The 1147653-nt window shown below is 31.1% G+C and overlaps 9 protein-coding genes across 15 annotated transcripts; 5 read left to right on the top strand and 4 right to left on the bottom strand.

The window, feature by feature from the left end:
• Positions 1-176179: 176179 nt before the first annotated feature.
• LOC142228100 (uncharacterized) lies at positions 176180-623790 on the top strand. Of its 2 annotated transcripts, none has more exons than XM_075298417.1 (4): positions 176180-176272; positions 250427-251109; positions 616371-618540; positions 622196-623790. In XM_075298417.1, exons 2-4 carry the CDS (start codon positions 250645-250647, stop codon positions 623404-623406), a joined length of 3846 nt encoding a protein of 1281 aa, XP_075154532.1. In that variant the 5' UTR covers positions 176180-176272; positions 250427-250644; the 3' UTR covers positions 623407-623790. The 2 variants fall into 2 exon arrangements, with proteins under 2 accessions (XP_075154532.1, XP_075154531.1); XM_075298416.1 differs by having other exon boundaries at positions 616350-618540.
• Positions 555160-633557, bottom strand: LOC142228102 (actin-histidine N-methyltransferase-like). The gene is made up of 3 exons (XM_075298418.1): positions 632557-633557; positions 559172-559432; positions 555160-556061 (listed from the first exon to the last, which is right to left on the bottom strand). The coding sequence occupies exons 1-3, from the start codon at positions 633354-633356 to the stop codon at positions 555569-555571; spliced, it is 1554 nt and encodes a 517-aa protein (XP_075154533.1). The 5' UTR covers positions 633357-633557; the 3' UTR covers positions 555160-555568.
• On the bottom strand, positions 633539-637915 carry LOC142230789 (actin-histidine N-methyltransferase-like). Its single transcript, XM_075301417.1, has 4 exons — positions 637704-637915; positions 636932-637640; positions 634016-634058; positions 633539-633613 (listed from the first exon to the last, which is right to left on the bottom strand). The coding sequence occupies exons 2-4, from the start codon at positions 637630-637632 to the stop codon at positions 633539-633541; spliced, it is 819 nt and encodes a 272-aa protein (XP_075157532.1). The 5' UTR covers positions 637633-637640; positions 637704-637915.
• Positions 637916-641830: 3915 nt separating this feature from the next.
• LOC142229508 (uncharacterized) lies at positions 641831-643062 on the bottom strand. The gene is made up of 5 exons (XM_075300072.1): positions 642651-643062; positions 642502-642594; positions 642365-642436; positions 642094-642312; positions 641831-642029 (listed from the first exon to the last, which is right to left on the bottom strand). Exons 1-5 carry the CDS (start codon positions 642709-642711, stop codon positions 641965-641967), a joined length of 510 nt encoding a protein of 169 aa, XP_075156187.1. The 5' UTR covers positions 642712-643062; the 3' UTR covers positions 641831-641964.
• A 2986-nt stretch (positions 643063-646048) lies between these two features.
• Positions 646049-677816, top strand: Chc (clathrin heavy chain). Of its 2 annotated transcripts, none has more exons than XM_075300071.1 (8): positions 646049-646188; positions 649870-650034; positions 666978-667185; positions 667268-667603; positions 669978-673943; positions 674015-674181; positions 676430-676516; positions 676624-677816. In XM_075300071.1, the coding sequence occupies exons 2-8, from the start codon at positions 649993-649995 to the stop codon at positions 676855-676857; spliced, it is 5040 nt and encodes a 1679-aa protein (XP_075156186.1). In that variant the 5' UTR covers positions 646049-646188; positions 649870-649992; the 3' UTR covers positions 676858-677816. The 2 variants fall into 2 exon arrangements, with proteins under 2 accessions (XP_075156186.1, XP_075156185.1); XM_075300070.1 differs by lacking the exon at positions 646049-646188 and adding an exon at positions 646871-647079.
• Positions 677817-690077: 12261 nt separating this feature from the next.
• Positions 690078-700905, top strand: LOC142229148 (coiled-coil domain-containing protein 42 homolog). Its single transcript, XM_075299685.1, has 5 exons — positions 690078-690275; positions 690343-690667; positions 700083-700214; positions 700304-700591; positions 700654-700905. Exons 1-5 carry the CDS (start codon positions 690165-690167, stop codon positions 700812-700814), a joined length of 1017 nt encoding a protein of 338 aa, XP_075155800.1. The 5' UTR covers positions 690078-690164; the 3' UTR covers positions 700815-700905.
• A 6141-nt stretch (positions 700906-707046) lies between these two features.
• On the top strand, positions 707047-953269 carry flw (protein phosphatase 1 catalytic subunit flapwing). Of its 5 annotated transcripts, none has more exons than XM_075302864.1 (7): positions 707047-707134; positions 707927-708369; positions 767898-768164; positions 942974-943321; positions 943390-943733; positions 943804-943938; positions 948549-953269. In XM_075302864.1, the coding sequence occupies exons 2-7, from the start codon at positions 708318-708320 to the stop codon at positions 948660-948662; spliced, it is 1260 nt and encodes a 419-aa protein (XP_075158979.1). In that variant the 5' UTR covers positions 707047-707134; positions 707927-708317; the 3' UTR covers positions 948663-953269. The 5 variants fall into 5 exon arrangements, with proteins under 5 accessions (XP_075158979.1, XP_075158984.1, XP_075158980.1 ...); XM_075302865.1 differs by having other exon boundaries at positions 707052-707460; XM_075302868.1 differs by having other exon boundaries at positions 707072-707151.
• A 99803-nt stretch (positions 953270-1053072) lies between these two features.
• On the bottom strand, positions 1053073-1058247 carry LOC142230788 (uncharacterized). Its single transcript, XM_075301416.1, has one exon. It carries the CDS (start codon positions 1058245-1058247, stop codon positions 1053073-1053075), a length of 5175 nt encoding a protein of 1724 aa, XP_075157531.1.
• Positions 1058248-1084875: 26628 nt separating this feature from the next.
• Positions 1084876-1086528, top strand: LOC142228840 (uncharacterized). Its single transcript, XM_075299359.1, has one exon. It carries the CDS (start codon positions 1084996-1084998, stop codon positions 1086181-1086183), a length of 1188 nt encoding a protein of 395 aa, XP_075155474.1. The 5' UTR covers positions 1084876-1084995; the 3' UTR covers positions 1086184-1086528.
• The last annotated feature ends 61125 nt before the right edge of the window (positions 1086529-1147653 follow it).

Genomic DNA, 1147653 nt, shown 5'->3' with positions numbered 1-1147653 from the left:
AAATTTTCTATAGAAATAAAATTTTGGCAAAACTTTCTACAGAAATATAATTTTGACAAAATGTTCTATAGAAATAAAATTTTTGCCAAAATTTTCTATATAAATAAAAGTTTGCCAAAATTTTCTATATAAATAAAATGTTGACAACATTTTCTATAGAAATAAAATTTTGACAAAATTTTCTATAGAAATAAAATTTTGAGGAAATTTTCTATAGAAATGACAAAATTATCTGTAGAAATAAAATTTTGACAAAATTTTCTATAGAAATAGAATTTTGGCAAAATTTCCTATAGAAACAAAATTTTGTTAGAAACCGAATAAACCGATTTCTCGAAAAAATCTCCAAATTTATGGTAATTCCCAACCAAATCTCCAACTCAAACATTTCGTTCCCTTTCATGAAAAAATGTTCTCTATTTGGGGAAAATCCCCAATACTGGCAATACTGGATATACTCATAAATACTTCAATGTTGTCTTCCAATGTACCAATTGAAGAGGACTTGTCGATATAGACATGCACTTTGACATAGTCCCATAGGAAATATACTAAAGGCTTTAAATCGCTCGATTCAGGCGGCCAATGGAACGATCTGAACGTGATATAAAATGTTTAGCAAACTCGCCTCTTCATAACTCCATTGTTACGCGTGTTGGATGGTATGTGGCACCGTCATGTTATGCAAATCAAGCTCTTGTATTTTGGGAAAAAGTTGGATATCATCTCACGGTAGCGCTCAGTATTATCAGTTACGTTGCAATTCGCAACTTTCTAGAGCACTCATTTTAATAATAAATTTCAATAAGTTTCAAGCGGTGTTCCTTTGTAAGACGAAACTTCCGTCAGCTGTTGGATACTTCCATCATAATTTGGATTTTTAAACTGGCATTTGTTTGAACGTGAATAGCTTTATTAACCCTTTCAATACCGAAATAAACCTAACGTTAGAAACCTTAATTTTTCTTCTGTTTTTACTAGTACTAACAGCATATAAAACAAAAATTTTCATTTTGAGATCCTACCTCAATAACTTCAAAAGCTATATGAACTTGTTCTGAAAACTTGATTCTTGAATTGTGACCAAATGGCCCTACGAAAAGAAACGCTATTTGGCCTATAATATCTTTCAAACACAAAAAGTACCCGAAAAAGTACCAGCTAGAGTTTTCGTATAAATGTCCATTTACTAGAAACATACAGTAGAAAAAAATGTCTCAAATTTTCATATTTTTCGTTTATTGTTAAAGAAGTCTATACAAATGTATTCTAGTTCTCACTAATATGGAAAATATTTATACCTTATGTAGATTAAAGCCTCTACTTTAAAATAACAAAATACATCTAAACTAAGTGGGAAAATAGAATTTGGTGTCTTTTTCGAATGTCCTTCTAAGTGGACATCGGTAGTAAAAGGGTTAATATACCGGAAAAATATAATGACAATTCGATAAATGAGATCTATATCCTAATTTTAATTTTATAGGTCCTAGATTTAAAGCCAGGTAGGTCGCAAATAAATATCCTTATTTTAAAGAACCCGCATCTTTGGCTCGGAATCAATACCAAAATCCTTAAAGGAAGGTCAAAATTTTTGGATCCAAGTAAACTTTTTTTTTAATGTGTGGTATAAATAAATTGTAAATTGTATTTTATCTTTATATAAAAGAGGGCCACGTTCTGAGCCAACTTTTTCTAATATGTGTGCCAGTTTTTATTCCTAGTAACAAATTATGTGCCAATTTTATGATGTTTAGAGTGTTCATGTCAATTATCCTCAGAATTTACCAAATTTCTTCAAGCGTTGATATCTTTGTGGTACTTTTTTATGATTCTGCTAAATGCCATATTTTTTTCATTTTTGTGCCACCTTTTCATTGAATTTTGCCACTTTAAGATTAATTTCTTTTGTATGACAAAATCTCAAAACTTTGTCCCATATCCCATGAAAAATAAAAATGTGAACTGTGCCATACAAAAAAAATGGAGTTTACGCATCAAATACTATATTAATGAGCGATTTTCCATTCTCCAATGAGACAAATTCCAGTGGAGACAAATACCGCCTTAAAATATACACAGAAAATTTTTCTATAATGCCTTAACCCTCTCAGCTACTAATTTCAACATGTGATGCTTGATTAAACATTTCAATAAATTGTAAAGATTTTTTTCATTTTTTAATGGTTTTCCTCATTCTGCTTTTTATTTTGTTTTATTATTTATTTATTTTACCAATAACCACAAAAAACCGGAATACTTTGTGGTTTGGGATTAATTCTGTGCAAAAATACTTATCCTTGTAGTACAAAACTGTCATCATTACAATGATCATTCATTATAAAGAATTTTCATCTGCAACCAAGTAATCAATCAATAGAATGTGGTTCTTGCATTACATCTTTGTCTAATACTGGCTTAAGGAAAGTAAATTACGATTAGTAAAGATGAAACAATTTTACCACAACTCAAAGCACTTAACAGATATAAAGTTGATTTATCATTTCTTTATTATGTCTTTACAATGAAACGATAGAATTTAATGTTTCTTCTCTATTACATCCTAAGTGTATGCATTTAAAACGTGCTGGCCAAAAACGCCTCAAAGTAGGCTTTAAATTGCAGTTTTTTAAATCCTCCACCATAGGATGGGGGGTATATTAACTTTGTCATTCCGTTTGTAACACATTGAAATATTGCTCTAAGACTTCATAAAGTATATATATTCTTGGTCATGGTGAAATTCTGAGTCGATCTAAGCATGTCCGTCCGTCCGTCCGTCTGTTGAAATCACGCTAACTTCCGAACGAAACAAGCTAACGACTTGAAACTTGGCACAAGTAGTTGTTATTGATGTATGTTGGGAACCACCGTGGTGCAATGGTTAGCATGCCCGCCTTGCATACACAAGGTCGTGGGTTCGATTCCTGCTTCGACCGAACACCAAAAAGTTTTTCAGCGGTGGCTTATCCCACCTCAGTAATGCTGGTGACATTTATGAGGGTTTCAAAGCTTCTCTAAGTGGTTTCACTGCAATGTGGAACGCCGTTCGGACTCGGCTATAAAAAGGAGGTCCCTTGTCAATGAGCTTAACATGGAATCGGGCAGCACTCAGTGAGAAGTTCACCAATGTGGTATCACAATGGACTGAATAGTCTAAGTGAGCCTGATACATCGGGCTGCCACCTAACCTAACCTAACCTATTGATGTAGGTCAGATGGTATTGTAAATGGGATATATCGGACCACTTTTACGTATAGCCCCCATATAAACCGGCGCTCAGATTTGGCTTGCGGAGCCTCTTGGAGGAGCAAATTTCATCCGATCCGGTTGAAATTTGGTACATTGTGTTAATATATGGTCTCTAACAACCATGCAAAAATTTTGTTCATATCGGTCCATAATTATATATAGCCCACATATAAACCAATCCCCTGATTTGGCTTGCGGAGCCTCAAACAGAAGCAAATTTCATCCGATCCGGCTGAAATTTGGTACATGGTGTTAGTATATGGTATCTAACAAAATTGTTAGGTCTCTAACAAAAATTGATCCACATCGGTCCATAATTATATATAGCCCCCATATAAACCGATCCCCAGATTTGACCTCCGGAGCCTCATGGAAGAGCAAAATTCCCTCTATCCGGTTGAAATTTGGTACGTGGTGTTAGTATATGGTATCTAACAACCATGCAGGAATTGGTCCATATCGGTCCATAATTATATGTAGCCCTCATATAAACCTATCCCCAGATTTGATCTCCGGAGCCCCTTGGAAGAGCAAAATTCATCCGATTCGGTTAAACTTTGATACATTGCGCTAGGCCGCTAACAACCATGCCAAAATTGATCCATATCGTTCTATAGTTATATATAGCCGATCCCCAAAAATAATCTACCAAAATTTTATTTATATAGAAAATTTTGTCAAAATTTTATTATTGGACAAAATTTTGTCAAGATTTTATTTCTATTGAAAATTTTATCAAAATTTTATTTCTATAGAAAATTTTTTCAAAATTTTATTTCTATAGAAAATTTTTTCAAAATCTTATTTCTATAGAAAATTTTGTCAAAATTTTATAAATATTTTAGTTCTATAGAAAATTTTGTCAAAATTTTATTTCTATAAAAAATTTTGTCAAAATTTTATTTCTATAGAAAATTTTGTCAAAATTTTATTTCTATAGAAAATTTTGTCAAAATTTTATTTCTATAGAAAATTTTGTCAAACTGAATTATATACGTACTTAATCGGCCTGTTTTGTTTAATATATACCCCGTATTGACTAACTTACAATTGAGAAGACGGTGTTAAGAAGTTTTGAGATACCTTGCCATCGTCAAGTGTTACCGCAACCCAAGTAATTCGATTGTGGATGACAGTCTTCAGTAGAAGTTTCTACGCAATCCATGGTGGAGGGTACATAGGCTTCGGCCTGGCCGAACTTACGGCCGTGTATACTTGTTTTTTACTAAAATTGTGTTCCACCCTAGTGCATTAGCCAACTTAAATTTTGAGTCTATAGATTTTGTAAAAATCTATCAAATTCTGTCCAAATCGAGTGATATTTAAATGTATGTATTTGGGACAAACCTTTATATATAGCACCCAACACATTTGACGTATGTGATATGGTATCGAAAATTTAGATCTACAAAGTGCTGCAGGGTATAATATAGTCGGCCCCGCCGGACTTTAGACTTTCCTTATTTGTTTAGATTGGATAACCTGATTGTGCAATTGAATTTCACTTTAACGCCTCTTAAATTTCATAACTTTAAAAGCCATTAATCTCAGAAGCTATAGCAACACTTTATTTAACCGCTTGCAAATCCCAATTTACAACTTCGTTATATGAATGTTCAATAAATTTATAGGATTACATTATCGATACACAAGTGTCTGTATGTCGGTATGTTTGTGATTTTTTGTGATTGTATGTCCAACTCAAGGCATGATGTACGTGCATTTCGTTTAAAATTCAAAAAATTAAACTGACAACATTCAATGGGAATGAAATTCGAAACGAAAACATGAGAAGAATTAATATGGGAAAATTTTTTGCGACAGTTTTTATTTTTGCCATTCTGAAATGTTTTCACCATATCATAAAATACCACATAATTGTTAAAATATATTTAATACTACGCAACGATAGTGTTCAGATTTTAAACTTTGGTCTGATAGAACAAAATACCGCTTTGATGGAAAATTCAGTTAAAAACAAGTATATACGGACGAAAGTGCGGCCAGGCCGCACTTTTAATTTTTTGCTTAAATGTTTTCTACATCTCTCATGTATTTGCATTTTACTTAAGCTTCAGCCCTCGTTAGTTGGCATTCAAGCAATACGAGTATGCAAATAAAATGGAGGCCAATGTCTACCACCACTTAACATGTACTTCTAGTTTGTAAGATGCTACAGCATAAAGTACATGTCCATGCACTAAAAGAATGAAACGCCTAAAACTATGCAGTAATTATGTACATAATCATATAAGTGAATGATATGCTCAACAATTTAAAGTCCTCAGACTGGTACTACTACAGCATCATAGAATGAGAGTACGGACGCACACAATTATGGTAGTAGTGTGCAAACCTTCGATGTGATTTTTCCACCACTCACACCACTCGATGCACATGACCCATATTAATGAGAGCAAAAAAATCACATTAAAATTCTTTGTCCCTTATATGGGACAAAATGTGACGTGTTTTATTTATTTTTGTTTGTTTTTTTTTTTTTTTGAATAACTAATAATAAAAACTTTTACATTCATGAGTATATAGACTAAAAGCATCCATAGAAAATTTCGTTGAATAAATGTATAGAAATTTGGACGGTAAAGGTTTCCATTGAAATATACAATTACATAGCATGAAAAGTTATTTAATTATACTGGAAAAAACTTTTCCTAAATTATATTTTAAAAGCTGACAACGAAGGTAAGAAATAAATGAATTTGTTATAGAGTTGAGACAAATAATGACATTTTTTGTTAACTCGACCTTTTTCAAAGTGCTGCATAATGAGACAATGACTATATAATTTTCCTAAAATAAGTGAAAGGCCACCACAACACAAAGTACTGTAAATAAAATAAACTAAAATTTTTTTGAGTAGGACAAAGAGTGTCGCAGATGCTTTTGTACCTTAAAATGCATCAATTTTTGTCTTTTGTTCGCGGTTTAGAATGTGACTATGACTAGTATCAAATTAATTTGTGGTACCTTAAAAATAGAATAGACTTAGTAACAAATTAAATGGTTTCTTCCGCTACGGAAAAACAAACAGATTTAAGTAACCCATGTTGAACTGAGCGATGTAAATAATTATCACATAGTTTCTGGGACTCAAAATGGGATTGGATGTTAACATAAATGTCTTCGTGTTTTTTAGATGCTAAATAAAGTACGGTCAAAATTTGGTCAACATAAACTTGACGTATTTCTTTCAATTTTGCATTTAAAAAACCTGAACACCCCTCATATGGAAGGTGTGTGTGTGTGTAGATCGTATGGAAGGTGTGTGTAGATGTGTAATCGAAAACCGGAAGCCGCTGTGACGACAAAGAGAGTTGCCGGTAGTTTCAAGCGAAACCCTAACCTCTCTCTGCGAGATGCCGCAAATAAGCTGGGTGTATCGTCTACAACCGTGCATCGAGCCGGACTATCGACTTACAAGAAGGTAGTGACTCCAAATCGCGATGATAAACAAAATACGACGGCCAAAGCGCGATCCCGGAGGCTGTACACGACGATGCTGACGAAGTTTGACTGCGTGGTAATGGACGACGAAACCTACGTCAAAGCCGACTACAAGCAGCTTCCGGGACAGGAGTTTTATACGGCAAAAGGAAGGGGAAAGTTAGCAGATATTTTCAAGCACATAAAACTGTCAAAGTTCGCAAAGAAATATCTGGTTTGGCAAGCCATCTGTACCTGTGGCTTGAAAAGCAGCATTTTCATAGCTTCCGGGACTGTCAACCAAGAAATTTACGTGAAAGAGTGTTTGAATAAACGTCTGCTGCCTTTCCTGAAGAAACACGGTTGTTCCGTACTGTTTTGGCCGGATTTGGCATCTTGCCATTACGGTAAAAAGGCCATGGAGTGGTACGCCACCAACAACGTGCAGGTGGTTCCCAAGGACAAGAACCCTCCCAACACGCCAGAGCTCCGCCCAATTGAGAAATACTGGGCTATTGTCAAGCGGAACCTAAAGAAGACCAAAAAAACTGCTAAGGACGAGCAGCAGTTCAAGGCAAACTGGCTTTCTGCGGCGAAGAATGTGGACAAGATGGCTGTACAAAATCTGATTGCAGGTGTCAAACGTGAGGCCCAGCAATTCGGATTGGGAAAAGCGAAAGCCTAACTGAATATTTTTCCTGAATTTTATACTAATTGAACTTGAAAAAGAAATTTAATTTGATTTTTTAAATAAACGATTTCACCGATTTACACGCGTTTTCCCTTGACCAAATTTTGACCGTATCACCCTTTAACTACTATATCACGCTGTCCAAGCATTGCCATTTATGTCATATATACACCAGGGACGGAAAATGCAGTACTATAGATTTTTTTTTTTTTAGGAGCCACCGTGGTGGAATGGTCATCCCTGCCTTGTATACACAAGGTCGTGGGTTCGATTCCTGCTTCGACCGAACACCAAAAAGTTTTTCAGCGGTGGATTATCCCACCTCAGTAATGCTGGTGACATTTCTGAGGGTTTCAAAGGTTCTCTAAGTGTTTCACTGCAATGTGGAACGCCGTTCGGACTCGGCTATAAAAAGGAGGTCCCTTGTCATTGAGCTTAACATGGAATCGGGCAGCACTCAGTGATAAGAGGGAAGTGCACTCAGTGATAAGAGAGAAGTTCACAATGGTGAATAGACTAAGTGAGCCTGATACATCGGGCTACCACTTAACCTAACCTAACCTAACCATAGTACTTTTTTAAATACTTTTTTTTTTGGTCAGTACCGTAGTATCCCCGCAAATGATTTAATACCTTTTGTGTAAACATTTTTGAGCCGATATCAAATATATGGTACAATAGTTTTGACAAAATATTTTAATATTTTTAGAAAGTTTTTAACAAACTTATTTGCTATGCTCACAAATACGATTTGCTTGAATTTCAATAATGTCGAAAAAGCACGTGATTCTATATTACGCTTCCACACGAACACTATATAGATAAGAAGTGATCGATCGCGTTCTAAAATAATGCAAAACATTACAGTTACAGTCGAAACTTGAGACAAAAGTAATCTACCAACATTTGGAGAAAAATTTAACATAAATTTTTAATTTGCAAAAATAAAGAAAATTCTGTCAAAATTTTATTTCTATGGACAATTTTGTCAACAATTTATTTCTATATAAAATTTTGTTAAAATTTTATTTCTATTCAAAATTTTGTCCACATTGTATTTCCATAGAAAATTTTGTCATAATTTTTTTTTCTATAAGAAATTTTGTCAAAATTTTATTTCTATAAAAAAATTTGTCAACATTTTATTTCAATAAAAAATTTTGTCAAAATTTTATTTCTATAGAAAATTTTGTCAACAGTTTATTTCTATATAAAATGTTGTTAAAATTTTATTTCTATTCAAAATTTTATCCACATTGTATTTCCATAGAAAATTTTGTCAAAATTGTATTTCTATATAAAATGTTGTCAAAATTTTATTTCTATAAGAAATTCTGTCAAAATTTTAAGAACAAAAACCAACAATAAGAAAACAAAACGAATGAAAGAAAGAAGAAGAAGCACGCTCAAAATAAAACCCAGCAAACTTCACTCAAATCGATGATTTGATGGTGGCAAAGGAAAAGAGAGATGTTTGTACGAATTTATTTCGGCATAAGCCGGCTATCAATGTAAAACCTTTTTTCGGAAGGTTCAAGTGAGGTTTATTGTTGGGTTAAATGAACTGACTGAATTTATTCTGATAATTGGTTGATAGTTTTGCTGCAAGTAGAGGGTGCTGATGAGGAATGTGGTAATTCCGAAACGTGCGTCCATCCAACCATCTTGCAGACTATAGGGCTTTGCCCAAATAAATTTGACAAACATTCTTTTCTTCTGTTGGTTGAGCTACACTTGTAGTTTAGTCAATGTATGGTTTTAAGCTGAAATAAAAAAACAACAACAAATTTTATTTCTATAAAAAAAAATTGTCAACATTTTATTTCTATAGAAAATTTTATCAAAATTTTATTTTTATTCAAAATTTTGTCCACATTGTATTTCCATAGAAAATATTGTCAAAATTGTATTTCTATAGAAAATTTTGTCAAACTTGTATTTCTATAGAAAATTTTGTCAAAATTTTATTTCTATAAGAAATTTTGTCAAAATTTTATTTCTATAGAAAATTTCGTCAACATTTTATTTCTGTATAAAATTTTATTTCTATTCAAAATTTTGTCAAAATTTTATTTCTATAGAAAATTTTATTTCTATAAGAAATTTTGTCAAAATTTTATTTCTATAGAAAATTTCGTCAACATTTTATTTCTATATAAAATTTTGTTAAATTTTTATTTCTATTCAAAATTTTGTCAAAATTTTATTTCTATAGGAAATTTTATCAAAATTTTATTTCTATAGAAATTTTTGTCAAACATTTTATTTCTATAGAAAATTTTGTCAAAATTTTATTTCTATAGAAAATGTTGTCAAAATTTTATTTCTATAGAAAATTTGTCAAAATTTTATTTCTATAGAAAATTTTGTCAAAGTTTTATTTCTATAGAAAATTTTGTCAAAATTTTATTTCTATAGGAAATTTTGTCAAAATTTTATTTCTATAGACAATAAATAATTTTAAAATTTTATATCTTTAGAACAATTTGTCAAAACATTATTTCCATTAAAAATTTTTCTTAAAATTTAATTCTATAGAAAAATTTGTAGAAGTTTTATTATTATAGAAAATTTTGTCAAAATTTTATTTCTATACAAAATTTTGTCAACATTTTATTTCTATATAAAAACAAAATTTTATATAAAAATAAAATGAGAACAAAATGGAAATACAATTTTCTATAGCAATAAAAATTTTTCAAAACTTGTCTATAGAAATAAAATTTTGACAAAATTTTCTATAATAATAAAACTTCTACAAATTTTTCTATAGAATTAAATTTTAAGAAAAATTTTTAATGGAAATAATATTTTGACAAATTGTTCTAAAGATATAAAATTTTAAAATTATTTATTGTCTATAGAAATAAAATTTTGACAAAATTTTCTATAGAAATCTTATTTACACAAAATTTTGTTTCTATAGAAAATTTTCTATAAAAATAAAATTTTGACAAATTTTTCTATAGAAATAATTTTTTTTAATAAACTGCCTGAATTTATTCTGATAATTGGTTGATAGTTTTGCTGCAAGTAAAGGATGCTGATGAGGAATGTGGTAATTCCGAAACGTGCGTCCATCCAACCATCTTGCAGTCTATAGGGCTTTGCCCAAATAAATTTGACAAACATTCTTTTCCTCTATTGTTTAAGCTACACTTGTAGTTTAGTCAATGTATGGTTTTAAGCTGCAATAAAAAACAACAACAATTTTGACAAAATTTAGAAATAAAATTTTAAAAAGTATATAAGGCCGTAAATTCGGCGAGGCCGAATCTTATGTACCCTCCACCATGGATTGTGTAAAAACTTCTACGAAAGACTGCCATCCACCATCTAATTACTTAGGTTGTGGTATCTTAAAACTTCTTAGCATCGTTTTCTAAATTGTGAGTTAATCCATACGTGGTATATATTAGACAAAAAATTTATGTATAGGTAAGTATACAAATAATTACGAATCAATATGAACTTTTCGCATGATACGTAGAGAGTCAGAATTGAAATATGGGGGTCGCTTATATGGGGGCTATATACAATTGTGAACTTGATTTGGACCAATTTTTGTGTGATTGGGGATCGATTTATCTGAGGGCTATATATATATATATATAGCTATAGACCGATATGGACCTAGTTAGGCATGGTTGTTAACGGCCATATAATACCACCACGTACCAAATTTCCACGGAATCAGATGAATGTTGGTCTTCCAACAGGCTCCGGAGGTCAAATCTGGTGCATGGTTGTTTGATACCATATACTAACATCACGTACCAAATTTCAATCGAATCGGATGAATTTTGCTCTTCCAAGGGGCTCCGGAGGTCAAATCTGGGGATCGGTTTATATGGGGGCTATATATAATTATGGACTGATATGAACCAATTCCTGCATGGTTGTTGGATGCCATATACTAACATCACGTACAAAATTTCAACCGAATCGGATGAATTTTGCTCTTCCAAGGGGCTCCGGAGGTCAAATCTGGGGATCGGTTTATATGGGGCCTATATATAATTATGGACCGATTTCGACCAATTTTTGCATGGGGGGTTGAGGCCATTTATTAACACCATGTACCAAATTTCAACTGAATCAGATGAATTTTGGTCTTCCAAGACGCTCCGGAGGTCAAATTTGGTGATCGGTTTATATGGGGGCTATATATAATTATGGACCGATATGGACCAATTTTCGCATGGTCATTAGACACCATATCGGATCGGATAAAATTTGCTTCTCTTAGAGGCTTCGGAGTTCAAATCGGGGGATCGGTTTATATGGGGGCTATACGTAAAAGTTGCCCGATATGGCCCATTTGCAATACCATCCGACCTACATCAATAACGACTACTTATGCCAAGTTTCAAGTGGATAGCTTATTTCGTTCGGAAGTTAGCGTGATTTCAACAGACGGACGGACGGACATGCTCAGATCGACTCAGAATTTCACAACAACCCAGAATATATATACTTTATGGGGTCTTAGAGCAATATTTCGATGTGTTACACAGGGCTGTGGAGTCGGAGTCGGAGTCGGAGTCTTGGAGTCGGAGTCTGACGATTTGGCTGGAGTCGGAGTCGGAGTCGTAAAAATTTTGCTCGACTCCGACTCCGGCTAAACCAAATTTTTTAAAACACTTCACATTTTTGTAACTAAAAAAGTTTTTACGCAAATTAGTTTCCAATGCGTTATGCATTCGATCAATGTACACCACGATTGGAAATAAAAATCAACTTCCAATTACGGCTATCATTTTATGTTTCCTAGAATGTTAGACTAGCAAATGGGCTGGATCGATCCATTTTAATCCCCATATCAATTTATTTGAAATAATTCGAACAATAATTCGAATTTATTGTTTTTAATTTTATTTTAAGGCTATATACCAACACACATATGACAGAAAAAATTGTCAAAGCTGTTTTTTATAGAAAATTTTGTCACTATTGTATTTATATGGAATGTTTTGTCAAAATTTAATTTCTATAAAAAAATTATTCGAAATATTATTACTATAGAAAATTTTTTTCCTATAGAAAATTAAGTCAACATTTATTTCTATAGAAAATAAAAAATAAAACAAGTATATACAGCAGTATGTTCGTCCGGGCCAAATCATAAATACCCACCACCATGAATCAAATATACTAATTTCCTTAGAAAATTTCATGGGGGTTTGATGACAGATCAGTTTAACCAGTTCGCATCCCGAAAATAAATGCAAAGATTTTACCTATCAGATTCCGGATTTATAAGAACTATTTTTGTTTGAGTTTTAAAGGAATCATAAACATATTCTGTAAATGTGCAAGAAAATTAAGAAAAAATACCTTGATTTGAAATCTAAAATCTATAGTACACCAACTGTTTTATGATTACGAGAAGTAATATCTGGCAAATTTACATTTATGGTAAATGCACCTTCTGTACCCTCAATATCTGAAATCGGTCTATATGGAGGCCTTACCAGCGTTGCAACAACGAATTTTTATTTTGGACAAAATTTTTCCAAAATTCGTACCAGGGGACCAGTTTTCTAATTTAAATTAAAATAATTTAAAAGTTACAATTTTTCTAAAATTTTTCTTCGAAAGAAAATTTTTTCAAAATTTTATTTCTATATAAAATGTTGACCTCATTCTATTTCTATCGAAAATTTAGTCCATGTTTTATTTCTATAGAAAATTTGGTCCAAATTTTATTTCAATAGATTTCATTTTAGTCAAAATTTCAATTTAGCCAAAATTTAATATCTATAGAAAATGTAGCCAAAGTTTAATTCTATTGAAAATTTAGCCAAAATTTTATTTCTATTACATATTTAGCAGAAATTTGTACAAAATTTTTGCATAATATTGTATCCCAAAATTTTTTAAGAAGCTTATTTCTATACAAAATTTTGTTAAAATTTTATTTCTATGAAAAATTTGTTAAAATTTTATTTCTATGAAAATTTTGTTAAAATTTTATTTCTATAGAAATTTTAGTCCAAATGTTATTTCTGCAGAAAAATTCCATTTGGTCTGACCATCGGACCAACTTCAATAATTTTTTGGGTCTATTTTGGTCAATCGGACTAATGGGGCTACGCCAAAAACATGGAAGGATACGTACAGTATTCAGCACATCTATTGTAGTTCTAGAATATAGACCCCAAAACGGAGGGCCGGTTTATAAGGGGACTATATCAAAAACTGGACCGATACACAATATATTCGGCACACCTCTTAATGGTCCTAGAATACCTCCAGATTTCAAATTTCAGGCAAATTGGGTAAAAACTACGGATTGTAGAAGTCCAAGAAGTAAACTCGTAACATCGGTCTAAAAGGGGGCTATATCAAAACTTCGTCCGATAGTGACCATCTTCGGCACGCCTTGTAATGGTCCTATAATACCTCTAGATTTCCAACTTCAGACAAATTGGATAAAAACTACGGATTCTAGAAGCTCAAGAAATAAAATCGGGAGTTCTGTCTATATGGGAGCTATATTAAAACATGGTCCGATAATCACTATTTTCAGCACTTCTCCTTATAGCCCTAGAATACCTCTAGGTTTCCAATTTCTGGCAAATTGGATAAAAACTACGGTTTTTATAAGCCCAAGACCCCAAATCGGGCGATCGGTTGATATGGGAGCTATATCAAAACCTGGACCGATCTAGCTCATCTTCGACATGACAAACTTATTATACCCCTGTCACCATTCTATGGTGGTGGGTATAAAAATATTTTTATGTAGAAAATTTTGTCAAATTTTTTGTTTCTATAGAAAATTTAGCCAAAATTTTGCTTCTATAGAAAATTGTGCAAAATTTTATTTACACAAAAAATTTTCCAAAATTTCTATTAATAATTTTTTCAAATTTTTTTCCATAGAAAATTGTGCCAAAATTTTGTTACTATAGATTTTTTTTATACAAAATTTATACAACATTTTATGTCGATAGAAAATTTAGTCAACATTTTATTTTTATAGAAAATGTAGTCTAAATTTTCTTTCTATAGAAAATTTTGCAGCATTTTATTTCTTTAGAAAATTTTGCAAAATTTTATTTACTACACAAAAAATTTTCCAAAAATTTCTATTGATATTTTTTTCAAAATTTTATTTCTATAGAAAATTTTGTCAAAATTTGTTTACTATAGTCTTTTTATAGAAAATTTGGTAAAAATTTATTTATATAGAGAATTTAGTTCAAATTTTGTTTCTATAGAAAATTTTGCAAACTTTTATTTACTACACAAAAATTTTTCCAAAATTTCTATTTATATTTTTTTTCAAAATTTTATTTCTATAAAACAATTTGTCAAAATTTTATTTATGTAGCAAATTTTCTCAAATTTTTTTCTTACTGATACTCACTGCTAAGTCGAAAACTGGTAAAAGTGACTCAAATTTTGCTATATAAAAAATTATGAATGTTTCCCAAATATTGCACGAGATTTTGTAGAAGTCTGATTTCAGATTTTATCAAAATGTTGATCTAAACACAAAGTTGTGCAGAGTATGTTACAATCGGCCCGCCCGACTTTAGACTTTCTTTGCATTTTTATTTTTTGCTATAATTGTGTTACGTCCCATAACGTTAGATTTAAATTTTAGATACAGAGATTTTCTAGAAGTATATACAATTTTGTCTAAATCGATTCAGATTCAAATTCATGCATATCATGCACCCTTTATAATAATTTTCGTCCACAAATACATATACTGTCGGTATCTTCTCATATTATGATGGGTATTTATATCATTATTTTATTTATTAAACATTGCCCTAAATTTGAAATAAAGAGTTTAATTGGTATAAATGCGAAATTAAGAACTTTCTTGCACACATAAATAAATACGATACTTTATATCGATCCATATATATACCCCATATATCCCCTCAATAGAACTACAAATTAGTGGTACTAAAATGAGATTTAGTTATATTACCCGGAGTCGACTCCGGAGTCGGAGTCGGAGTCGAGCTGATGAAAAATGCTGGAGTCGGAGTCGGAGTCGGAGTCGAGCAAAATTGGCTCGACTCCACAGCCCTGGTGTTACAAACGGAATGACAAAGTTAATATACCCCCATCCTATGGTGGAGGGTATAACAAAAAATTTCAGTAGAAATCAATTTTTGACAAATTGTTCTGAACATATATAATTTTAACAAAATTGTTTATAGAAATAAAATTTGCCAAAATTTTCTGTAGTAATCACATTTAAAAAATTTTCTATAGAAACAAAATTTTGACAAAATTTTTTATAGAAATAAAAATTTTCAGAGAAATAAATTTTTGACAAAATTTTCTATAGAAATAAAATTTGTAAAAATTTTTCTATAGAAATAAAATTTTGACAAAATTTTCTATAGTAATAAAACTTTGACAAAATTTTCTATAGAATTAAATTGAAAGAAAATTTTTCAATGGAAATAAATTTTTGACAAATTGTTCTGAAGATACAAAAATTTAAAAATAATTGTCTATAGAAATAAAATTTTGACAAAATTTGCTGTAGAAATCGTATTTACACAAATTTTGTTTATATAGAAAATTTTCTATAAAAATAAAATTTTGACGAAATTTTCTATAGAAATAAAATTTTGAAATAAAATTTAGAAAAAAAATTTTAACAAAAAATTTCAATGGAAATCAATTTTTGTCAAATTGTTCTGAAGATATAAATTTTTAACAAGATTGTCTATAGATATAAAATTTGACAAAATTTTCTGTAGTAGTCACATTTAAAAAATTGTCTATAGAAACAAAAATTTGAAAAGATTTTCTATAGAAATAAAATTTTTACAAATTTTTTCTAAAGAAATAAACTTTCGACGAAATTTTCTATAAAAATAAAATTTTGACAAAATTTTATATAAAAACAAGTAAGAAAAGTCTAAAGTCGGGCGGGGCCGACTATATTATACCCTGCACCACTTTGTAGATCTAAATTTTCGATACCATACCACATCCGTCAAATGTGTTGGGGCCTATATATAAAGGTTTGTCCCAAATACATACATTTAAATATCACTCGATCTGGACAGAATTTGATAGACTTCTACAAAATCTATAGACTCAAAATTTAAGTCGGCTAATGCACTAGGGTGGAACACAATTTTAGTAAAAAAATATGGGAAACATTTAAATCTGAAGCAATTTTAAGTAAGCTTCGCAAAAGTTTATTTATGATTTATCGCTCGATATATATGTATTAGAAGCTTAGGAAAATTAGAGTCATTTTTACAAATTTTCGACTAAGCAGTGGCGCTTTAACAAGGAAAATGTTGGTATTTTGACCATTTTTATCGAAATCAGAAAAACATATATATGGGAGCTATATCTAAATCTGAACCGACTTCAATCAAATTTGGCGCTCATGACTATATTACTAATTGTACTCCTAGTGCAAAATTTCAACCAAATTGGGCCAAAACTCTGGCTTCTGGGGCTATATAAGTCCATATCGGGCGAAAAATATATATGGAAGCTATATCTAAATCTGAACCGATTTCAATCAAATTTGGCATACATGACTATACTACCAATTTTACTACTTGTGTAAAATTTCAAGCTAATCGGGATAAAACTCTGGCTTCTGGGTCCATATAAGTGCATATCGGGCGAAAGATATATATGGGAGCTATATCTAAATCTGAACCGATTTCAACCAAATTTGGCACGCATAGCTATAATGCTAAATCTACTCCCTCTGCAAAATTTCAACCAAATTGGGCCAAAACTTTGGCTTTTAGAACCATATTAGTCCATATCGGGCGAAAGATATATATGGGAGCTATATCTAAATCTGAACCGATTTTAATAAAATTTTGCACACTTGACTCTACTACTAATTGTACTCCTAGTGCAAAATTTCAACTAAATTCGGCCAAAAATCGGGCTTCTGGGGCCATATAAGTCCATATCGGGCGAAAGATATATATGGGGGCTATATGTAAATCTGAACCGATTTCAATCAAATTTTACACACTTGACTATACGACTAAGTGTTATGTTTGTACAAAATTTCAAGCAAATCGGTATTAAACTCTGGCTGCTGGGTCCATATTAGTGCATATCGGGCGAAAGATATATATGGGAGCTATATCTAAATCTGAACCGATTTCTTCCAAAATCAATAGGGTTCTATTCTGACCCAAACTAGGAACATGTGCCAAATTTGAAGGCGATTGGACTTAAATTGCGACCTAGACTTTGATCACAAAAATGTGTTCACAGACAGACGGACGGACGGACAGACGGACATGGTTATATCGACTCAGGGACCCACCCTGAGCATTATTGCCAAAGACACCATGTGTCTATCTCGTCTCCTTCTGGGTGTTACAAACATATACACTAACTTATAATACCCTGTTCCACAGTGTGGCGCAGGGTATAATAAAATGTGAACAAAGTGGAAATAAAATTTTTCAAAATTTTCTATAGAAATAAAATTTTTTACAAAATTGTCTATAGAAATAAAATTTTTGACAAAATTGTCTATACAAATAAAATTTTGACAAAATTTTCTATAGAAATAAAGTTTTGACAAAATTTTCTATAGAAATTTTAACAAAATTTTCTAGCGATGAACAATATGTTACTTTGTTCTGAATGAATTCTTTAACATTTGAAGAAATTTCACATTTTTATTTGTAATCCTTATATCTTGAGTGGTTTTCATTAACGTCAGTTCGGAGAAATTTGTTCCAAGGCGGTGAATATTTCGCAAAGGCTTAAACAAATGTCCCTTCATTTGTTTCTATTTACCTATAAGCACTAAATATAAAGAAATTTAGTTAATTTTCTTATACGAGTATTTAGACTTTTGGTCTTGTGTGATTTTTTCCGCTGTTTCTGATGGACGGCAATGGTCCATGATTTTCAATACTGAATTTCCCCTAATTCAGTATTGAAAATCAGTATAACCTATGCCCATGGGATTTTCATTGGGGGTGGTCCATGGTTGGGACTACATACGTAACCCCTTTTTGTTTGTTGCCCTCTTACAGAACTAGCGAAAGAAAGCTTTGAACATTTAGGGAATAGTTTTGGTGTTTATTTACCTAAATTTGCATTAAAAATTTGCATAAAATTAAAAAAAAAAAGATCCGATGGTTTGTGTCACACCCATAATTGTTTTATGTATCGTCCGCTTATTGGTAAAAATTATCGTTCGAAATGGGGGGGGGGGGACTTTTATAAAAGTTCCATATGATTATGAAGAGACTTTATCGATCTTAACATATCATAACATTGAATTCCAGTGTATATAATTCCAACGTATATAGACTCTTTTCCGGTCAAAAATCTCTCAGATCTCATTTTTTACATAAATTCATTTTTTACATACATTGGAGAACTAGTCATTTAACAGAAATATCCAAAAATAAAATATTTGGCCTACCATTAGACCAAAAATCAAATGTTGGTATGTGCTTTAGTTTGTGTTATAACCAAATCTGCAACTAAAGTCATTTGCTAAAATGTATAATGCTAGATTATAAAATAATCAATCATATCCTATAGCTTATATCGTTTAATAGGCACAAGTATCATTAAGAATAAGGTCATTAGTAATCATTTCCGGTTTTCTCATTCTCAGTTCTTCATATCTTAGCTCACAATGGTATTAATTGTATTTTGGAATGTACACAAATCTAGACGACTCATGTCCTTAATGAACCTAATATTTACCTTTCTTAATAGCTTATAGGACACAATAGCAAAAGAATGGAGTAGTTTCCGTTTTACTTACATACACACACACACATCTACACACTGCCCGTAGATGCAATTAGTGCTCCGATTTCATTTCGATTGGCTTCAATGTCCCTGATACATGGTGATACATATCACACTTCCCTATCTATCCTCACCTTACTAATACGCAAACACATTAAGGCATGTGTGTTGGTGTGTGTGACTTATCACATCTTAGCAATGTGCTGGCAGCCATTCACATGACTCATCTCTCATTTGATTTGCTTGCAATGTTGCGTGGAAACAAGGATTCAATTAAGATAAACTACGAAATGGCTATTTGATGACATAACTTTTAGGTGAGTTAGCAGGTATGAGAAGCACAATGTGAAAGGGGATAAAGGAGAAAAGGCAGCAATAAGTCTTTCTGTGGAGAAACTTTAATTTTGACATGTGGGAAGTGAAATGAAGACTTTAATGACATTCTCCTAGCAATGAAAATTGAGACTTTTTAATACAAAAAATTCATTGATTTTCATAAAATTTGTTAGGTTGGCATAGTGATCCATATCGGTTCAAAATTATATGTAGCTGCCATATATGGCAAACCCGGATTTGGTGTTCTGTGGCTTAGTGTTCCACATCGATCCAAAGTTGGATGCAGGTTAGTGATCCATATCGGTCCAAAATTATATGTAGCTGCCATATATGGCTAACCCGGATTTGGTGTTCTGTGGCTTAGTGTTCCACATCGATCCAAAGTTGGATGCAGCTTCCACATAGGACTAACCCAGATGTAATTTGATGTGGCTTAATGATCAATATCTGTCCAAAATTAGATGTGATTCCCATAGAGGACTACCCCAGATGAGATATCCTGTGGCTTAGTGATCAATATCGGTCTGAAATTAAATGTTGAACCCATATAGGACTACCCAAGATTTGATTTTCTGTGCCTTAGTGATCCATATCGGTCCAAAATTATATGTAGCTGCCATATATGGCAAACCCGGGTTTGGTGTTCTGTGGCTTAGTGATCCACATCGATCCAAAGTTGGATGCAGCTTCCACATAGGACTAACCCAGATGTAATTTGATGTGGCTTAATGATCAATATCTGTCCAAAATTAGATGTGATTCCCATAGAGGACTACCCCAGATGAGATATCCTGTGGCTTAGTGATCAATATCGGTCTGAAATTAAATGTTGAACCCATATAGGACTACCCAAGATTTGATTTTCTGTGACTTAGTGCTCCATATCGGTCCAAAATTATATGTAGCTGCCATATATGGCTAACCCGGATTTGGTGTTCTGTGGCTTAGTGTTCCACATCGATCCATAATTGGATGCAGCTCCCATATAGGACTAACCCAGAGTTAATTTGATGTGTCTTAATGATCAATATCTGTCCAAAATTAGATGTGGTTCCCATACAGGACTACCCCAGATCAGATAACCTGTGGCTTAGTGATCAATATCGGTCTGAAATTAAATGTAGAACCCATATAGGACTACCCAAGATTTGATTTTCTGTGACTTAGTGATCCATATCGTTCCAAAATTGATTGTACCACTCCTATATAGAACTACCCCATATTTGATTTCCTGTGGCTTAGTAATCCATATAGGTCCAAAATTCGATATAGCTTCCATATAGGATTACCTGAGATTTGATATAGATTTAGTAGATATACTAAAAATAGGGGCCAATCTAACTTTCTTTAAGTTCATGGAAATTATTACGTTTTAGATAAATATTTCCCCAATATGAGAAAGTTTTATTTACATTGCGTTAGTTAAATATACTAAAACCAAGTATATACGTCCTATAAATATAAATATATAATATATAAATCTTAGCCTATATTTCATAAAATAGTTTCTTGAACTCAAAATTAGTTTTCTTAACTTTAAGACAAATATGCTTTACTTCAAATAAGGAAGGAAGGAAATTTCAAAGATTAGTGTCCTATATTGAACGCAATGATTATGAATGTCCTTTCATTAAATTTACTCCATTTAAATGAAAATTTTGGGTTGCATAACCTTTTCAGTGTATATGTCAGTTAAAATTTAGATTTTTAAATTGGCCTTTATTTTGATGTGAATAGCTTTGTTAACATATCGTGAAACGAGAAAAAATTCTATAGATGAGATCTGTATCCTAATTTTACTTTTATTATTATTTAAAGTTTTATTTCTATAGAAAATTTTGTCAAAATTTTATTTCAATAGAAAATTTTGGCAACTTTTTTTATAGAATATTTTTATTTCTATAAGAAAATTTTGTCAAAATTTTATATCTATAGAAAATTTTGTCAAAATTTTATTTCTATAGAAAATTTTGGCAAAATTTTATTTCTATAGAAAATTTTGGCAAAATTTTATTTCTATACGAAAATTTTTCAAAATTTTATTTCTATACGAAAATTTTGGCAAAATTTTATTTCTATAGAAAATTTTGGCAAAATTTTATTTCTATAGAAATTTTTTCAAAATTTTATTTCTATTGAAAATTTTGTCAAAATTTTATATATATAGAAAAATTTGTAAAAACTTTACTTTTATAGAAAATTTTGGCAAAATTTTATTTCTATAGAAAATTTTTTCAAAATTTTATTTCTATACGAAAATTTTGTCAAAATTTTATTTCTATTGAAAATTTTGTCAAAATTTTATATCTAGAGAAAACTTTGTAAAAATTTTATTTTTATAGAAAATTTTATCAAAATTTTATTTCTATGGAAAATTTTGTCAAAATTGTTTTTCTAATTATACAATTATTCTTCGAGCTTTATGGACAGATATAGATTAAGGAACATGGTCAATAGAGCCATTGAAAAGAAAACGCCAGAAACCAATCTATACACGCCTGGACTGGTATCTGGCGTTTTCTTTTCAATGGCTCTATTGACCATGTTCCTTAATCTATATCTGTTCATAAAGCTCGAAGAATAATTGTATAATTAGATATAATGCATTTGGACGTCAATTGCCTGTTTCGGTATCAGGCTAACATGAAATATAATAAATTGTATTTCTTTAGAAATTTTGTCACAATTTGAGTTATATAGTGTTATAAAAATGCCTTTATTTTAAAGAAGATAAATAATGTTTCAAAATTTTATTTCTATAGGAAACATTGTCAAAATTTTATTTGTGTAGAAAATTTTGTAAAAATTTTCTTTCTATAGAAAATTTTGTAAAAATTTTCTTTCTATAGAAAATGTTGTCAAAATTTTATTTCTATAGAAAATTTTGTCAAAATTTTATTTCTATAGAAAATTTTGTCAAAATTTTATTTCTATAAAAAATTTTGTGAAAATTTTATTCAATAGAAAAATTTTGTCATCATTTTATTTATATAGAAAAATTTTGTCCAAATTTTTTTTTTCCAAAATTTTGTCAAATTTTAATTCTATAGAAAAATTTATCAAAATATTATTTCTATAGAAAAAATTTACAAAATTTTATTTCTATAGAAAATTTTGTCAATTTCTTTTTATAGAAAATGTTGTGAAAATTTTATGTCCATGGAAACATTTTTCCAAATTTTATTTCTATAGAAGGTTAGGTTAGGTGGCAGCTCGATGTATAAGGCTCAGTTAGATTATTCAGTCCATTGTTATACCACTTTGGTGAACTTCTCTCTTATCACTGAGTGCTGCCAGATTTCATGTTAAGCTCAATGACAAGGGACTTCCTTTTTATAGCCGAGTCCGAACGGCGTTCCACATTGCAGTCAGAGAAGCTTTGAAACCCTCAGAAATGTCACCAGCATTACTGAGGTGGGATAATCCACCGCTGAAACACTGTTTGGTGTTCGGTCGAAGCAGGAATCGAACCCACGACCTTGTGTATGCTCCCAATTATTTCTATAGAAAATTTTCTCACAATTTTATTTCTATAGAAAATTTTGTCAAAAATTCATTTCTATGGAAAATTTTGTCAAAATTTTATTTCTATAGATAATTTTGTCAAAATTTTTATTCTATAGAAAATTTTGTCAAAATTTTATTTCTATAGAAAATTTCGTCAACATTTTATTTCAATAGAAAATTTTGTCGAAATTTTATTTCTATAGAAAATTTTGTCAAAATCTTATTCAATAGGAAAAATTTGTCAAAATTTTATTTCTATAGAAAATGTTGTCAAAATTGTATTTCTATAGAAAATTGCATCAACATTTTATTTCTATAGAAAATTTTGTCAAGATTTTATTATTATAGAAAATTTCCTGAAAATGTTATTTCTATAGAAAATTTTGTCAAGATTTTATTTCTATAGAAAATGTTGTCAAAATTTTATTTCTATAGAAAATTTTGTTAAAATTTTATTTCTATTGACAATTTTATCAAAATTGTATTTCTTTAGAAAAAGTTGTAAAAGGCTCACTTAGACTATTCAGTCCATTGCGATACCACTTTGGTGAACTTCTCTCTTATCACTGTGTGCTGCCTAATTCCATGTTAAGCTCAATGACAAGGGACCTCCATTTTATAGCCGAGTCCGAACGGCGCTCCACATTGCAGTGGACCAGTTAGAGAAGCTTTGAAACCCTCAGAAATGTCACCAGCATTACTGAGGTGGGATAATCCACCGCTGAAAAACTGTTTGGTGTTCGGTCGAAGCAGGAATCGAACACACGACCTTGTGTATGCTCCCAATTATTTCTATAGAAAATTTTCTCACAATTTTATTTCTATAGAAAACTTTTTCAAAATTTTATTCTATTGGAAATTTTGTCAAAATTTTATTTCTATAGAAAATTTTGTCAAAATTTTATTTCTATAGAAAATTTTGTCATAATTTTATTTCTATAGAAAATTTTGTCGAAATTTTATTTGTATAGAAAATTTTGTCGAAATTTTATTTGTATAGAAAATTTTGTCAAAATTTTATTTCTGTGGAAAATTGCATCAATATGTTATTTCTATAGAATATTTTGTCAAGATTTTATTCTATAGAAAATTTTCTCAAACTTTTATTTCTATAGAACATTTTGTCAAGATTTTATTTCCTTAGAAAATTTTGTCACAATTTTATTTGTATAGAAAATGTTGTCAAAATTTTATTTCTGTAGAAAATTTTGTCGAAATTTTATTTCTATAGAAAATTTTATTCAATAGGAAAATTTTCTCAAAATTTTATTTCTATAGAAAATTTTGTCAAGATTTTATTTCCTTAGAAAATTTTGTCACAATTTTATTTGTATAGAAAATGTTGCCAAAATTTTATTTCTGTAGAAAATTTTGTCGAAATTTTATTTCTATAGAAAATTTTATTCAATAGGAACATTTTGTCAAAATTTTATTTCTTTAGAAAATAGTGTCAAAATTGTATTTCTATAGAAAATTTTGTCAAAATTTTATTTCTATAGAAAATATTGTCAAGATTTTATTTCTAAAGAAAATTTTGTCAAAATTTTATTTCTAAAGAAAATTTTGTCAAAATTTAATTTCGAAAGAAAATTTTGTCAAAATTTTATTTCTATAGAAAATTTTGTCAACAGTTTATTTCTATAAAAAATTTTGTCAAAATTTTATTTCTATAGAAAATTTTCTCAAAATTTTATTTCCATAGAAAATTTTGTTAAGATTTTATTTCTAAAGAAAATTTGGTCAAAATTTTATTTCTATAGAAAATTATCTCCACACTTTATTTCTATAGAAAATTTTGTTTTCTTATTTTTATAAATGCACAAAAACTCTATCACTTTGTTAATTTTCATAACTACATAGTTCATGTGTGTGTCAATTTAATTCATTTTAATTAAATATTTTACACAAAAATTCCAATAAATCTATAAATGATAACTCCATATAGAACTCAAACATTCCATTTATTTTGGTATTTCATCTTGGTTAATTCCCAAATTTATATTCTCTTCTATCATTCATCAAATGAAATCAATTCTATACAATTTGAATCGTTCATCTTCATTGCTTTATGGTAGGTAGTCGGTCAAATGAAAAATTTATTTGATTTTATGCCATCACAAAAAAAAATATTCATAGCCTTAAATAAAATCCCATGCCAGGACTTCGATTCCATTAATAGGCATGGCAATTCAATCAACTTGTCTGCTTTAGATCTATCTGTTTACCCTTGTATTGAGATTCATTTATTATACGATTCTCGTCAGCATTTATCCAGTAACTGGGTTATGGTTTCAGTTTCTAATTGCCTTTTCTCATTGGTCGTTTTGAAATTTATTCTTATTTATGTATAGATAGAGATAAAATGATAGATAAATAGATATTTGTATATGGCCATAGGCAATGTGAAATGTATACAGCCTTTGTAGTCATCATTGGTTAAAAGGATGTGCTTAATGGTTAAAGTGATCATAATGGAAATTGCAATTTGATGTTTTTACTTCTGACAAAGGATATCATTATCCTTTTAATCAAAAACTTTGATAAACCAAAAAAAAAGTAAAAATCACAATCTTCCTGTAATGTAATCAAAAAACAACTGAAGCCCATTTAAAAGTAGAAAGCCTAACAAATATTTTGGCTTTTAATTACCAACACGCAAAAAAATAATTCTTTCCTCCCAAACGAAATTTTAGACAAACAAAGTTCGTTTCTCATTTGCTTTTCGCTGTAAGGAAGTGTCTTTGGAAGAAAAGTATATACTTTTTGTGATAAACGTTTATTCTTTTCCAGGATGTAAAAACAATTTCATAAAGACTAGCTCAAAAAAAAACATTATTTTCTTGCTAATTGCATTGTCCCTCACATCTTTCTCACATCCACGAGGATTTTTAGTTCTTAACACCTTTTCCTGTAATACCAACAATGTAGAAGAAATTATACGATTTTATAAATTTTTAAATTTTTTTTACCTTTCGCCTGGACGGAGAATCGAACCGCGGACCATGCACATTGTAAGCCAACACACTAACCACTGAGCTATGTACCTGTTATGGTCATCAATAGATAAATATCCATATAAGTTATATTTATATAGCATAGCTTGCGGCGCCCACGAACCGAATAAACAAAGTTTATTTAACAGAAACAAACATTTAGTTTGGCACCGTGGAGCAGTGGTAGCTACGTCCGACTCTCATGCCAAGGGCCATGGGTTCGATCCCTGCTTCGGCCAAAGTTTTTTTTTGCTTTTGTTTTTTTTTTTACATATATTCCAGATATGTTCGGAAGATTCCGAAAAAATGTTCAACATTACATTGTAGTATATTAAATTTTGAACTGTAAACTGTGTCTTATTAAAGACCTAAAGTCGGAAAAGAACAGTGTTTGATATAAACGAAATGGACTGTGTTGTTATTTCAAAAATAACTTTTTTTATTGAAAAAATAAAAATTTTGTAACAAACGAATTTTGTTGGTAATAAAAGTTTAAAATTTTCGAAGCAATTCAAAAAACTCTAACAAAAGAAAAACGTTTTCGGTACACGTTTTCCAAACGTTTTTTTTCATTGCGTGAACTAACCATAAATCTCAGAATGCCCCATTTTTATCAGTAACCAAAGGTTGGGAATATGGTATATTCCCAACGCAGAGAAAAATACATGGTCATTCAAGTGTAATGTAGGTTGTTTAATTTTGCTGACGGAAAAGTAACAAGTTAAATTGGAATTGGACGATTTGGACACATTTTTTAGATTTCTACAAAATCTCTATACTTAAAATTTAAATCGGCTAATGCTCTGGGGCGTAGCACAATGTTATTTAAAACAAGTATATACGGCCGTAAGATCGACCAGGCCGAATCTTATATACCCTCCACCATGGATTACGTACAAAACTTCTACTAGAGACTGCCATCCACAATCGAATTACTTGGGTTGTGGTAAAACTTGCCGATAACAAGATATCTTAAAACACTTTAACATCGTCTTCTAAATTGTAAGTTAGTCTATACGGGGTATATATTCCGCAAAAAGGCTAATTAAACACCTACATAATAACAAGTATATAAGGCTGTAAGTCCGGCCAGGCCGAATCTTATGTACCCTCCACCATGGATTGCGTACACAGAAAAAAATATCACCAAAATATTTCCAATTAAAAAGTTAATTGAAGTTGAAAATTTTTTCAATTAATAAATTAATTGATACAATTAACTTTTTAATCATGAAAGAAAATTAAGTTAATTAAGTCAATGATTGAACATTTTAAAATTTTTAATTAAAAAATTAATTGATACAATTAACTTTTTAATCAAATTCGGAAGACTAATTCAGTTAAAAAAAGTGCTGATTTTTTTTTTTAATTTTTAATGAAAAATGTATTTCAACCAATCATTTCTTAATCCAAATAAAAACTTTAAGCCAATTCAGAAAGTAATTAAAAATAGTTACCTTTTTTAATTAATAAATTATTTGAGTTTTGCAATCAACATCAATTAAATTTTTAATTGAATCAATTAAAAAATTAATTGAAATTTGCTGAAAAAAATCAATTAATTTTGTAATCAAGAATTTTTTCTATGCCCAATTAAAACTGTGATTGATACTATCATTTTCGTGATAGAAGACATTTCAATTAAAAAATTAATTGGATCAATTAATTTGGTGATTGAATCAGAAAAAAAATTTTTTGTGTGTAGAAACTTCTACGAAAGACTGTCATCCACAATCGAATTACTTGGGTTGTGGTATCTTAAAACTTCTTAACATCGTTTTCTAAATTGTGAGTTAGTCCATACGTGGTATATATTAGACAAAAAAGGTATGTATAGGTAAGTCTACAAATAATTACGAATCGATATGGACTTTTGCACGGTACGTAGGGAGCCAGAATTGAAATATGGGGGTCGCTTATATGGGGGCTATATACAATTATTGGTATGGACCAATTTTTGTGTGATTGGGGATCGATTTATCTGAGGGTTATATATAACTATAGACCGATATGGATCTAGTTAGGCATGGTTGTTAACGGCCATATACTAGCACAATCACTCGGATGAAATTTGCTCCTCCAAGAGCCTCCAAAACTAAATCTCGGGATCGGTTTATATGGGGGCTATATATGATTATGGACTGTTGGCATGCACGCAGAGAAGTAATATGATCACCTCAAACATGTTTCAACAGCAACATGTTATTTTTGTATGGTGACCATGTAATATGTTTGTAACGAAAATGTTATTTTCTAGTCAATATAACCTACTTGCCGAAATCAGATACATGATTTCCGAGAAAATAACATGGCTGCGAAAACCATCCCAGCAAAAAAAGCGTCGCCAAAAAAGTAATGAAAATGTTCTTTTTGGATCTGGAAGTGGTGCAAAAGTGACGCTTGTCATAGGACGGAAGTCCTTCATTTCAACAGCCGTTGCACGGAATTTGCATCACTTCTTTAGGTGTGATCCGAATTCAATGTTTTGGATGTAAACTGAAAAATTCTGTGATATTTTGTCAAATAAATATTTTTTATAATTTTTTATAATTTTTAATGGATTCTAGCGCTTGTCGGAAACGTTTGACCTCAAATATTTTCAAAAATGCACAATTTTTTCAGATTGGATTTAGAATTTTTTTCGACAAAATTTAAATGATTTGTACCATTTTATGAAGTATATACGGCCATAAGTTCGGCCAGGCCGAATCTTATGTAACCTCCACCATGGATTGCGTAGAAACTTCTACGAAAGACTGTCATCCACAATCGAAATACTTGGGATGTGGACCACTTTTGGCATGATTGTTAAATATCATATACGATCACCACGTACCAAATTTCAAGCAGATCGGCTTCTCCAAAAGGCACCGGAGGTCAAAGCTGGGGATCGGTTTATATGGGAGCTATGTATAATTATGGGCTGATAGGAACCAATTCCTGCATGCACACAAAAATTTTTTTTTCTGATTCAATCACGAAATTAATTGATCCATTTAGTTTTTTAATTGAAATGTCTTCAATCACGAAAATGATAGTATCAATCAGAGTTTTAATTGGGCATAGAAAAAATTCTTGATTAAAAAATTAATTGATTTCATTACCAAATTTCAATTAATTTTTTAATTGATTCAATTAAAAATTTAATTGTTGTTGATTGCAAAACTCAATTAATTTATTAATTTAAAAAGGTCACTATTTTCAATTACATTTTGAATTGGCTTAGAATTTTTATATGGATTAACAATTGATTGTTTGAAAAAAAAATTTTTAATTAAAAATTTAAAAAAATGTTCATCACTTTTTTAACTGACTTAATCTTCCGAATTTGATTAAAAAGATAATTGTATCAATTAATTTTTTAATTAAAAATTTTAAAATTTTCAATCATTGACTTAATTAACTTAATGTTTCTATCATGATTAAAAAGTTAATTGTATCAATTAATTTATTAATTGAACAAATTTTCAACTTCAATTAACTTTTTAATTGGAAATATTTTGGTGATATTTTTTTCTGTGTGGTTGTTGGATAACATATACTAACATCACGTACCAAATTTCAACCGAATGGGAAGAATTTTGCTTTTACAAGGGGCTCTGGAGGTCAAATCTGGGGATCGGTTTATATGGGGCCTATATATAATTATGGACCGATTTCGACCAATTTTTGCATGGGAGTTAGAGGCCATATACTAACACCATGTACCAAATTTCAGCCGTATCGGATGAAATTTGCTTCTCTTAGAGGCCTCGCAAGCCAAATCGGGGGATCGGTTTATATGGGGGCTATATATAATTATGGACCGATGTGGACCAATTTTTGCATGGTTGTTAGAGACCATATACTAACACATTGTACCAAATTTCAGCCGGATAGGATAAAATTTGCTTCTCTTAGAGGACTCGCAAGCCAAATTAGGGGGACCGTTTATATGGGGGCTAGGTTAGGTTAGGTTAGGTTATGTGGCAGCCCGATGTATCAGGCTCACTTAGACTATTCAGTCCATTGTGATACCACAATGGTGAACTTCTCTCTTATCACTGAGTGCTGCCCGATTCCATGTTAAGCTCAATGACAAGGGACCTCCTTTTTATAGCCGAGTCCGAACGGCGTTCCACATTCCAGTGAAACCACTTAGAGAAGCTTTGAAACCCTCAGAAATGTCACCAGCATTACTGAGGTGGGATAATCCACCGCTGAAAAACTTGTTGGTGTTCGGTCGTAGCAGGAATCGAACCCACGACCTTGTGTATGCAAGGCGGGCATGCTAACCATTGCACCACGGTGGCTATATGTAAAAGTGGACCGATATGGCCCATTTGCAATACCATGCGACCTACATCAATAATAGCTTGTTTCGTTCGGAAGTTAGCGTGATTTCAAAAGACGGACGGACATACTCAGATCGACTCAGAATTTCACCACGACCCAGAATATATATACTTTATGGGGCCTTAGAGCAATATTTCGATGTGTTACAAACAGAATGACAAAGTTAATATACCCCCATCCTATGGTGGAGGGTATAAAAATCGGATGAAATTTGCGCCTCTGTCAAATCTGGGGAACGGTTTATATGAGGTCTATATATAAATATGGACCGATATGGACCAATTTCTGCATGGTTGTTAGAGACCATGTACTTATATAACGTACACAATTTTAACCGAAGCGGACGAAATTTGCTTCTCAAGAGGCTCCGTAGGTCAAATCTGGAGATCGGTTTATATGGGGGCTATATATAATTAATGACCTATATGGGCCAATTTTAGCATGAATATTAGAGACCATACACTAACACCACGTACTATCAACTGGATCGGGTGAAATTTGTTCCTCCTAGAGCCTCTGCAAGCCAAATCGAGGGATTGGTTTATATGGGTGCTATACTTAAACGTGGCCCGATATGGCCCATTTGCAATACCATACGACCTAAATACATCAATAACAACTAACATACTTTTGCCAAGTTGCAAGTCGAAAGTTTGTTTCGTTCGGAAGTTAACGTGATTTTCACAGACGGACGGACTTAGCAATATCGACTCAGAATTTCACTGCGACCCAGAATATATATACTTTATGGGGTCTTAGTTACAAAGTTAATATACCATCCCCCACCATCCTATGGTGGAGGGTATAAAAGGGCAATTTTTACAGAACGCCAAAAAATTATATAAAATTATCATGAAACCTGTTCACAGCTACTTGGTATGCTTCCTGAATTATAAGAAGACCGTGATCCATAAGATATATATCCATCTTATGGATAGACAACCACCAACCCAGGATATACTGCTTTCACAAAATATAATTGTCGGAAGGATTGTGGTCTCCACATAAAGATGATCCAGGTAGATACTGGGGATACATCCAGACACAGTGCTAAGGAAGTGTTCTGGCAGGATTGTATGTTATTCCACTGTCACTGTATAGTTTTCAAATAGAAGGACTTGTTTCTACCGCGTAGCTTATCACAAATTGCAGTGGCGTGGGCCGACGACTGTCCAATGTGACACCGATAATCTTGGGATCGAAATTGTTACACCATCTACTGTAACATTCAAGTGCCTACATATTTCTGCTGCCCAATTAGTGAATAGTGTGGCTGTAGATAGATTTTCAAATTTCTAGCAGTGAAATTACTGGTAAGACCAGCAAAATAGATGGTTAACCATTCACATATGTCATCAACAAGGGGCCATGATTGTACAGCCGTCTTCGCAATCTCTGCACCATAAGGACTCCATGGCTCCCTACGGTAAACGTAGAAGTTGAACTTTGTCAGAGATATCATCCCATCATGGAGAACTCCATGTTTTACTTCTCGAGGTCTTGCGTTCTCTAAATTCCACTTACCGCTGGCGCCCGCGCAGATAATTCAGAACCCAACATTTGGTTGTATTTGTTGCGCTATGCACACTGCGCGATGCATGTTGATGGTTGGCAATTGGAAAATTCTCCACAAGGCTCGGGAGGAGTAGTGCTTCTAGTGTCTTGTCTAATGGCGAGGAAGAGAAATCATTCTGTGCGATTCAGCCTTGCTCGTGTCTTTGCTTGGTTTTATTACTAAAATAACCCTACCCATTTTCCAAACATAATGAGTGATTCTAAGGACAAGTACTCAACTACCAACTTCTGGGCTTAGCGCCTTGGATGGTTTTGCGATGGATTGGTAGCTTCGACTGGGGTAACTTCTGTTGTGTCGATGGTTCGGAGACCACGAATGCGATGAATGAATACAATCATCCGTATATGATACTACCGCGCCGTCCTTAAGAGGTGGTGGAATAGAGGAAAAGTAGTGGGGAATCTAATTAATTCTTGGGGAACTCCCTGTTTCTTCTCTACGAGGTATTGACCGCACCGATAATTAAGAACTAATCGTCTGTTATGTTATGTACTTTACGGAATCCCTGGGGACGAATAGTGCCTCCAGTGTCTGGACTACTGACGAGAGGAGAGAAATCGGTCTGTGCGATTAACCCTTACTCGAGTCATTGCTTGGTTTCAGTAGTGTAATCACCCCACCCATTTTCCAAACATCGGGTATAATGAGTGATTCCAAGAATAAACTGAGGTCCAGTACTAGATACTTCCAAATTTGCATATTCTATATATTCCAAATTCCATCGGGGCCTAGATCTGTGGATGGTTTTGCGCAGATGATGATATTTATAACCTAGGCCTCGGGGACCACGAATGCGATGAATGAATACAATCATCCGTAGATGATACTACCGCGCCGTCCTTAAGAGGTGGTGGAATAGAGGAGAAGTAATTAATTCTTGGGAAACTCCCCGTTTCTCTCTACGAGATATTGACTTTCGGTCTCTAAATCCTACGTACGACTGGCGCCCGCACCGATAATTAAGAACTAATCGTCTGTTATGTTATGTACTTTACGGAATCCCTGTTGATGGTTGCCAGCTGGAAATTTTTCCACAAGCCTGGGGAGGAATAGTGCCTCCAGTGTCTGGGCAACTGGCGAGAGATTCACCCTTACTCGAGTCGTTGCTTGGTTTCAGTAGTGTAATCACCCTACCCATTTTCCAAACATCGGGTTTAATGAGTGATTCCAAGAACAAACTGAGATCCAATACTCAACTCCCAGTATTCCCAGATACTTTAAAATTACCATAGCAATTCCATCTAGAGATATATTTGTGGGTGGTTTTGCGCTGATGATGATATTTACAACTTAGGTTGGGGTAAATTGTGGTGTGCCGTTGCCTCGGGGACCACGAATGGGTATGACTCTCCTTTTCGCTCTATCGCTCTCGGGATTTTCAACAAACTATCGGCTGACAAAATTTTGCGCCTCTCTTCGAAGCAGTCACCATCCGGATCAGCCTCCAAGAGATCTCAGATGTCATTCGCATATGATACAATCTCAACGCTGTCAGCATGGTATGGAATAGGGAAAATATAGAGGTTCAACACACTGCCGGAGATATCACCCCACCATGGGGAACTTTCTGTTTCAACCTACGAGGAAAATTAAGAACACAAAGTGTCTCAAGTTGCTTGGCTACTGCCAAGAGAAGAGAGATCGGGCTGTACTCCCAGTATTCCCAGATGATTCCATCGGGGCCAAGCGCCCTGGATGGTTTTACGCTGTTGATAATATTGGTAACCTCGGCTGGGGAAAAACAGTTTTCCTTTTCGCTCTCTCTCTTGATTTTCAACAAAATATCGGTTGAAAAACCTCGTGCATCTCTTTGGATAAGTCACCGTCATGCGCCAAAAGTGACTATCTCATCATCCTTTGTAGCAAGGATGATGGGATTGTAATCAGAACTTACCTGTGCCTAGGTTACATTCCTTCAGGTTCTCTTACCATGTGTTCCGCTTGTGCTCTTCGACCTCGTGCATCTCTTTGGATAAGTCACCGTCATGCGCCAAAAGTGACTATCCCATCATCCTTTGCAGCAAGGATGATGGGATTGTAATCAGAACTTACCTGTGCCTAGGTTACATTCCTTCAGGTTCTCTAACAATGTGTTACGCTTCTGTTCTTTGACCATCTTACTAATCCCTAGATTCAGTTCCTTGAAAAGCATATGCTTTAAACTTCTGCATGGTATAAACATGTTCCCACTTTATGAATGTACTTAGAAAAGTCAATCAAATATCTTACACTTACACTCAACCCAAGACACACGTTTTTCTTGGGTACAAGCAATGTGTTACCATAAAAGGCCTAAAGATATGTGTCTAGCACATTTATCTTATAGCCATAAACATAAACAACTACTACCTTGTTTGCCATAAGCCAGCACTTTAGCCAGACATGCAATGAAAATTTATTCATTTCGTTTTTTATTCTCATAGATATAGTTTGACTAGTTTTCCCGCAACAAGTTGCAAGAAATATATCAATAAAGCCAAGAGTACTGGGTTTCTTTCGCGCATTAAATCAGCTTGATGAATTTATAATATAATGAAATGAAATTGAATTGAATTGAATTGAAAACCAGATTCAGAGCATTTTTATTTGATGTGATCAATTTTATGATTCTCCTCAGGGGTCAGTCACTTTAACATGACTTTATCATTGACAATCTTACGGCAGCCGGTTCTTGCACCGGATTGACCTGATCAATGTACGTGTTGTTTCGTCCGATTTTTTGTGTGGGAGAAGGTGCATCCCGGGGAGCCTTCTCCGCTTGCTTTTGGTCCGAGCCGGGATAGAGAGAAACCACTGACCATAGCACTGATCATGGTCTGTGGCTGCCGAGATAGAGCTATACAACGTATATATACCGCCAGTTGTTAACTGTGCTCCACGTTATAGCCTAAACATTGATTGGCTGTTGTGCGGGCATAACCGATTGGTGCTAGGAGACTTTAATGCCCATCATGAAGTTTGACTCCAAATTGATGACTCCAAATTTTGCACGGTGAACGAAGAGGTCCCCACCAGAATTATGGTTGATTGCAGCAGTTCGCCAGATATATCTTTAGCGTCACTTGGTCTGATAAATGACGTATCCTGGCAACCCCTCATTTCACTGTCATCTGATCACCTGCCCGTAATTGTCACCATTAACCGATCCTCCGATTTCATAACCTCTGAACGCCGGACGTTTATCAACCAATAGAAATCCAACTGAGAAGGCTTCAGAGAATACACATATCGCCGCTTCAGTGAGCTCCCGTCCCCCTCTCATGTTCATGTTGCCCAGAGGGTGTTCCGTGGCATCATCAACGCAGCAAGCGCTCGCTTCATACCAGCTGGACAAATTGCCCAAGTGGGGCCCAACTTCCCAGCAGAGGCAGCGGGACTCGCAGACGAGCTTGATGAACGCCGTCGCGCTAACTCTGCTGATTCTAGAATCAGGGAACTGAATTTAGAGGTTAGTAAGATAGTCGACGAGCTCAAGCAGAACACATCATCCTCAAACAATGTAACCTAGGTACAGGAACAGATAAGTTATGGTCAACAGTGAGAGCCCTCTCGAACCCAGTTACTAGGGATGATTTTAGTTCAGTTACCTTTGGCGACATGACAGTGACTGATCCGCAGAGGTGCGCCATATTCTTCAACCGACATGTTCGTCAAACTGTCGCGACAGTGATAGAGTGAAAAGGAGAGCCATTCGTCGCATAGGTTAGGTTAGGTGGCAGCCCGATGTATCAGCCTCACTTAGACTATTCAGTCCATTGTGATACCACATTGATGAACTTCTCTCTTATCACTGAGTGCTGCCCGATTCCATGTTAAGCTCAATGACAAGGGACCTCCTTTTTATAGCCAAGTCCGAACGGCGATCCACATTGCAGCGAAACCATTTAGAGAACATTTGAAACCCTCAGAAATGTCACCAGCATTACTGAGGTGGGAAATCCACCGCTGGTGTTCGGTCGAAGCAGGAATCGAACCCACGACCTTGTGTATGCAAGGCGGGCATGCTAACCATTGCACCACGGTGGGTCCCATTCGTCGCATACGTGGTCTCCGAACCGACTATACACTACAATTTAACACAGCCGATGTTACCGAAGTCATCAACAGCGCGAAACCATCCAAAGCCCTGGGCCCCGACGGAATCTCTTTGCTAAGCATATGGGAATACTGGGAGTTGAGTACTTAACCAGACTTCTCAATTTGTCCTTAGAATCGCTCACTATACCCGATGTCTGGAAAATGGGTAGGGTATTTCCACTACTGAAACCAGGCAAAGACTCGAGCAAGGGTGAATCGTACAGACCAATTTCCCTTCTCTCACCAGTAACCAAGACAATTGAGGCACTACTACTCCCCAGCATTGTGGAGAATTTTCCAGCTGCTAATCATCAACATAGATTCTGCAAAATACAAAGTAAGACAATGGCTTTGCATACCATTTCAACATATATAAATAGGGGACTCAATCAGCCCAAGCCTTGTCACAGGACGGTCATCGTGGCACTTGATCTATCGAAGGCATTCGATACGGTAAACCATGGCAGACATTACGAGGACATCGAGTACACGTCCCTAACGGCAGGAACTAAGCGTTGGGTGCCAGTCGAATGTGGAATTTAGGGATAGGAAATCGAGACCACGTAAAGTGAAACAGGGAGTTCCCCAGGGTGAGGTGATATCTCCGGCACTGTTTAACCTCTGCCTATCATCCATTCCACCCCTCCTGACGGTGTCGACATTGTATCATATGTAGGCGACTGTACATTCATTATTCATTATTTCACTGCGAGAAATTTGAGGATATCCCTCACCAAATCCTCAGCCACACTATTCACTTCATGGACGGCTGAAGTATGCAGGCAGTTGAATATTGGTGTCGATGGCGAAACGAGTCCGACCACAAATTACCCCGACTGTACAATCATGGTATCTGGGCCCAATTTTGATGAAATCTGCGATCGATTAAACGTCTACCTCGCTAATCTTAACAGTTATTTCACTGCGAGAAATTTGAGGATATCCCCCACCAAATCCTCACTTCATGGACGGCTGAAGTACGCAGGCGGTTCAATATTAGTGACGATGGCGAAACAATTCCGATCACAAATTACCCCAAGATTCTCGGGGTCATATACGACAGCCTTTTCAGGTCGTCTGCCCATGCGACTGGGTATCTCCACAGCACATCCCTGGATCTCCTTTATGTGGAGACAAAGATCATCCCTGTACGTAGAAAAGAGATGGTCTGTATCAAACTTTTTAAGGTTTGCGACTGTCGCAAAGTTGTAAACGTCGTAAACGTCACATACGCGTCGTAAATGTAGAAAAAGTAACAAAAGTCGCAAACTGAAAATACTTTAGTAGCGTCAGCTAGGCAGCGAATTCGATGATATCCAAGACGATGGTATGTGCGAAGAATTTTCAATTCTTAGGAATGTTCATAATTTTCGGTTTTAGTCCCCACATTTTCCCTAATGCCTTTTGCACGAGTACAGGGTAACCGTGGATTTTCTTCTCCTTTCTTAGCTTTAAGTTCATGCTGTCAAACTAAATTAAAAAATGTTCAGGAATTCTTCTATTCAAAATTTGGTTTTCTACAGTAGGTTTACGACTTTTGCGACATACGTAATATACCGTCGCAAATGTATGTCGCAAAAGTCACAGTTTGTGACAGGCCAACCCTGACGTAGACCCAACTACATGAGCAGTATCTCCTGGGTTGTTATCTCAGTAATAATCCAAACCATCATGTCATAGATACACAACCACCCAGGAATGTAAGGGTTTATATGCATCATCTAGAGCCCGAGATCCAGTGCTACAAAAGAGAGCCTCTAGATCAAGCAGTGTACCAGGCAGGACTCATAAGGATACTGGATTCATGAGGATACTGTAGTTGAAGCGGTGAAAAGCTACAAGGTTAATCCTGTTCTCGGAGTCCGACCACCACCCATAGCACCGGAGGAAAGAGACCATCCACGGCAGACTAGGGTAGTTTAGCCCAATTAAGATCAGTCAGATGCAGCCGCCTCAATTTCTATCTACCAGTGCAACCAAGGGCCACATGACACGCGTCATCTTTTCTCTTGCCCAGCTAAACCAACCCGACCACCAGATCACTCTGGACACACCCCACCATAGTCGCACAGTTCCTCGATCTGGCTACAAGCTGAAGTATCAAAGGGTAGTTTTAGCCTAATTAAGATCAAGAAGGTTCAGTCGCTTCAACTCCTATTTATCAGGGATTGATAGCAGCGTAGCGCAAGTGTGTCCAATTTGCAACCAAGGGCCACATGATACTCGTCATATTTTCTCTTGACTTACCACCAGATCAGTCTGAACACATCCCACCTTAGTCGCAGAGTTCCTCGATCTGGCAATAAGCAGAAGTACCAAAGCGTATAATATAAAATAGATAAAATCACAATAGACTGTTACAACAACAATATTGACGGGTAAGTACATGTCTTCAAAGATTCGCCAGAGGAAATTTGCACCAATTTCCCATGGGATAGTTACACAGCGAACTCTATGCTCCTCAACAAGTAAATACGCATAAACTGCCCTAAATATCTTATTGAGATGGTTGGTCACTAAACATTTCCGGCGAAACAGAAGAGTTACTGCATTCTTCATTTATTTCTCATAGTGATAGTGATACCTCTCTTCCTTAAATTGACACTTTTTTGGACAGTTTATTTTTTTCTTAATCTTCTACTAATAACTTGACATCTTAGTTTTCTTAATTCCTGTCGTCATAAGTAGTAAGCCAAGAGCCACTTAACATTTACTCTTCTAAAAAGTGTCCATCTCAATGTAAGTTAATGCAAAAAAGACTCTTTAATTTTTTTCTTATTTGTGAATAGTCCTGGCTAGAACTTTATATCTGCAACGAAATGGAACACTTAAGAGATTTACACTAATTATTTGCAATCTTCTCTGTCCATTCACAGATAAGTTTTGCAATTTTTTTGCCATGGATTTTATACAGAAGATAGTAGAGTCATGGAAGGTTTGCAATGTATTTCTGTCACAGTAATAAAATTCCAAAGTAGTTGTTTGAGAAATGCAATAGTCAGCAATAATCTAATTAATTCTTGATAAATTGCACATAATTTTATTATACAACGGTCTTGTTAAAATGGTTAAGAAGAATAAAAGAAACCTTGTTAACAATCACAAGAATCATGTCCACAGTGCCATACAGTTGAGAAGAAAAGAATTAATGCAAATTTTATGAAAAAAAAAAATTATGTTAGTCAACCATTATAATGCCACTTGAAAAAAAAAACGTCCATAATATATTCTGAATCGCAGAATTAGTTTCAAACTATGCGAATAAATTCATCTAAAAGACGAAGGAGATCCTTGCAATTCAAAAAGGAACCTTAACTTAGAAAGTCCGATCCTCTTTCACGCTTCGGTAGAATGTCAAAAAAAGTTATTGTAAATGTATGGAAAATTTTACCAAAAATCTACCAAATTTAAAAAAAAAATCTTATATTGAAATGTTTGATAAAATTTTTCTGGTTATTATGAAAAAAATGTTTTTTCTTCAAAAGAAATTTCTGTAGAATATTTTATCAAAATTTTTATTTCTATAGAAAATTTTGTTCATATTTTATTTCTATAGAAAATTTTCTTCATATTTTATTTTTATAGAAAATTTTGTCAAAAATGTATTTCTATAGAAAATTTTTTCCAAATTATATTTCTATGGAAAATTTAGTAAAATGTTTTCAAGATTTTACTTCTATAGAAAATTTTGTCAAAATTTTATTTCTATAGAATGTTTTGTCAAAAATTTTATTTCTATAGAAAATTTTGTAAAATTTTAGAAAATTTTGTCAAAAATTGTATTTATTAAATTGTTTCCAATTTTTATTTCTATAGAAAATTTTGTCATAATTTTATTTCTTTAGAAATTTTGTCAAAAATGTTATTTCTATAGAAAATTCTGTCAAAATAGGAAATGTATGAATATTTTGCAAAATCTGCCAAAACATCAAGAATTCCACTTAACTAATAAACTGTAAAAAAATCTACCATTTTTGGTAGAATTATACCAACTGTGGGAAAACTTCACCAATGTGGTATCACAATTGACTGAATAGTCTGTGCCTGATATATCGGACTGCCACCTAACCTAACCTAACTGTGGCAATCGTGGATACAAATCGCGAACCAGAAGATTTTATTTCTATAGAAAATTTTGTCAAAATTTTATGGCTGTGGAAAATTTTGCCACACGTGCAAAAATAATCTTCCAAAATTTTAAGATTTTTTTTTTTTAATAATCTTCCAAAATTTGAAGAAAATTTTATCAAAAATCTACCAACTTTAAAAAACTTATTTTGAAATGTTTTATGAATTTTTTGTGGTTAGTATGAAAAAAATGTTTTGTCTTTCTACAGAAAATTTTCTACAGAAAATTTTGTCAATATTATTTTTCTCTGGAAAATTTTTTCAAAATTTTGTTTCTGTGCAAAAATTTTTTCAAAGTTTTATTTATATAGAAATTTTTGTCAAAATTTTATTGCTAAAGAATATTTTTTAAAATTTTACTTCTATAGAGAATTTTCAACATTTTATTTCTATAGATAATTTTCTCAAAATTTTGTCATAATTTTATTTCTACAGAAAATTTTGTCAAAATTTTATTTCTATAGAAATTTTTGTCAAAATTTTATTTCTATAGAAATTTTTGTCAAAATTTTATTTCTATAGAAATTTTTGTCAAAATTTTATTTCTATAGAAAATTTTGACACACGCACAAAAAAATGTTTCCAAAATTTGAAGAAAATTTTACCAAAAATCTACCAACTTTAAAAAATTTATTTTGAAATGTTTGGTGAAATTTTTGTGGTTCGTATTAAAAAAAAATTTTTTTTCTTCAAAGGAAATTTCTAAGAAAATTTTGTCAATATTTTTTTTTAACATTTTTTTTAAAATTTTGTTTCTGTGCAAAAATTTTTTCACAATTTTATTTCTAAAGAATATTTTGTCAAAATTTCATTGCTAAAGAATATTTTGTTAAAATTTTATTTCTATTAGTAATATTTTGTTAAAATTGCATTTCTGTAGAAAAATTTGGCAAAATTTTCTTTCTATAGAAAATGTTGTCAAACTTTGTCAAAAATTTAATTGCAATCGTAAATATTGTCAAAAATGTTGTTTCTACAGAAAATTTTGTCAAAATTTAATTGCGATCGAAAATTTTGTCAAAAATTTTATTTCTACAGCAAATTTTGTCAAAATTTTATTTCTATAGAAAATTTTATATATATTTGTATACCCTCCACCATAGGATGGGGGTATTCCGTTTGTAACACATCGAAATATTGCTCTAAGACCCCATAAAGTCTATATATTCTGGGTCGTGGTGAAATTCTTAGTCGATCTGAGCATGTCCGTCCGTCCGTCTGTTGAAATCACGCTAACTTCCGAACGAAACAAGCTATCGACTTGAAACTTGACACAAGTAGTTGTTATTGATGTAGGTCGGATGGTATTGCAAATGGGCCATATCGGTCCACTTTTACGTATAGCCCCCATATAAACAGACCCCTAAATTTGGCTTGCGATTGCTCTAAGAGAAGCAAATTACATCCGATCCAGCTGAAATTTGATACATGGTGTTAGTATATGGTCTCTAGCAACTATGCAAAAATTGGTCCACATCGTTCCATAGTTACATATAGCCCCCATATAAACCGATCCCCCGATTTGGCTTGCGGAGCCTCTAAGAGAAGCAAATTTCATCCGATCCGTCTGAAATTTTGTACATGGTGTTAGTATATGGTCTCTAATGACCATGCAAAAATTGGTCAACATCGGTCCATAATTTTATATAGCCCCCATATAAACCGATCACCAGATTTGACCTCCGGAGCCTCTTGGAAGACCAAAATTCTTCTGATTCAGTTGAAATTTGGTACGTGGTGTTAATATATGGCCTCAAATATCCATGCAAAAATTGGACGAAATCGGTCAATAATTATATATAGGCCCCATATAAACCGAACCCCAGATTTGACCTCCGGAGCCCCTTGGAAGAGCAAAATCCATCCGATTCGGTTGAAATTTGGTACGTGATGTTAGCATATGGTATCCAACAACCATGCAGGAATTGATTTATATCAATCCATAATTATACATAGCCCCCATATAAACCGATCCCCAGATGTGACCTCTGGTGCCTTTTGGAGAAGCAAAATTCATCAGATCTAGTTGAAATTTGGTACATGGTGGTAGTATATCATAATATTTAACAACCATGCCAAAAGTGGTCCATATCAGTCCATAATCATATATAGCCCCCATATAAACCGATCCCGAGATTTGGTTTTGGAGCCTCTTGGAGGAGCAAATTTCATTCAAATCAGTTGAAATTTGGTACATTGTGCTAGTATATGGCCGTTAACAACCATTCCTAACGAGGTCCATATCGGTCTATTGTTATATATACCCCTCAGATAAATCGATCCCCATTCACACAAAAATTGGTCGATATCAAGTTCATAATTCTATAAGCCCGCATATAAGCGACACCCATATTTCAATTCTGGCTCTCTACGTACTGTGCAAAAATCCATGTCGATTCGTAATTATTTGTAGACTTACCTATACATAACTTTTTTGTCTAATATTACCCACGTATGGACTAACTCACAATTTAGAAAACGATGTTAAGATGTTTTAAGATACCACACCCCAAGTAATTCGATTGTGGATGACAGTCTTTCGTAGAAGTTTCTATGCAACCCATGGTGGAGGGTACATAAGATTTGGCCTGGCCGAACTTACGATTTTTTTTAAATTTATTTCTATACAAAATTTTGTTTCTATATAAAATTTTGTTCTATAGAAAATTTTATCAAAAATGTATTTCTATGGAAAATATCACTATCTGTTAATGTATAACGTGTATTCATTGTTAAATAGTGAGCTTTCAATACATCTGACTAGTTCATGCAATGCGGTCTCTGTAGAACTGTCTTTCGAGTAAGCATATTGTCGTTTTTACTTAGAGCAATCTTGAATCGATGCTAGATCTATGATAAATATCTATCAGCCTCTCCAGAGTCTTAAGAAGGAGTGAGTATTGTTCCGAAACATTCGCGGTTGGTCCGAAACATTCGCGAGTGAGAGATTTTTCCCGCTTTATCTATGAAACGACGTTTGTTTCTCTCCACTTTCTTGGAAAATATGCTATGTTGATATAGCCTTTATATATCGCCGAAAACCACGGGATAATTATGTCAGTCACTGCTTATAACTCCGCCGGAGTAATTCCATCAATTGCCCCGCGATGTTTTCATGAAACCTGGAGCGGAGGTAGTGCGTGGTGGATGGATATAATGGAAGGTACTTATCCCATGTATAAATACTTATATACATACACACAAAAAAAATGTCTTCATTCACATAAATGATATTATCAATTAAAAAATTAATTGAAAGCCAATTAAAAAATATTTTTTTAAACTCAATTAAGACTTTAATTGGAAAATTATTCGTGAAAATTTTTTCTGTGTAAGAGTCTGAGACTAATATTTCGATGCGCTACAAACAAAGTTAGTATACCCTCATCCTATGGTGGAGAATATAAAAATTCACCACAGGACAAATAGAATTTCCCCAAGTGAAAAATTACAGTTTATTAACTTTTAGAAGTTACGATAAGCTAACATATTCGAAGAAACATTCACCACTATATGAATCGAAATTTCTCCAAATGCCACACAACATTACAGTTGAAATCTTTTAGCAGAGCATGAAACTGTATTTAAGAGAATTCTGTTAGCCATGGCAAAATGTATTTTAGACATAACCAAACCACGCTATGATGGCTGGTAATTAGCATTGAGAAAGAGAGCGATGTGGAGAGAATTGCAAATGTTAAAAGAAAATATATATGCTGGTTTTCAGCGCAGTGTGCATGTTAAGGTATTTTGCACGTTTTTGGATATTGGATACAACATTGGCAGAATAAGATAATGTTTGCTCCCCAGTATGATGAGTTTAGTTGCAATAAGCCGCTTCATGGCTTAACATCTAATGACGGTAAAAAAGTTTACAAGGTGGAATTTTAAGCAACGTGTTGTGAAATGGATACGTAAATCATGGATACCTAAATACCTGACTGTTTTGGCCAAATACCTGATAGCATCTGCTTGTTTTAAGTGTTTTAAAGCTATAAAAAGGAGAGAGAGTATCTGATTTATTCTTCATTCTTTAAAGCTTCCCAATTTATCGTTTGTGTAAATTATATCAACGATTTAAGAATACGGCGTAAATTATATTGGGAAGCGAATAAGGGAGCCTAAAATAACTTCGTGCTGATTAACCCTTATATTATGTTGGGGTCATTTGATGACCAATTTGGTATTTTTCATCAGCGTATTTCTTACTGCTGGAATATAAATAAAAGTTCTTACTAGTCAGTGCATGAATTGTTGACATGTACTGAATTCTTGCTGAGTAGTAAGAACTTTTAATTATATTCCAACAGTAAGAAATACGCTGATGAAAAATGCCATATGGGTCATCAAATGACCCCAACATAATATAAGGGTTAAAAGACAATAGAAAGAGAAGTCTATGCGTTGACAACTTGTTAAGGGTTTTTACATTTCATTTGTATAGAATTTCGTTTGGGATTATATTTTCTTCGTCTATACAAAAGGGAGTAAAATTACCTATCGGTTATAAAACACAGTTAGGACAAATAAGATATTTGAAATTTTCAAAAACTATTTGGAATAAAATTTGGCAAAATCTTTTATAGAAATAAAATTTTGATAAAATTTTCTATAAAAATAATATTTTGACAAAATTTTATATAGAAATACAATTTGGATAAACTTTTCTATTAAAATAAACTTTAGACAAAATTTTCTATAGATATCAAATTTTGATTTTTTTATGTAAAAATAAAATGTTGACAAAATTTTTCTATAGAAATAAAATTTTGACAAAATTTTTCTATAGGAATAAAATTTTGACAAAATTGTCTTTAAATTTTGACAAAATTTTCTATAGAAACTAAATTTTAACAAACTTTTCTATAGAAATAAAATTATGTCAAAATTTTCTATAGAAATACCATTTTGACAAAAATTGTTATAGAAAGAAAATGTTGGCAAAATTGTCTATAAAATTTTGACAAAATTTTCTATAGAAATTAAATTTTAACAAACTTTTCTATAGAAATATAATTATGTCAAAATTTTCTATAGAAATTAAATGTTTTCAAAATTTTTTATATAAATACAATTTTGAAAAAAAAAATTATAGAAATAAAATTTCGATAAAATTTTCTATATTGTCTATAGAAATAAAATTTTGAGGAAATCTCTAAAGAAATAAAATTTTGACAAAATTTTCTACAGGAATAAAATTTAAAAAAAAAATTCTATAGAAATAAAATTTTGAAAAAATTTTCTATAGAAATCAAATGTTGACAAAATTTTCTGTAGAAATAAAATTTTTAAAAAATCTCTATAGAAATAAAATTTTCTATAGAAACAAAATTAAAAAAAAAAATCTAAAGAAATAAAATTTTGATATAATTTTCTATAGAAAAAAAATTTGGCATTTTCTATAGAAATAAAATGTTGATGAAAGTTTCTATAGCAATACAATTTTGACAAAAATTGTCTAAAGAAACAAAATTTTGACAAAATTTTCTATAAAAATAAAATATGACAAAATTTTCTATAGAAATAAAATTTTGACAAAATTTTCTATAGAAACAAAATGTTGACAAAATTTTCTATACGAATAAGATTTTGACCAAATTTTCTAAAGAAATAAATTTTTACAAAATTTTTTTACAAATAAAATTTGGACATTATTTTGTATAGAAATAAAATCTTGACAAAATTTTCTATGTTATAGAAATAAAATTTTGATAAAATTTTCTATAGAAATACGATTTTTACAAAATTTTCTATCGAAATAAAATCTTGACAAAAGTTTCTATAGAAATAAAATTTTGACACAATTTTCTATGGAAATAAAATTATGTCAAAAATTTCTATAGAAATTAAATGTTTTCAAAAATTTCTATATAAATACAATTTTGAAAAAATTTTTATAGAAATAAAATTTTGATAAAATTTTCTACTGAAATAAAAATTTGACAAAATTGTCAAGAGAAATAAAAATTTGAAAAAATCTCTAAAGAAATAAAATTTAGATAAAATTTTCTATAGAAATACGATTTTTACCAAATTTTCTATAGAAATAAAATTTTGACAAAATTTTCTATAGAAATTAAATTTTAACAAACTTTTCTATGGAAATAAAATTATGTCAAAAATTTCTATAGAAACTAAATGTTTTCAAAAATTTCTATATAAATACAATTTTGAAAAAATTTTTATAGAAATAAAATTTTGATAAAATTTTCTATAGAAATAAAAATTTGACAAAATTGTCAAGAGAAAAAAAAATTGAAAAAAAACTCTAAAGAAATAAAATTTTGACAAAATTTTCTATAGAAATAAAATCTATAGAAATAAAATTTTGGCAAAATTTTCTATAGAAATAAAATTTTGACAAAATTTTGACACAATTTTCTATGGAAATAAAATTATGTCAAAAATTTCTATAGAAATTAAATGTTTTCAAAAATTTCTACAAAAATACAATTTTGAAAAAATTTTTATAGAAATAAAATTTTGATAAAATTTTCTACTGAAATAAAAATTTGACTAAATTGTCAAGAGAAATAAAAATTTGAAAAAATCTCTAAAGAAATAAATTTTGATAAAATTTTCTATAGAAATACGATTTTTACCAAATTTTCTATAGAAATAAAATTTTGACAAAATTTTCTATAGAAATAAAATTTTGACAAAATTTTCTATAGAAATTACATTTTAACAAACTTTTCTATGGAAATAAAATTATGTCAAAAATTTCTATAGAAACTAAAAAATTTCTATATAAATACAATTTTGAAAAAATTTTTATAGAAATAAAATTTTGATAAAATTTTCTATAGAAATAAAAATTTGACAAAATTGTCAAGAGAAATAAAAATTTGAAAAAATCTCTAAAGAAATAAAATTTTGACAAAATTTTCTATAGAAATAAAATTTAAAAAAAAAAATCTATAGAAATAAAATTTTGACAAAATTTTCTATAGAAATAAAATTTTGACAAAATTTTGACACAATTTTCTATGGAAATAAAATTATGTCAAAAATTTCTATAGAAACTAAATGTTTTCAAAAATTTCTATGTAAATACAATTTTGAAAAAATTTTTATAGAAATAAAATTTTGATAAAGTTTTCTATAGAAATAAAAATTTAACAAAATTGTCAAGAGAAATAAAAATTTGAAAAAATCTCTAAAGAAATAAAATTTTGACAAAATTTTCTATAGAAATAAAATTTAAAAAAAAAACCAGTAAGGAAAGTCTAAAGTCGGGCGGGGCCGACTATATTATACCCTGCACCACTTTATAGATCTAAATTTTCGATACCATATCACATCTGTCAAATGTGTTGGGTGCTATATATAAAGGTTTGTCCCAAATACATACATTTAAATATCACTCGATTTGGACAGAATTTGATAGACTTTTACAAAATCTATAGACTCAAAATTTAAGTCGGCTAATGGAACACAATGTTAGTAAAAAAATATGGGAAACATTTAAATCTGAAGCAATCTTAAGGAAACTTCGCAAAAGTTTATTTATGATATGTATTAGAATTTTAAGAAAATTAGAGTCATTTTTTCAACTATTCGACTAAGCAATGGCGATTTTACAAGGAAAATGTTGCTATTTTGACCATTTTTGTCGAAATCAGAAAAACATATATAGGGAGCTATATCTAAATCTGAACCGATTTCAACCAAATTTGGCACGTATAGCAACAATGCTAATTCTACTCCCTGTGCAAAATGTCAACTAAATCGGAGCAAAAAATTAGCCTCTGTGGTCATATGAGTGTAAATCGGGCGAAAGCTATATATGGGAGCTATATCTAAATCTGAACCGATTTCAACCAAATTTGGCACGCATAGCTACAATGCTCATTCTACTCCCTGTGCAAAATTTCAATTAAATCGGAGTAAAAGATTGGCCTCTGTGGTCATATGAGTGTAAATCGGGCGAAAGCTATATATGGGAGCTATATCTAAACCTGAACCGATTTCCACCAAATTTGACACGCATAGCAATAATGCTAATTCTACTCCCTGTGCAAAATTTCAACTAAATCGGAGCAAAAAATTGGCCTCTGTGGACAAAGGAGTGTAAATCGGGCGAAAACTATATATGGGAGCTATATCTAAATCTGAACCAATTTGGATGATATTTTGCAAGTTTTTCGAGACTCGTAAAAATATTGGGATGTACGGAATTTGAGGAAGATCGGTTGATATACACGCCAATTATGACCAGATCGGTGAAAAATATATATGGCAGCTATATCTAAATCTGAACCGATTTTTTCCAAAATCAATAGGGATCGTCTTTGAGCCGAAACAGGATCCTATACCAAATTTTAGGACAATCGGACTAAAAACTGCGAGCTGTACTTTGCACACAAAAAATAAATCAACAGACAGACAGACAGACGGACAGACAGACAGACAGACAGACAGACAGACGGACATCGCTAAATCGACTCAGAATTTAATTCTAAGACGATCGGTATACTAAACGATGGGTCTCAGACTTTTCCTTCTTGGCGTTACATAAAAATGCACAAACTTATTATACCCTGTACCACAGTAGTGGTGAAGGGTATAAAAATCTATAGAAATAAAATTTTGACAAAATTTTCTATAGAAATAAAATTTTGACAAAATTTTCTATAGAAAATATAATCTTGATACAATTTTCTATAGAAATTTTGGCAAAATTTTCTATAGAAATAAAATTTGGACAAAGTTTTCGATGGGAATAAAATTTTTACAAAATTTTCTATAGAAATAAAATTTTAACAAAATTTCCGAAAGAAATAAAATGTTGACAAGATTTTCTATAGAATTAAGATCTTGACAAAAATTTTCTATAGAAATAAGATTTTTACAGAAATGTCTTTAGAAATAAAATGTTGACAAAAATTCTATAGTAATAAAGTTTTGCCAAAAAATTTCTATAGTAATACTATTTTGCCAAAACATTTCTATAGAAATAAAATTTTTACAAATTTTTCTGTAGCAATAAAAGTTTGACAACATTTTCTATAGCAATCAAATTTTGACAAAATTTTCTATAGAAATAAAATGTTGATGAAATTTTCTATAGAAATACAATTTTTACAAAAATTGTCTAAAAGAACAAAATTTTGACAATATTTTCTATAGAAATAAAATGTTGGCAAAATTTTCTATAGCAATAAAATTTGACAAAATTTTCTATGGAAATAAAATTTTCTATAAGAATGAAATTACAAAACAAATCTGTAGAAATAAAATTTTGACAAAATTTTCTATGGAAATACAATTTTGACAAAATTTTCTATAAAAATGAAATTTCAAAAAAAATCTGTAGAAATAAAATCTTGACGAAATTTTCTATAGAATTTATTATTTGCAAAATTCTTCATAGAAATAAAGTTGTGACCAAATATTCAATAGAAATAAAATGTCTACAAAATTTTCTATAGAAATAAAATTTTGACAAAGTTTTTATAGAAATAAAATTTTGACAAAATATTGCATAGCAATAAAATTTTGACGAAATTTTCTATAGAAATAAAATTTAGACAAATTTTTCATGGAAATAAAATTTTGAAAAAAATTTTTATAGAGATAAAATTTTGAAAATTTTTTTTTATAGAAATAAAATATTGGTAGTAAATAGTGTTTGTCACTACAATGGCACAACGGCAACCGTGCTTATGACCATATGTCCCTGATTTTCTACGAGTAGGTTTTTCATAGTCCACACAATTGATTTAAAATCCTTTAGAAATCCCTCAATATTTCTCATATAGACGACTCCTAAAACCATTCCTAGTTTTTCAATTCAATTTTCCAAATTCTAGGAAAACATTCAATTTATGATTTTCAATAATATTGAATGTCTCTTGCTTTTGTTTGTCTCATTGGTTCGATGGCAGATAGCGTTACCATTGGCAGTGTCGTATTATTTTCAAATTTATAACACATCCTTCCTCTAGGGAGTTTTGGAATGTGCAATATTCGCTCTAGCACCCACTTGTCTATTGCAGTTTGCTTTCTGTCTACTTGGTGTCCTTTTTTGCCCAGAGCGGTTTCGATGGTTTGGTCTCTGTATTTCCAATGGTTGGTTTTTATTTGATTTCCATAGGTCGTGGGGCAATATTGTACACTTGGAAATATTTGGAGGTGTATAAGTGTTGAGAGAGAGTTTTGCAATCCTACTTCGATCTCCGAAATTTCGGCAGGCAATTAGATCTTCCTTTGAAATACTGCGATCTCAGTCCCTTGTTCAATCATTGAGGTTCTTCGGAGTTCAATCATTGAGGTTCTTCAAGCATTGTGACCCTTTGGGGATACAATTCTACCACTAAGCCTTTCGGTTTCGGTCTCAATATCCTACTGACCTTACGTTTAATTTCTCGGATCTCAGACGGCAGTGCAATCATTGAGATTCTGTGGGTTCTTCGATCAATGAGGTCTCGGTCTGAAGTTCAATATCTGATAGCCTTTGGGGGGCAGTTAAGCCAATAAGCCAATTAAAGCACTGAGACGTTTTGGGAATGCAGTTCTACCTGTAAGCCTTTCATCTTGCTGCCCAATCACCTACTGAGCCTTTGACCTTCACTTCAAATCAAAGAGACCTTCTTTCAAGTACTGGGATCGCAGCCAGCAGAGTAATCATTAAGGTTTTTTGGGTTTATTCTTCGATCACTGACTTCTCAGCCTGAAGTTCAATCAGTGAGTATCTGGGTATCTACCACTCAGCCTTGCGGCTCAATCAACACAGAGCCTTTGGTTTGCACTTCAACAACAGAGACCTTCCTTTCAAGTACTGGGATCTCAGTTCTCAATCAGTAAAGTTCTTTGGGTCTGCACTTCGATCACTGAGGTCTCGGCCTGCAGTTAAATGCCTGAGAGTCATTGTACGTGTAGATCAACCAATATGGCTTTGTCCTACAATTCAAGCACTGAGATGTTTCGGGGATGCAGTTCTAGCACTGCAGTTCTAGTCTTGCGGCTCAATATCCTACTGAGCCTTTGGCTTCACTTCAATCAAAGAGACCTTACTTTCATGTACTGGGATCGCAGCCAGCAGAGAAATTATTAAGGTTCTTTGGGTTTATTCTTCGATCACTGACTTCTCAGCCTGAAGTTCAATCAGTGAGTATCTGGGTATCTACCACTCAGGCTCAATCAACACAGAGCCTTTGGTCTGCACTTCAACAACAGAGGCCTTCCTTTCAAGTACTGGGATCTCAGTCCTCAATCAGTGAAGTTCTTTGGGTCTGCATTTCGATTACTGAGTCTGCAGTTAAATGTCTGAGAGCCATTGGGATTTGTCCTACAATTCAAGCACTGAGACGTTTCGGAGATGCAGTTCTACCACTAAGCCTTTAGTTTTGCGGCTCAATATCCCACTGAGCCTTTGGCCTTCACTTCTCTCAACGAGACCTTACGTTGGGTCTGTTCTTCTGTCAATGAGGTCTCGGTCTGTAGTTCAATCACTCAGATCCTTTGGGGATCTGCCACTGAGCCTTTGGTCTGCACTTAACCACCTATCAAACACTGGGATTTCAGTCCTCAATCATTGATGTTCTTTGAGTCTGCACTTCGATCACAGAGGTCTTGGCCACAGTTCAATGACTGAGAGCCTTTGGGCATGTAGTTAAACTAAGAAGACTTTGGGCTGCATTTCAACCACTGAGTCCCTTTGGAAGTACTTTCCAGCCTACGCCCTCTAATTTAGCCAAAGAGTCTGAAGTTCAATCACAGAAGTGTTGGTCTAAAGTTGAATTAACTACTTTGGCCTGCAATTCAACAATAAGCACCTTCCGTTCACTTATTGAGATCTCAGTCCTCAATTCAATTATTGGCGATCTTTGGGTCTGAACTTCAATTACTGAATTTCTGCATTTCAACTACTGAGTACCCTTTGTAAGAGCCTTCCCGCCTACGCCCTCTAATTCAGCCAAAGAGTCTGAAGTTCAATCACAGAAGTGTTGGTCTAAAGTTGAATTAACTACTTTGGCCTGCACTTCAACAATAAGCACCTTCCGTTCACTTATTGAGATCTCAGTCCTCAATTCAATTATTGGCGATCTTTGGGTCTGAACTTCAATCACTGAATTTCTGCATTTCAACCACTCAGTCCCTGTGGAAGTGTCTTCCAGCCTACGCCCTCTAATTAAGCCAAAGAGTCTGAAGTTCAATCACAGAAGTGTTGGTCTAAAGTTCAATTAACTACTTTGTCCTGCACTTCAACAATAAGCACCTTCCGTTCACTTATTGAGATCTCAGTCCTCAATTCAATTATTGGCGATCTTTGGGTCTGAATTTCAATCACTGAATTTCTCATTCCGCAGTTCAATCACTGAAATCTTTTGAATGCAGTTAAACCTCTGAGCCATTCGGTTTGCAGTTCGTTCGACTAATGAACCGTTGGCCTGCACTTCAATCACAGAGATCTCAGTCCTCAATTCACTTATTAGCGATCTTTGGGTCTGAACTTCAATCGCTGAATTTCTGCATTTCAACCACTGAGTCCCTTTGGAAGTGCCTTCCAGCCTACGCCCTCTAATTCAGCCAAAGAGTCTGAAGTTCAATCACAGAAGTGTTGGTCTAAAGTTGAATTAACGACTTTGGTCTGCACTTCAAAAATAAGCACCTTCCGTTCACTTATTGAGATCTCAATCCTCAATTCACTTATTGGCGATCTTTGGGTCTGAATTTTAATCAAAATTTCTCAGTCACTGAGACCCTTTGGGGTGCAGTTAAACAACTGAGCCATTCGGCTTGCAGTTGAATCATCTAATGAGCCGTTGATCTGCACTTCAACCACAGAGACTTTCAGTTCAAATATTTGGGCTTCATTGACAATGAACCATAAAAATTCAAGACGATGTCACTCTATGTTCGCAAATTTCCATAATTTAAACAGACTAACCTTCCATGCGAGGCTAAATAACAATGTTTAAGGTTCGCATAATTGACTCCAGTAATAAGCCAAAAATATATTCTCTAAGTGTAAAAAGGAAGTTTTGTGTTTCAACAATGGCATTGCCTTCTCAGTTTTGGTGGTGTTATGAATGATTTATGAGTTCCGAACCATTTGTCAAGAATTGGCGAAGAAGCAAAATGGTGACATATGAAACCGGTACGACAGAGCATTTGTGTGACACTTCTATTTGTCCTTATACTCGTATGCCTTGCTTCATGCTTTGGCCCAGTGACAGAAAGAATTTAGATCGAATGTAACAACAACCTTAGATCCTTTGTGACTGACACACAATGGCAAGGGCAAATCAAAACTTAATTTGGAAGCTCAAGCTTTCCAAGTGAAATGGTAAATTAAAATTTTCCTAGCCATCTTGTGTTTTTGGTGGTTCGTCATCATGTTACTGTCACGGAAGATATGAAATATCAATGTGGATACAAGCTTAATGAAAGTTTTCAGAATGCTCCCCTTAGAGATGGGAGAAGTGCAAGTTTATTTACATTGAAAATTCTTTGCATACATGACATTTATGACAGACTCAATATGGTGGAAACCTGTGAGGATAAAGGTATACTCTAGTTGATAAAAGAATCATGGAGCCAATCGTATATAATTCCTGAATGTTTCACAGACGATATTGATTTATTTACGACCAACCACAGAGACCCACAGTTCAATTACTGAGAGCTCAGTTCAATCATCGAGGTTCCTTGGGTGTGCACACTGGCTTGCAAATCAGTGTTTGAGAGGCTCAGGTTTGAGCCTTTGTCCAGCACTTTTACCACAAAGACCTTCGGTTGAATTACTGCAGGATTGCAGTCCTCATTTCAACCATTGAGGGTGCAGTTCAATCACTGGAACACTTTGGGAGCGTAGTTCAGACCGAGTCTGCAGTTCAATCACTGAAGTTTCGACTTACAGTTAAATCAACTGCTGATCCCTTTGGTCTGCAGTACAACCACATAGGCCTTTCGTTCAAGTGCTGGGATTGCAGTCCTCAGTTCAATCATTGAGGTTCTTTTGGACTGCATTTCGATCACTGAGGATTCGGCCTGCACTTCAATTTCTGAGAGACTTTGGATCTGCAGTTCAACCAATAAGACTTTGGCCTGCAAATCAGAGATTCATTAGACCCTTTGGTGGTGCAGTTCAATCACTGGGATACTTTGGGAGCATAGTTCATCTATTAAGGCTTTGACCTGCAATTAAACACTGAGATCCTTTGGATGTGCAATTCAGTCACTGCGGCTCTTTGGTAAAGCACCTCAACCCCTGAACCTGTGGACTTTTCTCTCTTACAGGGTCTACAGTTCAATCACTGTAGTTCCGACTAATAGTTCAACCAACTCATGAGCCTTTGGCGTGAAGTTCAACCACAGAGACCTTCCGTTCAGTTACTGGAATTTCCGGCTTCAGTACAATCATATTTTGGTCTGCATTTCGATCACTGAGGACTCGACCTGCAATTCAATGTCTGAGAGCCTTGGGGCTCTGCAATTTTAGAAAAAATCTTGAACGGCGTGGTCGTTTCAAAACGATCCGTTCATGAAAGTGAATCAACACACATGTGTTGTCAAACTGAGAACATTTGGGGTCAATTTGACAACGTTAAAATGACACCATGCGTTGTCGGCAACCAGCGTTCATGGATCTGAAAACGTAATGGTTACGAATTTAAAAACAAAGTTAAAAAATATTTCCGCTACCGTGACTCGAACCTGTGTCGTCTTCACCATACGCGTTAACAGTCGCCTTAGCACATTGCACTACAGGCGGACAACGACTAAGAATTATTTTAAAAATTTTCATGGCCAAACGAATGCCGTTCATGAAATCGTGAACGCCCGTGGACGAAATCGTGAACATTCTGTTTTGATTTTTTGTCAACGTTTCCGTTTCATTTTGTCACCATGCGTTCACGATTGCGGAACGAAACGTCTAAGGATTATTTGAAGAATTTTCATGGCCAAAGAAAAACGAATGCCGTTCATGAAATCGTGAACGCCCGTGGACGAAATCGTGAACATTCCGTTTTGATTTTTTGTCAACGTTTCCGTTTCATTTTGTCACCGCAATTTTTTCTATTATTGTATAGTTCATTCAACTACTGATCCTTTGGTCTGCACCACAGAAGTTTGGGGTTCTATAACTAAAGTTTCGCAGAGACCTTCCGTTGAATTGCTGCGATTTTAGTAGTTAATTCAATCATTGAAGGTCTTTGGGTCTATACTGGGTTAATGAGGTCGCGGCCTGCCGTTCATTGACTGAGATCCTTTGGTTATGTAGTTCAAGCAATAAGACTTCGGGCTGCATTTCAAACACTGAGTCTCCTTGGATGTACAACCCTGGAGCCTTCGGACTCAAATTCGATTACAGATTTCAATCACTGCAGTTTGATCGAACGTTAAATTTACTCTGAACCTTTGGCCAGCTTTTCAACTAAAAGACCTTCCGTTCACTAGTTGGGATATCAGTCCCCTGTTTAAGTATTGGCGATCTTTAGATCTGAACTTTGATTTTTGGATTCTCAGCTTGCAGTTCAATCACTGAAACCCTTTGAGGTTGGAGTTCAACTACTGAGCCTTTTACAGCCACAGAGACCTTCCCTTAAATTACTAAGATCTCAGTCCTCAATTCAATCAACGAGGTTAGCCTGCACTTTATCCATTAAGAATTTGGTCCAGCACTTCTATCACGGAGTTCTCGATTCAATGTTTAGACCCTTGGAAATGAAGTTCAAAAACTGAGTCTTTGGATTTTAATTCAACCTCGCAGTCTGATCAATGTCTGAGAACCTTTGGGTGTGCAGTTTAATCAATAAGGTTTTGGACCGCATTTAAACCACGGAGTCCCTTTTGATATGCACTTCGATCGCTGAAGCCCTTTGGCGATGCAGTTCATGCATCGAGTCTTTGGACTTTAATTCCATCACAGAGTCTGCACTTTGATTACATTCAACGGCAGGTTTCGTACTGCCTTTAGAGCCTTTCGATGTGCAGGCTTTGGCCTGCAAGTCAAACACTGAGTCCCTTTCTATGTGCAGTTCAATCGCTGAAGCCCTTTGGCGATGCAGTTCACCCATTAAGTCTTTAATTAAGGACTTTAATTCAACAACAAAGTTCAGTTCAATCAACAACTGAGCCTTTGGCCAGAGACCTTTCGTTTAATTACTGGGATTTTAGTCCAATCATTGAGGTTCTTTGGGTCTGCATGATCAGTTTAATGTCGGAGGCCGTTTTGATACGCAGTTAAGACATTTTGGGGTCCATTTCATCCATCCTGAACCTTCGATTACTGAGGTCTCGGCCTGTCGATCAATGTCTGAGAGCCTTTGGACGTGCAGTTTAACCAATAAAGTTTTTGGCGTGCATTTCAACCACGGATTCCATTTGGATGTGCAATTCAATCGCTGAGGGTCTGTGGCGATGCAGTTCCTCCTTTGGACTTTAATTCAACCATAGAGTTAGTTCAATCAACTACTTAGATTTTAGTCAGATACCTTTCCTTAAATTTGTGGGATCTCAGTCATCAGTTCAATCATTGAGATTCTTTGGGTCTGATCACTGAGGTCTCGATCTGTAGTTTAGTATTTGCGACCGTCTTGATATGCAGTCAAACTGCTGAGAGCTTTTGGGGATACATTTCAACAACTGAGCCTTTGGACTTCGATTCAACCACAGAGATTCTGCAGTTCAATCAGTGGGGTCGTCTGTCCGAACTTCAATCACTAAGATTCTTTAAGTCTGCGCTTAGAAAATTTTGTGTGGGCTACCACTGAACCTTAGACCTGCAATTCAAGCACAGAGACCCTGCACCTCAACCACTGCAACTCTTTTCACCGAGCCAGTTAACGGCTCGTTACGCACTAAACCTGCATCTTTGGCAGCGAATCAATACCAATATGCTTAAGTGAAGGAAAACAAGTATATACGGCCGTAAGTTCGGCCAGGCCGAATCTTATGTACCCTCCACCATGGATTGCATAGAAACTTCTACTAAAGACTATCATCCACAATCGAATTACTTGGGTTGCGGTAACACTTGCCGTTGGCGGCCATATACTAGCGCAATGTACCAAATTTCAACTGAATCGGATGAATTTTGCTCCTCCAAGAGGTTCCGGAGGTCAAATCTGGGGATCGACTTATGTGGGGACTATATATAGTTACACCCAAAGAGCAGATAAACCAGTATTTACAATAAATGATTCAACCATTGTCTCCAAACAATTTTATTTGCTTTTAAAGAAAATTTTTTACCGTCAAAAGAAAACTTTGTCTAAAATTTCATTCCTCAGAAAAGAAAACTCTTTTTTCAGTATATGGACCAATAAGAACCAATTTTGCATGGTTGTTAGAGACCATGTACTAACACCAAGTACCTCCTCCAAGAGGCTCCGCAAGCCAAATCTGGGGATCGGCTTATATGGGGGCTGTATATAACTATAGACCGATATAGACCAATTATTGCATGGTTGTTAGAGACCATATACGAACACCACGTACCAAATTTTAACCGTATCGGATGAATTTTGCTCCGTAGCTTCTTTAAGGAGCTACGGAGGTCAAATCTGGGGATCGGTTGCAATACCATCCGACCTTACAATAACAAAAACTAGACTTTGACATTTATAGAAACTTTTATAAAAATTTCATTTCTATAGAACAAGTATATACAGCAGTAAGTTCGGCCGGGCCGAATCTTAAATACCCACCACCATGAACCAAATATTAGGGTTTCCTTTGAAATTTCAGGAGGGCTTGAGGACTTGAGGACACAACCCGAAGATAAATGTAAAGATTTCACCTATGAGGACTATATCAGATTCTGGATTTATAAGAACCATTTTTGTTTGAGGTTTAGAGGAATCATTAACATCTCTTGTAAGTGTGCAAGAAAATTATAAAATAACGTCTTGATTTGAAATCTTAAATCTGTAGAAGCAAAATCTGGAAATTTTACATTGAGTTTCAAGCAATTTTCATGATCAGTGCGCCTTCTACACCCTCAAGAAGTGAAGTCGGTCTATATGGAGGCATTACCAAATGGACCGATAAAAACTTAATCCGATACACGTTTTTGTGAGCCTAAAATACCAGAATATTTACAATTTCAGGCATATCAGATAAAAACTACGGTGTCTAGAAACCCAAGGAGTTAAATCGGGAGATCGTTCTTATGGGGGCTATACTAAAATATGGACCGATACTCACCATTTTCGGCACACCTCTTTGTGACCCGAAAATACCTCTAGATTTCCAATTTCAGGCAAATAGGATAAAAACTTCGGATTCTAGAAGCCCAAGAAGTAAAATTGGGGAATCGGTCTATATGGGAGCTATACCAAAATATGGATCGATACTCACCATTTTCGGCACACCTCTTTATGGTACTAAAATACCTCTAGATTTCCAATTTCAGACAAATTGGATAAAAACTACGGTTTCTATAAGCCCAAGACCCCAAATCGGGAGATCGGTCTATATGGGGGCTATACCAAAATATGGACCGATACTCACAATTTTTGGCACACATATTTGTGGTCCTACAATACCTCTAGATTTCCAATTTCAGGTAAATTGAATAAAAACTGCGGTTTCTATAAGCCCAAGAAGTAAAATCGGGAGATCGGTCTATATGGGGGCTATACCAAAATATGGACCGATACTCACAATTTTTGGCACACATATTTGTGGTCCTACAGTACCTCTAGATTTCCAATTTCAGATAAATTGAATAAAAACTGCGGTTTCTATAAGCCCAAGAAGTAAAATCGGGAGATCGGTCTATATGGGGGCTATACCAAAATATGGACCGATACTCACAATTTTTGGCACACGTATTTGTGGTCCTACAATACCTCTAGATTTCCAATTTCAGGTAAATTGAATAAAAACTGCGTTTTCTATAAGCCCCAGAAGTAAAATCGGGAGATCGGTCTATATGGGGGCTATACCAAAATATGGACCGATACTCACAATTTTTGGCACACGTCTTTGTGGTCCTACAATACCTCTAGATTTCAAATTTCAGGTAAATTGAATAAAAACTGCGGTTTCTATAAGCCCAAGAAATAAAATCGGGAGATCGGTCTATATGGGGGCTATACCAAAACGTGGACCGATACTCACCATTTTTGGCACATCTCTTTATGGTCATAAAATACCTCCAGATTTCAAATTTCAGGCAAATTGGATAAAAACTACGATTTCTATAAGCCCAAGACCCCAAATCGGGAGGTCGGTTTATATGGGGACTATATCAAAACCTGGACCGATATAGCCCATCTTCGAACTTGACCTGCCTGCAGACAAAAGACGAGCTTGTGCAAAATTTCAGCACGATTGCTTCATTATTGAAGTCTGTAGCGTGATTACAACAGACAGACAGACAGACAGACAGACAGACAGACAGACGGACAGACGGACATCGTTATATCGTCTTAGAATTTCTCCCTGATCAAGAATATATATACTTTATATAGTCGGAAATCGATATTTCGATGCGTTACAAACGGAATGACAAACTTATTATACCCCCGTCACCATTCTATGGTGGTGGGTATAATAACAAGTACTTATGCCAAGTTCTAAGTCACTAGCTTGTGTAGTTCGGAAGTTTGCGTGATTTCAACAGACGGACGGACATGCTTAGATCGACTCAGAATTTCACCACGACCAAGAATAAATATATACTTTATGGGGTCTTAGATCAATATTTCGATGTGTTACAAACGGAATGACAAAGTTAATATACCCCCATTCTATGGTGGAGGGTATAAAATCTTTGGATCCAAGTAAATGTTTATGCATATACAGTAGAGTGACCTCAACTTATATGGGACAAAAAAAAAAATGTCGGAATCTTGTTCGCCTTAACCACACAAAATGAATCCCCTTTCCAGATATTGGGATAGCCAAAATTTGAGCCCGATTAAACGACGTTAACACGTGCCGCTCGTCGCTCAAAATTTGAATAAAACGAATGTTTTGGCCAAAAAGTTGACGTATTGAGCCATAACTCGAGAACGGTAAATAATAAAAGCACGCACGATATCACAAACGATAGCTTTTTTTGTCCTTAAAAATTTATGTTATGAACAAAATTGTTGTAACTCTGAGTCAAACCGAGTTACGCCAGCCTTTAGCTTTGAAAACGCGACCTGGTGCCACTAGGAGCATTCGCCTCAACCCCACAAAACGAATCCTCTTTCCAGATATTGGGATAGCCAAAATTTGAGCCCGATTAAACGACGTTAACACGTGCCGCCAATCTTTTTGGCCAAAAAATTCGTTTTTTTTCTTCAAATTTTGAGCGACGAGTGGCACGTGTTAACGTCGTTTAATCGGGGTCAAATGTTGGCTATCCCAATATCTGGAAAGGGGATTCGTTTTGTGGGGTTAAGGCGAATGCTCCTTGTGGCACCAGGTCGCGTTTTCGAAGCTAAAGGCTGGCGTAACTCGGTTTGACTCAGCGACGAGCGGCACGTGTTAACGTCGTTTAATCGGGTTCAAATTTTGGCTATCCCATTATCTGGAAAGGGGATTCGTTTTGTGGGATTAAGGCGAACAAGATTCCGACATTTTCTTTGCCCCATATAAGATGCGGTCACTCTAATATGACAGGTTGGCTGATAAGTCCCCGGTCTAACAAAGAAAAACACATTTTTTTTTTTTGTAAAAATTCGTTTTTATTATTCAACATAGTTCCCTTCAAGAGCGATACAACGATTATAACGAACTTCCAATTTTTTGATACCATTTTGGTAGTACTCCTTCGGTTTTGCCTCAAAATAGGCCTCAGTTTCAGCGATCACCTCTTCATTGCAGCCAAATTTTTTCCCTGCGAGCATACTTTTGAGGTCTGAGAACAAGAAAAAGTCGCTGGGGGCTAAATCTGGAGAATACGGTGGGCGGGGAAGCACTACGAAGCCCAATTCATGCATTTTTGCCATCGTTCTCGATGAATTGTGGCACGGTGCGTTGTCTTGGTGGAACAACACTTTTTATACCCTCCACCATAGGATGGGGGTATATTAACTTTGTCATTCCGTTTGTAACACATCGAAATATTGCTCTAAGACCCCATAAAGTATATATATTCTGGGTCGTGGTGAAATTCTGAGTCGATCTGAGCATGTCCGTCCGTCCGTCCGTCTGTTGAAATCACGCTAACTTCCGAACGAAACAAGCTATCGACTTGAAACTTGGCACAAGTAGTTGTTATTGATGTAGGTCGAACGGACCCCCAAATTTGGTTTGCGATTGCTTCAGAGAAGCAAATTTCATCCGATCCGGCTGAAATTTAGTACATGGTGTTAGTATATGGTCCCTAACAACCATGCAAAAATTGGTCAATATCGGTCCATAATTATATATATCCGCCATATAAACCGATCCCCCGATTTGGCTTGCGGAGCCTCAAAGAGAAGCAAATTTCATCCGATCCGACTGAAATTTGGTACATGGTGCTGTTATATGTTCTCTAATGACCATGCAAAAATTGGTCCACATCGGCCCAAAATTATATATAGCCCCCATATAAACCGATCACCAAATTTCACCTCCGGAGCCTTTTGGAGGAGCAAAAGTCATCCGATCCGATTGAAATTTTGTACGTGATGTAAGTATATTGTCTCTAACAACCATGCCAAAATTGGTCCATATCGGTTCATAATTATATATAGCCCCCATATAATCCGATCCCCAGATTTGACCTCGGAGCCTCTTAGAGGAGCAAAATTCATTCGATCAGGTTGAAATTTTGTACGTAGTGTTAGTATAGGGTCTCTAACAGCCATGCAAGAATTGGTCCATATTGGTCCATATCGGTCCATAGTTATATATAGCCCCCATATAAATCGATCCCCAGATTTGTCCTCCGGAGACTCTTGGAGGAGCAAAATTTATCCGATCCGGTTGAAATTTGCAACGTGGTGTTAGTATAAGGCCGCTAATAACCATGCCAAAATTGGTCCGTATCGGTCTATAGTTATATATAGCCGATTCCCAATCACACAAAAATTGGTCCATATCGGTTCATAATCATGGTTACCACTCGAGCCAAAAATAATCTACCAAAATTTTATTTTTATAGAAAACATTGTCAAAATGTTATTTCTATAGAAAATTTTATCAAAAGTTTATTTCTATAGAAAATTTTGTCAAAATTTTATTTCTATAGAAAATTTTGTCAACATTTTATTTCTATAGAAATTTTTTTCTAAATTTTATTTCGATAAAAAATTTTTTCAAAATTTTATTTCTATAGAAAATTTTGTCAAAATTTTATTTCTATAGAAAATTTTGTCAAAATTTTATTTCTATAGAAAATTTTGTCAAAATTTTATTTCTCTAGAAAATTTTGTCAAAATTTTATTTCAATAGAAAATTTTGTCAAAATTTTATTTCAATAGAAAATTTTGTCAAAATTTTTTTTCTATAGAAAATTTTGTAAAAATTTTATTTCTATAGAAAATTTTATCAAAATTTTATTTCTATAGACATTTTTTCCAAATTTTATTTCTATAGAAAATTTTTTTCTAAATTTTACTTCTATAGAAAACGTTGTCAAAATTTTATTTTATCAGAATTTTATTTCTATAGAAACTTTAAACTTGATTATATACGTATTTAATCGACCTTTTTAGTTTAATATAAACCACGTATGGACTATGTGGTATATGTTAGGAAGTTTTAAGATACCTTGCCATCGGCAAGTGTTACCGCAACCCAAGTAATTCGATTGTGGATGACAGTCTTCAGTAGAAGTTTCTACGCAATCCATGGTGGAGGGTACATAAGCTTCGGCCTGGCCGAACTTACGGCCGGATATACTTGTTTCTTCTTCATATGGGGCCGTTTTTCCGCGATTTTGAACTTCAAACTCTCCAATAACACCATATAGTAGTCACTGTTGATGGTTTTTCCCTTCTCAAGATAATCGATACAAATTATTCCATGCGCATCCAAAAAAACAGAGGCCATTTCTTTGCCAGCGGACTTTTGAGTCTTTCCACGCTTCGGAAACGGTTCACCGGTCACTGTCCACTCAGCTGACTGTCGATTGGACTCAGGAGTGTAGCGATGGAGCCATGTTTCATCCATTGTCACATATCGACGGAAAAACTCGGGTGTATTACGAGTTAACAGCTGCAAACACCGCTCAGAATAATCAACACGTTGTTGTTTTTGGTCAAATGTGAGCTCGCGCGGCACCCATTTTGCACAGAGCTTCTGCATATCCAAATATTGATGACTGATATGACCAACACGTTTCTTTGATATCTTTTAGGTCTCTGATATCTCGATCAACTTCATTTTACGGTCATTCAAAATCATTTTGTGATTTTTTTCGTCGGGCGTCCACTGCGTTCACCGTCCTCCGTGCTCATTTCACCACGCTTGAATTTTGCATACCAATCAATTATTGTTGATTTCCCTGGGGCAGAGTCCGGAAACTCATTATCAAGCCAAGTTTTTGCTTTCACCGTATTTTTTCCCTTCAGAAAACAGTATTTTATCAAAACACGAAATTCCTTGTTTTCAATTTTTTCACAATAACAAAAGTTGCTTCACAAAAGACGCCCTGTCTCACAAACTAATTGACTTACAGACGAGAGCAATTTCTCAGAAGTGGACACTCACACTCGTCTAAATTTTTTTCATAATAAAGAGGTGCCCACTAATGAGAGATTAACTTTACTGTGATAATGCAGCAAACGTCTCACAAAAATTGCCCAGTTTTGAGAGGTGTCCTCTTCGATGAGTGTAACTATGTTGAAAAGGTAACAGACATCACTCACTTCAGATCAAATTTTGATAAAGTACTCTATATATGAAGAAATATTTTCAATTTCAGGTGAGTATTAAGTTCGAGTTTAGCCGCTAAAATCGCCATTTTTCACGATTACTTTTCTTTATAATAATCAATTTTATGGAATGCAAATTTTGTGAAAAGTTTCTTTGGGCTATTTCCTATCAAGTTATAATAAAATTTGCAACAAGGATGTGTAATTTGATGTCTTTCTTTACTCATTTGGATTTCACTTTAGCGGCTAAACTCGAACTTAGTGCTCACCTTTAGCAAAAATTCTAATTATGACATAATTAAGTATTTTTTAATACCACTACCTATTGCATTGGTAAAAGGAAGGATTCACTCCCATAAGGAATTTCCATTTCCCTTTTCATTGGACTACTATGATGTACTCATATAAATAAGCATGTATGTGTGAAATGTTATTGAGGACTCAACTTAAACATAGTATATATTATATCTAAATTGTTAAAGTTATATTTTCTCTATATTTCATGGTATGGTTTACATGTCTATTATTTTTATGATGATGTTTTTCATTTTTATCTCACACATTTTGACCACTTGTCTGTGTGGGGAAAAACCACAGCATCTTTTTTTCATTGGTCTTATTCCCAAAAAAAAAATTTTTTTCCTCGAAATTCTGGTCTACTGACTCTTAGTTTGCTCTTTTCTCTAATTTTACTATAGCTTACCATATTTGGTTGTACTGCCATAAAATTCTGATGATAATATGTGTGGCTTACTATGTTAAGGTTCGTTATAGTAGTATATAAAAATCCATGGCATTTATCTTTTTCTTTTGCCCTTTTTTGGGGGGAAAGGGCTTCCACAACATCATCATCATCATCATGGGGTAAAAATAAAATTCACTTCCATGGGTTTTATTTTACCACCAATTTAAATTTCTCTGTTTGTGTGTGTGTGTGTTTTTTAGGAAATATATATAAATTGTAAAGCCATTTTTTGTGGCCATATATTTCCATAATTTTTTCTTTCTTTATGGAAAAAAGTAGTAAGGAAACGTTGATGGTCTCTATACTTGGTCTTTATTTGTAAGGATATCTCTTTTCTCTTCTGCATATTCACACATCATATTCGAATAAACGAAACATGTTGAACACATAAATTTATGGTATAAATTTAACTATGGCCTTTTCAACATGCATTCGGTGAATATAAAGATGTCAATTTCAAAAAGTCAAGAAAAGTTAAAATTCGATTTTTTTCCATCAAGGCCTATTATTGACAACTAACCAAATTCTGAAAATTAGTTTTCAGAATATTGGAAGCTCTATTACATGACAACAATAAACCAAATGAGTTTAAGCACACCAATTTCGTCGAAAGCCAAAAATAGCTTTCAGTCATAATCTTTTAGCAATTTTAAGCACAAATGGCCACAAAGTGCTAACAAACTTCAAACACTTCAGAGATTAGTAACTTCTATTTGTAACCCACATACGATAGTGCTACTATAGACTTTTGGAAATGATAATGCAGAATTATTTGCAGAGATTTACCCTCTTACTATTGCCTAATCATCTGGCCAGCTGAGTGGTAATGGAAAGCATAGTCATGAGATGATGCTGCTTAGTGGAAAGCTAAATGGAAGCTTACAAAAACAGAAAATAAATTAAATTTTAAAAATAATTTAAGAGCTTCGCATAAACAATTGACGGCAATTAGGATTGGGAAATTATTGATGTATTAATTTTGCCAACATTTTTAGAAAAATCATTAAAAGTAGCCAAAATTATTATATCCTCAATCCATAAATTCCAAAATCCAAACTATAGAATTAATATTGGTGATTGCACCTGCGATGCATTGTGCTATGTCCGAAAATTCTAATAAAACCTGTTGTATTGGCATGTTGCTTTTTTTTTAATTTTGCGGTTTTTAAAAATACCTCTCAGCTTATGGTCCCAATATTATGTTCTTTAAGCGTAGCAAAAAAGCATTAACTGCAGCACAACAACTAAGTGCAAATAAACAGCCATAACAATAAGAATCCCAAAAATTTGGACAATCTTGGTAAACAAGATTTTGTCCAACTCATATGTTAGAGAGCAAAGACAAAACTTTAAAACAATGTTGACAAAAAAAAATATATATATTTGAACAAATTTTGAAAAAATTTTCTATAGAAATAAAATTTTGACAAAATTTTCAATAGAAATAAAATGTTGAAAAAATTTTCTATACAAATAAAATGTTGAGAAATTTTTCTTTAGAAATAAAATTTTAGCATATATTTCTATAGAAATAAAATTTTGACAAAATTTCCTATAGAAATAAAATTTTGAAAAATGTTCTATAGAAATTAGATTTTGACAAAATTTTCTATAGAAATAAAATTTTGACATACATTTTCTATATAAATAAAATTTTGAAAAATATTCTATAGAAATAAAATTTTGACAAATATTTCTATAGAAATAAAATTGTGACAAAATTTCCTATAGAAATAAATTTTTGAAAATTTTTCTATAGAAATAAAATTTTGACAAAATTTTCTTCAGAAGTAACTTCGTGAGAAAATTTACTATAGAAATAAAATTTTGACAAAATTTTCAATAGACATAAAATGTTGAGAAAATTTTCTATAGAAATAAAATTTTGGCAAATATTTCTATAGAAATAAAATTTTGGCAAATATTTCTATAGAAAAAAAATGTTGACAAAATTTCCTATAGAAATAAAATTTTGAAAAATTTTCTATAGAAATAAAATTTTAACAAAATTATCTATAGAAATAAAATTTTGACAAAATTTTCTATAGAAATAAAATGTTGAGAAAATTGTCTATAGAAATAAATTTTTGGCAAATATTTCTATAGAAATAAAATTTTGGCAAATATTTCTATAGAAAAAAAATTTTGACAAAATTTCCTATAGAAATAAAATTTTGAAAAATTTTCTATAGAAATAAAATTTTAACAAAATTATCTATAGAAGTAAAATTTTGACAAAATTTTCTATAGAAATAAAATGTTGAAAAAATTGTCTATAAAAATAAAATGTTAAGAAAATTTTCTATAGAAAAAAAATTTGGCAAATATTTCTATAGAAATAAAATTTTGACAAAATTTCCTATAGAAATAAAATTTTGAAAAATTTTCTATAGAAAAAAAAAAATGTTGACAAAATTTCCTATAGAAATAAAATTTTGACAAAATTTTCTATAGAAATTAAATTTTGACAAAATTTTCTTCAGAAATAACTTCGTGAGAAAATTTGCTATAAAAATAAAATTTTGACAAAATTTCCAATAGAAATAAAATTTCGACAGAATTTTTTGGCAAATATTTCTATAGAAATAAAATTTTAACAAAATTATCTATAGAAATAAAATTTTGACAAAATTTTCAGTAGAAATAAAATGTTGAGAAAATTTTCTATAGAAATAAAATGTTAAGAAAATTTTCTATAGAAATAAAATTTTGATAACATTTTCTATAGAAATAAAGTGGTGAGAAAATTTTCTATAGAAATAAAATGTTGAGAATATTTTCGATAGAAGTAAAATTTTGACAAAATTTTCCATAGAAGTAAAACCCAACAATAAACCACACTTGAACCCGAGGGTTCAAGTGTGGTTTATTGTTGGGTTTAATGAACTGCCTGAATTTATTCTGATAATTGGTTGATAGTTTTGCTGCAAATAGAGGATGCTGATGAGGAATGTAGTAATTCCGAAACGTGCGTCCATCTAACCATCTTGCAGTCTATAGGGCTTTTCCCAAATAAATTTGACAAACATTATTTTCCTCTGTTGGTTAAGCTACACTTGTAGTTTAGTCAATGTATGGTTTTAAGCTGCAATAAAAAACAACAACAATGCTTAAAGAACAAAACCAACAATAACAAAACAAAAAGAATGAAATAAAATTTTGACAAAGTTTTCTATAGCAATAAAATTTTGGCAAATATTTCCATAAAAATAAATTTTGAGAAAATTTTCTATAGATATAAAATTTTGGCAAATATTTCCATAGAAATAAAATTTGGACAAAATATTTTATAGATATAAAATTTCGACAAAATTTTCTGTAGAAATAAGATTTCGAAAAAAAATTTCTATAGAAATAAAATGTTGAGAATATTTTCTATAGAAGTAAAATTTTCACAAAATTTTCTATAGAAGTAAAATTCTGACAAAATTTTCTAAAAAAAGAAAATTTTGATACAATTTTCTATAGAAGTAAAATTTTGACAAAATTTCATATAGAAATAAATTGTTGTCACATTTTCATATTTTGAGAAAAATTTCTATAGAAATAAAATTTTGACAAAATTTTCTATAGAAGTAAAATTTTGACAAAATTTTCTATAGTAGTAAAATTTTTACAAAATTTTCTATAGAAGTAAAATTTTGACAAAATTTCATTTAGAACTAAAATGTTGTCACATTTTCATATAGAAATAAAATTTTGCCAAATTTTCTATAGAAATGAAATTTTGAGAAAAATTTCTATAGAAATAAAATTTTGACAAAATTTTTTTATAGAAATAAAATTTTGACAAAATTTTCTATAGAAATAAAATTTTGGCAAATATTTCCATAGAAATAAAATTTTGGCAAATATTTTCATAGAAATAAAATTTTGACAAAATTTTCTATAGAAATAAAATTTTGACAAAATTTTCTATAGAAATTAGATTTTGAAAAAATTTTCTATAGAAATTAGATTTTGAAAAAATTTTCTATAGAAATAAAATTTTTACAAAATTTTCTTCAGAAATAACTTCGTGTATATAAATAAAATTTTGAGAAATATTCTATAGAAATAAAATTTTTGCAAAATTATCTATAGCAATAATATTTTGACAAAATTTGCTCTAGAAATAAAATTTTGACAACAATTTCTATAAAATAAAATTTTGCCAAAATTTTCTATGGAAATTAATTTGTTGATAAAATGTTCTATAAAAAATAAATTTTTGAGAAAATTTTCTATAGAAATGAAGATTTCAAAATGCATTGATCATCTATGATGCGCGAATTTGAGACTGTTGTTGTACGAAGTTAATTATTGTACTCTAGTACATGTAATGATATTATGGCTCATATATATGAGAGTATCATTACTCATTATTTATTATGATGTTATGGAAAGGCAAAAATGTTGTCCAAAATGGAAGACAGCTGTTTCGGATTTCCACATCCTCATCAGCTCCCTTTACTGGATGGATGAATAAAACTTTGAAAAAATTTATATAAAAATAAAATTTTGACGACATTTTCTATAAAAATAAAATTTTAACAAAATTTCCTATAGCAAACAAGTTTGAACAAAATTATCTATAGAAATAAAATTTTGACAAAATGGTCTATAGGTATAAAATTTTGACAAAATTTTCTATAGAAAAAAAAATTTTGACAAAATGTTCTACATAAATAAAATTTTAACAAAAGTTTCTGTAGAAATAAAATTTTGATAAAATTTTCTGTAGAAATAAAATTTTGATACAATTTTCTATAGAAATGAACTTTTGACAAAATTTTTTATAACAGTAAAATTTTGCCAAAATTTTCTATTGAAAAAAAATCTCTTAATATATAATTTTGATAAAATGTTTAATAGAAATAAAATGTTGATAAAATTTTCTTTAGAAATTAAATTTTGATAAAACTTTCCACAGAAATAAAATCTTGACAAAATTTTCTACAGAAATACAATTTTGACAAAATTTTCTATAGGAATAAAATTTTGACAAAATCTTCTATAGAAATAAAATGTTGAGTAAATTTCCTTTAGAAATAACATTTCTAGAACATTTTTTATAAGGGGTGATTCTTTTGAGGTTAGGATTTTCATGAGTTAGTATTTGACAGATCACGTGGGATTTCAGACATGGTGTCAAAGAGAAAGATGCTCAGTATGCTTTGACATTTCATCATGAATAGACTTACTAACGAGCCACAACGTCGAATTTTCAGTGAATGGGCCCTAGAAAAGTTGGCAGAAAATCCGCTTTTTTATCGACAAATTTTGTTCAGCGATGAGGCTCATTTCTGGTTGAATGGCTACGTAAATAAGCAAAATTGCCGCATTTGGAGTGAAGAGCAACCAGAAGCCGTTCAAGAACTGCCCATGCATCCCGAAAAATGCACTGTTTGGTGTGGTTTGTACGCTGGTGGAATCATTGGACCGTATTTTTTCAAAGATGCTGTTGGACGCAACGTTACGGTGAATGGCGATCGCTATCGTTCGATGCTAACAAACTTTTTGTTGCCAAAAATGGAAGAACTGAACTTGGTTGACATGTGGTTTCAACAAGATGGCGCTACATGCCACACAGCTCGCGATTCTATGGCCATTTTGAGGGAAAACTTCGGAGAACAATTCATCTCAAGAAATGGACCGGTAAGTTGGCCACCAAGATCATGCGATTTGACGCCTTTAGACTATTTTTTGTGGGGCTACGTCAAGTCTAAAGTCTACAGAAATAAGCCAGCAACTACTCCAGCTTTGGAAGACAACATTTCCGAAGAAATTCGGGCTATTCCGGCCGAAATGCTCGAAAAAGTTGCCCAAAATTGGACTTTCCGAATGGACCACCTAAGACGCAGCCGCGGTCAACATTTAAATGAAATTATCTTCAAAAAGTAAATGTCATGGACCAATCTAACGTTTCAAATAAAGAACCGATGAGATTTTGCAAATTTTATGCGTTTTTTTTTAAAAAAAAGTTATCAAGCTCTTAACAAATCACCCTTTAGAAATAAAATTTTCTCTAAATATACAATTTTGATAAAATTTTTAATAGAAATAAAATGTTGACAAAAATTTTTATAGAAATAAAATTTTTGATACAATTTTCCATAGAAATAAAATATTGACAAAATTATCTATAGAAATAAAATTTTGACAAAATGATGTATAGCAATAAAATTTTGACAAAATTTCCTGTAGAAATAAAAATTTGACAATATTTTCTATAGAAATAAAATGTTGACAAAATTTTCTATAGAACTAAAACTTTAATAAATTTTCTATAGGACTAAAACTTTAACAAATTTTTCTATAGAAATAAAATTTTGACAAAATTTTCTATAGAACTAAGACTTTAATACATTTTTCTATAGAAAAAAAATTTTGACAAAATTTTCTATAGAAATAAAATTTTGACAAAATTTTCTATAGAAATAAAATTTTGACAAAATTTTCTATAGAAATAAAATTTTGACAAAATTGTTTTTTGTTTATTTTAAAGAAGTTTGTCATTAGTATTGTGTAAATGGCCTGTGTCAAAATTAAGGTTCCATAATCTTTCATATTTGGTGTTGGTTTCATATTGTAAACTTTAATGATTAATGATATCAAGAACTGCTTCTATGGCTGTCACAGCTTTTTGCTCTCTGCTTTTCATTCACAGAATCTTCTCATAGGGGAAGAAAAATAGGCTATGTCATAATTTTCATACAAAAATGGTAAACATCAGCCAACCAGCCAGCATTGCTTCTAGAATATACATCACAAAATATGATGGAAAATTTGTTAAAACGATAAAACGATGTCAGCTAACAAAATATTTTTCATTTTCTCTAAAAAAAAATTATGTATGTGGCTAATCTGCAAGTTAAAATCAGACCAAATAGGCAAAAATTTATTTAAAATTTAATTAATATGCAAATTAAAGTCTAACAAATAGCAAAATACATTGAACATAAATTTTAGTCATTTTTGGGTTTTAAAACCACAAATACGGGTTCCGCCACAACAGCATCCTCATTACCATTATCTAGAAGGGCCATTTAAAATAGGCATTTGTTGGGGCAATAGAAAGGGAAAGAAAATGAAATGAAAAACTGAACTAATTAAATGCAAGTCTGGTTAATGTCCTTGGAAGAAGATTTATTCTGTTTCGTTTGGGCCTAGATAATTGGGTTAGGTCAAGTTTAATTTATTTATGGAACTCTACAAAAGAAGAAAAGAAAAGCAAAAGATAAGGAAGAGAAAATTATAGCAGAGCCTAAATTTAAAAATAAATTCCAGTTCAATTTTCTAAAACGAAATATTTGTTTATTCACTTTACATAAATTCCCATTAAGGATAGCTCATATTTTTCGGATTTTACTACAATAGTCTTACGAAGTCCATATTGACTTTCTACTTAATCTAAAAATGTCTGTGTCAACCTCAGTCATTAATAATGCACCAAAAATCTATGTAGACCTTGACCCAGTTGTTTTTTCAATTGTATTTGAAAAATCTACAAAAATTCCCCCGAATTGATTTTTCGTTGCACAAAATCAGTCTTCAATATTGGTAAAATTTGCTAAAAGCCACCTCATGTCAATCATTTATGCGGTGGCTTTCAAATATGGATTTCTTAAGGATACCGTACATATGTGCACGATATAAAAGGATTTAGGTATTTAGACGAAATGAGCTATCATATATGATGTAGACATTTTGGATTAGTGCCAAGCAATGTGGATGAATGCACACTGGGGTGGATCGCCAGTCGAGTTTCCATAGTCTTGAGTATACACAGTCTCACATAAGTTTACATACCCTTGAGGTTTTTACCTTATAACTAAACATGTTTCTTGTTGTTGTTTATAATCCAGACTAAAAACATCTTCTTGAAAATGGACAAATACTTTGTTCAAATTAATTTACAAAATCTAAAGCATACACTGAAAAAAAAGCATACTCGGTTCCAAAGATTTTGTCTTTACTTTAAAAAATTTGGTATTGATTCCGAGCCAAAGAAGCGGAGAATACAATAAAGGATACTTTTAAGACACAATTCTCTTTTAAATTTAGGTTTTGTGTACTTGCTTCTAGGAAGCAAATTTTAATTTTTCGCTTTCTCAGCTTTTTTTCTTCATATGCTATCAAAGTCCTTTAAAAACGAGTTAACGACAACTTTATTTTCCAAATTAGGACTCGACTTCCAGTAGAAATTAGGCTATGTTTGAAGTAAAAAACTTCTTTAAAATAAAGTTTTGAAAAACATGTCCTATATTTGAACGATTTTTTGCTTTGTAGTGAAGATGCAAAAAGACAACAAATTTAAAGAATTTTTCTGAATTATTAAAGTCAAGTTGACCTTAGCCTATAAATTTTTTCTTTCATGTTAAGATACCCATTTTTAAGTCAAATCACTTAATTATAAGGACAATACGACTTCATTGAAAAGTTTATCGACTTTTGGACAAGGAAAATAACTTTATTTTAGAGAAATGCGTCTTCTATGCTAAGAACAATTTGTATTCGTGTTTTAAAGACATGAAATCTTTGACCTCACGACAATATTTTTTTCAGTGTATATATGCATATTTTATTATATTTTAATAATTAAAGAAAATACAATTTCTTAAACCGTATGTAAACTTGTGTAAGACTGTGTAGGTTAGGTTAGGTTAGGTTATGTGGCAGCCCGATGTATCAGGCTCACTTAGACTATTCAGTCCATTGTGATACCACAGTGGTGAACTTCTCTCTTATCACTGAGTGCTGCCCGATTCCATGTTAAGCTCAATGACAAGGGACCTGCTTTTTATAGCCGAGTCCGAACGGCGTTCCACATTGCAGTGAAACCACTTAGAGAAGCTTTGAAACCCTCAGAAATGTCACCAGCATTACTGAGGTGGGATAATCCACCGCTGAAAAACTTTTTGGTGTTTGGTCGTAGCAGGAATCGAACCCACGACCTTGTGTATGCAAGGCGGGCATGCTAACCATTGCACCACGGTGGCTCCCGTGTGTGTAGATCTGACACTAATGCAATAACAAATCGAAATCTAGTTTTAGAGATATTATAGACAAATATATCAAATTTCAGGTGGATTTGATTACTGTATGAAAAACTATAAAATTGAGTTCGATTTGTCCTTAAGAATATGAAAAACATTTGAATATATTTGAAATCGTTTTTAAATTGGACGATTTCTTCAAATTACTTTATTAACCTAATAAGGTTGACATTTTAACAAAACTTTTTCTTGGAATAAAATGTTGACAAAATTTTCTCTAAGAATAAAATGTTGAGAAAATTTTCTATAACATTAAAATTTTACAACATTTTCTATAGAAATAAAATCTTGACAAAAGTTTCTATAGAAATAAAATTTTGACAAAATTTTCCATAGAAATAAAATTTTGACACAATTTTCTATAAATATAAAATTTTGAAAACATTTTCTATAGAAATAAAATCTTGACAAAATTTTCTATAGAAATAAAATTTTGACAAAATTTTCCATAGAAATAAAATTTTGAAACAATATTCTATAAATATAAAATTTTGAAAACATTTTCTATAGAAATAAAATTTTGACACAATTTTCTATAAATATAAAATTTTGAAAACATTTTCTATAGAAATAAAATCTTGACAAAATTTTCCATAGGAATAAAATTTTGACAAAATTTTCTATAAATATAAAATTTAGATAAAATTTTCTATAGAAATAAAATTTTCACAAAATTTTCTACAGAAGTAAAATTTCGACAAAAGTTTCTATAGAAATAAAATGTTGACAAAATTTTCTATAGGAATAAAATTTTGACAACATTTGCTATAGGAATAAAATTTTGAAAAAATTTTCTATCGAAATGAAATCTTGACAAAATTTTCTATAGAAATAGAATTTTGAAAAGAAAAAATCTATAGTAATAAAATTTTTAGAAAATTTTCTACAGAAATAAAATTTTGACAAAATTTTCTATAGAAATACAATTTTGAGAAAATTTTCTATAGAAATAGAATTTTAAAAAAATTTTCAATAGAAGTAAAATTTCGACAAAATTTGCTATAGGAATAAAATTTTGGCAAAAGTTTCTATAGGAATAAAATTTTGGCAAAATTTTCTATAGAAATAAAATTTCGACAAAATTTTCTATAGAAATAGAATTTTGAAAAGAAAACAAGTATATACGGCCGTAAGTTCGGCCAGGCCGAAGCTTATGTACCCTCCATCATGGATTGCCTAGAAACTTCATCTAAACACTGCCATCCACAATCGAATTACTTAAGTTGCGGTAACGCTTGCCGATGGCAAGGTATCTTAAAACCTCCTCTTCTAAATTGTATGTACGTCCATACGTGGTATATATTACATCAAAAAAGATCGATCCAATACGTATATAATTCAGTTTGACAAAGTAGACGTAAAATTTTGACAAAATTTTCTACAGAAATAAAATTATAACAAAATTTTCTATAGAAATGAACCGATATGGACCAATTTTTGTGTGATTGGACCAATTTTGGTATGGTTGTTAGCGACCATATACTAACACCACGTGCCTAATTTGAACCTGATTGGATGAATTGTGCTCCTCCAAGAGGCTCCGGAGGTCAAATCTGGAGAATATTTTATATGGGGGCTATATATAATTAGGGACCGATATGGACCAATTCTGGCACGGTTGTTAAAGATCATATACTAACACCATGTTCCAAATTACAACAGGATTGGATGAAATTTGCTTCTCTTGGAGACTTCGCAAGCCAAATCTGGGGATCGGTTTATATGGGGGCTATATATAATTATGAACCGATGTGGACAAATTTTTGCATGGTTGTTAGAGACCATATACCAATACCATGTACCAAATTTCAGCCGGATCGGATGCAATTTGCCCCTCTTTGAGGCTTCGCAAGGATGAAATTTGCTTCTCTTTGAGGCTCCGCAAGCCAAATCTGGGGATCGGTTTATATGGGGGCTATATATAATTATGGACCGATGTGGACCAATTTTTGCATGATTGTTAGAGACCATATACCAACACCATGTACCATATTTCAGTCGAATCGGATGAAATATGCTTCTCTTAGAGGCTCCACAAGCCAAATTTGGGGATCGGTTTATATGGGGGCTACATATAATTAAGGACCGATATGGACCACTTTTTGCATGGTTGTTAGAGACCATATACCAACATCATGTACCAAATTTCAGCCAGATCGGATGAAATTTGCTTCTATTTTAGGCTCCGCAAGCCAAATCTGGAGATCGGTTTATACGGGGGCTATATATAATTATGGACCGATGTTTACAAATTTTTGCATGGTTGTTGGAGACCATATACCAACACCATATACCAAATTTCAGCCGGATCGGATGAAATATGCTTCTGTTAGAGGCTCCACAAGCCAAATCTGAGGGTCCCTTTATATGGGGGCTATACGTAAAAGTGGGCCGATATGGCCCATTTTCAATACCGTCCGACCTACATCGATAGCAACTACTTGTGCCAAGTTTCAAGTCGATAGCTTGTTTCGTTCGGAAGTTAGCGTGATTTCAACAGACGGACGGACGGACGGACGGACGGACGGACGGACGGACGGACGGACGGACGGACATGCTTAGATCGACTCAGAATTTCACCACGACCCAGAATATATATACTTTATGGGGTCTTAGAGCAATATTTCGATGTGTTACAAACGGAATGACAAAGTTAATATACCCCCATCCTATGATGGAGGGTATAAAAATCTATAGTAATAAAATTTTTAGAAAATTTTCTACAGAAATAAAATTTTGACAAAATTTTCTATAGAAATAAAATGTTGACAAAATTTTCTATCGAAATAAAATCTTGACAAAATTTTCTATCGAAATAAAATTTTGACAAAATCTTCTATCGAAATAAAATTTTGACAAAATTTTCCATAGAAATAAAATTTTGACACAATTTTCTATAAATATAAAATTTTGAAAACATTTTCTATAGAAATAAAATCTTGACAAAATTTTCTATAGAAATAAAATTTTCACAAAATCTTCTATAGAACTAAAATTTTGATAAAATTTTCCATAGAAATAAAATTTTGACACAATTTTCTATAATTATAAAATTTTGAAAACATTTTCTATAGAAATAAAATCTTGACAAAATTTTCCATAGAAATAAAATTTTGAGAACATGTTCTATAGAAATAAAATTTCAACAAAATTTTCTATAGGAATAAAATTTGGTCAACAATTTTGCTTCTCTAGGAATTTTCTGTAGGAATCACATTTTGTCAAATTTTTCTCTAAGAATAAAATTTTGACAAAATTACCTACAGGAATAAAATTTTGAAAAAAATTTCTACGGAAATAAAATTTTGACAAAACTTTCTATAGGAATAAAATGTTGAAAAAAAATTCTAGAGAAATAAAATTTTGGAAAAATTTTTTATATGAATAAAATTTTCGCAAAATTTTCTATAGAAATAAAACTTCGTCAAAATTTTCTATAGAACTAAAATTTCGACAAAATTTTCTATAGGAATAAAATTTTGACAAAATTTTCTATAGAAATAAAATTTTGACAAAATTTTCTATCGAAATAAAATCTTGACAAAATTTTCTATCGATATAAAATTTTGACAAAATCTTCTATCGAAATAAAATTTTGACAAAATTTTCCATAGAAATAAAATTTTGACACAATTTTCTATAAATATAAAATTTTGAAAACATTTTCTATAGAAATAAAATCTTGACAAAATTTTCTTTAGAAATAAAATTTTAACAAAATCTTCTACAGAACTAAAATTTTGACAAAATTTTCCATAGAAATAAAATTTTGACACAATTTTCTATAATTATAAAATTTTGAAAACATTTTCTATAGAAATAAAATCTTGACAAAATTTTCCATAGAAATAAAATTTTGAGAACATGTTCTATAAAAATAAAATTTCAACAAAGTTTTCTATACGAATAAAATTTTAACAACAATTTTGCTTCTCTAGGAATTTTCTGTAGGAATCACATTTTGTCAAATTTTTCTCTAAGAATAAAATTTTGACAAAATTATCTACAGGAATAAAATTTTGAAAATAAATTTCTACAGAAATAAAATTTTGACAAAACTTTCTATAGGAATAAAATGTTGAAAAAAAATTCTAGAGGAAAACAATTTTGGCAAAATTTTTTATATGAATAAAATTTTGACAAAATTTTCTATAGCCTAAATTTAAAAATGCATTTTCTGCAATGATAGGCAAAATATTTTGTAATTCACTTAAATTCACATAAATTGCCATTAAGGATAGCTTATATTTTTCAGATTTTGCTTTTCTAGGAATAAAATTTTAACAAATTTATCTACAGGGATAACATTTTGACAAAATTCTCTATAGAAAGAACATTTTGAGAAAATGTTCTATAGGAATAAAATTTATTTAAGAAAAAACTGTGGACAAAATTTTCTATAGGTAAAAAAATGTTGATAAAATTCTCTATAGGATTAAAATTTGAGAAAATTTATTGTAGGAATGAACTGTTGACAAAATTTTCCATAGGAATCAAATTTTGAAAAATTTTTCTCTAAGAATAAAATTTTGACAAAATTATCTACGGGAATAAAGTTTTGAAAATAAGTTTCTACATAAATAAAATTTTGGCAAAATTTTCTATAGGAATAAAATATTGACAAATTTTTCTCTAAGAATAAAATGTTTGCAAAATTATCAACGGCAATAAAATTTTGAAAATATATTTCTACAGGAATATAATTGTGGCAAAATTTTCTATAGGAATAAAATTTTTACAAAATTTTCTATAGAAATAAAATTTTATTTAAGAAAAAACTGTGGACAAAATTTTCTATAGGTATAAAATTAAATTTTGAGAACTTTTTCCATAGGAATAAACTGTTGACAAAATTTTCTATAGGAATCAAAATTTGAGAAATTTTTCTTAAATATAAAATTTTATTTATATCTATTGAAAAATTTTTAACAAAATTTTTCTAAAGATATAAAATTTTGACCAAACATTCTATAGGAATAAAATTTTGCCAAAATGTTATTTGAGGAAAAACTTCGGACATAATTTGTTATAGGAATCAAATTTTGACAAATTTTTCTCTAAGAATAAAAATTTGAAAAAATTATCTATAAGAATAATATTTTGATAAAAAATTTCTACAGGAATAAACTGTTTGCAAAATTTTCAATAGGAATAAAATTTGGCAAAATTTTCTATAGAAATAAAATGTTGACAAAATTTTCTATAGAAATAAACTTTTAAACAAATTTTGCACAAGAATGAAATTTTTGCAAAACTTTCCATAGGAATAAAATTTTTGCAAAATTTTCCATAGAATTAAAATTTGTAGAAAACTTTCTATAGAAATAAAATTGTGAGAAAATTTTCGATAGGATTAAAATTTCTATAAGAATAAAATTTTAACAAGATTTTCTATAGAACCCAGCAAAAACTGGGTAGGAACTAGTGATTCTTCCAGTAATACCGGTAATCAAAAACTTACTGCTTGTAGTAGTAACTGGTATTTAAAAATAATAACTTGGCTGTGTAGACCAAAAGTGATTCCATGTATAAATAACAGTAATTAAAATCATATGTTGAAGTCCGGGTTCGAATCCTGCTGAAACCCTGTATTTTATACCTTCCACCATAGGATGAGGGTATATTAAGTTTATCATTCCGTTTGTAACACATCGAAATATTGGTCGAAGACCGCATAAAGTATATATATTCTGGGTCTTGGTGAAATTCTGAGTCGATCAAAGCATGTCCGTTCGTCAGTCCGTCCGTCCGTCTGTTGAAATCACGATAATTTCCGAACGAAACAAGCTATCACCTTGAAGCTTGGCACAAGTAGTTGTTGTTGATGTAGGTCGGATGGTATTGCAAATGGGCCATATCGGCCCACTTTTACGTATAGCCCCCATATAAACGGACACCCAAATTTGGCTTGCGATTGCTCTAAGAGAAGCAAATTTCATCCGATACGGCTGAAATTTGGTACATGGTGTTGGTATATGGTCTTTAACAATCATGCAAAAATTGGTCCATATCGGTTCATAATAACATATAGCCCCATATAAACCGATCCCCCGATTTGGCTTGCGGAGCCTCTAAGAGAACCAAATTTCATCCGATCCGGCTGAAATTCGGTACATGATGTTGGCATATGTTCTCTAATGACCATGCAAAAATTGGTTCACATCGGCTCATAATTATATGTAGCCCCCATATAAACCGATCCCCAGATTTGTTCTCCGTAGCCTCTTAGAGGAGAAGAGAAGTCATCCGATCCGACTGAAATTTGGTACGTGGTGTTAGTATATTGTACTAACAACTATGCAAAAATTGGTCCATATCGGTCCATAATTACATATAGCCCCCATATAAACCGATCCCCCGATTTGGCTTGCGGAGCCTCTTAGAGGAGCAAAATTCATCCGATCCGGTTGAAATTTAGTACGTGGTGTTAGTATATGGTCTCCAACAACCAAGCAAGGATTGGTCCATATCGGCCCATAATTATATAGCCCCCATACAAATCGATCCCCAGATTTATCCTCCGGAGCCTCTTGGAGGAGCAAAATTCATTCGATCCGGTTGATATTGGAACATTGTGTTAGAATGCGGTCTCTAAAAAAGACGCAAGAATTGGTCCATATCGGTCCATTTTTATATATATAGCCCCCATATAAACCGTTCCCCAGATTTGATCTCCGGAGCCTCTTAAAGGAGAAAAATTTATCCGATCCGGTTGAAATTTGCAGTGTGGTGTTAGTATAAGGCCGCTAATAACCATGCCAAAATTGGTCCATATCGGTCTATAGTTATATATAGGCGATCCCCAATCACACAAAAATTGGTCCTTATCGGTTCATAATCATGGTTGCCACTCGAGCCAAAAATAATCTACCAAAATTTTATTTTTATAGAATACATTGTCAAAATATTATTTCTATAGAAAATTTTTTCAAAATTTTATTTCTATAGAAAATTTTGTCAAAATTTTATTTCTATAGAAAATTTTGTAAACATTTTATTTCTATAGAAAATTTTGTCAGAAATTTATTTCTATAGAAAATTTTGTCAGAATTTTATTTCTATAGAAAATTTTATCCAAATTTTATTTCTATAGAAAATTTTTTTCTAAATTTTACTTCTATAGAACATGTTGTCAAAATGTTATTTTGAAAAATTTTATTTCTATAGAAACTTTAAACTTAATTATATACGTATTTAATCGACCTTTTTAGTTTAATATGTACCACGTACGGACTATGTCGTATATATTAAGGTGTTAGGAAGTTTTAAGATACCTTGCCATCGGCAAGTGTTACCGCAACCCAAGTAATTCGGTTGTGGATGACAGTCTTCAGTAGAAGTTTCTACGCAATCCATGGTGGAGGGTACATAAGCTTACGGCCGTATATACTTGTTATGTATTTAATTTTATAAGTGAGAGTTAATCTTCCTATTTTAGAAAATCAAATTACGATTATAATTTATTCAAAAAATGAATATGAGGCAATTGTGAAAAAAATATATATTAGTCAAACTGGTAAAAACTACAAAAATGAATTTTATGTATCTCTACTTTCCATATAACATCACGTCAGATCTCTCTTGAATATATAAAAAATAAAACACCGCATTTACACATAAAGTAACATTAATTTGAATTAAATTTTTAATCTGGTGAATAATCTCCATAATAATGGCGGTAGTCTTGCATTACTAACTCTTAAATTACGACATTATATTGCAGATATGAATTCACAATGGGATATCATAATTTTTTGGTAACACGACTCCACAATAACAATAGGCATAGGCCAATATATATATATGTTCTTTTTTTGTTCGCTTTGCTGTTTGCTTACTATACTGTCATACTGCATAATGCGAATATGTGTACAAGTGACCCCTTTATCCTTGTACCAGGACCAAAAGTCTTTGGAGAGAATTCTCCGGTGTGGTGTGTTAATCAGTTAGCAACATGGGATGAGTTAATTATGTGAATAATAACCCTGGACGTTTTGTAATTCAACAGTGGCATATTTAATTTAACCTTAACATAATCTCATTGTAACAAGAGTTGATGAGTGTGGCAATCTATCCTATGAATATCTAATGAAAATATGTTAATTTGGAGAGAACCTTGCAGAGGCAAAGGTTTTGAAATATGATATCATGAAGGTTAACAATATAAATTGGATATGTGTGCAGTTATATTATCTTTGTCATTCCGTTTGTAACACATCAAAATATTAGACTCAGACGCCAAAAAGTATACATATTCTGGATTGTAATGAAATTCTGAGTTGAAGTAGCGATGTCCAACCGTAGATTAAAATCGCGCTAACTTCTGAATGAAACGATCTAGATTATCGATATAAAGGATGATACGGTCAAAATTTGGTCAATATAAACTTGACGTATTTCTTTCAATTTTGCATTTAAAAAACCTGAACACCCCTCATTTTGAAGGTGTGTGTGTGTAGAATGTTGCTCCTATTTTGATTTTGGAATTCACTCTTCAGTTGTCAAAATGCCGTCCAAGCAAGAAGAGCAGCGTATCAAAATTTTGCTCGCGCATCGCGAAAATCTGAGCTACTCGCACGCAAAGCTGGCAAAATCGCTAAAAGTTGCCAAATCAACCGTTACAAATGTAATTAAAGTGTTTGGGGAACGTTTGTCGACAGCCACACGGTTGAAAAAGACTGTTTTTCATATGTTTGGCTATAAACATTATATGTTTGGAACACAAATTTTTAAACACAATAATTTTGAGTGCAAGCATATAATGTTCATAAACTAACATAACATGTTTGGGACATATATGTTAATATGTTAGAACATATTATGTTTGGGACATAAAATGTTTGTAAATATAATATGCTTGGATGCAAACATATATTAATTTAGAAATAGCCTATAAACATATATGTGTTTAGTAGCTTGGAGCGCTATTTAACAGGGAGCGATATTGAATTAAGTTGGTGGTTGTTGCTTGTTATTACAAAATTAACATTTTATTTTTCCTTGGGCAATTGATCAGCTACTTCTTTGATCCTTACAAGCTGTGTGGTCCGCTGTTCGAATCCCCGTCCGGCAAAAGGTAAAATTAAAATAAAAAAATAAAATTGAATAATTTCTTCTACAATGTTTGTATTACAGAAAAAGTTGCTAAGAACTAAAAAATCTCGTGGAAGTGAGAAAGATGTGGGAGAATATACAATTAGGCAGAAACAAAATTTTGAGCATTCAGGTCGAAAACCTATGTTGTTAACACCTATATTACCTGTTTATTTTCATAATTCATTATGATTGTAAATATATAAATAAATAAATAAAATTTTGAGCACAATATTGTTTGGGAGAATTTTTTTAAGCATATAATATTTTTGGGTGCAAAATGCTTCCAAACATATTATATGTCCACATAATAACATATTGTTTTTTGGAAGACAACATTATTGAATTTGGATGCAAAAATACAAAATGTTTGGAACTTAGACTACCCAAACATATATTGTTTAGACCAATATGCTTTCAAACATATTATATATTGGAAGAGATCAAACATATAAATGTTTGGGCAATACCCAAAAATGTATATGCTTGAAGCAAAATATGTTTGGGAGTATATGTTACAGAAGCGATTTTTTGTGAGCGTGCAGGAAGTCTGGATCGTTGGACATCGAAAACGGGAAGCCGCTGAGACGACAAAGAGAGTTGCCGGTAGTTTCAAGCGAAAACCTAACCTCTCTCTCCGAGATGCCGCAAATAAGCTGGGTGTATCGTCTACAACCGTGCATCGAGCCAAAAAACGAGCCGGACTATCGACTTACAAGAAGGTAGTGACTCCAAATCGCGATGATAAACAAAATACGACGGCCAAAGCGCGATCCCGGAGGCTGTAGACGACGATGCTGACAAAGTTTGACTGCGTGGTAATGGACGACGAAACCTACGTCAAAGCCGACTACAAGCAGCTTGCGGGACAGGAGTTTTATACGGCAAAAGGAAGGGGAAAGGTAGCAGATATTTTCAAGAACATAAAACTGTCAAAGTTCGCAAAGAAATATCTGGTTTGGCAAGCCATCTGTACCTGTGGCTTGAAAAGCAGCATTTTCATAGCTTCCGGGACTGTCAACCAAGAAATTTACGTGAAAGAGTGTTTGAATAAACGTCTGCTGCCTTTCCTGAAGAAACACGGTTGTTCCGTACTGTTTTGGCCGGATTTGGCATCTTGCCATTGCGGTAAAAAGGCCATGGAGTGGTACGCCGCCAACAACGTGCAGGTGGTTCCCAAGGACAAGAACCCTCCCAACACGGCAGAGCTCCGCCCAATTGAGAAATACTGGGCTATTTTCAAGCGGAACCTAAAGAAGACCAAAAAACTGCTAAGGACGAGCAGCAGTTCAAGGCAAACTGGCTTTCTGCGGCGAAGAAGGTGGACAAGGTGGCTGATGGCAGGTGTCAAGCGTGAGGCCCGGCAATTCGGATTTGGAAAAGCGAAAGCCTAACTGAATATTTTTCCTCAATTTTATACTAATTAAACTTGAAAAAGAAATTTAATTTGATTTTTTAAATAAACGATTCACCGAATTACACGCGTTTTCCCTTGACCAAATTTTGACCGTATCACCCTTTAAATCTTGGCACAAGTAGTTGTTATTAATGTACGTCTGATGGTATTCTCAGCAACAAAAGGGAAGTTGTTTTAAAGGCACAACTTTAAAAGCACTTCCATAAATGGTCTTCCGAAGATGTTATTTATTTTAACTACACATGGGTAATTTTATTTATTTTGTTTGTTTCAAATAAATTAACAAGAGAGTAAGAATTAATGAAATTTTGCAAATTATTTAAATTTTGTTGCAAAAATGCTAAATCCATTTTAGAACACACTGTTAGAAAAATATGTTTTTCATATGTTCCGATATAAACAAAATGTGTTTCGGGCACGATTTTAAACCACAATATATTTAAGTGCGAACATGTAATTTTCCTAAACTAACACTAAATGTTTGGGTCATCTATGTTAATATGTTAGAATATATTATGTTTGGGGCATGAATGTTTCATAAAAATCATATGTGTGAATACAAACATATATAAATTTACAAATTTCAACTAAACATACATATGTTGTGATATTTTATTCAAAGCGACAGAGAGAGTATAGAGAGAAATAGAGATGGAAACCGGGAGAGTTGACGAAAGATATCAATATATCACAGCAAAAGAGAACAATTTCTGTGAAACCGCTTGTATGTTGTTTCGGAAAACTGTTTTATGATAAGGCCAAAAATTTGATATGTTTAAGTCTAAATATTATTTAATTTGAATAAAGAGAATATACATTCTGAACCAAGAGAATAGACATTTGAAAAACAAACAGCTTATGTGTTCGCCTTGAGAGCAGCATTTTATGTATGTGTGGACATGTGTTTTGTTTATCATTTTGGCATTATGGGCACAATTTTTTTCTTGGTTCGTTAAAAGAAATCAGGGGTCTTCATAAAAATAACGAAAGGGCACTATACTCCTTTTAGAGTTGGGACAGTAAAATGAAATAAGGAGGAAATAGTGAAAAATTACACAGCAAAATGTAAAAAACAAACTTTAGTTCCTCTTTATTAAAAAGTAGTCCACGAGGAGTTGACGGACACCATCAAATATAAAAGCGGGCATTAAGTTCGGGTTTTACAGCTAAAACAATTTAAAAAGTTTATTTTCTTTAAAATGAATTATTAAAGAAAAATAAAAGGAATTTTAGAGCGATGGTGTTAAATGCTAGTAAAAAACTGTTCACTCCTAAATAAATTTATGTTTATATTATAAAATTATGTATGTATGTTTATACTCGACTCCACGTTCTTCTTTTGTTAGTTTTTGAATTCCTTCCAAATTTTAAAAAACAGTTTTTTATTACAAGATTGTTATTTTTGCAATAAAAAATAATATTTTATCCAAAAATCAGTCAATTTCGTATATATCAAGCACTGTTACTGACTATAAATCTTTAATAACACACATTTCGAAGTTTCATTTAAAAAAAATTAATATAGTATAAATATAAATGTGTAAATTAAAAAAAAAAAAAAACAAAAAAAAATGTTCGGTCGGAGCAGGGATTGAACCCACGACCCTTTGCATGCAAGGCAGACATGCTAACCACTGCTCCACGTGGCAAACAAATGTATGTTTCTGTTAAATAATGTTATGTTTGCATGGGCTCGTGGGCGCTGCAAACTATGCTATATAAATGTAACTTAAAACGATAATTATCTACTGGTGACTATAACAGCTACGTAGCCCAGTGGATAGTGTGTTGGCTTACAAACTGTATGGTCCTCGGTTCGATTCTCCGTGCAGGCGAAAGGTAAAATTTAAAAAAATTTATAAAAGTGAATAATTTCTTCAACATTATTTGTATTACAGAAAAAGGTGCCAATAACTAAAAAATTTCGTGGAAGTGAAAATTACGAGTATGTTAGGGAATGAGCACAATCGTGTTTGGGAAAAATTCTTCCAAGCATATAATATTTTTGGCTCAAAATGCTTCCAAACATATAATATGTTCACATAAAACAAACATATTAATGTTTCGGCAGTATGCAATAATATATGTGCTTCCTGCAAAATATGTTTGGAACATATGTTAAAGAAGCGATTTTTTTTGAGGGTGCAAGTATATTGGGCCGAATGTTCGGTCAGGGCGAATCTTATGTACCCTCCGCCATCGATTGCGTAGAAACTTTTATTAAAGCCTGCCATCCACAATCGATTTATTTGGGTTGTGGTAAAACTTACCGATGACAAGGTATCTTAAGACTTTTCAACCGATACACCCTCAAAAAAAATCGCTTTTCTAACATATGTTCCAAACATATTTTGCAGGAAGCACATATATTATTGGATATTGCCGAAACATTATTATGTTTGTTTTATGTGAACATATTATATGTTTGGAAGCATTTTGAGCCAAAAATATTATATGCTTGGAAAAATTTTCTCCCCAAGAAGATTGTGTTCATTCCCTCACATAATTTCCACTTCCACGAAATTTTTAGTTCTTGGCACCTTTTCTGTAATATAAATAATGTTGAAGAAATTATTCAATTTTATAATTTTTTTTTTAAATTTTACCTTTCGCCTGGACGGAGAATCGAACCGGGAACCATGCAATTTGTAAGCCAACACACTACCACTGGGCTACGTAGCTGTTATAGTCACCAATAGTCAATTATCGTTATAAGTTACATTTATATAGCATCCCAGCAAAAAAAGCGTCGCCAGAAAAGTAGTAAAAATTTTCTTTTTGGATTCAGAAGTGGTGCAAAATTGGCGCAGAAGTGATGATTTTAACATGGGCTTGTCATAGGATGGAAGTCCCCCATTTCAACTGCCGTTGCACTGAATTTGCATCACTTCTTAAGGTGTGATGCGCATCCAGTGATTTGGATGTGAATAAAGAAATTTTGTGATATTTTGACAAATAAATAATTTTTACAATTTTTGTATGATTTTTAACGCATTATAACGCTTGTCTAGAACGTTTGACATCAAATATTTGTAAAAACTCGCAATTTTTTAGAAAGGTTTTAGCATTTTTTTCGACAAAATTTAAATAATATGCACTATTTTATTTATGTTTCTTTTTCAAATGTCCATTCTCTTGGTTCCGAATGTCTATTCTCTTTACTCCGAATACTCATTCTAATATTCAAATTAAATAATATTTAGACTTAAGCATATCAAATTTTTGGCCTTATAAAACAGTTTTCCGAAACAACATACAAGCGGTTTCACAGAAATTGCTCTCTTTTCATTCTCTCGCTGTGTTATGTTGATATCTTTCGTCAACCCTCCCGGTTTCCATCTCTATTTCATTCTCTATACTCTCTCTCTCTCTGTCGCTCTCTGAATAAAATATCACAACATATATATGTTTACTCGAAATTTGTAAATTTATATATGTTTACATTCACACATATTATTTTTATAAAACATTCATGCCCCAAACATAATATATTCTAATATATTAACATATGTGTCCCACACATTTAGTGTTTGTTTAGGAACATTACATGTTTGCACTTAAATATATTGTGTTTAAAAATTGTGCCCGAAACACATTTTGTTTATATCGGAACATATGAAAAACATATTTTTCTAACAGTGTATGGACGAATTTTTTCATGGTTGTTGGAGACCATATACTAACACCACGTACCAAATTTCAACTTGATCGGATGAATTTTGCTCCTTCAAGAGGCTCCGGACGTCATATCTGGGGATTAGCTTATATGGGGCTATATATAATTATGGACCGATATGGACCAATTTTTTCATGGTTGTTAGAGACCATATATTGACAAAACTTACCAAATTTCAACCGCATCGAATGAAATTTGCTCCTCCAATAGGCTTCGGAGTTCAAATATGGGGATCGGTTTATATGGGGGCTAAATTATTACACGTACCAAATTTCAACCGAATTGGATGAAATTTGCCTCTCTAAAGGGTTCCGCAAGACAAATTTTGTGTTCGGCATATACGTAAAAGTGGTCCGGTCTATATCGGACCACTTTTACGTATAAACCAATAGCCCAGTATTTCTCAATTGGGCGGAGCTCTGGCGTGTTGGGAGGGTTCTTGTCCTTGGGAACCACCTGCACGTTGTTGGCGGCGTACCACTCCATGGCCTTTTTACCGTAATGGCAAGATGCCAAATCCGGCCAAAACAGTACGGAACAACCGTGTTCTTCAGGAAAGGCAGCAGACGTTTATTCAAACACACTTTCGCGTAAATTTCTTGGTTGACAGTCCCGGAAGCTATGAAAATGCTGCTTTTCAAGCCACAGGTACAGATGGCTTGCCAAACCAGATATTTCTTTGCGAGCTTTGACAGTTTTATGTGCTTGAAAATATCTGCTACCTTTCCCCTTCCTTTTGCCGTATAAACCTCCTGTCCCGGAAGCTACTTGTAGTCGGCTTTGACGTAGGTTTCGTTGTCCATTACCACGCAGTCAAACTTCGTCAGCATCGTCGTGTACAGCCTCCGGGATCGCGCTTTGGCCGTCGTTTTTGTTTATCATCGCGAGCCAAATTTGGGGGTCCGTTTATATGGGGGCTGTACGTAAAAGTGGACCGATATGGATCAATTTTTGCACAGTTTTTAGAGACCATATACACAATGTACCAAATTTCAGCCTGATCGGATGAAATTTGCTTCTTTTAGTGCAATCGCAAGCCAAATTTGGGGGTCCGTTTATATGGGGGCTGTTCGTAAAAGTGGACCGATGTGGCGCATTCGCAATACCATCCGACCTACATCAATAACAACTACTTGTGCCAAGATTCAAGGCGATAGCTTGTTTCGTTCGGAAGTTAGCGTGATTTCAACAGACGGACGGACGGACGGACGGACATGCTCAGATCGACTCAGAATTTCACCACGACCCAGAATATATATACTTTATGGGGTCTTAGAGCAATATTTCGATGTGTTACAAACGGAATGACAAAGTTAATATACCCCCATCCTATTGTGGAGGGTATAAAAACAACAACAATACGAACACAACCAACTAATAGCTACAATGAGTTGGCGATACCTTTTCATGCCAAAGGATGCTGTTACTGTGAATATTCCCCGCTATTGTTACTGATGTTGACAATTGTGTCTCTTATCCTTTTGCATAGTGGATGTTGTTTCTGCCAATGTCACTGGATTTAACTGTGTAATTTTCATTATACTTTCTTTGGATGTGTGAGTTCATGTTGAATGTCGCGACAACCATCCAAGAGTTGCAATGACAAGCACGGGGTTGACTCCTCTACTTGCTTTGCGTATTATCACCTTTATCTACATCATCTTTGAAACTAAACTGAAAGTGTAAATGAGTCTGCAACGTGGCTATATAACAAAAACGACATAAATGCATCGTTGTTTCCAAAAGTGTTAAGCTGTATTATAACATAAGAGGATATATTGGCCTTTGTTGACATCAACGTTTGTGGTCTCTATTATCCTTATTTGCATGAGGTTAGACGTAGAACACAAGTAACTCAGTTTTCATACTTTGAGCATGGAAGACTTTGTGTTTGGTGGATTTAAGCATATTCAAATTTTATCAGTTTAGAAACAATATTGGCCAATGCCTTGGCTAGTTAAGACCTTTCATATACATGAGGATTGTCATTTATATTTATAGTTATTAGATATAAAAAACAAATATTAATAATCGAAAATCGCCATACTATTTTTGAAAATATTAAGATCTATATACACTCAAAAAAAAAAGTGTACTCTCCATTTCACTAAAGCCAATTTAACTTTGAAAATTTTACTACAAGTGCACCTATCAAGTGAAAAAAATACTATATGGAAAAAATTTTCTTGAATTTGTCGAAAAATATTTATTTATTTTTGTGATATCGGCGTAATGCCGGCATTTATAATACTGTTCACTGTTTTTTTCAGTGTACTTTTGCATGCGTTTGAACCGATTGTCGAAGCACTTTTACCACTCTGAATGAATTATCTTAGAATCATGCATTCTGAATGCATCAACCACCTGAAGAATCAGGCATCGAAAAACGGTTAAAAAGATGTCTCTCGGTGCTAAGTGAGGCTCAACTTTTTTGGATTCGGCTCATCTTGAAACCCCCTTACTCGTATTGCTGTTTACTTTCGGGCTCATTCTAGTAAATCCACGATTCATCACCTGTCACAATGTCCTAAACGTGTTTCAATGCACCGTGATCGTATTTTGGAGCATTTGCTTCTATCAATCCAAATGAGTCCGTTTTTGAGCGATTGACAAATAGTTTAGGATGCAACCCCAACAAATTTCTTTGACTGTCAAATGTTCATGAAATGTTGCATAAATGCTGGTTCAACTAATGCCTACGATTGTCTCCATATCACGATAGGTCACATGACGATCTTGCAATATCAGTTGGCGCACTACATCAACGGTTTCCAGAACAACAACTGATTTTAAACGACCTTAACGAAATACAACTTGGAGTTAACTACTAAATAAAATAAAATTAAAATAAAATGAAATAAAATTTTGACAACATTTTCTACAGAAATTAAATTTTGACAAAATTTTTTAAAGAAATCAAATTTTGACAGAATTTTCTATAAATATAAAATTTAGATGAAATTTTCTATAGAAATAAAATTTTGAGAAAATTTTCTATAGAAATAAAATTTTAACAAAATTTTCTATAGGAACAAAATTTTGACAACATTTTCAATAGGAATAAAATTTTGACAAAATTTTCCATCGAAATAAAATCTTAACAAAATTTTCTATAGAACTAGAATTTAAAAAAAAAAAAAATCTATAGGAATAACATTTTGACAAAATTTTCTATAGAAATAAAAATTTGACAAAATTTTCTATAGAAACAAAATTTTGACAACATTTTCTATAGAAATAAAATTTTGACAAAATGTTCTATAGAAATAAACTTTTGACTAAATTTTCTATAGAATAAAATTTTGACAAAATTTTCTATAGAAATAAAATTTTGACAAAATTTTCTATATGAATAAAATTTTAACAAAATAGAAAATAAAATTTTATAGAAATAAAATTTTGACAAAATGTTCTATTGACAAAATTTTCTATAGAAATAAAATTTTGACAAAATTTCTATAGGAATAAAATTTTGACAAAATTTTTATAGAAATAAGATAAGAAAATCTGTAGAAATAAAATTTTTACAAAATTTTCCATAGAAATAAAATTTTGACAAAATATTCTATATAAATAAAATTTTGACAAAATATTCTATATAAACAATATTTTCTATATATAAATAAGATGTTGACAAAATTTTCTATATAAATAAAATTTTGAAAAATTTTTCTTTAGGAATGAAATTTTGACAAAATTTTCTATAGAAATAAGATTTTAACAAAATTTTCAATAGATATAAAATTTTGACGTAATTTTCTATATAAATAAAATTTTAACAAAATTTTCTATAGAAATAAGATTTTAACAAAATTTTCAATAGATATAAAATTTTGACGTAATTTTCTATATAAATAAAATTTTAACAAAATTTTCTATAGAAATAAAATTTTGACAAAATTTTCTATAGAAATAAAATTTTGACAAAATTGTTTATAGAAATAAATTTTTGACAAAATTTTCTATAGAAATAACACTTTGATAAATTTTTCCATAGCAATAACATTTTGCGAATTAAGATTTTTTTGTTTGGTAACAAATTTTGACGGTTGATGAGTGTCAACCGTGGTTATACAAAATTTTCTAGAGAAACACAATTTTGACAAAATTTTCTATATAAATAAAATTTTCACAAATTGTTCTATAGAAATAAAATTTTGACAAAATGTTCTATTCTCAAAATTTCTCAAAATTTTCTATGGAAATAAAGTTTTGGCAAATTTTTCTTTAGGAATGAAATTTTGACAACATTTTCTAGAGAAATAAGATTTTAACAAAAGTTTTAATAGATAAAAAATTTTGACAACATTTCCTATAGAAATAATATTTTGACAAAATTTCTATAGAAATAAAATGTTGACAACATTTTCTATATAAGCATAATTTTGACAAAATTTCTATAGCAATAAAATAAAAAATTCTGTTGAAATAAAATTTTTATAGAAATAAACTTTTTACAAAATTTCTATAGAATTAAAAGAAAAACAAGTATATACGGCCGTCAGTTCGGCCAGGCCGAAGCTTATGTACCCTTCACCATGGATTGTGTAGAAACTTCTACTGAAGACTCTCATCCACAATCGATTATCTTAAAACTTCCTAATACCGTTATATATACCACGTAGTCCATACGTGGTATATATTAAACTTAAAATGGCCGATTAAATACGTATATAATTAAGTCTGACAACATTTTCTATAGAAATAAAATTTTGACAAAATAAAATTTTGACAACATTTTCTATAGAAGTAAAATTTGCACAAAATTTTCTATAGAAATACGATTTTAACAAAATTTTCTATAGACATAACATTTTGACAAAATTTGCTATAGAAATAAAATTTTTACTAAATTTTCAAAAGATTTAAAATTTTGACAACATTCTCTATAGAATTAAAATTTTGACAACATTTTCTACAGAAATAAAATTTTGCCAAATTTTCTATAGAAATAAAATTTGACAAAATTTCCTATAGGAATAAAATTTCGACAAATTTTGCTAGATTATTTTTGCTCGAGTGGCAAGCATGATTATGAACCGATATGGATCAATTTTTGTGTGATTGGGGATCGGCTATATATAACTATAGACCGATATGGACCAATTTTGGCATGGTAATTAGCAGCCATATATTAACACTACGTTGCAAATTTAAACCGGATCGAATGAATTTTGCTCGTCCAAGTGTCTCCGGAGTTCAAATCTGGGGATCGGTTTATATAGGGGCTATACATAATTAAGGACTGACATGGACCAATTTTTGAATGGTTCTTAGAGACTATATACTAATTTCATGTACCAAATTTCAGCCGGATCGGATGAAATTTGCTTCTTTTAGAGCAATCGCACGTCAAATTTTGGGATCCGTTTATATGGGGGCTATACGTAAAAGTGGACCGATATGGCCCATTTACAATACCATCCGACCAACATCAATAACAACTACTTGTGCCAAGTTTCAAGTCGATAGCTTGTTTCGTTCGGAAGTTAGCGTGATTTCAACAGACGGACGGACATGCTCAGATCGACTCAGAATTTCACCACGACCCAGAATATATATACTTTATGGGATCTTAGAGCAATATTTCGATGTGTTACAAACGGAATGACAAAGTTAATATACCCCCATCCTATGGTGGAGGGTATAAAATTAGAAATAAAATTTTGACAAAATTTTTCATAGAAATAAAATTTTGGCAAAATATTCTATATAAATAAAATTTTGACAATATTTTCTATATAAATAAAATTTTGACAAAATTTTCTGTATAAATAAAAATTTGAAAAAAATTTCTATGGAAATAAAGTTATGAGAATTTTTCTTTAGGAATGAAAATTTGACAAAATTTTCTATAGAAATAGAATTTAGACAAAATTTCTATAGAAATAAAATAAAAAATCTGTAGAAATAAAATGTTGACAAAATTTTTTATAGAAATAAACTTTTGACAAAATGTGCTATAGAAATAAACTTTTGACTAAATTTTCTATAGAAATAGATTTTTAGCAAAATTTTCTATAGAAATAAAATTTTGACAAAAATTTTTATAGAAATAAAATGTTGACAAAATTTTCTATAGAAGTAAAACTTTGATAAATTTTTTTATGGCAATAACATTTTGCAAATTAAGATTTTTTTTGTTTGGTACCAACTTTTGGTAAATTATTTATGGCTCGAGTTTCAACCGTGTTTATATCACGGCGAAACTTGTAACAAACTAAGTGCACAAAATGTTCACGATTTAATTCAATTTTTTTGGAAGAGATGAATCTGTAAGTTGCTGTAAATAACAAAAACGCGATCGTATGTCAAAACGTGACATGTTTGAGGTTATACGCTATAGAAAACTTTGTGAAGATTATGTTTCCGTACAAACTTTTGCCAAATTTTATTCCTTTAGAAAACTTTCTCAACATTTTATTTCAATAGAGAATTTTGTCAAAATCTTATTTCTATAGAAAATTTTGTCTACATTTGCTTTCAATAGAAAATTTTGTCAATATGTTATTTCTATAGAAAATTTGGCCAACATGGTATTTCTATAGAAAATTTTGTCATAAATTTGTACCTATAGGATATTTCGTCATAAGTTTATTTCTAGAGGAAATTTTATCAAAATTTTAATTCTATAGATAATTTTGTCGAAATTAAATTTCTGTAGAAAATTTTTTCTAATTTTAATTTCTATAGAAAATTTTTTCAAAGTTTTATTTCTATAGAAAATTTTGTCAAGATTTTTTTTCTGTAGAAAATTTTGTCATAATTTTATTTCTATAGAAAATTTTATCAAAATTTTATTTCGATAAAAGTTTTCTAAAAATTTTAGTTCTATAGAAAATTTTGTCAAAATTTTAGTTCTATAGAAAATGTTGTCAAAATTTTTAAAGAAAAGTTTGTCAATGTTTTTTTTTTTTTTCATTCGTTTTGTGTTGTTATTGTTGGTTTATTCTTCAATCATTATTGTTGTTTTTGATTTGAGCTTAAAACCATGCATTGACTAAACTACAAGTGTAACTTAACCAACAGACGACAAGAATGTTTGTCAAATTTATTTGGGCAAAGCCCATCCAAGCATCTTGCAGTCTATAGGGCTTTGCCCAAATAAATTTGACAAACATTCTTTGCCGCTGTTGGTTAAGCTACACTTGTAATTTAGTCAATGCATGATTTTAAGCTGAAATCAAAAACAACAATAAAATTTTATTTCTATAGAAAATTTTGTACAATTTTTATTTCAATACAAAATTTTGTCAAAGTTTTATTTCTATAGAAAATTTTTTCAAAATTTTATTTCTATAGAAATTTTTGTCAAAATTTTATTTCTATAGAAAATTTTTTCAAAATTTTATTTCTATAGAAAATTGAAGATCCTCCGATTTGGAAAGGACTATTTTGAAAATTGTACCAGAATTGTATAGGTTCAACTGAAATAGTTTTCAATGTCTAACTCCCCAATTTGACTGCTTCTACTACGGAGAACACTCGATTCGATATATTGGGGGAATCATTATAATATTTTTTGTGTCTTCTTCAAGTTTGGTCTCAGATCATTAGTGTTAGTCAAAAGTATCATAAGAGTAATATTTATGACTCCCCCAGCCATTCTACAGAATTCGCAGATATATATACTGTTCTCCTACTTTTGGTATTTGCAAAGATTTATTATAAAATCTGATTTTGAAATAAAATTGAAAACGATTTTGATTTAATGATGGGTTCAATCTTAGTTTCGACGGAACCCCAAAAGGTTTTTCAGGCCAGAATTATTCCCTCATAGTAATGCTGGTGACATTTCTGAGTGTCTCAAAGCTCCTCTAAGTGGTTTCACAGTAAGGTGGAGCCCTGTTCATATTAAGACTTCCTGGATATGGAATAACGGGCTGTCACTATACCTAACCTTTAAATATTTCAACTACAATTTCACACTTTCATTTGTTAAATCTCTGAAAAGTATTCTGATAGATAAATATCCTGCAAAAAAAGCGTCGCCAAAAAAGTAATGAGAATGTTCTTTTTGGATCCGGAAATGGTGCAAAATTGACGCAGAAGCGATGAATTTAACATGGGCTTGTCATAGGACGGAAGTCCTCCATTTCAACAGCCGTTGCACTGAATTTGAATCACTTCTTTAGGTGTGATCCGAATTCAATATTTTGGATGTAAATTGAAAAATTCTGTTATATTTTGTCAAATAAATAATTTTTATAACTTTTTCTAATTTTTAATGGATTCTAACGCTTGTCGGAAACGTTTGACCTCAAATATTTTCAAAAATTCACAATTTTTTCATTGTGTCATTTTATGAATTCTTACTCTGTTTCTAACCTATTTGAAACAAAAAAAGTTAAAATTACCCATTAAAAGTATGAAAAGACCAGGTTATAAAAATTGAATTAAAAGAACTTCCTGGGTAGTTAAAATAAAGATCATCATTGGGAGTGCATTTCCAGAAGATGAACTCCCAATGATGCTTTTAAAGTTGTGCCTTTGGAAGAACTTCCAAATTTTTTTGCTGGGTAATCCTGCCTTTTCATTGTGAATTTACTGTTTACGAAGATTAAACTCTGAAAAGTATATCCAGAGTTTTATTTTCATAAATAAAAATTCTTTTTAAATGCGTTCTATATTTTTCAAAACAATCTGCTTGAATGAACGACAAACTGCTTTGAATGAAAGTAGAATTTCGCATTGGAAGAGATTTTAAATTCATAGTCATGGGTTTCATTCATAAGAGGATGTACTGGAAGGTCAGTGAATAAAAGAGTGGGTTGTTTTGGTTTTCAACCAAAAGATTAAAGCGAGTTTGCATAGTCACTATGTGTCACTAAATACATTCCCACACACAGATGTGGAAAAATACAATGCATTATCAAATATTTAATTTAATGTTAATCACTCACAAATACTGACACAAACCCATAACAGAATCTTTCTCAGTCTTACTCATTTCGCAATAAACTCCGAGCACTTCTACATTGATCCAGAATCAATCCTTTTAAGTAGCTGTAGTTCGGAATGTTCGTTTATTTGTCCATCTTCAACAGCAAAATTTAAATTATAATGTTTAACAGATCTCTATGACATTTATAGAAGTTTCATAAAAAACAACAAATCCTTCCATTTCGATTGCAAACGTAACTGAGTACTTTATTGGTTGGCAATGTTGTCGCATCACTCTTGTTAACTAACCAAATTTGAATTTTCTTTTATGAAGGCATATATGTAAACGAACTTGAATTCATTTCCAAGCTCAAACAAATATAGAAAGAGCTGCAAAGAGGACCATTGTCTGTTGGCTTGGACATATATGCGGCTTTTATGCTATGTACCAACAATGGTTTTACATAACCGCGAACAAACATGGCCTACTACGTCTGGCTCGTCTGTGTGTTTGGGAATTGTTGAATGCTTGTTGTCCGTCCTCATGTGTGATTGTATTCCCCTTTCCATGACGATAATGGAGATAAAGTTTGTAATAAATAAAGAATACGATTGGAAAACAAATGAGAACATAAATGCATGAACGCTCTGTCTGGGATCTAGTATAAATGTAGGCATATACATAGAATTCTTGTTGTTTTGGTAGATTTTGGAAAATGTTCCTCTATAAATAAAAAAAAGTTCTATGGAAATAAAATTTTGACAAAATTTTCTATAGAAATAAAATTTTTACAAAATTTTCTATAGAAATAAAATTTTTACAAAATTTTCTATAGAAATAAAATTTTTACAAAATTTTCTGTAGAAATAAAATTTTAAAAAAATTTTCTACAGAAATAAAATTTGGAAACCAATTTCTATAAAAATAAAAATTGGTAAAAAAAATTCTATAGAAAACTTTGTCAAAATTTTATTTCTACAGAAAATTTTGTTAAACAATTGTAAAGGATCTGATGGAGTACTAGCTGTGGCACTATAAGTCTTTTCAACTGCGGCTTCAAAAAAAAATCTATAGAAATAAAATTTTGACAAAATTTTCAATAAAAATAAAATTTTGACAAAATTTTCTATATAAAATTTTGACAACATTTTCTATATAGATTGATAAACTTTTCAATAGAAATGGAATTTTAACAAAATTTTCTAAAGAAATAAAATTTTGGCAAAATTTTCTAAAGAAACAAAATTTTTACAAAATTTTCAATAAAAATAACATCTTGACAAAATTTTCTATAAAAATACAATTTTGACAAAATTTTCTATAGAAAAAAAATTTTGTCAAAATTCGTTAATAGAAATCAAAATTTGACAAAATTTTCTATAGAAATAAAATATTGACAACATTTTCAATAGAAATAAAATTTTGAATAAAATTTCTATAGCAAGAAAATTTTGAAAAAAATTTCTAGAGAAATACAATTTTTAAAATTTTTCTATATAAATAAAATAAAAAAAAAATTCTATAGAAATAAAATTTTGACAAAATTTTCTATAGAAATTAAATTTTGACAAAATTTTCTAAAGAAATAAAATTTTATTTGTTCTTTTGATCTCAGCTTTAAAACCATTGTGTTGACTAAATTACAAGAGTAGCTCAACCAACAGAGGAAAAGAATGTTTGTCAAATTTATTTGGGGAAAGCCCTATAGACTGCAAGATGGTTGGATGGACACACGCCTCGGAATTACCACACTCCTCATCAGCATCCTCTACTTGCAGCAAAACTATCAACCAATTGTCAGAATAAATTCAGACAATTCACTAAATCCATGGTGAACCACACTTGAACCTTCCGAAAAAATTTATTCTCATAACTGCTGCAAGTAGAGGATGCTGATGAGGAGTGTGGTAAGTCCGAGGCGTGTGTCCATCCAACCATCTTGCAGTCTATAGGGTTTTGCCCAAATAAATTTGACACATTTGACATTCTTTTCCTCTGTTGGTTGAGCTACTCTTGTAGTTTAGTCAACACAATGGTTTTAAAGCTGGGATCAAAACAACAAATATGATTGAAATATAAACCCACAATAAAAAACAAAACACGAATGAAATAAAATTTTGACAAAATTTTCTTAAAAAATAAAACTTTTACAAAATTCTCTATTAAAATAAAATTTTAAGAAAATTTTTTATAGAAGAAAATTTTCTATAGAAATAAAATTTTAAGAAAATTTTTTATAGAAATAAAATTTGAAAAATTTTCTATAGAAATACAATTTTGAAACAATTTCTATAGAAATAAAATATTGAAAAAAAAAAATTGAAAAAAATTTCTATAGAAATAACATTTTGAAAAAATTTTCGATAGAAATAAAATTTTCACAAAATTTTCTATAGAAATAAAATTTTAATAAAATTGTCTCTACAAATAAAAGTTTGAAAAAAGAGTTTTGTAGGAGAAAATTTTGAGAAAATTTTCTATAGGAATAAAATTTTGGCAAAATTTTCTAAAGAAATAAAATTTTTACAAAATTTTCTATACAAAAAAAAATTTAAACTTTTCCATAGAAATAAAACTATGACAATTTTTTCTATAGAAATAAAATTTTGACAAGATTTTCTATATAAATAAAATTTTGACAAAATTTTATTAAAAAGAAATGTTGATAAAATTGTCAATAGAAATAAAATTTTTAAAAAATTTTTTATAGAAATAAAATTTTGACAACATTTTGTGTAGAAGTAAAATTTTGAGAAAATTTTCTAAAGAAATAAAATTTCGACAAAATTTTCTATATAAATAAAATGTTAACAAAATTTTCTATGGATATAACATTTTGATAAAATTGTCTCTAAAAATAAAAGTTTGAAAAACAATTTTATAGAAATAAAATTTTGAAAAAATTTTCTATAGAAATAAAATTTTCTAAAAGAATACAATTTTGACAAAATTTTCTTTATAAATAAAATCTTAGGTTAAGTTAGGTTAGGTTATGTGGCAGCCCGATGTATCAGGCTCACTTAGACTATTCAATCCATTGTGATACCACAGTGGTGAACTTCTCTCTTATCACTGAGTGCTGCCCGATTCCATGTTAAGCTCAATGACAAGGGACCTCCTTTTTATAGCCGAGTCCGAACGGCGTTACACATTGCAGTGAAACCACTTAGAGAAGCTTTGAAACCCTCAGAAATGTCACCAGCATTACTGAAGTGGGATAATCCACCGCTGAAAAACTTTTTGGTGTTCGGTCGTAGCAGGAATCGAACCCACGACCTTGTATATGCAAGGCAGGCATGCTAACCATTGCACCACGTTGGCTCCCTAAATAAAATCTTGACAAAATTTTCTATAGAAATAAAATTTTGACAAAATTTTCTATAGAAATAAAATTTTATTGTTGTTGTTGATTTCAGCTTTAAAATCATTGCGTTGATTAAACTACAAGAGTAGCTAAACCAACAGGGGAAAAGTATGCTTGTCAAATTTATTTGGGCGAAGCCCTATAGACTGTAAGATGGTTGGATGGACGCACGTTTCGGAGTTACCACATTCCTCATCAGCATCCTCTACTTTCAGCAAAAACTATCAACGAATTATCAGAATAAATTCAGGCAGTTCATTAAACCCTACAATGAACCACACTTGAACCTTCCGAAAAAAGGTTTTGCATGATAGCCGGCTTATGCCGAAATAAATTCGTACAAACATATCTCTTTTCCTATGCCACTGTCAAATTATCGATTTGAGTGCAGCTAGCTGGCTTTGTTTTGAGCGTGCTTCCTCTTATATTCATTCATTTTGTTTATTATTGTTGGTTTTGTTCTTTAAGCATTGTTGTGGTTTTTTGATTTCAGCTTAAAACCATGCTTTGACTAAACTATAAGTGTAGCTTAACCAACAGAGGAAAAGTATGCTTGTCAAATTTTGACAAAATTTTGTATATAAATAAAATTTTGATAAAATTGTCTATAGAAATAAAATTAAAAAAAATCTATAGAAATAAAATTTTGACAAATTTTCTATAGAAATAACATTTTGATAACATTTTTTATAGACTTAAAATTAAAACAAAAAAATCCATAGAAATAACATTTTTATTAAATTTTCTGTTGAAATAAAATTTAGCATTTTTTTTTTCTTTTTGTTTGGTATATTGTTTGGTAATTTTTTTCCAAATTTTGCTATATTATTTTTGGCTCGAGTGGCAATCGTGGTTGTGAATCCAGAAGTAAGCATTTATTTTAATTCCTTTAAGTGATTTATTTTGCCAACTTAACATTAGGCCTTTAGGGCGTATGATTCATATGATTAAATTATGTACCATGGAGCGTATGATTTCTGTAGAACTAAAATTATTTTGTTGACAGGTCCAGCGATAAAGGTTAGCACAGAAGAGATTGGATACCTATATCTTCTACACTTATACCCAGTAAAACGCGTATACATAAAAACTAATGAGAATGAATTATTTCGCATTACTTCTTCAGACATGATGCTTTTTCAGTATTTCGGAATTCATTTAAAAACATAAGAAGAACTTAAAATTTTTCTTAATTTTGCGACTTTTATCTCTATATACAGACGTTTATAATTTTAGAAAATATTTTATTACAAAATCGACTTCTGCCGAGAAAAACAAATATCGTCACACTTTTCAAATATATTTTTTTTTATTTTATTTTTTTACTTAATATTTCGACATTCCCTGTTTTTCTTAACATTTTCAGATTTAGATTAAGGGTAGTCTCTAGACAAAAATCCGCTAAATTTATTGAAGAAATTCGTTTTGTGTGAGTCCGTTCAGCATTAACCTATTGGCAGAATCTCTAATTGATACTATTTTCATTATAATCCAATTTATTTGTATCTAAAGGTGGGTATTAAGTTCGACTTTAGCCGCTAAAATCGTCATTTTTTCACGATTACTTTTCTTTAATAATCCATTTTAAGGAATACAAACATCGTGAAAATTTGCTTTGAGATATTCCCCATCAAGTTATAATGAAATCTGCAACAAATATGTATAATTTTAGGACTTTTTTTACTGATTTAGTTTTCACTTTAGTGAAAATTACCGGCTAAGGGTGGGTATTAAGTTCGAGTTTAGCCGCTAAAAACGTCATTTTTTCACGATTACTTTTCTTTAATAATCCATTTTAAGGAATACAAACTTTGTGAAAATTTGCTTTGGGCTTTTCCCCATCAAGTTATAATAAAATTTGCAACAAATATGTATAAATTCATGGATTTTTCTTACTGATTTAGTTTTCACTTTAGCGATTTTAGCGGCTAAACTCGAACTTAATACTCACCTTAAACTCGAACTTAATACTCACCTTAAGTTGGAAATTCATACACATTACAAAGACATCTTCATATGATATTATACGAGTTTGAGATAAGCTAAAATGTTTTATTTTATTTTTTAAATAAATGCTGAGGTGTTTAAATGATGAGCTGGTCGTTATTGTATTTTTTTTTTGTTTCATTTTTGTTTTTTTTTTTTTTCAGAAATCTTTTGTGAAGTACGGCACAAAAACATCATCGTTGCATGGTAGTATTGTTTTCAATGTTATCCTTTAACATGTCCTTAGTTGGTGAGCTTAGACACTTGCACTATTACAAAAACATTTCCGTTTATCCGATTTATTCGTTTGCTTGATTCCAAAGAAACATAAAATCATGCTTACATTGCGTCTTTTTTTTTACAGTTGAGCCAGCTGGCTGGCTGATGTCTACTTTTGTTATTTTTCCAATAATCTTTCTGAATAGAGTAGGATTTTTTTAATTTCGAAAATTTAAGAGAAGGCGTCACTTTTTATTTGGAAAGGAATACAAAAAACAGCAAAAGAAACAAACACTTGTTTTCGATGGTGGGTAACAATCAATTGTAAAATTGGATATGACAAGCAGAGCACCAAAAAAATACCAGCTATAAAGGTAAAATGTATTTACAAGTGTTTTCCTAGTGGTGTTAAAAATAATGTAACAAATATATGGGACGTGTTTGGATTGAATAATGAAGTTGGGGTAAAAGCTTTTGAGCTCCATATACTGGACAAATGGGAATCTTTTGACTTTAAACGGATAACAAATATTCTGCATAATCGAAAAGTGAACAAAACCTTTTTAATCATACAAAGGGATAATTGTATCACAAGAAGTAGTTAAAAAGTGAATCAAATAATATTGGAAATAAGTTTTCGTTTTTTTTTTAAATGAAGGGATGTTTTAAATCTGACTCAAAGTATCCAATCTTATTTATTTATTTATTTTTATACCCTCCACCATAGAATGGGGGGTATATTAACTTTGTCATTCCGTTTGTAACACATCGAAATATTGCTCTAAGACCCCATAAAGTATATATATATTCTGGGTCGTTGTGAAATTCTGAGTCGATCTGAGCATGTCCGTCCGTCTGTTGAAATCACGCTAACTTCCGAACGAAGCAAGCTATCGACTTGAAACTTAGCACAAGTAGTTGTTAATGATGTAGGTCGGACGGTATTCCAAATGGGCCATATCGGTCTACTTTTACGTATAGCCCCCATATAAACGGACCCCCAAATTTGGCTTGCGAGGCCTCTAAGAGAAGCAAATTTCATCCGATCCGGCTGAAATTTGGTACATGGTGTTAATATATGGTATCTAACAACCATGCAAAAATTGGTCCACATCGGTCCATAATTATATATAGCCCCATATAAACCGATCCCCCGATTTGGCTTGCGAGGCCCCTAAGAGAAGCAAATTTCATCCGATCCGGCTGAAATTAAGTACATGGTGTTAGTATATGGTCTCTAACAACCATGCAAAAACTGGTCGACATCGGTCCACAATTATATATAGCCCCCATATAAACCGATCCTCCGATTTGGCTTGCGAGGCCTCTAAGAGAAGCAAATTTCATCCGATCCGGCTGAAATTTGGTACATGGTGTAAGTATATGGTCTCTAACAACCATGCAAAAATTGGTCCACATCGGTCCATAATTATATATAGCCCCCATATAAACCGATCCCCGATTTGGCTTGCGAGGCCTCTAAGAGAAGCAAATTTCATCCGATCCGGCTGAAATTTGGTACGTGATGTTAGTATATGGTCTCTAACAACCATGCAAAAATTGGTCCACATCGGTTCGTAATTATATATAGCCCCATATAAACCGATCACCAGATTTGACCTCCGGAGCCTCTTGGAAGACCAAAATTTATCTGATTCAGTTGAAATTTGGTACGTGATGTAAATATATGGCCTCAAACACCCATGCAAAAATTGGTTGATATCGGTCCATAATTATATATAGGCCCCATATAAACCGATCCCCAGATTTGACCTCCAGAGCACCTTGGAAGAGCAAAATTCTTCCCATTCGGTTGAAATTTGGTACGTGATGTTAGTATAGGGTATTCAACAACCATGCAGGATTTGGTTCCTATCAGTCCATAATAATATATAGCTCCCATATAAACCGATCCTCAGATTTGACCTCCGGTGCATTTTGGAGAAGGAAAATTCATCCGATCTGGTTGAAATTTGGTACGTGGTGGTATTATATGATATTTAACAACCATGTGAGTTGAAATTTGTGGATGACAGTCTTTCGTAGAAGTTTCTACGCAATCCATGGTGGAGGGTAGGTTAGGTTATGGTCGTATATACTTGTTTGTTTTAAATTCACTCAAAATGGAAAATTCACCCGAATGGAAGTTCCAAGAGGCCCCGAAAGCCATATCTGGGGATCAGTTTATATGTGGGCTATATGGAATCATGGATCGATTTCGACAAATGTTGGCTTTGTTGGTTAAAATAATCAAATACTAACAAACAAATTTCAACTAGATCAGATGAAATTTCACCCTCTAGGAGACTCCAGAAATCAAATCAGGTGATCGATTTATTTGGGGACTGTACCTGAAAGTATGAGCCATATCGGACATTCGGAATACCATCCGAATATAATAACTTCTTGTGCCAGGTTTTGCTTTGTTTGTTCCAATGAAAGAAAGACGGACGGACATCGCTTGATCAACTTAAAACTGATAGGTTAGGTTAGGTTAGGTTATGTGGCAGCCCTATGTATCAGGCTCACTTAGACTATTCAGTCCATTGTGATACCACAGTGGTGATCTTCTCTCTTATTACTGAGTGCTGGCCGATTCCATGTTAAGCTCAATGACAAGGGACCTCCTTTTTATAGCGGAGTACGAACGGCGTTCCACATTCCAGTGAAACCACTTAGAGAAGCTTTGAAACCCTCAGAAATGTCACCAGCATTACTGAGGTGGGATAATCCACCGCTGAAAAACTTTTTGGTGTTCGGTCGTAGCAGGAATCGAACCCACGACCTTGAGTATGCAAGGCGGGCATGCTAACCATTGCACCACGGTGGTTCCCCTTAAAACTGATACGGGAATGCCAAAGTTGAGACACCCTCATCCTAAGGTGGAGGATATAAATGCGACAAATTTTTAGGACACACAATTTTGGAAATTTGTGTCCTTCAGTCATATGTCTTTGAACTAAGGCAAATTTTCCTTAAAGTAAAGAAACACATTATTACTTTGAAGTATCCGTTGTAATTTGGATTTTTAAACCGGCACTTGTTTGTACGTGAGTAGCGCAATTAATATACCTTGAAAAGAGAATGAAAATTCGATAAATAATTTTAATTTTATTGATCTTAAATTTAAAACCACATAGGTCCCTAAAAATATCTTTATTTCAAAGAAACCACATCTTTAGCTCGGCACCAATACCAAATTCATTAAGTGAAGGTCGAAATCTTTGGATACAAGTAAACTTTTGTTTGAGTGTATACACGTAAATAAGTAAAATACACGTAAATTGGGTTCTATACTGACCCAAAAAACGTACTTGTGCAAAATTTGAAGTCGATTGAACTAAAACTGCGACCTAGACTTTGCTCACAAAAATGTTTTCACAGACAGACGGACATGACTAAATCGACTTAGGGGCCCACCCTGAGCATTTTTACCAAAGGCACCATGTGTTTATCTCGTCTCCTTGTTGGTGTTGCAAACATATAGACTTATAATACCCTGTTCCACAGTGTGGTGCAGGGTATACAAATTTTGAAGTAACGATTATAAATTATATTATTTTAATTAAAATTTAATTATTTTAAAGAATTTTGACCGTAATCTTTGTAAATTACGCATCCTAAAATTTAGGTTGCGTAATCTTTATATACATGATAATAGTTTTTTCTTTAGTGTATACTTAAATCTTATACTGATTCTATCATTCTAGTGGTTAATGCAATTCCAAATAAAAATTTATATGTATCAATTAAATTCATTGAAGCGCATCCCGGTATCCTCTATCGATTTTATTCCACTTCCGATGCAATCCTCTTGGACAAGTCTTAGAAATTACGGAATTAGGCCATTTTAAGTGAAAATGCAAGTTTAAGTTAATAAAAAAGTAAAAAAACAAGTATATATGGCCGTAAGTTCGGACAGGCCGAATCTTATGTACCCTCCACCATGGATTGCGTAGAAACTTCTCCGAAAGACTGTCATCCACAATCGAATTACTTGGGTTGTGGTATCTTAACCCTGCTACTATGTTAGAAAAAACTTACAGATTTTATGTTGGGGTCATATATGACCCACACTTAATTTTGTAAAATAAAATGAAATGTGTATCTAATTAAAAGGTTTTTTATAGTTTGTGATCATCGGAATAGGTTGTTGTTACTGGAATTTTCTGTCGTTGAGACGAACATACCGTTTATTTTGCCAGTTATGCTTTTATTGGAAGTTTTTCTTTAATGAAAAACTTTACACTTTTTTAATTTACTCGCGCCTTTTGGTTGTAAAAAAGTTGTATGTAGGTGGTAATGGGAGCTACCGTGGCGCAATGGTTAGCATGCCCGTTTTACAAAGGGTCATGGGTTCAACCCCAGTTTCGACCAAACACCAAAGTATTTTTTCAGCGGGTGGAATAATATATCTTCTGCTGGTGACATTTCTGAGTTTCAAAGCTTCTCTATGTGGTTTCACCGAAATGTGGAACCACGTGCAGATTTGGATTCATCGTCCCAAATAACTATAAAAACAATATTCAGTTCTTCATCAACAGAACCATAAAAAAAAACTAACTTATTACATACAAACATTCACCCATTAGAAAATGTAATTTTTATACGGAAATCGCGATTTATATCAATTCAGTAAATCGTGAACAATATTAAAAGTCGTGCACCGATTGTAATGGAATAAAGCTCATTTTATTCGAAATATATTAAAGTAACTATTTCTGAACCAAGACTGTGATTTTCGACCCATTTTTATTTTGTAGGAATTTTTAAAGAACAAATTTTTTTTTTTTTGTTAAAAATTTCAATTTTTTTTTTCAAAACTTGAACGATATCTCTAAAACTACTTAGAAAATTGAAAAGCAATGTAAAGACGGCTTAAAGATAATATTCTTTGGGATTTTCGGTTTGTTTTTATTTAAAATGGTGAACCGTTTTCAAATTTTTCCAATATATGTAGTGAAGTGCCTTAATTATGAAAATAACGGTATATCTCGAAAAGTCAAACTGATGGATAAAAACCAAGTGTATATTTGGATTCAGCGACCTCAAATTACTAAAATTTGCTATAAATTTCAAATCAACACAAAAAAGTTCGTGTTTGTTCCCCTGTGTAATATATGGGGTCATAAAATGACCCCAACCTGTTATGTGTATACACCAAGAATAAAAAGCCCTACGAACATAAAATTTTAACAAACCCAATTGAATTCAGCACATTTCACCAATTCATGCACTGAGTAGTAAGATCTTTTAATTATATTCCACCACAAAGAAATGGGGTAATAATAAATTCGATTTGGGTCATCAAATGACCCCAACATAATAGCAGAGTTAAATCGTTTTCTAAATTGTGAGTTAGTCCATACGTGGTATATATTAGACAAAAAACGTATTTGTAGGTAAGTCTACAAATAATTACGAATCGATATGGATTTTTGCACGGTACGTAGGGAGCCAGAATTGAAATATGGGTGTCGCTTATATGGGAGCTATATACCATTATGAACTTGATATGGACCAATTTCTGTGTGATTGGGGTCGATTTATCTGAGGGCTATATATAACTATAGACCGATATGGACCTAGTTGTTGTTAACGGCCATATACTAGCACAATGTACCAAATTTCAACTGACTCGGATGAAATTTGCTCCAAAAACCAAATCTCGGGATCGGTTTATATGGGGGCTATATATGATTATGGACTGATATGGACCACTTTTGTCATGGTTGTTAAATATCATATACTACCACCACGTACCAAATTTCAAACAGATCGGATGAATTTTGCTTCTCCAAAAAAGCTCCGGAGGACAAATCTGTTATTTATATGGGGGTTATATGGGGGCTATATATAATTATGGACTGATGAACCAATTCCTACATGATTGTTGGATACCATATACTAAAATCACGTACCAAATTTCAACCGAATCGGATGAATTTTGCTCTTCCAAGGTGCTCCGGAGGTCAAATCTGGAAATCGGTTTATATGGGGGCTATATATAATTATGGACCGATTTCGACCAACTTTTGCATGGATATTAGAGACCATATACTTACACCATTTACCAAATTTCAGCAAGATCGGATGAAATTTGCTTCTGTTAGAGGCTCCACAAGCCAAATCTGGGTATCGGTTTATATGGGGGCCATATTAACTATGGACCGATGTGGACCAATATTTTTCATGGTTGTTAGAGACCATATACCAACACCATGTACCAAATTTCAGCAAGATCGGATGAAATTTGCTTCTGTTAGGGGCTCCACAAGCCAAATCTGGGGATCGTTTTATATGGGTGCTATATATAATTATGGACCGATGTGGACCAATTTTTGCGTGGTTGTTAGAGGCCATATACCAACACTATGTACCAAATTTCAGCCGGATCGGGTGAAATATGCTTCTGTTAGAGGCTCCACAAGCCAAATCTGATGGTCCCTTTATATGGGAGCTATACGTAAAAGTGGATCGATATGGCCCATTTGCAATACCATCCGACCTACATCAATAACAAACTTGTGCCAAGTTTCAAGTCGATAGCTTGTTTCGTTCGGAAGTTAGCGTGATTTCAACTGACGGACGGACGGACGGACATGCTTAGATCGACTCAGAATTTCACCACGACCCAAAATATATATACTTTATGAGGTCTTAGAGCAATATTTCGATGTGTTACACACGGAATGACAAAGTTAATATACCCCCATCCTATGGTGGTGGGTATAAAAAATAATTAATTTTTTAGAAAAATAAGTAATAAAAAAAATTTCCGCTGGTGAGATTTGAACCAGCGTTCTCTATTTTTTATCCATAATAATAAAAAAACATCTCAGGAAGTAGTTAGAATGTCATGCCTTGATATCATATTAGGTTCATGTCACAAACATTTGAATATACGTTTTGATGCATCGTGTTCAATGGCGTTTATGGCTGAGTGTGCTAAGGCGTTCTGTTAGGGTGCCAACAGAACCAAGTTTAACCCCTGGTTGAAGCGAAGAAGTTTTTAATGTGCAAAAATTAGATAATAAGAAAATAAAAGTGTAACCAAAAATACTGATAAAAATAATAAGTGAAATTGGATTTTTTTTTTTTTTTTAATTTCGTCATCCAAATGAACTTCCAAGGAAAAACTTCTAAAGCAATGCAAAGGATTCAAAAAAAGGGATACTTCCGTCCTATGACAAGGCCATGTAAAATTCATTGGAAATGATCTAAGTTTGCACTACTTCCGGATCACAAATTGGGTATCCAAACTACTTGTTTGGAAACTCTTTTTTGCTAGGTTTCTTGCTCATTTGCTCTAGCAGCATTATTCCAAATATCGGAACAAATCTAAACATACCATTCTCGGCATATTAAATTAAGCATAATATTCTCTAATACATATGGGATTAAATAATAATTTAAATTATTAAACTATAGAAGTCATATAAACAATAATTATATGTATATTAATTGTATGACTATCCTTTATTATCCTATTTTCAATGAATGCAGATACTTCTATTTAATGAGCTTAAATTGTGGCAATTAGTTTACCATTTAAATAAAACAATGAACAAGTCAATTGAATTGAAAAATCGAAATTAATGACATCAATTGAATGGAGAATAAATTGCCTGTACAACAATGAAATGTTGTCTATAATGCGTGTGTGTGACAATTATAGTCTGTCATCAGTAAATCTAAAAGATTTATGAAATTAGTTTTACAATTATACAAAACTGAAAAGCTGACGACTATAGGTTAATAGTAAATTATTGATAATTTACAAATGGAGTATTTTTAAAAAATATATATATTCATAAAATTGAAATTTATTTATATTATCATTAGCGATTAAATTTGTAAATCATATGGTAACATTTATTGGGGATGGTTTTAATCATAAGAACTAAAATAAACTACATTGAGGTCAGCCGGGATGAAGCTTGTAATCCTTCTCTACAATTTTTATTTAATTTGTTCGCCTTCGATGTTAAAGATTTCCTCTTATTTTGTATTTACAAAATAAAATGTAAATAATAAAATATAATAATAAAATAAAATAAAATATAAATATAACTATAAATATAAATATAAATATAAATATAAATATAAATATAAATATAAATATAAATATAAATATAAATATAAATATAAATATAAATATAAATATAAATATAAATATAAATATAAATATAAATATAAATATAAATATAAATATAAATATAAATATAAATATAAATATAAATATAAATATAAATATAAATATAAATATAAATATAAATATAAATATAAATATAAATATAAATATAAATATAAATATAAATATAAATATAAATATAAATATAAATATAAATATAAATATAAATATAAATATAAATATAAATATAAATATAAATATAAATATAAATATAAATATAAATATAAATATAAATATAAATATAAATATAAATATAAATATAAATATAAATATAAATATAAATATAAATATAAATATAAATATAAATATAAATATAAATATAAATATAAATATAAATATAAATATAAATATAAATATAAATATAAATATAAATATAAATATAAATATAAATATAAATATAAATATAAATATAAATATAAATATAAATATAAATATAAATATAAATATAAATATAAATATAAATATAAATATAAATATAAATATAAATATAAATATAAATATAAATATAAATATAAATATAAATATAAATATAAATATAAATATAAATATAAATATAAATATAAATATAAATATAAATATAAATATAAATATAAATATAAATATAAATATAAATATAAATATAAATATAAATATAAATATAAATATAAATATAAATATAAATATAAATATAAATATAAATATAAATATAAATATAAATATAAATATAAATATAAATATAAATATAAATATAAATATAAATATAAATATAAATATAAATATAAATATAAATATAAATATAAATATAAATATAAATATAAATATAAATATAAATATAAATATAAATATAAATATAAATATAAATATAAATATAAATATAAATATAAATATAAATATAAATATAAATATAAATATAAATATAAATATAAATATAAATATAAATATAAATATAAATATAAATATAAATATAAATATAAATATAAATATAAATATAAATATAAATATAAATATAAATATAAATATAAATATAAATATAAATATAAATATAAATATAAATATAAATATAAATATAAATATAAATATAAATATAAATATAAATATAAATATAAATATAAATATAAATATAAATATAAATATAAATATAAATATAAATATAAATATAAATATAAATATAAATATAAATATAAATATAAATATAAATATAAATATAAATATAAATATAAATATAAATATAAATATAAATATAAATATAAATATAAATATAAATATAAATATAAATATAAATATAAATATAAATATAAATATAAATATAAATATAAATATAAATATAAATATAAATATAAATATAAATATAAATATAAATATAAATATAAATATAAATATAAATATAAATATAAATATAAATATAAATATAAATATAAATATAAATATAAATATAAATATAAATATAAATATAAATATAAATATAAATATAAATATAAATATAAATATAAATATAAATATAAATATAAATATAAATATAAATATAAATATAAATATAAATATAAATATAAATATAAATATAAATATAAATATAAATATAAATATAAATATAAATATAAATATAAATATAAATATAAATATAAATATAAATATAAATATAAATATAAATATAAATATAAATATAAATATAAATATAAATATAAATATAAATATAAATATAAATATAAATATAAATATAAATATAAATATAAATATAAATATAAATATAAATATAAATATAAATATAAATATAAATATAAATATAAATATAAATATAAATATAAATATAAATATAAATATAAATATAAATATAAATATAAATATAAATATAAATATAAATATAAATATAAATATAAATATAAATATAAATATAAATATAAATATAAATATAAATATAAATATAAATATAAATATAAATATAAATATAAATATAAATATAAATATAAATATAAATATAAATATAAATATAAATATAAATATAAATATAAATATAAATATAAATATAAATATAAATATAAATATAAATATAAATATAAATATAAATATAAATATAAATATAAATATAAATATAAATATAAATATAAATATAAATATAAATATAAATATAAATATAAATATAAATATAAATATAAATATAAATATAAATATAAATATAAATATAAATATAAATATAAATATAAATATAAATATAAATATAAATATAAATATAAATATAAATATAAATATAAATATAAATATAAATATAAATATAAATATAAATATAAATATAAATATAAATATAAATATAAATATAAATATAAATATAAATATAAATATAAATATAAATATAAATATAAATATAAATATAAATATAAATATAAATATAAATATAAATATAAATATAAATATAAATATAAATATAAATATAAATATAAATATAAATATAAATATAAATATAAATATAAATATAAATATAAATATAAATATAAATATAAATATAAATATAAATATAAATATAAATATAAATATAAATATAAATATAAATATAAATATAAATATAAATATAAATATAAATATAAATATAAATATAAATATAAATATAAATATAAATATAAATATAAATATAAATATAAATATAAATATAAATATAAATATAAATATAAATATAAATATAAATATAAATATAAATATAAATATAAATATAAATATAAATATAAATATAAATATAAATATAAATATAAATATAAATATAAATATAAATATAAATATAAATATAAATATAAATATAAATATAAATATAAATATAAATATAAATATAAATATAAATATAAATATAAATATAAATATAAATATAAATATAAATATAAATATAAATATAAATATAAATATAAATATAAATATAAATATAAATATAAATATAAATATAAATATAAATATAAATATAAATATAAATATAAATATAAATATAAATATAAATATAAATATAAATATAAATATAAATATAAATATAAATATAAATATAAATATAAATATAAATATAAATATAAATATAAATATAAATATAAATATAAATATAAATATAAATATAAATATAAATATATAAAATATATGTTTAAAATGTCAAAAAAATTCCAACACGACATGGTTTAGATAGTTACATTCCGGCATAGCACTAGCACTAAGATAACTACACTAAGGCGAATGATTGATTTACATTTTCCTACTTGATTTCATCATCTAATGTAACCTAGGGCAAATGATTGATATGCATATTCCAATTGATATGACTGTGAAGATTAATTTAATACATCTCATGAAAATATGTGCGAGTGTTTTTATTAAAATGATTTATATTTCTCATCTTATTCATCATATTGTAATTCTAAAAAAATGAATTCATTGCCTTGAATTCATTGAATTGAATTCTTCTTTTGGGGTTTCTTTTTGAAATATAAGACAGATAGAAATAAAGCCACAAGGCAAATGTTTATCTTGTATTAAATGTAAAATAATCTAAATGAATTCAAAGGAAAGTATTTCATTTCAGGATTTGTTCTTTGAAGTATGTAATTTCAAACTCATTATGGCAAATATCAAGGGTATTAATTTTTGCGGGTTTATGCCACTTGAAGGATATTATGAATTCAACTATATGCTTACGAAATCTATGGCTAAAATTAGTAATTTATTGGAAAAAAAATAATTGTGTGTTTTGAGCATGAGGAGACCTTGAAACATTATCTGTGATACTGGAGAGTTAGTCTAGGACTCTGAACCAGGTCCTTGAAACACGGACTGGGAACATATTAGGGAATTGGTTAAAGATATCCAGAATGCTGAACAAGTATATACGGCCAAGCCGAATCTTATGTTCCTCTCACCATGGATTGCATCTACTAAAGTCAGTCATCCACAAAACGTATCGATGGCTAAGTATCTTAAAACTTCTTAACATCGTCTTCTAAATTCGTAGTCCATACGTGATGTATATTAGACAAAAAAAGACAGATTAAATGCGTATATAATTCCGTTCTTGACAGGTATATATTGGGAAGTCTACAAGTAATTACGAACCGATGTGAACTTTTACGCAGTAATTAGAGAGGAGGAATTGAAATCAATTAAAAAATTAATTGATAGTCAATTAAATAATTAATTGATCCACTTAAATTCATACTATTAATTTTTGTGATTGATTTTTGTTTCAATTCAAAAAACTGTTGAATCAATTAAATTTTTATTGGAATACTTTTTACAACTCAATTAAGAATTTGATTGGACAAATTTTCGTGAAATTTTTTTCTGTGTATGAACCCGTATGGAAAAGTTTTTGTGCGTATGGGCATATGTTACAAACGGAATGACAAAGTAAATATACCCCCATCCTATGGTGTAGGGTATAAAAATCATAAAAAAACTATAAAAAATTATTTATTTGGCAAAATCATAAAAATATCATAAACAAGTATATACGGCCGTAAGTTCGGCCAGGCCGAAGCTTATGTACCCTCCACCATGGATTGCATAGAAACTTCTACTGAAGCCGATGGCAAGGTATCTTAAAACTTCCTAACACCGTAATATATACCACATAGTCTATATATGGTATATATTAAACTAAATAAGGCCGATTAAATACGTATATAATTAAGTTTAAAGTTTCTATAGAAATAAAAATTTGACAACATTTTCTATAGAAGTAAAATTTTGCAAAATTTTCTATAGAAATAAAATTTTGACAAAATTCTCTATAGAAATAAAATTTTGACAAAATTCTTTATAGAAATAAAATTTTGACAAAATTTTCTATAGAAATAACATTTTGGCAATGTTATCTATAAAAATAAAATATTGGTAGATTATTTTTGGCTCGAGTGGCAGCCATGATTATGAACCGATATAGACCAATTTTTGTGTGATTGGGTATCGGCTATATATAACTATAGACCGATATGGACCAATTTTGGCATGGTTATTAGCGGCCTTATACAAACACCACGTTGCAAATTTCAACCGGATCGGATGAATTTTGCTTCTCCAAGAGGCTCCGGAGATCAAATCTGGGGATCGATTTATATGGGGGCTATATATAATTATGGACCGATATGGACCAATTCTTGCATGGTAGTTAGAGACCATATATTAATACCACGTACCAAAATTTCAACCGGATCGGATGAAATTTGCTTCTCTTAGAGGCTCCGCAAGCCAAATCGGGGGATAGGTTTATATGGGGGCTATATATAATTATGGACCGATGTGGACCAATTTTTGCATGGTTGTTAGAGATCACATACTAACATCATGCACCAAATTTCATCCGGATCGGATGAAATGTGCTTCTCTTAGAGCAATCGCAAGCCAAATTTGGGGGTCCGTTTATATCGGGGCTATACGTAAAAGTGGACCGATATGGACCAATTTTTGCATGGTTGTTAGAGACCATATACCAACACCATGAACAAAATTTCATCCGGATCGGATGAAATTTGCTTCTCTTAGAGCAATCGCAAGCCAAATTTGGGGGTCGGTTTATATGGGGGCTATACGTAAAAGTGGACCGATATGGACCAATTTTTGCATGGTTATACGAGACCATATACTAACACCATGTATCAAATTCCAGTCGGATCGAATGAAATTTGCTTCTTTTAGAGCAATCGCAAGCCAAATTTAGGGGTCCGTTTTTATGGGGGCTATACGTAAAAGTGGACCGATATGGACCAATTTTTGCACGGTTGTTAGAGACCATATACTAACACCATGTACCAAATTTCAGCCGGATCGGATGAAATTTGCTTCTTCTAGAGCAATCGCAAGCCAAATTTGGGGGTCCGTTTATATGGGGACTATAGGTAAAAGTGAACCGATATGGCCCGTTTGCAATACCATCCGACCTACATCAATAACAACTACTTGTGTCAAGTTTCAAGTCGATAGCGTGTTTCGTTCGGAAGTTAGCGTGATTTCAACAGACGGACGGACGGACGGACGGACGGACATGCTCAGATCGACTCTGAATTATACCACGACCCAGAATATATATATACATTAGAGCAATATTTCGATGTGTTAAGAACGGAATGACAAAGTTTGTATACCCGCATCCTATGGTGGAGGGTATAAAAATTATAAAAATTATTTATTTATCAAAATATCACAAGATTTTTTAATTCACATCCAAAACACTGAATTTGAATCACACCTTATGAAGTGATGCAAGTTCATAGCAACGGCTGTTGAAATGGTGGTCATTCGTCCTATGACAAGCTCATGTTAAATTCATCGCTCCTGCGCCAATGTTGCACCACTTCCAGTTCGAAAAAGAATATTTTCCCTACTTTTTGGCGACGCTTTTTTGCTGGGGTAAAATCGGGAGATCAGCCTATATGGGGGCCAGAGAAGGAATCCGCGGAGTCGAGCCGCCGATTTCATTCGCCGCCGACCATTTTTTTCAAGTCTGATCTCGACGAAAATTTTTCCGTCAATTAATCAAAAATATCGAATTGAATCAGAAAAAAGCATTAATGTTGTCGTATTTTTGTCAAAATTTTTGAACCATCCACCCACAATTAGTCAGTTTCAAGCTGCTATAATAATTTTGCAAAAAATTAGCTCAGAAAATTTGAATAAAATTTAAATTTGAATGTAAGATTTGTTGTACAACTAATCTCATTACCATTGGGATAACTTCAAATTGATTTTATGATGGATAATTGTTCGCAGCCGAATCAACAAATTTATATCGGCTTAGCCGTCAAGCTGCCGCCGCCGTAGGCAAAAATGTAGTGTCAGCCGCCGCCGACAAAAATGGGTCGACTTCATTCTTTGATGGGGGATATACCAAAACATGGACCGATGTAGACCATTTCATGTGCACCTCTTTATGAGCCTTAAATAAAGGGTGATACGGTCAAAATTTGGTCAATATAAACTTGACGTATTTCTTTCAATTTTGCATTTAAAAAACCTGAACACCCCTCATTTTGAAGGTGTGTGTGTGTAGAATGTTGCTCCTATTTTGATTTTGGAATTCACTCTTCAGTTGTCAAAATGCCGCCCAAGCAAGAAGAGCAGCGTATCAAAATGTTGCTCGCGCATCGCGAAAATCCGAGCTACTCGCACGCAAAGCTGGCAAAATCGCTAAAAGTTGCCAAATCAACCGTTACAAATGTAATTAAAGTGTTTGGGGAACGTTTGTCGACAGCCAGGAAGTCTGGATAGGGGGGAAATCGAAAACCGGAAGCCGCTGAGACGACAAAGAGAGTTGCCGGTAGTTTCAAGCGAAACCCTAACCTCTCTCTCCGAGATGCCGCAAATAAGCTGGGTGTATCGTCTACAACCGTGCATCGAGCCAAAAAGCGAGCCGGACTATCGACTTACAAGAAGGTAGTGACTCCAAATCGCGATGATAAACAAAATACAACGGCCAAAGCGCGATCCCGGAGGCTGTACACGACGATGCTGACGAAGTTTGACTGCGTGGTAATGGACGACGAAACCTACGTCAAAGCCGACTACAAGCAGCTTCCGGGACAGGAGTTTTATACGGCAAAAGGAAGGGAAAAGGTAGCAGATATTTTCAAGCACATAAAACTGTCAAAGTTCGCAAAGAAATATCTGGTTTGGCAAGCCATCTGTACCTGTGGCTTGAAAAGCAGCATTTTCATAGCTTCCGGGACTGTCAACCAAGAAATTTACGTGAAAGAGTGTTTGAATAAACGTCTGCTGCCTTTCCTGAAGAAACACGGTTCTTGCCATTACCGTAAAAAGGCCATGGAGTGGTACGCCGCCAACAACGTGCAGGTGGTTCCCAAGGACAAGAACCCTCCCAACACGCCAGAGCTCCGTCCAATTGAGAAATACTGGGCTATTGTCAAGCGGGACCTAAAGAAGACCAAAAAACTGCTAAGGACGAGCAGCAGTTCAAGGCAAACTGGCTTTCTGCGGCGAAGAAGGTGGACAAGGTGGCTGTACAAAATCTGATGGCAGGTGTCAAGCGTGAGGCCCGGCAATTCGGATTTGGAAAAGCGAAATCGTAACTGAATATTTTTCCTGAATTTTATACTAATTGAACTTGAAAAAGAAATTTAAATAAACGATTTCACCGATTTACACGCGTTTTCCCTTGACCAGATTTTGACCGTATCACCCTTTAATTCTAGATTTTCAATTTTAGGCAAAGTGGATTAAAACTACGATATCTATAAACCCAAGACCCCAAATTGGGAGGTCGATTTATATGGGTACAATTATCTTAAAATAGGCTTGTTTTCATTTAGTACTGAATACCCTACGCCATGACGCAACTAAAAGAAAACAGAGTAATCAATTATTTCGGACATGTTCAAAAACGTGCAACATTGACATCAGCTGTTTAAAATCAATTAAATAAAAAAGTGAAATCTATAATCCTTATTTAACGGAAAAATTAAAGCTAATAGTAGGAACTTTATTCTAATTAAAACTTCTTTATTTTGAAAAAATTATCTTTAATACTGTGTAAATTACATGTCCTAAAATTAAGGCTGCATAATCTTTTATATTAGATCAATATTTTTTTATAGTGTAATCCAATTCAACCTTGTTCTAGATTTTAAACAAGAACTGTTTCTTATTTTTTTCTTTCAAAAGTTAGTAATCCTTTATTCTTTTAATATTTGACTTAAAATGTATGCCCCTCTTATACAAATTTCTTTGTAATACATAAAAACTTCTTTAACGGTTTGTAGCATACATGAAATCACCACTTCTGGGGGCTCGAGTCGATTTGCTTTTGGCACAAAAGAAAAGCAAAAGTTCTCTCTTGATCTCTTCATTATACTATCATTTGTTATACCCAGCAGCATACAGTACATGCACATGCATGCATAGCTCGTCATATGAACTTTTTGATATTTAGCATAATGCACTCACTCCCTGATACACTGGTATCAGTGATATTTGCATAAGCATTTTATTCATATTTCATGCACGTCCTTGCATGATGCTTTTGCATTATTCTCTTATTTTTGAGTTGAATGGGAGACTTAGCCCATGTCCATGTTCATTTGTATGTGGTGTGGAATGGTGTGGTGTTGCGATGGATGCTATAGTTTTGCATTCAAAACTTTTTACAAATGTTCGTTTTCTCTGATATGCAAATAAATCCTCGAAGAATGGAATGGACCACAAGAAATAGTTGGATTATTTCTTTTCGTACTCTTCTTTTATTTTATCTTTTGTGGTATGATGTATTCTTGGTTTATTTAACTTATTTACATTTATGTTTATTGATATTTGATTTTTCTACATACATATATATTGATGAGGAGGGTGGTGGTTTTACAATGTTCACGATTTTTGGGTCACTCAAACGAAACCATATAAATAAATGATTTATTCACATATCTTCAATAAATTTTATTAAGAGTCATTCATATACTCGCTCGATTAACAGCGCCTTTCCTGATTTTTTGTAAATGAGAGTCTGTTACAAAATAGAATTTTTAAGAAACATTTTGGTTTAACATTCAAGTCAACATTCTCATTCACAAGATATTTTGTGATAAGTTAATAAGATAATTCTTCTGAAAACAAGTAAAGAAAGTTTAAAGTCGGGCAGGGCCGACTATATTGTACCCTGCACCACTTTGTAGATCTAAATTTTCGATACCATATCACATCCGTCAAATGTGTTGGGGGATATATATAAAGTTTTATCCCAAATACATACATTTAAATATCACTCGATCTGGACAGAATTTGATAGACTTCTACAAAATCTATAGACTCAAAATTTAAGTCGGTTAATGCACTAGGTTGGAGCACAATGTTAGTAAAAAACAAGTAAGGAAAGTCTAAAGTCGGGCGGGGCCGACTATATTATACCCTGCGCCACTTTGTAGATCTAAATTTTCGATACCATATCACATCCGTCAAATGTGTTGGGGGCTATATATAAAAGTCCCAAATACATACATTTAAAAATCACTCGAAAAATTTCAACTAAATCGGAGCAAAAAAATTGGCCTCTGTGGCCAAATGAGTGTAAATCGGGCGAAAGCTATATATGGGAGCTATATCTAAATCTGAACCGATTTCAACCAAATTTGGCACGCATAGCTACAATGCTAATTCTACTCCCTGTGCAAAATTTCAACTAAATCGGAGTTAAAAATTGGCCTCTGTGGTCATATGAGTGTAAATCGGGCGAAAGCTATATATGGGAGATATATATAAATCTGAACCGATTTCAACCAAATTTGGCACGCATAGCTACAATGCTAATTCTACTCCCTGTGCAAAATTTCAATTAAATCGTAGCAAAAAATTGGCCTCTGTGGTCATATGAGTGTAAATCGGGCGAAAGCTATATATGGGAGCTATATCTAAATCTGAACCGATTTGGCTGATATTTTGCAAGTTTTTCGAGACTCATAAAATATTCGGATGTACGGAGTTTGAGGAAGATCGGTTGATATATACGCCAATTATGACCAGATCGGTGAAAAATATATATGGCAGCTATATCTAAATATGAACCGATTTTTCCAAAATCAATAGGGATCGTCTTTGAGCAGAAACAGGACCCTATACCAAATTTTAGGACAATCGGACTAAAACTGCGATGGTCCAAATTTTCGATAACGCTGAGGCATAATGGAAATTCTATGCCGTTAATGTGCCGAATTATATCATCCTTTAGCTCTTGAATTGTTGCAGGCTTATCGACGTACCCCTTTTCTTTCAAATAACCCCAAAGAAAAAAGTCCAACGGTGTCAAATCACATGATCTTGGCGGCCAATTGACATCGCCATTACGTGAGATAACACGGCCATTGAATTTGTTGCGCAAAAGAGCCATTGTTTCGTTAGCTGTGTGGCAAGTGGCACCGTCCTGCTGAAACCACATATCGTCCACATCCATATCCTCCAATTCGGGCCATAAAAAGTTCGTTATCATCTCACGATAGCGAACACCATTCACAGCAACTGCCTGACCGGCCTCATTTTGGAAAAAATACGACCCGATGATGCCGCCAGCCCATAAACCGCACCAAACAGTCGCTCTTTATGGGTGCATTGGTTTTTCGACAATCACTCTTGGATTCTCATTTGCCCAAATGCGGCAATTCTGTTTATTGACGAATCCACTGAGGTGACAATGTGCCTCATCACTGAAGATGATTTTCTTCGAAAATTGATCATCCACTGTTTCTATTTCTTGGAATCATTTAACACATTGCTGGATTGTGTATCTCTTCATGGTTCAAATTGAGTAAGTCTGAAATAGAGAAATGTCAAATAAAATTCGGAAAAAACTTGGCGTTTAGGTGTGGTTCATATTCAACATCGGCCCTTACAATTTAACCACCCTTTATATGGGAGATATATCTAAATCTGAACCGATTTCAACCAAATTTGGCACGCATAGCTACAATGCTAATTCTACTCCCTGTGCAAAATATCAACTGAATCGGAGTTAAAAATTGGCCTCTGTGGCCATATGAGTGTAAATCGGGCGAAAACTATATATGGGAGCTATATCTAAATCTGAACCGATTTCAACCAAATTTGGCACGTATAGCTACAATGCTAATTCTACTCCCTGTGCAAAATTTCAACTAAATCGGAGTTAAAAATTGGCCTCTGTGGTCATATGAGTGTAAATCGGGCGAAAACTATATATGGGAGCTATATCTAAATCTGAACCGATTGCAACCAAATTTGGCACGCATAGTTACAATGCTAATTCTACTCCCTGTGCAAAATTTCAATTAAATCGTTGCAAAAAATTGGCCTCTGTGGTCATATGAGTGTAAATCGGGTGAACGCTATATATGGGAGCTATATCTAAATCTGCACCGATGTCAACCAAATTTGGCACGCATAGCTACAATGCTAATTCTACTCCCTGTGCAAAATTTCAATCAAATTGGGGTAAAGCTCTGGCTTCTGGGACCGTATTAGTCCATATCGGACTAAATATATATATGGGAGCTATATCCAAATCTGAACCGATTTCAATAAAATTTGGCACTCCTAACTACACTACTAATTATACTCCTAGTGCAAAATTTCAACCACATTGGGGTAAAACTCTGGCTTCTGGGACCGTATTAGTCCATATCGGGCGAAAGATATATATGGGAGCTATATCTAAATCTGAACCGATTTCAATAACATTTTGCGCACTTGAATATAGTACTAATTGTTCTTCTTGTGCAAAATTTTAAGCAAATTAGGGTAAAACTCTGGCTTCTGAGGCCATATAAGTCCATATCGGGCGAAATATATATATGGGAGCTATATCTAAATCTGAACATATTTCTTCCAAAATCAACAGGGTTCTATTCTGAGCCAAAACACATACTTGTGCCAAATTTGAAGTCGATTGGACTAAAACTGCGACCTAGACTTTGATTACAAAAATGTGTTCACAGACAGACGGACATGGCTATATAGACTCAGGAGCCCACCCTGAGCATTTTTGCCAAAGACACCATGTGTCTATCTCGTCTCCTTCTGGGTGTTGCAAACATATGCACTAACTTATAATACCCTGTTCCACAGTGTGGCGCAGGGTATAAAAAGGCAGATTAAATACGTAGATACTAATTAAGTTTGACAAAATTTTCTATAGAAATAAAATTTGGACAACATTTTCTATAGAAAAAAAATTTTAACAAAATTTTCTATAGAAATAAAATTTTGACAAAATTTTTTATAGAAATAACATTTTGACAACATTTTCTATAGAAATAAAATTTTGACAAAATTTTTCTATAGAAATAAAATTTGGACAAAATTTTCTATAGAAATAAAATTTTGACAAAATTTTCTATAGAAATAAAATTTTGACAAAATTTTCTATAGAAATAACATTTTGACAAAATTTTCTATAGAAATAAAATTTTGACAAAATTGTCAATAGAATTAAAATTTTGACGACATTCTCTATAGAATTAAAATTTTGACAACATTTTTTGTATAGAAATAAAATTTTTGGTGGATTAATTTTGGCTCGAGTGGCAACCATGATTATGAACCGATATAGACCAATTTTTGTTTGATTGGGGATCGGCTATATATAACTGCAGACCGATATAGACCAATTTTGGCATAGTTATTAGCGGCCATATACTAAAACATAGTTGCAAATTTCAACCGGATCGGATGAGTTTTGCTACTCCAAGAGCTCCGGAGGACATATCTGGGGATCGGTTTATATGGGGGCTATAATTATGGACCGATATCGACCAATTCTTGCATGGTTGTTAGAGACCATATACTAACACCACGTACCAAATTTCAATCGAATCGGATGAATTTTGCTCCTGCAAGAGGCTCCGGAGGTCAAATCTGGGTATCGGTTTATATAGGGGCTATATATAAAGGACTGCTATGGACCATATACATATTAATACCACGTACCAAATTTCAACCGGATCGGATGAATTGTGCTCCTCTAAGAGGCTCCGTAGGTCAAATCTGGGTATCGGTTTATACGGGGGCTATATAATTATGGACCGATATGGACTAATTTCTGCACGGTTATTAGAGGCCATATACTAATACCATGTACCAAATTTCATCCGGATTGGATGAAATTTGCTGCTCTTAGAGGATCCGCAAACCAAATCTGGGGATCGTTTTATATGAGGGCTATATATTATTATGGACCGATATGGACCAATTTCTGCATGGTTGTTACAGACCAGATATCAATACCATTTACCGAATTTGAGCCGGATCGGATGAAATATGCTTCTCTTAGAGGCTCCGCAAGTCAAATCTGAGGGTCCGTTTATATAGGGGCTATACGTAAAAGTGGACCGATATGACCCATTTGCGACCTACATCAATAACAACTACTTGTGCCAAGTTTCAAGTCGATAGCTTGTTTCGTTCGGAAGTTAGCGTGATTTCAACAGATGGACGGACGGACGGACTTGCTTAGATCGACTCAGAATTTCACCACGACCTAGAATATATATACATTATGGGGTCTTAGAGCAATATTTCGAAGTGTTAAAAACGGTATGACAAAGTTAATAGGGGGTACCCCCTATCCTATGGCGGAGGGTAAAAAAATAGGAAATGGCCCAATTAGTGTGGATAGCCAAATTTTTGAAAATCGAACAATATATTTATGTAAGAGCTATATGTTAGTCTAAGTTCGATCGGCTAATACATCTAAATTTGAAATTTGAGTAACATAAGAGAATTATGGACAAATTTGGGAAAATCGAGCTGTGCATATATATAGGAGCTATATCTAAATGTGAATCAATTTGGATGATATTTTGCAGGTTTTATGATACCAGAGAAGGTTACCTTGTGCTACGTTTGAGTAAGATCAGTTAATAAATAAGGCCACTATTGTCAAAATTAATGTTATTAGGGGTAAATTTTTGAAAATTGGCGATACATATATTTGGGAGCTATATCTAAATCTGTCGCGATTTGAATGATATTTTGCAGTTTGCTGGATTTGACAGTAGATTACCGTTTGCTGAATTTGAGTAAGATCGGTAAATAAATGAGGCCACTATGGTCAAAAATAAGGTTATTAGTGGTAAATTTTTGAAAAACGGGCGATACATATATATGGGAGCTATATCTATATCTGAATCGATTTGGATGATATTTTTCAGATTTAGTTGATACCATAGAAGGTTACCTTGTGTAAGATTTTGAAAATTGATATATAAGCGTTTTATGACCAAATTTGGGAATATCGGGCGACACATATGTATGGGAGCTATAGCTATATCTGAACCGATCTCAATAACAGTTTTGCACATATTGCTGGTATTACAAAATATTATAGTAGGCCAAGTTTGAGTAAGTTCGGTTGGTAAATAAGGGTTTTATGGCCAAATTCGACAAAATCGGGCGATACATATATACGAGAGCTATATCTAAATCTGAACCGATTTCGATGAAATTTCGCAGACTTGAAAAGTGATGAAATAGATTACTTTTTGCCAAATTTGGCGACGATCTGTTTGTAGAAAAGCGCAACGTGACCCCATTTGTCGAAATCGGACGATACATATATATGGTAGTTATATCTAAATTTGATCCGATTTCTTCCAAATTCAATAGCGTTCGTCCTTGTACCCAAACAACAGTCTGTACCAAATTTAATCAAAATCGGTTAATAATTGCGACCGGAATCCTGCGAACAACACATAGATTGCACTCCTTGTGTAAAATTTAAAGCAAATCATGCTGAATTTTTTGATTCTGGAGCCATCTTAGTAGATATCGGACGAAAGATATATATGGGAACTATATCTAAAACTGAACCGATTTTTTCCAAAATCAATGGAAATTTGAAGTCGATTGGACTAAAATTACGAAAATGTGTTCACAGACAGACGGACGGACATGGCTAGATCGACTCAGGAGCTAAATTATTTTTATTTCGAAAAAATAAAAATAATTTAACTATAAACAAAACATTTTTTTGCAATAAAAATAAGTGAAATTTAGCGTTAGTGTAACTAAAGAATTTTTCCCCGTTGAAAAGTTCATCGACTTTTGCACAAGGAAAAACCTTATCTTACTTGTATCAGAGAAATTCATTTTCAATGGTAAGCAAAATTCGCATTCGTATTTGAACGACAGAAAATCTTTAGCCCTACTACATTATTTTTATCAATTCTCATATCGATTTCATTAAGAATGGCTATTGCCCCTATTTCCTAGAAAGAAAAGTCATAAACTTTTGAAAATAACTGCCTATATACAACAAAGAAACCCATAAGATTAAAGTCCCTCTTTAAAAAGAATTCACTCCATGCAGCACGTCCTGAAATTTTCACACGGAAATGCTTTTAGACCTCTATAAATATTGCATATAAATGTGACACATCATCGAAGTCCATATAAAATGTTGATGTTGCTACCATTTTCAACTCCTTGGTAATGGCAATGCGACAATAGCAACCCATATATGAAGGTATGTGTGTGACTTGGAAATGGAAATAAATGGAATCCTTCACCATTCTTTTGAATGACTGAATAAAAAGGTGCTATAAATGAAATGGAGAAGTATAGCACTGAATTAAAAGCAAATAGGTAATAGTTTGACGTAAATATCTGAAAGAAATAATAAATATATACGGCAGGTTCGAAACTTACTTTAAACCACCTCTGTGGACGAGACAAAAATAGACAATCAAAATCATCCCAATAATAAATATAGTAATATAACGTCCAAGTTTACCCTTATTTAACTGATAAAAAAAACCCAGAACATTTTTCAAGCTAACCTCACAACAGAAAGTGATGCAAAATACATTAAAATTCTGATTATTCAATTACAACTTCCGCTAGTTCATTTTATGAAGTTAAGTTAAGCTATACCCTAATGGAATTTATCCATAGATTCATAAGAAACGTAAGATAAGCACCATGGCTGGAACGCCAACATCCTGGCGAAAAGTTGAAAAAGTAAACCAAGAGTAACATTAAGGTATCAACTACTGAAAATCCACTTTAATACACTGCAATTAGTTGACTGTAGTGTATGCACTAAGTGTAGAAGGCTTGCGGTGTAAAAGGATGTTATCTATAACCGGGTTAGGAATATAAAATCATTGTATTGGAAATTGCATACCTTTAGGGTTCTGACTATGATAATTGCTTGCCACAGTTCATATATCGTAACTTGTTTTTTTGTTGAATTTGAAAACTTGTATATTGTAAACCACCACAGTAGTCTAGTTGGCATATAACTATCGACGGTTGTAATATCCAGACGTAATATAAACAACTAAAAGGTAAATGGTAGTAAAACCCAACAAACAATTGGGAACAAGATTTGTTAAGACAATATGTTAAACTATACGCAGTTGCCACAATTGGTAGAATTCTACCAACTATGGTAGAATTCTTGATGTCTTGGTAGATTTTGCGAGACAGTCCTCTCCAAAATTTTATTTCTATAGAAATAAAATTTTGACAAAACTTTCTATAGAAATAAAATTTTGACAAAACTTTCTATAGAAATAAAATTTTGAAAACATTTTTTAAAGAAATAAAATTTTGGCCAAATTTTCTATAGAAATAAAATTTTGACGAAATTTTCTATGGAAACAAAATTTTGACACAATTTTCTATAGAAATAAAATTTTAACAAAATTTTCTATAGAAATAAAATTTTGTCAAAATTTTCTATATAATTTGAAATTCCGATGAATATATTTTGAGTTGATTTGTTACTCAGGATTCAATTTGGTTTGGCTATGGTCTAACAATTGATGACTTGCATATGTAGAATTCCCCTGATTTAGGGTCAATATCAAAGGTGAATTCATTTCCCTCAAGGAATTCGCCTGATACATCTAGTTCGGACTAGCAAAATTGGCAGGATCGCCAGTTGTGGGTGCCAAGGGCCTATGTTTCCTGAGTGTCCAATGATTCGTAGGCCGTTAGGTATTTAATTGTAGCCAATATTTTAATGTTTATTCTAATCAGATTCGAGTAAATTAAATTATAACAACTAACTGACTAACAATATTTTCTATGTCTATCTGTTACAAAATAAAAATATTTGAATTTAAATTCTAAATAAGAAAACAAAGTAGCTACAATAACATTTTGACAAAATTTTCGACAGGAAAGAAAATTTTGACAAAACTATCTACAGAAATATGTAGTGAAATTATCTAAAGAAATAAAATCTTGACAAAATTATCTATAGAAATAACATTTTGACAAAATTTTCTATAGAAATAAAATTTTGACAAAATTTTCTACAGAAATAAAATTTTGACAAAATTTTCTACAGAAATACAATTTTGACAAAATTTTCTATAGAGATAAAATTTTGTCAAAATTTTCTATAGAAATAAAGTTTTGACAAAATTTTCTATAGAAATAAAGTTTTGACAAAATTTTCTATAGAAATAAAATTTTGACACAATTTTCTATAGAAATAGAATTTCGACAAAATATTCTATAGAAACAAAATTTTGAGAAAATTTTCTATAGAAATAAAATTTTGATAAAATTTTCTATAGAAATAGAGTTTTAACAAAATTTTCTACAGAAATAAAATTTTGACAAAATTTTCTATAGAAATCAAATGTTGTCAAAATTTTCTATAGAAACAAAATTTTGATAAAATTTACTATATAAATAATATTTTGACAAAATTTTCTATAGAAATAGAGTTTTAACAAAATTTTCTAGTGAAATAGAATTCTGGCAAACTTTCTAGAGAAATAAAATTTTGACAAAATTTTCTATAGAAATAGAATCTTGGCAAACTTTCTATAGAAATAAAATTTTGACAAAATTTTCTATAGAAATAAAATTTTGACAAAATTTTCTACAGAAATAAAGTTTTGACAAAATTTTCTATAGAAATAGAATTTCGATAAAATTTTCTATAGAAATAGAATTTTGACAAGTGAGTAAAGTAGAAAGTCGGGCGGGGCCGACTATATCATACCCTAAACCACCCCTACTGAATAAGTAAACATAAGCATTTGTGGGGTATCATTGGTATAGGTTTTGGAGAACATAAATGGGGGTACATGTTTATGGGTGTCTTGTCACAATCTGAGCAGAAATGTCTAATATTGGGAGCTATAGTTTAGTTTGCACCAAAAAGTTAGTATGATGCCACTAATATTGAGCCCATTATTAAAAAAGAGGAAATCGGTCCATTAGTCTGCAAATAGGGCAATATATTTATGTAAGAGCTACATGTAAGTCTAAGTACGATCAGCTAGTACATCAAAATTTGAAATTTTAATAACATATGTTAATAAATAAGAGTATTATGACCAAATATGACAAAATCGAGCGATGCATATATATGGGACCTATATCTAAATCTGAACCAATTTGTATAATATTTTGGAGGTATGAGTGATACCACAGAAGGTCACTTTGTGTAAAATTTGAGTACGATCAGTTAATAAATGAGGCCCCTATGGTCAAAAATAAGGTTTTAATGGCAAATTTTTCAAAATCGGGCGATACATATATATGGGAGCTATATCTAAATTTGAACCGATTTCGATGAAATTTTGCACATACAGTTAGTGCTATAGAAGATTATATGGTTACGATCGGTTGATAAATAAGGGGTTTACGATAGTTTAGCCAACTTTGAGTGCGATCGGTTGATAAATAAGGGTTTTACAGCCAAATTTGACCAAATTGAACGATACATATATATGGGAGCTATATCTAAATCTGAACCGATTTCGATGAAATTGCGCACATACAGTTAGAGGTATAGAAGATTATATTTAGCCCACTTTGAGCACTCTCGCTTGATAAATAAGAGTTTTACGGCCAACTTTGGCAAAATCGGGCGATACATATATATGGTAGCTATATCTAAATCTGAACCGATTTCGATTATTTTTGGCACATATTGTCAGTACCATAAAAGATTAGAGTAAGCCAAGTTTGAGTAAGATCGTTTAATAAATAAGGTTTTTATGGCCAAATTTGGAAAAATCGGGCGATACATATATATGGGAGCTATATCTAAATCTGAACCGATTTAGATGAAATTTTGCAGACTTGAAGAATGATGAAAAAGATTACTTTCTGCCAAATTTGGTGACGATCCGTTTGAACACAAACGCAACGTGACCCCATTTGTCGAAATCGGGCGATACATATATATGGGAGCTATATCTAAATTTGATCCGATTTCTTCCAAATTCAATAGCGTTCGTCCTTGTTCCCCAAAAACTCTCTGTACCAAACTTCATCAAAATCGGTTAATAATTGCGACCGGAATCCTGTGAACAACAAATACATGGACAGACGGACACCAAGCGCTAGATCGACTCAGGAGGTGATTCTGAGTCGATCGGTATATATTTTATGGGGTCTAAAATCAATATTTCTGGTAGGCACATTTTTTGGCCGATCAAACCTATTATACCCTGACCACTATGTGGTTTAGGGTATAATAAAATTTTCTATTGAAATAGAATTTTGACAAAATTTTCTACAGAAATAAAATTTTGACAAACATTTCTACAGAAATAAAATTTTGACAAAATCTACTATATAAATAATATTTTGACAAAATTTTCTATAGAAATAAAATTTTGACAAAATTTTCTATAGAAATAGAATCTTGGCAAACTTTCTATAGAAATAAAATTTTGTCAAAATTTTCTATAGAAAAAAAATTTTAACCAAATTTTCTATAGAAATAAAATTTTGACAAAATTTTCTATAGAAAATAAAATTTTGACAACATTTTCTATAGAAACAAAATGTTGACAAAATTTTCTAGAGAAATAAAATGTTGGCAAAATTTTCTATAGAAATAAAATGTTGGCAAAATTTTCTATAGAAATAAAATGTTGTCAAAATTTTCTACAGAAATAAAATTTTGACAAAATTTTCTATATAGATAAAATTTTGACAAAATTTTCTATAGAGATAAAATGTTGACAAAATTTTCTATGGAGATAAAATTTTGACAAAATTTTGTATAGAAATAAAATTTTGTCAAAATTTTCTATAGAAAAAAAATTTTAACCAAATTTTCTATAGAAATAAAATTTTGACAAAATTTTCTATAGAAAATAAAATTTTGACAACATTTTCTATAGAAATAAAATTTTGACAAAATTTTTTTTTAAATAAAATTTTGACAAAATGTTCGTTAGAAATAAAAGTTTGGCAAATTTTCAATAGAAATTAAAGTTTGACAAAATTTTCTGTGGAAATAAAATTTTGTCAAATTTTTCTATAGAAAGTAATAAATCGTTTTAAAAAAATATAAAGTAAAAATATAATACGCCATACTCATTAGGCTCGAAATTTTAGTGGATTTGAAATTCCTTTTATATGAGGCAAATGACAGTTGAAATCGTGTTAAGGTAGATTTTAGAAGTGTAATGTGAATGAGGTGTGACACCAAATTCTGCGAACTTATGTCATGTCCGGAATAATTGAATCAATTAATTATACCCTTCACCACTACTGTGGTACAGGGTATAAAAAGGTTGTGAATTTGTATGTAACGCCAAGAAATAGTAGTAGTAGTAGTCTTTTAGTATAACGATCGGCTTAGAATTAAATTCTGAGTCGATTTAGCGATGTCCGTCTGTCTGTCTGTCTGTCTGTCCGTCCGTCCGTCTGTCTGTATATGTAATTTTGTGCACAAAGTACAGCTCGCAATTTAAGTCCGATCGTCCTAAAATTTGGCAGAGGGCCGTTTCTTGGGACAGAGACAATCGCTATTCGTTTTGGGAAAAATCGGTTCAGATTTAGATATAGCTGCCATATATATTTATCCCCGATGTGGTCATAGTTAGCGTGTTTACCAACCGATTTTCTTAAAATACGGTACATCCAAATATTTTATGAATCCCGCAAATCTTGCCAAATATCAGCCAAATCGGTTCAGATTTAGATATAGCTCCCATATATATCTTTCGCCCGATATGGACTTATATGGCCCCATAAGCCAGATTTTTGGCCGAATTTGGTTGAAATTTTGCACTAGGAGTACAATTAGTAGTATAGTCAAGTGCGCAAAATTTGATTGAAATCGGTTCAGATTTAGATATAGCTTCCATATATATTTTTCGCCCGATATGGACTTATATGGCCCAGAAGCCAGAGTTTTGGCCCAATTTGGTTGAAATTTTGCACAGGGAGTATATTTAGCATTGTAGCTATGCGTGCCAAATTTGGTTGAAATCGATTCAGATTTAGATATAGCTCCCATATATATCTTTCGCCCGATATGCACTTATATGGACCCAGAAGCCAGAGTTTTATCCCGATTAGCTTGAAATTTTGCACAAGCCCCCAATATAGCCCCCAACACATTTGACGGATGTGATGTGGTATCGAAGATTTAGATCTACAAAGTGGTGCAGGGTATAATATAGTCGGCCCCGCCCGACTTTAGACTTTCCTTACTTGTTTTCTATTTGAAAAGTTTTTCTACTTCAATTGAGTTCTAAATGGAAACAATTTTAGGGATTTTTTTCTGTGTATATATAGTAAGTATTTTTTATCAGAAAGGACATATCCTAAAAACCCTGTGATTGTGGAGCAGGTGTTTTTAGTTATGGCGGTATCACATACGGCATCTTCTCTTTGAGATTCTGAAGTACCAAGCTACTCCTAGACTTCTATCTAGACTTTTCTCTCTTAATCCCTGTATCATCAATCATGTTTTTCATCCATAATTTAAACCCTGGTTCTTATCTCCAAAAAAACATCTCCATCCATTCTCTCACAACTCCTTAGGTGCCCTCATAACAATTTTCCAGTGAGTGTATTAACTCGATTATCGTTAGTTGATGGCAAATGCTTAAAGCACAATTGTTAACCAACAGACGTGAAAGTTCTACGAGTACTATATCCCCATGCCTTGAGTATGGCATTCTTGAAGTGAACTCTCTGTCATTACCCAAGTCAATGTTGCCAATTTGGTGCTTTTAGCACCAAATTTAGTGCTTTTTGATTTCTAAAAAGCACCAAATTGCCTATTTGGTGCCTTTTCAAAAAAAGCACCAACTTGGTGCTTTCTGGCATTTTCATTTAGTGCTTTTGGTGCTTTTTTTATTTTGAACAGTATTAAGTTTAATTGATACAAAAATTTTGATTAGACTTTGAAGAGCCGAAGAAACTCAAATTTGTTGCCAAATATAGAATTTGATTGTTATGAAATTGGTATTGATTAGTTTTTAATTAATATTCTTATTTAGGGTATTCTGTAGGAAAGTCGAGCGATGAGTTCGAATTTTTGAATTTGGTAAGGAAGTCATTAAAAACGTTTGTATTAAATTCACAAAAGCACGCACAACTGAAATAAGCAATAGACTCCTTCCATATATTAATATTGAAAAACATCACTAATCAAAATGAGTTGGACGAAAGCATTTAAACTGATCAAGGTGTATACTTGAATAGCGGTTCCTAATGGTGAGTATTAAGTTTGAGTTTTGCCGCTAAAGTGAAAACTATATCAGTAAAAATGGGCATCAAATTATGCATATTTGCTGCAAATTTTATTATTCCTTAAAATGATTTATTAAAGAAAAGTAGTTGTGAAAAAATGACTATTTTAGCGGCTAAACTCGATCTTAATATCCACCTTAACTTCTTAAAATTCAATTCATACAAGTTCTATAATACATCTTCGGAAGTTTTTTTTTTTTTTTTTTTTTTTTTTTTTTTTTTTTTTTAGTAGAGCATTTAATTTCGATATTGTGGTTGAAGGTGGTATGTTCGTATTTATAATATATTTTTGGTGCTTTTTGGCCTTGGGGAGTTGGCAACACTGACCCAAGTGCTTTAAGAATGTCTATGTTTGTATATGTGTCTATTTGTATAAGCTGATGTATGTAGTTGTTGGTGGTACATGTAAGCATGCTAGCACTCCCCCAGTGAGAATGACAACAATCATACAAATTTCTATGATTGTTGGTTTCGATGAGTATACATGCTCACATCACATACTAGCATATAAATAGACGTGTTGATAAGAGAGAACATATATGTATGTATGTACATGTGTATAACTGGCAAAAATTGTCGAAATGAAAATAGGTGTAAATACGGGAGACCAAATACACTCACACATTAAATTAGTGTCAACCTATAGGGAGCCCCATGGCGAGTTTGGAAACATAGACAAGTCTATTTCATGACTATTCCTTGGATATTGGAATTTTAAAGATGTCAATCTCAATGGATTTAATTCAAAATTTGTACCAAATTCATATTGTACCTCATGGAGTGTTCGTGGGAAATATGTGTGTAAGAGATAAATATTTGATGCTATTTAAATTGCCTTCACTAGGAAGCCAATACAGGAAATTCTCCCAAAAAAATTGAAGTTAACTTATTACAAAATAAACTTAAATTTGGCCTAAAATAGCCATAGATTTCATTGGATTATATTTGTGATGCATAATTAGTGGCTTTTTAATATTGAACCTTCGGGCAATGTAGATGTATAAACCAATCTTGTTATAGCCACATCTATAGTATAGTGTACTAACGCTACAGTCTTCAATTTGATTTCTAGAGGACACAGGAGCTCGGTTGCCACAGTTGGTAGAGTTTTACCAAAAATGATACATTTTGTAATATTTGGTAGAATCTTTAATGTTTTGGTAGATTTTGCAAAAAAGAGGTATTTCACAAATTTTCTATAGAAATAAAATTTTGACAAAATGTTTCGATAGAAATAAAATTTTGACAAAATTTTCGAAAGAAATAAAATTTTGACAAAAATTTTCTATAAAAATAAAATTTTGACAAAATTTTCTATAAAAATAAAATTTTGACAAAATTTTCTATAAAAATAAAATTTTGACAAAATTTTCTATAGAAATAAAATTTTGACAAAATTTTCGATAGAAATAAAATTTTGACAAAATTTTTAGAAATGAAATGTTGACAAAATTTTTCGATAGAAATAAAATTTTGACAAATTTTTCGATAGAAATAAAATGTTGATAAAATTTTCGATAGAAATAAAATGTTGATAAAATTTTCGATAGAAATACAATTTTGAATTTGACCAAAAGTGGTACCTTTTTTAATGTTTGGTAGTTTGGTAAATTAATAAATAAAATAAAATTTTCACAAAATTTTTCGATAGAATTAAAGTTTTGACCAAATTTTCGATAGAAATAAAATTTTGCCAAATTTTCGAAAGAAATAAAATTTTGACAAAATTTTCTATAGAAATAAAATTTTTAGAAAATTTTCTATAGGAATACAATTTTAACAAAATTTTCTATAGAATAAAATTTAGAATTTTACCAAAAATGGTACATTTTTTACTGTTTGGTAGATTAGTAGAATTTCTGATGTTTTGGTAGATTTTGCAACAAAGAGGTACTTCACAAATTTTCTATAGAAATAAAATTTTGACAAAATTTTTGGATAGAAATAAAATTTTGACAAAATTTTCAACAGAAATAAAATTTTGACAAAATTTTTCGATAGAAATAAAATTTTGCCAAATTTTCGAAAGAAATAACATTTTGACAAAATTTTCTATAGAAATAAAATTTTGACAAAATTTTTAGATAGAAATAAAATTTTGACAAAATTTTCGATAGAAATAAAATGTTGACAAAATTTTCGATAGAAATAAAATTTTGACAAAATTTTCGACAGAATACAATTTTGCCAAATTTTGGAAAGAAATAACATTTTGACAAAATTTTCTATGGAAATAAAATTTTAACAAAATTTTCTATAGGAATAAAATTTTGAAAAAAATTTTCTATAGGAATAAAATTTTGACAAAATTTTGTATAGAAATATTTTTTTTTTTTATTTGTAGTTTTTTTAGTAAAATTGTCTTTAAATTTTGGTAGACTATTTTTGGCTCGTGTGGCAACCGTGCATAGGTGTCGCAATTGTCATTCAATGTGCACATTTTCAAAAATTCACATTTCTTCCAGCTTGGATTTAGCATTTTTTGCGACAAAATTTAAATTTCTGTACCATTTTATGAATTCTGAATCTGTTTTTAACCAATTTGAAACAAAAACAAGTATATACGGCCGTAAGTTCGGCCAGGCCGAAGCTTATGTACCCTCCATCATGGATTGCGTAGAAACTTCATCTAAACACTGCCATCCACAATCGAATTACTTAAGTTGCGGTAACGCTTGCCGATGGCAAGATAACTTAAAACCTCCTAACAGCATCTTCTAAATTGTATGTAAGTCCATACGTGGTATATATTAAATCAAAAAAGATCGATCCAATTCGTATATAATTCAGTTTGACAAAGTAGACATAAAATTTTGACAAAATTTTCTACAGAAATAAAATTTTAACAAAATTTTCTATAGAAATAAAATTTTCACAAAATTTTCTATAGAAATAAACTTTTGACAAAATTTTCTGGCAACCATGATTATGAACCGAATAAAATTTGAACAAAATTTTCTATAGAAATAAAATTTTGATAAAATTTTCTATAGAAATAAAATTTTGACAATGATGAAAATTTTATTATGAACCGAATAAAATTTTAACAAAATTTTCTCTAGAAATAAAATTTTGACACAATTTTCTATAGAAATAAAATTTTGGTAGATTATTTTTGGCTCTAGTGGCAACCATGATTATGAACCGATATGGACCAATTTTTGTGTTATTGGACCAATTTTGGTTTGGTTGTTAGCGACCATATACTAACACCACGTGCCTAATTTGAACCGGATCGGATGAATTTTGCTCCTCCAAGAGGCTCCGGAGGTCAAATCTGGAGAATGTTTTATATGGGGGCTATATATAATTATGGACCGATATGGACCAATTCTGGCACGGTTGTTAAAGATCATATACTAACACCATGTTCCAAATTACAACCGGATTGGATGAAATTTGCTTCTCTTGGAGACTTCGCAAGCCAAATCTGGCGATCGGTTTATATGGAGGCTATATATAAATATGAACCGATGTGAACCAATTTTTGAATGGTTGTTAGAGACCATATACCAATATCATGTACCAAATTTCAGGCGGATCGGATGAAATTTGCTTCTCTTTGAGGCTCCGCAACCCAAATCTGGGGATCGGTTTTTATGGGCGCCATATATAATTATGGACCGATGTGGACCAATTTTTGCACGGTTGTTAGAGACCATATACCAATACCATGTGCCAAATTTCAGCCGGATCGGATGCAATTTGCTCCTCTTTGAGGCTTCGCAAGCCAAATCTGGAGATCGGTTTATATGGGGGCTATATATAATTATGGACCGATGTGGACCAATTTTTGCATGATTGTTAGAGACCATATACCAACACCATGTACCAAATTTCAGCCGGATCGGATGAAATATGCTTCTGTTAGAGGCTCCACAAGCTAAATCAGAGGGTCCCTCTATATGGGGGCTATACGTAAAAGTGGACCGATATGGCCCATTTTCAATACCATCCGACCTACATCGATAACAACTACTTGTGCCAAGTTTCAAGTCTATAGCTTGTTTCGTTCGGAAGTTAGCGTGATTTCAACAGACGGACGGACGGACGGGCGGACGGACATGCTTAGATCGACTCAGAATTTCACCACGACCCGGAATATATATACTTTATGGGGTCTTAGAGCAATATTTCGATGTGTTACAAACGGAATGACAAAGTTAATATACCCCCATCCTATGATGGAGGGTATAAAAAAGTTAAAATTACCCATCAAAAATATGAAAAAAACATGTTATAAAAAATTTAATGAAAAGAACTTCCTGTGTAGTTAAAATAAATAACATTATTGGAGTACATCTTCTGGAAGTGCTTTTAAAGTTGTGCCTTTGGAAGAACTTTGAAATTTTTTTGCTGGGTAGTGTTAATATGTTATATGGTCTCTAGCAACCATGCAAAAATTAGTCCGAATCGATATATAAAATTATATATAGGCCCCATATAAACCGATTTGATTTCCCACTCTTCTTGCAGGTGCAAATTTCATCCGATCCAGTTGAGATTTAGACCTCTAATAACCGTGCGAAAATTGCTACATATAAGTTCATAATTATTTATAGTCTCCTCTGTATAAACCGATCAAGAACTGAATTGTATATGTAGGTATGTAATCTGCCTCCATATGGGTTAAGGCAACCCAAGTAATTCGATTGTTTTGGTGGAGGGTATATTAATATTCGGCCTGGCCGAACTTACGGTTGTACATACTTGTTTTTAACTAAGAAATTTTGTTCGACAAATGAAAAATAAAATAATTATGTCTTATACATTTGCGTCAATTTGACAAAAACTATTTAATTATGTTATGGATTTATCTATAGGACATGGGCGTTTGTAATATTTAATCTTTTGTTAATCTACCATCCACCATCCTATAATGGAGGATATAAAAAGAACATCTGTATTTTGTTTTTAGCATTTACTCTTGCTTTAAGTTCATAATCAAAACATTTTAGAGTAATGTATTCGTCTATACAGAAGTTTGAGATAATATTCCTATAAGCGGAGAGTGATGAGTGTTAGGTGTAAAAGAGAATTTCCATATGCAAATATATTCATGATGTATGTACATATGTGTGTGAGATTGAGCTCGTCTACTTGAAAGTATGTTCAAGAGTTTTGTTTGACTATAAAAACCCATGCTCTTTCGCAATTTGTATTTTGTTGGTATTTGTTTGTATTTGTTAGTAGCTATATTGCTTTATTAAGTCAACACTTGAAGTGTGAAAGTGCTAAAATCAATAGAAACTAACACTAACACAAAAACAACAGTAATCTCATCGTTGATTTGCAAGTGTAATATAACACCAACAACAAGTACTTCCCGCTCTTCTCACAATTCCAATTGCTACATAAGTGAATAAATGAGATTTCCATAACATCGCATAGGGAACATTGAAGGTGTTGCCACTAAAGAGAGAATAAATGGCTTGTACTAAATGAAATTGGCGTGATATCATCGGAAATTGTAGATGTTGTTCAATAAAATCAATGCGAATGGTATGATTACATTGTTAGTGTTACTATCTAGTACTTTAGCCATGAATATAAACGTGTTTTGGAGTATAAAGCCAGATACACACAACGCAATATTGATAGCCCCTTATTATACTCATACCCTGGGATGGTGATTGGAGTATAATAAGTTTGCTATTCCATTGGCAATACATACAAGGGAGATACAGTGGTGCACTGATTCAATCCCTCCTTCGACCGACCACCAAAAATTTTTGTCAGCGGTAAATTATGCCCCTTCAGTTATGCTGATGACATTCCTGAGTGTTTTTCAATTTTTTACTTAAAACACAGCATAACGCCTAGCTGAAATCGAGTCTCAATTTGGAAATTTAACTTGTCTTCAACATATTTTTAAACGACTTTCATAGCACATATTTCTATAGAAAATTTTGACAAAATTTTATTTCTATAGAAAATTTTGTCAAAACTTTATTTCTACAGAAAATTTTGTCAAAAATTTTATTTCTATAGCAAATTTTCTGAAAATTTTATATCCATAGAAAATTTTGTCAAAATTTTATTTCTATAAAAAATTTTATTTCTATAAAAAAATTAGTATATGGTATCTAACAACTATAGACATTTTTTTCTAAATTTTTTTTCTATAGAAATTTTGTCAAAATTTTATTTCTATAAAAAATTTTGTCAAAATTTTATTTCTATAGAAAATTTTGTATTCAAAATTATACTTCTATAGAAATTTTTTTCTAAATTTTTTTTCTATAGAAATTTTGTCAAAATTTTATTTCTATAGAAAATTTTGTCAAAATTTTACATCTATAGAAAATTTTGTCAAAATTTTATTTCAATAGAAAATTTTGTCAAAATTTTATTTCTATAGAAAATTTTGTCAAAATTTTATTTCTATAGAACATCTTGTCAAAATTTTATTTCTATAGAAAATTTTTTATTCCAAATTATACTTCTATAGAAAATTTTGTCAAAATTTTATTTCTATAGAAAATTTTGTCAAAATTTTATTTCTATAGAAAATTTTGTCAAAATTTTATTTCAATAGAAATTTATGGCAAGATTTGATTTCAGTAGAAAATTTTGAATTCAAAATTTAATTTTTTTTTTTGAAATTTTGTATACAATATTTTATTTTTCTTTTGAAAATTTTGTCAAAATTTTATTTCAATAGAAAATTTTGTCAACATTTTGCTTCTATAGAAAATTTTAACAAAATTCTATTTCTATCAAAAATTTTGACAAAATTTTATTTCTATAAATAATTTTGTCAAAAGTTTATTTCTATAGAAAATTTTGTAAAAATTTTATTTCTATAGAAAACTCTTCTTGCAGGTGCATATTATTTAAAAATTTTATTTCTGTAGAAGATTTTGCATTCAAAATTTTATTTCTATAGAAAATTTTGTCAAAATTTTATTTCTATAGAAAATTTTGTCAACATTTTATTTCTGTAGAAAATTTTTTATTTCTATAGAAAATTTTAACAAAATTTTATTTCTACAGAAAATTTGGCCATGCTAACCATTGCACCACGGTGGCTCTTTTGACTAAACTACAAAATTTTATTATACCTTCCACCATAGGATGGGGGTATATTAACTTTGTCCTTCCGTTTGTAACACATCGAAATATTGCTCTAAGACCCCATAAAGTAAATATTAGAGGTCTGCATCGAATAACTTTTCACTACATGTATGCAATTCGCTGTCGAATACAGTACATACACTGTCTTTCTCTCAGAGCGCAAGTAGTGAAGTGAAGAGAACACTTGCTTGTCAAATACCACCAAGTACTTATCCGAAACAATATGTGTTCCGAAAAAAAGGAACAATAAAAATGTAAGTACTTGAGAAAAAGTACAACATGGATTCTCTTCACATCACGTGGTACCACAAGTATTGCTCAGTTATGTGCGAAGCAAAACTTTCCATTATTATTAATCATAGATATGTATGTATATCACATATTTCATATATTTATGTATGTCACACACTTACCTTAACGTTTGCCGTTCTTTATATCAATCCGAAAACATATATTATGGAGAGTAACTGTATTCTTGTATTTCTGAAACTGCACGTGGTACATGGAGTACTCTATGAAGTTTTGTTCTCGCAACATACTCGACGTTATCACTCTGAGTACACTTCAATAAGAGAGAAAGAGGAATATGTGTTTGTTGGTAGTGAAGACATCGGAGTAGCAACAAGAAGGTACTCGTGGCTTTTGGTGTTCATTAAAATGTGTACCAATTGTTTTGCGACTCTCTCAAATAGATGTACTCAGTTAGCAAGTACACGTGTACTCTGCATTTACAAATGGAATTGTGCAGACCTCTAGTAAATATATTCTGGGTCGTGGTGAAATTCTGAGTCGATCTGAGCATGTCCGTCCGTCCGTCTGTTGAAATCACGCTAACTTCCGAACGAAACAAGCTATCGGCTTGAAACTTGGCAAAAGTAGTTGTTATTGATGTAGAGGATGGTATTGCAAATGGGCCATATCGGTCCACTTTTACGTATAGCCCCCATATAAACGGACCCACAAATTTGGCTTGCGATTGCTCTAAGAGAAGAAATTTGGAACATGGTGTTAGTATATGGTCTCTAACAACCATGCAAAATTTGGTCCACAGCGGTCCATAATTATATATAGCCCCCATATAAACCGATCCCCCGATTTGGCTTGCGGAGCCTCTAAGAGAAGCAAATTTCATCCGATCCGGTTGAAATTTGGTACATGGTGTTGGTATATGGTCTCTAACAATCATGCAAAAATTGGTCCACATCGGTCCATAATTATATATAGCCCCCATATAAACCGATCCCCCGATTTGGCTTGCGGAGCCTCTAAGAAAAGCAAATTTCATCCGATCCGGCTGACATTTGGTACATAGTGTTGGTATATGTTCTCTAATGACCATGCAAAAATTGGTCCACATCGACCTATAATTATATATAGCTCCCATATAAGCCGATCCCCAGATTTGACCTCCGAAGTCTCTTAGAGGAGCAAAATTCATCCGATCCGGTTGAAATTTGGTACGTGGTGTTAGTATATGGTATCTAACAACCATGCAAGGATTGGTCCATATCGGTCCATAATTATATATAGCCCCATATATAAATCGATCCCCAGATTTGTCCTCCGTAGCCTCTTGGAGGAGCAAAATTCATCCGATCCGGTTGAAATTTGGACCATGACGTTAGAATGTCGTCCCTAACAAACACGCACGAATTGGTCCATATAGGTCCATAATTATATATAGCCCCCGTTCCCCAGATTTGATCTCCGGAGCCTCTTGGAGGAGCAAAATTCATTCAATCCGGTTGAAACTTGCAACGTGGTGTTATAAGGCCGCTAATAACCATGCCAAAATTGGTCCATATCGGTCTATAGTTATATATAGCCGATCCCCAATCACACAATAATTGGTCCATATCGGTTCATAATCATGGTTGACACTCGAGCCAAAAATAATCTACCAAAATTTTATTTTTATAGAAAACATTGTCAAAATGTTATTTCTATAGAAAATTTTGTCAAAATTTTGTTTCATAGAAATTTTTTCCAAATTTTATTTTTAAAGAAAATTTTGTCAAAATATTACTTCTATAAAAAATGTTGTCAAAATTTTATTTTGTCAAAATTTTATTTCTATAGAAACTTTAAACTTAATTATATACGTATTTAATCGGCCTTTTTATACCCACCACCATAGAATGGTGACGGGGGTATAATAAGTTTGTCATTCCGTTTGTAACACATCGAAATATCGATTTCCGACTATATAATGTATATATATTCTTGATCAGGGAGAAATTCTAAGACGATATAACGATGTCCGTCTGTCCGTCTGTCTGTCTGTCTGTCTGGCTGTCTGTTGTAATCACGCTACAGTCTTCAATAATGAAGCAATCGTGCTGAAATTTTGCACAAACTCGTCTTTTGTCTGCAGGCAGGTCAAGTTCGAAGATTGACTATATCGGTCCAGGTTTTGATATAGTCCCCATATAAACCGACCTCCCGATTTGGGGTCTTGGGCTTATAGAAATCGAAATTTTTATCCACTTTGTCTGAAATTTGAAATCTAGAGGTATTTTATGACCATAAAGAGGTGTGCCAAAAATGGTGAGAATCGGTCCATGTTTTGGTATAGCCCCCATATAAACCGATCTCCCGATTTTACTTCTTGGGCTTATAGAAACCGCAGTTTTTATTCAATTTACTTGAAATTGGAAATCTAGAGGTATTGTATGACCACAAATATGTGTGCCAAAAATTGTGAGTATCGGTCCATGTTTTGGTATGGTCCCCATATAAAACGACCTCCCGCTTTGGTGTCTTGGGCTTATAGAAACCGTAGTTTTTATCAAATTTTTCTGAAATTGGAAATCTAGAGGTATTTTATGACCATAAAGAGGTGTGACGAAAACGGTGAGTATCGGTCCATATTTTAGTATAGCCCCCATAAGAACGATCTCCAGATTTAACTCCCTGGGATTTCTAGAAACCGTAGTTTTTATCTGATTTGCCTGAAATTGTAAATAATGTGGTATTTTAGGCTCACAAAAACGTGTATCAGATTTAAGATTTCAAATCAAGACGTTATTTTATAATTTTCTTGCACACTTACAAGAGATGTTAATGATTCCTCTAAAACTCAAACAAAAATGGTTCTTATAAATCCAGAATCTGATAAAGTCCTCATAGGTGAAATCTTTAAATTTATCTTCGGGAAGTGTCCTCAATCCCTCCTGAAATTTCAAAGGAAACCCTAATATTTGGTTCATGGTGGTGGGTATTTAAGATTCGGCCCGGCCGAACTTACTGCTGTATATACTTGTTTAGTTTAATTATACCACGTATGGACTATGTGGAAGTTTTACGATACCGTGCTATCGTCTTCAGTAGAAGTTTCTATGCAATCCATGGTGGTACATAAGCTTCGGCCTGGCCGAACTTACGGCCCTATATACTTGTTTCTATAGATAATTTTGTCAAAGTTTTAAATCTATAGAAAATTGTATTTCTATAGAAAATTTTGTCAATATTCTTGTTTTCTGTAGAAAATTTTGTCAAAATTTGATGTCTATAGAAAATTTTGCAAAATTTTTATTTCTATAGAAAATTTTGTCAACATTGTATTTCTATAAGAAATTTTATTTCTATAAAAAATTTTATTTTGTATAAGAAATTTTATTTCTATAAGAAATTTTATTTCTATAGAAAATGTTGTCAAAATATTATTTTTATAAGAAATTTTATTTCTGTAAGAAATTTTATTTATATAGAAAATTTTGTCAAAATTTTATTTCTATAGAATTTTTTTTCAAAATTTTATTTCCATAGAAAACTTTATGAAAATTTTATTTCTATAGAAATTTTTTTCAATATTTAATTTCTATAGGCAATCTTGTCAAAATTTGATTTCTTTAAAAATTTTTGTCAAAATCTTATTTCTATATAAAATTTCGTCAAATATTTATTTCTATAAAGAATTTTTTCAAAATTTTATTTCTACATAGAAAATTTTGTCAAAAATTTATTTCTACAAAAATTGGGTACACAAATAGGTGTTTCGGATACGGCGTTTATGGGTCCATATATCGATGTAGCCCCTAAAATGGCCGAATTGATTTCTTGGACTTTTAGACACCGATTTATATTCAGGCTCACTGAAACTATTCAGACTATGTGGACATATTCCTAATATTTGAACTGATTTGTATCGAATATGGTCAACCCAAAGCCATAATTTATATTTGAAGTTACAATGGCTTCTATGAATGTATGGAAGCAACGCAAGTAAAGCCAATGTGAACTGTTTTCTTTTCGGTCCTATTTACATGGTTTGTTTTAAAACTTGTTTCAAAGGTTTTTTTTTTCTTTCTTTGTATCCATCACTTGTGACAATTTTTATATAGCCAGGAAAGACATTTATTGTCATAAAAATATTTTTTTGTGGTCACATTGATATGTAGAGAGTTACAAAACCACATTGCCTTATCCGACGATTTGTTTCGTCCAAAACTAATAATCAAAGTCATTAAAAACAGCTCCTTTTGTCATTGAAAGTGAAAAGATGAAAACACTGGCATTACAACTTCAATGTCATTAATTAATGGCACTCGAATAAGCCAATTAAATATCATTTCAAATGGACAATTGCATGGCATTCTGCAATACCAATAAAACAAGACAACAAAAAACACAATCGATAGCATTGCCAAACAATGTTGAAAAAAAACCAACAGGATATCAAAGAAAGTGAAACTTGCTTAAACTAAGGCAATGCCGAAACAAAAAATGGAGTGAAAGATATATGAACGTTAAAAATTGGTGGTCACTAGAGTCTTAATGTAGTCAACCAATGTCTGCTTTAGAAATACCAAATTTTGCTAAACAAATACCAAATGTGTTGAAATTATATACAAACACCATTCGTAATGTACCGTTTTAGTTAGTGGAAATAGATTAGTAACGTAAAGGCTTTAAAAGTTTTTTCTATGAAAACTGCAGCTAAAAGCTGGTGATTAATAATTTTTATTCATATTAGCTTTGATGTCATGATAAACATTTAAATGCAATCAGAACTGATGATAAGACATCTGTTTCGAATTTCCAAATCCTCATCATTTTTCTATGTTGGACAAATACAGAGAACTGGTGATGATGTGGAAACCCGAAATAGATTTCTTCTTGTCAGTTAAACTATATTTCTATACCCGTGGGGGTATAGATACTAACTTTGTCATTTCGTTTCTAACATATTGCCCTCAGACCCCATAAACTATACATTAGATAGGGTCACGAAAAAAAGTTGATGCGGTCACCCCCCCCAATTTTGTAGCATATTCGAAGACAATTTCAGAACACCAAAACTTTTTTTTTTGTGCAGCCTACGACCCCCCGAAATACAATTTATTGTGCTGTGTCGTCATTTGAAGTGCATGTGTTTTTGCTAGAACAACTTGAGAGCCTACTGTTTTCATCACGTTTATTGTTCTAGCAAAAACACATGCACTTTGCATAACGCAGAAAATGCCGTAGTGCAAACAACGAGTATGTATACAAAGGTACCGTTAGAAATTTACAGATAAACAGGTTTTGTGTTCTAAATGCCTTATAAATCAATTTCGTAGATATGAGTAACGATGTGCATGTGGTTTCGATCGGACATCATGACAACACAGAAAAAAACTATTTAGTGTTGTGTAGGGTGACCTATTGACTTTTTAAAATCTCTGTAACTTTTTTGTTTATGAATATAAGTAAATACTTCAAAAGCAAAAGTTTCATATTTTGTTAAGATCTTTATAATGGTTATTAGAAATAGGCGTCATAGGGGTATACGAAGCGAAATAAAAAAATTAAAAATCAAATTTGACATTGGAGTCAAAAATGACCAATTCACGAAATATAGCCCCTGATCAACCACGAACAACGATATGCGTTTCTCTTCGATCGGACTTCAAATGACGACACAGCACAATAAATTGTATTTCGGGGGGTCGTAGGGTGCACGAAAAAAAAAAGTTTTGGTGTTCTGAAATTGTCTTCGAATATGCTACAAAACTGGGGGGTGACCGCATCAATTTTTTTTCCTTTAGGCCGTGACCCTATCTACTATACATCTTCTGGGTCGTGTTGAAATTCAATGTCCATCCGTCCGTCTATTGAAGTCACGCTAACTTACGAACGAAACAATCTATCGACTTGAAACTTGCACTGAAAAAAATATTGTCGTGAGGTCAAAGATTTCATGTCTTTAAAATACGAATACAAATTTTGCTTATCATAGAAGACACATTTCTCTAAAATAAAGTTATTTTCCTTGTCCAAAAGTCGATAAACTTTTCAATGAAGTCGGATTGTCCTTATAATTAAGTGATTTGACTTAAAAATGGGTATCTTAACATGAAAGAAAAAATTTATAGGCTAAGGTCAACTTGACTTTAATAATTCAGAAAAATTCTTTAAATTTAATGAAATTGTCTTTAAATTTGTTGTCTTTTTGCATCTTGACTACAAAGCAAAAAATCGTTCAAATATAGGACATGTTTTTCAAAACTTTATTGTAAAGAAGTTTTTTACTTCACACATAGCATAATTTCTACTGGAAGTCGAGTCTAAATTTGGAAAATAAAGTTGCCGTTAACTCGTTTTTAAAGGACTTTGATAGCATATGAAGAAAAAAAGCTGAGAAAGCGAAAAATTAAAATTTGCTTCCTAGAAGCAAGTACACAAAACCTAAATTTAAAAGAGAATTGTGTCTTAAAAGTGTCCTCACTTGTATTGTCCGCTTCTTTGGCTCGGAATCAATACCAAATTTTTTAAAGTAAAGACAAAATCTTTAGAACCGAGTATGCTTTTTTTTCAGTGTGGGTATGAAAGCTGAGCTCAAGACCTTTCCAATGAGCCTAGTCTCTATACCGCACGCGGCTTAGTTTTGGCACAGTGGTCCTGTTTTGAAAATTTGACGAAAATTTTATTTTCCAAATTGCTCTTTTCACAAATACTTTTCTAATGAAGACTTTCGTGGGTATGAAAGCTGAACTAAAACCCTTTCCAATCAACCTAATCTTTATACCGCACGCGGCTTAGTTTTGGCACAATGGGCCCGTTTTAAAAATTTGTTAAAAAATTGATTTCCCAATTTGCGCTTTTCACAAATACTTTTCTAATGAAGACTTTCGTGGGTACGAAAGCTGAGCTCAAGCCCTTTCCTTAAGCAAAATACTAAAAATCCAAATTGGAATCTTAAAAAAAATTTTGGTTGTGGTGTGTGTCTCGGCTAAGTTTTTGCTGAAAATTTCAAATTCGAATTTATCTTCACACACATCATAAGATCGAATTTAGTACATTAAGACGTTTTTATACCCACCATCATAGAATGGTGATGGGGGTATAAGTTTGTCATTCCGTGTTTAACACATCGAAATATCGATTTCCGACTATATAAAGAGTATTTATATATATTCTTGATCAGGGAGACATTCTATATATATAAGCAAGTAAGCGATATAAGCATGTCCGCCTGTCCGATTTCTGTCTGTTGTAATCACGCTACAGTCTTTAATAATGGCGCTATCGTCCTGAAATTTAGCACAGATTCGTTTTTTGTTTTTATGCAGGTCAAGTTCGAAGATGAAATATATCGGTCCAAGTTTTGATATAGTCCCCATATAAAGCGATTTCCCGATTTGGGGTCTTAGGCTTATAAAAACCGTAATTTTTATCCAATTTGCAATTGAAAATCGAAAGGTATTTGAGGACCATAAAAAGGTGTGCCGAAAATGGTGCCCATCGGTCCATGTTTTGGTATAGCCCCCATATAGACCGATCTCCCGATTTTGCTTTTTGGGCTTGTAGAAACTGTATTTTCTATCCGATTTGCCTGAAATTGAAAATCTAGAGGTATTCTAGGACCATAAAGAGGTGTGTCGAAAATGGTCCGTATAGGTCCATGTTTTAGTATAGCCCCCATATCATAAAAAGGTGTGTCGAAAATGGTCCGTATCGGTCCATGTTTTGGTATAGTCGCCATTTAGACCGATCTCCCTATTTTTATACCCTCCACCAAAGGATGGGGGTATATTACCTTTGTCATTCCGTTTGTAACACATCGAAATATTGACCTAAGACCCCATAAAGTATATATATTCTGGGTCGTGGTGAAATTCTGAGTCGATCTGATCATTTCCGTCCGTCCGTCCGTCCATCCGTCTGTTGAAATCACGCTAACTTCCAAACGAAACAAGCTATCGACTTGAAACTTGGCACAAGTAGTTGTTATTGATGTAGGTCGGATGGTATTGCAAATGGGCCATATCGGTCCACTTTTACGTATAGCCCCCATATAAACGGACCACCAGATTTGGCTTGCGGAGCCTATAAGAGTAGCATATTTCATCCGATCCGGCTGAAATTTGGTACATGGTGTTAGTATATGGTCTCTAACAACTATGCACAAATTGGTCCATATCGGTCCATAATTATATATAGCCCCCATAGAAACCGATCCCCAGATTTGGTTGCGGATCCTCTAAGAGAAACAAATTTCATCCGATCCGGCTGAAAATTGGTACATGGTATTAGCATATGGTCTCTAACAACCATGCAAAAATTGGTCCACATCGGTTAATAATTATATATAGCCCCCATATAAACCGATCCCCAGATTTGACCTCCGGAGCCTCTTAGAGGAGCAAAATTCATCCGATCCGGTTGAAATTTGGTACGTGTTGTTAGTATATGGTCTCTAACAACCATGCAAGAATTGGTCAATATCGGTCCTTAATTATATATAGACCCCACATAAATCGATCCACAGATTTGTCCTCCGGAGCCTCTTGGAGGAGCAAAATTCATCCGATCCGGTTGAAATTTGAAACGTGGTTTAAGAATGTGGTCTGTAACAAACACACAAGAATTGGTCCATATCGGTCCATTATTACATATGGACCCCAGATTTGATCTCCGGAGCCTCTTGGAGGAGCAAAATTCATCCGATCCGGTTGAAATTTGGTACGTGTTGTTAGTATATGGTCTCCAACAACCATGCAAAAATTGGTCCACATCGGTTAATAATTATATATAGCCCCCATATAAACCGATCCCCAGATTTGACCTCCGGAGCCTCTTGGAGGAGCAAAATTCATCCGATCCGGTTGAAATTTGGTACGTGTTGTTAGTATATGGTCTCTAACAAACACACAAGAATTGGTCCATATCGGTCCATAATTATATATAGACCCCATATAAACCATTCCCCAGATTTGATCTCCGGAGCCTCTTGGAGGAGCAAAATTAATCCGATCCGGTTGAAATTTGCAACGTGGTGTTATTATAAGGCCGCTTATAACCATGCCAAAATTGATCCATATCGATCTATAGTTATATATAGCCTATCCCCAATCACACAAAAATTGGTCCATATCGGTTCATAATCATGGTTGCCACTCGAGCCAAAAATAATCTACCAAAATTTTATTTTTATAGAAAATTTTGTCAAAATTTTATTTCTGTAGAAAATTTTGTTAAAATTTTATTTCTATAGAAAATTTTCCTAAAATTTTATTTCTATAGAAAATTCGGCCAAAATTTTATTTCTATAGAAAATTTTCCCAAAATTTTATTTCTATAAAAAATTCGGCCAAAATTTTATTTCTATAGAAAATTTTGTCAAAATTTTACTTCTATAGAAAAAGTTGTCAAAATTTTATTTTGTCAAAATTTTATTTCCATAGAAACTTTAAACTTAATTATATACTTATTTACTCGGCCTTTTTTAGTTTAATATATACCACTTATGGACTATGTGGTATATATTACGGTGTTAGGAAGTTTTATGATACCTTGCCATCGGCTTCAGTAGAAGTTTCTACGCAATCCATGGTGGAGGGTACATAAGCTTCGGCCTGGCCGAACTTACGGCCGTATATACTTGTTTTTCTCTATTCTCTTTCCGGTTGGTTTCACTCATAGACCTTTTAATAAATAGATGATCCACAATTCTCTTTAAAAAAAAGTGTCAGTTCCAAAAATTAATTTTCTGACATTTCGTTTTAATTTTTTCGTAAAGAGTCAGTCCCAAACATTAATTTTCGTGCATTTGCTTTTGTGTTGTTCGTAAAGAGCAATGCTGCTCAAAATTAAATTTCGTATTTTCGCGATTTTGGTCACAATTTTTTGTTCAAATATGAACTTTTAATATATTAATTTATTTCTAAATCCTCTGTTGCATCATAAACGTTCTAATTTTGTGTAAAATTGGCAAACTACAAAAAGGAAAACGAAAGAGATTGTAAGCGTGCTCTTATTTTTCTTGTTTATTCTTAATCTTCGGAACTATCAAACATAATTTGACACCCATGGCTCATCTATGTATTATAAGGTCTATGGTTTCACTTTCTGAAAATATTTGTTTATTATTTCTCACTACTCGGAGAAATAATCAAACGAATCGCACTCATACAGTCCACTCATATTCTCCAGGAGTATTTTACAACAACAATATTTTTAGTCGCTTAATTTCTCTATTTGGGAATCCCCCCACACCTCTGCAATACTTCCAAATATGTTATATATTCACAACAAAAAGCATCATAATGTTGTTTCATCCAGAAAAGGAATATGGTCACCTCAAACATGTTTCTAGGGCAAAATTCCAATTTTTATGGTGACGATATAACATTTTTGTTGCAAACATGTTATTTGTGGCATGTATGTAATGTTGGGCGAGAAAATAACATTTTGCTTTTGTAACATGTTTGAGGTGATCATATACCTTGTCTGTGTGTTTCTACTAACTATGTTAAATAATCTAACATATTTTGTTTTTAGAGTGTAGTATAGTCTACAGATTTGACTTAGGTAATCTCTCGGTCATATCTGTTTTCGTTCGTTATTCAATAAATAACACATTTTATTTCACTATCCTCCTCCATTTCCATCATGGATTACAGATTAAAAAAAAAAACAAGTATATACGGCCGTAAGTTCGGCCAGGCCGAAGCTTATGTACCCTCCATCATGGATTGCGTAGAAACTTCTTCTAAACACTGCCATCCAGAATCGAATTACTTAAGTTGCGGTAACACTTGCCGATGGCAAGGTATCTTAAAACCTCCTAACACCATCTTCTAAATTGTATGTAAGTCCATACGTGGTATATATTAAATCAAACAAGATCGATTCAATACGTATATAATTCAGTTTGGCAAAGTAGACACAAAATTTTGACAAAATTTTCTACAGAAATAAAATTTTAACAAAAATTTCTATAGAAATAAAATTTTCACAAAATTTTCTATAGAAATAAAAATTTTGACAACATTTTCTATAGAAAGAAAATTTTGACAAAAATTTCTACAGAAATAAAATTTTAACAAAATTTTCTCTAGAAATAAAATTTTGACAAAATTTTCTATAGAAATAAAATTTTGGTAGATTATTTTTGGCTCTAGTGGCAACCATGATTATGAACCGATATGGACCAATTTTTGTGTGATTGGACCAATTTTGGTATGGTTGTTAGCGACCATATACTAACACCACGTTCCTAATTTGAACCGGATCGGATGAATTTTGCTCCTCCAAGAGGCTCCGGAGGTCAAATCTGGAGAACGTTTATATGGGGGCTATATATAATTATGACCCATATGGACCAATTCTGGCACGGTTGTTAAAGATCATATACTTACACCATGTTCCTAATTACAACCGGATTGGATGAAATTTGCTTCTCTTGGAGACTTCGCGAGTCAAATCTGGGGATCGGTTTATATGGGGGCTATATATAATTAAGGACCGATATGGACCAATTTTTGCATGGTTGTTAGAGACCATATACCAACATCATGTACTAAATTTCAGCCGGATCGGATGAAATTTTCTACTCTTTGAGGCTCCGCAAGCCAAATCTGGGGATCGGTTTATATGGGAGCTATATATAATTATGGACCGATGTGAACCAATTTTTGCACGGTTGTTAGAGACCATATACCAACACCATGTACCAAATTTCAGCCGGATCGGATGAAATTTGCTTCTCTTTTAGGCTCCGCAAGCCAAATCTGGGGATCGGTTTATATGGGAGCTATATATAATTATGGACCGATGTGGACCAATTTTTGCATGGTTGTTAGAGACCATATACCAACACCATATACCAAATTTCAGCCGGATCGGATGAAATATGCTTCTGTTAGAGGCTCCACAAGCCAAATCTGAGTGTCCCTTTATATGGGGGCTATACGTAAAAGTGGATCGATATGGCCCATTTTAAATACCATCCGACCTACATCGATAACAACTTTTTGTGCCAAGTTTCTAGTCTATAGTTTGTTTCGTTCGGAAGTTAGCGTATTTTCAACAGACGGACGGACGGACATGCTTAGATCGAAGCAGAATTTCACCACGACCCAGAATGTATATACTTTATGGGGTCTTAGAGCAATATTTCGATGTGTTACAAACGGAATGACAAAGTTAATATACCCCCATCCTATGATGGAGGGTATGAAAATGTATATTTCGATGCCGTTATATTAAAACCTGTCATTATTTTGATAGTCGATTTATTGTTGAATAAAAACGAAAGTTTCTGACAACTCTTTCGGAAAACTCAAAATAAATAAAGATGTCGGTATCATTCAAATGACACCACACTTTAGTGTTTGTTAAATCTTTGCATTGAAGATGTTTTAATGGCGTGGTAGAAAATTGCATAGCCATAGAGGATAATGATGATGATGACAATGATTATTAAAACTAGCAAAAGTGATACAAATCTGGTTATAAAGTCGATTTTACTACAAAACACCAAAGCGATCCTCGACAAACTCAAAAAAAAAAAAAAAAATCCAGAATTTTTTCATTTTGTTTACTCTCTGTCTACAGTTAATTGGAAATTTGTGCAAAGGCATAACAGCTTTAGCTAAAATCCAACTTCATGTGAAAATCGAAAACCTGTCGAGATATGTTTTGCCATAAAACTCGTTGCGGAAAACTGGGTGAACTATATTTAGAAGGAAAAAAAATTAACCATACAAACAAACAACAACGAAGAAAATTTATTTCCATTGCATGTCTATGACTAGCTTCATACCCAACTGGCTGGTTGGTTGGTTGACTGTTAATCTTAGCGCTTAGCTTGAAGTCATTTTTTTTATATATGGACATGGTTATGAGACAAAAATTTGTTAGTATCTGCAAAAATGTCTAACCCCCCCCCTGGATATCAACGCATATGGTGCGTTGTATGTGAAAATCATCAAAGAAAATCTAAAAACTGCTTTACATGTAAGCGAACTGCTTTACTGTTCGCATTTTCTAGTAAATAAATAAATTTGTGGAATAAGCTAAACAGGTTATTACGCAGAAGAAAGATAAGGGGAACTGTAACCTGCTATTTTCCTGTGGATCCATCAATATAGCCTCTAATCACTAATAAAAATGAAGTGTTGGTGAAAACTATGAACAGTAGCAGGTATAAACCAAATTAGCTATAAACATTAAATACGGTATTTAAAATTTTATTTGGTATTCAAAATAATGAAATAGGAGCAGCAAAAAACAGCTCTCGACGTGTTTTATAGAAAATGTGTAAAGAGAGGAGTAGAGTATGTCATATTTGACGAAGGATTGTTCAATTCAGATGCGTTTGGTCTGATAAGTAAAGCATGATTTCTTAAGAGCCATAGGAAAATTAAAAAAAAAACAAGTAAGGAAAGTCTAAAGTCGGGCGGGGCCGACTATATTATACCCTGCACCACTTAGTAGATCTAAATTTTCGATACCATATCACATCCGTCAAATGTGTTGGGGGCTATATATAAAGGTTTGTCCCAAATACATACATTTAAATATCACTCGATTTGGACAGAATTTAATAGACTTTTACAAAATCTATAGACTCAAAATTTAAGTTGGCTAATGCACTAGGGTGGAACACAAGTTTAGTAAAAAAATATGGGAAACATTTAAATCTGAAGCAATTTTAAGGAAACTTCGCAAAAGTTTATTTATGATTTATCGCTCGATATATATGTATTAGAAGTTTAGGAAAATTAGAGTCATTTTTACAACTTTTCGACTAAGTAGTGGCGATTTTACAAGGAAAATGTTGGTATTTTGACCATTTTTGTCGAAATCAGAAAAACATATATATGGGAGCTATATCTAAATCTGAACCGATTTCAACCAAATTCGGCACACATAGCTACAATGCAAAATCTACTCCCTGTGCAAAATTTCAACTAAATCGGAGTTAAAAATTAGCCTATGTGGTCATATGAGTGTAAATCGGGCGAAAGCAATATATGGCAGGTATATCTAAATCTGAACCGATCTCAACCAAATTTAGCTGTGCAAAATTTCAATTGGAGTAAAAGATTGGACACTGTGGTCATATGAGTGTAAATCGGGCGAACGATATATATGGGAGATATATCTAAATCTGAACCGATTTGAATAAAATTTGGCACACTTGACTACACTACTAAATCTACTCCTAGTGCAAAATTTCAACCAAATTAGGGTAAAACTCTGGCTTCTGAGACCGTATTAGTCAATATCGGGCGATATATATATATATATATATATATATATATATATATATATATATATATATATATATATATATATATATATATATATATATATATATATATATATATATATATACATATATATATATATATATATATATATATATATATATATATATATATATATATATATATATATATATATATATATATATATATATATATATATATATATGGGAGCTATATCTAAATATGAATCGATTTCAACCAAATTTGGCACGCATAGCTACAAAGCTAAATCTACTCCCTTTGCAAAATTTCAACCAAATTGGGCCAAAACTCTGGCTTTTAGGACCATATTAGTCCATATCGGGCGAATGATATATATGGGAGCTATATCTAAATCTGAACCGATTTCTTCCAAAATCAATAGGGTTCTATTCTGACCCAAATTAGGAACATGTGCCAAATTTGAAGGCGATTGGACTTAAATATCGACCTAAACTTTGATCACAAAAATGTGTTCACAGACAGATGGACGGACGGACGGACAGACGGACATGGTTATATCGACTCAGAGACCCACCCTGAGCATTATTGCCAAAGACACCATGTGTCTATCTCGTCTCCTTCTGGGTGTTACAAACATATGCACTAACTTATAATACCCTGTTCCACAGTGTGGCGCAGGGTATAACAAGTAAGTTCGTAATCTTATGAACCCTCCACCATGGATTGCGTAGAAACTTCTACTAAAGACGGTTATCCACAATTAAATTACTTGGGTTGCGGCCTATGGCAAGACATCTTAAAACTTCTTAACACCATCTTCTAAATTGTAAGTTAGTCCATACGGGATATAGAGTAGACAAAAGAAAGGTCGATTAAATACGTATATATTCAGTTCTTGACCGGTATACAATATAGGGAAGAAATAATTACGAACCGATATGAAATTTTGTGCTGTAATTATAGAGCCAGAATTGAAATATAGCAAATTTTTGCTCTACCAAGTAGCTCCGGAGGTCAAATCTGGGGATCGGTTTATATGAGGGCTACATATAATTATGGACCAATACCTGCATGGTTGTTAGCGGCCATATACTAACACCATGTACCAAATTTCAGCCGGATCGGATGAATTTTGCACATCCATGAGGCTCCGGAGGTCAAATCTGGGGATCGGTTTATATGGGGGCTATATATAATTATGGATCGATGTGGACCAATTTTTGCATGGTTGTTAGCGGCCATATACTAACACCATGTACCAAATTTCAGCTGGATCGGATGAAATTTACTTCTCCTAGAAGCTCCGCAAGCCAAATCAGGGGATCGGTTTATATGGGGGCTATATATAATTATGGACCGATGTGGACCAATTTTTGCATGGTTGTTAGATAGCATATACTAACACCACGTACTAAATTTCAACTGGATTTGGGGAAGTTTGCTCGTCCATGAGGCTCCGGAGGTCAAATCTTGGGATCGGTTTATATGGGGGCTATATATAATTATGAACCGATGTGGACCAATTTTGCATTGTTGTTAGAAACCATATTCTAACACCATGTACCAAATTTCAGCCGGATCGGATGAAATTTGCTTCTCTTAGAGGCTCCGCAAGCCAAATCAGGGGATCGGTTTATATGGGGCCTATATATAATTATGGACCGATATGTACCAATTTTTGCATGGTTTTTAGAGACAATTTACTAACACCACGTACCAAATTTCATCCAGATCGGATGAATTTTGCTACTCCAAGAGGCTCCGCAGGCCAAATCTAGGGATCGGTTTATATCGGAGCTATACGTAAAAATGGTCCGATATTGTCCCTTTTTACGTATAGCAATACCATACGACCTACATCAATAACAACTACTTGTGTCAAGTTTCAAGTCGATCGGTTGTTTCGTTCGGTAGATAGCGTGATTGCCACTGACGGACAGACATTCGTACGGACGGACATCGTCGGAGATCGACTCAAAATTTCACCATGACCCAGAATATGTCTTATGGGGTCTTATACCAATATTTCCATGTGTTCCAAACGGAATGACAAAGTTAATATACCCCCATCTTATGTTGGAGGGTATACAAATATTTCACAATTCTACTTTGCTTTTTATACCCTAAACCACATACGAGTAGCGTGGTTGTCACTATATGCGAATATTTTTTTATACCTTCACCACTACTGTGGCACAGGGTAAGTTTGTGCATTTGTATGTAACGCAAAGAAGAACAAGTCTGAGACCCATCGTTTAGTATACCGATCGTCTTAGAATTGAATTCTGAGGCGATTTAGCGATGCCCGTCTATCTGTCTGTCTGTTCATGTATTTTTGTGTTCAAAGTACAGGTCGCAGTTTAAGCCCGATCGTAATCAAATTTGGCATGGGGTCGCTTTTTGGGACAATCGCTATTCTGGCAAAAATCGGTTCAGATTTAGATTTAGCTGCCATATATATTTTTCCCCGATCTGGTTACAATTGGCGTGTTTATCAACCGATGTTCTTCACATTCCTTAAGTCCGAATATTTTATGAGTCTCGAAAAACTTGCAAAATATCAGCCAAATCGGTTAAGATTTAGATATAGCTCCCATATATAGCTTTCACCCGATTTAGACTCATATGACCACAGAGGCCAAAGTTTACTACAGATTTTCGTGCCATTTTGCACAGAGAGTAGAATTGACATTCTACCAATGTTTGCTAAATTTTATTGAAATCGGTTCAGATTTAGATATAGCTCCCATATATATCTTTCGTCCGATTTAGACTTATATGGCCTCAAAAGACAGAGTTTTGCCGTGATTTGCTTAAAATTTTGCACAAGGGGTACGTTTAATGGTATCGTTATATGTGCCAAATTTGGTTAAAATCAGTTCAGATTTAGATATAGCTCCCATATATATCTTTCGTCCGATTTGGACTTGTATGGCCTCAAAAGCCATGACTTGCTTCAAATTTTGCACAAGGAGTACGTTTAATAGTATCGGTAAGTGTGCCAAATTTGGTTGAAATCGGTTCAGATTTACATATATCTTTCCCATATATATCTTTCGACCGATTTACACTCATATGACAACGTGGGCCAAATTTATACTCCCACTTACAAGAAATTTTGCAGATATAGCAGAATTTTTATTCTAACTATGAATGTCAAATTTAGTCAAAATCGGTTCAGATTATATATAGCTCCCATATATGGTAGACTGTTTCATATTTTAGACCCATTTCCGAGGGTATTTTCCTCCAATTAACTGGATAGTTTCCACAGAGAATATATTTAATATACTTTTTAAATGTGTCAAGTTTAATCTAATTTGGTTCAGCTTGAAATAAAGCTTCCATATATTTGTTCTTCCGTTTTATACAAATATGGCCAATACGTATACCCACATTTTACATAAAATTCCGTGATGATTTCTCCATATGGTAGTCTTATCCTACACACTTTAATGCCAGACTTCCCACAGAACGGTCGAGTTTGAAATAAGCATCCGACTTGTCGAAATACCGCCCGACGTCTAAGTAGCAAAAATTGTAAATATTACTCAAATTTTCATATATCTTGAATACATATGTATCGTCCAATAAATCATAAATGCTCTTTTGTACAATTGCATTAAAATTGCTCTAGTTTTATATTTCCCATATTTTTATACCCTCCATCATAGGATGGGGGTATATTAACTTTGTCATTCCGTTTGTAACACATCGAAATATTGCTCTAAGACCCCATAAAGTATATACATTCTGGGTCGTGGTGAAATTCTGAGTCGATCTAAGCATGTCCGTCCGTCCGTCCATCCGTCCGTCCGTCTGTTGAAATCACGCTAACTTCGGAACGAAACAAGCTATCGACTTGAAACTTGGCACAAGTAGTTGTTATCGATGTAGGTCGGATGGTATTGAAAATGGGCCATATCGGTCCACTTTTACGTATAGCCCCCATATAAACGGACCCCCAAATTTGACTTGCGATTGCTCTAAGAGAAGCAAATTTCATCCGATCCGGCTGAAATTTGGTACATGGTGTTGGTATATGGTCTCTATCAACCATGCAAAAATTGGTCCACATCGGTCCATAATTATATATAGCCCCCATATTAACCGATCCCCAGATTTGGCTTGTGGAGCCTCTAAGAGAAGCATATTTCATCCGATCCGGCTGAAATTTGGTACATGGTGTTGGTAGATGGTCTCTAACAATCATATGAAAATTGGTCCACATCGGTCCATAATTATATATAGCCCCCATATAAACCGATCCCCAGATTTGGCTTGTGGAGCCTCCAAGAGAAGCATATTTCATCCGATCCGGCTGAAATTTGGTATATGGTGTTGGTATATGGTCTCTAACAACCACGCAAAAATTGGTCCACATCGGTCCATAATTATATATAGCCCCCATATAAACCGATCCCCATATTTGGCTTGCGGAGCCTCAAAGAGAAGCAAATTTCATCCGATCTGGTTGAAATTTGGTACATGGTGTTGGTATATGGTCTCTAACAACCACGCAAAAATTGGTCCACATCGGTCCATAATTTTATATAGCCCCCATATAAACCGATCCCCATATTTGGCTTGCGGAGCCTCAAAGATAAGCAAATTTCATCCAATCCGGCTGAAATTTGGTACATGATGTTAGTATATGGTCTCTAACAACCATGCAAAAATTGGTCCACATCGGTCCATAGTTATATATAGCCCCCATATAAGCTGATCCCCAGATTTGGATTGCGAAGTCTCCAAGAGAAGCAAATTTCATCCAATCCGGTTGTAATTTTGAACATGGTGTTAGTATATGATCTTTAACAACCGTGCCAGAATTGGTCCATATCGGTCCATAATTATATATTGCCCCCATATGAAACGTTCTCCAGATTTGACCTCCGGAGCCTCTGGGAGGAGCAAAATTCATCTGATCCGGTTCAAATTAGGAACGTGGTGTTAGTATATGGAAAATATAGAAAATTTTGTCAAAATTTTATTTCTAGAGAAAATTTTGTTAAAATTTTATTCGGTTCATAATAAAATTTTCATCATTGTCAAAATTTTATTTCTATAGAAAATTTTGTTAAAATTTTATTCGGTTCATAATCATGGTTGCCACTCGAGCCAAAAATAATTTACCAAGATTTTATTTCTATAGAATATTTTGTCAAAAGTCTATTTCTATAGAAAATTTTGTTAAAATTTTATTTCCGTAGAAATTTTTGTCAAAATTTTCTTTCTATAGAAAATGTTGTCAAAATTTTTATTTCTATAGAAAATTTTATTTCTATAGAAAATTTTGTTAAAATTTTATTTCTGTAGAAAATTTTGTCAAAATTTTATGTCTAATTTGTCAAACTGAATTATATACGTATTGGATCGATCTTTTTTGATTTAATATATACCACGTATGGACTTACATACAATTTAGAAGATGGTGTTAGGAGGTTTTAAGATACCTTGCCATCGGCAAGCCATATATACTTGTAAATTTTATAGGAAATTTTCGTTCGTATTCAAAACAATTTATCAAAACAGTTTATCGAAGGAATTTACATGGTGAAAGTAGACTAACAGTTTCTATTAACTTTTTGGTATATGGCGGTCTTGTATTAAAAATATTTCTGATAATATAATGGTGAAGCCTATGCGAACGCAAAGTTCAACACTTTAAACTTTTCACAAATTTCAGATTTTTTAATGCAAATACGTAACTTCAATTGTTTCAAGAGCATAACATGATAGCTTCCGTATACAGAAATCTTCAAGTTTCAAACAAAACCTAACAAACTTCCGTTTGTATTTTTCTTATATTTAATACTAAATTAAATTAATAAATTGTACGAACAATTATTACTAATTTCCCATGTTTTAGAATTCTCATGCCTCTAGTAGCTTTTTAATTCTCTAAAAAAACTTTAACTATTGTTTAATTTTACGCTTTATACTTTAAAAGTAGTCTGTGTTCTAACAGTTAAGTTATGTGGAAAAATCTACAAGAGCAGTTAAGTTAAAGAAATCATCAACACAATAGCAAAGAAAAAATGTTTACTCACTGGCCATGACATAAAAATGCCGGTTATTTACTTTGTTTTGCTAACAATATTCGGTTTTGTCTAACAAACCAGCTAAGCATAATATGAACCAGGCATTATTTATGAGATACTCACATTCGTGGGAGAATCACAGAGACATAAGCTCACCCACAGCATGTCAAAGAGTTTCGAATATAAAACACACATATGTCTCTCTTACCCACTCACAAACATAGGCAAGCAAAAGAAATGGAAATTGCATACTAAACTGCAAAATACCAATGCATACATGTGAATACGGCTTTTGCATAACAAATGTGTCAGTTGGTTGTGCTGATATCTAGTTCCGGTTTTGCCATTTTTGGTAAAATTGCTCATATTCAAGGAAAATGGAACGCAAAATGTATAATTAAATGTTATCGAAATACATAAAATATTGTCGTAGGTCAAGTATAGAATTACCAATTATTTTTGCTAAGAAAATTTAGTGAACCCTTTCCTTGATTTCATCCAACTAGAAGCCGGAAAATTTGAATTAAGAACTTCTATAGAAGAACTCTTACGAGTTTTTGTTTTGTTTTGTAAATTATTGAACAAGAGTGACAATGACAAAACTTTACACTACGGCAAGTATACAAAAAAACATGAAAGCCAAAACTAAGAATACAACTGATACCATAAACACCAATAATAAAATAACAGCAAGCAAACACTAGCTGTCATTGGCAAACCCTCAAAATATGTTGATAAGAAAAAAAATTACAAACAAAGTGGTCAACAACTACTCCACTGAATTGTCATTATATTTATTTAGCATTTTAGAGATTGTAAAGCACACGCATGCTCTTACTGTATTAGTGCTCTCCAGTAACTGTTATAACCATAGCAATGTGTTTAAAGAGTTAACATATCGCTATTCTGTTAACATTATAACATTGTGATGGTGTTGATTCATTACATCAGTAGATTGCAAATGAAGTTAGTTTACATGCAGTGATTGGGGCTATAGATGTTATTTTCTTGACAGTGTGAAAAAATGTTAACATCCCTACGGGAAATTGGTGTAAATATCCACTGTAGGACCTATCACTGGTACCGATGCTTCAGTTTATCGCAAGTTTTAGATATTCATTTCTTTATTCTCTTAATATTACAATGAAAATACAGTGAAACCACCAGGAAGAAAAATTTTGGTTAATTTTTTAAAAATTTTATTATTAATAGAAATGTTTAACTAAACAGTATTACGCTGACATCACGTCAATATTACAAAAATAAGTAGATATTTTTCACTGGTTAGAGAACATTTTGTAGTTTAAGGAAAAAACTTGGAGTTCAAAATTGCAAGAATGTCTTTAGTGCCAAACGAAGTTCATGATGGGCATATTTGTAGTAAAATTTACGAATTTATAGATATAATGATTTTATTGATTTATTGAATAATACCCGCACAACAAGAATACAAAATTCCTATAATTATAGTACGCAAGCGAATATCCTATCGATTTCCCGTAGGGAAATTTTAGTTCATTATACCCTGCGCCACACTGTGGAACAGGGTATTATAAGCTAGAGCATATGTTTGCAACACCCACAAGGAGACGAGATAGACACATGGTGTCTTTGCCAAAAATGCTCAGTGTGGGCTCCTGAGTCGATATAGCCATGTCCGTCTGTCCGTAAACACATTTTTGTAATCAAAGTCTAGGTCGTAGTTTTAGTCCAATCGATTTCAAATTTGGCACAAGTATGTGTTTTGGCTCAGAATAGAACCCTACTGATTTTGGAAGAAATCGGTTCAGATTTAGATATAGCTCCACATATATATATTTCGCCCGATATGGACTTATATGGCCCCAGAAGCCAGAGTTTTACCCAAATTTGCTTAAAATTTTGCACAAGAAGAACAATTAGTACTATAGTCAAGAGTGCCAAATTTTATTGAAATCGGTTCAGAGTTAGATAAAGTTCCCATATATATCGTTCGCCCGATTTACACTCATATGACCACAGAGGCCAATTTTTTGCTTCGATTTAGTTGAAATTTTGCACAGGGAGTAGAATTAGCATTGTTGCTATGCGTGCCAAATTTGGTTGAAATCGTTTCAGATTTAGATATAGCTCCCATATATATGTTTTTCTAATTTCGACAAGAATGGTCAAAATACCAACATTTTCCTTGTAAAATCGCCACTGCTTAGTCGAAAAGTTGTAAAAATGACTCTAATTTTCCTAAACTTCTAATACATACATATCGAGCGATAAATCATAAATAAACTTTTGCGATGTTTCCTTAAAATTGCTTCAGATTTAAATGTTTCCCATATTTTTTTACTAATATTGTGTTCCACCCTAGTGCATTAGCCGACTTAAATTTTGAGTCCATAGATTTTGTAGAAGTCTATCAAATTCTGTCCAGATCGAGTGATATTTAAATGTATGTATTTGGGACAAACCTTTATATATATCCCCCAACACATTTGACGGATGTGATATGGTATCAAAAATTTAGATCTACAAAGTGGTGCAGGGTATAATATAGTCGGCCCCGCCCTACTTTAGACTTTTCTTACTTGTTTTTTAGGTAAATTTTTGTCAACACCCATGTAAACCTAGACATGGGAGTTAACAAAAATATATTATTAATATTTTTGCCATAAAACTCTAAACACCCGAAAATGTATTTAGATCGAAAGATTTCCACTTTTCCATAAGGATTTTGGTATTGATTCTGCACTCATTCTATAGACAATTTTATCAAAATTTTGTTTCTGTAAAAAATAAATTTTCCAAAATTTTATTTCTATAGAAAATTTTGTCAAAATTTTATTTCAGTATAAAATTGTGTGGTAAAATTTTGTTTTTACAGAAAATTGTGTCAAAACCCAGCAAAAACTACGTAACCACATCTCATTACAATTGACATTACCAGGAGTAAAGCTGTCATTACACGTTGCATTACATTGCCGCGAGTTATAATGACTAACTTGTAATGACAAAAATAAATACTTCTCGGTAATTTTCGAATTGTTATTCTCAAATTTTTAGGCAGTTGTAGTTAATATAAGTATTCACATAATCGAGCACTTACATAAAAAATCAAAAAGAATATGTAATGTAACGGTAATTCTGAAGATTTTTCCGTTAAGAATTTTTTATCACAAATATTTCATAATAATTGTGTTTAATGACATTATCATATTATGTTTTAAATAAACATAATATGATAATAATCCAAAATGCGCTTAAACTAAATTTCAAATGCCATTTGCCTTATAAAAAAGTGACTTAAAATCCACTTTTAGGTGATTTCGAACCTTATGTGAATTGGCTATTGGATATATTATAACGTACTTCACGAATCCAACTCCCTTAAACAACCTACATTTATTTCTATTTTAAGTGTGACATTAATTTGAGTGTAATCGTATTTAGATTATTTTTTAGATTTTTTGTTTATTTATACAATATTCTATTTCTATTCAGTAGTTCTCCTATTACAGCACCACTCGCCATATTTTGATCCATTGTAATCAATATTTTCGAGATTTGGTTGCCTTAGACTATAATTGGCTATTTTGCAAGCTTTGGTGTATCTACGAATAAGTCATTACATATTAGGTGATTATATGCTTTAAATGCACTACTTATTTTATGGCCGAAAGTATGCCTGGGGAGAAGTACTTTCCTCCTAGGACATGCGTATGTAAATGTAATCCGAAACGATGCCAATTAATAAGTGGTTATTAATTTTTAAATAGGCTTACCTACAAGATTACCGGGTAATGAGAGTTTTTGCTGGGAATTTTCTTTTTACAGGAAATTTCTATAGAAAATTTTGTTAATATTTTAGTTCTATAGAAAATTTCGTCAATATTTTAATTCTATAGAAAATTTTGTCCAAATTTTATTTCCATAGAAAATTTTGTCCAAATTGTATATCTATAGAAAATTTTGTCAAAATTTTATTTCTTTAGAAAATTCCGTCAAAATTTTATTTCTATAGAAAATTTTGTCAACATTTTATTTCTATAGAAAATTTCGTCAAAATTTTACTTCTATAGAAAATTCTGTCAAAATTTTATTTCTATGGAAAATTTTGTCAAAATTTTATTTCTATAGAAAATTTTGTCAAAATTTTATGTCTATAGAAAATTTTGTCAAAATTTTATTTCTATAGAAAATTTTGCCAAGATTTTATTTCTAACAAAAATTTTGTCACAATTTCATTTTTATAGAAAATTTTGTCAACTTTTAATTTCTATAGAAAATTTTGTCAAAATTTTATGTCTATAGAAAATTTTGTCAAAATATTATGTCTACAGAAAATTTTGTCAAAATTTTTTGTCTATAGAAAATTTTGTCAAAATTTTATGTCTGTAGAAAATTTTGTCAAAATTTTATTTCTATAGAAAATTTTGTCAAAATTTTATGTCTATTTCTATAAAAAAAAATAAAAAAAATATTATTTAAAAAAAATATATTATGTTGTCAAAATTTTATTTCTATAGAAAATTTTGTCAACTTTTAATTTCTATAGAAAATTTTGTCAAAATTTTATTTCTATAGAAAATTTTGTCAAAATTTTATTTCTATAGAACATTTCTTCAAAATTTTATTTCTATAGAAAATTTTGTCAAAATTTTATTTCTATAGAAAATTTTGTCAACATTTTATTTCTATAGAAAATTTTGTCAAAATTTTATTTCTATAGAAAATTTTGTCAAAATTTTATTTCCATAGAAAATTTTGTCAAAATTTTATGTCTATAGAAAATTTTGTCAACATTTTATTTCTATAGAAAATTTCGTCAAAATTTTATTTCTATAGAAAATTTTGTCAACATTTTATTTCTATAGAAAATTTTGTCAAAATTTTATTTCTATAGAAAATTTTGTCAAAATTTTATTTCCATAGAAAATTTTGTCAAACTTTTTTTTCCATTGAAAATGTTGTCAAAATTGTATGTCTATAGAAAATATTGTCAAGATCTTATTTCTATAGAATATTTTGTCAATATCTTATTTGTACAGAAAATTTTGTGAAAATTTTATTTCTATAGAACATTTCGTCAAAATTTTATTTCTATAGAAAATTTTGTCAACATTTTACTTCTATAGAAAATTTTGTCAAAATTTTATTTCTATAGAAAATTTTGTCAAAATTTTATTTCCATAGAAAATTTTGTCAAAATTTTATTTCTATAGAACATTTTGTCAACATTTTATTTCTATAGAAAATTTTGTCAAAATTTTATTTCTATAGAAAATTTTGTCAAAATTTTATTTCCATAGAAAATTTTGTCAAAATTTTATGTCTATAGAAAATTTTGTCAACATTTTATTTCTATAGAAAATTTTGTCAACATTTTATTTCTATAGAAAATTTTGTCAAAATTTTATTTCTATAGAACATTTCGTCAACATTTTATTTCTATAGAAAATTTTGTCAAAATTTTACTTCTATAGAAAATTTTGTCAAAATTTTATTTCCATAGAAAATTTTGTCAACATTTTATTTCTATAGAAAATTTTGTCAAAATTTTATTTCTATAGAAAATTTTGTCAAAATTTTATTTCCATAGAAAATTTTGTCAAAATTTTATGTCTATAGAAAATTTTGTCAAAATTTTATGTCTATAGAAATTTTTGTCAAGATTTTATTTCTATAGAAAATGTCGTCAAAATTTTATTTCTATAAAAAATTTTGTCAAAAAAAAATTTTTTCCATAGAAAATTTTGTCAAAAATTTATTTCTATAGAAAATTTTGTCAAAAATGTATTTCTATAGAAAATTTTGTCAAAAATTTATTTCTATAAAAAATTTTGTCAAAATTTTATTTCTATAGAAAGTTTTGTCAAAATTTTATTTCTATAGAAAATTTGTGCAAAATTTTATTTCTATAGAAAATTTGTGCAAAATTTTATTTCTATAGAAAATTTGTGCAAAATTTTATTTCTATAGAAAATTTGTGCAAAATTTTATTTCTATAGAAAATTTCGTCAAAATTTTATTTCTATAGAAAATTTTGTCAAAATTTTATTTCTATAGAAAATTTTGTCAACATTTTATTTCTATAGAAAATTTTGTCAAAATTTTATTTCTATAGAAAATTTTGTCAAAATTTTATTTCCATAGAAAATTTTGTCAAAATTTTATGTCTATAGAAAATTTTGTCAACATTTTATTTCTATAGAAAATTTCGTCAAAATTTTATTTCTATAGAAAATTTTGTCAACATTTTATTTCTATAGAAAATTTTGTCAAAATTTTATTTCTATAGAAAATTTTGTCAAAATTTTATTTCCATAGAAAATTTTGTCAAACTTTTTTTTCCATTGAAAATGTTGTCAAAATTGTATGTCTATAGAAAATATTGTCAAGATCTTATTTCTATAGAATATTTTGTCAATATCTTATTTGTACAGAAAATTTTGTGAAAATTTTATTTCTATAGAACATTTCGTCAAAATTTTATTTCTATAGAAAATTTTGTCAAAATTTTATTTCTATAGAAAATTTTGTCAACATTTTATTTCTATAGAAAATTTTGTCAAAATTTTATTTCTATAGAAAATTTTGTCAAAATTTTATTTCCATAGAAAATTTTGTCAAAATTTTATTTCTATAGAACATTTTGTCAACATTTTATTTCTATAGAAAATTTTGTCAAAATTTTATTTCTATAGAAAATTTTGTCAAAATTTTATTTCCATAGAAAATTTTGTCAAACTTTTTTTTCCATTGAAAATGTTGTCAAAATTGTATGTCTATAGAAAATATTGTCAAGATCTTATTTCTATAGAATATTTTGTCAATATCTTATTTGTACAGAAAATTTTGTGAAAATTTTATTTCTATGGAAAATTTTGTCAAAATTTTATTTCTATAGAAAATTTTGTCAAAATTTTATGTCTATAGAAAATTTTGTCAAAATTTTATTTCTATAGAAAATTTTGCCAAGATTTTATTTCTAACAAAAATTTTGTCACAATTTCATTTTTATAGAAAATTTTGTCAACTTTTAATTTCTATAGAAAATTTTGTCAAAATTTTATGTCTATAGAAAATTTTGTCAAAATATTATGTCTACAGAAAATTTTGTCAAAATTTTTTGTCTATAGAAAATTTTGTCAAAATTTTATGTCTGTAGAAAATTTTGTCAAAATTTTATTTCTATAGAAAATTTTGTCAAAATTTTATGTCTATTTCTATAAAAAAAAAATAAAAAAAATATTATTTAAAAAAAATATATTATGTTGTCAAAATTTTATTTCTATAGAAAATTTTGTCAACTTTTAATTTCTATAGAAAATTTTGTCAAAATTTTATTTCTATAGAAAATTTTGTCAAAATTTTATTTCTATAGAACATTTCGTCAAAATTTTATTTCTATAGAAAATTTTGTCAAAATTTTATTTCTATAGAAAATTTTGTCAACATTTTATTTCTATAGAAAATTTTGTCAAAATTTTATTTCTATAGAAAATTTTGTCAAAATTTTATTTCCATAGAAAATTTTGGCAAAATTTTATGTCTATAGAAAATTTTGTCAACATTTTATTTCTATAGAAAATTTCGTCAAAATTTTATTTCTATAGAAAATTTTGTCAACATTTTATTTCTATAGAAAATTTTGTCAAAATTTTATTTCTATAGAAAATTTTGTCAAAATTTTATTTCCATAGAAAATTTTGTCAAACTTTTTTTTCCATTGAAAATGTTGTCAAAATTGTATGTCTATAGAAAATATTGTCAAGATCTTATTTCTATAGAATATTTTGTCAATATCTTATTTGTACAGAAAATTTTGTGAAAATTTTATTTCTATAGAACATTTCGTCAAAATTTTATTTCTATAGAAAATTTTGTCAACATTTTACTTCTATAGAAAATTTTGTCAAAATTTTATTTCTATAGAAAATTTTGTCAAAATTTTATTTCCATAGAAAATTTTGTCAAAATTTTATTTCTATAGAACATTTTGTCAACATTTTATTTCTATAGAAAATTTTGTCAAAATTTTATTTCTATAGAAAATTTTGTCAAAATTTTATTTCCATAGAAAATTTTGTCAAAATTTTATGTCTATAGAAAATTTTGTCAACATTTTATTTCTATAGAAAATTTTGTCAACATTTTATTTCTATAGAAAATTTTGTCAAAATTTTATTTCTATAGAACATTTCGTCAACATTTTATTTCTATAGAAAATTTTGTCAAAATTTTACTTCTATAGAAAATTTTGTCAAAATTTTATTTCCATAGAAAATTTTGTCAACATTTTATTTCTATAGAAAATTTTGTCAAAATTTTATTTCTATAGAAAATTTTGTCAAAATTTTATTTCCATAGAAAATTTTGTCAAAATTTTATGTCTATAGAAAATTTTGTCAAAATTTTATGTCTATAGAAATTTTTGTCAAGATTTTATTTCTATAGAAAATGTCGTCAAAATTTTATTTCTATAAAAAATTTTGTCAAAAAAAAATTTTTTCCATAGAAAATTTTGTCAAAAATTTATTTCTATAGAAAATTTTGTCAAAAATGTATTTCTATAGAAAATTTTGTCAAAAATTTATTTCTATAAAAAATTTTGTCAAAATTTTATTTCTATAGAAAGTTTTGTCAAAATTTTATTTCTATAGAAAATTTGTGCAAAATTTTATTTCTATAGAAAATTTGTGCAAAATTTTATTTCTATAGAAAATTTGTGCAAAATTTTATTTCTATAGAAAATTTGTGCAAAATTTTATTTCTATAGAAAATTTCGTCAAAATTTTATTTCTATAGAAAATTTTGTCAAAATTTTATTTCTATAGAAAATTTTGTCAACATTTTATTTCTATAGAAAATTTTGTCAAAATGTTATTTCTAAGAAAATTTTGTCAAAATTTTATTTCCATAGAAAATTTTGTCAAAATTTTATGTCTATAGAAAATTTTGTCAACATTTTATTTCTATAGAAAATTTCGTCAAAATTTTATTTCTATAGAAAATTTTGTCAACATTTTATTTCTATAGAAAATTTTGTCAAAATTTTATTTCTATAGAAAATTTTGTCAAAATTTTATTTCCATAGAAAATTTTGTCAAACTTTTTTTTCCATTGAAAATGTTGTCAAAATTGTATGTCTATAGAAAATATTGTCAAGATCTTATTTCTATAGAATATTTTGTCAATATCTTATTTGTACAGAAAATTTTGTGAAAATTTTATTTCTATAGAACATTTCGTCAAAATTTTATTTCTATAGAAAATTTTGTCAAAATTTTATTTCTATAGAAAATTTTGTCAACATTTTATTTCTATAGAAAATTTTGTCAAAATTTTATTTCTATAGAAAATTTTGTCAAAATTTTATTTCCATAGAAAATTTTGTCAAAATTTTATTTCTATAGAACATTTTGTCAACATTTTATTTCTATAGAAAATTTTGTCAAAATTTTATTTCTATAGAAAATTTTGTCAAAATTTTATTTCCATAGAAAATTTTGTCAAAATTTTATGTCTATAGAAAATTTTGTCAACATTTTATTTCTATAGAAAATTTTGTCAACATTTTATTTCTATAGAAAATTTTGTCAAAATTTTATTTCTATAGAACATTTCGTCAACATTTTATTTCTATAGAAAATTTTGTCAAAATTTTACTTCTATAGAAAATTTTGTCAAAATTTTATTTCCATAGAAAATTTTGTCAACATTTTATTTCTATAGAAAATTTTGTCAAAATTTTATTTCTATAGAAAATTTTGTCAAAATTTTATTTCCATAGAAAATTTTGTCAAAATTTTATGTCTATAGAAAATTTTGTCAAAATTTTATGTCTATAGAAATTTTTGTCAAGATTTTATTTCTATAGAAAATGTCATCAAAATTTTATTTCTATAAAAAATTTTGTCAAAAAAAAATTTTTTCCATAGAAAATTTTGTCAAAAATTTATTTCTATAGAAAATTTTGTCAAAAATGTATTTCTATAGAAAATTTTGTCAAAAATTTATTTCTATAAAAAATTTTATCAAAATTTTATTTCTATAGAAAGTTTTGTCAAAATTTTATTTCTATAGAAAATTTGTGCAAAATTTTATTTCTATAGAAAATTTGTGCAAAATTTTATTTCTATAGAAAATTTGTGCAAAATTTTATTTCTATAGAAAATTTGTGCAAAATTTTATTTCTATAGAAAATTTTGTCAATATCTTTTTTGTAAGAAAATTTTATCCAAATTGTATGTCTATGGAAAATTTTGTCAAAATTTTTTTTCTATAGAAAATTTTGTCAAAATTTAGTTCTATAGAAAATTTTGGCAAAATTTTATTTCCATATAAAAATTTTGTTGAAATTTTATTTATATAGAAAATTTTGTCAATATAGGTCTATAGAAAATTTGTGCAAAATTTTATTTCTATAAAAAATTTTGTCAACATCTCTTTTCTGTAGAAAATTTTGTGAAAATTTTACTTCTATAGAAAATGTTGTCCATATTGTATGTCTATAGAAAATTTTGTCCAAATTGTATGTCTATAGAAAATTTTGTCAAAATTTTATTTCTATAGAAAATTTGTGCAAAATTTTATTTCTATAGAAAATTTGTGCAAAATTTTATTTCTATAGAAAATTTCGTCAAAATTTTATTTCTATAGAAAATTTTGTCAAAATTTTATTTCTATAGAAAATTTTGTCAACATTTTATTTCTATAGAAAATTTTGTCAAAATGTTATTTCTATAGAAAATTTTGTCAAAATTTTATTTCCATAGAAAATTTTGTCAAAATTTTATGTCTATAGAAAATTTTGTCAACATTTTATTTCTATAGAAAATTTCGTCAAAATTTTATTTCTATAGAAAATTTTGTCAACATTTTATTTCTATAGAAAATTTTGTCAAAATTTTATTTCTATAGAAAATTTTGTCAAAATTTTATTTCCATAGAAAATTTTGTCAAACTTTTTTTTCCATTGAAAATGTTGTCAAAATTGTATGTCTATAGAAAATATTGTCAAGATCTTATTTCTATAGAATATTTTGTCAATATCTTATTTGTACAGAAAATTTTGTGAAAATTTTATTTCTATAGAACATTTCGTCAAAATTTTATTTCTATAGAAAATTTTGTCAAAATTTTATTTCTATAGAAAATTTTGTCAATATTTTATTTCTATAGAAAATTTTGTCAAAATTTTATTTCTATAGAAAATTTTGTCAAAATTTTATTTCCATAGAAAATTTTGTCAAAATTTTATTTCTATAGAACATTTTGTCAACATTTTATTTCTATAGAAAATTTTGTCAAAATTTTATTTCTATAGAAAATTTTGTCAAAATTTTATTTCCATAGAAAATTTTGTCAAAATTTTATGTCTATAGAAAATTTTGTCAACATTTTATTTCTATAGAAAATTTTGTCAACATTTTATTTCTATAGAAAATTTTGTCAAAATTTTATTTCTATAGAACATTTCGTCAACATTTTATTTCTATAGAAAATTTTGTCAAAATTTTACTTCTATAGAAAATTTTGTCAAAATTTTATTTCCATAGAAAATTTTGTCAACATTTTATTTCTATAGAAAATTTTGTCAAAATTTTATTTCTATAGAAAATTTTGTCAAAATTTTATTTCCATAGAAAATTTTGTCAAAATTTTATGTCTATAGAAAATTTTGTCAAAATTTTATGTCTATAGAAATTTTTGTCAAGATTTTATTTCTATAGAAAATGTCGTCAAAATTTTATTTCTATAAAAAATTTTGTCAAAAAAAAAATTTTTCCATAGAAAATTTTGTCAAAAATTTATTTCTATAGAAAATTTTGTCAAAAATGTATTTCTATAGAAAATTTTGTCAAAAATTTATTTCTATAAAAAATTTTATCAAAATTTTATTTCTATAGAAAGTTTTGTCAAAATTTTATTTCTATAGAAAATTTGTGCAAAATTTTATTTCTATAGAAAATTTGTGCAAAATTTTATTTCTATAGAAAATTTGTGCAAAATTTTATTTCTATAGAAAATTTTGTCAATATCTTTTTTGTAAGAAAATTTTATCCAAATTGTATGTCTATGGAAAATTTTGTCAAAATTTTTTTTCTATAGAAAATTTTGTCAAAATTTAGTTCTATAGAAAATTTTGGCAAAATTTTATTTCCATATAAAAATTTTGTTGAAATTTTATTTATATAGAAAATTTTGTCAATATAGGTCTATAGAAAATTTGTGCAAAATTTTATTTCTATAAAAAATTTTGTCAACATCTCTTTTCTGTAGAAAATTTTGTGAAAATTTTACTTCTATAGAAAATGTTGTCCAAATTGTATGTCTATAGAAAATTTTGTCCAAATTGTATGTCTATAGAAAATTTTGTCAAAATTTTATTTCTATAGAAAATTTTGTCAAAATTTTATTTCTATAGAAAATGTTGTCAAAATTTTATATCTATAGAAAATTCTGTTAAAATTTTATTTCTATATAACATTGTGTTAAAATTTTATTTGTATAGAAAATTTTGTAAAAATTTTATTTCTCTAAACGTTTTGTAAAAATTGTATTTCTCTAAAGGTTTTGTTAAAATTTTATTTCTTTAAAGTTTTGTTAAAATTTTATTTCTCTAAAAACTTTGCTAAAATTTTATTTCTATAGAAAATTTTGTTAAAATTTTATTTCTATAGAAAATTTTGTCAAAATTTTTTTCCATAGAAAATATTGTCAAAATTTTGTTTCTATAAAAAATGTTGTCAAAAGTTTTTTCCTACAAGAAATCTATATCAAAATTTTATTTCTATAGAAAATTTTGTCGGAATTTTATGCCTATAGAAAATTTTGTCAAAATTTTATTTCTATAGAAAATTTTGTCGATATTTTATTTCTATAGAAAATTTTGATAAAATTTTATTTTTACAGGAAATTGTGTCAAAATTTTCTTTTTTTTTTCAGAAAATTTTTATCAAAATTTTGGTTTTACAGGAAATGTTGTCAAAATTTTATTTCTATAGAAAATTTTGTCAATATTTTAGGTTAGGTTAGGTTATGTGGCAGCCCGATGTATCAGGCTCACATAGACTATTCAGTCCATTGTGATACCGCAGTGGTGAACTTCTCTCTTATTAGTGAGTGCTGCCCGATTCCATGTTAAGCTCAATGACAAGGGACCTCCTTTTTTATAGCCGAGTCCGAACGGCGTTCCACATTCCAATGAAACCACTTAGATAAGCTTTGAAACCCTCAGAAATGTCACCAACATTACTGAGGTGGGATAATACACCGCTGAAAAACTTTTTGGTGTTCGGTCGTAGCAGGAATAGAACCCACGACCTTATGTATGCAAGGCGGGCATGCTAACCATTGCACCACGGTGGCTCCCAATATTCAATATTTTAGTCAATATTTTAGTTCGATAGAAAATTGCGTGAATATTTTAGTTCTCTATAAAAATTTGTCAAAATTTTAGTTCTCTAGAAAAAGTTGTCAAAATGTTAGTTCTATAGAAAATTTTGTCAACATTTTATTCGTATAGAAAATTTTGTTAAAATTTTATGTTTATAGAAAATTTTATTATAATTTTATTTCTATTTCTATTTCTGAATACCAGGGATCAAAATGATTTTATAAGCTTGTAAAGAATGAAATGAACTGTCACTAGAGTAAATCTGTCAACTGTCAGACGAGCGGTTTGAAAATGATATCAACCTGAAAAGAGTTGCCATATATATCAACCACCCTGTAGACATAACCCTACTCTGTAGGCTTTGAGTGCCACTGTGAAGGATGGTATGAGTGTCCAAATTGTGAAGTAAAAATGTTTCGGTACGTTGCTATTTTGACTTCAGCTTAAAAATATACGCTGACAAAACTACAAGAGTACCTTAACCAAGAGGGGTAAAGTATGCGTGGCAAACTGATTAAGGCAAAATCCTTTATAGTGCATAAGCATCCTTTACTTGCAATCAAACTAACAACATATTATCAGAATAAATTCGGAAAATTCGTTAAACCCACCTAGAAGAAAAGTTCACAAAATTGTTTCCAATTAAAGTCCTAACTGAGTTTTAAAAAATATTCAATTAAAAATTTAATTGAATCAAATTAAATTGAAACAAAAAATCAATCACAATAGTAATAGTATTTTTTTGATTGAATCAATCAATTTTTTAATTGATACTATCAATTCGGTGATTGAAGACATTTCAATTAAAAATTAATTGGATCAATTGGATCGTGATTGAAGACAACAAATATTTTTTTTTGGGTGCACTTTGAATTACACTCAAACCTCATGAAAAAAAAGATGTATAATTCACAGTGGCTTTAGTAAACCCATATAACATCAGTTTCGAAATTCTGTTATTAAGTTATGTTTTCACTATGAAGAATTTCACCACTAAACTAAAACAAAAATCCCCAAACTGTTAACATAAATTCCCTAAAACCCCTTCACTACTTAACAGAACTAACAGAGATTTCATACAATAAAATTCGTCTCTATAGCTTTTGTGGAGTTAACAGCACTTTTAGAATCTAACATTCACCCCTCTTATGTTTATTATTTATAACAGTAACATTAGATAGTCTCTCTTACATTTACGTGACTACCTGTGCTATGCTATGGGTGAGAGAAAACATTTACTAGTCAAATGGAAAATGTTAAAAGAAAAATTTATGTTGAACTGAACAACGTTAAAGACAATGTGCATGTTATGGTATGCAATCGTTTGGTTATTTTATGCTCCTTCTGTTGTTTTGTGGGTTGGGATAGTGGGAGAGGTGTGCTGGAGGGATATATAACACCACTGAATGGATGTTGGTTATAAACAACAGTGATGAGGACAACATTAGATGCTGTATGCCATTCAACTTTTAATTTCAGTTGCAATTTGGCGCTTGAAGCGTAAATAACGGTTAAACGGTTCAAATAAATAAACGCGAGAGTGTGAGATTTTGGATATTACACAAAAACAACGTTGAAATGCATGGATGCGTAAAAAGTGAATAGAACCCAACTGACAACTTTTGGGAAATGATAATGAAAATCGAATGCAAGTGACAGTGTTAAGAAAAAGTTCTACAACAACAACAAAATAAAGTTGAATTGTTATTCGGGTTTGTAGAAGACGGCCGTCAAAGCTTAATAAGAAATTAAAGTGCTTACATTAAAACAAAAAAATAATAATTAGCAGTGATTTTTTTTTATCTCAAAGAATCTACGAAAAATTTAAAAGAAGATTAAATTCAAGTGTTTGCAGAAAATTACAAAACCAACAATGGTGTCTTCTAGTATTTCGGGTAATTGAAACCATTTCACTTTTCACAATTAGCCATGGAAATGAAATATCTTACTCGCGTTAATGGTGATGATGATGATGCCTCTTCATATCCATGGCAGCGAAAGTTTTACATGTTTGCTTCCACAAGTTTTTCTTACATTACTCAAATGAAAAGTTAACGGCGAAAAAAAAAAATGATTTAAAATGAAATCGAACTTCATGATTCACGCCAATGCCTTAAACAAATAATCTATGAAATGAAGAAAAAAAAAGTATTTTAGTGAAAGAAAAGCTAATTGAAAAGAAATTTGCCAGTTAATGCATCAATGCCTAATTGATGGAGAGAGATGGTAGCACCATGCATCATCTTCATGCACACACACACACACACTTCGCGCTCTATCTAAATGGATTATCATTGTTGTGTCTGTAAGATAAGTGGCCGGTTGATGGCATATACACGATTTATGAGATTGTTTTTGTTTTGGAAATTAAAAATGAAAATCGAAAGAAAATCAAGGAAACATGATTTCATGTTTGCTCCGTATGAAAGTGAAATTGTCAATAATGTTGTTGTTTTTATTCAGAATATGTTAAGGAAAATACATCTATGAGACATTTTCCTTACATAAGGGCCCAGCTAAAAAAGAGTTTCCAGAGATGTGATTTGGATCCCCACAGACATGCTCCAGGAATCAATCTGTGATTCGGTATATATGGGGCCTTTAAAAGTCATGGTCTGGGATACCATGGTTGCCTTTTATTTTTTCAGGATTAGAGAAAACAAAACAACTATTAATTATCCTAAATCGCTTTATTGTTTTTCAATGAAACAAATTCAAAAATCAAAAGTGGCTTAAATCCATGTTTCATCACTTGTCACGATGTCATAGACCTTAGAATATGGGGGGAGTTAATTAAGTTTGTCATTCGTTTGTAACACATCGAAATATCGGTTTCCGACTATATAAAGTATATAAATTCTTGATCAGGGAGAAATTCTAAGACGATTTAACCATGTCCGTCTGTCAATAATGAAGCAATCGTGCTGAAATTTTGTGCAAACTCGTCTTTTGTCTGCAGGCATGTCAAGTTCGAAGATGAGCTATATCGGTTCAGGCTTTCATATAGTCCCCATATAAACCGACCTCCGCATTTGGGGTCTTGGGCTTATAGAAACCGTAGTTTTTATCCAATTCGCCTGAAATTGGAAATCTTGAGGTATTTTATGACCATAGGTTAGGTGGCCGACCGATGTATCAGGCTCACTTAACTTTCTGGTGTTCGGCCGAAGCAGGAATCGAACCCACGACCTTGTTTATGCAAGGCGGGCATGCTAACCATTGCACCACGGTATAGGCTTTATATAGGCCGATCTCCCGATTTTACTTCTTGGGCTTATAGAAACCGTAGTTTTTATCCAATTTGCCTGAAATTGAAGATCTAGAGGTAAAGGGTGATTTGTTAAGACCTTGATAACTTTTTAAAAAAAAAAAAAACGCATAAAATTTGCAAAATCTCATCGGTTCTTTATTTGAAACGTTAGATTGGTCCATGACATTTACTTTTTGAAGATAATTTCATTTAAATGTTGACCGCGGCTGCGTCTTAGGTGGTCCATTCGGAAAGTCCAATTTTGGGCAACTTTTTCGAGCATTTCGGCCGGAATAGCCCGAATTTCTTCGGAAATGTTATCTTCCAAAGCTGGAATAGTTGCTGGCTTATTTCGGTAGACTATAGACTTGACGTAGCCCCACAAAATATAGTCTAAAGGCGTCAAATCGCATGATCTTGGTGGCCAACTTACCGGTCCATTTCTTGAGATGAATTGTTCTCCGAAGTTTTCCCTCAAAATGGCCATAGAATCGCGAGCTGTGTGGCATGTAGCGCCATCTTGTTGAAACCACATGTCAACCAAGTTCAGTTCTTCCATTTTTGGCAACAAAAAGTTTGTTAGCATCGAACGATAGCGACCGCCATTCACCGTAACGTTGCGTCCAACAGCATCTTTGAAAAAATACGGTCCAATGATTCCACCAGCGTACAAACCACACCAAACAGTGCATTTTTCGGGATGCATGGGCAGTTCTTGAACGGCTTCTGGTTGCTCTTCACTCCAAATGCGGCAATTTTGCTTATTTACGTAGCCATTCAACCAGAAATGAGCCTCATCGCTGAACAAAATTTGTCGATAAAAAAGCGGATTTTCTGCCACTAATTTTGGTAATAAAATTCAATGATTTGCAAGCGTTGCTCGTTAGTAAGTCTATTCATGATGAAATGTCAAAGCATACTGAGCACCTTTCTCTTTGACACCATGTCTGAAATCCCACGTGATCTGTCAAATACTAATGCATGACAATCCTAACCTCAAAAGAATCACCCTTTATTTTAAGACCGTAAAGAAGTGTGCCATAAATGGTGAGTATCGGTCCATGTTTTGGTATAGCACACATATAGACCGATCTCCCGATTTTAGTTCTTGGGCTTATAAAAATCGTAGTTTTTATCAAATTTGCCTGAAATTGGAAATCTAGAGGTATCTTAAGACTACAAAGAGATGTGCCAAAAATGATGAGTAACGGTCCATGTTTTGGTATAGCCCCTATATAGACCGAACTCCCGATTTTACTTCTTGGACTTATAAAAATCGTAGTATTTTTTCCAATTTGCTCAAATTGAAAATCTAGAGGTATTTTAGTACCATAAAAAGTGTGCCGATAATGATGACTATAGGTCCATGTGTTGATATAGCCCCCATATAGACCGATCTCCACATTTTATTTCTTGGACTCATAGAAACCGTAGTTTTATCCAATTTGTCTGAAATTGGAAATCTAGAGATATTATAGGCCAATAAAGAGGCGCGCCGAAAATGTTGAGTATCGGTCAATGTTTTAGTATAGCCCGATCTCCTGATTTTACATTTTGGTCTTATAGAAACCATAGTTTTTATCTGATTTGCCTGAAATTGTAAATATATTGGAATTTTAGAATTAAGAACAAGTATATACGGCCGTAAGTTCGGCCAGGTTGAAGCTTATGTACCCTCCACCATGGATTGCTTAGAAAGTTCTACTGAAGACTGTCATCCACAATCGAATTACTTGGGTTGCGGTAACTTTTGCCGATGACAAGGTATCTTAAAACTTCCTAATACCGTAATATATACCACGTAGTCCATACGTGATATATGTTTAACTTAAAATGGCCTATTAAATACATATATAATTAAATTTGACAAAATTTTCTATAGAAATAAAATTTTGACAACATTTTCTATAAAAGTAAAATTTGGACAAAATTTTCTATAGAAATACGATTTTAACAAAATTTTCTATAGAAATAAAATTTTTACAAAATATTCAAAAGATTTAACATTTTGACAACATTCTCTATAGAATTAAAATTTTGACAACATTTTCTATAGAAATAAAATTTTGCCAACATTTTCTATAGAAATAAAATTTGACAAAATTTTCTATAGGAATAAAATTTCGAAAAAAAATTCTATAGAAATAAAATTTTGACAAAATGTTCTATAGAAATAAAATTTTGACAAAATTTTTTATTGAAATAAAACTTTGACAAAATTTTCTATAGAAATAAAATTTTAACAAAATTTTCTATAGAAATAAAATTTTGCTAGATTATTTTTGCTCGAGTGGCAAGCATGATTATGAACCGATATTGACCAATTTTTGTGTAATTGGGGATCGGCTATATATAACTATAGACCGATATGGACCAATTTTGGCATGGTTATTAGCGGCCATATATTAACACCAAGTTGCAAATTTCAACCGGATCGGATGAAGTTTGCTCGTCCAAGTGGCTCTGGGGATCGGTTTATATAGGGGCTATATATAATTATGGACCGATATGGACCAATTTTGGCATGGTTGTTAGAGACCATATACTAACAGCACGTACCAAATTTCAATCGGATCGGATGACTTTTGCTCCTCTAAGAGGCTCCGGAGGTCAATCTGGGGATCGGTTTATATGGGGGTTATATATAATTATGGGCCGATGTGGACCAATTTTTGCGTGGTTGTTAGAGACCATATACCTACACCATTTACCAAATTTCAGCCGTATCGGATGAAATTTGCTTCTCTTAGAGGCTCCGTATGCCAAATCGGGGGATCGGTTTGTATGGGGGCTATATATAATTATGGACCGATATGGACCAATTTTTCCATGGTCATTAGAGAACATATACCAACACCATGTACCAAATTTCACCCGCATCGGATGAAATTTGCTTCTCTTAGAGGCTCCGTAAGCCAAATCTGGGGATCGGTTTATATGGGGGCTATACATAATTATGGACCGATGTGGACCAATTTTTGCAAGGTTGTTAGAGACCATATACTAACACCATGTACCAAATTTCAGGAAGATCGCATGAAATTTGCTTCTCTTTGAGGCTCGGCAAGCCAAATCTGGGGATCGGTTTATATGGGGGCTATATATAATTATGGAACGATGTGGACCAATTTTTGCGTGGTTGTTAGAGACCATATACCAACACTATGTACCAAATTTCAGCCGAATCGGAGGAAATATGCTTCTCTTAGAGGCTCCACAAGCCAAATCTGAGGGTCCCTTTATATGGGGGCTATACGCAAAAGTGGACCGATATGGCCCATTTACAATACCATCCGACCTACATCAATAACATCTACTTGTGCCAAGTTTCAAGTCGATAGCTTGTTTCGTTCGGAAGTTAGCGTGATTTCAACAGACGGACGGACGGACATGCTTAGATCGACTCAGAATTTCACCACGACCCAGAATATATATACTCTATATATATATTCTCTTAGAGGCTCCGTAAGCCAAATCTGGGGATCGGTTTATATGGGGGCTATATATAATTATGGACCGCTGTGGACCAATTTTTTGCATGGTTGTTAGAGACCATATACCAATACCATGTACCAAATTTCAGCAACATCGCATGAAATTTGCTTCTCTTTGAGGCTCCGCAAGCCAAATCTGGGGATCGGTTTATATGGGGGCTATATATAATTATGGAACGATGTGGACCAATTTTTGCGTGGTTGTTAGAGACCATATACCAACACCATGTACCAAATTTCAGCCGGATCGGATGAAATATGCTTCTCTTAGAGGCTCCACAAGCCAAATCTGAGGGTCCCTTTATATGGAGGCTATACGCAAAAGTGGACCGATATGGCCCATTTGCAATACCATTCGACCTACATCAATAACAACTACTTGTGCCAAGTTTCAAGTCGATAGCTTGTTTCGTTCGGAAGTTAGCGTGATTTCAACAGACGGACGGACGGACATGCTTAGATCGACTCAGAATTTCACCACGACCCAGAATATATATACTCTATGGGGGGTCTTACAGCAATATTTCGATGTGTTACAAACGGAATGACAAAGTTAATATACCCCCCATCCCATGGTGGAGGGTATAAAAAAGCCACCGGTTGCAGTTCTCTTGTGTTGAATAAATGTTGGAAGTATGGTAAAAGTTTTGGGAGTACAAATTTAATAAAATTGGCATTTAATTCATCAGCGCCAAATGCATTTGATTTAATAGATCGAAAGCTGTGAAACACTTCAGTTTGATTTAATTCATGGATGTCTAAGTAAAGCCTGTTTAACCCTAACAATTACAACGTTTCGCAATTCATTCCATTTGAATTTACTCACCAGAGCATTCTTAAAGCGTCGTGAAGTCTCATGGAGAAACAAATTTAATCCGATCCGGTTGTAATTTCGACCTCTACCATTACCATGCGAAAATTGTTACATATCGGTTCATAATTTGTAGACTCCTCTATATAAAACGATTAAGAACTAAAGAAGCTTATATAGGTCTATAGTCAGCCCATATACCTCGCCTAGGCTCCTTATGCGCTAACTTGCAATTTAGAAGACAATGTTAACAAGTTTTAATATACCCTGCCATCGGTATCTTATCGAGTGTTACCTCAGCCCCAGTAATTCGATTGTGGATAACTGTCTTTAGTAAAACTTTCTACGCAATCCATGGTGACGCCATGATTGGCGTCAAATATACAAATACTTTTATTCTTATATGACACTGATTAAAGTAACGATCTACGAACAAAATTTCCAGTGCAGTGTAGATGGTCTACAATACAAATGACACAAAATTGCTTATCTACCAAAAATTTCATTCTGCTCATTCCCTCTTCTTAAGAAAAAACGACAGAAAAAGAAACAAAGTGTAAAAAACCAAAAACAAAAATGTTACATTTAAGAGGCTTTAATGGATATGAGTGAGTGTGAGTGACAGGATATGCCATAAAGGATATTGGACAATTAAGATGTATTGTCTTCTTCATTTTGTGCACCCATTAATCTTCGGTGACATTTTAATCGATTCATTTTTATGGGAATTTCCAAGCGCTTGTCTCTTTTTGTGGTGGAGGGATAGTCTTATTTCGAAATGAATGTTATTTAAGAGTTGTTCATTAAAATTTAAAATGACGAAGACATTGACATCAAATAAGCTCATATTGGCAGGGTAGATATTAATAATGTTATTAAACAGAAGATAATTGTTGGTTTAATTTAAAATTTTATTAAATTGTGTAAGGTCTAATGGTGTCTTATTGCACCACCATAAGGAAAATGCAAGACATTTTCTAACGTGGTTTTCTTCGTGGAGCTGAGTGGTCGTGGGCCGGTGGCCGTCCAGGATTACCGTTTGAGATGATGATAGTATTGCGACGGCTTGTGCTCGTAAATCGGGTTTGGTGATGGTGTTGTTCCTACTGGTGTTGGAGTCGTCCTCATGCCTGTTTTGCCTTGTCATCGGTCTTCGACTTCTGCAAATAGAAGAGAGAAAGGGGGATGAACGAATCGCCTAAGCGGACGCAGATGAACTGCGTATGCGAACGATTCGCGTAAGCGGTCGAATTGCGCTAGCGGACAAACTGCGTATGCGAACGAATCGCGTATGCGGACGAACCGCGTTTGGTGGGTGCTAGTATAGCCCGGGGGAAGAGAGGATGGGAGGAAATGGTTGGTGCGAACGAATCGCATTAGGATGAATGGTGTGTTGCTGTTGGAAGTTCGACTTCGGTCGATGCCACTCGCTTTACTATTCGTCAAGCTTCGGGTTATTCATGCCAACGTCTCGAAAAACCCCAAATCTTAAGTCGACAGTAAACACAACCCAACGAGAATTCTCTACGTACACTTTATTTTCGGTTGGGTTTCAGAAATCATTTCCTCCTTGTATTGCTTGTGCCTTCCCCAATTAAAAAACAGAGATGCATAGCAAGTAGATAGGTACAGTGGTACGAAGATAAGGGTAAATATAGTATCAGTAAATAGCTAAGGTTTCACAGTCTGTCGACCTATCAGCACTTCGAAAGTCGAATTTCTTTTTCTTCGAAGGTACCTAAGACGGCGGTATTCTATTCCTATCAATAAAAAACAAGTATATACGGCCGTAAGTTCGGCCAGGCCGAATCTTATATACCCTCCACCATGGATTGCGTAGAAACTTCCACGAAAGACTGTCATCCACAATCGAATTAATTGGGTTGTGGTATCTTAACTTCTTAACATCGTTTTCTAAATTGTGAGTTAGTCCATACGTGGTAGAGAGCCAGAATTGAAATATGGGGGTCGCTAATATGGGGGCTATATACAATTATGAACTTGATATGAACCAATTTTTTGTGATTGGGCATCGATTTATCGGAGGGCTATATATAACTATAGACCGATATTGACCTAATTAGGCATGGTTGTTAACGGCCAAAAACTAGCACAATGTACCAAATTTCAACTGTCTCGGATGAAATTTGCTCCTCCAAGAGGCTCCAAAACCAAATCTAGGGATCGGTATATATGGAGGCTATATATGATTATGGACTGATATGGACCACTTTTGGCATGGCTGTGAAATATCATATACTACCACTACGTACCAAATTTCAACCAGAGCGGATGAATTTTGCTTCTCCAAAAGGCACAGGAGGTCAAATCTGGGTATCGGTTTATATGAGGGCTATATATAATTATGGGCTGATATGAACCAATTCCTGCATGGTTGTTGGATAACATATACTAACATCACGTACCAAATTTCAACCGAATCGGATGAATTTTGGTCTTCCAAGAGGCTCCGGAGGTCAAATCTGGCGATCGGTTTATATGGGGGCTATATATAATTATGGACTGATAAGGAACATTTTTTGCGTGGTCATTAAAGACCATATACTAACACCATGTACCAAATTTCACCCGCATCGGATCAAATTTGCTTCTCTTAGAGGCTCCGTATGCCAAATCGGGGGATCGGTTTGTATGGGGGCTATATATAATTATGGACCGATATGGACCAATTTTTTCATGGTCATTAGAGAACATATACCAACACCATGTACCAAATTTCAGCCGGATCGGATGAAATTTTCGTTTCTTAGAGGCTGCGCAAGCCAAATCGGGGGATCGGTTTATATGGGGGCTATATATAATTATGGACCGATGTGGACCAATTTTTGCGTGGTCATTAAAGACCATATACTAACACCATGTACCAAATTTCACCCGCATCGGATGAAATTTGCTTCTCTTAGAGGCTCCGCAAGCCAAATCGGGGGATCGTTTTATATGGGGGCTATATATAATTATGGACCGATGTGGACCAATTTTTGCATGGTTGTTAGAGACCATATACTAACACTATGTACCAAATTTCAGCCGGATCGGATGACATTTTCGTTTCTTAGAGGCTCCGCAACCCAAATCGGGGGATCGGTTTATATGGGGGCTATATATAATTATGGACCGATGTGGACCCATTTTTGCATGGTTGTTAGAGACCATATACTAACACCATGTACCAAATTTCAGCCGGATCGGATGGAATTTGGTTCTCTTAGAGGCTCCGTAAGCCAAATCGGTGGATCGGTTTATATGGGGGCTATATGTAATTATGAACCGATATGGACCAATTTTGGCATGGTTGTTAGAGACCATATACTAACACCATGTACCAAATTTCAGCCGGATCGGATGAAATTTGCTTCTCTTAGAGGCTTCGCAAGCCAAATCGAGGGATCGGTTTATATGGGGGCTATATGTAATTATGGACCGATATGGACCAATTTTTGCATGGTTGTTAGAGACCATATACTAACACCATGTACCAAATTTCAGCCGGATCGAATGAAATTTGCTTCTCTTAGGGCAATCGCAAGCCAAATTTGGGGGTCCGTTTATATGGGGGCTATACGTAAATGTGGACCGATATGGACCAATTTTTGCATGGTTGCTAGAAACCATATACTAACATCATGTACCAAATTTCAGCCGGATCGGATGAAATTTACTTCTCTTAGAGCGATAGCAAGCCAAATTTGGGGGTCCGTTTATATGGGGGCTATACGTAAATGTGGACCGATATGGCCCATTTGCAATACCATTTGACCTACATCGATAACAACTACTTGTGCCAAGTTTCAAGTCGATAGCTTGTTTCGTACTGAAGTTAGCGTGATTTCAACAGACGAACGGACGGACGGACATGCTCAGATCGACTCAGAATTTCACCACGACCCAGAATATATATATTTTATGGGGTCTTAGAGCAATATTTCGATGTGTTACAAACGGAACGACAAAGTTAATATACCCCCATCCTAGGGTGGAGGGTATAAAAATCGCTCGTTGATCGAATGATGAGCATCTTAAATTTGATTTAATTATTTGTGAAAATTTACCTACTTTTAGACCTAAAAATATACTTCCCGCTCTTGTAATTCCAGAATTCCAACAGACATAAATTCTCATTTCCTTTATGCGCTACCAAAATAAAAAAACTTCTAACAAAATTGCTTGCAATAAATTTTCATTAATAAGTTCCTTTTTTTATTGGTCACCCAGATTGAAAAATTTTCCCAGAATATAGAAATTTTGGTAAATTTTTTTCAATTTATGACTTCAATAATGTTGAATGCCATTTGGTTTCTTGGCTCCTTGGTTGCATATTTGTCTGATGGTGGTTTCTATTGCCCATACACTAACATTTCATTTTACTTCAATTCTGTTCTTTTATCTAGACTTTTGGGTGTAATAGTCATATTGCCTGGATTTGTCGTTGCAATTTGCTTTCTGTTTTCTGTTATGCGTCCTTTTTCTTGTCAGGGGTTTGTGTTTGTTTTTTTTTTTTTTTGGCCAGAGTTTCCAAATGGTTGCATTTTATTTCGGTTTGCCTAGATGTTGGTCCAATGCACTTTGAGAAAAATTGTGGTAATAAAAACAGTGGGAATTTAATTTAATAGTTAGCATTTGTTAAATTTATTAATTAAAATAAATTGAGACAGCATGCACCCAGAGAAGGAATATGATCACCTCAAACATGTTTTAAGAGCAAAATGTTATTTTTGAGTGGTGACCATGTAACATAATTTTCGCAACCATGTTATTTTCTCGGAAATCATGTATCTGATTTCGGCAAGCAGTTTATATTGGACGAGAAAACAACATTTTAGTGACGAACATGTTACATGGTCACCATACAAAAATAACATTTTGCTCTTGCAACATTTTTGAGGTGATCATATTCCTTCTCTGCGTGTGGTCACAGCTTGCGGACATCTGACAAAACATTAATCGTTTGTCATCGGTTTAGTATTGCAACGTAGAAAAAAGCGCCGAGCTGGAGGGATTTGTTTTCTAAATCGGATTATTTTAATATACGAATTTCAAGTGTGGTGGTAACATAAGACACCATGCAAAGAAATGCACAATCATCAACACAATAACAGGGCCCATGTTTTCAACTGAATTTACCAATTTGCGCAATTACCATGAGTTAGGCTCTATTAGTTAAGCGGTAAACGGGTTAATAGACTGTGACACCTCTTTGGCATGTCGAACCTTTTCTAAGCCCATAACTTCAAAATGTGTTACCGCACTCAAGAAAGAGGTTTAAGGAACGCCGAAATTCTCTTGATTATCTTACAGAAATTAGGATCAGTCGACCTAAGCACGTTGTTGGGTAAATCAAGGAATTACCTCAAATAGGGAATTCTTGACGTTGGCAGAAATGAACGATCGCCGGATTAGTTGTGAGCTTCTAAAAGTGAAAAAGCATTTGCCTCAGTTGCAAAATGCAACCTTTTGATGGGTATCATTAACAAGAGAGCTATTCTCGGTAGATGAGTTGTCAGTACTTACTGGTCACGTCCTCAGGTGGTGGGTAGGAGGAAAAGGTGGGCGATTTAGGGTATCGATCGCAGGAGCTCATTTTTCATTTTCATTTCAATAATAATCTTACCGCACACAGGGAGGGGCCTCAGTGCTGGCACCCAGAGATTGTCGATATCTGGCAATCGTGGACCTCATACAGGTGTTTAAGAGTCTAATGGTGACTTATTGCACCACCATAGGGAATTCTTGACGTTGGCAGAAATGAACGATCGCCGGATTAGTTGTGAGCTTCTACAAGTTGAGGAAAGAGTTACAAGAATAGTTTATAAAAGCGTAGGCAACTTGGCACCTGTAGTCGAAGATAATGCTACAAGAAAGCCCAGATCTATCCATTGGCGAGAGGCATGAGGCAGATGTAAAGGTCCAAAATGTCGAAATCCGGCAATCGTATATTTCATGCAGTTAAGGTAGACTTGGCTCTTGTAGTTGAGGAAATAGTTAAAAGCTCCTATAAAAGCTGGGCAACTGGAAACCTGTAGTCGAAAATAATGTTGCAACGAAGACTAGCTATGTAGTCATTGGCGTGTTGCATGAGGAAAATGAAGAGACTCAGGGGATGTTAGTTATTTTCCTCTCTCCGAAAGGAGATAGAGACTCCAATTCTGACTTGGATGTAAATGAAGGTGTCAGCAACACCACCTTTGCGATGATGTGGCAAGACGAACTTTTGAAGAAAGAGTTACAAACACAGATTCTCCAGTTGTGAGCATCTATTGTCGAAGATAATGCTACAAGAAATACTAGCTATGTGGCCATTGGGAGTAGCGTGAAGAAGATGAAGAAACTTAGGGGAGTTTGGTTCCTTTCCTTCCTCCGAATAGAGGTAGAGAACCTCATTCCGACCCTGATTTAAATGAAGGCGTCAATATCATCATCTTTGCGACCACAACTTACGACGGGATCAACAAGAAGGATGATGGGGTCAGCGATGACGTGGCACCGTGACCGATATCGGCGGCCAGTGAATAATCTATGAGTCACCAAGCGTCAATATCAGGCAATCGAAGACCTCATGTAGGTGCGGGATACTTGACACTTGAAATTGAGGAAAGAGTTACACGCTGTAGGACATCCATGTCAGGAGGCTCATTAGAGTCTCCCGTCGACCAAAGTTTTAAACAAAAAACCCAAACGAATCCTTAAAGTAAACGCTAATACTCTTACCGCACAGGAGGAGGTGTCCCAGTGCCGGTGGTCAGTGATCAATCTACGAGTCATGAATCATCAAGATTTTACAATCGTAGATTTCATAAAGGTGTGGAAGGCTTGGTACTTGTAGTTGAGGAAAGAGTTACACAGTTTCTTCAGATTTGGGCAATTTTGCACCTGTAGTCGAAGATAATACTACAAGAAAGACTGCCTATATAGCAATTAGCGGGAGGCATAAGGAAGATGAAAAGGGTAGGGGAGGTTAGTTCATTTCCGCTACCCGATAGAAGCCTTCATTTACATCCGCCTCATATGTAAATGAAGGCGTCAATGTCACCATCCTGGCGAACCCAAATTATGTCGATTACATGGCCAGACTGACCATTTGAAAGAATAGATTATCTGGTGCACAGCGAGGAAAGTTTAAATGGATAACCCAGATGATGAACGAAAAACTCTGAACGGGAAAATTTTAACTCTACACAATCTCTCATTTGCGGACCATAGGTCTATGGATTGTTTTAAAGGTGAGTTTACACTGGTTGGTGAAGTTTGGGAGGAGCCACTCTGGAGTTATTCGAGAAGAAAGACATGCTGGTTAGATCCATAGCAAATGCATGGATATCATGAGACGCTAAAATGCCGGCGACCAATGATTAATCTACGAGCCACAACCCGTCGAGATCAGGTAATCGTAGACTTCATACTTGGCACTTATAGTTGAGGAAAAACTTACAAACGCAGCATCTCTAGGTGTGGCTACGAGAAATGCTAACTATTAGCGAGATGCATGAGGAAGATACTCATGGGAGGAAAGTTCCTATCCGCTTTCCAAAAGGAGGTAGAGAAGATGGGAAGATCTCATTTGCAGGTCATAGGTCTATGGATTATTTTAAAGCTTCATTGATGAAGATTTGGAAGGAGTCATTTCGGAATTAGTGGAGAGGCTATACCTAGAGAAAATTCATGGAAACCTGCAAAACCTCCTGATCCTGAATAGACTAAAGGAATGTAACCCAGATCTCCCAACCGTTGATTAGAAGGTTGGTCTTCTAAATGGGGAGAATGGATCAAGATGACATGCGCAGGTGTTGGAAAAGTTTCCCGGTCTAAATCTTCGAAGGCAAGACGCTGCAAAGATTCAGGAACGATTTGAGCGAATCCACTTGCGTACCAGAGGTCTTTGTTTTTAAGGCGCATTGATGCTAATTGGCAACATTTGGGAAGGAGACGCTTTGGAGTTAGTCGAGATGACATGCGATGTTTATATCGAACATTCAGTCTTTCGCAAGTGTTGGAAAAGTTTCCCCATCTAAATCATCGAAGGCAAGATGCCATCTAGGATAGAAGTTTGGGAAGGAGTCGTACTTTTATCAGTCGAGAATAAGTACATACTGGCTAAACCTAGAGCACATGCATGGAAACCTGCTATACCTTCTGATCCTAATTCTTTATTAAACAGACTAAAGGAACGTAACCCAGATCTTTCAACCGCAGATTGGAAGATTCTTCATTTTGTATGAGGAGGATGGACCAAGATGACATGCGGTGTTTATACGGACCATTGAGTCTTTGCCTAATACAAATAAGTCCCAGGGCCGCGTGAGTTATGGCTTGCATGATATCCGTAGGAAGGGACACAAACGTACTAAGCCGAATGATTCCAAAACGGACAAACCTCCTACTGAGCCAGAAATCAATTTTTCCATGTGTAAAAAGGAAACCATAGTTTAATGTTACAATGCTTTCGCATTATAAATGATTTATGAATTGTGAACCATTTGTCAGGAATTGCTTAGAAAAATAAATTATGACATATGAAACCAGGAAGCAAACATTTGTGTGACCAAACCATTTGCTTTTATGTCCTTGTCCCTTTAGAGTTCGGGGTCATCACCTAATAATAATCAAAGGCAAATAGTACACCAAATTTAGGGCTCTTGTGATTGGCTATATGTAAAACGAGAGGGAATGAAAAATTGTTTAAATATGGGATCACAAAGGCAACGTTCCCAAATATATGTATGTGTACAGGGTAGTTCTCTATTTTTTGTTAAATTTTATTCTTCAAAATCAAAAATGTCGGTAACAGCATCAAATTTTACAACCAGTTTAGATTAGTTTGAAGTGACAACCTTTGACACGAATTATGGCCTTTAAAGGGCCGACAAAGTGGCTCTGCGGTATTTTGGCCCATTCTCGGCGTAGTACCGTCTTAATATAATCGACACTTTGGTGTTTATTAGTACCAACCTTAACTATTGTCCAAAGTGATCGAAGCGCAAAATTCCAACGGATTGAAGTCCGAAGATTTTGGAGACAATTGTGCGAAAGAAAAGAAGAGAAGGGCCTCCTCTTTAAGCCATTCATGGTTGTTGCGTGCTGGGAGCGATAGTGCTGAGTCCTGTTAAAATGGCCTATGGCCTAAATGCTTGTTTGCTCAGGGATTGAATATTGTCTTTATAAGGTCGATGAATACGAGGGGGAGAGACTAGAAGTGTGCACGTGACACGTGAAATTTTCGTGACTTACGAAAATTTTCGTGACTCACGCTGATGGCAACATCGTGAGTGTGCGTGATTAAGAAACCAAATGTCGTGCGTGAGTCACGAAAATAATTTCTTCCTGAGTGTGCGTGAGTAACGAAATTCGAAAAAATACGCTGACGAAAATAATCACGCCCTCGGATATAAAACGCTTACGAGTTGAATTCATTTACAATTTTAGTGACACCTGGGATGTTAAGAGCTTAAAACGCTCTCGTTTTTAATCATGCTCTTGTTTTCAGACACATCCCTAAGGTAAATTACTCATAAAATTATTCGTGAGTCACGACATTTTTCGTGAGTCACGACATTTTCGTGAGTGAATGTGCGTGAGTACAAATTTTCTTTTCGTGAGTGTGCGTGAGTAAAATATTACTCACGTGCACACCTCTAGGAGAGACCATTTCACATTATGGCGGCCTCCATTATAAGTGGAGTGCTCTAACGGCAGCAACTTGTGGTTTTCCAGCAATCACGCTTGAATGCCATCAATAATGAAGGAATAGTGCTAAAATTTGGCACATATGTTATTCTTGGATATTGAGTATCTAGGTACTTTTTATCCGATTTGTCTGCGCTTCAAAATCTAGAGGTATTTAGGTACACAGAAGATGATATGTTCCGGTTCATGTTTTGGAATAGCTCCCATATTGGCCTATTTCCCAATTTAACTACTTGGAGTTCTGGAAGCCACGGCTTTTATTCCAATTTGCCTGAAATTGAGCGTCTAGATTTATAATTTTTTATCCAATTTGTCTTAAATGCAAAATCTAGAGGTATTTCAGGTATATTAATAGGTGTGACGAATATGGTGTGAATCGGTCCATGTTTTGGTATAGCCTCCATATAGACCGATTTGAATTCTTGAGCGTCGGGACACCCCAATTTCTTATCCCATTCGCCTGGAACTCAAAATCATTTTTAAGATCCATAAAGTGGTATGACGAATATGGTGTATCTATGTGGTATGACGATCCATGTATCTATGTTTGCTTGGGAGAGTATCTGCCATACAATGCACTTCAAGTTCTATATATTTTCGATATCTGTGCTACGACGAAAAGTTTTCAAAGGGAACTATTATATTTGATTCATCGTGGTGGTCAGCGTTGCCAGATTAGGGGATTTTTCTCCAAACTGGGGATTTTTTTCTTGTGGTTTGGGATAATTTTTTCACTTTGGGGGTCTGTGGCTTTGGCTGGGGATAACGTCGTGACTTTGGGATTTTTCTGGAGATATATCCACTTTCAATCACAGTATTAAATTTGCTATAGAAAGTGTAAAAACGAAGTACATTATGGGCTCTGTTAAATTTTGCAAAATATTCCTCTCCAACTAAGTGGTAATTCAAAAATTTCCATAGAAATAAAATGTTGACAAATTTTTCTATAGAAACAATATTTTGATAACATTTGCTATAAAACTAAAATTTTGACAAAATTTTTTTATAGAAAAAAATTTGATACAATTTTCTATAGAAGTAAAATTCTGACACAAATTTTTATAGAACTAAAATGTTGACAAAATTTTTTAAAACGAATAAATTTTTGAGAAAATTTTCCATAGAAATAGAATTTGGAAAACATTTGCTATAGAAATAAAATTTTGACAAAATTTTTTATAGAAATGTGATTTGGACAACATTTGCTGCTATAGAAATAAAATTTTGACTACATTTTTTATAGAAGTAAACTTTTGACAACATTTTCTATGGAAGTAAAATTTTGACAAATATTTTATAGAAATAAAATGTTGACAAAATTTTTTAAACGAATAAAGTTTTGAGAAAATTTTCTATAGCAATAGAATTTTGACAACATTGGCTATAGAAATAACATTTTGACTACATTTTCTATAGAATTAATTTTTGACAACATTTGCTATATAAATAAAATTTTGACACAATTTTCTGTAGAAGTAAAATTTTGATAAAATTTTTCATAGAAATAAAATATTGACACAATTTTTTAAATGAATAAAATTTTGAGAAAATAATCTATAGAAATAGTATTTTGACATTTTCTATAGAAATATAATTTTGGCAACATTTGCTGCCATAGACATAAAATTTTGACAACATTTTCTATAGAAATAAAACTTTGACAACATTTTCTATAGAAATAAAACTTTGACAAAATTTTCTATAGAAATAAAATTTTGAGAAAATTTTCTATAGAAATAAAATTTTCACAAATTTTCCTATAAATAAAAGTTTGACAAAATAATTTTTGTTTGGATTTTCTCCAATTTTTGGTAGATTATTTTTTGGCTCGTATAGTATAACTTTCTGAAACAAAAAACTCCGCAATTTTTATTGCAGAATACACATCGATTGCAACAAGCGATCAGCTAACAGACTTGCTGAAGTCCTTACCCATTAAAGAATTCGATTTTTATACCCTTCAACATAGGAGGGGGTATATTAACTTTGTCATTCCGTCGAACATCGAAATATTGCTCTAAGACCCCATAAAGTATATATATTCTGGGTCGTGGTGGCATTCTGAGTCGATCTGAGCATGTCCGCCCGTCCGACCGTCTGTTGAAATCACGCTAACTTCCAAACGAAACCAGCTATCGACTTGAAACTTGGCACAAGTAGTTGTTATTGATGTAGGTCGGATGGTCGGTCGGTCATATCGGTCCACTTTTACGTATAGCCCCCATATAAACCGACCCCCAAATTTGGCTTGAGGATCCTCTAAGAGAAGCAAATTTCATCCGATCCGGCTGAAATTTGCTACATGGTGTTAGTATATGGTCTCTAATGACCGTGCAAACTTTGGTCCACATCGGTCCATAATTATATATAGTCCCCTTATAAACCGAACTTCTGATTTGGCTTGCGGAGCATCTAAGAGAACCAAATTTCATCCGATCCCCATATAAACCGACCCCCAAATTTGGCTTGCGGAGCATCTAAGAGAACCAAATTTCATCCGATCCGGTTGAAATTTGGTACATGGTGTTAGTATATAGTCTCTGACAACCATGCAAAAATTGGTTCACATCGGTCCATAATTATATATAGCCCCCATATAAATCGATCCCCAGATTTGTCCTCCGGAGCCTCTTGGAGGAGCAAAATCCATCCGATCCGGTTGAAATTTGGAACATGGTGTTAGAATGTGGTCTCTCAGAAACACGCAAGAATTGGTCCATATCGGTCCATAATTATATATAGCCCCCATAAAAACCGTTCCCCAGATCTGATCTCCGGAGCCTCTTGGTGGAGCAAAATTCATCCGATCCGGTTGAAATTTGCAACGTGGTGTTAGTGTAAGGCCGCTAATAACCATGCCAAAATTGGTCCGTATCGGTCTATAGTTATATATAGCCGATCCCCAATCACACAAAAATTGGTCCATATGTGTTCATAATCATGGTTGCCACTCGAGCCAAAAATAATCTACCAAAATTTTATTTTTATAGAAAACATTGTCAAAATGTTATTTCTATAGGAAATTTTGTAAAAATTTTATTTCTATAGAAAATTTTGTCAAAATTTTATTTCTATAGAAAATTTTATCAAAATTTTATTTCTATAGAAAATTTTGTCAAAATTGAATTTCTATAGAAAATTTTGTCAAAATTTTATTTCTATAGACAATTTTTTTCCAAATTTTATTTCTATAGAAAATTGTTTCCAAATTTTACTTCTATAGAAAATTTTGTCAAAATTTTATTTTGTCAAAATTTTATTTCTATTGAAAATTTAGACTTAATTATATACGTATTTAATCGGCCTTTTTTAGTTTAATACATACTACGTATGGACTATGTGGTATATATTACAGTGTTAGGAAGTTTTAAGATACCTTGCCATCGGCAAGTGTTACCGCAACCCAAGTAATTCGATTGTGGATGACAATCTTCAGTAGAAGTTTCTACGCAATCCATGGTGGAGGGTACATAAGCTTCGGCCTGGCCGAACTTACGGCCGTATATACTTGTTAATATTAGTTTTATTTCGGTAGTGAATGGTATAAGCTACGTTTCCCTCTGACACGTTTAGTTAAGGATATTTGGGCAAAATAAGTTATTCATATAATAATTTGATTTTTTATGGATTTTGATGGGATTTTCGATATTTTGAGGGTATTCAAAAATTAAGTTTCATTTCGCTCTGTGTCGCTCACTATATAGGAGATATGAGCAAAATAAGTTTTTCGTATCAAAATTTCGATTTTTTTCAAAAAATGCATGGAATGTTCGACATTTTTTTGGGGGTGATCACGAATTAGTATCGGAGGCTTAATATGACAAATAAGTAAATTCTTCGTATAAAGTCCATTGAAAATTTGACTTGACCACAATACTCTTCAAGTTACTTATGGTTTCTTATAATCAGCTCTGGTCGATTAAAAATATTTTCTATTCATTGGCAATATTATATCATCACTGGTATGTCAATCTTAAGTTTCCTAAAAGTTCCAGTTCCATAGATAGTACTTTTTATTGCCTTTGATTTTTAAATTCTAAGAAAAACACTTTTATTGTAAGTTCCAGTTGTTTGAAAATATTAACTGGAAATATCTTACCGAGTTTCCGTTTTCTTTCCTTTTTTTCTATAAAGTGTCATTTCAAAGGACAATTCAAAGTTATTTGATAAATGTTCATGTTTAATACAAACATCTTCTTTTTTTCATAAACAATTGTTGCTATCTGGTATCGTTAGATGCTGAGGGCAAAACGAAAAAAAAAAAACAATTTTTTTTTTTTTGGTTTTTCTTTGCCTTTTTTGTTTGTGGGTATTATTGCTTTATTGAATTTCCTTTTGGTCCTTAAGGCAAAACATTTTTTGCCAAGCTCAAAATGAATTTATTGGCCAAAGAATTGAATTTATGAAATATCTATGAATCACTTAACATGGAAAATAAAAATAATTTTATATAAAAAAAAATCTTATGGATTATCAGAAAGTGTGAAAAATATTTCAAAATATTATTTCATTTTACAGAAATTGAATATAGGTTGCAGTTTATTAAAATATCCATATACCATCAATGATATTAACACACACACGAATACATACTGGTGTTTAAAAGGATTTTCCATGTCAGTATAGAGTTAGCAGTTGTCAGTATTGCATTGAATTTCCGTTTCCGTTTTTATTAGGTTTTCATGGTTGATTACGATATGGCAATGTATGGGATATTTGATACGGCAAACGCGCTCGAACCCTTTATAAGAGAGTGTGTGTGCTTCATTGGGTGGTGGAGGGGTGGATTTGACCATATTTCCTATAGAAATGGAACTTTTTTCCATCTTTCCATAGTCCAATATTCCCAAATTTTGCTTACTCCCTTATGCTTCTGGGTTATGTATGGAGTGGTTTGTGGTTTTAATGTCATAAACTGTTGATATGAGTGGACTGGCATGTGAAGGCTGTAGAAAAAAGAGCAAACACAAAAATGTTTTGGCATTTATCTTTTAGCCATTTACGAAACTGGACATCATCGATCGGAAATAAAATCAAACTTTAGTTCAGTTTCTTTTATAAAAATCCGCTAAAGAGTTTAAAAAAAAAATAAATTTATAAATAATCTTTAGGATAAAATCTTCAAACATTTCTCTCTAATCGTTTTAACTGCTTCATTATTAAAAGAAAAATCATAACAATCATGAAACTGCTGTCGTTGGCTTCATTTTGTAATTCCTTTACTTTCTACCTGTGTACACAATATTACGTATCCGCTCGTCTGATAGCTGACAGATTTAAATCAGCGACAGTTAATATTATTGTTTACAAGCCTACAAAAGCATTTAGATCTATTGCATTCAGAAATACACTATTTGAGAATGGAAATTAAGCGTGATAATGTTATTTCTTATTATTTGGCTGTAGAACCACAAGTGACTATCGTAAGAGTCTTACATTTTTATTTTTCGTACCATTGCTTGTTTCCATGATTCTGACAGTGTTACATAGCGTCAAAAAATTGGACCAAAAACGGTAACAGACTCAAGAATATTGAACATGAACTTCGACTAAAGCCACTGAAGCTCCAAAACGTGCAAGAACTCATCGATGCATCAAAAAATAAGTTAGACTGGGAAATGATCCGGTTTACCTGCCAAAAAGGTCAGCTAAAATTGTACACCTTCGGTTGGTCACCAGATCCCAAGCGCCGCCACTTTTATTATGTGACTTTTCGTAGCGGCCGATGGTCCTCTCTGCTCGTATTCATCGACCGTGGGGTCAAAATAAATGTCGAATATTATCGGGACAACATTCTAAAGATATTTCAATAGGCTCCATCGTAATCAAGTTACAACCAAAAATGGATTAAAATTTAGGCTTCTAGCTTAATTTCTACTGCACAATGGCCACCAAAATCTCCGAATCTCAATCACGATTGCCACGGTTGGTAGACTTATAACAAAAATGGTAGTTTTTTACTGTTAGGTAGATAGGTAGAATTCTTGATGTTTTGGTAGATTTTTCCAAATATTTCTCTCTAAGAGGTACATCAATTTTCAACAAAAATACAATTTTGACAACATTTTTTATAGAAATAAAATTTTGACAAAATTTTCTATAGGAATAAACTGATAAAATTTGCAATAGAATTAAAATTTTAACAAAGTTTTCTATAGATATTAAATGTTTGAAATTTTTTTCCATAGAAATAAAATTTTGATGAAATTTTCTATAGAAATAAAATTTTTGATAAAACTTTGTATAGAAATAAAATTTTGACAAAATTTTCTATAGAAATAAAATTTTTGATAAAACTTTCTATAGAAATAAAATTTTGACAACATTTTCTATAGAAATAAAATTTTTAGAAAATTATCTACAGAAATAAAGTTTTGACAAAAATTTTTTTTTTTGAAATAAAATTTTGACAAAATTTTCTATAGAAATAAAATTTTGACAAAATTTTCTTTAAAAAAAAATTGTACAAAATATTATATAGAAATTTTCTATAAAAATAAAATTTTGAAAAGATTTTCTATAGAAATAAAATTTTGACAAAATATTCTTTAGAAATAAAATTAGACAGAAAATTTTATAGAAACAAAATTTTGACAAAATTTTCTATAGAAATAAAATTATGACAAAATTTTCTATAGAAATAAAATGTTGAAAAAGTTCTCTATACAAATAAAATTTTGACAAAATGTTCTTTAGAAATAAAATTAGACAGAAATTTTCTATAAAAATAAAATTTTGAAAAAATTTTCTATAGAAATAAAATTTTGACAAAATTTTCTATAGAAATAAAATGTTGAAAAATTTCTCTATACAAATAAAATTTTGACAAAAATTTCTATAGAAATAAAATTTTGACATATTTTTCTATAAAAGTAAAATTTTGACAAATTTTTCTATAAAAGTAAAATTTTGACAAAATATTATATAGAAATTTTTTATAGAAATAAAATTTTGAAAAAATTTTCTATAGAAATAAAATTTTGATAAAAATTTCAATAGATATAAAATTTTGACAAATTTTTATGTAGAAATAAAATTTTGACAAAATTTTCTATATAAATAAAATTTTGACAAAATGTTCTATAGAAATAAAATTAGAAAATTTTTATAGAAATACAATTTTGACAACATTTTTTATAGAAATAAAATTTTGACAAAATTTTCTATAGATATAAAATTTTGACAAAATTTTCTATAGAAATAAAATTTTGACAAAATGTTCTATAGAAGCAAAATGTTGACAAATTTTCTTTAGAAATAATATTTTGACAAAATTCTCTATAGAAATAAAATTTTGACAAAATTTTCTATAGAAATAAAATTTTGACAAAATTTTCTATAGAAATAAAAATTTGAAAATTTTTTCCATAGAAATAAAATTTTGATGAAATTTTCTATAGGAATAACATTTTGACAAAATTTTCTATAGAAATAAAATTTTTGATAAAACTTTTTATAGAAATAAAATTTTGACAACATTTTCTATAGAAATAAAATTTTTACAAAATTTTCTATAGAAATAAAATTTTTTGAAAATTATCTACAGAATTAAAATTTTAACAAAATTTCTATAGAAATAAAATTTTGAAAACATTTTGTATAGAAAAAAAACTTTTGACAAAATTTTCTATAAAAAAAAATTGACAAATTTTTCTAAAAAAGTAAAATTTTGACAAATTTTTTTATATATATTCTATAGAAATAAAATTTTGACAAAATTTTCAATATATATAAAATTTTGACAAAATTTTATGTAGAAATAAAATTTTCTATAGAAATAAAATTTTGACCAAATATTCCATAGAAATAAAATTAGACAGAAATTTTCTATAGAAATAAAATTTTGACAAAATTTTCTATAGAAATAAAATTTTGACAAAATTTTCTATATAAATAAAATTTTGAGAAAATGTTCTATAGAAATAAAATTAGAAAATTTTTATAGAAATACAATTTTGACAACATTTTTTATAGAAATAAAATTTTGACAAAATTTTCTATAGAAATAAAATTTTGACAAAATGTTCTATAGAAGTAAAATGTTGACAAATTTTCTTTAGAAATAATATTTTGACAAAATTCTCTATAGAAATAAAATTTTGACAAAATTTTCTATAGAAATAAAATTTTGACAAAATTTTCTATAGAAATAAAAATTTGAAAATTTTTTCCATAGAAATAAAATTTTGATGAAATTTTCTATAGGAATAACATTTTGACAAAATTTTCTATAGAAATAAAATTTTGACAACATTTTCTATAGAAATAAAATTTTTACAAAATTTTCTATAGAAATAAAATTTTTTGAAAATTATCTACAGAATTAAAATTTTAACAAAATTTCTATAGAAATAAAATTTTGAAAACATTTTGTATTGAAAAAAACTTTTGACAAATTTTTCTAAAAAAGTAAAATTTTGACAAATTTTTTTATATATATATTCTATAGAAATAAAATTTTGACAAAATTTTCAATAGATATAAAATTTTGAAAAAATTTTATGTAGAAATAAAATTTTCTATAGAAATAAAATTTTGACCAAATATTCCATAGAAATAAAATTAGACAGAAATTTTCTATAGAAATAAAATTTTGGCAAAATTTTCTATAGAAATAAAATTTTGAAAAAGTTTTCTATACAAATAAAATTTTGACAAAATTTCTATAGAACTAAAACTTTGACAACATTTGCTATGGAAATAAAATTTTGACAAAATATTCTATAGAAAAAAAATTTGACAAAATTTTTTATAGAAATAAAATTTTCATAATATTTGTAAAAGAAATAAAATTTTGACAAAAATTTTTATAGAAATAAAATTTTGACAAAAATTTTTATAGAAATAAAATTTTGATGGTCCTCTCTGCTCGTATTCATCGACCGTGGGGTCAAAATAAATGTCGAATATTATCGGGACAACATTCTAAAGATATTTCAATAGGCTCCATCGTAATCAAGTTACAACCAAAAATGGATTAAAATTTAGGCTTCTAGCTTAATTTCTACTGCACAATGGCCACCAAAATCTCCGAATCTCAATCACGATTGCCACGGTTGGTAGACTTATAACAAAAATGGTAGTTTTTTACTGTTAGGTAGATAGGTAGAATTCTTGATGTTTTGGTAGATTTTTCCAAATATTTCTCTCTAAGAGGTACATCAATTTTCAACAAAAATACAATTTTGACAACATTTTTTATAGAAATAAAATTTTGACAAAATTTTCTATAGGAATAAACTGATAAAATTTGCAATAGAATTAAAATTTTAACAAAGTTTTCTATAGATATTAAATGTTTGAAATTTTTTTCCATAGAAATAAAATTTTGATGAAATTTTCTATAGAAATAAAATTTTTGATAAAACTTTGTATAGAAATAAAATTTTGACAAAATTTTCTATAGAAATAAAATTTTTGATAAAACTTTCTATAGAAATAAAATTTTGACAACATTTTCTATAGAAATAAAATTTTTAGAAAATTATCTACAGAAATAAAGTTTTGACAAAAATTTTTTTTTTTGAAATAAAATTTTGACAAAATTTTCTATAGAAATAAAATTTTGACAAAATTTTCTTTAAAAAAAAATTGTACAAAATATTATATAGAAATTTTCTATAAAAATAAAATTTTGAAAAGATTTTCTATAGAAATAAAATTTTGACAAAATATTCTTTAGAAATAAAATTAGACAGAAAATTTTATAGAAACAAAATTTTGACAAAATTTTCTATAGAAATAAAATTATGACAAAATTTTCTATAGAAATAAAATGTTGAAAAAGTTCTCTATACAAATAAAATTTTGACAAAATGTTCTTTAGAAATAAAATTAGACAGAAATTTTCTATAAAAATAAAATTTTGAAAAAATTTTCTATAGAAATAAAATTTTGACAAAATTTTCTATAGAAATAAAATGTTGAAAAATTTCTCTATACAAATAAAATTTTGACAAAAATTTCTATAGAAATAAAATTTTGACAAATTTTTCTATAAAAGTAAAATTTTGACAAATTTTTCTATAAAAGTAAAATTTTGACAAAATATTATATAGAAATTTTTTATAGAAATAAAATTTTGAAAAAATTTTCTATAGAAATAAAATTTTGATAAAAATTTCAATAGATATAAAATTTTGACAAATTTTTATGTAGAAATAAAATTTTGACAAAATTTTCTATATAAATAAAATTTTGACAAAATGTTCTATAGAAATAAAATTAGAAAATTTTTATAGAAATACAATTTTGACAAAATTTTCTATAGAAATAAAATTTTGACAAAATGTTCTATAGAAGTAAAATGTTGACAAATTTTCTTTAGAAATAATATTTTGACAAAATTCTCTATAGAAATAAAATTTTGACAAAATTTTCTATAGAAATAAAATTTTGACAAAATTTTCTATAGAAATAAAAATTTGAAAATTTTTTCCATAGAAATAAAATTTTGATGAAATTTTCTATAGGAATAACATTTTGACAAAATTTTCTATAGAAATAAAATTTTTGATAAAACTTTTTATAGAAATAAAATTTTGACAACATTTTCTATAGAAATAAAATTTTTACAAAATTTTCTATAGAAATAAAATTTTTTGAAAATTATCTACAAAATTAAAATTTTAACAAAATTTCTATAGAAATAAAATTTTGAAAACATTTTGTATAGAAAAAAAACTTTTGACAAAATTTTCTATAAAAAAAAATTGACAAATTTTTCTAAAAAAGTAAAATTTTGACAAATTTTTTTATATATATTCTATAGAAATAAAATTTTGACAAAATTTTCAATATATATAAAATTTTGACAAAATTTTATGTAGAAATAAATTTTTCTATAGAAATAAAATTTTGACCAAATATTCCATAGAAATAAAATTAGACAGAAATTTTCTATAGAAATAAAATTTTGACAAAATTTTCTATAGAAATAAAATTTTGACAAAATTTTCTATATAAATAAAATTTTGACAAAATGTTCTATAGAAATAAAATTAGAAAATTTTTATAGAAATACAATTTTGACAACATTTTTTATAGAAATAAAATTTTGACAAAATTTTCTATAGAAATAAAATTTTGATAAAATGTTCTATAGAAGTAAAATGTTGACAAATTTTCTTTAGAAATAATATTTTGACAAAATTCTCTATAGAAATAAAATTTTGACAAAATTTTCTATAGAAATAAAATTTTGACAAAATTTTCTATAGAAATAAAAATTTGAAAATTTTTTCCATAGAAATAAAATTTTGATGAAATTTTCTATAGGAATAACATTTTGACAAAATTTTCTATAGAAATAAAATTTTTGATAAAACTTTTTATATAAATAAAATTTTGACAACATTTTCTATAGAAATAAAATTTTTACAAAATTTTCTATAGAAATAAAATTTTTTGAAAATTATCTACAGAATTAAAATTTTAACAAAATTTCTATAGAAATAAAATTTTGAAAACATTTTGTATTGAAAAAAACTTTTGACAAATTTTTCTAAAAAAGTAAAATTTTGACAAATTTTTTTATATATATATTCTATAGAAATAAAATTTTGACAAAATTTTCAATAGATATAAAATTTTGAAAAAATTTTATGTAGAAATAAAATTTTCTATAGAAATAAAATTTTGACCAAATATTCCATAGAAATAAAATTAGACAGAAATTTTCTATAGAAATAAAATTTTGACAAAATTTTCTATAGAAATAAAATTTTGAAAAAGTTTTCTATACAAATAAAATTTTGACAAAATTTTCTATAGAACTAAAACTTTGACAACATTTGCTATGGAAATAAAATTTTGACAAAATATTCTATAGAAAAAAAATTTGACAAAATTTTTTATAGAAATAAAATTTTCATAATATTTGTAAAAGAAATAAAATTTTGACAAAAATTTTTATAGAAATAAAATTTTGACAAAAATTTTTATAGAAATAAAATTTTGACAAAATTTTCTATAGAAATAAAATTTTGATAAAATTTTCTATGCAAATAAAATGTTGACAAAATTTTCTATAAAAACGAAATGTTGACTAAATTTTCTTTGGGAAAAGGCAAACAACTGTTGGTCAAAAATTTCGTGGGTGGGGAGCCACCGTGGTGCAATGGTTAGCATGCCCGCCTTGCATACACAAGTTCGTGGGTTCGATTCCTGCTTCGACCGAACACCAAAAAGTTTTTCAGCGGTGGATTATCCCACCTCAGAAATGCTGGTGACATTTCTGAGGGTTTCAAAACTTCTCTAAGTGGTTTCACTGCAATGTGGATCGCCGTTCGGTCTCGGCTATAAAATGGAGGTCCCTTGTCATTGAGCTTAACATGGAATCGAGCAGCACTCAGTGATAAGAGAGAAGTTCACCAATGTGGCATCACAATGGTCTCGGTCTCGGCTATAAAATGGAGGTCCCTTGTCATTGAGCTTAACATGGAATCGAGCAGCACTCAGTGATAAGAGAGAAGTTCACCAATGTGGCATCACAATGGAATGAATAGTCTAAGTGAGCCTGATACATCGGGCTACCACCTAACCTAACCTAGGGTAACGGACATTTATTTTATTTTAAAATACTCTTCCATGGACTGTCATCTCAAAAGACAATCCCAACTTTGATCATAAACGTTTGTGATAACCACAAATATCCTTTTGCAAACAATTTTGTTATATAGCATCAATATATTCTTAAACCAATAATATGCTCATTTAATATTCCTCTCGTTGTATGTGTTTTTTTTTTTTTTTGTTATTTTATTGAATTTTCTTTTTCACCTTGCGGGGCAAGGTATTTCCATGAAATTCCCAAAGCTTTTTAAAAATCTATGAATTTAATTATTATCCAAGGAATTGAATTTATGAAATATAAATGAGCCACTTAAATGTGCAATATTTTTTCACAAAACCAAAAAAAAAAATCTTTCGGAATACATAAAAATACTTATCAATTCTCTAAAGTGTCATGAATTGTGTGAAAATTATTTCAAAATATTATTTCATACCACAGAAATTTAATATAGGTCGAGGTTTAAATAAAATATTAACACACTATCAATGATATCGAACATACACCAAAACACACGGATATATTTATACATGCTAGTGTTTAAAAGAGTTGCACATGTCAATATTGTTGGCATTGCATTGAATTTCCGTTTCTGTTTTTTTTTTTTTGTTAGGTTTCCATGGTTGTATTTGATATGAGTGTATATGGGTTATTTTCAACTATGCTAACTTTAAATGCTTTATATGTAAGTGTAGTATTTACAGTGACACACATAAGTATTGGCACACCAAACAATTTTGATATAATGATATGAAACTATATTAAATTAAAAATTATTTTAATATGATTTGTAACTAAATTAAGCATCTAGATCATTTTTTATTTTAGCAAATTTTTTGTTCGTTAAATATTTAAATTTTAAAAAACTATAAAAAATCACATTTTTTGAGGAACAAAAATATTGGCACACGCAGTTCTAAATTAGTTTTTTGGTAGATTAGTACTTGTTGATAATTCCTTTTTGTGTGACAGCAGCATAAAACCTTCTAGACAATGAATGGTCTAATTTTTTTCTTTTGTATCCATATCTATATTCCTCCATTCTTCCAACAGCACAGTATTGAATACTGCGAACAACAAATATATGGTCCCACGGACGGACACCAAGGGCTAAACCGACTCAGAAGGTGGTTCTGAGTCGATCGGTATATATTTTATGGGGCTTAAAATCAAAATTTCTGTTAGGCACATTTTATCGCAGATACCCCGACCACTATGTGGTTTAGGGCGCCAGGCCAACACTTGTGTGTAGCACTGTATGTGAAATTGTGAGGTTGTTGTTAACCAAATTTCCCATTTAGCTACTATCGGCACATTTAAAGGGCATTTTTTCCTTTCTCTCAAAAGTAGATTTTTGATTGCAGTGTTTCCATTATTCCTAAAACTAATATACGGCTGAAATTTCCGCCATACCAAATCCTAGGTACCCTCCACCATAGATTACGTACAAATTTCAAGAAAACTTTACTACAAATCTACCAAATTCAAAAAATCTTATTTTGAATTTTTTTTTGAATAAAAAAAATTTTATTTCTTTAAAAAATTTTACCAACATTTTATTTCTATAGAAAAGTTTGACAAAATTTTATTTCTAAAGAAAATTTTGACAAAATTTTATTCTTAAAGAAAATGTTACTAAAATTATATTTTTATACCCTAAACCACATAGTGGTCAGGGTACAATAAGTTTGATCGGCCAAAAAATGTGCCTACCAGAAATATTGATTTTAGACCCCATAAAATATATACCGATCGACTCAGAATCACCTCCTGAGTCGATCTAGCGCTTGGTGTCCGTCCGTCCGTCCGTCTGTCCATGTATTTGTTGTTCACAGGATTCCGGTCGCAATTATTAACCGATTTTGATGAAATTTGGTAGAGGGTGTTTTTTGGGGACAAGGACGAACGCTATTGAATTTGGAAGAAATCGGATCTAATTTAGATATAGCTCCCATATATATGTATCGCCCGATTTCGACAAATGGGGTCACGTTGCGCGTTTTTTCAAACGGATCATCACCAAATTTGGCAAAAGGTAATCTTTTTCATCGCCCTTTAAGTCTGTAAAATTTTATCCAAATCGGTTCAGATTTAGATATAGCTCTCATATATATGTATCGCCCGATTTTCCCAAATTTGGCTACAAAACCTTTATTTATCAACCGATCTTACCCAAATTTGGCTAAAAGTAGTCTTCTATAGCACTAACTATATGTGCAAAAAAATCATCGAAATCGGTTCAGATTTAGATATAGCTCCCATATATATGTACCGCCCGATTTTTCTAAATTTGGTCATAAAAATCATCTAAATCGGTTCAGATTTAGATATAGCTCCCATATATATGTATAGCCCGATTTTCCCAAATTTGGCCATAGAACCCTTATTTATTAACCGATCTTACTAACAGTTGGCTAGATCCAGTCCTCTATAGTACTAACTATATGTGTAAAATTTCATCGAAATCGGTTCAAATTTAGATATAGCTCCCATATATGTATCGCCCGATTTTGAAAAATTCGCCCTTATAACCTTATGTTTGACCATACAGGCCTCATTTCTTAACTGATCTTACTCAAATCTTGCACAAGGTAACCTTTTGTGGTATTAATCAAACCCGCAAAATTTTATGCAAATTGGTTCAAATTTAGATATAGCTTCCATATATATGCATCGCTCGATTTTCTCAAATTTGGCCATAGTACTCTTATTTATTAACCAATGTTACTCAAATTTCAAATTTTGATGTACTAGCCGATCGTACTTATACGTACTTGTAGCTCTTACATAAGAATATTGCTCGATTTGTACAAATTTGTATTTTTTACCCACACTAATTTAACGATTTTCTCTTTTTTAATAATGGGATCAATATTAGTGGCATACTAACTCCGTAGGCGCAATATCAACACAGCCAGTGTTGCTAGAAGTAGGGGAAACTCCCTATATGTAGGGATTTTCTAATATTTAGCGTCTTGTAGGGACGTAGGGCCACAATATCGGACATTTTTACTCAACACAATTTGTAATAATTTTTACATTTTGGTGGCTCTAGAGGAGGAAATTAGAAGCTGGCAAACTTTATTCCTGTAGAAAATTTTGTCAACATTTTATTTCTATAGAACATTTTGTCAAAATTGTATTTCTATAGAAAATTTTTTCAAAATATTATTTCTATAAAAAAATTTCTCAAAATTTTATTTCTGTGGAATTTTTTCTCAAAATTTTATTCTATAGAAATTATTCTCAAAACTTTATTTCTAAAGAAAAATTTCTCACAAAAATTTGTTTATAGAAACTTTTTCCAATTTTGTTTTTATAGAGATTTAACAAAAAAGATTAATAATTTGGGTAGAATTCTACCAACTGTGGCAACCGTGGTGGTAATACAAATTTATATTCTAAGGTATATACGTTGCATATTCATGTTTTAAGATAATAAAGTACTTAGAACCATGTTTGTTTTGTAAAATTGTTTAAATTTAACGAAAAATATAGTAGGGAAAATTGTTTGGGAATGTATGAGAATGTAGGGAACTTTTAGTCCTTGTAGGGTAAACCGAACATTTTCCCTGGCAACATTGACTATGAGCTATAGTCAGATTGACACAAAGTACCCATAGACATGTACCCCTTAATTTTCTTAAATATGCAACTGCGATTTATCTCCCAGACCTATATGTTACCCCACAAATGCTTATGATTACTAATTCTGTAATGGTGGTAAACTACAAGAGTAGCTTAACCAACAAAGCCCTATAGACTGCAAGGTGGTTGGATGGACGCACGTTTCGAAATTACCATCCAACCAACTATCCAATCGATTATTGATTTGTTTTAATATTTATTTCCAATATTTTGGTTAGTGCCACTAATCATCTTTTTTTGTATGTTAAATTTATATGTTAAATAGTTCGTGTGCTGCTATTCGTTCTGCAAGTGTACGGTGACTTGTGTACTATGACCTCAAGCCAAACTAAATTAATAATCAAATTTTATCAAAATTGTATTTCTATAGAAAATTTTGTAAACATTTCATTTCTATAGAAAATATTGTCAAATTTTTATTTCTATAGAAAATGTTTCAAAATTTTATATCTATGAAGTATTTTGTCAAAATTTTATTTCTATCGAACATTTTGGCAAAATTTTATTCCTATAGAAAATTGTACCAAAATTTTATTTGTATAGAAAATTTTGACAAAATTTTATTTGTACAAAAAATTTTGACAAAATTTTATTTGTATAGAAAATATTGACAAAATAGAATGGAAAATTTTGACAAAATTTTATTCCTAAAGAAAATTTTGCCAAAATTTTATTTCAATAGAAAATTTTTTCAAAATTGTATTTGTATAGGAAATTTTGTCAAAATTTGACTTCTATAGAAGGCTTTGTCTAAATTTTATTTCTGTATAAATTTTGACAAAATTTTATTTCGATAGAAAATTTCGACAAAATTTTATTTCAACAGAAAATTTTGCCAAAATTTTATTTCAATAGAAAATTTTGCCAAAATTTTATTTCAATAGAAAAGTTTGCCAAAATGTTATTTCAATAGAGATTTTTTTCAAAATTGTATTTCTATAGGAAATTTTGTCAAAATATGATTTCTATAGAAAATTTTATTTCTGTACAAATTTTGTCAACATTTTATTTCTATAGAAAACTTTGTCAAAATTTTATCTCTATAGAAAATTTTGTCAAACTTTTATTTCTATAGAAACTTTGCCAAATTTAATTCTATAGAAACTTTGTCAAAATTTAATTCTATAGAAATCTTTTCTTTAGAAAACTTTGCCAAAATTTTATTTCTATAGAAAATTGTTTCAATTTTTTTTCTATAGAAGATTTTATCAAAATTATATTCCTATAGAAAATTTTGTCAAAATTGTATTCCTATAGAAAATTTAGCCAAAATGTTATCTCTATAGAAGATTTTGTCAAAATTTTATTTCAATAGAAAATTTTTTCAAAATTTTATTTTAATAGAAAATTTTGCCAAAATTTTATTTCGATAGAAAATTTTGTCAAAATTTTATTTCGATGGAGGGTTTTACTGAAATTTTATTTCTACAGAAAGTTTTGTCAATTTTATTTTTATTGTAAATTTCAACAAAATTTTATTTCCATCGAAAATTTTATTTCTATAGAAATTTTTGTCAATATTTTATTTGTTTTTTTTTACAAAATTTTATTTCTATAGTAGGTTTAGCGGAAATTTTATTTCTATAGAAGGTTTAGCGGAAATTTTATTTCTATAGGAAAAACTGTCAAAATTTTATTTATGTAAAAAATTGAAGTACCTCTTAGTTGGAGGGGAGTATTTAGCAATATCTACCAAAACATTAAGAGTTCTACAAATCTACCACACAGTCAAAAATCTAGAATTTTTGTAGAATTCTACCGACTTGGCAACCGTGGTTGTGGTACCAATTTTATGTTAGTCCCTATGGTTTTTCTATGTCTTGGCTGACCAGAGGACAGAAAAAAAAAATTCGGAAAACAAATCTGACTTTGTCCTTGATTGGGCCTATAAATAACAAAGGACTGGTATACACAAATTTGTATATGGTTATTAGAAAGCATATATTGATTTTTTTTGGGAGCCACCGTGGTGCAATGGTTAGCATGCCCGCCTTGAATACACAAGGTCGTGGTTTCGATTCCTGCTACGACCGAACACCAAAAAGTTTTTCAGTGGGGGATTATCCCACCTCAGTAATGCTGGTGACATTTCTGAGGGTTTCAAAGCTTCTCTAATTGGTTTCACTGGAATGTGGAATGCCGTTCGGACTCGGCTATAAAAAGGAGGTCCCTTGTCATTGAGCTTAACATGGAATCGGGCAGCACTCAGTGATAAGAGAGAAGTTCACCACTGTGGTATCACAATGGAATGAATAGTCTAAGTGAGCCTCATACATCGGGCTGCCACATAACCTATAGATTGCAAGGTGGTTGGATGGACGCACGTTTCGAAATTACCATCCAACCATTTATCCAATCGATTATTGATTTGATTTAATATTTATTTCCAATATTTCGGTTAGTGCCACTAACCATCTTCTGGTTTTTTGTATGTTAGTTCGGGTGCTGCTGTTCGTTCTGTGAGTACGGTGACTTGTGTACTATGACTTCAAGCCGAAATAAATTAATAATCAAATTTTATTTCTAAAGAAAATTTTCTCAAAATTGTATTACTATAAGAAATTTTGTAAACATTTCATTTCTTTAGCAAATATTGTCAAAATTTTATTTCTATAGAAACTGTTTCAAAATTGCAAATTCTGCTAAAATTTTATTTCGATAGAAAATTTTGTCAAAATTTTATTTCTATGGAAGGTTTTGCCGAAATTTTATTTCTATAGAAAATTTTGTCAATTTTACTTCTATTGCAAACCTTGACAAAATTTTGTTTCTATAGTAAATTTTGACAAAATTTCTATAGAAAATTTTGCCAATATTTTGTTTGTTTTTTTTTTACAAAATTTTATTCCTTTTGTTTGTTATTGTTGGTTTCTCTTCAATCATTATTGTTGTTTTTGATCTCAGCTTAAAACCATGCATAGACTAAACTACAAGTGTAGCTTAACCAACAGAGGAAAAGTATGCTTGTCAAATTTATTTGGACAAAGCCCTATAGACTGCAAGATGGTTGGATGTACAGCTGTTTCGGAATTACCACATTCAGCAACCTCTACTTGTAGCAAAACTATCAACAAATTATCACGCAACCCAAAGTGAACTACACTTGAACCTTCCGAAAAATTTTTTTCTTTAGAAAACTTTGCCAAAATTTTATTTCTATAGAATATTTTCTCAATTTTTTTTCTATAGAAGTTTTTATCAAAATTATATTCCTATAAAAAAGTTTGTCAAAATTTTATTTCTATAGAAATTTTTTTCAAAATTTTATTTCAATAGAAAATTTTGCCAAAATTTTATTTCAATAGAAAATTTTGCCAAAATTTTATTTCGATAGAAAATTTTATCAAAATTTTATTTCAATGGAAGATTTTGCTGAAACTTTGTTTCTATAGAAAATTTTGTCAATTTTATTTCTATTGTAAATTTCGACAAAATTTTATTTCTATCGAAATTTTTATTTCTATAGTAAATTTTGACAAAATTTTATTTCTATAGAAAATTTTGCCAAAATTTTATTTCTATAGAAAATTTTGCCAAAATTTTATTCCTATAGAAAATTTTGCCGAAATTTTATTTCTATAGAAAATTTTGCAAAAATTTTATTTCTATAGTAGGTTTAGCGGAAATTTTATTTCTATAGGAAAATTTTTCAAAATTTTATTTCTGTAAAAAATTTAAGTTCCTCTTAGTTGGAGAGGGGTACTTAGCAATATTTATCAAAACATTAAGAGTTCTACCAATTTACCACACAGTGAAAAATCTACAATTTTTGTAGAATTCTTCCAACTGTGGCCACCGTGATTGTGGTACCAATTTTATGTTAGTCCCTATGGTTTTTCTATGTCTTGGCTTACCAGAGGACAGAAAAAAATCGGAAAAAAATCAGACTTTGTCCTTGATTGGACATATAAATAACAAAGGACTGGTATATACAATTTTGTATATGGTTATTTGAAAGCATATACGAGTTATTCGGATTTAGTATTTTTCTAACGACTTTGGATGTTATTAAAGGGGATCTTCTTTAAAAACTCAAAATCATAATGGAGTGTATATGAACTGCACTTCATTTTTGTTTTATTTCACTCCTTTGGGCATGTTTTAACTTCTACTCGTTTGAGGGCTTCCCAAAAAAACTTATGGTATGGACATCTACTCTCATATATTCACATCATATTCAAATACGAGAAATATGTTGCTCACATAAATTTACACCAAAAACTGAAACTCATCTAAATCACACCAATGCACTTACACACAAACTCACACAGAAAAAAATACAATTTTTTTTTTCGAGAAGTAAAGAATAAACCTATGGCAAGACGAAAAAAATGAATATGAAGAAAGCAGTTTATGTGTCTTTATGGGCATTATTTTAATGAAGTTTTCACTAAAATCTATGACCATAGACAATGTGGAAGAGTAAATTGGATGGAGTGATATTTATGAATGGATACAAAGCAATGGAAAAGAATAAATTGCACATACATAGGAGGCTAGTTTTTTCATCGTACTGCTATCACAAAAAAAGTTTTAGAATAACAGCAGTGTCCTAGGTATTTTTCCAAAACTACAAATCCTTCCAAAAATTCTCAATTTTGAACTGAAATTCCTCAATTCGTAGGGCATAGAGATACTGGATGAATAGATTTCGAAAAATCTCCAACAAAACTTTTCAAAATTGTTGTTGTTTTTTATTTCAGCTTAAAACCATACATTGACTAAACTACAAGAGTAGCTTAACCAACAGAGGAAAAGAATGTTTGTCAAATTTATTTGGGCAAAGCCCTATAGACTGCAAGATGGTTGGATGGACGCACGTTTCGGAATTACCACATTCCTCATCAGCATCCTCTACTTGCAGCAAAACTATCAACCAATTATCAGAATAAATTCAGGCAGTTTATTAAACCCAACAAAAACCACACTTGAACCCTCCGAAAAAAGGTTTTACATTGATAGCCGGCTTATGCCGAAATAAATTCGAAAACAAACATATCTCTTTTCCTATGCCACTGTCAAATCATCGATTTGAATTCACATGGCTGGGTTTATTTTGAGCGTGCCTCCTCTTCTTTTCCATTTGTTTTGTTTTGTTATTGTTGGTTTTGTTCTTTAAGCATTGTTGTTGTTTTTTATTTCAGCTTAAAACCATACATTGACTAAACTACAAGAGTAGCTTAACCAACAGAGGAAAAGAATGTTTGTCAAATTTATTTGGGCAAAGCCCTATAGACTGCAAGATGGTTGGATGGACGCACGTTTCGGAATTACCACATTCCTCATCAGCATGCTCTACTTGCAGCAAAACTATCAACCAATTATCAGAATAAATTCAGGCAGTTTATTAAACCCAACAAAAACCACACTTGAACCCTCCGAAAAAAGGTGTTGGGTTTAATAAACTGCCTGAATTTATTCTGATAATTGGTTGATAGTTTTGCTGCAAGTAGAGGATGCTGATGAGGAATGTGGTAATTCCGAAACGTGCGTCCATCCAACCATCTTGCAGTCTATAGGGCTTTGCCCAAATAAATTTGACAAACATTCTTTTCCTCTGTTGGTTAAGCTACTCTTGTAGTTTAGTCAATGTATGGTTTTAAGCTGAAATAAAAAACAACAACAATGCTTAAAGAACAAAACCAACAATAACAAAACAAAACAAATTTTCAAAATTCTCCATCAAATACGCCAGTTCCCACTGAAGGAAAAATCCCCAATACTGGCAACTCTGTAGAAGAGTTAAATTATTAACAGTTAGTCTGTTTAAATCATCTGCATATTGAGTTTCAAGATTACTTATGTGTGTGCGTATGAGCACGGTTGCCAGATTTTTTCGAGAGAGATCCCCAAAATTTTGAAATTAGATCCCCAAAAAATCTCCAACTGAAATATATTTCCCCATGAAAAATCCCCAGAATAATCATATAATTATTGTATGTATGTAAAGTTTATTCTATGAAAAACAATCTTACAATATCGAATTCTTTATTAGGTAAGGATTTCAGCAAGTCTGTTAGCTTGTCATTTCTTGTAATCCAAACAAAAATTATTTTGTCAAAATTTTATTTATAGGAACTTTTGTCAAAATTTTATTTCTTTAGAAAATTTTATTTCTATTGCAAATGTTGTCAAAATTCTATTTCTATAGACAATTTTCTCAAGATTTTATTCGTTTAAAAAATGTTGCCAACATTTTATTTCTATAGAAAATTAAAAAAAAATCTATAGGAAATGTTGTCAAAATTTTATTCCTATAGAAAATTGTGTATAGAAAATTGTGTCAGTTTTATTGAATGTTTTGTCAAAGTTTTATTTCAATAGAAAATTTTGTCACAATTTTACTTCTATAGAAAATGTAGTCAAAATTTTATTTCTGTAGCAGCAAATGTTATCAAAATTACATTTCTATAAAAAATTTTGTCAACATTTTACTTCTATAGAAAATTGTGTCAAAATTTTATTTCTATAGCAAATATTGTCAAAATTTTATTTTTTTAGAAAATTTAAAAAAATTTTATTTTTATAGCAAATATTATCAAAATTTTATTTCAATGAAAAATTTTGTCAAAATTTTATTTATATAGAAAATTTTGTCAAAATTTTATTTATATAGAAAATTTGTGAATTACCTCTTAGTTGGAAGGCAATATTTTGCAAAATCTACCAAAACCCATAAACGTTATTGTACTTCGCTTTTACACTTTCTATAAGAGATTTAATACTGTGATTGAAAGTGGAAATATCCCCAAAAAAATCCCCAAATCACGACGTTATCCCCAGCCAAATCCCCAGATCCCCAAAGTGAAAAAATTATCCACAACCACGAGAAAAAAGCCCCAATTTGGGGGGAAATCCCCTAATCTGACAACACTGCGTATGAGTGTAAACAAACAGTGAGTATTGAGGAGTATAAAATACAAGACTCTACACAAATATGGTCAGTGGGTGAATAGCCAGCCAGTGGTGAAGACTATATAACTAGGCTCACTACATATGCAGGCATCACTTATGAGTACCTCAAGGGGAGAATTACATACTTCAATGACAAAGTAAATTTTTCTAAAATTAATAGCAAAATTGAGAACTACACCCTCAAAAAAAATCGCTTCTTTAACATATGTTCCAAACATATTTTGCAGGAAGCACATATATTATTGCATACTGCCGAAACATTAATATGTTTGTTTTATGTGAACATATTATATGTTTGGAAGCATTTTGAGCCAAAAATATTATATGCTTGGAAGAATTTTTCCCAAACACGATTGTGCTCATTCCCTAACATACTCGTAATTTTCAAAGTTTTTAGTTATTGGCACCTTTTTCTGTAATACAAATAATGTTGAAGAAATTATTCACTTTTATAAATTTTTTAAATTTTACCTTTCGCCTGCACGGAGAATCGAACCGAGGACCATACAGTTTGTAAGCCAACACACTATCCACTGGGCTACGTAGCTGTTATAGTCACCAGTAGATAATTATCGTTTTAAGTTACATTTATATAGCATAGTTTGCAGCGCCCACGAGCCCATGCAAACATAACATTATTTAACAGAAACATACATTTGTTTGCCACGTGGAGCAGTGGTTAGCATGTCTGCCTTGTATGCAAAGGGTCGTGGGTTCAATCCCTGCTCCGACCGAACATTTTTTTTTTTTAATTTACACATTTATATTTATACTATATTAATTTTTTTTAAATGAAACTTCGAAATGTGCGTTATTAAAGATTTATAGTCAGTAACAGTGCTTGATATAAACGAAATTGACTGATTTTTGGATAAAATATTATTTTTTATTGCAAAAATAACAATATTGTAATAAAAAACTGTTTTTGGACAAAACTTTAAAATTTGGAAGGAATTCAAAAACTAACAAAAGAAGAACGTGGAGTCGAGTATAAACATACATACATAATTTTATAATATAAACATACATTTATTTAGGAGTGAACAGTTTTTTACTAGCATTTAACACCATCGCTCTAAAATTCCTTTTATTTTTTTATTTAATAATTCATTTTAAAGAAAATAAACTTTTTAAATTGTTTTAGCTGTAAAACTCGAACTTAATGCCCGCTTTTATATTTGATGGTGTCCGTCAACTCCTAGTGGACTACTAAAGAGGAACTAAAGTTTGTTTTTTTACATTTTACTGTGTAATTTTTCACTATTTCCTCCTTATTTCATTTTACTGTCCCAACTCTAAAAAGTGTATAGTGCCCTTTCGCTATTTTTATGAAGACCCCTGATTTCTTTTAACGAACCAAGAAAAAAATTGTGCCCATAATGCCAAAATGATAAAAAAAAACACATGTCCACACATACATAAAATGCTGCTCTCACGGCAAAAACACATGCTGTTTTTTTTAATGTCTATTCTCTTGGTTCCGAATGTCTATTCTCTTTATTCAAATTAAATAATATTTAGACTTAAGCATATAAAATTTTTGGCCTTATCATAAAACAGTTTTCCGAAACAACATACAAGCGGTTTCACAGAAATTGTTCTCTTTTGACTCTTTTGCTGTGTTATATTGATATCTTTCGTCAACTCTCCCGGTTTCCATCTCTATTTCTCTCTATACTCTCTCTGTCGCTTTGAATAAAATATCACAAAATATGTATGTTTAGTCGAAATTTGTAAATTTATATATGTTTGTATTCACACATATGATTTTTATGAAACATTCATGCCCCAAACATAATATATTCTAACATATTAACATAGATGTCCCAAACATTTAGTGTTAGTTTAGGAACATTACATGTTCGCACTTAAATATATTGTGGTTTAAAATCGTGCCCGAAACACATTTTGTTTATATCGGAACATATGAAAAACATATTGTTCTAACAGTGTACGAATTAAAAATGAGAACTATTTTGAGAATTTATTTCGAAAAAAAAATGTTAGACTAATTAATCAATGCATTGTCCATCGCAAGCCACTATGGACATTATTCTGCTAACATATTATTCAGAACCGATATAAGGTTTTCATCGGCAGTGAAGCGTGGAAACTTCTACGAAAGACTGTCATCCACAATCGAATTATTTCGGTTGTGTTATCTTAAAACTTCTTAACATCGTTTTCTAAATTGTGAGTTAGTGCATACGTTGTATTTATTAGACAAAAAAGGTATGTATACCCAGCAAAAAAAGAGTCGCAAAAAAAGTAATGAAAATGAATTTTTTGGATCCGGAAGTGGTGCAAAATTGACGCAGAAGCGATGAATTTAACATGGGCTTGTCAAGTTCTCCATTTCTACAGCCGTTGCACTGAATTTGCATCACTTCTTTAGGTGTGCTCCAAACTCAATGTTTTGGATGTAAATTAAAAAATTCTGTGATATTTTATCAAATAAATAATTTTCATAATTTTTTATAATTTTTAATGGATTCTAACGCCTGTCGGAAACGTTTGACCTCAAATATTTCCAAAAATTCACAATTTTTTCAGATTGGATTTAGCATTTTTTTCGACAACATTTAAATGATTTCTACTATTTTATGAATTCTCAATCTGTTTTTAACATATTTGAAACAAAAAAGTTAAAATTACCCATTAATAGTATGAAAAAACCAAGTTATAAAAAAATTAATTAAAAGAACTTCCTGTGTAGTTAAAATAAAGAACATCAATGGGAGTGCATCTTCTGGAAGTGTTTTTAAAGTTGTGCCAAATTTTTTGCTGGGTAGGTAAGTCTACAAATAATTACGAATCGATATGGACGTTTGCAGGGTGCGTAGAGAGCCAGAATTGAAATATGGGGGTCGCTTATATGGGGGCTATATACAATTATGAAATTGATATGGACCAATTTTTGTGTGATTGGGGATCGATTTATCTGAGGGCTATATATAATTATAGACCGATATGGACCTAGTTAGGCATGGTTGTTAACGGCCATATACTAGCACAATGTACCAACTTTCAACTGACTCGGATGAAATTTGCTCCTCCAATTGGCTCCAAAACCAAATCTCGGGATCGGTTTATATGGGGGCTATATATTATTATGGCCTGATATGGACCACTGTTGGCATGGTTGTTAAATATTATATACTACCACCACGTACCAAATTTCAACCAGATCGGATGAATTTTGCTTCTCCAAACGGCACCGGAGGTCAAATCTGGGGAACTGTTTATACATATAATTATGGACTGATATGAACCAATTCCTGCATGGTTGGTGGATACCATATACTAACATCACATACCAAATTTCAACCGAATCGGATGAATTTTGCTCCTCCAAGGGGCTGCGGAGGTCAAATCTGGGGATCGGTTTATATGGGACCTGTATATAATTATTGACCGATTTCGACCAATTTTTGCATGGGTGTTTGAGGCCCTATATTAATACCACGTACCAAATTTCAACTGAATCAGATGAATTTTGGTCTTCCAAGAGGCTCCGGAGTTCAACTCTGGTGATCGGTTTATATGGGGGCTATATATAATTATGGACCAATTTGCATGGTCATTAAAGACCATATACTAACACCATATACCAAATTTCAGCCAGATCGGATGAAATTTGCTTCTTTTAGAGGCTCCGCAAGCCAAATCGGTGGATCGGTTTATATGGGGGCTATATGTAATTATGGACCGATGTGGACCAATTTGCATGGTCATTAAAGACCATATACTAACAGCATGTACCAAATTTCAGCCGGATCGGATGAAATTTGCTTCTCCTAGAGGCTCAACAAGCCAAATCGGGGGATCGGTTTATATGGGGGCTATACGTAAAAGTGGACCGATATGGATCATTTGCAATACCATCCGACCTACATCAATAACAACTACTTGTGCCAAGTTTCAAGTCGATAGCTTGTTTCGTTCGGAAGTTAGCGTGATTTCAACAGACGGACGGACGGACGGACATGCTCAGATCGACTCAGAATTTCACCACGACCCAGAATATATATACTTTATGGGGTCTTAGAGCAATATTTCGATGTGTTACAAACGGAATGACAAAGTTAATATACCCCCATCCTAAGGTGGAGGGTATAAAAATTGTATCCCCTCTCAGTAATAGTGGTAATATTTCTGAGCGTTTCAAAGTTTCTCAAAGTGATTTCACCGCAATGTAGAACGCCGTTTGGACTCGGCTGTAAAAACGAAGTCCCTTGTCAGTGAGCTTAACATAGAATTGGACAGCACTCAGTGATAACAAGAAGTTCACCACTGTGGAATCACAATTGACTGAAAAGTCTAAGTAAGCCTGAAATATAGGGCTACCACTATACCTAATCTAACCTCAACCTAAAGTAGTCAGCCTCTGTTGTACATAGTTTAGGGTTCTCACTAAACAGCATAATGTAACTCTGTGCTGAGTACCTGGACACTGTGGAATACTGTGGTTCATACCTTTACGGGATTCATCATTTCAAATATGATGAACTGTGGCGAGGATTTTGAGTCTCTTCGGAAGGTTGCGAGCAAATCAAGTTGATATGGGACGAAAATAACGATAGGAATTGCGAACATCTAATGGCGATGGACAGATAAGAATTAAGGCCTTTAATTGGCATTATAAGTGGGTACAATACACTGGGAAAACATAGGGTAAGAATAGGCCATAAAGATGATGATATTTGCAGATGGTGTCTGAACCCGGAAGTTACTGAATACTCGTACAACTTCCTGAACCAGTGTCCAGTATTATTCTTTGAAAGAAACAAGATACCGTTCTTCGTTTTCTCCGGGGTCTCTGGTTGGAAGTTTTAAGCAAATTTAAAGAAGATGGATAAATTGAAGTTCTTGAGCAACTTTAAAGAAGACCACCTCACGGAGATGAAGCTGAGAAATTACGGAAAACTCGTTCCACTTCATGGGCCACTGTTCAGCGTTATCCTTTGGAAGAAATAAGAAGCTGGGCTCCTATTACTTTTAGGCTCTCACCGATCTGTGGGAGTGTAGCTTAGGGAACATACTCGCCTTCATGAGATCCTCTGGTTGGAAGTTTTAAGCAAATTTAGAGAAGACGGATAAATGGAAAATCTTGAACAACTTTAGAGAAGACCACTTCCTCAAGAAGAAAATGGGAGAATTATCACAATGGACCTATAGTTATTCAGATTAAGAATTGGTGTCATCCTCTAAAACGGGAGCCACCGTGGTGCAATGGTTAGCATGCCCGCCCGAACACCAAAAAGTTTTTCAGCGGTGGATTATCCCACCTCAGTAATGCTGGTGACATTTCTGAGGGTTTCAAAGCTTCTCTAAATGGTTTCACTGCAAGGTGGAACGCCGTTCGGACTCGGCTATAAAAAGGAGGTCCCTTGTCATTGAGCTTAACATGGAATCGGGCAGCACTCAGTGATAAGAGAGAAGTTCACCACTGTGGTATCACAATGGACTGAATAGTCTAAGTGAGCCTGATACATCGCCACATAACCTAACCTAACCTAACCATCCTCTAAAACTTAACATAAACTAGTAAATGTCCTATAACCACCATGAAAAAAATTATCGGTCTATAATTAGCTAAAGTCCCCTTATAAACCGAGGAGCCTCTTGGGATAGTAAATTTCATCCGATCTGGATGAAATTTTGGTACTCGATGTTGCTATATGCCCTCTAGCATGCAAAATTGATCCCCATATACAACGATTCCCAGATTTGGTCTACAGATCCTCTTGGAGGAGTAAATTTCATCAGATCTGGTTGAAATTCTACACGTGATGTCTGTATGCTTCCTAGTAAAGGGATGTATTGGTGTCCCCTTGTGAGAAGTTTAACTGTATATTATCTTTTGCTTCCATACCAACACTGTTAGAAAAATATGTTTTTCATATGTTCCGATATAAACAAAATGTGTTTCGGGCACGATTTTAAACCACAATATATTTAAGTGCGAACATGTAATTTTCCTAAACTAACACTAAATGTTTGGGACATCTATGTTAATATGTTAGAATATATTATGTTTGGGGCATGAATGTTTCATAAAAATCATATGTGTGAATACAAACATATATAAATTTACAAATTTCAACTAAACATACATATGTTGTGATATTTTATTCAAAGCGACAGAGAGAGTATAGAGAGAAATAGAGATGGAAACCGGGAGAGTTGACGAAAGATATCAATATAACACAGCAAAAGAGTCAAAAGAGAACAATTTCTGTGAAACCGCTTGTATGTTGTTTCGGAAAACTGTTTTATGATAAGGCCAAAAATTTGATATGTTTAAGTCTAAATATTATTTAATTTGAATAAAGAGAATATACATTCTGAACCAAGAGAATAGACATTTGAAAAACAAACAGCTTATGTTTTCGCCTTGAGAGCAGCATTTTATGTATGTGTGGACATGTGTTTTGTTTATCATTTTGGCATTATTTTTTTCTTGGTTCGTTAAAAGAAATCAGGGGTCTTCATAAAAATAACGAAAGGGCACTATACTCTTTTCAGAGTTGGGACGGTAAAATGAAATAAGGAGGAAATAGTGAAAAATTACACAGTAAAATGTAAAAAAACAAAGTTTAGTTTCTCTTTATTAAAAAGTAGTCCACGAGGAGTTGACGGACACCATCAAATATAAAAGCGGGCATTAAGTTCGACTTTTACAGCTAAAACAATTTAAAAAGTTTATTTTCTTTAAAATGAATTATTAAAGAAAAATAAAAGGAATTTTAGAGCGATGTTGTTAAATGCTAGTAATAAACTGTTCACTCCTAAATAAATTAATGTTTATATTATAAAATTATGTATGTATGTTTATACTCGACTCCACGTTCTTCTTTTGATAGTTTTTGAATTCCTTCCAAATTTTAAAGTTTTGTACAAAAACAGTTTTTTATTACAAGATTGTTATTTTTGCAATAAAAAATAATATTTTATCCAAAAATCATTCAATTTCGTTTATATCAAGCACTGTTACTGACTATAAATCTTTAATAACGCACATTTCGATGTTTCATTTAAAAAAATTAATATAGTATAAATATAAATGTGTAAATAAAAAAAAAAAAAAAACAAAAAAAAATGTTCGGTCGGAGCAGGGATTGAACCCACGACCCTTTGCATGCAAGGCAGACATGCTAACCACTGCTCCACGTGGCAAACAAATGTATGTTTCTGTTAAATAATGTTATGTTTGCATGGGCTCGTGGGCGCTGCAAACTATGCTATATAAATGTAACTTAAAACGATAATTATCTACTGGTGACTATAACAGCTACGTAGCCCAGTGGATAGTGTGTTGGCTTACAAACTGTATGGTCCTCGGTTCGATTCTCCGTGCAGGCGAAAGGTAAAATTTAAAAAATTTATAAAAGTGAATAATTTCTTCAACATTATTTGTATTACAGAGAAAGGTGCCAATAACTAAAAAATTTCGTGGAAGTGAAAATTACGAGTATGTTAGGGAATGAGCACAATCGTGTTTGGGAAAAATTCTTCCAAGCATATAATATTTTTGGCTCAAAATGCTTCCAAACATATAATATGTTCACATAAAACAAACATATTAATGTTTCGGCAGTATGCAATAATATATGTGCTTCCTGCAAAATATGTTTGGAACATATGTTAAAGAAGCGATTTTTTTTGAGGGTGAACCAAACGCTTTGTTAAATTCAATTTTCCTTTGGAAAATCCAATCACCTATCGGGCTAAATTCACTTCATTTATCTTTTATTTACATATTGTTTCGCATGTTATAATGCAAACATAAAAAAATTAAAGTAATATTGCGAACAGATTTCCAACAATATACAAAACAATATGCATACCTTGTTGATACTAAATTATTATTATATTAAACAACATCATTATGGATGAAAAATAAAGATATACGAACAATATATGCAAACATGATTGTGAGTCTTAGTATGGATTATGATGATATGAAGTCTTATGAAGGAAGTTTTGTTGTGAAAAGAAACAAAAAATGAAAAATTTAATCACTTTTAAATTATGCTTGCAAGCATAACAAGAAAAATGTTCATTTTATATGATGGAAATTAGGAAAAATTACTCATGTAATATTTGATATGTTTGCATTTTGTACTAAACATAAAAATTTTTAAAATGAGTTCAAAATCCTGCAAACAGATTAGAGTTAAGTGAAATTAAATGGAAATGCGATATAAGGTAAATGGTTTGAAAAATTGCAAGACATTTTTGCTGCAATAGACTTCAATGATTGATGCTATATAATAATAAACTCACTTTTTAAATAATTAAACTATAAAACAATTAATCAAATGAACTGCAAATAAAGTCGTAATTTGAACTTTAAACAAATAAGAAATATGGTAATCTTCGTCGAGCTATATGATACCCCACACTTACTCTACCAAATTATTATTGGTATAGAATATCAATAATTCTCACAGTTTTTTGCCAAAATAATTTCAAATAATTATTACAAATATAGAAAATATTTTTGTAAAAATTCTTATATTTTTCTCAAGACCAGTGGTCTGGCTTTAAAAATTAAACTAAAAAAAATATCATATTATCATCAATGACCAACGAGTGTGGGTTATGCTAAACTAAGTCGCTTAAATTTAAAAAGCAAACATTCATCTGTTATGGCCATTGATATGGTATTTCTTTTGAATTCCCCTTTTTAGCTTTTTTTTTGTCTTTTTGCATGGGGATTCGAGAGATAGCTGGTCTTCTGGCACCCCATCAATCCAACCATCGCTGCGATGGTTCGTCTGTCCATTCACTCATTCACACACGCCACTGAAAACAAAGCGATGCAGCAGCAATTCTTTTATGTTGCACATGCAACAATGGCTAATTGCTCAGTGTTTGAAGTGTGGCATTAAGGCGGGTTTTCGTAATGGTAAATGTGCGAAATTATCCGACAGTGGGCAAGGCACTTCAAAATGTTTTCGAAATAAATGCAATATAATATTATGGGAGTATTAGAATTGGATTTTTAAAATTTTGTCAAAATTTTATTTTTATAGAAAATTTTGTCAAAATTTTATTTCTATAGAAAATTTTTCCAAATTTTATTTCTATAGAAGATTTTTCCAAATTTTACTTCAATAGATAATTATGTCAAAATTGTATTGCTATAGAAAATTTTGTCAAAAATTTATTCCTATAGAAAATTTTGTCAACATTTTATTCCTATTGAAAATTTTGTCGCTATAGAAAAGTTTGTCAAAATTTTATTTCTATAAAAATTTTTCTCAAAATTGTATTTGTGTAGAAAATTTTTGTCACAATTATATTTCTATAGAAAATTTTGTCAAAATTTTATTTCTACAGAAAATGTTGTCAAAATTTTATTTCTATAGAAAATTTTCTCAAAATTTTATTTCTATAGAACAATTTTTCAAAATTTCATTTCTATAGAAAATTTTGACAAAATTTTATTTATTTAGAAAATTTTGTCAAAATATTATTTCTATACAAAATTTTGTAAAAATTTTATTTCTATAGAAAATTTTGTCAAAATGTTATTGCTATAGAAAATTTTGTCAAAATGTTATTGCTATAGAAAATTTTGTCAAAATGTTATTGCTATAGAAAATTTTGTCAAAATTTTATTTCTATGGAAAATTTTCTCAAGATTTTATTTCTATAGAAAATTTTGTCAAAATTTTTTTCCTTTAGAAAAATTTCTCAAAATTTTATTTCTATAGAAGAATTTCTCAAAATTTTATTTCTGTAGAAAACTTTGTCAAAATTTTATTCCTTTAAAAAATTTTCTCAAAATTTTATTTCTATAGAAAATTTTGTCAAAATTTTTTTCTTTAAAAATTTTTCTCAAAATTTTATCAAGATAACATTTCTATAGAAAATTTTGTCAAAATTTTATTTCTAATTATACAATTATTTTTCGAGCTCTATGGACAGATATAGATTAAGGAACATGGTCAATAGAGCCATAGAAAAGAAAACGCCAGATACAAATCTATACATGCCTGGACTGTACATGTTTCGGTTCGGGCGAATGAACCTTTCCACAGCCTTTAGTATTTTTTTTCTACACAAAATTTTGTCAAAATTTTATTTCTATTCAAATTTTTTTCTAGAATCACTTGGCTTTTTAAAATTTTGTCATAATTTTATTTCTATAGAAAATTTTTTCAAAATATTACTTTTATAGAAAATTTTCTCAAAATTTTATTTCTATAGAAAATTTTCCCAAATTTTATTTCTATAGATAATTTTGTCAAAATTGTATTGCTATAGAAGATTTTGGTTATTCCTATTTGTTGTTGTGATCTCCGCTTTAATACCATTGTACAAAATGTTGTCAAAATCTTTCTTTAGAAAATTTTGTCAAAATTTTATTTCTTTAGAAAATTTTGTCAAAATTTTATTTCTTTAGAAAATTTTTTCAAAATATTATTTCTTTAGCAATTTTTTCAAAATTTTATTTCTTTAGAAAATTTTTGTAAGAATTTTATTTCTGTAGAAAATTTTTGTCAGAATTTCATTTCTATAGAAAATTTGTCAAGCTTTTATTTCTATAGAAAATTTTTTCAAAATTTTATTTTTATAGAAAATTTTGTCAACATTTTATTTCAATATAAAATTTTGTAAAAATTTTGTCAAAAATTTATTTCTATAGAAATTTTTGTCAAAATTTTATTTCTATAAAAAAATTTAACAAAATTTTATTTGTATAGAAAATTTTGTCAAAATTTTATTTCTATAGAAAATTTTGTAAAAATTTTTTTCCTTTAGAAAATTTTCTCAAAATTTTATTTTTATAGAAAATTTTGTCAACATTTTATTTTAATATAAAGTTTTGTGAAAATTTTGTCAAAAATTTATTTCTATAGAAAATTTTGTCAAAATTTTATTTCTATAAAAAAATTTAACAAAATTTTATTTGTATAGAAAAGTTTGTCAAAATTTTATTTCTATAGAAAAAATTGTCAAAATTTTATTTCTATAGAAAATTTTGTAAAAATTTTTTTCCTTTAGAAAATTTTCTCTAAACTTTATTTCTATAGAACAATTTCTCAAAATTTTATTTCTGTAGAAAACTTTGTCAAAATTTTATTTCTTTAAAAAATTTTCTTAAAATTTTATTTCTATAGAAAATTTTGTCAAAATTTGTTTCTTTAAAGATTTTTCTCAAAATTTTATTTCTATAGAAAAATTTGTCAAAATTATATTTCTTTAGAAAATTTTGTCAAAATATAATTTCTATAGAAAATTTTGTCAAAATTTTATTTCTATTAAATTTTTTTTCTAGAATCACTGGCTTTTTAAAATTTTGTCATAATTTTATTTCTATAGAAAATTTTTGCAAAATATTACTTTTATAGAAAATTTCCTCAAAATCTTATTTCTATAGAAAATTTTCCCAAATATTATTTCTATAGATAATTATGTCAAAATTGTATTGCTATAGAAGATTTTGTCAAAAGTTTATTCCTATTTGTTGTTTTGATCTCCGCTTTAAAACCATTGTGTTGACTAAACTACAAGAGTAGCTTAACCAACAGAGGAAAAGAATGTTTGTCAAATTTATTTGGGCAAAGCCCTATAGACTGCAAGATGGTTGGATGGACTAACGTTTCAGAATTACAACATTTCACATCAGCATCATCTACTTGCAACAGAACTATCAAGTAATTATCAGAATAAATTCAGGCAGTTAAGTAAATCCAACGTGAACCACACTTGAACCTTCCGAAAAATAAATTCATATAAATATTTCTTTTTTCCTTTGCCACCATCAAATTATCGATTTGAGTGCAGTTGGCTGGGTTTATTTTGAGCGTGCTTCCTCTTACTTCACTCGTGTTTTGTTTTTTATTGTTGGTTTGTACTTCAATCATATTTGTTGTTTTCTCATTTTTTGTTTCTCATTGTGTTGACTAAACTACAAAAGTAGCTTGGCCAACAGAAGTTTATTCCTATAGAAAATGTTGTCCAATTTTATTTCTATAAAAATTTGTGTCAATATTTAATTTTTATAGAAAATTTTCTCAAAATTTTATTTCTATAAAATTTTTTTTCAAAATTTCCTTTCTGTAGAAAATATTCTCAAAATTTTATTTCTATAGAAAATTTTCTCAACATTGTATTTGAGTAGAAAATTTTGTCAAAATTGTATTTGAGTAGAAAATTTTGTAATTTCTATACAAAATTTTGTCCAAATTGTATTTCTAAGAAAATTTTCTCAAAATTTTATTTCTATACAACATTTTCTCAAAATTTCTATAGAAAATATTCAAAATTTTATTTCTATAGAAAATTTTCTCAAAATGTTATTTCTATAGAAAATATTGCCAAAATTTTATTTCTATAGAAAATTTTCTCAAGATTTTATTTCTATAGAAAATTTTGTCAATATTTTATTTCTATTTTTGTCACAATTATATTTCTATAGAAAATTTTGTCAAAATTTTATTTCTACAGAAAATTTTGTCAAAATTTTACTTCTATAGAAAATTTTCTCAAAATTTTATTTCTATAGTACAATTTCTCAAAATTTTATTTCTATAGAAAATTTTGACAAAATTTTATTTATTTAGAAAATTTTGTCAAAATATTATTTCTATACAAAATTTTGTCAAAATTTTATTTAGATAAAAAATTTTGTAAAAATTTTATTTCTATAGAAAATTTTGTCAAAATGTTATTGCTATCGAAAATTTTGTCAAAATTTTATTTCTACGGAAAATTTTGTCAAAATTTTATTTCTATAGAAAATTTACTCAAAATTATATTTCTATAGAAAAAAATGTCAACATTTTATTTCTATATAAAATCTTCTCAAGATTTTATTTCTATAGAAAATTTTGTCAAAATTTTTTTCCTTTAGAAAATTTTCTCAAAATTTTACTTCTATAGAACCATTTCTCAAAATTTTATTTCTGTAGAAAATTTTGTCAAAATTTTATTTCTACAGAAAATTTTGTCAAAATTTTACTTCTATAGAAAATTTTCTCAAAATTTTATTTCTATAGAACAATTTCTCAAAATTTTATTTCTATAGAAAATTTTGACAAAATTTTATTTATTTAGAAATATTTGACAAAATATTATTTCTATACAAAATTGTGTCAAAATTTTATTTAGATAAAAAATTTTGTAAACATTTTATTTCTATAGAAAATTTTGTCAAAATGTTATTGCTATCGAAAATTTTGTCAAAATTTTATTTCTACGGAAAATTTTGTCAAACTTTTATTTCTATAGAAAATTTACTCAAAATTATATTTCTATAGAAAAAAATGTCAACATTTTATTTCTATATAAAATCTTCTCAAGATTTTATTTCTATAGAAAATTTTGTCAAAATTTTTTTCTTTTAGAAAATTTTCTCAAAATTTTACTTCTATAGAATAATTTCTCAAAATTTTATTTCTGTAGAAAATTTTGTCAAAATTTTTTTCTTTAGAAAATTTTCTCAAAATTTTATTTCTATAGAAAATTTGATCAAAATTTCATTTCCATAGAAAATGTTGACAAGATTTTTTTTCAATAGAAAATTTTGTCACAATTTTATTTCTATAGACAATTTTTTTAAAATTTTATTTCTATAAAAAATCTCTTTTATTTCTATAGAAAATTTTCTCAAGATTTTATTTCTATAGAACAATTTCTCAAAATTTTATTGCTATAGAAAATCTTGTCAAAATTTTATTTCTATAGAAAATTTTGTCAAAATTCTATTTCTATAGAAAATTTTGTGAATATGTTGTTGCTAAGATGTTGTCAAAATTTTAATACAACAAATTTGTCAACATTGTATTTCTGTTAAAAAAATTTTGTCAAAATTTTGTCAAACTTTTATTTCTATAGAATATTTTCTCAAAATTTTATTTCTATAGAAAATTTTCTCAAAATTTTATTTCTATAGAAAATTTTCTCAAAATTTTATTTCTATAGAAAATTTTCTCAAAAATTTCATTTCTATAGAAGGTTAGGTTAGGTGGCGGCCCGATGTATCAGGCTCACGTAGAATATTCAGTCCATTAGGATACCACATTGGTGAACTTCTCTCTTATCATTGAGTGCCGCCCGATTTCATGTTAGGCTCAATGACAAGGGGCCTACATTTTATAGCCGAGTCCGAACGGCGTTCACATTACAGTGTAACCACTTAGAGAAGCTTTGAAACCCTCAGAAATGTCACCAACATTACTGAGGTGGGATACTCCACCGCTGAAAAACTTTTTGGTGTTCGGTCGAAGCAGGAATCGAACCCACGACCTTGTGTATGCAAGTCGGGCATGCTAACCATTGCACCGCGGTGGCTCCCATTTCTATAGAAAATATTGTCAAAATTTTATTTCTATAGAAAAATTTCTCAAGATTTTATTTCTATAGAAAATTTTGTTTAAATTTTATTTCTATTTAAATATTAGTCAAAATTGTATTCCTATAGTAAATATTGTCAAAATTTTATTCCTATAGAAAATTTTGCCAAAATTTTTTTCCTATAGAAAATTTTGTCAAAATTTATTATTTATTTCCATAGAAAAATTTCGCAAATTTATTTTTCTATAGAAAATTTTGTCAACATTTTATTTCTATGTAGAATTTTCTTAAAATTGTAATTTTGTATAGAAAATTGTGGCAAAATTTTATTTCTATAGAACAATTTCTCAAAATTTTATTTCCATAGAAAATTTTGACAAAATTTTATTTCTTTAGAAAATTTTGTCAAAATTTTATTTCTTTAGAAAATTTTGTCAAAATTTTATTTCTATAGCAAGTTTTGTCAGAATGTGATAATAAATGTTATATGACATTAAGGGAATCAAAAACAGTTAAACTTAACTTTCGTTTAGAAACGATTTGCCATTCATCATAAAATGCACCTTCATTTTACTATGAAAACATAGAAGCAATTTTAATAAAAATATCAATTTTGTCCCACTGTAGTATTGCAACTACTACACAGCTAACAACAAGAGTAACAGAAAACCTAAAACGATATATGGTCCATTTATATGAAATTTGAACATGTTTTGTGAGTGATGTGCGTTCTCTTATGGCGCTCACAGAAATTGCGAAAGTGAAATTTTAAAAACGTTTTAATCGCTTCATGTTTATCTTCCTCCCAAACTGACAACAACAGCTGTCCGCCCCCCTTGTCCTTCTCCGATCGGTGATAGGAAAATGTATGCTTAATGCTCACAAAAGTGCAGCAAACAAAAGGAAATTGCACCATGGCCAATGTTTGTTGAAATATGGATGTTTGGTTTGTGTCGCTTGGCTAAAGCGAAGAGCTGCGTTTGTGTTACACGGCGTCCTGTTTTTAGCCAATGCCATTTTTCCCACATTTTTCTTTTTCCTGTCATCTTTCCCACCATCATCATTATCACCACCATCGCGAATGAATAAGACCAGAAACAGAAGCTCACTGGATAAATGTAACCGTCGAAATAGGTTTTAAATATTACATATCCATGGGATTTATGCTCATTTAAAAGTTGCACACCAAAAGCGTGTTGCCCTCAGGGAAGGACTGATGGATTTTTTGTAAAGGTAACTCCAAAAGTTGAAAGAAAGAAGAAAAAAAAAACAGAAAGTTTATAAGGATGTGGTAAATTTTTATTTCCTTTGAGATCAAAGGAAGCAAGTGAGAATAAACCATGCTATAAAGACCTAAAAGAAGTAGAAAGTCTGTAAAGTTTTCAATGGCTAGAGCTGAGGTATTCTTGTGTAAAATTAGGGATCCTTAAGATCCGAGGGATTCAGAATAATCATTGGCCGGATTTGGATCGAATTTATGCATCTTTGAGGGTTACATATTCAGTTATGAAAACAGTTAAAAGGCTTCAATCATTCTTTCGAAAGGTAAAAATATCCAAAGGCAATGGATGTAATATGACGTTAAGGGCATCCAAAACAATTGAAAACAACTTTCGTTTAGTTAAAATTTGTTTGGTATATTGTCAATAAGATATTTTGAATTTAGGCAAGTGTATCATAATCAGTGTTACTTTAAGCCACTTTAATGTGAATTTTGCTACTTATTTCAAAACGACGACACCTTTGTGACACTTTTTGTTTTGTCACTATATGCCCATTTTTTATACCCTCCACATCGAAATATTGCTCTAAGACCCCATAAAGTATATATATTCTGGGTTGTGGTGAAATTCTGAGTCGATCTGAGCATGTCCGTCCGTCTGTTGAAATCACGCTAACTTCCGAATGAAACACGCCATCGACTTGAAACTTGGCACAAGTAGTTGTTATTGATGTAGGTCGGACGGTATTGCAAATGGGCCATATCGGTCCACTTTTACCTATAGCCCCCATATAAACGGACCCCCAAATTTGGCTTGCGATCGCTCTAAGAGAAGTAAATTTCATCCGATCCGGTTGAAATTTGGTACATGTTGTTAGTATATGGTCTCTAAAAACCATGCAAAAATAGGTCCATATCGGTCCACTTTTACCTATAGCACCCATATAAACGGACCCCCAATTTTGGCTTGCGATCGCTCTAAGAGAAGCAAATTTCATCCGATCCGGCTGAAATTTGGTACATGGCATTAGTATATGGTCTCTAACAACCATGCAAAAATTGGTCCACATCGGTCCATAATTATATATAGCCCCCATATAAACCGATCCCCCGATTTGGCTTGCGGAGCCTCTAAGAGAAGCAAATTTCATCCGATCAGGCTGAAATTTGGTTCATGGTATTGGTATATGTTCTCTAATGACCATGCAAAAATTGGTCCATATCGGTCCATAATTATATATAGCGGACGGTATTGAAAATGGGCCATATCGGTCCACTTTTACGTGTAGCCCCCATATAAACGGACCCCCAAATTTGGCTTGCGATTGTCCTAAGAGAATCAAATTTCATCCGATCCGGTTGAAATTTGGTACATGTTGTTAGTATATGGTCTCTAACAACCATGCAAAAATAGGTCCATATCGGTCCACTTTTACCTATAGCCCCCATATAAACGGACCCCCAAATTTGGCTTGCGATCGCTCTAAGAGAAGCAAATTTCATCCGATCAGGCTGAAATTTGGTACATGGCATTAGTATATGGTATCTAACAACCATGCAAAAATTGGTGAATATCGGTCCATAATTATATATAGCCCCCATATAAACCGATCCCCCGATTTGGCTTGCGGAGCCTCTAAGAAACGAAAATTTCATCCGATCAGGCTGAAATTTGGTACATGGTGTTGGTATATGTTCTCTAATGACCATGCAAAAATTGGTCCATATCGGTATATAATTACTGGGAATCGATTTATATTACCATATAAATCGATTCTCAGATTTGTCCTCCGGAGCCTCTTGGAGGAGCAAAATTCATCCGATCCGGTTGAAATTTGGAACATGGTGTTAGAATGTGGTCTCTAACAAACACGCAAGAATTGGTCCATATCGGTCCATAATTATATATAGCCCCCATATAAACCGATCCCCCGATTTGATCTCCGGAGCCTCTTGGAGGAACAAAATTCATCCGATCATGTTGAAATTTGTAACGTGGTGTTAGTATAAGGCCGCTAATATCTATGCCAAAATTGGTCCATATCGGTCTATAGTTATATATAGTCGATCCCCAATCACACAAAAATTGGTCCATATCGGTTCATATTCATGGTTGCCACTCGAGCCAAAAATAATCTACCAAAATTTTTTTTTTTTTATTTATTTATTTATTTGTGTCATTTTAGTACAACAAGACATAAAATCTTATAAATGACTGTACTAAAAAAATAAAAAGAAAAAATACATGATTGTGCAACAAGTAAACAATAATCAATTAAAATTTTAAAGTTTATAAAGTATAAATAAATATGTAAGTTTTTTTAGAAAACTGAAACATTTTTGTGTCTTTGTAATATTAGAATCTTTGAACTACGAATATAATTTGTAGAGCTCATTTTTAAATGCATTAGCATTGCTTAGTATTTGTATGTAATTTGGAAGAGAGTTCCAAAGACGTGTCGTAAAGATGAAAAATTGCCGTTCAGAGGAGAGTTTCTTAAACCGTGGTAAGATCAGTTTTTTACCCCTGGTGGATCTTGCGAATTGAATGTGGTTAAAGAGATATGATGGTTCTTTGGTATTGATTATCTTGTGAAGCATGGTTAAACACTTTATTTTTAGGTAGTTTCTAAACTCAACATTAAAAATTCGATACGAGAATTCGGATATTCTATCTCTTCTTTATTTTATTTATTTTTATGGAAAACATTGCCAAAATGTTATTTCTATAGAAAATTTTGTCAAAATATTATTTCTATAGAAAATTTTGTCAAAATTTTATTTCTATAGAAAATGTTGTCAATATTTTATTTCTGTAGACAATTTTGTAAAAAATTTTATTTCTATAGAAAATTTTGTTAAAATTTTATTTCTATAGAAAATTTTGTCAAAATTTTATTTCTATAGAAAATTTTTTTCCAAATTTTACTTCTATAGAAAATGTTGTCAAAATTTTACTTCTATAGAAAATGTTGTCAAAATTTTATTTTGTCAAAATTTTATTTCTATAGAAACTTTAAACTTAATTATATACGTATTTAATCGGACTTTTTTAGTTTAATATATACTACGTATGGACTACCATATAATTTAGAAGACTGTGTTAAGAAGATACCTTGCCATTGGCAAGTGTTACCGCAACCCAAGTAATTCGATTTTGGATGACAGTCTTCAGTAGAAGTTTCTACGCAATCCATGGTGGAGGGTACATAAGCTTCGGCCTGGCCGAACTTACGGCCGTATATACTTGTTTTTACTAACATTGTGTTCCACCGCAGGGCATTAACCGAATTAAATTTTAAATCAATAGATTTTCTAAGAAGTCTTAAATATATTGTCAGCTAAGAAGCCTTAAATGTATTGTCGGTACAGATTTAAATGTATGTATATGCCCTACGGGAAATGAATCAACCACAGGACTGGTCCCTGGTGTGCATGGACCAGTCCTAGTTCTGGTCAAGACGTATGGAAGGGACTGGTCACTTTAACATGGGTTTGTCATTGACGAGGTAAATTTACACTTTAGGAGACGCCTTGGATTCGTTCCTAAGGACACGTCCTGGGTCATGTCCTCATGCACCAGTCTCGGACAAACTCTTCGAAATCTGTTTCAGTTTGGTTATCCGAATCGCAATGAAAAAGTTTTGAAAAATGTTGGACAATAGATTATTCTGGTAATTCCACTTCACTAAATGTGTAGATTCAATAAGATTTTTATATTAAGCGAGTATGGAAATCATTAGTATAACACTATTTAAAAACTGCGACAAACTGGATCACCGGTACCAGTCCTGTGATAGGTCTGTCAGTGGCAATTTCCACCAACATAAACCTTTATCTATAGCACTCAAAAAAATTTGAAGGATTTCAGATGGTATCGAAAATTTAGATCCATAAAGCGGTGCAGGGTATAATATAGTCGGCTCCGCCCGACCTTAGACTTTCCTTACTAGTTTTATTCTAAATTTCTAAATTTTGAGTTAATAGATTTTTTTATGTTTGAAGTTAAAAAAAAATTAATCCTAATTTTACTAAGTAAATTCTTGGATAAATTGATGCATTAGTGGCAAGTTTTCCATTGTTTTTAAACGACGTCTGTTGTAACACATTTTTGGTTTTATTCCACATTTTTTAGATTTGTATGCCACACTTTTTAAATAAATTTTTTTAAAATGTAAAATAAATACATTTTTATCCTGAAAACAGCTAAGATTACGAATGTTATATACGCCTTAAAATATAATCTAGATTGAGCGTCCAATACTAATTTTTAAAGCCTGAAAGTATGCTAAGAAAAATGTCCATAATTAGGTTAGGTTAGTTGGCAGCCCGATGTATCAGGCTCACTTAGACTATTCAGTCCATAGTGATACCACATTGGTGATATTTTCTCTTATCACTGAGTGCTGCCCGATTCCATGTTGAGCTCAATGACAAGGGACCTCCTTTTTATAGCCGAGTCCGAACGAAGTTCCACATTGCAGTGAAACCACTTAGAGAAGCTTTGAAACCCTCAGAAATGTCACCAGCATTACTGAGGTGGGATAATCCACCGCTGAAAAACTTTTTGGTGTTCGGTCGAAGCAGGAATCGAACCCATGACCTTGTGTATGCAAGGCGGACATGCTAACCATTGCACCACGGTGGCTCCCAATGTCCATAATTGGTAAAACGGGCTATGCAGCTGGATGCTGACTATCATGGAGTGATTTTCTACACAGGGCTTAAATACTGCCTTTAGGATATTTTCGCTATAATATTCGGCATTTATATTGACCTCATGATCGATGGATACAAGCGGGGTTCGTCCATAGGCCTTCACATCATTACCTTTGACAAGCAAACCTGATCATTACTTTTGTCCATACCATAAACTGCTCAATTTGGAATGGCTTCTCATCGGAAAAATACAGATTTGGTAACTGGCCACTTTCGTTCGAACAAAGCAACTCCTGGGATCTTTCCAGTCTAGCTTTTTTTGCGCATCGGTGAACTTTTTGGAGCTTTAGGGGCTCTAGTCCAAAGACCAAATTATGTTACCACCATTACGGTATGGATCTAACCTACACTGCAAATAATAAAATGACCTGGCTTAAATCTTAAGAAGTTAATTGAATGTCAATTAAAAATTAATTGGATCAAATAAAAAACATTAATTGATACTATTCATTTTTGTGATTGATTTTCATTTCAATTAAAAAAATTGCTGAATCAATTAAATTTTTAAATGAATATCTTTTAAAATTCAATTCAAGTTTCAATTGGAAAAATTTTCGTGAAATTTGTTTTTCTGTATATCAGCCACCCTACCTTGTATGTTCTCCCTAACACTCTTAAAAAAATTGGTCCAGATCGGCCCATAATTATATATAGACCTGGTCATCTATATTACTTTTGTTTTTAGTGCATCCATATATCCCCTAACCTCTGCTAAATTATCATCAACCATATTGCAAATACCCTTTAATTTTAAAACTCTGTTTTCAAAACTCATTTAAACATTAATCATTTGCAACTATTAAGTGTACTTCAGTTAACACACATTCTCACTAACATTCATACGGTATGTCCGCATATGAGGTACCAACTTTATTACAGTCGTATGAAGAGCAATGAGAAATTAAATGAACTTTGCGAAAAAAAAACATGTGAAATAAAAAAAACTGTATACACATAAAAAAATGTTTTATATATATCCAAAGATCTTAATTTTAATTTGAAATTTTGTATTACTAGTTTCGATCCCAAAAACGGAATTTTTCCCCTACAGACATTTTAAAAATGTAATTCTAATGTGATTCATGATTTTATTTACTTCTAATATGGCATTCTATATTTTTTTATTAAATTAATATTTTTTTCGGAATAAATATTTTAAAACTTTTTAATTGTCAGAAAAATAAAACACAAGTTTAAAATATTCATTCATAAAATTCGTAATGCAATATTTTTCAGAATTTTGTTATCTTTCTTTTTAAAGCTATCCATACCTTCTTACCAAAGTCTTTTGTGGACATTCATATTTTATTTAAAGTCCTGTAATATAAATGTCTGGCTCAAAGGACGTCATAATGACTTCTGTGTTCATTTGGGTGTTAATAAAGTATTTCTCATGTTTGCAACATGTTCCCATTTTTTTCCTATTTTCTGGAAGTTTTTTCTCTGATTCAAGAGAAAAATAAAAAACAAACAAAACTATAAAGTGCAAGAGAAAACAGAAAACTATATTTCCCTAGTTGAAGAGTTTATAAAAAAATATGTAGGCAAATATAAATGAAAGAGAACAAGTGTATATGGCCGAAAGGTTAACCGGGTCGAATTTTAAATACCCACTACCGTTCATGCGAATACGCATTCATATATACGACATATACCCTGGGTGGTTGATATGTATTGCAACCAACCACAGGTTTCCTTTATTTTTAAACAGCCCTTCTGCGTAGAAAGTGATACTAAAGACTAAAGGGTGATACGGTCAAAATTTGGTCAAGGGAAAACGCGTGTAAATCGGTGAAATTGTTTATTTAAAAAATCAAATTAAATTTCTATTTCAAGTTCAATTAGTATAAAATTCAGGAAAAATATTCAGTTAGGCTTTCGCTTTTCCAAATCCGAATTGCCGGGCCTCACGCTTGACACCAGCCATCAGATTTTGTACAGCCACCTTGTCCACCTTCTTCGCCGCAGAAAGCCAGTTTGCCTTGAACTGCTACTCGTCCTTAGCAGTTTTTTGGTCTTCTTTAGGTTCCGCTTGACAATAGCCCAGTATTTCTAAATTGGGCGGAGCTCTGGCGTGTTGGGAGGGTTCTTGTCCTTGGAAACCACCTGCACGTTGTTGGCGGCGTACCACTCCATGGCCTTTTAACGTAATGGCAAGATGCAAAATCCGGCCAAAACAGTACGGAACAACCGTGTTTCTTCAGGAAAGCCAGCAGACGTTTATTCAAACACCCTTTCACGTAAATTTCTTGGTTGACAGTCCCGAAAGCTATGAAAATGCTGCTTTTCAAGCCACAGGTACAGATGGCTTGCCAAACCAGATATTTCTTTGCGAACTTTGACAGTTTTATGTGCTTGAAACTATCTGCTACCTTTCCCCTTCCTTTTGCCGTATAAAACTCCTGTCCCGGAAGCTGCTTGTAGTCGCCTTTGACGTAGGTTTCGTCGTCCATTACCACGCAGTCAAACTTCGTCAGCATCGTCGTGTACAGCCTCCGGGATCGCGCTTTGGCCGTCGTATTTTGTTTATCATCGCGATTTGGAGTCACACCCTTCTTGTAAGTCGATAGTCCGGCTCGCTTTTGGCTCGATGCACGGTTGTAGACGATACACCCAGCATATTTGCGGCATCTCGGAGAGAGAGAGGTTAGGGTTTCGCTTGAAACTACCGGCAACTCTCTTTGTCGTCTCAGCGGCTTCCGGTTTTCGGTTTTCGATTTCCCCCCGATCCAGACTTCCTGGCTGTCGACAAACGTTCCCCAAACACTTTAATTACATTTGTAACGGTTGATTTGGTAACTTTTAGCGATTTTGCCAGCTTTGCGTGCGAGTAGCTCGGATTTTCGCGATGCGCAAGCAAAATTTTGATGCGCTGCTCTTCTTGTTTGGACGGCATTTTGACAACTGAAGAGTGAATTCCAAAATCAAAATAAGAGCAACATTCTACACATATACACCTTCAAAATGAGGGGTGTTCAGGGTTTTTAAATGCAAAATTGAAAGAAATACGTCAAGTTTATATTGACAAAATTTTGACCGTATCACCCTTTATAGTCTCTAACAACCATGAAAAAATTGGTCCACATCGGTCCATAATTATATATAGCTCCCATATAAACCGATCCCCAGATATGACCTCCGGAGCCTCATGGATGACCAAAATTCATCAGATTCGGTTGAAATTTGGTACGTTGTGTTAGTATATGGTCTCTAACAACCATGCAGGAATTGGTCCATATGGGTCCATAATTATATATAGCCCCCATATAAACCGATTCCCAGATTTGATTTGCGGACCCTCTAAGAGAAGCAAATTTCATCCGATCCGGTTGAAATTTGGAACATGGTGCTAGTATATGGTCTCTAACAACCGTGGCAGAATTGGTCCATATCGGTACATAATTATATATAGTCCTCATATAAACCGTTCTCAAGATTTAACCTCCGGAGCCTCTTCGAGGAGCAAAATTCATCCGATCCGGTTCACATTTGGAACGTGGTGTTAGTATATGGCCGCTAACAACCATACCAAAATTGGTCCATATCAGTCTATAGTTATATATAGCCGATGCCCCATCACACAAAAATTTGTCCATATCGGTTCATAATCATGGTTGCCACTGGAGCCAAAAATAATCTACCAAAATTTTATTTCTATAGAAAATTTTGTGAAAATGTTTTTTCTATAGAAAATTTTGTTAAAATTTTATTTCTATAGAAAATTTTGTGAAAATGTTTTTTCTATAGAAAATTTTGTTAAAATTTTATTTCTATAGAAAATTTTTTTTAAACTGAATTATAGACGTATGTAATCGGTCTTTTTTGATTTAATATATACCACGTATGGACTTACTTACAATTTCGAAGACGGTTTTAGGAGGTTTTAAGATACCTTGCCATCGGCAAGCGATACCCCAACTCAAGTAATTCGATTGTGGATGGAAGTGTTAAGAAGTTTCTACGCAATCCATGGTGGAGGGTACATTATTTTCGGGCTGGCCGAACTTACGGCCGTATATACTTGTTATAACTCTTTTTGATACCCACCACCATAGAATGGTGACGGGGGTATAATAAGTTTGTCATTCCGTTTGCAATACATCGATATATCGATTTCCGACTATATAAAATATATATTCTTGATCAGGGAGAAATTCTAAGACGATATAACCATGTCCGTCTGTCTGTCTGTTGTAATCACGCTACAGTATTCAATAATGAAGCGATCCTGCTGAAATTTTGCACAAACTCGTCTTTTGTCTGCAGGCAGGTCAAGTTCGAAGATGGGCTATATCGGTCCAGGTTTTGATATAGTCCCTATATAAACCGACCTCCCGATATGGGGTCTTGGGCTTATAGAAATCGTAGTTTTTATCCAATTTACCAGAAATTGGAAATCTAGAAGTATGTTATGACAATAAAGAGGTGTGCCAAAAATGGTGGGTATCGGTCCATGTTTTGGTATAGCCCCTATATAAACCCATCTCCCGATTTTACTTCGTGGGCTTATGGAAACCGTAGTTTTTATCCAATTTGCCTGAAATTGGAAATCTGAAGGTATTTTCGAACCATAAACAGGTGTGCTGGTTGTGAGTATCGGGTCATGTTTTGGTATAGCCCCCATATAACCGATCTCCCGATTTTACTTCTTGGGCTTCTACAATCCGCAGGTTTTATTCAATTTACCTGAAATTCGAAATCTAGAGGTATTTTAGAACTATAAAGAGGTGTGCCAAAAATGGTGAGCATCGGTCCATGTTTTGGTATGGTCCCCATATAAACCCACCTCCCGATTTGGGGTCTTGGTCTTATAGAAACCGTAGTTTTTATCAAATTTCCTGAAATTGGAAATCTAGAGATATTTTCGGGCCATAAAGAGGTGTGCTGAAAGCAGTAAGTATCGGTCCATATTTTAGTGTAGCCCCCATAAGAACGATCTCCCGATTTAACTCCTTGGGTTTCGAGAAGCCGTAGTTTTTGTCCGATTTGCTTGAAATTCTAAATATTATGGTATTTTAGGCTCACAAAACGAGTATCGGATTAAGTTTTTATCGGTCCTCCATATAGACCGATTTCACTTCTTGAGGGTATAGAAGGCGCACTGATCATGAAAATTGCTTGAAACTCAATGTAAAATTTCCATATTTTATTTTTCGGGAGAAAATCTACAGATTTAAGATTTCAAATCAAGACGTTATTTTATAATTTTCTTGCACACTTACAAGAGATGTTAATGATTCCTCTAAAACTCAAACACAAATGGTTCTTATAAATCAAGAATCTGATATAGTCTTCATAGGTAAAATCTTTAAATTTATCTTCTGAAAGTGTCCTGGATGAACTGCTCTGCTTGATCTGTCCTCAAACCCCCTGAAATTTCAAAGGAAACCCTAATAACGGTTACGGTAACCGTGAGGAGTGACGTTCACGGTTGCCACAGTTGGTAGAATCCTACAAAAAAATTTAAGATTTTTAACTGTTTGGTAGACTGGTAAAATTCTTGATGTTTTCGTAGATTTTTCAAAATAGTCCTCTCCTGCTAAGAGGCACTTAAATTTTCAATTAAAATGTAGAAATTTTTTTCTATAGAATTCAAATATTAACAAAATTTTCTATAGAAATAAAATTTTGAAAAAAATTTCTATAGAAATAAAATATTTACAAATTTTTTTATAGAAATAAAATTTTGAAAAAATTTTCTATAGAAATAAAATTTCTGTAGAAACAAAATGTTGACAAAATTTTGTATAGAAATAAAATCTTGAGAACATTTTCTACAGAAATAAAATTTTGAGAAAATTTTCTATAGAAATAAAAGTTTGACAAAATATTTCTATAGAAATAAAATTTTAGGAAAATTTTCTATAGAAATAAAATTTTGACAAAATTTTCTATGGAAATTAAATTGTGAGAAATTTTTCCATAGAAATAAAATTTTGACGAAATTTTCTATAGAAATAAAATTTACACAAAATTTTCTATAGAAATAAAATTTTTCTGAAAATTATGTACAGAAATAAAATTCTTCTGAAAATTATGAACAGAAATAAAGTTTTGAGAAAACTTTCTATAGAAATAAAATTTTGAGAAAAATTTCTACAGAAATAAAATATTTACATTTTTTATAGAAATAAAATTTTGATAAATGTTTCTCTTGAAGAAAAATTTTTGATATAGAAAATTTTCTATAGAAATAAAAGTTTGTTAAAATTTTCTATAGAAATAAAATTTTGACAAAAATTTTGACAAATTTTATTATAGAAAATTTTCTATGGAAATAAAATTTTGTTAACATTTTCTATAGAAATAAAATTTTGACAATTGTTATAGAAATAAATTTTTTAGAAAATGTTCTATAGAAATAAAACTTGTAGAAAATTATCTACAGAAATAAAATTTTGAGAAAATTTTCTATATAAATGAAATTTTGAGAAAACTTTCCATAGAAATAAAATTTTGAGAAAATTTTCTATAGAAATAAAATTTTGACAAAATTTTCTATAGAAATAAAATTTTGACAAAATTTTCTAGAGAAATAAAATTTTGAGAAAAATTTGCTATAGAAATAAAATTTTGACAAAATTTTCTATAGAAATAAAATTTTGAGAAAATTTTCTATAGAAATAAAATGTTGACAAAATTTTCTATAGAAATAAAATTTTGACAAAATTTTCTATAGAAATAAAATTTTGACAAAATTTTCTATAGAAATTTTTCTAAAGGAATAAAATTTTTAGAAAATTATCTACAGAAAGAATGTTTATCAAATTTATTTGGGCAAAGCCCTATAGACTGCAAGATGGTTGGATGGCAAAGGAAAAGAGAAATGTCCGTACGAATTTATTTCGGCATAAGCCGGCTATCGTTTAAATTTTTTTTCGGAAGGTTCAAGTGTGGCTTACTTTTGGGTTTAGTGAACTGCCTGAATTTATTCTGATAATTGGTTGATAGTTTTGCTGCAAGTAGAGGATGCTGATGAGGAGTGTGGTAATTCCGAAACGTGCGTCCATCCAACCATATTGTAGTCTATAGGGCTTTGCCCAAATACATTTGACAAACATTCTTTTCCTCTTTTGGTTAAGCTACACTTGTAGTTTATTTAGTCAATGAATGGTTTCTATAGAAATAAATTTTTGACAAATGTTTCTATAGAATTAATTTGAAATCCAGGGGATATTTATACACCCAAAAAATTTTCGATAATATATAATATTGCAAATACTAAAATAAACTTCTAACATGAAATATTTCTTACGAAGAAATAACTACAAAAACCCCACAATAATATTTGTTTTTTTTTTTTTTAATTTGGTAGATTTTTGGTAAGTTTTTCTTAAAATTTTGGTAATTTTTTTTTTTGTGAAACGAATGGCAACCCTGACACTGGTTGCTGTTTTCTGACCTAAAGACTTATTAGACAACACTTGTAAAACTCTCGTTTGTTTATTTACTTTGTAGTTTTTTTTTTTTTGAATAACATTTTGTTTTAACAAATAATTCTTGTATTGTATATAAACTTCATAATTGACACAAAAGTCCTCTTTTGTACTAAAAACCCCAATGCCCAAAACACCAGTGTTATACGCTCTCACAATAGTTCAGCAAATAAAGCAATGGTTTCATAAATAAATGTGACTGTTTATAACATTTGATGAATGAGGCACAAACACTTCAAATTTTCAACACTCTATAATAAACTTTTTTTTTTTCTTTTTGAAAATTACTGCATATCTCACATTTGTCTGTGTGTCGCGAAAAATATGAGAATATCTTATTTATCCCCTCTCGAAAAAATGAAATTATTTATGTTTTAAAACATTTCATAATAATAAATCCTACCATGTGATGTGGAAAGAAGCCTAGATGGCAAGGATGATAAAAAAAAACACAACACAGTCCATGAAAATATGCATGAATTCACAAAGATATTAAAATAAATTACAAAAAAATTTATCATGATATTATGCCATGACTCTCTTCCTGGATCATTTTAAGCCCGAAAAAAAGGTTTTCAATGTTTCATGAGCCTTAATTCATATTTAAGTAATCATGAATTCTGTCATTTATCCCAGGATTTTTTATGCAGGCCTCTGTATAATTGTGAATCTGTTGTGGTTGTGGTCTTTCATGTTGAAAATCCTTGTAAATTGTTCTCGTATAGCGGCGAAATGTATCGCCCTCCCTCGTTTCCTTTTCGTTTATTGTAGTTGTCGAAAAGTTTAATGAGTAACACTTAACCTGAATATGTCAATAACATTTTTTTAAGAGGAAAAGGATGTAGATGTGTCAAGGGGTTTTAGGTTATGTGTGGCAGGTTATGTGGCAATTACATTTTTAAGAGAGTAAAACCAACAGCAAGTGAGGTGAATAATGAAGACTTAGTTTAAAAAGAATGTAAATCAATATATCTAAACTTTTTATCTATTAAAGAGATGATTACATTACGCCTATGATTTTAGAAAATTACGCAAAACTAATTATAAGGTAATATCATTGAAAGGCACGTTTTAAGTTAGAAAAAGGCAGAAACAACTCTAGCTACCTGAAAGATTGTTCCACGTGAGAAGACAGTTATGATGGTGAATGTCCGATGATTATTTCTATAAAAACTTTTGTCATATTTTCTTCTATAGAATATTTGGTCAAAACTGTATTTCTTTAGAAAATTTTGCCAAAATTTTATTTCTATAAAAAAATTCTATCAAATTTTTTATTCTATAGAAAATTTCGTCAAAATAGTATTTCTATAGAAAATATTTGCAAAAGTATATTTCTAAAAAAATTGTCAAAATTTAATTTCTACAGAAAATTTTGTCAAAATTTTATTTCTCTGGAAAATTTTGTCAAAATTTTATTTCCATAGAAAATTTTGTGAAAATTTTATTTCCATAGAAAATTTTGTCAAAATTTTATTTCTTAAGAAAGTTTTGTCAAAATTTTATTGCCATAGAAAATTTTGTCAAAATTTTATTGCCATAGAAAATGTTGACAAAATTTTATTGCCATAGAAATTTTTGTCAAAATTTTATTGCCATAGATTTTTTTTTAATTTTATTGCTATAGAAAATTTTGTCAAAATTTTATTGCCATTGAAAATTTAGTCAAAATTTTATTGCCACAGAATTTTTTTTAATTTTATTTTTATAAAAAATTTTTACAAAATTTTAATTCTATCGAAAATTTTGTCAAAATTTTATTTCTATAGAAAATTTTGTTAAAATTTTATTTCTGTAGAAAATGTTGTCAAAATTTTATTTCTTTAGAACACTGTGTCACAATTTTATTTCTATTGAACACTTTGTCAATTTTTTTTGCCATAGAAATTTGTTTCAAAATTTTATTGCCACTTTGTCAAAATTTTATGTCTACAGAACACCTTGTAAAATTTTTTTTTTGCCATAGAAAATTTTTTCAAAATTTTATTGCCACAGAAAATTTAGTTAAAATTTTATAGCCATAGAAAATTTTGTCAAAATTATATTGACATAGATTTTTTTTTTAATATTATTTCTATAAAAAAAAATTTGCAAAATTTTATTTCTTTCGAAAATTTCGTCAAAAATTTATTTCTATAGAAAATTTTGTCAAAATTGTATTTCTATAGAACACTTTGTCAAAATTTTATATCTTTAGAACACTTTGTGAACATTTTTTTTCACATTAGAAAATTTGTTCAACATTTTATTGCCATAGAAAATTTTGTTAAAATTTTACTGCCATAGAAAATTTTGTCAAAATTATATTCAAAATAATATTGCCATAGAATGTTTTTTAATTTTATTTCTATAAAAAATTTTTGCAAAAATTTTATTTCTATTTCTATATAAAATTTTGTCAAAATTTTATTACCATAGAATTTGTATACCCTGCGCCACACTGTGGAACAGGGTATTATAAGTTTGTGAATATGTTTGCAACACCCGGAAAGGAGTCTTTGGCAATACTGCTCAGGGCCAGCCCCTGAGTTGATCTAGCCATGTCCGTATGTCCGTTTGTCTGTGAACACATTTTTGTAATCAAAGTCTAGGTCGCAATTTTAGACCAATCGACTTCAAATTTAGCACAAGTATGTATGTTGGGTAAAAATAGAACCCTATTGATTTTTGAAGAAATCGCTTCAGTTTGAGATATAGTTCCGGTATATATCTGAATGAAAATGCCTCCGTCTTCGTCGAGGTTGATGAATACACTCCTTTTATTTTTAATTTTTCTTTCTTACTTGCTATCTTACAAACTATTTCTTAACCTAGTCCCACACTACTTTCTCTTATCATGCCATAAAAGAACATATATCCTGGAAATCCCATACATTAAACTATAGGTAGCATAAATATCGTAACGTATACACAAAAGATAATACACACATGGAAAATCAATAAGGATGTTTGAGCTATTCACCCAATATCTACAATTCTACCTGCTATAGACATATCTGGTTCACAGTACAGATAGCACCATGTGTTTGCTTACGATCAATGATGTTTGAGAAATTCAAACAATATCTTTCTCCCGATATCTACTAATATGGCCTGATTTGCTTTAAATTTTGCACAATGAGTGCAACTAATAGTATCGTAAAGTGAAATCGGTTCAGATTTAGATATAGCTCCCATATATCTCATTCCCGAGTTTTGCCGGGATTTGCTTGAAATTTTGTACAGAAATTAACGTTCTGGAGTTGCATGCCAAATTTGATTGAAATCGGTTCAGATTTAGATATAGCTTTCATATATATGTTTTTCTGATTTCGGCAAAAAAAAGTCCAAACTACACACATTTTCCTTCCACATTAGACGAATTTGACATTCTATCGAAAATGTGGAACTACAAAGTGGTGAAGGATATAGTATAGTCGGCCCCGCCCGATTTTAGACTTCCTTACTTGTTTTTATACCCTCCATCATAGGATGGGGGTATATTAACTTTGTCATTCCGTTTGTAACACATCGAAATATTGCTCTAAGACCCCATAAAGTATATATATATTCTGGGTCGTGGTGAAATTCTGAGTTGATCGGAGCTTGTCCGTCCGTCCGTCTGTTGGCACAAGTAGTTGTTATTGATGTAGGTCGGATGGTATTGCAAATGGGTCATATCGCTCCACTTTTACGTATAGCCCCCAAATTTGGTTTGCGATTGCTCTAAGAGAAGCAAATTTCATCCGATCCGGCTGAAATTTGGTACATGGTGTTAGTATATGGTCTCTAACAACCATGCAAAAATTGGTCCATATTGGTTCACTTTTACGTATAGCCCATCCGCTCCGGCTGAAATTTGGTACATGGTGTTAGTATATGGTCTCTAACAACCATGCAAAAATTGGTCCATATCGGTCCACTTTTACGTATAGCCCATCCGCTCCGGCTGAAATTTGGTACATGGTGTTAGTATATGGTCTCTAACAACCATGCAAAAATTGGTCCATATCGGTCCACTTTTACGTATAGCCCATCCGCTCCGGCTGAAATTTGGTACATGGTGTTAGTATATGGTCTCTAACAACCATGCAAAAATTGGTCCATATCGGTCCACTTTTACGTATAGCCCCCATATAAACGGAGCCCCAAATTTAGCTTACGATTGCTCTAAGAGAAGCACATTTCATCCCATCCGGCTGAAATTTGGTACATTGTATTAGTATATTGTCTCTAACAACCATGCAAAAATTGGTCCATATCGGTCCATAATTATATATAGCCCCCATATAAACCGATCCCCAGATTTGAACTCCGGAGCCTCTTAGAGGAGCAAAATCCATCCGATCCGGTTGAAATTTGGTACGTGGTGTTAATATATGGCCGCTAATAACCATGCCAAAATTGGTCCATATCGGTCTATAGTTATATATAGCCGATCCCCAATCACACAAAAATTGGTCCATATCGGTTCGTAATCATGCTTGCCACTCGAGCAAAAATAATCTAGCAAAATTTTATTTCTATAGAAAATTTTGTCAAAATTTTATTTCTATAGAAAATTTTGTTGAAATTTTATTCCTATAGAAAATTTTGTCAAATTTTATTTCTATAGAAAATTTTGGCAAAATTTTATTTCTATAGAAAATGTTGTCAAAATTTTAAATCTTTTGAAAATTTTGTAAATATTTTATTTCTATAGAAAATTTTGTCAAAATGTTACGTCTATAGAAAATTTTGTTAAAATCGTATTTCTATAGAAAATTTTGTCCAAATTTTACTTCTTTACTTCTATAGAAAATGTTGTCAAAATGTTATTTCTATAGAAAATTTTGTCAAACTTAATTATATACGTATTAAATCGGCCATTTTAAGTTCAATATATACCACGTATGGACTACGTGATATATATTACGGTATTAGGAGGTTTTAAGATACCTTGTCATCGGCAAAAGTTACCGCAACCCAAGTAATTCGATTGTGGATGACGGTCTTGAGTAGAAGTTTCTACGCAATCCATGGTGGAGGGTACATAAGCTTCGGCCTGGCCGAACTTACGGCCGTATATACTTTTTTTTTTTAAATTTTATTTCTATAGGAAATTTGGTTAAAATTTTATTTCCATAGAAAATTTTGTCAAAATGTTTTGTTTATAGAAAATTTGATCAAAATTGCATTTTATTTTTATTTCTATAGAAAATTTACTCAAACTGTTATTTCGGCAGAAAATTTTGTTAAATTCTTATTTTTATAGTATTCTACTTCTATAGTAAATTTTGTCAAAATTTCATCTCAATAGAAAATTTTTGCAAAATTTGATTTGTAGGAAAATTTTGTCAAAATTTTAATTCTTTACAAAATTTTGTCACAATGTTATTTCTATAGAAAATTTTGTCAAAGTTTTATTTCTATAAAAAATTTTGTCAAAATTTTACTTCTATAGGAAATTTTGTCAAAATTTTATTTCCATGGAAAATTTTCTCAAAATTTAATTTCTATAGGAAATTTTTTAAAAATTTTGTTTTTATCGCAAATTTTGTCAATATTTTATTTCTACAGAAAATGTTGCCAAAATTTAATTTCTATAGAAAATTTTGCCAAAATTTTATTTCTATAGAAAATTTTTCAAAATTTTATTTCTATGGAAAATGTTTGCAAAATTTTATGTCTATAGAAAATTTACTCAAAATGTTATTTCGACAAAAACTTTTGTCAAATTCTTATATTTATAGAATAGTTTGTCAAAATTCTATTTCTATAGTAAATTTTGTAAAAATTTCATTTCTATAGAAAAATTTTATTTGTAGGAAAATTTTGCCAAATTTTAATTCTTTACAAAATTTTGTCGAAATGTTATTTCTATAGAAAATTTTGTCAAAGTTTTATTTCTATAGAAAATTTTGTCAAAATTTTACTTCTATAGGAAATTTTGTCAAAATTTTATTTCCATGGAAAATTTTCTCAAAATGTAATTTCTATAGGAAATTTTGTAAAAATTTTGTTTCTATAGAAGATGTTGTTAAAATTTTATTTCTATAGGAAACTTTGCAAAATTTTATTTCTATAGAAAATTTTGTCAACATTTTATTTCTATAGAAAATTTTGTCAAAGTTTTATTTCTAAAAAAAGATTTTGTCAAAATTTTACTTCTATAGGAAATTTTGTCAAAATTTTATTTCCATGGAAAATTTTCTCAAAATTTAATTTCTATAGGAAATTTTGTAAAAATTTTGTTTCTATAGAAAATGTTGTTAAAATTTCATTTCTATAGGAAACTTTGCAATATTTGATTTCTATAGAAAATTTTGTCAACATTTTATTTCTATAGAAAATTTTGTCAAAATTTTATTTCTTAGAGAATTTTGTCAAAATTTTATTTCTTTAGAAAATATTGAAAATTTCGTCAAAATTTTATATCTATACAAAAATGTTATCAAAATTTTATTTGTATAGAACATTTTTTAAAAATTTTATTTTTATCGCAAATTTTGTCTATATTTTATTTCTACAGAAAATGTTGCCAAAATTTAATTTCTATAGAAAATTTTGCCAAAATTTTCTCAAAATTTTATTTCTATGGAAAATGTTTGCAAAATTTTATGTCTATAGAAAATTTACTCAAAATGTTATTTCGACAAAAAATTTTGTCAAATTCTTATATTTATAGAAAATTTTTGCAAAATTTTGTTTGTAGGAAAATTTTGTCAAAAATTTATTTCTATAGTCAAATTTTACCAAAATTTTATTTCTGTAGAAAAAATTTATCAAAATTTTATTTCTATAGAAAATTTTATAAAAATTTTATTTTTATCGAAAATTTTGTCAATATTTTATTTCTACAGAAAATATTGCCAAAATTTAATTTCTATAGAAAATTTTTCAATATTTTATTTCTATGGAAAATATTTGCAAAATTTTATGTCTATAGATAAATTTGTCAAAATTCTATTTCTATCTGAAATTTTTTCAAAATTCTATTTCTATATGAAATTTTGTCAAAATTTTATTTCCATAGAAAATTTTGTCAAAATTTATTTCTATAGAAAATTTTCTAAATTTTCTAAAGAAATAAAATTTTGTGAAAATTTTATTTCTATAGAAAATTTTGTCAAAGTTTTATTTCTATAGAAAATTTTATCAAAATTTTATTTCTGTAGAAAACGTTGTCAAAATTTTAGTTCTGTAGAATATTTTGTCAAATTTTTATTTGTATAGTAAATTTTGTCAACATTTTATTTCTATAAAAAAATTTGTCAAAATTTTACTTCTATAGAAAATTTTGTCAAAATTTTATTTCTATAGAAAATAAAAATAATATGATTGAAAAGCTTCCGAGAAATCTTCAACGTATTTCAACACCACCTCTTTACAATTTGAAAATTTGCGAATCCATTAACTAAAAAGTGACCTTAATTAAACATTAAGATTGTGTATTCCATTCACAAAGTTTGATGAATCTCTATAGGTTTACCCCTAGTTTTATTCATTCAACATATTTCAAGCTCCATTTCCCCTCAAATGATAAATCAAATAACGAAGCAGACCAAAACTAAGCAAACGCCTAAAGCAATTCACTATCATCTTGCAACAATTTGCGAACAGACATGGCTAGGAATGTAATTAAACTTCGCACACTTCAACGCTTAAAGTGGCATGTTTCATACTAAAGATGAGTGCTGGTGGTGTTGCAATAGACTGACTTGGTGGAGATGATGATTTGAAGTTCTTTGCAGATGTTGCTCCTCCACCACCACCACCAGCTCTTAGTCTTCAGTTGAATTAACTTGGTACACTGGCCAAACTGAATGGCAATGAAATGCAAACTCATGGTGGTGGATGAGATGCCATCATTATCATCATCGTCATGCACAAGGAAAACTTGGTGGAAACTAAACAAACATCTCACAAAACTTTCGATTTTAATAAACATTTGCCAAACTTTGTAACTTTGCCAAAGTATTTTTCTCAATTTGATTAATTTTTTTTTTTCAGGTCAATTATGTTGTGGAAATCAATGACGGCTAAGCCCGGATACCAAAGCAGCAAGCAACAATCTAGCAAGAGCCTAAAACAAATAAACAATTAAAAGTCCATCATTATAAGTCGCATAAACGTGGCCAAAAACGGCCATAGGAGAAATCTACGAAGAGTCTTACACCAAAAAGGTAGCAGAACAATTGCCGTTGGAAACCTTCCCCCCACAGACTATAATGCAGGCTTCGAAGATTCTACGAAAACCTGTTGTCATGAAACTTTTTTGCACTATCATGGCTTACATGGAAACCTGCCTATTTATGGTCATAATCTTGAGTTCTATACCCGCCACCATCAAAGCTGTACCTCTAAGCCAACAACAACAGCAGAATTTACAACATCAGCAGCAGCAGCATCAACACCAATTGCAGTTGCAGCAGCAACATCAACAATCACCTCAGACGTACAATTACAAGCAACAGTTGCAATATCAAATGCAACAAAAGGATAAGTATGAATACCAGCAGCATGTAAAACAACAACAACAATTTTTCCAACAACAATATCAACAACAACATCCGGATTTGTTGAAACCTACTCAATATGCTCCACAGCAATATCACCACACCCAACCACCCTCAACTTCAATGGAATTATTAGCAGATCAACAACATTCCTATTTTGCAGTACGACCAACCCAGGTAAGGGGCAACAAATATGAAAACTTTCTTTACGACTTTAGCATGGAGAAAAACAGTCTGGATGAATTGAATTTTTGTATAAGGAATTGGCTGAATTGAGTTTTCTATAGGAAATACTAAATTCTACCTGGCTGAATTGAGTGTTCTATAAGAAATCCTTAATTCAACCTGGCTGAATAGAATTTTCCATAAGAAAACTTTAATTCAGCCCAGGTGAATTGAGTATTCTATAGGAAAACTTTAATTCAACACAGCTGAATTGAGTTTTCTTTAGGAAAAAATTAACTCAGCTTAGCTTAATTGAAATTTCTGTAGGAAAACCTTAATTCAGCCTAGCTGAATTGAGTTTTCTACAAGAAATCCTTAATTCTACCTGGCTGAAGTGAGTTTTCTATAGGAAACCCTTAATTCAGCCAGGCTGAATAAAGTTTTCCATAAGAAATCTTTGAGTCAGCCTTGTTGAATTGAGTTTTATACAGGAAATCATAAATTCAGCTATGCTGAACTCAGTTGTTAGAAGAAAAAAATTTACTTCATCCTATCTGGATTGAAATTTCTATCAGAAATCCTTAATACTCTGTGTTTTCTATAGGAAATCATAAATTCAGCTTGGCTAAATGGAGCCTTCTATAAGAAATCCTAAATTCAGAGAAGAAATACTAAATTCTACCTGGCTGAATTGAGTTTTCTATAGGAAAACCTTAATTCAGCCAGGCTGAATAGAGTTTCCCATAAGAAATCTTTAATTCAGCCGTGTTGAATTGAGTTTTATACAGGAAATCATAAATTCAGCTATGCTGAACTCAGTTGTTAGAAGAAAAATTTACTTCATCCTATCTGAATTGAAATTTCTATCAGAAATCTTTAATACTCTGTGTTTCTATAGGATATCCTAAATTCAGCCTGGCTGAATGGAACCTTCTATAAGAAAACTTTAATTCAGCCTAGCTGAATTCAGTTTTATATAGGAAAATTTTAATTCAGCCTGGTTGAAGTGAAAATACTAAATTCGGTCTTTCTAAATGGTGTTTTAATTCAGCCTGATTGAATTGCATTTTCATTAGGAAAACTTTAATTCAGCTTGGCTGGGGGGGGGGGGGGTTTTAATTTCCTAGGAAATCTTAAATTCAATCTGGCTATTTTAATTTGTCTATAAATGGTCCTTAGTTCAGTCCACCTGAATTGAGTTTTCCTTGAGATACCCTTAATTCATCACAGCTGCAGTGACTTTTAAATAGAAAAAGTTTAATTCAGCCTGGCGGAATTGAGTTTTCTATAGAAAAGCTTTATTTCAGCCTGGCTTAATTGACCTATTAATAGTAAATCTTTCATTCAGTCTGGCTGAATTGAGTTTTCTATAGGAAAAGTTTAATTCAGTCCAGCTGAATTGAGTATTCTATAGGAAAACTTTAATTCAGCCTGGCGAAATTGAGTTTTCTATAGAAAAGCTTTATTTCAGCCTGGCTTAATTGACTTATTAATAGTAAATCTTTCATTCAGTCTGGCTGAATTGAGTTTTCTATAGGAAAAGTTTAATTCAGTCCAGCTGAATTGAGTATTCTATAGGAAAACTTTAATTCAACACAGCTGAATTGAGATTTCTATAGAAAAACTTTAATTTAGCTTAGCTTAATTGAAATTTCTGTAGGAAAACCTTAATTCAGCCAGACTGAATTGAGTTTTCTATAAGAAAACTTTAATTCAGCTTAGTTTAATTGAAATTTCTGTAGGAAAAATTTTATTCAGCCTAGCTGAATTGAGTTTTCTATAGGAAAACTTTAATTCAGCTTAGCTGAATTGAGTTTTTTATAGGAAAACATTAATTCAGCTTAGTTTAATTGAAATTTCTGTAGGCAAACTTTAATTCAGCCTAGCTGAATTGAGTTATCTATAGGAAAACTTTAATTCAGACTGGCTAAATGTAGTTATCTATACAAAATCTTTAATTCAGTCTAGCTGAATTGAGTTTTCCACAAGAAGCTCTTAATTGAGCACAGCTGAATTGGGGTTTCAATTGGAAAAATCTACTTTTGATGATTTGAATTGAGTTTTTTTTAAGTCCTAACTCCTGCTTGGCTGACTTGAGCTTTTTATGGGAAGCCATAGACTCAGCCTGGCTAAATTGAGTAATCAATAAATATTATTTAATTCAGCCTAGCTGAATTGAGTTTTCCATAAAAGAACCTTAGCTGAATTGATTTTTCTATAATTTCTTCAGCTGACTTCGGGTGAATTTTCTATATGAAATTCAAAATTTTACCTGGCTGAATAGCTTTTTCTATAAGAAACCCTAAATGTCGCCCGGCTGAATTGAGTTTCCTTAAGCAAACCTTAAATCAGTCTGGTTGAATTCACTTCAGGCGAATTTTCTATATGAAATTCAAAATTTTACCTGGCTGAATAGCTTTTTCTATAAGAAACCCTAAATGTCGCCCGGCTGAATTGAGTTTCCTTTAGCAAACCTTAAATCAGTCTGGCTGAATTGAGTTCCGTAATGGATAGCTTTAATTCAGCCTGATCGAATTAATATTTTCTATAGGAAAAATTTAATTCAGCTGAGTTGAATTTAGCTCATATGTCAATTTATTGAATCCTTTAGCTTATACATTTAGCATGCATGGTATTTTCTCGGTTCTATGGCTTAAGTATTTTTCTTGATGGCATCTAGTGTTCATCCATTGCAGCCACATTCTCCAGTGCATAAATTCCTACACTTTGGGGCTTGTGTTTTCCCAAGATGTTATGAGCATGAGAATAGGCTTTGTCATATTTTGTGACAACATCACATAGATCCAGCCAACCAACAACATCCTATTATGGCATGACGCTAGTATACATCAAGAAATATGATGGAAAATTTGTAAAACGATAAAATAATGTCACACCATTAACCATTTTCTATTCTGGGGAGGAAAACAAGATATGCAATCATAGCAACAACAAAAATATGGTACTCTCACTATTTATAGTGGGTTGCACATAAGAAATAAAAACATGGACTGAACTCATGACCCTTTGTATGTAAGGTGGAAATGCTAACCATTGCACCACGGTGGTTTTCCATGGAAATTTTTAATTCAACCCGGCATATTTGAGTTTTCTATAGGAAATTTTTAATTCAGCGAGGCTGAATAGAGATTTCTCTAAGAAAACTTTAATTCGTCCTTGCTAAATTCAGCTTTCTATATGAAAACTTTGATTCACCCTGGCCAAATTCAGTTTACTAGAAGAAAATGTTAATACTTCCTAGCTGAATTGAGTTTTCAATAGTAAAACCTCAATTCAGCCTGGCTGAATTGAGTTTTCTATAAGAAATCCTAAATTCAGCCTTCATAAGAAATCATTAATTCAGCTTGGCTGAGTTGAGTTATTTTATAGGGAATATTTAAATCAGCCTGGCTGAATAGAGTTTTCCAACGAAAACTTTTGTTCAACCTGGCTGAATTGAATTTTATATAGGAAAACTTTAATGCAGCCTAGCTGAATAGACTTTTCTATAGAAAAACTTTAATTCAGCCTAGGTGAATCGGATTTTCTATAACAAATCATGCCCGAATTGAGTTTCGTATAGCAAAACTTTAAATCAGATTTGCTGAATTGGTGTTTCTTTGGGTGAATTCGGTTTTCTGTGGGTAATTTTTAATTCAGACCAGCTGTTACATGGTCACCATCCAAAAATAACATTTTGCTCTTGAAACATGTTTGAGGTGATCATATTCCTTCTCTGGGTGTAAATTGAGTTTTTTATAGAAAATTTTTAATTCAGCTTAGCTGAATTGAGTTTTCTCTAGAAAATCATTTATTCAGCTTGGCTGAATTGAGTTTTTTGTAGAAAATTTTTAATTCAGCGAGGCTAAATTGAGTTTTTTATAGAAAATTTTTAATTCAGTTTGGCTGAGTAAAGTTTTCTAAAAGGAAACTTTATTTGAACATCGAGGAATTGAATTTCTAAATCAGCCTGTCTGAATAGAGTTTTCAAACTTTAATTCAACCTGGCTGAATTGAATTTTCTATAGGAAAACATTAATTCAGCCTAGCTGAATAGAGTTTTCTATAGAAGAACTTTAATTCAGCCAGCCTGAATTGTGTTTTCTAGAACAAAGCGTGCCCGAATTGAGTTTTATATAGGAAGGCTCTAAATCAGATTAGCTGAATTGGTGTTTCTTTGGGAGAATTCGGTTTTCTGTGGGTAATTTTTAATTCAGACCAGCTGAATTGAGGTTTTTATAGGGAAATTTTATTTTAGCGTAGCTAAATTGAGTTTTTATAGGACATTGAGTTTTCACTAGAAAATCATTTATTCAGTTTGGCTAAATTGGGTTTTTTGTAGGAAATTTTTAATTCAGCGAGGCTGAATTGAGTTTTTTATAGAAAATTTGTAATTCAGTTTGGCTGAGTAGAGTTTTCTAAAAGGAAACTTTATTTGAACCTCGAGGAATTGAATTTTTAAATAAGCCTGGCTGAATAGAGTTTTCCAACGAAAACTTTAATTCAACCTGGCTGAATTGAATTTTCTATAGGAAAACTTTAATTCAATTATAATTCAGCCTAGCTGAATCGTATTTTCTATAACAAATCATGCCAGAATTGAGTTTTATATAGCAAAACTTTAAATCAGATTAGCTGAATTGGTGTTTCTCTGGCTGAATTGGGTTTCCTGTGGGTAATATTTAATTCAGACCAGCTAAATTGAGGTTTTTATAGGAAAATTTTGATTTAGCGTAGCTAAAGTTTTTTATAGGAAATTTTTAATTCAGCTTAGCTGAATTGAGGTTTTTCTCTAGAAAATCATTGGCTGAATTGAGTTTTTGTTGGAAATTTTGAATTCAGCGAGGCTGAATTGAGTTTTTTAAATAAAATTTTTAATTCAGTTTAGCTGAGTAGAGTTTTCTAAAAAAATCTTTATTTGAACCTCGATGAATTGAATTTTCTATAGCAAAATGTTAATTCAGCTGGGCTGAATTGATTTTTCTATTGGAAATCTTGAAATCAGTCTGGCTGAGAGAGTTTTCTATCAGAAATGCTTAACTCAGTATATCTGAATCTAGTTTTTTTTTTGTAAGAAAATTTTAAGTCAGAATGACTGAATTTAGTTTTCTATAGAAAAACTTTAATTCAGAATGGCTGAATTGGTTTTTCGATAAGAAAACATTAATTCAGAATGGCTGAATTTAGTTTTTTATAGGCAATTTTTAATTCAGAATGGATGAATTAAATTCTCTATAGGAAAACTTTAATTCAGCCGGGCTGAATTCAATTTTCTATAGGAAAACTGTAATTCGACTTGGCTGAATTGAGTTTTCTATACAAAAACTTTAATTTAGCCTGGTTGAATTGGATTTTCTATAAGACAACATCCTGGCTAAATTGAGTTTTTTATAAGAAAACTTTAATTCAGCCTGGTTTTCTGTAGGAAAACTTTATCTCCGCCTTGCTCTGAATTGAGTTTTCTTTAGCATAATTTTAATTCAGCCAGGCTAAATAAAGTTTTCTATAGGAAATCCTATATTCTCTGGGGCTGAATTGAGCTTTCCTATAGAAAATTCTTCCTGGTTGATTTGAGTTTTCTATACGAAAGCTTTAACTCAACCTGGCTGAATTGAGTTTTCTACAGAAAAATTTTAATTCAGAATGGCTGAATTGGTTTTTCGATAAGAAAACATTAATTCAGAATGGCTGAATTTAGTTTTTTATAGGCAATTTTTAATTCAGAATGGATGAATTAAATTCTCTATAGGAAAACTTTAATTCAGCCTGGCTGAATTCAATTTTCTATAGAAAAACTGTAATCCGACTTCGCTGAATTGAGTTTTCTATACAAAAACTTTAATTTAGACTGGTTGTATTAGATTTTCTATAAGACAACTTTAATACATCCTGGCTGAATTGAGTTTTTTATAAGAAAACTTTAATTCAGCCTGGTTTTCTGTAGGAAAACTTTATTTCAGCATGGCTAAATTAAGGTTTCTGTAGAAAAACTTTTATTCCGCCTTGCTCTGAATTGAGTTTTCTTTAGGATAATTTTAATTCAGCCTGGCTAAATAAAGTTTTCTATAGGAAATCCTATATTCTTTGGGGCTGAATTGAGCTTTCCTATAGAAAATTATAAATTCTTCCTGGTTGATTTGAGTTTTCTAAAAGAAAACTTTAATTCAGTCTGGTTGAATTGAGGTTTCTTTATTGAAACTTCAATTCAGCCCGGCTGAATTGATTTTTCTATGTCATCCTCTACTTGATTCTCCATATTCATATTAACTAAAATAAGTGGACGTTACTGATAATTATATGGTGGATGTGTCTTTATTTAATCATAATCCAAAATAAATTCTCTTCAGTTGTTGCTGTGAAAAAGTTCCACGTTTTTTGTCATTCATTTAGGTGCCAACATGTTCTCGGGCTAAGTCCTTGATATGGAGCACGACCGTTTACGTGAGCACATTAATTTTTATTGCCCTTAAACAAATAACGGATTCACACATTGTTTTTTTGGCAATGGAAAATAAAACGAGCTCTCCTTACTTAAAGCGATTCTTTCCAAATGCACATAACAATCTTCAGTTGAGTTACAACGAACATCTAAATCCTTCCATAGCATTTGGAACAATTGAGACCAAAAGTGTTGGCGACGTCAAATGCCAACATAGACTCAGAGGCGAAGGACCATTTTTGTTTGTGTTTGTTTTGGTCTGCCAGGCCATAATGTCAACTCATTCATTATCTTTAAAGATGATGCAGATGAGGATGATCATATATTTTCCCAATGAAAGACCCTTCATGGGTCTTGTATTTGCAACATTCGGCCTGTTAAAGCGACAATACATCCGACGCAGCCCCTACAGGCAATGAGTGAATAGTGGAAATTCTGCAGCGAAATTTAACATCAACAACAGTCATGCTACCACCACCACCACAGAAAAGGGGATAACAACATCATTGTTAACATCTGCAACAATAGCTGTAGCTCAGCAACAACGATATCCTTTAGCATCCTTTAGCATTTGTTAAATTGTGGTATTGTTTTTGCTGGTGGATGTTGGTTGCGGACAGACATTATGATATGACATGTAATAATTATCAAAGATAACAAAAGAGAGTAATCTACAGCCGGAAAAGAGAAGGCTTACGTCCACGGTTGCCACAGTTGGTAGAATTCTACCAAAAATGGTAGAATTCTTGATGCCTTAGTAGATTTTACAAAACTGTTCTATAGAAATAAAATTTTGACAAAACTGTTCTATAGAAATAAAGTTTTGACAAAATTTTCTATAGAAATAAAATTTTGACAAAATTTTCTATAGAAATAAAATTTTGACAAAATTTTCTATAGAAATGAAATTTTGACAAAATTTTCTATAGAAATAAAATTTTGAAAAAATTTTCTATAGAAATAAAATTTTGACAAAATTTTCTATAGAATTAATATTTTGTACAAAATTTTCGATAGAAATGATATTTTGTATAAATTTTCTATGGATAAACAATTTTGACAAAATTTTCTACAGAAATTAAATTTTGACAAAATTTTCTACAGAAATTAAATTTTGACAAAGTTTTATATACAAATAAAATTTTGACCACATTTTCTATAGAAATAAAATTTTGACAAAATTTTCTATAGAAATAAAATTTTGATAAAATTTTCTGTAGAAATAAAATTCTGGCAAAATTTTCTATAGAAAAAATTTTGACAAAATTTTCTATAGAAATAAAATTTTGACAACATTTTCTATAGAAATTAAATTCTGACAAAATTTTATATACAAATAAAATTTTGACAAAATTTTCTAAAGAAATAAAATTTTGACAAAATTTTCTAAAGAAATAAAATTTTGACAAAATTTTCTATAGAAATTAAATTTTGACACAATTTTCTATAGAAATAAAATTTTGACAAAATTTTCTATTGAAATAAAATTTTGACAAAATTTTCTATAGAAATAAAATTTTGACAAAAGTTTCTATAGATATAAAATTTTGACAACATTTTCTATAGAAATTAAATTTTGACAAAATTTTATATAGAAATAAAATTTTGACAAAATTTTCTATAGAAATTAAATTTTGACAAAATTTTCTATAGAAATTAAATTTTTTCGGGAGGTTCAAGTGTAGTTCACTTTGGGTTGAGTGAATTACCCGAATTTATTCTGATAATTGGTTGATAGTTTTGCTGCAAGTAGAGGATGCTGATGAGGAATGTGGTAATTCCGAAACAGCTGTACATCCAACCATCTTGCAGTCTATAGGGCTTTGCCCAAATAAATTTGACAAGCATACTTGTCCTCTGTTGGTTAAGCTACACTTGTAGTTTAGTCAATGCACGGCTTTAAGCTGAGATCAAAAAAAAAACAACAATAACATTTTGACAAAATTTTATATAGAAATAAAATTTTGACAAAATTTTCTATAGAAATTAAATTTTGACAAAATTTTCTATAGAAATAAAATTTTTTACAAAATTTTCTATAGAAATAAAATTTTAACAAAATTTTATATAGAAGTAAAATTTTGACAAAATTTATTGTAGAAATAAAATTTTGACAAAATTTTCTATAGATATAAAATTTTGTAAAAATTTTCTATAGATACAAAATTTTGACAAAATTTATTGTAGAAATACAATTTTGACAAAATTTTCTATAGAAATAAAATTTTGACAAAATTTTCTATAGAGATAAAATTTTGACAAGATTTTCTATAGAAATAAAATTTTGACAAAATTTTCTATAGAAATAAAATTTTGACAAAATTTTCTATAGAGATAAAATTTTGACAAAACTTTCTATAGAACTAACATTTTGACAAAATTTTCTATAGAAATAAAATTTTGACAACATTTTATATAGAAGTAAAATTTTGAAAAAATTTTTTGACAACATTTTCTATAGAAATTAAATTTTGACAAAATTTTATATAGAAATAAAGTTTTTGTTGTTGTTTTTTTATTGCAGCTTAAAACCATACATTGACTAAACTACAAGTGTAGCTTAACCAACAGAGGAAAAGAATGTTTGTCAAATTTATTTGGGCAAAGCCCTATAGACTGCAAGATGGTTGGATGGACGCACGTTTCGGAATTACCACATTCCTAAAGTAAAGTTTTAAAGTTTTGACAAAATTTTCTATAGAAATAAAACTTTGTACAAAATTTTCTATGGATAAAAAATTTTGACAAAATTTTCTATAGAAATTAAATTTTGACAAAATTTTCTATAGAAATAAAATTTTTTACAAAATTTTCTATAGAAATACAATTTTGGCAAAAGTTTCTATAGAAATAATATTTTGTAAAAAATTTTCTATAGAAATAAAATTTTGACAAAATTTTTTATAGAAATAAAATTTTGACAAAATTGTCTATAGAAATAAAATTTTGATAAAATATTCTCTTGATATAAAATTCTTACAAAATTTTCTATAGAAATAAAATTTTGACAAAAGTTTCTATAGAATTAATATTTTGTACAAAATTTTCAATAGAAATGATATTTTGTACAAAATTTAAATTTTGACAACATTTGCTATAGAAATAAAATTTTTACAAAATTTTCTATAGAAATAATATTTTGTACAAAAATTTCTGTAGAAATAAAATTTTGACAAAATTTTTTATAGAAATAAAATTTTGACAAAATTTTCTATAGAAATAAAATTTTGACCAAATTTTCTATAAAAATAAAATGTTGACAAAATTTTATATAGAAATAATATTTTAACAATATTTTTTTTTTTGTTTGGTATTTTTTGGTAAAATTATAACCAAATTTTGGTAGATTACTTTTGGCTCGAGTGCCAATCAGGCTTTCATCTCGACGAAAGCATGTTAGAACATTGTATAAGAAGAAATAAAAATAAGCCCAGGAAAATAAGACCCAAACCTAAAGCAAACAGGGCTGCAAATGTGGTGGATGGTTGTGGATGATGGTTCATAATGAATATAAGACCCGCGAAAAAGAACCCCAACGAAATGTAACTGAAGCATGAAAATCGACCCCAAAATAAAATTGAGCCTCATTTTCACTTTTTGTTGAAAATACAGTGTGAAAATGAACCGTAACCAATGGAAAAAAATATAGAGTTTAAAAAAAAAAAAAAAAAAAAAAAACAAGTATATACGGCCGTAAGTTCGGCCAGGCCGAATCTTATGTACCCTCTACCATGGATTGTGTAGTAACTTCTACGAAAGACTGTCATCCACAATCTAATTACTTGGGTTGTGGTATCTTAAAACTTCTTAACATCGTTTTCTAAATTGTGAGTTAGTCCATACGTGGTATATACTAGACAAAAAAGGTATGTATAGGTAAGTGTAGAAATAATTACGAATCGATATGGACTTTTTGCACGATACGTAGAGAGCCAGAATTGAAATATGGGGTCGCTTATATGGGGGCTATATACAATTGTGAACTTGATATGGACCAATTTTTGTGTGATTGGGGATCGATTTATCTGACGGCTATATATAACTATAGACCGATATGGACCTAGTTAGGCATGGTTGTTAGCGGCCATATAATAGCACAATGTACCCAATTTCAACTGACTCGGATGAAATTTGCTCCTACAAGAGGCTCCAAAACCAAATCTCGGGATCGATTTATATGGGGGCTATATATGATTGTAAACTGCTATGGACCAGGTTTGGCATGGTTGTTAAATATCATATACTACCACCACGTACCAAATTTCACCCAGATCGGATGAATTTTGCTTCTCCAAAAGGCACCAGAGGTCAAATCTGGGGATCGGTTTATATGGGGGCTATATATAATTATGGACTGATATGAACCAATTCCTGCATGGTTGTTGGATACCATATACTAACATCACGTACCAAATTTCAACCGAACCGGATGAATTTAGCTCCTTCAAGGGGCTCCGGAGATCAAATCTGGTGATCGTTTTTTATGGGGGCTATATATAATTATGGACCGATTTCAACCAATTTTTGCATGGGTGTTTGAGGCCATATACTAACACCATGTACCAAATTTCAGCCGGATCGGATGAAATTTTCTTCTCTTAGAGGCTCCGCAAGCCAAATCGGGGGATCGGTTTATATGGGGCCTATATATAATTATGGACCGATGTGGATCAGTTTTTGCATGTTTGTTGAAGACTTTATACTAACACCATGTACCAAATTTCAGCCGGATCGGATGAAATTTGCTTATCTTAGATGCTCCGCAAGCCAAATCGGGGGATCGGTTTATATGGGGGCTATATATAATTATGGACCGATGTGAACCAATTTTTGCATGTTTGTAAGAGACCATATACTAACACCATGTACCAAATTTCAGCCGGATCGGATGAAATTTGCTTCTCTTAGAGGGTCTGCAAGCCAAATTTGGGGGTCCGTTTATATGGGGGCTATACGTGAAAGTGGACCGATATGGTCCATTTGCAATACCATCTGACCTACATCGATAACAACTACTTGTGCCAAGTTTCAAGTCGATAGCTTGTTTCGTTCGGAAGTTAGCGTGATTTCAACAGACGGACGGACGGACGGACGGATGGACGGACATGCTTAGATCGACTCAGAATTTCACCACGACCCAGAATATATATACTTTATGGGGTCTTAGAGCAATATTTCGATGTGTTACAAACGGAATGACAAAGTTAATATACCCCCCATCCTATGGTGGAGTGTATAAAAAGTGTTGTTCCACCAAGACAGCGCAACGTACCACAAGTCTTTGAGAACAAAGGCAAGAATTCATGAATTGGGCTTCGAATTGCTTCCCCACCCACCGTATTCTCCAGATCTGGCCCCCAGCGACTTTTTCGTGTTCTCAGACCTCAAAAGGATGCTCGCAAGGAAAAAATTTGGCTGCAATGAAGAGATGATCGCCGAAACTGAGGCCTATTTTGAGGCAAAACCGAAGGAGTACTACCAAAATGGTATCAAAAAATTGGAAGGTCGTTATAATCATTGTATCGCTCTTGAAGGGAACTATGTTGAATAATAAAAACGAATTTTGACAAAAAAAAATGTGTTTTTCTTTGTTAGACCGGGGACTTATCAGCCAACCGGTTATATAGCCCCCATATAGGGCCTCTGCGATGATCAAATTCCATCCGATCTGGTTGGAACTTGGTAAGTAGTGTTAATATATGGACCTTACAATCATGCAAACATTTTTCCTTATCTGCCCATAATTATATATAGCCCCCGTATAAACCGATCCCCAGATTTGAGCGTTGGCTACGTGGTGTTAGTCTATAGCCTTTAACAACCATTCAAATATTGGACCATATCGGTTCGTAAATATATATCGGTTTATATGGATCACAAGGTTTTATTTTCTTCACTTCCTAGAAGTGGACATTTCTTGCGATATGGTTGAAATTTGGAACATGGTGTTGGTAAAAGACCTTTAACAATCATGCAAACTTCTGCAGGTGCCAACTTCACCGATCCGGTTGCAATTTTACCCTCGAAAATTGGTTCATATAAGTTAACAATTATTTATAGACTCCTCTATATAAACCGATCAAGAACTTAATTATTTTATGTAGGTAATATGTTAAATCTGCCTCGATATGGGTTACGACAACCCAAGTAATTCGTTTGTAGATGACAGTCTTTAGCAGAGCTTTCTACGCAATTCAGTCCTCGCAGAGCTTTGTACGAACGTATATACTTGTTTTCATTTTATCGTTCAATACCAAAAATGTCGGAAATAACATAAAATTTTGGAATCTGTTTGATCTTGATTGAATTGGCTACCTTTGACACGAATTATGACCTAGACTAGAACCCATGATCCTTTGTATGCAAGGCATGCTAAGCATTGCACCACGGTTACTCCCAACCCTACTATCCAAAATGTCCCAGGCGCTTCAATAACTGACTTTAAACATTTTCGCAATAAAATTCATTCGGCATTTATTTTGACCCCACCATTGGTGGCGCTGAGTTCTGAAGGCCAGTCAAAGGTGTATATTACCATCTGACCTCTTTGGAAAGAAATACTGAGCATTTTTTTTGTTTGCACTCAGAGAAGAGTGAACCCATTAGCGAGTTATTTTTAACTAACCAGTGTTAATATTGAACTTCGTATGTCGCTAAAGAAACATGTACCCATAGTAAGTTCAACATTTTCCTATAGGTTAGCAATTTGTTTTAACTTTTGTCAAGTTCAAATTTAACTGTTCAGAAGTAAAAAATTAACTAAATAATACATTTTTTGAAAACGAAAAAAATAATGTTCCGGATTTCCTACACCACCTGGTGACTTGGAGCAAGGAGACCTCAAGGGGGAGGATCCCAATTTCTACATGTCATATTATATTAGTACAAATCACTTACTCTTCTGTGGTACAAATCCTTTAGAATCATTTATTAGATTTTATTTTTATCATTTTATAAAATTTTACCTTTTGTCCGGACGGAGGATCGAACCGCGTACCATCAGTTTTCTAACTAAACACACTACCCACTGGGCCACTTAGCTCTTACACTCATCAACAACTAAATGTGACTTTGTTTATTCTTTTCTTGCTTAATACATGCATGAATACATGCATTAACACATACAGTCAAGGGTGTCTATTTTTAGAAACACCACACGAGCACATGTTTCGGAGACGAACTATTGTCTAGAAGTAGATTCACTCAACGGTAGTTAGAATTGACATTCATCTTTAGTTTATACTAAAAATGGAAATTTCGTGTCCAACTAGACTTCATAGTATTGCACATTAAAAGTTCAGTAACGCTGAGAAACTTCTTCGTACGTTCGAGAAAATTCGTATTCCCTGTTATTATATTTGCGTCAGTCCATTTACGAGCTCATTGGGAGTTCTTAACCATTTTACTGGTAATGACCGTAAGTTCAATTTACTTCCACTGAGTTAATTTTGTTCATCAATAATTAAAATTTCCTAACTGTGAGTAAAATTTTGAACTACTCAATATTATGGAATTTACTTGTAGTTACGACGTTAAATTTTCTGAGTGTACTGCTCCACTAGGAATGGAACATTACGTTTGCCATTGCCTCTGTATTTACCTGGTTCAGCTGGAAAACAGGAACTGGAAACAAATTAGGGAATTCCTTAGAGATTACTCTGAGTCTGGAATAAAATTCTAAAATATTGGAATAAAATAACGATTGCTGATAACAGATAGACTCACGGGCGGACATTGCTATAACGACTCAAAATTTCATGGTGATCAAAAAGATATTTATCTTATGGGGTCTGAGATTGAGTTATTTCGATGGGTTACAAATGATATGTATGTATGTATGTATTACTTCTTTATTTCATCATATAAATTTTGTTGGTACAATTTCAATATGAGTATGTTTATAATATAAAAGAATATAAGATAATATAAAGAAGATGTATTTTAATTCATGTGCCATGTTACATTGTAACGTCTGGCAATAATGTTTGCTTTCAATTGAATTGATTTATAAGAAAGTTTCTATATCGTAAACAGTAACTTATGTATTTTACAAGATTTTTCCAGTGATTTATATCTCGGCCGTCTAATACTTCAATTACTTCATTTAAGCTTAGATCATTCTTTTTAAATATCGCCAACCTATTTTCTCGAAATACAGGGCATTGCCCGATGAAATGTTCAATAGTTTCTTCTTCATGTAGATTGCAGAGACTACATTGTCTTCTTTCCTCATTAGCTCCAAATATGTTGCTATTTAGATTTAACACACCTGCTCGAGCTCGAAATATAGATGATACCATTTCGATTGGGGTTGAGTCCATAATATAGTATTGTGATCTCATGTGATCAAGATATTTGTATATTCGTCTTTCACTTGCCTGATTTCGCTGAATGTGTGTTGACAAGTTGTGTAGTTTTGTCCTATATAGCAATTCATTACTGCAGCAGTTCCATTGTTCTTGCGATAAAATTATCTGTGGCCAGGTTAATTTTATTTTATTAGCGTGAGCTTTTAATTCTTTAACCCAAAAACTATTCCTTTCAATTAAAATTCTTTTTAATTGTTTAGGCAAACGGTTTGCATTGTAGCTTAACATTACTTTTCCTATATATTGGATGTGCAATTTCAGGGTATATAAACTTGTTTCCTCTACATTAGTCTCCAGTGCAAGTGCATAATTTGGTGTATGACTGGGTAGCCGTAATATTTTTTTGAGGAAGAATCTTTGTACAGAATTCACTTCATCCGCAAATCCAAAGCCCCAAACTTGCGCTGCATACGATAAAATCGATCTGCAAACAGCATTGTAGATATTCCATTTTGCACTAAGGGCTATGTCTTTTTTACTGAGGAAATCTTTCCATGTTGTGTTTATTGCAATTTTTGATTGATTTGCTCTATTATTGACATGATTTTTAAAAATCATCCTTGACGTTAATAATACTCCTAAATACTTGAACTCGTTGACTATATTCAGTTGTGCTCCTTTATATGTCCACTTTTCTTCGCTTCTTATGGGACCTCCATTTCGAAAGATAACCACTTCTGATTTTTCTCTATTGACTTCTAAGCTCCACATATCACAGTATTCCTCTAGTTTCTTAATCATGCTCTGTAGTGCTGCTATATCATCAGCTAGAATGACGATATCATCTGCGTAGAGTAAAATTCTGATATTTAGCTGCTCAATGTTAAGCCCGCCTCCCAGATAATGGTACAAGTCATTTATATATAACGAAAATAATAAGGGGGATAATAAACATCCTTGTTTAACTCCTGCACTAGTATCAAAGTAACCAGATATCTCCTCGCCGTTCCACACCGATGATGTTGTACATTTATATATATTATTGATCACATTCACGAATTTTGTAGAAACTCCTAGAGTATGTAGTTTGTAAATAAGTGACGGTCTAGATATTTTATCAAATGCAGCCTTGAAGTCGACGAAAAAAGCATATACCTTCCTTTTTTCGGCCAACTTCAGGTGTACGATAGCAGCTAGGCTGTATATATTATCTGTAGTGGAATAGTTTCTTCTAAATCCGGACTGATAGTCAACCAAAACGTTGTGTTTTTCCACCCAGTTATAAAGCCTTTCATTCAATATGCCCATCATGACTTTTGCAATAGAGTTCATGAATGAAATTCCCCTATAATTTGATGCATGAGTTGGATCCCCCTTTTTATATATTGGGAATATTACCGAATTTTTAAAAATATTCTCAACGTCTCCTGCATCCATTATTCTGTTGTATGCTTTTACTAATAACTTGTGGAAGCTTTCAGTTGCATATATAATATGCTCATATGAAATACGGTCTTCTCCTGGAGCCTTGTTCAATTTGACCTTCATCAACATGTCTTCTAACTCCTTAATTGTGATCGGGCTATCCAAATCAGAATCTTCAAAAAACATTGCTGCGTATTGTACATTTGCCCTGTGTTCTAATGGATTTAGTAAGGAAGCAAAATGTTCCTTTAAATCTGTTGTGGTTATGTTAATACCAATTCGGTGATTTTGTCCACGCATTTCTCGTACTAGCTTCCACCATTCTTTTCCATTTTTAATTGCATTGATTTTTGAGATCATTTGTTGGTGACATTTCAATTTGCTTTCTTTACAGATGTTCTTATAATCTCTTATTGCATTCAAATACTGTCATTTATCCTCTGTGTTATTAGACTCTCTATAAACATTGAGCAATTCAAAACTTTTCTCCCTAGCTCTATTGCATTTGGATCATACCACCTTTGTTTGGGCTCGAAGATCTGTTTATATTTATCTTTAGTTGGCACAGATGTTTTTATTACATTGGAGAGATATTCTAATGTTGGTTCTTCATTTGTCGCTGTGTTGTTGAGATTTGTATCCATTCTTCTCTTATACTCATCTTTTAACGAATCTTTCCATGTTAGCTTAGGAAGTAGATTTAGTTGTTTTGAGCCACTATGTTTGGAAATTTTAAGGGTCAAAACTATTGGGAGGTGATCGGACCAAGTTTGGGCATCTACTTTGAAGTTATCAATATAAGTCAGAACATCTAATGCCGCTGCACATATATCGTTTACAGAGTTTCCTTGCGCTCCAATGTATGTAAATTCTCCTTCTTCATCTCCTTTTGTTCTCCCGTTTAGCACTAATAAATTGTTATCTGTACAGAGTTCAAGTAGTTGCTGACCCTTATTATTTAATATTCTATCCTTCGATCTCCTATTTTCATATCCCACTTGAAACATATCACCAATGTATTCATTATAATCCTGTTTCTCATTTCCGATTCTAATATTGAGATCTCCGATCAAGATTGTATTAACAAGGTTACAAATGATATGAAAAAGTTAGTTTATCACTCAGTTAATAGTATACCACCCATTCAATTTGTAATACACAAAAGTAAATTTAATTTTCTCATTTTTTTCAAAAATTCATAATTTGCCCCAAATTTGCTTTCATCTAACTTACGAAAATTCCTTTTGAATAAATTTGATTTTAATATATCAAGTTTCCAAACCACAAATAGTTTGTAAAGATTTTATCTTGTTATAATGCCATCACAAACGTAGATGATTTTGACGCAGGGAGAAGAAACACCCAAGCATTTCAATAGCCAAGGATAACAAGAAATTCTTCTCTTTTCCTTATTCAATGCTAAAATTTAGAGCACGTTTCGTTTCGCTTTAATTAATATTCTTAAAATATGCAATGCTCTCTTGATATAACAAGACAACCACAACCAAACAGGAAAATCTAAGCGTGCACAAATCCAAACCCCTTAGAGAAGAAATGTTGGAAACATATTTTGCATAAAACAAAAGGTTAAGGGTTTAATGTCAAATAGCTTTTGCTCTACTGACCTCAAGCGATACCTGCATTCTTTATGGAAACTATGGAAATTTTCGTTTATTTTTCCCACTTTACAAGTATGATGTAAATCAAGGAAGAGTGACAATAAATTGGAACTGGATGAGGATTTTGTATTCTTCGCTATGTTCTGTGAAAAAAAACATGGCAAAATATGGAAAATTCAAAACCTAAAGGTATTATCCATATTTTGATATAGCCATAGTATAGGCCAATCTGTCGATTTGAATTCTTGGGATTTTACAAACCACAATTTTTATTCGATTTAGTGTGTCGGTCCATATTTTGGCATAGCCGTAGGATTTTTTCCCGGGAACAAGATTTCCGGGGAATTCGCTATTTTTAGCTCCCGATTTCCCGGGAATTAAGTGCGGCTTTTCTTCCCGGGATTTTTTTCTTTACAACATTTTATATAAAATGGAGGGATACATACTACAAAAAACATTATTTTTAATACCATTTGGTAAATCATCATACTCATTACACTTCCAAAATCTAATTTTTTTTAACTGTATTTTTCTTTGTAAATAAGGGACTTAAAATCCATTTTTAGTCGATTTTGAGTCTAATGTTAATGGGGTATAATTTAGCCTAAGTATAGAGGAATATACAAAATAATTTAATTGTTTTTGGTATTTTTGTTTAGATGTTCAATCACTTTGGAAATTACATTCTCCTATTTGAATTAGGTACCAAGTTGTAATAGTTGCCTTGTGCGAAATACATAGTCGTGGGTTCTAGCCCAGCCTCCCAATTGTTTAAAATAAGGTTGCTCTTCCTAATTTATTATCGTCATATTTCTGTAAACCGACATTCCAATAGACTGGTACACTAAGTGAAACTTTATGAACAATGGGTCATTTTACCTTATATAGCCAATTTGCAAATGCATAATTTCCAATATTATCATAATTATTGCAATTATTGATAGTTACTTTATTTATCAAATATAGATGGTATATTTCTTTTGGGAATATTGATCGAAACTTGCATATAGTGAAGAATGGCGACTCTGTTTTATGATATGGTGGCATCGAAAAAAGTTTCTATCATTTCCATAAAATTTTTTAAATGTAACAAATCCCAATATATCGGATGAGACTGTCCATTGTAAAAGTTTTTTTTTTTTTGTATTTTGTGTATTACAAGATATCTTATTTTAGTATGATTTATGGCTGATATAAGCTATTAGCATCATAATACATTGTCAGTGGCCCAGACAGCGCCTTATAACTAATTTATTCAAATGTCTAAATATAGCCACATCGAAGCAGGTTTCCCTTTGACCGGGATCCCGGGAAATTCGAAAAAGTTCCCGCTTTCCCGAGACTGGAAAAAGTCCGGGAAAAAGAAAACCCTACATAGCCCCCATAACATATAGACCAAATTCCGATTTGACTTCTTGGCCTTTTAGATACCACACTTTTTTATACAGAAATATAATTTTCATAAAATTTTCTATAGAAATAAAATTTTGACAAAATTTTCTATACAAATAAAATTGTGACAAAATTTTCTATACAAATAAAATCTTGACAAAATTTTATATAAAAATAAAATTTTGACAAAATTTTCTATACAAATAAAATGTTGACAAAATTTTCTATAGAAATAAAATTTTGACAAAATTCTCTATAGAAATAAAATTTTGACAAAATTGTCTATAGAAATAAAATTTTGACAAAATTTTATATAAAAATAAAATTTTTACATTTTATATAGAAGTAAAATTTTGTGCAAAATTTTCTATAGAAATAATATTCTATAGAAATAATATTTTGAAAAAATCTTTTATAGAAATAAAATTTTAACAACATTTTATATGGAAGTAAAATTTTGACAAAATTTATTGTAGAAATAAAATTTTGACAAAATTTTCTATAGATATAAAATTTTGACAAAATTTTCTATAGAAATAATATTGTGACAAAATTTTCTATAGAAATAAAATTTTGAAAACCTTTTATATAGAAGTAAAATTTTGACAAAATTTATTGTAGAAATTAAATTTTGACAAAATTTTCTATAGATATAAAATTTTGAGAAAATTTTCTATAGAAATAAAATTTTGACAAAATTTTCTATAGAAATAAAATTTTGACAAAATTTTCTATAGAAATAAAATTTTGACAAAATTTTCTATAGAAACAAAATTTTGACAAATGTTTCTATAGAATTAATATTTTGTACAAAATTTTCGATAGAAATTATATTTTGTACAAAATTTTCTATAGAAATAAAATTTTAACTTTTTTTTTGAGATTAAATTTTGACAAAATTTTCTATAGAAATAAAATTTTGACAAACGTTTCTATAGAAATAATATTTTGTACAAAATTTTCCATAGAAATAATAGTTTGTACAAAATTTTCTATAGAAATAAAATTTTGGCAAAAGTTTCTATAGAAATAAAATTTTGGCAAAAGTTTCTATAGAAATAATATTTCGTAAAAATTTTCTATAGAAATAATATTTTGTATAAAATTTTTTTATAGAAATAAAATTTTGACAACATTTTATATAGAAGTAAAATTTTGACAAAATTTATTGTAAAAAAAAATTTTTGACAAAATTTTCTATAGAAATAAAATTTTGACAAAATTTTCTATAGAAATAAAATTTTGGCAAAAGTTTCTATAGAAATAATATTTCGTAAAAATTTTCTATAGAAATAAAATTTTGACAAAATTTTCTATAGAAATAAAATTTTGGCAAAAGTTTCTATAGAAATAATATTTCGTAAAAATTTTCTATAGAAATAATATTTTGTATAAAATTTTTTTATAGAAATAAAATTTTGACAACATTTTATATAGAAGTAAAATTTTGACAAAATTTATTGTAGAAAAAAAATTTTGACAAAATTTTCTATAGAAATAAAATTTTGACAAAATTTTCTATAGAAATAAAATTTTGGCAAAAGTTTCTATATAAATAATATTTCGTAAAAATTTTCTATAGAAATAATATTTTGTATAAAATTTTTTATAGAAATAAAATTTTGACAACATTTTATATAGAAGTAAAATTTTGACAAAATTTATTGTAGAAATAAAATTTTGAGAAAATTTTCTATAGATATAAAATTTTGACAAAATTTTCTATAGAAATGAAATTTAGACAAAATTTTATATAGAAATAAAATTTTAACAATTTTTTTTTTTTTTGAAATTAAATTTTGACAAAATTTTATTTAGAAATAAAATTTTGACAAAATTTTCTATAGAAATAAAATTTTGACAAAATTTATTGTAGAAATAAAATTTTGACAAAATTTATTGTAGAAATAAAATTTTGACAAAATTTTCTATAGATATAAAATTTTGACAAAATTTTCTATAGATATAAAATTTTGACAAAATTTTCTATAAAAATAAAATTTTAACAAAGTTTTCTATAGAAATAAAATTTTATGTATTTTTGAGTGTTGTTGACCTATTTTATGATAATTCTGATAATTAATTTTGTTCGGCTTGAGGTCATAGACAAATCAATAATCGATTGTTTCTAAAGCCTTGGTGGAGCCACCGTGGTGCAATGGTTAGCATGCCCGCCTTGCATAAACAAGGTCGTGGGTTCGATTCCTGCTTCGACCGAACACCAAAAAGTTTCTCAGCGGTGGATTATCCCACCTCAGTAATGCTGGTGACATTTCTGAGGGTTTCAAATCTTCCCTAAGTAGTTTCACTGCTTTGTGGAACGCCGTTCGGACTCGGCTATAAAAAGGAGGTCCCTTTTCATTGAGCTTAACATGGAATCGGGCAGCACTCAGTGATAAGAGAGAAGTTCACCAATGTGGTATCACAATGGACTGAATAGTCTAAGTGAGCCTGATAAATCGGGCTGTCACCTAACATAACATAACATATGACCTCAAGTCGAACAAAATTAATAATCAGAAATAAAATTGTTACAAAATTTTCTATAGAAATAAAATTGTCACTAAAATTTCTATAGAAATAAAATGTTGTAAATTTTTCTATAGAAATAAAATGTTTACAAAATTTTCTTTTGAAATTAAATTTTGTAAAATTTCGTATAGAAATAACATTTGACAAAATTTTCTATAGAAATAAAATTTTCGCAAATTTTTCTAGAGAATAAAATTTTGACAAAATTTTCTTTTCAAATTAAATTTTGAAAGATTTGTTTTTTAAAAAAAAATTAAAATTTGTTCTATAGAAATAAAATTTTGAGAAAATTTTCTATGGAAATGAAATTTTGAAAAAAATTTCTATAGAAATAAAATGTTGACAAAATTTTCTTTTAAAATTAAATTTTAACAAAATTTTTATAGAAATAAAATGTTGACAAAATTTGGCCAAAGTTTCTATAGAAAAAAATTAAAATATTTTCTATAGAAATAAAATTTTGACAAAATTTTCTATGGAAGTAACATTTTGAGAAAATTTTCTATAGAAATAAAATTTTGACAATATTTTCTATAGAAATAAAATTTTGAAAAAAATTTCTATAGAAATAAAATGTTGTTTCCATAGAAATAAAATTTTGAGAACTTTTTGTATAGAAATAAAATTTTGACAAAATTTTCTACAGAAATGAAATTTTGAAAAAAAATTTCTATAGAAATAAAATGTTGACAAAATTTGGCCAAAGTTTCTATAGAAAAAAATTAAAATATTTTCTATGGAAGTAACATTTTGAGATAATTTTCTATAGAAATAAAAGTTTGAAAATATTTTCTATAGAAATAAAATTTTGACAACATTTTCTATAGAAATAAAATTTTGACAAAATTTTCTATAACAAATAAAATTTTACTTTTTACACTCAAAAAAATGAACTCTCTATTTCACCAAAGCCAATTTAACTTTATTTTAGTTCATGGAATTATTATGTTTGGAGGAAGTTTCCTTTACTCAAACAATTTTTTGTGTACGTTAGTTAAATTAACTAAAACCGAGGAAAAATATGTACTCAAATGAAGCATAAAGATTAACTAAATGCGTGTCTTCCACATAATTTCTTTAAATTTGTAAATTTTACCAAAAATGCTTCCATCATGAACTTCGTATGTCACTAAAGACATTCTTGCAATTTTGAACTCCAAGTTTTTCCTTCAAACTACAAAATTTTCTTTAACAAGTGAAAAAACTTAGTTATGTCTAATAAAATTTCTTGAATTTTTCAAAAAATATTTACTTGTTTTTATGACATCGGCGTGATGCCAACGTTTGTAATACTGTTTAGTTAAAATTTTCTACAAATATTCAAAATTTTCTAAAATCAACCGAAAGTTTTTTTCCTGGTGGGTTCACTGTTTTTTCAGTGTAAAAAAGCAGAAAAAAAAGTATAAATTAAATTTTTTCTCTAATATCAAATACGCAAAACTTAAGGTGAAAAGAGAATTGTGTTTTAATCATTATATCAATTTTCGGCTTCGTTGGCTCGAAATAAGTAAAAAAATCGTTAGTGGAAAGCCAAAATCTTTGGAGTCGGGCATTCTTTTTTTCATTGTATATACAATCCATGGGATCAAGGATGCATAGGACTTTGCCCAGTCTATTTTTCCCCCATTTCTATTTGTTTCTCATTTCACTCTATGATTGCTTTAGATATAAAATTACAAAGTCTTAAAAAATCATCAAAGGCATTTCTTAAATCAACTTAGTAAAAGTCAAAAATTTTAATGCAAACATTTTCATACAAACGAGTAGATATTAACTTTCAGGTCAGAATAAGTTTATTCTTCCATTAAATCCCTATTATATAATTGTTGCAGTATAACAGACCCTAAATATGTAATAAGCTTTAATGTTTGTTACACCAAAAGCATTTTACATTGTGGTATTACAAATAATTAATAAGATTAAGAAATAAAATGTAGTTACAAAAATAGTATTTAAGCTATACCATAGGTAAGAATGGGTCGTAAATTATGGTCAAAACATCTGTGTTGGTTGTTTGTTTTCTTTTAATAGGATAAGGAAATAGAAGCTACTCTCTCACTTTCACACACACACACACTCGCACCTACTACACAAACCTCCTTAAACCTCAAGTAATATCCAGGCTCCGTTTTCCTCTTAACTTTTCTTTAATCTCCTTATGAGGAGTTATTACTGTATACTTTTTGGGATTTAATATCCCTTAAAAGTATGCTTTATTTAATGGCTACTCATATGCCATAAAGTATACTTGCATAACTTAAACAATGGTCTTCGTCGAAGTATCTAGATTTATTGCTTATACATCAGTGTTATGATGGATTCTATCATAACATAAGCCATGAAGCACGTTGTCGGATTCTACAGATTTCGTTGTGAAACTAAGCACTAAAGAAGATTTAATGAAGATAACGATTGAAGAGTTCAAACGAGTATACAAGTGACTCTCATTGCTATTGGAAGGTAGAAGCCAGTATTTCTAAATTCATGAATCAGTGTTGTCAGTGAGAATTTTACCATAAATCGGGAATTTGTTGTCTTTTTGTCTTGTTTTGTTTTTTGTTTTGAACAGGCACACAATTTTTGACTTGGTAAATTGGGAATTTGATTTATATTTTTCTACCCACAACCATAAAATGGTGGAATGGGAATAAAAAAGCTTGCCATAGCATTTTTGACACATCAAAATATCAATCTAAGACGGCGCTTCACTGGGCATGAGTCAAAATTTTATTTCTTTATACAATTTTGTCCAAATTTTATTTCAATATAAAATTTTGTTAAAATTCAATTTTTATAGAAAATTTTGTCAACATTTTATTTCTATAGAAAATTTTGTTAAAATTCAATTTTTATAGAAAATTTTGTCAACATTTTATTTCTATAGAAAATTTTGTTAAAATTTTATTTCTATAGAAAATTTGGTCAAAATTTTATTTCTATAGAAAATTTTGTCAAAATTTTATTTCTATAGAAAATTTTGTCAAAATTTTATTTCTATAGAAAATTTTGTCAAAACTTTATTTCTACAGAAAATTTTGTCAAAATTTCATTTCTATAGATTTTGTCAAAATTTTATTTTTATAGAAAATTTTGTCAAAATTTTATTTCTATGGAAAATTTTGTCAAAATTTTATTTCTTTCGAAAATTTTCTATAGAAAATTTTGTCACAATTTTATTTCAATAAATTTTTTTTTCAAAATTTTATTTCTATAGCACATATTGTCAAAATTTTATTTCTCTCGAAAATTTTGTCAACATTTGATTTCTATAGAAAATTTTCTCAAAATTTTATTTCTATAAACAAAAATTTTGTCAAAATTTTATTTCTCTCGAAAAATTTTTCGACATTTTATTTGTATAGAAAATTTTGTATAATTTTATTTCTGTAGAAATTTTTGTCAAAATTTCATTTCTATAGAAAATTTTATCAAAATTTTATTTCTATAGAAATTTTTCTCAAAATTTTATTTCTATAAAAAAATTTTTGTCAAAATTTTATTTCTCTCGAAGATTTTCTATAGAAAATTTTGTCAAAATTGTATTTCAATAGAATTTTTTTCAAAATTTTATTTCTATAGCAAATGTTGTCAAAATTTTATTTCTCTCGAAAACCTTGTCAAAATTTTATTTCTCTCGAAAATTTTGTCAAAATTTGATTTCTATAGAAAATTTTCTCAAACTTTTATTTCTATAAAAAATTTTTTGTCAAAATTTTATTTCTCTCGAATATTTTGTCAACATTTTATTTCTATAGAAAATTTTGTATAATTTTATTTCTATAGAAAATTTTGTCAAAACTTTATTTCTATGGAAATTTTTGTCAAGGTTTTATTTCTAGAAAATGTTGTCAGTTTTATTTCTATGGAAAATTTTGTCAAAATTCTATTTCTAAAATTTCATTATGTCAATAGAAATTTTGTAAAAATTTTATCTCATAAAAGATTTTGTCAACATTTTATTTCTATAGAAAATTTTGTCAAAAATTATGTTTTCATAGAAAATTTTGCCAAAATTTTATTTCCATAGAAATTTTTAACAAAATAGTATTTCTATAGAAAATTTTAACAAAATATCATGTCTGTAAAAAATTTTGTTAAAACTTTATTTCTATAGAAAATTTTGTCAAAAATGTATTTCTATAGAAAATGTCAAAATTTTATTTCTATAGAAAAGTCTATCAAAATTTCAGTTCTATAGAATATTTTGTCAAAGTTTTGCTTTTATAGAATTTTTTTTTTAAGAAAATTTTGTCAAAATGTTGTTTCTGTAGAAAATTTTTTCTAATTTTTATTTCTATAGAAATTTTTTTCAAAATTGTATTTCTATAAAAAATTTTGTCAAAATTTTATTTCTGTAGAAAATTTTTCCAAAATATATTTTGTATATAAAATTTTGTCAAAACGGTGTTTTGTATAAAAAACTTTGTCAAAATATTTTTTCTATACAAAATTTTATTTCTATAGAAAATTATGTCAAAATTTTATTTCTATAAAAATTTTTGTCAAAATTTTATTTCTATAGAAAATTTTGTCGGAATTTTATTTCTATAGAAAATTTTATCAAAATTTTATTTCTATAGAAAATTTTGTCAAAATTTCATTTCTAAAGAAAATTTTTTTATACCCTCCATCATAGGATGGGGGTATATTAACTTTGTCATTCCGTTTGTAACACATCGAAATATTGCTTTAAGACCCCATAAAGTATATATATTCTGGGTCGTGGTGAAATTCTGAGTCGATCTAAGCGTGTCCGTCCGTCCGTCCGTCTGTTGAAATCACGCTAACTTCCGAACGAAACAAGCTATCGACTTGAAACTTGGCACAAGTAGTTGTTATCGATGTAGGTCGGATGGTATTGAAAATGGGCCATATCGGTCCACTTTTACGTATAGCCCCCATATAAAGGGACCCTCAGATTTGGCTTGTGGAGCCTCTAACAGAAGCATATTTCATCCGATCCGGCTGAAATTTGGTATATGGTGTTGGTATATGGTCTCTAACAACCATGCAAAAATTGGTCCACATCGGTTAATAATTATATATAGCCCCCATATAAACCGATCCCCAGATTTGGATTGTGGAGCCTCTAAGAGAAGCATATTTCATCCGATCCGGCTGAAATTTGGTACATGGTGTTGGTAGATGGTCTCTAACAATCATGCAAAAATTGGTCCACATCGGTCCATAATTATATATAGCCCCCATATAAACCGATCCCCAGATTTGGCTTGTGGAGCCTCTAAGAGAAGCATATTTCATCCGATCCGGCTGAAATTTGGTACATGGTGTTGGTAGATGGTCTCTAACAATCGTGCAAAAATTGGTCCACATCGGTCCTTAATTATATATAGCCCCCATATAAACCGATCCCCAGATTTGGCTTGTGGAGCCTCTAAGAGAAGCATATTTCATCCTATCCGGCTGAAATTTGGTACATGGTGTTGGTAGATGGTCTCTAACAATAAAAATTGGTGCACATCGGTCCATAATTATATATAGCCCCCATATAAACCGATCCCCAGATTTGGCTTGCGGAGCCTCAAAGAGAAGCAAATTTCATCCGATCAGGCTGAAATTTGGTACATGATGTTGGTATATGGTCTCTAATAACCATGCAAAAATTGGTCCACATCGGTCCAGAATTATATATGGACCCCATATAAACCGATCTCCAGATTTGGCTTGCGAAGCCCCAAAGAGAAGCAAATTGCATCCGATCCGGCTGAAATTTGGTACTTGGTATTGTTATATGGTCTCTAATAACCATGCAAAAATTGGTTCACATCGGTTCATAATTATATATAGCCCCCATATAAGCCGATCCCCAGATTTGGCTTGCGAAGTCTCCAAGAGAAGCAAATTTCATCCAATCCGGTTGTAATTTTGAACATGGTGTTAGTATATGATCTTTAACAACCGTGCCAGAATTGGTCCATATCGGTCCATAATTATATATAGCCCCCATATAAAACGTTCTACAGATTTGACCTCCGGAGCCTCTTGGAGGAGCAAAATTCATCCGATCCGGTTCAAATTAGGAACATGGTGTTAGTATATGGTCGCTAACAACCATACAACAATTGGTCCAATCACTCAAAAATTGGTCCATATCGGTTCATAACCATGGTTGACACTAGAGCCAAAATTAATCTACCAAAATTTTATTTATATAGAAAATTTTGTCAAAATTTTATTTCTGTTGTTTTTTATTTCAGCTTAAAACCATACATTGACTAAACTACAAGAGTAGCTTAACCAACAGAGGAAAATAATGTTTGTCAAATTTATTTGGGCAAAGCCCTATAGACTGCAAGATGGTTGGATGGACGCACGTTTCGGAACTACCACATTCCTCATCAGCATCCTCTACTTGCAGCAAAACTATCAACCAATTATCAGAATAAATTCAGGCAGTTTATTAAACCCAACAAAAACCACACTTGAACCCTCCGAAAAAAGGTTTTACATTGATAGCCGGCTTTTGCCGAAATAAATTCGAAACAAACATATCTCTTTTCCTATGCCACTGTCAAATCATCGATTTGAATTCACATGGCTGGGTTTATTTTATTTCGGCAAAAGCCGGCTATCAATGTAAAACCTTTTTTCGGAGGGTTCAAGTGTGGTTTTTGTTGGGTTTAATAAACTGCCTGAATTTATTCTGATAATTGGTTGATAGTTTTGCTGCAAGTAGAGGATGCTGATGAGGAATGTGGTAGTTCCGAAACGTGCGTCCATCCAACCATCTTGCAGTCTATAGGGCTTTGCCCAAATAAATTTGACAAACATTCTTTTCCTCTGTTGGTTAAGCTACTCTTGTAGTTTAGTCAATGTATGGTTTTAAGCTGAAATAAAAAACAACAACAATGCTTAAAGAACAAAACCAACAATAACAAAACAAAACAAATGGAAAATTTTATTTCTATAGAAAATTGTGTCAAAATTTTATTTCTAGAGAAAATTTTGTTAAAATTTTATTCGGTTTACAATAAAATTTTCATCATTGTCAAAATTTTATTTCTATAGAAAATTTTGTTCAAATTTTATTCGGTTCATAATCATGGTTGCCACTCGAGCCAAAAATAATCTACCAAGATTTTATTTCTATAGAATATTTTGTCAAAAGTCTATTTCTATAGAAAATTTTGTTAAAATTTTATTTCTGTAGAAATTTTTATCAAAATTTTCTTTCTATAGAAAATTTTGTCAAAATTTTTATTTCTATAGAAAATTTTATTTCTATAGAAAATTTTGTTAAAATTTTATTTCTGTAGAAAATTTTGTCAAAATTTTATGTCTACTTTGTCAAACTGAATTATATACGTATTGGATCGATCTTTTTTGATTTAATATATACCACGTATGGACTTACATACAATTTAGAAGATGGTGTTAGGAGGTTTTAAGATACCTTGCCATCGGCAAGCGTTACCGCAACTTAAGTAATTCGATTGTGGATGGCAGTGTTTAGAAAAAGTTTCTACGCAATCCATGATGGAGGGTACATAAGCTTCGGCCTGGCCGAACTTACGGCCGTATATACTTGTTTTAAATTTATTTCTTTTGAAAATTTTGTCAAAAATTATTTCGATAGAAAATTTTGCCCAAATTTTATTTCTATAGAAATTATTTTTTCAAATTTATTTCTCTAGAAATTTTTTTCAAAACTTATTTCGATAGAAAATTTTGTCAGAATTTTATTTCTATAAAAAATTTTGTCAAAATTTTATTTCTGTAGAAAATTTTTCCAAAATATATTTTGTGTATAAAATTTTGTCAAAACGGTGTTCTGTGTAAAAAACTTTGTCAAAATATTTTTTCTCTACAAAATTTTATTTCTATAGAAAATTATGTCAAAATTTTATTTCTAAAGAAAATTTTGTCAAAATTTAATTTCTAAAGAAAATTTTGTCAAAATTTAATTTTGTTGTTTTTGATTTCAGCTTAAAACCATGCATTGACTAAACTACAAGTGTAGCTTAACCAACAGAGGAAAAGTATACTTGTCATATTAATTTGGGCGAAGCCCTATAGACTGCAAGATGGTTGGGTGTACAGTTGTTTCGGAATTACCACATTCCTCATCAGCATCCTCTACTTGCAGCAAAACTATCAACCAATTATCAGAATAAATTCGAGTAATTCACTCACCCACTTGAACCTTCCGGAAAAAGGTTTGATAGTCGGCTACTACACGGACGAAAAAGACTGTTTTCCATATGTTTGGGTGTAAAAATTATATGTTTGGAATTCAAATTTTTTAACACAATATTTTTAAGTGTAAGCATATAATGTTCATAAACTAGCATAACATGTTAGGGATATATATGTTAATATGTTAGACCATATTATGTTTGGGACTTAAAATGTTTGCAAATATAATATGCTTGGATGCAAACATATATTAATTTTCAAATAGCCTATAAACATATATATGTTTAGAAAGAGAGACGTGCAGAGTATGCTGAAAGTAAAAGAATGGAAGTGACCAATTGGCGCCTTAAAAATATATATACACAACGAAAATTTCATTAATTTTTTTTTTCTTCCAGTGCATGCCTAATGTAAAACATAATATGTTTGAACGATACAAACAATATTTTGTTTGGTCCAATCCTGAAAATATATATGCTTGAAGCAAAATGTTTTTGGGGCATATGTTACAGAAGCAAGTTTTTCTGAGGTCGGCCTAAACAAATTTGCAAGCATATCTCGTTTCCTTTGCTAAACTCAAATCATCGATTTGAATGTAGTTTGACAAGCATACTTTTCCTTAGTTGGTTAAGCTACACTTGTAATTTAGTCAATGCATGGTTTTAAGCTGAGATCAAAAACAACAATAATGATTGAAGAGAAAACCAACAATAACAAACAAAACGAATGAAAATTTAATTTTTATGAAAAATGTTGTCAAAATTTTATTTCTGTAGAAAATTTTGTTAAAATTTTATTTCTATAGAAAAGTTTATCTCAATTTCAGCTCTATAGAATATTCTGTCAAAATTTTACTTTTATAGATCTTTTTTAGAAAATTTTGTTTTTATAGAAATTTTTTCAAACTGTTGTTTCTGTAGAAAATTTTGTCAAATTTTAATTTCTATAGAAAATTTTGTCAAATTTTTATTTCTATAGAAAATTTTGTCAAAATTGTATTTCTATAAAAAATTTTGTAAAAATTTTATTTCTGTATAATTTATTTTCAAAATGTTTTTTGTATATAAAATTTTGTCAAAACGTTTTTTTTTTGTATAAAAGTTTTTGTCAAACAGTTTTTTCTATACACAATTTTGTCAAAATTTTTTCTCTATTGAAAATTTTGTCGAAATTTTACTTATACGAAAAATTTTTTCAAAATTTTATTTCTATAGAAAATTTTATTGAAATATTATTTCAATATATTTCTCGATCTCCCCATAATATCACTTATTTCACCAATGTAATGCAGGAGTGTGTTTAGCCTACTAAATCTGGTTCATTCTAGACTCAAACCATCCTGATAAAAATTTAGTCATGACATTTGCATATTAATTTAGCTTATGTGTAATATTCGATTAAAATCTCATTCAGAACACAGGGGGCATTCCTTACACCTACTTATAAAGCAATTGCTAGGTGTATACCATAATTAAACAGATACAGCCCACACATACATACATATATGAAGTCCTATAGTATGGTACATTTGCGCCTAAAACTATGCTATGCAATATCAATATCGACACATTACAAATTGTTAAGCACTACAACCATAACATCAGGGAATAGAGAATAACTTTTCACTTTTGCCCCAAATAAATAATTCATAATTAAGAAGGGAATTATTCTATGTTTGCAATACCAATGCAATTATACTGTATAGTAGTATAGCGTATAATATCACAAATATTTCAAAATGAATTTTTTCATACTTCAAAGCATTTGAATAAAAATCGTAAAAAGAAATATGGGGCAGCATATTTAATGAGAATTTGAGATGTAGCTAGAGAGTGATTTTTAAATTGAGTGAGCATAAAATCAATATTTGCCACTGTTGTTTTGATTATTCACAATTCTATTCGGTTTGTATGTCTCTATCATAAAAGGGAAATTATAACAAGTATATACGGCCGTAAGTTCGGCCAGGCCGAAACTTATGTACCCTCCATCATGGATTGCGTAGAAACTTCTTCTAAACACTTCTTCTAAACACTTCTTCTAACACCATCTTCTAAATTGTATGTAAGTCCATACGTGGTATATATTAAATCAAAAAAGGTCGATCCAATACCTATATAATTCAGTTTGACAAAGTAGACATAAAATTTTGACAAAGTTTTCTACAGAAATAAAATTTTAACAAAATTTTCTATAGAAATAAAATTTTCACAAAATTTTCTATAGAAATAAAAATTTTGACAAAATTTACCAATAAAAATTTTGGTAGATTATTTTTGGCTCTAGTGGCAACCATGAGGCTCCGGAGGTCAAATCTGGAGAACGTTTTATATGGGGCCTATATATAATTATGGACCGTTATGGACCAATTCTGGCACGGTTGTTAAAGATCATATACTAACACCATGTTCCAAATTACAACCGGATTGGATGAAATTTGTTTCTCTTGGAGACTTCGCAAGCCAAATCTGGGGATCGGTTTATATGGGGGCCATATATAATTATGAACCGATGTGGACCAATTTTTGCACGGTTGTTAGAGACCATATACCAATATCATGTACCAAATTTCAGGCGGATCGGATGAAATTTGCTTCTCTTTGAGGCTTCGCAAACCAAATCTGAGGATCGGTTTATATGGGCGCTATATATAATTATGGACCGATGTGGACCAATTTTTGCACGGTTGTTAGAGACCATATACCAATACCATGTACCAAATTTCAGCCGGAGCGGATGCAATTTGCTTCTCTTTGAGGCTTCGCAAGCCAAATCTGGAGATCGGTTTATATAGGGTCTATATATAATTATGGACCGATGTGGACCAATTTTTGCATGATTGTTAGAGACCATATACCAACATCATGTACCAAATTTCAGCCGGATCGGATGAAATTTTCTTCCCTTTGAGGCTCCGCAAGCCAAATCTGGGGATCGGTTTATATGGGGGCTATATATAATTATGGACCGATGTGGATCACTTTTTGCATGGTTGTTAGAGACCATATACCAATACAGTGTACCAAATTTCAGCCGGATCGGATGAAATTTGCTTCTCTTTTAGGCTCCGCAAGCCAAATCTGGGGATCGGTTTATATGGGGGCTATATATAATTATGGACCGATGTGGACCAATTTTTGCGTGGTTGTTAGAGACCATATACAAACACCATGTACCAAATTTCCGCCGGATCGGATGAAATATGCTTCTGTTAGAGGCTCCACAAGCCAAATCTGAGGGTCTCTTTATATGGGGGCTATACGTAAAAGTGGACCGATATGGCCCATTTTCAATACCATCCGACCTACATAGATAACAAGTACTTGTGCCAAGTTTCAAGTCGATAGCTTGTTTCGTTCGGAAGTTAGCGTGATTTGAACAGACGGACGGACGGACGGACGGACATGCTTAGATCGACTCAGAATTTCACCACGACCCAGGATATATATACTTTATGGGGTCTTAGAGCAATATTTCGATGTGTTACAAACGGAATGACAAAGTTAATATACCCCCATCCTATGATGGAGCGTATAAAAAAAATGGTGGCATAGTTTTTAAAAAATATACATTTTTATAACGAAATCTTGTTTGTTGTAAACAAAATTATAATTTTGTCAAAATTTTATTTCTACAGAAAATTTTTTCAAAATTTTATTTCTATAAAAAATTTTGTCAAAAATTTATTTCTATTGAATTCTATCAACTGTGACAACCGTGCTTGAAAAAGTCGAAAAACTAAAACGTCAAAGTGTATATCCTCTCAAATTAAAAAAAATCGAGACTTTCTGCTAATTTTTTAGTCCTTTCTGGTTTAATTCAGTTTTAACAAAAGTGCTATGTACACCCAGGGCTGTGGAGCCGGAGTCGGAGTCTGAAGATTTTGCTGGCCGACTCCGGCTAAACCAAATTTTTTAAAACACTTCACATTTTTGTAACTAAGCAAGTTTTTACGCAAATTAGTTTCCATTGCGTTATTCATTCGATCAATGTACAGCATGATTGTAAATGAAAATCAACTTCCAATTACGGCTATCTTTTTATGTTTCCAAGAATGTTAGACTAGCAGATGGGCTGGATCGATCGATTTTAATGCCCATATCAATTTATTTGAAATATTTCGAACAATCGAAATTATTTTTTTTATTTTATTTTAAGAAATATTGACAGAAAATTTTTTCAAAGTTGTTTTTTTTTTATAGAAATTTTTGCAAAATGTTATTTCTATAAAAAGTTTGGTCAATATTTTATTTCTATAGCAAATTTTGTCAAAATTTTATTTCTATAAAAATTTTTTTCAAAATTTTATTATTATAGAAATATTTTTTTCTGTAGAAAATTTAGTCAAAATTTTATTTCTATAGAAAATTGAGTCAAAATTTTATTTCTATAGAATATTTTGCAAAATTTTATTTCTATAGAAAATTTTGTTTGTTACACAAAAATTTTTTCAAAATTTTATTTCTATGGATAATTTTCTTTCTATAAAAATTTAAGTCAAAATTGTATTTTTATAGAAAATTTTGCCAAAATTTTATAGTAATAGATTTTTTTATTAGAAAATTTGGTCAACATTTTATTTCTATAGAAAATTTAGTCAAAATTTTGTTTCTGTAGAATATTTTGCAGAATTTTATTTACTACACAAAAATTGTTCTAAAATTGTATTTTTATTGATAATTTTTTCAAAATTTTATTTCTATAAGAAAAAATTGTCAAATTTTATTTCTATAGCAAATTTTCTCAAAATTTTTTTTCTTACTGATGCTCACTGCTATCAAAAATGTATTCAAAATTTTATTACTATGGAAATATTTTTTTTTTCTATATAAAATTTAGTCAAAATTGTATTTCTATAGAAAATTTTGCAAAATTTTGTTTGCTACACAATTTTTTTTAAATTGTATTTCTATTGATAATTTTTTCAAAAAAAAAATTTTAAAAATTTTATTCAAAATTTTATTTCTATATATTTGGTCAAAATTTGATTTCTATAGAAAATTTTGCCAAAATTTTATTTATATAGAAAATTTAGTCAAAATTTTATTTATATAGAAAATTTAGTCAAAATTTTGTTTCTGGAGAAAATTTTGCCAAATTTTTATTTTTATAGAAAATTTAGTCAAAATTTTATTTATTAGACAAAAATTTTTCCAAAATTGTATGATCACTGATACTCACTGCTAAGTCGAAAACTTGTGGAAATGACTCAAATTTTCAAATTTTTCAATGAATGAATCATAAATGCATTTTTGCGAAATTGTCTAAACAATTATAAATATTTCCTAAATATTGCCCGAGATTTTGTAGAAGTCTGATTTGAGATTTTATCAAAATGTAGATCTAAATACAAAGTTGTGCAGAGTATATTATAATCGGCCCGCCCGACTTTAGACTTTCCTTGCATTTTTATTTTTTGTTAAAATTGTGTTACGTCCCATAACGTTAGATTTAAATTTAAAGTTCATAGATTTTGTAGAAGTATATAGAATTTTGTCTAAATCAATTCAGATTCAAATTCATGCATATGGGAATATAAACCTTTTTATAGCTCGCAACAAATTTAAAGGATTTGAGATAGTATCAATAATTTTGGTCCACAAATACATACCCAGCAAAAACTAGGTAACCACATCTCATTACAATTCACATTACCAGGAGTAAAGCTGTCATTACACGTTGCATTACATTGCGGCGAGTTATAATGACTAACTTGTAATGACAAAAATAAATACTTCTCGGTAATTTTCGAATTGTTACTCTCAAAGTTTTAGGCAGTTGTAGTTAACGAATTAATAAAATAGAATAAATGATGGTACCATTAGGTATAATTATTCACATAATCGAGCACTTACATAAAAAATCAAAAAGAATATGTAATGTAACGGTAATTCTGAAAATTGTTCCGTTAAGAAATTTTTATCACAAATATTTCATAATAATTGTGTTTAATGACATTATCATATTATGTTTTAAATAAATGCTTTCTTATACCTCATTCACATTATACTTCCAAAATGCGCTTAAACTAAATTTCAAATGGCATTTGCCTTATAAAAAAGAGACTTAAAATCCACTTTTAGTAGATTTCGAACCTTTTGTGAATTGGCTATTGGATATATTATAACGTAATTCACGAATCCAACTCCCTTAAAAAACCTACATTTATTTCTATTTTAAGTGTGAAATTAATTTGCATCTTATTTAGAATATTTATTAGATTTTTTGTTTATTTATACAATATTCGTTTCTATTCAAGTAGTTCTTCTATTACAGCATCACTCGCCATATTTTTGATCCATTGTAATCGGCGATAGAAATCAATATTTTCGATATTTGATTGCCTGAGACAATAAGTGGCTATTTTGCAAGCTTTGGTGTATCTACGAATAAGTCATTACATATTAGGTGATTATATGCTTTAAATGCACTACTTATTTTATGGCCGAAAGTATGCCTGGGGGGAAGTACTTTCCTCCTAGGACATGCGTATGTAAATGTAATCCGAAGCGATGCCAATTAATAAGTGGTTATTAATTTTTAAATAGGCTTACCTACAAGATTACCGGGTAATGATAGTTTGGATGGGTTTTAGATGGGTATTTATATCATTATTATATTTATTAAACATTGCCCTAAATTTGAAATATTGAGTTCAATTGGCATCTAATGTGAAATTAAGACCTTTTTTGCACACATAAATAAATGCGATACTTTATATCGATCCACTTACGGTACCCCCACAATGGAAATACAAATTAGTGGTATTAAAATGAGATTTAGTTATATTACCCGGAGTCGACTCCGGAGTCGGAGTCGAGCTGATGAAAAATGCTGGAGTCGGAGTCGAGCAATATTGGCTCGACTCCACAGCCCTGCTATGTACACCGAAAAATTACTTTTCACGAGATTATTCTTCGAACTTGGAAATTTGGTCCGCTGGAGGAAAATTTCTTTCGATTTAAGAAAAAAAATTGGTCCAAAATAAAATTTCGTAGTGGCATCGCTGCTGGATAAGCAAATTTGGTACTAATCAAAAATTGGACCATATAGGTTCATAATTTTATATAACCCCTATATAAACCCATATTTCACTTATGCCTCTCTTTTTCCGCGCAAAATTTCATACCGGTCAAAAACTGAATTATATGGATTAACTTCCAATTTTGAAGACGATGTTAAGGAGTTTTAAGATACCATGCTATCGACAAGTATTACCACAACTCAAGTAATTCGATTGTGGATGACACTCTTTAGTAGAAGTTTCTACGCAATCCATGGTGGGAGGGTATATAAGATTCGGCCTGGCCGTACACACTTATTTTTAATACATAATAATATATTATTACCAGTTGGATTTTAGTACACCTCCCCAAAATTTCACACTGTATTTTTGCAATTCACACTGTAAAAAGATATTCAATTTTTCATTATGTTTTCTCATATAACCCACTTCATTAACCATTATCCTGAGGGTACTATGCTAATGGGAGGGGGAACAATTAAATTTATCACAACCAACAGAATTCTCCCATTCTCTTGCTCAAGCTCACTAAACCCGAGCTACATAAATTAAAAGCCCCATTAAAATTTTAAACAGTCTAAACAAAACACTCGATTTGGTTGCATTTAATTGGGTGGGTTGGTGAAAATGGATATTTATCCACTCAGGGAGGACGATCGTATGGTAAAATGGGATTTTAGCATAGCAGACATTTTAGGTAGTGTTGGTGTGAAAACTGTATTTAATGGTAATACACAAATTCTGAGGTCGATTTAAAAGAGGAATCCTAAAATGAAATAATGCATGTTATATTGTATAGCTAGAACATTTTAAATTAATTAAATCCAGAATCCCAAAATTTTGTTCAAATACTCTTTCAGAAGGTGAGATGAATTTCATAGACTTGAAAAATTGATTGTATGTGACATACGAAGGCAAAATCCAATTTCATACGATCCGATAAAAAATTAAATTGTCAATCTGGAACCCCCCCCCCCCCCCCCACCACATCCAAACAGACTTCTGTCTACGTTCCTGAAACAAAGTATCCACCCTTAGTCTTTAATTTCAGGCTCCTATTAGGCTCTTCTTAATTCAATTTTGTTGTCCCTCAATCTATTTTAATCTTCCAAAAACCCTCGTGCCATTGCCAATGAATTTCAATCAAAATTTCCTCCATTTAATCAATACCGAATAGCTTGTAAATATGTCACGTACCGATGATACTGGAATTTCCCTTAAAATAAAATATTCAAAAGATTTTTAGACTCTATATGAGAATACAGCTTTTCAAATTTTTCAAAAGCGAAAATACCATGAACTAAATTCTATTTTTATAGCATCCATTAAATGTTTGATATTTGGAAACAAACTTTGCTGACCCACATTTTCGTGTTACGAATGAAAGTAATGGCATTGTAGATATTGCCATTCTTATATCCTGTATCCTGTTTAAGATTTAAATTACATTGTCACGTAAACTACAAATTCAATTTACTTTTACTGCTTATCCTCATATTTTTGGCCTGTCCAAAATGTGACTGTGAAATGGTGGAGCTGAAGATAAATCTCGTTATGGAGAAAAGCTTTGTGGACAATAGCAAACAAAACAAAAAAATAAAAAGAAATCAACAAAATGTATAGAAGAAAAATCGTTCATCTTCCAGCAATATTCTTTAAAACTTAGCAAAAATTATATTCCTCAACTTTATTTCAGGAGGATTTTTTTTTTCACTGCTTGGAAGAAACCAACAAATATGGTGTTATATGTTGGCTACGCTTAACTTTTTCTGCTGTTGTGATGGAGAGGGAGGACGAGCTAGATTTTCTGGACTCTACTATGCCTTTTGTTATGATTTCCCAATAACGACATAAATTCGTATTTTTTTTTTCGTCAAAAAATAAGAACACAAATATGGTGGCACTGACTAAATTTCAAAAATAAACCAGAAAAACTCAATAAAAGATAAGCCGAACGAGGTATATCAAATCAGTATTACAGACATGGATTTAGTTATACATGGTTACTACTTTTTCAGGTGATCTTAAAGTACTGTTTACCCAGAAAGACCAATTCAAATAACGGCAGATGGTATGGATCGCTGCTCTTATATACAAACAAAAAATATTACCAACACTTTTCCAATTAAAACTTAAATTGAATTCGAAAAAAATTAGCAATTACAAAATTTAATTGGGTAAACAAATTTTTTAATTGAAAAAAAAAAAATCAATCACAAAAATTAATAGTATCAATTACATTTTTAATTGGATCAATAAATTGTTATACCCTCCACCATAGGATGGGGGGTATATTAACTTTGTCATTCCGTTTGTAACACATCGAAATATTGCTCTAAGACCCCATAAAGTATATATATTCTGGGTCGTGGTGAAATTCTGAGTCGACCTAAGCATGTGCGTCCGTCCGACCCTCCGATTTGGCTTGTGGAGCCTCAAAGAGAAGCAAATTTCATCCGATCTTGCTGAAATTTGGTACATGGTGTTGGTATATGGTCTCTAACAACCATACAAAAATTGGTCCACATCGGGCCATAATTATATATAGCCCCCTTATAAACCGATCCCCAGTTTTGGCTTGCGGAGCCTCAACGAGAAGCAAATTTCATCCGATCTTGCTGAAATTTGGTACATGATGTTGGTATATGGTCCCTAACAACCATGCAAAAATTGGTCCACATCAGGCCATAATTATTTATAGCCCCCTTATAAACCGATCCCCAAATTTGGCTTGCGGAGCCTCAACGAGAAGCAAATTTCATCAGATCCGGCTGAAATTTGGTACATGGTGTTGGTATATGGTCTCTTACAACCACGCAAAAATTGGTCCACATCGGTCCATAATTATATATAGCCCTCATATAAATCGATCCCCATATTTGTCCTCCGGAGCCTCTTGGAGGAGCAAAATTCATTCGATCCGGTTGAAATTTGGTACGTGGTGTTAGTATATGGTCTCTAACAACCATGCGAAAATTGGTCCATATCGGTCCATAATTATATATAGCCCTCATATAAATCGATCCCCATATTTGTCCTCCGGAGCCTCTTGGAGGAGCAAAATTCATTCGATCCGGTTGAAATTTGGTACGTGGTGTTAGTATATGGTCTCTAACAACCATGCGAAAATTGGTCCATATCGGTCCATAATTATATATAGGCCCCATATAAACCGATCCCCAGATTTGGCTTGTGGAGCCTCAAAGAGAAGGAAATTTCATCCGATCCGGCTGAAATTTGGTACATTGTGTCTAACAACCATGCAAAAATTATATATAGCCCCCATATAAAACGATCCCCAGATTTGACCTTCGGAACCTCTTGGAAGAGCAAAATTCATGCAATCCGGTTCAAATTTGGAACTTGGTGTTACTATATGGCCGCTAACAACCATACCAAAATTGTTCCATATCGGTCTATAGTTATATATAGCCGATTTCAAATCACACAAAAATTGGTCCATATCGGTTCATAATTATGATTGCTACTCGAATCAAAAATAATTTACCAAAATTTTATATCTATAGAAGATTTTGTCAAAATTTTATTTCTATAGAAAACTAAAAATTTATTTGGTACATAACCAAATTTTCATCATTGTCAAAATTTAAATTTCTATAGAAAATTTTGTTAAAATTTTATTCGGTTCATAATCATGGTTGCCACTCGAGCCAAAAATAATCTACCAAAATTTTATTTCTATAGAAAATTTTGTCAACATTTTAATTCTATAGAAAATTTTGTTAAAATTTCATTTCTGTAGAAAATTTAGTCAAAATTTTATTTCTATACAAAATTTTTGTTAAAATTTCATTTCTATAGAAAATGTAGTCAAAATTTTATTTCTATACAAAATTTTTGTTAAAATTTTATTTCTATAGAAAATTTTGTCAAAATTTTATTTCTATAGAAAATTTTGTTAGAATTTTATTTCTATTGAAAAGTTTGTTAAAATTTTATTTCTGTAGAAAATTTTGGCAAAATTTTCTTTCTATAGAAAATTTTGTTAAAATTTTATTTTTATAGAAAATTTTGTCAAAATTTTATTTCTATAGAAAATTTTGTCAAAATTTTATGTCTATAGAAAATTTTGTCAAACTGAATTATATACGTATTTGATCGATCTTTTTTGATTAAATATAACCACGTATGGGCTTACATACAATTTAGAAGACGGTGTTAAGAGGTTTTACGATACCTTGCCATCGGCAAGCGTTAGTGCAACTTAAGTAATTCGATTGTGGATGGCAGTGTTTAGAAGAAGTTTCTACGCAATCCATGGTGGAGGGTACATAAGCTTCGGTCTGGCCGAACTTACGGCCGTACATACTTGTTTAATTTACGTTGGTGATTGGTACTATCATATCTATGGTTGAAAAAAATTTTCAATTAAAAATTAATTGCATCAATTAATTTCGTGATTGAATCCCAAAAAAGAAAAACAAGTTTAGAGACCGTAAGTTTGGCCAGACCGAATATTATATACCCTCCACCATGGATTGCGTAGAAACTTTTCTGAAGACTGTCACCCATAATCGATTTAATTGGGTTATGGTAAAACTTACCGATGGCCACCTATCTTAAAACTTCTTAGCATCTAATTCTAAATTGTAAGATAGTCCATACGGCTTATACATTAGACAAAATACAGGCAGATTAAATAAAAGGTTGGCTGATAAGTCCCCGGTCTAACAAAGAAAAACACATTTTTTGTCAAAATTCGATTTTATTATTCAACATAGTTCCCTTCAAAAGCGATACAACGATTATAACGATCTTTCAATTTTTTGATACCATTTTGGTAGTACTCCTTCGGTTTTGCCTCAAAGTAGGTCTCAGTTTCGGCGATCACCTCTTCATTGCAGCCAAATTTTCTCCCTGCGAGCATCCTTTGGGGGGAAGCCCAATTCATGAATTTTTGCCATCGTTCTCAATGACTTGTTGCACGGTGCGTTGTCTTGGTGGAACAACACTTTTTTCTTCTTCGTATGGGGCCGTTTTGCCGCGATTTCGACCTTCAAACGCTCCAATAGCGCCATATAATAGTCACTGTTGATGGTTTTTCCCTTCTCAAGATAATCGATAAAAATTATTCCATGCGCATCCCAAAAAACAGAGGCCATTACTTTGCCAGCGGAATTTTGAGTCTTTCCACGCTTCGGAGACGGTTCACCGGTCGCTGTCCACTCAGCCAACTGTCGATTGGACTCAGGAGTGTAGTGATAGAGCCATGTTTCATCCATTGTCTCATATCGACGAAAAAACTCTAACCGATGAACCTCTGAACCGATTTGAACCAAATTTGGCACGCATAGCAACAATGCTAATTCTACTCCCTGGGCAAAATTCCAACTAAATCGGAGTTAAAAATTGGCCTCTGTGGTCATATGAGTGTAAATCGGGCGAAAGCTATATATGGCAGATATATCTAAATCCGAACCGATTTCAACCAAATTTGGCACGCATAGCTACAATGCTAATTCTACTCCCTGTGCAAAATTTCAACTAAATCGGAGTTAAAATTTGGCCTCTGTCGTCATATGAGTGTAAATCGGGCGAAAGCTATATATGGGAGATATATCTAAATCTGAACCGATTTCAACCAAATTTGGCACGCATAGCTACAATGCTAATTCTACTCCCTGTGTAAAATTTCAACTAAATCGGAGCAAAAATTCGGCCTCTATGGTCATATGAGTGTAAATCGGCCGAAAGCTATATATGGGAGCTATATCTTAATCTGAACTGATTTCAATAAAATTTGGCACACTTGACTACACTACTATGTCTACTCCTAGTGCAAAATTTCAACCAAATTGGGGTAAAACTCTGGCTTCTGGGACCGTATTAGTACATATCGGGCGAAAGAGCTATAACTAAATCTCAACCGATTTCAATAAAATTTTACATACTTGACTATAGTTACACAGTGTGGCGCAGGCTATAAAAATGATTTTTACTTTTTTGATTAAAATATTGATTATTCCAAATAACATTTTAATTAATTTAAAAAATTTCTCGAAATAAAAAATGTAAAACAAAAAAAATTAAAAACCCTAAATCGTATGAAACTTACAAGAAAATAACTTCATCCAAAAGGTAAAATAATTATCAATAAATACATATGTAATTGATTAACTCGCTTTTGAGTTAATGAGTTTTGTGGCAAAAATCAATTAAATGTTTAATTGAACCAAGGAAAACATTAATTTAAGGTATCGAAAAAATCAATTAGTATTTTAATTAAGAATATTTGTAATTTCAATTTAATTCTGTGATTAATACTATCATTTTCCTCATTGGATCTGTGTTTTATTTTTCTGTGCACGAAGTATTGCTGAGTAAGACGACATTGTGTAGCCATGTAATTGTCATCCGTACCCGTAGTGCGTATGATTTATGTGAATACTCATATTTGGCATTGACACAAATCATACGCCATGAGGTACCACAATAAACTGTATCCAAAAATATATAAACTTAGAAATATACTCCCCCATTCCAATGGTATTTGTATACAAATATTTTCCTATAGACGTTGGAAGTTCGACACCTCGGATGTATGAAAGTTTATTTTACTTGGCAAACGCGCAATTATGCGCCGATTTTCATGATTTTTGCTTTGCTGGATAGATCTTATAAACCTCCATTAAAAGATTGCATGTGAATATATCTAATATTTGCGAGATATGGGCCTTAGGTTAGGTTAGGTGGCAGCCCGATGTATCAGGCTCACTTAGACTATTCAGTCCATTGTGATACCACATTGGTGAACTTCTCTCTTATCACTGAGTGCTGACCGATTCCATGTTAAGCTCAATGACAAGGGACCTTTTTATAGCCGAGACCGAACGGCGTTCCACACTGCAGTGAAACCACTTAGAGAAGCTTTGAAACCTTCAGAAATGTCACCAGCATTACTGAGGTGGGATACTCCACCGCTGAAAAACTTTTTGGTGTTCGGTCGAAGAAGGAATCGAACCCACGACCTTGTGTATGCCAGGCGGGCATGCTAACCATTGCACCACGTTGGCTGGAGATATGGGCCTTACTATCTATTTTTTTTTTTTTTTTGTAAAATTTGAACAAAGTGGGGTCTACATTTTGAATCTAGAAGTACAGTTTTAAGATCGATTATTATTTTATTTTCTTAACTGCGTTCCTTATAAAATTTTTCGTATTCTAGAGGAAAAATATGTGCACCTTTGTGTTTTAGATTATACATTTAGACTCCACAATTTGGAATTTCAAAACAATGCCGAACCAATACCACTTGTTTCGAAAAAAAAAAAACAAGTAAGTAAAGTAGAAAGTCGGGCGGGGCCGACTATATCATACCCTAAACCACCATTACAGAATTAGTAATCATAAGCATTTGTGGGGTAACATATAGGTCTGGGAGATAAACCGCAGTTGCATATTTAAGAAAATTAAGGGGTACATGTCTATGGGTGCTTTGTGTCAATCTGACTATAGCTCATAGTCAATGTTGCCAGGGAAAATGGTCGGTTTACCCTACAAGGACAAAAAAGTTCCCTACTTTCCCATACATTCCAAAACCATTTTCCCTATTATATTTTTCGTTAAGTTTAAAAAATTTTACAAAACAAAAATGGTTCTGAGTACTTTATTATCTTAAAACATGAATATGCAACGTATATAACTTAGAATATAAATTTGGAAATGTTTCTATAGAAATAAAATTTTGACAATAAATTCTATAGAAATAAAATTTTGAGAAAAAATTCCACAGAAATAAAATTTTGAGAAAATTTTTTTATAGAAATAATATTTTGAGAAAAATTTCTATAGAAATACAATTTTGACAAAATGTTCTATAGAAATGAAATGTTGACAAAATTTTTTACAGTAATAAAATTTACCACACATTGTTAAAGGTCAAGCCTTGCCGGCTTCTAATTTCCTCCTCTAGAGCCACCAAAATGTAAAAATTATTACAAATTATGTTGAGTGAAAATGTCCTACATTGTGGCCCTACGTCCCTACAAGACGCTAAATATTAGAAAAACCCTACATATAGGGAATTTCCCCTACTTCTAGCAACACTGGCTGTGTTGATATTGCGCCTACGGAGTTAGTATGCCACTAATATTGAGCCCATTATTAAAAAAGAGAAAATCGTTAAACTAGTGTGGGTAATAAATACAAATTTGTAAAAATCGAGCAATATTCTTATGTAAGAGCTACAAGTACGTATAAGTACGATCGGCTAGTACATCAAAATTTGAAATTTGAGTAACATTGGTTAATAAATAAGAGTGCTATGGCCAAATTTGGGAAAATCGAGCGATGTATTTATATGGAAGCTATATCTAAATCTGAACCAATTTGCATAATATTTTGCGGGTTTGATTAATACCACAAAAGGTTACCTTGTGCAAGATTTGAGTAAGATCAGTTACGAAATGAGGCCTGCATGGTCAAACACAAGGTTATAAGGGCGAATGTTTCAAAATCGAGCGATACATATATGGGAGCTATATCTAAAGTTGAACCGATTTCGATGAAATTTTGCACATATGGTTAGTACTATAGAGGACTGGATCTAGCCAACTTTTACTAAGATCGGTTAAAAAATAAGGGTTCTATGGCTACATTTGGGATAATCAGGCTATACATATATATGGGAGCTATATCTAAATCTGAACCGATTTCGATGATTTTTTGCACATATAATTAGTGCTATAGAAGATTATATTTAGCCAACTTTGAGTAAGATCGGCTGATAAATAAAGGTTTTGTGGCCAAATTTGGGAAAATCAGGCGATACATATATATGAGAGCTATATCTAAATCTGAACCGATTTGGATGAAATTTTGCAGACTTGAAGGGCGATGGAAAAGATTACCTTTTGCCAAATTTGGTGACGTTTGAAAATCGCGCAGCGTGACCCCATTTGTCGAAATCGGGCGATACATATATATGGGAGCTATATCTTAATTTGATCCGATTTCTTCCAAATTCAATAGCGTTCGTCCTTGTGCCCAAAAAACTCCCTGTACCAAATTTCATCAAAATCGGTTAATAATTGCGACCGGAATCCTGTGAACAACAAATACATGGACAGACGGACGGACGGACGGACACCAAGCGCTAGATCGACTTAGGAGGTGATTCTGAGTCGATCGGTATATATTTTATGGGGTCTAAAATCAATATTTCTGGTAGGCACATTTTTTGGCCGATCAAACTTATTATACCCTGACCACTATGTGGTTTAGGGTATAAAAATACCAAGACATTGGCCGACTCACACCAAATTCGTCACACCCATTAATGTGCTGAAGACCCCACCTGGGGTGGTGTGAAAAAGAAAAAAAATCAAAAAAAGACGTCCGATTGTATGGCCAAATGTCCCTGGCTGGCATATTGGCGTAAGCCCGGTTATGGCTCACCGGAGGGTCGGGTTCTTGGACATTTCACCATAACAACACAGCAGCGAAATCGAAACTTAGGCCGATGTAGCCCATTTTTGAACTTGACCTGCTGTAGACAAAATACGTGTCTGCGCAAAATTTCAGTCTAGAGTGACCGCAACTTATATGGGGCAAAAAAATTTCGGAATCTTGTTCGCCTTAACCCCACAAAACAAATCCCCTTTCCAGATATTGGGATATCCAAAATTTGAGCCCGATTAAACGACGTTAACACGTGCCGCTCGTCGCTGAGTCAAACCGAGTTACGCCAGCCTTTAGCTCCGAAAACGCGACCTGGTGCCACTAGGAGCATTCGCCTTAAGCCCACAAAACGAATCCCCTTTCCATATATTGAGATAGCCAAAATTTGAGCCCGATTAAACGACGTTAACACGTGCCGCTCGTCGCTGAGACAAACCAAGTTACGTCAGCCTTTAGCTTCGAAAACGCGACCTGGTGCCACTAGGAGCATTCGCCTTAACCCCACAAAACGAATCCCCTTTCCATATATTGGGATAGCCAAAATTTGAGCCCGATTAAACGACACGTGCCGTTCGTCGCTCAAAATTTGGAAAAAAACGAATTATTTGGCCAAAAAGTTTGGCGGCACGTGTTAACGTTGCGAACAAGATTCCGAATTTTTTTTTTTGCCCCATATAAGTAGCGGTCACTCTAGGCTGAAATTTTGTGCAGACACGTATTTTGTCTATAGCAGGTCAAGTTCGAAAATGGGCTACATCGACCTAAGTTTCGATTTTGCTGCTGTGTTGTTATGGTAAGATGTCCAAGAACCCGACCCTCCGGTGAGCCATTTTTTTTTTTTTTGCCCCTTATAAGTTGCGGTCACTCTAATATATACTTTCTATAATCAGAAATCGTAATTTGTATGTGTTACAAACGGAATGACAAACCCTCCATATAAGATACTAATAATATGCGCTATTACTGTTATATGAACCAGAAGCCTGAGTTTTACTTTGACATAAGATTAGGCACAAAGGTACTATTAACAACATAGTAAAAACCATAGCTCCTTTCCATCGCAATAAGGATTTCTAAGTTTCCTGAAAAATAAATTCGCCATTTGTCAAAATATTTGCGATATAAAAGTATTTACCGTACCTGCTTCCATATTTTGAAAACAATTTTTCAAATCACAATATTTCTTTTGTTTTTTATTTGGCAGTTTTACTATTTTTTACTATATTTTCGTTTCTGTACATTTAGCAAATTTTGAACTCTGAGAGGATTTTCAATATTTCTCTCTCGTTTACAACTTTTTACTACGAGTAAAGTAAAGGAACACAACTATTATTTCCATATACATACGTTAACTTATTAAAGAATTTCAACTCATAAAAATATACAAAAATTCCTGGTTTTCACATAATTGCTATAGATAGCTATATTGAACTTCCCCTCTCTTGGCCATGGGGTATGCATATTACCTGATTAATTTAATTCTTCCACCTTCCCACTGCATTTAAAAATAAGCATATTAAAGATTTGTTTAACACATATTTGTAATTCAATATGAAAAAATAATTGTATGATTCATCGTATCAACCCACTCTATACAAAATGCAATGCAAACAATAGTGAAAATTTACACAATGAAATTTATACGAAAAATTGTGAAATGTATTCAACAATTTGCCAGTGATTGCATTTTATACTCTCTCTCACTCTCCGTCTTTTTTTTTTGTGAATGATGGGACAATCACAATCTCAATCACAAACACGCACACACTCATATATACAAACATACACAACTGCTGCATCACTGCTACATTAACAGACAATGTTTGTGCAAAAGCTCTGCAGAATTTCCGGTTCTAGCTGTGGTGAATTAAAACGGCACTAAAATAAATAAATTTTGCTCATGGTATTTGTACAGCTGCTGTTATTGTGTGTGTGGTGATGTTGCCCAAAAGCCTTCTGGCCTGTATATATCTGTGTTTAATCATTTTTAATTGATATTTATTTAAATGTTGTTTACTTGTGTCAATAAGCAACAGCCAGATTGAGTGTGAATTCAAGAAAAAAAATAATAATAATAGTGATAATACTCCTACTTACTGTTCTCGGAAATAACAATAATCGTTTGCAGTGTTTGGGAGGCTATTATGAAAATCTATAAAAATAGCAATCATAATAATCATGATTATTAGAAATCATTGGTATTCGATGTGCAAATCGAAATAGTGAACTTCTGCTCCATGTTTAATGAAATTTTTATTTCATATTGAAAATTTCATAACTACAGAGCAAAAAGAGTTCGTATTCAAGTCTGAGGTTAATATTCGGTACTACAAATTAAATTCCCATCTCCCATCACAGGTCGATAGGGGAACACGGTTGCCACTCGAGCCAAAATTAATCTACCACAATTTGAAGAAATTTTTACCAAAACAGCAAAAACATCCTAATTTGCAAAATTTTATTTCTATAGAAAATTTTGCCAAAATTTTATTTCTATAGAAAATTTTGTTAAAAATTTATTCCTATGGAAAATTTTGTCAAAATGTTATTTCTATAGAAATTTTGTCACAATTTTATTTCTATAGAATTTTATTTCTATAGAAAATTTTTCCACAATTTTATTTCTATAGAAAATTTTGCCATAATTCTATTTCTATAGAAAATTTTGCCAAAACGTTATTTCTATAGAAAATTTTGTCACAATTTTATATCTACAGAAAATGTTATCAAAATTTTATTTCTATAGAAAATTTTGTCAAAATTTTATTTCTATAGAAAATTTTACCAAAATTTTATTTCTATAGAAAATTTTGCCACAATTTTATTTCTATAGAAAATTTTGCACAATTTTATTTCTCTAGAAAATTTTGCCAAAATTTTATTTCTATAGCAAATTTTACCAAAATTTTATTTCTACAGAAAATTTTGACAAAATTTTATTTCTATAGAAACTTTTGCCACAATTTTATTTCTATATAAAATTTTGCCACAATTTTATTTCTATAGAAAATTTTACCACAATTTCATTTCTATAGAAATTTTTGCCACAATTTTATTTCTACAGAAAATTTTGACAAAATTTTATTTCTATACAAAATATTGCCACAATTTTATTTCTATAGAAAATTTTGTCACAATTTTTTTTCTATAGAAAATTTTGCCACAATTTTATTCCTATAGAAAATTTTGCCAAAATTTTATTTCTATAGAGAAGTTTGCCACAATTTTATTTCTATAGAAAATTATACCAAAATTTTATTTCTATAGAAAATTTTGCCACAATTTTATTTCTCTAGAAAATTTTGCCAAATTTTATTTCTATATAAAATTTTGCCACAATTTTGTTTCTATAGAAAATTTTGCCACAATTTTATTTCTCTAGAAAATTTTTCCATAATTTTATTTCTATAGAAAATTTTGCCAAAATTTTATTTCTATAGAAAATTTTGTCACAATTTTATTTCTATAGACAATTTTACCAAAATTTTATTTCTATAGAAAATTTTGCCACAATTTTATTTCTATAGAAAATTATACCAACATTTTATTTCTATAGAAAATTTTGCCACAATTTTATTTCTATAGAAAATTTTGCCAAAATTTTATTTCTATAGAAAAATTTGCCACAATTTTATTTCTATAGAAAATTTTGCCACAATTTTATTTCTCTACAAAATGTTGCCATAATTTTATTTCTATAGAAAATTTTGCCAAAATTTTATTTCTATAGAAAATTTTGCCACAATTTTATTTCTATAGAAAATTTTGCCAAAATTTTATTTCTATAGCAAATTTTACCAAAATTTTATTTCTACAGAAAATTTTGACAAAATTTTATTTCTATATAAAATTTTGCCACAATTTTATTTCTATAGAAAATTTTACCACAATTTTATTTCTATAGAAAATTTTGCCACAATTTCATTTCTATAGAAATTTTTGCCACAATTTTATTTCTACAGAAAATTTTGACAAAATTTTATTTCTATAGAAAATATTGCCACAATTTTATTTCTATAGAAAATTTTGTCACAATTTTATTTCTATAGAAAATTTTGCCACAATTTTATTTCTATAGAAAATTTTGCCACAATTTTATTTCTATAGAAAATTTTGCCACAATTTTATTTCTATAGAAAATTTTGCCACAATTTTATTTCTATAGAAAACTTTGCCAAACGTTATTTTTATAGAAAAGCTTTTCACAATTTTATATCTACAAAAAATTTTATCAAAATTTTGTTTCTTTAGAAAATTTTGTCAAAGTTTTATTTCTATAGAAATGTTGTCACAATTTTATTTCTAAAGAAAATTTTGCCAAAATTTTATTTCTTTAGAAAATTTTGCCACAATTGTATTTCTATAGAAATGTTGTCACAATTTTATTTCTAAAGAAAATTTTATCAAAATTTTATTTCAATAGAAAATTTTGTCAAAATTTTATTTCTATAGTAAATTTTGCCAAAACGTTATTTCTATAGAAAATTTTGTCACAATTTTATATCTACAGAAAATTTTATCAACATTTTATTTCTATAGAAAATTTTGTCACAATTTTCTATCTACAGAAAATTTTATCAACATTTTATTTCTATAGAAAAATTTGCCACAATTTTATTTCTATAGATAATTTAGCCAAAATTTTATTTCTATAGAAAATTTTGCCACAATTTTATTTCTATAGAAATTTTGTCACAATTTTATTTCTATAGAAAAATTTTCCACAATTTTATTTCTATAGAAAATTTTGCCAAAACCTTATTTCTATAGGAAATTTTGCCAAAATTGTATTTCTATAGAAAATTTTGCCACAACTTTATTTCTATAGAAAATTTTGCCACAATTTTATTTCTATAGAAAATTTTGCCACAACTTTATTTCTATAGAAAATTTTTCCACAATTTTATTTCTATAGAAAATTTTTCCAAAATGTTATTTCTATAGAAAATTTTGCCACAATTTTATTTCTATAGACAATTTTGCCAAAGTGTTATTTCTATAGAAAATTTTACCACAATTTTACTTTTATAGAAAATTTTGCCACAATTTCATTTCTAAAGAAATTTTTCCCAAATTTTATTTGTATAGAAAATTTTGTCACAATTTTATTTCTATAGAAAATTTTACCACAATTTTATTTCTATAAAAAAATTTTACCACAATTTTATTTCTAAAGAAAATTTTGCCATAATTTTATTCCTAAAGAAAATTTTGCCAAAATTTTATTTCTATAGAACATTTTACCACAATTTTATTTCTATGGAAAATTTTGCCACAATTTCATTTTTATAGAAATTTTTCTCAAATTCTACTTCTACAGAAAATGTTGTCACAATTTTATTTCTATAGAAAATTTCGCCAAAATTTTATTTCTATAGAAAATATTGTCAAGATTTTATTTCTATAGAAAATTTTGTCACAATTTTATTTCTATAGAAAATTTTGCCACAATTTTATTTCTATAGAAAATTTTGCCAAAATGTTATTTCTATAGAAAAGTTTGCCACAATTTTATTTCTATAGAAAATTTTACCAAAATTTTATTTCTATAGAAAATTTTGCCACAATTTTATTTCTATAGAAAATTTTGCCAAAATTTTATTTCTATAGAAAATTTTGCCAAAATTTTATTATAGAAAATTATACCAAAATTTCATTTCTATAGAAAATTATACAAAAATTTTATTTCTATAGAAAATTTTGCCAAAATTTTATTTCTATAGAAAATTTTGCCGCAATTTTATTTCTATAGAAAATTTTGCCACAATTTTATTTCTATAGAAAATTTTGCCACAATTTTATTTCTATAGAAATGTTGTCACAATTTTATTTCTAAAGAAAATTTTATCAAAATTTTATTTCAATAGAACATTTTGTCAAAATTTTATTTCTATAGTAAATTTTGCCAAACCGTTATTTCTATAGAAAATTTTGTCACAATTTTATATCTACAGAAAATTTTATCAACATTTTATTTCTATAGAAAATTTTTTCAAAATTTTATTTCTATAGAAAATTTTGTCAAAATTTTATTTCTATAGAAAAATTTGCCACAATTTTATTTCTATAGAAATTTTGTCACAATTTTATTTCTATAGAAAAATTTTCCACAATTTTATTTCTATAGAAAATTTTGCCAAAACCTTATTTCTATAGGAAATTTTGCCAAAATTGTATTTCTATAGAAAATTTTGCCACAATTTTATTTCTATAGAAAATTTTACCAAAACGTTATTTCTATAGAAAATTTGGTCAAATTTTTATTTCTATAGAAAATTATAGCCCAAGCTTCAAACTACGCTAGATATTTATGTGTGTGGACTAAAAAGGCTTGTATGTATGCACTAGAGAAACCATATCATAACGAAATGAAAATGTTCACCAAAATCTCTAATCTTCAATAACTGGTAGTGAATTCAAACGTATTCACTACCAGTTATCCTCCCGAACTTAATTACACATACAATCACACACACAAACACACACCCCATTGACATTTGAACAATTGGAAATTATCCTCTAGCCACTGCTGGCCATTAACACAATTATAATACTAATGTTTTGGCTCCAGCATAAAATCGGCTTGATTTTATTTTTGCTTATTTCCTTTTTGCAATATCAAATGGCCTTTATATCCGCTTTTGTGGATTATTTTCATTTCCGTTGCTTAATTGGTTTCATTGATTTGTTTTTATCTGTGCAGAAAACAAAAACGGAATTGTAGAGAATAGAATGGGCAAAAAAAGAGGATGAGCATTTATGTGTATGTTTTCAATTTATATAAAATATTTAAATTGAACATTTAGTTAATTATTTTCAATTGATTTTTTTAATTAGTTAATATTAAAATTTAAATTATAACTAAAATTAAAACTAACACTAAAATAAAAAAAATAGAAATAAAAATTATAATTAAATTTATTATTTTCTTATTATTAAATTAAAATTAAATTAATATTATAACTAAAATTAAAAATAGCAATTATAATTAAATTTTACTTATTATTATATTTAAATTTATTATTTTATTATAATCGCTGCCTGATAGGAGATTTTGCAAAAACTATTGGCGCGAAGTATAATGACTATTGTATGAGCTGTCATGATGCGGAGGAAAAAGAATCAATTAAACACCCCCTGTGTGAGTGTCCTGCATTTTGTGTAAAGCGCAAGCAACTTTTAGGAGCATATAGCTTCAGATTACTGGCGGATCTGGAAAACGTTAACTTAAGCAGTCTGCTAATATTTTTGGAACAATCTGGTTGGTTCAACAAAGAAAAATAACCAAGAAGGTTCAGCGGTTAAAACTAGAAGTGCCCATATGTAATAGGTACTTTTAGTTAATGTGGTATCACAATGGACTGAATAGTCTAAGTGAGCCTGAATCTTAATCGGGCTGCCACTTTAACCTAACCTAACCTATGATCATTTTAAAAATAAAATTAAAAATAAGATTTCCTAAGGGTAAATAAAATTAATTTATTTTTATCAAAATAAAATAAAATAACTTTATTAAGTAAATTTATTAAGCCATATTGAAAAATTTTAAGCAAATAAAAATTGCAATTGAATTTTATTTTTTATAATTAAACTTAAATTTAAATTTATTATTTTATTATTTTTAAACTGGAATTAAATTTAAATTATATCTAAAATTAAAACTAAAAATAAAAATTATAATTAAATTCTATTAGTTATAATTATATTTAAGTTTATTATATAATTATTATTAACTGAAAAATAAAATAAAAAAACAAGTATATACGGCCGTAAGTTCGGCCAGGCAGAAGCTTATGTACCCTCCACCATGGATTGCGTAGAAACTTCTTCTAAACACTGCCATCCACAATCGAACTACTTGGGTTGCGGTAACGCTTGCCGATGGCAAGGTATCTTGAAACCTCCTAACACCGTCTTCTAAATTGCAAGTAAGTCCATACGTGGTATATATTAAATTAAACAAGTGAGTAAAGTAGAAAGTCGGGCGGGCCGACTATATCATACCCTAAACCACCCATACTGAATTAGTAAATCGAAGCATTTGTGGTGTATCATTGGTATAGGTTTTGGGGTATCATTGGTATAGGTTTTGGAGATTTCCATATTTAAGAACCTAAAGGGGGGTACATGTTTATGGGAGTCTTGTCACAATCTGAGCAGAAATGTCTAATATTAGGAGCTACAGTTTATTTTGCACCTAAAGAGTTAGTATGGCACTAATATTGAATCCATTATTAAAAAAAGAGGAAATCGGTCAATTAGTTGTGGGTAATAAATCCAATTTTATAAAAATCGATCAATATTATTATGTAAGAGCTACATGTAAGTCTAACTGCGATCAGCTAGTACATCAAAATTTGAAATTTGAATAACATAGGTTAATAAATAAGAGTATTATGGCCAAATATGACAAAATCGAGCGATGCATACATATGGGACCTATATGTAAATCTGAACCAATTTGTATAATATTTTGCAGGTATGATTGATACCACAGAAGATTACCTTGTGTAAAATTTGAGCACGATCAGTTAATAAATGAGGCCCCTATAGTCAAAAATAAGGTTATTAGGAGAAAATTTTTCAAAATCGGGCGATACATATATATGGGAGCTATATTTAAATTTGAACCGATTTCGATGCAATTTTGCACATATAGTTAGTGCTATAGAAGATTACATTTAGCCAACCTTGGTTACGATCGGTTGATAAATAAGGGTTTACGGCCACATTTTTCAAAATCGGGCGATACCTATATATGGGAGCTATATCTAAATCTGAACCAATTTTCATGCAATTTCGCACATACAGTAAGAGCTATAGAAGATTATATTTAGACAACTTTGAGTACGATCGGCTGATAAATAAGGGTTTTATGCCCAAATTTGGCAAAATCGGGCGGTACATATATATAGAAGCTATATCTAAATCTGAACCGATTTCGATGATTTTTAGCACATATTGCCAATACCATAAAAGATTAGAGTAAGCCAAGTGTGAGTAAGATCGCTTAATAAATAAGTTTTTTATGGTCAAATTTGGGAAAATCGGGCGATACATATATATGGGAGCTATATCTAACTCTGAACCGATTTCGATGCAGACTTAAAGAGTGATGAAAAAGTTTACTATGTGCAAAATTTAATGACGATCGGTTCGTAAAAAAGCGCAACGTGACTCCATTTGTCGAAATCGGGCGATACATATATATGGGAGCTATATCTAAATTTGATCCGATATCTTCCAAATTCAAAAGCGTTCGTACTTGTGCCCAAAAAACACCCTGTACCAAATTTCATCAGAATCGGTTAATAAATGCGACCGGAATCCTGTGAACAACAAATACAAGGACAGACGAACGGATGGACACCAAGCGCTAGATCGACTCAGGAAGTGATTCTGAGTCGATTGGTATATATTTTATGGGGTCTAAAATCAATATTTCTGGTAGGTACATTTTTGGCCGATCAAAGTTATTATACCCTGACCACTATGTGGTTTAGGGTATAAAATGACCGATTAAATAAGTATATAATTCAGTTTGACAAAATTTTCTATAGAAATAAAATTTTAATAAAATTTTCTATAGAAAAAAAATTTGACAAAATTTTTTATAGAAATAAAATTTTGACAAAATTTTCTATAGAAACAAAATTTGGAGAAAAATTTCTATAGATATAAAATTTTAACAAAATTTTCTATAGAAATAAAGTTTTGACAATCTTTTGTCTAGAAATGAAATTTTAACAATGAAATTTTAAATTTTAACAATTTTAATTTTGAAAAAAATTTCTATAGAAATAAAATTTTGAAAACATTTTCTATAGAAATAAAATGTTGGGAGATTATTTTTGGCTCGAGTGGCAACCATGATTATGAACCGATATGGACCAATTTTTGTGTGATTGGGGATCGACTATATATCGCCGCCATATACTAACACCACGTTCCAAATTTGAACCGGATCGGATGAATTTTGCTCCTCCAAGAGGCTCCGGAGGTCAAATCTGGGGATCGGTTTATAAGGGGGCTATATATAATTATGAACCGATGTGAACCCATTTTTGCATGGATATTAGAAACCATATACTAACACCACGTTCCAAATTTGAACCTGATCGGATTAATTTTGTATGGGGGCTATACGTAAAAGTGGTGCGATATGGCCCATTTGCAATACCATCCGACCTACATCAATAACAACTACTTGTGCCAAGTTTCAAGTCGATATCTTGTTTCGTTGGGAGGATAGCGTGATTTCAACAGACGGACGGACGGACATGTTCAGATCGACTCAGAATTTCACCACGACCTAGAATATAAATATTTTATGGGGTTTAGAGCAATATTTCGATGTGTTACAAACGGAATGACAAAGTTAATATACCCCCCACCCTAAGGTGGAGGGTATAAAAAAAAGATTTCCTAAGCGTAAATAAAATGAATTTATTTTTATCAAAATAAAATAAAATTGATTTATCACACGCAGAGAAGAAATATGATCACCTCAAACATGTTTTAAGAGCACACTGTTATTTTTGTATGGTGACCATGAAACATGTTTGTCACTAAAATGTTATTTTCTCGCCAAATATAACCTGCTTGCCGAAATCAGATACATGATTTCCGATAAAATAACATGGTTGCGAAAACCATGTTACATGGTCACCACCCAAAAATAACATTTTGCTCTTAAAACATGTTTGAGGTGATCATATTCCTTGTCTGGGTGTATGAGTAAGTAAATTTATTGAGGCATAATAAATAATTTTTAGCAAATAAATATTACAATTAAATTTAATTTTTTGTAATTGAACTTAAATTTAAATTTATTATCTTATTGTTATTAAATTAAAATTATAATTAAAAGTTATTGGTTTCATTGATTGTTTTCATCGGTACAGAAAACAAAAATTGTAGAAATTGTAGAGAATAGGACAAAAACAAAAAGGATAAGGCTTTATGTGTATGTATTAAATTTATATACAATATAGCAATTTAAAATGTAATTGAATTTAAATTGAATTAATTTCATTAGTTGATAATAAAATTAAAATTATAACTATTTTGTTTAAACTACAATTAAAGTTAAAGTTAAAAAATAATAATAAAAATTACAATGACAATTAAATTTTATTTTTCCTAATTAAATTTATATTTATTATTTTATTATTAATATGAAAATGAAAAATAAGTTTCCCTAAAGTTGGGTATTAAGTTCGAGTTTAGCCGCTAAAATCGTAATTTTTTCATGATTACTTTGCTTTAATAATCGATTTTAAGAAATACAAACTTTGTGAAAATTTGCTTTGGGCTTTTCCCCTTCAAGTTATAAAAAATTTTATAATAATTTTATGCCTGTTTCTTACTGATTTAGTTTTCACTTTAGCGATTTTAGCGGCTAAAGTCGAACTTAGTACCCACCTTAAGGGTAAATAAAATTAATTTATTTTTATCAAAATAAAATAACATTACATTATTAAGTAAATTTATAATAAAATATTTTAAGCAAATAAAAATTACAATTAATTTAATTTTTTTTATTTATTTATTATAATTAAACAAAAACTTCAATTTTTTATTTAAATTTATTATTAAATTTAAAACAAAATTAATTTATTTTATTATGTAAATTTATCCAAGATAGAATAAATAAGTTTATATTAAATTGTTCTGCTTTTTCTTTGGCGCCAAGATATATTTAAATCATTTTTTCCCATTACGCTCATGCGAAAGCCATGTTCAACAAAAAAAATAAAAATACAAATTCGTGATTTTGCTAGTTTTTCTTAACCATACCTCATTTTTTCTGATTCATTTTCAAGATTAAGGCTGTTATTTACCGGCAGCACGTGTATGATTTTAATTCTTGGTGAAAAAAGAAATTTGCAACCTCAAGGGAGTTTGTGGTTATCCCACATACTTCCATTGCTTTACTTTATAGGACGCCACTTGGCCACATAACGAAGATTGCTTTGCGGTTATCGTGTAATCTCGTACCTTGTCCATTATCTGCGTCTGAGAAATGAAGACAAAACTGATGATAAACATCCAACCACCAACCATTGAAATTAGGTTCTGGCATCGCACAGCCTTGGGGAGTTGTGGGAAATCTGGCATTCTGTGATTGATGAAAGCTTTGTGTAAATGTCTCATTTAAATACTCTTATGTGGGCTTGTGAGTTGTAAATGCCGGAAGATGGACTATATTCACTGGTGTATTCCTTCTTAATTACCGAGTAAAGCTTTTACGCCAACATTGTCGAGGCATAAGTGCCAATATAGCTTAAGGCTCCCGTATAAGTGAACGAAGGAAGTTTAAATGGTTACGAGTTTAATTAAAAATTGGCAGTTTTATTTTGTTTTTTCTCCATTTCTTACATTTAAGCGGTAAATAAGATCCTTTTATCTTCGAGAGCTTTAATGTGTCTGCGTGTGCATTGATTACAAGAGGAAAGAAAGTGCTTAGCAAATGAAAAGCGGAGGCAAGGATAAATTTCTTTGGACTTTAAGAAGCCACTTGGTTGGTTGTCACACAACATTATTGTACTGTCAAGGATATCTTCCTTGACAGGGTCTCGATAGGTCTTTTTAGGAAAAAAAAGAAAATAAAGGGCGGAATAGAAGCGTTAAAAAATGCTTCATTTGCAAGCATTTTTTATACCCATTTTTAAAAGATCAAAGCATCTGTCATAGTTATAACAAAATAAATTGTAATGTAATAAAATATATTATAGATTAAATTTTTTCTATATCCCTTCTTTACATAGAGAGTGTAATTAAAAAATGCCAGTATTGATTTCGATTCTAACAAAAATAGAATATTTTCGAAATAGGCTTCAAACGAAATAGGCTATAAACGTGTTTTTTTTTTAATATTTATGAATTTAGAATCCGTCACTATATTGTGAATTAATAATAACTTTAAAATTGTATTAACATTTGGTTGAAAAGACTACGGGGGATAAAGTATTATAACACTACACTGAAAAAACTGTATCCAGTCCCAAAGATTTTGGCTATGGTTATTTTTTTTATACCCACCACCATAGAATGGTGATGGGGGTATAATAAGTTTTTCATTCCGTTTGTAACACATCGAAATATCGATTTCCGACTATATAAAGTATATTTATTCTTGATAAGGGAAAATGATATAAACATGTCCGCCTGTCTGTCTGTCTGTCTGTTGTAATCACGCTACAGCCTTCAATAATGGTGTTATCATCCTGAAATTTGGCACAGATTTATTTATTTATTTATTTTTTTTTTTTTTTTTGGTTTGCTCGAAGATGGTCTATATCGGTCCAAGTTTTCATATAGTCCCCCTATATAAACCGACAAGGCCGTAGCCAGGATTTTAATTCGGGGGGGTTCAACTTAAAAAAAAAATTCATATAATCTCATGTGTAGAAAATGTTATTTATGCATATGTATGTATACAATATTTATACCCTGCGCCACACTGTGGAAAAGGGTATTATAAGTTAGTGCATATGTTTGTAACATCCAGAAGGAGACGAGATAAACACATGGTGTCTTTGGCAATAATGCTCAGGGTGGGTCCCTGAGTCGATATAACCATGTCCGTCTGTCCGTCCGTCCGTCCGTCTGTCCGTCCGTCCGTCTGTCTGTGAACACAATTTTTTGATCAAAGTCTAGGTCGCAATTTAAGCCCAATCGCCTTCAAATTTGGCACATGTTCCTAATTTGGGTCAGAATAGAACCCTATTAATTTTGGAAGAAATCGGTTCAGATTTAGATATAGCTCCCATATATATCTTTCGCCCGATATGGACTAATATGGTCCTAACAGCTAGAGTTTTGCCCCAATTTGGTTGAAATTTTGCACAGGGAGTAGATTTAGCATTGTAGCTATACGCGCCAAATTTGGTTGAAATCGATTCAGATTTAGATATAGCTCCAAATATATTTTACGCCCGATATGGACTTATATGGACCCAGCAGCCAGAGTTTTATACCGATTTGCTGAAATTTTGTACAAACATAACACTTAGTCGTATAGTTAAGTGTGCAAAATTTGATTGAAATTGAATATCTTTCGCCCGATATGGACTTATATGGCCCCAGAAGCCAGTGTTTTGGCCGAATTTGGTTGAAATTTTGCACTAGGAGTACAATTGGTAGTATAGTCATGTGTGCCAAATTTGATTGATTCAAATTTAGATATCGGTTCAGATTAAGATATAGCTTCCATATATATTTTTCGCCCGATATGGACTTATATGGACCCAGAAGCCAGAGTTTTATCCCGATTAGCTTGAAATTTTGCACAAGGAGTACAATTGGCGGTATAGTCATGTGTGCCAAATTTGATTGAAATCGGTTCAGATTTAGATATAGCTTCCATATATATGTTTTTCTGATTTCGACAAAAATGGTCAAAATACCAACATTTTCCTTCACTCAAAAAAAAGTGAACTCACTATTTCACTAAAGCCAATTTAACTATATTTTAGTTCATGAAATTATTATATTTGGAGAAAGTTTCATTTACTCTAATAATTTTTTGCGTACGTTAGTTAAATGAACTAAAAGACGGGAAAAAATTATACACAAATGAAGTAAAAAGTTTTACTAAATTCGTACTTCTCACAAAATAGTTCATTATTTCTTTAAATTTGTAAATTTTACTACAACAGCGTCCATCATGAACTTCGTATGTCACTAAAGACATTCTTGCAATCTTGAACTCCAATTTTTTCCTTCAAACTGCAAAATTTTCTTTAAAAAGTGAAAAAAATTATTTATGTCTAATAAATTTTCTTGAATTTGTCGAAAAATATTTACTTATTTTTGTGATATCGGCGTGATGCCAGCGCTTGTAATACTGTTTAGTTAAAAATTTCTAAAACTATTCAAAATTTTCTAAAATTAATCAAAAGTTTTCTTCCTGGTGGGTTCACTGTTTTTTCAGTGTTGTTAAATCGCCACTGCTTAGGCGAAAAGTTTTAAAAATTACTCTAATTTTCCTAAACTTCTAAAACATATATATCGAGCGATAAATCATAAATAAACTTTTGCGAAGTTTCCTTAAAATTGCGTCAGATTTAAATGTTTCCCATATTTATACCCTGCGCCACACTGTGGAACAGGGTATTATTTTTTACTAAAATTGTGTTCCACCCTAGTGCATTAGCCGACTTAATTTTTAAGTCTATAGGTTTTGTAGAAGTCCATCAAATTCTGTCCAGATCGAGTGATATTTAAATGTATGTATTTGGGACAAACCTTTATATATAGCTCCCAACACATTTGACGGATGTGATATGGTATCGAAAATTTAGATCTACAAAGTGGTGCAGGGTATAATATAATCGGCCCCGCCCAACTTTAGACTTACTTGTTTTATAATATTAAATTGAGCCGACGGGCTTTTTGGGCAGCAAATAAATCAATGACCTCTTCAGTCGGCACATTTATTCGGCGATGAACCGACATTAATGCCAATCCATTGAGTCTACTCTCGCTAGTCGAATTTCTAAGATACGTCTTTAATCTCTTCATTGTTGAAAATGAACGTTCGGATGAGCACGTAGTAACTGCAGGGATGGAAAATGCAGTACTGTAGTACTTTTTTCAATACTTTTTCACCCCAGTCAGTACCGTAATACCCCCGCGAAGGATTTAGTACCTTTTGTGTAGACATTTTTGAGTCGATATCAGATTTATGGTACAATAGCTTTGACAAAATATTTTACTATTTTGAGAAAGTCTTTATCAACCTTATTTGCTAATAGTCTTTTACAAATATGGCAGAAATGTTTATGTGGGAAGAAAATCTCGATTTTGTAAAAGGCATAGTCAAAAATATGATTTTATTGAACTTCAAGAAAGTTTTAGTCGAAAAAAGAATGCGATTCTATATTATCGATTTTTTATTTCGGTAGAAAATGTTGTCAAAATTTTATTTCTATATAGAATTTTTGCAAAATTTTATTTTTATAGATAAATTTGTCAAAATTTTATTTCAATTGAAAATTTTGTAAAAATTTTATTTCTATAGAAAATTTTTGCAAAATTTTATTATATAGAAAATTTTGTCCAAATTTTATTTTCTTTAAAATTCAGTCTCTTGACAATAATCTTCCAGTGAAATTTTTTGTTGAAATTTAGTAAAAAGTACCTTTCCGCTCAAAAAATACATTTTTTGTACTTTCTTAAAAATTGTATTTTCCATCCCTGAGTAACCGGCAAAGTGACCAAAATTTTTAAAAGAATATGCAAGTTTGGAAATATCTCTTTATTGCACCTTCTAAGTGCTTCCATCGCTGAATTAGGCAGGTTCTTTTCGCAGTTTTGCGCCATTTCATTTACAAACAAAGCGAGTCATGTTCACAAAAAGAACAACAAACACACATAAAAAGCTGAAAGACATTTTCCAAAAATGAAATTTGTGGTGCGAGAACAAAAACAATTTGTTTTTTTTTCGACCATCGTTTGACGGGCTTTTCACCTAGTATTCTAGGATTTGTGCAAGTTTTATAGGTAAGCGTTTTTCAAAATAAAACCTTCAGCTTTTCTTCAACATCTTCGATAAGATTTTTCTATGCAGCTAAAAATATATATTTATTTATATAAAAATATTCATTCATTTCGGGGGGGTTTGATCCCCCTCATCCCCCCCCCCCCTGAATACGGCCTTGTAAACCGACCTCCCGATTTGGGGTCTTGGGTTGATAAAAACCGTAGTTTTTATCAAATTCGCCTGAAATTAGAAATCTAGAGGTATTTTAGGACCATAAAGAGGTGTGCCGAAAACGAAGCCTATCGATCCATTTTTTGGTATAGCCCCCATATAGACCGATCTCCCGATTTTATTTCTTGGGCGTCTAGGAACTATATTTTTTATACGATTTGCTTGAAATTAAAAATCTAGATGTATTTTAAGATCACAAATAGGTGTGCCTAAATTGGAGTGTATCGGTTCATGTTTTGGTATAGCCCCCATATAGACCGATTTCCTGATTTTACTTCTTGGGCGTGTAGGAACTATATTATCTATACGATTTGCTTGAAATTGTAAATCTAGAGGTATTTTAAGATCACAAATAGGTGTGTCGCAAATGGTGTGCATCGGTCCATGTTTTGGTGTAGCCCTTATATGGACCAATCCCCGATTTTATTTCTTGGGCTTCTAGAAACTGTATTTACTATGCAATTTGCCTGCAATTGGAAATATAGAGGTATTCTGGGATCGTAAAGAGGTGTGTTGAAAATGGTCCGTTTCGGTCCATGTTTTTGTATAGCCCCCATATAGACCGATCCCCGATTTTATTTCTTGGGCTTCTAGGAACTATATTTTTTATACGATTTGCTTGAAATTGAAAATCTAGATGTATTTTAAGATCACAAATAGGTGTGCCGAAATTGGGGTGTATCGGTTCATGTTTTGGTATAGCCCCCATATAGACCGATTTCCTGATTTTACTTCGTGGGCGTCTAGGAACTATATTATCTATACGATTTGCTTGAAATTGAAAATCTAGAGGTATTTTAAGATCACAAATAGGTGTGTCGCACATGGGAGGCATCGGCCCATGTTTTGGTGTAGCCCCCATATAGACCCATCTCCCGACTTCACTTCTTGGGCGTCTAGAAATTGTATTTACAATACGATTTACCTGAAATTGAAACTCTAGAGGTATTTTAAGATCACAAATAGGTGTGTCTAAAATGGGCCATATCGGTCCATGTTTTGGTGTAGACCCCATATAGACTGATCTCCCAAATTTACTTCTTGAGTTTCTAGAATTCGTAGTTTTTACCCAATTTGTCTGAAATTGGAATTATAGAGGTTTTTGAAGACCATTAAGAGGTGTGTTGAAAATGGTGAGTATTGGTCCAAGTTTTGGTATAGCCCCCATATAGTCATACCTCCCGAATTTATTTCTTTGGCTGCTAGAACCTGTAGTTTTTATCCACTTGGCCTGATATTGGAAACCTAGAGGTATTTTAGGACCACAAATATGTCAGCCGAATATGGTGTGTATCGAGCCATATTTTGGTATAGCATTCATATAGACCGATCTCCCGATTTAACTTACTGGGCTTTTGGAACCGTAGTTTTTATCCGATTTGCCCGAAAATGTAAATACTATATTGGTATGTTAAACCCTCAAAAATCTGTATTGTTTTAATTTTTACCGGTCCATTGGTAAGGCATCGATTTAGACCGATTTCACTTTTTGGCGGTATAGAAGGCGTACACATCATAAAAATTGCTTGAAACTGAAAGTAAAATTTCCATATTTCTCTAACAACCACCGATCCTCAGATTTGACTTACGGGGCCTCAAATAGAAGCAAATTTCATCCGATCTTGCTGAAATATGGTACATGATGTTGGTATATGTTCTCTAACAACCATGAAAAAATTGGTCCACATCGGTCCATAAATATATATGTCCCCTATATAAACCGATCCCCAGATTTGGCTTGTGGAGCCTCTAAAAGAAGCATATTTCATCCGATTCGGCTGAAATTTGGTACATGACGTTCGTATATGGTCTCTAACAAAAATTGGTCCACATGGGTCCATAATTATATATAGCCCCCTATATAAACCGATCCCCAGATTTGGCTTTCGGAGCCTCAAAGAGAAGCAAATTTCATCCGATCCTGCTGAAATTTGGTACATGATGTTGGTATATGGTATCCAAGAACCATGCAAAAATTGGTCCACATGGGTCCATAATTATATATAGCCCCCATATAAACCGATCCCCAGATTTGGCTTGTGGAGCCTCTAACAGAAGTATATTTCATCCGATCCGGCTGAAATTTGGTACATGATGTTGGTATATGGTCTCGAACAACCATGCAAAAATTGGTCCACATCGGTCCATAATTATATATAGCCCCCGGAGCCTCAAAGAGAAGCATATTTCATCCGATCCGGCTGAAATTTGGTACATGGTGTTGGTATATGGTCTATAACAACCATGCAAAAATTGGTCCACATCGATCCATATTTATATATAGCCCCAATATAAACCCATCCCCAAATTTGGCTGGCGGAGCCTCAAAGAGAAGCAAATTTCATCCGATCCGCCTGAAATTTGGTACATAATGTTGGTACATTGTCTCTAACAAACATGCAAACATTAGTCCACATCGGTCCATAATTATATATAGCCCTCATATAAACCGATCGCCAGATTTGGCTTGCGGAGGCTCAAAGAGAAGCAAATTTCATCCGATCCGGCTGAAATTTGGTACATGCAAAAATTGGTCCATAATTGTATATAGCCCCAAATATAAACCGATCCCCAAATTTGGCTGGCGGAGCCTCAAAGAGAAGCAAATTTCTTAGACTATTCAGTCCATTGTGATACCACATTGGTGAACTTCTCTCTTATCACTGAGTGCTGCCCGATTCCATGTTAAGCTCAATGACAAGGGACCTCCTTTTTATAGCCGAGTCCGAACGGCGTTCCACATTCCAGTGAAACCACTTAGAGAAGCTTTGAAACCCTCAGAAATGTTACCAGCTTTTTGGTGTTCGGTCGAAGCAGGAATCGAACCCACGACCTTGTTAATGCAAGGCGGGCATGCTAACCATTGCACCACGGTGGCTCCCTAGCCCCCATATAAAACGTTCTCCAGATTTGACTTCCGAAGTAGAGGTGTGCACGTGACACGAAATTGTCGTGACTCACGAAAATTTCTTGACTCACGAGTGAGTCGTGAATCACGCTCATGGCAACGGCGTGAGTGTGCGTGAGCGTGATTAACAAACCAATATGTCGTGCGTGAGTGCGAGTCACGAAAATATTATTTTCGTGAGTGTGCGTGAGTAAAGATTTACGCTCACGTAAATAATCCCGCTCACCAACATAAAACGCTTAAGAGTTAAATTCATTTACAATTTTAGTGACACCTGGGATGTTAAGAGTGTAATAAAGCTCTCGATTTTAATAATGCTCATATTTTCAGATACGTCGCTAAGCTAAAGTACTCAAAAAATTGTTCGTGAGTCAGGATATTTTTCGTGAGTCACGACATTTTCGTGCGTGAATGTGCGTGAATACAAATTTTCTTTTCGTAAGTGTGTGTGAACGTTTGTTCCTACCAAACAATATCGTGCGTGAGTAAGATTTTTCCGTCGTGAGTGTGCGTGAGTAAAATATTACTCACGTGCACACCTCTACTCCTGAGCCTCTTGGAGGAGCAAAATTCATCCAATCCGGTACAAATTAGGAACTTGGTGTTAGTATATGGCCGCTAACAACCATACCAAAGTTGTTCCATATCGGTCTATAGTTATATATAGCCGATCTCCAATCACACAAAAATTGGTCCACATCGGTTCATAATCATGATTGCCACTCGAATCAAAAATAATTTACCAAAATTTTATTTCTATAGAAAATTTTGTAAAAATTTTATTTCTACAGAAAATTTTGTTAAAATTTTATTTGGTTCATAATCAAATTTTCATCATTGTCAAAATTTTATTTCTATAGAAAATTTTGTTAAAATTTTCTTCGATTCATAATCATGGTTGCCACTCGAGCCAAAAATAATCTACCAAAATTTTATTTCTATAGAAAATTTTGTCAAAATTTTATTTCTATAGAAAATTTTTGTTAAAATTTTATTTCTATAGAAAAGTTTGTTAAAATTTTATTTCTGTAGAAAATTTTATCAAAATTTTCTTTCTATAGAAAATTTTGTGAAAATTTTATTTCTATAGAAAATTTTGTCAAAATTTTAGTTCTATAGAAAATTTTGTCAAAATTTTATTTCTATAGAAAATTTTGTTAAAATTTTATTTCTATAGAAAATTTTTCTTAAAATTTTATTTCTATAAAAAATTTTGTCAAAATTTTCTTTCTATAGAAAATTTTGTTAAAATTTTATTTCTATAAAAAATTTTGTTAAAATTTTATTTCTATAGAAAATTTTGTGAAAATTTTATTTCTATAAAAAATTTTGTTAAAATTTTATTTCTATAGAAAATTTTGTCAAAATTTTATGACTATAGAAAATGTTGTCAAACTGAATTATATACGTATTTGATCGATCTTTTTTGATTAAATATAACCACGTATGGACTTACATACAATTTAGAAGATGGTGTTAAGAGGTTTTAAGATACCTTGCCATCGGCAAGCGTTACCGCAACTTAAGTAATTCGATTGTGGATGGCAGTGTTTAGAAGAAGTTTTTACGCAATCCATGGTGGAGGGTAAATAAGCTGGCCGATCTTACGGCCGTACATACTTGTTTATTTATTTATTTTTTGTTTTTTATAAATTTTATTTGTCCTAGAGCAACAAGATTTTATATCTTATAAGTTACAGTAGTAGATAAAAATAATGTCTTTATTGTTTAATAATAATAGGGCATTAGCCGGTTTTAATTAAGGTCTACAGATTTTGTAGAAGTGTAAAAATTTTTTCCAAATCGGTCCAGATTTAAATACATGAATATATGGGAAAATAAACTTTTACATATAACACCCAACAAACTTGAAAGATTTGAGTTGTTATAGAAAATCTAACTTTACAAAGTAGAAGAGTATTTTCCTTAATTATTAAATATATTAAATTTTTGAATTTAAGTAAATATTATTCTTACCTAAATTTTTCATTCACCTTGCATCTAACAATTTTTAATTATAATTAAAATAACCACATTTAAATCAGCTAAATTCTTTGACTTAAATATGAATGTCAACATTAGCACATGGCAACAGCACATTCACATCAGAGTTTCCACCAAATTGCACAAACAATAAGCGATTCAAACAAGCCCAATACAAATAGCACTTGAAATATTTTAACCGCAAACTCTCTCTCTCTGTCTCTCTCTCTGTCGCCCGTTGGGTTGCCCGCGTATGTGTGTGTAGTAAGTCCTCAAAGTTGTTGTGGCATATAAATAAATCCATCTCGTCAAGGGGAATTTACTGCTAACCTAAATTAAACTTCCCTTTCTTTAGAGAGTTTCCTTTCATTTGAATGGGAGATTTTGTTTTTGTTTTTTTTTTAATGTGGTCTTGCTTTTCAAAAGAAAGTCAATGGTTAAACCGAGGTATACAAAAAGATATCAGAGGAAGGAATAGCATTGCCAAAGGAGATTTTAAATTCCAAGTCAAGGTTTTTATTCATAAGAGGATATAGTGGAAGTTAAGTGAATATAACCAATGTGAGCAAAGAGTATGGGAGAGATGATTGGGTGCTTTTGATGTGCGTATGTAGTTAGGTAGGTAGGTAGCTTAGTAGAGCCACAAACAATCACTGCTCTCCTATACTCAGATCACTTGAATTGAGGTAAGTGTGCAGGTGTAGGTGTGTGTGTGTGTGCATGGGTTGCAGTGTAAGTGCTTTGTTTGCGTATAGTGAGATATACACAATAGCAAATATTCAGGTTAAATATTCACCACACGAAAATGCACACACCCACGCACTTAAGCAATGCTTCTCCCTCTCTCAGTGTGACTCTTCAGCATACATATTCGTATGTAAGTGAGTGCTGATGGCATGATTGTTGCCTTTAAACAAATCAGTCTGCAGTCGTCAGTCTCTGTAGTCTCTTTACATGACATTCCATTCATTCAGTGCATTTGGCACTACTGAATACTATATTGGTTGTTGGTTCTGCCTTAACAAGGCCACTTCCGTTTCCTTTTAAATTTTATTTTTGCATGGGGGCTGTCGAAACAGAGTCACTTTTGGTAAAGTGAGTATTTGTGTACTTTTGTGTGTGTATGTTGTTTTTTAGTTTTTGTTGAAAATTGGGCAATGTTCGGGTTCGGGTTTCCCGTCTGATACTCAAAACAGTAGTTGATGTTCTTTTGTTACCAATTGCTTTCGAAATTTTCTTCTCCTTCTACTCTTTTCGCCGTTTAAGTTTTCCTTTGTGTTGGCATTTAAACTTCTTATTGGGCTTTAAATGAGTATACATGCTCTAAAGTTCTTTGTAAAATTTTAAAATATTTTTGCAATTTGTTATTGTTGTTTTTTTTTTCGTCGACTAATTGAGATGAAAGTTGTTCCTTTTTGTTTTTGACGAAGGAATGTAAATGAAGTGCAATGTTTTTTTTGTGTTTCGTTTTGTTTAACTTTGTTAGTAGCTACAAGTATTTCTCTGCCTTTTTCAGCTTTGGAAATTTCAGTTCATTCTGTGTGCGTGTGTTTTATTTTAAAACGGAATTTTTGTAACAGATTTAATTAAAGCATTGCTTTAAAATATTTACTATGAATGCTATTAGATAAATTTTTTCCTCTACTCTTGAAATTTGTTTCTATACATTGTCGACTATTTATTTTGAGATTCCCATATGAACATATTTAATTGCATGTAAATTAATTTTGCAACGAATACTTGCCAGAGGAATAAAAATGTTGTTATGTTATCTGTGTATGTGTTGATTTTTAAAATGTTTTCAAAACCCAACATCACTATGTGGTCATCAAATGAAAATTTGTTGAAATGGGAAATTTAACTATTTCGAAAACAATTTCATACAAAAATTTCATATAAAGCTTTTATATACATACATGGTGGCGGATATGTATAGCAACAAATCTCTCGTTGCTTTTTTCGTTGCTTTTCAAGTTTTTCATAAAAAAATTAGATTTTTCAGGATTTTGGTGGACATATGAGCAACAGAAGATTTTCATATAAAACCTTCAATGTTTTCAGCAGTTGGGTGGAGTTTTTAATATTGTGGGGGGGGGGATGGTTGGTTGAACACGAATTAACCTTCTTTTCGCTCTAATGCTTAGTACTAAATATGTTTTAGCGAAAGCCGAATATCAGCATTTATCACAGCTAACGAGGTCCCAAACATGGGATTGTTAAATTATTTGTGTGAATTTATATGCCTGTCTATTTTTCCATGTGAAAATTTCAAAGTTTCATCATTATATGTACGAAAAAACTCAAAAAAAAATGTTGCAGTTATTCCGCGTAAACGTTTTTTATATGGATTATATCAGTTTTTCGTACGAAAAAGTGATTTTATTATTAAGCTTAAGATGCTTAGGTTAGAAGATATGAGAAAAAGAAAATTTTCATATAAAAATTTCGGATTTTGAAGGATTTGCACGGAATTTTCGATTTTTGGAGTGATAATGAATCAACCTTTAATTCGCACTAGGACGCTGAGATTAGGAAATATCAGCAAAAGAAATGTTTCATATAAACGTTTCAAATTTTTGAGGATTTGGGTCGATTTTTCGAATTTTTTTGGGGGTGATAACAAATTAACATCTAGTTCGCTCTAGAATGCCCAGATTTGATCCAAATTTTCATCGCAATGGTGGAAAACTTGCTCGTGAGTCACACATATCGCGAGAACGGATGTAACACATATTGAAAAAGAGCTTGAACTAAAGCCATTGAAGTTCGAAAAGGTTCAAGAGCTCACCGTTGCACAAAAAAGGTAGACTGGAAAGAACCAAGACGCTTGCACAAAAGTGGCCAGTAAACGAATTTGGTTTTCTGAACAGGCTTTAAAATGGTCGGGTTTACTTTCCAAAGAGGTCAGTTTAAAATTTACACCTTGGGTTGGCTACCACAACTCCCCGCTACTATGATATTTATCAACCAAGATACCGCAAAGCCACTTTCGTGCAGCGTGTGAAGACTTTTTAGGCCGTTCGCAGGCCATAAGGTGTACCAAGCAAATCTAAACTTAATCTAAGATTTTATGTCATTTCCATGTTTACTTTTACACAAAAAAAAAATTTTAAAAATATAGCGCTTTACTTTATTGTAGTACATATCAGTTACCCTATATTATTGTCCTGGTAAACCTATTATTGGTTGAAAACTACTTCAATGTGAATACATATTGCAAAAGTGCATAGCTTACCATTGACGGATTTTGCTAATCCCAACCTAAACTATATCAGATTTCGTCTTCTTCGATTTTCTTCCCTTAGGTTAGGTTGAAATGTTAATATCTTGCTTCGGATCCCGAATTTATCATGGTATTAACGACTCATTTAATTATAAACAAGACGTCGGACTTAACGGTGTGTAACCATTTGGTTTGCGAAGCTCTCATTTTCAAGTTTTGGCAAAACTTTCTATAGAAATACAATTTTGACAAAATTTTCTATAGAAATAAAATTTTGACAAAATTCCTATAGAAATAAAATTTTCAAAAATTTGTTTCTATAGAAACAAATTTTTGACAAAATTGTCTACAGAAAGAAAAATTTCACAAAATTTTCTAAAGAAATTTGACAATATATTTTGACAATATATTGACACAATTTTCTATAGAAATAAAAATTTTGGATATTTTTCTATAGAAATAAAATCTTGACAAAATTTTCTATTGGAATAAAATTTTGATAAAATTTTTTACAGAAATAAAATTTTGACATTTTCTATAGAAACAAAATTTTGACAAAATTTTCCATAGAAACTAAATTTTGACAAAATTTTCTATAGAAATAAAATTTTTGACAACATTTTCTATAGAAATAAAATTTTGAAAAAATTTTCCATAGAAATGAAATTTGAAGAACATTTTCTATAAAAATAAAATTTTGACAAAATTTTCTATAGGAATAAAATTTTGACAAAATTTTCTATAGGAATAAAATCGTGAAAAACAATTCTATAGAAATAACATTTTGACAAAATTTTCTACAGAAATAAAATTTTGACAAAATTTTCTGTAGAAAAAAAATTTGGAGAAAATTTTCTACAGAAATAAAATTTGAAGAAAATTTTCTATAAAAACAAAAATTTGACAACATTTTCTATAAAAATAAAATTTTTACAAAATTTTCTATTGGAATAAAATTTTGACAAAATTATTATAGACACAAAATTTTCTATAGAAATAAAATTGTGAAAAAAATTTTCTAAAGAAATAAAATTTTGACAAAATTTTCTACAGAAATAAAATTTTGACAAAATGTTCTACAGAAATAAAATTTGGAGAAAATTTTCTACAGAAATAAAATTTGGAGAAAATTTTCTACAGAAAATTTTCAATAGAAATAAAATTAAAAAAATTAGAAATAAAATTTTGACAAAATTTTCTATAACAATAAAATTTTTCTATTAAAAAAACTGGCAAAATTTTTTATAGAAATAAAGTTTTGAAAAAATTTTCCATAGAAATGAAATTTGAAGAAAATTTTCTATAAAAACAAAATTTTGACAACGTTTTCTATAAAAAATAAAATTTTGACAAAATTTTCTATTGGAATAAAATTTTGACAAAATTATTATAGACACAAAATTTTCTACAGAAATAAAATTGTGAAAAAAATTTTCTAAAGAAATAAAATTTTGACAAAATTTTCTACAGAAATAAAATTTTGACAAAATTTTCTACAGAAATAAAATTTGGAGAAAATTTTCTACAGAAATAAAATTTGGAGAACATTTTCAATAGAAATAAAATTAAAAAAATTAGAAATAAAATTTTGACAAAATTTTCTATAACAATAAAATTTTTCTATAAAAAAAACTGGCAAAATTTTTTGTAGAAATAAAATTTTGACAAAATTTTCTATAGAAATAAAATTTTGATAAAATCTTCTACAGAAATAACATTTTTAAAAAATTTCTATAGAAACAAAATTTTCTATAGTAATAAAATTGTGAAAACATTTTCTATAGAAATAAAATTATTGCAAAATTTTCTATAACAATAAAATTTTGAAAAAAAAAACTTCTATAAAACGACTCATTTAATTATAAACATGACGTTGGACTTAACGGTGTGTAACCATTTGGTTTGCGAAGCTCTCATTTTCATACAAATAAAATTTTGGCAAAACTTTCTATAGAAATACAATTTTGACAAAATTTTCTATAGAAATAAAATTTTGACAAAATTTCTGTAGAAATAAAATTTGAAGAACATTTTCCATAGAAACAAAATTTTGACAAAATTGTCTACAGAAATAAAAATTTCACAAAATGTTCTAAAGAAATTGAAATTGAAGAAATTGACACAATTTTCTATAGAAATAAAAATTTTGGATATTTTTCTATAGAAATAAAATTTGAAGAAAATTTTCTATATAAATAAAATTTGGAGAAACTTTTCTATAGAAATAAAATTTTGACAAAATTTTCTATAGGAATAAAATTTTGATAAAATTTATTATAGAAATAAAATTTTGACAAAATTTTCTATAGGAATAAAATTTTGACAAAATTTTCTATAGATATAAAATTTAGACAAAATCTCTATAGACACAAAATTTTCTATAGAAATAAAATTGTGAAAAAAAATTCTATAGAAAAAAAAATTGACAAAATTTTCTACAGAAATAAAATTTTGACAATATTTTCTACAGAAATAAAATTTGGAGAAAATTTTCTACAGAAATAAAATTTGGAGAACATTTTCAATAGAAATAAAATTAAAAAAAAGTGTTCTATAGAAATAAAATTTTGACAAAATTTTCTATAACAATAAAAATTTTCTATAAAAAAAAATCTGACAAAATTTTCTGTAGAAATAAAATTTTGACAAAATTTTCTATAGAAATAAAATTTTGATAAAATCCTCTACTGAAATAAAATTTTTACAAAATTTCTATAGAAACAAAATTTTCGATAGAAATAAAATTGTGAAACCATTTTCTATAGAAATAAAATTTTGACAAAATTTTCTATAGAAATAAAATTTTTACAATATTTTCTATAGAAATAAAATTTTGTAAAAATTTTCTATAGAAACAAAATTTGGACAAAATTTTCTATAGAAATAAAATGTTGACAATTTTTGTTTATAGAAACAAATTTTTGACAAAATTTTTCTGAAGAAACAAAGTTTTGACAAAATTTTCTATAGAAATAAAATTTAGACAAAATTTTCAATAGTAATAAAATTTTGCCAAAATTTTATATTGAAACAAAATGTTGACAAAATTTTCTACTGAAATAAAATTTTGTACGGGAATAAAATTTTGCAAAATAAGATTTTTTTGTTTGGTAGCTTTTTGGTAAAATTTACTCAAAATTTTGGTAGAGTTTGGTTCGAGTGCCAACAGTGTAAATGATGATCAAATGTCCCACTAAATAATCTTCCCATGTAGTGTCACCGGAATAGCCTTGATTTTTTTTTCATTTTAGTCTGATATCGAAACAAGTGATTTTTACCCAAATATACTTATTATTAATTATTATTCGAACTTTTTTGGCCATGACAGCTAATGGATTTGATTAGTTGTGTCATAGGACGAGTACTTTGTCCCTGGAAGAATAACTAAAGGTATATTTTTTTAAATTTTAAAATTCCAGGATTATATTTTACCCATAATGGAGGTATAGGATATATTATAATTCATCTAAAATTATAAATCTCCCACTCGGTACTGGTATATTGACCTTTTAATAGCTATCATGAATGCCAAATATGTGAAGAAATTGGTTGAAAATTGAATTTACATTTGATCCGTATTTTTAAAATTCAATTTTTCTACAAAAAAATGTCACTTTACAATTTTTGTTGTGAATACATGGGAATTCACCACCTTATAACTCTTCAATCGTTATATCCAATTCATCTCATAATAATTTTATAAAAATATTTATTAAATTTTAATTTTTAAATTTTTCCTTATAATTTCAGGTAAGCTAAATTGTCAATGTAAGTAAATAAATCTCAGTGCTAATATGCCGCAATAACTTTGTTTTGAGTCCTTAACTAACTTAAAGAACACTTAAATGGAAATTTATAGACCTTAGCTAATGTTGTAGTTTTCCAGTTAAATGCAATTTCAAGTGCAACAGTAAAACTTCCTTCCCAAAAATTTAACACTACAAACTTTCTAAAAATTTTGTTGCATAATTTTAGGCTTAAATTATTGCTAAAATCATGCCGAGCATAATCGTAACTTTTCTCAACCATGCTTTAGCAGCAACACCGTCATCCCACCTACAACCCACATTTCCTGACCAACCTCAAACCCTAATCCCATATACCGGCATAGCTAATATAGAACTTTGACCTCTTAAATTAGATTTTGGGGTTTGTATGTTGAAATGTGTGACTGTTGCTTAATTTCCATGGATACAGGTGACTAGGTTTGTGGTTGACTTCTAACCCAAACCACCCGCACAGCCCACATTTCATTGCAAATTCAGTATGACCTTAAATTGCATAAGGCTGCAATGAACTTTGCACAAACAAAAATATTTGAGATAATTTACATTTAGGTTAATATTGTTGAGATGAGTAGAGTTGAGTTGGCTTTTTAAATTGACAGAAAATTAGATTTCGACAGAACATTTTGTAACTATCTCGATTGTGAGTGGATAAATGACCTTGTAAAATTATTTTGGAATTTTATGGTGAAATGGCAAGGTATACAAAAAGGTAAGAGTGAAAAAGTTTTAGCCTATAAATATACTACAAAATTATAAGTGATTTTATTATTTTGGAATTTTATGGCGAAAAGGTGAGTGAAAAGTTGTAGCCTAAAAATATGCTACAAAATTATAAGTAGAAACTATAAACTAAATTATAAGTAGTAGAAAACTAGATTTTGACAGGACACTTGGTAACTATCTCGGGTGTGAATGGATAAATGACCTTGTAAAATTATTTTGGAATTTTATGGCGAAATGGCAAGGTTTACAAAAAGGTAAAAGTGAAAAAGTTTTAGCCTAAAAATATGCTACAAAATTATAAGTGAGTTTATTATTTTGGAATTTTATGGCGAAATGGCAAGGTATACAAAAAGGTAAAAGTGACAAAGTTTTTGCCTAAAAAATATGCTACAAAATTATAAGTAAATTTATTTGTGGAAATATTGAAAAGGGATATTTTGGGTATTTGAAGAAATGTAAAAATATTTATTTCAAATTAATAAGGGAATGTTAAAAGTGGGACAAAATCGTCCATAATACTCATCATACTCTATATCAACGTATACGTATTTGCAAGGTGAGTAATTCATGTCTCCTATTTCACTCGGTCCATTTTCCACATATTTCAGTTTGTTACTAAAAGCATAATTGGAAATTCGACCTTTCATACGGATTTTAATCCCCAATTGGAGCATCTTACTGCAGTGTATTGATATTGTCTAATATCCATCATAAAAAAGGGTATTAGCCTAAGACCACATACAGCAAATATATTTTCGTTAGCCTTGAAATTCTGAGTTTATTTGGTCATATCCCTCCATCCTTCCCTTAGTGAAATATCAATACCTTCCAAATAATTACTCAACAAAAATTTTAGGTACAGCCCTAAACTCTTTATGATTTTTCCACTTCCAATGAATTTCTTACAGAAAAGTCTTACAAAATACGCTATTTGACCGTTGCAAGTGAAAATTTAAATTAAATATCACCCAAAAAAAGTAAAAGAATAACGAAAATGAAATTAAAAATGTCAACCACATGGGATTGACTATTCCAACCAAATGTATCCAAAGAATGCAAATAGACCCCAAGGCAATATTAAGGTTCATTATCACTTTTGGATTTTCACTGATGGAAAATTCAAAATGTATTTCGGAGAAAAAAACCAGACCAATTCACGTTAGCCCACTTTGAGCTTTTTTGTATAGAAAGAAAGTGTTAAACCCTGGCCAAAAGGCGGATACATGTTACTATGGTATCGTGTTGGAATTTATTGGACTCTATCAATTAGGAATATGCCGACAACCCGGTCGCAAGAGTTGCGTTAGTTCACATGGAACTCTGTTAATAGCGCAAATTCCAAACTACGGCCGATGGCTGACCACGTATATTACTTTGGAATCACGTTAACTCACTTTCGACATAGGTCCATAAAAGAAAATCATAAATTCCAACCAAAAGCCACCCTAATCGTTGTAAAAGGTCTTGTTAGCCGACTTTGGATCTATCTACACTCAAAAAAAAGTTTACTTGGATTCAAAGACTTTGAATTTCCTTTAAGGATTTTGGTATTGGTTCCGAGCCAAAAATGCGGCTTCTTTAAAATAAAGAAATTTTTAGCGATCTATCTGGCTTTAAATCTAGGACCAATAAAATTAAAATTAGGCTACAGATCTCATTTATCAAATTTTCATTCGTGGGTTAATTAATATAGGTACTCACTTACAAATAAATGCCAGTTTAAAAATCCAAATTATAACGGATACTTCAAAGCAAAAAATATTTTTTTAATTCCAAAAAAAAAAAACAAGTATGTACGGCCGTAAGTTCGGCCAGGCCGAAGCTTATGTACCCTCCACCATGGATTGCGTAGAAACTTCTTCTAAACACTTCGAATTACTTAAGTTGCGGTAACGCTTGTCGACGGCAAGGTATCTTAAAACCCCTTAACACCGTCTTCTAAATTGTTTTAAGTCCATACGTGGTTATATTTAATCAAAAAAGATCGATCAAATACGTATATAATTCAGTTTGACAAAATTTTCTATAGAAATAAAATTTTAACAAAATTTTCTATAGAAATAAAATTTTCACAAAATTTTCTATAGAAAGAAAATTTTCACAAATTTTTTTACAGAAATAAAATTTTAACAAACTTTTCTATAGAAATAAAATTTTAACAAAATTTTCTATAGAAATAAAATTTTGACAAAATTTTCTATAGAAATAAAATTTTGACAAATTTTTTATATAGAAATAAAATTTTGACACAATTTTCTATAGAAATAAAAATTTAACAAAAATTTTCTATACCCGTGTAAAAATTGGAGGATCCAATCCTATCTAATAATATCAAATTGGATCTAATTGGATCTGTTCATATATTGGTTCAGACATAATTAGATATGCACAGATATGCTATATATGGTGCTAGATCTGGTTAGATATAATTGCAGATCTCCTCATATATAGTATAATAATAATATATAGTATAATAATAATATAGTATAATAATAATATAGTATAATAATAATATAGTATAATAATAATATAATAATAATCTAATTATATCTGGCATATCTAATAATATATGCTTGGATAGGACCATATATAGCACTATATCTAATAATATATGGTAGATATAACATCATATCTGACTATATATGGGGTTAAATACGGTCCAAAATATAATATAAAAAAAATCATGAACAAGTTAAAAAGATTTTTGAAATACACGTCTAAACCTCAATGTCATTATGTCAAATGTCAACGCCGTCAGGGGCATCACTTCTAAACAAATTTAACGCCAGACTAGCTGAGAAAATTAAGAAATTTAATATAATTGTTTTAAATGTGTTCCTTTGATAAAGTGTATATCGTTTCCTTTATTGCGGAGATTATGTAGGTAAGTAGATTGTATTTGTTATTTCCTTAGTAGTCATTTTCATATTGTTTTACTATTTTCTAGATTTGGAAAAAAAAGGAAACCTCAGTGGTGTACTGGTTAACATGCCCGCCTTGCATTCAAAAGGTCACGGGTTCAATCCCAGTTCCGACCAACACCAAAAATTATTTCGGCGGTGGATTATCTCCTCTCAGTAATGTTGGTGACATTTCTGCTTCAAAGATTCTCTAAGTTGTTTCAGCGCAACGTGAAATGCCGATAGGACTCGATTATAACAAGGAGGTCCCATGTTATTGAGCTAATTATTGAATCGAGCAGCAGTCAGTGATAAGTGAGATGTTGATCACTGTGATGTCATGATGGTCTGAATAGTATGTATGAGCCTAAAATAACAGCATATCGCTATAGCTAACCTAATCCCGAATACACTTTAAATGTGAGTATTAAAAGCAACATAAAATTATATGGCAATTTTTATTGCAACTTAAAGAAGAATGATCCAAAACAATACTAATACTTGCTTACATAGTTCAATATATTCCCATATTTGTTTATTCCTATATTTGTTTAATAATTGTTTTTTTACTTAATTTCATTGCAGATTGCCTTAACGCTGTAATACTTTAGTCGCGTGTCTAAGTCCAAAGCAGAAGAAACAAACGAAAAAACCCTTGGACAACACTCTAACTCAACTGTCAATACTCTTAAATAGCTTTGATGGATCAATTTAAATTAAACATATTTATTATGTACATACTTTTTGTCTGTATTATTAAATAAAACAAATGATCTCATTTTATATACAAATTATGGGCTTTTATGCGTTGAAAGATCTCGAAAGATACGATTGTATCAAATAATATACAATTATATCAAATTAGATCTGATTAGATGTGTCTCATTTTTGAGATCTGATCAGATCCAATTTCATAGTATTTAGATCTGATCAGATATAACCATTTTTCGGATCTGCTCAGATCTGACCATATCTTGGCTCAGATCTAACCATATCAAATCAGATCCCCCAATTTTTACACGGGTAGAATTAAAATTTTAACAAAATTTTCTATAGAAATAAAATTTTGACAAAATTTTTTATATAGAAATAAAATTTTGACAAAATTTTCTATAGAAATAAAATTTTGGTAGATTATTTTTGGCTCGAGTGGCAACCATGATTATGAACCGAATAAAATTTTAACAAAATTTTCTATAGAAATAAAATTTTGACAATGATGAAAATTTGATTATGAACCAAATAAAATTTTAACAAAATTTTCTATAGAAACAAATTTTGACAATGATGAACATTTGATTATGAACCAAATAAAATTTTAACAAAATTTTCTATAGAAACAAATTTTGACAATGATGAAAATTTGATTATGAACCAAATAAAATTTTAACAACATTTTCTATAGAAATAAAATTTTGACAAAATTTTCTGTAGAAATAAAATTTTGACAACATTTTCTGTAGAAATAAAATTTTGTCAAAATTTTGATTATGATTATGAACCAAATAAAATTTTAACAAAATTTTCTACAGAAATAAAATTTTGACAAAATTTTCTGTAGAAATAAAATTTTGACAAAATTTTCTATAGAAACAAAATTATTAAATTAAATTATTTTTGACTCGAGTGGCAATCATGATTATGAACCGATATGGACCAATTTTTGTGTGATTGGAGATCGGCTAAATATAACTATAGACCTATATGGAACAATTTTGGTATGGTTGTTGCGGCCATATACTAACACCACGTTCCAAATTTGAACCGGATAGGATGAATTTTGCTCCTCCAGGTGGCACCGGAGGTTAAATCTGGAGAAGGGTTTATATGGGGGCTATATATAATTATGGACCGATATGGACCAATTCTGGCACGGTTGTTAGAGACCATATACTAACACCATGTTCCAAATTTCAACCAGATCGGATGAAATTTGCTTCTCTTTGAGGCTCCGCCAGCCAAATTTGGGGATCGGTTTATATGGGGGCTATATATAATTATGGACCGATGTGGACCAATTTTTGCACGGTTGTTAGAGACCATATACCAACACCATGTACCAAATTTCAGCCGGATTGGATGAAATTTGCTTCTCTTTGAGGCTCCGCAAGCCAAATCTGGGGATCGGTTTATATGAGGGCTATATATAATTATGGACCGATGTGGACCAATTTTTGCATGGTTGTTAGAGACCATATACTAACACCATGTACCAAATTTCAGCCGGATTCGGACCGGATCGTATGAAGTTTGCTTCTCTTAGAGCAATCGCAAGCCAAATTTGGGGGTCCGTTTATATGGGGGATATACGTAAAAGTGGGCCGATATGGACCAATTTATGCATGGTTGTTAGAGACCATATACTAACACCATGTACCAAATTTCAGGCGGATCGGATGAAATTTGCTTCTCTTAGAGGCTCTGCAAGCCAAATCTGGGGGTCCGTTTATATGGGGCTATACGTAAAAGTGGACCAATATCGACCAATTTTTGCATGGTTGTTACCGACTATATACTAACACCATGTAATTTGTGTTAGTATATAGATCGGATGAAATTTGCTTCTCTTAGAGGCTCCGCAAGCCAAATCTGGGGATCAGTTTATATGGGGGCTATATATAATTATGACCGATGTGGACCAATATTTGCATGGTTGTTAGAGACCATATACTAACACCATGTACCAAATTTCAGCAGGATCGGATGAAATTTGCTTCTCTTAGAGGATTCGCAAGTCAAATTTGGGGGTCCGTTTATATGGGGGCTATACGTAAGAGTGGACCGATATGGCCCATTTGTAATTCCATCCGACCTACACCAATACTTCGATGTGTTACAAACGGAATGACAAAGTTAATATTCCCCCATCCAACGGTGGAGGGTATAAAAATGGAATTGGTTTGCATTTGAAATGTTGGGGTTTATTTTCATAGTGCAAACAATCCTCAAAAATAAAATTAAGTTACACCTTCAAAAAAACAATAAAACTTTGGCTTTATTGTTTTCTTGGTCTCCATATAATTTTTTGGGGTCCATTTCAGTTAGGTTTTGAGGCTTTTTTTATGAGGCCCATATTCGAAGCGCCGAGGTTTATATTTCTTCGCCGGGATTCGTCGAAGTATAAGCCACGGTTATCTGAAACATCTCACATTATTGTGAGTGTTGTACTCTGCCTTTTTCTAACCGCGAATGTTGCCGATTTAAACTGTAATAGACTGTAAGAGAATCTGGAACTGCCGCACATAGTTAGCCTGCGATAAGCAGGTAACAAATTCGTTGAAATTATTCTATAATAGCTCGAAGAGTCGATTACTGATGATACTCGATTTTAGGAAATCTTCAAATTTGACTAAAGCTTTTTGGTTTTTTCTCCTGAAAGTATACTTTAGATTTTTGTGAATATTAGGCCGAATCCTAGAGTATCACAAGACCCAAGAAAAACTATTTAAAAATAAAAATTCTATAGTACAGTATATCCAATTTTTCATAATTCCCAGCATATACGTTCACCTATATGCCATCACCATATTTTCAAAATTGGCAAAAGCTATAAAGGACCTTATGCAACCATAGATACGCATCTAAAAAACACATAATGCAGAAACACCAAATGAACTCTCACAATTTCAAATGAATCATAGCGCTGACAACATTAGACTTCCACTGATGCTGTACGAGTATATGGTGGTTAGCAATATTGTTACATCATTGCTATCAAATAAACCGCATTTGTATTCCTGGTATGTCGGCATATTGTGGCACGCACATACTACATAGTGGTCCATATCCAATTACAGGAAATTGTGTGAAGAGAGGAGCGTTCCACTGAAATGACTATTGCCTTGGACAAACAAGAGGCATTTATCAAATGTACAAACAATGGTTTTACGTCCACCTAACCACCTAGTGATGGTGTGGAGTTTCAGGACTAGCTATCAAATTTAGAAAAGCTCAAACTACATGCAGATTGCGTGGGGAATCGTTGTTTTATAGTTTCTAGCGGCCTTGTATACAATGATGTTGAGCAAATATTTCCATTCTGGGGGCTGAAGATAGCTACAGCTTCACAAATGTTATGTAAAATAGATTTTCGAAAAATCCCATTCGGTCGATAGGAGACAACAAAAATTCGAAGAAAAAAATCAGTTTGCCCGTGACATGACCGGAATGCCAACACATTTAGATTAACCAACAACATGTTTGCTGGCCGGATAACACAACATAGACACCCAGTATAGGTCATTATCATAATTAGCAGACGCTGTACAATATTTAAAGCAAGACCCCAAGGGAAAATGAATATTTCAATTTGAAATGCTCATTTGCTAGTACTTAAAATGTTCAGAGATTAAAAAAAAAACGTAAAACTAGGCCATACAATCTTCGTATATACTTTATATGTCTGAAAGCCCAATTCCCCTATGCTGACGATAAATTTAACTACTAAGTTGACAAAGTCTACTCTTTGATGTCATCAAGACCCACCATTACCAGTGCTTAACATAAACTTCAACCATCATGCACACCAAGGTATTATACTTCTACAAAAACAACTCATCAAAGTGGGAATTACTTCAACCCACTTATCCATGCTATCCGAGCGTAATGTCGAAGGGTAAATGCAACCGACATTCTACTTTTCAATGCAATTGCATTCCTTCTAATGGTGTTAATTAAGAGTCTGTGAAATCATGAAACATCATTTCGAAAAGGAAGTACTATAATGCGTATAATTGATATTAATTGCTTATTACATATAAGTTCTACAGAGCGTATGATTTATACTAATATATCAAGCAATTAAAATTGACCCCTGGAGCGTATGATATATGGATAATAAAATTGCTGATATCTAAGTAAGAGCCTTTAATTAAATCTTTTGTGAATTATGAAAATGTTTAATCATCTGTGATATTTAAGACGACTTCATATCCCATGAAAGATATATGCATTTTATTTAATGCAGGCGATTTAAAAGCAATTGAAAAGTGGTGCAAATAAGAAATCTTTGGTTAAAATTTTTTAAGAATTAAATGTTTGTAAACACTGCAGTAACAAACGGTCACAGTAAAAATATAAAATCTTTACTGAAAAATCCTTTTTTGCTAGAGAAAGTTTTGTCAAAATTTTAATTCTATATAAAATTTTATTAAAAATGTATTTCTATAGAAAATTTTGCAAAAATTTTAGTTCTATAGAAAAATTTTCCAAAATTTTACTTCCATAGAAAATTTTGTCAAAATTTTGTTTCTGTAGAAACTTTTATCAAAATTTTATTTCTATAGAAAATATTGTCAAAATTTTATTTCTATAGAAAATTTTTTCAAAATTTTATTTCTAAAGAAAATTTTGTCAAAATTTTATTTCTATAGAAAATTTTGTCAAAATATTATTTCTATAGAAAATTTTTTTAAAATCTTAGTTCTATAGAAAATTTTGTCAAAATTTTATTTCCATGGAAATTTTTGTCAAAATTTTATTTCCATAGAAAATTTTGTCAAAATTTAATTTCTATAGAAAATTTTGTCAAAATTTTATTTCTATAGAAAATTTTGTCAAAATTTTATTTCTATAGAAAATTTTGTCAACATTTTATTTCTATAGAAAATTTTGTCAAAATTTTATTTCTATAGAAAATTTTGTCAAAATTTTATTTCTATAGAAAATTTTGTCAAAATTTTATTTCTATAGAAAATTTTGTCAAAATTTTATTTCTATAGAACATTTTGTCAAAATTTTATTTCTATAGAAAATTTTGTCAAAATTTTATTTCTATAGAAAATTTTGTCAAAATTTTATTTCTATAGGAAATTTTGCCAAAATTTAATTTCTATAGAAAATTTTGCCAAAATTTAATTTCTATAGAAAATTTTTTCAATATTTTATCTCTATATAAAATTTTGTCAATACATAAAATTTGTCAACATTTTTTTTTCAAAATTTTTCCATAATTTTATTTCTATAGAAAATTTGTCAACATTTTATTTCAAAATTTTATTTCTATAGAAAATTTTGTCACAATTTTATTTCATCAGAAAATTTTGCCCAAAATTTATTTCGTTTTGTTTTGTAATTGTTGGTTTAGTTCTTTAATCATGGCTGTTGTTTTTTTGATTTTAGCTTAAAACCATGCCCTGACTAAACTACAAGTGTAGCTTAACCACCAGAGGCATAAGACGGCTATCAATGTAAAACGTTTTTTCGGAATTTTCAAGTGTGGTTCATTGTTGGTTTTAATGAACTGCCTGAATTTATTCTGATAATTGGTTGATAGTTTTGCTGCAAGTAGAGGATGCTGATGAGGAATGTGGTAATTCCGAAACGTGCGTCCATCCAACCATCTTGCAGTCTATAGGGCTTTGCCCAAATAAATTTGACAGACATTCGTTTACTCTGTTGGTTAAGCTACACTTGTAGTTTAGTCAATGCATGGTTTTAAGCTGAAATCAAAAAACAACAACAATGCTTAACGAACAAAACCAACAATAACAAAACAAAACGAATGAAAATTTATTTATATAGAACATTTTTTCAAAATTTTATTTCCATGGAAATTTTTTTCAAAATTTTATTTCCATAGAAAATTTTGTCAAAATTTAATTTCTATAGAAAGGTTTGTTAAAATTTTATTTCTTTAGAAAATTTTGTCAAAATTTTATTTTTATAGAAAATTTTGTCAAAATTTTATTTCTATAAAAAATTTTGTCAAAACTGTATTTCTATAGAAAATTTTGTCAAAATTTTATATCTATAGAAAATTTTGATAAAAATTTATTTCTATAGAAAATTTTGTCAGAATTTTATTTCTATAGAAAATATTATCAAAATCATATTTTTGTTGAAAATTTTGTAAAAATTTTATTTCTATAGAAAATTTTATGAAAATTTTATTTCTATAAAAAATTTTTTCAATTTTTTTTACAGAAAAGTTTTCCAAAATGTTACTCCATAGAAAATTTTGTGACAATTTTGTTTCTGTAGAAAATTTTTTCAAAATAAAATAAAGAATGCTATTACTACTACTACTAATAGACAGTTTGGTCTATAGGTCTATATTCTATACAAAATTTTGTTAAAATTTATTTTCAATAGAAAATTTACTGAAAATTTAATTTACGTAACACATTTTGTCAAAATTTTATTTCTATAGAAAATTTTGTCAAAATTTTATTTCTATAGAAAATTTTGTCAAAATTGTATTTCTATAGAAAATTTTGTCAAAACTGTATTTCTATAGAAAATTTTGTCAAAACTGTATTTCTATAGAAAATTTTGTTAAAATTTTATATCTATAGAAAATTTTGCCAAAAATTTATTTCTATAGAAAATTTTGTCAAAATTTTATTTCTATAGAAAATTTTATCAAAATCATATTTTTGTTGAAAATTTTGTAAAAATTTTATTTCTATAGAAAATTTTATTTCTATAAAAATTTTTATCAATTTTTTTTACAGAAAAGTTTTCCAAAATTTTACTCCATAGAAAATTTTGTCACAATTTTGTTTCGGTAGAAAATTTTTTCAAAATAAAATAAAGAGTGCTACTACTACTACTACTAATTGACAGTTTGGTCTATTGGTCTATATTCTATAGAAAATTTTGTTAAAATTTATTTTCCATAGAAAATTTACTGAAAATTTAATTTTCGTTACATTTTGTCAAAATTTTATTTCTATAGAAAATTTTGTCAAAACTGTATTTCTATAGAAAATTTTGTCAAAATTTTATATCTATAGAAAATTTTGCCAAAAATTTATTTCTATAGAAAATTTTGTCAAAATTTTATTTCTATAAAAAATTTTATCAAAATCATATGTTTGTGGAAAATTTTGTAAAAATTTTATTTCTTAGTAGATTTTATGAAAATTTTATTTCTATAAAAAATTTTGTCAATTTTTTTTTACAGAAAAGTTTTCCAAAATTTTACTCCATAGAAAATTTTGTCACAATTTTGTTTCTGTAGAAAATTTTTTCAAAATAAAATAAAGAGTTCTACTACTACTACTAATAGACACTTTGGTCTATAGGTCTATATTCTATAGAAAATTTTGTCAAAATTTATTTTCCATAGAAAATTTACTGACAATTTTATTTACGTAACTAATTTTGTCAAAATTTTATTTCTATAGGAAATTTTGTCAAAATTTTATTTCTATAGAAAATTTTATCAAAATTTTATTTCTATAAAAAATTTATCAAAATTTTATTTCTATAGAAAATTTTGTCAAAATTTTATTTCTATAGAAAATTTTGTCCAAATTTTATTTCTATAGAAAATTTTGTCAAAATTTTATTTCTATAAAAAATATCAAATGCTAAATTTTATTTCTATAGAAAACACAATTTTTTTATTTTTTTAACTCTATTTCTATAGAAACTTTTGTCGAAATGTTTTTTTTTTTTAGAAAATTTTGTCAAAATTTTATTCTCATGTTTACATAAAATAAATTCTAAAGTAAAAAAAATTATCTCACCCATTCCCTAAAATTCTTTCAGTTTGCATTAGGACATTCATACGGAGTATTGCAGAGTAAGACGACATTGTGTCTAATTGCTGTTCGTACTCTCAGCGCGTATGAGTTATGTGAGTATAAATATTTCGCTCATACGCCATGAGGTACCACAATAAACTGCATCCAGAAATATAAACTTTGCCATACAAACTCTCATCAGTGATGCCAATTTAGCTATTTTATAGCTAGATCTAGCTATTTTGTATGTTCAATTGCTAGAAGACGTGTATAATTGCAATAAGCTAGGTTAGGTTAGGTATAGTGGCAACCCGAGATTTCAGGCTCACTTAGACTATTCAGTATATTGTGATACCACAGTGGTGAACTTCTCTCTTATCACTGAGAGCTGCCCGATTCTATGTTAAGCTCAATGGTAAGGGACCTTCTTTTTTATAGCCAAGCCCGAAACCACTTAGAGAAGCTTTCAAACTCTCAGAAATGTCACCAGCATTACTGAGGTGGGATAATCCACCGCTGAAGAACTTTTTGGTGTTCGGTCGAAGCAGGAATCGAACCCACGACCTTGTGTATACAAGGCGGGCATGCTAACCATTGCATAACGGTGGCTTCCGTGTTATTAGCTAAAAATCTAGCTTTTTCCGAAATCCTTTATCAATGATAAAGGATTTGTTTTTTTTTTTATTCTGATTACAACCACGGTTGCCACTAGCACCAAATATAATCTACCAAAATTTGAAGAAAAGTTAACCAAAAGTCTACCAAATTTAAAAAAGTCTCATTTTAGAGTTTTTGATAATTTTTTTGTATAAATAGTTCTTGAATGTATATATGTATCGAATTTAAAATTTTGTCAACAATTTTTTTTTATAGAAAATTTTGTTGAAATTTTATTTCAAATTTTGTCAAAAATTTATTTCTGTAGAAAATTTTGTCAAAAATTTATTTCTGTAGAAAATTTTGTCAAAATTTTATTTCTATAGAAAAATTTTTCAAAATTTTATTTCTATAGAAAATGTTGTCAAAATTTTATTTCTATAGAAAAATTTGTCAAAATTTTATTTCTATAGAAAATTTTGTTAAAATTTTATTTCTATTGAAAATATTGTCGAAATTTTATTTCTCATGATTACTTAAAAAAATTCTTTGAGTTTTCATTTAGGCATTCGTACGGAGCATTACTGAGTAAGACAACATTGTGTAGGCATTTATTTGCCTTCCTTACCCGTAGTGCGTATGAGTTATGTGGGTACAAATATTTTTCTCTGCCATAAATCATACGCCATGAGATACCACAACAAATTGCATCAAGAAATATAAACTTAGGCATATACACTCTCCTCCCATAGTATTTGTAGGCAAATATTTTCTTATAGAAAATATCACACAATATCAAGATTTCTCATGCTCATATGCTTCATTATATCCATACACATCTTTTAACTCATTAAACATTTTTATTTGCTTATATGCAATGAAATTGACCACTATACAACAAACTGTAACAAAAGAAAACAACTCATAAAACTATACAAAACAGAAAACTCTTATTCTAGTAGAAAATATCTTAGTTTTCACATAATTGCTATAGATAGCTATGTTGAATTCCCCCACTCTCACGCCCATATGGCTATGGACCGAAAGTTTTGCATATTGCTTGTTTCTAAGCTTGATTAATAAACCCATTTGAAATATGCATGGCAGAAAAGAGCATTTTTGTCTTGTTTCAAAGCAACGCATATGTATCCTTTACTCAATTGCAAGATGAAGTAGTTTCACTTCACTAGAATGCTTTTTAAGAGTTCTTGGGTCAAGTACATTGCATTGCATTCATATGAGAAATGTAAGCTCATATGGTCACATGAATTGCCAGGGCCAATAAAATTCATACATCGTGTGCATATTCCAGCATAAGACTCTCATTTGGAAAAATTGCATATGTGGTAGATGTTTTGAAATAGTAGGTGTGTGTTTTCTAGCCTTGCTCTTTATTGGTGCTAAAATGCATTGGCCGGCAAAAGGGTCTGGCAATTTGAATTAATGAAAATTTGAAAAAAATACAAACTTTCACTATATTTGCAACAGTTGGCTAGTTAAGAGGTAATAGGGTTTACCATAAAAAATAAAACAACTTTGTAGAAGATTATTTTATTTATTTTAAATATATTTTTATACCCTCCACCATAGGATGGGGGGTATATTAACTTTGTCATTCCGTTTGTAACACATCAAAATATTGCTCTTAGACCCCATAAAGTTTATATATTCTGGGTCGTGGTGAAATTCTGAGTCGATCTAAGCATGTCCGTCCATCCGTCTGTTGAAATCACGCAAACTTCCGAACGAAACAAGCTATCAACGTGAAACTTCGCACAAGTAGTCGTTATTGATTTAGGTGGGATGGTATTGAAAATGGGCCATATCGGACCACTTTTACGTATAGCCCCCATGTAAACCGACGCTCAGATTTGGCTTGCAGAGCCTCTTCGAGGAGCAAAAAATCCTCCGATCCGGTTGAAATTTTGTACATGGTGTTAATATGTGGTCTCTAACAACCACGCAAAAATTGGTCCATATCGGTCGATAATTACATATAGCCCCCATATAAACCAATCCCCAGATTTGGCTTGCTGAGCCTCTAAGAGAAGCAAATTTCATCCGATCCGGCTGAAATTTGATACATGGTGTTACTATATGGTCTCTAACAACCGTGCAAAAATTGGTCCACATCGGTCCATCTTTATATATAGCCTCCATATAAACCGATCCCCAGATTTGGCTTGCTGAGCCTCTAAGGGAAGCAAATTTCATTCGATTCGGTTGAAATTTTGTACTTGGTGTAAATATATGATATCTAACAACCATGCAAAAATTGGTCCACATCGGTCCATAATTATATATAACCTTCATAAAAATCCAATCCGGCTGAAATTTGGTACATGGTGTTAGTATGTGGTCTCTAAAAACCATGCAAAAATTGGTCCACATCGGTCCATAATCATATATAGCCCCCATATTAACCGATCCCGAGATTTGGCCTCCGGAGCCCCTTGGAAGAGCAAAATTCACCCGATCGGGCTGAAATTTGATACGTGGTGAAATTTGGTACATTGGGTTAGTATATGGCCGCTAAAAACCATGCCAAAATTGGTCCATATCGGTCTATAGTTATATATAGCCGATCCCCAAAAATAATCTACCAAAATTGTATTTCTATAGAAAATTTTGTCAAAATTTTATTACTATAGAAAATTTTGTCAACATTTTATTACTATAGAAAATTTTGTCAACATTTTATTACTATAGAAAATTTTGTCAAAATTTTATTATTATACAAAATTTTGTCAAGATTTTATTTCTATAGAAAATTTTGTCAAAATTGTATTATTTTAGAAAATTTTGTCAAAATTTTATTATTATACAAAATTTTGTCACGATTTTATTCCTGTAGAAAATTTTGTCAAAATTTTATTTCTATAGAAAAATTTGTCAAAATTTTATTGCTATAGAAAGTTTTGTCAAAATTTTATTTCTATAGAAATTTAGTCAAAATTTTATTTCTATAGAAAATTTTGTCAAAATTTTATTTCTATGGAAAATTTTGTCAACATTTTATTTCTATTAAAAATTTTGTCAAACTGAATTATATACGTATTTAATCGGCCTTTTTGTGTTTAATATATACTCCGTATGGACTAACTTACCATTGAGAAGACGGTGTTAAGAAGTTTTAAGATACCTTACCACCAGCAAGTGTTACCGCAACCCAATTACTTCGATTGTGGATGATAGTCTTTACTACAAGTTTCTATGCAATCCATGGTGGAGGGCCCTGTCGAACTTACGGCCGTATATAAAGGGTGTTTAAATTGTAAGGGCCGATGTTGAATGTGAACCACACCTAAACGCCAAGTTTTTTTCCGAATTTTATTTGACATTTCTCTATTTCAGACTTACTCAATTTGAACCATGAGAGATACACAATCCAACAACGTGTTAAATGGTTCCAAGAAATGGCAACAGTGGATGGATCAATTTTCGAAGAAAATCATCTTCAGTGATGAGGCATATTTTCACCTCAGTGAATTCGTCAATAAACAGAATTGTTGCATTTGGGCGAATGAGAATCCAAGAGTGATTGTCGAAACACCAATGCACCCACAAAGAGTGACTGTTATGGGCTGGCGGCATCATCGGGCCGTATTTTTTCCAAAATGAGGCCGGTCAGGCAGTTACTGTGAACGGTGTTCGCTATCGTGAGATGATAACGAACTTTTTATAGCCCGAATTGGAAGATATGGATGTGGACGATATGTGGTTTCAGCAGGACGGTGCCACTTGCCACACAGATAACGAAACAATGGCTCTTTTGCGCAACAAATTCAATGGCCGTGTTATCTCACGTAATGGCGATGTCAATTTCCCGCCAAGATCATGTGATTTGACACCGTTGGACTTTTTTCTTTGGGGTTATTTGAAAGAAAAGGTGTACGTCGATAAGCCAGCAACAATTCAAGAGCTAAAGGATGAGATAATTCGGCACATTAACGGCATAGAACCTCCATTATGGATCAGCGTCATCGAAAATTTGGACCATCGGATGAAGATGTGCCACCGAGGATGCGGCGCTCATTTGGCCGATATTTTGAGTAATACCAATATATCATAATAAAATAAAATTACAATAATTTCCTAAATAGTTTGTGTTTTATTCAAAATCAACATCGGCCCTTGAAATTTTAACCACCCTTTACTTGTTCCATTTTAATATGACTCTAATGCAAAACTACGAAATTTGTGAAAATTTTGTCAATACATACATTTTATTTCTATAGAAATTTTGTCAAAATTTGATTACTATAGATTTTTTTCAAAATTTTATTTCTATAGAATTTTTGGTTAAAATTTTATTTCTATAGAAAATTATGTCAAAATTTTATTTCTATAGAAAATTATGTCAAAATTTTATTTCTATGGAAATTATTATTAAAATTGTTTTCCTATAGCAAATTTTGTCAAAATTTTATTTCCATAGAAAATTTTATCAAAATTTTATTTCCATAGAAAATTTTGTCAGAATTTTATTTCTTGAGGAAATTTGAGAAGTTCTTCTTAATAGAAGATTTTTCAACAATAAAATAATGTATATGGTTATACTCTTTCGAAATATCTGTCCCACTATGCCACACTACAGAGGCTTTAGATTACAAGTCGAGTCGAAATCAGCCTTGATTGTTTCTTTTTTATCAAAGTTTAAGAGTTCTTATCATCCTTTATCATACCCTTAATATCACCTCTAACGGTTTTATATTTTATTCCTGCAATGCTTTACATATTTTGTTTGCGTGGGCCTTAAGTTTATTATATAATTACAAACATTTCATTTAAAATGCCATGCAAATATTTTTTTGCGCAAGTTTAAAAAATAATTTCTGTTTTCTTCTAACTTAATTTAAAAATGGGAGCAGAATCTTTCATTAATTGTTTAGGTCACAGAAAAATATTTTGTTGGACTAAAAAACCACATGCAAACAGACCCCCATGTAATCCCCTACAACTTAAATTAATATTAATCATTCTTTTGGATTACAACCATTTCACTTTATTAGCTTAGGATGTCCAAGAAAAATCGAAAAACTTTTTTTTAAAGGCAGCTTAATAAAAACCTCCACCATCAATGTTCATTAATCAAGGAAAAGAGAAAATCCATGGTGTTTAATTTAAACTTCTCTTAATGGTCATCTTATGTTATCATCCAGAGGAAAAATATGGGATTTGGGTTATGCCAAAGAAGTAAATAATGGCAGTGTATAAAAGTATATCAAAATATTGCCTTATATGCAGACAGATTTCGAAACATACTCGTATAAAAGGATACTGGAGTGGAATTTCAGATAAGTGAGACTTAAATGCCAACAGTAAAATAAGAAGAGAGGCCCACACACCGTCGGATTCTCGATGATTTGTGATAGTGTGATTCCATTTGGCTGGAACACCACAAGTGTCCATAATTAGAGCCCTCCAGCATTTAAATGAGAATAAATTGTTTAGTTCTCATACCATTGCTTGTTATCGTGATACTGGCAGTGTTATTTCAATTCCAAAAAGTGATAGTAAAGGTCTGGGCTGCCTTAACGGCCAATTCCTAGATTGTGGAGTCAAAATAATTATCGAATATTGTCTGGAAAATTGAATCCCTGAATACACAAACATTTCAGTTGCAGACCAAGAGCATTCCAACACCACTCAGCCCCATAGCATTCAGCACGCATCAACCAAGAATAGTTTAAAAAGGAGATTGCTCGCTTCATTTGTAACGCACAGGGGCCGATAGAATCTCCGGATCGTAGTCCGTTGGACTTTTGGCCTGGGTCATTTTGGAGAGTAAGGTTGACACTAAATTATACCATAGTGTCGATCATCTCAAGAAGGCGTACAGTGCTTCGAAAGCTGCAGGAAAGAAATTTTAGACAAACAAAATTTTCTTTTGACACAAATTTTAGAGATAATCGTTGAATCGCTTATCGAAAATTCGGATTAGTTTGCTCTAAACGAAAATACTTTATACGAAAGGGGAAATTCGTTTGTCTAAAAGGAAATTTTTTTCTTTGGGTGTACCCTCAAGAAGTTAAATCGGTCTATATCGATGCCTTGCCAAATGGACCGGTAAAATAAATGCAATACAGATTTTTGAGGGTCTAAAATTCCAGCATCTTTACATTTTTGTGCAAATCGAATAAAAACTACGGTTTCTAGAAGCCCAAGGAGTTAAATCTGGAGATCGGTCAATGTGAAGGCTATACTATGGGTCGACACACACCATATTCGGCTGACCTATTTGTGATCAGCTGGATTCCAGAAGTCCTAGAATTTGGTGAAAACTACGAATTCTAGAAGCCCAAGAAGTAAAATTGGGAGATCAGCCTATATAGGGGCTATACCAAAACATGGACCGATACGGACCATTTTCGACATACCTCTTTATGGTCCTAAGATACGTCTAGATTTCTAATTTCCGGCAAATTTGATAAAAACTACGGATTCTAGAAGCCCAAGAAATAAAGTCGGGAGATCGGTCTATATGGGGGCTATGCCAAAATATGGACCAATAGGCACCATTTGCGACACGCCTATTTGTGATCATAAAATACTTCTAGATTTTCGATTTCAAGCAAATCGGCTAGAAAATATAGTCTCTAGACGCCCAAGAAGTAAAATCGAGAGATCGGTCTATATGGGGGTTATACCAAAAAATGGACCGATACACCTCAATTTCGGCACACATATTTGGGGCTCGAAATATCTCTAGATTTTCAATTTCAGGCAAATCGGGTAATAAATACAGTTTTAGAAGCCCAAAAATAAAAGTCGGGAGATCGGTCTATATAAGGGCTATACCAAACATGGACCGATACGGACCAGTTTCGACACACCTCTTTATGGTCCCAAAATACCTTTAGATTTCCAATTTCAGGCAAATCGGAAAAAACACAGTTTCTAGACGCCCAAGTAGCAAAATCGGGAGATCGGTCTATATGGGGGCTATACAAAACCATGGACCGATACGGACCATTTTCGACACACCTCTTTATAGTCCCAAAATACCTCTAGACTCCCAATTTCAGGCAAATCGGATAGTAAATACAGTTTCTAAAATTTCGAGAAGCAAAATCGGGAGATCGGTCTATATGGGGGCTATACCAAAACATGGACCGATGGGCACCACTTTCGACACACCTTTTTATTGTCCTCAAGTACCTCTAGATTTTGAATTTCAGGCAATTGGATAAAAACTACGGTTTTTATAAGCCCAAGACACCAAATCGGGAGGTCGGTTTATATGGGGACTATATCAAAACATGGACCGATATAGATGGGCGAACTTGACATGCCTGCAAACAAAAAACGAATCGGTGCCAAATTTCAGGACGATAGCACCATTATTGAAGGCTGTAGCGTGATTACAACAGACAGACAAACGGACATGCTTATATCGTCTTAGAGTTTCTCCCTGATCAAGAATATATATACTTTTATAGTCGGAAATCGATATTTCGATGTGTTACACACGGAATGACAAACTTATTATAACCCCATCACCATTCTATGGTGGTGGGTATAAAAATATTAAAATTTTAATCTTTTATATAAAATAAATAAACCGGCAAAAATTGTTCCATATCGGTCCATAGTTATATTTAGCCACCACATTTTCGATTTGATTTCTGAAGCCTCATGAAGAAACAAATTTGATCCAATCTGGTTGGAATTTGGCCTACTAATTAGAATTTTTTACTACAGAAAAATTTTATTTCTATAGATAATTTTGCCATAATTTTATTTTATGGAAAATTTTGTCAAAATTCTATTTCTATAGAAAATTTGGTCAAAATTTTATTTCTATAGAAAATGTTGTCAAAATTTTATTTCTATAGAAAATGTTGTCAAAATTTTATTTCTATAGAAAATTTTGTCAAAATTTTATTTTTTGAAAATTTTGTCAAAATTTCATTTCTATAGAAAATTTTGTCAACTTTTTATTTCTATAGAAAATTATTTCAAAAATTTATTTCTATAGAAAATGTTGTAAAAATTTTATTTCAATAGAAAATTTTGTCTTATTTTATTTTATTTCTATAGATAGTTATGTCAAAACTCCATTAGATTCGAAAATTTTGTCAAAATTTTATTTCTATATAAAATGTCGTCAAAATTGTATTTTGTCAAAATAGAAAATTTTTTCATAATGTTATTTCTATAGAAAATTTTGTCAAAATATTATTTCTATAGAAAATTCTGTCAAACTTTTATTTATATAGAAAATTTTATCAAAATTTTATTTATACAGAAATTTTTGTCTAATTTTATTCCATTTCTTTAGAAAATTTTGTCAAAATTTTATTTCTATGGAAAATTTTGTCAAAATTTTATTTCTATAGAAAATTTTGTCAACATTTTATTTCAATAGAAAATTTTGTCAAAATTTTATTTCTATAGAAAATTATGTCAACATTTTATTTTCATAGAAAATTTTGTCAAAATGTTATTTCTATAGAAAATTATGTCAAAATTTTATTTCTATAGAAAATTTTGTAAAAATTTTATTTTAATAGACAATTCTGTCTAATTTTATTTTATTTCTATAGAAACTCCATTAGATTCGAAAATTTTGTCAAAATTTTATTTCTATATAAAATGTCGTTAAAATTGTATTTTGTCAAAATAGAAAATTTTTTCATAATGTTATTTTTATAGAAAATGTTGTCAAAATATTATTTCTATAGAAAATTTTGTCAAACTTTTATTTATATAGAAATTTTTATCAAAATTTTATTTATACCGAAATTTTTGTCTAATTTTATTCCATTTCTTTAGAAAATTTTGTCAAAATTTTATTTCTATAGAAAATGTTGTCAAAATTTTATTTCAATAGAAAATTTTGTCAAAATTTTATTTTTTGAAAATTTTGTCAAAATTTCATTTCTGTAGAAAATTTTGTCAACATTTTATTTCTATAGAAAATTATTTCAAAAATTTATTTCTATAGAAAATGTTGTAAAATTTTATTTCAATAGAAAATTTTGTCTAATTTTATTTTATTTCTATAGATAGTTATGTCAAAACTCCATTAGATTCGAAAATTTTGTCAAAATATTATTTCTATATAAAATGTCGTCAGAATTGTATTTTGTCAAAATAGAAAATTTTTTCATAATGTTATTTCTATAGAAAATTTTGTCAAAATATTATTTCTATAGAAAATTTTGTCAAACTTTTATTTATATAGAAAATTTTATCAAAATTTTATTTATACAGAAATTTTTGTCTAATTTTATTCCACTTCTTTAGAAAATTTTGTCAAAATTTTATTTCTATGGAAAATTTTGTCAAAATGTTATTTCTATAGAAAACTATGTCAAAATTTTATTTCTATAGAAAATTTTGTCAAAATTTTATTTCTATAGAAAATTATGTCAACATTTTATTTTCATAGAAAATTTTGTCAAAATGTTATTTCTATAGAAAATTATGTCAAAATTTTATTTCTATAGAAAATTTTGTAAAAATTTTATTTTAATAGACAATTCTGTCTAATTTTATTTTATTTCTATAGAAAGTTATGTCAAAACCAGGGCTGTGGAGTCGGAGTCGGAGTCGGAGTCTTGGAGTCGGAGTCTGAAGATTTGGCTGGAGTCGGAGTCGGAGTCGTAAAAATTTTGCTCGACTCCGACTCCGGCTAAACCAAATTTTTTAAAACACTTCACATTTTTGTAACTAAAAAAGTTTTTACGCAAATTAGTTTCCAATGCGTTATGCATTCGATCAATGTACACCACGATTGGAAATAAAAATCAACTTCCAATTACGGCTATCATTTTATGTTTCCTAGGATGTTAGACTAGCAAATGGGCTGGATCGATCCATTTTAATCCCCATATCAATTTATTTGAAATAATTCGAACAATAATTCGAATTTATTGTTTTTAATTTTATTTTAAGGCTATATACCTACACACATATGACAGACAGCTGTTTTTATAGAAAATTTTGTCACTATTGTATTTATATGGAATGTTTTGTCAAAATTTAATTTCTATAAAAAAATTATTCGAAATATTATTACTATAGAAAATTTTTTTCCTATAGAAAATTAAGTCAACATTTATTTCTATAGAAAATAAAAAATAAAACAAGTATATACAGCAGTATGTTCGTTCGGGCCAAATCATAAATACCCACCACCATGAATCAAATATACTAATTTCCTTAGAAAATTTCATGGGGGTTTGATGACAGATCAGTTTAACCAGTTCGCATCCCGAAAATAAATGCAAAGATTTTACCTATCAGATTCCGGATTTATAAGAACTATTTTTGTTTGAGTTTTAAAGGAAATTAAGAAAAAATGAAATCTAAAATCTATAGTACACCAACTGTTTTATGATTACGAGAAGTAATATCTGGCAAATTTACATTTATGGTAAATGCACCTTCTGTACCCTCAATATCTGAAATCGGTCTATATGGAGGCCTTACCAGCGTTGCAACAACGAATTTTTATTTTGGACCAAATTTTTCCAAAATTCGTACCAGGGGACCAGTTTTCTAATTTAAATTAAAATAATTTAAAAGTTACAATTTTTCTAAAATTTTTCTTCGAAAGAAAATTTTTTCAAAATTTTATTTCTTTATAAAATGTTGACCTCATTCTATTTCTATCGAAAATTTTGTCCATGTTTTATTTCTATAGAAAATTTGGTCCAAATTTTATTTCAATAGATTTCATTTTAGCCAAAATTTCAATTTAGCCAAAATTTAATTTCTATAGAAAATGTAGCCAAAGTTTAATTCTATTGAAAATTTAGCCAAAATTTAATTTCTGTAAAAAATTTAGCCAAAATTTTATTTCTATTACATATTTAGCAGAAATTTGTACAAAATTTTTGCATAATATTGTATCCCAAAATTTTTTAAGAAGCTTATTTCTATACAAAATTTTGTTAAAATTTTATTTCTATGAAAAATTTGTTAAAATTGTATTTCTATGAAAATATTGTTAAAATTTTATTTCTATAGAAATTTTTGTCCAAATGTTATTTCTGCAGAAAAATTCCATTTGGTCTGACCATCGGACCAACTTCAATAATTTTTTGGGTCTATTTTGGTCAATCGGACTAATGGGGCTACGCCAAAAACATGGAAGGATACGTACAGTATTCAGCATATCTATTGTAGTTCTAGAATAAGACCCCAAAACGGAGGGCCGGTTTATAAGGGGACTATATCAAAAACTGGACCGATACACAATATATTCGGCACACCTCTTGTAATGGTCCTATAATACCTCTAGATTTCCAACTTCAGACAAATTGGATAAAAACTACGGATTCTAGAAGCTCAAGAAATAAAATCGGGAGTTCTGTCTATATGGGAGCTATATTAAAACATGGTCCGATAATCACCATTTTCAGCACTCCTCCTTATAGCCCTAGAATACCTCTAGGTTTCCAATTTCTGGCAAATTGGATAAAAACTACGGTTTTTATAAGCCCAAGACCCCAAATCGGGCGATCGGTTGATATGGGAGCTATATATAAACCTGGACCGATCTAGCTCATCTTCGACATGACAAACTTATTATACCCCTGTCACCATGGGTATAAAAATATTTTTATGTAGAAAATTTTGTCAAAAATTTATTTCTATAGAAAATTTAGCCAAAATTTTGCTTCTATAGAAAATTGTGCAAAATTTTATTTACACAAAAAATTTTCCAAAATTTCTATTAATAATTTTTTCAAATTTTTTTCCATAGAAAATTGTGCCAAAATTTTGTTACTATAGATTTTTTTTATACAAAATTTATACAACATTTTATGTCGATAGAAAATTTAGTCAACATTTTATTTTTATAGAAAATGTAGTCTAAATTTTCTTTCTATAGAAAATTTTGCAGCATTTTATTTCTTTAGAAAATTTTGCAAAATTTTATTTACTACACAAAAAATTTTCCAAAAATTTCTATTGATATTTTTTTCAAAATTTTATTTCTATAGAAAATTTTGTCAAAATTTGTTTACTATAGTCTTTTTATAGAAAATTTGGTAAAAATTTATTTATATAGAAAAATTTCTCAAACATTTATTTATATAGAGAATTTAGTTCAAATTTTGTTTCTATAGAAAATTTTGCAAATTTTATTTACTACACAAAAATTTTTCCAAAATTTCTATTTATATTTTTCTTCAAAATTTTATTTCTATAAAACAATTTGTCAAAATTTTATTTATGTAGGAAATTTTCTCAATTTTTTTTCTTACTGATACTCACTGCTAAGTCGAAAACTGGTAAAAGTGACTCAAATTTTGCTATATAAAAAATTATGAATGTTTCCCAAATATTGAACGAGATTTTGTAGAAGTCTGATTTCAGATTTTATCAAAATGTTGATCTAAATACAAAGTTGTGCAGAGTATGTTACAATCGGCCCGCCCGACTTTAGACTTTCTTTGCATTTTTATTTTTTGCTATAATTGTGTTACGTCCCATAACGTTAGATTTAAATTTTAGGTACAGAGATTTTCAAGAAGTATATACAATTTTGTCTAAATCGATTCAGATTCAAATTCATGCATATGGGAATATAACCCTTTATAATAATTTTCGTCCACAAATACATATACTGTCGGTATCTTCTCATATTATGATGGGTATTTATATCATTATTTTATTTATTAAACATTGCCCTAAATTTGAAATAAAGAGTTTAATTGGTATAAATGCGAAATTAAGACCTTTCTTGCACACATAAATAAATACGATACTTTATATCGATCCATATATATACCCCATATATATCCCCTCAATAGAACTACAAATTAGTGGTACTAAAATGAGATTTAGTTATATTACCCGGAGTCGACTCCGGAGTCGGAGTCGGAGTCGAGCTGATGAAAAATGCTGGAGTCGGAGTCGGAGTCGAGCAAAATTGGCTCGACTCCACAGCCCTGGTCAAAACTCCATTAGATTCGAAAATTTTGTCAAAATTTTATTCCTATATAAAAAGTCGTTAAAATTGTATTTTGTCAAAATAGAAAATTTTTTCATAATGTTATTTCTATAGAAAATGTTGTCAAAATATTATTTCTATAGAAAATTTTCTCAAAATTTTATTTCTATAGAAAATTTTCTCAAAATTTTATTTCTTTAGAAAATTTTGTCAACATTTTATTTCTATAGAAAATTTTGTCAAAATTTTATTTCTATAGAAAAGTTTGTCAAAATTTTATTTCTATAGAAAATTTTGTCAAAATTTTATTTCTATAGAAAACTATGTCAAAATTTTATTTCTATAGAAAACTTTGTCATAATGTTATTTCTATAGAAAAATTTGTAAAAATTTTATTTCAATAGAAAATTTTGTCTTATTTTATTTTATTTCTATAGAAAGTTATGTCAAAATTTTAGTTCTATAGAAAATTTGTCAAAATTATATTTCTGTAGAAAATGGCGTCAAAATTTTATTTCTATAGAAAATTTTGTCATAATGTTTTTTCTATAGACAATTTTATTTCTATAGAAAATTTTGTCTTTTTTTATTTTATTTCTATAGAAAATTATGTCAAAATTCCATTTCTTTAGAATTTTTTTTATTTCTATAGAAAATTTTGTCAACATTTTATTCCTATAGACAATTTTGTCAAAATTTTATATCTATAGAAAGTTCTGTCAACATTTTATATACAATGTTGTCAAAATTCCATTTCTATAGCAAATTTTGTCAAAATTATATTTTTATAGAAAATTTTGTTAAAATTTTATTTCACGGAAATTTTTGTCAAAATTTTAATTCTATAGAAAATTTTGTCAACTTTTTTATTTGTATCAATAATGTTGTAAAAATTTTTTTCTATAGAAGATTAGTCAAAATTCTGTTTCTGTAGCAAATTTTGTCAAAATTATATTTTTATAGAAAATTTTGTTAAAACTTTATTTCTATAGAAAATTTTGTTAAAATTTTGTTTCTAGAGGAAATTTGTAAAGTACCTCTGGCAAAATGAAGTACTACCCCGCAAACTTTTATTTCTATAGATAATTTTGTCAACATTTTATTTCACGGAAATTTTTGTCGACATTTTATTTCTATAGAAAATTTTGTCAAATTTTTTATTTGTATAAATAATGATGTCAAAATTTTATTTCTATAGAAAATTTGTGAAAATTCTGTTTCTATAGAAAATGTTGTCAACGTTTTATTTCTATAGAAAATTATGTCAAAATATTATTTCAAGGGAAATTTTTTCAAACTTTTATTTATATAGAAAATTTTCTCAGAATTTTATTTCTATAGAAAATTTTGTCTAATTTTATTTTATTTCTATAGCAAATTTTGTCAAAATTGTATTTCTATGGAAAATTTTGTCATAATGTTGTTTCTATAGAAAATTTTGTAAAAATTTTATTTCAATAGAAAATTTTGTCTAATTTTATTTTATTTCTATAGAAAGTTATGTCAAAATTTTATTTCTATAGAAAATGTTGTCAGAATTTTATTTCTATAGAAAAATGTCGTCAAAATTTTATTTCTATAGAAAATTTTGTCAAAATAGAAAATTTTGTCATAATGTTATTTCTATAGAAAATTTTGTCAAAATATTATTTTTATAGAAAATTTTGTTAAACTTTTGTTTATATAGAAAATTTAATCAAAATTTTATTTCTGTAGAAAATTTTGTCAAAAATTTTATTTCTGTAGAAATTTTTGTAAAAGTTTCATTTTTATAGAAAATTTTGTAAAAATTTTATTTTTACATAAAATTTCGTAAAAATTTTATTTGTATAGAAAATATTTTCAAAATTGTATTTCTTTAGAAAATCTTTATTGTGTCTATAGCAAGTTTTGTCAACATTTTATTTCTATAGGAAATTTTGTCAAAATTTCATTTCTATAGAAAATTTTGTCAAAATTTTATTTTTTAGAAAATTTTTTAAAAATGTTATTTCTATTGAAAATTTTGCCAAAATTTTATTCCTATAGAAAATGTTGTTAAAACTTTATGTCTACAGCAAATTTTGTCAAAATTTTATTTCTATAGAAAATTTTGTCCAATTTTATTTTATTTCTATAGAAAATTTTGTCCAATTTTATTTTATTTCTATAGAAAATTTTGGCAATATTTTATTTTTATAGAAAATTATGTCAAAATTCCATTTCTTTATAAAACTTTGTCAAAAGTTTATTTCTATAGAAATTTTGGTCAACATTTTATCTCTATAGAAAATTTTGTAAAAGTTCCATTTTTATAGAAAATTTTGTAAAACTTTTATTTTTACAGAAAATTTTGTAAAAATTTTATTTCTATAGAAAATGTTTTAAAATTGTATTTGTATAGGGCTTTGCCCAAATAAATTTGACAAGCATACTTTTCCTCTGTTGGTTAAGCTACACTTGTAGTTTAGTCAATGCATGGCTTTAAGCTGAGATCAAAAAACAACAATAAAAATTGTATTTAGAAAATCTTGTCAAAATTTTATTTCTTTAGAAATACTCTTTCTATATAAAATTTTGTCAAAATGTTATTGCTGTAGAAAATTATGTCAAAATTTTATTTCTACAGAAAATTTTGTAAAAATTTTATTTCTACAGAAAATGTTGTCAAAATTCTATTTCTTTATAAAATCTTGTCAAAATTTTCGTTCTATAGAACATTTTGCCAAAATTTTATTTCTATAGAAAATTTTATCTAACTTTTATTGCTAGAGCAAATTTGTGAAGTTGACAAGGAGGAATATTTTGAAAAATCTACCAAATCATCCATAATTCTATCAATCTATCAAAAAGTAAAAAATCTACCATTTTTGGTAGAATTCTACCAACTGTGGGAAACCAAGTAATTCGATTATGAATGACAGTTTTTAGTAGAACTTTCTACACAATCCATGGTACATAATATTTGGTCTAGCCGACCTCACGGCCGTATATACTTTTGTTTCCTTCATTTTCCCCAACACCCTTTACTTCTATTATTTATCACCGGCCAGTGTATCATCCCAATAAATGCCTTCACATTTGGCCACAGGCAAAAATTCCCTTAAACATTCATCCATTATGCCATAGGAAAGTCGCTATTGTACATGCAGATGACGGTTGTGGATAAATGCATATTGGATATGATTCATGCAAGGCATTCAGAGATTCATGCAGCAAAGAAACTAAAACGAAAGAGATACCCAAGATATATAAAAATAAAGAAAAAAGTCACATCTACACGCTCTCTCTTCCTCTCTCATAATCGAATATTCTGTTTTTGATTCTGTCTCTTCTGACTTAGTAAAAAGCCTCGCAATAACGATATATATGTAGTCTTCGGAATATGCCATGGTTTTTTTTTCCTTTTGGTCCTTTGGAAAAAGGGAAAATTGTTTTCATTTTTGTGTGGTAAGCACATAGCACTGAAGTAATTTGTTATTGATGCAAACTTTCCATAGTGTATGGTATTGAAGGCATAAGTTTGCCAGAGAATTTCACATACAAGGATATATATGAAGTGGCACATATTTCCATGGGCATATAGATGTATGTTATGTGTGTGTGCGTATGTGTTGGAATCCTTACACATGTTGCTCATCTCTTTTGCTTGTAGCTCAAATAATAAAGTTCCAAAGTTTCCGGTTTTTTTTTTCATTTTCTGAACATGAACAGGCATTGGAGGTTTCACTATCCCTGCTTAAATGTGCATACAATTGCCGTTTAATTTTCCCTTATTTGCCCCATCGTTGCTTCGTTTTAAGTTGGCAGACGTTTTGTGTCTCTATTGGGAAATAAACTTTCAACAGGCATTTCTAAAGATATCAATTTCTTGTGAATTGATATAGTTTCATAGCCTAAAGGCTTTTGCAGCAATTTGAAAACAATTTGTCTGTTGCCATAAATAAACAGCAATAATATTTTATCTCCAAAAATAAATATATTTCTTCTCCTCCATATAAAAACTTTGTGAAATGAAAATCTAGACAAGATGTTGGAAACATTTTAATTAATACAAAAAGAGGCATTTTTCAAAAGCAACAAAGGGTTAAAGTTAAACGGTGCCTACAGTCAACAAAAAAAATGTTCGCGTAGATCCACAGATTTGTAGCTTTCCTTGAGTACTTTGGCATAGATTACGAAGCAAAGATGCGGCTTCTTTCAGGAAAATTTGTTTTAAAGTGTGATACGGTCAAAATTTGGTCAATATAAACTTGACGTATTTCTTTCAATTTTGCATTTAAAAAACCTGAACACCCCTCATTTTGAAGGTGTGTGTGTGTGTGTAGAATGTTGCTCTTATTTTGATTTTAGAATTCACTCTTCAGTTGTCAAAATGCCGTCCAAGCAAGAAGAGCAGCGTATCAAAATTTTGCTCGCGCATCGCGATAATCCGAGCTACTCGCACGCAAAGCTGGCAAAATCGCTAAAAGTTGCCAAATCAACCGTTACAAATGTAATTAAAGTGTTCGGGGAACGTTTGTCGACAGCCAGGAAGTCTGGATCGGGGGGAAATCGAAAACCGGAAGCCGCTGAGACGACATAGAGAGTTGCCGGTAGTTTCAAGCGAAACCCTAACCTCTCTCTCCGAGATGCCGCAAATAAGCTGAGTGTATCATCTACAACCGTGCATCGAGCCAAAAAACGAGCCGGACTATCGACTTACAAGAAGGTAGTGACTCCAAATCGCGATGATAAACAAAATACCACGGCCAAAGCGCGATACCGGAGGCTGTACACGACGATGCAGACGAAGTTTGACTGCGTGGTAATGGACGACGAAACCTACATCAAAGCCGACTACAAGCAGCTTCCGGGACAGGAGTTTTATACGGCAAAAGGAAGGGGAAAGGTAGCAGATATTTTCAAGCACATAAAACTGTCAAAGTTCGCAAAGAAATATCTGGTTTGGCAAGCCATCTGTACCTGTGGCTTGAAAAGCAGCATTTTCATAGCTTCCGGGACTGTCAACCAAGAAATTTACGTGAAAGAGTGTTTGAATAAACGTCTGCTGCCTTTCCTGAAGAAACACGGTTGTTCCGTACTGTTTTGGCCGGATTTGGCATCTTGCCATTACGGTAAAAAGGCCATGGAGTGGTACGCCGCCAACAACGTGCAGATGGTTCCCAAGGACAAGAACCCTCCCAACACGCCAGAGCTCCGCCCAATTGAGAAATATTGGGCTATTGTCAAGCGGAACCTAAAGAAGACCAAAAAAAACTGCTAAGGAAGAGCAGCAGTTCAAGGCAAACTGGCTTTCTGCGGCGAAGAAGGTGGACAAGGTTAGGTTAGGTTAGGTTGTGTGGCAGCCCGATGTATCAGGCTCACTTAGACTATTCAGTCCATTGTGATACCACAGTGGTGAGCTTCTCTCTTATCACTGAGTGCTGCCCGATTCCATGTTAAACTCAATGACCAGGGACCTACTTTTTATAGCCGAGTCCGAACGGCGTTCCACATTCCAGTGAAACCACTTAGAGAAGCTTTGAAACCCTCAGAAATGTCACCAGCATTACTGAGGTGGGATAATCCACCGCTGAAAAACTTTTTGGTGTTCGGTCGTAGCAGGAATCGAACCCACGACCTTGTGCATGCAAGGCGGGCATGCTAACCATTGCACCACGGTGGCTCCTAATACCGTAATATAAGGTGGACAAGCTGGCTGTACAAAATCTGATGGCAGGTGTCAAGCATGAGGTCCGGCAATTCGGATTTGGAAAAGCGAAAGCCTAACTGAATATTTTTCCTGAATTTTATACTAATTGAACTTGAAAAAGAAATTTAATTTGATTTTTTAAATAAACGATTTCACCGATTTACACGCGTTTTCCCTTGACCAAATTTTGACCGTATCACCCTTTAATGATAACTTCCCACTGAAAACAAAAAAGAAACTGCAATTTGGTCATGGCGAGGAGGGATGTGTGATCCGGTACCTTATCATGGTGAAATCATATTTTTTGAGTCCTTTGTTCTCTTCAGTTCAATGTGCAATCAACCAAACAATTCGCCTTTAGGTAGCCCTGAATTCAGTTGACCCTATACCAGGTACTCAATGTAATATAGAATCCAAGTTTCACCGAGTATCATGAAGCTAACCAGAAACTCCATCGGATTATTGAACATTATCAAACACTGCTCTGTCACCGTTGCTTCTATCCGCCTACAGATTTGCCTTGCCTAAAATTCTTTGCTATATTTAGGAGTGTAAAGATGAAGGATGCTACTCGTGTCTTGGGCCTTAATCCTTTATTTTAACCAAAACACCTATTGTCTCTAGACATTTTCATTAGATCATTATTTCAAGTAATTAGTCGAAATCATATCACATGAACTTAATGTTTCAAGGGATATGTATGAGAAAACGCACACACACACACGCATACTGGCATTTTATATATGGAATATTCATATCTCTCTGGCTTAGTTAATGTTTAATTAAACATCAACTTTTGGCATCCATAAACCAATCTCATAATAAATGACACTCAGACGAGAACATGTGGTTTATTTTATGCCATTTTACTAATTAACCATAAAATCAACCACAGCATTCAGAGGTTAAACATTCACATTAGGCTTGATATGAAAGTGTATGGGTTACTCCACAAGTAAGGTCATAGTAAAAAACAAGTATATAGGGCCGTAAGTTCAGCCAGGCCGAAGCTTATGTACCCTCCACCATGGATTGCGTAGAAACTTCTACTGACGACTGTCATCCAAAATCGAATTACTTGGGTAAATACGTATATAATTAAGTTTGACAAAATTTTCTATAGAAATAAAATTTTGATAACATTTTCTATAGAAGTAAAATTTGGAAAAAATTTCTATAGAAATACGATTTTAACAAAATTTTCTATAGAAATAACATTTTGACAAAATTTTCTATAGAAATAAAATTTTTACAAAATTTTCAAAAGATTTAAAATTTTGACAACATTCTCTATAGAATTAAAATTTAGACAACATTTTCTATAGAAATAAAATTTTGCCAAAAATTTCTATAGAAATAAAATTTGACAACATTTTCTATAGGAATAAAATTTTGACAAAATTTCCTATAGATATAAAATTTTGCTAGATTATTTTTGACTCGAATTGCAGCAACGATTATGAACCGATATGGACCAATTTTTGTGTGTTTGGGGATCGGCTATCTATAACTATAGACCGATATGGACCAATTTTTGCATGGTTATTAGCGGCCATATACTAACACCACGTTGCAAATTTGAACCGGATCGTATGAATTTTGCTCCTCCAAGAGGTTCCGGAGTTCAAATCTGGGGATCGGTTTATATGGGGGCTATATATAATTATGGACTTATATGGACACATTTTTGAATGGTTGTTAGAGACTATATACTAACACCATGCACCAAATTTCAGCCGGATAGGATGAAATTTGCTTCTCTTAGAGGATCCGCAAACCAAATCTGGGAATCGGTTTATATGGGGGCTATATATAATTATGGACCAATATGGACCAATTTTTATATGGTTTTTAGAGACCATATACTAACACCACGTACCAAATTTCAACCGGATCGGATGAATTTTGCTCCTCTAAGAGGCTCCGGAGTTCAAATCTGGGGATCGGTTTATATGGGGGCTATATATAATTATGGACCGATATGGACCAATTTTTGCATGGTTTTTAGAGACCATATACTTATACCATGTACCAAATTTCAGCCGTATCGGATGAAATTTGCTTCTCTTTGAGGCTTCGCAAGCCAAATCTGGGGATCGGTTTATGTGGGGGGCTATATATAATTATGGACCGATGTGGACCAATTTTTGCGTAGTAGTTAGAGACCATATACTTACACCATGTACCAAATTTCAGCAGGATCGGATGAAATTTGCTTCTCTTAGAAGCTCCGCAAGCCAAATCTGGTGATCGGTTTATATGGGGGCTATATATAATTATGGACCGATGTGGACCAATTTTTGCGTAGTTGTTAGAGACCATATACTTACACCATGTACCAAATTTCAGCCGGATCGGATGAAATATGCTTCTCTTATAGGCTCTGCAAGCCAAATTTGGGGGTCCGTTTATATGGGGGCAATACGTAAAAGTGGATCGATATGGCCCATTTGCAATACCATCCGACCTACATCAATAACAACTACTTGTGCCAAGTTTCAAGTCGATAACTTGTTTCGTTCGGAAGTTAGCGTGATTTCAACAGACGGACGGACGGACGGACGGATATGTTCAGATCGACTCAGAATTTCACCACGACCCAGAATATATATACTTTATGGGGTCTTAGAGCAATATTTCGATGTGTTACAACCGGAATGACAAAGTTAATATACGTATGGTGGAGGGTATAAAAAAGATCGTAGTAAACTATTGCAGAAATTTCTTTGATCCTAGGTAGTGACAAATAGTGATCAAAACCGGTGTACCAGATTTTCTATTAATGGGATCGCTTTCGTGGAAAATCCCTGTTTTTGGTGGAAAGACAGGTAGAGGGACCAAGGCCTTAAAAGCCTCGGTTTTAGAGATTGGTCCATTGTGATTCCTCATGGTTGTTTCTTTCCTCTTCGTCATCTATCTTCCTCTGCCAGGATTAGTCACATCTCATATGCGTTCTTGAAAAGAAAACGATTCCCTAGGCCTTCCACCCAGAAACGTTGATAAAGGCGTGTATATCCTTTAGATTACAGTCCCGTACCTCAGTAATATCCTGCAAGAAAAAGGAACCCAGTATCTTGTTTTAATGCCGGACACTGGTACAGAAAGTACCAGAAGTCTTCTATAGCCTCCGGGTCCAAGCACCATCTACAAATATCATCGGTCATTAGGCCAATCCTTACCATGAAGAAGAAGTAGATAGCGCTTCTGAATATCGGCTTCATCAACAGGCCGCAAATACCTCCGCCTGAAAGATGCTGCGTGCTCTGTCCATTCTATATGACTCCCTGATACCCAGATTCTCGCAGTAGATACCAATGCCCGTACCTTCAATCATTTTCGATCCGTCCGCATAAATGTTCAGATCTCCAAAATGTATACGATTTTCTTTCCAGTCGTCTATTCTTGGGATAGTAAATCTCAGCTTGCCCTCATAAACATACCGAGTCACCATATATACCGTCCTTAAGCGTTGCCCAACTGAGCAACAAGTTCTGTGTGCTTGCAGACCGCGTTTCCAAGTGAGTCCAAGCTCCTCAGTCTCATGAGTATTATCTCGACTGTTTTCCTCGCAGTAGATACCCTGCCCGTACCTTCAACCATTTTCGATTCGTCCGTATAAATGTTCAGATCTCCAAAATGTATACGATTTTCTTTCCAGTCGTCTTTTCTTGGGATAATAAATCTCAGCTTGCCCTCATATACATGCCGAGTCGCTATATAGTCCGTCTTTAAGCATTGCCCAACTGAGCAACAAGTTATATGTGCTTGCAGACCGCGTTTCCAAGTGAATCCAAGCTCCTCAGTCTCATGAGTATCATCTCGACTGTTTTCCCGATATGCAGATCAGGTGGGCAAATTCCCATTAAAACCTCCTCCTCTGCTGAGGCCGTTGTCCTCATCCCATCTGTTTATCCTACTGAATTTCTGTATATGATTCCAAATGGTTCGTAATGGCTTCCAATGTACGTAATACTTTCTTAGCAGGTTTTCAACCACACGATATCTCAAATAATGAACTGCTGCAAGAAGGACATGTCAACTAAGAAGCACAATACTGGTCGCAAGGTAGTATACTGGTGGGATTCCGACATCGATGGATGCAATTTTAACTCTGTAAAGACGTAGGAGTAGGTGTGACGAAGAGACAAAACACAATCCATACAAGAAGTCAAAGAAACATTTACACTACAGTGCAAGCAAGAGCAAGGGAGACACCGTGGTACAATGGTTAGCATGCGCGCCTTGCAGACAGGGTCGTGGGTTCAAACCCAGTTTCGACCAAACACCAAAAAGTTTTTCAGCGGTGGATTATCCCACCTCAGTAATGCTGGTGACATTTCTGAAGGTTTCAAAGCTTCTTTAAGTGGTTTCGCTGCAATGTGGAACACCATTCGGACTCGGCTATAAAAAGGAAATCCCTTGTCATTGAGCTTAACATAGATTCGGGCAGCACTCAGTGAGTTCACCACTGTGGTATCACAATGGACTGAATAGTCTAAGTGAGCCTGAAATATCGTACTAGTACTAAAAGTCTTCTGTAGCCTCCGGGTCCAAGCACCATCTACAAATATCATCGGTCATTAGGCCAATCCTTACCATGAGCTTCAAAAGTGTGTTGTGTCCCGTTATTATGCCTATCAACGGTCTTAAAGCCTCCCTATGCGACGCCATTAGAAATCCTTAGTTTCTATTACTCTTGTCGTTCCATATCAGTTTGGTCTGCTCGCAACCCACAAAGGAAGTCCATCGTTCCATCATTGTATTTGGCATTGACCCCGTAAGTATATAAAAATTGAAGGGGGAAAACGTCCGTAACGATGTTAGCCATGCCGCGGGCTGGTGTGCCAGCACATCTGCCTCCTCATTGCCCCTTATACTATAACTTCCAGGTACGCAACATAGAGTAATATTATGCTGTTCAGGGAGAACTCTGAGTTCTCTACGACAGCCACTGACTACCTTATGTTCGTATTCTCCAAGGCTTTCATTGCTGCCTGACTCTCGATGAAGAAGTAGGTAGCGCTTCTGAATATCGGACTCATCAAGAGGCCGCAAATACCTCCGCCTGAAAGATGCTCCATGCGCTGTCCACTCCATATGACTCGCTGATAAAATGGCAGGAACGGTGGAGGAACCAAGCATTCCTTAAATGTAAGTGGTGGGCAGAACGGTGGAGAAACTGAAAGATGAAATCGGGTATGTCTCCCCGAGAAATATAATTCACAAAGTTTTCAGATCCAAGGTTGGATGACAAATCGACCCTTTGGTCTTGACGCATACTGGTAGGGGAGAGAACTGGAAGATGAAATCGGGTATGTCTCCCCGAGAAATATAATTCACTAAGGTTCCAGATCAAAGGTTGGATCGAACCTTTGGTCTTGACGCATACTAGTAGGATATTGTCGCGGACGTGACGGTCCACCTGAGAGTAGTGCGAAAGCAATTCCATAGCGGAAATCATACCCCAGGGAGAGAGGGAGGGGAGAGAACTGGAAGATGAAATCGGGTATGTCTCCCCGAGAAATATAATTCCCAAAGGTTCCAGACCAAAGGTTCGATGACAAATCGAACCTTTGGTCTTGCCGCATACTAGTAGGATATTGTTGCGGACTTGACGGTCCACCTGAAAGTAGTGCAAAAGCAAATCCATGGCGGAAATCATACCCCGGGGAAAGAGGGAGGGGTTTTACAAAGTAAGAAGAACTGGGAAGCTGTAAGGCGTTTTGTGCCATACGTCCTCTGCAAGAAAAAAGTTGATATGGACGCAAAGACATGAGAAATCGAAGTTTTAATCTGAACGTAAACTAAAAGGAGACTGATACCGACCACTTGTAAATAATGAGAAAAGGATTCCAAGGCAGAAATCATATGCCGAGGGAAGAGGGATGGGTTTTTAGCCGTTATCGTCGATTGTGTGATGGGGTACGGCACACGGGTGGACGCACAGTCAGATGCATCCAATTGGGCGCCCCATATGGCATTAGTTGAAACAAGTATATACGGCCGTAAGTTCGGCCAGGCCGAAGCTTATGTACCCTCCATCATGGATTGCGTAGAAACTTCATCTAAACACTGCCATCCACAATCGAATTACTTAAGTTGCGGTAAAGCTTGCCGATGGCAAGGTATCTTAAAACCTCCTAACACCATCTTCTAAATTGTATGTAAGTCCATACGTGGTATATATTAAATCAAAAAAGATCGATCCAATACGTATATAATTCAGTTTGACAAAGTAGACATAAAATTTTGACAAAATTTTCTACAGAAATAAAATTTTAACAAAATTTTCTATAGAAATGAACCGATATGGACCAATTTTTGTGTGATTGGACCAATTTTGGTATGGTTGTTAGCGACCATATACTAACACCACGTGCCTAATATGAACCGGATTGGATGAATTATGCTCCTCCAAGAGGCTCCGGGGGTCAAATCTGGAGAATGTTTTATATGGGGGGCTATATATAATTATGGACCGATATGGACCAATTCTGGCACGGTTGTTAAAGATCATATACTAACACCATGTTCCAAATTACAACCGGATTGGATGAAATTTGTTCCTCTTGGAGACTTCGCAAGCCAAATCTGGGGATCGGTTTATATGGGGGCTATATATAATTATGAACCGATATGGACCAATTTTTGCATGGTTGTTAGAGACCATATACCAATATCATGTACCAAACTTCAGGCGGAACGGATGAAATTTGTTTCTCTTGGAGACTTCGCAAGCCAAATCTGGGGATCGGTTTATATGCGGGCTATATATAATTATGAACCGATGTGGACCAATTTTTGCATGGTTGTTAGAGACCATATACCAACATCATGTACCAAATTTCAGCCGGATCGGATGAAATATGCTTCTCTTAGAGGCTCCACAAGCCAAATCTGGGGATCGGTTTATATGGGGGCTATATATAATTAAGGACCGATATAGACCAATTTTTGCATGGTTGTTAGAGACCATATACCAAATTTCAGCCGGATCGGATGAAATATGCTTCTCTTAGAGGCTCCACAAGCCAAATCTGGGGATCGGTTTATATGGGGGCTATATATAATTATGGACCGATGTGGACCAATTTTTGCATGGTTGTTAGAGACCATATACCAACACCATATACCAAATTTCAGCCGGATCGGATGAAATATGCTTCTGTTAGAGGCTCCACAAGCCAAATCTGAGGGTCCTTTATATGGGGGCTATACGTAAAAGTGGACCGATATGGCCATTTTCAATACCATCCGACCTACATCGATAACAACCACTTGTGCCAAGTTTCATGTCGATAGCTTGTTTCGTTCGGAAGTTAGCGTGATTTCAACAGACGGACGGACGGACGGACATGCTTAGATCGACTCAGAATTTCACCACGACCCAGAATATATATACTTTATGGGGTCTTAGAGCAATATTTCGATGTGTTACAAACGGAATGACAAAGTTAATATGGGGGTATATTAACTATGATGGAGGGTATAAAAAGAAAATGCATTAACTAATTTCATTGTTTTTATCTTTTAACAATTTGTTGTTATAAACCAATATTGTTTTTTGATCACACCTTAAAAACAAATTCAACATTATAGCTGTAAATTATGGCTGAACAAAAACAAAATGTAAACCAATCCATGGAGTGCCATTAGTTTTGACATAATACAAATAACAACATATTTTGTAATAAATGTTGTCTGTTTTTCCATCATACTCGAGGGATTGGTAGACACACGCACACATACACAAACACACTCGCATAAACTCACATACATACAATTAAAGAATATTTTACAAGTGTTCATGTAACATTACCACAACTTCGACATGTAATTCAACTCCTCCTCTTAATCCACCATGTGTAATTTCTATGAAGCTAAACTTTATGGACTATATTCGCCTTGGCAACTCCTCGTTCCTTTCGTTTGCTTCATATGTATGGATGCTACTAAAACTAAAACATAATTTAAATATTAATTTTGCAATTTCTCAAAATGTGTGGTTGCTATTGCCATCAACAAACTCTGTATCTGTAAAGATACGGATTGGTACATGGGAAGGAGTTCAAGATGATATGTGCGATTATAAATGTAAGGTATGAACATACTATACGAGGGTCGAAATGGAATTTACAATAATCCTGTAAACAATGATAATACTAAGCAACACATAATTTTTAGCACACTCAAAAAAATTTACTTGGAACAAAACATTTTGGAACAAACCTTAAAAATTTTTAAATTCATTACCAGTTGCGATGTTTATACTATACCACATAGTGGCCAAAAAATGTGCCTACCAGAAATATTGATTTTAGATCCCATAAAATATATACCGATCTACTCAAAATCACGTCCTGAGCACGGTTGGTAGAATTCTACCCAAAATGGAAGATTTTTTACAGTTTGGTAGATTGGTAGAATTATTGACGTTTTGCTAGATTTGCAAAAAACTCATCACAAAAATTTTTCTATAGAAACAAAATTTTGACAAAATTTTCTATAGAAATATACTTTTAACAAAATTTTCTATGGAAATACATATTGGACAAAATTTTCTATAGAAATAAAACTTGCGCAAAATTTTTTATATAAATAAAACTTGGGCAAAATTTTCTATATAAATAAGATATTGACAAAATTTCACCTTCCTTTGCCTACAACAAATATTGATTTTAGACTTACCAAAATTGGTAGATTTTTTACTGTTTGGTAGATTAGTGGAATTTTTGATGTTTTGGTAGATTTCGCAAAATATTCATCCCAAAAACTTTTCTATAGAAAGAAATTTTGACAAAATTTTCTATGGAAATAAAATTTTGACAAATTTTTCTATAGAAAAAAATTTTGACAAAATTTTCTATGGAAATAAAAATTTTTTTAATAAAAATTTTTGATAAAATTTTCTATAGAAATAAAATTCAGAAAAATTTTCTACAGAAAAAAAATTTTGACAAAATTTTTTATATTGATATAAAATCTTGACAAAATTTTCTGTAGAAATAAAATCATAACAAAATTTTCTATAGAAAAAAAATTTAACAAAATTTTCTATTGAAATAAAATTTTGACAAAATTTTCTATGGAATTAAAATTTGACAAAATAAAAAATAAAATTTTGCCAAAATTTTCTAAAGAAATAAAATTGGACAAAATTTTCTATATAAATAAAACTTGGGCAAAATTTTCTATATAAATAAAATTTTGTCAAAATTTTCTATAGAAATAAAATTTTGACAAATATTTCTATATAGAAATAAAATTTTCTATAGAAATAAAATTTTGACACAATTTTCTATAGAAATAAAAATTGGACAAAATTTTCTATTGAAATAAAATTTTGACAAAATTTTCTATGGAAATAAAGTTTTGACAAAATTTTCTATAGAAATAAAATTCTAACAAAATTTTCTATAGAAAAAAAATTAACAAAATTTTCTATTGAAATAAAATTTTGACAACATTTTCTATGAAATTAAAATTTGACAAAATTTTCTATAGAAATAAAATTTTGCCAAAATTTTCTATAGAAATAAAACTTTGGAAAAATTTTCTATATAAATAAAACTTGCGCAAAATGTTCTATATAAATAAAATTTTGTCAAAATTTTCTATAGAAATACAATTTTGACAAATATTTCTATATAGAAATAAAATTTTGACACAATTTTCTATAGAAATAAAAATTGGACAAAATTTTCTATTGAAATAAAATTTTGACAAAATTTTCTATGGAAATAAAGTTTTGACAAAATTTTCTATAGAAATAAAATTTTAAAAAAATTTTCTATAGAAAAAAATTTTAACAAAATTTTCTATTGAAATAAAATTTTGACAAAATTTTCTATGGAATTAAAATTTTGGCAACATTTTCTATATAAATAAAACTTGGGCAAAATTTTATATATAAATAAAATTTTGTCAAAATTTTCTATAGAAATAAAATTTTGACAAAATTTTCTATAGAAATAAAATTTCACAAAATTTTCTATAGAAATAAAACTTGGACACAATATTCTATAGAAATAAAATTTGGACAAAATCTTCTATTGAAATAAAATTTTCTATAGAATTAGATTTTATTAGTTGTTTTGATCTCAGCTTAAAAACCATTGCATTGACCAAACTACAAGAGAAGCTTAACCAACAGAGGAAAAGTATGTTTGTCAGATTTATTTGGGCAAAGCCCTATAGACTGCAAGATTGTTGGATGGACGCACGTTTCAGTATAGCCACATTCTTCATCCGCATCCTCTATTTGCAGCAAAACTATTAACCATTTGTCAGTGGTTTTTAAGCTGAGATCAAAACAACAAATATGATTGAAGTACAACCCGACAATTAAAAACAAAACGAAATAAATAAAATTTTGACAAAATTTTCTATAAAAATAAAATTTTAACAAAATTATCCATAGAAAAAAATTTTAACAAAATTTTCTATTGAAATAAAATTTTGACAAAATTTTCTATGGAATTAAAATTTGGCAAAATTTTCTATGGAAATAAAGTTTTGACAAAATTTTCTATGGAAATGAAGTTTTGACAAAATTTTCTATAGAAATAAAATTTTGACAAAATTTTCTATAAAAATAAAATATTAAAAACATTTTCTATAGCAAACACAAACATGCACAAAATTTTCTATGGAAATAAAATTTAGACAAAATTTTCTATAGAAATAAAATTTTGACAAAATTTTTTATAGAAATAAAATTTGGAAAAAATTTTTCATAGAAATAAAATTTTAACAAAATGTTTTATGGAAATAAAATTTTGACAAATTTTCTATGGATATAAAATTTTAACAAAATTTTCTATGGAAATAAAGTTTTGACAAAATTGTCTAACAAATAAAATGTTGACTAAATTTTCTATAGAAAAAAATTTGGACAAAATTTTCAATTGAAATAAACCTTGGACAAAATTTTCTATAGAAATAAAAGTTTTACAAAACTTTCTATAGAAATATACTTTTAACAAAATTTTCTATGGAAATACATATTGGACAAAATTTTCTATAGAAATAAAACTTGCGCAAAATTTTTTATAGAAATAAAACTTGTGCAAAATTTTCTATATAAATAAGATTTTGACAAAATTTCACCTTCCCTTGCAAATATTGATTTTAGACCTACAAAAATTGGTAGACTTTTTACTGTTTTGGTAGATTAGTGGATTTTTTGATGTTTTGGTAGATTTTGCAAAATATTCAACCCAAAAACTTTTCTATAGAAAGGAAATTTTGACAAAATTTTCTATGGAAATAAAATTGTGACAAAATTTTCTAAAAAAAAAAAACAAGTATATACAACCGCGCAAAGGTCCGCTAAAGACTTTCATGCATAATCGAATTACGTTGGTTGTAGTAGCAGTTGCCGATGGCAATGCTTGAAGTCTGATATTTATAAAATAAAGCTGTGGTTGAACTTTTGATTTAGTTGAATAACTAAAGCTCCTTTATTATTTTGTTTAGTCTGGTTTAGTCAATTTAATTTAAAAAACAAGTATATACGGCCGTAAGTTCGGCCAGGCCGAAGCTTATGTACCCTCCATCATGGATTGCGTAGAAACTTCATCTAAACCCTGCCATCCACAATCGAATTACTTAAGTTGCGGTAACGCTTGCCGATGGAAAGGTATCTTAAAACCTCCTAACACCATCTTCTAAATTGTATGTAAGTCCATACGTGGTATATATTAAATCAAAAAAGATCGATCCAATACGTATATAATTCAGTTTAACAAAGTAGACATAAAATTTTGACAAAATTTTCTACAGAAACAAAATTTTAACAAAATTTTCTATAGAAATAAAATTTTCACAAAATTTTCTATAGAAATAAAAATTTTGACAAAATTTTCTATAGAAAGAAAATTTTGACAAAAATTTCTACAGAAATAAAATTTTAACAAAATTTTCTATAGAAATTTTCTATAGAAATAAAATCTTGGTAGATTATTTTTGGCTCGAGTGGCAACCATGATTATGAACCGAATAAAATTTGAACAAAATTTGCTATAGAAACAAAATTTTGACAAAAATTTTTTTAGAAATAAAATTTTGACAATGATGAAAATTTTATTATGAACCGAATAACATTTTAACAAAATTTTCTCTAGAAATAAAATGTTGACAAAATTTTCTATAGAAATAAAATTTTGGTAGATTATTTTTGGCTCTAGTGGCAACCATGATTATGAACCGATATATATAATTATGGACCGATGTGGACCAATTTTTGCATGGTTGTTAGAGACCATATACCAATATCATGTATCAAATTTCAGGCGGATCGGATGAAATTTGCTTCTCTTTGAGGCTCCGCAACCCAAATCTGGGGATCGGTTTATATGGGCGCCATATATAATTATGGACCGATGTGGACCAATTTTTGCACGGTTGTTAGAGACCATATACCAATACCATGTACCAAATTTCAGCCGGATCGGATGAAATTTTCTTCTCTTTGAGGCTCCGCAAGCCAAATCTGGGGATCGGTTTATATGGGGGCTATATATAATTATGGACCGATGTGAACCAATTTTTGCATGGTTGTTAGAGACAATATACCAACATCATATACAAAATTTCAGCCGGATCGGATGAAATTTGATTCTCTTTGAGGCTCCGCAAGCCAAATCTGGGGATCGGTTTATATGGGGGCTATATATAATTATGGACCGATGTGGACCAAGTTTTGCATGGTTAGTAGAGACCATATACCAACACCATATACCAAATTTCAGCAGGATCGGATGAAATATGCTTCTGTTAGAGGCTCCACAAGCCAAATCTGAGGGTCCCTTTATATGGGGGCTATACGTAAAAGTGGACCGATATGACCCATTTTCAATACCTTCCGACCTACATCGATAAGAACTACTTGTGCCAAGTTTCAAGTCGATAGCTTGTTTCGTTCGGAAGTTAGCGTGATTTCAACAGACGGACGGACGGATGGACATGCTTAGATCGACTCAGAATTTCACCACGACCCAGAATATATATACTTTATGGGGTCTTAGAGCAATATTTCGATGTGTTACAAACGGAATGACAAAGTTAATATACCCCCATCCTATGATGGAGGGTATAAAAAATTGACAAAATTTTCTATAGAAAAAAAAATTTTGACAAAATTTTCTTTGGAAATAAAATTTGGACAAAATCTTTTATATAGAAATAAAATTTTGACAAAATTTTCTATAGAAATAAAATTTTGAAAAAATTTCTACAGAAATAAAGTTTTGAGAAAATTTTCTATGGAAATAAAATTTTAACAAAATTTTCTATAAAAATAAAATTTTGACAAAATTTTCTATAGAAATAAAATTTTGACAAAGTTTTTATAAAAATAATATTTGGACAAAATTTTCTATAGATATAAAATTTGGACAAATTTTTTCTAGAGAAATAAAATTTTGACAAAATTTTTTATATAGAAATAAAATTTTGAAAAAATTTTCTATTGAAATAAAATTTTGACAAAAATTCCTAAAATTTTTCCAAAATTTTCTATAGAAAAAAACTTTGGCAAAATTTTCTATATAAATAAAACTTGGGCAAAATTTTCTATGGAAATAACATTTTAACAAAATTTCCAATAGAAATAAAATTTGGACAAAATTTTCTATAGAAATAAAATTTTGACAAAATTTTTTATAGAAATTTTGACAAATATTTCTATATAGAAATAAATTTTCTATAGAAATAAAATTTTGACAAAATTTTTTATAGAAATAACATTTTGACAAATATTTCTATATAGAAATAAAATTTTGACAAAATTTTCTATGGAAATAAAATTTTAACAAAATTTTCTATAGAAATAAAATTTTGACAAAATTTTTTATAGAAATATAATTTGGACAAAATTTTCTATGGAAATAAAATTTTGACAAGATTTTCTATAGAAATAAAAACTTTCCAATGAAAAAAATAAAAATAAAATTTTTACAAAATTTTCTGTAGAAATAAGGTTTTAAACTGAAATCAAAAACAACAACAATCATTAAAGAACAAAACCAAAAATAACAAAACAAAACGAATGGAAAAAGAGGAAGCACGCTCAAAAAAACCCCAGCCAACTGCACTCAAATCGATGATTTGACAGTGGCATAGGAAAAGAGATATGTTTGTACGAAAGCCGGCTATCATGCAAAACCTTTTTTCGGAAGGTTCAAGTGTGGTTCATTATTGGGTTTAATGAACTGCCTGAATTTATTCTGATAATTGGTTGATAGTTTTGCTGCAAGTATAGGATGCTGATTAGGAATGTGGTAATTCCGAAACGTGCGTCCATCCAACCATCTTGCAGTCTATACGGCTTTGCGCAAATAAATTTGACAAACATTCTTTTCCTCTGTTGGTTAAGCTACACTTGTAGTTTTGTCAATGCATGGTTTTAAGCTGAAATAAAAAAACCACAACAAATAAAATTTTGACAAAATTTTCTATGGAAATGAAATTTTGACAAAAATTTCTATATAGAAATAAAATTTTGACAAAATTTTCTATATAGAAATACAATTTTTCTATAGAAATAAAATTTGGACATAATTTTCTATAGAAATAAAATGTTGCCAAATTTCCTATAGAAATAAAATTTTGACAACATTTTCTATATAGAAATAAAATTGTGACAACATTTTCTATAGAAATAAATTTTGACAAAATTTTCTATAGAAATTAGTTTTGCCAAAATTTTCTATAAATATAAAATTTTGACATATATATCTATACAAAAATAAAATTTTGACAAAATGTCCTATGGAAATAAAATTTGGACAACATTTTCTATAGAAATAAAATTTTGACAAAATTGTCAATAGAAATAAAATTTTGACAAAATTTTCTATAGAAACAAAATATTAACAAAATTGCTTATAGAAATAAAATTTTCCCAAATTTCCTATAGAAATAAAATTTTGACAAAATTTTCTATAGAAATAAAATTTTGACCAAATTTTCTATGGAAATAAAATTTTGACAAAATTTGTAATAGAAATAAAATTTTGACAAAATTTTCAATAGAAATAAAATTTTAACAAAAATTTTAATAGAAATAAAATTTTAACAAAATTTTCAATACAAATAAAATGTTGACAAAATTTTGTTGTTTGGTAGAGTTTAGGTAGAATTTTCTCCAAATTTTGGTAGATTATTTCCGTACATGTATTTGGTGTTCGCAGGGTTTCGGTCGCATTTATTACACGATTTCGATGAAATCCGGTACTTTGTTTTTTTGGGGTTTTTGGACATAAGGACGAACGCTATTGAAATTGAAAAAAAAGCAACCGGATCAAATTTTTATATAGCTCCCATATATATGTATCGCCCGAGTTCAATAAATAGTGTCGCATCGCGCTACTTTACTAATAGATATACGTCACAGTTGGAAAAAAATAATCTAATTCACGTACCTTCAAGTGTGTAAAATTTAATCGAACTCGGTTCAGATAGAGATAAGGTCCCATATATATGTATATCGACCGATTTTCCCAAATTTGGCAATAAACCCCTTATTTATCAAGCGATCTTACTCAATTTTGGCTTACTCTAATCTTTTATAGTACTAACAATATATGCCAGTGATTATAGAAATCGGTTCAGCTTTAGATAGCTCCCATATATATGTATCGCCCGATTTTCCCAAATTTGGCCTTGAAACCCTTATTTGTCAACTGATCTTACTGAAATTTACCACAAAGTAACTTATTGTGTTACTAAACAAATCTAAAACTTCTTCAAGTACAAAAACCTTGTACCAGAAAACTGAGTCTTCTATGCTAAGCAAAAGTCCCATTCGTATTTTCGGTATAGACAATTTTTGTGCTCACGCAAACATTTTTCTCAGTGTACTCTCATGACATCCTTTTAAGTATACCCATTACAAAAGCTCTTGATTGTTTGAAATCCTCTTATAATCCATATAGATAATTAATAACTATATTCATTTTAACATGTACGGTCATTTCAAAATTCCAATACACTTAAATACAATGAAAATATCAACAATGAATGTAAAATAGCATATTAGAAATTTCAAATATCCAAATATGTTAATACACATACATATCCTATTGTCTATCGTCATAGCTTACAATAATTTTATAACAATCCTTTCATCTTTAATACCATATAGAAGCATAACATCCATATCATATTAATATTAATAATATCATAAATATTTATAATGAGAGGCAATAAATGACAGACTTCATTTCCCCTTGGATTGTCAATGTGAAGTATGAATCCTTTAAGTAAATGGATTTCATATCAATCATAATATATTAAAAGATAAATATTTAAATTAAATAAAATTTTTAATTGACTTTAATATGAAAATATTAAACAATCAATTTCTGGTATATTATTTAAAGCTAATATTATCATTGTTTATGAATTTCTATAATAACGAAATAAAATTAAATATTTTAAAGTGCAAAATAAAAATAAATGCTTTAGAATATTTAGGGATCTTTTTTTTAATTTTTCTAATTGAAAATGCATTTATATTCGTAATATGTACGAATATAATTGTCCAAATATTTAAATATAATGATTTTATTTTTTTATGTTAGCCTGATGTCAGTGCAGGTGGGTTTTAATGTCGAAATTGTTTAAAATACATTAGATTTCATTAAACATTTAGTTTATTTTATTATTTAGTTTACTCAGAAATTTAAAACTTTATTTTCTTCTATAATTTCTCCTTAAAAACATTTAATTTCCTATTAGCTGTTTTTCTTTCCAAATTCAATTTTCATGTGTCAATCATTTATCCTTCGATTGTTCCTCGAAGAAAAGCTCTTAAAAAAATAACACAAAATAGTGAAATTTGGGTTTTTTATGGTCACTATGACTAACCAAACATTGCTCATATGGGGCATTCCACTATAACTTTCACTAAAATGAGAACAAAATTTAAATTCAAAGATAATGTTTTAAAGATTTTGGTTTTTTCTCTTAGGCTACAATGCAATTTATTTATAATAAAAATCTTTATTGGCATGCGACAGGGTTAAAAAAGTCGTAAAGCCTTTCGATTAGTCGAAAAATCATAGTCAACTATTTTTAATTATAAAAGACTCAAATTTTTTTTGGGGCCCAAATCAAAAAATCGAATTTTAACGAAACGTGTATATCGCCGAAACTTACACTGAAAAAAATCCGTACGGCAAAAAATACGACAATTATTAATACATTTTTCTTAATTAAGCGATATTTTTTATTAATTGACGGCTAAATTTTAGTCGAGATGAGTTGACATATTCGGCGGCGTGACTCGGCGACTTCATTCTCTGCATCGGTGTATATGGCGGCCTCACCAAATGGACCGATAAACACTAAATCCGTTAAAATTTAAGGCAAATTTGATAAAACTATGATTTCTAGAAGCCCAAGAAGACCGCATCGATCGATAGACCCTATTTTCGACAAACCTATTTGTGCTCAAAAAATAGCTCTAGGTATCAAATTTCAGGCAAATCGGATTGAAAATATGGTTTCTAGAAGCCCAAGAAGTAAAATCGTGAGATCGATCTATATGGGGGCTATACCAAAACATTGACCGATGGGCATAACCGATGGATAAAACTATGATTTCTAGAAGCCCACGAAGACCGCATCGATCGAAAGACCCCATTTTCGACAAACCAATTTGTGCTCAAAAAATAACTCTAGATTTCAAATTTCAGGCAAATCGGATTGAAAATAGGGTTTCTAGAAGCCCAAGAAGTAAAATCGTGAGATCGGTCTATATGGGGTCTATACCAAAACATGGACCGATAGACACCATTTTTGGCACACCTATTTGTGGAAAGACCTCTAGAATTTCAATATCAGGCAAATCGGATAAAAATCATGCAAAAATTGGTCCACATCGGTTTATAATTATATATAGCCCCCATATAAACCGATCCCCCGATTTGGCTTGCGGAGCTTCTAAGAGAAGCAAATTTCATCCGATCCGGCTGAAATTTGGTACATAGTGTTGGTATATGGTCTCCATGCAACCATGCAAAAATTGTCGGCCTATAATTATATATAGCCCCCATATAAACCGATCCCCGGATCTGAACTCCGAAGCCTCTTGGAGGAGCAAAATTCATCCAATCCCATATAAACCGATCCTCAGATTTGGTTTTGGTTCCTTCTGGAGGAAGAAATTTCATCCGATTCAGTTAAATTTTGGTACGTGGTGTTAGTATATGGTCTCAGACAACCATGCAAAAATTGGTCCATATCGGTTCATAATTATATATAGGCCGCATATAAACCGGACCTCAGATTTGAACTCCATAGCCCCTTGGAGGAGCAAATTTAATCCTATCCGGTTGAAATTTGGCATGTGGTGTATGTATATAGTCTCTAATAACAATGCAAATTATATATAGGCCGCATATAAACCGGTCCTCAGATTTGACCTCCGGAGCCTCTTGGAGAAGCAAAATTCCTCCGATTCGGTTGAAATTTGGTACATTGCCCTAGTATATGGCCGCTAACAGTCATGCAATAATTGGTCCATATCGGTCTATAGTTATATATAGCCGATCGCCAATCACAGAAAAATTTGTCCATATCGCCAAAAAAAAATCTACCAAAATTTTATTTCTATAGAAAATTTTTTTAAAATTTTATTTCTATAGAATTTTATTTCTATAGAAAATTTTTTAAAATTTTATTTCTATAGAAAATTTTTTAAAAATTTTATTTCTACAGAAAATTTTTTTAAAATTTTATTTCTATAGAAAACTTTGTCAAACTGAATTATATACGTATTTAGTCGGATTTTTTATATCCTGCGCCACACTGTGGAACAGGGTATTATAAGTTAGTGCATATGTTGGCAACACTCAGAAGGAGACGAGATAGACACATGGTGTCTTTGGCAAAAATGCTCAAGGTGGGCTCCTGAGTCGATATAGCCATGTCTGTCTGTCCGTCTGTCCGTGAACACATTTTTGTAATCAAAGTCTAGGTCGTAGTTTTAGTCCAATCGACTTCAAATTTGGCACAAGTATGTGTTTTGGCGCAGAATAGAACCCTATTGATTTTGGAAGAAATCGGTTCAGATTTGGATATATCTCCCATATATTTATTTCGCCCGATATGGACTTATATGGCCCCAGAAGCCAGAGTTTTACCCTAATTTGCTTAAAATTTTGCACTAGGAGTAGACTTAGTAGTGTAGTCAAGTGTGCCAACTTTTGTTGAAATCGGTTCAGATTTAGATATAGCTCCCATATATAGCTTTCGCCCGATTTACACTCATATGACCACAGAGGCCAATTTTTAACTCCGATTTAGTTGAAATTTTGCACAGGGAGTAAAATTAGCATTGTTGCTATGCGTGCGAAATTTGGTTGAAATCGGTTCAGATTTAGATATAGCTCCCATATATATATGTTTTTCTGATTTCGACAAAAATGGTCAAAATACCAACGTTTTCTTTGTAAAATCGCCACTGCTTAGTCGAAAAGTTGTAAAAATGACTCTAATTTTCCTAAACTTCTAATACATATATATCGAGCGATAAATCATAAATGAACTTTTGAGAAGTTTCCTTAAAATTGCTTCAGATTTAAATGTTTCCCATATTTATACCCTTTACCACTACTGCGGTACAGGGTATAATAAGTTTGTGCATTTGTATGTAACGCCAAGAAGGAAAAGTCTGAGACCCATCATTTAGTATACCGATCGTCTTAGAATTAAATTCTGAGTCGATTTAGCGATGTCCGTCTGTCTGTCTGTCTGTCTGTCTGTCTGTCCGTCTGTCTGTCTGTCTGTTGATGTATTTTTGTGTGCAAAGTACAGCTCGCAGTTTTAGTCCGATTGTCCTAAAATTTGGTATAGGGTCCTGTTTCAGCTCAAAGACGATCCCTATTGATTTTGGAAAAAATCGGTTCAGATTTAGATATAGCTGCCATATATATTTTTCACCGATCTGGTCATAATTGGCGTGTATATCAACCGATCTTCCTCAAATTCCGTGCATCGGAATATTTTACGAGTCTCGAAAAACTTGCAAAATATCAGCCAAATCGGTTCAGATTTAGATATAGCTCCCATATATAGCTTTCGCCCGATTTACACTCCTTTGTCCACAGAGGCCAATTTTTTGCTCCGATATAGTTGAAATTTTGCACAGGGAGTAGAATTAGCATTATAGCTATGCCTGTCAAATTTGGTTGAAATCGGTTCAGATTTAGATATAGCTCCCATATATAGCTTTCGCCCGATTTACACTCAAATGACCACAGAGGCCAATTTTTTGCTCCGATTTAGTTGAAATTTTGCACAGGGAGTATAATTAGCATTGTAGCTATGCGTGCCAAATTTGGTTGACATCGGTTCAGATTTAGATATAGCTCCCATATATATGTTTTTCTGATTTCGACAAAAATGGTCAAAATACCAACATTTTCCTTGTTAAATCGCCACTGCTTAGGCGAAAAGTTGTAAAAATGACTCTAATTTTCCTAAACTTCTAATACATATATATCGTGCGATAAATATTTTTTACTAACATTGTGTTCCACCCTAGTGCATTAACCGACTTAAATTATGACTCTATAGATTTTGTAGAAGTCTATCAAATTCTTCCAGATCGAGTGATATTTAAATGTATGTATTTGGGATAAACCTTTATATAGCCCCCAACACATTTGACGGATGTGATATGGTATCGAACATGTGGATTTACAAAGTGGAACAGGGTATAATATAGTCGGCACCGCCCGACTTTAGACTTTCCTTACTTGGTTTTTACTAACATTGTGTTCCACCCTAGTGCATTAGCCGACTTATATTTTGAGTCTATATATTTTGTAGAAGTCTATCAAATTCTGTCCAGATCGAGTGATATTTAAATGTATGTATTTGGGACAAACTTTTATATATAGCCCCAACACATTTGATGGTATCGAAATTTTAGATCTACAAATTGGTGCAGGTTATAATAGAGTCGGCCCCGCCCGACTTTAGACTTTCCTTTCTTGTTTTATTTTAAAGAAATTTGTCTTTAATATTGCATGAATAAATCTTTCTAAAATTTCGGTTAAATACACAGAAAAAACTATCACAAAAATTTTTCCAATTAAACTTAAAAAAAAAAATTCCATTAAAAATATGTCAAACAGACTTCATTCCAATAACGACCCTCCCTAATGTGGTGACAAAAACTATCTCTCTTGTTCTCAAATTGAAATTAAAGTTAAGTTTCATGCTACTCAGCGGATACAAAATATATGCAATACCCCATATATAGAATTTTTTTCACCTTATAACGTCATCTTATACCTCATAGCTACTCTCCTTTTATTATTTGGTCAATAGAAAAACATTTTCGTATTAAAAAGAAAAACTGTTAAGAATTGCTAGCTGAAGTTAAGATTTTTCTAAACTCGCTATTGTTGAAAGAAATAAGATGTCCAAAATGATCGATTGAATTATTCCTGCAGAGTCACACTGAGAAATACACGATGAGGAACAAAAACGCCAAGAATATATTGAATGTCAACGAAGAAAAAAAAAATAGTTCGTTTTGAAAACATTCACCGTCATCGAATGCAGAAAAAGATCTCATTTAGATATGAAAACTTTTCGGAGAGTCCACAAATAAAAAAGGGGACAAAATATTTGCAAAGAAAAAAGGGGGCAAGATATTTGCAATTTTTTCCTATTACTAATGAAAAGGGTTGAAGTTTCTTTATATTATGGGTCCCATGTAGCCATTTCCAATGGCCTGGAGTACTTTGTTTAGATGGTATAGCCTTTTTCTTGTAATTTTATGACTTCTTTCCATTAAAATAACAAATATTAGTTTTTATTTTATTGTAGCATAAGGATTTTTCTTCTCACTAACTTGTGTTGTTTTGTTTGTTTTTTGAAAATTTGTTAAAAAAGAACAACTTCCACCAACAAAAAAAAACAAAAACATCATCAACAAGTCAAAAACCTTAAGTCGTTCTACAAGAATAATAACAAATGAGCAAAACTAACTGAAACCAAGAGGACTGTAGGACATATGACCCTTCAGGCAAGTCAAGCCAACTCGCATATATTATTCAGTCAGCTTTTATGGAGCATTCGTTCTAGTTTCATTACTGTATGTTGTTGCTGTTATTTTAACCTGTTACCACAGCACAGTGGGTTGTGTTTCAATATATCGAAATAAATTTATTTATAGGGCTGTTTGAAGTAGTAAATTGATCCTATAGTTAATAATCGATTTCAGTTTTATACACTCAAGCACATCCCAGCACAAAAAACAATGTAGCCAAAAAAGGAATGAAAATGTTATTTTTGGATCCGGAAATGGTGCAAACTTGGCGAAGATGCGATGAATTTAACAGGGGCTTGCCATAGGACGGATGTCCAGCATTTCAACAGCCTTTGCACTAAATTTGCACCACCTCTTAAGGTGGGAACCGAATTTGGTGTTTTGGATGTGAATTAAAAAATGTTGTCTTATTTTGTTAAATAAATTAATTTTATAATTTATTATGATTTTTAATGCATTCTAACGCTTGTCTGAAAAGTTTGACCTTAAATATTAAAAAAAAAACTGGACAAGTTTTTAGAATGGATTTAGCTATTTTTTTTTTTTGACAAAATTTAAATAATTTTGTACCATTTTATTAATTTGTATTCTGTTAAAGAGAGTTATAGAACAGAACTTCCTGTGTAGTTAAAATAAAGAAAAATCTTTGGGAGGTCATTTTTGGAATTACTTTAAAAAAGTGAATAATTATTTTATTACTAATTTTTTTTTGTGAGCAAAGCCGTCTATCGAAACCCGTTTTTTGGAAGGTTCGAGTGCAATTTACATTGGGTTTAGTGACTTACCCGAATCTATAATAAGGAATGTGTAATTCCGAAACGGCTGTTCATCCAATCATTTTGCAGTCATAGGGCTTTGCCCAAATAAATTTGTTGGTTATGCTACTCTTGTAGCATATAGCATATCTATAGAAATAAAATTTTGATAAAATTTTCTATGGAAATAAAATTTTGACAAAATTTTCTATAGAAATAAAAATTTTGACAAAATTATCGACAGAAATAAAATTCTGACAAAATTTTCTAAAGATTTTGCGAAAATTTTCTATAGAAATAAAATTTTGACAAAATTTTATATAGAAATAAACATTTTGACAAAATTTACACTAAAAATAAAATTTTGATAAAATTTTCTATAGAAATAAAAACTTGACTAAACTGTGACAATATTTTCGATAGAAAAAAATTTTGACAAATTTTCCATAGAAATAAATTTTTGATTCTTCTCTAGTAATAAAATTTTGACAAAATTTACACTAAAAAGAAAATGTTGACACAATGTTCTATAAAAATAAAATTTTGATAAAATTTCCTATAGAAATAAAATTTTGATAACATTTTCTATGGAAATAAAATTTTGATAAAATTTTCTATAGAAATAAAATTTTGACAAAATTTTCGATAGAAATAAAATTTTGACAAAATTTTCTATAGCTATAAAATTTTGACAAAAATCTATAGAAATAAGAAATGGTAGATGTTTTATTGTTTGGTATATTGGTAGAATTCCTGATGTTTTGGTAGATTTTGCAAAATAGTCGTCCCCAATTAAGAGGTACTTAATAAATTTTCTATCGTAATATAATTTTGTTGATTTTTTTATTGCAGCTTAAAACCATACATTGACTAAACTACAATTGTAGCTTAACCAACAGAGGAAAAGAATGTTTGTCAAATTTATTTGGTCAAAGCCCTATAGACTGCAAGATGGTTGGATGGACGCACGTTTCGGAATTACCACATTCCTCATCAGCATCCTCTACTTGCAGCAAAACTATCAACCAATTATTAGAATAAATTCAGGCAGTTTATTAAACCCAACAAAAACTACACTTGAACCGTCCGAAAAAAGGTTTTACATTGATAGCCGGCTTATGCCGAAATAAATTCGAAACTAACATATCTCTTTTCCTATGCCACTGTCAAATCATCGATTTGAATTCACATGGCTGGGTTTATTTTGAGCGTGCCTCCTCTTCTTTTTCCATTTGTTTTGTTTTGTTATTGTTGGTTTTGTTCTTTAAGCATTGTTGATTTTTTTATTGCAGGTTAAAACCATACATTGACGAAACTACAATTGTAGCTTAACCAACAGAGGAAAAGAATGTTTGTCAAATTTATTTGGACAAAGCCCTATAGACTGCAAGATGGTTGGATGGACGCACGTTTCGGAATTACCACATTCCTCATCAGCATCTACTTGCAGCAAAACTATCAACCAATTATCAGAATAAATTCAGGCAGTTTATTAAACCCAACAAAAACCACACTTGAACCGTCCGAATATAATTTTTATATAATTTTCTATAGAAATAAATATTTGACAAAATTTTCTATAGAAATAAGATTTTGCGAAAATTTTCTACAAAACTTACATTTTGACAAAATTTTATATAGAAACAAAAATTTTGACATTTTCTATAGAAATAATTTTTTGACAAATTTTTCTCTAGAAATAAAATTTTGACAAAACTTACAATAAAAAAAAATAAAATTTTGACAAATTTTTCTCTAGAAATAAAATTTTGACAACATTTTCTATAGAAATAAAAATTTGACTAAATTTACTAGAGAAATAAAGATTTGACAGAATTTTCTGTAGAAATAAAATTTTGACAAAATTTTCTATAGAAATAAAATTTCGACACAATTTTCTATAGAAATAAAGTTTTGACAAAATCTTCTATAGAATTAAAATTTTGACAAAATTGTCCATAGAAATAAAATTTTGACAAAATTTTCCATAGAAATAAAATGTTGACAAAATTTTCTACAAAAATAACATTAAAGTTTGATTAAAATGAAATTTTGCTAGATTATTTTTGACTCGAATGGCAACCATTATTATGAACCGATATGGACCAATTTTTGTGTGATTGGGGATCGGCTATATATAACTATAGACCGATATAGACAAATTTTGGCATGGTTATTAGCGGCCTTATACTAACACCATGTTGCAATTTTCAACCGGATCGGATGAATTATGCTCCTCCAAGAGGCTCCGGAGATCAAATCTGGGAACGGTTTATATGGGGACTACATATAATTATGGACCGATATGGACCAATTCTTGCATGGTTGTTAGAGACCACATACTAACACCATGTACCAAATTTCAGCCGGATCGGATTTATATGAAGGCTATATATAATTATGGACCGATATGGACCAATTCTTGCATGGTTGTTAGAGATCATTTACTTACACCATGTACAAAATTTCAACCGGATCGGATGAAATTTGCTTGTCTTAGAGGCTTAGCAAGCCAAATCTGGGGATCGGTTTATATGGGGGCTGTATATAATTATGGACCGATATGGACCAATGTTTGCATGGTTGTTAGAGACCATATACTAACACTATGTACCAAATTTCAGCCGGATCGGATGAAATTTGGTTCTCTTAGAGGCTCCGGAGTTCAAATCTGGGGATCGTTTTATATGGGGTTTGTATATAATTATGGACCGATATGGACCAATGTTTGCATGGTTGTTAGAGACCATATACTAACACCATGTACCAAATTTCAGCCGGATCGGATGAAATTTGGTTCTCTTAGAGGCTCCGCAAGCCAAATCGGGGGATCGGTTTATATGGGGGCTATATGTAATTATGGACCGATATGGACCAATTTTGCATGGTTGTTAGAGACTATATACTAACACCAAATACCAATTTTTGCATGGTTGTTAGAGACCATATACTAACACCAAATACCGAATTTCAAACGGGTCAGATGAATTTTGCTCCTCTAAGAGCAGGGTTGGCCTGTCACAAACTGTGACTTTTGCGACATACATTTGCGACGGTATAATACGTATGTCACAAAAGTCGTAAACCTACTGTAGACAACCTAATTTTGAATAGAAGAAATCCTGAACATTTTTTAATTTAGCATGACAGTATTCGCTGTGAGTTTCTGCAGAAATTTGTGAAAGTTTTTCCACCGTCAAGCTTATTTTCTTACGTGGTATCGAAATTCCCGTTGGTGAGTGTGCAAAATACCTTGGGATTATATTGGACAGGAGACTGAACTTAAAGCTAAGAAAGGACGAGAAAATCCACGGTTACCCTGTACTCGTGCAAAAGGCAATAGGGAAAATGTGGGGACTAAAACCTTCTCTTCCCACATACCATCGTCTTGGATATCATCGAATTTGCTGCCTAGCTGACGCGACTAAAGTATTTTGAGTTTGCGACTTTTGCTACTTTTTCTACATTTACGACACGTATGTGACGTTTACGACGTTTACAACTTTGCGACAGTCGCAAACCTAAAAAAGTTTGATACAGACCATCTCTGTCTAAGAGAGTCCGGAGTTCAAATCTGGGGATCGTTTTATATTGGGGCTATATATAATTATGGACCGATATGGACCAATTTTTGCATGGTTGTTAGGGATCATATACTAATACCATGTACCAAATTTCAGCCGCGTCGGATGAAATTTGCTGCTCTTAGAGGATCCGCAAACCAAATCTGGGGATCGGTTTATATGAGGGCTATATATAATTATAGACCGATATGAACCAATTTTTGCATCGTTGTTAGAGACCATATAGTGACACCACGTACCAAATTTCAACCAGATCGGATGAATTTTGCTCCTCTAAGAGGCTCCGCAAGCCAAATCGGGGAAACGGGTTAAATGGGGGCTATATATAATTATGGACCGATGTGAACCAATTTTTGCATGGTTGTTAGCGACTATATACTAACACCATGTACCAAATTTCAGCCAGATCGGATGAAATTTTCTTCTCTTAGAGGCTCCGCAAGCCAAATCGGGGGATCGGTTTATATGGGGGCTATAGGTAATTATGGACCGATATGGACCAATTTTTGCATGGTTGTTAGAGACCATATACTAACACCAAATACCAAATTTCAACCGGATCAGATGAATTTTGCTCCTCTAAGAGGCTCCGGAATTCAAATCTGGGGATCGTTTTATATGGGGACTATATGTAATTATGGACCGATATGGACCAATTTTTGTATGGTTGTTAGGGACCATATACTAGTACCATGCACCAAATTTCAGCCGCATCGGATGAAATTTGCTGCTCTTAGAGGATCCGCAAACCAAATCTGGGGATCGGTTTATATGGGGGCTATATATAATTATGGACCGATATGAACCAATTTTTGCATGGCTGTTAGATACCATATACTAACACCATGTACCAAATTTCAACCGGATCGGATGAAATTTGCTTCTCTTAGAGCACTCGCAAGCCAAATTTGGGGTCCGTTTATATGGGGGCTATACGTAAAAGAGGACCGATATGGACCAATTTTTGCATGGTTGTTAGAGACCATATACTAACACCAAATACCAAATTTCAACCAGATCAGATGAATTTTGCTCCTCTAAGAGGCTCCGGAGTTCAAATCTGCGGATCGTTTTATATGGGGACTATATATAATTATGGACCGATATGGGTCAATTTTTGCATGGTTGTTAGGGACCATATACTAATACCATGTACCAAATTTCAGCCGCATCGGATGAAATTTGCTGCTCTTAGAGGATCCGCAAACCAAATCTGGGGATCGGTTTATATGGGGGCTATATATAATTATAGACCGATATGAACCAATTTTTGCACGGTTGTTAGAGACCATATACTAACACCATGTACCAAAAATCAGCCGGATCGGATGAAATTTGCTTCTCTTAGAGCAATCGCAAGCCAAATTTGGGGGTCCGTTTATATGGGGGGTATACGTAAAAGTGGACCGATATGGACCAATTTTTGCATGGTTGTTAGAGACCATATACTTACACCATGTACTAAATTTCAGTAGGATCGGATGAAATTTGCTTCTCTTAGAGCAATCGCAAGCCAAAGTTGAGCCGTTTGCAATACCATCCGACCTACATCAATAACAACTACTTGTGCCAAGTTTCAGTCGATTGCTTGTTTCGTTCGGAAGTTAACGTGATTTCAACAGACGGACGGACGGACATGCTCAGATCGACTCAGAATTTCACCACGACCCAGAATATATATACTTTATGGGGTCTTAGAGCAATATTTCGATGTGTTACAAACGGAATGACAAAGTTAATATACCCCCATCCTATGGTGGAGGGTATAAAAACACGACCGACCACTTGAAGGGTTACCAACTATAGAAATAAAATTTTGACAAAATTTTCTATAGAAATAAAATTTTGACAAAATTTTCTATACAAATAAAATTTTTTCAAAATTTTCTATAGAAATAAAATTTTGACAAAATTTTCTATAGAAATAATATTTCGTGTTTGAATCATAAAAAAATTTGTTCTTTCTTTGAATCAGTGTATTTTCAGTACCCCCTCTTGATATGTCTTCTCTTCCTTGTTGGTTTTTGTTTTGGTGCTAACTTTACCCAACTTGCTGTAGATTTTATATTTAAAAATAAAATAAAAAATAAACTCACTAACTCACACAAACAAAGTTTTTCCGTTTCCTGTGCTTGTTGGTGTTAGTGTATGAGTAAGTGTCATTCACTGCAACAAACCTACTGGCTATGGGAGAGAAGCTTAAACAACATACAAACAAATAAGAGAAAATATTTATATGCATGTGTGAGTGTGTGTGTGTGTATATGCCATGTATATGCCTTACACACTAACTTCTGTTTATGGGAGAGTGTTTTTAAGGTTCATGTTTATTTTGTTTTCATACTTTTCTTTTTGCTTTTTAAAAGAAGGGGGAAACAAAAATCTTATCGGGAAAAGAGGTCAACAAGCCTTAAGATATTATTGTAGTGTTGTTTCTCTCTTGCCAACATCTACCTGGGTGCGACAGGAGGCCGCTCATATACATGCACTCACGATATCATGACAAAGTTTTGGTGTTATTGTATTCTTTATTTTTCTTTAATTTTTTCGTTTTGTTTTTTCATCTTGGCTAAAAAAAACAAACCTCCTCATATGCTTACACCTAGGATACCAAGTGACAATATGTTGGTTAGTGGCGAAGAAAAACAAAAGCATTTCCTTTTCCTTTGTTATTGTTTTCTTTTTGTTGACCCAAAAAATATAGAAAAAGAAATACAACACCATGCCAAAGTAGCACCACGTTAACATTGTGTGACTCTGGCCGGTATATACTGATGTCTCCTTTTGTTATTTATTTAAGGACATTTCTTAATAGAATACCTTTTTCTGTAAAAACTTGAAGTGAAGGCGTCACCGTTGCCGGTCCTCTGGTAGGAAGCCAAAAGAAAAAGCTAACACTTAGCAAAACACTTGCTTTCGATAAAAGCCAGCTATCAAATCTTAAAGTGAAGTGTATGGAAGAGGGGGAGGGGTGTTAACAACACCATCTATGATAGAGTAGTGAAAACATTTGAAGGTGTTTTCTTTGCTGTTTTACAGGTGCCATCACAAATGGGGTGTTAAAGTGTAGGACGTGCTTGAATTTCATAATAGCTTCAATTGCGAACATTTTTCCAACACAATACCATGGCAAACATAGACGAAATTGGAACCAAAGGTCATTTGAGCTGGTCACATAGCCAAGAGTATTTGACCCTGTTTGCTTAGAATAAAAATAAAATCAACAAAAAAAAACCTCCAGTGATGAAGAAAATTAAATTAATTTGTTATAATTTTTATACAAATCACGAAACCGGTGGCTGCAATCCAAAAATAATTGAATACAAAATTGTAGGGGAACATAAATTTTGCAACGTAACGAAGTGAACCCAACATTAAAGAAAATGTAGCATTCTGATAAAAATCTATATATAAAAAAAATCCAAATTATATTTTTTTTTATTTATTTATTTATATGTTCCGGGTAAGCTCAAAAACAGCAGAAATGATTTACTTGAAATTTTCAGAGAACGTAGAGGGTGATCATATGGTGCAAATAGGGTACCTCCTGGTCGGGGAGGGATATATCTTCTTTGCCCGACTTTTTTAAGTATAGAGAAATAATTAAACTTTTTCGATTTACTTGAACGTGGGGGGGGGGCCATAAAATTAATAAAGAATATCTGATTTATCCAACATTTTGAAAATGTAACATGTATATACGGCCGTAAGTTCGGCCAGGCCGAATCTTATGTACCCTCCACCATGGATTGCGTAGAAACTTCTACGAAAGACTGTCATCCCCACTCGAATTAATTGGGTTGTGGTATCTTAAAACTTCTTAAAATCGTTTTCTAAATTGTTAGTTAGTCCATACGTGGTATATATTAGACAAAAAAGTTATGTCTACAAATAATTACGAATCGATATGGACTTTTGCACGGTACGTAGAGAGCCAGAACTGAAATATGGGGGTCGCTTATATGTGGGCTATATACAATTATGAACTTTATATGGACCAATTGTGTGATTGGGGATCGATTTATCTGAGGGCTATAACAGGTTGGCTGATAAGTCCCCGGTCTGACACATAGTTGGCGTCGCTAGTATTAAATTCATATTATTTTTATATAGTACCAACCTTCAAATGATTCGTGTCAAAATTTTACGTCGGTAAGTCAATTAGTTTGTGAGATAGAGCGTTTTTTGTGAAGCAACTTTTATTATTGTGAAAAAAAAGGAAAAAAAGGAATTTCGTGTTTTTATAAAATACTGTTTTTGGAAGGGAAAAAATACGGTGGAATCGGAAACTTGATAATGAGTTTCCGGACTCTGTCCCAGGGAAATCAACAATAATTGATTAGTATGCAAAATTCAATCGTGGTGAAATGAGCACGGAGGACGGTGAACGCAGTGGACGCCCAAAAGAGTTGGTTACCGACGAAAACATCAAAAAATCCACAAAATGATTTTTAATGACCGTAAAATGAAGTTGATCGAGATAGAAGAGGCCTTAAAGATATCAAAGGAACGTGTTGGTCATATCATTCATCAATATTTGGATATGCGGAAGCTCTGTGCAAAATGGGTGCCGCGCGAGCTCACATTTGACCAAAAACAACAACGTGTTGATGATTCTGAGCGGTGTTTGCAGCTGTTAACTCATAATACACCCGAGTTTTACCGTCGATATGTGACAATGGATGAAACATGGCTCCATCACTACACTCCTGGGTCCAATCGATAGTCGGCTGAGTGGACAGCGACCGGTGAACCGTCTCCGAAGCGTGGAAAGACTCAAAAGTCCGCTGGCAAAGTAATGGCCTCTGTTTTTGGGATGCGCATGGAATAATTTTTATCGATTATCTTGAGAAGCGTAAAACCATCAACAGTGACTATTATATGGCGTTATTGGAGTGTTTGAAGGTCGAAATCGCGGCAAAACGGCCCCATATGAAGGTGAAATAAGTTTTGTTCCACCAAGACAACGCACCGTGCCACAAGTCATTGAGAACGATGGCAAAAATTCGTGAATTGGTCTTCGAATTGCTTCCCCACCCACCGTATTCTCCAGATCTGGCCCCAAGCGACTTTTTCTTGTTCTCAGACCTCAAAAGGATGCTCGCAGGGAAAATTTTTAGCTGCAATGAAGAAGTGATCGACGAAACTGATGCCTATTTTGAGGCAAAACCGAAGGAGTACTACCAAAATGGTATCAAAAAATTGGAAGGTCATTATAATCGTTGTATCGCTCTTGAAGGGAACTATGTTGAATAATAAAAACGAATTTTGACAAAAAAATGTGTTTTTCTTTGTTAGACCGGGGACTTATCAGCCAACCTGTTATATAACTATAGACCGATATGGACCTAGTTAGGCATGGTTGTTAACGGCCATATACTAACAAAATGTACCAAATTTCAAACAGATCGGATGAATTTTTCTTCTCCAAGAGGCTCCAAAACCAAATCTCGGGATCGGTTTACATGGGGGCTATATATGATTATGAACTGATATGGACCACTTTTGGCATGGTGGTTAAATATCATATACTACCACCACATACCAAATTTCAACCAGATCGGATGAATTTTGCTTCTCCGAAAGGTACCGGGGGTCAAATCTGGAGATCGATTTATATGGGGGCTATATATAATTATGGACTGATATGAACCAATTCCTGCATGGTTGTTGGATACCATATACTAACATTACGTACCAAATTTCAAACGAATCGGATGAATTTTGCTCTTCCAAGGGGCTCCGGAGGTCAAATCTGGGGATCGGTTTATATGGGGGCTATATATAATTATGGACCTATTTTGACCACTTTTTGCATTGGTGTTTGAGGCCATATATTAATACCACGTACCAAATTTCAACAGAATCAGATGAATTTTGGTCTTCCAAGAGGATCCGGTGGCCAAATCGGGGGATCGGTTTATATGGGGGCTATATATAATTATGGACCGATGTGGACCAGTGTTTGCATGGTTGTTAGAGACCATATACTAACACCATGTACCAAATTTCAGCCGGATCGGATGAAATTTGCTTCTCTTAGAGCAATCGCAATCCAAATATGAAGGTCCGTTTATATGGGGGCTATACGTAAAAGTGGACCGATATGGCCCATTTGTAATACCATCCGACCTACAACAATAAGAACTACTTGTGCCAAGTTTCAAGTCGATAGCTTGTTTCCTTCGGAAGTTAGCGTGACTTCAACAGACGGACGGACGGACATGCTTAGATCGACTCAGAATTTCACCACGACCCAGAAATATGTACTTTATGGGGTCTTTTCGATGTGTTACAAACGGAATGACAAAGTTAATATACCCCCCATCCTATGGTGGAGGGTATAAAAAAACTATCTATAAAATTTTTTTTTGATAAAAATTCTGTAGAAAAAAATTTTTACAATCCATGCAAACAAAAATTTTGAGAAAATTTTCTATACAAATACAATTTTGACAAAATTTCCTATACAAATGAAACTTTGAGAAAATTTTTAAAGAACTAAAATTTTGATAAAATTTTCTATAGAAATAAAGTTTTCAAAAATTGTCTATAGAAATAAAATTTTGTCAAACATTTCTAAAAAATAAAATTTTGACAAAATTTTCTATGGAAATAAAATGTCAACAAAAATGTCTACTAAATTTTTTTCTAAAAATTTTGACAAATTCTTTTTTATAGAAATAAAAGTTTGGCAAAATTTTTTTATAGAAATAAAATATTGACTAAAATTTCTAAAGAAATACAATTATGAGAAAATCTTCTACAGACATAAAATATTTACAATATTTTTTTATAGAAATAAAATCCAATAGAAAATAATTAATCAAGCTTGAGATCGTTTTTTGTATGTATTGGTTTCTTTATTTTTCAATATTTCGAATTACATTGAATTACATTGAATTGCTTCATCATTGCTACCCAGCATCAGAGAAAGCAAGAGGGAAATCAGTGCAAGAAAAGTAATAGACGAACGTAGTGATACTACTCTAGTTTTAAGCTTTATGTGTTGTTGTTGTTTTACACTTGAATGTTTTGTATACGTAAGTGTATAATGTAATTCATTTTGTTTTTCCTGTTCTCCTGATACTTGTTAATATACAATTGTTAAAATCTTTAATTATTTATAAATTTTGTAAACTAAAACCAATAGTTGTTATTAGCATAAACCACTAAAATTATTTGCAATTTGAAAAACAATTTTTGAGAAAGAATTTTACATATCATGATTAAAAATTATCAAACCACTTTTATTGTAGATCGACTCCTGATAAAGCAATTTAATGTAATTGCGAAATATTGAAAAATAAAGAAACCACTACATACAAAAAACGATTTCAAGCTTGATTAATTATTTTCTATTGGAAGATCGAATAAAATCAAAATTTCTAATTATGGAAATAAAATTTTTACAAAAATTTCTATCATCTAGATAAATCTCAAAACACAACCGAAAATATGTACTTTATAGCAATAAGATGATTTTGGATGAATAAAAATTGAAAAATTGAAAAAAAAAAATTACAAAAATTTCTGTAGACAATATTTTCTACAGAAATAAAATTTTGAAAAAAATTTCCATGGAAATAAAACTTTCTATAGAAATAACATTTTGACAATATCTCCTATAGTAATAAAATTTTAGAAATTTTTTTATAGAAAATAAAATTTTGACAAAATATTCTATAGAAATAAAATTTTGACAAAATGTCCTACAGAAATAAAATTTTGACAAAATTTTTTATTGAAATAAAATTTTGACAAAAGTATCTATAGAAATAAAATTTTTGACAAAATTTTCTGTAGAAATAAAATTTTGACAATATTTTTTATGGAAATGAAATTTTGACAAAATTATCTATAGAAATAAAATTTTGAAAAAATTTTCTGTGAAATAAAATTTTGACAAATTTTTTTATGGAAATGAAATTTGGCAAGTTTTCTATAGAAATAATTTTTTTTTTGGAAATTAAAGTTTGTTAATATAGTAAAATAAAATTTAATATTATTTAAAATAATATATCTCCTATAGTAATATTTTTTTTAGAAAATTTTCCATAGAAATAACATTTTGGCAAAATTTTCTATAGAAAACAAATTTTGACAAAATTTTCTATAGAAATAAATTTTTTAGAAAATTTTCCATAGAAATAAAATTTTGAAAAAATTTTCTATAGAAATAAAATTTTGAAAAAATTTTCTATAGAAATAAAATTTTGAAAAAAATTTCTACAAAAATAAAATTTTGACAATCTTTTTTATAGAAAATAAAATTTTGACAAAATATTCTATAGAAATAAAATTTTGACAAAATGTTCTACAGAAATAAAATTTTGACAAAATTTTTTATTGAAATAAAATTTTGACAAAAGTATCTATAGAAATAAAATTTTTGACAAAATTTTCTGTAGAAATAAAATTTGGACAATATTTTTTATGGAAATGAAATTTTGACAAAATTATCTATAGAAATAAAATTTTGAAAACATTTTCTGTGAAATAAAATTTTGACAAATTTTTTTATGGAAATGAAATTTGGCAAGTTTTCTATAGAAATAAAATTTTGTCAAACATTTCTATAGAAATAAAATTTTGACAAAATTTTCTATGGAAATAAAATTTGACAAAAATGTCTACTAATTTTTTTTCTAACAATTTTGACAATTTTTTATATAGAAATAAAAGTTTGGCAAAATTTTCTATGGAAATAAAAATGTGTTAATATAGTAAAATAAAATTTAAAATATATTGTCATATCTCCAATAGTAATAAATTTTTTAGAAAATTTTCCATAGAAATAAAATTTTGGCCAAATTTTCTATAGAAATAAAATTTTGACAAAATGTTCTATAGAAATAAAATTTTTACAAAACTTTCTATAGAAATAAAATTTTGTCAAACATTTCTATAGAAATGGAATTTTGTAAAAAAATTTCCGTAGAAATACAAATTTGACAAAACTTTCTATAGAAATTAAATTTTGACAAAATTTTCTATTGAAATAAAATTTTGACAAAATTGTCTATAGAAATAAAATTTTGACAAAATTTTCTATAGAAATAAAATTTTCTATAGAAATAAAATTTTGACAAAATTTTTTATTGAAATAAAATTTTGACAAAATTTTCTGTAGAAATAAAATTTTGACAAATTTTTTTATGGAAATGAAATTTTGACATTTTTTCTATAGAAATAAAATTTTGTCAAACATTTCTACAGAAATAAAAATTTGTTATAATTTTCTACATAAATACAATTTTTACAGAATTTCCTATAGAAATTCAATTTTGCCAAAATTTTCTATAAAAATAAAATTTGGACAAAATTTTTTACAGAAGAAAATTTTGTTATAATTTTCTAAAAAAAAAAAATGTTGAGGATGTCGTAGAAATGCTCAATTTTCTATATAAATACAATTTTAACAATATCTCCTATAGTAATAAATTTTTTAGAAAATTTTCCATAGAAATAAATTTTTGACAAAATTTTCTATAGAAATAAAATTTTGACAAAATTTTCTATAGAAAAAAAAATTTGACAAACTTTTCTATAGAAATAAAATTTTGACAAAAATTTTTATTGAAATAAAATTTTCTATAGAAATGAAATTTTGAAATTTTCTATAGAAATAAAATTTTGTCAAATATTTCTATAGAAATAAAATTTTGACAAAAATGTTTGCTAATTTTTTTTCTAAAAATTTTGACAATTTTTTTATAGAAATAAAAGGTTGGCACAATTTTCTGTGGAAATAAAAATTTGTTATTATAGTAAAATAAAATTTAAAACATATTGTCATATCTCCTATAGTATTAATTTTTTTAGAAAATTTTCCATAGAAATAAAATATTGACAAAATTTTCTATAGAAATAAAATTTTGACAAAATTTTCTATAGAAATAAAATTTTGACAAAATGTTCTATAAAAATAAAATTTGGCAAAATTTCTTATTGAAATAAAATTTTGACAAAATTATCTATAGAAAAAAAATATTGACAAAATTTTCCATAGAAAAAAAATTATGACAAAATTTTCTATTGAAATAAAATGTTGACAAAATTTTCTATTGAAAAAAAATTTTGACAAAATTTTATATAGAAATAAAATTGTGACAATATTTTCTATAGAAATAAAAGTTTGACAAAATTTTTTTATGGAAATAAAATTTTGACAAACATTTCTACTAAATTTTTTTCTAAAAATGTTGACAATTTTTTTTATAGAAATAAAAGTTTGGCAAAATTTTTTATGGAAATAAAAATTTGTTATAATTTTCTACATAAATACAATTTTTACAAAATTTTCTATAAAAATAAAATTTGGACAAAATTTTCTTTAGAAATAAAATTTGGACAAAATTTTCTTTAGAAATAAAATTTTGTTATAATTTTCTATAGAAAAAATGTTGAGGGTGTCGTAGAAATGCTCATGGTAAGCAATTTGTCACCTCAACTACTTACCTTGATTTTGCAGGGAAGTATTAAAAAGTTTTCTGTGCGTGTATCTTACATTTTTCGTACAACAGTGAATGCGAGACTTATATGCGTGTGCCTCCCATATCATTTGTATCCTCCGCAGAATAAATGGAACCCCTCATTTCCTTCATCAAATACCATCTTCATCGATGATAACATTGTGACATAGTTCATACCATTAAAATCATTAGAGCCCATGAATCCCGATATTATCATTCCAAGGATGTTTAATGAACCAGGCCAAGATGTGTACTCAACTAGAATGTGGTCACATTTGACATCATTAGAGACAATGTTGTCTAATTGCACGCAAGTGTTAGTTAAAATCTCAATGGCAACAATCTTAAATGGCATTCAAGACAGCAGGCAGAGATGGTGCCATTGCTTGGATGCAATCATTAAATATTTAAAATGGGATTACGTGTTGGAGAAATACCTAAATGGGGATGTTGGAATGAAGACACTGAAGGAATAGAACCTAAACCCTATTTATTTGCTAAAAGGAAATGGAAATGGAAATTTCTTATATGCCAAAGAATCTATCTGCACATCAATGCCTTAAGCTTAAGGCTATAAAATTTATTCCCTTCCACACATAGTACAAAAGACTTAACACTTTGTCATTATATGGCTCATAAAAATTCAAACTAAACTCTGCCATCACGATTCTTCCATAGCATACCAACTTCCATCAATACCATTTTTTGAAGAAATGAAAAAAAATTGAAGATAGCATCGTTTCTAACTGTCTTTCATTATTTGCTAACTGAAAATTAATTTTTAACATTTTCTTAAAGTGATTTCTACTGTTGCTGTTGTTTTTTTAAGGCCAAAAGAAACACTTATCCCATTACTTGTATCCCTCATGGCATCGTACTTTGTGTTATATTGAATTCTTTGCTGTCATCCTTTAGCCTCACACAAAGTAACAAAATGGCAAAAATATTTCAAAAGTTTTTTTTGTGCTGTTGCGTTAATTGCAACAGTTGAGAAATGCGAAGAATTGCAAACGAAATGAAAAATTTTGCGAAAAGTGATGGGGAATACAGGAGTCAGAGATAAAATGCAACAATTTGTAGACATTGGGGTGAGTCGATTTTTTTGTTTATGCCTAGCAGTTTTACTTCAAATGAAACCTGTTTGAATCAACAGAAACCCCTTTCAAATCAAATTAATCTTTTTTCAACTCACACGAAAACTTTTTCAAAAAATTGAAACATTTTCCACATCAAGTGAAACTTCTTTCAATTTAAAGGAAACCTTTTGAAAATCAAAAAAAAAACTCTTTTAAATCAAATGAAACTTTTTTTCTTAAATCAACAGAAAGCTCTTTAAACTCAAATGAAACTTTTTTCATATCTCACGTAAACTTTTTCAATTTACATGAAACCTTATTCACAACAAATGAAACCTTTTTTAAAGGAAACCTTTTGAAAATTAAATAAAATCAATTTCAATCCAATTAAATCAATTTAAATCCAATTAAATCAATTTAAATTAAATATTTCTCACATCGATAATAAAATGTCAAAAATATTTCAAAAGTTTTTTTTCGTGTGTTATTGCGTTAATTGCAAATGTCGAGAAATGTGAAAAAAAAACAAGTATATATGGCTGTAAGTTCGGCCTGGCCGAAGCTTATGTACCCTCCACCATGGATTGCGTAGAAACTTCTTCTAAACACTGCCATCCACAATCGAATTACTTAAGTTGCGGTAACGCTTGCCGATGGCAAGGTATCTTAAAACCTCCTAACACCGCCTTCTAAATTGTATGTAAGTCCATACATAGTATATATTAAATCAAAAAAGCTCGATTAAATACGTATATACTTCAGTTTGACAAAATTTTCTATAGAAATAAAATTATAACAATATTTTCTAACCATGATTATGAACCTATATGGACCAATTTTTGTGTGATTGGAGATCGGCTATATATAACTATGGACCAATTTTGGTATGGTTGTTAGCGGCCATGTACTAACACCACGTTCCAAATTTGAACCGGATCAGATGAATTTTGCTCCTCCAAGAGGCTCATCCGATCCGGCTGAAATTTGGTACATGGTGTTAGTATATTGTCTCTAACAACCATGCAAAAATTGATCTATATCGGTCCATAATTATATATAGCCCCCATATAAACCGATCCCCCGATTTGGCTTGCAAAGCCTCTAAGAGAAACAATTTTCATCCGATCCGGCTGAAATTTGGTACATGGTGTTAGTATATGGTCTCTAACAACCATGCAGGAATGGGTCCATATCGGTCCATGATTATATGTAGCCCCCATAAAACCGATCCCCAGATTTGGCTTGCGGAGCTTCTAAGAGAAGCAAATTTCATCCGAGTCATTTGAAACTTGGTACATGGTGTTAGTATATGGTCTCTAACAGCCATGAAAAATAGGTTCACATCGGTCCATAATTATATCTAGCCCCATATAAACCGATCACCAGATTTGGCTTGCGGAGCCTCTAAGAGAAGCAAATTTCATCCCATCCTGTTGAAATTTGGTGTATGGTGTTAGTATATGGTTTTTAATGACCATGCAAAAATTGGTCAACATCGGTTCATAATTATATATAGCCCCCATATAAACCGATCCCCAGATTTGGCTTGTGGAGCTTCTAAGAGAAGGAAATTTCATCCGATCCGGCTGAAATTTGGTACATGCTGTAAGCATATGGACTCTAGCAACTTCGCAAAAATTGGTTCACACCGGCCCATAATTATATATAGCCCCCATATAAAGCGATCCCCAGGTTTGATCTACGGAGCCTCATGGATGAGCAAAATTCATCCGATTCGGTTGAAATTCGGTACATGATGTTAGTATATGGTCTCTAACAACCATGCAGGAAGTGGTCCATATCGGTCCATGATTATATGTAGCCCCCATAAAAACCGATCCCCAGATTTGGCTTGCGGAGCTTCTAAGAGAAGCAAATTTCATCCGAGTCATTTGAAAGTTGGTACGTGGTGTAAGTATATGGTCTCTAACAACTACGCAAAAATTGGTTCACATCAGTCAATAATTATATATAGCCCCCATATAAACCGATCCCCAGATTTGGCTTGCGGAGCCTCTAAGAGAAGCAAATTTCATCCGATCCGGCTGAAATTTGGTACATGGTGTTAGTATATGGTCTTTAGCAAACATGCAAAAATTGGTTCACATCGGTCCATAATTATATATAGCCCCCATATAAACCGATCCCCAGATTTGGCTTGCGGAGCCTCTAAGAGAAGCAAATTTCATCCAATCCGGCTGAAATTTGGTACATGGTGTTAGTGTATGGTGTTTAACAAACATGCAAAAATTGGTCCACATCGGTCCATAATTATATATAGCTACCATAACAGGTTGGCTGATAAATCCCCGGTCTAACAAAGAAAAACACATTTTTTTGTCAAAATTCGTTTTTATTATTCAACATAGTTCCCTTCAGAAGCGATACAACGATTATAACGACCTTCCAATTTTTTGATACCATTTTGGAGATTTCCTTCAGTTTTGCCTCAAAATAGGCCTCAGTCTCGGCGATCGCCTCTTCATTGCAGCCAAATTTTTCCCTGCGAGTATCCTTTTGAGGTCTGAGAACAAGAAAAAGTGGCTGGGGGCCAGATCCGGAGAATACGGTGGGTGGGGAAGCAATTCGAAGCCCAATTCATGAATTTTTGCCATCGTTCTCAATGACTTGTGGCACGGCGCGTTGTCTTGGTGGAACAACACTTTTTTCTTTTTCATATGGGGCCGTTTTGCCGCGATTTCGACCTTTAAACGCTCCAATAACGCCATATAATAGTCACTGTTGATGGTTTTTCCCTTCTCAAGATAATCGAAAAAAATTATTCCATGCGCATCCCAAAAAACAGAGGCCATTACTTTGCCAGCGGACTTTTGAGTTTTTCCACGCTTCGGAGACGGTTTACCGGTCGCTGTCCACTCAGCCGACTGTCGATTGGACTCAGGAGTGTAGTGATTGACAGGAGTGTAGTGATGGAGCCATGTTTCATCAATTGTCACATATCGACGGAAAAACTCGGGTGTATTGCGAGTTAACAGCTACAAACCCGCTCAGAATCATCAACACGTTGTTGTTTTTGGTCAAATGTGAGCTTGCGCGGCACCCATTTGGCACAGAGCTTCCGCATATCCAAATATTGATGAATGATATGACCAACACGTTCCTTTGATATCTTTAAGGCCTCTGCTATCTCGATCAACTTCATTTTACGGTCATTCAAGTTTTTGCTTCCAGGCCATGTTCGAAGATGGGCTATATGGGTCCAGGTTTTCATATAGCTCTCATATAAACCGATCGCCCGATATGGGGTCTTGGGCTTCTAGAAACCGTAGTTTTTATCCAATTTGCCTGAAATTGGATATCTAGAAAATGGTGAGTGTCGATTCATGTTTCGATACACCCTCACAAAAAATCGCTTCTGTAACATATACTCCCAAACATATTTTGCTTCAAGCATATACATTTTTGGGTATTGCCCAAACATGTATATGTTTGATATCTACCAATATACAATATGTTTGAAAGCATATTGGTCTAAACAATATATGTTTGGGTAGTCTAAGTTCCAAACATTTTGTATTTTTGCATCCAAATTCAATAATGTTGTCTTCCAAAAAACAATATGTTATTATGTGACCATATAATATGTTTGGAAGCATTTTGCACCCAAAAATATTATATGCTTAAAAAAAATTCTCCCAAACAATATTGTGCTCAAAATTTTATTTATTTATTTATATATTTACAATCATAATGAATTATGAAAATAAACAGGTAATATAGGTGCTAACAACATAGGTTTTCGACCTGAATGCTCAAAATTTTGTTTCTGCCCAATTGTATATTCCTCGACATCTTTCTCTGTAATACAAACATTGTAGAAGAAATTATTCAATTTTATGATTTTTTTTATTTTAATTTTACCTTTTGCCGGACGGGGATTCGAACAGCGGACCACACAATTTGTAAGGATCAAAGAAGTAGCTGATCAATTGCTCAAGGAAAAATAAAATGTTAATTTTGTAATAACAAGCAACAACCACCAACTTAATTCAATATCGCTCCCTGTTAAATAGCGCTCCAAGCTACTAAACACATATATGTTTATAGGCTATTTCTAAATTAATATATGTTTGCATTCAAGCATATTATATTTACAAACATTTTATGTCCCAAACATAATATGTTCTAACATATTAACATATATGTCCCAAACATGTTATGCTAGTTTATGAACATTATATGCTTGCACTCAAAAATATTGTGTTTAAAAATTTGTGTTCCAAACATATAATGTTTATAGCCAAACATATGAAAAACAGTCTTTTTCAACCGTGTATAGCCTCCATATAGACCGATCTCCCGATTTTACTCCTTGGGCTTTTAGAATCTGTACTTTTTATCCAATTTGCCTGAAATTGCATATCTAGAGGTATTTTATGACCACAAATAGGTGCGTCGAAAATGGTGTGTATCGGTCCATGTTTTGATATAGCCCCCATATAGACCGATCGCCCAATTTTACTTTTTGGGCTTCTAGAAACCGTAGTTTTATCCGATTTGCCTGAAATTGAAATTCTAGAGGTATTTTAGGACCACAAATAGGTGCATCGAAAATGGTGTATATCGGTACATGTTTTGGTATAGCCCCCATATAGATCGATCTCCCGATTTTACTTCTTGGGCTTCTAGACACCGCAATTTTTATACGATTTAGCTGAAATTGAAAATCTAGAGGTATGTTGGGTTCATAAATAGGTGTGCCGAATGTGGTGTTTATCGGTCCATGTTTTGGTATAGCCCCCATATAGCCCAAACTCCCGATTTTACTTCTTGGGCTTCTAGATACCGCAATTTTTATTCCATTTACCTGAAATTCTACGCATAACTACGCCGAATATGGTGTATATCGGTTCATGTTTTGTTATTTACCTCATATACCATATGGTAGACCGATCTCAAGATTTCACCTCTTAAGCGTGTAGAAATCCAATTTTTATGTGATTTGCCTGAAATTCAAAATCAAGAGGTATTTTTGGTCCACACATAAGTAAGCCGAATATGAGGCGTATCGATCGATTTTGACTTCGAGACACCGCAATTTTTAACCCATTTGCCGGAAATTCAAAATTTAGAGGTATTCTCGGTCCGTAAATAGGTATAGCAGATATGCTTTGGATCGTTCCATGTTTTAGTATAGCTCTTATGTGTTAAGTCTCCCAATTTCCATGTTGGTATACATGTTTGCTTGGCAGAGTATCTGTCATCAAATCCACCTGAAATTCGATATATGTATTTTCAAGTAACCTGACGAAAAGTTTTCTACGGAAACAATAACATTTTTTTATTCATGGTGGTGGGTATTTAAGATTCGGCCTGGCCGAACTTATGTCCGCATATACACCCAAAGAAGGAATATGATCACCTCAACCATGTTTCGAGAGCAAAATGTTATTTTTGGACGGAGAACATGTAACATGTTTGCGGCAACCATGTTATTTTCTCAAAAAGCATATGTCTGACTTCGGCAACTATGTATATGTTTGCCGAGAAAACAACATTTTTGCGACAAAAATGTTCCATGGTCACCGTCCAAAAATAACATTTTGCTTTCGAAATATGGTTGAGGTGATCATATTCCTTCTCTGAGTGTACTTGTTTAGTAGTCGATTGTCATCAAACCTATCTCGCAATTTGACTTCTGGAGCACCTAGACACCCCATTTTCGATCCGATTTGCATGAAATTTTAAATGGTCTAAAATGGTAAGTAAATAAGTGCTCCAAATATGGGTTGTATCAGTCCAAATTAAGAAACCTTTTCCATTTCAAATGAATCTATGTGTATAATTTTTTTCCTCTTATTCCACATTTTTAGGTTAGATTAGGTGGCAGTCAGAAAATATCAGACTCACTTAGACCACTCAGTCCATTGTGATACCACAGTGATGAACACATTTTAGTTGTACTTACTTGTACTTGGCGGATAAGAAAGGCACATTATACTACCCTCACTAACAACATCGTGGAATCGTGCTGGAGGTGATTTTTGGGCGTCTTTGAGTATCAAAGCCGATTCAAGGGTCGTCGGTTGGATTCCCCGCTGCGTATCACTGAAGGACAATGGTCCAGAGGGATACAATCCATTTGGGGACATCGTTTTGATCTTTATGTCACCCAACGTCCATGGTGACCAAATCAGCATGAGGTAGTTCTCATGCTGATCTGATCTCTCTATTCACTATCTCTAACATTTTCCTCCATTCAATCACATATAGGGATTCTGATGGATTGCTGGACTGCTGTTTAAGGGCAATCCTAGTGAGTCTCTGAGCCGCATCCTAAGATTCTGAGTCACATCCTAGTGAGTCTCTGAGCCACATCCTAGATTCCAGAGACTAGAGAACTGTCAAAATATTGGACTGTCTGTACGGTTTATCTTACCTCTAACTTTGCCGAAATCTGAACCTAACGTTATGAAGATTTCATTACTTTCAAGAATTTAATAGAAACCATATCAGATTACTAAATGCAAGAACCTCACTCACAAAATCGTTCCTTCCCTCCCATCGATGATGAAAAACTCTTCATTAAATTTTAGTAAATTACAAGGCAACCTCTCACTCATCACTTCAACGCTAAATACTTTTCCACTTAAGGGCAACTTTGTGAAGAAGCCAACCAGTAGTAGCTTTTGGCTTTGGAAATGCGGAAATTTAAAAGTGTTCCATTTAGCTACATGTCCATAGCTCTTTAACCAAGGTAACGAACTATTGAGATGCTCTTGCTCAAAGCAAAAGACTTCCTTAGCCCATCATTTTTACAAAGTGAAAATGACTGAAACTGCTTGAAAGAGTTGAATGGCGTTTGTTTCAAATGCAAGGCATGGACGGACAGACTTCTGTGTAGCGACGATGTGATGTAAAGAGATTCTATAAGAGACTTTGCCCTTTTTTACACTTTTTAGTGTAAATTCTTCTTTTTTCGCATCTATGGTTCGACATTTCATGACTTTGCCTCTTGGCCGATGCTGTGCAAAAAAAAAAATTAAGTAAACAGCAGAACAAAGTAGCAAAATGAGGAACACAAGTAAAGAAAACTTTCCCGTTGTTGTTTGATATTTAACAAATTATTTCCCTAAAACAAAACTTTGGAATATCTCTCTTTTTACTATGAAACTTTGGCTTGTAGGGGAACAGATGATGAAGGAAAAGAAGCCAGATTTTCGTTGACAGTGGGAGCAACGATAAAAAGTTACTGTTCCGTTATTTTTTAAAGCTGTAAGCTCATAACGTTCCCTTAGGTCTTGTACACGCAGAGAAGGGATATGATCACCCCAACCATGTTTCAAGAGCAAAATGTTACTTTTTCAGGGAAAACATGTAGCATGTTTGTCGAAACCATGTTATTTTCTCGGAAATTATGTATCTGATTTCGGAAAGCATGTTATGTTTGACGAGAAAATAATATTTTTGCGACATAAATGCTACATGGTCGCTGTGAAAAAGTAAAATGGTGCTCTTGCAACATGTTTGAGGTAATAATATTCCTTCTCTGGGTGTATGAAAAGTAGGACACACATACAAAAGACAATTTCCTCCATATCCTGGCAACCCACACCGCTATAGGAAATACCCCTATCAGGCCAGGATCTTTGGACGACTTAGGTTAGATTGGAAAGAGGATTAAGGATGTCATACACCTAAGCCTGTATTCGGCATTTTCTTACCATAGTACCCTTGTTTTATTCCAGGAACTCTGTATCTAACGAGTCCCCTAATATGTTTCCAGCCCCTGTTTCCAAGCTGGTCCAGGTCCCGAATCATATCTTCACCGATATGGTTAACTTATTGCATAGTAAAGGCAGAGCAGTTTAAAATGTAGTCTTTTAAGGCCTCGAAGCACGCCCCACAAGCACCATCCATCCATCCACCGTACCTTTCCATTGCAGGAACTCTGTGTTTCTACCGAATTCCCTAATTTATTTCCAGTATCTGTTTCCAAGCTTGGCCAGGTCCCGAATCACCTATACAGCGATATTGTTAAAATTTTGCTTAGTAAAGGCAGAGCAGTGACAAAGGTAGTGTTCCAAAATCTCATCATTCTCAAAACACGCCCGTCATATATCATCTTCTCAGGCTACTCCTATTCGGCACAGATGGGCCATTAATTCTAGGTGCCATTGTACCACGGTCCTCCTGACCTACATCCTACTCTCCTTGATTAATTTCCAACCTATTTCTTATACGATTTACCCCATAGTATTTTCGTCGTCTTTCCGACAATCGCATTGGTCCACATCGCTGCAGGTGTCTCCCGTGCCGATTCATCCCAGTCGGCCCGTGTTGCCTCTATTGCCTTTGCGTTCTCTAAATTTGCTTCCTTATGGGTCCCAGGCAAGGCAGTGACAACCAGGGCTGTGGAGTCGAGCCAATTTTGCTCGACTCCGACTCCGACTCCAGCATTTTTCATCAGCTCGACTCCGACTCCGGAGTCGACTCCGGGTAATATAACTAAATCTCATTTAATACCACAAATTTGTAGTTCTATTGTGGGGGTGCCGTAAGTGGATCGATATAAAGTATCGTATTTATTTATGTGTGCAAAAAAAGTCTTAATTTCACTTTAGATGCCAATTGAACTCTATATTTCAAATTTAGGGCAATGTTTAATAAATAAAATAATGATATAAATACCCATCGTAATATGAGAAGATACCAACAGTATATGCATTTGTGGACCAAAATTATTGATACTATCTCAAATCCTTTAAATTTGTTGCGAACTATATGCATGAATTTGAATCTGAATCTATTTAGGCAAAATTGTATATACTTCCACAAAATCTATGTACTTAAAATTTAAAACTAACGTTATGGGACGTAACACAATTTTAACAAAAAATAAAAATGCAAGGAAAGTCTAAAGTAGGGCGGGCCGATTATAATATACTCTGCACAACTTTGTATTTAGATCTACATTTTGATAAAATCTCAAATCAGACTTCTACAAAATCTCGGTCAATATTTGGGAAATATTAATAATTGTTTAGACAATTTCGCAAAAATGCATTTATGATTCATTCATTGAAAAGTTTGAAAATTTGAGTCATTTCTACAAGTTTTCGACTTAGCAGTGAGGTATCAGTAAGCATACAATTTTGGAAAAATTTTTGTCTAGTAAATAAAATTTTGACTAAATTTTCTATAGAAATAAAATTTTGGCAAAATTTTCAATAGAAATCCAATTTTGACCAAATATATAGAAATAAAATTTAGAATAAAATTTGGCTAAATTTTTTATAGAAATAAAAGTTTGAAAAAATTATTAATAAAAATACAATTAAAAAAAATTGTGTATTAATTTTACAAAATTTTCTATAGAAATAAAATTTTGCAAAATATTCTATAGAAATAAAATTTTGACTAAATTTTATATAGAAAAAAAATATTTCTATAGTAATAAAATTTTGAATACATTTTTTATAGCAGTGAGTTTCAGTGAGCATCAGTAAGAAAAAAATGTTGAGAAAATTTGCTATAGAAATAAAATTTGACAATTTTTTCTTATAGAAATAAAATTTTGATAAAATGTTCAATAAAAATATGATTTAAGAACAAATTTTGTGTAGAAAATAAAATTCTGCAAAATATTCTACAGAAACAAAATTTTGACTAAATTTCCTACAGAAACAAAATTTTGACAACATTTTCTATTGAAATAACATTTTGATCAAATTTTCTAATAAAAAAATCGATTACTATAAAATATTGGCAAAATTTTCTATAGAAATAAAATTTTGACCAAATTTTCTAATAAAAAAATCTATTATTATAAAATTTTGGCAAAATTTTCTATAGAAATAAAATTTTGATTTAAATTTTTATAGAAATAAACTTATCAAAAGAAATAAAATTTTGAAAAAAACTTGTGTAACAAACTAAATTTTGCAAAATTTTCTATAGAAACAAAATTTTGACTCAATTTTCTATAGAAATAAAATTTTGACTAATTTCCCATAGAAAAAAATATTTCTATAGTAATAAAATTTTGAATAAATTTTTTATAGAAATAAAATTTTGACAAAATTTGCTATAGAAATAAAATTTTGACAAAACTTTTTATAGAAATAACATTTTGACAATTTTTCTATAAAAAACAACTTTGAAAAAATTTTCTGTCAATATTCCACATATGTATATGGCCTTAAGATAAAATTAAACAAAATAATTTCGATTGTTCGAAATATTTCAAATAAATTGATATGGGCATTAAAATGGATCGATTCAGCCCATCTGCTAGTCTAGCATTCTAGGAAACATAAAAAGATAGCCGTAATTGGAAGTTGATTTTCATTTACAATCATGCTGTACATTGATCGAATGAATAACGCAATGGAAACTAATTTGCGTAAAAACTTGCTTAGTTACAAAATGTGAAATATTTAAAAAAAATTGGTTTAGCCGGAGTCGGAGTCGAGCAATAGTTTTACGACTCCGACTCCGACTCCAGCAAAATCTTCAGACTCCGACTCCAAGACTCCGACTCCGACTCCACAGCCCTGGTGACAACAGCAGTGTTCCCTTTCCCCTTTCACACACGTGCTCTCAATTCTAGGTGCCCGGTCATTATTTCCAGGACCCTCCTGACTGCTGTCCTACTTTCCGTGAGTAGTTCTCCAGTCTTTTTCTTGTTTGGGTGACCCAATAGTATTTTCATCGTCTTTCTGACCGTTGCATTAGTTCACATCGCTGTAGGTGTCTCCCGTGCCGATTCATCCAAGACCGCCTTGCCTCTATCGGCTTTGCGTTCTCTAAGTTTATTTCCTTATGGGTCCCAGACAAGCAGTGACAATGGCAGTATTCCAAGGCCTCATCATCCTAATAAGACGTCCTACATGCACCATCATCTGCTGCTCCTTTCGCAGACTTGCTCTCATTTCTAGGTGCCCGGTCATTATTCCCAGGCCCCTTCGGACTGCCTTCCTACTTTCGGTGAGTAGTTCTTCAGTCTTTCATCTTATTTGGGTGACCCAATAGTATTTTCATCGTCTTTCTGACCGTTGCATTGGTTCACATCGCTGTAGGTATCTCCCGTGTCGATTCATCCAAGTCTGTCTTGCCTCTATTGGCTTTGCCTTCTCTAAGTTTATTTCCTTATGGGTCCCAGGCGAGGCAGTGACAATGGCTGTATTCCAAGGTCTCATCATCCTTATAAGACGTCCTACATGCATCATCATCTGCTGCCCCTATCGCAGAAGTGCTCTCAATTCTAGGTGCCCGGACATTATTCCCAGGACCCTCCTGACTGCTGTCCTACTTTCCGTGAGTAGTTCTCCAGTCTTTTTCTTGTTTGGGTGACCCAATAGTATTTTCATCGTCTTTCTGACCGTTGCATTAGTTCACATTGCTGTAGGTGTCTCCCGTGCCGATTCATCCAAGACCGCCTTGCCTCTATCGGCTTTGCGTTCTCTAAGTTTATTTCCTTATGGGTCCCAGACAAGGCAGTGACAATGGCAGTATTCCAAGGCCTCATCATCCTCATAAGACGTCCTACATGCACCATCATCTGCTGCTCCTTTCGCAGACTTGGTCTCATTTCTAGGTGCCCGGTCATTATTCCCAGGCCCCTTCGGACTGCCGTCCTAGTAGTAGTTCTTCAGTCTTCTTATTTGGGTGACCCAATAGTATTTTCATCGTCTTTCTGACCGTTGCATTGATTCACATTGCTGTAGGTGTCTCCCGTACCGATTCATCCAAGTCGGCCCGTCTTGCCTCTATTGACTTTGCCTTCTCTAAGTTTATTTCCCTATGGGTCCCAGGCAAGGCAGTGACAACGGCAGTATTCCAAACTCTCATCATCCTTATAAGACGTCCTACATGCACCATCATCTGCTGATCCTTTCCGTGAGTAGTTCATCAGTCTTTATGATGTTTGGGTGACCCCATAGTATTTTCGTCGTCTTTCTGACCGTTGCATTGGTTCACATTGCTGTAGGTGTCTCCAGTACCGATTCATCCAAGTCGGCCCGTCTTGCCTCCATTGGCTTTGCGTTCTGTAAGTTTGCTTCCTTATGGGACCCAGGCAATGTAGTGACAAAGGCAATATTCCAAGGTCTCATCATCCTGAAAACACGCCCTACATGCACCAGTGCGTCACAGACGTACTATCAACTCTAGGTGCCATTTTACCACCGTCCTCCTGACTTTGGTCCTACGTTTTGGGGGAGCCACCGTGGTGCAATGGTTAGCATGCCCGCCTTGCATTCACAGGGTCGCGGGTTCAAACGCAGTTTCGACCAAACACCAAAAAGTTTTTCAGCGGTGGATTATGCTACCTCAGTAATTCTGGTGACATTTCTGAGTGTTTCAAAGCTTCTCTAAGTGGTTTCGCTGCAATGTGGAACGCCGTTCGGACTCGGCTATAAAAAGGTGGTCCCTTGTCATAGAATCGGGCAACACTCAGTGATAAGAGAGAAGTTCACCACTGTGGTATCACAATGGACTGAATAGTCTAAGGGAGCCTGGAAATATCACGCTCCCACTATACCTAACCTAACCCTCTTCCTACTCTCTTGAAGTAGTTTTCCAGTCCTTTGCTTATCTAGGTTGTGCCTTAGTAGTTTGGTCGCTCTTCCAACTGTTGCATTGGTCCACATTTCTTTATGTACCTCACGTGCGTTGCCTCTATTGGTTTTGCGTTCATTTGCCTATGTGCCCTCGCTCTTATTCGTATTCGTTGATCATGTTGTTGCTTTCGCGATCGAACCGTAATGTCTGCTATTGCCTTCCGGCAATCTGTGAAAATATTCACGCTTTGTGGCTTTGAGTTATTTCCTAGTCATTTAACACATTCCGTTATGGCAAGCACTTGTATCTGTGTGGTACGGAATGTCGCATGTTTGGGTTCTCCACATATACGTCCAATCCCTTCCCCTCAACCATCTATGATCCATCGGTGTAGCAGTTATTTCCCTCTGGTATCTATTCTGGGAACCAATTCTCCCAGGAACATCTTACTGGTTAGAATGTTACACTCGGCAGCTGTAGCTACCTCAGGTATACGGTTATGGATTGTTGCCGCATCCACCATTTCACTAAGCATCGCCCCTATTATCCTTCAAAGGTTCGTCATATTTCGTGTTGCCGGCTATTCTCTCAACATCTTCAATGTCATCGCAGCCATGGCGAATACGCTTTTGATGTGAACCTGGTTGGCGTGGTCTCATTGTAAAATATGTATGTTGGACTTACTCTCCATTGACGTCAGTTCAGTTTCCTGTCTGTGTTTAGTCCTAAGTACTCATTTTATTGGACAATTTTAGTTTCCAGGACAACTTGAGTGTTTTTCCTATCTGAGTCAGCTCATAGTATTTTCGTCGCCAAACCGCTACATTGGTCCCCATTGAGTCATTTACCAAATTCCGTTATGGCACGCACTTTTGAATATGTGGTCTGATAATCGGAATAGCATCTCGCGCGTCTGGGTCCTCCACATGTACGCCCAATCCCGTCCTCTCAACCATCCATCGGTGTTGCAGTTATTTCCCTCTGGTATCTTTTCTGGAGACCGATTCTCCCAGGACCATCTTACTGGTATCAGAATGTTACACTCGGCAGCTGTAACCACCTCAGGTATACGGTCATGGATTGTTGCCGCATCCACCATGTCGCTAACCATCGCCCCTATTATCCTATAATGATTCGTTATGTTTCGTATTTCCGTCCATTCTCCCAAAATCTTCAATGTCGCCGCAGCCATGGCGGTTTTTCATCTGAATCTCTATAAGTTCAAGTCCAGTACGGTCTTCAAGACTCTGTTGACATGGTTTTCACTGACCCAGCTATGCCAAGATAACAAGTCCGATGAACCCGTTGTAAAATTCCTATATTTCACTTCCCCGCCATTGATGTTCACCAGACTATTGACGCGTATGTCAGAATTATTACGATGTCAGTTCAGAACGTCTACCCTTCAACCATTTTTGAACCTTCGGTGTAGGAGTCATTTCCTTCTGGTTTTCGTTTCTGAGGACCAATCCCCCAGAACCATTTTACTGACATCAGAATGTTACTCTCGGAAGCTGTGGCCACCTGATATATACCATTAGGCATCCGTATTCCTCCTCCTATTATCCTATAATGGTTCGTTATGTTTCGTGTTTCCGTCCATTCTCCTAACATCTTCACCGTCACCACAGTCAAGGAGGCTACGCTTTGGATGTGAACATCTATAGGTGTAAGTCCAGTATGATTTCCAAAGCTCTGGTTGACGTGGTCTCGTTGTAAACTTTGTATGTTGGACTTACTCTCCATTGATGTCAGTTCAGTTTCCTGTATATCTTAAGTCATAAGTACTTTATTTTATTGGACAATTTTAGTCTCCAGGACAACTTGAGTGTTTTTCTTATCTGGGTCAGCTCATAGTATTTTCGTTCTCCAACTGCTACATTGGTCCCCATTGTTTTATCTATCTCGCATGTTCATACAACCAACTCAGCCCGCGTTACCTCTATTAGCTTTGCGTTCTCTAAGTTTATTTCATTATGTTTTCTAGATTTTATTCGTATTCGTTCATCATGCTTTTGCATTCTCATACGGGTCGCATCGAACCGTTCACGTTTTGGGGCCTCGACTTATTTGTGAGTCATTTGCCACATTCCGTTATGGCACGCACTTCTGAATATGTGGTCTGATAATGGGAATAGGATCTCGCGTGCCTGGGTCCTCCACATGTACGCCCAATCCCGTCCTCGCAACCATCTTTGATCCATCGGTGTAGCAGTATTTCCCTCTGGTATCTTTTCTGGGACCGATTCTCCCAGGACCATCTTACTGGTGTCAGAATGTTACACTCGGCAGCTGTAACCACCTCAGGTATACGGTCATGGATTGTTGCCGCATCCACCATTTCACTAAGCGTCTACCCTATTATCCTTCAAAGGTTCGCCATGTTTCGTGTTTCCGGCCATTCTCAAAACATCTTCAAAGTCACCGCAGCCATGACGGCTTTTGATCTGAATCTCTATAAGTTTAAGTCCAGTACGGTCTTCAAGACTCTGTTGACATGGTTTTCACTGCCCCAGCTATGCCAAGACAAGAAGTCCGATGAACCTGTTTTAAAATTTCTATATTTCACTTCCCCGCTATTGATGTCCACCAGACTATTGACGCGTATGTCAGAATTGGCCTTATTACGCTGTCAGTTCAGAACGTCTACTCTTCAACCATCTTTGAACCTTCGGTGTAGGAGTTATTTCCTTCTGGTTTTCGTTTCTGGGGACCAATTCCCCAGGACCATTTTAATGACATCAGAATGTTACACTCGGCAGCTGTGGCCACCTGATATACACTATTATGGATTGTTGAGGCATTGTCTTCCTCCTCCTATTATCTTATTATCCTATAATTCGTTCGTTATGTTTCGTGTGGACGTTCATTCTCACAACATCTTCAATGTCATGGCGGCTTTGAATCTGAACCTCTATAGGTTTAAGTCCAGTATGGCGTCCAATGCTCTGATTGGCATGGTTTTCCAATTATGCCAAGACAACAAACCCTTTGAACTCGTTGTAAAATATCTATGTCTCACTTCATCTTCATCAATGTCCGCGCTCTCAGATATCCAGTGTGTCAACTTTCGAGTCACAGCCCATTTAGGGACCTCCGCTCTTCTCACAATGCCCAACATCTGTAGGCTTTCTCAATCCTCTCTTCGATGAGGATCTTCCAATTCAGTGTGCCGCGTTCTCGCACATTTTACGTTTTTTCTGTCTAGAAGGGCCCATTTAGGGACCTCCTCTGTTCTCACAATGCCCAACATCTGTAGACTTTATCAATCCTCTCTTCGATGAGGATCTTCCAATTCAGTGTCTCTAAATTTATTTCACTATGTTTTCTAGATTTTATTCGTATTCGTTCATCATGCTTTTGCATTCCCATACGGTTCGCATTCCCGCGTTCTCGCACATTTTACGTTTTTTCTGTCTAGAAGGGCCCATTTAGGGACCTCCGCTATTCTCACAATGCCCAATATCTGTAGGCTTTCTCAATCCTCTCATCGATGAGGATCTTCCTATTCAGTCTCCCGTGTTCTCGCACATTTTACGTTTTTTTTCTGTCTAGAAGTTTTTCCTTTACATTCCATCCACTGTGCACTATTGTTACATTGTCGACCAGAAGTTTTATAAACAACAACATCAGGCCAACAATTGACCATTGGCAGTAGCGGCAATTGCTGATGGTGGTAGTGGTGATGGCTCGGCTCTCTTATTGTTGCTGTTTGCTTTGTTTGCCTCTTGTGTTTGTTTAAAGTTTTAAGTGCTATGCTCTATTCACTTACAACATTGCATTTGAAAAACACCATAAAGTAAACGGGAAACGGAAATAGTTTAAGCGAAGGAAATCGTCTTGTGCGTGTGTGTGTAAGTGTGAGTAGGTTTATAAATAAGCCATAGCATAAAAGAAACACATAGAGTATACGAAAATCTACCAATGAGGCCGAGAACGCAGGTGCAAAAGTGATTAATGCATTGTTAGTGTTATGTTTGGTTAGAATTTCCATAATGTGTTTTCTCAAGCACATACTAAAAACTTGTAAAAGGAATTATGGCGAAATTTTGCCAATTTTACAAAGTGTTTCCTGAAATTTTGCTAGGTTTTTTCTAATAAAGCGAAATGGCAATTGTATTTACAAATTTATAGGAAACAACGTTTCCAACACGCTAAAGGTTCGTGGACAAATCACGATATTTTAACATTCAAGTAATACAGGGTATATTATTTATCTTTTTTAATTTTTGCAAACAAGAAATTGGTTTTTATATAAAATATTATAAGAAATTTTATAAAATATAATTAAGAATATAATTCCAATTGAAATAACTTAGAAATCCACATAGCCAACCAACAAATTCACTCCTTCATCCCCACAACTATTTAAGAACATGGCAATCAAATAACATTATGCTTTTATTTAGCAAAATGACACTTGACATTTGAGTGACACAGAATTTACTTTTAAAACAAGCGACCCATAGGTTAATATGAAACATCGTGGAGTCATGTAGACAATATTGATAGACATGAATATTTAAGTATTATTAATTTTCTTCAACATGAAAAAAATCACAACGGATTCTCAGTCCATTTTATAATAAATGACATAAAAATCATCATCATCCAATTCAACCATAAAGAAGTGGCAAGGTGAAATTTCACTGTTTTCTTCGCCATATAAATTTAGCATGCAAAGGACCCACTAATTTGTTAAATTTGTAATTTGTAGAAAAAAAATTTGGCTAAATTTTATATAGAAATAAAGTTTTGACAAAAATCTCTACAGAAATAAAAATTTTCTATAGAAATAAAATTTTGACAAAATTTTCTAAAGAAATTAAATTTTGATAAAAATCTCTATAGACATAAAATTTTGAAAAAGTTTTCTATAGAAATAAAATTTTGATAAAAATCTCTATAGACATAAAATTTTGACAAAATTTTGTAAAGAAATAAAATTTTGACAAAATTTTCTATAGAAATAAAATTTTGACAAAATTTTCTAGAGAAATAAAATTTTTACAACATTTTCTATAGAAATAAAATTGTGACAATAAAATTTTGACAAAATGTTCTATAGAAATAAAATTTTGACAAATTTTTCTATGGAAATAAAATTTTGTCCCGGAATAAAAATTTTACACAATTTTTTCTAGGAATAAAATTTCGACAAAATTTTTTATAGAAATAAAATTTTGACAAAATTTTCTATAGAAATAAAATTTTGATAAATTTTTTTATAGAAATAAAATATTGACAAAATTTTTTATAGAAATAAAATTTTGACAAAAATGTCTATATGTAGAAATAAAATTTGACAAAATTTTCTTAAGAAATAAAATTTTTACAAAATTTTCTATAGAAATAAAATGTTGACAAAATTTTCTATAGAAATAAAATTTTGACAAAATTTTCTATAGAAATAAAATTTTGACAAAATTTCCTATCGAAATAAAATTTTGACAAAATTTTCTATAGAAATCAAAATTTGACAAAATTTTCTATAGAAATAAAATTTTGACAAAATTTTCTATAGAAATAAAATTTTGACAACATTTTCTAAAGAAATAAAATTTTGATAAAAATCTCTATAGCCATAGAAAATAAAATTTTCACAAAATTTTCTATAGAAATAAAAGTTTTACAAAATTTTCTATAGAAATAAAATTTTGACAAAATTTCCTATAGAAATAAAACTTGGACAACTTTTTCTCCCGGCATAAAAATTTGACACAATTTTCTCTAGGAATAAAATTTTGACAAAATTTTCTATAGAAACAAAATTGTGACAATAAAATTTTGAAAAAATTTTCTATAGAAATAAAATTTTTACAAAATTTTCTATGGAAATAAAATTTTGACATTTTCTAAAGAATTAAATTTTTATAAAAATCTCTATAGACATAAAATTTTGACAGAAATAAAATTTTGACAAAATTTTCTATAGAAATAAAATTTTGAAAAAAAGTTTCTATAGAAATAAAACTTGGACAACATTTTCTGCCGGAATAAAAATTTGACACATTTTTTTCTAGGAATAAAATTTTGACAAAATTTCCTATAGAAACAAAATTGTGACAGTAAAATTTTGAAAAAAAAAATTCTATAGAAATAAAATTTTGCAAAATTTTCTATAGAAATAAAATTTTAACAAAACTCTCTACAGAAATAAAACTTGACAAAATTTTCTATAGAAATAAAATTTTGACAAATTTTTCTATGGAAATAAAATTTTGACAAAATTTTGTCCCGGAATAAAAATTTTACACAATTTTTTCTAGGAATAAAATTTGACAAAATTTTCTATAGAAATAAAATTTTGAAAAAATTTTCTATAGAAATAAAATTTTGACAACATTTTTTATAGAAATAAAATTTTGACAAATTTTTTTTAGAAATAAAATTTTGACAAAATTTTCTATAGAAATAAAATATTGACAAAATTTTCTATACAAATAAAATTTTGACAAAAATGTTTATAGGAATAAAATTTGACAAAATTTTCTTAAGAAATAAAATTTTTGCAAACTTTTCTATAGACATAAAATTTTGACAAAATTATCTATAGAAATAAAATGTTGACAAAATTTTCTATAGAAATAAAATTTTTATTGTTGTTTTTGATTTCAGCTTAAAACCATGAATTGACTAAAGCATGCTTGTCAAATTTATTTGGGCAAAGCCCTATAGACTGCAAGATGGTTGGATGTACAGCTGTTTCGGAATTACCACATTCATTTCATGGTTTTAAGCTTAAATCAAAAACAACAATAATGATTGAAGAGAAACCAACAATAACAAACAAAAAGAAAAGACAACTTTTTCTCCCGGCATAAAAATTTGACACAATTTTCTCTAGGAATAAAATTTTGACAAAATTTTCTATAGAAACAAAATTGTGACAATAAAATTTTGAAAAAATTTTCTATAGAAATAAAATTTTTACAAAATTTTCTATGGAAATAAAATTTTGACAACATTTTCTAAAGAATTAAATTTTGACAAAATTTTCTATAGAAATAAAATTTTGACTAAAATCTCTATAGAAATAAAATTTGACAAATTTTTCTTTAGAAATAAAATTTTGGCAAAATTTTCTATAGAAATTAAATTTTGACAACATTTTCTATAGAAATAAAATTTTGACAAAATTTTCTATAGAAATAAAATTTTGACAAACTTTTCCATAGAAATAAAATTTTGACAAAATTTTCTATAGAAATAAAATTTTGACAAAATTTTCTATAGAAATAAAATTTTGACAAAATTTTCTAAATAAATAAAATTTTGACATTGATGAAAATTTGATTATGAACCAAATAAAATTTTAACAAAATTTTCTATAGAAATAAAATTTTGGTAAATTATTTTTGACTCGAGTGGCAATCATGATTATGAACCGATATGGACCAATTTTTGTGTGAATGTAGATCGACTATATATAACTATAGACCGATATGGAACAATTTTGGTATGGTTGTTAGCGGCCATATACTAACACCAAGTTCCAAATATGATCCGGATCGGGTGAAGTTTGCTCCTCCAAGTGGCTCCGGAGGTCAAATCTGGAGAACGTTTTATATGGAAGCTATATATAATTATGGACCGATGTGGACTAATTTTTCCATGGTTGTTAGAGACAATGTACCAACATTATGTACCAAATTTCAGGCGGATCGGATGAAATTTGCTTCTCTTTGAGGCTCCGCCAACCAAATTTGGGGATCGGTTTATATGGGGCCTATATAATTATGGACCGATGTGGACCAATTTGTGCACTGTTGTTAGAGACCATATACCAACACCATGTACCAAATTTCAGACGGATCGGATGAAATTTGCTTCTCTTTGAGGCTCCGCAAGCCGAATCTGGGGATCGGTTTATATGGGGCCTATATAATTATGGACCGATGTGGACCAATTTTTGCATGGTTATTAGAGACCATATACCAACACCATGTACCAAATTTCAGCCGGTTCGGATGAAATATGCTTCTCTTAAAGGATCCCCAAGCCATATCTGAGCGTCGGTTTATATGGGGGCTATACGTAAAAGTGGACCGATATGGCCCATTTGCAATACCATCCGACCTACATCAATAACAACTACTTGTGCCAAGTTTCAAGTCGATAGTTTGTTTCGTTCGGAAGTTAGCGTAGTTTCAACAGACGGACGGACGGACATGCTCAGATCGACTCACAATTTCACCACGACCCAGAATATATATACTTTATGGGGTCTTAGAGCAATATTTCGATGTGTTACAAACGGAATGACAAAGTTAATATACCCCCCATCCTATGGTGGAGGGTATAACAACAATAATGATTGAAGAGAAACCAACAATAACAAACAAAAAGATATAAAATTTTGACAAACTTTCCTATAGAAATAAAATGTTGACAAAATTTTCTATCGAAATAAAATTTTGACAAAATTTTCTATTGAAATAAAATATTGACAAAATTTTCTATCGAAATAAAATGTTGACAACATTTTCTATAGAAATAAAATTTTGACACAATTTTCTCTAGGAATAAAATTTGGACAAAATTTTCTATAGAAATAAAATTTTGACAAAATTTTCTATAGGAATAAAATTTTGACAATAAAATTTTGACAAAATGTTCTATAGAAATAAAATTTTTACAAAATTTTCTGTAGAAATTTTGACAAATGTTTGTCCCGGAATAAAAATTTTACACAATTTTTTCTAGGAATAAAATTTTGACAAAATTTTCTATAGAAATAAAATTTTGAAAAAAATTTTATAGAAATAAAATTTTGACAAAAGTTTTATAGAAATAAAATTTTTAAAAATTTTTCTATATTTTTTTTCATTGTAACCAAAATGATCAATCTGAAAAAACTGGTATAAGAATGTTTAATTGGTTTTTTTTTTTGCTAAAATTTTCTTCAAATTCTTGTAGATTTTTGTTTGGCTCTAGTATTCTCTTAATGTCATATTGCATTTATATGCCGTTAGATGCAATATATTTGTCACACAGTCCGCTGGCAACATTAGGCTCATCTATGCTAAATTTCATGAAGATTGGAGATAACATTTGGGACCAATATCTTGTCAATCACAAATAGATGGACAGACAATGAACCATCAGGGCTATATTAACTCAGTGCGTGATTTAATTCGATATGCAATGAATTCTGATAATTCATGAAAATTTAAACTAAAACCTTATTGAAATAAAAAACAAAAATCTCAAATATTTTGTTGCGTTATAACGATTTTATTAACGTTTTCACTACCGAAGATAAACTCTTCAATGTTTCTTCTTTTTTATATTACTTGTACTAACAGAAAAAAATGTAATTTTGAGGACCTACCTTAATTAGTTCAATGGCTATAAGAGTTTGTTCTGAAAATTGATTTTTGAATTGTAACCAAATAGCCTTACGACACTAAGCATTATTTGGTCTATAATATCTTTAGAAATGTGAGAAAAAATACAATAAAGAATTCGAAAAATATCAGCTAAAGGTCTTGTATGAATTTCCTTTTACTAGAGACGTACATTAGAAAATTGATCTCAAAATTGTGTGTTTTTTGGTTTATTATTAAAGAATTTTATAAAAATGCATTTTAATGCTCACCTAAACGGGAAATATTTATAGCTTATTTAGATTAAAACCTCAACTTTAAAATAACATCGAAAAGTAAATCGAAACTAAGTGGGGAAATAGAGTTTGGTGTTGTCTCCGAATATCCTCCTAATTAGACATCGGTAGACAAAGGGTTAACCTAAACAGCCACAAGACCATGAAACGAAAGAGGACAACTATCGCTAACGAATAAATTCAGTAGGTTTACGGCGAAATTCAATAAAAACTTAGTCGAGAGCCTGAGCCTAAAGGTAAACAGCAGTCGACTGTTCGACAGCTGAAGAAGCGGTTGATGCGTTCAGAATGTTTTTTGGAGATACCTCAATTAGAGTGGCGAAATTGTCTCCACAATTTGTTCAATTGGTAGACCATAATGGGGGGGAATATTTTGAAAAACAATAAATCTATGTTCGATGACTAATAATTCTAGGCGTATTTCATATTATTCATAGCAATTTGGTTTATTAAATATACACCTAACTAAGTCCTTTCAATAGTATTTTCAATCATCAATAGATAGAAATGGTTACCATGTGCATACTCCACATATTGAATATATTCCCCATTCAGAGGGATCCTTTCACCGTACACATATATGTGTACGTGTGCTTCGATACATTTTAATTGGCTTTAATTATGGCAATTATTTTGGTAATTTACAAAACAATCAAAAGCAATTTATTCGAAAATATAATTTAATGAGACCAAATGAATGAGACAAACTGAAAGTGCATAAAAGCTATAGCCAATTGCCTGCTATTTAATGTTGTACTTTAATGTGAGGAATTATATGCTGTCATTAGTAATGTTAGGGAATTTTTTCAGATTAAGTACTCAAATACTGCGTGTAATGAAAGGCTGATGATGATGACAGATTAATAGGAGAATTACAGGAAAAAAAGATAATTTTAATTAGAATGGACATTTATTGTTTTCGTCATTTATTTAATATATTTAAAAGATTTATTTAATTTTTTCAATCTGAGTAGAAACTTGAAAACGACGAAAATGTCCAGCCTATTGGAATATATTGGACACCATATATTTGAACCTGTACTGATATAAGTCATGAAGAACATGGCAGTAAGTTCGGCCTGGCCCTCTTATTACTGTCATATACAATCGAATTACTTGGTTTGTGGTAATACTTGCCGATGGCAAGGTATCTTAAAACTTTTAACATCGTCTTCTAAATTGTAAGTTAGTCCATATGGGGTATATATTAGACAAAACAAGTATATACGGCCGTAAGTTCGGCCAGGCCGAAGCTTATGTACCCTCCACCATGGATTGCGTAGAAACTTCTATTGAAGACTGTCATCCACAATCGAATTATTTGGGTTGCGGTAACTTTTGCCGATGACAAGGTATCTTAAAACTTCCTAATACCGTAATATATACCATGTAGTCCGTATGTGGTATATATTAAACTTAAAATGGCCGATTAAATATGTATATAATTAAGTTTGACAACATTTTCTATAGATATAAAATTTTGACAAAATAAAATTTTGACAACATTTTCTATAGAAGTAAAATTTGGACAAAATTTTCGATAGAAATACGATTTTAACAAAATTTTCTATAGTAATAACATTTTGACAAAATTTTCTATAGAAATAAAATTTTTACAAAATTTTCAAAAGATTTAAAATTTTGACAACATTCTCTATAGAATTAAAATGTTGACAACATTTTCTATAGAAATAAAATTTTGCCAAAATTTTCTACAGATATAAAATTTGACAAAATTTTTTATAGGAATAAAATTTCGACAAAAGTTTCTATAGAAATAAAATTTTGACAAAATTTTCTAAAGAAATAAAATTTTGCTAGATTATTTTTGGCTCGAGTGGCAAGCATGATTATGAGCCGATATGGACCAATTTTTATGTGATTGGGGATCGGCTATATATAACTATAGACCGATATGGACCAATTTTGGCATGGTTATTAGCGGCCATATATTAACACCACGTTGCAAATTTCAACCAGATCGGATGAATTTTGCTCGTCCAAGTGGCTCTGGAGTTCAAATCTGGGGATCGGTTTATATAGGGGCTATATAAACCACGGGAGCCACCGTGGTGCAATGGTTAGCATGCCCGCCTTGCATACACAAGGTAGTGGGTTCGATTCCTGCTTCGACCGAACACCAAAAAGTTTTTCAGCGGTGGATTATCCCACCTCAGTAATGCTGGTGACATTTCTGAGGGTTTCAAAGCTTCTCTAAGTGGTTTCACTGCAATGTGGAACGCTGTTCGGACTCGGCTATAAAAAGGAGGTCCCTTGTCATTGAGCTTAACATCGAATCGGGCAGCACTCAGTGATAAGAGAGAAGTTCACCAATGTGGTATCACAAAGGACTGAATAGTCGAAGTGAGCCTGATACTTCGGGCTGCCACCTAACCTAACCTAGGGGCTATATATAATTATGGACTGATATGGACCAATTTTTTAATAGTTCTTAGAGACTATATACTAATACCATGTACCAAATTTCAGCCGGATCGGATGAAATTTGCTTCTCTTAGAGTATCCGCAAACCAAATCTCGGGATCGGTTTATATGGGCCCTATATATGATTATGGACTGATATGGACCACTTTTGGCATGGTTGTTAAATATCATATACTACCACTACGTACCAAATTTCAACCAGATCGGATGAAAGCTTCTCCAAAAGGCACCGGAGGTCAAATCTGGGGATCGGTTTATATGGGGGCTATATATAATTATGGACTGATATGAACCAAATTCCTGCATGGTTGTTGGATGCCATATACTAACATCACGTACCAAATTTCAACCGAATTGGATGAATTTTGCTTTTCCAAGGGGCTCCGGATGTCAAATCTGGGGATCTGTTTATATGGGGGCTATATATAATTATGGACCGATTTCGACCAATTTTTGCATAGTTGTTAGAGACCATATACTAACACCATGTATCAAATTTCAGCCGGATTGGATGGAATTTGCTTCTCTTAGAGGCTCCGCAAGCCAAATCGGGGTCGGTTTATATGGGGGCTATATATAATTATGGACCGATTTCGACCAATTTTTGCATAGTTGTTAGAGACCATATACTAACACCATGTATCAAATTTCAGCCGGATCGGACGAAATTTTCTTTTTTTAGAGGCTCCGCAAGCCAAATCTGGGGATCGGTTTATATGGGGGCTATATATAATTATGAACCGATGTGGACCAATTTTTGAATAGTTGTTAGAGACCATATACTAACACCATGTACCAAGTTTCAGCCGGATCGGATGAAATTTGCTTCTCTTAGAGGGTCTGCAACCAAATCTGGGGATCCTTTTATATGGGAGCTATACGTAAAAGTGAACCGATATGGCCCATTTGCAATACAATAGCAATAGCTTGTTTCGTTCGGAAGTTAGCGTGATTTCAGCAGACGGACGGACATGCTCAGATCGACTCAGAATTTCACCACGACCCAGAATATATGGGGTCTTAGAGCAATATTTCGATTTGTTACAAACGGAATGACAAAGTCAATATACCCCCATCCTATGGTAGAGGGTATAAAAATTAAAAAAATATATAGCGATTTTCTTTGATGCATTAGTCATTTTTATACCCTGCGCCACACTGTGGAACAGGATATTATAAGTTAGTGAATATGTTTGCAACACCCAGAAGGAGACGAGATATTGTCTTTGGCAATAATGCTCAGGGTGGGTCCCTGAGTCGATCTAGCGATGTCCGTCTGTCCGTCCGTTAGTCTGTGAACACATTTTTGTGATCAAAGTCTAGGTCGCAATTTAAGTCCAATCGCCTTCAAATTTGGCACATGTTCCTAATTTGGGTCAGAATAGAACCCTATTGATTCTGGAAGAAATCGGTTCAGATTTAGATATAGCTCCCATATATATCTTCGCCGAATATGCACTAATATGGACCCAGCAGCCAGAGTTTTATATCGATATGCTTGAAATTTTGTACAAACATAACACTTAGTCGTATAGTCAAGTGTGCAAAATTTGATTGAAATCGGTTCAGATTTAGATATAGCTCCCATATATATCTTTCGATTGATATGGACTTATATGGCCCCAGAGGCCAGATTATTGGCCGAATTTGGTTGAAATTGTGCAATAAGAGTACAATTAGTAATATAGTCAAGTGTGCAAAATTTGATTGAAATCGGTTCAGATTTAGATATAGCTCCAATATATATCGTTCGCCCGATTTACACTCATATGACCGCAGTGGCCAATCTTTTACTCCGATTTAATTGAAAGTTTGTTCCGAATTAGTTGAAATTTTTCACAGGGAGTAGAATTAGATTTGTAGCTATGCGTGCCAAATTTGGTTGAAATCGGTTCAGATTTAGATATAGCTCCCATATATAGCTTTCTCCGATTTACACTCATATGACTACAGAGGCCCATTTTTTGCTCCGATTTATTTGAAATTTTGCTCAGCGAGTAGATTTAGCATTGTAGCTATGCGTGCCAAATTTGGTTGAAATCGGTTCAGATTTAGATATAACTCCCATATATATGTTTTTCTGATTTCGACAAAAATGGTCAAAATACCAACATTTTCCTTGTAAAATCGCCACTGCTTAGTCGAAAAGTTGTAAAAATGACTCTAATTTTCCTAAACTTCTAATACATATATACACTGAAAAAACAGTGAACCCACCAGGAAGAAAAATTTCGGTTAATTTTAGAAACTTTTGAATATTTTTAGAAAGTTTTAACTGAACAGTATTACAAACGCTGGCATCACGCCGATGTCATTAAAATAAGTAATTATTTTTCTTTATGTTTCATTTGTGTATATTTTTTTCCTCGGTTTTAGTTAATTTAACTAACTTACGCAAAAAATTATTAGAGTAAAGGAAACTTTCTCCAAACATAATAATTCCATGAACTAAAATAAAGTTAAATTGGCTTTAGTGGACTTTTTTTTGAGTGTATCGAGCGATAAATCATAAATACACTTTTGCGAAGTTTCCTTAAAATTGCTTCAGATTTAAATGTTTCCCATATTTATTTTTTACTAACATTGTGTTCCACCCTAGTGCATTAGCCGACTTAAATTTTGAGTCTATACACGCAAAAAAATAATTCTTTCCTCCCAAACGAAATTTTAGACAAACAAAGTTCGTTTCTCATTTGCTTTTCGCTGTAAGGAAGTGTATTTGGGAGAAAAGTATATACTTTTTGTGATAAACGTTTATTCTTTTCCAGGATGTAAAAACAATTTCATAAGGACAAACTAAAAAAAAACATTGTTTTCTTTCTAATTGCATTTTCCCTCACATCCACGATGTTTTTTAGTTCTTAACAACTTTTCCTGTAATACCAACAATGTAGAAGAAATTATACGATTTTATAAATTCTAAAATTTTTTTTTGCCTTTCGCCTGGACGGAGAATCGAACCGCGGACCATGCACTTAGTAAGCCAACACACTAACCACTGAGCTATGTACCTGTTATGGTCATCAATAGATAAATATCCATATACGTTATATTTATATAGCATAGCTTGCGGCGCCCACGAACCGAATAAACAAAGTTTATTTGACAGAAACAAACATTTAGTTTGGCACCGTGGTGCAGTGGTTGCTACGTCCGACTTGCATGCCAAGGGTCGTGGGTTCGATCCCTGCTTCGACCAAAGTTTTTTTTTAACATATATTCCAGATATGTTCGGAAGATTCCGAAAAAATGGTAAACATTACATTGTAGTATATTAAATTTTGAACTGTAAAATGTGTCTTATTAAAAACCTAAAGTCGGAAAAGAACAGTGTTTGATATAAACGAAATGGACTGTGTTGTTGTTTGAAAAATAACTTTTTTTATTGAAAAAATAAAAATTTTGTAACAAACGAATTTTTTTGGTGATAAAAGTTTAAAATTTTCGAAGCAATTCAAAAAACTCTAACAAAAGAAAAACGTTTTCGGTACACGTTTTCCAAACGTTTTTTTTTCTTTGCGTGTAGATTTTGTAGTAGTCTATCAAATTCTGTCCAGATCGAGTGATATTTAAATGTATGTACTTGGGACAAACCTTTATATATAGCACCCAACACATTTGACGGATTTCATATAGTATCGAAAATGTGGATTTACAAAGTGGTGCAGGGTATAATATAGTCGGCTCCGACCGACTTTAGACTTTCCTTACTTGTTAAAATCTAAGTTATTATATATTTTTATATAATATATATTTTTATTCTATTTCAGGTAAGATATGTGATAATTGACCAAATAATATTCGGAAATGGTAAGTTTAAATCTGTTCACATTGGCTAGTCATTCATTCATTAGGTCCGGTTAGAAAACAATTTAAAATTGAAATAAAAAGAAAGAGAGAGAACGACACAACAGATAGTATAAATATTGCTGTTGCAAGTTCTATATGCTTCAAAAATTTGAGAATAAAGGTCTACCACTATGTTATATATAACCTAACCTTAAATATAAATCTACGCAAAACATTTTTTTTCTGATTCAAAAAAAAAATCACGAAGTGAATTGATCCACTTAATTGAAATGTTCAATAACAGAAATTATAGTATCAATTAAAAAATTAATTGAAAACCAATTGAAAAATTAATTGATCCAATTAAAAATTTAATTGATACTATAAAATTTTGTGATTGATTTTCGTTTCAAATAAAAAATTTGTTGAATCAATTAAATTTTTAAGTGAATATTTTTTAAAATTCAATTAAGAAAAAAAACTTTTGTAACATTTTTTCTGTGTATCACTTATATTTCAGATAGCCCCTATATAATTGAGATCATAGTTACAATATCCTGACCACAAAGTTGTGTACAAAATTTAAAAGAAAAAATGCTTAAACTGTTTTATAAATTTATCTTTAAAAATTTTCTTATTTTTAAATTTGCATTAATTTTTTTTTTTTCTATAAATAAAAAAACAAATAGCATAACACGAGCTAGAGATTGTCATGTTATTGCTTAGTTTTATTCATAATAAACTTTCTAACTTCATCATGTCAAATGTCAAGTGAAATATTAAGTGAAACATTAAACATTTTTTTGAGAATCCATCCCAAAGCAATCCATCATGATCATGATAATACCTACTACATTTTTCAACTGTCCATAACCATCAAAATAACCAACCATCCAAGTATGCATTGAGTTCAAAAGCATGGAGAAATAAAAATTCAATAAAAGTTTATTTAGCAAAACTATAACAAAACATACAACATGGGAAAATACCAAATAGAGAATTTTTATGCTAAATTATTTTGACATGCCAGACCATCAATTTGAATACAGAATATTATTGTGGTGTTGATAGTAGTTGGGAATTCAAAGCAACAAAAACACACAGAATCTACACTTAAAAAAAATATTGAGCCAATATAGGGAATTAATGTGTCCTAGATTTTATGACACAGGATATACTCAATTTTATGGATACATTTCTATGACATTTTGGTTAAATGAAAGTTCATAGGTTAGGTTAGGTGGCAGCCCGATGTATCAGACTCACTTAGACTATTCAGTCCATTGTGATACCACAGTGGTTAACTTTACTCTTATCGCTGAGTGCTGTCCGATTCCATGTTAAGCTCAATGACAGGGGACCTCCTTTTTATAGCCAAGTCCGAACAGCGTTCCACATTGCAGTGAAACCACTTAGAGAAGCTTTGAAACACTCAGAAATGTCACCAACATTACTGAGGTGGAATAATCCAACGCTGAAAAACTTTTTGTTGTTCGGTCGACACAGGAATCGAACCCACGACCTTGTGTATGCAAGGCAGCCATGCTAACCATTGCACCACGGTGGCTCCCGAAAGTTCATACACTTTAAAGAATTTATTTTTTTCATTCAAATTTGAATATTCATTTTTATACCCTCCACCATAGGATGGGGGGTATATTAACTTTGTCATTCCGTTTGTAACACATCGAAATATTGCTCTAAGACCCCATAAAGTATATATATTCTGGGTCGTGGTGAAATTCTGAGTCGATCTGAGCATGTCCGTCCGTCCGTCCGTCCGTCCGTCCGTCCGTCTGTTGAAATCACGCTAACTTCCGAACGAAATAAGCTATCGACTTGGAACTTGGCACAAGTGGTTGTTATTGATGTAGGTCGGATGGTATTGCAAATGGGCCATATCGGTCCACTTTCACGTATAGCCCCCATATAAACGGACCCCCAAATTTGGCTTGCGAGGCCTCTAAGAGAAGCAATTCTCATCCGATCCGGCTGAAATTTGGTACATGGTGTTAGTATATGGTCTCTAACAACCATGGAAAAATTGGTCCACATCGGTCCATAATTATATATAGCCCCCATATAAACCGATCCCCCGATTTGGCTTGCGAAGCCTCTAAGAGAAGCAAATTTCATCCGATCCGGCTGAAATTTGGTACATGGTGTTAGTATATGATCTCTAAGAACCGTGCAAAAATTGGTCCACATCGGTCCATAATTATATATAGCCCCCATATAAACCGATCCCCCGATTTGGCTTGCAAGGCCTCTAAGAGAAGCAAATCTCATCCGATCCGGCTGAAATTTGGTACATGGTGTTAGTATATGGTCTCTAACAACCATGGAAAAATTGGTCCACATCGGTCCTTAATTATATATAGCCCCCATATAAACCGATCCCCCGATTTGGCTTGCAAGGCCTCTGAGAGAAGCAAATTTCATCCAATCCGGCTGAAATTTGGTACATGGTGTTAGTATATGGTCTCTAACAACCGTGCAAAAATTGGTCCAGATCGGTCCATAATTATATATAGCCCCCATATAAACCGATCCCACGATTTGGTTTGCGAAGCCTCTAAGAGAAGCAAATTTCATCCGATCCGGCTGAAATTTGGTACATGGTGTTAGTATATGATCTCTAAGAACCGTGCAAAAATTGGTCCACATCGGTCCATAATTATATATAGCCCCCATATAAACCGATCCCCCGATTTGGCTTGCGAGGCCTCTAAGTTATGCAAACTTCATCCGATTCGGCTGAGAATTGGTACATGGTGTTAGTATATGGTCTCTAACAACCATGCAAAAATTGGTCAACATCGGTCCATAATTATATATAGCCGCCATATAAATCGATCACCAGATTTGACCTCCGGAGCCTCTTGGAAGACCAAAATTCATCTGATTCAGTTCAAATTTTAATATACGGCCTCAAACACCAATGCAAAAATTGGTCGAAACCGGTCCATAATTGTATATAGGCCCCATATAAACCGATCCCCAGATTTGACCCTTGGAAGAGCAAAATTCATCCGATTCGGTTGAAATTTGGTACGTAATGTTAGTATATGGTATCCAACAACCATGCAAGAATTGGTTCATATCAGTCCATAAATATATATAGGCCCCATATAAACCGATCCCCAGATTTGACCTCCGGTTCCTTTTGGAGAAGCACAATTCATCCGATCTGGTTGAAATTTGGTACGTGGTGGCAGTGTATGATGTTTAACAACCATGCCAAAAGTGGTCCATATCAGTCCATAATCATATATAGCCCCCATATAAACCGATCACGAGATTTGGTTTTGGAGCCACTTGGAGGAGCAAATTTCATCCAAGTCAGTTGAAATTTGGTACATTGCTCTAGTATATGGCCGTTAACAAACATGCCTAACTAGGTTAGGTTAGGTTAAAGTGGCAGCCCGATTAAGATTCAGGCTCATTTAGACTATTCAGTCCATTGTGATACCACATTTAACTAAAAGTACCTATTACATATGGGCACTTCTAGTTTTAACCGCTGAACCTTCTTGATTATTTTTCTTTGTTGAACCAACCAGATTATTGTTCCAAAAACATTAGCAGACTGCTTAAGTTAACGTTTTCCAGATCCGCCAGTAATCTGAAGCTATATGCTCCTAAAAGTTGCTTGCGCTTTACACAGGACACTCACACAAGAGGTGTTTAATTGATTCCTTTTCCTCCGCATCATGACAGCTCATACAATAGTCATTACTTCGCGCCTATAGTTTTTGCAGAATAGCCTATCAGGCAGCGACCCGTTATAGCAGATATCAGAAGTGATATCTGACGTCTCGAGAACACTAGCATATCTAGTTTGCGGTTTAAGTTTAAATTTGGCCATATTTGCTTGGTGTCGTTACAGCCCTTGCAATTCTCCCATCGAACATTTGCCATCATAACAGCCTTCAAACTAGGTCCATATCGGTCTATAGTTATATATAGCCCTCAGATAAATCGATCCCCAATTACACAAAAATTGGTCAATATCAAGTTCATAATTATATATAGCCCCCACATAAGCGACCGCCATATTTCAATTCTGGCTCTCTGCGTATCGTGCAAAAAGTCCATATCGATTCGTAATTATTTTAGACTTACCTATACATAACTTTTTTGTCCAATATATACGACGTATGGACTAACTCACAATTTAGAAAACGATGTTAAGAAGTTTTAAGATACCACAATCCATGTAATTCGATTGTGGATGACAGTCTTTCGTAGAAGTTTCTACGCAATCCATGGTGGAGGATACATAAGATTCGGCCTGGCAGAACTTACGGCCATATATACTTGTTTTCTATTAAATTTAGGGCACCAATTTTGAAAATTTGAATTTCGATAAGCTTTGTTAATAATAAGGGAAACTGAAAATTTTTATAAATAAGACCTACATCCTTATTTTAATATAATAGAACCTAGTTAAAATGGTTGGGAACACAATCCTCAAGTGAAGGTCAAACTCTGTAACCAATAATCCATTTTTTAAGTGTATAGCATACATTATCGGAAGACTATTTTCCAATATTCAGTTTCCCAAACCAATACTAGCAAACGATATATGCATTTTTTTGGGGAAAAAGTATCTCATAAACATTCATGTGGAGGTCTTAGTTGAAGGCTTATCACATGGCAAAGATCAATTTCAAAATTTCATATTTCAATGTTTATTGAATTTTTGGAATTGTATGATAAATGATGAATTTAAAATATAATACATCATACAAAATATACGGGGATAAAAAAAATATACAATAATATTTTTACACAGTGCTAAAATTCAATTATGGACTTTATGGGCTATGAGTATCGATATCCAAGGATGCTACGGAATAATGGGACGCATACAAGAACACTATGATAAGGACTCGAAATCCTTTATATCGGCTGAATATAATGGAAATAGGTCAGCGGAATTCCACACTGTAGCTGAGAGTGGTGTCGAAGAAATATATGGATGATATGTAATGCAACAAAGTAAAGCACTATGTTTTTTCCATTTATTTTTATATTTTATTGTTCAAGAGTAAAAAATTTTAAAAATAACATCACATTTTAGAATCGGTTGGAGCTACCGTGGTGCAATGGTTAGCATGCCCGCCTTGCATACACAAGGTCGTGGATTCGATTCCTGCTTCGACCGAACACCAAAAAGTTTTTCAGCGGTGGATTATCCCACCTCAGTAATGCTGGTGACATTTCTGAGGGTTTCAAAGCTTCTCTAAGTGGTTTCACTGCAATGTGAAACGCCGTTCGGACTCGGCTATAAAAAGGAGGTCCCTTGTCATTGAGCTTAACATGGAATCGGGCAGCACTCAGTGATAAGAGAGAAGTTCACCAATGTGGTATCACAATGGACTGAATAGTCTAAGTGAGCCTGAAATATCAGGCTACCACCTAACCTAACCTAACCTAACCTAGAATCGGTTTAGATTTGTTCAAATTGGTTACCTTTGGAACGAATTATGGCCTTCAAACGGGGGAGAAAATCATCACTCGTTGCAAGAGAGAATTACGCAACATAAATTTTAGGATACGCAATTTACACCATATTAAGGACAATTTCTTTAAAATAATGACATTTTAATTAAAACAAAGTTTATACTCTTTGCTTTAAAAAAATATTTTTCTTAAATTTAGTACACAAAAATGTGAAATTTGCGTCCCAATTTTGCAAATTTTCCTTAAAGTAAAGAAAAACATTTTTAATTTAAAGAAATCGTCTATAAATTAACTGAAATATTAATGAGTTAGATTTGAGATAACATATAGGCTAAGACTTATTTTGAGGACTTAGCATCTTTGGGTTAAAATTTTTTGGAATCAAGAAAATATTTCTTACTTTGGAGTATCCCTTATAATTTGAATTTTTAAACTGTTGTTGTTGTTGTTGTTGTAACAGTTTTTAATGTAGTTTCATCCATTTTGTTCTATGCTTCTGTAGTTCAGTAGATCAAGGAACTCTGCGACAAGGATGGGGCGTGTCCAGAGTGAACTGGTAGTGAGACGGGTAGGCTTAGCTGGACCAGCAAAAAGGTGACGAGTGTCATGTGGCCCTTGATTACAGATGGGACACACGTCAGCTACGCTGATATCAATCACTGATAAGTATGAATTGAGGCGGCTGCACTTGCCTGATCTTAGTTGGGCCAAAACTTCCCCTGTCTGCCGTGGGAGGTCTCTCTCCTTCGGTGCTATGGGCGGCGGTCGGACTCCGAGAACAGGATTAACCTTGTAGCTTCTCACCGCTTCAGCTACAGTATCCTCATGAATCCTGCTCAGATCTGTCTGGTATGCTGGCTGATCTAGAGGCTCTCTTTTGTAACGCTGGATCTCGGGCTCTATAAGGTGAAGATCAACCCTTACATTCCTGGGTGGAGATTGTCCATCCACAAGATGGTGATTCGGATGACAACTTCGATGCCAACCCAAGAGATACTGCTTTGAAAACATGTAGTTGTGTCGACGCACTGGGATGATCTTGGTCTCCGCATAAAGGTGATCCAGGGGTGTACTGCGGAGACATCTTGTTGCGGTTCTAAGGGCAGCGTTCTGACAGGTCTGTATGTTATTCCACTGCGTATCGCTCGTTTGAGGTGTTCACACTGGCGCTGCATAGTTTACCAGTGATCGGCCAATTGCCTTATATGTAGTTAACAAGGTTTCTTTGTCTGCACCCCAAGTGCTGCCGGCAAGCGACTTGAGGACTTTGTTTCTACCGCGGGGCTTATCACAAATTGCAGTGGCATGGGCGGACGACTTATAAAAGCTGTCGAATGTGACCCCGAGAATCTTTGGGTAATTTGTTGCCGGAATTGTTTCGCCCATCGACTCTGACATTCAACTGCCTGCGTACTTCCGCCGTCTATGTACACAGAAAAAAATTTCACAAAAAATTTTCCAATTAAAATCTTAATTGAGTTTTAAAAAATATTCAATTAAAAATTTAATTGATTTAACAAATTTTTTAAATGAAACAAAAATCAATCACACAAATTAATAGTATCAATTAATTTTTTAATTGGATCAATTAATTTTTTAATTGACTGTCAATTATTATACCCTCCATCATAGGATGGGGGTATATTAACTTTGTCATTCCGTTTGTAACACATCGAAATATTGCTCTAAGACCCCATAAAGTATATATATTCTGGGTCGTGGTGAAATTCTGAGTCGATCTAAGCATGTCCGTCCGTCCGTCCGTCCGTCCGTCTGTTGAAATCACGCTAACTTCCGAACGAAACAAGATATCGACTTGAAACTTGGCACAAGTAGTTGTTATCGATGTAGGTCGGATGGTATTGAAAATGGGCCATATCGGTCCACTTTTACGTATAGCCCCCATATAAAGGGACCCTCAGATTTGGCTTGTGGAGCCTCTTACAGAACCATATTTCATCCGATCCGGCTGAAATTTGGTATATTGTGTTGGTATATGGTCTCTAACAATAATGCAAAAATTGGTCCACATCGGTCCATAATTATATATAGCCCCCATATAAACCGATCCCCAGATTTGGCTTGTGGAGCCTCTAAGAGAAGCATATTTCATCCGATCCGGCTGAAATTTGGTACATGGTGTTGGTATGTGGTCTCTAACAATCATGCAAAAATTGGTCCACATCGGTCCATAATTATATATAGCCCCCATATAAACCGATCCCCAGATTTGGCTTGCGGAGCCTCAAAGAGAAGCAAATTTCATCCGATCCGGCTGAAATTTGGTACATGATGTTGGTATATGGTCTCTAACAACCATGCAAAAATTGGTCCATATCGGTCCTTAATTATATATAGCCCCCATATACACCGATCCCCAGATTTGGCTTGTGGAGCCTCTAAGAGAAGCATATTTCATCCGATCCGGCTGAAATTTGGTACATGGTGTTGGTATATGGTCTCTAACAATCATTCAAAAATTGGTCCACATCGGTCCTAAATTATATATAGCCCCCATATAAACCGATCCCCAGATTTGGCTTGCGAAGCCTCAAAGAGAAGCAAATTGCATCCGATCTGGCTGAAATTTGGTACATGGTGTTGGTATATGGTCTCTAACAACCGTGCAAAAATTGGTCCACATCGGTCCATAATTATATATAGCGCCCATATAAACCGATCCCCAGATTTGGGTTGCGGAGCTTCAAAGAGAAGCAAATTGTATCCGATCCGCCTGAAATTTGGTACATGATATTGTTATATGGTCTCTAACAACCATGCAAAAATTGGTCCACATCGGTCCTAAATTATATATAGCCCCCATATAAACCGATCCCCAGATTTGGCTTGCGAAGCCTCAAAGAGAAGCAAATTGCATCCGATCCGGCTGAAATTTGGTACATGGTATTGGTATATGGTCTCTAACAACCGTGCAAAAATTGGTCCACATCGGTCCATAATTATATATAGCGCCCATATAAACCGATCCCCAGATTTGCGTTGCTGAAATTTCTTGCATTGAAATAACTGGTAAGATCAGCGAGGTAGACATTCAATCGATCGCAAATGTCATCAACAATGGGCCCGGATGCCATGATTGTGCAATCGTCCGCATAAGACACAATCTCGACGCCGTCAGGAGGGGCTGGAATCGAGGACAGGTAGAAGTTAAACAGTGCCGGAGATATCACCCGCCCTGGGAAATTCCCTGTTTAACTCTACGTTGTTTTGACTTCTTTTCCCTGAATTCCACGTACGACTGGCGTCCACACATATAATTCAGAACCCAACACTTTGTTCCTGCCGGTAGGGACGTATTCTCGATGTCGTCGAATAATGTAGCATGGTTGACCGTATCGAACGCTTTCGATAGGTCAAGCGCCACGAGGACCGTCCTATGACACGGCTATTGATATGTGTCGAAATGGCATGTAAGGTTTTAAACTATCATTTGTTTGTACGTGAACAGGTTCAATAATTTACCTCGAAAAGAAAATGAAAATTCGATAAATGAGATCTGTACCCTAATTTTAATTTTATTGATGCTAGATTTAAAGCCAGATAGATCGCTAAAAATCTTTATTTTGAAGAAGCCACATCTTTGGAATCAATACCAAAATCCTTAACCCCAGCTGATTAATTTACCAAGAAGAAGCATTTCAATTATATAGTGCCGTGACAATAAATTCGCTATTAAATATTTTTAAAATAAAAGCAAATGTGTTCGTTTAATAATGGTTGTTAACAACAATCAAAATATTTCAGCAATTTTCGTTTCAAGCGCAAACGGCGTGGTCTTTGCAGGGGGTTTGCAAAATTGTGATAACACCATAAAATGTTGTACGATGGGTATGCAACACTTTTTTCTAAACGAAAGCACCATAAGAAATCCTAAGTAATTCTCTCGAACACGCAGTGGAGAGGATTACTAAGGCCTTCAACATTTCACTGAAAGCTGCATGCCCTAGAGGGAAGCCAAGGGGGTAAAATCGACCACCATGGTGGTCTACGGAGTTAGGTAATATGAGGAAATCGTGCAGGAAGCTCTTTAACAAAGCAAAGTCCACCAGAGCTCCTGTGGATTGGGACGCTTACAAGAAGAATCTGAGAGGATACAAGCGAGAACTGAGAAAGGCTCAGCATAACTCTTTGAATGATTACTGCAGCAGCATTGAGAATACGTCCGAGGCTTCCAGACTACGGAAGGTGCTAGCATCCACGAACTCCGCTCCAGGTTTCATTAAAACATCGGAGGGCAATTGGACAACGTCCAGTGAGGAGACGCTGGAGGTACTATTGGACACACATTTTCCCGGAAATTAGACGATTGAACCATGTACTGGCGGTGCCACAGTGGCTCAGCGGTCGTTTCCTATCGAGGAAATTGTATCGGAATCTAGAATAAAATGGGCGTTAAATAGCTTTGGATCATTCAAATCCCCCGGACCTGATGGAATTACTCCGGCGGAGTTACAAGCGGTGGCTGACAGAATTATCCCCTGGTTGTCGGCGATATATATAGTATGTATCAACTTAGCATATATTCCAGGAAAGTAGAGGGAAACAAGCCTCTCACTCGAGTGCGAAGGATTTCCGACCAATCAGCTTATCCTCATTCCTACTTAAGACTCTGGAGAGGATGATAGATATTTATCTTAGAACTAGCGTCGATTCAAGTTTGCTGTCGAAACGACAACATGCATACTCGAGGGCAGGTCTACTGAGGCCGCACTACATGAACTAGTCAGCTTTATTGAAAGCTCACTATCTGACATCGAAGGGGCATTCAATAACGTCCATCCGAGCTCGATATTAAATGGACTGACAACTCTGAATGTTGATCCAGGTATACTTAGGCTGTTAGACGAACTACTAAGGAAGAGACGCATTTCAGCCACACTAGGACAAGCAAACATACAAAGGTATGCGAAAATGTTCACCTCTTCTCTGGAATGTTGCTATAAACGACCTTCTGGTTTTCCTAGAAAAAGAAAGGATACAAGTGGTGGCATACGCAGATGATGTGGCGCTAGCAGTCAGGGGAAAATTCCCATCAACAGTTAGAGATATTATACAGAGATCCCTCCGGATGACTGAGAAATGGGCGAAAGATAATGGTCTTGGGGTAAATCCTGCAAAGACAGAAATCCAGAAAGACAGAACCGCAAAACTCCCACGGTTAGGCCCATTTCCTTAGGGGCTATTGAAATTCCCTTTAGTGAGTGTGCAAAATACCTTGGCGTTATTTTGGACAGGAAGCTAAACTTTAAGCATATTATTGAAGAAAGGGCGAGGAAAGCAACGGTAGCTTTATACTCGTGCAAAAAGGCAATAGGGAAAAAGTAGGGACAAAAACCAAAAGTTGTGCATTGGCTATACACGGCAGTGGTTAGACCTATCATGCTATATGGTGTTGTAGTCTGGTGGCCGGCACTTCACCAGCCAACAAGTTTAGACAAAGTTCAGCGTATGGCGTGCTTGTGTATCTCAGGTGCATTCAGCGAGACAGGAACAAATTCCCTTAATGTCATCCTACATCTATTGCCTTTAGACATTTTGGCCAAACAGTCAGCTGCAACAACGGCTGTGTGGTTGCGCGAGCTATCGCTGTGGTCAGAAAAAACTTACGGTCACAGATCGGTCCTCAAAATAATGCCAGATGTGCCTAACGTAGTGGATTACACTTTGGCGAGACCATTTTTCGACAATAAGTTTGAGACTCTTTGAGACCCCGGGGAATAAAAGATATATAGATTTCTACACTGATGGCTCCAAATTGGATGGCCAAGTGGGTTTCGGAGTATATTCTAAAGATCTTGAACTTCGAATAGCGAAAAGATTATCTGATCACTGTAGTGTTTTTCAGGCTGAAATATTAGCAATAAGAGAAGTGGTGAATTGGCTGAGAAGTAATGCTCCAAGCAATATTGGCATTAATATATACTCAGACAGTCAACCTGCAATAAAATCCTTGGACTCTGTGTTCCTCAACTCGAAAATGGCCATCGACTGCCGCAAATCTCTCAATGAGATGGCTGAGCAGTACAATATTCACCTAATATGGGTGCCAGGCCACAAGAACATACCGGGGAACATCGAAGCAGATGAGCTAGCAAGGCTAGGAACTACCTTACATATTCCAGGGGAACTAGAATCTATTTGTATGTCTCTGGCTACCTGCAAGCTCTTACTGCGTGAAAAGGCTGTCATGATGGCAAATGTTCGATGGGAGAATTGCAAGGGTTGTAACGACACCAAGCAAATATGGCCCCATTTAAACTTAAACCGCACACTAGATATGCTAGTGTTCTCGAGACACCAGATATCACTCCTGATATCTGCTATAACGGGTCGCTGCCTGATAGGCGATTTTGCAAAAACTATTGGTGCGAAGTATAATGACTATTGTATGAGCTGTCATGATGCGGAGGAAAAGGAATCAATAAAACACCTCTTGTGTGAGTTTCCTGCATTTTGTGTAAGGCGTAAGCAAATTTTAGGGGCATATAGCTTCAGATTACTTGCGGACCTGGAAAACGTAAACTTAAGCAGTCTGCTAATGTTTTTGGAACAATCTTGTTGGTTCAACAGAAGAAAATAATCGAGAAGGTTCAGCGGTTAAAACTAGAAGTGCCCATATGTAATAGGTACTTTTAGTTAATGTGGTATCACAATGGACTGAACAGTCTAAGTGAGCCTGAATCTTAATCGGGCTGCCACTTTAACCTAACCTAACCTAAGTAATTCTCTTTATCTAAAATTGTCCCATATTAATCTTAACTAAAAAATCTTTACTCCAAAATTTATATAGAATATTAGAAATTAAATTTTGTAATTTATTTAAAATTCAAATTATTTAAATATTTTATCTCACCATATTGTTCCTTCTCATTAAAATTTTCATTAAACCATTCCTCAATCTATGACTTCATATTATTATCGTCACTCCATTTTAAATCAAAGAGAAGTTAATTTATTGTATTTCAATTACTATTGTTAGTGTTTAAATGATGATGATGATAATATTGGTTCTTATGTTATCATAGTGAGTGAAAGTTTCCAACTAATTAATTACCATTCCACCATAATAATATTATGATCGCAGTGATTAATTATAAACAGCTGTTGGCTATGTTATTAAAATACATCAACATAAGAGCAAATTGCTAGTGTAACACACACACACAAGAGCATATACAACAACTACGGTTGCCACAGTTGGTAGAGTTTTATCAAAAATGGTAGAAATTTTGACAAAACTGTTTATAGAGATAAAATTTTAACAAAATTATCAATAGAAATAAAATTTTGACAAAATTTTCAATAGAAATAAAATTTTGACACAATTTTCTATAGAAATAAAATTTTGACAAAATTTTCTATAGAAATAAAATTTTGATAAAATTTTCTATAGAAATAAAATTTTGATAAAATTTTCTATAGAAATAAAAATTTTGACAAAATTTTCTATAGAACTAAAATTTTGACAAAATTTTCTATAGGAATAAAATTTTAACAAAATTTTCTGTAGAAAAAAAATTTTGACAAAATTATTAATAGAAATAAAATTTTGACAAAATGTTCAATATAAATAAAATTTTGATAAAATTTTCTATAGAAATAAAAATTTTGACAAAATTTTCTATAGGAATAAAATTTTAACAAAATTTTCTGTAGAAAAAAAAAATTGACAAAATATTCTATAAGAGTAAAATTTTAACAAAATCTTCTGTACAAATAAAATTTTAATAAAATGTTCCATTGAAATAAAATTTTGATACATTTTCTATAGAAATAACATTTTTACACAATTTTCTATAGAAATAAAAATTTGTCGAAATTTTTTTTAAATTTGGTAGATTTTTGGCAAAATTTTCTTGGATGCATTATTTTTGGCACGAGTGGCAACTGTAACAACAACGCATTTAACATATTTAGGCATCATGTGAGACCTTCAAAAGGACACAATATACGGAAAATGTATAAGCGAAAAGAGAAAAAACTACGACCGAGCTAGAATATAGAGAAATAAGAAATAACTTTTACAGCAATCCCTATTCAATGTAACAAATGAGAAAGGTAATAAAAGTTTCATATTCGAACATTAACATCATTTGGGTTTTATTGTACTGAGCAAAAATTCATTACTTTTTTACCATAAAAGGATTGTTCGAACATTTTGTCAACTATGAAATGCTGAGATTAAGTCTGGCGATTGCCTTGTCAACATTTTATTTCTATAGAAAATGTTGCCAAAGTTTTATTCCTATAGAAATTTGTGTTAAAATTTTATTGCTATAGAAAATTTTGTCAAAATTTCATTTCTATAGAAAATTTTGTCAAAATTGTACTTCTATAGAAAATTTTACAAAATTTTATTTCAATAGAAAATATTATTTCTATAGAAAATTTTGTCAAAATTTTATTTCTATAGAAAATTTTGTCAAAATTTTATTTCTATTAAAAATGTTTTCAAAACTTTTTTTCCTATAGCAAATGTTGTAAAAATTTTATTTCTATAGAATATTTTGTCAAAATTTTATTTCTATAGAAAATTTTGTTAAAATTTTATTTCTGTAGGAAATTATTTCAAAATTTTATTTCTGTAGAAAATTATGTCAAAATTGTATTTCTATAAAAAATTTTATAAAATTTTGTCATTTTTTACAAATTTTATTTCTATAGGAAATTTTGTCAAAATTTTATTTCTGTAGAAAAATTTGTCAAGGTATTATATCTATAGAAAATTTTGTCGAAGTTTTGTTTCTATAGAAAATTTTTTTAAGATTGTTTTTCTACAGAAAACTTTGTCAAAATTTTATTTCTATAGAAAATGTTGCCAAAATTTTATTTTTATATAAAATTCTGTCCAAATTATATTTCTATAGAAAATTTTGTCAAAATTTTATTTTATAGAAAATTTTGTCAAAGTCTTATTTCTATAGATTTTTTTTTAAGATTGTTTTTCTATAAAAAAAAATTTTAAAAATTTTATTTCTATAAAAAATTTTTTGTAAATTGTAAAATTCTGTCCAAATTATATTTCTATAGAAAATGTTGTCCAAATTTTATTTCTATTTGTTGTTTTGATCTCAGCTTTAAAACCATTGTGTCGACTAACCTACAAGAGTAGCTTAACCAACAGAGGAAAATAATGTTTGTCAAATTTATTTGGGCAAAGCCCTATAGACTGCAAGATGGTTGGATGGACGCATGTTTCGGAATTACCACATTCCTCATCAGCATCCTCTACTTGCAGCAAAACTATCAACCAATTAACAGAATAAATTCAGGCAGTTCACTAAACCCATGGTGAACCACACTTGAATCTTCCGAAACAAGTAAGGAAACTCTAAAGTCGGGAGGGGCCGACTTTATTATGCCCTGCACCACTTTGTAGATCTAAATTTTCGATACCATATCACATCCGTCAAATGTGTTGGGGGCTATATATAAAGGTTTGTCCCAAATACATACATTTAAATATCACTCGATCTGGACAGAATTTGATAGACTTCTACAAAATCTATAGACTTAAAATTTAAGTCGGCTAATGCACTAGGGTGGAACACAATTTTAGTAAAAAAATTTTGGGAAACATTAAAATCTGAAGTAATTTTAAGGAAACTTCGCAAAAGTTTATTTATGATTTACCATTTTGACCATTTTTGTCGAAATCGGAAAAACATATATATGGGAGCTATATCTAAATCTGAACCGATTTCAACCAAATTTAGCACGCATAGCAACAATGCTAATTCTACTCTCTGTGCAAAATTTCAACTAAATCGGAGTTAAAAATTGGCCTCTGTGGTCATATATGTGTAAATCGGCCGAAAGCTATATATGGGAGCTATATAAAAATCTGAACCGATTTCAACCAAATTTGGCACGCATAGCTACAATGCTAATTTTACTCCCTGTGCAAAATTCCAATTAAATCGGAGTAAAAGATGTGCCACTATGGTCATATGAGTGTAAATCGGGCGAACGATATATATGGGAGCTATATCTAAATCTGAACCGAGTTCAATAAAATTTTGCACACTTGACTACACTACTAATTGTACTCCTAGTGCTAAATTGGGGTAAAACTCTGGCTTCTGGAACCGTATTAGTCCATATCGGGCGATAGATATATATATGGGAGCTATATCTAAATCTGAACCGATTTCAATAAGATTTGGCACACTTGACTATAGTACTAATTGTTCTTCTTTTGCAAAATTTTAAGCAAATGAGGATAAATCTCTGGCTTCTGGGGCCATATAAGTCCATATCGGGCGAAATATATATATGGGAGCTATATCTAAATCTGAACCGATTTCTTCCAAAATCAATAGGGATCTAAAGGGTGATACGGTCAAAATTTGGTCAATATAAACTTGACGTATTTCTTTCAATTTTGCATTTGAAAAACCTGAACACCCCTCATTTTGAAGGTGTGTGTGTGTAAAATGTTGCTCTTCAGTTGTCAAAATGCCGTCCAAGCAAGAAGAGCAGCGTATCAAAATTTTACTCGCGCATCGCGAAAATCCGAGCTACTCGCACGCAAAGCTGGCAAAATCGCTAAAAGTTGCCAAATCAACCGTTACAAATGTAATTAAAGTGTTTGGGGAACGTTTGACGACAGCCAGGAAGTCTGGATCGGGGGGAAATCGAAAACCGGAAGCCGCTGAGACGACAAAGAGAGTTGCCGGTAGTTTCAAGCGAAACCCTAACCTCTCTTTCCGAGATGCCGCAAATAAGCTGGGTGTATCGTCTACAACCGTGCATCGAGCTAAAAAACGAGCCGGACTATCAACTTACAAGAAGGTAGTGACTCCAAATCGCGATGATAAACAAAATACGACGGCCAAAGCGCGATTTTCAAGCACATAAAACTGTCAAAGTTCGCAAAGAAATATCTGGTTTGGCAAGCCATCTGTACCTGTGGCTTGAAAAGCAGCATTTTCATAGCTTCCGGGACTGTCAACCAAGAAATTTACGTGAAAGAGTGTTTGAATAAACGTCTGCTGCCTTTCCTGAAGAAACACGGTTGTTCCGTACTGTTTTGGCCGGACTTGGCATCTTGCCATAACGGTAAAAAGGCCATGGAGTGGTACGCCGCCAACAACGTGCAGGTGGTTCCCAAGGACAAGAACCCTCCCAACACGCCCGAGCTCCGCCCAATTGAGAAATACTGGGCTATTGTCACGCGGAACTTAAAGAAGACCAAAAAAACTGCTAAGGACGAACAGCAGTTCAAGGCAAACTGGCTTTCTGCGGCGAAGAAGGTGGACAAGGTGGCTGTACAAAATCTTATGGCAGGTGTCAAGCGTGAGGCCCGGCAATTCGGATTTGGAAAAGCGAAAGCCTAACTGAATATTTTTCCTGAATTTTATACTAATTGAACTTGAAAAAGAAATTTAATTTGATTTTTTAAATAAACGATTTCACCGATTTACACGCGTTTTCCCTTGACCAAATTTTGACCGTATCACCCTTTATTCTGAGCCAAAACACATACTTGTGCCAAATTTGAAGTCGATTGGACTAAAACTGCGACCTAGACTTTGATTACAAAAATGTGTTCACGGACAGACGGACATGGCTATATCGACTAAAGAGCCCACCCTGAGCATTTTTGCCGAAGACACCATGTGTCTATCTCGTCTCCTTCTGGGTGTTGCAAACATATGCACTAACTTATAATACCCTGTTCCACAGTGTGGCGCAGGGTATAAAAAGGTTTATGATAGCCGGCTTATGCCGAAATAAATTCATACAAATATTTCTCTTTTCCTTTGCCACCATCAAATCATCGATTTGAGTGCAGTTGGCTGGGTTTATTTTGAGCGTGCTTCCTCTTACTTCATTCGTGTTTTGTTTTTTATTGTGGATTTGTATTTCAATCATATTTGTTGTTTTGATCTCAGCTTTAAAACCATTGTGTTGACTAAACTACAAGAGTAGCTTAACCAACAGAGGAAAATTTTATTTCTATAGAATATTTCGCCAAAATTTTATTTCTATAGAAAATTTTTTCCAAATTTTATTTCTGTAGAAAAATTTGTCAACATTTTATTTCTATAGAAAATTTTGTTAAAATTTTATTTCTATAGAAAATTTTCTCAAAATTTCATTTCTATTGAAAATTTTGTCAAAATTGTATTTCTATAGAAAAGTTTCTCAAAATTTTATTTCTATAGAAAATTTTGTCAAAATTTTATTTCTATAGAAAATTTTGTCAAAATTTTATTTCTTTAGAAAATTTTGTCAAAATTTTATTTCTATGGAAGGTTTTGTCAAAATTTTAGTTCTATAGAAAATGTTGTCACAATTTTATTTCTATAGAAAATTTTATCAAAATTTTATTTCTATAGAAAATTTTGACAAAATTTTATTTCTATAGAAAATTTTGACAAAATTTTATTTATATAGAAAATTTTGTCAACATTTTATTTCTTTAGAAAATTTTGTCAAAATTTTATTTCTATGGAAGGTTTTGTCAAAATTTTAGTTCTATAGAAAATTTTGTCACAATTTTATTTCTATAGAAAATTTTATCAAAATTTTATTTCTATAGAAAATGTTGCCAAAATTTTATTTCTGTAGAAAATTTTGTCAAAATTTCATTTCTATAGAAAATGTTGCCAAAATTGTATTTCTATGTAAAATTCTGTCCAAATTTTATTTCTATAGAAAATTTTTGTTAAAATTTTATTTCCATAGAAAATTTTCTCAAAATTTCATTTCTATTGAAAATTTTGTCAAAATTGTATTTCTATAGAAAAGTTTCTCAAAATTTTATTTCTATAGAAAATTTTGTCAAAATTTTATTTCTATAGAAAATTTTGTCAAAATTTAATTTCTTTAGAAAATTTTGTCAAAATTTTAGCTCTATGGAAGGTTTTGTCAAAATTTTAGTTCTATAGAAAATTTTGTCACAATTTTATTTCTATAGAAAATTTTATCAAAATTTTATTTCTATAGAAAATTTTGACAAAATTTTATTTCTATAGAAGGTTTTGTCAAAATTTTAGTTCTATAGAAAATTTTGTCACAATTTTATTTCTATAGAAAATTTTATCAAAATTTTATTTCTATAGAAAATGTTGCCAAAATTTTATTTCTGTAGAAAATTTTGTCAAAATTTCATTTCTATAGAAAATGTTGCCAAAATTGTATTTCTATGTAAAATTCTGTCCAAATTTTATTTCTATAGAAAATTTTGTTAAAATTTTATTTCCATAGAAAATTTTCTCAAAATTTCATTTCCATTGAAAATTTTGTCAAAATTGTATTTCTATAGAAAAGTTTCTCAAAATTTTATTTCTATAGAAAATTTTTTCAAAATTTTATTTCTATAGAAAATTTTGTCAAAATTTTATTTCTATAGAAAATTTTGTCAAAATTTTATTTCTATGGAAGGTTTTGTCAAAATTTTAGTTCTAACGAAAATTTTGTCACAATTTTATTTCTATAGAAAATTTTATCAACATTTTATTTCTATAGAAAATGTTGCCAAAATTTTATTTCTATAGAAAATTTTGTCCAAATTTTATTTCTATAGAAAATTTTGTCCAAATTTTATTTCTATAGAAAATTTTGTCCAAATTTTATTTCTATAGAATTTTTTTATAAGATTGTTTTTTTTTTATAGAAAAATTTGTCAAAATTTTATTTCTATAGGAAATTTTGCCAAAATTTTATTTCTATGTAAAAATCTGTCCAAATTATATTTCTATGGAAAAATTTGTCCAAATTTTATTTCTATAGAAAATTTTGTCCATATTTTATTTCTATAGAAAATTTTGTCAAAATTTTATTACTATAGAAAATGTTGTCCAAATTTTATTTCTATAGAAAATTTTGACAAAATTTTATTTCTATAGAAAAATTTTCAAAATTTTATTTATATAGAAAATTTTGGCAAAATTTGATTTCTATAGAAATAAAATTTTGAAAAATTTTATCAAAATTGTATTTCTATAGAAAAATTTCTCAAAATTTTATTTCTATAGAAAATTTTGTCAACGGCTCACTATTGATATTAAGACTGGGCCTGGTACAATTTCAAGAAGAATGCATATACATATAACACAATTCAAAAAGATTGGCGCTCTTAATAATAGTCTTTGTATAAAGAATTATGGAAATGTTTCTTTTACTTTAATTTAGAAAATAGTTACATATTAAATAAGTGGAAAAATACCTTCAGAATATTTCTGAACAAAAAAATCTATCTGCATTTTTTCCATTTTTTAAAAAACTCTCTAGGCTCGTCGCCAGAAAGTGATTAATTAATACTAATTTGAAAGCACCTTATATATCCATATACCGTGAACATTTCATGGAATTCATAGCATTTTCATCCTTATGGTAACTAACAATCTCGAAATTAGAAAGGCGTGCTTTCCAGTGAAATATGTTACAAAAATGAACCTTAAAATTGGTCTAGACGAGTAATTTATACGGATAGCACATTTGTAATTCAAATGTAGGCTTATTTCTTAGGAATACAGAAAACATTATGCCAGGATGAGTGTGTTGTGTCAACAAAAAAATAAAAGAAATATTTTTTTAAGTAACTTTGATAAGCTGAATGTACGTATACGTTTCAGCATACTTCTCTTTCCCTCTCAACTTTCTTTAATACTCAAAATTTACGTTGTATACACGTTTGTATCACTTTTTTCACAATTTAAATTTCATAAAATGAATTTCTCCAGGATATGGAATATGGTACAGAGAGCACTAACTCAAACGTATGGCAGAGTGTGAAAATATTTTAAAATAAACAATGTACAATATGTATGTGGGTAAATCCATTCCATAAAACAATGTACGAGCATTTTTATATGTGTGCATGTGACATTATAGGTGTCACATTGTAGTGAGAACATTTCTGGGAGATTTACTCTCACATGAGCAAGTGTGAGTGTGAGACACATGGATTCTGCATAAACCGTAAATGTCTATGAGTAGGCTTCAGTGTTTACCTTTATTTATTTATTATTTATAGAATTTTTTGAAATTTATGATTTAGTCATAAATTATGTTCCTAAATGACTATTTATCATCTGTGTGAGTGTGTGTGCATCAGATAATGCACCGTATGGGAGAAGATAATCGCATAGATCCATATATCATGAAGACTATGATAAGATGAAACATCCCAGCAAAAAAATTTGAAAGTTCTTCTCAAGGCACAATTTTAAAAGAACTTCCAAAAATGCCCTCCCAAAGATGTTCTTTATTTTAACTGCACAGGAAGTTCATTTGAGTCAATTTTTTCATATTTTTAATGGAAATTTTAAATTTTTTTGTTTCAAATAGGTTAAAACATATTAAAAATTTATAAAATGGTACAAATTATTTAAATTTAGGTGAAAAAATTCTAAATCCTTTCTAGAAAAATTGCGAATTTTTGACGTCCCAGACAAGCGTTACAATGCATTAAAAATCATAAAACAATTTTAAAAATTATTTATTTGTCAAAATATCACAAAAATTCTTAAATCACATCCAAAACACTGAATTCGCCTCACACCTTAAGAAGTGATGCAAATTCAGTGCAGCGGCTGGACATCCGTCCTATGACAAGCCCATGTTAAATTCATCGCTTCGGCGTCAATTTGGCACCACTTCCCGATCCAAAAATAACATTTTCAAATAACATTTTTTTTGGCAACGGGTTTTTTTTGCTGGGATATTTACTTTGTGATTTGCATATTAATTGATTTAATTTTCTATTTTTACGTATTATTATCACGGTTGCCACTAGTGCCAAAAATAAAATACCAACATTTTAAGAAAATTTTAACAAATTAAAAAATCTTGTTTTAAAGCTTTGGATCAAATGTTTGTGGTTAGTATAAAAAATAAGTTTTATTCAAAAGAATGGTTTTGTAATAATTTTATAGAAAATATTGTCAAAATTGTATTTCTATAAAAAATTTTATCAAAATTTTATATCTATAGAAAATTTTGTAAAAATTTTACTATAGAAAATATGATAAAAATATTACTTGTCAATTTTTTTATATTTTTAATGAAAATTTTAAAATTTTTTTGTTTCAAATAGGTTAACAACATATTAAAAATGTATAAAATGGTACAAATTATTTAAATTTAGCCGAAAAAATTCTAAATCCTTTCTAGAAAAATTGCGAATTTTTGACGTCCCAGACAAGCGTTACAATGCATTAAAAATTATAAAAAGTTTTAAAAATTATTTATTTGTAAAAATATCACAAAAATTCTTAATTCTCATCCAAAACACTGAATTCGCATCACACCTTAAGAAGTGATGCAAATTCAGTGCAGCGGCTGTTGAAATGGTGGAAATCCGTCCTATGACAAGTCCATGTTAAATTCATCGCTTCTGCGTCAATTTGGCACCACTTCCCGATCCAAAAATAACATTTTCACTACTTTTTTGGCAACGGTTTTTTGCTGGGATATTTACTTTGTGCTTTGCATATTAATTGATTTAATTTTCTATTTTTACGTAATATTATCACAGTTGCCACTAGTGCCAAAAAAAAATACCAACATTTTAAGAAAATTTTAACAAATTAAAAAATCTTGTTTTAAAGCTTTGGATCAAATGTTTGCGGTTAGTATAAAAAAATAAGTTTTATTCAAAAGAATGGTTTTGTAATAAATTTATAGAAAATATTGTCAAAATTGTATTTCTATAAAAAATTTTATCAAAATTTTATATCTATAGAAATAAATTTTGTAAAAATTTTACTATAGAAAATATGATAAAAATATTACTTGTCAATTTTTTTGTCAAAATTTTATTTCAAACATATATAAAGTCAACATTTATTTCTGTAGAAAATTTATGCAAGATTTTATTTCTAGGGAAAATTATATCAAAATGTTATTTCTATAGAAAATTTCGTAAACAATTTACTTCTATAGAAAATATTATTAAAATTTTACTTCCATAGAAAATTTTGTAAAACCTTTATTTCTATAGAAAATTTTGTAAAAATTTTACTTTTATAGAAAATGTTGTCAAAATTTTATTTCTATAAAAAATATTACTTCCATAAAAAATATGGTAAAAAGTTTAATTTATAGCAACTTTTGTAAAAATTTTATTTCTATAGAAAATTTTGTCAAAATTTTATTTCTATAGACAATTTTGTCAAAATTTCATTTATACAGAAAATGTTTGCAAAAATTTTTTTCAATGGAAAATTTTGTCAAAATTTTATTTCTATGGCAAATTTTGTCAAAATTTTATTTCTATAGAAAATTTTCTAAAAATTTTACTTCTATAGAAAACACTGTCCAAATTTTATTTCTATGGAAAATATTTTGTCAAAATTTTATTTCTATGGAAAATATTGTCAAAATTTGATTTCTATGGAAAATTTTGTCAAAATATAGGTTGGGTTAGGTTAGGTTATATGGCAGCCCGATGTATCAGGCTCACTTAGACTATTCAGTCCATTGTGATACCACAGTGGTGAACTTCTCTCTTATCACTGAGTGCTGCCCGATTCCATGTTAAGCTCAATGACAAGGGACCTCCTTTTTATAGCCGAGTCCAAACGGCATTCCACCTTGCAGTGAAACCACTTAGAGAAGTTTTGAAACCCTCAGAAATGTCACCAGCATTACTGAGGTGTGATAATCCACCGCTGAAAAACTTTTGGTGCTCGGTCGTAGCAGGAATCGAACCCACGACCTTGTGTATGCAAGGCGGGCATGCAAACCATTGCACCACGGTGGCTCCCTTTGTCAAAATATAATTTCTATGGAAAATTTTATAAAAATTTTATTTTAATAGTAAATTTTGTCAAATTTTTATTTCTATGGAAATTTTGTCAAAACTTTATTTCTATGGAAAATTTTATCAAAATTTTATTTCTATAGAAAATTTTGTCAAAATCTATAGAAAATTTTGTAAAACTTTTACTTCTATAGAAAATGTTGTCAAAATTTTATTTGTATGGAAAATTTTATTTTTATAGAACGTTTTGTAAAATTTTTACTTTAATAGAAAATTTTGTCAAAATGTTACTTCGATAGAAAATTTTGTCAAAATTCCATTTCTATAGAAAATTTCTACAAAATTTTATTTGTATGGAAAATTTTATTAAAATTTTATTTTTATAGAGAATATTGTAAAAATTTTACTTTTATAGAAAATTTTGCCAAATTTTTATTTCTATGGAAAATTATGTCAAAATTTTATTTCAATAGAAAATGTTGTCAAAATTTCATTTCTATATAAAAAATTTATTTCTATGGAAAATTTTGTAAAAATTTTATTTCTATGGAAAATTTTGTAAAAATTTTATTTCTATTGAGAATTTTATTAAAATTTTATTTTTATGGAAAATTTTATTAACATTTTATTTTTATTGAAAATATTGTAAAAATTTTACTTTTATAGAAAATGTTGCCAAATTTTTATTTCTATTGAAAATTATGTCAAAATTTTATTTCGATAGAAAATTTTGTCAAAATTTTATTTCTATCGAAAATGTCTGCGAAATTTCATTTCTAGGGAAAATTTTGTAAAAATGTTATGTCTATAAAAAATTTTGTCAAAATTTTGCTTCTATAAAAATTTGTAAAACTTTTACTTCTATAGCAAATATTGTGGACATTTTACTTCTACAGAAAATTTTATAACAATTTTATTTTGATCTCAGCTTTAAAACCATTGCGTTGACTAAACTACAAGAATAGCTTAACCAACAGAGGAAAAGAATGTTTGTCAAATTTATTTGGACAAAGCCCTATAGACTGCAAAGTGAATCACACTCGAACCCTCCGAAAAAAGTTTTATGATAGTTGGGCTTTGCCTAAATAAATCTTTATACAAACATTTCTCTTTCCCTTTGCGATGTGAGTGCAGTTGGCTGGGTTTGTTTTAAGCGTGCTTCCTCTTACTTCCTTCTTGTAGTTTAGTCAACGCATTGGTTTTAAAGCTGAGATCAAAACAACAAATATGATTGAAGTACAAACCAACAATAAAAAACAAAAGCGAATGAAGTAAGAGGAAGCACGCTCAAAACAAACCCAGCAAACAGCACTCACATCGATGATGTGACAATTGCAAAGGTAAAGAGAAATGTTTATATAAAGATTTATTTAGCCAAAGGCCAACTATCATAAACCATTTTTCGGAGGGTTCGAGTGTGGTTCACTTTGCGTTTTGGGAACTATCCGAATTTATTCTGATAATTGGTTGATAGTTTTGCAGCAAGTAGAGGATGCTGATGAGTAATGGGGTAATTCCGAAACGTGCGTCCATCCAACCATCTTGCAGTCTATAGGGCTTTGCCCAAAATTTGACAACGCAATAATTTTAAAGCTGAGATCAAAACAACAAATAAAATTTTATTTTTATGGAAAATTTTGTCAAAATTTTATTTCTATGGAAAATTTTGTCATAATTTTATTTCTATGGAAGATTTTGTCAGAATTTTATTTCTATGGAATATTTTGTCAACATTTTATTTCTATGCAAGATTTTGTCAAAATTTTATTTCTATGGAAAATTTTGTCAACATTTTATTTCTATGGAAGATTTTGTCAAAATTTTATTTCTATGGAAAATTTTGTCAAAATTTTATTTCTATGGAAAATTTTGTCATAATTTTATTTCTATGGAAAATTTTGTTTCTATGGAAAATTTTGTCAACATTTTATTTCTATGGAAGAATTTGTCAAAATTTAATTTCTATGGAAAATTTTGTCAACATTTTATTTCTATGCAAGATTTTGTCAAAATTTTATTTCTATGGAAAATTTTGTCAAAATTTTATTTTTATGGAAAATTTTGTCAAAATTTTATTTCTATGGAAAATTTTGTCATAATTTTATTTCTATGGAAGATTTTGTCAGAATTTTATTTCTATGGAAAATTTTGTCAAAATTTTATTTCTATGGAAAATTTTGTCATGATTTTATTTCTATGGAAAATTTTGTCAACATTTTATTTCTATAGAAAATTTTGTCAACATTTTATTTCTATGGAAAATTTTGTCAAAATTTTATTTCTATGGAAAATTTTGACAACATTTTATTTCTATGGAAAATTTTGTCAAAATTTTATTTCTATGGAAGAATTTGTCAAAATTTTATTTCTATGGAAAATTTTGTCAAAATTTTATTTCTATGGAAAATTTTGTCAAAACTTTATTTCTATGGAAGATTTTGTCAAAATTTTATTTCTATGGAAAATTTTGTCAAAATTTTATTTCTATGGAAATTTTGTCAAAACTTTATTTCTATGGAAAATTTTGTCAACATTTTATTTCTATGGAAAATTTTGTCAACATTTTATTTCTATGGAAGATTTTGTCAAAATTTTATTTCTATAGAAAATTTTGTCAACATGTTATTTCTATAGAAAATTTTATCAACATTTTATTTCTATGGAATATTTTGTCAAAATTTTATTTCTATAAATTTTTTTTAATTTTTTATTTCTATGGAAAATTTTGTCAAATTTTTATTTCTATGGAAAATTTTGTCAAAATTTTATTTCTATGAAAAATTTTGTCAAAATTTTATTTCTATAGAAAATTTTGTTAATATTTTATTTCTATAGACAATTTTTTCAAAATATTATTTCTATAATTCATTCTATAGTTTGAGAGAGGAATTGAGAGAGGAATATTTTGCAAAATCTACCAAAACGTCACGAATTCTACCAAACAGTAAAAATTCTACCATTTTTGGTTGAATTCTACCAACTAAAACAACCGTGATTGCGTCAAGTTGGATTTTCTGCTGCCAATTTCAATTCAGCCTCCTTCAATCAGGTCTATAATAAGGGTTATTTTAAAATATTTTCCCAAATCGGGGGGTAAACATTAGAGCTCGACCGAAGCTTCGGCCAAAAATCGATAATCGGCCAGGAATCGGCCTTTGGCGCCATGAGGCCGTTTAACCGAAGCCGAAGCTTTTTGAATAATTTATTTCATATCGAATTGCTTCAGTGTTGAATTTGTCTCAGTCAAAATACACTGTACAAATAAAATATAAAAAACTATAAAAACTCCGTGCTTGTCATTATAATATCAAATTACTTAATTTTTAATATTAAAAAGCTTGTTATTTCTAAAAGAATATTATAAGACATGCACTGAATTACCATATATTGTTGTTTTTTATGGCTTTGTTGAAAAAAATATTGAACGCCAAAACACTAAATTTCTTTAATTACAAATTTCGGTGGAGCTCTAGTACACATGTATGAAACCTATATCTAAAGCTGGAACGTATTATTTTTAGTTCCGACATCGCTTATTAATGCTATCCGGATTCTAGTCTCTTCCACTAAAATCCCATCAAAATACATCTGCCCCAGACTCATTCATTCTGCCTCATATGTGATATGGTTTCTTGGTTGGCATTCATCTCCGCTTTACTGCCATTTAAAATTAACATTCAACTAAATTTGTTTGTTTTATTGTTTTTTTTTTTTTTTTTTGCACTTGTTCTCATACACGATAACAATGTTTCCGAAGTTGTTGTTGTTGATAGTTGCACAATGTTAAGGGAATTAATATCTCGCTCTAGTAGCTTGGCACTGGTGTCATGGGCTAGTTTTTCCTTCAACATTTTGTTTTGTTTTTTGTTTTAATGTACTTTACATATTTTATGATATCATGGCCTTGCCAAAATGAATGTATAAGTGTATATGTATATGTGCATGTGTGTGTGTGTGTCTTCGATGCATGAAAAACTGTATACAATTTATGTTAAATGGCTATTTAAGTATGTAAATGAATTTTATAAATTGTAATTTATTTAAAAGTTATACTCCTGCATACAAAAAACCAAGATGTATGATAACAAAAAAAAAATAAAACCAAAAAAAATATCCCAGCAAAAAATTTTAGCCAAAAAAGCAATGACATTTTACTTTTTCGATCCGGAAGTGGTGTAAAATCGAATCACAAACATTGAATTTTACATGGGCCAGAGGCGGAATTTTACATGAGAAGAAAGGCCGTCACCACACCCAGAGAAGCAATATGATCACCTCAAACATGTTCTAAGAGCAAAATGTTATTTTTGGATGTACATGGTCACCATCCATGGTTTTCTCAACTATGGTTTTCTCAACTATGTTATTTTTTCGGAAATCATGTATCTGATTTCGGCAAGCAGGTTATAATTGACGAGAAAATAACATTTTAGTGACAAACATGTTGCATGGTCACCATACAAAAATAGCATTTTGCTCTTGAAACATGTTTGAGGTGATCATATTCCTTCTATGCGTGCAGTACTTGCTGGCTAAATGGTTGCTATATTCAATTCTCATACTGAAAAGGCTTTTATGCGGATTTTATAGAAAAAAAAATATCATGAAAAATTGCCATTGTGCAATAGTGGCCAGGATATTTTGGTATCAGGGGAAAGGCCGTGACGAATACTTTCAGGCTAGATTATCGTTATATTCAATACGAATACAGAAAAAAATTTTTGGTAATATTCTAAAAAAAAAACTCTATAGCATGAAAGATTGTTGAAAAAAGGTCCACTGTGGCCAGAATAATTGGGCATGAGTGGACGAGAACTTGCTAAAAGTGTTTTTTTTCGGATTTTCTAAAAAAACTAAAAATGTGGAAGATTGCTTAAAAAAATGTCCTCTGTGTAATAGTGGTCAGGATTTCCTAAAAACTATTTATCATGAAAGATTGCTAAAAATAAGGGCAAATAGTGAGGAGTACTTGCTGGCTAGATGAGCACTATATTCAATACCCATACAAAAGGGCTATTTTTTGCGGATTTTCTAAAAAATAGTTGATGAAAGATTCCATCAAAAAGCCCACTGTGCAATAGTGGCCAAGATATTTTAGCATAAAGGCAACGGCCGTGCAGAGCGCTCGCTGGATAGATGGTCGCTGTATTCAATACCGATAAAGAAAAGTGTTTTTTTTTTGTGGATTTTCTAAAATTATATCATGTACGACTTAAAAAAGTGCCACTGTGTAAGAATGACCAAGATAATTGGGCATGAGCTGAAATGCGGTGACTACGTCGCAATATTCAATACCGTTACAAAAAAGCGTTTTTTGTTTCTTGTTTCCTAAAAAATAATATCATGAAAGATTGCTTAACAGAAGACCCACTGTACAATAGTGACCAAGATATTTTGACATCAGGGAAAAGGCCTTGATGAGTACTTGCCAGAGGATCGCTATATTTAATACCGTTACAGAAACGCGTTTATTTTTATACCCTCCACCATAGGATGGGGGGTATATTAACATTGTCATTCCATTTGGAACACATCGAAATAATGCTCTAATACCCTCTAATAAAATATATATATATTCTGGGTCGTGGTGAAATTCTGAGTCGATCTGACCAAGTCGGTCCGTCAATCCGGTAAAATCACGTTAAGTTTCAAACGAAATAAGCTATCGGGTTGAAACTTGGCACAAGTAGTTGTTATTGATGTAGGTCGGTTGGTATTGTAAATGGGCCATATCGGACCACATTTACGTATAGTCCCCATATAAATCAACCCCCAGATTAGGCTTACGGAGCCTTTAAGAGAAGCAAATTTCATACGATTCGGTTGAAATTTGGTACGTGGTGTTAGTATATGGTCTCTAGCAACATGTAAGAATTAGTCCACATCGGTCCATAATTATATATAGCCCCCATATAAACCGATCCCCAGATTTGACCTCCGGAGCCTCTTGGAGGAACAAAATTCATCCGATGCGGTTGAAATTTGGTACGTGGTGTTAGTACATGGTATGTAACAACCATGGAAAAATTGGTCCATATCGGTACATAATTATATATAGCCCCATATAAACCGATCCTCCGATTTGACCTCCGGAGCCGCTTGGAAGAACAAAATTCATCCGATCCGGTTGAAATTTGGTACGTGATGTTAGTATATGGTCTCTAATAATCATTCAAAAATTGGTTTATATCGGTCCATAATTAAATAAATTCGATAAATAAAATCTTTATCTCTATTGGTCGCTAAAAAAAATTCTTTATTTTAAAGAAGCCGCATTTTTGGCTCGTAATTAATACAAAAATCCATAAGGGAAGTTTTTAATCTTTAGATCCAAGTAAACGATTTTTTTTTTGAGTACACGATTCATATCCTTCACGATATCATAGACTTGTTTCGAATCGTATTCTTGGAGCAATTCTTTCGACCAATCGATATGAGCGTTTTTTAGCAATTGTATGGGACCCAAGGCGAACAAATATTTTTGGCAGTCAAACGTTCATTCAATATTGAATGTAGACTGGTCCAACTAATGTCTAAGGTTGTCTTGTCGATAGGTCACATGACAATGATACAATATCAGTTGACACACAGCATAAATGGTTTCCGGAACAACAACTGATTTTGGACTCTTTATACCATCAATAAACACTGGTCCTTAACGGAGCTTCATCGCCACTAATTGAATTAAGCTCACCTATCCACGGTTGTTTTGCTATTCCACGACGAGCGTGGAAAAAATCGCACGAAAATATTTACGAATTAAATCCATTGTTTGGGCTCGTATGCCAAACATGATTGCCACAGTTGGTAGAATTCTACCAATTCTACCATCATAATTAATAATTATAATTAAGAGGTACTTCAATTTTTTTATGGAAATAAAATGTTAACCAAATTTTCTATAGAAATAAAATTATGACCAAATTTCCTATAGAAAATAAATTTTGGCAAAATAGTCTAGAGACTATATAAATTTTTGGCAAAATCTCTTAAAAAATAAAATTTTTGAAAAATTTCTGTAGAAATTTCGACAAAATTGTCTATAGAAATAAAATTTTGACAAAATTTTCCATAGAAATAAAATTTTGACAAAATTTTGTATAAAAATAAAATTTTGACAAAATTTTGTATAACAATAAAATTTTGACAAAATTTTCAATAGAAATAAAATTTTGACAAAATTTTCTATAGAAATAAAATTTTGACAAAATTGTCTATAGGAATAAAATTTTTACAAAATTTTCTGTAGAAATAAAATGTTGGATAATTTTAGAAAAATTTGATTATTTTTAGAAAATTTTAACTAACGCTGTTATCACATCGATATCACACAAATAAGTACATATTTATCGACAACTTCAAGAAAATTTATTACACATAATTAATTTTTTCACTTTTTTTAAGAAAATTTTGTAGTTTGAAAGCAAACGTTGGAGTTCAAAATGGCAAGAATGTCTTTAATGACATACGAAGTTCAAGATGGGCGAATTTGCAGTAAAGCTTACAAATTTAAAGAACTAATCAACTGTTTTTTTTTTATAAGAGCGAATTTAGTAAATCTCTACGCTTCATTTGTGTATAATTTTCTCCCATTTTTTAGTTCATCTAACTAAGGTACGCAAAAAATGATTAGAGTGAAGGAAACTATCTCCAAACATAATATGGAAATGAAGTAAACTGAAGTTAAATTGGATTTAGTCAAAATAGAGGGTCCAATGTTTTTTTTTTTCGAGTGTAGAAATAAAATTTTGACAAAATTTTCCCTAAAAATAGAAAATGTTCACAAAATTTTTTATAGAAATAAAATGTTGACAAAATTTTCTATAGATATAAAATGTTGACAAAATTTTCTATAGGAATAAAATTTTGACTACATTTTCTATAGAAACAAAATTTTTACAAAATTTTCTATAGAAATAAAATTTTGACAAGATTTTCTATAGAAGTAAAATTTTTGAGAAAATTTTCTACAGAAATAAAATTTTTACAAAATTTTCTATAGAAATAAAATTTTAACAAAATTTTCTATAGAGATAAAATTTTGACAAAATTTTCTATAGAATTAAAATTTTGACAAAATTTTCTATAGAAATAAAATTTTGACAAGATTTTCTATAGAAGTAAAATTTTGAGAAAATTTTCTGTAGAAATAAAATTTTGACAAAGATTTCTATGGAAATTAAATTTTGACAAAATTTTCTATATAAATAAAATTTTTACATCATCATGCAAGAATTTGTCCACATCGGTGCAAAATTATATATAGCCCCCATATAAAGCGATCCCCAGATTTGTCCTCCGGAGCCACTTAGAGAAGCAAATTTCACCCGATCTGGTTGAAATTTGGTACGTGGTGTAAGTATATGGTATCTAACATTCATACAAAAATTGGTTCATATCGGTCCATAATTATATATAGCCCCCATATAAACCGATCCCCAGATTTTGACAAAATTTTCTATAGAAATAAAATTTTGACAAAATTTTCTATAGAAATAAAATTTTGACAAGATTTTCTATAGAAGTAAAATTTTGATAAAAATTTTATGTAGGAATAAAATTTTGAAAAAGTTTTCTTTTTCAATCCCCAGATTGGTCCATAATTATATATAGCCCCCATATCGGTCTATAGTTATATATAGCCCTCAGATAATCCGATCCCCAATCACACAAAAATTGGTCCATATCGGTTCATAATTGTATAAAGTTTTTATACCCTCCACCATAGGATGGGGGGTATATTAACTTTGTCATTCCGTTTGTAACACATCGAAATATTGCTCTAAGACCCCATAAAGTATATATATTCTGGGTTGTGGTGAAATTCTGAGTCGATCTAAGCATGTCCGTCCGTCTGTTGAAATCACGCTAACTTCCGAACGAAACAAGCTATCGACTTGAAACTTGGCACAAGTAGTTGTTATTGATGTAGGTCGGATGGTATTGCAAATGGGCCATATCGGTCCACTTTTACGTATAGCCCCCATATAAACCGATCCCCCGATTTGGCTTGGAGGCCTCTAAGAGAAGCAAATTTCATCCGATCCGGCAGAAATTTGGTACGTGATGTTAGTATATGGTCTCTAACAACCATGCAAAAATTGGTCCACATCGGTCCATAATTATATATAGCCCCCATATAAACCGATCCCCCGATTTGGCTTGCGAGGCCTCTAAGAGAAGCAAATTTCATCCGATCCGGCTGAAATTTGGTACATGGTATCAGTATATGGTCTCTAGCAACCATGCAAAAATTGGTCCACATCGGTCCATAATTATATATAGCCCCCATATAAACCGATGCCCCGATGCCCCGATTTGGCTTGCGAGGCCTCTATATATAGCCCCCATAATTATATATAGCCCCCATATAAACCGATCACCAGATTTGACCTCCGGAGCCTCTTGGAAGACCAAAATTTATCTGAGTCAGTTGAAATTTGGTACGTGGTGTTAATATATGGCCTTAAACTCACATGCAAAAATTGGTCGAAATCGGTCCATAATTATATATAGCCCCCATTTAAACCGATCCCCAGATTTGACCTCCGGAGGCCCTTGGAAGAGCAAAATTCATCCGATTCGGTTGAAATTTGGTACGTGATGTTAGTATATGCACTGAAAAAAAGCATGCCCAGTTCCAAATATTTTGTCTTTACTTTAAAAAATTTGGTATTGATTCCGAGCCAAAGAAGCGGAGAATACAAGTAAGGATACTTTTAAGACACAATTCTCTTTTAAATTTGGGTTTGGTGTACTTGCTTCTAGGAAGCAAATTTTAATTTTCCGCTTTCTCAGCTTTTTTTCGTCATATGCTATCAAAGTCCTTTAAAAACGAGTTAACGACAACTTTATTTTCCAAATTAATACTCGACTTCCAGTAGAAATTATGCTCTGTTTAAAGTAAAAAACGTCTTTAAAATAAAGTATTGAAAAACATGTCCTCTATTTGAACGATTTTTTGCTTTGTAGTCACGATGCAAAAAGACAACAAATTTAAAGACAATCTCATTAAATTTAAAGAATTTTTCCGAAGTATTAAAGTCAAGTTGACCTTAGCCCCAATATTTTTTCTTTCATGTTATGATACCCATTTTTCAGTGAAATCACTTAATCATAAAGACAATACGACTTCATTGAAAAGTGTATCGGCTTTTGGACAAGGAAAAAAGCGTTATATTAGAGAAATGCGTCTTCTATGCTAAACAAAATTTGTATTCGTATTTTAAAGACATGAAATATTTGATTTCACGACAATATTTTTTTCAGTGTGGTATCCAACAACCATGCAGAAATTGGTTCATATCAGTCCATAATTATATACAGCACCCATATAAACCGATCCCCAGATTTGACCTCCATTGCCTTTTGGAGAAGCAAAATTCATCCGATCTGGTTGAAATTTTGTACGTGGTGGTAGTATATATTTAACAACCATGCCAAAAGTGGTCCATATCAGTCCATAATCACATATAGCCCCCATATAAACCGATCCCGAGATTTGGTTTTGGAGCCTCTTGGAGGAGCAAATTTAATCCGAGTCAGTTGAAATTTCGTACATTGTGCTAGTATATGACCGTTAACAACCATGCCTAACTAGGTCCATATCGGTCTATAGTTATATATAGCCCTCAGATAAATCGATCCCCAATCACACAAAAATTGGTCCATATCAATAATTGTATATAGCCCCCATATAAACGACCCCCATATTTCAATTCTGGCTCCCTACGTACCGTGCAAAATTCCATATCGATTCGTAATTATTTGTAGACTTACCTACACATACTCTTTTTGTCTAATGTATACCACGTATGGACTAACTCACAATTTAGAAAACGATTTAAGATACCACAACCCAAGTAATTCGATTGTGGATGACAGTCATTCGTAGAAGTTTCTACGCAATCCATGGTGGAGGGTACATAAGATTCGGCCTGGCCGAACTTACGGCCGTTTATACTTGTTTTTTTTTTTTTTTTTTAATTTGGTAGATGTTTGATAACAATTTCATCAAATTTTGCTAGATAATTCTTGACACGAGTGACAACCGTGATGCCAAAACTTCTGAGTACGTATAACCTCCAAAATGCCAAGCTCTACGATAGAGCTTTCAGCTAGCAGATTGCAACACTAGGTTTTCCCAATTCCGAAATATAAAAGTCAACCCTCGTATGTTGTTTTTGACGCAATCTTAAAGTTAACTCAAAAATGAATTTGTCATTGCTCTCTCTGCACTACAACATCATTCGATATATGCCAGATGTTCATTATTCTCTCTCGCTCTGTGAGACAATCCTCTCTGTATTGGCCACAATGCACTTACAATACACTGTGATATTTGCCTTAGTATTTTATTCATATTTCATGCACGTTCTTGTATTATACTTATGGCTTCCCATTATACTTTTGTTTCTTTGAATTAAAGGCTTACTCAAGTACTCATTTGTATGTACATATAATGGAGGATATGGAGGATTCATTGAAAATTCTTTACATTTGTTCATCGTCTATACAAATAAATCCAAGAAGTATGGAGACCCACCCATATTTAGTTCATTCTTTTTTGCCCCCTAAACGATTTGTGCTATTCCTATTTTGTTCAGTTGAGATCTTCTTTGTTTGTTGAACTTACTATATTTACATTTGTATTTATTGATATTTGATTTCCATTAAAGGTTCTGTCGCATGATATCCTAGTTTTCATTCCCCTTTGGCTTAGGGTATATCCTTTTTCTCGAACGAATCCATTTTGTAGACACGACAAGAGTTCAAAAAACAAAAGGGAAAAATCCATTATTTGTTATATGCTAAACAAGGAAATGGATGAAATGGATTATGGGCATAGCTTAAATGCATCATCTCAAGCATCAACGAGAAAGAGAGGGGGAGAGAGAGAGGGCAATCCATATTTCTTGTTTCTTATGCTATGCTGATGCTTAGTAATCCATTCTGAATGAAAGATTTTGGGGACTTGGTGTCAGACATGTCAACAGCTTATATTTTAATGTCATAGTATCTTTATTTCTAAGGAGATTTGCAAGAACATAGCATATGCTAGGTAAGGTCAATAAAAATAAATTAGACGATTAGATTTCAAAAATTAAAGAAATAATAATGAAATTAGAAAATCTTAGGCAATTAGGAAAAGAGGAGAGAAATCAATTTTCTCATACATTAAAAATAAATCTTAACAAGTATGTACGACCGTAAGTTCGGCCAGGCCGAATCTTATGTACCCTCCACCATGGATTGCGTAGAAACTCCTACGAAAGACTGTCATCCACAATCGAAATACTTGGGTTGTGGTATCTTAAAACTTCTTAACATCGTTTTCTAAATTGTGAGTTAGTCCATACGTGGTATATATTAGACAAAAAAGTTATGTATAGTTAAGTCTACAAATAATTACGAATCGATATAGACTTTTTGCTCGGTATGTAGAGAGCCAGAATTGAAATACGGGGGTCGCTTATATGGAGGCTATATACAATTACGAACTTGATATGGACCAATTTTTGTGTTATTGGAAATCGATTTATCTGAGGGATATATATAACTATAGACCGATATGGACCTAGTTAGGCATGGTTGTTAACGACCATATACTAGTACAATGCACAAAATTTCAACTCACTCGGATGAAATTTGCTCCTCCAAGAGGCTCCAAAACCAAATCTCGGGATCGGTTTATATGGGGCTATATATGATTATGGGCTGATATGGACCATTTTTGGCATGGTTGTTAAATATCATATACGATCCCCACGTAGCAAATTTCAAGCAGATCGGATGAATTTTGCTTCTCCAAAAGGCACCGGAGACCAAATCTGGGGATCGGTTTATATGGGAGCTGTATATAATTATGGGCTGATAGGAACCAATTCCTGCATGGTTGTTGGATACCATATACTAAAATCACGTACCAAATTTCAACCGAGTGGGAAGAATTTTGCTCTTCCAAGAGGCTCTGGAGGTCAAATCTGGGGATCGGTTTATATGGGGCCTATATATAATTATGAACCGATTTCGACCAATTTTTGCATGGGAGTTTGAGGCCATATATTAACACCACGTACCAACTTCAACTGACTCAGATGAATTTTGGTCTTCCAAGAGGCTCCGGAGGTCAAATCTAACATCACGTGCCAAATTTCAACCGAGTGGGAAGAATTTTGCTCTTCCAAGATGCTCTGGAGGTCAAATCTGGTGATCGGTTTATATGGTGGCTGTATATAATTATGGACCGATGTGTACCAATTTTTCCACGGTTATTGGAGACCACATACTAACACGATGTACCAAATTTCAGCTGGATCGGATGATATTTGCTTCTCTTAGAGGCCTCGCAAGCCAAATTTGGGGGATCGGTTTATATGGGGGCTATATATAATTATGGAACGATGTGGACCAATTTTTGCATGGTTGTTAGAGACCATATACTAACACCAGGTACCAAATTTCAGCTGGATCGGATGAAATTTGCTTCTCTTAGAGGCCTCGCAAGCCAAATTTGGGGGTACGTTTATTTGGGGCTATACGTAAAAGTGGACCGATATGGCCCATTTGCTATACCATCCGACCTATATAAATAACAACTACTTGTGCCAAGTTTCAAGTCGATAGCTTGTTTCGTTCGGAAGTTAGCGTGATTTCAACAGACGGACGGACGGACATGCTCAGATCGACTCAGAATTTCACCACGACCCAGAATATATATACTTTATGGGGTCTTAGAGCAATATTTCGATGTGTTACAAACGGAATGACAAAGTTAATATACCCCCCATCCTATGGTGGAGGGTATAAAATGCACTGAACTAAAATTCTTCGTAAACTGAAACAAAATCAAAAAATTTAACAAATATGAAATAGTGCATAATCTAAATTGAAGAACACAATTTTAATGTTTCTTAAAATAAATAAATTTTAATTCATAATCTTAGTTTTTGAAATATATTTCTATAAATTTAGAATATTCATCTTTGGAATCTGCATCCCTCCGTAAAAATCCTATAAAGAAAGGCTAAATTTTCTTAATGAAAAGAAAAACAAGTATATACGGCGGTAAGTTGGGCCAGGCCGATTCTTATGTACCCTCCACCATGGATTGGGTAGAAACTTCTTGTACTGTCATCCACAATGGAATTACTTGGTTTGTGGTAATACTTACCGATTTACTTCCCCAGCAAAAATTCCTATTACCAGGTATGAGTACAAGTATGCCTGCGCCGAAGTAGGTAACATATGTTCCGATATAAACAAAATGTGTTTCGGGGACAACTTTTAAACACAATATAGTTAAGACGAAATAACACTGGAAGAAAAGATTTTTCTTTCCATTTTATTTAGTCGTCAACGAGATAGATAGCAACGAGATATATATATATATATATATATATATATATATATATATATATATATATATATATATATATATATATATATATATATATATATATATATATATATATATATATATATATATATATATATATATATATATATATATAATTTTCCCTTCCACGAAATTTTTTATTCTTGGCACCTTTTTCTGAAACTGCTTGTATGTCATAGATGTCCAATGTAGTAGCGTTGATGAGAGCCACGAAATAACACTGGAAGAAAAGGGAAGCATGGTTCACATAAAACAAACATATTAATGTTTCGGCAGTATCCAATAACACATGTGCTTCCTGCTAAATATGTTTGGAACCTATGTTAGAGAAACGACTTTTTCTGATGGTGTACATATATCAGTAGTAATACTTTTACACGGGCATGACATTGGAGGAAAGTACTTCGGTGCAACCATACCAGCACTCGAAAACTAAGTACTTCATCGCCAGCATACCACCTCTTCAAAAATAAAACCTTTAACATAAATATACTCAAAGATCGCGAGTGAGTTTGCTGCTCTCATATCTATTTATAGATTTTATTCTCTCTTATTCTCGGTCTTTTTCTACCCCTTTTCTCTCCCTTTTTATTTAACATGTGGTACAATTTGTACTTTGAAAACCTGTTGTTTTGTAATCCAACACACTATACCCTACTCCATGGCATGGATTTATTCAATGTTTTAATATTGCAATATAAATTATGCACTATACAACTTAAGAAGACAAGGGTATATTTTATTGGCCTTATCAATTAATATGTTGCAAGTTTTTTTCTGAAATGTAATTTTCGTTAAAAATTATTTTTGTATCATTATTATGTTTGTTGATTAGAACACATTGTATTTAACGAAAGTAAAACAATATTTCAAAATATTTTATGTACTTTCAAAAATTAACATGCACTTTATTTCATCCGTCTTATTTATAATATATGTAAACACGTGTGCGTAGAAACTTCTACGAAAGACTGTCATCCACAATCGAATTACTTGGGTTGCGGTAACACTTGCCGATGGCAAGGTATCTTAAACCTTCCTAACACCGTCTTCTAAATTGCGAGGTAGTCCATACGTAGTATATATTAACCTAAAAAAGGCCGTTTAAATACGTATATAATTAAGTTTGAGAAAATTTTCTATAGAAATAAAATTTTGATAAAAGTTTCTATAGAAATAACATTTTGACAACATTTTCTATAGAAGCAAAATTTGGACAAAATTCTCTATAGAAATAAAATGTTAACAAAATTTTCTATAGAAATAAAATTTTGACAAAAATTTCTATAGAAATAAAATTTTGACAAAATTTTCTATAGAAATAACATTTTGACAAAATTTTCCATAGAAATAAAATTTGGCAAAATTTTCAATAGAATTAAAATTTTGACAACATTCTCTATAGAAATAAAATTAGAGGCCACATACTAACACCACGTACCAAATTTCAACCGGATCGGATGAATTTTGCTCCTCTAAGAGGCTCCGGAGGTCAAAGCTGGGGATCGGTTTATATGGGGGCTATACATAATTATGGACCGATATGGACCAATTTTTGCATGGTTGTTAGAGACCATATACTGACACCATGTACCAAATTTCAACAGGATCGGATGAATTTTTCTCCTCTAAGAGGCTCCGGAGGTCAAATCTGAGCGTCGGTTTATATGGGGGCTATATATAATTATAGACCGATATGGAGCAATTTTTGAATGGTTAGAGACCATATACCAACACCATATACCAATTTTCTACAAGCCAAATAGGGGGCTATATATAATTATGGACCGATGTGGACCAATTTGTTCATGGATGTTAGAGACCTATACTGACACCATGTACCAAATTTCGACGGGATCGGATGAATGTTGCTCCTCGAAGAGGCTCCTCAAGTCAAATCTGAGCGTCGGTTTATATGGGGGCTATACGTAAAAGTGGACCGATATGGCCCATTTGCAATACCATCCGAACTACATCAATAACAACCACTTGTGCCAAGTTTCAAGTCGATAGCTTATTTCGTTCGGAAGTTAGCGTGATTTCAACAGACGGACGTATGGGCGGACATGCTTAGATCGACTCAGAATATACCCAGCAAAAAATGGAGCACTATTTCAGCAGATTTGTAACGGAGAGAGGCAGTACCAACTGCTTACAAAACAATTGAATCAGCGATGATTTTTGTGGGAGATGTCCCGATTTATAGCAGCTTCTACATATCGCTGTTATAATTGCTCATTTTAATAGAAATATTGCTCAGAAGTGTTATAAAATCTTGAGTATAGCATTGTTGGGGTGCATCTATACCGCGTGAATTTGTTGCAATAACGTAAATGAATGATCATAAACTAGCTTGATTATTGCCACCAATTCATGCAGTGTGGATGCACTGCCTACTTTATTGTATACTACAAAGCGCAACTAAACTCTTACTGCTGAAGTATTTTTTGCTGGGTATATACTTCATTGGGTCTTAGAGCAATATTTTGTTGTGTTACAAACGGAATGACAAAGCTATGATGGAGGGTATAAAAATTAATAGTGTTAAGTTGCGCTAAAGCGTTTGTTTCGATAGTGCAATTGGTGGGGGTTGAAGAGCCTCGAACACAGCAATGCTGACTCGTGCTTCTGGTTGAAGCTCTTGTGGAGCTTTTAACTCCAATTATCTTTCAAAATGGAGCGCGAAGCCTAGTGCCTTATGAAATAAAACAGACACTACCTTATTGTTGAGTTAAATATATTATTGAGTCAACTTGATCCGTTTACTTCAACTGCTCAAACTTAACTGACAAAATTCAATATTTAAATCCGTTAGAAATGAAACGGTTACTATATAATGGAAGGATGAAAATAAATGCAAAATAAAATAAGTATATAATTACAAAATCATATTTCATGTAGAATGTACAAATGAATACGATAAAATTGGTGTAAAACAAAATAATAACATAACTTATGTTAAGAGAAGAAATTAAGAGATTTGGATCGAATCCGTGTTTGCTCTTCGTGAGCACCAATCATAAAAGTCGTTACACACAAAAAAATTTTTTCTGATTCAATCACGAAATTAATTGATCCAATTAATTTTTTAATTGAAATGTCTTCAATCACGAAAATGATAGTATCAATCACAGTTTTAATTGGGCATAGAAAAAATTCTTTATTAAAATATTAATTGATGTCATTAGCAATTTTCAATTAATTTTTTAATTGATTCAATTAAAAATTTAATTGATTTTGAATGCAAACCCTAATTAATTATACCCTCCACCATAGGATGGGGGTATATTAACTTTGTCATTCCGTTTGTAACACATTGAAATATTGCTCTAAGACCCCATAAAGTATATATATTCTGGGTCGTGGTGAAATTCTGAGTCGATCTAAGCATGTCCGTCCGTCCGTCTGTCCGGCTGTCCGTCCGTCTGTGGAAATCACGCTAACTTCCGAACGAAACTAGCTATCGACTTGAAACTTGGCACAAGTAGTTGTTATTAATGTAGGTCGGATGGTATTGAAAATGGGCCATATCGGCCCACGTTTACGTATAGCCCCCATATAAACCGATCCCCAAATTTGGCTTGCGGAGCCTTCCGGAGCAGCAAAATTCATCCGATCCGGTTGAAATTTGGTACCTGATGTTAGTATACGGTCTCTAACAACCATGCAAAAATTGGTCCATATCGGTCCATAAATATATATAGCTCCCATATAAACCGATCCCCAGATTTGACCTCCGGAGCCTCTTGGAGGAGCAAACTTCATCCTACCCGATTGAAATTTGGTACATGGTGTTAGTATATGGTCTCTAACAACCATGCAAAAACTGGTCCATATCGGTCCATAATTATATATAGCTCCCATATAAACCGATCCCCAGATTTGACCTCCGGAGCCTCTTGGAGGGGAAAAAATTCATCCGATCCGTTTGAAATTGGGTACCTGATGTTAGTATACGGTCTCTAACAAGCATGCAAAAATTGGTCCATATCGGTCCATAATTATATATAGCTCCCATACAAACCGATCCCCAGATTTGAACTCGGGAGCCTCTTGGATGAGCAAAATTCATCCGATCCAATTGAAATTTAGTACGCGGTGTTAGTATATGGTCTCTAACAACCATGCAAAAATTGGTCCATATCGGTCCATAATTATATATAGCTCCCATATAAACCGATCCCCAGATTTGACCTCCGGGTCCTCTTGGAGGAGCAAAAGTCATCCGATGCGGTTGAAATTTGGTACATTTCGTTGGTATATGGCCTCTAACAGCCATGTAAAAATTGTCAAATTTTATTACTATAGAAAGTTTTGTCAAAATTTCATTTCTATAGAAAGTTTTGTAAAAAGTTTATTTCTATAGCAATGTTTGTCAACATTTTATTACCATAGAAAATTTTGTCAAAATTTTATTTCTATAGAAAATTTTGTAAAAAATTTATTTCTGTAGAAAATTTTGTCAACATTTTATTTCTATAGACAATTTTGTCAACATTTTATTTCTATAGAACATTTTGTCAACATTTTATTTCTATAGAAAATTTTGTCCACATTTTATTTCTATAGAAAATTTTGTCAAAATTTTATTGCTATAGAAAATTTTGTCAACATTTTACTTCCATAGAAAATTTTGTCAACATTTTATTTCTATAGAAAATTTTTGTCAAGTTTTTATTTCTATAGAAAATTTTGTCAAAAATTTTATTTCTATAGAAAATTTTGTCAAACTGAATTATATACGTACTTAATCGGCCTTTTTTTTGTTTAATATATACCCTTATGGACTAACTTACAATTTAGAAGACAGTGTTAAAAAGTTTTACGATACCTTGCCATCGGCAAGTGTTATCGCAACCCAAGTAATTCGATTGTGGATGACAGCCTTTAGTAGAAGTTCCTACGCAATCCATGGTGGAGGGTACATAAGATTCGGCCTGGCCGAACTTAACGGCGTATATACTTGTTTTTTATTTAAAAAGGTAACTATTTTCAATTACTTTCTGAATTGGCTTAGAGTTTTTATTGGATTAAGAAATGTTCATCACTTTTTTAACTGACTTAGTCTTCCGAATTTGATTAAAAAGTTAATTATATCAATTAATTTTTTAATTAAAAATTTTAAAATTTTCAATCATTGACTTAATTAACTTTATGTTCTATCTTGATTAAAAAGTTAATTGTATCAATTAATTTATTAATTGAAAAAATATTCAACTTCAATTAACTTTTTAATTGGAAATATTTTGGTGATATTTTTTTCTGTGTAGGGAAGGTTAAAGTGGCAACCCGATTAAGATTCAGGCTCACTTAAACTATTCAGTCCAAGTCGTTAGGGAAGTTCACCAATAGTAGCTTGTTGAACTCGCTTCAACAAATAGTATCTATTAATTTTCAAATTGGGTCAATTAATTTTTTAATTGATACTAACATTTCTGCAATTGAAGACATTTCAATTAATAGTTAATTTGATCATTTAATTTCATGATTGAAGGAAAAAAAATTTGTGTGTATGTATCGCCCGATAATTCATAAATTTATTCTTTTGAAAAATTATTCTTTAAACGTAAATAAAGAGAATTAGAGAATCGTCAAATCGCATACCATTAATATGAGTTTGTTTGGTCTAAATGGAAATACTTTATAAGAAAGGGAAGCTCCTTTGTCTAAAATTTCGTTCCTGAGGAAAGTATTTTTTCTTTGCGTGTAGTGATTTATCTCCTTTCAGTATTTCTGTTGACATTTCTGAGAGTTTAAAAGTTTCCCTAAGTAATTTGCCGTAATTTAAAACATCATTTGGGCTCGGCTATAAAAGGAGGTTCCTAGGCATTAAGCTTAACAAGGAATCGGGCTGCACTCAGAAATTCAACACTGAAAAATGTTTTTAAAGAAAATTGAACCTCTTATATATATGCTTTAGTGGTTTCATACCAGCAATTCTCACATTTTAATAAAAGTTAATAAAACATTTATTACTTCAATGTGATTAAACTTATAAACATTTTCATTAAAATTAATAGATAACCACATATGAAATGTTTGTTAACTTTATATTATTGTATTTAGTGTATGTTTCAACAGTTGCGACCGACCCACCTTAATACCCAACAAATGCATAGGAAAAACATCTGTGAATCTCAAATACCAGAAAAACTATTTTTCGTAAATATATATTTATGGTGCATTGGTAATGTGTGTAATATATCGAAAAAACATAAACTTTGTGAATAAAATGCTAAAATATTTGCAATTTACACATTTGCAAAACCATTTGTGATTATTTGTCAGACAAACAACAACAACAAAAAGAAAACTATGAAAGCCATTTGGGTACAGACAAAATAAACCGAAAAAAAAATTGTAAATTACTTTACCAGATATCACCATGCAAATGTATACAATATTATTTAAAGAAGGAAAATTTAATACATTTCATTTAAATAAACAGAAAAAATATTAACTGAATTAATATAATATATAATACTATCTATAATTTCATGAATATATTGGCATTCTAGAAGCTACTACAAATAAAAATAAATGATATTACCCATAAGGTCGATTAAATATTGAATAAAAGTGTTAAAGAATCATGTGCAAACAATATGACACTATTGGAAATTATCCTCTCGAGTGAATTCAATTCAAATGTATCATTTTATAATGGATAATATATTAAAAGCATATTTATTTAATAAGGTAAAATATTTAATAATAAACTTTTCAATTTAATAATCGTGCCGCATGATTGATATTAATAGCATACAGGAAGCATAATATCCTTAAATTAACAAATGTTACCAATTTATAAATTTTTTTTCGCGCCATATGGCCATGATGAGGAATTAAATTAAGGGAAATTTCATTTTCAATGTTATGAAGTTTATTGAATACAAGCATAATAATAAAAGGTAATCATAAACAAGTATATACGGCCGTAACTTCGGCCAGACCGAAGCTTATGTACCCTCCACCATGGATTGCGTAGAAACTTCTTCTAAACACTGCCATCCACAATCAAATTACTTGAGTTGCGGTAACGCTTGTCGATGGCAAGTTATCTTAAAACCTCCTAACATCGTCTTCTAAATTGTAAGTAAGTCCATACGTGGTATATATTAAATCAAAAAAGACCGATATAATTCAGTTTGACAAAATTTTCTATAGAAATAAAATCTTAACAAAATTTCTATAGAAATAAAATTTTGACAAAATTTTCTATAGAAATAAAATGTTGGCAAATTTTCTGAAATTTTAACAAACTTTTCTATAGAAATAAAATTTTAAAAAAGTTTTCTATGGAAATAAAATTTTCACAAAATTTGACAAAATTTTCTATAGAAATAAAATTTTGACAAAATTTTCTATAGAAATAAAATTTAACAAAATTTTCTATAGAAATAAAATTTTGACAAAATTTTCTATAGAAATAAAATTTTGACAAAATTTTCTATAGAAATAAAATTTTAACAAAATTTTCTATAGAAATAAAATTTTAACAAAATTTTCTATAGAAATAAAATTTTCACAAAATTTTCTATAGAAATAAAATTTTGACAAAATTTTCTATAGAAATGAAATTTTAACAAAATTTTCTATAGAAATAAAATTTGGACAAAGTTTGTATAGAAATAAACTTTTGGCAAAATTTTGTATAGAAATCAAGTTTTGATAAAATGTATCTATAGAAATAAAATTTTGAGAAAATTTTCTATAGAAATAAAATTTTGACAACATTTTTTATAGAAATAAAATTTTGACAAAATTTTTTTATAGAAATAAAATTTTGACAAAATTTTCTATAGAAATAAAATTTTGACAAAATTTTCTATTGAGGTAAAAATTTGACAAAATTTTCTATATAAATAAAATTTTGACAAAATCTTCTATAGAAATAAAATTTTAACAAAATTTTCTATAGAAATAAAATTTTCACAAAATTTTCTATAGAAATAAAATTTTGACAAAATTTTTTTATAGAAATAAAATTTTGACAAAATTTTCTATAGAAATAAAATTTTGACAAAATTTTCTATTGAGGTAAAAATTTGACAAAATTTTCTATATAAATAAAATTTTCACAAAATTTTCTATAGAAATAAAATTTTGACAAAGTTTTCTATAGAAATGAAATTTTAACAAAATTTTCTATAGAAATAAAATTTTCACAAAATTTTCTATAGAAATAAAATTTTGACAAAATTTTCTATAGAAATAAAATTTTAACAAAATTTTCTATAGAAATAAAATTTTGACAAAATTTTCTATAGAAATAAAATGTTGGCAAATTTTTCTATAGAAATAAAATTTTAACAAAATTTTCTATAGAAATAAAATTTTCACGAAATTTTCTATAAAAATAAAATTTTGACAAAATTTTCTATAGAAATAAAATTTTGACAAAATTTTCTACAGAAATAAAATATTGACAAAATTTTCTGTAGAAATAAAATTTTGAGAAAATTTTCTATAGAAATAAAATTTTGACAACATTTTCTATAGAAATAAAATTTTGACAAAATTTTTTTATAGAAATAAAATTTTGACAAAATTTTCTATAGAAATAAAATTTTGACAAAATTTTCTATTGAGGTAAAAATTTGACAAAATTTTCTATATAAATAAAATGTTGACAAAATTTTCTATAGAAATAAAATTTTCACAAAATTTTCTATAGAAATAAAATTTTGACAAAATTTTCTATAGAAATAAAATGTTGACAAAATTTGCTATAGAAATTAAATTTTGATAAAATTTTTATAGAAATAAAATTTTAACAAACTTTTCTATAGAAATAAAATTTTAACAAACTTTTCTATAGAAATAAAATTTTAACAAAATTTTCTATAGAAATAAAATTTTAACAAAATTCTCTATAGAAATAAAATTTTGGGAGATTGTTTTTGGTGGACACCATGATTATGGACACCATGATTATGAACCGAAATGGACCAAGTTTTGTGTGATTGGGGATCGGCTATATATAACTATTGACTGATATGGACAAATTTTGGTATGGTTGTTAGCGGCCATATACTAACACCACAATCCAAATTTGAACCCGATAGGATGAATTTTGCTGCTCCAGGAGGCTCCGGAGGTTAAACCTGGAGAAGGGTTATATGGGGGCTATATATAATTATGGACCGATATGGACCAATTCTGGCACGGTTGTTAGAGACCATATACTAACACCATGTATGGGAGCCACCGTGGTGCAATGGTTAGCATGCCCGCCTTGCATACACAAGGTCGTGGGTTCGATTCCTGCTTCGACCGAACACCAAAAAGTTTTTCAGCGGTGGATTATCCCACCTCAGTAATGCTGGTGACATTTCTGAGGGTTTCAAAGCTTTTCTAAGTGGTTCCACTGCAATGTGGAACGCCGTTCGGACTCGGCTATAAAAAGGAGGTCCCTTGTCATTGAGCTTAACATGGAATCGGGCAGCACTCAGTGATAAGAGAGAAGTTCACCAATGTGGTATCACAATGGACTGAATAGTCTAAGTGAGTCTGATACATCGGGCTGCCACCTAACCTAACCTAACCTAACACCATGTTCCAAATTTCAACCAGATCGGATGAAATTAGCTTCTCTTTGAGGCTCCGCAAGCCAAATCTTGGAATCGGTTTATATGGGGGCTATATATAATTGTGAACCGATGTGCACCAATTTTTGCAAGTATATAAGAAACCATATACTAACACCACGTTCCACATTTGAACCGGATCAGATGAATTTTGCTCCTCCAAGAGGCTCCGGAGGTCAAATCTGGAGAACTGTTTATATGGAGGCTATATATAAGTATGGACCGATATGGACCAATTTTTGCATGGTTGTTAGAGACCATATACCAACACCATGTACCAAATTTCAGCAAGATCGCATGAAATTTGCTTCTCTTTGAGGCTATGCAAGCCAAATCTGGGGATCGGTTTATATGGGGTCTATACATAATTATGGACCGATGTGGACCAATTTTTGCATGGTTGTTAGAGACCATATACCAAATTTCAGCCGGATCTGATGAAATTTGCTTCTCTTTGAGGCGCCGCAATCCAAATCTGGGGATCGGTTTATATGGAGGCTACATAACATATAATTATTGACCGATATGGACCAATTTTAGCATGGTTTTTACAGACCATATACCAACACGATGTACCAAATTTCAGCCGGATCGGATGAAATTTGCTCCTCCAAGGGGCTCCGCAAGCCAAATCTGGGGATCGGTTTATATGGGGGCTTATATAATTATGGACCGATGTGGACCAATTTTTGCATGGTACCAACACGATGTACCAAATTTCAGCAAGATCGGATGAAATTTGCTTCTCTTAGAGCAATCGCAAGCCAAATTTGGGGGTCCGTTTATATGGGGGCTATACGTAAAAGTGGACGGATATGGCCCATTTGCAATACCATCTGACCTACATCAATAACAACTACTTGTGCCAAGTTTAAAGTCGATAGGTTGTTTCGTTCGGAAGTTAGCGTGATTTCAACAGACGGACGGACGGCCGAACATGCTTAGATCGACTCAGAATTTCACAACGACCCAGAATATATATACTTTATGGGGTGTTAGAGCAATATTTCGATGTGTTACAAACGGAATGACAAAGTTAATATACCCCCCCCATCCTATGGTGGAGGATATACAAAATACGAGATTTTTTCAAATGTTTGAGAATTTTATTTCGAAATTTTAACAGACTGACCAATTGTAAGAAAGTTCCAAAAATATTTAGTACTAATAATTGTTAGTCTATGCCATTTCTCGTAATCATCAACAAAAATTTATTATTTCATTTATAAACTATAACTGTCCATATTAATTAGATCTGTTCTGCCTCTGGAAATGTCTATGTTTTTCCAATTACAAATAAATTTTCCATGGTAGATTTTTATATTTTGCCCGAGGACATTTTCGTAATTGAATATATGTCAATTAACTTTCTATTTCAATAAAATATTATAAATGCAGATAGGTAAGTGACAATGAAAACAATGAATTTGTATATGATTGAAATTTACAAAAAAAAAAACATATGAATAATTTAAACATATACACAGAAATAAATATCGCCAAAATTTTTCCATTTAAAAAGTTAATTAAGGTTGAAAAGTTTTTCACTTAATAAATTAATTGATACAATGAACTTTTTAATCAAGATACAAACATTAAATCAATTCCAACAATGATTGAACTTTTTTACAATTTTAATTAAAAAATTAATTGATACCATCAACTCTTTAATCGAACTCGGAGGACTAAGTCAGTTAAAATAAAAGTGATGGAAATGTTTTTATACCCTCCACCATAGGATGGGGGTATATTAACTTTGTCATTCCGTTTGTAACACATCGAAATATTGCTCTAAGACCCCATAAAGTATATATATTCTGGGTCGTGGTGAAATTCTGAGTCGATCTAAGCATGTCCGTCCGTCCGTCCGTCTGTCCGTCCGTCCGTCTGTCCGGCTGTCCGTCCCTCTGTGGAAATCACGCTAACTTCCGAACGAAACAAGCTATCGACTTGAAACTTGGCACAAGTAGTTGTTATTGATGTAGGTCGGATGGTATTGAAAATGGGCCATATCGGACCACGTTTACGTATAGCCCCCATATAAACCGATCCCCAAATTTGGCTTGGGGAGCCTCCCGGAGCAGCAAAATTCATCCGATCCGGTTGAAATTTGGTACGTGGTCTTAGTATACGGTCTCTAACAACCATGCAAAAATTGGTCCATATCGGTCCATAAATATATAAAGCCCCCATATAAACCGATCCCCAGATTTGACCTCCGGAGACTTTTGGAGGGGCAAAATTCATCCGATCCGGTTGAAATTTGGTACCTGATGTTAGTATACGGCCTCTAACAACCATGCAAAAATTGGTCCATATCGGTCCATAATTATATATAGCTCCCATATAAACCGATCCCCAGATTTGACCACCGGAGCCTCTTGGAGGAGCAAAATTCATCCGATCCGGTTGAAATTTAGTACGTGGTCTTAGTATACGGTTTTTAACAACCATGCAAAAATTGGTCCATATCGGTCCATAATTATATATAGCCCCCATATAAACCGATCCCCAGATTTGACCTCCGGAGCCTCTTGGAGGGGCAAAATTCATCCGATGCGGTTTAAATTTGGTACCTGATGTTAGTTTACGGCCTCTAATAACCATGCAAAAATTGGTCCATATCGGTCCATAATTATATATAGTTCCCATATAAACCGTCCCCAGATTTGACGTCCGGAACCTCTTGGAGGAGCAAAAGTCATCCGATACGGTTGAAATTTGGTACATTTTGTCAATATATGGCCTCTAACAGCCATGTAAAAATTGGTCCATATCGGTCTTTAGTTATATATAGCCGATGACTTATTACACAAAAATTGGTCCATATCGCCAAAAACAATCTACCAAAACTTTATTTCCATAGAAAATTTTGTCAAATTTTATTACTATAGAAAGTTTTGTCAAAATTTCATTTCTATAGAAAGTTTTGTCAAAAGTTTATTTCTATACAAATGTTTGTCAAAATTTTATTTCCATAGAAAATTTTGTCAAAATTTTATTTCTATAGAAAATTTTGTAATCTACCAAAACTTTATTTCCATAGAAAATTTTGTCAAATTTTATTACTATAGAAAGTTTTGTTAAAATTTCATTTCTATAGAAAGTTTTATCAAAAGTATATTTCTATAGAAATGTTTGTCAAAATTTTATTTCTATAGAAAATTTTGTAAAAAATTTATTTCTGTAGAAAATTTTGTCAGCATTTTATTTCTATACAAAATTTTGTCAAAATTTCATTTCTATACAAAATTTTGTCAACATTTTATTTCTATAGAAATTTTTGTCAAAATTGTATTGCTATAGAAAATTTTGTCAACATTTTACTTCCATCGAAAATTTTGTCAACATTTTATTTCTATAGAAAATTTTGTCAAGTTTTTATTTCTATAGAAATGTTTGTCAAATTTTTATTTCTATAGAAAATTTTGTCAAAATTTTATTTCTATAGAAAATTTTGTCAAGGTTTCATTTCTATAGAAAATTTTGTCAAAATGTTATTTCTATAGAAAATTTTGTCAAACTAGATTATATACGTATTTAATCGCCTTTTTTGTTGTTTAATATATACCCCGTATGGGCTAACTTACAATTTAGAAGACAGTGTTAAAAAGTTTTACGATACCTTGCCATCGGCAAGTGTTATCGCAACCCAAGTAATTCGATTGTGGATGACAGCCTTTAGTAGAAGTTCCTACGCAATCCATGGTGGAGGGTACATAAGATTCGGCCTGGCCGAACTTACGGCCGTATATACTTGTTTTTTTTTGTTTTGTTTTGTTATTGTTGGTTTTGTTCTTTATTATGATTTCAGCTTAAAACCATGAAATTAAATTTTGCAAAAAAATTCTATAGAAATGAAATTTTGCAAAAAATTCTACAGAAATAAAATTTTGCAAAAATCTACTATATAAAAGTAAGTTTTGTATTTATTGGAATCAAGAAAAGTTCCAACGGAAAAACGGGAAAATCTGTTTTTTTTTTACATACAGCGCACATTACAAAAATGTATAATTTGAATTCATAGCAGTTGCTTTTGTTATAAAATAATTTTATTTTTTCACATGAAAAATGTTCGGAGAACGTAGAGGGAATCATGTGGTGTAAATAGGGTACCTCATTTTTTTATATCTAGTATCCCCTTGTTCGACGAAAATTGGGCCAAAGTTCTCCGATTTGGGTTAAATTTCCAAGGAAGGTTAGGGGTGATATCTAGACAAAGACCCGCTACTTTTTTCGATATTTGGTCGCGGAGCTGCACCACCTCTTTATACAACTTTTGTTTAAAGTACTGTAAACATTTTTTGAAAATACAAAGTAGTGGATTGTCGATAAATGAGAACTCGGTACATAATTTTATGATTTTTCCACAGGCTTCTGCCAGACTTTTTTAAGTAAAAAAATTAAATTTACATGAAGTTGACAGGCAACGTAGGGGGTGCTTCATTTTCCAGTATATATTTGGTAAAGGCAAACACTTTAACAAATGTTAATATAGCCAATTTTTAAGTTTTTAACTTTTACTTTTTCCGATTTATTGGTCGGTATGTTGAGGAGAAGTATACCTCCCCTTGACAAACCACGCTATAAATGCACAGGAAATGTAGAAGATTGTCCTACGATTTGAATACAGAACAATTAAAAAAGAAACAAGTATATACGGCCGTAAGTTCGGCCAGGCCGAAGCTTATGTACCCTCCATCATGGATTGCATAGAAACTTCTTCTAAACACTGCCATCCACAATCGAATTACTTAAGTTGCAGTAACGCTTGCCGATGGCAAGGTATCTTAAAGCCTCCTAACACCATCTTCTAAATTGTATGTTAGTCCATACGAGGTATATATTAAATCAAAAAAGATCGATCCAATACGTATATAATTCAGTTTGACAAAGTAGACATAAAATTTTGACAAAATTTTCTACAGAAATAAAATTTTAACAAAATTTTCTATTGAAATAAAATTTTCACAAAATTTTCTATAGAAATAAACTTTTGACAAAATTTTCTATAGAAATAAAATCTTGGTAGATTATTTTTGGCTCGAGTGGCAACCATGATTATGAACCGAATAAAATTTGAACAAAATTTTCTATAGAAATAAAATTTTGACAATGATGAAAATTTTATTATGAACCGAATTAAATTTTAACAAAATTTTCTCTAGAAATAAAATTTTGACAAAATTTTCTATAGAAATAAAATTTTGGTAGACTATTTTTGGCTCTAGTGGCAACCATGATTATGAACCGATATGGACCAATTTTTGTATGATTGGACCAATTTTGGTATGGTTGTTAGCGACCATATACTAACACCACGTTCCTAATTTGAACCGGATCGGATGAATTTTGCTCCTCCAAGAGGCCCGGAGGTCAAATCTGGAGAACGTTTTATATGGGGGCTATATATAATTATGGACCGATATGGACCAATTCTGGCATGCTTGTTAAAGATCATATACTAACACCATGTTCCAAATTACAACCGGATTGGATGAAATTTGCTTCTCTTGGAGACTTCGCAAGCCAAATCTGGCGATCGGTTTATATGGGGGCTATATATAAATATGAACCGATGTGGACCAATTTTTGAATGGTTGTTAGAGACCATATACCAATATCATGTACCAAATTTCAGGCGGATCGGAAAAATTTGCTTCTCTTTGAGGCTCCGCAACCCAAATCTGGGGATCGTTTTTAAATGGGCGCTATATATAATTATGGACCGATGTGGACCAATTTTTGCACGGTTGTTAGAGACCATATACCAACACCATGTACCAAATTTCAGCCGGATCGGATGCAATTTGCTTCTCTTTGAGGCTTCGCAAGCCAAATCTGGAGATCGGTTTATATGGGGCCTACATATAATTATGGACCGATGTGGACCAATTTTTGCATGGTTGTTAGAGACCAACATCATGTACCGAATTTCAGCCGGATCGGATGAAATTTGCTTCTCTTTGAGGCTCCGCAAGTCAAATCTGGGGATCGGTTTATATGGGGGCTATATATAATTATGGACCGATGTGGACCAATTTTTGCATGATTGTTAGAGACCATATACCAACACCATGTACCAAATTTCAGCCGGATCGGATGAAATATGCTTCTCTTAGAGGCTCCACAAGCCAAATCTGGGGATCGGTTTATATGGGGGCTATATATAATTAAGGACCGATATGGACCAATTTTTGCATGGTTGTTAGAGACCATATACCAACATCATGCACCAAATTTCAGCCGGATCGGATGAAATTTTCTTCTCTTAGAGGCTCCGCAAGCCAAATCTGTGGATCGGTTTATATGGGGGCTATATATAATTATGGACCGATGTGAACCAATTTTTGCGTGGTTGTTAGAGACCATATACCAACTCCATGTACCAAATTTCAGCCGGATCGGATGAAATTTGCTTCTCTTTTAGGCTCCGCAAGCCAAATCTGGAGATCTGTTTATATGGGGGCTATATATAATTAAGGACCGATATGGACCAATTTTTGCATGGTTGTTAGAGACCATATACCAACACCACATACCAAATTTCAAGCGGATCGGATGAAATATGCTTCTGTTAGAGGCTCCACAAGCCAAATCTGAGGGTCCCTTTATATGGCGGACCGATATGGCCCATTTTCAATACCATCCGACCTACATCGATAACAACTACTTGTGCCAAGTTTCAAGTCGATATCTTGTTTCGTTCGGAAGTTAGCGTGATTTCAACAGACGGACGGACGGACGGACGGACATGCTTAGATCGACTCAGAATTTGACCACGACCCAGAATATATATACTTTATGGGGTCTTAGAGCAATATTTCGATGTGTTAGGTTAGGTTAGGTTAGGTTAAAGTGGCAGCCCGATTAAATTTCAGGCTCACTTAGACTATTCAGTCCATTGTGATACCACATTTAACTAAAAGTACCTATTACATATGGGCACTTCTAGTCTTAACCACTGAACCTTCTCTATTATTTACTTTTGTGGAACCAACCAGATTGCTCCAAAAACATTAACAAACTGCTTAAGTTAACGTTTTCCATGTCAGCCAGTAATCTAAAGCTATATGCTCCTAAAATTCGCTTACGCCTTACACAAAAAGCAGGACACTCACACAAGAGGTGTTTAATTGATTCCTTTTCCTCCACGTCATGACAGCTTACACAATAGTCATTATAATTGGCACCTATAGTTTTTGCAAATTCGCCTATCAGGCAGCGACCCGTTATAGCAGATATTAGGAGTGCTATCTGACGCCTTGAGAACACTAGCATATCTAGTGTGCGGTTTAAGTTTAAATGGGGCCATATTTGCTTGGTGTCGTTACAACCCTTGCAATTTTCCCATCGAATATTGGCCATCATAACAGCCTTCTCACGCAGTAAGAGCTTGCAGGTGGCCAGAGGCATACCAACAGATTCTAGTTCCCCTGGAATATGTAAGGTAGTTCCTAGCCTTGCTAACACATCTGCTTCACAGTTCCCCGGTATGTTCCTATGACCAGGCACCCATATTAGGTGAATATTGTACTGCTCAGCCATCTCGTTGAGAGATTTGCGGCAGTCTATGGCCGTTTTTGAGTTAAGGAACACAGAGTCCAAGGATTTTATTGCAGGTTGACTGTCTGAGTATATATTAATGCCAATATTTGTTGGAACATTACTTCTCAGCCAATTCACCACCTCTCTTATTGCCAATATTTCAGCCTGAAAAACACTACAGTGATTAGGTAATCTTTTCGCTATTCGAATTTCCAGATCTTTAGAATATACTCCGAACCCCACTTGTCCATTCAATTTGGAGCCATCAGTATAGAAATCTATATATCTTTTATTCCCCGGGGTCTGTGTACACCACGCCTCACTGTTGGGAATTAGAGTTTCAAACTTTTTGTCGAAAAGTGGTTTTGCCAGGGTGTAATCCACTACGTTAGGCACATCTGGCATTACTTTGAGGACCGAACTATGACCGTACATTTTTTCCGACCACAGCGATAGCTCGCGCAACCGCACAGCCGTTGTTGCAGCTGACTGTTTGGCCAAAATGTCTAAAGGCAATAGATGTAGCATGACATTAAGGGAGTCTGTTCCTGTCTTACTAAATGCGCCTGAGATACATAAGCTCGCCATACGCTGAACTTTATCTAAACAAGTCGGTTTCTGAAGTGCCGGCCACCAGACTACAACACCATATAGCATTATAGGTCTAACCACTGCCGTGTATAGCCAATGCACAATTTTTGGTCTTAGTCCCCACTTTTTCCCTATTGCCTTTTTGCACGAGTACAAAGCTACCGTGGCTTTTCTCGCCCTCTCTTCAATATTAAGCCTAAAATTCAGCTTCCTGTCCAAAATAACGCCAAGGTATTTTGCACACTCACCAAAGGGAATTTCAGTACCCCCTAAGGAAATGGGCCTAACCGTGGGAGTTTTGCGATCTTTGCAGTACATGACTATTTCTGTCTTTGCTGGATTTACACCAAGACCATTATCTTTCGCCCATTTCTCAGTCATCCGGAGAGCTCTCTGTATAATATCTCTGATTGTGGATGGGAATTTTCCCCTGACTGCTAGCGCCACATCATCTGCGTATGCCACTACTTTTATCCTTTCTTTTTCTAGAGAAACCAAAAGGTTGTTTATAGCAACATTCCAAAGAAGAGGTGATAGAACTCCTCCTTGGGGTGTGCCTCTGTTCACATACCTTTGTATGGTTGCTTGCCCTAGTGTGGCTGAAATACGTCTCTTCATTAGAAGTTCGTCTAACAGCCTAAGTATACCTGGATCAACATTCAGAGTTTTCAGTCCATTTAATATCGAGCTCGGATGGACATTATTGAACGCCCCTTCGATGTCTAGAAACGCCACGATTGTGTATTCTTTGACAGATAGTGAGCTTTCAATAAAGCTGACCAGTTCATGCAATGCGGTCTCAGTAGACCTGCCCTTCGAGTATGCATGCTGTCGTTTCGAGAGCAAACCTGAATCCACGCTAGTTCTAAGATACATGTCTATCATCCTCTCCAGGGTCTTAAGTAGGAATGAGGATAAGCTGATTGGTCGGAAATCCTTCGCACTCGAGTGAGAGGCTTTTCCTGCTTTAGGTATGAAGACGACTTTTGTTTCCCTCCACTTTTCTGGAATATATGCTAAGTTTACACATTGTTTATATATCACCGTCAACCAGGGGATAATTCTTTCAGCCACTGCCTGTAACTCCGCCGGAGTAATTCCATCAGGTCCGGGGGATTTGAATGGTCCAAAGCTATTTAAAGCCCATTTTATTCTAGATTCCGACACAATTTCCTCGATAGGAAATGATCGCTGAGCCTCTGTTACACCGCCGGAACATGGTTCAACCGTCTGATTTCCAGGGAAGTGTGTGTCCAAAAGTACCTCCAACGTCTCCTCACTGGACGTTGTCCAATTTCCCTCCGATGTTTTAATGAAACCTGGAGCGGTGTTAGTGGATGCTAGTACCTTCCGTAGTCTGGAAGCCTCTGACGTATTCTCAATACTGCTACAGTAATCATCCCAAGAGTTTTGTTGAGACCTTCTCAGTTCTCGTTTATATTCTCTCAGATTCATCTTGTAAGTGTCCCAATCCTCCGGAGCTCTTGTGGACTTTGCTTTGTTAAAGAGCTTCCTGCAGGATTTCCTCATATTACTTAACTCCGTAGTCCACCATGGCGGCCGATTTTTTCCCCTTGGCTTTCCTCTAGGGCAAGCAGCTTTCAGTGAAATGTTTAAGGCCTTAGTAATCCGCTCCACTGCGTGTTCGATATCTTGCACAGTGCTCATATTTGTCTCCGGCACTTCCGGTATAATCAAATTGAACGATTCCCTATACCTATTCCAATCAGCTTTCCTAACATTTGGCGGAAATATGGTCTTTGAAGTACGAACAGCCAATCTGAAACTGATGTAGCGATGATCTGAGAAGCTATGTTCCCTCAAAACTTGCCACTCAGATATCTTATCATTCAGTTCCGGAGAGGTCAACGTTACGTCCAAAACCTCTTGTCTGTTCCTGGTGACGAAGGTTGGTGCATCTCCCTTATTGCAAACTACCAGGTTAGTACGCAAAATAAACTCTATTAGCGACTCTCCCCTTGCATTAGTATCACTACTTCCCCAAATACTATGATGTGCATTTGCATCGCATCCCATAATGAGTTTTGTCTTTGTTTTTAGTGACTCATCAACTAAGGTCTTAACGGCACAGGGTGGCATATCCCTATCATGTCCCATGTAGACCGAAGATACCCAATATTTGCATGTGGATATCTCTAGACTGGCTACGACAGTGTCTGCATTGCTCAATGAAGGAAGCAGAAACAAGTTTAGTTCGTTTTTAGCAATTATACATGCTCGATTTATATCGTTACCGGTATTATGCAAAAGTTTGAAACCCGGAGTGCTTAATTCACAGATCTTGTTCTTATATATGTATGGTTCTTGAATAAGAACTATATCTATGTCTCCTTTCATCAGGAGAACTTTTAAGGCAGCACAAGCGGCCTTACAATGGTGAAGATTTATCTGGAGGAACCGTAGAACCATCCAAATTTTCAACCACCGTCACATCAGCCGCTTCAATTGAGTCATCAAGGGCTTCCTCTTCACAGATCTCGGTGACTCTCGCAACAATCCGCGGTTCAGCTTTGGTGAGGCTTGAGCCTGTAGAAACTTCCCGCATATGATTTTCGCCATAGTCTGCAGGTTTTATGTCTCCTTCGGCTTCGCTAGGAGACTTTTTCACTGCTGACTCTACCGGAGGCTTGTCCGTTTCGGTATCCTTTGGCTGATCGCTTTTGTATACCTTCATATGGATATCATGAAAGCCATAACTTACGCGTCCTTGGGTCTGGGCTAGATGTTGCAGCGACTCTATGTTTAATATAAACACCGCATGTCGTCTTGGTCCATCCACCTCATCCAAACGACCAACCTTCCAATCGGCGGTTGGAAGATCTGGGTTACATTCTTTTAGTCTCTCTAGTATTGACTCAGGATCAGGAGGGTTTGCAGGTATCCATGCATGTGCTCTAGGTTTAGCCGGTATGTCTTTTTTATCGACTAACTCCAAAGCGGCTCCTTCCCAAACTTCACCAATTAGCATCAATGCAGCTTTAAAGCAATCCATAGACCTCTGGTCTGCAAAAGCTATTAACTTATATCGTCCTTGATACCATCCAGCATCTTGCCGTCGAGGACTTGGTCCGGGAAACTTTTTTCGCACCTCTGAGTAGACACCAGACATCGCGTTCTCAATTTCCCCCCATTTTTGCCTTGGAATCATACCGTCCAATGCTCCTTTATTAATAATAGCCATCACAAGGCTTTCTTTTGCAACTGAGGCAAACGATCTTTGATCCCGTTTAGAGGATGGTAGCTCATCCGGTGATCGTTCCCTTTTTCCAGCTTCAAGAATTCCTTGAGCCCATTTTAAGGAATCGCTTTGCTTAGCCGACAACGTGCTTGGGTCGACTGATCCTAATTTCTTTAGGATAAACAAAGCATTTCTTCGTTCCTTGAATCTCCTCCGAGAGGGATTGCCTCCTTTTGATGTCGTCACCTTAGAAAAGGTTCGACTTGCCAAAGTGTCACCGCCAGTCGACCCGTCTACAGGTCGACTAATTGGGCCTGACTCTTGGTCGCTGCCCAAATTTATAACTTCAGTCGTTACCCGTCCACTGGGCCCTGAAGTTAGCAACCCAGTGGATGACTTTGAATTTCGCTGCATGGTGGTTTATTATTTCCACCACACGTGAAATTCGTAATAAGTACTTATTACGATGAAATCCTCCGCTATTAGAAAACACGTCCGTTCAGTTCGACGGTTGAATAAAGAGTCGATGTGTTACAAACGGAATGACAAAGTTAATATACCCCCATCCTATGATGGAGGGTATAAAAATTGGCTGAAAGGGAACACCCTCTACCCAACGTTTGTAAAGCCGGTCCGTTATACATCTGCATAACCGCCCTTTTTCTGTATATAAACGAAAAAGCAAGTAGTTCGATTTCCTTTATGGGACACGTGCACCCTAAAAAAAATCGCTTCTCTAACATATGTTCCAAACATATTTTGCAGGAAGCACATATATTATTAAATACTGCCGAAACATTAATATGTTCGTTTTATGTGAGTATATTATTTGTTTGGAAGCATTTTGAGTCCAAAAATAGTATATGCTTGGAAGAAGTCCCCAAAGAAGATTGTGCTCATTGCCTCACATAATTTTCACTTCCACGAAATTTTTGAGTTCTTCGCATCTTTTTCTGTAATACAAATATGCTGTTTTTTTCAAATGTCTATTCTCTTGGTTCCGAATATTCATTCTAATATTCAAATTAAATAATATTTAGACTTAAGCATATTAAATTTTTGGCCTTATCATGAAACAGTTTTCGGAAACAACATACAAGCGGTTTCACAGAAATTGCTCTCATTGCATTCTCTCGCTGTGTTATGTTGATATCTTTTTATTCAACCCTCCCGGTTTCCATCTCTATTTCTTTCTCTATACTAACTCTCTCTCTCTCTCTCTCTCTGTCGCTCTCCGAATAAAGTATCCCAACATATATATGTTTATTCGAAATTTGTAAATTTATATATGTTTACATTCACACATATTATTTTTATGAAATATTCATAACATAATATATTCTAACATATTAACATATGTGTCCCAAACATTTTGTGTTAGTTTAGGAACATTACATGTTTGTACTTAAATGTATTGTGTTTAAAAATTGTGCCCGAAACACATTTTGTTTATATCGGAACATATGAAAAACATATTTTTCTAACAGTGTGTGATTAATCAGTGCAGTGATTAATCAGTACTTCAGTTTTTGTGTCAGACTTCCCCTGACCCTTCTCTTTAAAAGAGTTCAAATCTTTTCGAATTTGTTTTCACTTAGTCAACCATATCCTGCGGGAGGCGCAGCGAAGCAGGCCGGGTTACGCTAGTTTTCTATAGAAATAATATTTAGCAAAAAAAAATCTGTAGAAATAAAATTTTTGCAAAAATATTCTAGAAGAAAAAAAATTGCAAAAACTTTCTATAGAAATAAAATTTTGAAAAAATGTTCTATAGAAATAAAATTTTGCAAAAGTTTTCTATAGGAATAAAATTTTGCAAAAATTCTCTATAGAAATAAAATATAGCAAAAATTTTCTATAGAAATTAAATTTAGCAAAAAAAAATACAAAAATAAAATTTTGCAAACATTTTCTACAGAAATAAAATTTTGCAAAAATTTTCTATAGAAATTAAATTTAGCTAAAAAAAATTCTATAGAAAGAAAATTTTGCAAAAAGTTTCCATAGATTCTTAACCACTTTTTTGCAATTTTCTTCTATAGCCACTGTGAATTTTTTTGTTTTGCAGTCTTCAACAAAGTTATAGCGGTTAACAAAAATGTTGAATATAGTCGAAAAACTTTTATCTTAATGTTCAAACCCCAAAAATGGCAAAAATTGTTTTCCGTTTTTCGACAACAGGTTTTGAACTATTGAAAATTTTACCAAACAATCAAGGGAAGAAATGTAGCCTATAAAATTATGAAGAACTTTCAAGTACATATCAAATTCATACAAACACTCCTTGATAAACATGTTTGCATTTGTTTTTGTACGAAACAAATAAATAAATACGTATGTAGATACGCACAGCATTTTTCGAGCTATGGCCATGCGAAAGATAGGAGAAAATTGCAAAAACGTTTTTATCCTCATTTGTTTTAAATTTTGCACAAGGAATGCAACTGATAGTGTTGTAAACGGTGTCAAATTCGGTTGCAATCTGTTCGGATATATATATCTTTCGCCCGACTTACACTCATAAAGGGTGATACGGTCAAAATTTGGTCAATATAAACTTGACGTATTTCTTTCAATTATGCATTTAAAAAACCTGAACACCCCTCATTTTGAAGGTGTGTGTGTGTAGAATGTTGCTCCTATTTTGATTTTGGAATTCACTCTTCATTTGTCAAAATGCCGTCCAAGCAAGAAGAGCAGCGTATCAAAATTTTGCTCGCGCATCGCCAAAATCCGAGCTACTCGAACGCAAAGCTGGCAAAATCGCTAAAAGTTGCCAAATCAACCGTTACAAATGTAATTAAAGTGTTCGGGGAACGTTTGTCGACAGCCAGGAAGTCTGGATCGGGGGGAAATCGAAAACCGGAAGCCGCTGAGACGACAAAGAGAGTTGCCGGTAGTTTCAAGCGAAACCCTATCCTCTCTCTCCGAAATGCCGCAAATAAGCTGAGTGTATCGTCTACAACCGTGCATCGAGCCAAAAAACGAGCCGGACTATCGACTTACAAGAAGGTAGTGACTCCAAATCGCGATGATAAACAAAATACGACGGCCAAAGCGCGATCCCGGAGGCTGTACACGACGATGCTGACGAAGTTTGACTGCGTGCTAATGGACGACGAAATCTACGTCAAAGCCGACTACAAGCAGCTTCCGGGACAGGAGTTTTATACGGCAAAAGGAAGGGGAAAGGTAGCAGATATTTTCAAGCACATAAAACTGTCAAAGTTCGCAAAGAAATATCTGGTTTGGCAAGCCATCTGTACCTGTGGCTTGAAAATCAGCATTTTCATAGCTTCCGGGACTGCCAACCAGGGCTGTGGAGCCGGAGTCGGAGTCGGAGTCTTGGAGTCGGAGTCTGAAGATTTTGCTGGAGTCGGAGTCGTAAAAATTTTGCTCGACTCCGACTCCGGCTAAACCAAATTTTTTTTGTAACTAAGCAAGTTTTTACTCAAATTAGTTTCCATTGCGTTATTCATTCGATCAATGTACAGCATGATTGTAAATGAAAATCAACTTCCAATTACGGCTATCTTTCTATGTTTCCTAGAATGTTAGACTAGCAGATAGGCTGGATCGATCCATTTTAATGCCCATATCAATTTATATGAAATATTTCGAACAATCGAAATTATTTTTTTTTATTTTATTTTAAGGCCATATACATGTGTGGAATATTGACAGAAAATTTTTTCAAAGTTGTTTTTTATAGAAAATTTTGTCAAAATCTTATTTCTATAAAAAGTTTTGTCAAAATTTTATTTCCATTGCAAATTTTGTCAAAATTCTATTTCTATAAAAAAATTTATTCAAAATTTTATTACTATAGAAATATATTTTTCTATAGAAAATTTAGTCAAAATTTTATTTCTATAGAAAATTGAGTCAAAATTTTGTTTCTATAGAATATTTTGCAAAATTTTATTTCTTTAGAAAATTTTGCAAAATTTTATTTGTTACACAAAAATTTTTTCAAAATTTTATTTCTATTGATAATTTTATTTCTATAAAAATTTAAGTCAAAATTTTATTTCTATTGAAAATTTTGCCAAAATTTTATAGTAATAGATTTTTTTTATTAGAAAATTTGGTAAAAATTGTATTTCTACAGAAAATTTTGCCAAAGTTTTATAGTAATAGATTTTTTTATTAAAAAATTTGGTCAAAATTTTATTTCTATAGAAAATTTTGTCAAAATTTTATTTCTATAGAAAATTTAGTCAGAATTTTGTTTCTCTAGAACATTTTGCAGAAATTTATTTACTGCACAAAATTTTTTCTAAAATTGTATTTTTATTGATGATTTTTTCAAAATTTTATTTCTATAAGAAAAAATTGTCAAATTTTATTTCTGTAGAAAATTTTCTCAAATTTTTTTTACTGGTGCTCGCTGATACTCACTCCTATAAAAAATGTATTCAAAATTTTATTACTATAGAAATTTTTTTTCTATATAAAATTTAGTCAAAATTTTATTTCTATAGAAAATTTAGTCGAAATTTTGTTTCTATAGAATATTTTGCAAAATTTTAGTTCTATACAAAATTTTGCAAAATTGTGTTTGCTACACAATTTTTTTTAATTGCATTTCTATTCATAATTTTGTCAAACTTTAATTTCTATAAACAATTTCGCCAAATTTTATTTCTATAAAAATTTTATTCAAAAATTTTTTTCTACATATTTGGTGGAAATTTGATTTCTTTAGAAAATTTTGCCAAAATTTTATTTCTATAGAAAATTTAGTCAAGATTTTGTTTGTGTAGAAAATTTTGCAAAATTTTCTTTAATAGACAAAAATTTTTTCCAAAATTGTATGCTCGCTGATACTCACTGCTAAGTCGAAAACTTGTAGAAATAACTCAAATTTTCAAATTTTTCAATGAATGAATCATAAATGCATTTTTGCGAAATTGTCTAAACAATTATAAATATTTCCCAAATATTGCCCGAGATTTTGTAGAAGAGATTTTATCAAAATGTAGTTGTGCAGAGTATATTATAATCGGCCCGCCCGTCTTTACTCTTTCCTTGCATTTTTATTTTTTGTTAAAATTGTGTTACGTCCCATAACGTTAGATTTAAATTTTAAGTACATAGATTTTGTGGAAGTATATACAATTTTGTCTAAATCGATTCAGATTCAAATTCTTGCATATGGGAATATAAACCTTTATATAGCTCGCAACAAATTTAAAGGATTTGAGATAGTATCAATAATTTTGGTCCACAAATACATATACTGTTGGTATCTTCTCATATTATGATGGGTATTTATATCATTATTTTATTTATTAAACATTGCCCTCTATTTGAAATATAGTGTTCAATTGGCATCTAATGTGAATTTAAGACCTTTTACGATACTTTATATCGATCCACTTACGGTACCCCCACAATAGAACCACAAATTAGTGGTATTAAAATCAGATTTAGTTATATTACCCGGAGTCGACTCCGGAGTCGGAGTCGGAGTCGAGCTGATGAAAAATGCTGGAGTCGGAGTCGGAGTCGAGCAAAATTGGCTCGACTCCACAGCCCTGCTGCCAACCAAGAAATTTACGTGAAAGAGTGTTTGAATAAACCTCTGCTGCCTTTCCTGAAGAAACACGGTTGTTCCGTACTGTTTTGGCCGGATTTGGCATCTTGCCATTACGGTAAAAAGGCCATGGAGTGGTACGCCGCCAACAACGTGCAGGTGGTTCCCAAGGACAAGAACCCTCCCAACACGCCAGAGCTCCGCCCAATTGAGAAATACTGGGCTATTGTCAAGCGGAACCTAAAGAAGACCAAAAAAAACTGCTAAGGACGAGAAGCAGTTCAAGGCAAACTGGCTTTCTGCGGCGAAGAAGGTGGACAAGGTGGCTGTACAAAATCTGATGGCAGGTGTCAAGCGTGAGGCCCGGCAATTCGGATTTGGAAAAACGAAAGCCTAACTGAATATTTTTCCATGGAGAATTTTATACTAATTGAACTTGAAAAAGAAATTTAATTTGATTTTTTAAATAAACGATTTCACCGATTTACACGCGTTTTCCCTTGACCAAATTTTGACCGTATCACCCTTTAGATCAACAGAAGTCCACATTTTACTTCGATTTACGTGAACATTTGGTAGTAGAATTAACGTTCTCGATATGCATGCCAACTTTGATAAAAGAAATATTCGCCACTTGTGGTATCACAATGGACTAGGTGAACCTCAAAATTTCGAGCTGTCGCTGCACCTAACCAAAGGTATGCAAAGTTTGAAGAAACATGAATAGCTCTAAATATAAATTGAATTAAATTAAATTATAATCCTATTATATTACAAAAACAAAAAAAAAAACAAAAAACATTAATATCAGCCACATTATATTCCTTTGCCCAACATGGTGTAATATTGAAAAAAAGAAAACTTTTTTTCATGCTCCAGCTTGCTTAAAATCCTTATTTATCCCTTGCATATGCTCCTTTCTTATTTTCAATAATATGCCATACATCCTTACACCCCTCCAAAAAAAAATTTACAAGTGCACTTTCCAATGTTTCGATTTTTGTTACGAGACCATGGGTGTTATTTCTTTCGATTTTTTTTGGCAACAAGAGTACAGCATGTTAGCCATTCACTCAATGGATACTTATACATCTCAACCAACATAAACATATATTGCATTTTTTATAGCCATTTTCATTTTTCATGGCTCATATATGATGGCAAGCCATAGAGTGGATGCATATGTAGGAGTTTGTTTCTCTCTTTCTTTCGGTTTTATTATAGAGCTGTTAAAGACACCCCCCAATGGTACATCTACATACACCCACACTCAAATCACAATACTTTAGAGTTCAATACAAATGCATAAATATAAAGTTACAACAAAATAAAAAATACATATAAATTTTATAGAAATGTGTATTAAAATGAGTACACGGGAAAAAGGGATATTTGGCCACCAAGCACAAAAGAGTTTGTTTAAATGCAAAGATTTCGGATTTGACTTAAAGATTTTCGTATTGGTTTCGAGACAAAGACGGGGATTCCTATATACGAAACAAATATTATATTCGAAAAAAAAACTTCAAACTTCAAATGATTTGAATTTTCAAAATAAATATTACAGGGAGGCTGATATGTATTGATTCCGGACCAAAGTTGCTGCTTCTTTTAAATTAATATATTTTTAGGGAACTATATACATTTAAATCAAGGCTATATAAATTATATAATACAAGGATGTTTATATCTCATAGAATCTAGAAAGTTTTGTCAAAGATTTATGTCTATAGACAATTTTGTCAAAATTTTATTTCTATAGACATATTGTCAACATTTTATATCTATAGAAAATTTTGTCAAAATTTGATGTCTGTAGAAAATTTTGTCAAAATTGTTTGTCTATAGAAAATTTTGTCAAAATTTTTCTATCTATAGAAAATTTTGTCAAAATTTTTTGTCTATAGAAAATTTCGTAAAAATTTTATTTCTATAGACATATTGTCAACATTCTATATCTATAGACATATTGTCAACATTTTATATCTATAGAAAATTTTGTCAAAATTTTATGTCTATAGAAAATTTTGTCAAAATTTTTCTATCTATAGAAAATTTCGTCAAAATTTTTCTATCTATAGAAAATTTTGTCAAAATTTTATGTCTATCGAAAATTTTGCCAAAAATTTATGTCTATAAAAATTTGGTTATAATTTTATGACTATAGAAAAATTTGTAAAAATTTTATGTCTATTAAAAATTTTGTCAAAATTTTATTTTTATAGAAAATTTTGTCAAAATTTTATTTCTATAGAAAATTTTGTCAAAATTTTATTTCTATAGAAAATTTTTTAAACATTTTATTTCTATAGAACTTTTTTTCAAAATTTTATTTTATAAAAAATTTTCTTCAAATTTTATTTCTACAGAAAATTTTGTCAAAATTTTATGTCTATAGAAAATTTTGTAAAAATTTTATGTCTGTAGAAAATTTTGTCAAAATTTTTCTATCTATAGAAAATTTTGTCAAAATTTTATGTTTAAGAAAATTTTGCCAAAATGTTATGTCTGTAGAAAATTTTGTCAAAATTTTATGTCAATCGAAAATTTTGCCAAAAATTTATGTCTATAAAAAATTTTGTAAAAATTTTATGACTATAGAAAATTTTGTAAACATTTTATGTTATTTAATAGAAAATTTTGTCAAAATTTTATTTTTATAAAAAATTTTGTCAAAATTTTGTTTCTATAGAAAATTTTGTCAAAATTTTGTTTCTATAGAAAATTTTGTCACAATTTTATTTCTATAGAAATTTTTTTTTTCAAATTTTATTTCTATAGACAATTTTGTTACAATTTTATTCCTATAGAAAATTTTTTCAAAATTTTATTTCTATAGCCAAAATTTTATTTCTGTAGAGACATTTTATCAAAATGTTATTTCTATAAAATATTTTGCCAAAAGTTAAAAAAAAAGTCTATACAAAACTTTGTCAAAATTTTCTCCAAATTTAATTTCTATAGAAAATTGTATCAAAATCTTATTTCTATAGAAAATTGTGCCAAAATTTTATTCTAATAGAAAACTTTGTAAAAATTTAATTTCCATAAAACATGTTGTCAATCTTTTACTTCTATAGAAAATTTTTTCAAAATTTTATTTCTATAGAAAATTTTGTCAAAATTTTATTTCTATAGAAAATTTTATCAAAATTTTATTTCTATAGATACATTTTATCAAAATTTTATTTCTATACAAAATTTTGCCAAAAGTTTATTTCTATACAAACTTTGTCAAAATTTTATTTCTATAAAAAATTTTCTTCAAATTGTATTTCTACAGAAAATTGTGTCAAAATTTTATTTCTATGCAAAATTTTGTCAAAATTTTATTCTAATTTTATTTGTAAAAATGTAATTTCCATAAAAAATATTGTCAAAATTTTATTTCTGTAAAAATTTTATATCTGTAGAAAGTTTTGTCAAAATTTTATGTCTATCGAAAATTTTGCCAAAAATTTATGTCTATAAAAAATTTTGTGAAAATTTTATGACTATAGAAAATTTTGTTAACATTTTATGACTATAGAAAATTTTGTAAAAATTTTATTTTTATAGAACATTTTGTTAAAATTTTGTCACAATTTTATTTCTATAGAATTTTTTTTTTTTAATTTTATTTCTATAGACAATTTTGTCACAATTCTATTTCTATAGAAATTTTTTTCAAAATTTTATTTCTATGCAAAATTTTGTCAAAATTTTATGCTAATAGAAAACTTTGTAAAAATTTAATTTCCATAAAAAATATTGTCAAAATTTTATTTCTGTAAAAATTTTATATCTGTAGAAAGTTTTGTCAAAATTTTATGTCTATCGAAAATTTTGCCAAAAATTTATGTCTATAAAAAATTTTGTGAAAATTTTATGACTATAGAAAATTTTGTTAAAATTTTATGACTATAGAAAATTTTGTAAAAATTTTATTTTTATAGAACATTTTGTCACAATTTTATTTCTATAGAATTTTTTTTTTTAATTTTATTTCTATAGACAATTTTGTCACAATTCTATTTCTATAGAAATTTTTTTCAAAATTTTATTTCTATAGAGATATTTTATCAAAATTTTATTCTATAAAATATTTTGCCAAAACTTTAAAAAAAAGTCTATACAAAACTTTGTCAAATTTTTTTTTTCTATAAAAAAAAAGTTCTCCAAATTTTATTTCTATCGAAAATTGTGTCAAAATTTTATTCTAATAGAAAACTTTGTAAAAATTTAATTTCCATAAAACATGTTGTCAAAATTTTATTTCTATAGAAAATTTTGTCAAAATTTTATTTCTATATAAAATTTTATCAAAATTTTATTTCTATAGAAACATTTTATCAAAATTTTATTTCTATACAATATTTTGCCAAAAGTTTATTTCGTTATTGTTGTTTTTGATCTCAGCTTAAAACCATGCATTGACTAAACTACAAGTGTAGCTTAACCAACAGAGGAAAAGTATGCCTGTCAATTTTTTTTTATTTGGGCAAAGCCCTATAGACTGCAAGATTTATTCTGATACCCGAATTTATTCTGATAATTGGTTGATAGTTTTGCTGCAAGTAGAGGATGCTGATAAGAACCATCTTGCAGTCTATAGGTTAGGTTAGGTGGCAGTCCGATGTATCAGGCTCACTTAGACTATTCAGTCCATTGTGATAGCACATTAGTGAACTTCTCTCTTATCACTGAGTGCTGCCCGATTCCATGTTAGGCTCAATGACAAGGGACCTCCTTTTTATAGCCGAGTCCGAACGGCATTCCACATTACAGTGAAACCACTGAGGAAGCTTTGAAACCCTCAGAAATATCACCAGCATTACTGAGGTGGTATAATCCACCGCTGAAAAACTTTTTGGTGTTCGGTCGCAGCAGGAATCGAACCCACGACCTTGTGTATGCAAGGTGGGCATGCTAACCATTGCACCACGGTGGCTCCCTCTAATAGAAAACTTTGTAAAAATGTAATTTCCATAAAAAATTTTGTCAAAATTTTACTTCTATAGAAAATGTTTTCAAAATTTTATTTCTGTAGAAAATTTTATCAAAATTTTATATCTATAGAAACACTTTATCAAAATTTTATTTCTATACACTATTTTGCCAAATGTTTATTTCTATACAAAACATTCTCAAAATTTTATTTCTATAAAAAATTTTCTTCAAATTTTATTTCTACAGAAAATTGTGTCAAAATTTTATTTCTACCTAAAATTTTGTCAAAATTTTATTTTACTAGAAAACTTTGTAATAATTTAATTTCCATAAAAAATTTTGTCAAAATTTTATTTCTATAAAAGTTTTGTCAAAATTTTATTTCTATAGAAAATTTTGTCAAACTTTTATTTCCGTAGAAAATTTTGTCAAACTTTTATTTCCATAGAAAATTTTGTAAAAATGTTATTTCTATAGAAATAAATTTTATTTTCATAGAAAATTGTGTCCAAAATTTTCTTTCAGAGAAAACATTGTCAAAATTTTATTTTTATAGAAAATTTTGTCCAAAAGTTTATTTCTGTAGAACATTTTGTCAACATTTTATTTCTATAGAAAATTTTGTCAAAATTTTATTTTTTTATAGAAAATATTGGCAAAATTTTATTTCTATAGAAAATTTTGTCCAAAATTTTATTTCTATAGAAAATTTTTTTAAAATTTTATTTGTATAGGACATTTTTGCAAAAATTTATTTGTATAGAAAATTTTTATTGTATAGGATATTTTTTCAAAAATTTATTTGTATAGAAAATTTTGTCAAAATTTTATTTCTATAGAAAATTATGTCAAAATTTTATTTCTATAGAAAATTTTGTCAAAATTTTATTTGTATAGAAAATTTTGTCAAAATTTTATTTCTATAGAAAATTATGTCAAAATTTTATTTCTATAGAAAATTTTGTCAAAATTTTATTTCTATAGAAAATTTTGCCAAAATTTTATTTCTATAGAAAATTTTACCACAATTTTATTTCTATAGAAAATTTTACCACAATTTTATTTCTATAGAAAATTTTGTCAAAATTTTATTTCTATAGAAAATTTCGTCAAAATTTTATTTCTATAGAAAATTTTGACAAAATTTTATTTCTATAGAAAATTTTCTCAAATTTTTATTTCTATGTCAAAATAAAATTTTGTCAAAATTTTATTTCTGTAAAAAAATTTTGTAAAAAGTTTATTATTATTCCTATAATAATAAACTTTTTCAAAATGTTATTTCTATAGAAATTTTTATCAAAATTTTATTTCTATAGAAAATTTGTGAAGTATATTACTTCTTAGGTGGGTGAGTATTTTGCAAAATCCACCAAAACATCAAGAATTCTACTAATCTAGGTTAGGTTAGATTAAAGTGGCAGCCCGATTAAATTTCAGGCTCCCTTAGACTATTCAGTCCATTGTGATACCACATTTAACTAAAAGTACCTATTACATATGGGCACTTCTAGTTTTAACCACTGAACCTTCACTATTATTTTCTTTTGTTGAACCAACCAGATTGTTCTAAAAACATTAACATACTGCTTAGGTTAACGTTTTCCAGGTCCGCCAGTAGTCTAACGCTATATGCCCCTAAAATTTGCTTACGCCTTACACAAAATGCAGGACACTCACACAAGAGGTGTTTAATTGATTCCTTTTCCTCCACATCATGACAGCTTATACAATAGTCATTATACTTCGCACCTATAGTTTTTGCAAATTCGCCTATCAGGTAGCGACCCGTTATAGCAGATATCAGAAGTGATATCTGACGTCTTGAGAACACTAGCCTATCTAATGGGCGATTTAAGTTTAAATGGGGCCATATTTGCTTGGTGTCGTTACAACCCTTGCAATTCTCCCATCGAACATTTGCCATCATGACAGCCTTCTCACGCAGTAAGAGCCTGCACGTAGCCAGGGGCATACCAACAGATTCTAGATCCCCTGGAATATGTAAGGTAGTACCTAGCCTTGCCAACTCATCCGCTTCGCAGTTCCACGGTATGTTCCTATGGCCAGGCACCCATATTAGGTGAATATTGTACTGCTCAGCCATCTCGTTGAGAGATTTGCGGCAGTCGATGACCGTTTTCGTGTTAAGGAACACTGAGTCCAAGGATTTTATTGCAGGTTGACTGTCTGAGTATATATTAATGCCAACAATTTTTGGAACATTACTTCTCAGCCAATTCGCCACTTCTCTTATTGCTAATATTTCAGCCTGAAAAACACTACAGTGATTAGGTAATCTTTTCGCTATTCGAAGTTCCAGATCTTTAGAATATACTTCGAAAACCCCTTGTCCATCCAATTTGGAGCCATCAGTGTAGAAATCTATATATCTTTTATTCCCCGGGATCTGTGTACACCACGCCTCACTGTTGGGAATTAGAGTTTCAAACTTTTTGTCGAAAACTAAAACAGTAAAAAATCTACCATTTTTGGTAGAATTCTGCCAACGGTGACAACCGTGGATCTAGCCCATTTTCTTTGTAAAACGCCACAGTCAATCAGGAAAATTTTTATAAAATCCTCAATTTTACCTAATTGAAATATATTCTACCTCGATTAGAATGTCTAGGAGTCTATGACAAATATCATTTATTAAAAAAATATTTAAATATTTTTTTCCGTGTTTATTCACATCATTTTGATCGATACTTAAACCTCAATGGTTTCCTCAAAAAAACAAAATTGAATTTGGCCTTTTTTATGGGCTGTGATATCGAAGATAAAAAAAATTACAAAACACCAACATCCTGAAAGGTCATTAATCAATACGCTGATGCTGATGCTCATGGCGATTGATGCTGCCGATAAGAGAGGCATTTCGCCAAGGAAATAAATTTGAATATGGAAATAAAGTTAAACACCAAATGAATGAATTTCATTAAAAACGAAAAACAAAATTTTTTTTAAACAGCAACTTTTATTGAATCTTTGTAGGTCCCATAAATAGACGATAGAAAAAAAATCTATGGGGACTACGCGACCCCAATGATTGATCGATTGATAGACAAATGACAATAAAAGAAATTAGTAAATAAATTGAAATTTATGACCTTGCAAAACAATTTTGTAAAGATATTAATTTTCAATATGAAAAATTTCAAAAGTCATTGAAAAAGTTGAAAAAATTAAAGCAAGAGAAATATTAACAATAGTGGGTATTTATCAAATTAAGTCTAATCGTTGATATAAATAAAGAAGATAGAATTTTTTAATTTTAATATTTTTTTTTTTTTAAATTTAATAAGCATTGCATATAAAATTGAATCAACTGATGGCCATACCCAGCAGTTGATTTCTTGTACACGGATGAAAAAGACTGTTTTTCATATGTTTGGCTATAAACATTATATGTTTGGAACACAAATTTTTAAACACAATATTTTTGAGTGCAAGCATATAATGTTCATAAACTAGCATAACATGTTTGGGACATATATGTTAATATGTTAGAACATATTATGTTTGGGACATAAAATGTTTGTAAATATAATATGCTTGGATGCAAACATATATTAATTTAGAAATAGCCTATAAACATATATGTGTTTAGTAGCTTGGAGCGCTATTTAACAGGGAGCGATATTGAATTAAGTTGGTGGTTGTTGCTTGTTATTACAAAATTAACATTTTATTTTCCCTTGGGCAATTGGTCAGCTACTTCTTTGATCCTTACAAACTGTGTGGTCCGCTAAACTAAAAAAATCATAAAATTGAATAATTTCTTCTACAATGTTTGTATTACAGAAAAAGGTGCTAAGAACTAAAAAATCTCGTGGAAGTGAGAAAGATGTGAGGGAATACACAATTAGGCAGAAACAAAATTTTGAGCATTCAGATCGAAAACCTATGTTGTTAGCACCTATATTACCTGTTTATTTTCATAATTCATTATGATTGTAAATATATAAATAAATAAATAAAATTTTGAGCACAATATTGTTTGGGAGAATTTTTTTAAGCATATAATATTTTTGGGTGCAAAATGCTTCCAAACATATTATATGTTCACATAATAACATATTGTTTTTTGGAAGACAACATTATTGAATTTGAATGCAAAATACAAAATGTTTGGAACTTAGACTACCCAAACATATATTGTTTAGACCAATATGCTTTCAAACATATTATATATTGGAAGAGATCAAACATATAAATGTTTGGGCAATACCCAAAAATGTATATGCTTGAAGCAAAATATGTTTGGGAGTATATGTTACAGAAGCGATTTTTTGTGAGGGTGTAGTTATATAAGGTAATTAAGAAGTGAAGATAGACCACTAGTATGTTAGGCAAATTATGTCAATATAATTTCCCGCCTTCTGTCCATTAACCAGTTTGGTCATCCCATCTTCTGTCCTTCTCTACATCCGTCAGTCCTATCCGGAGATCCGGATCATGGCTGCCACGCAAACTAAAAATAATCTAGCAAACTTTTCGTAAAATTCTAAATTCTAAATAAGCCATATATACAATAAACTATCTCACTGGATACAGAAAAATTTGAAATTTGGAAAAAAATGAAAAAAAATTTAGTCCCAAGCGAAGTTCAAGATGGATGTATTTTTATAAGTTTTACAAATTTTAGAAAAAATAATTTTGTGAGCAATACAAACATTCACAATGCGTATGCTTTGTTTTTATATATTTATTATATCTGCAACCCTAGGATGGAGGGGTACATTAACTTTGTCATTCCGTTTGTAACACAATTATTGGTCTAGGTTAGGTTAGGTGGCAGCCCGATGTATCATGCTCACTTAGACTATTCAGTCCATTGTGATAGCACATTGGTGAACTTCTCTCTTATCACTGTGTGCTGCCCGATTCCATGTTAAGCTCAATGACAAGGGACCTCCTTTTTTATAACCGAGTCCGAACGGCGTTCCACGTTGCAGCGAAACCACTTAGAGAAGCTTTGAAAACCCTCAGAAATGTCACCAGCATTACTGAGGTGGGATAATCCACCGCTGAAGAACTTTTTGGTGTTCGGTCGAAGCAGGAATCGAACCCATGACCTTGTGTATGCAAGGTGGGCATGCTAACCATTGCACCACGGTGGCTCCCATTATTGGTCTACGGCCCCATAAAGTTTATAAATTCTGGACGTGGTGAAATGAGTCGATCTAGTCATGTCCGTCCGTCTGTTGAAATTACGCTAACTTCCGAACGAAATAAGCTATCGACTTGAAACTTAGCACAAGTAGTTGTTATTGATGTAGGTCTATATATGGCCTTTAACATCCATACAAAAATTGGTCCATATCCGCCCATAATTATATGTGGCACCCATATAAACCGATCCCCAGATTTGACTTTTGGAGAAGCAAAATTCATCCTATCCGATTGAAATTTGCCACGTCGTGTTATTATATGGTCTCTACACCCTCAAAAAAAATCGCTTCTTTAACATATGTTCCAAACATATTTTGCAGGAAGCACATATATTATTGCATACTGCCGAAACATTAATATGTTTGTTTTATGTGAACATATTATATGTTTGGAAGCATTTTGAGCCAAAAATATTATATGCTTGGAAGAATTTTTCCCAAACACGATTGTGCTCATTCCCTAACATACTCGTAATTTTCACTTCCACGAAATTTTTTAGTTATTGGAACCTTTCTCTGTAATACAAATAATGTTGAAGAAATTATTCACTTTTATAAATTTTTTAAATTTTACCTTTCGCCTGCACGGAGAATCGAACCGAGGACCATACAGTTTGTAAGCCAACACACTATCCACTGGGCTACGTAGCTGTTATAGTCACCAGTAGATAATTATCGTTTTAAGTTACATTTATATAGCATAGTTTGCAGCGCCCACGAGCCCATGCAAACATAACATTATTTAACAGAAACATACATTTGTTTGCCACGTGGAGCAGTGGTTAGCATGTCTGACTTGCATGCAAAGGGTCGTGGGTTCAATCCCTGCTCCGACCGAACATTTTTTTGTTTTTTTTTTTTTTTTTTTTTTTTTAATTTACACATTTATATTTATACTATATTAATTCTTTTTTAAATGAAACTTCGAAATGTGTGTTATTAAAGATTTATAGTCAGTAACAGTGCTTGATATAAACGAAATTGACTGATTTTTGGATAAAATATTATTTTTTATTGCAAAAATAACAATCTTGTAATAAAAACTGTTTTTGTACAAAACTTTAAAATTTGGAAGGAATTCAAAAACTAACAAAAGAAGAACGTGGAGTCGAGTATAAACATACATACATAATTTTATAATATAAACATAAATTTATTTAGGAGTGAACAGTTACTAGCATTTAACACCATCGCTCTAAAATTCCTTTTATTTTTCTTTAATAATTCATTTTAAAGAAAATAAACTTTTTAAATTGTTTTAGCTGTAAAACTCGAACTTAATGCCCGCTTTTATATTTGATGGTGTCCGTCAACTCCTCGTGGACTACTTTTTAATAAAGAGGAACTAAAGTTTGTTTTTTTACATTTTACTGTGTAATTTTTCACTATTTCCTCCTTATTTCATTTTACTGTCCCAACTCTAAAAAGAGTATAGTGCCCTTTCGTTATTTTTATGAAGACCCTTGATTTCTTTTAACGAACCAAGAAAAAAATTGTGCCCATAATGCCAAAATGATAAACAAAACACATGTCCACACATACATAAAATGCTGCTCTCAAGGCGAAAACATAAGCTGTTTGTTTTTCAAATGTCTATTCTCTTGGTTCAGAATGTATATTCTCTTTATTCAAATTAAATAATATTTAGACTTAAACATATCACATTTTTGGCCTTATCATAAAACAGTTTTCCGAAACAACATACAAGCGGTTTCACAGAAATTGTTCTCTTTTGACTCTTTTGCTGTGTTATATTGATATCTTTCGTCAACTCTCCCGGTTTCCATCTCTATTTCTCTCTATACTCTCTCTGTCGCTTTGAATAAAATATCACAACATATGTATGTTTAGTCGAAATTTGTAAATTTATATATGTTTGTATTCACACATATGATTTTTATGAAACATTGATGCCCCAAACATAATATATTCTAACATATTAACATAGATGTCCCAAACATTTAGTGTTAGTTTAGGAACATTACATGTTCGCACTTAAATATATTGTGGTTTAAAATCGTGCCCGAAACACATTTTGTTTATATCGGAACATATGAAAAACATATTTTTCTAACAGTGTAATAACCATGCAAATATTGGTTCATATCGCTCCATAATTACATATAGCCCCTATATAAACCGTTCCCCAGATTTGTCCTCCGGCGCCTCTTGGAGGAGCAAAATTCATCGGATCCCGTCGAAATTTGGTACGTCGTGTTAGTATATGGTGTCTAATAACCATGCAAAAATTAGTTCATATCGGTCCATTATTATATATAGCCCCCATATAAATCGATCCCCCGATTTGACCTCCGGAGCCTCTTGGAGGGGCAAAATTTACCCTATCCGGTTGAAATTTGGCATGTAGTGTTATCATATGGTCTCTAATAACCATGCAAAAATTGATTCATATCGGTCCATAATTATACATAGCCCCATAAAAACCGATCCCTGATTTGACATCCGGAGCCTCTTGGAGGGGGAAAATTCATCCGATCCGGTTGAAATTTGGTACGTGTTCTAAGTATATGGTGTTTAACAACCATGCAAAAATTGGTTCATATCGCTCCATAATTACATATTGCCCCCATATAAACCGACCCCCCGATTTTGCCTCCGGAGCCTCTTGGAGGAGCAAAATTCATCTGATCCCGTCGAAATTTGGTACGTTGTGTTAGTATATGGTCTCTTATAACCATGCAAAAATTGATCCATATCGGTCCATAATTATATATAGCCCCCATATAAACCGATCCCCAGATTTGACCTCCGAGGCCTCTTGCAGGAGCAAATTTCGCCCGATCCGGTTGAAATTTGGTACGTGGTCTAAGTATATGGTCTTTACCAACCATGCTAAAATTGGTCCATATCTGTCGATAATTATATATAGCCCCCATATAAACCGATCCCCCGATTTGACCTCCGGAGCCTCTTGGAGAGGTAAAATTCATCCGATCCTATTGAAATTTGGTACGTGTTCTAAGTATATGGTCTTTAACAACCATGCAAAAATTGGTTCATATCGCTCCATAATTACATATAGCCCCCATATAAACCGATCCCCCGATTTTGCCCCCGGAGCCTCTTGGAGAAGCAAACTTCATCTGATCCCGTCGAAATTTGGTACGTTGTGTTAGTATATGGTCTCTTATAACCATGCAAAAATTGGTCCATATCGGTCCATAATTATATATAGCCCCCATATAAACCGATCCCCAGATTTGACCTCCGGAGCCTCTTGGAAGAGCAAAATTCGTCCGATCCGGTTTAAATTTAGCACGTGGTGTTAGTATATGGTCTCTAATAACCATGCAAAATTGGTCCAAATCGGTCCATAATTATATATAGCCCCATATAAACCGATCCCCAGATTTGTCCTCCGGAGCCTCTTGGAGGGACAAAATTCATCCGATCCGGTTGAAATTTGCCACGTGATGTTAGTATGTGGTCTCTAATAACCATGAACAAATTGGTTCATATCGGTCCATAATTATATATAGCCCCCATATAAACCGATCCCCAGAGGAGCAAAATTCATCGGGACCCGTCGAAATTTGGTACATCGTGTTAGTATATGGTCTCTAATAACCATGCAAAAATTGGTTCATATCGCTCCATAATTATATATAGCCCCAGATTTGACCCCCCGGAGCCTCTTGGAGGGGCAAACTCATCCGATCCGTTTGAAATTTGGTACGTTATGTTAGTATATGGTCTCTTATAACCATGCAAAAATTGGTCCATATCGGTCCATAATTATATATAGCCCCCATATAAACCGATCCCCAGATTTGACCTCCGGAGCCTCTTGGAGGGGCAAAATTCATCCTATCCGGTTGAAATTTGCCACGTGGTGTTAGTATATGGTCTCTAATAACCATGCAAAAATTGGTCCATATCGGTCCATAATTATATATGGCCCCCATATAAACCGATCCCCAGATTTGTCCTCCGGAGCCTCTTGGAGGGGCAAAATTCATCCGATCCGGTCTAAGTATATGGTATTTAACAACCGTGCAAAAATTGGTCCATATCGGTCTATAATTATATATAGCACCCATATAAACCGATAGCCCCCAGATAAACCGACCTCCAATCACATATTAAGTGAACCCGATATTTAATTTTTGGCTCTCTAATTATCGTGCAAAGGTTTATATCGGTTCGTAATTATTTTTAGGCTTCCCTATATATACCGGTCAAGAACTGAATTATATAAGTATTTAATCTGCTTTTTTGTCTAATATATGTCACGTATGGCCTAACTTCCAATTTAGAAGACGATGTTAAGGAGTTTTAAGATACCTTGCCAATCGGCAAGTATTACCAAAACCCAATAAATTCGATTGTGCATGACAGTCTTTAATAGAAGTTTCTACATAAGGGTACATAAGATTCGGCCTGGCCGAACTTACGGCCGTATATACTTGCTAATGTTCTTTTTCTCTTTTCATTTCAGGTAAGATCTCCCTATATATTCAACATGTAGATTATTTGGCACCAAGGATTTCCAGGTTAGAAATTATTTATGTACGTCATTTCAAATTTTCTGTGTTCTGTAGAATATTGAATAACACATTACACGCAGAGAAGGAGCACGATCACCTCAAACATATTTTAAATTACTACAGGCACCAAAAATGAGAGGCAATATTTGTAACCCGGAAATTTTTGAATAATTTGAGGTAGTTCAGTGTTGTTTTTTTCCAGTGTATATATCAAAAAATTACCTTATCTTCACAGCTTTTTCAATAAATTTCAATTTTTTTCTGTTTCAAAAAGTTTAAAAACAGAGTAAGCTTCAATAAAGTGGTACACATTATTGAAATTTTGTCGAAAAAAAAATCAAAATCTATTCAAGAAATATTGCGAATTTTTCGAAATATTTTAATTCAAACGTTTCGGACAAGCGTTAGAATGCATTAAAAATCATAAAAAATATAAAAATTATTTATTTGTAAAAATATGACAACATTTTTTAATTCACATCCAAAAAACTGAACTGAAACACAGAATAAGAAACGATACAAATTCAGTGCAACGGTTGTTGAAAAGGTGGGCATCCGTCCTATGACAAGCCCGTGTTAAATTCATCGCTTCTGCGCCAATTTTGCACTACTTCCGGATCCAAAAAGACATTTTCACTACTTTTTTGGCGACGCTTTTTTTACTGCGATGCTTATGTATTTGTACTGAATTCTCTTCTCGTACGTCTTATTTGAAAAATAAGCATTAACGCTATTGAAAATCCCCGGAATTACGATAGCCCATTGATTTCCGATGCAATGTCAACATTTAATTTAACCGCTTGTAAATCCCAATTTACAAACTTGTTGTGTCTGTGTGCATGAAATAAATTTCTAGGATTACATTATTCAACGCAAATATGTCATCAGCAGAAATGCAAACTGTATTAACAAACTTTTTTCAAGAATTTCAATAAGCAAACACTATGGTCGTTATAATTTTGCGATTTTCTTCAAAACAGAAAATCAAAAGCAAACTGACTCATAAACTATTATCTCCATCACAATGGACTGAATAGTCTAAGTGAGCCTGATACATCGGGCTACCACCTAACCTAACCTATTATCTCCATAAACTCCATAAATTTGCCCATACCTCTATTTTGTATATAAATCCATTTACGTCACTTTGCATTCATTTTGATGTGCATATTTGTTTTTGCACATATGGTAGCAAAACATTGAATGATGTTCGCTATTCAACAAATTAATTAAAATATTTGCATTGGATAATAAAACAGATACGAAATTCGAAAAAAAACAACAGAAATAATGGTGGTCAAATTGTTGGAATTTAGCGGTTCTTGTCCAAATGTTGAAGTGATAAATAGCAAAAGTATTTTGATTTGTTAAATACAGTCGTGCGCATGGAGACTAAACGAACGCAAATGCATCTGGTTTTCCATCTAGTTATAATGGTTGATTTATTTAGAGAAAGAATGCAGGGTTAAAATTTTATATGCTTCCAAATAGGAAGAGAGGTACAACCACGGATGCCACAGTTGGTAGAATTCTACCAAATATGGTAGATTTTTTACTGCTTGGTAGATTAGTAGAATTATTAATGGTTTTGGTAGATTTTGCAAAATATTCCTTTCCATCTAAGAGGTAATTCATAAATAGGAATAAAAGTTGGACAAAATTTTCTAAAGAAATAAAATTTTGACAAAATTTTCTAAAGAAATAAAATTTTAACAAAATTTTCTATCGAAATAAAATTTTAACAAAATTTTCTGTATAAATAAAATTTTGACAAAATTTTCTATAGAAATAAAATATTGACAAAATTTTCTATAGAAATAAAATTATGACAAAATTTTCTATAGAAATAAAATTTTGACAAAATTTACTTCAGAATTAAAGAAATTGACAAAAATTTTCTATAGAAATAAAATTGTGACAAAGTTTTCTATATAAATAAAATTTTGACAAAATTTTTTACATAAATAAAATTTTGACAAAATTTTCTAAATAAATAAAATTTTGACAAAATTTTCTATCGAAATAAAGTTTTGACAAAATTTTCCATAGAAAAAAAATGTTAACAAAATTTTCTATAGAAATAAAATTTTGACAAAATTTACTACAGAAATAAAATTTGGACAAAATTTTATAGAAATAAAATTTTTGTAAAAGTTTCTATAGAAATAAAATTTTGACGAAATTTTCTATAGAAATAAAATTTTAACAATATTTTCTACAGAAATAACATTTTGACAAAATTTTCTATAGAAATAAAATTATGACAAAATTTTCTATAGAAATAAAATTTTGACAAAATTTTCTATAGAATTAAAAAAACTGACAAAATTTTCTACATAAATAAAATCTTGACAAAATTTTCTATAGAAATAAAATTTTGACAAAATTTTGTATAGAAATAAAATTTTTGACAAAATTTTCTATGGAAATAAAATTTTGACAAAATATTCGATAGAAATGAAAATTTGACAAAATTTTCTATGGAAATAAAAATTTGACAAAATTTTCTATGGTAATAAAATTGTGAGAAAATTTTCTATAAAATTAAAAGTTTATCAAAACTTTCTATAAAAATAAAGTTTTCGTTTTGGTTGTTGTTGTTGGTTGGTTGAATAATATTTAATCAGCAAAATTTTCTTTAAATTTTTTTATAGAAATAAAATTTTTGACAAAATTTTCTATAGAAATAAAATTGTGATAAAATTTTTTATAGAAATAAAATGTTGACAAAATTTTTTATCGAAATAAAATTTTAACAAAATTTTCTATAGAAATAAAATTTTCGAAAGAAATAAAAATTTCACAAAATTTTCTAGGGAAATAAAATTTTCTATAGAAATAAAAGTTTATCAAAATTTTCCATAAAAATAAAATTTTCGTTTTGGTTGGTTTATTATTCAATCAGAAAAATTTTCTATAGAATTAAAAAAAAATTGACAAAATTTTCTGCAGAAATAAAATGTTGATAAATTTTGCTTTGGAACTAAGATTTTGCAAAATAAGATTTTTTGTTTGGTAGTCTTTTGGGGAAATTGTTTCCAAATTTGGTAGAGTATTTTTGGCTCGAGTGGCAACCGTGGGTACAACACTAAACCGATTGACGTTTATGCATGCCTCTTTCAAAAAACTGTATGGAATTATTTTTGTTTTATGTTCCACAAATTTAGTTAGTAAATACAATATTAACATTTTTGTATACCAGTTTTATACTGACCACAATTGGGATTTGTATGGTTTTCTGTGTAGTAGAAAGGGACAGTAGGAATCTCGTGAAACAATTCCTCTGTGTCACTAATTATATAATAAAGCATTTGGCAATTACAGAGACATTAATTAATAAGAATATTAGAAATCATACGACTATAAACAAAATGTAATCACCGATAATGAATGTGTCCAAGTCCTAGACAAACTTTGATCTGGGATGATCATTAACGCCAAACTTTAGAGATTATTGGAATTTAGAGTTTATTCTCCAAATGTTGAAGTGATAAATAGCAAAAGTATTTTGATTTGGCAAATAAAATCTTCCTTCTGGATATTAGACAAACGAAAATAATGTATGTGATTTCCATCTATTTATATTGGTTGATGTATTTAAGGAAAGAATGCTCCGTGAAAGTTTTATGTCTTTCCAAATAGGGGAGAGTGGTACACTAAACTATACCGATTGTCGTTTATGCACGCCTTCTAAAAAAAAGATATGTGACTTTTATGATCCCCAAACCTATTTAATAATTACAGGCTACAATAGCAAAAATTTTTCATTCTTTTTTTATACCCACTACCAATGGAATTGGTATGTTTTTTCTGTTTGGTAGATAAGGACAGTAGGAATCTCGTTAAACCGTTCAGGCATTTCACCAATTTCATTACTTTAATTAAATTATTATAAATTATACAACACTAAACAGATTATAACTAGCAAAGAATGTATTCAACTCCTAGGCAAATTTCCATCTGGGATGATCTTTAACACCAGAATTAATATTGGTCGGATTGCTGGAATTTATATGTTCTTGTCCCAACGTTGAAAGGAAAAGTATTTTAATTTGGTAAGTATAGTACTGAGTCTGGAGACTAGCTAAACGAAAAGTAAGATTTGGATTTATTTATTAATATAATGCCCTGTTAAATATTTTTATAGGGAGAAATGCAACAACAAAATTTTCAAAATCAAGGATGTAATTTTTTATGCTTCACAAACATATTTAACAAATGTAGGCTGCAATATCATAATTGTTTTATCCAAAAAATGCTGAATGGTTATGTTTTCTGTATATAGTAGATAGGGACAGTAGGAATCTCGTGAAACAATTCATGCTTGTTACTAATTAGATAATAAATTCCTAGACAAATTTCGATCAGGTAAGGGATTATCTTGAACCCTTACGCAAAAGATTGTTATACTTACTCTGGAAGTTTCTTCAATTTGACATTAAGGTTTATGATTCGATTGTTAAGCATTCTCATTGCTGAAGTATGGAGGAATAACAAACTAACGACAACCTCTTCAAATACATTTAAATTATATTACAAATTCTTTTGTAATATAACCTAAGTAAGCACATATTGTGTGTCTTTGCAAAGTTTGCAGATATTACCTTAATTTTTCCTTTTCCACAACAGGTTTATATTTGTGTTTGCCGTTTTATCTTTATTCATTCTGAAGCTGAAGACTTTGAAGAAGGGAAATAATGAAACTTTTAAACTTGTTTTTTGTTGTGCTTGTCTACCAAGTGTTAGCGGAAGGGAAAACAAATTCATATTGCCAGCTCACCTACTATATCTGTGATTCATTTCCTGACTTAAGGTATAACAAAAACTTTAGTATTTTTTTGTATGGGGAGATCTGCATATGAATATCACAGAGAGTGAAACAATCTCAAATACAAAGTCCTTGAAATACGAATTATGGAAGTAAAATGTATGATTCACTTCCATAATTCGTTTTTAAATGCAATTTTTTAAAAATAGGTTTGAAGAAGTGAGGAGTTTGAAGAGTAGTAGGAAAGTAAAAGAATTATTTATGGTATTCGTAGCAAGTGATATTTGGGTGGGGAGCACAGTTGGTAGAATTCTATCACACATGGTAGATTTTTTACTTTTTTTTTTAATTTTGCAAAATATTTCTCTTCCATTAAGTGGTACTTCAATTTTCTATACAAATAAATTTTTTCAAAAATTGTCTATAGAAATAAAATTTTGAGAAAAATTTTTGATCGAAATAAAATCTTTGTAAAATTTTCTATAGAAATAAAATTTTGACAAAATTTTTTATAGAAATACAATTTTGACAAAATTTTCTATAGAAATAAAATTTTGATAAAATTTTCTATAGAAATAACATTTTGACAAAAAATTTTAAAGAAATAAAATTTTGACAAAATTTTCTATAGAAATAAAATGTTGACAAAATTTTCTATAGAAATAAAATTTTGACAAAATTTTCTATAGACAAACAAATTTAGCAAATTTTCTATAAAAATAAAGTTTTGAAAAAATTTTCTATAGAAATAAAATTTTGCGAAAATTTTCTATAAAAATAAAATTTTGAGAAAATTTTCTATACAAATAAAATTTAGAAAAAATATTCTAGAGAAATAAAGTTTTGAGAATTTTTTCTATAAAAATACAAATTTTTACAAAATTTTCTATAGAAATAAAATTGTGACAAAATTTTCTATAGAAATAAAATTTTGACAAAATTTTCTATAGACAAAAAAAAATTTAGCAAATTTTCTATAGAAATAAAGTTTTGACAAAATTTTCTATAAAAATAAAATTTTGAGAAAATTTTCTATAAAAATAAAAATTTGAGAAAATTTTCTATAGAAATAAAATTTTGAGAAAATATTCTAGAGAAATAAAGTTTTTAGAAATTTTTCTATAAAAATACAAATTTGACAAAATTTGCTATAGAAATAAAATTTTGACAAAATTTTCTATAGACAAAAAAATTTTGAGAAAATTTTCAATAAACAAAAAAATTGACAAAAATTTCTATAAAAACACATTTTTTGCAAAAAATTTTCCATAGAAATAAAAAGCTTATTTTTATGCTAACCACAAAATGTTGATCAACAACTTCCAAATAAAATTTTTGTTTTTGGTTTTGTTGATTTTTGGTAAAATTTTCTTAAAATTTTTTTAGATTATTTTTGGCACGAGAGACACATTTATACTAAGCAGGACATGAAACTGGATTTGACTCAGGTTGGAATATATTTAGTATAAAACAAGTATATATGGCCGTAAGTTCGGCCAGGCCGAAGCGTATGTACCCTCCACCATGGATTGCGTAGAAAATTCTACAGAAGACTGTTATCCACAATCGAATTACTTGGGTTGCGTTAACACTTGCCGATGGCAAGGTATCTTAAAACTTCCTAACACCGTGGTATATATTAAACTAAAAAAGGCCGATTAAATACGTATATAATCAAGTTTAAAGTTTCTATAGAAATAAAATTTTGACAAAATAAAATTTTGACAACATTTTCTATAGAAGTAAAATTTGGAAAAAATTTTCTATAGAAATAAAATTTTGACAAAATTTTCTATAGAAATAAAATTTTGACAAAATTTTCTATAGAAATAAAATTTTGACAAAATTTTCTGCAGAAAAAAATGTTGACAAAATTTTCTATAGAAATAAAATTTTGACAAAATTTTCTATAGAAATAACATTTTGACAATGTTTTCTATAAAAATAAAATTTTGGTAGATTATTTTTGGCTCGAGTGGCAATCATGATTATGAACCGATATGGAGCAATTTTTGTGTGGGGATCGGCTATATATAACTAAAGACCGATATGGACCAATTTTGGCATGGTTATTAGCAGCCTTATACTAACACCACGTACCAAATTTCAACCGGATCGGACGAATTTTGCTCCTCCAAGAGGGTCCGGAGGACAAATCTGGGGATCGATTTATATGGGGGCTATATATAATTATGGACCGATATGGACCAATTCTTGCATGGTTGTTAGAGACCAAATACTACACCACGTACCAAATATCAACTGAATCAGATGAATTTTGGTCTTCCAAGAGGCTCCGGAGATCAAATCTGGGGAACGGTTTATATGGGGGCTATATATAATTATGAACCGATGTGGACCAATTTTTGCATGGTTATTAGAGACCATATACTAACACCATGTACCAGTCTCTCTCACTATCTACATTATCTAGAACCATCACTTATGCTAAAAGAGGTTCTAGACGATAAGTTCTATATATATGGTCCTCAGTTATAATCCCATTTTCTTTAAAATTCGGCATGCATACATGCCCCAAACTAAATTTGTTAACGTTTTTTAATGATTTCTACTTAAGTGGTTGAATTACAGCTTCTCTCTTGTGGTTTGGTGTTCTTTTTATGTGCCAGAAATAACCTAATAACCACAAAAGCACCAATTCCCACATTATAACCAAATTTTCGTATACTTTGAGTATTACACGGTGGCAGAAGAAACCCTCAATGGTTTATGGTATGGTATTTATCATTGCTTTCAACTCTCCCCACATATACCTCATACAACCAGCAATGAAACAATCGTATAGGATACGAGTGCAAAAGCGGTAGCCATAGCTTGAAAACCTCACTTTAAGTTGAATGATTGTTGTTGGCCCCCGCATTTTCCTCTCCCTCGTCCCACCATTTCGAATAACAAAGTTTTTGATGAAAATGGCCTAAATTCTCACATACAACGCGGTGCGCTAAAAGTCTACTACAAGGACACTCTACTCAACACAACTTTTTCTGACATCTTCACACGGAAATGCTTTTAAATCTTAATAAATTTTGCATAAAACTTTGACACATCATCGTCCTCTATAAAATGTTGCTGTTGCAATTGAGTGTTGCCATTGGAAATGGAATAGAGGTAAGAGCAGCCTATGTAGAAAGTGCCCATGGAAAAGAAATAAAATAGACAACTAAATGGCAAGTGTTGCAATGTCAAACAAGAATTTAGAAAGAGGGGTAAAATGGGATGGACATGAAGCTCAAGGGAGAAATCCTTGAGCTTCCTTTTCCATCGTACAATATGCAATGAAAAGATTTGAAAATTAATTTGATATCTATTGTGGTCCTAAAACTATAAACCTTAAATCAGATTTATCCAGGACAATTCCAAAAATACACAACTCTCTCATTAGCTGTTTAAATAAAATCACAATAGGCAAGTGAAATAATCAGGCTCTTATTCATGTATAAATATGAAATAAATAAATAAGCTATTAGATTTTTGTTTATTTTAATGCTATAAATGCAAATCAAACAAGTGTATTTAATATTTTTTTTCTCGACGTTTCGTTGGCTTTTTCTCGCGATCTTTTCTAATGCTATTGTGAATCGATGCCATTGTGAATCAATGAAATGGAAAATTTTAGTTCGGCAAGTTTGACAGAATATTCTGGTTGGAACACCATTGCAATAATGTTCTGGATAGGCTATCTAAAAATTATATTAGTTACTAAAAGAAACTACTAGACCGTAATTTATGGAATAAGAAGACATGAACTTAATTTAATATCGGTTGTGGTCCTAAAATTATAAACCCTAAATAAGATTTATCCAGGACAAGTACAAAAAAAATACACAACTCTGTTTTAATAAAATCACAATAATTAAATTAAATATTCATGCTATTATTGTACACATCATTTACAATAAATTGCTACTGTGAATTAATTAAATGTTAAGTTTTCAAATTTAATTCGAAAAATCTTACGAAATATTCTGGTTGGAACATCTTTGCAACTATGTTCTAGATAGACCATATAAAAGTTGTGTTCGATACTAAAGTAAACTAGACCGTAATATATGCAATGAGAAGATTGGAAATGAATTTGATATCGGTCGAGGAAACTCGTTGGAAGAATATAGCTCCCATATATTTCTTTCGCCCGATATGCACTAATATGGACCCAGCAGCCAGAGTTTTATACCGATTTGCTTGAAATTTTGTACAAACATAACATTTAGTCGTATAGTCAAGTGTGCAAAATTTGATTGAAATCGGTTCAGATTTAGGTATAGCTCCCATATATATCGCTACTGCTTAGTCGAAAAGTTGTAAAAATGACTCTAATTTTCCTAAACTTGTAATACATATATATCGAGCGATAAATCATAAATAAATTTTTGTGAAGTTTCCTTAAAATTGCTTCAGATTTAAATGTTTCCCATATTTTTGTACTAAAATTGTGTTCCACCCTAGTGCATTAGCCAACTTAAATTTTGAGTCTATAGATTTTGTAGAAATTCTGTGCAGATCGAGTGATATTTAAATGTATGTATTTGGGACAAACCTTTATATATAGCACCCAACACATTTGACGGATGTGATATGGTATCGAAAATTTAGATCTACAAAGTGGTGCAGGGTATAATATAGTCGACCCCGCCCGACTTTAGACTTTCCTTACTTGTTTTTCTCTTTTTTTGTTTGCTGAAAAGGCTTTTGAAAAATTTATGAAAAATTGACACGCTGATGCCCACATACGGACAATTGGTCATTCTCGCACTTTTACCTTTTCAAATCAATGGCGTGAACAAAGGCAGAAGTTCAATTTTTTTTAGAACTTTTGTAGATTGGGTAGCGTATATGAGACTCGTGAAATTCATTCTTCTATCCAAAACTGTTTTGAATCTATTGGCAGCTCTATCAACTACTTGGTAATTAATAACACTCATCCGCACTACATTACCAAAATTGATAACAATAATACGCTCTAATGTACCAATAGTTGTCCGTCCGTCCGAGTACTTGGTGGTCGAATATTACAAATAGGGTATATTCGAATATAGATAGATATGAGCCGAATATAGACCAATCCCAAGATTTCAGAATTCGACTTAAATTAACAATTTGTAACATTTTTAAGATTATGAATGTGTAGAAGATTTTTTTTTTAATTTATTGCAGATTTTTTTTTACTAACGGATCACATTTTTGACCCATTTTCTTTGCCTTCCTTTAAAATATTTTACCGACTAGGCAAATTTCTGTTTTTACTTAATTACCAGGCCTTAAGAGTCTAAAGGGAACCCAAAAACAGACTTTGGCGGGAGAAGTATAAAAATACACAACTCTGTTATCAGCTGTTTAAATAAAATCACAATAGATTTAAATAAAAGCTCAATAAGCAAGTTAATTATTCACTTCTGTATATGCGGTAGCGTATATGAGACTCGTGAAATTCAATCATCTATCCAAAACGGTTTTGAATCATTTGGGAGCTCTCTCAATGACTTGTTAATTATGTTAATAACACTCATCCGCACTACATTACCAGAATTAATAACAAGCATACGCTCTATTGTACCAATAGTTGACTCTAAATACCCAACAACATAGAATGGGGATTATACAAACTTTGTCATTCTGTTTCAGAAATGTTGGTGTACTGCTTCATAAAGTATATATGCCCTAATCGGGGTGACATTCTGGGTCGATATCGCTCCGTCCGTGTACTTTTTGTCATAGGTCGTCTTATATTACAAATAGGATATATATTAGAGGTGTGCACGTGAGTAATATTTTACTCACGCTCACGCACACTCACGACGGAAAAATCTTACTCACGCACACGCACGATATTGTTTGGTAGAACTCACGCTCACGCACACTCACGCACGAAAATGTCGTGACTCACGAAAAATACAGTGACTAACGAAAAATATCGTGACTCACGAACAATTTTATGAGTACTTTACCTTAGCGACGTTTCTAAAATCATGAGCATTATTAAAATCGAGAGCGTTATTACACTCTTAACATCCCAGGTGTCACTAAAATTGTAAATGAATTTAAATCTTAAGCGTTTTATGTTGGTGAGCGGGGTGAATTATTAATACTCTCATTATACAAACAATTCACAATAAATTGTTATTGTGAATCAATGAAACGTCAATTTATCAAATTTAGTTCGGCATTGGAGACGAAATATTCTTATTCAAACATCATTACAACTATATTCAGGACGAGCCATACACAAAATTGTATTCGGTACTAAAATAAACTAGACCGTAATTTATACATTGCGAAGACTTGAAATTAATCTGATATCTATTGTGTTCCCAAAAACTCGCTGATTTCTTATTCAGGCCCAAAAATGGGCATTTCTAAGATTGCGAAAGTCCTAGACCAATTTTTATATCCTCCACCATAGGATGGGGGGTATATTAACTTTGTCATACCGTTTGTAAAACATCGAAATATTGCTCTAAGACCCTATAAAGTATATATATTCTGGGTCGTGGTGAAATTCTGAGTCGATCTAAGCATGTCCGTCCGTCCGTCTGTTGAAATCACGCTGACTTCCGAACGAAACAAGCTGTCGACTTGAAACTTGACACAAGTAGTTGTTATTGATGTAGGTCGGATGGTATTGCAAATGGGCCATATCGGTTCACTTTTACGTATAGCCCCCATATAAACGGACCCTCAGATTTGGCTTGCAGAGCCTCTAAGAGAAGCTTATTTCATCCGATCCGGCTGAAATTTGGTACATGGTGTTGGTATATGGTCTCGAACAACCATGCAAAAATTGGTCCACATCGGTCCATAATTATATATAGCCCCCATATAAACCGATCCCTAGATTTGGCTTGTGGAGCCTCAAAGAGAAGCAAATTTCATCCGATCCGGCTAAAATTTGATACATGATTTTGGTATATGGTCTCTAACAACCATGGAAAAATTGGTCCAAATCGGAACATAATTATATATAGCCCCCATATAAACGGACCCTCAGATTTGGCTTGCGGAGCCTCTAAGAGAAGCATATTTCATCCGATCCGGCTGAAATTTGGTACATGGTGTTGGTATATGGTCTCTAACAACCATGCAAAAATTGGTCCACATCGGTCCATAATTATATATAGCCCCCATATAAACCGATCCCCAGATTTGACCTCCGGAGCCTCTTGGAAGAGCAAAATTCATCCGATTCGATTGAAATTTGGTACGTGAAGTTAGTATATGGTATCCAAGAACTATGTAGGAATTGGTTCATATCAGTGCATAATTATATATAGCCCCCATATAAACCGATCCCCAGATTTGGTTTGCGAAGCCTTTTGGAGAAGCAAAATTCATGTGATTCAGTTGAAATTTGGTACGTGGTGTTAATATATGGCCTCAAACACCTATGCAAAAATTGGTCCACATCGGTTCATAATTATATATAGGCCCTATATAAACCGATCCCCAGATTTGACCTCCGGAGCCTCTTGGAGGACCAAAATTCATGTGATTCAGTTGAAATTTGGTACTTGGTGTTAATATATGGCCTCAAACACCTATGCAAAAATTGGTCCACATCGGTTCATAATTATATATAGGCCCTATATGAACCGATCCGCAGATTTGGCTTGCGGAGCCTCAAGAGAAGCATATTTCATCCGATCCGGCTGAAATTTGGTACATGGTGTTGGTATATGGCCTCTCACAACCATGTAAAAATTGGTCCACATTGGTTCATAATTATTTATAGCCCTCATATAAAAAGGTCCCCAGATTTGGCTTGCGGAACCTCTAAGAGAAGCAAATTTCATTCGATCCGGTTAAAATTTGAAACATGGTGTTAGTATAAGGTCTCTAACAACCGTGCCAGAATTGGTCCATTTCGGTAAATAATTATATATAGCCCCCATATAAATCGTTCTCCAGATTCTACCTCCGGAGCCTCTTGGAGGAGCAAAATTCATCCGATCCGGTTAAAATTTGGAACGTGGTGTTAGTTATGGCCGCTAATAACCATATCAAAATTGGTCCATATCGGTCTATAGTTATATGTAGGTCCCCAATCACGCAAAAATTGTTCCATATCAGTTCACAATCATGGTTGGCACTCGAGCCAAAAATAATCTACCAAAATCTTATTTCAATAGAAAATTTTGTCAAAATTTTATTTCGATAGAAAATTTTGTCAAAATTTTATTTCTATAGAAAATTTTGTTAAAATTTTATTTCTATAGAAAATTTTGTTACAATTTTTTTTCTATGTTATAGAAAATTTTGTTAAAATTTCATTTCTATAGAAAATTTTGTCAAAATTTTATTTCTATAGAAAATTTTGTCAACATTTATTTCTATAAAAAATTTTGTTTCAATAGAAAATTTTATTAATTTAATATATACTACGTATGGACTTACTTACAATTTAGAAGACGGTGTTAAGAGGTTTTAAGATACCTTGCCATTGGCAAGCGTTACAGCAACCCAAGTAATTCGATTGTGGATGGCAATCTTCACTGAAAAAACAGTGAACCCTCCAGGAAGAAAATTTTTGGTTAATTTTAGAAAATTTTAAAGATTTTTAGAAAATTTTAACCAAACAGTATTACAAACGCTGACATGTCGCCGATATCACAAAAATAAGTAAATATTTTTCGACAAATGCAAGAAAATTTATTAGGCATAATTAATTTTTTTCACTTGTCAAAGAAAATTTTGTAGTTTGAAGGAAAAACTTGGAGTTAAAAAATGCAAGAATGTCTTTAGTGACATACGAAGTTCATGATGAACGCATTTTTGGTAAAATTTACAAATTTAAAGAATATGAACTATTTTGTGGGAAGCGCGAATTTAGTAAATCTTTTTGCTTAATTTGAGGATAATTTTTTCCCGTTTTTTAGTTCATTTAACTAACGTACGCAAAAAATTATTAGAGTAAATGAAACTTTCTCCAAACATAATAATTCCATGAACTAAAATAAAGTTAAATTGGCTTTAGTGAAATAGAGAGTTCACTTTTTTTTTGAGTGTTCAGAAGAAGTTTCTACGCAATCCATGGTGGAGGGCCGAACTTACGGCCGTATATACTTGTTATTATTTATTTTAATTTACTGTAAAGCCTCATGCATCATATTTTCAGTATATTATCTTTACTTTCCTTTCAAATTATTTTAACGACTAGCCAATTTTTTTTACTGAATTTTTTTAATGAATTACAGACAAACCCATAACTCTGCCATCAGCTGTTTAAATAAACTGATAATAGGCAAGTGAATTATTCATACTCTCATTAGACAAACAATTCACAATAAGTTGTTATTGTGAATCAATGAAACGTCAATTTATCAAAGAAACTAAACAGTAATTTATGCATTCAGAAGTTTTGAAATTAATTTGATGTTGATTCTAAAACTCGTAGACTTCTTATTCAGTTCGAAGATTAACATTTCCAAGATTGCGAAATTTCGAGACCAATTTTTAATTTATTGAATTTATTTAATTTTTTCTTATTCAGTTCGAAGATGGTACAATTTTAAATTTATTGAATATTGAAGCGGATCAAAATTTTGACCGTTTTCTCTTATTTCCTTTCAAATATTTTAATGACAGGCTTATTTTCTTTTGTATTGAATTTCCAAGCCGTGACAGACTAGAAGAAACTCTCATTAGCTGTTTAAATAAAATCAAAATGGGCAAATGAAATATTTAAACAATTCTGAAACTTCAATTAAAGAAATTTAGTTCAAAAATAATTACTAAACTTCCACTTTTTACATCCCAACAAAAAAATTGGAAGTTGTCCTGAAGGCACATCTTTAAAAGCACTTCCAAAAATGTGCCCCCGAAGTTGTTCTTTATTTTAACTAAACAGGAAGTTCTTTTAATTAAATTTTTTATAACTCGCTTTTTTTCACATTTTTAATGGGTAATTTTAACTTTTTTTGTTTCAAATAGATTAAAAACAGAGTAAGAATTAATAAAATGGTACAAATTATTTAAAATTGTGACGAAAAAATGCTAAAACAATTCTTGAAAATATTTTAGGTCAAACGTTTGAGACAAGCATTAGAATGCATTAAAAATCATAAAAAATTTTTAAAAATTATTTATTTGGCAAAATATCGCAAAATTTTTTAATTCACATCTAAAATTCTGGTTTCGGATCACACCTTAAGAAGCGATGCAAATTCAGGGTAACGTCTGCTGAAATGGTAGGCATCCGTCCTATGACAAGCCCATTTCCCAAATTCATTGCTTCTGTGTCAGTTTTGCACCACTTCCGAATCCAAAAAGAATATTTTCACTCCTTTTTTGGCTATGATTTTTTTTTGCTGGGATATTGTAAGTGGAACAACATAGCAACCATATTCTGAATGGCCCCATACAAGAGTTTTATTTAGTACTAAAAAAATAATCCTTAATTTACCCAAAAATTGTCTTAAATATCCTTAAATATTTTACATTTTCATTTGGAACTTATTCAAGTAATAAAGACGACAACTATAAAAAGATTTTCCCTCCTCATGAAAAAAAAACTTTGGCAATTTCCTTTTATACATGTGTTCAAATGATTGAGAGGATATTTATTTAATATTTAAGCAAATATTGCAGTAGCAGTCATAACCATTTGCTTTAGCCATCAAATTCCAAAAAAAAAAAATCATAACGATGGGATGCGACATTTGTTCCTTGGTATGTGATACTTGTGTTCGTTTTACAAAGGAAGTTTGTTACTGTTTTTTTTTTTTTTTTTTTTTGGTAAAATTTCCAATAAAGAAATTTCAATAACACACGTTAAAGATTTTTTTGGCATTCATGACATTTGCTGCTTGATTTTTTTTCATATTTGACAGGCAATGGAAGTATTTATGAGGGAAATGTTGAACGTTAGTCTAAGAGACAAAGAGCTTAAGCCCCATTTTGTAAAAATATTAAAAGCTGTATAGCAATTTAATGAACTTTTAAATTAAAATGTTGGCATTCTAAATAAAGGAATAGAATTTTCTGCTTAGCCATCTCACTAAGAGTTTGTCCTGGTTGATTTGACGTTTTCGATTAACAATACTGAGCTCAAGGACTATCAGCGAGATTTTTTGCAAACCATTGTTAGATAGCTACAGTAGGTAGGGTCACGGCCTAAGGCAAAAAAAAAAAGTTGATGCAGTCACCCCCCAGTTTTGTAGCATATTTGAAGACAATTTCAGAACACGAAAACTTTTTTTTTTCCGTGCACCCTACGACCCCCCGAAATACAATTTACTGTGCTGTGTCGTCATTTGAAGTCCGATCGAAAAGAAACGCATATCGTTGTTCATGGTTGATCAGGGGCTATATTTCGTGCATTGGTCATTTTTGACTCCGACGTCAAATTTGATTTTTAATTTTTTTATTTCGCTTCGTATACCCCTATGATGCCCATTTCTTATAACCATTATAAAGATCTTATCAAAATATGAAACTTTTGCTTTGGAAGTATTTAATTATATTCATAAACAAAAAAGTTACAGAGATTTTAAAAAGTCAATAGGTCACCCTACACCATCAAATAGCTTTTGCTGTGTTGTCATGATATCCGATCGAAACCACATGCACATCGTTATTCACATCTACGAAATTAATTTGAAAGGTATTTAATACACACAAACTGTTTATCTGTAAATTTCTAACCGTATCATTGTATACATACTCGTTGTGTGCACTACGGCATTTTCTGCGTTATGCAAAGTGCATGTGTTTTTGCTAGAACAATTTGAGAACAGTAGGCTCTCAAATTGTTCTAGCAAAAAATCTAACAAACACTTTCGCTACATGATTTCTTAAGTCTGTCCATATTTTTGTGAGAGAAGGCTGTTGATAGTATTTGAAAAAAGTGAAAACAAAATGAAATTCGAAGCTCGGGTTATCGACAAAACTAAATTACCAACAAATCATCAAGTTATTGAATTCCTTTTATATTTAAAGAAAGCAGGCACCGCAAGTGTTAAAAATGAATCTACTAGTCATGTTACAGACGATAAACGATTGGGTTATATAATATCCAAAATTAAAAGTCGCCAACAACATAGTAAACTTGATTCTAGACCGGATTTGTTATAAATTAATTCTAAAAAGTTGTTAGCCGCATAATAAAATTGTACAATTAATAAACATGAAATGTACTCAAATCAAATACAAATCTAATCTAATATTTTCTTGTTTAAAGTATTTACTCATGTGACAACATTGCTCACCATTGTGAAGATGACAAGAAAACGCAAAAAAAAAAATACGGCGTAGTCAGATGTTGAAAGGCAGAAATTTAGCCAATGTGTAAGCAGCATAACGATCTTCGTAATTTTCCACAATTCCGTTACCACTTACTTTTATTGTTAGATTGATTGTTAGATTTTAAAACAGTAGGCTCTCAAGTTGTTCAAGCAAAAACACAAGAACTTTGCATAACGCAGAAAATGTCGTAGTGCACACAACGAGTATGTATAATGATACGGTTAGAAATTTACAGATAAACAGTTTGTGTGTATTAAATACCTTTCAAATTAATTTCGTAGATGTGAATAACGATGTGCATGTGGTTTCGATCGGATATCATGACAACACAGCAAAAGCTATTTGATGGTGTAGGGTGACCTATTGACTTTTTAAAATCTCTGTAACTTTTTTGTTTATGAATATAATTAAATACTTCCAAAGCAAAAGTTTCATATTTTGATAAGATCTTTATAATGGTTATAAGAAATGGGCATCATAGGGGTATACGAAGCGAAATAAAAAAATTAAAAATCAAATTTGACGTCGGAGTCAAAAATGACCAATGCACGAAATATAGCCCCTGATCAACCATGAACAACGATATGCGTTTCTTTTCGATCGGACTTCAAATGACGACACAGTACAGTAAATTGCATTTCGGGGGGTCGTAGGGTGCACGGAAAAAAAAAAGTTTTAGTGTTCTGAAATTGTCTTCAAATATGCTACAAAACTGGGGGGTGACTGCATGAACTTTTTTTCGCGACCCTATCTAAGCTACAGTGCATCCAAATTCCAATTTAAATATCTTATACCCATTATTCAAGCACAAATAATATAGTGATTAGGGAACATCCTTTTTACTCTCAACCACAATTACATAGCAGCTACGTGGTCAGGACCTTAGAGAATTGCCTCCCTTGGCGATAAAGCCCAGTTTTTCCGTCTAAATATCTGCTTCTCTGTCCGTTCGATTTCCCATCTGTCTGTCTGACCGTCGGCTTACACTTCAGTCTAACTGACTGGGAGCCACTGCCTAGACATCTTATTAAGAGATTTGTCGAAGTCGATTTGACGTTATCAATCAAGAATGCTCAATTTCTAGAATATTATAAAGCTGTCAATCTGCAATTTAAATAAATCCTCCTTTTTACTCTAAACTAGAATTTGGTAAGGCCAAATTCCCTATTAAATATAGCAATATGTCTTTCTGTCCGCCCGCTTATCCGTCTGTATGTCGCTCAGTCTAACTGATCGGGAGCCAGTAAGACTGGGGACTTCCTTTTTCCCTATACTACAATGTTGTCGGGGCATAACAGCTATATGATCAGGGTCAGAGTATCTCCAGCAGAGAAGATATATTCCAGCATATCCATCCGGCTATTTGTCCCTCAGTCTATTTGGTTCTCAATTCATCTGTCTATTCAACTCCTATATCGACTACAGAGCAGCTTGTCCATCCTGTCTTTCTGTCTTTCTGTCCGAACGCTTGTCCGTCCGTCTGTCTGTACGTTCATCTGTTTATCACTCAGTCCAACTAACCGAGAGCCACTGTTTAGCCATTTCATTAAGAGAACACTAAAATCCAGGACAAAACTGACTCTATTCCTAACTCGAAACATTATTCCATATTTCTCTCCAACTACGAGATACTTCATAAATTTTCTATAGCAATAAAATTTTGACAAAAGTTTCTATAGAAATAAAATTTTCTGTAGAAGTAAAATTCTAACAACATTTTCTAAAGAAATAAAATGTTGACAAAAATTTCTATAGAAATAAAATTTTGGCAAAAATTTCTATAGAAATAAAATTTTGGCAAAATTTTCTATGGAAATAAAATTTCCTACATAAAAAAAATTTTACAAAATTTACTACAGAAATAAAATTTTGACAAAATTTGCTACATAAATAAAATTTTTACAAAATTTGCTGCATAAATAAAATTTTTACAAAATTTGCTGCATAAATAAAATTTTTACAAAATTTGCTGCATAAATAAAATTTTTACAAAATTTGCTACAGAAATAAAATTTTGACAAAAGTTTCAATAGAAATCAAATTCTGACAAAATTTTCTATAAAAAAAATTCCAAATTTTCTATAGAAATAAAATTTTGGCAAAATTTTATATAGAAATAAAATTTTGACAAAATTTGCTACATAAATAAAATTTTGACAAAATTTGCTACCGAAATAAAATTTTGACAAAATTTTCTAAATTTTGACAAAATTTTCTAAAGAAATAAAATTTTGTGCAAAATTTTCTACAGAAATAAAATTTTGTGCAAAATTTTATATAGAAATAAAATTTTGACAAAGTTTTCTATAGAAATAAAATTGCCAAATTTTCTATAGAAATAAAATTTTGACAAAATTTTTTATAGAAATAAAATTTAGACAAAATTTTCTATATTATTAAAATTTTAGCAAAATTGTCTATAGAAATAAATTTTAGAAAAAAAAAAATTCTTTAGGAATAAAATTTTGACAAAATTTCCTATAGAAATAAAATTCTGACAAAATTTTCTATAGAAATAAATTTTAGAAAAAAAAAATTCAATAGGAAATAAAATTTTGACACAATTTTTTATCGAAATAAAATTTTGACAAAATTTTCTATAAAAATAAGATTTTGACAACATTTCCTATAGAAATAAAATTTTGACAAAATTTGCTATAGAAATTAAATTTTGACAAAATTTTCTATAGAATAAAATTTTGACAAAATTTTCTATAGAAATAAAATTTTGACAAAATTTTCTAGAGAAATAAAATTTTGACAAAATTTTCTAGAGAAATAAAATTTTGACAAAATTTTCGATAGAAATAAAATTTTGACAAAATTTTCTATAGATATAAAATTTTGACAAAATTTTCTATAGAAATAAAATGTTGGCAAAATTGTCTATATGAATAAAATTTTGGCAAAATTGTCTATAGAAATAAAATTTTGACAAAATTTTCTATAGAAAAAAAATTTTGACAAAATTTTCTATAGAAATAAAATTTTGGCAAAATTTTCTATAGAAATAAAATTTTTGTAAAATTTTCTATAGAAGTAAAATTTTGACAAAATTTTCTATAGAAATAATTTTTTGACAAAATTTTCTGTAGAAATAAAATTTTAACAAAATTTTCTATAGAAATAAAATTTTTGTAAAATTTTCTATAGAAGTAAAATTTTGACAAAATTTTCTATAGAAATAATTTTTTGACAAAATTTTCTATATAAATAAAATTTTAACAAAATTTTCTATAGAAATAAAATTTTGACAAAATTTTCTAATGAACTAAAATTTTGACAAAATTTTCTATAGAAATAAAATTTTGACAAAAGTTTCTATAGAAATAAAATTTTCTGTAGAAATAAAATTCTAACACAATTTTCTAAAGAAATAAAATTTTGACAGAAATTTCTATAGAAATATAATTTTGGCAAATTTTCTATGGAAATAAAATTTTCTATAAAAATAAAATTGTGACAAAATTTGGTACATAAATCACGTTTTTACAAAATTTGTTACAGAAATAACATTTTGACAAAATTTTCTATATAAAAAAAAACAAATTTTGACAAAATTTTCTATAGAAATAAAATTTTGACAAAATTTTCTATAGAAATAAAATTTTGACAAAATTTGTTACAGAAATAAAATTTTGACAAAGTTTTCTATAGAAATAAAATTTTGACAAAATTTTCTATATAAATAAATTTTAGAAAAAAAATTCTAGAGAAATAAAATTTTGACAAAATTTTCTATAGAAATAAAATTTTGACAAAATTTTCGATAGAAATAAAATTTTGACAAAATTTTCTATAGATATAAAATTTTGACAAAATTTTCTATAGAAATAAAATGTTGGCAAAATTGTCTATATGAATAAAAAAATTGTCTACAGAAATAAAATTTTGACAAAATTTTCGATAGAAATAAAATTTTGAAAAATTTTGCTATAGAAATAAAATTTTGACAAAATTTTCCACAGAAATAAAATTTTAACAAAATTTTCTATAAAAATAAAATTTTGGCAAAATTTTCTATAGAAATAAAATTTTTGCATAATTTTCTATAGAAGTAAAATTTTGACAAAATTTTCTATTGAAATAAAATTTTGACAAAATTTCTATAGAAATAAAATTTTGACAAAAGTTTCTATAGAAATAAAATTTTGACAAAATTTGTTAAAGAAATAAAATTTTGACAAAGTTTTCTATAGAAATAAAATTTTGACAAAATTTTCTATAGAAAAAAATTTCTAGAGAAATAAAATTTTGACAAAATTTTCTATAGAAATAAAATTTTGACAAAATTTTCGATAGAAATAAAATTTTGACAAAATTTTCTATAGATATAAAATTTTGACAAAATTTTATATAGAAATAGAATGTTGGCAAAATTGTCTATATAAATAAATTTTTGGCAAAATTGTCTATAGAAATAAAATTTTGACAAAATTTTCGATAGAAATAAAATTTTGAAAAATTTTGCTATAGAAATAAATTTAAGAAATAAAATTCTATAGAAATAAAATTTTGACAAAATTTTCTATAGAAATAAAACTTTGACAAAATTTTCTATAGAAATAATATTTTGGCAAAGTTGTCTATAGAAATAAAATTTTTACAAAATTTTCTATAGACATAAAATTTTGGCAAAATTTTCTATAAAAATAAAATTTTGACAAAATTTTCTATAGAAATAAAATTTAAAAAAAAATCTATAGAAATAAAATTTTGACAAAATTTTCAATAGAAATAACGTTTTGGCAAAATTTTCTATAGAAATAAAATTTTTGCATAATTTTCTATAGAAGTAAAATTTTGACAAAATTTTCTATTGAAATAAAATTTTGACAAAATTTCTATAGAAATAAAATTTTGACAAAAGTTTCTATAGAAATAAAATTTTGACAAAATTTGTTAAAGAAATAAAATTTTGACAAAGTTTTCTATAGAAATAAAATTTTGACAAAATTTTCTATAGAAAAAAATTTCTAGAGAAATAAAATTTTGACAAAATTTTCTATAGAAATAAAATTTTGACAAAATTTTCGATAGAAATAAAATTTTGACAAAATTTTCTATAGATATAAAATTTTGACAAAATTTTATATAGAAATAGAATGTTGGCAAAATTGTCTATATAAATAAATTTTTGGCAAAATTGTCTATAGAAATAAAATTTTGACAAAATTTTCGATAGAAATAAAATTTTGAAAAATTTTGCTATAGAAATAAATTTAAGAAATAAAATTCTATAGAAATAAAATTTTGACAAAATTTTCTATAGAAATAAAACTTTGACAAAATTTTCTATAGAAATAATATTTTGGCAAAATTGTCTATAGAAATAAAATTTTTACAAAATTTTCTATAGACATAAAATTTTGGCAAAATTTTCTATAAAAATAAAATTTAAAAAAAATCTATAGAAATAAAATTTTGACAAAATTTTCAATAGAAATAACGTTTTGGCAAAATTTTCTATAGAAATAAAATTTTGGCAAAATTATCGATAGAAATAAAATTTTTGCAAAATCTTCGATAGAAATAAAATTTTGACAAAATTTTCTATAGAAAAAAATTAAAAAAAAAAAATATTTTTGTTTGGTAATTTTTTGGTAAAATTTTCTCTAAATTTTGGTAGATTATTCCAGATTACAAGTTATGGATCTAAAACACTTGTTTAGAAACTCCTTGTGTTACTGCGTGGCCATCACTTTCACTTCCAATTTTCTCACAAACAGAAAATAAATTTTGTTCATTTTTGCTTTTTACACCACAATAGCATAAATCATTGTATTTTCCTTCCATTTGAATGTGAAAACAATTTTTATGTCGTTAATTTATGTAACATTTGTCACTGACACCGAATTGGTTTGTTAGTTTTTTTTTGGTATCGACAATTTTACATTGGAATATTTATTGGTTTAAAATTGGGCCTAGGGTATTCGCAAACAAACAAACAGACTGGATAGATAGATTGTGAGTGCTGGATGCAATTGTTTTCACAGCTCCGACAACAGGAACAGGAAACCCATATTTGCATTTCGAGGATTTAACAAATAAATCATAACATACATATGCACTTATGCATGAATATATTTTGATGCAGGAAATATACGTATGAATATTACTACTGATCAAAAAACAAAAAACAATCAAATTGGGTTAATGTTACTTATTTATCAGACAGATAACTATGACCATATTGATGGAATATTTTTTAACGTTTATTTAGGTCATCAACGATTTAAAGGGAGTACAAGTAATCTGAACTTTAAGGTCAATATTAAAGGACATGGGAGGAAAGCCCCAATGGCCTTGTAATCATAGTAAACGCCATACAACGGTCGGAGTTACCGTAGGTTAGGTTATAGATATAATGACAGCCTGTTTGGGATACAACAAGTGATGAACTTCTCTATCATCAATGAGTGCTGTCCGACTCTACGTTTAGTTCAATGGGAAACGACCTCTTATAGCCAAGTCTGAATTAATACATTGCGTCTAAACTTGCAGATACAATCTGCAAATGTCATTATCTTTGCGGCCAATTATTACCATATAATTTCCAAGTGTGTTATGACCAGTTATAATTCCAATTAAGGGTCTCAACTCCTTTCTATTCATAGCCATCAAATTTCTCAATTTCTCAAATTTCTTAGGTTAAGTTAGGTTAAAGTGGCCGCCCGATTTGTTTCGGCTCACTACGACTATTCAGTCCATTGTGATAAAATTTTCCTACGTTTCTTTTCGTCCCATACCAACATGGTTTGCTCCCCACCTTCCGAGGAGACCCAGCGTCCTTGCCATAGTTAATCATATTTGACATGAATCCTGTAAAGATGTGAAGATAGTAAAAACGTCCGCAAGGATATTAGTAGCTCCACGAGCGCCTTCTTCTGCTTCTCCATTTCCGCTTATTCCACAGTGCTCTGGTACCCAGTACAGAATTACACTATGTTGTCCAGTTAGAACCATAAGTTCTTTACGACAGCGGCTTATTACCTTAGACCTTATGTCGACATTGCCAAATGCCTTTATAGCTGCTAGACTCTCGACGAAGAAGCGGATATCGCTCCTAAATAACGACCTCATCAACAGCGACTCAAAAGTGTTTGCCTGAAAGATACTGCAATCGTTACCTAACGTATATGACGCTGGTATTGCTAGTTCACTGCAATACATATTCAGAGTTCCCAAAGGCATCATTTTTTCCTCCTACTCCTCCATACTTGTGGAATTTGTGTACGCAATCCATGGAGGAGTGTACTTAAGACAAGGCCTGGTCGAACTTTCGGCCGATACGGACCAATTTTGGCATGGTTGTTATCGGCCATACACTAGCGAAATGTACCAAATTTCCAACGGATCGGATGAAATTTGCTTATCTTAGAGGCTCCGCAAGCCATATCTGGGGATCGGTTTACATAAGGCCTAATTATATAATTACGGACCGATATGGAACAATTCTAGCATGGTTGTTAGAGACCATATATGAACACCACGTCCCCAATTTCAACCGGATCGCATGAAATTTTCTTCTCTTAGAGTCTCCGCAAGCCAAATTTGGGGATCGGTTTATATAAGGGCTATATATAATTACGGACCGATATGGATCAAATCTGACATGCTTGTGAGAGACCATATATTAACACCACGTACCAAATTTCAACCGGATCGGATGAAACTTGCTCCTCTTAGAGGTTCCGCAAGCCAAATCTGGGGATCGGTTTATATGGGGGCTACATATAATTATGGATCGATATGGACCAATTTTTGCATGGTTGTTAGAGACCATATACCAACACCATATACCAAATTTCAGCCAGATCGGATGAAATTTGCTTCTCTTTGAGGCTCCACAAGCCAAATCTGGGGATCGCTGTATATAGGGGCTATATATAATTATGGACCGATGTGAACCAATTTTAGCATGGTTTTTAGAGACCATATACTAACACCACGTACTAAGTTTCAACCGGATCGGAAGAATTTTGCTACTCTAAGAGGCTCCGGAGGTCAAATCTGGGGATCGGTTTATATAAGAGCTATATATAATTATGGACCGATATCGACCAATTCTGACATGGTTGTTAGAGACCATATACTAACCCCACGTACTAAGTTTCAACCGGATCGGATGAAATTTGCTTCTCTTAGAGGCTCCGCAAGCCAAATCTGGGGATCGGTTTATATAAGGACGGACCGATAATTACGGACCGATATGGACCAATTCTGACATGGTTATTAGAGACCATATATTAACACCACGTACCAAATTTCAACCGGATCGGATGAAATTTGCTTCTCTTTGAGGCTCCGCAAGCCAAATCGGGGGATCGGTGTATATGGGGGCTATATATAATTATTGACCGATGTGAACCAATTTTTGCATGGTTGTTAGAGACCATATACCAACACCATGTACTAAATTGCAGCCAGATCGGATGAAATATGCTTCTCTTAGAGGCTCCGCAAACCAAATCTGGGGGTCCGTTTATATGGGAGCTATACGTAAACGTGAACCGATATGGCCTATTTGCAATACCATACGACCTACATCAATAACAACTACTTGTGCTATGTTTCAAGTCGATAGCTTGTTTCGTTCGGAAGTTAGCGTGATTTCAACAGACGGACGGACTGACATGCATAGATCGACTCAGAATTTCACCACGACCTAGAATATATATACTTTATGGGGTCTTAGAGCAATATTTCGATATGTTGCAAACGAAATGACAAAGATAATATACTCCCCATCCAATGGTGGAGGGTATACAAATATTTAATTAAAAATTTAATTGATTCAACAATTTTTATACCCTCCACCATAGTATGGGGGTATATTAACTTTGTCATTCCGTTTGTAACACATCGAAATATTGCTCTAAGACCCCATAAAGTATATATATTCTGGGTCGTGGTGAAATTCTGAGTCGATCTGAGCATGTCCGTCCGTCAGTCCGTCCGTCCGTCTGTTGAAATCACGCTAACTTCCGAACGAAACAAGCTATCGACTTGAAACTTGGCACAAGTAGTTGTTACTGATGTAGGTCGGATGGTATTGCAAATGGGCCATATCGGTCCACTTTTACATATAGCCCCCATATAAATGGACCCCCAAATTTGGCTTGCGATTGCTCTAAAAGAAGCAAATTTCATCCGATCAGGCTGAAATTTGGTACATGATGTTAGTATATGGTGTCTAACAACCATGCAAAAATTGGTCCACATCGGTCCATAATTATATATAGCCCCCATATAAACCGATCCCCCGATTTGGCTTGCGGAGCCTCTAAGAGAAGCAAATTTCATCCGATCCGGCTGACATTTGGTACATGGTGTTGGTATATTGTCTCTAATAACCATGCAAAAATTGGTCCACAGCGACCCATAATTATATATAGCCCCCATATAAGCCGATCCCCAGATTTGACCTCCGGAGCCTCTTAAAGGAGCAAAATTCATCCGATCCGGTTGAAATTTGCAACGTGGTGTTAGTATAAGGCTGCTAATAACCATGCCAAAATTGGTCCATATCGGTCCATAATTATATATAGCCCCCATATAAGCCGATCCCCAGATTTGACCTCTGGAGCCTCTTAAAGGAGCAAAATTCATCCGATCCGGTTGAAATTTGGTACGTGGTGTGAGTATATGGTCTCTAACAACCATGCAAGAATTGGTCCATATCGGTCCATAATTATATATAGGCCCCATATAAACCGATCCCCAGATTTGATCTCCGGAGCACCTTGGAAGAGCAATATTCTTCCCATTCGATTGTGTTAGTATAAGGCCGCTAATAACCATGCCAAAATTGGTCCATATCGGTCTATAGTTATATATAGCCGATCCCCAATCACACAAAAATTGGTCCATATCGGTTCATAATCATGGTTGCCACTCTAGCCAAAAATAATCTACCAAAATTTTATTTTTATAGAAAACATTGTCAAAATGTTATTTCTATAGAAAATGTTTCAAAATTTTATTGCTGTAGAAAATGTTGTCAAAATTTTATTTCTATAGAAAATTTTGACAAAATTTTATTTCTATAGAAAATTTTGACAAAATTTTATTTCTATAGAAAATTTTGTCAAAATTTTATTTCTATAGAAACTTTAAACTTAATTATATACGTATTTAATAGGCCTTTTTTAGTTTAATATATACCACGTATGGACTATGTTGTATATATTATGGTGTTAGGAAGTTTTAAGATACCTTGCCATCGGCTTCAGTAGAAGTTTCTACGCAATCCATGGGTACATAAGCTTCGGCCTGGCCGAACTTACGGCCGTATATACTTGTTTTAATTGGAACAATTAATTTTTTAATTGACTTTCATTTCAATTAAAAATTATTTGAATCAATTAATTTCGTGATTTAAGACAAAAAATATTTTTTTCTGTGAAGCAAGAACATATTGGTCGTGGTGAAATTCTGAGTCGATGTAATGATGTTTGTCCGTTCATCCGTGAAATAACGCAAACTTCCGAACGAAACAAGTTATCGTCTTGAAACTTTATGCAAGTAGTTGTTATTGATGTAGGTTGGATGGTATTGCAAATGGGCCATATCGAACGACCACTAGATTTGACTTCCGCATCCTCTTAGGTTAGGTTAGGTTAGGTTAGATTAAAGTGGCAGCCCGATTAAATTTGAGGCTCACTTAGACTATTCATTGTGATACCACATTTAACTAAAAGTACCTATTACATATGGGCACTTCTAGTCTTAACCGCTGAACCTTCTCTATTATTTACTTTTGTTGAACCAACCAGATCCGTATCCTCTTGGAAGAGCAAATTCCATCCGATCCGGTTGAAATTTGGTTCGTGATATTTGTATATTGTACAAAGAGTGTATCATACTTCTCTAAAGTGGTTTCACCGCAATGGGAAACACCGTACGGATTTGCCAATAAGAATTGTCTATAATCCTAACATAGAAACGACCAGTGTTCATTGATAGTAAGAGAGAATTTCACCACTTATGATATCACAATGAACTGAATAGTCTAAGTGAGCATGAAAAAATCTGCTGCCACTATATTAACCTAACCAATGAATTTTCGTCTTCTAGTGATGAGCACTAAGCCCGCTTTCTTTGGATTAACACCTGAACTCAAGTTCTGTACTAACTAGCCCCATGTCAACTGTAAAGCGTCATTCGTCACATCATAGATTGCTCTCAGAAATTTGCGGTACACCATTATAAGAACATGTTAGCATCTCATCTTTTGCCAAGACTGAAATACAATCTATGATAGAATATAAATCCGTTTTACTTATTTCTCATTACTTCTTTGTGGAGATTTCCTTACCTCATCATCTCACTCTTATGTTACCTCTTATGCTAGCAAAACTGTCCACATTATAAATCCCTTAGATGTACTCTTCGAAAGCTAATCCCTTCCAAATACAAACACTTTATCCTCATCTAAGTGACCCACATCAAAAGTTTTGTGTACTTAATTCCTTCTGAATTTATATCAGCATATATCACTAACTTTGTGCTAACACTTTCCTTAATGGTCCAAAGTTGTCATTAAAAAAAAACTTTTCCAATCATAATTCTCCAAAACAGCTAATCCATGTAATAAATGGACACCTTTTGTGAATGTAGGGACTACGATAGACCAACCAGGAATTGCTACTGCAACCTTACCTTACTGTTGCTGGTGTTCATACTAATGATAGTAATTGCAGTTGTTCTTCATTTTTTTTACCGTTTATTAATTATTAAAAATTGTTAATAAAACTTTGTTTTTTGTTTTTGTGGGACTTTGTCAAAGGTCCCTTTGCAAAATGGAAATTTTCCTGATCTTGTTTTTTGTTGCTGTTTTTGAGTGTCGCATTAGCAAAACTCCCTCGCGAATGAGATTTTCTGTAATGATGTCGTAGTGAAAACAAAAAACCACCTCTCCCACCAAAATAACGTCAACAACGTACATGGGCTGACATATATAAAATAAATTAGTTTTTGGGTAACAACAACCAGGAGCAAGGACAACAAGAATATTCGGTCGAAAGTTAAGTCAGGACGAATGTTATGAACCTTCCACCATAAACCACTTTGGGTTCTGATTATTTTACATCGTATACTGCCAACGTACACCGTAATTCAACCGGGTCGAAAGAAATTTTTATTGAATTTCCAAAAATGTTTAATTAAAAATTTAACTGATTCAACTAAATTTTTAATTAATTAAAAATCATTCGTAATAATTAATTGCATGAATTAATTTTCCAACTGGATCAATTAATTTTTTAATTGACATTGGTGATTGACACTATCGTGAGTGAAGACAATAAATATATTTTGTTTCTGTGTAGAATTTTTCCTTCGTAGGATTTCATAATTCCAACAGATGGACAGACGGACGGTCAACTCTAAATCAACTCAAAATTTCATCATGACCATTAATTTATATCCTCTATGGATCAATATTACCATACGTTACACACGGAATGACCAAGTTTGTATACCCTCACACTATGGTGGAGGGTATAAAAAGACAAGAAAAATACTGTTCTCGAGGACCATGAACAAAACAACACGACAGTATGGCAAAAACAAAAAGGTGGCCATAAACGAAAAAACACCATTGAACGCGATGAAATACAAACAAAAAAACGAGGCGCAAAAATTCTTTTTAGGAGGATAAACTCCATGATTATTGGCAAAATGCCCTGGTAACATGTGAAAGGGTTATTGGAAAGGAACTGCCGTTCATTTATAGTGAGTTTAGCCTTTTACTTTCACTCAAATAATTTGTAGAACAAAAAATTTATAAATTTATATTTTCTACAGAAATAAAATTTTACGAAAATTTTCTATAGAAATAAAATATTAAGAAAATTCTCTATAGCAATAAAATTTTGACAAAATTTTCTATAGAAATAAAATTTTGAAAAAAAAATTGTATTGAAATAAAATTTTGGCAAAATTTTCTATAGAAATAAAATTTTGGCAAAATTTTGTATAGAAATAAAATTTTGAAAAAAAATTCTATTGAAATAAAATTTTGACAAAATTTTCCATAGAAATACAATTTTGAAGAAAAAAAATTCTATTATAATAAAATTTTGAAAAAATTTTCAATAGAAATAAAATTCTGGCAAAATTTTCTATGGAAAAAAATTTTGAAAAAAAAAATTCTATTGAAATAAAATTTTGACAAAATTTTCTAAAGAAATAAAATGTTGGAAAAATTTTCTATAGAAATAAAATTTTAACAAAATTCTCACTAGAAATAACATTTTAAGAAAATTCTCTATAGAAATAAAATTTAGGCAACATTTTTTATAGAAAACCCACTAAGTGGGTTAGGGTATAAAAAATTAGTAATAAGAAAATTTCCCTATAATTCAATTTAAATTTAATTAAAAACTTAGAGAAGATATTTTTGTATATTCAATAATATAATATAATAAAAATATAAATAAAACAAGTAAGGAAAGTGTAAAGTCGGGCGGGGCCGACTATATTATAACCTGCACCACTTTGTATATCTAAATTTTCGATACCATATCACATCCGTCAAATGTGTTGGGTGCTATATATAAAGGTTTGTCCCAAATACATACATATAAATATCACTCGATTTGGACAGAATTTGATAGACTTTTACAAAATCTATAGACTCAAAATTTAAGATGGCTAATGCACTAGGGTGGAACACAATTTTAGTAAAAAAATATGGGAAACATTTAAATCTGAAGCAATCTTAAGGAAACTTCGCAAAAGCTTATTTATGATTTATCGCTCGATATATATGTATTAGAAGTTTAAGAAAATTAGAGTCATTTTTTCAACTATTCGACTAAGCAGTGGCGATTTTACAAGGAAAATGTTGGTATTTTGACCATTTTTGTCGAAATCAGAAAAACATATATATGGGAGCTATATCTAAATCTGAACCGATTTCAACCAAATTTGGCACGCATAGCAACAATGCTAATTCTACTCTCTGTGCAATATTTCAACTAAATCGGAGCAAAAAATTAGCCTCTGTGGTCATATGAGTGTAAATCGGGCGAAAGCTATATATGGGAGCTATATCCAAATCTGAACCGATTTCCACCAAATTTGACACGCATAGCTATAATGCTAATTCTACTCCCTGTGCAAAATTTCAACTAAATCGGAGCAAAAAATTGGCCTCTGTGGACAAAGGAGTGTAAATCGGGCGAAAGCTATATATGGGAGCTATATCTAAATCTGAACCGGTTTGGATGATATTTTGCAAGTTTTTCGAGACTCATAAAATATTGGGATGTACGGAATTTGAGGAAGATCGGTTGATATACACGCCAATTATGACCAGATCGGTGAAAAATATATATGGCAGCTATATCTAAATCTGAACCGATTCAATAGGGATCGTCTTTGAGCCGAAACAGGACCCCATACCAAATTTTAGGACAATCGGGCTAAAACTGCGAGCTGTACTTTGCACACAAAAATACATCAACAGACAGACAGACAGACGGACAGATAGACAGATAGACAGACAGACAGACAGACAGACGGACATCACTAAATCGACTCAGAATTTAATTCTAAGACGATCGGTATACTAAACGATGAGTCTCCGACTTTTCCTTCTTGGCGTTACATACAAATGCACAAACTTATTATACCCTGTACCACAGTAGTGGTGAAGGGTATAAAAATAAAAATAATATAATATTCAATAATAAATAATATTTTGAAAAAAATTCCTATAGAAATAAAATTTTAAAAAAATTTTCTATAGAAATAAAATTTTCTATAGAAATAAAATTTTCTATAGAAATAAAATTTTGACAAAATTTTCTATAGAAATAAAATTTTGACAAAATTTTCTATAGAAATAACATTTTGACAAAACTTTCTATAGAAATAAAATGTTGACAAAATTTTTTAAAGAAATAAAATTTCCACAAAATTTTTAAAAGAAGTAAAATTTAGACAATTTTTTTACAGAAATAAAATTTGGCAATATTTTTTAAAGAAATAAAATTTTCACGAAATTTTTAAAGAAATAAAATTTTGAAAAAAATTTTCCATAGAAATAAAATTTTGACAAAATTTTCTATAGAAATAAAATTTTGACAAAATTTTCCATAGAAATAATATTTTTACAAAATTTTCCATAGCAACAAAATTTTGACAAAATTTTCTATAGAAATAAAATTTTAACAAAACTTTGTATAGAAATAAAATTTTGACAAAATTTTTTAATAGAAATAAAATTTTGCAAAAATTTTCTATAGACATTGTTGTTTTTATTGCAGCTTACAAGTGTAGCTTAACCAACAGAGGAAAATAATGTTTGTCAAATTTATTTGGGCAAAGCCCTATAGACTGCAAGATGGTTGGATGAATTACCACATTCCTCATCAGCAACCAATTATCAGAATAAATTCAGGCAGTTCATTAAACCCAACAATGAACCACACTTGAACCTCCCGAAAAAATGTTTTGTATGATAGCCGGCTTATTTTCTATAGAAATAAAATTTTGACACAATTATCTATAGAAATAAAACTTTGCAAAATTTTCTATAGAAATAAAATGTTGACAACATTTCCTATAGAAATAAAATTTAGCAAAAATTTTCTATAGAAATAAAATTTTGCAAAGATTTTCTATAGAAATAAAATTTTACAAAAATTTTTTATAGAAATAAAATTTTGACAAAATTTTCTATAGAAATAAAATTTTGAAAAAATTCTCTATAGAAATAACATTTTAAGAAAATTCTCGATAGAAATAAAATTGTGGCAAAAATTTTTATAGAAAAACTACTAATTGGGTTTGGGTATAAAAAATTATTAATAAGAAAATTTCCCTATAATTCAATTTAAATTTAATAATAAATAGTATTTTGACAAAAGTGTCTATAGAAATAAAATGTTGACAACATTTTCTATAGAAAAAAAATTTAACAAAATTTTGTATAGAAATAAAATTTTGTATAGAAATAAAATTTTTTACAAAATTTTCCATAGAAATAAAATTTTGACAAAATTTTCTATAAAAATAAAATTTTTTATAGAAATAAAATTTTGACAAAATTTTCTATAGAAATAAAATTTTGAAAAAATTCTCTATAGAAATAACATTTTAAGAAAATTCTCTACAGAAATAAAATTTTGGCAAAAATTTTTATAGAAAAACTACTAATTGGGTTTGGGTATAAAAAATTATTAATAAGAAAATTTCCCTATAATTCAATTTAAATTTAATCAATTTAAATTTAATAATAAATAGTATTTTGACAAAATTGTCTATAGAAATAAAATGTTGACAACATTTTCTATAGAAAAAAAATTTAACAAAATATTGTATAGAAATAAAATTTTGTATAGAAATAAAATTTTGACAAAATTTTCCATAGAAATAAAATTTTGACAAAATTTTCTATAAAAATAAAATTTTGGCAAAATTTCCTATGGAAATAAAATTTTGAAAAAAATGTCTATAGAAATAAAATTTTGACAAAATTTTTTTAGATATAAAATTTTGACAAAATTTTCTATGTGGTGAAAATAGGGTACCTCATTTTTTGACACCTGGTCACGGAGGGGGACCTCCCCTTTGTCCGACTTTTTGAAAATTTGACCAAAGTTGACCAATTTGCTTGAAATTTGTATTAAAACTTGGGGTTGGCATCTAGACAAAAATCCGATACTTAATTTTTCGATAATATGCGGTGATGTTATGGAATTAATATGGGGTACCTGATATGTTAATATGTGGACGAGGAGAGGGACCTCCCCTTGCCCGACTTTTTGAAGCTTGGAACAAAATTATCCGATTTGCATGAAATTTCCAGGGAAGGTTGATGGGGGCATCTAGGCAAAGACCGGCCACTTTATTTTCTATATTTGGTCGGGGAGGGGGACCTCCTCTTTGCCCGACTTTTTTAAAGTACAGTGAAAACAAAACTAAAATGCTCCAACTGAAATTTTAATCCAGGAAAAACTGGGCGAGGTTATGAAATTTATATCAGGTTCCTGATTTTTTTAATATTTGGTCAGAGAAAAATAAAAGGGAATAGGGAGACATCCGTTTCTCCTTAAGTACATACAGAGAAACAATTAAACTTTTTCCAATTTACTTGAAATTTACAGAGGACGTGGGGAGAGGTTATGAAATTACTATTAGGTTAGGTGGCAGCCCGATGTATCAGGCTCACTTAGACTATTCAGTCCATTGTGATACCACATTGGTGAACTTCCCTCTTATCACTGAGTGCTGCCCGATTTCATGTTAAGCTCAATGAGAAGCGACCTCCTTTTTATAGCCGAGTCCGAACGGCGTTCCACATTGCAGTGAAACCACTTAGAGAAGTTTTGAAACCCTCAGAAATGTCACCAGCATTATGTTGCTGAGGTGGGATAATCCACCGCTGAAAAACTTTTTGGTGTTCGGTCGAAACAGAAATCGAACCCACGACCTCGTGTATGCAAGGCGGGCTGCTAACCATTGCACCACGGTGGCTCCCAAAAATTAATATTGGATACCTCATTTTGTGATATTTGGACGGGATGGATATTTTCGATATTTGGTCGGGGAGGGGGACCTCCTCTAAAACGGAAAAAACTAAAATTCTCAAGTTTTCTTGAAATTTACAAAGGTCTTGGGGGAAGGTTATGAAATCAATGTGGAGTACCTATTTTTGGGGTATTTGGACAGGGAGGGAACCTTCTCCTTGCCCCATACTTGAAGGAAAGTTTCTAGATTTTCTTGGAATTTTCAGGTAAGGTTAAGGATGCTATTCCCTTCGGTGTTTGTAGATATTTTATCGGGGAAAGCGATGGCCCATTATACCAATAGAGCAAAATTTAACTAACCGATCTACTTGAAGTTTACAGGGAACATAAATTAGTAAATGGTTTTTCGATATTTGGTTGGGGAAGGGGAATAGTGAAATAAACTTTGTCGATTTACTTGGAATTTATAGGGACCGTTGGGTAGTTTGTGAATTTAATATAGGGTATGTGATTTTCTGGTATCTGGTCGGAGTGGAGCGAAGATGGGGAGGGGTTCCCTTTTGACCGATTTTTTGAAAATTGAAAGTAAAGGTTTGTCCGTAGGGAGCCACCGTGGTGCAATGGTTAACATGCCCGCCTTGCATACACAAGGTCGTGGGTTCGATTCCTGCTTCGACCGAACACCAAAAAGTTTTTCAGCGGTGGATTATCCCACCTCAGCAATGCTGGTGACATTTCTGAGGGTTTCAAAGCTTCTGTAAGTGGTTTCACTGTAATGTGGAACGTCGTTCGGACTCGGCTATAAAAAGGAGGTCCCTTGTCATTGTGCTTAACATGGAATCGGGCAGCACTCAGTGATAAAAGAGAAGTTCACCAATATGGTATCACAATGGACTGAATAGTCTAAGTGAGCCTGATACATCGGGCTGCCACCTAACCTAACTTAACCTGAAGGTTTGTCCGTAAATGGAAACTCGGTACATAATTTTATGATTTTTGCACAGGCTTCTGCCAGCCCTTTTCATTGAAAATCAATTCGATTCCAATCTTCAACCTAAACTATCATCATGCCGCATTAATAGCTTCTCTCTTGATACAATTTTGGTTTCGTTTGCATAACTAACATTTTCCCACTAAATTACCCTATTTCACCATAAAATCTCTCTCTATATATACACATTTAAATAAAATACAACGACATACAAAAATTTATAGGTACATGCTAGAGCTGCCAAAACTTTAAACGAAATGTGTTTAATGGTCATTCACATTTTCGGCGTCACACGTATAGCATGAGGAGAACACAGAAACAAAAAAACCAAACGAAAAGTCAACGAATTTCCTACCGGCTCAAAAAGTTTACAACAAAGGGATATCCGGACAGGACAGGAGGCCAGGGAAAAGGTAAAATAAATGTAACAATGCTAAAATCGAATAAAACCCGGCCAGATCCCAAAGAAATGAACAAACGAAAATAAATATGTAAAAGCGTTAGCAAAACCAAAAAAACATTTTAACGGATAAAATACGGTTGTGCTCCATTAATAAAAAAAAATAAAAAACCACGACCAGTGCAAATCTAATTCAAAAACTCAAAATTCATTTTCCTGTCATGGAACTTTTTTACGATTATTTTTTTTTTCGAACAATTGGCCATTTACCAATAATATTTCTTCAGGTGATATATGTGTTTTAGAGGCTTCAAAATCTTTCAAATGCTAAATCAATTAAATGGTTTTCCGAATGGATCTCATGACAGGTGTGGAAAATATTGCCAATTGATGGGGGCTTTATGGTATTGATAGACATGTGGAAATTGATAAATTTTTATTAATGTTACAGGTCGTCATCGTTGCCAGAATTGTTTCACCAAAACCAAATAGATCCCAAAAAAAAAAAACTGAAAAACATAAAACACGCTAAATAGTTTTTGTTCCAAAAGTCACGGCGGGAATAGTTTTGAATGTTTGGATTGAGCTTTAAAATACGAGGAAATCCTTATTCTGCCCGCGATGGTTAGATAAAACGCAATTTTGTCAATATTTCAACCATGTAATCATTTTTTTTTCCCCTAAAAAGACTTTGAAAAAGTCAGATCTAGCGGAAAACAAGTATATACAGCAGTAAGTTCGGCCGGGCCGAATCTTAAATACCCACCACCATGAATCAAATATAATACTTTAATTTGAAAACTCTTCTTCGTAGCGGGTTACTTGATAACATAATATATAGAATTTTGGGGCTTTGATGACAAATCTTCTCTCAAGCAAATCAGTTCAACCAGTGCGCTTCCCGAAGAAAAATTTAAACATTCTACCTATAAAGACCAGATCAGATTCTGGATTTATGAGAATTTGAGTGTTTGAGAAATCATAAACATATCGTGTATATGATGAAATAACGCCTTGATTTGAAATCTTAAATCTGTAGATTTTTCCGCATTTATATAAATACGATGAGTAAAATCTGGAAATTTTACTTTCAGTTTCAAGCAATTTTCATGATCAGTGCGCCTGCTATACCCTGCAAGAAGTGTTTTCTTTTCTGAGGAACGAAATTTTAGACAAGCAAAGTTTTTTTTTTGACACAAATTTTAGAGACAATCGTTGAATCGCTTATCAAAAATTCAGATTAGTTTGCTCTATACGAAAATACTTTATACGAAAGGGAAATTTTGTTTGTCTAAAATGTCATTCCGGAGGAAAATATTTTTTCTTTGGGTGTACCCTCAAGAAGTTAAATCAGTCTATATCGATGCCTTGCCAAATGGACCGGTAAAAATAAAAGCGATACAGATTTTTGAGGGTCTAAAATTCCAGTATATTTACATTTTTGTGCAAATCGAATAAAATCTACGGTTTCTAGAAGCCCAAGGAGTTAAATCTGGAGATCAGTCTATGTGGAGGCTATACTAAAACATGGGTCGACACACACCATATTCGGCTGACCTACTTGTGGTCAACCGAATTACAGAAGTCCTAGAAATAAATTCGGGAGTTAGGTCTATATGGGAGCTATACCAAAACATGGACCAATACTCAACATGTTTTTCAAGTACCTCTAGGTTAGGTTAGGTTAGGTTAGGTGGCAGCCCGATGTATCAGGCTCACTTAGACTATTCAGTCCATTGTGGTACCACATTGGTGAACTTCTCTCTTATCACTGAGTGCTGCCCGATTCCATGTTAAGCTCAACCCGAACGGCGTTCCACATTGCAGTGAAACCACTTAGAGAAGTTTTGAAACCCTCAGAAATATCACCAGCATTATGTTACTGAGGTGGGATAATCCACCGCTGAAAAACTTTTTGGTGTTCGGTCGAAACAGGAATCGAGCCCACGACCTTGTGTATGCAAGGCGGGCATGCTAACCATTGCACCACGGTGGCTCCTAAAATAATATTGGATACCTCATTTTGTGATATTTGGACGGGAAGAGGGGCCGCCCTTTGCCCTGCTTTTTGAAAATTGGACTTATAATTTGCTTAACATTTTCTGAGACGTTTGCACAAGATACGCTACATCACTTTTCGATATTTGGTCGGTGAGGGGGGACCTCCTCTAAAACGGAAAAAACTAAAAGTCTCAAGTTTTCTTGAAATTTACAAAGGTCTTGGGGGAAGGTTATGAAATCAATGTGGAGTACCTGTTTTTTGGGTATTTGGATGGAGAGGGAACCTTCTCCTTGCCCCATACTTGAAGGAAAGTTTCTAGATTTTCTTAGAATTTTCAGGGAAGGTTAAGGGTGCTATTCATTTCGGTGTGGTGAGGGGGTTCCCTTTTGACCGATTTTTTTTTAAATTGAAAGTAAAGGTTTGTCCGTAAATGGAAACTCGGTACATAATTTTATGATTTTTGCACAGGCTTCTGCCAGACCTTTTCATTGAAAATAAATTCGATTCTAATCTTCAACCTAAACTATCATCATGCCGCATTAATAGCTTCTCTCTTGATACAATTTTGGTTTCGTTTGCATAACTAACATTTTTCCCACTAAATTACCCTATTTCACCATAAAATCTCTCTCTATATATACACATTTAAATAAAATACAACGACATACAAAAATTTATAGGTACATGCTAGAGCTGCCAAAACTTTAAACGAAATGTGTTTAATGGTCATTCACATTTTCGGCGTCACACATATAGCATGAAGAGAACACAGAAACAAAAAACCAAACGAAAAGTCAACGAATTTCCTACCGGCTCAAAAAGTTTACAACAAAGGGATATCCGGACAGGACAGGAGGCCAGGGAAAAGGCAAAATAAATGTAACAATGCTAAAATCGAATAAAACCCGGTCAGATCCCAAAGAAACGAACAGACGAAAATAAATATGTAAAAGCGTTAGCAAAACCAAAAAACCATTTTAACGGATAAAATACGGTTGTGCTCCATTAATAAAAAAAAAATAAAAAAACCACGACCAGAGAAAATCTAATTCAAAAACTCAAAATTCATTTTCCTGTCATGGAACTTTTTTACGATTATTTTTTGTTTTTTTGTCGAGCAATTGGCCATTTACCAATAATATTTCTTCAGGTGATATATACGTTTTAAAGGCGTCAAAATCTTTCAACTGCTAAATCAATTAAATGGTTTTCTGAATGGATCTCATGACAGGAGTGGAAAATATTGCCAATTGATGTGGGCTTTATGGGTTTGATAGACATGTGGAAATTGATAAATTTTTATTAATGTTACAGGTCGTCATTGTTGCCAGAATTGTTTCACCAACACCAAATAGATCCCAAAAAAAAAAAAACTGAAAAACACGCTAAATAGTTTTTGTTCCAAAAGTCACGGAGGGAATAATTGTTAATGTTTGGATTGAGTTTTAAAATACGAGGAAAGCCTTATTCTGCCAGCGATGGTTAGATAAAACGCAATTTTGTCAATATTTCAACCATGTAATCATTTTTTTCCCCTAAAAAGACTTTGAAAAAGTCAGATCTAGCGGAAAACAAGTATATACAGCAGTAAGTTCGGCCGGGCCGAATCTTAAATATCCACCACCATTAATCAAATATAATATTTTAATTTGAAAACTCTTCTTCGTAGCGGGTTACTTGATAACATAATATATAGAATTTTGGGGCTTTGATGACAAATCTTCTCTCAAGCAAATCAGTTCAACCAGTGCGCTTCCCGAAGAAAAAATTTAAACATTCTACCTATAAAGACCAGATCAGATTCTGGATTTATGAGAATTTGAGTGTTTGAGAAATCATAAACATATCGTGTATATGATGAAATAACGCCTTGATTTGAAATCTTAAATATGTAGCTATTTCCCGCCATTATTTAAATGAATACGATGATTAAAATCTGGAAATTTTACTTTCAGTTTCAAGCAATTTTCATGATCAGTGCGCCTGCTATACCCTGCAAGAAGTGTTTTCTTTTTTGAGGAACGAAATTTTAGACAAGCAAAGTTTATTTTTGACACAAATTTTAGAGACAATCGTTGAATCGATTATCAAAAATTCAGATTAGTTTGCTCTGTACGAAAATACTTTATACGAAAGGGAAATTTCGTTTGTCTAAAATGTCATTCCGGAGGAAAATATTTTTTTTTTGGGTGTACCCTCAAGAAGTTAAATCAGTCTATATCGATGCCTTGCCAAATGGACCGGTAAAAATAAATGCGATACAGATTTTTGAGGGTCTAAAATTCCAGTATATTTACATTTTTGTGCAAATCGAATAAAATCTACGGTTTCTACACGGATGAAAAAGACTGTTTTTCATATGTTTGGCTATAAACATTATATGTTTGGAACACAAATTTTTAAACACAATATTTTTGAGTGCAAGCATATAATGTTCATAAACTAGCATAACATGTTTGGGACATATATGTTAATATGTTAGAACATATTATGTTTGGGACATAAAATGTTTGTAAATATAATATACTTGAATGCAAACATATATTAATTTAGAAATAGCCTATAAACATATATGTGTTTAGTAGCTTGGAGCGCTATTTAACAGGGAGCGATATTGAATTAAGTTGGTGGTTGTTGCTTGTTATTACAAAATTAACATTTTATTTTTCCTTGGGCAATTGATCAGCTACTTCTTTGATCCTTACAAACTGTGAGGTCCGCTGTTCGAATCCCCGTCCAGCAAAAGGTAAAATTAAAATAAAAAAATCATACAATTGAATAATTTCTTCTACAATGTTTGTATTACAGAAAAAGGTGCTAAGAACTAAAAAATCTCGTGGAAGTAAGAAAGATGAGGGGGAATATACAATTGGGCAGAAACAAAATTTTGAGCATTCAGGTCGAAAACCTATGTTGTTAGCACCTATATTACCTGTTTATTTTCATAATTCATTATGATTGTAAATATATAAATAAATAAATAAAATTTTGAGCACAATATTGTTTGGGAGAATTTTTTTAAGCATATAATATTTTTGGGTGCAAAATGCTTCCAAACATATTATATGTTCACATAATAACATATTGTTTTTTGGAAGACAACATTATTGAATTTGGATGCAAAAATACAAAATGTTTGGAACTTAGACTACCCAAACATATATTGTTTAGACCAATATGCTTTCAAACATATTATATATTGGAAGAGATCAAACATATAAATGTTTGGACAATACCCAAAAATATATATGCTTGAAGCAAAATATGTTTGCGAGTATATGTTACAGAAGCGATTTTTTGTGAGCGTGTAGAAGCCCAAGGAGTTAAATCTGGAGATCAGTCTATGTGGAGGCTATACTAAAACATGGGTCGACACACACCATATTCGACTGACCTACTTGTGGTCAACCGAATTACAGAAGTCCTAGAAATAAATTCGGGAGTTAGGTCTATATGGGAGCTATACCAAAACATGGACCAATACTCAACATGTTTTTCAAGTACCTCTAGGTTAGGTTAGGTTAGGTTAGGTGGCAGCCCGATGTATCAGGCTCACATAGACTATTCAGTCCATTGTGATACCACAGTGGTGAACTTCTCTCTTATCACTGAGTGCTGCCCGATTCCATGTTAAGCTCAATGACAGTACCTCTAGAATTCCACTTTCACACGAATTGGGCGAAAACTACGAATTCTAGAAGCCCAAGAAGTAAAATCGGGAGATCAGTCTATATAGGGGCTATACCAAAACATGGACCGATACGGACCATTTTCGACACACCCCTTTATGGTCCTAAGATATGTCTATATTTCTTATTTCCGGTAAATTGGATAAGAACTACGGATTCTAGAAGCCCAAGAAATAAAGTCGGTAGATCGGTCTATATGGGGGCTATTCCAAAATATTGACCAATAGGCACCATTTGCGACACACCTATATTTGATCTTAAAATAACTCTAGATTTTCAATTTCAAGCAAATCGGCTAGAAAATATAGTCTCTAGACGACCAAGAAGTAAAATCGAGAGATCGGTCCATATAGGGGTTATACCAAAAAATGGACCGATACACCTCAATTTCGGCACACAGAAATTGATACCTCTAGATTTCCAATTTCATGCAAATCGGGTAATAAATACAGTTTATAGAAGCCCAAGAATAGAAATCGGGAGATCGGTCTATATGGCGACTATACCTAAACGTGGACCGATACGCACCATTTTCGACACACCTCTTTATGGTCCTAAAATACCTCTACATTTTCAATTTCAGGCAAATCAGATGGAAAATACAGTTTCTAGACGCCCAAGAAGCCACCATGGTGCAATGGTTAGCATGCCCGCCTTTCATACACAAGGCCGTGGGTTCGATTCCTGCTACGACCGAACACCAAAAAGTTTTTCAGCGGTGGATTATCCCACCTCAGTAATGCTGGTGACATTTCTGAGGGTTTCAAATCTTCTCTAAGTAGTTTCACTGTAATGTGGAACGCCATTCGGACTCGGTTATAAAAAGGAGGTCCCTTGTCATTGAGCTTAACATGGAATCGGGCAGCACTTAGTGATAAGAGAGAAGTTCACCAATGTGGTCGTGGTGAAATTCTGAGTCGATCTGAGCATGTCCGTCCGTCCGTCTGTTGAAATCACGCTAACTTCCGAACGAAACTAGCTATCGACTTGAAACTTGGCACAAATAGTTGTTATTGATGTAGATCGGATGGTATTGCAAATGGGCCATATCGGTCTACTTTTACGTATAGCCCCCATATAAACGGACCCCCAAATTTGGCTTGCCGATCCTCTAAGTGAAGAAAATTTCATCCGATCCGGCTGAAATTTGGTACATGGTGTTAGTATATGGTCTCTAACAACCATGCAAAAATTGGTCCACATCGGTCCATAATTATATATAGCCCCATATAAACCGATTCCCGATTTGGTTTTCGGAGCCTCTAAGAGAAGCAAATTTCATCCGATCCGGCTGAAATTTGGTACATGGTGTTAGTATATGGTCTCTACCAACCATGCAAAAATTGGTCCACATCGGTCCATAATTATATATAGCACCCATATAAACCGATCATCAGATTTGACCTCCGGAGCCTCTTGGAAGACCAAAATTCGTCTGATTTAGTTAATATTTGGTACGTGGTGTTAATATATGGCTTCAAACACCCATGCAAAAACTGGTCGAAATCGGTTTATAATTATATATAGCCCCCATATAAACCGATCCCCAGATTTGATCCCCGGAGCCCCTTGGAAGAGCAGAATTCATCCGATTCGGTTGAAATTTGGTACGTGATGTTAGTATATGGTATCCAATAACCATGCAGGAATTGGTTCATATCAATCCATAATTATATATAACCCCCATATAAACCGATCCCCAGATTTGACCTCCGGCGCCTTTTGGAGAAGCAAAATTCATCCAATCTGGTTGAAATTTGGTACGTGGTGGTAGTATATGATATTTAAAAACCATGCCAAAAGTGATCCATATCAGTACATAATCATATATAGCCCCCATATAAACCGATCCCGAGATTTGGTTTTGGAGCCTCTTGGAGGAGCAAATTTCATCCGAGTCAGTTGAAATTTTCTACATTGTGCTAGATATGGCCGTTAACAACCATACCTAACTAGGTCCATATCGGTCTATAGTTATATATAGCCCTCAGATAAATTGATCCCCAATCACACAAAAATTGGACAATATCAAGTCCATAATTGTATATAGAGCCCCCATATAAGCGACCGCCATATTTCAATTCTGGCTCCCTACGTGCCGTGCAAAAGTCCATATCGATTCGTAATTATTTGTAGACTTACCTACATATACCTTTTTTGTCTAATATATACAACGTATGGACTAACTCACAATTTAGAAAACGATTTCAGATAGCACAACCCAAGTAATTCGATTGTGGATGACCGTCTTTCGTAGAAGTTTCTACGCTATACACCTTATGTACCCTCCATAAGGTACACATGACTGATCGATATTCTCTGGAACTTAGATGAAGGCAGTTGCGATGTTTTTTTGTCGTTAAGAAGATTTGGCATAACAAGCAAAAAAGTGGAATGTGTTATGTGACCCAAGATTAAAATTGGGAGCCATATCAGCCACACTGGCAGTAATTTCTGAGCAATGGGAATTTAAACTAGTCTCCAAGAAGTGGAATTTAAAATTACCTATCTCTTCGCCTTAGTGTTGGCTTTGTTTCATTTTAGAAATTAAATTGCATTCAAATCCTAAAGTACAACGAAATTTTCATATGGAAAATTTATCCGAAAAAAAGCTAAATTTGTATATGAAAAACTTATCCTGAAAAAAGGGAAATTTTCTGACACATAGATGGCGTCGCTAGTATTAAATGCATATTATTTTTATATAGTACCAACCTTCAAATGATTCGTGTCAAAATTTGACGTCTGTAAGTCAATTAGTTTGTGAGATAGAGCGTCTTTTGTTAAGCAACTTTAGTTATTGTAAAAAAAATGAAAAAAGGAATTTCGTGTTTTGATAAAATACTGTTTTCTGAAGGGAAAAAATACGGTGGAAGCAAAAACTTGGCTTGATAATGAGTTTCCGGACTCTGTCCCAGGGAAATCAACAATAATTGATTGGTATGCAAAATTCAAGCGTGGTGAAATGAGCCCGGATGACGGTGAACGCAGTGGACGCCCGAAAGAGGTGGTTACCGACGAAAACATCAAAAAAATCCACAAAATGATTTTGAATGACCGTAAAATGAAGTTGATCGAGATAGCAGAGACCTTAAAGATATCAAAGGAACGTGTTGGTCATATCATTCATCGATATTTGGATATGCGGAAGCTCTGTGCAAAATGGGTGCCGCGCGAGCTCACATTTGACCAAAAACAACAACGTGTTGATGATTCTGAGCGGTGTTTGCAGCTGTTAACTCGTAATACACCCGAGTTTTTCCGTCGATATGTGACAATGGATGAAACATGGCTCCATCACTACACTCCTGAGTCCAATCGACAGTCGGCTGAGTGGACAGCGACCGGTGAACCGTCTCCGAAGCCTGGAAAGACTCAAAAGTCCGCTGGCATAGTAATGGCCTCTGTTTTTTGGGATGCGCATGGAATAATTTTTATCGATTATCTTGAGAAGGGAAAAACCATCAACAGTGACTATTATATGGCGTTATTGGAGCGTTGGAAGGTCGAAATCGCGGCAAAACGACCCCATATGAAGAAGAAAGAAGTGTTGTTCCACCAAGACAACGCACCGTGCCACAAGTCATTGAGAACGATGGCAAAACTTCATGAGTTGGGCTTCGAATTGCTTCCCCACCCACCGTATTCTCCAGATCTGGCCCCCAGCGACTTTTTCTTGTTCTCAGACCTCAAAAGGATGCTCGCAGGGAAAAAATTTGGCTGCAATGAAGAGGTGATCGCCGAAACTGAGGCCTATTTTGAGGCAAAACCGAAGGAGTACTACCAAAATTGTATCAAAAAATTGGAAGGTCGTTATAATCGTTGTATCGCTCTTGAAGGGAACTATGTTGAATAATAAAAACGAATTTTGACAAAAAAATGTGTTTTTCTTTGTTAGAACGGGGACTTATCAGCCAACCTACGCTGGATATAGGAAAACCTAAGACTACGCCAGAAGAAGATCATATAATCAAAGTAACTATGCAACAATTCAATCAAATATCATCTAAAGAAGTCAAAAATTACCATAACGATCAGGGATAGACTACCATAACGATCAGAGATAGAGCATTAGAAGCTGGAGTGCCATTGTGTCAAAATGTCAAAAAAAAAAATGTCAAAAATCACTTATTTCAAAGAAAACTAGATTAGCGCGCCTTCAATTTTCACAAAAACACCTTAAATGGCCTCAGGAGCAGTGGATATGTGCTATATTTTCCTACGACTCAAATTTATTATACCCTGACCACTATGTGGTTTAGGGTATAAAAACGAAATTGTAGTTTCGGACATCTAAACTAAAAAAAGTCAAAATTTGTATATAAAAACTTATTTTTCTCATATAAAAAAAAATTAAAGCAGCTTAATTTGAAGAAGACGATTTGACTGCTAAAACATTTCTTTACATCCATAAAATATAATTTTTATGATGGCTTGTACTGGCATATGACGTAAAAATGCACTCATGTGCAATCACAAAAACTTGTGCCTAATTTGTAAAACACTAGTTGGGTGCAGACCATTAAAAAAGTAGAACTCTATTCGCAATCCATGGTAGAGGCTTCATATGGTCAAACTAGGCAAATATTTGACCAAAATGAGTGTCAAACATTTTTCTAGAACCATTTTCCAAATATCTGAATACGGTTTTTGGAAAATAATCCTACCATGTTGTTATACATCCAATATGAGTTAAATATGTTTTCTGGTTCGGCTGAGGAGACGGATTCTTTTTTGATTTCTGTCAAATATTTGCCCAGTGTGACCATAGCATAAGTGTCGTTCTAACCAAACTATCATATAGTCAATACACATTTGGGACTAAAGGGCGTATGAGTTATGGTAGTGATTGTATAAATAACTCATACGCTAACGGTACGACTTAATATTCGATTCCTTTTTTTTACGCCATCATTTAAAGGCCCACAGATTCAGAATTATCTCCTCAGTCGATCTGGATCTATGGATCAGAGAACTGCAACCGGTGGCTTTTTTTCGTATTGCAATCTTACCCACAAAATGTCGGTGGCAGTGAGTAAGACACCAATTATCATGCGATCTTTTACATTGATACAAATGCGAGAATAAAAACACCAATAGTATATAACAATGCTCGTAACAACGCACGGTAAACAAAAAACGAGGTTGGCACTTAAGTGTGATTGCACTCAACAACACTAGCAGTTGGCATTAGCTCAAGAGAATTGAGAGAGCACCCAATAAGAAAATACCAAACTGCTGAGATATGGGTAACCAATTTGTGCGATTGCTTTACTACGGTGTTTTCGAGAGACCAACACTCATACTAACAAACACCGACAGTCGTCGGTTGCATTGGATATTGGTGGTTGAAATTTTTTTTACCAATTGGTGTTTTAAGATTGCAAATGTTGGTATTTACTAAATACACTGGTCGGTTGCGGTCGATCGCAGCCGTTCTCTGCTATGGATATTTGTTCGTACGTTTCTTCGTTTCGTTTTCAATAATTTTCCGATATTTAAGTAATGCATCATTTTGTGTCCCTTTTTATCATTTTGTGTCCGTTTTCTATATATTTAATTACTCAGCCATTAGACCCTAAACTTAAAACACTTTTTATACCCTAAACTACATAGGGGTAATGGGCTATATCGGCCCATTTTTGATATATGATTAGCATGCAATTTTAAATGTAAATGCATTTTAGGTCCGCAAAAGGCGTCCCGAATAAGATGTGTGTCGGTCCTTATTTTGATATAGCCCCGATATGGACCCATCTCCCCATCTCATATGAATAGAATATGAGAACAAATTTTTAGTTAGAAATAAAATTTTGACAAAATTTTTTATAGAAATAAACTTTTGACAAAAATTTTTATAAGAATAATATTTTGAGAAAATTTTCTATAGAAATAAAATTTTGACAAAATGTTCTATAGAAATAAAATTTTGACCAAATTTTCTATAGAAATAAAATTTTGAGAAAATTTTTTTATAGAAATAAACTTTTGACATAATTTTTTATAAAAATAAAATTTTGACAAAACTTTCTATAAAAATAAAATGTTGACAAAATTTTTTTATAGAAATAAACTTTTGACAAAATTTTTTATAAAAATAAAATTTTGACAAAATTTTCTATAGAAATAAAATTTTGAGAAAATTCTCTATAGAAATAAAATTTTGAGAAAATTTTCTATAGAAATAAAATTTTGAGAAAATTTTCTATAGAAATAAAATTTTGCCAATGTTTTTTTATAAAAAAACACTTAACACACTTATAAAATATTAGTAATATCTGCCAGAATATGTACTTACCACAAATATATTTGGACTATATCGGCCCATTTTTGATATACGATTAGCATGCAATTTTAAATGTAAATGTATTTTAGGTCCGCAAAAGTGTTCCGAATAAGATGTGTGTCGGCCATTATTTTAATATAGCCCCGATATGGACCCATCTCATGTGAATTCTTAGTTTTCATCCGATTTTCATGAAGTTTGAAATCTTGAGTTATTTTAGGTTCAGATGTGACGAGTATGGTGTCTCTATAGAAATAAAATTTTGACAAAATTTTCTATTGAAATAAAATTTCGACAAATTTTTCTATAGAAATAAAATGTTAACAAAATTTTCTTTAGAAATAAAATTTTGACAAAATTTTCTTTAGAAATAAAATTTTGAGAAAATAGTTTATAGCAATAAAATTTTGAAAAAAAATTCTACAGAAATAACATTTTGACAAAATTGTCTATAGAAATAAAATTTGGCAAAATTTTCTATAGAAATAAAATTTTGCCAAATTTTCTACTTTTGATCAAATGTTCTATAGAAATAAAATTTTGACAAAAATTTCTATAGAAATATAATTTTGACAAAATTTTTTATAGCAATAAAATTTTGAAAAAAAAATTTCTACAGAAATAACATTTTGACAAAATTTTCTATAGAAATAAAATTTGGCAAAATTTTCTATAGAAATAAAATTTTGCCAAATTTTCTACTATTGATAAAATGTTCTATAGAAATAAAATTTTGACAAAATTTTCTATAGAAATATAATTTTGACAAAATTTTCTATAGAAATATAATTTTGACAAAATTTTTTATAAAAATAAAATTTTGGCAAAATTTTCTATAGAAATAAAATTTTGAGAAAATTTTCTATAGAAATAAAATTTTGAGAAAATTCTCTATAGAAATAAAATTTTGAGAAAATTTTCTATAGAAATAACATTTTAAGAAAATTCTCTATAGAAATAAAATTTAGACAATTTTTTTTTTTATAAAAAAAACACTTAACTCACTTAGTGGGTTATAAAAAAAATAGTAATATCTGCCAGAATATGTACTTACCACAAATATATAGATGGGCTATTATATCGGCCCATTTTTGATATACGATTAGCATGCAATTTTAAATGTAAATGTATTTTAGGTCCGCAAAAGGTGTTCCGAATAAGATGTGCGTCGGCCATTATTTTGATATAGCCCCGATATGGACTCATCTCCCCATCTCATATAAATTCTTAGTTTTCATCCGATTTTCATGAATTTTAAAATCTTGAGTTACTTTAGGTTCAGATGTGACGAGTATGGTGTCTGTATAGAAATACAATTTTGACAAATTTTTCTATAGATATAAAATTTTGACAAAATTTTCTATTGAAATAAAATTTCGACAAATTTTTCTATAGAAATAAAATTTTGACAAAATTTTCTTTAGAAATAAAATTTTGACAAAATTTTCTTTAGAAATAAAATTTTGAGAAAATTTTCAAGAGAAATAAAATTTTGAAAAAATCTTCTATAGAAATAAAATTTTGAAAAAAAAAATCTACAGAAATAGGTTAGGTTAGGTGGCAGTCCGATGTATCAGGCTCACTTAGACTATTCAATACATTGTGATACCAGATTGGTGAACTTCTCTCTTATCACTGAGTGCTGCCCGATTCCATGTTAAGCTCAATGACAAGAGACCTCCTTTTTATAGCCGAGTCCGAACGGTATTCCACATTGCAGTGAAACCACTTAGAGAAGCTTTGAAAGCCTCAGAAATGTTACCAGCACTACTGAGGTGGGATAATCCAGAGCTGAAAAACTTTTTTGGTGTTCGGTCGAAGCAAGAATCGAACCCACGGCCTTGTGTATGCAAGGTGGGCATGCTAACCATTGCATCACGGTGGCTCCCAGAAATAACATTTTGACAAAATTTTCTATAGAAAAAAAAATTGCCAATATTTTCTATAGAAATAAAATTTTGTCAATATAGAAATAGAAATAAAATTTTGACAAATTTTTTTTATATAAAACCCACTAAGTGGATTAGGGCATAAAAATTAGTAATAATTAAATTTAATTAAAAAACTAGAGAAGATATGTTTTTTTATATAAAACCCACTAAGTGGATTAGGGCATAAAAATTAGTAATAATTAAATTTAATTAAAAAAACTAGAGAAGATATGTTTGTATATTCAATGCTCTATGTAGAATTTTCTATTTTCGCTGTAACTGAAAATAAACCAATTTCTTTTTTTTCTGTTTAATATCAATAAATTTTATTTTCTGATCTATGTTAGTACGAATATATTATAAGAAAATATATAAACATATAGTTGTATACTTTCTCTTCTAGAGGAAAAAAAACAAAAACACGAATTCATTTCTATCAATAAAATTTAACACAACAAAATTTGTTAAGAAAACCCTGGGGTGTTAGTCTTAAAATGTTAATGACACTCACAGAATACAAAGAAGAAATATTTACTCTCTCTCACTAAATGGCTACAAAGATAAATGTAGGTAAATGTCTGGTGGTGGTAAGGACCACATAATTATGGTCATAATGACCGGAAGCGGAAAGCTTAAATAATAAGTAATTATAACACTTACAAGAAATACAATAATTAAACAAAATAAAATGAATAAGAAGACGAAAAAGAATACCAAAATAAGGCACTACACAAAAGCCAAAGAAAGACTACAACGATTTGGACTCATTGGAATTACAACTTCAAAAACTCAGAGTTCAAGTCTTACACTTGTTTCTTTGGGGAGAAAAAAGGAAATAATAATGGCAAATAACTAAAATAACTGAGACAAAAAAAAGATATATATATGGAAACCCAAAGAAAAAACTTTGGTTTGGTTTCTTTTTTCTTCTTTTTTTCATATATAAGGACACAATCTCAATGGATCCTTGAGAAAGTAGCTTCCAACTATGTTTCCTTCTCTGTCCATTGTCTTCTTATGTCCATAGCTTTATTATATTTCTTGGGACAAGTTTGTCAAGTGGAGGCTACTACATTGGCCTTTGGCAAAACTAAACTATAAATAATACAAGGAAATAAAACAAAAAAAAAATATTTTCTTAACAAGAAATACAGAAAAAAAGAACACAATTGTAACTGAAACTGTTATTATGGCCACTTTATAAAGAATTATTTACGGCTCACCCAAATTCTACAGGGGATGGATACGAAAGCTTAAAGAAAAAATAATAATAGATGGGTTTTGTGCTTGGAAATTGGAAATCTTTAAAAACAATGGACTAAATTTAAACAAATTATGTTTTTATTAATAAAAAATAATGGCACAAATTAAATGCATACTTTTAGGGGCAAAAATCTTATTCGAGGGCTAAGCAAGATTAAATTAGGGGCATATAAAAAGTCAAGTCAAAAGTCAATTGAAACTGAAACTGAAGTTGACGAAATGGCCTTTAACAAATTTGATTTTACCCAATGAGAATTTTCCAACTTGCTGAACTCTTATTATGGCCACTTTTAGTTACGGCTCACCCAAATTCTACAGGGGATGGATACCAAAACTTATTGAAAAATAATAATACATTGGTTTTGCGCTTTTGGAAACTGCAAAGATTTAAAAAATGGACAAAAAACTAAATAATTCATGTTTTTATTCATTTAAAACATGCATACTTTTAGGGGCAAAAATCTTACCAAAGCCGTAAGCAAGATTAAGCCTAAGACGGGCAGACAGAAGATCTGGGCTAAATTGAAATTGAAATTGACCAAATTGCGATTAAGAAACTGCATTTTTACCGATAAGAATTTCCCAATAAGTTGCATTAAAAACCACCAAAAAAAAAGTGGCACTTTTTTTTGTAAAGGTGCCTAACTTCCTCATAAAGAAAAATTGTATTTAAGGTTTGTCTATGCTTTTAGAATTATGCATAGTCTAAGCTGTTGCATGCGGATATCCAAAGCTACTTTGAATCAGAAGGGACGATATTTCAAATAGGTCCCAGTTACAATCTCAACTACATGGATGGTGGGACGGACCCATATCCAAGTGGCAAATTTCGCACAGATTTTTAAGATTTGTTTAGGCTTTGATGGATGGATGGACGGACGGATATCCATGGCTACCTTCGTAGACCTTAAGAAGAATATTTTAAATAGGCTCCAATTACAATCTCTATTACATGGATGGATGGACGTAGGGACGGTTATTCAAGACCACTTTGAATTAGAATGGTGTACGAACCATGTGGCAAATAGGTACATTTTTATGTACACCGTTACCACAAGGGATTTTCAAATTGTTTCACAAAATGTGTCGGCCATAATAAAATAATACAAAGTGACACATTTTTTTAAATAGGGCAAATACTTTCTCAATAACAAAAAATAAATGAATTAAATCTGTTTGCATGTTCTGTTAAATCAACAAATACTTTCATTATATTTCACGCAAGTTTAATTGTAGAATTTGAGTGGGTGGGAAAACCGGCTTGACTATTTCCAAAAATGTCCATTAAAATATTTGCAAACTTTTAGGATGGTACATTAAGTTTTAATTTGATACCACAAACAGTTGGCATTATTTTAGTACAGTACACAAAAACCCCTGGATGTTGGGTATAAATTCTACAAATTATTATGCTATAGACGAATTATTTATACAATGGCATCAGTGGACCAAACACTGGCACATAAATGAAAATTATGAAGCATTTCATGGCACGAAAATTTCATATTGTACAAAACATAGGCAAAACATTTTGCCCATAGCCTGTGATATACGCAGAATATATCAGATCTGTTTTCCCAAAACACAAGAACTAATTTTTGTAAACCCTAAAAGTATGCACCAAAAACTATGTTTTTTTAACCCTAAAAGTATGCAAGAAAAATTCCACAAAAAAACTAAAAGAATTCATAAGGAATTCAAACTTCTATCGCCATTCATCTACCAATTTAAAATTTCCATAAATTTTGTATAATTTTTTTAATAACACAAAGTTTTTTTTAGATCCTTAAAGTATGCTAACTCTATTAGCAAATAATTCAAGACAATTTCAGTATTCTTACAAAAACACTACCAATATTTATAAAACAAAAGTTAACCGAAAAAAGTCCCAAAACATACAAGAAAAGTTATTTTTGGGTTTTTTTTTTTCTGGGATTCCCAAGTATAAGCAACTAACTCTTCAGACTTTTACAATAGCTGATGTCCCTGCATTTTGTAACATAGCCAAAGGGAAAAAATGTGGAAAAAAAAAAACAAAAAGTAATGGTATAGCCTTGTGCAATGCTCTGCAAGAACAAGACTTGCATGGGGGATTACTTTGGTTGGATTGGAGGATTGTTATGTTTTTTGAGGTTAAGCAGAAAGTAGCCCTTTAGGCTTTTGTCCTTTGTTTGGCATAATCAAGTGCCGCTGCCAATATACGTTTCTCTAGTATACGATATTCTAGAATCATTGCCGCTCTTGGGTTCATAGCCAACTTTTGCTGTTTCACCTCGGCTAATTGTTGCTCATCGGCCTCCAATGTCTGTGGGAAAACACGCAACAGTAGCATGAGACGTGTTTGCAAATATTGCCATGTTTTCGATTCCAATGTCGTTTCTAATGCACAATCGATGTGCAATAAATCCATGGCTCGTTCCGAAGTTATCCAATGGTCCAATTGTTCTTCATTCATATTGAAAACACGTACAAAGGCCAATAGTTCAGCGGAGATGTAATCGGGCGCTGGCAACACTTTCAATTCGCTATTCTTTGGTATATTCAGCAATTCCAATAGTTTGGCACGTTTCTCGAATAGTGGATCGGACGGACTAAGACCGAGTTTTATGGCTACTTTATCTTTGGGATTTGTAGGATTGATGAAACTGTAAAGATAGAGAGAAAAAGAAAAAAAAACTTATTATCCAAATGTTTATAGAAAACATATTTGTGTATAGTTATGTTATGTACAAAAGGATAACAAAAATGAATAGCTAATATGGGAATTATGAAAATTGGATTGGATGAACTCTATAGATTTTCGGTAGAAAAACAAAAAAAAAGTAAGATAATGACATTTTCCTAGTGGATTAAAAATCAAATTAAAAATGAATTAATTTTTTATTATTTTAAAATTAAAAGCATAGGAGAAAATTTTGTCAAAAATTTTATGTCTATGGAAAATTTTTGCAAAATTTTATTTCTATAGAAAAATTTCTCAAAATTTTATTTCTATAGAAAAGTTTTGCAAAATGTTGTCAAATTTCATTTCTATAGAATATTTTGTCAAAACTTTATATCCCTAGAAAATTTTGTCAAAATTTTATTTCTATAGAAATTTTTTGCAAAATTTTATTTCTATAGGAAATTTTTGCAAAATTTTATTTCTATAGAAAATCTTTGCAAAATTTTCTTTCTATAGAAAATTTTGTCAAAATTTTATTTCTAAAGAAAATTTTATCAAAATTTTATTTCTATAGAAAATTTTGTCAAAATTTTATTTCTATAGAAATTTTTGTCTAAATTTTGTTTCTATAGAAAATTTTGTCAAAATTTTATTTCTATAGAAAATTTTATCAAAATTTTTTTCTATAGAAAATTTTGTCAAAATTTTATTTCTATAGAAAAGTTTATCAAAATTTTTTTCTATAGAAAATTTTGTCAAAATTTTATTTCTATAGAAAATTTTGTCAAAATTTTATTTCTATAGCAATTTTTGTCTAAATTTTGTTTCTGTAGAAAATTTTGTCACAATTTTATGTCTATAGAATATTTTGTCAAAATTTTACGTCTATAGAATATTTTTTCAAAATTTTATTTCTTTAGAAAATTGTCAATATTTTATTTCTATAGAAAATTTTTGCAAAATTTTATTTCTATAGAAAATTTTTGCAAGATTTTATTTCTAGAGAAAATTTTTGCAAAATTTTATTTCTATAGAAAATTCTTGCAAGATTTTATTTCTAGAGAAAATTTTTACAAAATTTTATTTCTATAGAAATTTTTGTCAAAATTTTATTTCTATAGAAAATTTTAGCAAAATTTTATTTCTGTAGAAAATTTTAGCAAAATATTATTTCTATAGAAAATTTTGTCAAAAGTTTATTTCTCAGAAAATTTTATCAAAATTTTATTTCTATCGAAATTTTGTCAATTTTTTCTATAGAAAATTTTGTCAAAATTATATTTCTATAGAATTTTTTTGCAAAATTTAATTTCTGTAGAAAATTTTAGCAAAATTTTATTTCTATAGATAATTTTGTCAAAATATTATTTCTGTAGAAAATTTGGTAACATTTTTATTTCTGTAGAAAATTTTAGCAAAATTTTATTTCTATAGAAAATTTTGTCAAAATTTTATTTCTATAGAAAATTTGGTTAAAATTTTATTTCTGTAGAAAATTTTATTTCTATAGAAAATTTTGTCAAAATTTTATTTCTACAGAAAATTTTATCAAAATATAGAAAATTTTGCAAAATTTTATTTCTATAGAAAATTTAATCAAAATTTTATTTATGTAGGAAAATTTTGTCAAAATTTTATTTCTATAGAAAATTTTGCCAAAAGTTTATTTCTAAGAAAATTTTGTCAAACTTTTATTTTATAGAAAATGTTGCCAATAAATTATTTCTATAGAAAAATTTGCCAAAATTTGATTTCTATAGAAAATTTTTGAAAAATGTTATTGCTATAGCAAATTTTTGCAACATTTTTTGCAAAATTTTATTTCTATAGGAAATTTTGTCAAAAGTTTATTTCTATAGAAAATTTGGTTAAAATTTTATTTCTGTAGAAAATTTTATTTCCATAGAAAATTTTGTCAAAATTTTATTTCTTTAGAAAATTTGGTTAAAATTTTATTTCTGTACAGAATTTTGTCAAAATTTTATTTCTATAGAAAATTTTGTCAAAATTTTATTTCTATAGAAAATTTTTATCAAAATATAGAAAATTTTTCCAAAATTTTATTTCTATAGAAAATTTCATCAAAATTTTATTTATGTCGAAAAATTTTGTAAAAATTTTATTTCTATAGAAAATTTTGCCAAAAGTTTATTTCTAAGAAAATTTTGTCAAACTTTTATTTTATAGAAAATGTTGTCAAAAAATTATTTCTATAGAAAAATTTGCCAAAATTTGATTTCTATAGAAAATTTTTGAAAAATGTTATTGCTATAACAAATTTTTGCAAATTTTTTTGCAAAATTTTCTTTCTATAGAAAATTTTGTCAAAATTTTATTTCTAAAGCAAATTTTATCAAAATTTTATTTCTATAGAAAATTTTGTCAAAATTTTATGTCTATAGAATATTTTGTCAAAATTTTATTTCTTTAGAAAATGTTGTCAATATTTTATTTCTATAGAAAATTTTTGCAAAATTTTATGTCTATTACAAATTTTGTCAAAATTATGCTTCTATAGAAAATTTTGTCAAAATTTTATTTCTATAGAAAATGTTTGCAAAATTTTATTTCTAGAGAAAATTTTTGCAAAATTTTATTTCTATAGAAAAGTTTAGCAAGATTTTATTTCTAGAGAAAAGTTTTGCAAGATTTTATTTCTAGAGAAAATTTTGTCAAAATTTTATTTCTATCGAAAATTTTGTCAAATTTGTATTTCTATAGAAAAATTTCTCAAAATTTTATTTCTATAGACAATTTTGTCAAAATTGTATGTCTGTAGAAAATTTTGTCAAAATTTTATTTCTATAGAAAATGTTTGCATGATTTTATTTCTATAGAAAATTTTTTTCCATAGAAAAAAATTTTTTTCCGGAATATATAGGAGATGATGATATAGCCCCATAGTCCAGTTATCACAAAATGGTAACCATTCCAAATTCTCACAAACTTTTCCAATTCGTTGATTCAAATTTGTTCATGCCTTTAATGTTTTAAGTTTCCTTTCTTTCCCTTTTAATAGTTACCACCTGGTTACTTACATTGTTTATACTGCATTTCACCAGAAATTACTTTCCTCCAATCTGTACTCACCCATTATGTATCATTAAATCAGCATTTGTGCGATCTCCATAGTAAATAAAAATCTGCTCGTCCTTCTTGAAATCATCTTGGGCACTACTTTCCACTTGCTGAGTTTCCATATTAAAGAATGTGGTTATTGTACCATCGCGATGATTGGCCATATCCCAGAAGGGTATTAAAGCGGCAATGGTATCTGAGGTGTCACCCTCCGTCTTTGGTAGGGAACGAGGTATTAAATTTTCACGAGTCATTACCGTAGAAACAGCCCATCTGGTTAAGGAGAAAAGAAAACAAATAAAATATAAATTAGATTTTTGGTATAAATAATTAATTACAATAGCTTAAGGGTAAACTATCAGCTAGCATGACAGTGGAGGGGGCTAGAGAGTAGAGTAGGGCAAAAAACCAATTTAAAATTAATTACCATCGAATCTAAAATTCATTTTGAGGCCAAAACAATTTTGTTTGACCGTATTTGCTCGCTTTGAAGAAAACTTTGTGCGCCTAAAAGCAAGTGTTGTTGTTCTACGAGTTCATAAAACTGCCTAAAACTATGCTGTAATTTTTGAACTCTTAACACTTGAGTAATTTTTTTAATAATCATCATACCCAGCGAGTGTTTTCCGAAACAAACCAAAAAAAAAAAAACAAAACAGAGCACTTGCCAAGAAGCCTTTAGGATAAACCACAACAAATGTTTACCCAGTAATGCTAGGCAATGAGGCAACGTTGTACAATTTTCTGGCCCACAAAACATGGTCATAACATCAACATCAACAACATCATTATCATCCATTTGTTGGTTGTGGTTTAAATTATCATCCACATCCACATCACCATCTCCAACGACCATCATCATTATGATGATGATGATGCTGATGCTGATGATGGTCGTCAACAGTCATCACCATATTTCTCTGGCACATCTTCAGTAATGTCAGTCATCACCAGCAACAAACAGCATGACCATCAGCAACTTCGTCATGGTCTTATACTCACTTTAATTTTTGTTAACCACATCCTTGTCCATCAAACCAAAATTTACGTTCTAACTTTTGTCATTTCCATCGTCAACAGTCAAGACCACTTGAAACACATGCAATGGCTTTGCAGCGCCTCCGCCTACTTTGATGGCAATGCCAAAAGCAACACCTACACTTTTTCAGCCTTCATAATTATATTTCATTTTTCCAAAAAGGGGTGTCGTCCGCCTACAAACCTGGGCCCAACTGGCCAACATAAATGCTTCTAATCTTTTAAGCCACAAAATATAAAAAGCAAATAATGCTAAAGTATTGTCATTATCATCACTGAGAGATCACTGTTGGTCCTTTCTAACCTTCGGCAAGTGGAAGGCAACCAGTCGTCTATGAAGGAACAGCAAAGAACGCTAAGCCCGTACTCATACTCACAGAAGAATCTTGAAAACAAGTCCTGTGTTTGTAAAGATAAGCAAATGAATCCAATTTCTCTAACCCATTTTGTCTGTGTGAGGAAAAGAGAGAGCAAGCTACCCTCTGTCGCAATTTTGAGTACAGAATATGCAAAATTAAATAATAATTAAAACGAGGTATAATTATTAAGAATAACATCTAAATAAAATGCCCCCAAACGTGATTATCTTCTATTTTTAAATGAAACGATTTGAAAAGAAAGATAGGAAAAAAATCCAAATTGCATGGCCTACTTTTAGGCCGTTTTATATTAAAAGAGGTATTGCATATTTGTGGGCAATTGGAGGTTTTATTATTTGGGTCGAGTGTGAGATAATTTTACAGAGATATTTAGTGAATTGCAATATTGCACAACATTATTATAAAATCCATAATAATATTGAGCTAATACGAAAGATTATAAAACTTAAATTTTAGATCTTACGGGTCACACAATATTAAAGAAAAATTTCTTTAAATTAATGAATTTTTAATGAAATGAAAGTTTATAATCTTAGCTTCAATATTTTTAATTTAGGACATGTATCTTGGAAAATAATCCCGCTCTCCAACATATAACGCTTAAAAGTTAAATTCATTTGCAATATTAGTGACACCTAGGATGTTAAGAGTTAAGAGTTTAATAACGATCTCGATTTTAATCGTGCTCATGATTTCAGACATGTCTCTCAGGTAAATTACTCATAAAAGTATTCGTGAGTCACGACATTTCCGTGCGTGAGTACAAGTTTTCTTTTCGTGAGTGTGCGTGAGACCTACCAAACAATATCGTGCGTGAATGTGCGTGAGTAAGATATTTCCGTCGTGAGTGTATGTGAGCGTTAGTAAAGTATTACTCAGGTGCACACCTCTAACTCTGGGTCGCGATGAAATTCAGAGTCGATCTATCGATGTCCGTCCGTCCGTCTGTTGAAATCACGCTAACTTCCGAACAAAACAAGCTATCGGCTTGGCACAAGTAGTTGTTATTGATATAGGTCGGATGGTATTGCAAATGGGCCATATCGGTCCACTTTTACGTATGGCCCCCATAGGAGCCTTTAAGAGAACCAAATTTCATCCGATCCGGCTGAAATTTGGTACATGGTGTTAGTATCTAATAACCATGCAAAAATTGGTACACATCGGTCCATAATTATATATAGCCCCCATATAAACCGATCCCCCGATTTGGCTTGCGGAGCCTCTAAGAGAAGCAAATTTCATCCGATCCGGCTGAAATTTGGTACATGGTGTTGATATATGTTCTCTAATGACCATGCAAAAATTGGTCCACATCGGTCCATAATTATATATAGCCCCCATATAAACCGATCCCCCGATTTGGCTTGCGGAGCCTCTAAGAAAAGCAAATTTCATCCGATCCGGCTTAAATTTGGTACATGGTGTTGGTATATGTTCTCTAATGACCATGCAAAAATTGGTCCATATCGGCCCATAATTATATATAGCCCCCATATAAATCGATCCCCAAATTTGTCCTCCGGTCTTGGAGGAGCAAAATTCATCCGATCCGGTTGAAATTTGGAACATGGTGTTAGAATGTGGTCTCTAACAAACACGCAAGAATTGGTCCATATCGGTCCATAATTATATATAGCCCCCATATAAACCGTTCCCCAGATTTGATCTCCGGAGCCTCTTGGAGGAGCAAAATTCATCCGATCCGGTTGAAATTTGCAACGTGGTGTTAGTATAAGGCCGCTAATAACCATGCCAAAATTGGTCCATATCGGTCTATAGTTATATATAGCCGATCCCCAATCACACAATAATTGGTCCATATCGGTTCATAATCATGGTTGCCACTCGAGCCAAAAATAATCTACCAAAATTTTATTTTTATAGAAAACATTGTCAAAATGTTATTTCTATAGACAATTGTATCAAAATTTTATTTCTATAGAAAATTTTGTCAAAATTTTATTTCTATGGAAAAAATTTTCAAAATTTTATTTCTATAGAAAAATTTTTCAAAATTTTATTTCTATAGAAAAATTTTTCAAAATTTTATTTCTATAGACAATTTTATCAAAATTTTATTTCTATAGAAAATTTTGTCAAAATTTTATTTCTATGGAAAAAATTTTCAAAATTTTATTTCTATAGAAAAATTTTTCAAAATTTTATTTCTATAGAAAATTTTGTCAAAATTTTATTTCTATAGACAATTTTGTCAAAATTTTATTTCTATAGACAATTTTGTCAAAATTTTATTTTTATAGAAAATTTTGTCAAAATTTTATTTTTATAGAAAATTTTGTCAAAATTTTATTTCTATAGAAAATTTTGTCAAAATTTTATTTCTATGAAAATTTTTTCAAAATTTTATTTCTATAGAAAATTTTGTCAAAATTTTATTTCTATAGAAAATTTTTCAAAAATTTTATTTCTATGGAAATTTTTTCAAAATTTTATTTCTATGGAAAATTTTTTCAAAATTTTATTTCTATAAAAAATTTTGTCAAATTTTTATATGTATAGAAAATTTTTTCAAAATTTTATTTTTATAGAAAATTTCGTAAAAATTTTATTTCTATAAAAATTTTTGGCAAAATTTTATTTATATAGAAAATTTTGTCAAAACTTTATTTCTATAGAAAATTGTGTCAAAATTTCATTTCTATAGAAAATTTTGTTAAAATTTTATTTCTATGGAAAATTTTGTCAAAATTTTATTTCTATGGAAAATTTTTTCAAAATTTTATTTCTATAGAAAAATGTTTGGCAAAATTTTATTTCTATAGAAAATTTTGTCAAAATTTTATTTCTGTAGAAAATTTTGTCAAAATTTTATTTCTATAGAAACTTTTGTCAAAATTTTATTTCCATAAAAAATTTTGTCAAATTTTTATATGTATAGAAAATTTTTTCAAAATTTTATTTCTATAGAAAATTTCGTAAAAATTTTATTTCTATAAAAATTTTTGGCAAAATTTTATTTATATAGAAAATTTTGTCAAAACTTTATTTCTATAGAAAATTTTGTCAAAATTTTATTTCTATAGAAAATTTTGTCAAAATTTTATTTCTATAGAAAATTTTGTCAAAATTTTATTTCTATAGAAAATTTTGTCAAAATTTTATTTCTATAGAAAATTTTGTCAAAATTTTATTTCTATGGAAAATTTTTTCTAAATTTTATTTCTATAGAAACTTTTGTCAAAATTTTATTTCGATAGAAACTTTTGTCAAAATTTTATTTCCATAAAAAATTTTGTCAAATTTTTATATGTATAGAAAATTTTTTCAAAATTTTATTTCTATAGAAAATTTCGTAAAAATTTTATTTCTATAAAAATTTTTGGCAAAATTTTATTTATATAGAAAATTTTGTCAAAACTTTATTTCTATAGAAAATTTTGTCAAAATTTTATTTCTATAGAAAATTTTGTCAAAATTTTATTTCTATAGAAAATTTTGTCAAAATTTTATTTCTATAGAAAATTTTGTCAAAATTTTATTTCTATAGAAAATTTTGTCAACATTTTATTTCTATGGAAAATTTTTTCTAAATTTTATTTCTATAGAAATTTTTTCAAAATTTTATTTCTATAGAAAATTTCGTAAAAATTTTATTTCTATAAAAAATTTTGTCAAATTTTTATATGTATAGAAAATTTTTTCAAAATTTTATTTCTATGGAAAACTTTGTCAAAATTTTATTTCTATAGAAAATTTTGTCAAAATTTTATTTCAATAGAAAATATTGTCAAAATTTTATTTCTATAGAAAATTTTGTCAAAATTTTATTTCTATAGAAACTTTTGTCAAAATTTTATTTCTATAGAAAATTTTGTCAAAATTTTATTTCTATAGAAAATTTTGTCAAAATTTTATTTCTATGGAAAATTTTTTCAAAATTTTATTTCTATAGAAAAATGTTTGGCAAAATTTTATTTCTATAGAAAATTTTGTCAAAATTTTATTTCTATAGAAAATTTTGTCAAAATTTTATTTCTATAGAAAATTTTGTCAAAATTTTATTTCTATAGAAAATTTCGTAAAAATTTTATTTCTATAGAAATTTTTTCAAAATTTTATTTCTATAGAATATTTTGTTAAAATTTTATTTCTATAGAAAATTTTGTCAATTTTGTTAAAATTTTATTTCTATAGAAAATTTTGTCCAAATTTTATTTCTATAGAAATTTTTTTCAAAATTTTATTTCTATAGAAAATTTTGTCAAAATTTTATTTCTATACAAAATTTTGTCAAAATTTTATTTCTGTTGAAAATTTTGTCAAAATTTTATTTCTATGGAAAACTTTATCAAAATTTTATTTCTATAGAAAATTTTGTCAAAATTTTATTTCTATAGAAATTTTTTCAAAATTTTATTTCTATAGAAAATTTTGCCAAATTTTTTTTTTTTTTCTATAAAAAATTAAAGTACATCTTAGTTGGAGTGGAATATTTTGCTAAATCTATCAAAACATCAAGAATTCTACCAATCTATCAAACAGTAAAATATCTACCATTTTTGGTAGAATTCTACCAACTATGGCAACCGTACATGCAAACCACAGTGGCTCCCCACTTTCACTGAAATAAATAAAGTCAACCTTCTTAATATGTGCATAGTAACCCAGCAAAAAAATTTGGAAGTACTTCTAAAGGCACAACTTTAAAAGCACTTCCAAAAATGTCCTCCCATAGATGTTCTTTATTTTAAGTGCACAGGAAATTCATTTGAGTCAATTTTTATATAACTCGCTTTTTTCATATTTTTAATAGGAAATTTAAAATTTTATTGTTTCAAATAGGTTAAAAACAGATTAAGAATTAATAAAATAGTGCAAATTATTTAAATTTTGCCGAAAAGAATGCTAAATCCTTTCTAGAAAAATTACGAATTTTTTAATATATTTCATGTCAAACGTTCCAGACAAGCTATTTAATGCATTAAAAATCATAGAAAATTTTAAAAATTATTTATTCATCAGAATATCACAAAATTTCTTAATTCACATCCACAACACTGGATTCGCATCGCACCTTAAGAAGTGATGCAAATTCAGTGCAATGTCTGTTGAAATTGTGGACATCCGTCCTATGACAAGCCCATGTTAAGTTCATCGCTTCTGCGTCAAGTTTGCACCACTTCCGGATCCAAAAAGAACATTTCCACTATTTTTTTGCGATGCTTTTTTTGCTGGAAAACTTCTAGAATATTCGAAAAATCCAAAATTACTAATTTTTCATTTCAATGGAAATCCCTATTCTGAATAGAACAATCTAATCCAAAATCATACTGAAAGATATTTCTCATAATGAAATATGACCAGAGCAAATATAGGTTTTTTTTCATCGCTTCTGCGTCAATTTTGCACCACTTCCGGATCCAAAAAGAACGTTTTCACTATTTTTTGGGGATGCTTTTTATGCTGGAAAACTTCTAGAATATTCCATAAGTAAAAATTTTTCATTTCAATGGAAATCCCTATTCTGAATAGAACAAACTAATCCAAAATCATACTGAAAGATATTTCTCATAATGAAATATGACCAGAGCAAACATAGGTTTTGGTATTTCCCACGAATATGGCATGAGGGACAAAGGGGATCTACTGTCATACTAAAGAGGACAGACAATGTCATTCTATTTTCATCGTAATTATTACAGATGTGCTCCTGAGTATAAGATACAACTTATTAATACTGAACATGTTAAAGTGAAGCACACTAATAAGAAATTGTCCACCTTCATTCCTATTGGAGAAGTTAAATCCTCATAAATCAAAGTAATTGATGGATTTCTCCTTACCAACTTAAAGGACAAACCTCGTTAGATCACCACGATTAACACATAAAACAAAACCTCGGAATAATAAAGAAGGCCAATGTCTGCCACCACTTAACCTCCTTACTCCTCTAGCCATAGCGATAGAAGCGTAAAATATATATACACAAGAGCTAAGGACAAGAAGCAATGCCTAGAAGTATGCAACAATTATATAATAATATAAGTAAAAGGTATGCTTCACAATTTTCCATCATTATACCACCACAAGCCTAAGTAGACCAATGAAGATACGAATACGGACTCAATCGCTGAAGACGACAAGTCGTATATGTGCCTTCACTGTGCAGTTTCATTGTTTTCCGATGGTTGACGTTTATGACCCACATTAAAAAAATTCACTGGGCCTTTTTTTCTTCAAGCCAAAAAATTTAATAATATTTTTTTTTTTTTTTTGCTTTCACCGAGTTTGGGTTTTTTTCTCTTTCGAAGGACTAATAACAACAAATTTAATTACCACATAAGCAGAGAGTAAAAATTTATGGAACCGTGTAAAAAAAAATTGACTAACTGCGTCAAACCATTAACCAAGAACACGTTCACCCAAAAATGATATTAAATTTCAAGACAATTATTTAATTATAATGCAATTTCGAAATTTAATTAAAAGCAGTAAAACGAGCACATAAAGTACACGGAACTGTGGGATAGGAACAACGAACAGAGAATCGTTCACCACACATAATCATACAAAGGATAAATTGCATTTCCTATTTTATAGCATATAGTTGGTGCTACCACCAGTTCTGGAGTACCATTCTGTTTAACAAGAAACTAAATGAAAACCAAAAACTTTTAGTTTTCCTCCAAAAGGAAAAATGCTTTTGTGAAAGTTCCTTGCAGATGCGTTTGCCTTTTATGGCGGGTTTTCCTTTAGTTTTCCTTCTTGAAGTGCAGACTTTTGGAGAAATTAATTTGTGTCGCTGAAACAATAGACCCACAAAATTCAAAAGGAATATAATTATCGCTAGGATACAATAGGAATAATTTCTCTCTGCAATATTTGTAGATAATAGAGAAGATGCATTCATAAGTAGAGGAATGTCTTAAGGAAATTCTTCATTTCAACAAAAGGCAAGTTAACTACGGCATATGACAACTGCATAAGGGTATGAATGAATAATTCAATTATTGGAAACAAAGAAGGTATTTGAATGAGCAATTCATTGTGAATTTCAAAAGAATAAATATGGTGGGATATAACTAGTTTTAGGGGCCAATAGTAATACATAAAAAAATTTAATTCAAATAAAATTCAAATAAAGTTAAATTTAAACTGTGCATTGACTATAAATAAACCAAATTTGACCCAAGTTGACATTTTAGCTGAAAAGTGACACCATAATAAGAGATTCACTTTAGAAATGCTACATATGATTGACGTTCCATCGGAGAAGAGACTTAATTACAAAACTGATACAGATGGATGCTCACACATATACAGGGATATCATAATAAAAAGCAGAGATCGACAACAAAAGTTAGTCAGTAAGGTGTCATAAAACAGTAAAGTGCAATTTACTCTTGTTTTATTTAATGTCATTATTACACACTTAAATGTTTGTAATGTTAAAATGTTAAATTTAAACTTTTATTTTAACGTCAATGTTATTTTTAATTTAATTATAATTATATTTTTTGAAGTTTAATTTTAATTATAATTTATTTATTTAATTTTATTTTTAACATTAATTTAATATCATTTAAGTCGAAATTAATATTAACACTAAATTTAAATTTCCAATTTCATTATATTTACCATAAACCACAAAGTGGTCAGGGTATAATCAATTTGATCTGCGAAAAAATTGTCTACCAGAACTATTGATTTTAGAACCCATAAAATATATACCGGAATCACCTTCAGAACTTACTCGCAATCGACTTTGATAGTAGGATCTAACATGTAAATTAAAATATTGAATTTATAGAAATCTTTGTCACAATTTCATTTCAGTAGAAAATTTTGTCAAAATTTTATTTCTGTCGACTTTTTTTGTAATTTCGACAGAAAATTTTCCTAAAATTTTATTTCTATAGAAAATTTTGTAAAAATTTTAACGATATACAAAATTTTTGCAACTATTTTATTTCTATAGAAAAATTTTGCAACAATTTTATTTCTATAGAAAATTTTGTCAAAATTTAGTTTCTATAGAAAATTTTGTCAAAATTTAATTTCAACAATAAATTTTGTCAACATTTTGTTTCTATAGAAAATTTTGTCAAAATTTAATTTCTATCGAAAATTTTGTCAAAATTTTATTTCTGTTGTTTTTTTTATTTCAGCTTAAAACCATGCATTGACTAAACTACAAGTGTAGCTTAACCAACAGAGGAAAAGAATGTTTGTCAAATTTATTTGGGCAAAGCCCTATAGACTGCAAGATGGTTGGATGGACGCACGTTTCGGAATTACCACATTCCTCATCAGCATCCTCTACTTGCAGCAAAACTATCAACCAATTATCAGAATAAATTCAGGCAGTTTATTAAACCCAACAAAAACCACACTTGAACCCTCCGAAAAAAGGTTTTACATTGATAGCCGGCTTATGCCGAAATAAATTCGAAACAAACATATCTCACATACCTAACCTATTTCTATAGAAAATTTTCTTAAAACTTTATTTCTATAGAGATTTTTGTCGAAATTTTATTTCTATAGAAAATTTTGTCAAAATTTTATTTCTATAGAAAATTTTGTCTAAATTTTATTTCTATAGAAAATTTTGTCTAAATTTTATTTCTATAGAAAATTTTGTCAAAATTTTGTTTCTATAGAAAATGTTGTCAAAATGTTATTTATATAGAAAATTTTGTCAAAATTTTATTTCTATAGAAAATTTTGTCAGAATTTTATTTCTTTAGAAAATTTTGTCAAAATCTTATTTCTATGGAAAATTTTGTCTAAATTTTATTTTTATAAAAAATTTTGTCAATATTTTATTCTTATGAAAATGTTGTCAAAATTTTATTTCTATAGAAATATTTGTCAAAATTTTATTTCTATAGAAAATTTTCTTAAACTTTTATTTCTATAGAAAATTTTGTCAAAATTTTATTTCTATAGAAAATTTTGTCAAAATATTATTTCTATAGAAAATTTTGTTCAAATTTTATTTCAATAGAACATTTTATCAAAAGTAGAAAATTTGGCAAAATTTTATTTCTATAGAAAATGTTGTCAAAATTTTATTTCTATAGAAAATTTTGTCAATATTTTATTCCTATAGAAGATTTTGTCAAAATTTTATTTCTATAGAAAATTTTGTCAGAATTTTATTTCTATAGAAAATTTTGTCAAAATCTTATTTCTATGGAAAATTTTGTCAAAATTTTATTTTTTATAAAAAATTTTGTCAAAATTTTATTTCTATAGAAATATTTGTCAAAATTTTATTTCTATAGAAAATTTTGTCAAAATTTTATTTCTATAGAAAATTTTGTCAAAATTTTATTCTTATAGAAAATTTTGTCATAATTTTATTCTTATAGAAAATTTTGTCAAAATTTTATTCTTATAGAAAATTTCTTAGAAAATTGTATCAAAAAAAAAATTTTTTGTAGAAATTTTTTTCAAAATTTTGAGTTCTATAGAAAATTTTTTCAATTGTTTTTTTTTTTTTCTATAGAAAATTTTGTCAAAGGGCTACAGTATAAGAATAAAAAGTAAATGTAAAAATATGAACTTTAGTTGCACAACAAAAAAGTGGCACAAAATTATTCATTCTTAAAAAAAGTTGCAAAATTCGGGAAATTTTTATACTAGTCTCGGGCATTAATTAATTCTATTAAAATTACAATCAAAACAAAACAAAATACTCATAAAAAATAAATATAAATAAAATTAAATTTTGTTAAATCGATTTGTTTAGCATTAAATTTAAATTTTACATTTTTTTAAAAGACCTTTCGAATGTGTTAAAAAAACTTTAGTTGCACAACAAAAAAGTGGCACAAAAGTATTAATTCTTAAAAAAAGTTGCAAAATTCGGGAAATTTTTATTCTAGTCTCGGGCATTAATTAATTCTATTAAAATTACAATAAAAACAAAACAAAATACACATAAAAAATAAATATAAATAAAATTAAATTTTGTTAAATCGATTTGTTTAGCATTAAATTTAAATTTTACATTTTTTTAAAAGACCTTTCGAATGTGTTAAAAAAACTTTAGTTGCACAACAAAAAAGTGGCACAAAAGTATTAATTCTTAAAAAAAGTTGCAAAATTCGGGAAATTTTTATTCTAGTCTCGGGCATTAATTAATTCTATTAAAATTACAATAAAAACAAAACAAAATACACATAAAAAATAAATATAAATAAAATTAAATTTTGTTAAATCGATTTGTTTAGCATTAAATTTAAATTTTACATTTTTTTAAAAGACCTTTCGAATGTGTTAAAAAAAATCCTATAACCAACTTTTGCTTTTTTATCTCTTAATTCCTTCTACATATCATATCATAATATCAAAAATAATTTCATTTACTTCTTAAATCAGCAAAATATTGAATTAATTTTTAATCAACTATAAGTAATGCAGTCTTAAGCAAGTAATCCAATCAGTTACTGCCACCAGCAGAAGTCCCTTACCAAGTAGAGACATTAAAATGATATTTTCGTAGAAATATCGTTTCTCATCTTCCGCCTGATTGTGACTTTCAAATAATAAAAGTTTAAGAAATTATGAAAAGTTAAAAAAAAAACCAAGAACAAATATTTTAAATAGTGCCAGCTAATGTAATCGGAAGGAAATGGCTTCAAACTTTAAGTAAAGTTAAGTTGACAAGATAGCAAAGTAACGTTTGAACTGGAAAATTGAGATGTATAGAAATAAGTTGGACAAGGGAAATTAAGCAGAGAAATGGTGCATAGAAGTAACAAACAAAACTTTAACTTTTCTATAGGAAAACTTTAATTCAGCTTGGCTGAATAAGGTTTTCTATAGGAAAACTTTAATTCAGCCTGGCTGAATAAGGTTTTCTATAGGAAAACTTTAATTCAGCCTGGCTGAATAAGGTTTTCTATAGGAAAACTTTAATTCAGCCTGGCTGAATAAGGTTTTCTATAGGAAAACTTTAATTCAGCCTGGTTGAATAAGGTTTTCTATAGGAAAACTTTAATTCAGCCTGGCTGAATAAGGTTTTCTATAGGAAAACTTTAATTCAGCCTGGCTGAATAAGGTTTTCTATAGGAAAAATTTAATTCTGCCTAGCTGAATAAGAAAACTTTAATTCAGCCTGGCTGAATAAGGTTTTCTATAGGAAAACTTTAATTCAGCCTGGCTGAATAAGGTTTTCTATAGGAAAACTTTAATTCAGCCTGGCTGAATAAGGTTTTCTATAGGAAAACTTTAATTCAGCCTGGCTGAATAAGGTTTTCTATAGGAAAACTTTAATTCAGCCTGGCTGAATAAGGTTTTCTATAGGAAAACTTTAATTCAGCCTGGCTGAATAAGGTTTTCTATAGGAAAACTTTAATTCAGCCTGGCTGAATAAGGTTTTCTATAGGAAAACTTTAATTCAGCCTGGCTGAATAAGGTTTTCTATAGGAAAACTTTAATTCAACCTGGCTGAATAAGGTTTTCTATAGGAAAACTTTAATTCAACCTGGCTGAATAAGATTTTCTATAGGAATAAGGTTTTCTATAGGAAAACTTTAATTCACCCTGGCGGAATAAAGTTTTCGATATTAAATCTTTAATTCTGCCTGGCTGAACTTTTAATTTAATTTGTCCAAAGAAAAATTTTCCTGTAATATTTCAACTTTAAATAATAGATTAATTCCGCTTGGTTTGAATGCCATTACCGTGTTTTTGGGTTTATTTTTAAATCACCTCTTCTTGTGTTTCTTCTCAGCTGCTTCATCACAATTTTCCAGTGAGTATATTAACTCGATTATTGTTATTTGATGCCAAATGCTTATAGCACAATTGTTAACCACCAGACGACGACGACATAAGAGAACTGAGTACTTGATGCGTTAAGTACAACATACTCTACCAACTGTGCTCCCTTATTGGCCAAGTGCTACAAGGATGTGAGTTTGCACTTTAGTTGTTGTTGATAAAGTTGTTTACACTTCTGTCGTGAAAACCACATTCGTACATAGCTTTAAGGATGAGGCATACATCCATGTATATACATGGATATGACAAACACAAATAAAGGGTGGTTAAATTATAAGGGCCGATGTTGAATGTGAACCACACCTAAACGCCAAGCTTTTTTCCGAATTTTATTTGGCATTTCTCTATTTCAGACTTACTCAATTTGAACCATGGAGAGATACACAATCCAACAACGTGTTAAATGGTTCCAAGTAATGGCAACAGTGGATGATCAATTTTCGAAGAAAATCATCTTCAGTGATGAGGCACATTTTCACCTCAGTGGATTCGTCAATAAACAGAATTTCCGCATTTGGGCGAATGAGAATCCAAGAGTGATTGTCGAAAAACCAATGCACCCACAAATAGTGACTGTTTGGTGCGTTTTAAGGGCTGGCGGCATCATCGGGCCGTATTTTTTCCAAAATGAGGCCGGTCAGGCAGTTACTGTGAATGGTGTTCGCTATCGTGAGATGATAACGAACTTTTTATGGCCCGAATTGGAAGATATGGATGTGGACGATATGTGGTTTCAGCAGGAAGGTGCCACTTGCCACACAGCTAACGAAACAATGGCTCTTTTGCGCAACAAATTCAATGGCGGTGTTATCTCACGTAATGGCGATGTCAATTGGCCGCCAAGATCATGTGATTTGACACCGTTGGACTTTTTTCTTTGGGGTTATTTGAAAGAAAAGGTGTACGTCGATAAGCCAGCAACAATTCAAGAGCTAAAGGATGGGATAATTCGGCACATTAACGGCATAGAACCTGCATTATGCCTCAGCGTCATCGAAAATTTGGACCATCGGATGAAGGTGTGCCACCGAGGTCGCGGCGCCCATTTGGCCGATATTTTGTTCCATACCTAATTGAGTAATACCAATATATCATAATAAAATAAAATTACAATAATTTCCTAAATAGTTTGTGTTTTATTCAAAATCAACATCGGCCCTTGAAAATTTAACCACCCTTTACATATTTAAGAAGGACGGATATTTAAGACACAAACGCTTACATGCCAACACGTAAACAAGAGTGGATATGACAGGCAAGGTGATGCAATAAACACACATACACATGCATAAAGTTACTGTCAACGTCAATTTCGGTTATGACCTAAAGTATAAATAATACCATTCTCTTGTTAGGGGGCGAAAAAGTTCATTAATATTGCAAAACTACATATACTCAAATAAACTGATCTAGTATATTTTTATTTTTTTTTTTTTTTTTTGACATATAATAATACGACTTTTTTCTTGTTAGATGTAAAGGTAAAAGAAAATTTAGTTTTGGTGACAGCAATTTCTGGCACTCAAGCCTTTATCAACTATCTTTATTTCTGCCACAGGAGTAGCAAATTGCACTCATTAAAAATGATATGATTATCAAAATCAAAAAAAAAAAAACAAGTAGTAAAGTAGAAAGTCGGGCGGGGCCGACTATATCATACCCTAAACCACCATTACAGAATTAGTAATCATAAGCATTTGTGGGGTAACATATAGGTCTGGGAGATAAATCGCAGTTGCATATTTAAGAAAATTAAGGGGTACATGTCTATGGGTGCTTTGTGTCAATCTGACTATAGCTCATAGTCAATGTTGCCAGGGAAAATGTTCGGTTTATCCTACAAGGACAAAAAAAGTTCCCTACTTTCCCATACATTCCCAAACAATTTTCCCTACTATATTTTTCGTTAAATTTAAAAAATTTTACAAAACAAAAATGGTTCTAAGTATTTTATTATCTTAAAACATGAATATGCAACGTATATAACTAGAATATAAATTTGTATTACCACCACGGTTGCCACAGTTGGTAGAATTCTACCCAAATTAGTAATGTTTTTTGTTAAATCTCTATAAAAATAAAATTTTGGAAAAAGTTACTATAAACAACTTTTTGTGAGAAATTTTTCTATAGAAATAAAATTTTGACAATAAATTCTATAGAAATAAAATTTTGAGAAAAAATTCCACAGAAATAAAATTTTGAGAAAATTTTTTATAGAAATAATATTTTGAAAAAAATTTCTATAGAAATACAATTTTGACAAAATTTTCTACAGGAATAAAGTTTACCACACATTGTTAAAGATCAAGCCTTGCCGGCTTCTAATTTTCTCCTCTAGAGCCATCAAAATGTAAAAATTATTACAAATTGTGTTGAGTGAAAATGTCCTACATTGTGGCCCTATGTCCCTACAAGACGCTAAATATTAGAAAAACCCTACATATAGGGAATTTCCCCTATTTCTAGCAACACTGGCTGTGTTGATCTTGCACCTACGGAGTTAGTACGCCACTGATATTGAGCCCATTATTAAAAAAGAGAAAATCCTTAAATTAGTGTGGGTAATAAATAAAAATTTGTAAAAATCGAGCAATATTCTTATGTAAGAGCTACAAGGACGTATAAGTACGATCGGCTAGTACATCAAAATTTGAAATTTGAGTAACATTGGTTAATAAATAAGAGTACTATGGCCAAATTTGGGAAAATCGAGCGATGCATATATATGGAAGCTATATCTAAATCTGAACCAATTTGCATAATATTTTGCGGGTTTGATTAATACCACAAAAGGTTACCTTGTGAAAGATTTGAGTAAGATCAATTAAGAAATGAGGCCTGTATGGTCAAACATAAGGTTATTAGGGGCGAATTTTTCAAAATCGGGTGATACATATATATGGGAGCTATATTTAAATCTGAACCGATTTCGATGATTTTTTGCACATATAGTTAGTGCTATAGAAGCCTACATTTAGCCAAATTTGGGTAAGATCGGTTGATAAATAAGGGTTTTATGGCCAAATTTAGAAAAATCGGGCGGTACATATATATGGGAGCTATAGCTAAATCTGAACCGATTTCGATGATTTTTTGCACATACAGTTAGTGCTATAGAAGATTATATTTAGCCAACTTTGAGTAAGATCGGTTGATAAATAAAGGTTTTGTGGCCAAATTTGGGAAAATCGGGCGATACATATATATGAGAGCTATATCTAAATCTGAACCGATTTGGATGAAATTTTGCAGACTTGACGGGCGATGGAAAAGATTACCTTTTGCCAAATTTGGTGACGATCCGTTTGTAACAACGCGCAACGTGACCCTATTTGTCGAAATCGGGCGATACATATATATGGGAGCTATATCTAAATTTGATCCGATTTCTTCCAAATTCAATAGCGTTCGTCCTTGTGCCCAAAAAACTCCCTGTACCAAATTTCATCAAAATCGGTTAATAATTGCGACCGGAATCCTATGAACAACAAATACATGGACAGACGGACGGACGGACACCAAGCGCTGGATCGACTCAGGAGGCGATTCTGAGTCGATCGGTATATATTTTATGGGGTCTAAAATCAATATTTCTGGTAGGCACATTTTTTGGCCGATCAAACTTATTATACCCCGACCACTATGTGCAGCGTTGCCAGAATTGTTTCACCAAAAACCGCTAGATTTGCCCAAAAAATAGCTAAAAAAAGCTAAAAAATGCTAAAAAAAAATAGCTAGAAAAAAGCTAATTTTTTTTGTATCAAAAGTCACATTTTTGATTGAAATTTAACAAACTTAAAGGCTTTATTTCACTTACAATGCATATTATTTTCATTTTAATTCCACTTCCGTGAGACTGTAACAATATCTAAGGCATATTAGCTCTGTTTGCGTATTCGATACATTTTGATTACTATCACAAATTTTTACTGGAAGTCCTTCGTTTTGTGGGAGCTACCTTCCCAACACCTCTATTTTTTTACTTGTTATTTTAAAATATTAAATGATCTAAGCATGCTTTGGAGTGTTGAAAAACATCTTCTATTTTTGAACGCTATTTTGGTTTGTGGTTAAGATGCAAAAACTCCTCACATTTAAAGACTATTTCATTAATTCTTCCTTCTTTCATGAAAACATACCCATTTTTAAGTTGAATCACTTAATTATAAGGACAAAACGACTTTATCGTCTTTTGGACAAGGAAAACAGTTTATATAAAAGAAATTCACAAATGCTATTATAACCAAAATTCGCGTTCGTATTTTAAAGAGACGACAATATTTTTTCAGTGCACAAAGCTATTCACATCTACTATTTTAATTTAGTAATATCGTAATAACTTTAGAATATTATAATAACATAAAAAGGATAAACGAGTCAAATGATAATATTCCCAATAATTTACTGACAGTTTATCTAACAAATTTGTATGGTAATAGTAGATTTAAAGTTTACGATAACTTTTATGTATATAATGAAAAAGCTTTACAACAAGGTGTATTTGCTACAATAATGCCCGGACTCATTATTAATGTTTCAACTGAGCTTTGAAATATGTGGAAACCCTTATACTTGCAGCAAGGCTTAGATAAAAACGCCGATTTATCCATATTTCAATAGAAACATGTCGAAAATAAAAAAAGCCAAAAATAGCTAAAAGGGTCATGAAAAAAAGCCAGAAAAAAGGCTAAAAGCTAAATGCATTTTTTTCCCGCTAAACGTCTTCAAAAAAAGCCAAATCTAGCGGGAAAAAAGCTAAATTGGCAACGTTGACTACGTGGTTTAGGGTATAAAAACCCAACAATTTAAACTAATCTTCTATGGTTGGGAAGATTGGCATTGTTGTGAAAACCACACTGGGCCTGTATTCTTGATCCGAGAGCTACGACAGTTTCCCTGAGATTAAATAAGCTAAAACAGTTTGACAAAATCCTGTATAGAAATACAATTTTGACAAACTTTTCTAAAGAAATAAAATTTTGACATTTTCTAAAAAAATAAAATTTTGAGAAAATTTTCAATAAAAAATTTTAACAAAATTGTCTATCAAAAACAAATGTTTTACAAAATTTTCTATAGAAATAAAATTTTGACAAAATTTTCTATAGAAAAAAAATGTTGACAAAATTTTCTATAGAAATAAAATTTTGACAAAATTTTCTATAGAAATAAAATTTTGACAAAACTTCCTGTAGAAATAAAATTTTGACAAAATTTTCTATGGAAATAAAATTTTGATAAAACTTTCTATAGAAATAAAATTTAGAGAAAATTTTCAATAAAAAATTGTTAAGATTTTCTATACAAAATAAAATGCTGACAAAATTTTCTATAGAAATTAAATTTTGACAAAATTTTCTATAGAAATAAAATTTTTACAAAATTTCCTATAGAAATAAAATTTTGACAAAATTTTCTATAGAAATAAAATTTTGACAAACTTTTCTATAGAAATAAAATTTTGACAAAATTTTCTATAGAAATAAAATTTTGACAAAATTTTCTATAGAAATAAAGTTTTGACAAAATTTTCTATGGAAATAAAATTTTGCCAAATTTTCTACTTTTGATAAAATGTTCTATAGAAATAAAAGTTTGACAAAATTTTCTATAGAAATAAAATATTGACAAAATTTTCTATAGAAATAAAATATTGACAAAATTTTCAATAGAAATAAAATTTTGCCAAATTTTCTACTTTTGATAAAATGTTCTAAGGAAATAAAATGTTGACAAAATTTTCTATGGAAATGAAATTTCGACAAAATTTTCTATAGAAATAAAATTTTTACAAACTTTTCTATAAGAAATAAAATTTTGACATAACTTTCTACAGAAATAAAATTTTTACAAAATTTTCTATAGAAATAAAATTTTTCTACAGAAATAAAATTTTGACAAAATTTTCTATAGAAATAAAATTTTGACAAAACTTTCTATAGAAATAAAATGTTGACAAAATTTTCTATGGAAATAAAATTTTGACAAATTTTTCTATAGAAATAAAATTTTGACATAACTTTCTATAGAAATAAAATTTTGACATAACTTTCTATAGAAATGAAATGTTGACAAAATTTTCTATAGAAATAAAAGTTTAACAAAACTTTCTATAAAAATAAAATTTTGACATAACTTTCTATAGAAATAAAATTTTGACATAACTTTCTATAGAAATAAAATTTTGACATAACTTTCTATAGAAATAAAATTTTGACGAAATTTTCTATAGAAATAAAATTTTGACAAAATTTTCTATAGAAATAAAATATTGACAAAATTATCTATAGAAATAACATTGTGACAAAATTTTTTGAAGGATTAAAATTTTGACAGAATTTTCTGTAGAAATAAAATTTTGACAGAATTTTCTATAAAACTAAAATTTTGAAAAAAATTTTCTATAGAATTAAAATTTTAAGAACATTTTCTATAGAAAAAAAATTTTGACAAAATTTTCGATAGAAATAAAATTTTGCCAAATTTTCTACTTTTGATAAAATGTTCTATAGAAATAAAATTTTGACAAAATTTTCTATAGAAAATAAAATATTGACAACATTTTCTATAGAAAATAAAATATTGACAAAATTTTCTATAGAAATAAAATTTTGAAAAAATTTTCGCTAGAAATAAAATTTTGAGAAAATTTTCTATAGAAATAAAATTTTGACAAAATTTTCTATAGACATAAAATTTTGACAAAATTTTCCGTAGAAATAAAATTTTGACAAAATTTTCTATAGAAATAAAATTTTGACAAAATTTTCTATAGAAATAAAATTTTGACAAAATTTTCTATAGCAATAAAATTTTGACAAAAAATATAGAAATAAAAATTTGGTAGGCCAAGTAATTCGATTGTGGATGACAGTCTTTAGTACAAGTATCTATGCAATTCGGCCTGGCCGAACTTACTTCTTTATCTTAGCCTGATATAATTTCCCTTGAAAATGTCCAAGAAATTGCATGTCTGAGGATTGCACTTCACTAGAAGTTCAATTGATTCTTCTACGTTATAACATTAACAATAATGTTGAGCACTTTTTGAGCTATCGTTTATAACCCAGGAGTTCCAGTAGGCCTTGGTTTGTTTAAGAGCCTTCTCCAGGATTTAGTTGTATTGCCAAATTCCTAAGGCCACTAAGAAGGCAAAGTTTTTTACTTTTAAATTAAAACTATTATTAAAAGTAAAAAAACTTTTAACTTTTAAATATTAAATATTAAAGCTTTATAATTGTATGCAGTTTAAACTTCATTCTTATCCTAAATTAAATATGGGTTCATTGATTTAATCCAATTGGCTTTCTAGGCAAACATTTACCACATGTATACACATCTTTCTCTCGACATCTTCTGTTCTTAAGTCCATTATCTATTATGTCTACATACATGTGGTTTGCTCTAATCTTATTTTATAGTCTGACAATTAAGCTTTTATGTGGTCAGAATCATTTTTGATTAAATTCCATGTGTATGTACCATGTATTCGATTAATTTATTCAAAATTATAAGAATGGATAATTTTGGGGAATGCGATATGCTTTAAAATGCTATTAGACGAAAGGCATTTACTAAACACAAGAAAAAAAGCAAAAGAAAAAGCGATATAGTCAAGAGGATGGACAGACGAACTAATAGACATCATAGGCTCAGAGGATTATTCCGTAAAAATAAAAAAGGGAGTCTGGTATGGATATTTCTAATAGGAATACTTTCTTGCAGTCCTATCGAAGTCTTGCAGAAAACACACAAAAATACGGTTTAAGTACTAAACCAATGTTCATGAGATTGTTGAGTGTCATCAATACTAAGTAATAGTTTAATGACTGATTTATATCATGGTCATAAGCCAAGTATTATTATAATTAAATTAAAACTAATCCAAAATATTGTCAAAGTAATTTACATTATCACATATTCTTAAAAGCATGAAGTGTTAATTAACTACATTGAAGAAGTATAAATATAAACTCCATCACCAAATTTGATTGTAGGTTAGTGACTATGTCAACATTTCATTAAAATTTGTCTCTGAGTAACAATTAAATAAAATGTTGATCTTTGAGAGATTTTTAATTGCAAATGTTTCCATAATGTCATTTAAGGGAATTCTGCAATATTTCTGGCCATTTTTACTATAGGCCAGAGTGCCTGATATGTACACGCAAAGAAAAAAAACGTTTGGAAAACCTGTACCGAAAACGTTTTTCTTTTGTTAGAGTTTTTTGAATTGCTTCGAAAATTTTAAACTTTTATCACCAAAAAAATTCGTTTGTTACAAAGTTTTTATTTTTTCAATAAAAAAAGTTATTTTTGAAACAACAACAGAGTCCATTTCGTTTATATCAAACACTGTTCTTTTCAGACTTTTGGTCTTTAATAAAACACATTTTACGGTTCAAAATTTAATATAGTACAATGTAATGTTGAACATTTTTTTCGGAATCTTCCGAACATATGTAGAATGTATGTAAAAAAAAAAAAAAAAAAAAAACTTTGGTCGAAGCAGGGATCGAACCCACGACCCTTGGCATGAGAGTCAGACGTAGCTACCACTGCTCCACGGTGCCAAACTAAATGTTTGTTTCTGTTAAATAAACTTTGTTTATTCGGTTCGTGGGCGCCGCAAGCTATGCTATATAAATATAACTTATATGGATATTTATCTATTGATGACCATAACAGGTACATAGCTCAGTGGTTAGTGTGTTGGCTTACAAAGTGCATGGTCCGCGGTTCGATTCTCCGTCCAGGCGAAAGGTAAAAAAATTTTAAAAATTTATAAAATCGTATAATTTCTTCTACATTGTTTGTATTACAGAAAAAGGTGCTAAGAACTAAAAATCTTCGTGGAAGTGAGAAAGATGTGAGGGAAAATGCAATTAGCCAGAAAAAAAAAATTTTTTGAGTTAGTCTTTATGAAATTGTTTTTACATCCTGGAAAAGAATAAACGTTTATCACAAAAAGTATATACTTTTCTTCCAAATACACTTCCTTACAGCGAAAAGCAAATGAGAAACGAACTTTGTTTGTCTAAAATTTCGTTTGGGAGGAAAGAATTATTTTTTTGCGTGTAAGGCAACTTAGTAAAGCATTTCACCATACACTGAAAAAGCATGCCCTGTTCCAAAGATTCTGTCTTTACACTAATGGTTTTGGTATTAATTCCGAGCGGAGAATTGGATTAAGACCAAATTCTAGACATAATTTTCTTTGAAATTTAAGTTTTGCGTACTTGATTCTAGGAAACAAAGATTAATTTATTCGATTTTTCAGCTTTTTATCCTATTTTTAAAGTGAACAAACTTAAAAAAAGATTTCATTAATTTTGAAGAAATTTTCAGATTATTAAATCCAAGCTTACCTTAGATAAACAAAAATTTTCTTTCATTTTAGGATAGTCAATTTTAAATCGGAACTATAAGGCCAAAACGATTTCATTGATTAGTTTATCGACTTTTGGCCAAGGAAAAAAAATTTATATCACAGAAATGTGTCTACTATGCTAAATAAAATTCGGATTCTTATTTGAAGGACATGTAAACTTTGACCTCACGATAAGGTTGTCATTCAGTGTGTAACACATCAAAATATCAATTTCCGACTACAGGAAGAAATTCTAAGACGATATAAGCATGTCTGTCTGTCTGTCTGTCTGTCTGCACGCAAAAAAATAATTCTTTCCTCCCAAACGAAATTTTAGACAAACAAAGTTCATTTCTCATTTGCTTTTCGCTTTATGGAAGTGTATTTGGAAGAAAAGTATATACTTTTTGTGATAAACGTTTATTCTTTTCCAGGATGTAAAAACAATTTCATAAAGACAAACCCAAAAAAAATACATTGTTTTCTTGCTAATTGCTTTTTCCCTCACATCTTTCTCACATCCACGAGGTTTTTTAGTTCTTAACACCTTTTCCTGTAGTACCAACAATGTAGAAGTAATTATACGATTTTAGAAATTTTTAAATTTTTTTTTACCTTTTGCCTGGACGGAGAATCGAACCGAGGACCATGCACTTTGTAAGCCAACACACTAACCACTAAGCTATGTACCAGTTATGGTCATCAATAGATAAATATCCATATAAGTTATATTTATATAGCATAGCTTGCGGCGCCCACGAACCGAATAAACAAAGTTCATTTAACAGAAACAAACTTTTAGTTTGGCACCGTGGAGCAGTGGTTGCTACGTCCGACTTGCATGCCAAGGGTCGTGGGTTCGATCCCTGCTTCGACCAATGTTTTTTTTTGTTTGTTTGTTTTTTTTTTTTTGTACATATATTCCAGAAGATTCCGAAAAAATGTTCAACATTACATTGTACTATATTAAATTTTGAACTGTAAAATGTGTGTTATTAAAGACCTAAAGTCAGAAAAGAACAGTGTTTGATATAAACGAAATGGACTGTGTTGTTATTTCAAAAATAACTTTTTTTATTGAAAAAATAAAAATTTTGTAACAAACGAATTTTTTTGGTGATAAAAGTTTAAAATTTTCGAAGCAATTCAAAAAACTCTAACAAAAGAAAAACGTTTTCGGTACACGTTTTCCAAACGTTTTTTTTCTTTGCGTGTATAAATATAAACTCCATCACCAAATTTGATTGTAGGTTAGTGACTATGTCAACATTTCATTAAAATTTGCCTCTGAGTAACAATTAAATAAAATGTTGATCTTTGAGAGTTTTAATTGCAAATGTTTCCATAATGTGATTTAAGGGAATTCTGCAATATTTTTGGCCATTTTTACTATAGGCCAGAGTGCCTGATATGTAAGGCAACTTAGTAAAGCATTATAGTTTTAAACACTTCACCATACACTGAAAAAGCATGCCCTGTTCCAAAGATTCTGTCTTTACACTAATGGTTTTGGTATTGATTCCGAGCGGAGAATTGGATTAAAGGGTGATACGGTCAAAATTTGAAGGTGTGTGTGTAGAATGTTGCTCCTATTTTGATTTTGGAATTCATTCTTCAGTTGTCAAAATGCCGTCCAAGCAAGAAGAGCAGCGTATCAAAATTTTGCTCGCGCATCGCGAAAATCCGAGCTACTCGCACGCAAAGCTGGCAAAATCGCTAAATGTTGCCAAATCAACCGTTATAAATGTAATTAAAGTGTTTGGGGAACGTTTGTAGACAGCCAGGAAGTATGGATCGGGGGGAATCGAAAACCGGAAGCCGCTGAGACGACAAAGAGAGTTGCCGGTAGTTTCAAGCGAAACCCTAACCTCTCTCTCCGAGATGCCGCAAATAAGCTGGGTGTATCGTCTACAACCGTGCACCGAGCCAAAAAACAAGCCGGACTATCGACTTACAAGAAGGTAGTGACTCCAAAACGCGATGATAAAAAAAATACGACGGCCAAAGCGCGATCCCGGAGGCTGTACACGACGATGCTGACGAAGTTTGACTGCGTGGTAATGGCCTACGAAACCTACGTCAAAGCCGACTACAAGCAGCTTCCGGGACAGGAGTTTTATACGGCAAAAGGAAGGGGAAAGGTAGCAGATATTTTCAAGCACATAAAACTCTCAAAGTTCGCAAAGAAATATCTTGTTTGGCAAGCCATCTGTACCTGTGGCTTGAAAACCAGCATTTTCATAGCTTCCGGGACTGTCAACCAAGAAATTTACGTGAAAGAGTGTTTGAATAAACGTCTGCTGCCTTTCCTGAAGAAACACGGTTGTTCCGTACTGTTTTGGCCGGATTTGGCATCTTGCCATTACGGTAAAAAGGCCATGGAGTGGTACGCCGCCAACAACGTACAGGTGGTTCCCAAGGACAAGAACCCTCCCAACACGCCAGAGCTCCGCCCAATTGAGAAATACTGGGCTATTGTCAAGCGGAACCTAAAGAAGACCAAACAAGTATATACAGCAGTAAGTTCGGCCGGGCCGAATCTTAAATACCCACCACCATGAACCAAATATTAGGGGTTCCTTTGAAATTTCAGGAGGGCTTGAGGACTTGAGGACACTTCCCGAAGATAAATTTAAAGATTTCACCTATGAGTACTATATCAGATTCTGGATTTATAAGAACCATTTTTGTTTGAGTTTTAGAGGAATCATTAACATCTCTTGTAAGTGTGCAAGAAAATTATAAAATAACGTCTTGATTTGAAATCTTAAATCTGTAGAAGTAAAATCTGGAAATTTTACATTGAGTTTCAAGCAATTTTCATGATAAGTGCGCTTTCTACACCCTCAAGAAGTGAAGTCGGTCTATATGGAGGCATTACCAAATGGACCGATAAAAACTTAAGCCGATACACGTTTTTGTGAGCCTAAAATACCAGAATATTTACAATTTAAGGCAAATCAGATAAAAACTACGGTTTCTAGAAACCCAAGGAGTTAAATCGGGAGATCGTTCTTATGGGGGCTATACTAAAATATGGACCGATGCTCACCGTTTTCGGCATACCTCTTTATGACCCGAAAATACCTCTAGATTTCCAATTTCAAGCAAATAGGATAAAAACTTCGGATTCTAGAAGCCCAAGAAGTAAAATCGGGAAATCGGTCTATATGGAGGCTATACGAAAATATGGACCGATACTCACAATTTTTGGCGCACGTATTTGTGGTCCTACAATACCTCTAGATTTCCAATTTCAGGTAAATTGAATAAAAACTGCGGTTTCTATAAGCCCAAGAGTAAAATCGGGAGATCGGTCTATATGGGGGCTATACCAAAATATGGACCGATACTCACCATTTTCGGCACACCTCTTTATGGTCCTAAAATACCTCTAGATTTCCAATTTCAGACAAATTAGATAAAAACTACGGTTTCTATAAGCCCAAACCCCAAATCGGGAGGCCGTTTTATATGGGGACCATACCAAAACATGGACCGATACTCACAATTTTTGGCACACGTAATTGTGGGCCTACAATACCTCTAGATTTCGAATTTCAGGTAAATTGAATAAAAACTGCGGTTTCTATAAGCCCAAGAGTAAAATCGGGAGATCGGTCTATATGGGGGCTATACCAAAATATGGACCGATACTCACCATTTTCGGCACACCTCTTTATGGTCCTAAAATACCTCTAGATTTCCAATTTCAGACAAATTAGATAAAAACTACGGTTTCTATAAGCCCAAACCCCAAATCGGGAGGCCGTTTTATATGGGGACCATACCAAAACATGGACCGATACTCACAATTTTTGGCACACGTAATTGTGGGCCTACAATACCTCTAGATTTCCAATTTCAGGTAAATTGAATAAAAACTGCGGTTTCTATAAGCCCAAGAAGTAAAATCGGGAGATCGGTCTATATGGGGGCTATACCAAAACATGGACCGATACTCACTATTTTTGGCACACCTCTTTATGGTCATAAAATACCTCTAGATTTCAAATTTCAGGCAAATTGGATAAAAACTACGATTTCTATAAGCCCAAGACCCCAAATCAGGAGGTCGGTTTATATGGGGACTATATCAAAACCTGGACCGATATAGCCCATCTTCGAACTTGACCTGCCTGCAGACAAAAGACGAGTTTGTGCAAAATTTCAGCACGATTGCTTCGTTATTGAAGACTGTAGCGTGATTACAACAGACAGACAGACGGACATCGTTATATCGTCTTAGAATTTCTCCCTGATAAAGAATATATATACTTTATATAGTCGGAAATCGATATTTCGATGTGTTACAAACGGAATGACAAACTTATTATACCCCCGTCACCATTCTATGGTGGTGGGTATAAAAAACTGCTAAGGACGAGCAGCAGTTCAAGGCAAACTGGCTTTCTGCGGCGAAGAAGGTGGACAAGGTGGCTGTACAAAATCTGATGGCAGGTGTCAAGCGTGAGGCCCGGCAATTCGGATTTGGAAAAGCGAAAGCCTAACTTAATATTTTTCCTGAATTTTATATTACACTATTCACCGATTTACACGCGTTTTCCATTGACCAAATTTTGACCGTATCACCCTTTAAGACCAAATTCTAGACATACTTTTCTTTGAAATTTAAGTTTTGCGTACTTGATCCTAGGAAACAAAGATTAATTTATTCGATTTTTCAGCTTTTTGTCCTATTTTTAAAGTGAACAAACTTAAAAAAAAGATTTCATTAATTTTGAAGAAATTTTCAAATTATAAAATCCAAGCTTACCTTAGTTAAACAAAATTTTCTTTCATTTTAGGATAGTCAATTTTAAGTCGGAACCCCTAACTATAAGGCCAAAACGATTTCATTGATTGGTTTATCGACTTTTGGCCAAGGAACAAAATTTATATCACAGAAATGTGTCTTCTATTTATGCTAAATAAAATTCGGATTCTTATTTTAAAGACATGTAATCTTTGGCCTCACGATAAGGTTGTCATTCAGTGTGTAACACATATAAAAATAGAGTAAGACCAAAATAATAAAGGTTTTGAAATAACCAAAAAGGTATTGAAATATTTATTGTCAAAATGTTAAAATAAATCTAGCTGGATTTTCTATAAAAAAGTCTTTAATTTAGGCTCAATAACATTTTCTATAGGGAAACTTTAATTCGCCATCGCTAAATAATCTTTTCTAGAGGGAAACTTCAAATCTGCCTGGCTCAATAAATTTTTCCATCGAAAATTTTTAAATCAGCAACATTACTGTAAATATAAGTTACTTGGCAACCCTAATACAACGCACTTCCGTATCTTTGAGTGCATATGATTTATTATAGGTGACTATATGTGTATGCCCTCTCTTTCTCTCTTTCTTTTGTGTTAGTGTGTACTTCAGGCCTTCAGTTCAACATCAAAGCAAATAAAAGTACCGTAAAAATCTCCACAGTGCTTTGCGTGAAAAATTCTACAAGCAAAGAGGGACATTTAAGGGTAATACAAGAGAACCTCGATATGCAAAGGCATATACATATGTGTGTGTATGGTAGTATGGGAGTATACAAGAGAGTTCATCCATTGCAGTAAAGAGTTTTCTTTGACTACACAGAAAGAGACCTTGTTTATAAAATGGTATTTTATTGCGGTTTGCGGTAGTTATATTGCTTTATTAAGTCAACAATTGAAGTGTGAATGTGCCAACATCAACAACAATAACAGTTATGGTAGCTCTAGTAAACAACAAGAATAGTAAATGTTAGCAATAATTCAACAACTATAGTACTAGTTGTCGAAGTATTAGAATAACAGCCATTAAAATAAGCATATCTACAGGGTGCCTGATATAGTATTGAAACTTGATATAGTATTGAAACTTGATATAGTATTGACACTTGTTATAATTTCTAAACCGCTCGTCTGACAGCTGACAGATTTATTCCAGTGACAGTTCATTTTATTGTTTACAAAATTTTCTATAAGCTTATAAACAAAATTTTCATCTATTGCATTGATAGAGTTACAAATAAAATAATAATTGATACTATTAAATTTTGTGGTTGATTTTTGTTTCAATGAAATAATCAATTAAATTTTAATTGCATATTTTTAAAAACTCAATTAAAATTTTTTTCTGTGCAGTTACAGAATTTGTTTTTCCAAATTGAGCAGTTTATGAACAATCAAATTGATCGGTTTTACTTGCCAAAAAGGTCAGCTGAAAATTTACTCCATCGATTGGCCACCAGAACTCAAGCGATGTTAATTCTGTGGTCCGCCTTAACGGACGATGGTCACTCCCCGCTCGTTTTCACTGATCGGGGGTTGAAAATAAATACCGAATTTTTTTCGGGAAAATATCCTAAAGACAGCATTGAAGCCTTGGGCAGACAAACATTTCGTCTGAAGACCATGCACATTCCAGCTGGACTCAGCACGCCTCAATCAAGAGTAAACACCAAAATCTCCGTATCTCAATTACAGTTACCACAGTTGGTAGAATTCTACTAAAAATGGTAGATTTTTCACTGTTTGGTAGATTGGTAGAATTCTTGCAGTTTAGGTAGATTTTGCAAAATATTCCTCTCCAACTAAGAGGTACTTCAATTTCCAATAAAAAATAAAATGTCCACAAAAATGTTTATAGAAATAAAATTTTTGAGAAATGTTTATATAGATATAAATTTTTTGAGAAATTTTTATATAGAAATAAAATTTTGACAAAATTGTTTATAGAAATAAAATTTTGACCAAATATTCTATTGAAAAAAAAATTTGACAAAATTGTTTAAAGAAATAAAATTTTGACAAAATTTTCTATAGAAAAAAATTTTGACAAAATTTTCTATAGAAATAAAATGTTGACAAAATTTTCTATAGAAAGACAATTTTGAAAGAATTTTCTATAGAAATAAAATTTTAACAAAATTTTCTATAGAAATAAAATTTTCACAAAATTTTCTATAAAAATAAAACTTTGACGAAATTTTCAATAGAAATAAAATGTTGACAAAATTTTCTATAGAAATAAAATTTTGACAAAAATTTCTATAGAAATAAAATTTGACAAAATTTTCTATAGAAATAATATTTTGAAAAAATTTTCTAAAGAAATAAAATTTTGACAAAATTTTCTATAGAAATAAAAATTTGCCAAAAATTTCTATTATAAAAATGTTGACAACATTTTCTATAGAAATAAAATTTTGACATAATTTTCTATAGAAATAACATTTTTGAGAAATTTTTATATAGAAATAAAATTTTTACCAAATTTTCTATAGAAATGAAATTTTGACACAATTTTCTATAGAAATAAAATTTTGACAAAATTTTCTATAGAAATAAAATTTTGACAAAATTTTCTATAAAAATAAAATTTTTGACAAAATTTTCTATAAAAATAAAATTTTGACAAAATTTTCTATAGAAATACCATTTTTGAGAAATCTTTATATAGAAATAAAATGTTGACCAAATTTTCTATAGAAATAAAATTTTGACATAATTTTCTATAAAAATAACATATTTGAGAAATTTTTATATACAAACAAAATGTTTACCAAATTTTCTATAGAAATGAAATTTTGACAAAATTTTCTATAGAGATAAAATTTTGAAAAATATTTCTATAGAAATAAAATTCTGACAAAATTTTGACAAAATTTTCTATATATTTCCCATAAAAATAAAATTTTGACAAAAATTTTTATAGAAATAAAATTTTGACAAAATTTTCTATAGAAATAACATTTTGACAAAATTTTCTATAGAAATAACATTTTGACAAAATTTTCTATAGAAATAACATTTTGACAAAATTTTCTATAAAAATAAAATTTTGACAAAACTTTCTATAAAAATAAAATTTTGACAAAATTTTCTATAGAAATGAAATTTGGACAAAAATTTTCTAAAGAAATACAATTTTGACAAAATTTTCTGTAGAAATAAAATTTTGACAAAATTTTCTATAGAAGTAAAATTTTGGCAAAATTTTCTATAGAAATAAAATTTTGACTAAATTTTCTATAGAAATAAAATTTTGACAATGTTTTTCTTTTGAAATAAAATTTTGACTACATTTTCTATAGAAATAAATTTAGAGAAAATTTTCTATAGAAATAAAAATTTAACAAAATTTCCTACAGAAATAAAATTTTTCAGAAATCTTTATATAGGAAGTAAATTTTGACAAAAACTTTCTATAGAAAAAAAAAAATTGACAAAATTTTCTATAGAAATAAAATTTGACAAAAATTCTATTATAAAAATGTTGACAAAATTTTCTATAGAAACAAAATTTTGACAAAATTTTCTTAGAAATAAAATTTTGACAAAATTTTCTATAGAAATAAAATTTTGACAATTTTTTCTATAGAAATAAAATTTTTACAAAATTTTCTATAGAAATAAAATTTTGACAATTTTTTCTATAGAAATAAAATTTTTACAAAATTTTCTATAGAAATAAAATTTTGATATTTTTTTTTAATTTTGACAAAATTTTCTATAGAAATAAAATTTTGACAAAATATTCTATAGAAATAGAATCTTGACAAAATTTTCTATACTAAAATTTTGACAAAATTTTCTATAGAAATAAAATTTTGACTAAATTTTCTATAGAAATAAAATGTTGACTACATTTTCGATATAATTAAAATTTTGACAACATTTTCTATAGAAAGAAAATGTTGACAAAATTTTCTATAGAAATAAAAATTTTACAAAAATTTCTATTATAAAAATGTTGACAAAATTTCCTATAGAAATAAAATTTTGACAAAATTTCCTATAGAAATAAAATCTTGACAAAATTTTCTATAGAAATAAAATTTTGAAAAAATTTTCTATAGAAATAAAATTTTGACAAAATTTTTTATAGAAATAAAATTTTGACAACATTTTCTATAGAAATAAAATTTTGACAAAATTTTCTATAGAAATAGAAATAAAATTTTGACTAAATTTTCTATAGAAATAAAATTTTGACAAAGTTTTCTATAGAAATAAAATTTTGACAAAATTTTCTACATAAATAACATTTTGACAAAATTTTCTACAGAAATAAACTATTGACAAAATTTTCGATAGAAATAAAATTTTGAGTAAATTTTCTATAGAAATAAAATTTTGACAAAATTTTCTATAGAAATAAAATTTTGAAAATATAAGATTTGTTTTATTTGTTGTATCGAGTGGCAACCGTGTTTATAACTCGAAACCCGGGAGGGATAAATCCCCTTTCTTTTTATCTTCCTACACCACATAATCTTTAACTTTTACTCAGTTAATTTAAATTTTTTAAGGAAATTTATTCACAGCCTCGTCTCGCCTCATTAATCAGTCTGACCATTTCTCTCCGCCATCATGACTTTGGCTAGTCAGCAGATTTACAAAAACAAAAATTAACATTTTTATTAAACTTTAACCGACATTCGTCAAAGCCATGCCTAGTGGTGAAGAACACCACAACCCTACTCTCGATATTAGCAAATTTATCATGGTACGTGATTTCTTTCCTTGTTTAACAGACCTCATTTCGTGGTTCACACAACAAAATTCACTTGGTTGGTTTATTTGGTTAATCGGTCCTTGCCACAATATCCTGATTTTCAGTTCAGTGGGGTGGCGAACACACCAACAAACCAGAGGAAGATGAACCTAACCATCGTGTGAGCATAGTTGAGCTACTTAACACAACCATTTATTTTAATAAATGACTCTTGAAGAGCTATTCATACGATTTATTTGAATATAAGCATACATGTGGTCATTTCTGACCATGATGGAAAAACATACAAACGTCCTTTTTTCCTGTTTGACTTTCATTCATAAATCCCAATAACTGCAGAGCAGTGACCGATATTTGTTTGAAGAGAGGGTGATATTTTCGAAGTAGCTGCCTTTTGGTTTTTACCGGCTTTTTTTTCATTTGATTTTAGTATGTATTTTATTATATCATGAATGGCTTTTGGTTTAATCGACCACATATATTATTTCTCATATAAATAGATTATGTTTCGATATTCGTTTCCTGGTTCTGAAGTAGACAGCTGCCATCATCATCTAGTGGAGTAACATGCGATCTTAATGTCATATTACATCTAACTATCTAACTAAATTTTAGACATTAGAAATTTTCAGAGAACAGAGGGTAAAATAAAATTTTGCTAAAATTTTCTATAGAAATAAAATTTTAACAACATTTTCTATAGAAATAACATTTTTAAAAAATTTTTCTATAGAAATAAAATTTTACAAAAAATTTCTATAGAAATAAAATTTTGCAAAAATTTTCTATAGGAATCAAATTTTGCCAAATTTTCTTTACAAATAAAATTTTTCAAAAAATTTTTATAGGAATAAACTTTTGCAAAAATTTTCTATAGAAATAAAATTTTGCAAAAATTTTTTATAGAAATAGAAGTTTTCAAAAATTTTCTATAGAAATAAAATTTTGCAAAAATATTCTATAGAAATAAAATTTTGCAAAAATTTTCTATAGGAATCAAATTTTGCCAAATTTTCTTTACAAATAAAATTTTGCAAAAAATTTTTATAGGAATAAAATTTTGCAAAAATTTTCTATAGAAATAAAATTTTGCAAAAATTTTTTATAGAAATAGAAGTTTGCAAAAATTTTCTATAGAAATAAAATTTTGCAAAATTTTTTTATAGAAATAGAAGTTTGCAAAAATTTTCTATAGAAATAAAATTTTGCAAAAAATTTCTATAGAAATAAAATTTTCAAAAATTTTCTATAGAAATAAAATTTTGAAAAAATTTTCTATAGAAATAAAATTTTACAAAAATTTTCTATAGAAATAAAATTTTGCAAAAAAATTCTATAGAAATAAAATTTTGCAAAAAATTTCTATAGAAATAAAATTTTGCAAAAATTTCTATAGAAATAAAATTTTGCTAACATTTTCTATAGAAATAAAATTTTCAAAAAATTTCTATAGAAATAAAATTTTCAAAAATTTTCTATAGAAATAAAATTTTGAAAAAATTTTCTATAGAAATAAAATTTTACAAAAATTTTCTATAGAAATAAAATTTTGCAAAAATTTTCTATAGAAATAAAATTTTGCAAAATTTTTTTATAGAAATAGAAGTTTGCAAAAATTTTCTATAGAAATAAAATTTTGCAAAAAATTTCTATAGAAATAAAATTTTCAAAAATTTTCTATAGAAATAAAATTTTGAAAAAATTTTCTATAGAAATAAAATTTTACAAAAATTTTCTATAGAAATAAAATTTTGCAAAAAAATTCTATAGAAATAAAATTTTGCAAAAAATTTCTATAGAAATAAAATTTTGCAAAAATTTCTATAGAAATAAAATTTTGCTAACATTTTCTATAGAAATAAAATTTTAACAACATTTTCTATAGAAATAACATTTTTAAAAAAAATTCTATAGAAATAAAATTTGGCAAAAATTTTCTATAGGAATCAAATTTTGCCAAAATTTTCTTTACAAATAAAATTTTGCAAAAATTTTCTATAGAAATAACATTTTGCACAAATTTTCTATAGAAATGAAATTTGGCAAAAATTTTCTATAGAAATGAAATTTGGCAAAAATTTTCTATAGAAATAAAATTTAACAAAAATTTTCTATAGAAATAAAATTTTGCAAAAATGTTCTATTGAAATAAAATATAAATAATATTTTGCAAAAATTTTCAATAGAAATAAAATTTTGCAACAATTTTCTATAGAAATGAAATTTTGCAAAAATATTCTATAGAAATAAAATTTTGCAAAAAATTTCTATAGAAATAAAATTTTCAAAAATTTTCTATAGAAATAAAATTTTGAAAAAATTTTCTATAGAAATAAAATTTTACAAAAATTTTCTATAGAAATAAAATTTTGCAAAAAAATTCTATAGAAATAAAATTTTGCAAAAAATTTCTATAGAAATAAAATTTTGCAAAAATTTCTATAGAAATAAAATTTTGCTAACATTTTCTATAGAAATAAAATTTTAACAACATTTTCTATAGAAATAACATTTTTAAAAAAAATTCTATAGAAATAAAATTTGGCAAAAATTTTCTATAGGAATCAAATTTTGCCAAAATTTTCTTTACAAATAAAATTTTGCAAAAATTTTCTATAGAAATAACATTTTGCACAAATTTTCTATAGAAATGAAATTTGGCAAAAATTTTCTATAGAAATGAAATTTGGCAAAAATTTTCTATAGAAATAAAATTTAACAAAAATTTTCTATAGAAATAAAATTTTGCAAAAACTTTCTATAGAAATAAAATTTTGCAAAAAATTTCTATAGAAATAAAATTTTGCAAAAATTTTTTATAGAAATAAAATTTTGCAACAATTTTCTATAGAAATGAAATTTGGCAAAAATTTTCTATAGAAATAAAATTTTGCAACAATTTTCTATAGAAATGAAATTTGGAAAAAATTTCTATAGAAATAAAATTTTGCAACAATTTTCATAGAAAAAAAATTTTGCAAAAATTTTCTATAGAAATAACATTTTGACAAAATTTTCTATAGAAATAAAATTTTGCAAAAATTTTCTATAGAAATAAAATTTTGCTAAAATTTTCTATAGAAATAAAATTTTAACAACATTTTCTATAGAAATAACATTTAAAAAAAAATTCTATAGAAATAAAATTTGGCAAAATTTTTCTATAGGAATCAAATTTTGCCAAAATTTTCTTTACAAATAAAATTTTGCAAAAATTTTCTATAGAAATAAAATTTTTAAAAAACTTTCTATAGAAATAACATTTTGCACAAATTTTCTATAGAAATGAAATTTGGCAAAAAATTTTCTATAGAAATAAAATTTAACAAAAATTTTCTATAGAAATAAAATTTTGCAAAATCTTTCTATAGAAATAAAATTTTGCAAAAAATTTCTATAGAAATAAAATTTTGCAAAAATTTTTTATAGAAATAAAATTTTGCAACAATTTTCTATAGAAATGAAATTTGGCAAAAATTTTCTATAGAAATAAAATTTTGCAACAATTTTCTATAGAAATGAAATTTGGCAAAAATTTTCTATAGAAATAAAATATTGACAAAATTTTCTATAGAAATAAAATTTTGACAAAATTTTCTATAGAAATAACATTTTGACAAAATTTTCTATAGAAATAAAATTTTGCAAAAATTTTCTATAGAAATAAAATTTTACAAAAATTTTCTATAGAAATAAAATTTTGGAAAAAATTTCTATAGAAATAAAATTTTGGAAAAAAATTTCTACAGAAATAAATTTTTGCAAAAATTTTCTATAGAAATAAAATTTTGCAAAAATTTTCTATAGAAATAAAACTTTGACATCATTTTCTATAGAAATAAAATTTTTGCAAAATATTCTAGAGGAATACATTTTTGACAAAATTTTCTATAGAAATAAAATTTTGACAAAATCTGTGGTAAAATTTTCTTTAAATTTTGGTAGATTATTTTTGGCACTAGTGGAAATAAAACTTTGACATCATTTTCTATAGAAATAAAATTTTTGCAAAATATTCTAGAGGAATACATTTTTGACAAAATTTTCTATAGAAATAAAATTTTGACAAAATCTGTGGTAAAATTTTCTTTAAATTTTGGTAGATTATTTTTGGCACTAGTGGAAATAAAACTTTGACATCATTTTCTATAGAAATAAAATTTTTGCAAAATATTCTAGAGGAATACATTTTTGACAAAATTTTCTATAGAAATAAAATTTTGACAAAATCTGTGGTAAAATTTTCTTTAAATTTTGGTAGATTATTTTTGGCGCTAGTGGAAATAAAACTTTGACATCATTTTCTATAGAAATAAAATTTTTGCAAAATATTCTAGAGGAATACATTTTTGACAAAATTTTCTATAGAAAAAAAAAAAATTTTTGACAAAATCTGTGGTAAAATTTTCTTTAAATTTTGGTAGATTATTTTTGGCACTAGTGGAAATAAAACTTTGACATCATTTTCTATAGAAATAAAATTTTTGCAAAATATTCTAGAGGAATACATTTTTGACAAAATTTTCTATAGAAATAAAATTTTGACAAAATCTGTGGTAAAATTTTCTTTAAATTTTGGTAGATTATTTTTGGCACTAGTGGAAATAAAACTTTGACATCATTGTCTATAGAAATAAAATTTTTGCAAAATATTCTAGAGGAATACATTTTTGACAAAATTTTCTATAGAAATAAAATTTTGACAAAATCTGTGGTAAAATTTTCTTTAAATTTTGGTAGATTATTTTTGGCACTAGTGGCTTATAGGCAAAGATGTGCTACTTAATATTTCGATATTTGGAAGGGAAATAGACCTTCCGCTTGCCCGTAACATGACAAGTATAACCTTTTTGCTTGTCCAGCTAAAACTACCCGATTCACCACCAGATCACTCTGTATACACCCCATCCTAGTCTGAATACCAGCAGAAGTACCGAAAAATAGACCATCAGTACCATTTTTCCACCTCATCCCCTACATTTCGTGGGTTGTGTAGCCGTACATTTCGTGGGTAATGTGAATAATGAACTTCTCAGCCATCTGAGATCCTTTTGCCATGTTTACATAAAATCCTTAGTAAACCTTAAGATTTCTGATTAATCAATATTGTGAGCAAGCATTTCATTACCAGTCGCATTTCCTAGTGGGTCACTAAATGATTCTATTTTTCCCCAATTTAATCTCAACAGCCCCACAACTACCTATTCCTTATACTCCCACACTATTCCTGCACCATATCGATTGAAGGATACAAAACAGAAAACAATCTCATTGGTATTTTCATTCAATGGAAATGTAGGTTTCATTCACAAACACATATAGGGACGTAAATAAATAAATAAATGTTCATATAACAGGCAGAAGTTGATATAAAAATAATCATTCATTCATTCATTCATGTACCACATTTCGTACGAACAAGAATGAAGAAAAATGAAAAGGGAGGTGTACAAAACAATTTATGGCAAGAGAAAGAAGGAGGTACGAATATCTTATGTTTTATTTTTTCGTCTATGATTTATGTACGTTGTGCTCTGATTCATTTTCTGTTTTCGATGGATTTGTGTGTGTGTGTGGAAGGGATAGATATACGGATAAAGTGGAATGATGGAATTTATATTCCATTGGTTTGAAGTAAGCGAAATTATTGTGGATTCTATTGCAAGAATTTAGAGCGATTCTAATGTAGGTATGTTGTTAAAGACTAACAAGTCCATTGTGATACCATATATGGCGAACTTCTCTCTTACCGCTTAACCGGATTTCGCGCAGATTCTATGAATAATCAGCTGTGACCTCCCAATCACATCCCTTCCCTATTTTTTAATGATTCCAATTTCTGGAGATCAAAGTCCTTCTGGCTGGCGCCCGGGCACAGATAGGAGGTGTGTGTTCATTGATTGCTGTTGTATCAACCACTTCCCTCACTACACTCCCTCTGATTGTCCGTGACGTTATTTGGATACTTCTCTCTTATCAATTAACCGGATTTTGCACTGATTCTACGAGCAATCACCATTTTCATGGGCATCTATGGATCTGCAGAAAAGAATTTTCATTCTTCGCACTCACACACTCATTCTACGAACCATTTTCGTCCGCCGCTATGGATTTGCCTTTTAGAATTTGTCCGAGAGTCTAAACAGTGTTATCTTCCAGACACGCCCTTTCCATATTTTAAACGATTCCAATTTCGGGGGATGCAATATTCTAATCCCTTCTGTCTAGGATACTTCTCTCTTATCAATTAACCGCATTTTGCACTGATTCTACGAGCAATCACCATTTTCATGGGCCTCTATGGGTCTGCAGAAAAGAATTGTCATTCTTCGCACTCACATTATGAGTGCGAACATTATTTCGCTGTCTGTGATCACCAGTTAATCTGCTATTTTCAATCTCCCCATTTTTAATTATCCCAATTCGTGGAGATGCAATATTCCTAATGGTTCTGTCTGGCGCCCAATCATACGTAGGTGTGTTCATGGATTACTGCTACATCAGCCACTTCTCTCTTATCAATTAACCGGATTTTGCACTCATTATACGAACCATTTTCGTCCGCCGCTAGGGATTTGTCCAATCTTTTAGTATTTGTCCGCGAGTCCAAACAGTATTATCTTCCAGACACGCCCTTTCCATATTTTAAACGATTCCAATTTCGGGTGATGCTATATTCCGATCCCTTCTGTCTAGCACCCGAGCACACAAAAGCAATGAGGCCGCCGCTTTCGTATTTTGGATTCAGGCTCCGAACACTATTTCGGTGCCTGTGATCACACAATTAGTCTCCCAGTCTTTTCTGAGGATACAATATTCCAAGCCCTTCTGACTGGTCCCGAGCATATATAGGTGATATGTTTCATTTTCGTTGCTTTTCCTCTTTCAGATGGGTGTGTGCTCATGGATTACTGATCTGTCAGCCTCTTCTCTCACCAAATGTTCTTTTAATTGTTCGTGATGCTATTCTCATATCACCTGCGGTTAACTTCTCTCTTTTCAATTAACCGGATTTTGCACTGATTCTACGAGCAATCATCATTTTCGTGCGGCTCTTTAAAGATCTGCAGAAGAGAATTTTTATTCTATGTAACTATGCCCGAACAGTACTTCGGTGTTTGTTAATATTCCAGTCACGACTTTTCCCTATTTTTAATGATTTCAATTTCTGGGATGCAATATTCCAAGCTCATCTGTCTGACGCCTGAGCATATGGAATTCATGAGTTATTGCAGTATCAGCCGCTTCTTTCACCATGTTCGTTACCTTGCCCTTTTCAGCCCATTTTCCTTCAATATAATTGTCGATGAGTCACCCCACTATTGATAGGTAGGTACGTTTGGCGCCCGAGCAAACATAGGTGTGTGCTCATGGATTACTGATCTTTCAGCCACATTTTCCCACCTCAGTAATGCTGGTGACATTTCTGAGGGTTTAAAAGCTTCTGTAAGTGGTTTCACTGCAATGTGGAACGCCGTTCGGACTCGGCTATAAAAAGGAGGTCCCTTGTCATTGAGCTTAACATGGAATCGGGCAGCACTCAGTGATAAGAGAGAAGTTCACCAATGTGGTATCACAATGGACTGAATAGTCTAAGTGAGCCTGATACATCGGGCTGCCACCTAACCTAACCTAACCTTCAGCTACATTTATCACCTTCCTTCTTATTTTGTTCAATTATGTGTCCGAGAGTCCAAACAGTATTTCGGTGCTTGTGATCACCAGTTAATCTCCCAATCACGCCTTTTCCCTATTACAATGTCTGGGGATGCAGTGTTCCAAGCCCTTCGGCCTGGCGCCCGAGCATACATAGGTTTATGTTCATGGGTATTGCTGCAACAGCCTCTCCTCTCACCAGTTTTCGTTGCTTTTCCAGTCCCATTATCTTCAATCTAATTGCAGTTGACTTCTCCGCAATTTTGATATGTATCTCCGTTGATATTAGGTCTGGCTCCTTTACGCTTTGGTGTCTTTGGATTCAGGCCGCACTTGAGTCTACATAGTGGTCAGTATCTGTTAGTCTTTGCGCCAATCGGCTTGGTTTGAAACTTACAATTCAGTTTTCCATTTCTGACACGAGCATTCTGGAGTTGAATACCTCACATCTTTCGATTATACCGACATAACCTGGTTGTGGTTAATGACAATGGTACCGAAATTCTATTACTAAAGCCAGACAAGCAGTCAAATGAAGGATCGGATGGAGGTCCGTTCTCTCTACAGTTTCCTATACTCTTCCCCATAACCTCGTTGCAGATTCAAGCTACCAGCGTCACGCTGTGGAAAACATTCCGACCTGTCAAACTGCTAACCTTAGAAATGTGATAGGATGTCTGCGTAATACTCCACTGGACCCTCTGCATATTGAGACCAAAATCTTTTCTGGGCGAAAGCAAGATCTTGTAATTCCAATACCTCCTGGTTTATTTTCAAGGAAAATCATTTCGTGGTATGAGTCCACTGTCCAGGAAAATCAAGTTGGAGTCGTCATTAACAGAACTATGAGGCCTAGAGCAGATAGCTTTAGCCAAACTTTCGAGGTTAATTTTGTTGGTGGAGTCCAACCAACACTTGCAGCATAAGAGAAAACAACATTCTTAGGAAGCCTCCTCAACTCATTGGTCTACAGAAATTTACTTCACTCACCGCTAAATCACTCTGCACCCATTCAAGTGAAGGAGGGGACAGAGTTCCCTTCAATCTCCAGTTTCCTAAACTCTTCCCTGGTTGCAGATTCAAACCACAAACGTCACGCTATGCAAAACATTCCTATCTGTCAAACTGCTAACCTTAGAACTGAGATAGGATGTCTGCGTAATACTCCACTGGATCCTCTGCATTTTGAGTTCAAAATCTTTTCTTGGCGATAGAAACATCTTGTAAAACCAATATATACTGCTCTATATTTGAGAAAATCATTTCGTGGTAGGAATCCAGCGTCGAGGAAAATCAAGTTTAAATACATTAGGCTTAGAGCATATAGATTTAGCTCCTTCATTCCCGATATGGAAAATGTCTCTTCTTATTAATTTGATGTGGGATTAGTTTCCATCTTTTCCCTAGCAAATTGTGTAAGTAATAAGGAATTAATAATGCGAAGGATCCGATAACCCCTTTGCCCCCGCATTTCATCCTTCAGAGATATTTCTTAAACGTCTGCACTCTAAACCCTTTGCATCTTCTATTACATAGTGAATTTCCATCACCGCTATACCATACCACCCTTTTTTCTATAGGTTTGTTAGTTATAAAGGGTGATTCTTTTGAGGTTAGGATTTTCATGCATTAGTATTTGACAGATCACGTGGGATTTCAGACATGGTGTCAAAGAGAAAGATGCTCAGTATGCTTTGACATTTCATCATGAATAGACTTACTAACGAGCAACGCTTGCAAATCATTGAATTTTATTACCAAAATCAGTGTTCGGTTCGAAATGTGTTTCGCGCTTTTTTATCGACAAATTTTGTTCAGCGATGAGGCTCATTTCTGGTTGAATGGCTACGTAAATAAGCAAAATTGCCGCATTTGGAGTGAAGAGCAACCAGAAGCCGTTCAAGAACTGCCCATGCATCCCGAAAAATGCACTGTTTGGTGTGGTTTGTACGCTGGTGGAATCATTGGACCGTATTTTTTCAAAGATGCTGTTGGACGCAACGTTACGGTGAATGGCGATCGCTATCGTTCGATGCTAACAAACTTTTTGTTGCCAAAAATGGAAGAACTGAACTTGGTTGACATGTGGTTTCAACAAGATGGCGCTACATGCCACACAGCTCGCGATTCTATGGCCATTTTGAGGGAAAACTTCGGAGAACAATTCATCTCAAGAAATGGACCGGTAAGTTGGCCACCAAGATCATGCGATTTGACGCCTTTAGACTATTTTTTGTGGGGCTACGTCAAGTCTAAAGTCTACAGAAATAAGCCAGCAACTATTCCAGCTTTGGAAGACAACATTTCCGAAGAAATTCGGGCTATTCCGGCCGAAATGCTCGAAAAAGTTGCCCAAAATTGGACTTTCCGAATGGACCACCTAAGACGCAGCCGCGGTCAACATTTAAATGAAATTATCTTCAAAAAGTAAATGTCATGGACCAATCTAACGTTTCAAATAAAGAACCGATGAGATTTTGCAAATTTTATGCGTTTTTTAAAAAAAAAAAGTTATCAAGCTCTTAACAAATCACCCTTTAGCCTATTCAAAGTACTGAATTTAAGAGGTATTTACAAACCAGTATATTTTTAGCATTTAAATACTCTGAAGTAGTTTATATTTCATCCTCCCACCTCTTTCTCTATACTTACAGCACAAATATGCTCAGTCTTGCGGGAATTATGGTAGAATTTTTACGATAGTGAAATAAAACCGCAAAAGTTAGAGTTGCAGCAACGTTAAAGAATTTGTCTAACTAGGATATTCATCATCCTAGTAGCGATATAAGATTATTGGATATGATATGGAAATGGTAAGAAAGCCAATCAAAGAATGTTTTATGACGAATGGCGAAGAGGCAAGAGTATGAAAACGATAGAAATTGAAATGATGAATAACGACAATGCAATAATAGTTGGGGTTTCGATAATCTAACAAGTATTTGTTGAATTTCGGGGAGTCAAGAATAGTTGAAAGGAAATAAGAGAATTTATCACTGATTGTGTTGAGTGATATAAAATGCGATGGATATCTGAAAAGGTTCTGATATGATAGGTTAGGCAAGGTTCTTAGCTGTTAATACAACCAGTCTTCTACGAGAGTTGCCTTTTATTTGGCGGTAATGGCCAAACCTAGTGTTGCAGCAATCTGCCAACTGCCAGCTCTATCCTAAAGTTTGAAATTTTTGAGGTTATACGTACTCAGGATATACGAGCGCTATTTTATAGATTAAATAATCCTTACAGACAAATTCTATAAATACATATTTACAAATAACATTATGCATTCAAAAATAGTATTATTTTACGCTTAAGTGTGGTATGATTTTCAGATAGGTCCAGTAAGAAGAAATACTTATTGAATTGGGAGAACAGACGAAGTATTGGGTTATTATTCTCATAATTTGACCGAGAAAAAGGGATTTTGAGCAGCTGGTAGTTCCGTGACGGCCTCAGAGGAACATTCACAAGGATCCGATTCAAAATATTGACACAATCCGTCCGTCCGTGAATAACATTAGACAAGAAACTAATATTTAGCATTGTACGGCGACTCTTTAAAGTTGGGAGTCTGATTATATTCAGCCTGTATTCATAACTAAAGGGTTATACGGTCAAAATTTGGTCAAGGGAAAACGCGTGTAAATCGGTGAAATCGTTTATTTAAAAAATCAAATTAAATTTCTTTTTCACGTTCAAATAGTATAAAATTCAGGAAAAATATTCAGTTAGGCTTTCGCTTTTCCAAATCCGAATTGGCGGGCCTCACGCTTGACACCTGCCATCAGATTTTGTACAGCCACCTTGTACACCTTCTTCGCCGCAGAAAGCCAGTTTGCCTTGAACTGCTGCTCGTCCTTAGCAGTTTTTTTGGTCTTCTTTAGGTTCCGCTTGACAATAGCCCAGTATTTCTCAATTGGGCGGAGCTCTGGCGTGTTGGGAGGGTTCTTGTCCTTGGGAACCACCTGCACGTTGTTGGCGGCGTACCACTCCATGGCCTTTTTACCGTAATGGCAAGATACCAAATACGGCCAAAACAGTACGGAACAACCGTGTTTCTTCAGGAAAGGTAGCAGACGTTTATTCAAACACTCTTTCACGTAAATTTCTTGGTTGGCAGTCCCGGAAGCTATGAAAATGCTGCTTTTCAAGCCACAGGTACAGATGGCTTGCCAAACCAGATATTTCTTTGCGAACTTTGACAGTTTTATGTGCTTGAAAATATCTGCTACCTTTCCCCTTCCTTTTGCCGTATAAAACTCCTGTCCCGGAAGCTGCTTGTAGTCGGCTTTGACGTAGGTTTCGTCGTCCATTACCACGCAGTCAAACTTCGTCAGGCTGTACACGACGATGTACAGCCTCCGGGATCGCGCTTTGGCCGTCGTATTTTATTTATCATCGCGATTTGGAATCACTACCTTCTTGTAAGTCGATAGTCCGGCTCGTTTTTTGGCTCGATGCACTGTTGTAGACGATACGCCCAGCTTATTTGCGGCATCTCGGAGAGAGAGGTTAGGGTTTCGCTTGAAACTACCGGAAGCCGTCTCAGCGGCTTCCGGTTTTCGATTTCCCCCCGATCCAGACTTCCTGGCTGTCGACAAACGTTCCCCAAACGCTTTAATTACATTTGTAACGGTTGATTTGGCAACTTTTAGCGATTTTGCCAGCTTTGCGTGCAAGTAGCTCGGATTTTCGCGATGCGCGAGCAAAATTTTGATACGCTGCTCTTCTTGCTTGGACGGCATTTTGACAACTGAAGAGTGAATTCCAAAATCAAAATAGGAGCAACATTCTACACACACACACGCCTTCAAAATGAGGGCTGTTCAGGTTTTTTAAATGCAAAATTGAAAGAAATACGTCAAGTTTATATTGAAGAAATTTTGACCGTATCACCCTTTAGGAAAGATATTCAAGTATACAGCTCACAAACGAAATATATAACAATTTTGTTACAGCCGGATCAGAGAACTCCTTGCTCCACCTTTTGATGAAGCCAAGAGTTCCATATGCTTTGTTAATAGTTAATGAAATATGTCGTCGAAAATCCAAACGTGGGTCCAATGTGACTCCAAGGTCTAGTATAGAATTGGCAAATTCAAGTTCACGATCGTTCAAGACATAGCATGAGTGTCAAAGTTTTATTCTAACAAATGGCATATGTTTACATTTCGATATGTTCAGCTCCATCAGATTGCACCACTGAAATAATCTGTCTAGATCTTCTTGTAAAATAGTTTGACCAGTATGATCGTTAATCTAGATTTTCTAAAGCCATGTTGACAGTTAGATAAAATTGGTGATACTTGAAAACATAGAATTTCAGTCACAATCTTCTCAAAAAGTTTCGGAATAGCATTCAGTTTAGCTATACCTCTATAATTACAAATATCCATCTTTAAATAACGGTGTAGTAAAGGATTGTTTCCATGGCGGAAAAATTCCTGAACTAAGCGATTTGTTGAATAATTCGCATAGAGGAAGAGAAAGATAATCAGCATATTGTTCCAAGATGTTTTGCTTCCAGCAACATAAATTGTTCATCTGGCCCAAAAAAATGAAATCATGAACATTTTCGTGCATTTAGTTTTTACAACTTTCGAAGATGAACTAATTTAATTTTTGGCGATGAAGACCGGTGGTATGATGAATTTAACCGATGTCGTAGTTCACTCCAAGACGAATTTCATGAAGGTCTTTGTTGTTCCCGAAACCATTGATGCTATACGCCAACTGATATTAGAAAATTGTGATGTGACCTATCGTAAAATTGAGACAACCTTAGAGGGACCAGCATACATGCAATATTGCTTGCGCATTTGAGACAACCTTAGAGGGACAAAAATATTTGTTCGCGTTGAATTCCGCTCAAGTGCTTCGAGCACGATGCATGCACGGTTGCCACAGTTTCTATAGAAATAAAAATTTGACTACATTTTCTATAGAAAAAAAATTTTGACAAAATTTTCTATAGAAATAAAATTTTGACAAAATTTTCTATAGAAATAAAATTTTGAGAAAATTTTCTATAGAAATAAAATATTGACAAAATTTGCTATAGAAATAACATTTTAACCAAATTTTCTATAGAAAAAAATTTTGAGAAAATTTTCTAGAGAAATAAAATTTTGAGAAAATTTTCTAGGGAAACAAAATTTTCTAGAGAAATAAAAGTTTGTAAGGCTTGAGGTCATGTTGTAATAAAACAATATAAAATCTTAGTTTTTTTATAGTGTTTTATTTGTTAAAATTGTCTATAGAAATAAAATTTTGACAAAATTTTCCATAAAAGTAAAATTTTGACAAAATTTTTTATAGAAATAAAATTTTGACAAAATTTTCTATAGAAATAAAATTTTGACAAAATTTTCTAAAGAAATAAAATTTTGACAAAATTTTCTATAGAAATAAAATTTTGACAAAATTTTCTATAGAAATAAAATTTTCGTTTTGTTTGTTATTGTTGGCTTCTCTTCAATCGTTATTGTTGTTTTTTTTTTTTTTGGATCTCAGCTTAAAGCCATGCATTGACTAAACTACAAGTGTAGCTTAACCAACAGAGGAAAAGTATGCTTGTCAAATTTATTTGGGCAAAGCCCTATAGACTGCAAGATGGTTGGATGTACAGCTGTTTCGGAATTACCACATTCCTCATCAGCATCCTCCACTTGCACATCCAACCATCTTGCAGTCTATAGGGCTTTGCCCAAATAAATTTGACAAGCATACTTTTCCTCTGTTGGTTAAGCTACACTTGTAGTTTAGTCAATGCATGGCTTTAAGCTGAGATAAAAAAAAACAACAACAATAACGAAATAAAATTTTGACAAAATTTTCTGTAGAAATAAAATTTTGACAAAATTTCTTATAGAAATAAAATTTTGACAAAATTTTCTATAGAAATAAAATTTCGACAAAATTTTCTATAGAAATAAAATTTTGACAAAATTTTCTATAGAAATAAAATTTTGAGAAAATTTCTATAGAAATAAAATTATGAGAAGATTTTCTATAGAAATAAAATTTTGAGAAAATTTTCTATAGAAATAAAATTTTAAAAAATTTTCTATAGAAATAAAATTTTGACAAAATTTTCTACAGAAATACAAGTTTGACAAAATTTTCTATAGAAATACAAATTTGACAAAATTTTCTATAGAAATAAAATTTAGACAAAATTTTCTAGAGAAATAAAAGTTTGTAGAGTTTGTACGGCTTGAGGTCATGTTGTAATAAAACAATATAAAATCTTTGTTTTTATAGTGTTTTATTTGACAAAATTTTCTATGGAAATAAAATGTTGACAAAATTTTCTATAGAAATAAAATTTTGACAAAATTTTCTATAGAAATAAAATTTTGAGAAAATTTTCTAAGAAATAAAATGTTGACAAAGTTTTCTATAGAAATAAAATTTTGACAAAATTTTCTATAGAAATAAAATTTTGACAAAATTTTCTATAGATATAAAATTTTGACAAAATTTTCTATAGAAATAAAATTATGAGAAAATTTTCTATAGAAAAACAAGTAAGTAAAGTAGAAAGTCGGGCGGGGCCGACTATATCATACCCTAAACCACATATATGTTACATATGGGGTAACATATAGGTCTGGGAGATAAACCGCAGTTGCATATTTAAGAAAATTAAGGGTACATGTTTATGGGTGCTTTGTGTCAATCTGACTATAGCTCATAGTCAATGTTGCCAGGGAAAATGTTCGGTTTACCCTACAAGGACAAAAAAGTTCCCTACTTTCCCATACATTCCCAAACAATTTTCCCTACTATATTTTTCGTTAAATTTAAAAAAAAAAAATTACAAAACAAAAATGGTTCTAAGTACTTTATTATCTGAAAACATGAATATGCAACGTATATAAATTAGAATATAAATTTGTATTACCACCACGGTTGCCACAGTTGGTAGAATTCTACCCAAATTAGTAATCTTTTTTGTTAAATCTTTATAAAAATAAAATTTTGGAAAAAGTTTAAATAAACAAATTTTTGTGAGAAATTTTTCTATAGAAATAAAATTTTGACAATAAATTCCACAGAAATAAAATTTTAGAAAATTTTTTATAGAAATAATATTTTGAAAAAATTTGCTATAGAAATACAATTTTGACAAAATATTCTATAGAAATAAAATGTTGACAAAATTTTCTACAGGAATAAAGTTTACCACACATTGTTAAAGATCAAGCCTTGCCGTCTTCTAATTTCCTCCTCTAGAGCCACCAAAATGTAAAAATTATTACAAATTGTGTTAAGTGAAAATGTCCTACATTGTGACCCTACGTCCCTACAAGACGCTAAATATTAGAAAAACCCTACATATAGGGAATTTCCCCTACTTCTAGCAACACTGGCCACTAATATTGAGCTCATTATTAAAAAAGAGAAAATCGTTAAATTAGTGTGGGTAATAAATACAAATTTGTAAAAATCGAGCAATAGTCTTATGTAAGAGCTACAAGTACGTATAAGTACGATCGGCTAGTACATCAAAATTTGAAATTTGAGTAACATTGGTTAACAAATAAGAGTACTATGGCAAAATTTGGGAAAATCGAGCGATGCATATATATGAAAACTATATCTAAATCTGAACCAATTTGCATAATATTTTGCGGGTTTGATTAATACCACAAAAGGTTACCTTGTGCAAGATTTGAGTAAGATCAGTTAAGAAATGAGGCCTGTATGGTCAAACATAAGGTTATTAGGGGCGAATTTTTCAAAATCGGAAAATCGGGCTATACATATATATGGGAGCTATATCTAAATCTGAACAGATTTCGATGATTTTTTGCACATATAGTTAGTGCTATAGAAGACTACATTTAGCCAAATTTTAGTAAGATCGGTGGATAAATAAGGGTTTTATGGCCAAATTTAGAAAAATCGGGCGGTACATATATATCGGAGCTATAGCTAAATCTGAACCGATTTCGATGATTTTTTGCACATATAGTTAGTGCTATGGAAGATTATATTTGGCCAACTTTGAGTAAGATCGGTTGATAAATAAAGGTTTTGTGGCCAAATTTGGGAAAATCGGGTGATACATATATATGAAAGCTATATCTAAAACTGTACCGATTTGGATGAAATTTTGCAGACTTGAAGGGCGATGGAAAAGATTACCTTTTGCCAAATTTGGTGACGATCCGTTTTAAAAAAAGCGCAACGTGACCCCATTTGTCGAAATCGGGCGACACATATATATGGGAGCTATATCTAAATTTGATCCGATTTCTTCCAAATTCAATAGCGTTCGTCCTTGTGCCCAAAAAACTCCCTGTACCAAATTTCATCAAAATCGGTTAATAATTGCGACCGGAATCCTGTGAACAACAAATACATGGACAGACGGACGGACACCAAGCGTAGATCGACTCAGGAGGTGATTCTGAGTCGATCTGTATATATTTTATGGGGTCTAAAATCAATATTTCTGGTAGGCACATTTTTTGGCCGATCAAACTTATTATACCCTGACCACTAACTATGTGGTTTAGGGTATAAAATTTTTGACAAAATTTTCTATAGAAATAAAATTTTGACAAAATTTTCTATAGAAATAAAAATTTGAAAAATAATTTGTTTTGTTTGATAGTTTCTTTGATAACATTTGATTCAAATTTTGGTAGATTATTTTTGGTCCAAAAATAACATTTTTCTCTTGAAACATGTTTGAGTTGACCATATTCCATCTATACGTGTAATTCCGAAATAGAAAAGGCAATCATCGTATTCATTTATTATAACATTTACAATAGCATTAGTAATTCCATCTACGAGATGCTGAATCCTGAAATTAATTGTCATTTCACTCAGTCAATTGCCCTCCACATAAGTAGTAGTATAAATGAATCGATATGAATCCATCCAATAGAATAATCTGAATGGTTCCTAAAGATTCATCATCATTATCCAACAAAAGGATGTACTTTATACCCAAATCATAGATATGATTTAATACCTTATACACCTACACAAAATCCAATCATTATCTCTTCAGCTATGGTATGACAAGTATGAATAAAGAGTCTATGATTCCTTTTCAAAATGTACGTGACCGAATAGCAAATGTTTTTGGGGAATTTATGCAGCTCATTTGAAATCAATTAGCAATAAGCCTACCACAATTTCAAATCGTGTGAAAATGTTAAACTGACCTAGAATCCATAATAGATTATTGCTATTGTTTGAATTCATTGTCGATATGTATATGGATTGCATATTTCTAGGATTTCCGCAACATTTTTCACGGAAACACCACCACAATTTACACCATTTGATAAATTTGTTTTAACACACATTTGGATAAACTTCTAAATCCTAAATGTTTGGATAAAGGTACATGAATTACCTCAATATATTTTCGTTCACTTTATTTCAATAGCTTAATTGAATTCTCTTCTCTCTTCAACTTTGGAAAATTCTTTATAAACCATCTTAAATAGAAAGAAAATATCATCATGTCACAAAGCAGAAGACAAGGCAATAGTGTAAATAACACTAATTATTATCATAGTTCTCAACATCCTCGAGACTTTGGTCCATAATAAAATTCTGCTAACAAAAAAAAAAAATTACTATGATAGTTCGTTTTTTCTTTAGACTACGCAAAGGATAGAGTCACTTGTAAGAAGATTAAATTGTGACTGCACTAATGATGAAAGGAATGACAAAAGCAAGCACAAAAGTTGTTGATGGTAGTTAAGTAAGCAGAGAAAAATGAAAACATTAAAAAGGAAAAAAAAACGTTTTTTTTTAACAAGACTGAGGTAATGAAATGGGTAAGCTAAAAGTTATAATTGACCCAGAGGGAAATAAAGTAATTGATAGTAAAAAAAATACAATTACCATGAAATATGAAGAAAACCCTTTGGTGAACAACGTGTAGTGGCTTAAGATTATTTTAGAATATTTTTTTAAGAAATATATAATTTTTACGAAATTATTAGTGACAAAATTTTGTTTAGAAATAATTTTTTTGACTAAATTTTCTATAGAAATAACTTTTGTGATAAAATTTTTTATTGAAATAAAATTTTGGAAAAATTTTCTACAGAAATAAAATTTTAGCAAAATTTTCTATAGAAAAAAAATTTTGACAAAATTTTCTATAGAAATATATAGAAATAAACATTGTGAAAAAATTTTCTATAGAAATAAAATGTTGACAAACTTTTCTATAGAAATAAATTTTGTGACACAATTTGCTATAGAAATAAAATTTTGACAAAATTTTCTATAGAAATAACATTTTGACAAAATTTTTCATAGAAATAAATTTTGTGACAAAATTTTCTATAAAAATAAATTTTGTGAGAAAATGTTCTATAGAAATAAAATTTTGAGAAAATTGTCTATAGAAAAAAAAATTTCTATAGAAATAAAATTTTGAAAAAATTGCTATAAAAATAAAATTTTGTTAAAAATTTCTATAGAAATAAATTTTGTGACAAAATTTTCTATAGAAATAAAATTTTGAAAAATTTTTCTATAGAAATAAAATTTTGAAAAAAATTTCTATAGAAATAAAATTTTGAAAAATTTTTCTATAGAAATAAAATTTTGAAAAAAATTTCTATAGAAATAAAATTTTGAGAAAACTGTCTATAGAAATAAAATTTTGAGAAAAATTTTCTATAGAAATAAAATTTTGTGACAAAATTTTCTATAGAAATAAATTTTGTGGCAAAATTTTCTATAGAAATAAATTTTGTGACAAAATTTTCTATAGCAATAAAATTTTGGCAAAATTTTCTATAAAAAATAAATTTTGTGATAAAATTTTCTATATAGAAATAAATTTTGTGACAGCATTTTCTATAGAAATAAATTTTGTGACATAATTTTCTATCCAAATAAAATTTTGAAAAAAAATTTCTATAGAAATAAAATTATGACAATATTTTCTATAGAAATAAAATTTGGTAACATTTTTTGTAGAAGCAAAATTTTGAGAAAATTTCCTCTAGAAATAAAATTTTTACAAAATTGATTGACTAAACTACAAGTGTAGCTTAACCAGCAGAGGAAAAGAATGTTTGTCAAATTTATTTGGGCAAAGCCCTATAGACTTGCCAGATGGTTGGATGGACGCACGTTTCGGAATTACCACATTCCTCATCAGCATCCTTTACTTGCAGCAAAACTATCAAACAATTATCAGAATAAATTCAGGCAGTTCCCTAAACCCAAAAGTAAACCACACTTGAACCTTCCGAAAAAAGGTTTTCCTTTGCCACCGTCAAACCATCGATTTGAGTGCAGTTGGCTGGGTTTATTTTGAGCGTACTTCCTCTTTTTATACCCTGGCAGTTCACTAAACCCAAAAGTAAACCACACTTGAACCTTCCGAAAAAAGGTTTTCCTTTGCCACCGTCAAACCATCGATTTGAGTGCAGTTGGCTGGGTTTATTTTGAGCGTACGTCCTCTTTTTATACCCACCACCATAGAATGGTGACGGGGGTATAATAAGTTTTTTTCATTCGTTTTGTTTTGTTATTGTTGTTCTTTTTTTCTTTCATCATTGTTGTTTTTTTTTTTTTGATTTCAGATTAAAACCATGTATTGACTAAACTACAAGTGTAGCTTAACCAACAGAGGAAAAGAATGTTTTGGCAAAATTTTCTATAGAAATAAAATTTTGACAAAATTTGATAAATTTTGTGACAAAATTTTCTATAGACATAAATTTTGTGACAAAATTTTCTATAGAAATAAATTTTGTGACAAAATTTTCTATCGAAATAAAATTTTGACAAAATTTTCTATAGAAATAAAATGTTTAAAAAATGTTCTATAGAACGTTTCCGACAAAATTTTCTATAGAAATAAAATTTTGAAAAAATTTTCTACAGAAATAAAATTTTGATAATATTTTCTAGAGAAATAAAATTTTGGCAATATTTTCTATAGAAATAAAATTTTGAGAAAATTTTCTCTAGAAATAAAATTTTGGCAAAAATTCTATAGAAATAAAATTTGTGACAAAATTTTCTAGAAATAAAATTTTGACATTTTCTATAGAAATAATATTTTGATAAAATGTTCTATAGAAATAAAATTTTGATAAAATTTTTTATAGAAATAATTTTTTTCTTCTTTAGGAATAAATTTTGATAAAATGTTCTATAGAAATAAAATTTTGACAAAATTTTCTAAAGTAATAAAAGGTTGACAACATTTTCAATAAAAATAAAATTTTGTTAAAATTTTCTTAGAAATAAATTTTGTGACAAAATTTTCTATAGAAATAAAATTTTGACAAAGTTTTCTATAGTAATAAAAGTTTGACAAAATTTTCTATAAAAATAAAATTTTGTTAAAATTTTCTTAGAAATAAATTTTGTGACAAAATTTTCTATAAAAATAAAATTTTGAGAAATTTTTCTCTAGAAATAAAATTTTTGACAAAATTTTCTCTAGAAATAAAATTTTTGACAAAATTCTAGAGAATAGAAAATTTTCTCTAGAAATAAAATTTTGGCAAAAATTCTATAGAAATAAAATTTGTGACAAAATTTTCTAGAAATAAAATTTTGACATTTTCTATAGAAATACAATTTTGATAAAATGTTCTATAGAAATAAAATTTTGATAAAATTTTTTATAGAAATAATTTTTTTCTTCTTTAGGAATAAATTTTGTGACAAAATTTGCTATACAAATAAAATTTTGATAAAATTTTCTATAGAAATAAAATTTTGATAAAATTTTCTATAGAAATAAAATTTTGACAAAATTTTCTATAGTAATAAAAGGTTGACAACATTTTCAATAAAAATAAAATTTTGTTAAAATTTTCTTAGAAATAAATTTTGTGACAAAATTTTCTATAGAAATAAAATTTTGACAAAGTTTTCTATAGTAATAAAAGTTTGACAAAATTTTCTATAAAAATAAAATTTTGTTAAAATTTTCTTAGAAATAAATTTTGTGACAAAATTTTCTATAAAAATAAAATTTTGAGAAATTTTTCTCTAGAAATAAAATTTTTGACAAAATTTTCTCTAGAAATAAAATTTTTGACAAAATTCTAGAGAAATAGAATTTTTGAGAAAATTTTCTCTAGATTTTATTTTTGACAATATTTTCTATAGAAATAAAATGTTTAAAAAATGTTCTATAGAACGTTTCCGACAAAATTTTCTATAGAAATAAAATTTTGAAAAAATTTTCTACAGAAATAAAATTTTGATAATATTTTCTAGAGAAATAAAATTTTGGCAATATTTTCTATAGAAATAAAATTTTGAGAAAATTTTCTCTAGAAATAAAATTTTGGCAAAAATTCTATAGAAATAAAATTTGTGACAAAATTTTCTAGAAATAAAATTTTGACATTTTCTATAGAAATAATATTTTGATAAAATGTTCTATAGAAATAAAATTTTGATAAAATTTTTTATAGAAATAATTTTTTTCTTCTTTAGGAATAAATTTTGATAAAATGTTCTATAGAAATAAAATTTTGACAAAATTTTCTAAAGTAATAAAAGGTTGACAACATTTTCAATAAAAATAAAATTTTGTTAAAATTTTCTTAGAAATAAATTTTGTGACAAAATTTTCTATAGAAATAAAATTTTGACAAAGTTTTCTATAGTAATAAAAGTTTGACAAAATTTTCTATAAAAATAAAATTTTGTTAAAATTTTCTTAGAAATAAATTTTGTGACAAAATTTTCTATAAAAATAAAATTTTGAGAAATTTTTCTCTAGAAATAAAATTTTTGACAAAATTTTCTCTAGAAATAAAATTTTTGACAAAATTCTAGAGAATAGAAAATTTTCTCTAGAAATAAAATTTTGGCAAAAATTCTATAGAAATAAAATTTGTGACAAAATTTTCTAGAAATAAAATTTTGACATTTTCTATAGAAATACAATTTTGATAAAATGTTCTATAGAAATAAAATTTTGATAACATTTTTTATAGAAATAATTTTTTTCTTCTTTAGGAATAAATTTTGTGACAAAATTTGCTATACAAATAAAATTTTGATAAAATTTTCTATAGAAATAAAATTTTGATAAAATTTTCTATAGAAATAAAATTTTGACAAAATTTTCTATAGTAATAAAAGGTTGACAACATTTTCAATAAAAATAAAATTTTGTTAAAATTTTCTTAGAAATAAATTTTGTGACAAAATTTTCTATAGAAATAAAATTTTGACAAAGTTTTCTATAGTAATAAAAGTTTGACAAAATTTTCTATAAAAATAAAATTTTGTTAAAATTTTCTTAGAAATAAATTTTGTGACAAAATTTTCTATAAAAATAAAATTTTGAGAAATTTTTCTCTAGAAATAAAATTTTTGACAAAATTTTCTCTAGAAATAAAATTTTTGACAAAATTCTAGAGAAATAGAATTTTTGAGAAAATTTTCTCTAGATTTTATTTTTGACAATATTTTCTATAGAAATAAAATGTTTAAAAAATGTTCTATAGAACGTTTCCGACAAAATTATCTATAGAAATAAAATTTTGAAAAAATTTTCTACAGAAATAAAATTTTGATAATATTTTCTAGAGAAATAAAATTTTGGCAATATTTTCTATAGAAATAAAATTTTGAGAAAATTTTCTCTAGAAATAAAATTTTGGCAAAAATTCTATAGAAATAAAATTTGTGACAAAATTTTCTAGAAAAAAAATTTTGACATTTTCTATAGAAATAAAATTTTGATAAAATGTTCTAAAGAAATAAAATTTTGATAAAATTTTTTATAGAAATAATTTTTTTCTTCTTTAGGAATAAATTTTGATAAAATTTTCTATAGAAATAAAATTTTGACAAAATTTTCTATAGTAATAAAAGGTTGACAACTTTTTCAATAAAAATAAAATTTTGTTAAAATTTTCTTAGAAATAAATTTTGTGACAAAATTTTCTATAGAAATAAAATTTTGACAAAGTTTTCTATAGTAATAAAAGTTTGACAAAATTTTCTATAAAAATAAAATTTTGTTAAAATTTTCTTAGAAATAAATTTTGTGACAAAATTTTCTATAAAAATAAAATTTTGAGAAATTTTTCTCTAGAAATAAAATTTTTGACAAAATTTTCTCTAGAAATAAAATTTTTGACAAAATTCTAGAGAATAGAAAATTTTCTCTAGAAATAAAATTTTGGCAAAAATTCTATAGAAATAAAATTTGTGACAAAATTTTCTAGAAATAAAATTTTGACATTTTCTATAGAAATAAAATTTTGATAAAATGTTCTATAGAAATAAAATTTTGATAAAAGTTTTTATAGAAATAATTTTTTTCTTCTTTAGGAATAAATTTTGTGACAAAATTTGCTATACAAATAAAATTTTGATAAAATTTTCTATAGAAATAAAATTTTGATAAAATTTTCTATAGAAATAAAATTTTGACAAAATTTTCTATAGTAATAAAAGGTTGACAACATTTTCAATAAAAATAAAATTTTGTTAAAATTTTCTTAGAAATAAATTTTGTGACAAAATTTGCTATAGAAATAAAATTTTGACAAAGTTTTCTATAGTAATAAAAGTTTGACAAAATTTTCTATAAAAATAAAATTTTGTTAAAATTTTCTTAGAAATAAATTTTGTGACAAAATTTTCTATAAAAATAAAATTTTGAGAAATTTTTCTCTAGAAATAAAATTTTTGACAAAATTTTCTCTAGAAATAAAATTTTTGACAAAATTCTAGAAAAATAGAATTTTTGAGAAATTTTTCTCTAGATTTTATTTTTGACAATATTTTCTATAGAAATAAATTTTTGATAAACTTTGCTATAGAAATAAAATTTTGATAAAATATTCTATAGAAATAATTGTTTTTTCTTCTTTAGAAATAAATTTTGTGACAAAATTTTCTATAGAAATAAAATTTTGATAAACAAAAACAGAAACAAAATTTTCTATAGAAATAAAATGTTGACAAAATTTTCTATAGAAATAAAATTTTGACACAATTTTCTATAGAAATAAAATTTCGAAAAAAATTCCATAGAAATACAATTTTGACATTTTCTACAGAAATTATTTTTTTTGTTTGTTTGCTCTTGAAACATGTTTGAGGTGATCACATTCCTTATCTGCGTGCAAACTGGATTTTTTTAATATAAAATTCCCATCAAAATATTTGCATACTTTTAGGCGGACTCATTTCGTTCTCGAATTCATTAAGTTTCTTAGAGCAAAAAAAATGTAAAACAGGACACGAAAACACTACTATTATTTATGGAACACACTATAAATAAAATTATAAATTCATTGCGTTATAAAGATAATGAACTCGTACTTTTTGATAACTAAAAACTAAACTAACTCTCGTCCATATTTTCAGTAATTGATGGTCCTTTGAATTACCAGAAATTCTTTCTAACCTGTTTTCTATTTTGATTTTATATCAGCACACACAAAATATCTCATCACCCAAAATCGAAATAAACAGTTTCAACAGTTTTTCTCTATTTCATTACAGATGCTACAGACAGCGGCTTCTTTGGTGCAGGAGGATATTCCTCAAGCTGATGCATTACGGGGTCAACCCGAATACTCCTCGAATGCTAACGACAATACAGGTTCGAAACGTCGTCTTGGCACACGTAAACGTAAAAGGCGACCTCAAGTAGTCCCTACAACAGATGAAGTGATCACTGGACCCACAGCACCATTTTGGAGAGGACCCCCGGAAGAGGAAAGTCGTAATAGCTTGACTACAATATCTCCAAGTCCAACTTATCCCACTGTATACGAGAGAAGATCAACAAACGGGGTAAGAAGACGAAAACCATCCACTATAAGAGAACCATTGGCAGCCTTGGAAAAGGAACAGAAGCTTTATGAATTGAGAAACTCCAAACCGGAACCAACCGCAGCAACGTCAACCAATTCAGTTTTATCTGGAAATCGCAGTAATTCAGAGCATCTAAAGAACATTTTGAAAAATAGCGGTGGCCTGAGTTTAAGCGAAATTCTTCAACAGAAAAATATATCCTTGGATGATCTATTGAAGGGCAAACAAAATGCTTTGCAGGCATTGCAAATGAATATAACTTCACCGTTAGGGCAAAATATTGCTAGGGATTCCAGTTCCAGATATACACCCAAATCGAAATTTAAAATTAGCACTACCAGCAAACCATTATCGGCAGATCATCGTAGTGACCAGGAGGCTAAAGAGCATTCCAAGTTATCGGCTTTACAAAAACTAAAATTATTTGGTTCAGCCTCTAGGCCCAGTGGAATTCAAGTCGGTTTAACAGATCATTTAACAACGCGCAAGAAGGAAGGACCTTTGTATAGTAGCACCACAACCACCAGTACTACCACTACAACAACAGCAGCACCGACCACACGTATACCGCTTTATAAGAAATTCCTACAACAGAGATCTACGCTAAGACCTTCTTTCCTATTGAAGAACTCTCAAGTGGTGACCACCACGGAAGCAGAACCTATCTCCACGACAATGTTATGGGAAAAAGACCAAGACCTAGCTGGAGAAGATGAGGATGGAATTCGAGATGAACAAAGACGTGAATATGATGGTGTCGAAGACAATGAAGAGGAAGATGAAGGTGTTGAAGAATATCATCCACCTTCAACTTTTGAAAGTACTGAGGCCACAACCTGGAGACCCATCACCACCACAACACGAGAACCCATCACAACAACAACTACAGCTCGTACCACCACGACGAAGCAAACTAGCACTACCCCATGGAAAGACCTAAACACATCAACCCGCCGAATATTCTCATCAACTCGTGGATTTGGCAGAAGTTCATATCGTTTTACAACTACCAGTAGTACAACCGCAAAACCGCCAAGGACCACTACACAAACGGCAACCACAACAACGCTAGCGCCACCGACGACAAGTCCAACGACAACCTCGACAACAACCGCCAGCAGCAGCACCATGAATCTAACACCAAGAGCTAATCTAAATCTCAATACGGAAGATATAAGAGAACGTATCCAGGAGACCCTATTGAAAAATCTCATAGAAAAGGAAGACTCCCTGAAAAAAACCGCGACAGCAGGCAATTCTAACAAAGAAGAGGATCCCGATGATGATTTGGAGAATTTCTTTGAGGAGACGGTTAAACCAAAGGCATCCACAAAATCCTTGGAAACTTCAACAATAACCACACGCATGAAACAATACACATCATCGGCCCCACCACCACAACTTCCATATCCACCATCGGCGACACTCCAAAGTCCCTACATCATACCCGATTTCGATAATGTAGATGATCGAACCGATTTGTTGGAACTCATTGAAGATCGTCGATCTGGTAATCGTCTCTTCAAGGTTTTGGAACAACGTAATATGACTCTCGATGAGTTGATTGAACATCGGAAACGTGGCTCCAGCCAACTACATTTGGCCACCATAGTTCAGACACCTTCACGTTATTATCCCAATAAGAAAGTTCTGTTGCAGGATAACATGGATATAGTGACGGCTTTTGAAAATTTCCCCCACTTTAATTTGCTAAATTTGAAGAGTGTCAAACCGGATGATATTAAGACAGATTCCCAAGGTTCCAGTTACTTTACCTCAATCATAGACATTGAACCCACTGATGAGATATACAAAAATGCCAAAGGTCCTGCTGGCCTCTTGGCTGCTGATAAAGGTGCGTCAAATTATGTTAGCAATCGTTTGGATCGTAGGCGACAATTAAGGGGTCCCTATAGATATGCGTATGGGGATAATATACGTAGACGTCGTGTTTAGAGAGCTGATGATTTAAGGGAGTAAAAAAGAGAGAGAGGAAGAGAGTGAAAAAGACAGAAAGTGTAAAGTATTGGAGAGATGATGGCAGTATGTTTTTTTATTTTTACCCCCAATTCTTTCGGCTGCTGCTGCTGAGGCGGTTGTCAAATGGCGTCAATTGGTTATGAATTTGTTCCCTGAAAACCCCCTCCACTCACAAAAAATATATCCTGCATAGAACAAAATTTTAATTTGATTAAATTTGGAAGCCGCTAAAGCAGCATACAGCTCTTCTGATAGTTAAGAATACGCCACAAATATGTAAGTTCTCAATAGAAATTCATTCATTCTTACATTAAGTACCTCCAGCCCATGGCCTTGTCATAGGACGGCAATCCTCCACTTGACGAATAATTTTCAATTCATTGGAAATCTCCTTCAGCGGAAATTGTACCCCATCCCGTATAAAATATATCAGTGTAGGTAAACTTTATATTAGCGGAGACAAAAACCTAGACATGTTCAATTTTTACAATGACTCAGTTCTCAAGAGAAATTTTTATTCTTACATTAAGCACCTCCAGCCCATGGGATTGTCATGGGACGCGACACTTATCCTCATTTTCATTTCTTTACCAGAATTTTTTCTATTCCCAGTATTAGCGAAGACACAAACCAAGCTATGTTCATTTGGTACAGTAAACTCAAATAATGACCAGAGTTCGGTTACGTACATAGGAAAAAAGGAAGAATAAATAATTTGTGATTTTTTTAGTGCAAAACCTCCTGCCAACAGAAGAAAGTAAAACAATTTAGACGATTGAATGATTTTTATAAAGTACCGAAAAAAACTCACAGATTTACTGAAAATCATACAGATTCTACATAAATCGGATCTTAAGCTGAAAGGCAGATTTTAGTATTCGGGACACTGTGCCAAAATTAGGATATACAAAGTACTTGTGAAGGCAGCTATCCTCGTATACGAATCCAAAATCAGTTTATTCAATTTGATAACAGTTTTTGAGAAAATTAGGTCATAAGCTTAAAGTCAAATTTTAAATCTAAATCTAAAATTCCCAAGTACTTCGTATATCCGATATCCGTTTGCCATAGTTGGTAGAATTCTACCAAAAATGGTAGATTTTTTACTCTTTGGTAGATTGGTATAATTATTGATGTTCCTCTCTAACTAAGAGATACTTCACACATTTTCTATAGAAATAAAATTTTGACAAAATTTTCTATAGAAATAAAATTTTTACAAAATTTTGAATAGAAATAAAATTTGGACAAAATTTTGAATAGAAATAAAATTTGGACAAAATTCTCTATAGAAATAAAATTTTAACAAAATTTTCTATAGAAACACAAATTTGACAAAATTTTCTATAGAAACAAAATTTTGACAAAATTTTCTATAGAAATAAAATTTTGACAAAATTTTCTATCGAAATAAAATTTTGACAAAATTTTCTATAGAAATAAAATTTTGACAAAATTTTCTATAGAAATAAAATTTTGACAAAATTTTCTATAGAAATAAAATTTTGACAAACTTTTCTATAGAAATAAAATTTTGACAAAATTTTCTATAGAAATAAAATTTTGACAAAATTTTCTATAGAAGTAAAATTTTGATAAAATTTTCTATAGAAATAAAATGTTGACAGAAGTTTCTATAGAAATAGAATTTTGAAGAAACTTTCTGCAGAAATAAAATTTTGTCAAAATTTTCTATAGAAAAAAAATTGACAAAATTTTCTATAGAAATAAAATTTTGACAAAAATTTCTATCGAAATAAAATTTTGATAAAAATTTCTATCGAAATAAAATGTTGACAAAATTTTCTATAGAAGTAAAATTTTGATAAAATTTTCTATAGAAATAAAATTTTTACAAAAATTTCTATAGAAATATAATTTTGACAAAATGTCCTATAGAAATAAAATTTTGACAAAATTTTCTATAAAAATAAAATTTTGACAAAATTTTCTATAGAAATAAAATTTTGACAAATTTTCTATAGAAATAAAATTTTGATAAGATTTTCTATAGAAACAAAATTTTGACAAAATTGTCGATAGAACTAATATTTTGACAAAATTTGTGACAAAATTTTCTATAGAAATAAAATTTTGATAAAATTTTCTATAGAAAGAAAATTTTGACAAAATTTTCTATAAAAAAAAATTTACAAAAATTTTCTATAGAAATAAAATATTGAAAAATAAAATTTTTTTGTTTGGTAGGTTTTTGGTAAAATTTTCTCGAAATGTTGGTAGATTATTTTTGTCTCGAATGGCAACCGTGATCCCCATCGACACTAATATTCAACTGCTGGCGTACTTCCATGTAGTGAATAGAAGTACTCTCTGTTTCAATCTACGATGTTTTGACTGTATATCCCTAAATTCCACGTATGACTGAAGCCCGCGCAGATAATCCAACGGTTGGTTCCTTTCGGTAGAGACGTGTTCGAATGCCTTCGATAGGTCAAGCGCCACGAGAACAGTCCTATGACACGACTTGGGCTGATTAAGGCCCCTATCTATGTATGCTAAACTGGCATGCAAAGCCGTGGTAGTATTATGTACTTTGCGGAATCCATGTTGATGATTGGCAGCTGCAAAATTCTCCACCGGGCTGGCGAGGAGTAGTGCCTCAAGAAGGGAAAGGGCGAGTGAAGAGAAATCGGTCTGTACGATTCACCCTTTCTCGAGTCTTTGCCTGACTTCAGTAGTGGAATCACTCTATTCATTTTGCATTCAGATGCTTCAGCATTAGCATATAAATTTCGTCGGGGCTCAGCTCGTTGGTGATGACATCGGTATCTTCGGCTGTGATAAATTATGGTGTATTGTCGGCTCGGAGACCACGGATGCGACGAATGGTTCTCCATTTCGCTCTCGGGATGCTCGGTTGAAAAATCTTCGCATCAGTTACTGGCACGTCGCCAAAGGTGACTGAACCCCTAGTAGCGGGGTTCGAGAGGGCTCTCATCCTTGACCACAACGTACCTGTTCGTGTGCCTAAGTTACATTGCTTTAGGTGCTCTAACCATGTGTTCCGCATGAGCTCGTCTAATATCTTACTAATCTCTAGATTCAGTTCCCTTATTCTAGGATCAGCAGGTTGAGCATTATTTTGCCGGAATTCTGTACCAACTAAACATACCTCAGTTTATGTATTCGTTAAAATAAAGTTAACTTTAAATGCTCAGCCCCGTATAAAACAATAGCCTCCAAGAAAATTATATGGATTATATGCAAATTTTGATTATTTCCATGACCTTGACATAGGAAGAAAGTCATCCACGCTTCCACATTGTTTTCATTGCATTCGAAGTCATGCCTCCTTCAACGTTCAGAGATTTAGGGGACAAAACATTAACTTTGTTCCAATAGAAATATTGGTCTCAGACCCCATAAAGTAGGGGCCATTATCAGACCACTTTTATGTATAACTCCCATATACACCGAACCCCAGATTTGACTTACGAAACACCTTGGAAGAGAAAATTTCAATTTTAACCTCTAATAACTTCTAACTCCTTGTTCATTTTTCTTTTCAGCTGCCCTACTACCCGATCGTTCGGATAAATCTATAAGTTTCTTCCCCTCATGGAAAACCTTGGCATTAGCCTCATTGGCTACTACCGCAACAAAGAAGACTAGAGGTGATCAACGACAGTCCCCCTTCTATTTGACACAACCGAAAATGCTTTTGGAGAATAATTCCGATGATGATGATTATGAAATACGAGAAAATGAATTGGTATTGATGAATGGTGATGACGGCGATGATATGGCAAACGAAGATGATGACGCGGATGTGGACTATAAACCACAATCACCGGTACAAGCAGCCGTTCGAGTGGCTGGATCTACAAGTATCGAAACATTAGATAACATACAAAATAGGGCCCATGATTTAGTTGACCTGGAATTATCGGGTCATGGTTTCAAACGTAGCCCTCTGGCGGCGGGGGCTTTGGCCAGTAGCCATAAACCATTCTATGCAAATATGCCTGCTGGTATTAAATCAGCCATAGTGGCCAGTGCCACTATTGTGTTGACAGCTCTGGTAACATTTATGGTGATATTTGCTGTATTCCGTTGGAGGCAAAAACACAATCGCATGACCAACATTATGAAGTCCTACAATGCCATGAAAAGCAAATTGCCACCCATTGCGACAACGACAACAACAACGGCCGCTGCCACAGCCTCTTTGACCGCGGCAAATACCTCATGTACGCGTCATTCCTCGTTGAGGGAAATGAATAGTCTATTGGGTGGTAGTGGTTTATCTGTGGCTGCCACCATTACCACCACAACCACTGGAGTGCCAAATACCCCCTCACCGGCATCATCACAAACGATGGTGTCAGCAACAGCAGGACCAGGGCCATGTGGCCAACAACCACTATTACGCAATAGCAGCAGAAACAAACAACACCACCATCACCTTCCACAATTACATAGTAGTAATATACAACGTCCTAGCTCGTTGCTCTTCCGAACGCCGAGCAACTATAGCAACAATAATGAGCAGCACCAGCAACAACAGCAGCATCAACCCACAAGTTTATCCATATTGAGTAATTGTAATCTGGCGGATCTGAAACGTAGTGGCAGCAGTGATCTGCGTGGTTCAACGACATCATTGAGCTTTTCACTGACCAGTGGCCACAATATTGGGAATACACATATGAACAGTATGGATGCAAATTCGCCGGAAGTGCAAGAATATTTATTTGATACTCTAAGGAATTCATTTTAAGTGCAATACAACAACACAACTAAGGAATGTAGACAACAATAACAAAAACAAAACAAAAAAAAATTTTCGAAAGAAACGAATTGTTTTTCTGTGGTATTTTAATTCATAAAACTCTAACTCCGAATACACTATACACAAACTATCCAAGACACAGAAGAGGACGGTATACAGTGGGTGGTCATATAATTGGAAAATGTCATTAAAAATTTCTATTTTGTATTTTAGTTCCTGTGGTGTAGACAAGATTTTGGAAGTAGTGTGAAGGGTCGTGTCATACTATTACCCCAAATATGGGATTTTTGTGTGAATGGGGGCACAATTTTTCAGTTAGGAAATTTTGACGAATTTTTCAAAACTGCCCTCCACCAAATTTTGTCAAAATTCTATTTCTATAGAAAATTTTTGCAAAATTTTATTTCTATAGAAAATGTTTGCAAAATTTTATTTCTATAGAAAATTTTCTGAAAATTGTATTTCCATAGAAAATTTTCTGAAAATTGCATTTCTATAGAAAATTTTCTGAAAATTGTATTTCTATAGAAAATTTTATTTCTATAGAAAATTTTCTGAAAATTTTATTTCTATAGAAAATTTTCTGGAAATTTTATTTCTATAGAAAATTTTCTGAAAATTTTATTTCTATAGAAAATTTTTGCAAAATTTTATTTCTATAGAAAATTTTCTGAAAATTTTATTTCTATAGAAAATTTTCTGAAAATTGTATTTCTATAGAAAATTTTATTTCTATAGAAAATTTCCTGGAAATTTTATTTCTATAGAAAATTTTTGCAAAATTTTATTTCTATAGAAAATTTTTGCAAAATTTTATTTCTATAGAAAATTTTTGCAAAATTTTATTTCTATAGAAATTTTTCTGAAAATTTTATTTCTATAGAAAATTTTCCCAAGATTTTATTACTATAGACACTTTTGTCAAAATTTTATTTCTATAGAAAATTTTTGCAAAATTTTATTTCTATAGAAAATTTTCTGAAAATTTTATTTCTATAGAAAATTTTCTCAAAATTTTATTTTTATAGAAAATTTTTGCAAAATTTTATTTCTATAGAAAATTTTTACAAAATTTTATTTCTATAGAAAATTTTCTGAAAATTTTATTTCTATAGAAAATTTTCTGAAAATTTTATTTCTATAGAAAATTTTCTGAAAATTTTATTTCTATAGAAAATTTTCTGAAAATTTTATTTCTATAGAAAATTTTCTGAAAATTTTATTTCTATAGAAAATTTTCTGAAAATTTTATTTCTATAGAAAATTTTCTGAAAATTTTATTTCTATAGAAAATTTTTGCAAGATTTTATATCTATAGAAAATTTTGTCAAAATTTTATTTCTATAGAATTTTTTTGTAAAATTTTATTTCTATAGAAAATTTTTGCAAAATTTTGGTAACGGTGCTCCCAGCTGATCCCACCATATAATTGGGAAATTTAAAATATGCAGCATAAGGTTCTCTTTGACATTCGATTTTGCCGTGGACCCATAAGCGGGGTAACCATGTATTTTTTCCCCTTGGAATTATCGTATTGTATCCACTTTTCATCACCAGTAACAGTTTATACTCTGGGCAAATGACACATACTAAAAATGGAATGAAAACAATGGCATAATGACCATTATTATTCCAATATGAATATTGTTCCAATATTGTCTAATGCGTATATCCTGAACTACCCCATGTGTTGTTATGTTAATCCCGCATATCTAATTTACCTATCCATTATCAAACTAGAAAATTTTATTAATATTTCCAACGAAATGACCAACACTGTATATAAGACAAAAATACACTATAAAGATGGGTATTAAGTTCGAGTTTAGCCACTAAAATCATCATTTTTTCACGATTACTTTTCTTTAAGGAATACAAACTTTGTGAAAATTTGCTTTGGGCTATTCCCCATCAAGTTATAATAAAATTTGCAAGAAATATGTATAATATTATGCCGTTTTTGCAGATTTAGTTTTCAATTTAGCGGCTAAACTCAAACTTAGTACTCAACTTAAAAAGAAAAATAATACTACAAATTTAAACAAGGTTTAGTAGGTTTTAATAAAGAAAAAAGACAAATACCTATGAAATAAGGACAAAAGAAATACAAGCATTGCGAAGGCGATTTGAATCATAGTTTACCATTATTTAAATAAATTATTTAATTGTTAAAAAAAAATTAAAAAACACCCAACATCATAAAATGGTGATGGTGGTGGGTATTATAAGTTTGTTATTCCTTTTGTGACATAACGAAATATAGCGATTTTCGTGGTCAGGGAGAAGTTCTAAGACGATATAACCATGTCCGTCTGTCTGCCGGTATGTTGTAATCACTCTACAGCATTCAATAATGATGCAATCTTGTTAAAATTTGATACAGATTCGTTTTTGTCTATAAGCAGGTCATGTTCGAAGATGGTCTATTATCGGTCCAGGTTTTGAATATGGGAACATCGACACACGTCAATTTTTATCCGATTTGCTTGACATTGGATATCTTGCGGTATTTTATGCCCAAAAATAAGTGTGCCAAATATGATGTGTATTGGCCCATGTTTTGGTGTAGCCCTCATTTAGAACAATCTACCGATTTGATTTCTTTGCCGTTTAGACACCCCAATTTTTATCGAATTTGCCTGAAATTCAAAATCTAGAGGTATGTTAGGTCCGCAAATAGATATGCCGAATATGGTGTGTATTGGTCCATATAGACCAATATAGCTTCCACACGCAGAGAAGGAATAGGATCACCTCAAACATGTTTCAAGAGCAAAATGTTACCATGTAACATGTTTGTCACTAAAATGTTATTTTCTCGTCAAATATAACCTATTTGGCGATATCAGATACATGATTTCCGAGAAAATAATGTGGTTGCGAAAACCATGTTACATGGTCACCACTCAAAAATAACATTTTGCTCTTAAAACATGTTTGAGGTGATCATATTCCTTCTCTGGGTGCATATAGACCAATCTCCCGATGTGATTCTTGCGCTACTGGAAATCGCAATTTTCATCCGATTTGGTTCAAATTGGAAATCTAGAGGTATTCTAGGTCCATAAATAAGTGTGCCGAGTATGGTGTGCATGGTTTCATGTTCTGGTGTAGCCCCCATATATCGATCTCCCGATTTGATTCTTGTTGAGTCTATAAACGTCAAATTTTATCCGATTTGCCTGAAATTCCAAATCTAGAGATACTTTAAGTCCACAAATAAAATTGTCGAAAATGTTGTTTATTGGTCCAGGTTCTGGTATAGCTTTCATATACAACGATCTCTTGTTTTTTCTTCTTGAGCTTCTAGAAACTGCAATTTTTATCCGAAATATCCGAAATATGAAATCTACTGATATTTTAGGTCCGCGAATAGGTGTGTCGTATATGGTGTGTACCAGTCCAGTTTGTGGTATAGCCCCCGATGTGACTTTTTGGGCTTCTGGCTTTGCCTGAAATATGACGTGTACAGGTAGTTTAGGTTCATAAATAGGCTGACCACTTTTTATCGGATTTGCCAGGAATCTATAGATATTTTAGGCCTGCAAATAAGTGTTCCGAATATGGTGTGTATAAACGATCTCCCCGCCGCAATTTTTATTTTTATTGGTTCATGTTTGGGTCAAATAAAATTACTTCATACATTTCAAGCCATTTTAAATAAAATTCTCTTTAAATCTATTATATAAACAAGCCCCTTTTTGAAGGGACACACCATTGTAAGATTGATTACACATTTAAACACCCAATTTTCAATTGTTCTTTCAATTTATATAATTTATTTGTTTGTTATTAATTTTATTGTGAATACAATTTTGATTGTTAATATATTTTGCTTGTATTATTATTTTTTTATTGTTGTTTTTTTTATTTCGAAAAAAAAATTATAAATTGTATTGTACGAGTATAATACTTATTAATGGTAAATACAATAGATTTTAAAACTAAACCCACAACAGCAAGAACAAAATATAAATAATATATATACACCCACACTCTATATATATACAGTTATATATACATAAATTAATATAACCCTTATGATTACATTTAATGTAGTATAAAGTAAAGAATTTTCAATAAAAATTGTTTAATAAAAATGAGTTTTTATTTGATATTAAATGGAATGAAAAACATCAAATCTAGCAATGCATACTCAATGGGGATTTTTTAGGGATTGCCTGCTCCATTTGCTTCTGATGCGAGCCAGTATAATTGTGTAACGATAATTGAAATAATTAGTTTCGTGATTGAATCAGAAAAATTATGATTGTGTGTGAGTAGGCATTCATCCAAATTGACCAAATGGAGAAGGCGCAAACCGAAAATTTGAAACTACAAATACAGCGATGTCATACCCAAAGATTGACATATACACAGTGTTGCCAGTACTTGATTTTTCACAAAATTGGCGATATTTTTCGTGGATGAGGTGAAATTTTTTAGTTGGGGTCTTGGAGATTTGGTGAAGAATTTCTTTAAATTAGGGGATTTTTGTGCAGATTTGTTCGAAATCGGTTCAGTCGAATAAATCAGATTGGAGCAACTGCAGTTTATGGGTCCCTCACCGAATTGCTTAAAATTAATATATGTTGTGTCATTCGGTGAGCTGATTCCAACGAAGTGACCCATAGCCGGGGGAAGTACCCTGGTCTTGAGATATAGCCCTCGAATGGGTCAATAAAGCTTGATATACACCCATGATCATAATAATAGGTACACCAATTAAAAAAATATAAATTGTTTATAAATCTCAAAATCTTATTACGAGTCACAAAATTTTTGCCAAATAGTGAAGATGGTAGCGTTAACGGTTCCTTTATCCCAAAAATATGGCAACCCTACTATTATTTCATCATTGACAGCTAACGGTTTTATTAAATTGTTTTATGTAGTTGATCATAATAACAGGTACAAGTAGTAAAAAAGCACGTTTCTAAAACACTTAAGTATTAATTACTTATTTTTTGTGTCGATTTGCGTAAAGTGGTAAGAATAATAAAAAATCAATAGAAAAAATTAGAACAAAGTGTAATTTTATTTCAGAATATGGGTAGAAACAAGCATTGTTCTGTAGATGAGCGAACTATAGTAAAGAACCTGCGAAATGAAGGTAAATCTTTAAGACAGATAGCAAAAAGTATAGGACGTTCTGCTAACTTTGTCCAGAATGCATTAAAGTGGACAAAAACTGCAGAACGGCGCGGTAGGCCAAAAAAAACATCTCAGGCTACTGATCGGCAAATAGTAATAATTTCCAAAAAGGATCCTTTTAAATCTTCCAAAGTTATTGCTGCCGAAATAGCAAATGTTATCAGTGCGCCATCAGTTCGTAGACGTCTTCAAAATGCTAATTTGCCTGGAAGAATAGCAAGAAAAGTTCCACTAATGCGTAAGAAGAATACGGGTATGAGATTAAATTTTGCGAAAGAACATATAAACTGGAGTGGTGAAGAAGGGGGTAAAAGGTGGAGAAATATCCTTTGGAGCGATGAAACGAAAATTAATTTGTTTGGAAACGACTACCAGAGAAATGTTCGACGCCCTAAGGGAAAAGAATTTCACATACGATTCACTAAAAAAACTGTGAAACATGGAGGTGGAAATATTATGGTTTGGGGATGTTTCTCATGGAATGGGGTAGGTCCAATTTTTCGAATAGAAAACACGATGAATGCTGTGGGCTACAGCGACATTTTGCAAGACGTAATGCTTCCATATGCAACCGAGGAAATGCCATTGCGATGGGTTTTCCAACAAGATAATGACCCAAAGCATACCTCAGCATTGGTCAAAAACTGGTTTACAAAGAATAATGTTAATTTATTAACCTGGCCCAGTCAATCACCCGATTTAAATCCAATAGAAAATCTTTGGTGTGAACTTAAAAAAAAAGTTGTCGAAAGAAATTTTTAGAAATAAGGATGATTTGTGGGAGAAACCCCGAGAAGCATGGTATGACATTCAACCAGAAACATGCCAAAAATTAATCTCCAGTATGCCAAACAGTATGAATAAAGTGATTCAAAATCGAGGTGGTTATACTGGTTACTAACCCTTTTTGAATACTCACAGATGTATGGGACTGAAATAGGTTAAGTCCGTAAAATATTAAATTATCATTGAAATGTACCTATTTTTATGAGCAGCCTATGATTTGCATTTTGTTTTTAATGTTCCTTAATGTTTGTTATTTACTTAATAATACTGTAAAATGTATGATTTTGGTATTAATGAGTTTACAAAAAATAAGAAATGCCCATTTTGCTTTGCATTATATTGTAAAATTGAAATAAATCTTGTTTTTAATAAACTATTCTTCAGTGTACCTATTATTTTAATCATGAGTGTATCTCCTTTGTTTGTTGTCCAATCTGAACAAACTTGGTATCATATGAAAGCTTATTTAATATATATTTTTTAAATAATAATTTTGGTTTGGGAGATATTAATAAAAAAACAAATTTTTTACCCTAATTTTTTGTTATTTTCGTTATATCTCAAAAAGTCTTCGATTATACCCAGGATTATACATAGTTTGTAAGCCTATATTCTGGCCTTTCGATTGATGTACAAAATATCTTTATAGGTTCACTTTTAGCAAAGTTATTCAGCTTTTATTCTGAGTAAGAACAAAAAAATTGATTATTACTGAAATATTCCGTAAAATGGGTTACACTTTTGCTCTTGCGATGGGTAACACCCCGTCAATCGAACGTGCACATTAGATAGGGTCACGGCCTAAAGGAAAAAAAAAGTTGATGCGGTCACCCCCCAGTTTTGTAGCATATTCGAAGACAATTTCAGAACACCAAAACTTTTTTTTCCGTGCACCCTACGACCCCCGAAATACAATTTATTGTGCTGTGTCGTCATTTGAAGTCCGATCGAAAAGAAACGCATATCGTTGTTCGTGGTTGATCAGGGGTTATATTTCGTGGTCATTGGTCATTTTTGGCTCCGACGTCAAATTTGATTTTCAATTTTTTTATTTCGCTTCGTATATCCCATGATGCCCATTTCTGATAACCATTAAAAAGATCTCAACAAAATATGAAACTTTTGCTTTTGAAGTATTTACTTATATTCATAAACTTTTTTTCGTGACCCTATCTAGTGCACATTTTGGGTAGGCTGCACTGAATTTCCCAATAGAACAAAAATTTTCGATTTATGGGGGTAAGGTGTAAAATTTGCAACATATTTTTTACCAATCGATTTTTTACCTACAGGGTTAATATACCACTAATGAAGTCCTTTATTAAAAAAGAGCAAATTGTCTAATACACCAAAATTTGACATTTGAGTAACATAAAAAAATAAGAGTATTATGGTCCAATTTGGGAAAATCGGGGGATGTATATATGGGAGCTATATCTAAATCTGATCCGAATTCGATGATTCTTCGCACACAAAGTTAGTACTGTAGAAAATTAGATTTGTCCAGCTTTGAGTAAAATCGGTAAATAAATAAGGGTGTTGATGGCCAAATTTGAGGCAATCAGGCGATACATAACAGGTTGGCTGATAAGTCCCCGGTCTAACAAAGAAAAACACATTTTTTGGTCAAAATTCGTTTTTATTATTCAACATAGATCCCTTCAAGAGTGATACAACGATTATAACGACCTTCGGTTTTGCCTCAAAATAGGCCTCAGTTTCGGCGATCACCTCTTCATTGCAGCCAAATTTTTTTCTCTGCGAGCATCCTTTTGAGGTCTGAGAACAAGAAAAAATCGCTGGAGGCCAGATCTGGAGAATACGGTGGGTGGGAAAGCAATTCGAAGCCCAATTCATTGTGGAACAACACTTTTTTCTTCTTCATATGGGGCCGTTTTGCCGCGATTTCGACCTTCAAACGCTCCAATAACGCCATATAATAGTCACTGTTGATGGTTTTCCCCTTCTCAAGATAATCGATAAAAATTATTCCACGCGCATCCCAAAAAACAGTGGCCATTACTTTGTCAGTGGACTTTCGAGTCTTTCCACGCTTCGGAGACGGTTCACCGGTCGCTGTCCACTCAGCCGACTGTCGATTGGACTCAGGAGTGTAGTGATGGAGCCATGTTTCATCCATTGAAAAACTCGGGTGTATTACGAGCTAACAGCTGCAAACACTGCTCAGAATCATCAGCACGTTGTTTTTGGTCAAATGTGAGCTCACGCGGCACCCATTTTGCACAGAGCTTCCGCATATCCAAATATTGATGAATGATATGACCAAGACGTTCCTTTGATATCTTTAAGGCCTCTGCTATATCGATCAACTTCATTTTACGGTCATTCAAAATCATTTTGTGGATTTTTTTTTATGTTTTCGTCGGTAACCACCTCTTTCGGGCGTCCACTGCGTTCACCGTCCTCCGTGCTCATTTCACCACGCTTGAATTTAGCATACCAATCAATTATTGTTGATTTCCCTGGGGCACAGTCCGGAAACTTATTATCAAGCCAAGTTTTTGCTGCCACCATATTTTTCTCTTCAGAAAACTGGATTTTATCAAAACACGAAATTCTTTTTTTCCATTTTTTTTCACAATAACAAAAGTTGCTTCATAAAAGACGCTCTATCTCACAAACTAATTGACTTACAGACGTAAAAAAAAAATAATATGCATTTAATACTAGCGACGCCATCTATATGTCAGACCGGGGACTTATCAGCCAACCTGTTATGTTGAATAATAAAAACGAATTTTGACAAAAAAAATTGTGTTTTTCTTGGTTAGACCGGGGACTTATCAGCCAAGCGGTTATTTTCCAAGAAAATACATAGCCAATACGTCATTTAAACAATTCTTAATTGCAGCTCTTTATGATACTAAAGATTTCCTCAGCTTTAATGTCTGGTGCGTGCTCTTAAAACCAGTACAAATATCAGTATTTCTCAGTTTTGTCCTCTTGGTTTGTTATTTAAGATTTATCATAACTTCACAGTTTAAATTTCCCTGTATATAGCTTCTGCTTTGTGTAAAATACTCAATCATTGACACTTTGTTTTAGAGAATTTTCCACTTTAGATTAAGTGAGAAATCCATTGATATAATCCCATTGTCAATTAGCCTATCTCAGTCACTGGAAATTATCTAAGAATTTAGTAGCAATATACTCTATTCTAGAGGTTACAACACTTACCTGTATAAATCATAGTGGAACAATTCCTTGAAATCTGGCAAGGGTATTTGACTAGATGGCCAATGATAGATTATAGCATATAGACGTGCAATGAAACGACATTGTTTTAATGCTGCCGACAAGGCATTCGAACCTTTGAGTTGTGTCATTTCATCTACGGTGAAATATAAAACCGTATTGTATGTTTCAGGCAACAAATCTATATAAGGTTTCCAAAAACTGTCAGGTTTTAAAGCTTCAACCATTAGGACAAATGCCAATTTTAAATTGGATGGCTTAAAGAAATCCCGGGCAAATACACAATCTTCATGTTCTTCACAAAGTACTAATTTACGTGGTATGCCAAAAAGCAATTCATCCTTATTAATGTCACGTTTGGCTTTCAAGCCCAAATCATAGCCGGGAAATTCGGCAATTTCTATCCCATCGTATTGAATGTCATTCTCCTTAGCCCATTGATAAAACTTATCAATGTTAACCAATCGGCTACTCTTATCGCTATTGGACGATTTGCGCCGCAAAGGTGATTCCAAGACTTGTATACGATTTAACAACTCCTGGATTTGGATATACTGTGTCCATTCATCCTTGGGATTTGTTGTTTCCACATAAACAGTTTTCAACAGAAGTGCTACCAGTTCCCTTAATTCCAATCTGGCTGGTGCAGATAAATTTAGATTTTTTGGTTGTTCAAATTCTCGTTTGTTGTGATCCTTACTGTTGTTATTGTTACTGTTACCGGCATTATTTTTATTATGCTTATTCTTATTGTGCTTTTTATTATTGTGGCGCTTATCCATTTCGAAGCGTAGATTAATTGGTTTCAGTGGACGGTCTAGATATGTGGCTTCGTTGTGTGATGATATCCTAATTTAATTGATAACTTCTGTAATTTGCGAATTTTTCACTTTAATTATAGAATCGAATACCACAGGTAACACAACTACTCCACTTAAATAAACACCAAAAATAGTATTGTTATTCACGTGCAGACTAAAACTTCAAGGTCGATAAATAAAACACAACGGCGGCACATACTATCGACAGCTGATTTTTGCTAATTTAAAAGACAGAGTTGTCATTGCTTGAGATTCTTTATAGGTAATCCACGCATAGAATTTTTTCTGATTTCACGAAATTAGTTGATAGCAAATATGTTATTTTCGGTTAACTATTCAAATGAATTGAATAGTTAAGTTGGAATGGAATATATAGGTCTGATGACAGACATATCCTTACTATAGCTGAGTACTATGTTCACTTTTCAAGCTGACCAGCTTGTTTTCACGGTTACTTTTTTTAATTAATTAATTTAGAAATATAAAATTATTTGCACACAATTCCTTGGATCTTTTCCATCCTATATTTGGCAAGACTTGATCAAAATATAATCGTCTTCATAAATATATTTGTACTCTTAATTTAGTGTTTTGGTGAAAAAGCCAAACATAGTACTCACCTTATAGTTTAAAAGTTCACTAGCCAATGTAGCACAAACCGGGCTTAATGAAAATGGGGATCAGTGGATTTAATTTAATAACAAATTTATGAATTAACATTTTAATAAAAAAATGTTTCAATTAATAATTTAACTGACGTAAACTTCTCGAGTTTTATAACAAAGATAATTGTATCAATTATTTTTTTAATTGAAAATGTTCTTAACAATTCTCAAACATTGACTTAATGTTTCCACTAAAATAAATCTTATACTATGGCTTTCATTCGGTATCGATTTTTATAAATCCCGTGATTCGGGATTTCAAAAAATAGAATCACGGGATCCCGGGATGTTTTCGAGATTTTTAAATATTCTAAGTAACAGCGCCTAAAAATAGTTGTACAAAAAGCTATCACACTTACGAACACTTAGTACAACTCAACAATTAACAAAAGAAAAACATTTAAGGAAAGTCTAAAGTCGGGCGGGGCCGACTATATTATACCCTGCACCACTTAGTAGATCTAAATTTTCGATACCATATCACATTCGTCAAACGTGTTGGGGGCTAAATATAAAGGTTTGTCCCAAATACGTACATTTAAATATCACTCGATCTGGACAGAATTTGATAGACTTCTACAAAATCTATAGACTCAAAATTTATGTCGGCTAATGCACTAGGGTGGGACACAATTTTAGTAAAAAAAAAATATGGGAAACATTTAAATCTGAAGCAATTTTAAGGAAACTTCGCAAAAGCTTATTTATGATTTATCGCTCAATATATATGTATTAGAAGTTTAGGAAAATTAGTCATTTTTACAACTTTTCGACTAAGCAGTGGCGATTTAACAAGGAAAATGTTGGTATTTTGACCATTTTTGTCGAAATCAGAAAAACATATATATGGGAGCTATATCTAAATCTGACCCGTTGTCAACCAAATTTGGCACGCATAGTTACAATGCTAATTCTACTCCCTATGCAAAATTTCAACTAAATCGGAGCAAAAAATTGGCCTCTGTGGGCAATTGAGTGTAAATCGGGCGAAAGCTATATATGGGAGCTATATCTAAATCTGAACCTATTTGGCTGATATTTTGCAAGTTTTTCGAGACTCATAAAATATTCCGATGTACGGAATTTGAGGAAGATCTGTTGATATACACGGCGATTATGACCAGATCGGTGAAAAATATATATGGCACCTATATCTAAATCTGAACCGATTTTTTCCAAAATCAATAGTGATCGTCTTTGAGCCGAAACAGGACTCTATACCAAATTTTAGGACAATCGGACTAAAACTGCGAGCTGTACTTTGCACACAAAAATACATCAACAGACAGACAGACGGACATCGCTAAATCGACTCAGAATTTAATTCTAGCCGATCCGTATACTAAAAGGTTGGTCTATGATTACTCCTTCTTGGCGTTACATACAAATGCACAAACTTATTATACCCTGTACCACAGTAGTGGTGAAGGGTATAAAAAACAAAACATGACAAAAATAAATTAAATCGCGATTTTATATCGCTTTCTTACTCAGCAAAACATTTTAAGGATTTTGTTTAGATTAGGTATATTTTCGTACACTTCTGTTAACCTTTTTGTATTTTATCGTTTTAAGTAACTTCTTACAAATATCAAGTCAACCAAACTTTTGTTAGATAAACGCGATATTGTCATATTGTCGACGGACCTTTTATCATTGATTTTTATTTTAAGGTTAGTATTAAGTTCGAGTTTAGCCCCTAAAAAGCCATAAAATTATACATATTTATTGCAGATTTCATTGTAACTTTGTGGGGAAAATCCCAAAGAAAATTTCACAAGGTTTGTATTCCTTAAAATGGATTATTATTTATTTATTTATTTGTTTTATTTTATTTATTTCAAAAATTCCGTAATACAAAGCCTATAAGGCCAATTAAATGTGTAAATATAACCATAGCGATAGGCGGTAGGCGAAACATTTTTGACGCAACGGCAAATACTATAATAGCCCATTCACATAAGGAAAATCTACTAAAAGTAGATTTGAAATCCATTTTTTTTAAGGCAAATGACAGTTGAAATCTAGTTAAAGTTGATTTTGAAAGTGTAATGTGTATGAGGTTTAAGCTTGACGGCGAATAATTCCCTTTTTCACGTTTCCTAGCATTTTTGTTGTCAATACAGCACGCTTTGACAATATTAAACAATGAAGTTGAATAAAAACATACAATGGCTTGTTATTTGTTGAGTTATTTCAAGAAAAAAGTAATCTACACGTGTCCAGGCAACAGCAATTGGTAGTGGTGAGTTAAAAAAATTGATAAGTGATGGCAACACTATACCAGTTTTCGCAAAGGAGTTAGAATAAGTTTTAATTTAGCGACACGCCGCTAGCCGTCACGGTATTCCGTCGCGGATTTCGGGCTTCCCATAAGAAATACACGTAAATAAGTGTTCGCCTAACAGCCATAGTTCCCACTCACTCCTTTTTCCATTTCACATTTCTGGTTTTACATTTACCCCAAATACAAGAAATTTCCATTTATTCCAAATACATTAATATACCATTATTCTAGGTATAGCGGCTGCCCGATATTTCAGGATCACTTAGATTGTTTAGTTCATTGTAATACCACAGATTTGTGCTCAATAACAAAATTTTATTTCTATAGAAAATTTTGTCAAAATTTTACTTCTATAGAAAATTTTGTCAAAATTTTATTTCTAGAAAATTTTGTCAAAATTTTATTTCTATAGAAAATTTTATCAAAATTTTATTTCTATAGAAAATTTTGTCAAAATTTTATTTCTATAGAAAGTTTTGTCAAAATTTTATTTCTTTTTTTACTTTTTATTTTTTTTACTAAAAGTTATGAGATAAGCGAATTTCAATATACATAGCCTATTTTTAGTGGTATTCTACACTTACCTCCATAAATCATAGGTGAATCCCTCTGGAAAATCTGGCATAATAGTTTGAGCAGTGGGCCAGTTAAAGATGTTTATATAACATCTTGCAATTAAATTACATTGGTATAATGCTGCCGACAAGGCATTCGAACCCTTGAGTTGTGCCATTTCATCTACAGTAAAATATAAAACTGTATTGTATGTTTCGGGCAACAAATCTATATAAGGTTTCCAAAAGCTGTCAGGTTTTGAAGCCTCCAACATTAAGGAGCATGCCAAGTTTAAATTGGAAACATTAAATATTCCTTTCCGGGCAAATGCGCAATCTTCATTTTCTTCACATAGAACTAATTTACGTGGTATGCCAAAAAGCAATTCATTCTTATTAAAGTCACGTTTGGCTTTCAAGCCCAAATCATAGCCGGGAAACTCGGCAATTTCTATCCCATCGTATTTAATACCATTCTCCTTGACCCATTGATAAAACTTATCAATGTTAACCAATCGGCTACTCTTATCGGTATTGGACGATTTGCATCGCAAAGGTGTCTGTAAGACTTGTATACGACTCAATATCTCCTGGATTTGGATATACAGGGTCCATTCATCCAAATGATTAGTTTTCCCAATATAAATAATTCTAGTCAAATGTATTATCAAATCCCTTAATTCCATTCCGATTGGTGAATATAAATATTGAGTTCTAGGTGATAGATCCATTTTGCGGTCTAAAGAAAATATATTTATTAATGTGGCATTTGTTATTACAACGCAGCCCTGCTGAAGCTTACTTTAAAAGTAGTGCGCTCCTGTTTTATTGATAATTTGCGAATTTTTTATTTTTATTTATTTCAAAAAATTCCGTAATACGAAGCCTATAAGGCCAATTAAACGCAAAAATAAAAAGGTAATTCCCCTTTCAGTTCAACTACAATGCCGATAAGGAGAAAAAATGGCGGCACATACCTTCGATAACCAGTATGACCATTTTAGCTGTTTTTGCAGCTGGAATCAGTGTTGCCAGGTGATTTTTGATTCTTCCCCCCAAATCTTACAGCCAATTTCTCATATCCGAAACGGAAATGCCAAAAACAGCTGATTTCCCTTTATAAATTCAGCTGTTTTGGGCATTCTAGTCGAACGAAAGCATTCGTTTCGGATATGAGAAATTGGCTGTTAAGAAAAAAAAAACCCTATATTGGTCTAAGCTTTTTTCAAAAACCCCAAAAAAAATTCAGAATATAAAAGTACAAAAAGTGGTCCCAAAATTACGTGAAAAAAATCCTGTGGTGATACACTTTAAAAATTAAATTTAACACAAATATATATGCTGAAAGAAGAGTTCTTACCTGAGAAACGAAATTTTAGAAAAACTAAGTTTTCTTTTGATGCTAAATTTTTTTTTCGTTTGAAGTAAATAAAAAATAAAATTTGATATTTAAGAAAATACTTTAAAACAAAAGAGATTTTCGTTTGTTTAAAATTTCATCCCTGAGGACATTTTTTTTCTATGGATGTAATAATACAATATGTATATCAATTTAAAAAGCGGGCTTACTCTTAAAAAGTTTTCAGCTGCTATGTTAAAATACGATTGTTTCTAATTTTGTCAAATATTAAAAATGCCCTTTCAACAGAAGAGTTTAAAAAAGATAACGACAATCCCACGGCGGCGGGTTCTGTGTACCGGATTGACCCCATCCATTGGCCAGCGGCTGCCACATCAGTGTACGTGTTGTTTCTTTTTGTGTTGGAGAAGGTGCATCCCGGGGAGTCTTCTCCGTTTGCTGTTGGTCCGAGCCGGGATAGAGGAGAACCCCGGACCATGGTATTGTTCAGTCTGCCGAAACCTGATCCACCACCGTTCGGTTTCGGTCAGGTGTAACCGGTGCTTGGAGTGGGTGCATTACCGGAACTGTTCCGGCTTAACATCGCTGCGGGAGTATAGTCACCCCTGCCAGCATTTCAAAGTTCCATTTCATCCTCATCGCTACCACAGACTCGTAAATGTCACCACAACCATCGCGAACTGTGATGGGGGAAGCATATCAAAAAGTACAAAATGTACATGAAAGTATTTTGCCATCACTACTGATAGAAGAGCCATTTTATTTTTTGTGAAACGCCAAGCGCAACCAGGTAATCTACGCTGTCAAATGCTTTGGTTAAATCCAGAGCAACAAGCACACAAGCACACTCTCACCAGTATCAACAAACCCCCTTATCGTCCGAAACCTACCTGTCCGAAAACCATACTGAAAACTGCTAAGCATCTGACGATCGTCAACATATTCCTGTATCTGTCTCTTAATTAAATGTTCAGCAATCTTGGATAGAGCTGGGAGAATACAAATTGGTCTCATATCATTAATACAAGTCACATTCGTACTCTTCGGAATAGGGATAACCCGAGCTCTCTTCCAGGCTGTGGGGAAAACAGATGTCATAAACATAGTGTTAAATAGGTGAAATAGACATCGAGAAATATAAGGGAAAAATGTCTTAATAAATATCATGGGAATTTCAGAAAAAAATTTTCGATGTCATTATCGTTGATACTTATTTTACTCATAGAAAGCGTTTCTGATGAAGTGGGCAAAAAATTGACGACGTAAATCGAAGTTTTATGGAACAAACAGCAGATAAATTATCTCAGTTTCGTGTTCCTCTAAATTTCGGCAAGGCATGAGAATATGTTTTCATTTATAATTTTGATTATTTCAGGAAAAGTAATCGCGAAAATAGAGTGATTTTCAACTCGAAAACCAAACATAGTACTGACCTTTAGCGCGGTAATGCGAACGTAATACCTGCATTTTGGAAGAAATTTCCCATAACGATAAGATATGTATATTCCCTGCCAGCATTTCAAAGTTCCATTTCAACCTCATCGTTACCACAGACTCGTAAATGTCACTTCAACCATCATGAAAAGGTACATCAAAAAGTACATGCAAGTAATTTGCCATCCCTACTGTTAAAAAAAGCCATTTTTTTGTGAAACGCCAAGCGCAACCAGCTTGTTATATTTTAATTAAATAAAAACGAAAATAAAGTTCTGAAAACATAGATTATACGCTTAAAATTGTGAAAGGTATATTGGTGAACAATTTGGTGATTTTCCAAATGGAATAAAGTGATTGTTTTTCAGATATTTTACAGACACGCTGCCTCCATGGAATAAAAACACTGGTTGATAGACGCAGCAACATGTAACTCGCTACTTGTAACTCAACATTATGTTAAATGTAATGTGATAGTGGTATAAATGTTATATTTTTAAGAATTTGTAAATGTTTAATCAAATTAATAAATATCTAAACAAACGTGTTTTACTCGACCACAATGATTCTTTTACAACTATCTTAAAATGCACTTTTTCTGATTGTTTGGAGGGTCCCTTATTGGCGTCGTTCTAAATTGATCTATAAAGGCACCTAATAATTGCACTCATGCGAAACATTTTTGTAGTAACTTGGCGTGGTACAACTTCTCAATAGTGACGGCGCTTTTCCGACGAGTTTTTGATGTCGTATATGATTGTTTTCGACGTAGTGGGGATTCTCAAAAGAGTCCCCAAATTCAAAAAATGTTGGCAGGGTTATAGCCTGTTTCTGTATGTCGAACGAGCTCTATCGATCGACTGAAATGGAAACAAACAGTTGAATTTATAACCAAAATCAGCTGTTTCTATTCATTTTAGTCGATCGATAGAGCTCGTTCGACATACAGAAACAGGCTGTTAGTTTTGTATTGTTTCAGTTTAAAAATGATTAGCATCCCTGTCCTTGTATTTAGAGTGAAACATTTTGGAAGTCGTCATGATTGTGTTTTGCTCATCGTTGGATACCGAATAAAATTGTATTGAGTAACCAAAAAAAATGTTGACGGATTTGATATGACATCGAAAATGTGGATGTACAAATTGGTGCAGGGTATAATATAGTCGGCCCCGCCCGACTTTAGACTTTCCTTACTTGTTTTTTCCTTCACAAAATGATACTCTTGTTTGGAGTTTTATTATGCATTTATGCTATATGCATTTTGTATACAACAAAGATGCATATAAGTCTAAGGCTATGGTCACACTAGGCAAATATTTGACCAAAATGAGTGTCAAACATTTTTCTAGAGCCATTTTCCAAATATCGTGATACGGTTTTTGGAAAATAATCCTACAACGATAGATATCCAAATATAATCCGAAAATGTCTTTTGGTTTGGCTGTCGCGTCGGATTCTTTTTTGATTTGTGTCAAATATTTGCCCAGTGTGACCATAGCATAAGTCTCGAACGCGCTTTAATAAATCTTTTCCAATTGTATCAAAGCAAATCTTTAAAACCAGTTCCAATGAATGGGCAGCACACTTGACTGATTGTACTCGGAACACAGAGATTTTTTGAAAAAGGTCCATTGAGACTGCTTTCATCATCTCGTCGAATAAATTTGTCGAACATAGCACGGCCTTGAAAGAAATGAGTTTTATTTAAGACGATAAAACATAAAAAGAGTTTTATTTATGACGAATAAGTAAAACTATTTTAAACAGTTTCATTCGAGTTTTTATTTTCTTACTCACAAAATAACGAATTTTTAAATTTTTTTTTTGGAATTTTTAAAATTCCTTTAAACATTTATGTTATATCTAACTAATATTAATGTATTATTTGTTAAAAACTAAATTTTTACAACTGTTGGAGTTCTAAACAAAGTTTATGCACCTCATCTTTAAATTTTTTTATTTTGTCTTGGTTGAGATTTGAAACAAAGTATTCTGTTTCTTTTAGGAATTTGTGTAGCGAACACGATGGTGATGGCATCGTTGGGCTTTTTGATTGGGTTTCTCTTCTAAAGAAAACGAAAACAATTAATTAGTTTGTAATCCTATTTAATAATGTTCACTTACGTTTTTCTTTGGTGCATTTTTGACGCCTGGTGTGTTTTTAAAACGGTAGCACCGTGATATAGATTTTGTTTTTTGCACGTTTTACAATAATAATATTTTTTGTTTTGCATGAAAATAGCCCACGGGAAATTGATTTTGGACGGCTTCATGTCAATTTCCACCTCTTCCTCTTCCTCTCCCTCTTCTGGTTGCTCACCATCACTGGTCTCACTGTAATTAAATAAATTAATTGTAATTATTAAATTAAAAACATGAATTATAGAATTATATGTACCATTTGCTATCGTACAGCCTTTTGAATAGGAAGTCCATTGCTCCTTTGTGATTAAAGACAAGGTTTTTTTTGCTAATCTTGCCTGGAACGTCTTACACAAAGCCTTTCTGTGGTATCCTTCCAGACTTTCCAAAAGAGGGGGGAATTTATTGACCTCTATCAAAAATATTGGCCAAATATATTCACCGTCACGGTCGAATATAGTTGCAAAATTTTCGACTAAAAAGAAAAAACATTTAAATGTGAACATTGAAACAACTTGGTTACTTACTATCATCCTCATTTCCCGCTTTGTTGTCGTCGTCCATCTCCAAATCCACGTCCAAGTCCAAATCTGCTGCGGCTTGAATAGAATTACTACTTATTAAAGCACTTAGTTAATCATTTAATCACGGCTGCGCTACTTACCATCACAACACTTATTGTTTATTTCAACAATTTCACCCTCATCATCGTACAAGGACTGCAAAAGGTCCTCCGATTCCGGGGGCACCTCCATTTCTGTGGGTTGGTTTTGGATTATCATTATGACACTGACTTGTAATTTCTCTACTTACCCTCATACACTATAAGATCCCGCCATTCTGGGGGTATCTCTTGAATTTGATTCTGTTCCATTTTAATTTTTTAGTAACGCTTATTAACGAATAAAAGAAAAAGCGTTCCATCGTTCCAATCGTCTGGCAGTACCAATGACCAAAGATGAGGGAGGTGTAAGTTCCAGTGTTGCCAGGTATTGTTTGATTCTTCCCCCCAAATCTTAAGAAAAAACCCCTAAATTGGTCAGGACGTTTTTCAAAAACCACCAATACAATTTTAGAGTGTACATAGTACAAAAAAGGGGTCCAAAATTTCATGAAAAAAGTCCTTCAGTGATACTCTTTATAAATTAAATTTAAGAGGTTTCTTTTCTGAGGACTAAATTTTAGACAAACTAAACATTCCCTTGAAGTAAACAAAAATCATTAGAGGAAACCATTACAATACTCTTGTCGGGTTTATTTGTTCTTTACGAAAATATAAGAACAAGAGAAATTATAAGCCAAAAATTTAATTAAAATTTAACAGCTAAGATAAATTTAAAATGCCCTTTTAACAGAAGCGTTTGAAATATATAACGAAAATAATACAATTGCACACTTCCATATATTTGGGAACTTGGGTTGATTTCGCGCATATTTTTCTCATAATTCATGCTAGAATTGTTCCGAATTTTGTTTAGAATTGCTCCACTATAGAAGGTCTAAGATATTTTTTACCCCCAAATAAATCTCACCCCTAAAAATCCACCTAAATATGGTGGGAAACCCCCAACATGGCAACAATGATAAGTTGTGCGATTGGAGCGCTTTTGTTTTACATTGCAGTGCGGTTTGTTTCTGACGACGAACAACAAGTGAAGAACTGATTGAAGATATTTTGAAGAGCGAGCGATACGTGGGTTGTTAGAGGGATACGAGGGTTAAGAAAAGGTGAGCAATTTTTGTATGGCTTAAAAAAAATACACAAGAAAAATTGATATTCCAAAATTTAAATAAAATGTTATTGCTATAGTCGTTAATAAACCATTTTACTTAATCATAATCTTCAAGTGAAAAACTGACATTTTGATATATTTCTATTATCGGGATGTGAGCGTGAACTCTCCTCACGTTGCACTTAATTCTGCCAACTGCATTCATGCCTATTAATGTTCTTTAGTTGAAAACGCAACTCCCAAATGATTTTTTAAAATTAATAATTTTTTTTATTAAAAAAGCAAACATGTTTGGTTTCACAAATGAAACGTCAAATTGAAAGATGTAAAATGTTAGATGTTGAACGTATAAACACAATATTTCCGTTCATTCCTCGTAAATGTACTTAAGTGTAAAAAGGCTATAATACGAAGCCTATAAGGCCAATTAAACGCAAAAATAAAAAGGTAATTCCCCTTTCAGTTCAACTACAATGCCGATAAGGAGAAAAAATGGCGGCAGATACCTTCGATAACCAGTATGACCATTTTAGCTGTTTTTGCAGCTGGAATCAGTGTTGCCAGGTGATTTTTGATTCTTCCCCTCAAATCTTACAGCCAATTTCTCATATCCGAAACGGAAATGCCAAAAACAGCTGATTTCCTTTTATAAATTCAGCTGTTTTGGGCATTCTAGTCGAACGAAAGCATTCGTTTCGGATATGAGAAATTGGCTGTTAAGAAAAAAAACCCTATATTGGTCTAAGCTTTTTTCAAAAACCCAAAAAAAAAAATTCAGAATATAAAAGTACAAAAAGTGGTCCCAAAATTACGTGAAAAAAATCCTGTAGTGATACACTTTAAAAATTAAATTTAACACAAATATATATGCTGAAAGAAGAGTTCTTACCTGAGAAACGAAATTTTAGAAAAACTAAGTTTTCTTTTGATGCTAAAATTTTTTTTCGTTTGAAGTAAATAAAAAATAAAATTTGATATTTAAGAAAATACTTTAAATCAAAAGAGATTTTCGTTTGTTTAAAATTTCATCCCTGAGGACATTTTTTTTTTCTATGGATGTAATAATACAATATGTATATCAATTTAAAAAGCGGGCTTACTCTTAAAAAGTTTTCAGCTGCTATGTTAAAATACGATTGTTTTTAATTTTGTCAAATATTAAAAATGCCCTTTCAACAGAAGAGTTTAAAAAAGATAACGACAATCCCACGGCGGCGGGTTCTGTGTACCGGATTGACCCGATGGACCCCATCCATTGGCCAGCGGCTGCCACATCAGTGTACGTGTTGTTTCGTCCGTCTTTTTGTGTTGGAGAAGGTGCATCCTGGGGAGCCTTCTCCGTTTGCTGTTGGTCCGAGCCGGGATAGAGGAGAACCCCGGACCATGGTATTGTTCAGTCTGCCGAAACCTGATCCACCACCGTTCGCTTTCGGTCAGGTGTAACCGGTGCTTGGAGTGGGTGCATTACCGGAACTGTTCCGGCTTAACATCGCTGCGGGAGTATAGTCACCCCTGCCAGCATTTCAAAGTTCCATTTCATCCTCATCGCTACCACAGACTCGTAAATGTCACCACAACCATCGCGAACTGTAATGGGGGAAGCATATCAAAAAGTACAAAATGTACATGGAAGTATTTTGCCATCACTACTGTTAGAAGAGCCATTTTATTTTTTGTGAAACGCCAAGCGCAACCAGGTAATCTACCCTGTCAAATGCTTTGGTTAAATCCAGAGCAACAAGCACACCACTCTCAGCAGTATCAACAAACCCCCTTATCGTCCGAAACCTACCTGTCCGAAAACCATACTGAAAACTGCTAAGCATCTGACGATCGTCAACATATTCCTGTATCTGTCTCTTAATTAAATGTTCAGCAATCTTGGATAGAGCTGGGAGAATACAAATTGGTCTCATATCATTAATACAAGTCACATTCCTACTCTTCGGAATAGGGATAACCCGAGCTCTCTTCCAGGCTGTGGGGAAAACAGATGTCATAAACATAGTGTTAAATAGGTGAAATAGACATCGAGAAATATAAGGGAAAAATGTCTTAATAAATTTCATGGGAATTTCAGAAAAAATTTTTCGATGTCATTATCGTTGATACTTATTTTACTCATAGAAAGCGTTTCTGATGAAGTGGGCAAAAAATTGACGACGTAAATCGTTGTTTTATGGAACAAAGAGCAGATAAATTATCTCAGTTTCGTGTTCCTCTAAATTTCGGCAAGGCATGAGAATATGTTTCAACTCGAAAACCAAACATAGTACTGACCTTTAGCGCGGTAATGCGAACGTAATACCTGCATTTTGGAAGAAATTTCCCATAACGATAAGATATGTATATTAGTTTTGTATTGTTTCAGTTTAAAAATGATTAGCATCCCTGTGCTTGTATTTAGAGTGAAACATTTTGGAAGTCGCCATGATTGTGTTTTGCTCATCGTTGGATACCGAATAAAATTGTATTGAGTAACCAAGACAGAATACTAAGTTTTAACAACACACACAAAATTCGATCGATATGTTTTTACGCGTTTCGAAGTAGAAAATTAAAAAAATCTACAAAAATAATTGTGAAACAGCCATAGAAACATCACAAAACGATAAAGGGTAAACAACAACAACTGTATTTATAGAAAATGAACAAGTGCGATATGGGGTGTCGTCAAAAAATATCTTTTACTCGATAAAAGAAGTCTTGAAAAAATTAGTGCAATTAATAGTTATATGCATATATCTACAGTGTTGTGTATTTGTGTTGGTATGATGGTAATGGAAAAGAAAAAGTGGGCGGTTTTGTCGGTGACGGCTAGCATTTTGTTTATGTGGCACTCTACGTTTGCCTTTTATGCTGCACTGTGATATTGTATTTAAACGGTGTAATCATAAAAAATATGATTCCTTACAAATCAGAGATTTTTTTGTGATTTTAATCGGCATGTTGGCACTAGGATGATTAAGTGTGGTGAATATTGTTGAGAAGATTTTTGTGCGTATCAAAGATATGCATTAAGAACCAAAGTTAGCGGTATTTTGCGAGAAATTTTAGAAGAAAAACAGTATGAAAGGATTTTATGTGAACTTTTGTTTTTGCTATACAAATTATTCATTCATTTTCGGAGAATTGGTATTTTGCATTTTAAATGGGGGGTTAAGTGACGTTTACCAACACTATTTTTGTGTTTTTCTTGCCACCGCCGCTGTCAAATGAAAAGTCACCACTACGTCTTTTTATCTTTGCTTTGTCTTTATAACGACATTTGCCGTTGTCAATGTAAAAATCGACAGTCATTTTTCGAGTACTTTTCATAGAAGCGGGACAAGCAGCAGAGATTTAATTTAGTCAAATCGGTGTAAAAGTACTTGAAAATTGCTTGTAATACTTAATTAACAAGTGTATTTATTACAAATTCCAAAAACTGAAGAATATACGGTGCCCGCTTATAAATAAAAACATATGTTAGCAAATAATTAAGAGGCGTTTTCATAAAAAATTATCTTGTGAGCTTCTTCTCTTTTTTACTTATATTCTATGCAAAGAAATAACTTTTTCGTGTTCAATTTTCATTCTTTTTTGCTGCAAGTGCTCATTCACTGATCTTTTTTTTTCTGTAGAATTACGTGTTTTTTGGACGTGTGGTGTATAAAAAAATTGTCGTTCATGTGAAAACCCGTAAATTTCACTTGTGTTAGTGTGTTGGTTAAACAAGGTGTATGTAGAGTCGCTAATAAAAGTTAAAAAAGAGTTAATTTCAAGAAGAATCTTTATTGAAAAAAAAAATTGATTAGGAACGACAAAATTGTCCACTACATTGTTGTGTACTCAATAATATGATAATTGTGGGTGTTTTATTGGTACTCTAGAGACTTGGTGGTTGTACTTAACGAGTATATAGACTCTCAGAAGTGCTTATAAAACCCAGTTGCATCGCTAAATTATAGTTTAAATAAATCACAGATTAACAATGTACAGAAACTATGTCGAAAAGGGTAGGACAATAAATTGAAATCCGTTATCTAAATGAAAAAAAAAGATCATCGAGCGGAACAAATCTCCCAAGCGAAGTGAAAGTCAGGGTTGCCAAATTTTGGAAAATGCATTTCTTGCTGAAAATCTAAGCGCTAATCTGGCCCAAAATGTATGCCAATGTATTGTTTTATTAACTCAAATTTGAAAAAATATATATTTATGAAATTAAGTAAATATCATTAAATTATTGAAAAAGTTTTCATTGTATTTACATAAAATATATATGATAGTCGAAGATAAAACGTTAAAACTTATCTAGACTTGTTTAATTAGTGTTCGCCGTTGGAGCATTTTCCTCTGTAAGGTGGCTACTATGTTCGATTTTGCTGTTATTTCCCATAGTTTTTTGAATCAAGACACAATCAATGCTTTAATACTCAAATTGGACACAATCAATGCTTTAATAATATTTGGTGAAAATTGAACATGGTACCCACCTCTACTAGTCTATTTCCAAAAAAATATATAACAGCTATTATATAGCAAACACGTTTGCTTTTTGCTTTTATTTTGAAAATAAATTAATCGGCTGTGATGAAGAAATTGAAAAGCAACCACAAATACACGCGTAATACACTTTCTTCTTTTATATTTTCAACAACGAAGAATAAAAGTGTCTTCAACAGATGTTCAAAGTGTAACCATCTGCGCCGCAGATTATCTAAAGTGCAAAATTGGTTACATTTTTGGTCTGGCGATGGGTAAAACCTAGAGGTGTGCATGTGAGTAATATTTTGCTCGCGCACACTCACGATGGAGAAATCTTATTCACGCATGTTAGCGCAATGAAAAGACGGGTTGAATTCTTTATTAGAACTAACAATATCATCCTAAGCAAAGTAGAGAGTAAGCAGTGAATTACAATTAAACCAAAATTACAATAATGAATTACCGTTACTTGAGATAAAGAGTAAAAGAGATCAATTTGTATGAATGAGTTGAAATAGATAAATAGATGTTACATAAGACCAAAACAAAATTATGTTAATCCTAACAACGCACACTCACGCACATATTTTTTGGTAGGACTCACGCTCACTAAAATAAAATTTGTACTCACGCACGAAAATCTTTTAAATGTCGTGACTCACGAAAAATATCGTGACTCACGAATAATTTTATGAGTCATTTACCTATAGATCCTGACTGAAAACATGAGTATGGTTAAAATCGAGTGCGTTATAAAACTCTTACCCCCTAGGATGTCACTAAAATTATAAATGAATTCAACTCGTAAGCATTTTATGGTCGTAAGCGGGACATTTTCGTGAGCGTGTTTTTCCGAAATTCGTTACGCACACTCACGAAGATATTATTTTCGTGACTCACGCTAACGCACGACATTTGGTTGGTTAATCAAGCTCACGCACACTCACGCCGTTGCCGTCAGCGTGACTCACGCGTGAAACACGACAATTTCGTGTCACGTGCACACCTCTAGTAATACCCCGACAATCGAACATTCACATTTTGGATAGTCTGCACTGGATATTCCAATCGACCGAACATTTTTGATTTATGGGGGTAAGGTGTAAAATATACAACACATTTTTGCCAATCGAAATCACTATAAGTTTCTCTTTTCTCTCCATGCTCGGTGTTAATTTTTTCACGGTTACTTTTTATGTCACTTCATTTCGGACTTTTCCTTCCAGTTTTAAAAAGGTTTTGTGAAAATATAACTGTCTTACGGTCACTTTTATGCAGCTCCGTTACGCTTTAACTGACAGTTAAAAATATGTAAATTAAAGATATTTTCGTTGAGGGTTAATTTGAACTGAAAAACGTTGTTGAAAACAGTGGAGTTCCTATTAAATACGTTCTGGCATAGGATAGATTACATGACATTCGTTATATGGTTTAAAAGCTATTTAGCTAGTCATGATCTAACGGAAGGAAATTCATGAAAATGGTTATAATGAATATTCTTGCATTTTAAATAAACCGAATATGGTAATTTCCTTATCAATACCCAATATTTCTATAGAAATAAGTGAATGTGGCAACCCTGACAACATACTTCTATTCGGAAAGGTAGGGAGAAAGAATGCTGGTTAGTTCATCGTACACGTAATTACACACTTCTTTTTTTTTGTATGTCATTCACTGATTTTTCGTATATTTTTCGTGTTTTCTCTTTTCCATTATCTCGTTACAACACTAATACTTGAACAACAACACAATATAATACAACTACAAATGCAATACGCACAATGGTAACAAATATAATAAACAACAAAAAATTCAACATACCTTTGCAGTGTTGCATTTCTAAAAAAATCATCTCTCGAAACCAGAAAGGCAAGAAAAACAAATAAAAATTGTGTGCCGGAGTAAAATAGAAAAGGAAGCAGCATCAACAAATTGTGGAAGAAGTGCACAAAATGACTCAAATACTACCCATACGCTTTCAGGAGCATTTACAGGTGAGTTTGTACAAACATTTTATAATGTAACGTAACATGACAAACTGCGGATCATAATCCAATCAGAAAGTACATTCTATGTACTTTGGATTTAGTTGGTCTTCTGGACTATACAGAAGTAAAGACATAGTAGAACTTTACAAATGAACGGGGTAATATGGACAAACTTGTTGAATTTATATGCCTATTTGTCGGCTTAACATAAAGTTTTGGTATGTTAACCATTCTCGAAGATCACTGACTATTTGTTGTAACACCCCCCATTTTTAGGAGTATTTGTATTTCTACTTTATTAGGTATATGTGTACCCAATCTTCAAACCTCTTGTACTATGGAACTTGTTCTTTAATTATTGTTTTCCAAATTTACGATGTCCAAATTACGATGTCCAATAATTTTCTAGTAACATAAGAGATTTTTGTTTGTTTGTGAATACAATTCAAATTAAAACCCGATGGTTTCACTTTGCTCTGAGGCTCAGTAACAAGTCATGCATTATCACAACAAAAATATTGCTATGAGTCATACTTTGGTGAATATCAATCGGTTTTATTGTTTATTGTTGGTTATGGCTTAACAAAATGGGAGGGCGTAAATAAGGTATGCATAAAATATGTGGTTAGATATGTCTTATTTGTGGTTTGATTATGTTGGCTACTAAACGCAATGACATAGACAATAAAAGGGAAAATTAAGTTGAGGATGATAAGATGGAAGGCTATAGCTGATTATGGACCAATTTTTGGGTGGTTTCTTAGGCGTGAACAGGGAAATCGCGAGATTAATGCAGAAATTCTATCGGTCTATATGGATATATTTTTAAATAGTTATGTGAGGTGTGAAAGACGTTACCTGTACGAATTTAAGACTGATCTCGAGAAACCTAAGCTTTCAGAAAGCTTATGTAACCGAATCTATATTTGGAATCATTTCTAATTATACGCCGACGTGAACAAATTTTCGTGTAAATTTTCAGTAGGGTCAGATGTAAAAGTAAACCAGCAGGATGCGCAATTGGTAAAATAAAATTTGATATTTGGAAGCCCAAGAAGTCCCTACGAAAAATGGATCAACCACAGGACCGGTACAGGACTAGTCCCTGGTGTTCATGGACCAGTCCTAGTTCTGGTCAAGACGTATGGAAGGGTCACTTTAACATGGGTTTGTCATTGACGGGGTAAATTTACACTTTAGGACACGTCTTGGATTCGTTCCTTAGAACACGTCCTAGGACATTTTAGTAGTAGCACTCCATAGACAAGTCCTCATGAACCAGTCTCGGACAAACTCTTAGGAATCTGTTTCAGTTCGGTTATCCGAATCGCACCAGAAATGAAAAACTTTTGAAATATATTGAGCAATAGGTTATTCTGGTAATTCTACTTCACTAAATGTGTAGATCCAATAAGATTTTTATATCTAGCGATTATGGAAATCATTAAATTATGACGATTTAAAAACTGCGACAAACTGGATCATCGGTACCAGTCCTGTGATAGGTCCGACAGTGGCAATTTGCACTAATTTCCTGCAGGGGTCAAATGGAAGGACGAGAATGCTTAGATTGAACTCATAATTTCACCACGAGCAAGAATATTTATTATATTTCTTCCCAGAGAAATATTTCGATACCTTGTAATAGAATGCCATATTTAGTATACACTCACCCTATGGTGATTGTTAGGTTAGGTTATGTTAAAGTGGAAGCCCGATTTAGTTTCAGGCTCACTTTGACTATTCAGTCCATTGTGATATCATATTAACTAAAATGGCCGCGAAGGCTTTTGTATTACAACTCTAAATAAATGAAATGAAAAGTTCCTATTACATATAAGCACTTCTAATTTTAACCGCTAAACTTTCTCGAGTATTTTCTTCTGTTGCAACAATCAGTTTGTTCCTAAAACGTTAGTAGACTGCTTAAGTTAACGTTTTCCAGGTCCGCCAGTGATCTAAAGCTATATGCCCCTAGAATTCGCTTACGCCTTACAAAAAATGCAGGACACTCACATAAGAGGTGTTTAATTGATTCCTTTTCCACCACATCATGACAGTTCATACAGTAGTCATTTTGCAAAATCGCCTATCAGACAACGACCAATGATTGTTATAATAATTCCTTGTGGTAAAGCGTAAAGTACAGATTCATTAATATAATGGGCCAATTGAAAAGTCCCCGAGTTACATGTAAATAGCGATAATAGAATTGTATCCAAAATGCATTTATCATCATTAAATCTATATCGTTAGCAGTTCTAACTTTGAAGAGATTTGATGGAATGGAAAAATTATGGTATTGGAAAAATGGATAAATGCAGATTTCCGTGCGAAAAAAAAATTGTTTTTTGTAGGAATAACAGGTTGTCTGATAAGTCCCCGGTCTAAAAAAGAAAAACACTTTTTTTTGTCAAAATCCGTTTTTATTATTCAAAATAGTTCTCTTCAAGAGCGATACAACGATTATAACGACCTTCCAATTTTTTGATACCATTTTGGTAGTACACCTTCGGTTTTGCCTCAAAATAGGACTCAGTTTCGGCGATCATCTCTTCATTGCAGCCAAATTTTTTCCCTGCGAGCATCCTTTTGAGGTCTGAGAACAAGAAAAAGTCGCTGGGGGCCAGATCTGGAGAATACGGTGGTTGGGGAAGCAATTCGAAGCCCAATTCATCAATTTTTGCCATCGTTCTCAATGACTTGTGGCACGATGCGTTGTCTTGGTGGAACAACACTTCTTTCTTCTTCATATGGGCCCGTTTTGCCGCGATTTCGACTTTCAAACGCTCCAATAACGCCATATAATAGTCACTGTTGATGGTTTTTCCCTTATCGTGATAATCGATAAAAATTATTCCATGCGCATCCCAATAAACAGAGGCCATTACTTTGCCAGCGGACTTTTGAGTCTTCTTTCCACGCTTCGAAGACGCTTCACCGGTCGCTGTCCACTCAGCCGACTGTCGATTGGACTCAGGAGTGTAGTGATGGAGCCATGTTTCATCCATTGTCACATATCGACGGAAAAATTCGGGTGTATTACGGTTAACAGCTGCAAACACCGCTCAGAATCATCAACACGTTGTTGTTTTTGGTCAAATGTGAGCTCGCGCGGCATCCATTTTTCACAGAGCTTCCGCATATCCAAATATTGATGAATGATATGACCAACACGTTCCTTTGATATCTTTAAGGCCTCTGCTATCTCGATCAACTTCATTTTACGGTCATACAAAATCATTTTGTGGATTTTTTTGATGTTTTCGTCGGTAACCACCTCTTTCGGGCGTCCACTGCGTTCACCGTCCTCCGTGCTCATTTCACCACGCTTGAATTTTGCATACCAATCAATTATTGTTGATTTCCCTGGGGCAGAGTTCGGAATCTCATTTTCAAGCCAAGTTGTTGCTTCCACCGTATTTTTTCCCTTCGGAAAACAGTATTTTATCAAAACACGAAATTCTTTTTTGTCCATTTTTTTTCACAATAACAAAAGTTGCTTCACAAAAGACGCCATCTATGTGTCAGACTGGGGACTTATCAGCCCGCCTGTTAGGGAGATGACTTGGTCCACCAGACTATCAAGATTTGATATGCTAAGTTTTTCGAGAACGCAAACCACATTTGTTATAAGATAATGGCCAAAATGAAGAATTGGATTTTGAATTTGTTCATCATCCTTCTGCTCTCAGATCTAAAAATGAATACTCCTAATGCAATAACTACTCAACTCGGAAGAATCTATAAACGCAAATCTCTCAACGAGATGACGGAGCCGTCCAATATTCGCTTAACCCTCTACTGGCCCATTTGTTGTATAAAATCAGTAGCACGCTACGCTAAATAAATACATAAATAAATAAAATAAAATATTAGAGTCAGACTAGGCAAATATTTGCCCAAAATGAGTATTTTTGGACCTTTTTCGAAATATCTGAATACCGTTTTTGGGAACTACTCCAATCGCGTTGTTATATACCCAATATTTTTGCTGGTTTGTTTGTGGCGAAGAATTCTTTTTTGATTTCTGTCAAATATTTGCCCATTGCGACTGTACCGTTAGGGTTTATCACACAATAAGGGTAAACCTAGATCCTCATAGGTTGGTGGGCCCTCACGTTAACCATTTCCCGATTATGACTGCAATTCATATATGTAATAAAGCTAAATTAAACGAATATAGCAATATTGGAGTAGTACACAGATCATTATTGCTTTCAATTTGAGAGAGAAGATAATATACCAAACATGAAGAAAAAAATTGAAATACAAAGATGGCTTTGATTGGAATATCATATACTAAATGAGCAAATTTTTTTGGCAGTTGGGGCCCTTGTGGGTGCTACATTTACATATTTGAGATAAAAGATTGCCTCAAAACTGGCCATAATTAACCCTCTGTAGCTGACATCGTAGTCTGATAGACACCTCAAAATAAATTTTCGTGCATATCTTCCTAAAGTACGAAGCATCGATCTCTCCGTTCTCGGTACCTTTTCTCTTAAAAAAACTTATTAGATTTGTTTGCTAAATAACCATATGTTTTTATGGAAAATACGGCCAAAGAGTTTAGAAATTAGATCTGCTGGACCCCACTCCAGTTATATTGTTAAAATTAGACCACCTCAGGTACAGAGGGTTAATATGGAGACTTGTCAGTTTATTACCCATTTTTTATTACTATTTTTTCTTGCAGAAATCGAGTAGTGAAAATTATCCCCACACAATAAATTTTTATTGGAAGGGGATAATTGTAAATGGTTAATTTCTCCATTCTACTCGAAGGAATTGGATAAAAAATCGAGAGCTAAAATAAACTAAAAGTCTACACCAGAAAATTGTTTTTTTGCGCACATTTTTGTTGTTAATTTGGTTGCAGAAAGTTTTCTTAAAAATTCAGGCGCTTTTTAATTTTAAGGCGGTTCAAAGAACAGCTAATTTTTGGTCGTGTTTTCATTAAAGAAACATTCATTTTAAAGTATATCTTTAATATAATACAAAATAAATATAAGAAATGTTAACATTAAAACTAATATATATTTTTTTTAGTGTAAAAATGGAAGGTGTTTGAATTTGTCATTGAGTAGCGGGAATTAGAAAATGAACTACATACATACACAACATGGTAAATTGTCTTGCTTCCATTCATTTAATCCGTATTACAATGCTGTGTATTTACTTTGTGTATTGCTGGTATTGTCATTTCATAATGCTACAAAATAAAAGGAATTATATCACATATGTAGGCATATGAATATCACTAGAAAGCAGCATACACATAAAAAAAAATACGACAAAAGTTTTCGCAGTTCAATAAAGCCTTCTGTATCATCACAAACCATGACTCTATCTTCTCTAACGGTTGTTGTCCCAAATAAAAAAACGCATGCGCTTTATATTTTCTCCAATAGGCACTTGCCTTTACAATGTTGTTATTGTGGTTGTTGTTGTTGTTGTTGTTGTTGTTGTTATGCTCCTATGATTTTGTTATATGTGGCCGACAGACAGACCAGGGTATATCATGTCATACGCTAGATCCAACGATATTGCTATTGTCTTTTATACTCACTCCCTCTATTTCATTGTAAGGTTATTTGCATTCTTTTTTGTTTGCTCCTTCCGCGCCTTATATTTCCTAATGAAACGAGTGCCTCTTAATCGCACACATAGTCCATTCATGTTTATCGACCCCTACACTTTAATGAAGATGAGGTTCGTTGGCTTAATGTCAATATGGAATATGAACATAAAAATATCGCACTTTCTCTTTAAATATTTTTTTTCTTGGGTGTAGGAGGTCAGGCATGAATGGTTGGGTGCTTGTCTTCTTTTGCTATGGCTTATTTTCAATTAATATTAATTGACAAAAATGAGATAGTTTGTTTAGGTAAAGGCATTTACTACGGAAATAAATGGACAAATTATAATAAACATATGTGCACCTTAAGAATATTGAAAAATTAGATGGTGATGGTATTTCTCTAGGGTATAATAGCTTGCTCATATTGCTTTAGAAAAAAACAAAAAAAAAAACTGAAGCCTTATTTCATAATTGAAAATATTTATGATTTGTTAAAACGCAATAATGAACAGATTATGTTGCACTTCGAGAGCCCATTTTGATATTAGGAATTTTATAATTAGTACTACAACCAAAGGGATAATAATATTGGCATTTGAAACATTTATAGAAAACATTGCCATTTCAGGGCAATTTATTCATTCCGAACATAGTGTGACCTTCGAGAACTTTTTAAATGTGGCGGGAAAACTTTCATTCGAAATAAAGATGACCACAATAATTTTAAAACGTTGACAATTTTTTTTATAAAAAATCGAATTAAATGAATTAGTGGGTAAATCCTGCAGACCTAATCATGTACTGCAAAGAACGCAAAATTCCCACTGTTTATGTGGGGGAAATGTTCATTCGATTCTTTCTTCACTACACTCCCTGGAGTTGGCTCACTTGGCTGGGTGTAGAAAGGGTCCGAGATACTCTCGTTATTTTCTTACCACCTGCCTTGGAGCTTGTTCGCATAGATCGGACCGCAGCATGATTTTTACCACAAATCTACCAAATTTATAAAAGTCTCATTTTGAAGGTTTTGATCAAATTTTTGTGGTTAGTATGGAAAATTGTTTATCTCCGAATGAATGAGTGACACCTCCTAACAGCGACAATTTTTTTGTATGAAATAACACGAAAATTAAAATCTTAAAGATATTGAATTTATATTTTATTTTATTTCTTTAAAAATGTCGCAAAATGTTATGTCTATAAAAATGTTCTCAACATTTTATTTCTATATAAAAATTTTCTCAAAATTTTATTTCTGTAGAAAATTTGCTCAATTTTTTTCTATAGGAAATGTTTTCAAAATTTTATTTCTATAGAAAATTTTCTAAAAATTTTATTTCCATTGAAAATTTGGTGAAAATCTTATTTTTATTGAAAATATTCTCAAAATTTTACTTCTATTTCTATAGAAGTAAAAATAAAAATTTTGTATCTTTAAAAAATTTTATTTCTATATAAAATTTTTTCAAAATTTTATTGCTATAGAAAAAATTTATTTCTATAGAAAATATTTCCAAGTTTTAATTCTACAGAAAATTTTGTCAGAATTTAATTTCTATAGAAAATTTTGTCAGAATTTAATTTCTATAGAAAATTTTGCCAAAATTTTATTTATATAGAAAATTTTATCAAAATTTTATTTCGTTGGCAAAAATATAGAATTTTATTAAATATATTATTCCTATAAATATTTTTGTCAAAATTTTATTTCTATAGAAAATATTGTCAAAAATTTTTTCCTGTAGAAAATATTGTCAAAATTTTATTTCTATAGAAAATTTTGTCAAAATTTTATTTCTATAGAAAATTTTGTCAAAATGTTAATTATCTAGGAAATTTTATTTCTATAGAAAATTTTGTCAAAATTTTATTTCTGTAGAAAATTTTGTCAAAATTTTATTTCTGTAGAAAATTTTGTCAAAATTTTATTTCTGTAGAAAATTTTGTCAAAATTTTATTTCTATAGAAAAATTTGTCAAAATTTTAGTTCTGTAGTAAATTTTGTCAAAATTTTATTTCTATAGAAAATTTTGTCAAAATTTTATTTCTATAGAAAATTTTGTCAAAATTTTATTTCTATAGAAAATTTTGTCAAAATTTTATTTCTATAGAAAATTTTGTCAAAATTTTATTTCTATAGAAAATTTTGTCAAAATTTTATTTCTATAGAAAATTTTGTCAACATTTTATTTTTATAGAAAATTTTGTCATAACTTAATTTCTATAGAAAATTTTGTCAAAATTTTATTTCTATAGAAAATTTTGTCAAAATTTTATTTCTATAGAAAATTTTGTCAATATTTTATATCTATAGAAAATTTTGTCAAAGTTTTATTTCTATAGAAAATTGTGTCAAATTTTAATTTCTATCGAACATTTTTGTCAACAGTTTTCTATAGAAAATGTTGTCAAAATTTTATTTCTATTGAAAATTTTGTCAAAACTTTATTTCAATAGAAAATTTTGTCCAAATTTTATTTCAATAGAAAATTTTGTCCAAATTTTATTTCTATTGAAAATTTTGTCTAAATTTTATTTCTATTGAAAATTTTGTCAAAATTTTATTTCCAAAGGAAATTTTTGTCAAAATTTTATTTCTATTGAAAATTTTGTCAAAATTTTATTTCTATTGAAAATTTTGTCAAAATTTTGTTTCTATGGAAAATTTTGTCAAAATTTTGTTTCTATGGAAAATTTTGTCACAATTTTATTTCCATAGAATATTTTGTCAAAATTTTATTTCTATGGAAAATTTGGTCAAAGTTTTATTTCAATAGAAATTTTTGTTAAAACTTTATTTCAATAGAAATTTTTGTTAAAACTTTATTTCTATAGAAAATTTTGTTAAAATTTTATTTCTATAGAAAATTTTGTCAAAATTTTATTTCTATAGAAAATTTTGACAAAATTTTATTTCATTGGCAAAAAGATAGAAAATTCTTTCAAAATTTTATTTCCATAGAAAATGTCAACATTTTATTTCTATAGAAAACTTTGTTAAAACTTTATTTCTATAGAAAATTTTGTTAAAACTTTATTTCTGTAGAAAATTTTGTTAAAACTTTATTTCTGTAGAAAATTTTGTCAAAATTTTATTTCTATAGAAAATTTTGACAAAATTTTATTTCTATAGAAAATTTTGACAAAATTTTATTTCTATAGAAAATTTTGTCAAAATTTTATTTCTATAGAAAATTTTGTCAAAATTTTATTTCTATAGAAAATTTTGTTAAAATGTTATTTCTATATAAAATTTTTTCAAAATTTTATTGCTATAGAAAAAAAATATTTCTATAGAAAATATTTCCAAATTTTAATTCTACAGAAAATTTTGTCAGAATATAATTTCTATAGAAAATTTTGCCAAAATTTTATTTCTATAGAAAATTTTGTCAATATTTTATTTCTATTGAAAATTTGGTCAAAATTTTAATTCTATAGAAAATTTTGTCAAAATTTTATTTCTATAGAAAATGTTGTCAAAATTTTATTTCTATTGAAAATTTTGTCAAAACTTTATTTCTATAGAAAATTTTGTAGAAATTTTATTTCTATAGAAAATTTTCTGAAAATTTTATTTCTATAGAAAATTTTGTCAACATTTTATTTCTATAGAAAATTTTGTCAAAATTTTATTTCTATAGAAAATTTTGTCAAAATTTTAATTCTATAGAAAATTTTGTCAAAATTTTAATTCTATAGAAAATTTTGTCAAAATTTTTTTTTCTATAGAAAGTTTGGTTAAAATTTTATTTCTATAAAAAATTTTGTCAACCATTTTTTTTCTATCGAAAATTTTGTCAACATTTTACTTCTATAGAAAATTTTGTCAAAATTTTATTTCTATAGAAAATTTAGTCAAAATTTTATTTCTATAGAATATGTTGTCAAATTTTTATTTCTATAGAAAATTTTGTCAAAATTTTATTTCTATAGAAAATTTTGTAATTTTTTTTTTTTTAGAAAATTTTGCCAAAATTTTATTTCTATAAAAAATTTTGTCAAACTTTTTTTTCTATAGAAAATTTTGTCAACATTTTACTTCTATAGAAAATTTTGTCAAAATTTTATTTCTATAGAAAATTTAGTCAAAATTTTATTTCTATAGAATATGTTGTCAAATTTTTATTTCTATAGAAAATTTTGTCAAAATTTTGTTTCTATAGAAAATTTTGTAAATTTTTTTTCTATAGAAAATTTTGCCAAAATTTTATTTCTATAGAAAATTTTGTCATAATTTAATTTCTATAGAAAATTTTGTCAAAATTTTATTTCTATAGAAAATTTTGTCAAAATTTTATTTCTATAGAAAATTTTGTCAAAATTTTATTTCTATAGAAAATTTTGTCAAAATTTTATTTCTATAGAAAATTGAAGTACTTCTTACTAATCTACCAAACAGTAACAAATCTACAATTTTTGGTAGAATTCTACCAACTGTGGCATTGAACTCGTTTATCCGGACTTTTGAATATTTTGTGTTATATGGTTTTGTTGCTTCCATAAATCTTGTCATAGATAATGTTACTCAAGCAGTTAGTTTATTCATTTTATTACAGGCAGATTTTTTGAATGAATTCTGTTGTGGCCGCTGAATTTAAATGTAATTTTCATTAATAGGCAAAGACATATTCTGCACCCTTCTCGTCAATGGACCTACATTAAGTTTTTGAGTCTTTTATCCGAAATATAATATTTGAAATACTTTTTGTATTTTTTTAGTCTTCGTTTTATTAAAAATTATTCAACGCTAAGCTTAGGGTGGCACCTACAACATTCGAGTAAATGTTTGATTAAGCTTAGTTTACATAGGGGACATCATTAAAAGGAATGTCGTAAGCTTGTCATAGGCAATGAGTAAGTGTACTTATTGCATTAAACCTCTATTTTAGTAACAATTGTTGCTTCATATATTGTCATAGTTGTTGTTGAACTCATTCCATAGCCTACAGCAGTCTATTCCATTTTGATATTCTTTTAGCTTAAAACCAGTTTTCAGTTTTCCTTCAATTGAATATAAGCACAGAGGCAAATTGAGGTTAAAGAAGACACTCGGTGAGATGGCAAATGACAACATTATGATGAACATACAATTTACAAAAACAATTCATAAGTAACAATTTGCTCAGTTCAGGCGGTTTTTCTCTAATGTTAACATTCCGACTCGGGTTTGACAGACACGAGACGAGACCGACCACAAAATGTTGCTATTGAAATGAAAATCAAGAAAAAAAAATAAAAGCCGGCTTTTATGACACAAATTAGCACTTGAAATGAATAACGTGTAGAAAATAAAATGACGATAAGTGAGAGAATTTTTGTGTACAGCTTCAAACAATTGAGAATAAAAATAAATTTCGAAATGTATTTTCTTCGATTTATTTAAATTTTTAAATTAAAAAGGGATTTTGATATATGCAGATGATATGAAAATTTTCTATTGTAAGGGAAAGTAAATCCGTATATGAATATTCGTTTCAGAGCCACATAAAAAAATTATTTATATACGAATATAAAAAAATGTTTTGCTATATAATCCTCCATAGAAACTGGCATAAATTGGCCAAATGGGAAGAGATAGAAAAGCCAACTTTTAACCAAAAATACACTGAAACGATAGCTTTCAATTGGTATAAAAGTCTGTCAAAAGTCTTCCGAATCGCAGTAATGTTGCAATACAAAACAGTGGGAAATGTGTGAACAAAGTGGAGGTAGTGTGCTCTACGAGAGAAATGTGACCACTATGCCTAAATGGAAAAAAGATGGTCATCCAGATTAATATGTGAAACATAACAGGTTTGCTGATAAGTCCCCGGTCTAACAAAGAAAAACACGTTTTTATTATTCAACATAGTGATATTATTCATCAAGAGCGATACAACGATTATAACGATCTTCCAATTTTTTGATACCATTTTGGTAGTACTCCTTCGGTTTTGCCTCAAAATAGGCCTCAGTTTCGGCGATCATCTCTTCATTGCAGCCAAATTTTTTCCCTGCGAGCATCCTATTGAGGTCTGAGAACAAGAAAAAGTCGCTGGAGGCCAGATCTGGAGAATACGGTGGGTGGGGAAGCAATTCGAAGCCCAATTGATGAATTTTTGCCATCGTTCTCAATGACTTGTGGCACGGTGCGTTGTCTTGGTGGAACAACAATTCATATGGGGCCGTTTTGCCGCGATTTCGACCTTCAAACGCTCCAATAACGCCATATAATAGTCACTGTTGATGGTTTTTCCCTTCTCAAGATAATCGATAAAAATTATTCCATGCGCATCCCAAAAAAACAGAGGCCATTACTTTGCCAGCGGACTTTTGAGTCTTTCCACGCTTCGGAGACGGTTCACCGGTCGCTGTCCACTCAGCCAACTGTCGATTGGACTCAGGAGTGTAGTGATGGAACCATGTTTCATCCATTGTCACATATCGATGGAAAAACTCGGGTGTATTACGAGCTAAGAGCTGCAAACACTGCTCAGAATCATCAGCACGTTGTTTTTGGTCAAATGTGAGCTCGCGCGGCACCCATTTTGCACAGAGCTTCCGCATATCCAAATATTGATGAATGATATGACCAACACATTCCTTTGATATCTTTAAGGCCTCTGCTATCTCGATCAACTTCATTTTACGGTCATTCAAAATCATTTTGTGGATTTTTTTGATGTTTTCGTCGGTAACCACCTCTTTCGGGCGTCCACTGCGTTCACCGTCCTCCGTGCTGATTTTTTTGCATACCAATCAATTATTGTTGATTTCCGTGGGGCAGAGTCCGGAAACTCATTATCTAGCCAAGTTTTTGCTTCCGCCGTATTTTTTCCCTTCAGAAAACAGTATTTTATCAAAACACGAAATTCCTTTTTTTCCATTTTTTCACAATAACAAAAGTTGCTTCACAAAAGGCGCTCTCTCTCACAAACTAATTGACTTACAGACGTCAAATTTTGACACGAGTCATTTGACTAATAGACCATGAAACATAGATCTTTTAATCCTCTAACCGATGGTAAAAATGGATATTACAAAATGTGTTTGTTGAGTTCCAATATATGGCCTGGAAAAAAAAATGAGGCACTGCTCCCCGAGATAATGTGACCACTGTGCCTAAATGGAAAAAGATGGGCATACAGATTTATATGTGAGGACTAAAAAGGTTTTTACAAATCACTTGGGTATCGAAATGAAATGAAAACAGCAGACATCTACTGCTGTTTTAGCAGAGTTCTTGCTATGAGTGATGTGTAATACACACACTGTGTATTGAGCCATAGCAGAAAATAGTAAACATGGAAATTTATTATATTTTCCCCTTCTATCAAATTGGTAAATCCAATAAAGTGCACATCTCTTCTAAGTATCTTTCTGCGTATGTGTAGGTAGGATGAATTTAATATCAATTTTTATGTAGTACGATTTTGTTTTTAATCCCCATTATTATAATTTCCCATTGTTGCGTCATTCCTGATGGAACATATTTTACACGATGTTGACAAAGAATTCCAAAACCTATGACCTTACTCAATATGTGTATCCATCTACTCGCATTCGTAGTTTTTTCTCCGATAGTAAAATTAGCCTAATGAATTAAACAGCAGACTTGTTTCTTTGGCTATTTTGTTTAAATCAAATTCGGTGGTGTCTTCTTTTATTCTTTAGGCAAACCATGACATTGTATTTTAATTTGTAATTTTTAGTTGTTATTGTTTTCCTTTCTTTTTCCCCATATCATCCATCAAGCATTTCATTCATATAAATTGATTGTTTTTCTCACATTTGTTTGTTTTCAATTGCGGAAACCAGGCGATAGAGCTAAGCGAAATACTATGTTGATATAATATATGTTGGCGCCAGAATTTCTAAACAATTGACCATGTTGGTTTCTTGCAATTCTTTTCTAGAAGGCAAGTAAAAATAAAAGAAAATATGAAAACAAAAAACATAGCCAATGTAGAAAAATAAAATGTAACCATGATGGTTTGTTGGCGTGATCTAATTGCCTTTAATGTGTTTTTTTTTATTGGTAAAAAATAATAGTATGAAAATTGGGCTGTAAAAAAACATTTCTATTATGTCGATTAGGCAATTCCTTAATTAATAGATAGAGAAAAATTCAGATAACTTGCAAAAAAATCGATGGAAATTTTTGGCCAAATATTCTAACTTTTTTTCAAGAATTTTGAGTAAGTCCCAAAACTTACGTTTTCTAAAAAATTGGTGTTGGCGTGATCTAATTGCCTTTAATATTTTTTTTATTGGTAAAAAAATAGTAAAAACTATTATGGAAATTAAGTTGTAAAAAAAATATTTTCATTGTGTCCTTAATTAATAGATCGAGAAAAAAAATTCAGAAAAATCACAAACAAAAAATCGAAGGATATTTTTGGTCAAATATTCTACTTTTCTTTCATGAATTTTGATTACGCCCCAAAAATTACGTTTTCATTAACAACACACTGGAATTCTTACAAAAGCTTCATCGTTTACTTTTGCTCTTTTCAAAATTATTTGCCAAAAAAGTTTATTGCACTTTTATAACGTCGTTGTCGTCTTTGTTTCTATAAAAATATCTTGCAAACATGAACAATTATTATGGACTGTGATAAAGGGGTTGTGAAGCAGGCGGAAATGTTGCTGATGCTACATTGCGCTTTGTTTAATTTAATAATTTTTGTTTTCTTATCAGCCCCTTTTGCTTTCGTTTATTTTTTTGCTCGTATTTTTTCTTTTGGTTCTTTGGTTTTTTTATTACTATGTAGAAGATTATGTGCAAAGAAATGCAACCAATGCCTTATCTCATTAAAAAAGCACCCCCTTAATCAATCCCATATATATACACTGTTGTTATTGGATAAAAGAATTTAGGATAGAAATTTAGGAAAATATGTCAAATGATAAACAAAGGCTAATAGCTGAAACTATGTTCAGTTTGATGATAAAGTTGTGATCTCACCACAATGTTCAGAGAAGTTGGCTGGCTGTAGAGCCAAGGTTGGTTGTATTATACCTAAAAATAAAATGTTTTGGCAGATTTTGCATAATATCCCTCTCAAACTAAGAGGTACTTAAATTTTCTGTAGAAGTAAAATTTTTAAAAAATTTTCTATAGAAATCAAATTTTTAAAAAATTTTCTATAGAAATAAAATTTTGACAAAATTTTCCATAGAAATAAAATTTTGACAACATTTTCCATAGAAATAAAATTTTGACAAAATTTTCTATAGAAATAAAATTTTGACAAAAATTTTCTATAGAAATAACATTTTGACAAAATTTTCTATAGAAATAAAATTTTGACAAAATTTTCTATAGAAAAAAATTTTTAGCAGAATTTTCTATAGAAATAAAATTTTGACAAAATTTTCTATAGAAATAAAATTTTGACAAATTTTTCTATAGAAATAAAATTTTGACAACATTTTCTATAGAAATAAAATTTTGACAAAATTTTCTATAGAAATAAAATTTTGACAAAATTTTCAATAGATATAAAATTTTGACAAAATTTTCTATAGAAATAAAATTTTGACAAAATTTCCTATAGAAATAAAATTTTGACAAAATTTTCTATAGAAATAAAATTTTGACAAAATTTTCTATAGAAATAAAATTTTGACAAAATTTTCTATAGAAATAAAATTTTGATAAATTTTTCTATAGAAATAAAATTTGACAAAATTTTCTATAGAAATAAAATTTTGACAAATGTTTCTATAGAAATAAAATTTTGACAAAATTTTCCATAGAAATACAATTTTGACAAAATTTTCTATAGAAATAAAATTTTAACAAAATTTTCTATAGAAATAAAATTTTGACAAAATTTTCTATGGAAATAAAATTTTGACAAAATTTTCTATAGAAATAAAATTTTGACAAAATTTTCTATAGAAATAAAATATTGACAAAATTTTCTATAGAAATAAAATTTTGACAAAATTTTCTATAGAAATAAAATTTTGATAAAATTTTCTATAAAAATAAAATTTTACAAAATTTTCTATACAAATAAAATTGTGACAAAATTTTCTATAGAAATAAATTTTTTACAAAATTTTCCATAGAAATAAAATTTTAACAAATTTTTCTATAGAAATGAAATGTTGACAAAATTTTCTATAGAAATAAAATTTTGACCAAATTTTCTATAGAAATAAAATTTTGACAAAATTTTCTATAGAAATAAAATTTTGGCAAAATTTTCTATAGAAATAAAATTTTTACAAAATTTTCTATAGAAATAAAATTTTTACAAAATTTTCCATAGAAATAAAATTTTGACAAAATTTTCCATAGAAATAAAATTTTGACAACATTTTCTATAGAAATAATTTATTGAAAAAATTTTCTGTAGAAATAATTTATTGACAAAATTTTCTATAGAAATAAAATTTTGGCAAAATTTTCTATAGAAATAAAATTTTTACAAAATTTTCTATAGAAATAAAATTTTGACAAAATTTTCTATAGAAATAAAATTTTGACAAAATTTTCTGTAGAAATACAATTTTGACAAAATTTTCTATAGAAATAAAATTTTGACAAAATTTTCCTAGAAATAAAATTTTGACAAAATTTTCCATAGAAATAAAATTTTGACAAAATTTTCCATAGAAATAAAATTTTGACAAAATTTTTCATAGAAATAAGATTTTGACAAAATTTTTCATAGAAATAAGATTTTGACAAAATTTTTCATAGAAATAAAATTTTGACAAAATTTTCTATAGAAATAAAATTTTGACAAAATTTTCTATAGAAATAAAATTTTGACACAATTTTCTATGGAAATAGAATTTTGACAACATTTTCTATAGTGTAAACTTTCGGAAGCGTTGATACACGCAGAAAAGTCGCTAGCTGAAAAACTTTTTGGTGTTTGGTCGAAACAGGATTTGAACTCAAGGCGGTCATGTTAACCATTGGACCACAGTGGCTTCTCACCTATCAGGCATCAGTTTGCTAACACAGATATCGAAAATTCATTTTGACATCTTGATAAATTGTCGCCTTTGCAGTTCCCTTATATGTCCCTTTGGCCAAGGAATATTGAACAGCCATTTGTGTTTGATTTTGTTGTTGTAGCTCCTATCATTTGTGCCTATATGTGGGGGAAACAAGGGGAAGATAAATCGTTGACATTAACTGGACATTTTAAGCGTATACATCCAGCTTTAGACAACTGACTACTATATGCTCTTAGATTTATTGGGTTCACAGGACACACAATTATAGTACTATAGCCTTTTCCAGACCAGACCAAACAATATACCATATTTTCAGGATTCCTCATTATACATGTATTTACTTATTTATTTATATATATCGTCAATCTAATAAAATATTTCTTACATTATTTAATTACAGCTCACAAATGTCGGCATCAATATCAATTCGATATCGTTCAGTACTCTCACCATGGAGTCTGACAAATTCATTTGTGTGCGTGAAAAGGTCAATGATACCGCACAAGTGGTCATTATCGATATGAATGACACCAACAATCCGACTAGACGTCCAATTTCAGCCGATTCGGCCATTATGAATCCAGCTAGCAAAGTCATTGCACTTAAAGGTAAAACTAATTTCCTACTACTACTACGATATATATGTTGTATTTTAACTTACACATTTTTTTTCTAATTGTATTCTTGTAGCGCAAAAAACTTTGCAAATTTTCAACATCGAAATGAAATCGAAAATGAAGGCTCATACCATGACCGAAGACGTAGTCTTTTGGAAATGGATCTCTTTGAATACCTTGGCCTTGGTTACAGAAACCTCAGTATATCATTGGTCCATGGAGGGTGATTCGACACCCCAAAAAATGTTCGATAGACATTCCTCATTAAATGGTTGCCAAATCATCAACTATCGTTGTAATCCAAATCAACAGTGGCTTTTGTTGGTTGGTATTTCGGCTTTGCCAAATCGTGTGGCCGGTGCTATGCAATTGTATTCGGTTGAGCGTAAAGTATCACAGGCTATTGAAGGTGAGTATAGATTTAATGGACATTAGGTTGGTATTGAGGTGGCCACAGGGCAGCCACAACGAACTTTTTCCGAAATCGCACCAAAATTCCCACCAGCGAATCAATTTTCAAATTTAAAAGAAAAACATTTATTGTGTTATGTTTTCTAAAACCAAAGTAAAACAGAAAAAAATAATGATATTTTTATTTCTTTTGGAATGGTCGCTATATGACTAGAGTGATCAAAACCGGTCGGTGAAAACCGGTGGACCGGTTTTTCGTTTTGCACCGATTGTCGGTTTTGTATAAAAACCCATTTTCGGTGGACCGAATGCATTTTCTGCGCTGTTCCAACTCGTTTCTGAACACTTCCAACATAGTATTCGTCCAAGATGTCAAATTAAATACGTTGGTTTTCTAAAGAAATCCCAGAGATATTTCAATAAAATCGTGCTTGTTCAATTATGAGCGTATATTTTGGCAACAAATCTATGATATTTCTTGATGAAAGATTTTTTGATAAATAATTTACATGACATGATTGAAAATATCAATCATTTTTATTGTAGATCTACTCCCGATGAAGTAATTCGAAAAACTGAAGAATAAAGAAACCAATATATACAAAAAACGATCTCAAGCTTGAATAATTATTTTATTTTTACATTAAGTATTTTTTCTTCATTTATATTAAATTAAGCGTTTTTGCTCCTTTTGGGAAGAACCCGGTTGGACCGGTTATGCCGGTTATTTAATTTTTAAAACATCGCCCACCGGTTTTAAAAAATGGTGTGATTTTTTAGAACCGAGAAAAACCGACTTTCAAAAAAACCGGTTTTTTGATCACTCTATATATGACAAATCGTCAATTTTGGACCATTTTTATCAGTTTAATCTATTTTTTTCCAATTTTTTCATATTTTATTTTTTTCACATTCAATATTCCACCAAATCAAAATTTGAGAAATGTTCTCATAAGGCTGAGTTTACTCGGTTTGTAATTTTTTAACCCTCAATCTATGTTGAGGTAATTTGATGACTATGACTCAAATCATATTTATCATCTTTCTGTTGTAATATAATTAAATGTTCTTTCAGCCCAGCGTGAATTAAGTTAACAATTCATGCACTGAGTAGTTAGATAAGAAAAAAATCCGGTAATGATACTTAAAATTTGTGCCATCAAATGACCCCAAAGTCATATGAGGGTTAAAAATAAAAAAATATGGCGAACCAAGAACTAGAGCTCGACCGAAGCATCGGCTTCGGCATTTGGCCAAAAATCGATAATCGGCCACGAATCGGTCTCCGGCGTCAAGAGGCTGATTAACCGAAGCCCAAGCTTGTTGAATAATTTATTTGATATTGAATTGTCCAAGTGTTGAATTTGTCTCAGTCAAAACACCTAGTACAAATAATACGTAAAAATTACAAATTTGAGGAAAATAATCTGCTTCAGCCGATTATTGCTTTTTTTGCCGAACATCGACTTCGGCTTCGGCCAAAAAAAAAAACGCTTCGGTCGAGCTCTACCAAGAACTCAGTCTTATGAAAACAAGCATTTTTTAAACGTCAATAATATGAGAATTCAAAGCTTTCTGAAAAATTCCAACATTGGATATGAAAAATAAAATATTAGAAAAATTTGTTGAAAAGTTTATAAAAATGGACCAAACTTGGCGATTTACCATTTGGTCCAACCATCGAACCAACTTAAAAAAATTAAAATTTTTTTGGACCAAATTTTGTTCAATTGGACCAAAATGGTAACGCTTGCACAGGGTAAAAATAAAATGAGATTCAAAAAAATAAGGTCGGTTTAATTGTATAAAAAAAAACGCCTAAATAGATTTTTTTGCTGTGTGGTACAGTCGAGAACTTTATCAAAAATGAAGATCTGGTTCACATGGAGAAAATCTAAATAATTTTTTTTTTAGAAAAATATTTATTGAAATTATGATGTTAAATTTAAATGCTGAATGTCCTATTAATCCAGCAACAGTAGTTTAAAACTTAAAAAAAAATTAATTTGTTTATTAAATATTTTTTTTTTCAATAATATTAACGTAAAGCTCTCGAAACTGATTTAATCATACACATTAAAAAATTCGGCTTCGTCTTGGCCCAAATGTTGCATCTATTTGCCGAACATTGTCTTTGGTTTCGGCCACAAAAACCCAATTCAATGGAGCTCTAATGGTCCACTGCGTCAATTATTTAATTTTGATTAAACAAGTTAATTGAAATAATTAATTTTTAATTATTTGTTTAATTTAATAAATTTTTTAATTATAAAAAAATATTGATCAAAAAAATATATTGTACCCTTTGCCTTCCCTTGTTTTGCATAATTTCCTTCATATAAAATTGTGTATCTTACTCATTTCTTATCCAGGTCATGCCGCCGCTTTTGCCTCGTTCAAAATGGAGGGTAATAAGGAACCTTCAACTCTATTCTGTTTTGCTGTACGCACTGCTACCGGTGGCAAATTGCATATCATTGAAGTCGGTACCCCACCAACTGGCAATCAACCGTTCGTCAAGAAATCTGTTGATGTTTTCTTTCCACCTGAAGCCCAAAGTGATTTTCCGGTAGCAATGCAGGTCTCCTCAAAATATGATACCATTTATTTGATTACCAAATATGGTTATATTCATCTTTATGATATGGAAACTGGAACTTGCATTTACATGAATCGCATATCGGCCGATACAATTTTTGTTACTGCTCCGCATGAGTCTAGTGGTGGCATTATCGGTGTCAATCGCAAGGGTCAAGTATTGTCTGTGACTGTGGATGAGGAGCAGATTATACCGTATATTAATACGGTATTACAAAATCCCGATTTGGCCTTACGTATGGCTGTACGTAATAATCTTTCGGGTGCCGAAGAGCTGTTTGTTCGGAAATTCAATAAGCTTTTCACCGCTGGCCAGTATGCAGAAGCAGCCAAAGTGGCTGCCTTAGCTCCCAAGGGAATTTTGAGAACCCCCCAGACCATACAACGTTTCCAACAGGTTCAAACACCGGCCGGTTCTACTACACCACCTTTGTTGCAATATTTCGGTATCCTTTTGGACCAGGGCAAACTTAACAAGTATGAATCCTTGGAATTGTGTCGCCCTGTATTATTGCAAGGCAAGAAACAATTGTGCGAGAAATGGTTGAAGGAGGAGAAATTGGAGTGCAGCGAGGAATTGGGTGATTTGGTGAAAACATCTGATCTCACTTTGGCCTTGTCCATTTATCTGAGAGCAAATGTGCCCAATAAGGTTATACAGTGCTTTGCAGAGACAGGCCAATTCCAGAAAATAGTATTATATGCCAAAAAGGTGAACTATACGCCCGATTATATATTCCTTTTGCGTTCGGTTATGCGCACCAATCCCGAACAGGGTGCTAGTTTTGCCTCAATGTTGGTTGCGGAAGAGGAGCCTTTGGCTGATATCAATCAAATTGTGGACATTTTCATGGAGCACTCTATGGTCCAACAGTGTACGGCCTTCCTTTTGGATGCCCTCAAACATAATCGCCCCAATGAGGGAGCTTTGCAGACTAGACTCTTGGAAATGAATTTGATTTCTGCTCCTCAAGTGGCCGATGCCATTTTGGGTAATGCCATGTTTACCCATTACGATCGTGCTCACATTGCCCAATTGTGTGAGAAGGCTGGCCTATTGCAACGCGCCTTGGAACATTACACCGATTTGTATGACATCAAGAGAGCTGTGGTCCATACACATCTTTTGAACGCCGATTGGTTGGTGGGTTTCTTTGGCACTTTGTCCGTGGAGGACTCTTTGGAATGCCTGAAGGCTATGTTGACGGCTAATATTCGACAAAATCTTCAAATTTGTGTTCAAATCGCTACCAAATATCATGAACAATTAACCACCAAAGCTTTGATTGATTTGTTTGAGAGTTTCAAATCCTATGAGGGTCTCTTCTATTTCCTTGGCTCCATTGTCAACTATTCCCAAGATCCTGAGGTACACTTCAAATACATACAGGCTGCATGTAAGACCAACCAAATTAAGGAGGTTGAGAGAATTTGTCGCGAATCGAATTGCTATAATGCCGAACGTGTAAAGAACTTCTTGAAGGAAGCCAAGCTTACGGATCAATTGCCCTTGATTATTGTTTGTGATCGTTTTGATTTTGTCCACGATCTTGTGTTGTATTTGTATCGTAATAATTTGCAGAAGTATATTGAGATTTATGTGCAAAAGGTGAATCCCTCAAGATTGCCCGTTGTTGTGGGAGGTCTCTTGGATGTTGATTGTTCTGAGGACATCATAAAGAACTTGATTTTGGTTGTTAAGGGTCAATTCTCCACCGATGAATTGGTGGAGGAAGTTGAGAAACGCAACCGTTTGAAATTGTTGTTACCCTGGTTGGAGTCGAGAGTTCATGAGGGCTGTATTGAACCTGCCACCCACAATGCTTTGGCCAAAATCTACATTGACTCGAATAATAATCCTGAACGTTTCCTCAAGGAGAATCAATACTACGATAGCCGTGTAGTGGGTCGTTATTGTGAGAAGCGTGATCCCCATTTGGCTTGTGTGGCCTATGAGCGTGGTCAGTGTGATCGTGAATTGATAGCCGTGTGCAATGAGAACTCTTTGTTCAAGAGCGAAGCTCGTTATTTGGTGCGTAGACGTGATGCTGAATTGTGGGCCGAAGTTTTGGCTGAATCCAATCCCTACAAGCGCCAGCTTATCGATCAAGTAGTGCAAACTGCTCTCTCCGAAACCCAAGATCCCGATGACATTTCCGTCACCGTAAAGGCTTTCATGACCGCCGATTTGCCCAACGAATTAATCGAATTGCTAGAAAAGATTATCTTAGACTCGTCAGTATTCTCCGACCATCGTAATTTACAAAATCTTTTGATCTTAACTGCCATCAAGGCAGATCGAACCCGCGTCATGGACTATATCAATCGTTTGGACAACTATGATGCCCCCGATATAGCCAATATTGCTATCTCGAATCAATTGTATGAAGAGGCCTTTGCCATTTTCAAGAAATTCGATGTGAATACCTCTGCCATTCAGGTGTTGATTGAACAGGTCAATAATCTTGAGAGGGCATATGAATTTGCCGAAAGATGCAACGAGCCCGCCGTGTGGTCACAATTGGCCAAGGCCCAACTGGATAAGGGTTTGGTGAAAGAAGCCATTGACTCGTACATTAAAGCCGATGATCCTAGCGCTTATATGGATGTGGTCTCGGTAGCCTCCCAATCGGACTCCTGGGAAGATTTGGTTCGTTATTTGCAAATGGCCCGTAAGAAGGCCCGTGAATCGTATATTGAAAGTGAATTGATCTATGCCTATGCCCGTACTGGCCGTCTAGCTGATTTGGAAGAATTCATTTCGGGACCTAATCACGCTGATATACAAAAGATCGGTGACCGATGCTTCAATGATGGCATGTATGATGCTGCTAAATTGCTCTACAACAATGTCAGTAACTTTGCCCGCTTGGCCATTACATTGGTATATTTGAAGGAATTCCAAGGGGCTGTCGATTCAGCCCGCAAAGCCAACTCTACCCGCACCTGGAAAGAGGTTTGTTTCGCTTGTGTCGATGCCGAAGAATTCCGTCTGGCCCAAATGTGCGGCCTCCACATTGTGGTGCATGCTGATGAATTGGAAGACTTGATCAACTACTATCAGGATCGTGGTTATTTCGAAGAATTAATTGCTTTACTCGAATCTGCTTTGGGTTTGGAACGCGCTCATATGGGTATGTTCACCGAATTGGCTATACTGTATTCCAAATTTAAGCCATCCAAAATGCGTGAACATTTGGAATTATTCTGGTCACGTGTCAATATCCCCAAGGTTCTAAGAGCAGCCGAATCGGCTCACCTTTGGTCTGAGTTGGTATTCCTTTATGATAAATACGAGGAGTACGATAACGCTGTTCTGGCTATGATGGCTCATCCCACCGAAGCCTGGCGTGAAGGTCACTTCAAAGATATTATCACAAAGGTTGCCAACATTGAATTGTACTACAAGGCAATTCAATTCTATTTGGATTACAAACCACTATTACTCAATGATATATTATTGGTTTTGGCACCTCGCATGGATCACACCCGGGCCGTTTCATTCTTTGGCAAAACCGGTCATTTGGCCTTGGTTAAACCCTATTTGCGTTCCGTACAATCCCTAAACAATAAGGCCATTAATGAGGCCTTGAATGGTCTGCTAATTGAAGAGGAAGATTATCAAGGCTTACGCAATTCCATCGATGGTTTTGATAACTTCGATACAATTGCATTGGCCCAAAAATTAGAGAAACATGAATTAACTGAATTCAGACGCATTGCTGCTTATCTCTACAAAGGTAAATATCATCAAAGGGCAGTCAGAAGAAAGAATGAATTTTTTCATCTCTCTGCATATACGTATTTATAGGCAACAATCGCTGGAAACAATCAGTTGAATTATGTAAAAAGGATCGTTTGTATAAGGATGCAATGGAATATGCCGCTGAATCTGGAAAACAGGAGATTGCCGAAGAACTGCTGGCTTGGTTCCTCGAACGTAATGCTTTTGACTGTTTCGCTGCCTGTCTATTCCAAGTAAGTATATTTATAGAGAATTTTTCCAAATTTTATTTTAATAGAAAATTTTGTCAACATTTTATTTTTATAGAAAATTTTGTCAAAAATTTATTTTTATAGAAAATTTTGTCAAAATTTTATTTTTATAGAAATTTTTGCCAAAATTTTATTTTTATGGAAAATTTTGTCAAAATTTTATTTTTATAGAAAATGTGAAAATTTTACTTCTGCAGAAAATGCTTTATTTCTATAGAAAATTTTGTCAAAATTTTATTTTTATAGAAAATTTTGTCAAAATTTTATTTTTATAACAAATTTTTTAGTTTTATAGCAAAATTTATCAAAATTGTATTTTTATAGAAAATTTTGTCAAAATTTTATTTTTATAACAAATTTTTTAGTTTTATAGCAAAATTTATCAAAATTGTATTTTTATAGAAAATTTTGTCAAAATTGTATTTTTATAGAAAATTTTGTCAAAATTTTATGTTTATAGAAAATTTTGTCAAAATTTTATTTTTATAGACAATTTTGTCAAAATTTTATTTTTATAGAAAATTTTGCAAAAATTTTATTTTTATAGACAATTTTGTCAAAATTTTATTTTTATAGAAAATTTTGTTAAAATTTTATTTTTATAAGGAATTTTGTCAAAATCTGTTTAATAGAAAATTTTGAAAAAATTTTATTTTTATAAAAAATTTTGTCAACACTTTATTTCTATAGGAAATTTTGTCAAAATTTTGTTTTTATAGACAATTTTGTAAAAAATTTATTTTTATAGCAAATTTTTTAGTTTTATAGCAAAATTTATCAAAATTGTATTTTTATAGAAAATTTTGTCAAAATTGTATTTTTATAGAAAATTTTGTCAAAATTTTATTTTTATAGAAAATTTTGTCAAAATTTTATTTTTATAGAAAATTTTGTCAAAATTTTATTTTTATAGAAAATTTTGTCAAAAATTTGTTTTTAATAGAAAATTTTGTCAAAAATTTGTTTTTAATAGAAAATTTTGCAAACATTTTATTTTTATAGAAAATTTTGTCAAAATTTTATTTCTATAGGAAATTTTGTTGAAATTTTATTTTTATAGAACATTTTGTTGAAATTTTATTTTTATAGGGAATTTTGTCAAATTTTTTTTAAATAGAAAATTTTGCAATAAAATTAATTGTACAGAAAATATTGTCAAAATTTTATTTTATAAGAAATTTTGTCAAAATTTTATTTTTATAGAAAATTTTGTCAAAAATTTGTTTTTAATAGAAAATTTTGCAAAAATTTTATTTTTATAGAAAATTTTTTCAAAATTTTATTTCTATAGGAAATTTTGTAAAAATTTTATTTTTATAGAAAATTTTGTTGAAATTTTATTTTTATAGAAAATTTTGTTGAAATTTTATTTTTATAGGGAATTTTGTTGAAATTTTATTTTTATAGGGAATTTTGTCAAATTTTTTTTTAAATAGAAAATTTTGCAATAAAATTAATTGTATAGAAAATATTGTCAAAATTTTATTTTATAAGAAATTTTGTCAAAATTTTATTTTTATAGAAAATTTTGTTAAAATTTTATATTTATAGAAAATTTTGTCAATATTTTATTTTTATAGAAAAATTTGTCAAAATTTTATTTTTATAGAAAATTTTGTTAAAATTTTATTTTTATAGAAAATGTTGTCAAAATTTTATTTTTATAGAAAATTTTGTCAAAATTTTATTTTTATAGAAAATTTTGTCAAAATTTTATTTTTATGGAAAATTTTGTCAAAATTTTATTTTTATAGTAAATTTTGTCAAAATTTTATTTTTATAGAAAATTTTGTCAAACTTTTATTTTTATAGAAATTTTTTAAAAATTTTATTTTTATAGAAAATTTTGCCAAAAAATTTATTTTTATAGCAAAATTTATCAAAATTTTATTTTTTATAGATAATATTGTCAAAATTTTATTTTTATAGAAAATTTTATTTTTATAGAGTTTTTGTCAACATTTTATTTTTATAGAGAATTTTGTCAAAATTTTATTCTTATAGGAAATTTTGTCAAAATTTTATTTTTATAGAAAATCTTGTCAAAATTTTGTTTTTATAGAAAATTTTGTCAAAATTTTATTTTGTAGAAAATTTTGTCAAATCTTTATTTCTATTGAAAATACCAAACAGAAAAAAAATCTACCATTTTTGGTAGAATTCTACAAACTGTGGCAACCGTGCTTTTAACTGAGATTTTATTAATATTGAATTTTTATTCTCTTCCTAGTGTTATGATTTGTTAAGACCCGATGTTATTATGGAATTAGCATGGAAACACAATATTACGGACTTTGCCATGCCTTACATGATTCAAGTAAGTTTTTCAAAAATGAAATTTTGTTTTTTTTTTTTTGTTTCGAATAAAGAACTTTTTACAATTTGCTAATTTCATATTTGTTTTACTTTATTCCAAATTTCTAGGTTATACGTGAATATACCGCCAAAGTAGATAAACTCGAACAGAACGAAGCGCGACGAGAGAAAGAAGATGAGACCGTTGAACATAAAAACATCATTACCATGGAACCTCAATTGATGATTACAGCTGGTCCTGCGATGGGTATGCCACCACAGTATGCTCAAAATTTTGCGGCTGCTGGGCAGGCGCCAGGCGGTTATGCGCCCAACATGGCTTATCCCGGCTATGGAATGTAGGCTTTTTTGTCATACGTTACTATGTGTAAAAAGAACTACGATTTAATCTAACAAAACAAAAAATCATAATGATAACTAAAAAACAAAAACAAACAAGATTCCATGTTTAATATATTATTACATATTATAATTTCTCTTTTTTTTTGTCTTTAAATAAAACAAAACAAATTATGTTAAGTCCAATTCCCCAAAAAACGAAGAAGAAAAAACACAAAAAAGTTGGCAAACATTATGCAACAATACATAAACATAATATCCCATTACCACCACTCTTCCTCTCTTCCTATAAACATAAATCAATTAAACATGTTTAGCGATATGCATCTTGTTCTTTTCTGGGCGAACTACTCTATATATATATTTACATACAATACCATACAATTTACGACAAAATTTATCTTGTTTAATATGAATATGAAATTATTAATGTTATGATGTGTCCTATATACATACATATATATATGTTAATTTTCTGTTTTATATATATAAAAATATTATTTTTTTGCCTTAGGTCATTGAAATGATAATAATGTTCATTTTCTTTTAAGTTAATTTTTGCTATTATTCTATTAGAATTTCTCTATTTTTTACATATGCTATTGCCCCTTTTATTTGTATTTATGTTTAAAATACAATACATAAACATTATAAAACATTTATAAAATAATTTTTATCTATAAATGTCGTATAATGGTCGTATTCGTCGTCATTGTATTTTTGAAGATTTAATGCAAAATGAGAAAATTATTTAATCTAAAACGAGAAAAAAAGAAGAAGCCTAGAAGAAGAGAATATACATTTATATTATATATTATTTTTATTTAACTTTTTATTCTCTTTAAGTTTAAAATAAATTAAAATAAACGATTAAATAGTAATGCCGCTCCATCAACAACAAAACCAAGTTACAACAAAAAAATATACGCTCTATTACATATATTCGAACGAAACTATAATAATTCTCTTTTTTTATTTTGCAAAATATTTTGAAAGGTTGAGGGTCATTTTTTAATTTATCGGGTATGTTCTGGGTTTCACATGAAAGACTTGTGGGGAATTGTTACCGTAGGGGTTGTTCTGTAAGCTACTTTTCCCCTCACAGACGGGGAAACTTTTCACGGAATTTTTTTAATTGGAATCTTTCTTATTTCCAAAAAAAGAAAAGGATTTGAAACCGAAATAAATCTTTTATTTTCAATTTTCATATGTTTTCTATATGATTGATGGGTATTGGGTGATAAAATAGCATAAAATCCCATTAAAAACTAGATTGAAAAATATATTTTCGAAAAATCTTGTTTCATGGGAAACCAAGAACAACCAAAAATATTTGGTGGGAAATCAAAGTAGAAGGTGAAATCTATTTGAAGGGAAATCCAGAACATACCCGTATAATACACCTAAAGTAGTGCATTACACACACAAAAAAATTTTTTTCATATTCAATCACGAAATTAATTGATCCAATTAATTTTTAATTGAAATGTCTTCAATCACAGAAATGACAGTATCAATTAACAAATTAATTGAAGGCCAATTAAAAAGTTAATTGATCCAATTAAAAAATTAATTGATACTATTATTTTTGTGATTGATTTTTTTTTTCAACTAAAAAAAATGTTGAATCAATTAAATTTTTAATTGAATATTTTTTAAAACTCAATTAAAATTTTAATTGGAAAAATTTTCGTGATTTTTTTTTTGTGTGTAGGCAAAATGCCAAGAAAAAGTCTACGCACAAAGTATTTATCTTCTGCTGGAAAAGGAAAAGCAAGTGGATTGTTAATGGGAAATTTGCTCAGTAGAAAACGAACAAACAAAGAAAAACATACTGAAAAAATGGGTTATTTAAAATAATAAATGTGTCATAGAAAAATATTTCCAATTACCACCAAAATATTTCCAATTAAATTGTTCATTGAAGTCAATTAAAAAATTAATTAATTGATACAATCGAGATAGAAACATTAGGTTAACTCAATGATTAAACAATTTTGAATTAAAAAATTAATTGATAAAATTAACTTTGTAATCAAATTTGGAAGACATTTTTAATCAAACTAAAAAAAGTCATTTAAGAAAGTAGTTGAAAATCGTTACGGTTTTACTAAAAACGATTAATTGCAAAACCCAATTAATCGTTTTTATTAAAAACGTAACTATTTTCAACTACTGTCTTAAATGACTTTTTTTAAATTTTTTTAAATCAATTCAATTTTTAATTGATTTAATTAAAAAATTAATTGAAATTTGTTATTGAAATCAATTAATATTTTAATCAAGTATCTTTTTTATGCCCAACTAAAGCTGTGATTGATACTATCATTTTCGTGATTGAAGACATTTCTATTAAAAAATTAATTGAATCAATTTCGTGATTGAATAAGAAAAAAATTTTCTGTGTAGTTTGTGCACACAAATTAATTGATCCAATTAATTTTCTGATTGAAATGTCTTCAATCACAGAAATGATAGTAACAAAAAAAAAAAAATAAATTGATACTATTAATTTTTGTTTCAATTAAAAATTTGTCGAATCAATTAAATTTTTAATTGAATATTTTTTAAGACTCAATTAAGACTAATTGGAAATTTTTCCATGAAATTTTTTTCTGTGTGGTGACGAAAAACAACCGAGGTGTTTCAACCAGAAATGGTCTGTCGTAAACTGTAAGGTATTTGACATACATATACGACGTATTTTTCCATACGTCAAAAACATCGTAAACCTTCGTAAAATACTTAGTTTTTGACATTATACGAATTTCTATTGAATACTTTTTTTAGAACCGTTTATTTCGTACTTTTTTTATTTTTGTATTTATGAATGACTTTTCATTATAAAAAAGAAAATGCTAACCTTCGTAAAATACTTAGTTTTTGGCAAAAATATATTTTTTGTACAGTACGTTTATTAGAACCATTTATGTCTAACTTGACTTGAGAATGATTATTAATAAAATTAAATCTGCGTGGTTGGTATTTTGCATGCCCACACGTTGTACCTAAATCCGATTTGTGCCACAACAGTGAAAACGAGTTGCATTCAAATGTTTATGCCGGCGAATCGTGCAAATTTCGTTTGAATAAAAATTTCAAAATATTATTATAAAAAAATCTAAAATACTTCAATATGACGTTTTCATGGCTTAGTATACTAAAAATAGTTTTTGAAATGAAATCTAAGGATTCTGTAGGCGTTTTTGACATTAACTACGTTTTTTAGCTTTTATTCTGGTTTCAACTGAACAAAAAGTAGTTTCCAAAGAAAGATTATCTCCCTCCTTTTGAAAAAGTTGGTGACATTTCCAATCCCTTATTCATTGCCGTGTCGATAAGACAGTGTCACATAGAAAATTTTCACTAACTGGGGAAGTAACCCCTGGTTGGGCAATACTTGGTGAAACTGACCATAAGTATTTCAAGACTGCTGTTCAGTCTAGGCTATAAAAAGGAGCTCCTCATCATCGATCTAAACATGGAATCGGGCAGCACTTTGGCAGAGAACTCCAAAGCTTATTTGTTTACCAGCCTGATATCGGTCATATAAAGCTTCCATTGTTTCGAAATTTCCTTTAGAAGTCTATACTAGAGAAACGTTGTTATCGACATGTCGACGATCTTTAGGATGGAGCGCTCGGTATTATAGTGAAAATTGCCCATACCAGCCGATTATACATAAGGTCGATAACTATATTTATTTGCAATATATTTTATAAATAAATTTACAAAATACAGTTCAAGTAGATCATATGCACCTGTCGGTGAGGTCGATAACAATATAATACAAATAGGACAATGTATTTCTTATGGGTAGCTGATATTTTGGCTAGAGGTGCATACTGGGCTTTAGGAACAAATTATCGACTGCTTACGGTTGCAGATCTTTAAAATGCAAAATCTCGATAACACCGTTCTGATAAAAATATACAGCCCGATGTATCAGACTCACTTAGACTATTCAGTCCATTGTGATGCCACAGTGGTGAACTTATCATTGAGTGCTGCCCGATTCCATGTTAAGCTCAATGACAAGGGAACTCCTTTTATAGCCGAGTCCGAATGCCGTTCCACATTGCAGTGAAACCTCTTAGAGAAGCTTTGAAACACCGCATTACTAAGGTGGGATAATCCACCGCTGAAAAACTTTATGGCGTTCGGTCGAAGCAGGAATCGAACCCACGACCTTGTGTATGCAAGGCGGACATGCTAACCATTGCATTGTATTTCATATCGGTAGTGGACATTTTCGCTAGAGGTGCATATCGGGCTTTAGATAAAAATTTCGACTGCTTACAGATGCAGAGCTTTTAAGTCCGGTGCTCATCTATATCGGACATTTCTTTTGTATGCTTATAATTTAGTTGTGTCATGTATTTCTTGTGGTTGAAAAATGTTAACAATCGATAATAATAACCCATGGAATAATCTCACGCTAGCAAAACTAGGTAAAATTTTTTTGTGGGCAGCAGATAAACAAATGGACAAATTGTACTCATTGAATACCGAGATTGTTTATGGTACATTTTGTTCTCATATCAAAAAAATAATTTTGCATCATATGCCCCTTTTAGTCCATTTTAGACTTATCGCCTTTCCACAAAGTCGATTTTAAAACAATCAAAACTCGATTAGTCAAAATTGAAGATTAAAAAAAGTCGACTTTTCGCTTTTAAAAACTTTGAAAGAACTTTTATTTTTTTTTGCAAAATTTGGAAAAGTCGATTTTTTCTATATTTCGACATTTTTAAAATCTGTAAAAAGCTATTTTTCGATTTATCGACATTTTTAAAATTTGGAAAGTTGTCTTTTCCAATTTTTTGTTTAAAATAATGAATGATAAATGTTTTAAAATAATTCTTGATGCTCTCGTAGTTACCCTAGACATATTTGTACCGTATGTATTCCCCTTTCAATCCAAGATTAACTTTTCGACATTTGATTAATCGATTTTAAAAAATTTAAAAAACATTTTAGTCGATTTGAATTGATTTTCAAAAATATCAAAAGACGTTTAGTCGAATAGCACAATTACAACACACAAAAAATGTTTTTCTGGTTCAATCACGAAATTAATTGATCCGATTAATTTTTTAATTGAAATGTCTTCAATCACAGAAATGATAGTATCAATTAAAAAATTAATTGAAGGTCAATTAAAAAATTAATTGATACTATTAATTTTTGTGATTGATTTTTGTTTCAATTAAAAAATTTGTTGAATCAATTCAATTTTTAATTGAATATTTTTTAAACTCAATTAAAATTTTAATTTGAAAAATTTCCGTGAAATTTTTTTCTGTGAAGAAATCGATTTCGACTTTGGATGAATGTTGGTTTTCAGCGAAATTGCTGGTAAAAAATAATAACGAAATTTAACGTTAGAACGATATTATCGATCTCTATATTTTCTTTCGTAAAGCCCTCTATGTAACTCTTACGAAAATTTCTATTGCATGCCAAACCGGCTTGCCACGTAATTCCTGTAGGAGAAAGTGTAAACAATCGATAACATGAACTTAACGAAAAACTCTCTAGCAAAAATAACTATGTATTATTTATGGGTAGCTGGAATTTATAGTTTTGTTGTTGTGTCGATAACACAGTACATTTATGCATTTATTATGGAAGCCATATCGATACCACCTCCTCGCGAAACGTTCGTTAGCATAACGGGCTTAAAGAACAGAATGCAGCCCCTATGATTATTCCGGTTGCTTGCCAATAATACAGTTTTTCTAGGTATATCTTGTGAGAGAAATATGTAAAAAATCGGTAACAACGCCTCCCAGAATTTTCGATAGCAAAATGAAGTAAAAATGTATTTATTGTGAGTAGGGGAAATTTAGTTACCGGTCTTAAAGCCCGCAATACACATATAGGGGAGTTTCGTTTACTAGACGATAACACAGTTTGACATGTATTTCTTATGTAAACAATCGATAATAGCGCTTTATGTACTTTTCGTTAGTAAACAGAGCAACGCATTTTTATGGGTAGCGGAAATTTCCACGAAAAGGTGCATACCGGCATTTATGGTCGAAAATGTAAACAATCGATAACATGGTTCTTAAATTGTTTTTATGGGTACCAAAATGTGTTATGGGTTTCTGAAAGTCCCATAATAAATCGTATCAAAGTGAATGTCCCATTCTCACTATTTTATTTAATTAATTTAAGTAACTTCTAATAATTCTCACTATTTTATTTAATTAATTTAAGTAACTTCTAATAAAATTTATTTATTTATAACTGTAAAAGTTTGCGAATACTAATTCAATAAATTTCTTTTGTATTGTATTCGTATTTTAAATTTCTTTTCTTCCTGTATTCCTTTAGCTACAAGTAATCATTGGTGGAGGACAATTATTCCTGATAGAAAGCCTTACAAATTGGTGGTTATTATTCTCTTCCAACAAAGGAATTTAGAGGCAAATGTTAAACCTATGAATTTGTGAAACTATATTAGAGACCACAACAGCATAATCATCGTCATCATCAGCAAAATCATCATGACAACCATCAACTATTGGCAGCTTTTTCTCTCCTTTAAAATGGACTTTCTTAAAAAACAAAAAAAAAAAAAAAACATTTATTAGCATTTAATTAGCCAAAGACCTCCATACATAATTCCCAAAAATGCAGTTGAAAGTTATAAAAAAAATAATAATAAATTTTACAAACTAAACAAAAATATATTTCCTCGAAATAGTTAAGGAAATATTTAACATATTACTTGTGCAATCGAACAATTTTTATCACAACATAACAATTTGAATATACATACTAGTATATATTGGTATTATATTATATAAATAAATTAATGTTAAAAACAATGTTTAATGTTCATACACTACACTATGCACAATAAGGTCGAAAACACAGCATCGATATTTATTAGAAAAAAACAAGCGAAACAATAAAATGATGATAATGTTTATACATTTTTAATTTGAAAAAAATATATAAATTTTTAATTATAAAAAAATATAATTGAAATAAATTTCCAATTTATTTTATGCATAATTAAAATTATAATTATCTACAAACACGCAGTTCGTTAAAAATCATTTTCAGTCAAAAAACAAAAAAAAAACTAAATATTAGAATTGTGTATAAATAATAAAAAAATAAAAATTTTAGAAATATGGGAATATATAAATAAAGAGTAAAAACAAATTATCGCTTGTTATGTATTTCCGTTATGTTGTGCTGTATGAAGAACAAAAGCTTTTTGTTGGCAAGTAAAATTTGAGTGCCGATAACAGAGTTTTACAATGTATTTCTTTTGGTAACAAAATGTAAACAATCGATAATAACGGCTAACGGAGTAAGTAAAATTTCGTTTGAGTACCGATAACACAGTTTTACAATGTATTTCTTTTGGTAACAAAATGTAAACAATCGATAATAACGGCTCACGGAGTAAATAGCGGAAATGTCCGCTATAGATGGATACTGGCCTTAAGGCCCATATGACATTTTTAACTAAAATTCCGCTGGCCGTTGTTATCGATTGTCTAAATTTTCTTCCCTAATATATGCATGGCAATACTGTGTTGTTGGTCCGTAAACGACCAACGACGTTTCGTCGAAAGTCTGTCTCCAAATTTGAGTTATATTCACCACAATATTCATCAATCAGGTAGATTTTAATTTATTATTTACATACTTACAAAAGCATTTTGATCTATTCCATTCCGAAATACAATTTTCGTTATAATTTCAAGCGTGATAGTGTGATTGCCTTAAATTTGACAGGAAAAGCACAAAGGACTATCGTTAGAGCCCTCCAGCATATAGGTTAGGTTAAAATAGGTCTAGTTTATAAACTTTTTAATTATTTTACAATTTTGACTCGTTTGTTAAAATAAATTTTATATTTGTTGTTAGATTTCAATTAAAAAAATAAAATTTTGCTAATTTTGAAAAAGTAGCGTCATTTTTGTGAAAAGTTTATAAAATTTAAATTTTTCCGCTTTTTGGCCATCTTGATGGTACTTTGAGAACTTTTAACAAAAAAATATATCTCTGAATATCAAATCTTTTTTTTAGTGTGAGAACAAAATTGAGAGATATAATTTTTTTGTCGTCCTTTGTAAATTATCCTTTTTGGGTAGAAAAAATACCAAAAAATTTTAAAAATTGTAAAATTTTTAATTTGCTCAAATTTATTCTTTTTGGTTTTACTTTAAAAACTACCACCAATACCTACAGAAAATGTTTAACTTGACTAATATCGGACCATTCGTTCTTTTATACTATCCCCGCAATTTAACCCAATTTTGGACAAAAAAAGGTTAAAATTCAAATATTTTTTTTTTTAAATATTTCTAGTCAATTATAGCAAAATTTTATTTTTGCATTCGAAGCTCGATATCATAGACTATTAAAAACAAAACTTAGAATAAAAATAGGAGCACATATTTTTTGCCACTTTCGAAGCACTGTGCGCCGATGGTAATGTGTGGGCCACTGTAACGGCTAAAAATAGCTCCTGGCTCGTATGCATTGACCATGGTGTCAAAAAAGCCGAATATTATCGGGAAATGACCTAAAGACAGTATTGAAGCCCAGGGCAGACAAATATTTCGACCGCCGACCATGAATATACCAACAGCACCAACGCTCTCAGCATGTGTCAACCAAATATTGGCTGAAAAAGGACGGGTTTCGCTTTATTTCTAGTGGCCATTGCACTAAAATCTCAATCCTTTGGACTTTTGGGGTGTATGGTTGGTAGCTCAAAAATACCAAAGAAATCGACCAAAATTCTGCTAAGTCACTTTCTTGCAACGCTTGATGACTTTGTTGGCCGTTTGAAGGGAATTATTCGCGCCAAATGTAGCCGATTCCACACGCTCACAAAATCGCTTCTGTAACATATACTCCCAAACATATTTTGCTTCAAGCATATACATTTTTGGCTATTGCCCAAACATTTATATGTTTGATCTCTTCCAATATATAATATGTTTGAAGCATATTGGTCTAAACAATATATGTTTGGGTAGTCAATTTCCAAACATTTTGTATTTTTGCATCCATATTCAATAATGTTGTCTTCCAAAAAACAATACGTTATTATGTGAACATATAATATGTTTGGAAGCATTTTGCACCCAAAAATATTATATGCTTAAAAAAATTCTCCCAAACAATATTGTGCTCAAAATTTTATTTATTTATTTATATATTTACAATCATAATGAATTATGAAAATAAACAGGTAATATAGGTGCTAACAACATAGGTTTTCGACCTGAATGCTCAAAATTTTGTTTCTGCCTAATTGTATATTCCCCCACATCTTTCTCACTTCCACGAGATTTTTTAGTTCTTAGCACCTTTTTCTGTAATACAAACATTGTAGGAGAAATTATTTAATTATATGATTTTTTTTTATTTTAATTTTACCTTTTGCCGGACGGAGATTCGAACAGCGGACCACACAGTTTGTAAGGATCAAAGAAGTAGCTGATCAATTGCCCAAGGAAAAATAAAATGTTAATTTTGTAATAACAAGCAACAACCACCAACTTAATTCAATATCGCTCCCTGTTAAATAGCGCTCCAAGCTACTAAACACATATATGTTTATAGGCTATTTCTAAATTAATATATGTTTGCATCCAAGCATATTATATTTACAAACATTTTATGTCCCAAACATAATATGTTCTAACATATTAACATATATGTCCCAAACATGTTATGCTAGTTTATGAACATTATATGCTTGCACTCAAAAATATTGTGTTTAAAAATTTGTGTTCCAACATATAATGCTTATAGCCAAACATATGAAAAACAGTCTTTTTCATCCGTGCAACAAATCTTAACATATTCTAAAAGTTTATGTTGTTTCCAAAATTTTTACTTTTGAACAAGAAATTAAAACAAAAAAATTAAAAAAACAAGTAAGGAAAGTCTAAAGTCGGGCGGGGCCGACTATATTATACCCTGCACCACTTTGTAGATCTAAATTTTCGATACCATATCACATCCGCCAAATGTGTTGGGGGCTATATATAAAGGTTTGTCCCAAATACATACATTTAAATATCACTCGATTTGGACAGAATTTGATAGACTTTTACAAAATCTATAGACTCAAAATTTAAGTCGGCTAATGCACTAGGGTGGAACACAATGTTAGTAAAAAATAAATATGGGAAACATTTAAATCTGAAGCAATTTTAAGGAAACTTCGCAAAAGTTTATTTATGATTTATCGCTCGATATATATGTATTAGAAGTTTAGGAAATTAAAATCATTTTTACAACTTTTCGACTAAGCAATGGCGATTTTACAAGGAAAATGTTGGTATTTTGACCATTTTTGTCGAAATCAGAAAAACATATATATGGGAGATATATCTAAATCTGAACCGATTTCAACCAAATTTGGCACGCATAGATTGTAGCTATGCTAATTCTACTCCCTGTGCAAAATTTCCATTAAATCCGAGTAAAAGATTGGCCACTGTGGTCATATGAGTGTAAATCGGGCGAACGATATATATAGGAGCTATATCTAAATCTGAACCGATTTCAATAAAATTTGGCACCCTTGACTACACTACTAATTGTACTCCTAGTGGAAAATTTCAACCAAATTGGGGTAAAACTCTGGCTTCTGGGACCGTATTACTCCATATAGGACGAAAGATATATATGGGAGCTATATCTAAATCTGAACCGATTTCAATAAAATTTGGCACACTTGACTATAGTACTAATTGTTCTTCTTGTGCAAAATTTTAAGCAAATTTGGGTAAAACTCTGGGTATATATATACATATATATATATATATATAATATATAATATATATATATATATATAATATATATATATATATATATATATATATATATATATATATATATATATATATATATATATATATATATATATATATATATATATATATATATATATATATGTATATATATATATATATATATATATATATATATATATATATATATATATATATATATATATATATATATATATATATATATATATATATATATATATATATATATATATATATATATATATATATTATATATATATATATATATATATATATATATATAATATATATATATATATATATATATATATATATATATATATATATATATATATATATATATATATATATATATATATATATATATGATATATATATATATATGGGAGCTATGTATATCTAAATCTGAACCGATTTCTTCCAAAATCAATAGGGTTCTATTCTGAGCCGAAATACATACTTGTGCCAAATTTGAAGTCGATTGGACCAAAACTGCGACCTAGACTTTCATTACAAAAATGTGTTCACGGACAGACGGGCGGACGGACGTAGCTATATCGACTCAGGAGCCCACCCTAAACATTTTTGCCAAAGACACCATGTGTCTATCTCCTCTCCTTCTGGGTGTTGCAAACATATGCAATAACTTATAATACCCTGTTCCACAGTGTGGCGCAGGGTATAAATATACCATTTTGCTTTGTTGTATTACAAATCGGCCACCCTATAACAGGTTGGCTGATAAGTCCCCGGTCTAACAAAGAAGAACACATTTTTTTGTCAAAATTCGTTTTTATTATTCAACATAGTTCCCTTCAAGGGCGATACTACGATTATAACGACCTTCCAATTTTTTGATACCATTTTGGTAGTACTCCTACGATTTTGCCTCAAAATAGGCCTCAGTTTCGGCAATCACCTCTTCATTGCAGCCAAATTTTTTCCCTGCGAGCATCCTTTTGAGGTCTGAGAACAAGAAAAAGTCACTGGGGGCCAGATCTGGAGAATACGGTGGGTGGGGAAGCAATTCGAAGCCCAATTCATGAATTTTTGCCATCGTTCTCAATGGCTTGTGGCACAGTGCGTTGTCTTGGTGGAACAACACTTTTTTCTTCTTCATATGGGACCGTTTTGCCGCGATTTCGACCTTCAAACGCTCCAATAACGCCGTATAGTCACTGTTGATGATTTTTCCCTTCTCAAGATAATCGATAAAAATTATTCCATGCGCATCCCAAAAAACAGAGTCCATTACTTTGCCAGCGGACTTTTGAGTCTTTCCACGCTTCGGAGACGGTTCACCGGTCGCTGTCCACTCAGCCGACTTTCGACTGGACTCAGGAGTGTAGTGATGGAGCCATGTTTCATCCATTGTCACATATCGACGGAAAAACTCGGGTGTATTACGAGTTTTTTTTGATGTTTTCGTCGGTAACCAACTCTTTCGGGCGTCCACTGTGTTCACCGTCCTCCGTGCTCATTTCACCACGCTTGAATTTTGCATACCAATCAATTATTGTTGATTTTCCTGGGGCAGAGTCCGGAAACTCATTATCAAGCCAAGTTTTTGCTTCCACCGTATTTTTTCCCTTCGGAAAACAGTATTTTATCAAAACACGAAATTCCTTTTTTTTCCATTTTTTTTCACAATAACGATAGTGCGTCTTTTGTGAAGCAAAGACGCTCTATCTCACAAACTAACAGACGTCAAATTTTGACACGAATCATTTGAAGGTTGGTACTATATAAAAATTATATGCATTCAATACTAGCGACGCCATCTATGTGTCAGACCGGGGACTTATCAGCCAACCTGTTACTTGTTTAAGCTCGATTAACTGAAACATGTTTTAGTTTGGCTGAAACAAATAAAAATGTCAATTTAGGGGCTATCTCGTAACACAACTAAAACAATATTTTATGAATATCTATAATATTTGCCCAAAAATCTGAATATTTATCAAATATAGGCATAAATAGGCTTTGGAAAAATTTATAACCAAAAATTTTATAATTTGTTGTTCGTTAGACTCTGAAGTACTAAAAGATAACAGCAGCAGATAAACTGCAATGAAAACACTTCCAAAATTGTGTCCAACTTTTAATAAATTATTTTTTGTTGATTTTGTTTTTGATCATAAAATGAAAACTGGTTATTCCGGTTACTTGTTTCAAAAAATACCGTCCACGGGCTTTGGCAAAACGTCCGGGTTTTTAAAACCTAGAAAACTAGACTATCAAAAAACCCGGTTTTTGCGAATTTTACTTTTTTCTGGGCATTTCGAATCCAAATGTATCTGACAGCAGGCTGTACATGGGCTACGTTGCTGGGGAGTTGTACGCCATGGTTGTACTATGTATGTTAATTTTTTTATGGGTGACCATGGAAACCAACCATGCATGGAAACCAATAACTCCAAAAATAAATAGAAATAAAATCTCCCTCTATATTGCATTCCATAGACAAAAATATATTTATAAAAGATGCCTCGTTTAAAGCCCACAACCAAAGTTGATGTTATTGGAAATTTGGATTTGAGTCCCGAAAAAGCTGTAGGAGATTACATTGAGTCCAAACAGCAGAAGAAATATTTCGTGTTTGTAAAAAGAAAAAAAATAATTTCAACAGATATATATTAATAAAAATTAATCCATGTTTTTAGTAAAACCCCCCAATTGGGATTCTGCTGGTGATTCCATAGAACTTCTCTATATACGCAATGAACGCGAATATGCCGCCATGATGCGTCTTCAGGAAGAGATGTTGGCAAATGCAAAATCCCAAGCGGCCAGTAATTCGGCCCGTATACAAAAACTTTACAAGATCCATGCCAATTTGCGTAAACGTTTTATCGAGGTCAATAGTTTCATTAAAGATTGTATGGATAAGAAACGTGTTGCCGAAAAGAAAGTGGCCGAAGAGACTGCTATGCATGAGGAAATGAGGAAAAAAATTGAAAAATATAAGGAAAGCATTGCGGAACTTTGTAAGTAATGAAATAGTTGTGTAGCTGATTTAATGGTACGTACCAGAGACGTATTTCAGCCACACTAGGGCAAGCAAACATACAAAGGTATGTGAACAGGGGCACTCCCCAAGGAGGAGTTCTATCACCTCTTCTTTGGAATGTTGCTATAAACAACCTTCTGGTTTCTCTAGAAAAAGAGAGGATAAAAGTGGTGGCATACGCAGATGATGTGGCGCTAGCAGTCAGGGGAAAATTCCCATCCACAATCAGAGATATTATACAGAGAGCTCTCCGGTTGACTGAGAAATGGGCGAAAGATAATGGCCTTGGTGTAAATCCAGCAAAGACAGAAATAGTCATGTACTGCAAAGATCGCAAAAACTCACACGGTTAGGCCCATTTCCTTAGGGGGTACTGAAATTCCCTTTGGTGAGTGTGCAAAATACCTTGGCGTTATTTTGGACAGGAAGCTGAATTTTAGGCTTAATATTGAAGAGAGGGCGAGAAAAGCCACGGTAGCTTTGTACTCGTGCAAAAAGGCAATAGGGAAAAAGTGGGGACTAAGACCAAAAATTGTGCATTGGCTATACACGGCAGTGGTTAGACCTATAATGCTATATGGTGTTGTAGTCTGGTGGCCGGCACTTCAGAAACCGACTTGTTTAGATAAAGTTCAGCGTATGGCGAGCTTATGTATCTCAGGCGCATTTAGTAAGACAGGAACAGACTCCCTTAATGTCATGCTACATCTATTGCCTTTAGACATTTTGGCCAAACAGTCAGCTGCAACAACGGCTGTGCGGTTGCGCGATCTATCGCTGTTGTCGGAAAAAATGTACGGTCATAGTTCGGTCCTCAAAGTAATGCCAGATGTGCCTAACGTAGTGGATTACACCCTGGCAAAACCACTTTTCGACAAAAAGTTTGAAACTCTAATTCCCAACAGTGTGGCGTGGTGTACACAGACCCCGGGGAATAAAAGATATATAGATTTCTATACAGATGGCTCCAAATTGAATGGACAAGTGGGGTTCGGAGTATATTCTAAAGATCTGGAAATTCGAATAGCGAAAAGATTACCTAATCACTGTAGTGTTTTTCAGGCTGAAATATTGGCAATAAGAGAGGTGGTGAATTGGCTGAGAAGTAATGTTCCAACAAATATTGGCATTAATATACACTCAGACAGTCAACCTGCAATAAAATCCTTGGACTCTGTGTTCCTTAACCCAAAAACGGCCATAGACTGCCGCAAATCTCTCAACGAGATGGCTGAGCAGTACAATATTCACCTAATATGGGTGCCTGGTCATAGGAACATACCGGGGAACTGTGAAGCAGATGTGTTAGCAAGGCTAGGAACTACCTTACATATTCCAGGGGAACTAGAATCTGTTGGTATGCCTCTGGCCACCTGCAAGCTCTTACTGCGTGAGAAGGCTGTTATGATGGCCAATATTCGATGGGAAAATTGCAAGGGTTGTAACGACACCAAGCAAATATGGCCCCATTTATACTTAAACCGCACACTAGATATGCTAGTGTTCTCAAGGCGTCAGATAGCACTCCTGATATCTGCTATAACGGGTCGCTGCCTGATAGGCGAATTTGCAAAAACTATAGGTGCGAAGTATAATGACTATTGTATAAGCTGTCATCACGTGGAGGAAAAGGAATCAATTAAACACCTCTTGTGTGAGTGTCCTGCTTTTTGTGTAAGGCGTAAGCGAATTTTAGGAGCATATAGCTTTAGATTACTGGCTGACCTGGAAAACGTTAACTTCAGCAGTTTGTTAATGTTTTTGGAGCAATCTGGTTGGTTCCACAAAAGTAAATAATAGAGAAGGTTCAGTGGTTAAGACTAGAAGTGCCCATATGTAATAGGTACTTTTAGTTAAATGTGGTATCACAATGGACTGAATAGTCTAAGTGAGCCTGAAATTTAATCGGGCTGCCACTTTAACCTAACCTAACCTAACCTAGGGTACTATCACTAAAAGATAGACCGGCATCAGGGATGAAAAATGCACTGCATTTTTCAATACTTTTTCAACGCAGTACCCGTAGTATTAATGTAATAAACTCTTTAATCAAACTCGGAAGACTAAGGCTATGGTCACACTAGGCAAATATTTGACCAAACTGAGGGTCAAACATTTTTCCAGAACTATTTTCCAAATATCTGGATACGGTTTTTGGAAAATATGCCTACCATGATGTTATATATCCAATATGAGCTAAGAATGTCTGTTGGTTTGGCTGTGGCGACGGATTCTGTTTTGATTTCTGTCAAATATTTTCCCAGTGTGACCATAGCATAAGTCAGTTAAAAAAGTGATGGAAAATTTTTTAATTTTTAATTAAAAATTTGTTTCAAACAATCAATTTGTAATTAAACCAAAAACACTATGTCAGTTAAGGGAGTAATTGAAAATAGTTAAAAAAAATAATTGATTTTTACAATCAACATCAATAGAATCAATTAAAAAAGTAATCAAAATTTGATAATGAAATCAATACATTTTTATACCCTCCACCATAGGATGGGGGTATATTAACTTTGTCATTCCGTTTGTAACACATCGAAATATTGCTCTAAGACCCCATAAAGTATATATATTCTGGGTCGTGGTGAAATTCTGAGTCGATCTAAGCATGTCCGTCCGTCTGTCCGTCTGTCCGTCCGTCCGTCTGTCCGGCTGTCCGTCCGTCTGTGGAAATCACGCTAACTTCCGAACGAAACAAGCTATCGACTTGAAACTTGGCACAAGTAGTTGTTATTGATGTAGGTCGGATGGTATTGAAAATGGGCCATATCGGACCACGTTTACGTATAGCCCCCATATAAACCGATCCCCAAATTTGGCTTGGGGAGCCTCCCGGAGCAGCAAAATTCATCCGATCCGGTTGAAATTTGGTACGTGGTCTTAGTATACGGTCTCTAATAACCATGCAAAAATTGGTCCATATCGGTCCATAAATATATATAGCCCCCATATAAACCGATCCCCAGATTTGACCTCCGGAGACTTTTGGAGGGGCAAAATTCATCCGATCCGGTTGAAATTTGGTACCTGATGTTAGTATACGGCCTCTAACAACCATGCAAAAATTGGTCCATATCGGTCCATAATTATATATAGCTCCCATATAAACCGATCCCCAGATTTGACCACCGGAGCCTCTTGGAGGAGCAAAATTCATCCGATCCGGTTGAAATTTAGTACGTGGTCTTAGTATACGGTTTTTAACAACCATGCAAAAATTGGTCCATATCGGTCCATAATTATATATAGCCCCCATATAAACCGATCCCCAGATTTGACCTCCGGAGCCTCTTGGAGGGGCAAAATTCATCCGATCCGGTTGAAATTTGGTACCTGATGTTAGTTTACGGCCTCTAATAACCATGCAAAAAGTGGTCCATATCGGTCCATAATTATATATAGCCCCCATATAAACCGATCCCCAGATTTGACCTCCGGAGCCTCTTGGAAGAGCAAAATTCATCCGATCCAGTTGAAATTTGGTACATGGTGTTAGTATATGGTCTCTAACAACCATGCAAAAATTGGTCCATATCGGTCCATAATTATATGTAGTTCCCATATAAACCGTCCCTAGATTTGACGTCTGAAACCTCTTGGAGGAGCAAAAGTCATCCGATACGGTTGAAATTTGGTACATTTTGTCAATATATGGCCTCTAACAGCCATGTAAAAATTGGTCCATATCGGTCTTTAGTTATATATAGCCGATGACTTATTACACAAAAATTGGTCCATATCGCCAAAAACAATCTACCAAAACTTTATTTCCATAGAAAATTTTGTCAAATTTTATTACTATAGAAAGTTTTGTCAAAATTTCATTTCTATAGAAAGTTTTGTCAAAAGTTTATTTCTATACAAATGTTTGTCAAAATTTTATTTAAATAGAAAATTTTGTCAAAATTTTATTTCTATAGAAAATTTTGTAATCTACCAAAACTTTATTTCCATAGAAAATTTTGTCAAATTTTATTACTATAGAAAGTTTTGTTAAAATTTCATTTCTATAGAAAGTTTTATCAAAAGTTTATTTCTATAGAAATGTTAGTCAAAATTTTATTTCTATAGAAAATTTTGTAAAAAATTTATTTCTGTAGAAAATTTTGTCAACATTTTATTTCTATACAAAATTTTTGTCAAAATTTCATTTCTATACAAAATTTTGTCAACATTTTATTTCTATAGAAATTTTTGTCAAAATTGTATTGCTATAGAAAATTTTGTCAACATTTTACTTCCATAGAAAATTTTGTCAACATTTTATTTCTATAGAAAATTTTGTCAAGTTTTTATTTCTATAGAAAATTTTGTCAAATTTTTATTTCTATAGAAAATTTTGTCAAGATTTTATTTCTATAGAAAATTTTGTCAAGGTTTCATTTCTATAGAAAATTTTGTCAAAATTTTATTTCTATAGAAAATTTTGTCAAACTAGATTATATACGTATTTAATCGGCCTTTTTTTGTTTAATATATACCCCGTATGGGCTAACTTACAATTTAGAAGACAGTGTTAAAAAGTTTTACGATACCTTGCCATCGGCAAGTGTTATCGCAACCCAAGTAATTCGATTGTGGATGACAACCTTTAGTAGAAGTTCCTACGCAATCCATGGTGGAGGGTACATAAGATTCGGCCTGGCCGAACTTACGGCCGTATATACTTGTTTAATCAAGTATTTATTATTTTATGCCCAATTAAAACTGCTATAATGATTATTGAGGACATTTCAATTAAAACAATTAGTTGGATCAATTAATTTCATGATTGAATCAGAATTGTTTTGTGTGTATATCTTGCGTCTATGTTAGATAGATAAAAAGGCAAAATAAATAGCTCTATAAGCCTCTAGTTCTTGATCGTTTTATATAGAGGGGTCTATAAATAATTATGAACCGATATGAACCAACTTTCTCATGGTAATTAGAGGGCCAAATTTCAACCGGATCAGACGAAATTTTGTTCCTTCATGAGGCTTCCGAATTTAAATCTTCTTTACATGCGAGCTATATATATTATGGACAGATATAGACACATTATTGCACGCCTATAGAGTAACATCACGTGCCAAATTTCAACCAGATTCGATTAAATTTGCACCTCCCAAAAGTTCCGGAAATCAAATCTGGGGATTGGTTAATATAGTGACCATGTGGTCATGACCATGGCTGTTAGAGGGCACATACTAACTTCATGCACCGAATTTCAACAGGTTCGGATGAAATTTACTCCTCCAAGAGATTCCGGTGGTCAAATCTGGTGATAGGTTTATATGGGGCCTATATATAATTATGAACCGATATGGACCAATTTTTGCATGGCTGTTAGAAGGCACATACTAACATCATGTACCGATTTTCAAACGGATCGGATGAAGTTTTTTCCTCCAAGCCAAATCTGGAGAACAGTTTATATAGGGGTTATATATAACAGGTTGGCTGATAAGTCCCCGGTCTAACAAAGAAAAACACATTTTTTTTGCCAAAATTCGTTTTTATTAGTCAACCTTCCAATTTTTTGATACCATTTTGGAAGTACTCCTTCGGTTTTGCTCAAAATTAGGCCTCAGTTTCGGCGATCACCTCTTCATTGCAGCCAAATTTTTCCCTGCGAGCATCCTTTTCTGAGATCTGAGAACAAGAAAAAGTCGCTGGGGCCAGATCTGGAGAATACGGTGGGTGGGGAAGCAATTCGAAGCCCAATTCATGAATTTTTGCCATCGTTCTCAATGGCTTGTGGCACGGTGCGTTGTTTTGGTGGAACAACACTTTTTTCTTCTTCATATGGGGCCGTTTTGCCGCGATTTCGACCTTCAAACGCTCCAATAACGCCATATAATAGTCACTGTTGATGGTTTTTCCCTTCTCAAGATAATCGATAAAAATTATTCCATGCGCACCCCAAAAAACAGAGGCCATTACTTTTCCAGCGGACTTTTGAGTCTTTCCACGCTTCGGAGACGGTTCACCGGTCGCTGTCCACTCCGCCGACTGTCGATTTGACTCAGGAGTGTAGTGATGGAGCCATGTTTCATCCAATTGTCACATATCGACGGAAAAACTCGGGTGTATTACGAGTTAACAGCTGCAAACACCGTTCAGAATCATCAACACGTTGTTGTTTTTGGTCAAATGTGAGCTCGCACGGCACCCATTTTTCACAGATCTTCCGCATATCCAAATATTGATGAATGACATGACCAACACGTTCCTTGATATCTTTAAGGCCTCTGCTCTCGATCTCGATCAACTTCATTTTACGGTCATTCAAAATCATTTTGTGGATTTTTGTGATGTTTTCATCGGTAACCACCTCTTTCGGGCGTCCACTGTGTTCATCGTCCTCCGTGCTCATTTCACCACGCTTGAATTTTGCATACCAATCAATTATTGTTGATTTCCCTGGGGCAGTGTCCGGAAACTCATTATCAAGCCAAGTTTTTGCTTCCACCGTATTTTTTCCCTTCAGAAAACAGTATTTTATCAAAACACGAAATTCCTTTTTTTTCAAATTTTTTCACAATAACAAAAGTTGCTTCACAAAAGACGCTATATTTCACAAACTAAATGACTTACATCAAATTTTGACACGAATTATTTGAAGGTTGGTACTATATAAAAATAATATGCATTTAAAACTAGCGACGGCATCTATGTGTTAGACCGGGGACTTATCAGCCAACCTGTTAAGTGGATCTATATTGACCAATTATTGCATAGTTGTTATACTAACATGGCTTACCAAATTTCAACCGAATCGAATGAAATTTGCTCTTCCCAAAGACTCTGTAAGGCAAATCGGGGATCGGTTTATATGGGGGCTACATATAATTATGGACCAATATGGACAGCTTTTTTCATGATTGTTAGAAGGCATATATTAACACCATGTACCGAATTTCAATCGGTTCAGATGAAATTTACTCCTCCAAGAGGTTCCGGAGGCCAAAACTGGGAATCGGTTTATATGAGTGATATACCCAACGGTAGTCCGATATGGCCCATTTCCAATACCGTCCCATCTATATCAATAATAACTACTTATACCAAGTTTGAGGTCGATAGGTTATTTCGTTCGGAAGTTGGATGATTCGGAAGGAAGATGATTTCAACAGACCGACAGACATCGCTACATCGAATCACAATTTCACCACGACCCAAAATATATGTGCTTTTTTGGGTCTGAGACAGGGCTGCCAATAAAATTTCAAGAATAATCGTCACCTTTTTCCGAAAAAATCGTCATAATCGTCACTTCCATTTTAAAAATCGTCAAAAAATCTGCAATGTTAATAATATAAAACCAAACTAAATTTTTGGTTAAAAACAAAATAAAAAAAATATTTATTTCATATAAGGAAAAGAAAATTAACACAACTATGCATTTCAACAAAACAATCATAATGAATTCAGTCGTGTATAAAAATAAAATTAAAAAAAGAACATTTTTATGCAATGCTATGGAATTCAAAAAATAATATAAAAAATATTTTTTTTTTAATATATAGTTTTACTTTAGTAAGTTTTTATTTAAAAATAAATATCTTTAATATTTACATATGTGTTACCCGATTTTCCAAAATTTTACAGTTTGCAAAAATTTTATTAAAAATAAAATTTTTAAAAATTTTCTTAGAAATATAATTTAGCAAAAATCTTCATAGAAATAAATTTTTGCAAGAATTTACTATAGAAAAAGTTGACAAAAATGTTCTATAGCAATAAATTTTTCGCAAGAATAAAATGTGCAAAAATTCTCTACAGATATAAAGGCTTGAGAAAGTTTTCTATAGAAATAAAATTGTGACAAAATTCTCTATAGAAATAAAATGTTGACAAAATTTTTTATAGAAATACAATTTAGACGAAATGTTCTATAAAAATACAATTTTGACAAAATTTTCTATAGAAATAAAATTTTGAAAAAAAATTAAAAAAAAAGAAAATTTTGACAAAATTCTCTATAGAAATAAAATTTTGAAAAAAATTTCTATAGAAATAAAATTTTAACAAAATTTTCTATCGAAGTAAAATTTTGACAAAATTTTCTATAGAAGTAAAATTTTGGCAAAATTTTCTATAGAAATAAAATTTTGACAAAATTTTCTATAGAAATAAAATTTTGCCGAAATTTTCTATAGAAATAAAATTTTGACAACTTTTTCTGTAGTCATAAAATTTTAACAAATTTTCTATAAATTCCATAAAAACATTTCTTTCTAATAAAACAAAATTTTTTTTGTAATTTTGTCGATTTTTGATAAAATTTTCTTCAAGTTTTGGTGGATTATTTTTGGCACGAGTGGCAACCGTGATACTAATACTGTAGATGTAAAGTGAGGTATAGCTCCTACATGTATGAAATCTCTATCAAAAACTAGCAATTTCTCTATCTGACTATTGTCAAATGTATTCTCTCTTTTGGTGGCTCTAAATGTGTAAACGAACTGATTCTAGTTCAAATTTTTTGAACTGAGCTAATATCGTCATTTTTGGGGCAAAAATCGGAAAATCGGCATTTGCAATTTTTTGAGTAAAAAATCGTCAAAATGCCGATAAATCGGCAAAATTGGCAGCCCTGGTCTGAGACCAATGGTTAGGTTAGGTGGCAGCCCGATGTATCCGGCTCACTTAAAATATGCGCTCTACAGACTATCAGTTATTCCGGACGACAGTGCTCGTGTCGATGGATATTACATTTACCGATTATTTAGTCATCGCCGACAAGTCGTATCGATCCGACACACTGTAAGATTCTTTACAAACACCGACATTCCTTCCGGAATAACTGATAGTCTGTAAAGCACATTAGACTATTCAGTCCATTGTGATACCACATTGGTGAACTTCGCTCTTATCACTGAGTGCTGACCGATTCCATGTTAAGCTCAATGACAAGGGACCTCCTTTTTATAGCCGAGTCCGAACGGCGTTCGACATAGCAGTGAAACCACTTTGAGATGCTTTGAAACCCTCAGAAATGTCACCAGCATTACTGAGGTTGGATAATCCACCGCTGAAAAACTTTTTGGTGTTCGTTTGAAGCAGGAATCGAACCCACGACCTTGTGTATGCAAGGCGGGCATGCTAACCATTGCACCACGGTAGCTCCCGTCTGAGACCAATATTTCGATGTGTTACAAAGGGAATGACAAAGTTATAAAAAGATACGGTCAACAGGCGGACGGACAGCCGAACGGAAATCGCTACATCGACTCAGAATTTCGCCACGACCCAGAATATATATGCTTTATTGGGTCTGAGACCAATATTTCGATGTGTTACAAAGGGAATGAGAGACAAGGTAATAAAAAGATACGGCACCGACTATAATTTTTTTGCAAAGTATTTTTCTCTGAGTGTATTATTTCTTTTTTTTGCAGCTAATTTTCGAGATGTTTTAAAGGCAACAGTGAAAGAGTTTGAGCCCTATGAACAAGTGCTACAGGAAGTAGTTGAGAAGTCGGATATATTTGAATCGGTTAAAGATTGCATGGACCGATGTGATGCCTTAAGTTCGTATTTCAAAACATCACCTATTTATATATGTATATAAATATTTTTATTGATCCAATTTTTGTTTTATTTAAACCATACCTTATAGTGCTGGCCCAAGTCGAGATATCACGTTTGGAACAGGAAAAACTCCAAGAAATCGAAGAAATGCGTCAGCGTATGGTTAAGGTCACCAATGAAGCTGCCCTCACAGTTTTGGGTTTGAAAAATGATCTGGCTGAATTGGAGAGATCATACAATCTAGCAAGGGCAGAATGTTCCAAATGGGAGAAAATTATGGCTAATGCAAAAGATACCGTAGCTAACCATGATTTGAATAAAGATCGAGCATTGGATGGTATACACAACATGTATCGACTACTCTGTAAAAGAAGAAGTATGCTTTCATTCTTATTTTTTTCAATTTCGATAGATGACTTTAAACGGTTCTTATTACAGATATTGATCCAGTCTATCAACGTAATGAAGTAGAAAAACAATTGGATTATATAAAAGATGAAATTGAACTTTTGATCGAAGTTAATATGGAATGTGAAAGACAGAAGGAAAAAGGAATGTCATCGAAGTTTTTTGCAGAAAAACGCAACTCCAAATCGTGAATTTATTAAAGCAATTATTTTGTGAAATTATTTAGAAGTGAAAACATTTATTTTCCAAAAAATACAATATGACGAAATTCATTCAAATTTACTTGACTGATTTTAAAATTGATTCAAATCGACTTTTGATGTTGGTCAAAATCGACTAAACCACTTTTAATGAAAAAGTGAATTTTGAATGAAATGAGGAACATGATGCACATTTTTTCTAAGATAACTATAAACGGGATACATATGTATACACGGATGAAAAAGACTGTTTTTCATATGTTTGGCTATAAACATTATATGTTTGGAACACAAATTTTTAAACACAATATTTTTGAGTGCAAGCATATAATGTTCATAAACTAGCATAACATGTTTGGGACATATATGTTAATATGTTAGAACATATTATGTTTGGGACATAAAATGTTTGTAAATATAATATGCTTGGATGCAAACATATATTAATTTAGTAATAGCCTATAAACATATATGTGTTTAGTAGCTTGGAGCGCTATTTAACAGGGAGCGATATTGAATTAAGTTGGTGGTTGTTGCTTGTTATTACAAAATTAACATTTTATTTTTCCTTGGGCAATTGATCAGCTACTTCTTTGATCCTTACAAACTGTGTGGTCCGCTGTTCGAATCCCCGTCCGGCAAAAGGTAAAATTAAAATAAAAAATCATACAATTGAATAATTTCTTCTACAATGTTTGTATTACAGAAAAAGGTGCTAAGAACTAAAAAATCTCGTGGAAGTGAGAAAGATGTGGGGGAATATACAATTGGGCAGAAACAAAATTTTGAGCATTCAGGTCGAAAACCTATGTTGTTAGCACCTATATTACCTGTTTATTTTCATAATTCATTATGATTGTAAATATATAAATAAATAAATAAAATTTTGAGCACAATATTGTTTGGGAGAATTTTTTTTTAAGCATATAATATTTTTGGGTGCAAAATGCTTCCAAACATATTATATGTTCACATAATAACATATAGTTTTTTGGAAGACAACATTATTGAATTTGGATGCAAAAATACGAAATGTTTGGAACTTAGACTACCCAAACATATATTGTTCAGACCAATATGCTTTCAAACATATTATATATTGGTAGAGATCAAACATATAAATGTTTGGGCAATACCCAAAAATATATATGCTTGAAGCAAAATATGTTTGGGAGTATATGTTACAGAAGCGATTTTTTGTGAGCGTGTAGATATGCAGTTAATATGAACGTGTAAAATTATCCGGTTCCCATACAAAAATAAAAAGTTTATTTTCTTACATTTTGAATAAAACCAAATTTTTAAATTTTTGAAAAATACGAAAAATCGTTTTTTTTCAATTTTTAAAAAAGTTGACTTTTCCTTATTTTCAAAAAGTTGAGAAGACGACTTTACTAAATTTTCGAAAGTTTAAAAACGTCGACTACCTACTACTATAAATTTTATAAAAAGTCGAAAACTCGACTTCTAACGGCCATTGTCATGAAGCTCCGTTAGACTTTAACTCCCAGTTAACAGAAAATAAAATGGAAATATCTTCTATCCGGTTTACTTTAACTAAAAATTTTTTAGCAGTTAAGCTCCTAACTGGCATATAGAATATATAGGCAAGATGATAGATATGTCCATAGTACGGTTTAAAAGTTCGTTAGCTAACCTAGCACTAACGGAGCTTCATGAAAATGGGGGTAAATTTTCTAAGAGACAACAACTATATACTACCGTAAGTTCGGCCAGGCCGAATCTTATGTACCCTCCACCATGGATTGCATAGAAACTTGCACTAAAGACTGTCATCCACAATAGAATTACTTGGGTTGCGGTATCACTTGCCGATGGCCAGGTATCTTAAAACTTCTTAACACCGCGTTCTCAATTGTAAGTTAGTCCATACGGGGTATATATTAAACAAAAAAGGCCGATTAAATACACACACAAAAAAAAAAATTTTTCTGATTCAATCACCAAATTAATTGATCCAATTAATTTTTTAATTGAAATGTCTTCAATCACGAAAATGATAGTATCAATCACAGTTTTAATTGGGCATAGAAAAAATTCTTGATTAAAAAATTAATTGATTTTTTCAGCAAATTTCAATTAATTTTTTAATTGATTCAATTAAAAATTTAATTGATGTTGATTGCAAAACTCAATTAATTTATTAATTAAAAAAGGTAACTATTTTTAATTACTTTCTGAATTGGCTTAGAGTTTTTATTTGGATTAACAAATGATTGTTTGAAATACAATTTTAATTAGTCTTCCGAATTAGATTAAAAAGTTAATTGTATCAATTAATTTTTTAATTACAAATTTTAAAATTTCCAATCATTGACTTAATTAACTTAATGTTTCTATCATGATTAAAAAGTTAATTGTATCAATTAATTTATTAATTGAAAAAATTTTCAACTTCAATTAACTTTTTAATTGGAAATATTTTGGTGATATTTTTTTCTGTGCATACATAAATACATAAATAATTCAGTTTGACAACATTTTCTATAGAAATAAAATTTTGACAACATTTTCTATAGCAATAAAAGTTGACAAAATTTTCTATAGAAATAAAATTTTGACAAAATTTTCTATAGAAATAAAATTATGACAAAATTTTCTATAGAAATAAAATTTTGACAAAATTTTCTTTAGTAATAAAATTTTGACAAAATTTTCTATAGAAATAAAATTTTGACACATTTTTCTATAGAAATAAAATTTTGACACATTTTTCTATAGAAATAAAATTTTGACAAAATTTTCTATAGAAATAAAATTTTGACAAAATTTTCTATAGTAATAAAATTTTGACAAAATTTTCTATAGCAATAAAAGTTGACAACATTTTTTATAGAAATAAAATTTTGACAAAATTTTCTTTAGAAATAAAATCTTGACAAAATTATCTATAGAAGTAATATTTTGACAAAATTTTCTATAGTAATAAAATTTTTACAAAATTTTCTATAGTAATAAAATTTTGACAAATATTTCTATAGCAATAAAAGTTGACAACATTTTTTATAGAAATAAAATTTTGACAAAATTTTCTATAGAAATAAAATCTTGACAAAATTTTCTATAGAAGTAATATTTTGACAAAATTTTCTATAGTAATAAAATTTTGACAAAATTTTCTATAGTAATAAAATTTTGACACAATTTTCTATAGTAATAAAATTTTGACAAAATTTTCTATAGCAATAAAATGGTGACAAAATTTTCTATAGTAATAAAATTTTGACAAAATTTTCTATAGTAATAAAATTTTGACAAAATTTTCTATAGTAATAAAATTTTGACAAAATTTTCTATAGAAATAAAATCCTGAAAAAATTTTCTATAGAAATAAAATTTTGACAAAATTTTCTATAGAAATAAAATTTTGACAAAATTTTCTATAGTAATAAAATTTCGACAAAATTTTCTATAGAAATAAAATGTTGGTAGATTATTTTTGGGGATCGGCTATATATAACTATAGACCGATATGGGCCAATTTTGGCATGGTTGTTAGCGGCCATATACTAGCGCAATGTACCAAATTTTACAACGTACCAAATTTCAACCGGGTCGAATGAATTTTCATCCTCCAATAGCTCTGGAGGTCAAATCTGGGGATCGGTTTATATGGGGGCTACATATAATTATGGACCGATATGGACAAATTCCTGCATGGTTGTCAGATACTATATACTAACACCACGTACCAAATTTCAACCGAATCGGATGAATTTTGCTCATCCATGAGGCTCCGGAGGTCAAATCTGGGGATCGGTTTATATGAGAGCTATATATAATTATGGACCGATGTGTGGGGATCGGCTATATATAACTATAGACCGATATGGACCAATTTTGGCATGGTTGTTAGCGGACATATACTAGCGCAATGTACCAAATTTCAATCGGGTCGGATGAATTTTGCTCCTCCAATGGCTCCGGATGTCAAATCTGGGGATCGGTTTAAATGGGGGTTATGTATAATTAAGACCGGTATGGACCAATTCTGGCATGGTTGTTGGAGACCATATATAAACACCACGTACCAAATTTCAACCGGATCGGATGAAATTTGCTTCTCTTAGAGGCTACGCAAGCCAAATCTGGGGATTGGTTTATATGGGGGCTATATATAATTATGGACCGATTTGGACCAATTTGTGCATGGTTGTTAGAGACCATATACTAATACCATGTACCAAATTTCAGCCGGATCGGATGAAAAAGAAAGGTAGCATTTTCAATTTTTTTTTTAAAGTCTAGAACTTATCCGTAATTTTGAAAAAGTAACAAATATCATCGCTCTCAGCGAGAGGCAAGATATCCTTCGAAGGACTAATCGGCTTTTAATGTTGCGATTTTTTTGCGAAAAAGTCGAATTTTCTTTATTTTCCAAAAAATCGAAAAATCAACTATTATAAAAGTCAAAACTTCAAAAAGTTGACTTTTCCTAATTTTCGAAAAGTCAAAAGTCGACGTTACGAAAATTATTGAAAAAAATATTGAAAAACGTGTAGGTCAATATTTCAAATTTTCTTAAAGTCATAAACTTCTTTTTAAATATTGAAAAAGCCAAAAGTCGAAAAGTCGACTTTTGCAAATTTTAAGAAACATCGACTTTTCTAAATGTCAATTTTCCCATATTTTCAAAAAGTCAAAAACTCGAAAAGTCGACTTTTTGAGAAGCCAAAAGATCGACATTTCAAAATTTTATAAAGGTCAACTTTTCCAATTTTGGAAAACTCGACTTTTCGTAATATTGAAAAAGTCGAAAGGTTTACTTTTTCAAATATTGTAATAAACGTCGAAACGCGTTTCTAAATTTTAAAAAAGTCAAAATGTCGAAAATCCAACATTTGCCATTTTTCAAAATTTTGATTAAGTCGAATTTTAAAAATTTTCTAAAAGTCAAGAACTTTTCCGAAATTTTGAAAAAGTCGAAAAGTAAAAAAAAGTATTTTCTTAATTTTCGTCGAAAACTAGAAAAGCGGCTTTAGTAAATTTTAAAAATTAATAAGTCAACTTTTCAAAATTTTGAAAAAGTCTAAAAGTCGACTCTACTAAATTTTATGAAAAGCGACTTTTCCAAATTTTCAAAAAGTCGAAAACTTTTTTTTTTGTATTTTGAAGAGGTCAAATAGTCAGCTTCTACTAATATTCAAAACTTCGAAACCCCGAAAAGTCGATTTTTGCAAATTTAGAAACTCGAAGTGTTGAAAAGTCCACTTTTTCTAATATTCAAAAAATCGAAAACTCGACTTTATCAAAAAGTCCAAAAGTCTACTTTTCGATATGTTGAAAAAGTCGAAACGTCAAAAGCTCGGCTTTTCAAATGTTCTAAAGGGCGAAAACTCGACTTATTTCTCAACGATTCCGAGTACCTATTTTCCATTAGAGATACTGTAGAATATTTAAAGTATTTAGTTTTATTTTTTATACCCTGCGCCACACTGTGGAACAGGGTATTATAAGTTATTTTTGTTTGGATTTTATACAAAACGCGATGACTTTAATGGCAGACATAGGCCACGAAAGATATAGACGTCTCACGTTCATTCACAGCGTTGTAGTTTCTTTGCACTCTGCAGATGGCACTTTTCCGTCTGCAAATGACTGATTTTAAATTGATCTTTAGTTTTGTTTTCCTTCCTATGTTCTTATGATAAAACATAAAATTTTGTAAAAGAATATAAAAGGTTGTACATCTATACCTTTGTTTAATGCAAATTGACTGGTTTGTACGGCATTTCTCGTTCTCCACAAAGAAATTGAGTCACTTGACTTTTCAAGTGAGTGCTAAGTGCATGGAAAGTAAATAAAATAATTGTGAATGCATATGAGTAATTTTATTTATGACACTCTCTGTGTTCAACATGTGCATTATTATTGTTGTTGTAACAGTTTGTTATGTGGTTTCATCCATTTTATGTTATGTGCTTGGGTACTTCAATCCCATGGCGGCGGGTTCTTTGGACAGGATTGACCCGTTGGGTCCAGCTCATCGGTCAGCGGCAGTGTTGTTCATCATTGTGAATGGCGTTTAACCTCTGTTTAATTGTAGGAATTCCACCCCCACATAATATCCCATAAAACGTACAATAATACCAAAATTTGCAACGCTGTTAACATCATTGTGGGTTCAACTGCGTTATTATTTATTTACTCGCCTACGACTTTTTCTACACCAGGTTACTATTAAACGCCGTCATTTCACATTTCATTCACAATTGATACGGCGATGTGAACGGTGATACGGACACATGAAATTTTAATGTTCTTCGGAAGATATCAAGATAAAAAATATTGTAATTCATTATATTAAGTAAAGAAGAAATTTCGCAAACGTGCTAGTGATTGCGAAAGTGCTTATTAATTAAAACGGGGAGCAATAAGTGTTGATGAAAAGATATAATCAATGGAAAAGTGCTCCAAAGATATGCTCAGTACCACTACATATATAACTAACATCTGAGTTGGGCGAAAATAGTGCCAATAAGAAATATAACCAATTTTAAAGTGAAAAATATCTTCAATTGTGAACAAAAATTTTGTTTAAAATACATGTGGATTTCGGTTTCCACACCCTTTTGCTTGTGTTTTTTTTTTGCAGGAATATAAACTAGAGATTTTCGTGGGTTATTTTTGTATATCTTCTAGTGTGTTTTGTTGTTTTCTGGCTCGTCTCTTACGCCGATAGAAACTAATTGAAATTTGGGTGTATTTTTTTAATGAACGGCCTGAGGAGAAAAGAAGTGAATCACAACACACACAAAAAAAATCAAGAATTTGTTCTATCGTTTGATTCTTTTATTGCTCAGCCGTGTGTTTATATTAACGCTTTTCGTAATCATAACGTGTGGCAAATAGCGGCTGTGATTTTTTAGTATTTGAGATAGATTCTTATGGTGTTTTATGATTCTACTTTTTCCCCCTCAGATATCAACCGAAAAGAAACAAGACCAATAAGATTCTGTTTCTACTCAACATCTATGACGTAGACGGCACCTCTTTTATGTGTGTGTGTGTATATGTTTGTGTGAATTGTTCGTATAGTTTCTTGTGTCATCTTTTTAAATCTATCATATCTTTAATTCTAGATTTGTGTACTAAATAAAACAAATTTCCAATTTTAACACTTACATTTGAAAGTAATTTTGAAAACAAATAAAATCATATTGAAGTGCAAGTTGATTTACCTTTGAATGTTTGTGTTTGCGTGTGCTTTAACAAGTACCAATTGTGAGTGAAGTAATTTGGCTAAAAAAGAAAAACAAAACAAAAAGCAACAACATCAAGAAGTTCCTTCAGGCACTCTCAAAAAGTAAAGAGTGTGAGAGAGGGCGCGTAATCAAGTTTGTGTCATATAAAACCGAAACGTCACAAGACGTAAGCCAACAACAACAATACAATAATAGCAACACAACAACAAAAAGTGACATCAACCAAATAACATAACAGCATAACGGCGGTATACCACAACCATTCACAATGGCGGATTTTGATCTAAATGTAGACAATTTAATACAGCGGCTATTAGAAAGTGAGTAAAAAGAAGTTGTATCTCCTTTTCAGTTTGGCAATATTCATCATGTTAGTTATCGATAATATCACAAGTACTATGCAAATCATTAACATGATCAAATGAAATATATTCATACAGCAGCTTGCAATTGTTAATATAATGCTATGCAATGTGTTTTTTTTATTACATCAATGTTTTTTCTAATTATAATTTCTTGTTAGCAATTATTTTATTCGTAATATCAAGATTTAAGAACTGTGTGAATTCCACAGGTTTTCAAAGTGGAGCGTTTGAATTTTAATTGAGTTCAAACATTTCCCAAGCATTTGCGTTTGCAAGGACAATTTAATTGATATTCCTTCATCTTTGTAAATATAATTATCGATGTAGCAATATAAAAATATTTATGAAATTTAATAAATTTATATTATATGTACATATATCCTCCGGCATTGAATGGAGGCTGAACTTTGGTTTCTGTAATATTGTTTGTAAGGCATATGGTAAAAATCATTTTGAACAGTGCGGTTGCCCGGATAAGAATTGGATGTAAGTTCAAGTTTAACCGCTAAAGTCAAATATAAATTTGAAAAATCGGAATAAGACTGTGTTTTTTGACAAATTCTATTATAACTTGAAGAAGAATGATCCCAATCCACAAATCAAAAAGTTCATTTTATTTAATAGGAATTATTTAAAAAATATGTAACAGTGAAAAAATTGACATTTTAGCGTCATAATGTGAACTTAATAGCGGCCTTACATCTAAACCACTATGGCTGATATTTTATATGCTTTTTTTTTTTTTTTTTTTTTTTTTTTTTTTTATTAATATTATTTGTTATTCTATTAAAAACTTTACAATTATGTTAAGGCCTCAGCGCCTTAAGGCATTTTTGAGGCAAGTTGGCAAATATGTGACAAAGATAAATGTTTTTAATATATTATAATTTTAAAAATATAAGTACGAAATTAAAAAATCAAAAAGAAAGAGAAAAAAATAATAAAAAGAAATTACAAAAATTAATCCATACCATAAACCATAAATTTTGAATGTAATTTAAGCTAGAAGTATCTCAACATTTTCAAGCAAATATTTCTTTAGTTTGGTCTTAAACAGCGATATATTAGATGCATGCTTCACATCATGGGGTAATGCATTAAATAGGGAAGTACCAATGAACTCAATTCTCTGTTTGGTAATTTCCAATCTACACCTCACTACCCTTAAAGATGTTCTGTTTCTAGTGTTAAAAGCAGATTGATTCCTGGAAAATTTTAACGTAGAATAGCCGATATTTTTCTCAGTCTTATAAATATATAGCAACAACTGATATCTATACAAACCATGTACAGGCAAAATATTTTTAGAAATTTCCGCGTATAGTGGTATCGTTGAAAACCTCATGGGCAAGTTAAAGACGGCCTTGAGGGCTTTATTCTGAATGCGTTGTAAGGAACGTAGAGCTGAGGTATTCTTCCATCCAAAAATGACTGCCAAATAACCAAGATGACTCTGCACCAATGACTGATATAGCATCATCTTAGTTTTGGAGTCCAAAAGGTACCTCATCTTAAAAAGAATTCCTAACGCTGGAGCTACTTTGTTCTTCAGACTACATATATGAGAGTCCCAAGATAAATTATGCTGAAGTAATATACCTAAATATTTCACTTCCTTGACTTCGTTAACTACAACACCATTGATGGATATTGAAAACTCACTAACAGCTTGGTTCGAAGTCGGTCTAAAACGCACCAATTTCGTCTTCGACGAACTTAATACTAACTTATTTAACCTCGTATATTCAAGGATCAAGGCCATATCCCTTTCCATAGCGTTTTTTAATGTCACGTCGTTTCTATAAGGGTAAAGCAGACATATATCATCTGCAAACATATACATCCGGCCATCTAACCCCAGATTGGATAAATCATTTATATAGATAAGGAAAAGTAGTGGACCTAAGCAACTTCCCTGCGGAATTCCATGCCTTACGACTGATACATTACTTTCCTCTCCAGATACTACCACATACTGCCTCCGATTTGTCAAAAAACTTCTAAACAATTGTAATTCATCACCTCGAATACCATAATATGACAACTTCCGAAGAAGTACGTGATGATCTACAATATCGAAGGCTTTTGTCAAATCTAAAAATAGGGCACCTACACCTCTATAACCATGATCTATATTACAGTATATATAATTCAACACATTTAGCACTGCTTCATCTGTCCCGCAACCTCTCCTAAAACCAAACTGATATTTATAAATGATATCGTTTTCCTCAAGATATTTCATTATCCTGGCTTGAATCAATTTCTCGACAACAAGATCCACTACTGGCAACACAGATATAGGTCGAAATTGATGAAGTTGCGTAGAATTTGGCACTTTTGGAATCGGTGTAACTTTGCTTATTTTTAAACAATCCGGGTAGCTGCTGCTATCTACAATATTGTTAAAGATTGACACTAAGGATGGGGCCAACAACCCCCGGCATTCAACCAAAATGTCTGCCGAAATTCCATCATATCCTGCAGAAGTGTTCCGCTTCAAATTCCTCACAACTTCATCAATTTCCTGAACCTCGACACGATCTAGCACAAATCTGCTCACAGTGCGGCACATCGTCCTGAGATTATTACAATCATCACCAGGAATAGTTTCTATTGCCCCTCTCAGATCCTCTACAGAATTTAAGAAGAAATCGTTTAAAAGATTAGCTTTCGCCCTGTTGTTATTCACTGACTGGCCATCATGGACAAAGTCAGGTATAGTACTCTTGTTCCTCCTACCTAGAACTTTATTAACGAATCGCCATGTTTTCGTTACATCCCCACCAACTCTTGACAAATTATCATAAAAGTAATTCTCTCTACAAATTCGCATCGCTTTATTTATAATCCTGCTCACTAGCTTCAGTTGCTTTGCATTCTCATCCGTTCTATATTTCCTTCTCCTAGCCAGCAAACTCTCTTTAAATAATATTAAATTTTGAAGATTCAAATTTACCCAGGGCATCAATTCAAATTTCAATAACTTTTTATGCTTAATTTCATATGTCGCACTGTTCACAGAAGTAGTCAATATGTCAAGGAAACTCTGCGTGTAGTTAGTCCCATCGCACAAGTTCAAATTTTCCATATTACTCTCTAAACACCGTTTGACCTTGGATATATCACACACAAATTTGGATTTCTCAACAAATCGCCGTGGCTCGTGAACTGTTTTAATCCTACAAAACAACATATTGTGATCCGAAAAACTACACTCGATAGATCCTACAGTGATCAAATCATATGCATTGCTAAAAATGTGATCTATAGAGGTAGATGAACTTGGACGAGTTATTAGGTTATGGCAACTGTGGCAATCATAATTCAAAAGTGTTCTTCGAAGCTCACTAAAGTCCTCAGTTTTATACTGATCAATATTAGAATCACCAACAAGAAAAATCATGCAATTGCCACTATTGTGCAACAATTCCTCAAGACTGGAAATAAAACTTGATTCTAGACATTTCTGGGAACGGTAGTATGAAATAATTTTCAAAGGCCTTGATCCTATCCAAATATTCCTAAAAGAGACTCCCACTACATCCAAAAAGTTAGAACTCATACAAAATTCAACTGAAAATTTAAATTTATCATTGATGTATAAAGAGGTTCCCCCAAAACCGTCATGACGACAACAGTGAACCGCCGTATAACCGGGTATGTTGTAAATTTCCAAAAGTTCCTCACGAAACCAAGTTTCCTGTACAGAAATGATGTCGGGAATAGTCGAAAACGAAGCAATCATTGATTTGAACACATTAAATTTAACAATAGCTGAGATACTTCTAACATTAATCGATAAGATACTTAAACATTTGTAATTAACTCGACTTGCATTTTGATTGTACTCTGAGATATTATGAAAATATTGATTTGTATTCATTAAATTAATATTATTAATACATTAAAAGAATATATAACTACATAAAAAGTCATTCAACTAGTTAAGTGAGACATAGTTATGCACATCATCATCATCAACATTAGAATCATCATCATCATCAAGAACTTCTACTACTCTTTTATTTTTGGTTTTATTGCGCTCCCATGGCTTAGAGGTAGTGGCACTCAACAAAATATGATCAACATCTTCCGACGAATGAATAACTTGCATTTTGGATATATCGCTCCGTTTGTAGAAAACTTTCCCATTCTTTACAAAAACATGTTGGAATCCAACTTTTTTAATTGATTTAGCGTAATTTAGCAACTCCAAAGTCTCCTTGCTCAGATATTCATTAATAAATACATTTTTCATTTTCTCATCCGCTTTCAATTTTGGCTTTACACCCATAAAAGCATCTCTTGTTGACTTGTTAGAGAATTTTATTATAGCTTTCTTCTTATGAGTATCAGCTTTGTTGTTGGATACAAAAAAAGCTTCATCTATGTTGTCACGCTTAATATCAACATTGAAGCTTTTGGCAAAATTCACCACAGCTTCCACAGCAGTAACTCCATCATCAACAGCCAACCCACTGAGTACACAATCGTTTCTTACTCTAAAATCATTAAGAGTTTTTACAGTCTTGTTAAGGTTAGAGATCTCTTTCTTTAACAAGATATTCTCCTTTTCAATAATTGAAATCTTCTTCTTATTTTCTGATACTCCCTTCAGTATGTCATCATATTGTTTAGACATAAATCGCATGGTTTCTTGTATATCAGTCAATTGTTTTCTCATCTCTTTCAACTCGCTTTTTACTCCCTCTTCGCCACCTCCAACCGACTCGCAAAAATGACAAGTAAACGTGATGTCTGTATTTTTCAGCAAATGGGCAAATTGACGTTTGTTGAGCTTTGTACACTCAGAATGAAGAGCTTTACCACACTTGTCGCACTCTATAAATCCATCTTTGTTTTCATTTATCTCCAGCTTACATTGCCCACAAATCAATTTCATTGCTGTGAGACTTCTACGACATGCCATTGCCATATTTTAACAGATTTGAGATGACCTTTTCTTATACTTTCTCAGTGAATTTACAGTTCAAGTAAAATATTTAATAAAATTTATTAAATTTTGTTATTTTCTCACTGCGCTCGGAAAGTCACTAAAAACACGTTCGTTCACTCACAGGGTTGCCAACTTTTTTTCAGGGATTATAGCATAAATTTTGTAAAACATATGCTATAACTACGTTATTATGGGACTACTGTGGTGCAATGGTTAGCAATGCCGCCTTGCAAGGTCGACCTTGCAAACACCAAAAAGTTTTTCAGAGTTTGATTATCCCATCTCAGCAATGCTAGTGACATTTCTGAGTGTTTCAAAGTTTATTTAAGTGGTTTCACTGCAATGTGGAACGCCGTTCGGACTTGGCTATAAAAAGGAGGTCCCTTTTCATTGAGCTTAACATAGAATCGGGCAGCACTCAGTTATAAGAGAGAAGTTCACCACTGTGGTATCACAATGGACTGAATAGTCTAAGTGAACCTGAAATATCCGACGGCCACTATACCTAACCTAACCTATATCTAATATTAGCTTTACATTGTGCTGCAAAGTTCTCTTTTTCGAGATTTAAAGGCGCCTTTGTTCATGCGAAAAAGGCATTTTCGTTTAGAATTTTTACAGAGAATTGCCTTTTATTAATGTGCCATAGATACCAATTTATGAGATTACTTTCGTTGGTTAAAATGGTTCCTATATAGGATGATCTCCCCCAAATCGCTATTGTTTTGAAGAGGGTTATTCGTATATCCCCAATGCAGATTTATGTATTTATCCCCAATATCCCTTAAAAGGAATAGAGTGTGACCAATGCAGATTGGAGATAGAGATTGGTAAACAGGAGAAAAAAGGGGTAAAATTTTCAAAATGTGGAGTCGACATTTCGACTTTTTCAAAATTTGAAAACTGAACTTTTCGAGTCTTTGAGTTTTTGCAATTTTGGAAATGTCGTTTTTCCGCATTTCTGACTTTTTTCAAAATTAAGAAATGTTAACAAATTGAGGCTTTTTTAACCTTTTACATGTATTATGAATAAGGCGTGTGAAATAAAGTGCATGTTAATTTTTAAAAGTACGTATAAAATTTCGAAATATTGTTTTATTTTAGTTAAATACAATGTGTTCTAATCAACAAAAGTAATAATGATAAAAAAAAACTATTTTTTTATAGAAAAAATATTTATGTAAAATTTCATCTCACCAGTTAAAGGTTAAATTTGGAAAATCGAATTTCGAAATTTTCAAAATTTTGACAAAGAATAATGTGTGGAAAAACTCAATTTTTCGAAATTTTGGTTTTTTTCAAAATTTGAAAAATACATCTTTTTGAGTTTTTTACGCATAAAAATTTAGAAAAGTCGATTTTTTTCAAAATTTGAAAAAGTAAATTTTTTGAGTCTTTGACTCTTTTTAAATTTTGGAAATGTTAAAATTATTTTTGAAAATGAAAAATTAAATTAAAAAATTTCGATTTTTTACGTTTCCAAATTTTTCAAAATTTGGAAAAGAAAAAAAAAAATAAATTTAGACTTTTTAATAATTTGGAAAAGTCAGCTACTTCAAAGTTTGAAAAAGTCGAGTTTTCGACATTTTCATAATTTGGAGTCTTCGACGTTTTCAAAAAAAGTCTTCGGCGTTTTCACAATTAGGTGGAGTTAACTTTTCTAATTGTTGTTGGGTTTCGAATTTATCAAAACTTGGAAATGATGAATTTTCGACCTTAGGGCTTTTTCTAAAAATTGAAAAAGTCGACTTTTAAATTTTGGACTTTTTCAAATTTTGGAAATGTTAAAATTAATTTTGAAAATTAACAACTACATTAAAAAATTTCCATTATTTGCATTTCCAACTTTTTCAAAATTTAGAAAACAAATAAAATTTTTTCCTTTTTAAAAATTTGGAAAAGTCGACTTTTTTAAAGTTTGAAAAAGTCGAGTTTTCGACATTTGGAGTCTCCGACTTTTTTAAAATTTGGAAGAGTCTACTTTTCGAGATGCCGATTTGTCCAAATTTGCAAAAGACGAATTTTCGAATTCATCAAAACTTAGGAAAAGTCTTCGGCGTTTTCAAAATTTGGTAGAGTTAACTTTTCTAGTTGTCTGGTTTTAAAAATTTGCAAACAACTAATTTTCGAATTTTCGACTTTATCAACACTTGGAAAAGTCGAACTTTAGTCTTTTCGATCTTTTTATACCCTCCACCATAGGATGGGGGGGGTATATTAACTTTGTCATTCCGTTTGTAACACATCGAAATATTGGTCTAAGACCCCATAAAGTATATATATTCTGGGTCGTGGTGAAATTCTGAGTCGATCTGAGCATGTCCGTCCGTCCGTCCGTCTGTTGAAATCACGCTAACTTCCGAACGAAACAAACTATCGACTTGAAACTTGGTACAAGTAGTTGTTATTGATGTAGGTCGGATGGTATTGCAAATAGGCCATATCGGTCCACTTTTACGTATAGCCCCATATAAAAGGACCCCCAAATTTGGCTCGCGATTGATTTCAGAGAAGCAAATTTCATCGGATCCGGCTGAAATTTGGTACATAGTGTTAGTATATGGTCTCTAACAACCATGCAAAAATTGGTCCATATCGGTCCATAATTACGTATAGCCCCCATATAAACGGACCCCCAAATTTGGCTTGCGGTCGCTCTAAGAGAAGCAAATTTCATCCGATCCGGATGAAATTTGGTACATGGTGTTAGTAAATGGTCTCTAACAACCATGCAAAAATTGGTCCATATTGCTCCATAATTACATATAGCCCCCATATAAACCGATCCCCCGATTTGGCTTGCGGAGCCTCTAAGAGAACCAAATTTCATCCGATCCGGCTGAAATTTGGTACATGGTGTTAGTATATGGTCTCTAACTACCATGCAAAAATTGGTCCACATCGGTCCATAATTATATATAGCCCCCATATAAACCGATCCCCCGATTTGGCTTGCGGAGCCTCTAACAGAAACAAATTTCATCCGATCCGGCTGAAATTTGGTACATGGTATTGGTATATGTTCTCTATGACCATGCAAAAATTGGTCCACATCGGTCCATAATTATATATAGCCCCCATATAAATCCATATTTGTCCTCCGGAGCCTCTTGGAGGAGCAAAATTCATCCGATCCGGTTGAAATTTGGAACATGGTGTTAGAATGTGGTCTCTAACAAACACGCAAGAATTGGTCCATATCGGTCCATAATTACATTTAGCCCCCATATAAACCGTTCCCCAGATTTGATCTCCGGGGCCTCTTGGAGGAGCAAAATTCATCCGATCCGGTTGAAATTTTCAACGTGGTGTTAGTATAGGGCCGCTAATATACATGCCAAAATTGGTCCATATCGGTCTATAGTTATAAAGGGTGATTCTTTTGAGGTTAGGATTTTCATGCATTAGTATTTGACAGATCACGTGGGATTTCAGACATGGTGTCAAAGAGAAAGATGCTCAGTATGCTTTGACATTTCATCATGAATAGACTTACTAACGAGCAACGCTTGCAAATCATTGAATTTTATTACCAAAATCAGTGGCAGAAAATCCGCTTTTTTATCGACAAATTTTGTAAATAAGCAAAATTGCCGCATTTGGAGTGAAGAGCAACCAGAAGCCGTTCAAGAACTGCCCATGCATCCCGAAAAATGCACTGTTTGGTGTGGTTTGTACGCTGGTGGAATCATTGGACCGTATTTTTTCAAAGATGCTGTTGGACGCAACGTTACGGTGAATGGCGATCGCTATCGTTCGATGCTAACAAACTTTTTGTTGCCAAAAATGGAAGAACTGAACTTGGTTGACATGTGGTTTCAACAAGATGGCGCTACATGCCACACAGCTCGCGATTCTATGGCCATTTTGAGGGAAAACTTCGGAGAACAATTCATCTCAAGAAATGGACCGGTAAGTTGGCCACCACGATCATGCGATTTGACGCCTTTAGACTATTTTTTGTGCGGCTATGTCAAGTCTAAAGTCTACAGAAATAAGCCAGCAACTATTCCAGCTTTGGAAGACAACATTTCCGAAGAAATTCGGGCTATTCCGGCCGAAATGCTCGAAAAAGTTGTCCAAAATTGGACTTTCCGAATGGACCACCTAAGACGCAGCCGCGGTCAACATTTAAATGAAATTATCTTCAAAAAGTAAATGTCATGGACCAATCTAACGTTTCAAATAAAGAACCGATGAGATTTTGCAAATTTTATGCGTTTTTTAAAAAAAAAAGTTATCAAGCTCTTAACAAATCACCCTTTATATAGCCGATCCCCAATCACACAAAAATTGGTCCATATCGGTTCATATTCATGGTTGCCACTCGAGCCAAAAATAATCTACCAAAATTTTATTTTTATGGAAAACATTGTCAAAATGTTATTTCTATAGAAAATTTTGTAAAAATTTTATTTCTATAGAAAATTTTATCAAAATTTTATTTCTATAGAAAATTTTGTCAAAATTTTATTTCTATAGAAAATTTTGTCAAAATTTTATTTCTATAGAAAATATTGTCAAAATTTTATTTCTACAGAAAATTTTTTCCAAATTTTATTTCTATAGAAAATTTTTTCCAAATTTTATTTCTATAGAAAATTTTTTCCAAATTTTACTTCTATGGAAAATGTTGTCAAAATTTTATTTCTATAGAAACTTTAAACTTAATTATATACGTATTTAATCGGCCTTTTTTAGTTTAATATATACTACGTATGGACTACCTTGTAATTTAGAAGACGGTGTTAGGAAGTTTTAAGATAACTTGCCATCGGCAAGTGTTACCGCAACCCAAGTAATTCGATTGTGGATGACAGTCTGCAGTAGAAGTTTCTACGCAATCCATGGTGGAGGGTACATAAGCTTCGGCCTGGCCGAACTTACGGCCGTATATACTTGTTATGTTTTGGAAAAGTCAAATTTGTGAGTCCGTAGCTTTTTGAATTTTGTGAACGTCCACTTTTCGAGTTTTCGACACTTTCAAAATTGACAAAAGTCGACTATGCGAGTCTCCGGCTACTTTTAAGATTTAGACTTTTTAAAATTTTGGAAAAGTCTATTTTTCGAGTCATCAATTGTTTCAAAATTTGGAAAAAAGTCGGTTTTTTCGAGTTTTTGTCTTTTTGAAAATTTAAAAAAAAATGTCTTTTTATTTTCTTTTTGAAAATTTAGAAATGTCAACGAATTTAGACTTTTTTAAAATTTGGAAAAGTCCAAAAACCGAGTTTCGACTTTTTGAAAATTTAGAAAATATGAATTTTGAACTTTTCTTTTTTTTGAAAAATCAAATTTGGAAAAAAAGTCGGTTTTTTCGAGTTTTCGTCTTTTTGAAAATTTGAAAAAATTCTCTTTTTATTTTATTTTTCAAAATTTGGAAATGTCGACAAATGTAGACTTTTTAAAATTTGGAAAAGTCCACAAATCGAGCTTCGACTTTTTGAAAGTTTGGAAAATCTGTATTTTAGACTTTTCGTCTTTTTTGAAAAATCAAATTTGTAAAAAAGTCGGGTTTTTCAGTTTTCGTTTTTTTTTTGAAAATTTGAAAAAATTCTCGTTTTATTTTATTTTTCAAAATTTGAAAATGTCAACAAATTTAGACTTTTTTAAAAATTGGAAAAGTCGACTAATCGAGTTTCGACTTTTTGAAAATTTGGAAAATCTGAATTTTAGATTTTCGTCTTTTTTGAAAAATCAAAATTTCCAAATTTGGGACAAGAATGTTTGAGTAGCGATTAACCCGGATAATTTTCACGACTTCCTGGTTTAGACACAATTTGCATATGTCATAATCTTTAAGGCCTATGTTACCCAAATATATTATGCCAATTAGAGGCCTCAATTACTGTCTGACCATCACCATCAGAATTTCGCAATCTTTCGAAGAGAGCCAACGTCCTCGCCATAGTTCATAACATTTGACATGAACCATGGATATTATTCGTTCCTGGAGTACTCTCCTTAGCCAGCACATCTGCCTGCTCATTTCCCATTATTGTACTGTGCCGACAGTTGCCGAGATACGCACAGAGTTACAGTATGCTGTTCACTGGGAACCCTAAGCTCTCTCTCTCTCTCTCTCTCTCTGATAGCGGCTGACTACCTTAAAGGCTTTTATATATGCTTGACTGGCGATGAAGTAGCTGATATTGTTTCTGAATAACGGACTCATCAAAAGCGACTCAGCAGGTTTTGTGATTGCAGAAATTTCTGCGTGAAAGATACAACAAACAACTCTCATATTCGTAGTTCCATGCAATGAATGACGCTACGAGTCCCTTCGTCCGTTTTAGAACAATCTGTATATATATTTATAGTGCCGAAAGGTAACCTCCTTTCCTTCCATTCTTCCATACTTGGTTTCATATATAGTCTGTCTCCCTATAACAAAAAAAAATCATTGTTCCCACAAATTCGTTCACTTTTGACCGTCACTTGAAGTTTAAACATGTGTTATCAATTCATTTCCTTATTTTGCTCCCATATAAGCCAATATACTGATACGACGCCTTAAAGGCTTACAAAGTTTTTTTTTTTTTAACAGATTCAGTTGAAAATAGGTGAACAAAATAGGATCCAGTCCTTGCTTTGATATATCATCTATAAAGGCTAGAGTAAAATCAGTCCACCGATTTTACTTCTTAAGCATCTAGAGAAAATTTTTTTTCCAAATTACATTCATTTTGGAATATTAAAAAATTTTTTTATTCATGGTGAATATGTCTTAGCTTGGTAAGGAGTTCCTAAAATTCGACATGACTGAAATTCTTTTTATTTAATGCTGAAATCTGTATTTTAGCAAGAATATTCAATAATTTAAAATTACATTAGTTCTAACAAATGTCACCTTTAGCTCATGTTTAAAAATTGCGCATCTTTATTGGATCAAACCCATGAGTGGTGGGTATGCACATAGGATGCAGTTCCACTTGAATGCTTAAGTTCATTTTCATTTCGTTTTCATTCAATAAAAAATGCTAATTAAACTTTTTGAACTGTTGTCATCCAGACGATTCCATTACGACGATAATTTCGTTTTTGTTTAGTATTCTGCTCTCGTAAATTTTTTCGAATTGGCCACCCAACAGCTTTACCACAAATCAGCAAAAAACATTGCAAATGATTCACAATCTTGAAAAAGAAAACAAAAATATATATATAAAAATTTTTTAATTGAAGTGAAATAGTAAACATGCTGTGATAGTTACTCGAGACCATACTTAGATTAGTTCAATTTCACAATTAAACAAAATTAAAGGCAAAATAGTAAAGTATTTTCGTCTTAATTCAATTTGTTGCTTATCATTTGCTTAAGCTTCCATAGAGGGTTGCATGAGAGAGATATTAGAATATGCATCTCATTAGGGGTACAACTACGCCCACTATAATGCGATAGATGAATGCAAAAAATTGATGTTTTTTAGGACGATAGATTGGGGCAATTATTTTAGTCTTCTATAACGTATGCCTCGGCTTCGATTACCGGCCGGGGTGGCTCTAGCAAAAATGATTTACATAAGCAAATTACTCATAATATTCATTTCAATTTTAACAATAATATATTGAAATCTTATTTTAATTGTTTTTTGTTGTTGTTTTGTTTCTTTGTCTTCAAATGATTATTTTCAAAATGTTTGTTTTCCTTTCATCGTTTAAAGTAATTTCTAAAATGGGGTTCAGTAGGAGAAGGAGAAACGAAAAAAAAAAGTTTTCTAAAATCCCGCTATTTTAAGTCTACTCTATTTTTCATCTCCAGCCAACGCCATGCACCCACATAAAGATCTGCTATTTTAACAAATAGTAGAAAAAGTACAACAAAAAAAATTAAAAACATTTTCTATTTGATATACAGAGATTTTTTATGGTTTTAGATTTTCTGGCGAAACAACAACAAGAAAAACAATAAACAAACCAACCAACCAACCAACCCTACTAGAAAACGGGCTCATGGGGGCCAAATGAAAAAGGCAATGTTTATATGTGTAGCAACATTCATAGAGATATAGATATAAATATATGGGCCAGGCCAGGCGATGTATGACATAGTGGGTCAGGAATTTTGACCTTTCGTCGAATTTAAAAATTTTGACAAAATTGACAAAGTTTTCCATAGAAATAAAATTTTGACAACATTTTCTATACAAAATATAATTTTGACAAAATTTTTCTATACAAATATAATTTTTACAAAATTTTCTATACAAAATTTAATTTTGACAAAATTTTTCTATACAAATATAATTTTCACAAAATTTTCTATAGAAATAAAATTTTGCAAAAAATTTCTATAGAAAAAAAATTTTGTCAAATTTTTCTATAGAAATAAAATTTTGACAAAATTTTCTATAGAAAAAAAATTTTTGACAATTTTCTATAGAAATGAAATTTTGATAAAATGTTCCATTGGAAAAAGAATTGAAAACATTTTCCATAGAAATAAAATGTTGACAAAATTTTCTATAGAAATAAAATTTTCAGAAAATATTCTATAAAAATAAAATTTTCAGAAAATATTCTATAAAAATAAAATTTTCAGAAAATTTTCTATAGAAATAAAATTTTGACAAAATTTTCTATAGAAATACAATTTTGACAAAATTTTCTATAAAAGTAAAATTTTGCAAAATTTTTCGTTCTTTAGATTTTAAATTTTTTAAATATTCCATAGAAACAAAATTTTGACAACATTTTCTATACAAAATAAAATTTTGACATAATTTTCTATACAAATATAATTTTGACAAAATTTTCTATAGAAATAAAATTTTACAAAAAATTTCTATAGAAGAACATTTTTGCAAAATTTTTCTATAGAAATAAAATTTTCAGAAAATTTTCTATATAAATACAATTTTGTAAAAATTTTCATAGAAATAAAATTTTGTAAACTATTTCTATAGAAATAAATTTTTGCAAAAATTTTCTAAAGAAATATAATTTTTTAAAAATTTCCTATAGAAATAAAATTTAGAGATATATTCTATACAAATATAATTTTGACAAAATTTTCTATAGAAATAAAATTTTCAGAAAATTTTCTATTGAACTAAAATTCTGAGAAAATTTTTTATAGGAATAAAATTTTGCAAAAATTTTCTATAGAAATAAATTTTTGTAAAAATTTCCTATATAAATCAAATTTTGAGAAATATTTCTGTAGAAATAAAATTTTCAGAAAATTCTATTGAACTCACATTTTTAGAAAATTTTTTTATAGAAATAAAATATTCAGGAAATTTTCTATAGAAATAAAATATTGTAAAAATTTCCTATAGAATTAAAAATTTGAGAAATACTTCGCTAGAAATAAAATTTTAACAAAATTTTCTATAGAAATAACATTTTCAGAATTTTGTAAAAATTTTTCATAGAAATAAAATTTTCAGAAAATTTTCTATAGAAATAAAATTTTTGGAACATTTTCTATAGAAATAAAATTTTGTACAAATTTTCTATAGAAATAAAATTTTGTAAACATTTTCTATAGAAATAAAATTTTGCAAAAATTTTCTAAGGAACGAAAATTTTGCAAAAATTTTCTAAAGAAATAAAATTTTGCAAAAATTTCCTATAGAAATAAAATTTAGAGACATATTTCTTTAGAAATAAAATTTTGACAAAAGTTTCCATAGAAATAAAATCTTCAGAAAATTTTCTATTGAACTAAAATTCTCAGAAAATTGTTTATATGAATAAAATTTTGCAAAAATTTTCTATAGAAATAAATTTTGTTGTTTTTGATCTCAGCTTTAAAACCCTTTTGTTGACTAACCTACAGGAGTAGCTTAAACAACAGAGGAAAAGAATGTGTGTCAAATTTATTTGGGTAAATCCCTATAGACTGCAAGATGGTTGGATGGACGCTCTCTAAATTTTATTTCTATTTATGTTTCGCAATTACCACATTCCTCATCAGCATCCTCTACTTGCAGCAAACCTATCAGCCAATTATCAGAATAAATTCAGGCAGTTCGCTAAACCCAAAATGAACAACATTTGAACCTTCCGAAAAATTTTGCAAAAATTTTCTGTAGAAATCCAATTTTTTTGAAAATTTATTATAGAAATACAATTTTGTAAAAATTTTCTATAGAAATACAATTTTGTAAAAATTTTCCATAGAAATAAAATTTTGTAAAAATTTTCTATAGAAATAAAATTTTGTAAAAATTTTCTATAAATATAAAATTTTGCAAAAATTTTCTAAAGAACGAAAATTTTGCAAAATTTTTCTAAAGAAAGAAAATATTACAAAAATTTTCTAAAAAAATAAAATTTTGTAAATATTTCCTATAGAAATAAAATTTAGAGATATATTTCTGTAGAAATAAAATTTTGACAACATTTTCTATAGAAATAAAATTTTCAGAAAATTTCTTATAGAATGAAATTTTGCAAATATTTTCTATAGAAATAAAATTTTGTAAAAATTTCCTATAGAAATAAAATTTAGAAATATATTTCTGTAGAAATAAAATTTTGACAACATTTTCTATAGAATTAAAATTTTCAGAAAATTTTCTATTGAAGTAAAATTCTCAGAAAATTTCTTATAGAAATGAAATTTTGCAAAAATTTTCTATAGCAATAAAATTTTGAGAAATATTTCTGTAGAAATAAAATTTTAACAAAATTTTCTATAGAAAAAAAATTTTCAGAAAATTTTCTATTGAACTCAAATTTTTCCATAAAATATTCAGAAAATTTTCTATACAAATAATATAATAACAAAATTTTCTAAAGAAAGAAAATTTTGCAAAAATTTTCTATAGAAATACAATTTTTTAAAAATTTTTTATAGAAATAAAATTTTCGTAAAATTTTCTTAGAAATAAAAATTTCGGAACATTTTCTATTTAAATAAAATTTTCAGAAAATTTTCTATAGATTTAAAATTTTGGAAATATTTTCTAAAGAAAGAAAATTTTACAAAAATTTTCTAAAGAAAGAAAATTTTACAAACATTTTCTAAAGAAATAAAATTTTGTTAATACTTCCTATAGAAATAAAATTTAGAGATATTTTTCTGTAGAAATAAAATTTGGAAAAATTTTCTATAGAAATAAAATTTTCAGAAAATTTTCTATTGGACTAAAATTCTCAGAAAATTTTATATAGAAATAAAATTTTGCAAAAATTTTCTATAGCAATAACTACTTTTAAAGACTCACGTTCACGCACGATTCACGATTCACGCAATTCACGACAAATTCACGAAACGGAAATCAGCAAAGGTAACAAAATTCAAAAATAGAATATAGTTCGAGAGCTAAATTAGTTTCAGTTAACATACGAGTGTGAATTAAATCTTGATTATTTTCGTGAGCGTAATTTTGCGCAAATTTTATTCACGCACATTCACGAACCAATTTCATTTCTCACGCACGACATATTTATTTTAGTCCCAATCACGCACATTCACGAGAGTTGCTTTGGTTTTTGTTCACAACTCACGTGATTCACTCGTGAATCACGCGTGTCACGAGAATTTCGTGTCACGCGCACACCTCTAATAGAAATAAAATTTTGTAAAAATTTCCTATAGAAATTAAATTTTGAGAAATATTTCTGTAGAAATAAAATTTTAACAAAATTTTCTATAGAAATAAAATTTTAAAAAATTTTCAGAAAATTTTCGATAGAAATAAAATGTTAAAAAATTTTCAGAAAATTTTCTATAGAAATAAAATTTTCAGAAAAATTTCTATAGACATAAAATTTTCAGAAAATTTTCTATAGAAATTACATTTTCAGGAAATTTTCTATAGAAATAAAATTTTCAGAAAATTTTCTATAGAAATAAAATTTTCAAAAAATTTTCTATAGAAATAAAATTTTCAAAAAATTTTCTATAGAAATACAATTTTGACAAAATTTTCTATAAAAATAAAATTTTGTAAAAATTTTCTATAGAAATAAATTTTTTTTTTGGCCTAACCCATATGTGTGTGGGTGTATATATGTGTGCATAATGGTTATGGGAGCGGGATAAACCGGGAGATCATGAAGAGGAAATATTGACTACACCACAAAACTTTGTATGTACACGCGAGCAAACTGGAACCACAGTCATAAACACGTGCCTCATGGTCTTCTCCTCATAATCATCATAGAAAATCAGTTTCAGCCTCTTGCTTTTCTTTTCATTTTTTATTTTCTCGTGTCATCGGCACATCATTGCTGTATACTATCGTTGTGGCTGAAATGAATGCAATTTTGATATAAACTGTAAGAATACAATTAGCGAATACTCTGTAAGATATGGTCTTAGAATATTCAGGGCAATTTTTGTTCCCATTGTAGAATACTATTTAGGATTTATTTCTGCAAAATTAGACTTAATACGATTTGCTTTTTATTTAATTATACCATAAAGCAATATACAGTCAGGGTAAAAGATAGGTCTGTGGATATGTGCCTATCAAAAATATAGATTCTAGTCATCAGATTGTATTTACCGATCGATACAGAATCTTCTTTGGCGGAGCTCTGATTGTCCGTCCGTCTGCTCATCTAAATGTTGTCAGCAATAGATAGGCCGCTATTGGTTTCGTTATTAGCTCATGTATTGAACTAGTCTCTCCATCCGTTTTAAGGCAGAGTTCGCAATTTCCTACAGATTAGGTCTTTGTTGGCTTTTATCCACTGCTTAAATATTTTTCGTAATACTTCTCTATTATTATTTTACTTCAATATATAATTCATCATCATTTTGACACCTACGTTTTCCTTGAACTACAAAACAAAGAAGATTGTATTTCTGTCTGAACTTATTTTTAGAAATTTAAAAATGTTTTTTGGCTCTTCTCGGCAAAATGAAAAATCTACATAATTTCATGTGGCCCATTTTCTTGCTCTTCGCCATTTAAAGCCCCTAGTCATATACTTTTTTTCAAAAATTCTGCCCTAATTGTGTTATGTGAAAAGGAAATCTTTTGGTGATTTTGAAATCAACAAAAAGAAAATATACGAAAGGTTTGTTTATTTGTTTAAATATTTTTTCCTTAGCATTGATATTTCCACTTTTTTGTTATTTATTCGAAAATGTTTAGAAAACCATAAAAGTGAAGAAAAGCAAAACAAAATAACACAAGACTCTTTAGTTTTAATATTTAATCACATTCAAGGATCCTCTATCTTTGCTACCTTCAAATTGCTTAGGAAAAATGTGTATATTTTTATTTTGTGCCTGCCCTTCATTAGAATTAGGCCTTTTCGAACTTGTGGCAAAGAGATTTATGCTTTTACGGAAATTGTTTTGCGTTTTGTTTGTTTGCATGACTAGCAATGGCAAAAATTGTAAATGAATAATCCGGCCAAAATGGCCCTTAGAACCGGAAGAATGTCCTTCGGTATGTCATCGTTAACATGCAAGCCCTTATAATAAATTATTACCAATTTAAATGGAATAATTGCATTAGCCTATGTGGGGGAAGTAAATAAAAATTTTGACAAATTACCCTAAATTAAAAATAAATCAATATGCGGGGGAAAATATATTGATAACAAATGATTTAATAATAAATCGATATAAATCTAAATCTTTATTATGTTCACAAGATTGTTTGAATTCCCAAGACATGAGATATCTTTGTTGTGATAAAAAAAAAAAAAAAACAAAATATTAAAAAAATCCAACCGCCAATTATGAGCGCGAAGATAAAATCCGAATTTGATTAGCGCAGATAAAAATCACGTTGTTAGCAGTGTTCTGTTAATTTGTTAACAGAGCGCTGTAAAACTCTAACAGTGGTATTTTCTCCCCCTAACCAATGAGCATTTTTTTTGTTGATCACCAGGAACAACACTTAAATGAGTCTTTCTGACAATTTACTGATTTTATAAATATATTTTCGCGTATTATGATCTTGAAAGTTACTGGAAATATGCCCTCCTATTAAAATTCTCGCGGGAATATGTGGTTCCATGTTATGATCCTATTGTCTGGCGTTCTTACTGCGGGACTATTCTATTGTTCCGCCTTCTCGTTGATATATTGTTTTATATTTTTTAGTTGTATTGGGTTGGCCCAACTCCTATAGTTTTGAAAACAGAAATTTTTATTATTCCATTCAAACTATAAAGGTATATAAATAAAAATTCTAGGACATTTAGCTCATGGGAGACAAGTTAACTTAGAAAAAAAGTTAAAAATGAGTTTATACGGCAGAAAGTTAATCAAGGCGGAATCTATTCATGAATTTTATACAAAGTTCTACTGAAGGTCGTTATTCGCAATCGATTATAGCCTCCAAATGTAGCTTTCTTTGATAGAAAGTATAATTGCTAAGAAATCCAATGTTTGCCACATCGTTGGGCGCCAATTGATTAGGCTTAAAAAGCCTTCCCAGATTCGTTATATCTGACAAAATTGTAAAAATTTTATTTCTATAGAAAATTTTTTCTAAATTTTATTTCCACAGAAAATTTTAATAAAATTTTATTTTTGTATAAATTTATCAAAATTCTCTATCTATAGAAAATTTTGTCAAAATTTTTATTACTATAGAAAATTTTGTCAAAATTTTATTTCTATAGAAAATTTTGTCAAAATTTTATTTCCAAAAGTAAAATTTTGTCAAAATTTTATTTCTACAGAAAATTTTGTCAACATTTTATTTCTATAGAAAGTTTTGTCAAAATTTTTTTTCTATAGAAAGTTTTGTCAAAATTTTTTTCTATAGAAAGTTTTGTCAAAATTTTATATGTATAGAAAAATTTGTCAAAATTTTATTTCTACAGAAAATTTTGTCAAAACTTTATTTTTATAGACAATTTTGTTAAAATTTTATTTCCATAGAAAATTTTGTCAAAATTTAATTCTTAAGAATATTTTGTCAGGAAAATTTTATTTCTCTAGAAAATTTTGTCAAAATTTTATTTCCATAGAAAATTTTGTCAAAACTTTATATCTATAGAAAATTTTGTCAAAATTTTATTTCTATAGAAAGTTTTGTCAAATTTTTTTTTTCTATAGAAAGTTTTGTCAAAATTTTTTTTCTATAGAAAGTTTTGTCAAAATTTTATTTCCATAGTAAAATTTTGTCAAAATTTTATATCTATAGAAAAATTTGTCAAAATTTTATTTCTACAGAAAATTTTGTCAAAATTTTATTTTTATAGACAATTTTGTTAAAATTTTATTTCCATAGAAAATTTTGTCAAAATTTAATTCTTAAGAATATTTTGTCAGGAAAATTTTATTTCTCTAGAAAATTTTGTCAACATTTTATTTCCATAGAAAATTTTGTCAAAACTTTATATCTATAGAAAATTTTGTCAAAATTTTATTTCTATAGAAAGTTTTGTCAATTTTTTTTCTATAGAAAGTTTTGTCAAAATTTTTTTTCTATAGAAAGTTTTGTCAAAATTTTATTTCCATAGTAAAATTTTGTCAAAATTTTATATCTATAGAAAAATTTGTCAAAATTTTATTTCTACAGAAAATTTTGTCAAAATTTTATTTTATAGACAATTTTGTTAAAATTTTATTTCCATAGAAAATTTTGTCAAAATTTAATTCTTAAGAATATTTTGTCAGGAAAATTTTATTTCTCTAGAAAATTTTGTCAAAATTTTATTTCCATAGAAAATTTTGTCAAAACTTTGTATCTATAGAGAATTTTGTCAAAATTTTATTTCTACAGAAAATTTTGTCAAAATTTTATTTTTATAGAAAATTTTTTCAAAATTTTATTTCTATGGAAATTTTTGTAAACATTTTATTTCAATGGAAAATTTTGTCAAATTTAATTCTTAAGAATATTTCGTCAGAATTTTATTTCTCTAGAAATTTTTGTCATAATTTGTTTTTCTATAGAAAATGTAGTCAAAGTTTTATTTCCATAGAAAATTTTGTCAAAATTTTATTTCTATAGAAAGTTGTTTCAACATTTTATTTCCATAGTAAACTTTTGTCAAAAGTTTTATATCTATAGAAAATTTTGTCAAAATTTTATTTCTATAGAAAATTTGGTTAAAATTTTATTTCTATAGAAAATTTTGTCAAAATTCATTTCTATAGATTTTTTTCAAAATTTTAATTCTACTGAAAATTTTGTCAAAATTTTATTTCTATAACAAATTTTGTCAAAATTTTATTTCTGTAGAAAATTTTGTCAAAATTTTATTTCGATAGAAAATTTTGTCAAAATTTTATTTCTTTAGAATTTTTTTTTCAAAATTTTTATTTCTTTAGAAATTTTTTTCAAAATTTTGTTTCTATAGAAAATTTTTTCAAAATTTTATTTCTACACAGAAAAAATTTTTCGTAGTTAAACTAACGCTAAATTTAACTTATTTTTATTGGAAAAAAATTATTTGCTTGTAGTTAAATATTATTATTTTTATCGAAATTTTCCACAGCTTAATGAAATCTTACTTTTTTTAAGTATGTCTCAAAAATTTTATTAACTAAGCGTGAGTATAAAGTTCAATGACCGTCCACATAAGTTCAATAAGAACTAAAGCAAAAGAAGATTTTCGTACGATTCCCAAAAATAGTAAGAATGAACTACATACAGTATGGTTAAAATGGTCATGATTTGGCGCCAATGATTTTCTTCTTTACTTTTAGTTAATTTTTTCTTCTATGAGATGATGTAATTTCGTGAACTGCAGTTAAAAAGTTCAACAGGACATTAAAATTTCCTGGTTTTAACAACGCTTTGTGGAAATCTCAAAATGTGGAGTAAAATTTAGTTCAATTTTCGTGCCAGGTAGTTCATTCTTCCTATAAAACAGTTCACTTTTTTTCGGTGCATAGAAAATTTTGTTAAAATTTTATTTCTATAGAAAATTTTGTCAAAATTTTATTTTTATAGAAAAAATTGTCAAAATTTTATTTCTTTAGAAAATTTTTGTTAAAATTTTATTTCTGTATAAAATTTTGCCAAAATTCTATTTCTATAGAAAATTTTGTATAATTTTATTTCTATGGAAAATTTAGTCAAAATTTTATTTCTAAAGAAAATTTAGTCAAAATTTTATTTCTAAAGAAAATTTAGTCAAAATTTTATTTCTATAGAAATTTTGTCAAAATTTTATTTCTATAGAAATTCGTCGAGAATTCAACCAACTAGCTGGAGAGGAATAATTTCCAAAATCCACCAAAACGTCAAGAATTCTACCAATCTACCAAACAATAAAAAATTTACCTCGTTTGGCAGAATTCTTCCAACTGTGGCAATCATATTTTCCTTACGCTTGTGAAAGCAGACTTCATAATTTTTGCTTCTAGGAACGAGGGCTTCTATGAGGTAGTACCTTAAAAATTATGACAAATTATCGCCCAAACGGCGCATATTTGACCTAAATGTGATCATTCTAACTATAGTAATAATAGCCTTAAATTTCACTCAAAATTTATGGGTACATACCATGCTGTATCTGATAGCTTAAGAGAACGGCGAAATGAGAACTTAGCCAACTTGTAAGGCTTTTGAAACATTGAGAAGAATAACAAATATGGAAAATGTAATTCTACTTAATTTGGTATCTGATTGAACGGGATGTCTGAGGGTGTCTAAAGCTAGCATTTTAACCTAACTTAGCTTAAAACAAAAATTTCCAACCATTTTCTATATGAAGCCATTTTCCCCTCTCCACGTTTTCTAAGTGAATTTAGCTTTTTTTGTGAATTTGATTTTACTTTAGAAACTTGCCTTTGCGTTTGACTATGATTGTTTGATTTATTCAAAACCACTCACGGGTTGGGCGCCAATTCTGTAGATATTTTACTACTTGTATCGGAGGGACATGTGAATGGAACTCTCTATAAGCTTACATTATTGAAAAGGAAATTGCTTTAAAACAATATCCTTTTTACAGAATATAGCTTTGCAAAAAAATTGCAACCTCTTCATATACTAAGTTATTTATTTCTTCTTTTCATCCTTTCGTTTGCTTTATTATGAAATACAAAAAAGTTTGCTTACTCCTTGTGTTTTTATATCCTTTTCAACACTTAGTTTAAATTTTAAATAGCATCCTTTGGGGTAGACTTGTTTCCTTTTTTTATCCCATTCCACAATCTCTCCCTAGAGTGTTTCAGTTCAGTTCAGACATTTTATAACAAAGATGACGACTACCTTTTTGGAACTGAAGTTTATTTTATAGCATCCATTTATGTTTAATGGGAATCGCTGCACAAAAGTGAATGAACAGCAATTTTGTCACTTTCTCGAACATGTGTGAGAACACAAAAGTGTTTGTATGTCATATTGAAGTTCTAGATGTGTACATATGTCTATAATATATATATGGATGCAATGTGAAGATGTTACCTTTTTTGCACTTTTTCTTCAATGACTCAAGTGTTGGGAATATAACACGAAAGTCCTTTCATTGGGTAGGTACTCAGAATTTCCGCTTCACCTGAGTACAGCTGTAGAATGGTTGATCTTTTTGTTTGTTTTTAGAAAGTTTTGGAGGGAGACTTCAAGGGTATGGGACTACTTGAGGCATTTTCTTTTGGGGTATGACGTTCTATTTTCTGTTTATTTTTGAAACAATGTATATGGTCATATTAGAGAAGTATTTTTTTTTTTGTAAATTTTGTGGACCTAGGGTGAAAAATATGTTGAAAACTAGATTACTTATATATGAAAATATATTAAGCCCTTACGTTCGGCACCAATTCGGAAAGTTTCCTATTTTGCATTTTTCAGTTTTTAGACTATTTTATTTTTAAATTTTACCAGGACCAGAATTGATTGACATGAGAAATACATCTCAAGGATTATTTATAGCTTAAGCAAGCATTGGTGGTTGGATTTTGCTAACGGAAGATATTATGGCTATATAGACCACAGGTGTATGAAACATATTTAGCCCAATTATGACGGTCCAATGTAGCTTTCTGTGACTGAAAGTATAATTACTAAGAAATCTAATATTTGCCACAACGTTGGGCGCAAATTGATATTTAAGCCTTTCCAAATTCATTATTTCTGACAGAATTTTTTTTATTAATATTTTTTGCTTGGAGTAATACCCATCATTGCCGAGAAAATATATATAAAAATTTTAAATTATATGAAAATTTTGTCAAAATTTTATTTCTATAGAAAATTTTGCAAAAATTTATTTCTATAGAAAATTTTGTCAAAATTTTATTTCTATAGAAAATTTTGTCAGAATTTCATTTCTATAGAAAATTTTGTCAGAATTTCATTTCTATAGAAAATTTTGTCAAAATTTTATTTCTATAGAAAATTTTGTCAAAATTTTATTTCTATAGAAAATTTTGTCAAATTTTATTTCTATAGAAAATTTTGTCAAAACTTTATTTCTATAGAAAATTTTGTCAAAATTTTATTTCTATAGAAAATTTTGTCAAAATTTTATTTCTATAGAAAATTTTGTCAAAATTTTATTTCTTTAGAAAATTTGGCAAAATTTTATTTCTATAGAAAATTTTGTCAAAATTTTATTTCTATAGAAAATTTTGTCAAAATTTTATTTCTATAGAAAATTTTGTCAAATTTTATTTCTATAGAAAATTTTGTCAAAACTTTATTTCTATAGAAAATTTTGTCAAAATTTTATTTCTTTAGAAAATTTGGCAAAATTTTATTTCTATAGAAAATTTTGTCAAAATTTTATTTCTATAGAAAATTTTGTCAAAATTTTATTTCTATAGAAAATTTTGTCAAAATTTTATTTCTATAGAAAATTTTGTCAAAATTTTATTTCTATAGAAAATTTTGTCAAAATTTTATTTCTATAGAAAATTTTGTCAAAATTTTATTTCTATAGAAAATTTTGTCAAATTTTATTTCTATAGAAAATTTTGTCAAAACTTTATTTCTATAGAAAATTTTGTCAAAATTTTATTTCTATAGAAAATTTTGTCAAAATTTTATTTCTATAGAAAATTTTGTCAAAATTTTATTTCTTTAGAAAATTTGGCAAAATTTTATTTCTATAGCAAATTTTGTCAAAATTTTATTTCTATAGAAAATTTTGTCAAAATTTTATTTCTATAGAAAATTTTGTCAACATTTTATTTCTATAGAAAATTTTGTCAAAATTTTATTTCTATAGAAAATTTTGTCAAAATTTTATTTCTATAGAAAATTTTGTCAAAATTTTATTTCTTTAGAAAATTTGGCAAAATTTTATTTCTATAGAAAATTTTGTCAAAATTTTATTTCTATAGAAAATTTTGTCAAAATTTTATTTCTAAAGAAAATTTTGTCCAAATTTTATTTCTATAGAAAATTTTATTTCTATAGAATATTTTGTCAAAATTTTATTTCTATAGAAAATTTTGTCAAAATTTTATTTCTATAGAAAATTTTGTCAAAATTTTATTTCTATAGAAAATTTTGTCAAAATTTTATTTCTATAGAAAATTTTGTCAAATTTTATTTCTATAGAAAATTTTGTCAAACTTTTATTTCTATAGAAAATTGTGTCAAAATTCTATTTCTATAGAAAATTTTGTCAAGATTGTATTTCTATACAAAATTTTGTCAAAATTTTATTTCTATAGAAAATTTTGTTAAAATTTTATTTCTATAGAAAATTTTGTCAAGATTGTATTTCTATACAAAATTTTGTCAAAATTTTATTTCTATAGAAAATTTTGTTAAAATTTTATTTCTATAGAAAATTGTGTCAAAATTTTATTTCTATAGAAAATTTTGTCAAAATTTTATTTCTATAGAAAATTTTTTCAAAACTTTATTTCTATAGAGAATTTTGTCAAAATATCATTTCTATAGAAAATTTTGTGAAAATTTTATTTCTATAGAAAATTTTGTCAAAATTTTATTTCTATAGAAAATTTTGTCAAAATTTTATTTCTATAGAAAATTTTTCAAAATTTTATTTCTATAGAAAATTTTTCAAAATTTTATTTCTATAGAAAATTTTTCAAAAGTTTATTTCTATAGAAAATTTTGTCAAAATTTTATTTCTATTGAAAATTTTGTCAAAATTTTATTTTTATAGAAAATGTCAAAATTTTATTTTTATAGAAAATGATGTCAAAACTATATTTATTGGAGATCAAGAGTTAAGATTTGATATTATTAAGTTATTGAAAAGAAAATGTGTAATTATTGTGACTTGGTTTGAAAATAGATTATGTATGAAAATATGTTATACCCTTGTGTTGGGCGCCAACTAGAGAATTTAGCAGGATTTTTTACTATTTCCCGTAAAAAATTTATATTTATAATACCCTTCGCGTTGGGCGCCAATACAATTTTTTTAATCCATCTTAGTTTTATTTCAAACTGATTAAATATTTATTACCATTATCTTGTTCTCTGAAATATATATGTATGTTATCAAGCACTGTGCATTTCAAGCTCTATAAGCTTTGGGACAACACAAAACTAATTGAAGATTTTCTTTGGAGAAACTAAATACAGTTGTTTTCGTATTTGTCTTTGCCATTTCTGGCATTATTCTCTTTGTAAGCAACAAATGACGTATTTTGTCATCATTGTCGATGTCATTTGTAGTTGGATTTTTTTTTTGTTTTTTTTTTTTTTTTTTGTAGATTTTGCTCTCGTAAAATAACTAATCAACAACAACTTTGGTGTCAAACTCAATTGACCTCAAAATGAAACGAATCGCTAACATTGAGCGAAATTTAGAGCTAGAACCAGGCGGTGCCAACAAACCACCCACACTTGAATAGTGTACGAATTGGCCGATAAAGTAGTGGGTGAGAGATAAAGATGTCTAAAAAAAACAATGTACTAAGTGAAACAATGTTGTTAGAAAATTATCGACTTAAATTACACTGAAAAAAAAAATATTGTAAATAGAATGAACAAATGGGTGTACATATCAAATCAAAGTTACTAATTTTAAGATTCTGATTCGTATTTAAATTTTAGTTTTTACAATAAATCACAAAATTAATTGATTTTATTAAGTAATTTATTCATTTGATAAAAAATAATTATTTTTGTATTAAAAAGGAACAAATTGAGTTCCTTTTTAATGATAATTTAATTTATATGATATTTTTATTATTGATTGTTATTATCGGTTTAATCAATTTTTTTTGTGTTGAATATTTTTTTTTTTAAACAAAACGTGACAAGCTTCTTTAATTTCAAAATATTTCGATCCAAGAACATTTTTCTTAGCGTAAAGAGTAACTAGAAAATGTGAAAATTGTCAAGCTTTTCGTATTAAAGCTGGAAAACAACAAACTAAGCATCTAAATGGCTTTGGGGGAAATGAGCCAAATGAAACAGTAACGCGAATTAATGTCGAAAAAGAATTAGCAATTTGTCTATTGTGCTTAATTAATGGAGCCAAATCCACTAGTATGGGGAAATACAAATTCAGTTAAATTGATAAGAAAAAGAATTTTAAGTAAATTAAACATGGTCCCAAAAATGTCATAAATTGTCTCAATCCCACGATGTCTAATGTTGTCTCAATTTCTTGCAATATCAGTTGGCCCAAAGCATCGCTGGTTTCTAGAACAACAAGTGATTTTGAAGACCTCCACTAAATTCGCCGTCGAGTGAACTACGACCTTGGTTGAATTCACCACCACCGGTAAAAAGTAGTCCTTGACGGAGGAGCTTCATCTCCAAAAATTGAATTACGTTCATCGATGCCCTGTTGTTGAATTAATTCACGTTGAAAGTGACACAAAAATAATCGCATGAAAATATTCACGACTTAATTTAATTTTTTTTGGGCGAGATGCCCAAAAAAATGCTCTTTTATCAAAACGCTCTGAGTGCGTATAACCGAAAAATGTCAAGCTTTACGACATAACTGTCAGTTGGCAGATTGAAACACTAGGGTTGTTTCTCAAAATATAAAAGGCAGCCCTCGTATTGCTTCAATTAGTTTAGATTTTTCCTTAGTTACATTTAATTACTTTATTTCAATTCGTATTCTATTTTCGTTTTATTTAAGCTTTTCCCACACTATGCCCCACGTTGGGCGCCAGAAATTATAAATACTTGTAATACAAAAATTTTAAAATAAGTAAAATCTCTTGGTTTATCCCGCTTCCATAACCATTATGCACACACACCCACACACATATGGGTCAGGCCAGTAGAAGTCTGATATAGTGGGTCTGGGAGAAATTAAAATTTTATTTCTATAGAAAATATTGTCAAAATTTTATTTATATAGAAAATTTTTGGCAAAGAAAGTTTTTGCAAAATTTTATTTCTATTGGATATTTTCTACAGAAAGTTTTAGCAAAATTTTATTTCTATAGACAATTTTTACAAAATTTTATTTCTATAGGAAATTTTGTCAAAATTTTATTTCTATAGAAAATTGTGTCAAATTTTTATTTCTATTGAAAATTTTGTCAAAATTTTATTTCTACAGAAAGTAATGTAAAATTTTTATTTCCATAGAAAATTTTGTCAAAAATTTTTTTCTATAGAAAATTTTGTCAACACTTTTTTTTCTATAGAAAATTTTGTCAAAATTTTATTTCTATAGAAAATTTTTACAAAATTTTATTTCTATAGAAAATTTTTGCTATAGAACCTTTTGTCAAAATTTTATTTCTATAGAAAATTTTTGCAAAATTTTATTTCTATAGAAAATTTTATTACTATAGAAAGTTTTTGCAAAATTTTATTTCTGTAGAAAATTTTGTCAAAATTTTATTTCTATAGGAAAATTTTCAATAGAAAATTTTTGGAAAATTTTATTTCTATAGAAAATTTTTGCAAAATTTTTTCTATAAGACCTTTTGTCAAAATTTTATTTCTATAGAAAATTTCTAAAAAATTTTATTTCTATAGTAAATTTTTCTACGGAAAATTATTGCAAAATTTTATTTCTATAGAAAAATTTTACAAAATTTTATTTCTATAGAAAATTTTTGCAAAATTTTGTTTCTATTGGAAATTTTGTCAAAATTTTATTTCTATAGAAAATTTTTGCAAAATTTTATTTCTATAGAACTTTTTTTTTGCAAAATTTTATTACTATTGGAAATTTTGTCAAAATGTTATTTCTATTGGGAATTTTGTCAAAATTTTATTTCTATAGAAAATTTTTGCTAAATTTTATTTCTATAGATTTTTTTTGCAAAATTTTATTTCTATTGGAAATTTTGTCAAAATTTTATTTCTATAGAAAATTTTTGCAAAATTTTTTATATAAAACCTTTTGTCAAAATTTTATTTCTATAGAAAATTTCTACAAAATTTTATTTCTGTAGGAAATTTTTCTATGGAAAATTATTGCAAAATTTTATTTCTATAGAAAATTTTTGCAAAATTTTATTTCTATAGAAAATTTTTGCAAAATTTTATTTCTGTAGAAAATTTTTGCAAAATTTTATTTCTATAGAACTTTTTTTTGCAAAATTTTATTACTATTGGAAATTTTGTCAAAATGTTATTTCTATTGGGAATTTTGTCAAAATTTTATTTCTATAGAAAATTTGTGCTAAATTTTATTTCTATAGATTTTTTTTGCAAAATTTTTTTTTCTATTGGAAATTTTGTCAAAATTTTATTTTTATAGAAAATTTTTGCAAAATTTTATTTCTATAGAAAATATTTGCAAAATTTTATTTCTATAGAAAATTTTTGCAAAATTTTATTTCTATAGAAAATTTTTCAAAATTTTTTTTTGTTAGAAAATTTTGTCAAAATATTATTTCTATAGCAAATTTTGTCAAAATATTATTTCTATAGAAAATTTTGTCAAAATTTTATTTCTAAAGAATTTTGTCAAAATTTTATTTCTATAGAAACTTTTTACAAAATTGTATTTCTATAGGAAATTTTGTCAAAATTTTATTTCTTTATAAAATATTGTCAAAATTGTATTTCTATAGGAAATTTCGTCCAAATTTTATTTCTATAGAAAATTTTTATTTCTATAGAAAATTTTGTCAACATTTTTTTCTATAGAAAATTTTGTCAAAATTTTATTTCTATAGAACATTTTGGCAAAATTTTATTTCTATAGAAAATTTTATTACTATAGAAAGTTTTTGCAAAATTTTATTTCTATAGGAAATTTTGTCAAAATTTTATTTCTATAGAAAATTTTTACAAAATTTTATTTCTGAGGAAATTTGTCTATAGAAAACTTTTGCAAATTTTTTTTCTATAGAACCTTTTGTCAAAATTTTATTTCTATAGAAAATTTTTACCAAATTTTATTTCTATAGGAATATTTTCTATAGAAAATTTTTGCTAAATTTTATTTCTATAGAAAATTTTTGCAAAATTTTATTTCTATAAAAATTTTTTGCAAAATTTTATTTCTATAGAAATTTTTTGCAAAATTTTATTTTGTTTGGAAATTTTGTCAAAATATTATTAATTTTTATAAAATTTTATTTCTGTAGGAAATTTTTCTGTAGAAAATTTTTGTAAAATTTTATTTCTATAGAAAATTTTTTGCTAAATTTTATTTCTATAGGAAATTTTTGCAAAATTTTTTCTATAGAACCTTTTGTCAAAATTTTATTTCTATAGGAAATTTTTCTATTGAAAATTTTTGCAAAATTTTATTTCTATAGAAAATTTTATTTCTATAGAAAATTTTATTTCTATAGAAAATTTTTACAAAATTTAGTTCTATAGAAAATTTTGTCAAAATTTTATTTCTATAGAAAATTTTAATTTATTGAAAGCTAAAAAAACTTCAGAAAGAGACTAAGACAAAAGTACTTTATTTAATTTTTTTTGTTTTTTAATTATGAAAACATTTTTAACTTCCAAGTATCTGCTGCAATTTGTATTTTCAAATGACATTCATTTTATTTTGTTATTTATTTTATTTTATATAGCATATACAAAAGATAAGATTTTTTAATATATATGTCAAAAAAGGAATGGAAATTCGATAATAGATCCTGGATTTGAAGCTTGATAGTTCTCTAAAAATGTCTTTAATTTGAATAAACTGCATCTTTGGCTCGGTATTACTATCAAAACCCTTAAGGAAAGGTTAAAATCCTTGGATTCAAGTACTTTGGAGTGTAGGTAAAGTTAGATACACTGTAAATGATGACTAACAATGTATTGCAAGCTATTCAAACTAGGCTATAAAAGGTAGGACGTTTTTCGATTTTATAAAAGATGTTTTTGATAAATACTGGCCCATGTTTGGCGACAGTTCGTCAATTGAAAATTGTCAAATGTACACAATTTTTATATAAAAAAAATATTTTGTTTTTTATAAATATTTAATTGGACATCGTAGCCAAATTTCATTTAAAAACATTTCCTCTATATTAATGTTAAAATAGACAAGCTTCGCCAAATTTTCTTGCAAGACCTTTATATTATCTCACTTGACATCAAAATAAATCCCATTTAATTTTCAATTTCCTTCGAAAAATTGTATTCCCATTTTTTGCACATTAATTTTACGTCCTTTTTGCTTTGCAGTGGTAAGCAAGAAACTAATTTCTCATTTCATTTCATTTCATTAGTATACATTATCGCGTTTGCAACATTCATCTTGTTAAACATTTTCATTGTCGGAATTTCATTAAAAATCCATTACCTTTTTTTTTACAACATCAAAAAGGGCGACGACAACGACAAAGGCAAGCTGTAGTAGCATACAGTGTTGCTAGGAATTTTCCCCAACAACAATCAAACACTTACTACGACAACATTTTACTCTTTACTACCTCAAAACACCAGGATTTTTGCAAAAAGAAATTTTCTGTGTCAGCTAAAAATGATTTTGCCATCACCACCAACACTATTATCAGTTGTGTTTTTCCCCAATCAGGTAGTTTTGAAGGAGTAAGGTGGTAGCCCCACAGTAGTAGGAATCGAATTATCTTGGGCATACCATATACTCATCTTCCATATCTCTACTAGACATGTTGGCAATTTTCATTTGATTCACTTAAAAATGATAGGGGATTTTTTTCTAGTTTGGATTACAAGATTTTATATAATTTAGAGATGTGTTTTTTTGCTTTCATTGGTATACTTGTAGGATATGCTCCTTGATGGCTTTCGCCCACGCTTGTAGATAAATTTATAGTATGAAATATTTTTTTTATGAGGGCAGTTCAGAAACTTCTTAGCCTAGCACAAAAAGCGCGGTATAAACAGAAAAAAATTAAGTGTTTTGGAAACTTCAATCTCAGTTATGAACACATGTTAAATTTTGTTTCGATCTGGCAACGCCTTCTATAGAAACAGGTGTTCAAAAAAGACGCATCCACAATTTTTTTACAATGGAAAAATTAGAAATGCGTGATGTCATTAAATATTTACATACAGTAAATATTTATAGGGACAAGAAATTCATAATGATATGGTGAATGTGTTAGGTGAAAATGCTCCTTCATATGCAACAGTAAAAAAATGGGTTGCTGAATTTAAACGTGGTCGTACAAGCATTGAAGATGAACCACGTAGTGGACGTCCAAAAACAGCAACAACAACAGAAATTGTAGCCAAAGTGCATGATATGGTATTAAATGATCGACGAATAAAAGTGCGTGAAATTGCTAATTTCATGGGCATCTCAAATGATCGAGTCCATTTAATTTTGCATGAAGAACTACAGATGAAAAAGCTTCCTGCAAGATGGGTGCCGCATTTGTATTTGTTAACAGTCGATCAAAAACGCATAAAAATGAAAATTTCTCAAGCTTGTTTGGATCGTTTTAAGCGAAATAAAATGGATTTTAAGCGTCGTTTCATAACTGTTGATGAGACATGGATCCACCACTATACTCCAGAGGCAAAAGAACAATCCAAACAATGGACTGAAGCTGGAGGAAGTGCCCCAGAGAAGACAAAAACAATTCAATCGGCTGGTAAGGTTATGGCAACGGGGTTTTTGCGACTTCAAAGGTGTTTTATTGATTGACTATCTGCAAAAGGGTACAATGTTCACAGAACCAACATGGTTGCAGGTGAAAATGTTACATGGTCGCCTCACAAATAGCTCCTATCATATTATTTTGCTCTTCGAATATGATTGTGACAATCATGTTTCTTCTCTGCGTGAGGAAACTATTATATTTGGTTCATGACGGTGGGTATTTTTCGGTTCGGCGGAATTTACACTAGTTTGTTTAACTAAAAATTTCTTCAAGTCCATCTTAGATTTATATAAAAGATGGTATATTTCATCCCATCCCCTCATTGTTAAGTTAAAGATTGAATGGAGCCGCATTTAATGTTATAATAGAACTACCGCCTTGTTCCCTCTCGAATGGAACAAGGCTGTATTACAGTTTTTTTTTTTCAAAAATATGTTATGTTAAAAAAGTTCAAACAATGAAAGCTTCCCTACTATCGTTTGTTCAGCTTTCAATCGCTAACAAGCAAAAATTCTCATCAGGGATGGAAAATACAATTTTTAAAAAAATACAATAAAGGTATATTTTTGAGCGAAAAGGTACTTTTTACTAAATTTCAACAAAAATTTCACTGGAAGATTATTGCCAAGAGCTCCTTTAGATTGAATTTTAAAGAAAATAAAATTTTGACAAAATTTTCTATAGAAAAAAAATTTTGACAAAATTTTCTATAAACAAAAATTGACAAAATTTTCTATAAAAAAAAATTGACAAAATTTTCTATAGAAATAAAATTTTGACAAAATTTTCTATATAAATAATATTTTGACAAAATTTTCTATATAAATAAAATTTTGACAAAATTTTCTATGTAAATAAAATTTTGACAAAATATTCTATAGAATTTATATTTTGCAAAAAATTTGTATAGAAATAAAATTTTGCAAAAATTTTCTATAGAAATAAAATTATGCAAAAATTTTTATAGAAATAAAATTTTGCAAAAATTGTTCTATAGAAATACAATTTTGCAAAAATTTCCTATAGAAATTTCTGTTTTGCCATATTTGTAAAAGGCTATTAGCAAATAAGATTGATAAAGACTTTCTCAAAATATTAAAATATTTTATCAACGATATTGTACCATAAATCTGATATCGACTCAAAAATGTCTACACAAAAGGTGATTTAGTACCTTCGCGGGAGTACTACGGTACTGACCGGGGTGAAAAAGTATTGAAAAAAGTACTATAGTATTGCATTTTCCATCCCTGATGTACATTGCAAAGTTCCCTCCCAACAGATATCGTCTCGGTTTCTTTCACTCAGAACAAATTGTCTTCCTTGGTATGATGTGACACAACTCTTGCCAGCTGAACAACAGCAGCAGCAGCAACCATGGCAATATGTAATTTCAAGTACGCGGTGTTATTTTGTCATCTATTTTGCTGCTGATGATGTTTGAATCTAACAACAAAAATGTAACTGTCGCTATTCTGCAATATCTAGCGCTGCTGTAACAAAATAACCATGAATTTCAATTTTTCCAGTTCAGTTAAAAATTTTTACAATTTTCATTGGAATGATGGGGTTTGCGATATTTTTATTATTTTCTGTTTTCTGTGAGCTACAAAACCACCCATCCCCTCATAGGTGGTGATAAGGCGGCGGTAGCAGAAGTAGCCGTGTAACCATCAATATTGTTTTTTTTTTTTTTTGAAAACCCAAAGGGGCCTCGAATGGTGTAGGATACTTGGTACTGTACTATGTAGATCCTAATTCGATGTATGTGCGATTCGTTTCTCTATACAGATCTCTTGAAACTAAGGTGGTTCTTGGTTACATTGACATTGACGTTGTCGATGCCGGTGCGCGAGTTGCTCTCCAAGTGCAAAGAAACGAAATGGCAGTACATTGAATAAAAGGTTTTTGTTTTTTTTTTTTTTCATTCTGTACAAGAGCTATTATGTATTTAATGTCGGCATATTTTGTTTGTTTTTGTTTTCTTTTTTTCAGAAATGGGGATGGATTTGTTTGACAGTGTACTAACGTTGGACATGAAAAAATATATATTAATTAATTCAAGGAGAAATATTGTAAGAGAAAATAAAATTAATAAGCCATTGAGTACTGTATGTGGGATTTGAAGATATATTATGATTTTGAGGCTTTGGTTAGGATAATATGTGTAAGGACATTGAAAACGGAAATGGATCGATATGTCAAGCCTTTGGAATCTATTTGATAATTACAATGTTATATGTTATTGAAATTGTAGAAAAGTATGAAGGCTTAAAAAAAGGCAACGAAAATTTCTATAGCCAATTTATTTTATTTTATATTTTTTCTAAAGTTTGTAAATTTTGCTTATATTGCATTCATAATTTTCTAAAATGAGTAAATTTAGTTATTTGTGATGTGCGTAAGATAAATTCTAAATTTAGTTAGCACAGACACAAACCATTTTTTTAGCAGAGCTCTGTTAATTAGTTAACAGAGCTTCATAAAGGCGCTAACAGAACACTGTAAAGAGTTAACAGTTCTAACCAATGATAGATTTATTTTTTGATCACCAGGAAAAAAGATTAAATGGTCTTCCTGACAAATTTACTTGATCTAAAATTAAACCATCTCTTTTGGCTATGTCACTCACAGCTACATTCACACATATGTCCAAAAATTTGGCAGAAAATTAAATTTTTCGCCATCATTTTTTTTTTTTTTGAGATGATGGAACTTCACTGAAAGGACTTGCAGAGCTCTATCGATATTTGATAGAATTTTTTTCAGTCAATTTTGGAGAAAAATATTTTTTTTTATAAATTTCTGTAGAGGATGCCTCCACTGGCTATTGTGGCCACATGGACAATTATCCCACTATGACCCATAGACCATCTGAAAGGGCTTGAAGAGCTCTATCGATAGAATTTTTTAGATCCATGGTAAGTTTTGAAGAAAAGTAAATTTCTTTATAAATTTTTGGAGACACATGGACAATTGTTCCGCTATGACCCATACATCAGGGCTTTAAGTACTCTATCGATGTGTGGAATAATTTTTAAGATCTGTCGGCCAGTTTTGGAGAAAAGTAAATTTCTTTATATCATCATCCTCAAAACACGCCCTATATGCACTATCCTCTGCTGCTTCTGTTCGGCACATATCTGCTCTCAATTCTAGGTTCCCGGTCATTATTCCTGAATGACGTCCTACTCTCATTGAGTTGTTTTCCAAACTTGTTCTTGTCTGGGTTACTCCATAGTATTCTCGTCGTCTTTCTGACCGTTGCATTGGTCCACATTACTTTATGTGTCTCCCAAGCCTATTCATCCAAAATTCACTTCCCTTTGTATCCTAGCTGTTATCGCCAGTTCATTTGCCTTTACGTCTCCTCTCATTCCGGCACATGCCAGCCCCATATGATGTGGACCCTGCTGTAATCTATGCTATTCAGCAATCTGTGAAAATGTTCATATTTTGTGGCCAATTAACTCATTCCATTATGCCATGCACTTTTGCACGCTGGATTGTGATGTGGCAGTTATTTCAAAATTTTATTTCCATAGAAAATTTTGTCACACTTTTATTTCTATAGAAATTTTTGTCAAAATCTTATATCTATAGAAAATTTTATTTCTAACGAAAATTTAAAAATTTTATTTTTTTTTAGAAAATTTTGTCAACATTTTTTTTCTATAGAAAATATTACCAAAATTTTATTTCTATAGAAAATTTTGTCAAAATTTTATTGCTATATAGAAAAATTTGTCAACATTTTTTTTCTAGAAAATTTTGTCAACATTTTATTTCTAACGAAAATGTTGTCAAAATTCTATTTATATAGAAAATTTTTCCAAAATTTTATTTCTAGAGAAAATTTTATCAAAATTTTATTACTATAGAAAATTTTGTCAAAATTTTATTTCTAACGAAAATGTTGCCAAAATTTTATTTCTATAGAAAAATTTGTCAAAATTTTATTTCAATAGAAAAATTTTGTCAATATTTTATTTCTATAGAAAATTTTCTCAAAAATTTATTTCTATAGAAAATTTTTCTCAAAATTTTATTTCTATAGAAAATTTTGTCAATTTTTTTTTCTACAGAAAATTTTGTCAAAATTTTTTTCTATAGAAAATTTTGTCAAAATTTTATTTCTATAGAAAATTTTTCTCAAACTTTTATTTCTATAGAAAATTTTGTCAAAATTTTATTTCTATAGACAATTTTGTCAAAATTTTATTTCTATAGAAAATTTTGTCAAAATTTTATTTCTATAGAAACTTTTGTCAAAATTTTAATTCTATGGAAAATTTTTTCAAAAATTTTATTTGTATAGAAAATTTTGCCAAAATTTTATTTGTATAGAAAATTTTGTTAAAATTTAATTTGTATAGAAAATTTTGTCAAAATTTTATTTCTGTAGAAAATGTTGTCAAAATTTTATTTCTATAGAAAATTTTTGTCAAAATTTTAGTTCTATAGAAAATTTTCGTCAAAATGTTAGTTCTATAGAAAATTTTGTCAAAATTTTATTTCTATAGAAAATTTTGTCAAAATTTTATTTCTAACGAACATGTTGTCAAAATTTTATTTCTATAGAAAATTTTTTCAAAATTTTATTTCTAACGAAAATTTTGTCAAAATTGTACTTCCATAGAAAGATTTGTCAAAATTTTTTTTCTATAGAAAATTTTGTCAAAATTTTATTTCTATAGAAAATTTTGTCAAAATTTTATATCTAAAGAAAATTTTGTCAAAATTTTATTTCTATAGAAAATGTTGTCAAAATTTTATTTCTATAGAAAATTTTGTAAAATTTTTATTTCTATAGAAAATTTTGTAAAAATTTTATTTCTATGGAAAATTTTGTCAAATTTGTTTTTCTATAGAAAATTTTGTCAAAAATTTATTTCTATAGAAAATTTTTTCAAAATTTTATTTCTCTAGAAAATTTTGTAAAAATGTTATTTATATAGAAATTTTTGTCAAAATTTCAATTCTATAGAAAATTTTGTCAAAATTTTATTTCTATAGAAAATTTTGTCAAAATTTTATTTCTATAGAAAATTTTGTCAAAATTTTATTTCTAAAGAAAATTGTGTCAAAATTTTATTTCTAACGAAAATTTTGTCAAAAATTTATTTCCATAGAAAAATTTGTCAAAATTTGTTTTCAATAGAAAATTTTGTCAACATTTTATTTCTAAAGAAAATTTTCTCAAAATTTTATTTCTATATAAAATTTTGTCAATATTTTATTTCTATAGAAAATTTTGTCAAAATTTTATTTCTATAGAAAATTTTGTCAAAATTTTATTTCTATAGAAACTTTTGTCCCAAAAAAATTTGACAAACATTCTTTTCCTCTGCTGAGATCAAAACAACAAATATGATTAAAGTACAAACCAACAATAAAAACAAAAACAAATTTTATTTCTATAGAAAATTTTGTCAATATTTTATTTCTATAGAAAATTTTGTCACAATTTTATTTCTATAGAAAATTTTGTCATTTTATTTTTATAGAAAATTTTGTCAAAATTTTATTTCCATAGAAAATTTTGTCAACATTTTATTTTTATAGAAAATTTTGTCAACATTTTATTTCTATAGAAAATTTTGTCAAAATTTTATTTCTATAGAAAATTTTGTAAAATTTTTATTTCTATAGAAAATTTTGTAAAAATTTTATTTCTATGGAAAATTTTGTCAAATTTGTTTTTCTATAGAAAATTTTGTCAAAAATTTATTTCTATAGAAAATTTTTTCAAAATTTTATTTCTCTAGAAAATTTTGTAAAAATGTTATTTATATAGAAATTTTTGTCAAAATTTCAATTCTATAGAAAATTTTGTCAAAATTTCATTTCTATAGAAAATTTTGTCAAAATTTTATTTCTATAGAAAATTTTGTCAAAATTTTATTTCTAAAGAAAATTGTGTCAAAATTTTATTTCTAACGAAAATTTTGTCAAAAATTTATTTCCATAGAAAAATTTGTCAAAATTTGTTTTCAATAGAAAATTTTGTCAACATTTTATTTCTATAGAAAATTTTCTCAAAATTTTATTTCTATATAAAATTTTGTCAATATTTTATTTCTATAGAAAATTTTGTCAAAATTTTATTTCTATAGAAAATTTTGTCAATTTTATTTCTATAGAAAATTTTGTCAAAATTTTATTTCTATAGAAACTTTTGTCCCAAACAAATTTGACAAACATTCTTTTCCTCTGCTGAGATCAAAACAACAAATATGATTAAAGTACAAACCAACAATAAAAACAAAAACAAATTTTATTTCTATAGAAAATTTTGTCAATATTTTATTTCTATAGAAAATTTTGTCACAATTTTATTTCTATAGAAAATTTTGTCATTTTATTTTTATAGAAAATTTTGTCAAAATTTTATTTCCATAGAAAATTTTGTCAACATTTTATTTTTATAGAAAATTTTGTCAACATTTTATTTCTATAGAAAATTTTGTCAAAATTTTATTTCTATAGAAAATTTTGACAAAATTCTATAGAAAATTTTTTTAAAATTGTATTTTTATAGAACATTTTGTCAAAATTTATCTCTCTATAGAAAATTTTTTTTTTCAAAATTTTTATTTCTATAAAAAATTTTGTCAAAATTTTATTTCTATAGAAAATTTTGTCAAAATTTTATTTCTATAGAACCATATTTCTATAAAAGTTTGTGAAGTACCTCTTAGTTGGAGAGGAATATTGTGCAAAATCTACAAAAGCTTCAAGAATTCTACCAATCTACCAAACAGTAAAAAACGACCATTCTTGGTAGAATTCTACCAACTGTGGCAACCGTGATTCCTATACGGTTCGCGATCGAACCGTAATATCTGTTATATCCTTCAATGCCCTCCGGCTATCTGTGAAAATGTTCACATTTTGTGGTTTCGTGTTATTAACGAACCAATTAACACATTCCTTTATGGCACATACTTCTGCCTGCACTGAAAAAACAGTGAACCAGCCAGGAAGAAAAATTTTGGTTAATTTGAGAAAATTTTGATTAATTTTAGAAAAATTTAACTAAACAGTATTACAAGCGTTTACATCACGCCGATATCACAATAATAAGTAAACATATTTCGACAAATTCAAGAAAATTTATTAGAGTTAATAATTTTTTTCACTTTTGAAAGAAAATTTTGTAGTTTGAAGGAAAAAGTTGGAGTTGAAAATTGCAAGAATGTCTTTAGTGCCATACGATGTTCACAAATTTAAAGAAATAATGAACTATCTTGTGAGAAGTACGAATTTAGTAAATCTTTGTACTTCATATGTGTATATTTTTCCCCCATCTTTTAGTTCATTTAACTAACGTACGCAAAAAATTATTAGAGTAAAGGAAAATTTCTCCAAAAATAATTATTCCATGAACTAAAATAAAGTTAAATTGGCTTTAGTGAAATAGAGGGTTTTTTGAGTGTGCAGGATTGTGCTGTGGTCCGTTGAAAGGAATAGGATCTGGGTTTGTGGACTAGGACCCCAGGACCATTTCACTGGCATCAGAATGTCACACTCGATAGCTATGGCCACCTCAGGGTATGATCATTGATTGTTCAAAATTACAGAAATGTCTTCAGTATCATACGAAGTTCAAGATTGGCGCATCATTGGTAAAATTTTAAAGTTTTAAGCAATATTGAACTATTTGGTGGGAGACACGAATTAAAAAATTATGTAAATTTTTATGCTTTTTTTGTGTATAATTTTCCCCCTTTTTCAGTTCATTTTAATGACGTACGCAAAAAAATATTAAAGTTAAGGAAACTATGCCAAAACATAATTTTTTTGTGCTATAAAGTGTTCACTTTTTATTAGAAAGGTCCCCAAAAATGTCTTTATTTTAAAAAAGCCTTGGAAATCAATAAATGAAGGTCTAAATTTTTGGATCCAAGTAAACTTTTTTTAGTGTAGATCTACAAAGTGTTACAGAGCCGACCCAAACCGGCTTTTGTTTCTACTGTTTATACCCTGCGCCACACTGTGGAACAGGGTATTATAAGTTAGTGCATATGTTTGTAACACCCAGAAGGAGACGAGATAGACACATGGTGTCTTTGGCAATAATGCTCAGGGTGGGTCCCTGAGTCGATATAACCAAGTCCGTCCGTCTGTCCGTCTGTCTGTGAACACATTTTTGTGGTCAAAGTCTAGGTCGCAATTTAAGTCCACTCGCCTTCAAATTTGGCACATGTTCCTAATTTGGGTCAGAATAGAACCGTATTGATTTTGGAAGAAATCGGCTCAGATTTAGATATAGCTCCCATATATATCTTTCGTCCGATATGTACTAATATGGACCCAGCAGCCAGAGTTTTATACCGATTTGCTCGAAATTTTGTACAAACATAACACTTAGTTATATAGTCAAGTGTGCAAAATTGAATTGAAATCGGTTCAGATTTAGATATAGCTCCCATATATATCTTTCGCCCGATATGGACTTATATGGCCCCAGAAACCAGATTTTTGGCCGAATTTGGTTGAAATTTTGCACTAGGAGTACAATTAGTAGTATAGTCAAGTGCGCAAAATTTGATTGAAATCGGTTCAGATTTAGATATAGCTCCCATATATATCTTTCGCCCGATATGGACTAATATGGTCCTAAAAGCCAGAGCTTTGGTTGAAATTTTGCACAGGGAGTAGATTTAGTATTGTAGCTATGCGTGTCAAATTTGGTTGAAATCGATTCAGATTTAGATATAGCTCCCATATATATCTTTCGCCCGATATGCACTTATATGGACCCAGAAGCCAGAGTTTTATCCCGATTAGCTTGAAATTTTGCTCAAGGAGTACAATTAGTAGTATAGTCATGTGTGCCAAGTTTGATTGAAATCGGTTCAGATTTAGATATAGCTTCCATATATATTTTTCGCCCGATATGGACTTATATGGCCCCAGAAGCCAGAGTTTTGACCCAATTTGGTTGAAATTTTGCGCTAGGAGTACAATTAGTAATATAGTCATGTGTGCCAAATTTGATTGAAATCGGTTCAGATTTAGATATAGCTCCCATATATATGTTTTTCTGATTTCGACAAAAATGGTCAAAATACCAACATTTTCCTTGTTAAATCGCTACTGGTTCGTCGAAAAGTTGTAAAAATGACTTTAATTTTCCTAAACTTCTAATACATATATATCGAGCGATAAATCATAAATAAACTTTTGCGAAGTTTCCTTAAAATTGCTTCAGATTTAAATCTTTCCCATATTTTTTTACTATCATTGTGTTTCACCCTAGTGCATTAGCCAACTTAAATTTTGAGTCTATAAATTTTGTAAAAGTCTATCAAATTCTGTCCAAATCGAGTGATATTTAAATGTATGTATTTGGGACAAACCTTTATATATAGCAACCAACACATTTGACGGATGTGATATGGTATCGAAAAGTTAGATCTACAAAGTGGTGCAGGGTATAATATAGTCGGCCCCGTCCGACTTTAGACTTTCCTTACTTGTTTTTAATATTTTTTATATCAGCCTGAATTAATTTCAACGTTTTCACATCCACTCCTCAATTCCTATTCTTCAATATTATTAGCAGCTGTTGTTAATCAAGCGAATATCTATCTACGTTAGCTTTTTATTTTTTGGTTTTCTCCACAAACCTTATATGCAAAATATACGATATTGTGCATGTTGGAAATTGTTGTGTTTTTCTATTACTATTGTTCTATTTAACACACTCAATAATTAAATTATCTGTTTTGCCATATATTGTCGTATTACTAATTGGTCTCGTTTTGTTTTGCTGTTTTAAGTTCCCTGCTTTCGTTTCTAGCTCATGTATAGACAATCTATAATCTAACCCTCTTAAGTTTAGTACTGTATATCATCATTGTCGGCTGTAGAGGGTATAGTAATGAACGAAAATCTGCGAATCGCATATGAATAACATGTAGAATAAAAATATAAGGAAGTTTTAGTAATTTGCTACTTATTTACAATGCATCGAAAAATTTACCATAATTATGATGAAATTGTAAGAATGAAAATTTTAATAAAATTTTATATCCATATTCAAAATAATTTAGAATTTATTTAACAGTTTGAGGAATTTGTATGGTAAAACTCTTTTGAATATGGGGGCTACAATTTAATTTTTTTTATTAAAGTTTTATTGTTTTATATAAAATGGGTTGTAATTTTATCTTTCACTGTAAAAATAATATCCTAACAAAATTCCACGCAGTGCTACTATTTTTTGCTAATGAATCACAATCCTCAGAGACAGTAGGCAACGCGTGGGGATTATAATGATAATAATCATGATTATTGGAGTGTGGCATTGGGTTGTGTTAGGCTGCCGCCCCCTTTAATGACCTTGACCTTCACTCTTTTGTTGACAAAAAAAAAAAAAAAAAACAAAAAAAAAATAAAACAAACGACTGCCTTCTATTGGAGGTCATTAATGGTGATGGTTGTGTGGTACTTGGTTAGGAAGCCTATTACTGATAGATCTCGTTTAATACGGTATTTGCTACAAGCAATTTCAATAAAAAGTAATAATTTTTTTTATTTATTTGACAATTCGCATAATCACAAAAGTAAGAACTGCAAAATTTTTGACCTATTATGAAAGATTATGTAGCCTAAATTTTAGAATACTCAATTTACACAATATTGTGGACAATTTTGTTTAAAATAAAGACATTTTATTCAACAGAGTTCAGAATTCTTATATAATTCAGTTTGACAAAATTTTCTATAGAAATAAAATTTTGACAACATTTTCTATAGAAATAAAATTTTGACAAAATTTTCTATAGAAATAAAATTTTGACAAAATTTTCTATAGAAATAAAATTTTGACAAAATTTTCTATAGAAATAAAATTTTGACAAAATTTTCTATAGAAATAAAATTTTGACAAAATTTTCTATAGAAATAAAATTTTGACAAAATTTTCTATAGAAATAAAATTTTGACAAAATTTTCTATAGAAATAAAATTTTGACAAAATTTTCTATAGAAATAAAATTTTGACAAAATTTTCTATAGAAATAAAATTTTGACAAAATTTTCTATAGAAATAAAATTTTGACAAAATTTTCTATAGAAATAAAATTTTGACAAAATTTTCTATAGAAATAAAATTTTGTCAAAATTTTCTATAGAAATAAAATGTTGACAAAATTTTCAATAGAAATAAAATTTTGACAAAATTTTCTATAGAAATAAAATGTTGAAAAAATTTTGTATAGTAACAAAATTTTGACAAAATTTTGTATAGTAATAAAATCTTAACAAAATTTTCTATAGTAATAAAATTTTGACAACATTTTCTATAAAATAAAATTTTGACAAAATTGTCTATAGAAATAAAATTTTGACAAAATTTTCTATAGAAATAAAATTTTGACAAAATTTTCTATAGAAATAAAATTTTGACAAAATTTTCTATAGAAATAAAATGTTGACAAATCTTTCCATAGAAATAAAATTTTGACAAAATTTTCTATAGAAATAAAATTTTGACAAAATTTTCTATAGAAATAAAATTTTGACAAAATTTTCTATAGAAATAAAATCTTAACAAAATTTTCTATAGTAACAAAATTTTGACAAAATTTTCTATAGAATTAAAATTTTGACAAAATTTTCTATAGAAATAAAATTTTGGTAGATTATTTGTGTGCATCGGCTTTATATATATACTATATATAACTATAGACCGATACAGACCAATTTTGACATGGTTGTTAGCGGCCATATACTAGCGCAATGTACCAAATTTCACTACGTACCAAATTTCAACCGGCTCGGATGAATTTTGCTCCTCCAAGAGCTCCGGAGGTCAAATCTGGGGATCGGTTTAAAAGGGGGTTATATATAATTAAGACCGGTATGGAACCAATTTTTGCATGGTTGTTAGATACCACATTCTAACACCACGTACCAAATTTCAACCGGATTGGGTGAATTTTGCTCTTCCAAGGTGCTCCGGAGGTCAAATCTGGGGATCGGTTTATATGGGGGCTATATATAATTATGGACCGATGTGGACCCATTTTTGCGTAGTTGGTAGAGACCATATACCAACACCATGTACCAAATTTCAGCCGGATCGGATGAAATTTGTTTCTCTTTGAGGCTCCGCAAGCCAAATCTGGTGATCGGTTTATATCGGGGCTATATATAAATATGGACCGATGTGGACCAATTTTTACATGATTGTTAGAGACCATATACCAACACATTGTACCAAATTTCAGCCGGATGGGATGAAATTTGCTTCTCTTAGAGGCTACGCAAGCCAAATCTGGGGATCGGTTTATATGGGGGCTATATATAATTATGGACCGATTTGGACCAATTTTTCCATTGTTGGTAGATACCATATACGTACACCATGTACCAAATTTCAACCGGATCGGATGAAATTTGTTTCTCTTAGAGGCTACGCAAGCCAAATCTGGGGATCGGTTTATATGGGGGCTATATATAATTATGGACCGATATGGACCAATTTTTGCATAGTTGTTAGAGACCATATACTAACACCACGTACCAAATTTCAGCCGGATCGGATAAAATTTGCTTCTCTTAGAGGCTACGCAAGCCAAATCTGAGCGTCGGTTTATATGGGGGCTATACGTAAAAGTGGTCCGATATGGTTCATTTGTGTACTTGTGCCAAGTTTCAAGTCGTTAGCTTGTTTCTTTCAGAAGTTAGCGTGATTTCAACAGACGGACGGACATGCTTAGATCGACTCAGAATTTCACCACGACCCAGAATATATATACTTTATGGGGTCTTAGATCATTATTTCGATGTGTTACAAACGGAAGGACAAAGTTAATATACCTCCCATCCTATGGTGGAGGGTATAAAAATTAACTAAAGATACTAAATCCTCAAAATAAGCCTTAGCCCATATTTGAAGCGTTTTTATCTTAAATCAAAAAAAAAAGTAACTAAAGATGCTAAATCCTCAAAATACGTCTTAGTATATATATGAAACGTTTTTATCTTAAATCTATACAAAATTTTTTTTCTGATTCATTCACGAAATTAACTGATCCAATTAATTTTTTAATTGAAATGTCTTCTATCACAGAAATGATAGTATCAATTAAAAAATTAATTGAAAGTCAATTAAAACATTAATTGATGCAATTTAAAAATTAAGTGATACTATTAATTTTCGTGATTGATTTCTCTTTCAATTAATTTTTTTTTTAAACTCAATATTGTAATTGAAAAAATTTCCGTGAATTTTTTTCTCTGTATCAATTAATTTTTTAATTAAAAATTTTACAATTTGCAATCATTGACTTAATTAACTTAATGTTAATATCTTGATTAAAAAGTTAATTGTATCAATTAATTTATTAATTGATTTTCAACTTCAATTAACTTTTTAATTGGAAATATTTTGGTGATATTTTTTTCCGTGTAACATTTAATATTTCAGTTAATTTAAGGACGATTTGTTTAAACCAAAAATGTGTTTCTTAACTTTAACAAAAATTTGCCTTAGTTCAAAGACATGAGACTTTCACGGAGAGACGCAAATTTCCAAAATTTAAGTCCTAAATTTAATAAGAAACAAGTAAGGAAAGTCTAAAGTCGGGCGGGGCCGACTATGTTATACCCTGCACCACTTTGTAGATCTAAATTTTCGATACCATATCACATCCGTCAAATGTGTTGGGGGCTATATATAAAGGTTTGTCCCAAATACATACATTTAATTATCACTCGATCTGGACAGAATTTGAGACTTCTACAAAATCTAATGCACAAGGGTCTAACACAATGTTAGTAAAAAATATGGGAAACATTTAAATCTGAAGCAATTTTAAGGAAACTTCCCAAAAGTTTATTTATGATTTATCGCTCGATATATATGTATTAGAAGTTTTGGGAAAATTAGAGTCATTTATAAAACTTTTCGGCAAAGCAGTGGCGATTTAACAAGGAAAATGTTGGTATTTTGACCATTTTTGTCGAAATCAGAAAAACATATATATGGGAGCTATATCTAAATCTGAACCGATTTCAATCAAATTTGGCATACATGACTATATTACTAATTGTACTCCTAGTGCAAAATTTCAACCAAATTTGGCCAGAACTCTTACTTCTGGGGCCACATAAGTTCATATCGGGCAAAATATATATATGGAAGCTATATCTAAATCTGAACCGATTTCAATCAAATTTGGCACACATGACTATACTACCAATTGTACTCCTTATGCAAAATTTGAAGCTAATCGGGATAAAACTTTGGCTTCTGGGTCCATATAAGTGCAGATCGGGCGAAAGATATATATGGGAGCTATATCTAAATCTGAATCGATTTCAACCAAAATTGGCACGCATAGCTACAATGCTAAATCTACTCCCTGTGCAAAATTTCCACCAAATTAGGCCAAAACTCTGGCGTTTAGGACCATATTAGTCCATATCGGGCGAAAGATATATATGGGAGCTATATCTAAATCTGAACCGATTTCAATAAAATTTGGCACATTAGACTATAGTACTAATTGTACTCCTAGTGAAAAATTTCAGCCAAATTGGGGTAAAACTCTGGCTTCTGGGGCCATATAAATCCATATCGGGCGAATGATATATATGGGAGCTATATCTAAATCTGTACCGATTTCAATCAAATTTTGCACACTTGACTATACGACTAAGTTTTATGTTTGTACAAAATTTCAAGCAAATCGGTATAAAACTCTGGCTGCTGGGTCGATATTAGTGCATATCGGGCGAAAGATATATATGGGAGCTATATCTAAATGTGAACCGATTTATTCCAAAATCAATAGGGTTCTACTCTGAACCAAATTAGGAACATTTGCCAAATTTGAACGCGATTGGACTTAAATTACGACCTAGACTTTGATCACAAAAATGTGGTCACAGACAGACGGACGGACAGACGGACTCAGGGACCCACCCTGAGCATTATTGCCAAAGACACCATGGGTCTATATCGTCTCATTCTGGGTGTTACAAACATATGCACTAACTTATAATACCCTGTTCCACAGTGTGGCGCAGGGTATAACAAATTTTCGAAGTAAATATTATAAACTTTTTTTACTTACATTTTCATTATTTTAAAGAAATTTGCCCTTAATATTTTGTAAATTGGGTATTCAAAAATTTAAGTTACGTAATATTTAATGTCACGTAATTTTTTTTTTCAGTGTATAGATAGCTTTCTAAAAAGTTTCTATATTTTAAAAAAGTCGCATCTTTGCCTTAGAAACAATACCAAAATCCTTAAGGGAGGGCTAAAATATGTGGATCCAAGTAAACTTTTTGTGGATGCATTTTTGTTTTTGCAAGAAGAATTTTCGCTCCATACAAACTGCATAAATTGAGGTCTATCTACAAAAAAACGCGGCTATTTTGCATTTCCATAATGCTCTACATTATTATGGAAATTTTTATTGTTTTTGAAAATTACTAAAATTACATCATTTGTAGTTTTATACTCATTTGCTGCACCTCCATCATCATATTTAAAAAAAAAAAAAAAATGTTGGGTATATATATTGCTGATATGCAATAAAAAAAATGTTTAAATATTTTTTGTTTTAATCTCTAATCGGTTTAGAATAAAATTATCTTTCGAAAGGATGCAATTATTTCTTAATCCCCTAAAAATTGAAGACATTGTTAAAAATTTTCCGTTTAATCTTTGAAAACTTTTAGTTTTGAATTGTATCACTCTTGACTAAAATGGGCAATATGTGGAAGCTAGTAATTTTGTAATTTTATTAGTTACCATCTCCTTCCTGCATTATTTTATTTTACATTTCAATTCAATTTATAAAATAAACAATACACTCGTTGTGTACAGTAGTTTTTACACAGTACTGGTATATAACTGTAAAAAAGAAATCTAACCACAAATGTTAAAAAAATTCAATAGAATGATGGCAAAAAAAAAAAAAAAATTACACAAATAAACGTTATTTTTATAGAATGAGCTATAGTGTTACCTCTACTAGATGCACTCGAAAAAATTAGATGCAGATTTTATATTAAAAAAAGGCTTACCCAGTTCCAAAGATGTTGTCTTTATTTCAATTATTTTGGCATTGATTCCGAACCAAGGATATATTTATATTACCTTTTAATTTAAGATTTGGGTACTTGATACTAAGACAAAAATCTCAATTTATTAGGTTTTCCCAAATAACTTTTAAATATAGGATTTGCGTATTTGATAGTTTTTATACCCTCCACTCCACCATAGGTATATTAACTTTGTCATTCAGTTTGTAACACATCGAAAAATAGCTCTAAGACCCCATAAAGTATATATATTCTGGGTCGTGGTGAAATTCTGAGTCGATCTAAGCATGTCCGTCCGTCTGTTGAAATCACGATAACTTCCGAACGGAACAAGCTATCGACTTGAAACTTGGCACAAGTAGTTGTTATTGATGTAGGTCGGACGGTATTGCAAATGGGCCATATCGGACCACTTTTACGTATAGCCCCCATATAAACGGGCCCCCAGATTTGGCTTGCAGAGTCTCTAACAATCATGCAAAAATTGCTCCATATCGGTCAATAATTATATATAGCCCTCGTATAAACCGATCCCCCGATTTGGCTTGCGGAGCCTCAAAGAGAAGCAAATTTCATCCGATGTGGCTGAAATTTGGTACATGGTGTTGGTATATGGTCCTTAACAACCTTGCAAAAATTGGTCCACATCGGTCCATAATTATATATAGCCCCCATATAAACCGATTCCCAAATTTGGCTTGCGGAGCCTCTTGAAGAAGCAAATTTCATCCGATACGGCTGAAATTTGGTACGTGGTGTTAGTATATGGTCTCTAACAACCATGCCAGAATTGGTCCATGTCGGTTCATAATTATATATAGCCCCTCTTATAAACCGATCCCCAGATTTGGCTTGCGGAGCCTCTAAGAGAAGTAAATTTCATCCGATTGGGTTGAAATTTGGTACGTGGTGTTGGTATATGGTCTCTAACAACCATGCCAGAATTGGTCCACATCGGCTCATAATTATATATAGCCCCCATATAAACCGATCCCCAGATTTGGTTTGCGGAGCCTCTAAGAGAAGTAAATTTCATCCGATCCGTTTGAAATTTGGTACGTGGTGTTAGTATATGGTATCTAACAACCATGCCAGAATTGGTCCATGTCGGTTCATAATTATATATAGCCCCTTTTATAAACCGATCCCCAGATTTGGCTTGCGGAGCCTCTAAGAGAAGTAAATTTCATCCGATTCGGTTGAAAATTGGTACGTGGTGTTAGTATATGGTCTCTAACAACCATGCCAGAATTGGTCCATATCGGCTCATAATTATATATAGCCCCCATATAAACCGATCCCCAGATTTGGTTTGCGGAGCCTCTAAGAGAAGTAAATTTCATCCGATCCGTTTGAAATTTGGTACGTGGTGTTAGTATATGGTCTCTAACAACCATGCCAGAATTGGTCCATATCGGCTCATAATTATATATAGCCCCCATATAAACCGATCCCCAGATTTGGTTTGCGGAGCCTCTAAGAGAAGTAAATTTCATCCGATCCGTTTGAAATTTGGTACGTGGTGTTAGTATATGGTCTCTAACAACCATGCCAGAATTGGTCCATGTCGGTTCTTAATTATATATAGCCCCTCTTATAAACTGATCTCCGGAGACTCTTGAAGGAGCAAAATTCATCCGATCCGGTTGAAATTTGGTACATTTCGCTAGTGTATGGCTGATAACAACCATGCCCAAATTGGTCCGTATCGATCTATATTATATATAGCCCCCAAATAAACCGATCCCCAAACACAGAAAAATCACAATTACCTCTCGAGCCAAAAATAATCTACCAAAATTTTATTGCCATAGAAAATTTTGTCAAAATTGTATATTTCTGTATAAAATTTTGTCAAAATTGTATATTTCTATAGAAAATTTTGTCAAAATTTTATTTCTATAGAAAATTTTGTCAACATTTTAGGTCTTTACGAAATTTTGTCAAAATATCATTTCTATATAAATTTTTGTAAAATTTTTATTTCTATAGAAAATTTTGTCAGAATTTTATTTCTGTAGGAAATTTTGTCAAAATGTTATTTCTATAGAAAATTTATGAAGCATTTCATAGTTGGAGAGGAATATTTTGCAAAATCTTCCAAAGTATCAAGAATTCTACCAATCTACCAATTAGTAAAAAATCTGCCATTTTTGGTAGACTCGTGTTCATAATTGTATATAGCCCCCATATAAAGCGACCCACATATTTCAATTGTGGCTCTATAATTACCGCACAAAAGTTCATATCGGTTCGTAATTATTTCTTCGGTATATATACCGGTCAAGAACTAAATATATGCGTATATAATCGACCTTTTTTTGTCTACTATATATCCCGCATGGACTAACTTACAATTTGGAAGATGATGTTAGGAAGTTTTAAGATGCCTTGCCATCGGCCGCAACCCAAGTAATTTAATTGTGGATGACAGTCTTTAGTAGAAGTTTCTACGCAATCCATGGTGGCCTGGCCGAATCTTATGTATGTTAAAAACATTTTTGCAATTTCTAAAATCAATCTTGTTTTTGCCTTAAAAAATCGGAAATTTTAATAATAAGTATGTCCAATAAATTGTTTTTATTTTTACGAAAATTATTTATTTTAACGACGATTACAATATTTTAAATAAAATTTACCTAAATTTTCTTTCCCAAGTGCGCTCACTTTTTTTTGAGTGCAGTTTTTTTTTTTTGATAAATAATTACATATTGCCTTCATAGAACCACCAACCCCTAATGTTTTTTCAAAGGCACATCAACTTAAATTGGTTTCATTTAATATCGCAAAACAGAAAAAAAATGATGTCGATAAATGAATGAAAATATGTTACGTCGAGCCACACAATGGCAAAACATTTTTATTTAGTTTTGTGGCAGAAAAATCACGTTTCATTTTATTAGTGTATTTCCATTTTCTTTTTTTTTCGCAGTCCCTAAGCCAATATAGCTAGCATACGCATGCTTCAGCGGGGGCATTTCTATGCCATACCCATGATATGGTAAAATAAAATGGAAGAAAATAAAAAGAAACCAAAATTTCATAAATTATTGCGCCACTCAGAGTAAGGCAAATGTAAGCAATTCAAGAAAAAAAATTAACCGAAGAAAACATAAAACTGGCCAATAAAACATTTTTTACTGCACCATTTAACACAAGTAGCTTTAGTTGGTTGGCTGGTTGGTTTATTATTTGGAGTTAGTAATGCAATTAAGCCACACTTAGCCTCACACTTTAATCGAATATTTTTTTCCTGAATTATTATTATCATTTTGAGGTTAATTTTATTTTATTTAATTAATTTTTTTTACCATATTTATGAAAATACTGTTGTAAATAAATACAAAAAATGACAGTCAATCATAATTTACCATCATTGAATTTTTTATGAAAATATTAAATAAAATAGGAAGGAAAACAGCTGTGGTTCCAGGAGTTTAAAAAAAAAAGAAAATCTTCTATGCCCCTGCCAACATTTTTTGAATTTGACGGCGCTTCTGAGAATCCCCACCACGTCGAAAACAGTCGTATATGATATCCAAAACTCCTCGCAAAAGCGCCGTCACTATTGAGAAGTTGTACCACGCCAAGTTACTACAAAAAAGTATCGCATGAGTGTAATTATTATGTGCCTTTTTAGATAAATTTAGAACGACGCCAATAAGAGCCCCTTCAAACTATAAGAAAAAGTGCATTTTTAAGATAGTTGTAAAATAATCATTGTGGTCAAGTAAAAGCAAACGTTTATTAATTTGATTAAATGTTTATATCACATTTAACATAATTTTTTGCATTAATAAAATAATGATGTTGAGTTACAAGTGGCAAGTTACATGTTGCAGCATCTATTACCCAGTGTTTTTATTCTTGATGGAGGAGGAAAAATATTCGAAAAACGATCATTTTATTCCATTTGGAAAGTCGAAAATTGTTCACCAATAGTGATGGCACAGTTGGCGATTGTTGTAGTGTCACTTACGAGTCTGTGGTAGCGTTGAGGATGAAATGGAACTTTGAAATGTTGGCAGGGGCATTGTACTCGTATTTAATGACAGCACGCATGTCTAATTTTTCCATTGTAAAAAAATTGCGGATGCGTCTGTTTTGAACATCTGTTTCTATATGAAGGAGTTGCCAGATCGAAACAAAATTTAACATGTGTTCATAACAGCGATGGAAGTTTCCAAAACACTTAACTTTTTTCTGTTTATACCGCGCTTTTTGTGCTAGGCTAAGAAGTTTCCGAACTGCCCTCGTATACTGCTTCTGATCTATAAAGAATTTCAAACTTAATCTGCCCAATGTCCCCACATGGGGACATCTTTTTTTCTACAAAGTGACAGTTTTTTTATTTAAAACTCTTTATTTAGTCGTTACTGAGTTAATAAAAATCCATAAAATCAATTTTTGTCCGGCAGTTTCATTTTGGACGTTAATGGGTTAATCAAACTCGAAACATTAAGTTAATTAGATTAATGATTGAAAAATTTTAAATTTTAACTTAAAAAATTTATACAATTATATTTTTAATTAAATTCGAAAAACTAAATCAGTTAAAAAAGGATTGATTTTTCTAAATTTTTAATAAAAAATTAATTGTAATTTTTTTTAATCAAAATAAAAACATAAAAATCAATTAAGAAAGTTGTTGAAAATAGTTACGTCTTTAATTAAAAAATTAATTGATACAATCAGTTTTTTAATCAAAATAAAAACACAAAGGTAGTCATTTTCGCTGTTTTTATTAAACAATTAACAATTTAATTAAAATGTGTAAGAAAAGTCTAAAGTCGGGCGGGGCCGACTATATTATACCAGGCACCACGTTGTGATCTACACTTTCGATATCATCTGAAATCCTTCAAATTTGTTGGGTGCTATATATAAAGGTTTATGTTCCCATATACATACATTTAAATCTGAACCAACGTTATATTTAAGACTTCTTAGAAAATCTATTGACTTAAAATTGAAGTCGCCCTGGGGTGGAATACAAAGTTAGTAAAAAATATGGGAAACGTTTAAATATGAACCAATTTTGAGGTAACTTCGCAAAACTGTATTTATGATTTATCGGTCGATATATATGTATTAGAAATATAGGAAAAGTAGATTCATTTTTACAAGTTTTCGACTAAGCAGTGGCAATTTCACAAGGAAAATGTTGGTATTTTGACCATTTTTATCGAAATCGGAAAAACATATATATGGGACCTATATCTAAATCTGAACCGATTTCAACAAAATTTGGCACGCATAGCAACAAAGCTAATTCTACTCCCTGTGCAAAATTTCAACTAAATCGGAGTAAAAAATTGGCCTCTATGGTCATATGAGTGTAAATCGGGCGAAAGCTATATATGGGAGATATATCTAAATCTGAACCGATTTCAACCAAATTTGGCACGCATAGCTACAATGCTAATTCTACTCCTTGTGCAAAATTTCAACTAAATCGGAGCAAAAAATTGGCCTCTGTGGTCATATGAGTGTAAATCGGGCGAAAGCTATATATGGGAGCTATATCTGAATCTGTACCGATTTCAACCAAATTTGGCACGCATAGCTACAATGCTAATTCTACTCCTTGTGCAAAATTTCAACTAAATCGGAGCAAAAAATTGGCCTCTGTGGTCATATGAGTGTAAATCGGGCGAAAGCTATATATGGGAGCTATATCTAAATCTGAACCGATTTCAACCAAATTTGGCATGCATATCTACAATGGTAATTCTGCTCCCTGTGCAAAATTTCAATTAAGTCGGCGTAAAAGATTGGCCACTGTGGTCATATAAGTGTAAATCGGGCGAACGATATATATGGGAGCTATATCTAAATCTCAACCGATTTCAATAAAATTTGGCACACTTGACTACACCACAAATTGTACTCCTAGTGCAAAATTTCAACCAAATTGGGATAAAACTCTGGCTTCAGGGACCATATAAGTCCATATCGGGCGAAAGATATGTATGGGAGCTATATCTAAATCTGAACCGATTTCAATAAAATTTGGCACACTTGACTATAGTACTAATTGTTCTTCTTGTGCAAAATTTTAAGCAAATTAGGGTAAAAATCTGGCTTCTGGGGCCATATAAGTCCATATCGGGCGAAATATATATATATGGGAGCTATATCTAAATCTGAACCGATTTCTTCCAAAATCTATTCGGAGCCAAAACACATACTTGTACCAAATTGGAAATCGATTGGACTGCAACCTAGGCTTTGATTACAAAAATGTGTTCACAGACAGACGGACAGACGGACATGGCTATATCGACTCAGAGGCCCACCCTGAGCATTTTTGCCGAAGACACCATGTGTCTATCTCGTCTCCTTCTGGGTGTTGCAAACATATGCACTAACTTATAATACCCTGTTCCACAGTGTGGCGCAGGGTATAATTAATTAAAATTAATTATTGACAAACAGAAACAGATCTTTTTTCTGTGTGAGATCTGTATTCTAATTTTAATGTTATAGAACCTAGATAACGCCATAAAAAAAGTCCTTATTTTAAAGAAGCCTCAGCTCGGAATTAATTCCACAATCCTCAAGGGAAGGTCAAAATCTTTGGATCCACGCAACGTTTTTTTTTTGAGAGCAGCATTTCTTATTTGTAATTAATTCTGTGATTGATACTATCATTTTCGTGATTAAAGAAATTTCAATGAAAAAATTAATTGGATTAATTAATTTCGTGATTGAAATAGAATTTTTCCGTGTGAAATCTGTATCCTAATATCGATTTTATTTATTTTTATTTTATTTTATTTATAAATTTGATTTGTCCTAGCACAACAAGATTTTATATCTTATAAGTTACAGTACTAGGTAAAAATAATGTTATTTTCGCATCACAGTCTGATAATTAACATTGCAATTGAAAGAAAAAAAATATAATAATAAAAAAAGATGTATAAATATAATAATAATTGTAAAATATGATTGAAAAAAAAAGAGTAGAAAAGAAAGTATTTAAGAATAGTAAAGTAGATGGTACAAAACAAAAATGCTTACAATTGTTAAAATTAATAATGAATTTATATATGGATAATAAGTAAAAAATGAAAGAAGATTAAAAAAAAAGTTTACTTAAACTTGGTTATTAAAAAATGATTGAAGTGTTTTCTTAAATTGAAATGCGTTGCTTATTAACTGAATATGGGTAGGAAGATTGTTCCAAAGACGTATTGCGCAGATCAGGAATTGATTCTCAGATGCAGCATATTTATAGCGAAGTTGAGTGATCCTCTTCCCTCGATTTGATCGAGAAAATTTAAGTCTATCATACAGATATGTTGGTTCACCAGTATAAATAATTTTCTGGAAAAATACAAGACATTTGAAATTTAAAAAGCTGTCGAAAGTCATGTTGAATAGTTGGTAGGCAAATGTAGAACTTCGGTTATAGCGTTTTTTATTGAATACATATCTTGCAATATTGTTATAAGCTACTCTTAACTTTTGCTTATCAGCGCTGCTACAGTTTCCAAATATTTCAACTCCATACAGAAGAACAGGAATAAGATACGTTTTTGATAGAAGCATTCGAATATGATGTGGTGTTGATGATTGCACAGTCCACAAGTTACGCAACATTCCGTAGGTTTTAGCAATATTGCTTTGAATATGGTTAGTCCAAGTTAGATGCTCATTAAAAGTAACTCCCAGATTTGTTGCAGATTGAACAGGGTTTATCACCTCATTATTAATATATATCGGAAGTTGCTTGTTTATCTTGACATTTTTCTTGTAAATAAACAAGCATTTCGATTTGGTGGGATTGATCATAAGTTCATTCGTTAGTGCCCAATTATTTATTCTTTCCAAGTCCTTATTAATTTCTTCGATGCATACTGGCAGTTTATTAACAAATGTACTAGCATAAACTTGAACATCATCAGCATATAGGTGGACTTTGCAATACCGTAAAACTGCAGGCAGATTATTTACATACAAGCAAAATAATAGCGGACCGAGCAATGATCCCTGTGGAACACCTTTGTTGATATTCAGCGCACTAGATTTTTGATTACAGTGATAAACAGATTGTGTTCTGCCGCTTAAGTACGAAGAAAGAAGCCTGCAGGCAGAGTCAGAAAAGTAAAACATTTGTTTTAATTTTCGTGTTAAGATTCCATGGTTCACAGTGTCGAACGCCTTACTATGATCAAGCAGTACAAGTACAGATACCATGTTTTCATCCAGTTTTGATCTCAGATACTCAATTACATCCGTAAGCACGGTGATACAACTTCTTTGAGGTCTGAATCCTGATTGTTTCTCTGTTAGAAGGTTGTGCGATTTAATATATGTGTTCATTTGATTGCACATAATACGTTCCAGAACTTTCGACAGATATGGCAGTATGGCTATGGGACGAAATTCATTTGATTTAGGCTTAGGTATAATTTTGGTAAATAATTTTGGTAAATTTGCATGACTTGGGGAAAACAGATTTTGTGAGAATTGTATTAAAAATGAAAGTGAAATAGGGCAGGCACTTTGGAAGCAATAATTTAATGAATTTTGGACTTAGTTCGTCTGTTCCTTCAGCATTTGATTTTATAGATAGGAAACATTTCAGGACTTCACATTGTTCAACACAGTTAAAATTGAATTCGATATTAGAATCATCATAATTTGATGTTATAATCGGGTATGCTAAATCATTTGATGCATTAGTAGAAATGGATTGACGCGCAAAGATTTCGTTCAGATTATCAACATCAATATCAGTTGGCGCTGAGTGCTTTCTCCCAATACCAATATCACGGATTACTTTCCACTTTGATCCACTATCAACTGCCATACCAAATTATTGTCTATAGAATTCCGTTTTTGCGACTTTAATTGTTTCGTTGACTTCACGTCTTCACGATTTTATGGGGCCTAGATTTAAAAATTTCTTTATTTTAAAGAAGCCGCTTCTTTCGCTCGGAATCAATTCCAAAATCCTTAAGGTCAACATTTTTGGAACCACGTAAAGTTTGTTTTGAGTGCAGCATAATTGAAAAGTTCAAACACTTTCTTTTATTTCTTGGTCCCATATGCGCTCCCACCCATTGACCCATATGTTAAGTGGGTATGTTATTTTCATTTCTTTTGCGAAATACTTCTCATTCTGTAATTTGGTCTAGAAATTAATTAACAAGTATTCGTGGATTAATAATGTTATTTTTAACTTTTGACCTTTCAATATAGAGTTTTTTATAAATATATATATTTTTGAATGTCATGTACCAATTAAAAATAGTGTGTATGATGGAAAAGTTTATTTAAAATATATCCTTTCATATTGTAACAGCATGTGTGCCACGTACTCGTTGCTTATAGAACAGAAGGGGAAAAGACCGAATACTGGTAATCACTCAATGGGATAAAAATGTCAATGTTCACAGAATATGGACAATGTAATTTCTGGAATAACTAAGAGGAGCATATTCATCAGTACTCAGGTGAAATTTCCGTGAAATTTAATGTAAAAGTGTATTCTTGGAACATATTAAATATTATACAGTTGACGTGGGAGTGTGATAAATTTCGTAATTATTTGTGCAATTATTTAAAATCTATGTTTCATGTTATACTGTAATGGATAATTTAAAATAAATTAAATTTTAAATTTAGAGAACTTTAATATGTACTGAACTGGAATATGTACAGAGTTGAAATCTGTACAGAATTGCAATCTATACACGATCACCCGATGAGCTGCCATCCTCCAAAAGGGATCAAAGATTGTTTGCCTCAAAGATTTCACGCCTTTAAAATACGAATGCAAATTTTGCTTAGCATAGAAGACGCATTTCTCTAATATAAAGTTTTTTTCTTTGTCCAAAAGTCGATAAACTTTTCAATAAAGTCGCATTTTCTTTATAGTTAAGTGATTTTACTTAAAAATTGGTATGTTAGGTTAGGTTAGGTGGCAGCCCGATGTATCAGGCTCACTTAGACTTCAGTCCATTGTGATACCACATTGGTGAACTTCTCTCTTATCACTGTGGTGCAATGGTTAGCATGCCCGCCTTGCATACACAAGGTCGTGGGTTCGAATCCTGCTTCGATCGAACACCAAAAAGTTTTTCAACGGTGGATTATCCCACCTCAATAATGCTGGTGACATATGTGGGAGCTTCAAAGCTTCTCTAAGTGGTTTCACTGCAATGTGGAATGCCGTTCGGACTCGGCTATAAAAGGAGGTCCCTTGTCATTGAGCTTAACATGTAATCGGGCAGCACTCAGTGATAAGACAGAAGTTGACCAATGTGGTATCACAATAGTCTAAGTGAGCCTGATACATCGGGCTGCCACCTAACCTAACCTAACCTAGGTATAGAACTGCAATCTACATTTTAAAAAAACTTTAATTTCCTATAACTCCAAATTTTCAACACATATGGTTTCAACACTTCGGTAATATTCAATTTCTTTTTTCATTTTAATTTTTAGTTCAATTTATATCACCTGCTTTTTTGCTACCTCATTAGAATCGTTCATATTTAATACACTACATAAAATTGTAAACTAATTGATTAGCAAGTAACATTTTCAAAAAACAAATTAATTAACTGATGTTTCTTTTTTATTTTCAATTTAATTAACAAATTTACAAATACTACCAAAAAAATTCTCGTTGCTTAATCCGTATCGAAAATTCCAAAGATTTCAAAAAGCAAAAGGAAGCCGAAGAAAATGCACAAAAATTATTTGTGACCCAGCAAATGTTGAAATTTAAAAACGTTCCAAAAACTCCTGAAGAAGAACAGGAACAGGATCAAGAACGTCGATTACTGGAACAATATTCTTTGACACCTGCCAGCGAGACCGTGATATCAGCTGATGGGGATCAGTTAACAATACATCATGCACGGGAAGACCCTATAAAGAGATCAAAAACGAAATTGCGAGACTTCTTTGTATCGGAATTTGGTATTTAACAAAAACAAATTTTCTAATTATTTTCTGCTCCTAAATCAAAAGCAAATAATTTGTAAAAAAAAAATGTTGTGCTCCACCAAATCCACCACCTACTATCTGTATTTATAGAGGCGCTAAATACAAATATTAAATGTATTGCTACAAAAAACAAACCCACAGAGATAGGTTGGAGGAGCATTTTTTTCCACCAACCCTTCGAGATTCTCTTTTATGCACTAAATGTTGTCAATGCCGTTATGGTATTAGAATCTTTTTTCCTTTCCTATCTCTTATCCCCCCTACATATAACATATTTCCCCCCAAAATATTTAATATTCTAAAAACAATTGTAAACCCAAAAAGCATTGAGTCTTTGTGATTCCCTAGCACCCTACCCGTCTTCAAACTATATGTTATGTATATGTTCTAGATCACTTTATTAGGGTCATTCACACTTATCAGTTTTGTTTTGGAATTTCGGATAAATAATTTTTACAATTTAAATGGTAGAGAGAGCTAAAAGAATTTTCACTACAAGTCGATTAAAAATCATAAATGATTTAATTAATATATATTTTTATATTTTTTATATTTTTAAGGCATTCCCAGTTATTGCCCTTGAATAGTCCGGTAAAAACCTAGGAAGTTAATAATAGCACCCCCATTTTACTAATTTTTTTTATAGATTTTGGTTCATACTACGATTATTTGAATATATCATTCTTGTGTATATTTAGTTTGTTTAATAAATTAAATCAAATTATTAGGTTTTTAATCAATTAAAAATTTATTTTGTATAGAGGAATTTTTTTTTTATGTTTCAATCACGAAAATAAATCATCCCATAAATTTTTTAATTGCAATTGGAAATAAAAACTATTTTTGATTAAAAAATTAATTGATTTTGGTCGAAAAACTCAAACTCAGTTATTTATTATATTATTTATTTACAAAATTTACAGTTTAATTTAATTTATTATTTTTATACGAATATAATGTATTATGTTTATACCCACCAGATTACCTCCCTATTTGGGGTCTTGGGCTTATAGGAATCGTAGTTTTTATCCAATTTGCCTGAAATTTGACATTTAGAGGTATTTTATGGCCGTAAAGAGGTGTGCCAAAAATTGTGATTATTAGCTAGAGTGACTGCAACTTATATGGGGCAAAAAAAATGTCGGAATCTTTTTCGCCTTAACCCCACAAAACGAATCCCCTTTCCAGATATTGGGATAGCAAAAATTTGAGCCCGATTAAACGACGTTAACACGTGCCGCTCGTCGCTGAGTCAAACCAAGTTACGCCAGTCTTTAGTTTCGAAAACGCGATCTGGTGCCACTAGGAGCATTCGCCTCAACCCCAGAAAACGAATCCCCTTTCCAGATATTGGGATAGCCAAAACTTGAGCCCGATTAAACGACGTTAACACGTGCCGCTCGTCGCTCAAAATTTGAAAAACGAAACGAATTTTTTGGCCAAAAAGTTTGGCGGCACATGTTAACGTCGTTTAATCGGGCTCAAATTTTGGCTATCCCAATATCTGGAAAGGGGATTCGTTTTGTGGGGTTGAGGCGTATGCTCCTAGTGGCACCAGGTCGCGTTTTCGAAGCTAAAGGCTGGCGTAACTCGGTTTGACTAAGAGTTACAACAATTTTGTTAATAACATAAATTTTTAAGGACAAAATAAGCTATCGTTTGTGATATCGTGCGTGTTTTTATTATTTACCGTTCTCGAGTTATGGCTCAATACGTCATCTTTTTGGCCAAAACATTCGTTTTTTATTTTCAAATTTTGAGCGACGAGCGGCACGTGTTAACGTCGTTTAATCAAATTTTGGCTATCCCAATATCTGGAAAGGGGATTCGTTTTGTGGGGTTAAGGCGAACAAGATTCCGATATTTTTTTTGCCCCATATAAGTTGTGGTCATTCTAGTATCGGTCCATGTTTTGGTATAGACCGATCTCCCGATTTTACTTCTTGGGCTTCTAGAATCCGCAGATTTTATTCAATTTACCTGGAATGGGCAATCTAGAGGTATTTTAGAACCATAAAGAAGCGTGCCAAAAGTGGTGAGCATAGGTCCATGTTTTGGTATGACCACATATAAACCGACCTCCCGATTTAGGGTCTTGGGCTAATAGAAACCCTAAACCACATAGTGGTCAGGGTATAATAACTTTGATCTGCCAAAAATGTGCCTACCAGAAATATTGATTTTAGACCCCATAAAATATATACCGATCGACTCAGAATCACCTGCTGATTCGATCTAGCGCTTGGTGTCCGCCCGTCCATGTATTTGTTGTTCGCAGCATTCCGGTCGCAATTATTAACCGATTTTGATGAAATTTGGTATGTGGCGTTTGTTTGGTATAGGAACTAACGCTCTTGAATTTGGAAAAAATCGGATCAAATTTAGATATAGCTCCCATATATATGTATCGCCCGATTTCGATAATGACCCCATTTATCGAAATCGATTGCGTTCATGTACTAACCGGTCGGCGTCAAAATTGCCACGAAGTAATTCTATTGGCCACCCCTTAAGTGTGCCGACTTCCATCGAAATCTGTTCAGATTTAGAAATAGTTCCCATATATATGAATCGCCCGATTTTTCCAAATTTGGCCATAAGTCCCTTATTTGTCAACCGATCTTACACAAATTTGACTTATTTTAATCTTTTATAGTACTGACCATATGTGTCAAATATAATCTAAATCGGTTCAGATTTAGATATAGCTCCCACATATATGTATTGTCCGATTCTTGAAAATTTTGTTGTAATAGCCTTATTTATTAACCGATCGTACTTAAATTTAGCACACAGTAACCTTCTGTGGTATCAACCAAACCTGCAAAATATATTGCAGATCGTTTCAGATTTAGATATAGCTCCCATATATATGCAGCGCCCGATTTTGAAAAATTTGTGCCCAATAACCATAGTTTTGACCATAGTGGCCTTATTTATTAACCGATCTTACTCAAATTCAGCACAAGGTAATCTGCTGTAATATCAACCAAACCTGCAAAATAACATTCAAATTGGTCCAGATTTAGATATAGATCCCATTTATATGTATCACCCGATTTTCAAAAAATTCTCCCTACTAACCTTATTTTTGACCATAGTGGCCTCATGTATTAACCGATCTTACTCAAATTTAGCACAAGGTCACCTACTGTGTTTTCAACCAAACATGGAAAACATCATCCAATCGGTTCAGATTCAGATATAGCTCCCATATATATATACATCGCTCGTTTTTGCCCAATTTTGGCCATAATACACCTATTTATTAACCAATGCTACTCAAGTTTGAAATTTTTATATTATATAATCGTATTTAGACTTACATGTAACTCTTACCACCGTGGTGCAATGGTTAGCATGCCCGCCTTGCATACACAAGGTCGTGGGCTCGATTCCTGCTTCGACCGAACACCAAAAAGTTTTTCAGCGGTGGATTATCCCACCTCAGTAATGCTGGTGACATTTCTGAGTGTTTCAAAGCTTCTCTAAGTGGTTTCACTGCAATGTGGAACGCCGTTCGGACTCGGCTATAAAAAGGAGGTCCCTTGTCATTGAGCTTAACATGGAATCGGGCAGCACTCAGTGATAAGAGAGAAGTTCACCAATGTGGTATCAAAATGGACTGAATAGTCTAAGTGAGCCTGATACATCGGGCTAACCACCTAACCTAACCTAACCTAACCTAACCTAACTCTTACCTAATAATATTGCCTGAGTTTTCCGAATTTTGATTTATTACCCACATTAATTGAGCGATTTCCACTTTTTATACCCTGCGCCACACTGTGGAACAGGGTATTATAAGTTAGTGCATATGTTTGCAACACCCAGAAGGAGACGAGATAGACACATGGTGTCTTTGGCAAAAATGCTCAGGGTGGGCTCCTGAGTCGATATAGCCATGTCTGTCTGTCCGTCTGTCCGTCTGTCCGTGAACACATTTTTGTAATCAAAGTCTAGGTCGCAGTTTTATTCCAATCGTCTTCAAATTTGGCACAAGTATGTGTTTTGGCTCAGAATAGAACCTTATTGATATTGGAAGAAATCGGTTCAAATTTAGATATAGCTCCCATATACATATATATTTCGCCCGATATGGACTTATATGGCCCCAGAAGCCCCAGAGTTTTACCCTTATTTGCTTAAAATTTTGCACAAGAAGAAGAACTAATACTATAGTCAAGTGTGCCAAATTTTATTGAAATCGGTTCAGATTTAGATATAGCTCCCATATATATCTTTCGCCCGATATGGACTAATACGGTCCCAGAAACTAGAGTTTTACCCCAATTTGGTTGAAATTTTGCACTAGGAGTACAGTTAGTAGTGTAGTCAAGTGTGCCAAAATTTATTGAAATCGGTTCAGATTTAGATATAGCTCCCATATATATTGTTCGCCCGATTTACACTCTTATGACCACAGTGGCCCATCTTTTACTCCGATTTAATTGAAATTTTGCACAGGGAGTAGAATTAGCATTGTAGCTATGTGTGCCAAATTTGGTTGAAATCTGTTCAGATTTAGATATAGCTCACATATAGAGCTTTCGCCCGATTTACACTCATATGACCACAGAGGCCATTTTTTTGCTCCGATTTAGTTGAAATTTTGCACAGCGAGTAGTATTAGCATTGTAGCTATGCGTGCCAAATTTGGTTGAAATCGGTTCAGATTTAGATATAGCTCCCATATATATGTTTTTCTGATTTCGACAGAAATGGTCAAAATACCAACATTTTCCTTGTTAAATCGCCACTGCTTAGTCGAAAAGTTGTAAAAATGACTCTGATTTTCCTAAACTTGTAATACATATATATCGAGCGATAAATCATAAATAAACTTTTGCGAAGTTTCCTTAAATTGCTTCAGATTTAAATGTTTCCCATATTTTTTTTACTAACATTGTGTTCCAACCTAGTGCATTAGCCGACTTAAATTTTGAGTCTATAGATTTTGTAGAAGTCTATCAAATTCTGTCCAGATCGAGTGATATTTAAATGTATGTATTTGGGACAAACCTATATATAGCACCCAACACATTTGACCGATGTGATATGATATCGAAAATTTAGATTTACAAAGTGGTGCAGGGTATAATATAGTCGACCCCGCCCGACGTTACACTTTCCTTACTTGTTATTTTTGCTTAATTTTAAGTTTTGAGATTTTGTAGAAGTTTAGAAATGTTTCTCCAAATCGGTTCTGATTTAAATATTTGTGTATCGGAATCTAATTCTTTATATAGCCCCCAACAAATTTGAAGGAATTGAGATGATATCAAAAATTTTGGTCTACATAGTGGTGAAGGGTATATTATAGTCGGCCCCGCCCGACTTTAGACTTTACTAACTTATTTTTTAATTGAAAATATTTTTTTATTTAAAAATTACAATTAGTATGATTAATATTTCAATTAAAATTATAGAAATATTCAATCATTTTCTTAATTGTTTTTATTTGATTAAATAACTTTTAATCAGTTAATTATTAAATGATTCAATAAACTTTTCCCATTTCACCATTCTCACACAAAGTTATTAAATTTTATTCAATTAAAAATTTAGTTTAAGGAGGAAACAATACCAATCAAAAATTAAATTAATAAAATTAAACATTTATGCCCATATTCATAATAATTTACTGACAGTTTATCGAATGAATTTGTATGGTAATAGTAGGTATAAAGTTTACGTTAACTTTTATGAATATGGGGGTTAGTCAATTTTGAAAAAAATATCAAATTAAAATGGTTACCGGCTTAAATTAATTTTTTTTTTAAATAAAATTTGGGTTAATTTGATTTTTCCTGTTCTGTTTGTTTTATTATTGCATAGAAAAAATATCGTGAAATTTTATACATTTAAAAATTTAATTGAAGTTGGAAACGAACACAAACAAAACTTAAATTAAACATTTAATCAACTTTTAAAAAATGACCAATTAAACAAATAATGATTTCAAGTAATTATACCCTCCACCATAGGATGGGGGTATATTCACTTTGTCATTCCGTTTGTAACACATCGAAATATTGCTCTAAGACCCCATAAAGTATATATATATTCTCGGTCGTGGTGAAATTCTGAGTCGATCTGAGCATGTCCGTCCGTCTGTCCATCCGTCCGTCTGTTGAAATCACGCTAACTTCCGAACGAAACAAGCTATCGACTTGAAACTTGGCACAATTAGTTGTTATTGATGTAGGTCGGATGGTTTTGCAAATGGGCCATATCGGTCCACTTTTACGTATAGCCCCCATATAAACGGACCCCCAAATTTGGCTTGAAGACTGTCATCCGATCCGGTTGAAATTTAGTACATGGTGTTAGTATATGGTCTTTATCAACCATGCAAAAATTGGTCCACATCGGTCAATAATTATATATAGCCCCCATATAAACCGATCACCAGATTTGAACTCCGGAGCCTCTTGGAAGACCAAAATTCATCTGATTCAGTTGAAATTTGTTACGTGGTGTTAATATATGGCCTCAAACACCAATGTAAAAATTGGTCGAAATCGGTCCATAATTATATATAGCCCCCATATAAACCGATCCCCAGATTTGACCTCCGAATCGGTTGAAATTTGGTACGTGATGTTAGTATGTGGTATCCAACAACCATGCAGGAATTGGTTCATATCAGTCCATAATTATATATAGCCCCCATATAAACCGATCCCCAGATTTGACCTTCGGTGCCTTTTGGAGAAGCAAAATTCATCCGATCTGGTTGAAATTTGGTACGTCGTAGTAGTGTATTGTATTTAACAGCCATGACGTTTTTACAGTTTATTTATGTTTTTTTATGATTTTTTAAAACATTTTGTTCAATTTAAATACACTTAAACATTTAATTAACTTTGCCAAAATGTCAAATTAAATAATTAATTTTAAAAAATGTATAATGTTCAAATAAAACCATTGAATGAATTTATTCTGCAATTTATTTAATTTATTCAATCAATTTTAAACTTATTCTTATGCTACCATTGTATTTTTGTATTGTATTTTAATTTTATTTTTAATTGACAGCTTTTTTTTGACACCAATTATTTTTAAATATTTACTTGTAACAAATAAAAATTAATTTAAAAGATTAAGTTTTTATTGAATCAATTAAAAAATTAAATGCAAAACCACCTAGTCCTTTTCTGTTTTTTTTTTTCTATGTTTAGAGTGAATACCCTTAATGTTCCCAATATATATTTTTTTATTATAAACAAACATTACTTATCTTTATTGCCATTATCGTTGTTCTTCTATTTTTCTTATCTATATATATAGTCTGTGTCATTCCTAAGCATTGCTTTCAAATGTTCCGGTACTTCCGTCCAAGTCGTTGACACCACCCCCTTCAAAAAAAAAATGCCAATTCCAGAAGCAATAACCTTGATCTACTCTATTCTTCATTGAAAGGTGGGCTCTAGGAAGGTGGCATATTATGGAGGAGGTACACATTGTTTCCATTCCAATTACATATTTGTATACTATACTGCATTGCTATTTAATAATTGCGACAAAATTCAATGTAAGATATTTTGTTTTTTGTTTTTCTTCAATTAATTATCATCACCACCGCATTCTTATCGCTTTTGAATAAATACAACAAAATTTCTATCATTTATGTAATTTTCTATAAAATTTTCTCTAGAATATGTTATCGAAATAAATGTTTATTCAGTTTATTCTGTTTTTTGTTTTCTTTCGCTCGTCAATAGAATTCGAACAAGACGACAACATCATGAGTCAATGTATGAGGTCTTAACATGATCAATTAGTAGATATTGATGTAATTGGGTAAAGTCATTGTGAAATGTATGGTTAATTGGAAATGTTAAACACTTAATTTATTTGCCAAAACACTCGGATGGAAGTTGAGTAACTACATGGCAAATTTTAAAAGGAACAAAAAAACGTTTTTAATTTTTGTATCCAATTTGTACAATAATTGAGATGATTGTTCATTAAGATGTATTTAAAAAAATAATTTTTTTTTGCTAATCAAAATCTATTTTGGAGTGAAAAAAATTTAAAAATAATTATAATATATATGGCAATTAATTTTTAAAATGCGTCTTAAATATTAAAAACCTTTCTCACGGATGTAGAAAGTCATAGAAAAAAATATAAATGGAAATAATTCTTATATTTTCTATATTAAGAAAGTATGCCACCTTTTGTGCCACTTTTTTCGAATTTTAATTTTATTGCGACTTTTTTTGACATAATTTACTGGTATCATAATGACATGATTAATCTCTTCTAATAATAACCCAATATTTCCAATTGAAAAACTCTATACTCTCTAAAAATAAGCCCAAAAATTAGTTTTGCCTCTCATATCATCAATATTATTTTTTGGAAAACAAAAAAAAAAAAAATATTTTTCATACACTCTGTGCAGTCACTGAGATAATTTTTTTGTTATGATGGATTTTAAAAGATTTTTCCTACTAAAAATATATTATGGAAAGAAAATATTAAAAACTACTTTGATATCAATAATTTACATAAGACAATTAAATTTTGAATTGCGTATTCTATCGAATAAAAGTGAATCTTAGATTTTCTATATATTCTATATAAGAAAGTGTGCCACCTTTTGTGCCACTTTTTGGCGAACAATGCCTTTTGGAAAATTATTATTTTTTATTAAGCAGTGCATAATAAGAACCCCAATTCTTCTTATTATTAAATTTTTTGGCGAATGACGCCTTTTGGGTCCCTATTCGGAAAATTATTATTTTTGTTTAAGCAGTACATAATAAGAAACCCAATTCTTCCTATTGAAAATTAATTTTTTTTTATTATTGAAAATTATAACTCAAAACTGTATTTGTCTTAAATATATTTTCTCCTTTAAAAACAAGTCGGGCGGGGCCGACTATATTATACCCTTCACCACTATTTATACTAAAATTTTTGATACCATCTTAACACGCACAGAAAAAAATTTCACGAAAAATTTTCCAATTAAAATTTTAATTGAGTTTTAAAAAATATTCAATTAAAAATTTAATTGAATCAAAAAATTTTTTAATTGAAACAAGTATATACGGCCGTAAGTTCGGCTAGGCCGAATCTTATGTACCCTCCACCATGGATTGCGTAGAAACTTCTGCGAAAGACTGTCATCCACAATCGAATTACTTGGGTTGTGGTATCTTAAAACTTCTTAACATCGTTTTCTAAATTGTGAGTTAGTCCATACGTGGTATATATTAGACAAAAAAGTTATGTATAGGTAAGTCTACAAATAATTACGAATCGGTATGGACTTCTGCACAGTACGTGGAGAGCCAGAATTGAAATATGGGGGCTACAATTATGAACTTGATATGGACCAATTTTTGTGTGATTGGGGATCGATTTATATGAGGGCTATATTATAACTATAGACCGATATGGACGTAGTTAGGATTGGTTGTTGACGGCCATATACTAGCACAATGTACCAAATTTCAATTGACTCGGATGAAATTTGCTCCTCCAAGTGGCTCAAAAACCAAATCGCGGGATCGGTTTATATGGGGACTATATATGATTATGGCCTGATATGGACCACTTTTGGCATGATTGTTAAATATCATATACTACCACCACGTACCAAATTTCAACCAGATCGCATGAATTTTGCTTTTCCAAAAGCCACCGGAGGTCAAATCTGGGGATCGGTTTATATGGAGGCTATATTTAATTATGGACTGATATGACCCAATTCCTGAATGGTTGTTGGATACCATATACTAACATCACGTACCAAATTTCAACCGAATCGGTTGAATTTTGTTCTTCCAAGGGGCTCCGGAGGTCAAATCTGGGGATCGGTTTATATGAGGCTATATGTAATTATGGACCGATTTCGACCAATTTGTGCATTGGTGTTTGAGGCCATATATTAACACCATGTACCAAATTTCAACTGAATCAGATGAATTTTGGTCTTCCAAGATGCTCCAGAGGTCAAATCTGGTGATCGGTTTATATAGGGGCTATATATAATTATTGACCGATGTAGACCAAGTTTTGCATGGTCATTAGAGGCCATATACTAACACCATGTAACAAATTTCAGCCGGATGGGATGAAATTTGCTTCTCCTAGAGGCTCCGCAAGCCAAATCGGGGGGTCGGTTTATATGGGGGCTATATATAATTATTGACCGATGTGGACCAATTTTTGCATAGTTGCTAGAGACCATATACTAACACCATGTACCAAATTTCAGCCGGATCGGATGGAATTTGCTTCTCTTAGAGTCTCCACAAGCCTAATCGGGGGATCGGTTTATATGGGGGCTATATATAATTATGGACCGATGTGGACCAATTTTTTCATGGTTGTTAGAGACCATATACTGACACCATGTACCAAATTTCAGCCGGATCGGATGGAATTTGCTTCTCTTAGAGGCTCCACAAGCCAAATCGGGGGATCGGTTTATATGGGGGCTATATATAATTATGGACCGATGTGGACCAATTTTTGCATGGTTGTTAGAGACCATATACTAACACCATGTACCAAATTTCAGCCGGATCGGATGAAATTTGCTTCTCTTAGAGGCCTCGCAAGCAAAATTTGGGAGTCCGCTTATATGGGGGCTATGCGTAAAAGTGAACCGATATGGCCCATTTGCAATACCATCCGACCTACATCAATAACAACTACTTGTGCCAAGTTTCAAGTCGATAGCTTGTTTCGTTCGGAAGTTAGCGTGATTTCAACAGACGGACGGACGGACGGACATGCTCAGATCGACTCAGAATTTCACCACAACCCAGAATATATATACTTTATGGGGTCTTAGAGCAATATTTCGATGTGTTACAAACGGAATGACAAAGTTAATATACCCCCATCCTATGGTGGAGGGTATAACAAAAATCAATCACGAAAATAATTGACCTTCAATTAATTTTTTAATTGATACTATCATTTCTGTGATTGAAGACATTTCAATTAAAAATTAATTGGATCAATTAATTTCGTGAATGAATCAGAAACTTTTTTTTGTGTGCGTTCAAATTTGTTGGGAGCTATATAACAGTTTTTATTCCCATATTTTTTACAAAATATCTAGACTCAAAATTTAAATTTTTTAATGACCGGGTCGTGCCACAATGTTAGTAAAAAATATTGAAAATATTTAAATTACATAAATTTTCTCAAACCTGAATTTATGATTTATCGTTTGATACATAAAAATTAGAGTATAGGTAAATATGAATCATTTTTGCGAGTTTTCGACTTAGCAGATGATATTAAAAGGAAAATGTTGGTATCGTGATCATATATGCTAAAATCGGAAGAACGTATATATGGGTGATTTGTCTAATTCTGAGCCGATATTGATATAATTTGGCACACATGTGCTAACAAATCTCTCAGTGCAAAACTATAAAATTTTCGAAATGAAACTGGCCTCCACGGTCATATGAATGTAAATTGGGCGGAAGATATATATGGGAGTTATCTGAACCGATATTTACCAAATTTGGCATAACTAGCAAGAATGTTTGTTTTACTCTCTGTGCAAAACTTCAAGTAAATCTGAGTGGAATTTTGACTTCTGGGGCCATATAAGTGCGCATCGGACGAAAGATATATATGGCAGCTGTATCTAAATTTGAACCGATTTCAACTAAATTTGGCATGCATAGTAAACATGTTAATTCCATTCAATGTGCACAATTTTAAGCAAATCGGAGTGAAATTTTGGCCTACGGTGGTCATATGACTATAAATCGGACGACAGATATATATGGGAGCTATATCTAAATCCGAACCGATTTAAAAAAAAATTCAGTATGAATTGTTATAATGTTAGTTATATTCCCTGTACAAAAATTTTCGTAACTCGGGGTAAAACTTCGGCCTCTGGGACCATAGGAGTGTAAATCGGGCGAAAGCTATATATGGAAACTATATCTAAATCTGAACCGATTTCAATCAAATTCGGTACGCATATTTATAATGTTACCGCTACTTCCTGTGCAAAATTTCAAGTAACTCGGAGTAAACCTTTGGCCTCTGGGGCCATACGAGTGTATATCGGGAGAAAGCTATATATGGGAGCTATATCTAAATCTGAACCGATTTCAACTAAATTCGGTACGCATATTTATAATGTGAATTCTACTCCCTGTGCAAAATTTCAAGTAAATCGCAACAAAACATTGGGCTCTGGCGCCATAGGAGTGAAAATCTTCCGCCCGATTTTCACTCCTATAGCGCCATATGAGGCGCTCTATATGAGAGTTATATAAAAAAAAAACATTCGATTATACGAAATTAGAAGCAGGTCGGTTGATAAATACGTCAGCTATATCTAAATCAGAACCAATTTTTTCAAAATCAATAGGGATCGTCTTTAAACCGGAAAAAAGTCACTGTGCCAAAATTGAGCACGATCGGACATAAGATACGAGCTGTACTTTGCACACAAAAATACATGAACAGACAGACTGACAGCGCTAAATCGACTCAGAATTTAATTCTAAGACGATCGGTATACTAAAAGATGGGTCTAAGACGGGTTCTTCTTAACGTTATATACAAACACAAATTTTTCCAGTTAAATTTTTAATTGAGTTTTAAAAAAATTACAATTAAAAATTTAATTGATTCAACAAATTTTTTAATTGAAACAAAAATCAATCACAATTAATAGTATCAATTAATTTTTTATTTGGATCAATTATTTTTTTTTTAATTGACCTTCAATTAATTTTTTATTTGATATTATCATTTCTGTGATTGAAGACATTTCAATTAAAAAATTGGTTGGATTAATTAATTTCGTGATTGAACCAGAAAAAAATTGTTTGTGTGAATGCACAAACTTATACCCTGTACCACAGTAGTGGTGCAGGGTATAATTAGTTTTGCCTTTCATATAAACCAACAATGTATTTCTTGTATGATATTATTTTATCCCTAAAAGTATGCACCACGTTATCGTTATTTTTGGTTATTGCTAAAAGTTTGCACCATTTTTGCCCCTAAATGTATGCAGCATTTTAGGGGTATATTTTAATTATGAAGTCTTAAAAGTTGGTCAATGACATCTCAATATTCCTTTAGAATATTAATAAAGTTGAAGTCATTCTATTGTCATGCCATGAATGTTCTTCTTTTGTGCCACTTTTTCTTGCGAATGACACTCTTAGTGCGACTTGGTTGAAATTATTCACAAATATCATTCCCAAATGAGACACAAAATTACTACTCCAAACTGCTTTTCATGAATATATAGTTTCCACTCTAAAAATAAGTCCATAAATTAGTTTTACCTCTAAAAATATAGCAACTACATTTTTTTGTGTTTTTGTTTTGTTAATATTAGCTCTATTCTTATTTGCGTATTATTATTACCATATTTTTCTAATTTTCCTTTGTCTTCATGGAAAATCAATTTCTTGATATTTTAGTGAAACCTTCATATAATTGGAAATAAATCCATTTATCCGAAAGCAATTTATATGAAACGATTTTTCATTTATTGCAAAAACGAATATGTCAATGGCGACGACATCTCGTCCTGGTTTGTTTTTATTCTTTTATCGTCCATGAAAAACATACTCGTATATGAACTGGCGGTTTTTTTTAACATCCCGAGATAATTTGCCATTAGAACACCATTCAAATGTAAATGAGTTCTATTTTTCTATTATTTTTCCCTATTCATTTTAGATTAACATTCAACGGAAAATAATGATAGAGTGCAAAGAAATAAATTGTTATTACCAAGACAATTCATAAAAGCACGAACGGCAGAGTAGTGCAGAAAGAAATCATAGAAACTACCGGATATGGTAAAAATAGAAGAAGAGGGGAAAACTATAAATCTTTTGGGGCGGGGCGATGGAGAGAAGTACAGGAAATGCTTTAAACAGGATGCTCTTTTTCCCAAGTAGAGAATTATGGGTTGTTAGTAGAAATGGGAATTGCTTGAGATTTTTATTGAAAAGTTTCGGTACTATTATGAAATACTAAAAAGAGTATCTAAGATTTTTTGATTTAAAAAACTAATAAAAAACTATCAATTTTTATTAAGCTTTATTGAAAAATTGTTAGGCACCGAAGAAAAAATTCCTATGATTATTTTAGATCTACATAGAAAAATGTGTCTGTATGAAATAAGATTTAAAAATTTAAAATTTTTTAAATTGATTGGTACAATGAACTTTGTAGTCAGACTCGGAAGACTAAGTCAGTTAAAAAATTACTAATGTTTTTAAATATTAATTAAAAATTTAATTGAAACAATAAATTTTTTAATCAAACTATATAAAGTCAATTATGAAAGAGATTGAAAATAGTAACGTTTTTAATTAAAACATGAAAAGAGTTATGCAATGAATATCAATTAAATTTTTAATAGAATCAATTAAAAAAATATTTGAAATTTGCTAAAGAAATTAATCAAATCAAAAGGTTTTCAATTAAAAATTTAACTGGATCAATTATTTTGGAAATTGAACCGGAAATTTTTTTTCTGTGTTCAATCATGAAATTAATTGATTCGATTGTGTTTTCAATTGGAATTGCTTTATTCAATTAAATTTTGGAAATTGAACCGGAAATTTTTTTTCTGTGTTCAATCATGAAATTAATTGATTCGATTGTGTTTTCAATTGGAATTGCTTTAATCAATTAAATTTTGGAAATTGAACCGGAAATTTTTTTTCTGTGTTCAATCATGAAATTAATTGAGTCGATTGTGTTTTCAATTGGAATTGCTTTAATCAATTAAATTTTTAATAGAATTAATTAAAAAATTAATTGAAATTTGCTAAAGAAATCAATTAAGTTTTTAATAAAGTATATTTTAATTCCCGATTAAAACTGTGTTTAATACTCGATCATTTTTGTGATTTAAGAAATTTCAATTAAAAATTTAACTGGAACAATGAATTTCAAAATTTATTCGGAAATTTTTTTTCTGTGTTCAATCATGAAATTAATTGATCCGATTATTTTTTTAATTGAAACTGCATTAATCACACAGAAAAAAAAACATCAGCAAAATATTTCCAATTAAAATGTTGATTGAAGTTGAAAATGTTTTCAATTAATAAATTAATTGATACAATTAACTGTTTAATCAAACTCGGAAGACTAAGTCAATTAAAAAAATGATGAATTTTTTTTTAATTTTTAACTAAAAATGTATTTCATTATTCAATCATTGTTTTATTCAAACTAAAAACACTAAGTCAGTTAAGAAAGTAATTGAAAACGTTTTTAATTAAAAAATTAATTGATTCAATTAAATTTTTAATTGAATAAATTACAAAATTAATTGAAAATTCCTAATAAAATCAATTAATTTTTTAATCAAAGATTTTTTAATGTCAAATTAAAACTGTGATTGATTATCGTTTTTGTGATTGAAGACATTTCAATTAAAAAATTAATTGGATCAATTAATTTCGTGATTTTTTTCTGTGCACGAAAGCGATGGTGTCAGTCACATAATTAATTGGAAACAAGTATATACGGCCGTAAGTTCGGCCAGGCCGAAACCCTCCACAATGGATTGCGTAGAAACTTCTACTGAAGCCGATGGCAAGGTATCTTAAAACTTCCTAACACCGTAATATATACCACATAGTCCATACGTGGTATATATTAAACTAAAAAAGGCCGTTTAAATACGTATATAATTAAGTTTAAAGGTTTTATAGAAATAAAATTTTGACAAAATAAAATTTTGACATTTTCTAAGAAGTCAAATTTTGACAAAATTTTCTATAGAAATAAAATTTGGAAACAATTTTCTATAGAAATAAAATTTTGACAAAATTTTCTATAGAAATAAAATTTTGACAAAATTTTCTGTAGAAATAACATTTTGAAAATGTTTTCTATAAAAATAAAATTTTGACTAAATTTCTTATATGGGGGCTATATAATTATGGACCGATATGGACCAATTCTTGTATGGTTGTTAGAGACCGTATACTAACACCACGTACCAAATTGCAACCGGATCGGATGAATTTTGCTCCTCTAAGAGGCTCCGGAGGTCAAATCTGGGGATCGGCTTATATGGGGGCTATATATAATTATGGACCGATGTGGACCAATTTTTGCATGGTCATTAGAGAACATATAACAACACCATGTACCAAATTTCAGCCGGATCGGATGAAATTTGCTTCTCTTAGAGGCTCCGCAAGGCAAATCGGGGGATCGGTTTATATGGGGGCTATATATAATTATGGACCGATTTGTGCGTGGTTGTTAGAGACCATATACTAACACCATGTACCAAATTTCAGCCGGATCGGATGAAATTTGCTTCTCTTAGAGCAATCGCAAGCCAAATTTGGGGGTCCGTTTATATGGGGGCTATACGTAAAAGTGGACCGATATGGACCAATTTTTGCATGGTTGTTAGAGACCATATACGAACACCATGTACCAAATTTCAGCCGGATCGGATGAAATTTGTTTCCTTTTGAGGCTCCGCAAGCCAAATCGGGGGATAGGTTTATATGGGGGCTATATATAATTATGGACCGATGTGGACCAATTTTTGCTTGGTTGTTAGAGACCATATACCAACACCGTGTACCAGCCGGATCGGATGAATTTTGTTCCTCCAAGAGGCTCCGAAAGCCAAATCTGAGGGTCCGTTTATATAAGGATCATACGTAAAAATGGACCGATATAGCCCATTTGCAATACCATCCGACCTACATCAATAACAACTACTTGTGCCAAGTTTCAAGTCGATAGCTTGTTTCGTTCGGAAGTTAGCGTGATTTCTACAGACGGACATGCTCAGATCGACTCAGAATTTCACCACGACCCAGAATATATATACTTTATGGGATCTTAGAGCAATATTTCGATGTGTTACAAACGGAATGACAAAGTTAATATATCGCCATCCTATGGTGGAGAGTATAAAAAATGAACTGATTTGTTGGGCTCGTTTAAAAGATTGAATATATATCTGGAATGGAATTTTATTTGTTGGGACCCAAGAGAAAACTTTAAAAATTATTTTTCGTTATCCCTAAAGTTTTCATTTTTGCAACTTAAACTTGAAAAGTTTGAAGGGACTCACGTCAGTCAATGTTACGTGATTTTTTTTAAGAGAATATCTCGTTCTATTTAATGTATTTATGTTGCCCCTAAAAGTATGTGACATTTTGTGGTAACTTTAAATTACGACAAATTAAAAATTGATCAATGTTATCTCAATATACCTTGAGAAATAGCCTCATTCACAAAAAATATAGCATCAGTCATAGAATTATTTGTAAATCAAAAAACTTAATTGATTTGTTCCGCACATTTGGCTAATTGTTTAATTTATTGAATATTGAATCTGGGACGGAATTTTATTTCGGTGCGGACCCGAGCGAAAATTTACTTAATATTTTTCGTTTTTCCCTCAAAGTATGTATCATTCTTGTAAGACAAAAATTGAAAAGTTTTAAGAGACTGGTCACTATAACTCAATATTCCATGAATTTAATTAAAGTATATGTTGCCACATATAATGTATTTTTATAGCTCGTAAAAGTATGCACCTTTTTATGGTAACTTTAAATTATGACGAATTGGTCAATGTCATCTCAATATACCTTGAAAAATGGCTTCATTGACGAAAATTATAGCATCAGCCATAGGACTAATTGGAAATAAAAACTTAATTGATTGATTGATTATATATCTGGAATGGAATTTTATTTCGGTGCGGACCCGAGCGAAAATTTACTTAATATTTTTCGTTTTTCCCTCAAAGTATGTATCATTCTTGTAAGACAAAAATTGAAAAGTTTTAAGAGACTGGTCACTATAACTCAATATTCCATGAATTTAATTAAAGTATATGTTGCCACATATAATGTATTTTTGTAGCTCCTAAAAGTATGCACCATTTTGTGGTAACTTTAAATTATGACAAATTGGTCAATGTCATCTCAATATACCTTGACAAATTGAATCATTCACGAAAAATATAGCATCAGTCATAGAATTATTTGTAAATAAAAACTTAATTGATTTGTTCCGCACATTTGGCTAATTGTTTAATTTATTGAATATTGAATCTGGGACGGAATTTTATTTCGGTGCGGACCCGAGCGAAAATTTACTTAATATTTTTCGTTTTTCCCTCAAAGTATGTATCATTCTTGTAAGACAAAAATTGAAAAGTTTTAAGAGACTGGTCACTATAACTCAATATTCCATGAATTTAATTAAAGTATATGTTGCCACATATAATGTATTTTTATAGCTCGTAAAAGTATGCACCTTTTTATGGTAACTTTAAATTATGACGAATTGGTCAATGTCATCTCAATATACCTTGAAAAATGGCTTCATTGACGAAAATTATAGCATCAGCCATAGGACTAATTGGAAATAAAAACTTAATTGATTTGTTTAATTGATTGATTGATTATATATCTGGAAATGAATTTTATTTCGGTGGGGACCCGAGCAAAAATTTAATAAATATTTATCGTTATCCCTATAAGTATATACCATTTTTATGACAAAAAAATTGAAATGCTTTAAGAGACTGGTCAGTATATCTCTATGTCACATGAAATTCATTTATTTGTTATTAATTATTTTTGTTGCCCCCAAGAGTATGCATCATTTTTGGCTCATACTTTTTTTTTTTAAATTGGTCAATGTCATCTCAATATCCTTTGAGAATTTTAATAAGGTTGATGTCATTCTTTTATCATGACATGAATTTTCTCCTAGGGGGCGTATACATAATGTTGCATTAGATCTATCCAAATTGAAGACAGTACTTGCACGAAAAAGTAGTAAAAAAAAAATACGGAGAAAAATGAAAAACGTAACATTACGTGTCCCATCATCAATGCCGTCTGGTTGGCACTCATGATGGCGATGACTGGGTGTTAGTATGATGATGTTTTCATACTTTTACTCCTTGAAAGATGAATGATTATGACTTGATGACTATGACACCATTAAATATACTTTCAAGTTCTTTGGTTTGGCTTCTTTATATATTTCGTAGATTACTTTTGTTGTTGGAGGTTGATTTTCAACACACCTTCATTTCAGACACGTAAACTAAAATATTCCCAAGGTTAAAGCAAACAGTTTCTTAGGACTTTTGCTCTATTAAATAGTTGTAGCAGTGAAGAGATGGAGTGTAACATAGGTCAAAAACCATTATGTCGAGTAATGGACATTTTCTCCATAGGCATTTTTTTTTTCGTCTGACAAGCAGCAGGCAGGCAAGTTGGCGGACATTTCACCCACATAAAAGTCTGTCATCTTTGTGGTTTACTGGATATTCCCTTTCGATTTCATTTCGTTAGTCAGCGGTTGACCTTAAAAACTATTGCCCATTATCTGTTTAATTTGGTTTTGTATTAAGGAGTGGTAACAGGAATGAAGAAAATGAATTTTCTTATTGCCTTGACTTGACATGGATGGGCTCTTGTCTTATCCATTGCATTTTACATTGGAAATGTTTTTAGGAAATTAATTTATGTGATGGTATGTTTGGTTTGGTTTTCGCATTCAAGGACAGCTTAATTCTAGAGGTATTTTCGAAATTCTCATTTAGATACAAAATGCTACACTGAAAAGAAGACATTGCGAGGCCAATGTCCATTCTTTCTCCTTCCATGAAAGACGTACGGTAGTCAAGAGGATTATCTAAATTTCTTTCAGTGTGATAACACTTGCATTCCCCATTGAATTAGTAATCCCTCTTCACAACAATTCGTACAAAAAAAACTTTATAGACTTTTTATATGTGTTGTTTTTCAATCGCGTGTTTGATGAATGCAATAACAAAGGAAAGTATGCCATCCCACACCTCCATTTGAGGAGTGCCATAAATTAGGTTTATATCTTGGGGAATAACTCGAGGTACGATTTTAATTTACAACTAAGGAATTAAAATGTCTGCATACTTTTAGGCGTTTGACACAATTGATAAAGACATAAAACCGACGAAGACTTGTAATATTAGGCATATACAAATGCGTGTGAGAATATGTAGGTTATATATGTCAAAGGTTAAATTGAGTTATTACTTAATGTGGTTTCAAACACGTCTCGTAACCCAAGAAACAAAACACACAAAGAATCTAATTAATTCAAACGATATGAGAAATAAAAGAAATACATTTTTGACAAAATTTACTATAGAAATAAAATTTCGAAAAAATTTTCTATAGAAATAAAATTTGCCAAAATTTTCTATAAAAATAAAATTTTGGGAAAATTTTCTATAAAAGTAAAATTTTTAGAAAATTTTTTATAGAAACAAAATTTTAACAAAATTTTCTATAGAAATAAAATTTTGACAAAATCTTATATGGAAATAAAATTTTTACAAAACTTTCTATAGAAAACTTTCTATTTGAAAAATTTTCTAAAAAAATAAAATTTTGAGAAATTTTCTATAGAAATAAAATTGTGACAAAATTTTCTATAGAAATAAAATTTTGACAAAATTTTGTGGAAATTTTTTATGGACAATTTTCTGTAGAAATAAAATTTTGACAAAATTTTATATTGAAATAAAATTTTGACAAAATTTTCTATAGAAATAAAATTTTGACAAAATTTTCTATAGAAATAAAATTTTGCAAAAATTTTCTATAGAAAAATATTTTGACAAAATTTTGTGGAAATTTTCTATATAAACAAAATTTTGACAAAATTTTGTGGAAATTTTCTATAGAAATAAAATTTTGTGGAAATTTTCTATGGACAATTTTCTGTAGAAATAAAATTTTGACAAAATTTTATATTGAAATAAAATTTTGACAAAATTTTCTATAGAAATAAAATTTTGACAAAATTTTCTATAGAAAAATATTTTGACAAAATTTTGTGGAAATTTTTTATAGAAATAAAATTTTGTGGAAATTTTCTACAGGAATAACATTTTGTGGAAATTTTCTATAGAAATAAAATTTTGTGGAAATTTTCTATAGAAATAAAATTTTATGGAAATTTTATATGGAAAATTTTCTGTAGAAAAAAAATTTGACAAAATTTTCTATAGAAATAAAATTTTGACAAAATTTTCTATAGAAATAAAATTTTGACAAAATTTTCTTTAGAAATAAAATTTGGACAAAATTTTCTTTAGAAATAAAATTTGGACAAAATTTTCTCTAGAACTAAAATTTTGTGGAAATTTTCTATAGAAATAAAATTTTGTGGAAATTTTCTATAGAAATAAAATTTTGTGGAAATTTTCTATAGAAATAAAATTTTGACAAAATTTTGAGTAGATATTTCCACAAAATATTTTCTATAGAAATTAAAATTTGTTTAAATTTTCTATAGAAATTAAAATTTGTGGAAATTTTCTATACAAATAAAATTTTGACAAAATCTTATATGGAAATAAAATTTTGACTAAACTTTCTGTAGAAATAAAATTTTGAGAAAGTTTTCTAAAAAAATTAAATTTTGAGAAATTTTCTATAGAAATAAAATGTTTACAAAATTTTCTATAGAAACAAAATAAAATTTTGATAAAATTTTCTATCGAAATAAGTGTGGTTCATTGTTGGGTTTAATGAACTGCCTGAATTTATTCTGATAATTGGTTGATAGTTTTGCTGCAAGTAGAGGATGCTGATGAGGAATGTGTTAATTCCGAAACGTGCGTCCATCCAATCATCTTGCAGTCTATAGGGCTTTGCCCAAATAAATTTGACAAACATTATTTTCCTCTGTTGGTTAAGCTACATTTGTAGTTTAGTCAATGCATGGTTTTAAGATGAAATACAAAAAAAAAACACCAATGATTAAAGAAAAAAACCAACAATAACAAAACAAAACGAATGGAATGGAATAAAATTTTGAGAAATTGTCTATAGAAATAAAATTTTGAGAAATTTACTATAGAAATAAAATTTTGAGAAAATTTTCTAAAAAAAAATAAAATTTTGAGAAAATTTCTATAGAAATAAATCTTACAAAATTTTCTATAGAAATAAAGTTTTGATAAAATTTTCTATCGAAATAAAATTTTGTGGAAATTTTCTATAGAAATAAAATTTTGTGGAAATTTTCTATGGAACATTTTCTTAAGAAATAAAATTTTGACAAAATTTTGTGTAGATACTTCCACAAAATATTTTCTATAGAAATTCAAATTTATGGAAATTTTCTATACAAATAAAATTTTGACATTATATTCTATAGAAATAAAATTTTGACAAAATTTTCTATAGAAATAAAATTTTGTGAAGATTTTCTATAGAAATAACAGTTTGTGGAATTTTCTATAGAAATGAAATTTATAAAAAATTTTCTATGGAAAATTTGCTATAGAAATAAAATTTTAACAAAATTTTCTACAGAAATAAAATTTGTGGAAATTTTCTATGGAAAATTTTCTAAAGAAATACGTTTTGTGGAAATTTTCTGTAGACATAAACTTTTGTAGAAATTTTCTTCAGACATAAAATTTTGTGGAAATTTTCTATAGAAATAAAATTTTGTGGAGATTTTCTATGGACAATTTTCTATAGAAATATAATTTTGACAAAATTTTGTGTAGATATTTCCACAAAATATTTTCTATAGAGATGTAATTTTGTGGAAATTTTTGACAAAATTTTCTATAGAAATAAAATTTTGACAACATTTTTTATAAGATAAAATTTTGACAAAATTGTTTACAGAAAAATTTTCTATAGAAATAAAATGTTGACAAAACTTTCTATAGAAATAAAATTTGTGGAAATTTTCTATAGTAATAAAATTTTGTGGAAAATTTCTAAAGAAATAAAATTTTGACAAAATTTTCTATAGAAATAAAATTTTGGTAAAATTTTCTATAGAAATAAAATTTTGGTAAAATTTTCTATAGAAATAAAATTTTGTGGAAATTTTCTATAGAAATAAAATTTTGACAAAATTTTCTATAGAAATAAAATTTTGACAAAATTTTCTATAGAAATAAAATTTTGACAAAATTTTCTATAGAAATAAAATTTTGACAAAATTTTCTATAGAAATAAAATTTTGACAAAATTTTCTATAGAAATAAAATTTTGATAAAATTTTCTATAGAAATAAAATTTTGTGGAAATTTTCTACAGAAATAAAATTTTGATAAAATTTTCTATAGAAATAAAATTTTGTGGAAATTTTCTATAGAAATAAAATTGTGACAAAATTTACTATTTCCCAATAAACGGTTTAAATTTGTTCATACGTACAGCTAATTAAAGTTTTTTTTTGTCTATTTATGATTATTTAGGGTAATTTAAACACAAAACGAATTCATGGCAAGTATTTCAATACATTTCTACATTTCTATTTGTGCATTCCATGATTTGTAAACATATATAGTATATGTTTAGGCTTTAGATGATATAGTACAATGATAGCCATAGGATTTTGTTTTATCAATTTTTAGGCATGTTTTCGGTTGCTCGATATAATTGCAAACAAAAGAATATTTTATGCAATTGTATTCTCTTTGTATTGGGTTTTGTATTTTATCCAAATGTTAAATTGATCACTTTCCTTTATTGTGTTTTGAACATAAAATATAATAGAATAACATTTAGGCTTTCAATATTTTATTGTTTCTAAACGTTTAAGGAAACTTTTAAAATTGTTATAAATTTGTTAAATTACCATTATGGAACACCATCTAGTATGTGATAACCATGTGTAATGCATAAATATATATTAAAGTTATGCAGCCAAAAAGTAGGCTACACGCCTACTTTTTGGCTGCAGCTATCATTAATTTTGTTTTGTAATTAATGATTGTAGGCTTCGGATACAAGGTCATTGTGTAAACCTTTAGGCACAAAAATTAATTGTGAAAATTATTCTTGAAAATTATCGGCAGTCGGTAATACAACCAATATTAAATGGATTTTATTGAGCAATAAGAAAAAAAGGATATGAACATTTTTATGGACTAGATTTTGCCATATGCATGCCTTAGCAATCTATCTCGTGTAAAGGTCTATAAATTTATGGACATCTATACTACCATAGGAAAGATCCATTTTGTTGCTGAAATAAATGCGTGTTTCTGGTTAATAAATCATGACTTGTATTTACCTTAGGAATTTTTCTGAGTATTTATTTTTTCTCATCTAAATGTTTCTTGCAGATGAATTTTGTTTATTTGTGGTTGTTGGTTATTTTAATCTCCTTAGAGTCACTTAATAAATTATTAATGAGCAGCCACTTGCATATACGCGATGGACTTTTATTTATAGCCATTCGTTTTCTTTCCAACAAAATTAATGTTGCCTACCTTTAGGCATACAAATATGTGAGGGTACTTTTGGGAAATTCTAAAAAAAAGGAAAATAAGAAAAATAGCCACATTTCATTGCATATGTTAAAATATTTACATTGTACCATGTACACCAAAATAGTATAGGCACAAATGTCAGTAAATAAGCCATAAAAGGTCTTGCCTTTGGGTAAATCAGTAGTAGTCGTAGTAGTAGTTCAGTTTCAGTTTCGCCCTAAAAACTCTCGAATTATTCAACATGTTGTCTGGGTACTTGCAATTTTTCCAAGAGCTTTTAGATTGTAGTTTTTTTTTCTTTCAATATTTAATCCGTTAACTTGAATTTCAGTGTAAATGTCATTGTTTTGCCTTGGTTTGCTTTTAGGGAGTTTTTTTTTGTTGTTTATTTTTTTCTTGCATGTCAAAATGTTATTTAGAATTTCTGTTTTTGAATATCTCCAAAAAACTTTTGGTAATAAGTTAAGATGTTAACGCTTCTTATTTGTTCAAAGTTTTATTTGGAGTGTTTGTGTCTTAATATTGTGTCATGTGCAGAAAATTGCCAGAAAAAGTTTATTTTCTCGCTATATTTTCGGTTTATAAAGATACTCGAAATTCTAAGGAAAATATAAACAAAATAGGAAGAATAAAAAAATGATGATAAGACGAACTAATATCCCATAAAATTGCAATGTATAGTAGTTTTAGTTTTTGATGAAATTTTGAATTAAAATGGATTCAATTTTCTGAAGTACACACAAAAATTTGTTTTCTGATTCAATCGCGAAATTAATTGAACCAATTAATTTTTAATTGAAATGTCTTAAATCAAAGAAATGATAATATCAATTATAATTTTAATTGAATATTTTTTACAACTCAATTAAAATTTTAATTGGAAAAATTTTTGTGAAATTTGTTTCTGTGTAGGAGTGTTTTTGAAAATGGATTATAGATTGGTGGAAGATATTTTGTAAGGAAATTTTATAAGTATGAGTAATGGAAAATACTATATTTTTCAATTAAAATTTTAAGCAAATTAAAAAGACATGCTCTTAATGTCATACTACATTTATTGTCCAAACAAAAACCAATCACAAAAATTAATTATATAATTTAATTATTAAGTTAACAAAAAAAAAAAACAACTAACGAGTAATTTTTCTGATGTTTACATTTTCCAAGGAGAATGTAAATTTTTATATACGAATTTCGAATATCTACAAAAAAATAATGAACCGCATTAAAAACAAAAAATAGTGAAATATTTGTAAAATAATACACGTCTCCTATCAGCCAATATATGAGGTCTCGAATATGTACAAAAAGTAATGACTCGTATTGAAAAACATAAATTATGAACTCTCTAATATTATATTTTCATAATCACGTTTTGAAATGAGTTGCCTAAAAGTAGGCCCCGTTTTCTGTAAATGTAAGGTAAGTTGTATTCTTACCTTACCTTACATTTACCTACAAAAAAGAACTCGAAAGATTCTAAGATTATTTTTTCATTGTCAAATTTTAAATGGGCAGACTAAAGTAGGTCCCATTTTCTGTCAAATAATACCCATCACCTATCAGCCAATATTTGAGGTCTCGAATATGTACAAAAAGTAATGACTCGTATTTAAAAACACAAATCATGAATTATCTAATATTATTTTTTCATGATCAAATTTTGAAATGAGCAGCCTAAAAGTAGGCCCCATTTTTTGCACTGACCTAACTAAAACGGTCTAGAATATCCATAAAAATAAATTAATCCTATTTGTAAAACAAGTATATACGGCCGTAAGTTCGGCCAGGCCGAAGCTTATGTACCCTCCACCATGGATTGCGTAGAAACTTCTACTGAAGACTGTCATCCACAATCGAATTACTTGGATTGCAGTAACACTTGTCGATGGCAAGGTATCTTAAAACTTCCTAACACCGTCTTCTAAATTGCAAGGTAGTCCATACGTTAGGTTAGGTTAAGAGAGAAGTTCACCAATGTGGTATCATAATGGACTGAATAGTCGAAGTGAGTCTGATACATCGGGCTGCCACCTAACCTAACCTAGTCCATACGTGGTATATATGAAACTAAAAAGGCCGATGAAATACGTATATAATTAATAAATAAATAGAAATAAAATTTTGACAAAATAAAATTTTTACAACATTTTTAATAGGAGTAAAATTTGGACAAAATTTTCTATAGAAGTAAAATTTGGACAAAATTTTCTATAGAAGTAAAATTTGGACAAAATTTTCTATAGAAATAAAATTTGGACAAAATTTTCTATAGAAATAAAATTTTGACAAAATTTTCTGTAGAAATAAAATTTTGACAAAATTTTCTATAGAAATAAAATTTAGACAAAATTTTCTATAGAAATGAAATTTTGAAAAAAAAAATTATAGAAAAAAAATGTTGACAAAATTTTCTATAGAAATAAAATTTGGACACAATTTTCTATTGAAATAAAATTTTGACAAAATTTTTAATAGAATTAAAATTTTGACTACATTCTCTATAGAATTAAAATTTTGCCAAAATTTTCTATAGAAATGAAATTTGACATATATCTATATATATAATTATGTACCGATATGGACCCACCACGTACCAAATGTCAACCGACTCGGATGAATTTCGCTCCTCCAAGAGGTTCCGCAAACCAAATCTGGGGATCGTTTTATATGGGGGCTATATATAATTATGCACCGATATGGACCAATTTTTGCATGATTGCTAGAGACCGTATACTTACACCATGTATCAAATTTCAGCCAGATCGGATGAATTTTTCTCCCCTACGAGGCTCCGGAGGTCAAATCTGGGGATCGGTTTATATGGGGGCTATATATAATTCTGCACCGATATGTACCAATTTTTGCATGGTAGCTAGAGATCATATACTTACACCATGTACCAAATTTCAGCCAGATCGGATGAAATTTGCTTCTTTTTGAGGATCCGCAAACCAAATCTAGGAATCGGTTTATATGGGGGCTATATATAATTATGGACCGATATGGATCAATTTTTGCATGGTCATTAGAGACCATATACTCACATCATGTACCAAATTTCAGCCGGATCGGATGAAATTTGTTTCTCTTAGAGGCTCTGCAAGCCAAATCGGGGGATCGGTTTATATGGGGGCTATATATAATTATGCACCGATATTGACCAATTTTTGCATGGTTGCTACAGATCATATACTTACACCATGTACCAAATTTCAGCCAGATCGGATGAAATATGCTACTCTTAGAGGCTCCGCAAGCCAAATCTGGGGGACCGTTTATATGGGGGCTATACGTAAAAGTGGACCGATATGGCCCATTTGCAATACCATCCGACCTACATCAATAACAACTACATGTGCCAAGTTTGAAGTCGATAGCTTGTTTCTTTCGGAAGTTAGCGTGATTTCAACAGACGGACGGACGGACGGACATGCTTAGATCGACTCAGAATTTCACCACGACCCAGAATATATATACTTTATGGGGTGTTAGAGCAATATTTCGATGTGTTACAAACGGAATGAGAAAGTTAATATACCCCCCACCCTTTGGTGGAGGGTATAAAAATATAAACCATTTTGCAAATGCATGTTACCACCAGTTTAAATACATTGAAAGGTTTTCGTGAATAGCTCATAGCAATTAAGTAAAATACTTATATTTATAAAAAAACCTAATTTTTCTTATAGTTATATTTTCCAAGGATAATCATAATTTTTATATAAAGGTCTTGAATATCAACAATAAGTAATAACTCGTATTTAAAAAAGCAAGATTATTTTTTCAGAATCTCATTTGAAATAAGCCGCCTAAAAGTAGTCCCAATTTTCTGTAAAATAAGACACGTCAGCTATATGCCGGTATTTGTGATCTTACGAAAAGTATTGACTCATATTAAAAAAAAAAAAAAAAAAAAGACAAATCATGGGATAAGTTTTTTTTACAAACACATTTGAAATAAGCAGCCTAAAAGTATGCCCCATTTTCTGGAAAATAATACACTTTAGCTATCTACCGATATTTGAAATCTCAAATATCTACAAAAAGTAATCAGTCGTATTAAAAACAACAAATGAAATATCTAAGATTTTTTTCATAATCGCTTTTAAAATAAGCAGCCTAAAAGTAGGTCCAATTTTTTGTAAAAAATTACACGCCAGCTTATCTTACACTTACCCAACAACGAATGTTATCGAAAATATCTAAAAATAAATTAAACCTATTTGAAAAATGGTTTAGGGTATAAAAACCCTGATATACCAAAGATTATATTTTATAATCTTATTCTATATGAGCAGCCTAAATGTAGGTCCCATTTTTTTTTTTGTAAAATAACACACATCACCTATCTGCCGATATCAATTCACCTTACATTTACAAAGGAAAAATTGCTTTTTCAAAGTAAACCTGAAATTAAAACCAGGCTAAAGGAAACAAAAATTGGAAAACATACTGGCAGGCTATCTACCCAAAGGCGATAACCATGCCAAAAGTCCAAATAAAAAATGAAAAACTGCAAAAAACAGCAAGCAATTTTTTTTTGCCCAACGGAAAACCTATATATTTTAAGGTTAATCCGCCACAATATATGGCATAGAAATGTTGAGAGAAGAAAAAAGGAAATACAACAAGAAAATGACTTGACAAGTTGACCTTCTTTCCTTGTTTACTCGGTTGGCTTTCGTACGTTCCTTCATCAGAGCTATGGACAATTCACAAAAAAACAAATCCCATATTGGGGACTGATGTTGACTTTCTCAATTTGCTTTAAGGTGTATACACATTTTGCATTAATCCTACTATACTTTCTAAACTAAACATAAAATTTCCTAAAAACTAGTTAAAGGCATAAAAATTGTTTTTTATATACAAAAATGGGCTAAGAACTAATACACCTATGTATACCGAGCCTTTCAATGCTAACACCTATATTTTCTCTCCCCCAAAAGGTTCCTATTTAACCTGCACTTTTGCTATTTCCTGTTATGAGTTCGTGTTTTTGTTTTCCTTTTATTTCACTTGTTGTTATTTAGCTTTTGAAAATATCCTTAGGCATTAATATAGTTTCGTGTGGTATGTGTTATCCTATATACACATTATATTTATGCATACATTTATATATGTAAATATGCACGTGTCAATGTTATCCAGTCACGCATATATAACCTTTACTTGTATATAAACACTTGGTGTGTGTTATGTGTCATGTTTATTGTCAGGCACTGCTATGGAGAGATGCAAATATGAACGTTTGGATGTCTAGGATTAGTATTATAGTAATTTTGTTGTATAAGAGGGGAGTGTTGAAAGGTTGAAGAAAATTTTATTGCTGATAAATTATAGTATATTAAAAAGACCACTTTACATAAACATTTTGGTAATTTTATAGTTTTACTGGATCGAAATTATAATTCGTATATGTTGTTGCCAAACACACACACACACACACACACATATATATATATATATATATATATATATATATATATATATATATATATATATATATATATATATATATATATATATATATATATATATATATATATATATATATATATATATATATATATATATATATATATATATATATATATATATATATATATATATATATATATATATATATATATATATATATATATATATATATATATATATATATATATATATATATATATATATATATATATATATATATATATATATATATATATATATATATATATATATATATATATATATATATATATATATATATATATATATATATATATATATATATATATATATATATATATATATATATATATATATATATATATATATATATATATATATATATATATATATATATATATATATATATATATATATATATATATATATATATATATATATATATATATATATATATATATATATATATATATATATATATATATATATATATATATATATATATATATATATATATATATATATATATATATATATATATATATATATATATATATATATATATATATATATATATATATATATATATATATATATATATATATATATATATATATATATATATATATATATATATATATATATATATATATATATATATATATATATATATATATATATATATATATATATATATATATATATATATATATATATATATATATATATATATATATATATATATATATATATATATATATATATATATATATATATATATATATATATATATATATATATATATATATATATATATATATATATATATATATATATATATAAAACCTGAATGAATATTCCCCAAAATACTATGTCATCTCGAAGGACCATTTTTCAAGATATGTATTTTTTGATTACTAGTTTTACTGGATGGAAACTTTAAGTCCCATATAGGTGGCCAAAATATAAACTGAAAGAAACATTTTAACCTCCATAATTTCCACAAAATATTCTTTACTTTTTTAATACTTTCTTACTAAAAGTTTTCTCTACCAATTTTTTTCGTCAGAATTAGTGAACATAATCGCAAAAAAATTGAAGAAAGATTTTTTCTATCGAAAAATGCTATGCATATCGAAGGTCTATTTTTTATATAGATTATTGAACAAAATTGTACAAAAAGTTAAAGGAAGATTTTTCTATTAAAAAAATTACAATGCATATCGGAGGACTAATTTTAAAAATAAATTTAAAGCTTTTTGTACAGACGCTAAGGTTTTATTCTCTTTCATTCCCATCGCAAATATTTAATTTCCTTATTCTAATTGGCCATAGGTCGAAAATATTATCTTCCCCTAAATTCCGTGTTTGCCACCAATTTCTTATAAAAAAAACTGAAATAAACATCCACAAAGCATGCTTTACTTTTTGGAGGGCAATACTTTATGCTAACTCGGAGGACCATTTTTCTTGATATGTATTTTTTATACCCTCCAACATAGGATGGGGGTATATTAACTTTGTCATTCCGTTTGTAACACATCGAAATATTGCTCTAAGACCCCATAAAGTATATATATATTCTGGGTCGTGGTGAAATTCTGAGTCGATCTGAGCATGTCCGTCCGTCCATCCGTCTGTTGAAATCTAGCTAACTTCAGAACGAAACAAGCTATCGACTTGAAACTTGGCACAAGTAGTTGTTATTGATGTAGGTCGGATGGTATTGTAAATGGGCCATATCGGTCCACTTTTACGTATAGCCCCCATATAAACGGACCTAACAACTATGCAAAAATTCATCCGATCCGGCTGAAATTTGGTACATGGTGTTAGTATATGGTCTCTAATGACCATGCAAAAATTGGTCCACATCGGTCCATAATTATATATAGCCCCCATATAAACCGATCCCCCGATTTGGCTTGCAGAGCCTCTAAGAGAAGCAAATTTCATCCGATCCGGCTGAAATTTGGTACATGGTGTTAGTGTATGGTCTCTAACAACCATGCGAAAATTGGTCCGCATCGGTCCATAATTATATAGCCCCCATATAAACCGATCCCCCGATATGGCTTGCAGAGCCTCTAAGAGAAACAATTTTCATCCGATTCGGCTGAAATTTGGTACCTGGTGTTAGTATATGGTCTCTAACAACCATGCAAAAATTGGTCCACATCGGTCCATAATTATATATAGCCCCCATATAAACCGATCCCCCGATTTGGCTTGCAGAGCCTCTAAGATAAACAATTTTTATCCGATCCGGCTGAAATTTGGTACCTGGTGTTAGTATATGGTCTCTAACAACCGTGCCAAAATTGGTCCATATCGGTCCATAATTATATATAGCCCCCATATAAACCGATCCCCCGATTTGGCTTGCAGAGCCTCTAAGAGAAGTAAATTTCATCCGATCCGGCTGAAATTTGGTACATGGTGTTAGTATATGGTCTCTAACAACCATGCAAAAATTGGTTCACATCGGTTCATAATTATATATAGCCCCCATATAAACCGATCCCCCGATTTGGCTTGCGGAGCCTCTAAGAGAAGCAAATTTCATCCGATCCGGCTGAAATTTGGTGCATGGTGTTAGTATATGGTCTCTAGCAACCATGCAAAAATTGGTCCACATCGGTCCATAATTATATATAGCCCCCATATAAACCGATCCCCCGATTTGGCTTGCAGAGCCTCTAAGAGAAGCAAATTTCATCCGATCCGGCTGAAATTTGGTACATGGTGTTAGTGTATGGTCTCTAACAACCGTGCGAAAATTGGTCCGCATCGGTCCATAATTATATATAGCCCCCATATAAACCGATCCCCAGATTTGTCTTGCAGAGCCTCGATCCGGCTGAAATTTGGTACCTGGTGTTAGTATATGGTCTCTAACAACCATGCGAAAATTGGTCCGCATCGGTCTATAATTATATATAGCCCCATATAAACCGATCCCCAGATTTGTCTTGCAGAGCCTCTAAGATAAACAATTTTCTTCCGATCCGGCTGAAATTTGGTACCTGGTGTTAGTATATGGTCTCTAACAACCGTGCCAAAATTGGTCCATATCGGTCCATAATTATATATAGCCCCCATATAAACCGATCCCCCGATTTGGCTTGCAGAGCCTCTAAGAGCAGCAAATTTCATCCGATCCGGCTGAAATTTGGTACGTGGTGCTAGTATATGGTCTCTAACAACCATGCAAAAATTGGTTCACATCGGTTCATAATTATATATAGCCCCCATATAAACCGATCCCCAGATTTGGCTTGCGGAGCCTCTAAGAGAAGCAAATTTCATCCGATCCGGCTGAAATTTGGTACATGGTGTTAGTATATGGTCTCTAGCAACCATGCAAAAATTGGTCCATATCGGTCCATAATTATATATAGCCCTCATATAAACCGATCACCAGATTTGACCTCCGGAGCCTCTTGGAAGACCAAAATTTATCTGATTCAGTTGAAATTTGGTACGTGATGTTAATATATGACCTCAAACACCCATGCAAAAATTGGTCGATATCGGTCCATAATTATATATAGGCCCCATATAAACCGATCCCCAGATTTGACCTCCGGAGCACCTTGGAAGATCAAAATTCTTCCCATTCGTTTGAAATTTGGTACGTGATGTTAGTATAGGGTATCCAACAACCATGCAGGAATTGGTTCCTATCAGTCCATAATAATATATAGCTCCCATATAAACCGATCCCCAGATTTGACCTCCGCTGCCTTTTGGTGATCAAAATTCATCCGATCTGGTTGAAATTTGGTACGTTAACAACCATGTGAGTTGAAATTTGTGGATGACAGTCTTTCGTAGAAGTTTCTACGCAATCCATGGTGGAGGGTACATAAGATTCGGCCTGGCCGAACTTACGGTCGTATATACTTGTTTTTATGTGAAATTTAGTACATGGAACCTTAAATTAATTTTATTAAAAAAAAAAAATACTGTTGTGCTGATTTATCTCGAAGAAGTATAAAGTTTTGATTTATGGTTTATACATAGGTAAATACATTGAAATTTGCACATCCCGAAAGATATGCTTTAAATTTTTTATCAAACTCCATTCTCCATTAAGATTTTCTGGTGTAGATTTTATAAAGTTGATGTATTCTTTTTAATTGTTTGAAGAATTTTTATTTCCTACATTGAATTTTTGTACATCCCCAAATCAAACTCCATTCTCCATTAAGATTTTCTGGTGTACATTTTTTCTTATTGCTTAAAAAATTATTTTTCCCACTTATAAATTTTTGATTGGTAAATACACTGAAAAAAAGCATGCCCTGTTCCAAAGATTTTGTCTTTACTTAAAAAGTTTTGGTATTGATTCCGAGCCAAGGAAGCGGAGAATATAAGTTAGGATAATTAGTTGTGTACTTGCTTCTAGGAAGCAAGAATTTTTTTTCTTTTAATTTTTCGTTTTTTTTTCAGCTTTTTTTCTTCTAATGCTATCAAAGTTTTTTAAAAACGAGTTAACGACAACTTTAGTTTCCAAATTCAGACTCGACTTCCAGTAGAAATTATTTTAATTTTGATGAAATTTTTACATCCCCAAAATTATGCTTTAAATTTTTATCAACCTCCCGTTTTCAATAAGATTTTCTCGTTTAAATTTTATACAAAGGGTGGAAAAAATGTTTATAATTGTTTGAAAAACAATTCTAGCGACATATTTTATCTTCTTCCAATATCCTTATCGCCACTACTTTTTTATATTTAAATACGCAATAAGTATGCTTTAGTATTTTTAAATTTCTGTTTACAAAACAAAACATTTTGTTTTATCTGAAATTTTATACATAGATTCGAAAATTTATTTTATTAAAAAGATACCCGAATACTTATTTTTCACTAACATAAATGTTTGATTTATAGCTCATAACCAGTTAAATACGTTGGAATTTTGTTTTTACACCCCCAAAAGTATGCTTTAAATATTTCTCAAACTTCACTTTTCATTAAGATTTCTGATATCTTTATATTAAATACATTACATTTTGTTTTCCTATTCCTTTTTTTCCTTTCCTTTCGACCAAAAAGCATTTTATATGTTTTCTCTTCATCAACACATAATTTAAAATTTTTTGAAATACCCCAAAAATATGCTTTAAATCTTTGTTAATTTTAACATTATGTATTTTTCTCATACTGATTAAAAATTTAAGTTTCCATGAAAAAAAAATGTTTACCATTAGATACCCTCGTACTAAGTGTTACATCACGTAATTTGTTCACGCTTTCTCAGCATGTTCGCTCACGTTTAAAGCCACACACAGATCAAAATAACGAATGAAGGAATCTTTCATAAAATACACAAAAAGGAAAAAAATATTACCCATATATATAATATCCACCACAGAAACATTCCATTTGACGGGAAAGACGTAGAATTTATGGTTAAATGGATTTAGATTTGCACCATATGATAACCGTTGTGAAGGACGTTTTTGTATAAAAGAAATGTGTACAAAACAAAACATATAACACCTAAAAGTATGCAATTCAAATTAGTTATGAAAAATAAAGCAAAAAAGTTAGAATAAAGATTAAAATTGCTTTAAAATAAGGACACAACAAGGTTTTTTAGTGTTTAAAGCTTGGACTTAAATTATTTTTAGTTCTATGATGGAATAAGAAGGACAACTTTAGAGATTCAGGAATTAATTTATATACTAAAAATAAATTTTTTTCATTTTGAATTACGTAAATTCTGCTGAACAAATTAACTTATAAAGTTAACTTTTTATTAAATGAAAATTATTCTTCGACCTTTATTTAATTTTAATTAATGTTTTTAATTTCATATTTATTCTTTCTTCATATTTCTTCATACATTTATGTGCCACTATTCTGTTTTGTTTGTGAATATTTGTCATTATCAAACTTTATCGGTTTTAGATGAAATTGCTTTAAATATTAAAAATTGTTTACAAAACTGTTATCATATTCATAGCAATTCTAAATGATTATAAATATTAATAAAATGTTTCTTCTTTTATTTTAGGTAAGTTATATGATGTTGCTTTTTATAAAAATCTATATTGGAAATAGAAGGCAAGTATATATGTTTTAGTTAATATAGCAATAAAATATATCATGAAAGTAAAATAAAATAAAATAAAATAAAATAAAATAAAATAAAATAAAATAGAATAAAATAAAATAAAATGAATAAAATAAAGTAAAACCCTTATTCAACCATCCAGAATTAAAATTTTCTTCTTGAAAACCTTATTCAGCCGGGTTGAATTAAGTTTATTGAAATATTCTTCAGCTAGGCTGAATGAGGCTTCTCGTTAACGTTTTCCCATGGGATACATTTTTCAGCCAGTCTGAAATAAAATTTTCCTATGAAAAACCTTATACAGCATGGCTGAATTCAAATTTTCCCAAGGGAAACCTTATTAAGCGAGGCTGAATTCAAGTTTTCCTATGGAAAATCTTATTCACCCAGTTTGATTTAAAGTTTTCCTAAGGAAAATCTTATTCGGCCAGGTTGAATTAAAGTTTTTTCCATTGAAAACCTCATTCATCCAAACTGAATTAAAGTTTTCCTATGGAAAACCTTGTTCAACCAGGCTGAATTAAAGTTTTCCTATGGAAAACCTTATTCGGCCAGGTTGAATTAAAGTTTTTTCCATTGAAAACCTCATTCAGCCACGCTTAATTAAAGTTTTCCTATGGAAAACCTTATTCAGCCACGCTGAATTAAAGTTTTCCTATGAAAACCCTTATTCAGCCAGGCTGAATTAAAGTTTTCCTATGAAAAGCCTTATTCATCCAGGCTGAATTAAAGTTTTCCTATGAAAACCTTATTCAGGCAGGCTGAATTAAAGATTTCCTAAGGAAAACCTTATTCGGCCAGGTTGAATTAAAGTTTTTTCCATAGAAAACCTCATTCAGCCTATGGAAAACCTTATTCAGCCAGGCTGAATTAAAGTTTTCCTATGGAAAACCTTATTCAGCCAGGCTGAATTAAAGTTTTACTATGGAAAACCTTATTCAGCCAGGCTGACGTGAAGTTTTCCTATGTAAAACCTTATTCAGCCAGGCTGAATTAAAGGTTTCCTATGTAAAACCTTATTCAGCCAGGCTGAATTAAAGTTTTCTATGGAAAACCTTATTCAGCCTATGGAAACCCTTATTCAGCTAGGCTGAATTAAAGTTTTTCTATGGAAAACCTTATTCAGCCAGGCTGAATTAAAGTTTTCGTATGGAAAACCTTATTCAGCCAGGCCGAATTAAAGTTTTCCTATGAAAACCTTATTCAGGCAGGCTGAATTAAAGATTTCCTAAGGAAAACCTTATTCGGCCAAGTTGAATTAAAGTTTTTTCCATAGAAAACCTCATTCAGCCTATGGAAAACCTTATTCAGCCAGGCTGAATTAAAGTTTTCCTATGGAAAACCTTATTCAGCCAGGCTGAATTAAAGTTTTCCTATGGAAAACCTTATTCAGCCAGGCTGAATTAAAGTTTTACTATGGAAAACCTTATTCAGCCAGGCTGACGTGAAGTTTTCCTATGTAAAACCTTATTCAGCCAGGCTGAATTAAAGGTTTCCTATGTAAAACCTTATTCAGCCAGGCTGAATTAAAGTTTTCTATGGAAAACCTTATTCAGCCTATGGAAACCCTTATTCAGCTAGGCTGAATTAAAGTTTTTCTATGGAAAACCTTATTCAGCCAGGCTGAATTAAAGTTTTCGTATGGAAAACCTTATTCAGCCAGGCCGAATTAAAGTTTTCCTATGTAAAACCTTACTCAGCCACGCTTAATTAAAGTTTTCCTATGGAAAACCTTATTCAGCCAGCCTGAATTAAAGTTTTCCTATGGAAAACCTTATTCAGCCAGGCTGAATTAAAGTTTTACTATGGAAAACCTTATTCAGCCAGGCTGAATTGAAGTTTTCCTATGAAAAACCTTATTCAGCCAGGCTGAATTAAAGTTTTGCTATGAAAACCTTATTCAGGCAGGCTGAATTAAAGTTTTCCTATGGAAAACCTTATTCACCCAGGCTGAATTAAAGTTTTCCTATGGAAAACCTTATTCAACCAGGCTGAATTAAAGTTTTCCTATGGAAAATCTTATTCAGCCAGGCTGAATTACAGTTTTCCTATGTAAAACCTTATTCAGGCAGGCTGAATTAAAGTTTTCCTATGGAAAACCTTATGCAACCAGGCTGAGTTAAAGTTTTCCAATGGGAAACCTTATTCAGCCAGGCTGAATTAAAGTTTTTCTATGGAAAACCTTATTCAGCCATGCTGAATTAAAGTTTTCGTATGGAAAACCTTATTCAGACAGGCTGAATTAAAGTTTTCCTATGTAAAACCTTACTCAGCCACGCTTAATTAAAGTTTTCCTATGGAAAACCTTATTCAGCCAGCCTGAATTAAAGTTTTCCTATGGAAAACCTTATTCAGCCAGGCTGAATTAAAGTTTTCCTATGAAAACCCTTATTCAGCCAGGCAGAATTAAAGTTTTCCTATGAAAACCCTTATTCAGCCAGTCTGATTTAAAGTTTTCCTATGGAAAACCTTATTCAACCATCCTGAATGAACGGTTTTCTATGGAAAACCTTATGTATTCTGGCTAAGTAAGGTTTTCTCTATCTAAATATTCAACATTTCTTATAGAAAACAACCAAATCATTTACAATTATAGAGTATTACGATATATTTGATTTTTAATTGAAGAAAATTTTATAGTTTAAATCAGTTTGCAATCCAAAAAAAAAAATAATACCAGTTATTTTTACGCTAAAAAGTAAACAGGCAGCAATGAAACAGCTGTGAATTCCTTAAGTTATCGAATAGCCTATAGGCATGTTTCTGTTTATGAAACTTTTGTAAAATCTTATTGAAAAGCATCATTTCTTATTACAAGAAAACAGGAAAATCTAATTAGTTTTATATTGAAAGTTTTTTTTTCGCCTCAATGTGGTATAAATGTCATGTCAGTGCGGTTAACCTAATGCTCATGGACGGCAGTAAGATAATTTCTTAATTAAAGTAAAAGTTTAAAGTAGAAAACTATTGGACTGTAATTAATCGAGCAATTTCCTGCAAAGAGCATTGTGAAATTTCATTAAATGTTGGGGTAAAGTTAAAAGTGGAAGGCAAATGCTTTTTATCTGAAAATCCTTGCCAAAAGATTTCGAATTTTGTTTTCATGTAAATCCCCAAAATTATACTTCAAATCTTTTTCAATTTGCTGTGAACAAATGATGGTGTAGCTGAGGCATTAGGCAATATTTAATTTGTTTAGCAATAAGGATTTAAGGAAATGCCCTAATTTTACAGCTTGAGCATGCAAATTAATGAAGAGCCAAAATGTATGCTATAAAAATGTCTATCCTGGTGGCGAAATCAAGAAAACAGGATAATGGAGAAAAAGAAAAAAAAAATAATGATAATTAATAGAATATGGGGAAAAAAAATCTCATTAAAAATCCCAAATAAAAGAGGACGAAAAATAATAGGAGCCTGAAGGTATGCTTTAATTTTCCAATATAGAAAATTGTATAATAATTTGTAAAATTCTTAAATTCCCTTGACTTTTTTCTCTCCTTAATATCCTATTTATCTTTATATGTTCTAAATAAATGTTTATTTGCTTAAAATAAGAATTCTTGTTTTATATTTCCCTAGAACAATGTAAAGCAAACCTAGACTAACAAACATTTTGTTGGCCTCATTTGCAACTGTTGGTATAACCAAAAAAACTTTAGCCTACTTTTGGGAGTATTTGAACGATATTAACACAATAAAGACCCCAAAAAGAATTCTACTGTTCATACAAGAACAAGGCAAACAAAATGGTAATCTGGTACATGATATGTATTTCTAGGGATTCGAAAGGATAATATTGACTTTGCAACACCATATTAAGTCAAGTGTAGTTTAAAGCATTAGTACATAACATTTATTTAAAGTATATTTATTTGGGGTGTTCTTTTGGAATTTCCACTCAATCGAGTAGAATGTATAATGGAAAGAGTAATGAGATTTTAATGAGTTTTTGAAAGATTCTATACAGAAGAAAAAAGGTTTCCGGTGAGAAAGTGTTAACAGAAATACTGTAATGAACGCTGGGACAGGAGTATTTAGATAATTTAATATTGCATGGACCGGACGACCAAAAAGTTTGCTATATTTTTTGACAATAAATTTAATAAAATAATATAAACAAAATTCAAAGAAGATAGAAATAAAAATTTTTACCGAAACCCTACTTTTATAGCATAAGATACTTACTGTGATTGTACAATTTTTTTGTACCATAACCATATTTTTATAAAAAAATATATTTATATAAAAAATATTGATGTTCCTTGCACTAATCTTTTAGTGGGATATTTAAATTTATTATTGACCATAATCACCGCTTACTCTACTATTTCACTTTTTATCATTTGATTTTCTAACAGATGAGGTAAACAAACCCTTTTTAATTTTTTTCCTTTGTCATAGCCTACTTTCAGGCTACGTTTAATAGATAGAATATAGCATACTTTAAGGTCAAGATTCATTTGGTTTCAAGCCATTATATTTGTATTTTTTTTAATTGTCTAATATCTGACTTGCTCAATGCCATATACTGCAATAATTTTTGCTCTTGTTATAGACTACTTTAAGGGTTTAGTAATTGGTTAAAAAAATATAGCATAATTTAAGGCTATGATAAAACTAAACCAAATTTTTTGCATACATGTCATAAGAAACACCAATTTCTAAAGAAAATAAAATCATTTTAGAAAATGTATCTTAAAAAGTCTTGCGATTGTATTGTGTCTTAGCCAGTGGTATTATTTGAAAAATCGTTGCATATTTATGTGAGCTATAATAATAATTAAACAATTTTCGATCGATTGATTTTGAATTTTCTAGTAGCTAACTATGAATTGGCCAACATTATGGGGGTTTGTAAATGTTTGTAAAACATAGCATAATTTAAGGCTAATGACTACCAACCAAAAGTCACATACTTTGTCAACATTTTATTTCTATAGAAAATTTCGTCAAAATTTTATTTCTATAGAAAATTGTGTCAAAACTTTATTTCTATAGAAAATTTTCTCAAAATTTTATTTCTATAGAAAATGTTCTCAAAATTTTATTTCTATAGAAAATTTTGTCAAAATTTTATTTCTATAGAAAATTTTGTCAAAATTTTATTTCTATAGAAAATTTTGTCAAAATTTTATTTCTATAGAAAATTTTGTCAAAATTTTATTTCTATAGAAAATTTTCTCAAAATTTTATTTCTATAGAAAATTTTGTAAAAATTTTATTTCTATAGAAAATTTTCTCAAAATCTTATTTCTACAGAAAATTTTCTCAAAATTTTATTTCTCTAGAAAATTTTGTCAAAATTTTATTTCTATAGAAAATTGTGTCAATTTTATTTCTATACAAAATTTTCTCAAAATTTTATTTCTGTAGAAAATTTTGTCAAAATTTTTTTCTATAGAAAATTTTCTCAAAAATTTTTTTCTATAGAAATTTTTCTCAAAAGTTTATTCCTATAGAAAAATTTTAATTTCTACAGAAAATGTTCTCAAAATTTTATTTCTATAGAAAATTTTGTCAAAATTTTATTATTGTTGTTTTTGATCTCAGCTTAAGACCATGTATTGACTAAACTACAAGTGTAACTTAACCAACATAGGAAAAGTATTCTTGTCAAATTTATTTGGGCAAATCCCTATAGACTACAAGATGGTTGGATGTACAGCTGTTTCGGAATTACCACGTTCTTCATCAGCATCCTCTACTTGCAGCAAAAAACAAAATTATTTCTTTAGAAAATTTTGTCAAAATTTTATTTCTATAGAAAATTTTGTCAAAATTTTATTTCTGTAGAAAATTTTGTCAAAATTTTATTTCTATAGAAAATATTGTCAAAATTTTATTTCTATACAAAATTTTCTCAAAATTTTATTTCTATAGAAAATTTTCTCAAAATTTTATTTCCATAGAAAATGTTGTCAAAATTTATTTCTACAGAAAATTTTGTAAAAATTTTATTTCTTTAGAAAATTTTCTCAAAATTTTAATTCTTTAGAAAATTTTGTAAAAATTTTATTTCTATAGAAAATTTTGTAAAAATTTTATTTCTATAGAAAATTTTCTCAAAATTTTATTTCTATAGAAAATTTTGTCAATATTTTATTTCTATAGAAAATTTTCTCAAGATTTTATTTCTATAGAAAATTTTCTCAAAAATGTATTTCTTTAGAAAATGTTCTCAAAATTTTATTTCTATAGAAAATTTTGTCAATATTTCATTTCTATAGAAAATTTTGTCAATATTTTATTTCTATAGAAAATTTTGTCAAAATTTTATTTCTGTAGAAAATGTTGTCAAAATTTTATTTCTATAGAAAATATTGTCAAAATTTTATTTCTATAGAAAATTTTCTCAAAATTTTATTTCTATAGAAAATTTTCTCAAAATTTTATTTCTTTAGAAAATTTTGTAAAAATTTTATTTCTATAGAAAATTTTGTAAAAATTTTATTTCTATAGAAAATTTTGTAAAAATTTTATTTCTATAGAAAATTTTGTCAAAATTTTATTTCTATAGAAAATTTTCTCAAAATTTTATTTCTATAGAAAATTTTCTCAAAATTTTAAATCTATAGAAAATTTTGTCAATATTTTATTTCTATAGAAAATTTTCTCAAAATTTTATTTCTATAGAAAATTTTCTCAAAATGTTATTTCTTTAGAAAATTTTGTCAAAATTTTATTTCTATAGAAAATTTTGTCAAAAATAAGGCTATGAAAAACATAAACCAATTTCTTATCCTTATATTTGCCCATTATAAATAGCCACAATTTCTAAAAAAATTATATTCCTTTAAAGTAAATTATATTAAAAAACTCTGTAACTAAATTGTATCCTGGTCTTAACCGTTGACCATATTCAAAAATCGTTGCCTATTTATACACAGAAAAAAGTCTGTTGCAAAACTGATGCTGAAATGAACTAATATTTATTGCAAAAATTTTATTTTATTTTAGTTTATTTTTAAAATTTTGTAAGAAATTTTCCCCATCCCAACGATTTTTTCTTTATTCCAAGTATGTCTCAAAAATTTTATGAACGAAATGGTAGTAAAATTTCAATGACATACAAATTTATTTAATTCTGGTCAAAATGGGAATAATCTGGCGCCGTAGATTTTTTCTTTATTTTTAGTTAATTTTTTCAAGAAAGATGCATTTCGTAAATGGTAATTAAAAATCCCAAAATGTCGGAAAATTTTCGTTAATTTAATGAATCTCAAAATTTGGAATACAATTTAGTTCATCTTTCGCACGAGATAGTTAATTTTTCCCATAATGTAGTTTATTTTTTTTTTTGCTGTGTATGAGCTATAATCATAATAATTTTCTTTTTTGCTGATGCATTTGATATCGATCGGTTAAAAGATAAACGCAATATGACCCCATTTATCTATTTAGTTATTCGTAATATTTTAAGGGGTCCGGTGTCAAAAAGCTATGACAGTGTCCTTCATATTTTGCAATCAATTTCGTAAATGGTGCACCTTTTATTCGAATGGAAATCGCCATAAATTTAATCAGTTCGTCCTTGGTCAAAAGAACACTCCGTACCAGACAGTTAATAATCTTGCGAAAAACAAATTCATGGACAGACTGAAATACAAACGGACGAATCAAGGGCTAGATCGACTCAGTAGGAGATTCAATTGAAATATATTTTAGGGGCACTAAGGGCGAGTTCCTTTCGGAAAAAAATATGTTGCCTTGGTGTCACACTATTTTTCCCTCATTAAAATATATTTGCCTAGTTATATATTTCTGTATCATCTAGAAATGAAAAATTTTATTCAAATTAGTTTAGACTTGCCCTTTAAATTAAAAAAAAAATCAAATTAAAATTCCTAAAAGATATTTAACACTCTACTTCTCCACTAACTGTGTTTGTATTTTGTCATGATTGAATAGTTGACAAAATCGTTGCATATTTTTAGGGTGCTCTATAAATTATCATTAAACTCATTCCATTTTCCTAAATTTTAATTTTCATAGCGAACTTTAAAATTATTAATTACTTATATTGCGCAAATTGTCCATTTTTATGACCAACTTTAAGACCGTTGGTGAATTTACATAAAATTTGGAAAATCGTTGCATATTTTCGGGATGCTCTATAAATTACGATTAAATTCATTCCGATTTTTAATTTTCTAATAGCTATCTTTAAAATTATTAATTACCATAAATTGTGAAATATTTCCATTTTTATAGTCAACTTTAAGGCATTGGTAAACTTATGTAAAATTATGAAAATCGTTACATATTTTCGGGGTGCTCTATAAATTATCATTAAACTCATTCCATTTTTGTGATTTTTAATTTTCTAACAGCTAACTTTAAAATTATTACATACCATAAATATGCGAAAAATTTCCATTTTTATAGTCAACTTAAAGACATTAGTAAATATATGTAAAATATAGCATAATTTAAGGCCAAGAACTACTTAATCCAAATCACGAACAATTTGTATGTATATTATCATATATGGCAAAATTTTCCAAAGAAAAATGAAAATGAAAATTTCCTAGCAAGAACAATATTATGAAATATTTCTACTTAATCACGTTCTCCTTCTATATATGTATGCATGTATTTTATGTAACTGGCTACCAAAATGCCATTAATCAAAAGCTTTGTGGTTTTCTGGTGCTCTTTCTCTTCTCTACTTACATTTGTCGTCGTCGTCGTCTCTATCTACTGCAGACAAAATTCTTAAAGCATATTCTGTTAGATGTGATATAGACAATATTATTTAGTAAATATACTTAGAGATAAACGATGAACTTGTTTGCGAAGGGCTAGATCAGAGTAAAACGGCACGGAATGGGAAGATGTCAAGGAGACCGGCATTTGAAATAAAGGCTTAAGGATATTTACACAAAACCGCAGCTATCGGGACCAGCTGAATGTCGTCGGCCTTTTGTAATGCTGTGAATTATAAGCAATTTTCTATGGCATGTGACATAATCTCTTCTAGGAAAGTATATAAATTTCGACATTGTGTTTGTAATTGTGTTGAATAGTAGTAGTAGCAGTGGTTTGGTTTGATTATGATGGTGATGCAGGCATTGCCATTAACTGCAAACCTATTATCAACACCATTATGACTTTGTCCCAAGGCATGTTCTACAGACTCAATTGTATAGGCTAAGGATTTGTGCATTTGTGCCTAAATATTATTTCTTGGCTATGTCATATTATCAACATTTTATTATACAGCGAGATGTGGGGATGTCAAGTATCCTTTTGGGTAAGGCTGTTTGCCTATACTATATATACTCCGACAAGTGGACATTTTCTATTGTTTTATCTAAAAATGTTATTCTCTTATCTTTCACTGCAATGACATCTGACATTTTGTGTGAAAAATTAAAAATTCTACTGACATTAGGGATTTTAATAAATTATGATTCTCTTCACTATGGATTTTGGTTTAGTTTAAGGCCATAAATGATTGTAATATAATAAAGTTGGTTATAATTTTGGTCACTATGATGATGTTAAATTGTAATATATATTATTATTGTGGTTGTATTGCAACATGGCGTAGTCTTTAAATATTTAAATGAAACGGCAATTTTGTAAATTATATATAGGCTTAAAAATAGGCTATAATAGCCTATAAATAGGCATTAAAACAGAAATTTGACTTAAAAATTGTAATTATTACAAACGTATTTTTTAACTTTAAACTCACCAACGATATGGAGAGAATATAAAAGACAATTATTTTAAATTATTTATTATTTAATTATTTTAAATTAGAAGGTAAATTAAAGGAAATCCTTCAGAAAGCTATTTGAGGGGATAAGCCATCGGAAAATTGGGACTTGAAAAGAGTAATCTGATATTTTAAAAACGAGAATTGGAAAGGCTCAATAATCGTTAACGCTGAGAATTAAAAAAAATAAATTGGAACAAAAAGTGTCATTCACTATATTAATAGAAAAAATACGTTCCATAGTCTTGAACGGACGGTGACAAAATGAAACGGAAACGTTCACAAAAAATCAAAACGGAATGTTCACAATTTCGTCCACGGGCGTTCACGATATCATGAACGGCATTCGTTTTCCTTTGGCCATGAAAAGTCTTAAAATAATCGTTAGACTTTATTATGGCAACTCCTTCGGTGGTGCAATGTGCTAAGGCGACTGTTAACGCGTATGGTGCAGAAAACAAAGGTTCGAGTCACGCTAGCGGAAATTTTTTTTTTTTAATTTTGTTTATAAAGTCGTAACCATAACGTTTTCAGATCATGAACACTGGTTGTTGTTTTGACAACACATGGAGTCATTTTATCGTTGTCAGATTGACACCGCCTGTTCACAGTTTGACACCACATGTGTGTTGATTAACTTTCATGAACGTATCGTTTTGAAATTAGCACGCCGTGCATGATTTTTTCTATGAGTGTATAAAAAGTGGCATGCTCAATTAAAAAAGGGGCACAACAAGGAGTAGTAAAAATTAGACATATTTTTATATAAGTGTTTTAGATTTGTGAAATATATTTTTTCAAGATTTCAATTGGTTGGAACCAGCATTTCCATGTTTATTATATATAATTTTCCAAAAAAAAAAATAGTTCAAATAAAAGTACGGTACCTGATCGGGCGCCAATTAAAAATAGTTTATTTAATTCATTAAAAAATAGTTTTATTTTAATTTTTTATGCTGGGTACAGCGTAACCAGTTTCATTACTTCTTTTTTTAAATACAACATAATTATTGTACACAAGTTAATTATTGTATATTTGCGTTGGGAATATATGTGCTATTGGCTTTGCATTCGCTGTCTTCACTGAAAATAGTTTGGATGCTAGTATGTGAAAATTTTGTCAAAATTTTATTTCTATACAAAATTTTCTCAAAATTTTATTTCTATAGAAAATTTTGCCAAAATTTTATTTCTATAGAAAATTTTCTCAAAATTTTGTTTCTGTACAAACTTTTCTCAAAATTTTATTTCTATATAAAATTTTCTCAAAATTTTATTTCTATATAAAATTTTCTCAAAATTTTATTTCTATATAAAATTTTCTCAAAATTTTATTTCAATAGAAAATTTTCACAAAATTTTATTTCTATAGCAAATTTTCTCAAAATTTTATTTCTATATAAAATTTTCTCAAAATTTTATTTTCATAGAAAATTTTCACAAAATTTTATTTCTATAGCAAATTTTCTCAAAATTTTATTTCTATAGCAAATTTTCTCAAAATTTTATTTCTATAGAAACTTTTCTCAAAATTTTAGTTCTATAGAAAATTTTGTAAAAATTTTATTTCTATAGAAAATTTTGTCATTATTTTATTTCTATAGAAAATTTTGCCAAAATTTTATTTCTATAGAAAAGTTTTAATTTCTATAGAGAATGTTCTTAAAATTGTATTTCTATAGGAAATTTTCTCAAAATTGTATTTCTATAGAAAATTTTCTCAAAATTTTATTTCTATATAAAATTTTATTTCTATAAAAAATTTTCTCAAAATTTTATTTCTATAAAAAATTTTCACAAAATTTTATTTCTATAGCAAATTTTCTCAAAATTTTATTTCTATAGAATATTTTGTCAAAATTTCATTTTATAGAAAATTTTGTCTAAATTTTATTTCTATAGAAAATTTTCTCAAAATTTTATTTCTATAGAAAACTTTGTCAAAATTTTCTCAAAATTGTATTTCTATAGAAAACTTTGTCAAAATTTTATTTCTATAGAAAAATTTCTCAAAATTTTATTTCTATATAAAATGTTATCAAAATTTTATTTCTATAGAAAATTTTATCAAAATTTTATTTCTATATAAAATTTTCTCAAAATTTTATTTCTATATAAAATTTTTTCAAAATTTTATTTCTATAGAAAATTTTGTCAAAATTGTATGTCTATAGAAAATTTTGTCAAAATTTTATTTCTATAGCAAATTTTCTCAAAATTTTATTTCTATAGAAACTTTTCTCAAAATTTTATTTCTATAAAAAATTTTGTCAAAATTTTATTTCTATAGAAAATTTTGTCATAATTTTATTTCTATAGAAAATTTTGTCAACATTTTATTTCTATAGAAAATTTGGTCAACATTTTATTTCTATAGAAAATTTTGCCAAAATTTTATTTCTATAGAAAATTTTGCCAAGATTTTATTTCTATAGAAAATTTTGTCAAAATTTTATTTCTATTGAAAATTTTGTCAAAATTTTATTTCTATAGAAAATTTTGTCAAAATTTTATTTCCATGGAAAATTTTGTCAAAATTTTATTTCTATACAAAATTTTGTCAACATTATATTTCTATAGAAAATTTTATTTCTATACGAAATTTTCTCAAAATTTTATTTCTGTACAAAATTTTATTTCTATAGAAAATTTGGTCTAAATTTTATTTCTATAGAAAATTTGGTCTAAATTTTATTTCTATAGAAAATTTTGTGAACATTTTATTTCTATAGAAAATTTTGTCAACATTTTATTTCTTTAGAAAATTTTCTCAAAATGTTATTTCTATAGAAGATTTTCTCAAAATTTTATATCTATAGAAAATTTTCCCAAAATTTTATTTCTGTACAAAATTTTCTAAAATTTTATTTCTATAGAAAACTTTGTCAAAATTTTATTTCTATAGCAAATTTTGTCAAAATTTTATTTCTATAGCAAATTTTGTCAAAATTTTATTTCTATAGAAAATTTTGTCTAAATTTTTTTCCTATAGAAGATTTTGTCAAAATTTTATTTTTATAGAAAATTTTGTCAAAATTTTATTTCTGTACAAAATATTCTCATAATTTTATTTCTATAGAAAACTTTGTCAACATTTTATTTCTATAAAAAATTTTGTAAAAATTTTATTTCTATAGAAAATTTTGTCAAAATTTTATTTCTATAGAAAATTTTGTCAAAATTTTATTTCTATAGAAAAATTTTGTGAACATTTTATTTCTATAGAAAATTTTTTAAAATTTTATTTCTATGGATATTTTATGTTTATAGATATATTGTCAAGATTTTATTTCCATAGTAAATTATGTCAAAAAATTATTTCTATTCCATTTATTTCTATAAATTTTGCCAAAATTTTATTTCTGTAGAAAATGTTGTCAAAATTTTATTTTTATAGAAAATTTTGTCAAAATTTTAGTATTATTAACATTTTGTCAAAATTCCTTTTGCTTATGGGGTCCCTGCTCGGTCACCAATTAATCATTCTTGTATTAAATTCAAATCTACAAATACAAGAAAGTTATTGTATATGTCGCTTGGTAATTAAAATATTATTTTTTTAAATTAATTTTTAATATTACTTTTTTGCTAAGAGTTATTTTGTTTGTGTGTGTGTGTCTTTTTTTGTAATTGCTCAATAATATATTTTTGGTTTGAATTAATTTATATATAAGATTTAGTTGTTGACATTTGTTAGTCAAACAAATAACCAAATAAAATAATTAATTTTTAATTGCATTCTCTAATGAAATCGAAATTATATATTAATAATTTATATTATTTAAGTTTAGATCTTACAAAATTTGAATAATTAAGCAGATAAAATATTATTTTCTAAGTCTCCTGATTTTTATAGCTTTATAGCATAGCATTAGAATTTGTTATGCTACATGAAATGAACACTGGAATAATTTGCTTCATTTTTGTCAGTTTTCTATGTATATACAATTCACGAAATGCTGAAATTAAAATTCAACCATAAATTACATTTTTTAGAGCGTCATAGAAAAAATAACACTCAGCCCTTGTAAAAAAATTATCTCTTGCTTCATTGCTTAACACGTTTTTCGCATAAAACTCTCAGCAATGTTTTTATCAAAGAATTTTTCTTAGTTTAATATATTGGAAATGTGCCTCTGGGGAGAAATACTTTAAGCGTCATTCACATTAAACGATTTAAGCTTATCAGCTATATCTTCAACAGCAACTAAAGTGAGAAAAAGTTTTCTTAATGCTGTGAAGTAGGCAAGGCAAATTAGCTTGAAGAGAAATAAGAAAAAACATTGATTTGTGGAAAAGGAGAATAGCATGAATATCACCGGAGTTGGAAAACTTCAAATAAACATATTGTGGTTTTGGTTTTACCCATATAGCCTATATTGGATTTTGAGGGCATCCTAAAAGTATGCTGCAATTAGACAAATAATAAAAAATAAAAAAAGAAGATATTTGGGAAAGGAGAATAAATATTACAGGAGTTGGAAAATGTCAAATAAACACATTTTGGTTGTTTGTTACCATATAGCCTATATTGTATTTTCAGGGCTTCCTAAAAGTATGCTGCAATTAGACAAATAAGAAACATTGATTTTATCAGAAGATATTTGGGAAAGTAGAATAGCATGAATATCACAGGAGTTGGAAAATGTCAAATAAACACATTTTGGTGGTTTGGTTGTTTTACCATATAGCCTATACTGGATTTTGAGGGCTTCCTAAAAGTATGCTGCAATTAGTTTATAGTGTCTTTTTTGAAAAAAATGTCCATGAAATATAAATTGTAAGAATAATAATTTCTATTCACAGTGCCTTTAGGCCTTTCTTAATGTATGCTGCAAATAGTTAATAGTTGTCCAGTGCTTACTTTGTTTTATTTTTGAAAAATTTACTTAGTGTTTACATTTAGTAGCTCTAATTGTCGAAGATGGTTTCTACCATACAAAGTGGAATTTTTTCCAAGAAATTAAAATTTTAAAGAGTATGTTATTTAGTTTATAGAACATTAAATTTTTACTAGATTTTTTGTTTTTTTTCGCCTAAAATTATGCATGATTTATGGTATAGTTAAATCATTATCGCATAATCCACATTTTCACATTTTTTTTAATTCTTGTGTAACAACATTTAAAAAAATGCAATATGTCATGTGGAGATACCACAGATTTGAGATCTACCAATCCTTATTCAGAGCACATAAATATATGCAAAACTAAATCACTTTGTTGCTGTATGCTAAAAGAAAGAGAATGGGATTATGGTGAAAACAACTTATCATACATTTAAGGCATGTGGTGTTTTCACACTTCAAACTCATTCAAAAGTGGGTTAACAATATTCAAGAACGTCTGGTTAGTTTCTCATGTTTTAACAAACAAATGGTATGTTAAAAGCTTTAAAATAGGCTTCGCAAATGTTTGTTTTTGAAGAGTATAAGGCATATTTTCTACTTCAATGGATATTTTAAAGTTCATAATGAATAAAACATTGCCACTTGTTATGACCCTAAAAGTATGGTAATAAATGTTTTATTACTCCTTAAGATATGCAGCAAAAAATAGTTATTTAAAATATTGAATGTTCGTTTTTGATTATTAAAAATCTTTATTATTTATTAATTATTTATGAATAATCTTTATTATTCTTATTTTATTTAATTATTGAATTGAAAATTTATTTTTAAATTCGTAATGGATAAAACATTGTTAATTGTGGGATACGTGACGTATAAGTTCTATTACCTCTTTTGGACCGGGGTCACGGTTGCCGCACCTCTTCACCTAAAGAGGTACTTCAACAATTTTCTATAGAAATAAAATTTTGACGAAATTATCTATAGAAATAAAAATTTGCCAAATTTTCTATAGAACTAAAATTTTGACAAAATTTTCTGTAGAAATAAAATTTTGACAAAATTTTCTATAGAAATAAAATTTTGACAAAATTTTCTATAGAAATAAAATTTTGACAAAATTTTCTATAGAAATAAAATTTTGACAAAATTTTCTATAGAAATAAAAAGTTTGACAAAATTTTCTGTAGAAATAACATTTTGACAAAATTTTCTATAGAAATAAAATTTTGACAAAATTTTCTATAGAAATAAAAAGTTTGACAAAATTTTCTGTAGGAATAAAATTTTGACAAAACTTACTGTAGGAACAAAATTTTGACAAAATTTTCTATAAGAATAAAATTTTGACAAAATTGTCTATGGGAATAAAATGTTGACATTTTCTATAGGAATACAGTTTTGACAAAATTTTCTATAGAAATAAAATTTTGACAAAATTTTCTATAGAAATAAAATTTTGACAAAATTTTCTATAGAAATAAAATTTTGACAAAATTTTCTATAGAAATAAAATTTTGACAAAATTTTCTATAGGAATAAAATTTTGACAAAATTTTCTATAGATATAAAATTTTGACAAAATTTTCTATAGAAATAAAATTTTGACAAAATTATCTATAGAAATAAAATTTTGCCAAATTTTCTATAGAAATAAAATTTTGATAAAATTTTCTATAAAAATAAAATTTTGACAAAACTTTCTATAGAAAGAAATTTTTGACAAAATTTTCTATAGAAATAAAATTTTTACAAAATCTTCTACAGAAATAAAATTTTGACAAAATTTTCTACAGAAATAAAATTTTTACAAATTTTTCTATAGAAATAAAATTTTGACGAAATTTTTCATAGAAATAAAAATTTGACAAAACTTTCTATAGAAAGAAATTTTTGACAAAATTTTCTATAGAAATAAAATTTTTACAAAATTTTCTACAGAAATAAAATTTTGACAAAATTTTCTATAGGAATAAAATTTTGAAATTTTTTCTATAGAAATAAAATTTTGACAAAATTTTCCATAGAAATAAAATTTTGACAATACTTTCTATAGAAAGAAAATTTTGACAAAATTTTCTACAGAAATAAATTTTTTACAAAATTTTCTATAGAAATAAAAAGTTTGACAAAATTTTCTATAGGAATAAAATTTTGACAAAATTTACTGTAGGAATAAAATTTTGACAAAACTTTCTATAGAAAGAAAATTTTGACAAAATTTTCTATAATCTTTTTTTTTCTATAGAAATAAAATTTTGACAAAATTTTTTATACACCAATTTCTATAGGAATAAAATTTTGACAAAATTTTCTATGGGAATAAAATGTTGACGACATTTTCTATAGGAATAAAATGTTGACGACATTTTCTATAGGAATACAGTTTTGACAAAATTTTCTATAGAAAAAAAATGTTGACTAAATTTTCTATATGAATAAAATTTTGACATAATTTTCTATAGAAATAAAATTTTGACAAAATTTTCTTTAGAAATAAAATGTTGACAAAATTTCTATAGAAATAAAATTTTTACAAAATTTTCTATAGAATGAAAATTTTGACAAAATATTCTATAAATTTTTTTCTATAGTTTTACAGTTTTGACAAAATTTGCTACAGGAATTTTGTATAGGAATAAAATTTTGACAAAATTTTCATTAGAAATAAAATTTTGACAAAATTTTCTATAGGAATAAAATTTTGACAACATTTTCTATATGAATAAAATTTTGACATAATTTTCTATAGAAATAAAATGTTGACAAGATTTCTATAGAAATAAATTGCCATTCAACCGTCGAACTGAACGGACGTGTTTTCTAATAGCGTAATAAGTACTTATTACGAATTTCATGTGTGGTGGAAATAATAAACCACCATGCAGCGAAATTCAAAGTCATCCACTGGGTTGCTAACTTCAGGGCCCAGTGGACGGGTAACGACTGAAGTTATAAATTTGGGCAGCGACCAAGAGTCAGGCCCAATTAGTCGACCTGTAGACGGGTCGACTGGCGGTGACACTTTGGCAAGTCGAACCTTTTCTAAGGTGACGACATCAAAAGGAGGCAATCCCTCTCGAAAGAGATTCAAGGAACGAAGAAATGCTTTGTTTATCCTAAAGAAATTAGGATCAGTCGACCCAAGCACGTTGTCGGCTAAGCAAAGCGATTCCTTAAAATGGGCTCAAGGAATTCTTGAAGCTGGAAAAAGGGAACGATCACCGGATGAGCTACCATCCTCTAAACGGGATCAAAGATCGTTTGCCTCAGTTGCAAAAGACAGCCTTGTGATGGCTATTATTAATAAAGGAGCATTGGACGGTATGATTCCAAAGCAAAAATGGGGGGAAATTGAGAACGCGATGTCTGGTGTCTACTCAGAGGTGCGAAAAAAGTTTCCCGGACCAAGTCCTCGACAGCAAGATGCTGGATGGTATCAAGGACGATATAAGTTAATAGCTTTTGCAGACCAGAGGTCTATGGATTGCTTTAAAGCTGCATTGATGCTAATTGGTGAAGTTTGGGAAAGAGCCGCTTTGGAGTTAGTCGATAAAAAAGACATACCGGCTAAACCTAGAGCACATGCATGGATACCGGCAAACCCTCCTGATCCTGAGTCAATACTAGAGAGACTAAAAGAATGTAACCCAGATCTTCCAACCGCCGATTGGAAGGTTGGTCGTTTGGATGAGGTGGATGGACCAAGACGACATGCGGTGTTTATATTAAACATAGAGTCGCTGCCACATCTAGCCCAGACCCAAGGACGCGTAAGTTATGGCTTTCATGATATCCATATGAAGGTATACAAAAGCGATCAGCCAAAGGATACCGAAACGGACAAGCCACCGGTAGAGTCAGCAGTGAAAAAATCTCCTAGCGAAGCCGAAGGAGACATAAAACCGGCAGACTATGGCGAAAATCATATGCGGGAAGTTTCTACAGGCTCCAGCCTCACCAAAGCTGAACCGCGGACTGTTGCGAGAGTCACCGAAATCTGTGAAGAGGAAGCCCTTGATGACTCAATTGAAGCGGCTGATGTAACGGTGGTTGAAAATTTGGATGGTTCTACGGTTCCTCCAGATAAATCTTCACCATTGTAAGGCCGCTTGTGCTGCCTTAAAAGTTCTCCTGATGAAAGGAGACATAGATATAGTTCTTATTCAAGAACCATACATATATAAGAACAAGATCTGTGAATTAAGCACTCCGGGTTTCAAACTTTTGCATAATACCGGTAACGATATAAATCGAGCATGTATAATTGCTAAAAACGAACTAAACTTGTTTCTGCTTCCTTCATTGAGCAATGCAGATACTGTCGTAGCCAGTCTAGAGATATCCACATGCAAATATTGGGTATCTTCGGTCTACATGGGACATGATAGGGATATGCCACCCTGTGCCGTTAAGACCTTAGTTGAGGAGTCACTAAAAACAAAGACAAAGCTCATTATGGGATGCGATGCAAATGCACATCATAGTATTTGGGGAAGTAGTGATACTAATGCAAGGGGAGAGTCGCTAATAGAGTTTATTTTGCGTACTAACCTGGTAGTTTGCAATAAGGGAGATGCACCAACCTTCGTCACCAGGAACAGACAAGAGGTTTTGGACGTAACGTTGACCTCTCCGGAACTGAATGATAAGATATCTGAGTGGCAAGTTTTGAGGGAACATAGCTTCTCAGATCATCGCTACATCAGTTTCAGATTGGCTGTTCGTACTTCAAAGACCATATTTCCGCCAAATGTTAGGAAAGCTGATTGGAATAGGTATAGGGAATCGTTCAATTTGATGATACCGGAAATGCCGGAGACAAATATGAGCACTGTGCAAGATATCGAACACGCAGTGGAGCGGATTACGAAGGCCTTCAACATTTCACTGAAAGCTGCTTGCCCTAGGGGAAAGCCAAGGGGAAAAAATCGGCCGCCATGGTGGACTACGGAGTTAAGTAATATGAGGAAATCCTGCAGGAAGCTCTTTAACAAAGCAAAGTCCACAAGAGCTCCGGAGGATTGGGACACTTACAAGATGAATCTGAGAGAATATAAACGAGAACTGAGAAGGTCTCAACAAAACTCTTGGGATGATTACTGTAGCAGTATTGAGAATACGTCAGAGGCTTCCAGACTACGGAAGGTACTAGCATCCACTAACACCGCTCCAGGTTTCATTAAAACATCGGAGGGAAATTGGACAACGTCCAGTGAGGAGACGTTGGAGGTACTTTTGGACACACACTTCCCTGGAAATCAGACGGTTGACCCATGTTCCGGCGGTGTAACAGAGGCTCGGCGATCACTTCCTATCGAGGAAATTGTGTCGGAATCTAGAATAAAATGGGCTTTAAATAGCTTTGGACCATTCAAATCCCCCGGACCTGATGGAATTACTCCGGCGGAGTTACAGGCAGTGGCTGAAAGAATTATCCCTTGGTTGACGGTGATATATAAACAATGTGTAAACTTAGCATATATTCCAGAAAAGTGGAGGGAAACAAAAGTCGTCTTCATACCTAAAGCAGGAAAAGCCTCTCACTCGAGTGCGAAGGATTTCCGACCAATCAGCTTATCCTCATTCCTACTTAAGACCCTGGAGAGGATGATAGACATGTATCTTAGAACTAGCGTGGATTCAAGTTTGCTCTCGAAACGACAGCATGCATACTCGAAGGGCAGGTCTACTGAGACCGCATTGCATGAACTGGTCAGCTTTATTGAAAGCTCACTATCTGTCAAAGAATACACAATCGTGGCGTTTCTAGACATCGAAGGGGCGTTCAATAATATCCATCCGAGCTCGATATTAAATGGACTGACAACTCTGAATGTTGATCCAGGTATTCTTAGGCTGTTAGACGAACTTCTAATGAAGAGACGTATTTCAGCCACACTAGGGCAAGCAAACATACAAAGGTATGTGAACAGAGGCACTCCCCAAGGAGGAGTTCTATCACCTCTTCTTTGGAATGTTGCTATAAACAACCTTCTGGTTTCTCTAGAAAAAGAAAGGATAAAAGTGGTGGCATACGCAGATGATGTGGCGCTAGCAGTCAGGGGAAAATTCCCATCCACAATCAGAGATATTATACAGAGAGCTCTCCGGATGACTGAGAAATGGGCGAAAGATAATGGTCTTGGTGTAAATCCAGCAAAGACAGAAATAGTCATGTACTGCAAAGATCGCAAAACTCCCACGGTTAGGCCCATTTCCTTAGGGGGTACTGAAATTCCCTTTGGTGAGTGTGCAAAATACCTTGGCGTTATTTTGGACAGGAAGCTGAATTTTAGGCTTAATATTGAAGAGAGGGCGAGAAAAGCCACGGTAGCTTTGTACTCGTGCAAAAAGGCAATAGGGAAAAAGTGGGGACTAAGACCAAAAATTGTGCATTGGCTATACACGGCAGTGGTTAGACCTATAATGCTATATGGTGTTGTAGTCTGGTGGCCGGCACTTCAGAAACCGACTTGTTTAGATAAAGTTCAGCGTATGGCGAGCTTATGTATCTCAGGCGCATTTAGTAAGACAGGAACAGACTCCCTTAATGTCATGCTACATCTATTGCCTTTAGATATTTTGGCCAAACAGTCAGCTGCAACAACGGCTGTGCGGTTGCGCGAGCTATCGCTGTGGTCGGAAAAAATGTACGGTCATAGTTCGGTCCTCAAAGTAATGCCAGATGTGCCTAACGTAGTGGATTACACCCTGGCAAAACCACTTTTCGAAAAAAAGTTTGAAACTCTAATTCCCAACAGTGAGGCGTGGTGTACACAGACCCCGGGGAATAAAAGATATATAGATTTCTATACTGATGGCTCCAAATTGAATGGACAAGTGGGGTTCGGAGTGTATTCTAAAGATTTGGAAATTCGAATAGCGAAAAGATTACCTAATCACTGTAGTGTTTTTCAGGCTGAAATATTGGCAATAAGAGAGGTGGTGAATTGGCTGAGAAGTAATGTTCCAACAAATATTGGCATTAATATATACTCAGACAGTCAACCTGCAATAAAATCCTTGGACTCTGTGTTCCTTAACTCAAAAACGGCCATAGACTGCCGCAAATCTCTCAACGAGATGGCTGAGCAGTACAATATTCACCTAATATGGGTGCCTGGTCATAGGAACATACCGGGGAACTGTGAAGCAGATGTGTTAGCAAGGCTAGGAACTACCTTACATATTCCAGGGGAACTAGAATCTGTTGGTATGCCTCTGGCCACCTGCAAGCTCTTACTGCGTGAGAAGGCTGTTATGATGGCCAATATTCGATGGGAAAATTGCAAGGGTTGTAAAGACACCAAGCAAATATGGCCCCATTTAAACTTAAACCGCACACTAGATATGCCAGTGTTCTCAAGGCGTCAGATAGCACTCCTAATATCTGCTATAACGGGTCGCTGCCTGATAGGCGAATTTGCAAAAACTATAGGTGCGAAGTATAATGACTATTGTATAAGCTGTCATGACGTGGAGGAAAAGGAATCAATTAAACACCTCTTGTGTGAGTGTCCTGCTTTTTGTGTAAGGCGTAAGCGAATTTTAGGAGCATATAGCTTTAGATTACTGGCTGACCTGGAAAACGTTAACTTAAGCAGTTTGTTAATGTTTTTGGAGCAATCTGGTTGGTTCCACAAAAGTAAATAATAGAGAAGGTTCAGTGGTTAAGACTAGAAGTGCCCATATGTAATAGGTACTTTTAGTTAAATGTGGTATCACAATGGACTGAATAGTCTAAGTGAGCCTGAAATTTAATCGGGCTGCCACTTTAACCTAACCTAACCTAACCTATAGAAATAAAATTTTTACGACATTTTCTATAAAAAGAAAATTTTGACAAAATTTTCTATAAATTTTTTTTTCTATAGAAATAAAATTTTGACAAAATTTTCTATAGGAATAAAAGTATGACAAAATTTTCTATAAAAATTTTTTTTCTATAGAAATAAAATTTTAACAAAATTTTCTATAGAAATAATATTTTGACAAATTTTCTATAGAAATAAAATTTTTACAAAATTTTCTATAGGAATTTTCTATAGGAATAAAATTTTGACAAGATTTTCTATAGGAATAAAATTTTGAAATGTTTTCTATAGATTTGGTAGTTTTTTGATAAAATTTTCTTCAAATTTTGATAGATTATTTTTGGATCAAGTGGCAACCGTGACCGAGGTGCTTACGGATATGATTTATTTTAAAGTAGGTATACGCTATGTAGAGTTGAATTGAAGATTTGTGAATAGTATACAAGAGTTTTTTTTATCGTCAATGTAATTGGTCAATAAGTATCTTAATAGTCCACGCTATGTATACTGTGTATGTTTTGCATAAGGAAAAGCAACGTTTTTTAAGTAATTTGTTGAGAGATTATGACCCTAAAAATATGGAAATAAATATTTCAATTCTCCTTAAGATATACTGTAAAAAATAATATATTTAAAAATTTTAATATTTCTTCTTGGGTGTTATCAGATACTTTCAATGGTTTTTATTTTATTTCATTGGATCTTTATTGTTATTATTTATTGAAGTTATTTATTCAAATGCCTAAATGTATGCTTTAATTTTAGTAAACACAAATTATTCTTTAAGCTCCTAGGTTGTATTCTTATCTGAATATCGTAAATATTATTTCAAGTTTTACCAAGTGAGTCATTGTGAAATAGTTTCTGGGCAATTAGTTTAGTGGTCAAAATGAGTTTTATATGCCTCCTAATAGTATGCTCCATTTTTTATGTATTTTTTTATTTTAAAACATTTTCTGAGAATTAAAACCTGTGAGTGCATATATATACAACCGTTGTCCATATCCATATTCTTGTATATATTTTTGTCACTCAATTTTCTAAGAATAATAAATTTTTACAATTGTACAAGTATTGCGTGTATTATCATTTTACTTTGTTATATTTTTATATTCTTAAGACTTGTATAAATAAAAGGCTCTCTATAATTGAGGATTTATTAAAACCAAACTGTGGTGGCCGTAAACTCAAACCTGAAAATTTTCGTAAGACACAAATTTAGTATGCCATTGTAGTATTTTTTCCTTGTTTGCTGCGAATATATAAAAACTAAAACTATGTTAAAAAATATTCTTGTCTGGTCACAAATTTGTTAGAGAAATAATGGAGAGGAGAGTACAAAACATAGTAAATTTTATTTAGTCAAATACTACACACTCATTATCGTACTACTACTACTACTATTCTCTTAGAAATACTTGAAAGTCCTGCATTGTGTTGTGAGGTTCAAAGAAAAATATGTACATGGGCCGTTCCCTTTTGTTATGTACAGTGGCAAGAAGTGAAGCTTTCGGGAGTCATCACTTCTTTATAAGTAGTTAGCCAAGAAACTACTACTAAATCAAACACTAGGTGATTTTGCTTTATTGAGAATATATATGAACGTATCATACTGTGCTCGAACTATCCCATTTCATAGCAAAGGAAGGCTTGGAATATCAAGAGTGCAATTTAATGCACAACTGTGCACTTATACGTACTTTAAAATTCATAATACTCATACGCAACCATACACAAAAAATTAAAAGTACGTATACGTCACTTATCCCCTATGGCACTCCGTAACAATTATTTGCACAAACGGATAGAAATCTTCCTCACATTCGAGATTATCTGTATATAGATGAGAAATCCGACAAATCTTATTTTGCAAAATTTTACCTCTATAGAAAATTTTGTCAAAATTTTATTTCTATGGAAAATTTTGTCAATATTTTATTTCTATAGAAAATTTTGTCAAAATTTTATTTCTATAAAAAATTTTGTCAAAATTTTATTTCTATAGAAAATTTTATCAAAATTTTATTTCTATAGAAAATTTTATCAAAATTTTATTTCTATAGAAAATTTTGTCAAAATTTTATTTCAATAGAAAATTTTGTCAAAATTTTATTTCTATAGAAAATTTTGTCAACATTTTATTTCTATAGAAAATTTTGCCAAAATTTTATTTCTATAGAAAATTTTATCAAAATTTTATTTCTATAGGAAATTTTATCAAAATTTTATTTCTATAGAAAATTTTGTCAACATTTTATTTCTATAGAAAATTTTGTCAACATTTTATTTCTATAGAAAATTTTGTCAAAATTTTATTTCTATAGAAAATTTTGTCAAAATTTTATTTCTATAGAAAATTTTGTCAAAATTTTATGTCTATAGAAAATTTTGTCAAAATTTTATTTCTTTAGAAAATTTTGTCAAAATCTTATTTCTATAGAAAATTTTTTCAAAATTTTATCTCTATAGAAATTTTTGCAAAAATTTTATTTCTACAGAAAATTTTGTCAAAATTTTACCTCTATAGAAATCTTTGTCAAAATTTTATTTCTATAGAAAATTTTGTCAAAATTTTATTTTTATAGAATATTTTGTCAAAATTTTATTTCTATAGAAACTTTTGTCAAAATTTTAATTCTATAGAAAATTTTGTCAACATTTTTCTATAAAAAATTTTGTCATAATTTTATAATTATAGAAAATTTTGTTAAAATTTTATTTCTATAGAAAATTTTGTCAAAATTTTATTTCAATAGAAAATTTTGTGAACATTTTATTTTGTTTCTGTAAAAAATGTTGTCAAAATTTTATTTCTATAGAAAATTTTGTCAAAATTTTATTTCTGTAGAAAATTTTGTTAATGTTTTATTTCTATAGAAAATTTTCTCAAAATTTTATTTCTATAGAAAATTTTCTCAAAATTTTATTTCTATAGAAAATTTTGTCAAAATTTTATTTCTATGGAAAATTTTGTCAAACTTTTTTTCTATAGAAAATTTTGTCAAAATTTTATTTCTATAGAAAATTTTGTCCAAATTTTATTTCTATAGAAAAATTTGCCAAAATTGTATTTCTATAGAAAATTTCGTCAACATTTTATCTCTATAGAAAATTTTGCCAAAATTTTATTCCTTTAGAAAATTTTCTTAAAATTTTATTTCTATAGAAAATTTTGTCAAAATTTTATTTCTATAGAAAATTTTCTCAAAATTTTATTTCTATAGAAAATTTTGTCAAAATTTTATTTCTATAGAAAATTTTGTCAAAATTTTATTTCTTTAGAAAATTTTGTCAAAATCTTATTTCTATAGAAAATTTGTTCAAAATTTTATCTCTATAGAAAATTTTGTCAAAATTTTATTTCTATAGAAAATTTTGTCAAAATTTTATTTCTATAGAAAAATTTGCCAAAATTGTATTTCTATAGAAAATTTCGTCATCATTTTATCTCTATAGAAAATTTTGCCAAAATTTTATTCCTTTAGAAAATTTTTTCAAAATTTTATCTCTATAGAAAATTTTGTCAAAATTTTATTTCTATAGAAAATTTTGTCAAAATTTTATCTCTATAGAAAATTTTGTCAAAATTTTATTTCTATAGAAAATTTTGTCAAAATTTTATTTCTATAGAAAATTTTGTCAAAATTTTATTTCTATAGAAAAATTTGCCAAAATTGTATTTCTATAGAAAATTTCGTCAACATTTTATCTCTATAGAAAATTTTGCCAAAATTTTGCCAAAATTTTATTTCTTTAGAAAATTTTGTCAAAATTTTATTTCTATAGAAAGTTTTGTCAAAATTTTATTTCTATAGAAAATTGTGTCAAAATTTTATTTCTATAGAAAATTTTGTCAAAATTTTATTTATATAGAAAATTTTGTCAAAATTTTATTTCTATAGAAAATTTTATAAAAATTTTATTTCTATAGAAAATTTTGCCAAAAATTTATTTCCATAGAAAATTTTGCAAAATTTTATTTCTATAGAAAATTTTGTCAAAATTTTATTTCTATGGAAAATTTTGTCAAAATTTTATATCTATAGAAAAATTTGTCAAAATTTTATTTGTATAGAAAATTTTGTCATAATTTTATAACTATAGAAAATTTTGTCAAAATTTTATTTCTATAGAAAATTTTGTCAAAATTTTATCTCTATAGAAAATTTTGCAAAATTTTATTTCTATAGAAAATTTTGCAAAATTTTATTTCTATAGAAAATTTTGTCAAAATTTTATTTCTATGGAAAATTTTGTCAAAATTTTATATCTATAGAAAAAATTTGTCAAAATTTTATTTCTATAGAAAATTTTGTCATAATTTTATAACTATAGAAAATTTTGTCAAAATTTTATTTCTATAGAAAATTTTGTCAAAATTTTATCTCTATAGAAAATTTCGTCAACATTTTATCTCTATAGAAAATTTTGCCAAAATTTGATCTCTATTCATTCCGTTGGAGCGGAATATTTTGCAAAATCTACTAAAATATCAAGAATTCTACCAAACAGTAACAAATCTACCATTTTTGGTAGGATTTTTTGGTTTTATTTTTTTTCACTACGAATACGCAAAGTAAAATTGAAAAATCTAAAAAGTTTGCCATAATTCGTATAAGGGGTACAAAATAATTTCAATTCGAAGATTCAAATATAACGGTCACCTATATCGTATACTTATTGTCACGAGTTTTTACCAAGTAGTGCTCATACGCCATGGTGGTCTCACAATTAATAAAACTCATTCGCCACGTATTATTTATTTTTGTTTGTTATAAAAATAAATACCATATAAATTTTAAAAATATTTTTTTTATGGGGCGAATATTGTGAATATTACTTTTATGTGGAGGCATTCTCCCACTGTATCAATCCTATAAAGTAGTAGAGTATGTTAAAATAGCACTACTAAACTATTAATGGAAGGTCAAGGTAGTCATAAAAAGAAACTATGGTGCCATACAAGTACAAGAAAAAACAATGACAATGTTCCATGTTTTATTGTTTGGCGCGTAAAGAAAAGTTCTCGACAAGTATTTTCTTTAAGTATTTGGCAAAAGTGGGTAGTACTTGAGGTTCTTGTTGAAAAAGAATAATAAAAAGAGGGAAGCCCAGTAAAAACACCGTAAAATTTAGTTGCTAACTAAGAAGTATTGGGCGACTTGCAAAGACAAGGAAACAATAAACAGTGTAAACTAGTATGCAAATGTTTGTGGAAAAAGTTTACTTCTATACAGAACTAAAGGTCTTAAGAAAACAACTCGGAATAGAAAACAACTCAAGACCATTTAGCATGGACGATTTTTTTTATTTTCTTTTTTATCAAAAGGAAATTTTCTTTGTGTAGCTTTTAATAGGTTCCCTTAACCTTTTCATTGATTTCATGGATATTTTTTGACACCTTCGTTGCCGCAAAGACGTTGTAATTGCATCCTCTTCGCAAGGCATCGGTGTATGACTTGCTTCCTTAGATTCATAGAAAAGAAACTACTTTCGTATAACCTTTTGTGCCAATCCAAAAATGACAAAACAAAAAATTCTATACAAAATCCCAATATTGAAACGGAAATTGAAAAATCACAAATCTTTAGAATTTCCAAAAGTTCATAACAAGAAAAAATATTTTACAATGTGTTTTTTTCACTCATGTTAAAGAATCAGATGCCTTGAGGTATGCAATGATTTTTTTTTTTTAATTTTATACAAAAACCCGGTATGTTCAATCAGTAACATACAGAGGAAATTTAGCAAGTGTGTGCTCGATATTAAACGATAAAAACTGCAATTTTTTGCACAGTGTTTGCATATCCTTTATGAAAATAATGTCACTGACCTATTATGGAAAAAGCCATTTTTTTAACGCGAAAATCAGATTAAAAAACGGGTTTGGATCACTCTGTTTAAATATCACTGAAAAGCTCGTTAGTGTCAGTAGCAGGGTTCGAATTCTGGTTATATTAAAACTATAATAAAAAAGTAGAAAAACTTACCTACAATTTTAAAAAATAATTATGTCTATATTATAATAAATTATTTTGTCGTTGACTTTTTTATGACCTATGATGAAAAAAAGTCCGTGTTTTTTAAACCTGTTTTTTAAACCTGAAAAATAGTTTTTTGTTCACTTTATTTACCCCAGGACTAGAATATCGCACTCTCTAGACCCATGATATGATAACGAATGGATGCCAACGACATCACTCAGTCCACATACATTTTTTTCTAATTCATGAAAAAATATTTTCATATTTCAAATTGTCACAGAAATTTTTGTAATTTTTTTTTGTAATTAAATCTGAAGTAATTTGGCATTTGTTTTAGGAAAATTTATTTATTTTTTGGGGAACTGTATACTTAGTTCTGTGTACAATTCTGGAATGTTCTTTCCTCTAAAAGTTCTGTACTGCAAGTAATCATACGATACTCTTACTTAAGCAATCCATGGTGATTGATACATAAAATTTAGCTGGGCCTAACTCTGGCCGTATATATTAGTTCCTTTTGTAATAGGTGACGGATAAGTACTATTAATTTTATGGACTTGGGTGCGAATAAATATGATTTATTTCAAAATAATGTATACGCTATGTGGAGCTCAATTGAATATGTATGAATTTCTTTTTTTTTATCAAATCATTTACCCAGGGTACGCAAAATATTTGATTAAACAATTAATTGGTTTTATTTATTTTTAATTTTTACTGTTTGGTAGATTGACAAAATTTCCTATAGAATTAAAATTTTGACAAAATTTTTTATAAAAATAAAATTCTGATAAGAGTTTCTGTAGATATAACATTTTGGCAAAATTTTCTATAGAAATACAATTTTGACAAAATTTTCTATAGAAATAAAATATTGAGAAAAAAATATTTTTTGAGAGTAGCTCATTGCATTATTAATTTTCCGCCCTAGGACAAAGGTGACGCATGTATACATACATTTGGGCTTTTCGTGATAGGTGACGTATAAGTGCTATTAATTTCTTTGGACTGGGGTGCGTGTAGATATAATTTTTGACGTTTTGATCTTGAAAAAATCCTCCTGACAAATTTTCCATAAAACTAAAATTTTGACCAAATTTTGTATAGAAATAAAATTCTGACAAAATTTTCTGTGGAAATAAAATTTTGACAAAATTTTCTTTAGGCATAAAATTCTGACAAGAGTTTCTGTAAAAATAATATTCTGACAAAATTTTCTATAGAAATAAAATTTTGACAAAATTTTCTATAGAAATAAAATATTGAGAAAAAAATATGTTTTGAGAGTAACTCATTGCATTATTAATTTTCTGTCCTAGGACAAATGTGGCGCATGTATACATACATTTGGCCTTTTTGTGATAGGTGACGTATAAGTGCTATTAATTTATTTGGACAGGGGTGCGTGTGGATATAATTTTTAGGCTGAATTGAATATTTATGTAAATTGTTACCGACTTGCAAACAAGATTTTTATCAAATCATTTACCCAGGGCACGCAAAATATTTGATTAAACAATTAATGGTTGTTATTTATTTTCTTTTTAAATATAAACAGTTTATTGAACGAATTCAATTAACTATATTGATTTGATTGTTTTAATTGGATCGATTCTTAAGCAAAACCTAATTTCGCAGTACAAGCCGCATACATGTTTGTTGACAGTAGCTCATTGCATTATTAATTTTCCGCTTTGGGACAAACAAGGCGCATGTAAACATGCGGATAGTTGACGTATAAGTACTATTAATTTCTTTGTACTGGGGTGCGTATGTATATTACTTAGTTTAAAATAGTTTATACGCTAGGTAGGGTTGAATTGAATATTTATTAAAATTATTACCCACTTGCAAATTATACAGTTTTTTTAATCACCTTACCTTATATCATTCTATTTATTTTTTAATCCAAAATATAAAAAGTCACAACATTTTATTGAACGAATTAAATTAATTATATTGATTGATCGATTTTTAATCAAAAATTAATATCGTCGTAAAAGGCCAAAAAATATTTTCTGATAGTGGCTCATTGCATTATTAATTTTCCACTAAGTGAAAGGTGACGTATAAGAACTATTTATTTCTGTGTACTGCGGTGCGTATGGATATTATTTAGTTTAAAATAGTGTATACGCTATGTAGGTCTAAATTGCATATATTATAAATTAATTATAAATTAGATAGTTATTGTTACCGACTTCGAAAATATTAAAGATTTTTTTTATCAAATCATTTACTCTGGATACATTTTTTAGATCGTATTCAATTAATTGGATAGATTTGATTAATTTATATGGATCGATGGTGTTTGATATTATCGCTTCGATGATTGAAGTAATTTTTTAGCAAAAAATAATTTCGTGGTATAAGCAAAACAAAAAAAATATTTTCTGAGAGTAGCTCATTGCATTATTAATTTTACGCCCGCGGTGTCGTATGAGTGTTATTAAGAGTTGTTAATGTATTATGAGCCAATGCTCATAACACATTAACAACACTTATACGTCATAGTGTCCAGGAATATCTATCATTCACTCGCCGCAGTTGATTTCAATAGCATAAATTAAAATATATTGTGTAAAATGGTATCGTATGAGTGTTGTGGTTAACTCATAAAAATATTCCCAATACTTATACGTCCTAGAGTACCAGTTTTTATTATTCATACGAGTATGCTTTCCTTTAGAGTTGTTTGAGTGTTGTGGTTAGCCAATAATTTATTCCACACATATACATCATAGAGTTTCCATATCTTCAACCGGCACTCATTGGAAACGGATTGCAATAAAATTAAAATTGCCATTTGTCACTTCATTGATACACAGGAAAAAATAATACTTTTTGGATGAGATGGTATAGAAATGAAGTGAAGACAAAATTGAAGTAAAACATTACTGCCTTAAATTTTTTTAGATAATTTAAAATCAATGAAATAATAATAAAACTATTTTTTTTATTTTAATACATTAACATATGTTCATTTAAAATAATTGATTAATATACATTGACTTTTTGTTTTATTATTTAATCACAAAATTAAATGAATTATTAGTTGAAATTACTTCAATCATGAAAATGATGAATTATTCACAAAATTAATAAGCAATTAAAAATAGGCTCTATAAAAAATTATTTGAATGTGTTCCTTGTCAGTTTTATTTCAGCTAATCATTATTTTATTACTTATTTTTTAATTTAAATAAATTTATTATTAGTATAATTACTTTTTCAATTAAAATCGTAACATTTTTCAATCATTTCATTTTCTTAATTTATTTATTTTTTTTTTAATTGTATCAAAAAATTTCTACAGTTATTGGAATAAACCATGAATAATTTTTTTACGTTGAATCCAAAAATTTTCTTTTTGGATATTGGACAATTTTCTAAGTATATATGTATTTCATTTTATTAATAATACTCATACGCCGTAATGTCCAGATTTAATACAAAAGGGTTTCCCATAAGAGGTGTTGTTTTGAATCAGTTCGGTAGTTATCACTTTTAATGCCTTTATTAATTGACATTTGAGAAGTAAAATCTACTCTATTTCAATAAAAAAAAACGATATATTTATAAAAATGATTAAACTCACTATCAGGGCTGTCGAGTCAATTTAGTTCGACTCCGACTCCAGCATTTTTCATCAGCTTCGACTCCGACTCCGGGTAATATAAATAAATCTAATTTTAACACCACTAATTTGTAGTTCTATTGTGGGGGTACTACAGTAAATGGATCGATATAAATTATCGATTTATTTATGTGTGCAACAAAGATCTTAATTTCAAATTTGATGCCAATTGAACTCTATATTTCAAATTTAAGGCAATGTCGGTCCTATGTTTAATAAATAAAATAATGATATAAATATCCATCACAATATGAGCAGATACCAACAATCTGCAGTATATGTATCTATAGACAAGTAAAGAAAGTACAACACATTGTCGACCAAAATTATTGATACCATCTCAAATGCCTTGGGCACAGGGTGGCGCAGGGTATGAATAAATATGGGAAATATAGGTATAGGAAAATTCGAGTCATTTTTACAAGTTTTCGTCTTAGCAGTGAGTATCAGTGAGCATCAGTAAGAAATACTATTTCTGAATATTTACTATAGAAATAAAATTTTGACAAAAATTTCTATAGAAATAAAATTTTGACAAAATTTTCTATAGAAATAAAATTTTGGACAAATGTTTATAATTAAATAACATTTTCAAAATTTTTTATAGCAATAAAATGTTGATAAAATATTCCATAGAAATAAAATTTTGACAAAATATTCCATAGAAATACAATTTGGATAAAATATTCCCTAGAAATAAAATTTTGAGAAAATTTTCTATAGAAATAAAATTTTGAAAAATTTTTTATATAGTAAATAAAATTTTGCAAAATTTTCTATAGAAATAACATTTTGACTAAATATTTTATAGAAATAAAATTTTGACAAAATTTTCTATAGAAATAAAATTTTGACAAAATTTTCTATAGAAATAAAATTTTGACAAAATTTTCTATAGAAATAAAATTTTGAAAAATTTTTATATAGTAAATAAAATTTTGACAAAATTTGCTATAGAAATAAAAATTTGACAAAATTTTGACAAATTTTCTATAGAAATAAAAAAATTGAGAACATTTTCTATAAAAATAAATTTTTGTGAAAATTTTTCGTAGATATAAAATGTTGACAAAATATTCCATAGAAATAAAATTTTGACAAAATTTTCTATAGAAATAAAAATTTGAGAAAATTTTCTATAGAAATATAATTTTGACAAAATTTTCTATAGAAATAAGATTTTGACAAAACTTTCTATAGAAATAAAAATTTGAGAAAATTTTCTATAGAAATATAATTTTGACAAAATTTTCTATAGAAATAAAATTTTGACAAAATTTTCTATAGAAATAAAATTTTGACAAAATTTTCTATAGAAATAAAATTGTGAAAAATTTTTTATATAGTAAATAAAATTTTGCAAAATTTACTATAGAAATAAAATTTTGACAAAATATTCCATAGAAATAAAATTTGACAAAATTTTCTATAGTAATAAAATTTTGAAAAAATTTTTATATAGTAAATAAAATTTTGACAAAATTTTCTATAGAAATAAAATTTTGACAAAATTTTCTATAGCAATAAAATTTGGAAAAAAAATTATATAGTAAATAAAATTTTGACAACATTTTCTATAGAAATAAAATTTTGACAAAATTTGCTATAGAAATAAAATTTTGACAATATTTTCTATAGAAATAAAATTTTGACAAAATTTTCTATAGAAATAAAATTTTGACAAAATTTTCTATAAAAATAAAATTTTGAAAAATTTTTATATAGTAAATAAAATTTTGACAAAATTTGCTATAGAAATAAAAATTTGACAAAATTTTCTATAGAAATAAAATTTTGAAAAATTTGTATATAGTAAATAAAAATTCGCAAAATTTTCTATAGAAATAACATTTTGTCTAAATTTTTTATAGAAATAAAATTTTGATAAAATTTTCTTTAGAAATAAAAATTTGACAAAATTATCTATAGCAATAAAAATGTGAGAACAATTTCTATAAAAATAAATTTTTGAGAAAATTTTTCATAGATATAAAATTTTGACAAAATATTCCATAGAAATAAAATTTTGACAAAATATTCCATAGAAATAAAATTTTGACAAAATTTTTTATAGAAATAAAATTTTGAAAAAATTCTTATATAGTAAATAAATTTTTGCAAAATTTTCTATAGTAATAAAATTTTGACAAAATTTTCTATAGAGATAAAAATTTGAGAAAATTTTCTTAGTAATATAATTTTGATAAAATTTTCTATAGAAATAAAATTTTGACAACATTTTCTATAGAAATAAAATTTTGACAAAATTTTCTATAGAAATAAAATTTTGACAATATATTCCATAGAAATAAAATTTTTACAAAATTTTCTATGGAAATAAAATTTTGACAAAATTTTCTATAGAAATAAAATTTTGAGAAAATTTGCTATAGAAATAAAATTTTGAGAAAATTTTCTATAGAAATAAAAATTTGAGAAAATTTGCTATAGAAATAAAATTTTGACAAAATTTTCTATAGAAATAAAATTTTGACAAAATTTTCTATAGAAATAAAATTTTGAAAAATTTTTATATAGTAAATAAAATTTTGACAAAATTTGCTATAGAAATAAAAATTTGACAAAATTTTCTATAGAAATAAAATTTTGAAAAATTTGTATATAGTAAATAAAAATTCGCAAAATTTTCTATAGAAATAACATTTTGTCTAAATTTTTTATAGAAATAAAATTTTGACAAAATTTTCTTTAGAAATAAAATTTTGACAAAATTATCTATAGCAATAAAAATGTGAGAAAAATTTCTATAAAAATAAATTTTTGAGAAAATTTTTCATAGATATAAAATTTTGACAAAATATTCCATAGAAATAAAATTTTGACAAAATTTTTTATAGAAATAAAATTTTGAAAATTTCTTATATAGTAAATAAATTTTTGCAAAATTTTCTATAGTAATAAAATTTTGACAAAATTTTCTATAGAGATAAAAATTTGAGAAAATTTTCTATAGAAATATAATTTTTATAAAATGTTCTATAGAAATAAAATTTTGACAAAATTTTCTATAGAAATAAAATTTTGACAATATATTCCATAGAAATAAAATTTTTACAAAATTTTCTATGGAAATAAAATTTTGACAAAATTTTCTATAGAAATAAAAATTTGCTATAGAAATAAAATTTTGAGAAAATTTTCTATAGAAATAAAAATTTGAGAAAATTTGCTATAGAAATAAATTTTTGAGAAAATTTGCTATAGAAAAAAAAATTTGAGAAAATTTGCTATAAAATTTTTTTTTGAGAATATTTTCTATAGAAATAAAATTTTGACAAAATTTTCTATAAAAATAAAAATTTGCAAAATTTTCTGTAGAAATAAAATTTTGACTAAATTTTTTATAGAAATAAAATTTTGACAAAATACTCCATAGAAATAAAATTTTGAGAAAATTTTCTATAGAAATAAAATTTTGAAAAATTTCTTATATAGTAAATAAAATTTGAGAAAATTTTCTATAGTAATAAAATTTTGACAAAATTTTCTATAGAAATAAAAATTTGAGAAAATTTTCTATAAAAATAAATTTTTGAGAAAATTTTTCATATATATAAAATGTTGACAAAATATTCCATAGAAATAAAATTTTGACAAAATTTTCTATAGAAATAAAATTTTGAAAAAATTTTTATATAGTAAATAAAATTTTCCAAAATTTTCTATAGAAATAACATTTTGACTAAATTTTTTATATAGAAATAAAATTTTGACAAAATATTCCATAGAAATAAAATTTTGACAACATTTTTTATAGAAATAACATTTTGATAAAATATTCCATAGAAATAAAATTTTGACAAAATTTTCTATAGAAATAAAATTTTGACAAAACATTCCATAGGAATAAAATTTTGACAAAATTTTCTATAAAAAAGAAAATTTTCAAATATTCGATATAGGTATATGGTCATAAAATAAAATTAAAAAACAAAATCGAGTGTTGCGATGGACCATCTCTGTGTAGCATTAATTTAAAATATAAATATACATTTCTATTTTAAATACATTATTTTGGAAGCCAGATTATTATCTTTTGCTACTACCATAATGACTGCGGCCAGCTTCTTTGTCTACACTATATATTTTCAATACTTATACGTCATCAGGTACTCAAAAACAAATGCGTCACAAGGTCTTCTTACCATGTGAAGTATTGTCGTATAAGTGTTGTCATTAATTCATTATTTATTAATAACACTTATACGCCATAGTGTACCAATAGTTAATGTAACTCATTCGCCACAAGGTAATTTAAAAATATATCTCTCTAAACCACAATATTTATTTCTGCATTTTGCTCACCTTTGAAGAGGTTGTCTATAATCTACAATTTGAAAAGGTTTACTTTGCCACATTTTTGTCTATATACCACAATTTAGTTCATCCTCTTCATGTGCCGTCCCTTCATTGAAATTGTGTATATCTTTATAGGGGAATTGTAAACCGGCACGTGTAATATTTTGTCATATAGCATTGCGTTGAATTTTACTCCAGCTTTGTTTTGTCCTTGTATATCCTGCTTCGTGCTCCGTATGCTCCCCATAAGTAACATGTGCTTTTGGTGTATTTTCATTGGATTTAACATAAATTTCTCGTTTCGTTATTCAATACTCTAGAGGCTGATGTGTGCTGCTGATGCTCCAGCTACAGCTCCAACTGAATGCCTGCTGTTTATTTTCTTGTTCATTCTCTTTTTGTTTGCCACAAAAACAAAAACAGAAAAAAATGCTGGAACATATGCTGATTTGTAATGTTTGTAAAGGGCTTCTGATTCTGGTTTTCGGTTGTTTTTCCATTTGGTTGAAGGCAAATATGTAATGTTGATGGAAAGAGATACATGCTGACTGCCATACTAGGCAAAATAAATTGTCAGGATTCTATTGTGTTCACCTTTTGGGATGATATCAAAAGTAAAATTTAAATCTAAAAACTCAGATTTATGGCCTTTGGCTCAAGGTAAAATGAGATTGTGGCAAACGTATCTGTTGAAAAGTTTATCCTTTTTGGTTTAGCGGGTCAGATGTGATATACATTTGGATAGCTTGATATCACCTTGGAATTTACAAGTCATTTAATTATTGTGTTGTTGTTGTCACAGAAAAGGCCAAAACATTTGCCTTGCGCCTTAAATTAGAGGAACTTTCATCGAAAGAGCTTAAATAAAATAAATATGGTAAGTAGATACTTTAATGATTTTTCCAACATACTTTACAAATTAGGAAAACACAAACGTTTCTATGTTCCATTTAGAAATTTTTAGGTTATTTTCCTATAAAACAAGGTATCAAAAAATCTATTTTATTATTATAAATTGTTCCAAGTTCGACATTTGGAAACAGGGAGCCACAAAACTAAATTCAGTATTTTATACCATGTATACACATCTCGATTTAAAAGGTTTAAAATCGAGCTTTTGTCGAAGTTATCATAATTTTTAATTATTTGTGATGTTAAATAAAAACTAGAACTTTCAAATTTATTTTTTAATTTTGTTTAAAGCACATAAATTATCCATTATTTCTAATATGTTTTTAGCTAAGCAAAAATGTATAGCATATGTTAGGGATTAATTAAATGTTGATGTATAAACATCTTCCTCCCCACGTGTCTGCTTTTATTTCCTTTATCAAAATAAGCAAATGACAAGTGAGTAAAGTAGAAAGTCGGGCGGGGCCGACTATATCATACCCTAAACCACCCCTACTGAATTAGTAAACATTGTTTGTGGGATATCAATGGTATAGATTTGGGAAAAACCGCATTTCCATACTTAAGAACATTAAGGGGTTCATGGTTATGGGAGTTTTATCACAATCTGATCTGAAATGTCTGATATTAGGAGCTATAGCTGATTCTGAACTTACAGAATTAGTATGCCACTAATATTGAGTCTATTATTAAAAAAGGGGAAATCTCTAAATTAGGGCAAGAGATTTATGTAAGAGCTACATGTACGCCTAAATACGATCGGCTAATGCATGTACATTTGAAATTTTAGCAACATTGGTTACTAAATATTAAGAGTATTATGTCCAAATTTGGGAAAATCGATCGATGCATATATAGGTTAGATTAGGTTAAAGTGGCAGCCCGATTAAATTTCAGGCTCACTTAGACTATTCAGTCCATTGTGCATACATATGGGAGCTACATCTAAATCTCAACCGATTTGGATGATATTTTCCAGATTTGGTTGATACCACAGAAAGTTACGTTGTGCAAAATGAGAGTAAGATCGGTTAATAAATGAGGCAGCTATTTTCAAAAATAAGGTTATAAGGGGCAAATTTGTGAAAATCGGGCGCTACATATATATGGGAGCTATATCTAAATCTGAACCGATTAGGATGATATTTTGCACATATAGTCAGTACTATAGAAGATTAGAGTAAGCCCAATTTGAGTAAGATCAGTTGATAAATAAGGGTTTTATGGCCAAATTTGTTAAAATCGGACGATACATATATATGGGAGCTATAGCTAAATCTGAACCGATTTTGATGATTTTTTGCACATATAGTGAGTGCTATAGAAAATTAGATTTGGCCAACTTTGAGTCAGATCGGTTGATAAATATACATATATATAGGAGCTATATCTAAATCTGAACCGATTTCGATGAAATTTGGCACATTTAAAGGGTCGTCAATTTGATTACTTTGTGGCAAATTTGACGCCGATCGGTTAGCAAATGAACGCAATCTGAACCCATTTATCGAGATCGGGCGGTACATATATATGGGAGCTATATCTAAATTTGATCCAATTTTTTTTTAAATTCAATAGCGTTCGTCGCTGTGCCAAAAAAGCGCCATACACCAAATTTCATCAAAATCGGTTAATAATTGCGACCGGAAGCTTGCGAACAACAAATACATGGACGGACGGAAAGACGGACGGATGGACACCAGGCGCTAGATCGACTCAAGAGGTGATTCTGAGTCGATCGGTATATATTTTATAGGGTCTAAAATCAATATTTCTGGTAGGCACATTTTTTGGCAGATCAAATTTTATTATATCCTGACCACTATGTGGTTTAGGGTATAAAAAATGCTCTGAGAATAATGTGTTTATATATGTAGCATAAATTGGGGAGATCCATTCTATATAACCTACTTTGGGGACTTATTAAACTTATAAAAAAAAAAATAAACAAACGATTAATGTAATGTATACATAGGCGCATATAAAGGATCACACCATTGTTTAAAATTCATAGTTTAATGTGATTTTAGGATAGGATGTAAACATAGTTTTTGGCATAGATATATGGAAGTGAGTGTATCATATCGGAGATTTTAAAGGTTTTTGAATTCACTATTAAATTTATAGTCAATTGAAGAATTGGATAACCAGGCTAATATCTGATATTTAATAATTTTTTAAAGCATTTATCTTAATTTAATTTATTACAAAAAATATAAAAAATTTTTAGGTTAATTATTCCAAACCAAGGTGCTGAATCAATTTCACGTATGCGTATGAAGTTAAAGGCGAAAGGCCCTTAACTTTTGGCTACAACATCACAGCAAAAAAGCGTCGCCAAAAAAGTAGTGAGAATGTTCTTTTTGGATCCGGAAGTGTTTTTAACCCATTCGAAACAAAAAAGTTAAAATTACCTATTAAAACTATAAAAAAGCGAGTTTTAAAAAATTGAATTAAGATAACTTTCTCTGTAGTTAAAATGAAAAACATCTTTGGGAGAACAGTGTTTTTAAAGTTGTGCCTATTGAACAACATTCGATTTTTTTGCTGGGGCTGTCTCTATATGTTCCGAATGCGCCACATACCATTTGGGATTTTTCTATTCCATTTCTCCTTTTTTTCTCGATATGCACTTTTTGCGATATATTAACTGTTTGAATTTCTCAAACATCAATTTAATTTTCTTTTAATTATTTTAATAATCATAAACTCCTACTGATATGCTTTTGAATCCAAATCCCAAAAAATTAAACAAACAACGAAAGTGAATAAAAAAATCCATCACATTTTCAAAATTTTCAAGAAATTCTTGTATTGTGGCTTTTTCAGGTTTTGGAAAGTGGAAAATAAGGATATATTTTGAATTTTTAAATATAATGCAAAACCTGTATGGTTCTAACCGTCTACTTTGGAGAATATGCTTCTTATGATATGCTTTTGAATTCAGAACTCAAAACTTAAGCAAATAGAGAAATTCAAAGCTTACAATTATATTTACAATTTTATTGTAAGTGTAATTAATCGATAAATAAATATAAAATTAAGCAAATTGATTCCAAGTAAATTTTCTACCGTGGTCATTTCACCGCTGCTTTTGGTATGTTTTAAAAGAATTAGATAATGTCAATGTAAACTCCCAAAGATATGCTTTGAATTTTAAAACATAATGCAAAAAATATTCTCCTTACGAAAATTTGTTTTTAATGTTAAAATCTTTGAACAATGTTTGTTTTTTTTATGCAAATCGTGAAACAATATTTTTGATATTTAAAAAATTCAAATTTTAATTTTCTCCTAAAATTATGCCAGCAAAAAAATACCCAGCTGGGATACTTCAGCAGTAAGAATTTAGTTTCGCTTTTTGGTATACAGGGCATACACACTGCATGAATCGGTGGCAATAACGTAAACGAGTAACCAAACTAGTTCGAGATCATTCGTTTACGTTATTGCAACCAATTCATGCAGTATGGATGCATGAAAGGTAGTGCTTTTTTCCTTCACGCCAACATGCTATACTCAAGATTATATATCACTTCTGAGCAATATTTCTATTAAAATGAGCAATTATATCAGCGCTATGTAGAAGCTGCTCTAAATCGGGACATCGCTCACAAAAATCAGAGCTGATTCGGTTGTCTCTCCCCTTACAATCCTGCTGAAATAGTGCTGGGGAAGTTCAAGGAAACTAAGTTTTTATTGTACTTTGATGTTTTTATATAGTCACCTGAGACTGTCCCATTTTAATGAATTTTTAACAATATGTTTATGGCATAAAGATTTAGACAATAATCAATGTCAACACCTAAAGATATGCTTTCAATTTTAACATATAATTTAAACAATTTATGGTAGTAAAATTCTACTTATAATAAGATGTTTGAACAATGTTTTGGTCCCATTCAACTCATGAAAATAATATTTTATAATTTAATTTGTTGAAGTCCTAAAAGTATACATTAAAGCCTAACATAAAGTATAATTTTAGGAGTTAAACAAATTTAAACAATTTTAAAATATTGCATGAATCAATGCCGGTGTTTCACCGAATCAATGGCGATGTACACCGGCATTGATCCCCCGAAATTATGACTCTAAAATTTATGCTATGTACTCCTAAAATATGTTTTAGTTAAAAGTATTAGCACAAGCAATGAACTTATAAAATTTATACTCCTTAATATATGCTTTCATTTTATAAATATATAAGAAAAATTGAAACTTTTCAGATTAGTAAATGTCCACAGAACCATTTTATTGAAATTGTAAGAAATGTTAATAATATAACTGGGCTCCCCTTAAGGTATGCTTTAGAATATAAGCTTGTTAGGTTAGATTTAGTGGCAGCTCGGTTCTGAAATAATGAACTTCTCCTCTGATTCAGTTTTACTTAAAAAAAAAAAAAAAAAAACAATTCTTTTGTGATGTTAGCAAATTGCTGTGAAAATTTACAAATGCCCCGATAACTATGCTCTACTTTTTGTTTCAATTACCAAAAAGTAAAATTTCTTCTTTAACACCTTAAAGTCTAGCGTACTTTATTCTTATCCTTACTTCTCTTATATCTTGGCAAACTTTGAGGGCTTTTGGTAATGCCGACAATCTTCTTACAATTTTTAATTATATTTAATGTACCATAGAATAATGCGTCATTGCCCCAAAAGTATACATTATTATTGTCTAGCTTAAATTTTTTAGAATCCCTAGATTATACTATATAAGAATTTCTTCTTTTTTTCCTACTATGAATTTCATCCATTTTATTTTGTGTATCATTTTGCTGTGTGTCGTATATTTCGTTTTAAGAAACCATCACAGCGAGTTCTTTTGTATGACACATAACGCATCAAATGTTACTTACGTAAACTAAAAACCCCATTTCATTTTATATATGGATTAATATGAGGAAAGCGCCTAGTATGAAAGTGAGAGACGAAAAGAAAAAAAAAACGCCTTGGTGCTAGAAAACAAAAACAAAATGGAAAGTAGCTTTTATAATCTTGATCTTTTTTTTTGCTTACCGCCATATCGCCGTTTTATATTTATGACATTTTTCCCACATCTCGAAAAGGCAAGAAATGCGTCAAAAGTTATTATAATATCCAGCAGCTAAATAAGTGCATAACCTTATTTTTTTTGCTCTTGCTATTTTACGTTTCGACATTTCATTTAATAAATCCCGCTGGGGATTAGTTGAAGAAGGACAGTTTGCTTGGGAAGCTAGAAGAGCAAAAAGCTTTTAAATAAAGGGATGTATACAGGTTTGTATAAAGCGCGTCCATGAATGCAAGTCTTGGTAAACAAAACACTTTTTGTTTTTTAAATCGAAAGTAAGCCATTATAGATGTTACCTAAAAATATGCTATGACATATTTTTTTAAATTACTTTTCGAAATGTATACCACCAACAATTGAAAAGAATATGAATAAAGATTTTATCCTAGAGATAGGCTTCTGTTGAAAGAAAATTACAAAAAGAGGAGAATATTGGGTATATTGGGAGGAACGTAGGATTTCCATGGAATTTTAACCAGGGTTACAGTTGAGAATTTCTTAGAAGTTTCCTTTGCAATAAAAGGTGGCACAAAAAGTGGAACACTTTTTCAGTAAGAAATTTAAATAAAATGCAATTATATCAGATTTTCCAAATGGAATTGCAAAATCATTTTTTAAATTAAAATAATTTCATCTCGATATCGCCGAAAATCACCACTTCCTCTTAAATGTTCAGGAGAGTAACAAGTTTTACCTAATATAGACAACATTCGTTGCATAGTTTTAGGCGGTACATGTGTCCTCTTGAAAACATTATGGCATTTGAAGGAGGAAAAGTGATCACAAATTGCGCGACGTCGTGTAGGTACAATGGTCAGCATATCCGCCGTACATTTAAATGTGTTCAATTCCAGCTTCGACCGAACATCAAAAAGTTTTACAGCTGTGGATTATCCTCTTTTAATAATACTGGTGACATTTCTGATTGTTTCCGTGCCGTTTGCACTCGGCTATAAACGGAGCTAAATATAAAATCGGGCAGCACTCATTGAGAAGAGAGAGTAGTTCACCACGTGTGGTACCAAAATGGAGTAAATAGTCTAAGTGAGCCTGAAATATCAGGCTGCCACTAACCTAAAATTCAGAGAAATCAACAAGAAATAGATTCCTAGGGACCAGCATTGCCTTTATTGTATTATATAAAGTGGCATAAAATGCGGTTCCTTATTATACCCTCAACCATAGGATGGGTTGAGGGTATAATTAGCCTGATACACAGAGCCTGATACACAGAGCTGCCACCTAACCTAACCTAACCTAACCATTACTCCAAGATATATTCTGGGTCATGGTGAAATTCTGAGTCGATCTAAGCATGTGCGTCCGTCTGTTGAAATCACGTTAACTTTCGAACAAAACAAGCTATAGACTTGAAACTTGGCATAAGTAGTTGTTATTGATATAGGTCGAATGGTATTGCAAATGGGCCATATTGGACCACTTTTACGTATAGCCCCCATATAAACCGACCCCCAGATTTGGCTTGCGGAGCTACTTAGAGAAGCAAATTTCATCCGATCCGGTTGAAGTTTGGTACGTGGTGCGAGTATATGTTCTCTAACAACCATGGAAAAATTGGTCCATACCGGTCCATGACTATATAGGTATAGCCCCCTTTAAACCGTTCCCCATATTTGACCGAAGCCTCTTGGAGAAGCAAAATTCATCCGATCCGGTTGAAATTTGGTACGTAGTGTTCGTATATAACATAGTCTCTAAAAACCATAATTATATATAGCCGGTACATAATTATATATAGCCCCCATATAAACCGATCCCCAGATTTGACCTACGGAGCCTCTTGGAAGAGCAAAATTCATCCGATCCGGTTGAAATTTGGTACGTAGTGTTAGTATATGGTCTCTAACAACCATGCAAAAATTGGTCCATATCGGTCCATAATTATATATAGCCCCCATATAAACCGTTCGCCAGATTTTACGTCCGCAGCTTCTTGGAGGTACAAATTTCATCCGATTCAGTTGAAATTTTGTTTTAGTATATGGACACTAACAACCATGCAAAAATTAGTCCATGGCGGTCCATAATTATATATAGTCCCCATATAAACCGGTCCCCAGATTTGACTTCTAGAGGATCAAAATTCATCCAATTCTGTTGAAATTTGGTACATTGTGCTAGTAAAGGGTGATTTGTTAAGAGCTTGATAACTTTTTTTTTTAAAAAAAATGCATAAAATTTGCAAAATCTCATCGGTTCTATATTTGAAACGTTAGATTGGTCCGTGACATTTACTTTTTGAAGATAATTTCATTTAAATGTTGACCGCGGCTGCGTCTTAGGTGGTCCATTCGGAAAGTCCAATTTTGGGCAACTTCGAGCATTTCGGCCGGAATAGCCCGAATTTCTTCGGAAATGTTGTCTTCCAAAGCTGGAATAGTTGCTGGCTTATTTCTGTAGACTTTAGACTTGACGTAGCCCCACAAAAAATAGTCTAAAGGCGTCAAATCGCATGATCTTGGTGGCCAACTTACCGGTCCATTTCTTGAGATGAATTGTTCTCCGAAGTTTTCCCTCAAAATGGCCATAGAATCGCGAGCTGTGTGGCATGTAGCGCCATCTTGTTGAAACCACATGTCAACCAAGTTCAGTTCTTCCATTTTTGGCAACAAAAAGTTTGTTAGCATCGAAAGATAGCGATCGCCATTCACCGTAACGTTGCGTCCAACAGCATCTTTGAAAAAATACGGTCCAATGATTCCACCAGCGTACAAACCACACCAAACAGTGCATTTTTCGGGATGCATGGGCAGTTCTTGAACGGCTTCTGGTTGCTCTTCACTCCAAATGCGGCAATTTTGCTTATTTACGTAGCCATTCAACCAGAAATGAGCCTCATCGCTGAACAAAATTTGTCGATAAAAAAGCGGATTTTCTGCCAACTTTTCTAGGGCCCATTCACTGAAAATTCGACGTTGTGGCTCGTTAGTAAGTCTATTCATGATGAAATGTCAAAGCATACTGAGCATCTTTCTCTTTGACACCATGTCTGAAATCCCACGTGATCTGTCAAATACTAATGCATGAAAATCCTAACCTCAAAAGAATCACCCTTTATATGACCGCTAACAACCATGTCAAACTTGGTTCATATCAGTCTATAGTTATATATAATCCCCAGATAAACCGATCCCCACACACAAAAAAAATTTCTGATTCAATCACGCAATTAATTATTAATTAATAACATTTCAATTAATTTTTTAATTGAAATGTCTTCAATCACAGAAATGATAATATCAATTAAAAGATTCATTGAAAGTCAATTAAAAATTAATTGATCCAATTAAGAAATTAATTGATGCTATTAATTTTTGTGATTGATTTTTTTTCAACTAAAAAATTTGTTGAATCAATTAAATTTTAATTGAACGTTCTTTAAAATTCAATTAAAGTTTTAATTGGAAAAATTTTCGTAAATTTTTTTTTCTGTGCAATCACACAAAAATTGGTCCATATCGGTTCATAATTGTAACAGGTTGGCTGATAAGTCCCCGGTCTAACAATGAAAAACACATTTTTATACCCTTCACCACTACTGTGGTACAGGGTATAATAAGTTTGTGCATTTGTATGTAACGCCAAGAAGGAGTAATCATAGACCAACCTTTTAGTATACGGATCGGCTTAGAATTAAATTCTGAGTCGATTTAGCGATGTCCGTCTGTCTGTCCGTCTGTCTGTCTGTCTGTCTGTCTGTTGATGTATTTTTGTGTGCAAAGTACAGCTTGCAGTTTTAGTCCGATTGTCCTAAAATTTGGTATAGGGTCCTGTTTCGGCTCAAAGACAATCCCTATTGATTTTGGAAAAAATCGGTTCAGATTTAGATATAGCTGCCATATATATTTTTCACCGATCTGGTCATAATTGGCGTGTATATCAACCGATCTTCCTCAAATTCCGTACATCCGAATATTTTATGAGTCTCGAAAAACTTGCAAAATATCAGCAAAATCGGTTCAGATTTAGATATAGCTCCCATATATAGCTTTCGCCCGATTTACACTCATTTGCCCACAGAGGCCAATTTTTTACTCCGATTTAGTTGAAATTTTGCATAGGGAGTAGAATTAGCGTTGTAACTATGCGTGCCAAATTTGCTTGAAATCGGTTCAGATTTGGATATATCTCCCATATAAAGCTTTCGCCCGATTTACACTCATATGACCACAGAGGCCAATTTTTAACTCCGATTTAGTTGAAATTTTGCACAGGGAGTAGAATTTGCATTGTAGATATGCGTGCCAAATTTGGTTGAAATCGGCTCAGATTTAGATATAGCTCCCATATACATGTTTTCCTGATTTCGACAAAAATGGTCAAAATACCAACATTTTCCTTGTAAAATCGCCACTGCTTAGTCGAAAAGTTGTAAAAATGACTCTAATTTTTCTAAACTTCTAATACATATATATCGAGCGATAAGTCATAAATAAACTTTTTCGAAGTTTCCTTAAAATTGCTTCAGATTTAAACGTTTTTTTTTACTAACATTGTGTTTCACCCTAGTGCATTAGCTGACTTAAATTTTGAGTCTATAGATTTTGTAGAAGTCTATCAAATTCTTCCAGATCGAGTGATATTTAAATGTATGTATTTGGGACAAACCTTTATATATAGCCCCCAACACATTTGACGGATGTGATATGGTATCGAAAATTTAGATCTACAAAGTGGTGCAGGGTATAATATAGTCGGCCCCGCCCGACTTTAGACTTTCCTTACTGGTTTTAATCAAATTTCGTTTTTATTATTCAACATAGTTCTCTTCAAGAGCGGTACAACGATTATAACGACCTTCCAATTTTTTGATACCATTTTGGTAGTACTCCTTCGGTTTTGCCTCAAAATAGGCCTCAGTTTCGGCGATCACCTCTTCATTGCAGCCAAATTTTTTCCCTGCCAACATCCCTTTGAGGTCTGAGAACAAGAAAAAAGTCGCTGGGGCCAGATCTGGAGAATACGGTGGGTGGGGAAGCAATTCATGAATTTTTGCCATCGTTCTCAATGACTTGTGGCGCGGTGCGTTGTCTTGGTGGAACAACACTTTTTTCTTCTTCATATGGGGCCGTTTTGCCGCGATTTTGACCTTCAAACGCTCCAATAACGCCATATAATAGTCACTGTTGATGGTTTTTCCCTTCTCAAGATAAATTATAAAAATTATTCCATGCACATCCCAAAAAACAGAGGCCATTACTTTGCCAGCGGATTTTGAGTCTTTCCACGCTTCGAAGACGGTTCACCGGTCGCTATCCATTCAGCCGACTGTCGATTGGACTCAGTGATGGAGCCATGTTTCATCCATTGTCACATATCGGTGGAAAAACTCGGGTGTATTACGAGTTAACAGCTGCAAACACCGCTCAGAATCATCAACACGTTGTTGTTTTTGGTCAAATGTGAGCTCGCGCGGCACCCATTTTGCACAGAGCTTCCGCATATCCAAATATTGATGAATGATATGACCAACACGTTCCTTTGATATCTTTAATGCCTCTGCTATCTCGATCAACTTCATTTTACGGTCATTCAAAATCATTTTGTGGATTTTTTTATGTTTTCGTCGGTAACCACCTCTTTCGGGCGTCCACTGCGTTCACCGTCCTCCGTGCTCATTTCACCACGTTTGAATTTTGCATACCAATCAATTATTGTTGATTTCCCTGGGGCAGAGTCAGGAAACTTTATATCAAGCCAAGTTTTTCCCTTCAGAAAACAGTATTTTATCAAAACACGAAATTCCTTTTTTCCATTTTTTTTCACAATAAAAAAAGTTGCTTCACAAAAGACGCTCTATCTCACAAACTAATTGACTAACAGACGTCAAATTTTGACACGAATCATTTGAAGGTTGGTACTATATAAAAATAATATGCATTAATACTAGCGACGCCATCTATGTGTCAGACCGGGGACTTATCAGCCAACCTGTTATATAGCCTCCATATAAAGCGACCACCATATTTCAATTCCTCCTCTTTAATTACAGCCCAAAAGTTCATAGCGGTTCGTAATTATTTGTAGACTTCCCTACATATACCGGTCAGGAACTGAATTATATACGTATTTAATTTGCTTTTTTTATCGAATATACCACGTATGGACTAACGTAGAATTTAGAAGACGATGTTAAGTTTTTAGATACCTTTCCATCGGTAGGTATTACCACAACCCAAGTAATTCGGTTGTCGATGACAGTTTTTCAACAAGATATCTCAGTAGTTCAATACAAGCCTAAAATGGATGGATACTTGGCCCCAGGATAATACACAGTAACTGGACTAAAGTCCATATTCCTGGAGACTGAGAATTTATTATCTCTATCTACACACAAAAAAAATTTTTTCTGGTTCAATCACGAAATTAATTGATCCAATTAATTTTTTAATTGAAATGTCTTCAATCACATAAATGATAGTATCAATTAAAAAAACAATTGAAGGTCAATTAAAAAATTAATTGATCCAATTAAAAAATTAATTGATACTATTAATTTTTGTGATTGATTTTTGTTTCAATTAAAAAATTTGTTGAATCAATTAAATTTTTAATTGAATATTTTTTAAAACTCAATTAAAATTTTAATTGGAAAAATTTTCGTGAAATTTTTTTCAATTAATTTCGTGATTGAATCAGAAAAAATTTTTTTGTGTGTAGAGAATCTTTGAAGCCCTCAGAAATGTCACCAGCATTACTGAGGTGGGATAATCCACCGCTGAAAAACTTTTTGGTGTTTGGTCGAAACTGGGTTTGAACCTACGACCATGTGTATGCAAGGTGGGCATGCTAACCATTGCACCGCGGTGGCTCCCAACTACACAGGAAGTTTTTTAATAAATTTCTTAACTCGCTTTTTTAATATTTTTCATGGGTAAAATTACCCATTTTTTTTTTGTTTCCAATACGTAAAAACAGTTTATTTAAATTTTGTCGAAAAAAAAAAATGTTTTATCCCTCCCAGAAAATATTCGAATTTTTGAAATTTTTTGAGGTCGAAAATTCCAAGAGATTTAGAATGCATTACAAATTATAAAGATTATTTATTTTGTAAAATGCCATAGAATTTTTTACTTTACATCGAAAGCACTCAATTCGGATCACACCTTAAGAAGTGATGCAAATTCAGTGTAACGGCTGTTGAAAGGGTAGACTATGACAAGCTCATGTTAAATTTATGGCTTCTGTGCCAATCTCGCACCACTACCGGCTCCAAAAAGACCATTTTCACTATTATTTTGGCGACGTTTTTTGTTTTTGCTGGCATGTTGCTTAAAAATCACTGTCTACCTTAGAAGTATATGTCATGTTCAGGTTTTTCATTATATATACTGGTCTTTAGTTTAAATTTAATGGTAATTATTCATTTAGTTTTTTAAAAAATATTTCAAATTCTCTAATCCCATTTTCCTACTTCCTTAAAAAATTGTCCACAAATCGATCTCATTTTATTTGCTTTAGACGAAAGGACAACTTTTAAAATATTCTACAACCACACATTGTGGCAAATGAAATTGTCCATAGAAGAAAGCAACACACAAATTTTAATTTAGGTTTTGTGTCAGAAATCTAATTGCGTTTTTGTCGCATATGCTTTTGGGACTTTGTTCTGGTTCTCCATTTAGAAAGCTTAAGATTCATTTGGTTTTCAATTTTCATGGCATACTTTAAGGCATTGTAGTTTTTCTAGCTTTTTTATTCTTATTGTCGTTGTTTGTGCATTCTATTCTTAGAAGCAAACCAATAAATTGAAATTATCACTTGGTTTCTTTGGGTGTGTGCGTGCATGTTTGTATGAAGAAAGTGTTAATATTCCTGCAGCTTGGGGTGATATATGTGCATACATTATTGTTTTCTTTTTTTTGGGAAAAACTGTATGACATACTTTTGGGAGTCCTATTGCTGTATGCAGTTGCATACTTTCAGGGTCTTTTCAATAATTTTGTACTATATTATACTTTGTTAGTGTTATTATCACTATAGCTATATTCAAACCTTTTTGTTGTTTCCCAAGACCAAAATGTTTTCTATAGAAGAATATTATGTCCATATACAATTTTTTTGTTTTACTTTCATTTTTTATATACTAAACTAGATAACATGTAACAAAAACCAAAAACTTTTCGGTTTTTTTGCTATGTGACCTGAATGAATCTTTCGTTGAAAAGGGGTGAGGATGTTGCGAGAAATGGTATTCTTGTCTGTAAGTCAATGAGTTTACAAGTGCATGAAATTTTATGCATCTATGTCTGTTCTAAAGAAGTCTTTATGTCTGTGTGCAAATCTGTTTTTTTTTTGTTTTTTGAATATAAGTTTTAAATTTCATCGTACATAAGTCCTTGCTGTTGGCATAACTACATGTATGTGAATTGCATACAAAGCCCTTTTTTCTTATTTGTTATGCAAAACTTTATGAATATGATGACAAATCTGACATCTTTCATGGAGATCACGTTTGCCAGTTTCTCGTCCATATATAATTTAAATGAAAAACCAAATATATTCCATATGGGTTTTGCTTACTTTCACTTGTCTACGAATGCGACATAAATAAATGCAAAATACTTAAGTGTTCTACCGATTTTAGAGGTTTCGGATTCGGTTTTCAGATTTTGTAAGGAGCATACACATGGATATTTATAGATGAGATATAAGAAAATAATATTAAGAAAAATCTGAAACCTGAAAGCGTTTCCATATCCAAATGTTGTCCAATTTGACGTCAGTAAATTTGATAAATGTAAAACGATTTGTAGTTTCATTATGCGTTCAAAATTGGCAAAATAATTCCCATTTTTCCCCATCACTCACTGTGTTCACGTTGGGCGCCATTCCATAATATAAATTATTGTTATACCCTCCACCATAGGGGTATATTAACTTTGACATTCCGTTTGTAACACATCGAAATATTGCTCCAAGACCCCATAAAGTATATATATATTCTGGGTCGAGGTGAAATTCTGAGTCGATCTAAGCATGTCCGTCCGTCCGTCCGTCCGTCCATCTGTTGAAATCACGCTTACTTTCGAACGAAACAAGCTATCGACTTGAAACTTGGCACAAGTAGTTTTTATTGATGTAGGTCGAATGGTATTGCAAATGGACCATATCGGACCACTTTTACGTATAGCCCCCATATAAAACGACGCTCAGATTTGGTTTTCGGAGCCTCTAAGAGAAGCAAATTTCATCCGATCCGGCTGAAATTTTGGTACATGGTGTTAGTAAATGGTCTCTAATAACCATGCAAAAATTGGTTCACATCGGTCCATAATTATATGTAGCCCCCCATATAAGCCGATCCCCCGATTTGGCTTACGAAGCCTCTAAGAGAAGCAAATTTCATCCGATCAGGCTGAAATTTGGTATATGGTGTTAGTATATGGTATCTACACAGAAAAAAATATCACCAAAAAATTTCCAATTAAAAAGTTAATTGAAGTTGAAAATTTGTTAAATTAATAAGGTGATTGATACAATTAACTTTTTAATCATGATAGAAACATTACGTTAATTAAGTCAATGATTCAAAATTTTAAAAATTTTAGTTAAAAAATTAATTGATACAATTAACTTTTTAATCAAATTCGGAAGACTAATTCAGTTAAAAAAGTGTTGATTTTTTTTTAAATTTTTAATTAAAAATGTGTTTCAAACAATGTAACAAATAAAAACTCTAAGCCAAATCAGAATGTAATTAAAAATAGTTACCTTTTTTAATTAACAAATTAATTGAGTTTTGCAATTAACATCAATTAAATTTTTAATTGAATCAATTAAAAAATTAATTGAAATTTGCTGAAAAAATCAATTAATTTTTTAATCATGAATTTATTCTATGCCGAATTAAAACTGTGATTGATACTATCATTTTCGTGATTGAAGACATTTCATATGGTGATTGAATCAGAAAAAAAATTTTTGAGTGTTCACACAAAAAAAAAATTTTCTGATTCAATCACGAAATTAATTGATCCAATTAATTTTTAATTGAAATGTCTTCAATCACAGAAATGATAGTATCAATTAAAAAATTAATTGAAGGTCAATTAAAAAGTTAATTGATTCAATTAAAAAATTAATTGATACTATTATTTTTGTGATTGATTTTTATTTTAATTTTTGTTGAATCAATTAAGTTTTTAATTGAATATTTTTTAAAACTCAATTAAAATTTTAATTGGAAAAATTTTCGTGAAATTTTTGTGTGTGTAATAACCATGCAAAAATTGGTTCACATCGGTCCATAATTATATATAGCCCCCAGATTTGACCTCCGGAGCCTCGTGGATGAGCAAATTTCATCCGATTCGGTTGAAATTTGGTACGTGGTGTTAGTATATGGTCTCTAACTAACAACCATGCAGGAATTGGTCCATACCGGTCTTAATTATATATAACCCCCAATTAAACCGATCCCCAGATTTGACCTCAGGAGCTCTTGGAGGCGCGAAATTCATCCGATCCGGTTGAAATTTGGTACGTGGTGAAATTTGGTACATTGCCCTAGTATATGGCCGCTAACAACCATGTCAAAATTGGTCCATATCGGTCTATAGTTATATATAGGCGATCCCCCAAAACCTACCAAAATTTTATTTCTATAGAAAATTTTGTCAAAATTTTATTACTATAGAAAATTTTGTCAAGATTGTATTTTTATAGAAAATTTGTCAAAATTCTATTTCTATAGACAATTTTGTCAAAATTTTATTTCTATAGAAAATTTTGTTACTATACAAAATTTTGTCACGATTTTATTTCTATAAAAATTTTTGTCAAAATTTTATTTTATCCCAAAATTGGTCCATATCGGTCTATAGTAATATATAGGCGATGCCCCAAAATAATCTACCAAAATTTTATTTCTATAGAAAATTTTGTCAAAATGTTATTACTACAGAAAATTTTGTCAAAATTTTGTTACTATACAAAATTTTGTCAAGATTTTATTTCTATAGAATTTTTTGTCAAAATTTTATTTCTATAGAAACTTTGTCAAAATTTTGTTTCTATACAAAATTTTCTCAAAATTTTATTGCTATAGAAATTTTGTCAAAATTTTATTTCTATAGAAAATTTTCTAAAAATTTTATTGCTATAGAAATTTTGTAAAAATTTTATTTCTATAGAAAATTTTATAAAAATTTTATTTCTATAGAAAATTTTATAAAAATTTTATTTCTATAGAAAATTTTGTCAAACTGAATTATACACGTATTTAATCGGCTTTGTTGTTTAATATATACCCCGTATGGACTAACTTACAATTGAGAAGACGGTGTTAAGAAGTTTTAAGATACCTTGCCATCGACAAGTGTTACGGCAACCCAAGTTATTCGATTGTGAATGACAGTCTTAAGTACAAGTTTCTATGCAATCCATGGTGGAGGGTACATAAGATTCGGCCTGGCCGAACTTACGGCCGTTTATAATTGTTTGAACTAAGAATCTGTAGACCGTAAACTTGAAGAACTGATCATAGTTCCACGACCAGTTCGGTGATTGCCAGAGAATCATACAAAAATCGCCCATGTTGGGCGCCATCCCAAGATTCTAGAATATTGGTGCTAAAGACAAACTTGGAGAATTCATATCCATTTATGGTTTTAGGACCCGTTAGAAAATGGAAAATTGATTACCGCTGTATTTATTAATTTTATTTGGAAGTGCTTTGTAAAAAATAGAACTAATATCGTTTTACGTTGGGCGCCATTTCACAATATAAAAAAAAATTGTTCTTCAGTTCGTTGGTCATCTGAGAATCTTTAATAGACACGTATAATATGAGGATAATTCTAGTATCTAAAATTTTTGAAATATAACGTAAATTCACGACTCTAGGAAATATGAAATCAAACATAACATAAATCTATTCTTCGGTTGAACTGCCTTCCAAAAAGTGATTGTAATTCTAACTCCAGACATTAATTTATTCTTCTTCGTTATCCTGGTGATGATGCGTTCACTAATTCAGTTCAACTGTAGTATGTAAATAACCCAAATTCAGAACATTGTTGTAAAACTTTTCATCTTCCTCAATACAAGTTATGTGAGTGCATGGTATGTGAAGTCCTTACATAAATTTTAAAATAAATATTTCGTACAATTTGTCTGTTTAAGAATTGCTTCTCTCCTTCAACTCTTTTACTTCAATCATCAGAAAACAGAAAATTGCTTTTACAATCAGTGACATCAGGCCACATCAGTGAATATGCTATGGAATATGAAAATAGTTGTTCATATCAATATAATAACCCCACGTTAATTGCAGTTTTTGCTACATTGACATCAATGTCATCACCAGTTTGTTGATTGTGATGAACTATGTGAGTTTCCCAAAACATGAAAGGGTTTCTACACAAGTCAAAGTAAACGAGGATACATGGGGGAAATTTTGTTGATAAGTATTTGATTTTTATATAATATAATGAATTGAATATTTGTCATTTTTATGGCAGAAATTCAAGAGAAGATTGAAAACTTATTTACTAAATTTACTTTATTAATAAATTTCCACTTGCGAAGATGACTTAGCTACAGTATTAGGAAGAATTCTCTTAATTTTGCGACATTGAAATCACTTAGAGGTGGAATATTCGTTTATGATTATTCCACCTTTAATTGTTGCCACTTTTGAGATAGCTCTTCACCCGCCTATGAAAAAAAATTTATCATTCTTAAAAAATAAAAAAAAAAAATAATAAATAATAAATAAAATTTATTCGTTGGTCACCAATATAACAATATTTATTGAATAATAATTCACCCACGTTGGGCGCCAAAGAAATATTCTTCCATAATGGTGGTACTATGAGTAAAGGATCCGTAGGAAATAAACTTGGACATTGAATTTTATGAGTCGTTGAGTTACTCCAAATTAATAATATAGACGTAATGGATTTAGTACTCGTATTCCAGAATAGAATTATAAACAAAATAATATTGCAATTAAGATTTCTCACGATTGTTAATTTAAGTTATCTAGAATAATTGTCAATCTTTTGTTTCAATATGGGTTAACGCATTGTTTATCGTTATAAATTGTAATTTTTTATCTGTGCATCCGACATATATAGAAATAAAAATATAATTAAAATAAAAATACCCTATTTTAAGTTGGGCGCCACTTTATTATAGAAATAAACAACAACACTGACGCTATCATTATAAAAGCGAATTGATTGCAGTAAACTTGGATACAATAACGTTTTTATACCCTCCACCATAGGATGGGGGTATATTAACTTTGTCATTCCGATTGTTACACATCGAAATATTGGGCTAAGACCCCATAAAGTATATATATTCTGGGTCGTGGTGAAATTCTGAGTCGATCTGAGCATGTCCGTCCGCCCGTCCGTCCGTCTGTTGAAATCACGCTAACTTCCGAACGAAACAAGCTATCGACTTGAAACTTGGCACAAGTAGCTGTTATTGCTGTAGGTCGGATGGTATTGCCATATCGGTCCACATTTACGTATAGCCCCCATATAAACGGACCCCCAAATTTGGCTTGCGATTGCCCTAAGAGAAGCAAATTTCATCCGATCCGGCTGAAATTTGGTACATCTTGTTAGAATATGGTCTCTAACAACCATGCAAAAATTGGTCCATATCGGTCCACATTTACCTATAGCCCCCATATAAACGGACCCCCAAATTTGGCTTGCGATTGCCCTAAGAGAAGCAAATTTCATCCGATCCGGCTGAAATTTGGTACATGGTGTTAGTGTATGGTATCTAACAACCATTACAAAATTGGTCCACATCGGTCCATAATTATATATAGCCCCCATATAAACCGATCCACAGATTTGAACTCCGGAGCCCCTTGGAAGAGCAAGAGCAAAATTCACTCGATCCGGTCGAAATTTGGTACTTGGTGTTAGTATAGGGTCTCTAACAACAATGCAAAAATTGGTCCATACCAAATTTGACCTCCTGCGCTCTTGGTGGAGTAAAATTCATCCGAGATCCGGTTGCGCTAGTATACGGCCACTAACAACCATGCCAAAATTGGTCCATATCGGTCTGTAGTTATATATAGCCGATTCCAAAACCAATCTACCAAAATTTTATTACTATAGAAAATTTTGTCAAAATTTTATTACTATAGAAAATTTTGTCAAAATTTTATTTCTATAGAAAATTTTGTCAAAATTTTATTTCTATAGAAAATTTTGTCAAAATTTTATTTCTATAGAAAATTTTGTCAAAATTTTATTTCTATAGAAAATTTTGTCAAAATTTTATTTCTATAGAAAATTTTGTCAAAATTTCATTTCTATAGAAAATTTTGTCCAAATTTTATTTCTATAGAAAATTTTGTCAAAATTTTATTTCTATAGAAAATTTTGTCAAAATTTTATTTCTATAGAAAATTTTGTCAAAATTTTATTTCTATAGAAAATTTTGTCAAAATTTTATTTCTATAGAAAACTTTGTCAAAATTTTATTGTTATAGAAAATTTTGTCAAAATTGTAGTTCTATAGAAAATTTTGTCAAAATTGTATTTCTATCGAAAATTTTGTCAAAATTTTATTTCTATAGAAAATTTTGTCAAAATTTTATTTCTATAGAAAATTTTGTCAAAATTTCATTTCTATAGAAAATTTTGTCAATTTTTTTTTTCTATAGAAAATTTTGTCAAAATTTTAGTTCTATAGAAAATTTTGTCAAAATTTTATTTCTATAGAAAATTTTGTCAACATTTTATTTTTATAGAAAATTTTGTCACAATTTTATTTCTATAGAAAATTTTGTCAAAATTTTATTTCTATAGAAAATTTTGTCAAAATTTTATTTCTATAGAAAATTTTGTCAAAATTTTATTTCTATAGAAAATTTTGTCAAAATTTTATTTCTATAGAAAATTTTGTCAAAATTTTATTTCTATAGAAAATTTTGTCAAAATTTTATTTCTATAGAAAACTTTGTCAAAATTTTATTTTTATAGAAAATTTTGTCAAAGTTTTATTTCTATAGAAAATTTTGTCAAAATTTTATTTCTAAAGAAAATTTTGTCAAAATTTTATTTCTATAGAAAATTTTGTCAAAATTTTATTTCTATAGAAAATTTTGTCAAAATTTTATTTTTATAGAAAATTTTGTCAAAATTTTATTTCTATAGAAAATTTTGTCAAAATTTTGTTTCTATAGAAAATTTTGTCAAAATTTTATTTCTATAGAAAATTTTGTTAACATTTTATTTCTATAGAAAATTTTGTCAAAATTTTATTTCTATAGAAAATTTTGTCAAAATTTTATTTCTATAGAAAATTTTGTCAAAATTTTATTTCTATAGAAAATTTTGTCAAAATTTTATTTCTATAGAAAATTTTGTCAAAATTTTATTTCTATAGAAAATTTTGTCAAAATTTTATTTCTATAGAAAATTTTGTCAAAATTTTATTTCTATAGAAAATTTTGTCAAAATTTTATTTCTATAGAAAATTTTGTCAAAATTTTATTTCTATAGAAAATTTTGTCAAAATTTTATTTCTATAGAAAATTTTGTCAAAATTTTATTACTATAGAAAATTTTGTCAAAATTTTATTTCTATAGAAAATTTTGTCAAAATTTTATTTCTATAGAAAATTTTGTCAAAATTTCATTTCTATAGAAAATTTTGTCAACATTTTATTTCTATAGAAAATGTTGTGAAAATTTTATTTCTATAGAAAATTTTGTCAAAATTTTATTTCTATAGAAAATGTTGTCATAATTTTATTTCTATAAAAAATGTCAAAATTTTATTTCTTTAGAAAATTTTGTCAAAATTTTATTTCTATAGAAAATTTTGTCAAAATTTTATTTCTATAGAAAATTTTGTCAAAATTTTATTTCTATAGAAAATTTTGTCAAAATTTTATTTCTATAGAAAATTTTGTCAAAATTTTATTTCTATAGAAAATTTTGTCAAAATTTTATTTCTATAGAAAATTTTGTCAAAATTTTATTTCTATAGAAAATTTTGTCAAAATTTTATTTCTATAGAAAATTTTGTCAAAATTTTATTACTATAGAAAATTTTGTCAAAATTTTATTTCTATAGAAAATTTTGTCAAAATTTCATTTCTATAGAAAATTTTGTCAACATTTTATTTCTATAGAAAATGTTGTGAAAATTTTATTACTATAGAAAATTTTGTCAAAATTTTATTACTATAGAAAATTTTGTCAAAATTTTATTTCTATAGAAAATTTTGTCAAAATTTTATTTCTATAGAAAATTTTGTCAAAATTTTATTTCTATAGAAAATTTTGTCAAAATTTTATTTCTATAGAAAATTTTGTCAAAATTTTATTTCTATAGAAAATTTTGTCAAAATTTCATTTCTATAGAAAATTTTGTCCAAATTTTATTTCTATAGAAAATTTTGTCAAAATTTTATTTCTATAGAAAATTTTGTCAAAATTTTATTTCTATAGAAAATTTTGTCAAAATTTTATTTCTATAGAAAATTTTGTCAAAATTTTATTTCTATAGAAAACTTTGTCAAAATTTTATTGTTATAGAAAATTTTGTCAAAATTGTAGTTCTATAGAAAATTTTGTCAAAATTGTATTTCTATCGAAAATTTTGTCAAAATTTTATTTCTATAGAAAATTTTGTCAAAATTTTATTTCTATAGAAAATTTTGTCAAAATTTCATTTCTATAGAAAATTTTGTCAATTTTTTTTTTCTATAGAAAATTTTGTCAAAATTTTAGTTCTATAGAAAATTTTGTCAAAATTTTATTTCTATAGAAAATTTTGTCAACATTTTATTTTTATAGAAAATTTTGTCACAATTTTATTTCTATAGAAAATTTTGTCAAAATTTTATTTCTATAGAAAATTTTGTCAAAATTTTATTTCTATAGAAAATTTTGTCAAAATTTTATTTCTATAGAAAATTTTGTCAAAATTTTATTTCTATAGAAAATTTTGTCAAAATTTTATTTCTATAGAAAATTTTGTCAAAATTTTATTTCTATAGAAAACTTTGTCAAAATTTTATTTTTATAGAAAATTTTGTCAAAGTTTTATTTCTATAGAAAATTTTGTCAAAATTTTATTTCTAAAGAAAATTTTGTCAAAATTTTATTTCTATAGAAAATTTTGTCAAAATTTTATTTCTATAGAAAATTTTGTCAAAATTTTATTTCTATAGAAAATTTTGTCAAAATTTTATTTTTATAGAAAATTTTGTCAAAATTTTATTTCTATAGAAAATTTTGTCAAAATTTTGTTTCTATAGAAAATTTTGTCAAAATTTTATTTCTATAGAAAATTTTGTTAACATTTTATTTCTATAGAAAATTTTGTCAAAATTTTATTTCTATAGAAAATTTTGTCAAAATTTTATTTCTATAGAAAATTTTGTCAAAATTTTATTTCTATAGAAAATTTTGTCAAAATTTTATTTCTATAGAAAATTTTGTCAAAATTTTATTTCTATAGAAAATTTTGTCAAAATTTTATTTCTATAGAAAATTTTGTCAAAATTTTATTTCTATAGAAAATTTTGTCAAAATTTTATTTCTATAGAAAATTTTGTCAAAATTTTATTTCTATAGAAAATTTTGTCAAAATTTTATTACTATAGAAAATTTTGTCAAAATTTTATTTCTATAGAAAATTTTGTCAAAATTTTATTTCTATAGAAAATTTTGTCAAAATTTCATTTCTATAGAAAATTTTGTCAACATTTTATTTCTATAGAAAATGTTGTGAAAATTTTATTTCTATAGAAAATTTTGTCAAAATTTTATTTCTATAGAAAATGTTGTCATAATTTTATTTCTATAAAAAATGTCAAAATTTTATTTCTTTAGAAAATTTTGTCAAGATTTTATTACTATACAAAATTTTGTCAAAATTTTATTTCCATAGAAAATTTTATCAGAATTTATTCTATATAAAATTTTGTCAAACTGAATTAACAGGTTGGCTGATAAGTCCCCGGTCTAACAAAGAAAAATAATTTTTTTTTGTCAAAATTCGTTTTTATTATTCAACATAGTTCCCTTCAAGAGCGATACAACGATTATAACGACCTACCAATTTTTTGATACCATTTTGGTAGAATTCCTTCGGTTTTGCCTCAAAATACGCCTCAGTTTCGGCGATAACCTCTTCATTGCAGCCAATTTTTTTCCCTGCGAGCATCCTTTTGAGATCTGAGAACAAGAAAAAGTCGCTGGGGCCCAGATCTGGAGAAAACGGTGGGTGGGGAAGCAATTCGAAGCCCAATTCATGAATTTTTGCCATCGTTCTCAATGACTTGTGGCACGGTGCGTTGTCTTGGTGGAACAACACTTTTTTCTTCTTCATATGGGGCCGGTTTGCCACGATTTCGACCTTCAAACGCTCCAATAACGCCATATAATAGTCACTGATGATGTTTTTTCCCTTCTCAAGATAATCGATAAAAATTATTCCATGCGCATCCCAAAGAACAGAGGCCATTACTTTGCCAGCGGACTTTTGAGTCTTTCCACGCTTCGGAGACGGTTCACCGGTCGCTGTCCACTCAGCCGACTGTCGATTGGACTCAGGAGTGTAGTGATGGAGCCATGTTTCATCCATTGTCACATATCGACGGAAAAACTCGGGTGTGTTACGAGTTAACAGCTCCAAACACCGCTCAGAATCATCAACACGTTTTTGTTTTTGGTCAAATGTGAGCTCGCGCGGCAACCATTTTGTACAGAGCTTCCGCATATCCAAATATTGATGAATGATATGACCAACACGGTCCTTTGATATCTTTAAGGCCTCTGCTATCTCGATCAACTTCATTTACCATCTATGTGTCAGACCGGGGACTTATCAGCCAACCTGTTATGTACTATGTACAATTAATACAAGTCAAATAAATTCTCATCCACGTTGGGCGTCATTTCCAAATCCCACTACATCAAGTTCATCCTATTAACTATAAATAGCATCTCGTTTCGTTAGATTACTATGAAATACATGTACAATTTTAAATTAACCAACTCTAGCACGTTGGGCGCCAGTACTAAATGAAACATGGGCCAGAGTTGATGCTACTTTGCATAATAAAAATATATATTTTTTTAATTTTTCTATTCCTACTTAACTTTTTTATATGTCTTCGATAGAAACCAATAGACTCAATTTCTTTTCGTAATCTATAAACTCTTCTACATTTGGTTTTCGGTAAAACATGAACCTAATAAAACGTTTATGCTAATTCATATAATAAAAATATTTTCATAATTTTTCTAATTCTACTCAACTTTTATATATACCTTCAATGAAAATCAATAAAAAAAATAATTAAGCAACTAAAGGCATTCAGAAATTGTACTAATTGGTTGTTTGTCCTCCGGTATCGGTAATATTTTTCAAACTTTTCCTAATCCAATAGAGTATAAAAATCCCAAATATATAGCTTTCCTTTATTTATATACAATTAAAAATCATAAATAACTAAATCCTCATCCGCGTTGGGCGCCACTTTCAATTTAAACTAGATACAGTTTTTCCTATTATCTATTAATGGTGTCATGTTTCGTTAGAGTACTAAGAAAAACTGTTGTCTTGTATTCGTATACAATTCTAAATATAATAATCATTAAAGTCTTCCACCTTGGCCGCCAGTGCTAGGAGGTAAAAATGATGTTAAATTGATAATAGATTGAGGCTAATTCATATAATAAAAATATATTCTTAATTTCTCTATTTCTACTCAACTTTTTCTACATATTCCCGATGAAAACCAAAAAAAAATAATAATAATAATTGTTCATGTGAAAAACGTTTCCCATCTCTGTAAAAAAACCTCACCTGCAGAGGTCGTTTAGTTCGTAAGAAAAAACTTATCTACTTCGTTAAATTACCTATGTACAATACATTGAAATGGCGTACTGAAGTATCACTAAATTAATCTTGTTAACACCTTCAAACAATAAAGTTGAATTCCGTCTTGCTGAAAAAACCTTCGCTTTTATCCGTCTTTCACTACAACACTGGTAAGAAATCCTAGAACCGCTCAACTACTATATCGAGAATTTGCTTCCCGTGCTAATCCTGCCTTTATTCGATTACATTTTTTCCGTTCCATATTTCGACCATTGGATTGGATTTTGCTGAGTTATACCTTTGGGTACAATCTTTTGGGGAACCAGATTCACCAGCTTCCATTTTCCATTTCTCTAGAACCCTTACCAATCCTGCACATTTGCAAGGTCCTTCGAACCGGATATGGATATCCTGAAAGAAAACTAAGTAATCCTGTCCAATTTGATTCCATTGCTGTAAAGGTAAAATTCGCCCAAACGAAAGAGAAGGAAAATTTCCGTGAGTACCATACCATTTTGTGTGTTAAAGGAAAAGTGCTCTTTAAAATTTTCATAAGGAAAATCAATAAAAAAAAAGTCCGTCAGAAACTCAAACCTATTTCCCAACTTTCTATTGTTGTCCATTATTTAATTCCGTGTTTCGATAAGGATTCAATCTTCGTTTCAATAAGTGCTTTGTGTCAGAAATCCAAGACTTAGGTTATCCACACTTAAATTTCTCCTCCGTTAAAGTTCACCTTGAAAAAGGTGAGGTTTGTCATACAAATATTAAATAAGGGAAAATAAAACCAAAACGATCATTAGAAATCACATGTAAAATTGCTCAAGTTTTTTTTCGTTACTTCATTAATCTATATATACATATAGATCATATTGTCCGCTCTCACCAAATTTCAAATTTCCCTAACTCAAATTCTAGCAATTCCCCTTTTTGATTTTTTTTTTCTAGTTTTCTCCACTGATCGCGCAGTGTTCGTTTCGAATTCCCCACATGCATTTCCCCTTCGATACCTTTTGGTGTTAAAACTGCTATATAAACATGCAGTAGGTATAACATTCTCCGCAAACCATTGCCCAATCAGTGAGAAACAAAAGTGTCATACCATTGCTACTCCCCTACGCGTATGCTAGCTACAGCTTCAAGCGAGAAGCGTCATACGGTATCACTACACAGCAATAGACTTCCCCTCCACAGAGAACATATGTATCACAGTTTATTCGTTGCCCCTTAATTTGTTGCTCACTGGGATATTTATGTTATAAGTAGCTCTCTTGATCCGTATAACACTTCAACCTCTCGCAAGTTCCCCTTCCATACTTCTGGTAGCAAATATAGCAGCGTAGTTAATCTCATTAAGTAATACCGAGAGAACGATAATGTCACGTTTTTTGTGAAGGTGATGGAAGAAATTAATTTTTGTATTTATTAAAAGAGAAATAACAATAAGATAAATATTCTACAAAAATCCGGAGAAATTCGTGATAATCGCCCAAAAGTGAATAGAGCAGAAATACGACAAATTCGACGGTTTGTGAATAATTTGCAGTGAAATTGGGAACACGAGCTGAATTTACAGCATAACTGGATCATAAGGCACGAATTGTCAGTGAGAGAAAAAAAAACTGCATTATATGTTGTTTGGTCTTTTTCTTTAAGTTTATTTATTATAAAAAACATTGGTCCCGAATTCTAACATAAATTATCTGCTTTAAAAGGGTCCCAGTGAAGGTGAAGTGAATGTATAAGGAGTGAGTTTTTTGAACAAATCTGCGAATTTAATTCCCAATATATTTGTCTGACTAGAAAGATCGTGCTATGAAAATTTAATTTGCCAATATACAGAATAGTTTTTTAAAAGCAGTGGTTCCCAAATTGTTATTACGAGGGGCCTCCTTGTCGGCACCTAAAGAGAAACTATCAAGTTACATCCAGCTTCATGTATGGTAGTTTGCTCCCTTCCTACACTGTGTAATTCCGAGAAGTGAAAGTAAATTTGGTAATGAAACCTAGTGACAATTTCTAATATTGTTATTTCTTTCGGTTTTGGTTTGCTTCGAAACCCTAATACGGAACAGTTTCTAGCCAAAAAAAGGGGAAATATATTTCGAAATTTGTTTACATAATACCTAATTCCGACTTGGATGTAAATTGTTTTTATTGTATGTGGCATATATGAACTTCTACAGAACAAAAATTGAGAGAAATGGAAACATGAACTTCTAATGGACTATTCAACTGAAATTTAAAATTTTTGAAATTTGCTAAAATTTGAGTTTTGAAACTCAAAGAAAAACTATTTCGAAAAAGCTAATGATGATTTAAAATTCGTGTGGAAGATTTGATACCTAATCTTTTTTTACTCCTAACCCACAATTGCTTATGTTATTATTGTTCATTCTCGAATTTTTTTCTGCGAATGAAATTTCATATTTAATACCTGACCTACTCCAAAACGTCCGTCCCATATTAAGGGTTTACTCCGCCAAATGGAATAACATTTCCACATCAGGAAAATTTCCAACCCAAGTTCGAGTGAAACATTTAAATTTCCAAAGTTCTACTAAGCTGTTATTGGCTTGTGCCATAAAATCAATTCCGTGTGTGACACTCAAAGGAAAAGAGTCTAGAATTTTCGATAGAGGTTTCGATATTTGTTTGTTTTTTTTTTTTTTTTTTCGTCTCTCATATCCTATTGCCTATGCAAACGTTTCTTTTCCCAATTAAAATTGATATTCAACATATAGGAAATAGAAATATTCCAATACGTACGTCCGGCGTTGAGTTTTTATTTCATTTTTTATTCAAAAATGAAAAAATATTTCCAGAATTAATTCCTTCATCGTGAAATGCGATTCAAAATTTCAGCAAAATTTTCCAGATATCACGTGAGGAAAAGAAACCAATGTAATTCGTACCCGTTGTGGGAGTTCAATCTACTAAAATTGATTGGAAAAAAAAAATAACAAATCCTTAATAATTAAAAAACAAAAAATTGACTATTTTTTGTGAAATTAATATAAAATCGTCGGATCAAACAAATCAAATATTTTTCGGGAAATTGAAATTAAAATCTTCTGATCAAAAAAAGAGAATTTAATTTTTTTTTTTTTTTATGATCGGGGGATAAAAAGTTTATATTGGATTTCTTTCGCCTGTTCATACACAATAGTCAATTATTATTTTAAAAAATACTTTCGGATTATTTCATAATTGTCATCGAACATCAAAAATACCCTTGAAGTCCTTCAACTCTGTTAAACTTTGTCACAGTTATCGTTTTGGAAAGGTGCTCAATTGTAACTTTCGATTTTAGATAAAAGAAACGGGTTCTTATCCACTCTTCGTATATATTTTCCATAATTTTTGTTTTTTTTAATTCTGTTCTAAATTTTCCCTCATATTTCTTTATTTGTGAGGTTCCATTTTCGTATTACTTGTTTCTGATTAGAAATGTCCGCTATAACCAAATTCACCCAAATTTCGGACGCCTTGATTATATTCAATGCTGAAATTTGTGGTGAATCTCTTAACACATCTTCGATCCACACCTTAGAAGTTCACAGGGAGGAACTTCGGGACATTTGGCGACAAGTTAAGCCGCAATACGAAGAAAGTGTTCAAGAACTGATGGCTTCTAAAGACGAGGATGCCAGAGCCGATCTTGAGACTATTAGAGCACGACAGCGGACTACTTATATGACTTATGTGGAATGTATGTCCAAAATAGGGGAGGCAATTGAATCTCAGCAATCCTTGCAATCACTTTCCAAATCATCTTCAGTCCGACATGAGACATCCACTTTACATCTTCCTCCGTGCGATACAGAATTATTTCACGGTGATTACCTCTCTTGGCCATCTTTTAGAGACCTCTTTACGGCCATATATATCCGAAATTCACGATTATCTCCTGTTGAAAAGCTTTTTCACCTAAACAATAAAACAAGGAATGAGGCTCGAGAAGTTGTTCGGAAGGCTCCGTTGACCAATGAGGGGTTTGACATCGCATGGAAGGCTCTCCAAGTCCGTTATGAAAACAAAAGGTTATTAATTAATAGTCAGCTAAGGGTCCTATTCAATTTAAAGAAAATTCCCCTCGAGTCCGGAGATTCCATAAAGTCAATCCAAAATACAATTAATGGGATTATATCGGCCTTAAAGTTGTACAATATAGACATTCAGACTTGGGATCCGATATTCGTTTATCTGTGTTGTACAAAACTTCCAGAAACCACATTATCCTTATGGGAACAATCTGTGGTTAATAAGACAGAATGCCCGTTTTGGAGAGAGCTCGATGAATTCCTAACTCGTCGTTATCAAACATTGGAGACGGTGCTCGATCTAAGTGATCATCCATTTAATTCGCAGCCAAACGATTTTCCCAAAAATGTGCCGAAAGTGACAGCCCCAAAGGTTTCCGCTCCAAAACGAGTGAATTCGTATCAAAATAGCCTTGCAGTTCCTTTATGCAAACTTTGTCCAAATCAATCACACTCCATCCGACTTTGTCCGAAATTCGTAAACATGTGTTACAACGACAGAATGGGCTTAATAAAAAAATACAAACTTTGTTTGAACTGCTTTGCAAAGAATCATGCGGTGAAGGATTGCAAAAGCGCTTTTAACTGTCTTAAGTGTAAGCGACGACATCATACGTTATTGTGTACATCCTCAACTAATCCTCAAACCGACTCCGTTTCCGCTTCGACATCCGGTTCTTCCGTTCAAGCTATACAGTCCACTTCCGAATCCTCTTACCAAAACGGAGAAGAATCTGTTCAGTCGTTCGCGGCTACAAGTTCTAGACAAGTGTTGCTAGGGACTGCTATTATTCATGTTCTACACAAAGGCGATATTTTCAAGGCAAGAGCATTATTCGATTCGGGCTCTGAGGCCTCCTTCATTTCCGAGCATTTCTTCCAACTTCTCAAGCTCAATGCCAACAAAATATCGGCCCATATTTCTGGACTCAATGGTTCTATTTCAGCACGTTCTCAAAAAATATGCAATCTGTGTATAAGTTCTCCAATTAACTCCCAAATTTCTATTAACACTACTGCCATTGTACTTCCACAACTCACCTCATCGTTACCAACCTTTTCGACAAACATGGAAATGTTTTCCCATCTGCCAAATATCGAATTAGCTGATCCGGAGTTTTTCAAAACATCTTATATCGATGTTCTAATTGGCGCCGATCTCATTCCACAAGTCATGCTTGACGGAATAAAGCGGCAAGTTTGTGGGTCCCTTATGGCCCAAGAAACGATATTTGGTTGGATTTTGACTGGTCCAATGCCAATTCAATCCGAAAACATTTCGTCTTTTCGCACAATCGTTTCCTATTTCAATGAATTGGCTTTGGATAAACAAATTTCTAAATTTTTTGAGGTGGAAGACCTTCCTAAAAGGAAGTATATGTCCGAAGCAGATAGGTTTTGCGAAAACTTATATTCCCAAACAACAGAAAGGGATCCGTCTGGGCGCTATATCGTGCAATTACCATTCAAGGAAGAATTTCAAAAGACTTTGAAACTGGGATACTCGAAGAAAAATGCAATTGCACAGTATTTCCGTAATGAGAATCGTTTGCTTCGTACCCCTGAACTCAAAAATCAATATGACGAAGTTGTTAGTGAATATTTGCAACTAGGTCATATGAAAGAAAGTCTCTCCCATCCTTTGGAAAATGTCGATCGATACTATTTGCCTCACCATGCCGTAATCCGTCCCGACAGCGTTACAACGAAGCTTCGAGTGGTTTTTAACGCTTCAAATCCGACTTCAAATGGAATCAGTCTGAATGACGTCCTTCATTGTGGCCCTTCCTTGCAACTTGACTTAACGAGTCTTTTGCTTCAATGGCGATTTTTCAAAATCGTTTTTAACAGCGATATTGAAAAAATGTATCGTCAAATTTCCGTGGCTCCAAAACACACTCCCTTTCAAAGAATTATTTATCGAAATAATCCGACCGAAGATTTACGTGAGTACGAATTGAAAACGGTAACATTCGGCTTGAATTGTGCTCCGTACTTGGCACTTCGCACTTTACAGCAGCTGGCTACTGATGTGAAAAATACTTTTCCATTGGCCAGTCAAATCCTTATGTCTTCCATGTACGTGGACGATATCCTAGCCGGTAGTCATGATATTTCTTCGGCCATTCGGGCACAGACAGAACTGACATCCGCTTTAAATTCCGCTGGATTTTCGTTGAGGAAATGGACTTCAAATTCCACAGAATTCCTCCGCACTATACCAAAGGAATATTTGCTTAACGAAGACTTCCTTCAGTTTGACGATAGTAGTTTGGCGAAAACTTTAGGTGTAAGGTGGAACGCCAAGAACGACTACTTTTATTTCCACGCTCAGGCAATTAAATCCTCCAAATCCCCGACGAAAAGACAAATATTATCCGAGATATCGAAATTGTTCGATCCTGCAGGGTGGTTGTGTCCCTATATCGTTACAGCCAAACTGTTGATGCGAGATATATGGTCGTCCAAGGTCGACTGGGACCATCCTATACCATGTGAATTACTAGCGACATGGAAAAATTTCTTAGAAAACTATCCGTCCATTGAGAGAATAAGAATTCCTCGTTGGGTTCAATACCAACCCGGTTGCGAGGTGCAGTTGCATGGTTTTTGCGACGCATCCGAGAAAGCTTATGCCGCTGCAATCTACATTCGATCTGAAACACCTGATGGTGTCGTTCAAATACACTTGCTCACGGCAAAATCAAAAGTTGCTCCTCTCAAGACTATTTCCATTCCACGTCTTGAGCTGTGCGGAGCAGTTTTGCTTGCTGATGCTATTGAGTCCTTGATGGAGATTTTTCCCTTCCCTAATATTAAAATCTTTTGCTGGACCGATTCTATGATTGTTCTGGCCTGGTTAAAAAAGCCTGCTTTTTCTTGGAAGACATTCGTAGCAAACCGTGTTTCTAGAATATCCGAAATAGTCAATGTTGACAATTGGTTTCATGTCGAATCCAAGCACAATCCGGCTGATATAGCATCCCGTGGAGCATATCCGTCTGAAATGTTCGAGAACGAATTATGGTGGCGTGGTCCCTCCTGGTTACAACTTTACGCAAGCCTATGGCCGAATTCAATAACCGAAGAAATCGATGAAAATCTTCTGGAGAAAAAGATTTCTTCTCATTTCGCCTACTTTCGTGAATACGATGATCCTCTAGCTCGATTTTCTTCTTTCGGACGAGCGCTAAGAGTATTATCATACGTTTACAAATTTATTTCCAAAATTCGCAAAATTTCTCCCTCATCCGACCCCATTCAATTGAAAAGAGAAGACATTGAAAAAACTAGGAATAGTTTAATCATGCTGGCACAAAAATATGCATATCCGAATGAGTATAAAAATCTAACACAATCAAAAGTCATTCCTCCGTCCAGTTCGATTTCGAATCTCAATCCGTTCCTAGACTCCACTGGCCTTATGCGAGTTTGTAGTCGAATTGCTGGATCTGAAAGTCTAACATACAACGAGCAGTATCCAATAATATTACCATATAATTCCAATTTTTCGAGATTGTTGCTCAAATTCATTCATCAGATCACATTACATGGAGGAAATAATTTAATGCTCCGAATGCTAAGGCTTCAGTTCTGGATTCCAAAAGCTAAGAACCTTATAAAGTCCACAATCCATAACTGTAAAATATGTGTCATTTCGAAACACAAACTCCAGAAGCAGTTAATGGGCACTCTACCCCCTGAGCGAACAACGCTTTCCAGGCCGTTTACAAATACAGGACTAGATTTTGCTGGTCCTTTCGACATCAAGGCATATGCTGGCCGTTCACGTCTCATTTCAAAAGGGTACGTTTGCATTTTCGTGTGCTTCGCAACTCGAGCCATTCATCTAGAAATTACTTCCACCCTTTCGACTCCAGACTTCCTGGCAGCATTGCATCGTTTTGTTTCACGCCGTGGTTGTCCGAAAAATCTTTACTCAGACAATGGCAAAAATTTTGTGGGTGCGTCCAGAGAACTTGCACAAAATGTAATCCGATGTTCGCGAGAATCTATTTCTTCTCATTTCTCTCATCAAGAAATTTCATGGCACTTTATTCCACCTGGAGCTCCGCATATGGGCGGTCTTTGGGAAGCTGGGGTAAAAAGTTTTAAACAGCATTTCCGAAAGATAGCGGGGGATCATCGATTTACATTTGAAGAATTCTCGACAATTTTAGCCCGAATAGAAGCGTGCCTGAATTCTAGACCGATTTCCCCAATGTCTGAAAATCCAAACGATATGCTCTCCTTAACACCAGGACATTTCCTAACTGGTGGTCCGATCCTTTCCGTATGTGAGCCATCTGAATCTGAAACTAATCTATCCGTTATGAACCGGTGGCGTAAAGTAAAAGCTTTGTGCCAACAATTCAGTATTCGATGGAAGCATGAGTATTTAAAGGAAATGCATAAACGCATGAAATGGCAAACACCTCAGAAAAATATCGAAGTAGGTTCCATGGTTGTTATCCGCGACGACTGCCTACCTCCGACTGAATGGAAATTGGGAAGAGTTTCGAAAATATATCCAGGGAAAGATAATTTAGTTCGAGTAGTAGATATTCTGACGGCAAAAGGAATAATTACTCGTCCCCTTGTGAAAATTGTACTTCTTCCTCCATGTTAAAATTCGTATAATATCAATCCCTATCATTACAGAATGTCTTCCGTCCAAAGCAGAGTTACGAAGATCCACCATGTTAAGAGGCAATATTCATGTAGGATTTGCAAAGGTGTCCATGGTCTAAGCAAATGCCAAAAGTTCCAGAAGATGTCGGTTGAGAAACGATTGCAAGTTGTCATTTCACACAATTATTGCACCAATTGCCTTGCCCATAAACATTCTTCCGGATCCTGTTTTTCATCACTTGGATGCAAACACTGTGGTGGCAATCATCATTCCTCGTTGCATATCCATCAAAAAGGCCATACTCAGATTCCCCTCCATAGTGAAAAACAGTTACGTGTTGACCGATCTACATCAAGAAGGAAGTCATCTTCAACTATTCCGAAAACTCTCAGTCTTGAGTCTATAACTAGCCCCAACTCAACAACGCTTTTTCCTACCGCAATAGTCGAAGTTTTACATGGCACCAAACGGCACCCAGTCAGGGCAGTTATAGACCAATGTACTTCCGTTAGCAAAATTTCATACCGCCTAGTTGAAGATCTCAATCTTCCGAAGACGACACTCGGTGAGGAAACTATATGTCCCGTAACCATTCGATCTCGGCAACCTCCTTACATATCCGTGGAAGCAATGATGATTGTCAACAATCGAATTTCTATGGACACCCCAAAGAAATCTCTGCCAAAATCGACCGCATCTAAATTTCCCAACTTGACATTAGCCGACCCTCAATTCTACAAAAGTGGACCCTTTGCGCTGGTCTTTGGCGCAGATATATATTCTAAAATAATTCAGCCTGGATTAATCACCAGTAACTCGGGTCTACCCGTTGCGTTAAACACCATTTTTGGATGGGTCCTTTCCGGTTCCTGTTCCGCTTAGATCAATTTATTTACCATTTCTCACACGTCTCATAAGTTACCAAATTTGCAAATTGAATTTCATTAACGCATAAATCAATTTTTTAAGTTTTTTTTTAATTTCAACTATTGAAGTAAAGTAATATATCCTAATTTTTGTTTTAAGAATTGCATTACTGCAAGAGGAGGCGGAAATGTTCATGTGAAAAACGTTTCCCATCTCTGTAAAAAAACCTCACCTGCAGAGGTCGTTTAGTTCGTAAGAAAAAACTTATCTACTTCGTTAAATTACCTATGTACAATACATTGAAATGGCGTACTGAAGTATCACTAAATTAATCTTGTTAACACCTTCAAACAATAAAGTTGAATTCCGTCTTGCTGAAAAAACCTTCGCTTTTATCCGTCTTTCACTACAACACTGGTAAGAAATCCTAGAACCGCTCAACTACTATATCGAGAATTTGCTTCCCGTGCTAATCCTGCCTTTATTCGATTACATTTTTTCCGTTCCATATTTCGACCATTGGATTGGATTTTGCTGAGTTATACCTTTGGGTACAATCTTTTGGGGAACCAGATTCACCAGCTTCCATTTTCCATTTCTCTAGAACCCTTACCAATCCTGCACATTTGCAATAATAATTTAACAACTGAACGAATCCAGAAAGTTTTCGAATCGGTTCTTTGTCCTCAGATGGGGATAATATTTTTGAACTTTTCCTATTCCAAAAGAGTATAAAAAATCAAGATATTTTTATTCTTCCTGTATTCATACGTATATGCAATTAAAAAATATAAATAAATACTCATCCACGTTGGGCGCCACTTCAAATTCCCACTACATCAAGTTTATCGTATTAACTATCAATGGCATCTTGTTTCGTTAGAGTACTGTGAAAATCTGTTGTCTTATATTCATACAAAATACTAAGCTAATATATATATAATAAAAATTAAACTCTTCCACATTGGGCGCCAGTAAAACATGTGATGTTAATTCATGTACTAAAAATATATTCTTTATTTCTCTATTTCTACACAAACTACATAAACTTTTTTATATACCCTCGATGAAAACCAAATTATTTTTGCACCATTTCATAATAATTAAACTCTTCCACATTGGGCGCCAGTAAAAAATCAAAACTAGAAAACATTTGATGTTAAGTCGTTTAATAAAAATATTTTCTCTATTTCTACTCCTATGCCCTCGATGAAAACCAATAAACTCAATTTCTTTTGCATCATTTCACAATATCTGATATTTTTGAGCGTTAAAAAAAAAAACAATGCACCCAATAAGTTTACAAAAATTGCGTACACATCCAATCACAATATGCCAATGGGAGGAAAACGTCAGATGGAAAAAGAAAAAAAAAAAAAGATTCTGCCAATGAATATGTATGAATGTATGTAAGTTTGTGGCCATGACGGGCGCATTTCCAGAAAAAGCAGCAACCTGCTAAGAATGGTTGGCAGGTGCTGTTCAGTTTTTTGCTACACTTTTCTGTCTGTTCCAATTTGGTGGTTCTCTTCGATATTTTATAGGAAAAACATTTTTAAATTACCATGCATGTCTGGTGTTTGTTTAATGGTTCTGCCTCATTTGTTTTAGGCACTTTCGTTTTTTTTTTGCTTTTGGTTTTATACTTTTCTCAATTTTGTGTTGTTCTTTCCCCAAAAGAAAAAACCAAAAAAAAACATATATTAATTATATTTGTATCTGTCGTTTTTATATTGACTTCTTTTTTTTTTGGGTTTTACCATTTTGTCATGGCCCATTTTTATGATGGATTTCGAGGAGTGGAGCATTTCAACGGCTTGCGAATTTATTGTAGTGCGAAGTTGGCAAATTGAGATTTATATGGAAATTATAAAAACTGTGTATTAAAGTGGAAAATAGTAAATAGTCACTTCAAAAAATTGTTCATTGTATAAAAGGATACACTATATAAAAATAACACTAGGATTTAATTTTCTTATTTAATAGAGACCATCAGAGTAAATAATAGTATCCCATGATTTATACCCTAAAAATCATTAGCTGTTGCTATGGTTATGTTTTTTTATTTCCCCATGGTTTTCATACAAACATTAGTTCACAGCCACTTTTTAATTTCTAAAACAAATATTTTTTTTTATAAATAGTGGATGGTAGATTTTTTCTCCTTCATTTTGTTGGCTTTCTTTCCTTTTTTGCTTTAGTTTTACTTCCGTATTTCCTTTGTGTTTTCCTTCCCTAATCCAATGACATCCGCTAGAAGATTTAACCAAAGAGGGGCATTAAATGAGGAAATTCATTGTTGACAGAAACTTTGTCTAAAGAATAAAATTAGCTTTTGTTTTTTGTTGCTATGATTACACTTTGTGATGTTAGAAATAATGACTTAATATTTATAAAGGGTGATTTGTTAAGAGCTTGATAACTTTTTTAAAAAAAAAAACGCATAAAATTTGCAAAATCTCATCGGTTCTTTATTTGAAACGTTAGATTGGTCCATGACATTTACTTTTTGAAGATAATTTCATTTAAATGTTGACCGCGGCTGCGTCTTAGGCGGTCCATTCGGAAAGTCCAATTTTGGGCAACTTTTTCGAGCATTTCGGCCGGAATAGCCCGAATTTCTTCGGAAATGTTGTCTTCCAAAGCTGGAATAGTTGCTGGCTTATTTCTGTAGACTTTAGACTTGACGTAGCTCCACAAAAAATAGTCTAAAGGCGTCAAATCGCATGATCTTGGTGGCCAACTTACCGGTCCATTTCTTGAGATGAATTGTTCTCCGAAGTTTTCCCTCAAAATGGCCATAGAATCGCGAGCTGTGTGGCATGTAGCGCCATCTTGTTGAAACCACATGTCAACCAAGTTCAGTTCTTCCATTTTTGGCAACAAAAAGTTTGTTAGCATCGAACGATAGCGATCACCATTCACCGTAACGTTGCGTCCAACAGCATCTTTGAAAAAATACGGTCCAATGATTCCACCAGCGTACAAACCACACCAAACAGTGCATTTTTCGGGATGCATGGGCAGTTCTTGAACGGCTTCTGGTTGCTCTTCACTCCAAATGCGGCAATTTTGCTTATTTACGTAGCCATTCAACCAGAAATGAGCCTCATCGCTGAACAAAATTTGTCGATAAAAAAGCGGATTTTCTGCCAACTTTTCTAGGGCCCATTCACTGAAAATTCGACGTTGTGGCAGATCGTTCGGCTATTCATGATGAAATGTCAAAGCATACTGAGCATCTTTCTCTTTGACACCATGTCTGAAATCCCACGTGATCTGTCAAATACTAATGCATGAAAATCCTAACCTCAAAAGAATCACCCTTTATAAGAGAAAAAAATATTCAAATACATTAAAAAAAAATTTTAGCATAAATACCTCTCACTAAAAAGTGTGTACCTCATATGGAAGAAAATGTCGATTTATTTTAGAAAATTTTATCAAAAATAATTGCGATATGACACAAGTATATTAATACTTTTCATACCCTCCACCATGGGATGGGGGGTATATTATCTTTGTCATACCGTTTGTAACACATCGAAATATTGTTCGACGACCCCATAAAGTATATATTCTGGGTCGTGGTGAAATTCTGAGTCAATCTAAGCATGTCCATCCGACCGTCCGTCTGTTGAAATCACCCTAACTTTCGAACGAAACAAGCTAACGACTTCAAAATTAGCAAAAGTAGTTGTTATTGATGTAGGTCGTATGGTATTGCATATGGGCCATAGATTTGGCTTGCGGAGCCTCTTAAAGAAGCAAATTTCATCCGATCCGGTTGAAATTTGATACGTGGTGTTAGTATGTGGTCTCTAACAACCATGCAAAAATTGGTCTATATCGGTCCATAATTATATATAGCCCCCATATAAACCGACCCCCAGATTTGACTTGTGGAGCCTCTAAGAGAATCAAATTTCATCCGATCCGGTTGGAATTTGGTGCGCGGTCCATATCGGTCCATAATTATATTTAGCCCCCCATTTAAGCCTATCCCCAGATTTGACCTCCGGAGCCTCTTGGAGGAGCAAAATTCATCCGACCCGGTTTAAATGTGGTACGAGCTGTAAGTATATGGTATCTAACAACCATGCAAAAATTGGTCCATATCGGTCCATAATTATATATAGCCCCCATATGAACCGATCCCCAGATTTGGCTTGCGGAGCCTCAAAGAGAAGCAAATTTCATCCGATCCGGCTGAAATTTGGTACATGATGTTGGTATATGATCTCTAACAACCATGTCAGAATTGGTCCATAATTATATATAGCCCTTATATAAACCGATCCCCAGATTTGGCTTGCGGAACCTCTTACAGAAGCAAATGTCATCCGATCCGGTTAACATTTGGTATGTGGTGTTAGTATATAGTCTCTAACAACCATGCAAAAATTGGTCCATATCGGTTCATAATTATATATAACCCCCATTTAAACCGATCCCCAGATTTGACCTCCAGAGTCTCTTGGAAGAGCAAAATTCACCCGATCCGGTTGAAATTTGGTTCGTGGTGTTAGTATATGGTCTCTAACAATCATGCAAAAATTGATCCATATCGGATCATAATTATATATAACCCCCATTTAAACCGATCCCCAGATTTGACCTCCAGAGCCTCTTGGAAGAGCAAAATTCACCCGATCCGGATGAAATTTGGTTCGTGGTGTTAGTATATGGTCTCTAACAATCATGCAAAAATTGATCCATATCGGTTCATAATTATATATAACCCCCATTTAAACCGATCCCCAGATTTGACCTCCAGAGCCTCTTGGAAGAGCAAAATTCATCCGACTCGGTTGATATTTGGTACATTACGCTAGTATATGGCCGCTAACAACCATGCCAAAATTGGTACATATCGGTTTATAGTTATATAGAGCCGATCCCCAAATCACACAAAAATTGGTCCATATCGCCAAAAATAATCTACTAGCATTTTTTATTAGAAAATTTTGACAAAATTTTATTCCTATAGAAAATTTTGTCAAAATTTTATTTCTATATAAAATTTTGTCAAAATTTTATTTCTATAGAAAATTGTTGAAAATTTTGTCAACATTTTATTTTATAGAACATTTTTCAAAATTTTATTTCTATAGAAAATTTTTCAAAATTTTATTTCTACAGAAAATTTTTCAAAATTTTATTTCTATAGAACATTTTTTCAACATTTTATTTCTATAGAAAATTTTATCAACATTTTATTTCTACAGATAATTTTATCAGTGTACGAAAACAAACGAAACGATTGAGGTACGTATCATTTAAAGTCACAAACTTTTCAATTTTCGTCAATCGTTTTGTACGTAGTCACAAACAAAACAACAAACATTTCAAAAGCATAAGAGACGAAACGAAACGATTACTTTAATGCTCTTCGGATTTGTGTTGTTATGTTGTTTCGTTCCGTAACGAAACGGCAATAAAACGTTTGCAAACGTTTGCTGAGCGAAACGATGACAACAACGGACTTCATGACGGTTTATATTCGCATATACAAATATTTATATCTTAATCGATTTGGAGCCAACATTTTGTACAAAATCTCTAGAATTAAAATTCAAATTGGCTAATGCTCTGGGATGAAGCACAATGTTATTAAAAAATATGAGAAATATTTAAATCTGAACCAATTTTGATGCAACTTCGCAAAAGGGTATTTATCGGTACCTAACCTAGGAAAATTTGAGTAATTTTTACAAGTTTTCAATGTTAATTATACTCCCTATGAAGCCCGATTTGAAGATTTGACATCTGAAAAATCGGGCGAAAGATATATGGGAACTATATCAAAATCTGAACCCATTTCAACCAAAATAAGCATGTACAGTATGTCAAGAAAGTCTTTTGACATTGCCAAATATTTCAAATTCTAGAAATAATTGAAATATTAAATATTTTATTAAATTTTTAATTCTGTGTACGTATGTATACTTTGCAAAATACATAATAAAATATTTTTTTAAAATTTCATTATATTTAATTTTGGAACAAAACATAATTTTTATCCCATTGTCAAAACACTTTTTTGACAAACTGTATATCCAGAACCTTAATTTTACTCCTTATACAAAGTTGCAAGTAAATAGGGGTAAAACGTTGGTCTTTGTGCACCCAGAAAAAAGTGCCTTCGAAACTAAAGGAAAAAATTTTCATCAATATAGTTTATCCATTTTATTTCCATTAAGGTACATTTTTGTGAAAAATAATAAAATTTACTCGTTTCAGTAAAAAAATCCTAAACTGTAAGCAGTTAGGAATAGTTCATTAACTAGAATAAGGCATGGAATTTTACTCATACTATTTTCTTCGCTGGGTATAAGAATTTACTACTGAAAAAGAAAATTTTATTCACCGATAACAAAGCATTCGTAAAAATAAACAAAAACCGAACTAAAGCCAAGTTTCCTCAAAATTAGTAAAATTTCTTATAAAATGATAATTGCGACTTCCTTTATAATAGAAAGTTTTTCATACATACGAACAACACTTGGCATAGAAAAATATTTTAGTTCATTCGTACTAAGAAGTATGCAATCCTTCCAAAACTTAAGGAAACACACTTGTTAGAATATAGGAAATTTTCCTAAATTTCTATTGTCTACCTGTAATCGATACCTGTCATCGTAATCGATGTGTTTGCGCGTGGGTGTAATCGATATATTTGCGCGTCGGTTGTTTTTTTAGTTGGAATCGCGTTGTTTTGGTATACGGAGAGATTGTTAAAAAATAATATGGTAAAATAATATAATAAATAACAAATAAAATATATAAAATATTTGTTATTTTAAATTAGTGAGAAAAATTTTCGTTTTTTTAAATAAATCTATCAATGTTCGTGATAGTGTATAAAGAAAGAAAACACCAGCAGAATAACAACCCTTTCATTTGTCTTCATTTTGGAATCTTCAATTATCAGGTAATATTCAGTGACGCTAACCTTTTGCAACAAAAATGTTTTATGATTTTTTATATTTGTAGGTATTGAAATTGTAAAAGGAGGACAAAATCGTTAGGCAGCAACTTATTAAAAGTGAAAAGTACAAGAAGAAGAAAAAGTGCGTTTTACAGTTGATAATATCACACGGAAATTGGAAATAGTGGAATAATAAACTAATATTTCAAAGAGATTCGATGCTGTTGATTCTTAATAAATATATTCAATATATTAATAAAACATGTCTTTTATTGAAGATAAAATTGCTTATAGAAGTAAATAAACTTGTATTTAAAAACGAAGGTAAGCAGTTCTAATTATGAAGTAAAAGTTTTACCACAAATGTGTAAGATTTGTCGAAATGAATGGAAAAATTTCAATAAAATCATTCCATATATGAATTCAAATTAGTTAAATTTTTTCATTCTGTAGTATAGTGGTATATAAATATAGGAAAATGTTAACTAATATATGGAATGCATTATTCCTAATTTCTACGAAAATCACATCGTTCAAACAAATAAAAATGTCTTTGGCGCTATACGAAGTTCAACTTTCTTCACAATGAGTTCATTTTAACTTAAAGAAGGGGTCACTTTTTTCTGGGTGTGGGTATATGAGTCTAAATCGGTCGAAAGATATATTCGGGGGATATATCAAAATCTGAACCGAATTTTGCAAGCGTAGTTAGAATGTTAATTGTACTCCTTCTGCAAAATTTCACGTAAATCGGAGTAAAACTTTTGCCTCTGTGGTCATATTAATCCAAATCGAATTCTATATATGGGAGTTATATCTAAATCTGAATCGATTTAAGTAAAATTTACCACACTTGGCTACACTACTAATTGTATTCCTAGTGCAACATTTCAAGCAAATTAGAATAAAACTTTGGCTTCTGGGCCATATAAGTCCATATCGGGCGAAAGATATATATGGGAGCTATATCTAGGTTAGGTTAGGTTAGGTTATGTGGCAGCCCGATGTATCAGGTATGCTAACCATTGCACCACGGTGGCTCCCGAGAGCTATATCTAAATCGGAACTATTAACCGTACGCCTTGTGCAAAATTTGAAGCAAATCAGGGCAAAACTCTGGCTTTTGAGGCTACATAAGTGTAAATCGGACGAAAGATATAACATATATGGGAGCTATATCTAAATCGGAACCGATTTAGCTGATAATCTGAAACAATTTTTTTTTTTCAAAATCCATAGCGATTGTTTTGAGCCAAAGTGAAATTCTGTGCCAAATTTGAGAACGATCGGACTTAAATTGCGAGCTGTTCTTTGCACACAAAATTACATATACAGACTTTTCTGAAACCAATCGTTACTAAAGCGTTACATACAAATGCACAAACTTATTATACCCTATGCCACAGTAGTGGTGAAGGGTATAAAAATAACATTCAAGATTTTTCTTCTTGTAAGGACTTAATGAATGAGCAAACGTTTGCGAAACGTTTGCATTCAATGTGTACCGTTTTGTTTCCTACATTTTACTAAGCAACACAGTACTTTTCAGTTTAGGTTTGGTTTCCACTCACGAACAAAAACAATACAAAACGAAAGGCAAATGCCGTTATGTCAGGTTTTCGTTTCGTTTCGTTTTGGACATGTGGATTGTACGAAACGAAACAATTGGAAACGTTTTGTTTTGTTTGTTTTCGTACGCTGTTTTATCAACATTTTATTTCTATAGAAAATTTTGGCAAAATTTTATTGCTATAGAAAATTTTGGCAAAATTTTATTTCTATAGATAATTTTGTCAAATTTTTATTTCTATAGATAATTTTGTCAAAATTTTATTTCTGTAGAAAAATTTATCAAAATTTTATTTCCACAGAAAATTTTGTCAAAATTTAATTTCTATAGAAAATTTTGTCAACATTTTCTTTTTATAGAAAATTTTGTCAAAATTTTATTCTATAGAAAATTTTGGCAAAATTTTATTTCTATAGACAATTTTGTCAATTTAGAAGACGGTGCTAAGAAGTTTTAAGATACCTTGTCATCGGCAAGTGTTACCGCAACCCAAGTAGTTCGATTGTGGATGACAGTCTGTACACGGATGAAAAAGACTGTTTTTCATGTTTGGCTATAAACATTATATGTTTGGATCACAAATTTTTAAACACAATATTTTTGAGTGCAAGAATATAATGTTCATAAACTAGCATAACATGTTTGGGACATATATGTTAATATGCTAGAACATATTATGTTTGGGACATAAAATGTTTGTAAATATAATATGCTTGGATGCAAACATATATTAATTTAGAAATAGCCTATAAACATATATGTGTTTAGTAGCTTGGAGCGCTATTTAACAGGGAGCGATATTGAATTAAGTTGGTGGTTCTTGCTTGTTATTACAAAATTAACATTTTATTTTTCCTTGGGCAATTGATCAGCTACTTCTTTGATCCTTACAAACTGTGTGGTCCGCTGTTCGAATCCCCGTCCGGCAAAAGGTAAAATTAAAATAAAAAAAATTGAATAATTTCTTCTACAATGTTTGTATTACAGAAAAAGGTGCTAAGAACTAAAAAATGTCGTGGAAGTGAGAAAGATGTGGGGGAATATACAATTAGGCAGAAACAAAATTTTGAGCATTCAGGTCGAAAACCCATGTTGTTAGCACCTATATTACCTGTTTATTTTCATAATTCATTATGATTGTAAATATATAAAAAAATAAATAAAATTTTGAGCACAATATTGTTTGGGAGAATTTTTTTAAGCATATAATATTTTTGGGTGCAAAATGCTTCCAAACATATTATATGTTTACAAAATAACATATTGTTTTTTGGAAGACAACATTATTGAATTTGGATGCAAAAATACAAAAATTTATTTACATCTAAAAATACTCTTCTGGATGTTTGAATAGTGTGGCGATCTTTATTTTCTTATTTTTTAAATTAAATCGTAAGTACAGTGAAACCTCTCTAAATTGGACACCCAAGGTCGCTAAATTTTGACCACATTTGGGAGGTGTCCAGTTATAGAATCACATATGAAGAACTAATGAGAAATCAATGCAGCCTATGTATAACTAAATGGCTTCCGCGGCTCTATGAAAATGGGCTCCATGAAAATTAGCCCCAAAAAATTGAATGAAGTAGGACCCCAAAAAATTGTTTGGAAAACAAAAAAACATTTTTTTATGTTTTTGGGGAGTAATTTCATTTTATTTTGGAGGCTCGTTTACATTATGAAAATATGTTAGGTCGCTAAAAATGTCATTATTTTAATGAAACCGCATCTTTGGATCGAAATCATTACCAAAATCCTTAAGGGAAAGTCAAAATCTTTGCATCGACGTTAACTTTAAAGGAAAATTTCCTCATATTTGGTAAAAATTTAACAGGAATCAACCAATTTTCTTGAACTAAAAATCGGCTATCAAAATTGTCTTTTTTCTGAGGTTTTCATTAAACTACGTATGCCATTTCTTTTTTTCTTATAACTCTCAATACGTATTCCTTCAATCGATAAAATTGTATTTTTTCCCGTTTATTAAATAGTAGTCGTTCTTATTTTCTCATATTTTCCCATTAAATCAAATCTGTTTCAATGAATCATTTTTATTAGCTGTTAAAACTATCAAACATATTTCAGTTTTGAAAATTATAAACATCTTACATTGTTTCAAAGAGCCAAAAGTAAAATGCATTTTGATGTTGCATCTGTTTTTTGTTTAAAACCATTTATGGTGATGGAAATTAAAATTTTATGAAAATAAACAAATTCACATTTAAATGATAACCCTCTCAATTATACGAATGATTTCAAAGGAGGGATTTTTGTAAACATACATAATTTTATATTCTTCATCACCCTGCGACCGCTTCGTTTGGGGGAGCACGTGAAAGTTTAAGATCTATGCCAACATTCCAGTGTCGATTCAATACCTTGAAAATAACATAGAGGCTATTGAGGACATAAGGCACCCACGAACATAGTACCAACTTTAAGCTATAAATTCAATTTATATTCAGAAAAAGATAATATTCAAATTATATTAAATCTCAAATGCAAGTACTAATATATCTTTTTGTTTATTCTTTTCTTTTAGGTAAGTTCCAATATTTTTTTGTGGTAAGTTACTTGATAAAACGACAACATCGTTGGTTTTATATTCAGCGTGTGCCCTGTTTAACAGCTAAATACTGAAAAGGTTGATTATAGAATCAGCTGATAGGAAAGGTTGTTTTGTTAGCTACTTTTTGTTTTCAACTCTGATTTAAACAACTGATGCACGTTTCGTGTTTTGTCTCTCTGTCTGTCGAAACATCTTCAGTTTGGTCTATAATTTACATTTGCATAGTTTTACAAACGAGACGAAACTAATTTTTGGCTCAACGGGTATGTAAATAACCAGAATCGTCGATTTTAAAGTGAATATCAGCCAGAATCATTGAAAAGGCTACCAATGCATCCAAAATTGGACTAGGCGGATAGATCATTTGAGGCGCAATCTCGGTCAACGTTTTCATGAAATAATTGTGGACCAATATGAACCAATTTTTACACGTTTGTTACAGGGCGTAACAGGTTAGCTGATAAGTCCCCGGTCTAACAAAGAAAAACACATTTTTTTTGTCAAAATTCGTTTTTATTATTCAACATATGTAGTTCCCTTCAAGAGCGATACAACGATTATAACGACCTTCCAATTTTTTGATACCATTTTGGTACTACTCCTTCGGTTTTGCCCCAAAATAAGCCTCAGTTTCGGCGAACACCTCTTCATTGCTGCCAAAAATTTTTCCCTGCGAGCATCCTTTTGATGTCTGAGAACCAGAAAAAGTCGCTGGGACCAGATTTGGGGAATACGGTGGGTGGGGAGCAATTCGAAGCCCAATTCATGAATTTTTGCCATCGTTCTCAATGACTTGTGGCACGGTGCGTTGTCTTGGTGGGACAACACTTTTTTTCTTCTTCATATGAGGCCATTTTGCCGCGATTTCGACCTTCAAAATCTCCAATAACGCCATATAAAAGTCACTGTTGATGGTTTTTCCCTTCTCAAGATAATCGATAAAAAGGTCATTACTTTGCCAGCGGACTTTTGAGTCTTTCCACGCTTCGGAGACGGTTCACCGGTCGCTGTCCACTCAGCCGACTGTCGATTGGACTGAGGAGTGTAGTGATGGAGCCATGTTTCATCCATTGTCACATATCGACGGAAAAACTGCCGTGTATTACGAGTTAACAGCTGCAAACACCGCTCAGAATCATCAACACGTTGTTGTTTTTGGTCAAATGTGAGCTCGCGCGGCACCCATTTTGCACAGAGCTTCCGCATATCCAAATATTGATGAATGTTATGACCAACACGTTTCTTTGATATCTTTGAGGCCTCTGCTATCTCGATCAACTTCAATTTACGGTCATTCAAAATCATTTTATGGATGTTTTTTTTTTATATTTTCGTCGGTAACCACCTCTTTTGGGCATCCACTGCGTTCATCGTCCTCCGTGATGGTTTCACCACGCTTGAATTTTGCATACCAATCAATTATTGTTGATTTCCTTGGGGCAGAGTCCGGAAACTCATTATCAAGCCAAGTTTTTGCTTCCACCGTATTTTTTCCCTTCAGAAAACAGTAGTTTATCAAAACACGAAATTCCTTTTTTCCATTTTTTTTTCACAATAACAAAAGACGCTCTATCTCACAAACTAATTGACTTACAGACGTCAAATTTTGACACGAATCATTTGAAGGTTGGTACTATATAAAAATAATATGCATTTAATACTAGCGACGCCATCTATGTGTCAGACCGGGTACTTATCAGCCAACCTGTTAGATTTCAAGTTTAAGGCAAATCGGTTAGAAAATACGGTGTCTAGCAGTCCTACAAGTAAAATCGGGATACATGGACCGATTGACACCATTTTCGGCACACCTATTTGTGGATCTAAAATACCTCTGGATTTCCAATTTCGGGGAAATCAGATAGAAACTATGGTTTCCAAAAGCCCAAAAAGTAAAACCGGGAGATCGGTTTACATGGGCGCTATACCAAAACATGGACCGATACACCCCATTTGAAATCTAGAGGCACACCTATTTTTGGTCCTAAAATGCCCTTAGATTTCAATGTTCAGGCAAATCGGATAGAAAATACAGTTTCTAGAAGTCCAAGAAATAAAATCGGGAAGTCGGTCTATATACCAAATTGTCATCAATCAATTCCATTTTAACATTAAATCGTTCTGATATAATTATAAAGCCGTGACCGAATTTTCACGATTATACCTATCCTGGAAGTATTTTTGGCCGCTAACTCCATACAGCACCGACCACTGTGCGATATGGACCAATTTTTGCGTGGTTGTTAGAGGGCATATATACTGAAAAAACGGTAAACCCACCAGGAAGAAAAATCTTGGTTAATTTTAGAAAATTTAGATTATTTTTAGAAAATTTTAACTAAACAATATTACAAACGCTGACATCACGTCGAATCACGATATCAAAAAAATAAGTAAAGATTTTTGGAAAAATTCAAGAAAATAATTAATTGTGTTCAGTTGTTAAAGAAAATTTTGTAGTTTGAAGGAAACAATTGGACTTTAAAATGTCCTCAGTGAAAAATTACTGGCGTTGGGTCGAAGAAACAATTTTTGTATCAGAGAAATGTGGCTTTTATATTAAAAAAAATGCCAGAGATTTTTTTGTGTTCACGATAATTTATTTTTAATATTTCCATTTAATATTTATTTCTTAACAATTTTGAACTACCTTATCTCCAAAATTACTTGGTAATGAGAGTTTTTTGTCACCAATTATTTTTTTTTATTATTTTATTATATCAAAAATTAATCAATCCAAATTTTGTCTACCTACATTTCCTCTATGATGGAATTCCATTTCTATATTAATATTTATTTAATGTATCTTTTTCAATTTATGTTTCAATGTTATCAAAACATTGCCAACTTTTAGGCGCTGAGACATCGTATACATTCCATACATTTTCCCCCATGTATATCTTCCCACCCATAACCAGTCTAACATCCCAAAAACATCATTTACAACACGTTGTATACATTTTAACAACAACAAATAAACACATATCTTTTTATAATTGAAATGATCCAAGTGAACTAAATTCAAAGCATACTTTTATGTGCTCTTTTTTTAAATAAATATTTGTAAACGACAAAAGAAACTGCGGAAACCCTGACATACTTTAAGGAAAATTGAAAAACTATTTGACATATGTACTATGAGTTGTGGGTATGCATCTACATAAATTCTTTAGCATTATGTTACAAATAATGTACGCTCTAGTATCTGCAATATGCTGAAGTTTTCAAAGATTTGATAACAATGGTTATTTTTCTGTAAAAGAAACGAGAGAGATGGAAGGGATAAAAAAGAAATTGTATACCATTTGGTCTTTGGTAAGGAAAATGAAACTGTAAATGTAGCATACTTTAAGGGCAATTAATCATAATGGCAAGTGTTCGGGTTTTTTTTCTGCGGTGGGCATGTCAAGAAAGTGGTTTCGTTTGAGGCAAGATAAGAAAAACTTAGAATTTTCTTTTACAATGAGAAATGCATTTTATTATTTTGTAGAAAATGTAATAACATTATTTCAGATTAGTCTTTTATAGTTTACCTTAAGGTATTGCAATGAAATATGATAAAACTAGAATAGAAATGGTGAATTGAGTAAATTGAGAATTCTGCAAAAAGAAAAAAAGAAATGAGAACATGTTGGTTAACTAGGTTTTTTTTATTAAGAAATACGATATTGTATCCGATGTAAGGGACACTTTAGACTAGAGGTGTGCACGTGAGTAATAGTTTACTCACGCTCACGCACACTCACGACTGAAAAATCATACTCACGCACGATATTTTTTGGTAGGACTCACGCACACTCACGAAAAGAAAATTTGTACTTATGCACACTCACGCACGAAAACGTAGTGACTCACGAAAAATATCGTGACTCACGAAAAATATCGTGACTCACGAATAATTTTACGATTAATTTACCTTACCAAAGTGTTTGAAAACATGAGCATTATTAAAATCGAGAGTGTTTTTAAACTCTTAACATCCCAGGTGTCACTAAAATTGTAATTGAATTTAACTCTTTAGCGTTTTATGTTGGTGAGCAGGAATATTTTCGTGAGTGTAATTCGTTACTAACGCACACTCACGAAGATATTTTCGTGACTCACGCACGACATTTTGGTTTGTTAATCACGCTCACGCACACTCTCGCTGTTGTCATGAGCGTGAGTCACGACAATTTCGTGTCACTTGCACACCTCTACTTTAGACCAGATTTTTATTTTGCAATAACACGAAGTAGACACTAGAGATTGACCACCATAGAATGGGGGTGGATGGGGGTGTACTAAGTTTGTCATTCCTTTTGTAACACTTCGAAATATCGATTTCCGACTATATAAAGTATATATATTCTTGATCAGGGAGAAATTCTAAGACTGGCTGTCTGTCTGTTGTAATCACGCTACACAAACTCGTCTTTTGTCTGGAGGCAGGTCAAGTTCGAAGATGGGCTATATCGGTCCAGGTTTTGATATAGTCCCCATATAAACTGACCTCCCGATTTGGGCTTATAGAAACCGTAGTTTTTATACAATTTGCCTGAAATTGGAAATCCAGAGGTATTTCCGGACCATAAAGAGGTGTGCCAAAAATTGTGAGTATCGGCCCATGTTTTGGTATAGCCCCCATATAGATCGATCTCCCGATTTTACTTCGTGGGTTTCTAGAATCCGCAGTTTTTATTCAACTTACCTGAAATTGGAAATCGAGAGGTACTTAAGAACCATAAAAAGATGTGCCGAAAATGGTGAGTATCGGTCCATGTTTTGATATGGTCCCCATATAAACCGACCTCGCGATTTGGGGTCTTGGGCTTACAGAAACCGTAGTTTTTATCCAATTGGAAATCTAGATGTATTTTAGGACCATAAAGAGTGTGCCGAAAATGGTGAGTATCGGTCCATATTTTGGTATAGCCCCCATATAGACCGATTTCCCGATTTTACTTCTTGGGCTTCTAGAATCCGAAGTTATTATCCTATTTGCCTGAAATTGGAAATCTAGAGGTATTTTTGGGCCATAAAGAGGTGTGCCAAAAACGATGAGTATCGGTCCATATTTTAGTATAGCCCCCATAAGAACGATCTCCCGATTTAACTCCTTGGGTTTATAGAAATCGTAGTTTTTATCCGATTTGGCGGAAATTGTAAATATTCTGGTATTTTAGGCTCACAAAAACGTGTATCGGATTAAGTTTTTATCGGTCCAATTGGTAATGGCTCCATATAGACCGATTTCACTTTTTGTGGGTATAGAAGGCGCACTGATCATGAAAATTGCTTGAAACTCAATGCAAAATTTCCAGATTTTACTTCTCGGGTGAAAATCTACAGATTTAAGATTTCAAATCAAGACGTTATTTTATAATTTTCTTGCACACTTAATGATTCCTCTAAAACTCAAACAAAAATGGTTCTTATAAATCCAGAATCCGATATAGTCTTCATAGGTAAAATCTTTAAATTTATCTTCGGGAAGTGTATTGGTTGAACTGCTCTGCTTGATCTGTCCTCAAACCCCCTTGAAATTTCAAAGGAAACCCTAATATTTGATTCATGGTGGTGGGTATTTAAGATTCGGCCCGGCCGAACTTACTAATGTATAACAGGTTGGCTGATAAGTCCCCGGTCTGACACATAGATGGCGTCGCTAGTATTAAATGCATATTATTTTTATATAGTACCAACCTTCAAATGATTCGTGTCAAAATTTGACGTCTGTAAGTCAATTAGTTTGTGAGATAGAGCGTCTTTTGTGAAGCAACTTTTGTTATTGTGAAAAAAAATAGAAAAAAAGGAATTTCGTGTTTTGATAAAATACTGTTTTCTGGAGGGAACAAATACGGTGGAAGCAAAACCTTGGCTTGATAATGAGTTTCCGGACTCTGCCCCACTACACTCCTGAGTCCAATCGACAGTCGGCTGAGTGGACAGCGACCGGTGAACCGTCTCCGAAGCGTGGAAAGACTCAAAAGTCGGCTGGAAAAGTAATGGCCTCTGTTTTTTGGGTTGCGCATGGAATAATTTTTATCGATTATCTTGAGAAGGGAAAAACCATCATCAGTGACTATTATATGGCGTTATTGGAGCGTTTGATGGTCGAAATCGCGGCAAAACGGCCCCATATGAAGAAGAAAAAAGTTTTGTTCCACCAAGGAAACGCTCCGTGCCACAAGTCATTGAGAACGATGGCAAAAATTCATGAATTGGGCTTCGAATTGCTTCCCCACCCACCGTATTCTCCAGATCTGGCCCCCAGCGACATTTTCTTGTTCTCACACCTCAAAAAGATGCTCGTAGGGAAAAAACTTGGCTGCAGTGAAGAGGTGATCGCCGAAACTGAGGCCTATTTTGAGGCAAAACCGAAGGAGTTTTACCAAACTGGTATCAAAAATCGCTCTTGAAGGGAACTATGTTGAATAATAAAAACGAATTTTGATAAAAAAAATGTGTTTTTCTTTGTTAGACCGTTTCATTTCTTTTCATTTCATTTCATTTCATGCGTCGCCAAAAAGGTAATGAAAATGTTCTTTTTGGATCCGGAAGTGTTACAAAATTGACGCAGAAGCGATGAATTTAACATGGGCTTGTCATAGGACGGAAGTTCACATTTTTAGGTGTGATCCGAATTCAATGTTTTTGGATGTATATTAAAAAATTCTGTGATATTTTGTAAAATAAATAATTTTTTAATTTTTAATAGATTCTAACGCTTGTCGGAAAGGTTTGACCTCAAATATTTTCAAAAATTCACAATTTTTCGGTTTGGATTTAGCATTTTTTTTCGACAAAATTTAAATGATTTGTACCATTTTATAATTTCTTACTCTATTTTTAACCTATTTAAAACAAAAAAAAAGTTAAAATTACCCATTAAAAGTAAGAACAAGTATATACGGCCGTAAGTTCGGCCAGGCCGAAGCTTATGTACCCTCCACCATGGATTGCGTAGAAACTTCTACTGAAGCCGATGGCAAGGTATCTTAAAACCTAATACCGTAATATATACCACATAGTCCATACGTGGTATATATTAAACTAGAAAAGGCCGATTAAATACGTATATAATTAAGTTTAAAGTTTCTATGAAATAAAATTTTGACAACATTTTCTATACAAATAAAATTTTGACAAAATTTTCTATAGAAATAAAATTTTGACAAAATTTTCTATAGAAATAAAATTTTGACAAAATTTTCTATAGAAATAAAATTTGGAAAAAATTTTCTATAGAAATAAAATTTTGACAAAATTTTCTATAGAAATAAAATTTTGACAAAATTTTCTATAGAAATAACATTTTGACAATGTTTTCTATAAAAATAAAATTTTGGTAGATTATTTTTGACTCGAGTGGCAACCATGATTATGAACCGATATGGACCAATTTTTGTGTGATTGGGGGTCGGCTATATATAACTATAGACCGATATGGACCAATTTTGGCATGGTTATTAGCGGCCTTATACTAACACCACGTTGCAAATTTCAACCCGATCGGATGAATTTTGCTCCTTCAAGAGGCTCCGGAGATCAAATCTGGGGAACGGTTTATATGGGGGCTATATATAATTATGGACCGATATCGACCAATTCTTGCGTGTTTGTTAGAGACCACATTCTAACACCATGTTCCAAATTTCAGCCGGATCGGATGAATTTTGCTCCTCCAGAGGCTCCGGAGGACAAATCTGGGGATCGATTTATATGGGGGCTATATATAATTATGGACCCATATGGACCAATTCTTGCATGGTTGTTAGAGACCATATACTAACACCACGTACCAAATTTCAACCGGATCGGATGAATTTTGCTCCTCTAAGAGGCTCCGGAGTTCAAATCTGGGGATCGGCTTATATGGGGGTTATATATAGTTATGGGTCGATGTGGACCAATTTATGCATGGTCATTAGAGAACATATACCAACACCATGTACCAAATTTCTGCCGGATCGGATGAAATTTGCTTCTCTTAGAGGCTTCGCAAGCCAAATCGGGGGATCGGTTTATATGGGGGCTATATATAATTATGGACCGATGTGGACCAATTTATGCATGGTTTTTTGAGACCACATACTAACACCATGTACCAAATTTCAGCCGGATCGGATGCAATTTGCTTCTCTTAGAGCAATCGCAAGCCAAATTTGGGGGTCCGTTTATATGGGGGCTATACGTTAAAGTGGACCGATATGGACCAATTTTTGCATGGTTGTTAGAGACCATATACTAACACCATGTACCAAATTTCAGCCGGATCGGATGAAATTTGCTTCTCTTATAGCAATCGCAAGCCAAACTTGGGGGTCCGTTTATGTGGGGGCTATACGTAAAAGTGGACCGATATGGCCCATTTGCAATACCATCTGACCTACATCAATAACAACTACTTGTGCCAAGTTTCAAGTCGATAGCTTGTTTCGTTCGGAAGTTAGCGTGATTTCAACAGACGGACGGATGGACGGACGGATGGACGGACGGATGGACGGACGGACGGACATGCTCAGATCGACTCGGAATTTCACCACGACCCAGAATATATATTCTTTATGGGGTCTTAGAGCAATATTTCGATGTGTTACAAACGGAATGACAAAGTTAATATACCCCCATCCTATGGTGGAGGTATAAAAAACCAAGTTATAAAAAATTGAATTAAAAGAACTTCCTGGGTAGTTAAAATAAAGAACATCATTGGGAGTGCATCTTCTGGAAGTGCTTTTAAAGTTGTGCCTTTGGAAGAACTTCCAAATTTTGTTTGCTGGGTAACTACCATTTGTTTTTCAACCAAATTAAACATTTTTGTGTTTAATAAAACATTCCTTTAAAACAGCTTGTAAAGTTTGTTTGTTTTATGTCTTATTGTCTAAGCCGGTATATTTCAGTTTTCAAAAGAATTTAGGGCTGATGATGCTGTTGTTGCCAACCACTAACATATACACATACAGTTGGCATTTTTTTTTTTTGTGGGATTAATGGTTTCTTACACCTGCTGATTCCCCCTTCGCTATGGCCTTTTGACTTGTGGTGCAGTTTATTTGGGTGTTTTTAAAATTTACCTGCTGTTCCCTAGAATATATTTTTTCCTGGGTTTCATAACCACACCAACCCATCTTCTACCTTATTTTTCCATATTCACACCATATACCATGGCGCATCACATATGAGTAGAACTTTATTGTTATCGGAAGAAATATAGCAAAAAAAAAAAATAACAAAACAAACAAAAACAGAATATGGAAAAAATGTTAAGCCTTTTGTGACTGTATGTGTGCATCGTTTAATTATTTAAATTTATAAAAAAAAAAATGTTTTAAATTTACGTCAATAAGAATATAGAATTAATTAAGCGAAAGGGAAAATAACAACTACAGGAAGTAAGGGAAAAATGTTGGTTTTGCTTTCATTCAAACAAATGAAAAATGAATAAACGCTCAGTTGGTTGGTTGGCCACTCGGTCAAGTCTGGTCCATTCATTGTCAACAGTTAACAAATAAAATTATTATATATTTCTGTGTTTTTTTTACGATATATTTGTTTTAGTAATTCACAAAGAATTTTTATGTTTTTGACAGATATAAATTTATATTTCCTTTGCCATAAATGAATGATTTTTTTTATATTGGCCAATGAAAATACAAAACTATTTATAGGCATAATTTTTTGTTACACTATGCTATAATGGACGTATGTATATCATTAAAGAGGTCAAAAGAACTACATATTTAATTTAAAACCAAGGTTAATATTTCCGTTAACAATTTCTAAAAGCTCAGAGAAAAATTACACCAAAAAATAGAGTGCTTTCGTCTGGAATGAAATTTTATATACAACGAAATTCCCCTATCTTATAAAGTATTTTTTTGAAAAAATTCCGAGTTTATGGTAAACGATTCAACTACTGTCTCTTTTAGCGTCAAAAAAGTCTTCGATTGCCTCAAATTTCATTCCACAAAAAAAAACAAAAAAATACTCCTCTTCCAGCGTAGTGCCTATGAGTGATAAAATGCTGCCCAGCAAAAAAAAAAGCGTCGCCAAAAAAGTAGTTCCTTTTGGATTCGGAAGTGGTGCAAAATTGGCGCAGAAGCGACGAATTTGACATGGCCTTGTCAGAGAATGGATGTCCACCAGCTGTTGCACTGAATTTGCATCACTACTTAAGGTGTGACCGGATTTCAGTGTTTTGGATGTGAATTAAAAAATTTTGTGATATTTTCTCGAATATTGATTTTTTATCATTTTTTATGATTTTTAATGCATTCTGGTACTTGCCTGTAACGATTGATCTCAAATATTTTTAAAAATTCGCAAGTTTTCTAGAATTGATTTATAATTTTTATACCCTGCGCCACACTGTGGAACAGGGTATTATAAGTTAGTACATATGTTTGCAACATCCAGAAGGAGACGAGATAGACACATGGTGTCTTTGGCAAAAATGCTTAAGGTGGGCTCCTGAGTCGATATAGCCATGTCCGTCTGTCCGTGAACACATTTTTGTAATCAAAGTCTAGGTCGCATTTTTAGTGCAATCGACTTCAAATTTGGCACTAGTATGTGTTTTGGTTCAGAATAGAACCCTATTGGCTCAGAATAGAATCCTATTGAAATCGGTTCAGATTTAGTTATAGCTCTCGTATATATATTTCGCCCGATATGGACTTATATGGCCCCTGAAGCCAGAGTTTTGCCATAATTTGCTTAAAATTTTGCACAAGAAGAACAATTAGTACTATAGTCAAGTGTGCCAAATTTTATTGAAATCGGTTCAGATTTAGATATAGCTCCCATATATATATTTCGCCCGATATGGACTTATATGGCCCCAGAAGCCAGAGTTTTACCATAATTTGCTTAAAATTTTGCACAAGAAGAACAATTAGTACTATAGTCAAGTGTGCCAAATTTTATTGAAATCGCTTCAGATTTAGATATAGCTCCCATATATATATCGTTCGCCCGATTTACATTCATATGACCACAGTGGCCAACCTTTTACTCTGATTTAATTGAAATTTTGCACAGGGTGTAGAATTAGCATTGTAGCTATGCGTGCCAATTTTGGTTGAAATCGGTTCAGATTTAGATATAGCTCCCATATAAAGGGTGGTTAAATTTCAAGGGCCGATGTTGATTTTGAATAAAACACAAACTATTTAGGAAATTATTGTAATTTTATTATATTATGATATATTGGTATTACTCAATTATGTATGGAACAAAATATCGGCCAAATGGGCGCCGCGACCTCGATGGCACACCTTCATCCGATGGTCGCTGAGGCATAATGGAGGTTCTATGCCGGTAATGTGCCGAATTATCTCATCCTTTAGCTCTTGAATTGTTGCTGGCTGATCGACCATCACCTTTTCTTTCAAATAACCCCAAAGAAAAAAGTCCAACGGTGTCAAATCACATGATCTTGGCGGCCAATTGACATCGCCATTACGTGAGATAACACGGCCATTGAATTTGTTGCGCAAAAGAGCCATTGTTTCGTTAGCTGTGTGGCAAGTGACACCGTCCTGCTGAAACCACATATCGTCCACATCCATATCTTCCAATTCGGGCCATAAAAAGTTCGTTACCATCTCACGATAGCGAACTACCTGACCGGCCTCATTTTGGAACAAATACGGCCCGATGATGCCGCTAGCCCATAAACCGCACCAAACAGTCACTCTTTGTGGGTGCATTGGTTTTTCGACAATTTTGGATTCTCATTCGCCCAAATGCGGCAATTCTGTTTATTGACGAATCCACTGAGGTGAAAATGTGCCTCATCACTGAAGATGATTTTCTTCGAAAATTGATCATCCACTGTTGCCATTTCTTGGAAGCATTTAGCACGTTGTTGGATTGTGTATCTCTACATGGTTCAAATTGAGTAAGTCTGAAATAGAGAAATGTCAAATAAAATTCGGAAAAAACCTTGGCGTTTAGGTGTAGTCAACATTCAACATCGGCCCTTACAATTTAACCACCCTTTATATGTTTTTCTGATTTCGACAAAAATGGTCAAAATACCAACATTTTTCTTGTAAAATCGCCACTGCTTAGTCGAAAAGTTGTTAAAAATTACTCTAATTTTCCTAAACTTCTAATACATATATATTGAGCGATAAATCATAAATAAACTTTTGCAAAGTTTCCTTAAAATTGCTGCAGATTTAAATGTTTCCCCTATTTTTTTACTAAAATTGTGTTCCACTCTAGTGCATTAGCCAACTTAAATTTTGAGTCTATAGATTTTGTAAAAGTCTATCAAATTCTGTCCAAATCGAGTGATATTTAAATGTATGTATTTGGGACAAACCTTTATATATAGCCCCCAACACATTTGACGGATGTGATATGGTATCGAAAATTTAGATCTACAAAGTGGTGCAGGATATAATATAGTCGGCCCCGCCCAACTTTAGACTTTCCTTACTTGTTTATTTATTATTTTTTTGTTATTAATTTTTTATTAATTCTTACCCTGTTTTTAACCTATTTGACAAAAAATTTTAAATTAAAAATATGAAAAAGCGAGCTATAAAAAATTGAATTAAAAGAACTTTCTGTGTAGTTAAAATAAAGAACATCTTTTGGGAGAACATTTTGGGAAGTGCTTTTAAAGATGTGCCTTTAGAAATAAATTCCAATTTTTTTGCTGGGTGGATAATGTCAAGATTAAAGACAAAAAATATTTTTCTGTGTCATTTACCGCCATATAAATATTATCAGAATCCATGATAAAGTACGCGTTGAGAAGATTTGGAATTTTTGATTACCCAGTCTCACTTGGGCTCTAAGGATTTTAAGACTAGATGGATTCCTTCACCAAAATGCAACAGTTTTCTCTATGCTAATACAAAGCGAATGAGTTATTCAAACTAGGATCAGTGGTATTGTTGTACCCATTTAGTGTCGAATTTGTCACTTTTTTGAAGCGATGTCTTGCACAGCTACATATCAGGATCCTGCAAAGCGAATGAGTTAGCAAGACTAGGGCCAATGTTACAGTTGTGACCCTTTATTGGTGAATTTGCCACTTTTTTCATGCGATGATATGGATGTTTTCCTTTTTTATTTTTATGCTACCTTTAACAGATGTGCCATTTTTTTCAAGCGTTATTAATTTTGTGTTCCGTTTTTGTTTGGCTACCAAAATGCCATATTCTTTTACATTTTGTGGCACTTTTTGGTCATGTTGTGCCATTTTCGACTCAATTTCTTTTATACTATAATATTTTTTGAATGTTGATCTCAACTCCTATTATGAGCAGCGTTACCTTTGAGAAAAGTGGCATAAAAGGTGGCATACTTTTTTTATAAAGATAATGTAAAAAATTAAACGCATTTATATCCGTGTTTTATATAGAATTATAAAGTATTTTTTTTTTTTGATTTTGATCTCAATGCCCATTATGAGCAGCTTTACCGTTGAGAATTTCTGAAAAGTGACATTCGCTATAAAAGATGGCACACTTTTTTTAAAGAGAATGTAAAAAATTAAACGCATTTATATCAGTGTTTTATATGGAATTATGAAGTAAATTTTAATCCTTAAAAATCTAACCACAATTTTACTTCCTTTTGATTTAAAATCTTTCCTTGAAATGTAATATAAAGAAAATTAACAAGATTTATATGCAATAGAAAATTTTCTTTGCATATTATTAAGCGGCTTTAGTATTCGCTTAACAGTATTTGGGATTAAAATGTATAAAACGTTATACTGTACGTTAAGCGTAATTAAAAAGTAGCACATTATGACGAAAAAGTAGCACAAATATGTGAAAATTATCGAATTTAGTGGCACAAAAGTATCACTGTTTGAAAAACTGGCAAATTTGCACTAATGTGGCACAACGGTAACACTGTTTATAAGTGATTACACCCTCACAAAAAATCGCTTCTGTAACATATACTCCCAAACATATTTTGCTTCAAGCATATACATTTTTGGGTATTGCCCAAACATTTATATGTTTGATCTCTACCAATATATAATATGTTTGAAAGCATATTGGTCTAAACAATATATGTTTGGGTAGTCTAAGTTCCAAACATTTTGTATTTTTGCATCCAAATTCAATAATATTGTCTTCCAAAAAACAATATGTTATTATGTGACCATATAATATGTTTGGAAGCATTTTGCACCCAAAAATATTATATGCTTAAAAAAAATTCTCCCAAACAATATTGTACTCAAAATGTTATTTATTTATATATATATATATATATATATATATATATATATATATATATATATATATATATATATATATATATATATATATATATATATATATATATATATATATATATATATATATATATATATATATATATATATATATATTTACAATCATAATGAATTATGAAAATAAACAGGTACTATACCCAGAAAAAAATTTCACGAAAAATTTTCCAATTAAAATTTTAATTGACTTTTAAAAAATATTAAATTAAAAATTTAATTGAATCAACAAATTTTTTAATTGAAACAAAAATCAATCACAAAAATTAATAGTATCAATTAATTTTTTAATTGGATCAATTAATTTTTTAATTGACCTTCAATTAATTTTTTAATTGATAATATCATTTCTGTGATTGAAGACATTTCAATTAAAAAATTAATTGGATCAATTAATTTCGTGATCACAGAAAAAAATTTCACGAAAAATTTTCCAATTAAAATTTTAATTGACTTTTAAAAAATATTCAATTAAAAATTTAATTGAATCAACAAATTTTTTAATTGAAACAAAAATCAATCACAAAAATTAATAGTATCAATTAATTTTTTAATTGGATCAATTAATTTTTTAATTGACCTTCAATTAATTTTTTAATTGATACTATCATTTCTGTGATTGAAGACATTTCAATTAAAAAATTAATTGGATCAATTAATTTCGTGATTGAATCAGAAAAATTTTTTTTTGTGTGATTGAATCAAAATTTTTTTTTGTGTAGGTGCTAACAACATAGGTGTTCGACCTGAATGCTCAAAATTTTGTTTCTGCCCAATTGTATATTCCCCGACATCTTTCTCACTTCCACGAGATTTTTTAGTTCTTAGCACATTTTTCTGTAATACAAACATTGTAGAAGAAATTATTCAATTTTATGATTTTTTTTTATTTTAATTTTACCTTTTGCCGGACGGGGATTCGAACAGCGGACCACACAGTTTGTAAAGATCAAAGAAGTAGCTGATCAATTGCCCAAGGAAAAATAAAATGTTAATTTTGTAATAACAAGCAACAATCACCAACTTAATTCAATATCGCTCCCTGTTAAATAGCGCTCCAAGCTACTAAACACATATATGTTTATAGGCTATTTCTAAATTAATATATGTTTGCATTCAAGCATATTATATTTACAAACATTTTATGTCCCAAACATAATATGTTCTAACATATTAACATATATGTCCCAAACATGTTATGCTAGTTTATGAACATTATATGCTTGCACTCAAAAATATTGTATTTAAAAATTTGTGTTCCAAACATATAATGTTTATAGCCAAACATATGAAAAACAGTCTTTTTCAACCGTGTATAGATGAAATGAAGAAAAATAAGTTAAATTTAGTTAAATTTAGATTTAATTGAATAGTTAAATTTAGATTTAATTGAAAAAACTGATTTCAAAATGCTATGGAACAAAAGCATTCATTTCAATTTTTTTCGTAATAAAAACTGTAGCATTTTTTTTAAATTTTTATTGCGATTGTTATTTGTTCCCATTTTCTAGAAATTTTCTTCTAGAAGTTGCCTTACTTATTCCAGGAGACCCATAATCTGTTCTATTTGTATAAAAAGTATTGTACAACAAAAAACAAAATTATCACAAGAAAAATGTCAACACTGTTCAGTCTGCCGCTAAAATCGTAATGTTTTTTTTTGTTTAGCAAAATATTTGTAACTGTATATATGTGATATCCGCAATATATTGCCAACATTTGCTTTTTACCACAAATGCTTTGCTCACTATTAGATTAATAGAATGAATAATAGGCATGAATTAAATGTTAATTAAAAATATGCAAACTACATTCCATGTCATTTGCATATCCATAAACATTTAAATTTATGACCAACAATTGGCCTAATTAGTTTATGCACATGATCCTCACTTTCATCCATTAAAACTAGTCTCCTAGGATTGCTATCCATTCCAACAATGGGACAAAGCATTGAGTGTGATATACATGTTTGCATTTAATATTCAATTTAAAATAATTTGCAGTTTTTTTCTATAAGGAATAAACAAAGACCTTAATAGCCCATGACTGTGAAAGAATTATGAGATTTCCCCAAATAAATGGCCTATTTTACTTTTAGATTATAAAATGAAACAAGTTTAATTGCCTATATACTTGGCATAGATAAATTATTATAATTTTTGAATTAGGTGGTGTATACTTTTTGCCTTTATATTTAATTTATTTTCTATATAGCATGCTTTTAGGATTTACTTGAATTTTTATACATAAGGTAGCATTTCTATCACATATAAAAAAATGTGCTCTGTTGCTTTGAAGTATAGAGTTAAGATTTTGTAAACAATTGTAAAACTCATATTGCATACTCGCATAGTAAAGGCCATGTGTGTAAATATTTATAGAAAATAAAACATTGCATATGTGTAGGAGGTTTCCTGGAAATTTTATTTGCTGCGTAATTTTACAAAAATATACCAGGGACGTGTAAAAAATTTATACATTGGCAAAGTTTATAAAGGGTATTATTATAAATTATGAAAAATAAAATATAATAATAAATATGGTTCCCCTTCAAAAATAAAATTAATTGCGAATCCAAACATTTAAAATAATTTTCAGTTTTTTTTCTTTAAAAGTGGGTATTAAGTTCGAGCTTAGCCGCTAAAATCGTAATTTTTTCACGATTACTTTTCTTTAATAATCCATTTTAATGAATACAAACATTGTAAAAATTTGCTTTGGGATATTCCCCATCAAGTTATAATGAAATCTGCAACAAAAATGTATAATTTTATGACTTTTTTACAGATTTAATTTTCACTTTAGTGAAAATTAGCGGCTAAACTAGAACTTAATACCCACCTTAAGGAATAAATAAAGACCTAAATATTCCATAACTGTGAAAGAATTATAAGATTTTCTCAAATTGGCTATTTTACATTTAAATAATGAAATAAAATAACAAGTTCAATTGCTCGTATACTTGGCTTAAACACTTTACAAAATTGTTTGAATTGGGTGGTGTATACTTTTTGCCTTAGATTTAATTTAGTTTCTAAAGCATACTTTTAGGATTTAATTGATTTTTATACTCTCCACCATAGGATAGGGGGTATATTAACTTTGTAATTCAGTTTGTAACACATCGAAATAATGCTCTAAGACCCCATAAAGGGAGCCACCGTGATGCAATGGTCATCACGGTGGCTCCCTTGTATGCCCGCCTTGCATACACAAGGTCGTGAATTCGATTCCTGCTTCGACCGAACACCAAAAAGTTTTTCAGCGGTGGATTATCCCACCTCAGTAATGATGGTGACATTTCTGAGGGGTTCAAAGATTCTCTACGTGGTTTCACTGGAATGTGGACCGCCGTTCAGACTCGGCTATAAAAAGGAGGTCCCTTGTCATTGAGCTTAACATGGAATCGGGTAACACTCAGTGATAAGAGAGAAGTTCACCAATGTGGTATCATAATGGACTGAATAGTCTAAGTGAGCCCGATACATCGGGCTGCCACCTAACCTAACCTAACCTAAGACCCCATAAAGTATATATTCTGGGTCGTAGTGAAATTCTGAGTCAATCTAAGCGTATCCGTCCGTCTGTTGAAATCACGCTAACTTCCGAACGACACAAGCTATCGACTTTAAACTTTGCACAAGTAGTTGTTGTTGATGTAAGTCAGATGGTATTGCAAATGGGCCATATCGGTTCACTTTTACGTAAACCGACCCCAAGATTCGGCTTGCAGAGCATCTTAGCGAATCAAATTTCATCCGATCCGGTCGAAATTTGTTACGTTAGTATATGGTCTCTAACAACCGTGCAAAAATTGGTCCATATCGGCCCAAGACTATATATAGCCCCCTTGTAAAACGATCCCCATATTTGACCTCCGGAGCCTCTTGGAGGAGTAAAATTCATTCGATCCTGTTGAAATTTGGTACGTACAAAACTTGGTCCATATCGGTATATAATAGAGGTCTGCATCGAATAACTTTTCACTACATGTATGCAATTCGCTGTCGAATATAGTACATACACTATCTTTCTCTCAGAGCGCAAGTAGTGAAGTGAAGAGAACACTTGCTTGTCAAATACCACCAAGTACTTATCCGAAAAAATATGTGTTCCGAAAAAAAGGAACAATAAAAATGCAAGTACTTGAGAAGAAGTACAACATGGATTCCCTTCACTTCACGTGGTACCACAAGTATTTCTCAGTTATGTGCGAAGCAAAACTTTCCATTATTATTAATCATAGATATGTATGTATGTCACATATTTCATATATTTATGTATGTCACACACTTAACTTAACGTTTGCCGTTCTTTATAACAAACCGAAAACATTTATTATGGAGAGTAACTGTTTTTATGTATTTCTGAAACTGCACGTGGTACATGGAGTACTCTATGAAGTTTTGTTCTAGCAACATACTCGACGTGATCACTCTGAGTACACTTCAATAAGAGAGAAAGAGGAATATGTGTTTGTTGGTAGCGAAGACATCAGAGTAGCAACAAGAAGTTACTCGTGGCTTTTGGTGTTCATCAAAATGTGTACCAATTATTTTTCGAATCTCTCAAATAGATGTACTCATGTAGCAAGTACACGTGTACTCTGCATTTACAAATGGAATTGTGCAGACCTCTAGTATATAATTATATATAGCCCTTATATAAACTGATCCCCAGATTTGACCTCCGGAGCCTCTAAGAGAACCACATTTCATCCAATCCGGTTGAAATTTGGTACATGGTGTTGGTATATGGTCTCTAACAACCATGCAAAAATTGGTCCACATCGGTCCATAATTATATATAGCGCCCATATAAACCGATCCCCAGATTTGGCTTGAGAAGCCTCTAAAAGAACAAAATTTCATCCGATCCGGTTGAAATTTGGTACGTGGCGTTAGTATATGGTCTCTAACAACCATGCAAAAATTGGTCCACGTCGGTTCATACTTATATATAGCCCCCATATAAACCGATCCCCAGATTTGACCTCCGGAGCCTCTAAGAGAACCAAATTTCATTCGATCCGGTTGAAATTTGGTACGTGGTGTTAGTATATGGTCTGTAACAACCATGCCAGAATTGGTCCATATCGGTCCATAATTATATATAGCCCTTATATAAACCGATTCCCACATTTGACCTCCGGAGCCTCATGGAGGAGCAAAATTCATCCGATCCGGTTGAAATTTGGTACGTAGTGTTCGTATATAGTCTCGAACAACCATACAAAAATTGGTCCATATCGGTCCATGACTATATATAGCCCCCTTGTAAACCGATCCCCAGATTTGATCTTAGGAGCCTCTTGAAGCCAAACTTTTATTGCCGTAGAAATTTTATTTTTTCAAAATTCTATATATCTATAGAAAATTTTGTCAAAAATTTATTTCTATAGAAAATTTCGTCAACATTTTATTTCTTTAGGAAATTTTTCATTGTTGGAAAGGAATATTTTCCAAGACATCAAAAATTCTACCAATCTACCAAACAGTAAAAATTCAGCCATTTTTGGTAGACTCGCGTTCATAATTGTATATAGCCCCCATAAAAAGCGACCCCATAGTTCAATTCAATTCTGGCTCTATAATTACCGCACAAAAGTTCATATCGGTTCGTAATAATTTCTTCCCTATATATACCGGTCAAGAACTGAATATATACGTATTTGATCGACCTTTCTTTTGTCTACTATATATTCCGCATGTACACAGAAAAAAATATCACCACAATATTCCCAATTAAAATGTTGATTGAAGTTGAAAACTTTTTCAATTAAAAAATTAATTGATACAATTAATCAAATTAATCAATGATTGAAATTTTTTAAATTTGCAATTAAAAAATTAATTGATACAAATAACTTTTTAATCAAACTCGCAAGAAGAAAACAGTAAAAAAATTATGTTTTTTTTTTTTTAAATTCTTAATTAAATTTTTTTTTGAAACTATAAATTTTTGAATCAAACTAAAAAGGGATTAAAAATAGTTATAGAAAGTGAATGAATAATGGTATAGCGATTACAAATACTTTCGTTTTTAGCTAAAAAACTGATTGAATGTGGCAATCAATATCAATTACAAATTTAATTGAATCAGTTAAAAAATTAATTGAAATTTGCTAATGAAATCAATTAATTTTTTAATCAAGTATTTTTTTTTTGATGCTCAATTAAAAGTGTGATTGATACTATCATTTCCGTGATTGAAGCATTTCAATTAAAAAATTAATTGGATCAATTAATTGTGTGATTGAAAAAAATTTGTGTGTACTAACTTACAATTTACAAGATGATGTTAAGAAGTTTTAAGATGTCTTGCCTTCGGCCACAATCCAAGTAATTCAATTGTGGATGATCGTCTTTAGTAGACGTTTCTACGCACTCCATGGTGGAGGGTACATAAGATTCGGCCTGGCCGAACTTACGGCCGTATATACTTGTTTAAATATAAAGTATTAAAGGGTGATACGGTCAAAATTTGGTCAATATAAACTTGACGTATTTCTTTCAATTTTGCATTTAAAAAACCTGAACACCCCTCATTTTGAAGGTGTGTGTGTAGAATGTTGCTCCTATTTTGATTTTGGAATTCACTCTTCAGTTGTCAAAATGCCGTCTAAGCAAGAAGAGCAGCGTATCAAAATTTTGCTCGCGCATCGCGAAAATCCGAACTACTTGCACGCAAAGCTGGCAAAATCGCTAAAAGTTGCCAAATCAACCGTTACAAATGTAATTAAAGTGTTTGTCGACAGCCTGGATCGGGGGGAAATCGAAAACCGGAAGCCGCTGAGACGACAAAGAGAGTTGCTGGTAGTTTCAAGCGAAACCCTAACCTCTCTCTCCGAGATGCCGCAAATAAGCTGGGTGTAACGTCTACAACCGTGCATCGAGCCAAAAAACGAGCCGGACTATCAACTTACTAGAAGGTAGTGACTCCAAACCGCGATGATAAACAAAATACGACGGCCAAAGCGCGATCCCGGAGGCTGTACACGACGATGCTGACGAAGTTTGACTGCGTGGTAATGGACGACGAAACCTACGTCAAAGCCGACTACAAGCAGCTTCCGGGACAGGAATTTTATACGGCAAAAGGAAGGGGAAAGGTAGCAGATATTTTCAAGCACATAAAACTGTCAAAGTTCGCAAAGAAATATCTGGTTTGGCAAGCCATCTGTACCTGTGGCTTGAAAAGCACCATTTTCATAGCTTCCGGGACTGTCAACCAAGAAATTTACGTGAAAGAGTGTTTGAATAAACGTCTGCTACCTTTCCCGAAGAAACACGGTTTTTCCGTACTGTTTTGGCCGGATTTGTCATCTTGTCATTACGGTAAAAAGGCCATGAAGTGGTGCGCCGCCAACAACGTGCAGGTGGTTCCCAAGGACAAGAACCCTCCCAACACGCCAGAGCTCCGCCCAATTGAGAAATGCTGGGCTGTTGTCAAGCGGAACCTAAAGAAGACCAAAAAAAAAACTGCTAAGGACGAGCAGCAGTTCAAGGCAAACTGGCTTTCTGCGGCGAAGAAGGTGGACAAGGTGGCTGTACAAAATCTGATGGCAGGTGTCAAGCGTGAGGCCCGGCAATTCGGATTTGGAAAAGCGAAAGCCTAACTGAATATTTTTCCTAAATTTTATACTAATTGAACTTGAAAAAGAAATTTAATTTGATTTTTTAAATAAACGATTTCACCGATTTACACGCGTTTTCCCTTGACCAAATTTTGACCGTATCACCCTTTAAGACATTTCTATAAAATATAAAAATGTTACATAATAAATAGTATTGAATTAATTTTTTTGATTAATGAATTGTTGGTTCCCATAGCATACTTTTAGGTGTTTATATGATTTAAATTTAAATATTATGACAATACAAGTTGGAAGCTTATGTTATGTGTATTTTTTTGATTGGTTAGTATATTGAAAGATATATATGTTAACCAAATCAGAAATTTTATAAATTGGGTAGCAATTTTTTTGTCTCTGAGTATCATAGTTTTCGGTAGGTAATGCATATTTTTTGACTATGAGTAATAATGTTATCTATAGCATACCTTAAGGATGTTTTTTATTTTTATAAATTTTAAGTGTAGTTATTTATTGAAGATGCACATATATTTGGCAAATTATAAATGGTTTTAGTTTGAGTGGTGTATATTTCATGGCGCTGGGTTATATAGTTTTCTATAGTATATCTTAAGGATAAAAATGCAATTTCTAACTTAAAACAAACATTGGCTAAGAAATTGTGGTTGTATTATAATAATATAATATCGCCATAATCAGAGATGGTCTGTCGTAAACTGTAAGGTATTTGACATACATTTACGACGTATTTTACCATACGTAAAAAACGCCGTAAGCCTTCGTAACAATATAAAATATTGTTAAAAATATACAATACAAAAATTTGTTAAAAAAAGCTATACTTTTTAGAACCACATATTTAAAACTTTTTTTAGAATTTTTCTATTTACGAAGGTCTTTTTATACCCTTCACCACTACTGTGGTACAGAGTATAATAAGTTTGTGCATTTGTATGTAACGCCAAGAAATAATTGTCATAGACCCATCTTTTAGTATACCGATCAGCTTAGAATAAAATTCTGAGTCGATTTAGCGATGTCCGTCTGTCTGTCTGTCCGTCCGTCCGTCTGTCTGTATATGTAATTTTGTGCACAAAGTACAGGTCGCAGTTTAAGTCCGATCGTCCTCAAATTTGACATAACGTCTTTCTTCGGGTAGAAGACAATCGCTATTGATTTTGGAAAAAATCGGTTCAGATTTAGATATAGCTGCCATATATAGTTATCACCGATTTGATCATAATTCACGTATTTATGAAACGACGTTCTTCAAATTTTGTACATCTGAATGTTTTGTCAGTCCCGTAAAAACTGCCAAATATCAGCTAAATCGGTTCAGATTTATATATAGCTCCCACATATATCTTTCGTCCGATTTGGACTTATATGGCCCCAAAAGCGAGAGTTTTGCCCTGATTTGCTTCAAATTTTGCACAACGAGTACGTTTAATGGTATCGTTAATTGTGCCAAATTTAGTTGAAATCGGTTCAGATTTAGATATAGCTCCCCTATATATCTTTCGTCCGATTTTGACTTATATGGCTTCAAAAGCCAGAGTTTTGCCCTGATTTGCTTCAAATTTTGCACAACAAGTACGTTTAATAGTATCGTTAAGTGTGCTTAATTTGGTTAAAACCGGTTCCGATTTAGATATAGCTCCCATATATAACTTTCGTCCGATTTGGATTTATATGGCCCCAAAAGCCAGAGTTTTGCCTTGAGTGGGTTGAAATATTGCACAAGGAGTACGTTTTATAGTATCGTTAATTGTGCAAAATTTAGTTGAAGTCGGTTCAGATTTAGATATAGCTCCCATATATATCATTCGCCCGATTTGGTCTAATATGCCCACAGAGGCAAAAGTGCTACTCTGATTTTTGCAGAGGGAGTACAATTTTTGCAGAGGGAGTACAATTGAAATTTTGCAGAGGGAGTACAATTGAACTTGAAACTTTGCACAGGTTAAGGTTCTGCATATGCGTGTTTATTTTGGTTGAAATCGGTTCAGATTTTGATATAGCTCCCATATATATCTTTCGCCCGTTTTTCCGTCATATGACCACAGAGGTCAAAGTTGTTATCCGATTTACGTGAAATTTTGCACAGCGAGTAGATTCAACATAGTAACTATGCATGTGAAATTTGATTGCAATCGGTTCAGATTTCGATATAGATTCCATATATATGTTTTTCCTATTTACGGAAAACTGGCCAAAATACCTACATTTTCCTTATCAAATCGCCACTGCTAAGTCGAAAACTTATCAAAATGACTCAAATTTTCCTATTACTCTATTACACATCTATCGACCGATAAATCATAAATACAATTTTGCGATGTTGCCTCAAAATTGGTTCATATTTAAATGTTTCCCCTATTTTTTTACTAACATTGTGTTCCACCTCAGCGCATTAGCCGACTTAAATGTAAAATCTATAAGTATTGCAGAACTCTGTACAGATCTGCTCAGATATACAGAATATATGTGTATGGATTCATATAGCATCCAACACATTGGACGGATTTAATATGGTATCGAAAATGTGGACTTACAAAGTGGTGAAGGGTATAATATAGTCGGCCCCGCCCGACTTTAGACTTTCCTTACTTGTTTTCTTATAGAAAAAGAGTCTAGTATGATAAGTTTAGGTTAGGTATAGTGGCAATCGACATTGCAGGCTCACTTAGACTATTGAGTCCATCATGATACCACAGTGGTTCACATCTCTCTTATCACAGAGGGCTACCCGATTCTTCGTTTATCTCAATGACAAACGATAATCCATCGTTGAAAAACTTTTTGGTGTTTGATCGAAACTTATATGAAAATCGGGTTTGTATAGAAATCTAAATCTAAATCAACGTGGTTTGTATTTTGTTACAACAATTTTCACAGTTTCAAAAATTTGACAACGAGTTGCATTCAGATGTTTTCAAATCCCTGATTCTCTGGAAAAAAAATTACAATTTAACTTTGAGTAAAAATGTCAAAATATTATAAACATTTCTAAAATTGACTATGGTGTTTTCATTGCTTCAAATTATTTTCTTATTAAAAAGAGTTTGAAATAAAATCTGAGGATCCTGTAAGTATTTGACGTTTTCGACGTTTACAACTTTTTGACAGTAGAAAACCCAAAAAATAGCTACTCGGACAATCTCTGGCCATAATAATATAGAGCATTATTTTATGGAGTATACTTTAGGGATGTATATTATTTAAATAGAATAGCAATGCTAGCTGAAAACGAATGTCTTTGTATCATATTAAAGAACTCGGCTGTGTTTTGCTTGCAAAGTATGTTTTTTAAGTTTCAAATTAATATTTTTTTACAATTTCTGATTTCCATAACGGTCATGTTTCATTTTCCTGTTCAACGATCCTATTCTTCATATTTTTTTCCTAGTTTCTTTGTCATTCGTTACTCTATTTCATCACTTTGTCATATTACGTAAATACTACCACTCTTATTAATTTACTGGAATTTTTTTATGTTAATATTTACACACTTAATGACAAAATGTCAACAAGCTATAAATTTATTCTAAATAGGAAAAAATGTAATAAAAGAAAAACATTTTTTTTTGCAAACAATTTTAGCTCATCTTGTGTCTATAAAAAAACAGAATTTTCAATATTCTATTTACATAATGTTATCAGGTTGCCCATTCAAGATGAAATTCATATTTACATATCTACGTTCTTTTTATACATTTTATGCAATGTTTGTATTATATGCAGTGTTTGCTTGCATCCCAAAAAGTATGCAAAAAGAAAGTTGATTATTGGCATTGATCGATTCTACTTAAGAATACATGAAATAAATATTTCTGCATTTTTATTTCGTTAAAGAAAAAAACCAATTTGGGTCACTTTGTTAATCGGAGAATGAAAAACCGGAATGTCTTGCTATTATTTATTGTGTCGATGAAACAACACGACGTTTTTTTAACCAGTGGTTTCTCCTGTCATATAGTAATCGTAGAATGACAAATTGGCCTTTAAACTAATACATTTATTATCTAATAATTGTTTTGTATTAACTAAGGTTTATTTTATTTTTTTTAAACCAGCCTTAAGATATGCTATACTTGGCACATATTTTTGAGACACCTATAGTTCGTTTATATTATTTCCATATATTTTTTTAATCAGTGGACTATTCTCCGATTAGGTAGTAATCATAGAATGAAATACCCACCATTAAAATAATATATATTTACTATTTCATATTTGTTTTGTTTGTAATTTACTTCGGTTTTTTGCACCAGCCTTAAGTTATACTATACTTGAAACTTATTTTTGAGACTCCCATAGTTAGTAAAGTTTGCAAAGCAACCTACTTGTTACATACAACTTGTTTTATGTAATAAACATACCAAACTTATTTCTAGTAATCTCACTTTGACATGTGAACATTAAGGACGTCGTCCTTTGATTTGAACTTTTTTTCTGTTTATTGATATTAAGCTAAAATAAACAAAGTTTTGAAAGTTTTTTTTTTTTTGAGTACACTCTTTTTGCGTTCGTTTCTTTGAAGTATAGAGTTAACATTTCGTAAAAGAAAACAATTGCAAAACTCATATTGCATACTCGCATAGTAAAGGACATGTGTGTGTAAATATTTATAGAAAACAAAACATTGCATATGTGTAGGAGGTTTCCTGGAAATTTTATTTGCTGCGTAATTTTACAAACATTTACCCGGGACGTGCAAAAACTTTATATAATAGCAAAGTTTATAATCAGTATTACTATTATTATTATTATTATTTTTTTTTTTAACTACGAAAAATGAAATAAGTAGCATATACAGTGAAACCTCTCAAACTTGGACACTTGGAAACATGTACAGTTGTCTCGGAACGTTTGCTATATTAACACATTAAAATTAACCTCTCATATTCAGACACCTCTCAAAGGTGGACAAAGTTTAGGCGATCACCTTTCAGAGGTTTCACTGCAGTTTCAAAAAAAAAAAAAAAAAAAAACAAGTATAAACGGCCGTAAGTTCGGCCAGGCCGAATCTTATGTACCCTCCACCATGGATTGCGTAGAAACTTCTACGAAAGACTGTCATCCACAATCGAATTACTTGGGTTGTGGTTTCTTAAATAGTTTTCTAAATTGTGAGTTAGTCCATACGTGGTATACATTAGACAAAAAAAGGATCGGTAAGTCTACAAATAATTACGAATCGATATGGACTTTTGCACGGTACGTAGGGAGCCAGAATTGAAATATGGGGGTCGCTTATATGGGGGCTATATACAATTATTGATATGGATCTGAGGGCTATATATAACTATAGACCGATATGGACCTAGTTAGGCATGGTTGTTAACGGCCATATATTAGCACAATGTACCAAATTTCAACTGACTCGGATGAAATTTGCTCCTCCAAGTGGCTCCAACACCAAATCTCGGGATCGGTTTATATGGGGGTTATATGTGATTATGGACTGATATGGACCACTTTTGGCATGGTTGTTAAATATCATATACAACCACCACGTACAAAATTTCAACCAGATCGGATAAATTTTTCTTCTCCAAAAGGCACCGGAGGTCAAACCTGGGGATCAGTTTATATGGGTGCTATATATAATTATGGACTGATATGAACCAATTCCTGAATGGTTGTTGGATACCATATACTAACATCACGTACCAAATTTCAACCGAATCGGATGAATTTTGCTCTTCCAAGGGGCTCCGGAGGTCAAATCTGGGGATCGGTTTATATGGGGGCTCTATATATAATTATGGACCGATTTCGACCAATTTTTGCATGGGAGTTTGAGGCCATATACTAACACCATGTACCAAATTCCAGCCGGATCGGATGAAATTTGCTTCCCTTAGAGGCCTCGCAAGCCAAATCAGGGGATCGGTTTATATGGGGGCTATATATAATTATGGACCAATGTGGACCAATTTGTGCATGGTTGTTAGAGACCATAGACTAACACTATGTACCAAATTTCAGCCGGATCGGATGAAATTTGCTTCTCTTAGAGGCCTCGCAAGCCAAATCGGGGGATCGGTTTATATGGGGGCTATATATAATTATGGACCGATGTGGACCAATTTTTGCATGGTTGTTAGAGACCATATACTAACACCATGTACCAAATTTCAGCCGGATCGGATGGAATTTGCTTCTCTTAGAGGCCTCGCAAGCCAAATTTGGGGGTCCGTTTATATGGGGGCTATACGTAAAAGTGGACCGATATGGCCCATTTGCAATACCTACATCAATAACAACTACTTGTGCCAAGTTTCAAGTCGATAGCTTGTTTCGTTCGGAAGTTAGCGTGATTTCAACAGACGGACGGACGGACGGACGGACATGCTCAGATCGACTCAGAATTTCACCACGACCCAGAATATATATACTTTATGGGGTCTTAGAGCAATATTTCGATGTGTTACAAACGGAATGACAAAGTTAATATACCCCCCATCATATGGTGGAGGGTATAAAAAAAGAAAATTAGAAAATGGTTCACCTTCAAAAACAAAATAAATTGCGTGTCAAAAAATTTGTTAGTCCCTACATGCAGTTTAATACAATTGTTTTAGCTTTTTCCTATTTTAGGTTTATATGCAAAATCATAGATTTTGTGGTTTCCTATTTGAAATCAGGTTGGAATCTGTTAGTCATCAAAAACACAGAAAAAAATAGTTTTTGTCTTCAATCACGAATAATTTTTAATTGAAATGTCTTCAACCACAGAGATGATAGTATCAGTCAGCAAAGTCAATTAAACAATTAAATAATTGATCCAATAAAAAAATCAACAAAGTCAATTAAAATTATTATTTGACCCAATAAAAAAATTATTTGGTACACTTAATTTTTGTGAGTGATTTTTATTTTAATTCAAAAATTAGTTGATCCAATTAAATATGTTATTTAAAATATTATTTATTAATTGAAATATATTATTTATTAATTAAAATTTTAATTGGAAAAATTTTTGATAATATTTTTTTCTGAGTGTAAAGATTATTATGTAACAGGTAGTGATGGAGCCATGTTTCATCCATTGTCACATATCGACGGAAAAACTCGGGTGTATTAAGAGTTAACAGCTGCAAACACCGCTCAGAATCATCAACACGACGTTGTTGGTTTTGGTCAAATGTGAGCTCGCGCGCACCCATTTTGTACAGAGCTTCCGCATATCCAAATATTGATGAATGATATGACCAACACGTTCCTTTGATATCTTTAAGGCCTCTGCTATCTCGATCAACTTCATTTTACGGTCATTCAAAATCATTTTGTGGGTTTTTTTGATCTTTTCGTCGGTAACCACCTCTTTTGGGCATCCACTGCGTTCACCGTCCTCCGTGCTCATTGCACCACGCTTGAATTTTGCATACCAATCAATTATTGTTGATTTCCCTGGGGCAGAGTCCGGAAACTAATTATCAAGCCAAGTTTTTGCTTCCACCGTATTTTTTCCCTTCAGAAAACAATATTTTATCAAAACACGAAATTCTTTTTTTTTTCATTTTTTTCACAATAACAAAAGTTGCTGCACAAAAGCCGCTCTATCTCACAAACTAATTGACTTACAGACGTCAAATTTTGACACGAATCGTTTGAAGGTTGGTACTATATAAAAATAATATGCATTTAATACTAGCGACGCCATCTATGTGTCAGATCGGGGACTTATCAGCCATTATTATTTCTGTCACCATTCCTAATTCTCAGAAGCATTCTGTGTTTATATCGACGTTCTATTAATCTCAATATATTTCGTCGCTATATATAAATGCTACACTAATGCAGTAGTGTTTAGTATTAATTGTTATTTTTAACAGATTTCTTAATTTATATTAAGTTCGTATATTCTTTAGAAAATTCCTCATAACCAGCATTTTTACCAGAAATTAAAATATTCCTTTGCCTACTTTTGGACATATTCGAATTCACATCAAATTTTAAGAATATCATATTTAGAGATTAAACATGATGTTGTATAGTACTCTAAGAAAAATTACGATACAATATTCCACACAGGAAAAAATATCAGTCAACAAAGTTAATTAAAATTAATTGATCCAATTAAAAATTAATTGACACATTTATTTTTTGTGAATGATTTTTATTGGAATTCAAAAATCAATTTTTTAAAATTTTAATTGGAAAAAAGTTGATGATATATTTTTTTTAGTGTAAAGATTAATATGTATATGCCATTATTATTTCTGTCACCATTCTTAATTCGCAGGATCATGCTATTCGTTACGGTATTCTATTTGAATTTATTCTATAGATCTAAATATATATGTTGCCACCAAAAATATAAAGGCTACATTAGCGCATTTTGTGTTTAATATTAATTGCTATTTTTAGCAAATTCTTCATTTTATAAATTCGTAAATTCTTTAGAAAATTCCTAATAATTAGCTTCATTTATTTTCCAAGAAATTGTAATTCTATTGCCTACTTTTAGGCATATTCAAAAATTTGTAAATTTTGTTATCGTGTATATTTTATTATTTGCAATTAATTTTATGATTGATACGCATTTTGTGTTTAGTATTAATTGCTATTTTTAGCAATTAATTCTTAATTTTATAAATTCGTAAATTCTTTAGAAAATTCCTAATAATTAGCTTCATTTATTTTCCAAGAAATTGTAATTCTATTACCTACTTTTAGGCATATTCAAAAATTTGTAAATTTTGTTATCGTGTATATTTTATTATTTGCAATTAATTCTATAATTGATACTATCGTTTACGTGATTGACGAAATTTCAATTAAGATTTTAATTTTATAATTGTTTGAAGAAGACTTTTGGAAAAAAACATTAAAAAATTCCACACAATGATATATTTTTCATGGAAAATAACCTTCTCTGTTTTCCATATGAGATACAATACCAATTATTTAACAACAGCTCAGCAGTTGGAATTTCTCATTTACACATAGCCATTTAAAGACTAGGAAACAAGCTTGACAACGAAAACCTATTGAAAATATATGCTATTTTTAGCAAATTCTTCATTTTATAAATTCTTTAGAAAACTCCTAATACTTAGCTTCATTTATTTTCCAAGAAATTGTAATTCTATTGCCTACTTTTAGGCATATTCAAAAATTTGTAAATTTTGTTATCGTGTATATTTTATTATTTGCAATTAATTTTATGATTGATAAGCATTTTGTGTTTAGTATTAAGTGCTATTTTTAGCAATTAATTCTTTATTTTATAAATTCGTAAATTCTTTAGAAAATTCCTAATAATTGGCTTCATTTATTTTCCAAGAAATTGTAATTCTATTGCCTACTTTTAGGCATATTCAATAATTTGTAAATTTTGTTATCGTGTATATTTTATTATTTGCAATTAATTCTATAATTGATACTATCGTTTACGTGATTGACGAAATTTCAATTAAGAATTTAATTTTATAATTGTTTGAAGAAGACTTTTGGAAAAAACATTAAAAAATTCCACACAATGATATATTTTTCATGGAAAATAACCTTCTCTGTTTTCCATATGAGATATAATACCAATTATTTAACAACAGCTCAGCAGTTGGAATTTCTCATTTACACATAGCCATTTAAAGACTAGGAAACAAGCTTGACAACGAAAACCTATTGACAATAGATGGACCGATCCAAAAAACAAAACGGAAACGGAAAGAGGAAGAATAAAATGACAACAGAAAACAAATACAAATAACTACAATACGACTTGTCGACACTGACAATACATCACTCGCAATTGGACTAGGTGAAGATGTATGGCCATGTTGGTTGAAAGAGAAGCAAGACCGGAGCTCATGTATATATATAAAAACCAAAGGAAGGAAAAGCTCATTTAAAACTGCAACAAAAACAACAATAATAATAACATTTTATAAAGCTGATGATGAAGGTTGTACAATGTGTTCGTATATAGGAGATACAGAAAGAGAGAGAGAGATGTATATTTTGTTCTCATCTGTGATAATAAAAAACTAATGAACAAGTACAATGAATAGTACTGGGCAGACAGATAGCAAATATAAGGCACCATTGATGGAATAATCAAGAAAAGTTTTATAGACAATACAGTTTCAACAATACTACTACCTATCAATAAATTGTAAAATAATGTAAGATTAAAATATGTCCTTGTTTTTTTTTTTCTTTTTTATTTTAATTTAAAAGTAATTTGTATAGTTGTATAATTGGAAATTTTGTATTGGATATTTTTTTTATAGATTGAGCCTTAAAAATATGTTTTAAAATTGTAAATTTATAGTAATATATTTACGTATTTATTATACCTCATATGGACATTTATAAAAAAAACAGATGAGCTTTTAGTGCAATATTATACTGGAAATAAGGCTTTTCGATTTTTTTTTTAAAGAGAATAAATCTGTTTGTTAATATCCTTTAAATTTCCATTGAAATATTTGCATACTTTCAGGCGACGTTATAATCATTAAAATTATAACAAGTATATACGGCCGTAAGTTCGGCCAGGCCGAAGCTTATGTACCCTCCATCATGGATTGCGTAGAAACTTCTTCTAAACACTACCATCCACAATCGAATTACTTAAGTTGCGGTAACGCTTGCCGATGGCAAGGTATCTTAAAATCTCCTAACACCATCTTCTAAATTGTATGTAAGTCCATACGTGGTATATATTAAATCAAAAAAGATCGATCCAATACGTATATAATTCAGTTTGACAAAGTAGACATAAAATTTTGACAAAATTTTCTACAGAAATAAAATTTTAACAAAATTTTCTATAGAAATACAATTTTCACAAAATTTTCTATAGAAATAAAAATTGTGACAAAATATTCTATAGAAAGAAAATTTTGACAAAAATTTCTACAGAAATAAAATTTTAACAAAATTTTCTATAGAAATAAACTTTTGACAAAATTTTCTATAGAAATAAAATGTTGGTAGATTATTTTTGGCTCGAGTGGCAACCATGATTATGAACCGAATAAAATTTGAACAATATTTTCTATAGAAATAAAATTTTGACAAAATTTTCAATAGAAATAAAATTTTGAAAATTATGAAAATTTTATTATGAACCGAATAAAATTTTAACAAGATTTTCTCTAGAAATAAAATGTTGACAACATTTTCTATAGAAAAAAAAATTTTGACAAAGTTTTCTATAGACATACAATTTTGGTAGATTATTTTTGGCTCTAGTGGCAACCATGATTATGAACCGATATGTTACAATTTTTGTATGATTGGACCAATTTTGGAATGGTTGTTAGCGACCATATACTAACACCACGTTCCTAATTTGAACCGTATCGGATGAATTTTGCTCCTCCAAGAGGCTCCGGAGGTCAACTCTGGAGAACGTTTTATATGGGGGCTATATATAATTATGGACCGATATGGACCAATTCTGGCACGGTTGTTAAAGATCATATACTAACACCATGTTCCAAATTACAACCGGCTTGGATGAAATTTGCTTCTCTTGGAGACTTCGCAAGCCAAATCTGGGGATCGGTTTATATGGGGGCTATATATAATTATGAACCGATGTGGACCAATTTTTGCATGGTTGTTAGAGACCATATACCAACATCATGTACCAAATTTCAGCCGGATCGGATGAAATTTGCTTCTCTTTGAGGCTCCGCAAGCCAAATCTGGGGATCGGTTTATATGGGGGTTATATATAATTATGGACCGATGTGAACCAATTTTTGCATGATTGTTAGAGACCATATACCAACACCATGTACCAAATTTCAGCCGGATCGGATGAAATATGCTTCTCTTAGAGGCTCCACAAGCCAAATCTGGGGATCGGTTTATATGGGGGCTATATATAATTAAGGACCGATATGGACCAATTTTTGCATGGTTGTTAGAGACCATATACCAACATCATGTACCAAATTTCAGCCGGATCGGATGAAATTTTCTTCTCTTTGAGGCTCCGCAAGCCAAATCTGGGGATCGGTTTATATGGGGGCTATATATAATTATGGATCGATGTGGACCAATTTTTGCATGGTTGTTAGAGACCATATACCAACACCATGTACCAAATTTCAGCCGGATCGGATGAAATATGCTTCTGTTAGGGGCTCTACAAGCCAAATCTGAGGGTCCGTTTATATGGGGGCTATACGTAAAAGTGGACCGATATGGCCCATTTTCAATACCATCCGACCTACATCGATAACAACTACTTGTGCCAAGTTTCAAGTCGATAGCTTTTTTCGTTCGGAAGTTAGCGTGATTTCAACAGACGGACGGACGGACGGACGGACGGACATGCTTAGATCGACTCAGAATTTCACCACGACCCAGAATATATATACTTTATGGGGTCTTAGAGCAATATTTCGATGTGTTACAAACGGAATGACAAAGTTAATATACCCCCAAAGTTAATATACCATCCTATGATGGAGGGTATAAAAAAAGACTCAATTACAATTACAATTACAAAAAAATATAAAAAAAGTTTCCTTAGCATAATATTGTACTAGTAAACATACTAAAAGTAGTATTTCCGTGTTGAATCACATTCATAATGTTAATATTAAAACTTACATAATAAAATATTATTGGCAAAAAAAAAATCTGAAATGCAAAAAATTTCACTTTAATTTAAGGATTTTGGTACTGAAACCGAGTCGAAGACACGGTTACTTTAAAATAAAGACTTTGTTAGACATATATTAAAAAGTTATTCAGGAACAGATAAATGTCAGTAATTGTTAATTTTTTAAGTGTTGACATATTTTTCATTTTTGTGCTAAGTTGTGCCACTATTAATGAATTAATTTTTTAGAGCAATATTTTCGCAAATCTTGTTGCCGGATCCATTTAAATTGCGGATTTGATTGGTGCCTTAATATAGAATCGATCTAATTCATACAGTAGAATTTATAGCAGTAATTCCTTCTCAAATCATACACACAAAAAAATATCAATTAATTTGATTGTCAATGTTAGGTTAGGTTAGGTTAAAGTGGCAACCCGATTAAGATTCAGGCTCACTTAGACTATTCAGTCCATTGTGATACCACATTAACTAAAAGTACCTATTACATATGGGCACTTCTAGTTTTAACCGTTGAACCTTCTCGATTATTTTCTTCTGTTGAACCAACCAGATTGTTCCAAAAACATTAGCAGACTGCTTAAGTTAACGTTTTCCAGGTCCGCCAGTAATCTGAAGCTATATGCCCCCAAAATTTGCTTACGCCTTACACAAAATGCAGGACACTCACACAAGAGGTGTTTTATTGATTCCATTTCCTCCGCTTCATGACAGCTCATACAATAGTCATTATACTTCGCACCAATAGTTTTTGCAAAATCGCCTATCAGGCAGCGACCCGTTATAGCAGATATCAGGAGTGAAATCTGGCGTCTCGAGAACACTAGCATATCTAGTGTGCGGTTTAAGTTTAAATGGGGCCATATTTGCTTGGTGTCGTTACAACCCTTACAATTCTCCCATCGAACATTTGCCATCATGACAGCCTTCTCACGCAGTAAGAGCTTGCAGGTAGCCAGAGGCACACCAACAGATTCTAGTTCCCCTGGAATATGTAAGGTAGTTCCTAGCCTTGCTAGCTCATCTGCTTCGCAGTTCCCCGGTATGTTCCTGTGGCCAGGCACCCATATTAGGTGAATATTGTGCTGCTCAGCCATCTCATTGAGAGATTTGCGGCAGTCGATGGCCGTTTTCGAGTTGAGGAAGAGTCCAAGGATTTTATTGCAGGTTGACTGTCTGAGTATATATTAATGCCTATATTGCGTGGAGCATTACTTCTCAGCCAATTCACCACTTCTCTTATTGCTAATATTTCAGCCTGAAAAACACTACAGTGATCAGGTAATCTTTTCGCTATTCGAAGTTCCAGGTCTTTAGAATATACTCCAAAACCCACTTGGCCATCCAATTTGGAGCCATCAGTGTAGAAATCTATATATCTTTTATTCCCCGGGGTCCGTGTACACCACGCCTCACTGTTGGGAATTAGAGTCTCAAACTTTTTGTCGAAAAGTGGACTCGCCAAAGTGTAATCCACTACGTTAGGCACATCTGGCATTATTTTGAGGACCGAACTGTGACCGTAACTTTTTTCCGACCACAGCGATAGCTCGCGCAACCGCACAGCCGTTGTTGCAGCTGACTGTTTGGCCAAAATGTCTTGATTGTCAATACAATTATGTTTAAAATTGAGCTATCAACGTAATTTGTAAATACAATTACGATTTTAGTCACTTTAGCAACCAATTTTGTTATATCAACAACAATTTTGTTGAACTTAAAAACTTTCTGTAATAATAATTTATTGTTAGCTCATGTGAGCAATTGTGACGCCTAAAAATAGGCACAGAAAATGTTCTGTAATTACAGAAATTTTTGTATTATATAACACAGAAAAAAAAAATCACAAAAAAGTTTCCAATTAAAGTCCTAATTGAATTTTAAAAAATACTCAATTAAAATTTTAATTGATTCAACATTGAAATTAATCACAAAAATTAATAGTATTAATTAATTTTTTAATTGACTTTCAATTAATTTTTATACCCTCCACCATAGGATGGGGGGTATATTAATTTTGTCATTCCGTTTGTAACACATCGAAATATTGCTCTAAGACCCCATAAAGTATATATATTCTGGGTCGTGGTGAAATTCTGAGTCGATCTAAGCATGTCCGTCCAACCGTCTGTTGGAATCACGCTAACTTCCGAACGAAACAAGCTATCGACTTGTTATTAATGTAAGTCGGATGCTATTGCAAATGACAATATCGGAGCAGTTTTACGTATAGCCCCCATATAAACCGACGCTCAGATTTGGCTTGCGCAGCCTCTTGGAGGAGCAACATTCATCCGATCCGGTTGAAATTTGGTACATGGTGTTAGTATATGGTCTCTAACAACCATGCAAAAATTGCTCCACATCGATCCATAATTATATATAGCCCCCATATAAACCGATCCCCAGATTTTACCCCCGTTGCCTTTTGGAGAAGCAAAATTCATCTGATCTGGTTGAAATTTGGTACGTGGTGGTAGTATATGAACAACCATGCCAAAAGTGGTCCACATCGGTCCATAATCATATATAGCCCCCATATAAACCGATCCCGAAATTTGGTTTTGGAGCCTCTTGGAGGAGCAAATTTCATCATGGTTGGTGGATCCCGAAATTTGGTTTTGGAGCCTCTTGGAGCAGCCAATTTCATCAGTTGAAATTTGGTATATTGTGCTAGTATATGGCCGTTAACAACCATATCTAACTAGGTCCATATCGGTCTATAGTTATATATAGCCCTCAGATAAATCGATCCCCAATCACACAAAAATTGGTCCATATCAAGTTCATAATTCTATATAGCCCCCATATTTCAAGTCTGGCTGTCTACGTACCGTGCAAATGTCCATGTCGATTCGTAATTATTTGTAGACTTACCTATACATAACTTTTTTGTCTAATATATACCACAACCCAAGTAATTCGATTGTGGATGACAGTCCTTCGTAGAAGTTTCTACGCAATCCATGGTGGAGGGTACATAAGATTGGGCCTGGCCAAACTTACGGCCGTATGTACTTGTTCCTTCTCAAATCATAGTATTATCATGTGAGCAATTGCATAATTATGTTATTAAAGGAATTTTGGAATTCTATAACACAGAACACAAATTCACGAAAATTTTTCCAATTAAAGTCTTATTGAATAGAAATTAATATAAAAATTTCACAAAAGTATCCTATCACGAAAAAAATTACCATTTGCCACTATAGTGTCACAAGCACTGAACCTTACCTGTTGAATTCCAAAATGGTTTCGCTGAAACCCTAGGCAATGAAATAATATTCTACAATCTCCCAAAAGTATGCTTTAAAATATTTGTTAAATATTTGTTAAAAAAGACTAAATTAGTACATTGATTTCAATTAGTCTCATGGTCCAACCGAAAGAATGCAAATATCCCAAGGAAAATTTTGTGTAGTTGAGAAACAGGTTCTACTCCCATGAACTATAAATTTCAAGCAGTAACTCTTCACGATATAGAAACAAAATGATTTTTAATATAATTTAAATATAAACAAGTATATACGGCCGTAAGTTCGGCCAGGCCGAATCTTATGTACCCTCCACCATGGATTGCGTAGGAACTTCTACTAAAGGCTGTCATCCACAATCGAATTACTTGGGTTGCGATAACACTTGCCGATGGCAAGGTATCGTAAAACTTTTTAACACTGTCTTCTAAATTGTAAGTTAGTCCATAAGAGGTATATATTAAACAAAAAAAAGGCCGATGAAATACGTATATAATTCAGTTTGACAAAATTTTCTATAGAAATAAAATTTTGACAAAATTTTCTATAGAAATAAAAACTTGACAAAATTTTCTATAGAAATAAAATGTTGACAAAATTTTCTATGGAAGTAAAATGTTGACAAAATTTTCTATAGAAATAAAATGTTGACAAAATTTTCTATGGAAGTAAAATGTTGACAAAATTTTCTATAGCAATAAAATTTTGACAAAATTTTCTATAGAAATAAAATGTTGACAAAATTTTCTATAGAAATAAAATGTTGACAAAATTTTCTACAGAAATAATTTTTTTACAAAATTTTCTATAGAAATAAAATTTTGACAAAATTTTCTATGGAAATAAAATGTTGTCAAATATTGCTATAAAAATAAACTTTTTACAAAACTTTTACATAAAATTTGACAATTTTTACATGGCTGTTAGAGGCCATATACTAACGAAATGTACCAAATTTCATCCGCATCGGATGACTTTTGCTCCTCCAAGAGGCTCCGGAGGTCAAATCTGGGGATCGATTTATATGGGAGCTATATATAATTATGGACCGATATGGACCAATTTTTGCATGGTTGTTAGAGACCATATACTAACACCACGTACTAAATTTCAATTGGATCGGATGAATTTTGCTCATCCAAGAGGCTCCAGAGTTCAAATCTGGGGATCAGTTTATATGGGAGCTATATATAATTATGGACCGATATGGACCAATTTTTGCATGCTTGTTAGAGACCGTATACTAACATCAGGTACCCAATTTCAAACGGATCGGATGAATTTTGCCCCTCCAAGGGGCTCCGGAGGTCAAATCTGGGGATCGGTTTATATGGGAGCTATATATAATTATGGACCGATATGGACCAGTTTTTGCATGGTTGTTAGAGACCATGTACTAACACCACGTACCAAATTTCAATCGGGTAGGATGAAGTTTGCTCCTCCAAGAGGCTCCGGAGGTCAAATCTGGGGATCGGTTTATATGGGAGCTATATATATTTATGGACCGATATGGACCAATTTTTGCATGGTTGTTAGAGACCGTATACTAACATCAGGTACCAAATTTCAACCGGATCGGATGAATTTTGCCCCTCCAAGAGGCTCCGGAGGTCAAATCTGGGGATCGGTTTATATGGGAGCTATATATAATTATGGACCGATATGGACCAATTTTTGCATGGTTGTTAGAGACCGTATACTTAGACCACGTACCAAATTTTAACCGGATCGGATGAATTTTGCTGCTCCGGAAGGCTCCGCAAGCCAAATTTGGGGATCGGTTTATATGGGGGCTATACGTAAACGTGGGCCGATATGGCCCATTTTCAATACCATCCGACCTACATCAATAACAACTACTTGTGCCAAGTTTCAAGTCGATAGCTAGTTTCGTTCGGAAGTTAGCGTGATTTCCACAGACAGACGGACAGACGGACGGACGGACGGACATGCTTAGATCGACTCAGAATTTCACCACGACCCAGAATATATATACTTTATGGGGTCTTAGAGCAATATTTCGATGTGTTACAAACGGAATGACAAAGTTAATATACCCCCATCCTATGGTGGAGGGTATAAAAATCACATAGGCACAGCTTCATAAAACTGGGAATATCTGGAAATCTAAATAGTTGTAATTGCCATTTTGCATTTCAAAAACTTCCTCGTATAGAATTTCATAAAGGGGGGATAATTACTTTCTTTGCCTTCATGAAACTTTTTGTGCCACTTTTTACTGTAATGATTCTTACTTGTAAACCATGTAAAATTTCTTGAGTCATAAGATGTTTATTTGAGATATACATATATAGTTTTGAAGAGCCTATAATCAAATAAAATTTAAAATTTGGCCTATTTTTGTTATCATAAAACCCAATTCAAAGAAAACGATTTAATTCTGTAGAAAGAAAAGTATTTAGTTTACAACATCCACTAAGAAACTGAAAGGCATTAACAATTTATTCAAGTTTTTTTTTATCATCAGTAGACCTTTAACTCAACTTCCTCCCAAAAGTATGCAATAAAATTCAAAATTTTTAACATTTCCCTTTTCACGCTTCAAACACACAAAATTTATAATTCAGCATTTATTTTTACAACTTCTTTTCACCTGAATGATGTTTCTTGCTAATTTCTGTTATTATCAAACAGCAAATTATCATGAATGTTGCTTATCTCCCCTTTGAGTATTCTTTAGAACAATTATTTGTTTTGTCTTCATCAACATCTTTAGAGGGTACAAATGCTGATCTCACTGAAAACTCTGTTATTTGCGTGTGTACTTTTAAGGTCCATAATGGTAAATGTTCACCTTTTAAAGGTCAAACAATTCTCAAGTTTACTTTGTGGTGACGACGCCATTAACTTTAGCTTACCTTCCTTTGCCTTTTGTGGAAGGACCCTGAGTTGAAATACCTACCATTATACATTTAGTTAACAACAGACCAAATGAAGAGAGTTTCCTTTCGTTGTTGATATGAAATACTTATTATACATTTGAAAGATTGCGGACGATAAGACATAAAATAAAATGAGAAATAAGATTTAATATAAAGCGCCTAAATGTAGGCAGCATTTATACCTCAATAACAATGAAAGGAGTGAGAGAGAAAAAAAAACAAAGAAACAAGGAAAATTCAGATTCTTGTATTTACTTCAACCAATCGATAGAAATGTAGAGAATTAAAGGAAAATGTACAAAAAAAATATTTTGTAAACTTTTTAAGCTTTTAAAGTGACCTCCCATAAGTTGCACGTTTTTGCTTAAAAATCGCTATAAACTGGCAAAGTGTTTTTGCCACATTCTTGTGTTAGGTGTATATGGTATATATACAACGACCCATACATAACTGGACAATAAGCCTTACGCACACACTCTCAGACATACACTCTTTTTGTCTACCTTCTTCTTTTGAGGATTAACCCAACAAAGTGTCATTAGCAAAGCCCTGGTGTCATTATTTACAAAGCCCAAATGTATGTTAAGGTCATTTTCTGGATATTCTACATTTCATAGTTATTATCTGCTTATTATAAATGTCAGCTATCCAACACCCAAAAGTATACTTTTGGATGGCATGAGCTAAGACGCACACACCTAAAACATTCAGAATTTAGTAGTTTTAATGAGCGCCTTAAAGTAGATAAAGTTATTAGTTGTTATAATTTTATTAACACGCCTCGATGTATGCAATTGCAGATAAAGCTGTTGAGAAATGGAGAACTAATAAGATGATGATTTAAAATTTTACAATAAACTAAATTTTTATGTAAACAAAAAAAAAAATAAATAAATAAGAACATATATTACCACAGATTTGGAAGTAACCCACACACAAAATTTTTTCTTCTGATTCAAACACGAAATTAATTGATCCAATTAATTTTTTAATTGAAATGTCCTCAATCACAGAAATGATAGTATCTCTTAAAAACTTTAATTGAAAGTCGATTAAAAAATTAATTGATACTATTAATTTTTTGTTCCAATTAAAAAATTTGTTGATTCTATTAAATTTTTAATTGAATATATTTTTAAAACTCAATTAAGACTTTAATTGGAAAAATTTTCGTGAAATTTTTTTCTGTGCATATGGAGAACTATGATTTAAATTTTTACAAGAATTTTACATAAACTAAATTAAAAAAAATAAAAATATTACCATAACAATTTGATAAGTAACTTTAGGTTAGGTTATGTTAGGTGGCAGCCCGATGTATCAGGCTCACTTAGACTATTCAGTCCATTGTGGTACCACATTGGTGAACTTCTCTCTTATCACTGAGTGCTGCCCGATTCCATGTTAAACTCAATGACAAGGGACTTTCTTTTTATAGCCGAGTCCGAACGGCGTTCCACATTGCAGTGAAACCACTTAGAGAAGCTTTTGAAACCCTCAGAAATGTCACCAGCATTACTGAGGTTGGATAATCCACCGCTGAAAAACTTTTTGGTGTTCGGTCGAAGCACGAATCGAACCCACGACCTTGTGTATGCAAGGCGGGCATGCTAACCATTGCACCACGGTGACTCCCGATAAGTAAATTTAATACTCGTCAATTTAAAATATTCTTCATGTAGATTTTCGGAGTAAATCGTAACTTATCAATGTTGCTTCACTTGCATACTTTTAGGGGTTAGCGCTTAGCTCTAAAAAAACCATTCTTAGTGACCAATATCTATGCCAGTAATAGATATTGGTCAGCATAAAAAATCAAAAATTTTAAATCAAAAGCCCTATGTACAGTATTTGAGCTATATGGTCACCAGATATCGGTGATATAGTTATAGCACCTATATTGGATACTCTATATCAGGGAAATTGTTATTGGTGAATTAATAAGACATAATGCCAGTAATAGGATACTGGCCAGGACAAAAAAAAAACAAATCAAGAGTCTCATGTACAGTATTTGAGCTAAAGGGTCACCAAATATCGGCTATATATAGCCGTGATATTGGAACGCCCATATCTGGGAAATGATTCTTGGAGAATTGATAAGACAAAAATGCCAGTAATAACAGGTTGGCTGATAAGTCCCCGGTCTGACACATAGATGGCGTCGCTAGTATTAAATTCATATAATTTTTATATAGTACCAACCTTCAAATGATTCGTGTCAAAATTTGACGTCTGTAAGTCCATTAGTTTGTGAGATAGAGCGTCTTTTGTGAAGCAACTTGAAAAAAAGGAATTTCGTGTTTTGATCAAATACTGTTTTCTGAAGGGGAAAAATACGGTGGAAGCAAAAACTTGGCTTGATAATGAGCTTCCGGACTCTGCCCCAGGGAAATCAACAATAATTGATTGGTATGCAAAATTCAAGCGTGGTGAAATGAGCACGGAGGACGGTGAACGCAGTGGACGCCCGAAAGAGGTGGTTACCGACGAAAACATCTAAAAATCCACAAAATGATTTTGAATGACCGTAAAATTAAGTTGATCGAGATAGCAGAGACCTTAAAGATATCAAAGGAACGTGTTGGTCATATCATTCATCAATATTTGGATATGCGGAAGCTCTGTGCAAAATGGGTGCCGCGCGAGCTCACATTTGACCAAAAACAACAACGTGTTGACGATTCTGAGCGATGTTTGCAGCTGTTAACTCGTAATACACCCGAGTTTTTCCGCCGATATGTGACAATGGATGAAACATGGCTCCATCACTACACTCGGGAGCCACCGTGGTGCAATGGTTAGCATGCCCGCCTTGCATACACAAGGTCGTGGGTTCGATTCCTGCTACGACCGAACACCAAAAAGTTTTTCAGCGGTGGATTATCCCACCTCAGTAATGCTGGTGACATTTCTGAGGGTTTCAAAGCTTCTCTAAGTGGTTTCACTGGAATGTGGAACGCCGTTCGGACTCGGCTATAAAAAGGAGGTCCCTTGTCATTGAACTTAACATGGAATCGGGCAGCTCTCAGTGATAAGAGAGAAGTTCACCACTGTGGTATCACAATGGACTGAATAGTCTAAGTGAGCCTGATACATCGGGCTGCCACATAACCTAACCTAACCTAATATCGCATGAAAAATTGACAAATTTTTACTAAAGTTTTGCAATGGTAAAGCTGCTGGAAATATGTAAGGTAGTTCTTACACTCAAAAATGTTTAATTAGATCCAAAGATTTTGACCTTCCCTTAAGGATTTTGGTGCGCTCTCTTTAAGATAAAGACATTTTAGTAAATTTTAAACTTAATTTCAAATATCTCTGTGTCCACGCAATATGTTTATAAATTATTATGTTGTCTTTTCTTCTCAAATGTAGGCTACATAATACCTATTTCTAAATCAAACATTGTTTTCTTGTAAATTTAAATATTTTTCTAACATTCTAAAAGTATGCACTACTCTTTGTCCATATAAAGATGGTCTATGAAATACGAAAAAAAAAACAAACATAAAAATAATAAATACTATGCAAAATAATCTCATAAAACAAATGATATATGTAAATTATACACATTCCTACTTATGTAAATATATGAAAAAATAATCCTTTTGTTATACTATAATGGTTTTTTAGAACTATGATTTAAATAATTACGAAATGTCATCATAACTATGATCACTATAATCAACAAGGCCCACTATTTAGAGGGAAACGTGTCATCATATCATAAAAATGTGTCTCCTCCTATAGTGAATATGAAAACAATTCCAACACATCAGGCAACAAAATTACACTGAAAGAAAAGTTTTGTTTTTCAAAGGAACTTTTTTTGCTCAATAAAAATCTTTAAAAGCATCAAAAATATTACAGCTAACTATTACAACGCTTGTCACAGATTTGCATGTATTTACCCTTGAATAAAATACTTTATTCCAAAGCGGAATTTCATTTGTATAAAATGTTCTTGCAGACGAAAATATTTTTTCTTTGGGTGTCGAAATGCATTGGAAATTAGAAAAATACTAAAAAAATATGACAATAGGAAAAAGGTCGTGCCATAGACAATAAATGGTCACATGGGTTTGTTGGAGACTAAATATGACATATGCCCATTCCATGTGGCCAAATTGGTCTTCTTTTCATAATAAGGGTTTAGGAAAACAAAATACAAAAGACAAATAAAAAACATAGAAAAAGGCAACATTGTTTCTCTAATACTAAAAGAGGTTTGTCCAATAACATAAAGTCTTAATATCACTAAATATAAATCGGACAAAAATTCTAAGGGATTGAATAACATATTTTTTTTTTGAAATTATCCGCATATTTTATTAAATTAATAAAATGTATGTATAGGCTTATTTGGGGGAAAGCATAAACTGCTGGTACACGTTTTGGGTTCATCGCCTTTCATATAGAGATAACTGATGTATAGCATACTTTTAGGATTATCATAAATCACAGGGTATAAACAAGTTTCCGTTCTCCAGAATTTATATATGTTTGCTTCACAAGTATAGGAATTTCCAAATTATTATTCCAGATATAGATTGGACGTATTCTAATTGTAATATAATTAGATGATGTGACGGTGGCAAAGGAAAAGAGAAATGTTTGTACAAAGATTTATTTAGGCAAAGGCCAACTATCATAAACCTTTTTTCGGAGGCTTCGAGTGTGGTTCACTTTGGGTTTAGTGAACTACCCGAATTTATTCTGATAATTGGTTGATAGTTTTGCAAGTAGAGGATGCTGATGAGGAATGTGGTAATTCCGAAACGTGCGTCCATCTAACCATCTTGCAGTCTACAGGGCTTTACCCAAATAAATTTGACAAACATTCTTTTCCTCTGTTGGTTAAGCTACTCTTGTAGCACGGTTTTAAGGTGAAATTAAAAAACAACAACAAAAATTTTGTCAAAATTTTGTTTCTATAGAAAATTTTGTCAAAATTTTATTTCTATAGAAAATTTTGTCAAAATTTTATTACTATAGAAATTTTTTTTCTACAGATTTTTTTCAAAATTTTATTCCTATAGAATTTTTTTTTTCAAAATTGTATTCCTATAGAAAATTTTCTCAAAATTTTATTTTTAAAGAAACTTTTCTCAAAATTTTATTTTTAAACAAAATTTTCTTAAAAATTTTATTATAAAAAATATTATTTCTATAGATTTTTTTTTTCAAAAATTTATTCCTATAGAAATTTTTTTCAAAATTTTATTCCTATAGAAATTTTTCTCAAAATTTTATTTTTAAAGAAAATTTTCTTAAAAATTGTATTTTTCTAGAAAATATTCTCAAAATTGTATTCCTATAGAAAATTTTGTCACAATTTTATTTCTATAGAAAATTTTGTCAAAATTTTATTTCTATAGAAGTTTTGTCAACATTTTATTTCTACTAACAATTTCCACAAAATTTTAATTCTATAGAAAATTTTTCAAAATTTTATTTCTATAGAAATTTTGTCGAAATTTTATTTCTATAGAAAATTTTGTCAAAATTTTATTTCTATAGAAAATGTTGTCAAAATTTTAGTCCTATAGGAAATTTTGCCAAAATTTTATTTCTATACAGAAATTTTGTCAAAATTTTATTTCTATAAAATAGTTTGTCAAAATGTTATTTCTATAGAAAATTTTCTTAAAAATTTTATTTCTATAGAAAATTTTGTCAAAATTTTATTACTATAGAACATTTTATTTCTCTACAAAATGTTTTCAAAATTTTATTTCTATAGAAAATTTTCTCAAAATTTTATTTTTAAAGAAAAGTTTGTCAAAATTTTATTTCTATAGAAAATTTTTCAAAATTTTATTTCTATAGAAAATTTTGTCAAAATTTTATTTCTATAGAAAATTTTCTCAAAATTTTATTTCTATAGAAAATTTTCTTAAAAATTTTATTTCTATAGAAAATTTTGTCAAAATTTTATTACTATAGAAAATGTTTTCAAAATTTTATTTCTATAGCAAATTTTCTCAAAATTTTATTTTTAAAGAAAATTTTGTCAAAATTTTATTTCTATAGAAAATTTTTCAAAATTTAATTTCTATAGAAAATTTTTCAAAATTTTATTTCTATAGAAAATTTTGTCAAAATTTTATTTCTATAGAAAATTTTGTCAAAATTTTATTTCTATATAAAACTTTGTAAAAATTTTATGTTATTGCTATGGAATAGTTTGTCAACATTTTATTTTTATAAAATATTTTGTCAAAACTTTATTTCTATAGAAAATTTTCTTAATTTTATTTCTATAGAAAATTTTGTCAAAATTTTATTACTATAGAAAATTTTTTTCTACAGATTTTTTTTTTAAATTTTATTCCTATAGATTTTTTTTTCAAAAATTTATTCCTATAGAATTTTTTTCAAAATTTTATTCCTATAGAAATTTTTCTCAAAATTTTATTTTTAAACAAAATTTTCTTAAAAATTGTATTTTTCTAGAAAATTTTCTCAAAATTGTATTCCTATAGAAAATTTTGTCACAATTTTATTTCTATAGAAAATTTTGTCAAAATTTTATTTCTATAGAAGTTTTGTCAACATTTTATTTCTACTAACAATTTCCACAAAATTTTAATTCTATAGAAAATTTTTCAAAATTTTATTTCTATAGAAATTTTGTCGAAATTTTATTTCTATAGAAAATTTTGTCAAAATTTTATTTCTATAGAAAATTTTGTCAAAATTTTAGTCCTATAGGAAATTTTGCCAAAATTTTATTTCTATACAGAAATTTTGTCAAAATTTTATTTCTATAAAATAGTTTGTCAAAATTTTATTTCTATAGAAAATTTTCTTAAAAATTTCATTTCTATAGAAAATTTTGTCAAAATTTTATTACTATAGAACATTTTATTTCTATACAAAATGTTTTCAAAATTTTATTTCTATAGAAAATTTTCTCAAAATTTTATTTTTAAAGAAAAGTTTGTCAAAATTTTATTTCTATAGAAAATTTTTCAAAATTTTATTTCTATAGAAAATTTTGTCAAAATTTTATTTCTATAGAAAATTTTCTCAAAATTTTATTTCTATAGAAAATTTTCTTAAAAATTTTATTTCTATAGAAAATTTTGTCAAAATTTTATTACTATAGAAAATTTTATTTCTATAGAAAATGTTTTCAAAATTTTATTTCTATAGAAAATTTTCTCAAAATTTTATTTTTAAAGAAAATTTTGTCAAAATTTTATTTCTATAGAAAATTTTTCAAAATTTAATTTCTATAGAAAATTTTTCAAAATTTTATTTCTATAGAAAATTTTGTCAAAATTTTATTTCTATAGAAAATTTTGTCAAAATTTTATTTCTATATAAAACTTTGTAAAAATTTTATGTTATTGCTATGGAATAGTTTGTCAACATTTTATTTCTATAAAATATTTTGTCAAAACTTTATTTCTATAGAAAATTTTCTTAATTTTATTTCTATAGAAAATTTTGTCAAAATTTTATTACTATAGAAAATCTTATTTCTATAAATATTGTTTTCAAAATGTTATTCCTATAGAAAATTTTCTCAAAATTTTATTTTTAAAGAAATTTTTCTTAAAAATTGTATTTCTATAGAAAATTTTCTCAAAATTTTATTCTTATAGAAAATTTTATCACAATTTTATTTCTATAGAAAATTTTCTCAAAATTTTATTTCTATAGAAATTTTTGTCAACATTTTATTTCTATAAAATATTTTGTCAAAATTTTGTTTCTAAAGAAAATTTTTTTAAACATTTTATTTCTATAGAAAATTTTGTCAAAATTTTATTAATATAGAAAATGTTTTCAAAATTTTATTCCTATCGAAAATTTTCTCAAAATTTTATTTTTAAAGAAAATTTTCTTAAAAATTGTATTTTTATAGAAAATTTTCTCAAAATTTTATTCTTATAGTAAATTTGCCACAATATAATTTCTATAGAAAATTTTGTCAAAATTTTATTACTATAGAAAATTTTATTTCTATAGATATTGTTTTCAAAATTTTATTCCTATAGAAAATTTTTTCAAAATTTTATTTTTAAAGAAAATTTTCTTAAAACTTGCATTTTTATAGAAAATTTTGTCAAAATTTTATTACTATAGAAAATTTTATTAATATAGAAAATGTTTTCAAAATTTTATTCCTATAGAAAATTTTCCCAAAATTTTATTTTTAAAGAAAATTTTCTTAAAAATTGTATTTTTATAGAAAATTTTCTCAAAATTTTATTCTTATAGGAAATTTGTCACAATATAATTTCTATAGAAAATTTTGTCAAAATTTTATTACTATAGAAAATTTTATTTCTATAGATATTGTTTTCAAAATTTTATTCCTATAGAAAATTTTCTCAAAATTTTATTCTTATAGAAAATTTTGTCAAAATTTTATTTCTGAAGAAAATTTTGTCAAAATTTTATTTCTATGGAAAATTTTCTTAAAAATTTTATTTCTATAGAAAATTTTGTCAAAATTTTATTTCTATAGAAAATTTTATTTCTATAGAAAATGTTTTCACAATTTTATTCCTAAGAAAATTTTCTCAAGATTTTATTTTTATAGAAAATTTTCTTAAAAATTGTATTTCTATAGAAAATTTTCTCAAAATTTTATTCTTATAGTAAATTTTGTCGAAATTTTATATCTATAGAAATTATCTTTAAATTTTTATTTCAATAAAAAATTTTGTCAAAATTTTATTTCTATAGAAAATTATTTGTCAAAATTTTATTTCTATAGAAAATTGTCTCAACATTTTATTTCTACAGAAAAATGTCTAAAAATTTTGTCAACATTTTATTTGTATAGAAAATTTTGTCAAAATTTTATTTCTATAGAAATTTTTTTCAAAATTTAATTTCTATAGAAAATTTTCTTAAAAATTTTATTTCTATAGAAAATTTTGTTAAAATTTCATTTCTATAGATTTTTTTTCAAATTTTTTAAATCTATAGAAAATTTTGTCAAAATTTTATTTTTGTAGAAAATTTTCTCAAAATTTTATTTCTATAGAAAATTTTGTCAAAATTTTATTTCTATAAAAAATTTTCTCAAAAATTTATTTCTATAAAAATTTTTCGCAAAATGTTATTTCTACAGACAATTTTCTATTGAAATAAAATTTTGACAACATTTTTATGGATATCTCTAGCTTCCTGTAAACTCACACTGCTCGAAAATGCTCTCAGAATGGCAAATGACCGAAGGAGGTTCTCCAAAATTTGTACAAATGTTTATTAATTATATGCGGTAAAGAAGGCTCCTATGCCAAATATATTACAAAAATTCAAAAGCAAAATTAAAAATCTTCAAAAAAAATTAAACCATATTTTATACAAACAACCCAAACGATATTGTTGTGGTGATGACAATTTTTACGTAGTCTGGCGAAAATTAGAACATTTTTTTTTAATTATACATGGTTCTACCATTTATTTATTTGTTAGCATATTCACCCCGACAATCACTGTTCACGTATTCGCCCTCCCTCATTTCTATCAAAATTAGTGGCCATCTCAAAGATTTATCTGTAAAATATTATGCGCCCACGAATATGTGTGTTAGCACATATTTTCACAATTTTCTTATTTTTTGTTTCGTGTTTCATGGATGTTCGACAAAAGCCATTGGTCTTTCTGGCTAATGAATATCGAAGGAAGGCTTTTCCTCATAATAATAATTTTTGCTATGACGTCAGAACCTTGAATCGGGGCCAGTAGATCAGAGATATGGCTGTGTAATGAAAATTATTAAATTATAAGAACATTTCATTTTCTTTTGTATTATTTTCTTTTTATTTAAAACAAAAAATTGAAAATTTAATATGCCCATACGTTTTTGGCATTTTATGGCAAATAAGTATCGAAGTAATGAACTACTTTGTTGTTGATTATTGATTTATTTACAAGAGACTTATTTGTGTGGACAAACCAAATGGTTTCATAGCCATTAGTTCAATGGCTCGCTCGCTCGACCAACTTTTGTCTGCAACCAATTAATATGGATGGACTATATTTTCTTGATTTAATAGACTTTCCAGGAAATGTTTATTTTATTTTCTTTTGATTATTTTTGATTGCTAAATGCATTTGGCATTGTAGCAAAGAAAATACGGAAACATTCAGAACATACTCTGTGTCCGTCTGCCCGTGTGTGTCCACTGGCAACGGAAATAGCTAATGAATTGTGTAGCCCCAAACAATTATGATGTCGAAGCATTTAATTCACCTTGGACTAAAGACGATAGAACCCATCAATGTCAGTTTGTTCTTGTATGATTTTTATGCAAATTGTATCATAATGTGGACTCTCATGTTCAATGTTGGAGGCAAGGGAGAGGATAGACCCAATGGCCCTGTAATTAACAAAAAGACAATGGCGAAAATTAGGGCTACAGCTTAGAATAGTTATTAGACTTCCCAGCATAAAACGTGTCACTAAAAAATCGATGAAAATGTTCTTTACGAATATGGAAGTGCTGCAAAATCAATGCATATTTTATAGCAAATTCCGGCTCGAAGGACCAAAAATGTTAGTGTGTAAGGATACAAAACCCAATCGGTGGAATATGGAAACTCGTTCCGAAAACTCTACCGAACATCCACAAGTTTTTCAGCAGTGATTTATCCCCACTCAACAATGCTAAACTCTTTGGGATTTCTATTCCAGGCGATATGATATAAAAGAAACAATATGGATACAATGGAACGAACGAAAGTAATAAAAAAATAATTTCTTACAAATTAACGGATTGCAATTAATTTTATTCCTTCAAATTTAATGTCTTATCAGTATGGTTTATAAATTGAAACAAAAATTATGTACTTATTTTTCTACGGAAATAAGACTTCAGACATAGTGATGTAGTGGTGCAAATAAAAGATGTTTATACATTACCACAAAAGAACTTCTTTAATGGCGATTTCGATTGGGAAAAAAGGTGCAACATTCTCGAAATTGATTGCAACATATCAAGGACAATGCCATAGATTTTGGATCCTTTATACCTCACAATATTATAAATTACCAATAACTTTAGAATTACACTATCATTTGGGCGAAATGTCAATTAGGGAAAAAGTAGTGTAACACCAAGGCAACATATTTTTTGCGAATCGAAAACGCCCTTAGTTTTTTGCTGGTCCTATATTGATGTTGCATGTATTTTAGATATTGAATTCATTCGTAAGATTTATTGAATACTGTCAAAATATATTCTTGATGAAATATTACATATATTCCTTTTGTATATTTCGCGAAACCGTTCGCAATAATAAACTATTAAATCCAAATACAGAAGATTAGAAATTTAATTTTCATAAAATTTTCTATAGAAATAATTTGGAAAATATTTTGTGTAAAAGTAAAATTTTGGCAAAATTGTCTATAGAAATAAACTCTTACCAATATTTTCTATATAAATAAAATTTTGATAAAATTTTCTACAAAAATAAAATTTTGACAAAAGTTTCCATAGAGATAAAATTTTTAAGAAAAAATTCTATAGAAATAAAATTTTGACAAATTTTTCTATAGAGATAAAATTTTGTCAAAATCTTGTATAGAAATAAAATTTTGACAAAATTTTCTATAGAAATAAAATTTTCCAAAAATGAAAATGGTCTTTTGGATCCGGACGTGGTGCAAAATCGACGCAGAAGCGATGCATTTAACATGGGCTTGTCATAGGACGGAAGTCCTCCATTTCAACAGCCGGTGCACCGAATTTGCATTACTTCCTTAGGTGTGACCCGAATTCAATGTTTTGGATGTACATTAAAAATTCTGTGATATTTTGTCAAATAAATAATTTTTATAATTTTTAATGGATTCTGACGCTTGTCTGAAACGTTTGACCTCAAATATTTTCAAAAATTCACAATTTTTTCAGATTATATTTAGCATTTTTTTCGATTTAAAATTTTGACTAAATCTTCTATAGAAATAAAATTTTGACAAAATTTTCTATAGAAACAAAATTTTGACAAAATTTTTTAGAAATAAAATTTTTGAGAAAAATTTCTATAGAAATAAAATTTTGACAAAATTTTCTATAGAGATAAAATTTTGTCAAAACCTTGTATAGAAATAAAATTTTCCAAAAGTTTTCTATAGAAATAAAATTTTGAGCAAATTTCCGGTAGAAATAATTTTTTTAGAAAATGTTCCTTAGAAATAAAATTATAAAAAAAAATTGTGAGAAAATTTTCTATGGAAATAAAATTTTGACAAGATTTTATATAAAAATAAAATTTTGACAAAATTTTCAATAGAAATAAAAAAATCTACAGAAAGTATACAATGTTGACAACATTTTCTATAGAAATATAATTTCGACAAAATCATCAATAGAAATAAAATTTTGGCAAAATCTTCTACAGAAATTTTGAAAAAAAAATCTTTAGAAATTTTCTATAGCAATAAAATTTTGAGAAAATATTCTAAAGAAATAAAATTTTGACAAAATTGTCTATAGAAATATTTTCTATAGACATAAAATTTTGACAATATTTTCTATAGAAATAAAATTTTGAGCAAATTTCCGGTAGAAATAAATAGATAGATAATGTTCCTTAGAAATAAAATTTTGACAAAATCTTCTATAGAAATAAAATTGTGAGAAAATTTTCTATGGAAATAAAATTTTGACAAGATTTTATATAGAAATAAAATTTTGACAAAATTTTCTATAGAAATAAAAAAATCTACAGAAAGTATACAATGTGGATAAAATTTTCTATAGAAATATAGAAAATTTCGACAAAATCATCAATAGAAATAAAATTTTGGCACAATCTTCTATAGAAATTTTGAAAAACAAAAAAATCTTTAGAAATTTTCTATAGAAATAAAATTTTGAGAAAATCACAAAAAAAAAATGATTTTCTATACAAAAAGAAATTTTAAACAAATTTTTCTATAGAAATAAAATTTTGACAAAATTTTCTATAGAAATAAAATTTTGACAAAATTTCCGATAGAAGTAAATTTTTTTAGAAAATTTTTTATATAAATAAAATTTTGACAAAATTTTGTATAGAAATAAAATTTTGACAAAATCTTCTATAGAAATAAAATTTAGACAAAATGTTCTATAGCAATAAAATTGTTGAGAAAAATTTCTATAGAAATAAAAATTTGACAAAATGTTCTATGGAAATAAAATCTTGACAAAATTTCTATAGAAATAAAATTTTGACAAAATTTTCTATAGAAATAAAATGTTGACAAATTTTTCTATAGAGATAAAATTTTTTCAAAATTTTTTGACAAAACTTTCTATAGAATTAAAATTTTGACAAAATTTTGCTTGGAAATAAAACGTTGATCAAATTTCCGATGGAAGTACATTTTTTAGAAAATTTTCTATAGAAATAAAATTTTGACTAAATTTTGTATAGAAATAAAATTTTGACAAAATCTTCTATAGAAATAAAATTTTGACAAAATTTTGTATAGAAATAAAATTTTGACAAATTTTCTATAGAAATAAAATTTTTGAGAAAAATTTCTATAGAAATAAAATTTTGACAAAATTTCGTATAGAAATAAAATTTTGACAACATTTTCTATAGAAATAAAATTTTTGAGAAAAATGTCTATAGAAATAAAATGTTGACAAATTTTTCTATAGAGATAAAATTGTGTCAAAATCTTGTATAGAAAAAAATATTGACAAAACTTTCTATAGAAAAAAATTTTAACAAAATTTTGCTGGGAAATAAAATGTTGAGCAACTTTCCGATGGAAGTTAATTTTTTAGAAAATGTTCTATATAAATAACATTTTGACAAAATTTTCTAGAGAAATAAAATTTTGACAAAATCTTCTATAGAAATAAAATTTTGACAAAATCTTCTATAGAAATAAAATTTTGACAAAATTTTCTATAGAAATAAAGTTTTGACAAAATTTTCTATAGAAATAAAATTTTTGAGAAAAATTTTTATAGAAATAAAATTTTAACAAAATGTTCTATAGAAATAAAATCTTGAGAAAATTTCTATAGAATACATTTTTGACAAAATATTCTATATAAATAAAATTTTCTACAGAAATAAAATTTTGACAAAAGTTTCCATAGAAATAAAATTTTAACAAAATGTTCTATAGAAATAAAATCTTGAGAAAATTTTCTATAGAGATAAAATTTTGTCAAAATCTTGTATAGAAATATAATTTTGACAAACTCTTCTATAGAAAAATTTTTAACAAAATTTTCTATATCTAATTATACAATTATTATTCGAGCTTTATGGACAGATATAGATTAAGGAACATGGTTAATAGAGCCATTGAAAAGAAAACGCCAGATACAATGGCTCTATTAACCATGTTCCTTAATCTATATCTGTCCATAAAGCTCGAATAATAATTGTATAATTAGATATAATGCATTTGGACGTCAATTGCCTGTTTCGGTATCAGGCTAACATGTAATATAACAAAATTTTCTATAAAATAAAAATTTTGACAAAATTTTCTTTAGAAATAAAATTTTGACAAAATTTTCTATAGAAATAAAATTTTGACAAAATCTTCTATAGAAATAAAATTTTGACAAAAATTTCTATAGAAATAAAATTTTGAGAAAAATTTCTATAGAAATAAAACTTTTGCAAGAAATTTCCATAGAAATAAAATTTTGAGAAAATTTTCCATAGAAATAAGTTCTCCCTTTTTGTAGAAGTATTAACTTTGCCGTGACAGTCACACAGGGCAAAAATTTGGTGGAAATCGAAAAAGAATTCGAAGCTACAACAACACTGTGACGCAAAATTCAATTTTTTGTCTCCAAACAAAAAATCACTTATCCCAGCCGAAAGTACTCGGTGAGAGGAGAAAAGTAATTTCTGGATTTCGCCAGATTGGTTGCCATTTGTATTTTATGAAACTCTAAAGTTTTGTCGCCAAATAAAATTTTGAGCACTTTTTTGCAATTTTCGTATGGCCATAACTCAAAAAATGCTTTGAATTCATTTTTGTGGTATTAAGCGTTGTATCGCTCTTGAAGGGAACTATGTTGAATAATAAAAACGAATTTTGACAAAAAATGTGTTTTTCTGTGTTAGACCGGGGACTTATCAGTCAACCTGTTAAGCAAATTTGTACTTCTTAACTCGGCCAACAAAAAAGGCTGAATATATTAAGTCGGAAAATATTCATCATGTCGATAAAATTACCACTTTTATCACCGATTTTTTCGGTTTTTCGACTACAGCTCCTGAACTGTTGAAAATTTTAGCAAACAGTCGTGGGAAGAAATGTAACCTATAAAATTATGAACAACTTTGTGGTATATGCCAAATTCATATGACCACCCATTTTTGTTTGGATTTTTTGTGTTGTACAGTATAATACAAGCAAAAGTTTTTAACTCATATTGGTTACCTCACATCGCAATTATGAGTATTTTCCAAATATTTCGAAATTTCTTCAGGAAAAATGTTATGTGACCATAACCTGACTCGATTAAACTTTAATCTAATTTGTCTACCATTTTTCAAATCTATAGTTATAAAATTCGCTCAAATTTAATATTAACCCACACTCAATTTTTCTATTTTCCTTCTCTCTTTATAGTGCGCAGTTGTCGTACGGGCAAATCAGTTCAAATGTCTGAATCTGAAGTCCGTGGCCTGTGTCTGAAATCCCGAGAAATATTCCTACAACAACCTATCCTATTGGAACTGGAGGCTCCACTCATTATATGTGGTGATATACATGGTCAATACACAGATCTCTTACGTTTGTTCGAATATGGAGGTTTTCCACCAGCAGCCAATTACTTGTTTTTGGGTGATTATGTGGATCGAGGTAAACAATCGCTGGAAACCATATGTCTATTATTGGCCTACAAAATCAAATATCCAGAGAATTTCTTTTTATTGCGTGGCAATCATGAGTGTGCCAGTATTAATCGTATTTATGGTGAGTTTGACCTGACTGTAGGGTTTGATCTTCATCAAAATCTTAATTGGGATTTTTTCGTCATTTAGGTTTTTATGATGAATGCAAACGACGTTACAATGTCAAATTGTGGAAAACCTTTACAGACTGCTTCAATTGTTTACCCGTGGCCGCTATTATTGATGAGAAGATTTTCTGCTGTCATGGCGGTTTAAGTCCTGACCTACAAGGTATGGAACAGATAAGACGCTTGATGCGTCCCACAGATGTACCCGATACTGGTTTATTGTGTGATCTGTTATGGAGTGATCCCGACAAAGATGTCCAAGGATGGGGTGAAAATGATCGTGGTGTTAGTTTTACATTTGGTGCTGATGTTGTATCGAAATTTTTATCTAAACATGAAATGGATCTAATATGTCGTGCTCATCAGGTAATATGAATTCCTTAATGAAATTCCTTTTGAAAATTTCAGATATTTATGAAATTTCTTTGTTTTTTAGGTCGTTGAAGATGGTTATGAATTTTTTGCCCGCCGTCAATTGGTGACATTATTTTCAGCTCCCAATTATTGTGGTGAATTTGATAATGCCGGTGGCATGATGACTGTGGATGAAACTTTAATGTGCTCATTCCAGGTAAAGAAAAATTGCGTTAATTAATAAAAAAATTTATACTTAGTTTGGTTAGGCTGAAGCTCATAGGTGTTTGAATAGCTCTAGAGTAGTAACAAGATAGAATCCCATACAAAATAATTTTGAAATGGCTTTAGCCGGGTCAAAACAAAATCACAGATTAATAATTTAATTTAATTTCGGCTAGGTAACAGGTTGGCTGATAAGTCCCTGGTCTGACACATAGATGGCGTCGCTGGTATTAAATGCATATTATTTTTATATAGTACCAAACTTCAAATGATTCGTGTCAAAATTTGACGTCTGTAAGTCAACTAGTTTGTGAGATAGAGCGTCTTTTGTGAAGCAACTTTTGTTATTGTGAAAAAATGGAAAAAAGGAATTTCATGTTTTGATAAAATACTGTTTTCTGAAGGGAAAAAATACGGTGGAAGCAAAACCTTGGCTTGATAATGAGTTTCCGGACTCTGCCCCAGGGAAATGATTGGTATGCAAAATTCAAGCGTGGTGAAATGAGCACGGAGGACGGTGAACGCAGTGGACGCCCGAAAGAGGTGGTTACCGACGAAAACATCAAAAAAATCCACAAAATGAATTTGAATGACCCTAAAATGAAGTTGATCGTGATAGCAGAGGCCTTAAAGATATCAAAGGAACGTGTTGGTCATATCATTCGTCAATATTTGGATATGCGGAAGCTCTGTGCAAAATGGGTGCTGCGCGAGCTCACATTTGACCAAAAACAACAACGTGTTAATGATTCTGAGCGGTGGTTGCAGCTGTTAACTCATAATACACCCGAGTTTTTCCGTCGATATGTGACAATGGATGAAACATGGCCCCATCACTACACTCCTGAGTCCAATCGACAGTCGGCTGAGTGGACAGCGACCGGTGAACCGTCTCCGAAGCGTGGAAAGACTCAAAAGTCCGCTGGCAAAGTAATGGCCTCTGTTTTTTTGGATGCGCATGGAATAATTTTTATCGATTATCTTGAGAAGGGAAAACCATCAACAGTGACTATTATATGGCGTTATTGGAGCGTTTGAAGGTCAAAATCGCGGCAAAACGGCCCCATATGAAGAAGAAAAAAGTGTTGTTCCAACAACGCACCGTGCCACAAGTCATTGAGAACGAGGGCAAAAAATCATGAATTGGGCTTCGAATTGCTTCCCCACCCACCGTATTCTCCAGATCTGGCCCCAGCGACTTTTTCTTGTTCTCAGACCTCAAAAGGATGCTCGCAGGGAAAAAATTTGGCTGCAATGAAGAGGTGATCGCCGAAACTGAGGCCTATTTTGAGGCAAAACCCAAGGAGTACTACCAAAATGGTATCAAAACATTGGAAGGTCGTTATAATCGTTGTATTGCTCTTGAAGGGAATTATGTTGAATTTTGACAAAACGAATTTTGACAAAAAAATGTGTTTTTATTTGTTAGACCGGGGACTTATCAGCCAACCTGTTAATCGGCCTTTTTTGTTTAATATATACCCCGCATGGATTAACTTACAATTTAGAAGACGATGTTAAGAAGCTTTAAGATACCTTGTCATCGGCAAGTGTTACCGCAACCCAAGTAATTCGATTGTGGATAACAGTATTTAGTAGAAGTTTCTACGCAATCCATGGTGGATGGTACATAAGATTCGGCCTAGGCGAACTTACGGACGTATATACTTGTTTTTTATCTAATTTTCCTGAAATTCAAAATCTAGAGGTATTTTAGGTCTGTAAATATTTGTAGCGAATATGGTGTGGATCGGTCCAAGTTTTGGTATAGCCCCCATGTGTGTTAAGTCTCCCGATGTCCATGTGTTGCTATTATATGTTTGCTTGACAGTATATCTGTCACATCAAGTCCACCTGAAATTCTATATATTTTCAAGTAACCCAACGACGAGTTTTCAAAGGTCGAACTTAAGTCCGTATATATGTACTTGTTAATAAAACACTTATCTACAATTGCATCAATTTCTTTAAATTGTAAATATATTTTTTTGATTTTTTTTTTAAGAGAGGTGATCGCCGAAACTGAGGCCTATTTTGAGGAAAAACCGAAGGAGTACTTCCAAAATGGTATCAAAAAATTGGAAGGTCGTTATAATCGTTGTATCGCTCTTGAAGGGAACTATGTTGAATAATAAAAACGAATTTTGACAAAACCAAGTAAGGAAAGTCTAAAGTCGGGCGGGGCCGTCTATATTATACCCTGCACCACTTTGAAGATCTAAATTTTCGATACCATATCATATCCGTCAAATGTGTTGGGGGCTATATATAAAGGTTTGTCCCAAATACATACATTTAAATATCACTCGATCTGGACAGAATTTGATAGACTTCTACAAATAAAATGTTGGTATTTTGACCATTTTTGTCGAAATCAGAAAAACATATATATGGGAGCTATATCTAAATCTGAACCGATTTCAACCAAATTTGGCACGCATAGCTACAATGCTAATTCTACTCCCTGTGCAAAATTTCCATTAAATCGGAGTAAAAGATTGGCCACTGTGGTCATATGAGTGTAAATCGGGCGAACGATATATATGGGAGCTATATCTAAATCTGAACCGATTTCGACCAAATTTGGCACGCATAGCTACAATGCTAATTCTACTCCCTGTGCAAAATTTCAACTAAATCGGAGTTAAATATTGGTCTCTGTGGGCAAATGAGTGTAAATCGGGCGAAAGCTATATATGGGAGCTATATGTAAATCTGAACCGATTTGGCTGATATTTTGCAAGACTCATAAAATATTCGGATGTACGGAATTTAGGAAGGTCGGTTGATATACACGCCAATTATGACCAGATCGGTGAAAAATATATATGACAGCTATATCTAAATCTGAACCGATATTTTCCAAAATCAATAGGGATCGTCTTTGAGCTGAAACAGGACCCTATACCAAATTTTATGACAATCGGACTAAAACTGCACACAAAAATATACCAACAGACAGACAGACGGACAGACAGACAGACAGACAGACAGACAGACAGACAGACGGACATCGCTAAATCGACTCAGAATTTAATTCTAAGCCGATCCGTATACTAAAAGGTTGGTCTATGATTACTCCTTCTTGGCGTTACATACAAATGCACAAACTTATTATACCCTGTACCACAGTAGTGGTGAAGGGTATAAAAAATGTGTTTTTCTTTGTTAGACCGGGGACTTATCAGCCGGGTGGCTGTTACTTGTTTTCTTCTGTATTGGATTGGATTTCTTCTGTATTTGGCTGCAATGAAGAGGTGATCGCCGAAACTGAGGCCTATTTTGAGGCAAACCCGAAGGAGTACTACCAAAATGGTATCAAAAAATTGGAAGGTTGTTATAATCGTTGTATCGCTCTTGAAGGGAAGGGAATTTTGACAAAAAAAATGTGTTTTTCTTTGTTAGACCGGGGACTTATCAGCCAACCTGTTATTAGTTCAATATTAGAATTTTTTTCAAAAAATACATACACATGTGGACAGAAAAATAGGTGTACGATTTTTTTTTAAACAAGGCTATGGTTTTTCTATTTTATGTTTTCTATTGAATATTTCGGAATTATTTATAAAGTAGACATATGTCGTGTATTTAAAAATTAGTTTAGAATTCAGATAGGACTAAATAATAACTTAAAATAAATTAAATTCAAAAAACAAAAATCGTCGAATTTTATGTGGGCAGTAAAATAGGTGTATGTGATCCTATCTGAATTCTAAACTAATTTTTAAATACACGACATATGTCTACTTTATAAATAATTTCGAAATATTCAATAGAAAATAAAATAGAAAAACCATGGCCTTGTTTAAAAAAAAAATCTTACACCTATTTTTCTGTCCACATGTGTAAATATAACAATAAAAGGTAATTCAGTCCAGTAGTTTGATATTATAATGACAACAAGAGGATTTTTTATATATATTTTTTTCGTACTGGGTGTTTTGACTGACTTTTGGACTCTTCAACTCTTGGACAATTGAATATGAAATAAATTATTCAAAAAGCTTCGGCTTCGGTTAATCGGCCTCTTGACGCCGAAGGCCGATTATCGATTTTTGGCCGAATGCCGAAGCCGATGCTTCGGTCGAGCTCTAGTACCCACCTTAAACGAAAAACTCGAAAAGTCTAATATTCCAAATTTTAAAAAAGTCGAAATGTGACGTATTACAATTTTTCAAATTTAATTTTTTTTAATCTGATATATATTGCGGCTTCTATAAAGAAAAAAATATTGTTTTCGTTTCAATCACGAAATTAAATTATCCAATTCAACGAAAAAAATCGAAAAGACAAATTTTTAAAAAGTCTAAAACTCAAAATGTAGACTATTCCAAATTTTCAAAATTGGCTTTTCTAAATTTTGAAAAAAGTCGAATTTTTACATTTTTTCAAAAAGTCAAAAGTTTTTTTTTTACATTTTTTCAAAAAGTGAGTTTTTGATTCTGATAGCAATTCCTAATCCTGAAACGCGACTTTTCGATATTGATTAAAATCTCTACTCCTTTTCACTAAATAAACACTTCTGTTTGCTTTTTTTTTCATATAGTAAAATTAATTTAAAAATTATAAAATTTTTTTAAAATTATTTTTACCATTTTTCAGATTTTGAAGCCCTCCGAAAAGAAGGCCAAATATATGTATAGCGGTATGAATACATCACGGCCAACAACACCGCAACGCAACGCGCCTCTAATAGCAACGAATAAGAAGAAATAATACATCCATCCGCTTCCATTTCCTTAAAAGTTATTAAATTATTATATACATATGAAATTTGATAATAATTATTATTCTTATAATACAACAACAACAACAAAAACACCAGCAACAGCAAAATTAACAAAAGAAAAAACTACAAAAAAATCTACGAAAACAACAAAAACAACAATAACAGAAACATTAATAAAATCTACAAAACCAACCACATCCTCATCATCAACAACAGCGAAAATATCCACATCATCCTCAACCCTAAGGAGAGTTCTGAACCGTAATAATGCTAACAACAGCAAACACAACAATAATAACAAATAATAAATAATTCAAAGAAAAAAAAAAATTCATCCACCTAAACAAACATCTACTACAAATGCAAAACAAAATCCATATTTAGCAAAAATTACCAATATTTCCAAAAATAACAGCCGGATAATAATCTAATTGAAAAAATTTCTTTTTCTACTATCTATCAACCAATAGTCTCTTTTATATATATTTTTTGTTATCAGATCTTTTAGAAAAGAAAAGAGAAAAAAAAACGCCTCTTGTTATTTTATATATGTATATCTTGTATTGTTTTCGTTGACCACCCTCACACTTGAGCTTAGCGATATAACAAAATTATATATATTTATTTATGTATTATATATAAAAAAATACAAAAAATAGGTTTTCATAAAAATTAAATTAAAAACGAAAGTAACAAAATAGGATCTTCTTGTTTATAAGTATATAACACAATTTTGATGGAAATTGTTTTTGTTTAGGAACGGAAGATTTTTTGGAGGAAAAATATGGGAATCTTTTTTAATAAATTGGGTTTCCAGTAAATTCAATTACCGAGCTAGAAATATTCACAAAATATTCTTTATTAATTATATAGCAATCAAGTACTCAATTTGATTAAATAAGTGAAGCAGTTAACTAGTGACATAGTAGCCTAAAAAATCTAAACAAAAGCAATTTTATTTTGAGGTTTCCTCGATATATAAATTTTGTCCCATAAGGCAAAAGCATTTTTAAACTAAATAATCTTTGAAATTGAAATCATCCTTATAAAGAGGAATTTTAAAATAAATAAAAATGTTAAATATATAAATTCTTTAAAAATGAAATCTTATGATATATGAAATATTGTGTGAATTTTTGTGTATGTTTTTTTTTTTTTTTGCCAACATTATATTCTATGCATAATCTTGCCAATTTGTTAGAATTAAGATTTTTGTTTTATCGACTCTACATATTTAAAAAAAAAATTCTGATTCAATCACGAAATTAATTTATCCAATTAATTTTTTAATTGAAATGTCTTCAATCACAGAAATGATAGTATTCATTAAAAAATTAACTGAAGGTCATTTAAAAAATCAATTGATACTAATAATTTTTGTGATTGTTTTTTGTTTCAATTAAAAAATTTGTTGAATCAATTAAATTTTTAATTGAACATTTTTTAAAACTCAATTAAAATTTTAGTAGGAAAAATTTTCGTCAAAATTTTTTCTGTGTAAGACCATCAGAAATATCAATTCGAATTTTTATCATAATCAAAAATTTTGTATACTCCGGGAATATCCAGTGTAACCAAAGTTTTTAGTCGGTTTATTACTCGTTTCAAAAGATGAATGACCAAACGATTCTAAAAGGTTTTATTACACACAAAACAAAATTTTCCGATTCAATCACGAAATTAATTGATCCAATTAATTTTTTAATTGAAATGTCTTCAATAACGAAAATGATAGTATCAATCACAGTTTTAATTGGTCATAGAAAAAATTCTTGATTAAAATATTAATTGATTTCATTAGCAAATTTCAATTAATTTTTTAATTGAATCAATTAATAATTTAATTAATGTTGATTGCAAAACTCAATAAATTTTTTAATTAAAAAATGTAACTATTTTTAATTATTTTCTGAATTGGATTAGAGTTTTTATTTGGATTAACAATTGATTGTTTAAAATATATTTTTAATTAAAAATTGAAAAACTATTCATCACTTTCTTTAACTTAGTCTTCCGAACTTGATTAAAAAGTTAATTGTATCAATTAATTTTTTAATTAAATTTTTTTAAAATTTTCAATCATTGACTTAATTAATTTAATATTTCTATCTTGATTAAAAAGTTAATTGTATCAATTAATTTATTAATTGAAATTTTTTCAACTTCAATTAACTTTTTAATTGGAAATATTTTGGTGATATTTTTTTCTGTGTTACCCAAGTTCGCATATCAAGTAAATGAGAATCAATTCCACAATCTTGGTTTTCTACTTTCCATATTCAATGGAATTTTCGTAAAATTTATTCACTAGAATGAGTCATAGAAAAATTTGAATTATGTTTGCGATGATCACGGTGAAAGTTGAAATATGTCTGCAATGGATGTATATCCGCTTAAAAAAAGTACATAAAAACCCCTTTCACATGTAAAAATATTGAAAGGTTTTGATTATAATATATTAGTTTTATAAACAAATATATTCTATTTAATTAAAAAAGAATAGGTATTAAAAAAATTCTCTCAATTGTTTTGAAAAAAATTTCAGAAAAAAATTCACGAAAATTTTTCCAATTAAAATTTTAATTGAGTTATAAAAAATATTCAATTAAAAATTTAATTGATTCAACAATTTTTTTAATTGAAACAAAAATCAATCACAAAAATTAATAGTATCAAAAATCAATCACAAAAATTAATAGTATCAATTAGTTTTTTAATTGGATCAATTAATTTTTTAATTGATACTATAATTTCTGTGATTGAAGACATTTCAATTAAAAATTAATTGGATCAATTAATTTCGTGATTGAATCAGAAATTTTTTTTTGTGTAGTGAATTGTTTGATGATTTCTGCCAACCATGTGATTACAGAAAAGTTAAAAAAAGACAGTAGAATTCAGGACACCAAATTTTCACGTTCACATTGAATTTGTAGTGAATAGCGGAAATGGAATTGAAGTGAATATCCGAACATGGGGTATTTTTTGAAATTTTAAGGACAAGTAAAGTGTAAAAAATCGTGTTTCTTGTGGAAATATTTCGTGTTTTTCATTAATTGCTTGTTCACCACTTGTCTTAGGGAGTGACCATACCCTAGACAAATATTTAAACAAAATGAGTGTCAACCATTTTTCCAGGAGCCTTTTGGAACCATTTGGATAGAGTTTTTGGAAATCGCTCCTATTATGATATTGTATATCCAATTTGAGCTAAATATGTTTGCTGGGTTCCCTGTGGTGGTGACAAAATCTTTTTTAATTTTTGTCAAATATTTGTCTAGAGTGATCGTACCGTTAGTGTTCAAATTTTTTGCCTCCAGTCGCACTTCAATTTTTTTAAATAGACAAAGCTAATAATAGAGAAAATGTGCAAAGTTATCCTTGCAATCACAAACAAGTTTTAGAATACCCATGGTACCTCAGTGGTTACTTTGAATCCAAAGCAAATGTCAAAATAAACTTACGAATTATGACCTCCCCGTCTCTCAAGACGGTACAACAACAAAAACCTAGTATAAATCTTTGACTACTTCACACAAAGAAATGATTTATTTTCAGTGTAACTAAATTTTAGACCAATGAAGATTTCCTGTATTGTCAAAGTTGTTTTTTTGTTTCAGTCTCGTAAAGGTTCCTTGGGGTCAAAAGTAACCACGGGTTTAATAAAACCCCTTTAACATAGAGAGACAACTCTAATAATACAACAAATTTCGTTGGTTTAAAATTTCGTTTCGGGAAAAGAATACATTTTTGTTTGGTATCCACCAAGTAGGGAAATTGGGTGAATGATTTTTTCTAATGGCCAAAATCAGCTTAGCGATACAAAAGTATAAAATCAAATTTTTGAACAAATTGTCGACTATGTATCATGACGAAACATCGCATTTCCGTTTTGATAATCGATGAATCGAATTTTGATTTTATTATATTGGCAAAAATCCATTAATCGACTTTTTGCGTTTCTGTAAATTTTTGACAATCTTCAAATTCGATGAATCGAATTTTGATTTTATTATATTGGCAAAAATCCATTAATCGACTTTTTGCGTTTCTGTAAATTTTTGACACTCTTCAAATTCGATTAATCGAATTTTGATTTTATTATATTGGCAAAAATCCATTAATCGACTTTTTGCGTTTCTGTAATTTTTTTAAATAACTGATATTGGATTTGGGATAAGAAACTTGTCGGGTAATCGACTTTCTATGTTGCCCAAAATTGACTTATCAACACTGTTGGTAAAACTGTACCCATAAAAAAATCGTTGGTCTAATATTTTGTTTTGGAGGTAAGAATTGATATATGGTGAAACCTCTCAAACTTGAACACTCTTAAAACCAGACACCTGCCAAACATGGACAGTTGTCTAGGGACGTTTGCTATATTAACACATTAAAATTAAACTCTTATATCCGGACACCTCTCAAAGATAAACAAAATTTAGGCGACCGTGGGTGTCCACCTTTCAGAGGTTTCACTGTATACATTGCACCTATTTGGAAGTAGTCTTATTCATGTTTAATAAACCAAGATCCAATTGTGTACGTTATTTATTTTAAATTTTATTTATATATTTATTTATTTTTTTTTTTTTTCAATAAAAATAGGCGTTTAAAAACTATTGAAAATTCACACTTATTATATGATTTCTCTTAAATATAATTAAAAAATTATTTCCCTTTGAAAATGTGTTATATACTTATATTCCTACATAAATACAAGCAAAGCTGTAGAAATACCCCCGCTGGTTATACTCTTAAGCAATTTTAGGTTATTGTTATAAAGAAAATAACAAAATTCTTGAAAAATCAAAATTTATTAATAAATAAAAAAAATAATAATTTTAAATCTTTATTATTTTCATAAAAAAAAAAATTAATTTTTTCCTCTAAGAAATTAATATAAATGATTAAAACTTTAGAAAAGGAAACTAATCCCTATAATGACCTATATTATCATGGAATGATAGAGAACTAAAATGCAGAGTGTGATGAATGGCAAATAAAAACATCAATCAATCCTATACTTATATATAATTTAATAATGAATTATTTTATAAGATCATCTTATGTAGCAAAAAAAAAAACAGAAAACTGAAAAGAAAAACAAATGAAATGAAATCCTAACATGAAATTAGTTAACAAACTTTATCCTGAAAGAAAACAAAAATCCATCTATGTATTTATACATACAATTTTTATTTTAATACTACATTATTCTTATCGAAATTTCTTAATTTTAATTTAATTTGAGGTATTAACTTCTTTTCGCAAATTGTTCATCTGAATGCTTTTATGTCTTAGTATTATTTATTTTTATTATTTTTTTTTCTTCTTCTTTAATTAAGTTCTACTAGTGTTATATATATGCCTTTTTCTTAGAAGAAAATTTTTAACAATGGAGTTTTTCTTCCCACATTTGTTAAATAAATGAGATATAGTTTCTTTTTCTTCTTCTTTTATTTTCATTATTTATAAATTATTTTCTTGTCAATTAAAGCATATGCTCGAGCATTTAATTCAATAAATGTGTTTCACTTTAAAACAAAAACGGGGTTTTGTTTGTTTTATTTCTATATTTTGTTGTTTTATTTCATTAAAAAAAAAATAATTAACCTAATACGTTTCACTAATTACGACCAGAATCCAGAAACATTTTAAAAATGGTCTTTAGAATTCAAGACCTCAAGGGACATTTAACTCACTATAGTGTATGAAAACATCCAAAGCGACAGTCGATCTCACATGTTCACCTACACAGAAAAAAATTTCACGAAAATTTTTCCAACTAAAATTTTAATTGAGTTTTAAAAAATATTCTATTAAAAATTTAATTGATTTAATAAATTTTTTAATTGAAACAAAAATCAATCACAAAAATTAATAGTATCAATTAATTTTTTTATTGGATCAATTAATTTTTTAATTGACCTTCAATTAATTTTTTAATTGATACTATCATTTCCGTGATTGAAGACATTTCAATTAAAAAATTAATTGGATCAATTAATTTCGTGATTGAATTAAAATTTTTTTTTGTGTGTATATGGCGATGAAAAACAACCAGTGTTGCCAGTATTGGGGTTTTTTTCCCCAAATCGGGGATATTTTGTCGTGGACGGGGACAAAATTTTTGAGTTGGGGACTTGGGGATTTGGTGGGGAATTTCCAGAAGTTTGGGGATGTTTGTGGGGAATTCTGGTCAGTATAACAAATCAGGTTTTGAGTTATGGTGTATATGAAATTCTTTACTTCTACATGCTTAAAAAGGGGCTTAAAGAAGTACAGAGAATCTTCAAAATATGAAAAAAAATCTATTCCAAGAGCTACTTTACAATTTACTTTGTTTCTAAGAAATTGTTTACTATTGTGAACTTATTTCGTAAGGACTTGGGTCGACGTGTTGGCCCCTCATCTGCATACATCACTGATTTGGAAAATATATATCAAACATATATAATAGAGTTCATATCGGGGCAACAACGCTTTTTGATCGATCACTCAATTTTATTTCTTAGGTATTCAGAACTAAGTTTTGATTCATAACTACACATGTTGACCCAACTCCTAATTTTATTTCTCGAACATTTAGAAGATGATTTACATAAGACACAAATTCGATGACTCTTTATACCAATAATTAATTCTGATGAGGGATTGTATCAGATAATATTTTGAACACCCGTCTCATGTTTTGGATTTTGAAATCTTAATCTTATTGTAACTCGCAAACTGATATAACAAAAATTGCATATGTTTACAATTTTTAGATTATGGCGGATTTTTTACAGCAGAGCCTATTCCTTTTTTTCAAAAAACTTGCCAAAAACTGTATTGGAGAATTTTAAATTAAATAGGGATTTTTGGGGATGAAAGCGTCTTATTTTGGGGACAAGAGCTCGAAAAATACTAGCAACACTGAAAACAACATACAATTTTTAGATTATGACGGAATTTTTTATAGCAGTGCCTATTCCTTTTTTTTCAAAAACTGTATTGGGGATTTTTGTGGGCAATTTTAAATTAAATTGGGAATTTTTGGGAATGAAAGCGTCTTATTTTGGGGACAAGAGCTCGAAAAATACTAGCAACACTGAAAACAACATACAATTGATATATATTAGTTGGCGAGCGGAAAATGCCGTTGTACTTTTTTATAACTTAAAAAAGAAATTGTTTTTATACCCTCCACCATAGGATGGGGGTATATTAACTTTGTCATTCCGTTTGTAACACATCGAAATATTGCCTAAGACCCCATAAAGTATATATATTCTCGGTCGTGGTGGTGAGTCGGTCTGAGCGTGTCAGTCCGTCCGTCGTCCGTCTGTTGAAATCACGCTAACTTCCGAACGAAACAAGCTATCGACTTGAAACTTGGCACAAGTAGTTGTTATTGATGTAGGTCGGATGGTATTGCAAATGGGCCAAATCGGTCCACTTTTACGTATAGCCCCCATATAAACGGACCCCTAAATTTGGCTTGCCGATCCTCTAAGAGAAGCAAATTTCATCCGATTCGGCTGAAATTTTGTACATGGTGTTGGTATATTGTCTCTAACAACCATGCAAAAATTGGTCCACATCGGTCCATAATTATATATAGCCCCATATAAACCGATCCCCAGAGTTGGCTTGCGAAGCCTCAAAGAGAAGCAAATTTCATCCGATATTGCTGAAATTTGGTACATAGTGTTGGTATATGGTCTCTAACAACCATGCAAAAATTGGTCCACATCGGTCCATAATTATATATAGCCCCCATATAAACCGGTCTCCAGATTTGACCTCTGGAGCCTCTTGGAGGAGCAAAATTCATCCAATCCGGTTCAAATTTGGAACGTGGTGTTAGTATATAGGGAGCCACCGTGGTGCAATGGTTGGCATGCCCGCCTTGCATACACAAGGTCGTGGGTTCGATTCCTGCTTCGACCGAACACCAAAAAGTTTTTCAGCGGTGGTTTATCCCACCTCAGTAACGCTGGTGACATTTCTGAGGGTTTCAAAGCTTCTCTAAGTGGTTTCACTGCAATGTGGAACGCCGTTCGGACTCGGCTATAAAAAGGAGGTCCCTTGTCATTGACATGTCAAAATTTTATTTCTATAGAAAATTTTGTTAAAATTTTATTCGGTTCATAATCTCGAGCCAAAAATAATCTACCAAAATTTTATTTCTATAGAAAATTTTGTAAAAATTTTATTTCTATAGAAAATTTTAGTTGTATAGTAAATTTTATCAAAATTTTAGTTCTATAGAAAATTTTGTTAAAATTTTATTTCTATAGAAAATTTTTGTTAAAATTTTATTTCTGTAGAAAATTTTGTCAAAATTTTATTTCTAATGTCAAAATTTTATTTCTATAAAATTTTTTGTCAAAATTTTATGTCTATAGAAAATTTTGTCAAACTGAATTATATACGTATTTGATCGATCTTTTTTGATTTAATATATATGGACTTACATACAATTTAGAAGACGGTGTCAGGAGGTTTTAAGATACCTTGCCATCGACAAGCGTTACCGCAACTTAAGTAATTCGATTGTGGATGACTGTGTTTAGAAGAAGTTTCTACGCAATCCATGGTAGAGGGTACATAAGCTTCGGCCTGGCCGAACTTACGGCCGTATATACTTGTTTGAAATAATTTTCTATTAAAAAAAACCCATCACTTTTTTAACAGACTTAGTCTTCTGAGTTTGATTAAAAAGTTAATTGAATCAATTAATTTTTTATTTAAAAATGTTCAATCATTGACTTAATTAACTTAAGATTTCTATCTTGATTAAAAAGTTAATTGTATCAATTAAATTATTAATTGGAAAAAATTTTCAACTTCAATCAACTTTTTAATTGGAAATATTTTGGTGATATTTTTTTCTGTGTATGTAACTCTGCGAAATTTCTGCTAACCATAAGAAATCTATATGCACTTTTGCTAGTTAATTTTTCGTTAGGCCGGATGTTATTGATTGTTGTTTACATTTGCTCCCATAAGATCAAAGTAAAACTGTGTTATCTGCATGTAACAGAATTTTGCGCTAGAGGTGCATACCGCCATTTAGCCCAGAATGGACTTTCATTGAATATTTTATCGACTTTGAATTTTCTTATTTAATGACAACGAAAAAAGATATTTGTAGAGTTACTAACGTGATTTTAAAATATTGTATATACCATAAAACAAAATTCTGTTTTCAAAATTATTTTCTTCTGCAGATATCTTGCAGTCCATAACGTTTTTGTGTGAATGAGGTCAACGTCATAATACCGCCATCTTGGCAGGAGTTTTTTTGTCATATTCCATAGAAAACTTCGTTTGCATGGCCATTTTTTCATGTTTCGTCAAAAAATGTTGACGAAAGTCCAACATGCGGCATTATCGGTATATATATTTCTCCCATAAACATCCCAACCTTATAATATTCACATACAAGAGGGATTTCCATAAGTGTCACTAGCAATAGCGGGGATGACCGGTATTAAAGACCCAAAGATTTTCTGGAAAACTGTGCTATCGGCACCCAAATTTTCGATAAAGATGCATACCAGATTAAAGAAAAAACCCTGGAGAGCAATATGGTGCACACAGTACGGCATTATCGATACCCATATTTTTCTCATAAACTGTTCATGGTAACCTTATAATATTGATATACAAACGGGATTTCCATAAATAATAAGTTTCACTTAAAATAGTAAAATGAACATAGAGACACGATATTATCGACCAAATATTTTTCTGCAATGATTTATTGATTTTTTCGTAAGAAACCCATGTCAAAACTGTGTTATGGGTACCCAAACGAAATTCCGGCTAGAGAACATAGAGGCACGATATTATCGACCAACTATTTTTCTGCAAGGATTTACATCGATTTTTTCCATAAGAACCCTAAGTCAAAACTGTGTTATGGATACCCAGACGAAATTCCCGCTAGAGCTGCATAGCAGGCTAAAGAAAATTAAGCGATGCCTGGACAGCCACCATGATGCAATGGCAACAATGCTCGTCTTGCATACCAATTACTAAAAGTACGGTATTATCGATATACATATTTCTCCCGTAAACAGTTCATGGTACCTTATATATCAACGGGATTTCCATAAAAATAAGTTTCACTTAAAATAGTGAAATGAACATATATACACGATATTATCGACCTATTATTTTTCTGCAAGGATTTATCGTTTTTTTTCATAATGAAATTTCCGCTAGAGCTGCATACCAGGCTAAAGAAAAAATCTTTAAGAAAATTAAGTGAAGCCTGGAGAGCCACCGTGGTGCAATGGCTAGAATGCTCGTCTTGCATACAAATGACTAAAAGTACGGTATTATCGATATACATATTTCTCCCATAAACAGTTCATGGTACCTTATAATATTGATATACCAACGGGATTTCCATAAAAATAAGTTTCACTTAAAATAGTGAAATGAACATATAAACACGATATTATCGACCTATTGTTTTTCTGCAAGGATTTATCGTTTTTTTTTTATAATGAAATTTCCGCTAGCGCTGCATACCAGGCTAAAGAAAAAATCTTTAAGAAAATTAAGTGAAGCCTGGAGAGCCACCGTGGTGCAATGGGTAGCATGCCCGCCTTGCATGCAAAGGGTCATGGATATAATCCCAGTTTCAACCAAACTCAAAAAGTTTTTCAGTTTCCCCCCTCTGTAATGCTAGCGATGAAAAAGTTTCACTTAAAATAGTGAAATGACCATAGACATACGTCATTATCGACCCAACGATTTTCTACAAGGATTTATTGATTTTTTACATAAGAAAATGATGTCAAAAACTATGTTGTTGGTACCCAAACGAAATTTCCGCTAGAGGTGCATAGCAAGCTAAAGTGAAGCCGTGAGAGCCACCGTGGGGCAATGGCTAGCATGGCCGCCTTGCGTACAAAGCGTCATGGATTTAATTTTAATTTCAACCAAACACAAAAAGTTTTTCAACGGTGGATTACCCCCTCTTAGTAACGCTACTTATATTTCTAGACATTTCAAAGTTTCTCTAAGTGTTTTCACCGTAATGTGGAATGTTGTTCGGACTCGGCTATAAAAAGGGGGTCCCTTGGCATTGAGCTAAACATAGATATGGAAGAACTACACCACCGAGATATCACAATGGACAGAATTAGAGAGCTAGAAATATTGAGCTGGCACCATACCAAACCTAACCTAAGTGAGACGTTATTACCGATCGTTTAGATTTTTGCTAAAGAGCATTATCCTCATGACAACGAAATTTTTCTTAGAAGAGCTTAACAATCAAATTCATATGAATAGCAAACATTCCATAAAGGAGCAACCACGGTGCATTGGTTAGGATGTCCGCCTTGCATTCGGAGGTTCATGGGTTCAATACCGACCGAACGCCAAAATGTTTTGCTGCGGTTGTTTATCCTCTCACCCTGATGATGATGATGATGATGAGTTTTTTGAGTGTTTCAAAGTTTTCACTGTAATGGGAAATGCCGTTTGGACTCGGATATAAAAAGAAGGTACCTTGTTATTGAGCTATACATAGAATTTGGGCAGTACTCATTGATAAAAGAGAAGTGTTGTCACAATGGCCTGAATAATATAACTGAGTTTACGTAGAAATATAATATCATTAAAATTGAGCCAGCAAAATTATTTCATTGACACAATGAACAGCTTCGTTATTAATATGAAATGTTTCGTTATTTAATAGAAAAATCATTACATTAACAAAACATTTCATTGTATTTAAAACAATATTTCATTGGCTCAATTTTTATGCTAAATTTCGTTAATATTACCAAGTTTTTCTGCTACACACAAAAAAATTTTTTTCTGATTCAATCACGAAATAAATTGATCCAATTAATTTTTAATTGAAATGTCTTCAATCACAGAAATGATAGTATCAATTAAAAATTTAATTGAAGGTCAATTAAAAAGTTAATTGATCCAATTAATAAATTAACTGATACTATTATTTTTGTGATTGATTTTTGTTTCAATTAAAAAATTTGTTGAATCAATTAAATTTTTAATTGAATATTTTTTAAAACTCAATTAAAATTTTAATTGGAAAAATTTTCGTGAAATTTTTTTGTGTGTACACGCAGAGAAGGAATATGATCAACTCAAACATGTTTCAAGACCATGTAACATGTTTGTCACTAAAATTTTATTTTATCGTCAAATATAACTTGCTTGCCGAAATCAGATACATGATTTCCGAGAAAATAACATGGTTGCGAAAACCATGTTACATGGTCACCACCCAAAAATAACATTTTGCTCTTAAAACATGTTTGAGGTGATCATATTCCTTCTCTGGGTGTATCAGTGTAATATAACAGCCTGCCACTATACCTAACTTAAGCTAACCTAAAGGTGTTTAGTTGAGTATACAAATTAGGCCAGTGGAAAAAATTTTATATTCTCAAGTTGTCTGCCTACATAGTTCCATTTCCTTAATCTTTTATAATTTTTTCGTATTTCATTTTGTATATTAAATTAATTTGACATTTTCATTATCAATCGAAATTTTTAAATTAAGACTTTTCTTAAAATAAATTGTTAATAAAATTAATTAAAATTATCTACTTATAACTTTATAAAACACCAATTTTGCATAACATTATGAGTAAAGGAAAATGAAAAACATAAGCATTAAAATAAATTAAAAAATCATTTTCCATGAATTTAAGCTTATTTTTTTGATAATAAAACCCAGATATTCCTTTGAAATATTTTATTATAAACACAAAAAAAAAGAATGAATATTAAGTCATGACAAAAACAAAAATAAAAGTAAAAATAACTTATTAGATAGTAGTGCCTTTTTTGCCTCCCGTTATAAATTTCATGAATATTTGTTAAATAAAAAAAATTAACATTAACTATACGTATTCAACATACATGCATATTTACATAAGACAATTCAATGAATTAAATGAAACATTTGAATTGAAAAAAAAAACAGATAAATAAAACAATGTTACATAAATGTTAATAAAACCAAACACTTACATACATACATACATATAGTAGATGTATGCAAAAACAAAAATATTTAAAAGGTAAAACAGAAAATGAAAATGAAACTCATAAACGAATGAAATGAAAACGAAATTTCATAGACAATTTCCCAAAAATAAGGATTTAAGTGATTTAAATTTGATTTTAAAAAGCAGCCAAATTTTTATTTTATCCACAAGAGATCCTAGCAAAAACTTGGTAAGTGGTTGAAGTGAAAAACTCATTACCAAACGCTCTTATGCCATTACTCCCAGTAATACATTCTGCTGGGAAGTAATGACTTGCAAGTGCTTTTGGTTACCAATCAGTATTTTTTCATAAGTACTACCATGTTGAACACCCGCCTAGCAATCCAGGTGGTAGGTCTTCGAGTTCGAGCTCTGGCGAAGGAGAAATATTTTAAATTAATTATATTTTATTTTTAATTTGGATTATGGTGTTTACAGGGCTGTGGAGTCGAGCCAATTTTGCTCGACTCCGACTCCGGAGTCGACTCCGGGTAATATAACTAAATCTCATTTTAATACCACTAATTTGTAGTTCTATTGTGGGGGTACCGTAAGTGGACGATATAAAGTATCGTGTTTATTTATGTGTGCCAAAAAAGATCTTAATTTCACATTAGATGCCAATTGAATTCTATATTTCAAATTTATGGCAATGTTTAAAAAATAAAATAATGATATAAATACCCATCATAATATGAGAAGATACCAACAGTATATGTATTTGTGGACCAAAATTATTGATACTATTTCAAATCCTTTAAATTTGTTGCGAGCTATATAAAGGTTTATATTTCCATATGCATGAATTTGAATCTGAAGACAAAATTGTATATACTTCTACAAAATCTATGTACTTAAAATTTAAATCTAACGTTATGGGACGTAACACAATTTTAACGAAAAATAAAAATGCAAGGAAAGTCTAAAGTCGGGCGGGCCGATTATAATATACTCTGCACAACTTTGTATTTAGATCTACATTTTGATAAAATCTCAAATCAGACTTCTACAAAACTCGGGCAATATTTGGGAAATATTTATAATTGTATAGACAATTTCGCAAAAATGCATTTATGATTCATTCATTGAAAATTTTGAAAATTTGAGTCATTTCTACAAGCTTTCGACTTAGCAGCAATTTTTCCAAAATTGTATGCTCACTGAATACAATTTTGGAAAAATTTTTGTCTAGTAAATAAAATTTTGCAAAATTTTATATAGAAATAAAATTTTGGAAAATTTTCTACAGTAACAAAATTTTGACTAAATTTTCTATAGAAATAAAATTTTGGCAACATTTTCTATAGAAATCAAATTTTGACCAAATATATAGAAATACAATTTTGAATAAAATTTTTGTTGAAATAGAATTTGGCAAAATTTTTTATAGAAAAAAAAAGTTTGAAAAAATTATCAATAGAAATACAATTTAAAAAAAATTATGTAGCAAACAAAATTTTGCAAAATTTTCTATAGAAATAAAATTTTGCAAAATATTCTATATAAACAACATTTTGACTAAATTTTCTATAGAAGTAAAATTTTGACTAAATTTTATATAGAAAAAAATATTTCTATATTAATAAAATTTTGAATACATTTTTATAGCAGTGAGTATCAGTGAGCATCAGTAAGAAAAAAATTGAGAAAATTTGCTATAGAAATAAAATTTGACAATTTTTTCTTATAGAAATAAAATTTTGAAAAAATTATCAATAAAAATACAATTTTAGAAAAATTTTTGTGTAGTAAATAAAATTCTGCAAAATATTCTACAGAAACAAAATTTTGACTAAATTTTCTATAGAAATAACATTTTAACAAAATTTCCTATAGAAATAAAATGTTGACCAAATTTTCTGTAGAAATAAAATTTTGACCAAATTTTCTAATAAAAAAATCTATTACTATAAAATTTTGGCAAAATTTTCTATAGAAATACAATGTTGACTTAAATTTTTATAGAAATAAAATTATCAATAGAAATAAAATTAAAAAAAAAATTTTTGTGTAACAAACAAAATTTTGCAAAATTTTCTATAGAAATAAAATTTTGCAAAATATTCTATAGAAACTAAATTTTGACTCAATTTTCTATAGAAATAAAATTTTGACTAAATTTTCTATAGAAATAAAATTTTGACTAAATTTTCTATAGAAAACAAGTAAGGAAAGTCTAAAGTCGGGCGGGGCCGACTATATTATACCCTGCACCACTTTGTAGATCTAAATTTTCGATACCATATCACATCCGTCAAATGTGTTGGGGGCTATATATCAAGGTTTGTCCCAAATACATACATTTAACAAGTAAGGAAAGTCTAAAATTTTAAGGAAATTTCGCAATAGTTTATTTATGATTTATCGCTCGATATATATGTATTACAAGTTTAGGAAAATTAGAGTCATTTTTACAACTTTTCGACTAAGCAGTGGCGATTTAACAAGGAAAATGTTGGTATTTTGACCATTTTTGTCGAAATCAGAAAAACATATATATGGAAGCTATATCTAAATCTGAACCGATGTCAACCAATTTTGGCACGCATAGCTACAATGCTAATTCTACTCCCTGTGCAAAATTTCAACTAAATCGGAGCAAAAAATTGGCCTCTGTGGTCATATGAGTGTAAATCGGGCGAAAGCTATATATGAGAGCTATATCTAAATCTGAACCGATTTCAACCAAATTTGGCACGCATTCTACTCCCTGCTAATTCTACTCCCTGTGCAAAATTTCAACCAAAGTGGGGTAAAACTCTGGCTTCTGGGACCGTATTAGTCCATATCGGGCGAAAGATATATATGGGAGCTATATCTAAATCTGAACCGATTTCAATAAAATTTGGCACACTTGACTATAGTACTAATTGTTCTTCTTGTGCAAAATTTTAAGCAAATAAGGGTAAAACTCTGGCTTCTGGGGCAATATAAGTCCATATCGGTCGAAATATATATATGGGAGCTATATCTAAATCTGAACCGATTTCTTCCAAAATCAATAGGGATCTATTCTGAGCCAAAACACATACTTGTACCAAATTTGACGTCGATTGGACTAAAACTGCGACCTAGACTTTGATTACAAAAATGTGTTCACGGACAGACGGACATCGCTGTATCGACTCAAGAGCCCACCCTGAGCATTTTTGCCAAAGACACCATGTATCTATCTCGTCTCCTTCTGGGTGTTGCAAACATATGCACTAACTTATAATACCCTGTTCCACAGTGTGGAGCAGGGTATAAAAATATTTCTATGGTAATAACATTTTGAATAAAATTTTTATAGAATTAAAATTTTGACAAAATTTGCTATAGAAATAAAATTTTGACAAAACTTTTTATAGAAATAACATTTTGACAAAATTTTCTATAAAAACAACTTTGAAAAAATTTTCTGCCAATATTCCACATAAGTATATTGCCTTAAAATAAAATAAAAATAATATCGATTGTTCGAAACATTTCAAATAAATTGATATGGACATTAAAATGGATCGATCCAGCCCATCTGCTAGTCAAACATTCTAGGAAGTTGATTTTCATTTTCAATGGAAGTTGATTTTCATTTACAATCATGCTGTACATTGATCGAATGAATAACGCAATGGAAACTAATTTGCGTAAAAACTTGCTTAGTTACAAATATGTGAAGTGTTTTAAAAAATTTGGTTTAGCCGGAGTCGGAGTCGAGCAAAATTTTTACGACTCCGACTCCAGCAAAATCTTCAGACTCCGACTCCAAGACTCCGACTCCACAGCCCTGGGTGTTTATATATCTTTCTTAGTTTTAAATGTTCAGGTTTATTTCTAAATTAAACCTTACTTTTGGTTTTATGCTGGGTTCACGTTTTTCTGAACTCAAAAAGCAGCGAACCCATTAGGAAGGAACATTTTGGTTAATTTTAGAAAATTTCACTTAATCTGTATTACAAGCATAGATTTCACGCAGATTTCATAATTTTTTTTACAATTTCAAAAAAAAAAAAAATTGGGGTTCAACATTGCAAAAATGTCTTTAGTGATGGGTGCATTATTGGTAAAATTTTTGTATTATTTTTTACCCCTTTATTTAGTTAATTTAACTAACTTACACAAAAATTAAGAAACCTTTCTCAAAAGATGATAATTCCATGAACTAAAATAGAATTAAATTGGCCTGAGTGCAAATTAGTGATCACTTGTGTGAGAATCTTTCCTTTTCGCTAGAGATCCATTAAAGTCGATTCAATTTAACTGAGTACTTTCTATACCTAATTTTTTGCACTTCTTCTGAGTACCGATTTTAATAAAGGTGTATTGCGGTCTTAAAGCCCAATACACAATTCAACGGAGCTTTCTGTTTGCATTCAAATACAGAGATCTTGCCATTCTTGTTATTAGAAAAAATATTAAGTGTGAAAGTTTATAGGTAGCGACAGTGTATTTCTCTAAAACTTCTTTACACCTCTAGTGAAAATTTGCTATCCATAAAGTCTGGTTTGTAGTTCTACAGAAATATATCCATGTAAGATATTTAAAGCCATTTTGCTACAAATATTTTCGTTAAGAGGGTGTTTTCGATTTTGTTTTTTCTCCCACAAAGTCCGGTATGCATCTCATGCAAAAGTTTATCCATGGGATATACATAGGAAATTTTATTTAGTGATATTTTCGTCAAAACAGTATTATCGATTGTTTATGATTAAGAGCGAATGTACATATTTTGGAACTTTTACACCGAATATAGTGTTTAAGTCCAAAACAAACGAAATGTTCATTGATACGGCATTATCGATTAATTAATTTGTAACTATTAGTCGGGTATTCGCCTCTTGTGAACGTTTTTCAATAAGATATTCATAGGCATGTCCTAGTAAAATTCGGGACGGCGTTATCGACATGTTCTCATATTTAATCCAGTATGCACATTTTGGGAAATGTTAGCTTTTTGTATAATTTTCAATGATTCAAAATAGCTTGAAAATAAGCAGGTTTCGACGTTAAAACCGAACTTATAACCCACCTTTAGAAATTCGAGCTTAATAAACATCTTTATGGGGACAAGACGAGTAAGTTTACCCAAGGGGAGTGGAATGTGAAATACAAACTAGAATAAGCACCTAGATTTGAAGACACATCTGGGTGGAATAGGAGCAGCGGAAGATAATGTAATGATTTCACAATCTTTCCACCGGAATTCGACTCAACTTTGCCTCATTAGAGGCCTTTAGCCTCATAGAATCTTTGTTAGTGCTGAGCAATTTGGAACAATTCGTTATCGGATGTCGGTGTCTATGTCCACCACGTGTATTCGCAAATGGAAGATAGCGAGCGTAAGGCGAGTGGTGATATCACAATCTATATATCGGAACTTGATTCAACATGGAGCAAAATATAAAGGTCGATAACAATACCTAGAGGAATTTTCGTTAGCAAATTTAGCATTGCATTTCTTATGAGAATCGAAAATTTCGTTAGAGATGCATGCCGGAAATTAACTGAAAATATTAAACTTAGATCACTAGAACTGCAATGCAATACATTGCCGTTCATTAAAATTGCCCCATGCAGTACTACGCTGGTATTTCTAAAAATTTTTAATATGTACCAATCATATTTTTGTATACTTGACATTTGTATGTAAATAATCTTTTAACACCCTTTTGTGATGCACTACCTTTAATAGTTTCATCTCGAGCTGCACCACTAGGCAAAAACAGGATTATAAATTATAAATATATGGCAACCACATTTTCGATATTTGACATATGTAAGCACTTTCCAGCAATCCGCTGAGATCAGCTGATTAAAATACACCACCTTTTATAGTTTCACCATGGAATATAGTAAATCAAACATTTTAATTAATTTTGGGAAATTGTTTATGAATCCTAGAAAATCAGTCAATTAATCATATACATTTTAATTGTGTTTTAAGTTATCTGTATAATTTTCCAAAAGAAAAAACAAAAAAATAATAAAAATTTTATGTAGAAATGCTCTTTAATAGCTAATTTTAACTCCATTATTTTTTCTATTTAGAGAAAATCAACTATATTTAATATATAAACAAAATGTGTATAATATAAAGCAAGGAACAAGAACGATCCGAAAACTCCCTGAAAAAAAAAATATCCATATACATGCATTCATTTAATTATGATCATTCCTCGTCTCCACCTTAAAAGAAAACACTATAAATACATAATTTTCCCTATCATCCTAAAATTTCATGTTTGCATGAATTATTAATATCAAATCGAAAGATTTACAACAACAAGGATTATATATTATAAATATGTACTTGGAACATTATAAATATCTTCAAAACACAAAACTGTATCAAGTAAACTAAAAAAAAAAACAAGACAAAAAACAAACAAAACAAATCTCTAAAACATTCAATCATCTAAAAGAAAAACAAACAGTCAAGAATTGTTGAATGTCTGTATAGAATACAAATTAAACATAAACTAATTAAACATAAAGAAAACAAAAAGAAAAACATAACAAATCATTACATATTTATGAATGGATTTAATTCAAAATTATAATCAAATAAAAAAAAATATTTGAAAAATTATTAATGTGTTTTTATTATGGAACGTACGAAAATTTGTAAATCGGGATTGGCAACAGATTGCTTAGTACACGGGGAGCCACCGTGGTGCAATGGTTAGCATGCCCGCCTTGCATACACAAGGTCGTGGGTTCGATTCCTGCTTCGACCGAACACCAAAAAGTTTTTCAGCGGTGGATTATCCCACCTCAGTAATGCTGGAGACAGAAATAAAATCTTGACACAATTTTGTATAGTAATAAAATTTTGACAAAATTTTCTAAAGTAATAAAATGTTGACAAAATTTTCTATAGAAACAAGTAAGGAAAGTCTAAAGTCGGGCGGGGCCGACTATATTATACCCTGCACCACTTTGTAGATCTAAATTTTCGATACCATATCCGTCAAATGTGTTGGGGCTATATATAAAGGTTTGTCCCAAATACATACTTTTAAATATCAGCCGATCTGGACAGAATTTGATAGACTTCTACAAAACCAATAGACTCAAAATTTAAGACGGCTAATGCACTAGGGTGGAATACAATGTTAGTAAAAAAATATGGGAAATTTTTAAATCTGAAGCAATTTTAAGGAAACTTCGCAAAACTTTATTTGTGATTTATCGCTCGATATATATTTATAAGAAGTTTAGGAAAATTAGAGTCATTTTTACAACTTTTCGACTAAGAAGTGGCGATTTAACAAGGAAAATGTTGGTATTTTGATCATTTTTGTCGAAATCAGAAAAACATATATATGGGAGCTATATCTAAATCTGAATCGATTTCAATCAAATTTGGCACACATGACTATATTACTAATTGTACTCCTAGTGCAAAATTTCAACCAAATTGGGTCAAAACTCTGGCTTCTGGGGCCATATAAGTCCATATCGGGCGAAATATATATATGAAAGCTATATCTAAATCTGAGCCGATTTCAATCAAATTTGGCACACATGACTATACTACCAGTTGTACTCCTTGTGCAAAATTCCAAGTTAATCGGGATAAAACTCTGGCTTCTGGGTCCATATAAGTGCATATCGGGCGAAAGATATATATGGGAGCTATATCTAAATCTGAATTGATTTCAACGAAATTTGACACGCATAGCTACAATGCTAAATCTACTCCCTGTGCAAAATTTCAACCAAATTGGGCCAAAACTCTGGCTTTTAGGACCATATTAGTCCATATCGGGCGAAAGATATATATGGGAGCTATATCTAAATCTGAACCGATTTCAATCAAATTTATACTACTAATTGTACTTCTAGTGCAAAATTTCAACGAAATTCGGCCAAAAATCTGGCTTTTAGGGCCACATAAGTCCATATCGGGCGAAAAATATATATGGGAGCTATATCTAAATCTGAACCGATTTCTTCCAAAATCAATAGGGATCTATTCTGAGACAAAGCACATACTTGTGCTAAATTTGAAGTCGATTGGACTAAAACTGCGACCTAGACTTTGATTACAAAAATGTGTTCACGGACAGACGGACATGGCTATATCGACTCAGGAGCCCACCCTTAGCATTTTTACCAAAGACACCATGTGACTATCTCGTCTCCTTCTGGGTGTAGCAAACATATGCACTAACTTATAATACCCTGTTCCACAGTGTGGAGAAGGGTATAAAAATAATTTGGTAGATTATTTTTGGGGATCGGCTATATATAACTATAGACCGATATGGACCAATTTTGGCATGGTTGTTAGCGGCCACATACTATCGCAATGTACCAAATTTCACCACATATCCTATTTCAACCGGGTCGGATGAATTTTGGTCCCCCAATAGCTCCGGAGCTCAAATCTGGGGATAGGTTTAAATGGGGGTTATATATAATTAAACTGGTATGGATCAATTTGCATGATTGTTAGAGCCAAATACTGACACCAAATTTCAACCGGATCGGGTGAATCTTGCTCTTCCAAGGGGCTCCGGAGGTCAAATCTGCGGATCGGTTTATAAGGGGGCTACATATAATTATGGACCGATATGGACCAATTCCTGCATGGTTGTCAGAGACCATATACTAACACCACGTACCAAATTTCAGCCGGATCGGATGAAATTTGCTTCTCTTAGAGGCTCCGCCAGCCAAATCGGGGGATCGGTTTATATGGGGGCTCTATATAATTATGGACCGATATGGACCAATTCCTGCATGGTTGTCGGAGACCATATACTAACACCACGTACCAAATTTAAACCGCATCGGATGAATTTTGCTTCTCTTAGAGGCTCCGCAAGCCAAATCTGGGGATCGGTTTATAAGGGGCTACATATAATTATGGACCGATATGGACCAATTTCTGCATGGTTGTCAGAGACCATATATTAACACCACGTACCAAATTTCAACCGCATCGAATGAAATTTGTTTCTCTTAGAGGCTCCGCAAACCAAATCGGAGGATCGGTTTATATGGGGGCTGTATATAATTATGGACCGATGTGGAACAATTTTTGCATAGTTGTTAGGGACCATATACTTACACCATGTACCAAATTTCAACCGGATCGGATGAAATTTGCTTCTCTTAGAGGCTCCGCAAGCCAAATCTGGGGATCGGTTTGTAAGGGGGCTACATATAATTACGGACCAATTCCTGCATGGTTGTCAGAGACCATATATTAACAACACGTACCAATTTTCAACCGTATCGGATGCAATTTGTTTCTCTTAGAGGCTCCGCCAGCCAAATCGGGGGATCGGTTTATTTGCTTCTCTTAGAGCAATCGCAAGCCAAATTTGGGGGTCCGTTTATATGGGGGCTATACGTAAAAGTGGACCGATAACCCATTTGCAATACCATCCGACCTACATCAATAACAACTACTTGTGCCAAGTTTCAAGTCGATAGCTTGTTTCGTTCGGAAGTTAGCGTGATTTCAACAGACGGACGGACGTACATGCTCAGATCGACTCAGAATTTCACCATGACCCAGAATATATGTATATATATATATATATATATATATATATATATAAGAATAAGTCGGGTTTTCCTTCCTGATGTTTTAACTCCAGAACGCAAGAACCGATTTCCGGTTTTGCATTCGTTGGAAAGGTCTCGGGCTCCGTAAGGTTTATAGCAAAGAAAATTCAAGAAAAGTTTTAATGGAAAAGCTGGAAAATCTTTTTTTATATACAGCGCCATCTCTGATGCAACTCCAGAACGTACTAACCGATTTACACGGTTTTACATTCGTTGGAAAGGTCTCGGGCTCCGTGAGGTTTATAGCAAAGAAAATTCAAGAAAAGTTACAATGGAAAAGCGGGAAAATCTTTTTTTTACATACAGCGCACATTACAAAAATTTATAATTTGAATTCATCGCATTTGCTTTTGTTAAAAAATAATTTTATTTGTTTCACATGAAAAATGTTCGGAGAACATTGAGGGTACTCATGTGGTGACAAAAGAGTACCTCATTTTTTGATCTGGTGGAGGAGGGGGACATCCCACTTGCCCGGCTTTTTATACCCTAAACCACATAGTGATCAGGGTATAATAAGTTTGATCGGCCAAGAAATGTGCCTACCAGAAATATTGATTTTAGACCGCATAAAATATATACCGATCGACTCAGAATCACCTCCTGAGTCGATCTAGCGCTTGGTGTCCGTCCGTCTGTCCATGTATTTGTTGTTCACAGGATTCCGGTCGCAATTATTAACCGATTTTGATGAAATTTGGTACAGGGAGTTTTTTAGGCACAAGGACGAACGCTATTGAATTTGGAAGAAATCGGATCAAATTTAGATATAGCTCCCATATATATATATATATATATATATATATATATATATATATATATATATATATATATATATATATATATATATATATATATATATATATATATATATATATATATATATATATATATATATATATATATATATATATATATATATATATATATATATATATATATATATATATATATATATATATATATATATATATATATATATCGCCCGATTTCAACAAATGGGGTCACGTTGCGCTTTTTTCCAAACGGACCGTCAAATTTGGCAATAGGTATATATATAGCTCCCATATATATGTACCGCCCGATTTTTCTAAATTTGGCCATAAAACCCTTATTTATCAACCGATCTTACCCAAATTTGGCTAAATGTAATCTTCTATAGCACTAACTATATTTAGATATAGCTCTCATATATATGTATCGCCCAATTTTCCCAAATTTGGCCACAAAACCTTTATTTATCAACCGATCTTACTCAAAGTTGGCTAAATGTAATCTTCAATATGTGCAAAAAATCATCGAAATCGGTTCAGATTTAGATATAGCTCCCATATATATGTATAGCCCGATTTTCCCAAATTTGGCCATAGAACCCTTATTTATAAACTGATCTTACTAAAAGTTGGCTAGATCCAGTCCTCTATAGTACTAGCTATATGTGCAAAATTTCATCGAAATCGGTTCAGGCGAAGATATAGCTCCTATATATGTATCGCCCGATTTTGAAAAATTCGCCCCTAATAACCTTATGTTTGACCATACAGGCCTCATTTCTTAGCTGATCTTACTCAAATTTTGCACAAGGTGACCTTTTGTGGTATTAATCAAACCCGCAAAATATTATGCAATTTGGTTCAGATTTCCCAATTTTGGCCATAGTACTCTTATTTATTAACCAATGTTACCCAAATTTCAAATTTTGATGTACTAGCCGATCGTATTTATACGTACTTGTAGCTCTTACATAAGAATATTGCTCGATTTTTACAAATTTGGATTTATTACCCACACTAATTGAACGATTTTCTCTTTTTAATAAAATATTAGTGGCATACTAACTCCGTATGTGCAATATCCACACAGCCAGTGTTGCTAGAAGTAGGGGATATTCCCTATATGTAGGGTTTTTCTAATATTTAGTGTCTTGTAGGACGTAGGGCCGCAATGTAGGGACATTTTCACTCAACACCATTTGTAATAATTTTTACATTTTGGTGGCTCTAGAGGAGGAAATTAGAAGCCGGCAAGGCTTGATCTTTAACAATGTGTGGTAAACTTTATTCCTGTAGAAAATATTGTCAACATTTTATTTCTATAGAACATTTTGTCAAAATTGTATTTCTATAGAAATTTTTTTCAAAATATTAATTCTATAAAAAATTTTCTCAAAATTTTATTTCTGTGGAATTTTTTCTCAAAATTTTATTTCTATAGAATTTATTGTCAAAATTTTATTTCTATAGAAAAATTTCTCAAAAAAATTTGTTTATAGAAACTTTTTCCAAAATTTTATTTTTATAAAGATTTAACAAAAAAGATTACTAATTTGGTTAGAATTCTACCAACTGTGGCAACCGTGGTGGTAATACAAATTTATATTCTAAGTTAAATACGTTGCATATTCATGTTTTAAGATAATAAAGTACTTAGAACCATTTTTGTTTTGTAAAATTTTTTAAATTTAACGAAAAATATAGTAGGGAAAATTGTTTGGGAATGTATAGGAAAGTAGGGAACTATTTTTGTCCTTGTAGGGTAAACCGAACATTTGCCCTGGCAACATTGACTATGAGCTATAGTCAGATCGACACAAAGCACCCAAAGACATGTACCCCTTAATTTTCTTAAATATGCAACTGCGGTTTATCTCCCAGACCTATATGTTACCCCACAAATGCTTATGATTACTAATTCTGTAAAGGTGGTCGGGCCCTGCCCGACTTTCTACTTTACTTACTTGTTCAAAATCGGGCCGATTTGGGTGAAACTTCCAAGGAAGGTTAGGGGTGATGTCTAGACAAAGACCCGCTACTTTAGTTTTCGTTATATGGTCGCAGAGGTGGACCACCCCTTTATACGACATTTTTTGAAAGTAATGTAAAAAAACAAAAATTCTCTGATTTATTACTTGAAATTTACAGATAACACGCCGTGAGGTTATGAATTTATTATGGGGTACCTGATTTTTTAATATTTGGGCGGTAAGGGGAAGAGGGGTCTCCCCTTGCCCTGCTGTTTAAAAATTGGGCTTATAATTTGCTTGAGATTCTCTGGGACGTCTACACAATATACGCTATATCATTTTTCGATATTGGGACGGGAAGGGAGACCTCCTCTAAAATTGAAAAAACTAGAATTCTCAAGTTTACTTGAAATTTACAAAGGCCGTAGGTGAAGGTTATGAAATCAATATGTACTTGATTATAGAGTATTTGGAGGGGAATCTTCTCCTTGCCCCACACTGTGAAACTTGAAGGAAAGTTTACAGATTTTTGAAACCCTCAGAAATGTCACCAGCATTACTGAGGTTGGCTAATCCACCGCTGAAAAACTTTTTGGTGTTCGGTCGCAGCAGGAATCGAACCCACGACCTTGTGTATGCAAGGCGGGCATGCTAACCATTGCACCACGGTGGCTTCGATGTCTGGTTGGGGAAGGGGAGTAGTGAAGTTGGGTAGTTTGTGAAATTAATATAGGCTACGTGAATTTACGATATCTGGTCGGGGAGGAGCGAAGAAGGGGGTTCCCTTTTGCCCAATTTTTTAAAAATAGAAAGTAGAGGATTGTCGATAAATGGGAACTCGGTACATAATTTTATGATTTATGACAGACTTTTTTAAGTAAAAAACCTTAATTTACATGAAGTTGACAGGCAACGTAGAGGGTGCTTCATTTTCCGGTATATATTTGGGAAAGGCATGTTCTCCGTGTCCAACACTTTAACAAATGTTAATATGGTCAATTTTTAAGTACTTTTACTTTTTCCGATTTATTGGACGGTATGTTGAGGAGAAGTATACCACCCCTTGACAAACCACGCTTGAACTTCACAGGAAATGTAAAAAATTGTCCAACGTTTTGAATACAGAACAATCAGAAAAGAAAAAAATGGTTGGAAGGGAACACCCCCTACCCGACGTTTGTTAAGCCGGTCCGTTTTACATCTGCATAACCGTCCGAAAAAGCAAGTAGTCCGATTTTTTTTTGAAATGTACGGGACACATGTGTGGAAACCATGGAGTGATTAATCAGTACTTTGGTTTTTGTGCCAGACTTCCCCAGACCCTACTCTTTAAAGGAGTTCAAATCTTTTCGAATTTGTAATCAGATCGAAGGACATGGTTGACTAAGTTAACGAAAATATGTTTCGGGAGTCGCAGCGAAGCGGGCCGGGTTACCCTACACTGAAAAAACAGTGAACTGGGGGGTTCACTGGGGGGAAGAAAACTTTAGGTTAATTTTAGAAAATTTTTAATATTTGTAGAAAATTTTAACTAAACAGTATTACAAACGTTGGCATCACGCCGATGTCATAAAAATAAGTAAATATTTTTCGATAAATTCAAGAAAGTTTATTAGACATAACTAAGTTTTTTTCAATTGTTAAAGAAAATTTTGTAGTTTGAAGGAAAAACTTGGAGTTCAAAATTGAAAGAATGTCTTTAGTGACATACGAAGTTCATGATGGACGCATTTTTGGTAAAATTTACAAATTTAAAGAAATTCTGAACTATTTTGTGGAAGATACGAATTTAGTTAACCTTTATGCTTAATTTGAGTATATTTTTTTCCTTGGGTTTAGTTAATTTAACTAACGTACACAAACAATTATTAGAGTAAAGAAAACTTTCTCCAAACATAATAATTCTATGAACTAAAATAAAGTTAAATTGGCTTTAGTGAAATAGAGCGTTCACTTTTTTTTGAGTGTAGTCTAGGTTCTAAAAGAATACATTTTGGTTAAAAAACACATTTATCTAATTTTCTATATTCATTTTTCCTAAAGGCCGGTTGGCACCTCTCGCGTCCTTAATGTGTTTAATTCTATAGTTGAGGACAATGTCTGTTTTTTGTTGTGCAGAACGTGATTTTCTCAACAATTGAACTAATTGCTTGAAATAATGTTTGAAAGCGTTTTGAATATAAACATTTCTCCAATGTATGTGTTTAATGGTTTTGTACTAACACCCTAAGCATTTTAGAAATTTTGCCTGAAACTATGCAACACTTTTTTCTAATAGGGTTTATGTCCATACTTAAATGTGCAATGTAACATCGTTCATTACAACACTACAAATAGAGGGCGCTCCGGACAAAACTGTTCAGAGACGTTTATGTCTTTGCTCAAATACAGTCGACTCCGCTTTACTGAAACGTTAAAAATGCAGCCATTTAATTTCAGTTATCCGAAGTTTTTGCTAAAGCGGACTACGGATAACTGAAAAAAACTTCCAGTAATGCGAACTTCGGATAACTGAAAAAGTTTCAGTAAAGCGGACTCCGTATAACTGGAAAAAAATCCACTCAATTTCAGTTAACCGAACTTATGACCAATGCTATGTACATAAAATAATAAAAACAAGGTGTTTGATTCCGTCACAGGTTTGTGTAGGAAAATTGGAATTCATTTATTTGTGATTTAGAGTGATTTAAACTGTTTTGAAAGTGCCATCTTCACTTGAAATAAAGCGTTCTCAATACGGAGAAGAAAATGTACTCTCTCTCAATAGCGAGAATGTGGCATTTTCAGTAAAGCGAAGTCATACTAATGTGACGAAACTCATTTGAACACAAAAAACTTTTCAGTAAACCGATTTTTTCAGTTAAGCGGAGTTTCACTAAAGCGGAGTAATTTAAATGAAATGGACAGAAAAAAACAACTGGGGAATGCGATCGATTTCAGTTATCCGAGGTTTTTCAGTAAAGCGCATTGCGCTAAAGCGGAGTCGACTGTACTAAACAATGATGGTAACAGAGTACCATATAACCCCATTATCAACGGAATATAACGAAACTTGCATGTCAATAAGGAAGTTTTACCAGCTATATTTAGCACTTAGTTTTGTATTTAGCCGCAGAGGCTAATATTTTATTGTAGCTATTAACGAAACGGACTCCACGCCATGGAGTGCAGTATAATAAAGGCGTTTGCGCTAGACTTTAGACTTTCTTTACTTGTTTATTCGATAAATACAGGGTGGCTTATATGTAATGCAACAAAGTTAAAGCTTAAAGATTTTAAATTTTTTTTTAATTTTATTGTGCAATAGCAAAAAACGTTAGAAATAACATTTGATTGTAGAATCACTATTGACTTGTTCGAATGGACTATATTTGATACGAATTATGGCCATCAAACGACCGACAAAGCCATCATATACTGCATGAAAGTGGCTCTGCGGTATTTTGGCCCATTCCCAGTGATGCACAGAGCTTAGATTCCATACAACGAATAGACAAAAATAGAAGTAGGTACCGTAGGATAGCGAAATTTACTTTGTTTTGGGCTTTGTTGATGGTTAAAACAAATATAAATGTGAAGTTTGGATCCGATTGGACCACTATTTCACATACCTCATATTAATTAAGTTTTTTTCACTTGTTAAAGAAAATTTTGTAGTTTGATGGAGTTCAAAGTTGCAAGAATGTCTTTAGTGACATACGAAGTTCATGATTAACGCATTTTTAGTAAAATTTACAAAGTAATAATGAATTATGTTGTGAGAAATACGAATTTAGTAAATCTTTATGCTTTTTCCCGTTTTTTACTTATTTTATATAACGTACGCAAAAATTATTATAAAGGAAACTTTCTCCAAACATATAAATTCCATGAACTAAAATGAAGTTAAATTGGCTTTAGTGAAATAGAGAGTTCACTTTTTTTGAGTGTGATAGGCATTTAAAATTGGTCCCCTCGGCTATTGGAAAGGTTCATATATTTTTTTTTTAATTTTTTTATATTTTGACTAGTTTTGTCAAACAAATTTGTTGTTCACTTTCAACTCAAAAAATAAAATTTGGTTAATTTTGGAAAACTAACGTTATTTTTTCAAAAGTTTCTAAACCATGTAAAATTTCTAAGTTTTTTCCTTTTAGCCATCTTGGGGATGGTTAGGTTAGGTTAGGTGGCAGCCCGATGTATCAGGCTCACTTAGACTATTCAGTCCATCGTGATGCCACATTGGTGAACTTCTCTCTTATCACTAAGTGCTGCCCGATTACATATTAAACTCAATGCCAATGGACCTCCTTTTTATAGCCGAGTCCGAACTGCGTTCCACATTGCAGTGAAACCACTTAGAGATGCTTTGAAACCCTCAGAAATGTCACCAGCATTACTGAGGTGGGATAATCCACCGTTGAAAAACTTTTTGTTGAATCAATTAAATTGTTAATTGAATATTTTTTAAAACTCAATTAAATTTTTAATTGGAAAAATTTTCGTGAAATTTTTTTCTGTGTAAGTTTGTAACATTTTTCCTTTCTTGACCATTTTGAGGACATGTAACAAAAAAACATTTCTCGGAATTAACTTTGTCATTCCGTTTGTAACACATCGAAATATTGCTCTAAGACCCCATAAAGTATATATATTCTGGGTCGTGGTGAAATTCTGAGTCGATCTGACCATGTCCGTCCATCCGTCCGTCCGTCTGTTGAAATCACGTTAACTTCCGAACGAAACAAGCTATCGACTTGAAACTTGGCACAAGTAGTGGTTATTGATGTAGGTCGGATGGTATTGCAAATGGTCCATGCAAATCGGTCCACTTTTACGTATAGCCCCCATATAAATGAACCCCTAAATTTGGCTTGCAGAGCCTATAAGAGAAGCATATTTCATCCGATCTGGCTAAAATTTGGTACATGGTGTTTGTATATGGTCTCTAACACCCATGCAAAAATTGGTCCATATAGGTCAATAATTATATATAGCCCCCATATAAACCGCTCCCCCCATTTGGATTGCGGAGCCCCAAAGAGAAGCAAATTTCATCCGATCCGGCTGAAATTTGGCACATGGTGTTGGTATGTGGTCCTTAACAACCCTGCAAAAATTGGTCCACATCGGTCCATAATTATATATAGCCCCCATATAAACCGATCCCTCGATTTGGCTTGCGGAGCCTCTAAGATAAGCAAATTTCATCCGATCCGGTTGAAATTTGGTACATGGTGTCAGCATATGATCTATAATAACCATGCAAAAATTGGTCCACTCGGTCCATAATTACATATAGGCCCCATATAAACCGATCCTCAGATTTGACCTCCGGAGCCTCTTGGAAGATCAAAATTCATCTGATTCAGTTGACATTTGGTACGTGGTGTTAATATATGGCCTCAAACACCCATGCAAAAATTGGTCGAAATCGGTCAATAATTATATAGTCCCCATATAAACCGATCCCCAGATTTGACCTCCGGTGTCTTTTGGAGAAGCAAAATTCATCCGATCTGATTGAAATTTGGTACGTGGTGATAGTATATGATATTTAACAACCATGCCAAAAGTGGTCCATATTAGTTCACAATCATATATAGCCCCCATATAAACCGATCCCGAGATTTGGTTTTGTAGCATCTTGGAGGAGCAAATTTCACCCGAGTCAGTTGAAATTTGGTACATTGTGCTAGTATATGGCCGTTAACAACCATGTCTAACTAGGTCCATATCGGTCTATAGTTATACATAGCCCTCAGATAAATCGATCCCCAATCACACAAAAATTGGTCCATATCAAGTTCATAATTGTATATAGCCCCCATATAAGCGACCCCCATATTTCAATTCTGGCTCTCTACCACGTATGGACTAACTCACAATTTAGAAAACGATGTTAAGAAGTTTTATGATACCACAACCCAAATAATTCGATTGTGGATGACAGTCTTTCGTAGAAGTTTCTACGCAATCCATGGTGGAGGGTACATAAGATTCGGCCTGGCCGAACTTACGGCCGTATATAGTTGTTTTGTCTAATATATACCACGTTGGGACTAACTCACAATTTAGAAAACGATGTTAAGAAGTTTTAAGATACCACAACCCAATTAATTCGATTGTGGATGGCAGTCTTTCGTAGAAGTTTCTACGCAATCCATGGTGGAGGATACATAAGATTCGGCCTGGCCGAACTTACAGCCGTATATACTTGTTTAAAACTCAATTAAAATATTAATTGGAAAAATTTTCGTGAATTTTTTTTCTGTGTACGTTTGTAAAACATAAAATATTTCCTTTCTTGACCATCTTGGTGGTACTTTGGGGACATGTAACAAAAAAAAATATTTCTCGGAATTTCATTATATTTTTATATTTGTTGTTAGTTTTCCATTCAGAAAATAAAATTTTGTCGTATTTTGAAAAAGTAACATTATTTTTGCAAAAGTTTGTAAAACAAGTGAAAATTTCAATATTTTTTCTATGTTTCCATTTTGGTGGTACTTTGAGGACTTGTTACAAAAAATTATATATCTTAATATCTTAAGAAGGTGTGTTGCACCTTACTGTCCAAACCTGAACTGTCCAAAATACCTTACTGTCCAAAATACTTGCCGCAAACGGATACATAATTTCCAAGAAAATTATATGGTTTCGACAAACCTGTTGCATGTTCCCCGTTCAAAAACGAAAAAAGCCTGTTTGAAGTTTTTTCCCGCAAAAATTTTGTTTTTTTTTGTCATTAAACATATGTATGACTACATTATTTACGGGAACATAATATGGTTGTGACAAACATGTAAGATGTTTCCGGTCCAAAACTAACATTTTTCTTTTGAAACATATTTGAGGTGATCATATTCCTTCTCTGGTTGTAGAGTACATTATCTTTTAGAAGAAATGCCTTACAAAAGCTTGAACCTAGATGGACCACAACACCCAAAGAAAAAAATACTTTCCTGCGGAACGAAATTTTAGACAAACGAAATACCCCTCTTTTATAAAGTATTTTCTTGTAGATCAAATAAATCCGATTTTACGATAAATGAGACACCCAAAGAAAAAATACTTTCCTGCGGAACGAAATTTTAGACAAACGAAATTCCCCTCTTTTATAAAGTATTTTCTTGTAGATCAAATAAATCCGATTTTACGATAAATGAGACAACGATTGTCTCTAAAGTTTTTTTATTGGCTTTTAAAGAAAATATTTTTAGTGTCAAAAGACAATTTTGACTTGTCTAAAATTTTGTTCCTCAAAAAAGAAAACTCTTCTTTTAGTGAACTTGGTAGGATTTGATGTGGAATTAGGTCTATACATTTGAGAATTATCATAATTTTTTATTTGTTTGTAAACATTCCCACACTCACTCTCCCCCAAAAGCACTTCATAATTGAGGATATTTGTGAAGAAACAGGGAAAACCGCAATCATTAATCAAATCTATGTAGAAATAATTATCACTTAATAACACCCTCAATTTTCTTTAAGACACTAAAACTATTTGACCAAGACATATTTGCACCCTTGGTTGTTTTTGTAAACGTAAAAGATCCTTCATAAGGTCATCATAAAAAAAAAAAAACACACAAAAAGACAACATGCAAACATTAAGGAATTCCTTAGATCACAGTCTCAAATAAAAACATGCAATAAAAAAATTGGTAAATTTCCTTCCTTTCTGTTACTTCCCTTCCTTAGGAAGAACAGAAGAGACGACCATTAACATGACAATCGGACACTTGTCATGGTTGGATTCACTTTTCAAAAGACATTCAATTTTGTTCCTTTTAGTTGAAACTTTTTCTTTTGAATTTTTTGAGCAGGAATTGTAGTGTATTTGTTGGTCTTCCTAAATTACTTTCATTGCTACTTAATGGTCGCAGTTAGTGATGCGCTTTTCCTTCGGCCATAATTACAGGTTGTTGGAGAATTGGTAAAATAAAACGATAAATGTCGGTGACACCTATTAGAAGGACATTATTTTTCGTGAATGCTAAGGAAATAAAGAACTGCCACCTTCTGATCGACTAAAGTGATAAGAGTTTAATAATAGGTATTTAGGCAATATTGTGGTTGTAAGAAAAAAAATCCTAGTAAAGACTCGGGAACCATATGTTTGAAATGCTGAGTTTAAGATTATTTTCCTCAAGGATATATAAAAACATATAAAGAGATATATAGTCTTTATTGTTTTGTTTCGATAAAAATTCAATAAGCAAGGGACATAGAAGTAAATACCACCAATAATGTGATTTAATTAAAATAAAAAAAAAAAATATTATGGCAATAATAAATACATTGTCAACTATAAAACTCAAGAAGAAGTTCCATCACTTTGGAATGTAGCTATAAACAGTCTTTTGCTCTCCCTAAAAAATTTAAACAATTATGACACACATTTCATGTGGCACTAGTAGCCATGAGAAAATTCCCAGATACAATTAGTGACATGAAACACAGAGTCCTGCGGGTCATAGGTAAATGGGCGATGTTGAATGGTCTCGGCGGTATTTTGACTGATTCCGGGCGAAGCTCCGGATAACATTTTCCCAAAGAATAAGATTTTGACAAAATTTTCTATAGAAAAGAAATTTTGCAAAAATTTTCTCTAGGAATAAAATTTAGTCAACATTTTCTATAGAAATACAAAACAAAGTTTTCTAAAGAAATAAAATTTTGTATAGAAAATATTTTACCAACATTTTCTAAACAAATAAAACCTTGACACAATTTTCCATAGAACATACATTTTGACAAAATAAAATTTTGATATCATTTTCTCTAGGAATAAAATTTTGAAAAAAAATTTCTTTAGAAACAAAATTGTGACAATATTTTCTATAGAATAAAATTTTGACAAAATTTTCTATAGATCTAAAATTTGAAAAATTTTCTATAAAAATAAAAAAACTGCAAAATATTTTTTTTATTTAATAGTTTTTTTATTTAGTAATTTTCCATAAAAAAAAAAAAATTCTATAAAATAGTTACAATATTTTCTACAGAAAACAAAAATAAATTTTCTACAAAATATAATTTTAACAAAATATTCTATAGAAATAAATTTTGACAAAATTTTCTATAGAAATAAAATTTTGACGAAATTTTCTATAGAAATAAAATTTTGACAAAAATTGTTTTACAGAAATAAACTTTTCACAAAATTTTTATATAGAAATACATATTTTCTATAGAATTAAAATTTTAAAAAAATTTTCTATAGAAATAAAATTTTGAAAAAATTTCTATAGAAATAAATTTAACAATTTTTTTATATGAATTTTCTATAGAAATAAAATTTTGACAAAATTTTCTACAGAATTAAAATTTTGAAAAAAATTTCTATAGAAATAAAATTTTGACAAAATTTTGTATAGAAATAAAATGTTCACAAAATTTTTATATAGAAATAAAATTTTGACAACATTTTCTATAAAATTAAAATTTTGAAAAAATTTTCTATAGAAACAAAAATTTTGACAAAATTTTCTATAGAAATAAAATCTTGACAAAATTTTGTATAGAAATAAAATTTTGACAAAATTTTGTATAGAAATAAAATTTTGACAAAATTTTCTATAGAATTAAAATTTTGACAAAATTTTGTATAGAAATAAAATTTTCACAAAATTTTTATATAGAAATAAAATTTTGACAACATTTTCTATAAAATTAAAATTTTGAAAAAATTTTTTATAGAAATAAAATTTTGATAACATTTTGTATAGAAATAAAATTTTGACAAAATTTTCTATAGAAATTAAATTTTGAAAAAATTTTCTATAGAAATAAATTTGACATTTCTTTTTAATAGGAATAAAATTTTCACAAAAATTTTATATAGAAATAAAATTGTGACAAAATTTTCTATAGAAATGAAATTTTGACAAAATTTTCTACAGAATTAAAATTTTGAAAAAATTTTCTATAGAAATAAAACTTTGACAAAATTTTCTATAGAATTAAAATTTTAAAAAAATTTTCTATAGAAATAAAACGTTGACAAAATTTTCTCTAGAAATAAAATTTGGACGAAATTTTCTATAGAAATAAAATTCTGACACATTTTTTTTATAGAAATAAAATTTTGACAACATTTTCTATATAAATAAAATTATAAAAAAAATAGAAATAAAATTTTGACATAAGTTTCTATAGAAATAACATTTTTACAAAATTTTTTTTATAGAAATAAAATTTTGACATTTTCTATAAAATTAAAATTTTGACAACATTTTCTATGAAATTAAAATTTTGACAAATTTTTTTTTATAGAAATAAATTTTTGACAACATTTTTTATAGAAATAAAATTTTGACAAAATTTTCTATAGAAATTAAATTTTGAAAAAATTTTCTATAGAAATTAAATTTTGACAAAATTTTTTATAGAAATAAAATTTTGATAAAATTTTCTATAGAAATAAAATTTTGATAAAATTTTGTATAGAAATAAAATTTTGAAAAAAAATTTCTATAGAAATAAACTTTTGAAAAAATTTTCTATAGAAATAAAATTTTGAAAAAACTTTCTATAGAAATAAAATTTTGACAACATTTTCTATAGAAATAAAATTTTGACGAAATTTTCTATAGGAAAGAAACTTAGACAAAAACAAGTAAGGAAAGTCTAAAGTCGGGCGGGGCCGACTATATTATACCCTGCACCAATTTGTAGATCTAAATTTTCGATACCATATCACATCCGTCAAATGTGTTGGGGGCTATATATAAAGGTTTTACATACATTTAAATATTACTCGATCTGGACAGAATTTGATAGACTTCTACAAAATCTATAGACTCAAAATTTAAGTCGGCTAATGCACTAGGGTGGAACACAATGTTAGTAAACAATATGGGAAACATTTAAATCTGAAGCAATTTTAAGGAAACTTCGCAAAAGTTTATTTATGATTTATCGCTCGATATATATGTATTAGAAGTTTAGGAAAATTAAAGTCATTTTTACAACTTTTCGACACAGCAGTGGCGATTTTACAAGGAACATGTTGGTATTTTGACCATTTTTGTCGAAATCAGAAAAACATATATATGGGAGTTATATCTAAATCTGAACCGATTCCAACCAAATTTGGCACGGATAGCTACAATGCTAATTCTACTCCCTATGCAAAATTTCAACTAAATCGGAGTTCAAAATTGGCCTCTGTGGTCATATGAGTGTAAATCGGGCGAAAGCTATAAATGGGAGCTATATATAAATCTGAACCGATTTCAATCAAATTTTGAACGCATAACTACAATGCTAAATCTACTCCCTGTGCAAAATTACAACCAAATTGGGCCAAAACTCTGGCTCTTAGACCCATATTAGTCCATATCGGTCGAAAGATATATATGGGAGCTATATCTAAATCTGAACCGATTTCAATCAAATTTTGCACACTTAACTGAACTACTAATTGTACTCCTAGTGCAAAATTTCCAACAAATTGGGCCAAAACTCTGGCTTCTAGGACCATATTAGTCTATATCGGGCGAAAGTTATATATGGGAGCTATATCTAAATCTGAACCGATTTCAACCAAATTTGGCACGCATAGCTACAATGCTAAATCTACTCCCTGTGCAAAATTTCAACCAAATTGGGCGAAAACTCTGGCTTGTAGTACCATATTAGTCCAAATCGGGCGAAAGATATATATGGGAGCTATATCAAAATCTGAACCGATTTCAATCAAATTTTGCACACTTGACTGTACTACTAATTGTACTTCTAGTGCAAAATGTCAACCAAATTCGGCCAAAAATCTGGCTTCTGGGGCCATATAAGTCCATATCGGGCGAAAGATATATATGGGAACTATATCTAAATCTGAACCGATTTCAATCAAATTTTGCACACTTGACTATACGACTATGTGTTATATTTGCACAAAATTTCAAGCAAATCGGTATAAAACTCTGGCTGCTGGGTCCATATTAGTGCATATCGAGCGAAAGATATATATGGGAGCTATATTTAAATCTGAACCGATTTCTTCCAAAATCAATAGGGTTCTATTCTGACTCAAATTAGGAACATGTGCCAAATTTGATGGCGATTGGACTTAAATTGCGACCTAGACTTTGATCACAAAAATGTGTTCACAGACAGACGGACGGACGGACGGACGGACGGACAGACGGACAGACGGACATGGTTATATCGACTCAGGGACCCACCCTGAGCATTATTGCCGAAGACACCATGTGTCTATCTCGTCCCCTTCTGGGTGTTACAAACATATGCACTAACTTATAATACCCTGTTCCACAGTGTGGCGCAGGGTATAAATATGGTAGATTTTTTGCTGTTGGTAGATTGGTAAAATTCTTGATTTTTTTGTACTCAACAAATTTTCTATATAAACAAAATTTAGGCACACAATTTTATTCTATAGGATAAAACTATGAGAAGATTTTCTCTAGCAACAAAATTGTCTATAGTAGGTTAGGTTAGGTTAGGTGGCAGCCCGATGTATCAGGTTCACTTAGACTATTCAGTCCATTGTGATACCACATTGGTGAACTTCTCTCTTATCACTGAGTGCTGCCCGATTCCATGTTAAGCTCAATGACAAAGGACCTCCTTTTTATAGCCGAGTCCGAACGGCGTTCCACATTACAGTGAAACCACTTAGAGAAGCTTTGAAACACTTAGAAATGTCACCAGCATTACTAAGGTGGAATAATCCACCGCTGAAAAACTTTTTGGTGTTAGGACTTAGCAGGAATTGACCCACGACCTTAGGTATGCAAGGCAAGCATGCTAAAAAAATTTGTATAGAAATAAAAAAAAAAAATGAATAAAATAAAATTTTCAATAAAAATAAAAATTTGACAAAATTTTCTATAGGACAAAGTTATGACAAAATTTTCTGTTGGACAAAAGTTTGACAACATTTTCTCTAGGAATAAAATTTTGACAACATTTTCTCTAGGAATAAAATATTGACAAAAATTTCTATAGAAGTAAAATTTTGACATTTTTTATGGTAATAAAATTTTAATAAAAATTTCTATAGGATAAAATTTTGACAAAAATTTCTATAGGATAAAAATTTGTGGATGAAATGCATGATTATTACATTTCAACAAAATTTTCTTTAGCGACAAAATTTAACATAACAATTTTTGTTACCAAAAATTTGCAGCTGATTTATTTTATTTATTTATTTCCCAATCTTTAGAGGACTACTCAAAGCCGCAAATATCACACTTCAAGAAAAGATGAAAAATATTTCCAACTACACCTTTTTCAAAAAACATAAATTCTCTTACAAGAGGATCTTCGCCAAACAATAGAAGAAATAAAAATTATACAAAAATATGCAATAAGATTATGCTCTAGTTTTTGCAATTATCCTGGCTATTGTTATGTCAATGTCTTGAAACAAACTTAGGCCAAACAACAAAAGGAAAGGGAAATCCTACCAAATCCGACAAACCACTTACCAAGACACCATAGGTGGTATTTCTTTAAATCAGCCACACGAAATACATTAGAAACTCGTTCGTTTGAATAAGTGAAGTGGTTGTAAGGACATTTGAAATTCTATTATTTTTTCGTTGTTTGGATTTGACCAGACATTGTGCCTCTCAAGGTGTGAAATCATCATCAACGTAGTCAACATTTCAGGGACATACATTCCATGTGACATCATGTTGTCATTTAAAGCTGATTTTATTACATTTCGTCTATGGCTATGTACAGCTCTTTATTGTTCTCATGGCAGGACACTCAAGAATTTTTATTACTTTTCTTATTATCTTTGAGTTACCATAAAAATCCATAATATCTGAGTGATTGAATTGTGGCCAATGGAGATCTTTAAGGACGCCAAGTACTCTGGTTGTTCTTTATTGGAAATTTTATTACTTCGTTTTATTGCAATTGCCACACTTCGTTTTTTTTTGTTAAAACAAAGATTTTGTTTGTCTTGTATTTATGTAAATATTGCTTCTAATTGTAGGATGATTTCGATGGCTATTGATATTCATTTTGGAAGCCATAAAATTAAAAAAATAATGATGTGTAACCTAGGAGAGTTTAACAAGGCTATCGAAGAAAATGAGAAATGTGTCAAAGTGTTTTTAATAATTTAAATAAATAAAATATTTTAATAATTTAAAAAATCGGCTTTTGTAAATATGATATGTCTACTTTGCAAATTTTGAAAAAAATTAAATGTCGAAATGTCGACTTTTGTAAAAAAGCCATAATATAAAAAAACCTATGGTTTGTAAACTTTTTTAAATTTTCAAAACATCGAAAGTTCGAAAATTTTACAAATTTTAAGAAAGCCTTTTAAAATTGCTAACAAATAAAAAAACTAGTTTTTTTTTAAATATTTATGGTTTAAAATTTTGACTTTTGCAAATTTTGAAAAAGCCTATGTGTCGAAATGCCTACTTTTCCAAATTTTTAAACAGTTCAAAACTCGAAACGGTGACTTTTCCAATTTATAAAAAAATAGGTCGAAATATTGACTTTTCTAATTTTTGAAAACAGAAATGGGCCGGAGAGTCGACTTTTATACATGTTAAAAAAATCCTATAGATCGAAATGTCGAATTTCTTAAATTTTTTAAAAATCGAAAGGTCGAAGAATCTATATTTTGACAAAAGACATTTTTTCCAATTAAAAGAAAAACATAAATTTTTCCAAATTTTTTTAAAAACGAAAGGCCAGAAACTCGAAACGGTGAATTTTCCAATTTATAAAAAATTAGGTCGAAATGTTGACTTCTCCAAGTTTTGAAAACAGAAATGGGCCAGAAAGTCGACTTTTATAAATTAAAAAAAAAATCTTATGGATCGAAATGTCGAATTTCCTAATTTTTGTAAAAATCGAAAGGTCTACATTTTGACAAAAGACAATTTTTCCAAATAAAAGAAAAACATCAATTTTTCCAAATTTTTTAAAAAACGAAAGGTTAAGAGTCGACATTTCCAAATTGTGAAAAAGTCGAAAACTTGCAGCTCTTGAAATTGTCCCATCGGACATTCGCCATCATAACAGCCTTCCCCCGCAGTCTGAGTTTGCCAGGTAGCCAAAGCCTTACCAGGTGTAGAGGCAGATTCTAGTTGGGATATATAAGGTAGCTCCATGTCTTCTTAACTCCACCACTTCGCAGTGTTTTGGTATGTTCCCGCGAAAAATTCCTCTCCAACTAAATATAAAATTCCTCGCCAACTAAGAGGTACTTCAAAAATTTTCCATAGAAATTAAATTTTCACTAAATTTTCTATAGCAATAAAATTTTGACCAAATGTTGACAAAATTTACTATAGAAACAAAATTTTGAAAAAAATTTCTATAAGAATAACATTTTGACAAAATTATCTACAGAAATAAAATTTTGACAAAATTTGCTATATAAAATAAAATTTTGACAAAATTTAGGAATAAAATTTTGACAAAATTTAAAAATAAAATTTTGAAAATTTTTCTATAGACATAAAATTTTGACAACATTTTCTAAAGAGATAAAAATTTGATAATATTTTGTTTAGAAATAAAATTTTGACAATATTTTCTTTAGAAATAAAATTTTGACAAAATTTCTATTGAAAGAAAATTGTGAGAAAAATTTCTATAGAAACAAAATTTTGGCAAAATTTTCTACAGAAATAAAATTTTGACAAAATTTTCCATATAAATTAAATTTTCACTAAAATTTTTTTATAGAAATAAAATTTTGACAAAATTTACTACAGAAATAACATTTTGACAAAATTTTCTACGGAAACAAAATTTTGGCAAAATATTCTATAGGAATAAAATTTTGACAAAATTTTCTATAGAAATATAATTTTGACAAAATTTTCTATAGAAATATAATTTTAAAAAAATTTAGGAATAAAATTTTGACAAAATTTAAAAATAAAATTTTGAAAATTTTTCTATAGACATAAAATTTTGACAAAATTTTCTATAGAGATAAAAATTTGATAATATTTTCTTTAGAAATAAAATTTTGAAAATTTTTTCTTTAGAAATAAAATTTTGACAAAATTTCTATAGAAATAAAATTGTGACAAAAAATTCTATATAAATAAAATGTTGACAAAATTTTCTACTGAAAAAAAAAATACAGACAAAATTTTCCATAGAAATTTTGTACGGAAACAAAATTTTGACAAAATATTCTATAGAAATTAAATTTTCACTAAATTTTGACAAAATTTTGTACGGAAACACAATTTTGGCAAAAATTTTCTATAGAAATATAGAATTTTGACAAAATTTAGAAATACAATTTTGAAAAAAATTCTATAGACATACAATTTTGAAAAATTTTTACATAGTCATAAAATTTTGATAAAATATTCTATAGAGATATAAATTTGATAATATTTTCTTTAGAAATAACATTTTTACAATATTTTCTTTAGAAATAAATTTTTCACAAAATTTTCTTTAGAAATAAAATTTTGACAAAATTGTCTATAGAAATAAAATTGTGACAAAAATTTCTAAAGAAATAAAATTTTGACAAAATTTTCCATAGAAATAAAATTTTGACAAACATTTTTTTTAATTTGAATAATATCCGAACAACAAGAATACAAATTCTTATAATTATAGTACGGTGAGAAAATCCTACATAGTTTTAAAATCTTATAACTAATACAATTATGTCATATAAAACAAATTCAAATATAGGGTTAAGACAACAAATTACATATCACAACAAAGAAAAAAACATGACAAGTTTAAAGTTTGAAATTTAACAAAAAGGAATGTGGTTAATAATAAATATCCTTTAATTTTTAATTAATATAACTAATGCAAAAAAGTATAGATTATAGCATAGAATTAATTGCAAGAAGATATATAAAATAGCAATTTAATTTTTTTTAATTATTTAATTAAATTTAAGAAATTAATCAAAAAAAGTATAAAAAATATATAATAAATAATAACAAGTATATACGGCCGTAAGTTCGGCCAGGCCGAATCTTATGTACCCTCCACCAAGGATTGCGTTGAAACTTCTACGAAAGACTGTCATCCACAATCGAATTACTTGGGTTGTGGTATCTTAAAACTTCTTAACATCGTTTTCTAAATTGTGAGTTAGTCCATACGTGGTATATATTAGATAAAACCAGTAAGGAAAGTCTAAAGTCGGGCGGGGCCGACTATATTATACCCTGCACCACTTTGTAGATCTAAATTTTCGATACCATATCACATCCGTCAAATGTGTTGGGGCTATATATAAAGGTTTGTCCCAAATACATACATTTAAATATCACTCGATCTGGACAGAATTTGATAGACTTCTACAAAATCTATAGACTCAAAATTTAAGTCGGCTAATGCACTAGGGTGGAACACAATGTTAGTAAAAAAATATGGGAAACATTTAAATCTGGAGCAATTTTAAGAAAACTTCGCAAAACTTTATTTATGATTTATCGCTCGATATATATGCATTAGAAGTTAAGGAAAAATAGAGTAATTTTTACAACTTTTCGACTAAACAGTGGCGATTTTACATGGAAAATTTTGGTATTTTGACCATTTTTGTCGAAATCAGAAAAACATATATATGGGAGCTATATCTAAATCTGAACCGATTTCAACCAAATTTGGCACGCATAGCAACAATGCTAATTCAACCCCTTGTGCAAAATTTCAACTAAATCGGAGTTAAAAATTGGCCTCTATGGTCATATGAGTGTAAATCGGGCGAAAGCTATATATGGGAGCTATATCTAAATCTGAACCGATTTCAACCAAATTTAGCACGCATAGCTACAATGCTAATTCTACTCCCTGTGCAAAATTTCAACTAAATCGGAGCAAAAAATTGGCCTCTGTGGTCATATGAGTGTAAATCGGGCGAAAGCTATATATGGCAGCTATATCTAAATCTGAACCGATTTCAACCAAATTTGGCACGCATAGCTACAATGCTAATTCTACTCCCTGTGCAAAATTTCAACTAAATCGGAGCAAAAAATTGGTCTCTGTGGGCAAATGAGTGTAAATCGGGTGAAAGCTATATATGGGAGCTATATCTAAATCTGAACCGATTTGGCTGATATTTTGCAAGTTTTTCGAGACTCATAAAATATTCGGATGTACGGAATTTGAGGAAGATCGGTTGATATACACGCCAATTATGACCAGATCGGTGAAAAATATATATGGCAGCTATATCTAAATCTGAACCGATTTTTTCCAAAATCAATAGGGATCGTCTTTGAGCCGAAACAGGACCCTATACCAAATTTTAGGACAATCGGACTAAAACTGCGAGCTGTACTTTGCACACAAAAATACATCAACAGACAGACAGACAGACGGACAGACAGACAGACAGACAGACAGACAGACAGACAGACGGACATCGCTAAATCGACTCAGAATTTAATTCTAAGACGATCGGTATACTAAACGATGGGTCTCAGACTTTTCCTTCTTGGCGTTACATACAAATGCACAAACTTATTATACCCTGTACCACAGTAGTGGTGAAGGGTATAAATATGGGAAACATTTAAATCTGGAGCAATTTTAAGAAAACTTCGCAAAACTTTATTTATGATTTATCGCTCGATATATATGCACTAGAAGTTAAGGAAAAATAGAGTAATTTTTACAACTTTTCGACTAAACAGTGGCGATTTTACATGGAAAATTTTGGTATTTTGACCATTTTTGTCGAAATCAGAAAAACATATATATGGGAGCTATATCTAAATCTGAACCGATTTCAACCAAATTTGGCACGCATAGCAACAATGCTAATTCAACCCCTTGTGCAAAATTTCAACTAAATCGGAGTTAAAAATTGGCCTCTATGGTCATATGAGTGTAAATCGGGCGAAAGCTATATATGGGAGCTATATCTAAATCTGAACCGATTTCAACCAAATTTAGCACGCATAGCTACAATGCTAATTCTACTCCCTGTGCAAAATTTCAACTAAATCGGAGCAAAAAATTGGCCTCTGTGGTCATATGAGTGTAAATCGGGCGAAAGCTATATATGGCAGCTATATCTAAATCTGAACCGATTTCAACCAAATTTGGCACGCATAGCTACAATGCTAATTCTACTCCCTGTGCAAAATTTCAACTAAATCGGAGCAAAAAATTGGTCTCTGTGGGCAAATGAGTGTAAATCGGGTGAAAGCTATATATGGGAGCTATATCTAAATCTGAACCGATTTGGCTGATATTTTGCAAGTTTTTCGAGACTCATAAAATATTCGGATGTACGGAATTTGAGGAAGATCGGTTGATATACACGCCAATTATGACCAGATCGGTGAAAAATATATATGGCAGCTATATCTAAATCTGAACCGATTTTTTCCAAAATCAATAGGGATCGTCTTTGAGCCGAAACAGGACCCTATACCAAATTTTAGGATAATCGGACTAAAACTGCGAGCTGTACTTTGCACACAAAAATACATCAACAGACAGACAGACAGACGGACAGACAGACAGACAGACAGACAGACAGACAGACAGACAGACAGACAGACGGACATCGCTAAATCGACTCAGAATTTAATTCTAAGACGATCGGTATACTAAACGATGGGTCTCAGACTTTTCCTTCTTGGCGTTACATACAAATGCACAAACTTATTATACCCTGTACCACAGTAGTGGTGAAGGGTATAAAAAGGTATGTATAAGTACGTCTACAAATAATTACGAATCGATATGGACTTTTTGCACGGTACGTAGAGAACAATTCTGGCTCTCTACGTAAATATGGGGGTCGCTTATATGTGGGCTATATACAATTATGAACTTGATATGGACCAATTTTTGTGTGATTGGAAATCGAGTTATCTGAGGGATATATATAACTATAGACCGATATGGACCTAGTTAAGCATGGTTGTTAACGACCATATACTAGCACAATGTACCAAATCTCAACTCACTAGGATTAAATTTGCTCCTGCAAGAGGCTCCAACACCAAATCTCGGGATCGGTTTATATGGGGCTATATATGATTATGGACTGATATGGACCACTTTTGGCATGGTTTTTAAATATCATATACGATCACCACGTACCAAATTTCAAGCAGATCGAATGAATTTTGCTTCTCCAAAAGGCACCGGAGGTCAAATCTGGGGATCGGTTTATATGGGAGCTATATATAATTATGGGTTAAAGTTAGGTTAAAGTGGCAGCCCGATTAAGATTCAGGCTCACTTAGACTATTCAGTCCATTGTGATATAATTATGGGTTGATAGGAACCAATTCCTGCATGGTTGTTGGATACCATATACTAACATCACGTGCCAAATTTCAACCGAATGGGAAGAATTTTGCTCTTCCAAGGGGCTCTGGAGATCATATCTGGGGATCGGTTTATATGGGGCCTATATATAATTATGGACCGATACCGACCAATTTTTGCATGGGAGTTTGAAACCATATATTAACATCACGTACCAAATTTCAACTGAATCAGATGAATTTTGGTCTTCAAAGAGGCTCCGGAGGTCAAATCTGGTGATCGGTTTATATAGGGGCTATATATAATTATGGACCGATGTGGACCAATTTTGACATGGTTGTTAGAGACCATATACTAACACCATGTACCAAATTTCAGCCGGCTCGGATGAAATTTGCTTCTCTTAGCGGCCTCGCAAGCCAAATCGGGGGATCGGTTTATATGGGGTCTATATATAATTTTGGACCGATGTGGACCAATTTTTGCATGGTTGTTAGAGACCATATACTAACACCATGTACCAAATTTGAGCCGGATCGGATGAAATTTGCTTCTCTTAGAGGCAGGGCTGTGGAGTCGAGTCAATTTTGCTCGACTCCGACTCCGACTCCGACTCCAGCATTTTTCATCAGCTCGACTCCGACTCCGACTCCGGAGTCGACTCCGGGTAATATAACTAAATCTCATTTTAGTACCACTAATTTGTAGTTCTATTGAGGGGGTATATATGGGGTATATATATGGATCGATATAAAGTATCGTATTTATTTTTGTGTGCAAGAAAGGTCTTAATTTCGCATTTATACCAATTAAACTCTTTATTTCAAATTTAGGGCAATGTTTAATAAATAAAATAATGATATAAATACCCATCATAATATGAGAAGATACCGACAGTATATGTATTTGTGGACGAAAATTATTATAAACGGTTATATTCCCATATGCATGAATTTGAATCTGAATCGATTTAGACAAAATTGTATATACTTCTAGAAAATCTCTGTACCTAAAATTTAAATCTAACGTTATGGGACGTAACACAATTATAGCAAAAAATAAAAATGCAAAGAAAGTCTAAAGTCGGGCGGGCCGATTGTAAAATACTCTGCACAACTTTGTATTTAGATCTACATTTTGATAAAATCTGAAATCAGACTTCTACAAAATCTCGTGCAATATTTGGGAAACATTCATAATTTTTTATATAGCAAAAATTTGAGTCACTTTTGCCAGTTTTCGACTTAGCAGTGAGTATCAGTAAGAAAAAATTTGAGAAAATTTGCTATATAAATAAAATTTTGACAAATTGTTTTATAGAAATAAAATTTTGAAAAAAAATATAAATAGAAATTTTGGAAAAATTTTTGTGTAGTAAATAAAAGTTTGCAAAATTTTCTATAGAAACAAAATTTAAACTAAATTCTCTATATAAATAAATGTTTGAGAAAATTTTCTATATAAATAAATTTTTACCAAATTTTCTATAAAAAAAACTATAGTAAACAAATTTTGACAAAATTTTCTATAGAAATTAAATTTTGAAAAAAATATCAATAGAAATTTTTGGAAAATTTTTTGTGTAGTAAATAAAATTTTGCAACATTTTCTAAAGAAATAAAATGCTGCAAAATTTTCTATAGAAAGAAAATTTAGACTAAATTTTCTATAAAAATAAAATGTTGACTAAATTTTCTATCGACATAAAATGTTGTATAAATTTTGTATAAAAAAAATCTATAGTAACAAAATTTTGGCACAATTTTCTATAGAAAAAATTTGAAAAAATTATTAATAGAAATTTTGGAAAATTGTTTGTGTAAATATAATTTTGCACAATTTTCTATAGAAGCAAAATTTTGACAAAATTTTCTATAGAAATAAATTTTTGACAAAATTTTCTACACCATAGAATGGTGACAGGGGTACAATAAGTTTGTCATGTCGAACATGAGCTAGATCCGTCCAGGTTTTGATATAGCTCCCATATCAACCGATCGCCTGATTTGGGGTCTTGGGCTTATAAAAACCGTAGTTTTTATCCAATTTGCCAGAAATTGGAAACCTAGAGGTATTCTAGGGCTATAAGGAGGAGTGCTGAAAATTGTGATTATCGGACCATGTTTTACTATAGCTCCCATATAGACAGAACTCCCGATTTTATTTCTTGAGCTTCTAGAATCCGTAGTTTTTATCCAATTTGTCTGAAATTGGAAATCTAGAGGTATTATAGGACCATTACAAGGCGTGCCGAAGATGGTCATTATCGGACGAAGTTTTGATATAGCCCCCTTTTAGACCGATGTTACGAGTTTACTTCTTGGACTTCTACAATCCGTAGTTTTTATCCAATTTGCCTGAAATTGAAAATCTGGAGGTATTCTAGGAACATTAAGAGATGTGCCGAATATATTGTGTATCGGTCCAGTTTTTCATATAGTCCCCTTATAAACCGGCCCTCCGTTTTTGGGTCTATATACTAGAACTACAATAGATGTGCTGAATACTGTACGTATCATTCCATGTTTTTGGCGTAGCCCCATTAGTCCGATTGGACAAAAATAGACCCAAAAAATTATTGAAGTTGGTCCGATGGTCAGACCAAATGGAATTTTTCTTCAGAAATAACATTTGGACAAAAATTTCTATAGAAATAAAATTTTAACAAAATTTTCATAGAAATAAAATTTTAAAAAATTTTTCATAGAAATAAAATTTTAACAAAATTTTGGATAGAAATAAGCTTCTTAAAAATTTTTGGGATACAATATTATGCAAAAATTTTGTACAAATTTTAAGAAAAAATAAAATTTTGCGATAACTTTCTATAGAAAAAGATTTCTGCTAAATATGTAATAGAAATAAAATTTTGGCTAAATTTTTTACAGAAATTAAATTTTGGCTAAAATTTTCAATAGAATTAAACTTTGGCTACGTTTTCTATATAAATTAAATTTTGGCTAAATTGAAATTTTGGCTAAAATGAAATCTATTGAAATAAAATTTGGACCAAATATTCTATAGAAATAAAATATGGACAAAATTTTCGATAAAAATAGAATGAGGTCAAAATTTTATATAGAAATAAAATTTTGAAAAAATTTTCTTTCGATGAAAAATTTTAGAAAAATTGTAACTTTTAAATTATATTAATTTAAATTAGAAAACTGGTCCCCTGGTACGAATTTTGGAATAATTTGGTCCAAAATAAAAATTCGTTGTTGCAACGCTGGTAAGGCCACCATATAGACCGATTTCAGATATTGAGGGTACAGAAGGTGCATTTACCATAAATGTAAATTTACCAGATATTACTTCTCGTAATCATAAAACAGTTGGTGTACTATAGATTTTAGATTTCAAATCAAGGTATTTTTTCTTAATTTTCTTGCACATTTACAGGATATGTTTATGATTCCTTTAAAACTCAAACAAAATAGTTCTTATAAATCCGGAATCTGATAGGTAAAATCTTTGCATTTATTTTCGGGATGCGAACTGGTTAAACTGATCTGTCATCAAACCCCCATGAAATTTTCTAAGGAAATTAGTATATTTGATTCATGGTGGTGGATATTTATGATTCGGCCCGGACGAACTTACTGCTGTATATACTTGTTTTATTTTGTATTTTCTATAGAAATAAATGTTGACATAATTTTCTATAGAAAAAAATATTTCTATAGTAATAATATTTCGAATAATTTTTTTATAGAAATTAAATTTTGACAAAACATTCCATACAAATACAATAGTGACAAAATTTTTCTATAAAAAACAACTTTGACAATTTTTTCTGTCATATGTGTGTAGGTATATAGCCTTAAAATAAAATTAAAAACAATAAATTCGAATTATTGTTCGAACCCTGCAAACATTTTCGATCGCAAATGAGTCTTCTTTGAATCATTTTGATGTTCAAAACGATTGCGGAAGAGCGAATCTGAGAGTCATTTATGCGTCCCTAGTATAAAGTAGTTGTGTCTCAAAATGATTCTTTTCCTTGAGTTATAAATGAGTCTTTCAGATTAGTAAAAAAAAGACAGAAAATCAAAATTGTCACTTTAATTCAATAAAAACCCTGTTGCCACGATGTTTGAATCCAAAATGATCATTATAAGCTTCCAAATATTTTGCAAAATATTTGGTACCGTTATCCTCAACGGTTCATATTTTGTCCACTAATATTTTGTTGTTATCTTTGTCTTGTTTACTTATAAAAGCGAGAAGCAAAAAGAGTTATAAATGACTCTCCCTACATTCGTAATTTAAGAGTTAAGTAAAAGAGTTTTATATTACACAGTAAAATAGTTTAATATTAACAACATAAGAATAGAGTAATAAATGGATAATAATCGAATCTTTCTGATGATTTAAATTAAACGGTTATATATAACCATTGGTTAGACTAATATATGACTAAAATTTGAATCTTCCCCGCGATTAAACATTTTTGAATATACCGAAAGAGTAAGTTAACACTCTTTTTTGCAAACACTCATTTTGGATGTTTGAAAATGTTGGCAGGGAATTATTTCAAATAAATTGATATGGGGATTAAAATGGATCGATCCAGCCCATTTGCTAGTCTAACATTCTAGAAAACATAAAATGATAGCCGTAATTGGAAGTTGATTTTCATTTCCAATCATGGTGTACATTGATCGAATGTATAACGCATTGGAAACTAATTTGCGTAAAAACTTTTTTAGTTACAAAAATGTGAAGTGTTTTAAAAAATTTGGTTTAGCCGGAGTCGGAGTCGAGCAAAATTTTTACGACTCCGACTCCGACTCCAGCCAAATCTTCAGACTCCGACTCCAAGACTCCGACTCCACAGCCCTGCTTAGAGGCCTCGCAAGCCAAATCGGGGGATCGGTTTATATGGGGTCTATATATAATTTTGGACCGATGTGGACCAATTTTTGCATGATTGTTAGAGACTATATACGAACACCATGTACCAAATTCCAGCCGGATCGGATGAAATTTGCTTCTCTTAGAGGCCTCGCAAGCTAAATCGGGGGATCGGTTTATATGGGGCCTATATATAATTATGGACCGATGTGGACCAATTTTTGCATGGTTGTTAGAGACCATATACTAACACCATGTACCAAATTTCAGCCGGATCGGATGAAATTTGCTTCTCTTAAAGGCCTCGCAAGCCAAATCGGGGGATCGGTTTATATGGGGACTATATATAATTATGGACCGATGTGGACCAATATTTACATGGTTGTGAGAGACCATATACTAACACCATGTACCAAATTTCAGCCGGATCGGATGAAAGAAACTTCTCTTAGAGGCCTCGCAAGCCAAATTTGGGGGTCCGTTTATATGGGGGCTATACGTAAAAGTGGACCGATATGGCCCATTTACAATACCATCCGACCTACGTCAATAACAACTACTTGTGCCAAGTTTCAAGTCGATAGCTTGTTTCGTTCGGAAGTTAGCGTGATTTCAACAGACGAACGGACGGACGGACGGACGGACATGCTCAGATCGACTCAGAATTTCACCACGACCCAGAATATATATACTTTATGGAATCTTAGAGCAATATTTCGATGTGTTACAAACGGAATGACAAAGTTAATATACCCCCCATTCTATGGTGGAGGGTATAAAAATTGTAATTCTGAGGACCTACTTCAAGAGCTATATGAGATTGTTCTGAAAACTTGATTCTTGAATTGTGACCAAATAGCTCTAAGAAAATAAGCGCTATTTGACCTATTATATCTATCGAAATGTGAGAAAAAATACCAAAAAGAACCCAAAAAAATATTGGCTATAGTTTTTGTACGAATGCCCATTTACTAGAGACAGAAAATGGACTCAAAATTTCGTATTTTTCGTTTATTGTTAAAGAAGTTTATAAAAATGCATTTTAGTGCTCACCAATATGAAAAATATTTTTAGCTTATTTAGATTAAAGCCTCTACTATAAAATAACATCGAGAAATAAATCGAAACTAAATGGGAAAATAGAGTTTGATGTCGTTTTCGAATATCCTCCTAGGTGGACATCGGTAGTGAAAGGGTTAAAATTCAGCCACTTGTCCAATATAACTCTGAGGTATCAGAAAAAGGCATTTGCTATACTATTCAAAAATCGTATTCAAATTTTGTGAACGACACTCTTCTATGATCATGACTATATTATGGTTAGAGTAATACAATTGGAGTTGCATTCGTTGATGTGTAAGAAGTTCTCTCTTCGTCCTTCATGGTATATTAGTAACATACAATGTTAGTCAGTCAAGGAAACGAAACTAAACTCCCAGCATTTTGAAAATTTTTAAATTAAGGTAACCCTTTATAGTAAGCCGATACAATTTTAATTCCCACACAATTTGCCAATGCCAAAAAATTAAATTTGCAATTTTCCATGGATTTTAAAATTGCATCTTTGCAAAACTAAAAAAAAGGATTTGCATATGATAGCCGTGCGAATTATTTTCTGAAGACAATTTTCCAAAAAATGCAAATAAATGACATTTATATAGGCTAATTTCATGCTTATCAAGATCCAAGAAAAAAATCAATATGGACCATATTCTAATAAGTTAATTAGATACACATCAAGGAATAAGGATAAAGAAAACGCAGGATATCACACACAGGACATGCGAAAGGGAAAGTGTGCAAATATGGGCACTTATGCAAAACATATGAGCTATATTTTGGGTGATAAACATCTTTGATGATATTTGAATGAAAGGCTTATAGAAAAAAAAAACGGATGTTGGTAAAGATAAAGTTGAAAGGTAGTTGAAGATGTGGTACAATTTTATTAAATAATTTCCCTATAAGGATATAAGTCAATAGGCCATACAATTTTGAGTTTTCCCTTTGATCTTTTGGTTTTTGCAAATGCAAAAATGAAAAATCTTGATTGCAAGCATACAATTGTCACTGAATTTTATTTTGTTTGTTGTATTGATCCTTTAGTCATAAAATATCATATTTAAAATTTGAAAAATCAGTATCCTTGCCCTATGGACAATGTATCCTTTCGAAAGATATCAAAATATTACCTCGACACTGAAAAGATGGAAAGCCCTTCTTAAAAGCCTACATTTGCCTCAAGGCTAGAGGAATAAAAAAAAAACAAGAAACCATCAACAACAAAGGCTATTGCATATTTGAGCTCTTAATATCCTTTTTGGTAATTTAAGACATTTTGCCTTTTCTTTTGGCAATTCATTGCAAATGTCAAAAGATTTTCATAAACGTTGCAAAATTTCCAAAAACGTTTAGTTTATGAGTTTTATAGCATAAAAAGGTTTAAGGATATCATGAATATCCTTTTACATAAAACCAAACCCTTCAAAAAAATAAAAACACCGCTACCATTATCACCAGCAATATTTGCTCACACACCTTTCGCCAATCGTTGATGATAGGTATCGATCGTTTTTGCTGATGATAGCTATCAACCTCATGAGTGAGTCCTGTCTGGCCTTAAAAATCCTTCGTGTGTGCGTGTGTGAGTGTGCGAAAAAATATTGATAGACTTGTCACTCATCCCTCCTATATGGACTAACTGATGATTTTTCTATGCCTTGCTTTATGTAAGGGAGGATTTTCTAATGAGTTTAGCCTTTTTATTTGGCTTTCATTTGCCTTTTTGCAGTTCTCGCCCATTATTTCTTTAGAATTTATTGGGAATCTTATAACTCAGCCAAGAAAATATCATAAAATTGCATAAATGTCAAAATTTTGTCATGACATCCTCTTGTAAACGCCCCATAATAATAATTTTTGCCAACCAACCTTTAGAGTTAGTTCTTTCTCCATAGCCTTTTCCCTGCCATAAAAACCCCTTTTAAAAAGAAAGTTTTGAAATTTATGAAAAATCCTTAGATGGATGCAAAAATCAAAAAATCTCATGATCTGTAAGAAACTTTATAAGGATTTTTCATAAGAGTAATAAAAATAATGACATATACTTTATCACATAATTTCAAAAACGATTTGAGGCCATTAAAGGATTTAGTTTAGTTCTCTTTTATTACATCTTCCAATCCTTTGGGATGTAGCAATTAGGTCGTCAATTTATTCTTTCGTAGAAATAATGCCGTGATATCAACAAATAACCAGACCTATAACTTATGAAACGAATCCTAACAGACTCTGCAGGAGGACAGAAAGGGTCCTGAAGATGGCCTGAATGTTAACCCGGAGAAGACAGAATTATTCCTATTCACTAGAGGACTAAAATTGTCCAATATATTGAACCTAGTCCTTCTGGGCAAGGTGATACCAGTGTCTGATAAAATAAAGACAAGGAACTAAATTGGTAGAGACGCATCAAAGAGAGGACAATGAAAGCCTACAGAAGTTGGGCATGGTGCAGAAGAAAGGTGGGCTGTAAATGGAGCCCCAAGAGAAGACAGAATTATGCCTAAAATTGCCCAATATATCGAACAGACTTTTTTTTTTGGGCAAGACGATACCAGTATCTGATAAAATAAAGTACTTATACAGGAAACTGAATTGGAAGAGCCACATAAAAGAGATGATTGAGAAAGCCTACAGATGTTGGGTATGAAGAGGGGCGGGATCCTGAGTCCTGCCAGAAGACAGAAAATACCATCCTGAAGATGGTATATGGGTGGGCAAATCCCAGGAACCTGAATTGAAAGAGGACTGAGAAAGCCTACTGATTTTGGGCACTATGCAGAAGAGCGGTAGGATCAAAATGTAGCACTGCAGGAGGGCTGAAAGGGTCCAGAGGATGACATATAATTGGGCAAGATCCAGGGGCTTGAATGATAACCCGGAGAAGACAGAATTGTGTCTATTCACTAGAAGGACTAAAATTGCGCAATATATTGAACCGATTTTTTGGGCAAGACAATATCAGTGTCTCATAAAGAAAAGTACTTATGAGTAACCCTGGACAGGAAACTGGGGATGGCATATAACTGGGCAAGACCCAGGGGCCTGAATGTTAATCCGGAGTTGACAGGATTTTGCCTATTCACTAGAAGGACTAAAATTACCCAATATATCGTACAGATTTTTTTTTGTTTGGGTAAGACAGAGCTACATAAAAGAGAGGACTGAGAAAGATTACAAATATTGGACACTATGCAGAAGAAGAAGAGGGCAGACATGGTCTCGAAATGGAGTCCAAGATCCACCCGGAGATGACAGAATGTTGCTTATTCTCTAGGAGCACTAAAATTGCCCAATATATCGACCCAAGTTATTTGGGCTATACGATACCAGTGTCTGAAAGTACGTGGGAGTAACCTTAGACAGCAAACCCAATTGGAAGACCCACATCAAAGAGATGACTGAGAAAGCTTACAAATTTTGGACATTATGCAGAAGAGCAGTGGACTCTAAATGGAGCCATGTAGCAGGGCAGAAAAGATCCTGAAGATAGCATTTGAGTGGGCAACTCCCAGGGGCCTGAATTTCTATTCACTCGAAGGACTAAACTTTCCAATATATCGAACCGAGTTTTTTTTTGCAAGACGATACCAGTGTCTGATAAAATAAAATACTTAGGAGTAGCTTTAGACAGGAAAGAGCCACATCAAAGAGTTCACTGAGAAAGCTTACAGATGTTGGGCTCTATGCAGAAGAGCGTTGGGCTCTAAATGGTGTCTGAATCCAATGGCGACGCACTGGATACATGAGATCTTAATAAGGCCAATCCTGACATACGAGTCTATAGTCTGTTGAACATTAATGGATAGGAAGATTTTACAACGCGTCCACCGAACATACTGTCTTAGGATAACTGGGGCAATGAACGACTATGTCAACCAGAGCCTGGAAGACGATATTGAATTTAAGACATAAAAAGCGTAGCTGCCATGGCAGTGATGAGAATGGAGGGAAACACGAAGCATGACGAACCATCAAAGGATAATAGAGGAAACAATCCATGACCTTATACCTGAGGTGGCCATATCTGCCGCGGGTGATATATTGACGGCAGTAAGATGGTTCTAGGAGAATGAGATTCCCGAACAGATACCACAGATGTGCGTCAATAGCTTGGTGGTCATCAAATTTCCAACTGACATGTTGTTTGGCCATAGCTGGGCACTGAAGACCAGAGCCGCCATGGCTTCGATAAGTGACACCAGTAAGATGGTACAGAAGAATGGGACCCCCTGAAGCGATATCATAGAGAACAAGTATATACGGCCGTAAGTTCGACCAGGCCGAATCTTATGTACCCTCCACCAGGGATTGCATAGAAACATGTACTTACGACTGTCATTCACAATCGAATTACTTGGGTTACCGTAACACTTGCCGATGGCAAGGTATCTTAAAACTTCTTAACACCGTCTTCTCAATTGTAAGTTAGTCCATACGGGGTATATATTAAACATAAAAGCCGATTAAATACGTATATAATTCAGTTTGACAAAATTTTCTATAGAAATAAAATTTTGCCAAATTTTCTATAGAAATAAAATTTTGACACAATTTTCTATAGCAATAAAATGTTGACAACATTTTCTATAGAAATAAAATTTTGACAAAATTTTCTATAGAAATAAAATTTTGACAAAATTTTCTATAGAAATAAAATTTTGACGAAATTTTCTACAAAAATACAACCTTGACAAAATTTTGCATAGTAATAAAATTTTGACAAAATTTTCTATAGAAATAAAATTTTGGTAGATTATTTTTAGGGATCGCCTATATATAACTATAAACCGATATGGACCAATTTTGGCATGGTTGTTAGTGGCCATATACTAGCGTAATGTACCAAATTTCACCACGTACAATTTCAACCGGACCCTCCAAGAGCTCCGGAGGTCAAATCTGGGGATCGCTTTAAATGGGGGTTATATATTTGTTAGAGACCATATACTAACACCACGTACCAAATTTCAACCGGATCGGGTGAATTTTGCTCTTCCAAGGGGCTCCTTATAATTATGGACCGATATGGACCAATTCCTGCATGGTTGTTAGAGACCATATACTAACACCATGTACCAAATTTCAACCGAATCGGATGAATTTTGCTCATCCACGAGGCTCCGGAGGTCAAATCTGGGGATCGGTTTATATGGGGGCTATATATAAATATGGACCAATGTGAACAAATTTTTGCATGGTTATTAGAGACCATATACTAACACCATGTACCAAATTTCAGCCTGATCGGATGAAATTTGCTTCTCTTAGAGGCATCGCAAGCCAAATCGGGGGATCGGCTTATATGGATCTATATATAATTATCGACCGATGTGGACCAATTTCTGCATGGTTACTAGATACCATATACTTACACCATGTACAAAATTTCAGCCGGATCTGATGAAATTTGCTTCTCTTTGAGGCCCCGCAAGCCAAATCTTGGCATCGGTTTATATGGGGGCTATATATAATTATGGACCGATGTGGACCAATTTTTCATGGTTGTTAGAGACCATATACTAACACCATGTACCAAATTTCAGCCGGATCGAATGAAATTTGCTTCTATTAGAGGCTCCGAAAGCCAAATCTGAGCGTTGGTTTATATGGGTGCTTTACGTAAAAGTGGTCGGATATGGCCCATTTGCAATACCATCCGACCTACATCAATAACAACTACTTGTGCCAAGTTTCAAGTCGATAGCTTGTTTCGTTCGGAAGTTAGCGTGATTTCAACAGACGGACGGACGGACGGACGGACGGACGTGCTCAGATCGACTCAGAATTTCACCACGACCCAGAATATATATACTTTATGGGGTCTTAGAGCAATATTTCGATGTGTTACAAACGGAATGACAAAGTTAATATACCCCTGCTACACAGATGGATCAAAGGGTGAGAGGACGGTACTGGGCGTATATATGAAGGATCCAGACACCGATATTCTATTCCGATTACCGGACCACAGGACAATCTTGCTGGTAGAAGTGCGTGCCACGTGAACATTTTCACGTTTTGCCAGAAAGCAATAAAGAGAATAACAGACATTACGGCTCGATCACGAACAGTATTGAGACGCAAAAGCGTTATCAACGAATACTTGGAATACGGCAGGATCCGCATCATATGTGTGCTGGAATAAGAGGCAACATAAAGACTGAAGAACTACTAAAGGAGGGTAGGATGATAGTCTGGAGAACCGTATGAATTATGACCGGGCAACAAGAATTGAGATCACATCTGTGCCGAAGAGGAGCAACGAAGGATGATGCATCTATGTTTTGAGGATGATCCTGAAACACTACCCTTGTCACTACCCAGCATTTACTTCCCAGCAAAAAAAGCGTCGCCAAAAAAGTAATGAAAATGTTCTGCTTGGATCCGGAAGTGGTGCAAATTGACGCTGAAGCGATGAATTTAACATGGGCTTGTCATAGGACGGAAGTCCTCCATTTCAACAGCCGTTGCACTGAGTTTGCATCACTTCTTTAAGTGTGATCCGAATTCAATGTTTTGGATGTAAATAAAAAAAATCTGTGATATTTTGTCAAATAAATCATTTTTATATATTTTTTTTTAATTTTTAATGGAGTCTAACGCTTGTCGGAAACGTTTGACCTCAAATATTTTCAAAAATTCACAATTTTTTCAGATTGGATTTAGCATTTTTTTCGACAAAATTTAAATGATTTGTATCATTTTATGAATTCTTACTCAGTTTTTAATCTATTTGAAATAAAAAAGTTAAAATTTCACATTAAAAGTATGAAAAAACCAAAAAAAAAATTGAATTAAAAGAACTTCCTGGGTAGTTAAAATAATGAACATCATTGGGAGTGCATCTTCAGGAAGTGCTTTTAAAGTTGTGGCTTTGGAAGAACTTCCAAATTTTTTTGCTGGGTAGGCAAAGAGTTAACCATATCAGTGAAGGTTAGGTTAGGTTAGGTTAGGTGGCAGCCCGATGTATCAGGCTCACTTAGACTATTCAGTCCATTGTGATACCACATTGGTGAACTTCTCTCTTATCACTGAGTGCTGCCCGATTCCATGTTAAGCTCAATGACAAGGGACCTCCTTTTGATAGCCGAGTCCGAACGGCGTTCCACATTGCAGTGAAACCACTTAGAGAAGCTTTGAAAACCCTCAGAAATGTCACCAGCATTACTGAGGTGGGATAATCCACCGCTGAAAAACTTTTCGGTGTTCGGTCGAAGCAGGAAGCGAACCAACGACCTTGTGTATGCAAGGCGGGCATGCTAACCATTGCACCACGGTGGCTCAGTGAAGAGGTGATTCGGAGCCTAGTCCAGCTGCGAAACAGGGACTGGAAACAAATTAAATAGAATTCGTTAGAGACACCAAATTTCCGAAATAAAATAAGAGTACCATGGAAAGAACAATTAAGGTCACACAGCAAGCCGAATACTGGCTTTGATGTATGCCAGCCGAAATGAGACAGGGGAACCTGATCCGTCTTTCCAACGTAACGTAACCTAAGTTATCGTAGATAGTGAATTTCTCTGTTATATAAAGCGACTATGAAAGGCGCTTTTTACTTGAAACGTGTCATAATTTATATTTGCAGTCAACTCCGGATTTGGAAATTTGAATTGTGGCCAACACGTTTTTAAAGGACTTTAATACCTCATGATGAAAACTCCAGAAGAAATGGATAAATTCACATTCGTTTTCCAGTCTCAAGTTGACAAAACTCCAATTTTAAAAGAGAGTTGCATCTTAAATGAATTCTAAGTGCAATTATGCGCTTTATTGGCTCGGAATCATTGCGAAAATCGTTAGTGGAAACACACAATCTTTGGAATTTAGTAAGTTTTCTCAGGTGTGCGAGTATATGTCATATCGGTAATTCTTTGATAGACCAATGCTAGGTGAAAATTTTGGAGTTTAATCACAAAATGATTGACTATCACATAGTTTCAAAATTTTCGAGGTAATCCTGTTAAAAGTTATTTTATGAACTGTTCTATCACGTCAGATTTTTGCAACAGTTTTTCTATCCTCATTTAAATTGGGAAAATAGCTCAAGGATATTTACAGTCCAAATAAATGTTGGCAAACCTTTTATAATTGAATTAAAATGGAACCATTGAAGCATGGAATGCAAGATAGGTCTATCAAATAGAAAATTCGCCACAAAAGGACATACTCGTATAACTAATCCAAAGGGAAAATATTTTGCAAAAATCATTGAACATTGAATTAATCCCATAATAACATTACTAGATTAACACATTTAGTAAGAGTTTTGGTTAAAACTAAATGCATCGAAATAAGAGGGGAAAAGACCATGGACTATATGGAAAAATGTTTCTTCACTAACGCGAAAAATCCCTTAAGCCTAAAATCCCTAATATCAACAGAAAAAAAAACATGTGAAACTTTGTGATCCTGCCACACATGCATGTCCTGGCAAAAGATTACCACCCCATAGTTTTTTGTTTCGTTCATCTATCGTTGGAGTAGAAGATTTCATGTTTTTGGCCAGAGTAACATAATGAGCAACATCCCCAATATCCTGTCATACATTCATCAATGTCCGTGTCCTCTTGATTTGTGTGTTTTTGGTTTTCTGAGGAAGACATCATGTTTTGGGTGTTTTTTGTTGAATATTTTAAGAAAAAAAATGTATCATAATTTTCTACAATGATTTTCCCATCTTAGCTGTCCATAAATACTTTTGATATGTTCATCAAAATCCAATGATGCATGAAATGAAAAAAATTCCCATAGTTTGAGTTTTATAGAAAAATAACTTGGTGTCTTGATCTATTTGAAATAAATTGAAATGTGTCAAAATTTGGTAATAAGATTCAAATTTAGACGAAGCGTACTTCTTGTAGAGAAACAATGGCAAATGATCGGCTGTACCAAATCTTAGGTACCCCCTCACCATAGATCTATACAAGAAATTGTCCTGCACACAACAGCTCGTATAGACAGATTATGAATCAAAACGGGATATGTAAGGAAGAGCTGAAGTCGATTAGAGTCCACGTCATGATACGCAAAACTAAATATTTTCCGAAAATATTTAATAACGACGGTCATAGTATGGTATCCTCTATTAGATAAAACATATTTACCGCATAAATTTAATGTTTATTTAGAGAATTATTTAAATTTTGACAAAATTTTCTATAGAAATAAAATTTTGACAAAATTTTCTATAGAAATAAAATTTAGACAAAATTTTCTATAGAAATAAAATTTTAAAAAAATTTTGTATAGAAATAAAATTGTGAGAAATTTTCCTAAAGAAATAAAATTTTGACAAAATTTTCTACAGAAATAAAATTTTGACAAAATTTTCTATAAAAATAAAATTTCGGTCAAAGTTTCAATAGAAATGATCTTTTGACGACATTTTCTATGAAAAAAAAATTTGCCAAAATGTCCTATAGCAATAAAATTTTGTCAAAATTTTCTATAGAAATAAAATTTTGACAAAAATTTTTATAGGAATAATATGTTAAATAAACTTCTATATTTATGCCAACGAAATAAAATTTTGATAAAATTTTCTATACAAATAAAATTTTGGCAACATTTTCTATAGAAATTAAATTCTGACAAAATTTTCTATAGAAATACAATTTTGACAAAATTTTCTATAGAAATTAAATTTTGATAAAATTTTCTATAGATATAAAATTTTGACAAAATTTTCTACAGAAATAAAATTTTGATGATCAGATCTTATTATATCTCTCAATTTTAGTTTAAAAATTTCAATAGAAATAACATTTTGATAAAATTTTCTATTTTCTATAGAAATAACATTTTGACTAAATATTCTATAGAAATAAAATTTTGACAAAATTTTCTATAGAAATAAAATTTTGACAAAATTTTCTATAGACATAAAATTTTGACAAAATTTTCTATAGAAATAAAATGTTAAAAAAATTTTCTATAGAAATACAACTTTGACAAAATTTTCTATAGAAATAAAATTTTGACAAAACTTTCTATAGAAATAAAATTGTGACAAAATTTTCTATGGACCTAAAATTTTGACAAAATTTTCTATAGAAATAAAATTTTGACAAAATTTGCTATAGAAATAAAACTTTGACAAAATTTTCTATAGAAATAAAATTGTGAGAATAAAAAAAAAAAAACAAGCAGGGAAAGTCTAAAGTCGTGCGGGGCCGACTATATTATACCCTGCACCACTTTGTAGATCTAAATTTTCAATACGATATAATATCTGTCAAATGTGTTGGGGGCTATATAAAGGTTTGTCCCAAATACATACGTTTAAATATCACTATAGCAATAAAATTTTGTCAAAATTTTCTATAGAAATAAAATTTTGACAAAATTTTCTATAGAAATAAAATTTTGACAAAATTTTCTATAGAAATAAAATTTTGACAAAAAATTTTATAGGAATAATATGTTAAATAAAATTCTATATTTATGCCAACGAAATAAAATTTTGATAAAATTTTCTATACAAATAAAATTTTGGCAACATTTTCTATAGAAATTAAATTCTGACAAAATTTTCTATAGAAATACAATTTTGACAAAATTTTCTATAGAAATAAAATTTTGATAAAATTTTCTATCGATATAAAATTTTGACAAAATTTTCTATAGAAATAAAATTTTGATGATCAGATCTTATTATATCTCTCAATTTTGGTTTAAAAATTTCAATAGAAATAACATTTTGATAAAATTTTGACAAAATTTTCTATAGAAATAAAATTTTGACAAAATTTTCTATAGAAATAAAATTGTGACAAAATTTTCTATAGAAATAAAATTTTGACAAAACTTTCTATGGACCTAAAATTTTGACAAAATTTTCTATAGAAATAAAATTTTGACAAAATTTTCTATAGAAATAAAACTTTGACAAAATTTTCTATAGAAATAAAATTTTGACAAAACTTTATATGGGCCCAAAATTTTGACAAAATTTTCTATAGAAATAAAATTTTGACAAAATTTTCTATAGAAATAAAATTTTGCCAAATTTTCTATAGAAATAAAATTGTAAGAATTTAAAAAAAAAACAAGCAAGGTAAGTCTAAAGTCGTGCGGGGCCGACTATATTATACCCTGCGCCACTTTGTAGATCTAAATTTTCAATACGATATCATATCCGTCAAATGTGTTGGGGGCTATATATAAAGGTTTGTCCCACATACATACATTTAAATATCACTCGATCTAGACAGAATTTGATAGACCTCTACAAAATCTATAGACTCAAATTTTAAGTCGGCTAATGCACTAGGGTGGAACACAATGCTAGTAAAAAAATATGGGAAACATTTAAATCTGAAACAATTTCAAGGAAACTTCGCAAAAGTTTATTTATGATTTATCGCTCGACATATATGTATTAGAAGTTTAGGAAAATTAGGGTCATTTTTACAACTTTTCGACTAAGCAGTGGCGATTTTACAAAGAAAATGTTGGTATTTTTACCATTTTGGATGAAATCAGAAAAACATATATATGGAGCTATATCTAAATCTGAACCGATTTCAACCAAATTTGGCACGCATAGCTACAATGCTAATTCTACTCCCTGTGCAAATTTTCAATTAAATCGGAGTAAAAGATTGGCCACTGTGGTCATATGAGTGTAAATCGGGCGAAAGCTATATATGGGAGATATATTTAAATCTGAATCGATTTCAACCAAATTTGGCACGCACAGCTACAATGCTAATTCTACTCCCTGTGCAAAATTTCAACTAAATCGGAGAAAAATATTGGCCTCTGTGTTCATATGAGTCTAAATCGGGCGAAAGCTATATATGGGAGCTATATCTAAATCTGAATCGATTTCAATAAAATTCAGCACACTACTAATTGTATTCTTGGTGTAAAATTTCAACCAAATTGGGGTAAAACTCTGGCTTCTGGGACCGTATTAGTCCATTTCGGGCGAAAGATATATATGGGAGCTATATCTAAATCTGAACCGATTCCCATAAAATTTGACACACTTGACCATAGTACTAATTGTTCTTCTTGTGCAAAATTTTAAGCAAATTAGAGTAAAACTCTGGTTTCAGGGGCCATATAAGTCCATATCGGGCGAAATATATATATGGGAGCTATATCTAAATCTGAACCGATTTCTTCCAAAATCAATAGGGTTCTATTCTAAGCCAAAACACACATTTGTGCCAAATTTGAAGTTGATTGGACTAAAACTGCGACCTAGACTTTGATTACAAAAATGTGTTCACGGACAGACGGACATGGCTATATCGACTCAGGAGGCCACCCTGAGCATTTTTGCCAAAGACACCATGTGTCTATCTCGTCTCCTTCTGGGTGTTGCAAACATATAAACTAACTTATAATACCCTGTTCCACAGTGTGGCGCAGGGTATACAAAGTTTGTTGAAATTTTCTGTATAAATAAAAATTTTACAAAATTTTCTACAGAAATAAATATTTTACAATATTTTCTATAAAAATAAAATTTTGAAAAAATTTTCTATAGAATTAAAATTTTGAAAAAATGTGCTATAGAAATAAAATGTTGACCAAATTTTCTACAGGAATAAAATTTTGACGAAGTTTTCTATAGAAATAAAATTTTGACAAAATTTTCTATAAAAATAAAATTTTGACAAAATTTTCTATAGACATAAAATTTTGACAAAATTTTCTACAGAAATAAAATTTTCACAAAATTATGTATAGAAATAAAACTTTGACAAAATTTTCAGTAGAAATAAAATTTTTATGAAATTTCCTATTGAAATAAAATTTTGACAAAAATTTCTAATGAAATAAAATTTTGATAAAATTTTCTATAGAAATAAAATTTTGACAAAAATTTTTATAGAAATAAAATGTTGACAAAATTTTCTATAGAAATAAAATTTTGATGATTAGATCTTATTAGATCTCTTAATTTTATTTTAAAATTTTCAATAGAAATAACATTTTGATAAAATTTTCTATAGAAATAAAATTTTGACAAAATTTTATATAGAAATATAATTTTGACAAAATTTTCTTTAGGAATAAAATTTTGAAAAAATTTTCTATAGAAATGCAATTTTGGCAAAATTTTCTATAAAAAAAAAAAATTATGACAAAATTTACTACAGAAATAAAATTTTGACAATATTTTCTATAGAATTAAAATTTTGATGATTAGATCTTATTAGATCTTTCAATTTTATTTTAAAATTTTCAATAGAAATAACATTTTGATAACATTTTCTATAGAGATAAAATTTTGACAAAATTTTTTATAGAAATATAATTGTGACAAAATTTTCTTTAGGAATAAAATTTTGACAAAACTTTCTACAGACATAAAATTTTGATAAAATTTTCTACAGAAATAAAATTTTCACAAAATTATGTACAGAAATAAAAATTTGACAAAATTTTCAGTAGAAATAAAATTTTTATGAAATTTCCTATAGAAATAAAATTTTGACAAAAATTTCTAATGAAATATAATTTTGACAAAATGATCTATAGAAATAAAATTTTTACAAAATTTTCTACAGAAATAAAATTTTCACAAAATTATGTATAGAAATAAAACTTTGACAAAAATTTCTAATGAAATAAAATTTTGACAAAAATTTCTAATGAAATAAAATTTTGACAAAATTTTCTATAGAAATAAAATTTTGACAAAATTTTCTATAGGAATAAAATTTTGACACAATTTTCTATAGAAATAAAATTTTGATGATAAGATCTTATTATTTCTCCCAATTTTAGTTTAAAATTTTCAATAGAAATAACATTTTGATAAAATTTTTATTTTCTATAAAAATAAAATGTAGAAAAAATTTTCTGTAGAAATAAAATTTTGAAAAATTTTTCTATAGAAATAAAATTTTCTATAGAAATAAAATTTTGACAAAATTTTCTATAGAAATAAAATTTTGACAAAATTTTCTATAGAAATAAAATTTTGACAAAATGTTCTACAGAAATAAGATTTTGACAAAAGTTTTCTATATAAATAAACATTTGACAAAATTTTCATAGAAATAAAATTTTGACAAAATTTTCTATAGAAATAAAATTTTGACAAAATTTTCTATAGAAATAAAATTTTGACAAATATTTCTATAGATATAAAATTTTGACAAAATTTTCTATAGAAATAAAATTTTGACAAAACTTTCTATAGAAATAAAATTTTGACAACATTTTCTATAGAAATAAAATGTTGACAAAATTTGCTATAGTAATAAAATTTTGACGAAATTTTCTATAGAAATACAATTTGGCAAATATTTCTATAGAAATTAGATTTTGACACAATTTTCTATAGAAATAAAATTTTGACAAAGTTTCTATAGAAATTAAATTTTGACACAATTTTCTATAGGAATAAAATTTTGACAAAATTTTCTACAGAAATAAAATGTTGACAAAATTTTTCTATAGAAATAAAATTTTGACAAATCTTTCTATAGAAAAAAAAAAATTGAGAAATCTTTCTATGGAAATAAATATTTTGACTAAATTTTCTCTAGAAATAAAATGTTGACAAAATTTTTCTATAGAAATAAAATTTTACAATTTTTTTTTAATTTGTTAGATTTTTGGTAAAAATTTCGGGAGGAAACTTTTACTCAGAAAACTTATTTTTATGATATTCTTCAAATGATTACGTTGCTAATTTAGTACGGGGTATGATATAGTCGGTCCCGCCAGACTTTCTCAAAGTCGATGTAGCCCATCATCGAACTTACCCTGCTTGCAGACATAAAAAAAAATTTTCTTTATGGCAGCTTCATTACTGAAAGCTGCAGCGTGAAAAAAATAATTGGGCTTTACTTTTTTGCATTTCATGTCAGCCATCCTGAAAGGCTTACGGCTTATCCTTTTTTGTTAATATTGAATTTATTTTATCAGTTAGGATTTGCTTCCGTTTTGTGGCCTTTTCTTTCTAAACATATATTAATCCCAATAGATTTCATATTAAGATTAATGTTTTGATTAACAAATTCCTCCCATAAACTAAATCGCAGAGACCATAAACCCCATTGTTTTGGTATTTGCATATTATGTGAATTAATATTCGATAAATATTTTGACAAAAATTGCAAAATCAATTTTTATGTAATCCTTTTTTTAGGATTTGATCACACGAAGACAAATGACTACATGCTAGATAATGATCTGTTACATATCCACGCTTTGTATTGGATGTTTTCTTTATAATCCTTAAAAATTTCCAAAATATGATAATTATAAAATGAAAATAAAAATTTCAATAAAATTTACATACTAAACTCATCAATAGTAGAGCAGGAATTGGGGGTAGGGAAAGGATTTGAAAAGCCAATAAAAAATTACATGGAAATATTATGACACACTCACATCAGAGACACAGCAGTATTGATGAAGTGTGGTGGGTAGTCATCTACCCTTTTGGGTGACGAAAAAAAGGATATACAATCCAAAGAAGAGACTAGGCAGTTTGCTTCAGGGCTATCTCACAAGGATAAAAGTGACAGTTTTTGTTTTTTTTTTGGGAAACCATATAAACTTGTAAAATATATTTCATAAAATCATAACATACAAATAATGGAAATTGGGAACATTGAATTTCATCAAACAGGGATCATCATCTAATTATGCATGCTGTCACAGAGACATTAAGGATATTGTCCCTCATATTTTTTGTATTTGGAATTTCTTAGGGTGTCTTAACTCTTTTCTCTTTCCTTCGATTAGTCAGAGTGAGTATTGAAAAAAAAAACGTTGGGTCTTTCCCAACTTGTCTCCCTATGATGTCCTGTGTAGAAAGCTGTTATTTTTCTGATGGAATTATGTCAGTCATTATCAATCACAGTAGGGGCTTCTCTCCTTTGCCTAGACATTTAGTAATTTGCTGCTTGTTAGTTCTGGTAAACCTTGCTAAACGCCAAAGGGTTAAGGGACAATTTTTCTGTGTGGTATTTGAATTTTGTTATATTTTGTCTTGTATTCCTTTAGCCTCTAAGTGTTTGCATGTAATCCTTCTAAGTAAAACAGAAATATATTTTAATGAACCTTGAAATTGTCTCTTCCTGGTCCGTGAATGAGAAAAAACTCTCTAAGATCGTGTTGTGATTGCTTGGCAACCAACTACTAAATATTGATGAGCATTTTATGTCTCTTCACTTTTTTTTTTGATTTTATGGTATGACATTGCAAGTACAGTCAAGATATTCTGAAGGAACTACAGAAAGATGTTTTCAAGCCTTTATAGTCGAAAAAGAATATTTCAATATGTAATGAAAAAAAGAAGGATTGATACCGAGCCAAAAAAAGCGGGGAATTGCGATAGATGCAATTTTCTTTTAAATTTGAGTTTATCTCCAAAGCAAAGCACAACTCCAGAAATCATGATGCGAAGTGGGTTGCTAGCCGGGTTTTCTTCAGGGTGGCTGATTTGTAATGCAATAAAATATAGCGCTTTATATTTTATCTAATTTTTATAAAATTTAATTGTTCAAAAGTAAAAATATCGGAAATAATAAAAACAAGTATATACGGCCGTAAGTTTGGCCATGCCGAAGCTTATGTACCCTCCACCATGGATTGCGTAGAAACTTCTTCTAAACAGTGCCATCCACAATCGAATTACTTAAGTTGCGGTAACGCTTGTCGATGGCAAGGTATCTTAAAACCTCCTAACACCGTTTTCTAAATTGTATGTAAGTCCATACGTGGTATATATTAAATCGAAAAAGATCGATCAAATACGTATATAATTCAGTTTGACAAAATTTTTTATAGACATAAAATTTTCTATAGAAATAAAATTTTAATACAATTTTCTATAGAAATAAAATTTTAACAAAATTTTCTATATAAATAAAATTTTGACAATTTTTTTTGGAAATAAAATTTTGACAAAATTTTCTATACAAATGGTAGATTTTTGGCAGATTATTTTTGGCTCGATATGGACCACTTTTTGTGTGATTGTAGATCGGCTATATATAACTATAGACCGATATGGACCAATTTTGGTATGGTTGTTAGCGGCCATATACTAACACCACGTTCCAAATTTGAACCGGATCGGATGAATTTTGCTCCTCCAGGAGGCTCCGGAGGTCAAATCTGGAGAACGATTTATATGGGGTCTATATATAATTATGGACCGATGTAGACCAATTCTTGCATGGTTATTAGAGACCATATGCCAACATCATGTACCAAATTTCAGCCGGATCGGAAGAAATTTGCTTATCTTTGAGGCTCCGCAAACCAAATCTGGGGATCGGTTTATATGGGGTCTATATATAATTATGGACCAATGTGGACCAATTTTGCATGGTTGTTAGAAACCATATACCAACACCATGTACCAAATTTCAGCCGGATCGGACGAAATTTGCTTCTCTTTGAGGCTCCGCAAGTCAAATCTGTGGATCGGTTTATATGGGGGCTATATATAATTATGGACCGATGTAAACCAATTTTTGCAGGGTCATTAAAGACCATATACCAACACCATGTACCAAATTTCAGCCGGATCCGATGAAATTTGCTTCTCTTTGAGGCTCCGAAAGCCAAATCTGGTCATCGGTTTATATGGGGGCTATATATAATTATGCACCGATGTGGACGAATTTTTGCATGGTTGTTAAAGACCATATACCAACACCATGTACCAAATTTCAGCAAGATCGGATGAAATTTACTTCTCTTTTAGGCTTCGCAAGCCAAATCTGGGGATCGGTTTATATGGGGGCTATATATAATTATGGACCGATGTGGGCCAATTTTTGCATGGTTGTTAGAGACCATATACCAACACCATGTACCAAATTTCAGCCGGATCGGATGAAATTTGCTTCTCTTTGAGGCTCCGAAAGCCAAATCTGGGGATCGGTTTATATGGGGGCTATATATAATTATGGACCGATGTGGACCAATTTTTGCGTGGTTGTTAGAGACCGTATACCAACACCATGTACCAAATTTCAGGCGGATCGGATGAAATATGCTTCTGTTAGAGGCTCCAAAAGCCAAGTCTGAGGGTCCCTTTATATGGGAGCTATATGTAAAAGTGGACCGATATGGCCCATTTGAAATGCCATCTGACCTACATCAATAACAACTAGTTGTGCCAAGTTTCAAGTCGATAGTTTGTTTCGTTCGGAAGTTAGCGTGATTTCAACAGACGGACGGACGGACGGACATGCTTAGATCGACTCAGAATTTCACCACGACATAAAATATATATACTTTATGGGGTCTTAGAGCAATATTTCGATGTGTTACAAACGGAATGACAAAGTTAATATACCCCCCATCCTATGGTGGAGGGTATAAAAATTAGAATCAGTTTAGATTTTTTCGTATTTTTGCCATGAATTATGGCCTTCAAGCGGGCGACAAGAAGTAGGCTTTGCAGTATTTTTGCCTACACCCGGCGAAGCGCCCTCATAAGATTATCGACACTTTGACATTTTTTTTTTACCAACCTCGATCTACAAAATTCCCCTGGCGGAGCAAAAGTCCAATGGATAGAAATCCGGAGATTTTGATTGCCATTATGTGGTAGAAATGCAGCCAGAAATTTTCATTTTCAGCCATTCGTGGTTGATGCATGCTAAGTACGATGGGGCTCAGTCTGTTGGGTTAGGTTAGGTATCGTGACAGCCCGTTATTTTAGGCTCTCTTAGCTTATTCAGTCCATTGTAATACCACAAGTGGTGAACTTATCAATGTGTGACGCTCGATTTTATGTTTAGCTCAATGACAAGGGAATTTTACCTCTGAAACTACTAAGAGATGCTTTGAAACACTCTGAAATGTCACCGAGGCATTGCTGAGAGGGGATAATCCACCGCTGGAAAAACTTTTTGATGTTCGGTCGAAACTGGGACTAAACCCATGACCCTTTGCGTGCAAGGCAGGCATCTAAACTAGGAAAAATGAACTACCTCGTCCGAAAATTGAACTTTTTTTCTCGGTGTAGCAGCATAATGGCTCCCATGGCACGGTTGCCACTCAAACCAAAAATAATCTACCAAAATTTAACGAAAATTTTACCAAAAACTTACCAAACAAAAAAAATATTATTTTGTTTGATCGAATTTTTTGTAGTTATTGTGAAAAAATGTTTCTTCAAAAGAAATCTTTTATTATTTTATTTATTTATTTTCGATCACTCCTAATACCGAAAATATATTTGTATATACAAATTGTCCATTGAATTGTAAATGTGTTGAAGTTTTAAATAATTTTTGTTTGAGAAAGTTAATACTTCTATTAACTTTCTCAAACAATACTTCTACAGAAGGCAGAAAAAAGGGAAACTTTTGCCTAAAACTAAAATAAAAAGTTTTAAAGATATTGATTTTAGGAAATTTTGCTAAAATCAATATAGGAAATTTTGTCAAAAATTTTAAATTTAAAATTTTTTTGTCAAAATTTTCTTTTGTACAGAAAATGTTGTCAACATTTTATTTCTAAAGAAAATTTTCTCAAAATTTTATTTCTATCGAAAATTTTATCAAAATTTTATTTTATATAGAAAAGTTTTTTCTATTAAAAAAATTGTCAAAATTTTGTTTCTATAGGAAATTTTGTCAAAATTGTATTTCTATAGAAACTTTTGTCAAAATATTATTTCTATAGAAAATTTTGTCAAAATTTTATTTCAATAGAAAATTAGAGAAAGTTATTACTTCTAAAAAAGGCAGAAAAAGGAAAAGGTTTTCAACATTTTATTTCTATAGAAAAAATTTTCAAAGTTTTATTTTTATTTAAAACTTTTTCAAAATTTTATTTCTATAGAAAGTTTTGTCAAAATTTTATTTCTATAGAAAAGGTCCTCAACGTTTTATTTCTATAACAATTTTTCAAAATTTTATATCTATAGAAAATTTTGTAAAATTTTATTTCTATGAAAATTTTGTCAAAATTTTATTTCTATGCAATTTTTTATAAGATTTCATTTCTATAAAAAGTTTTGTTAAAATTTAATTTCAAAAGAAAATTTTTTCAAAATTTTATTTTTATAGAAATTTTTGTCAAATTTTATTTCTACAGAAAATTTTGTCAAATTTTATTTCTATAGAAAATTTTGTCAAAATTTTATTTCTATAGAAATTTTTTTCAAAATTTTATTTCTATAGAGAAGTTTGTCAAGATTTTATTTTTGTAGCAAATTGTTTTGAAATTTTATTTCTAAGAAAATTTTATGAAAATTTTATTTCTATAGAAAGTTTTGGCAAAATTTTATTTCTATTGAAATTTTTTTCAAAATTTTATTTCTATAGAAATAAAATTTATTTCAAAATTTTATTTCTATAGAGAATTTTATCAAAATTTTATTTTTGTAGCAAATTGTTTTGAAATTTTATTTCTAAGAAAATTTTATGAAAATTTTATTTCTATAGAAAGTTTTCGCAAAATTTTATTTCTATTAAAATTATTTTCAAAATTTCATTTCTACAGAAAGTTTTGTCAAAATTTTTTTCTTTAAAAAAAATTGTCAAAATTTTATTTCTATAAAAAATTTTGTCAAAATTTTATTTCTAGAGAAAATTTTGTCAATGTTTTATTTACATTTAATATTTTATTTCTATGAAAATTTTGTCAAAACTTTATTTCTATGAACATTTTGTCAAAACTTTATTTCTATGAAAATTTTGTTATGATTTCATTTCAATAGAAAATTTTGTCAAAATTTTATTTCTATAGAAAATTTTGTCAAAATTTTATTTCTATAGAAAATGTTGTCAAAATTTTGTTTCTATAGAAAATGTTGTCAAAATTTCATTTCTATAGAAAGTTTTGTTAAAATTTCATTTCTAAAGAAAATGTTGTCAAAATTTTATTTTTATAGAAAATTTTGTCAACATTTTATTTCTATAAAAAAAATTGTCAAAATTTTATTTCTATAACAATTTTTCAAAATTTCATTTCTATAGGAATTTTTGTAAAAATTGTATTTCTACAGAAAATTTTGTCAAAATTTTATTTTTGTAGCAAATTGTTTTGAAATTTTATTTCTAAAGAAAATTTATGAAAATTTTATTTCTAGAAAGTTTGCTCAATATTTTATTTCTATAGAAAATTTTCTCAACATTTTATTTCTGAAGGCAATTTGTGAAGTACATCTTAGGTGGAGAGAAGTATTCTCCGAAATGTCTCAAAACATCAAGAATTGTACCAATCTACCGAACAGTAAAAAATCTACCATTTGTGGTAGAATTCTACCTCCGAAATATTTCAAGAGTATAATGTTGATTTTTCACCATCAACTCAGAATTTCACAATGACCCAGAATATGTATACTTTATGGGATCAGAGACAAATATTTCGATCCTATGGTGTAGAGTATAAAAACGAAAAAAATAGAAAAACTCGTAATTATAATAATGGCACACGACAAAAATATTCTAAATGTGGAAAGCACGCAATAAATATGAGACCATTTTATTTAGAAAAAATACCATCATTTTATATGTTATTGAACATAGGCGTGCATAATTATAGAATTTAATTGAACAATTTGTAATTAGGCGATTACAGGGAAAACATGTAATTGTGAAAAAAGGACAAAAAACAAACATTGAATTATAAAATTATGTCCCTTACCAAACAGGACAAAAAGGATCAATTACACGAGTAGAGTTTCAGTAAAATAACAATTGAGACTAAAAACACAAATTTAAAGATAATTTCATATCAATGATTTCCGTTTTTTATGACCTACACCCTCTCTCTATCTCTAATACATTCCTCCTACTTATGCTCTTTACTCAGTGAATTTTTTGTAACTAAAGGAATTTTTAGTCCTTGTGAAGTGTAAACCCAAGCGAAATAAGCGATTTTGGAATGTGTCATATGTTTACACGTCAATTTACCGGTATTGGTGGGGGTGAAGAATAACACGAGCCATATCAATGATCAAGGGATGAGTTTGTGATAACATTGCTACAATATGTCCTTTTCGTTCTGTCCACTACACCCTCAATTAAATGATGCATAGTTATTTGTGCCCACCAAGGACTAATATTTGAATACTATAATTACAAAAGCTGTTGGTAAGCATTGCTATAACTTTAATTGCAGTAAATTGAAACTAAATTTTAAACGCTAACCTTCTTCTCTCTCTCTCTCTCTCTCTCTCTCTCTTCATGATGGTGGTTGATCCTGCGAGCTATGAACTAACGAACACCATATGTTTGATGTTCTAAAGGACTCAATGATTTTTATCTCAAACGTTTTTTTATTGAACTTTATCGTTTTTCTACAGAAGCATTTTAATGACAGCCTAGCGCCTGAATGAAATTGTGGGTTTTCAATATATTTATTTGGAAAAACATGAGAATATTGATATAATTGGGGTTGTCATATAGATTTTCGTGTTGTCTAATGACATTATTAGCATGACATATTTCCATCATTGAGTAGAAAAATTATATTTTAATAAAGTAATTTTGTCATTAAAAATACATTAAATTGGGATGTAAGTATATACTTTCAATAAAAAAGCAAATAATTACATTTAAAAAAAGTTTGAAGAGAGATTTCGCACTGAAAAAAATATTGACCTAATATGAAAAATTAATTTACACAATAATAAAGACAAATTACATTAAAATACGCAAACAAAGTTTATTGTCTTTTTTCGATCAAATAAATTTTTATCGAAATAACTCTTTGACAACATTTTTTTATAGAATTAAAATTTTAAGAAATTTTTCTATGGAAATAAAATTTTGACAAAATTTTCTGCAAATAAAATTTTTAGACAATTTTCTACAGAAATGAAATGTTTAGAAATTTTTCTATAGAAATAAAATTTTTAGGCAATTTTCTATAGAAATAAAATTTTTAGAAAATTTCCTATAGAAATAAAATTTTTAGAAAATTTTTGTAAAAAAATAAAATTTTTAACACAATTTTCTACAAAAATAACATTTTGAGAAAGTTTTTTATAAAAATAAAATTTTGAGAAAATTTTCTATCGATTTTATATATTCTGGGTCATTGTGAAATTCTGAGTCGATGGTGAAAAAGCAACATTATACTCTTGATATTTCGGAGGTAGAATTCTACCACAAATGGTAGATTTTTTTACTGTTCGGTAGATTGGTACAATTCTTGATGTTTTGGTAGATTTCGGAGACTCCTCTCCACCCAAGAGGTACTTCACAAATTGCCTCTAGAAATAAAATGTTGACAAAATTCTCTATAGAAATAAAATTTTGACAAAATTTTCTACAGAAATAAAATTTTGAGAAAATTTTCTATCGAAATAAAAATTTCATAAAATTTTCTTTAGAAATAAAATTTCAAAAATTTTGCTCCAAAAATGAAATTTCTCTCTCTCCACCCAAGAGGTACTTCACAAATTGCCTCTAGAAATAAAATGTTGACAAAATTCTCTATAGAAATAAAATTTTGACAAAATTTTCTTACCGAAATATAATTTTGAGAAAATATTCTATCGAAATAAAATTTTGCGAAAATTTTCTATAGAAATAAAATTTGGAAAAAATTTTCTATAGAAATAAAATTTTGAGAAAATTGTCTAATGTTATTACATTTTGAGAACTTTTTCTAAGAATTAAACTTTTGACGAAATTTTCTATAGAAATAAAATTTTGGAGAAATTTTCCATAGAAAAAAAATATTGACACAATTTTCAATAGAAATAAAATTTTTACAAAATTTTCTAAAGAAATAATATTTTGATAAGACTTACTATAGAAATAAAATTTTTACAACATTTTCAATACAAATACAATTTTTGACAAAATCCTCTATAGAAATATAATTTTGAAAAAATTTTCTACTATTTCCTCACTGAAGACTTCAGGTATACGGTTTCCCCCTTTAAAATTAATAGTCTTGAAATGATAGGTCCACTACGAAAATCTTCAGCATTCAGCTCATTCGCTGAGATCTTTTGGCTTATATTACTCTTACTAGGATCTTTAGGTCAGGAGATCCCTCACTAAGATCTTTAGGTCAGGAGACCCCTCACTAAGATCTGCAGGCTTTAAGTTTCCTCACTGAGATAATCAAACCAACAGTTTTCCTATGCTAAGATTTTCGATCAACAGTTCTCTCATTGAGATCTTCACTCTACAGTATGCTTACTGAGATCGTTGTGTCTAAAATTCTCACAATATTCGGGCCTAGAGTTCCCATTGAGACCTTTGAGGGTACGTCGAGTCTGGAAACATTTGACGAAATTTTCTATAGAAATAAAATGTTGACGAAATTTTCCATAGAAAAAATGTTGGCAAAAATTTTTTGGAAATAAAATATTGACACAATTTTCTATAGAAATAAAAGTTTGACAAATTTTTCTATAGAATTAATATTTGGATAAAACTTAATATAGCAATAAAGTTTTGACAACATTTTCAATAGAAATAAAATTTTGACGAAATTTTTAATACAAATAAAATTTTTCTTCTATAGAAATACAATTTTGACAGAATTATCTATAGAAAAATTTTTTTTTGTCAAAATTTTAGTGATATAGAACATTTTATGAATATTTTATTTCTATTCAAATTTTTTCAAAATTTTATTTTCATAAAAAATCTCTCAAAATTTTGTGTCTATGAAAAACTTTTTATTTCTATAGATTTTTTTATTCTATAGAAAATTTTGTCGAAAATTTATTTCTATAGAAAAATTTGTAATAATTTTTATTTCTTTAGAAAATTTCGTCAATATTTTATTTTTATACAAAATTTTCTCTAAATTTAATTTCTATAGAAAATTTTGTAAAAATGTTTCTATAGAAAATATTGTAAAAATTGTATTTCTACAGAAAATTTTGTCAATTTTTTTAAGCTTCATTATCAACGAGAAGAACAAATTGGAATATTTTTAAAACTCTGCTTGATCAAAAGATAAATCTTCGAACACCACTAAAAAACAGCAACCGACATAGAAGCTGAAGTAGACAAATTAGTGCAAGATATTCAAACATCGGCATGGCAAAGTGCTCCTCCAACATCAGAGGTCAAGTACAATTGCAATAATTATCCGAAAGTCGTCAGAGATCTTGTCTTAAAAAAACGAAGAGCTCGAAAAACATGGCAAAGAAACAGAACTTCTGAAAACAAAAAAATATTCAACCAACTAACTACCGAACTTAAACAGTTATTAAAAGATATTGAAAACAAAAATATGGAAAACTACCTTAATAGTCTCTCAGCCAGCAAAGAATCTAACTATAGCCTCTGGAAAGCCACTAAAAATTTCAATCAAAACAAACCGCAGATACCACCACTTAAAAGTAAATCTGATACATGGGTTAGGAACACAAAGGAAAAAACTGAACTATTTGCAGACCATTATGAAGCGACATTTACGCCACTACCGCAACAAACAAGGAATGAAAATGTTAACATTTATTCAAAACTAGATTTTGAACTAATAAGAAAAGTAACATTCACTGAACTGAGATCTGTTATACAAAAAGACTTGAGTAACAAAAAGGCACCAGGTTACGATTTAATTACTGGTAAAATTGTGAAAAAGTTAACCGACAAAGCACAGCGAAAATTGATGTACATAATAAATGCATGTTTCAGACTAAAATACGTTCCGTTACAGTGGAAAGTAGGAGAAGTAATTGTAATCGAAAAACCCGGCAAGCCGCCAAATGATGTTGCATCATATAGACCCATATCGATACTACCAGTACTGTCAAAAGTTTTTGAGAAACTTTTTGTTACACGACTTAAAAGTATAATGAATCGAAGAAATTTGATTCCTTCCCATCAATTCGGTTTCAGGGAAAACCATTCAACTATCCAACAAGTACATAGAATTGTCAATATTGCAGAAAATGCTATTAAGAGAAAAGAGGTGTGTTCGGCAATCTTCTTAGACGTTAGTCAAGCATTTGACAGAGTGTGGCATGAAGGATTATTGTATAAACTTCATCATTATCTACCAAACGAGTTTTACGAAATTTTAAAATCATACTTGAGCGACCGATATTTTCGAGTGAAAATAGAAGATGAATACTCATCACTGAGAAAAATCAAAGCTGGGGTTCCTCAAGGCAGTGTACTTGGCCCATTATTATATCTCTTGTATACATGTGATTTGCCAACTACAAGAAATACCATAACAGCAACATTTGCAGATGATACGTCTATATTAGCATCGGCGAAAACCGAGCAGCAAGCAACATTTTATTTGCAAAAGGCTCTTGATGACATTGATACCTGGATGAAAAAATGGAGAATGTATCTTAATGAAAACAAATCTCTTCACATGATATTTACTAATAGGAATACTGTTAATCACTCCCCGATATATATATAAACAATATGCAAGTATCTTACGCAAATACCGCAAAATATTTGGGAATGACACTGGATACAAAAATCAGGTGGAAAGAACACGTCAAAAAAAAGGTTCAAGAAGTAAAACTCAAATACAAACAAATGAGTTGGATATTCTCAACAAAATCAAATATTTCAATTGGCAATAAATTGCTTCTCTATAATCAAATCATTAAACCCATATGGTTATATGGAATACAACTATGGGGTTGTGCGAGCCTAAATGAGGTTAATAAAATACAAAAATTACAGAACAAAATACTACGCGCCATAGTGCAAGCTCCCTGGTATATAAGGAACACTGACCTTCATCGTGACCTTAAGATGAACTATGTATCAGATGAAATAAGAATTGAAACATGGAAGCACTATAATAAGCTTCGTCTCCATTCAAATGCTGAACTAAAAGAGATATTTAACAACAACTACTCACAAAATTCTTACTGAAGAATGCCCAATTGAATCAACTAAATCCATCTAAATGATGAATCATTAGAGTGTAATTACTGAATTACTTACTCAAAATTTTTAATGTTATGTATATTCCTTATATAACAAAATGTATTATAGAAAAATTGCTTAATGAGTTGAACTCAGTTGTAATAAAAACCATAATAAAAAAAAAAAAAAAAAAAAAAAAAAATTTTTTTAAGTAAAATGTTATTACTATTGAGCAGTTTGTTAAAATTGATTAATGATTACTATAGAAAAATGTGTTAAAATTTTATTTCTATAGAAAATTTAAATAAATTTTCTTAAAATTTTATTTCTATAGAAATCTTTCTTAAACTTTATATCTATAGAAAATTTTCTTACAATTTTATTTTTTTAGAAAAATGTGTCAAAATTGTGTTTCTATAGAAAAATTTTTAAAAATAATTTTTAGAAAAAGTTTTCTTAAAATTTTCGCACAATTTTAAGTCTATAGAAAAATTTTCCAAAACTTTATTTCTGTAGAAAATTTTATTTCTGTAGAAAATTTAAATAAATTTTCTCAAAATGCTATTACTATAGAAAATTTTCATAAAATTTTATTTTTTTAGAAAAATGTGCCAAAATTGTGTTTCTATAGAAAATTTTGTCAAAATTTAATTTCTATAGAAAATTTTTTAAAAATAATTTTAAAAAAAGTTTTCTTAAAATGTTCGCACAATTTTATGTCTATAGAAAATTTTCTTAAAATTTTATATAAACAATTCCCAAAAATTTATTTCTGTAGAAAATTTTATTTCTATAGAAAATTTAAATAAATTTTCTCAAAATTCTATTACTAGAAAAAATTTTCTTAAAATTTTATATCTATAGAAAATTTTCTTAAAATTTTATTTTTTTAGAAAAATGGGTCAAAATTATGTTTCTACAGAAAATTTTGTCAAAACTTAATTTCTGTAGAAAATTTTCTAAAAATAATTAAAAAAAAGTTTTCTCAAAACGCACAATTTTATGTCTATAAAAAAATTTCCCAAAAATTTATTTCTGTAAAAAAAATTTCCAAAATTTGTTAAAATTGTATTTCTATAGAAAATTTAAATAAATTTTCTCAAAATTTTATTACTATAGGAAATTTTCTTAAAATTTTATATCTATAGAAAATTTTCTTAAAATTTTAGTTTTTTGGAAAAATGTGTCAAAATTGTGTTTCTATAGAAAATGTTGTCAAAATCTAATTTCTATAGAAAAATTAAAAAAAAAAATTAAAGTTTTCTTAAAATTTTCGCACAATTTTAAGTCCATAGAATTTTTTTTTTAGAAAAATGTGTCAAAATTGTGTTTCTATAGAAAATTTTGTCAATTTGTGTTTCTATAGAAAATTTGGTCTATAGAAATAAAATTTTCTAAAAATAATTTTAAAAACAAGTTTTCTTAAAATGTTCGCACAATTTTAAGTCTATAGAAAAATTTCCCAAAAATTTATTTCTGTAGAAAACTTTATTTCTATAGAAAATTTAAATAAATTTTCTCAAAATTCTATTACTACAGAAAATTTTCTTAAAATTTTATATCTATAGAAACTTGTCTTAAAATTTTATTTTTGTAGAAAAATTTGTCAAAATTGTGTTTCTATAAAAAATTGTGCCAGAATTTAATTTTTATAGAAAATTTTCCAAAAATACTTTTTAAAAAAGTTTTATCAATTTTTTTTTTAAATTTGATATCTACAGAAAATTTTCTTCAAATTTTATTTTTTTAGAAAAATGGGTCAAAATTGTGTTTCTATAGAAAATTTTGTCAAAATTTAGTTTCTATAGAAAATTTTCTAAAAATAATTAAAAAAAAGTTTTCTCAAAACTTTCGCACAATTTTACGTCTATAGAAAAATTTCCCAAAAATTTATTTCTTATATTACATGTTAGCCTGATACCGAAACAGGCAATTGACGTCCAAATGCATTATATCTAATTATACAATTATTTTTCGAGCTTTATGGACAGATATAGATTAAGGAACATGGTTAATAGAGCCATTGAAAAGAAAACGCCAGATACCAATCTATACACGCCTGGACTGTACATGTTTCGGTTCGGGCGAATGAACCTTTCCACAACCTTTAGTATAGATCTGGCTGGGAGAGATAACTCAATTTTGGGCCCTTTATGCTAACTCCTTATGGAGAAAACATTTGGGAAATTTCCTCTTACAAATTGAATCATCTTTTCTCCCACTGTACATCATCTTTTTCATATAACTTACAAGTCCCTTAATCTTATTTTTATTTCGTTTTGTTACATAGTAATGCAACAACACGAAATTTATTTTTAGAAAGCTAATTTGTTAGAATTCACCTAAGTGGTGAACAGTCGAACAATGCTTATTGTTTCTACAGTCAACTACAACATATGACAATTAACAGAAACTGGTTTCCAGGATACAACAACAATTCTAACGCGTACATTAGTCGTGTTTTTCCTAGTTTTACGACGGGCTCATCGTTGCTTATTATATTACATGTTAGCCTGATACCGAAACAGGCAATTGACAAATGTTTTCTCCATAAGGAGTTAGCATAAAGGGCCCAAAATTGAGTTATCTCTCCCAGCCAGATCTATACTAAAGGCTGTGGAAAGGTTCATTCGCCCGAACCGAAACATGTACAGTCCAGGCGTGTATAAATTTATTTCTGTAAAAAAATTTCCCAAAAATTTATTTCTGTAAAAAAACTTTCCAAAATTTTTTACAATTTTAATTCTATAGAAAATTTAAATAAATTTCCCAAAATTTATTACTATAGGAAATTTTCTTAAAATTTTATATCTATAGAAAAATTTCTTAAAATTTTATATCTATAGAAAAATTTTTTAAAATTTTATTTTTTGTGGAAAAATGTGTCAAAATTGTGTTTCTATAGAAAATGTTGTCAAAATTTAATTTCTATAGAAAATAAAAAAAAAATGGAAGGAGTTGTCTTAAAATTTTCGCACAATTTTAAGTCTATAGAACTTTTTTTTAGAAAAATGTGTCAAAATTGTGTTTCTATAGAAAATTTTGTCAAAATTTAATTTCTAAAGAAAATTTTCTAAAACTAATTTTTAAAAAACGTTTTTTTTAAATGTTCGCACAATTTTAAGTCTATAGAAAAATTTCCTAAAAATTTATTTCTGTAGAAAATTTTATTTTTATAGAAAATTTAAATAAATTTTCTCAAAATTCTATTACTATAGACAATTTTCTTAGAATTTTATATCTATAGAAAATTTTCTTAAAATTTTTTTTTTGCAGAAAAATTTGTCAAAATTGTGTTTCTATAGAAGACTGTGTCAAAATTTAATTTCTATAGAAAATTTTCCAAAAATAATTTTTAAAAAAGTTTTATCAAAATTTTATTTTAAAATTTGATGTCTATAGAAAATTTTCTTCAAATTTTAGTTTTTTAGAAAAATGGGTCAAAATTGTGTTTTTATAGAAAATTTTGTCAAAACTTAGTTTCTGTAGAAAATTTTCTAAAAATAATTTAAAAAAAAAGTTTTCTCAAAACTTTCGCACAATTGTTAACATTTTATTTCTATAGAAAATTTAAATAAATTTTCTCAAGATTTTATTATTATAGGAATTTTTTTTTTAAATTTTACATCTATAGAAAATTTTCTTAAATATTGATATCTATAGAAAATTTTCTTAAATATTGATATCTATAGAAAATTTTCTTAAAATTTTATATCTATAGAAAATGTTCTTAAAATTTTATTTTTTTTGGAAAAATGTGTCAAAATTGTGTTTCAATAGAAAATGTTGTCAAAATTTAATTTCTATAGAAAATTAAAAAAAAAAAAATTAGAAAACGTTTTCTTAAAATATTTGCACAATTTTAAGTCTATAGAAATTTTTTTTAGAAAAATGTGTCACAATTGTGTTTCAATAGAAAATTTTGTCAAAATTTAATTTCTAAAGAAAATTTTCTAAAAATAATTTTTAAAAAAAGTTTTCTTAACCCTCTAATGCCCAAGCCCTTCATTTAATAAGGAGGCTTTTAGTAAAACACACCTTAAGACAACAAAAATGGGCAAAATATAAAGAAAACTTATTTGAAACTATTCAAGAAGCTTTGCAGCATATGCTGAATTTTACCGTATACATTTTTCTTGCTTAGTTATCTTGCTTTTGTGTCGTTAACATTGAAAATTTAATCAGCTGGCAAAAAAAATTGGGGCATTAGAGGGTTAAAATGTTCCCACAATTTTAAGTCTATAGAAAAATTTCACAAAAATTTATTTCTGTAGAAAATTTTATTTCTATAGAAAATTTAAATAATTTTTCTCAAAATTCTATTACTATAGACAATTTTCTTAGAATTTTATATCTATAGAAAATTTTCTTAAAATTTTATTTTTGTAGAAAAATTTGTCAAAATTGTGTTTCTATAGAAAATTGTGTCAAAATTTAATTTTTATAGAAAATTTTCCAAAAATAATTTTGAAAAAAGTTTTATCAAAATTTTATCTTAAAATTTTATATCTATAGAAAATTTTCTTAAAATTTTATTTTTTTTAGAAAAATGGGTCAAAATTGTGTTTCTATAGAAAATTGGATCAAAACTTAATTTCTATAGAAAATTTTCTAAAAATAATTAAAAAAAAAAAGTTTTCTCAAAACTTTCGCACAATTTTATGTCCATAGAAAAATTTCCCAAAAATTTATTTCTGTAGAAAAATTTTCTAAAATTTTTTAAAATTTGATTTCAATAGAAAATTTTAATATATTTTCTCAACATTTTATTACTATAGACAATTTTCTTAAAATTTTACATCTATAGAAAATTTTCTTAAAATTTGATATCTATAGAAAATTTTCTTAAAATTTTATATCTAGAGAAAATTTTATTTTTTTCGGAAAAATGTGTCAAAATTGTGTTTCTAAAGAAAATGTTGTAAAAATTTAATTTCTATAGAAAATTTTTTAAAAAAATTTTTAGAAAAAGTTTTCTTAAAATTTTCGCACAATTTTAAGTCTATAGAATTTTTTTTAGAAAAATGTGTCAAAATTGTGTTTCTATAGAAAATTTTGTCAAAATTTAATTTCTATAGAAAATTTTCTAAAAATAATTTTTAAAAAAAGTTTTCTTAAAATGTTCGCACAATTTTAAGTCTATAGAAAAATTTCCCAAAAATTTATTTCTGTAGAAAATTTTATTTCTATAGAAAATTTAAAAAAATTTTCTCAAAATTCTATTACTATAGAAAATTTTCTTAAAATTTTATATATATAGAAAATTTTCTTAAAATTTTATTTTTGTAGAAAAATTGTTAAAATTGTGTTTCTATAGAAAATTGTGCCAAAATTTAATTTCTATAGAAAATTTTCCAAAAATAATTTTTAAAAAAAGTTTTATCAAAATTTTATTTCTATGAAAAATTTTCGCACAATTTTATTTCTATGGAAAAAATTCTCTAAAATTTATTTCTGTAGACAATTTTTTCAAAATTTTATTTCTATAGAAAATTTTTGGTAAAATTTATTTCTAACAAAAAATTTTCTAAAAATTTTATTTCTATAGAAAATTTTTGCTAAAATTTATTTCTAACCAAAAATTTTATTTCTATAAAAAATGTTCTCAAAATTGAATTTTATAGGAAGTTTTCTCAAAACTTTATTTCCATAGAAAATTCTCTCAAAATGTTATTGCGTAATCTAAGCATTCTCTAAAGCGAACTATTTAATGTAGCATTGCAGTTGCTGTCTTTGATTCATTTGGTACTTCAGTGTTCTTACATTTGTAGAGTTTCAAAAGACAATAGATCGATGATGACCATGGGCAAGCAGAAGCACTTGGACAATTTCTCTCAACTCCTTGCAGTCTTGATTAACAAAGTGTTTGCCTTTGGCAATGTTGATTAATTTCTGTTACATCTGCCTTAATCCTTAAACTTCCCCTTCATACAATTACTAAATTCGATGTCCTGATATCACCTTCATTAGTAGACAAATCTTCACACAAATCATACAAACCAATAAGTTACGCACTACAATCTCTCACAAGGAACTCCAATAAAAGAATTGAAGCAGAACAAATTGGGGAAATTTTCTATCAAACTCTTGGGCCATAGACATAAAGGACATTGAAGCACGTTCCATTAGCGGCTTGTGTGGATGAATTCAAAGAAAGACGAGATAAGGTTTTTTGGAGCCCACAAAAGGGAATACCTAGCGAGGCAAACAAGTCTATAGTTTATGAAAATATCCGTGAAATCATCATCAACATTTTCTATCTATCTATCGTACAAATTATGTGACAGATTTAGGAATTCATCTTATTTTAAGGGCATTGATAGAGCTCCTTGGCTGACCATCATGCCAAAGAAATGCATTCAAGCAAGGATAAGAGCCATAGAACCTACCAAATGATCGACAACCAAGCTAACAGACCTATGAGTGGGACAAATGAGAGCAGCTGTTGAAACTGAAGGAAATGAAAGAAAAAGAAATTCGGTTAGAAGTTTCCTCAGGGGAAAGAAGATTAAAAACCACACCGCTCTGCAGGACACTGGGCGCAGTGTTTGTTTTTCTTTAAGGTAAAAAAGGACAAATGACAAATGTTGCACAATACATTTGCTCTGATGCAAGTAGAGGGGTCAGTAGCTCGTTCTATTATGGAAGTTTTGGTTTTACTCTGGCCGAGTGCATTAGAATTGCAAACACAAACCCTAGGTTCTTATCCTTTTAGGATCTTCGAGGATTTATTAGCAAAAATTCAAAGACTTAGGAAAATTATGAATATTTTTTTGCATAGATTGTCTATTTGTATATGTGTGTGTCCTTTGTCCTGGTCTGTATACCACGAAAGGTCCTTAATGTTTGCATTGACCTTTTTTTTGTGCATTGGAAATATTAGCGATTTTTTGCTATCGAAATTTCAATATCCGGTTGCACTATGTATATTTAATTGTTTCGATATGTAATCAATATTGAATTTTCTTTAATATATTCCCAGAGGATTAGCAATCGAAGAAATCACAAACAAAGGGAATATTATTTCATATTTATTTTGTTGACCAAAAATTGCCAATTATATTTGCTTATTTGAATTATTGTCAATGCTGCCCAAAAAGGTCAGTTAGGTTTGACATTTCGTTGAGAATGATTACTGCTTCCAACTTAGCTAAATATACCAAAATATATAGCAAAACCCTCTTCGACTCTGATTATAATTGAATTTAAAAAAAATAGAATCTTAAATACCCGCCACCATGGAGAGCATAAAATAATTTTCTTTGACAAAATTCTCTTCATAATGAATTGTCGTATATACAGTGTGGCTGGCATGTATTGCAACAAAATTCAGGTTGCTCTCCGCTTAACCGCTCGTCTGACAACTGACTGATTTATTCATTAGCGTATCTAGAAAATGTTCAGTTAGGGGGCCTATAGCACCCTATCTAAAATACTATAAAAATATATTGTTGAAAATCGTAAATTGGTTATCAAATTCTGGGGGGACTAACATTTTTCTGGAGAGGGATAATCCGTCCCCAGAGACCCTTTCACGCTTATGGTGACAGTTCATTTTATTGTTTACAAGCTTACAAAAGCATTTTGATGTATTGCATTCAGAAATAAAGTTATTCGTGATGGAATTCAAGCGAGATGTCTAGACAAAAACCTGCTACTTTATTTTTCGATATTTGGTCGCGGAGGTGGACCACCGTTTTATATGATTTTTGTTAAAAAGTGCAGTAAAAATTCTCTGATTTACTTGAGATTTACATAGAACACGCCGTGAGGTTATGAATTTATTATGGGGTACCTGATTTTTTAATATATGGACTGAAAGTGGGACCTCCCCCTTGCCCGACTTTTGGAAAATTGGAAAAAAAATTATTCGATTTGCTTGAAATTTCCAGGGAAGTTTGAAGGGGGCGTCTAGACAAAGAACAACTACTTTATTTTTCGATATTTGGTCGAGGAGGGGGGCCTCCCTTTGTCCGACTTTGTTTTAAAGTACAGTGCAAAAACTAAAATTTCTCGACTTACTGACATTTTACGAAGAACTTGGGGGAGATTATGAAATTTATATGAGGTATATGATTTTTATACCCTGCGCCACACTGTGGAACAGGGTATTATAAGTTAGTGCATATGTTTGCAACACCCAGAAGGAGACGAGATAGACACATGGTGTCTTTGGCAAAAATGCTAAGGGTGGGCTTCTGAGTCGATATAGCCATGTCCGTCTGTCCGTGAACACATTTTTGTAATCAAAGTCTACGGCGCAGTTTTAGTCCAATCGACTTCAAATTTGGCACAAGTATGTGTTTTGGCTCAGAATATAACCCTATTGATTTTGGAAGAAATCGGTTCAGATTTAGATATAGCTCCCACAGGACTGTGGAGTCGAGCCAATTTTGCTCGACTCCGACTCCAGCATTTTTCATCAGCTCGACTCCGATTCCGACTCCGGAGTCGACTCCGGGTTATATAACTAAATCTCATTTTAATACCACTAATTTGTAGTTCTATTGTGGGGGTACCGTAAGTGGATCGATATAAAGTATCGTATTTATTTATATGTGCAAAAAAAGGTCTTAATTTCACATTACATGCCAATTGAACTCTATATTTGAAATTTAGGGCAATGTTTAATAAATAAAATAATGATATAAATACCAATCATAATATGAGAAGATACAAACAGTATATGTATTTGTGGACCAAAATTATTGATACTATATCAAATCCTTTAAATTTGTTGCGAGCCATATACAGGTTTATATTCCCATATGCATGAATTTGAATCTGAATCGATTTAGACAAAATTGTATATACTTCTACAAAATCTATGTACTTAAAATTTAAATCTAACGTTATGGGACGTAACACAATTTTAACCAAAAATAAAAATGCTAGGAAAGTCTAAAGTCGTGAGGTCTGATTATAATATACTCTGCACAACTTTGTATTTAGATCTGCATTTTGATAAAATCTCAAATTCTACAAAGTCTCGGACAATATTTGGGAAATATTTATAATTGTTTAGACAATTTCGCAAAAATGCATTTATGATTCATTCATTGAAAAATTTGACTCATTTCTACAAGTTTTCGACTTAGCAGTGAGTATACAATTTTGGAAAAATTTTTGTCTAGTAAATAAAACTTTGCAAAATTTTATATAGAAATAAAATTTATATATACACGCAAAAAAATAATTATTTCCTCCCAAATGAAATTTTAGACAAACAAAGTTCGTTTCTCATTTGCTTTTCGCTGTAAGGAAGTGTATTTGGAAGAAAAGTATATACTTTTTGTGATAAACGTTTATTCTTTTCCAGGATGTAAAAACAATTTCATAAAGCCTAGCTCAAAAAAAAAAAAAACATTATTTTCTTGCTAATTGCATTGTCCCTCACATCTTTCTCACATCCACGAGGATTTTTAGTTCTTAACACCTTTTCCTGTAATACCAACAATGTAGAAGAAATTATACGATTTTATAAATTTTTAAAATTTTTTTTTTACCTTTCGCCTGGACGGAGAATCGAACCGCGGACCATGCACATTGTAAGCCAACACACTAACCACTGAGCTATGTACCTGTTGTGGTCATCAATAGATAAATATCAATATAAGTTATATTTATATAGCATAGCTTGCGGCGCCCACGAACCGAATAAACAAAGTTTATTTAACAGAAACAAACACTTAGTTTGGCACCGTGGAGCAGTGGCAGCTACGTCCGACTCTCATGCCAAGGGTCGTGGGTTCGATCCCTGCTTCGGCCAAAGTTTTTTTTGCTTTTGTTTTTTTTTTTTACATATATTCCAGATATATTCGGAAGATTCCGAAAAAATGTTCAACATTACATTGTACTATATTAAATTTTGAACTGTAAAATGTGTCTTATTAAAGACCTAAAGTCAGAAAAGAACAGTGTTTGATATAAACGAAATGGACTGTGTTGTTATTTCAAAAATAACTTTTTTATTGAAAAAATAAAAATTTTGTAACAAACGAATTTTTTTGGTGATAAAAGTTTAAAATTTTCGAAGCAATTCAAAAAACTCTAACAAAAGAAAAACGTTTTCGGTACACGTTTTCCAAACGTTTTTTTTCTTTGCGTGTAGAAATAAAATTTTGCACAATTTTCTACAGAAACAAAATTTTAAATAAATTTTCTATAGAAATAAAATTTTGGCTAAATTTTCTATAGAAATCAAATTTTGACCAAATATATAGAAATAAAATTTGGCAAATTTTTTTTATAGAATTTAAAAAAAATTGTGTAGCAAACAACATTTTGCAAAATTTTCTATAGAAAAAAAATTTGCAAAATATTCTATAGAAATAACATTTTGACTAAATTTTATATAAAAAAAAATATTTCTATAGTAATAAAATTTTGAATACATTTTTTATAGCAGTGAGCATCAGTAAGAAAAAAAAATTGAGAAAATTTGCTATAGAAATGAAATTTTTTTTATAGAAATAAAATTTTGAAAAAATTATCAATAAAAATACAGTTTTAGAAAAATTTTTGTATAGTAAAATATTCTACAGAAACAAAATTTTGACTAAATTTTCTATAGAAATAAAATTTTGACAAAATTTTTTATAGAAATAAAATTTTGACCAAATTTTCTAATAAAAAAATCTATTACTATAAAATTTTTGCAAATTTTTTATGGAAATAAAATTTTGACCAAATTTTCTAATAAAAAATTTACTACTATAAAATTTTGGCAAAATTTTCTATAGAAATGAAATTTTGACTTAAATTTTTATAGAAATAAAATTATCAATAGAAATAAAATTTTGTTTCTTTAGAAACAAAATTTTGCCTCAATTTTCTATAGAAATAAAATTTTGACTAAATTTTCAATAGAAAAAAATATTTCTATAGTAATAAAATTTTGAATAAATTTTTTATAGAAATAAAATTTTGACAAAATTTTCTATAGAAATAACATTTTGACAAAATTTTCTATAAAAAACAACTTTGAAAAAATTTTCTGTCAATATTCCACATATGTATATGGCCTTAAAATAAAATTAAAAAAGAAATAATTTCGATTGTTCGAAATATTTCAAATAAATTGATATGGGCATTAAAATGGATCGGCATTAAAATGGCGTAAAAACTTGCTTAGTTACAAAAATGTGAAGTGTTTTAAAAAATTTGGTTTAGCCGGAGTCGGAGTCGAGCAAAATTTTTACGACTCCGACTCCGACTCCAGCAAAATCTTCAGACTCCGACTCCAAGACTCCGACTCCGACTCCGGCTCCACAGCCCTGAGCTCCCATATATATTTCGCCCGATATGGACATATATGGCCCCAGAAGCCAGAGTTTTACCCTAATTTACCTAAAATTTTGCACAAGAAGAACTATTAGTACTATAGTCAAGTATGCCAAATTTTAATGAAATCGGTTCAGATTTAGATATAGCTATCATATAAATCTTTCGCCCGATATGGACTAATACGGTCCCAGAAGCCAGAGTTTTACCCCAATTTGGTTGAAATTTTGCACTAGGAATACAATTAGTAGTGTAATCAAGTGTGCCAAATTTTATTGATTTATTGATTATCGGTTCAGATTTAAATATAGCTCCCATATATATCGTTCGCCCGATTTACACTCATATGACCACAGTGGCCAATCTTTTACTCCGATTTAATTGAAATTCTGCACAGAGAGTAGAATTACTATTAAAGCTATGCGTGCTAAATTTTGTTGAAATCGGTTCAGATTTAGATATAGCTCCCATATATATGTTTTTCTGATTTCGACAAAAATGGTCAAAATACCAGCATTTTGCTTGTAAAATCGCCACTGCTTAGTCGAAAAGTTTTAAAAATGACTCTAATTTTCCTAAACTTCTTATACATATATATATAGAGCGATAAATCATAAATAAACTTTTGCGAAGTTTCCTTAAATTGCTTCAGATTTAAATGTTTCCCATATTTTTTTTACTAACATTGTGTTCCAACCTAGTGCATTAGCCGACTTAAATTTTGAGTCTATAGATTTTGTAGAAGTCTATCAAATTCTTCCAGATCGAGTGATATTTAAATGTATTTATTTGGAACAAACCTTTATATATAGCCCCCAACACATTTGACGGATGTGATATGGTATCGAAAATTTAGATCTACAGAGTGGTGCAGGGTATAATATAGTCGGCACCGCCCGACTTTAGACTTTCCTTACTTGTTTTAGTTTTTCAAATTTCTTCATCTAAATGAACTTCCAAGACAAAATTTCTACACGCAAAGAAAAAAAACGTTTGGAAAACGTGTACCGAAAACGTTTTTCTTTTGTTACAGTTTTTTGAATTGCTTCGAAAATTTTAAACTTTTATCACCAAAAAAATTCGTTTGTTACAAAGTTTTTATTTTTTCAATAAAAAAAGTTATTTTTGAAACAACAACAGAGTCCATTTCGTTTATATCAAACACTGTTCTTTTCTGACTTTTGGTCTTTAATAAAATATAATACAGTTCAAAATTTAATATAGTAGAATGTAATGTTGAACATTTTTTCGGAATCTTCCGAACATATGTAGAATGTATGTAAAAAAAAAAAACAAAAAAAAAAAAACTTTGGTCGAAGCAGGGATCGAACCCACGACCCTTGGCATGAGAGTCAGACGTAGCAACCACTGCTCCACGGTGCCAAACTAAATGTTTGTTTCTGTTAAATAAACTTTGTTTATTCGGTTCGTGGGCGCCGCAAGCTATGCTATATAAATATAACTTATATGGATAATTATCTATTGATGACCATAACAGGTACATAGCTCAGTGGTTAGTGTTTTGGCTTACAAAGTGCATGGTCCGCGGTTCGATTCTCCGTCCAGGCGAAAGGTAAAAAAATTTTAAAAATTTATAAATTCGTATAATTTCTTCTACATTGTTGGTATTACAGGAAAAGGTGTTAAGAACTAAAAAAACTCGTGGATGTGAGAAAGATGTGAGGGAAAATGCAATTAGCAAGAAAACAATGTTTTTTTTTAGTTTGTCTTTATGAAATTGTTTTTACATCTTGGAAAAGAATAAACGTTTATCACAAAAAGTATATACTTTTCTTCCAAATACACTTCCATACAGCGAAAAGCAAATAAGAAACGAACTTTGTTTGTCTAAAATTTCGTTTGGGAGGAAAGAATTATTTTTTTGCGTGTAAGACAATGCAAATAATCCAATAATGGAGTACTTCCGTCCTGTGACAAGCCCATGTAAAATTCATTGGAAATGATCCAAGTTTGCACTACTTCCGGATCACAAACTACTTTGGGCTCCTTTTTGCTGGTGTCTAGAAATCTTTGGCCTCATGACAATATATTTTTCAGTGTAATAGGCTGCTACTATAGGAATCAATTGGCCATTTGGGAAGACTCGAATAGAAGAATCAAGTCGGGGATAGCATCTACACTCAAAAAAAAAGTTTACTTGGATCCAAAGATTTTGACCTTCCCTTAAGGAAGGTCAAAATCTTTGGATCCCAGCCAAAGATGCGGCTTCTTTAAAATAAAGACATTTTTACGGACCTCCCAGGCTTTATATCTAGGATCAAATAAATTAAAATTGGACACAGATCTCATTCTTCGAGTTTTTATTTTCTTTTTGCGATATATTAATAAAGGTATTCAAGTACAAAAACGGTTTTCTTAACGCTAAAAAAAAAACTTTAAACCAAAGATGCAAATTCTTAAAATAAGTCTTAGCCTATATTTAAAGCGTTTTTATCTTAAATTTAAAAACTCAATATGTCAGTTGAGTTAAAGACGATTTCTTTCAATTAAAAATGTTTCTCTTTATTTTAAGGAAAATTTACCTTACTTCAAAGATCTACAACTTCAGCAGAAAGACGCAAAATTTCAAGATTTGTGTCCTAAATTTAATAAAAAAAATTTTTTTGAAGCAAGGATTATAAACTTTCTTTTAATTAAAATGTCATTATTTTAAAGAATTTTTTTCTTAGCATTCCGCAAATTTCCTAAACTTGTTGGATAAGAAATTGAAAAAAAAAAAAAACTAAAAACAAGAAAAAATTCTTGTAATCCTTTCATCTGGCCAAATATTTTGACACATCACTAGAGAAACAAGGACATAACATTCGTATTAAAATGTCATGAACATCAGCGTCATCATGGTGATGGGACACTATGACATGTCATGGAATAGGTAACAAATGGAAAATATAGGAAATAATATCCTGTTGCGGTATAAAGAGATAAAGTGGGCCAATTACCAAAAACTACAAAAATTACAAAAAAAATTCAATAAATTCTACATGAAACAAAGATGTTATCCTTTCACATAAAAGGGTTGGGTTGACCACCATACAATTTGTATCATCCGACACTCACACACATATGACTAGCGATGAAAGGAATTCGTCAAAAAATCATTCTCACCATGATGACAATACAGGACATAGACAAGACATGGTGGTAGGTAAGACATGTCCTGTTTAAAATTTTACAATAATTGTAACGCCATGCCATGGTAAATGTTTGTTGATTGTTTTCTTATTATTTAACAATCGAAGGACTCTTGTAATCCTTTAAAGTAGATGATGGCTAAAAACTGTCCTTTATGAATTTTAAATGAAATCTTTTGTGTTTTTAAAAAACTGATTTCATTTTTTTTATTTTTTTTCAACAAGGTGTGAAATATTCTTTTTCAATATTTTTTAGAAGTATTGAAGAAGGTCATTGTAGCCTGTGTAGAAATTATTTTTCTCACACCATTGGGAGGGTGTTGTCTTCGTTTTTTACCTTCTCTATTGACAGCTGTCAGAAATTATTACATTTAAAATAGAATATGGAAAATCTTTTTCTTAAGCATTTGTCTAATCTTAAAAACAAAAAACCCAAGTACAAAAGATTATATCATAAATATTTTGATGATTGTTACAATCATCATAAATCGGTTTAGGGTTGTTATGGTTTCTCATATCTCTAGGGCTTGATGGCAGTAATCTCATATTTTGTTTTTTTTCCCCCCCAAATATGATTACATATTGATAAGGATTTCTAAAAGAGTTAAATATTTTGAAGACCTTATTTAATATATCAATATGTTAATCTTCTTCTTTGGTGATATACATTTAAATTAGCCTTATGAAGGTCATTGATCTGTTAATAATTTTTTTATCATAAATCTAAAGAAACTTTGTTGACTTACTCTTATCTCCCCCTTTGAATCAAGAATTGTTGGTTAAATTAAATTATTTGGTATACTTGGGATCAAATAAGATAATTTTATCATTTTTTTAGAAAATTCAGGAGTTATTATTATCAATTATACTTGGCAACTCCCACATAATGAAAAAATTATGATTACTAAGAAAAATTTACTTACTTTTAAATAAAGGGTGGTTAAATTGTAAGGGCCGAAGTTGAATGTGAATGTGAACACCTAAACGCCAAGTTTTTTCCGAATTTTATTTGACATTTCTCTATTTCAGACTTACTCAATTTGAACCCTGGAGAGATACACAATCCAACAACGTGTTAAATGGTTCCAAGAAATATAAATTTTCGAAGAAAATCATCTTCAGTGATGAGGCACATTTTCACCTCAGTGAAATTCGTCAATAAACAGAATTGCTGCATTTGGGAATAGAATTGCCGCATTTGGGAATGGAATGAGAATCCAAGAGTGATTGTCGAAAAACCAATGCACCCACAAAGAGTGACTGTTTGGTGCGGTTTATGGGCTGGCGGCATCATCGGGCCGTATTTTTTCCAAAATGAGGCCGGTCAGGCATTTACTGTGAATGGTGTTCGCTATCGTGAGATGATAACGAACTTTTTATGGCCCGAATTGGAAGATATGGATGTGGACGATATGTGGTTTCAGCAAGACGGTGCCACTTGCCACACAGCTAACGAAACAATGGCTCCTTTGCGCAACAAATTCAATGGCCGTGTTATCTCACGTAATGGCGATGTCAATTGAGGGCCAAGATTTTGTGATTTGATACCGTTGGACTTTTTTCTTTGGGGTTATTTGAAAGAAAAGGTGTACGTCAATAAGCCAGCAATAATTCAAGAGCTAAATGATGAGATAATTCGGCACATTAAAGGCATAGAACCTCCATTATGCCTCAGCGTCATCGAAAATTTGGACCATCGGATGAAGGTGTGCCACCGAGGTCGCGGCGCCCATTTTATTCCATACATAATTGAGTAATACCAATATATCATAATAAAATAAAATTACAATAATTTCCTAAATTATTGAAATTCTAACCACCCTTTATTTGCTATAATTTGGGGTTTTAAATGACATTTATTTGTATGTGCAAAAATTTAGCAAAAAGAGATTGAAAGTTCGATAAATAAGATCTGTATTCTACATTAAACCAAGTTAATACGGCCGTTAGAGAGCCACCGTGGTGCAATGGTTAGCATGCCCGCCTTGCATACACAAGGTCGTGGGTTCGATTCCTGCTACGGCCAAACACCAAAAAGTATTTCAGCGGTGGATTATCCCACCTGGTGACATTTCCGAGGGTTTCAAAGCTTCTCTAAGTGGTTTCACTGCAATGTGGAACGCCGTTCGGACTAGGCTATAAAAAGGAGGTCCCTTGTCATTGAGCTTAACATGGAAACGGGCAGCACTCAGTGATAAGAGAGAAGTTCACCACTGTGGTATCACAATGGACTGAATAGTCTAAGTGAGCCTGATACATCGGGCTGCCACATAACCTAACCTAAACTAATACGGCCGTAAGTTCGGCCAGGCCGAATCTTATGTACCCTCCACCATGGATTGCGCTGAATCTTCTACGAAAGACTGTCATCCACAATCGAATTACTTGGGTTGTGGTATCCTAAAACTCCTTAACATCGTTTTCTAAATTGTGAGTTAGTCCATACGTGGTATATATTAGACAAAAAATGTATAAGTACGTCTATAAATAATTTCAAATCGATATGGACTTTTGTACGGTACGTATAGAGCCAGAATTGAAATATGTGGGTCGCTTATATGGGGGCTATATACAATTATGAACTTGATATGGACCATTTTTTGTGTGATTGGGGATCAATTTATCTGAGGGCTATATATAACTATAGGCCGAAATGGTCCTAGTTAGGCATGGATGTTAACGGCCATATACTAGCACAATGTACCAAATTTCAACCAGATCGGATGAATTTTGCTTCTGGGGATCGGCTTATATGGAGGCTATATATAATTATGGAGTGTTATGAACCAATTCCTTCATGGTTGTTGGATACCATATACTAACATCACGTACCAAATTTCAACCGAATCGGATGAATTTTGCTCTTCCAAGGGGCTCCGGAGGTCAAATCTGGGGATCGGTTTATATGGGGGCTATATATAATTATGGACCGATTTCGACAAATTTTTGCATGGGTGTTTGAGGCCATATAGTAACACCACGTACCAAATTTCAACTGAATCAGATGAATTTTGGTCTTCCAAGAGGCTCCGGAGGTCAAATCTGGTGACCTGTTTATATTGGGGCTAGAAATAATTATGGACCGATGTATTCTAGAGACCATATACTAACATCATGTATCAAATTTCAGCCGAATCGGATGAAATTTTCTTCTCTTAGAGGCTCCGCATGCCAAATCGGGGGATCGGTTTATATGGTGGCTATATATAATTATTGACCGATATGGACCAATTTTTGCATAATTGTTAGAGACCATATACTTACACCATGTACCAAATTTCAGCCGGACCGGATGAAATTTGCTTCTCTTAGAGGCTCCGCAAGCCAAATCTGGGGATCGGTTTATATGGGGGGCTATATATAATTATAAACCGATACGGACCAATTTTTGCATGATTTTTAAAGACCATATACTAACACCATGTACCAAATTTCAGCCGGATCGGATGAAATTTGCTTCTCTTAGAGGCAACGCAAGCCAAATCTGGGGATCGGTTTATATGGCGGCTATATATAATTATGGACGGATGTGGACCAATTTCTGCATGGTTGTTAGAGACCATATACTTACACCATGTACCAAATTTCAGCCGGATCGGATGAAATTTGCTTCTCTTAGAGGATTCGCAAGCCAAATTTGGGGGTCCATTTATATGGGGGCTATACGTAAAAGTGGACCGATATGGCCCATTTGCAATACCATCCGACCTACATCAATAACAACTACTTGTGCCAAGTTTCAAGCCGATAGCTTGTTTCGTTCGGAAGTTAGCGTGATTTCAACAGACGGACGGACGGACATGTTCAGATTGACTCAGAATTTCACCACGACCCAGAATATATATACTTTATAGGGTGTTAGAGCAATATTTCGATGTGTTACAAACGGAATAACAAAGTTAATATACCCCCCATCCTATGGTGGAGGGTATATTAAAAAACGACAAAATATCGGCTATATTTCTTGTAGAAAATTAGTCTCAAAATTTCGTATTTTTCGAAGTTCATAAAAATTCATTTTAGTGTTCACCAATATGGGTAATATTTGTAGCTTATTTAGATTAAGGCCTCTACTTAAAACAATCAATACTAAGTGGGGGAAATGTAGTTGTCGTTTTCGAATGTCCTCTTAAGTGGACATCTGTAGTCAAAGGGTTAAGTATCACACATATTCCGTTTATGCAACTTCTAGTAAAACTATATAATTATAACTTAATTTTAACCGTTTTTATATCATCATCAATATAAAAAATTTTTGGCACACTTTTAATCCTTGCGAAAATCCAGGCAATAAAATTCCATATCATTGATGAAAATCAGGGAAAATTTATCCTTTTTTACCTCTTTTTTTGTGTCTTTTTTCCAAAAAACATACCCCTTTCAATGCTATCAAGAGAATCTTTCGACAACCGCAAAAATCTGTTAACAATTTTTGCGAAAACTAAAACAAATTCATTTGGAAAAAGGATTTTATATTTGAGGGAAATGAGCAACCCTTTTTGCAAATCTCTTTATTGAATTCTTCAAGCATGGCAATGCAATTGGCATTCGAATTCGTTAGTAATCCTTTGGAAATAAAAGCACACACACACAAGGACATAAAAGATTTATTAGCGATAATTTGAGTACAAGCTACTTACCCCCACAATAGCATCCCGAAATAAAACACACAAATCCAACATACCACACTAATATTCAAAGGATATGCAAGGATCGGAATATTTTCATTGATATACGACTAAATAAACACAGTTGTTTTTTTTTGTTTTGTTTTTGCATGTCCTCGAATGAGAATGCATTGCAAACTCATTTGAAATGAAAGTGTAAAGGGTTTAAGCAAATACAAGAGCATGACGACGCATTGCACTCTTCATTTGGGTTATCCTGGCAGAGTAGATTTGTAAATGAGGGGGGGTTGAGGGATATGCAAAAATGATTAATTGCCAAACATTATGCATAGGCTGTTGTCCTTTTCATCGTCCTTGTTGTTCATTTTTTTTTGTTGTTTTTGTGCTTTTGTTTAGTTTCCTCTTAACGTTTCGAATTTAATTTTGCCTTCCATGAGCATGCGCACGGGTTAATTGCCAATAGAGGATTGTAACGTAAAAAAAATATCCCCTTTTTATGGTGCGTGTGGTATGGAGTATGTAAATCTCTGTCAAGTGATCGTAAATCAATTGAATGTTGGATTGTCTATTCATTTTCCATAATATTTGTGGTTAATTAAAGAGTTTTAGTATTTATATGCTTTTGCTTGCCATTGTTTGATGATTATTCCACATGACTACAATATCGAGAGTTTAGTGATTTATATGAATTTGAATGAAATTCAATATGGCCAGGGAAATATGCTTTTTTCGCGGGGAAATTTTACAATTGTAATTTATTAATATTCACTAAAGATACGGGATACTACTTGTGAGTGTTAGGAGAACGAAATTAAAATTTGAATGACCTGAGTAGAATGGAACATGCCCCTCCTTCGGTCTGGTTGATTGGGAACTTTTGAAGGAACCCAATCAATAAATTGAATGTTGTTACTTCCGATGAAGTTCCTTTGGGCCCGGAATATAAAATGCGCTATTTGGCGTTTTTTTGGACAACAACGTGTCGAAAACACAATGAAAATAAAATAAAAATTTGAGGTGAATGGGGATTTGAACTTCTACGGTTTGGCTTTTTCACTTCCATGGAAGTTCTTTTCAAAAAAAGAATTATCACTTTTTTTGAATGAAAATTTAAGAAATATGTTTTCACCAACAACATATATACCGACAAAACGGGAAAAATATGTATAAAACAAGTTTATACGGCCGTGAGTACGGCCAGGCCGAATCTTATGTACCCTTATGGATTACGTAGAAACTTCTTCTAAACACCGCCATCCACAATCGAATTACTTAAGTTGCGATAACGCTTGCCGATGGCAAGGTATCTTAAAACCTCCTAACACCATCTTCTAAATTGTATGTAAGTCCATACGTGGTATATATTAAATCAAAAAAGATCGATCCAATACGTATGTAATTCAGTTTGACAAAGTAGACATAAAATTTTGACAAAATTTTCTACAGAAATAAAATTTTAACAAAATTTTCTATAGAAATAAACTTTTGACAAAATTTTCTATAGAAATAAAATCTTGGTAGATTATTTGTGGCTCGAGTGGCAACCATGATTATGAACCGAATAAAATTTTCTATAGAAATAAAATTTTCACAAAATTTTCTATAGAAATAAAATTTTGAAAATGATGAAAATTTTATTATGAACCGAATAAAATTTTAACAAAATTTTCTCTAGAAATAAAATTTTGACAAAATTTTCTATAGAAATAAAATTTTGAAAAAATTTTCTATAGAAATAAAATTGTGGTAGATTATTTTTGGTTCTAGTGGCAACCATGATTATGAACCGATATGGACCAATTTTTGTGTGATTGGACCAATTTTGGTATGGTTGTTAGCGACCATATACTAACACCACGTTCCTAATGAATTTTGCTCCTCCAAGAGGCTCCGGAGGTCAAATCTGGGGATCGGTTTATATGGGGGCTATATATAATTATTAACCGATGTGGACCAATTTTTGCATGGTTGTTAGAGACCATATACCAACATCATGTACCAAATTTCAGCCGGATCGGATGAAATTTGCTCCTCTTTGAGGCTCCGCAAGCCAAATCTGGGGATCGGTTTACATGGGGGTTATATATAATTATAGACCGATGTGGACCAATTTTTGCATGATTGTTAGAGACCATATACCAACACCATGTACCAAATTTCAGCCGGATCGGATGAAATATGCTTCTCTTAGAGGCTCCACAAGCCAAATCTGGGGATCGGTTTATATGGGGGCTATATATAATTATGAACCGATGTGGACCAATTTTTGCATGGTTGTTAGAGACCATATACCAACATCATGTACCAAATTTCAGCCGGATCGGATGAAATTTGCTTCTCTTAGAGGCTCCGCAAGCCAAATCTGGGAATCGGTTTATATGGGGGTTCTATATAATTATGGACCGATATGGACCAATTCTTGCATGGTTGTTAGAGACCATATACTAACACCATGTACCAAATTTCAGCCGGATAGGATGAAATTTGCTTCTCTTAGAGGCTCCGCAAGCCAAATCTGGGAATCGGTTTATATGGGGGCTATATATAATTATGGATCGATATGGACCAATTCTTGCATGGTTGTTAGAGACCATATACTAACACCCCGTACCAAATTTCAACCGGATCGGATGAATTTTGCTCCCCCAAGAGGTTGGGGGTCCGTTTATATGGGCCAATATGGCCCATTTGCAACACCATCCGACCTACATCAATAATAACTACTTGTGCCAAATTTCAAGTCGATAGCTTGTTTCGTTCGGAAGTTAGCGTGATTTCAACAGACGGACGGACGGACATGCTCAGATCGACTCAGAATTTCACCACGAACCAGAATATATATACTTTATGGGGTCTTAGAGCAATATTTCGATGTGTTACAAACGGAATGACAAAGTTAATATACCCTCCATCCTATGGTGGAGGGTATAAAAAGCGAGTTATACAAAATTGAATCAAAATAACCTCGTGGGTAGTTAAAATAAAGAACTTCTTTGGGAGGACATATTTGAGGAACCAAAGTGTTTTTGCTAGGCTCATATTGGGCAAACTTGATTTTCAGGTGATTGGACATTCGACTTCTCCGTAATCATACCGTTACTAGTAATTTTCCCATTTCTAGAGTCTGCGAACACTCACGTCTTCAATGCGAGTACCATCTGACAGAATTTTGATTATAAGAGATTATGCTGAAGGATAGCAGATTGTTCCAATGATACTCTTTCATTAGGCTGTAAATCTGGGTACTTATAGAAGAATCCTCGTATTTGTTTTGATTCATTTCCTATAGAACTCAACATTTTTGTAATGAATTTTAAATTTTGTGACTCTAATTAAAGCATCCAAATGTATGATCTTTTTAAATTGAACATCGATTGTTCTACACAGAAAAATTTTTTCCAATTAAAATTTTAATTGAGTTTTAAAGAATATTCAATTAAAATTTTAATTGATTCAACAAATTTTTTAATTGAAACAAAAAGCAATCACAAAATTAATAGTATCAATTAATTTTTTAATTGGATCAATTAATTTTTTAATTGACCGTCAATTAATTTTTTAATTGATACTATCATTTCCGTGATTGAAGACATTTCAATTAAAAAATTAATTGGATCAATTAATTTCGTGATTGAATCAGAAAAAAAATTTTTGTGTGTATAGATCAGTTTAAATTCGCATTTCTTCATGAACTCTAATTAAGATCTTCCAGGAAGAATAGCAGCGGAAGTACCTGTAAACCAAAGTACTTGAACCATTTTTAAGGGATTTTATTATTTTTAGAAATGAGTTAATTTCTAATATTTTTTATTGTGAAACATCTGTGACATTCTATAGAAAATCGAAGGTGGTCTCTTCAAACTCTCAAGATATCCTCATTAGCCGGAAGCTAAAACACAATGTTCCAGGTGATTGTTTAGTCATTCTTCTTTAGCAAACGGTTGCCACTAACTTCCGGCTTGCTTCTAGACTAAAAACTAGATTCTATTTAATTTAAGAGTTAGATTTCTTGGAAACTCTGGCTGGCTGGGCAAACAAGGACCCCCCCCAAATCTATAGGACAAGATTGCGTAACCATTTCTGTAAATTTTTTTTGCAATGTTTACGATCATAATTTAAGATCAGAAGAGCAGTAGTAGTAAAAACTGTCAAAATGGGTTATTGTCTGAGGGCCTAAGTAATACAGAAGAGAATACTAAGCCATAAACTATGAAAAAAGGACCAAGAAAAACGAAAGGATAGTTAGTATCCTTTTCAAGAAAGGAAAGGTGACTTGGAAAGCGAAGAGTTAGTAGATGGCAGAGGATACACAAAAAATCACACCACCCCTCAGGGCAAAAGAACAAACGCACAAAAATGCTTGCCAATATCCTATACACACAAACCTCTACGAATATCCTTAGGCTATTGCAGAGAGTAAAGGAATATTTCTTAAGCAAATCAATAAGGAAAGAAAACTAACAAAGGACCCTAATAATGGGTTTACGAAATTATGCTTTGGTCGTGTGCAAATGTCTGTCCCAGAAATTTTGTTTGTGAGCATAGCTGGTTTCTCAGGTAGTCGATGATGTTGTGTGATATTATCCTAGAGGACATTTTCTAGTTCTCTATGAGACGTAAAATCAAATGAGAAATGTGTTTCGAGCAAAAAATCAAGACAATTGTCTTTAAACTGGAGCAGCAGATAGATAATGAAGATGATCAACCAACCAACCAACCACCCCTTCAAGAATTAATTTTTTGCAATTTCTTTGCCATGTTCCACTTACTCATAAATCCTTTGGCAAGTAGCCGATCCTTTTCTCTGGGCTAGCTAGAATTTTTGTTAAAATTTATGGCTGACATTTGATTTTGCAACATTGCAATTACAGCCATTATCTTGTTTTTGCCCTATATCTGGCAATTGTTGGGCATTTGCTTTTTGGTCTTGAAGATTTTTAATTTCTCTGGGATTGAAAGGCTACAATGTTGTAATTATTGGGAGGGTTTATACACTTGAATATTTAGGGATCTAGGTTTTTTTCTTCCTCTATGGAGACAACGTTTTTTTTTTTGTTTTTTATTAAGGTCTCATTTTTGGTTTGCGATTTTAATAAAATGTAATTTACTTGAAGGCCGGTTAGTAAAAACCCGTGTAAGTAATTGTTCTAGTTCGTATTTAGAAAATGGGATTGCAATCCAATCAGGGATTGCAATAATTTTTGGTTGTCATCTTTTTTGTTTTGTATCCTTGTTAAGCGTAGAATATTTCTCTACCATATTTAGGATATGGTGTACAAGTTACTTGCACTATTTTTTTTACTATGGTAGACATTATTGTGTTCTCACAGATCTTTTTTAATGAGAAAGAAAGTCTTGCAAGGAGTACAGTTTCTCAAATTATAAGAAATAGTGAATGTGAGTTCTACAGTTTGGATTTTGATCATAGACTTTAGTTTCATTGGGTAGCCATAAATTGTAACCAATTCGTTAGGTTAGGTTAGGGTATAGCCCAATATTTTAGGTTCACTTAGAGGCGCTATGAATATGGACCTCATGGAAAAGAGCCTCAAAACCTAAATGAAGTAGGGGATATGGAAAACAACAACACCAACTTTTTATCATTTTTAGCGAGTAACTTCATTTTATTTCTGGGGCTCATTTGCATTATGAAAATAAACCCCAATATTTCGATTTTCACGCTTCAGTAACCTTTTTTGGGGCCCATTTTCATTGAGCTCATATTCTTTATTAAGCTTCGCCCCTCTTTTGACGCTCTGCTTCATTTGGGTTTTGGGGCTCATTTTATTGGGACCTTTTTTCATACCGCCTCACTAAGACTCTTCAATCGAGTTTGATGCCACAGGTAGTGAGCTTATACTGAATCCGTTGGTATTGACATTCGACCTCATTGACCTACATACAAGTACCGAGGCACTGTGAAGTCACAACCTAGCACGCACTCTCATTACCAAATAATATTGGTAACTAACCTACTTTTAAATAACATAAAACTCTTACTATCCCATGGACAAATTCTTGTGATGGTAAGTCATTATTCTCAAGCATACGGTATTGCTGAAAGTATGGTACAAATTCTCTTGGTAAGCAGTTTTTTCACCTCAACTACGTACCCTGTTTTTGCTGGGAATGGTTCGAATACCTCCATTTCAAAATTGGTAACTAACCTACTTTTTACTTTCCCGTGGACAAATTCTTGTGATGGTAAGTCATTATTCTCAAGCATACGGCTTTGCTGAAAGTATGGCACAAATTCTCTTGGTAAGCTGGTGTTTGCACAGAACCACAAAGTTGATATGTCGCCCGTAGAACAACTTAGATTTTCTTTATATTTTTACCCGTTCAAACATTGCCTTTTTAAAAACCCAACGACCGAGTAAAAATTCAGTTTAAATAATTTGTTTTATTACAATAATTATTTTCAATGTAACTATGCCGAACAACAAGAGTTAATATTCTATTTGTTTTAATATAACAAGTTCAAACATTGTTTTCCTTTATTCGAGCAACGCGTTGGTGACAAACAATAATCGACAACTAACTTTAACTTTGATCATCTCTTCCCACTGAACCACGAAAAGAACCAAAAGATGACAGTTATTGATATGTATGTATGTACATACATACATGCATTCAACCAATGTATCAAATTTGCAAGCATTATGAAAAACAAATAACAAGCAAAAGCATAAACGATATTTATGCTTTGTTGTTGTTGTTGTTTTCTTCAACTATACCCACGACCAACATAAGCAGTGGGAAGAGATCGATCAAACCAAAACAAACTATAATAACTAATGTAACATTAAATGATCGAAAACAAACGAAAAACGAATATAGGTCATAGAACTAAAAGAGAGTAAAGTAAATAAACGAAATGAATTTGAAAGTAAATATTAGGGTGGGGAAACATTAAAGGGATGTAAATAAAATTTAAATAAAGAACAATTAAACGACTAATAAAATAAATAGTGAAGAATAAATAAAATAAAAACAATAAATTAATAAATATATAAATTAAAGTAATATAAATGACATAAAATACGATCTGCCCCAACATTCTCCCGCCGTTGAAACCTCCATGTTTCAAACCTCTTCATTATTTGGTAGGGGAGCCACTTTGTGAATTGGCCGAGTACAAATTCCAGATTTAGTTTTCAGTTCAACCACACGAACCTTTCCATCACGGCCTAGAATAGGTTTTGTAACACGAGCTAGTAACCATTGTTGTGGCGGAGTGTTGTCTTCATGTATTAGAACTAGTTGCCCTTCTTTTATGTTGTTATTGTCTTTGAACCACTTTGACCTTTGTTGTAAAGATAGCATATAATCTCGGGACCACATTTGCCAAAATTGTTGTTTCAAAAATGAGACCCTTTGCCACCGAGACAATAATGATGATTGGGATGAATCGATATGTTTATCGGGAACTGCAACCAATGAAGAACCAATAAGCAGATGACCAGGCGTTAGGGCTTCACCATCATTGGGATCGTTTGATATTGGAGCGATGGGGCGCGAATTTAAAATTGCCTCAACGTCAATTATGACTGTTTGTAGCTCTTCGAAAGTAAGATATGCTTTGCCAACGTTCTTTATAAGTAGCGTTTTTGTAGATTTGACGGCTGCTTCCCACAGTCCGCCAAAATGTGGGGCACGGGGAGGTATAAAACAAAATTCGAAACCAAGTTGACAACAAAGTGATTTCATGTCGTGGACCACATCATCTCGAAAAAGACTTTCTTTTAATTCTTTGATTTGGTTACGTGCTCCAACGAAATTAGTGGCGTTGTCGCAATACAACTTTTGGGGTATGCCACGTCTTCCAACAAATCTTTTGAGACACAAGATGAAATTGTTTGTCGATAGGTCCGAAACTAGTTCTAAATGAACTGCCTTGGAAGTGAAACACACAAATACAGCTATGTATGTTTTATAAGGCACTTTTCCTCGGATACGGTACGACGTCATGAATGGACCACAAAAATCAACACCAGCAATCAAAAATGGGCGTTGAGCTCGAAGTCGATCTGATGGCAAATTTCCCATCAACTGTTCCATCAATTTCGGTTTGTAATGAAAACAATGAACGCAATTGCGAACAACTTTGCGTACAACATCTCTGGCGTTTACAATCCATATTTTCTGGCGCAATAGTCCCAACAACACTTTTGCTCCAGCGTGTAAATGTGAGCGATGAACATGCTCAATATACAATTTAACGAAGCGATGGTCTTTTGGTAATAGTGCTGGAAATCTTGCATCATATGGAATGGGCGCTTGGGACAAACGACCACCAACACGAAGAATTTTGACTGTGGTTGCTCCAAGTGTCATCTCATGTACAAATGGTGAAAGTTTTTGAAGCGATGGGTTTACCAGACCACCATTACTCAGTGATTTGATATCGGCACCAAAACACCACATCTGGATGTGAGCCACAATTCTCCAAAAACCTTCTTCTAATTCATCTGGGGACAAATGAATTACATCAGAAATATTCACATCTTTCTTAGCAGGACATCTGTTGAATATACGAAAAATATAAGCAATTATTCTAATAAATTTAATATAGGAAGAATGCTTATCGAGAAGGTCATCTATGATGTTGACTTCTGATGAATTTGCCACAAAAACAGCTGCCTTTCTACGTTCGAGAATTTCGATGTTCAATTGTTCTTCAGTTCCGGGCCATTTTGTAATATCTTCTTCCAAAAACGAAGGGCCACTAAACCAAATGGTATTAGAAATTTCCTCCGCGCTACATCCACGCGAAACCACATCAGCAGGGTTACTCTTCGAAGGGACGTGTCTCCAGCTAACATTTCTTGTTTTCTCCTGTAGTTCAGAAATACGATTTGCCACAAAACAATTCAACGTCGACGAATGTAATTTAAGCCATTGTAGTACGATTTTGGAATCAGTCCAAAAATATATCGATGAGACAAAACTTGAAATTTTTGGTTGTATTTTGAGCCATGTGTTATTCAGCAATACTGCTGCGCACAATTCGAGCCGTGGTAGTGATTGTGCCTTAATTGGGGCCACTTTGGATTTTGCAATTAAAAGGGTCGTTTTGTATTCTCCCTTAAGACAAACTCGATAGTAAATACAACAACCATATGCTCGTTGCGAGGCGTCAGCAAATCCGTGAATTTCTCCAAGAGTATCATTTGAGGTTAAAACATACCTGGGGACTTCAACTTTATGTATGTAATTTAAATCCGATTTAATTTGGAGCCATAATGATTTAAGATGTTCAGTTAATGGGTCATCCCATCCAATGTTTTGCACCCACATTTCTTGAAGAAGTATTTTGCATCGAATGACAATGGGGCTCAATAGTCCAAGCAAGTCATAGATTTTTGATACAATTGACAAAACAGATCTTTTTGTAGGATTCATCACATCTGGTAACTCGAATCGGTAAGTAAAAACGTCCTCCTTGGGTTTCCAAGACATACCCAAGGCTTTTGCAACTTCATCTTCACTTGTTTTAATGGTGATTTCTGCATCTTGATTTGAACCGAACATGATGTTATTGCTGTTCCATTTTGCTAACTCAAGGCCATGGAAACTTAATATTTTTACTAGCTCGTTTTTCTTTTGAGCCAGCGTTGCAAGGTCGTCAGCGCCGGTGAGTACATCATCCACGTATAAATCGTTGCGCAAAACTTCAGAACCACAAGGATGCGAGTGCGAATATTTATCTGCAATGAAAAACAAACTACGAATCGCCAAAAATGGGGCGGCAGATAAACCGTAGGTAACAGTATTCAGTTGATATACCTTTAAATGTTCATCTTTTTGATTTCTCCACAATATGAGTTGATATTTTCTATCATTTTCATCTATTCGAAATTGTCGATACATTTTAGAAATATCAGCAGTAAAAGCATACTTGTGTAAACGAAACGAAAATAGTGTGGTGATCAGGTCTTGTTGTATTGTTGGTCCAACCATCAAAATATCGTTCAATGATTTATTTGACGAACTACGAGAAGATGCATCAAATACAACTCTAATTTTTGTTGTAGTACTTTGTGGTCTCAAAACACAATGATGTGGTATTATGTAATAGGTACCACATAACGGTTGATTATAGAGCGACATGTGACCCAGGGACAAATACTCATCCATGAATTCTTTATACATTGACTTCAATTGTAGATCACGATCTAAACGTCTTTCCAGGGACAAAAAACGTTTTCGAGCAGCTTCGAACGAATCGCCGAGACATTTGGGATTTTCTTTAAATGGCAAGCGGACCACAACTCTTCCATCAAAATCTAATTTAACATTTTCAACAAAGTGATTTTCACATGCTGCTTCTTCTTCGGACAACATATTGGGATTCTTTTCGTATTCTTCTACTTCCCAAAATTTTTTTAGAGTTTTATCAAGATCCACTTCTAAAGAATTGACCATCAAATTGCATGTAAAATTAGATCTCGCTTGACCAGTACTTGCGATACCACCAACAATGTATCCAAAAACAGTATTGGTAAGGTTTGGCATACCATATCCAAGAGAAATTCGACCATCAAGTAATAAATCAAAAAATACTTCAGCACTCAAAAGAATGTCAATATGTTGCGGTTTGAAAAACAATGGGTCAGCTAACGGTATATCGGTGGGAATTTTCCAATTTGAAGTATATATGTACTCACCGGGCTGTACAGATGCAATTGTTGGGGTAACAGCAAAAGTTGAGGACCACTGGAACGAACTAATTCTTGATTTTATTGTAGCGGACACGGTAAATTTAATTCTGGTTCTAACTTCTCCAATTCCCGAAACTTCTTGTGAATATGGTCGAAATTTAAGCCGAAGCCTTTTTGCAGTTTCTTCTGAAATGAAATTGAGTTCGGAGCCGGAATCAAGTAAAGCTCTTACCGGTTGAAAAGTTCCACAATAATCTTTGATGAGAACCACAGCAGTCGGAATGATTGCCCTTTTACATGAGCGAGCCACAAGCGAAACTGGATTTTGATTACTAGTTGAAGGTTGCACTGTAGTAGTATTCGAAATGGTTGACTGTCCCGAGTTGTCTGGACTAAAAATGTGCAACACTGAGTGGTGAGTTGAATTACAAAATCTGCAACGTGATTTTGATGGACATTTTGAAACCATATGCCCCTTTCGCAGACAATTAATGCACAGGCCACCGCGTTTTACAAAATTAAAACGATCGGGAACTGCTATTGCCGAAAACGAAGAACAAGTTTGCAGATAATGATCAGTTGAATTACAATATACACAATTTGGATTTGAATTGACGAAAGTATGGGCAGTGCGATTAAAATTTTGCTTGGGCTTGACAAGTTTTGCTTTTTCACCAAATTCTGTCCTTTTTCCATGACTTTCGAGAAATTGACAACGAAGACTCAAAACATCATAGCAACAATCCCAAGAGGGCAACGATTTATATTCTTGTTTTTCATCATAATTCTGTTTCGTATCTGCATCCACTTTATTCAAAACCAAATGTACTAAAATTGCGTTCATAACATCTGCTTCAGACCCAAGCGACAACAAAGAACCACGAACAGCCGAAACAGTGTCAATAATATTCCGCAATGATGAGCTATCACCTTTTGCCATTTTCGGAATATCGAAAAGAGTGTTGATATGTTCCAAAAAAATCAATACCTTATTGTCATAACGTTCCTGGAGCCGTGTTAGTGCTTTCGGGTAGTTTTCCTCTGACACTTGAAAAGCTTCAACAACTGCCAAAGCGGGACCACTGAGACAGTTCAATAAATAATTGAATTTATCAACTGGGGTAATAGTTTGATTTTCATGGACCATGTTGTTAAATGTCGAAATAAATCTTTTATACTCGCCATATTTTCCATCAAAACGAGGCAATTTCAACGAAGGCAAACGAGATTGTGTTGAAATTCCGGCAATTGAAGCATTCATCAAAGTAGTATCACCAGGTATAGAACTACGACTTTTGTTCAGAAGGCCCAATATTTTTGCCTTTGCTGTTATGAAAAGTTCTTCCAAATCACTCCTCGATGTGTCAGCCGGACTAAGTGTTTCTATTTGAGTTTGGATGTGGCACAACTGTTTGAAGTATGATTCCAAAATTTGCAAACGACACTCTAAAATAGTGGAATCTACTTTTGCACCATCTTTTTCTACCTTTTTATGCATGTTGCTGATATTCCTCTTCATAGAGCTACGTTGCTGTTTAAGAGAAGACAAATCAGCACCACTTGCTTCTTCAGAAGCATCATTATCGTCTCTCGTCATTTTGCAAACTTAAGAGAACGTCAACGACGAAAGAGAAAATTGCGTTTCTTATATTTCAGGAACAACAATTTTGCAATTAGCGCTTTCCAATAAATATGGCGCTAATTTCCACTAAATTGGAATTTTATGTATCACCAAGCCAAGCTTTATAATTGTTACCTAACAACAATTCACTTTGATTCTGCTAAGAAACTCCGAGTTGAATTTCTTTCAAAATAATTACGACGGCAGCAATTAAAGTTGGTGTCCAAAGGTACAAAACTAACAGGATTTAACATCAGCAGTAGGGGCAACGAAAGCACGAATAACACAACAATGATGAAATACCCCACACCACTTCAAATGTACGAAAACCTTTTTCCACAACAAATTATTTTCAACTTTAAACACTGACCGTCCTGTCACGGTCGCCAAAATGTTTGCACAGAACCACAAAGTTGATATGTCGCCCGTAGAACAACTTAGATTTTCTTTATATTTTTACCCGTTCAAACATTGCCTTTTTAAAAACCCAACGACCGAGTAAAAATTCAGTTTAAATAATTTGTTTTATTACAATAATTATTTTCAATGTAACTATGCCGAACAACAAGAGTTAATATTCTATTTGTTTTAATATAACAAGTTCAAACATTGTTTTCCTTTATTCGAGCAACGCGTTGGTGACAAACAATAATCGACAACTAACTTTAACTTTGATCATCTCTTCCCACTGAACCACGAAAAGAACCAAAAGATGACAGTTATTGATATGTATGTATGTACATACATACATGCATTCAACCAATGTATCAAATTTGCAAGCATTATGAAAAACAAATAACAAGCAAAAGCATAAACGATATTTATGCTTTGTTGTTGTTGTTGTTTTCTTCAACTATACCCACGACCAACATAAGCAGTGGGAAGAGATCGATCAAACCAAAACAAACTATAATAACTAATGTAACATTAAATGATCGAAAACAAACGAAAAACGAATATAGGTCATAGAACTAAAAGAGAGTAAAGTAAATAAACGAAATGAATTTGAAAGTAAATATTAGGGTGGGGAAACATTAAAGGGATGTAAATAAAATTTAAATAAAGAACAATTAAACGACTAATAAAATAAATAGTGAAGAATAAATAAAATAAAAACAATAAATTAATAAATATATAAATTAAAGTAATATAAATGACATAAAATACGATCTGCCCCAACAGCTGGTTTTTCAACTCAACTACGTACCCTGTTTTGCTGGTGGTTCGAATGTCCGCATTACTTACAAAGTGGTTTGATTTCAAGTTCACTTTCGGTAGAATACTACAAAGTTTCCCAGTAGTGTTATTGGCATTTCTGAAGATTTCAAAGCGACTATAAAAAGGATGCCCCTTGTCGTTGATTTTACAATTGAATAGGACAGCAGTCATCGCTAAGGAAGACGTTCATTATTTGTGATATCACAATGGACTGAATGTCTGAGGGAGTCTGTAGTAATAAGCTGCTACAGTAGCCGAACTTACATATAAGTTCCTCTTCTAAAAGCCCCAGTATCATGGTTGCTATAGTTGATAGAATTCTACCAAAAATGGTAAATTTTTTACTGTTTGGTAGATTGGTAGAATTCTTGATTTTGCAAAATATTCCTCTAAACCTTCACAAATTTTCTATTCAAATAAAATTTGGACAATATCTTCTATCGAAATAAAATTTTGAAAAAATTGTCTATCGAAATAAAATTTTAACAAAATTTTATCTAGGAATAAAATTTGGACAAAACTTTTTCTACGAATAAAATTTTGACAAAATTTTCGATAGAAATAAAATGTTGGAAAAAATTTTTATAGGAATAAAATTTTGATAAAATTCTCTATAGGAGTCACATTTTGACAAAATTTTCTAAAGAAATAAAATTTGGACAAACTTTTTTTTAGGAATAAAATATTGAAAAAAATTTTCTATAGGATAAAATTTTGACAACAGTTTGTATATGATTAGAATTTTGGCAAAATGCTCTTTAGGAATAACATTTTGAAAATTTTCTATAGAAATAAAATTTTGACAAAATTTTCTATTTTGACAAAATTTTATATAGGAATAAAATTTGGACACAATTTTTTCTACGAATAAAGTTTTGACAAAATTTTCGATAGAAATACAATGTTGGAAGAAAATTTCATAGAAATAAAATTTGACAAAATTTTCGATAGAAATACAATGTTGGAAAAAAAATTTATAGGAATAAAATTTTGAAAAATTCTCTATGGGAATAACATTTTGATGACACTTTCTATAGAAATAAAATTGTGACAAAATTTTTTTATAGAAATAAAACTTGGACAACTTTTTTTTATCAAAATAAAATTTTGACATCATTTTTTCTAGAAATAAAATATTGAAAATATTTGCTATAGGATAAAATTTTGACAACAGTTTCTATAGGATTAGAATTTTGACAAAATGCCTTTTAGGAATAATATTTTGACAAAATTTTCTATAGAAATAAAATTTTGACAAAATTTTCTATAGAAATAAAATATTGCAAATTTTCTATCGAAATAAAATTCTGAAAAAAAATTCTATCGAAATAAAATTTTAACAAAATTTTATCTAGGAATAAAATTTTGACAAAATTTTTGCTACGAATAAAACTTTGACAAAATTTTCGATAGAAATAAATGTTGGAAAAAAATTTTATAAGAATAAAATTTTTACAAAATTCTCGATAGGAATGACATTTTGACAAAATTTTCTATAGAAATAAAATTTTGACAAAATTTTCTATAGAATAAAAATTTCGTGTTGTTGCATTACTATGTAACAAAACGAAATAAAAATAAGATTAAGGGACTTGTAAGTCATATGAAAAGATGATGTACAGTGGGAGAAAAGATGATTCAATTTGTAAGAGGAAATTTCCCAAATGTTTTCTCCATAAGCAGTTAGCATAAAAGGCCCAAAATTGAGTTATCTCTCCCAGCCATATCTTTACTAAAGGCTGTGGAAAGGTTCATTCGCCCGAACCGAAACATGTACAGTCCAGGCGTGTATAGATTTGTATCTGGCGTTTTCTTTTCAATGGCTCTATTAACCATGTTCCTTAATCTATATCTGTCCATAAAGCTCGAAAAATAATTGTATAATTAAAAATTTGGACATTTTTTTGTTCAAAATAAAATTTGGACAAACTTTTTTCTAGGAATAAAATATTGAAAAAATTTTCTATAGGATAAAATTTTGATAACAGTTTCTATATGATTAGAATTTTGACAAAATGCTCTAGGATTAACATTTTAAAAATTTTCTATAGAAATAAATTTTTCACAAAATTTTCTATAGAAATAAAATTTTGACAAAATTTTCTATAGAAATAATTTTATTTCTATAGAAAATTTTGTCATAACATTTTTTTATCAAAATAAAATTTGAACAAACTTTTTTCTAGGAATAAAATATTGAAAAAATTTTCTATAGGATAAAATTTTGATAACAGTTTCTATATGATTAGAATTTTGACAAAATGCTCTTTAAGAATAACATTTTAAAAATTTTCTATAGAAATAAAATTTTGGCAAAATTTTCTATAGAAATAAAATATTGCAAATTTTCTATCGAAATAAAATTTTGACAAAATTTATTTATCAAAAAAAAAAAATTGGACAAACTTTTTTCTAGGAATAAAATATTGAAAAAATTTTCTATAGGATAAAATTTTGACAACTGTTTCTATATGATTAGAATTTTGACAAAATGCTCTTTAGGAATAACATTTTAAAAATTTTTTATAGAAATAAAATTTTGACAAAATTTTCTACAGAAATAAAATATTGCAAATTTTCTATAGAAATAAAATTTTGAAAAAAATTTCTATCGAAATAAAATTTTATCTAGGAATAAAATTTGGACAAAATTTTTTCTACGAATAAAATTTTGACAAAATTTTCGATAGAAATAAAATGTTGGAAAAAATTTTTATAAGAATAACATTTTGACAAAATTCTCTATAGAAATGACATTTTGACAAAATTTTCTATAGAAATAACATTGTGACAAAATTTTCTATAGAAATAAAATTGGGCAAAATTTTTTATCAAAATAAAATTTTGACAAAATTTTTTCTAGGGATAAAATATTGAATAAATTTTCTATAGAATATAATTTTGACAACAGTTTCTATAGGATTAGAATTGTGATCAAATGCTCTTTAGGAATAACATTTTGACAAAATTTTCTATAGAAATAAAATTTTGACAAAAGTTTCTATAAAAAAAAATTTTGATAACATTTTTTTATCAAAATAAAATTTGGACAAACTTTTTTCTAGGAATAAAATATTGAAAAAATTTTCTGTAGGATAAAATTTTGACAACGGCTTCTATATGATTAGAATTTTGACAAAATGCTCTTTAGGAATAAAATTTTAAAAATTTTCTATAGAAATAAACTTTTGACAAAATTTTCTATAGAAATAAAATTTTGACAAAATCTTCTATAGAAATAAAAATTTAAGAAAACTTTCTATCGAAAGAAAATTTTGACAAAATTTTCTATCGAAATAAAATTTTGACTAAATTTTCTATCGAAATAAATTTTGACAAAATTTTCTATTAAAATAAAATTTTGACAAAATTTTATATAGAAATAAAAACTTGAGAAAATTTTCTATCGAAATAAAATTTTGACAAAATTGTCTACAGAAATACAATGTTGATAAAATTTTCTATAGAAATAAAATTTTGATAAAATTTTCTCGGGGGATTAGAATTTTGACAAAATGTTCTTTAGGAATAACATTTTGACAAAATTTTCTATAGAAATAAAATTTTGAGAAAATTTTCTAATGATATAAAAATTTGACAAAATTTTCTATAAAAAATAAAATTTCGACAAAACTTTCTATAGAAATAAATTGTGATAAAATTTTCTTTCGAAATAAAATTTTGCAAAATTTTGCTATCGAAATAAAATTTTAAAAAAATTTTCCATCGAAATAAAATGTTGACAAAATTTTTTATCGAACTAAAATTTTATTACTGTTGTTTTTGATATCAGCTTAAACCCATGCATTGACTAGACTACAAGTGTAGCTTAACCAACAGAGGAAAAGAATGTTTGCCAAATTTATTTTGGTAAAGCCCTATAGACTGCAAGATGGTTGGATGGACTCACGTTTACCACATTCCTCATCAGCATCCTCTACTTGCAGCAAAACTATCAACCAATTGTCAGAATAAATTCTGGTAATTCCTCAACCCAAAGTGAACTACACTTGAACCTTCCGAAAAAAAGGTTTGATAAAATTTTCTCTAGGAATAAAATTTTGACAACATTTTCTTTAGAAAAAAATTTGACAAACTATAGAAATAAAAAAATTGCAAAAAAAAGATTTTTTATTTTGGTAGTTTTTTTTTCTGTGCCTACACTGAAAAAAATATTGTCGTGAAGCCAAAGATTTCATGTCCTTAAAAAACGAATGCAAATTTTGCTTAACATAGAAGACGCATTATAAAGTTTTTTTCCTTGGCCAAAAGTCTATAAACTTTTCAATAAAGTAGTGTTGTACTTATAATTAAGCGTTTGGACTGAAAAATGGGTATCATAACATGAAAGAATCTTTTTTTTGGGCTAAGGTCTACTTGACTTTAATAATTCAGGAAAAATCTTTAAAATTAATGAAATTGTCTTTAAATTTGTTGTCTTCTTGCATCTTCACTACAAAGCAAAAAATCGTTATTTTAAAGACGTTTTTTACTTGAAACATATCATAATTTCTACTGGAAATCGTGTCTCAATTTGGAAAATAAATTTGTCGTTAACTTATTTTTAAAGGATTTTGATAGCATATGAAGAAAAAAAGCTGAAAAAGCGAAAAATTAAAATTTGCTTCCTAGAGTCAAGTACACAAACTCCAAATTTAAAAGAGAATTATGTCTTAAAAGTATCCTTACTTGAATTCTCCGTTTCTTTGGCTCGGAATCAATACCAAAATTGTTAAAATAAAGACAAAATCTTTGGAACCGGGCATACTTTTTTCCAGTGTAGGTACACCCAGAGAGGGAATGTCATTACCTCGAACATGTTTCCAGAGCAAAATGTGAATTTTGGACGGGGAACATGTAACAAGCTCCCAATTTTGGGAACTTGATTCATTTATGATTTTTATTTCATGGGAACTTATTTAGTGGCGACGTAGTATTTGGTAAAATTTTTTTTATGCTGGCTTACCTGTCTGATTTTTGCACAACTTGTTTTTAAATCGGTTTCATCTATTACATCTCGCTGTTCATAATCAGTCAGGCGGTATATCCTTTATATCCATAGATTGCGATATTGCTTCGAAACTATGAACCAAAAAGAATTAAAATAAGATGATCATCATCATGATAAGGATTAGAGTCTTTACTTTAGCTTAAGCCACGATAGACTATCATGACAACTGGGTGTGATTTTAGAAACCTAGTAGGCTGGCTTAGTCTTACTCTAAGCACTTTACATCTTTCATTTGTGGTATTTAAATCTATCATTTGTATTCGGATCACACCCACAAATTTCAAAAAGATGGTACGTATTAAAGTACCTAGTGACTATTGCTTCTGTATTGGTTGCCTATAGATCTAAACCGTAAGACCAATACGTATTGCAACCTACTTCAGGTTGCTATCATTTCTAAATCGCTCAATTGACACCTGACGAGAGGCACCGTGGTGCAGTGGTTAGCATACCCGCCTTGCATACACAAGGTCGTGGGTTCGATTCCTGCTTCGACCGAACACCAAAAAGTTTTTCAGCGGTGATTATCCCATCTCAGTAATGCTGGTGACATTTCTGAGGGTTTCAAAACTTCTCTAAGTGGTTTCACTGCAATGTGGAACGCCGTTCGGACTCGGCTATAAAAAGGAGGTCCCTTTTCATTGAGCTTAACATCGAATCGGGCAGCACTCAGTGATAAGAGAGAAGTTCACCAATGTGGTATCACAATGGACTGAATAGTCTAAGTGAGCCTGATACATCGGGCTGCCACCTAACCTAACCTAACCTAACCTTGACAGCTGACAGATTTAGTTCGTTGTATTATTTACAAGCTTATAAAACCATTTTGATCTTTTGCATTCAGGAAAAAAGTTATTCGAAAAAAAATCCCATGGTGAAAATTTTAAAGTCAAATCTTTGTATAGATTTTATGTAAGTGATTCAAGATTATGGTGGAGAAATAGGAGCTACGACCGACCGATTTGAGAGCGGTTTTATTTTTTCGATGTTACAAAGTTATGGTATCGATAACTTTTGCCATGGATATTTAAAACTTCATAAATTAAATTAAAAAATACCGTAACAAATAGTGATGACAGTTCCCCAAAAAAACTGAATAAAAATTGCAAAGAAGATATCTAATTCCTTATAAAATTCTTTCAAGGATGAAGAAAAATTTTGAAAAAAATTGCAAAAAACCGAGATCAATAAATAACACATTTTTACACCAAAAAATGCTATCATTATCAAGTGTTGAAAATCGAAAGAACCCATTTCAAATGATAACTTTCACTTTCCAACAAAGGAAAACAACATGGTTTCCGAGGGGGGAAATAAAAGAGTTGAGTAATTTTGCACGCTTCTTGTGTAGTGTCTTTTACTTTCTCCCTTAATCAGACCTTGTTTTCTATTGTTGTCCTTTTAAAAACTTCTTTTTTTCTCTTAAAAATATCTATTATTTTCCGCTAAAGTCCACATAAAAAGGGTTGGACACACTCAAGATAAACAAAAGATTTTTCATCAACACTTTCATCACCTATCAGTGGTTATTACCACCATACCTAGTATTTAGTAGACTAGTTAAAAGGGTTGTAAATTTTTTGGAAATATGTAACACAAAACATTTCTCCCCTTAAAAGAACAACGTTTTGCGTTTGGAAAAAATTCTTGTTTTTTGAGGTAAATTTATAGAAAATCTTCATTAAAGAAGGGTTAGTTTTTAAGCGCTTGAAAAACAAGAGGCCTATCAAAGATTACAATTTCGATAAGAAATGTGTTGAATTTTTTTTTTTTTTAAATATCAATTAAGTACTGGTGATATATCGTTGTGATGATATGTCTATAATGAGAGAAAGGATTAGTTATGGTTGACTTAGTTTAGCCTTTTTGTAGTATAATAAATTTTTAAAAAAAAATTTGGGTGGATTTTTATTTAACATTTTTTTTTTGGTTTATAAGACAATTTCTATATATTAGAATTGGCATAGTTATAAGAGGGATTAATATTTGAACTGCTAGAATATAAATATGAGCACAAGGGGCATTACTGCTCTTTTGATGGTGATTGCCTGCAGTTGTACTGCGGTGACACTTTAGTGGTAAATTTGCCACTTTTATGCCAAAGAGTTGGCACTTTTATGCCACTTTTTTGCTGTGCCACTAATCGCAATTTTTTTTACTTGTTTTGTTCCATTTTTTTTACCATATTATGCCAATTTTTAAATAATTCCTTTTTTAGTACAATAGTTTTTTAGTACAATAGTTTTTGTAGTGGTAAATTTGCCACTTTTATGCCAAAGAGTTGGCACGTTTATGCCACTTTTTTGATGTGCCACTAATTGCAATTTTTTTTACTTTTTTGTTCCATTTTTTACCATATTATGCCAATTTTTAAACAATTCCTTTGTTAGTACAACATTTTTTGTAAATTTTGATATCACGACCCCAGCAATGATCTAAAGCTTAACATAAACATTAAAATCGATCGTGAGACGCCTGAAAATATGCAATGAAAATTTTCTGGGTAAATAGTATTCTTCACTGAATTTCAAGGACTGATATTCGATGAAATGGAAATAAAATTATTGTTGGGTTGATTTATATCTGATAAAAAATCAAAACAAACGATAATAAAATTGTGTAGATTCATAAAAGGTGAATTCATAAGAGAGAAGTTCACCACTTAGGGTATCACAAAGGACTGAAGCATAAAAATAGCAGGTTGTCTCTATTTACAACCTAACCCAAACCATTATTCCAGCAAAAGTAACCGTACAGGGATTCAGAAACCTCCTTTTTACCCTGAATTACAATATGATCAGGCCATAACTGTATCATATAGTATCTTCACCTGATTATATATAGACCCGTTTGTCTGTCCTTACGACTCTCTGCCGCTAGTCCGTCCAATGTTGCCAGTAATTTTCTGGCTCTTGTCCCCAAATTATGATGTCTTCGTCCCAAAAATCCCTAATTTAAATTTAAATTCCTCTCCAAAATCCCCAATACATTATTGACAAGTTTTTATTTTATGAAAAAAAAATAAAGAAAATGGATCTGCTGTAGAAAATCAGTAATAATTGAAAAATGCTGGAGATATAAAAGTAGGAATTCGGTAACCTTGTCGGGCCGCTGGTCCGTCCAGTGTTACCAATATTTTTCTGGCTCTTGTCCCCAACTTATGATGTCTTCATCCCAAAAATCCCCAATTTAAATTCCTCTCGAAAATCCCCAATACATTTTTGACAAGTTTTTATTTTATGAAAAAAAAAAAAATAAATAAATAAAGAACATGGCTCTGCTGTAGAAAATCAGTAATAATTTTACCCTTTCACTACCGATGTCCACTTAGAAGGACATTCGAAAAAGACACCAAATTCTATTTTCCCACTTAGTTTCGATTTATTTCTCGATGTTATTTTAAAGTAGAGGCTTTAATCTAATTAAGCTATAAATATTTTCCATATTGGTGAGAACTAAAATGCATTTGTATAAACTTCTTTAACAATAAATGAAAAATACGAAAATTTGAGACAATTTTTCTACTATATATTTCTAGTATATGGACATTCATACAAAAACTATAGCTGATACTACTTCGGGTTTTTTTTGTATTTTTACTCACACTTTGAAAGATATTATAGGCCAAATAGCGCTTATTTTCGTAAGGCCATTTGGTCACAATTCAAGAATCAAGTTTTCAGAACAAGTACAAATAAAAACAGAAGAAAAATTAAAGTTATTAACATTAGTTTTATTTCGGTAGTGAAAGGGTTAAAAATTCTGGAGATATAAAAGTAGGAGTTCGGCCACGTTGTATTTATACGCGAAAATTTACTTTTAAATATTCAAATAGTAAAATTGGGTGGTAAAGACGTTGCCAAATTTGGTAAAATTCCACCAGAAATTTTAGAATTTTTATTGTTTGAATATTGGCAGAATTTTTGATTGAGAAATAAAATTTTCTAAAAATTTTCTATAGAAATAAAATTTTGACAAAATTTTCTATAGAAATAAAATTTTGACAAAATTTTCTATAGAAATAAAATTTTGACAAAATTTTCTATAGAAATAAAATTTTGACAAAATTTTCTATAGAAATAAAATTTTGGCAAAATTTTCTATAGAAATAAAATTTTGACAATTTTTTCTATAGAAATAAAATTTTGGCAAAATTTTCTATAGAAATAAAATATTGACAAAATTTTCTATAGAAATAAAATTTTGGCAAAATTTTCTATAGAAATAAAATTTTGGCAAAATAGTCTATAGAAATAAAATATTGACAAAATTTTCTATAAAAATTTTATTATGACAACATAAAATTTTGAGAAAATTTTCTATAGAAATAAAATTTTGACAAAATTTTTTCTATGAAAATAAAATGTTGACAAAATTTTCTATAGAAATAAAACTTTGAAAAAATTTTCTATAAAAAATTTATTTTGACAAAATAAAATTTTGACACAATTTTCTATACAAATAAAATTTTGACAAATTTTTCTGTAGAAATAAAATGTTGGCAAAATTGTTTAAAGAAATAGAATTTTGACAAAACTTCCTATAGAAATAAAATTTTGACAAAAATTTGCATAGAAATAAAATTTTGGCAAAATTGTCTATAGAAATAAAATATTGACAAAATTTTCTATAAAAATTTTATTTTGACAAAATAAAATTTTGAGAAAATTTTCTATAGAAATAAAATTTTGACAAAATTTTTCTATAAAAATAAAATGTTGACAAAATTTTCTATAGAAATAAAACTTTGAAAAAATTTTCTATAAAAAATTTATTTTGACAAAATAAAATTTTGACACAATTTTCTATACAAATAAAATTTTGACAAATTTTTCTGTAGAAATAAAATGTTGGCAAAATTGTTTATAGAAATAGAATTTTGACAAAACTTCTTATAGAAATACAATTTTGACTAAATTTTCCATAGCAGTAAAATTTTGACAAAATTTTGTTTAGAAATAAAATGTTGGCAAGATTGTCTGTTATTGAAAAAAATTTTCTATAGAAATAAAATTTTGTTAAAAAAGATTTATCCGATTTCTCAAAGAAAAATCCCAAAAAACCCCAAATTTATGGAAATTCGTCACGAAATCCCCAAGTTCCCAACTCAGAAATTTTGTCCCCATTCACGAAAAAATGTTCCCAATTTGGCGAAAGTCCCCAATACTGGCAATACTATTAATCCATTTGTTTGTCCCTCCATCGAAGTCATTGCTTAGCCATACATCAAGAGATTTGTCGTAGTCGATTTGCCGTCTTCAATCAAGAACACTAAGCTCAAGGATAAAACTGTTCCAATGCCTAACCTAACCCGAACACGGTTGCCACTCGAGCCAAAAATAACCTACCAAAATTTGGAGAGAATTTTACCAAAATTTTATGTCTATAGAAAATATTGTCAACATTTTGTTTCTATTGAAAATTTTTTAAAAATTTTATATCTACAGAAAATTTTGTACAAATTTTATTTCTATAATTTTGTTAAATTTTATTTCTATAGAAAAATTTTCCAAAATTTTATTTCTATAGAAAATTTTGTCTAAATTTATTTTTATAAATTATGTTGTCAAAATTTTATTTCTATAGAAAATTTTGTCAAAATTTTATTTCTGTAGAAAATTTTGTCAAATTTGTATTTCTATAGAATATTGTGTCAAGTTTGTATTTCTATAGAATATTCTATCAAAATTTTAAGTCAATAGAAAATTTTGTCAAAATTTTATTTCTATAGAAAATTTTGTCAAAATTTTATTTCTACAGAAAATTTTGTCAAAATTTTATTTCTACAGAAAATTTTGTCAAAATTTTATTTCTACAGAAAATTTTATCAAAATTTTATTCCTATAGAAAATTTTGTTAAGATTTTATTTCTAAGGAAAATTTTATGAAAATTTTATTTCTATAGAAAATTTGTCAACATTTTATTTCTATAGAAAATTGTGTCAAATTTGTATTTCTATAGAACATTTTATCAACATTTTATTTCAATAGAAAATTTTGTCAAAATTTTATTTCTACAGAAAATTTTGTCAAAATTATTATTTTCCTCTGTTGTTTAAGCTACACTTGTAGTTTAGTCAATGTATGGTTTTAAGCTGCAATAAAAAACAACAACAATGCTTAAAGAACAAAACCAACAATAACAAAACAAAACATTTTATTTCTATAGAAAATTTTATCAACATTTTATTTCTATAGAAAATTTTGTTAAAATTTTATTTCTATAGAAAATTTTGCCAAAATTTTATTTCTCAGAATATGTTGTAAAAATTTTGTAAAATTTGTAAGAATTTTATTTCTATAGAAAATTGTGTTAAAATTTTATATCTATAGAAAATTTTGTCAAATTTTTATTTTTATAAAATATTTTGTTAAAATTTTATTTCTATAGAAAATTTTGTCAAATTTTTATTTTTATAGAAAATTTTGTCAACATTTTATTTCTATACAAAATTTTGTCAAAATTTTATTTCTACAGAAAATGTTGTAAAAATTTTATTTCTATAGAAAAATTGATCAAAGTTGTATTTCTTTAGAAAATTTTGTAAAAATTTTATTTCCATAGAAAATTTTGTCAAATTTGTATTTCTATAGAAAATTTTGTAAAAATTTTATTTCTATAGAAAATTTTGTCAAAATTTTATTTCTATAAAAAATTTTGTCAAAATTTTATTTCCATAGAAAATTTTGTCAAATTTATATTTTTATAGAAAATTTTGTTAACATTTTATTTCTATAGAAAATTTTGTCAAAATTTTATTTCTATAGAAAATTTTGTTAATTTTTTTTTTCTATAGAAAAATTTGTCAACATTTTATGTCTATAAAAAAATTTGTTAAAATTTTATTTCTATAGAAAATTTTGTTAAAATTGTATTTCTATAGAAAATTTTGTCAAATTTTTATTTCTATAGAAAATTTTGTCAACATTTTATTTCTATAGAAAATGTTTTCAAAATTTTATTTATATAGAAAATTTTGTCAAAGTTTTATTTAGATAGAAAATTTTATCGAAATTTTATTTCGATAGAAAATTTTGTCAAATTTTTATTTGTAAAGAAAATTTTGTCAAAATGTTATTTCTATAGAAAATTTTGTCAACATTTTATTTCTATAAAAAAATTGGTCAAAATTTTATTTCTATAGAAAATTTTTTTAAAAATTTGTTTCTACAGAAAATTTTGTTAACATTTTATTTCTATAGAAAATGTTGTCAAAATTTTATTTCTATAGAAAATTTTGTTAAAATTTTATTTCTATAGAAAAATTTATCAACATTTTATGTCTATAAAAAAATTTGTTAAAATTTTATTTCTATAGAAAATTTTGTTAAAATTTTATTTCTATAGAAAATTTTGTCAAATTTTTATTTCTATAGAAAATTTTGTCAACATTTTATTTCTATAGAAAATTTTTTCAAAATTTTATTTATATAGAAAAGTTTGTCAAAGTTTTATTTCGATAGAAAATTTTGTCAAAATTTTATTTCGATAGAAAATTTTGTCAAATTTTTATTTGTAAAGAAAATTTTGTCAAAATGTTATTTCTATAGAAAATTTTGTCAACATTTTATTTCTATAAAAAAATTGGTCAAAATTTTATTTCTATAGAAAATTTTTCAAAATTTTATTTATATAGAAAAATTGGTCAAAATTTTATTTCTATAGAAAATTTTGTTAAAAATTTGTTTCTATAGAAAATTTTGTTAAAATTTAATTTGTATAGAAAATTTTATCAACATTTAATTGCTATAGAAAATTTTGTCAAATTTTTATTTTTATAAATTATGTTGTCGAAATTTTATTTCTATAGAAAGTTTTATCAATATTTTATTCTATGGAATAGTTGGTCAAAATTTTATTTCTATAGAAAATTTTTATCAATATTTTATTTCTATAGAGTAGTTGGTCAAAATTTTATTTCTATAGAAACTTTTTTTTTCAATCGAACTCTCTTTTTTTCTATAATTTGTAGTTTATGGTTTTAACAATTTAAAAAAATATTTAAATTTAAAATAACTATTTACTTTTGTTTTCTTATTGTTGGTTTCTCCTTCAATCATTATTGTTTTGATTTCTGCTTTAAACCATAGTTGGCTAAACTACAGTTTAACCCACAGAGAATGTATATTTATTAAATTGATTTGGGAAAAGCCCTTTAGGCTGTAAGATTGTTGGATAGACGTTCGTTTCGGAACTGCCATATTCTTCATCAGCATCACTATCAACCAATTATCAGAATAAATTCGGTTAATTCACTAAATTCAATGTTTAGTTAAGAATTTCCAAAATTAATCTACATTTTCTTTGCTGGTGGGCTCACTTCTTTTTCAGTGTAGAAATAACTTTTTAAACCTACATAATTCTTGTTTCCTGTATAGAAAAGAGTGCAATAAGCTATACCACCATTTATTGCGCTTTTAGTGCCACTTTTTTAAAATATTCAACGGTATCGCTGATAGCCTACAGCATAAGATGGTTGTCTATCAAATATTCCAATTTTTCATGTTAGCCTGATACCGAAACAGGCAACTAACGTCCAAATGCATTATATCTAATTTTACAATTGTTATAATTCCAATTTGATTGTAACATTATATGAATCTGAGACTGAATAATATTTTTTATTAGTGATCGTCCATCTATTAATATCCGTAAGTCCATCCATTGGCCTATGATTTTAACAAGCAGACAAATATCGATATTTTATTCCGGTACGAAGGATATTTGAAACGAGTTTTATACGACGCTATTTGTACGTGATGGATTAAGAGCGAAAACACATTGACCAGGCGAAGGGAATGCGCTTTTTATTGCCAAACGGCAACGCTGATGGCCTGCATCATAAGATGCTGATTTACTAGATTCGCCATTCTATGTAACATTATTTAGATTTGGGACTAAATTAAATATTTATTATTAGTCGTCATAAAATCTCAGTTCATCTACTAATATCAGGAAGTCCGTCCATCGGGCTCATTCACTATTTGTATATTGAATGAGCGTTTTTTGTTGATTTTTCTTCCAGCGTTAGTGAAATTTTCAACACAAAATTTTATTTAGATTTAGACAAAGGAAAACAAGATTGCCATTTCTGGCATTCAATATTTCGTCACCATGGTTTTCGTTCTCAAATGAGAATTAATCTACAAAACAGTTGATTTCTCACAAAATTTCTTTTTTAAATTGATTGATTTAAGTTTTTTTCCCTATAATAATTCAAAAAATATATGCAGATAAATGATTTTGCATAATGCTTCAAATAATGCCGGAAAATATTAACTATCCTAAAAAAATCATTAAAAAAAGAACTAACGCATCAATCATTCAATCACTGTCATCTTGAGCTCCACCTTCTTCCTGGCATATATCGATCAATGTCCTGTCATTAGCATATCTTTATAACCTCAAAGAGGCAATGACAGAAAACCTCAGAAATTGTAAAGAAATGCGTTTTTTAAACAAAATCCATAAAAATGTCATAGGTAACTAGGCATAAAATTCGTGAAAAAAAAAGAAATTTCTTCAATATTGGAAAATTTTCAACATCAATTTTCTGGGGATATTCCTTAAGAGCACACAAAGAAGACTCAAGGATAATTATCGTATGCTAATTGTCTTGTCTTGAAGATGATAAAAAAGAACGAACTAGTTTCTCTGAACAAAAACCAAATTGATGAGCAAACTGTATCAAGGGTAGTTACATGAATAGACTCGGTGATATATGGAAATTCCTCTACAACCATAAATGGAAATTGGGTGGTTTATTTTGAATCTTTTGAGTGTATAATTAGGAAGGATGTATGTTGTAAAACTATCCTTACAATAACTTTTGTGGTCACATATGCAAATCTTTGGCTAGTAGTTTAAATTGGGTGTTGATGTTTATGTAGTTTTAGGTGGTTTAGGTATTCAATAGATGTCGATTTTTGTAGGCTCATAGTTTATTTTGGGTTTCTATTATTTTACCTAGTCAAAGATTATTTTTCTAGTCTTGGTTGTGATCATAAAATACTTGACTTTTTTTTGTTTGTTTATTTTTCAAAGAGTTTAGAGATTTTTTTAGTTATTTCTCTTTAACATAATTTTCAACTACTAATTGAATGGATTTACATATGAAGTGGGCAAGAGAACTTAGGAATCAAAATCGAGCAACACTGGTTAGGTTCATGTACATCTAATTTGAATAAAGAAAACAGCAAACAGATTTTCTGAAAATTCAAATTGAATTGACGATTGTTAAATGTCTTTCCAGTTCAAGGTTTTACTTAAACGTTAGAAGAAAGAAGTATATACGGCCGTAAGTTCGGCCAGGCCGAAGCTTATGTACCCTCCACCATGGATTGCGTAGAAACTTCTTCTAAACACTGTCATCCACAATCGAATTACTTGAGTCGCGGTAACGCTTGCCGATGGGAAGGTATCTTAAAACCTCCTAACACCGTCTTCAAAATTGTAAGTAAGTCCATACGTTGTCCATCAAAAAAACACCTTTTAAATACGTTTATAATTCAGTTTGACAAAATTTTCTATAGAAATAAAATTTTGACAAAATTTTCTATAGAAATAAAATTTTGACAAAATTTTCTATGGAAATAAAATTTTAACAAAATATTCTATAGAAATAAAATTTTCACAAAATTTTCTATAGAAATAAAATTTTGACAAAATTTTCTATAGATATAAAATTTTCACAAAATTTTCTATAGAAATGTAATTTTAACAAAAAAATAAAATTTTGGTAGATTATTTTTGGCTCGAGTGGCAACCATGATTAAGAACCGATATGGACCAATTTTTGTGTGATTGGAGATCGGCTATATACAACTATAGGCCTATATGGACCAATTTTGGTATGGTTGTTAGAGGCCATATACTAACACCACGTTCCAAATTTGAACCGGATCGGATGAATTTTGTTCCTCCAAGAGGCTCCGGAGGGCAAATCTGAAGAACGGTTTATATGAGGGCTATATATAATTATGGACCGATATGGGCCAGTTCTGGCACGGTTGTTAGAGACCCTATATTAATACCATGTTCCAAATTTCAACCGGATCGCATGAAATTTGCTTCTCTTTGAGGCTCCGCAAGCCAAATCTGGGGATCGGTTTATATGGGGGCTATATATAATTATGGACCGATGTGGACCAATTTTTGCAAGGTTGTTAGAGACCATATACCAACACCATGTACCAAATTTCTACCGGATCGCATGAAATTTGCTTCTCTTAGAGGCTCCGCAAGTCAAATCGGGGGATCGGTTTATATGAGGGCTATACGTAAAAGTGGACCGATATGGCCCATTTGCAATACCATTCGACCTATATCAATAACAACTACTTGTGCAAAGTTTCAAGTCGATAGCTTGTTTCGTTAGCGTGATTTCAACAGACAGACGGACGGACGGACATACTTAGATCAAATCAAAATTTCACCACGACCCAGAATATATGACATACTTTATGGGGTCTTAGAGCAATATTTCGATGTGTTACAAACGGAATAACAAAGTTAATATACCCCCATCCTATGGTGGAGGGTATAAAAATAAAATTTCCGAAAAATATTTGAAATTTCCCGATAGATCTGGAATTTTCGATAAAATATTTGCTAGTATTATTCAAAAGGCCTTTACGTAGAGGTACAAGCATTAGCGTAGCTAGACAATTTTCCTAGGGGAGGCTATAGCCCCCCTAGCTAAAAATTTATAGACTGAACTTATAGGTTCAATTAATGTTTTATTTCATAAAATTGAATAAAAAATTAGACATCAAAATAACTCGACAATTAATTTATAATGAAGCAACTAAAAGTAGTTCCACACTTTTCCCAGCAAAAAAATTGTGAGTTGTTCTAAAGGCACAACTTTAAAAGCACTTCCAAAAATGTCCTCAATTATTTTAACTACACAGGAAGTTGTTTTACTTCATTTTTTCATATTTTAATGTGTAATTTTTTGTTTTCTTTCAAATAGTTTAAAAAAAGAGTAAGAATAAATAAATTGGTACAAATTATGCAAATTTTGCCATAAAACTGCTAAATCCATTATAGAAAAATCGATAATTTTGGAAATTATTCGAGGAAAAACGTTTCAAACAAGCGTCAGAATGCAATAAAAATCATAAAAACAATAAAAAATTATTTATTTGGGAAAATATCACAAAATTTTTTAATTCACATTCAAAACACTGAATTATGATCTCACCTTAAGAAGTGATGCAAATTCAAATTCAACGGCTGTTGAAACGGTGGACATTTGTCCTATGACAAGCTCATATTACATTAATTGCTTCTCCGCCAATTTTGCACCACTTCTAGACCCAAAAAAAACATTTTCACTACTTTTTTGGCGGCGCTTTTTCGCAGCATTATTAAGATATTAATTTATGAAAGAATAGTTTTAATATCAATTATATATATATTTTCCTGAAATTCCTAGGAGGAACATAGGGCCGTAATATCAATTACTATTTACTATTTTTTTAATTAAATTGACTAAACCAAATCACTCAAAAGGTCAACCACAGCTTTATTTCATAAATATCTGACTTCAAACATTGCCATCGACAACTACTACCACAACCCAAGTAATTCGATTGTTCATGAAATTCTTTAGCGGAACTTTGTGCGATTGTATATACTTGTTTAATTGTTATAAAAATTAAATAAACTATTGACATTTATTGAAAAATGGAAAATCATAAACAGAGTTTCAAATTCTGGGGGGGGCTAAAATTTTTCTGGGGGGTCTAAGCCCCCTCCCCAGAGGCCTTCCTACGCTTATGGGTACAAGTCGAAAAGTTAAGAAATATTGTGTTTTGTTAAGTTTTCCTTCTTTTATAAATGAAATTTTAAATAGCATCACATCTGAAGAACCAATGCGAAATCAATGCAGTGGATTCTTAAAAAGATGACTACCGCTCGTTGACCATATGAAATTCAAAGCTTCTGAGCCAGTTTTATTTTTATTACTTTTTTGGCTACGTGGGTATCTAAAATAAAAAAATGGAGAGTATCCCAGCAAAAAAATTGGAAGTTGTTCCACAAACATTTCTTTTAAAGACCATCCCAGAATCCCCCATCGAGTATTTTCAACTTCCGATGCAGTCCTTTTGGACAAGTCTACAAACATTTCTTCTAAAGCGCATCGTGGGATCCCCCAATAATTTTTTCCACTTCTGATGCAGTCCTTTTGGACAAGTGCACAAACATTTTTTCTAAAGCGCATCTTGGGATCCCCCAATAATTTTTTTCTACTTCCAATGCAGTCCTTATGGACAAGTGTTAGAAAAAATGCAATCAAGCTATTTTAAGTGCAAATTTTGGACAATTAAAGTTTACAAAAAAATAAAAAACTAATAAAAAAATAAAAACAGAAAATTAATAAAAAAATAAAAAAAAATAATAATAAAAAAATAAATTTCATCCCCGCTGGGATTTGAACCTGTGCCGTTTGACTTTTTCGCTTCCATGGAAGTTCTTTTGAGAAGGTTTTGCAAATTACGCGAATTTTTAATTTTTTTGTTGATTTTTAATGGAAAAAATATATTTATACGAAAATATATGCCGAAAAAACGATGAATAATATAAAAAAATATTTTTTAGAAAAATATTTGATAAAAAAATTGCCGCTGGTGAGATTTGAACCTGCGTTTCTTATTTTGTCGTTCATACTAATAAAGAACATCTCGAGAAGCAATTAGAATGTTATTCCCTGGTGTCGAATTACGATCATATCATAAACATTTGAATTGACCTTTCGACGCTTTACGTTCAATGGCGTTTGTGGCTGAGTATGCTAAGGCGTTCTGTTATGGTGCCAGCAAACCCAGGTTCAATCCCTGGTCGGAGCGAAAAAGTTTTTCAAATTGTAAAAATTAGATAATAGAAAAATAATAGTGTAATAAAACATATGGATGAAAAACAAGTGAAATTGGTTAAAATTTTTTTCGCATTTTAAATTTCTCCATTCAAATTAACTTCCAGGGCACAACTTCTAGAGCAATGCAAAGGATCCAAAAAGGGAGTACTTCCGTCCTATGACAAGCCCATGTAAAATTCATTGGAGATGATCCAAGTTTGCACTACTTCCGGATCACAGATTGGGGATCCAAACTACTTTTTTGGAAGCTCTTTTTTTGCTGGGATATTAACCTAGAATTTCCTTCTTCTAATCGTGTTGGCTACTTCTACATTTGTTATTTATATCATCCATTTAAATTACATTGTAAAATTGTCTTGCATTTCTGAAAACTTCATACACAATTTTCATTCAGCATGACCCTTGTAAGAGTGTGGGAACCTTATTTCTCAAGTTAATTAGTGATATTTCCTTTGTAGTAATAAAAAAATACACTTGTCACCACCACAGGATTCCCCTATACGATTAACTAAAGGTTTTCAAATTTAATGACCACAAGACATGACATAGTCCTGTTGCTCATAGTCTATAAGTAGACCCCTCAAAATAGCCAAAGGAAATGCTCTAAAACTGACATAACCTCTAGAAAGTCATCAAAACTCCACTAAAAATCTCCCCATGTTTATAAGAAATAAAAACAAAATCCTAATATAAAAATGAAAAACCACTTCCGCTAATAACAGCTAATTTTTTTTTCTTTATGAAAGGCACTTATTTAGGGGAGAAGCATAAGAAGTAAATGATAAAAATAATGTGATATGAAAGATAAAAATCTAGCGAAGGCATAAGAAAAACCAGGAGGACGACATTTGAAATTCCTTTAAAGGAACACCAGCCAACCGAATGAAGCAACCCAGCAACAGTTTTGCAATACATGCTTCACTTATTTCATTCAATGACTTTGGCAAGAATCCTGTGGAGATGAAAAATACGAATGAGAAAAAAAAGCGCAAAAAGATTTTTATCATCGAAAACAAAGGTCCCTAAAAATCTTAAACGATTGCTATGGTCTGGATAATGGAAGTGGTCTTGGTGGCTTTTCATACAAGTTTTTAATGAAAAGAAATTGAAATTGTTCATAATTTGTTGCACACAGACAACAGACCAACAACGTTGACATCATGTGCCAAGCTTCAAAAGCAGATGAAGATGATGAAATGGAAGCCTAAGGACATAAGGCAAGCGAATGAATCAAAATTCAAAAACAACTTTGGTCTTTTGAGCAAATTCTTGTCTTTAGCATCTCGAGAAGATTTTGTGCAGAATCTCAAAAAAAAAAATCTTTTGTTTATCTTAGCCAGTCCTTAGTAGCCTATAATACCCTGCTTTATGGCACATGCATTATCAGTTAGTCACTCACATTCACATAGTAGTGCGAGCAAGGCTAATGTGTGTCCTTTGAAAGACCTAAAGTGAATGAATGGTGATTTGTCTTACTGGTAGAGTAACAGTTGTATGTATTTTAACAAGAGCTAAAAAGAGAGAGAGAGAGAGATGAGGAGAGAGCAAGCGAAAGTATATTTGCTATGGCACAAGACATTATTAATCAGAATAATGTCAGAGAGAGTATGAGCATAGACCAAGAAAATATAAAGTACCTTCCTTGGTCTATGGTATGAGAGAGTTCAATATGGAGATAACTAGAAATGAGAACAGAGCCTGTTCTATTTAACACGTGCTATAGTAACCTATTTGAATAAGAACATTATGCGACACTGAGAGTAATATTAAAGGGATGAGATATTCATTATATGTACATTGTAAAAAATATGGTGCACTGGATATAAAAAAAAACTTTATATAGAAAATAATAATAATTGTACCAGTTATCCAACTAGAGTGCTATAGCAATTGATATACCCTATAGGGTATATCAATTGTTAGCCTACAAGATTTATATACAAAAGGCTAGTTTTTGGAAAGGTTTAGCCCATAGAGTAAAAAATTTGTTTGGGGCCAAAATGTTGACCTTCGCTGCGAGATTTAGTCCGACCCAAAGAAGCGGATTATTCATACTTTAGGGAGCAACTCCGTTTTAAATAGAAACTGACAGAATAATTTTCGTTTCCTACACCATCAAAAAAAAAAAAAAAAAACGCTTCTATAACATATACTCCTAACACATTTTTTTTCAAGCATATATATTTGCAGGATTGGTGCAAACAAAATATTGTTTGTATTGTTCAAACATATTATGTTTCACCTTAGGGCATACACTGGTAGTAAAAAATTTCAATGAAATTTTCTTTGTGTATATACATTTTTAAGGCGCCAATTGATTACTTTCATTATTTTACTTGCAGAATACTCACTAGGTGTCCTTTTCTAAACACATATATGTGTAGAGGCTATTTCCAAATTAATATATGTTTGCCTCTAAGCATATTACATTTACAAACATTTTATATCCCTAAACATATTAACATATATGTCCCAAACATGTTGTGCTAGTTAATGAACATTATATGCTTGCACTTAAAAATATTGTGTTAAAAAATTTGAGTTCCAAATATATAATTTTTACACCCAAACATATGAAAAACAGTCTTTTTCGTCCGTGCGGAGCCTCTTGGAGGAGCAAATTCATCCGATTCGGTTGAAATTTGTTACATTGTGATAGTATATGACCGCTAACAACCATGCCAAAATTGTTCCATATCGGTCTATAGTTATATATAGCCCCCAGATAAACTTATCCCCAATCACACAAAAATTGGTTCATATCGGTTCGTAATTGTATATAGAGCTCCCTTATAAAGCGACCCCCATATTTCAATTCGGCACTCTAATTACCGCTCAAAGCTTCATATCCGTTGGTAATTATTTATACACTTCCCTATATACCATATACCGGGTCAAGAGCTGAATTATATACGTATTTAATTTGTTTTTATACCCTCCACCATAGGATGGGGGGTATATTAACTTTGTCATTCCGTTTGTAACACATCGAAATATTGCTCTAAGACCCCATAAAGTATATATATTCTGGGTCGTGGTGAAATTCTGAGTCGATCTGAGCATGTCCGTCCGTCTGTTGAAATCACGCTAACTTCCGAACGAAACAAACTATCGACTTGAAACTTGGCACAAGTAGTTTTTATTGATGTAGGTCGGATGGTATTGCAAATGGGCCATTTCGGTCCACTTTTACGTATAGCCCCCATATAAATGGACCCCCAAATTTGGTTTAAGGGGACTCTAAGAAAAGCAAATTTCATCCCATCCGGCTGAAATTTGGTACATGGTGTCAGCATATGATCTCTAACAACCATGCAAAAATTGGTCCACATCGGTCCTTAATTATATATAGCCCCCATATAAACTGATCCCCCGATTTGGCTTGCGGAGCCTCTAAGAGAAGCAAATTTCATCCGATCCGGCTGAAATTTGGTACATGGTGTAAGTATATGGTCTCTAACAACTATGCAAAAATTGGTTCACATCGGTCAATAATTATATATAGCCCCCATGTAAACCGATCCCCCGATTTGGCTCGCGGAGCCACTAAGAGAAGCAAATTTCATCCGAACCGGCTGAAATTTGGTACATGGTGTTAGTATATGGTTTCTACTGACCATGCAAAAAATGGTCCACATCGGTCCAGAATTATATATAGCCCACATATAAACCGATCACCAGATTTGATCTCCGGAGCCCCTTGGAAGAGGAAAATTCATCCGATTCGGTTGAAATTTGGTACGTGGTGTTAATATATGGCCTCAAACACCCACGCAAAAATTGGTCCACATCGGTCCATAATTATATATAGCCCCCATATAAACCGATCCCCAGATTTGACCTCCGGCGCCTTTTGGAGAAGCAAAAGTCATCCGATCTGGTTGAAATTTAGTACGTGGTGGTAGTATATGATATTTAACAGCCATGCCAAAAGTGGTCCATATCAGTCCATAATCATATATAGCCCCCATATAAACCGATCCCGCGATTTGGTTTTGGAGCCTCTTTGAAGAGCAAATTTCATCCGAGTCAGTTGAAATTTGGTACATTGTGCTAGTATAAGGCCGTTAACAACCATGCCTAACTAGGTCCACACCGGTCTATAGCCCTCAGATAAATCGATCCCCAATCACACAAAAATTGGTCCATATCAAGTTCATTTTTGTATATAGCCCCTATATAAGCGACCCCCATATTTCAATTCTGGCTCTCTACCACGTATGGACTAACTCACAATTTAGAAAACGATGTTAAGAAGTTTTAAGATACCACAGGCCAAGTAATTCGATTGTGGATGACAGTCCTTCGCAGAAGTTTCTACGCAATCCATGGTGGAGAGTACATAAGATTCGGCCTGGCCAAACTTACGGCCGTATATACTTGTTTTTCTTCTTCTAATATATACCACGTATGACTAACTTACAATTTAGAGGACGATGTTAGGAAGTTTTAAGATGACAAGGTCATCGGCAAGTATTACCACAACCCAAGTAATTCGGTTGTGGATGACAGTCTTTAGTAGAAGTTTCTACTCAATCCATGGTGGAGGGTACATGAGATTCGGCCTGGTCGAACTTACGGCCGTATATACTTGTTTTTTTTTTCAACTCATTAATTCTTTTAGTTTTGTAATTAAGCTGGATGTTTGTTGATATATGTTCCGACGCCTGTATAGTTTTTTACTTTTACACTTTTATTCAGACCTCCAGCTTAATTACAAAACGAAAAGAAATAAGAATTTGAACAAAATTTTTTAATTATTACCAATTTCTTATAGCAGAGCCTATTTCTTCATTTTTTTTCATAAAGGAAATTTAATTTAAATTGGGGATTTTTGGAACAAAAGCATGCCAATTTGGGGAAAAAGAACCAGAAAAATACTGGCAACTCTATTCATTTACGACATTTCTTACTTTTGAATAATAAAATTAAAAAAATTTCGTTTTACTTTATTGCATTGAATATAAGCCACCCTGTATGTCGGGCTTTATAAAAATTTGATTCGATATTTCCAATTTCAACCACGTTCGTTCTCGTGCCAAAAAAGCACTCTGTACCAAATTTCATCAAAATCGGTAAATAATTGCCACCGGAAACTTGCGCAAAAAAATGCATGGTCAGACGAACGGGAACCAAGGGGAATATCGGCTCTGGAGCTGATTCTGAGTCTATCGGTACATATTATATGGGGTCTAAAACCAATATTTCTGGTAGGCACATTTTTATGCAGGTTAAAGTTATTATACCCTGACCACTATGTGGTTTTGGGCATAAAAGTATAGTTTTTTCATAACAAGCATTTATGAAATGAACTATTATGTAAAAGTTAATCTATTTTATGGAAAAATACATAACTTTATAAAACTATTTAAATTCATGTACACGTTAACATTTTATTATTATAACACCATTCCATGAAAGAAAGTATCAAAAATGCAGCATATAGGCCTATAATTAGACATCGAGCGATATAAAACGATCTCCGGACATCTGTGGAGTTCTGGCGACTGTTTGTTGCTAAGGCGATTTGCTTTCTAATATTTTTTGTGACACTAATAATGCACAGAATTTGTCACATTGTGTGACACCCGGTATATAAGATTTTAAAATCTCAAAAATGTTACGGGCATCACCCAGGGAATTAGCGATGATGAAAACAATTTTTTGGGGTCTGTCATGGACTGTGATTGCTAACATTTACACCACGGTGACTTTGTCCCCAGAATTAAAATGCGTATCATTAAGTGTTTTGTGGCAAAAAAAAAATATGTGTGAAAAGGGCCCTAATGAAGTCATCCTATGGAATCTAAAAAATCCAAAAAAATTGTTTACATTTTATATTCCACGCTTTGGATTAAATTTTATTCGAAACAAACGATTAGACCCCATTGCTTTCGAACTCCTGTTGCGTTCGCTTTTTAAGAAAGCCCTTAAATCCTAGAGATTAAAGCACACATACACACAATCAATGTGTGTTTATTCAAAATAGCTCATCTTCATATACCTGCTAAGGAAATAACAAGACATTTGCCACAGTGTAATAATGAGCACCCATGCAGAGAGGATTATGGTTGAGGCGGAGAAAGAGAGCACGAGACAAACCAGTTGGTTTATGATATGAAAGCCGCAACAAGCTGCCTCCTTTGATGGTGGTGGTAGACATTGTTTGGCTGTTTCATGGGCTACAAAGCAACAGGATAGAGAAACCAAAGGAGAGTATTATTCAATATAGGGAAAATGTTGAGAGAGGGCAACGTGGTAATGTAGAGCATCTCTAGGAGAGTAATGATATAATTTTAGCTAACAATAGCCAACCAGGTAAGGAACTGAATGAAGTAACGGTTTAACTACCCCCTAATCATTGAGGGTTGTAGAGAACATTGCATGACTTTCGTTGAGTAGGAATTTCATGACAGGAGTTCGACTTTCTCAGAGTATAAAAGGCTGAGTGAGAGAGTTTTTAAATCAGTTTGTCAGCAATAGCGATTCAGAACACATCGTTCGGAAATAAATTTCTTTGGAAAAAAATTTCCTTTCGATACGGATTAAGCAAAAACGTGCAAATTTATTAGAAAACCAAACACGCCGAGACAAAAGAAAAATTTTAGCAAAATGTTAAAGTGGACAGCGTCAGCTAGCAAAACCGCACAGGATACTCCAATCACTCAGCGTGTTATGGGAGCAGCGGCAGCAACAAACAATGGAAGGACACCACGTTTGACGGCAGAAAAAAGGCGCAAACGTAGGGCCACAATAGCCAATAAGGAAAATATACCCATAGTCACATCAACACCTATGGTTAATAGGACCAGAAATAGTCCTTTGGTGATGGCTCCATTTGCGGATATTTTAAATGTAACACCCGAAGCTCCAGCCTCAACACGTACTCCCGAAAGGAGACGCGTATCCATACAAGCCATACCAGTTTCGAATAATGCCACCACTACCACAAGACGGCATTCTTCTGTAGGATTTGCCATACAAACGGCCATACCCCAATATGCCACTACCTTACCAAAATTCGAAGAGGAGTATTCACCCAATACCATGTTGCCCACAGGCCAACAATTAGCTTTACGCGGAATTTTGCCAGATCCATTTATGGGAAATCGCCGGTATTTCGCCACCCCTGAAGTTGCAGAACAGGAAGTAAAAACCCTCTCCTCATTGCCAAAGAAACGTAAATTGGAAATGGATTTCATAGCCATAGCCCAAGAGGAAAGTGTAGATGCCAAAGAGGAAACCAAGAAGGAAATGAATAATACCGGTGTGGTATCCAATCGTATGGGTGACCAAACTTTGGATAATCTCATTGATGCCATATTGGATTCAGCCCGTAAAGATGAAAAGAAAAAGAAGCCACGCAAATCATTCAATTTGAGAAGACGGACTCTGCTAAAGAACCAAGTGGATACTGTTAACGAATTGATTTTATCTCCCTCCTATGCTGCTGGTGATGATCCTTGCAGTGATTTAAGTTTCTTGGGATGTGAACCCATTTCGAGTAAAGGCATTGGTAAAATTGTGACACCCAAACCAGCTTCACCCATATTCCAAGTGACTCCCCAGCCGGCCACACCAAATCCTGGTACTCCATTAACAGCCAGACAACTTTTGCAATTGCCCACTCCTGCTCTGCATAACAAACAGGATTCCTTTAATTTGGCAACACCAGTAAGGCCCAATCTAAAGCGTAGATCCGAATCGAAATCCTGTCAAAATTCCAGTGCCAAAAAATACAAAGTGGATTCACGAAATTATTTTGAAATTGGTTTGGCCTTGCCTTCAATTTATGTTTGACAACCTTGAGATGGATGCTTCAACCAAATACCAAATAATTACAAAACCAAAAACGCTTATCTAACGAATTTATAGATGTTCTCAAACATCGCACCAAAAACAAAATTTTGTTACAAAAGTTACCAAATTTTTTGTTGTTGACAAACGTGGGGGAATTGCTCTCATATTACGCTTATAGTTTTTAAGTTTTTTTTTTTATTTTAATTATGTAAATTTTTTTATTTGTATAAATATTATTAAATTTTTAGCTTTTAAGTGTTATAAATTAGTTGAGTTGAAAAAAATTACGCTTATCTCTCAAGAAAAAGAAGAAGAAGAAGAAGTTTCTTCTGTATAGGATGTTATGTAGTTCGTTGTTCACATTTGTCTCGTTTTCTTCTTTGCTCTTTATTCCTTCACCTTTTATTGTATTGTATTTAAGTTTTCTATTATTAAATATTTATTTATGTTTGAAAATGTTTCTTATTCTATTTCTCATTTTTTCGACATATTTTGTTTATTTATAAAAAATAAAAAAAATTTAAAAAAAAAAAATATTTGTGAGTTTTTATGGTATGGGAAATTAAAGGGAATTCGAGAAGTGCCTGAAATTCAATATGGTTTAATTTTGGGCTCATCAAATATTTCAGAATTTTGGAAAGTGGAAAATTCAAATTATAATAACGACTCAGAATCAAAATAGTCTAAGTTTGACCTAATCAAATATTTCGAAATTTTGAAAATGGAAAATAAAAAATTAAAAACTGAAAAAATTAATTTTCACAACTTATAAATGTTAACAAAATATTTTTTCTATAAATTTATAATAGTTGAATTAGTTATCTCGACTGTTAAAATCTTCCCTCTCAAATGTTTTATGATCGAAATTAAAAATGTTTTTAAAAAATATGTACACTGAAAAAAAGCATGGTCGGCTCCAAAGATTTTGTCTGCACACTAATGAATTTGGTATTGATTCCCAGCCAAAAAAGCGGAGAATTGAAGCAAGGACACATTTCAGATACAATTCTCTTTTAAATTTGAGTTTGGCGTAATTGATTCGAGTAAACAAATTTTAATTTATCAATTTTTCCAACGTTTTTCTTCAGTTGCTATCAAAGTCCATTACAAAAATTAACAAGTATATACAGCAGTAAGTTCGGCCGGGCCGAATCTTAAATATCCACCACCATGAACCAAATATTAGGGTTTCCTTTGAAATTTCAGGAGGGCTTGAGGACACTTCCCGAAGATAAATTTAAAGATTTCACCTATGAGGACTATATCAGATTCTGGATTTATAAGAACCATTTTTGTTTGAGTTTTACAGAAATCATTAACATCTCTTGTAAGTGTGTAAGAAAATTTAAAATAACGTCTTGATTTGAAATCTTAAATCTGTAGATTTTCACCCAAGAAGTAAAATCTGGAAATTTTACATTGAGAAGCAATTTTCATGATCAGTGCGACTTCTATACCCTCAAGAAATGAAGTCGGTCTATATGGAGGCATTACCAAATGGACCGATAAAAACTTAATCCGATACACGTTTTTGTGAGCCTAAAATACCAGAATATTTACAATTTCAGGCAAATCAGATAAAAACTACAGTTTATAGAAACCCAAGGAGGTAAATCGGGAGATCGTTATTATGGGGGCTATATTAAAATATGGACCGATACTCACCGTTTTCGGCACACCTCTTTATGGCCCCAAAATACCTCTGGATTTCCAATTTCAGTGAAATTGGATAAAAACTTCGGATTCTAGAAGCCCAAGAAGTAAAATCGGGATATCGGTCTATATGGGGCTCTACCAAAACATGGAACGATACGGACCATTTTCGACACACCTTTTGATGGTCCTCATGTACTTCTAGATTTTCAATTTCAGGCAAATTGGATAAAAACTACGGTTTCTATAAGCCCAAAACCTCAAATCGGGAGGTCGGTTTATTTTGGGACCATACCAAAACATGGAGCGATGCTCACCATTTTTGGCACACCTCTTTACGGTTCTAAGGTACCTCTCGATTTCCAATTTCAGGTAAATTGGATAAAAACTGCGGTTTCTATAAGCCCAAGAAGTAAAATCGGGAGATCGGCCTATATGGGGGCTATACCAAAACATGGACCGATACTCACCATTTTTGGCACACCTCTTTATGGTCATAAAATACCTCTAGATTTCCAATTTCAGGTAAATTGGATTAAATCTGCGGTTTCTACAATGCCAAGAAGTAAAATAGGGAGATCGGTCTATATGGAGGCTATACCAAAACATAGACCGATACACACCATTTTTGGCACACCTCTTTATGGTCATAAAATACCTCTAGACTTCAAATTTCTGGCAAATTGGATAAAAACTACGATTTCTATAAGACCAAGACCCCAAATAGGTAGGTCGGTTTATATGGGGACTATATCAAAACCTGGACCGATATAGCCCATCTTCGAACTTGACTTGCCTACAGACAAAAGAGTTTGTGCAAAATTTCAGCACGATTGCTTCATTATTGAAGACTGTAGCGTGATTACAACAGACAGACAGCCAGACAGACAGACAGACAGACAGCCAGACCGACAGACAGACAGACAGACAGACGGGCAGACGGACATCGTTATATCCTCTTAGAATTTCTCCCTGATCAAGAATATAAATATTTTATATAGTCGGAAATCGATATTTCGATGTGTTACAAACGGAATGACAAACTTATTATAACCCCGTCACAATTCTATGGTGGTGGGTATAAAAACGTGTTAACGACTACTTCAATTTCCAAATTCAGACTCGACTTCAAGTAGAATTTTGAAGATTTGTCAGAAGTAATAAACCCAAGTTGATCTTGAAAATCTTTTGTTATATAAACCGATCCGCAAATTTGACCTCAAGAGCCCCTTGGAAGAGCAAAATTCATCCGATTCGGTTGAAATTTGGTACATTATGTTAGTATATGGTATCCACCAACCATGCAGGAATTGGTTCATATCAGTCCATAATTATATATAACCCCCATATAAACCGATCCCCAGATTTGACCTCCGGTGCCTTTTGGAGAAGCAAAATTCATCCGATCTGGTTGAAATTTGGTACGTGGTGGTAGTATATAATATTTAACAACCATGCCAAAAGTGGTCCATATCAGTCCATAATCATATATAGCCCCCATATAAACCGATCTCGAAATTTGGTTTTGGAGCCTCTTGGAGGAGCAAATATCATCCGAGTCAGTTGAAGTATGGTACATTGTGCTAGTATGTGGCCGTTAACAACCATGCTTAACTAGGTCCATATCGGCCTATAGTTATATATAGCCCTCAGATAAATCGATCCCCAATCAAAAAAAATTTGGTCCATAGCAAGTTCATAATTGTATATAGCCCCCATATAAGCCACCCCCATATTTCAATTCTGGCTCTCTACCACGTATGGACTAACTCACAATTTAGAAAACGATGTTAAGAAGTTTTAATATACCACAACCCAAGTAATTCGATTGTGGATGACAGTCTTTAGTACAAGTTTCTATGCAATCCATGGTGGAGGGTACATAAGACTCGGCCTGGCCGAACTTACGGCCGCACCCTTAAAAAAAATCGCTTCGTTAACATATGTTCCAAACATGTTTTGCAGGAAGCACATATATTATTGGATACTGCCGAAACATTAATATGTTTGTTTTATATGAACATATTATATGTTTGGAAGCATTGTGAGCCCAAAAATATTATATGCTTGGAAGAATTTTTTTGCCTAACATACTCGTAATTTTCACTTCCACGAAATATTTTAGTTCTTGGCACCTTTTTCTGTAATACAAATAATGTTGAAGAAATTATTCACTTTTATAAATTTTTTTAAATATTACCTTTCGCTGCACGGAGAATCGAACCGAGGACCAGACAGTTTGTAAGCCAACACACTATCCACTGGGCTACGTAGCTGTTATGGTCACCAGTAGATAATTCTCGTTATAAGTTACATTTATATAGCATAGTTTGCAGCGCCCACGAGCCCATGCAAACATAATATTATTTAACAGAAACATACATTTGTTTGCTACGTGGAGCAGTGGTTAGCATGTCTGCCTTGCATGCAAAGGGTCGTGGGTTCAATCCCTGCTCCGACCGAACACTTTTTTTTTTTAATTTACATATTTATATTTATACTATATAAAATTTCTATAATGAAACTTCGAAATGTGGGTTATTAAAGATTTGTAGTCAGTAACAGTGCTTGATATAAACGAAATTGACTGATTTTTGGATAAAATATTTTTTATTGCAAAAAAAAAACAATTTTGTAACAAAAAACTGTTTTTGGTACAAAACTTTAAAATCTGGAAGGAATTCAAAAGAAGAACGTGGAGTCGAGTATAAACATACATAAATAATTTTATAATATAAACATAAATTTATTTAGGCGTGAACAGTTTTTTACTAGCATTTAACACCATCGCTCTAAAATGCCTTTTATTTTTCTTTAATAATTCATTTTAAAGAAAATAAACTTTTTAAATTGTTTTAGCTGCAAAACTCGAACTTAATGCCCGCTTTTATATTTGAAGGTATCCGTCAACTCCTCGTGGACTACTTATTAATAAAGAGGAACTAAACTTTGTTTTTATACATTTTACTGTGTAATTTTTCACTATTTCCTCCTTATTTTATTTTACTGTCCCAACTCTAAAAAGAGTATAGTACCCTTTCGTTATTTTTATGAAGACCCATGATTTCTTTTAACGAACCAAGAAAAAAATTGTGTCCATAATGCCAAAATGATAAACAAAACACATGTCCACACATACATAAAATGCTGCTCTCAAGGCGAAAACATATGCTGTTTGTTTTTCAAATGTCTATTCTCTTGGTTTCGAATGTCCATTCTCTTTATTCAAATTAAATAATATTTAGACTTAAGCATATCAAATGTTTGGCCTTATCATAACAATAGTTTTCCGAAACAACATACAAGCGGTTTCACAGAAATTGTTCTCATTTGATTCTTTCGCTGTGGTATGTTGATATCTTTTGTCAACTCTCCCGGTTTCCATCTCTATTTCTTTCTCTATACTCTCTCTGTCGCTCTGAATAAAATATCACAACATATGTATGTTTAGTCGAAATTTGTAAATTTATATATGTTTGCATTCACACATATGATTTTTATGAAAAATTCATGCCCCAAACATAATATATTCTAACATATTAACATAGATGTCCCAAACATTTAGTGTTAGTTTAGGAACATTACATGTTTGCACTTAAATATATTGTGTTTTACAATTGTGCCCGAAACACATTTTGTTTATATCGGAACATATGAAAAACATATTTTTCTAAGAGTGCGTATATACTTGTTTATCATTTTTGGTAGAATTCCGGCAACCGAATACGATGGAACTGAGTCCTATTAGAATTTCCATAGTCTGCGTCCGACATTTTTGTCTGCTCAAGGCTTCAATACTACCTTTATGACATTTTCCCGATGACATTTGGAATTTATTTTAAATCTGAAAAAATCAAATTCGGCCACAGTTGCAGAATTAAAGCAAGTTCTTGGCTCTCTTCAGTGCATCAGTGAAATCTTGACCTTTACAGAACTTCAATGGCTCATTTTTGAATATGTGTTACATCCGTTTTCGCCATATGTTTAGCTCACAAACAAGTTTTCTACCTGAGACGTTGGATTTCGAACAAATTAGGTATTCACTTTAAATGATGGAGGGCTCTTGGTTAGGTTAGGTATAGTGGCAGCCCGATATTTTCAGGCTCACTTAGACTATTCAGTCCATTGTGATACCATAGTGGACAACTTCTTTCTTACAACTGAGTGCTGCCCGATTATATGGTCCGAAAGGCATACCACATTGCGATGAAACCACTTAGAGAAGCTTTAAAACACTCAGAAATGTCACCAGTATTAGGTTAGGTGCCAGTCCGATGTATCAAGTTCACTAAATATTAAGTCCATTGTGATATCAGTCACCAGCATTACTGAGAGGGTAAATTTTTTTGGTGTTCGACCGAAGCTGGGCTTAAACCCGCAACCCTATATATATGCAAGGAGGACATGCAACCATTTCACCACGGTGGCTCCTGCCCGCCTTGCATACACAAGGTCGTGGGTTCGATTCCTGCTTCGATCGAACACCAAAAAGTTTTTCAGCGGTGGATTATCCCACCACAGTAATACTGGTGACATTTCTAAGGGTTTCAAAGTTTCTCTAAGTGGTTTCACTGCAATGTGGAACGCCGTTCGGACTCGGCTATTAAAATGAAGTCCCTTGTCATTGAGCTTAACATGAAATCGGGCAGCACTCAGTGATAAGAGAGAAGTTCACCAATGTGGTATCAAAATGGACTGAATAGTCTAAGTGAGCCTGATACATCGGGCTGCCACCTAACCCAACCTAACATGGGTGTAGAAGCTATTTTGCTTTGGTATCTGTTCTGGGAACCCATTCCCCCATGGCCATCTTACTACCGTCGGAATGTTACCCTTGGCATCATGGATTCATGTTTCGTGTTTCCGTCCATTCTCCCAAAAACTTCAAGCCATGGCGGCTTCACTTTTCTGAACCTCTATATATCTTAGCTCTAGCATCTTTAGTGACGATAGTGGACCTGTAGAGGTTCAGATCAAAAGTGAAGCCGCCATGTATTTGCTTGCAGAAGTTTTAGGCATCTGGGTATACCACATTCAGTCTTCCACAGCTCCATTACTGCACCTATTTAACAATAATAACCATCTGATATTTCTTGTGGGATCTCAGACTCCCAGCATCTTTTAGCACCCACACTTAGTGCTCATAATCATCTTAGTTGTATGGTCAAATTTTCATAGAATCCTACATCTGTCAATTCTCTAATCACTTTCCATTCGAGACTCAAGCAGCTGTGAACCTCTTGGACCTCTTGAATCCCTTGGACATGTTGGTAATTCTTCATCAGAACTTATCTCTATGGTGTTCATATTATAAAATGCCCTTCAGTAACCACTGTTTTCTGCTGCTACATATTTTTGACCCCTTCACCAGTTTCAGTTCAATCAAAGTCAATTCTTAAAACCCCCTCTCTGTGAATGATAAATTTAAAGGATTAAAAAGAAGATTACTTCTCATCAATAAATCAAAGATATCAAATAATATCTTGGGTGTTACCAGCCAGGTGACATTTCCCTTATGGTGATTGGCAATTCCCAAAACTCCAAATCGCAAAAGGGTATTCTTAGATGTTAATGTAAAACCATAGAAACACTTGTTATACCATCTGCTCCCGCTTCATAAGCAAATGACCCCCATCTTTTGAACATTCACTGGCCCATACATCATTGTTGCAGACAACGGGTGCCCATCCCTTAACCAACTTCCTGACATCATTTTAACCTTTTCACCAACACCTCATTGTGTACATATGCTAATGTCTTCGCTTCCATCTTCCTTCCACCAAGTAATAGTCTTAGAAAATAAATTCCAATAGAATTTCCACCAATTTTCTCGGCCATTAATTTCTTAACCAAATGCGAGCGAATGTCTTTTCTTGTCCCAAATTTGAGTGAGAAAATGTGGGTTATAATGGTAAAGGGGTTTTCTTAACCGTTTACCGTTTATCTTTGTTTTTTTCCCTATTTCTTTGCCTTTTCCGGCCCTGTCTTCACTTGACTTTCATGATTAATAAATTATTTATGTCTTCGTAATTTTATGGCTTACAAGACATTTATTGATTTTTCAGCTGTTGTCTGATGAGCATGTTTCAAAATAAACTGACTTCACCTCAATGATTTTCAATAAAATTCAATACAATTTTAATTAAATGGGTACTTGAATTGGCCTTAAGTATCAGAGAAAAATCAATAAAAAAATTGTATAGAAAAGGAAAGAAATCTCATTATTTAGTGGATAGTTAAAGATTCATCAAAGCATAAATCCCATGTACATACAAGTAATTCAGGCCAGCCGGAATTAAAGTTTAGGAAACCCCTTTTTAGTCTGGTAGAATTAATGTTTTCCTATAGAAAACCTTATTCAGCCAGGCTGAATTAAAGTTTTCCTATAGAAAGCCATATTCAGCCAGGTTGAATTAAAGTTTTCGTATAGAAAACCTTGTTCAGCCTGACTGAATTAAAGTTTTTCTATAAAAAACGCAATTCGGCCACCTAGAATTAAGTTTTCCAATCGAAAATCAGACAGCCTGAATTAATGTTTTCCGAAAGAAACCCTTATTAAGCCAGGCTGAATGGAAGTTTTCCTATAGCAAACCTTATTCGGCCATGCTGAATTAAAGTTTTTCTACAGAAAACCTTATTCAGCCAAGCTGAATTAAAGTTTTTCTACAGAAAACATTATTCAGCCATACTGAATTAAAGTTCTCCTATAGAAAACCGTAATCAACCAAGGCTGTGTTAAAGTTTTCTTATAGAAAATTTAAACCAACCGGCCTAACTTAAAGTTTTAGTGGCTGTATTAAATTTCAATATGAAAACATTAATTCAGCCTTATTCAGCCAGGCTGAATTAAAGTATTTCTACAGAAAACTTTATTCGGCCATGCTGAATTAAAGTTTCTCTATAGAAACCATTATTCAAACAGTTTAAAATAAAGTTTTCCTATAGAAAACCTTAATCAAGTAGGGCTGAATTAAAGTTTTCTAATAAAAAAGCCTGATTCAGCTGGGCTTAAGGAATGTTTCCCTATAGAAAACATTATTCTGCCAGCCTGAGTTAAAGCTCTTATATAGAAACCCGTGTATAGCCAGGGTAAATTAAAATTTTTCTATAGAAAACATTATTCAGTTAGCCTGAAATCTTTATTCATCCAGGCTAAATTAAAGCTTTCCTGTAGAAATCATTATTCATCCAGGCTAAATTAAAGTTTTCCTATAGAAACCCTTATTCAGGCAGGCTGAATTAACCTTTTCCAAAGAAACCCTTATTAAGCCAGGCTGAATTAAAGTTTTTCTACAGCAAGCCTTATTTGGCCAGGCTAAATTAAAGTTTTCCTATAGAAAACCTTATTCAGGCTAAATTAAAGTTTTCCTATAGAAAACCTTATTCAGGCAGGCTAAATTAAAGTTTTCCTATAGAAAACCTTATTCAGGCAGGCTGAATTAAAATTTTTCTACAGAAAACCTTATTCAGTCAGCCTGAATTAAAGTTTTCCTGTAGAAATCCTCATTCATCCAGCCTAAATTAAAGTTTTGCTGTAGAAAACCTTATTCAGGAAGGCTGAATTAAAGTTTTCTTAACAGGTTGGCTCATAAGTCACCGGTCTAACAAAGAAAAACACATTTTTTTTTGTCAAAATTCGTTTTTATTATTCAACATAGTTCTCTTCAAAAGCGATACAACGATTGCAACGACCTTCCAATTTTTTGATACCATTTTGGTAGTACTCCTTCGGTTTTGCCTCAAAATAGGCCTCAGTACCGGCGATCACCTCTTCATTGCAGACAAAATTCCCTGTGAGCATCCTTTCGAGATCTGAGAACAAGAAAAAATCGCTGGGGGGCCATATCTGGTGAATACGGTGGGTAGGGAAGCAATTCGAAGCCCAATTCATGAATTTTTGACTTCGTTCTCAATGACTTGTGGCGCGGTGCGTTGTCTTGGTGGAACAACACTTTTTTCTTCTTCATATGGGGCCGTTTTGCCGCGATTTAGTCCTTCCAACGCTCCAATAACGCCATATAATAGTCACTGTTGATGGTTTTTCCCTTCTCAAGATAATCGATAAAAATTATTCCATGCGCATCCCAAAAAACAGAGGCCATTACTTTGCCAGCGGACTTTTGATTCTTTCCACGCTTCGGAGACGGTTCACCGGTCGCTGTCCACTCAGCCGACTGTCGATTGGACTCAGGAGTTTAGCGATGGAGCCATGTTTCATCCATTGTCACATATCTACGGAAAAACTCGGGTGTATTACGAGTTAACAGCTGCAAACATCGCTCAGAATCATCAACACGTTGTTGTTTTGGTCAAATGTGAGCTAGCGCGGCACCCATTTTGAACAGAGCTTTCGCATATCCAAATATTGATGAATGATATGACCAACACGTTCTTTTGATATCTTTAAGGTCTCTGCTATCTCGACCAACTTCATTTTACGGTCATTCAAAATCATTTTGTGGATTTTTTTGATGTTTTCGTCGGTAACCACCTCTTTCGGGCGTCCACTGCGTTCAACGTCCTCCGTGCTCATTTCACCACGCTTGAATTTTGCATACCAATCAATTATTGTTGATTTCCCTGGGAAAGAGTCCGGAAACTCATTATCAAGCCAAGTTTTTGCTTCCACCGTATTTTTTCCCTTCAGAAAACAGTATTTTATCAAGACAAGAAATTCCTTTTTTTTCATTTTTTTCACAATAACAATAAGTTGCTTCAAAAAAAAAAAAAAAAAAAAAAAACGCTCTATCTCACAAACTAATTGACTTACATACGTCAAATTTTGACACGAATCATTTGAAGGTTGGTACTATACGCATTTAATACTAGCGACGCCATCTATGTGTCAGACCGGGGACTTATCAGCCAAAAATCAGCCTAGCTGAAAAAATCCTAGCAAAAACGAGCTTCCAAAAATTAGTTTGGATCCCAAATTTGATCCGGAAGTAGTGATCCGTAAGTAGTGCAAACTTGGATCATCTCCAATGAATTTTACATGGACTTGTCATAGGACGGAAGTACTTTATTTTTGGATCCTTTACTTTACTTTAGAAGTTTGGCCTTGGAAGTTCATTTGGATAAAGAAATTAAAAAAAAAGAATTTTTCCAATTTTACTCTTTGTTTTTATCAGTATTTTTTGTTACACTTTCTTATTGTCAAATTTTTATAAATTGAAAAACTTCTTCGTTACCACTGGGGCTTGAACCTGGGTCTGTTGGCACCATAACAGAACGCCTTAGCATACTCAGCCACAAACGCCATTCAACACGATGCATCAAAACGTCTATTCAAATGTTTGTGATATGAATCTAATATAACACCACGGCATGACATTCTAACTACTTCCTGCACGGACGAAAAAGACTGTTTTTCATATGTTTGGGTGTAAAAAAATGTTTGGAACTCAAATTTTTTAACACAATATTTTTAAGTGCAAGCATATAATGTTCATAAACTAGCATAACATGTTTGGGACATATATGTTAATATGTTAGAACATATTATGTTTGGGACATAAAATGTTTGTAAATATAATATGCTTAGATGCAAACATATATTAATTTAGAAATAGCCTATAAACATATATGTGTTTAGAAAGAGACACCTAGAGAGTATGCTGCAAGTAAAATAATGGAAGTAAGCAATTGGCACCTTAAACCTATATCCACACAAAGAAAATTTCATTAAAATTTTTTTCTACCAGTGTATGCCCTAAGGTGAAACATAATATGTTTGAACAATACAAACAATATTTTGTTTGGACCAATCCTGAAAATATATATGCTTGAAGCAAAATGTGTTTGGGGTATATGTTACAGAAGCGATTTTTTTTGAGGGTTTGAGATTTTCTTTATTATTAGGAATGAATGAATAGAGAACACTGGTTCAAATCTTACAAGCGGCAATTTTTTATACCCTCCACCATAGTAAGGGGGGTATATTAACTTTGTCATTCCGTTTGTAACACATCGAAATATTGCTCTAAGACCCCATAAAGTACATATATTCTGGGTCGTGGTGAAATTCTGAGTCGATCTGAGCATGTCCGTCCGTCCGTCCGTCTGTTGAAATCACGATAACTTCCGAACGAAACAAGCTATCGACTTGAAACTTGGCACAATTAGTTATTATTGATGTAGGTCGGATGGTGTTGCAAATGGGCCATATCGGTCCACTTTTACGTATAGCCCCCATATAAACGGACCCCCAAATTTGGCTTGTGGAGCCTCTAACAGAAGCATATTTCATCCGATCCGGCTGAAATTTGGTATATGGTTTCTAACAACCATGCAAAAATTGGTCCACATCGGTCCATAATTATATATAGCCCCCATATATACCGATCCCCAGATTTGGCTTGCGTAGCCTAAAAGAGAAGCAAATTTCATCCGATCCGGCTAAAATTTGGTACATGGTGTTGATATATGGTCTCTAACAACCATGCAAAAATTGGTTCACATCGGTCCATAATTATATATAGCCCCCATATAAACCGATCCCCAGATTTGGCTGGCGGAGCCTCAAAGAGAAGAAAATTTCATCCGATCCGGCTGAAATTTGGTACATGATGTTGGTATATGGTCTCTGACAACCATGCAAAAATTGGTCTATATCGGTCTTTAATTATATATAGCCCCCATATAAACCGATCCCCAGATTTGGCTTGTGAAGCCTCTAAGAGAAGCATATTTCATCCGATCCGGCTGAAATTTGGTATCTGGTGTATGGTCTCTAACAACCATGCACAAATTGGTCCACATCGGTCCATAATTATATATAGCGCCCATATAAACCGATCCCCAGATTTGGGTTGCGGAGCCTCAAAGAGAAGCAAATTTCATCCGATCCGCCTGAAATTTGGTACATGATATTGGTATATAGTCTCTAACAACCATTCAAAAATTGGTCCACATCGGTTCATAATTATATATAGCCCCATATAAACCGATCCCCAGATTTGGCTTGCGAAGTCTCCAAGAGAAGCAAATTTCATCCAATCCGGTTGTAATTTGGAACATGGTGTTAGTATATGATCTTTAACAACCGTGCCAGAATTGGTCCATATCGGTCCATAATTATGTGTAGCCCCCATATAAAACATTCTCCAGATTTGACCACCGGAGCCTCTTGGTGGAGCAAAATTCATCCGATCCGGTTCAAATTAGGAACGTGGTGTTAGTATATGGTCGCTAACAACCATACCAAAATTGGTCCAATCACACAAAAATTGGTCCATATCGGTTCATAATCATGGTTGCCACTAGAGCCAAAAATAATCTACCAAAATTTTATTTCTATAGAAAAGTTTGTCAAAATTTTATTTCTAGAGAAAATTTTGTTAAAATTTTATTTCTAGAGAAAATTTTGATAAAATTTTATTCGGTTCATAATAAAATTTTCATCATTGTCAAAATTTTATTTCTATAGAAAATTTTGTCAAAATTTTATTTCTATAGAAAATTTTGTCAAAATTTTATTTCTATAGAAAATTTTGTTCAAATTTTATTCGGTTCATAATCATGGTTGCCACTCGAGCCAAAAATAATCTACCAAGATTTTATTTCTATAGAAAATTTTGTTAAAATTTTATTTCTGTAGAAAATTTTGTCAAAATTTTCTTTCTATAGAAAATTTTGTCAAAATTTTTATTTCTATAGAAAATTTTATGAAAATTGTATTTCTATAGAAAATTTTGTTAAAATTTTATTTCTGTAGAACATTTTGTCAAAATTGTATGTCTACTTTGTCAAACTGAATTATATACGTATTGGATCGATCTTTTTTGATTTAATATATACCACGTATGGACTTACATACAATTTAGAAGATGGTGTTAGGAGGTTTTAAGATACCTTGCCATCGGCAAGCGTTACCGCAACTTAAGTAATTCGATAGTGGATGGCATTGTTTAGATGAAGTTTCTACGCAATCCATGATGGAGGGTTTCTACGCAATCCATGAGCTTCGGCCTGGCCGAACTTACGGCCGTATATACTTGTTTTTAACTTCTTATTCTATTCTTTTTTTTGCGAAATTTGATTGTCCAAAACTTAAATTTTCACTTAAAACGACCTAATTCCATACTTTCTAAGACTAGTCTAAAAGTACTGCATAGCAAGTGGAAAAAATAGATAGTGGATCCTGGGATGCGCCTTAAAAGAAATGTTTGTAGACTTCTCCAAAAGGACTACATCGGAAATGGAAAAAATTGATGGGGGATTCCGGAATGCACTTTTAATGAAATGTTTGTGGAACAACTTCCAATTTGTTTTGCTGGGATATTTTATATGGGACACCTCTAATTTTGCATTGGTTTTTTATAGTTAATCCTTGATTCAGTGTATAGTATATATATTTCATCCAGGCTGAATTAATTTTTTCATATAGAAAATTTTTGATTCAGCCACGCTGAATTAAAGTTTTTCGATGGAAAACCTTGTGAAAACATGTGTTTTTTGCGACTTTCCTAAAATAAGGATTTTTTTCTAAAAGTTGACAATTTTCCTGTAACCGAACACAGATGACCAAAAATTGTTCCACTTGTTTTCTGGGAAATTAAAATTTCCTGCTTAGCAGGTAATCGTTCCACACATCTTTGTTTACTTTACATCCATACAAAACATTGGGACATTCCCAATGAAAGGTCAAAGGGTGACCATTTACACTTGCTTAAGAGATCACCACAAATTAACTTTTTTGGCAACCTTTTAAAGTCTCACCTTTTCTTTGGGAAATCCCCTGGAAATTCCGGGTTTTTGTTACACAAAACGAAAAAAGATGCAATTCAAACCATCCCTAAGGATTAGGGACCTGTTGTCATTGCAACAAAGCAGGATTATTTAGGCCATAGAGAAAACACCCGCGCCACGAGACAATTCCTTACACCGGAAGGCTAACAATGAACTTTAAAACAAAGGCTCAACACGTTCCAACGGTGATATGAGCAGCAGCAGCAGGCAGCCAAAAGGTCAGTTGGCATTGTTAGTGCCTTTATGGGTGCTGCTAGATCGAATGGTGTTCTCTTACTGTATGGGTGTTTGTGTTTGGCACGGGTGTTGAGGTGTTAACAAGTGTTTTGAAACCTAATTGATTCCAAGCTGTCCATGTTGCTAGGATCCTTCCACACACATACAGCAGCTGATTCAACCTTACATATAACTCTGAGGTCGTTTTTCAAAACAATGAAGGAGTTAAAATAGATTATTAGTTTACGCATGCGCATGTGTGGACGCCTGTGTTTCTTTCGGCTGCTACCTGCAGGAATTTTCTTAGGGTTTTCTCTTTCCTTTAACCAAGCATTTAATAAATGGGCGTTTACTCGAATTTGAACCGAGGCAAAAGAGGAAGGATTCGGTTTGGCTTTAGTTTTTTGTTTTGGATGGAAACAAAGGATAGATTCTATTAGAGCTAAGGAAGATCAAAAACATAAAGATCAGCTGGGTGATAGCTGCTTAAAATTGCGTTAAATTGGAAAGCAATAGAAGTAGACGCAATTGCATTGTTAGCGTGGTTCCTGCACACGGCGAAAAGTGAATTTTGAGAATCCTGGTCAGGGACAGAAGAAATTTTCTAATGTCTACGCTGCCCGCCCAATCTCAACGAACAATAGTCAATCCCATTAGACACTAATGTACCGTCATTTTCTGAGGTTCCGTCAGAATTTTTAAAACTCTACGTTTCATTGAGCTAAATATAGAATCAATTGATAAGAGACAAGTTCACCACCTGTATAGCATTAAACCGCGGGGTGCCACTATTCGTACCCTTCACCGATCAATTTTCGCTAGTCTATGCCTCCGCCAACTATATTGGGTGATTGTAGACAAACAATGGCATCTCTAATGTATCTGCTATAAGAGCTTTTACGAGAAAACTTTTACATAGTTTTTCCAATCAGTGTTACTTTTGTGTCACTTTAGTAAAAAATTTGCCACCTTTTTATACCCTCCACCATAGGATTCACTTTGTCATTCCGTTTGTAACACATCGAAATATTGCTCTTAGACCCCATAAAGTAACAGGTTGGCTGATAAGTCCCCGGTCTAACAAAGAAAAACACATTTTTTTTGTCAAAATTCGTTTTTATTATTCAACATAGTTCCCTTCGAGAGCGATACAACGATTATAACGACCTTCCAATTTTTTGATACCATTTTGGTAGTACTCCTTCGGTTTTGCCTCAAAATAGGCCTCAGTTTCGTCGATCACCTCTTCATTGCAGCCAAATTTTTTCCCTGCGAGCATCCTTTTGAGGTCTGAGAACAAGAAAAAGTCGCTGGGGCCAGATCTGGAGAATACGGTGGGTGGGGAAGCAATTCGAAGCCCAATTCATGAATTTTTGCCATCGTTCTCAATGACTTGTGGAACGGTGCGTTGTCTTGGTTGAACAACACTTTTTCTTCTTCATATGGGGCCGTTTTGCCGCGATATAATAGTCACTGTTGATGGTTTTTCCCTTCTCAAGATAATCGATAAAAATTATTCCATGCGCATCCCAAAAAACAGAGGCCATTACTTTGCCAGCGGACTTTTGAGTCTTTCCACGCTTCGGAAACGGTTCACCGGTCGCTGTCCACTCAGCCGACTGTCGATTGGACTCAGGAGTGTAGTGATGGAGCCATGTTTCATCCATTGTCACATATCGACGGAAAAACTCGGGTGTATTACGAGTCAACGGCTGCAAACACCGCTCAGAATCATCAACACGTTGTTGTGTTTGGTCAAATGTGAGCTCGCGTGGCACCCATTTTGCACAGAGCTTCCGTATAGCCAAATATTAATGAATGATATGACCAAAACGTTCCTCTGATATCCTTAAGGCCCCTGCTATCTCGATCAACTTTATTTTACGGTCATTCAAAACCATTTTGTGGATTTTTTTTGATGTTTTCGTCGGTAACCACCTCTTTCGGACGTCCACTGCGTTCACCGTCCTCCGTGCTCATTTCACCACGCTTGAATTTTGCAGACCAATCAATTATTGTTGAATTCCCTGGGGCAGAGTTCGGAAACTCATTATCAAGCCAAGTTTTTGCTTCCACCGTATTTTTTCCCTTCAGAAAACAATATTTTATCAAAACACGACATTCCTTTTTTTCCATTTTTTTCACAATAATAAAAATTGCTTCACAAAAGACGCTCTATCTCACAAACTAATTGACTTACAGACGTCAAATTTTGACACGAATTATTTGAAGGTTGGTACTATATAAAAACAAGTATATGCGGCCGTAAGTTCGGCCAGGCCGAATCTTATGTACCCTCCACCATGGATTGCGTAGAAACTTCTACGAAAGACTGTTATCCAGTCCATTATTATGGACTGATAGGAACCAATTCCTGCATGGTTGTTGGATACCCTATACTAACATCACATACGAAATTTCAACCGAATATGAAGAATTTTACCCTTCCAAGGTGCTCCGGAGGTCAAATCTGGAGATCGGTTTATATGGGGCCTATATATAATTATGGACCGATATCGACCAATTTTGGCATGGATGTTTGAGGCCATATATTAACATCAGGTACCAAATTTCAACTGAATCAGATAAATGTTGGTCTTCCAAGAAGCTCCGGAGATCAAATCTGGTGATCGGTTTATATGGGGGCTATATATAATTATGGACCGATATGGACCAATTTTTGCATGGTTGTTAGAGACCATATACTAACACCATGTACCAAATTTCAGCCGAATCGGATGAAAATTGCTTCTCTTAGAGGCTCCGCAAGCCAAATCGGGGGATCGGTTTATATGGGGGCTATATATAATTATGGACCGATGTGAACCAATTTTTGCATGGTTGTTAGAGACCATATACTAACACCATATACTAAATTTCAGCCGGATCGGATGAAGTTTGCTTCTCTTAGAGGCTCCGCAAGCCAAATCGGGGGATCGGCTTATATGGGGGCTATATATAATTATGGACCGATGTGAACCAATTTTTGCATGGTTGTTAGAGACCATATACTAACACCATGTACCAAATTTCAGCCGGCTCGGATGAAATTTGCTTCTCTTAGAGGTTCCGCAAGCCAAATCGGGGGATCGATTTTTATGGGGGTATATATAATTGTTGACCTATGTGGACCAATTTTTGCATGGTTGTTAGAGACCATATACCAACATCGTGTACCAAATTTCAGGCAGATCCGATGAAATTTTCCTCTCTTAGAGGCCTCTCAAGCCAAATTTGGGGGTCCGTTTATATGGGGCCTATACGTAAAAGTGGACCGATATGGTCCATTTGCAATACCATCCGACCTACATCAATAACAACAACTTGTGCCAAGTTTCAAGTCTATAGCTTGTTTCGTTCGGAAGTTAGCGTGATTTCAACAGACTGACATGCTTAGATCGACTCAGATTTTCACCACGACCCAGAATATAACAGGTGGGCTGATAATTGGTCCATATCGGTCCATTCATTCGATCCGGTTGAAATTTGGTACATTTCGCTAGTGTATGGCCGTTAGCAACCATGCCAAAATTGGTCCGTATCGATCCATTATATTATATATAGCCCCCAAATAAACCGATCCCTAATCACAGAAAAATCACGATTGCTACTTAAGCCAAAAATAATCTACCAAAATTTTATTGCCATAGAGAATTTTGTCAACATTTTATATTTCTATGGAAATATTTGTCAAAATTTTATTTCTATAGAAAATTTAGTCAAAATTTTATGGCTTCAGGAAATTTTGTCAAAATATAATTCCTATACAAAATTTTGTCAACATTTTATTTCTATAGAAAAATGTCAAAATTTTATTTTTATAGAAAATTTTGTCAAAATTTTATTTTTATAGAAAATTTTATCAACATTTTATTTTTATAGAAAATTTTATCAAAATTATATTTCTATAGAAAATTTTGTTAAAATTTTATTTCTATAGAAAATTTTGTCAACATTTAATTTCTATAGAAAATTATGTCAAAATTTTATTTCTACAGAAAAATTTGGAAAATAGTGGAGAGTAATTTTGTGCAAAATCTACCAAAACATCAAGATTTCTACCAATTGCCAATAGGCCATATAGGACGACTTTTACGTATATCCCCCATATAAAGAGATCCCGAGATTTGGTTTACGGAGCCTCTAAGGGAAGCAAATTTCATCGGAGCTGGCTGAAATTTGGTAGATGGTGTTAGTATACAGTCTCTAACAACCATGCAAAAATTGGTCCACATCGGTCCATAATTATATAAAGCCCCCATATAAACAGATCCCCAGATTTGGCGTGCGGAGCCTCTAAGAGAAGAAAATTTCATCGGATCTGCCTGAAATTTGGTACATGATGTTGGTATATGGTCTCTAACAACCATGCAAAAATTGGTCCATATCGGTCCATATCGGTCCATAATTATATAAAGCCCCCACATAAACCGATCCGAAAATTTGGCTTGTGGAGCCTCTAAGAGAAGCAAATTTCATCCGATCCGGTTGAAATTTGGTACATGATGTTGGTATATGGTCTCTAACAACTATGCAAAAATTGGTTCACATCGGTCCATTATTATATAAAGCCCCCATATATACCGATCCCCAGATTTGGCTTGCAGAGCCTCTAAGAGAAGCCTATTTCATCCGATCTGGCTGAAATTTGTTACGTTATGTTGGTATATGGTCTCTAACAACCGTGCAAAAATTGGTCCACATCGGCCCACAATTATATATAGCCCCCATATAAACCGATCCGAAGATTTGGCTTGCGGAACCTCTAAGAGAAGCAAATTTCATCCGATCCGGTTGAAATTTGGTACGTGGTGTTAGTATATTGTCTCTAACAACCATGCCAGAATTGGTCCATATCGATCCATAATTATATATAGCCCCCATATAAACCGATCCCCAGATTTGACCTCCGGAGCCTCTTGAAGGAGCAAAATTCATTCGATCTGGTTGAAATTTGGTACATTTCGCTAGTGTATGGCCGTAAGCAACCATGTCAAAATTGGTCCGTATCGATCCATTATATTATGTATAGCCCCAAATAAACCGATCCCTAATCACAGAAAAATCACGAATACCACTCAAGCCAAAATAATCTACCAAAATTTTATTGCCATAGAAAATTTTGTCAACATTTTATATTTCTATAGAACATTTTGTCAAAATTTTATTTCTATAGAAAATTTAGTCAAAATTGTATGTCTTCAGGAAATTTTGTCAAAATATAATTCCTATACAAAATTTTGTCAACATTTTATTTCTATACAAAATTTTGTCAACATTTTATTTCTATAGAATTTTGTCAACATTTTATTTTTATAGAAAATTTTATCAAAATTTTCTTTCTATAGAAAATTTTGTTGAAATTTTATTTCTATAGAAAATTTTGTCAACATTTAATTTCTATAGAAAATTATGTCAAAATTTTATTTCTACAGAAAAATTTGGAAAATATTGGAGAGTAATTTTGTGCAAAATCTACCAAAACATCAAGATTTCTACCAATATACTAAATAGTAAAAAATCTAAAATTTTTTGTAGAATTCTACCAACTGTGGCAACCATGTAGTGTTATTTTTGAGTGTTTGAAAGTGTCTCTTATTGGTTTCAAAAAAAAGGAAAACGCAGTTCAAGACTCGGCCATAATAAAAAGGTCCTTTGTAGCTTGAATAAGAAAATCTTGGTGACAACTTAAATAAATAACGAACTGAATGTTTAATAAAAACAGTGTTTATTTAAATAAAACCCCATACAAAATAAATGTTGTAGCAATATCCTTAGACATAATCATGATTAACCTAGGGCATAAATAAAGAAAATACAAAAAAAAATCAAAAAAAGGGTGGTCAATTTTTTTAAGTGGAAATGTTTTCATAAACTTTGATTTTGGATTCCTTTAAAAGTCTTAAGAAATCAAACTAATGGGGCCAATATTATAAATTAGTTTTATCGTTAGTGTTGAGTGTTATTAAACGATTAATTGTGACGCTTGAAAATATGCAACGAAATTTTTCGGAACTGTTAATTGCAAGAGTTGATTTTTGATTACTGTTTGGTTTATTTAGATTTAATTTGAAAAAATCGAGACTTCACAATTTCAATTAAATATATATTATGTATTTTTTTAATTATGTAATTTGTATTTATTGAGTCTTTTTTTTAAGTAAATGACACAATCAAAGGTTACCAGGAAATTCTTAAGACTATAAAGTATTGTCTTAATTATACATAGAGTATTATACAACATCAGGTTTAATTTTTAAATGTTCATAAATAGTGTTATCATATGTGCTTTCGTGTTTGCTTCCCACACTTCCATATTATGAGAGCATGTCTCAATTGTAACGCCTGAAAATAGGCAACGAAATTTTTCGGAACTGTTAATTTCAAGAATTGATTTTCGAAGACGGTTAGGTTTATTTAGATTTAATTTGAAAAAGACGAGACTTTACAATTTCAAGTAAAAATAAAGTATAAAATTCGTAAACTTCGTAATTTTTTTCCTCATAAAAAATTATGCCACTTTTTCTGCAACTGTTTTAAAATAAGATAACTTTTTGTTCTATTTCTTAGAATGGTAACCCTGATTGGTAGTAAACTAAGAGGCTTTTAAAGTTGGCAGGAGATGTGTTATGAAGCCGATTTTATTAACACTCGGGTTTTAGAAATGTCGTATAAAAGAAAAATAGTTTCTATGGCAAATATCGTATTCAACCTTAAAGTAACCACAAAATGATAAAGAGAACATGGGTTACTCAAAACTAAAATAAATGAAAGCTTGTATAAAAAACATATTGGTGACAACCTAAATAAATAAGGTGCCACTAGAAAAGGACACATTTCCTCATATTTCGGGAAAAGGAAATAAGGACTGAATGGTAAATAAAAACAGTGTTTATTTAAAAATCCCTCATACAAATGAAAATTTGTACCAATGTCCTTAGACATAACCTTGATTAGCCTTAGGGCTCTAGGACATTATCCTTTTGTAAGACTTAAATAAAGAAAATAAAAAATCAATGCCTAAAAATTTTTTTAAGAGAAAATTAAAGCAACCACAATAAATGCATTAGCGGCAAATCAGAGATGTGAGAAAACCTATGCTACTAGAGAGAGGGAAAGAGCGAAAGGATCACAAATTGCAAAACCCCATCAAACCTATGCTACCAGAGAGAGGGAGAGAGAGCAAAAGGATCATAAATTGCAAAACTCCATCAAATGAAATTGATGAAATGCCATTTCAGATCCTTTTGCGGTATGTTTTTTTGTATTTTTACGGAAGGGGGGTGTTGTTGAGTTATTTTGCAATATGTGAATGATGAAAAAAAACCAAACCTTAAAGGATGTTTGAAGATTAACTGCCAATTTGTAATGAAATGTCAAGCAACTGGTGCAGAATCTTTCAAAATCCTTTGGGCGAAACTAAATCCTTTTTTTTTTGGTTTAATGTACCTGGCTGGCCTAAGGCCTACAACCGCAATTATAAATATCCTGGAAATTTTAACACAAGCCCAAGATACCATAAACACTGTAAAGGTGCTTTGGAATTATGATCATTTATTTGAAATGGGAATGTAATAGAGCAGGGTTTTGTTTTTGCTTAACTGTTCATTGCAATTGCAATGAAATCAAATGTCCTGGAAAACAACAAAGCACAATTAAATCCCACACTTTTTTTTTGGCATTGGCATAGTAGAATGGAGTAGAACACCTTGAAATTTAGATTGAGGGCAATAGCATGAAGAATGCATGATTTTTTAGTTTAGAGACTTTTCAAAAAAAGGGGTGATTTTCTTTCGGGGATTTTTTAGATTGTGCTCTGAAACACCTTGTCCAAGAAATGTTTCTTTTTTTCAAAAATTTGTTTTGTTTGTTGCCTTGTCTCGTCTTCGTCAATTTCACCCCTTTCATATGATGGCAGTTTCTGCGTCTTGTCTTTAATGGCCTTTAGATCTTTCTCTTGGCAGTTTGAAAACCTTTATTTTTTGTCACTGATTGTCCTTCATTTTGATGGCTCTCGCTTTCGTTCTCAATCTTTTTTATACTCAATTTACTTTAAATTGTGGTTAAATTGTCCATTTTCTTGGATACTTTAACCATAGTTATTTTTCTTGCTGCTGTTGCGTTTTTGACAATATGTCACATATCAGAGGTTAATTGGAAACCAGTTTTTTTTTCTACTGTGGTCCTTATTCGGTGGGAATTTATGGCCTCTTTTTATGGTGCTTAAAACAAACAAACAATCAAAACATATGTAAATTTCAAGTACTTTTTTTGTCTTTTGTTGAAAAAAAAAGGAAATATAAATGCGGTTGATTGTTTAGTAAAATTGGTTTTCAAAAAAATTGTAAAAATATTTAAAAATACATAAAAAAATATTTTTTAATATAGGCAATGAATCATTGACCTTTTTTCAAAAGTAGACAACATTTTCCTTGAAATGTCCTTCTTTTTTGTCCTATATTTATATAACCTTTGCCTTTGAAATTTTTGTTTTTGAAATATTTACATATTTAAAGTCACATTTCTTAAATGGGTCAGTATTCAATATAAACTCTGAATTTGAAAATTTTGATTTGAAACATTTGCCTGTTTAAAGTCACATTTCACAAAAGGGGCATTTTTTTACAGAAACCTTGCCTTTGATAATTTTGATTTGAAACATTTCATAACTAGGTCATCTATATAATTTCTTAAAAATCTTTGACCTTTTCCTTAGAAATCTCTCTAAAAATATTTTTTAATTATCCCAATATTAAATATGTAAATTCTTGATATATTCCCAAGAGAAACTTTGACCCCTATTTAGGTGAAATATTAGATCAAAGGCTGGTTGAAGGTAAGTCAAAGGTCCTTTTTCTACCATATGGTCAGATATTGGAGGGAAATTATGAAATGCTGTTAAATATTGAATAATTTCCCAACAATATTTTGAATATTTTTCTTAGCAAGCCATAAAAACTATAGAAAGGAATATATACGAATCCATAGAGTAACATCTCTCAAGAGGACAAATCGGGAGATCAATCTTTATCGAAATTATTGGCAATATATAAAATTAATCAATTAAAACTCAGAAAAAAAAGTCAATGAATACTCGATTTGAATTTACTTTGCTTTATGAAAATTAGTTGATTTAAGTAAAATTTTAATAAATGTGAAAAGAAATTTCCGTATTATATCCTCGACCATAGGATCAGTGTTGCTAGTATTTTCCTGGCTCGTGTCCCCAAATTAAATTGAAAAAACAAATTATAAAGAAAACAAGTAAGGAAAGTCTAAAGTCGGGCGGGGCCGACTATATTATACCCTGCACCACTTTGTAGATCTAAATTTTCGATACCATATCACATCCGTCAAATGTGTTGGGGGCTACATATAAAGGTTTGTCCCAAATACATACATTTAAATATCACTCGATTTGGACAGAATTTGATAGACTTTTACAAAATCTATAAACTCAAAATTTAAGTTGGCTAATGCACTAGGGTGGAACACAATTTTAGTAAAAACAAGTATATAAAGCAGTAAGTTCGGCCGGGCCGAATCTTAAATACCCACCACCATGAACCAAATATTAGGGGTTCCTTTGAAATTTCAGGAGGGCTTGAGGACTTGAGGACACTTCCCGAAGATAAATTTAAAGATTTCACCTATGAGGACTATATCAGATTCTGGATTTATAAGAACCATTTTTGTTTGAGTTTTAGAGGAATCATTAACATCTCTTGTAAGTGTGCAAGAAAATTATAAAATAACGTTTTGATTTGAAATCTTAAATCTGTAGAAGTAAAATCTGGAAATTTTACATTGAGTTTCAAGCAATATTCATGATCAGTGCGCTTTCTACACCCTCAAGAAGTGAAGTCGGTCTATATGGAGGCATTACCAAATGGACCGATAAAAACTTAATCCGATACACGTTTTTGTGAGCCTAAAATACCAGAATATTTACAATTTAAGGCAAATCAGATAAAAACTACGGTTTCGAGAAACCCAAGGAGTTAAATCGGGAGATCGTTCTTATGGGGGCTATACTAAAATATGGACCGATACTCACCGTTTTCGGCATATCTCTTTATGACCCGAAAATACCTCTAGATTTCCATTTTCAGGCAAATAGGATAAAAACTTCGGATTCTAGAAGCCCAAGAAGTAAAATCGGGAGATCGGTCTATATGGGTGCTATACCAAAATATGGACCGATATTCACCATTTTTAGCACACCTCTTTATGGTCACAAAATACCTCTAGATTTCAAATTTCAGGCAAATTGGGTAAAAACTACGATTTCTATAAGCCCAAGAAGTAAAATCGGGAGATCGGTCTATATGGGGGCTATACCAAAATATGGACCGATACTCACAATTTTTGGCACACATAATTGTGGTCCTACAATACCTCTAGATTTATAATTTCAGGTAAATTGAATAAAAACTGCGGTTTCTATAAGCCCAAGAAGTAAAATCGGGAGATCGGTCTATATGGGGGCTATACCAAAATATGGACCGATACTCACAATTTTTGGCACACGTATTTGTGGTCCTACAATACCTCTAGATTTGCAATTTCAGGTAAATTGAATAAAAACTGCGGTTTCTATAAGCCCAAGAAGTAAAATCGGGAGATCGGTCTATATGGGGGCTATACCAAAACATGGACCGATACTCACTATTTTTGGCACACCTCTTTATTATCATATAATACCTCTAGATTTCAAATTTCAGGCAAATTGGTTAAAAACTACGATTTCTATAAGCCCAAGACCCCAAATCAGGAGGTCGGTTTATATGGGGACTATATCAAAACCTGAACCGATATAGCCCATCTACGAACTTGACCTGCCTGCAGACAAAAGACGAGTTTGTGCAAAATTTCAGCATGAGTGCTTCATTATTGAAGACTGTAGCGTGATTACAACAGACAGACAGACAGACAGACAGACAGACAGACAGACAGACGGACAGACGGACATGCTTATATCGTCTTAGAATTTCTCCCTGATCAAGAATATATATACTTTATATAGTCGGAAATCGATATTTCGATGTGTTACAAACGGAATGACAAACTTATTATACCCCCGTCACCAATCTATGGTGGTGGGTATAAAAATATGGCAAACATTTAAATCTGAAGCCATTTTAAGGAAACTTCGCAAAAGTTTATTTATGATTTATCGCTCGATATATATGTATTAGAAGTTTAGGAAAATTAGAGTCATTTTTTCAACTTTTCGACTTAGCAGTGGCGATTTAACAAGGAAAATGTTGGTATTTTGACCATTTTTGTCGAAATCAGAAAAACATATATATGGGAGCTATATCTAAATCTGACCCGATTTCAATCAAATTTGGCACACATGACTACATATTACTAATTGTACTCCTACCACCAAATTGGGGTAAAACTCTGGCTTTTAGGACCATATTAGTCCATATCGGGTGAAAGATATAAATGGGAGCTATATCTAAATCTGAACCGATTTCAATCAAATTTTGCACACTTCACTATACTTTTAATTGTACTCCTAGTGCAAAATTTCAACCAAATTCGGCCAAAAATCTGGCTTCTGGGGCCATATAAGTCCATATCGGGCGAAAGATATATATGGGTGCTATATCTAAATCTGAACCGATTTCAATCAAATTTTGCACACTTGACTATACGACTAAGTGTTATGTTTGTACAAAATTTCAAGCAAATCGGTATAAAACTCTGCCTGCTGGGTCCATATTAGTGCATATCGGGCGAAAGATATATATTGGAGCTATATCTAAATCTGAACCGATTTCTTCCAAAATCAATAGGGATCTATTCTGACCCAATTAGGAACATGTGCCAAATTTGAAGGCGATTGGACTTAAATTGCGACCTAGACTTTGATCACAAAAATGTGTTCACAGACAGACGGACGGACGGACAGACGGACACGGTTATATCGACTCAGGGACCCATCCTGAGCATTATTGCCAAAGACACCATGTGTCTATCTCGTCTCCTTCTGGGTGTTACAAACATATGCACTAACTTATAATACCCTGTTCCACAGTGTGGCGCAGGGTATAAAAATAATGAAATAGGCTCTGCGCTGTAGAAAATCCGTATTAATTTAAACAAATATATACGGCCGTAAGTTCGGCCAGGCCGAATCTTATGGATTGCATAGAAACTTGTACTAGAAACTGTCATCCACACGCTCACAAAAAATCGCTTCTGTAACATATACTCCCAAACATATTTTGCTTCAAGCATATATATTTTTGGATATTGTCCAAACATTTATATTTTTGATCTCTTCCAATATAAAATATGTTTGAAAGCATATTAGTCTAAACAATATATGTTTGGGTAGTCTAAGTTCCAAACATTTTGTATTTTTGCATCCAAATTCAATAATGTTGTCTTCCAAAAAACAATATGTTATTATGTGAACATATAATATGTTTGAAAGCATTTTGCACCCAAAAATATTATATGCTTAAAAAAATTCTCCCAAACAATATTGTGCTCAAAATTTTATTTATTTATTTATATATTTACAATCATAATGAATTATGAAAAAAACAGCTAATATAGGTGCTAACAACATAGGTTTTCGACCTGAATGCTCAAAATTTTGTTTCTGCCCAATGGTATATTCCCCCACATCTTTCTCACTTCAACGAGATTTTTTAGTTCTTAGCACCTTTTTCTGTAATACAAACATTGTAGAAGAAATTATTCAATTGTATGATTTTTTTTTTATTTTAATTTTACTTTTGCCGGACGGGGATTCGAACAGCGGACCACACAGTTTGTAAGGATCAAAGAAGTAGCTGATCAATTGCCCAAGGAAAAATAAAATGTTAATTTTGTAATAACAAGCAACAACCATCAACTTAATTCAATATCGCTCCCTGTTAAATAGCGCTCCAAGCTACTAAACACATATATGTTTATAGGCTATTTCTAAATTAATATATGTTTGCATCCAAGCATATTATATTTACAAACATTTTATGTCCCAAACATAATATGTTCTAACATATTAACATATATGTCCCAAACATGTTATGCTAGTTTATGAACATTATATGCTTGCACTCAAAAATATTGTGTTTATAAATTTGTGTTCCAAACATATAATGTTTATAGCCAAACATATGAAAAACAGTCTTTTTCATCCGTGCACAATCGAATTACTTGGGTTACGGTAACACTTTCCGATGGCAATGTATCTTGAAACTTATTAACACCGTCTGCTCAATTGTAAGTTAGTCCATACGGCCGATTAAATACCTATATAATTCAGTTTGACAAAATTTTCTGTAGAAATAAAATGTTGACAAAATTCTCTATAGAAATAAAATTTTGACAAAATTTTTTATAGTAATAAAATTTTGGTAGATTATTTTTGGAGATCGGCTATATATGGTTGGTAGCGGCCATATATTAGCGCAATGTACCCATTTTCACCACGTACCAAATTTCAACCGGATCGGGTGAATTTTGCTCCTCCAATAGGGCTCGGAGGTCAAATCTGGGGATCGGTTTATATGGGGCCTTTATATAATTATGGACCGATATGGAACAATTTTTACATGGTTTTAGAGATCATATACTAACACCATGTACCACATTTAAACCGAATCGAATGAAGTTTGCTCATCCATGAGGCTCCGGAGGTCAAATAGGGGGATCGGTTTATATGGGGGCTATATATAATTATGGACCGATGTGGACCAATTTTTGCATGGTTGTTAGAGACCATATACTAACACCATGTACCAAGTTTCAGCCCTATCGGATGAAATTTGCTTCTCTTAGAGGCTCCGCAAGCCAGATCGGGGGATCGGTTTATATGGGGGCTATATATAATTATTGACCGATGTGGACCAATTTTTGCATAGTTGTTAGAGACCATATACTTACACTATGTACCAAATTTCAGCCGGATCGGATGAAATTTGTTTCTCTTAGAGTCACCGCAAGTCAAATTTGGGGGTACGTTTATATGGGGGCTATACGTAAAAGTGGACCGATATGGCCCATTTGCAATACCATCCGATCTACATCAATAACAACTACTTGTGCGAAGTTTCAAGTCGATAGCTTGTTTCGTGCGGAAGTTAGCGTGATTTCAACAGACGGACGGACGGACGGACATGCTCAGATCGACTCAGAATTTCACCACGACCCGGAATATATATACTTTATGGGGTCTTAGAGCAATATTTCGATGTGTTACAAACGGAATGACAAAGTTAATATACCCCCATCCTATGGTGGAGGGTATAATAACTAATATAAATATATTTAAATAATTTCACCACCACGTGGATTTGAACCTGTATCCGTTGTCTTTTTCACTTCCATGGAAGTTATTTTGAGAAGGTTTTGCAAATTACTAGAATATTCAATTTTTATTGAATTTAAATTGACTATTAAAAAGGAGGTCCCTTGTCATTGAGCTTAACATGAAACCGGGCAGCACTCAGTGATAAGAGAGTAGTTCACCATTGTGCTATCGCAATGCACTGAATAGTCTAGGTGAGCCTGATACATCGGGCTGCCACCTAACCTAACCTCATTTTTAACCAAACCAAATTCATTAACTGACCAATTCCGTGCAAGCGAAACCATTCCGTGGTTCTTTTCAGTCCAATTTAAGAAGATGGATTAATTAACCTGTTTTTGTTTTGCCCTAATGAAAAATTTTTCTTTTTGTCAATGTAAAGATTTCGTTGGCTCAATTTTATTAAACTTTTTCTTTTGTCTATGTTGCTCGAGCAAAATTGTGTCCTTTTTCAATATGCACCTACACTTCTCTGCATATACTTAGAATCTGTGTTTGAATAATCTCATGTCAGACAGATTTGGCAAAGGATTTCACCTTTCACCCATCATACACAAATGAATGCCTATCCTTCTACCACGAGTAATACCACTCTTAGATTAAGAATTTTTCAAAAATATCAAATTTCCATTACCGCAAAAATTGAATATGCACACAACAAATTTGTAATCCACACCCTACTATACAATTCGAAAGGATTTAGGCTATTTTTTTTTTAATTTATAACCCCCTCATATACATACACCCTCTCTGGCCTCATGTGAGCATCATAGGCAAATATTTGCAATAAACAAATCGTAATTACATGACATAATTGAAATTTATAGATGTCACGTAATCAAACCTTCATTAACCATCAGACAATTCTAATCCTTTTTGCCACCAAAAAAACAAATTAAATTGAAGCCATGCGAATCATTCTCTCAAATATCATAGGCCAAAGGCACTTTGCTAATTTAAAAGAGATAAATCCTTTAAAATCCTTGCATATGGTGAAGCAAAGGTAAATGATTTGGCACAAAAATGTTCCCTTTGATTTTTGATTAATCAAAGTCAAATGCAAATATTGAAGGTTCTTCGTTGATATTCTGACATAGTCATGGCAAAAATCGTTAGGCACATATTGTTTGCAGAGTTAACCCTTTTGCTTTACACTTTATACCAAATATCCTTAACCTGACTGATCGGACAGCAGCACCATATGCACATGCACCACCATCGAGGTGATTCGTTTAGTATGTTCATATACTGGTGGTAGCAGCATCATCAGTTTCGTTAAAGCAAAAAATTTCGAATTTGAATCAAAAAGTTTCATTCTATACAACTGTGGTGAGAGGCACAGTGTTTTCAATTGGAAAAATATGGAATGCGTCCCAGGTCAATACGGATAAAAAAGAGTTCAGAGAATTTTCTTAGTAATCCAATTCCCTTAGCAGAAAACTCGGCCGCCATGGTGGTCTACGGAGTTAAGTAATATGAGGAAATCCAGAAGGAAACCCTTTAACCGGACAATGTTCACGAGAGCTTTGGAGGATAGTAACGCTTATAAGATGAATATGAAAGGATATTATCGAGAAGGGCTCTGCAAAACTCTCGGAATGATTACTGTAATCGTATTGAAAAAACCTCCCAGGTTTTAGCAGTGACGTGGGTGGCCGTTATGGCAGATACTGGGTGTGCGGGAGCACACCTCCCACCACGACCTATATATGTAGATTCCAGACGGACTAAATGGACTGAGCGTCTACGATTCCTCACGGAATTGTCAAATTGTCCTTGCCTGGATGGGTAGGAGGAGTGCTCCCGCACACCCAAGTCACTTTTAGCATCAAATAACTCCGTTCCGGATTTCATTAAAACATCAGAGGGCCACTGGACAACGTCCACAAGCAGAGAAGGAATATGGTCTCCTCAAACCTGTTTCTAGAGCATCATGTTACTTTTTCACGGCAACCATGCGAACATTCTTGTCGCAAAAATATTCCGTTCTCGCCAAATATAACAGAATTTTCGAGAAAATAACATGATTGCGACAAACATGTTACATGTTTGCCGTGAAAAAGTAACATTATGCTCTAGAAACATATTTGGGATGATCATATGAAGAGACTCTGGAGGTACTATTGGACATATATATTTTCTAGAAATCAGATATCTGATCCATCTTCTGTCAGTACCATAGAGGCGCAACGGTAATTTTCTATCTGGGAAATTGTATCGGAATCTAGAATAGAGTGGACTTTATGCAGTTTTGACCTTTCAATTTCCCCGGACCTGATTGAATTACTCCGCCGGAATTACAAGCAGTAACTGATAGAATTATCCCCTGATTGTCAGCGATATATAAAATCTGTATCAACTTAGCATATATTCCAGCAAACATGGAAAGAATAAATAGTCGTTTTCATTCCTAAAGCGAAAGGAAAATCCTTTATCTCGAGTGCGAAGGTTTTCCTTCCAATCGGCTTATCCTCTTCCTTCTTAAGACATTAACATCTCTCTTATCCATGAGTGCTACCCGATTCAATGTTAAGCATATACTGAGACCGCATTGTATGAACTAGTCAGCTTTAGTGAAATGTCTCTCTATTGTGACATCTATTGTGATATCTAGACACCGAAGGGGCATTCAATGACGTCCATCCGAGTTCAAGGGTTACTGAGGCTGTTAGACGTACATCCAGCGAACAGACGTATTTCAGCCACTTTATGGCCAGTAAACATTCAAAGGTATGTGAACAGAGACACTCCCCAAGGAGGAGTTCTAAAACCTCATTTTTGTAATATACCTATATACAACCTTCTGGTTTACCTAGGATAAAAGTTGTGGCATACGCATATGATGTGGCTCCAGCAGTCAGGGGAAAATTCCCATCCACAATTAGAGATATTATACAGACAGCCCTCTACAGAAAAGAATTTGACGAAAATTTTTCCAATTAAATTCTTTATTGAGTTTTAAAAAATATTCAATTAAAAATTTAATTGATTCAACGAATTTTTTAATTGAAATAAAATCAATCACAAAAATTAAAAGCCCTCCAGATTACTGAGAAGTGGGTGTCATGTACAGTAAAGAGCGCGAAATTCCCATGGTTAAGTCCATCTCCACAGAAACGAATTTCATGAAAAAGTTTCCAATTAAATTCTTAATTGAGTTTTAAAAAATATTTAATTAAAAATTTAATTGAGTAAACGAATTTTTTAATTGTACCTAATTTTTTAATTTTTTTTAATTGTACTTCATAGTATCAATTAATTTTTTAGTTGGATCAATTATTTTTTTTTTCAATTTCAATTAATTTTTTAATTAATTTCGTGATTGAAGACAAACAATTTTTTGTGTGTCCTTAAGAGTTTTTGAAATTCCCGTTGCCGAGTGTGCAAACTACCTTGAATTTATATTGAACAGGAATCTGAACTTTAAGGTTAATGTTGAAGAAAAGACGAGAAACGCCACGGTAGCCTTTTACTTTTGCAAAAAGACAATAGGGAAAAAGTCGAAACCAAAAAAAAAACAAGTATATACGGCCGTAAGTTCGGCCAGGCCGAAGCTTATGTACCCTCCACCATGGAGTGCGTAGAAACTTCTACTGAAGCCGATGGCAAGGTATTTTAAAACTTCCTAAGACCGTAATATATACCACATAGTCCATACGTGGTATATATTAAACTAAAAAAGGCCGATATATAATTAATTAACGTATATAATTAAGTTTAAAGTTTCTATAGAAATAAAATTTTGACAAAATAAAATTTTGACAACATTTTCTATAGAAGTAAAACTATGACAAAATTTTCTATAGAAATAAAATTTGGAAAAAAATTTCTATAGAAATAAAAGTTTGAAAAATTTTCTATAGAAATAAAATTTTGGCAAAATTTTATATAGAAATAAAATTTTGAAAAAAATTTCTGTAGAGATCAAATTTTGGTAGATTATTTTTGGATCTAGTGGCAACCATGATTATGAACCGATATGGACCAATTTTTGTGTGATTGGGGATCGGCTATATATAACTATAGACCGATATGGACCAATTTTGGCATGGTTATTAGCGGCCTTATACTAACACCACGTTGCAAATTTCAACCGGATCGGATGAATTTTGCTCTTCCAGGAGGCTCTGGAGATCAAATCTGGGGAACGGTTTATATGGGGGCTATATATAATTATGTACCGATATGGACCAATTCTTGCGTGTTTATTAGAGACCACATTCTAACACCATGTTCCAAATTTCAACCGGATCGGATGAATTTTGCTCCTCCAAGAGGCTCCGGAGGACAAATCTGGGGATCGATTTATATGGGGGCTATATATAATTATGGACCGATATGGACCAATTATTGCATGGTTGTTAGAGACTTTATACTAACACCACGTACCAAATTTCAACCGGATCGGATGAATTTTGCTCCTCTAAGAAGTTCCGGAGGTCAAATCTGGGGATCGGCTTATATGGGGGCTATATATAATTATGGGTCGATGTGGACCAATTTTTGCATGGTCATTAGAGAACCTATACCAACACCATGTACCAAATTTCAGCCGGATCGGATGAAATTTGCTTCTCTTAGAGGCTCCGAAAGCCAAATCGGGGGATAGGTTTATATGGGGGCTATATAGAATTATGGACCGATCGCCTTATATGGGGGCTATATATAAATATGGCTGGATGTGGACCAATTTTTGCATGGTCATTAGAGAACATATACTAACGCCATGTACCAAATTTCAGCCGGATCGGATGAAATTTGCTTCTCTTAGAGCAATCGCAAGCCAAATTTGGGGGTCTTTTTATATGGGGGCTATGCGTAAAAGTAAACCGATATGGACCAATTTTTGCATGGTTGTTAGAGACCATTTACTAACACCATGTATCAAATTTCAGCCGGATCGGTTGCAATTTGCTTCTCTTAGAGCAATCGCAAGCCCTATTTGGGGGTCCGTTTATATGGGGGCTATACGTTAAAGTGGACCGATATGGACCAATTTTTGCATGGTTATTAGCGACTACTAACACCATGTACCAAATTTCAGCCTGATCGGATGAAATTTGCTTCTTTTAGAGTAATCGCAAGCCAAATTTGTTGGTCCGTTTATATATAATAATGGACCGTTATGAACCAATTTTTGCATGGTTGATAGAGACCATATACTTACACCATGTACCAAATTTCAGCCGGATCGGATGAAATTTGCTTCTCTTAAAGCAATCGCAAGCCAAATTTGGGGCTATACGTAAAAGTTGACCGATATGGCCCATTTGCAATACCATCCGATCTACATCAATAACAACTACTTGTGCCAAGTTTCAAGTCGATAGCTTGTTTCGTTCGGAAGTTAGCGTGATTTCAACAGACGGATGGACATGCTCAGATCGACTCACAATTTCACCACGACCCAGAATATATATACTTTATGGGGCTTAGAGCAATATTTCGATGTGTTACAAACGGAATGACAAAGTTAATATACCCCCATCCTATGGTGGAGGGTATAAAAAATCGAAACCAAAAAATCTAGGACATGCCGGAAGAAGAGAAAACGTTAAGGCAAATGAACTGACGATAAGAGCTGGGACACATAGGGAAGTGAACTTAGAGAATACAAAGCCCATAGAGGGAAGTTTACCACTGACCGGCCAATTGCCGGCAAGTGACTTGAGGACCTTGTTTCTACCGCGTAGCTTATTACATATTGCAGTGGCATGGACAGATGACCTGAAAAGGCTGTCAAATGTTACCCCGAGTATCTTGTGATAGTTTACTGTCGGAATTATTTCGCCATCGACTCTAACATTCAACTGCCTACGCACTTCCGCCGTCCATGTTAAACAGTGTGGCTGAGGATTTGGTGGCAGATATCCTCAGATTTCTAGCTGTGAAACTGGTATGATCAGCAATGTAGACATTCAAACGATCGCATATGTCATCAACAATGGGCCCGGATGCCATGAGTGAAACCATATCACTGAATAGGTGATTCGGGACCTGATCCAGCTTGGAAGCAGGGAATTCGTTAAGGACACAGATTTCCTGGAATAAACGAAGAGTACGATGGAAAGTAGAAGTTAGAGCGCCCAAACAAGAATACTCGGAATACATAAGGATTCGCATCATATGGGTGCCGAGACATGGGGAAGAGTAAAAGCAAATGATCTGGCGATAAGACCTAGGATACATAGGAAAGTGAACAAAGAGAAAACAAAGCCCATAGAGGTAATGCGGGCCAAGTCGGATAAATAGGCACGGAAGACACATAAAGCGATGTGGACCAATGCAACGACTGTAAGAAGGTCTATGGGAATAATGACCGGGCACCAAGACTTGAGAGCACATCTGTGCTGAATATGAGCTGCAGGAGATGGGCGTATTTTTAGGATGATCCTATAACACAACGTTTATTACTGCCCTACCTTTACGAGGCAAAGAATTAACCATATTTGCGAAGAGGTGATCCAGATTGGAAACAGGGACTGAAAAAAAACTAAGAAATTCGTTAAGGACAAAAACAAAAGAAGGATACGATTAAAAGAAGAGTGTGCCAGTATTTGACACAACAAGCCGAAAACTGGCGTATGTCAGTCGCCAGAATCCTGAATCCTCTTTTTATCCTAACCTAAATATTTTTATGAGTTAGTTCATTGCTTCCCTTTTTATTAAAATAAATTTAAAATCCTGATAAAATAAATTGCATAAGCATTTCTAGAATTTTATCTTTCATGTTTTTGGTCTACCTTCCAAAATATCTTCTTCTTATAAAAATCTTTCGATACATTCACCTTTAATATCAACAACCACTGTGCAAATTAAATATCCTATATCACAGCATGTCACCTATGCTATGCTTGCTATGGAGGAGTTCCCTTACGCCATGTAACAATTGCAAGCCATGTATGGGCGCATGCGTGCCATGAATGATTTTCACCATTTGGGTAAGGGGAGTAACTATGAATTATAATTATCCACCAAAAAGAGAAAAACACAAAGCAAGGCAAGGATATTTTTGTTTTTTGAATATTTGCTTTGATAACAATGCACACTAGCATGAGTTTGTTTTTGGAAAATTCAACTTGCACCAGGAAATGACATAAAATGCGCTATTTTTCCTAAACAAACATCAGAGACACACTTTGCATGGAAAATACCTTTCCTGCCTTTAGGCCTCATGTGGAGGGCTTTAGTTAATATTTTGATATGCTGGAGGTCTTTTCGGTTTTTTTTTTGTTGCCGCATATCCTGTCGTCACTGTGGAGATTTGCATCTTCTTAGCCATTGTTTGCATAATATTTGGCAATTATAGGACATGATTTAACAAACTCTCTCTTTCTCTCGCTAGGATGGATGGTTGTTAGGCTGCTTTGGTGGGGTGAATTATTTGGCACAGAGACTGATTAAAGTAAGGGGTGTTCTTTTTATGACCGTAATTTCCATTTCGTGATTTCATTTTTTTTATTTTCCTGAGGTTTCCTCCATTAGCGTTCGTTTGAGTTTATTGGCCTACTGCTTTACCTCAACCGTTTTTCTGGCTTCTGTGCCTTGCACTTTTTGGTTTCATTTCCAATTTCGGTGTTTGAGCCCATAAGTCTTGATAAAACGCTTACCGCGGCAAAGTGTTGATGGCTGATGCTGATAAGCTGATTTAGTGTAACTGAAGTATGCTAATGGTTTCATAATTTCTTTGGTCCGGATTAGTAAATGGCAGTTGAATGTCCCCTTTTATAATTTTCTCTTTACATCTACTCTCTCTGTGTTCATAATTGTGAGTAGGGATTATATGTGGAAAATTTTTGAATATGCATCTTCACAAACAAAAAATATTTAATGAGAATTATAAATTCATAAGTGATGTGGTTTAACCCTTTCATGGTTCTAATTTCCATAGAGAGTTATAGTTTTTTCATGAATATTATAATAAATCCCTCAAAAAATGCAAATACTTGCCATTTCATTGAATAGTTCTAAAAAATACAGCAGAGAATGGATAAGCCTGAAATGTTTAGCAATTATCTCAAATTTAAAGGGTTACTACATGAGAGGACATATTCTCTGCATAATTGAAATTTTCGAGATTGGGGGTCACACATTTTGTAAATGCCTATCATTGGTAAGACCCGCTTTACTCTCAAAAAACAAAAAACACCTTACTGGTATATAACAATTTTGTCCTTCTTTGATATAAGGAAATTTTTTAGGGAGCTATGTAACTTTAAATCAGGGCTTTATAAAATTGAAATAACAGATCATTTTCGAATTTTCATTCCCTTTTTTCAATTTATTAATAACGCTATTCATATATAAATAAAATTGAGTTAAAAATTCACATTGTAAAAAATGCTTCAAAGTAAACAATATTTTCTTAATTTCAAAAATGCTTTACTGTAAAAATGCAAAATCCACAAAAGAAGTATTAGACGATATGTTAAGTTTTTTTATCTTTAATTAAAATATTCAATGTCTCAGTTAATTTAAAGATTATTTCTTAAAATTAAAAATGTTTCTTCTTTACTTTATAGAAATATTGCCTTACTTCAAAGACAAACGACTTTAGAGATAGGATGCAAATTTCAAAGATTCATATCCATAAATCAAATATTATGATTTTTTTAAATTAAAATGTATTAATTTTAAAGAAATTTTTCTTTATTATTTTAAAAATTATGGGTCTTAAAATCTTAAGACCCCCAATTTATAATGTTAAATATTAGGTCAATATTTTTTCAATTAGTAGTGAATTAGTAAACATAGGCAGTTATTTCAAAATTTTCTGTGAACTATAATTTTGACAAAATTTTCTATAGAAATAAAATTTTGACAAAATTTTCTATAGAAATGAAATTTTGAGACTTTTCTATAGAAATAAAATTTTGACAACATTTTTCTATAGAAATAAAATGTTGGCAAAATTTTCTATACGAATAAAATTTTGAAAAAATTTTCTATAAAAATTAAATTTTGACAATATTCTCTATTGAAATAAAATTTTGACAAAATATTCTTTAGAAATAAAGTTTCGACAACATTTTCTATATAAATTATATTTTGACAACTTTTCTATAGAAATAAAATATTGACAAAGTTTTCTATAGACATAAAATTTTGACTACATTTTCTATAAAAATAAAATTTTTGTTTTGTTTTTTTTTATTGGTGGTTTTTACTTCAATCATATTTGTTGTTTTGATCTCAGCTTTACAACCATTGTGTTGAGTAAACTACAAGAGTAGCTTAACCAACAGAGGAAAAGAATGTTTGTCAAATTTATTTGGGCAAAGCCCTATAGACTGCAAGATGGTTGGTTGGATGGACGCACGTTTCGGAATTACCACATTCCTCATCAGCATCCTCTACTTGAAGAAAAACTATCAACCAATTATCAGAATAAATTCAGGCAGTTCACTAAACCCAAAGTGAACCACACTTGAACCCTCCGAAAAAAGCTTTATGATAGCCGGCTTATAGGGAGCCACCGTAGTGCAATGGTTAGCATGCCCGCCTTGCATACACAAGGTCGTGGGTTCGATTCCTTCTTCGACCGAACACCAAAAAGTTTTTCAGCGGTGGATTATCCCACCTCAGTAATGCTGGTGACATTTCTGAGGGTTTCAAACCTTCTCTAAGTGGTTTCACAGCAATGTGGAACGCCGTTCGGACTCGGCTATAAAAAGGAGATTCATTGTCATTGAGCTTAACCCTTTCACTACCGAAATAAACCTAATGATAAAAACTTTTATTTTTCTTCTGTTTTTACTTGTACTAACATCATTTAGAACAAAAATTGTCATTTTGTAAAGCTACCTCAATTACTTCAAGAGCTATATGAGGTTGTTCTGAAAACTTGATTCTTGAATTGTGACCAAATGGCCTTACGAAAATAAGAGCTTTTTGGCCTATAATATCTTCCAAAGTGTGAGAAAAAATACAAAAAAGAACCCGTAAAAGTATCACTTATAATTTTTGTATAAATGTCCATTTACTAGAAACATACCGTACAAAAATTGTCTCAAATTTTCGTATTTTTCGTTTATTGTTAAAGAAGTATATAAAAATGTATTTTAGACCTCAAAGTGGACATCGGTAGTGAAAGGGTTAACATGGAATCGGGCAGCACTCAGTGATAAGAGAGAAGTTCACCAATGTGGTATCACAATGGACTGAATAGTCTAAGTGAGCCTGATACATCGGGCTGCCACCTAACCTAACCTAGCCGGCTTATGCCGAAATAAATTCATACAAACATCTCTCTTTTTCCTTTGCCACCATCAAATCAACGATTTGAGTGCAGTTGGCTGGGTTTATTTTGAGCGTGCTTCCTCTTCATTCGTGTTTTGTTTTTATTGTTGGTTTTTACTTCAATCATATTTGTTGTTTCGATCTTTAGAATTTTTTATAGAAATAAAAATTTGAAAAATTTTCTATAGAAATAAAATTTTTACAAAATTTTCTATAGAAATAAAATTTTGACAAAATTTTCTATAGAAACAAAATTTTGACAAAATTTTCTATAGAAATAAAATTTTGACAAAATTTTCTATAGAAATAAAATTGTGACAAAATTTTCTATAGAAATAAAATTTTAACAAAATTTTCTATAGAAATAAATTTTTGACAAAATTTTCTATAGAAATAAAATTTTAACTAAATTTTCTATAAAAAGAAAATGTTGACTAAATTTTCTATAGAAATAATAATTTGATACAATTTTCTATAGAAATAAAATTTTGATAAACTTTTCCATATAGAAATAAAATTTCGAAAAATTTTCATATAGAAATAAAATTTTGACAACATTTTCTATAGAAATAAAATTTAAATAAAATTTTCTGTAGAAATAAAATGTTCACAAAAATTTCTATAGAAATAAAATTTTCACAAAATTTTCTATAAAAATAAAATATTGAACATTTTTTCGATACAAATAACATTTTGACAAAATTTTCCTCCTTTTGCGTTCGTTTGAGTTTATTGGCTTTCTGGTCTACCTTAACCGTTTTCTGGCTTCTCTGCCTTGCACTTTTTTGGTTTTATTTCCAATTTCGGTGTTTGAGCCCATAGAAATAAAATGTTGACAAAATGTTCTTCGAAATAACAGTTAGAGCAAATTTTCTATGGAAGTAAAACTTTGAAAAATTTTTTTATTGATATAAAATTTTTTAAAAAAAAATATAGAAAAATTTAGAAATAAAATTTTGACAAAATTTTCCTGTAGAAATAAAATTTTGAAAAATTTTCTATATAAAAAAATTTTTGACAAAATTTTCTACAGAAATAAAATTTTGATAAAATTTTTATAGAAATAAAATTTTCCATAGAAATAAAATTTGGAAAAAATTTTAATAAAATTTTCGATTGAAATGTATTTTGACAAAAATTTTCTATAGAAATAAAATGTTAACAAAATTTTGACAAAATTTTAAAAAAATTTTCGATTGAAATGAATTTTGACAAAATTTTCTATAGAAATAAAATGGTGACAAAATTTTCTATAGAAATAAAATATTGACAAACTTTTCTATAGAAATGAAATTTTGACAATATTTTCTATAGAAATAAAATTTAAACAAAATTTTCTATAGAACAAATTTTGACAAGATTTTCTAATGAAATGAAATTTTGAAAAAAAAAATCATAGAAAGAATTTAGATAAAATTTCCTATTGAAATAAAATTTCAAAAAAATTTCCTATAAAAATAAAATTTTTACATTTTCTATAGAAATAAAATTTTGATAAAACTTTTATAAAATTAAAATTTTGATAAAATTTTCTATATACTAAAAGTTTAAATAAATGTTACATAGAAATACAATTTGACAAAATTTTAACAAAACTGAAATGAGTTTTGACAAAATTTTCTATAGAAATAAAATTTTAACGAAAATTTTGATACAAATAAAATTTTGACAAAATTTTCGATACAAATAAAATTTTCCCAAAAGTTTCTATAAAATTAAATTTAGACAAACTTTTCTATAGAAAAAAATTTTACAAGAAAAAAATTCATAGAAAGAATTTAGATAAATAAAGTACAAATAAAATTTCGAAAAATTTTCATATAGAAATAAAATTTTGACAAAATTTTTTATGGAAATAAAATTTAAATAAAATTTTCTGTAGAAATAAAATTTATATAAAATTTTCTGTAGAAATAAAATTTTCACAAAAAATAAAATTTTGGAAAATTTTCTATAGAAATAAATTTTGACAAAATTTTTTATAGAAATAATGGTAGGTCTGGAACATGTCTTTATACACCATGTTGTAGTCCTACGGCCTTGGACTAACTCCATTCCCCGTAGGGCAGCTTTACTAATTGCCACTCTCCATAAAAACTTGTTTCACTCTTTTCCACTCGAAATTTAATAAATAGACCAAACTGCAATTTTATGGACTTTTAAATGATAATAACAACCAACCATTATTCTCTTGGAGGACACAACACAGACTTAGCCTTTTATGCTACAGCATCCATGACAAGATTGAAGATGAGAGATAAAAAATTATCCAAAAAACCAGAATATTTATGGGTGGTTGAATTATCACAAAAAAAAACTTATTTTTAATTACATTCAAATTTACATTTGTAACACACAAAGTGTTGGCAGTACAACAAAATCCAAAGGACACACCTTCGATCATCTAGGGATGCTGTCGCGCAAGCCTCCACGCTTGATGGCACTTTACAATGTTGAAATTGTCATTTGTTTGAACATGGAATTCAAGAGGAGGAAAATATCCATAGCCCAAAATGAGACGAATTTTAAGAGAAAAGTGTCAACAATTACGATACTTGTTTGTGTAACTTTTTCACTCCAAAGGACCACAGAGATGGGGGGAACAAAAAAAGAGGATAAAACCAGAAAAAATAGCAGATATGTAAAAGCAAATAACATAGATCATAGAAACGGAAAAATGAATTGTATTGAAGGATAACAACATGCTTGTCAAGGTGGCAGGATAAACTAGTCTGTCACACACACCACTCAATTCTGCACCACCATCACCACTACATCCACTATAACGTTTGAGTTTTTCCTGTAAGGATGCTACCGCTTTAGCTGTCATTTAATGTTGAGTACTAGGATGACATGGGAAACCACCTACCAAAAAAACAACACACGTTGCAATACAAAAGTGTTTTTTCCTGAACACTATACTGTATGCCGGGGAAATATAGAAAAAAAATGCTGGCAATGTAAATATGAACTTTTCCAGCATGTTTTTTCTATTTCTACCGGTTTTTTAGTTCGAATTGTCTCTGATCTTTTATTTTCTAACTTTTTCACTGGAAAAATGGGTTCCTATAAATAAATGACATTTGTAAACTTGCTCTGGTTGATTTGAAAAATATACCGATGGCAAAAAGCTTGATGGTGGCTATTGTTGTATTGACTTGACGTGTGTTCATCAGTTATCCTTGATCATTCAGTTGAAAGGTTTTTTGTTTTTTGGATGGATGAATTCATTTTTTTGATTTAGTGGTGACGCGTGCGTGTTGGTTTTTTTACAACACCAATCATTCGGAAATAAACGTTTGTCACATTATGCATCCATTATAACGGCTTTGCTTAGCGACAGTAGAGGAGAAATAAATAGCAGACTTATATATATAAAATTGACTTGGGTCTAAAGAGTTTGACTACCAGTTCATGAGATGTAAAATAGTGCAAATCTGTTAATAATGAGACTGTAGTAGGTTCTGGAACTTTTTGGAACATTTCATATTTACACGGACAATAGAGACCATATGTGATCTTAAAATCCCTGTAAAAATGTGTGGTCCCTGTTAACTAAAAAATGTATTTGATTTCAAAGATTTTTTTGGTATAGTTCTTAGCCAAAGATGGAGCGTTTTAAAAATAAATAAAAAAATATTATATAATATCAGGTCAATATTTTTTCAAAGTGGATCCGCAAGTGTTGTAAAATCAGAACGGAAACAATAAAGTTTGCATGAGCTTGTCATAAGGCGGAAATAAGTTTTTAAGTATCCGCTGCATATATCACGTACTAATTCTTCAGGCATAGTCTCTTTTCACATTAATAGAAAAAAATACGTTTAGAAATAGTGAACGGATGGTAACAAAATGAAACGGAAACGTTCCCGAAAAATCAAAACGGAATGTTCACGATTTCGTCCACGGGCGTTCACAATTTCTAGAACGGCATTGGTTTTTCCTTGGCCATGAAAAGTCTTGGCAACTTCGTCGACGGTGCAATGTGTTAAGGCAACTGTTATCGCGTATGGAGCAGACAAGATAGGTTCGAGTCACTATAGCGGAAATCTTTATTTTTTATACCCTCCACCATAGGATGGGGATAAATTAACTTTGTCATTCCGTTTGTAACACATCGAAATATTGCTCTAAGACCCCATAAAGTATATATATTCTGGGTCGTGGTGAAATTCTGAGTCGATCTAAGCATGTCCGTCCGTCAGTCCGTCTGTTGAAATCACGCTAACTTCCGAACGAAACAAGCTATCGACTTGAAACTTGGCACAAGTAGTTGTTATTGATGTAGGTCAGATGGTATTGCAAATGGGCTATATCGGACCATAGCCCCCATGTAAACCGACGCTCAGAGAGCCTCTAAGAGAAGCTAATTTCATCCGATTCGTCTGAAATTTGGTACATGGTGTTAGTATATGGTCTCTAACAACCATGCCAAAATTGGTCCACATTGGTCCATAATTATATATAGTCCCCATATAAACCAATCCCCAGATTTGGCTTGCGGAGCCTCTAAGAGAAGCAAATTTCATCCGATCCGGCTCAAATTTGGTACATGGTGTTTGTATATGGTCTCTAATGACCATGCGAAAATTGGTCCACATCGGTCCATAATTATATATAGCCCCCATATAAACCGATCACCACATTTGACCTCCGGAGCCTCTTGGAAGACCAAAATTCATCTGATTCAGTTGAAATTGGTACGTGGTGTTAATATATGGCCTCAAACACCCATGCAAAAATTGGTCGAAATCGGTTAATAATTATATATAGGCCCCATATAAACCGATCCTCAGATTTGGCTTGCGGAGCCTGTAAGTGAAGCAAAATTCATCCGATTCGGTTGAAATTTGGTACGTGATGTTAGCATGTGGTTTCTAACAACTTTGCAAAAATTGGTTCACATCGGTCCATAATAATATATAGCCCCCATATAAACCGATCCCCAGGTTTGACCTCCGGAGCCTCATGGATGAGCAAAATTTATCCGATCCGGCTGAAATTTGGTACATGGTGTTTGTATATGGTCTCTAATTACCATGCAAAAATTGGTCCACATCGGTCTAAAATTATATATAGCCCCGATATAAACCGATCCCCAGATTTGACCTGCGGAGCCGCTGGGAAGAGCAAAATTCATTCGATTCGGTTGAAATTTGGTACGTGATGTTAGTATATGGTATCCAACAATCATGCAGGAATTGGTTCATATCAGTCCATAATTATATATAGCCCCCATATAAAGCGATACCCAGATTTGACCTCCGGTGCATTTTAGAGAAGCAAAATTCATCCGATCTGATTGAAATTTGTTACGTGGTGATAGTATATGATATTTAACAACCAGGCCAATTGTGGTCCATATCAGTCCAGAATCATATATAGCCCCCATATAAACCGATCCCGAGATTTGGTTTTGGAGCCTCTTGAAGGAGCAAATTTCATCCGAGTCAGTTGAAATTTGGTACATTGTGCTAGTATATGGCCGTTAACAACCATGCCTAACTAGGTCCATATCGGTCTATAGTTATATATAGCCCTCAGATAAATAGATCGCCAATCACACAAAAATTGGTCTATATCAAGTTCATAATTGTATATAGCCCACATATAAGCGACCGCCATATTTCCATTCTGGCTCTCTACGTACAGTGCAAAAGTCCATATCGATTCGTAATTATTTGTAGGCTTACCTATATACCTTTTTGTCTACTATATACCACGTATGAAATAACTCACAATTTAGAAAACGATGTTAAGAAGTTTTAAGATACCACAACCCAATTAATTCGATTGTAGATGACAGTCTACAGTAGAAGTTAATACGCAATCTATGGTGGAGGGTACATAAGATTTGGCCTGGCCGAACTTACGGCTGTATATACTTGTTTTTTCTCTAAGGTCGACGCCCAGATTTCACATCTTTCATTTTATTAAAAATAAAGTATTATGGCGTTTTAGCACGCATTTTCTTTAAGTGTAGCGATGTTTAATATTTCGAATGATCAGTTTATTAAAAATTTCTCAAGTATTTGATAAAATCCCCCATATTCAATTTGTGCTCTCATTACTTCCACAATTTCGTACGAAAATGTTCAGTTTGTATTTTACCCAAACCTTGTATTGTTTGTCAGAAATACAGCATTAAAGGTCAGTGTCATAAGTGCTTGGTTTTCTTTAAACATAGTCCCTTTAAATGAGCTTGTGTGTACGACATTGGTGTGCTGAGTATAAGTGATAACATGGCTCAGTGGATAGTAAATTGGCTTATAAAACGATTCGTTCGATAATTTAACATACGACATCTGTTATTTGTTTCTAGAATCTTTGAATTACAGAAGAGAAAGTGGTGAAAGCTAAATAAGTTATGTGGAAGCGAGAGAGGTTTGACAAATTTTTGTATTTATTAGGTTGATTTTGCATCCTGCAATAGAAGCCAACATTTGTCACAAAAATGGTGTACTATTCTTCTAATCAACTTTTTTTTGTCGTGAAAAAAGAATTTTCCAATGATTTCCGTTTCGGAAAGGATTATTTCGCTTATATTCCACTCCTTTTTATTTGAAATTGATGCTAGAATTTTATTCTTAACTATAGAATGATATGCATAAATTCTCTCGACCATAAGGGGGTTAATATAGTGACTTTTGATAAAAAAGGGGGTGGCTTTTGTTTGCAAGGATTGAAATTGAAATATAACTAAATAACATCATTTGTTTTGTTTTCGCTCAAAAGTCAGAAAGGACAATGTCCACCATAAGCGTTAAGTGAAAGATGACCATTCCAAAAGGGACAAAATTCATCAACATATTGGGTGGTTGCACTTTCCCCGAGGAATTTGCAGTAAATGTGAATTTGATTAACTTCGTTTGTTTTTTTTTTTTGTAAACAGCAAAGGCCCATATAAGATAGCCTGGAGTCTATTATAAAAAAAAAACTACATCATTAATAAAAGATACGCATGCAATGATTTGCCCACAAATAGGACCTAGGAGAAGAAGCGAAAAAAATCAGCCTAAAGCTAAAAAATTTGCATGCATTTTGCCCAGGAAGACAATGCATTCATAATTTGAGCGTACTGTAATGCTATCTGTAACCTGCATTCTTTGTAATAGAAGTCCTACAGATGAGGAGTTATGCAAAAAAAAATTGGGTTTCGCGTATGGGGTTGGTCCTTGCTAAGGATAGCAATAGCAACCCTCAATACCACCATACCCTTATGCATCAATGAGGATCATTTAACATTACCACATATGGACTTGGTGGACATGTGCATGTGCAGAGGTTGTCAATGACTGGTGACTGTAACTTTTTGACTTTGACAAAATAGCTTTGAAATATACATGAAAGGATTCGCTAGCTAGCTAACTCTAATGGCGTGTGCATAAAATTAATGATTTCTGCATGTGCATATGGGAGGGGAAAGGATGTAAATGTAGTAAGCCTTTGCTAATGAAGTCACGTGCCATAGTTTTGAAATGCATGAATTCATTATTCAAACGTTTTGCTACCACGGTTGCCATTCGAGCCAAAAATAATCAACCAACATTTGGAGAAAATTCTACCAAAAAATTACCAAACAAAAAAATCTTCTATAGAAAATTTTGTCAAAATTTTATTTCTGTAGAAATATTTGTCAAAATTTTATTTCTATAGAAATATTTGTCAAAATTGTATTTCTATACAAAATTTTATTTCTATAGAAAATTTTGTCAAAATTTTATTTCTTGGAAAATTTTGTCAAAACTTTATTTCTTGGAAAATTTTCTCAAAATTTATTTCTTGGAAAATTTTGCCAAACTTTCATTCTATAGCAAATTTTGTCAAAATTTTATTTCTATAGACATTTTTGTCAAAATTTTATTTCTATAGAAATATTTGTCAAAAATTTTATTTCTATAGAAATATTTGTCAAAATTTTATTTCTATACATAATTTTATTTCTATAGAAAATTTTGTCAAAATTTCATTTCTTGGAAAATTTTGTCAAAATTGTATTTCTTAGAAAAATTTCTCAAAATTTATTTCTTGGAAAATTTTGCCAAAATTTCATTCTATAGCAAATTTTGTCAAAATTTTATTTCTATAGTCATTTTTGTCAAAATTTTATTTCTATAGAAAATGTTGTCAAAATTTTATTTCTATAGAAAAATTTGTCAAGATTTTATTTTTGTAAAAAATTTTGTCAAAATTTTGTTTCTGTAGAAAATTTTGTCAAAAGTTTATTTCTATAGAAAATTTTGTCAAAATTTTATTGTGATGGAGGCAAAGAAAAAGAGAGATGCTTGTATGAATTTATTTTCGCATAAGCCGGCTATCATAAAACTTTTTTTTCGGAAGGTTCAAGTGTGGTTCACTTTGGGTTTAGCGAACTGCCTGAATTTATTCTCATAATTGGTTGATAGTTTTGCTGCAATGAGGAATGTGGTAATTCCGAAACGTGCGTCCATCCAACCATCTTGCAATCTATAGGGCATTGCCCAAATAAATTTGACAAATATTATTTTCCTCTGTTGGTTAAGCTACTCTTGTACCAGCAAAAAAAGCATCGCCAAAAAAGTAATGAAAATGTTCTTTTCGGATCCGGAAGTGGTGCAGAATTGACGCAGAAGCGATGAATTTAACATGAGCTTGTCATAGGACGGAAGTCCTCCATTTCAACAGTCGTTGCACTGAATTTGCATCACTTCTTTAGGTCTGATCGAATTCAATGGTTTGGATGTAAATTTTAAAATTCTGTGATATTTTGTCAAATAAATAATTTTTATAATTTTTTATAATTTTTAATGGATACTTACGCTTGTCGGAAACGTTTGATCTCAAATATTTTCAAAAATTCACAATTTTTTCAGATTCGATTTAGCATTTTTGTCGACAAAATTTAAATGATTTGTACCATTTTATGAATTCTTACTCTGTTTTTAACCTATTTGAAACAAAAAAGTTAAAATTATTCATTAAAAGTATGAAAAATCCAAGTTAGAAAAAATTGAACTAAAATAACATCCTGGGTAGTTAAAATAAAGAACACCATTGGGAGTGCATTTTCTGGAAGTGCTTTTAAAGTTGTGTCTTTTCAAAAATTTTTTGCTGGGTAGTTAGTCAACAAAAGGGTTTTAAAGCTGAGATCAAAACAACAAATATGATTACAGTACAAATTTTAATTCTATAGAAAATCTTGTCAAAATTTTATTTCTATAGAAAATTTTGCAAAGTTCTATAGAAAATCTTGTCAAAATTTTATTTCTATAGAAAATTTTATCAAAATTATATTTGTGTAGAAAGTTTAATCACAATTTTATTTCTGTAGAAATTTTAATCAAAATTTTATCTCTGTAGAAAATTTTGTCAAAATTTTATTTCTATAGAAAATTTTGTCAAAATTTTATTTCTATAGAAATTTTAATCAAAATTTTATTTCTGTAGAAAATTTTGCCAAAATTTTATTTCTAAAGAAATTTTTGTAAAATTTTATTTCTAAAGAAATTTTGGTAAAAATTTTATTTCTATAAAAAATTTTGTGAAAATGTTATTTAATATAGAGAAATAAAAATAAAATTTTGATTTCTATAGCGATATTTGTCAAAATTTTATTTCTATAGAAAATTTTGTCAACATTTTATTTCTATAAAAAATGCTGTCATCATTTAATTTTTATAGAAAATTTTGTCAACATTTTATTTCAATATAAAATTTTGTCAACATTTTATTTCTATACAAAATTTTGTCAAAATTCTATTTCTATAGAAAAATTTGTCAAAATTTTATTTCTATAGAAAATTTTGTCGAAATTTTATTTATCTAGAAAAATTTTTTTAAAAATTTATTTCTATAGAATATTTTGTCAAACTTTTAATTCCTTAGAAAATGTTGTCTACATTTTATTTTTATAGAATTTTTTTTTTTAATTTTATTTCTATAGAAAATTTTGTCAAAATTTTAATTCTATAGAAAATTTTGCTAAAATTTTAATTCTATAGAAAATATTGTCAAAATTTTATTTCTATAGAAATTTTGTCAAAATTTTATTTTTGTGGAAAATTTTGTCAAAGTTTTATTTCTATAGAAAATTTTGTCAAGATTTTATTCTATCGAAAATTTTGGCAAAATTTTATTACTATAGAAAAATGGAAATAAAATTTTGATTTCTATAGGAATATTTGTCAAAATTGTATTTCTATAGAACATTTTGTCAACATTTTATTTCTGCTTTTGTCCCTATTTTATTTTTATAGAAAATTTTTTAAAAATTTAACTTCTATGGAAAATTTTGTGAAAATTTTATTTCTATAGAAAGTTTTATCAAAATTTAATTCCATAAAACATTTTGTCAAAATTTTGTTTCTATAGAAAATTTGGTCAAAATTGTATTTCTATAGAAAATTTTGTCGAAATTTTATTTCTATAGAAAATTTTGTCGAAATTTTATTTATCTAGAAAAAGTGTTTTCAAAATTTTATTTCTATAGAAAATTTTGTCAAAATTTTATTTCTATACAAAATGTTGTCAAAATTTTATATCTGTAGAAATTTGTTGTCAAAATTTTATTTCTATAGAAAATTTTGTCAAAATTTTTTTCTATAGAAAATTTTGTCAAAATTTTATTTTTATAGAAAATTTTGTCAACATTTTATTTCTATAAAAAATTTTGTCCATATTTTATTTTTATAGAATTTTTTTTTCAAAATTCAACTTCTATGGAAAATTTTATTTCTATAGAAAGTTTTATCAAAATCAAAATCAAAATTTTATTTCCATAAAAAATTTGGTCAAAGTTTTATGTCTATAGAAAATTTTGTCGAAATTTTATTTATCTAGAAAAAGTTTTTTAAAAATTTCATTTCTATAGAAAATTTTGTCAAAATTTTTATTTCTATAGAAAATTTTATCAAAATTTTATTTCTATAGAAAATTTTGTCAACATGTTATTTCTATAGAATATTTTGTCAAAATTCTATTTCTATAGAAAATTTTGTCAAAATTTTATTTCTATAGAAAATTTTATCAAAATTTTATGTCTATTGGTAATTTTTTATCTATAGAAAATTTTTTTAAAATCTTATTTCTATAGAAAATTTTGTCAAAATTTTATTTCTATAGAAAATGTTGTCAAAATTTTATTTCTATAGAAAATTTTGTCAAAATTTTATTTCTATAGAAAATTTTGTTAGAATTTAATTTCTATAGAAAATTTTGTTAAAATTTTATTTCTATTGAAAATTTTTGTAAAAATTTTATTAAAATCTACCAAAACATCAAGAATTCTACCAATCTACCAAACCGTAAAAAAATCTACCATTTTTTTGTAGAATTGGCAACCGTGTTTGCCACACGTTCGTTTGTAGGAAACCGGACGATCTATTTACATGGACATGGACACCTTGGTATACTAAGGTTTTAATGCTTTAGCACATGGCCATAATTCAAATGTTTAGCTGTCATTTCTTCATGGAAGACTTATTCATCAATCCATCAAATTATTGAATGAAAAATTTCAAATAATTTTTCTATTTGATCAGTGTTAGATCATTGAAAAATTGATGAAGTAATCATGAGTCATGGCCTAGACCTTGGCCTAAACAACAAAACGCCTTCTGCTTCTGTTTACTTCAATTATGACGGTGATGATGATGATGTGGATCCTTTTGAGTCCCAAGAGTGTCTTTTCATCAGGTTTTCACCAAAAACGAGTGGACACAGTTGTTGCTTTGCTCATTTTACGTGATCTTCCACGAAGAGGTTTTGTTTGTTCCATATCTTCGTCCTCTTCAGGTTGCATAGAAATCTGACAGATGTCTTCATTGTCGAATGATTGACATACAAATTCCTAAAGCAACAGCACTTCACCCTCATTTATTCTTAGGCGTTGGTGTTGTTTTGGCGGTTTTTTCTCCTAAGGTATAAGGTAGCATCCATTCATCCTGCCACCGGTGCTGTTGATGCATCATTCGTTTGCCACTTTGATGAGATCACTTTAGAGATTATTATGTTTACCTCCTCCATTGATGTCACGTGACATGACTTAAGCACTTTTTTCCTCCTTAAAATTCACCTAGAATTGCGCCAAAAAATTGTGCAGTCAATTTGTCAGTGTGTTTGCGAGTGATGTATAAGGAAAATTTGATATTTTCCTTATCATCATAATGCGAGTAAGAGGAGATTTGGTAGATGCAAGTTCTTTTTTCTGATTTTCTGGGGAGTGTGACATATTGAATTTCGTTATTACCAAATCTGGAGATTAAGATAATTTGTACTTTTAATAATTCAAGTATTGTGACACCTTCGTAGATTTTATCAATCTAGAATGTCACTAAGTTCAGTTGGCTCCAAGCCCATCTGACCTCATCTCCAGATTTGAATCATTATGGTCACATGCCGACAAATTGCATGTGATCAGCCAAAACACACCTATATATTGGAAAAGTTACGATTTATTTTTTATCATAGCCAAAAAATTAAGTAAACTACTTTATCAAAAACATTAAACATATACATCTTGTGAAAATTTACCAAAATTGTGGCGCTATGAATATGGGTCCCATGAAAATTAGCCCCAAAACCTTAATGATGTGAGTCCACAAAAATTATATGGAAAAACACCACCAAAGTTTTATGGGTTTTGGGGAGTCAATTCACTTTATTTGTGGGGCCCGTTTGTATTATGCAAATAAACCCGAATATTTCAAATGAAAATAAACGGCACTATGAATATGGGCCCCAATTTATCTAATGAAAATGAACCCAAATAATTATATGCGATACAACAACACGAAATTTTGGAAATTTTTGGGGTCGTGTTTCATTTAGTTTTTGGGGTTCTACTGCATAATGAATGAATGGGCCCTAAAATTCCTAATGAAAATGGACCCTAAAATTTATTTGGTGCCTGTTTCTCGTAATTAATTTTAATTGGGAAAATTTTTATAACATAGAACTATGTGGTAGACATAGGATGGGGGTATATTAACTTTGTCATTCCCTTTGTAACACATCGAAATATTGTTCTAAGACCCCATAAAGCATAAATATTCTGGGTCGTGGTGAAATTCTGAGTCGATCTAAGCATGTCCGTCCGTCCGTCTGTTGAAATCACGCTAACTTCCCAACGAAACAAGCTATCGACTTGAAACTTGGCACAAGTAGTTGTAATTGATGTAGGTCGGATGGTATTGCAAATGGGCCATATCGGTCCACTTTTACGTATAGCCCCCATATAAACGGACCCCCAAATTTGGCTTGCGATTGCTCAAAGAGAAGCAAATTTCATCCGATCCGGCTGAAATTTGGAAATAGCAACCATGCAAAAGTTGGTCCATATCGGTCCATAATTATATATAGCCCCCATATAAATTTGGTACATAGTGCTAGTATATGGTCTCTAACAACCACGCAAAAATTGGTCCATATCGGTCCATAATTATATATAGCCCCCATATAAACCGATCCCCAGATTTGGTTTGCGGATCCTCTAAGAGAAGCAAATTTCATCCGATCCGTTTGAAATTTGGTACATGGTGTTTGTACATAGTCTCTCACAACCATGCAAAAATTGGTCCATATCGGTCCATAATTATATATAGCCCCCATATAAACCGATCCCCAGATTTGGCTTGCGGAGCCCCTAAGAGAAGCAAATTTCATCCGATCCGGTTGAAATTTGGTACGTGGTGTAAGTATATGGTCTCTAACAACCACGCAAAAATTGGTCCACATCGGTCCATAATTATATATAGCCCCATATAAACCGATCACCAGATTTGTCCTCCGGAGCCTTTTGGAGGAGTAAAATTCATCCGATCCGGTTGAAATTTGGTACTTGGTGTACTTTTATGGTATCTAAAACCATGCAAAAATTGGTCCATATTGGTCCATAATAAATCAATCCCTAGATTTGACCTCCGGAACCCCTTGGAGGAGCAAACTTTATCCGATTCGGTAGAAATTTGGTACGTGATGTACGTATATGGTCTCTAACAACCATGCACAAATTGGTCCATATCGGTCCATAATTATATATGGCCCTGATATAAACCGATCCCCACATTTGAACTCCGGAGCCTCTTGCAAAAGCAAATTTTATCCGATCCGCTTGAAATTTGGTACGTGGTGTACGTATATGGTCTCTAACAACCATGCAAACAACCATGCATTGGTCTATATCAGTCCATAATTATATATAGCCCCCATATAAACCGATCCCCAGATTTGACCTCCGGAACCTCTTGGAGGAGCAAAATTCATCCGATTCGGTTGAAATTTGGTACATGATGTTTGTACATGGTCTCTCATAACCATGCAAAAATTGGAACAAATCGGTCCATAATTATATATAGCCCCCATATAAACCGATACGCAGATTTAGCTTGAGTAGCCTCGTAGAGAAGAAAATTTTATCCGATCCGCCTGAAATTTGGTACATAGTGCTAGTATATGCAAAAATTGGTCCACATCGGTTCATAATTATATATAGTCCCCATATAAACCGATCCCCAGATTTAGCTCTAAGAGAAGCCAATTTCATCCGATCCGGTTGCAATTTGGTACGTGGTGTTAGTATATGGTCTCTAACAACCATGCAAAAATTGGTCTACATCGGTCCATAATTATATGTAGCCCTCAAATAAACCGATCCCCAGATTTGGCTTGCGGAGCCTCTAAGCGAAGCAACTTTCATCCAATCCGGCTGAAATTTGGTACATGGTGTAAGTATATGGTCTCTAACAACTGTGCAACAATTGGTCCACATCGGTCCATAATTATATATAGGCCCATATAAACCGATCCCCAGATTTGGCTCGCGGAGCCTCTAAGAGAAGAAAATTTTATCCGGTCCGGCTGAAATTTGATACATAGTGCTAGTATATGGTCCTTAACAAGCATGCAAAAATTGGTCCATATAGATCCATAATTATATATAGCCCTCATATAAACCGATACCCAGATTTGGTTTGCGGATCCTCTAAGAGAAGCAAATTTCATCCGATCCGGTTGAAATTTGGTACATGGTGTTAGTATATGGTATCTAACAACCATGGAAAAATTGGTCCATATCGGTCCATAATTATATATAGCCCGCATATAAACCGATCCCCAGATTTGACCTCCGGAACCTCTTGGAGGAGCAAACTTCATCCGATTCGGTTGAAATTTGGTACGTGGTGTACGTATATGGTCTCTAACAACCATGCAAAAATTGGTCTATATCGGTCCATAATTATATATAGCCCCCATATAAAGCGATCCCTAAATTTGACCTCCGGAACCTCTTGGAGGAGCAAAATACATCCGATTCGGTTGAAATTTGGTACGTGGTGTACGTATATGGTCTCTAAAAACCATGCAGAAATTGGTCGATATCGGTCGATAATTATATATAGCCCCCATTTAAACCGATCGCCAGATTTGACCTCCGGAACCTCTTGGAGGACCAAAATTCATCCGATTCGGTTGAAATTTGGTACATTGCGTTAGTATATGACCACTGACAGCCATGCAAAAATTGGTCTATAGTTATATATAGCCGATCGCCAATCACACAAAAAGTGGTCCATATCGCCAAAAATAATCTACCAAAATTTTATTTCTATAGAAAATGTTTTCAAAATTTTATTTCTATCGAAAATTTTATCAAAATTTTATTTCTATAGAAAATTTTCTCAAAAATTTATTTCTATAAAAAATTTTTTCAAAATTTTATTTCTGTAAAAAATTTTGTCAAAATTTTATTTCTATAGAAAATATTGTCAAAATTTTCTTGCTATAGAAAATTTTGTAAAAATTTTATTTCTGTAGAAAATTTCGTCAAACTGAATTATAAACGTATTTTATCTGTTTTTTTGTGTTTAATATATACCCCGTATGGACTAACTTACAATTTAGAAGATGATGTTAAGAAGTTTTAAGAAGCCTTGCCATAGGCCGTAACACAAGTAATTTAATTGTGGATGTCTTTACTAGAATTTTTCTCGCAATCCATTATGGAGGGTACATAAGATTCGGCCAGGCCAAATTAACGGCCATATATACTTATTTTAAAATAGTCTATTGTAGACGTATAAAAATTTTAACAATTATTGTGATAAATTTTTAATTTTGGGGCTCATTTTCATATACCCACAATTATTTTATGAAAATGGACCGAATTTATTTTTTGAGGTTCATTTTAATTTTCATCATTTATAAATTTGGGGCCCATGTTCATGGGGTTAGTATTCATAACGAAAAAGGGTCCCAAATTTGGGGCCATACTTCATTTCTAATTTTGGGCTTATTTTTCTGCTGTCAAAATAAACCCGAAATTCCTTTTTTCGGTTGTGCGTCGTTTTCAAGTGGGGCCTATTTACTTTTCCTGGGATTTTACAATGTTGGCAACAAAATACTCTTTCGTAGTTCTGAACAGCATTGTTTCGCACCAGATTTTGGGTATTGTGTGGTCGGCCATCGGCCGGCGTTTAAGATTTTCTCCTATGGACGGAGTGAGCTAATGCGGTTCCGAAGAGATTCGTTCTCAATAACACATAGGTATTTATACTCATTTTAATAAGATTCATATTCATTATGAAACGTCGCACATGGTGAAAGCTGAGATGTTTTCCTCTATGTTTGCAAGTTTGTGGACCCTAGTTGGTCGATGGGCTGACCTGTAGACATTGAAACTTGGTCATCTCGGGGGGTATGAAATTTGGTTTAGCTGTCAACTCCGCAATTATGAACTTCTAAACTTCTAACTTCCAAAACCCTTAAAAAGTTCGCGTGCGTGTGCGACTATCTTTATATATTTCGCAAGATATGGGCACCACAATTTATTTTTTTTTTGTTGCCAAATTTTGAAAAAGTGCGGTCAGTATTTTGTACCTAGAAGTTCCGTTTTTGATCGGATTCTTAATTTTATTTTCTTAACTGCATTCCCTACAAAATTCTATGAATTTTAGAAAAAAAAAAGAATTTTAGAAGAAAAAATTATCGATCTATGAGCTTTAGAGTAAAAGTTGAAAAGTCCACAAATTACAATTTCAAAAAATACCGAATTTTGACAAATTTTTCGAAAAGGTCACCTACATTTTTTCGGTCTAAAATTTTTGTATAGATTTCTTTCAATCTTTTTTTTGTTTGCTTCTTATAGAACACCAACTAAGGATACGGTTTAAGCTTTTTTTGGTCATGAGTTTTTGGTTGGTATATGAGTTTTTCTCATCCCAAAATTGGGGGATTTTTTGATACGAATTTTGGGAATGGTATATTCAGCAATAATTCTTAAAACAAATTTCCCTGCAAAACTCTGTAAAAATCATAATGATATCAATGTAGGTTATAAACTTGTAGAGGTTTCGATTCAAATTTTTAATTCCAAAAAAAATTAAATTTAAAAAAAAATTGCTCTTTTCCCCAAAAACGTTAAATTTTCTTAATTTTTGTTTTTTTTTTCGATTACATAAGAAGAATGTTAACTCAAATCATCTTTCCAACGATATATTATATTTTGGCCGTTGCTTAGCAGAATGCGACGAAACTTTGCTCTAAACCTCACTAACTCGGGTGAAATAGTGCATATCTGCAAATGTACGTTTATATGGGGGCTATACCTAAATCCGAACTGATTTCGACCAAATTTGGCACACGTGATGATACTATCAAATATACTCCTTGTGAATTGAAATTTGGAGCAAATCAGAGTCAAATCCTGGCTTCTGTGACCATATAAGTGCATATCGGGCGTAAGATATATATGGGAGCTATATCAAAATATGAACCGATATAAACTAAATTTGGTATGCATAGATAGAATGTTAATTCTACCACCTGTGCAAAATTAAAAAAAAAAATCAAGTAAAACAAGTATATACGGCCGTAAGTTCGGCCAGGCCGAATCTTATGTACCCTCCACCATGGATTGCGTAGGAACTTCTACTAAAGGCTGTCATCCACAATCGAATTACTTGGGTTGCGATAACACTTGCCGATGGCAAGGTATCGTAAAACTTTTTAACACTGTCTTCTAAATTGTAAGTTAGCCCATACGGGGTATATATTAAACAAAAAAAGGCCGATTAAATACGTATATAATCTTGTTTGACAAAATTTTCTATAGAAATAAAATTTTGACAAAATTTTCTATAGAAATGAAACCTTGACAAAATTTTCTATAGAAATAAAATTTTGACAAAATTTTCTATGGAAATAAAATTTTGACAAACATTTGTATAGAAAAAAACTTTTGACAAAACTTTCTATAGAAATGAAATTTTGACAAAACTTTCTATAGTAATAAAATTTGACAAAATTTTCTATGGAAATAAAGTTTTGGTAGATTATTTTTGGCGATATGGACCAATTTTTGTGTAATAAGTCATCGGCTATATAAAGGGTGATTCTTTTGAGGTTAGGATTTTCATGCATTAGTATTTGACAGATCACGTGGGATTTCAGACATGGTGTCAAAGAGAAAGATGCTCAGTATGCTTTGACATTTCATCATGAATAGACTTACGATCTGCCACAACGTCGAATTTTCAGTGAATGGGCCCTAGAAAAGTTGGCAGAAAATCCGCTTTTTTATCGACAAATTTTGTTCAGCGATGAGGCTCATTTCTGGTTGAATGGCTACGTAAATAAGCAAAATTGCCGCATTTGGAGTGAAGAGCAACCAGAAGCCGTTCAAGAACTGCCCATGCATCCCGAAAAATGCACTGTTTGGTGTGGTTTGTACGCTGGTGGAATCATTGGACCGTATTTTTTCAAAGATGCTGTTGGACGCAACGTTACGGTGAATGGCGATCGCTATCGTTCGATGCTAACAAACTTTTTGTTGCCAAAAATGGAAGAACTGAACTTGGTTGACATGTGGTTTCAACAAGATGGCGCTAGATGCCACACAGCTCGCGATTCTATGGCCATTTTGAGGGAAAACTTCGGAGAACAATTCATCTCAAGAAATGGACCGGTAAGTTGGCCACCAAGATCATGCGATTTGACGCCTTTAGACTATTTTTTGTGGGGCTACGCCAGCTTTGGAAGACAACATTTCCGAAGAAATTCGGGCTATTCCGGCCGAAATGCTCGAAAAAGTTGCCCAAAATTGGACTTTCCGAATGGACCACCTAAGACGCAGCCGCGGTCAACATTTAAATGAAATTATCTTCAAAAAGTAAATGTCATGGACCAATCTAACGTTTCAAATAAAGAACCGATGAGATTTTGCAAGTTTTATTCGTTTTTTTTTTTTAAAAAGTTATCAAGCTCTTAACAAATCACCCTTTATAACTAAAGACCGATATGGACCAATTTTTACATGGCTGTTTGAGGCCATATATTGACAAAATGTACCAAATTTCAACCGTATCGGAAGACTTTTGCTCCTCCAAGAGGTTCCGGACGTCAAATCTGGGGACGGTTTATATGGGAACTATATATAATTATGGACCGATATGGACCAATTTTTGCATGGTTGTTAGAGACCATATACTAACACCATGTACCAAATTTCAACTGGATCGGATGAATTTTGCTCTTCCAAGAGGCTCCGGAGGTCAAATCTGGGGATCGGTTTATATGGGGGCTATATATAATTATGGACCGATATGGACCAATTTTTGCATGGTTATTAGAGGCCGTAAACTAACATCAGGTACCAAATTTCAACCGGATCGGATGAATTTTGCCCCTCCAAGAGGCTCCGGAGGTCAAATCTGGGGATCGGTTTATATGGGGGCTATATATAATTATGGACCGATATGGACCAATTTTTGCATGGTTGTTAAAAACCGTATACTAAGACCACGTACTAAATTTCAACCGAATCGGATGAATTTTGCCCCTCCAAAAGTCTCCGGAGGTCAAATCTGGGGATCGGTTTATATGGGGGCTATATATAATTATGGACCGATATGGACCAATTTTTGCATGGTTGTTAGAGACCATATACTAACATCAGGTACCAAATTTAAATCGGATCGGATGAATTTTGCCCCTCCAAGAGGCTCCGGAGGTCAAATCTGGGGATCGGTTTATATGGGGGCTATATATAATTATGGACCGATATGGACCAATTTTTGCATGGTTGTTAGAGACCATATACTAAGACCACGTACCAAATTTCAACCGGATCGGATGAATTTTGCTGCTCCGGGAGGCTCCCCAAGCCAAATTTGGGTATCGGTTTATATGGGGGCTATACGTAAACGTGGTCCGATATGGCCCATTTTCAATACCATCCGACCTACATCAATAACAACTACTTGTGCCAAGTTTCAAGTCGATAGCTTGTTTCGTTCGGAAGTTAGCGTGATTTCCACAGACGGACGGACAGCCGGACAGACGGACGGACGGACGGACATGCTTAGATCGACTCAGAATTTCACCACGACCCAGAATATATACTTTATGGGGTCTTAGAGCAATATTTCGATGTGTTACAAACGGAATGACAAAGTTAATATACCCCTATCCTATGGTGGAGGGTATAAAAAGGCCGATTAAATACGTATATAATTCAGTTTGACAAAATTTTCTATAGAAATAGAATTTTGACAAAATTTTCTATAGAAATAAAAACTTGACAAAATTTTCTATAGAAATAAAATGTTGACAAAATTTTCTATGGAAGTAAAATGTTGACAAAATTTTCTATAGCAATAAAATTTTGACAAAATTTTCTATAGAAATAAAATGTTGACAAAATTTTCTATAGAAATAAAATGTTGACAAAATGTTCTATAGAAATAAAATGTTGACAAGATTTTCTACAGAAATAAATTTTTTACAAAATTTTCTATATAAATAAAATTTCGACAAAATTTTCTATGGAAATAAAATGTTGGCAAACATTGCTATAGAAATAAACTTTTTACAAAACTTTCTATAGAAATGAAATTTTGACAAAACTTTCTATAGTAATAAAATTTGACAATTTTTACATGGCTGTAAGAGGCCATATACTAACGAAATGTACCAAATTTCAACCGCATCGGATGACTTTTGCTCCTCCAAGAAGCTCCGGAGGTCAAATCTGGGGATCGGTTTATATGGGAGCTATATATAATTATGGACCGATATGGACCAATTTTTGCATGCTTGTTAGAGACCGTATACTAACATCAGGTACCCAATTTCAAACGGATCGGATGAATTTTGCCCCTCCAAGAGGCTCCGGAGGTCAAATCTGGGGATCGGTTTATATGGGAGCTATATATAATTATGGACCGATATGGACCAATTTTTGCATGGTTGTTAGAGACCATATACTAACACCACGTACTAAATTTCAATTGGATCGGATGAATTTTGCTCATCCAAGAGGCTCCAGAGTTCAAATCTGGGGATCGGTTTATATGGGAGCTATATATAATTATGGACCGATATGGACCAATTTTTGCACGCTTGTTAGAGACCGTATACTAACATCTGGTACCCAATTTCAAATGGATCGGATGAATTTTGCCCCTCCAAGAGGCTCCGGAGGTCAAATCTGGGGATCGGTTTATATGGGAGCTATATATAATTATGGACCGATATGGACCAGTTTTTGCATGGTTGTTAGAGACCATATACTAACACCACGTACCAAATTTCAATCGGGTTGGATGAAGTTTGCTCCTCCAAGAGGCTCCGGAGGTCAAATCTGGGGATCGGTTTATATGGGAGCTATATATATTTATGGACCGATATGGACCAATTTTTGCATGGTTGTTAGAGACCGTATACTAACATCAGGTACCAAATTTCAACCGGATCGGATGAATTTTGCCCCTCCAAGAGGCTCCGGAGGTCAAATCTGGGGATCGGTTTATATGGGGGCTATATATAATTATGGACCGATATGGACCAATTTTTGCATGGTTGTTAGAGACCGTATACTTAGACCACGTACCAAATTTCAACCGGATCGGATGAATTTTGCTGCTCCGGAAGGCTCCGCAAGCCAAATTTGGGGATCGGTTTATATGGGGGCTATACGTAAACGTGGGCCGATATGGCCCATTTGCAATACCATCCGACCTACATCAATAACAACTACTTGTGCCAAGTTTCAAGTCGATAGCTAGTTTCGTTCGGATGTTAGCGTGATTTCCACAGACGGACGGACAGACGGACAGACGGACGGACAGACGGACATGCTTAGATCGACTCAGAATTTCACCACGACCCAGAATATATATACTTTATGGGGTCTTAGAGCAATATTTCGATGTGTTACAAACGGAATGACAAAGTTAATATACCCCCATCCTATGGTGGAGGGTATAAAAATTGCGGAGTGAAACTTTGGTCTTAGAGTGAAA

This window comes from Haematobia irritans, chromosome 3 (assembly GCF_050003625.1).
Source record: "Haematobia irritans isolate KBUSLIRL chromosome 3, ASM5000362v1, whole genome shotgun sequence".
NCBI lineage: Eukaryota > Metazoa > Arthropoda > Insecta > Diptera > Muscidae > Haematobia > Haematobia irritans.
Note: the sequence above shows the minus strand (reverse complement) of the source record. Positions and strands in the feature narration are given on the sequence as shown.

What these genes read in the sequence shown, in the direction of transcription:
- LOC142230789 (XM_075301417.1), bottom strand. Translation starts at nt 637,632, where the DNA reads ATGGATCTATCACCTAGAACTCAATATTTATATTCACCAATCGGAATG. An exon ending in TTCACCTATGATTTATGGAG is followed by an intron (nt 634,059 to 636,931) that starts GTAAGTGTAGAA and finishes ATTTTCATTAAG; the next exon opens with CCCGGTTTGTGCTACATTGG. An exon ending in GTGAACTTTTAAACTATAAG is followed by an intron (nt 633,614 to 634,015) that starts GTGAGTACTATG and finishes CTTTTAAATTAG; the next exon opens with CAAAAATCAGCTGTCGATAG.
- flw (XM_075302864.1), top strand. Translation starts at nt 708,318, where the DNA reads ATGGCGGATTTTGATCTAAATGTAGACAATTTAATACAGCGGCTATTA. An exon ending in CTTCTTTGTATCGGAATTTG is followed by an intron (nt 768,165 to 942,973) that starts GTATTTAACAAA and finishes CTCTCTTTATAG; the next exon opens with TGCGCAGTTGTCGTACGGGC. An exon ending in CTTTAATGTGCTCATTCCAG is followed by an intron (nt 943,939 to 948,548) that starts GTAAAGAAAAAT and finishes ACCATTTTTCAG; the next exon opens with ATTTTGAAGCCCTCCGAAAA.
- LOC142229148 (XM_075299685.1), top strand. Translation starts at nt 690,165, where the DNA reads ATGCCTCGTTTAAAGCCCACAACCAAAGTTGATGTTATTGGAAATTTG. An exon ending in GGAAAGCATTGCGGAACTTT is followed by an intron (nt 690,668 to 700,082) that starts GTAAGTAATGAA and finishes TTTTTTTTGCAG; the next exon opens with CTAATTTTCGAGATGTTTTA. An exon ending in ACTACTCTGTAAAAGAAGAA is followed by an intron (nt 700,592 to 700,653) that starts GTATGCTTTCAT and finishes TTCTTATTACAG; the next exon opens with ATATTGATCCAGTCTATCAA.
- LOC142229508 (XM_075300072.1), bottom strand. Translation starts at nt 642,711, where the DNA reads ATGGAACAGAATCAAATTCAAGAGATACCCCCAGAATGGCGGGATCTT. An exon ending in AAACAATAAGTGTTGTGATG is followed by an intron (nt 642,437 to 642,501) that starts GTAAGTAGCGCA and finishes ATTCTATTCAAG; the next exon opens with CCGCAGCAGATTTGGACTTG. An exon ending in AGGCTGTACGATAGCAAATG is followed by an intron (nt 642,030 to 642,093) that starts GTACATATAATT and finishes ATTTAATTACAG; the next exon opens with TGAGACCAGTGATGGTGAGC.
- Chc (XM_075300071.1), top strand. Translation starts at nt 649,993, where the DNA reads ATGACTCAAATACTACCCATACGCTTTCAGGAGCATTTACAG. An exon ending in CAAAGTCATTGCACTTAAAG is followed by an intron (nt 667,186 to 667,267) that starts GTAAAACTAATT and finishes GTATTCTTGTAG; the next exon opens with CGCAAAAAACTTTGCAAATT. An exon ending in TGCTGCTTATCTCTACAAAG is followed by an intron (nt 673,944 to 674,014) that starts GTAAATATCATC and finishes ACGTATTTATAG; the next exon opens with GCAACAATCGCTGGAAACAA.
- LOC142228102 (XM_075298418.1), bottom strand. Translation starts at nt 633,356, where the DNA reads ATGGATAAGCGCCACAATAATAAAAAGCACAATAAGAATAAGCATAAT. An exon ending in TTCCACTATGATTTATACAG is followed by an intron (nt 559,433 to 632,556) that starts GTAAGTGTTGTA and finishes CTCCTTAACCAG; the next exon opens with ATGGGCTGTTTCTACGGTAA. An exon ending in GATTTAATGATACATAATGG is followed by an intron (nt 556,062 to 559,171) that starts GTGAGTACAGAT and finishes CTATCTTTACAG; the next exon opens with TTTCATCAATCCTACAAATC.
- LOC142230788 (XM_075301416.1), bottom strand. Translation starts at nt 1,058,247, where the DNA reads ATGACGAGAGACGATAATGATGCTTCTGAAGAAGCAAGTGGTGCTGAT.
- LOC142228100 (XM_075298416.1), top strand. Translation starts at nt 250,645, where the DNA reads ATGCAGGCTTCGAAGATTCTACGAAAACCTGTTGTCATGAAACTTTTT. An exon ending in TTGCAGTACGACCAACCCAG is followed by an intron (nt 251,110 to 616,349) that starts GTAAGGGGCAAC and finishes CAGTTTCAACAG; the next exon opens with TTTTTCTCTATTTCATTACA. An exon ending in CCTCTTGGCTGCTGATAAAG is followed by an intron (nt 618,541 to 622,195) that starts GTGCGTCAAATT and finishes TTTTCTTTTCAG; the next exon opens with CTGCCCTACTACCCGATCGT.
- LOC142228840 (XM_075299359.1), top strand. Translation starts at nt 1,084,996, where the DNA reads ATGTTAAAGTGGACAGCGTCAGCTAGCAAAACCGCACAGGATACTCCA.